General features: G+C 39.2%; 5 protein-coding genes across 8 annotated transcripts; 4 read left to right on the top strand and 1 right to left on the bottom strand.

The window, feature by feature from the left end:
* The first annotated feature begins 111,405 nt into the window (after positions 1 to 111,405).
* On the top strand, positions 111,406 to 849,080 carry GRID2 (glutamate ionotropic receptor delta type subunit 2). The gene is made up of 16 exons (XM_075030714.1): positions 111,406 to 111,644; positions 262,650 to 262,805; positions 542,258 to 542,542; positions 558,948 to 559,153; positions 614,227 to 614,280; positions 621,157 to 621,330; positions 626,450 to 626,611; positions 634,525 to 634,644; positions 693,398 to 693,499; positions 710,171 to 710,368; positions 717,277 to 717,589; positions 739,946 to 740,084; positions 750,442 to 750,637; positions 779,066 to 779,232; positions 843,690 to 843,930; positions 848,017 to 849,080. Exons 1-16 carry the CDS (start codon positions 111,557 to 111,559, stop codon positions 848,437 to 848,439), a joined length of 3,024 nt encoding a protein of 1,007 aa, XP_074886815.1. The 5' UTR covers positions 111,406 to 111,556; the 3' UTR covers positions 848,440 to 849,080.
* A 17,024-nt stretch (positions 849,081 to 866,104) lies between these two features.
* Positions 866,105 to 867,016, top strand: ATOH1 (atonal bHLH transcription factor 1). Its single transcript, XM_075048157.1, has one exon. It carries the CDS (start codon positions 866,105 to 866,107, stop codon positions 867,014 to 867,016), a length of 912 nt encoding a protein of 303 aa, XP_074904258.1.
* Positions 867,017 to 960,186: 93,170 nt separating this feature from the next.
* SMARCAD1 (SNF2 related chromatin remodeling ATPase with DExD box 1) lies at positions 960,187 to 1,008,060 on the top strand. Of its 4 annotated transcripts, none has more exons than XM_075030727.1 (24): positions 960,187 to 960,430; positions 960,732 to 960,987; positions 970,933 to 971,089; positions 974,335 to 974,509; positions 977,062 to 977,125; positions 981,422 to 981,510; positions 984,122 to 984,211; positions 984,867 to 984,951; positions 986,450 to 986,841; positions 994,153 to 994,355; positions 995,587 to 995,677; positions 996,917 to 997,016; positions 998,521 to 998,580; positions 998,786 to 998,861; positions 999,339 to 999,474; positions 1,000,472 to 1,000,609; positions 1,000,920 to 1,001,015; positions 1,001,874 to 1,001,991; positions 1,002,252 to 1,002,373; positions 1,003,535 to 1,003,723; positions 1,004,614 to 1,004,732; positions 1,006,223 to 1,006,405; positions 1,007,112 to 1,007,221; positions 1,007,520 to 1,008,060. In XM_075030727.1, the coding sequence occupies exons 2-24, from the start codon at positions 960,789 to 960,791 to the stop codon at positions 1,007,579 to 1,007,581; spliced, it is 3,054 nt and encodes a 1,017-aa protein (XP_074886828.1). In that variant the 5' UTR covers positions 960,187 to 960,430; positions 960,732 to 960,788; the 3' UTR covers positions 1,007,582 to 1,008,060. The 4 variants fall into 4 exon arrangements, 3 of the variants coding, with proteins under 3 accessions (XP_074886828.1, XP_074886835.1, XP_074886844.1); XM_075030734.1 differs by having other exon boundaries at positions 960,735 to 960,987; XM_075030743.1 differs by having other exon boundaries at positions 960,416 to 960,436.
* A 2,721-nt stretch (positions 1,008,061 to 1,010,781) lies between these two features.
* HPGDS (hematopoietic prostaglandin D synthase) lies at positions 1,010,782 to 1,041,461 on the bottom strand. Its single transcript, XM_075049416.1, has 6 exons — positions 1,041,252 to 1,041,461; positions 1,029,087 to 1,029,228; positions 1,018,163 to 1,018,255; positions 1,015,431 to 1,015,540; positions 1,011,876 to 1,011,974; positions 1,010,782 to 1,011,194 (listed from the first exon to the last, which is right to left on the bottom strand). Exons 1-6 carry the CDS (start codon positions 1,041,327 to 1,041,329, stop codon positions 1,011,030 to 1,011,032), a joined length of 687 nt encoding a protein of 228 aa, XP_074905517.1. The 5' UTR covers positions 1,041,330 to 1,041,461; the 3' UTR covers positions 1,010,782 to 1,011,029.
* A 39,702-nt stretch (positions 1,041,462 to 1,081,163) lies between these two features.
* LOC142032279 (melanopsin-like) lies at positions 1,081,164 to 1,113,951 on the top strand. The gene is made up of 12 exons (XM_075030761.1): positions 1,081,164 to 1,081,219; positions 1,085,305 to 1,085,395; positions 1,090,506 to 1,090,648; positions 1,092,899 to 1,093,032; positions 1,094,556 to 1,094,759; positions 1,095,184 to 1,095,355; positions 1,096,990 to 1,097,145; positions 1,098,275 to 1,098,382; positions 1,104,171 to 1,104,345; positions 1,106,539 to 1,106,625; positions 1,108,317 to 1,108,466; positions 1,112,739 to 1,113,951. Exons 1-12 carry the CDS (start codon positions 1,081,164 to 1,081,166, stop codon positions 1,113,126 to 1,113,128), a joined length of 1,866 nt encoding a protein of 621 aa, XP_074886862.1. The 3' UTR covers positions 1,113,129 to 1,113,951.
* The last annotated feature ends 27,054 nt before the right edge of the window (positions 1,113,952 to 1,141,005 follow it).

A 1,141,005-nucleotide genomic window follows, 5' to 3' on the forward strand; every position in this document is an offset into this window, starting at 1 on the left:
GTCACAACATGCTCCTTTGTTGCAAGAACTCTTTGTGATATCTCTAGCTCCCAGGACAAAGATCCTCCCAAACTTTGATTCATCTCATACTCTCAAGAGAAAGAAGACAAATTTCTTCAGTTCAAGATAAAATTTCCATAGCATGACTGTACATTTTCTACTCCTTTTCTGCATTTGATCTTTTTCTAATTTTGGACAAATCTATTTTTCATCCCCTTCTTTTGTTTCTTTTTGAAGCTAGTGATCTGTCACATCAGATCCCAAATGACCAGTTTTGTGCCATGATCTTGTTTGAAATTTTACCTTCTATTTTAACTTCTTAATGGGCAAAGTAGGACTTTTCAAAAAGCACAATGGAAAATAGGCAATGTACTCCTTATTCTTAGATGAATCAAACAGCTGGCTGGCATTTGTGCATTTGAAACCTCCCTTTATTCAAATGACTTAATAAGGGGATGAGGGATTGGTTATACTTGTATTTTGCTAAAGGTTATGTACAGAAAATATGACTTCTTTTTTTTCCAGCCTACAAAGGTGTCTCAGAACCATTCAGTAGAAGCCTGCTAAATGATGTTTTCTTTCTGAAAGCCTTTTCTTTTCTAGCTGAATCCCAATATTACTATTAACAAGTTATTAAGTGCTGTGTGACGTGAAATACAAGTCACTGTAGAATATTTATGCCAGTATCATGCAATACTCTGGTCAGTTCACGTTATAGTTAAAGAAAAGAGCCGCCTAGATGTATATATGGAACTGATTTTCATAAATAGTGTAGTGTAACATATATTTTACCTTATTAGTCTCAAGGTGAGCTGAAATTGTATTGGAAGCACAATTTAGCATTTATAATATGCTCTTATTAAGACATGTTCAGTAATGCAACTTTCTGAAATTAATCACTCTTATTTGTATGTTTTTAAACATCTTTGGGGGAGTTGATACCATTCATCACTCTGAAATACTGAAGCCTGTTACTGTATTGTTGTCATTCTTCTGGGCACTATTCAAATGTGCTGTACCTGGCATGCCTTTTAAATGATTGTCTTCTGATCTTAGAGACAGGAGGAAACTATGTAATAATACAACCTTTTTTCCAGAAGAAGTTTTCCCATTATTTGTTACGCCAGAACACAGCGTAGGTGTTATGACAGGGTGCATATGCAAATCCTGATATTGAAACTTCTATGGCTGACTTAGCCATTTGCTGTGCTATCACTGCCCAGGTCAGCAGAGCTTCCAAACTGAGCTTTCGTCCTGTCTCATAGACAAAGGGATGCTGGCAGGATTGTCTTTGCCATCTGCAGGAGCGTGAATTTGTTTGCCTTAGGTGTGTAGGCACAGATCTTCCTCTGGCATGCTAGTTGTGAGGTGTCCACCCGTGCTTGGGAGAAAGGTATCAGTCATATAATTCCTAGCAGCCATGTCAAACTACTGTGTGTTAATTTTACGATGCAAGTTTGATTCACAACAAACAGACCAAGCTTGGGACAATTCTGTTTGCAGGACCAACGCAACTTTCCCTCTCTAGTTTCCTTTCCTCTTATGTAGCACAGGACAATTATAAGGGTTATATAATTATAGTAAGTGGAATGGTGTCTCCTTAGTAGCTTTTGTCTTGTTTCAGAAGCCTACCATAGTAGTCACAGAGAAGATGGCTTTGCTTGTTTTCCATCTACCGGAAATCACTCACTCCAGCATCCCCAAATGGTCTTGTCAAAGAATCTGTGCTTAAGAGCAAAAAAGACAAAGCTATTCATGATTCTACAGAAATTGCTAAGTATGGACCCTCAGTGATACTGCTGTAGCTGAACACAGACTTCTAGCTTCAAAAAACAAAACTGTTGCTAGAAACATTCAAAAAAGTAAGCAACAATTTACTGCTAACAGGAAATAAGTAAGGGTTGGAATATAACAGTGTAGCAGCATTTTCTTGGATTTAAAGATCTTGGTTAAAATTTCCAGACTCGGCACCAGTGAGAATTGTATGCCCATTAAATATCAGGATCTACATGCCAGATTTGTCCTGTGTGCTCTGACTAAAAGATGCATGTGACAGCAGCAGTGCTGTACAGGAGGGTGAGGGTGGGAGCAATAATAATATTACTGCACAAAAATTAGAAGTCAACTGAATGTGTAAGTGTCCAATGTGGGGGTCTTGGCTTTGTCCCTGCTGAACAAACAACTACCCATCCAGAAGACAGATTCTGCTTCTCCTGAAGTCAGAGTACTACCAGTAAATTTGCTAGCAAGAAAACAAAGTAAGAAAACACCAAAGCAAACTATGGTTAACTTAGTGTAAATTTGAGAAAGTAATGAGGTGGGTGACAGATCTGTGCTGCAGTCTTGATCAAATTGTTTACTTTGTAATTAATACAAGCATCAGATTTTTTTTTTTTTCACAACTTTAGAATGAAGTTTTAACACACACACAAAAATTGTTCCAAGTGAAGTGCTTTACTAACAGAAATTGTGAAACATGTCTGCAGGCAGTTCTCCCTGCTATTCAGGCCTTGGCAGAAGATCAGTCATATTCAATTATATGGTGAGATTTTGGCATGAAATATAGGGGATTTTTATTGATTCAAGGCTTAAAAAGACCAGAGCTTTTCATCATGAAGGGCAAATTAAAAATCCTGGATATAGATGTCTAGGCATTCCAAATCTGCATATTGAGATTTGATCACTGAGGTTAGAGGCTAAAGCAGTTGTGAGAAATCTTAGCTGTTTCAAAGTATCACAGACCTAACAGTTGGCATGGTAGACAGTGTATATTCAAAATATGGAAGGCATCTGACATCATGTCACATAAACTATAACAGCTAAACTGAGAATAAGTGATATTCACATGGTTTACAGTGTGCCAGTGTAAAATAAGACTATACCATTCTGAGACTGAATAAGTCAGATTTTTTTAAATATTAAGGTACCACTAACCAATACAACAAAACCAGATTTAAACACAGCGTTACTGGTTTTTCCTAAAAAGGCAGGCCAAAAAGTGATGGTAATGCCAAAGTAAAGATTGCATCCGTAAGCTTACATCAAACTCTTGTCCTTTCAAGGAGCTATTCTTGCTTATACTTTATTTTGATCCGGCTAGCATAAGTTAAAGATTTGTGACTTCAACTATGAATTTTTTTTTCCTCACCGTTTTCCCCTCTGTCATGGTTTAACAGCAGTCAGCAACTAAGCACCATGCAGCCACTCACTCACTCCCCCCTGACCCAGTGGGATGGGGAAGAAAATTGGAAAAAGAAATAAAACTTGTGGGTTGAGATAAGAATGGTTTAATAGGATATAAAAAGAAGAAACTAATAATGATAACACTAATAAAGTGACAGCAGTAATGATATAAAGGATTGGAATATACAAATGATGCACAGTGCAATTGTTTACCACCCGCCAATCGACACCCAGTTAGTCCCCAAGTGGCGATCCCCCTGCCCCCACTCCCCCAGTTTATATACTAGATGTGACATCACATGGTATGGAATACTCTGTTGGGTATTTGGGTCAGTCAGGTTGGGTCAGCTGCCCTGGCTGTGTCCTGTGCCAATTTCTTGTGCCCCTCCAGCCTTCTCACTGGCTGGGCATGAGAAGCTGAAAAATCCTTGACTTTAGTCTAAACACTACTTAGCAACAACTGAAAATATCAGTGTGTTATCAACATTCTTCTCATACTGAACTCAAAACATAGCACTGTACCAGCTACTAGGAAGACAGTTAACTCTATCCCAGCTGAAACCAGGACACCTTCTTAGAAGGCTTGACAAAGTCTATGCCCTCTTTCTTGACCTGTTTTATTATCTCGGGTGTTAAAACAGTTATTCACAATTGCCGTCTGTACTGCAGACCTCTAAATGTGCTGAATAGAATTTACCTATCACTTACCTGGGAAGTACCTGAAGTAGGAAAAAGTTGTGGAAGAAAATTTGGCTTAAGCAGAATCTCTGCAAAGTTGCTTATTGGTCAGAGTCAGTGAAAACAGAAAAATATAATATACAGGGCTCGCTAAACAGCCTTTGTGGGTCAGGCTGAGGTAAGAATCCTGAAATGCGATATCATTTGTGCCAAAATCAACATTTTAACTATTGATGCTACCCCTTAGAGGGGAAGAAGTTAAGAGGAGACAAAAGTTAGTGTGTTCCCTCTGACATCGGTAAAAAGAAAGCTTATAAGGAATTACACAGAGAAAACTGTGATGCAGCTGCATTATTGATGATCCTTTGATCTATGCTCAATTTTTATAGCGTACTGTTGACCTGCACTACCCTATTTCATGTTGCGTGCAATAATTAAGGGCTACAGTACCCTTGTTTATTCCCTGCCCTTTCTTATGCTGGACCTGTTCACTGTGTTAGGTTTTCCTTTAAGGAAAAGCTTGTTTTCTCTGTGGAATTTTGTTTTAGTTATTTCTAATATTTTAAGTCAGATTATAAATGAATTATTAACACGGAAAGAGTACAATTTTAAACTAGAGTAGGTCCAGGGAGCTTGGCAGCAAGGCTTCTTTTTATTCAATAGATTGTGGAGGGAACAAAAACCCCCAAAACTTATATGGTATTCTCTTTCCTGCTATTTCTAGGTTGTTTTTTTTTTCACCAGCCTCCTATTTAATGAAATGTATTAGCTTGATCCTCAATGAAAACAAAGAAAAGAAAAGGAGGGGAAAAGACAACAACTCAAATCTTCTTGTCCCCCTTAGTATTGGGGAGTGTAGAGGAAAAAGAATGCAACCTGCCTATCTTGTAGTGGGTGTATGGTCTAGGGGCCACATTTAGCCCCTTCTTCCATTTTAAGAACAAGGTCTGTATCACCTTCTTTTGCATCTTTCTCCAAATATGCACACAGGCTGAAATCTGAAAGCATATTACACATTCCCTAGAAAATAGTACAATAGGAATGTATTTGATTCTGCAGCCCTAATAACTAAGGAAAAAGGGTTGCCTGAATTAGACATGCAAAAATTGGAGAATTTGCAGATATATTCTTACTAAGATTTTAGATGATGAGACAAAAATTCTAAGCAGAAAATTAATTTTGCTTCTACTCTTGAAATGTTTATTACAGTGTCTTTTTACAATTAGTGAAAGTCATTGGCACTGTGATATCCGGAAGTAGTCCTGGTATACATACACGAATCTAGAGAGACATACATACATGAGTTACGATAATTTGAATTATTAGGCTAGCTTTTAGGCTGAGAAGTGTAGCAGATGCTTATTTTTAATGGTTTGAACACAGAAGTGAATGGCTGATGCATGGATAAGTGGGGTACACTTACATAAACTAGCAGCAGAGTGGGAAAACTGAAGACAATACCTCTTCACAAGCCTACTGTCTCCCATACTTGCTTGTGTCACTTCAATGAAGCTTCATCTCAGAAAAGCCCAATTAAAGCTTTCTCCTCAGTTCAGTTAGGTATACATAAATATTTGTATGACTGACTGCCTAAATTACAGGGACAACTAAAGAAAGATTCACTTTTCTGGGAATGATTGTTTTATCTTCCTGTTTCTCTCTGTTATGTTTTGTGCATTTTGCACAAACACAGCAACTGTTCAATAATTGAATATTAAGATGCTCTATTTCCCTCTTTAGTGGAAGGAAAGAGCTGCTCTATTTTGTAATGTAAATAAGATGGAAATCATAATCCTGCCCTGCTCTCATAAGTGCAAATATACTCAAATATTCTTTTTCAATATCCAGTAGTATCAAGAAACAACCCACATAATTTGTTTCATCACAAAAATTAAGTTACTCCTTTTCCTATCTATATTTTCTGAAATCATATCCAATTCCTTTTTTTTTTCCCCCTAAAAAGATATTCAAACCTGGATCTCAAAATGTATAATTCATCCAATATATTCTCCACATACTGTTATTGCATTGGTCATTGCTGTTATGTGAATGAAAAAAAAAATCTGTAACCCCAAATTTCTGGTTTTCAATCTTGGGCTGCATGTTGCATGTAGATAGAATAATCCCAGTAAGTGCAAGTATAGCGACGTTATTGGCAAACTGTGATTTCATCTTCCCTTTCAGGCGGTATTGCTCTTAAATGCTTCCTTTGTTATCAGTGTGCTGCTTTGTAGAGGAATGGGGTTTACCACCCATTACACATTCTGTCATTCAAAGGCAGACCAAAGCTTTGTAACACTCAGACAAATATTAAATAAAACTTGACTTTTTTTTTTTAAATCCACCTTTTTAAAAAGCAGTAACGGTGCCAGTGTTGAGGGCTGCAGAAAACTGTGAAACCAGAGGTTTCACATGCCAGAGGTGAGAGCTCTTTAAAAACCCATTATTTCTAGGGTTTATTAATTTGAGAACAACAGAACAACAATGAAAAAACAGGCGCAGATCTTTAATACTGCTGTGATCCTTGACTGTAACTACCTGTCCAATAACTCTTTGCAGTCACAAGATCTTCAGACAGTGATGCTAGGTGAAATAGTGTTGAAAATGTGCATAACATTTCAACGTCCAAAGTCCTCGAGTATTCTTAAAAATCTAAATACAAAAACACATTGCTGATTTTAATATCCATATAAATACCTCTGACTATTTATTCAAATATGCATTGTGAACTGTATAAAGCATATGTTCCATGAGCTCTCAGGAACAAACGTTAAAAATGAAAATTGATTAATGTTTATTTTACATACAGGTGTGGTAAAAAGAGAGCAACATGCTCACTTCCTGGGTGAAAACATCTATATTACTTTCTTTGCATTTAACCCTTGTAAATGCATATTTCTTGTAATAAGAAGACATCTCACTGTGCCTTGAGAATAGTGATGTCTTTTCTAAAGATGGCTAGACATTATTCTATCACTTTCTAGATTTGACTTGGTATTTTCTTGTTTTTCTCCTTTCCCCAGCTGGACCTGTTATGTGTTGGTTATAGGGGAAAACAGAAAAGTTGCTGGTATTGTTTCCATCTGAATATTTAAATTAACCAACCTGTGTTGGGAAAATGATACTTTTCCTTCTGAGAGTTAGGAGGAAATGAAATTTAAACTTTATATCTGGTAACAGAATTTTGGGACCCTATTCATATTTGTCCTCAGGACAACAGCAGCCCAACACAACAGTTTGCAAGGAGACTAATAGATTGCAATGAAGTGTAGCCCCAGGCAAGAATGGATGGGTAGGAGCTCATCTCCCATGCATTTCTTTTTGCTGGTCTCATTAGTAAGCAGCATTATCTTCTGTGGTTCTTCTGGGAAGATACCAGAGTTATCAATAATACGTTAATGTAATTCCCCAAAGACTCATGGACTGGAGGGACAGAACTGCCCATCCATCAATTTGTTGTTATGCCTTGTGTTCAACTACAGTACAGGTATTTAGGATCTGTAAGTTCTGAAGATTTCATTCATATCTGCAGTTAACCCACAATCCTTTTGATTCATCAATCACTTCTTAAAATGCTGTGAACTGTGGCGCTCTCAATTCTATTTATCCCACTATTTCTAACTGTTGCTTCTCTCTTTAGCAGGAGATGCACTGTTCCCTTGAAGTTTTTTAAAAATAAGTACTTTCCTGAAAGCTGCACCCCAAACACATTTTCCCTACTTCTCATAAAAATGAGGTTATAATAGTATAAGGCCTACACTTCAGCAAGTATTACCTGGACTATGATGTTAGAAGCAAATGCCACAATTGTTTCTAGCTCTGAATGCATATACACATGCACACACATTTGTACACATGTGCATAAAAATGTACACCTCTCCATGAACTGTATTTCCATGGCCCTTTAGCTGGAAAAGTTTGTTTCCTGTCAAAATACTTGAAAAGATTCATTATTTACTTTCAAAAGATTACTGTGGTTTGACCTTGGCCTACCAGTTCTTAGACAGATTTGACTGCAATGCTCAGAAAATAAATGTCTCTGCCAAAAACCACCTTCTAAAATGTAACTGACAGCTGCTTTCCTTCCAAACCTTGTCCATTAAAGAACTCCTGAGAAAAATAAGAAAATTTAAGCCTAAAACATGAGAGAAATTAACTTATCTTGGCAGAAACTTGGAGATTATTAATAAACCATAAAGTGAAGAAATTCACTCTGCTCTGCAGGGACATCAGGAATAGTGATCTCTCTTGGAAACATTACTAATAAATGGGATTGTTAGTTTGAAAAGTTTCTCTTAACTTTTTACATACAGGGTGTTAATAACTAACTTTATTATCTCATCTGACTTCAGAGTAGTGGTCCAGCTGCAATGAGGCCTCATCCTGGGAGAGGCAAGCTAGTTGTGTTTGTCTAGTATGTCTAGCTGGTTTTGAGTGGCAATACTTAAAAGGTTTTTTTGGTCACATGGTATAGCTAAAAGTTTCATAACATGGGGCTTTTTTTGCATTTCATTAAGGCAAGGTTTTTGTTCCTTGGTTCAGAACCCCTCGACCATCCTGAAGAAGTCTGCAAGTCTCAGGACTATCTACCAAATGTCCCAAGCTTTGCCTTGCAAAAAGAATTAATGTCCTGAAATCACCTTCTCCACCTCCAACACCCTCACACTTACATAAGAAGAATCAACTTTTTTTTCTTACTTGGACACTTTCAATTTTCTCCAGAGTCCTTCCCCATCCAGAACCAGGGATTACTATGCAGATAAGCATAAGAAAAATCCCTAGAGCAGTCAGGGAAAATAGCCTTCTGGCATCACTGAGTATAACTGCAGAAACATGACCTTGTTTACTCCCACCCATTCTTGCTTTCCCTCCATTTTTTGAGACATATATTTTTACCCACTCATTAAAAGATTTTGGTTTATCTGGTACTTCATAATGGAGGTAGAGGCTCATTAATTAAACTGTTGTTGAAAATGAGATCAAAAGCATGTCTGTTCTGCTTGGAGATTACGGAGTGTAGCATCAACCATGCTGCTTCTTGGTCTGAGAAGCAGTGTGTGTGCAGGGAGAGTGATTACAGGTCATGAGTTGATATTTTCTCCAGACACAGTATGATGGAGATATATCCATGTAATACTGTGGATGTAGCAGCTGAATAAGTGGAAGGATAGAGGTCTTCAAACAGTAGTTCCTTGCACAGCACAGATGTGGTGTAGGACTTATTTTTGAAAGCAGTAGTATAGTAACTACATGCCCTTGTCTCCCAGTCCTGTCCACCTCCCTGTCCCAGTGACTAAGCATGTATTTGTCAGTAGAATAAAGCTATATGCTGTTTGAAAGTAGGACTTAAGGTCTCACTTTTATAGTTGCTTTCTGAGAATATCTAGGGCTCAGGTAACAAACTTTAGAAGCAAAAATTGATACAAACACTAACATCTAAAAGTTTGGAAGACCTGTGGACCAACACTTGGAAGCTAGAGTCAGTACATTTAAAGTACATCACGTTTCAAACCCATTAAAGCCAGAGATAAAAAAAAAAAAACAAACAAAACCTAAATTGCAACCCTAAACATTTTCAAACACTTCCAGTTTCACTCTTCTAATACTGTCATACTTTTTTAATCTCAATTTTCCACTAGCACATAGAAGACTACTTCTGTTCATGCCTAAAAAGGCTTCAGTTTTGATAAGACTGAGTATTCTAGTGCATGCCTAAAAAGAGTTGCTATCCAGAAAAAGGTTATTTTCTTCCCTTGCCACTTTCTGCCTCATGGATCTTAACACAGTAGTCATTACTAGAAGATACAGGTCATTTAAGAGAGAAAGAGGAATATCCCTCACTGCTTTCTCTGCTCATACAATAGCCACAGTTAATGTCTTTGTACATGACTGTAAGAGACCCAGTTCAGCTTTGTTCTCTGCCTGAGGTAATTCTCATGCCCCTGTTGGGTGGATTATATTTATGTTTATGCACGATGGTTTTTATAATTTCTTTAATATTAAGATAAAAGGGGGAAAACTATAAACAAAAAAAAAGGGAGATTATGATATCATAGTCTCAGACATACAACTGAGCAAGAGAATCCTAGCTTCCATTTATTAGTCCAAGGCTTATTCAGAAATTTTACTCTAAAGTCATTTCACTTGCAGCTGTCCTCTTGCACTAATTTGAGCTTTTTTCTCTATTTTCCTCTAGCAATAAACCTTTTAATCACAAAATACATCATGTGAGCTCATCTTTCACAAAGCCAAGGTAAGAAAGGAGATTCATTATCATCACCACTTCCCTCTTTTTCTACACACACCCCACCCCGCCCTTTAGCCCCACTATAAAACATACAGTCTTGCTCTGTTTTGTGCTTATGACTTATGGATTTTCTTTTGATGCTTTTATCAGTGTTGCTGGCAAATTTTTTACTTATATCTTTTAGTCCAACTTGAAATTTATGAGCAGTTCCAAAGTAAAAATCCATTTACCATGTGCTGAAGCTGTCTACCAACCTCAGGAAGGGTTCCTCTGAGAAAACAGAGCTGTTTTCCTCCTCTCTGTCTGAAGAGGAACACCACTGGTGCACATGTACTTCAAGTAAAGGATAGTTCTTTTATCTCTTTCCAAGCACCAAATAGCATGACCACGAGAGTGGTGTGCTTAGGGTTGTAAGGTTTGGAGCTTTTTTTTTTTCTTTTAGTTTGTTTTTTAAGACCACCAGCAGGATTTAGATGGCTGTTCGGGTGCCTTCTTCCCAAGAAGAAGCCCTAGCTGATTCAGGATCAACAGCAAAGCCCAAGAGGTAAGGTGATGCCCTGGGTCTGACAGCAACTGCAGCTGAGGCTGAGTGGTCAACTGGTCTCAGCTGTGCATCAAATGCCCCCACCAACCTGAAGTGAGAGCCAGTAATGTCTCTTTGGGCAATATTTACTGGAAAGTAAACTGTTTAATATGTTACTTTATGTTTAAGGGAAAAGGACAGTTTGTATCTTTTATGTAAACAACAGCTTTTCTCCAAATACAGGACTTTTATCAGCAATGTTTTCTATGAATAGAAAGAACCCAAAGCACTTTTGGGTGGAGAAGGGTCAGCAATATATCTGTAGACTGTGACAAAGTAATTAGCTATTTTTTAAAAAAAGAAAAGTGATCCATCTGACAGAAACTGTAAGAGAGCAGCAGCATTTTAAAGGTAAGCAATTCAGGTTTCATGGAAGATCTGAGTTGAGACATTGTGATAATGAGATATGCTATGTTTTGTAGCTTGTGTAGTTTGGGTAGGTGTCTTTGGAAATTTGGAAATCTGTGGAATTGGTTGTAACTAAGTTTCCTTGCTTCCTAGATGTCCTTAACATAACAACTTTGATTGTACAAATCTTTTAAAGGATATCACAGGAGGCAGAAAAGCTGCTTGCATTTCAGCCCCTGATTCTCTTCTCACACAGGCCACCCTTGCAGCTCACCCCCCCCCGCCCTCCCAAAAAAACCCACCACCACCTTGCCATGTAATTCAGTGATTTTTGGTTTTCCTTGGTGCTTGAGTAGCTCCTAAGGGCCTTTTCTTGCAGTAGCAATCACCAGGGGTGTGAAGGAGAAGGGCAGATCAGAGACAGTGCTTTGCTAGCAGGCACTGCTGGAAATTCAGGAGCATCCTGGGACAAGCCTCAGGGTGTCAGTAGGATGACATGCAGCCATGATCCATTTTACCATATAGAAATGTTCTAATATTTAAACATTTACATTTGGGAGGAATCTACTTTGGACAGCAGTAATACTGATTTTCCCGCAGTAGCAATTGTCATTCTCTCCAGAAAAAAGCTAAAATGGAGATAAGGATAAAAAAAGGGGATAAAATATATTCAAATGTTATTGTCATTTCTCTGCACCTGTATACTGAGATGAGTTAAAGTAATGGAAAGGAAAGGTAATAATAAATGTTGAGCCTTGTAAAGCTGAGATGAGATCTTTCAGAGTATAGTAGCAGATGTCTCTTTAGTCCTTGCTTCTTTACTGAGACTCAGGGTTCAACAGTATCTTAGCTATCTTAATGGTCTGAGGATATGGGGCAGAAAAATGGCCATATTCTTTAAGTACTGCACTGCTGAAAGAAATTATTCTGGCTACTTTTCTAGCCTGGCACGGGACAGTTGATGAAGGAGGAGACCAAATCCTAGTCCAGTAACTTTTAGGGATTGCCTTTCAGCTGAAAGGGCATAAATACAAGATGTCTTTCTCCCATGAATGTTAGGCCCTGCTCCTGACATTACTTGTTCCTTTCAGTGTTTACAATAGTATTTAACAGTTGCTGCAATTTACCATCATTTGCTTAATGTTTTTATTCATGTTTGGATGGTAAACAGATTCACAAGCCTATCCTGTGGATTAGTTAGTTCCTAAACATCCCTGATGAAGTCTCTTTAGAATTCCATTTAACAGAGCCATAATAACTCGGCTTCTGTGTGCATCTACAGCACCTCACAGGGTGCTGAGGCTCTGACATAAGGCAAGGACACTGGAAGACCTAGGAGGTTTTAATGCTTCTTAAAGTATTATTATACAGTTTTTCAATAAGGTAATTTCTGAGCAGAATGAGATTTATAATAGTAGACATGGCTTACTGCTGGAAAAAAGGAATATGGCATGTAGCTTAAAGGAGAGCAAGGCCCCCATCACTTGAATAGAAAATGAAATAAATGTAATACTTGCCTTACTTTCTTACTGTTCTGTGGCAAAATTCTTTGGGTTTGTCATCTGGAAGATGAGGATAGCAATACTTCCCTTTAATGATGTTTTGAGAGCTAATAATAAGCAACCTGGATGTAGACTCTTTGGTTGGTAACATTTTCCTATGAGCACATTTGTTTTGCTACAGCTCTTGGTCACAACACATGAGAAAATGAGCTTGTAATTTATCACCACCAAACCCTCTAGAAGGGGAAGTTATAATCAGTTGGGACATTTTTATGTAGGATGCTCTCCTTCAAGAGTTTGAATACTATTAATAGAACATAGTCATCCAGAATGCAAGTCAGTGCTTTTGGTGGCGGTAATAATAGATCTTGGGAAAGAAGTTGTCATTTCATGTGATCTCAATGGTCGTGAGGCAAGCACACACTTTCAAAAACACCCTCAAGCATCTAATTATACTTTAGACAACTACAGACTTTTAAAAATCATATTAATAAATCCTACTTGAACCTGTACAGGTTAGATCATCACAACATCTTAAAATGGAGGATGTTTTAAACTTTCGTATTTTATTTTCATTTTTATTTAGACAAACTCAAAGAAACTGAAAAAATGCCCCTGGAAGGACTGCATAACTGGTTTTATTTCCTGTAATCAATAACTATTCACAGAGCTAAAAGAATAACCATAGAAAACCCCCAAGGAGTCAATTATAGCTCCCCCCCAAAAAAGTTTAAATAGACCAACTACTGGCTTATTGAGTTAAGGGATCTGATTCACTTTAGCACTAATGCTACTTTACAAAGCAGGATTTGTGTGAAGAGGTCTTAGTGTAAATGGCAATCGTATTTAATGAGTCAGCACCTGAGTTTAGCCTTGCTTGTGGTAGTAGAAATTGAAAGCATCCTTGAAATTGAATATGCCTGATTCTCTGTTACATTAAGGCCACATCAGGGACATTTTATCAGTTTCCAAAGCAGTTTAATTGGGATTGGTTGCTGTCAGAATGGATAGATTTGTAAGGAAGGAGAATGTAAACATAGGAAAGCACAGAATTCTTGTGTCTTCTGCTATATGATTACAAAATATTTTACTATCTTTTAAAAAACAGCACTATTAGAACCAACTACATTATGTTACGAAAAAGATTAAACCAAGGCATTAGACTACACTATAAGAGCATATTTGCACTGCAAATGTAAGCAGTAAGTCACTGATGTGTAAATTTACACTGAAATCTTATAACTCAAGACATGTCAAATATAATATCTTAGATGATTTGAAAGAACCAGAAAATGATTTTTTCTTTGAAATGGTTACAAAAATGTTTCTCTTCTAAAATGTCTTATTTTGAATATAATTTTAATGCAATGCATTTGAATATAATACATGGTATATAATGTATTATGTTTATAATTCCTCTGGTTTTGCATTTGCCTTCTTTGTGTATAAAAGGATCTGGAAAGGGAAAATAAGGATGCAGGGAAATTATTGTCTGGAGAGGAAAATGAACCACAAACAAAAAAAACATTCATAATAACTTCACTGCAAGAAAAAGGTGAGAGGGAGTTATGTTAATAATTTTGACTAGCTCATGCCCTTACAAAGCAACTCATAAACTATGCTGTTATCCACAGGCTTTGTCATTACATATTTTGTTATGAACATGTCATCATTCCTTCCTCTTGTTAGGGGAAAAATAGAAAACCAAAACAGAAAGTGCACTTGTACCTCAACTTATAAAGTATTGTCTTGATTCTCACTTCTACCTTTGCAATGGGAATACAACCCCATGAGGAATCTTCATTTACACAGAAGATCCTCTTGTGCCTATATTAACAAATAGATTTCTTGTAAAATATGGAGAACTGGGTCTTCCTCCTGAAAAATGTTTCTATACATATGACTGCATGTCAGAATAACAATTTGAAGGTGCAGTTCCATAATAGTTCCTTAATTAGCAATATCTAAGTGGACAGTTTTGGTCCAGTTCAACAGCTTTCCCAAAACAGGAGGAGGTCATTTTTCCTTTAAGTCTAAAAAGACTAAATGACATAAAATACTCCACTGTATAAAGATGCAAGAATAAAAATGAGATTCAGTCTGTTTCATCTTTATTTGATCTTTGCTTCTTTAAAGTTTTAGTCAACAACTTCATTAGACTAGCTCAGAGTTTCACACCTAGTTAATGCCTGGTTAAACACCATTTAAAATGTGATTTTTGTTTCCTTGAAAGGCAATTCTAAGGCCATAGTTTCATGTACATTAAAATTGGCATAAACTTTCCCTCTGTCTAAAAGAAGCAGTTTCTCTTTGGAGGTTAGGTCTGCATAAATAAATCAGTAAATAAATCTGGCTGGTTTAGCTTTGAGCACACATCATTTCTCTGCCCTGTTTCATTGGGTAGGCACAGCAGTATTAATGTCAGTATTAACATGCAGAGGCAGAGCAGGGTTCCTTCTTTAGGAGACAGTGTTGTGGGCAATGTATCTCAGGGAAGTCAGGGAATTTTGCTTGAACTGTCACCAATCAACACAAACTTCTGATCACTGATTTCAATATTGCTGAAAAAGACACAAACTCTTACGCAAACCACTTGAATGAAGACGTATCCTCCCCCTCCCCAGGCTCCACTTGCCATGTTTTTGCCATGGAAAGGTCAGAACTAGGATATTTTTTGCCTCCCATGCATGTGTGTTGGCCTGCCCTAGGGTCCACATTGAGCAGCATAATCAGCTGAGCAGATAAATGGAGGGTATTATTGCCCTGCCACATGTTGGGTTTTTTTTTTTTTCGCTTGGATTTTCATAGGGATCGCAGAAGGCACATTCTTGACACCCAGGCATTTCACATCCTGATTTCAAGCCTTCACTTTAAAGCACGAAATCTTTCCACCATAGTGTAAAGCTCTGTATTTTTTCCCCTAAAAGTAGGCTGAATTATTTTATATGAAACTTGAAGGAAAAAGAAATCAACCTGAGGTAGACTTGTAATATAGAAAATTTCAGTCTGAGCAGCTTAAGTTTGTCTGCTGTTGTTTCTGGGCTAATTTAGGCCACAAAGGATGCAAACTGTGTATGGAAAATTAATTCGGGGGAAAACATGCAGACTTTTATAAACTCTCTGTGTTCCTACATATCCTTACAAATTCTTACTGTGGGAAGTCTCAGCAACATTAACTAGGAGTAGTGTTCTAGGTAGATCCTACAATGATCAGACAAAGTGTAATCTCAATTTATAATGCACGCAGATGTGTGGCTTGATAGGTGGATGAGCCAGGGTTTCAAGTACTTAGCAGACACAGCTGAAGTCAAACTTTCAGCAAAACTCAAGTCAGGTGTGAAAGGTTTAAAAAATCTGGTAGCAATTATCAAAATACAGGTTGATAATACATTTGATATTTTTATTTTCACATCTTATTTTATTTTAATCCAAATTTCCTATGTTTATGTAAGAGCAGAAACTTTTTTTTTTTTTACTATGAAAAGGTTTTATTCACCATCAGTGATACAGCATTCACAACAACAGCTTTATTATGTGGAATTAGAAAGAAATATGACCTGTAAAAATACTATGAATTCCTTCTGGATATATTAAAAAGTGCAAAGCACTTATCAAAAAGTCAACTTGTTTCTTTATATCACAAAATTTACAAAATCTAATTGAAAAAAGAACCATGGAAATACTTTAGCCAAAGTAACAGAAGGAAATTTAGTGTTAAGTATTCAGCATCAAATACCTAATGGGACTACTTAACATTATCACACTGTACAATGTTTAATCAAAGTTATAGTTCCCACAGCAATTTTAATTAATTTTTTATTGTATCCAGGTAACATTTCTGAACTACTGCACTTGTCATTATTATGTCTTCATATGACCAAGCAAGGCAATGTTGAAGATTACTTGAATATCAGTGTGAAACGGAGGACTAAGCTGAGGGGCCAGAACTAGCATTATCTATTTACGCAATTATTACCATACATTTGGTAATACTGAATTGGCAGCTCCTGAAGTCACACAAACCTATGACAATCTCACTTTTTTTTTCACCATTACTTCCTTTTACATGGTATTGTATTTAATCAAGATATTGTATAGTATGAACTATACATTTTATAGAGTTGTTTAGGATCTATGGAAATATTGAGTAAAAAACCCCCACCCATCCCAGAAGACAAGCATTAAACAAAGGAGCAGTCAGAATCCTTATCCTACTGTGCTTGTTTTCCCTAGAGCTGGTTCCAGTTTCATGAAAGACACTTTGATTCTTCTGGTTTTTCAACCGTTTCAACCAGGTATCTAGTTAAAGGAGAAGAATCTCATTAAACAAGGTTCTGGACCTCAGGGTTCTAAAGAAGGCTTGGAAGTTTGAACCTTAAAAGCTCATGTCACCATAGATACATGATAGGTAAGTAGTACCTGTATATGGATATATAAACATATAGAGATAGATAATGAAAATTGTGCATAAATACATTTTCTAATATTTGAATGTTTGTGGTACCACAGAGCTATGAACAACCACTGGATTCTGCATAGTACGTAACAGGTGTAGAAAATGCAAAATGAAAATGAGAACTAATATTCTCTTCAGATTCTACTTCTCTGGCAATTGGCAATTCTGTTCTCACTGACTTTCTCATAATTTACTTAACAGCTTAATGGTTTAATTTGAAATCAGCGCTCTTAAGGACTATCTGAAATATCATTCTGTGCACTATGTTCCTCAAAGTGTGTTTAAAAAAAAAAAAATTTTTAAAAAAAATCATCTTCTGTGCACAAGGCTCTGACTCCCTTTTTCACTTGGTGTTTTGTGGCTTCCCATAAACCTGGCTGTTGGCCCTTCTCCCTACTAAATACAGCTTTTAAACTTATTTTTAAAGTATCAAGAAGGGCAGGTATTGAAAATTTGCTATTTTCTTGCTACAGTCTTAGGGGAGGTGGACTTTACTGAGGCACGATTGCAATATGTAGATATTCCTAGTAGACCTGTTCAAAAAGAGTCTTACTTCAAAATGTTTTGATGGGAACCAGAGGAAAAGAATTCATAAGATCCCTCCCTGTCCTGATAAAAGGTTTATTTTACAGCAGTTTTCTGAATTTCCTAGTCTCCAGCTGATGGCATATGCAGATTACAGAGTTGGCTAATACCCAACCTATGACTTGAGGCTTATTTGTGTCCCTAAGGTCACAAAAGGATAAGCTGTTCTGCTGAAGTGCTTTTTCTAAGGAAAGGCGAACAGGAATTAACACATTCAGGGTAGAAAAAGGTACTTCTACCTTTTTTCCTGTTTGCTGTCAATGAGTAGTTGGTAGCTATGTTGTGGTAGGTTTCTCCAGTCTGTACTTCTGAGGAAGTGCCTTTCTCTGATGTTCACAGTAAGGCAAGCTGCAGTTATTCCATTGCAGATTGCTTTAGAAAGTAGCTAACTTTAACTGCTTATTTTTAGCCATAACATGAGAGGTTTCCTGTTCATTAAACTGTGGAAGAGTTACTCATGTTAATAGTTGTAGTTACCTCTGCTGAAGTCATTATGTAAAATTTAGTGACAGGCATGCAATTTACTGATTATGACAAACTGATATTGTCCTAGGACTTGTTAAAAAGTCTTCTTACTATAAAAAATGCACTAAATCTGTAAGAAGCGATTTCCAATTGTTTACTGGAATAACAATACTTGCAAATCGGTTTTATTGTAACTTAACAGTGTATGTTATTTAAAGAGCTAAATAGTTAGCTGCTCATAAGGTAAGGAAAATCCAATCTGCAGAGCTAGGCAGAGTGCAGCCCATGTGAGGTTAAGAGATTGAGGTTTTCTGTTATAAATAATAATTAAACTAATATAACAATATTAATGTTTGCTCTTTATTGCTATTAGTCTGGAGATAGATAGACATCAGGGGATTAGTTTATCCTTATGGTATGTGGTTTGGACCTTAAAAGATTATTCTTCAGATGACATTAACTGGAGCAAAAGCTGAGCACTCATCAGTAGGGGCTGTGCAGGAATCATCTAAAGCAGGAGTTGCTTCACTGTGGCTGTGAATCTCCTGAATCAAGAGAAGAATTCAGTCCTTAAACAACTCATGCTTCAGTAACCCCTAAATGGTGCTTTGACTCCATTTATATCCTTTTCTGTTCCTATCCATATTTTCAAACCTACACAGTCACTAACCAGACACTGTCCATCCTTATCATCTACTCAACTTTACTTCTCACAGTCTATACTCATCAAACTGTGTACCTCTTGGCTTGGAAAGAACAGAGCAGCTTTGTAACCCCATGATAATGGATGGCAGTTGTGGAAAACTGCCGAGAGTGGCTTCTCAGCAGGACTGCCCAGTGGAACTTTTAGCTGGTAGTAGCTGAGATTTCAGTATGCTTTTAGGATCACAGAATTTGCCCTCCAGCCAGCCTGAACAGTGTCAGAGTGTGCAGTGGGATTGTTGCTGGCTTTACTGCCAGTAAGCTCACTGTGGTGATGGAGAAATGAACCAGATTTATGTCTCATTTTCTTTTTTTAGGTGCCATGCTTATGTCTAAATTTTGGAAGCAGGAAATCATGTTCCCTCCTTCTCTTTGAATTTCCTTGTTTTTCAGCTTAACTCCAAATGCATGCTACTGTTGCGTGCACCTCCTTTCTTTCCTCTATGTCTTTGATCCTTTTATATTTGCTTCATTAAAGTTATCTTTAGATTTGTTTGTTTGTCTTTGACTCAGACATCAGTCAGCAGCATTGCCTTTGATGGCTGGATGAGTCTGACATTTGTCTGTGAAAATACAGTAATGCTTCCACAGGGAGGCACCAGTCTTCTGGTTTGCTTTTCTAAATTATACAGCCCCTCGCTGGGCGACATTACAGAGGACATGCAGTAATGTGTGGCTGCAGCACTAGTTTCTGGGCTTATGAAAAAACAGAATCCACACTGTTTTAGAAACTCTGGACTTGTTGGAAAGATACATCCAAATTTCATTAGATGATTTATTTTTTTCTTCCTCTGATTTTCTTGAAAGGTGAAGTCTTATTACGTTAGTAGCTAAGATGTAATGACTTCCGACAAATATTTATTGCAGATTTATCATAGCCATTCTGAGTGAATGTTATCTGCTGACTCTAAGGCAGTAAGTTACTCAAGACTAAACAAATAATTTGAATATTCTTTTATTCAAAATAGAGAGGAACCTTGACTGCTTTCTAGTGCATGTCTATGCCCACTTGCCTAGACATAACTCATAGATATATCAAAAAGACATATTAAGGTTGGAGACAAAACAAGCACAAAGCATTTCCTAGATGTTTTTTAAAAAATAATTGTATCTCAGCAACAGTCTTTGTTGCTTTGCTAACAGAGTAAGTGCTGTACAGAGTAATCTTACCTACTTAAAATCACAACAGGAACATTAAAAAGACTGTCCTACCATAGCATAACAATATCCCATGGCACTGTTCACTTTTAAAAAAATCATCTGCATTTTTATGATATGCAGATAAGTATTTTAAACAGCCAAAAAAAGTCTTTAATATCTTCTGCTATTTTAGCCTGCTCTTTTGAGTGCAGGAAAAAAAAGGGGGTAGGAGAGGAATACAATCAGCTTTGGAGAATAAAATGATATCTTCTTGCTAGGTTTCAGGAACAGATAATTTCTCATTTACAAATCCATGCTTCAGGCATAATTCAACAAAATATATAAAGCTTTTGTGGCCTTGTGAGATTCTGTAGTGCAGAAACTGGATATATTTTTATTGAACCTATCTTTTAGAAATTTATTGAGTAACAGTCATGAGGTTCTGTTTCAGCTTCAGAGCAGTGTTGCAGTTTTATTATAGTAACAGCCAGTTGTAATGCTCTGTTTAAGGCTGTTCAGACATTTGTGCTTTATCCCCTCTATTCAGATGCTTTGTTACTAAGTCAAACAGAAGTCTGAAGTTTATGATAAAATGAGCTTTAAAAAAAATCTCTGATCATGAGCAAATGTTGATGTATTATGAAAATGACAGATTATCCATCTTTTTCCCCTCTCTTCTAATTTTAACATTTTAATTCATCCATCAATTTATATACACCTTGGGTTTGTGTCTTTGACGCATTAGTCTATGTCACTTTTTATTCCCAACAGTTAAGGCACCATTTCAAATTTTCTCTGCCTTCTCGAGTATTTTCGATTTTTAGGGTTGTGGGGGTTTTTTTTGCTATCCATGCTGAATTACCAGTGAATAGGCAGTAAAAGGTACTGAAAGAGAGAAGAGACAAGTAAGACCAGAAATTTTTAGGTTTCTGAAGAACATTTGCTAGGGATCTGAAGTTGGAATTGCAGGCAACAAGATGGCAGTTACTTCTGCTGGCACTTCTTTTTGGAGATGGGAAATGTTTGCTCCTGGAAATTCATGCCACTGATAATAACTGATTTCTTTTAATCAGAATTATTCTGAAGAACATATCCAAAATGTGTTGTTAGGTTGTTCTGTTTTTTTTTTCTTCTGTAAAATCCCTTTTTTCATTCTGGTACACACAAAGCTTGGCACCTATTAGAAAAATGCTGCAAAATACTTTTAGATAAAACCTGTATTCCTTTGGGTATATTTACCTCCTGGGAAAAAAACCCAAAAAACCCAAACAAAAACCAGCACTATAAAAACATTCATAACAAGTCTACTTGTAAGAAGATTGTACTCCTGGAAAGTATTTGCAAAGGGGAAAAAAAAGAAGAAGAAAAAAAAGCCAGAGATTTTGTTTTTTCTAAGTTTAGCAATAGCACACAGGAATCTATGACCAGGAGTTGAGAAAAATAAAATGAGAAGTAACCCAGAGATAAGGATATTCCTGTAGTTTTAACACAGAATAATTTTATAGTATTTTTGAATTCAAAAGTGACTTGATCTTTGATTCATGGCAAATTCTTTTTCTTAAGGCAAACACTATGCCAATATTAGTTCTAGGAACTTATTTAAAAATAATGTCTTCTTCAGTTATAATTCTGTTAATTTAATACACATTTAGTGGACAACAGTAGGTTATTTAAAGGCAACATTTTAAGCTGTTGCTACTTGTCTCATACTTTATTAAAAGGCAACGTTACTATTGCTGTTTCTCAAAATCACCACGCAGTGAATGGTGCCTTAGGTACCTCAGTGCAAGTTGACATTTTGCTGTTACGTTTTAAGATTAGGTCTCCTTCTGGGAAGAACACTAAGAGAAAAGAAATACAGTCTGACAGCGAAAACAAATGGTTATATAAAGATATTCCATAAAGCTGTGAAGAAAACCTGTCATATACTTGGCTAGTCTAATGGCATAGCTATTAGAAAATAACTAGTCTCAATCATGTACATTGGCCAGTTATCCTGTCTAGAGGCATCCTTATATACAAAGCAGTTCCAGACAAATATAGCTATGATCTCTCTGCTGAAAACAAAATCCTTGAACCAGTTCTCTTGTCCAGCTGGAGAGGAATTTGTAATTTGCCCACATCAGTAGGCACACATGTTGATTTTGGAAATCTGCCTCTAATTAGCAGGTGTTTAATATTCCAAATGTATTTGTTCAGGTATCCACAAGCAAGTAAGCTTCCACTGCTACTCTGTATGCAAGGAAATTCTCATCCATAGGTTAGTAATAGACAGTGAATTGAATTACAAACAAGAGCAGCTAACGTCCTGAAAAGAAAGTCTTGCAGCTATTCCACAGTCTTATTAGTTAAAAAAAAATTTGTAGTAAAGAAATAAATATGCAGAATAAATTGGGCCTTCTCCTAGGACATGGCAAATTATAGAGCCAGTCCCTGATGATATCACCTGAGAGCTACTCTTATCTGTGCAGACTACTAGTGGAACAAAAGGAGAACAGTGAAACTGTGGACTAGTATTACACAGGCTGAGCTTTTATTACTGTGCCTCTTCCCATGGTAGCGTAGTGTATCATATCAAAGGTATTCTAAATTTACAGTACTAGATAATCTGTGAGCAATGGGGTTAGGTATGTATGCTCTTCATCCATATTCCAGCAGAGATTAATACAAAGAATTTTAAAGAATATAATCTATGCTTTATGAGCCACGATTCAGTAGTTAAAAGCCAGGTTATATAGTTGCCAAAAGAAAAAAAAAAAAAGAAAAGAAACAAAAGAAAAGAAAAACGCACCCAACCAGCAGATGTATCGTTATATGCACTGTGGCATAGCATATTGCTTCACTATTTCACCATTATTCTCCAGTTCAGAGGGATCACTGCACCGCTGTGCAAAACACTTCTGAAAAGAAGGAAGGGGGAGAACAAAACCTTCAAGTGACAATATTTTGAGCACCAAATCGATAATTGCTAATCACTGTATTTGCATGAATACTTTGGTGGAAGAGAGCTACAATCTGACCTTTGCATACAACAATTATTTTAAATAACATTACTCCTGAGAAAAATCTCAGAAAGGACCTCCAAATAAATTAGCTACAGGTAAAATCTCCTGGTTTTGGTGAATTGTTTGATGGTGTCTTATTTGAGTCTTCAGGGGCTCATTTAATTGTTTTTTTCTAGGCTTTTATCTGGTATTACAGGTTAAAATGATTGATCAGACATGCTTAACATCTGTTACCAAAACCTACACCAAGCTTAGTTTTAATATGAGTGTTCCATACCATTTCATATAATTACTAGGCACATGTTAATTATGGGCATAAATTAATGAAGAGAGAAGAGGAGATTATTGTAACAAAAGAAAAATCAGCAGTAAGCTAGAAAAATCTGGAAAATAGGTATTTAACTTATTTCTATATTACAAATAAAAGATGCGTCTTCTGCACCCACATTTGATCCAGTGTCCTTTGGCTGAGGTAAGATCCTCCACATTGTATCTGAAATATTTGAAATTCTGTCCACGTTAATCATGTTAGTTGAGTTTCGTTAAAAGTTTGAGTTTTGTGAAAAGTGGGCAAACTTCACAGGTGAATTGCTACCACCAAGCAGAGGTTTCAAAAGAAAAGGCTCCATTCATCTAGCTCTGTAGGGTTTAGGGTTAATCCATCTGGGGTCCGGATGATGGAACACCAATATGATGATCAAAGTAGTAGTAGTTTATTGAGCTTAGCTGATCATTTTTATACAATTCTATAAGTTGTTTAGAAATTCTAATTGGTTGCTGCATGCAAGCATTTGGTGTCCACGCGCACAAGCATAAACGGTGATTGGTTACATCGGTACTGTCCACGCGCACAGATGTAAGAAAAGGTTAGTTATACATGCGCATAAACATAGGACATAATTGGCCGTATTAATTAGAGCATGCAAGACTTGTCTTAGTCCAATTGGTCGAGATAAGTCCTTGAATTGAGGTTGTTTGTGCCAAGTTCCCTTTATTGTGGAATGCGCACCTGTGTTTTTCTAATTGGGATCTTTCTTCTTCTATCTTCTTGTTTAGTCTGTTCAAAGCCTTCTAAAGGCGTCTGGAACACTCTTGTGACCATGAGCTACTTTCAGGCCCGATAACTAAGTTCCATATAATTGAACCCCACATAGCTCCATTCCCAAATCTCCTCAAGTAACTGTTTGTTGTCTTTTCTTTAAATGAAAGTCAACAGTGTGTAAAATCCTCCATAATATTAACACCTATGACTTACAGCTAAATAAGTAAATGTAGTATTGTGCATCTTCTCCATGTTGCTAATGTACCAGAGATCTTCTGCAGCATGCAAAGAGGTTATGATCATGCAAACAATCTTCTGCTCATCTTGAAGCAGATGGATCCTGTCTTATTAAAACTCCTGCACTTTCTGCAAATGACAGAGTCCTCATGTTTGTACATGTTTGCACATGTTGGTTTGCTCCCGAAGGAGGAAGGCAAACAGATTCTGTTGCTGTGGATGCTGGCACTGTTTCTGTTCCCTTTTGCATGGAACATAATAGCAGATACATTGTACTTGGAAGTATCACAACACTTCCCATATACCCCCCCTTTAAAAATGATGTGGTGTTTCGAAGAGAGTAACAGGTTTCAAATAATAACAATTAATTTAGATTTAGAAAGCTCAAAGTGCTGGGTTTGCTTTATTGATACAAGAAAGTGTTGGTAGGGAAACAGAAAATCTTCCAACACGTCAAAACTCTTAATAGGAGTTTGTGTCTTTTCTGCACGTGCGATAAAACATAACAATCATAATCTGTACACAGAGGATTTATGTAAGGAGGTAAGCCAGGAGTTTTTAAGAACAGGTCACACAAATATCTGTCTGGGGTGTCCTAGGTATGCACTTCATCTTGCCTGAAAGGAGGAAGGTGAACTAGGTAATGCCATTGGATGCCTTTTAACCCAGCACATCTTTGATTTTCACATTTACAGGTACTTCCCTGGAAAGCTTTTGTTGTTCAAAAGAATTAGTATAATGAAACACAAAGGAAGGTGTTGCCCTCTAAATGATAGGTATGTTTGAAGGACAGCCTGATTCACAGGAAAAGATTTTGGAAGGCCTCCAGTTCTTTACTTTTGCCCATCACCATACTGCTCTGCTAATTTGGACAAGTAGTTTTTAATGTTATTTTTTTCCTGGGTGCCACATAAACAGAAACCCATCTATAATCTCAGTCAGATGTGTGGTTGCTACTGCAAAAAAATCAGTCTATTTCTCTACAGGCATTAGGTGACTATTCACTACCAAAATGTCTCTTGGGATGGTCATACCATTGATTTTTTTTAAAAAAATCAGTGACTGTCTTCTTTGGTATTCAAGTATTCTGGTTTGTTTAGGAAAGTTGAGTTTTCATAAAAGTCAGTGGGAAATTTCCCTTTGATTTTAATACTGTTGGGCAATTTTTTTTCAGTTTGTTCTAAATCAGATGAACTGGGCCTTAACTCAGGAGAATTTTCTTGGCTCTGATGTTGTAGGTCTATGATTTACTCATACAAGTTTGAAACAGAAAAGTAGCTTTGAATCTGATACTATTTTTAAAGTAAGTACAAAAAGAAGTGTCTAGTTTATGAATCTTTGGGACAGGTTTGGGGTTTTTTTTCAATTAAAATATTTTTTCAATAACTCCACAGGTGTGATAACATTCAGAAGGTCTGATATTTCTTTCATTATATCATAACAAAGTGAGTATTTTCAGATAGTTAGCTCCAGCCTTTAAGGAGTGCAGCTGTGCTGGGAAACAACCAGGCCCTTCATCATCCTTTAGTTTAACTTGGCTTATTTGGCGTGAATCTTGCAGATTTTGGGAGGATAATGGATTTTCTTTTAATTATTCTGTTGAAGAACTCATCTCTTCACCTAGGCCTCCTTTTCATAGGGTTTGGGTTTTGGGTTTTTTTTCTAGTTTTAATTTCTTTCCTATTCCTAATGAAGATCTGTGGATGCTAGGTCCATTACACAGCAACTGGTATTGAAAAGTGTTGCTATAGTTCTAATTGTAACAACCAACATAGCATAATACAAAGTGTCCAAGCTCTGCTCAGCAGAAAAGTACTGCTGAAGTTAAGTATTTTTAGAGCCACCTGTATCTTTTCTAGATTTCAGGCTGTTTGTAAGCAGCCTGTAAGGAATGATTTCAGCAAACAGGGATTAGACTCTCCCAGCTCTCTTGCATCAGTGTGCAAGAGGAATGATAATACAAGGGACAATACAAAGGCCACTGTAATTAAAATATTCAGGAGTAATCCTTGTCAGGCTTCTTAGCCAAGTTTATTGATGCTTATAGAAAGGAAATGAAAGCTGCACCAAAACTTTATAGAGTATGGCACAGACAGCAAGGGAAGAGTTCACGTGAGGTGATGAAAATAAGTTGTGGTACCTGGATTTCTTTCTTGAAACTTATCAAATGGTCAAGCTTAGCAATGAAACCTGGATTTCTTTACGTCCCCCATGGTTGCTGTTTTCTTTTTTACAGCTTCCTTTGTGTGGTTGATATTTTGCAAACAAATAAGGAAACATAAGGAAACTGCCTCTTGCTGCATAGGGAGTGTATATTAATAGTTAAGAGGCATACTAACACATACAAAAAAGTGGGTTTCATTTCCACTTTCTGTGTAAAGGCAATGCATGTCCTGCTATATCACATCATTGTAGTCTCAAGCTAAAACCATCCATGTTGTGTTGTCTTTATCTATGTCTGAAATAATTATCTTTGGGGATTATGATGTGTATTGTGATTTTCCATTCTTTCCCTCCATTTTGGTAATTATTAAATTCCTAATAAATAGTTTTATCACTGAGCTGACTCCCAAAGGCATAATTTCTCCACTGCTGTGACAAGAGATAATAAAGCCAAAGACTCAGTCTTATGTTTATTTTTATTGTCTCAGAAATGGTGCTACTCTAGAATATACGAGATTTAAACTGGTATTACTGAGGTGAAAGGTTGAATATAATCTAACTGCTCATTGCTTTCTCTTTATGCATCTCACCATCTGCTTGCAATTGTTTTTTTCCCCTTCCCTTCATACTTGGTATTCTGTCCCTGAGAAGCATTTGAAGATTGTATTCCTGTCTTCCTTCATTAACATGTCAGAGGATGCAACTGCCAGGACTAAACAGGCATTGTGTATGGTTCAGTGGAAATTGTAATTAATGAGAGCATAGGCACCCCATAGTCCTGACGTGCCTTTTGCAGGCTATCACTCTGCGAGCCATCTTGTGGCTGCACAGGCTTGTAATGATTGCAGGTTTGCCTCTACCTTGGCATGATGGGTACCCTTGGAAGAAATTTTTTCTTAGCTCCATCATTTATAGAGGGGTATGAAAACCATGGATTTTGGAGGGCCTTATTATCCCTGTCCTTTGCATATATATTCTATATAATGTTCACACCCAAATGCTACTACAGTAATAATGATAATGCTTTCGCATTTCGGATGTTGATAGCTTGTCAATGCTTTATCTACAGCAAATATTGTTCTCTCACACCATGCCTTTTTGCTAATGATAGATTATGACAATAAAAAGTTTATTCCCTCTCCTTGTCCGTTTTCAGTATTCCTAGACTTTCTCAATAGTAGCTTTTCAGAACGTTGTTCTAAGCTGCTTTCTTAAGCTTTTTTTAATTACACTTTGGATTCATTTTCACCAGGTGCCAAGAAATACCTAAAGTTGGTTAAGAACAGAAAATCTGGGTTGTGGGTTTTGTTTTTTTTTTTCTTTGTTTTTTTTTTTTTTCAAAAGCAAAAGATGCCAACTTGGAAACTTTGTAGTAAAATGGTCAAAATTCTAATACACTTTGCCTTATACCTGCTTTGTGACCCACTAACTATTTTAGCTATTTTTTTCCTTTATTTTTATACTTCATCACCATTGCCATTTTATATCTCTCTGAGGCTCCACTGACACGTTAAACCTGAGTCATACTTGGACTCCCTGACTTCTCTGTGTGCTCTGGAGCCCTGTTTGAGTCACACAGTAAAGACTTTGTTAGGCTAGTAACACACCTTTAGCAATACAGAGCGTTGTTGGACTTCTATTCCTTTGAGGAGGAAAGGCTTCTGTGGTTTTGCCCTTTGTTACCTCATAGTAAAAGCAAGTTTGTATAAAACTATTTGCTTTGGCAGAAGAAATAAATTCCATTCTTTTCTTATCAGTCATGAATCATTTTGGAGATGTGAAGTAAGTACATGTATCATTCAGGAGAAAATAGGCCTTAACAAAAATGCCTGCTGCATTGTGTAATACCAACAAAGATCTTCAAGGCTATTAGATATGACATACAGTGCAATCAATACAATATAAAGCATATTGTTTCAAATAAACCCTCAGAACTTTTTATTGGCATGTGAAAACAGAACCTGAGAAGAACAGGTGGTTTAGATGTTTATTTCCTATTGAGTTTTCTAGACTTTTGAATATGTAAATTTGCAGATACTAGCCCATCCAGACACCTGAGGGAATATGGTTTTGTTTATTATATCTATCAAATACATATAAGCTGGGATAATATGTCCAATAGTCATTCCATTTCTTACATGTCAGCTGGCTAATTGTGGAAAAGATTTTACAGAAATGCATTTCAAAGAACATAATTGAAACTGCTACCATGTACAATTGTTTTCAGAAAATAGATACTATTCAGTGCTGTACAGAGCTCTTACATGTCTAATTAAACTGCTAATACCTTTTTAGCCTGGCTATCGTCATTGTTTTAAGATCATGTGAATGCAGCTTTAATTAGCTGAAGGAGTTTTCAAACCAAATACATATTCCTATCGACATAAAGATGTACACTGACTTCTCTTCTTATATTGTAAAAAATCAGGTTTTGTTTGAAGTTACCAATTCTTTTACCAGTTTACAAAATTCATTTACCAGGAGAAAAATTTTCAAGCTAAGACAGAAATAAATTTTTTCTTCTGAGTAAGAGTAAAAATAGATCTATAGTAATAGATAGAGTTTAAAAATCTTTTTGGTTTTACAGCATATAAATAAACTAACACGCAGAAGAACCTAGTTTTCTCAAATAAATTGTCATCAATGATTCAGTGGGATACATGAATAAATTATGCCTAATTAGCATCACATTTATGGTTATAAAGCATGTTTCTTAACATTAAACATTTGAGCTAACTAATTTTAAAAAACCTTTTGTTTTTATACATTAAATCACAGTATTCTTTCTGTAACTAATATTATTCTGTTAGTCTTCCAGGCATGACAGTAAAGCAAAAAATAAAGATGTCTATATATGAATCCATCACCAAAGAAAACAAAATGCTAGCGAGTATCAAGGAAATAGGTAATTAATGAGTATTGTGAGTGAGCGATGTGGTATTCAGCCTTTCAAAGGCTGAACAAACAAAAAGGTGAGAATAAGCTTGCTCCTGTTGTATGTAACTTTCCATGTCTGAGTTATGCCAAATGTTTGCTATGTGGCAATTTAATAACGTTATAAATGACATTCAGTTCCCAGTAAGGTTGTAAATTATCCTGAATATGATATATCATGCCAGATTTCTAAATATTGGCTGTTGGTGGTGTATCTCAAAAGGATCCATTTCGTTGCCTGCGTGGTGCAATGTATCCAGCTGGGGATATGGCCATGAAGCCTGTAGATCATTGATGTATTGAGGATCCCTGGTTTGCAGTTTGCAATACAAAACTCCTGTGGTGATTGGTTTTGGCTCCATGGGACCACCTGAGTAACATTACTACCAGATGCTTCAGAGTTGCTCTCCCACTTCTGAGAGCAGATGGGATTGACGGTATAGAACAGGAATTGTTTCTTGTTAGGGGAATAATTTTCCTGACATGTAGATGGAGGGGAATTTCTTCAAGGCTGCTAGTCCAGTTAAAAGACTTCAGTGATTAAATTATCCATAGAAAGATACTTGTCTTGCATTACACATTTAGGTAAGTAATTTGCATACATTATGTTTTTATGTATCAACGAAGACATCACAGATCATTTCTTCCAAATTCAAACTTAGACATACCCTTTATGTCAGTCTTTTGCTCATTCAGGATACAGTGGAATGGTCACTCCTGATCTTGACTGTTTTGATCATATTTATCTTGCATTGTTTTCTTTGCAGTTTTTAAGTAGTTTAACTTGATTTGTTTATGAAGTTTTGAATAGGCTAGGTTATAGTCAAGATAGTCTCTTTAATAAAAACACCTATGGACAGTCTTTTGATGCTGAGAACTCATTGGCTGTAGAAGCCTAAATTAAGAAGATCTCATTCCCCACATGCCCACTCTTCCCTCAAAATCCAGTTCATTTCACCTCTCAGTACAACCAGTATTAAGCAACATGTAAAGCAAAACAGGCAATGGATATAAATAATCACTGCTTTTCTGCTTTTCTTATTAAAAGATGAAAAACACTCTCATCTTAGATATAACCTGATGTTCACCTGTACAAGGCTGTTCAGTACAGTTGCTAAAGTTGTATTGAAGGTGTATACTTCACCTATAAAAACATACAGTAAAAAAACCAAAAAAACTAAACCCTTAAGATTTTTGAAAAGGAACACAAGACCAAACATTTTGACGCCATTGCTGTGAACTTGTGGTTCTGTTGGAGGGGAGTTTAATTTTGCAGTGGACTTCAGCAAGCAGAATTTTACCCCATACATTTTCTTTCCCAAGCAAAAGAAGGAGTTATTTTAGTCAGAAAAGAACAAATTTAGATTTGCAAACTGGTATAATAATTAGCTTAAATAATTACAACAGTGAAATTCTTTTGTGACTCTAGCTTATCACACCTTAAAGACTGGTGACTTTTTAAGGAGTCTGGTATTCAACAACATCCTCAGGCTGGGAAAGTCATTGGATTTCTCTCCATTCCCTATTGATAGACCCATAAGATAACAACATAAAATCTGAAAAGACCTGTCGGCTCATGTCATCCATCTCTCTGCTCATTCAGTGCTCCTCCTTACTGTGCATTTTTAGCACTTTGCAAAGGCTGGGTTTCAGTGTCTCACCAAGCTCTATTGAAAAAAATATTGCAGAGTCACAGAGCTTAGTGACAAAGGCCTGATTCTGGCCTGTCTCTAGTTTAACAATGAACCTCTTGCTTTTAATTATTTTTATGACTGTTCACAAGAGGAGAGTCAGAACAATTCAAATGCATCACGTTTTTAAATAAGATTGAATTATATTTAATTCAATAATACTGTTGTAATTATTCATTCCAAAAGTTGGTTTGAATGCAGCATCCTTAGGCAAATACTTCATAGTATGATTAGCTCTTCTATTTACTTCTTATCTGTTGCTTTTTTTGAGGAATATGGATTTAAAGAAAAAAAATCAGTTGCCATTTTATTGATTGTATACTAGAGGAATCCTGTGAGGATTAACAGCTCATTTTTACTTATAAGTCAGGTTTAAGGACATGTTTATCCTTATTATTCTGAGTAGCTCATATTAGCAAGCGTTGTCATCGTTCCCATCGTTATCATTATTATTTCACAGTAAAGATCACATGGAACAGCATAAAAAAGGTCAATTACTTCATTTCCTCTACAGTGAGACTCCAAGTGCTTCTATAGTTTCCCTTCAAAACAAAGTGGGTGTTAGTTTAAAACCTCCATACTCTGCAGGTCATTCTGTATAAACATTAATCCTTATATTTCAGAAGAAAATACTGTCTGTGATGCTTTGATGCTGAGTTTAAATGGATAAACATTGTAAAACACCTTTAAATTGCCTGTATCTTCAATAAAAAGTCAGATCCCTCAAAGTCTCCAAAAGGTATAAGCAATGTTTGCATTTGTGATAAACTTCAGAAAGTGTCAGAGTTTCAATACAAGTCAAGGACAGGACATTTATGTTTCAAGTCAGTCCTTTTACAGAATACTCAGCATAACCACCTTGCAGCAACAAGCCTTCTTGAAAGAGCTGAGAATTTCCCACACGTTTGCCCACCTTTTGGAAGCAAAATCTTTCAGAAGACCTGCACTCTACTGTAGAAAGTCAACAAGTCCTAATTTTAAGCTGTTTTCTTTTAATTATTAAAATTCAGGCTTTTTGTGTAGCTTGGGTAATAAAAATATAATCTATTATAGACATAGGATTTCTCTCCTTGTTTTTCCATCACCATTCCAATTATTGTTTATAAAAGTTATTTGTTATACATGACCTGATATCCCTGAAAAAAAAAAATATTGAAATCTTCAGCTAGAGATAAATAAGCAGATTTTTAACCTTGAAGTCCTTTTACAAGTCACAGACTGTAAAATGAAAAAAATAAAATAAAAAAAATAGGCCAGACCTTTAGCACAAACTTTCCCTTGTGTTTTAGATTTAGACAAAAAGACCTATTTCCTTTGTTCCCAACTCATCAAATTGTGTTTGTCCTACACATGTGTTACACAGACACAGTCCTACACAGTTCTAATGCTTAGACTGCAGTTTCCAAATGTTGTCATTATGTACCCAGGGGCAAGACCCTTGGAGGTATTAAAAATCAGTTTGAATTATACAGAAATGCATTTCAGGATCTGTGTCAAGGTGCCTTGAAATACTGAGACCTAAACACCATCTGGTTCTATCAAAAGCTAATGTGTTAGACAAGTCAAGCAGTTCTGAAAAATCAGGCCACTTAGAGCTTCAATATGTAACATGCTGAGCAACTCCTGCCCTTCAGGATCAAGCTGCTTTTTAAAAACTTAAGTTTGAAATGTTGGACATAATTAATTTTCTGCTACAATTAGTTTGAGGCCAAACAGTAGAATACAATCACAGATCCAGGCTTTAGCTGGATCCTAAGGACATCCTTGCTTTGAAATGTAATATGCCTGAAGAGAGAGAAAGTTAGTCCCACATTCTTTGTTCCTTATGAGAATTTAAATATTTAATGTGGGAGAATGTAGAATTACATTTTAAGTCTATGTACTGAATATAGCTATCTAAGCCACTCTTATTACATATTTCTTTGTTAAATTTGGTCTTCAGAAATCCTTTTGATGATTTATTTCCCATGTCAACAGCCATTACAGGGAACATTACTGAAACATTTCATGTTACTGTTAATTTTTCATTAGGTTTTATTACTTTAAATTGGTACACTGTTGCTAAAAAACCCCGCACACTTTATTAACCAAAAATCCTAATGTAGTAAAACCACACAGTATAATTTCTGCTGAGCTTTTTGTTTGTTTGTCAGTGTTTTGTTTATGTTTATCCTTATCCAAGGTCATAAATAATGAACGTCTCTCTCAGTAGGCCTTTGCAGCCTAGTCCTGAAATCCCTGAGGTTTGTGGTGAAAGACTGTTGAGATCCTAAACCTGATATCACCCAGCCTACTGTTTCTTTTGAAAGATTTTGTTTATACCATGTACATCTTCCACATCACTGTTTGTGACTTTTGCTGGTCTGCAAGACTTATGTCTGTATATACTGTCTAAAAGAAAGTAAGAGGGAAATGGAAACGGTGCTCTGCTGGCAGTCCCTTATTCTTTCATCACACACATAACATCTCTGCGTTATGCTTGTTTTTGTTCCTCCTGGTCTTGTCTCCAAAAAGAGATTTCTTGATATGAATCCAAACACAAAGAGGATGACGATTCTCAGCTGTGCCTAATACTTGTTTGTATGGCTTGGAAAACAGTTATTGAGGATATTCATAGCTTTGTACATTCGCCTGCTTGCCAGAAACGGCTGTTTCCCACAGCTTTGCTGGGGGTCACACAAATACCCCAGCAACTTTTCAAACCAGAATTCATTAAAGCACTTCTAAAAGCTTAAAAAAGTAGGAGAAAGGAAAGAACAACACACACACACACACAGACCACCCTCTCCCGCCCCGGGTCTGCCAGGTATAGCCAAAGCATAGATGTTTGCTATTGGGAGTATTTCCTTGTTTATAGTTAAGTGTTCCTAATGCATAAAATTAACAAAACAGGTTCCCCTTTTCTGACCAAACAAGCTATGTGTGAGCTGTTCCACACCTGCTCCAAATGCATTCATCCCTACTGTGTTCAGCTAGGCTTGAATAGCTGCACAGATCAATTATTCTAATTTCTTACTGCTCAGGAAGAGCGTTAATTCCAGCTAGCCCAGGTTCAGATACAGGAGTGCAGTAAGAACTAGCAATGAGTGACATTCATAACGGTCATCAGCAGTGTTGCTATTAATGTGAGTACTAAATAGTAAAGACTTTCAAGGACTTAATTTACCTTTTTTGCTACTTAAGTGTTATTTGGTCTTGCAGTTCACTTGGGTAAGATGGTAACATTGATACATTTCAATTTTCTAATGCATTCTTTCCTTGTAACACTTGGTTCAAAATTACCAGGAAACAAATTGAATAAAAAGTAGAATTGAATTGTGGACATGTTCTCTACTTGTTTCAAGTATATTACAAGTCCTTTTGGTGTCTGAAACTAATGAAATCATCTTAGTTACCAATAGCATGAAAAATCTAACTACCAACCTGTTTTAAAACAAATTGTTCCACCAGAGTGACATACTTGTTAAAGTATCATACCTTATGTGTCAATATCATCCAGTCTAGCTGCCTGCAAAAAAAATAAAAAGGAAAGAGACTCTTCTCAAAATAAAAATAAGTTTCTGAAAGGTCTCCATTGGAAAAGCTAAGATTTCACCAGAAAGTTTGCAGTAGCTTAACAAGCTAGAACTTATGTCCTGGCTTTTCTTCTCCCCCTAAGATTTTTCTCTCATGCTTTCGCTAATTCAGCTGCAGTCTCATACCATTGGGTGACACTACTACAAAGATGCTACCCTGAGGACTGTGCCATGATCCAGCAGTCATTGTGCCTGGTCCAACTGGAACTCGTCACCATTAATTAATACTACTAGAGCAATAACCTTGCCCAATCTTCAGAGGTCAAACAAGCAGCACTCTTATCTTAGCAACAGCAGCTCAGCTCCGAAAGTGTCACATGGTGACAGTCATTTCCTCTTAGGGTCAGGATAAAAACAACATAAGTAAAAAAAAAAAAAAGGGGGGGGGGGGAGTAAAATATATTCTAGCTGATGAAAGAATCACCCCTTTTTCTCCAGTGCTGGCTTTGAAAATATCCACTTTCTGAACACTGAGATGCTTGAAAAATGTACTGATTATTACAGCATAATTTCTAATTTCTACATAGTTGGCTGAAACAAGTTTCAGATTCCAGGAGCAGTGAGAAAATCTCCTAATACAAAAAAAACCCTGAACTAAGTAATGTCTTGGAATTGCTGCTCAGGCATACGGACGAATAAACTCATCACTAGCTCTGGCACAGCACAGTTACTCAGAAACACTGCGGCTGTTGCTGTGTGCTGATCCCAAGTGGTGTGTTGAAAGTGAAACACAGATGAAAAGGAGTGTGGGGTGGATGGAGAAGAAAAAGAGAGAAAAATACCAAAGAACTTAGCTTGGAGGGACAGGAGGGCTTGACTAGAATTTTTCTCTAGATGTCTTGTTTACTGAATGTAAATGCTTAAAGTCATTCAAAGAAGCTAAGCAAACTTCCCTCCTTTTCAAAGGATTGTAATGTATCTCACATGGTGCTTTTAAAAAAATTTTGAATGTAGTTTGTTTTCTCTGTGTGTTTTAGGAAGGATTGATGCTGCTTACAGAACTCCATTAACCTCTTCCCAGTTTCCGCTCATGTTTTGTTCAGTTTTGTTATAAATGTTTGGTCTTTAAGCAACCTGCTCCAGGTTATTTTGAAATGTTACTCCATGCCAACGGCACCTTCATTCTGTTGCCTCCAAGCAGGTTCATTAAAATCTCTGTGGAGTAGCATGCATTTTATTTGGCATTAATTCTAGCACAGCTCCTGAAACAGCAGTTTCTGATTGATCTTGAAAGCTACTTTGGTTTTGGCTTTACTGCAAACCCCTCCGGTGCCCCTTGTGCCTTCTAACAGTGTTCACTACAGCCAGCTTTTCTAACAGTTTAAACCCTTGGAAAGCTATTGCTGCTTCAAGCTTTAGTGACATTTGGGTTTTTTCTTTAAAATCTGAGGGTAGCATGGTATAAAACACTAGTAAGCTGTCATTTTTCCCTCTGCTAGTCATCTTCTTTCACCAGAACATCTTTCACATTCTTCTAGCTGTAATACCTTTTTCCTGCACATTGACATGAATTGGCATTTGGCTTCATTTAAGCTATGCCAGTTTGTACAACTTTTTTTACTTTCCATGTTAATGGCCAACATCTTACACAGTTATAAATTAGCAAAAAAAGGTATCAGTTCACACTTTTTAAACCAAGTTCAATTGCAGTTATTTTATCACCCACTTCTCCCCCCAACTTTGGAAATTTGTTAAAACAACTGCAAGTAATATCTCTAAATCTTGAGTATCTTCTTACTTTTGCAGAGAAGTGAGTGTTCGTGTTTCTGTCTGGCATAAGTCTTAAATTATAACTATTTTCTAGCGATGACATGCTTCATCTCTTTTACAGCTTGTCTCAAGGACTGTATTAGTACATGAAGTACTGAGTGGTTCTATATTCCTTCTACTGATAAAGTGAGAATTACTCAGAAAACCCAATTACTGCTTTGCTAATGTCTTCTCCAAGTGACACAGCTTTATTGGAGAACAGCTGCCTTATTCTGGCCACTTTCATTCTTATTGTTAATTATGACCATATCCAAAATCCTTATTCTGTGATAGGGCTAAATTGTACTAGGTTTGTAGATGTATTTACAAAACATGGAATTCCTGCCCAAATGGCTCCTGATCTAAACATTAAGCAGAGGACAACAGAGGAACATTTGCAGAGTCAGGCAAACAGAGACAATATTGACTGGTTTAGCAGAAAGAGGCCTCAGTACAATGGAACTTACACAGCTTCAACCTTCTAAAGATCTTAAAGCTTATAAAAGTGGTCTTAAAGGTTTTTTTGAAGAAGGATAACAAGAGGGTGAGAGGGTTTTTAAGAAGGGAATTTGGTTCAGCCTGACCATCTTCCTCCTCCAGTAGGATAAGGCTGTGGCTAGCACTTTCAGACAGATAAAAATGTTAAAATAAATCCATGGCTATACTTTACCAGACCATCAGTCTGAAGCTACAGGGACTTTCCACATCAATGTGTGTTTGTCTCCACGTGGAAGGGCACCAAAAGTTAGACTTCATTGTTTACTGCATGTTTGATATGATAGATTTTTATCTGTTAGGGAATCCACTCTGTTTGCATGGTTTTCCACCTGGTAGATGTCCACTTTAAAGAACTCAGATTAAGACATTTTCACTTTGCCTTGTCTCAATGATTTCCACAGACAAATAAAAGTTGCTGGGAAATATTTTCTGCTGCCCAGGATTTTGCTATGTTCAGTTACACTTCATGACTTTTAATAGAAGATAGCCTCGAACCAACCTTTGTAACAACATTACCCTCCTTTTTTGCCTTTGATGTCACACTAAGGCATTCACCATGTTTTTGAGTAGAAATATGGTATAATATCAGGTTTTTTAAATGTTTGATGTTGCATTTGCAGTGCCTCCTTTTCTGCCACTTTGGAATGGCACTCAGCTTTCAGTGGCAAGGGAATTAATTCCCATCTCTCAATTCCCAATACCCATCTTTAAATTCTTCAGACTGCCGTGTGTGTCAGTGCTCTGTTTTGCTTCTGAGTTCTGCACTCTGTAAGTTTTTAAGCTGTGAAATGCAATACTAATGTTCTCAAAGATTATCTTAATGCTGGTCTCTTTCCCCTTTTCTGTTTCCTTTGCATCTTTTCATTTGACTTGGCTATTTTTGTGCCTCTTTCTCTGAGTATGAACCTGGGCTCATACTGAAAAGCACTTCGAGTGCTGAATAACCCCAGTAAAGTCACCAAGGATCTTGCAGAGCAGATTGCCAAGCACAGTGTTCCAAGTGCGGCTGAGCTCAGCCCCTGTTCTCCATGGCTATAAAGTTGTTATGTACTTCAATTTTACCAGGCCTCTGTTTGCATTAAGGATTACTGATATTCTGTGAAAGTATGTCCTCACTTAACACTCTTTGCAGTTTTCTCCCCTTCTCCTCCTTGCCTTAAAGCCCTTCCCTTTTTGATTTCCCTATGTGATCCGCTATTAGCTGCAAACTGACTGCTATTACCTGGTACTGCGCAGCCCAAGTCTGAAGCACATATGTGAGAATATTGTCATAGCTTAAGCCTGCTCATGCATGTGGCAGAAGGGTTGCTTTATTTCTCTTCCTTTTCTAACAATGTTTGGGCCCATATTATATCATTCTCCCTTGCTTTACGTTCATATTTCTTTACTTTTGTGTGATGTTGCTTTTGGCATTAGACAAAAAATAAAGCTGTCATTAAACCCTGAAAAAGTGGAAAAGTTGTAACACTGAGGAAGCTAAGATAACATAATTAATACCTTAAAAAGTCTTATTGCCATAGTTAAGCAATGAACGTTCAAAGGCTGTCCCTATCAGTGCTCCATAATGCCATTTATGTTTGTTATATTTTACCCTTTTATAACAGAAACTTAGGGCTTTACCTACTGTCTTTCTACACATCAATACACATACTATACATAGTAATATAAACACATATCATGATATTTAAAAAATGACACATCTACCAAAGGCTGCAAATCCAACCAAGATATCCCTGCAGCTCATAAAAAAGAGCAGAGCTCATATCCAAGTTCTCTTTACAGGCTCTTCAAAGTGTAACAGAATTATAAGTGAAGAAACATCTTTTTTAATCAATAACTTGACGAAGACCAGCAATTGCAGTAGAAACAATGGAATAAATTCTCTTTCCTCCAATTGCTTGGATTGTTTCTAATGATAAGAAGACAAACAATACACATTCACTAAATTACCTTATTTAACGAGAAGACTATAACACATTCAGGCACAACATGCAGAACAAGGAAGACGCAATACAGCTAAAGGGAAATTAAGAAACATTCATGTATTCTTTCATTTAGTCTTCTTTTTTTTGTGGCACAACATAACCCCTTTCTGAAAAAAGAGCCTTATTCTGATGCTTTTACTGTGATACAGTAGAGAACTGCTCGCTCTACATCTAGCTGCAGGGACTACCAGTGGTGGCAATGTATTTTCCTAATAAGCATAGCAATGGAAGGAAACTGGAAGGAAGGCAAAACTGGTTTGCTCTTGGTATAACATAGGCTCACTTGGCAAAATATCTGATAAACATGAAAGAAAGCAAAATACCATGTAATCTTTTCAAATGTGTTTCATCGGCAATGACATGCATCCAGCTACAGTATCCATTTTTGAGCAGACATTTCAAAAAGCTCATCGCCATTTCTGAATGTCAGCACATTTATCCATTCTAATATACATGTGCACTGTGAGAACAGAGATGAAGATGGTTATGGATTTTTATAGCATGCTATGACTTTCTGGCAGCAACAAGACCATTTGCACATACTATTGAAATTAGAAAATTAGACTTTAACCTCTAATGTCTATTTAAACATAGCTAGCACATAAGTAAACAGCTGTGCTTATTATAGATCCAGAACGTAATAATAATAAAAAAACAATCTAATTTGAAGCTCACATTTCCAAAGCATTCCTCTGAGATGAATTCTCTTGGCTCCCAGCAAAGGGAGTGGGAGTCAGAGCTTCTTATTTTCCCGAATCGGGCCCTATGAGAACAGTATGTTTGTTCTTTAACATTGTTCAGTAATATTTAATACCCAGAAAAATGCAGATTGCCAGCTGTTACACACCATCTCACAGCAATAACACGCTGCGATTTTTAAATCTTATAGTTATTTTTGTATGAGTGATACTCAGGAAATTTGAAAGTTGTCAGTAAATAAATATTTGAGTGTTCAGCTTAACTTGTTTATTGGTACATCTGCTTAGAAACTTAATAATAGTGATCAATATTCCAGAAAATTAAGCTAGCAAAGGTGATTGGAAGGGAGTTTCTTGTATTTTTGCGCAAGTACATATGCATGGTTTATTCTGTCCTGCTTGAGCAAATTAGGAGGAATCCTCAACTTGGGAAGCAAGTTGGTGGAGCTGGCTGAACCTGGGGGTTGTACGATGTCCCTCAGTCTTGTCTGCACTTCGCAAGGCTGAACTGATGAATCATTGGTTTGCTACTCCTGATTTTCTCCTTTTTTTTCCCCTGTTTGTGTAGTTTGCTTGTGTGTGTTTGTGTGTGTTTAGGGCTTGGGGTTTTTTTCTAGCTTTGTCCTGATTGGAAATGAGGTGACAAGAAAGACTATTCCAGCAGGCAGTGCATAGGCATGAACCGGTGGAGTTTACATCTTTTTTTTCCCCTCCACACCTGCCAGAGAGACAAAAAACCCGGAGCAGTTACATATGCAGTTGTCTATCCTCATAAATGCAACACGCTCCTAACGGGACAACTGCTGAATGGCTCGAGCGTGGGAACTGCCTGACAGCCGGGCTTTCCTCAGGCAGCACTCATGACTTCAGCGAGGCTGAATCAAGCACTCCACTTTGCAGACTCACAGGATGCCATTTGGAGAGTACATTTTCAACTGATGTTATTATACAGTATTTAAAGGGAAACAGTAAGACTCCCATGCAGGATGGGGCTCCATCTGGACTATGAAAAGTATATTGCTTAGCAACTACGTTTACTGTTCCTCTCAATTTCATTTTTTTTGTTGTAAGTATATCTCCAAACAAGTCTGTCTGGATTTTTTTTTTTTTTTTACCCATTTAAAATACAAACAAACAAACGAGAAAGGCTCCAAAACCCAGAGCTGCCTTGTAACAGAATGCCTGGCAATTCCTACGGGTCCATGCCCAAAATCAAGACTACAATCTTCCATACACCACTATGCATTACCATATAAAAAGACAGACTTTTCTGTAAGGCCTAGCTATCCATACCTAATGGAATACTCTCTTACAGTCATTCACTGATTGTGATTTTATGTCTCTTAAAATAAGTGATGTATCTGAGTTTTAAAAGCTTGCTTCACTTCCTATACAAAATAAGTTTTTTTCTTTTATTTAGACTTCTAAAGTCTGCAGTATTTGAACTTATGAAACATAAAGCATGAATGCACACAAATATAAGTATACATATACCTATGCATATTTCTGAAAATCTGGCTGTGTGTGCCCCTTTATCTGAGAACAGCAGATCACTTTCAAGATATTTATTCAGCTCCTTCTCTTGTTGGATAACCAAGAATCAACATATATAGGTAGTAAGGTGTCCACCAAAAGATTGAGCAACTTCTTAAAACCATATAGTAACACAGGGTAACCCACTTGTGACTCCTGATTTTGAAACAGTTCTTTTGCCCCTGACAGCAGTTATTTTTGCAGAGCTGGCTTGTAGGAAACAGTTGTCTCTTATACTGTGCATAGATTTTTTTTGCTAGAAAGGCTATTATGGGGAGAAAAATTGATGTAGAATCATAATAGTATTAAAAAAAAACTTCTGGAAGCTGTAGGTTATTTTCTTCATTTTCAAAGAGTTTATAAATCCTGTTTACTTTATAGTGGAAATGTTCGCAGATTATTGGAAGCATTTTTCACTTTCCTTGATAGAGTACAGGGTTAGGATCTGCTGTGCATGAAGCACCCGCATCACACACTGCATTCTTCTGAAACAGTCCTCATACCTGTGCCTTTAGGAAAATGTTTTTTATCTTTAACACACATTTCAGAAGATGCCTGATTAATATTTGAACTACATTCACTGGAACTGAACCTGGCTTTTCACTTCATGTTTGCAGAGCACCAAATGGAATAAGGGTCTGATTCCACGACCAATTCTGCTATTCATTAAAAAGAAAATAAAATCATTATGATGTGAGGGGGTTTGTCTTTTTTTTTTTTTTTTTTTTAATCTTATGTGCTCCTCATGTATTTATGTGGTTTGGAAACCATTTATTTTCTGTATGCCTCAGGATACGGGGTGACACTAGTCATGCTTTATCATTTGAAATAAAGTAAGATTTATTGGTGTGAAAAGACACAGTATGCACACTAGACCCACAGCTGAGTTATTGAGGGTTAATGAGCTACTGTCTATCAGCTGAGGTGCACTGAATGACCATGGTACCTTCTTAGCCTGCAGTAATAGAAAGTAAAATATATTAACATAAGGCTTCATGAAAAGAACCTAACTTTTTGAAGTGAATAAAAGAAGTGTGAAAGTTTATTTTATGTGCACCATAATTTTTGCTCTCAGATTGTCTTTGACAATGCTGAATTTTTTTTATTCTTTTCTTAATATTTTTTCTTTGTAAAATAAATTTCTGGGATATACAGTCCTTTTTATTTGCATGGGCTTTTTGATTTTTTTTTTCTAGAATCTGAGGCTATATGGTACTTCCCTTCTTACCATTGTAGTCTTTTTATTTTTAACATGCAAGACAGCTATCCAGCACAGACATAAAATTAGTTTTGCTCAATGGATTTCTTGTCATGCATGTGCAAAAACCTTCATTTGCCTCCAATTTAAATTTTTGTTTTCCTCTGGTGACTCATTTTGCTGCATCTGTGTTTATTCTATAACCTGTGGATAAGGCATGTTTTCCTAGCTGGGAGCTGGCTGGGCTTCTGCTGATGACTGCCATGTGTTGGTTTAGTCTTGCATGCAATTCTGTCTCGATTTCTCTAAAGCTCTCACTGTCAGCATTTCCCCAAGGTGCTCCACACATCTCTTCTGGGAAGCCCTTCAGGTAGAGTTCCTCTTCAGGCTTATGGAAGACATCACAGATGCTTTGTCCTTTGTAACAAAGTTTATTTCCCTCCAACAAACATGCATACTTCACTGGTCTCAGTGATAGATGATTTATTATTATAGCTCATCTGTTGCTTTATAGATTTTATTTTGGTCACAGTGACTTGATCTGTTTGGGGTTTTTTGTATTTTACAGTTCATTGTTGGTATCATTTCATTCTGCATCTCTTTTCAATGAACTTCATCCTGCCTCACTGCGGTTTCTGGCTGATAGGAAGAGGCTTATACACCAGAAAGACTAATGACAAGAAAGAGGTTGAGTGATCATTTTCAAAGATAATTTTCTAGGCAGTCAATAGTGTGAGTTTGAGAATGGTTTTTTATGTACAAGAGACTAAACTTTGTTCAAGTATGCTTGTATGTATTGATGTTGAACTTCTACTTACACTATAAACATTGTCTATATATTTTATTTGTTCTTAATATTACTGTACAAACGGTAATGTAGGTTGCTTTAATATAGTTTAGGCTTTCTGTGGTATCCTTTCTGCCCCTCCCTAAGTTCCTCCTTATCTGTGCCAGTATTCAGGTGCTTGCATACATAGCTATCAGATGTGTACAAGGCTTGCTGCTTTTTAGAAGAGATCCCACTGGCAAAGCTTCTAGTGGCTTTATTTATAAAGGTACGTATAGGTTTACAAGGTATATAAAATGCAGGAAAATCTTCTGAGGTTACTGAACACATGCATTGTTTATCTTCAGTCTGACAGCTGTGGATACCTCTTTGGTAGAAATATGGGAGAGGCCTGTATGCTGGGGAAGAAGGTGGAGAGCATTAGGTGACAGAATGCAGAGGACTCTGAAGGGAGGGTGCTGTTGACATTATGCTATGAGCAACTCCTGTGGCTGAAACCCAATGCATGAAACAGAAACACCTGAAAAGCAAGAGAGAAGAGGAGGTCAGAGTCTCAAGACAGGTAAGCATTGCTGTGCTCTGATTGGTGCACCCACGAATCAGATCTTGATGAAACATAGCTGATCAGTGTGTGTGTGAGACCTTCTTAACCTATAAGTTAAACAAACAGAAGAGTTTGCTATGTCTTTGGATCAAGAGCTGATGACAGTAGAAGAATGGGGAAATCTTGCTGTTGGCTAAAGTGAGTTTGGTTTTAAGTGTGTGCTCTGGTCTGTCCTTTTGCTCTGTTTTTTTTCTAGCCTTCACCCATTTTCTCTTCACTCTCAACTGTTTCTCACCTGGCAAAGATGACTGCTTTTCTGTATGCTTCCCTGGTTAAATAGAGGGCCTAATCTTTCTTGAGAAGTTGAAACTGCCTTAGAAATTAATGGGAGCTCTACCCAAACAAAGACTGTAAAATTGACCCCATGTCTTGCAATGGGTTATATCAAGTTGTAAATAAGTAGGTTGGGCTTCATCTTGTTGATCTCTAGACCTGTGGCTTTCACTGTTAAGTGGCTGTTGGGTGATGCTTAGCAGAGTGCAATCTGTCTTGTGTTAGAAAGTGTTGTATTTGTGATGTTTAAGATAAAATGGTTCTCGTATTGAGCACCAAATGACTTGTGGGATGTAAAAATCTTTACCTTTTAACATTTACTTGGGAACAGTTAGTATGTTTCTGTTCTCTCAGAATACTGTGATAGCAGAATTATCCTGAAAATTATTTTAATATAGTTCATAAAAATAATCATCAGAAGAAATACTTCTTTATTCTTTTTCTTTTTTCTTTATATGGCTGTTTGTGTCATTCAGAGGCTGTTTCTGTGCAGCAGGACCTCTCTATTAAGGTTGAAAAAGCAGGTGTTTTATTAACTTTGAGTCGCGATGTTATAGACTTAATCTCATGGTAGACTGGCTTACTTTTTTCTTCTTACTTAGCGCTTCCTACTTTATTAGTGTCTGCTTGTGGCTTTGTTTCCTCCTTTGTTACTAATGTGCTTCAGTGTGTTCGTCTGTGTAAATAACAAGTCACTCCATGCTGTTATGACTCAATGGCATGATAGATTTCTTGCTGAAATGAAAAATGAGCTTTATTTACAACCTTCCCCCAAAAGGTTCTGATGAGGATATGTGAGTACAAATCCATTCCTTCAGAGTCTTTCTGTTCCTCCATGTAAAACCAACTTGATAATGCTGTGTGCAGGAAGAACCCGTGTCAGTGCTGCTGAAAATTTTTGGTGTAATGAACTGCATGCATGCATCGACTCCATAAGCACGCACAGATCACTTAAGTTTCTAGAACAAGAGGCATGCTCTATATATCTTCTTCACTGCAGTGTGTATATGAAAAATTATTTGGGAATCTGACACAGAAAGGCACAATGCAGCTCTGGCTCTCCATGGCTGCAGTAGACTAACTGTAAGCAACTGTGACTGATGGTTCTCTGTGGGTTTATGAATGTGCATATCAACCCTTTCACATGACTATGCGCACAGATCCCATTACTGCTGTATATTGGCTACCTCTAACAACTGAATGAGCTCTTAAATGATAGCAACTACTTTAAAATGCCTGCTGTTTAAAATGCCTCCTACTGAATTGCTTGTCAGTCACTGTAAAAAAGAGCAGTTACTTCAGCTACTACCAAACCCTTTCCGCATACAAAGACTGCTTCTTTCCCATTCTGCACATGCCTTTGCAGTGTACAGACCCAGTCAGCCAGGCAAATTCCAAAAACGAGAAGCAAAAGGCAATCCTGGTTATTCTTTTCCTTGGTATTTCCTATTCAGTCTTTCTCGTAGATTTTGAAGCTGGAGATATATAGGATTAAGTGGATTCTACTGCATACAGCACTGAGTGTTGTGAATAGGGATATATTCTAGGAAGGGAATCGGTCAGCTAGCACTGGGTAAAGAGTGCAAGACTGAATGTTGTGGCTGGAGTCTACTCTCACCAACTGCGTCTACTGATGAGAAATATCTGTGTTGGAAGCGGGCATAGCATCTAAAAGAGATTTACCATGAAACTCTTTCCTTTTGGCAATAAAAGCTTGTCAATGCTGTTGAAATTTGCTATGTGGTAGGACATCTTCTATTGGGCAGAGGGTCTAAACAAGTGGTATCAAACCCAGTCCAATTCTGAGTCTTCTGTAGGTGTTTTTACTGTTAATGTTGCTCTACTGTCAATGATCAATTTTTGCCAAAGACCTTGCCAAGCAACTGATCAGAAAAGATCATTTGCAGACCCTGAGTCTGTTCTTGAGGGTGGCAGAGAGGTGGAGTAAAATGCAAAGTATTCATATGCTTGTCATCTAAATCCAGGTTATGTTCACTGCCAAAGGTATAGCTACAGCTGTTGGCTTAGCTTGGTAAGCAGATACCACTCAAGGGTAAAGATGAGACAAGGAAAGAACAAAGGAAAGAACTAGTGCCAAATAGTTCTGTAACTCACAAAATAATTTGCTTTACAACACTCTTAACACTTTAGCATTTTTATGGCAAGGGTATGAAAGCCATTCTGAAAAAATATCTATTGTAATATATCCCAGTACAGGCACCTTCCAGTAGATAATACAACATTGTGTCAGATTGGTGTTATATACCGTATTTTCCCTATGAAGTGGGAAGCGGGGCAGGGTGTGTGTGTAAAAAAAATAAACAAACAAAAAAAACCACCCAACACGCAAACCCATAAGCTTGAGCCCTAGTGAATTCTCATATTGCTGTCTACAGGTCATATCCTGGGCTTGTCATAATCCGTAACACAAAGCCTTTCAGAGCTGTACAGCTTGGCCACAGCAGGCAGTTCATAACCTGAAAGGCAAGAATATTCCCAGTGAGAGCTGTGTAGCTGCACTGTGAAACTCTCTGGAGTTTATAGAGATTCACTTATGTGTTGCCATATTTAAATTCTTAAATTTTGCTACTCTTCTCGGGATAAATAGAATGGTTCTGCAGAGGCTGTGCATTAGGAGATTATCCCTTATTTGCAGGGAAAGCAAGCTAAGTTCCTATATAGCAGAGTCCCCAAAGAGTGCCCCAAAAAAGGCAAAGTCAAATGTTGCTGGCATGAAAATTGAGGACTTTGCATCATTTGGGAAGGGTAATCCTGCTAGGTGGTTTTCCCCTCAGCCTTATCTGGAATATGAAGAAGACCTGTTCAGAGACTCTTTTGCCTGTTCAGACATGTGAAGACCCTACAGATGCTTGGAAATGGAGAAAATCTGACATCTGCAATGTGACAGCACCTAGCAAAAGAAAATTCTAGATTTAAAGCTACAGAGTGGAAAATACTTGTATGGAAAAGCACCTTTTTTCAATATGAGAAATGTTATGTACAGTTGTGGATGGTTATGTAAACTCCATGAGCTTGGAAAGTGGTTAATTCTCGGTAACTATTTTGGGCACAGGTTTGCTTAGCATAGTGAAAAAGGTTCAGGTGTACTTTCCTGCAGCTTTAAGCAACCTGAACAACCTATATAATTTTCAATTTTTTTTTTTGACAGTTGTTTTCTGACTAGTAGCATATGAAGAAAAGTTAAGGCAAAAGCTAAAAAGTCCAAGTCTTTAAGTTTGGTGACATGATGGACTAGTTCAGTGCCACAGATTTGTACTTTGCAATAGCTGGCTTTAAATAGCCTTACCAGCAGCAGGAGTTCATTAAAACCTTGATTTGGGGAGGAATAACACCCCCCACCCCGCCTTTTAAGATTACAATATTGATATATGGTTGTGGGAACCCTGGCATTGAAGACATGATGGTCTAAAGTTTAGTAAGGCAAAATCTCTTGGATTTGTAGGCATGGGAAATAGCGAGCTTTGATAAACAAGCACTGGCTGGGGACCTTTCTAAGCTCCTTCACGGGGTTGCAAGCTCAGCTCTGAAGCTGTAACTCTGAACCTCCTTTGCAGGTGATGCCTACACCCTCTTTCAGAATAGGGCAAACTCATGGGGTGTGATGTATATCTTTGAAGCCCTCAGCTAGCAAAGTTATTTGGCTGGAGCTGCTCTGCAAACTGCAGGACTTTCATAGAGACCTGCTATAAAATAAGCCAGGCCAGATTTGGGTAAAGCCAAGCTAAATGCTGATCAGACTGCTGAGAACTGCTCAAAGGGAGCATAAGATGCCCAGCAGTGGAAAGGGGATGGATTGTCTGTATTCCCTTCACCTTTATTTTCTGTGCCTCATAGCTGTAAGCAGCCTTAACATTATTGGGTGCATTTCATTAATTTTAACTTTGCTCTTGGAATGCCAGAATTTTTTTTCCTTTCCTGATGAAAAGCATTTCAAGGCTCTTGTAACTAGATGCTAAGAAATTGGGTCATAGGCATTTGTCTGTATGCCTAGAAAATAAATCGTGATGTTGAGGTGACTAGTGGAAACATTGATACTTGGCAGGATTGGGGTAGTTTTGAGCTGTTTATCACTACCTGTTTAACTTCAAAAGGTTAGGCTGAGTTAATTTTGGCTTTTTGCAGTGCTTCTGAGGAGACAACAGTGGTCCCTGCTGAGGTATTATACTGCCGTAAAGAGTAGACTTCATAGTCTGTATTTAGTTGTCAGGAACTGATATCCTTACAGAGCTTTTCTTGTAGGATGCTATTTGTGTCATTCTGACATAATGTCAGTTTTATATATGTATAAATAGTTTAAAACAACAACAAAAAACAACAAAAAAACCCCCACACCCAGAACTAACAGCCCACAAAACCTCAGGGAAGTAGGCAAGCAAGCTTTTGATCTTGTTTTATGACTCTGAGATAAATTGGGGTATCAGGAGTGGATGATAATTATAAATGAAACTGTATTTGTTCTTGCTGCCCCTTTCCTACACCAGCCTAAGGTAACTTACATGAAATGATTTCCAGGTACTATCAATAACATCTGAAATTTAGAGGAACGAGACTAAGTTTTAGCAAGATGCAGCATAATTTTTTTTATATCTCAGTATCAAGAAAAAGCTAGAGGAAAAATAAAAACACTGTAGAGCTTGCCTTTGCATTTAGGGTTTATAGCAAGCAGGTGATAGTATAACAATTTAAGGGCAATCTACATTATGGACTATGAAAAGTTTAACACCATGTGATCCTGGCTGAAAACTGCTGGAAACATTCCTATCATCACAAATGATTAGTAAAAGGAGTTAGCTTTTCACAGTATAGTTTTTCTGTCTTAATTATGACTGCTTTATTGGTGCAGGCTGTAAATATTATAAAAAGCACTTTAATAGGACATGCTATTTGGTTTTGGTCACAATGCTGTTTTTTTTAGTAAGATGTTTGCAGAAAGAAATTAGTATGCCAATCTTAAAACAGGAATTTGGATGCCAAATGTCTGTTCAGACACTTTTCCATAAACCTTTATAGTCATTTGGGAACTAGAAACTGGATAAAGGCTTGCAAAGTAACTGAAGACCTGAAAGTAACACTAAGAAGCTGTTGGTGGTAGCTTTATTTCCCAGTGAGGTATATCTATCTTCCCTCTTTCTTTCTTCCCTTCTTTGGCCCCTATACATCTTACAAATAAATGCAAGGTGTAATGGTCCTCTGATAAAAGACATGCTAAAGGCTTATCAGAAAGCAGATGCCTGCATTTAAGATAGTCTCCTTACTGTACAGTAACTCTTTTCCAAGTCTAAGAAACCAAAGTGCCCTTTAGCTGTAATGGTTCTTTCCAGGGGTGCAGATTTGTTTGTGGTGGCTCTGGCTGTGTGTGTTTCTGCCTTAGAAAGAATACAGTAGCTGCAAACCTTTAATAATTTACTTTTTCTGTAGCAATATTCTGTTCTTAAAATGTTCAAACAGCATTTCAGCAAGGAAAGAATATTTATCGGAAATGGGATTAATATGGTGTTTGGATGTTGCCAAATGAATTGTTTTCTTGCCTTTTAACCTTTTGTCCAGTTTAAAAAAAAAAAAAAAAATCTAAAAATCTGGTAACTTCTATTTAATGATATATCAATCTGGAGTATGATGAGGAAGCTCAAAGAATAATGGTTTCCAGGTTGCTATGTGCTGTCATGCAGTAGAGAGTAGGAATTGTGGATTAGGCAATACTACTACTCTGTATTTTAATTTGTCCTTTTTTTAAAATTGAAGTTACTAAATGCAGCCAGCTAATTTGGCCAAATAACATGAAATAATGCTCTATGAGTATTTCCTAGTATGATGAATGGAACTATTTTGATTAGCAGTTGTTATAGCTAGGATGAGACTTTAGCTCAAGCAGATCTAAATCAAGCAGTGCTTGTGCTGTTGATGACCCCTGGCCTGTCTAAACTAGTTACTCTCTCTGCTGCTGCACGTAGAAGTACTGTGACAGTATCAAATTCGGGAAATTGCTTGCCATGGATTGCTGAGGAGCTGTGAATTGTTTTATATCTAAAGCTTAGTATCTTTTAAAATCAGATTACTTAGTACATGGTGAAATAAATACTTAAGCAGGTTTATTATCCAGAATATCGATTACTATGAAGCAGAATTTAAAATCAAGGAGGAGTGAGGGACTAATACCTTCCACAGGCCTGAAGGCATGAGACAAAACAGAAAACATGGAGCTTTTCTACCCAGTTCATTATAAAACCATGGGAGATCGGTATCAGGGCAGAGCATCACAAAATGTTTCTAAATGCAGAGGATAATAGAAGCATTACATTCAGAAACGAAGTCTCTAAGAAGAAAATACTTTCCACTGCCCTCTGCTGACTGCAGGCTATGTAGTGATCTGGTTCTGCTCAGCTGCCTGTAGCTGCATGTGCTTTTCTCAAAGCTGTGCACTTGAGAAGTAGGTGCTAGCTGTGTTATGAATGGAACTGTGAAGGTGAGTCATACTTTGAGGATGACTTTTTGCTGCAGGTGCTGCTATAATATCTAAAAGCTTTTCTTTATGCTCACCTGCAATGAGCCATGATATATTGGCAGATGTAAAAAGCTTTTTCAAGTCAACTTTGACTGCCAGGTTCTATCTGCTACTTAATTTTGGTGTGTTGTCTTTGTACCTTTGCTCCTTGGAGCCATGTGAATTTTGGGCTCCTAGAAAAGTATGAAACGCTGTTCTGGCCTATTTGTATTGCACAATGTCAGTTTTATCCCAGTCACTGAAGAAAAAAGAAAAGAAAACAAAAAAAACTTAGAAGTTTGCCCTCCCTTTTCCAGAACAGCATGACAAAACTTTAGAGAGTAGAGGGCAAAGTAGGCTTTAGCATTACAGCATCTTCGTGCCCTCACAGCCTAGGCTGTTTTGGGATCAAAACAGTGTTTAGGGTACCTTAGCATGAAGGCACTATAACTTTCCTTTATGGTCGATGCTATCACTCACCAGGCTTAAGATATGATGTGAGAGTAACACAGCTCCTGCTTGCTTACTTTGCTGTGGATTGCAGGGGAGCCTTGATTTATCTGTTAAACATTAAATCCTTCCCCTGTCACTGTTTGTAGTCTGGATCTAGTACCAGGTTAGGGGAGAGAGTGTTAATGAAGTAGAAGGTTGGGGCTGGCTCCAGTACTACAAATTGGAGCAAGAAAACAAGGTAATTTTCAGTATTATAAGAATTATTGTCCTATATAGTATTTCTATACATTGATTATAACATTTCTAACATTATTCTAGTATCTTTCTCCCCCAACTTCTGTAATAACTCTATGCTTTAATTTAAACCAGAAATGTCAATATCCTGTACTATTTTCTCTGAAGCAACTTATCTGGATGCTATGTGCAAGTATTGGTGCGGTCAAGCACCAGACACCTTCTTCACTTTTTAAACGTAAAGGCAGGCAGCACTTCAAAGCTAGGCTAATGTTACAGGCCAAGTAATGACTCTGGGTCAGTAGATGTATTTCAGTAAATATTACTTGGTCAGGTCAGGTCCCAGAATTAGATTAATAAGAGCAAGATGCTTTCCAGCGAAGTCTTTTATCTTGTCATGAGCTCTATGCAATGTGGCTGAATGTTACCCTGTAGCTCAGGTTAGCTGCAGTCAATCTCTACAGATGAATTAATGGTATGTGGCCATTGTCAGGTCTGAGGACTGTGTAGGTGCATCAGACATGCTTATTACCATGAGGAAAGCAAAATGCGAGGTAGAGTCTCAATTTTGTATTTAAGTATTTTCCTAAGCTATTGTTTTTCATGATTGTGCTTCTCTTCAGAGTGCTTGCAGGCAGCAGTCTCCTTCTGTTTCATGTTCAGTATCACAAGTGGTCTTCAGGGTTTCTTGGATGCTGCTGCAGTGCAACCTGTCTCATTGGCAGCCAAAGCCACCTCTGAATCCTGTGTCTTCCTCTCCTGTAGATTTGAAGTACTCTTGGCACTTCAGCATGAACACGTGGGACCTGCTGTAAGAAAGCATGTGCCCCTGATCTGCTGAGTTCAGAGGCCTCTACATCAGAGAGACAATTTGGAAGGTTATATGACTACACAGTGTGAATGCACCTGAGGGTCAGGACATGGATGGATAATGTAGGTAACCAGCTTATCACACCTGTGGTGTCCAGTATGTTCAGTTTACTGGCTGAAGGCATAACTCTGTATGAAATGGTTGTCTAGCCTCTGCATCCTTAAATCAGGTCAATGAACACAGTTAAATGTAGCTTGGAGGAAGGCAGCATATGAAAGTCTGTCTGTCTTTAGCAAGAAACTCGGTAGCAAAAGCTGTGCCAAGACTAAAGACTGTACAATTTAGAATGCTTCCATAGATGGAGCACTTGCAAAATTGCAATTATTGCTAATTATAAAAGGTGACCTTGTAAAGGAAGGTAAATCTTAAGAATGCACCTGTAAAAGAATGTTTTGCTGGCCTGTCCTTAAGGGGGAAAAAACCCTCAGTATGGTTATGTCTTGTATGTTCAAAACACTTCTGTTCAATCAGTTCCAGCATGTTGTCTAAATGAATAAATAAACTGTTGCTTTTTCTTGCAAGAAAAACCCTTTAGAAGAAGGTTCATGGGATTTTACCACTTTCAGCTTTGCTGCTTGGGTCTTTTGTCTGTTGTACCTGTTTTGATGCAAAATTTTTCAGAAATCTTGTGATCTACAGAATTAGCCTCAAAACATGAGGTATGATTGCCTATATGTTGTTGGTTGCTCCTGTATTTTACTCTGACACCTTTAATCCCTCCTGGAATTGGGACTGTGCAGTACCTTCCAGGATCAATGGCTACAGAATTGCATTTTAAGGCTGTTTCATTCAGCACCTAAATATTGACAATGGCTGTTAAGGGGAGTTTTATTTTGAAAGCAGACTTACAGTTAGAATATCATTGTCATTGGCTTCTTTGATAGAAAGATATCTATTCTAGATACATCTGTCTATTGACTGAGTTAATTAGCTATTAACTGACTTAAATAACTATCAGCTATGTCTATTTCTATTAAATGAGTACAGTTAATTTAGAAACTATTCATCTTGCAAACTAACTGCCAGCTCTGTAAACAGCTATGAGTACAATTTTGATTATGTCTTTCTAGCATCCTTCTGATCACTGGAAATGGAGCTCTGCAAGCTAATTTAAACCTGCTTCACAATACATTTGCAAAGTGTAATTGATTAGTACTTAGTGACTGTTCTGTCAGTTGGGTATAGGAATAGTATGCAGATCATTCAATCTATCCCAATCCTGTAGGACAAAGAAGAGTGAAATGTATCATTTTTTATTTGACCTGCAGTCAGATGATGTGAGACTGGCTGCTTGTGAGGAAAGTTGTTATTTTCACTTTGTCATTTTTTCTGCAGAGGACTGCAAATTAACAGTTCTTTTCAAAGGAGAACTCCTTTCCTAGTAGACTGCTAGAAAGTTTGTAAGGTGTATTCTTAATCAAATTTGAACTATTAGTTTGTGTTTGGACTAAATATGCTACTCTTCAGTGAGAATTAATATGTCTTCCTTCTAGTTCTGATATCAAGCCAAGGTCATGTGTTGCCTTTGTAGACAGAGGATAACTCCACAAGGATCGCATTTTGTCAAGCACCATGAATTAATATTTTCTATTTCTGATTCATGACTATAATAGGATAAGAAAGACTGATTTTTTGTTGTTGTTTTTTTGTTCAGTTTTCAGTTAACTTTTTTTGTGAAAAACTGCTACAGAGATGAGTCTCCAAATAATATTACCAGGATCTTACAAATTACCTAGCCCCAAAGACTTGTTTTGAGAAGAGTATCCTCTCCCTTTCATGAAAGATCAGTGAGGAATTGCCTTGAAATAGAATGGTTTCTCTCAAACATTTCTGTCTATATAGCTGCAAAGTGCTTCTTCCATGCTGGGACAGCTATGGCCTTTTGGTCAATCAGATGTTTCCCAAACCTTTTGACAGAACCTGTGAAATGTATTTGAGGGTATCTGCAGTTATTTCAATGTCTCCCAATTGCATTTCCACACAGGGCCTTGAGGGAGCATGTCACTATGTGTGTTTCTCCACCCCTTCTCTTGTCTTCAGTTCTGCAAGGCTCTAACTCTGCTCAAGTTCAGTGGACAAATTCTTCAACTGTAGGGTCCTTTAAAAAAAAAAAAAACAAACTTCAAAGGTTTAAGCCTTTAGAAGATGATCTGTTGGGTCCCAAGCACTTTTATTCAGAAAATCAGAGACCATTGCAATTGTGCAGTTCTCCTACCTGAAAACTAAACCCCAAATATCTTTTAAAATAAAAGAGTTTGAAATTGTTTGTTTATTCTAATGGACACTTTGGGGCTGTGTTTCTTGATTGTTTGTTTGTTTTAATTTTATTTCTATTATGACCTAGTTGTAGGGCAGTTACATGCCCCAAGTCCCTAGATATTGTTTGAGGCTCACTAACTGATGCGCTCAGGTACGACACAAGAAGCTGCAGTTAGCAGAAGAAAAAGCTAGTTACTCAATTTTATAATTTGATAAATATTCGGGGAATTTGCTGTCCCTTTCTCTATTTACATATGTTGCTACTTGCTGCCAAAGCTGTTTGTTTTCTGGTTGTTTTTGGAAAGAGAACAGAATGTTGCCCCTTCCCCAAGTTGAGCACACTACTTGCTATTAATGCTCTGTCATACCATCATGCTCTTTCTGGCTTTAGAAGAGAAACTGAATTTGGTCTCCAATTTCCTGTATTGAGGATGTTAATAAATGTTTTCAACATGAGGGAACCACTGTTGGCATTACCAGCACCTGGCTGAGAGGGAAAATTGATCAGGTACTTGTGAACATTTTTGCTCCTTGAGTCTTGGGGAGGATTTGGGGCTGGAGCAGCTCAGAGGCACACACAGTATGAGTGCAGTTTGGGGTTCATTGGCCCAGGGAAGGGAAGCAGTTCACAGACATTGTTAGCATAGCATTTTACATTGACTAGTTTGAAGTCCTTGCCACACTTTGTACAGGTTTTTGAGATGCCCAGCTCTTCCCCATACATAGCGTGCAAAACCTTGTCCCCTAACACTGGGTTTGATTCCAGAACCCTAAAATCTCAGGTGTTTCTGTATTGAACCTGTACTAAAGCAAGGCTCTTTAATTAACACTTTTAATAAACGCAAGCGGTTATTCAGCAGGTGCTATTAATTTTGTAAGTCACTTTACCTTCAGCACTCTGTGTCAGGAAAATTAAAGCCAGATCCATTACATCAAACCATGTTCTAACCTATTAGATCATATCACCAGGCTTTTCTTCCCTTGTGGGTAAATAATGATAATCTAGTGCTGTCCCTAGTGCAGGGTTATAATTAAGGTCTTTTGTAGGCAGGTGTACTGTTTATTGTTTAGAGCCATGCCAATATACTGTGGTGAATCTGCTCTCTGGCAGGGGTCCCAATTAGAGGGGTGTGACATCTATCAGAATGCTGATTAGTGAATGCTATCATATATGTGCAGAATGTAGTAATATAGAGTGTGAATATCCTTATTCTTGTCCCGGTGCCCTGTTACAACTATTAGTACTAAATCCAAAGTGTGGTGTCCTGAGCTCCTCCCACCTCACCAGCATTTTCAGAGCTGTTGGCATCTTCCCATTTCAGACTGGAATTTTATGTGCTTCTGTCTTGAAAAATGATGAGTTTTCTTTTACTCCTCTTAAGAGACTGGATCACGCTGGCTGTCATTTTACTTGACCACTATTAATGGTGGCAGTGGAAATAAATTCTTTTTTTTAACAGAAATTCTTTCAAGTTTTAAGCTTACATAGCAAATTTGAAAGATCACAATTGGTTTAGAAATTTGGCTTTATGATCAGTGCTTTGATTCCCATTAGCCTGTGAACACTTCCTAAAGGATATCAATAGTAGATTTCAACACAAATGCCCAAACTACTTCAATTTGGTACTTGAACGTTTAACTAAGTATATGAATACTGACTTTGTAATTCTCTAGTAACTACCTGGTTTTCATATTTTTCAGGTAAAATATTTAGTTTTCACAAATATAAGTCATACTTTTGGAAAGAACAATAAAGTATTTTTAAAGTTAAAATCAGGACATTGAGACCTTCTTTCTCCTGAGCTGTTCTAATAAACACTGTTATAGGATGCTTGGTATCCAATACGCATGCACTTCTACACAATGCTTTCTGTTCTGACTGACTCCTCCTGTTATAAAACTCAGAAGAGCTTGGAAAGAATGATACCTCCATGGAAATCAGTTCTACTTTGTCACCACATGAGATGCAAGGTTTTTCTTTTCAGTGGTAAAGCTATATAGCTATGCGACCATTTCCCTGAGATCTTCAGGAAGTCAGGGTTGTCCATGGAGAAATAACAACTACTTCAGGTCAGGTCTCAGTTCTTTTTTTGGCAGGGAAACTCTGCTAGCGTTGCTTTCACCATGTACGGCAGCCTTGTGAATGCCAGGCAAGGACCTTGATGTAAGGTAGTGCCTTCTGTAATTCCCTAATTTAAAAAAACAAACAAACAAAACAAACACACACACCCAACCCCCAAACACTTTTTTTTTTTTTTTAATGGAGCATGAAGGTAAATGTGGATTCTTGGCATTATCCACAGTTTGTTCATGTCAAACTGCTATGCACTAGCCTATGAGGTGGACTCTGGCATTCACTTTGGTGTAGTCCAAAATTAAACATATGAATTATTTATATATGGTATTATTTAGAATGGACATGAGCCCCGTTCTCTGTAAGGTCATACATAGAAGCAGCATGTTAATGTAAAATATTTTCCTTGCAAACTCACAGCTGGAATTTATTATGATGCATTTAAAAAGATCCACAGCTTAACCACTGCTTGATTTCTTCAGGCTTATGTATATTTTTGAGGGCTTTTTGAATTTGTAGCTACCATAACGAAGACAGCCTTCTGCACATACACTGCTCTTAGAGACCAAATGCTGTACCTAGATAACTAACTAACTTTTTCAGACATTGCCTTTGGGGGAGAAAAAAATCCAAACTTCGTAAAGGTCACTTTATAAACCAGTAGTTTGTGTCAAATGCTTCTGCAGCTCTGGACACTCTCTAGTGGTCACCTATAATTGAACATAGTAAGAAAATGTCATATCTTGTCTCTTTGTCACTTGTTCTTTATCTCTCTGAAGGGCCAACTTCCCTCCTCCCCCACTCCCCCACTTGCTTTTGCATTTAACTAGTTCCATTTCAGTGTATCACGTTAAACAATGTTGCAGATGGCCCTATAGGTCGGGGGTTTTTTTTCCCACAGCAGAGAAATTAATCAAAATTATTTCTTTCTCCAATAAAAAAATCTTAGAAAACAGTGTTATGTTTCTCTTTTCCTTTTTTTTTTAAAAAAAAAGGAATGAAATGTGAAACTTGATTCTGAAAAATGTTCCTTTCTATGTTTGTCAACCCATTACATAAGAACAGTGTCAAATTACCTGTGCATTTGTGCTCATTTCCCTGGTTTGTACAGGCCTTAGCATACAAAAGGAAGTGTTTGGTTTATTTCAAGAAGAGTTCGAGATGCATGGTTTTGTCTTGATCCCAGCAGAGCATAGCTCAACTACTAGAGACACCTTTGGTGATATTTCTTGCTTTCTGTGCCAGCATCTTCCAGCCTTTCCACCTGCTTCTCTGGCAGCTGGATGGCATGCCATGTCACTTTGTTCAGTCTCATTTTTCTTGCAGACAATGCTAGACTGCAGATGTCACTTCTGTCACCCTGGGTTTTGAGATGACTTCTACCGTGCCAAACTGCAGAGGTACTTGTGCTGTGAAATTTGGTAGCTGGCTTGAGGAGTGCCTGCAAACTTTAGTCATTACCTGGAGGGCAGTGACAGCTGGAGATACCTGCTGGGCAGCCAGCAGTTGGGATGCAGAGCCCTGGAGTGGCCCACGCTGCTGCTTCAGGCTTTCTGCCCACCTTGCTCTAGGCAGCAGACAGCGTGGGATCTAAGCCATTGGTGACGGTAGGGTGTGTACACAGACAGACAACCCTTCCACCTTCTTGCAGCACGTGTGAAGGAAGAAATAGGAGAAGGGAAAGCAGACTGTTGTCACCAGACTAGAGATACAAAATTGTGACACTGAAATGGCTTGTAGCCATTCTTAGTATGTGAAATTTTGTTTGAATGTTCATCTTAAAGGATGATTACCATGAGACAGTACTAGTATAGCTGGTGAGAAGCTCGTCTGCCTGGAACTTCCTTCTCCATGATATTTTAATATAATAAAAGCAAAACTAAACACTTAATAACTGCCTGTCTTTAGCATATCTATAAGGAAAATCACAGATGAGGTTAATCCAAAAGCTTTTAGTAAAGTTTTGGGAGAATATTAAATTACCTATAGAAACCAATTTTATGAGAATTCTGATGTGACACTCGCTAAACAGCACATCTATACTTGCGTGGAGCCTATTAAGCTTTACAGGCACAACATGCTCTGCAAATACTATGTCTCACAGCATCCCAGAAATTTAAAGTATGGCCTTAAACTCTTGTACCATGCAGATATACTATACCCCATGATAACACGCAAGACAAGATGTACGTACAAGATGTAAATCAAGTTATTGGAAATGTGCATATATGGTGTTTATCTCTGACTGCCTCTCGCAGCCGGGCTGATATTGCTAGTTGCATTGATTTCCAGTTGGACAAATCAGTAAAGAAAATAAGATGTGTACCCTGCACACTGATTATGAAAACATACACTTTTAGCTGTGCTAACAATAGGTAGCCAGTGAGAGTTATAAATAACATTTTGAGACATTGCATCCAAACTGGGAGCTAGTTCTCTCTTGCCTTCAGCCTTTCAAGTGTTCATTCAATCACCCTCATCTAACTGCTTAGCATATAACTGTATTTTGTACTTGGTAGCATCAATTAACTTAGTAATGTATTACAATTGCCATCAATAAAGAATACAAGCCTAAGCAATCTTGAGCATATCAGAGCTCTGCAGGATCCTGGCCTTGCATGCCTTGCCAGTGCAGCACTGCTAAAGGGTAAAAGCAGCCAAATAATCCTTGCAGAACTAATGAGTAACATTTCAAGTTATACTGGTGGGTCCAGTTCAGCATGCCTGCTCCTCCCTCTCCTCATGTGTGCACAGTTTGAGACTGCCTTCCACCAGAGCATGCGCTACATAATCATAATTGATTGGTAAAGAGCTTTCAGATAACACTGCAAACGTGTACCACCAGCAAGCTGGCATTGGTGTTGCTGGAACCATGCTGGTGAATTAGGGCTCTGTAGACTTTCAAAGCAGCCTGTTAGCACAGCATGGCTTCAGTGTGCTGCTTCTATCCTTTGGTTCTCCGTCACTTGCTTTAGCTGCAGAAAGATGGGGCAAGGGTGTTTGTTAAAGAAGCCCTGGAGGCATTACTCCATGGACGCATGACTGGTCAGTCAAGGTCTGCGAAGAGATACTCTAGGCAACGATGCTTGCTCCCCTCCCGCTGTGAACCCTAGTGCATGCACAGGGCAAGGCAGTAACTATGGTACTTTACGTTTCTGCTGCTGTGCATGTGACTGGCATGGCACCTGCATTTGCAGGACTTAGCTGCAACTTCAGAGTGAAATAATCCCCATGAAGAGCTAGTTTAGTTTTCACCTACCCAAAGATGATCTGGTAAGATCCTTCGTCGATAACTGTCCTTATACCAGCATTTGGTTTGTTAGCTACAGGATTTCTTGAGGGAAGGTGACTCTTTAAAGCTGATGTTATTAATTCTAAGCTCTTAAAGTGAGTCCTTGATGGAGTTCCTGGTTAAAAAGGTTAATGTCCTGTGTTGTCTTCAAAAAATATACCAAGTATTTAAATGCAAGGGTACTAACTGCAAGAATACTCATTCTACAAGTTGACTTTTTTCTCCACGTTTCTGTGTGCATCCCAAAGGTAGGACAGCTTTTGTAAGAAAAAGAAAAAGAGGCCATGACCGACTAATGAGTATCTGCATCATAACACCTACTTAAAAGAGGTAGGATTAAGATAGAACTTATTGTAGTGCTTGATTTTATAATTTAATGTCATTTTACAATTTCCACAGTTTCCATTTCTTTTGGAAAGATGATAGTAAAGATTAGCACTTTCTCCAACTTTTAAAATAGAGAGAGATATATATGTATTTTGCATGTTGGCATTTTCAATTTTTCCTTTTGCCTCCGTTTTCTGAATGCAATGAGGATATGCAATGTGAAGGAATTATTTCATGTTTTACTTTTCACCTTTTTAAAAATTTTTTGTAAGTGGCAGCTTTCCCAGATTTATGAATTTTAAAAATTTCATTGGTATAAGGAAAAACATAATTTTTCAGCTTTGTTTCTTGAGGGTGGCAAAGCACACCTGTTTTTTGAAGTTTTTTCTGTTTACTATTTAGTTACTTGCATAAAACTGAAGGATTTTAAACTTTTCCAGCACAATCAGAAAGAATCCTAGGCTTGCTGATAGTTTTAAACATATGCAACTTCACATATGGATGATAACCGATTTTGAACATAGTAATTTGCAGGAAAGAATGTATTTGCAAGCTACAATTTCCTGAATAATTATTAAAACTTGACTGTTTTCTGTTTTGACATAGCTGACTACCCTTTTCTGATAACATTTTTTTAATGATAATGACACATTTATGTTCACAAATTTGGCCATATCAATTCTATGAAAATGATGCATACAGTTCAATAGAAGTCTTAAGGATTGTTGCAGGGCACTCAGTTAATGATACGATATTTCATTATGCCCTTATCAAGGAATGTGCTATGTGATGTGATTATAAGTGATTTTTTTCAATTAAGGTGTACCAGTTTCCAGTTGTAATTCTTCCTATCTAATAATATTTCTTCAGTCTCATTATGGTATATTATGTAAGTAACCATTGAGAACTATCATTTAGTTCTTCTGCAAGTAACAAAAGCAAAGAACTGAGAAAGAAGACCCAGCTACTTTGACAGTTCAACCTTACATAAACACTTTTAACCAGAGCTTGAAAAATAAAGCATACAGTTTAAACTTCATTCAACCTCCTACATAGAACATATTCATGCTGCCCTTATTGTAGAGCAAATGCTGTTTCACCTCTTGCGGTAACGTTACATCTAGGCTTACAGGACACAAAACTTCTCTTTGCTTTTTAAGGACTCAGTCTTGTAGGAAAAAAATATCTGTGATTTCTCAGCAAAAGGTTCAACAAATTTTGTTAGAGCTCAGTGCAAATGCAACAATTGTGTGCATGTTGAATTGCTGCTACTTTGTAACAAAAATATAAGGAGGACTATTAGTATTTTATTGTATTAATATTCCTAACAGTAATTACACTATATAACTTTTTTTTTTTTTAATTTGGATTTTATTAAAATTCAGATCAGAACTCTGCCATTCTTTCTCCTGTTGGGTAGTAATTTTTTCCCCGAATAGTAACTCAGGCTACTGGCAAAGTAAAGTTGTTCAACATGATTAAGGGTATTGGAATCACCCTAAATTGTTAATCTTGTGCAAATACTATCATATTTGAAGTTCTTGCTTTCTGGAAATGGGGGAAATTGATCTCTTAAAGTGAGTTAGAATTATAATATTAATAAATTGAGATTTATACACTGGAACATATTCAGTGTAATTTATTTTTCCAGATTACAAGGCATAAGGGATGTTTTTTCTCAGTATCTCAACAGAAATTCAATAGTCTAATAGATGTGCAAAGGATGTAAATTAGTTTGAACTTCCCTTCATGTGTTTTAACATATTCAGATATAGCAATCAAGGTGTAGACATTTTCCCTGACTTACTACAGTAAAACATGTGATAATACCATCGCTTAAAGACCTTATGGTTGGATTGTCAAGTAGAATACATTTTTGTCTAGCTCGTATTGGGATGGTTAGCTGGAACATCCACAATAGGAGGGAATGATGGTTTGGGGTCCACCCCCCAAATCCCTTATAGTTCAGATTATGCCTTATTAAATTCACATTTATATTCAGGTTGACTAGAAATCAGGGGTTGTATGCGTATGCAAAATATGGGCTGACAGCAATTCCTGCCCTGGGTGCCTCTAGATGTCTCAGTGATTTGGCAGTGAAGGTGATTACCTGATCTTAGCCATGACAATGGGCTTCTTCGCATACCAAGGTTGAACTAGACAAAAAGCCTAAAATGCCAGAGAATCAGCAATGACAGGACCCAGGTGGGTGAAGGAAAAGAGCAATTTTGCTGCAGAACATGAAAGGCAATTCTGCTTTTTCCTTTGCCCCTTTAAACTTAAGGAAAAGAAAAAGAAAGCAATGGTGGAGCAGTGAAAGACAGTTTCAGGCAGTCTATTCAAACTATGAGGAAAGATATTTCAAAGCAAAATAGTAGTTTTTGTGACACAGGTTAGATAAATATATATGGGGATGGTTTAACTGCGCAGCAGTGTCCCAGTTTGAAGGTCACAACTACACCAGCTGATAATAGTTGCCTTCTTCCTTAGGTTCCCCTTAGCTTCTGAGAGGATGTGGAGTTATTGTGTAAATAGGCACTTGAGGGAAGGTAGTTACTCATGAAGTTGCCTGATACTTACAAGTCCTAAATGGACTTTTACCCTTTGTCGCATCCATTAAGCCATCGAATGTCCATTGTGATTGCAGAGCAGAGGCATCACTTGGGCCATGTAAACAAGCTGTAACTACTGTAACGTGAAAAGAAAAGCATGATGTGATTATAACTAATATTAGACATAGCATTGTAATCGTACACTAATAGGATGTCTAAGATTCCTTATGTCTCGGTCCTTAAACTGTGTTTAGATGCAGGTGGAGGCAGTAATGGGTTGAAGCGAAGGAACACAATAGAAAAGAATAGATGATAATCTTAAGACTTGCAATTACTTACTGAACAAAACATTAAGGGAGCACGACTCTAGAGCAGAAGGGCAATCCATAGAAGCTCATGCTGTGAAAGACAAGGCAAAAGAGACTAGCTAGAAGGGAAAACAATATAGCTGTCAAAGAAGCTTCCTGCACCAAGGAACAAATAGAAGTAAAGGCTTGACAGAAGATCACACAAAGTAGAATTTAATACCAGAAAAACAGAGGACTTGGAGATGAGTTAGACAAAGATGAAGGACAGTAGATGAAGAGAGAGGAGGAGTGAAAGGGTTGAGGACAGACAAACAAATGCATGTGAGAGGACAGAAGATTCACACCCATATGAAGATGAGGTGTCATAAATAACTTTGAAGCATGAAGAGGCTTGTTGCCGGAGCACAAGGAGGTAGTGTGCTGTCTGCTGAGAACGAGGATTGCTACAAACTTTGCCATCAGGCAAGTAAGATTTTTAGAACATCTGTCCAGTATGTGTGGTAAAGGTCAAATTCTAGCTGACTTTGAAATTAAGCTTGTTTATTATCAGAAAATACATTCTTTGATATGGCTGTCTGACCAAGACCATTCCTTTTGCTCTTATGCACGTAAAAACTGCTGGTATCTAAAAGGAATGGTTTTGACATGTATTCAGCACACTCATATGAAAAGACCTCTTGACAACAATGGGTTTTCATGGTTGGGTTTTTTTATTAGATCATCTGAGTTAGTTTACTTCATAAATGCCACAGAACCTCAGTGGCACATGCACCTATAGGACAAGCAGTTGTTCGCAGGGTATCCATTGCAGCTCATATGGTGTGATAGGAGATAAATGGAGCCTTCCTGGCACGCAAATTAAGGGAACAAAATGGAAATTGAGCATGAAAAGTGCTTAACAGTGCAACAAAAGATAGGATTGCTAAAGAAAATAAATCTATTTTGTAACAAAATTGTAAGTTTTAAAAATGGTCACATGTCTCTAATTATACCCCATTGTCCCTAATGCATGAATGAAAGTGAAAAGAATTAGTATAATGTTTTGATCTGAAACAGTTGTTTTAAAGTAGTGTTCAGATGAAGGAAAGAAATTATAATATGCAGTTATTTATTTCATCATTTTAATACATTATTTACATAGCCTATTATAAGTTTATACAGTCTACAGAGGATATCAGGATAATTACATTATATCTTTCTTAATCTAACAGTTAATAATAAAAATAGAGTTCAAAAAGAATAAGAAGGCTTTGCTGGGGGGAAAAAAATGTTGTGTTCGTGTTTGTTTTGGATCTTGGTTAGTTTTGCTATGCTGAGGGCTATTGAACATTTTGTTTCAAGCCACAACAGTGATTTTAAAAAATTTTTTAGTCTCTGAATTTTTGACTGAAACAAACCCAAATTTTAAAGAAACTCAGTCAATACTATTTAATCTAGCTGTATAGTAGTACATTTTAAAACAAGAATTCTTCACATCTTTATTGAAAAATTCATAAAGTTAAGTAGATCAGAGCAAAAGGAGATGAAATAGAGAAAATTGGCTATGCAGCACTTAATCTTACTCTCTTATAGATAATGTTTGACCTTCAATAATTTGTGTGATCTGTACTTTTCACTCTATCCTATTGTACTATTTTTCTGGATGCACATCCCACTACTAGAAACTTCTGTGGCTGCTGCTTCAAGATGACAGACACTATCATATTCAGGTCAACAATTTTTTTTTTTTTTTTTTTTTTTTTTTTTTTTTTTTTTTTTTTTTGTGGATAAGTCCTACTACTTAGCAGAAGGTTTGAAATGCTTTCCAGAAAGATATTTTATTACTGGGGTCTGTACAGTACCAGCACATAGTGAAATCTTTTACTTTTCTAAAATGGAAGCTGAAGACTGAACTCCAGGTGGATTAAAGCTCAAGATCTCAAGAGAAAAATGACAAAAGGACTTCTTACTTCCATGTGAACAGATAAAAAAAAGAGGCAACGTAGAATCATAGAATCATGTAGGTTGGAAAAGACCTTTAAGGTCATCAAGTCCAACTGTTAACCTAGCACTGCCAAGTCTACCACTAAACCATGTCCCTAAACATCCTATCTACATGTCTTTCAAATACCTCCAGGGATGGTGACTCCACCACTTCCCTGGGCAGCCTGTTCCAATGCTTGATAACCCTTTCAGTGAAGAATTTTTTCCTAATATCCAATCTCAACCTTCCCTGGCACAACTTGAGGCTGTTTCCTCTTGTCCTGTCACTTGTTACTTGGGAGAAGAGACTGGCTACAACCTCCTTTCAGGTAGTTGTAGAGAGCAATAAGGTCTCCCCTCAGCCTCCTTTTCTCCAGGCTAAACAACCCCAGTTCCCATAGCTGTTCCTTGTAGGACTTGCTCTCTAGACCCTTCACCAGCTTTGTTGGATGTGCAAAAACATGGTATTATCAAAAATAGCAAAGTCCCATCACACTTCCAGTACTTATTCCCGCTTTACAGACAGCACACAGTTTTTCCTATACACTATATTCAGAGTAATGTGAAGAAGACAGATCAGTATGGGTAAGAGCATGACTTAGGATGCTTAGAAATACCTTTTAGGATGGGTGATCTGTTAAACAGAAAACAAGTGAGAGGTGCTGGTAGGTTGATTTGAAGTGCTTTTATTTATACTGGACATAGCAGTATCATTTAACCCTAGGACAGAAGGCTGCCATCGTAATGGTTTCCTCCTAAGTAGTTAGAATAACAGCTTCCCCTTCCTTCTGTTTTAAGTTCTTTAACCTAGCCCCCCCAAATAATTACTTCTTCATTTTTATTCAGTATTATGTTAAGGATTCTGTTGCTGTACAGAGGTAAATGGGAGGGAACAATGACTATCAGAAGCAAGACTATACATCTGGTAAGCTTTCAGAGTTGCCCAAGTGATTAGGAACCACTTGCTTGGTGGTTGGGTTTCTTACGCTGCATAGTTTTAAGTTGTCATTCTGATGCAAGAGATATAGATGCATCTTGAGCAGAAAAATCATGGCTGGGTGAGGATGAGATAACAGATGTGAATGTAAGATGACATTTTTGGCTAAGCTGGTAAATTTCCTACATCAAAATATGACTGACTTGCATAAGTATAATATCTGCACCATGACTACCACAAAACTGAAAATCTGGGTAAAGCAGGTGTCAATTTCCTAATGTATTTTTCCCTTTATTTTTGAAGATGCTTAACACAAGGTAAAAAAAAAAAAAAGGAGAAAAAAGAATCCCCATACAGACACCAAATCTTGAAAAGCACAGTGGATATAGCCCAAACATACTGAGAAGAGATTAATGTGTTATTTCTATAGGACAGATTGGAAGACTATTAGAAAACAGAGGGAGGGAAGAAAGGACTTAGGGCAGTCCTTCAATGCAGGCAGCCTTAAGGATAAGGGGGAAGAAAATGATGAGGATTAGAGTATGATCGTAGAGCAGAACGCAAAGGTTAGGTGTTATGTACAGTATCTGCTAGTAAATTATTATGTTTCTTTTCTGTGATGGAAAGGCACTGAGCTAAAGATTGATTAGGTCCAGGTCAACTTTATCAGCTCTGGGAACATAAGTGAATAGGTTTCCTTTTGAACAGATACTGTTGACTTGCCTGACTTGGACTGATTATGTCAAGTAAAACTGTCCTATACCACATGTGTTTTATCCCAGTTATTTCAGTGACCTAGAAATACTTTGCTCACAAGGAACTTTGACTTTGAAGAATATAACTTATAATATGAGAAGAGGAAGTGCAATGTGGAGCAAGTCAAAGATCCATTGAGACTGAAACCTCGATAACTGAGAGAAGAGAAAAAGTACTTTGATACTCATATGATGCCCTGTAATTGAAATGTTGGCTCACTTGAGTTACTGCTTCTATAAATTCAAGTGCACAATATGAAGTGACAATTTCCTCATAGGAAAGAGGCAAGACCTTGGCCTTTTAACAAGGTATATTCAAAATAATGAGGTGCTGTTCTATGCCTTAGCTTCAGAAATATTTGCCATTTAAGACATACCAATTAATAAATCACAAATGTCTTAACTTGCTGTTCTCAGTATGAGAAACTATCTTATTAAGTCATCAGACTGACATTAAAATTAATGAATTATATACACCAAGTTTATTTTTCATAACTGAGCAAAAGAGATAATTATTAAGGCTGTAAAAATAATGGTTTGTATAGATTAGTTATTTATCTTTCAGGATAGTGGTGTTGTAGAGGGTTTTTTTGTTTGTGTTTTTTTGTGTTTTTTTTTTTAAAAAAAAACTTGATGTGCAAAATGCAAGTGCTTTGCAGGATTTCACCCATCTCTGAAAATGAGCTCTAGTCTTGCACTATAAATGTTCCTTAGCTGTCCTTACAGACATGTCCTCCTCTCCTTGGGCAACCTTAATCACAAATTGCTGTGATAATATATAACATTCCATGCTATACTACAAACAATTGCAGAGTAATGCCCTAACTAACTGGGACTTGCTACTCTGTTTTGTAGTGTTCTTTCTCCAGTAAATGAAGTTCACTCTTTCCCCCTCCCCTCCAAAGGATGTCCCTAAACATTAGGGAATAGAAAACAATTAGAAACTATAGGAAAATGTATGTGTCGATGGCTGTTAAAATAATTAAATTATTGGAACAAAAATACTCTGCTGTTTCATCTAATAGAGATTTTATCCTAGTAATTTTCATGCTATAGGAACCTTCAAGTTTAGACAAATTAAAACGTGTTTAAGCTTACAAGTGTGTTGTGAAACTAAGAGGTTTATAATAATAACCTGGTCACTATCTGCTGTAATAGAAATATGAGAGTCTTTCCAGTGAAGCAGCCAGTTATTTGCAAGCACTCCAGGGTATGCAGCATTTGAACTATCTAAAAAAGAGAAATTATTTTAATTACTGTTTTAAGTAACTTAATCTCAGAACTGGCTAATTTTTTCTCAAGTATTCACAAGCAATTTTTTTCATCAGCATGATCTCCCATTACTGAATGCAAGAGCATTTTAAGCCATTGTAACTTAAGGCAGTGTAGGTTATAAGAACATGCCATTTGGCTTTGTGTGCTGAACAGTAAGCAATGTCCTGCATGAAATTACTTAATATTACTATTTGTAATGCAGCAGCATGTAAACACCTCGGCCAGCACTGATGAGCTTGAGACTGCCCCTGTAAAATAATAATCTATATAGTCCACAATGGAGGAGGAAGCAGTGTTCTCCTCCCAGGTCTCAGACTGCCCTCAGTTACATGAGTGCTCTCAGACAAAGCTGCAGCTTGAACACTGTCAAGCGGAGGTAACCACACCAGTGCCCTTCTTTGCAGCAGCTGAAGAAATGGCAGTCAAAACTGTGGAAGCTTGTAAAGTTCAGCCAATGCAATTCAGAACTATAGGAACAAAAGTAAGTGTTAGTCTAGCTAGTTAATTTGTAACTTTAGAGGCATACACTGGGATCTGAAAACTGATCTTCTCTACCTGACTGCTCTGAAGCATTTAATAGTGCTGCAAAGGTAAATGGGATTTTCAGTGGTCTAGGGTTTGTTTGGTTTTTTTAATCTTCGGGCAACAGACAGAATGTGATGTTATAATGATCAGCTGTAATGCCATTGTGTCTTCAGTTGCTGAAAGTTGTGGCTTTTCTTGTTCTATCTCATATACTACATAACATCAAAATGACTGGAACGTGTACTTTAGTCACGTTATCTAAGGCTTTCTTTGCTTCTCTTACCTTCTGTGTTTCTCATTCTTCTTAATGGTTACGTAGGAGTTGTATTAATTCTCTAAAGTTAATTTTCCTCATTGATGAAATAGTTAACAACAAAAAAGAGTTTTTCCATCCCTCATATAAATAAGCTTTGTTTTTTTCCCTAATCTTTATATCCATCATAAGTTGTTTTCACAATATATACTTCTGTTGAAATATCAAAACCATGGACTTCCAAATGACTGCATTGGCACTTTAGTCTATGTTGAATCCATGTATGTTATTAAAGCCCCATGATGCAAAAGAACTGCCAAGAACCTGCAAACAGTTTTGTTTTATTAATGTAATATTGCAAAAGCAGTCCAATGACTGTGATGGGAAAAATAATTCTGAAATGAAAAATAACTAGATTCAAAAAACTTCTATAATTTTTCTGCAGTGTTCACTTGTAACTTGCTCTCTCTGTTAAGTGTGCTTGCTGGCAATCTACTACATTAAAATGTTCCTTCTACCAGACCCCAAAATGTGAGGAGGGGATGATTATGAGAATTACTTGCATTTAAAGCATCAATTCCTCATTTAAAATGTTTGGTTACCTTGCCAATGTTGCAAATAAAGAAAGAAAATTCTAGCTGTCTAGCACTAACTGTTTTATTAAAAAATGGAGCTGAATTATTTTTTAGCATTAATTTAGCTATGGTTTGCACAGATCACTTCACTACCAGGCAAAGGGCTACAGAAAATCTGGTCATCACGGATTTTTCTTGGGTTTGCCTCAATGTGACTTTGAGAGCTAGCAATTGTTGCTAGTAGAAATTCTTGTTTCTATTTCTCTGCCCCCAAATTCATGAGTGCTTCCTTTTGTTTCATAACATGGATTTGTCTGTCTGAATGGAAAAGTATTTATTCTGTACAAACTTGATTATAAAGCATCACCATGCAGAAGAAAATGGAACTACTTTTGTTTTCTGAAGTGGAAAATAGAATATAAAGATGTCTGTTTATACACTTTTTATATCTGGTTATTCACTTTTTCTCCCCTAACGCATATTTCATTCTATTTGAAGTAACTTTGTGGTACCTTTCCTTCATGATAGCAGGAATGTAAGTCAATAAATCAGAGACTAATAAAGACATAGTATTCGTTAGAGATATTACAGCATTGGAAGATCTTTCTATAAGCTGATATCAAGTATGCTAGTAGTATAAAAGCATTTCTACCAGGAAAAACTGCTACCACAGATCACTGTTTAAAAGAAAATTATTGGTTCATAATTAGACAACCAATATATAGAGTTTTTAGATGTTGAACATGGTTCAAAGTTTGGGTTTCCTGTATGTTAAAATGCCCATGTACACATGTTGTTGTTTACCAAAGTGCATCTGGCAACAGGAGATAGACTACTAGAAAGATTGCTTCATTTTAAGTGGTAACTTTCCCAGTGCTCAGAATGACAACTTGTTTTTAAATATCTGGACACTTGTGCCTTAGAACTTGCTGAAAGGATAAACCCCACAATAACCACTGACCTGCTACAGTAGTCCTATGTGAGGGCTTTACCTGAATCATTGTGCTCTGAGCATTTAATGTGACCTCTGTACAACTGAGTATATGAAATTTCGAAGTGGATGATATTGCCTCTTCGCTTGCAGCTACAGTACTTCAGTTTTATTTAGTTTTCTGTATTTATAGCTTAGCATCATGGAAACTGTAGATAGTTACAGAGCCTTCTTAGGCTTATCAACAAGAGATATCTGAAAGGTGTGGAATTAGACGAGGCAGGAAAGAGATTAGACCTTTCTGTAGAAAATAGCTGGAATTTATGGTGCAAACTAAAAGTTTACTTTTTTGTTCACTGTAAGTTTACAGAGCATGTTTTTGTCATCTTCCTTCAAAGGTATTTAAAGGCATGGTTATGTGAGGGGGGGAAAAAAGAGGGGAGGGGTGCTGCACTCTAAGAATGGATTCAAACAGAAACCAAGTCTTGATTGGACTTTGGAAGTATTAGTGGAGGGCTGTGGTTTTTCCTGGTTTTTTTTTTTCCGCCCCCTTTTTTGTTTGTTTTTCTTCATTAGCTAGGAATGAACAAACCCAGAACTCGGGTAGACTTCAAAAATCAAAGGCAAAACATAAAATGGGTGAAATGGTATAGAAAGTGACATTTTAGTTAATGCAAACTAAGTGAAACCTATTTTTACTGCTCAGATGTGTTGACTGAATTTAATGGAGAGAGATATTCTAAAGCCAGCTTAGACTTTGATTTGAATAGTATCTTAGTCACTGTTTGCACACTTGTACTCTAAACTTTAAACACATAAGCACAAGACTAATGCATTCATGCCAAGACCAATTTTTAAGAGCTTGGTTAGCATAGATAGATGTTGCTAGAAGGTGAAATTTCATGTGTGTATCAAACCCTCTGAGTTGTGCTTTGCTCCTTCAAACATTGCTAAGTGCCACTTAAATAGTGTGTGAATCTTAAGAGGATTGAATTTGAAAGTCTTGAATCTGAAAAGTTGAACTGAAGTTGAAGTTGGAAAGAGGTCCTGGAGCTGAGATGGACTGAACTGTGGGTAAACATGTTCAAATAGTATTAAATATCTGATTTCTGTATCCATTCCAGCAAGAATTTGAAGATTAAATTGACTTTTGAAGCATGTTAAGTGCAGCAACTGAACTACGGCAAGGAGTGAGACACTTGCGTACTACGTACTCTACTGGAAATGCTAATATAGTTGCTCTCCTGATGAGACAAAAGGAGACATCAGAAGGACGGGGTAGATAAATCATACAAACAGGTCAAGCTCTACAAAACATAGAGCTTGGCAAAAAAATGGAGTAATGGTTTCCATTTAAATGAAGTGTTTTATTTAACTAGTGTCAGACAGGAATAATTTTTAGGCATCATGACCACAATACAGTTAGGATTTAAGAGATCTAAAAGGAGAGTTTTTCTGAATACATGTCTTCCATAGGAGTTTTTTCTCATGTGCAGAAGGCATACCGTGGAGGGACGGAAAAGCCTGAAGGTGGTATTGCTGTTAGATTGTGGTCAAGAGAAGTAAATTAAAAGACCCAATAGACAGGATGGAGAAACACTGAAGAAGGCAGTCAAAGCAAAACTGTCCATTCTGGTGCAGTGCAATGGTATTCTAGAGATGCTTAGTTCAGCTTCCTTGTGGTCAGCAGCTTTTTCCTCCTGGGCAGAACTGCAGGTGTATCTTGATTTTTCTGTCATTAATGAGAGCAGTATTTCACTCTAAGGGCCTGATCCAGCTCCTGTTATTGATTGACATGAACTCCACTGAGAGCAAGAGTAGGCTGTGCCAGAGTAATGTTTCTTGACAACTGTGGGAGTCTGGTAGATGTATGCTTTAGGTAGCATACTGTGAAAACCTGTCAGGCCCTCATAATCACAGGTAAGTAGTCTCTAAGAAAATTCAGAAATGTGATTAAAATATACCAATGATTTGTAAAACCTGGTTCAAGAAAGTACATTTCACTTGCAGATCAAAGTTGAGACAAGGTTAGTGTAAGGGGGTGTTTTCATTTAAAGTGGGCAAATGAAGGGGTATGCAGAAAGATTCATGAGCAAAATTCAGCTTAAAACATTGGAAGTCAATGGTTTATCTAAAGGACAAAGGAAGCTAATACAATGAAAAGGCTGTATTGGGACAGGCTGAACATTTATCTAGCCTGCTATCTTGTCTCTGACAGTGGCTGGGGGGAAATGCAAATGCTTGAGGGAGAGTATAAGACTGCTGAGGCAAGTGCATAGTAATACTTCATCACTTTCCCAGCCTCAAACCATTTATAACTTGGAAAGTTACTGAGCTAGAAGGGCTTTCTGTGTGTCTTTTAACCCTCAAAGGCTTTCTCTTCCATGAAGATACCCAGACTCTCCTTGAACTTGTACTAACTTGCAGCATCCTGTGGCCAGGAATCCCACAGCTTTGTTACAAGCTATGTGATGAACCACCTAGTTTTGGTTATTTTAAAATTGTCACCTAGTAATTTTTATCTGGGACAATTTAGCTCTTGTATCAGAAGAGGTGGTGCTCTTTCTATACCTTTTCGCTCCACACCATTCATGATTTAGTAGACAGTTGGTGTGTATGTTTCTCTTTATCCGGGCTAATAACCCTGTACCTATTCATTCATAGAATAATTCAGGTTGGGACGATTTTGGGAGGTCTTCAAGTCTGACCCCATTTCTTTGTACTAATCCTTTTATCTTCCTTTTTTGAAGACTTTCCAGTTTTACTAGAGCCTGTGTAGACAGGGGATCATGCTGCACAGTCCTTGAGATGCAAGTTCACTATGAGTTTGCAGAGTGCTATAATCATGTTTTCTTATTTGTTCTTCATTCCTTTCCTAGATTTTTGTACCTATTTGTCTTTTTTTTCTTTCTTTCTTTCTTTTTTTCTAGGCCCTTTAAACTGCAGGACATGCAAGAAAAGAGTTTTTGTGTGATAAAGTTGTGTTGGTAAAGAGAAGTCATGTGTGCAAACTTTTTCTGGTTAAAGCACAGGTACTCGTTAAAAATTTGAACATAGAAAATACGTTACACTTCAGTTGAGAGCTCACAATATCAACGGAGTTTTATAAGAAAAGTAGTAACTGTCTTTCTACTATTAATATTCATAATAATGACAAGATTAAAATATAAGTCCTTGTACTTAATGTGATATTAAATATAGAAGATGATGGAGGAAACATATCACAGAAAAACTCTCCATCAATTACTTTTAAAACTGGGGGAAAGGGTAAAATTACAGCATTTTGCAGTGAATAGTACAGCATATGTTTAAATTGTGGAATTCATTATCCACCCAAGACTTCCGTTGTATATATAGTAAATAGCAAGTCTATAACGAGGCTTTAGAAAACCTGAAATTTTATCCCAGGAAAGTAATTTTATATCTCTAATGTAGACCTGCTACAGTGGAATTTTGATAACACTGCATTTAATTTGGATGTGCTTCTGATGACATAGGTCGTACGCTTTCATAGGTATGCCATTTTTTATCATAGTAGTAGCAATATAAAGATGGACGAGACATAGACAAGGACCCAAATCTAATGCTATTAAAGGGAATAAACTACATAAAGGCACATTCTTTGCCAAAGAATATTTAAAGCAGTGGTTGTTTATCACACAAAGACTAAGGTCATATCAGACTAAACTTTCCCCTTGCTTAGGGCAAATAAAGCTCTTGTGCCAGGTGAGATGTGACAATAGCAGGTATAGAGCCCATTGCTCATTCATCCTTTCACATCTGCTATCACTTCTTCAATGAATGTAAAAAATACCTTTTCACCAATCAATTCTGTGAAGTACCTTTTCACAGAACTGTGTCTGAACAGAGTCTTCATGCTGGTCATGGGTATTGCTGAATGCTGTCTAATTTTTATATATACCTTATTTAAATGTGCACCATGTTTGGGCTTATCTTTAATGTCATACACATAGCCCTCTGGGGAATAACATGATATTATTGGTGATTGTGCTTAAATGTAGGCAGACCACAAATGCTGATCATCAGCGAAATGAGGAAACAAGACCTGCCTACTGTGGTAAAACTTTAACTTAATTATCTTTTCTAACTTTTTGCACAATACTTCCTGGAATTTGTAACTAAGGGAATAAAGTCTAGGAAAATTTCACTGATGAAATGATAGGAAGCTTAGGAAACTGTAAGGTTTGGAGAAGTCTTGAAGGCAATGGATTCTGGGATATAAAGATGACAGGAGATAAGGTGAAAATTTTCAAGCATATGTCAATTAGCTGCAGTGACAGAATGAATTAAGTATTTTCCATATTCTTCTATGCATCAAACACACCATGATGGGCATAAAATAAAGATGTTTTTTTGTCTTATGCTAGGAGAAGTTTTGAAGTAGCTGGAAGGCAAGCCTGAGGAATCTGTATCAGTAGAGGTTTTAGAGGTTGCAGAAACAATATAGAAATACTAGTTACTGCTTTGCCATCACGAGATGGCCTCTTGCAGATACTGTCTATATGTTTGGGTTTTTTTACACAGGATAGTAAAGCTGCAGTAAAGAAGTGGTTTTTACCTCCATTATTCTGTAATAAAAGTAATGTTGACACTGATTCTGTTGCACTGCACAGTGATGTTGGTATTTAATGGAACAACAACTTGAAGATAATATGGAAAAGAGACCTAGAAAATGATTGACAGACTTGAGAAAATGTAGTAATAGGCTATTTTAATCTAATAGAAGAATCATAATAAGAACTAATAACTGGAAGTAGAAGATGCATAAACTCAAATTAGAAATAACACACAGATTTTTATGCCAAGAGTGATTAACCTTTGAAACAAACTGCCAAGGGGAAGTGCGGATTGTGTATTTCCTGAAGAATTCAAATTAATACCAAATGTTCTTTCTGCCAGTTGAGCTCCAGTTAGGCTTGGTAACAGTCCACAAATAGTCTAATCTTTTTTTTAGAAGTGGAATTGATGTATAGTTTTGTTTGGTTTTGGGGAGTTGGTTTGTTTTGGTTTATTTTTATTAACGGTTATCTCAGGTTTGGCTTTTTCCACTCACCTCGCTACAACAACAGTATCATTGGATTCTAGTTGGTATCAGTCCCTGGTTTAAATAGAATGTGTAACCAGCAGGTCATAGGAAGCAGTAACACTGGTTCAGGGTTTGGATGTGGGAGGGCCGAAATAAGCGTAGATCATTTTTTTTCTTGTTCTGATGAGTATAGTCAAATCTCGGTTATTGGCATGCTACAGGGAAAATGGGCAAAAATTTAATTGGTAAAATACTAGAAATCTGATTAGATGATGTAATGATGCCTTAAAGACTATGAATATATTCATATCCAGCTACTACTAGGAGATGGCAATGGTGTGATTACATCTGTTTAGTAATTTGCACCTTGCCTGACTTAATAATAATATTATCGGTCAATTTCTTAAGTAATAAAAGGTAATCAAATATTTTTTTTCTTTTATGATATCTTGATTTTGGTCTTTAAAGTTCACCTGTAAATTGCACTATAAATTTTATGTGCAATGTCGTTGTTCAGTATTAAATCCAACGTTCTGTGCAGTACTAAATTCAGTGCTCTAACCCTGACTGTAGCATATAGAGCATTGTAATCAACCTGATGGGATCACACAACATTCACACTGCCAGGCTCCTGTAAACCATCTGAATGTCATTAAGACTGCAGCCATGATAACAAAGGTCTTTTTTCAATTGCCCTGTGTCCTTTTGTATGTATAAGAATATAGCAGCATTTTTCAAGGGTAAAAGTTTAGCAGAAGTAAGAAAGCAAAAAGTTTAGGGGGAGAAAAAAAAATAATCCATCTCTCCTTACTTGACATTTTGTTATTAGGAGAACTCAGAAACACATATTAAGCTCAGGATTCTTTGCTTGCTTAGACTGCTTATTTGCTACTAGTTAATATTTGTATATTCAGTAGTGCCTAACAGCACAATCAAAGCTTGCTCTGCATACAATAAAAGCTAGTCCCTGGCTCTGGAGTCATATAGTTTAAGTGTCAGCTTGTAATACTCTTGCTCATTTTGCAAAGATATATACTTTGCAAATAGTCATTTTGGATTAAGTGAAGTACTACTCAGAAGGAAGAAAGGATGCGAAATGTGGCCCTAAGGATAAGATTCATCTCCCTTAAATTAGCTATTCAAAGTGCAGTTAAACATTTCCTACTTGATCCCTTTTAATATTGATTCAGCTCCCTGGCCCAGGCAGACACTTCACTTGTATATCTAATGTACTGTACTTTGAACATCTAGGAGCTTGACTTATGCAGTGCACTTCTGGGCTCTGAGACTCCTGCTATGATTCTTAGAGCTCCCAGCCTTTCCCTGCACTTGTTTCTTCATAGATGTCCACTGTTTGCTGTACCTGTCCCAGCTCTGTTTTACAGAAACATAGAATCATTTAGGTTGGAAAAGACCTTTAAGATCATCAAGTCTAACTGTAAACCTAATGCTGCCAAGTCCACCACTAAACTATGTCCCTAAGTGCCACATCTTCATGTCTTTTAAATACCTCCAGGGATGGTGACTCCACCACTTCCCTGGGCAGCCTGTTCCTTTCTATTTTTTTTGCAGAAAGGTATTTAAGCTATTCTGTTCCCAATAACCCCATATAAGATGAGGCCCAGGGGAACAAGAGAGTTACAGGGAGGACAGAGTGACCAAGCTGAAAACCATGACAGTGCTTATGTCTCCCAGTGTTGTGTATCAGGATCATCTGGAAGCAACAGATCATTTCTCTTCTGCCCACCTCATTTCAGACTTGGTACCTGAAGTAGAGGTTGCTTGCTACTTGGTGCAGAGCAGAGGTCTGAGGCAGCAGGGCAGCTATTCTGGATAACTGGAGGTTTTGACACTGGTATGCCATCATTAAGAAATGGTGGGAGCAACAGGAAAAGCTCTTTATCATGAAGTGACATGTGGGGAAGGAGAAAAGAGAATGTGCTGGAGAAGACTGCTCCACAAAGACTCATGCTTCTCTCTCCTTTATGAGAGGACTCCATGGGAAGAAGGTGACCTTCAGAAACCTTTTCAGAAGCCTTCACCACTTCAGAAAAATGGTGTGTCATTTCTCCCACCAACTCTCAGATGGGGAGAAATCCCAGATTTATGTAGCTGTGCTCTACAAGCATCTAATAACTTAAAAGATGCTTACAGATGTTTGATCTCACAGGCTAAGTGTGGGTCTAATCATTGCTCCTTCTCCTACCTCTGCATGAGCCAGCTGTGTAGTCTTGAAGTGTCTTTGCTTTCTCTTGCTGCTGGTTTCCCTATGTGTAATATGAAGACCATAATATCTAGCCAATTAATTTCTGAATTTCAGTGCATGGATGTCACTAAATTTTGTCCACTATACTAAAGAACTAAAATTATCTAGAGGATGACCTGATCAACACTGCTTACTAACACCCTTCTACTTGAAGTGCTCAGGCATACAGTCAACTACTGTATGTTTGGATTCATTATGCTAGAGTGGGCCCACGTCTATCTCTACAAAGATAGATTATGTAATGCTTAGGTTTATTCTCTCTATCTCTCTCAGACCTTGGCTAACAATCTGTGACTGTTATAAATCTCTGCTGTAATTTCTATTATACCAGACCGGGAATTGAGTTTTTCTCTTGCATGCCTATGGTAATGAATTGCAGGTTACCAAAATTACCACTTATTGTATCCACCAAATGCAAGCCACTAACTGACAAAATTACCAATTACTATAATGCAGGTAATTGTTTTTCTCACGGTTTTAACTCTTCTTTTATGGGATTCTTAATTACTTTAGATGTTTTTGGTATCCATCTAGCCAGCAAAACAAATAGATCTGCTGCTGCTTCCTCACTTTTAATGATTTTTTTTTTTTTTAAATAGGTGTTTCTTATTCATCTTGGGTTCTTATATGTTTTCTGAGAAAGCTTAAATGGAGTTTTCCACCTTGGAATAAATGTACCTATGGAATAAGTATCTATTTTTTTGAAGGTTTTCATTGAACAGAGTTTGTATACAGAAGAGCTTATGCAAAAAAAAAAAAAAAAAAGGTGGGGGGGAGAAGGATGGAAACAAATGGTGTATAAATATCAAAACATTAAGTATTATGTCTAGACATAACTTGATACTTGTTGTCTTTGTAATTACATTCCTGCAGAAATGCTATTATATGCTTCCCAGATACTTAAATAGCTTGATAAAAATTATTTAACTAAGTGTTTTTGGTGTGGGGTGAATAGACAGAAATCTCTCCCTCACAGATATGTGCTTAAGGATAATCATCTCGAGACCCTAATCTTGCATTTATCCATAACATATAAGGTTGGAAGGCACATGTGCCTTCCCAGTGATACTGGGAATTGTATTTGAACCATTCATCCAGAGAGGAGAGCCAGCTCTGTTTACCAGTGTAGGAGGAGAGAAGGCACTCTCCTCTTTTATTTGTCCCACCTTGGTTTCCACGTACTTTGAGATATCCCCAAAGAATACAAGTTCGGAAAACTGGTAGATAGACAAAGCTTTAGTTTTGCAAGTGGTCATAGCAAACTTTCTTGTAGCAACTCAGTTTAAAGTTTGAAGAAGGTTTCTTTTAAAACACTTCACTTGGCCCGCAGTGTCCCACCCCTGTTTAAATAGGCATTTTAGTGGTACAGCCCTGGCATCTTTCCTGTGTCTGACTTGCAAGCTGAAGTTCTCTGAAGGTGCCACTGCCAATATTGCTACCTGGATATTGGAGAGAAGCGATACCTTCTGGAGATCCATAATGCAAACTCTTAGATATGTTTGTAAGGACTGTAATGAAGTGCAATTATATTGTTTCTCAAGAGCTAAAAGCAACCTTTGTCTATGTTGAATCAAATATTAAGTGTTTTCCCACTGAATGGTCTGTCTTATCTGTAAAGGCCAGGTGGCAGATTTTGTTTGCTTATCCTGTCTTTGAGGAATGTATAGACAAATTGGTCTTTCTTGCAAAATCTGATAAAAAGCTTGTCTCTTCTTTTGTCCTAGAATTTTAATCAAATAAACTGCTCGCTGCTTGTGATAGGGTTTACCAAGGGGAAGCCTGCTGTTGTTCACTTGTGCAGTATGGACATATACTTAATCTGTTGGGACGAGAGATGCTTCCAGGATTATAGGGCAGTGAAATGGTCAGCAGGACCCCCTCTGTGTTCACTTCCAGTTTTTCTTACTTTTATGTAATCTTTCCTTTTTGTCGCTTAGATAAAAGTGTTTTTAAATGACAAAGTGCTGCTGGCGTAGAACACTAGGTATATTTTCTCAAGCTTAAATCCTACTTAATAAAAACAAGTTCACAAACATCTAGACATAACATCCATGTGCTGACCATAGCAAGTAAAAAGGTAAAACATAATCTCTTCCAATTTCCAATGGAAATAAACTCTATTCATTTTTAAGGTTCCTCTATGGTTCTAACTTCTCCCTTCAAAGGAATACTTTCTCACACTATACCACATGTTGCTTTTTGTTCCTGTCTTTTTCCAGCATGTCCTAAATCCATGATTACATGAATCCATGATTGTCTGTTATGTTTCAGTTCAGGCTTACAAACCTCGTCTAGATACAGTTTAAGTGAGACAAGGTAGCTGAATCTTTAGTCAAATATCAAGGGTTAAATTCATGCTGTTGATTTGAATTTCTGTCACCTGCCTTCCTGCACTTATCTCTACACTATTTTATGTAGTGTTGTAAAATGTTTAACGGTTGCTAAAAAAGAAAAGTTGGTTCAGAAAAAATAAAGGTCACTCAAATCAAGACACAAAAATACCATATGCAGCTAGAAGAGGCTCAACCATTTAAAAGGTCAGATTAAATAAGACACACTGTGGGGTAATTTTCCCCCCAGTTGCTTAACTTTTATGAAAGCTGATGAAAGCTCAAGTGCAAGCTCAGAGGTGAAGGAGCTGTGTGTTTTAGAAACAGTATCTGAAGCAAAATTTGATGGAGATAGATGTCTCTTCTGTAAGTTGCCCTTCAAAGATACCTATCCACTTAGTAGGTGAATATCTTTGCACGATGATCACAAAGTAGTTGTATCAGTTCTTGGGTCTCATGAAGCAAATACTCTCCGATAGATTATAAAGGGTCAAAGAAGGAAGGAAGTTTAAGAGCTGTCTTGGTCTTTGGTGCATCTGCCCTTGAATTTTTGTGTCGTGACTCAGAGTCCTGACAGATTGAAAGCTGTATTATGTGCTGCATGTTTGCAACTGATTATTTGTTTTTATTAAATGCTTCTTTTTTCCTTATTCTCCTTTAAGAAAAGTAATGTATTTCTGTTCTTTGTAGTGTATGTCAGTGAATGCTTTAGGAATGTCACATTGTCAAAGAGCTTTCCTGTGTGCATGTGGTAAACTATCTGGTTTATGTCCACCTTTTCCCTTTTATAGAGAAAGATTCAATGAGATGTTTTCCAAGCAGTTATGTTTCAAATGTAATATTTACCAGTTTAGGACAAATCTTTGGGGATCGTTCAGAAACTGGTAGGTAATATTCTACTTGCAATGAAAAGAATTATATGTTTGTGTGAATACATGCATAAGGTAGTATAAGGCTTATATGTTGATCATAAAGAGAGTTAACTTAGTGAAAAGAAGAAGGAGGAGATAACACTGGCTCTTAAACATGTTTGTGTCTCAATCTGGGAAAATCAGCAAAACTTTGGGAAATTTTTTTTCTATCATAAGAAATTTCTTGTATTTGGTTAGCTGGTGTTCTCCCCAGTTTTCTTCAATATTTCTGTAGAACGACTGGAAGGTTAATGAAGAATTGTAAGTCACAGTAGGAGAGTCACATGCCTTATTTTGATTATCGTTTAGTTACCATTAAGGAGTGTCTTCTGTTGCAGTTTAATGCTTCTGTGTCTACAGTGATTCACACAAGAAAGGGGGTTTGAGGTTTGGTGTTTGGTTTTGTGTGTGTGTGTGTGTTTTGGGAGGGATTCTTTGTTTAGTTTTTTAGTTTTCTAACTTTCATCCAACTTCTATCTGAAGGATGCTGTTTCAGACCACATGTAAACCACACTGGTAATCCTGAATCTGCACTGAGTAAGCACTGAACAACAAGCAGAATTTGCTAGGAATTTACAGACCCTTAAACAGTATTGAATTTCCCTCTTCCAGAGTCTGTTTTTCTTGCAAAGCTTTTGCATCAACAGCAGAGTTGGTAAAGAACTGAACCTGCTACCTCCTTCATCTGAAGGCTGGGGAGCCTGGGCACATGCTCTCTGGTGGAGATGGTTCTACAGTTCTCTTCTTGGTACAAGGAATTAATCTGCAGGACACAAAAAAAGCCTTTTTTCTCTGATTTCAGGAATTATTGAAAACATATAAATAGAAAATACTGTTCCACTGTGTGAAGCTTCTGTCTCATAAGTGACTGAATTTTGAGGGTTTTGTTTATTGGTCATATTCTAGGCAGAGAGTGTCTCACTGCTTTTTATTCTGGACTAGTTTTATTGTATTATATGTAAAGCAAAAGCACTGAGAGCTTAGCTCCATACCTGCTCATGTTTCAGATTACACATTAAATAAGAAGTGTATTTACTCACTTGGGTAACATTGCCACCTGAAATATTTTTAGCAGTCTTTGCCTATTTTTATTTACTTAAAAATAGGCAGTGAACTTGAAATATTCTGGTAAAGGTGACTTTTTTTCTCTCCACAGTTCTGCCCCATATTTGTTCTTAGGCGTTCAGTTTGCTCCATCAGCTTTGACATTTCATCTTTGTCAAATTTGCTTTCTGGTTTCCTGGACGGAACAAAATGCTGCTACCTATTAAGTTTGATGTAACTACAAACTTGGTATTAAATTAGGAACTGATGGTTGTCATAGCAGGATGGAATGTTCCAGCTGAATCACAATATGTATTTTATTATGGTATATGCTTTCTCCAACATAATCAAACACCCCAGTTCTGAAGAAAATTTGGTGCAGGAGAATTCTATAGTACCTATGAAATTCACCGGTGTTGCGGGCCTATACTTGAAAGTTAAAGTACATGTTAATTAATAGGACCTTTAGCATACATTTTAATGGGATTGGTAAATCACATCTGGGTTCTCTCTTCCATGCTACTCACAGTGCTTCTTTTAAAACAGCTGACATGAGAGGGATACCTATATGTTCATAAATATACTACATACAACGTGCCTTTGAATGTAGAAAAAAACCCTAAAATATCTTACATCAGTGGGACTTTCCTAGATTTTCCTCATGCTAACATGGTATGTGCCTTCATTTTTTTTCCCTCATGAAGTTTAAACCAACTTGCTACATATAACTTGCAGCGCTTGATTATTCTTGGATTGACATTTTTGCTTTAAAAATGTACCTTTTTAGCTATAGGATATACTATGTTATACTGTACTTGGTGGCAATCTTGAAAAATATTTTTGTATGCTTTTCAGCCTTCTCCAAAAAGCACAAACAATATCCAATGTATCGTTGGAGACCATGTAGGAGATGTGTAGGTGACCATGCAATACAGTTGGTAAATACTTGAAGCAAGAACTGCAATAGTTTCTTTGTATACATAATTACTTTATAATTCCAAAAATAGATCAGTTTGTTCCTGTAACACTACACTAACCCTTCACTACAGTAGCATTACAGTTGTATTTAAGTGTTTTTCTTTGTCTCAGACTAATTGGGTGTAGTTCTGTGAATCATTTCAGTATTTTCAGAAGACAATAGACTCTACACTCTTGTGCAAATCTAATTTCCTATACTTTGATAAAACAAAGCAAAGCAGAGTAGTTCTGTTTAATGCTTGTTTTAGTACTTTTTTTTAATACAAATCTGCTGCTAAAAATGCATTTTTCTGACCATGTGCTATGGGATAAAATTCCCCAAATAACATGCAGCTTTCTGATACTGACTTTCTACTGGGAGGTAATCTTGAGGTATTCACTGCTTCTAAAAATAGAAGGAATCAAAAATTTTTCATCAAAATGCTCTAATCATAGGTGATTTCAGATACCTTCTTTAGAGTCTAACCGCTTACAACTTCTTCTGTGGTTTCAGTTGGATGCACTATTCTTTATCACTACATCTCAATGTAAATGAGCTGTATGCTGGGTGAGCAATTGCACTTCCCTGGTGACTAAAGCCATTTCTGTACATGGCAGCATGTGAAAATCCAGAATGAAAAATTGTCTAAATGATAAACAACATGAGTTTATGACACGTCTACTGAGCCATGCCAAACAAACTTCTGTGTTTTAAATTCAGTAATTAGTTGATTGTGCAGATAAGAGAAGGTAGTAGATGCTGTAAGTGTGAATTTCATTAGGGCATTTTTAATCTTTGCCAAAATAACACTTATTTGTTTGTTTGCTAGTTTTTTTTGTTGTTGCTTAAGAGTGTATTGTTCACTGAAACATATGCAGTGCTACACAAGGGCTAGAGCATGTTACATTGTATTACACTTGAATCCTATTGTGTGTGCCATAAGGTAATGTCACTATGATATGGTGTACTATATTATTACCCTGCAATGCTCTCATGGTCCAATCCAAACCCAACTCAATTTTCAGTATCTACTACTCCTGTTTTATGGTAAAATCAGAAACAAACATATGTGCAAGCCAGCTATTAGATTCTTTTGGCATGACCTACTAGGTTTTCAATAAACCCATGCTGTTTATTGGGTTTCACATGTTTACTCCCACATGTTCACATACTGTCTTCCTTACTATATGCCTGATTACTCTTGCTAAAACATAAAGAGCTGTTTCCATATTTCAATCATCAATAAGCACATCTTCCTTTTGCTAGTCCTCTGTTATTTCTCCCGTTGCCTGATTTCCTGAAGACCATATTTATGCCAGTGGGACTTCTTGGAGGGGGACTTGTTTAAGGAGCAGCAGGTCCCCACTTGAAGGTGGGAGCCCATCTCAGAGACTTGAGATGTGCAAACTCCTGAACCAGCACAGAGGAGGAGGCAGTGTTCAGAGGTGACAGGTTGAATGGACCAACGGGAAGCCTGAGCAGGATGGGAAAAACTGGAACTGAAGATACTGATGACACAATAGCAACATGGTTTATTTTGAGTCATGAGCTGCAGTTAGGTTTTTAGCTCTTGTATTACAAGTTACTTCCTCATTTTGCCTTGTTACAACTGCTTAACACTTTTTTTTTTAAAATTTGAATCATGCCTAATTTACAGAAAGGCATCCAGTTTCATTCTGAAAACTCAAATGCTCCTCTTCCTTGGCATTGTACAGGAGTTGTAAATTCCTCTCAAACCTCAGAGACCCTGTATCTGATTTAGAGCTTCACCCTGCTTGAGTCCACCACTGGGCATGGTAATCCTGACTCAGTATTTTAAGTCACTAGTGACCAATACAAACTCTAGTGCAGCTAAATAGTCTTAGTGGCTGATTAAAAATTTGGATCAGGTCTTCAGCTGAATGAGCAGCACTAAACTGAAGTTTTAGCTGGAATGTGAGAAATGGCAAAAGAAAAAAACCCTTATTTTTGGATGTTCGAATGGCTTCCAAATATTTTGCTTCCTGTCCATGCATTATGGCCATTTGCTTTTTACTCATTTTAATAAGGATAGTATTTTGCCAGGGATACTGTTTCTAAAATGTGAAAATTGAGGCTGTGGGTAGAATACCTTTTAATGGTTAAGGCCAGACCACCTCTGCTCCTGTTCAGAGTTAGAGTTTGAAGGAGTAGGCACTTGGCTTATCCCAGCCACCTTTGTGACTCCAGCCAAATTGTAGAAAGCCTCTTCTAATTGTCAAGCTTCCTGACTGAGAGTAAATAGGTTGAGGGGGGAATGGAAAGTAGAATAAAATCTGAATTCAGTTGCTGCTCACAGCAGGAGGTAGGCAGGTCTCTCAATGGATGAGAAGAAATTATTTCTCCTCTGTCCCTCTTGGGTACACATGGAGTTAGAGAAACCGAGGCATTCTAATTTTTCTCTGTCCATAGGGCAGTTTGCTTTAAAACAGTACCCCCAGCCCCTTGTGTGAAGTTAGGTCAGCCTCTCAAAACACAAAAATAGTGTATGATTAAAATGACACATCCAATGGCTTAATAATAGATCCCAAATAGTTGGAGAGTAAAGGAACAAGTGAATAAATTACCAGTTCTTACGGATTAATTGGATGGAATTGTTATTTGTGAAATTTTTTTGTTTGTGTATTTGGAAATAACAAATTACTCTATACTGTGGTCTGTTCATAGTCTATTTAGGTGTAGAAAAATATGATAATTTTACCAAACAGAAGAAAAATTCACAGCAACAATTAACTGGTTAAGTGGTTACAAAAGTATATGTTAGTTTCTGATCCTTTAAGACACTTGCTCTCATCAATGTACATTTTGAGAGGGAAAGCCCTAAATATATAGATATACTTTGTAGAAAAGTATCTGCATAGATAAGTGAACACGATGAATGTGTATGAAAGAAACTATGGACCATTTGGTAAGGTAATAGTAGAAAAAAAAGAAATGTTGCTAGGTTAGGACAACATACAGTACTGTTCTAGCCAAAGTGCAAAAGAGAATTATTTTGTCCCTTTCAGTGCAATGTGTAATACATCCATATATTCATATAATGTTGTTCTCATGTACCAGAAAGTAAAGGATAAGATATTTATATTCCAAGTCCTAATGTTAAAAAGTTTTAGGATTGATCTCTGCTGGCAGATATAATTCTTATTTTTTAAGACTCTTCTCATTTATTATACCCGTCAAGCTAATACTCCTGTTTGTTGTTTATTCTCTCGCTGTACTAATCATTGAAACAAGAGCCTACTTGTGATAATGGGTTTGTATGTGGATCTGTGGTGTCATCATGAAAGGGTGACATTGAAGTTAAAAGAAACTACTAAAGAGGGTCTCAGGGGAAGTGAAGCTAATTAGTCAAGTTAAAAAGGGATAATTCATTGCAGCCTTTGTCTTAGAAATACATTTCAAAGTTTCATTTCCATTTCAAAGTTGCAAACTGTAACATGTAGAATTATCATGATGCATGTAGCAGGGGAGTAACAACCTGGTTCTTTCTGATTAGTAGCTGAACAAGATTCTTAATGGCCTGTGAGTCCCAGGTCATCATCATTTAAAAAAACTTAAAGACCCCATTTCAGGGTGATCCCTCCCAGTTACTTTGAACATGTTTTCCTCCTTTGCCTTTTTTTTTTTTTCCTTACAAAGCTTAAAAAATAATATGCACTTACATATAAAAATAAAAATCTCTGCCTTTGAGAAACTTGGCAGTTGAAGTTCTGCACAGGATTGCACAGCAGTAGGTTAGCTGTCTCTCTATGTTACAGAATATAGAGGGTACGTGAGCAAACAAAATGCCTTCCGGTTATCTTTACCAAAGAGTAAGCTGGTGAGAGCTGTGGCAATCAGTATAATTGAGGTTTGGTTTTAATTCCCCCTAATCAGAACTGAAAACTTTCTGAATAGTTTCACTTTGGGTAGATAACTTTTGATTAGCTCTTTCAAGCAAAGTCGCTTTAGAATACAAGGAAACTAATGAAATATTACTACTCCGCTTCAAACCAAAAGAAGATATTTCAACACTTTTTCCACCAATTATAGCTCTGAAACAAAGTAACTTATAATGAGCAGTAGTTTCTAATCTGTCAAGTGAATGCTCCAGTGATCATAAATTTAATTGGAATGTGCCAACAATCTTGTTTCCAAAACACAAATGATGCTAATTTTATGCTGTTAAGTTAAAAATTATATGGTTAAGGAAAGTATATAGATGGCAGGAGATGATTGAGTTAATATTCCATGCTCTGTGTTAACTTTACCTATTATATGTGTACATCAGGATGTGTATGATTTTTCAAATTATGTTTATAGTACCATATAACTATTTCTAATATAGATACTCACCTTCTCATGTGATTAACTACAGTTTATAGTAACAGAGTATCTTCATATTGTTTATAGTATAAAAACCCCAACAAGCAATTCCTATTCAACAAGCCAAAAGTTAATTATAACAATGTAAAATATAAGAGACAAAATTCTGACATGATACCTGAATCTGCAGTTAAGCTAGCTTTACAACTTAAAAAGTATTTGCAAATACATATTGCTGACTAAATTGGAATATATACTCTAGCCAGTAGATAGCTTACTGTATTTGTCTATCCATAAAGGCCTACTGGAGAATTACAAGGAAACACCTAAAGCAGAAAAGAATGAAAATAATAGCTGAAATACTATGGAGGATACTTAATCATGTAACTTAAGTATTATTATTATTACTGACAGAGAACAAAAGGAAAAATAAGATTTCTCCCCTTGCAAGGGTACAGAATAAAATAATTTCTCAAACGAATCACTAAAAAATACAGTAGATAGAGTAACTTAATATGGAATATAATTTAATAACTGTAACCTACATAAACTAATTTACTAGTGTTTTGCATGAAATGGTAATATTAATACATAATATAATTAAAATATTGTAGTATGAGAAGTAGATGTGACCCTTGCGTTTAAAGACCTGATTCTACAAATAGTTGAGCAGCCACAAATCTCACTGAACTCAACATGTTGCAGCCTTAAAACACAATGGATTTGAGTGTGTCTGACACTGGCAATTCTAATTCTAAGTAATGTGGTCTGGAAAAAATCCTCCAAGGGAAGCGAATCCTATAGAAGAAATATGTAGTGCAATTTCTGTAGCTGACAGGTATTCAGAAACTTGAAGATGGTCTAGATGGAAATGCTGATTCTGATTTGGCAGGTAGAACTATTTTGTTAGTGAGGTTGCAGCAGTTAAAAATGCTGGCCTTTATACAGAACTTTCTTGAAAACATGAATAATCTTTCAGTTTGATGTTCCGAGCTTTTTAATATTTATCTTAGTGCTCTGTGGCATTGAAATAAACACAGAGGTATTGTTTGTTCAAGTAGTAGGCCAGTGTACTCAACAATCACTCGCTTCTATTTCCTACTACTTGAACAATACTGAATGAGAGAAATCGTTGAGAATAATTTTGTTTGTGAAACACTTAAACTGATGGCACCTGCCAGCAACCTGGCCACAAAATGCAAGAGTAACAAATTTCCCTGTATGATATGGGGGTTGCTGTCCCCTCCCCTTTGTACTTTAGAGGAGCACTTACTCAATGTTCTTTACATAGACAGGTATACTACAAGGAGACCACATTAGCTTAGGCTTTCTTCATTTTAAGCCTTTAGCATTTACATTGATGGGAGACAGGGTGGTTGACCTTTTGAAGTCATTTTGCTTTGACCATTACTTGTTTGCAAGCTCATTTGAAAAGTTACCTCAGAATCATCCTTAAGGCAAGAACTTCATTTATATAATTATTTGACTATACAAAGGGGGGAAAAAATCTCTACTTGGTAGCGGATTCTGATAGTTTAGTTGTGGTTTTTTCCCCTCATTCCAGTGAAATTCTAATTATGCAGTTATGTCAGTCAGTCTTTTATGTCAGCAGACAGTCTTTTTCTCAACAGACTATTTTATTTATTCTATTATGTAAGTCTGTGAAGTAATCTCTGCTCCATTATGACCAACAAAACCCCATGCATTGTGACTTCATTTTTGTTTAATTGCCTTGTGAGAAATTTCCTCTACAGAAGTCCTGCAGAAAGCAGCTCTTAGCTCTGCTCACTGCCTATGTAGAATACCGGAGTCACCAGTGATGGAACAAATTTGCGTGGTGTGTTTCATCCTTCTCCTTTTTGTGTCTGGGTATTTGTGTGTGTGGTGTGTATTTCTTGATTTTTTTGTTGTTGTTGTTGTTGTTTTTAAAATAGTGGAAGGCATTATGTAACATGGTGTACTCTTGAGTGGGTAGCCAGTTGTGTCTTTTAAATTATGTCAATTCTTTGTGTGAAATGCCTTTAAAATAAAGTGTTTGAACTGAAGCCTACTGTAGTCAAACAGAAGATTCTCATTTACTTGCATGTGCAAGTCAAAGGGCTCAAATCTGCCAAAGGATAAGCAGTACTCTATCTGCCTGAATAAACTGTGCCATTCCCCCAATTAATAGGGCAGCAAACAGGAAACTTGAGATATAAGGTCTTGGTAAATATTGTTTTCTAATAAAATGATACTTTAAAAAAAAACTTTTAATACTAAACCTACTAAAATTGTTTCCACAGTTACCTAGGCAAATATACCATATTAACCTAAAATATCAATGGTAACTTCCTCTCCATCATTTACAAAAAGAATGAGCCACAGGGACACTTGCTAAGAAAATTTATCAAACTGCAGAGACACGTCTAACTTTAAGTGATGGGTCATTCAGCCCTATCAGCTGAGGATGAAACTTCTAATTAATTGGGCCATCATCACAGTCTGAGCAGACATGAATAGAGCTGTTTAAGACACTATCATGTGTCAGACACAAGACTGCATTTTCCTACACAGTGAAGATGAATCCAGATATTCCACTATGTCAAGAAGCATAAGATGAAACAGATCTTGGTTTCTTCTCTTTAAATGACAGAAGAAATAGAGGGAGATTGAGATGAAAATATATTGGACTGCACACTAAAAATGGAATCCCTATTCCACATGGGGATGGTTACAAGCAGAGGCCACCTTTCTTCTGTGTAGAGATCACCTTACTTTCACATTGGCCTGTATCCATTCTCAGTGTGTAAAGCAGGACATAAGGATTGCTTTTAATTTCAATGGGATTAAAGAGAAATGTGTACTTCTATGAAATAGAAATGCTATGTCTCTATGGTCTGTTGTTCCAGTTCAGTAGAGTATTTGATCTATGAATACTGATAAAATGAGGGATGTTTTTCTTAAGAAAAGGTAGGTCTTTGAGACTGCCTTCTACTGTTCACTCGCTTAAAGCCTAAGTAACACTTAAAATATATAGAAATAATAAGGCATTGGCCTAGTTTCAAGAGGCAGGTTGGAGCAGATAACCTCCAGAGGTCCTTTCCAACCTAAATGATTCTGATTAGTCACTGCAAAGAGACAAAACAAGCAACAGTGTAAGTACAGCCTTTTAAGCCCAAGGACAGTCTTAAATATTCCAGGCACTGTTTCCTCCTTTTACATGATTAACATTATTATGGTGTTAAGGATGTCAGGAAGGCTAGCTCTGCTTGTCTCACGGCTGTGCAGTTAACTTGGGGACAAGGATAAAGTGCCCCAGCAGTAGGCTGCTGTGCAGGTCTGGGGAGTGCTTAACAGAGGCACAAGACCCTAGCTGTTAAAGAAATTGATTGTTTGACTGTGATAATCTGTGAAAAGTCTAGTGCCTATATAGAAAAACATCATGAATGTGAAAGCTGGAAGTGCAGATGTGCTATGAACACAACTGTAATGTAAACCAGCACCAGTGGTTCATACCTGGTCTAAAATCCAGAAGGGCAGGACTATATTTTCTATGATGTGGAATATATGCAGGAGACCAAGATGCACATCCCGAACTACATTTTTGCTATGGAGTTATTACTGGATGCTCCTTAGGATGAATAAGAGACAGGAGGGAAAACTGAACAAAAGTGGGAGTTTAAAGGGGACACAACAGGAATTTATTCAGTTCTTTATGGGCACAACGTTTTGGGGCTACACTTTCCTGGTATATAATGCAAAAGGCTATGATGGATGCTTTCATAGAATAGTTTGGGTTGGAAGGGACCTTTTAAAGGCCATCTAGTCCACCCCCCCTGCAACAAGCAGGAACATCTTTGACTAGATCGGGTTGCTCAGAGCCCCCATGCTTTGTTGTTTGTCAGCTTCCAAAGGAAAAATTGGGTATGCAAATAATCCTATGAGGTGGTAAATTTATGTTCATAGAAGTACCCAACCTGAGTATATGTTTCATAGACTCCTCAAAATTTTTATCTGTGAAACTAAGCAGCCTCCTTCATGCTTTGGGCATTGAGGGCTGCAAAGGTTATTCCTCCAATTCTTTCAGCACTGATGACTTGCAAAAAAACCCCTGAGTTACTGCTGCCAACAAGGTGCAAAAATTTTGAGGGAGGCTTCCAAATCATACAGGAATGGGATTATGGTGATAACCCAGTGCACATCCTGTGAAAGAGAGGGCAGTGGAAAGGTGAAAGCTTGTTGCTGTACAGATTCCTTTCAGGATACTATGCTGGCCTCTACTTGCATGTCCTTGTACTTGTTTATGTTCCTTAAGCCTAATACGGCTGCATTTCTTCCTCTCCTCTAGGTGTTTATCATCAGAGGAAAAATGGGATAGTCAGCCCCCTCCATGCAATGTTTTATATATGTGGCTGAAAAGTAAAATATTCAAATCTCTCATGAGTTACAAGGTGGTGAATATCAAGTAGGATCCATCCTACTCCTTGGATGGCTATGCAGTCATTGGTTGGGTGCTATAGCTTTTGAATATAATGGGTGCTTTTCCCGTGGTGCTATCAAATGTTACCATGAAAATGACGAGAATACTCTGGCAGGTGCCACATTTGGATATTTGTATTGCACAACACAACAAAAGGTGGACCACCCTAGAGACGTACTTTTCAGCAGCAGGACGAATACCATTGCTTGAACTGCAGGGATCCTATTTTGTATAAATTCTTATGCATTTATTGAGGCATAGGTTTTTGTCTCTGGCTTTGACACCTCAGCTGAATGCCTCAAATGCAAATAATCAAATAAGAAATGCTGAAAGCAGTATCTGCTTACAAATTTTCTGGGCCACGATGTTTTTGAGGTATGTACACAAGGAATAAAAGGCCTTGTGTTGATTCAGAAACAGAGGTGTCCTTTTTCCAAGGTCTACCCTACCTGTCAGATGATATGTCTCTTGATGTAGCTCTGCTCTTGGGGTTTTCTGTACAGATGAGGAAAAATAGAGTAATGCCAAGAAGGGATTCGCTGCGCAGGATTACTAGCAGATCTTGTAAGATTGACACAAAATCAATCCTGAGACCCACCAAGAAATTGAAGTCATGTGCTTTCCTGAGGTTTTGAAATTCAGTATTGATAAATGGTGCATGCCTTATGGTAAGACTCTCAGCTTTAGAATAAAGCGATGGGTTGATAGCCTGTTGTTTGACCACTTTTTTTTTTAAACATTTTGAGGCATAGAATTCACCTGCAAGAGTTCTTTAGAGGAATTTTTTAATGTCCCACTGATACAGGAGCACAAATCCCAGGAAAATCCTTATCTCTGTTGCCAGTACAGAACAATGTATATGAAAATACCAGTAGCTTGAATAAAGAGTAGAACCCAGATTTTTTTCACATGATTTCCCGCTAAGAGGATATTAAGCAGAATCTGTTACTGAAATGCACAGAGCAAAAGAATCTTCAAATATCTCTTCACAAACCAGGAAAATAAATAAAAGGCTTTGAACTTGGTGACCTATAATTTTACTGTTGAAAGATATAACTGCTGGATGAATTTGCATAGTCTTCAGCTTACTGTAAATAAAATCCTACAGACATTTTAATGTTATATTTATGCAGTGAGGTCTTGCCCGGAGATGAGAAAGGTATCAGAAGTATGTCTTTTTAAATTGTCACTCTAGGTAAAATATGGGCCCTTCATATACTTGTTTTGTACAATTCTATGTTCATTATATCTCACTTGTTTTGTTTATTCTCCCTGTTTAATGTATACTTATTTGTAACATAAAATCTGTCTTGCAGCCCTGCAAGCATAGCTTAGATTTAACAGTTGAACTGACTTCTTTCCTTTTCATGTATTGTCTGTAGTCAGAGAAAGCCCACAGGCCTGTCGCTTCCCCTAACTCTTTCTGCACATCCCAAATCCTTCTGGATTATTCCCCTGGGCTGCTGATCCAAACCCATTTAAGACTAATAGGTATGTACGTGTGTAACTGAGTGAATGAGCTGAAGTCAGAGAGGGTTTCACAGATGTACCTGTGTGTCTGCAGTCCCTCTTTTACTTAAGTTAATGTGTTCTATGAGAAGATGCTGATAGAAAGGAACATCTGATCCCAGGGAGCTCACGGTGCTAATGTTTTTATAGATAAGTCAGTGGAAAAACCCTGCCTGTGGAATTCTCAGTGTTGTTTCCACAAAGGCATTTTCTCAAGAACCACACATAAGATCAGACTCTGACGATAATCCTGGAAGATCTTTGACAAATAAATTGTCAAGATCTGAAACTAACTTCCATGTAAATTGAAGTTCCTGCCATAGGAAGTAAAACCAAGAATAATTATAAAAAACAAAACCAAAAAAAACATTTTCTATAATTTCTATGTCCTAGTGATTACAGCAAAGCCTTACTAGATACTCTGATTTAAACATTAATAAAGTAATTTAATACAGCATCAGTGGATCTAACTGTTCATGGCTCCCATGAACATGGATCATATTGTCATCTATTTAGATATAGCAAAGTACCAGGCTGAAATACTACTTTGTGTTACAAAGTAAATATACTAGAGACCCGAGATTCAAGGTACTAAGATGAACCTGTTTATAAATGCAAGCCTTACTGCTTTAATGTGAGTTGTAGAACTGACTGCATCTGTATTGCCTTAAGCCAGTTATGCAGTTAATCATTGTGGTAGAGGCTACTCTTCAGTGGGCTGTTCCTATATAACCTGGTCTAAAGTAGCCAAACTGAAGCAAATTCTTTGGAGCACTTATTTATTTCCATTTTTATGAATCTGGTCAGATTAGTTTCAGTGTCTGCTTCTTTCTCTCTTTTTCCCTGGTAAGTTTTATAGTTTCATAGGAACAGTGGTTTTGGTTGGGGATTTTTTTGTTTGTTTCTAATGTAAGACAAATAAACACAGGGTGCTGAAAATACCTTGGTCATGTTCTAACTTAGTTTGAATCTGTAGTAGTTGATAAAGGACGTAAGTGCTATTTCCAAAACCATCAACCATGGGTAGTGATCCCTTGAAAAGTGATATATGTCTTGAACTGCTGGTAATAGTCACTGTTCACACTTAAAGTCTAACAGTGTATACATATATACACACTGTGTGGGGAAGGAGAAAAACTATTCATATTTCGGAGAAAAAGTAATTTGAAGACTGACATTTTCAGAAAGAAAAATGTGTAGAATTTGTAAGTATTTATTCCTTAACTTCTCAAATGTGCTTTGTTTGACATCTTTGTCATGTGATGGGTGGAAGTAGAAAGTAGAGAAAAGTGTAGCTGATTAGAAGAGTTCTCAGCTTTCAGGTATATGTAAGAAGAGAGCATATAGTCCAGAGTCCTACCCTGGTGTGATGGCAATCCAAAATGTGACATGCTGCACAATTAAAAGTGCTTAATTTTTCTCTGACACTAGATGACAAAAAGTTGACTGTAGATGGAGAGGTAAATTAAAGAAATTGGTGGAGTTTATGAGAAACAAACAACTGTTAGTACCTGGCCAAAGGAGTGAGAGCTGTAAAATTCGCTGATAGTAAATTTTGACTAAGCAAATATCTCTATAGAAAATTATTAAAAAATCACTATTGCTTTACATAATGGAGTGCAAATTACAAAGACTAGCTGCATTTACGGCATAAAAGGTGGAAAAACTTCTAAACCCATGCTTTATTTCAAACTTTATTTTTGAACTGAATAGCTGTACAAGGAGGTGAGGAAAGGCATAGGAAATCTCTGGACCTTAGATTTTTGGAAGTTCAGACACAATCTTGTGAAAATATTGGTTGCCTCATTTCTTGTATTTTCTACTACTTGCACTATTTAGATGAAGTGGACATTTGCTTTTGGCTGCAGTTAAGAGAGATAGTGGTTAAAAACCAGTCTAACCAGTTTTGGTTTATGTTCTTATTTATGATGGGTGCTAAAAATGTGCCAATTTATCAGGTTTTATACTGTTGTTTCCCCCTGTTGAGTGTATAGCATCAGTGCAAGTGCAATCCAAATCCATGATGTGAGCTCACTGTTGCAATAACAATGACACTGCATGATATACACATGAGCTCATTGAGTTGATCCTATGTCATCTGAGTTTAGAATCAGTAGTTTTAACAGATATTTCCCAGAAATCTCCAGTTAATCTCAGAATGGCCAACACGAAACACTTTTGTAATACATTTTCAAATAGGCTCTTCAAAGCCTTTATGTGATATAAAAAACAGGAGGAAGAAATTCAATTTCACACATTTAGTCCATAAATACATTTTGTCCTGGGTAATAGAAGTTGTATCCTCAGATATGTCAAACCCAGTATTCTCATGTAATTCTCAAAGCATTTCTTAAATGTTTAAGTGTGTGTGTAGAGACAGACACAAAAACACAAGACAAAGAAAAGTCATCTTTTTTTATCTAAAAGAATAGTGGGGAAAAATTAAAAAATTGACATTGCTACACAGAAGGGCCAATATGGGATATCTGAGGTCTGATCTGGGGATTAGAAAAAAGAAACTGTAACTGAGAGGAATGAGGAAGTAGTAAGAGAAGCTGGTGAAGCTATTTGAGCTGTTGTGAATGCTGTTTGGCTTTCTGAACCATCTGTGGGACTTTTAGGAAAGACTCTGCAAATAAACATTTTGGACAAAAATTAAGATGAGTTGGACCCAATGTACAGAAATGAAAACTGCTCAGGGAACCTTGGGATGTCTTAGAGAAGTACTGTCTTTTAAAGCAAAACTCTGCTCTGCTTCCCTAGCAAGAGTTTCACAACTCTCAGCTCTACCAGAGAACATCATGAACCTACAATAAGTGACTTTATGTTAGCACTTTAGAGTATGTAGATCTGTCTTAAAAAAAAACAAAACAAAAAAAACCCACAAAACCCCACAAAACCCCACAAAAAACAAAAAAAACCCAGTTATTTTCCAAACTGTAGGAATGAGGCAGTTAAGGAGGAAATGCCTTTGTTGGCAAATCTATTGAAAGTGTTGACTGACTAGCAACTTGAGGAGTTTCAATTAGGCATGGAATTAATATTTGGAGAAAGCACAAAGTTTAGACGTACATCTTTCTGACACTAAGTGAATGCCAAATGAGGAGTGAGCTTTCAAAGTATGTGTTTAAAAAATGGAAAGTAAAAATACATTATCCAATTACTAAAGAAATTTTATGCACTCAAAGAACACCACAAATTGACAGCTTTGAGTGAAATGAATACATCAGCTGAAAGAACGTCTGAAAGTGAACAAATGATGTGGAAACAGTCTGATGTATCTAGATAAGTTGTTAAAATGTCAGCAGAGTATTACATGAGCAAAATATGGATCCTCATAATTGTCAGGGTCCCACACCTACTTATAAGTATTCTTGGTGATCAAAGTAGCATTGCTAGACATAAAAGACAGGTCTAAAGAATTTATAAAAAGAAATCTGTTAGATCTCATTGAGCAGATTTTATTTATGATGAGGGATGACCATTATGTAGCTATCATCCTTAAATTTGCAAGGAAAAAATAAATTGATACATAACAATCTCTTTGATTGTTTTTATCAAATTAGCTTGCTCTTTTCCCAAGTCTCTCTTAAAAGTGATCTCAAAGATTTGTGGACCTATGATTCATTTATGTTCTTGATGCTCATTTGCTGTTGACCAGAGTATATTTGTGCTTAAGCCAAAATTATGAGTATAAGCACTGAAGTAAGTATAAGATGAACTCAGCAAATTTTAATCTAATGAGAGGATAAGCCTCCAGGAAAATTCCTGGGCTGAGAAAAAGAGACCAGGAGAGGAAGTCATACTTTTTCTAAATGTTGTTTGATTCATGTTGTACATTTATTATTGCCATGATCATTAACTTCCATTATATGGAAGAACAGCTGAGATGTGACGTTTCTTTTAGAGAAATGCAATACTTCAGGGCTATCCCATTGCCTTTCAGTATATACTATACAGCTTTCCAGGATACAGAGATTGAGTTCTGGATTTTTAACTACCAGCATTTTATTGCTGATTAATGAAAATATTTGGTTGATTCTCTGAAGATGAATAGTGTAAGTCCGCAGCTTGAATAAAAACCCTAATGTTTCTAGGAATTCATGAATGTTTAAAGTAACACTTTCAATCTTGCCTTGCATGGCAGATCACATTAAGGCATGTTTCATACAGTGAAAACAAACGAGGCCTTGAAGAAAATGTGTTTGGTTGCTGAAATATGTGTGCATATATACATGTATATATATTTTTGTATATATATATGTAAACTTAAAATTTAAAAAAATATTATTAACTTGTGAAATATTAATGCTTCCAGCTTTATCTGAAATTTTTCTTTCCTTTGTTTATTATTTCAGGGGGAAGGTAAGGCATGCAATAAAACTAATATTTACATGCCTTATTGAAAGTAAATGGAAGCTATTGAAATGTTGAGAGGGAGGACTTTACAGCTGGTATAACAGGCTGTAGCTTTGCTCTTCTGTCTTTTTGGTAGTTTCTTTAGTTCAAAATTATATAAGCACATATCTGACTTCTAGAAGTTTTGTTTGGGAGGTTTTGATGGAGTCTCAAAAGTATTGCGTCTTTCAGGGAACTTGCAGGGTTTCCCCTATAAAGAAAATGGGCTTTGTTCGGTTCCCTAGCCAGACAGTATAACATTTTGTCATATAAATATTCAAGGCATCAAGCATAGAAAGAAAACAAGTATTAATGGAACTTTTAACAAGAACAGAAACCTACCTCAGTGTAAACAGAACTACCCCAGGTAAATTCAAAGCCAATAACAAATTGTGTTTATATATTGTACCTGAATACAGTGCAGGTAAAGTTATCTTAACTTCATAAGTTTTCTAAGGTTCTGTGCTAGTACTCTAAACTGGAATAATTTTGTACTTTGGGAATAGGTTTTCTTTTTAAAGAAGCCTTAGATCAACTCTCAAAAGTACAGTATCAGTATACATGTAAATTTAAATTCAAAATGCATATAAATACTCATTTGGAGGTAAATATATGCAGATATTTGCCTATCAACTGTAGGCACTTCTTTGCCTCCTTTTTAACTCTGCTCCACAATCAAATTATGAAACATGACATGCTTAGAAAGCAAATTATCTGAATGTATGTGTATAGTTTTGAAGTTTCCTAATCACACAGACAAAATCCAATGAAGTAACTAACCTTGCCTTTTACATCACTGTGGTGTCTGTTCTGTACTGTTATGATAAAAAGATGGCTTACTATGCTGAGCAGGCATTATTAAAAATAGCATTGAAACTTATTTGACATAGATAGTTTTCACATACTGTATGTGTCAGTAACTCTGAGATGATGTGGACTAGAACTGCCTATAAGAAATCATCAAGCAGGGTGTTTCCCTGAAAACTGGAGAGCTAAAGGTCTCCTGTGTGACAGTCTAAGTGGTATCATAATGTCACTAGTCAGATGAAATGTTTTGGAGGGGTTTCCTCCCCCCTTATTTGAGGCTAAGATGCACGTTTTGGAAATGCGTGTGTGGAGGTTCAGTTGCGTAAGGATGCATATGTAAAATTTTATTTTGGTTAAAAATCAAACCACCAAAAGTTGCCTGACAGTAATTGTCTATCATTAACAGTTAACCTTTATTAATAGTTTTAAACTTTTTTCATAGCACAGCATTATCTCTGTCCATGGTACCATTCTTAACTTTTTCTCTCTAAAGACTGTTCAGACTGACTTCTATCAACAGAGGAAATTGTACAAACAGACAAGAGCAATGGGGAGTGTTACTTGTTCCTAAACATTGGCCCTGTTTCTCTGTCTCCCTGGCAATTTCCCTCTCAAAGGGCTCTTGTCCCTCCTCTAGATGTACTAAAAGGAGCTGAAACAAAGGGTAGTAGCTTTGATGTTAGGCTGGAGTTCAGGTCTGTATGTTATATACTGGCTTTCCTTTGAATGGTTATGACCTGCTGGGAATGCATGAAGTTGGGGATGGGCTCTTCTACTTGTGCTGACTTTTACTGCAAACTCTTATAAAGACCAGCTGAATATGCTTTTGATGCTTTCATCTCACAGTCTTTCATTTCCTCTTTTTTATTTTTTAAACAAAGATGGGTGTACATCTTTGTCTTTTGCCTTATGTCCCTCAGCACTTTTAAAACCAAAGTTGAAAACACAAAACAGGCTCAGTGCTACTGGCTCACTCTGTTATGGCAACTTTGGTGTAACACCTTAAAAAAAATATTGTGGAGCCATTTATAATGGATGTATTTATAATATATGGATTAGGTATGTAATACAAGCAATCTATTTCACAGATGCTTTCAAAGTTTTTAAATCTGTGTCCTTTCTGTAATTAATCTTAAATCTTACCAAGTGCATCCTCAACAAAAAAAAGAAGGAAGGGGAGAGGAAAAAAAAAAAAAGACACCTCAGAATAACTGCTACTTCTACAGACAGGGCCATTCGCTGCAAAAGTAGAAGGTCCAAATTAAATCATATGCGAGAATGGCCTAAACAGACAGTCAATCTCCCTCAGCTAGAGCATTATTTATAGAAAGTGGGACAGCTCTGTCAGGAGAAGCTCAGGTGCATTGTTTAAATTGCTGTACCAAGGAGTACTTCTGAGCTCCTAGCACTGCATTTTCATCCTCGCTGTGTCGGGCTCTAGTCCTTGGTGTGTACAAGAGCCTCTGTCCTGTCAGTGATTTGGTTATCTAGGGAAGGCAAATGTTTCTGTTCTGGCCAGGTCCCCATGACCTGAGAGCTCTGAGCACTATTCAGCCAGACCTTATTTATAGCCTAATAATTCAGGGACTCGCCTGATGTACAGAGATTCAGGTTCCAGCCACTGTGCTGCCATAGAGCTTAATCTGTGATGATACTGCTTCTTCTGGAGTTTTTTGTTTGATTGGGGGTTTTTTTGGATAGCAATGTATCATGCAAAGTTTTTGTTTCAACTTGCAGGCTTTGTGTGGGTGGTTGGGGTTTTTTTGTTTTGTTTTGTTTTGGGGTTTTTTTTAAAGAAAAATTAAATTGATGGCAAAACTCCAGCCACCTATTCAAATGTACACCGTTCTTGGATGAGTTCCTTTGCATTGCTTTGTATACCACAGGAAACTGACACTGGGATTCAAAATTCACATCCATCAGTTGGTTTAGTATTATTTCCCCTAGGGTTTAATAAAAGTCCCCTCCTGCTTCAGTGCTTATCCACAGCCTTGTGTTTTATACATGGGTCTGGATAACAAAAGGTCATCCAGAAGGAAGAGGACATGTTGGGGGGTGTGTGTTTCCCTCCTCAGTCAAAAATGCTGGAAAAATATCACACTGCCACATATGAAACTAGTTTTGCTTCCTCTGGATTCTTTTATGTTAAGTCCCTAAAGACTTCTTTTTCTTTCTTTCTTTAAAGGTAGCTTTCTAGCAAATAGGGAAGGCAATTCCCTAATTTCTGCTTCTCTGAGTAGACCCAAAAATTCAGTTCTCACTTTAATCTACTAAAAGTCTGATTTTTATACTGAAATAATTCTCATTTTATACCTAGCTTGATAGAAGACGGAGCTAATTAGTCTAAAGTGCTTAATTCATTACTTGATTTTTTTAAATTCAGTTTTGCTTGCTGGACTTAATCTGTGTAACCCTTTTAATGACTATATTTAAGTTCAAGTCCAAGTTTGATAGCCTCCTGCAAAATCACTTTCTCTTACAAATAGGCAGCTGCTTGTGTTCTATTTGTAGTGAGATTGAAATCAGAATTCTACTTTGTAGTGTGCCTGGTAGTTTTGCCCAAAGTTGGGGGTAGAAGAATCTCTCTGACAATGTGTTTATTAAAGTTGCTTATGTTCTGTCATCTACTAAACTACATATATATTTTTTCTTTTTCCATTTAACTTTGATAGCCAAAAAGGAGACATGGCCGTTCCTATGGGTTATTGATTCTTTTATGCTTAATTTTGTTAACAACAGTGGTAAAAAAATGCTATGGAGAACTGATAGACAAATTGTATGCCATTAAACGCCAGTCCTTCAAACTTGTATTTGTGTGTTCAACTTTCTGTATATGGGAAAAGCCTCTGATTTCACCAAAACTCTCCAAAGCAGAGGGTTGAGCAGATGTGTTTAGCCTTGATCTAGTTGAGACTTTAACTGATTTGAAAGAGAGTCAAGTAACCAAGCCTTTGATGCTAACAGAAGCTTCTAGGTACATTCAGAGTTTTAACCCCTTGAGGTGATTTCTTGCTTTCCATTTTGTGCCAAGATTCACCCATCAAAGATGTTTTAAACATCATCTAATGCAATTATTGTTTCCCCCTCACTGTTTCCTGTGTCAGTATGAAATTCATGTTGTGAGAGTGGCAGTTTAAAATCTGGAACTGCAGCTTGTTAATTAACTTGGACAAGTCAAGGGCTGCAGTCTGATGTGCATACCGCAATCAGCTGTCCTTTGCTCCTTAAGCAATTCCACTATGCTTCCCTGCAATTACTTGAGGAGTAATGTATAGTAAAGGACCGAAATTCTATGTATTTGCATAAATGTGTCACCATGTCTGTATACATGAAAAAGAGTAAAAGTGGGAAATAAAAACACAGTATTTACAGCAGACCTTCACTGAAGCAGAACTTACTGAACCTGAATAACTTTTTGATACCCAAGAGAAGTATGCAATCAGCCCACAGATATTCAGGCTAAATGGTTTACAGCTTTTCAAACACTTAGCTCATGTGTCAGGAGAAGTCCATTCAGATAGGTAAGGAGGGTCATAAAACATGTAATTGCTTATCTACAAGAATAATTTATACACATTTGCAGTGTTACACTACTTGGAGAATTGTCTAATAAAGTAATTAGAAGGTGGAGGGTTTTTTTAAGGCGAAAAGTGTTTTTTTTAAAGTGCTTAGCTTTTTCTTTCAGACCTTGCTAAGCATTCGAATTATGTTGTTCTGGTGTAACATATGCAAGCATTCTGTTTATTGAACACCTCCCTCTTTTTCCATAGCCAAATGATCAATAGAAGTATTGAATGCTATTGAGCCATTTACTAAACTTTGACAACATTACTGTCAATATCTTCTTTTCTGAAGATTAAAATGAGGCTTTATGGAGTAACTTTTGGGGGGGAGGGTGGTTTTGGGGGGATGTAGAAAGTACTCAGTGCAAGTAACACTTAAAAGAGCTTAACTGTTGTTACTACTTGCTTTTTTGGAATAGACCACAAACTTGAAAGGCAAAGGACAACAGAATGGGGGACTTTTGTTCTCAGCGTTTCACCCAACAGGTAAGTGCTCAGAACTATCTTATACTTCACTGGTCATCTAAATGTATACTGACCACCTGCTTATTTTTTTGTGACTTAAGCTGATGAAAAAGAGACAGACCAGAAAAGTAAACATTAAAGAGGAAAAGTCAAAAGAGGTTAAGGAACATGGAGAACAGTAACAGTTGGAAAGCTTGTAGTATAAACAGATAGTGTAGAATTTTGGTGTGTGTGATGGGGATGATGCAGGAACATTCAATATCTGGAGTCATCCAAAACACATTTTACAGTCCTGCTAATAGGAATTGTTTTAATTTATCAGCATGACTTCACTAATGTGAAGAAAATGTTTAACCTAGTCAAAATAGAAATTGCAGCTTTTTTTTTTTCAAAATTCACTTGTTAGTAATTCTAAGCAAATGAAGTAGGCATCAATGAAAAGTCGGTCATAACAGGGAGATGATTTTACTCTGTGTTTCCCTTTTTCCATCTACTGTAGGGTTTTATTAGAATTGTATGTTTTCAAGAGGCTCTTTAAAATGAAGTCTTTCTGTCTGGCTTTCATTGAAACAGTAGTACTTCAGAGTTGTGTGGCCTTTCCAGTCCTGTTGGGATGGTTATGTAGGGTAAATATTATGTGAAAACTACTTGCAGAAGCCAGGTCCAACTGAGAAAAATAGGTTGTTTATTTTAATTTTAGGTACTGTACAGACAAAGTTGAATTATCTTAAAAATCACCACAAATAATTTATCATGGTAGTTAGGTACTTTCTTCCTTGCCATGTCATTGGATCTAATGGTTCTTTCTTAATTTATGACAGAAATACTGTGGAATAAGGTAAATGTCAACTATAATGATGCTGTTTGTTATGATGAAAACACAGAGAGAAGGAAATTATGTTTAATGCATCAAAGCAAGAAATTTAAAATAGGTTATTTCAGCTACCTTGATTTAGTATTTCTTTTGGGGAGAAAGGAATGAAAGGAAGGTGAGGAATTCTTACTGAAAATAACAGTGTGAAAAGGTGTGTCATAAAGAATGGTTAAAGACTCTTAGGTATTGAAACGTATTTCTTGTTTCCCTTCCTGACTCTTGTTCTTGTGTAATCAGAGTGTACTGTACTTGTGGTGAGGACTATTTCATTATGCATTTTGTGCTGTATCTGCCGCAATGAAATCTTAGTCTTGTTAGAAGTCCCAATATAACACTAATGATTACTAGTAAATAAAGATGTAATAGAAAAATATGTAGAGCTTTGCAGGTGCCAGCCTAACTACAGTGTTAAATAACTACCAGTGCCTGCACTATTTGTCTTTCACAAATAATTGAGTCGTATTTTTGTTAAACCACCAAAATTAACAGTCTTCCTGCTAACTTTTCCAAATAGGTAAAAGAATCTAATGTGCTGGTGTTTCCCCTGCTTGAACCATGGGCTCAGAAAGCAATAACAATTCTGTTTTTGAATACTAAGCTTTTCCAACTGTCTCTTCCACCACCGCAGTAGTAAAGACTGAGCTGATTCTGGTCTTGCATGATATGAAGCAACCAGACAGCATGTGGCATTTCTGGCTCAGTGATGACTTCTGACTGGTCTTTCTTTTACTGTCACAGTTGAAACTCACTCCTCTCTTCTCAGCAGCAGTGAAGATGTAGAATGAGATCAGTTAAAATGGTTTGCTCTTGGTTGGCGCTCTCACTCCATGTACTATCCAGAATAGTCCGAGTCCTTCAGCTGCGTGACACTAAAAGGCTACATGAAGAGCTACTTGGATCTGAACTGTGACTTCACTGTGTTCTGCCACCTCTCTGCTGTCTTTCTTTGATCAAAGCTTTTTTACAGATTCCTCTCCACTATAATGCGTCATGTTCTCAAAGCTAGTTTTCCAGCCTTCCTGACTTCTTCTCTGTGCACACCTTCCCCAGTGACTGGTGTATTTGGCTTGGCAGCTTCACCACAGAACATGATCAGCCCTTGTTCTAGTTTTATTATAGCCTGAACCTCTGGCTAGAATGAGCCAAAAGTTGTTAACAGGTATCAGGAGAGGAGCTAGGAGTGAGATGGACAGACATCAGACAAAACCCACACACATGTCCTTCACCAATTCCTAGGAGTGCTGCCTCTGCATTTGCTGTTGATACTCTACCCAAGCTCTTAGACCTGACCAAGCACTTGCTAAAGTGACTCTTCTCCTGCTGCCAGTAGAAGATCTGTAGGTAGAAACCATAGCTGTGGTTGCTGATGTCAGCACATTCCCTGCTTCTCTTCCTTCCCCTACTGGCTTTCTCCACCATTTGTGGCTTGCTTTTCACCTGGCATAATCGCGAGGTGGCCTTGGCAGAAAGTGCCTTGCTTCTCTTCCAACTTCTATAGATCTTGAAGGGAAAGGAAAGAAAAGAAGGGGTAAAAGGAAAATAGCAGCAAGCGCCATGACTGTGATGTTGTGAATAATGGGAGGAGGAGGAATATGAGAAAGACACAAAGCACCAGCAAGACAGCACAGTGAAACTGTATATATACAGTGTTGAGGTACAGTAAGGCATCTTCAGGAGGAACCAGGGAAGTCCTAGAGGAGAAAACAACTCTGCAAAGTGGTGAATAAGAGGGAGTTTGAGTGAGATTCTCAGGGTTGAAGGAGGGTGACTAGCTGGGTGCCTACAGAGAAGGATTTGGCATTGGAAGAATTTGGCTTGATACTTAGTACTCACTGGGCAGATGAAGCAAGAGAAGGGAGAATTTATTCTCTGGTTTCCTTTTAACCTAGATAAGATTGAAAAGATGTTACATATATAGATATCTCAGAGCACGGCATTCTATCCTCTGCCAATGAGATGAATGACTTGACACCATTTTTCCTTCTGTTATGTTTTCTCAAGTTTGTTTTTTTCTGTTCAGATCATGCCTAAGAAGTCTTACTGCTATTAGGCACCGTGTCCTCCCTCCAGTAGCATAACAGCTTCTAAGAGAGGTACATAACAGGATGGCTCAGGCAAAACAGGAGATCTACAATATGAGTTTAAAGGGAGGCAAAATAAATCTACCTCAGCAGCAGTCCCTGCTAATTCACTCTGATAACGCTGGTTGCTCTAAGGGTTGACTTTACTTCATAACCACTTTCTGAGTTTTGTGTAGCGAGGCTAAAGGATAAGACACAAGCTCTCAATGAAATTCAATAATAATGTAGTTTTAAAAAAGGAAAAAGCTTTGAAATCCTTGTGATGTACTGCACAATTTTTTTTTTTTAATTATTTTTTTTTTTTAATTTCTTCTGCCCAGCATAATAACTCTTGATTCTGGTTTGGGTTTTGTTCCTTTGTGATAAGATATTCAAGGCCACAACATGCACTGTCAGTTGAAAAGCAGTAAATATTTAATGCTGTGTTTATTTGTATAATGGCCAAATGAAATTACTTTCTATCTTTTTATCTGTCTGCAGGTGCATACACACACACACACTCTGTAGCAGATACACACACACTCACATGTTTAAGCTAAGGAGAAACAAAATTAAGGAAATTGGAAAAGGATATAATACTTTGCATTTGAAAAAATGAACTAATTTAGTCCTCAAACTATTCCATTAATTAAAGGCAAGATTATCTCCATTATTCAGAAGTGGTGACAGAGGCCCAAGAATGCACGTTTCACTCAAAGTGTGACAGGACAGATGGAGCTAATGTCTGGGCCACTACTTAGAATTGAAACGGTCCTATTAACCTGGACCTCTTTCATAATATGGAGAAAGTTGGCAGTAGGCTAAAGCTTTCATTTGAAGGTTATTTGGCGGTCACTGAAGCAAGTCTATTTCCTAATGGACAGATGTCCTCTTGACTGAAGTCCTCCCAGATGACTTCTTGTTTGAAGTTATGCCAGGTAAAGCAAAGACTGAGTAGACGTGTCAACTGAAGTAACCTCTCAGAGCTAGCAGCTTTCCCTGAGAGTCTGGGTGGCAGCTCAGTGGCAGAGGAACATTTGCTTGTGGCACATGGTCTCTTGATAGGTCTGTTGGTCAGTTGCTTTATATCAGCACTTTAAGAATGCATTCATTATTAAAAAAAAAAAAAGCAATGCAAAGTAAGGGATATTTGTCAGTTTGTGTTTTTAAAATGGGGGAAACTCAGTGTTATTTAGATTGAAATAGCATTGTCAAGTGGAACATGTTGCCCTACGTAAATTAGAGGGTGGAGGCCCATGGTTGGTTGTCTTACTACCATGAAATATTTATCTGGCTAGCCTTGAGTACACCAAATTTTAAAGTTGGGCAGATCTTCTTACAGCCTACATCATAATGATTGTAAGTAACAAGAATTAAATTAATGATAACTTTTTTGCCTCATCACATGTGATCTGGGAATGGCATCCTTATGGGGAGATCCTGTGCCCACTGAAATGGCGCTCTGCAGGGAGCTTCCCATGCTGATCCAGTTGCCAAACCTGGTTGTTATCTTTCAAGAGTTGCATTCTGAGGGTGTTACAGGGTCCTGTGTTTCATCTAGAATGTTACTATTTGGTGACAAATCAGAACTTCCAAATATTGTCTGAAGAGAGAAAAAAAAGCGCATGCTTCCTTATAGCCATCAAAGAAACATGGAGATTCACAGAGTTACTGTTAATTTTCCCGTCAGGAGCATTCATTTAAAAAATGACCCACAAAGACTCAAAGAAGTAGCTGCAGTGAAAATTAAAACAAATGATATTAGAAGTCCAGAAATAGAAACCAATCTTAGCAATAGTAGGTGGGCCTTCCTGGCCATTCTCCCATGTGCAGATGGCATCAATAACAATTTGGGTATGACTGTTACATATTTGTGATTGATGGTTCTCTCCTGTAACAGATGATCAGTTCTTTTTAATCCCACCTCCTAATGCAATAATATTGAACTATCTTATGAAAGAGAGGGGAGTAAATTAGAACCAAGTAAAAGAAATGTTATTTTTCACAGCCAGTTGACACTGCTGGAATTCACTGTTACAGAAGGTCACAGAGTTTAATGCTCCTGTTTTGTTTTGTTTTGTTTTTTATTTATGTTATTTTAGGATAACTCTGTGACTGTTCACAAGATTTATAACTATGCAAGCTAAGATGAAAAGGTTAATTTAACATCAAACGTCAAGGTAGAAGGTGATGGCTTAGTAGGGTCAGGAAGGAATTTCTCCTATCTCCCTTTCCCACTGTGCACAGCACAGAACAGTGGGATGGGTGCATACTGGTGGTTTGTTTGGTGGGGTTTTTTTTTCCTTCTGAAGTAATAACTTATGGGCCTTCATGGAAAAGGTGCTGGAGCATATGGACTGGTGGACTAACCTAGGGTGTAACCTGATTTCATCTCATCTAAACTTTTTGTAAGTTTAAGCAATACCTTTAAATATAAAATATTGAATTCTAATTTGCAAAAGGCATGTTTAATGCTCATGTGTGGGGAATGGGAAGTACTTGCTAAGTAATTTAGGACTGTCGTTGTAAGGCTTAGCTATGCTGTTTATCTCCCAACACTTAAGGCTGTAAGTGAGACTGTTTTATCACGATGGTTTTTTTTTTTCAAATACCTGAAGGATCTCCTGGGACTTAGAATTAAACAAATCAAAAGTTGACCTCAGTATGGTCAGATCTGTTGGCCAACCAGATGGGAAAAGGGGCGTAGCCTTGTCAAAATTAAGGCTTTAGATGAGTAAAAGGCATGTGAGACTTATGTATCTAGCTATCTTTCCTCTGTAGAGAGAAACTCAGGTCCCAGGCTGACTTGGTTAAGGTAGCAGAGTGTTATGTGTGGGTGTGAGGAAATAAACATTAGATGGACAATTTTTTTTTTCCCTTTGCTGCATCTGTTTTACAAGAACATCCTTTCTTTGCTGCTCCTCTAGGGGTTGCATTAATGTGCAACACTGTAATAGCTTATCAGTGGAAACATAAGGTACATCAACCATTAACCACATTTTAGTTAGACTACTAGAAAGAAGACAACTACTCCCCATTGTTAGAAACATTAGCTGGTCAATGGTGGTGCTTCTCCTATGGATGCTAATGGTGGAGCTGAGGTGATGTTGATGTAACTGAGGATGTTTCGGGATGGAAACTGTAGTGAAGGATGAGCAGTGTGGCTGAAACCTGCTGGACTTAAGTTTCCAAAGTGCCTGAGGCACCAATCACTGAAGTCCTGAGAATGGTGCTCATGGCTTATTAGAGGCCTGTATTTGCCGAGGTCTGAACAGTAGTCTTTTTTTTTTTTTTTTTAAATAATATTTTCACAGTATCAGTAACTCCTGTTCTGTAATTCTCCCCCCCCCCTAATTTTCTGCAAATGCTTAGCATGTATTGAATAGAAGATACTGGTTTCCTTTTTCAATGTTTTTCTCTGATACCTTGAACTAACCACATAGCATAAGATTTTTTCAGTCTATTTAAATGGATGACACCAGTTTTTGTTTTTTAATGAATAAGAATTGAAGAGAATTAAAGTGAGGAAATGCAAATGGCTTTGTCTCTGTGTCAGATGCATATTAAGTCAATAATGTGTTCATTATTTAAAGTAAGTTTATTTCAATTTACTTTTTACTTCAGTTTCATTCCTCTCAAATTTTCAGGTAGTGTTCTTTACCACTGGAATTATTATTCAGGACTACACTCCAAAAGCATTTTTTATTAGTTAGAGGGTATCTGTGAGCTACAAACTCTTGGCTGTGCCTCCTGTCCCATTAAGTATATCTACAGACTTAAGTGAAAATTTGCACTTCATGTGGCCAATTCAGGGTACTGGATGCTTTAAAGAGTTAGTAAGGATAGCTGGTTTCTAGATAAGGCCTCAAAATTCTTAGTATTATCTAAACTGAGGATTAAAAAATTATAAGTTTCCAGAGGTTTCCATCACACTTCCTATTCTGCCTACTGTGCATTGTACATTATTAAAGAGTACTGCTCTGACATGCCCCCCAAAGAAGGGAATTAACATTTCTTGTGAACTCTGTTCTTTTTTGGAGAAGTAATAATGACTCAAGCAGCTCCAAAAGTTTCTCAGATGAATCAGAGTTTATTACTTGTAAAATTAATGCCCATTACACTCACTGTGCATAAACTGCCATTTATAGAAAAAAAGCCTTTTTTACTGTTTGATGTTATTGATAAGAGATCTGTGATTTGCACAGAGGATATGGACAAATGCAGCACGTGAGTGACATAATTTGTGAGACTCTTGCTTCGCACCGCTTATTTGTTCTCTTTATGTACCTTTTCTTTTATCTCTTAAAGTCCATTTTAGTTGTGACTTGTTACAGCTTTTAGAAGAGAGAAAGCCCATTCCAGCCAGTGAAAAGATGAGCCGTACTTTGTGCTTTGGATCTGGCTTGAAGCCTTTTGAGTGTTACCATTTTTTAGGGAAGTACTCACCTGCCAATGTGGACCTAAGCAAAGTAGAAATTGCTGCCGGTGGGGTTTTTTTACAGATTCAATTATCTTGCTCCTTAACAGTGATTTAGTTTGTCTTTTATTAAAAATCTTATTTCTTCCTCTTGAACTAAATGCTTAAATTTTGTAGGTATACAAGTGTGCTTGCTAACTAGTCCCATGGCTGAAAGAAGACATATGCAAGTCAGATGTGATGAACTTAGATTAAGTGCTATAACTAAGGAGATGCCTTCAAAAAAGGTTCTTTCTGAAGAAAAGGGGCTGATCAACCTCTACGTAGACTTCTAAAAGGACTACTAGTTCTTATCAATGGCTTGTGTGAGTTTAGGATATAACCACTATGTTGGAGCAATTATTTGACTTATGCATCCTGTCTCTAGTGTGACTAGAAAAATCAAAGTCAGAAGAAAGTGTAATAAGACATTAAGTGGGGATTTAGGCTAGTTTATAGGAACATACTTAACCTCTCTGTGCAACTCTCTGTCTGTGTAATGGGGATAATGTATTTAACTACAGCACAAGAAGTTTGAGGATTAGTTGGTTAATGAATTCATAGTACCCTGAGCATGAAAAGTGGGCTCTAAATGTTTTCCCATAGAAATTTCTCCACTACCTAAAGAGAGAGGAAGAAGAAAGCCAATTCATTGCTTTAAAGAATTGTGAGAATTCCATCAAGAACACAGATAATTAAATTCATATTAATAGATTTTTAGGTCTTCATTTTCCCCTTGAGGCCAGGTGTCCCTGATTTTTTCTTTCTTTTTTTTTTTTTTTTTCCCTATTCCCCTTCAAGCAATGTCCCTGACTCAGTTGCCAAAGACCGAGAAGCAAAAGTGCCCATCTAGCTTTGAACTTGATACCTGCAGCGGAGTTACAAGGTTAAATAAATGGGGTGGTTTTGTTGTGTGGGTTTTTTTTTTTAGTTTTTTTTTTTTTTTTTAAGCTAAGCAGAACACTTCAGAAAGATCTTCTCCCCCCTCCCCCCACCGCCCCCTTCCTTCCCCCTAATGTATTTTTAGGCTGTACGCACTCCTGCCTATGTCTGTGCCTTAGTCCCAGTTGAAGATTTCAAGGGAGATGAGCTCTATTTTGTTTCTCCCTTGTATTGCAGATAGGGGGAGGAGGTGGTTATTAGAGAGAAGCGCTCTCACTCGCTCGCTCTCTCCGTTTCTCCCTCTCTGGCTGATAGCACTTATCTCTCGCTCTCTCTCCTTCTCCTAGGTGATCCATTTCTAGGCAACGTGCTGGCTGGTACTGGAGCTGCCAGCTCTCTCTGCATCCCACCAGCAAAGCAAGCTCCAAAAGCAACCTGCAGACCATCATCTGCTTTCCTCTGCCTTGCTCCGGGCACTCCTCCTCTCGCTCCTGCCCTGTCCAACCACTACCTTGCGCGACTGAGACAGCACGCTGGGCTTGATTTGCAGATTTCTTTCTATTTTTTTCTCCAGTTGTGGGAAGCAATTTTTTTTTAAGCGAAGGGTGGTGGTGGGGGAAATCTCTGCATTACTATCTGCATTACCTTGAAGTTCACTTTGTTTTTTGACCTCCGGGGGGGCTTTTCCTGCAGGAATCTGGCTGCTGGAAGCGGGATCGCCTGCTCTCCCGCTTGCCCGCTCTTCCTCCCTCGCTGAAGGCGAGCCGTTTGCTGCGGGCTCCTGGGGCTTCTCTGGCCAAGAGGGTTCGTGTGTGAGCTTGGGTGTGCGTGTCTGCGTGCGTGTGTGTGTGTGTGCGCGCGAGAGCGTGTGCGTGGCGTGGGTTGGAAGTTGCTGTGCAGCAGTCGGGACCGAGCGGATCCCTGGACCCGGCGGAAGGATGGGGATCGTCTGACCAGCAGAGGCGTCTGCTGCCCGCGGCGGCGCCCGGGCTGGATGGATTTGCTGCCGGCGCTCCCAGCAACTCTGGTGCTGCCCAGGAGCCCCCCGAAGTGACGCGGGGTTTCGCCGAGGAGAGAGGCGCTCGGAGCCCCGGGCTCGCTCCCTGCTGCCCAGCCGCGGCTGTGCGCCAGCCACCGGGATTTACACGCTCCGCCGGCGGCACCTCAAACTCTTGGGTTTCCTGCGCCGCGCTCTCCGCCGCGGTGGCACCGTTTGGCGAAGAGATCTGTTGTTACAAAGCCTGGACCTCCGGAGGAGATGGAAGTTTTCTCCCTCATCCTGGTCGTGTCCGTCTGTTGGACTCGAACCTGGAAAGCGGCGATTGCAGATTCAATCATTCATATCGGTAAGGGGGTGCTGCGTCTGCTGGTGCTGCTGGACACTTTTCCAGCTCTCCTTTGCAACCTTCTCTCTTCTGCCAGGCTTCCCCCCCCCCCCCCCCGCTCCCTTTTATCCTTTGCTCGCTTGCTTTTGTTTGTTTGTTTGCTTGTTTGTTCCCCTCTTATAATTGCTTTCTACCAGGATCTTAGGCGTCCTCTTTTTCCCCTACCGCTCTGTGTAAAGGTTTCTTGTCGGCGGGGTATGTGCGTGCTTTAGACCTTGAGGTTTTGCGCGGCTGAGGAGCTGGGGGGGCCAGGGCTCGGGCACTTCCCCGGTCCCTCCCCGCAGCTCCAGCCTGCCTTCCTCCTGCCCCGGCTCGCCCTCGGGCGCGGGAGACCCCGAGCCACTCCGTATTTCCCACACCACCGTGACAGCCACGCTAAAGCCCCCCCTTTTTCCTTCCTTCACCCCCCCCCCCCCATCCCGCCTTCCTCTCCCGCGGCGGAACAGGTGGTTTGGCAACGTGAGAGCTTCCCCTCCCGCCGGCGGGCGGCCGCAGAGGCGGGGGCCTCTGGTGTGTCCCCCCCACACCCCCTTCCCGGGCCTCCACCCTGCCGGCCGGGTGGCCGCTTCCCGGGGCCGCGGCGCCCGGGAAGAGTAGCGGCCTCCCCCGCCGCCGGCGAGTGCGGGGGGGAGGGGGGGGGTAGCTGGCAGCGGCGACGGGCCCCCCCTCCCGGCCGCGGCGGGCGGCGGCGGCGGGGCAGCTCGGGTGATGCCCGTGCACGGCGCTGCCTGCCCTCGCAGCCGGGGAGGGGGCGCGCGGCTTCCTCTCGCCGTCCGTTCCTGTTCCCCCCCCCCCCCCCCCCCTTCTCTCTCCCCGTTATCCGGAGCCATCCCCGGCCCGGCAGCCCTCCTTCTCGGTGGGCGCATCCCTGGGAAGAGCCCAGCCCCGCTGCCGAGCGGCGTTTTGTTCCCGCGACTGGCGAGAGCGGGTCGCCCCCCTGCGCCGGCCGGGGATGCGCGGAGAGAGGGGGGAAGAGGAGAGGAGGGGGGGGGTTGGAGAGGAGAGGAGAGGAGGGCGCTTCCCCCGCGGCCGCTCGCCCATCTGCAGGCACCGCACGCAGGCGGAGCGGGAGCCTGGAAACGCGGGGGCGGGCGGGCGGCCGGTGCCGCGCTGCTCCGGGGAAGGGGCATTTGGGGGCAGGGTCCCGCCGGAGCTTTGGGGAGGTCCCCGGCGCGGTGCCGGCCCCGGCGCCGTGGGGCAGCGGCCGCTCTCCGCCCGGTTGGCTTTATAAATATGTCTGCCGGTGCTTGTCGTGGGGGAAATCTGTGGTGGGTTGCTGTGAAAGGGGAAGCGGGAAGAGCGTTTGGAAAGCCCGACCGTCAAGAGCTTTCCTGCAGGACACCGATGTTTGGGCAGCGATACCCCAGTCCTTCGTGTAGCCCTCCCCACCCCCGAGCCCACGGGCTGCCGCTCCCCTTAGGAACCGCAACTTTATAGGGGTCAGTCCTTACAGCTTGTGTGCGACTGGAGCATCAAACATCGCACAGAGGAGGCAGCGCTTTATGCCCTCCTTTTAAAGAGAGAATGACTTTTCTTTCCTTCTTTTTTTTTTCTTAATTCTTCCCAGTTGTAGACTGTTAAAGCGGCACAAGGAGACAGTTATGTCTTATGATTTCTTTCTTAGAAGCTTGTAACAAACTGATCAAATCCTAGGATTTGGGAGGAAATTTTGACTGTGTAGCAGCTGAGGAGTTTCTTTGCAATGTCCTGTCTCACATCCTCCTGGCTAAGGGAGCGTTACTGGGCAAGCTGTATGCCTTTGCACTAGCGTAAAGGGAGATGATAGCTTTTCTCTCTTCGTGTTAAGGACAATTTTGTTTCACTTGTTTATATATGATGGATGCAACACATTTTAACCAGTAATGTTCTTTATAATGCTGTTAGTTATTAGATGCATCAACACAGTAAATCCTTACTGGAAGCAAAAAAAACCCCAAACCCCAAACCAAAACCAAAGTAGTTGCTTCTCACACAATCGATTTGTCTTGAGAAACAATTAGTACAGTTGACAAGGGGATTACCTCTTTTTATAGACTGTTTCATGTTGCCATGAAAATGGCAAACTGATAGTTGTTACACAGAGCTTTAAATCTGCTAAAATGAATACACTGAAAATGAATGACCTCAAATTAGAACTATATTAACACTAAATGGGTAGATAGCTAAATATTCCAACTTGTACAGCTTGCAGATGAAAATTTGGCCCCTAGTAACACCACTGTATTTTGTGACCTGGATGTTCTGACCCCCTTCGTTTTCTCCACTTCTACTGAGTAAACTTACGTATAAAATATTTAGACGTAAATAATAAACTGTAGTTATTTATGAGTTTAAAAAAAGCAGTAGCAGGGTATTCTGTGAACAAATTAGCTACAGAAGAATTCATAAAGCCAAAGAAAAAAACCAAAACGTTCAGTTCAGGGGAAAAGAAATACTACCAGAGGTAGTACTGACGCCTTAGACAACAAACAAAATAAATGCATTATCTTTTTCTCATTCTGCAGTGTTAAGATATTCAAGTGGAAAATATTTTCCCATGTTTGGGAGGGGCAGATGGTCATAAGAAATAACACTTTACCTGTGTGTACCCTTTTTCTGATAGCATGTACTTTTTCAGTATAATGCACTGTCTTGCTTGTTAAGTATTATTTGATGTGTTTCCTTTAAAGGGATGTTTTCTGTCTCAAAGTATGTTACCAGCCATCTCTTAGACAATGACAAAAAAATTTAGTGAGTAGAGATTAATGACTTGGTGATGGCAGTGGGAGGGGTACAGTGATTGGTATCTATCTATGATACGCTTTTTCATATTTCTGTCTTCTGAATGGTTACAGCTGTGGCTTTTGATCATTAGAGCAGGTCTGCGTGTATGTAAATGTACAGATTTAAAAATACACGCTTTCCTATGTCATAGTTTAAACATTGGTAGGGCTGCTTATAGTCTGTACATTTCTGCTGCCCTGCTATTATAAATAGGAACTGGCAGTTCAGAAAGACTACATTAAGCACTCTTGTGAAAATGTTGAAATGAATAGACTCCACTGTAATTTTCCTTACCCCTATATAAAAAAGAAAGGGGCAGGGTTACCATGTCAAAACTGTGCAATTCTGTATTATGCTGCTTCTCTCAGTCCATGCATTGATTGAGTAATTTCATCAGCCCCACATTACTTGATTGCTTAGAAGTTTCCTAATGATCTGTATGCTGTAGGAAGAATCTGGAAGTCGTGAGTGGAATGGCAATGATTTTGTGTTTTATGAGGCTATTCAAAAAGTCGCTCTGATTTATGTAGCTCGAAAGCTCCAAAGTCTTTGAGATTAGCCACGCTGCCTGATAGTTTCTTCATACATCAGTCGTCCCACACTCCTCTCTCCCTAAACAGGAGTTTAGAATAGTGCTTTAATTAAACAGGGATTAGGTGGCATTCCTTGTCAACTGCACAATTTATGTGTGCTTTTTATCTTCTACAGCTGATGGTCTCACGCTTTTATATTTGTACTTTGTGCTCCTTTTTTTTCATTTGACATGTACGTAGTAATACATCCGTAAGTGCGTATAGATTTCCTATTGTGCCTGCAGAAACATATATGCAAATCTGTGTGTATTAGGTGCAGCAAAATCACCTAGGGCAGTGGTTACATAGTATGGTACAAGAGTTTTTGCTGAAAAAAATACATTAAAGTATTTTTAAAGGCCAGTTCATTGCAGCAGTGTGCAGCAATAGTTCAGGTACCCCGATTACTTCAAGTTGTTTTTTTTCTTTATCAGTGGCTTCTGTCATATGCAGTCAGTTGCGTACTGCCCTTAGCTTTTTATATTTTCAATGGCAAGTTCAGAAATGCATATAATATCTAGTTATATATATTATAAGTGCTTTCACATATATTTATACATATGCTTTTAATATATATTTTTATATATGGTATATATTTTTCTAAGAGAAAATCAGGCCTGCTCTTCCCTTACTCCTCTCAGCTTTTAGACTCTGCAGGCCCAGACTGCTGCATTCCTTGTGTTAGACAAGTTCCCAGCATTGCTGGGTCCTGAGTTTTGGTTCATACTTTTAAGCTCTTCTGTACCATTGATGATAATATCAGGGCAATTCCAACATGGGGTCTATTGCTTACTTCTTCTGTTGATATTCATAGTGCCCTTAAAACGTAAAATTTTTTTGTAAGGGAAAGGGAGTCTTCTAGCTTGGTGGTATGCATGTCCACATTTCTTCTTCTAAGCTGGTGTACCTACAATGCAGCTTGGCTTGTATTGTGTTGTGCATTGGTAATAGGAATTAAAATTGCTGTGCTATTGGTAAAGCCTCATTAGAAAGTGTGTAGTGTATGTCACTAACTGTTCATTACAGTTTTCTCACATACATTTTGTAAAGCGCAGGATAAGCAAGAAAAACAAATTTATTAAAAACAAAAATTTCTCTGTGCCTGTAGTGTTTACCGATGAGTGTTCAGATCTCTGTTTTCCCTGCTCTAGAACTGTGCCAAGGTTATTTGCTTTTTAAACATACATGTGCATGAAGATCTGGAATACAGCATGCTGTGGCTTAGCAGCAAGTAGGTTTTATTAGTAACTATATTCTACTTAAATGCACAATATGCGTAACATACTCTGTGTTTCTATGTGCGCTATTTCTTAAACTTTCTCCTAGATGCTTAGATCTGTGATAGTATTTCAGTCCCTGTGTGTTGGTGCAAGTTACTCTGCAGCTAAAGAGGGATAATTTTACATGCCATAGATTACGGCTTGGTATCTTCCAAAGGCATGTTTGCCATTAGGTGTCACTGCTTTCTGGAGTGTTTCTTAGTGATCACCAGGGCCTGATCCAGAGTCTGTCATAATCCAGGTGAGTTGCTTAGTTGACTTCAGAAGATTTTTAAATTGAGCCTGTGGATTGTTGACTACAGCAGGCGGCTCCTTTTCATGTTCTTAAATAATTCTTAGCATTACTTCAAGTTCTTTGTCCTTGATAAAGACAGACAAAAAACCCCAACCATCCATTTTCAAGTGGTGTCCTAACAAATGCCTGACATGGCAATTGCTGCTGCTGCTGCTGTGTGCTTTCAGATGACTATTTATGGATGCATGGATCCTTTATTCTCACAATGCTATCTTTGAAAAAAACACACTGGAGAAAAATCTTTTAAGACTGTGACTACATAAACCTACCAACTAAGGTTCATTTAACTTAATGAACAAAGGCATTAAGTATGGTTCTCTTCCACTCCCTGGCCCTGTAAAGCAAGTGGTATTGGCAGGAGATGACTTTTGTAAGCCATTAGGTTACTCCCTAGATATAGACTTGAACTTACATCACTTTCTTCCATTTGATATATAGCTATCTATAATCTGCCATGACAGTCTGTTTTTTGCTGAAATTTATTGGAGGCTTTTGCCTTTTGAGCTTTGTATTTTTACTCTTTGTCACTGCTACTCCATTGCTTGATTTTTTTTTTCCAGCACACTAACAATGGTTTTAAAAGTAGTTTATGTGAAAGATTAGTTCTATTTGGCTATCAGTTTCTAGTTAATTTTCCTAATTACTTGAATTATATATGACAGCATGGTAAAACTCTTCTCATCTACACAATCTCCAAACATAGTTTGTGTTCTATATCTTCTGTGTTTAAAAAACATATTAGACATAGACAATTACTGTTGCTGTTTGGACATTAAAGTGACCCACAGAAAAAGGAAACAGTATTCATAAAATTATCTATATTTTGAGCAAATATGAGAGAATAATCAAACTCTGAAAACATGTTATGTAAGTATATTGCTATACATGATAGCTTGGTATGTGCAAAATGTTGGCTTCAGGTGATGCATTGGTAATGAGGCAAACTAGGATAATTTTCTGCATCTGCAAACTTGGATGTCACTTTTTTGTGTTTTGGTTGTTTTTTTTTTAATTAGATTTGAATTCTAGAAGGTATAATTTATTATCTAAGCTGGTAAAATTGGAAGAAAACTTTGATTTTAGAGGCAGGCTTGGCAGGTCTGTCAAAACCTGGATGGCTCCACAGCTGTGCATCCTACAGGCCTTACAGTTCAGTTCATGGTCTGGTCACACTCACAGCCATCTCTGAGACCCCTGGATACACTAATTTGTGCTATCTAGAAGTGCCAAGAGGCAAGTATGACAGACACAACCCAACAGTAAAGCATAACATGCAGTTTGCCAGCAAACTGTTGTAGCGGCTGGGAACTGGGCATGAAAGTGCATGTTTCTCTGGGGCATTTTGTACCCTAGACTGGCTGTCTAGCAACTGGCTTCCTCCTGGGCTTCCTGGGTACAGATGCAATTCCTTTCCTTCTGCGATGTTATTTTATCTTTCTGCACCATCTACTATGTCCAGTAGCAAGTAGGAGTTGATCTATTGCTTGCAGTAGTTAGCAAAATGAGCTATGTTGGCCTAATATTGACCATGGCTTGCTTTGTTGCTTATCTAGGCTTGTAGACTGTATTGGAGAAGGTGCAATACTGAGCTGGTGCAGTGTGGTACTTGGCATGGAATATGTGCTAAGTGCACGTTAAATAAGTGTGGTGCTGTGCTAGTTAAACCATCCTCAACACCAGGTAAGGAAGGCCTGGGCAAAACCTTCTGGGCACAGTTCTTAGCTGGCTCATGCATTTGAAGCAGGATGCGGTGAAGAGGAACTGCTGTTGTCTCCCACGACAACGTAGAATTTAAGTATGTATTCTTGACATAGTAATATAAACATAGAGACTAAAATGGAAGCATTTAGAGGAAGAGTGGGTGCGGAGAAGGTGTCTCTCTTGCCATATCTTTATGTACTTCAGTCTCTTCCCATGAGCACCAGCAGAGCAGTTTCCTCTCCTGTTCTTCATTGTAGAAGTCAGGCTTTGGTTTCTGGTTATTGTTGGTGAAGCGGTTGTGAGAGATGATGGAATAAGGGAAAGATTCTCTTGTGTCTGCAACCACTGTAATTAATAATGGTTTATGTGACTTGGAGAGTTACAACTGATCTGTATAACGGGGAGGACACAGGCTGAAATTGAAGGTTATTAGATGAAATGTACTAGTGTTTGGATGACAGTTATGAAACTTGGCAAGGGAATGGGCTTCAAATTGTGCAGTGCTGTGGTTTTGTAAGGTTCAAAATTTACATCCTAGTTTCAGTGATAATATAGTTAATTCAGAGAAGGAGGTATTTTGTATTCTGTATTGTACCACAGAGTGCACTTCAGCTGGAGAGTCTTGCTCCTGCTTTGGACTGGGGTAACTGCGTCAGCTGAAGGAATGGATGTTCTGTGAGCTCTAAGTGTTGCATTAAAAAAAAAAAAAGCCCACATAAAAAGTGACACTTAATGAGAAAGGATAATAAAGTAACTACAGCATTTCTGTGTAGCATTAAAGTTATCGTGGAAGAGGTGGTAGATAGACAAATACTGTAGTTTTAGTTACCTGTAAACTGATGGATTTGTAAGTGCAGCATTAGATGTAAAGTAGATTTCCATTGCACACATTAGTTCTGGAATGATGGTGGAGTAGGGTGGAAAAAAAGATGAGAGGGAAAAAGTTTCCTGAAAGTTATGCTGGTTTTATCTGACAAGCTATGCTCAAGAGGAAATTAAAAAACAAAATGAGTAAAAATGCAAGGAGGGGAGGAAAATAAGGTATCAAAGGCAGTACTGTAGAGTACTTGCAGTGTACAGCCAATGTATGGTATGGACTGCCTGTTAAATGGCAAGCAACAGGTGATAGCTATTACTGGTCATATTAAAACACACATACTTCTCCCTTTCACTATTTTTATTAATTTCTTTCTCTCTTGTATTCCAAGTTCATAGCAAGCAGTTGTGATGGTCACTATGTTCTGTATTCTTAAATATTTGTTTTTTTCTGTCCAGGAAGAACAAAGTTAAACATACCATAACACAAATATCTGTTATTTGGACAGATAAAGCTGCTTTTTATTTCTCTGGAATTCTACTTATTTGATCTCTTTTGAGACAAATATACCTCCAAAAGTTGGTTGTTATGCTTAAGGCTAGTCTTTCTTCAGCTCTCCCCTTTGTGCACGTATAGAAGCAAGGAGTATATCCGCTATGATATTTGCTATAAATCTCTTAAAAAATGTACTACTCGGGTACTACTTAAATTTCCAGTTCCATGCTACAGGCTAATACCAAGCAATGGGGTATGTATTAATGTATGCATATACAATGTATAAATACACATTTCTTCAGTAATCAGAGGGATTATTCTTTTTGAAAGTACTTGGCTGGATTTTTCTTTAATTTGGGATGACATTAGTTTCCACCTTAAGTAACAACACAGAGATTTGGGAGGCTTTTTACTTACAGGCAGGAAGTCATAACGTGAATACAAATCATGAAATGGCACCCTACTGTGCTAGAAGCTGTACAAATATGAAACAAAGTTGGCTGTCGGAAGATTTGAAGATGAAGTGAAAGAGAAGCCTTGGATCTCTCTGCGACTCAGACAGTTTGTACACCAGGAGACGAAGTTGCAAATCTTTTGGCGTCTTTTGAGAGACATATTCATTCATTCAGGTTCGTGAATGATCACTCTGGGTATGAAGGAATGAAAGCACATAGGTATGTCTACAAGGAAGGTACAGATGTGGTGTGGCTGATGTCAGTACTTCCTGGTTTGGGGCATGTGATAACAAAACTTAAGGCTCTGAGGTAGGACAGTTGATGGGAAATGAAGGCCAGCAGTGTGTGTATAATCATTACCTACAATGCTTTCTTGCCAATAACACTGGTTAAACTGGCGAAATAAAAACAGTCATTATCTCATCAGCTGCCAACATACTACCCTCTGACTTTACCTAGTACAGGAACTAATGCATGGTTATGCACATACACACTCTCTCTTGTTTGGGAAAATATTTAATAGTACAGTTTTGGAAGAGGTCTAGGTAGAAAGAAAAGAGCCCTTTTTGGGAAAGTGGAACAATGTATGTTGCAAAATGCCCTACTTTGTTTATAGAGATATTTAAATATAATCAGTGATTCTGAAAGCAGCTGCAGCGTCGTTAGCTAGCCTTGCGGAGTTTCTAGAATGTTATTGAAATATTATTGAAACAATCTAGAGAAATGATTTTCCAACTCCTTAGAGTAGCTTTCCTGTTATGGAATTGGATTGCATCCTGGAGGTACATGAGAAACACCCATCTACTTGAAAAAGTTCTCTCCTTTTTGGCAGTGCTGCAGAGTATAGGGACTATGCCAAATAAAATGGCTGAGGGTAGTGGGCAAAAGAAAAGCATGTCCCATATATAATAGATATGGTAGACAGGGAGTCATCAGCAGTGCTTGGTGTCACCAGCATGGAGGGTGATGTCTTGGGGACATCATTGATGCTGTGTCTAGCTGCAAGGAGAGGAGGAGTTTTCAGGTAAAGGACAGCATGAGTTGGCAGCAAACAAAGCATAATTGGGGCTTTCTCTGCAGCAGAGAGAGGCTCTGGGAGCAGGAGTACCCTGGGGAAGGTTCTGGTGGTGCCTTCCATGTGGGAGTTCTGGAAAGGGGTGGAGGCTTGTGGTTAGCAGTGGTGGGAGTTGTTTGGGTGGTGAAGGTGCAGGAAACATTTGGGGGGGCTAGCCTGAGTGATGGGCCAGGGTATCTTTGTGAGAATACAGGATACTTCTAGAGAATAGCAGGTAATGTTACACTTCTGTGGACTGGAGACTGGGCTTTAAACTTTTGGGACAGGCCGTATAGAGGAGGTATATGTGTATGCATATGAGGAAAGTTGGGAAATCCAAAGGAGTGAGGCAATGGAATGGCCCAAATATTACTGAAAAGAATAATAATATAATGCAAACGATGCTTTGAGAACAATATATCTAGAAGATAATATTACGTTTTAAAGAAACTAAATTATAGATTAGAAAATGTGATTGTTTCTCTCTATCCAGCCTCTATGCTTTTAGTGTAGAGTGCTTGATTTGTGCAGTGGATCTTAATTTTTTTTTCTTTAGCTGATAATTGTACCTGGTTACTTTGCAGAAAAGTGAGATCCATTTTATCTTTGTATTGCCTAGTACCATTGTACACAGATCCAAACAATGAGTACTGAAGTGTCATCTTCCATTCCTCTACTCCCAGGAAAACTCTGAGCATATTGTACCTTCCTGTGCCTTAGCATTATCCCTCTGATAAAATAATCTTCCTTTGCTTTCTCCGTGCAACCCTCTATTGCTGGTCTGTACTGTGCCTCCATGTAAGCACAGCTTCTGTGGCTGGTGAGTGGGAGGAAGGGATGTGCACAGCCACAGCTTCTGCTCCATTGACTTTTGACCTAGTTTAGGAAGGAAGGAAAGGGAAAATAATGCAGCGTGCTTCTGGTTTCAAAGACTGTCAGGTCTTTCGTGGAGTGAGAGGAAGAGCTCTAGCTCTCTCCTCATCTTGAATAGCTGCATAGCTTGTATTAAAAGTTAGGGCTCTCTTCAGTGAAGCTCCAGAGTGGTGAGTGGATCTGCTTTCACACTTGTCTTGCGGCATGTGTTCTCATTTGGGTGGTCAAGGCTAAAGTCTGGTTTTCTGTCAATGTCAGCCTTGTCCAACCTCCATTCAAAGCAGCGAAGGGACAGCCAGTGACTTGTATTTCCTTTAAATTAGACACAATAAGAGTTGGGGATAATAGGTTTTAAAATATTTTTCTGTTTGAGATCAATGATCTCTAATAACGGGGCTGAATGATGTATGGGAGGAGGAGGAAAATACTTCCTCAGGGGAAGGTAGATAATGATAGCAATAGCAGTTTCTAAATGCTGAAAATCATCTTCTACAGGAGTTAGGAGTTTAAAAAAAAAAAAAAAGCTGTTCATTAAAGTACTGTGTTTGTTTTTTTTTTTTAAAGGCATGCATTTTTTCCCCATTTTTTGTAAGACTGCCAAATGTCCCTGAGGCTAGAATTAATTGGCTCTTTGTGTTGTGTCAAGTAAGGAGTACAACTGTTTTCAGAAAATACTAAGTTCATGGACTCCCATCCAGAATATGAAAAGGAGCGAGAGGCTAACTTTATATAAACAAGGTCCTTGCGTCATTTTGTACCACTGGCTTGAAGTAATAAATAGAATATAGAAATTGTTAGTGTTGGTGCTTTGGAAGCTGTTAAAGTTGTCCCTGTAACCCCCATCCCTTCATCCTGCCTAATTCTCTCTTTAGAACAAGTGTGTGCAGTTTTCTTTTCCTCTCACCTTCAGGCATCTGCAATGAATAATCAAATGTTTGCTACTTGGGAATAACCAGCGTTGGGGTTTTTTGAGGCAGCTTCAGGAGTAAGTACCATGGAGAGGTATGTTGTTAGCGTTGCTTTAGCAGTACAACAGAGAAGTTACCGGTTGCAGTTCATTTCACAAATTCACCCTGACCGTTTTGGATTTGAAGGTATTTTATAATTTTTAATACTGCTGTTTCAAAGGCCACTTCTCACGATGGTTTGAAGTCAGTGGACGGCAGCAGATGTAAGCTTTGAAATAGCTCTTTTGTGGAGGGCTTTGAGGAGTATGTCTTGGAGCTGTTGCATTAAAATTCCAAAGTGTTAACTTAAATGTAATAATGCTCTGACAAAGTGCTACTACCATCTGCTAGTGAGGATTAGTACTATTTAAAAATCTCTGTAATTCCCAGAAAGAGCAGAGGAGTCATGGCATGAAGAAATGTCTAAATTAGTATTTTAGTTCAAGGAGTCATAAATTCTTTGTGGGGACCACTGCCTACTAGAGATTTTGTGTCACACTCTCAGCTTACATAAAGGAGTAAATATTTGTGGTATATGACTAGAGTGATGCCTGTTTCTAACAGTTCCCAGCTTGGCCCCCAGTTTTGCAGCAGAATCCTATCTATTTACAACTGCTTCTCATTCATGTCACAGTAACAATTCAGTGTTAACTACAAATACAGTTTGTGTGACAAAATAACAAGGGAATGTCCTCATCATGGGTATTTAGAAAGCTTCATTCCTTATCATTTAGCTCTTCTGGACTGAGAAACAGTTCTTTGTTGAGTGTTCCTATGGGGCTTTGAACACCACCTAAACACTTAGCCCTTTCTGGACATGAAAGTCGGTCTACACTTAGAGGATGATCTGCTGCTGGAAATGTTCTCAGTAGCAGAACATCTGCATCCCCAGACTTCTCTCAGCTGAACATGCAGAAATAATTCAATATCTAGTAAGGAGAGAGTCAGACCAGTTTTGAACCTATTCCAAAAGCCAGTGTAACTTACTGGTATCTGTTAGGAAATGTTTTCTGTGCCAGTATTAAGGCTGCTTTACTCATATTAGCAAACAGCTACATCTTGCACAATATTTAATTTTGGAGATCCATATTAAAAGATACACTTTATAAAAACTCCAGTTGAGAAGAAAAGGGAAAATGCAGCCAACCAGAAGCATTTTTGGTGTCTTTTTCTTCCCTCTCCTAAAAAGGATTAATTGAGTTTTATTTATTCACAGTCATGCATGGACTATAACTAATGCTCTTAACTAGCTCTGCAGAGAAGTAGATCATCTCATATGCCTTTAGCTGAAATAATTTTCATCAATATTTCTTGCTGGAGTACAGGTTGTGTGTGTTTACATATGCCTGTTGGTACAATGACTATGTTGTCCATGTAGCTAAGACATACTAAGACCAAGTCTCCTGGATGATATACCAGTTCTACCTTTTATTATTCTTTTTTATTATTTTTCCATACTGGAAGTACAACTGGAACTGATCGCTTGTTTGAAGACTCAGGTCTCTTTCACTTGTTACTTTAGGTGTAAAGATTTTCACCTCTTCCAAACTGCCCCTTAGGAACCCACACTGCTTTCCTTTTTTTTCATGGTAGACAGGCTGATCACCCATGAAGTTACTTGCTTGAGACTAGTCACTGTAGACCCAGGGTAAATGAAAGATTTCTTGGCTGTCTGTTGCTCAATCCAAGCAACTATGTTGTCTTGTACTATTACTGAGAGGTATTTTGGTTTATCTGATGTGAGAGAGGGAGTACAGAGAGCCACCGTCTATTGTGTTAGCGAACATCGATCTGAGGCACGGGGAATGGAGACTGTTTGCATTGTGAGAATAAGGTCTTATCTTAAGGGTATTCTTGTCATGCTCTTGCTTTTTGCTTAGACAGGCTTTTGTTTCCTTTCATATGTGGTGTATATGGAGACATAAGAACAGATGGATTTTCCACACATTTACAGTGAATAATAGGCTGATGAAACAGAATTGGCCAGTCCACAGTTGTCAGTCAGCAAACCTGCCCCTTTGAGGGATCTCCATTTATCATGACTGGGTGCTGAGTAATTGCTACCAGGTCTACTGCATGGTGACCCTGCGTGAGAATGAAGTCAGGTGTATTCCCACATCATTTTCCTTGCTTGTCTCCTCATACTTAGATGTTTATCTTCTTTAAAAACTGTTTTAGTACAGACAGATTCAAAGCATACATGAGCAGGAACTGAACCAGGTCATCATACAGTTCTTGCCTCCATGATGGAGTATAAAAATGGTGAAATGCTGTACAGGGCACATATTCATTATCTGTTTCTTCCTTTACAATCATTTAGTCTAAACTTTTTTTTTTTAAACTGTGCAGAAAGGTGCTATGTGGGATTTAAAAAAAAAATTCTTAGAAGTGCTCAAAACCACAGTTCTTACAGTGAATCCTCCTCAGTACCTACCTCTATTTATAGATAAGCAAGTGTCTTTTAAAAAGCATGACTGCTAAAAGGTAGAGCAGCCTGGCTGAAAGTGTCAGGGCCCTAAATGAGACAAAGCTGAGAGTGAGTTAGCCCAGGAATATTCTGGTGCAATTTGCTGAGGAGCCACTCGTGGTAGCTAAGCCAGCTCATAGCTTTGCATCAGGCTGCATGTGATACAGGGCAGGTGTAATGTTGCCCTCCTTTCATTACCTTCTCATGCTCCTGGCCTGCCCTGAGCATCCTGCTTTGTGTATGCTACTGCCTACCTTTCTCATTCCCAGCAAGCTGCTTTTTTCTTATCCCATCCCAGGTTTGCCCTTATCCTACTATCCTGGAAGCCACTTCCAGGGGAGAGTTAAGACTTCATCTGTGTGCCAGCAGTTTCTTGCGGTCGTGAAATGCCGAGGGGTGAAGCCAAGCAAGTGGAGAGCTTTCTGCCACTTGGCAGGTGCTTTTCACAAGCAATTGTCTGTCTCTCTCACCGTGTCTTGGGCTAGTCCCTCCAGACAGAATTTGATACCTGCAGTGACATTTATCATCATGGTACCTATGTTGCAAACAATACCCTTGGTCTTGGAGATCCACACCTTTAAGATAATGTGACTACATGTTTGTGGATTGGCGTGTAAGTGTATTTATGTTGCGATCTGGCATAATGGTAGGAAGGAAATGGAGAAGTTTCTGAGGCAACAGCTTTTCAGGCAGGAGCTGTCACTGAAATTCGTAGCTAAATGGCAAGAGAAGCGTACCTCGTGTTTCCTGGTACTATCCATCTAATAGCGTTGCTTAGTGTCCGTGTTGTGGTAATAGTACCTGAGATCACGGACCTGTTTTACATGCTGTCTGTGTACATAGTAAAAGGCAGTCCATGCTGAAGTTTCTGTAATCTTGTTGTCTTGTTGTTTCTTGTCAGCTTCATTTACTTAGTCTCATGCCCCAGGACAATGCTTATTGTATTCATGTTTCCAGAAAGGCAAGGGAAAGCTTCAGTAACAGTTTTAGCCTGAAACTATTTGGGAAATGTTTCTGCTTCTACTACCTCTTATTTTTCCCCACCTGTGCTGACAGATTATATTTATTAGCACAACATAATTTTTGGAGCCAAAATACTTATTAAAGTCCTCTTTAAATTACTTGTTTATTGGTCTGCTTCTTGTAAGATAGGATTTTTAGGTTCTTATTGGTGTCATTTCCATAGTATATCACAATGCCTTTAAATGGCACTGGTTTGGGTCCTAGGGCTAACTCACCTGGGCACAGTACCAAACTCACTTTTCCTTGGTCTTCCATTCAGTGTACAGTGTATATTTAACTGCTTTTATACACAACCAAAAGTGAAGAGCAGATAGAGCGGTTCTATTTTTTTTTCTAACTGATTATCGTAAATTGTGCAGCCAAGAAGTTTATGCAGTGGCACAGCAAAGGATTTTGCATGAGTTTGTTTTTATGTCATGCAAAACAATATTTTTGCCTTCAGCTGCTGACCACTGAGGCTGCTGACTGAACACAGCCTTGAAATATTCTCAGACTTTGTTTTTTCTATTCTGTAAAGATCTGAAAGAACTTCTCATTGTCTCACCTGCTGGGCATCCCAGACCATAGTGTACATTTGAACATGTTGCTGGATTCGGATGGAATTTTATTACTGTATTACTTCTTTTCTAGGTAGTAGCTCCTACTGGAATGGTCATCAGGATAAAGACTGCTGGCCATGCTCTTTTTTCTCATTTCTAACTGGAATATGATGAAGGACTAATAGGATTTTCAATGTAGTCACTGACTGCCACTTTTTCAAGCAGGGCATGCAATTCATAGGTCAAGTTATTTTCATAATTCCTGAGGGTTGTGGTTGTGTGGCCACTAACACAGTCTGATAGACATGAGTGTGTGTGGATAGTATTTTTTTTTTTTTTTGAGGAGATACGATGGGGGAAAAAGAAAAGATTTCCCACATCACACATTAGAAAAAGCTGCCAGAGCAGTTTAAAAGGAAGCAAAATGGGCTATAACTCTCTTCTTACAGATTATTATTTTAGAATAAACATCATGTCCTCTGTTGTAGAACATTTGGAGAAATAACATGTCTGCCATTAGGCCTGAAATCTGTTCTCTGCCTTTTCAGACTCTCTGGCATGACTTCTGAAGTCAGTATGAATCATTCCATTGGCTTTATTGGACTTTGGATCACATCTTCTATGTTTTTGTGATTCTTCCTTGTCCTTTTATCCTTCCCTTCTCCATCCCATCAACTACTTCCTTGCCTTTTTTTATTCAAAGTCATTAGTAGCTGCCAATACTTGTAAGCAGCCTTTCAGTAATGCATGTGGAGTATTCACGCGTGTCTGAATTAAGGGAGACTGATTAGGGAAATCTTCACATTTCCAGATTTAAACATAGGTGGAAATACCACTGACACATTATTCCTATTATTATCTTATGTATTGCTTTAAGTATTTGTCTCGAGAGGCAAAAACCTTATTCAGAAGCTACTTAATTTTCAGTGGGCTTAATGCCTTTCTAAAGCATCGGTTGCTGTCAACTACTAAAGATGGCACGAGATGGACCATTGGTCTACATTGATGTTTGTCCAGGGCAAACCCTGTGTATCTCCTAGTCTATGCTTTATTCTTCCTTCCGCTAATAGGGAAGGAGACAAAAAGCAGTTTTATAGTTAAGGAATAAGTTTAGAATTTGTAAAAGGTGGATTCAGTTTTGGGCTTTTTCTGACCTTGGGGAAGACACACAATGATTGAAGCATATGAGCTGTCAAAATGAAACAAACCATCAGGGCTCCTTATGAGCTAGTGTTGTACCCTGTTCAGCTATTGTCTTGATGAACGTCTGTTGTCCATGTGGATAGTTGTATCTCCTTGCTGAACACTTTTTGTCTTGTCTGCTGTTTTTGCATTTTTCAGGTAGAGCTCTGTCTCATGCTGCACTGTATCTGCATGGCCAATCACAGTGATACCATTTCAGCTGAGAGCTTTGAAGTTTACTGTACAACTGTTAGTTGTAAAAATGTATTTTTTTTCCATCAGTGACTAGAACAAGGTATTCTGTTTCAGGAATGCAAAATTTGGATGCAAGCAATGAGCTTATTCTATGATACACTGTCATGGTTTAACCTCAGCCAGCAACTAAGCACCACGCAGCTGCTCACTCACACCCTCGCCCCCTGCAGTGGGATGGGGGAGAGAATCGGGGAAAAAAAAAAGTAAAACGTGTGGGTTGAGATAAGAACAGTTTAATAGAACAGAAAGGAAGAAACTAATAATGATAATAATAAAAATAATAAAATGACAATAATAATAATAATAATAAAAAAAGAATTGGAATATACAAAGCAAGTGATGCACAATGCAATTGCTCACCACCTGCTGACTGATGCCCAGTCAGTTCCTGAGCAGCGATCGCCTGAGGCTATCTCCCCCCAGTTTATATAATGGGCATGACATCACACGGTATGGAATACCCCTTTGGCCAGTTTGGATCAGCTGCCCTGGCTGTGTCCCCTCCCAACTTCTTGTGCCCCTCCAGCCTTCTTGCTGGCTGGGCATGAGAAGCTGGAAAATCCTTGACTTAGTCTAAACACTACTTAGCAACAACTGAAAACATCAGTGTGTTATCAACATTCTTCTCATACTGAATCCAAAACACAGCACTATACCAGCTACCAGGAAGACAATTAACTCTATCCCAGCTGACAGCAGGACATATGCTTCCAGAATGATTGTTTGTAAGTGATGGAGCTGGACTGTTTGCTCAGTTATACTGGAGGGTGGAAAGTGCTGATGTGGATTGCTACTGTTACGGGCAGAAATTGGGGCTTTAGGTGCACATTTCAAATATATGTGTGTATTTATGAAAGCAGTCAAGCTCTAGCTTGTGTAAAGGTAGCTAGGTTGGTGTTTCAAATCGTACAGTAAATGCATTTCCACAGGTATAGGAAACTACCTGTTTCTTTTTTACAGATTCTTATCTGCTGTTGCAGACAAACTTGCATTATCTGAAGGAATTGCTCTATTTTGCATTTGCTGTGTATCTGGAATATGCAGTTTGAAAACCTAAAACTGAAAATTGTAAATGATTTCCTGAATTACCAGAGGGTTATTTGTTCGTGTTTGGGTTTTTTTTGTTTGTTTGTTTTTTTTTTCCCCCTCTGACATACAGTACTCTATCATTGTAAATCCACCAAATAGTGGGCTAATTAAAACACTATTGTATATTCTACAATGCAAAGCAAGTGTTAGTGTGGAAAAGTGCACATCTGTTTTTGAACTTCTGATTATATTTCAGGTAGGCTTTACAAGCTGCTGCTTCTTTCGTTTCACACCTTTCTTCTTACCAAGGGGTTGTCTTTAAATGCAAAAGTATTTTTGAGAAATACATTCCCATTGGAAATATTAAGAGAAGATGCTGTAATAGTTCACAGGAATAGCTTGCTACAAACATTGTGTGTTTTTGAAGGGAGGGCACCACTAAATTGATGTGCACCCTACAAAATGTATACAATATGTAAAACAATCTAGTTGACTTTAGTCAACTGATAAAAATAATCTGTATGGTCATTTCTTATGTTCATTTTTCAGATTTTTTTTTTTTTTTTTTTTTTTGAAAAAGAAACCCACCCCAGTTCAAAGTTGGCATAGGTATCAAAAAAAGAGGTGAGCCATGTTACCTGAGCAGAGAAGAAAACATGTATTTTTCCACTGAACAGGGCGCATCCAAGGCAAGTGTTTTCTCTGCATATCCTTACTTGTGTGTTGTCACTTGATCAGCTTCACCTTTTCTGTGATTCAGATAATGTCCACTGTTACCTTCTGAAGGATGTCCTACTGTCCTGTTTTTTTGCTTGGAGTTTCTATAATTTGGGATTCATCCTCCTTATCTGGCTGTCCTAGTGTGCATGTGTCAGTATCTCTAGTTGTGTCTCTTAAGGGCAGCAAAATCCCCTTAACTTCCTTTCCCTGTTCCATCTGTGCTTGCTTTGTACAGGTAGCCAAGGTGTACAGGTATAAAGCATATCATATATATATTCCTTTATTTGTACACTGAAGTCCACAGGCTTACAGCATCGTATGCTTAAAATATTTGAAGGGATTAAGTCTGAATAAGCTTTCAAAAGTTCACTACTTCACAGCTTATTTTAAAGTAGTTCAGAGTCTTCATCTGGAAGTCTTGTTAAAATAATGAATATTTTTATGGTATTTCATATCAGGCCAAGCAGTGTAAAAGTAGGATTTTTTTAAAGTTACCCAACAATTGTAAGTCTTAAATGTTAAGCATGAATTCACATTTTAGGAAGATTTGGGTTGTTTATTATGCTGGCTGGATTAGTAAAATCCTATTTAAAATACTCATAGGAAGAAATGTTAGCACTCACTGTAGAACTTTAGCTTTAGAAATATCTTCTGAGCAAACAAGGTCAGATTAGTAGTGCACTTCAGAAGTAAGAATAATGCTGTGGTTAAAGCACTTGACTTGCACTCAGGAGATTCCCATGTTTTTTTGATGTTTCCATAAATTTTTGGGTGACATGGGGCAAGTTACTCGTCTTATTGTGTGAGTAACAGTGAGTAGTGCTGGCTCCATCACTATCTTCAGAATATTATTTTGCAATTATTAGGTTTTATAAGGGAACATGGAAAAGTTGGGGCATCCTGAACAGATAAGCAGTATCCAGAGTTTCAAAACAAACAAGCAAAAGCCCATGCCTTGAGCTTTTCCATGTCACTTTGAGGTACACTTGGAATGTTCTGTTCCCTCTGAATGATATCATCTGTAATATGTAACTAATGTGGTATTGCCAGATCTTGACAAGGTGATGACAGCATATATAAAAAATGTTCTAGTGTGGCAGTGGGAATACTTCCTAGAGTGTTCAGATACTTATTTACTTTCATAGTCACATGTGACTACATACTTCTATTATTTTGTTCCCCCAACAATATTCAGAGAGACAATTTAGTTGCATCACTACTGAAAATGCAATATTGCTTCTATTTCAACAACTGATTGAAAATAATTATTTGAAGAATTTCCCCACTTCTGATTGAAGTTTTGTTACAGAACCATGGCTGATGGACATACTAATATTAAAAGTGAGGGCAGTTATATGTAAAGAAAAAAAATTCCATACCTTACTGTTTTCTTTTTATTAAAGACATAGAAATTACATTGGTGGGCATTGGTTATTTTTATAGCTTAATGAAAACTTCCTTGTAAGTTGGGTTTGGGTTTTGTTTGTTTGTTTTAATGCTGTGGTGTTTAAAAATGATGCCTCAACCCAGACTAAGGCTTGAGTGCTTTGGCTATATGGATATATGCTATCCAGATTGGTAACGTTAAGACTGTTGTTATTGTGGAAGGTAAACAATTTTTTCTAGTTACTAATGTTTATTTTTCCTGCATGCCAAGTTTCTATCCTTATGTTCCAATATGCATATGTAGCTCTTACTCTATGGGCAATTCTGTATTTGTTTGTATAATCCTACAGTGTTTTCTGACAGATTAAGGAATTAATTTGTCTTCTAATTTTCCTCTTCCTTATTCACCGCTTGTAACTATGTAGAACAATAATTAAGATAAGAGGTAAGAAATGTAGTGTGCTGATTGTTCTTTAAATCCATAGCTACCTATTAAAAGGGACGGTCAGCTATAAACTCTGTTTATCAGTTATTTTTGGAGGGGGGTGTGTGTGTATATAATATTAGGAGGTAGGTGGTAGCATTAGCAGGCAACTTGGCCTTCTGTATGTAAATATTGTTATTTTTGTGCACCCTACTGGCTTTAGTAATGTTTTGCTGATATTCTCAAACTAGACCTAATGCAATATCTGCTTCTGTAGGAAGCAAGTCATTTTGGTTTCTGGACCACAATAGTTCTCAAAATGTTGTACAAGACTCTGTCAACTTTGCCCATTGACTTTGCTATGAATGGAAAAAAGATGTATTTTTTTTTTGCTATGTAAAAAGGTAGGAGAAATACATTCCCTGAACTCTGAAGAGGAAGAAAATGAGTGTCCTAGATGAGATTAGCCTATGTATTTTAACATTTTAAGCTATTCTGGAATTATACTGTGAGTTGTTAGATTAGCTGGTCAGAGTTGTGCTGGAGGATGATAAATTTTAGCCATTAGCACATTAGCAAAGAGAAGGAAACACAGTTCTATTAACAGGGATGATGGCCCAGTCAAAGTAGCTGGAAAGTCATTAGGTGATGTATTTCCATCAACATGTAAGTCTGTAGCAATTGAAAAACACTTAAGGAGTTGGAGACTTCAGATTATGATTCAGGCACTTGCCTTCAGTAGGACATTTGTTTTTGTGCTAGCTGTTGTGTTTAGAACCATTTCTTAAAATGCTACAGAGGACTACTCTGCAGTTTACCTAATCCCCATACCATTCTGCAGCTATCTGATGTCTGCAAAAGGCAAAAGAATTTAAGGTTATGAAAAGCAAAGAGACAAATACAATTTGCAGAATTGTTTGCTTGCTTTCTGTGTTTTACCATACATGAGATTGGTGTGGAAAATGAATGATGAATACATGACAAGTAATCCATTTATTCAATCTGTGCTTTCAAAATATGAATATAATTGCATTCTAGTGCTTGTTTGCAGCAGTGTTTGCTGCCTGTGATAGCTTCTGGGCTGCTTGCAGTCAAATGTGAGCAAAATCTGGCTTCCACAGCATCTAATTCAGACTCCGTGGCCCCTTGACTTCAAACTGGTTTGAACAACTTCTACCCTATGTAATTTGGTTTTTTGTTGTCTAATAAGAAAACTTTTTTTATTTTTCCTATGTGGAAGTGATGGCCTTCAAAAGATTTCTCTGCAGCAGAAACAAAGAAAAGCCTTAAGGGCTCTAGTTTTCTCTCCCTCCTGTGTACAGTGCTCTGTAAAATATCACATTCTTTTTAATTACAGGTGCCAGGCCAGTGCTGCCTTTTCACTCTGTCGTGATGTTTTCCAAGGAGAATTGTTGCTCTTGGAGTAAATGGTAGCTGAGGACAGAGGGAGCAGGTCATCCCAATGTGTTCTTGGACTAAAGAAAGTCTGCAGTTTCTTCAGAATAATTTCTTGGCTCAGTTAGTTCCTCTGAGGGCATTGGCTTTGAGGTAACTTGCTGGAAATTCAGTGGAATCTAGGATTTTTTGAAAATCAAGTGAAACTCTTCATCCATATTTCATGAATGCTTCTGTAAAGAAATGACTTCAGTGTCCACAGCATGTGCCAAATTACAAACTCTCTTTCTATGTGTATGTACAAAGTCACTGAATAATTACCAGATTAGTCGCTGAACAGTTACAATGGTTTAGGATGAAGACACCTGGCTCAGCTACTCAGCAGAGTTCGGTATCCCATTAGCCTTCAAGTATCTGAGGTGAATCTGGGTTTCCTGTAGTCTTATTTCTGGTTGCTGCTGTTAACTGTTGACCTTTATGCAAGAAGTTGTGGTGGTATCACTGACGTGTAGAGAAGGAATATGCATTAATTCAGCTTGGATGACCAGCTAGTCTAGTCCCTCAGTTTAGCAGAGACAGAAGTGAATACAGCTCCGGTAAAATTAAGTGACAAGAAGTCAATTGAAATATAATAATATTATTAACTTCCTTGCTGAAGAATAACAATAACTTCAGTAATCTAGTATATTTACTAACACAAGAAATACAGGAGAACCGCACAGAAAAGGACTTTGCTTCAATTACCTGGTGGCAATGAACATTCTTGGTCAGGTTGGTCCTTTTCCACTGGTGTCTTATTGACTGAGCTGGTGTTGATCTAATGGCCTGGGAACTAAGTTTAGTTTGTAGTGAGGAGTTTTGGGGCTGATTCTTTGTGATCATTTCTGGCCTTGGAAACTATTATACAAGCTGTATCTTTCACAATACTCCTGGAAAAGAATCTGTAAGTGACAATTTTTCCTGTGGTTGCAATAACATAAAATTGTAAGAAAATTATATTCATTATTCACATAAAAGTAATTTGGGTTAATTAAAAGAGAATGAATACGTATTTTCAGTTATTAGAAGTTTAGAGTTTTTTTGTTTCTGTTGTAGTATAATCTTAATTGCAAGTATATATTTTACCTGTAGTAGTCTTTGGATAAAAAGTAATATACCGCCATCCTGGGGGAAACAAAAAATCTTCATTCCACTTCCTCAAACCTCTCCTAACAGTATTGTCATCATTACTGATGTTCTTTAGAAAGGTCTCCTACCACTAATGTAGCTAAGTTAGACAAACAAAAGTAACTACAACACAGGAAACATGCAGGTCATCCTGTATTTGGCTTTAGACACTAGGTTTTATCAGAGGGTCTTGAAAAGGCCATGGATTGTTTCTTCTTGAACGGTCCCTTTCTGTGTAATTTTTATCAGTTTAAGAAATATGATCTCTTTTGTCTTTCAACTTAATGTTCAGCTGTGTTGATTTTGGAACAGACTGGAGCATGCATCCCAATGCAGAACACTTTTCAGAGAACTTCAAGAACTTTTCAATTTGCTGATTTGCAAATTGAATTTATTGTGATGATAAACTTAAACACAAACCCAAATTAATTAACTTTTCTATAATCGTGTATATATCTTGTAACACCCCCCCCCCCCCCAACAAACTTTATATGCATCATGTTACTTTTGTCTTGTCTGCAGCCTCTAGTTTTAGGGGCATTGCAAGTGTCATGAATTGACGAATTGGTTGAGAAGTAAGCAAACAGATTCTGCTGAATTAAACAGAAAATTAAATGTACTATTTATAAAAAGCATAAAGTATATGAAGACAATTGATTTTTTCAGTCAGCAAGGCTGTGTTTTGCTTTGTTTCTGTACAGTGCTGCTTGTTTCCAGGTGGGAAATACACCCCATCAGAGAGGAGGAGAAGCAGCATGCAGCTGTTTTATCTTTTTGCGCCACATTTGCTGATGTAGAGTAAAAACAAAATAATCTCAGCAAGCTAAAATTCATGGCAGAGGTTAGGTGTGGGGAAATGGTATGGGAGAAAACAGACAACTTTAAACTGCTTTGTCAGAATTTTGCTGGTCAAGGATTGCTTAAGAACTTCTTGCATATCTGAAGTGAATAAATCACGGTCTATGAATTTCAGTAAGCAGTTGGTGTAAATGAAGCTTCAGAGGAACGGTGATGATAATGTTTGCAGTTGTCACACTGGTAGCTTACCCCACAAACATGACCATTTTCCAGAGGATGATCCCACACTGTGGGTGAAACTAGCTCTCCAGAGACTTGAAACTGTCTGAACCCTACAAAGTCACTTGAAAGTGTTCTGAATTTCACCAGTGCTGCTTAGTGTAAGAATGACAAGGCTCTGAGTGACTTCTTTTCACGCCACCATTAATGATGTGTGACTTGGGTTCATGGGTTCCCTGGTGAAAGGACCAGATCTCACACACACATGGTCACTTGGGATTAACAGTAACCTGTGATCAGCAAGTAAGGACTGTTGTATACCAAGTAGTAACAAATTCCTGACCCTCTGGTCTTGATCACTGCCCTCTCCATGCTACAGACAGAAGTAGGCATTTCCAGCAACAGGAGGTGGCCCTGGCTGTTGGAGTAATGGGACCCCCTCCGGCACAGCCATCAGCAGCCTCTTCCCAGTCTGAAGGGTTAGCAAAGAAAGCTCGTACTTATAGCTGGATTCTCGACAGGCAGTACAGGTCGTACAATGAGCTGGTGTTCTTTGTCTAGTGAGTGGCAATTTTTTAGTGGATTCAGTGTTTCAGCTTGTCCTGTTCGAGGAGGGGAGCTTTCAGTGTTGCTGAGTTTGGGGAGCATTCAAGGCCAGGGGTGAACGCCTGAGCTTTGACAAAGATTCAAGGCCAGGGATGAATGCATGGGTCACACTTGTGCAGTCTTGCCGTGTTATTTTATTGTATTGCATGTACTTCTCTCTGTGATGGCTTGAAGTAAGTGTGATTAAGGCTTAAATATTTCACTAAGCATCCTGACACTTTATACAGGGTTTTGCTGTCTCCACTGAAAGACCATAGTAAATCGCTACTTAGGATTCTCTGTATGAATGAAGAGCTGGTAAAGGGCTGGTTACATGTAATCAGTTGATAGCTAAGGAAATCAAACGTTATTATAACACTTACTTGATGCTGCTTAAAACAAGACTCTCTATAGATTAGGAAGTATAAAGCATATAACTTTCCTGCATGCCATATTGATTTATATCAAACCAGAGTAATGCATATTGATTCATATATGCGATTCTATTGGTGTGTAACAGTCCCTCCAACAGCATCTCCTGGTTTGGTTGCATTTTCTTGTAATGATATTAAATGTCCCACAGTAAATCCACCTTAATAGGTCTCCAAAGCCTAGCAGCATTGCCCCAGGACTTGGCTATAGGGCAGTTTGCAAAACAGGGTAATGATGCTTTACTGTTAGGTTTTACCCTCTGAGTTGGTGAGGTACTCTTAGGGTAAGCACACAGTTGCAGATATTTCTAGTATGAGTACCATTAGTATTAGGAATATTGAGAAGTACTCATGAATATGTGCAGTTTTGTTGTTTCTGTTGAATAGGAATGGAATAGTCTATATTTGAGCTTCAAAATCGGGAGCCATATGGGCTTGTGCAGAAATTATATCAGTTACACATTCTGAGAGTCAGAATCTTCTGCTTTCTGGTGGGTACTCATGTAGCATCTGCTTAAAAACATATTAACCAGCTTTATTTTAGAGCTCTAAGTTTTGCTTTAATTAGAAGTGACTTGCATGTCAGTGGACAATAAAATGGATAAAGTCTTTACTAAAGGTATTTATAAGAACTCGGCATGTTCTCAAGTTTCACCTTAACAAGCCTTTTCACTTATAAACCTTAGAAGCACACTGTTCTGCTCTTTTCATCTACTTTGTTTATGTGGCTATCTTCCCTATGCCAAAATTCCCTTCTTTTGAATACCATACCTTTGATCTTTATACTGGCGTGTCAAAGATACATGCACAACTTAACAGAAATCTTCACTTTTATTCCCCTTTTGTTTCTTGCATGCTGATTCATATTATAATGAAAACAAACTTCTTTCTACTTCTTCTGCAATCATTGAATTAAGTGGATGCTGCCCAGATAAAATCAGTTTGCCCTTGCTGAATTTGTTTTACCCCCTTCTGGACAAACACTAACTGCTTGGCTTTTGTAATGTGTATCAGAGAACTGGTATTTCTCCTTTGTTTCATTAACGCTTCTTCTAGAGAGTCATTTCTTAATGAGATCAGGGACTGGGTAATTTATAATCCTACAGCTGAGGAGGTTACAGTTTATTACATTAATAGAATAAGTGTTTGCTGCTAAACCACTGAGATCTGCCTAATAAAATAGATGATCTCATGAGGGAAGAAACTCTTCCAACCATTTGGAAGAATATATTCAAAAATAGTGATTGTGGGTGGGAACCTAGGGATAGGATGCAATCCAAACACCTTTTTTTTGAGCCTAAAGGAGTAGACGAAGATGAGTTTATGGGTCTGAATTGAAACCAGGGAGGTTGCTACCTTGAGAGCAGTGTTGTCTAATGCCACCAGAGCTTTATAACCCTTTATAATTTTTCTAAGCCTTATTTCCCTCCTTTTGTTAACTGTGGATGACGCACATGCTAGCACTAAACCTGGCACCTCAAACCATCAGCAGCCATCAGTGAGGCTTTCCCTGGCTGTTCCCACAGTCTCAGAGACTGGCATGCCACAGCACAACTGGAGCAGAAAACATGATTCATGGGGGTATGTCACAAGGCCCCAGCAGCCTGGCTACCCTACGGTTTCATTTCTGGGGTGAGTGGTGGTGATTTATAATCCAAGTGTGGTTTCAGTTCTCCTTTTTATGGTGAAGCTGAATGGGATAGTGGGTTGGTTTCGGTTTGTTTTTTTTTTTTTGGTTTTGTTTTGTTGGGGTTTTGTTTGTTTGTTTGTTTTTGTTTTTGTTTGGTTGGTTTTTTTGAGATCCTTACTGGCTAAAAACCATTAGAGTCACTACTGATACAAATCCTCATATTTACAGCAGGTTATATTTGCAACACAAGACTAAATAATTTAGGAAAGCATGAAATATACTTGCTGTCAGTCTGTCTTATTTTAAATTAGGCAAAATTTTAGCTTTCAGAGAATTTAATTACAAGTAAGTAATCTATGATATTGTAGGAATGATAAAAGTTTTCAGACAGCTGTACAGAGGAGGAGTATTCCAAAGATGGATCTTTCAATGAAACAGATTTAGTGTGGTTTTTTAGTATTACATGTACATGTTTGTGTGACATCTCAGACCTATTGCTGTCTTGCCAGATGGATTTTGGGTTTTACGTTGAAAAAAATTTTATGGATAGTCAAAGTCAGTCTTTGAAAAAGTCTTTGAGCTTATCATCTGTACAGCAAAAGTTCTTCACTGTCTTGATTTTTGGACAGAAAAGATAGATAGTATTATGAGAGGGCATCTGCCAGTTAAGAAGAAAACTAAGGAATATAAATCATACATGAAAAGGAAAGAAGTTAAGAGGAAGAATTAAGAATATAAATCATAGATTTAAAAGAAGACGATTAGGGACTCTGTAATAAGAAAGAATTGGGGTATAGCATAAACAAACACCCTTATAAATTGATAGAGTTTTAGGGGTTTGAAGAGAAAAATAAGTGCACTGTGTTCATTAGTTAGAGCTCTTCTTCAGTAATAATCAATAAGCATGTTTTGTCCTATAAGATCTTGCCTCTTCATTGAAACCTGAGATAATGACTACTGACATTTCCAGGGACTTCTGAAAGTGCAACTACCGTTAGCATCCTCATGTGATCTTAGCTGTTGTCATTATTTTGCCTCTAATAAAAATCTTGGATGTACAGTCTTCTTTTTAAGTATTCTTAAATACTTTAAGTATTGTGCTTATAAGTGATGGTATGCCTTATGAAATACTCCAGCAAAAGTTAACTGAGACACAAAATAGGCATTTCTGTATGCTCACACTTTATATCATCATCTCCAGAATGCTTCTGGGCTTCTGAATTCAGAGAGCATGACCATGGTGCCTTAGGCCTGTCCTAGTTAGTTGTTGTTCTGTTTGGCCGGTATGTGTAACCTTCTCCTGCAGCAGCACCTAGCTATTAAAGGATATTCAAGGTAGTACTTTGAAGTAACTTGTACAAGCTGTAGTCACTGCAACTTAGGACAGTTGGGAGTTTTCAGCTAGACTTACTAGTATCTCCTCATGTTTTGTCTGTTTTTGACAGATGTGGAGTGAGCTTAAAGTTGCTGTCTATATTTTACGCTACCACTGTGCTCACACTTAGATGAACAGTTTATTCTTACATCAGGATACTTGCATGTAGACAGTGGAACCTAAACCATAGCTGAGTAGATTTGCATGGGACACAGACTTAGTCTGACAATATGGATACTGGGCTTGTTAGGTGTCAACTCAGTTTGTAACCTGGTATGTAAGAGGAGGAACAAGGGTGGGTGTGACAGGCTTTCAGCAACCAAAGCCTGGCTTATGCATAGGCAGCATGTTCAGGTCTGCTCTCAGGCATTCGGAGCTCTCCTGGCTGGTCTCTTTCTAACCCAAGTCACGTGGAGGTACTCCAGGAAATGACAGGGCTTACACTTGCCTTGGACTTGGCATAAGCCATGGATTTACAGCAACATTTATGGTGCTGGCAAAAATGTAGTTGGGCTTGTTTGGGTTTATAACCCAGACAGATACATTCCCAGCACTAACACCGCCTTACATACTCTCAGCAGGTTTCAAGGGTTTAATTTTGCACTGACTGAAATTAGTAATTAAACTCTCCTTCAGTTGTAAGGTAGAGTGGGAAGAGAACTGGAGGATATATATTCTCATATTCAATTCTAAATGCTGTTTGGATATTTCTGTTACCAGTAGCTTTACCATTCTTAGTTGCATATTACAAATAATAATAACATAGTCACACTCTACAGAATAGAACTTGAAAATATTTTTCTAGCCACCATTCATCTTTGTCAAAGTCTCTGTGAGGCGATTATATTGTTTAGTGGAAACAGAATAGTTTTAGAATCTTGATTTGTAAAGTTTGTTTCTGCTCATTTGTTTGAGGTAAATCTGGCTAGAAGTTAATCTACGAATGACACATTTTTCTGAATCACGGAGCCATTTTATAGTACATTCAGAGTAGCCCAGACAACAGGATTTAACTATTGTATTTATATAGAGTATACCTGATTATTTACTCTTGTGGTGTTAGAAATCTGGAATAACTCTATAGAATGCTATTAAACCAGTGAACAGTTGTAGGTAGTAGGATTAGTAGTAGTACTGTAGCACTTGAGGACTCTGGTCTTTACCAGGGATTCCACTGTGTTACTACTAAACTGATAAAGAACAAAGATTACTTGAAATTCTAAAGTGCCTACAGTGTGAATACAAGATGAGACAACAGCTGGATGTAGGCAGTTACATCCGGACAGATACTGTGGGACTGGATTAGTCAGCTTTGTAGGCAGTCCCAGAAAAATTACTATAATAAGGGAGAGGAGAAACAGGTCCAGACTTTCTTTGGGGGTGCGCAGGAAATGTGGGGTTTTTAATTAGCTGAGCTTCAATCAAGCATCAGAACTGACATTAGTTGCTAGTATCACTTGAATTATTGGTAAAAAAGGATGATGTAAATAGGAAAGATTACACCAAAATGCTGTCTTCTAATCTTACGGAGAAAATGCAGGTATGTGTTTGACTCTAAATGACCTTATGACCCTTTATAATCAGTGATCATCTGTATCAAGTAAGCAGCACTGATGAGGACATTGCTTCTTCCTGCTGTTATCTGGATTGTCAGAGGCGAGAGAAAGGCAATGTTGCAGTGTACCCTGGACTGACATTGGTGTGAACAGAGATGTTCACACATGGAGGACTGGACGCTTGCTCTTTGTGACATGCTGTTTTTCCAACAACTTTTTTTATCCATTAAAAGTCTCAAAAGTAATTTTAAACCATACATCAGCGCTCCCCAAATGAAACTAAAGCAATTTTACAACAATGCTGAGTATCACACTCTACTCAGATTGATTGCCATGGAAGTTTATTGTGCTCTTTTGGTTTTGTCAGATATGCCCAGCCACCCAAATCCATCTCCCAAGCATGTGAACATGTGTGTGTGTTTGCCTTTTTTTCTCGAGTAATGTTTTCCAGAATGTCAGCATCAAATAATGAAGAAAGAGATTATTTTGACAGAAGCTCAGGGATGCTGTGACTGGAAGGGGCATGTCCTTCACAGTCAAATCATGCAAACTTTACCTTCAAACTGATGTTCTCCTGGAGGCAGGCCAAGAAGAGTGCAGTGCTTTACAAGCCAGTATGACAAAGGAATAAAATAGTGGAGAAGAAGGGATTTAGGAGATAGAGGTTGTGTGACTATCTAGATGTGATTTTTTTATTTTTTTTTTTTAAGTCTAATTTTGCTATTTTGGTTTCTAAACCATTTGCCAGTGAAAGGCTGGGAAGTAATTATTGTTAAAAATGTTGTGGGTTTTTTTTTGTTTTAATTTGATAAACCTGGGTTGGCTGGAGTGACTGATACTAAGCAATTCTTTAAGCTTTGATGAGTCTGTTGCTTTACTGCATCATTTTCTGAAAAAAAAGGATGCTAATGTTGCAGTCTGTGTCAATAACCTTCCTTTTGATACAGCTGCTGGGTTCAAATGAAACACCAACACGGAGAACGGAGGGTAGATTTAACACTGTATGATGATTTTTTTCGTGTAGGAAGAAGGAAGGGACTAGCACTGGAACATCAGATGGTGGAGTAGCATATTTTCTTCATTGTTCAACAGTCCTCATGGAGTCTGTCAATAGGTAGCACTGAAGCATTCATTTGGATATTTTGTCCTACTTCCTTTCACCAAAGTTTATTACAAGTCTAGAGCAAAACAGAAAGCTGTTATAGTAGGATCTTGAAGCACAATTGCTTATGTCCAGCAAGCTGAAACACCTTTTCCTAATTTGATGCCGGTGACATTTCCACAGGCATCTAGTCCTCTGCAGTGCCAGAATGTCTACCATTTGTCATGGGAAATCTGCCTTGGCTTGCACAGTCCCCTGAAGCCGATGAGCCTTTCAGACCTACTCAGACAGAGACCCTGGAATCTGTAAAGTTGAGTCCTCAAACTGAATGCTCCTTTCCAGTGGCATTTGGTATTGGCTTTTATTTATTATCAACCGGTAACCTAACTCCATTCTACAACGCAGGATGAAGTTACTGGCCTTGTAAGAGTTCAGGAGTCTAAAGATGAGCAAAGCTGTACTCCTCCCTGTTTTAAAGCTCTGGACTGTGGTGCCTGCTCGGCTCAGTGGACTTGGCAGGTGGGGAATTACTGTTCTTAGTTTAAGCATATTCCTGCTGATGTATATTATGCATGTTCTGGTGCAGCAGAATGATTTATTTTTTTTTTCTTGCCGCCAATGAATTTTTGCACTGCTTGAATCTGTGATATGCAAGAAAGGTCTGAGTTCCTTTTTAAAAATTTTTTGTCTCCTTTTTTTTTAATTAAAAATTCAGACCTTGATGTACTGTGGAACTGATTGACTGTGGAACTCTGAGATACCAGTTTTGTTTTTGTACCTTAATTATACCCAGCTGTTATCTATAGTTTTGTCCTTCATAAGCTTCTTGGAGTAAAGGTCTTTGTTACATATTTGCACTGTAAGTAGTACAATTGGCTAACAAAGCACTGACATAAATATGTTATTCAAGTAATACTTGAATAACTGTGAAAGGAATCGAATTTTAATCTTTTGAACTTTTTCTTATTGTTTAATTAAAGCTCTAGGGTTGGGAAAAAAAGAAAAGAAGCTGTCTCTGTTATGAATTCACTACTTTGTCTCAATTTGGAGGAATGAAACAGCATTTTGGTCACATCTCTGAAATATCCAGCAAATTAAGTAAAACCAAATCATAAAGATTTGTGTAATCAGGAAATCTAAGTATCTAGTTAAACAAAAACACTTGCTGTTTTAGAACAAATCAGTGTTTGAGGACACTTTTGCGGGCGGTGAAGCAAAAACATAAGTCATCAATCTGTTTCTTCTTCTCTGCTATTAGCTATTATTTTTCTCCTTTCATTCCACTTGTCTTCCTCCCCACAGGCTGCTAATGCAGGTGCGGTTGGTTGCTGATTTCAATTAGAAATGTTATTCAGCACTTCTTTGCTGCTTTTTGGAACAAACAAAAGGCTCTACTTGGTCTCAAATGTTTAAGTCTGTGATCCTGTCATAGCAGTGTCCTCAACTGCTGCAGCGAGGTTGGCATGTAAAAGGAAATATTATCATCTTCAAAGCAAATGATACCAAAGTACTTTCAGTCAGAGCTGGTGTAAGAGGTAGATCCTGACACTAGAGGGTTCTGGCTTGAACACCAACGCAACAAGAATTACTCATAGCTCCCTAATTGAAAGAATTGTACAAGGAAGGGAGGACATGCTATTCTGGTAGTTTTCTAGGCTCAGTGGTGATTTATTTTATATAGCTAAAACTTTCTAGTAGCAGTCCGAGTATGCTGGCCATCTGAACAGGCTGAACTAGACTTATGCCTGGGATTTTTTTCTGCCTGTGTGCTGTCATTCACTCTAAAGCAAAATACTAATGGTTAGTTCTTGGGTTTTATGACCATAGGACTCTTTTTGAAGGCTACTTGGGAAAGACAGGATCCACCTTACAAAGCTGCAAAAAGTATCTCTGCCAGAAGGCTGGCCAACCTGGTAAGGAGCACCTTAAACTAGGGGCATGGTTCTGGGCAGCCAGCTCTAGGTGGCCCTGCTTGAGTAGCGGTGTTGGACCATAGGATCTCCAGAGGTATCTCCCAACCTCAGCCATTCTGTGATCTTAATTAATCTGTATATTCCAGTTGCTTCTATTAAAAATGAGCAACTTTTTTAAAACGGTCATATCTGAGATAATTATTTCCTGTAGATCAACAGAAAATAACTGTGGTAATTGCGTGGGATTTTGGGAGTGACTGGTGCATACGCACAGAAAATATTTCCATTCAGCAGAATATATCCAATGATCTGAACACCAGAGTTGGAAACTGGTGTTAAGCTAGGTGCGATTGTTGGTTCTCTGGACTGCTGCAGGTCTTCTAAACCATTTTGTTTGGGGTTTTCGTTTTTTTTTGGGGGGAAGGGTGGTGGTTTTGGGGGTTGTGGGATTTTTTTCTGTGTATTGCTTTTATCTTCCCCCCTATGTGTGTGTAACTTGGGGGTAGCACTTCAGTATTGGAAAGAATCTGTGCAGATATTAAATAGATAACTTCAGAAAACCACATTGGTTTTAGCAACTAGCTGTCTATGTATATGATAAGCAAAACTTTCTGAGAGGGGTTTTAAAGAAGGTATGGTAAACCTCTGTATTTTGATGAGTTCAGAATTTGAGAGAAAAGTGAGAGGAAGACACAGAGACTGAACAGACTGGTTTAGTGTGGGGAAAAAACAAACAGGAAAACAGAGTTGTATAGGTAAGCAGGGAAGCATATGAAGAAATTTAATCTCTACTGTACAAAGGACAGTCAATGGAAGGGGCAGAGAAGACCCATGGTCACATTAGCAGAATTAAGAAGGTGGTATCTGTCAGTGCAAGAGTTTGTGTGGAGGCAAATGATTACACACACCGTAATCGTGTTTTCTTCTTAATAGACAAAGTTAACAGGAACTTTCTAAAGGCAGCATTTAGGACGTGGCTGTTTTTTTGGTTTTTGGTGTTTTTTTTTTAAATTGTCTGCATAACCTGTGCTGTGAACCCCTTTTCCTTCAAGCAGTAGATCTGCGTTTCCTGAAGGAGCAGCAGGATTTGAACCGCAATCTGTCAAATGCAGATAGACCCATTAGTCATTTATTTTGTATGGTGACTCACTAGGTGACCCAGTCTTACCTTTTCATGCTCATCTTGCACAACAAATTAAAACTGAGTCTGTTACACAGAAGCAAAATGAGACTGAAAGCTACTGACAGGCTTTCCTTTCAATTAAGCCTTAAAGTTTATCAGCTACTTGAGTGCTGGCTTTCTGAAGGCAGATTTGAAGATGCAAATCTGGAATGTTTCTCCTTCTGATAGCTGCAAACCAGAGCTATAGCGAGCTTTCAGGTAAAAAAAAAAAAAAAAGGTTTTTTGCATACCTGTTGAAATGCTCTATAGTTCTGCCATAGAAACATTTGAATTACTGTGCACCACACTTCACTTATAACAAACTTAATTAGAATAGCTGCAGTACTGGGATATCTCTCTAAGGGTAAACTAATGATATAGTGATGCAATGACTGCTGCTTGATCAGGGTAGAATTAGTCTATGTTCTGCTCAGTGGCACAGCAGCTCCCTGGTGCTGTGCTACTAAATGTTGTTTAACCAGGTGATAAGTAAGTGTGAAATTCTGAATCCTGATCCCTTTTAATGCAGCAGATTAAAACGGGAAGCAAACAAATCATGGTAAATCTTATTGTTTTTAAATTTTAATTTGTTATAAGATTTATTTTGCTTTTCAGTCAGGGCCTCCTTCCACCATGAGTGAAAATATATTTATTTATTTATTTTTAATTTTACGAATGTTTTCTACTCTGTTATGTTCTGTTTGTGATTTGAGGGGTGACCTTAGACCTTTTGTTTTCAAGCATTTCTTCATTGTTTGCTTCCATTTTGAATATCCTGTGGGGATTTAAGAAAATCTTTGGGGTCATGGTTAGCCATAACACGAGAGAATGTATTTTGTGTCTCAGCTGTTCTTTCCAGCTCTCAACAGATGGGGTAAAGCTGTAGGTCAGGTGCAAATAACATGATATTGCTGTTTAAATCTGCTAAATATCTTCAGAACAGTGGCCCTTTTACCTGCTTCATCCTGTCCATTCTTATCTCTGATCCGAACAAGGAGAAAAAACCAAACAGCTTAAAGAATTGGACTGAAGTCTCAAAAATGAGAATATCTATGATGTATGTGTGTCACAGATGACGGAACTGATGGGCAAGGGTGTTGCTCTTGGCTGCCAAGGCTACTGATCTCTCTGTTTACCTCTGTGTACATTTAAGACATGGATTGCTAGATGACACTTGTGGTAGACACCAAGATTAATATATATTTTATTAAATGAAATTAAAAAGTTCTGAATTAATATTGATGCTAATTTGGGTCCTGGTCCGCATCGGGAATCACTGGGTGCTACTGCAGTGCTAATAAGAGTGTTGTTGGGGAGAACCAGGAATCGCTGAAAAAATGGAATTTCAAAAAGCTTTCAGCTGGAGTTTCTTTCATATCTTATTTGAACTTGCTCACACATCCAGAGTGAAAGTTGCTGCGTAGAACATTTCTGTGACAGCATTCATCTTTGTTGTACTTAAAGAAAAAAACCCAAACCATAAAGTATGGATGTAATGACTGCTTTGTTAGGGAACAGCACACTTTAAAGTTCTGAACAAAAGCTCTTATCTAGTAGCAGGAAATTTTACTTGGAATTAGCAGGAAGACACTTCTCTTGTAGGTCTGTGTTTGCCCATATGCAGATACTACACAAGCACTTAGGAAAATGGCATTTGTTCAGTCTCATTGATAATCACAGGAGCTCAAATTGTTTTCTAAGGTGTCCCCAATGTCTAAGTACAAAATTCCAGTGCTGTACAAATAGCATGGGACTTACTGCTTTTACAGGAATATTTTGATGTAAGCAGTCTTGTCAAACTGATAAAAAATTATCCAATAATGTGAAAAACTAATAGGCCTTGACGGTAGCCTGAAAAAATGCTGATCCTGATAAGGATCTAAATTGTTCATGATTCAGTTGGATCAGCAGTGAATGATTTTGTGCATCTTTTGGCTCCATTCCAAATCAAAGGGTTGGATTTTTGAAAGTGAAGGAATTGGATTTACATGTGACTTACATTCCAGCTTATTTTGTATTTGAGCAATCAGATGGAGATTTTTCCTAAGCTGGTAAATGTTTGGGTTGCCCAACTCAACACATCCTGCTTTTTGGGAGTGCTAACCATCTGCCTTCTCTTCTGGCTTTGGACAGAATCATTAGTCCCTTCCAGAAATGTTGACTTTAATCTTTTACTTAGTTTTTAAGCCAGCTAAATTTTTATTTACTGGAAAACTGTCATGTAACAGTAATTGTACACCAGTATTTGAAAGCCAGAATGGTAAACTGACTGTAATACAAAAAGAAAACAAATTTTGCAGTGATGAAGGTAAAAATTTAAACTGACCTCAGCCCCAGTCTAGCAAACAAATATGGGAGAAACTATGAAGTTGAGTAGCCTCAGTAAGTGTGGGTATGATGCTGGCCTTGTTAGTTAGCCAAACTGAGAACAGCAAAAAGAGCAATCAGGTAGTATTAAGCAGAATAAAACCCCTCCAACACTGTTAAAACTATCATTTCATTATTTTAGGATGCTATGGTAGTTGTTTACTTAATTTCTGTTAATGTGTATTAGGTTGTAATGGGCCAATAAGCACTATCCTTTTTCAGGGTACGTACAAATTTGAGAAAAGCATTTTGTATTACTACTTTAAGTGGAACTAATCACAGAATTGAAGTCATGTTGATGAAAGTCATCGCCAAACTGCCCATTGACTTTAGTGTGTATGACCCATACTAATAAGTCTGCAAGACAAACTGCAATTTAGATGTGGCTTGTATGTTGAGGTCACACCGGTTACTTGTCTATGCGAGTGGAGTATGTAGGTAACATTCACACAAATAACACCAATCAGCTAATATAGCTTCAAAAGTCAAGCATTCATGATGCTAGACAGATATACTCCTTATGTACCTACATTAATAGTCTTTATATCATACAGCAATATTCTTGCTCTATACAGCTTCTACCTCACAGTGTATTGGATAGACTGAATGGATTCCCTCTGTAGAGCACCTTTGGTACTTGGTGTTTACCTTGATGTTCAATGTGTATCCCTATATCTTACTTACTGCACTCCATTTAAATTCCTTCTGAAGTCAGAATTACTCATTTTCTCATGAGCTTTTCCATGGCACTCATTGCCATAGTATCTGAGTGCATCACAAACATTAATGAATTTATTTTCACAACAGTGACTTCCGTTGACTTCAGTCACTGTTGCAAGTGCTCAGCACTTCTGCAAATCAGACCCCAGGGCCGCCAGGCAGGCAACCAGAAAATGAGAGCATGCAATTGCTGACTATCTGTGAAAGCCCGCTATATGTGGGTTTTTGTCAGATGGGATTCATAGATGCTTGCTGGCAGCAGAGCGTTGGTGAGACTGGGCATTCTCTGGTTGCATTCCAGGCTCTGGTGTGACATATACTCCACTTACTCCAAATTATTCCATGTTTGATTCCACTTTTCTCCTTTCCTTGTTCTAGGCTCTTTCTCTTTACTTACTGAGACCCTGTTTTCACTATTTAGGTTTGTTGCCAGCGAGTCTCGCCGCCCCCCCCCCCCCCGTTATTGTATGAGTCAGTCTTTTTCTTCTTTTGTTTTTCCTTCTCTTTTTCCAGCTCTCATTATGAGATTCCTATCCCATTCTCCCTGTCTTTTGGATCCATATCCAGACTTCATTGTCTCCTTCCTGTTCCATTGTTCCATTCCACCACCACTCTGGCTCTCCCACAGTCCTACATTTCAGATGTTTGTTTTTTTTTCATTTGTATCAGGTCCATTTCTTCCTCTTAGTTCCTCCTTCTCAGGTTTCTTGCAAAGCAAATCCAGACTGCCACTCTCCAGGTCATCTCCTTTTTTTCATACCGCACCACTCTTATTCCTGTTTGCCCCAATCCTCATCCAAAGTGTAATCTAATTCCTGCTTCCTCTGTTTCTAGAGAAGTCCCAGTTTCCCCCCATGGCCATTCTGGATGCCTTTCCTGAGCATCTTTTCCTTGACTTTTAGACCTCACTTATCACCATTTCCCTTCAGTTTCCCACTGCTAGTTTCCTTCTTTAGTCACTTTTTTTGTCTACCTACAACTGTCACTCACAACCTTGTTTTTTCCATTTTTCCCTTATTCCCCCATAACCCTCCTGATTTCTTTTTTGTCTCCCTTTTGCATTCTTGTCATGAAGGTTCCTTCACTATGCTCTGTTGTCATCTTCCAATAAATCCTGGAAAAGTAATGGTGAAACAAGCTGCCTGTTCCTGTGCTCCAATTCCTGGGCCTGATTTGCCAGCGGTCTACTAGAGCTGCAGCTTCAGGGACAGTCTCAGTCAATCTTGGGCTGGAGCTCACCAGTGTAGAGTAGGTAGTGAATTCAGATCAGCAGAGACCTTGCGAATGAGATGCCAATGTGCATTTGAACCCTCTTGTGTCAGGGGACCACGAGGGTGGCTGCGGCATAACTTTGAAATGAAACCTTGGGGGACTGGGAAAGGATGCTGAGACAGCAACATGAGGAGTGGCATATCTTCTACAATACCAGTTGAATTGCCTTTGTTTAAAAAAGATAAATCAGACTCAGACAGATATTCACTAGAGAAAAAAAAAAAAAGTGCTCAGGTGGTTGTAACAATGATAAGGAATTTATAACTGTTATACTGGAATACACTAGTCTGAATGAAAAATTGACAGTATTACATACAGATTCCCCCTTGGCACATGCCCCTTGTTTTTCTTTTTTTCAACAGCCAAAGGTAGATGAGGCATATTCGCATCAGGTAATCAACTTTTCGATGAATGCTGTTGTGTCACTGCACTTTGACTTAGCATATCATCTGTTTGTATTTATGCAGCTGCCCACCTTCTATGTGCACAGAGAACTATTCCATTTGCTGGTACTCATGAAAGTGGAAGCATTTTCTAGGTTCGCAGTATTTCAGATGATATAAACTAGTGTAAGGAAACCTGAAATGTTCATTTTTTTCTTCTCTTTTGAATAGTCATAGCTACTGGGAGAGGTGAATTCTTTTAAATATACACTCCTTACAGAGACAATTTTAGGGAAATAGTTTTAATTTGATATGTTGTTACAGAGTATAAAGAAAAGTGGAAAACTAGGACTGGAATAGGCCTCAAGAGGTAATCCTCTTGCCCCAAGTAATTTTATGTGTATCGTTCCTAGCAGATATCTGTCTTTGCCTGTTCTAATTACAGACTTTCCACATCCTCGCGAGGCAATTTGTCACAGTCTGTTACTCTTTTCGCTGTTTGAAAGTTTCCATTATGTTTAATATGCATTGTTCTTGCTGCAAGTTGAATCCATTAATGAAGATGGAAAACAGGCTATTCCCATCCTCTTTGTAGCAGCCTTTTATGTACCTGTGGATTATCATCCGGCATCTCCTCTAGTTTATCTGTAGCCTGTCCTCAATGCAGCTATGCATTATTTTGCTAATTGTTGAGATCTCAGATGAAAGAATTTTATCCCAGCTTCTTAAGTACTATTTGTTGGCACTTATCTGAAATTCTGAAAAGGCAGATACTATATCCAGGCAGGCAGATGGGTAGATTTAAAGGACTGAAAAAAACCCTCCTTGTTTACTTGGAAGAAAATTTCTCTACTACATTTCTTTCAGATCTCTGTGGAGTATTTTTATATCAAACTTGTTGTCCCTAACAGACTCTTTTCCACTGTTGTAGGTTTTTCAGTGACTCTTTCTCTACCTTAAATTCAGACTGTCAAGGTGCTCTGCTTCTGTAACTGCATGATGAGTTCAATGCATTTTGGAAATAACTGAGAACCAAGCTAAATGAAAAATCTTTTGCTTAGACAAAACACTTCTACATTTTTCTCTGGGGGGGGGGGCGGAATTGAAAGCAATTGTTAAGAAAATGTCTGTTTAGATGTGTGAAATTTAGACAAATTTGTTGTGGTTTAGCAAACAAACCACAGAAGATGTAACCTATTTAGCTCCTTTACATTTTTTGAGCAATGTGAGGGAACACTAAGAAGATAGGTAACTTTTAACATGTGTCTTTGGTGTCTAAGCACAACTGTCTGTTCAATCGCTTTGCCCAGCAGCATGGACCTGCTGCACTTGCTTTTATTGCTCTCCATCCTGTGAGCTGAGCTAAACATTTTGTTGCCCTGTTTGCATGGCAAGAGGACTGTTCATTCCTCACCTCTATTTTCTCGGGTTCCCTCTCTTGCTTTTCAGTAGTTGGCAGCCTTAGACTTCAGCCCCCTGGTAAAGCATAGTAAAGAAGCATGAGCTTAGGTGTATGCAGGAGAGGAGGACAGGAATAAGCTTGGGGTGCAATGGGACAGTAGCTGAACTTGTACATATTACTCACCAGAGCCTGGGTTTGAACTCGTTCACAGTTGATGGTGAGGATCAGTGGGACCTGATGGTAGGGTAGGCAGCTCATGTTCTTCTACAGACTGCCTACAGAGAGGATCACAGTGTGCTTGTTAACAAATATTTTATAAACTTGTTACATTAATCTAATTTTATGATCAGGTGTTTTTTGGTCTGGTTTGTTGGTTTTTTTTTAAAAGGTTATGTACATGACAACCTGTGCTATGGGAATGAAGCGAAGTTGCATAGCTTGTCCTTTCTTTTCTGTATTTGACACAAAGCACATGAAAAAGGAGGCAATGGAATACAAAGCAAAATAGTCTGGAAAACTTGGCTATAGAGAACCAGCATTTGCTGAATATGCAGCGAGTCACACAAACTTTCATGCTTGTTCTTTTCTGGCTCCCTCACTTGATATACATGATATTTCACTTGAGGAAGTTCTGAATGGTTATAGTGTTAATCATATAATTGGAAATGTGTTTCTTAGAGATATATAGTGGGTTCTAAGATATTGTTTTCTAATTAGCCAGCTACAATTAATTGACTTATGGACAATTTTACCTTTAATTGCTGCCCCTCTGTTCCTTGTGTATAATACGGACCACCTTGTTTTACAGGAGCGGTATGAAGCTAGATTAATTATGTCTCTTAAAAAGAGGAGCACACTAAGATAATACAATAAGAGAACCATAGAAAGCCCATGAGGATAGTAATAATTCTGTATTCAGTACAGGGTTTGGATCGTGTCCAGTAAATACTGCGGGATTACACTCTGGGTAGTGAATGTGGAAAGAAGAGATGAGTAACTATAAATTGAGTATTATCCATACCCTGCTTTGAACAAAATGGATGTCCTGTAGAAATATAGGATTTCAATGTAAATAGAGAATATGCCACATGCATACAAGGATGTCAGGGAGAGTTTGTTTAGACGGGCTTAATTCTGGAATCTTCCAACATCTGAGGTATTGAATTTGCCATTGCTGTATTCATTAAATGCTAAGAGTTTCTGGGGGGGCTTGTAAAATTCACAATACCTGCATTTTATAGGATGCCTAGCTTTAACTTAGTCTATTGTTGTAAAAAGCATACTGGGAATTTTCTGGAAGGAAAAGAAGTATTGGGGTAGTAACAAGGTAATATATGAAAGAGTAGGTCATGCACGTGGAGAAACAGTGCTATGTAGTGAAAGAAATGAAAAGGTTTATCAGATAAACAAATTAACTATGTCAGGGAGTAATTAAGAATCCCTATTGAAATTCCAGGCCTAAATTTAGTATAAGTAATAAGACTGTTGGTAAGCGCTTGATCAGTGGAAACAGAGAATGTGGCATACCAGGAGAGGTCAGAGACACTTGTCAGGAAACACAAGAGAAAAGTATTATTTAGCTCACCATGATTGCTGCCTCCCCACGTCAATTGGGTAGTAGTTGTCAAGTCATTTCAGTCTAAACTTTTAGACACAATAAATGACTCTTCACTGAGGGAGCTAATGAGAGAATCAATAGAGGGGCAGTTTATTGACACAGTGTTATTACCAAAGTATGTTCTGTAACAACGTGCTTAAATTCAACATCCTTCCAGGAACAACAGAAGTCAGAAGAACCAAGACAGCAGTACTTAATTCCACAAATGGGAGTTTTAGAAAAATGAGGATGTTTATTAAAAAGAAACTGAGAGACAGCTAAAAAAATCATCTTTACAGATGATATGGATATTGTTTCAAGCCACTGTATTGGAAGCTAAAAAAAATAATGCATGAAAGCATTTTAGAAAGACCAAATTAAAAAAGCATCATTATTAAACAACGAGATTAGAAGATTACTAAATACACAAATGTTCTTCACAACATTGAATACCCATTCAAATATCAAAAATAGAAAAAGAATGTAAAATCTGTTAGGTTAAATGTAAAAAATGCAGTAAGGCAGAGCAAACAAGACTGAGGAAGAACTTCCAAAGACTTTTCTCTAACTCATGAGGTGTGGGGTGTCTGTCAGGCCAGTGGATGATCAGAGTGTAAGAAGTTGAAGCAAAGCGCGTGCACACACAAGAAGGATTTGTTGCAGTAAATGCAAAATAAATTGGGCAGATCCCCACATGGTGACATCTTTTTTTTTCTTTCTTTTCTTTTCTTCCCCCCCCGCGCCCTCCCGAGTTGATTAGAGAATGTAATTCAGTAGAAGAGACAGCAGTAAATGTTGGTTAAAAATATCTGAAACTGGTGGCATTTGCCTAAGAATTCTAGAGGACCTTTAAGGGTAAAATAGTTGAACTGTATTTACTGTGTTGCCATTTGCCTAACACTTCCTTGGTACCAAGGTGTTGTAGTAACATTAATGTGATGTCAAGCTATAAAACAATTTCTTGAGAGTGTCCAGGGAACTACTAACCAGTCAGTCTGCATTCAGCAAATTGATAGAAGCTGTAAAAAAGGAATAGTTATTGGACATATAAATAACTATGTTATGTTGGGGAAGACTCAACGTAGCTTATTTAGTCATTCCTTACTGTTAGAATTCACTTTGGGGGCTAGAGTAGCCCTGTTGATATGATGTGCTTAGGTTTCCAGAAACTGTTTGAAAAGGTTTCTCACCAAAGAGACTATTGAAAAAACTAACTAAAAAATAACCATGACAGAATATGACAGTTACTCAACATCAAGAAATACCTAAAAACATACCCCAAAACAACAGGGTAGGAATTAGTGTTCAGTTTTCTTAATGGAGAGGATGTCGTAGGATTTTACACTGGGGTCTGAATGTTCTGGAGAAGTGGGTTTATAGTGACTAATAATGAAATTCTTGTGAGACTGCCAAGCTAGTTAGGGTAATGAAGAGAAGCAGCAACTTCTAAGAACAGCAAGAAAGCAGATGAAATTCAAAGTAAATATGAGCAGGTGCAAATGGAGGTAGAAGTAGTCCAAATTGCAGTCATACACAATGGTGGGTAACCAATTAATTACTGCTTTTCAAGAATGAGATGTGCGTGCTGCAATAAATAATTCTAGGCCATTAGAAATTATTGGGAAAAGAGTGGAAAACTCCCCAAAACCTTTTTTTGAGGCTTTATGTACATTCACAGTATGCCCATGTCTGAAAGACTTAGATGGATATGTTAGCACTTGCAAAGGTAAGAAAAAGAATGATAAAATTTATTAAAGACTTACTTTCTCTGAAGTAGCAACTGAATAATCAAGGGCTCTTTGGACTAGAAAAAGATGTGACTAAAGGGTATCTGACAGGAATCTAGAAATCATTCTTAGGCTGAGGGAAGATGAATGGAGAATTATTATTTACAGTTTCTTTCTCTACAAGAACAATAGGGCATCAAATGAAGCTAGCAGAGGCAGTCTGAAAACGAGCAAGAGAAGATGCTCCTCAGAAGACATAATTAAGCTGTGCAAAACTGTGCTGTTGGGTGTTAGGGATGCTGAGTGGTTTTTATGGATCTAAAAAAGCAAGTGCACAAAAGCAGGGAAAGATATTTCAGAGGGCTGTTAAATATAAATATACCACCACTGATTGAGAAAGCTCCTAAGCAGCAAATTGCTGGAGGGTAAGGAGCTTTAGAATGATGGCACAAGTATGGGAAAGGAGAGACAAAGTGTGAATTTGTGATGAAAGGAAGAAAATAATAACAGTGGTGAAGAATGGGAAGGTGTGAATGTGCTATATGAGAAAGGGTGGAGACAGAGAGGAAGAGGAGTGCGCAGAGCTGGTAGAAACTGCAGGTGGCTGAAAGAACAAGAATGGGAATTTGGCACCAATGCTAACTAGCACTCATGTCACTTAGGAAAGGAGTGATGTGAAAACCACAAGAGTATGGCAAAGGAAGAGAGTTGACAATGCATATATGTTGTCTGTATAGCAATATTTCTTTCTCGGATTGAGTGTTGGAAAGCCTACTGATCCTGATCTAAGACTACACTGTAGGTTAGTTGATTTGAAATGTTAGATTGATTGAATATTTTTAAAGTACAAGAATTATATTTAAAATATGTTTGTAGGATATTGTGTTTAAAGAAAGTAACATAAGAAAGTCTGAGAATCAGAACTGTGGCGAGATGTAAATTCAAGTACAGTGAAAGTTTCTTTAGTATGTAAGTGTTTTCTGACATGTATGATAAAGAAATAGGGATCATCAGCTACCTTAGTAGATTCACAGAGCCCATACTGTAATTTCATTCCTGGTCTTGTCACAGACCTGTCTTATATGAGTAGTATATATATTATTTTGTTTTATGTTGTTTTGTTCTCTTATTCATTAGTTCTTGCTTTTGTCAGAGCACAGTTGGTTTAGCTTTTTAGCATAGCAAGGATCAACAGAAATATCAAAATCTTCCTAGGCATCTGAGGAAGAGAAAATAGAAATGAATTCCTATGAACTCCACTGCTGCATGTTCTTTAAAAAAAAAAAATTGCCCAGTGAATGAAATTGTATTATAAGCTTTCCAAAGAGTTGGTTACAGAGGTGCTCAGGAAGGCCACTGAGTATGAGGTAAGTGGCTGTGTTTTACATTAGGCTGAGACATAAAATTAAGGCTGATAAACACAGTGCTTTCAAAGGCGTGCTAAAGTTAAGCTCAAAGTCATAGCTAATAAAGGAAGTAGGGAAGAGGACATTCAGGTTTTTTTACCAAATAACTTTTTTGGCCAAATCACTGTTTAATCCTTAATATAGTTATTTCCAATGTCTAGTTAATTCAGACATGCAAAATACTTCCTAATTACATATTTCATACTAATCAGAAACTATCCAGTAAAATGTCAGTTCCAGGAATGCTGCTAAATCATGTTGATTGCTCTTTAACATCTGCTAGTGAAAGACAAAGATTTCGTGGGGTACAGTTTTGCTAGATTTATTTGTGTCTCTTAGATTTAAAAGAGGATTAGCTTCCCTGTGAAAGCTGATTCCTTTGATTACTAGCATGCATGGTTTCATTTCCAACCTAATATTCTATGCAGAATGCATTGCACATGACTCCTAAGTAGTTCTGTTATTTATTTGTCCTGCTGCAGTGGTAGCTGGTTCAGAATGAAAATCCTGTATCGTGTTGGACAGGTATTAAAGGCGAAGTGTGAAACCACAGAAACCACAAGGTTTACCTGATGATTGGGTTTTTTTACCGCAATTCACTTAGTCTCAATGTTACTAATTGAATTACATGTGAAAATGCAAGTAACCCTGGGGTTTCAAAATAACCATTTTTGCAATAGTTTTTCACACTAAAGGGAGTTCTCTCTGAGGCTTAGGTCTCATTCAGATGGACTGTGATCGTGACTTTGGGCCAACCTGACAAAGTTGCCTGGTAGCTGGTAGATATCTGCCTATATAAATGCCTGCAGCTATTTCTAGAACCTGGGGAGGTTCAGTGAGTTTGAGTTTTCCTTGAGAGATGCAAAAAGATCTCTCTTCTTCTTTCACTGGTTGGCTGAAGTTTGTTTCTTCTTTCAGAGCTGGCATGTGATAAGGAGATATTCTGTTCCTTTTTTTAGGCATAAGATTAGGAGAATCCTCCTGTTGACTTTAAAGTGTCTCTGAGGTTGTTGGTGAAAGCTGATGCCATGTCATTTGGTTTGCAGGTAATGAATTTGTGTTGTACAGAGCCTTTCACAAGGCCATGTGGTGACTGTTAATTTCTCAGATAGGCCTTCATAATAGTTTCAGTTTTTAGGTCTGATTTTGTTGCCAAATATGGTGAGTTATTTGATTTGACTCTGATATAGAGAGCTTAGGTATTGCCTGGCTGGGTTTTCTTACATTGCATTTTTAAATGCATTCTGATTCAAAGTAGAATACTGTTTTTCTACAGATGGAGCCTTTTCTGTCTTTCATATTTATTTGTATTTTTTGCATTTCTGTGTAAAGTGAAGGCAATTATTCTACCCCTTATTGTGTTTAGAGGTTTTTCATTGGGCTTGTGTTGTTACTTCTGTTATCATTCATTTCTAGAAACCTTTTTATTTGTAGTTCTATGAAATGCTCAAACTGCTTATCTGCATCAGTTTTATCTGTCTGGCATAGTCTGTCCGTCTAGGAGTACTTATCAGTGGTGAAAGAACATTGCCTGTCTGAGAACAGTTATCAGTGATAAAAGGACTTCTGCAGAAAAGAAAGGAAAGGGATATTTTACAATGAGTTGTAGAGATACTTAGGAGTAAGTTTTGTATTTGTGATTCTGGGGACCTGATGCAATTTTTACTGAAATAGTGATTTCGAGTGGATAGTGTTTTGTTTCAGGCATAAAGGATTTGTCAGGAAATAGCGAACTGAGTTGCATTTTAGGTAGGAATTGTAAGATTCCTTAGAGACTGATCTGCCATTTCCAGTATGTGCTGGACTGCCATTTAAGTCACTCTGAGTCTGGGATGCCTGAAGAATAATCAGGTTGTTTCGTCCACTTTGGATTTTTTTTTTCTTTTTCTTTATTTAAAGCAATTCAATGCAGTGAACTGTCACTGGGTAAAGGTAGAGGTACGTTCTAGGTCCCCACACCTATTTGAAGAATCTATACCATCTGCCTGGTATTCCTGAGAATTGACTAATCTAGTGTTTTATTGCTCTGAATCACTGACAGGGAATGCTACTATACATGCTCACATGCTGTCATCCTTCATTTGATGAATACTAACAAAACATTAAAAAGTGCTGATATAAAAAAATGGAGTAATGTATAGGCTTCTTGATTAATAGTTTCAGTTAAACAGTATTGTGACAAAATAGTGTAAACCATATTTCTTAATCCTTTCAGTACATAGCTATACAGGGGTTCCGTCCTCCTGTCCCAGGCCCCGTTGATCTCAAATGCACTTGAGCCGTCAGGAGAAAGCTCAGTGAGGTCATCAAAACACAAATATTGGGAGGGGAATATTATTTTCCAGAATAATTTGAAATTATGTGGCTGGAGATGTTACTGTTACCAGGTAACCTGAATATTTAATTTGAGCCCTTTAAGTGTGTTTTCAGTGACTTCATGGCAATCTTTGTAACCAGTACGAGGAGACAAACGGTAACCATGTGAATGATTTGAAATGACTATACTAGAAGTGTTGGCAGTGGTCTTTTATACTGCCCAAAATTCTACTATTGGACAAGCAACTTTTAACTGGAGGGGGGGGACGACGGACGGACAATGAGAGCTTGGTGTGGTTTTTATGTAGATCTGTATTTTGCAAATGAATTCGTTGGTGTTTTTTTCTGTCTTTGTAGATCCTGAAATTCTTTTTCCTTCAGCTGTAAGAGACACAGAAATAATTTTTCACATAAATTGGCAGATGTTTCTTCAACCACTTCTGAAATGAAGAGGGTTCCACTACCAGTCCATTTCATTTTTTTCCATTTCATAAACACAGTACATGTACAAACATACATATTAAAGAGTTTTTTGTGCATGCATGTTCTGGTGTCAAGTGACAGTTTCATGAAGACTTCTGTGAATGCTGTTAGACTAAAGATAAGTTCCTAAACGTACCTATCTTTAATACGTGTAAAATGTTAGACTAATCATAGATTTAGTTATCTCTATTTACATGAGGACAGACACAGTTTCAACAGAGAAAAAGAGTATTTTTATTATGGGATGTTAAAGTATGGCAAGTAACAATAAATGCTTCACTGATATTTCCAGTGGAAATCTTAATTCCTTTGGAAATCTATAGACACTGTGCTAAAAGAGACTGATGAAACCCTATTATAGTTGTTTCATAGTTAAACTTTCAGCTGTGCACTGAATAATAACAGCATTTTTTCTATATTTTATTCATTATCCCTTCTTACTGAAGACCTAAACTTGAAAGATTCATTAATGTTTTCTATAATTATATGTGCTTTCAATAAAAATTTGTTTTTACTTTATATAATTACCATTTGCATGTAGTAATTGAAATAAATTTGCTTATGTAAATCAGAATACTTCTTAGCATATAAGCTACTTTTAATAGCCATGTAATTTTATGAAGTTCTTTATTCCTTTAAACCAGATCTTGTTTTCTAATTTGCATATGCCTAACATGCAAATTACTCATGTTCCCCATATCTCACTAATGTTTTACTTAGTTTTAATTGCTAAACTTATTTTCAAGTACTTTGAATGGAAGAGTTACACCGTCTTTCACACTTCTGGCAAATAGGATTTTATTTTATAAGCCTCTACATAATACAGAAACTTCCATAGAATCGTGATTTGAAAAGCAGATTAAATAGCAAACCCTGTGCTATTCCTTTTCTTCTAACAGAATCCCTGCAGTAGCAGAGACAACGAATTTGGGTGTAATCTGTGCACCTTTTCACTCCAGTGGTTACACAAAGGAAGATTTTAAAAAATAAAAAAGAAAAGTTCCTTCTTCATTTCCTATGTCTTCCACTGCCACATGGCTGTGTGCATGGCAGTGCACTAAAACTGATGCAGTCAACTTCTTGTTGCTTTGTTTTCTTTTTACTTGTATTTGGTGCTACTGACATAGTCATGCGGTGTAGTTGTTTGTAGATAGAATTTGTTGCTTATTGGTGCTGTAGGAAGTGAAACTGGGAGAAGACCTTGCTGAAGAGGAACTTTGAATATTTCATCATTACCAGTCCCTTGCAAATTCTTTCTTACTCAATTCTGTTTTTTTATGGTCTTGTTTGACATTTTTGGCAGCTCTGTTAATTAAGCAGAAGTTATCCCTGATTAATGTACTGTAAGCTGCTTCTGAAGTGCTATAAATAATGTGGTGATTAATTGCTGTACCCAAACGCAGTCATCCCTTAGCATACTTCACAGATGGATTGTTTTGGTGAAATGATGTCCCATTCTCATACATATTAGAGACGTTGATTGCAGAAAACCTTATCACTCAGTTTTTCTGTTTTCTTCCTAATAATTTATTTCTTTTGATTATTAGGACAATTGGTATAGAAGAAGCCATTTTGAAAACACAAATGTAATATTCCTGCAGATCCTGTACAAGACCATGCATTGCAACTGAAAGAGAATAACATAAAATGTCTAAGCTCTGGATATTTCAACTTTATTCAGCTCTTAAAGTTAACTAACCATGCACAAAGAAAATATAGTCCTTGGAGGATAAGGAAGAGATTTGAATCTCAGTTAGCAAAATAACTGTGGTTTTCATGTTTTTTTCTTGTAAGTAAGGCACAAAATATGCAGACAGAAGTGTGACCTTTTTTTTTAAAGTTGTAATGTCCAATTTGTGTCAGAGAAAAGGCTGAGTATAATGCACCAAAATCTTATATTAATATTTCTCAATAGATCATCTTTATTTGAGATTTTGATTTTAAACATATTAACTAGAAGGAGACTAGTAGTGCTAAAATCAACAAAGCTTTTCAGAATGTATCCCTTTCAGAACAGGAATTCTTTGTACCACAAAAGCAGAACTGTTCTACTTGCTTTTTAGGTCTGCTTAACTATTTTGCTTCTACTAAAGTTGACAGAAAGCCAATTATCTCTTCCCACACCTGTGAATAGAGTATTTTAAATTGCATGTGTGTGTACATAGATGCATGCATGCACAAAAAAAATCTGTGGGAAAGGGATGGAACTTGGCAATATAGACAAAGCCCTGGCTTGAAATCAAAGATCTAACAGGATAGTTGGACATTTTTCATGCAGATACCCAATTAGAGTAACCTCCTACAATGACTTTTGTATAGGGGTGGACACTTTATTGGTCACGGTTCTGTATTGGCCATGAAAGCCTGTCTGTTTGCTTCATAGTCCACTGGATCAGACTCTGGCTGCATTGCAAGTACTGCAGCAGTGAAACAATGTGGTTTGGAAATTTCGGACTGTTACTCTGTGTGAGAAAAGGTATTTATTTGTCCAGATGGGATCTCACTGAAGAGCAAGTCTATGGGTTTATTATAGAGGAGAGAGTAGGTGTGACTGCTATTTATGGGGAATTTCTAGTCTTAAATGCTTTGAATACCACCTTGCAATTGATCTTGCTTCCCACTTCTTGGCTAGGACTGAGTTCATGAGCAGTTTGTAGTAATATAATAGTAATGTAATCAAATCAAACTTGCATTGTGACTCCTTTCAATAAATCTTTTGTTTAGGAATAATTTAGGACTATTATATTAGCTTATTGTATAAACATTATGCCATGGTTTTGGAGAAGAAGTTTTTGAAAATTCTTAATCTCCTAACCTTAATTTCCTCCTCAATTTTTCTAGAAACCCAGATGGTAGATCTAAGTGCCATCTCTGTTAAGAGACTTGCTTATTCAGCAGGAAGTAATATCATCCCTGGTACAGACCGTGGGCTTATTTGTTTTTACATGGTCTTACTGATGACAGCAGGATTCTTTGCTGATGTGAAAAAATGGCTGACAGTGTCAGCCCATTGCCTTTACGCATGATGTTTAAGAAGTATGGTTTGTTTTAGCCTGTTAACAAAGTTGTCTTGGTTCTAACATAAAACCAGTATTGAACTGTTTCTCTTGCTCTCAAAAAAAACCAACCAAAACCAAAAAACCAAACCAAAACAAACAACTGACCTCTCTTTATGACTCAATAGCAACAATATTAAAGATGATTGTCTCTCAATTTGGAGACTGTCTTCACAGTCCAAATTTGTACCATCATCTTTTCCAGTAAGAGTGGAGAAAGGTATTTCTGTAATGGGTAATTCAAAGAGCAGAAGAAAATGAATTGTTGGCATGTCCTTTTTTATAAGTGGTGATGTTTCTTTTCTTTACCATCTTGGTATTGTGTTTGTATTGATGTGCAAAATCCATTACTTGAAAATGGAGAAGTTAAATCTTCCTGCATTTGCAAGCACAAAAAACAGGGAGAAAAGGTAACATGGAAAGCTAGGGGATTCTCAGTTTAATGATTTGCAGGAAAATTTAGGTGTTGTGGCATTTGAAATAGCCCCAGTTATTATTGATACTTCCAGCTGATCTATTCTTATCTTTAGTCTAATTACATTAACAGGCTTTTTGTTAGACAATATATGCTGAAGGATAAACTAATTCCCGTTGAAGTCAGTAGGAGCTGGAAAAGATCCCAGTCCTGCAAAGGCTCATGTATCATGCTTATGTTCAAGTATGTAAGAAGCTCAGGTATCTACAGAGAAATCTGCACATGTGTAGAAAATGATGTGCATATGTAAGTCTTTACAGAATGGGAAATTAGGACATTTAGATGTTCCTGACAGTCTGTGTGCTGATCTCAACTTTTCACTTCTTTCTGTACGCTTGAGAAAGTATTGCTAGTACTGCTCCAAAAGGTATTCTCCCTATTTGAATAGACTTTACAACAGACACAGTAAATGCATAATTATATAGAGAAAGATGATGAAAATAAAATATTCCATCAAGTATTTCCTGAATGGATACCAACAACATAGAGCTCTTTGTACATTTTAGAGTCTTCCCTACATTTGAAAGTACTCTCATACAATATTTATTGTAGATGTTTATAGTAGACTAATGTACTTCTGTTCATAAAGTGCAAACAGATAATCCTGAGCACTATGAACAAAATATTTAAGAAAAATAATGTGTATATTATAGCATGTTTATTTATATGCTTTTGTAAGCCTCAGGAATATCTTTCCATGCTTTTCACATGCACCATTTAGATCAGTAATTTATGAAAGCATTAACTATAGCATACATTCAAACTGCAAACACAGCTGCTAATAAGAAGGGCAGTGTATTTGCATACAGACATTGCGCTCAACCAAAAAAAATCTTCCTGTCTTCACAGGCACCCTGTTCTTTCTAATAGGGATTAAAAACCAGCTTAACAGGAGTTCAGCTGGCAGGTATTTTTCACCACTTGTCTGTTGCTATTGACTGTTTTTCCAATTAGTGCTTTCCTTGTGACCATAGGACAAAATACCTTTGCTTTGTCAGCCTATATATAAGAAAGCAGAGAAAAATCCTAAATCTTAAGGAGAGTGCTTCTCTTCCCCTTCCCAGGAGAGATATATTGTCAGATATATTGTAGAAGTGAGCCATAGAAATTGAAGTCTAAAATCACTTCAGTCATTTCGCAAGCTCTGGTTCTCACAAATAATGTCAGGTGCTAACAAAAGTTTGAGAGAACTGAAATGTGAAAAACTTAGTGCAAAGATGTCTTTTGGCTGAGGACAAAGCCATGAGAGCAATTACTAAACTAGGGGTATAAAGTGTCACATTTAGTGGATAGGGAGATAACAGATTAACTATGAAGAATGACTTAGTGATTTGTAAGACAGTATCAAGGAGAAAAGGGCACGAGAGGACTTGCAGTACATTATATATAATTTCTGTACTGGAAAATACAAAAAGAAATTATGTGAATGCAGCTGATATCTGCTAACTGTGAAATAACATAGGTAAGGCTAAATGTCTGAATAGAGGAAAACCACTTCAGAGTGCAAATCTGGTGATCCTTGAAGAAAAGATGTTGACCCGTAATGCGAGGACCATTAAGAAATGAACAATATTACAGTACTGCAGGAGGCAGGCTATACATAAAAACAACTTGTCTTGTGGTGAGTTACACCTTAGCAAGAGGTATTGTTTCACTGCACCTATATTGGATGTTATGGGGTAATAAGGAATGTGATATTTTGAAGATGTTCACTTAGAGTTGCCAGTTGATCTCTGATCTCTGTCCCAAGAGATATGTGCTATAAGAAATATAGGAAGCTGATTTTCTTTTAGGTTTTGGAGGGTTTTTTGTGTGTGTGTGGTGTTGTGTGGGTTTTTTTTCACTTTGTTTGTTTGTTTGTTTTTTTAAATAAGCTAGTATTTGGTGATTTTACCTTTGTTACTAAATGTTGATGCGTACCTTATACATTTCCTTGCAAGATCGGGTTTAAAATCCTGTTGAAGGGATTCAGATACTTCTCCTTATTGGCATAATTATGTAAAATAATTGGTTTGTCTTCTGTCATCTTGGGAAGCCAGAAATGCAAGTCTATTAAGCTTTTTAATTAACTGTTAAAAAAAATGTTATTAAGTGAACCGATGTAGTACACTCCAAACTATAGGATATGCTTTCCTAAAAGCTAGGGTGGAACACGTCTCTTTTTGCCAAGTGTCCTAATTTGTGGTCTAAAAGGTAGTAGATATACTGTCAAATATCTATATATTTTTTAAAATGGTCGCCCAGAAAAAAGTGTTATATACTCACCTTTCTGAAATTTAGAATTCAAGGTCAAATTAATTTTAAAATACAGCGTGGAAGTAAAGTTTTATTGAAACAGCTTTTATAAAGGTGACACCTTTTAGAGTGACCTTTTTAAATTGAAAGAATGTAAATTATGCATTTCTGAGGGCATAAAAGTTATGGCCAAACTGCATTTCCTGGAATAAGGACATATAGTTTCTCTTGCAGATGGGATTTTATATTTTGCAGTACACTGTCAGAGAGTCAGTAAAACTCAATTTCAAGTCATATTTAACACTTACTTTTGTACAGTTTTTCCTACCTAATGGGCAGGTTAGGAAAGCCCGTAGGAAAACTAAAATCCAATGACAACTGGTAAGACCCATGTAGAATCATTCTGTTGTGGTGGAAGAAATTTACTTTCCATAGTCAGCAAAGAAAGTAGTCCTAAAACTGGAATAAAATGTATGCTTTTAAATATCTGGTTAAAACAGTTAAGTTCTCTATCTTATTTTTACTTCTGGGTAAACCACTCCCCAAACATTCCCCATGTACCTCTAAGAAATGAAGAATCAAATCACTATCATCTGCCTTACTTTAAATTTTGAGTAGCTAACTTGAATCATTGAGTTGTTCTTTTGAAGTGGGATTATGTGCTTAAAATTAATCATGTGTTTATGTACTTTTATGATGGCGTGATCTTCATTTGCAAGAACACTGAAGTATTCTGACTTTTAAAGGCAAAGTTCACATCCATTATGTATGTCTGTCACATAAGTATGAAAAAATTTACAATAGCTGCAATGTTGGGTAGCATTTTCAAATTTGCACAGGAAATCTGTAGTCCGATATTCAGTTTGTATGTGTATGGTGCTCACGCTGGGCAGCATATGAGGAGGAAAAGGTATCAGCATTTTTGTGAGGAGAAATATTCTAATTTGGAGTATTGCAGTCAATAAGATTTTGTCTTTCTGTATCTGCAGCATACAGCCTCATGTTACTATTCTGTCTGTGGTGGGTTGGAGAGCTGCCAGATGCCTACCCAGCTGCTGTTTCACTCCCCCTCCTCAATAGGACGGGTGGAGGAGAAAAGGTGAGAAAGCCTGTGGGTCAAGATAAAGACAAGGAGATTATGTCATGGGCAAAACAGGCATGTCTTAGGGAAAATTAATTTAGTGTTCTGCCAATTAAAAATAGAGTGGGGTGGTGAAAAACAAAAAGACCTCTACGCTCCGCCCCTCTGCTTCTTTCTCAGCTCAACTTCACTTTTTCATTCCCAGCTCTTCTGTCTGCTCCCCTTGAGTGGTGCCAGGGGAATGGGGAGTCAGGGCTGCAGTCAGTCCGTAAATGTTCCTCTCTTGCTCATTCTTCCTCACAGTTTTCCTTCCACCAGTGTGCGTTCTCTATGGGCCGCAGTCCTTCAGGATAAACGAGCTTCAGTGAGGGCTCTCCATGGGCCTCAGTGTGGATATCTGGTTAGGTGCCTGGAGCACGTCCTCCCTCTCCTTCTTCACTGACCTCGGTGTTTGCAGGGCTGTTTCTCACACATTTGTTTTTTCCTAACTCTTCTCTACTAACTGCTACAGAGTTGGTTGTGGGTTTTTTTTTAAGTTGGTTGTTGTTGCTGTTGGTTTTGTTTGTTTGTTTGGTTGGTTTGGTTTTTACCCTTTCTTACACACCTTTTCCCCGAGGCGCCACCATCTTGGCTGCGGGGCTGAGCCCTGCCCTGCGGTGGGTGGGTTGGAGCCGGCTGGAACCGGCTCTGTCCGGCCCGGGGCAGCCACGGCCTCTCCTCACGCAGACCCACCTGCAACCGCCCACTGCCAGCGCCTGGGTGCCTGCATCAGGTACAATGTCCAACACCTTCTGCCATCTCCTGGTAGTTTATTGTCTTTTGTAGGTTTTGTTACAGAATTTTTAATGAAATGTTCCTCATTTTAAGTGTTCACGTACAGTGGGCAACAAAAATTTTTCAGTGCATGATTTGGCAACAGCGAAAACAAGTTGATAGTGTAAAAAAAAAAACCAACAAAAAAACAAAAAAACAAACCAAAACAAACAAAAAAAAACCCCAAAACCCCAAACCACCAAAAAACCTCTGTATTTATTTGTTTTTGCATAATCACATATTGACAAAGGTGGGGAAACACCATTTTTTTAGTTGTTTTGGACATCAGGAAAGCAACCAGAGAATATTTTTGAGAGAGGGTAGAAAGATTTTCCTCATTCCTGAAAGGAGAAGAACACTATTAATTTGTGTCTCTTGGATGTCCCTGGCTCATCAGAATAATGGAAACTACAGTACAGAAGAAAGCATCACCAGTGAATTGACCAGAGCAGCAGTAATCACATATATATATTTGAGGTAACTATTAAGATTTCCATATTCAACAAATGGAATACTGTTGTAAAGCTCTAATTTTATCTTATGGTGATGCAAAAAATTGTGAGGATTTCCTCCAAGTCATCTTGCCTGTTTGATGCTTTGCCCAGGAAAGACTGAGATGAGATATGTTGATATTTATTTATAGAAACAATCAGGGCCACCACTACAACAACTGCTTTATGACTGGCAGATTAATAGCTGTAGACAGATATTGTCAATAGGACACAGTCAAATTTTGAAGCTGAATGCCTAAATGCCAGAGATCATGCTGCTTCTGGGCCTCTGCTGGGCCTCAGCAAGGCTGTGGCAATATAGGCTGTTTCTGCAGAGAAAAGGATGTTAGGGGGGTTTATGTGGGGAAAAAACCCTTTGTTTTGCAAACATTAACTACCTAGAGTTATGAATGCAGCAAAATTTTTATTTCCTGAGCTAACCTAATTCCTAAGTAATGGGCAATAAGTGAATTATTAATTGTTAGCTCTAGAAATGGACTTTTTCCCCTCCGCTGAAAGCACTGATAGCACTGACTGAAACACAGTGAGATTCAAAAAATTTTACCTTAAAATAACTGCAGTTATCAAAATAATAATGTTATTCTTAGTATCCAAAAAGCCAAAAAAAAATTAAGAGTTATAGCTTATCATTTCTTCGAGTAGTCCTTAATATGGATTTATTATGGGAGGCAGTGAGATTTCTGTCCTCAGCTTTGGCCAGTTGGACCTAGAGTGGACAGAAATTTCTGTACTTAGAGTATGGCAAGGTACAGGTCAGGGTACTGCTTGATATCCTTGTCTTAGATGGAAGGGCTGAAGGATAGTGGAAAAGACGACGATGCTTTTGGCCAGATGCATAGGGTGCAGTGGAAAAGCATGTGCAAAAATATGTTGGCATTCCAAAATGTGTGTAAAGTTGTTAACATTCATTGCCATCAGAGAGCTCTAGCATGTTTATTTCTAGAAAGAAGATAAAATGCTTCTGTTTTAATCCTGAAATTCATGATTCTTCCATTTTATGTCTGAAGGCAAAAAATGAGAGCTGAGCCCCAACCATATTAATTTGTTTGTGAAATTGTGCAGTAGATTAATGCCTCCATTTCCTATACTGGGATGTTAAAAGAATAGGTGTTACTATGAAAAAGTAATCCTAAATAACAAACCAGTCTATCAGTGATCATTACTCTCTCTGATGTAAAGCCAGAGTATAATCACCATAAATTTTATGTGCATTTTTTAGGTACTTATTCTATATTAATCTTCATGCTGATCAGAACTCGTCTGCATTGCATGTTTCAAATTAATATATACATTAAATGCACTTTAGTCATGCATTTCTAGATGTATTTGCATATAAGTTACTTATAACATTTGTAGGGGAGGTGACAATTTTGAGAGAAAAAAGATATCTGGAGAAGTATGGTTGTTTGCTTATTGTTATCAGGAGATGTAATTAACATAAAGCATTGGCATTTATGTTTCCCTTAACAGAAAAAGTAGTTTAGTATAAAAGACTTCAAAACAATTAAGACAGTTTTTAAAAGTTTATGGATAAATCACTAAAAGCACTTTGTGATGTGTCCATGACGTGGGGCTGCTTTCATAGTTAAGACTTTATTCAACATGTTGGAGGGTGTGTTAGAATTTTTTTTTTTTCCTATTGTAATGAAGATCTAAAATTCATGACTGAAACTTTGAATTCTTTCCATTAGTTATGGCTTTCTACTCTTTCTTTTTTGAACTGGAAGCCCTTCCCCACAGTCTGTAGGGAGAAAATAGGTGAAACTCAGCAGAGCAATTTTTAAAAGGTTTTTCATCTGTTGAGGCAAGCACTGAGCCAGAATTTCTAGTACTTGCGACACTACTGCCAAGTAGTGTTGACTGCTAAGCACAGGGTCTACTTAAATGATTGAGGCTGTGGGATGTCTTTGGCTACAGGATCATCTGTATCAGCAAAAATCTCAAAAAAGTGAACATTTCCCAAAGAGAGTATTTTTTCACCTGCGTTAAGCTACAGCTGATCATTTGCATCACTTACATACAGCCACTGAATATATGTAATATCCATGATGCTATGTAGGGTCGCCTAACTTATTTTAATGTTTTTTTTCATGGTTTTAGTAGAAATTGGAAGGTGCTGCTCTGTAGCTTCTTGTCCTTAGCTTCCTCTCATTCGGTTGGTCTGCTTGTATGCTTTTTGTTTGAGCTCTTTTAAAAGGCATTGTTAGCATAATGAGGTAAATGTTATGCATTGGTGGTAGAGCATTCTTTGAATTTTTTTTTCCCCCTAATAGTGGCTTTAGAGAAAGGGTTTTTTTCACCTGGACCAAGACAGCATCTCCCTATAAGACAGCATCTCCCTGTAAGTTTAATCTTACTTTAAAATGCCTGAACACCAATTTCAGAGGCAAAACTACCTCAGATATTATTACAGTATAATTTGATTCAGGAAACAGGTCATCTGGTTAGAAAAAAAAAAATATGACTTGGGAAGGACAGAATGTACTTAAGATACTGAAATCCTCATACATAAGCTGTTTCTTTCATGATGCTAGTTTTATACAGAAGATAACAGAATGAGATCTGTGATGATCATGTATTAATAATGAAGAGTAAACAGATGTTCTGCAAAATGGATTTCATGTGAAATGTTGGATTTGTTTAAGGAAAGAAAACAGGGTTAGATCCTCATCTAATATAAATTATTATAGCTCTATGGAGAACAGTAATATATATGCTGAAAAATAATCGGTATCTGTGGAGGTATTTTTAGCATGCAGTAGAATAGCAATAGCATTAGATGATCAAAATATAACATTATTTAATACAACCAGACTTATTTTTATATAATGAAATTGTGAAGCATTTACTTATGTGCCTTTTTATTATTTGCTGTGCAGTTATCTTTACTTTTTAATTAATTTCTTTTGGTATGGGTGGAAAGATGAGCCAGGGAAGTTAATTCTAAAGTCAAGACTATTTGTTATTTTGAAGTAATTGTTCAGCATTTGGTACTGGCTTGTTTTCACTTATTTATTCCCTTTTAAGGCATTTACCTGGCTGGTATATCTAAAGCTCAGTGTGACCCTTACATATTGTGCTGAGCAATCCTTTCCTTTCTGGTATAAGAGACAACTTGGAAGTCTTTGGTTTTGACCTAGTTTATGAAAGGTTGAATTTGTTAACAGTACATTTAGACTGAAAGTTTGTATTTCTGCCACTCATAAGTGCTCTTCTTACTTGTATCTGGAAACGTCTTTTAACCTACGTAGCTTGGCATCCTTGCCACTGTATTGGCCTCTAGCAGTATTGGCTACCATTTATTAGTTGTTGGAAAGAAATGTGATTCCTGTAATAACTGAATAAAGCAAGCCCTACAGCTACTTTCAGCCCATCTCAGTATAATAATATTGGCTAAAATACAAGATAAATTAGTCCTGATTGAATGTAATTATGACTATACAAGACCCGATCTGCAAGGGCAGAATGACTATGCAAAGGAGCATGGTACCACTGCTGCTGTGGCTGGCTTTATGGGGATATTTTACATATGGTGCATAAAGCTGCAAGTATACTTACATTAATGGAGCTGGGCATGACATAAAATATATTTTGATTTATTATGTCAGGTTGGAAAGAGCAAATTTTGGTCAAAGTGCCCCCATCAGTCAAAGCACTGCTTAATTGTTTGCCTGCTGGAATTCTACAGACCCAGAAAGTAGTATTTTTGCCATGTCCCCACTCTTCAACTGTATTGCATATGCATGAAATATATAGCATTTACCTGTTTAGAGTGTTAAGAGGATTGCTTCCTTTGTATAAGGGATGAAAAATACTGCTTTTTCTTGATAGACTATGATAAGTTTTGTGTTTGGGAAAAGAGATGGTGTCATATCTACACAAATTATTTCAGTACAGCTTATGAACTTACAGCCTTTAAACATAGCCATTTAATCATATTAGTATTACAGAGGATTTTGAATGCAGCCTTCTTAAACCTGGGGGCTGGGGAGCACATAATATGTGTATTGGAGTGCAGTGTGTATTCCTGTCTGCTCTTTATACACACCCTTGAATTTAGGAGTGGGATGACATTATAGCATTATGCTCACTAATAGTAAACATCCCAGGAGCCAGAAGCAAACCAACAGGTTTTGTACATTATAATTTAAAACATCATTTAAATAAAGGTAATTTAGATTCAGTGTGTTGTCACTGAAGTCCAGATATCCAGAAAGGCTACCTTCAGTACAAGCACAGACTTGGAAGTGGAGGAAAGTTAAAGGGCGGGGGGGGGGGGGGGGGAAGGAAGGGAGAAATCAACAGATGTAACAAAAAAAAATTATCCAGTGATATCTATGGTAACAGTTTTAAATGTAGCCTTTGTCTAGGTGTACTAGGGATGTTCTGTATGGTTTTGGAAAGAATTCTCAGGCTAAACCAGCTGAAGGGTATGGAGTGCCTCTTCTAGTCTTTCTTTTCTGCCTTTCTGTTTGTACCTTAAGTCAGGTAATGTATTTTATTTTCTGCTAACACACACAAATCTCTAACTTGCATCCATATGCAGGAGGTTCATTTTTAGCTTGCTTCACTGGCACCTGCTCTGTATCTTGGCTAGTATGCATTAAACTTTCCACCTATACATAACTGTAGATTAAATCAAATCTTGCAACTCTGTATCTTTTTTTAAAGTTGGGGGTTTTTTTACCCATGTTTTTGGTAAATAAAATTTAACCGATGTCTCAATTCCTATCTACAAAACCCCCAGTTGTTATGAAACATGCATGGTAAATAAGTACTTCTGCTAGGTGTATTCCTGTTAGACTGAGATCCATATATTCATGGTTGCTTGTTGTGATCAGGTCACAGTTGTTTAGATCCCCAATGGTTGCAGGATTAGAGAGTAAATTTAAATGCCAATTCAAATAAGCGGTTGTTCATCATCTATTAGTTTGTGTTGTTGTCGTCTTTTCTTTTGAAGGACAAAAGCAATTTGTATAAAATGCACATTAAAATATTGGTGAAAATATGACTTAGATTCTGTTGGACGGAATAATTTAAAATGTAGAAATCAGCAATAGGGCAGTGGCAATTTATGCCAGCTGAAGAGTCTTGTCAGTGGAATCTGACTAGGCAAAGACTTAGTGTATGTTAACTTGCAGTAGTTAACAAGTACTTACTAACAATAAGTAGATACAAAAATCTTTACAGAAGCTGTGTCTTCATAACTTCTCTCTGCTAATAATATTATTTGTCTTCCTGAAACACCAGAATAGTACTGATCTTATGGGATATGTGACATATTGAGGTAAAGAAGGTTTGCATGGAATGAATTCTGTGATCAGACAAGATGATAGTTTTAGTTTTCTTCCAGTTGTTGTTGTTCTCCCCCAAGATAAGTATACACATTAGCTCAAATCAAAGAGATTGTCCATTCACGGCCATTCCTAAAGTGCACAGAGGGGATATATTCTAAGTGATTCTCCATATTGTCAGGGCAAAGCTGATCTCTACCAGCTCTGTATTAAAAGGTAGTTGTGGCCAGTTGTGCTGTTTGTGACTTGTGCCCCAGTGTATAGATCATGAGCTACTGCTAGTGAAGTGCACTCTCACACTCAGACCTGTAGTAATGTTCCCTCTTCCTGATGGCTGCTTAAGCTTTGGCTCCCCATCCATAGAAGACCCATTGTAAGCATTCTCTCCCATTATATACACTTAACACACAGTGTTAAACCCTTTGGCTCCTTAACAGAGAATGCCTATGTCTACACTCTCTTAGCAGAGTCAGTGCTAAATAAACCACACTGTCTTTATCTTCAAAATGTTATGAATCGCCCTGTATCACTAGTAACTGCATTGTGCATCCAAACATGCATTGAGTTCTTTGAGGGTACTGTAATTGGATTAGCAAAATTCAGGCTTGATTAATTCGTCATTGTAATCAGGTTACTAAACAATTCACGATGCTCTTGATAACTTAACTCTGAGGGAATGATAAATGGCTTTTTGTGAAGGATTAAAGAATAGCTGACCCTGCTTTGGGCAGGAGGTTGGACCAGATGACCTGCTGAGATCCCTTTGAACCTGAATTATTCTATGAAAAACTATTAGCATACATTTCAAAATGCCATGGGCAGATCTTCAGCTGGCATGATTCAGAAGACTTCCTTCAGAAACAATAAGCCCAGGTCACTTCACACTTACCCTGAATTTTTATGTCACTAATGACTTTTTTTTTTTTTTTTTTACCTAGCAAATTTTAATTGTCATAGTATGTCCTGATGAATATGTCTTTCACCTGGGGCCTTAAATTATGCTATAAATATTAGTTATGCCTCAGGATTCTTTGCAATATTATAAAATGCCATAGACTCCAGTTGTAAAATAATCACTGGCACAGCTAGGGAAAGAATCCAGGAGTTCTAAACCTTAATTTCCAGCTATATTCAGTTAACTGCACTTTCTCAACACCAACCATCATGCTGATTTGCTGTGCATCAGGATATGTACGCTGCTCACAGCATTCTGTGTAAATAACCGTCTTTATTCAAAATTTGTATTAGATGTATACTGATTTAAAAAAAAAAATTCATGCCACAGGCAGAGCAACTTTTCAAATGTGAAAATCATATAACTCCGTCGCGCACTATGACATTCAATATAGTACTTCATGACATGCAACATGGACATACCTGAAGGCTCTGGGAAAAAAATATGCAGGAGAAAGGCAAAGACTTCTGCTTGTGCTAGTTTTGTATTTTCTGTCTCAAAATTGTCATTGCAAAGGCCTAGAAAGAACCTTTGATGTTTAGAGCACAAAATGTGTCATAAGAACAGCCTGAGGAAGGAAATGCAAAGGAAGAAGGATCATTCTCTCTTTGCCCTTTACATTCATCAGCACCTTTGTCTCGTTCCGTCTGCCAGCAAAAGTTATGGCTAAAAGAGCGTCAAGATGAAACGAAGCTTTTGTAAGTCCAACTGTCATCCAAAACCAGTATTGCCTCCTGCAAATTACTATGAGTTTTGGATAACCCATCTATTGGAATACTTTGTTAGAAGCAGCTGAGTGATCCAGAGGGCTTTTACATTGCCTTATAACTACTCACAGTTCAGTCTTAATTTTTTCCCCTTTGAGTCTGAAAAAGTTAGTTTACTAACAGTGGGAAGTGGAGTAGAGATTTATTTTCTAGTCTGCTAGTAATTTGTTACCTTGGTTCTTAATGAAATGCACATTTAGCTGTTACTGTCATCTTTGACTAAGTCCACACTGTGGCTGACTCCCAAACCAGATGCAAAGTTGCCTTTATCGTCATCAGCCTTACAGTGAAGTGAACACTACAGAGTGCTTGCCCTTGGTAATCTCTACATGCCTTTATCTTAATGATTGTTTCTGGTCTTTTTTGGCTGGGTTTGTTTTTTGCTTTTGGTACAGACTAACTGAAATAATGCAAAGCCTGTGTTGCAGTCTGCTAAAGGAGTATTTTTGAAGCAAGAGAACAAGGGCAGGTGTTACATGCCATGGGACTCGGTATAAGGATGCATGGGAGTGTTGGAAGGCACAGAGCTTGCTGGGAAAGTGTTGGCGAAAATGTTCCAGGTGTGCATGGGGGGGTCAAATGAGGTGTAATCTTGTCCATAGTGCATATGTGAAATAGTATCTGGAGCAAAATTGTCTCAGAGCCCTTTTTTCTGATTTGTCTTTAAAAAAAATGCATGTTGCAAACAATGAGATTTGCTTCTATTATGGGAAACATAGCCTTAATAGCTTACTTAAAACATTGTGTTGTTCTTCAAATATCTGTTTGCTGTTTAAAAGAAAATTCTGTGTCACTAGTCTGTTAACAGCAAGGGTTGCGTTCTGTTTTTCTCACAGCTTCTCTAAAAATACCTCTGTTTTAGTTAATTCCATTTCCACTAACTTTTTTATAGTGCATTGTTGGGTCTTGTAGTTTAGACATCCTGGAAGAAAAACCCCAAAATATTGAAAATAATGGATTTTAATGTTTTCCTCACCTCTTGCTTACTAAAGCTAAAAGCCATGCGAGAATATGTGGCATACCTGGAAGATCCTATTTTGTTGTTTTTTCTATTTTGTTCTGGTTTTTAGTAGTTAGTAAAGACTATTTAGTAGTAAATAGAAATTGGTCTCACTTTAATGAAATACACTCTTTATTTCAACAATAGCTACAGACCTTTTCCTATAATAACATTTTTCTTGGCTCTAAGTATTGTTTCATACCTCATATTTGCTGTTGTTGAAGTCTTGGAAAGTTAACTTTTACATTTATTTCCACTGTTAAAATGCTGTTTTAAATCTCACAGATGTATTCTGTTCTGTGAGGGGATGGGAAGGAAGAGGTAGAAATTTGAAAAACATCATTTGCATTGTTACATAGAAGTATGCATTTTTTAAAATGTGGTTTATTTTTCCTTCCTGGGGAATTAATTATATCTGTTCCATTGAGAACACCCATCAACTTAAAGCTCTTAAAGTTTTACAGTCAAGTAATTAACAAGAGACTTGGATACTGTCATCTATGTTAACAGTTTTATGATGAATGTTACTTAGTGTAAAATTACCTTGCACCATTCCTATCCGCATCGCTGCTGCGGGAATTTATCCACTTTACAGTCAAACAAAGTAAGCATGGCTTGCTCCTTGTAGAACAGAACAGCATTTGTAGTAATGTGCAAATTTTCCATAACTGTTAAAGTTGCAGCAGCTGAGCTTCATCTTCTACCTGATGGGTGGCATGTGGTAGAAGGGTCTTTCTGAGGGCACCTCCCTGCTATAACTTCTTTCCCACTCCTATTCAGAAAGTAAGTGATCATCTAAAAAGTGGGTGTTGCTGCATGGAGAGGGGATGTGACAGAAACATGCTGGTCAAATGGTACACACCAGTTTTTCATTAAGACCCTGTAAAGCAATTTCTGCTTTGTAGAAATAGTAGAGGAGCAGCCTTTGGGGATAAGGCTTAGGGTTTTTTTGTGGTGACTTCTCTGTAAGGACACAGTTTCTGCTGGTGTAGAAAGGAGGAAGGTGTAATGTGAATACATGTCTGAGTCAGCTCATTTATATGAGCATTGTCACAACTTATTTATGGTAAGTGAGTTTCATTCCCAGATGCTATTTATTTCACTGTCTGAGAGATAAGTCCTTTGGTGAAGGCTGCAGAGGGAGGCAAGTCCTGGGGAAAAACCCATATATCTGAGCCTCAGTTCAATATGTGAAACACCTTTTTTTTTTTTTTTTTTTTTTTTTAGTGAAAGACCTTATACTACCTATGTTGTGTACATATGAAAAAAATGCAAGTTAGCTCTACTAAAAGTGCTATTATGTTAGCATGTATCAAGCAGATGCTTGACTGTGTTATATTTGTTTAGAGGTCTTAAGGTCTGAGTCCAAACTGTTTCTTGAAATTGATTTATTGATATCTAGCTTACTGACTTCTTTGCTGCAGAATGTGAACTTAGTTATTGTATAATTTCATCTCTAGTTGTGAAGGCAAAATAAGACTTGTGATTATTTGTGAAGGCAAAATAAGACTTAGTGTGACAGTGGCTTTTGACTTTATGCCAAGGGCATGTAAAGCACTCCAGTCATTGCTCCGTAATCTGCATGACCAAAATACTGTATTGATCTGAGCACTTTGGTAAATGGCACAACTGGTGTTTAAATTAATAGGAGTAGGGAGGCACTTTCACAGAAGATGTATTTGGCCTTGGCACATTGGAATGGTATATAAGCCAAGCTTATTTGCTTTTTCCTGCTATTACTTCCCCTGCCTTCCTTGCCTGTGCCAGTAACATTGTTCAGATGCCAAATTTGCCATTTGTGCCATCTTCTGACTGCTTTACCTCAGCTGTATAATTAACATCACTACCTAGATTACAGCTGAATTAAGTTTAAGTTCCTGTAGGAGTTTAAATCACTTAAGGCTATTTTGGCTCAGTTTGTTTTTTTTTTTCCTTTTTTTAAGTCACCTCAAAAAGGCCCTCTCCTGTTTTGGTCCAGGCATTCAAGTTGAGTCTACACGTGTTAACTGCGTTTTCTTTTTCAATATTATATTTTCCTTAAGAATGACTTCTCTGTTCATCTTTATATAAGCCACAGTGACCCAAATGAGTCAGTTTGGTACTGCTTTCAATCCCTGGGCCAATGTTTCAGGTTTCCAAGTTAGCTGTCTTATCTGGACCTGGTCTTATGTCTTGCATGGGCAGGTAGTGCAATGCTAGGAACATGCTTTGGAGTTGAAACCAACACCCTTTCTGCCTAGCTCTTCTGATTCATCATGTAGTGGTTACAGTTCCCTAAAGACATGGAGAAGAAAACCTAGTCCCCTTTCCAATGGTATTTTCAGTGTGATAGTATGCTTTGTTTTTTCTAAAGGGGATCTAAAAAACCAAGTAGGCAGTATTTGCTATCAAATACCTGTTCCTTGAGCTGTTCAGTTAGCATACCACCTCAGCTTAATGAAGCATTTTGGTTAGGAGAAAAGTTGGCCACAAATTCAATTCTGCTCTGCTACAACCTGTCCTCAGAAAACGCTTTGCTCAAACCTCTTCCTCTGCCTTCAGTTTTATATATGAAATATGCAAAATAAAGAAATTTGCCAGCAGAGTTCCAGTTGGATTAAGAACAGAGTTAAGCTAAATTAAATGAGATTTTTATGTATTGTCATTGCTGATCTTAATGCAGTGAGGTTAGTTTTACTTCTTGGTACCTTGAACGTAATACCTACCATCTTCTGAAAATGAAAAATACATTCTGATCTGACTGGGACTTTCAAATGCCACTTTAAGAACTAAATTGTAGTTTTGCTTATATTTGCTTCAATCTCTTGTTTGTCTCGTTACCGGATCTTCTTTGTCTTTTTTTTTTTCCCCACTGCTTTGTACAGAAGTTGTCACAATTATGTGTGTATCAGGTTATTAATAGAATGATTTTTCTGTTTAATCAATACAATTTTGTTCTTGGTAGCAGTGCTGGGCTTTGGATTGCTTTTTGATAAAACTTACTGGAAATCGGTTTTCTTCATTACTTGCCCAGCAGAAGTGTGGGAAGGAAATACTGTATAGAAAAAGGTGGCTTTCATAGTCACTGCAAGAGATCTCTGGGGAAATTTTTCTCTGAGTAGCACCCAGTCTAGAAACATAAGTGAGCCTAACTAATATATAACCAAGCACATTGCCATAGAGTGACAGCGAGACTTTGTTTTCACTTCTACCTCTTCATGCATCTAATTCAGCACCATTCAAGCAACTACCTAATTTTAAGTGCGTGAACAGCCCAGTTGATTTCACATGCTGAAGTGCCTTAAACTCTAGGGTAACACTCTTGGCCTTTTATTCCGTTTGAGAAAAGGAGCATTGGTGTTTGGGGCAGCAAAAGAATTGTATTTCTCTTCTAAGGAATTGGGAGCATTTTTTCCAGGAGAATATTCATCAGAATTACTTTTGTTGCCTTGAAGTGAGAGTTGTTACCAGCAAGTATTTTGATGTTAGAAATGGTAATATTTTATGGAAGTAAGTCAAGAATGATTCTTTATCTTTCTCTTTTTTTAATTTTTCCTTTTCACCAACCAAGCGTGATGATATTGTGACATCTTTCAGCTACTGCACTTCAGTCTCTTTATAATGCAAGGGTTCTGCCAGGTAAATGCTGTGTTTTGATTTCTGATGGGAATAGCATTCATCAAGTGTCAGAGAAGGGTTTTTTTTGTTTTTTTTTTTCTTCTTTCTGGGAATAAGGAGGATATTTGAAGTCAATAAGACTGTCATAGCATGTAAAATCAGTACAATTGTGTGTTTGTGGAGGGGCATGTTCTGTGTTTTGCTGCAGGGAAGCCCGTGTCAGGACAAGGCATTAATTTATACTTCTGTGAACCTTATTGTTCTGTTTTCAGTGATAAATTACTGGTTGCATATAGAAAATTTTTTTCTTTGTCATTGCGTGAATTAACATATATCATATATAACTAACCTTAAAGCACTGGAGAAAACCTAAGTGATTTGGTATATTTCAGGAATAAGTCATGTCAGTGCTAATTAAAGTTTGAGAACAACCTTAGTATTTTTGCAGTTGAGTAACGGGGGGGTGTATTATCTTACTACAGAATATCCATGTACGTGCTCTGGGGAATTCTGTGGATATAGCGTTGACTTGTGCAGTATTGGAAGCAGCTCTAGAAAAATCACTGTAGTAGCAGTTGGAGCTAAATATTAGAAAGAGGTGAAAACCAGTTTTAGTTAAAATGAACATTTCAAAATTTACTTCCTGTCTTTTCATTCCTATCTGTTCCTTCCTGCATCCCACAAGGAAAAAAGTCATAGTTTGGGGTGAAATAAGAGTACGTAAAATTTTTTTTTGTCTTCTTTAGTCTACTTGTTTTACTGGCCTTTCAAGTAAGGACATGTATTTGTGTGTTAGACTATTTATTTCCTTAGAGTGACGAAGCTACATAACATGTGAGAGTTAGCAGGAAATTTAACCTGCTGCTTCTATTTGCTGGTGATGTTTCTATTCTTCATACAACATTAATGATGCTTTTTGCTAAATTGCCTCTCCAAACTAAATAATTGTAGAGAAATGAGTCACTTTCTTCTCCTGTTTTGATGGTTGCATAGTCAAATACATTAGTTCCTGAATCAGTTGTTCGGACATTTGAAAAGACAGCTTCATTAGCAGTGCAAGGGTTATATAAATAATCATGCAGAAAGGATTTTCTTTCTGTGCTTTCTAAGGAGTTTCTGTGTATCCCTTTGATTTCATGATGTAGAATTGCAGAATCACTCAGGTCAAGAGATCTCAGGAGGTCCCTAGTCCAAGGTCCTGCTCAAAGCAGAGTCAGCATTAAATTCCGACCATGTTGTTCATGGCTTTAAAGTCTCTGAGGACAGAGTTTCCACAACCTCTCTGGATTCTGATGCTTCATTATCCTCATGGTAAACCCCTTTTTTATCCCCCTCTTTATCCAGTTAGAACCACCTGTTTATGGCTGTTGTCTCTCAACCTTCCACTGTGTACCACCATGAATAACCTGGCTCTGTTTTCTCAATAGCCTCCTTGTTGGTACTGAGGGTCTGCTGTTAACACACCCCACACCCCACCCCCCCCCCGAGCCTTTTCTTTTCAAGGCTGAACAAATCCTCCAGCCCCTGACCATCTTTGTGGCCCTCCAGTGGATTCACTCAGGTTTACTATAGTCTTTCTTGTTATAGCCCATTAGGCTATCAGCTTTCATTTATTCCAGAGTCCAGTGCTGACTCATCTTTAGCCAAACATCCACAAGGACCCCTGGATCCTTATCAGCAAAGCTCCTAATTAAGCACTTAGGCCCAGCAGTACCAGTGGAAAGGGTCGGTCTATCCCAGGTGCAGGACTTTGCTTTGCCCTTGTTGAATTTCATGAGCTTCCCCATGCAATATTTATTTATGTAACAATAATGTATTTGTTCTGGTTTCAGATGGGATAGTTAATTGTCTTCCTAGTAGCTGGTACAGTGCTATGTTTTGGGTTCAGTATGGGAAGAATGCTGATAACACACTGATGTTTTCAGTTGTCGCTAAGTGGTGTTTCGACTAAGTCAAGGATTTTGCAGCTCCTCATGCCCAGACATCAAGAAGGCTGGAGGGGCACAAGAAGTTGGCACAGGACACAGCCAGGGCAGCTGACCCAAACTGGCCAACGGGGTATTCCATACCATGTGACGTCATGTCCAGTATATAAACTGGGGGCAGTTGGCTTGGGAGGGATCGCTGCTCAGAAACTAACTGGGCATCGGTCAGCGGGTGGTGAGCAATTGTACTGTGGATCACTTGTGTATACTAATCCTTTTCTTATTATTGTCATTTTAAATTGTTATTATTATCATTATTAGTTTCTTCTCTTCTGTCCTATTAAACTGTTCTTATCTTAACCCACGAGTTTTACTGCCCCCCCCCCCCCCCCCCCCCCCCGATTCTCTCCCCTATCCTACTGGGTGAGGGGGCAGTGAGTGAGTGACTGCATGGTGCTTAGTTGCTGACTGGGGTTAAACCACGACATTATTGTTTATTTAAGTTGTACTTCATTGTATAGCGTGTCTAACATCCTATTTTCACAAAAAAAACCCATAGAAAGGTAGGCTAGGAAAAGTCTCAGGAAGTTATCCAATTCTTTCTGCTTGGGGCAGGATTATGATGCTATTTTATGATGATGCCGAGACATACCACACATCTGTTTTTTAAAAAAAATTCATATAGTAGTAAAAGCATTTATATTTTTTACAATACTGTGTATTAAGCATTATCACTATGAGGGAAGAGAAACAATGTCTTAGTAGATAAAAAATTCACTTGCAAATTAAGAAACTTGTACCTTGTCATGGGTCTATTATCTACCTTTAACAAATTTTTTTTTTTTTTATCAAGTTGTTGGGGCATGACATTCCTCTTGCCACCTTTAGTGAACATGTGGTAGAACTATGGTGTCTTCTTGCTTTAAAACTTAGTATTGAACCTTGATTCTAAATGTAATGTTTATGTTCTTCAATGGCTTACAAATTGGGGTATGGGACAACAGAATAATAAATAATGCCTTTAATTGAGATGAAAGAACACACCTTTATGCACTTCATGGTTATATTGAAATTTAGAAAACCAACACAAAACTCAGCAATTTCTTTTTTAAGTTGACACTGTGGGACACTCTCTTAGGCAACATTTGGAAAAGGTGGTTGCCACTGTGAATAAAAACTTTTTTTTTTTTTTTTTTTTTTAGCCTGTGCTTTTAGGTCATTCCTACTGAGTACCATTTTTAACCAGGTTCTACAAATGACACTTTTTTTCCTCAAATTTCCACTTGATCTCAGCAGTCATTAGCGTAACCAATTGTTTCTTGCCTGACTTATTTTTTTCCATTTCAAACAACATCAGAGGTGCTATATCATCCCTATAGTGATTAATATCCTTTGAAGTGCTAGATATTTTCCAGAAATATGTGACCAGGTTTCCTTGCACACTTAGAAATCTTAGTACTGCTGTGTAACTACTCGTTTGCCTTCTGTCTCTTCTCTTTATTGGAGATTGTACAGACATGGTACAATGTACCTTGTGACAGATTCTGTCCTATTGTAAGACTTGCAGTAACTGATCTGCCTTGCAAAACATGATCAGTGAGTCTTAGCTGAGTCACCTTTTAGTTTATAGTGGTGGCAAAGATTATAAAAATGCGCTCTCAGGAATAGGTTAGTTCATGCAGAACTTAGTCTGTGTGTTAGCCTTACTTTAACTCCAGGTATGACCTATTCAGCTGGAAGTTCTTCTGATGGACAGGACGAGGATTTTTTGAAAGGAAGATATTCAACTGCATGTTTACTGTCATTGAAGGAGCGGAGGGGAAGGGGGAAGGAGGGGGAGCAAGTGAGGAAAACTGAACTGAGTAGATGTTTGGTAGACAGAAGGATCTAAGTCTCCCACATAAGTGGCCATACCATCCTGGAGGCACCGATGTTCATAGAACTACTCGCTGCTGACATGTATGATTCTGAAGATGGAACAGAGTCACTTACTCAGAAAATGAGTGCTACTCTTTTTGAAAGAGAAAATCCTACCTGTAATGGCTGTATTGCTTGTTTTCTTACTGTATCCTGATTTCTGAGTATTTGTTCCTACTTGAGCTAAAGTTTGTTTCTTTTTTTTTTTAATCATTTTATAAGGCGCTTTTAAACCCACTTGGGGGAGGGGAAGTGCTTTCAAATGGACTCATAATGGATTATGGTTTGAATCAATCTTGAGGTCAGGAGTTAATTCAGAAGCCTTAGACAGAGCTCAGAATAGCGATCACCTGTAAGCCAGTATGTCTAAAATTACTTTCTTTGGTTTACAGGACAGTCTTTTCCTGAGAGCTTTAAAATGTTGAGTAAGTGGGGAGGATATTTTATTCACTCCACCAATGCTGCATTGACTCAGCAGTATTGCCCTATTTACACAGTGGGCAATTTCAGTTCATTATTCATAACAAGCTTGTGTTTATGCTCTTCTTCCTAGTTAGATATTTTTGTACATATTGGCATTTACAAGTTAAAAGGTCTATTTTTGACAGATTGGAAAATGCGTGTACTTTCTTAGCACTTTTGTCCCCCACTTCTCCTCTGACTCTACAGATTATTTTTATTTTTTTAAAGCAAGTAGTCCTCTTTATTGCATTGAAAAGGGAAACAAATAGTAATATGCATTACAGCAATTGATCACTAAAAATATAATTGATTTCAGTCTGTGGGAGCTCAGGAAGGGAGAAATATTGTTTATTCCATTCCAGGAGGGAATTCCATTTCTGCGAGTGTAAAGCTAAAAATACCAACACTAGGTAGATTTCTTTTTTCCCATATTCCACAATTCCATTCCCCTGTATTCCAGGGGTTGTCCCCATTATAGGACATTTAAATGATTGTTTATATCCCTGTATACATGTTGTATTTAATTAACCTTGTGCTTTGAACCAGTTTCTGGCTTGTAGAAGAATCAGCTGCTTTCTGAGACAAAATGGTCAAACAGTGTCACTGTTGACAGTAAAAAAGGCCAAGAGCAGCCAAATGACTCAAAGCCAGGCTTGCTTTTTAAAGTCCAACAAAGTACTTTGTGTCAAAGGTAAAACCAGCTGATACACTCTCTTCTGTTAGCACTCACTGTCTCTCTTTAGATGGAAATAGGAGTGATTGATGAACATAATGTATTTCCCTATTAAGGCAAGAAAGGGATGGTATCTTAGTTCTGAACATTGAGACCTTAAAATGATGGTGTTTAGTATTTTTGACGCATTTAAAAGCATGGGGTAATTTTACAAGGTACCTAAGAAAATTGAGAGTATGCAAAAATCTCCAAGCAAGGTTTATACACTATTAATCCTGTAGGCTTTGATTTTTAAAATTACTCTTCTAAGGCCTAGTCCAGAAGTATGAAAATACAAGGTTGTGAAGTCCCTAAATTTTTTTTATTGATTTCAAAGTATCACACATGGAGTCAAAGAATGGTTGGGGTTAGAAGGTGCCCCTGGTGGTAACCTAGTCCAACCCCCTACTCAGATCAGTGTCAGCTAGAGCTGGTTGCTCAGGACTGTGTCCAGTTGGGTTTTGAATACCGCCAAGGATGGAGATGCCACTACCTCTCTGGGAAACCTGTGCCCAGAGGTTTCAACCAACCTGACGGTGAATAAGTGTTTTCTTATGTTTAAATGAGGTTTCCTGTATTTCAATTTGTACACATTGCCTTTGGTCCTTTCTCTGGATATCAGGGAGAAGAGTCTGACTCCATTCTTTTACTGGTCAACATCGGGTATTTATACACATCCAGAAGATCCTGCTTATCTTGAGGTCCTTTGCTGGATTCTCTCCAGTATGCCCATGTCTGTGTTGTACTTGGGAAGTGCGGAACTGGACTGAGCACTCCAGGTGTGGCTTTACCAGTGCTGAGTAGAGGGGAAGACTCTTACCTCCCTTGACCTGCTGGCAATGTCCTACCTAATGCAGCCCAGGATTCTTTGCTGCAAGGGCACATTGCTGGCTTGCGTTCATATTCCTGTGCACCAGGGCTCCCAAGTCTTTCTCCTCAGTTTCTTACATGCTTCGTATGCTATTCTTGTACACTGGTCTTGCACAGCCACCTATTTCTGAAACAGGCAGTGGGGAGCATTGCAGTTAAGAGGCCCAAATCCAAACAGGAACTGGGGGTACTTAGCCCTGCAGGATGTACTTGACAATTAGCATGATTGGGCCCTTAGAAAAAGACTGGCATACCAAACAAAAAATGCCTCAATAGGCTACTGCTAGCAGTTGCTGCCTGATTTTCTTTTTACGCTCTGCGCTGGATTCTTTGTTGAGAAAATTTCTATTTATACATAAGGTATGCTAGAGTTTCTCCTTATGGCAATAGAGAGGTTAAGGGCAGACTGGTAATTTTTTTTTTAACTTTCAAGTAGACTTTAATAGAGAAGTGATAATAGGAAAGAACCTTCAATTTTTTTAACAGTGATGGCTTAGAAACTTGGGTTGTTTCAGGAACTATCTAGCTGTTCAAGGTGTTCTTTTTACTTAATTCTCCCAAAGTGTGAAAGTACTTCTTGATTCTTTTTGAACTGGAAGATGATCAGCTTTAGGTTAATTGAATCTTTTAAAAATCTTTGTAACATATTCCTCTCAAATATGTATATGTAGTTCACAGAGCATTGTACCTGTATTTGTCGTGTACTTCTACTTTGTCATGGTTCTAAATTGGCTGCTGTTATTACAATTAATGAGCTTGGGAAAAGCTAACGTAGAGGTTTGCCCAATTTACTAGTATTTTACACTAATGTGAAAAGCTCTAATTTTATTTGCATAGATATTGATTTATAGATCCAGTTACAGTTTGTTACACAAAACGGGAAATTTTGTTGACATGAATTGTGAATTGAGAGGGCTTGTGAAGGAAGGCTGTGGGAAAACAAAATACTCTAGAACAAGAAAATCAATTAACATTGAAATGAAGAAATAATTATAGAACTTGTCATAAAAGTCACAATATTTTTCACTGCTCTTTATTTTACCATGGAAGTACTTCTTTTTGCTTGAGTATATATAATGTATACTCTTTCATCTACAGAAAAAAGTTATTGTTTGTTCACTCAGAAGGAAAGTACAAGAAGGAAAATGTGATATTTTGGTTTTTTGTTTTGGTTTACCATTGGAATGTGTTTACAACACTGGAGAAAATTGTCTTCCGTTTTCCCCTGATTTTATTTAATTGATATTCATTTTTATAAAACATTATTTTAATATTTGATTTTTTTAAACTATTTTATTATTTTATCGCATAATCCTTGTTTCAATGCTATGTGTAACTTCCATAAATGTTTCTAAACTCTATCTACAAAAACCTGTATAAATTTCCTACTAACAATAGGCACTATACATACTAACCTGAAGATTTTACAGGAAGTGCAATAGGATGGTAAATCTTTCAAGCACCAGTAAGAGTTTGGGGCAAGTGCTATTTTGCAGAATGTGGGTTTTTTCCTCACAATTAGATCTTTGAAAGAGTAGTTTACCTAAATGATTTCTTCTGCACTTTTCCCCTTTTCTCAAACTATCTTATGCAGATACTGATCAAGTTACTACTGAGACTCAGATATGCTTAATGTAATGTGAATTATTTTTTGCTGAAGCATAACAACTTCTTTTTAAGTCAAGTTGTATTTTGCTCCGGGTTATCAGGGAGTATATCATAACCTGGTTGTGATTGTGCAAGCTGTGCAATTGTCTCCGCTCTTCCCCCATGCGGAGACCGTATTAGGTTCTGTGAGGAAGACTGACTAAGAGGATGCTATTTTCTCAAAGTCTAATACTTTCTGTATTCAAGCTATATTTCATTTAGAAGTTTACTTGTGTTTTAGTTCTGGAATCTTGGGGATAAGACGTTCAGTGTCTGAGTCCAGTAAAAGAATGCAAAGAAGTCTCCTCTTCTGCCTTACTGTAAATAAACTTTCTTTCATCTTTTACTGGGTTTGTGTTATTTCCATTCAGGAGAACTACTTCGGCATTTAACTAGTGTTTTCTATGGAATTCAGTCATCTGACCTCCCTGCTTTTAGGACAGCACGTGTATATTAAAACATAGTGGTTGTAACTTCTGGAAGTTGAAAATTATTGGGAATTGGACAATCAAATTGAATATTCTGAAACTGAAATTTGTATAAAGCTTCACACGCTATGCTGCCTTACATTCTTTAGTGTTCTGTCATTGTAGCTGGCAAGAAGAAAGAAAGGAAAATAAGTATGTTCTCATTCACATGGCATTAATTGAAATTCAAGCATATGGTGTCAAAAAGGTAACATCTTGCTGAAAGTTCAGGTTTACTTACTAATGTAAATGAAAATATTGGTTTGAAAACTGGTTGTAAAACTAGGACTTTATAAATGATCTCATTATACATAGTGTATCCAAAGAAATGGCACAGATAAAAGGTTGCTTCTGACATTATATTTTACAAGACTGTATTCTGAAGCTGGATTGTATATTTAAATTGTTTTGGTAAATTACATTTCCATTAGTATAGTACTGATAAAACTGAAAGTACATCTCGCTATCTTGATCATAAATCAAGAAAACAGTATTATTAAATGCAAGTGCTTAAAAATTGCAGTGGAACTGTTTACTTATTGAATATGTTATGGTTCATATTTGACTGGCTATTAGATTATATTACAGCATTTGTAAATATAAAGCGGTTGGAGGATATCTTCTGTTTGCATAAATGTACAGCTTTCATTAAAGGAAGAAAATGTGTTTTTAATACAGGGCTACTGCTTTCTCAGTTTAGCCATTTATTTTTTTTAAATAACTGTGATTCTTTGTATTTCCACTTAAATTTTATTAGCTGGATGGCTATGATGGCTACACACTGAGATTGTGCAACTTGATGAATTTTTTCCATTTCCCATCTTACTCCACGTTTATGTTCCTATTCTCAACCTCCATTATGCTAGTCTGACAAACCACTCTTCCTCCTAAACAGCTAGTATATAGCTTTAACTCGGGCCATAAATATACACATAGCTGTGCAGATTTTAGTCCAAACTTTCATAAAGTATGACCACATCTGCAGGAGGAGGTAAGAGTTGAAATATATAGATGGGGGTGGGGGAGTGAAAAAGGTACAGATGAGATTGGAAAGAGGAACTGATGGGTGGGAAGTGGAGTATTCAATGATTTAGCTGCTTATCTCTTTTCTTCCTTTAATTGGTATCTTGGAGGTATGTTGACTATATAGTAAATCAATGCTTTTGTATAGGAAGCAGGTTTTCTGCTTACATGTAATATTATTACTTCGTATAGGTTGTGGATTTAACAGACTGTTAAGTCTGCAGATAAGGAAAACCCTGTAGGTAAATGAGACACAGGTACAAAATGAGGGTTGTCACAAATGTGCCAATGATTATAATTGTGAAAATAAAGGGAAGTGACCATGACTCTAACAGCTAAATGACAAACATATTAAACTGCATCATTTTCAATATCACCTGTTCATATTTTGCTTATATATATTATTATGCATTTTAGTTTGCTGTATTGGCTACAGGATATTCTTCAAAGAAATCCTTGTATATGTCATGGCAGACTGAAGGAGATGGATGAGATGGATGGAGAATGAAAGGTTGAGGTGACATAAAGCAATGAATGTAGACCTCAGCTCAGCATCATGTTGATGCAGATGCTTATTTAGAAAGGAATTAAGGCTTTAAAATAATTGCAGGTGGTTCATTTTTGTAATATGTGCTACTTGTCAAATGGTCTTTGAGCTATTTCAATAGCATGTGTTTTTTTTCCTTAATTCAATAAAGCATTAGGTGATGATTTTAATCCTGACTGCCAAAATACAAAAGCAACCTATAATAGTTTTAAGAGAATCTTTTCCATAATTGTTTAAATTTATCTCATCTAATAACATGAACAATAGACTATATGAAGCATTAGTCATGCCTATATTATTATGGCGTACCTGAATGTGAAGTTCTGGGTACTCAGTTGTAGCAGATCGTTTGAATGTATCATTAGCTAGTAATAAAGTTTGCAGCTTCTAAAGTACAACTGATACGTTCTTCCTGACTAACAGGCTAACAAACCGAGTGTGTAATGATTCATATAGGAAAGGATAAATCTACATTTTAATATACAAAAAGTCTAATTTAGAAGAGCTTGCACAAGTTGTCAAAACCCCCACAATGAAGAGTTAACAGTTCCTACTCATCTGCAATGAGGTCTATTCTAAAGACTTCATTAAAGAAGAAAACTACAGATGGCAAATTATGGTAACTGTGAAATAAGTTTCCTCAGGGGCACTTGGAAACGTTGTAGTTTTCATTTTTTATTGGGGAAAGTGACGGTCAGTGTCAACAAAAGGCAGTTTGGTATTTTTTGCCTTTCTCTACAGTTTCCTAGGCTTGGTTGTGGGATTTTTTGGCTGTGGGGTGGTTTGTTTGGTTTCTTTTAACTCATATGTCACATAAAATTGGATCCCTTCCCCAATAAAATTATTATAATTTTACAGCTATTGATATTTCAAAGGAAAATGATTTTCCAAATGGTTTACTGAAGCTCATCAGGAGAGGGGAAAAAGAGATCTAGAGCAAAAGAAAAGAAGAAAAGGTCATGTACCAAAGCACTATATTTTCATTAGATGAGAAGGCAGAGTTTTCTAATTTATTCTTTCTGGAATTTGAGTAGTTTATTTCCCAATAATTCCTTATGTTACTCCAGAAATTTACCTGTACAGAAATTGTGGTATGCCAAATTAGAAGTATTCCTTCCTAGCGCAGTAGCTAATCAGCAGTATTGTGTATTAGGAATAAGGTGTTCATTTTGATCTCTAAGGACTTTATTGAGACCTTGATATACAAATCACACTGTATATGATGTCACAAGACTTTTAAAAGCTGGATTATTACCAGTTTAACATGAAAGAGGTCACTGGCTTGCAGACCTGCTACTCTGGAACAGGTTTTTCTGCTGCTGTGGAGTGACCATCTGGGTGTGCACAGGCAATTGTAGAAACTCCATGGGATTTGTGTAGGGCTTCTGGTTGGGGATGCCAGTAGGTCTTAGGTGCAGCCCTCTATATTCATACTTTATAATATTTGACTGATTTGTTATTCATACTGCTTCTCTAATTTACCCAGTTCACTCTGAGCCCTATTGAGGGCATTATGCTACATCATTTCTCCCTGAAAGAAGGGAGAAAAAGAGATCTGACTGGTCCTTCTGTGCTTGATGAAGTTTGGTACCTTTTCACCTGTTCCAGAGCCTAAAGGTGACAGGACAACCTTGTAATGTTTATGCTAAATATTTCTCTTGGAGGAAAAAAGAATTTTTAAATGAAAGAATATTTTAAGATATTTTAAATAAGGCTGATTTTTTTTTAATTTTTAGTTATAATTTACTGTTGAAGGATTTCCTAATGTAGATTAAAAAAGGGAGACTTGCAGATCGTGTTTGAAACTTGGATGTAACAGGAAGCAGAGCAGAAGTAGGAAAACAAAGGTTGAGAACACCAATACATACAGAGGAACTCTTGTATCTTGGGGGGCACGATGTGACATGTAGTGACTAACATAGCCCAAAGTCAACAGGGCTGTGTTAGAACCACCACACTTCAATGAAGTCTTTTAACTCATAAAGGACTCAATTCAGTGTTGTATCAGCAATGAAGAGATGCTTTAGATCTCTTGATCTTATGCGTTAAAGATGTGAGGTATTTATCCTGTTATTAATGCAGACAGGCAGCTTGTAAGTATGCGGAGAATAACTTAAAGGAGAAAAATTACATTCAGGCTATGCTTGTACAGGCCATTTTGTAATGGAGAAGAAATGAAATAAATGGAAGGAGTGAAATAAAATAGTACAAGTCCACATAAGTGAAACTGACAATTTAGAGAATTGTCTTCAGTACTCATTTGTCCTTAATTTAATAGTTATTTGCAAGTATGTTGCCACAATATTTTGGTCACAGCTTACAGCTGAAACAAGCAAAATTTTGGAGAAAGACTAGAAGCTATTACACACTTTAAAGTCTTTCGTTGAGTACTGTAATATTAGTTGTAATGGAAATGATAACTGAGAGATTGCTGTAGGTTGTTTGGATCTACAGTCTGTTATTGTGTTCAAAAATCTTAAATTGTGAAAAATATCTATAAATTCTGATTATAATTCATTAATTAGTAGCCATCCATCTTGTTTCAGTTTTTCCCTTGGAATAGATTAACTGTCTATAGCTTTTTCTTACATCACTATGTGGTCATGGCATCACTTTAAAATGCCCACAGTTTTTGGGCAGTGAGAAGTTTGAAGTCAGCTGGCAAATTACTGAGAGAAGAATTCTTGTAGTTTTTCTAGACAGGCTGTCAGAAGAAAGGGCCAAACATTGTGGCACTGGCTCCTAGTGCAATTCCCAGAACTGCCATGGAGTCTAAATTTGAAATCTGACAACCTTGTCCACCTGAGTTCTGTGAGGTGTTTTCAATGGGTGAAACTAGGTTTAAGTTTTCAGGTTAGTTCACTAATACTAGTTAATGTTTGCACACTTAGCACTGTAGTATAAGCTTACAAAAAAGCAAGTCTCCAATCTGAATGAGACTGAAATCTGAGTTGAGGCAACGCTTTCCTAAGAGTTGCTTTAGATTGACGTGTCTGATACATTTCGCTATTTTAGAGATAAGCACTACAAATGTTGTTACGAGTGAAAATTACTTTTATTTGCATGTACAAGGTACATTTATACCTGATTTTGGTATTTTTTAACCTCTTTACTTTTCAGACAAAGCATGTTAACACGGCTAACTCATATAGAAAGATTTCCATGTTTTGTTTATGTGTAAATACAAATTTTATATTTTAAAAAAGTAACTATATAGATATGTATGCACAATGTGCATGTGCAGTACATGCATGTACATTAAAAGAAAATACCTCATAAGGGAGTGCATAATGATGGTGCATTGTACAAAGTTTCATTAACAAAACTCATGTCTGTTCATTCTTATTGTCACTTTGTAGATTTCTATTTAGCAGCAAGTAAGCAATCATAGTAGTTCAGTCATCAAAATTATATAGGAGTCATTTGGGAGCTCAGTGATTCAGAGGAGTGACCTTGCTTCTTTCCATTGTTGTGTTTTTGATATAAATGTTATTGGCACAATAACAGCAGTGATTGATATTCTTTCCTAAAAGAGAGAATCTTTTAGCAGTGAGTATCCCTGAAGTCATTCTTACAACCTCTTCAGCCATCTGTCTTTGAAGTTTAACAAACAGCTTGAGATGCTATTGTTGACCCCGTGGTGGGAATTTGACAGTGGTCACAGTTGTTTTGGGTTTTTTTGGTGTGTGGTTTGCTTTTTTTTTTTTCCTTCCCAATAATAATTTTTTTTTTTTTTTTTCAAGTGCTCTGATTGGGAACTGACAGTGTTCTGTGACATGGTTATTGTTGGGTGACTGCTTTTCCCATTCTGGCAGTAGAAAATCAAAGAAAGCTAATGGATTCATTGCTTAGCCTAGATTAGCTCAACATAGTTACTTCATAGAGCAGACCTCAGTATTACTGATGTTTATATAAAACTAGCATTTTACTGATATGGTAAATGTGTCTAGAAACAGTACCTTGTAATAGTTCTCAGCTTATTCTTCAAGAAGTGGGGTGGAATAAAGCAAATGAAAATTGTTCAAAATTTTTCATGGGCAATTTCATAAAGGTGGGCTGACTTTCAAATTGCAACTGAATGAGAATCTCAATATTTCCTCTTTCCACACTATTAATGTTTTTTATAATAAATAAATATCATATTTTCAGTTATATCTAGGTATCTCATTCAAAAATCTTTTTTTCTTCCCTTCAAGTGACACAGCACTGAATAGAGACCTGACCACTTGTGAATGTTTTGAGTATATCAGTAAACTTTGCTTCTCTTTTAGCCAGCAGCTCCAATCCATCTTTTTGCTTTGGTGGGTCACCGTTGGGGTGGAGCATTGGAAATTTTTCTGGGGATGGCTCATCCCAAAATTCCATTTAAAAATCTCCAAGGAATCTCACATTCTTTTGCTCTTAGGATATTTGAGCTTTTGCAACTGTGAAAAATAATAAAACTAACCTATAAAGGAGGGTGATTGAATGAACCAGAAGGGAGCAATACAGATCTCTTTCCACCTATTCTGTGTGTAGGCTGAGACTGGAGTTAAACATACAGTCCAATTTACCAGTCTTCTCTGCTGCTTCTGTTCTGCCACCTCATTTTTTTGTGGTTGGGAGTTACAGATTAGTATATCCTATATGGAGGCAAACATGTTCTCTGCCAGTAACGCAAAAATATATTATATTGTTGAGACACAAATTTATGATCACAGCTTGAGTACATGTCCTTCTTTCACTTTAAAAGTCCAGCTTGCAAGGCCATTAGAATGATATTTGCTTCCCTCTGTCAGAAAATAAAAATTTGTGTAGAGATGTGTAGACTTTTTAATAAAATGCTTTACATCCTTAAAAAACTTAAATGCATCGTATTTTAAATAAAGACCTTAAGCTTCTGATGTTCCTATCTGAAGAATCACCATTCAATAAATTTTTCAAGTAATTTAAGGAAGTTTCAGATATCTACAACGTAGGTTTTTCAGACATGTGTTTATTGCTGTCTTTCTTTGTATTCTTTTTCCCTTCCTGTTACTTTTGATCTGAACCTGTGCACTCTTCATCTGCTAGGTTGCTTTTTCTCTCCACTGAAGGCCATTGTTATGCTTGGAAGTCTACAGGGTGGTGCTGCTGTTCTAATCTTTGGCACTGGGTGGGTGTAGCAACGGCAGGCTAAAAGTTTCCATGTTGTTTTCATAGCAGGCACCTGACACCTAGAACTGATTCAGACCTTCAAACAGAGTAGTTCCTTTTCAAAGATACTTCATCTAAAAAGTTGCGTAATTTGTGTGAATATATTTTTGACAATTTTCAAGAGGAAAAAAATCCAAATTAGTTGAGAAGCTGTATTTAGAGAAAAAGGATAGTTTCCTTTGATAAAGCATTTCTTATTTAATGCCAGTAAATGTAGAACATCCAGACTAAAATGAAATAAAAACTTTCTAGTAAAAATGTCAGAATGAAATTAATTGTAACTATACAGAAGGGACAGCAGATTTACTTACTGAAGTATAACATTTTAATCTGAATTGAATGATTCAACAATACAAAGTTTGTATTTTTTGACTACTGAAATGTGAATGTAAATATTTTCAAAATAGAATTTCATGGGAAAGTTTTACTTTCGTTGGAGTCCAAACAAGGAGAAAATGGAAATGTTGGGATATTCTATGAAAGGCAGCTTTCTAACAAAGCTGCTGTTGGACTCTTGCTTTAGTCTTTTCACTGATGGGTAGGAAAAGGAGTTCACTCTAAAATAAATGGACTAGTCTGCCACTGTGATTATTGGCCTATCCCAATTTTAAAGGTTTTGCAAATGATTTTAAGGTAACACCTATGATATCCTGAATGCATGTATGGCTGCAAAACTAACACATGCTACCTTTCCAAATGTGTAGTCTGAAGAATTCCTTTTTTAATTTGAGGTGTTTTTTTTTAACTTGTCGGGATGATCCCACGGTTTGTGTTTCTCTCAAATGTAAACTGGTGTGTGAATGAGAAGCTTGGCTTCCATTAACCTCCATCTTTTCAAAAAAAGAACTCGTATAGAAAGCACCCAGCTCTGGGACTTAAAGAAATGAAGCACCATCAACAAGAAATAGAATTATCTGCTATTGGGAGACTGAAAATACGGCAGCAGCATCCAACTTCTAGGAGGCAGACATCTGCCTGGAAGAGGGAAGACCTGTTCATTCACACATATGCCATCTCAAATCTTGAAGAATGCTGGTCATGTTAGCAACTCTAGATATGCAGTCTGTTCCTTTTTTGAAACAGCCTTAAATTAGTGGTTAGATACCATTCAAGATACCTTTTTGATGTTTTTTTAATGGCATGACCTGTTTACCCATTCCCCCTTTACATCCAGTGAAAATGGGATGAGTCACTCCTTTTAAAAAAGACAAAGAAAATGAAAAATGCATTTACTTTCTTTCTCTGCAGAGTGTCAACAATATAAATCTATGTCAGGTTTATACAAAGAAAATCTATCAAGGAAATTCCTACTACAGTGTATGGAACATCTTACTCTGCTGCAATAGCAGAGCACTTTTTGGTCCAATGCCAAATCAGACTTTAAGTAACATCTCAAGGATAAAGCTTCATTAACATAGAAGGATTAAACTTTCAAAAGTTCTTCCAAATTATGTAAGTTTCTTTGATACTTTTGTTAACTGGAGCAAATTCATGTCAGAGGCTAGCTTTCTGTCCTTTGTACTTTATATATATTAACATCAGAGAGTCATATTATGGAAACAGTAGGACTGTCATTCATTCCTAAATAACAGGATGAACACGACATGGAAAATTAGTCATCTTGGCTATAGCCTTCATTTATTCAAGGCTTTGAAGTTGTGTTTGGACTGCAGGTTGGAGCAGGGCAATAGAAGAGAGTCAAGATTATTATAAAAGTGTTTTTAAAAACAAAAAAATATCCAGGCCTTCAAGTTTTGATTTTATTTTATTTTAAATAAAAAAAATAAGTAAGTAACAATCAAGCCTTACTAAGTGCTCAGTATTCTGTGGCTAAGTTGAGACATCCAGCATTCTGGTGTGATGCGTTTATTGTGTATAAAGCTGGTATATCACTGCAGTGTTTATTTACAAAATCATGAGGAAGGATCTTTCTTAATGATGGACTTCTCAGTCTCACTGGGGGAAATATAGGCTCATATTTTTTCTTATGAAAATTATTTGAATGCTATGCATACGTGATGATGAATTACCACGTTCTTTTTGAAATACAGTTCCGAATGTGAGAATACTGAGATGTAGAAGTCTCTCTGCTTGTTCCTTTGTGATAATAAAATCCTTGATTTAGTTTTTACAGAAGTGTTTGACTTGTACTTTTTCACTTCACAATTTTATAACTAGTTAAATGAAATAAAATACTTTATCACACTCTTTTTTTTGGTGAAAACTTGAGTTATCTAATATTAAGTGAATGTGGAGAAAGTTGATGACCCCAAGCTGTGGTCTGTCCAACCACTTTTGAAGGTACTGTTAAAAAAAAAAATCATTGAAAAAGTAACTGGTGAAAATACTGTGTGAAAATTTGGAGTGCTAGAGTCTTGGCTTTGAACATTGATGTTTGCTTTGTCACGGAATAAGGTAAAGGGCTGTGTTGTGAACCATAGGGCAGCATAAAGTGCCATGCAGATCCTTGTGGTCTGCCCACTGATTTCTGCATCATTTTTGCCAAGACAAGTGCAATACCACACTCTCCTGCATTGAAATGAAGCTTCTTACTCTGCTTCACTACTAGTGTAGTCAGTGGAAGCTGCAGAACAGACTTTTCTTATCATAGGTTTCTGGTACCTGAGATGGCTAGGAATGCACATGATATATATGCTATCATTAAAATATTTTAGCAATTTTGTAAATGCATTTTTTTCCAGCTGCGATTCCAGCAATATCGGCTGGTATGTGTGTGTGTATGGCCTTTCATCTGATGATATCAGTGATGTTTACCATTATGCCTGCAGCATCTGTAAGAGACAGTTTAAGTGTTGCATATTATCTATATTTTAAAAATGGCTGAAGTACCTTGAAGTGATATGATTCTCATTATCATTGCTGAAGATACATTCCAGGAAATATATATGTATATATACTAAGGTTCAGTGACAAGTGCTAGTCTTTTTTTTCTAATAGAAATAACAGTTTGGAAGACAACAGTAGCAGCGTGATGGAAATCTGGTGTTTTGTCAAAATGCTGGTCCAGGGTGGAAAAAGTGGTTTGGAACTTGCATTCCATGGAGATATCTATGATGTGTATATATGGATGTAAATGGATTATGGATGATTAGGAATCAGAATTTGGCAGTATTGAGAAAGAAAAAGAAAGATTGACTTGCTCTGCATTGTCTCTTACATTATCTAATATCTGTCCAGTTTTGCAGCATGTTGGGCTTTATAAGACCTCAGTAGAATTGAAAGAAAGTGTGTGGGGGGAGGAGAGAGAGCATGGTTTTTGTGGGATGAATTCTATGTCTAAATGTACAAAAGAACTGGTATTTATGATCCTGTCTGTATTAATAAGTGGACCATAATAAAATACTATTTTAAAAAGACTAGTCTTATAAAAAGCTCTTATATTGCATGTTTAAGCTGTTGGCTGCTTCATTTATATGTCGATAGAGAGAATTCCTCTTTCTTTAGCTGAAAGTAACAATGCCCAAGACCCCCCTCACCCCCCTTTTTTTTCCCCTTATCTTTCAAAGGTTGTGGGCTTTTTTGGTTTAAAGTTTTCATTTAGGTCAGTAAAACCTGCATAAATACATTACTGGGAAAGGCTTCTAAAATTATCTTTGTTTAACCTTGTAGGAGAGCAGTTTTCCTTTGCATGCAAACCGTATTCCTCTTCTCCTGTCTGGAATTCTTGCCTCTTTCATGACCCGAAATGAATACCAATGAAACTGTGGTGACTGACAACAGTTCCTCCATGGAGGATGCAGTAATTCTTTGCTTTTAAATAGGAATTTAAATGTAAACTTTTAAAGACTCCTGGGCCTCTTAGTCTCTGTTATTTCTATATATTCTGTTATTTCTATTATTTTAAAAAGTATCTCAAATTATAAATGTAACCAATGAAATAATGAAGTGTAGCCATGTGAAATTAAAATACATTGTTTCTGTTGAATTAACCCAGCTGTACAGCAAAAAATGTAGGGTTCTGTGAGAAAGTGTTATGGCAAGGGATCTTTTCATGCTGAAAAGACAAACAATGTGATAAAGAGCCAGGTAGAGGATAAAAAGATAAGATGCCAATATCTGAAATAAAAGGTGATAATTTTAATGGAGTTTGGACAGAACTTGAAATTTGAAAAACGTGCTAATAGTTTGCGGTTGTGCAGAGATTATGGAGACTTAAAAAGCAAGATGAGCTAGAATAAAATCAAAAGAAAAATCCTTACAGAATACAAAGTGAACTAGTGCGTTCCAAGGATTACAAACTTACTGTTGTTGTCTTTGTAAATGAAAAAAACAGCCCAATACCAAGTGTCATTTCAGAAAGCAACGTCTATGTGTATAAAAGGTATATCATGGAAGTCATGGCTCTTCTACATTAAGGGAAAAGCAAGTGCATGGAGACTTCTTGCTTCCTGAAGTAACAAGGTCTTGGTCAATCATAATGCGTTTTTCCTTGAGCAAATACTAGTGGCGCTACTTAGAGAAAGATACACAAGTTGAATCTTGAAGAGAAAAACACAAGCAAGATATGTGTAAAACATTAGGATTTTGATTTTTTTTTTTTTTTTTACTATTGATAGTAAAAAAAAAAAAAAAAAAAGGTTGGTTTTGACTAGAGTTGAAACCAGGAGACAGAGAAACATTTTAAGGCAATACTAAGTCATTTTCTTATGGAACTTTAATTTTGTGTAAATTGCATAAATGAGTACCTGAAAGTAAAAGATCTATGAAATGTTTGTATGCAGAGGTCAGCAAACATTTCCTCTCCACCCTCAGATGTGCATGTATTTTCTTCTGTTCTTTTTTTTTTTTTTTGAAAGATACTTAAAGCCTAAACTCACCTAGGTAGAAGTCACACACGGATAATACAAATGCACATTCATGCACGCACCTGCATGTACTCTGTGCCTGGTGAGACATCAATTGTAAATACAGGGAGGGGGGGGGTTGGACTTTTTTCCTTTTTTTTTTTTTTTTTCTTTTCTCAGTCTATTTCAGGAAGATTTAGTACCTTCATTTGAAATGTGGAAATTTCAGTGGAAACTGCAGCCAATTCCAAAACCCCTCCCTATAGCTCTGTGACACCAGAGAAAGCTATGGACCAAATGGACTTCCAAGTTTATGCACTGCTGCACCACTAGAGTTGTATTTGGTCACCTCCATCCAAATCTCCTGGTTCCATTTTAGGGTCAGTTTTTGTACTCTGGCCTCTGACAACAATGCTTATGATGTCATGGGTTTTTTTGCTAGATGTCATGGTTTTTTTCCCACCGTAAGGGGGCGGAGGGAAATGATGCTTGATGATGCAGGAGTACAGGGTGATTGTATCTTAGATTTGCATTACTCTTGATAGCAATCCTCAGATTGCCATTACAAAAGTGGACTTAGCTGAAAAACTGATGGGGTAGTTCCTACCAGCTGAGTTTCCCGAGGTAACATTAAGCTGGTTTTTGGATGAAAGCTATCCAACAAAAATAATTTCATGTATCTGGTATATTTTTTATATTACACAGTAAATCCTAAAATGCATTGTCATGCCATCTGTCAGAAGCTCTCCACAATATAGGGCTTTTTCACTAGATAACTGAAATTCAATTCTAGAACTGGAAATATAACCAAGCATAACTTGGAAAATAACTGGAAAATTCTGCTTCCAGTACCAGGTATCATGGCTATACAAATTAAAGCTTTCATTATGTCACTGTGTTACAGTTCTCAGAGAAGGCAACTGAACTTCTGGAGTGTCTGAAACAGCCTTAGAGTAAAAAGATGTCCCTTTATTACAAAGGATACCTTTAAGACCCTATTTTTTACATGGAGAAAAATGCACCGTCCTAAAACATAAGACTTTTTCTGTCTCCTCTGATTACTTATTTCTAGTACCAAAGCAAGTATGAAGGGCCTCAGCATCAGTGCAGCCTAACAAAGGGAGACTGTATCCCTTCAGATGATTATTTTCTGTGTACATTAAAAATGAAAGCCTGGTCACATTATCTGTGGATTGTTTTGGTGAAGAGAAATTGTTGATGAAAACAGATATCTCTGATGCAATCCTAGTTACGTACAAAGGATGGATTAAGTCCAATCTCTTCATGCATTAATGAAATCAAATAAGAGGGAGCTTCTTGGCTGACATCAGCCAGCATTTCTCAGGAAATGTTGGTCTTAAAATACACCAACAGTCTCTTCCTAGGCTTTTTCCTAGTTTTTTCTGTTGCTTCTACATGTTTTTTTTCTTTCTCTTCTGAGATTCCTTTCTTTCTTGCTCGCTTTCACATATACCTCATGCTTTAGGTCTCTGGGAAGTTTCACATTTGCCTTAGTTTGTGATACCAATAGTTGTCTAGCTCTACATAGCCTTAGAGTTGTTAGAGTCTTAATAGTAGTTAGAGCTCTATATAATCTTAGGCATTTCCTTCTATAGTGGCTCTTGCTGCTATTTTAAATTAGGTTGAAAATTATTCTTCTGTTATGGTACACAATATTACGCTTTTGGTTCTCTGAGTTTTTTCAGTCCTTTATTTGTGCTGGGTATCCTTCCTGGTACACTGCTTGGGTTATGCCACAGTGCAAGCACAGCTTTAGAACTTCAGGTAAGGCATTAGAAATAGTTAAGGTAGTAGGGAACAGTATCTCCCCTGTATGTTCTTTTTTTCCCCCTCTCTCTCTTTTTTGGTGGTGGGTTTTATTTGTTTTGTTTGTTTGTTTGTTGTTTGGTTTTTGGGTTTTTTTTTTTAGTCCTGTGGGTTTTATCCTCTTTCTTTATCCTGTGGATTCAGGGTCATACAACTTGTTCTGTCTACAGTTCTGCTATGGGTTCTATGTTTAACTGTAAACTATATATATAATCTGCCCAGGTCCCCTTGCATAAGTAGGATCAGTCCTAATCATCTCACACAAGATGTCTGTTTTGGACAGAAACAAACTCAGAATAAAAACATAGGGCTCGATTCTAGCTAGTGTCTGAGCCCTAGGTAATGATCTTGCAGAAATCTATTGAACTACTAATATAGTAGCACTATTCAGAAGTAAAATGTGACAAATATGGTGTCTTATAGAAATACATTCTTTAAACAAGAGTATTTTTGAGTTTTACAGAAATATTGCCATTGATTTCTAGTCTCTAGTAGTGCCTGAAATGTACTAGATTCAAATCTGCTCGTACAAAAGACAACAGCCTATAGCAGGAAGAATTCAAATCTTAAAGGAGGGGAACCAAATAAAAAAAAAAAAAAAAAGGCAAAGAACAATTGTGCTATAGAGATAGATGACACACTGATAGTGAGGCCTGGTAAGAATATAAAGGTTTTACTCTCACAGGCTCTACTATGCTACCCCTTGCATTTAGTTTACCTTGGGTTTGTGGTTGGGTTGGGATTTTTTTTGAAGATAGACTGGTTATTGTGATAAAGTTAATTGTTGTTGATGGGAATCCTTCCTGTGAAGGACAGGGAGTCATTATATCTAGCCATGTGAATAGTCTTCCTCCCTTACCAGTTACCTGTATCGCTTATGATTCACTGACTTAAATTCTAATCTAGTTTAAAAGGATGCATGATGTTAACACAGAAAGCTTGAATATCAATGGATTACTCCATCTGTACAATGTGCACTTAAGTATGAATAGAAATGAGTCACTCATACAAATACTTAATTGTCCCAGTTAGGTAGCTGTGTATGGTTATTCTTGCCTGCTTGCCTCCCCTTAAATGATGGATTTCCTGAACAAAAAGGCATTTTGTTAATTTGATGAGTATACTTACAAACCAACTGTTGTCTGTTTGGTGGTGTTTTTTTTGTTTTTGTTTTTGTTTTTTTTTTTTATTGAGCTGTTTTCAGTGAAGGATAAGGTATTGTGCTTAGTGGTTTGTCGAGTACTTAAAAGAATGATGGCCGCATGCAGTGAGGTATGTAAGGGATGCATGTTAGCAGTAAAAGCAGCAAAACAGAGAGTGAAGAGTTTTGTGTTTGTTCTTTCTACGTAACATTAATCCTGGAAGTGAACATCTACTCAGGATTCCCTGCAGCTGCACTGCTCTCTGAGGAATAAATAAAAGCAGCATGTGAATAATTTTGTCTGCCTCCTCCCCACCTGGCTATTCCTATTCTGTGTGGTGGTTTTGCTGCAGAAACAATGATTGCCTATGACTTTCATTTTTTATTTCTCAGAAAAGCCTAGCAGAGACTGAAATGGATTAGAATTTTAAACTTCTCAGCTTTCTCCAAGTTTGATTATAGTTTGGTTATCCTGATTTTTGACCCTAGTCTGTGGCAGGAGCTGTTACTGCTTATGTTAGCACAGTTCACCCTTGATATTAACTTGGTTAATATCTAAATGACACTAGAAAATAAATGTGAAGTCAGAATTCTGATTATTATCCCTCCTTCCTCTCCTCCCTGCCCTGCTACCAGCCATTTCTCTTGCAAAGGACATGTTCAAATTCTGGCTTGTGGGGTTTGTTTGTTTGTTTTAATATATAGCTATCTTCTAGAGCATCATCAGTTTAGCCATTTAAGAATCTGTACTTAACAATATTCTTGTATAAGGTGTCGTGGTTTAACCCCAGCCAGCAACTAAGCACCACACAGCCGCTCACTCACTCTCCCCCACCCAGTGGGATGGGGGAGAAAATCGGGAAAAGAAGTAAAACTCATGGGTTGAGATAAGAACGGTTTAATAGAACAGAAAAGAAGAAACTAATAATGATAACACTAATAAAATGACAACAGTAATAATAAAAGGAATGGATTATACAAATGATGCACAGTGCAATTGCTCACCATCTGCCGATCGACACCCAGTTAGTCCCTGAGTGGCGATGCCCCGCCCCCATTCCCCCAGTTTACATACTGGACATGACATCACATGGTATGAAATACCCCTTTGGCCAGTTTGGGTCAGCTGCCCTGGCTGTGTCTTGTGTCAACTTCTTGTGCCCCTCCAGCTTTCTCACTGGCTGGGCTTGAGAAGCTGAAAAATCCTTGACTTTAGACTAAACATTACTTAGCAACAACTGAAAACGTCAGTGTGTTATCAACATTCTTCTCATACTGAACTCAAAAACATAGCACTGTACCAGCTATTAGGAAGACAATGAACTATCCCAGCAGAAACCAGGACAAAGGATAGCCACAGAACAATCCTATGGGTGGGGATCCTGATTTACTGAGATGTCCATATAAAATACACTTATGTAACTACTGGCTCCTCTTGGATATCATTCATCAAAGCACAAAGATCTCAAAGCAGCTTTAAAGTCAATGTAATTCCTCCAATGCTCTGAACTTTATCACTGTTATCAACTGGTGGTGTCCATGGCCGAACTTGGAAAAGAACTTGCTAGCATCTCATCCCCTGGTAATTATTATAAATAATACAGACAGACAGAAAGGCAAGTTTACTAGACTTTTATGCTGCTGGGCTCTTTAGCAATAGCAGCCATGTAGCATGAATGACACATGGAGGTGCTGGTAAGAAGCTTAATTTTTGTTCTTGCCTTCATACTTAAGACAAGAGTAAGGAACTGAAAGGATGGGTCCTTACCATTTTATGTTAACATTTCTCTCTTTTGATGGAAATGTTCCTGGCGGGATAATTCCTATATCATTCATTGATATTGGTATGATTAGCTACTTATAGAAGCTGGGCAGGGCTAATAGAAGTGCGTTGCTGTGAAACCTGAGATCTAGAGAAAGGAAGTACGAAAGCTCTTTGTAGGGAAGAACGTAGAAGCAGCTCGGTCTTGGAGGCCTGGCTGAGGAAGCAGTAGTGGTTCAGAAAGGACTCAGGGGCTGATTTTCTACTATGGCATATGTGTGCAAAGGGACTGCAGATCATTTCACATGAGGACAGAGGACTTCACAAGCAGTGGAAAGTTACATCCTGTATATTCAGCTCTCCTTGGAGTTATTTGGGATCTCAGAAAGGTATTGGTATATCTTTTGTTGTAAAATTGATTCTGTAACGATTATGTTTTGTAATGGCAATTCCAAATAGGGAGCTCTGATTGGATTTCCTTTGCATATCACCCACCTGGGAGAGGAACATTCATTATAAATGTGGTTGAGCAGGAGAGTTCTGGCAGCCAGCTGAAAGAGCAACTTGTGTGTTTAAGCCTATAAGAACTTAAATCTCAGTCTTTCTGTCGATGATCTAGAAGAGCAACAGCAGCAAAGAGCTTGCCATCTTGGCAATGAGAATTTGACACGAGTTGAAAAGCTCCTACTGTAGGAAGAAGAGTTTAAAGGTTCTTAGACATCAATATTGTATTTGACCCAATGCTTTCAGGTTTTTTTTTAGTGGTAATTGGATATGTCATTTACATGTAAAGGATTCCTAGTGTGGGAGTCAGTAGTTCTCTTAGTCCTTAGAACCAGAGGGAGGAGAGAGCTGTTTTTCCTTAGATTTAGGCTATTTACCATGAGTGTATCCAAAGGTAAGGTTTTAGTCACATTTATTGAGACCATTTCATAGAAGATTCTTTTAAGCTAGCTTTAAGTAGCCTATTGTGTGCCAGGCCTTCTACAGGAAGTGAATGGAAGTGTTATAACTGCTTTCAGTCCTCAGGTCAGGCTCTACAGTCATGGTGGGGTTTCACATGGAAGTTGTCTGCTGAAGTGTGCAGATATGCTGCCATTGGCTCTCATGCCTTTGTTTGTCCATTCATGTTTCTGAGGTGGAAGAACAATTGAACCATGTATTTCTAATAGGTGTCTTCCAAACCTGGCAAGTGTTTGAACACAGTTGCCTCTCTGATGTCAAAGCAGCTGAAGACGCAAGAAGGGAAGTGAAACAAAGTGAGTTGAAGACTGGCTACCCAGGCACTTTTTAGTAAGAAGAAATTGCAGCTTTGTGCCACAGTTGGGCAAGCATCAATACTGGAGAACTGCTAAATCTTACCAAACATTTTAGTGGTCTCTAGACCTCCCAAAGCTGTGAAAGCAATCTGGGAAGGTAATGAAGAATCCAGTACAATTTTTTTCTTATCAGGCTTCCACTGTGGGAAGTGTCAGCCTTTCTTAGTGTTGCATTTAGCCTTGTTAAGAACAGAGTCACAAAACTGTAAAAATGAAGATGATCAATATTTTTATTAACCTATTTTGACTATAGAACTTCAAGACTGAGTTAAGTTTAGGTATCCCTTATGATAGATCCAGGAAGTTTCTCCTTACCTTAATCTCAGCACAGAAAAAAACCAGTAAGCCATGTCATGCTTGGCAGTTTATTTTCAGTAACAGAGGTCCTGCCAGTTTGAGACAATCCTAAGTAGATGAGTTAAAGGCACTTGCCTGCCTATAGAAACTGGAAAGAAGTGACCAAGTAGTTGATGCACATGAAATTAGTATATCTTAATTCTACTTAGAGGATGTAGAGGTGGCTCTGCCTCATTGCACACATCTAGCTTTTCTTTAGTGGCTGGCTTTTAGTTTACTTTCTAACCTAATTCTCTAATTCTCAAAAAAAAAATTGAAAGGAAGGAAAAAACCTCACAAATTTCAAAGTAGATATTTTTGTACAGCTTGTACCTTCCACCAAAGGTTTTACGCAACTAGACTTGTTTTTTGTTATTGCTATGGGTGTTTCTTTTCCCATTAGGTGAAACATAAGTATTATACCTTGTTTAGATCTTACTAGTTTGCAGTGGCAATGTTAAAAAACATTGCCAAGAACAGTTTATTTCCTCAATGTATTATTTCCTTCTTACTTTTAAAAAAAGGAAAGTTAGATGGTAAAATGGTGGCAAGTAGTTCCCTGAATGAGCACTAAAGACCTGTCAACATATCGAATATAATTGAGTCTGGAAATACAGATACACTATAGGTACACTTAATATCTGTTTGTAGTAGTGTAGTGACAACTAAAAAGCAGAGACAGTATCCTTGAATATATATATTGCACTTGTTGCAATGTAGGTCTGCATTTCATTAATACATGCTGCAGTCTCCTAATTTCAGTGATCTGAGAGCTGATTTTGGACATCTGCCTGAATCTAATTCTGTGGTTTGTTTTTTCTTCTTTTTCTTGGTGTCTCTGCTTTTAGGGTGATTTTCTTTAATAAGAAAAAACTTCTCTATTCTATGATAGGAACACATTACATTAAGGGTCAATGGAAATAATGTGACTTTTTTCCTCAGAATGAATTAAAAACCTAAGAACAAAGCAAAGAGAGGACTTAATAAAATTGCGTATTTAATTGTAGTCTTTGCTTTGCTTTCTAAGCACATTTTCTACTTTGTGGCAAAAGGAATATGTGTGTGCGAGTGAGCATATGCACCTCTGTGTATGTGTATACATGTCTATAAATCAAATATATGTATATATAAACCAAAATCTTTTTATTGATTGAAATATGCCTTTAGCCAAGTCATGCTGGCTAAGGGATAGATAAAAATGTAATTTGAATAGATAATGTGCTATTCACAAGAGCTTAGAAGGGCTAGGTATATGTGCTGTGTAGGATACCTATTTAGGAAATAATTAGTCCCTTTACCAGATAATATGTTAGGTTCTTATCTTTCACTTCACCAAAGTGGGATAAAATTGTGCTTCTCTATTAATGCATTCTGGCATCCAGACCCCAATTTCCAGGGAAAAACAATGAGGCCAGCAATAGCTATCTTAAATACAGCTATAGATAACTGGTTAATTCAATTGATTGAAAAAAGGGTTAAAAGGTATTATTCCCCCATTATTACTATTAAGAAAGTAGCAGGCAGTATAGCTAATGTCAAAGGTTTAGGGGCTTTTGAGCTATGTACATCAGAGGCGCTTCTGAACAGTCTCATAAAACACAGTGTTATTGCTATTCCTCTCACAATATCTGGATTCTCCATTCAGTGTGCTGATTATTAGGAAACCATGAAGCAATCAAGTAATATAAGCCCAATGAAATGACTCATTCCATTCCTGGGCTTATAGGGGATAGTGGATGTGTGAAAGTCTGGCTGCTAAGTAGACCCTGCACTGCATAACGAGTAGTCTTTGTGTGAAAGCTACAAGGTACTGAAAACTAGAGATGTGTCAGCTGACCGTGGAAGAACAAGTGCAACCTCATTTAGCTTTGTATTTTTTCATGCAAATGTAATCACAAAATCTCTGTCTTCAGGACTGGATGTCACTGTGTGGGAAGAGACCAAAGGAGCAAAGAAATTTAGAAATATAGTCATCTATAGTTAATAAGGCTGCCCTCTGCCTTCTACCTTTATTAGAGCTGTGTCTACTTTTTCCTCCTCTACCTTGTAGACCTTTCCAGTCTGCACTTGAATATTTAATTCAGTATTAATCTGCGTGCATTGAGAATGCTGTACTCTATGCTAAAAAGGAGAAGGGGATACTGACAGAAGTGACTACTAACTCAGGTCTTCAGGTGAAAAGAATAATTTTTGCACTGTGAATAGGAAACAATGTTTCCAAGAATGACAGGGTTACACTGGAGATGGATTGCTTTAGTTTAGGGGACCAGAAGTGTTGTGCAGTTAGGGTTCCTGAGACAAAGAACTAATTTAAGCGTAAGAGAAGGAAATATATCTTCCTGATGTCTGTGTAGGTGAAAATGTGACAGCAGAGCTAAAAGTGAAGTAGCCACCTCAAAGACTTGACTAAAAATGTGAATTCTGGAGGTTAGGCATTGTCCAAGAGAAGGCAAGAGTTTTACTATCTTATCCATGATCGACTCACCATGGAAGAGTTAGAATGAAATAGATCATATTTGAAAACAAATTTCTCCAGAACAGCTTTTCTGGAATGATGAAATTCCCCAAAATTCTTAGAAACCATGTAATTTTTTTATTCCAAAGAAGGGGCTAACAGTGGCAGTTGTCAGCTTATTTTCTTTGATTGTATTGAAATTTTATTTCGCTCTAAAGGATTAAAAAGAAATCTGTGGAACATTAAGAACTATATCTAATTTTCCAAACAACCTCCCCTACCACTTTAGTTATTAAACCCCACCAAGTTACATGAAGGAGTTATGAAGTTATAAGGCAAAAGCTGACCTTAGCGTATATTTAGTTTAGCAGAAGGAGGTTAAGATTGTTAGAGGTGAGACATATGCCAGACAATTTTAGCAGCTTCTCAATGGTTTCATGTAATGCTGGACACACTTTCAGCACTAGTCTGCTTACTATCGAGGTCATTTTTGACTTACATTTACTGGAGTACTGAAGAGCTTTAGAAAATTATCACTGGAGCACTATCTGATGCCTGTGCCTGTCCTTTTTTTCTCTCGTTCAAAGCATATTCTTTTTATTCTCTTGAGGATAGTACTGTACAACAAAAGTCATGCCTGGCTTTTTAATTCTAACTCTTGCACTTACACAGTGTCGTATTTGCCTAACGCTCTAAGTGGTCATTAATTGTAACTGCTTATCTTGAGGACTATGTATCACTTTTATCCTTCCTGCTATGGCTCCTTGAAGTTTTAACTAGTTACCTTGGTGTCGCAACCATCCCTGGACCTGTATCTTTGACATGATACTGAATGGCTAACAAGATAATCTTTATTCATGTACAAGTGCTGAGCACTCTCAAATGAACTAGTCTCAATGGACGTATGAAGAATAATAATAGCAGCAAGGGAGAATTATTGCTACACTGACAACAGAAAATCATTTATACAACGTTGGTCCCTAGGTGTTCAGTGGTGCTTGGATGGACGTCCCATTTGTTTTAGACAGGTAGTGAGAAGCATTAAGATTCTGAGTGGAAGTTGCTAATCAAACAAATGTGTCTGCATAGCAAGTAAGTAAACTGTCTAACTGTCTCTTAGTATTTCTTACAGAGGGTCTGCTATGGTCAGATTTTTCCTGAAATGTAGGTTATGTAAAATTGAAATAACACTATATTAAACCAAGTACTGTAATGACCTCTTAAAGAGTCAAACAACCCCTACTACAGATTCCTACACAGAATCACTGTTGAGCTTTTTAAAATATTTCCCCAGAGTGTTTGAAATCCAGATGATACAGGAGTATCCAGATGATACAGGAGTGTCCAGCTGCTTGGGAACCTGAAAATAAAATTAGTGGATAAATTGATCAATCTTTTTTTATCATCTATGAACTTTAAAAAAAAGCAAAGTAGAATGTGGAAAATCCGATTGAGCTGATTTTCTGTTTTTTAAGCATTTTATCAATTCTTACTAATCTACCTAGCCAAATGGGAGGGTGGCGGGAGGCAGTTTTGTAGATTCAGCTGGAAATATGTGGGCTTTAGGCCGGGGTCAAATACAGGTTTGTATTTTTAAAAAAATCTCACTTCCTCACTACTGAATACAACCAGCCTCTTACATGGGGAAAGCTAACCTGGGACTGGGGAATGGGCAAAATCGGGGCTCAGAGCCATTTAGAAAAAGATAAATGGGTGGGTAAAATGTGACCTGTAGATATCACTGAAACATCAGAGGAGAGATTAGGCACCCAGTTACTGAAAGGGGTGGCAGGGTGACTCAGGCTTTTCTGTAGTTTTGAAGACAGAAGAGGAAATTACAGAAGAGCGTAGTCTGTAAAAGAGGTTGTAGTGATTCCTTTGATTAGAAAAGGAGCTGGAGAATACTCTGTGTGCAACTTTCATATAGTTAAATAGAATTTATATTATTCATCAGTGATGGTGTTACAGTTAAACCACAAGGGTATTTTCTGTAGTTCTTTTCTCATCATTAGTAATTAGAATTATATTTGCCTGTCTATATAAGTCATCTCCTCACTAATTAGCGCACTACTCTAGTGTGATTTGTTCACCGAAGCTAAAGAAGTAGAATTGCATCTGTGACTCATAAAATGCAACTCGGCTCAGCAAGTCTACATCAGAGTTTAATCTCTTAGCATAAGAAACAGGTTAGTTCAGAAATAAAAAGGTTTTGGTGACTAATACTCCAATAGTTCAGTCTAGTCTAATGGAAAGCAGAGGCGAGGCTCTACTGATTTCAGCGTGATTGGGTAACCTTTGGAAATCAGTTAAGTGGTTAGAAATCTTAACTTCAGGCGTTAGGATTTTTTTCTCTTTTACCAATAACTGACTATAGTAATGACTTCCCAGTAGGCATATCTATTTTAAGTATGCATTATGTTAATACGCATATTCATGGCCTATCACAGGCAGCAGAAAGGGGATTGGTCTGTTTACCCTTCTTGTTTGAAACTTCCTTGAGATACAGAAATTTTATTGTTGTATATTTTCAATTCAGTTTTATGACAAGCTTATACTGCTTCCTCTAAGGAAAAACATTTGTAACCAAGTTCTTTCCATGCTTTGAATTTCCTTCAGCATAAACAGGCAGAGTGATGTGAAGTAAACTGTTTTTAAGAAATGAGTTTTTGTTCTGTCCTTACTGCTTTTTTTTTGTATTTTAACTTTTCTTCTCCCTGGAAGGCTTGTTCTCTGAGAGTTGCGAGATGCACATTATTTGTTACATTGGTGCGTATGCTACTACATTATATGTTGCTATGTTCTTTGGTGAAAGGGCTGAGAGCACAGACTTGGTAACGAACCCTTGAAGATGGCAGGGGGAAGAACTATGGAGACAAACAAATGTCAAAAAATGTACTTAAACTATAAATTTTTCAGCTGCTTAATTGTTGAGATCTTAGTCTCTTACCCTTTGGGAGCAAGTGCTTTCACTTGTTATCCAATTGTCACAAAATATTCTGGCTACCGATGTAGTGTCTGAGTGTGCAGCAAAGCCTGTGAGACTTGGGTGCCAGATTAAAAGAAAAAGCAAGGCAGGGAGCTAAGTCTTTTTGATTGTCTGGTTGTGGGGTCTCATTTTTATATCACACGCCATGATCTGTGCCCACAATACTATGTTCCTGCTTCTGCGGAAGACAAATGTGACTTAAAAATTTGGAAGGATTAAGTATTTCAAAACTAAAAAGCTTCTTAGTAGCAACAATTAGCCTCTTTCTGTGAAAAATCTGGAGGAAGAGAAGGTGAGAGGAGGCAGTGATGCCCATGTGCCTGTACCCGTTTTGTGGGTGTGCTAACTTCAGTTTCTATCCCAACATTTTCCTTTTTTTTTTTTAAATATTTCTAAATGAAATGAAATAACTGAAATCTCAAGCTCTCCATTAGAAAAGCTCTGTACTGGCTGTTGGGTCAGAAGGCTACTGACCAGAAAGGAAATGAGTAACTGGTGTCATCTGTGGCATTAAGGACAGTTCTGAAAAAAAAGAGGTCTAATGGGATGTTGTATTGGTTTTATGTGGCAAGGTTTTGGTAGCGGGGGGGGGGGGGGGGGGGGTTACAGGGGTGGCTTCTGTAAGAAGCTGCTGGAAGCTTCCCCTGTGTTTGAGAGAGAGCGAGCCCATACCAGCCGACTCTAAGACGCACCTGCCGCCGGCCAAGGCCGAGCCAATCAGCGATAGTGGTAACGCCTCTGTGATAACATTTTTAAGAAGGAAAAAAAGTTGGGAGAGTGAGGAACAGCCGCCGGAGAGAGGAGTGAGAACATGTAAGAGAAACAAGCCTGCGGACACCAAGGTCAGTGAAGAAGGAGGGGGAGGAGATGCTCCAGGCGCCGGAGCAAAGATTCCCCTGCAGCCCGTGCTGAAGACCATGGTGAGGCAGGCTGTCCCCCTGCAGTCCAGGGAGGTCCATGGTGGAGCAGATCTCCACCTGCAGCCCGTGGAGGACCCCACGCCGGAGCAGGTGGGTTCCCGAAGGGGGCTGTGACCCCGTGGGAACCCCGTGCTGGAGCAGGCTCCTGGCAGGACCTGCGGATCTGTGGAGACAGGAGCCCACGGAGCAGGTTTTCTGGCAGGACTTGTGACCCCGTGGGGGACCCACGCTGGAGCAGTGTGCTCCTGAAGGACTGCACACCGTGGAAAGGACCCACGCTGGAGCAGTTGGTGAAGAACTACAGCCCGTGGGAATGGCCCACATTGGAGACGTTCGTGGAGGACTGTCTGCTGTGGGTGGGACCCCACGTTGGAGCAGGGGAAGAGTGTGATGAGCCCTCACCCTGAGGAGGTGAAGCGGCAGAAAATAACGTGTGATGACCGTAAACCCCATCCCTGTCCCCCTTGTGCCGCTGGGGGGGCTTGGTGGAGAAATCCGGGAGTGAAGTTGTGCCCGGGAAGAAGGGAGGGGTGGTGGGAAGGTGTTCTGAGATTTCGTTTTATTTCTCATTACCTTACTCTGGCTGAATTGTAATAAATTGAGCTAATTTTCCCTAAGCTGAGTCTGGTTTGCCCGTGACGGTAATTAGTGAATGATCTCTCCTGTCCTTATCTCAACCCGCAAGTTTTTGTTATATTTTTTTTTCTCTCCCCTGTCCAGCTGAGGATGGGGGAGTGATAGAACGGCTTTGGTGGGCACCTGGCGTCCAGCCAGGGTCAACCCATCACAGATGTTGACTTGAACATAGCAAGAGTGATGAATTTCACCTGTCCTGTAGAAATCTCTAACCCTTGTTTCTGATCTACCAATTAAAGCAAGAGGGGAGGAATTTTTGCAATGCAAATAGAAGAGGTAGTATGGCATTTTGGGCAAAAAGGAGTCTTTTCCTTGAACTGTGGCCAGATTGCTCAGTCAACTAATGGAACTGGGTAAAAAATTAGTACAAAACTACTTGCGCTGCAAAAATGCAGATTTTTTTTTTTTAAACAGAAAATTAATTCCTATTAAATGAATTCAGTAAATTGTTCACTCCAAATGCTTTGTTCCATTTTTGTATTTTTATTTATGACATGGAGCTACATGATTTTCAAATTCTATTATTTTACTCAACAAATCTTTTTACAATTTCTGAAAGCAAAACAAACCAGATTAAAAGAATTGTTTTTGAGCTGTCAAAATAGTCATCTTCAGCCCAATGGTAAATGATTCCTATTTATTCAACTTTTCAAAATTGTTAATGAACTCCAAAATTATTTAGCATGCACTGTTAACAGACCAATTGTGTTTGAAACCTGGAATTTCCAGATGAGGAAAGTAAGAGATCTTGAAGTTGGTTAGTGATGAGATTGGTTATGATGTCTGTAGGAATTAAGTATCATTTACTTGTCTTTGGGATTATTGTGTTGAACTCTGCCTTCTGATCAAAATATTTGTGGGGAGAAGGAAGAAATATGTTCCAAGGATGGAGTAGGAAATTGAATAGCTAAAACTATAAGCTCCTGCAGTGTTTCTGTGCTTCCTTAATTTTCCTCTTGAAGGCAGAAAGGGTAGTAAAGATTATAATACAAAAGTTAATATTCATAGAAAGACATCTAAAGCTAAAACAAAGCAATTTTATACTGTGTGTGAAACGATATATCAGTAACTAGTAGCAACTGCTGTAAAATACTTTCCCTTGTAACTCCTACTTTTCACACATCTATAGTTTTCTTTAACATTCCCTAAAATAAAATTTTCTGAGGATTTTCCTTTCAGTCATTACCCAGTCAAAAGAAAATGTGAGAAATACTGTCTACATTATTTTTTTCTACCAAGTTTTTTTAATAGAGACATGAGAAAATTATTTATAATTTGAACTAGTTGTATTACTAATTGAAGGTATTTGATTGTTCCAATGTAAATCCTAGATGTGGTAATTGCAAGCTTTGAATGGTCGTATGAAAATTAAGATTAGTTCTTTTCTTGCTTTGAAATCTTTTCATGGTATTGAGACCATTATCATATGACTACTGTGGAAGCTTTTTCATCTTTAATCAGATCAAATGTTAGTCTTAGATGTTTTAAGGGATCTCTAAAGCTTTTCTAAGTATGCTGTCAGTATTTGGATTGTGTGAATAAATTAATGTCTGATGGTTTTTCCATGGGGGTGATTTCAGGGTAAGGGAGGCACACTCTAAGGCATTCTGTTTCTGGAGTACAATGTGGTTATTGTCAGTCTTAGGGTCCTGGGCCATTCTGTCAATGCCCAGCAAACAAATGTTTCATGATCACTCTGTATGCTCATCCAAAAGCAGATTTTATTTTGTAAAATCATAACTAATAGGCTTGGAAAAGACCTGAAGAGGGTCAGGCACTCATCCCTCCTGAATCCTAACACAAAAGTTGTTACATTTTTATATTAGGTAGATAAAGCAGGTTGAAAGTAAATAAAAAAATAGAGGAGAATTCCATACGAATTTTCTTAAAACCCAATGAAAACCACTTAACCGTTCTGTCTTCAGAAGATAGGAAAGACAGAATTGTTTTCCTTCACACATAATATCTATTTTTCCTTCTCCAGGATCAATACTGTTGTCAGAGAATCAGGGTACTTCAAGTACAAATTAGGGCAGGTCAGGCAGAAGCTTTGTTAACTATGATCATAGTGAGAGAGCAGTGTTTCCCCCTCCACGCCCCTGTTCTCTGCCAAATACTTGCAGAGACCCAACCTATAGACTGTTTCAGAAAAAAAGAAAGAGGTGAGGAAAAACAATCATTTCCATCCTAACAAAGCCAGGTATCCATCCCTGGCAGAGCTGGGCTCAAGTAGCTTGCTAACTGCCAAAGTTCAAAGAAAAAGTCAAACAGTAAATAACGTGACAGTGTGGGGAGGCAGCTCTTGGTGGAGCCTGTAGGAGCGGCACACCTGGTATTACCTTTGCTCACAAGTGGGGAGTTCAAAACAATCACAGACTCTTAACTTTTAGTTAAAAGGAATGTTATTTTAGTACAGATAACTCCTTAGCCAGACATCTCAAATATTAAATATTAGTAATTTTACTACCATGCTGTCTTTCTGTCAGACTTTCCTCACAGGTCAGGTTTTCTAGGCCTTATTGTCCTCACTGATGCCTTGTTTTTGTGTTGTTGTTTTTCTTTTGAGGGTGGTTTTTTTTTTTTCCTGATGACCATCTTATGGTCCATCACTGGACTTTTTTTTTTTTTTTTTTTTTAAGTGATGTGCACAAAGTGGAACACATGCCTGGAGCTGCCTTGAGAGCACTGCAGAGAGTGAAAGAATTGACTGATGTCTTTTATGGGCTAAACACTGCTTTGTACATCAGTGTGATGTTTATCTTTCCCTGTAAAAACATAACAGTGTTTACTTATGTTGAGTCTGTGATCCATTATAATATGTAAATTGTGTTTTGCAAAAATATTACCTAACTTGTCATTTTTCATCTTCTATTATAGAAAATATGCTGCACCCAATGGGGCAGTAGTCTTTTAAGAATTCATATGTTTATAATTATGCTAAACAATTAAGAGCTCATACGACTCTTCTGCTTTCAAGATTAGAGGCTTGCTTTCTGTGCATTTCCCTCTTCTTTTATCATAGGAAATTATGTTGTGTTTCTGTAGTGGCTCCCATCCCAGACCTCAACACATTTTACAAGCATTAACTAGGAAACCTCAGTACTGAATTTTTTCATAGAGATTCTAGGTCCTTTGGGGAAATGGTTTCTTTATTATGAGTGCAAACAGGTCAAACAATCTCCCATGTGCTGTCTAGCATTAGTCAGTGATCTATAAAGTTTAGCATCATTTTTATTCCCAGTGAAGCTAAAGAGATTAGTTGTAGAAAACAGTCTTTCTTAGCTGAAAGGATCATACCTCTGTAAGGGCTTGTCTAGCAGCTGAAATCCAACTACAGAAGCTTGTGTGATTATTGTATCGGTACTGTTAATCACATCAGTCATTAGTAATGTCTGGTTTTCAGAATCCACCTTCTGAGCGTCTTGGATTAGCAGAAAAAAATAGGGGATTAACAAATAAAAAAACCCAACCCTCTCAAAAACTGTCGGGGGGGGGGGCTTGGTTTTTTTGTTTTGTTTTGTTTTTTGAGAACTGTGGAGGGGGTTTTGTTTCTGTTGGGTTTTCTGGGCATTTTGGTTTTTTTTTTTGTTCTTTTTTTTTTTCTAAAGGTTCTTTTTGTTTCAAAGCATGAAGGGCCACCATAATGTCACAGCTAATGTGCCAAATAACTTACATGGACTGGGCTTCATCTAGGAAAACCAAAATGTTGTTATTCTGTCAGAGATACAAAATTTCTTGTAATCTTTTTTCTAGTGCCATCAGACCTTCTTCACCAATGATAGAAGTTTCAACTGCTCGAGTAGTACAAAAGGCCATAAATACTGAACCTGCATTAAGTTTTACTTTTTTTTTGTTGCCATTGTGCATTATTTCTAGCCAAAAAAGATGCAAAAGACTTGATATGTTTCAGAGGTGTAGCTTTGGGCTCTTCTGTAGTCAGCTGAGAGTGAAATCTTCTAGATGTCACCTTGGGAGTCATCACTGCATTTCTTCAAATGCATTTTCTTATCAATGTAACAGGGCTTCATACAATGAAGGGAACATTGAATTGAAACAATAGATTACATTTTAGTAATACTTGACCCAGAATGCACTAGAGAGATGTTTCTTACTCAGTGAAGTATGGCACTCTGATCCCAGTCTTTTCTCTAGAAAGCTGTGGCACTGATACAGCAGGACTGTAATTTAAACACTTAGAATACAAGTTCTGGTGATATAAATCCAGCAAAATAGAAGTGGTAGCAAAAGCATGCCTGTTCAGACTGCATCTACTTACTTCTAATGAAGTTTTCCTACGAGGTTTATTTTAACTTTCTCAGTTTTCTTTATGTAATGTTTAATTCAGCCTTAATCTTTGTTAATGTTGAATATTGATTTCTACTATTGTTACTTTATGGCATAAATGCTGCACGTAGACTACGTTTTCATTACACTAGACCCCATTCAAGTAGCTAGGGAGGGTACTGCCCTGGACTGATCACAGTCTAGGCAGTTTTAGAAAAAAACATTCAAGACTTGGCTGGAAAGAATGTATTGTTCTCTGGTACCTTAGTCCATGAGTACAACAAAATATTCCTCATAGTTGCTCATTATTATACAGTCGCAAGGAGACTAATCTATTGTTTGCTCAAATGTTATCAGCTGAGCAGTGAAATGCTTAGGAGTATTTGAAAAAGTAAATATACATTTGAACTTTGACAGTGCACTTTTACTTGCAGCGCATAATGCACAGATTAATTCTGAAAGATACTACTCTGTCTACAGTGTAATAGGAAAAAAATATGTTTGTTTCTAGATAATTGCCTTTTTCATATACTACATGCTGTGACAAAATTATTCAAACAAGAATTCATTGTTAAATCCCGAATACCAAGTATCAGAAACTTTCTTTCCTCGGGAATTCTTTGGAAAGTTGCTGAAAGAGTTCCCAGATTTCAGGAGGCGCTTCATTTTATTGGCCTTCAATGTAAGGCAGTGTTGAAGCAAGGTATAGCAAGGTGGGTTACCTTCGTGCACTTGCAATTGGAGCCTTACAGCATTTTTTCAGCTAATACGAAAAAAATATGAGAGCAGTAATACCATTTTTATATGTTAGCTGAAGAGATCCCGTTTCCTCTTTAGAGGTGATGTAAATTGTAATGATAAAGTTATACTTCCTGGTTGAACATTCTTTATTTTCCAGTATTCTGAAATAGTTCTTAATGCTATACTTCTTATAACATATGACTTTTTTCTCTAATATATACAGAAGTTTGTGATTTTAAAAAAGCACTGAAGGGAAAGTTAGATCAGAGACTTTACAAAGATCATTACAGATTCTTTGGTCTTTAACTGTTATCCACAGGTGCATCATTCCAACTTTAACCTCCCCCCCCCCCAAACCCAAACAACTGAGAGATTTCATGTAGTTGTATATAGTAGTTATCAAATGCTTGATTTTGCATTTTTATTTCAGTGATCATGTCACTTAATCTGCTGCATCCACTTGTTCTTACCCCCTCTCCCCAATGAACTCTTCATGATGTAACAATCTTTCCTTTTTCAGTTCTAGCTTAGGCTTTTTGAGATACTGTGATCACAGCTGCATGCAGTATTCATTAAGTGGCTACACCAAGGATTTGCAGAATATGAAAATAATTTCTGTTTTATTCCCTCTTCCTGTCTGAAGAATTTATTGATCTGATGTATTCATAGAACTTGCCACAATATTGTGTGCTGGGAGGTTTCACACAGTTTTCACTGAGTTATTCAGCTGTCCCCCAAACATCTATTCTATGATTTCCCTAAATATGTGGAACTTACTATGTCAATTCCTACCTGAAAAGCAGGAGCAGAATAAATGCATTCACTGTGTAAACATTTGCAGAGGTGTACTAAATACTGTGAAGGCAGAGTTTCACTCTAAAGCTGGCTCCACATCAAACAGTTTCAGGGATTGATTTAAAAAATGAAGATATATTGAAATAATAAGTGGAAACTTATCATAATAGATTTGTACATGGGAGGATAGTTGAGGTGTACAGCTGAGATCAAAGTACCTGATTTGCTAAAAGAATCAGTGCTTGCTAAAACACCCTGAAATAAATTTCATTTTCTCCATATTTTGAGCAAACAAAGGTGACCTGCTAAGGTGGAAAAAATAACCAAGGGAGCAACTATTTCAGACTTGATTCTAACAAATAGCGAGGATAGAGCTCAGAGTCTGAAAGCAGAAGGCCATTAGGATGAAAGTGTTCTGAAAGCACTGTAGAAACATAATACTTCAAAGGACCAGTTGGACTACTGAGTACCATCTCTCTGACTATAAGAAAAAGAAGGAATGATAGCAGAAAATCAGTGGCGATGAGCATTGAAAGGTAGACTTCAGCCAACTTATAATTAGATAGAAGTTGTTATTTAAGGGATAAACGTCTTGAGAAAGGTTTCTTAGAGAGGCAATATCAAGAGCACAACACAAAATTATTTTGATGTAAACACAGATAGTGACATTAAGAGGAAAAATACAGTTTAGTCACAGCTTTCTAAAATCAGAAAGAACTATATTGTAAGTGGTCATAGCACCATCTTGCTAATGACACATATGAAAGGGTGACACAAACATGTAGGGACAAAATTGAAAAGATGTAGAAAGTTCCAATGAGTAAAAAACATTAAAAGGCCACAGAAGTGTTCTGTTTGCCATGTGAGGTGTTAAAACAAAGGAAAATGATAAATCCATTGCTTAAGTGGGAGAAAGATAATAATGGATAGCTGAAATGAAGCTAAAATGCTCCATTTTCTTCTGTGTTTCAGGCTTTTTTTTTAAAGTTACTTATAACAATTTAACATAATTAAAATCAACAGTAGGATGAGAACATAGGCCAGAACAGGAAAAGCACAAGTCAAAGAATATTTATCCCAGCTCGGTGTATTTAAGTCAGCTAGGTCTGATGAGGTTTACCTAAAATCCCTCGGGAACTAACCGAATCAATGGCTCGGAAACCAGCAGTGTTTATCTTTGAGAGCTCATAGAGGATGGGTTGGCCCCAGAGGGCTGAAGAAGGGCAAACATAGTAATTAATCTTTCAAAAGAGGAAAAGCAAGCGTGACTGATCTAACAGTCTTTCTTTCCTGACTTCAAGAGTTGAAAAGATGCTAGAGCAACTTAACAAGCAAACAGTTCTTAAAAACCTACAGAACAAGAATAAGCCAATATGATTTTACAAAGAAAAAGTAATGTCAAACCAATGTGACTTCCTGACGTGTAGTAAAGTTTGCCTAGCACATGTGATGTGGTGAGTTCTTTGGTAGTCTCGCACGTGGCTTTCAAAAAAAGAAAATTGTAAATAATGCAAATGCAAGATGATGCTAAGATAATTACGCCTTATTGGTAACCCTGTTTACAGTAATCATCGCTAGTTCTCTGTTGGTTCATTATGAAACAGGAATCATGGTCCCAAAAGATGTAAAATTATATTGTTACAAATTTTCAGAGATTATGTGAGATCAATGAGATGAAATTGAATAAGAGCAGATATAAAAGGTTTATTTGTATTCCTACATAGGAATAAAAAAAACCCAAACAAACAACTGGATTCAAGACTGGGAAATGGAATAGCTGAATTGAAATCAGTATGATAGAAAATCATCTGGGACCTGGTGTTGAAAAGGAAATAAAGGAGCAGAAACTCCACGACAAGTTAACAGGGTAATGACAAAAAAATCCACAACAACCAGACAAAAAAAACAAACAAAAAAAGGATTTAATTAAGGACTGCAGTGTCAGATGTAAGGCTGCAAACATTTATTTCGCTCTCTTCATCGGCAGTGGAAAATCTTATGGAGAGTTTTCTGTTTCATTCTGGCCTCTAAACTTCAAGAAAAAGGTGGACAGAGTCTATAAGAAGCTGACAAAAGTAGGAATGCTAGAAAATGTGTGTTTTTGTGCATTTCTGGAATATCTGCATTTGAAGAGTCTGGAATAAAAAAAAAGTTGGGGGGTGGGATGTGATTGTCTTATGTGTAAAAACCCTTTACAAAAATGGAAGTATTCAAATTTGTATTCAAGGAATCAGCTGCCTTAGCCAAAGCAAGATGTAGTTAAGGCATACAGCGGAATAATTCTAGTTTGGAGAAATTGGACATAAAGAGATTTTCTTGGTGCAAGAATGGCTAAGTACTGGGCTAGGCTGTGAATCCTCTGTGCTAGGAGGGGATGTTAGAATAGGTAAAACAACCACAGGACTGTCTGACTTTTTTGGTGAGGGAGATGGGTGAAGTGAGTTATTTGAGGTACTTTCTAGCAGTATGTTTCTTTGTCTCTTGTTTCTCCCTTATAAAAACAATGTAGAAGATAAAATTTAGTAATATCTTATTCTAAGAGTAATGCATTTTTCTGATTTTTTTATTCCTACTCCCTGATGATGTGACTTGATCCTTGGGTGCAGATTGTTATAGCTGGAATTGGCATGGGGGCAGGAACATGATGTTGCTGAGAGCCTTTGCCATGAGCAGTTTTCCAGGTGTATTATTTTTTCTCCTTTTTTTTTTTTTTTTAAACAGTTGATGCTCAGCACTCCCTATTTTAATAGCACCTGCTGAGTACACGTAGGCAGAGCTTATGGAGATCTTATCTTTGACCTGTTCTCTTCTGCAAAGGCACCCCATAGCTTTCAACTATCTGGTACCTTAGAAGGATTACCGTGAAGGCACAGCAGAAGAAAACCATATGCAATCTGCTTTAGGTTCAGTTAAAGCAGGGCTTTTTGTATTAATATAAGTTCCTGTTGTAATGATAGTTCTATTGGTCCTAGCAGCAATCATAGAGGCAGAATCTGAATGCTCTCCCAAGGAAGAGAAACCTGCTTTTTTCCTGTAATTTGTGGAAGAGCATGTTTCTCTAACTGCAGCTTATATTTTAGTTTTCCTGCATTCTTGTTTTGACATAATACTTCAATTTCTTTCTCTGCACAGAGTGATAGTGTGAAGCAGCAAGGATCATTGCATGCAAAGTTAGAAAGCAACATTTTACTGGTGGTTTTTGAGGACCTGCATAGCTTCCCCCTGCCTCCCCCCTGGCAACAGCTAAGGTGCTGGATCTATGAGCAAGAGCAGAAAAGGAGCTAGGCACGCTGAATGTTTATGGGATGTGATAAAAGTGCAAAAGGAGAGATCTCTTCTGGAGATGGAAAGAATTTACTACAAACCACCAAATCAGGAAGCCAAAATCTGACCAAGACCTGAATCTAGGCAGCCAGGCAAATAGGTCATCACCATGTTACTCACAGCCCAGTTTAGCTGCCACTGCTACTCACAGAACAGTTGAAATGCAACCTCTCTGTTTTAGTTTTATGAAAGTGGATAATGGCATTTATTTCATCTCTCAGGGGAGGTGTAAAGATTAATATGCTAAAGGGGGCATTGTGGCTAAGAAGCTTCAGGAAAAGGAGTCTTTGCTAGATAATGGGAACCTGCCAGCACATCTTCATAAGCTGTCAAGTGTATCTGTTCTAAAGAGTAAAATTAGGAAACGCAAAACATGGAAAGTACTTAAGTGTTTTTTTCACACTGTTTCAGAAATTTGTTTACTACAATCAAATGTGTATGTATATACACACACAAGTGTGTGTGTATATACATATGTGTGTGTGTGTATATATCCACACACATTTTTTGTGTATGTATATATATCTATACACACGTAGAGGGTGAGGGAGAAGAAGAGAAAATACATATTAATGGTGCTTCAACAGCGGTTTCCTGCAGGTAAAAATAAACCATCCAGAAAGAGCTTAAGGCTTCAGTAAAGACTAGATCGGAAAAGTAGAAAATGTTACATGAAATTAAAATAAATCCAAGAAACAACAGAATGACTGCAAAGAAATATCAGAAATGTTGTTAATTTTAACCAGCAAAGTGTAATAGAAATATTTATGGACCACATAGGTAACATGGGTGCTGTAGTTTCCTGAACTCCCCACTCGGTGTTGGAAAGTAGGAGGTCAAAGAAGCAACCAAGTTAGAACACTGCAAATTACAGCACAGACTCTAGTCCCCCAAAATACCAAGACAGCAGAATCATGATATTATCCTGTGATTAAACATTTCATCTTCTGGATACTTCAGTTCTTGTAATAAGTTTTGGCTGTGTTGAAAGCTGTGGTAACCTTTTGCTGTGGTTAGCCGTAGACCAACCCTAGATAGTTGTGATGTTCTTATAGTGGATGTCTGTCTTTCTCTGGTAAGTTGTTGAAATCATTGCAGTAAAGATAACTGATTTTTATTTTGTTCTTATGTTTATCGTGTTGCAAGAGAAATATTTTACACTTGGCAGAGCCTTTCTCAAGCAGTGCTATAGGTTTGACAGTTCCAAAGAAGATTGGTACTGAGATTGCCAGTCACTGTGCAAGGAAGACTGACCTCAGGAGGCTGAAAACCCTATAGCTATTTTTAAAGTTTTCAGAAGCTCCTTTTTGCACTAAGGACAGTCTGCCTGAATGTTTGTTTAAATGGATTTTCCAGTAGGAATAAACCTTTAAAGCTTTCAAATAACTGTGAGGGCTTTCTTCTTTGGAAGACAGAATTCAAGATAGCTTTTGCTGGCAAACCCATTTTGAAGATTAGGATTTTTCATTTGAAAAGTCAAAATAAGGCCCTTACAATTTAAATGACTGTAGGGAATTTCCTCTTCCTATGCTTTTTTTTCTCCGTCAAGATAGAACCCAGAAGAACTATTGTGTAAATGAGTAGGGGGTCTGGATTATTAGTCAGTATTTCACATGTGTGACTATCTGGGTTTGTTTGTTTGTTTGTGTTGGGTTGGTTTGTTGTTTTTTTTTTTACTTTAAGACCTATTGCTAGGGTAACTCAACCAACATGATTAAAAAAAATATTAACTGTCTTCCTGCTCCTCTCTTAAGCTGGGAACTAACTGTTAGCACCAGTAACTCAGCCACTAGAGGATGAGTAGGAAAGGTGTGATTTCAGATCCTGATTCCATTGACATCAATGGGAGCCTTGCCATGTGTTAGGGTGGGACAACATTTCATTTGTGAAGAGAGGAACAAATCATTGTTTGCCATCTAAAAAATAATAATGCTGGTCTTCTGAAAGCATTGATGATAGCTTTGTGTGAACTAGAGCAGGGAAAATAAAAAGCAGAGTAGAACCTTGCCTGGGTTCTGAATGACTCTTTTAGATGTTGGAAGCATTGGACATTTTTTTTGAGCTGGTCATACTTGATTTCTCTTGGTTCTGTATTTATATATGAAAGCCTATCTCTTTGGCTCAGGGAAAATTATGATCATAGCTGTTGCATGAGGTCTGCATATATTCCAGCAAGCATCTGAGGCTTTAGTTGCTTGCGTATGCAACTTGCATAGCCAAGCTACTCAGTTTTGTTATACTCTTTGTACATTTATCACTTAAAGAAGGTTCACAGACTTCTGAATGGCTATGAAGCCATACTTCTGGATAACCCTGTCTTATATTACTGACATGTATCTGGCAAGTATACTTTGTTTGCCCTGCATTTTCTTTCCTGCTTGTCTTCCACCACTGAAGAAGCCTTATTGCTTGTTCAGGAACTATAGTTCAGTTTCTAGTGCCATAGTTATAACTTTTGCTTCAGGATACTTTGATTGGTCACCTTCAGTTACTGTCAAGCATTTTTCACTGGATTTTGGTTTTGTATGCTCAGCTTTAAAAAAAAAAAAAAAAAAAAAAATTAATGATGACTTTTTAGCTATCTTTTCATTCCAGATGGAGCGCATATTTGTACAGACAGACCATTTTTGTTTCATTCATGAGGGGTTGGGTCAGTCATTGAATGATACCTGGGACTGACACTTGTACGTTGGTTTACATTTTTAATTGTAGGTGATGACTGGGGGTAGCCTCTAATACTGTCTAGTCAGTCAGCTTGAAGTAAAATAAACTAAATCTACTTATAATTATCCTACCTTTTCTTGATTTCTGTAGAAAGTAACATAATATGCTGGTTTTTTCAGGGCTTACACTGAATTTTCCCAGCTCTAATTTGAATAGTGATGCTCTCTTCCTTGAGATTAATTATACCATCGTTTATATCACTGCAACTTTTTAAAACAAAAGGAATCTCCAGAAAGTAGAGAAATAAGTACAGGGGTGCATAATTTTTTACAGAGCCTGACACTCTTACTGAGCTCCCTTGAAGGATTCAAAAGTAGAAACTGATAACTTGAAAGACCAAGAAGGTATTGAGAGCAATAAAATATTGAAAGAATTAACACTGAAATAAAGTAACTCACAGCTTGAATTAGAACTATTACTTTCTTCTTTGTAGCCTTTGGTTACCTTGACCCTTGAATGCAAAGTGACACTAATGATGCCAGCTTGAGTGCTACTTGAGTTGTTCTTCACTCTGTGGAAGAGGTGCCTCCAACTATTGTATAAATTTAGCATGCTTCACTAAGATACAAGCTGCCGGGCTTTGCTAAATTTACTTTGGTTCTCCTTCAGAGAGTTCATATTCTTTGCATTTTAAGTTTCCTTGATAATAGGATGCTTCCGGCATAAAATTGCATGACACCTTTCCATATCATTTTGTGCCAGGACAATTCTGTGTTCTTAGCTGCTCAGTCAAGGTTGCAGCATTGTGACATTTCTGTCACAAAAAAACTGGACCAGAAAACTCTATTTTTACATGTAATGCAAGTGCTTTAAGGAATCGATCTTACCTGCAGCTAATGACCATTTGCCATTGTGGATCTTTTGAATTTAGATCTGCATTAGATTGCAGTATACTTATTTATTTATTTAGTTGACAAAGTGAACTACATATATACGTGCAGCGTACTCTCAGTATTAGGGACAAACTATGCTAGCTCTTGAATAAAGCAAGTAATCAAGTACTCAAATCATGTATTTCTTTTTTTGTGCACCATGCACTGCCTTGTGAACATGTACCCAGAAGGTACTGTTGACTCATGGTTTTCGCATGACATTGGAGCTCCTTAAATCTGTTCCCCACTGAGCCACTTAAGTGTTTTATGACCTTTGGCAAATCATATAGTTTTTCTCTCTTTCTTTTTTTTTTAATTTATCTCCTGTGATGGAAAGAGAGATTTAGCAGGGATGTCCAGGCAAGTGTAGTGTATTTCAACCTCAGGACTGTGCCATCTGATTTTTCTCAAGCCAATATTGCAGCTAATCAATTTCTTTGTGTTTTCTGGTGATCATTTAAGTCACAACTGCGTAGCATGCACATAAAATTAACTGATTTGAAATTTTAATGTGTCATGGACAGTGAGCTCAACTCTATGCTGTCACGCTTAGGGCTAAATCTGCATTTTCAAGATACAAAACTAAAAAGTCTAAGACAAGGCCAACATAAAGAAGGGGAAAAAATCAAATAATGACTGCTGATTCGTAGTCTGTCATCCAAACCTAATGGATATTTTCAGTCTCATGAATATGTTCTTTGTAACTCTTAAATAGTACTAAATCAGTCATGAAGATTATAAATTGTGAAAATGAAATGCACTAATGTAATGTTTTAAATTTTCATACCACTTTGAGTGCTTTCATGACCTTTACAAGATAAAATAAGCTTTCTAGGTTTAGTATGCGCAATTCGACATGCAGGTCAACTTCCAGGTTTAATGAGAGAGGGAGAAAGAGAACTCTACTGATCTTGTGGATGCAGTTAACTGGTAACTTGGTGTTTGTGTGCCACCTTATGCATTCAGATATTAATAGGTGAACTCTGTAGATGTATAGTTATGTCTACCACTGAGTTTCTAGCAAAGCACCTTGGGTTTTTTCTGCAGATAAAATGGTTATGGCTCAGAGGAGACTTTATAGGTAGAGGCTGTTTTGATATTGCCCTGAACTTTCCCGTACTCACTTCATGTGAAGAAGAAAACCTGTGTTTTTAAATCAAGGGAACTGACCTATTGTTCCCTTGATAAATTTCTGCTGACAGAAAAGAGGTTTCAATTATAACAAGAATCAGGTGGTCTAGGTAACGAACCAATGTCTGTGAGTTGTGCAAGTACTTAATATCTGTGGTTAAATTTATGATCTTGCTGGGACTGTGGAAGCTTCTAGAAACAGCAAAGTGACAGGTTAACAGTCATTGTAACTTTCACAAGAACAGTTTATCAACCTAATAGGACAGTGTCTGCAAAATTAGTCATAGTACTTACCCTTACATATTCTGAGATGTTACTGGTTTTCATAAGGTCTTTGCTGTTTACATAGTCTCAATTTTACTTGTTTTCATGACATTCACTCTTTTTGCATAGCATTAAGCCTCCTGATCATTAAAATTCTGTCAAGATTTTGTGATGGGTTGTCTTATGAACTGTCACACGTGCGGTTCATTAATTGTTTCTGTTTCTCTTCTTAGTTAAGATCATAACTAAACAATATATATATAAAGTAATCATGTCCAGTTTTTCTAGCTGTGCACGCAGAGGCGATAGCCATGAGCATCTCAGTTTATCTGGCATGCCTGCATTTATACAACTATGTTAGTTTGTATTCTCTTCACATTTTATGTCCATTTACATGTTAGAATATGTATGCGATTAAAAATCCAAAGAGTGGACCTTCTTAGTGGTGTGACAAAAAAATGTGGAGTATTTGTTTGTTTTGTATCACCCAAAGTTAGAAATTTAGATATGGACCTGTGCAAATGTCAGAGTATCATAGAAAGTTAAAATCTGGTTTGCGGTATTATTGAACTCTTGAGAAAGTAAAGTGCTATCTACTTAAGTATCTCTAATTGCCAAGACTTCTCTTTTGATGAAGAGTGCAATGTGCTTTGAGGCATGGATAGCCTAATATTTGCCATTCTGGATGATGTTTTGTGGAGAGGGCTTTAGCAGTGCTGCGTAACAACATCTCTCTCACTGCTTAGGCACTGTACACTCAGTTGTGTGTTTATTCCCGCTTTTTCAGCTTCAGGTTTTCAACACCGGAAGATTTGGGGATTTTGAAACTGCATTTTATTAAAAGGATGCACAGATATAAATATCTTTGTGACTTTCTGCAGAGAAGAATATTACTTTCCCAGCACAGATCACTCTTAAAGGAGGAAGCAAGTCAAAACTTTGGCCCAAAATCTGGTTTAGTTGAGCCATATACAAGATGTCATCAACAAACTCTGAGTCATTAAATTTACTTACAGGTTTCAGGGCAGCATGAGGAATAAATCCAAGGACTATACATAATCTACAGATAGTTTACAGTTCACCATAGTCTTTCCCCGTTCTTCTTAATACTACAATCCCTCCAGAGCAAACATACTTTAGTATGTGAGTGATTTCCATTTAGCATTAATTGTTCAGAAGATGGTTCTCTTGCTGATACTGTGCTTTGCCTTTTTTTCATTAACATCCTGAAAAGCTTCTGGTTACTAGGTACTTGCAGATAAACCCACAAGTTAAATAATGTTGGGGTGTTCTGGTGGTTTATTGGTTTTTTTTTTTCGGGGGGGGGGGGGGGCAGTGGGGTTTTTTTAGCTAGTGAAGTATCTGGCCTACAGAGTTTATAGGTTTCAATTAAGATTTTCTGGTATGTTATATTCTGGCCCTGGAGTCAGTTAGTTGCAAAGGGAAGGGAGCCTTGTGTAGAAAAAGGAAACAGAAACTTTTGCAGACTGTTCTTTGAACAAGCATTGCAAAACTGTTAGGGGAGACATCTAATAGAGAAATCTGTCAGAATTAAGATACAGCTTTATAGGAGAAAAATCTTGGCTTAAACTTGAGAGCTGTTTTCAATCCCCTGGCAAATCAGCTTCTCTTCTCTTTTATTTTATTTTATATTTTAATGGTACCCCTTGGGTTGCATTTCTTAGTAGCACATTCTCTGCAGATGTTGGTTTTTAATGCCAATGCAAATGCAATGATAAAAAAATAGGATGAGGCTCTTTAAAGTAGCAACAGTATGTACGATACATTAGGTATTCTGATCCTTTTTTCATTCTCTATGTAAGTTTTCTTCAGATATTGTTTCTGATTGTTCTCCAGGTGTTCTGAAGAGCCCAGAAGCCTGAGAAATACTACATTTTAGACTAAAGTTGAAAAGTTGTCCTAATTGTTGCAAAATAACGTGTTACTTCTCTAATATTGGCAGAAACTACAATTAAAAGTATAAAAGTGAAATAAATCAGTAAGTATGGATTTTTGTAAGGTCATCTTGAGAAAGAAACCAGAAATTAGAAAAGGCCCTTTCATGCAGTGATGTACTAAACCTGAGGACCTGTGAGTAAGGAGCTAATTCCATTTGGGCAAACCATACTGAAGCAAATGCTCAGTATTTGTACAATTCATGTCTAGTGTAGCTCACAGTAAATGTTTTACTATGCTTTTAAAATATGGAATAAAATGTACCTATTTTAAATCTACAGAGGAAATAATTGTAGCTAAGCTAATGATCAGTGTTTATTGCTATACTGCTTATTGTTGAATTTATTCAAATTAAATTTTACTGACAGTCTTTTCAGACTATTTCCCTAGAGTTTCATATGAAAGTATCTATAACATTTTAATACACTTTTAAGGGAAGAAGTGCATATAAATATTAGTGTAAAATTGAGGAACTGTTGAGAAACTGTTGTTTAAATGAATGAGATGTTGGGTCACAGACCCTTCTTGTTTCCCAGATACAGTTGCATCCATTCCTTCCCTCACAATTTTTTTTTCTCTTCTACCTCTAAAAATCTCATGTCCTTTCCTTTCACTCCATCTTGACCAGGCATTAGCAATGGTTGGGTTCTCATTTGTAGCATGGAAGACTGGTTAGTGCTTGAAATGTTTGTGCTGTCTACTCCGTTTCTCTGCCTCCAGCCTCGTTCTCTAGAGTTGCTTCAGTCCCTTCAAATATCTGGGAACTGATCTAATTAATGGCGTATCAATTTTTCATAGAGTGACCACCAGGAGCTTTAGCATTTCAGATTATATGTCATTACATAATTTGGTGCAAATTAGATGACAACTGCTCAGTTTAATGTCATTTTCATTCATAGCTGCTTTGGGCCCAATGTTGAGACAAAAGAGAGATATCTGAGCTAAAAATGCAGAGGAAAGTCTTCTTGATTCAGGGCCTTCAAGCATATCCAGGCCTGAAAGCTCAAAGCAAGTGCTGTGTCTTTTTGATCCTGTGATTGTGTATGTTGCATTGTGGGCAAAACCTCTTAGTCTAGCCTGCTCCATTGGTTAAAGTCTGTTGGAATAGTTGACTGATATGTTGCTTGGCTCTTTGTTTCCCCTCTCAAGTAACCAGCCTCTGTCTCTGCACTCAGATAGAGATTTTACTTATCATTATATGAACATATATATATGTTGTGGTAATTACTGTTTACAGGAAGAAGAGAAGTTCTTTAAATTTCAAAACTAACATGAAATTCCAAAAATCACATGAGGGCTCATCTAGAACATGGGGCATTAGTCCAGTAATTAAAAAAAAATAATCCAAACAAATGAGTAAAATGTTTCCTGTCTGCTTCTACCCTGTGCCATTATCCTTTCAGAAGAGAAAAACAGACCAAGTCAAAGATGAGCTTTTCAACGTGGTAGTATAGGCAACATGACATCTGGAATAGATTTGCAAAGCCCCCTTATGAAATATGCACTGGTTACAGTTTCTTCTAGCTGCAAGTAGTTACTGCTCTGAGATCTTTTCCTTTAATTTAAGTACAAGAAAGAAGAAATTATGGTAAGTAAAATACAGTAAGAAGCATGGGATGGGGGAAAAAAAAGAGTTGAGAAAGAACATGATGAGCTTGATCTATAACTTTCAAAGTGTCTCCAGAATGAACTATTTTCTCAAATATTAGTGGATTTGAGTTTCTCAGATACCTCGTTTTCCCTCAAGCAACCGGATTGTAGTGCGCTGCTTTAGTTTTATTATTGTCTATAGCCATCCAGTTTTAATGAGTAGTTTGAAATCTCGGGGACAAGTTGAACAGTTAGCTCTTAGAAGCCTATCAAGTCTAGAACTCAGCTGTCAAGGAGTTTTAAAGACAGCTCTAGAAGATGAAATACAACTGGAAGAGTGAACCGTTAAAAGCAGTTCCTTACTACTTTCTTACAGCTATTTGGTTTTGGGTTTCTTTTTTTTTTTTTATTACTATAAGTAACTAAGAATTAAGTTGAACAAGAGATAGTCATGAGGTTTTACTAAGTGTATGTCATGGTTTAAGCCCAGCCAGTAACAAAGCACCATGAAGCCGCTTGCTCATTCCTCTCCTCCGGCCCCAGTGGGATGAGGAGGAGAAAATATAAAGAAACACTCACGGGTCAAGACAAGGATGGGGAGGGATCACTCACCAGTTATGGTCACAGGCAAAAAACAGACTCAACTTGGGCAAAAACCAAATTCAATTTAATTTACTACCAATCAAATCAAAACAAGGGTAATGCAAAGTAAAACCAAACCTTAAAACACCTTCCCCTCTTCCCTCCTTCTTGGCTCAAGTCCAGTTCCCATTTTCTCTACGTCCTCCCCCCAGCAGCGCAGGCGGATGGGGAATGGGGGTTGGGGTCAGTTCATCACATGTTGTCTCTGCCGCTCCTTCCTCCTCAGGGGGAGGACTCCTCACTCTTCCCCTGCTCCACTGTGGGGTCCCTCCCATGGTAGACAGTTCTCTATGAACTTCTCCAATGTGAGTGCTTCCCATGGGCTGCAGTTCTTTACGAACTTCGCTGGCATGGGTCCTTTCCATGGGCTGCAGTCCTTCAGGCAAAAACTGCTCCAGCACGGGCTTTCCCATGGAGTCCCGGCCATCTTTGGGGTCATCCCCCTGCTGCAGCGTGGGGTCCTCCCCAGGCTGCAGGTGGGCATCTGCTCCCCCGTTCCCCTCCATGGGCTTGGGAGACACAGCCTGCCGTCTCACCACGGGCTGCAAGGGCATCCCCTTCTCTGGTGCACCTCCTCCCCCTCCTTTTTCACTGACCTCGGTATCTCCATCGGTGTTCCTCTCACATTCCAGTCCCTCTACTCACTGCAGGTTCCCCTTCTTAAATCTGTTCTGCCAGAGGCGCTACCACTGTCACTGATGGGCTTGGCCTGGGCCAGAGGTGGGTCTGACTTGGAGCTGGGGAAGCTTCTAGCAGCTTCTCATAGAAGCCACTCCTGCAGCCCCTCCCCCACTACCCAAAACTTGTGAGGCAAATCCGAAACAGTGTAATTCAACTAAGTTCGTGTAGCATCCTCCTCAGGGTCTGAAATACAGCTGGGTTGAAGAGTTCAGGTTCATGTTTACATACAGTGTGTTTTTTGACTCTGAATTTAATTTCTAACAGCCCTGAATGCCTTAATGGAACACAGACATAAAAGCAGAGACTACTTGCTTTTAACAGCTCATCCAATGAGGTACACAACCCTCGAGTGATGCTTGTAGAAAAACAGTCAAAGGCTGAGCCAGTTTTGTTTCCTGCCATTCTTTTGAAGGGAAAGAAAAAGTGTGTTAACATGTACTACTGTGTCCTTAGGGCTGCACCATTCTATGATGGCATTAAGCCTGATCTCAATCCAAAGACTGGTGATAAAAATGGAAAAAAAATTAAATAAATTAGATGGTCAGACTGAGAGAAAGAGCTGAAAATAACTTGAAACTAAAGGAGGGAATGTAGAGTTTCTATGCCATATTTTTCTTTTTTCTGCTGCTTTAGGCTTTAGATTCTTATTTATTTATTTTTCTTACCAGTTTTATTGGTTCTTTTACTGGATATCTTCCCAGTGCTTATAGCTTTTTTTGGCCCTTAATCACAAGGATTTCCTTCTGACTGCTTTGCCAGATGTCCGAGTTAAATATGTGTTTACCAAAACAGAATATTTAAGAAACCTGAACAAAAGTCACTTTCTTGCTAATTAAGTCAAATAGCAGTTCTTAAAGGTTCTAAAGACATAATTCTTACAAGATTTCCAATGAATATTCATCTGAGGAAAAAAAAAATCCTACAGAATTTTTTTTTTGAGATGCCTTTCTGTGTCTTTCCAGAGATGCTCATTATTGACTCACTTTAACATACAGAAAGATATAAATCATTTACTGCTTCCTACTTCTGCGTATCACTCAGATATCCATGTAAAAAACCAGGGAGATCTTTGCCAAGGGATTTTCTCAGCTTACGAGTACCATCAAGGCTAAACCTGCACTAAGCAGACTTGGCCCACAGGTTCTTAAAGATAGGATGCAAAGAATCAAGCATTTTCATTCATTAAAAACTTTCTTATTTTAGTATTTCTTTTCACTCCACATTGGAAGAAAATAATAAATGAAAGGGAAAAGCATTTTGAGGTAGCCAGTAGGGAATACCATATTCATCTGAGATGCGAAGGATCCAGCTCCAAATTGGAACTGAGTCTTTAGCTCTGTCTCAACCAGAATTTTCATCCTGGGCTTCAGAATCTTTCTTGACTGATCCATTGTCCAAACAAAGGCATTAAGTCTGAAGGACTGGCACTGTTTGGGGAAAACGTGTTCTTGAAAAACTTTGAGACGCAGCAGGAGAATATAACAGATACGACTAAGCTAATCAGAGCAGATGATAGTATTTGTATGTTGCTGCTTTTCATGTCCAGTATTAAATCCAGGGAACTGTTGCTTTCAGGCGCACTTAGATTAAATCTGGTTGATATTTCAAAGCTTTGTTGGTTTTCCAGGTTAGAGTGCAGCCTGGGTCATTAAAAATCATTGAGCACTTGTATCTTGGTTTGCAGGAAGGCAGGGTGCTTTGTTGACTCTGAATGTTACGCCAGCTCCCTCGTGGCCTTTAGTCATGAAAGAGAGCATCTGGGGCATTGAGGTGGGCACACTGATGGCATAAAATTTTGGTGGAAGCCAGGCTCCCCTCAATAGCGTCTGTGGGACTGCTAGAGGAGGTGTTAATGCTATTCAGGTTTGCATGCAGACAAACTAAGGTTTGTCTCCTGGATGCGGAAACTGCAGGTGCCAGTCACCCTGTATGCCCACCTTCTGCGGCGTTCTGCCAGCTGCATGAGCTTCACGTCAGCCCTGAAATGGTTATGGGTTTTCTAGTATGATGCTCAAAAGTTACCTGAATGCCAGCTTTGTGAAGGTTTCAAATGTTTTTTCATGGTCTTCCAGAAAATTGTCTGTTTCCCTGTCCATTCTTACAAGGGAATAGCAGATCATCTCCCAGCTGTGCTGGGATTGGGAAGAAATGAGCTTCAAGACACACCTCTATGAAGACACAGTTTTGTTTATTCTGTTGGTATTTTTTTGAAAGCTCTCAGAAACATTCTTACTGTTTTTCTCAACCTAAAATTTAGCCCATCGGTGTGGCTGTCCTGAAAATGAATGGAGGGTGGGGGAACAAGCCAAAACATAAGAGAACGAAAAACCTGTACAGTAGAAAGGCAGTGAGTATTTGTATAGAAAACAAGAGAATCCTGTTTGTTTCACACTGACACTTTGAACTACTCCTTGAAGAAAGGTTTAGCAGCTGTCACTGTCATTTGAGTCAGTTTGCTGACATTTTGCTAGAGGAGCCAAGAAAATAGATCTCAGTTATAACTCTCTGACTTTTATTTCCTTCTGTGGTAGTAGAAGCAGTATCATCAGGGCCTCTGGTATTTAAGGTTTCCAGCCTACACTGACGGCACCTTTTTTTTCTGCTTGAAAGTTTGGATGTGAATTTTTTATTTGTTTTTGTTACAATATACTGGTGCCCAACCATGCTAATGATTCTTCAAAATAAGCAAGTTGCCTCACCTGCAAACTCTAGTGCACTATATTATAATATTTCTATTTTTTTCCCCAACAGTATTCCTTATCCCTATGAAACACTGTTGACATTAGAAAGCTAGCAATAGAAAATGTACATTCGGCTTTACAGTTCCAGTTATGACAGGGTAAGCATCATCTTGTTTGGATCAGGAAGAAGGTACAAGGGCCACAACTTACTACTGAACAGTAGAGAAAAGCATTTTTCTATTCCTAGTCCCCATGGACAGCTTTGGTCTTTTAGCACTCCCATGCTACACAGAGTTCCAGTTATCCTTTTTTTACCTTCTTGGTTTTTTCACAAGGTCATCCCACAGAAAACAGCCACAAGAAAAGATTTTACAATATTCGTGCAGAATTAATGCAGATCTATAGAAGAATTTCTATGCAAAGGAGAGTCTAGTTCTGATTTTTATTTTTTGTTTTGGGTTATTTATTTCTGGTTAGAAGGTCATGTTCAGGCATCAAGACCAAATTTTGCTTACTGTTCAGGTGTCAGTATTTTGTCTTGCTGCCTAAAACTGTAAGCTATAGTTTTGAGCTTTGCAGGTGAGAGTTCATTATAGTAATATTTACTACCAGCTAGACATGTTAATTACAAAAACACGTAGGTTTAGATAGGATACAGGCATCTCTGTTTTATGATGTGTATCCTCACGCCAAATGAGGTTTTTTTTATTTATGTTAATACAGTTAATAAGATAGGAATTAAATACATGCATAGTATTGTTTCTATGTTGTTAAGTATTTGTGTTTGGTGTTAAAGAATCTCCTGTCAATTAAAGTCTGTATTGCTCTTTCTTTCTTTTCTTGTTTATCTACATTTCAGGCTTCTGAGACAAAAATCATTAGCCAGTTCTCAAACTGAGTTGCTCCAATTTCTCTCTCTGATGCATGCAAACCACCCTTTCAAGAAACTTCTTTGTGACCAATCCAACCCACCTGACTGTTAACCTGAACAGATGTCCAAAATTTTACCTATTATAGCAGATGGCTATCATCCTTAATCACTTTCTCGTGTTGATGATGACCCATTTTTATTGAGGAAGAGAGAAAGGGGAAGAAGTCTGTTGTTTGTTAGGCTGACTTATGATCTTTATTATTGGAATTTTCCACCTTTTGACTTGTTTGTTCAGAGCATATTATCTGTGCAATAACTTAACAACAAGCTGGTAGAGCCATTTGAAGATTTGGCTTTCCTAAAATGAGAATTCTCTTCCCACCTGAAGACAGTCTTGATAGACAAGTGTTCTTAACTTTAAGGTATGTGCTAATATATATTAGCTTATAATACAACGGTCTTCTCTCAATGCCACAGTTATTTTGTTAGTTGGCAAAAATGTAAAGAAAAAGAATCAGACACAGAGATGGGTGGCTTAGGGTCAAGCTGAGCATGGCTGTACGTTACCTGAAGCTGTACATGCCCCAGACATAAGTACTTTTATATTCAGTGCAGTTGTAAGGGCTTCTGGTTTTAACACCCTGTGGCAGGCAATTAGAAGAGAGAGCTGACAGCAGGACTGCTTGCGCACGCAATGAAATAGCTCTTTTTATTCTAAAAAAGGCACGTCTGCCCTCCAGGCCCATCTCTAGATGTTGTCTGTGGTGTTGTCTGTCAGCTGTAATATTAAATACAGTACCCATGCAGGGTTGCATTCTTAATCTGTTTGTGGACCAACTGAGTGACAAAAGCATTCAAGAGATACAGCACTGAGAAGCAACATTTTCTCAGACCATTGGCAGTCATGGCAGTGCTTGGGTAAGCTGAGTACCCAAGTTCTTTCTGGTTTATGACTGACAGCTTTTTTTTTTTTTTTTTTTTTTTAACATGATGAGAGACCAAAACTCTGACATTGGCTTGCTAGTGAAGCAAATGTACAAGTATTTCTAAGGAGAAGGCTATTCATGGTCTAGATAACCCAACTTGGTTTTGTATGTTATAGTGAGGATTTACATGTTTCTCTAGGCTGTAGGGTAAGAGAAAAAAATATTCTCATGACATTTTGAACTGATTTCTATAAACCTTTTACTAAAAAGTTTTTCTATAAAACCCTTTTTTATTAATATACAACCTTTGACGAGCTAATTATATCTGAGCGAATCCTGCAGTTTTCCCCTCCTAGGGTTCGCGTGCACTCTGCAGTGTAAAAAGGGACATTAGCTGAGTTTTATGCTGGTTATTTTGTTTTTGGCAGGTAGCAGGTGTTTGCTTTACTCTTGTCTGAATTATATTTTAATGGGAAAGACACATGCTGCAACAGCACAGTTAACTGGAAAATAAAGGCCTTTTTACTTCATTAATAAAGCGTATGAGATAAAACTGAAGTGCTGTGAATTTTTTCATGGTGTAATCTGTTGGCAAACCTCTTCTTTATCAGTGGATGAACTGCCCTGAAATGCTGTGGGTTGGTTAACATCCAGATAAGAAGTGCAGGTCTTCTGGCTGCACTTTTCCTTTTTCTTTTTTTTTTTTTTTTTTTTTTTTTGGGTTATTTTATTCTTTCAAATACAAGCTGAAATCCTATATGGTTAGATATCATAAATGGGGTGCTCAGTTTATTGTAAGCGAATGAAGATAACTTGATGTTTTAGAAACATTCTGCAGGAGAAGGTAGCCATAAGTTTTGTGTGGTTGAAGAACAGCAGAATTGGCTTGTGTATTATTTTGAGTTTATTATACAGAACCAGTATAAGCAACTGAATTCAAAGGACAGATCTTTAGCTACTCTTCCCTGTTTGTGACAGTAAAAAGAAATGCCACCAGGGTTTTATAGATCATGTTAAGTCCCTCAAAATTGGACCACAATCAGGCCTGAATAATTGAGATCGATTTGTGTGTTTCATTTTTGTTTGGATTAAAATAAACCATCAACAGTATATTCCAGGTGACTGCACAAGTTATAATTTAAGATCCTTGAGTATTTAGATAGCTCAGCAGTAGACTAATTATGTCTGACTGTATTTTACTTTTTTTATGCTGTTAAAAGAGCAGTGAAGGATTATGTAATCTGGTCAAATTACCTTCTCTGAAGCTTGTGAAAAACCATTCTACTATGTGGCAAAGCTTGTTCTGTCTCAGACATAAATTATGTGGGTTGCTGGTCTAATGAAAGTAACAATATGGAAGCATTCACCATTTTTCTTTATTGGAGCTGGCTAATGCTGAATGTCTGATTACTTGTGCTCTGTTTTTTTTTCTTTTAATTTTAACTTCACTTCCCCTTTTAACCTTACCATGACATTAATTTACAACGTAATTCTTTCTTTGGGCCTTTATAGCAGGTGTTTATAAGCATTGGTGGAAAGTGGTACTTTGAAGGGATGTTGACAATTCAAAATCTTGTCATTTTCAAAAAGATAAATTTCACAGTGGTTTGAGAAACTGCATCTGATTCTGGGTCACCCTACCAATTTTGTTGTGTTCTTACAAATGCAATTTCATGTGTTTTATCTTCCTTGCTGTGTTGTTTAAAATAGTAATATATAAATGAAAATGAAAGCTGACTTCCTGACTATAAAAAGGGGAGACAATTACTGTATAAGGAACTATATGTGTAGTTCATAAAGTTAATGTAAGGAATAAAAAAGTACCTGATTTTTCTTTTTCCCCATCAGTATTTTTAGATAAAGTGAATGTAGTGTGTTTGTAACACTGATAAAGTGGCACTGACCTCTTCAAATGAACATCAACCTTTTTTAACTGAAGAAAATCCATTCAATACAGTGTGTTTGTAAATGAGTAACTGTGACTAAAGGTTAATACATCTTCAAGCTGTAATAATGTTCCTTGGACTGGTCATCTGAAAAGACAGAACTGTTGGCCCCCTTGTCTGGAAACATGAACCTTTATTTCTTAAGCTAGAAGGCAAGCCTGGTAATTTAGACTCTGCAGTTTCAGAATCGTAAAATGTCTTTGGGATTTACTGAAGAGAAAATGGTGCGCTGTGTCAGTTGAAGTTGTACTTGTTCACCTTAATGCAGAAGCCTTGCAAGCCTCAGTCTGATTCTGTTCTGTACAAAGGGAAAATAGGTTTGCAGCGAGGGCAGAAAGATATTTCTAAGCAAGAGCAATTTGCAGTCTGAGTAATTTGAGGCTTGGTAAACTACAGTCGGCATCAAGTTGGCTTTCATTTAGAGTAAAGGAAAAGAAATTAATCAGGGTCAGTATTTTCTACAGAAACCAGCCAATTGCAAGACGTTTCAATTTTGATAAGAAACTGATGGTGATGAAACCCGCATAGAAATAAGGCAGGGTGCCAACAGAAACCTTCCTATTGGAGAGGAGATACCATCAGAAACTTGCCTAGTTTCTTGCTAATTCTTTTTCTGCAAGCTTGGCAACTGGCCTGAATGATTGCAGAGTTTGTTCTTTGTCTGCTCCTGGCTAACTCCTTCACCTATATGTTCCTTTAATCTATGAGCCCTTTTCTGGAACTGGTGGGTGTCTGCTTTTCATTGCCTTGACTCCTTATTCTTCTGAGTGGAGAAACCTTGCTTTCCGTTCCTTGAAACCCCTCCATGCCCTACTGATGCAGAGCACAGATCTTGCAATCATTAGACTCAGTGTTTCTCAAACAAGAAAAAAGTTCCCCAAAGTTGCCAGAGCTCTCTGGTCTTTTTGTTCACTAACATTTTTACCCAAGGTCTTCCCATCTGAAGACCTACCAATTTGTTTCAGATGTTCTGTGTTTCCTCTGTAAAAGAAAGTAAATTTTTAAGAGGTGCGTCAGGTGGTCTTAGTACTGCCACATCTACTCTGGACAATGATGCAAAAAGGATAAAAATAAAAACCCCAAAGAATCTAGCACTGTGGAGGTGCTCCCCGGAATCTGTCTTTGAAGACTTGACTTAAGGGAATCAAAGCAGCAGTGAGCTAGCTCTGCTGTGGAACAGAAATACACCTCTTGTAGCTACTCATTCTTAGCTGGAAACAGAGGGTGAATCAAAGCAAGACAAGACTGAAAAATGAGCCTAAATCAAATGAAAGAGATTATATTTCTGTAATTCAGTCCTTACTGGAAGATAGCTGTGTAGAAGCAGAGAAGTCTTTAAAAAGTATACTCTGCAAGAAGTCTTTCACACTGGAATTACTTACGTTGATCTTAACTTTCTTGAGTGTGCCAACACAGAGGAACCTTTGACAAAGAAACTGTTTAGTATGCAGTATTGATCTGATGGTTAGAGGTGCTGAGTACCCAGAATCTCACACAGAAAAGGTGAATGGCGCACATCTCAAATGCCTTCTCTAAACTCTGCTTGCATACAAAGGTATGCCTCACTTTAGAAATCAGAGCAATACTGAGTTTACTAAGGACCATTACATGAAGGTAAGTATATGTTACCCTTTCTTACTAGGAAATAAAATGTGGAGTCTGCATTCACACCTGTCAGACATGGGGCAGAGAAATGGAAGTGTTTCAGGTTCCAGGTGTGAGGGATTTCAGAGAACAGCAACAAAAATATTTGCAGATGAAGGAGTTTTCTAAGGAACAATGCAGAGTGTCCAGACAGCATAGTGCAGTGTTCTAGAGATTACTTGGTATCTAAATGAGGTAATTTGAATACGGAAGTGTTACGCCTGTTTTAATACTTCATTTGGGCTAGTCTGGCTGGGCAAGTATATACTCTGAGTCAGTACCCTGTACTGAGGGTATAGGCTGACTGACTTGTCTTTTTAATTTCCGTCCGTATTAGGACATTATCAGTAGACCAGAAGACTTGAGGTTCTTGATTGCCAAGGTTATTGTTATTAGGCTTTCAATAAAGTTAGTGGCTATTGAGTTAGGCATCTGAAAGCTTGTCTTCAAAGGCAAGTTCACTTTTGTAAGGTTAATGGTACCTGGGTTTTATGTTTTATACATATGTGACTTTTTCAACAAAATCATTTGTTCCCAAATGAGTAGAGATGAAATTCATGCAATGCAGGGTGTCCAAGCTGATGACATAAATTCTATTAGAGCAGCATACCTCCAGGAGGAAAAAAAAGATGTGAATTTTTAATCTCTTCTGTCTGCTGGAGGGGTTTGTTGGGAGGTGGTTAAGATCTGTCCTGTTGTTACTTTGATTTTGTAGACAGCAGAGAATGAAACTTTTCATAAACTTGGGCTGCAAAATTCCCACTTGGAATCAATGTTTGCAAAGCAGTGCCAGAATCCTGCCTCTTTGTAACCAGAAATAACAGTGAGTACTAACCTTTAATGGATTAAGAAAAGTCACCGAGTATGTTTCTAATGACAGCAACAGAATATTGTCTGGAGTCTGAGAGCTTTTTAGAAGGTTACGAAATTGTGCCTGATGGGCAGGCTTCAGCAGTAGGTGAGTGCTTTGGGCAATTTTGTCATCAGCTGTTTGCCATGTGCTGTTCTTTCCCATGTTAACTTCATTAATGTCTGATACATCGAGGAGAATTACGTTGACTGATCTGCAGTAACAGCCTGATTCAATGCCCAGTGAAGCTAATGGATGTCTTTACACAGGCATAAGTTGATTTTTAGATTCCAGATGCTCGTCATTGCATATTGTAATTAGCACCATTCTTCTCAGAAAAGAAATGATGTCTCTGACATAACAGCATATCTGCAAAATGATAGAAATTTTTGCTGTTGCACTGGGACTGTTTGATTTCAGTCTTAATGCAGTATTTCTCTCTAAATTAAATAAAGTCAGACTAAGTCTAGTGTTGTAAAATGTTATTTTGATGTCCTTCTGGAATAATTAAAAATGTGTTCTCCATGTTACTAAGTCTTTATATAAAAATCTTTACCACATTTCATTAATAATACCTAATATTGGAATCATTGAGCTAACCTGTAGCATCAGATTAGCAATGCTGCAGGATGCCATAACAGTAATTATTACAAGTAAACATCTGATAAAATGGCAAGTATGCAATCACTAGAAGTTTGTATGTGGGGCAAGTCTAGCCTAGTGCACTTCTAAAAAAAAAAAAACTGATAACTATGCTAAAGCTTTTCTGATTTTAGCTATTGGATGATAAGAGCAAGCAAATGCTCCAGAGAGGAATCCAGGCTAAGGTTTCCTGACTTTCTGAATTCTCACTTGGATAGATTGATTTGCATTCCCTAAGAATATGGACATTTACTGATTTTCTTTGAGTTGCTAGACAAATCTGAGGTCAAGACAAATTCCACCTTAGCGCTCCAATGGTGATGGATGATACTTAGCCCAAACCACTCTAGTATCAAAAGATTGCACAGTTCTCTGTGTACTTATCTTCATACAATTTCTGTGAGATTGGAAAGTGAATATTATTAGAAGCCTTTGGAAAAATGTTATTTTTTCTTTCAAAAAATAGGGCCACAGTATAAATGATGACCTATTCTTCTCTTATTTCCATTTGTGAGCAGCCGATGATGATTTAATTATGTTGATTTAAATCTGATGTAGGCTTCTGAACTGAGTTGATTTATAAAAATAGAGTTTTCTCTTAATGCTTGCACTTCTTTCTTGTAATCTCCATTTACTTCACCTACTTATTTGTGTTTAGGTTGCAAGAAAGTGGATGTAGAAGGAGTGCAGCAATTAGGGTTTGTCATGGAAAATAAATAGATATGCAACTCTAAGGTAATACTAACATCTGGAAACCAGGCAAACTGAAGTCACAGTTTCGTTTAAATAGCCTTGTTTTGAAGAAGTCACTCTAAATGTGTAACTGAGAGTAAAAGATTGGAATGGAAAATAGAAAACATATAGAAGTGATTAGACTTATTTTGTTACTTTTTCCTATTTCATTTTTAAGCATTGTATTTATATTCTAAAGGTAGACTAGGATTTATAGGTATGATTGAAAAACATGTTCCTGGGAGAGACTGCAATGGAATGCAAAAGCTTAGCAGATGAAGTTAGGAATAGATGGGAGATAGTGTGGTAAATGGAGCAGAGAAAAAAATTGGAGCTAAGGCTGAAAGGGAAAGAGAGGAGGTGAGAAGAGAGAGTGCAAAAAAGGAACCAGGCGTTAGTGAACAGAACACTGAAAACCGAGATTAAAGAAGAAATTAATGAGACTTTTTAAGAGGACTCAGGCTTGATTGTGTCATAGGCTGAGGTCACATAACAAGCTTCTTTCAGGGACATTTCCCACAGGATGAAAATGGTATTATTTGGTAATCAATCCTATTACCTAGTTAGCAAGTTAAAGTTGAAGCATGTGGGTGTGAAAAATTGCCAAGAGGAATGCATTCTTTTGTTTCCAAACTCTGCAGATGGTACACCCCAAAATTTCAGGATATTTTGCTCAATAATCCCTTAAAAATACATGGAGTTTTTGCTTCTTGGTTTTTGGTTGTTTTTTTTAAAAAAAATAATAATTTGCAGTAGGTCATGATCAATTCAGAATGCACTGGTTGTCCGGTCTTTTAATACCACTCAAAATGTTAGTCAAAGAACTCAACTTTGGCAAGTGATGTATTTTTTTCCTATTTCTTTATAAATTTGTAGAGTTTAAAGTAAGATGGGATTACTCTATCTAACAAGTCTTTCGTACTTCATTGGTGTCCTCAGAAGCAGCATAAGGTTGGGAAGCAGTAGTAAAGTTTAAAAGTCTCTTGATGCGTAACCTGCTGATCAGGGTTAGCCTGTTAAGTTCTGTAACCCTAAGTGAACATCTTCCCTCCTTCCTCCTAGGAGGAGCTATGCTGTTTATTCAACTTCTGGATGTCACTTTTGGGATATCTTTCAGCTTAGAAAATAGTCTCCTTTCTTTGCAGGTGCCCAAGCTTTCCTGAAACAGATTGATAGGCCTCTGGTTTTTTTGATCCCACTCTTTCTAACATCACTTATTTCTTGTTTGATTCCCTGTCATTGCAATAACCTAGGGGTCCTCAGAAGCCTGTCTTCTCCTTTCTGAAGCTTGAGGGTTAAAAAGAGTAAGGCGATGCAGTCTGTGTGATTGATAAAGAGTAGATATCGCAGTCTTCCTATTTTGTCTAGCAGGGTGACTTTCTGCCATCCATCGCTTTGACAGCCTCTCACTGTAGGTTGTAATTTTGGTCTTCCTTCAAATGTGTGTAGGCCAGAACCCTGGCAACTTATCTTTTTATCATCTTTTGATTTCATTCATAGTGGCTGTGGTATAAGCATCTCTTTAGGCAGTTCCTTCACTTGGCCACAGGGAAGGCAAGTGATGGCATTCCCTACACTGACAAATGTGTTGCTTCCCCTAAGGGGAATCCTGAAAGGAACCAGTTTGCAGTGTGCGTACATTTTACTGTTGTTCTTTAAGCTCAAGGCTACTTGCCAGTTTAATCTGTTTTGAAAATGAAACAGAACCAAAGCTGCCTTCTGGCTTGTCATTGACTTTTAAGGTCTTGCAAGTCACACTGTCCTTGCTCCAGAAATTCTGAGCTTGAATCTCTGTTAGGCCTCATGCTTTTTTGAGGGACAGTTCACCCACATATTCCTTTACCAGTAGAAAAAGTCTGAATAAGCTCCAGACCTTACTGGTCCTGGACAGTGTTTTTTTCAGGAAATGTGTCCGTTTGTGACACTGCAGGTAAAATATTTTCCTAGAGGATAACGCCTTTTTTTTTTTTCCCTTGCTTTCACCTCATCATTTATAAATCTCATTTATAAATCTTTATTTCATTATTTAACATTTTATTTTGGCTTAAAGAATTATTCCTTTACCTGGATGTGAAAACAAATGTAGAAAAGCTGCAGTTTTTCAGTAAAAGTGGTAGAATAGGAATTGTCTCAAATACCTGTAGTGCAATCAGACTTTGCTCATGTTTGAATCCCAGCTTGCATGTCCCATGTTGAGTTTTCTAACTCAACATGAGCTCTTTCTGCCCACAAACACAGAGCTGACTTAGGCTGAGTTATTGGTAAAATGACTGGTCAGGCTGCCTATCTTTAAAAAGAGCATGATTAAGTTTTGGGAGACTGCTCCCTACAGAACCTAATTGTTGTAAAGCAATAATAATAGATGCACACCTATGTGTATATATGTGTGTATGGCAGCACATATGCATGCATTGGAAAGGTGTGTGTCACCAGCCAGCGTCTTCTTTTGAAACTCCTGTCCTTGTAGTGAGGAAGGAACACAGTGAATGTCCCCAAGAGATTGGTTTAGTTTCAAAAGGGGAAAAACACTTCCTGCTTCCCAAGGGGTTATTTTTGGAGTCCTTTCGAAAAAAAATTAATTAAATGTGCATGTGTCTCTTTAAAAGAGCAGCTCCGGCAGATGCAGCCTGGTTCACAGCATATTCTTCTTGAATCCAATGGGATGAGTATAAGTTGCCAACAACAGCAACAAAAGATGGTGGTGGGGGGAGGCAGAGGGAGAAACAGAAAATGTGTTGACAGTGGATCTGACCGACACAGCCCAAAACAATAGGATGCATGTTTAGCATGACTGGCTCTATTCATTCTCCTGTCAGCACTTGGCATGCCTGCCTCTCAAAGGCAGCAAAGCTGCAGGAAGTGTCTCTTCCTTGCACAATATGTAGAGAAATTTCCTTGATGCTATATTCTTCACCTGCAAATGGATGCTCCTGGTGGGTTTTTGATTAGTGAGCAGCTTTACAAGATCTGGTAACTTAATAGTAAAGATGCTAAAGAATAATATGCATGCATGAGAAAGGCTTATTATATAAATCAGCCTAGTGAATGTTGACTGGGTAAGATTTTCTCTTGTGCTACACAGCACAGTATTTGAGCCTGCTGAAATGTGTAGGAGAAACATCGTCTGCACCCTATAAATCCTGGTTTTCTGGTTCAGATTACCTCAACTACTTTGAGTCATTTGAGCACGTGATCAGCACATGGTCTGCTACTCTTCAAGAGTGTGTTTATCTTGCAGCTGACGTGCAGCCTGTGCTCATTTTCCTTTAAGTACAACCTCAGGCCACTATTTAATCACCTGCCAAGCCCTTTAATTGGGCAAGAGAGATGCTTGAAAATGACTGTAAAAAAGTGAACCTCCAATTACTCCATATTTGCAGTACTTCAGCACAGTACTTCGCTTGTACAATAGCATTCTGTTGCAAAACAACTCTGGCCACTTCAGGTTGCCAGGATAATGCCTCCAACCCCACTGCAAATCCATAGGAAGTAATGCAAAGCTAGAAACTAATTTTTTAGTAGCTTGCTTCCCATTTCTGCCTCTTCTTAATCTCATCTGCAGCTTCCAGAGCTGCTGTTTTCACTCTGACTCCTGTTTGTAGGATTTGCAATTAAAAAGCAAATATATTCAATGTATATTCAAATATATATATATATATAAAAAAATATATTCAATTCCTTTATAGCGTAACTTAAACCAATGGACGTATGAGGATTCCTGATGAAGGGTTTCAGTCTGTATCTTCTGGTGATTTGTTGCTCCCTGGAATAAGAGCTAAGCTCTTAGCATTGGTTTCCCATGGTTGATAAAAACCTTTCTGTCTCTTTAATTTCCATGCCCTGGCAGCATTGAGTCTCCAGTGCTTGGTGAGAATCTGGTTTTGAATGGTTTTGTTTTAAAGATGATGATAAGTGCTCGAGCTGTGCAGAGATATCGAGCAGTCCTGCGTGCATTGATGATCTATTGAAAAATGTGGGCCAAGTGTCAAGCTCTTCCTGAAACCCACAGAGTTTTTCAGGTTTCTCAGGAAATATGTCACAAATAATCCTTCTGAAAATTAGTTCTAGTTTCTCAAAGAAGGACTTGATTATATCCCTACTAAGACTGTTCCAGTACATGAACAGCATAAGTAGGTGAAAGGCAGGTTAGCCTCTCTGCAGTGATTATAATGATTGCTTTCCTGCTTGCTGCTTAAAAAACATCTTTTGCAGGCTCTCTTTTTATTGAAATGATAATAAATATTTTTTTTTAAAACCACAGATACTATTTCCAGATCTGAGGGTAACCTGGTATTTGCATGCTTTCCAGTAGAGCCACCACACACTCGTTGAAACTTGGTTCTACTCCCCTTTAGTTTCAGAAGATGATACCAAGATTTTGATAGGGTTGCTAGAAACTGAATATAGTATATGATAGTGAAAAGGCTGCAAAAAGCAGCAGAGGAGATACTGGAAGATATTTTCAAAAGCAAATTTATTTATTACTTAAATGAGAGTTGAATTGCAGATTGCAATTGATAAAATGTTTTGGAAACACAGGCTACAAAATAAAGATGCTGTTGATGAAAAGTGCATGGATAGCTGTTTACTGCTGGATTCTTAGAAAAAATAGTCGTGTTATGGGAGTTTATTAGAAAATATTTTCGCTTTTGTGTTTGAGCAGTGATTATGGCTGCTCAATCACTCTTAATCATTATTTTATGATCTTCTTGTACATAAATTTTCCCATCTCTTAATGTGAATTCAGGTATTATTTTTGTTCCTGGAATTCTCTCTAACTCTTCTGCATATTTCTGAGAATAAAGTAACCTAATATAAAAAGAACAAGTGTAAAAAAGGCAGGTAATATGCAAATCTATTTTTGTAGTATGGCAAATGGACTCTTCTGCAGTCCTATGGAAGAGGAAGTTGGAAAATTTTATTTGTGGAAATTTAGGTTTTACAATGACTCACTAGTGTAAGTGTTTACTTAAAGGAAGCAGAACTGACCCCACAAGCTTTTTTTTCAGATTTGTTGCTTTTTTTACTTTTGGGTCCTTACTCTTTGGGGCTATAAACATCTCTGAAAAATGATGCTTAAGACGTGGACTCATATATAATGGACTATATTTGCTAACATTGAAGAATTGCAATGGAATGGTTAGTCTTCATTAGCTTTGTCATTCTTATATGTTCTAAGATAGAGCCTACAAACCCCAGAAGACTTCTACTTGACAAATTTTTATTACACTTTTAGAAGGCTCTGCCTTCACTTTTGAAAATGCGATGTGCCATTTCTTTGGGAAAACATGTTCTTTTGCTTCTTCACTTTCTTTTAGAGAGCGTGTATGCATGAGTATGCACAGATGATAATTCTATACAGTGTTCCCCTTCTGTGAGCTTGTATATGCATTTTCATTTTTTAATCAAAGTTTCCATGAATTTCATATTGCAGGGCGGCTTACTGCAGACTGTAAATATAACAATGTGACCTTTTACAGTGATGTTTTTATTTATATCCCCTGCATATAGATAGGATAGGGAACTTCCCTGCCACCTTATATAAAGAAGTATTGAGAGATTTTTTTAAAGTAATTAGAGATGCAAAATATGGTAAGTCATTCATCTTCAAGCCTGAGTAATAGTTTTCTTCCCAATTTTCTGCACATATTTATTCAGACACAGAGAAATAAGATAAGCAGAAATAGAGATTAAAAACTTCTGAGGATAGGCAATTATTCCAAAGCCAGTTTATATGAGGTGGAATACCTAGCTTTTTGTATTCAACAGCGTAAAATGTTACCCAGGCATCAAACTTGTATCAGCTACTAGGGCTTAGATCAGAAACATTCATGGCCTGCATGTTTGTGTTGTGATTATGTTTGTTCCAAGATGACCAAAGAGGAAAGCTGAAAATTCAGCCAGAATACATCTTGGTTTCTGTAAGCATAGCTGATGACAAAAGGGTGCTTTCAAACCTGGCTCCTCCCTGAGTTGTGGGAAGCAGAGAAATACAGTATGAAAGTCCTTTGGGTTTTACAGCCTTGAATCTTCTACAGGACTTGGATGCATGAACTCCCTTACCTATGAAACACAGCGGAATATGGGGCAGTCCAGCAATTTCCTTTTGTATGCTAGGACATTATTGAAGAACTTCTAAAAAGCACTCAAGATCTCTGCTCAGTTTTATCCTGTCTCAGGAGTTTAAACTACGTGCCATGAAAATGTCCCCAGCACCATCACAGCATCCTGGTACTCTGCAGCAGACGTATTTACAGCACTGCTGAAGATGTTCTACTGTCCAGAAATTGAAAGCTTATTGATGCAAAGCCCATGAAAGTGAAGGAGGGAAGGGAAGAGACATGTGGGAAGATTCTGTAGCATAATGACACACCTGGCAGGGATCTGCGTTCTTGTCCCTTCTTCAGTGCCTGGTGTAAATTTTACCTCATGCTACAGGGAGTCTTGTTTTGGCATTCTAGTTCTAGGACCAAAGAGGAAAATTATGTTATCTGTATGTGGAAAAAAAGAAAAAAAAAAAAGAAAAGTGGAAATGCTTATGTATGAATGGTGTGTAGGATGCTTTGTGAGGCTTATTTTTCTTCAGCCTGTAAAAGGAACCATCAGGAGTTGTTTCACTGGGATGACTAGAGGCTGGAAGGGTAATACTGAAAGAAAATCCTCTACAATCCAAGAATCAGAGAAATACTTCTTGCTTGCCCTGTCAATCCAATGAATATTTTTTTTTTCTATAGAGTATTAGCTATTTTTGAGATTTGATTTTTTTTTTTTTCCCAAGAGGAAGGAAGTTGAATTTTGCTCATGACACTGTGGATTGCAACTTACATCTTAATTTTAGAGCTGCGTATCTGAGTACAGACTCACATTGCATTGTATCTGGAACACAGGATATGGAAGAGGAGATCTGGTTGCGAATACTTGCGGTAGTCCCATTTCTTCAGTAAATATTCCTCTTCATTAAGGGCCAGTTTAGTAGACGTACCTTGTTGTTATGCAGCATGTACATAGCTCACAAATCCTAGGCAGTATAGTTTTCCTCAGGAATTTTATCTTACAGTAAACTTCACTTTGTTACAAACAGTACATGATTGTACAGTGATGATCTAGCATGGGAAATCATGACTTCAGTAAAGAAATACCCGCTTTTAAAAATGAGGGATTTGGAGTCATGCCTGAAGCTGTGATCTAATTCTTAGAAATGCCTTTTCCTTTACTGTTAAATATAGGATATATAGATATCCTCTTTTTGCTTGGAAACAGGCCAACAAGAGAAATATATTTAAAAGAAAAAAATCTTCTAAGAAACCAGTTGTGTTTCAAACAGTCTGCTGGGGAGTCCCTGTAGCAGTGCTTGATTTTGCAGGATTTTTACTAACCTCTGGTAAGGAAATCGAGTATCAGGATTTATGAGCACAAGAAGCATTTATATTGGGTAGAATTCTGGCATAGTCTTACAGACTAATTTGGCAAATTAATTCAACGTTCTCCCAGACAAAATGTGCCACAATATACTCAAGGTATTCTATATTAATTGGGAATAATACAGTAATAATTAATTAAAATGATGCAGTAATAATTAAGCCAAACAGTAATACTTATATTCAAAACCCGTAGACAAATTTTAAAGCTTTATGTCTAATCATGTGACAGGCCTCCAGGCAAAGTCAGTGTGAGCTACGTTTACTCATGTTTTCCCAAACCATGAAAGAACTTAATTAAGGCGGAAGTCACCGGAAAATGGAGCTAAATGTATCCACTGAAGTATTTTAGTGCAAAGGAGGGCAGAATTGGGGTTTTAGGATTGAGTGTAATATGTGTCCTTCTGCTTTGTAAAATAACTTCCCAATTTCCTTTAACGTTCATATTTCTTATGTACAGTGATTACTGGGGTTGTTTTCCCGAAGTTGTAGAAGTAGTTTATACGAACTGTCTTTTCTTAAATTAGTGAGCTGGAAGAGTTACTAATACTAAAAGTGACTACAAGAATAGTATGAAGGTTATGCTTCTTGCTTGGGCTTCCCTGTGCATTCATTGCTTGGGTACTTATCAAATGTGACAGAAAATAAAATGCACATTGTTTACAGGTACTGTTCTGCTGACTCAGAGAAAACTAAACCTTGATCTGTTCCTGGGATGTTGGTAACAGGAACTATTTTAGGTTATATTAGTGCTTTCCTAAAAAGTAAATATATTTTTTATGATGGCAGAAGTGGGGTTGTTGCTTGTTCTTTTTTATCACTTTTGTAAATTAGTAAGAAAACTTTATCAAAATGATCTGCTGGCTACAGCTAGCTGCTGTCAAAGTGCTTCTTTCTCACTTTGGTTGGTTCCTCACAAACTTGAATTGATCAGTACAGATCATGCAATAATAACAACAATTTTTATCTCTCCATAAGTATCACTTCTGAAATCTTTTTATTAATTTCCCAGTGTCTGCATTGCATGTTTAAATTTGGATATGATTAAATACAAAATAGTTTTTCTTGTATAATTTTAACTTTTATTTTCTTTAGCTACTTTCCAGCTTGCAATTTTTTTTTCTAATTTCAATAAGATGTTAACGTTTTTAAAAAGTCTTTGCCTAAGTTACTGGATATCAAGTCTATTCCAGTTAGAATGATTTTCATGACATTATACGCAAGATTTTTGTCACCTTCAGTTTAAAAAACAACAACCAAACAAACAAAAAACCTGAACCAATTAAACAGACCAAAACCCAAAACCTCCCCTCCTAAATTTCTCCAAACAGAAATCCCCCAAACCTCTTTTCCTATGAAATTTTCAGGTAGGGTGGGATCTATAATAATAGCGTACTTACTGTTATTTTAATATCAGTGTTCCAAGATTATATGTGTTAAGTGATAGAAATAGGCAGGTACTTTGAATAATCAGTTTTTTATTAGATTCTTCTAATTTTGACAGGCAACTAATTACTGAGTGTTTGAGCAAGTCACTGCACATCTGCTTAATATTTCTTAATCTCTAAAATGGGAATATAATTATTCACTTGCATATGGCTTTTTATAAGTGGTTCTTGACAGGAGATAACTTAAACCAAATGCATGGTTCTAGGTTTTATTAAAAAAATCAAAGGTCAGGCTAGTTTCTCAAAAATGTTTGTGAACTTGGGGTAATTTGAGTTTATTAGCAACTGTGGACCTGGTACTGGAGGTTGATATTTATGCTTCATTTATTTCTTCTATGATTATTTATTTAAATGGTAGAGCAATAGGTTCTCAGCCTCACGTTTGTAAGTAGCCTATTGTATACCACTATCTTAGGAAGTCTACAAATGTGGGAAAGAGGAAGGGAATATTTGGATTTAAAGAGGTGTCTGATACATCCACAGTTTATGGAAATAGCTCAGCTGCTGCCTCACTCCTACCTTTTAATTTTGCCTTCCAAGAGCACAAAAATAATAGAAGCCAATGGAAGAAACAGCTGTTCTTCATTCCTCACAGAGTTTTTGTCTTAAAATCAGAAGTTATGGCTTGATTTAATTTTTTTTTTTTTTACAGACATATATTGCACCCTGGAAACTACTCTTTAGCAGAACTCGACTACATTTAATTGACTTGCACTGAGGCTTTGGGAAATGTAAATTCACAGGCATTTCATATGGCAGCGTAATAATTTTCAAAGAGCTTTATATTGCTGAAGAACTGTAGGGTTATAAAAAACAAAGCGTGAAGTCAAATTGCGGTAGAGAATTGAAGGAATTTAAAGCAGGCCTTGGTCATATTTGGTGTGTCTCATGTAGAATGACATTAAGCTTTCCTTATTCTCCACTTCGTCTTTTGCCCTTTCCAAAATAGAAGCACCAATACCAGAATTTATTGGGTGAAATTTTTGAAATAAAAAGTTTAACTTGGCTTATTTGTCAGTTATATTCTAAAAGTCTATTTTTTTTTTTATACATGTTGTGGTTTAACCCCAGCCAGCAACTAAGCACCACGCAGCCGCTCACCCACTCCCCCCCCGACCCAGTGGGATGGGGGAAAAAATCAGGAAAAGAAGTAAAACTCGTGGGTTGAGATAAGAATGGTTTAATAGAACAGAAAAGAAGAAACTAATAATGATAATGATAACACTAATAAAATGACAACAGTAATAATAAAAGGATGGGAATGTACAAATGATGCACAGTGCAATTGCTCACCACCCACCAATTGACACCCAGTTAGTCCCCGAGCGGTGATCCCCCCGCCCCCACTCCCCCAGTTTATATACTGGATGGGACGTCCCATGGTATGGAATACCCTGTTGGCCACTTTGGGTCAGCTGCCCTGGCTGTGTCCTGTGCCAACTTCTTGAGCCCCTCCAGCTTCCTCTCTGGCTGGGCGTGAGAAGCTGAAAAATCCTTGACATTAGTCTAAATACTACTTAGCACAACTGAAAACATCAGTGTGTTATCAACATTCTTCTCATACTGAACTCAAAACATAGCACTGTACCAGCTACTAGGAAGACAGTTAACTCTATCCCAGCTGAAACCAGGACAACACACTTGTAAATTATGAGTTGTGAAGGTAGAAATTATTCTCTCTAACATGAGTAAGAACTACAAAGATGATATGGCATTATTTTCTATAAGAAATGGTGAGGAATTTAAGTATTCAACATCCATGATCATGGAGTCACTTTGAGCTCATAGCCCTGAATATTTGGAGAGCAAATTATAGATCAGCATGGGTTGTCCTTTTACCAAAATGATAAAATACAAGGTTTACAATTAAGGGGAATAACACTAGTTCAGCAAAATCTGTACTGAGAAGTAAATACGAAATATGTTAGCAGAAACAGGGTCATTTGTACCCTTTTCAGAAAGTGGCTATTTCTTAGGGCATTTTTGAATGTATTTTTTTTGTGTTGTAATTGGAAACTGATTGCTTCCAGATTTGTTACCCTCTGTGTGACATAAGAGTGAAAGAGGTTACATATGTTAATTTTCAACTGGAATGTAAATTGCACTCTACAGGACAGTCCTGCCTTGGCAAGAAAATGGGCTAGATGACTATGAGACTAATTTGTTTGGTTTTTCCCATTACCATTCAAAGAGCATGTTTGTGTGTAGATTTGCTGAATGCTTCTCCTCTAGCAGAGTAAGAAACCTGATCTAAAGAAAAGAAAAGCCCTTTAAGAAAATGATTAATTTCAGTGTCAGCCTTTGCGTTTTTAGTCAGGCATATAAAACAGTTTTTCACTGCTGCTTTTCTCCTTGTTATTTAATTCTTGGGATGACCGTGGGATTCGTAACACTACACAAGGTATCAGATAGATTTTTGAAAGCAATATATTTAACAGGTATCTGTCTGTACTTCTCTATGATACCCAGAGAAAGTGTGGATGCCCCATCATTGGAAATGTTCAAGGTCAGGTTGGAGTGGGGTTTTAGGCAATCTGATCTAGTGAAAGATGTCCCTGCCCATGGCAGGGTGGTTGGACTAGATGATCTGTAATAGTCCTTTCCAACCCAAACCATTCTGTGAGTCTATGATACACTGATTCAGCACCTCTCTGTCTTATTTTTTACAACAAATAGGAGGCTGGATTTATATACTGTATGGTACTCAGGAAATAACCTTTTATTCCTGTAATATCCTCCCAATGGCAATCTTTAGTTTCAACACCTGTATTTCAGTGTTGTAAGCCAGGCTGCTCTACTGCATGAAATGATTAAACTATTTGCAGCAAAAGGCTTGTGTAAATTTTAAAGTGAAATAGGAAGGAAAAAGCAGAAAAATGCCCTCCAGAAAAATTTCATACTGTAGTCTTTGCACTTTTACACTGTGTGTTTATGCAGGCATATGTTTGTATATTGGCAACATCTCTAGCATATTGGTAATCTCATTCTCCACAAAGTTCAGTTGCTAGTGGAGTAAGGTGCTGCAGCTGCTCCATGTCATAAAGAAATAGTTTGGCAGCAGTCTTCCCTCCATCTCTACCTATCAGTCTGCATCATTTGATTAATTAAAGCATTAGTTTGTTTTTCAAAAATTACAAAGCAGAATTGCACGTAGAGGCAAAGCAATGAGTATGTGTCCTGGTTTCAGCTGGGATAGAGTTAACTGTCTTCCTAGCAGCTGGTACAGTGCTATGTTTTGGGTTCAGTATGTGAAGAATGTTGATAACACACTGATGTTTTCAGTTGTTGCTCAGTAGTGTTTAGACTATAGTCAAGGATTTTTCAGCTTCTCATGCCCAGCCAGGGCACCTGACCCAAACTGGCCAACAGTGTATTCCATACCATGTGATGTCCCATCTAGTTTAGGAACTGGGAAGGGGGGGGGGGCAGGGATTCGCCGCTCGGGGACTGGCTGGGTGTCTGTCGGCGGGTGGTGAGCAATTGCCCTGCGCATCATTTGTACATTGCAATCCTTTTATTACTACTGTTGTCATTTTGTTAGTGTTATCATTATCATTATTAGTTTCTTCTTTTCTGTTCTATTAAACCGTTCTTATCTCAACCCAGGAGTTTTACTTCTTTTCCTGATTTTGTCCCCCATCCCTCTGTATGGGGGGGGAGTGAGTGAGCGGCTGCGTGGTGCTTAGTTCCTGGCTGGGGTTAAACCACGACAGTATGAGAGCGGAAGACAGTAAGCAATGACAAATGCTTAACAATTTAGGGGGTTTTTTAGGATGCAGTCATCCTTGTTGACATTGCTTTGTGAGGTGTTCTTGCATTCACAAGTAGGGGCTAATAAAAGTGATAAAATGCTATATCAAATAAGCATTCGCTCTGGTTCTAAAACAGCAGATAAGCAAGCTCTGAATGTATATTCTAAGGTTTCTTTTTAATATTTTTTTTTAAGAATGCAGACACTATTCAGCAAATCTTTGATCATCACACTAACTTTCTGTATGGGATATTAATAATGTGGCAATAATATCTACCAAACCAGATGCTTTTCACAGCTAGACCCCAACTTGATAGTTATGGATATGATAGAAAACATGAAAAGCTTCTCATTATTATCAGCTCATTTGTTGCATAATGAATGTGAAGATATTATCACTGTAGTTAATCACCACATCAAATTTATAGTGGAACAGTGCACAGAAGATATCTTAATTCTTATCCTGTGAAAGGTACATTGTGTATAAAATGTATTGTTTATATGACGATGATATTGTGCCCTGCTGCATCTACAGAAGTAGATAGCAGTCTTCAGTGCTATAATGGGGATTTGTGCAGTATTTTTCAATTTGCAGGAACAAATTCTTTGTGGCTCTGCAATTTGTGCAATCAATTAGTTGGCTGTAAAAAATGCAAGATGTATGTCACTTGTTATTCCTTTGATATAGTAGTTTTTACACTCCTTTTCTACTGAAAGATCACTTAAGTTAATGAGAATTTAGAGCAATTGAGAAGGGACTTTATTATTTACCAGAAGATTTTCTGGAATTACCCTTTTAAAATGTCTTCGATTGTATGTTGCTTAGAGAAAAAAAATGCACCTGAATTAATGCATTTTTTTAGCAAGAACCCAATGTTTCGCCTTCCTCTCCCTCTACCCTACTCCTACTTGTACTCTCTAGCCAACAGTAACCTTTCACAAAAAGGGACTAGTAAATGGCAGCTGTTTTTAATGAGATTAACGAGACTCGGGAGATGATTGTGACAAATTGTACCATTTCTCATATTAAATATAAGTGTAAAATGGTGGTTTAGAACTTGACAATTAGAAATGTCTGTCAGGATGAGCTTAAAATAAATCAGTGGTGATTGGAAAGTGTTTGTGCTTGTGCATATGTGCCCAATGGACAGTGTAAATAAGGAGGATAAGATCTTAGAGTCTGTTCTTTCCAAATGTGAACATAATTCCCAATGAGGCTGATGTGTATCCACAATGTTGCAATAGAATTAAATAGAAAAAAAAAAATTCCAGTGTGTGTACTAGTACTGTGAACTGTGAGAGCAGTAATTCTCAAAATTTCGTAAGAGTTCCACAGATTTCCAGCATCTTTTGTGGCCAAATAAATTTGACCCAGACTGCCTCTAAATGTATTAAAATTAAATTTTGTAAAGGTAACGCAAAGACAATTGATTCCATGCCTTCAGGCTTGTGTTTCAGCTTTTCTAGAAATATTCTGTATTGCTTTATAATGAATAGGTTTGATGTACAGTACCTGAAGCATTGGCTCTCACTGTATGTAAATCTGTTCAGAAAAGCTTATAAGAAGCTGAGTCTTTATTTTCTTTGTCAACCTGTCAAGCCACCTTAATAGTTCCAAAACTGAGTAGTATACTCTAGAGAGAAGGAAAAAAAAAAAAGATTTAAAAAAAGGAAAGGTATAATACAGTGGAATATCCTCCTGTAGTCAAATCATTTAAAACAAATAACAGACTTCAGAAACAAGCAGAGCTATATTGGTTGTTTCACTGTGAGATTGGGACATTAAAAAACAACTGTGCTTCAGCAGAAGAATGGAGAGACTTTTCTGTGTTTTGATGATAACTGCACTTTTCTTACTTTCATTGTACTTGAAACAGACTTTGCCTCTAGCAGTTTGCCAGATTGAAAAACCTGTAAAATTCCTCATTCACCTCTTTGTTTCAAATATTTAAAGTTAGAAAACAAAAAGCAACAAAGGGAAGGAATTGTTGTGTCATTTACATGATGTTCCAGCCATATAGCTGCGCTGAGAACAGGAGGTTAAACACTTAAAAAAGGAACAGAAATATATTTTTATGGTGTAGCTCCCAGAGTGAGCAGAGGTACCTTCTGCAGTGGTTAGAGTAAGTAGTGCCGTACAAAGTTGGCAGCGCTGTATTAAGCTCAGCAAAGAGTCTCATTTTAAGGTGTGACTTGTGAGACGTTATTCATATGCCTAAAGTTAGGCTCGTGCATACAAAGCATTTGCAGAACTTGAGTGTGAATGGGGAAACACGGAGGAAAAATCTTTCATTCTAGAATCCAGCTCTTTAATCTTTGATTTAATTATTGTGTCCAACTAAAAGGGTAGCTTCTCCAATTCCTTAAATACCAGTAACGTACAATTCGTTTGTATATGTCCACCAGGTTGCAGAACAAGATGTCAAGATTTGCAGCGACGGTGGATTCCCTGGAAAATAATGTGGGGTTTTTCTGTTTTGGGGTGGGGTTTTTTCATGTATTCTGATTGGGTGTGGACTGTGTATTTACTGATTTTGTTGGTTTTTTCATTACATAAAAAAATGGATGCAATGGTGTTTGATTAAAAAATGTGTTTCGGAGATAGCAGCAACTGGTATACAGGCATATGTAATGCATGGTCAACCACTGTCAGTGATCTCAGGGAAACTGGCATTGCTCATGGTGTGGCCTGGAAAAATGTGAACCTTCTCTATCAGAAGCAGACTTTTACAAAAGTTGATTGAAAAAAAAAAATAACAGTAGGCCTGATGCTTCTTTTGCTTGAGCAGTCTTGCATCAGTGGTAATCTAGAAACTGCAGTGAAGTTTCTCTGGTCTCACCTGTGCTACTTAAAGTCACGAGTGGACCTTCCATACGTATGTGTAGATTTAGCGTTGGCAAATCCATTCTGTTAAGCTGATTGTTTTAATTTTCTTTTACATGTCTGATGATAAATAGTGAAAGATATGTCCTGACGTATTGTTCAATTTCTTGAGCCGTTCATGTAAAAATATGAGATATAAAGTAGAAAGAGAAAATTTACCTTTACAGTTTGGTGGGCAGGGGCACATTACTTTCTCTGCCGAAGGAGCTGACGCAGGTGCCCCTTGGCCTATCCTTCTGTCTCTTTCACCATCATCATGGCAGCTGTGAAAGTCTTGAAAAATTAAAATGAACAAACAAGTACTGTTTTCAAAAATTTCAGCTTGGCCTAGATGCACTCTGGTGCCAAGATCCCCAGGGTGCAGAGTAGAGAGCCTCTGGGAAGCAAATTCACGAGGCTGATGACTTCAGACGCAAGAGACTGGCTCTGCCCTGAGCTAGAGCCCCACGTTGGCCCCATGTGAGCCAGCCGTGGTCTCCGAGGGCTGGAGGTTCAATGGCCAAGCCCTGCACCTCGCCTGGCATCCACAGTGTGACGTGTGAGGTAGCTGAGGACACATCTGCTGGAAACTCCTTCCTGATACAGAGGAGGCAGAGGATTTTCACTCTCTTTGTGCTGCAGTGACAAAATCAAGCTTACTTGTGCTCTTTCTAAAGGATTTCTAAACCCTTTCTAACGGGTTTCTAAAACTTAGTCAAGTTAAAAGAGAAAGGCAAAGCATGCTGATGTTTTCCCTTCATTGACAACATCAAGAAGTGATTGCATGTACTTAACTGCCTATCAGTCAATAGGGAAACTTAACAGCAGCTCTAAATGCGTCACAAGTGAAATTTAAGGTCCAGCTGTATTAGTGCATGCTGAATACCATGATAATGGGGAGCTGCATGCGCAAGGGAAGGTCTCTGTATGTGACCTTCTAAATTCCTACATGAGCACAGCCAGACTCAAACACATCAAGTCCCTCCTGTTCTTGTTGACAATAATTCCATTATAATATAATTGGCCTTCTAAAGAAGTATGTATATATTCATTTAGACAGACATGATAGTACGTGGTACAGCAAGCATTTGCCATTATAGTTAAAAATGAATGGATTCTATAAAAAATTTCCCAACCAGACACTCATATGGCCTAGAAATAACATGGGATTTTATTCTACAATGTATCTCTGGATCTCAAATATCAGTCCCATTGATTTAAGTCTCCAGAAATTAATGTCTCCTAACCTTATTTGATGTTGGGGAGCTAGACCTGTGGCAATGCACTTATAGCCCTGAAGGACATCTCAGATGAGGTTTGCCATGAGGACTCAAACCCCCCAGCTTCCAGTTCTGAGTGTTAACAGCATGGCCATCCTTCTCCCAGCAGCAGCGTTAAGTTTCTTATCCAGAATAGTAATGTCATAGCAGCAGCTGAGAAAATACAGTGGAATTGGATTCAGACATTGGAACAGGCTGGCAGTATCTGTGGAACAAAGAATTTTCATAGAATCAGCAGCTGCTGAGAACATCAGATAGTTGGTCAAAAAGTTACTGTGTTTTACGCTTCCCCATTTTCTCCCTTTTCTCTCCAAACATTCCTGGACTTGTGAACTAGTAAATTATTGGGCAAAGTGTATATTGCTTCTTTTGGTGAGGTATGTGTGTGCATAGTTATTAAGTGAAAATCAAACTTATGTGCTGAAATTGAACTGTGACCTCAATTCACAATGTCATTTAATCCATGTACTCCCCCTCCTCTTTGAAATGAGGTACTTAATTTCCTGAGTCTAATATGGGGCACTGAGGTCCAGAAATGTCATACTTTCATAAATACTAAAATTATAATACTTGAAAACACTGCAGGCAATGGACTTTGTCCTTTCTTATCCAATAGAAGGGTGAACATTGGTTTAAATCTCTTCACACTTCATCCTTGCAGTCTTGATGTGTTTTCTCCCATTTTATGTTTTCTGGGCTGATTCCACTAGACTACACAAATTACTCTAGAAATAGCTGAAAATATCTAATTTGGACTGTATTTTTATATGTATGGGTCAGTAGGACAAGTGATCTTTGAAAACCCCTTCTAATGATGTCATTGGTACTTGGTGAACTTATTGAGCATTTGTATGATTCGGTCTATATTCATTTAAATTGACAGATTTCTGGTGACATGGTTGAGTGCAAATGAGATAGTTAAACACAAAGAATTCTCTGCTAAGCTACAGGACATTATTGATGTGCTGAGGGTTTTTAAAAAGCCAGTAGAGAATTACATTTGTGCTGTACTCATCCAGATTCTGAAATAAAGCTGAAAGTAATGACATGCTAATAAAATAGGAGGGGGAAACTGGTGCAAAATAGTTGCTATGTCAGCATGTCAGGTCCTGATGCAATCATAGGAATACTCCTTGAATATAGTTAGAAATGACATGTTTAGTGTGAGGCCTGTTTCAGCTGAGGTGAGCAGTGGGGTGTCGTGGAAGAGAAACAAACAGCATCTACTTTTGTATAATTTTGAAGACTTTTTCCCTTTGTAAAATAGTTTTGTTGCATCATTTTCTAGAGAGCGAGTGTCTTACAGTATCTGTAGGAATAATTTACTTTTTCTCCTCAGCTGTTCATTACTTTCTGCCACAATTTTTTCTTATAGCCATAAGGGTTCATTTTGGACACGTACTCCAAATAAGTTTGTGCTCATTCCAGTTCTTTCATTTTGCAGCTGTACATGAGGAAATGAGAGAGTATGTAGCTCTCGCTATAGAAGTAATTTTAAAGCGTGATACCCTTTATTTGTTCATTTGGGTTGTTTGTTTGTTTGTTTGACTTGGTTAAAAGACTATGCTTGAAAGAATAAGCATCAAAACTTTGGTGTGATTTCAGGCCATAGCAAGGAAAGCAAGTCATACCTCATACAAAAGTAGTTAAAGGCTGCATTTTGAGCTAGCTGTAAAAATTTCAATAGACCTGTTTTACATCAGAAAAATTCACTCCTGTCAACTAGAGGATGATTCCTGAAACCACAGGAAAAGGAAAATTTTCCAGCAATGTTAGCACAATCGAAACCATACCTTTTACCTTTTCATTGAAATGGCTTTTCTTTTAGGAAACAAACAAAAATAGTAGCCCCCCAACCTGTGTAATGTAGAGAGATATATAGACACATGGAATGTAGTTGAAATAAAACACAGGGACCTAAAAATGTATATATGAGAATAGGAACAATTCCAAATGATTCAGGGGTTTTGTGTTTTGTTTTGTTTTTTAGTTTTCCAATTTTACTTAATAATTGAAATAAAACCTTGAGAATCAGTTATGAAATAAAATTTTTCTTATCACTGTTTAAAGTCTAATGCATGTGCTGCTGTGCACTGCTATCTCCTGAAAGGAACATTGCCATCTTTATTATATCTTAACATGCTTTTTGTGTGGCTAAGTTAGATAATCTAATGAATGAGGCCTTAGTTTCTGAAGAAATACAATCTAATTCCTGCTCGAATGCTCAGGTGGGAACTATGGTTACAACTTTGTTTTGCAATTTACCTATATATTTGTTTTATCTATGGAGATGCTCCTACACTAGAGCATGGATAATGTCTCATTTCTGTGAGGAAGCTTGTTTAAAATGTCAGATGTAGTATTGGTTAGAGGAGAAATTTTGAAATTTGTGTCTGATACACGGAGACGTAAATGAAATAAACAGTGGTCAGAGCAAAACTGGAGTGACTGTACTACAGAGGGAAAGAGCGTTGTTTGTGAAGGCTGCATGGAGTTTCATCTAATCCAGTTCCTTGTATGTCCAGATGCTGTCAGAGGTAGGATTTGAGCCAGGCTGAGAAATGGGAGAAGAAGCATAGGAGTTTATTAGGAATGTCTGTGCGTGAAAGAAACAAGAAAGATTCTCAGGAAGGTTCATCTCTTGAGAAACTTGATGCTGGACTGGCAAATGCACTGTCTTGGGAGCAGTTCTCTGCTGCCCAGTGGAAGGGCTATGGGGCTGAAGGGGATTTTTGCGATGGCACATGCAAAGGAAGCACTAGATGCCTTGGACTTTTCTGTATCCTCTACTCAGTAAACAACCTGGATTTTCTGGGGTACAAAGCCAGGCTTAAGATGATATTTCCCAGCTGTAGAATAAGAAGCTGTACTCTGCAGTGTTGGCTGGAAGGTCTTTGGTTTGCCATGCTGTTCTGCAACACAGTCAACAGCTGCCCTGTGTGTGAGCATGAAACCTGTGCCTGCTCACTTCTTTTCAGTGTAGCATTTGTTACAGAATTACTCTACAGGGATAGAATTTGACTAATGACTATAATTATTTTCCAACTTCCCCCCTCCCCCCGCCCTGATTTTAACCTTGTTACTTAGTAACCATGTAAAAGTGTTCCTTCAGAGGTTTAACAATATTTGCTGGGCTATGTCATAGTCATCAGTATAGGTGTATCCCCAAAACAAAGTATGTGAGGTTTTGGTTTGAACTGTTCCGTACGGTTAGAAACAAACATGCTTTAAGGTATATCATTGGACAAAGTCTTTTGTACCCTTAAATGCTACCTGGACACACAAATAGTTGTCTTTGTGGAGGAGGCATGGTTTGCAGCATCTTGCGTACGAAGTGTATTCTTGGCCATGTGTGACTTTTTTTTATGGAGCTAAATAAAACAAGGGAAAAAGAAATGGGGGCAAGGGAGAAAATGAATGTTTTCAGCTGAGATTTGCACAGAGATGACAGGTGAATGAGGTGGAGAGGTAAAGAACAGCTGTTCCAGATGGCAGCAGCTTCAGGAGGGAAAATGCTGGAGTCAAAGCGGTCAGACTGTAGGAAGAGATGACGCTCATGTAGGATGAGTGCTGCTGGCAGGGAGATAAGTGTTGGAGGTCAGTGAGAAAAACACAATAAACACTGTCTATGAAGTTTATTTCTCTTAAAGTAGCCATTTCCTGTAAATGAATTTTTTTCAGTTCTTTTCAGCACTGATTGCAGGTATTTACCTGAAATCATCAGTGATCAGCATTTTCTATTATCTTTGGCTGCCTTCGCCACATACACTGCCTTAGTTGTGTTTTTTATTAGCAACAAACACTCAAGAATAAATAAACCTGAAAACTGAAGAAATTTTATAATGATTAAATACAGTTTTCAAAAGTCTGTTCTTGAAGTGTCCCTTCTGTCTCTTTAATCTACTGTCTGGCAATGAAAGGTTTAAAGGTGCTTGAAAATCTAACAGCACCAATTTGAGGGTTTTCAAGAATATAGCATTCTTCATAGGACTATAACAGTGTCATTTGAGCCACCTCTGCATAAATACTTCATACAAGAAGCAAATGTAAAATAAACAGAAATTAGTGATGCTAAAAGTGACACTATAGTTTAAAGGCAGAAAAAAAAAAAAGCTAAAATCTTTAGTTTAGCCTTGGAGTTCTTTTTCAACACATCTGAAGAATTGGCTGTGCAAGGGTTGGACACCCTCACTCTGCCAACTCCTCCTGAGTTTAATGGTTTCCTGTTTACGATGCTCTGCTTGAATGTTTTAGGGAAAAAGGCAGAACAGTCACTTTGTCAGATTTATAAAGGCAGAAATTATTTTAATTAACCGCTTGAACTTAATTTACTGACTTCAAGAGTCAGACAGTTAGCTGGAGTGGTTGTTTTACAAATCCAATAGGACTTAGATCTGAAATAGTTTATATCGGCTGCTGACCTGTCTATTGATCATGATTGCCAATTCTAACTCATTTTACTAGTGCTGCAAACATTTTAGGCTTATTCTCACCTCGTTTGAACTTTATATTTTTTAATTGTCACGAGACATGATGTTAAATGCATATCTTAGCCCGTTGCAGTCATTCAATATATTAAATGGCATGTTTGGAAAGGTGATTAGTTCTCACTTCTTGGCCATGTTCCTATACAGATAATTTGTTTTGTGCTTAACTAGATTTCCCCAATATTTCTAGCTGGAATCAATGCTTCACTTTATGTCTTAAATTATTTCAAAATGTAGAAATTCTGTATATTGTGAAGTAGCTTCTGGGCTCTATGTTGAGAGAACCGCTCTTCAGGAGTGAGCAAAGGGATGATGTTATAGCTTAAAATGTCTTAAGTGCTTATGATAATGCTTTGGGATACTGCAGGTGAAAGGTGCAATATGATTTTTGTTTTTTTTTTTTTTTTTTTTTTTCCCCCCCAGGGGCAATTTTTGATGAATCTGCCAAAAAAGATGAGGAAGTTTTTCGAATGGCAGTTGCTGATCTCAACCAGAATGATGAAATCTTACAAACGGAGAAAATCACATGTTCAGTGACATTTGTGGATGGCAACAATCCGTTTCAGGCGGTTCAAGAAGGTAGGACATCTAAACAGATTTCCTGCACTTGTTTCTGCAGACATATGCAAAATGCTACCCTGACAGCTTCCTAGCTTTATGAGAAATTTGTAATTTTTGTTGGCTTCTCTTTATATAGAATATTAAGTTATTGCATTTAAATTTGGATTTAGCTACTATGGTTTGTGTTGGTCTAGTGACTTCAAGCTATAAACTTAGCTTTTATCCATTCTGTAAGTAAAGGCTCTTGAAAAATGGTAGAGAAGTCAGACGCAGTTTGCCTACATCTTCCCTCTTTTGCAGGCTGTTTTGAAGTTATTGTCAAACCAATAGTCCTTACTTTATGACTTCTTAATGCTACTTTTCATTTTAATTTTGTGCAGCTAACAGCACTTAGTTGGAAACCATAGGTGGTTGTGTGGATAACCTTTTCAGAACATACACCTGAAGAAGTTACCAATTTTATAGGAGGAATTAGAGATAACCTGATGACTCAGAAAGCCACCTGTATCCAATATGATTTTGTACTTAGTCCATCCTTTGTCATTCCCCAATTATTCGACAACAGATCAGGGTGTTGCTTTGGGCTCCTGTGATAGCAGTAGGATGATAACAGGAGACAGTATTGAAATCCCTCTGAGCTGGATTAGTAAATCGCTGGTTGACTGAGCAGTTGTCTGGAAAGACAGCTATATGAAGTCTTTAGAAATATGGATTCAAACTTGTTTCCTAAGCGTACGTTATTTCTTTGCTGTTCTGGCACACTAACTTCTGTCACAGATAATGTTTATTGTAGGTATATTATTAAACTTTTCTTAACAAGAAAACAAAATTTTGATGACTTTCTATATCCTTATTGGCTCCGTATTGATACTTGAGGTAGAACTTGAGATTTAAGCAGCGAACTTGCAAACAATTGCTCTGATACTTGTGAAGTCAAGGTCAATACCTGTTTTGCTTCAATGGACCATTGAAAAGGCAATGTTAATGAAAAGTCTTTAATGCTTATATGACAATTTTTTATCATTGACATTCTTAATTTTTGAGAATTTAGGAATTTTTTTGTTTTGTTAAGTTTTACAAGTGAATAGACCTGTGTAATGAGAAGCATTACGGTCTGAGCCTGATAACGCTGAGGCAGAAAAAGAAGTGATTTTGAAAGTATTCCAATCAGAATCAATTCAATCTATTTGAATCTGAAAAGGCCAACATAAAAACTGAAGCTATTGGATACTTTTAGAATCCAGCAGGGGAAAATGGGTAAGTGAGGTCAATCTTTTTTTAGATACTTTCTGCACTGTCAGTATTTAAGCTTTTTTCCAGTTCATCCAGGATGGATAATGTTAGCTGATGCTCTGTGGTTAACATTGATTAACACTGAAACTTAGCAAATTATTTCACAGAAAGATGTTTTAAGCAACTTATTTATTTCTAACTTCAAGTAGGAGTGTCTAGTAAAGTAGAACATTCCAAAGACGTTAATGACCCAATATTTCAATATTCAATTACTTATATTTTGCAAAAGTTACATTTGTAATTTTTTAAAATATCTTGGTATAGTCAATATTTGAAATGTGACGGACTAGATTTGACATAAATTTTATTACCATGTATTGGGGGTGAAAGTTCTGTTGTGATATTGATGAGTTCAAGAAAGTATTTACCAGTAAAACCAGTTTCTTGTAAATGCATGGTCAAATACAGCTACATGGCTATCAAAGCCTCATATTCACTATCTTTTAAGTGCCCTGTGTTTTGTTTGACATAATTTGAGTGAAGAACAAAGGTTGCATCTTTTGTATGCATATATCTGAAATTTTGCTTATTGAACTATTTTGCCACAGTTAATGTGTTTTCTTTTAATGTATTTTAACTGAATATAGGCATAAGCTGCACTGTAATGTTTCAATTACTTTGCACCAGTTTCCTCACTTTCTCCTTTCCTCTACATCTTTATATCACTTGCCCCTGTTCTTAATTGGATTTCTTACAAGTGTTAGTAGCAGGGAAGGGGACCTCTGTAATTGTTGCCACATGTTTCATGGTTTATCCCTTGGAAAAACACTTAGCCAAAGTGCACTATACTAAACACAAGAAAAAGAGAATTTAAACACTCAGGCCATTTCTGTATTCCATTTGTAAAAGAAATACTACTGGCTAAATCTCATGGTTTTTAAATGTGTACGGCATTCAGTATGCCCAAACTTGCCATTTCCAAGCCAGCACGACCCTTTTCTCGGAAGCATAACAACACTAATATGAGTCTGAGGTATCATGGCCTCTCCCATCAGGTAGAGCCTAACGTGCAAAAACGATATTATTTATTTATTATTATATTCTACTATTTATTTATAATTTTTTATATATAAACTGCTTGATGTTTGCTCTGTTTTAGTTCACAATATCTGGGTTTTTTTATGGTTTTGACTTTTTTCATCTTGTCTAAACTACAGAATAGCCTTTAAAAAAAGAGCTTTTAATGTTTGGTAAAATGTTAATTTAAAGCATTAGAACCATAATAATAACAAAATTGGTCTAAATTTATCTAAAATATGCCCCTTTTAGTGAATAGAGAAGGTTTTTAAACTTGCCTAGCATTTTGAATTTCAAAAAACAAGAAGTCATGACAAAGATCTGATAAAACAGGACATGAGATACAGAGGAGATATTTACAAATTTATTTTTCATAATGATGCACTAGTGGACAGCATGTATTATTTCTACCTTTTAATTCATTTTATTAGCAAAATTAGCAAGTAACTCCCAAACAATGTAAACAGGAACACTCAGATACTTAATATTGATTTGGGGATGTAAAGATAATGAATTTGAGCGGATCGGCTGCTCTGTGGTACTTACTGCTCTTCCCTCTGAAACTGTTTTTATAAATTATTATGGTGTCCTGAAATGTCTTCCATTTGTACCTTAGGGCATCTCATTAAGGGTTCTGATTGGAGTGATAAGACTGTATTGCAAAGCTGAGTGGTTTTATCCTAGAAGAGCTGTGAATGACGTACCCAATAATATCACTGGAAGTGCCCTCAGGGACAATTTATAGGTATGTTCTAGTGCATGGAAATAGGAGGTGAAATTGAGTTTCTTTAAGTTAGGGAAATTTTTCTCCCCTTCAATATATGCTCTGTTGGAGAGAGCCAGCAGCAAGCGTGATGCGTGTGGTTTCCTGTGCGACTCACATTTGCTTGTCAACATCGTGGGGTGGCATGGGCACCCATCAGGATGGGATGAGGTTGTAGTTGCCCTGCGAGGGGAGAGGCAAGTCCAGGGCAAGCCCAGTAGGTAGGTTGGGATGAGAACCAGCGAGGTGCATGGCCTGGTGTGCGTAGCTCCAGCCTGATGGGCGCAGGGGAGAGTTTGCAGAGGAGGAGAGTGGCTGAAAGGATGGCTGAGGCATGTGGATGGTGCATACCAGGCCCTCGCAGAAGGTGCAGCCCAGTTGCTGAGATGTGTCAGTGACACACACCTGTGGAAATGCCCAGAATGGCATGTTCCTTCCTCTCTTCCTTTCTTCCTCTGATACAAAGTACTTCACAATATTGATAATACTCTTTTATGTGATGTCTCGAAATATTTGTGTGCTTGTGTGGTTGAGAGAGGAGGAATATTGTGGTTGGCTTTTTTATGCTGTGTCCATATCGAGTGCTGCAAAGGGAAAACAGGAATTTAAGGGGTTTTTTGTACAGACAATGAAGGAAGTAGGGATAGTCAGTTCTTGCATGGTAGCAAGTCGTTATTTTAACACTACAAAACAAGGAATTATGATGCCAGATGCATACTAGTGGCAATAATACTATATAATAGCATAAACTTTATTTCCTTTCCTATCACACTTAAATTTACAGAGATATTTAAAGAGGGGTGGGATAGGCCTTCAAAAGGTTTTGAGTTCTACGATATACTTAAACTGTAATTATTTTTTAAGAGAGTCATGCGTCTGTATGTCTTTTTGATGGACTGGGGTTTTTTTCTCTCACTGGGAAATTTGGTCGAAATAAATATATAACTTCTTTCTTGTTTGTCAGAAAATCATGTTCTCTTATCTTTCCCTTTTATTATTCTTGTGTTTACTTCAATACACTAATAATTAAAGCCTAAATTTATGGTTCAAAGCCTGCTATTTCCTCCAATCCTAAATTTCTCATAAGTAATACGATCATATGGTTGATGAATGGCTAATGCAAAATATGCAATAGTCTGTGCATTTTTGTGGGATTCTCTGCTGCGTTACCTTAGTAGACAGACTACTAAATATCTGTTTCAATCTACTGCTAATGATTCCCTAAACCCTCCTTGTCGTCTACACATTTTCCACAAAGTTGTATTCTTGCAATACTGATTTATTTATATTTGAGGGAAGGTGTTTTCCATTGATGCAGGTGTTACTGTCTGCCATAATTCTTGTTGCAAGGCAAGTGAAGGGGGAACTTTGGTAACTGGAACCAGAAGTAATACCTTGGCTTGTGCTGATCTGCCTCCTTGGGCAGCACAGTTTCTACACCCCCCATGCTGCCATTTCCAGTTGCATGCCAAGAGCTATGGAGCAAACTCTGCAGGTGTTTGCAGTGCTTGAGGCATCCACAGCATCTGGAGGGTTGTCAGAACTCAGCAGGACCCACGTCCAAAGGTGTGTAGGGTCCTCAGAGATCAATTGCCAATATTGTAAACCTCATGGCAAACATTTTCTTTCTATTTGGTGCCGATATTTTTTTTTATCCTGCTCCCTTCTCCTACCTCCTTTTTCGACAACATCACATTTTAGCTATCTTAAATAATATCTCTATAGTGATCCAATGTTTTCTTCTATAGGCTACCTGTAATGCATGACAAATAGATTTGACTGATGCTGTTTGAAATCAGCTTTGTTTGACAAGTTTTCCTATTGCAATCATATATATGTGGGGTTTATTTTTATTTTTTTTTTAAACCAACCTTTTTGTCATTCAGGTTAGTCACCAGAGTATGCTTACAGACACCAACTCAAGCCTTCGTAATGGCTTTTGAAAGCTTATTGTGATCAGTGAAGTAAATAAGGCAGTGAGTCATAACTAAATGGGATTCAGCTGTAGAGTGAGAGAGGTTTGTAGGGCAGCAATACGTATGAAGGTCACATGCAGGATTTTATTCAAGCAAAGTTTTATGGTCAGAAATTATGGCCTGATGGATACATCTGCTTTGGCCTTTGGGACTAGATGAATGTAATAAGGTTGTCTTTTCCCATTTCTCTTATTGCTGTAGTAGAAACCTGTTTAAATCCACAGATTTCATGGACTGCTGAACTTCCTTTCACTTTGTATCACTTATTTCTTTAGATTTCTCAGCCTTCCTTGTGCTGTTTATTAACCAATACATGTTCAGTTTGAGATTAAACATTTACAGGGTTGCACTTCTTCACTGCCCTTCCATTTCATTCCAGGTTTGGTTTCTTATTTTCCAATAAAATGGATTTTGACATGAAATGATATTACTGATACTGAGGAAGAAAAAAATCATTTTCAACTAGGATTTGAACTATAAAAAGTTAAGAGAGAAGAGGAGGAGAAGCATTTCAATAGTGATATAAAATCCCATTGTAAAATCAGAAACTGTTGGAAATGTTTGCAATTGCAAATTGCTTGTATCATCAATATTTCAGAAAATATGGTAAAAAATCTTTTGAATTACCTATCTTCTGTGCACCCACATAATGTACCAGTAGTGGTGGCACTCTGCCTGCCCTGTTCTCAACGTGCTGGGTGAGAAGCCTGGTACACCTACACAGGCTTTGTTCTCATTTTAGTCCTGCTAGCCCCACAAAATCAATCGGAATCCCGTGGCACATTTATGCAAATTGGAGATCTAAGTGTTGGCAGCTTAAGAAAAAAGATTTTAAAACACTGGTGATAACATCATGACAGTTGGGAAGACAGTGGTTGCATGGGAGAAGATCAGGGAGAAGGGAAGAGTGAGCATTGACTGATATAGAAAAGGGATGTGTAATAGAGGCTTAGTTTACGAGAAGCAGGATGCATATTTAACACATTTTCAGCAATGATTTCAAAGCTATTGTGACCTTCCTTTGCTGGAAATAATCTACCCAGAGCATACTGCAAACTGTAAAAGGGGATCAGATTTATTTTGAGTAAGGCCTCATGCTGTTACAGCAGTTACAGTAATTACAAGACTTCCACCACTCTCCAGTCTTTGAGTTTTGAGCTCCAATGTTTCCTAGTTCCTAATTCTTTCTGTACTAATGTTTTCTCCAGTTGCAAGACAACTTCCATTATCTTTGTTTCCAGTGTGAAAGCAAACTCTGGCAGCTGTAAGCTGCAGTGGACTTCCAGGTACTTGAAGATAAAAAAAATCCGTTATCTTCAGCTCCAAAAATTCTCCCCAAATCCAAATAAATTAAAAAAAAAAAAATTCAGTCCATCAAGAATGGATTTCTCCAGGGTAGTTTAAGCAATGTGAGAAACATGGTTTGAGGAAAAGAGGTGCAAAGCTCAGCAGTCCTTAGTGTTTGCAGATGGCAAACCTAAAAACTTTAAACTACAGATAGTAGTGCAGTTGAAGAGCCTTTTCTGACATATGCTTTCCAAATCACTGAGCCAAAGGGAGAAAAAAAGAGGCTTTCTACAGTGCAGGCTAGGGCAAGATCCTGCCATCTTTTTAGTTACTGTTATCCATGTTGTCTCACAGAGTACCTACAACCCAGTGAACATATACTTTGTGACTGGTGCATGACTTTGTTGTGGTTCAAGGAGAGAATGTTAGTGTTTGTATGGAAACCACTTTTCTTCAGGTGACCGGGAAACCCAATAGCATCCCACTGTTACGCTTGGCCGCATCACAGCATTCAGATGCAACAATATGGCTGGAGGTATTTGCGTAGGACTACACATCAAACTAAGGACTAGTGTTTCAGAGTTTGCATTACATACCCCACTGCCTTTCTGCAGTCTTTTTTTCCTTCTGCTTTCTCATGACTTTAAAACAGCGAGAGTCATTTTCCTAACACTGATGCCATTTGCCATTGCCAGTTGCCAAAGTTTGGCTAAACATTAATTTTTATGGCAGATTTTAACATTTCTATCAGAGCTTCCACTTTCAAATGTCAGACAGAAATTTTAATAGGCTTGAAAGAATTTCCTTCCCAGGTTTTTGCTTAAAAAGCATGTGACTGTGAGTCAGGTTATTAACCTCTTTGCCTCTTTTAAAAAGGAAAATCAAATAAATAAATAAATAACTGGACGAGTGTGATGCCCTTTGGTGGTGGAGTGCAGAGTGAATTTTATCACATTACTATAGGAGCAGCTAGATAGGCTGATATTCTGCAGTACTTACACTTTAAATCCAGATTGGATCAGTTCTGATTTTGCAATATGCACGTTTTCACTTGCAGTTCACAAGTGCCCGATGTATGTTTTCATACATTAAACACGGTGCTTCAGTCTGCCGTGTTAATGTACTCTGACACACTGCCAGTGGTTTACTTTTAAGAGAGCTATACCAATTGTGATGTGATTAAATAATATCAGTAGTACATTTAAATGTTTAAAGCCACTGTGCCTGAAGGCTTTTGGGGTATTTTAACAAACAGAAGTATAGAGACAAAGCAAATGAGAGATGCTTCATCTTCCTAGATGCCAATTATTTAGCTAGCACCCTAGGCTATCAGTCCCCCAAAGTAATCTCCTTAAGTAATGGGCACCCTATCCAGATTTCCTCCCCATCTTTTTGTGAAGCAATGTCCACTGGAATCACTACAGCAGTCAATCATCACTGTCCAACCAGGAATGTATATTCCCAGCTAGGCCTCTCAGCCTGCCAGCTTGCGTCAGGTGTGGCAACTACCGAGCAATAAACCGCTGCATTTGATTGTTTTCTGCTATATGGAGTCCTCCCAAGTCCTCTTGTAAAATAATGTTAATTAGGGATTTTGCTTTTGCTTTTCCTGATAAAATTCTCTGAATTTAGCAAAAGTCACTAAGTCTTTGTTTCACCTGACAGTTTAGGTACAAATACATATCTGACTGCGTACAGAGCTGTATTTGCTGTATGCATCTATATCTGTGTTTGTCTAAAAGTCAATTTAATTAATTCATGTTAATTAATTAATTGCTTAATTAATTTAATTCTCCCCTTTGAGTCTTCCTTGCTCTTCTTTCCCTTCTCAAATATCTTTTGTTTAATTTACAAGCTTTTTTTGTGGTGTTGTAACCTGTTAGCTCTTTGGGCACAGGCTGCATTCTTAGTAAGTACACTGATCTGTATTTGAGGAAATTGCATATTTATGTGGTTCAAATAATTTTAAACATATTCCTCTCTATGTATATGATCAGAGTCAAAGTGTACTTTATGGAGGACACTAGTGTTTTAAAATCTAATTCTGATAATGAGGAAATGAGCCATGACACTCTGGAGGTGAAGCCTGAAGTGAATTATGAAGGTCATTCTCTTAGATGTGGAAATTAATTATATTTTAGCTTGGTTCCCTCTTACTTAGACCCTTTATATTGTACACTACCAAGTAATTTTGACTAAATACCAATTTATGAAAAATTATCTGAGCAAAAGAGAGCAGTTACAAGGACAGATTTTGAAACTAGGCAGTTTTTTATTAAAACACTAATCATATCAGAAAACCATAACCTTTCATGTTATCTTTTTGAAAGGATGTCTGCTGTGAGATTGTAATGTTCATTCTGTTTGACTGGTGGTCTGCCTTTAGCTTCTGTGATTACTGGCCCTTCTAAAACTTTTTTCTCCTTAAAATCCAATCTTTTACAATTCTTTGTTGTGTAGTCTGAAAGAGTATTGAGGTGAGCCAAGCCATTCTGAAGGGTGCAGTGGTTAAGTGGAGCACTGGTGGGGGGGAGATGCAACAGGTAGTGTTGATGGTTATCAGAAAACATTTACTCTGAGCCTGGAATAGACACAGGAGCATTGCAGAGCCTCTCATGTGCTGTTGATACACAAGAGGGTTTGGGGGTTGGGATCTTTATGTAAGAGTATAAAGCACTAACACATGGGACTTAACTTCATGTGGAAATTAAGCACCTGCTTAAAGGCTTTCCTGAGCAGGGATATATTTAAGCAATCCCAAATCAGTGACTTAATTTTCTTTCACAGCTGGTATTCATTATTTTGTTTCCTTTATGGGCATATTTTCTCCAGAAACTTGTAGATCTTAGCAGCATTTTTGCATCCTGCCCCTCTGGTTGCCCAAATGACTGTGCCAGGTGGCCATAGCTCCTCTGCTATTGCTGGAAGCAGAATATGTGGCTGCAGGTCATGGCCGTGCCCTGTGATATCTGGAAAAAAGTTTGAAATCACAACGAATCTCCCAGAGTGCCAGGCCACAAAACACAGCTAAATAAGTAAAAGCCTACAGAGGTTTTGCTTCTGACACTGTGTTTTATGGCAAGAGGATTATGATGTACTGGGCTCGGTCATCACAAAGTAGCAGAGGGCTGTACTCAGAAATTGCAGTTTCATGTTACAGGTAAACAATTTATGTTCATCCCATCCCTTGGTGACCTGGTGCAGGAAAGAAAGCCAGCAAGAAGCTGCTTTCTTTTTCAAAAATGTTATGTTATGTCTCTTTAGTACCAAGTTGTAGCTCAGTGGCAAGCCTAGTGATAGCCAGCCCTTGCAAAGGGCAGAGGAAGGGAGCATGATCCCCCCTTCCAGGTGCAGTCAGATGTTGGACCAGCTTTGCTGTAATGCTATGCGCCAGAAGCAGAAAGCAAACAGTTTTTAATTGGTCAAACGCAGAAGAAGCCAGCTGCACTAAGAGAAGACTTGTGCCTTTCTGAGATTGCCGTTTCAGTGAAAAGGGGTGCCAAAACTTTGTTTCCTGAACAGAGAAGAGGAATGTTTGGAGAAGATGAAATCCATTCAGACTACCAGAAGGAGTTTTAAAAAAAAAAACAACAAAAAACCCCCACCTAGATTATAACAGCTAACGTGCTCTCTAATGGGTGCAATCTGAAGCGTGAGCTGATGCAAGGAGACGGACTTGTCAGGACACTTGTTAAAAGGCTTGGTAGTTCTACTTGAAACATATGAAATTTGAGTTTCTTCCTGAACTCTGCTAATCCTAATTCTCTGATAGAAGAAAGGAAAAGGGAGTCAATAGGTGTAGATAAAGGAAGAACACAACTTCCACTTGGTTTTCTTGCCTCTCCAATATTTTCTTTTTTTATGTACTTTTATATACTTCTCATTCTATCTTAATTTGGCACTGATGGATCAAAATCATACTCTTCTCTGTGCTTGGTTCGTTGAGTTCCACACATCACGAGGTAGCAATTGCTTCCTCTGATGACAGGGGAGAGAGTCTAGAGATACCTGTGCAGCACAGAAGCAAGTAGTACTTTGCCTAACTTGGTTGTGTTAGACAAACACAGTGACCTTGATTTAGAATAGTAGTAGCTGAGTGCAAACAAACCTCTGAAAACACTAACTTAAGATGTCTGAAAGTAATTTTCTTTGCTGTCTTAGTTCACCTATGGCATTAAAAGATGTACTGTTCTACTTTATCTTGAAAAAAATATATAATTATTCAGAAAAGCATTTTTCTGTATTCCAGGAAGCAAGACTTGTCTTTGCAGTCTTTGCTAGTAACAACAACTTCCTTCTTAACAGGCAAATTTTATCTTTCAATACCAGGTAAGAGCATTATATTGATAGTTCACAGAAATTCTGTAGTTGGAACATTTTTTTTCATTGACTTTCATTATTTAGAAGATTAACCTTTTAAAAGAAGGTCAGCATGGCCCATGCACAGTTATTGCTTGGTCCTATGAGTCACACTCAATTCACAATTTTTTAAGCATAAAACATACTTCTTTTTCAATATTTGTCAACTTCTTTTTTGGAGTGCCTTGGAAGAAATCAACATTTTGTTGTTTATATTGCAGTACACCATGAAGAATTTCTGTAACAGTGTTTTGTTTTTATCTCTCTGCATAGATCTCTTGACCCTCATCAATTCATGCCTGAAACTATATTATTAAAATTTATTGTGAAGGGTTTTTTTGTGTCAGAAGGGAGGATAAGCAGTCTTAGTTCATGTAAAGTGCTACTTAAACCTTCTGCCAGCTGAGCCTTTAGGTCAGTAAGGCTTGCTTGAGGTAGGTTCTGATTCTTCGCAGACAAGATGCCATCAAAAATACTTTGAGAGGTTGCGATGTGTTATGTAGCATCAAAATTCTTTAAGAATTGGTTTCCACATATAAAAGGCAGTTGTGGATGTAACAAATGGGGCTGGGTATGGCTAGTGTCTATTCCTCCTCCTTTCAATAAACTTAGCAAGAAAGGCAATGTGTTAAGATACTTGCTTTTTAGCAAGTGCTGTAATCCTAAGACTCCTTGGAATTTGAGCAGAACTAGTTCTAAAGCTCAAATTGCTTTTTTTAAATGAAATGTACCTGTTAAATGTATTTGACCGTGCCAAGATCATATCTCAGGAATTTCTAACTCTGACTTTTGTGTCAAGTCCCTAAACTAGGTTGATACATGTAATAGATTTGCCAGTTCACATACATTTCTCCTCTCTCCTTGGGTGATTTTCTGCTCTTCAGACATTCATTTCATGTGCAATCTAACTTTATGGGAAAGTTAGAAGCTGCTATGAATCAGCAGATGCTGTTTTCTTATCTGAAACTGAAGAAGTAATTTATTTTACAGCATAAAAAGTAAGTTCAGAACTGTCTGTGGGTAAGTGATTTCACATTTGATTTGATAATGAAAAGCAGAACTTTGAGTAGTTTTTATTCATGTGAATGCTTCTTGTATTGCTAAACCATAGTATCCTCCTGCACAAATAAATTCTAGAGAACTGGTTGAGCTTTTCTTTAAGGGGTGACCACAACATATCCACTTTTCTCTCCTTGCCCAATTTGTTCCTGTTGGTTATTTCTGGCTGGTCATTGGTTAATTCTGACATTGCTTGTTTTTATCTGGCCAGTTTTTATGACAGGAGTATACAGGAATCTAGAACAGAAGTACTTAGCTTTAGCTGGCATTGTGAAAGGATAAAAATTCTAGATTCTAAATTACCTCTGAAAATCAGTATGGTTACTCATGCTTGGAAGCACCGGGCTCAGCAACTCTTTCAGATAACTTCAGTGAGATCAGTTGCACAATAGCAAGTTGGAAAATATTACATGTAAAAAATCCATGGACACAACAGTGTGTCTGTTGTGATTTTATTCAAAGTTAAGGCTGAAAATAATAGAAACAAAATGGAATCAACATACGTTATCAGCTTACTGTAGTATTTGTGTGTTTTGCAAAGTTTTCTTGCTGCATAAGATCTTGGTGGGTGCTACACTTAAGTGGAATTTATTTCAGAGTTCAACTCAGATTCTTCACAATTCAAAGGGGTGTTCAATCTTAGTAAAAGTAGCTGAAATATAGGAAATCTAAGAAAGGTCTGTCAAAAAGCAACAGAAGCAAAGTAGCAAATGAGACAGACTGCCGTCATGTTTTTTTTAGAGAAGATTTCTTTCTCATAGATTGACAAGCTGAACTGTGCCACTGATGTGTAGGAAAATAGTGAGGGATGGTACAAAGTGAAAAATGTGAAAGTAACATTTAAAGATTTGTTAGTGCCTTTCTGAATGTGCTTAATATCATGCATGTTAGAATGCAATGGTGTTAATGCTAGAGATTTTGATAAACTGTCCAAAGGGCAAATGCAAAAAGTTCATGGTGGCTTTTTTAATGCTTTCTAGAAGATGCAGAAGCAAAGTAAACAAAAATGTAGGTGTTTATTGACCGTAGCACAATAAAAATAGCTTGAAGTCTTCCTTACCTGCAGCCTCCTCAGATTTTGACCATTACTGGTGATATGGAGCCACCTGGGAAGCAGTGTAGGATTCATTGCAAGACTCATTTTACTTATATAAGAGGGTTTGTACATTTTTGAGAAACAAGCATCCCAGCTGGAAGCAAGAGATTTTAAATGCAGTTTTTGGTGATATCTCTGCATCACAGGAGATCTCTACTTGCTACTCAGCTGCAGGATTACAGAGTGAATGAAAGTTTTCTTATCTAGGAAATTATCACTTTCTCCAGCTTTTCAAATTGCTCTGTTTCTTGAGGTGAATTACGCCGGCCATTTTGATTTCAAAAGATAAGTGTAAGTCTTTACACACATACTACTGTTCAGACTGTGCAGAGTTGGAGAGCTTTAGAAGTATTCGGGTGTCTGCATGTGGCTACTGAAGGGGCTAACAGACTTTTCAATTAAGTCAGAAGAGTTTAGTACTAAATAGTTATCTATGTTCTGTAGAGACCTGTATTCTATAAAGACTACGGAAAAGCTGGAGAAATACTCATGCGTACAAAAAAACCTGTGCTATTTCTTTCTGTTTCTTTGTGGAACCTGGAGAAGAAAGGATTGCAGCCTCTGAGGGCCTCAGTTGGGACACACAGAAGAACTTACGCAAAATTAACCAAATTTATTTTAACTATAAATATTTATCAAGCAAGAGTAAATTATATCATTCCAAGGTCTAAAATACATCTGCGTATCTGTTTGTTTTGTAATGGAAAATGAAAGAAACCTTTAGAAAAATATGAAATGCACCTACCTGTCATGGGTTGAATAATTTAAGTCTAGTGTGGCTGTCTAACCCAGGATCTCTTTTTTTCTTTCAATTTCTACTGAGGACTCTCAAATTCTGTTAATAGAGTTGAAAAGCTATCTCCCATGGGGTTGGGTTATGTCTTTTTAAATGGTGTATAGATCACAGAAACAGATATGAAGGCTTTAAGCCTGATTCTCTAGCTCTCACTTTCAAAACAGGAATTGAGTAGAAACCCATGTCTGGAACCTCTGCTGGACTCTGCAGAAAGCCTGAACAGTGGCATTGCAAGAAAGGAATGGGTTTGCATTTTTCAGCTAATATAAGGAATCTGAGGATATTTCTTCAAATCGATCATCTGTATAAATTTTTGGTATTTATACCTACCAATGCATTAATGGGAAAGAAAGTACTGCAGTTAGAAAAAAAACCCAGAAGAATAGTAGAGTTGTGTGTGGGTACATACAGGATATTAACCTGTAATAAAATTCTTATAGTTACGAGGGCTACAAGAACATACGTGATGTGATCTTAAAATGCATCAATAATCTTTTCAGTTAAACCTATCATTGTAACAGTAACTTGAGCATTTGAAATAGAAATTTCCTAAAGCTTTACCTGGCATAAAAATTACTTGGCAGAAGTGTCCGTCATGCAGAGTCATTACATCTGGCAGCTGGAATATATGTCTAGGTAGAATAGATTGCAGTTTTGGATATATCAGACTTTTGGAAAAGTAAAATATGATTCCCAGGTTGTATGTTACACTTGGATGAAAGTGAACTTTGAAATGTTTACCTGCTTTTGGTAGCTTTTCATCAATTCTCCTAGAACTTGCTCGAAGTCTGCTGCAGTCTGATTATTTCTTAAATTGTTTATCTCCAGATTCATGTAAGTTAAATTTAATAATAAGATTTCATATCTTGACTGTCGCTATAGAATTATATAGAGCATAAGTATACAAGTGTAAACTTAAATGGTCTGTTTTATGAAGTTTACCTTTGCTGTTTCTGGTTGCCTCTTGAAACAGTTGAACCAAGTTTTGTCTTTAAACTGTACTCTGGACTTCACTAAATTTGGAAGGAGCACGTGCTCCTTGGCTATGTTCCCTGTGGCAGACCTCTGCATTACAGATCTGCAGGGCTGTGGTCATATGGACCAGTAACAAGAAATCTACAGTGGGCGAAAGTGGGATGAAGGTTGCTTTGTACCCTGAGAAATTTATTTGTGTTACTCTAGGATATGAAATAAAAGGGGAATAACTATTTCTGATTGAATCTTTTTGTGGTCTCTTCCAGTCTGCAGAGACTATTGGCTATGAATGTCCACGAAGATATTTACTTAAGAATAGCTATTTTGAAACAAATTTACTTGCATGTAGAATCTAAAGCATTCAAATTTCGGACTACTTGAGACAAAGATTCATTGTAATGTGTAGGGGCAAAAACCAACCAACCAAACCCCTTACTATTTAGGACACTTTGCTTTGGTTTTCTTGATGCTTGATATTCTCATGTGTGTAAACAATTTATCTGGTTTGGAGAAAAGGGTCAGGAGGGAGCAGAATAAAACTTCTTAGTGCTCCTAGAGGTGGAATTTTCCTACCTTTTGTTTTAGTGTTCTATTTGGCTCTCTACCTATACAACTTGAGGTTTTGGATAGCATTTAGTTTTCTGCAGAATAAGTAACTTATATAAGATTCCATTACAGACAAACTGTCTTGTGATCTTACTAGGAACTACTCTAGGGACAGTTGTCATTTCATGTAGCTTTGCCTCTCCAGGTAAATAGCAGTTTATACAAAGCCTAATTTTGGTATTCTTTAAAATATATTATAAAATATGTATTTTCCCATGAGTATGCCTGCACACTATCTCAGCCGTATACAGTTATCAGACTGACTGGTACCAATTATAACCTGTCCTCTAATTCTTTATCACCTTTATAATTTTTCATTATTCTATTTGTGATGGTTGAAATCACAGTGATGAGAGGCCTATCGTTACTGGGTCATGCTCCTTCAGTATTGCAACAGTAACATTTTTAGTGTTGCATAAAATTTCCACTGTTTCAAGTTTTATTTTAAAATTTAATACCAGCATATTAGCAATTATTTCCTCAGCTAACTTTTAGGATTCTTGGATTATAGACATTTAGCTTTATTGATTTGAAAGCGTTTCTCCTTGTTGAATGAGATTGTTTTCAGAAAATGATGTAAACAGATCCTGAAAATGCATCCTTTTATGAATAGTAGTGCTAGTTTTCCCAACTGTCTCTCTTGCAGCAGCCAGAAGTCCAGACTTCCTATCTGATTACAGCATCAGAGTTTGGGCTGCTCTGAAGGGCTGTCCGAATTGTGTGATCTGTCAGAAAAAGCAAGGCTATGATAATGCAATGCAGATGTCTAAGTAGAAGAGAGAAACGTTCCCCAGACTGAGCTAATACCACTTGCCATTCAGAAGTTTTGGAGGCTCCCGAGAGGGCCATTTAGCATAATGTGTGTTGTTGGAGGCTGAGAAATCCAGGGATGGGGTAGAGGAGATGTTTCAGAGGTTGATAATTGCTATCACTTGAAAGGCACTGTACCTTAGCAGCAAGAATTTGACATCCCTGAGCATCACGAATCTGTTCCATTCCCTTCACCCACTTCCCGTGGCATCACGTTCTGGTTGTTTTCAATAGCTGTACAAACAAATTAGATATGTTCATTCCAAGTAAAACTCTGAATACAGGATAGACGAGACCAAGTTTATTGCCTGATTCACTTTTTGCTCCTTGCTCTGCATTATTGTAAGAGGGCAAGAGAGCTTCATGTTTTATTCAGTTAATATAATGTATATTTAATTTGCATTTTTAATGTTTTTGAAGGTGAAGGATAACAACTTCAGCAGTGCTGAACATGGTAATTTAATTGGTTGTAGGGCAATCCTAAGATTCTCAGAAATGGCTTCATTGGGAAGTCTTGCAGAGCCTTAAACAAGCGTACCACTAAAAAGCTCACCTGTATTAAACTGTCACCCTCACCCCACGAAGCAGCAGGGAGTTACAGCTGCGCAGTTGTCTCAGTGTTGCCTGTTCATTTCATTTCAAATGTTTGCAGGAGGAGAAACAAAATCCAAAGGGATGAATAGAGGCTACTAAGGCATGCTATAAACAGTGCTGAATGCTTCCTTTAATTTCTCCATCACTGGAAATGGTTGAGGTTATCATTTTGAGGTTATTGCTTGTGTACCTGAGAAATGGAAGAACAAAAATGGCCCATATTAAAAGGGAGTATATAAAGTTTGTGATAGTGAAATTTATGTCTCCTAATCCAGTGTCTGCTTGCAGGATCTGGGCTTCTAAGACAGCTTTTTTTACCTGTGTGGATTGCGTATTATGAAAGATACCAGACAGTACAGCCCGGGACTTCTGATGACTAGTGTATGCCTTTTGCTATGTTGTTCCTGACTTAAAGAGATGGGGACAATTCTATCAAGCAAAAGGATCTTCATTCTCCAAATTAGATGCTGAGGTGATAATATTTTCAACCAGCTAATAAATGTTCTGAAGTGCAAACTCAGATAGAAAAATATCTTTAATCAAATTGAAGTAATTAAAGTTGGTCCAAAGAGGCTGTTTATCTATAGTGTGTAATTGTACTCCTCACATTTTATCAAGCTGTGATTACCAAAATAGAGATCACTTAAAAAAGAAATTAGATACTCTTTTCACAGTGTTTCTTCAATATGGCTGAGTGACTGCTTTTTTGTACTGCTGATAACATTGGTGGTAGATGTGAGCCTCCGTTTGCTTAAAAAGATGTATGTCAGCAAAGCTGGTGTCCCAGTACTGACTACGTATATACAGAGGCACTATATACAGTTCCCTCTTCCAAGCCTGCTTCTAAACCTTCATTCCAATTTATAGTTCTAGACTAGCACATAATGCACATCTTTTACTGTTTTCTTCTTTTCTCTAAAGCTTGAATTCTTTTGAAGGGTTCCTGAAACTCAAAGTTTTTTAGTGTGAAGTTGATAGTTACAACATCGATAGGAAAATAGCCAGACTGTAATAAAAAAAAATTTTTGACCTTAAGTGGGTGAATCTTCCCAAGATTCTCCTCCTGCCTGTTCCTACAATGATATAACTTGTTTATTATTTTTGTCCTTCTGGTGTCTTTTTTACTAGTTGGAAGCCAGAATTATGAATATACTCATTATTACTTATCTGAAGTTGACAATGATGTTCTGTACAATGTGCAGAAGTTTGGCATTTTGTCTGTTAACTTTCTCTTCATTAAGCAGATTTTTAGGCTGCTTAACTCTGTAATGTGTTTGACGTAAGAATCACCAAAAAAAGGTGGGTGTGTTGTGACTCACCGGATCAAATATCCTTGTGCCTCCTACCACCCCCTTGTAAGCCAAAATACACACATAGAATGGGGTCAGGGGATGATTTCATTGAAAAAACGGATTTAAAATTAGGTCATAATAATTTCAGCAGCATCAAGCCATAGCATTTGTAAGGCAGTTTAATCCTGTATGAATTATTGTTTAGATAAAGGTTATTAATTACCAACTGCCGTTCAGTTAGTGGCAACATGCCAAGAAAGCACTCAGAGGCCTCCCTGTTCACCCATCTATCCGTTGTAGTGAGTTGGAATCAACTTGATTATTTGGCTTTAGAGCAGAAAACTTCAAAGAAATTTGTCTGCCAGGCTTTTAAATTCTTTCAATTATTCTTTCTATTAATAAAAAGCAGATCTGTAGCATAATTTTTAATGTCTAGATTTAGGTAGAGAGGGAGGAGAGAAAATTGATTGGGAATTGTATTAGTACTGTTGTGTCATCCCACCTACTAGCAATTGTTAAGATTATTATTGCAGGTACATTAGTAATAAACTCCAGTCAAAGCTGTCTCCAGTTGTGGCTGTTTTCCTAAGTCTCTGGTCTCTTTTGAAAGTTACTTAATTTTTATTGCCTATTCAGTTAGAATTTCTTCTACCCATCACTCTTTCCTTTTCTTTCCCCCGAGAATATTTGTCTTTGCAAGACATTACCACACAGTGTAATATATTTTTCTCTGCTAACAAGTTACCAAGGCCTATTGGAAATTGTACTATTACAGCATATGCAGTGCAATAACCTATTCAAAAATATGAAGAGAAAATCAAGGCAAAGCAAATTTATTTTCATTACACTTATGCTATTTGACACTTGTAATTTTTTATGTGATGAACTACTGCTTTCAGATAAAGAGCAGTCAGAGTGTGTAATTCATTCGTGTATACTGCAGTGCAGGGTTGTGAAGGAAAAGCAGGACACTTCACCAAATAACTCCACAGCACAAGTGGTAACTTCCTCCAGCCAACTCCTGAATAGCACTGGGAGCCCTGGGAAGAGCATCCACTGGCTAAACAAGCATATAATCCCTGAAGAAGCAATTGTGGGAATTTGACTCCAGGGTTGACAGACACAGTGCTGCTTTAAATATGTCTTTCTTTTATTTTTAATTTTACTGTACAACAAGAGGCTTGAAGGGAACCGTGTGGAGATGGTTAAACACTTGTGCAAAGGGTTTTCTGTATTTATAGTGAAAGAATAGTTCTGGGTCTGAAGCATTGGTTTAAAAAATGGCATTAGTGTGAATGTCATGGTCATGTTTAAAACAAGTAGCAGAGTACTACGTGGTATTTTGGGCAAAAGGCAGCCAGTGTTAGGCTCTTTCATTTGTGATATAGGTGTTTTTTCCCCTGAGATTACCCTGCTCAGTTATAACCAAAGAGCTCTCTGATAAATTGTCTAAGTGCAAATACAGTTTTACAGGAGATTTTATCATTTAGAAACATTTTTACAAGAAAATGTTGTAAGGCCTCAAGCAGAAGCTCTTAAAGCAAGAAGGTTTAACATTATGTATTATTAAAAAACTATAACATGTAGAGAGAGACACGTAAAGAGTGGTAACTGACAATTGTCCTTGAAGCTATCCAAATAACCTTGGTACCAAATAATTTCTTGTCTTTTTGTTGCATCTTTTATTTCTGTGTTTTTGTTTAAGATATGAGCATGTATTTATACACCACAATGTATATAAATAAAATGTGAGATTGCAGCAAACAGAAGGCTTAGCAACCTTTTGTAATACTTAATACTGTGTATTAAGACATTACTTATCTATCTGTCATACATCAGGAGTGCTTTAAACCATTTTTCCAGCTAAGATTTTTACTTTGACTATGTTAATAGGCCAAATCGGCAAATGAGAAAGCATGATGGGATAAGGAGGAGAGGAACTGGCATGTGGCTTATTGGCTTTGATGCAGAGCATGTGACAGTGGGTTGGCTCCAAGAGGAGGGAGACTGACTGTTCATAGTCTTTTCTTCCCACGGTGGTACATTTTGCCCCACTGATGCTTGCAGGTCACAACAGTGCAATTCAGCAGGCTAGGGTTTCATACCTGGAAAGTTACAGAAGTGCCCAACACTGTTATTTGCCTAGGTACCTTTGAAATGAATTTGTATGAGTTCAACACAGAGTAAGAGGAGTTTATTTATTTCCATAAGGAACTGTAGGGTGAGAGATGAGAACGTCTCATCTGAGGAATAGCTCTGCCTGTTCTTTCACTGTAGATCTGCATACCGAATAAGCCCCACACCCCTGGGAAAGAACTGAACCCAAAGCTTGAGATGTATAACAACTTTCTGTGAATGACTGACAGTCAAGATATCATTAAATGTAACTGCAGGCAACTTTCTGTTGTCTCACTCTTCCAGTGCAACAGTTTTAGACTAGAGGAACATATTTTACAACACCTTCTCGCCTCATGATACTCCTACACTGAAGGAGCTGCTGTTTCCTTTCATCTCATCACTTCATTCATTGCTCTATGTGGTCGTAGGAAGACTTTACATTCAACTTGGTACGCATATACCTGGCAGCACAGGGCAAGCACCTGAGGATACAAAGAGCTGCTGGAAACTGAAAAGGTCCCTGATATTCTCCCTATAGGGAAGAAAGAAGGCGGAGAAAAGAGCTATGATGTGTGCAGACAATCATACAAATATGTATTTTTGCAGACAAGTGGAAGGAATGGGGGAAGAGGTACTGGCAATCAAATGTTTTGATTCCAGCAGTGGAAAGAAGAGGAGGTATGAAATGGTGACTGATGAGAAACTGTTAAGAATACTTACTCTATTTCCACTTTGAAAATCTACAAGTAATGTCTGTCTTCCCTCTACTAAGGTACAAACGTCCAATGTCCTGACATAGGTACATGCCACATTGCTGAAATGGGCATTACTGGGAGGGAGGTAATTTTTTCATGCCATCAAACCAACGTGGTGCTAAAACAAGAGCTCCTTCCGAAGCATTGTAGAGATAGATGCCTCAGTTCTGCAGGCATCTCAGTAACAGGTGTGCACACGGGAGAAGTACTGGGCAACACCTGTATTTGCTGCACAGGACTTCCTGTGCTTGCTTCCCAAGCTCCTCTTGGAGGAGAGCAGAGCTTTCAGTGCCAAGTCTCCGTGAGCTGCTGGCTTGCTCCATGTCTTTTTCCTCTGAACTCTGGTTCTTCTTGCCTGCTCTGGACTTTCCATGTTTGTTGACTCAGTTAACTCTATTTGTCCACCTTTTCTGTCTATGTATCACTCCCTCTCTGGAATTAAAGAGCAAAAGCCAAACTGGTTGAAGGGATAAACTGAAATCATCTTGTCTAAATCCATATGTGATGAGCTAGAATAAGAATTACGCGTCCTGAAGTCTGTGAAGCATTACTGTATATTATCAAATAATGCCTTTGTTTTCATCCACAGATGGATGGATATTGACTTAGACAAACTGATCCCTGAACAGTAATTTTTTTTGTACCATTTGAGGTTTAGGTTGTATTTGAGCTCCTATTTGATGAGACAAGCTATGCAGAGAGAAGCAGATCATGTGGGCTTTACTGATGTGTAAAAACTGGTTTCTTCCTTTTCTGCTTGCAGTATAATAGTCAGAGGGGAATTTGTTAATGGTTCCAGGAGAATGATATTGCTGGGTTAGTAACAGGGGCATGAAGTAGAAAACCTTTTTTGCCTGACCAAATGGCCAACTTTCATGCTTGGTCCACTAATGTCCTGTTCCACTAATACCTATTGGGGAATTCAACAAATATTTTATTAGGAGGATCATAAAATTCTACTCAGCCAGCCTACCCTATCAAACTTGTTTGATGTGATGTGCTTATTCTCAGTCTGCTTTGTTGTAAAGATGATCATCCTCTTCTCTCATAATCATTGTAAGTGGAAACAATGAGTCTTTGCACCTGCACTGATAAGTTTTCATGGTGATTTTATAAGTCTGATTTAGGTAACTATCTATTTTGGAGTGTAGGGATTTCTTAAACACAGTTAGGCTTGAGCTTATGTTTTATATTTCTTGTCAGAGACAGCATCAAGCACTGTTACAGGCATGTAGAACAATTGAGGCTTAATTGTGGAATGAGATAAACACGCATAAAATCCAATTTCTATTGTTATTGATCTCCTATATATTTCAATGAGATAATTTGTGCCTATGTACAGATGAGTAGGTCAATTGGAGAGCAATTTATACCTTCCTCTGAGGCATCAGATCTTGCTGGAGGAGCTGACAGACTGCAGACGTCAACCATTCCACACTTTAGCATGGTAATAAGAAAACCTTCATTAACAGACTTACTGGATTTGTTCTTTATTGGGTATCACCATCAGTCTGGAAGCATGGATACAGATAATGCATGATGCCAGACCTTATTTAAGCAAGCTAACAGTAGTACTTAAAATGGGGTGGGAAGACTTATTCACTCCCAGTTTGGTGTGTGACTTGAAATCCCTTTGTGAAATATGTCTATTTTGTATATGTTTGGGGTGTTTTTTTGTTAGTTTATTGAAGAGTGGCTGTGTTTCTAAAACGTAATAAGCTCTCACAGCACTACTTAAATAACGTTCTGGCAGTGTTATATTTGGAGGAGAAAAACCTAGGGCACAGTGCTGTGATGGGTATGGATTTCACAGTTACAGGGATTCTGAAGGGAAGAGCTTTCATTTTTATTCTGCTTTTATACTTGGCAGCTTTTAGCATTATGCCTATTAACTTTTATAGATGTCATACATTTTTATGTTAATGATGCAGCTTTGAGTATAGTGAGAAGCTCAACTTCTGCTCATCAAACTAGTGTACAAGCAAAATTATAACACTTCTTCAAAATGGTTAAAAAAGCAGCTTTTATTGTTTAATGTCAATTTATTGATTCTGTGTTTTTGTGGCAAAAAGGGATTTTTTGGAGTGTATCATGACTAGCAGAACTTCACACCTGTTTAGTAGAAGGATTTATACTTAATTTTATTTTTGTAGGTGTCCTCACTGGCAATTTCAATTTTGTTGAGGCTCATGCCAGATATCACAGTGAGGGGGTGCAAAAGTACCTGTGTTTCTGTGGAGCTTCTTTTCATCACCGGATAATGAGTATTCTGGCAGTTGTGTGTGCCTTTGCAAAGTCCCACACCCAAAGAGTATAAAGCCTTGTTTTCTTTCCTTCACTACAGCTAGAGGCAAATTTCTGATTTCATACAAAATCTTGTGTGATTCTTGCAAGGGAAACACCATTTTCAGTGTAAGGCTGATGTATCCCAGAAACAGTTGAGAGTCAGTCTGTATTAGAAATCTTCCAACAGCATGAAGTAGCCAGTGAAACTCGCAGATAAAGAAAAATGAGTCCACCTCTGTTCTGCTGGGAGAGCTCCTGGCACAAAGGAAAATACACTGGCAGAAAGATGCTTTTGTATGTCATTTGTCCTTTTGTATGTGGCTACCTTGGCAGAAATTTCTTCCACTGACCTATACTATTTCCTCACTTAGCAGCTCTATTTCTCCCATTGTTCTTCTGGTACAGAAAGGCTAGACACTGTGCTTTGGTTTTGATTAAGTTTTAGGTTTGTTGGATTTAATTTTTTTTTTTAATTTTTTTTTTCCAGAGGGAGGAGTCAGATGTAAGTTTTGGTTATGGTTTCTTGAACTATGTGAAAAGATGCTAAGAAGAAACAATGTTTGCTTTCTTCTCTTCTTTTGTTTGATAAGTTCATATCCAGCCTCATTGCTAGGAAAATGTCCTTATTTACAAACACATGTCTATCAGATTCAGGACAGAGTGGAATGCAGTACATTGCAAAATTTGGCTGTAGAAGTATTGTAGTATGGTTTTGCTTTCAGTTTAATGTTTTGCAAGTATGAAGCTACACCCACTCACAAAGTCAGTCTTCATTATGGACTACTTTCTGTTTTACCTTGCCCATTTAACTTCAGCTAGAGGCAAAACAGGGAGGATGCAGTCCACCTCTATTCCTTGTGTGACCTTGGTCAAATCACTTAAACACAGTTTCCTTGAGATAGAGAAAGTAAAATGGTGGCAGTAGAAATACTGTCTTAGGTTTTACAAACTGTTGGTAATTGCTGAATATGGTGATGTTGATAATCAGAAGCTTCTTATACAGTGACCTAATCTATCAAAAGACCTTGGCCAAATAGCCATTTTTTTTAATGTGTGTATGTGAGTCTGGACTTACTATAAATTAAGTTCATGAGAAAATTCACTGTCATTTCCAATGTTGGCTTCTCATTCGATCACATACTCTTCCTTTCTTGGAAGTATGGTGTAAGATTTTTTATTTTTTTTAAAGTGTTTTTCCTCTTTTCCCACAAACTGGTGCAGCAGTAGCTATTTCTCCATGGTCCTTTTCATTGGCTTGGATATTTTTTTGATTTACAAATCATAGTTTAATGTTGTTCCATATGGACCTTTCATACCAATATGGGATTTTTTTTCATTATACACATTCTAACCAAATATATGATAAATATAGCAGCATTGTCTGCATCCCAGCTAGAGATGGTCCTGTTCCAAGATAAGAGATTTTATTCATTTGAGTAGTATGCAAGTTTGGAAGTTCAGATTTGTATAGCTGAGCTATATAACTCTAACCCCAACCAAAAATCTTACAAATGCCATTTAATGTACTCAATGTTTGCTCTGTGATTGAAAAGAAATATGATGTCTGTGGCTTATTTAGCCATTTATACCCTTAACTTTACCATATGTATGGCTGTGTTTGTCCACTGACTTGCATTACCTATATGCATCTCCACATAATAAAATAAGGGAATGTTAGAATTATTTACATGAGAACGCTGAAGCATACCAGATAAAAAAGAAATCAATGCCTCTCTGAAACCTTTCAAAATCACTTATTTGCAAAATCTGGATGAAAAACACCACCAGATTAAAATGACAGTATTTTGCAATCCAGTTGGCATAATTTGTGAAGGACCATACACAGGTGCTAATTAGGGGAAAATCAGCCCCTGTCAGACAAGGTGGAAATATCAAAGATGAGCAGCAGATCCAGTGGAAAAATGCCTGGTATATCTGCCAAGTAGGATTTAATTTTTATCTGATGTCATTTCTGCTTGTGACTTCCAAAAGGAGAGTAATGATATTGTTATGAACAGTGACGGGGCATGAGAAAGACAGGATGAGCACTGCTCATCCCAATGGCTGGGTCAAAATAATTCAGTAAATTCAGTTTACCTTTGGTAATATATTCAATAAACTTATTAAGTGCAGTTAAAGCAAAAGCAAAACAGAAATTATATATAAAAATGACAACAGGAATGAACACAGTGTTTGGCGGAGGTATACATGACCCCATACCATAGATATGAGAGGCCTGAGATTAAAAGAGTCTCTTTTTTGAGAGTGTATCTAATCTGTATGGTGTGTATTAGTCAGTGAGTTACTCTTAGTTTTGAACCGGAGCCATGTAATTTATTCCTGGAATTACTGCAGTAATACTACTCTCAGTTAGTACTAATCTCTCTCTCCTTTGGGATATAATGCAAAAAGTGAAACTTTCCAGAGGGTACTTTTAAATGTTAATTATTTTTACATTGTCTTTGCTGCTCATTATTATTTTTTCTTTCTTGCCCGTTTTCCTTAAGAAATTTAAATTATCAAGGAAAATATTCCTTTACTATTACAAAGAAAAGAAGCCTTAACAAATCTCAGCCACATTAAGAACAGTAAAATGTATAAAATCTGCATCATGATTCAGATAACTTTGTTGTACTGTAGAATATATCTATTGTACTATAACAAGTGAGTGTTAGATATTTGCTGAGCATAATGATGAAGGCTCAGATCCGGTAAGGTATTTAGGTTCCTAATTTCTGCTAAAATTCTTTGAGAAAATTGGAATGAGAGTTATGCCTTTGAAAATCAGTGACATAGCTTCTTATGAGACAGTTATGCATAAATTATATCTTCTGTATATTGAGTAGAATCTTTTTTAATGTGATCTACAGACAGATCAAGAAGATATAGTTCATGTACCATATAAAAAAAGTGGAGAATTTTACAATTTCTTTTTTTTTCCTGTGGTGTCTATATCCCTTATTTTTGTTATATCTTTTATTGACTAAGTTGTTTAGGCTGGGAAAACAAGAAAGGTATTACATCCGAAACAGTTTAATTTAGAACAGCACAAATATTGTGTAGACTGTAAGATGTATTGCTAACCAAGTTATCCACAGTGAAAGAAATTACTGAATGGGAAAACCAAAGGCTCATTAAATCTAGTTAAGTGGTGATTTTGCCTCCTTCCTTCTCACTCAAAAAAATCACAGTTTCTTCAAAAGGAAAAAAAAAGCAATCTGGTATGAAAGCCAGCAAGTTAAAGCACTGTTTTTGTCTGTTGTGTGTCTCATAGATTCTCATTAGCCATCCCATTTGACAGTCTGCATGTAGCCTTTAAATTAGTTTGTTTTGCAACCAACAAATAAAACACATGATGTTAATAAAACACATTTATTTTGGATTTTGTATTTGCTCTACCTGAAGAAGCTTTCTGATGTGGGCTGTCATAAGCAGCTGGGCAACTCGACCTGTCCAGAGTCATCCCCATCAAGTGTAAGAAGGGTGAAAATCTCAGTTCTAGATTTTCAGATCAGAAGACAACTAGCACTGACTGTGTCTTTCTTTTTTAGTTTCCAGCTCCTGCAGCTGTACATATAGTGAACCTAGTACTGAGGGGTAAAATCCTAGCAGGCTTTTCCTCCCAGCACCATGCAGCAAAGTACCTTTGTTTGTAAGTGAAGAAGGAAGAACATGTACCCTATAAATCTGTGCTTCTCATGGATATGTTTTTTTGTATGGTGTAATGAACATGCTGGTCCAAAGGTGCAGGATACTCTGTCCATTACTAAAACTGTAAAGGACAGAAAGGTACAGATTGAAATCAGAGAGGAGCTAAGAAGTTTTGAATTTGACTGCTGACAGAAATAATCAACATTAGTTCAGGGTTCCTTAGGTGTGCTTGTGCTGCACACTTAAAAATCGTACAGTACTTTTTTTTTTTTTCTCCTCCTTTCTTCCAAAGGCAAACTTGACAATCACTATCATCTGTAGGGAGAGCACTTCAAGCATTCCTTCCAGTTGGCGAGATTGGTGGTGGGGAGGGGCTTTTTTTTGTTTCTTTTTTAAAATTCTATATTCCAGTGATTGAAAACACTTTCCAAAGCATTGGAAATGTTTGTGTTTTACTACAGTGTTTAATATTCTGTTTATCTCCACATACACAGACTTTCTAGCTTCTCTCATGCTGCCCAGCCAAGCATTCCTTGCAACATGAATTGAAGCCCCATTAGGTCTAGCACAAATATCTATATATTTGCAGGAGATTTGTAATTAATGTTAATATATGCTATCTCTGGCATGAGGAGATGGCGGTCAAGTGTGAGCTGGTATTTTTGCATTTGTAGGTATTGCAAATTTCACCCAAGTTTTCAGACAGCATACGATGCAGCTCTGGTGCACCCAGTGTTTCTGTTAGTGCTTTGCCCAGATTGCAGTTTTGTGCACTCACACATGCCCTTTCCAGAGTGCAGGTTTTTTTCCACTGCCCTGGCACAGCAAGCTGCTTTACGTCCTGTCACCCCATATCCATTGTACCCTTCAGGTGATGGGAGCTGTTGCATATTTTTCCCTTCTTTCCCCCTAGTGAAAGTCTTATTACCCCACTGTGCACAGGGCCTGCCAATACTGAAGGCTGCATGAGGATGAAGCTCAGCAGAGCTTCTGAGAGTTGCCTGGTACCAAATTAATATTGCTTACTGAGCTCTGTGCCATCACAATTATTTGGATTTGTTATTTTAAAGCTAACTGTTCCATTGTATGTGGATCTCAGAGGTTCAGCTTCCTAATTCCTGCATGCCAGCATAAAGGCCTTTAACCAATATCTGATTAAAGAGACTTAAAATAGCCTCTTTGATCAGATACATTCAGAATGAAGGGAGAGAAATGTAACCTTTGGAAAGACCTACAGACCTGTACTTCAAGCAGAGGGTAGCATTGAGATATTTGTAGATAAGCTCTGCAATTACGGCTTAAGATGTGATGCTAAGTAAGCTAAGTAAGCTATGAGAAGGCAGAGAAAATTCTTGCGCGTGCCTTTCCGTAAGTTGTGCTAACATAAAGGAGATATCAGTCACCATATTTAGAGCTCAGCAGAAATTTCCTATCTCAGGTCATGTCAACAGAATACTTCAGAAATCATTTTGGGATGGAATCATCTTTCCCCTTCTCTGTTGCAATTTGTGCAGTTAGCCAGCTCAGCATCAAGGAGGTAAACTGAGACAGAAGAAATATTTCTAGAAAATAAAACAGATTATGCCCCTGTTCTTTCCAGTTCTGCACAATTTGTGTGTACTCTATGGTGTCCAATTGAAAAATGATCTGCTCTTTGGGCAAATACTGATTGCATCTGTCAGCAGTACTGAAGTGGTGACAGAAGGAGAAATGATACAGATCTGAAGTGCTTGTCAGGATGGCTACCCTAGCATCCAGGCGAGCGGGTGTGAAGGGTCTCTCAATGTACTTTTCTGTGTCACGTTGGCTTTTGGTCCTAGATGAGTTAACCCCCTTCACTGCTTTTTGCATTTTTTCACACTTGCATTAACATGTTGCTTAGGAAAGTGTTCAATCGCATATGGGACCCATGCTCAGATGAGAACAAGGACCATGAATAGAACGGATAGGCCCATATTTATAAAATAATTTCACTACATCTGGGCTGCTACTGTGTTATCACTGGCGGAAAAGGGATAGGCTGTTGTTCATCCAATTTTAAAGCAGGAGTGAAAGCAGCTAATGGTAGATAACCAATTTGAATGTCCTTTGATTTTCCAGCTCCCTTAAATATGCTACTCCTGGGACTGTTGTCCCAACTCAGCTAGTAATACTATTTCACAGATGTGAAGAATCAAAATTGTCTTGCTGTTTAGAAAACAAGATACTTTTTTTTTCGCTTTCTAAGTGGCCTCATGGAAAGCTCACTAAATCCAGTAGGTGAAAGGGTGGCATATAATCCAGATATTACCCCATTATTTTGCCATGAATTGTGTGAGTAACATTGCTTTCAAAATTGGCTCTGTGGTGACAGGACTGTGTCAGGGTGATAGGCAAGTCACTTTTTGGAATATAGTGTGAAAATTATGAATATTTTGGAGCAATTGCTTTCTAGATGTGATGTGCCTGAAAAGTAAGATTGGGCTGTTTTCATAAAAGCTTGAATCAGGCACCTTCTTTTTATTGCAATACCTTTTGTTTCTTCTAGGGTCAGCTTGAGGCCAATAGCTAGCACTCTGTAAATAGGATTGTTATCTTAGAAATTTTATTTTACTGTACTTTGTAGCTAATGGCTAATTTCAGTGAACCACAATTCTTAAAACAATTTGGGTAACAGAATCAACAGGAGTGTTGCATTTCAGTGTCACTAATTATATGTGGTGACAGATATTAAGTGGTCCAAAAGAGGATGGAAGCAGGAATTGAGCTTATGGTGAAAGAGGGGAGTAAATCTATGCTCTATCCCCTTCCCAAATCAAGGCCAGTCGATTAACACAGCAGTGCTGAAACCTTTTTGGACAAATGTCAGCAAATCAGGCTACAGGGCTTGTTCTGCCTGTAGTCTAAATGGGTAATAACTCCCAAGTGCCTTGAAGCCAGACAGCTTTTCAATCCCCAATCTGAATTACTGCTGCAATTTTAACCTGGTTACGTGAATAAATCATTCTAAAAAAATAAAAGTAAGAGGATATTGAACAGCCTAAGTATTTATGGCCTCTGGTTACACTGGTGCTGGACACAGGGCAAGAAAACCAATTTCCAGGGGTGGCCTACTTCATACATCACTAGTCAAGTATGCTAAAGTGCTGATGGCTAGGAACACCTAACTATGCATGATTAGACCATGGTGGCAGCACATATTTTTTCCTTTTATGTTCCTTGGCTTGAAATTTAGAGGACACATCACTCTTCAGCTTAAAAGATCAGAGGTCAAGAAGTTTCAATCTCATCCTTCTCACATCGCAACCTTCATTTCATTTTTCTGCCCAAAACACTATTTAGATCCATGATTAGATGCCGTGGTGAGAGGCACTAAAATATCTGTCTCTTTTGCCTGTCATTTGTCTGTCTTAACTAAATACAAACTATGAACTAAGTGTGAGAAATAGCTAAATAAGGCCGGGTCATTGCAAGCATGTCCCCTTTTTCTTTGTTGGATGTAAAGCAGACCAGGACTAAGGGGAATGACTCGGTAGACTATCCAGGTGTTTGCATTATCTTGCATAGGTGTGATGGTGGCACAGACCAGGAAGTCTTTGAAACATGAAAAATGTGAAAAAATTGCAAAGATGAGATTACATGCCTTAGGCCAGTGGCTATGAAATTGGATCCGTGTTGCAATCCGATGCTCTAATGGCATCCTCCCAGATTGTTGTGGTTTAACCCCAGCCAGTAAATAAGTACCATGCAGCTGCTCACTCACCTCCCTCACAGTGGGATGGGGGAGAGAATCAGAAGGGTAAAAGTGAGAAAACTCATGGGCTGAGATAAAGACAGTTTAGTAGGTAAAGCAAAAGCCACACATGCAAGCAAAGCAAAACAAGGAATTCATTCACCACTTCCCATCGGCAGGCAGGTGTTCAGCCATCTCCAGGAAAGCAGGACTCCATCATGCGTAACCGTTACTTGGGAAGACGAGCGCCATCACTCCAAACACCCTCTCCCCACCCCTTCCTCCTCCTTCCCCCAGCTTTATCTGCTGAGCATGACATCATATGGTCAGGGACATCCCTTGGGTCAGTTGGGGTCAGCTGTCTGGGCTGTGTCCCCTCCCAACTTCTTGTGCACCCCCAGCCTCCTCGCTGGTGGGGTGGTGTGAGAAGCAGAAAAGACCTTGACTCTGTGCAAGCACTGCTCAGCAGTAACGAAAACATCTGGGCATTATCAACACTGTTTCCAGCACAAATCGAAAACATAGCCCCATACTAGGTACTATGAAGAAAATTAACTCTATCCCAGCCAAAACCAGCACACAGATCTTTTGCTGATGGAAGTTGCATCATTGGGCTGTACGCAGATGAGTAAACTCCCCACAGAAAAAAGTTTGCTAAGACTCAAGATGGTTTCTTTAATCGTGGTGATTGTTTGTTGACTCATAGGTAAGAATTTTAAAATATCTCAAATTGAGCAGAATGCTTATATTGATTGATTGCTGTTGGGGGTTTTTTTTGTCCTCTTCCAGTGCCTAAGAAGGAATCAGTGGGTCCTGGTTTCAACTGGGATAGAGTGGGATGGGGAGTGAGTGAGCAGCCGCATGTTGCTTAGTTGCTGGCTGGTGTTAAACCATGACACAGTGACAGTTTGATTATCAGCCAAATCACCTAGGACAGGATCTCTGAGTTCCATGTTTCTAGTATTCAAGCTTTGCAGCTTTGTCATACAATCCATCAGTTGACTTGTTGAAAATACATATTTAATATTCCCTACCAGCATGGACCAGAGCAGTGGATTACATGCTTGTACCGTCATTAAAATTGTGAAGAAGGCATATATAATACCCCTAAACTTGGTGACAGTCCCCTTGTGCAAGCATAAATAAATGCAGAATCTGCCAGGTAATAAATAAGCAGGTCTTGCAGTCTTCATTCTTCAAATGTATTTGAGGAAGTGTTTATTACCAGAGAAGGTGGTTCTGTTATCTCAGTCTGGCCTGGGACTGCTGGGACTTAAATTATGACATTTAATGTGCAAGTGAGGTTGCATGAACTAATAGCTTCCTCCCTCCCTCCACTCCTGGCCAAATGCTTTTTCTCCCTTCCAAACGATTTCCATTGGTTACTTATTCCCTTGGCAAGTCAATTCAGTTTACCAATCAAGGAGAAAACAAACCCAGTCCAAAAGAAGTGAGTCTCCTGTTCAGTGGAAATACGACTGTGAGTAGGAGGCCAGGAGACTGGGATTTGATAACTACCTGTTCTCATAAATAGCAGCTTGTTGGATCAGCTCTCTTGTGAAACTTCATGCTAACAGCAGTTTCAGGAATCAGCTTCAGTGCTCCCTGCCTAGGGCACTCAGCAGAGGTCTTCCTCCTGGCAGTGAAGTGCAGTCCAGGCTTATAAAAAAATTTTTATTAGCTCTTGCTTAGCTTTTAAAAAAATAATTTAAGAAAATCTCCGATGGGAGATTACTAAACTCTGGATGTGTCTGCAGTCCCGTGAAGTGTTTCTGACACAGGCAATTGTGTACATTAATTCAGTTGGTTTGGGTTCTGTACTTCTTGGAATAGGAAGTTAAGAGGTTTTCCTTACATGTGCACAGGGAAGATCTACAGCACTGTTGGTTCTTAAAACTGCCTTGGACTTTCAGTCTTCATACTTGAAAGAATTAATAGCCTCAACATGTACGATATAACAGTATAATGGTGTACAATAGGATGCATTATGGAGGTTTTGCTCCCTTCTGAGCTGTTAAAGGTCTGGTGAAGACAAAAATTGTCATCAACCATCTAGTACAGTCTGCTTTGTTCTCCTGTGCTTTGCAGCAATGAAGATAGGCAAAACAGAATCAGTCTGTAATACGACGACTTCTTTTTATGTTCAATAACATTTATAGTTCCGCATACTAAGAAAAAATAAGCAAAACTTATCTTTCAGGATGCGTAATAAATACTAGAAGAAAACAACAATTGTCCAAAGCAATTGAGTAGATGCTACATGGTTGAGCTCCTTGAAGCCTCTGTCACTGGTTTACTGGTTTGATAGACTGATAGCCTGATGCAGTCTGGCAAACTCTGTGTTGTTAAAGACTTCCACAATGCAGTTTCTGTATGGTTTTTAGGATTCACTTAAGGAAAAATGTATTTGAATGCATTTTTGTGTGATTTTAAATTATTCATTTTAGCAAATTTGTAATCTCCTTTTCTCTGCCTGACAGACACCTTTCTTTTCCCTTCATACACACAGCTGAATTCTCCTTTTCTTCTCCCTCATCTCTCTCCAGTTTTTATTACTGAAAATGTAGCAGGCATATTGGTGCTTTGTCACTGCCCTTTGAGACCCAGAGTTGTATAATGGAAGACAAGGTCATGCCACAAATGTATGAATTCCATTTCAATTTGTTAATATGTGTACAAATAATATGAATTATTTGAAATTGGATCAAGTTCTTGGAGAGCAGAACACAATTTGTACCAATCAGAAGATGAATCAAAATCCTAAAATTTTTTTTTTTGCACTTTTTTCAATAATCCCAGACTAAACAGTGATGGAGAAGTACAGAAAGTTGGCCACGGGTACCACTTGATCAACATTTTTGTTTTCAATATTTCCACTTCTAAAGCTGAGCAAGCAATTCAGATATTTGTGGGGATAAATGAACTTTGCTGAACTTCTTCAAACAAATGCTGTATCCTCTTTTCCTTAGTCACTAGTTCTAGCATGTGACTTTGCTAGCATATTAGTATGTTTCTAATGACAGTAATGATGTGTGAAGTATGCAACTTTAAATTACTATACTTAATTATAGCTATTTTTCCTTCTCTGCTCTCCTGCAAATTTGTTCCCTTTTTTATTTAATGGCCAGTGATCAAATGATTTAATGAAATGGTCTGTGGAGAATTTCTACTGAAAGCAGATTTGACACCTCTGATAATTCAAGAGGTTTTGGCTCATTTCTTAGAAATGGCTTTAAAGAGTCTCCAGGGCTTTAATATTAAGTTCTACCTAATTTGACTTTTGGATACTGTTTTTAGGAATGCATTCTCTTCAAAATTGCATTCTTTGCTATTTCAGGCCTAGTATTCAAATGATCTAATGAAATTGTCTCTGGAAGTCCACAGTGGTCTAAAGCAATCTCTTGTGATAAACTTCAGCTACCTTTAGACTGAGCTATAAAATGTTACTTTAGTTACTAGGTTTCAGGAAGCACTGTCTCCATCCAAGAAATCTTATTAAAATCTATGGACCCTTTTAGCACCTGGGTGAGCTGCCAATGCTCTGAGTAAATATATTTGAAAGAAAAAGGAGGCCAGTGTCTTTTCTCTCAATGCCTCTTGGTTATCATCTCAGGTGTCGGTAAAATGGATATAGAAATTTGAGGTAGAAATGTGCTTTTTCTCCTGCAAGTGAATGTTTCTTTTGCCTGTAGGGCACAATGTGAAGCCTACTGCTCAGGGGACATGTTGCATGATGACCACAGAAGGGAGGTATATTTGTATTCTTTTAAATTCTAACTTCAAAATGCTTTTAAATGTTAGACAAGGGTGGGAAGAGGTATGGGACAGGAAGGAGAGGCACATGGGATGGCAGGGGAAGCAGAATTGCTATGAGTGGCTTATAACAAAGCAGCTGAAATGCAAGAAAAAATTGATATGGTAACTTATGCCTGCTGTTGCCACATTAAGATAGAAAGAATTTATGCAGAAGATAGAAGTTTATGCTGAAGTTATTGTAGCAGACAACAGCATCTTCCTAGTGCTTATATGAGCTTGTGAACTAGCAGAATACCTCTCTGAGGGCAGAGATATTGGCAAAAGAAGTGCAAGATGCTCTCTTTATCCTTTCCACTCCATTAGTGCAACAACGTAATGAAGTTTAAGTGAAGTAGTTTGTTATGATGGGTTAGCCTTGGTGCTAACCCGTAGTGTAGAGGAGGTCATGCACTGCAGTGTCAAAGAAAATCAGTGCTAATGGAATAACTTAATTAAAATTAATAGGGTATGATTCTGTCTCTTAAATGTAAGATTGATGTAGGTTATTTTCAGCTGCTGCTTTGCTTAAGGTTAAACTCATTTTGCTTAAGATATCCAATGTTCTTTCTTTTCTTCTCCTATTGTCATACAAGTTGAAGTACAGTGAAATGATTTAAAGATTTGGAGAATTCAGAGTTGGGAAAGGCATATCAGGCCATCTAAGTCAGTTCTTCTGCTAGGCCTTATTAGCATCTATTCATTCCCTCATTCCTCAGCATGTATGTTAATTAATGTCACAATAAAGATTGTGTTTATGAGAGCAAAAAAAGAATTACATATGACAGGACATGCTGCATGTAACATATCATCTGAACATAAAATCTGGCCTTTTCTCATTCAGTGACATTGACAGCACTGCCTCAACTTTGATATGGTAGCTGCAGACTATGGACTATAAAAATGTATTTTCCATATCATTCCATGCAACTGGCAAATGTGTGTTGATGGAAAACCTGGAAAACAGCTATCCTGCTACGTCTTTTGTAGAACAGTAATTTAGGTGCTTACCTGGGTTTTGTATTGCCCTTGGGTAGAGCCTACAGAACATGCATTTTCTAATGTCTGATGTGCTGTTTATTTACTATTTTTGCATGTACCAGAAGGTAGTATTTAAAAGTATAAATATTTGTGGATGGTGAAGGAAAAGGAAAGGTAACAATTACAGTTGCCTATATTCTTGTTGTTGAAAATGGAATATAGTGTTGATTCATTTTATCATCCCATTTTTGCTGTGATGTGTTCCAGGGAAGATCAAATTGCCTTTATTCATGTCACTGTCACCACAACTCTGGAACAGTACCTGTACATACCACAGACTGTATAATCTGCCACAAAATATTATCTAGTTTTACTGCACACTTGACACTTTCTGAAGCAGAAAAATAAAAAAAACAACTCACAAACTCATGGCAGCCCACAGTGTATCTCTTGCTTATTCTTGTGCAAAGAACTTGTGCCTTGAAGAGCTGTAAATTAGATTGCAGAAAAGTGTTTGGGTTGCAGCTCAGGTTAAATGCCTTCAATTATTAAAAGGCATGCCACTACAATCAAATGTGCATAGCCTCAGAGAAAAAGAACTGAAAAAAAAAAACCCCTCAGGTGCAAAACACAGAAGCTCAACATTGCTTCACTCCAGAATTTAAGTAAACACTGGGACTCCAAAACTGAACTTGCATGTATCTGCTTTCCTGCTGCCCCCATTCTTTTAGCTGATTTCTAATATGATTATTATTTTTATTGCTGTGTTGAGACTACTGAGGGAATTGAGCAAGTTCTTAATTTTTAAGAAAATTCAGTGATTAAAGCACCTGCTTTTCTTTGTGTGTGTGGCCACACTGATATGTGCTATGAACATGCTTATCCTTCAGTATGGTATTTCCCTTGTAACATGGAGAACTTTGCTAGCATTTTGCTAGTATGAGCTACTGCTAATATATTTTTTCTTAGACAACTCCTGTAAGCTGCTAGAGATATCCCTCAGTTTTCTACTGAAAGACCAATGAATCATTAGCACCAAACGAGAGAGTCATAATGAATTCTGATTAATCTGTAATACACCACCCCTCCAACATTCTTTGTTAATGGAATTTTCAATTAGATTAATATTTGAATTATAAGGGCTTTCATCAGTTCCTTCTGTAAAAGCTGTACATGCAAGTGGCATTGCCATTTAGGAGTATTTAGTTGGCAGAAACTATAGAGGAGGAGTCCCATCTTGACGTCTCAGTCCTGAATCTGCAGGAATCTGTTCATTGTTGTAATGGTTTTCCTCAGCTTCTCTTACAAACTAAATATAGTGACCAGTCGCTACTGCCAAGATATTTTCCCTACGTACTCTTTTCAAAAACTGATGTCTGCATTTTACTACTTTCTAGGCAGATATTTTCAACTACTTAGCAGACTGACTGAAAGAAGATTAAGTGGGTAGTGGGTATCTGGACTAGGGTTTGGTGTTGTAGTGCATAACCTACTGTGTCAGAGGCTGAATCTGAAAGTAAGGCAGTATCTCTGGTGTATTCAGATAGTTCCCCTTGTAGGATTAGCTGTCCTGAACAGGTTTTATAGTTTGTGCCCTGTTTAAAATTTTGTATCTGATTCACGTTTCATCCAAATTTTCTTAGTCTTCAATGAGGCAGAACCTCAAAATGTTAGCTACTGTTTCTCCACCTCTTGAGCCACTGAGAAGACTGTGCTCCAAATCACTGGATGATTTTTATGAAACCTGGGAAAATAAAAGTTCTTTTAGTTCTTCAAGAAACTATTAGAAGCTTCTATGAGAGCTCTTAGATGATGGTAAATAGCCTTAATTTTTGAAAGTTTTCATAATGCAGGAACTCTGTAAGCATAACAGCAAGCCTCCTGGAATGCAGGGAAAGTTAAAAGGCCAGAGATTCCTCAAAAAATGCCGTGGAACTGTCTGGGAAAAGAATTGATTTGGGCAGCATTTAGATAATACACTAGTTTAATCTTTCTGAGAGATTATAAAATAGATCATGTATAAGGTACTTCCACATTTGCACATACCTCTCCTCTCCTTTTATTGAAAAACACACTTCAGTTATTTAGCAGAGAAAACTTAACTGTACTTAACAAACAACTATTTGATGTATTTTGTGTACTGGTGTATTTACCAAATAGGGAAGAATATTTACCAAATATGGGGGGATAATGTTTCAGACTCAATTTCTTGAAGTGCAAATAAAGTTCTAGAGAACGCCTTGCTGTAAATGCATATAAACGTGAATTTCATCAAAGTGCTTGATAAACTAGAGCAGTTTTTTAATGATGCAAAATAAGCTGGTACTACTGCTGGAATTATGAGAGAGATCAAGCGTTACATGCAGGAAAGATCCAGGGAGTTCTACTTAATAACAATAAGTCATCAAGGTGAATGGCACTGAGCAGAATAGGACAAGTGTCTTGGAAATTAAATCTTACTGTACACAAACCCATTTTTAGAAAGCTAGCTCTCCAATGAGTGTACATAATAAATTTTAAAAACATGACTGTAGTTCCTGCATGCAAGAGTCATGAATTTAGGAGGCTTCCTGGCAGAGTTGTGTTATCTATGGGAGAGAGGGTGCATGCAGAAGTGCAAGTTTGTGGGGGGGTAATAAAGCTTCTTTGTCTTCAGATGAGAGCTCATGAGTTCATATTTTGTATATAGAAAGGTCTCACATATATTTGGCATTCTGTAGGTGTGATGAGACTGAGTCAGCTACATCTTCTAGATGGATTTGCCTAGACTCTTCTCTGTAGCAAGTGTCCCCAAAAGACAAAAAATAGCTTTAAATCCAAAGGCCAGACTCACCTTGAGTATAAATTATAGCGATTAATATTTTAAAGCAGAAAAAAACCCTCAAAATAGCCATGTAAACTGAAACCGACGTCAAAAGTTTACAAATTTTACTCTGCCTGACTTATTTCCACTTGCAGTCTTCACATTCCTTCTCTGATACCACCACAGCCTTTCTTCCAGGCTTGTTTCACCCCAGCAATTCTGTGGCTAGATAGCAACTTTATGTGGTCTCCTCTGGGTCTCCAGATGAAGGCTTTTATCCATCACCACTGAGGCCTGAGTGTTTGTCTGCTGCTCGCTTCTTTCAGCCGTTTCTGCTGTTCAGGCTCATGTCCCTTTGGTAAGCTCCCATTCCCAGTCCTCCTTCCTCCTCTGTCTTCACTCAGCTTGCATCTCAGCCCCAAGGAAATACTTGCTTCCGAGAAGCTTCATCATGGCCTAATGTGCAGCAGCAGGACAAAGCAAATAACAGCTTTCTCCCTAATGCGCACCCCCAATGCACTGTTATAACATACCTTATACAATATACATGTACATTATATAGTAAATGGCAGATTAAAAATAAAACAGAATATGGTCATCATAGCAAGACATTGCACATTTGCAGGAGAATGTAAATACATTAGAAATATTGGATGTACTGTGAAGACTGAATAATATGCAGAGGATAAAGAGGTACACAGCTTTTATTCACTAACAGCCAATTCATGGTAATACTAAGGTCAATGGCAAAGCTTTCCCTCATCTCATTAGAACTGTATTTGGCCTTAGTTGCTTTTACTTAAAACGCTCTGAGGAATAAAAAGAATAATCAGAGTTGCAGTGAAAAGGATACTGCAGTGGATACAAAAGAGAAAATATCAATAAAGTGGAAATGTATTTAGAGTGATGAAATATGGTCTTGTTAACCTCAGACTTGAAATACTATGCATGGTTTTGGCTTTGTAATATAACTACCTGTTATATTAGCAAGAAGAAAAGCAAGACCATACATGAGCGGTAATTGGGTCAATGCAGTTAACAACAATGTATTTTATGAAAAACAGTGCAAAGATAAAATTTTAGATGAGGGATAAGAGATTGAGAGATGACCTCATTTTTTTTTTCTCTACATACATTAAGTATTATACAATGTAAAAGAATATGATATATGACTTGTTCTTTTCTACTTGCAGGAAAGACCTATAATTGTAATTCACAGTCACAGCTGGAGGCAGTAGAAGGTTGGGCTAGGTATACGATGGGTTTTCTTTTCTCATAGTTCTTAAACTGCAGAACGGTTTGTTGTATAATGTTCAGGCATTCACATGTGACTAGCAAAGAATGATTTTTAAGGAAGATGTCTTCCCTCTATATTCTTGATAAAAGATACAAATAAAAGTTTTCTTTCTTTCTTCTGTTGTATTTTGCCTACCTTCATCTTCATATCAGAGCTGTTCTTTTGTATGGCTGCAGTTTTTCTTGGCAGTCTTAAGTGTATTACGAGGTTTCAGAGCCGAGATTTGAGGGTTCAAACCTGTTCAAATGTAGTTTAGCAATGTTAAAAGAAACGAAAACAATTTAAAGAGTTTATTAAATACAACAACATGACTGTCCTATGGGGTCATTTGCTGGCAGTGGTAGTGGCAGGTCTTTAGGAAAAGAATAGACAAGTACTTTGTTTGGTTTGTTCTCTCACCTTCCTGCTACAGCTGCTTCTTTGTGCTTTGCAGGCCTGCGTGGTCTTCCATGAAGTTGGTTAATCTGTTTTTGAATACACATATGCTTGCATATGTAGCCTGTCCCCAATACAAAAACACAAAGTATGTGCTTTTGTTACATAATTTCTAATAATTCCGTTCTCATCTCAGTTTCTCTGCCATGAATTTCCAAGACAGCAAAACTAACAGTCTATTAGATGGAAGTACCAAACAACCTCTCTCCACCTAAAATATCATCTGCAAAAAATATGTGAGTGTACTTCATAGTTACATAAAGGAAGAAGGATCAGAAATTCAGCTGTAAGTTCTTTAGGGATCAATTTGAAAATCTACGTGCATGTATTTTGTGGTTGGAAGTGAGGTTTTAGGACATACACGTGTACTAATTATGGACTAAGCAGACTGATGTTGTTCCAAAGATATGAATGTACCAAGCAGATCTTTGGACTTGTATAGACAGTTCTGTTTTCATTTTTCCTTATTTTCTCTCTCATAAAACACAGTTATGGAAGTGGAGTGTTAGTGATATTAGAGATAGCTGTGCTCATTTTCTGTTAATTAAATGCAATTCTAGGATGCTGCCTTGCTTTAAGAAAAGCATAGTTCATGAAAGTAATTTTCTTTCATGTATTGTGGTAATCCTTAATTTAGTCTGTTATAGGTTTACATGCTTTTAACTTTCAACTGCAGGTTTATTCTGATCATTTAATCTTCTTTCAGTAGCATGGGAGGGGCCATTCATCTTAACACTACTTTATTAAAACAACAAAATAATGAAGCTTCCTAGGTGGATAACACTGGCAATCAGATCCAATAACAAAAGCACAGAGAAGAACTAATGGCCAGGCTAGAAACACAATTGATTCTTTCCTCTGGACTTTTAATTAGAAATGTATAAATTTCCAGAGGTTCAATTTACTTCATAGAAATGAATCATCTCAAGTTCACTTTCATATGTTTTTTTCTTCTCTAATGGGTTGTATCTTACTTATGTTCCGTAATGCAGTCTAGTGTTCCATACATTTTTTCACACAGTATTGTATATGCAAGGCTATTGTCCACATTTTATGTTTGTTTGTTTGTTTGTTCCCAAAACCATATATGGAACTTTTTCAAGTAGAAATACTAAAACATCAAGCCTTGGGATTTATGGACTTAACTTTCCACTCGCTACTTTGGTGCTGGTTACCACTATTACCAAATGCTCAAGCAACAGGGCAGAGCATTTCCTTTTTGCCAATTCTGAGACTCCACATCCCACAGCTTTGTCTCCTCACTAATTTGTCAGGAGATAAATTGGGGTTTTGCTGTTTATTGTTCGCAATGCAGATACATGCAACCATTTTACAAAAGCTGAAGACCTAGTCTATTGTGATTATGGCACATAGTTTCTGGATTTTGTCATATAGCTGAGGTGGGACACTGGATGTGACATTTGGACGATCGCTAACAATCACGGACCTATAGCTGTCTGACATGCAGAGACTGTGCTTTCTTTGGTGTTTTGTCTTCACATTGTGTATTGGGTGTAGGTGTCTTGTAGGTTTGTTTTGTCTGTGTTTCTCACCATACTAGTCTATTTTTGATTTGCAATAAATTAAATTAGTTTTCCCCAAGTCAAGTCTTTTTTACCTATGTTGGTAACAGGTAAGTGATCTTCCTGCCTTTATCTTGACCTGTAAGCTTTTTCATCTCATTTTTCCCCCCTGTCCTGTTGAGGAGAGGGAGTGAGAGAGAGGCTGGGTGAGCATCTGGCAGTCAGCCAAGGTGAAATCCACTACAGGTTGTAAAGTTAGTAATTTTTAGAATAGCGCAGTTTACTCTTTGAGTGAGTAGCGAAGTACAGGGTGCTGGGAAAATATGCAGGGTTCAGGGAGAATGTACCTTCCTCATCCAAACTGGGGACCTGCAGCAGATGTGTTGCAGACCTGCATGACAAATGTGGTAGGGTCCAAATTTGCTTTATGATAGAAGGGGATGCAGTGAACCTTTACTTTCTAATGAAGTAGTATGGAAACTCCAAACTGTTTCTCTGAAAATCAGCTGTGAAAACTGTAATTACAGCTATAGTGAATTTTTAATGTCTCTGCTTGTCTGAGGACAGAGTAACAAAACAAACTTTAGTAGAAGAACTTCAGGGTACTACTTTTAATCTGTAATCTCTTAAGAAGCAACTGTAGTTTGAGGGAGTTCAGGAACATCTGGATACAGATGAATCTGTGTAGTAATATTGGGAATTATTCTATTCATCTGTTCTTGAATTCCTACAAGATTTTTCTTATTTTCCAAATCAACTGGAACAGGGTAGTGCTAGAGAGATATTAGTATCAGTTGCTTCGACAGTCATTCTTTTCTTCTAAAGTAAAGAGGGAAGGAGGAGAGAGGAAAAACAGAAGTTCTCTGACAACTCTATAGCTCCAGGTTTGTGCTTATTCCAGTTAGATCTTTTAGCAATGAATATATAGTAAAAGCAGAAACATTTGCTGTCCAGCACTACTGATATGCCTCATGGAGCAAGGAAAATGGAGTTAGTGAATGCCCCAGGATTCTGATGCAAATACTCACACTCCGCCCTGAACACTAATTTTGCACCCCCCCCTCCCCCCCCCCCCAGCTGTAATGGTCTGGGTTAAATCTTGTCTTCCAGCCTATAGTACACTTCAAATGGCTGTAGTTCTGGATGTTATGTGTCTTTGATTTTATTTCTGGCATGCTCAAGTGCTGTCACAAATTAGAGTAATACCCCTCCTCCTTTTTCTGTATTGTGTTTCCTTTTCTTCTGCTTTTTTTAGAAACTGGGTTACTCATGAAGGTATGGTTTTCAAATACCTTTCTGCATTTTACTTGCTAATTACATGAGAAAGATGGAGTTATTAATGCTGTAATAAACTATCTGACTGAGTTAGCTGGAGGGAATTCTATTTTTGCTTAACTTCCAACATTTATCAAACCCTAAACTGCTAAAAATTAAATTGGGCCCTTAGAGATAACCCTTACCAGTATTGCGTTGAATCTGACACCAACATCCAGGGGTTATATTCGGTATTGCTTGATTGGCATAAGTAAAAATCAAACTAAAAATTACATCACATTTCTAATACATGAGATTTTATCTTTGCTTATAGGCATTGCTTTTGCTTCTCATTATAAATTAAAATTACAGCTAGATGCATCAGTATTCTGTACAAATGATGCCTAATATTATCAACTGTCAGGTCTAACAGATATCAAAGGCAATTCTTGGCCCATGTTGCCTTGACAACACATCTTGGTTTTGGCCGCCTTTGTCAATTCAAATTCTTGAGTTCATAGAATTTAATTAAGCTACCTTTCTTTTTTTTTTCCTGAATAGGAATCATTCAGGGATGCCACTGAATTTGAAATACATTCAAATAAAATGATTAAGATGTGGATGCTATTACAATTTGTTTATATTATCTGCTGGAAACTGAACATATCTTACCTTTTTATCATGTGCTCTGCTGTGAGGTTTCAGTGTGCGGGGACCGTCATCTAATTGAGACCCATTCACTACAGTTTCTCCCCTGCATCCCCCAATCATTTCTCTAGATTCAGTGTTGGATGTGAGGGGTCATTATTGCCGTTTAACCAGAGACCTTTCTTTGAGGAGCTGTCGCTGAACTATAGAACTGTGCTTTTTGGAAAGCACCAAGCTCAATGCTTCTAGTGCTGCAGAGCTGATGTCAACCCCTGATAAGGTGTTTCAGTGGTTCATTGCCTCCAGTGTTAAAAATATCCTTCTTATTTTTAGACTGTATTAATCTTACTTCAGGTTTTGGCCATTCATTTGTGATTCTTCCATTATCAAATTTTTCTGCTTCATGTAGTTCTTAAAGACTGTAATCAAGTCACTCTTTCATGTTCCTTTAGATCAGTGAAACAGATTACTGCTCCTTTTTATGGCATACTTTCCTGGTTCTTTAGGTTCAGGGCTTGAGGTTGCCTTTTGAATCTTCTTCAGTCTTCAACAATTTTTCTGAAGTATGAACAGCCAGGCAGGACCCAGCAGTCCAGTAGCACTTTGATTCGGTGATAGATGCGGAGGTACCAGGACCCTCCTGAGCCTACTCAGTATTTGTTTACCTATACACATCCAAGCTCACTTTTTGACCTACACCATTGCAGAGTTGCTCAGCTTCATCTGACTAGGTGCTGTGACCTGTAAATCTTCATGTCCAGACACTGTTCCCTAGGAGAGTGTCACCATTCAGTAAATCCAGTCTTCGCTATTGACTCCTAGGAACATGAAAGTATAGTAGTCTACATGAAAAAGTAAGAAAAATAAGGAGAAAAAAAAAAAAGCAGATGGTTTAGTTCAAAGCCATCATTACAAAATTAAGTTACATCCCAATTTTGTATGAGAACAGAAAAAAAATCAGACTTTCATATTTGTTTTGACTCTTATCCATACAGATTATTTTCCTCTAATTTACTTGAAATTCTGGGTTTACTGTCACTCAGAGTCACTACCAATTTATTGGTCTGCTGTCCAGTAAAAGGGTAGCAAAAGAGACAAATCATCAATCAAGCTGGAGTATAAGTGATCTTTTAATATAGTTTTGTCTTCAAAATAGATAACTATTGAAGGACAATGCAAATGACTTGTCTATGCAACATCTTTGTTATTGTCTGTTTCTAGCAATTTCCTTTCTACTGGAAATTCAAACTTTCACCGCTTTGATGCAACTCAGCCCACTTGCTACTATTGTAGCACAAATCCTGCTGCATTTGTGACTTTAAATTGCTTTAATAAATACCTGATAGACCATGTTCCAATTTCTGGAGAACCTTTTAAAATTTAATTTTGCCATTTTCATGGATATACATTTCAGGTGAAGATTTTATCAAGAAGGCATTTTGTACTGCATTTCTTCAGTTCTATTCAAAGAGCAAATGGACAAGTACTTTTGTGGTGGAATATTTAATTATTGCCATTTAGAAAGGGAATACACATTCATTTTTGGCTTCAAGAAGCTGAAATAACATAAAATAGTGAAAAAAAATTACAATTTGTTTACCTACATTCATCTGTGTTTGAAGAAATACACCAGCTGTGTTATTCACATAACTCCAACAGCTTGTAGGTTTTCTGTAACCATTTTGATCTGGAAGGAGCCAGAGTTTTTTTCTTTTTTTTTTTTTTTTTTTTTTTTCCCCCTTCCTTTCATGCTGGTAGTGATTTATGTGTTTGTTTGTGATAGCACCAAAGGTCCCCAGTCAGAAATGACCTGTCATTATCTGTTCTGTGCTTAGCTGCTTTTGCCTATGAATGGGCCATCTAGTCTTTTAGTCCCGTTAAAAGGAAAAAGGAGTAATTAGAACTAAAAAATAGGAGGAGAAATGAGGAATGACAAAGTTCAACATAATAAAATATGTCCATGATTTAAGATAGCTTTATAGTTTCAAAGTATTGCTTTACATGTGTCAATAAATAAATTATATCACTTTTCTGCAAGTGCCACTCAGTTTGGCCATAATTTCTAAACTAATAGCTTTTATAAGTCATAGGCAAGAATTAATCCTGAAGAGAGATTTATTGGACTAAAATGCAGAATGCATAGAAGAGTAAGGTACCCAAATAAAAAAAAAAACAACCCCCCCCCAAACCAAAACCCCACAATTCATGTATTACAAAACTGCCTTAGAAACAACTTTTTTTTTTTTCCTCTCAGAATTCATCCTTTTACTCACTATGCCAGATTAATTTGGACTACAAGGGTGAGACATCTGCCACTGTAAACTCTGTCTCAGCATAGGGAAAGCTGCCCTTGGCACAGCCAACTGTGGGGTTTCTGCAGGATCGGGGACAGCTTGTTGCATACATGTGCAAAGAACTATCTGTATTCAAGGCTTCTTGTTTTACTCCCAAAATTCTCTCTTGCAATTTTAAAAAGCAAATATTTGCTTAAACTATAAATATCAATTTTAAAAAATGCACATATATTTAAAAAGCTTTATGCTTATACATTACAAATATAGCTGTTCCACAGAATTAAGCTTCTTCCTGACATACGTATGATTTTTATTCCTAGCTTTGAAAGTATTGTGACAGACTTGAAAGCATGTTTAAGATACATTTGTGGAGCACAGGTTGTGTCTGAACTCTGAAAGATTTGGAGGAATTTTTGGTTTGCAAGGAAGAGTTATAAGAAGGCTCTTTCAGAGAAATGGGAAAGTGGTTCAATTAGTCCAGTGTAGATTTAAAGGAGTGAGTTTGAACTTTAAAACTATTACTGATAAAACACTTTTCTGAACTGGGAGTCCGAGGAAGCCTCAGAATGGCTCTAGATGTTACTAATCTTTGTACCACAGGAAAATCTGTGCCTCAAATGTATTAATTCAAAAGGCTTGGGATAGACCCATAATTTATGAAGAGATTCCTGTCAGATTCAGTCAGAGCCTGTTTGAATATCATGATAACTCAAGAAGTTTTATGTTGAAAGCAGTATTAGTAAAGTTTGTCTCACTTTCTCCTCTCATCCCTCTCTCCAAAGGTACTATTTGACTTTGCAGCAAAGGGCCCTAGTTCAGGTCATGGAGCTCAGCCTGTGGCTGATAATGTTTTGTTATCAGTGATGAAGAGCAATACCCAGGTGGTGAAGGGCTTGAGAAAACTTCCCAGAGTGGCTTGTCGGTGGTGGTCTTCCTCTGTCTCCCAGCAGGTGTTGCACGTTTCACTTTTTTTGAGAATGCATTGGCCAGTGAATTCAGAATAATGGGGAAAAGCAGAAAGAGTGATAGTGGATCCATGCTTTTTCCTTAAAATTAGGCTAAACATGTTGCGCTGGGTTTTTTTAATATTTGTTTTTGTAGCTGTGAACATTTTTCTTTGGTACTCAGATACTTAGAAAACATTCTGTATGTCAAAAAGGTGGCCTTCAGTCTGCATAAAAGGGTGAAGATCTGCACCCTGTTGCAAAATTGGGATTGTGCCAAAAGTAGGCTGAATATCCTGATGGGAGCTAACAAGACACTGATAGCACCATCATGGAAAAATGCTAGTAGTCATCAGTTACAGACTTTTAATCGGCAATGAGTATTTCTGCACATGGTTCTGCATGTGCAGTTTCACTGTGTGCAGCTCAAGTAATAATTATTCGTATTTATGCAACTTTGTGAAACATCATATGAAAACTTTCAGCCAAACAAAACAGGAGCAAAGAGGCAGTCTCGAACTGCCAGAATATGTAAAAGGAGTAGAATACATTTTAGTGTAGGTTTGTAAAGAAATGCAATGAGTGTTATGTGAGAAAGTAAAACACCATGAAACTGCATTCTGTATTCATACATGCTAAAGGCAAACTGTGCCTGGCCATGCAGTACTTCACCCGAGGGCTCCTAGCTTTGCTATCAACCACAGCAACAGTTCCAGAGTCAACTTACAACCATGTAACAGCTTGGAAAATCATCAGGGACTCAAGTACAGGCCAATGAAAAATAATACTGTACAGTAGCAATGCATTTTTTTATTTTAAGTGGCTTTTCTCTTTCTGCATAAGGCAACAACTTCCTTTTAGGGTTAGGTTTAGTGGCAAGCCCCATACTTTTTGGCCATTTTATGTAAGTTTATTAACTACATTATGAAAATAAACAAAATCAATGGAAACATGAATACTCTAGTTACCTACAAGTTAGGTAAACATGACAGACATTGTTCTTGAAATGTAACAAGAAGTCCTTAATTTTGACAGTTCCACTAGGCAGCTTGGCAAAAAAAAAAATCACAAATTATTGTGTTATGCAGCTTCAACGTAAGACCTCTTTTCCTAATTATTTTGTGCTATGTTGTAGAACATCTTGTAACATCAAAAACTCTTTCCATATTTTCTAAGAACTGAATCTCTCTCCTAGTATTAAGAAAATAACCTTGCTCAGCAACTTTTTTGGCATATCAGTGGTATGTTCTTTCTTTTGGTTGGGAAATGCATCAGATTTCCATGCAAGATTTATCCAACATACATACATTGTACAGACTGTATGTCCTGAAGATATTAGATTTTGCTGCAATTTTTTTAGCAGGGGAGCAATAACCTGCCAAAATCTTAGATTTATATGAAGTGAAATTTTGAATAATAAGTTGCATAAGCAGAGATGGAATAGATCTTTGATACTGTTCATGGGTCCTCTAGGAAACAATAGTGAATGTCCCATCATGTTGCTTGACTATTTCTTTGAAATGTTCTGTATATTCTGTGCTACCAATGCAGTATAATTTAGAAAGCTGCCATTTAAATCCACATATCTTACTGTGATATTAAGTGTATTTAAACCCCATAAAATGCCTTCTAATTTATTTTTCATTTAGTCTACTTAATAAAATAGCAATAATTTTCTTTCAAGTGAAGGTTATGGAAGGAAAATTGCTCCGACTTTTAAAATATATTCCTCAATTTGTTGTACCATTTATTGCACTGCAGAAGTCATTTACCCTCTGGAACATTCACTTAGAATAAAATTATTGCTTAATTTCTTTAAAAAACACTGGAGAGTGGTCATGTTCCTCATAACTTTAAATGAAATTGTGTACATTGTTAATGCTTCACAGTTATGCCTAGCAATAAATTCAAAATTTAATTTATCCTTGGTATTGTTTTTGATTTGCTTTCTAGAAGCTCTGTCGTCTTCCACAGTCTTTGGAGAGGTGTTAAAGAATGACAAAAACTGTTATACTAATGATGCTTAAGTTATCTTAAAGTGTTTTATGATCCACTGCTGTTGCTCTCAGGTTTCTTCTTGTTACAGAAGAAACCAGTTTTAATATAGCCTATATTGGCTTTGAAGATGTATAGGGAACACGCATTTGGTTCACCGGTGCTGCTGGGAGTACATATATTTCTGATGTTCCCACATGCTTGGAAGACATCTAGGAAGAGATGTTAAATTAGCTTTAAGCCTCCCCAGTCTAGTCAAAGTCCAAGCACCATCTCTGCATTAGGAACCTTCTGTTCTCCTCTTCTCTTCTTGCATTCCCCTCATGCAGGCCTTTCCTTCAATCACTACTGTATTCAGAAGGGGAAAGGCCAAGAGTGGGAGGTGGATCTGTAACCATGACCTTTTAGAATTTAATTTCTGTATTTCAGTGATTTTCATATAAAGTGTTCTCAATTTACTAGTAACAGTGTATGTTTTCTAAACTGCCAGCCCTACGTAGTACCTCTGTGAGCTGTAAATCAGGCTGTGCTGTAGCTTTAATGATGTTGCTCTGCTTAAATGATATTTTTCATTGTATAATTGCCCTCCACTTACACCTGTGCAGTCCTGTTATTTTCAGTCATTATGAGTAGTTGTAACTGTTTGGAACCGCTGAACTGGTACATGAGAGGAGAGCTAAAATCACTAGTTTGCCTTTGTTGTCCTGCAAACTATGGCCTTGGTTTATGTATCCTTGTGGAACAGTTTTGTTGCTGTCTAGTTGAGCGTTACACTTGCCACAGTATTTTATGGATGAAAATACAAAACAGCCCCCACTCCTGCCCTCGAAAAAGATACTTCCAAGATCAGTTCAGTTTAGGGATGTGAGGGAGCTCAAAAATTGCCCCTTATAGACTTTTAGCTTGGGTTTACTATTTTAGTCTGAGGCTACTTGCTATTTTCTTTGATCAGTTCTTTTCTTGAATCTCTGAGATTTATGTCTTAAGCTTTTAATTCTTTCAGATATATCTACTTAGTCCCAAAGATTTACACCTTGGTCTGGGAAGGTTCAGGAGTACGGAGCTTGAGTGACTTCTTTACTCTTAAGTAATTTGGGACTCTTACAGCTTTCATTGCAACTAAGAACTGTCTGCCTCCATTTCCAAAATAGAGAATTAATCCATTTGTCATGCTTTTTCCAATCTGAAACAAGGTTTATTCTTTCACAGGTGTTAAACGCCAGTGATAATAATCATAATTTCTATTTATTTACTTATGAGAATTGATGGTACTAAGTCAGTTTCACCTAGGAAAGTTATTGGTCTTCTTTAGGGTTGTCCTATTATTTGTTTATCTTGCATCTAAATTCTTTGCATTCATTGAATGGCTCCTAAATATCTTTTCTCAGTATAATATCCTGCCAGACGTTAGAGCGAATAAAACTTGGAAGATGCAGATAACTGGCCTAATAGTGGAAATCACAGCAGCCTTAACAAAGCAATTGTGTTGAAATAGAAAGCTGTAAATAATCAGACATGCTGTCAGGCATAAAGACTTCATTTTTCTTCTGTACATAGCCAGGTGTGTTGGTGAAGGTCGTGTGGTTACTGAGTACATGAGAGAGGGTGGGTGGTCACATAGTAGTCAAATGTAACCACAATGATGTTTTGGTCAACGTGGCTAAACAAATAGATTAGATTACTTTGTTATGAAAGGTCCTTCTTAAGAAGGAGCAAATATGACATAAGAAATAGAAAAATACTGGATCATGCATGAAGTGAAAATGAAGAAACATAGTAATTGGTAGCAAAATCATACACATGGAGGAAATAAAATAGTCTAGGCTCTCATGTGGTGCTTGTGGTTGACCTTAAACCTCTACCTGGGTAATGAGTATTTGAAATGCAGAGCCTTTCTTCCTATTCATATTCTGATGAAATATTTTATTAAAGAAATAATTTCTTTCAAAACCCACTTGTGATTTTCCAATTGTTTCCAAAGAACTGAGTACATTGCGAAAGTCACTGCTTTTGCCCCACAGTGCAAAAAGGCACCTTTGAAAATGTCTTGCAATGATGATGAAAAAGAGGAGGATCCTTTCTCTTTATGTGGGAAGATAATGCAGAAGTGTTGTAGCAAGTGTATCTATAATTACCTCTGACGGCAAGACAAATGCCTAGATTCAAGTCTTTAGAATATCTTGTTGTACTTATATAGACAGAAACACCTACAAATCTAGTTTTGGGATGGCAGTGTGGCTTGTGCTGTAGTTAGTTAAGAACATACTGTTTTAAATATTTCTTCCAGTTTCAAAATTAATGTTATTGCATTTTGGCAATACTTAAGACAGCTTGTTCTGTTGTTCTTAAATTATTCATGAACTTTCCGTAATACCTTTCACTTTGTTTGTGGTGCCATTGCAAAGTCTGTAAATGGGCTCAGATTTAATTTAATGAGAATTTCCTGTATGTACAGAACAGTGTGGGTGTGTGTTTAGAGATGCACAAAATTGTGTGGGTTTAAAAGCACGATGATTTGTTCTTTTGGTGTTTGAAAATTAATGTTTAATTCTCAAGCTCTTAATGTTTTTTACTAGGCAAGTACGAGCACCTTCGTAGAATCTTCATGAACATTTGATTTCATATGGCTTGTGAATGGAGGTTTCTTTCAAACCCTCACGAAGGGAATTAGACATTATCTGGAGTCAGAACTGTAGATAGACAGATAAGACTAGATTGGCACTTGCTCACTCCCCTTGTGAATGTATTAATCCCACCTGTCTATCATTTGTCCATCTTATCCCTCCCCCTTTTCAGTCCATTCTTACAGACAGTGCAATCTCCACGTATTTCCCAAAAGAAGAGTTCGGTTAAACTAACCTTTGCTTTACTGAACTGAAAGGCATCATAGGAAGTGTCTCCTTTTCTCCTTCCTCTCTTTTTTTAAGTGTTTTATATAAATGTCTAAGTACTTACAAAGTGTAAGAAAAACAGTCTGTGGGGATGCCATTTGTTTAATTTATTCAGCTCTTAAAATCTGTTATCTAGCTGCCTCAGGTCTCCTGTTTTTTATGAGGTATTTACGATTGTTTGTTTGACACATTACATTTATGGTGTTCTTTTCTCAAGTTTACTTGGATTCCTGGAATTAATGCTATCTTTTCCTAAGGAATAGAGTGGGGCAGTTCTTTTGGAGATCATGATCACAGTCCCTGAGAATAACTTCATATTGCACAGAAGTAGTCAGTGTTCTTGAGCCTTTTGAAAGGATGATAAGGATGCTGTACTCTGCCCTCTTCAGTTTAAGAAAGAGTTAGCTTGGAGATGTTGTGGTGTTCTGAAAAATATGAAGGTGGCGTAGCTGAGTTAAAGTAGGGGTGGATAGGAACTGCTTTGCATGCCCCTGGTCCCCATTAAAAGTATTGCAAGAGGAAGCTCACCCTCCTTTATCAGTAATGGTCCAGCTAGTGATTGAGTTATCAGTAGCATCTATAACAGCTTCTTTCTTTGAAAGATATTTTTGTGAGAAACAATTAACACATTGATAGTGTTGTTTCTTTCTTTGTGTCCATTTAAACAGTGGTGGTGTCTTCAGGAAATGTTTAATTTTCACCTGGCACTGGTTGTCATTTCAAAGGGGCTAAAGCAGAGCTCTTTATCTGCTCTCTATTAGGGCAGGGTACAGCCTTCCTAGTTGCTTGGGCAGTATCATCTGTTTTCTATTGTTTGGCCTATAATCTTTATCTCATTCTCAGTTTTGATTACCTTTTGTATCCAAGTATCTGCTTTCTTCTTACATGATTTTCTTTTTACATGAGAGCTCTAACATACAGCTTTTGTTAGCCATGCACAAATCTAGAAGTCATAACATTTCATATCCCAATAATGCAATATTCTATTTTCTGGTCTTGGCAGTTGCCATATTTTCTGATCCACATCTGTTCAGAGCTGCTGCCAAAATATTTTTCTTAACCTGTGACTTACAGCTTTTTGCCTGCTCTCAGCTAACCCTCTCACATGGCCCTCCTTTCCCTGTCATGTCAGAGTAAGATGCTTATTTTTTCTGTTAATGACACTGAAGACCTTTCCTGGCCTATGTATTGTTTGTGTCATATCATGCCATTGCATCCTGTTTCAGACAGCCCATGATGTAAGGATTTTGTCACCCACATGTTAACATGCTAGTGGGCTTCCTCCTTTTCGCTTGGGAAGCACTTACATCGACACATAGAAACATCCACCACCTTGTTTCTCCATTGTACCTTCCCTTAATACACCCTTTGTCTCTAGAAAAAGCCTGACAAGAGTCAGGCAACTGGTGTGCCTGTCATGCTGACTACCAGTATCTCATTGTTTTCGTATTCTCCCTGGCTTCTCTCCATGAGTTGTCTCGTGCCTCATACTTGGGCTGGCAGGTCTTTAGGGCAGAGACTGTCTTTTTCATTCTGTGTTTGCAGTCTGACAGGGACTCAGGAAAGGCTCCCAGATAGTGGGAGAGGATAAAAAAATGCTAAAAATACAGGAATTATGTGCACTGGAAATGACCAATATACAAGCTAGTAGTTATATAATGGCTATCTTTAATAGAAGAGCCATGCTTCTAAAGTCTGTTACTTTTGAGGAATGGATAATTCTCTTTGTCTTTTCCCCTTTTCCCACGCTACCACTGCTTTGAAATTTTGTTATCTGTATGTACTAAGAGGATGGTTTATTTACCTTATTTAAATACATATCTGCAGGCTGAACTTTTTCTGCAGAGAAAGGAAAAGGAAGAATTAAAAAAAACCAACCTGTTGGATAGATTTCCAAAATTTGAGGTGAATTCTGAAACTAAAGAAAAAAAATTGCAAAGCTTAGAAATTGCTATAAAGGAAGTTCCACATAATTTTGCCTTGTACTATGAAAATTTGTATCAAACTTGTAGCTTTGTATCAAATATAACTTAAAAGAAGCAGGCATCTGTTGAAAACTTGTTTGATTACACGCTTGTGAAATATTTGTGTAAAACTCACTGTTCTGACTAATCTGATAAAATCTTTTACTTGTAATAATATCCACTTAGAATAGAAGAAAACAGCATATAATCCAGGCAAATTAAATTTGCCTTCCAGACATAAATATCGACACAACTGAGCTTTTTTAGCTTTTTACTTTCCAACCTTTTGAAATGAGACCTGTCCTTGGCATCCGGGAGCCTTAGGAGCCAGGCACTGATGATACAGTTCTTGACCTTGTGGCGTTTACTGATAAGCATCATCTCTGAGCTAAATCCCAAGACTCTTTTTTTACCTCCCTGGGTCTTTCTCTTTTGCAGTGCCATCTTTTTCTTATCCTTCCACATTTTCAAGTTCCAGTAATTTGCTGCAGCATTGCTGCTTTCATTTCTTCTTGGAAACAGAACTACAGTGATATTTCCAAACTATCAAGTATAATGTCACTTTTCAGGGTTCTCCAGCTGTTTTTTTTGGTTCCTGTTCTTTTTTTTTTTTTTTTTTTTTTTTCATTTGGTTTGGTTTTTTAAATGCTCTTTTTGCTCTTCTACAGCACTGGAGTAGCTATGTGACTTGCTCTACAAGATAAAGCAAGTGGCCTGTTGAGGCTGTGATCCCCGTTGCATCAATGGCTAATGCCTCATGTGTCAGAGGTAAACAGGGCAGGAAAACATACATCGTGTCTTGCTGAAGATCTGAAGCTATTTCTAGAGGAAGTATTCCTTTGTGATCTCTGTGGTGAAGCCCTAACACCCAAGAGTGTGACACTGCCTCTTCACTCCAGCTTTCTTGCTTTAAATGAAGAAACCTGTTTTCTATTTTTATACGTGTTACCAATTAAAAACTCATAATATAGGTATTTTCTGCAGAAAACAAATTGAAAGGGAAGCAAAACTTATCTCAGTGTACTTGTAAAATAAACTATTGTATTTTATGTTACAGATTTATCTTTACATTTCCTATACTAGTGAAATAGACAGCTTTGAGTCATTAAAATGATTGTGCTATTGTGCTTGCAGTATTATTTTTGGTAGTGTGAAGTTGCATTTCTATTTCGGGCCTAGTTGTAGCAGTAGATCATATGAAAATCCAACTGTTACATTTGTTATCATTGTAGTAAACAGGTATGGATTTGTAATTATACCCACGTATAGTACTTAAGCTTCTTTTCCACACATACAGCAAAGAGCATTCCAATATATTTCCATTTTAAATACGGCTGGCAAAAACATGGGAAAATTATTTATTCCAATGCATTATCTAAATTATTATGTGTTTTCATCCCCATTCATTCATTCTATTATAGTGATAACGATAATCGTTTAAAAATTACTTTAATTGATAGGACTTGTTTGTGCTAATTGCTGGTATCTACTCTTTAATGCAGCATGTCCATAGCCATGGTTCAGCTGAGGGGTAAGGGACTGCTATATAATGAGAGCAGAGCTATGCTCACCTTGTGCAATGTAGAGGCAGGTGGCCTGCAGTTTTCTTTTTTCTCCCCTAATCCTGGGGCTAAAATGACCTGTGATTTCAGGCTGAGCAGCAGTATGGCCTTCACTAGATTAAGCGTGTTGTTGAGACCTGGTTCTACCACATCACCCACATCCCCTTTTCCCATCTTCCTTCCATCTTCCTGAAGTATTTCTTTAAGTCCACTTTTTGCTATTAGAACAGTAAAGCTGAATCTTAAATGGGGCAAAAGATATGGCTTGCCATTTCTGAAATATTCTGAGCTCTGTATTAGTGAGGACTCACATGTACATGTGCACAAAGCTCACTTTCTTTGAAATTTACTTTTCTGTATGTTACAGTGTTTAGTAGCAAAATTTGAAGCAATGAATTTAGTTCAGACTACTTCAGAGTCCCTTGGGATGCATTTAAGAAATAGGAGATAAGTAATACTCAGGCTTTCCAGACGTTTTCAGACTGCAGAAACAAGGATTTGGTTCAAAGCAGTACTGAGAATCACAGATCCTGAACTAGAAACAAAGATGCACTCACATATGTATTTACTGATTTGTCGCATCAATAAAATTTCAGCCCTTTCTGCCAGCCAAAATACTGTTCCACATATTTCTGGAGAAGCCAGTCACTTTGGCCAAAGAGGGCTGGGAGAGATTAGGATGTGAGTCATTCAGGTGTATGATGTTTGGGAAAGCTTATTTGAATTTTGTGGGCATGTGTTGTCACAAAGTATCCTTTTAGAAAAGAATGCAGGAATTATGCTGTTGGTCTTTGCAGTTAAACACTTCAGTCACAAGCTGCCTTCACCTGTGAGATGCACTTCTCAGATTCTCAGTTCTGGGGGTATCCCTAGCATGGTTCATCCCTCCCCTTCTCTTTAATCACTGCTCGTCTTAGGCAGCACATACTGTATTTACAGCACAAAAGCTTTCATATATATTTGACTGGAACAGAATGGAGGGTTAAGCATTGGAGGCTGGATTTTCAGAAGCATTCAAGTACTCTGGAAACAGTTTCTCGGAAAAATCAATGGGAGTTGTGTTCCCATGTCATGTACGTATTTTTGAAAATCCCAGTGAATTATCAAAGGCCTTGTAAAAAGTAAACAGTCTTAGAGTCACTTAGTGAATCTAAAGGAAGGTGGAAAAAGAGAGACTCTCTTGGAGTATATATTTTGCTTTTTCCTGCATGTGAGTAATTAACTTCAATATACTTGCATGAACAAATTCACCCATTGCTGAGCTCAGGCACTGTTTGGTTCTATAATGCATGCTGCAGTAGTTAGTTTTATCAAAATAAAGGAATGATAAACACAGAATATTCTTGAGTCCTTACAACTTGTTTCATGTTTTGGTCTTCTGCTATGTTGTTAACTAGAAGGCAATCTATTTGTTATAAGAACCGTATTCAAATCTTGCCTCAATAACACTGGAAAGTTCATTGGAAAGATCATAGTTCTTCCCCATCTAGAACTTTTTGGGGATGAAACAACAGTAAGGAGGAAACAAAAAGAAAGGAAGATTTTAAAACTGCTTTAAAATGTTGCTTTGCATGCCTTAATACTTATTTTCTCTGTATTTGAAAAGGGGCTCATTGCCTCTGCAACATAACATACAGTTTCATATTTTTTTCTTTTTTTCATGTGCTTTTGGATAGTTGGCAAGGGATGGAAAAAGCTGCCTGATCTTTAAAAATTGCAATGCAATGCAAAGCTTGACCCAAATTTTCCACACAGTGGAACGTTTGAGCAAAATCATGTTGAAGGAGAGACAGTGTGGATTTGAGAGAACAGTATTGATGGAAAGAGCAAGCATTGCTAGGTTCAGTAGAGAAAAGATCGTGTACTTCATCACTTAAAAGAGAACTATTACGCTGACAATTTGTTGATTCCCACCACTTCCCCTGCCATCATCTCTCTCTCTGCTGCCTCCCCATCCCCACACATCCTGTAACTCAGTTTGGAAGAGAACCCTGTATAAGTTGTCCTCTGTTTCTTTTCCTTCTTTCCACTCCTGTTTTCTTCCTTTGCCATTAGATTAAAAATAACTAAACAAACAAACAAAAGAAACAAAACAAAGCAGAGATGGATTAGAGGGATGAGTCATGAAGTCAGAAACTTATAAATTAAGTGAAGCCCTGATAATGAATAGTGTAATTGGAGTTGTGTAAGAGTAAGGAAATAATTTTCCTCTTAAATAACAACAAAAAAACTCTAAGGGTTTAATTTTAAGTTTTCTCCTGGATTTGACAGTGACTGAGAGTTTCTTTGTAGGACCAGTTCTGCTCCCATTCTCACTAGTTACTGCTTCTGAGAGGCTCCTACCATCAGTATTTGCTGTAGCTAGAAGAAACCAGCTGTCAAAATGAGCTAGCACATGTAACAATCTTTCTGCAGTGTCCTAGCATCTAATTTGGGGATTTGATAAATAAATTTAAAAAAAAAAAAGGGAGGGGGTATTTTTAAGAAAGATCAGCTAGTCCAACTGTAGAAGTCTTGCTGGTAATTGTGAGAAACCAAATATTGTGGAATTTGCAGGTAGAAGTGGAATTAGATTCCTTATGGAAGGAATTAATTTATTTTTAAGACTAACGGATGTCAGTTTCCATTTAATTGAAATAATACCTCCAGTTCAAAGATCACCTCTGAGCTCTAGTTATAATATGTTAATGACATAAAATCATCCAGACCTAAATCATTTTAGAGATTGCATTTTCTGAGCTGTGGTACACTCTGCTAGTGTCAAGTAATAAAAATATAAATCAGCTGCAGTTTTTCCTCCTGCATGCATTTCTGTGCAGCACATCCAGTATTTTGATAGACAATAGCCAATGGATCAGAAAAGACTTCAAAAGACTTCTAAATCTCAACAGAAATCTGATCTGTGTTGCATTCATAGTTTGCTATTGTTTTGAATGAAATAAAATTAGCCTGTCTCATGAACATCATATTCAAAGTAAAGATCAATACATACACCTGTTTTGTGACATGCTGATTTTGATCTGGGGAAAAACAGTTTTCTTTAGCAACTGTATGTCAAGTTTTGGGGACATATGTGGTTCTGGTGTGTCACACCAAGGAGCTGCTTATACTCTCTTAGAAAGAGGTGCAAAACAGAAGCGTTGATGGATTGCAAAAAATAATGATTAATGAAGTCCTACTGTATGATATGTCTTACAGGCTGAAATCTGGATATAGCTGTCAGTTGTGTATTTTGCACCTTTTCCAAACAGAAAGCAGGAAGATGCTTATTCTCTTTATAAGGGGTTCTGGACACAAGAACTATATCTTTTATTTGTTATGTACCCAGGCTGGGCTTACACACATCTTGCCTTCATCAGTTAGCAGGCTATCCTGAACAACCAGGCCAGATCCAACAGCTTCAGGCAGAATGTGATTATTCAGTGCTTTTTAAATTTAGGACCTGTGTGTATTTCAAGGCTGGAGCTGATGGCAGCCATCAGCCCCAGCCTGAACCACCTGTCTGTGTTCACATAAACAGCGGACATGCTAGGAGGATTATGAGATTAATGTCTCTACCATGTGCTCTCTAATTCTTTAGTATTTATTTAAAATGTGCTAAGCAGTGTTTATTTTATGGTTGAACAGTTTTAGCAGTGCCTTGGAAGTTGCATCTATTGTTGGCTATTTAACCCCAACCATCATGGGAAGTAGAGTGTGTCATACCTGTCACAAAAGTATAACAGCAAACATGGGACCAAGTACTGAACCTTTTTTATTATTATTGTTATTATCAGTGCGCTCTGCGGAGTCAGTGTCAGAGGCCTTGATTAACACAGGGCGAGAGACAAGCTCTTGTGTATTCATGCTAGCCAAGTGCTGGGGAATTCGGAGTAGCACGTTCTCTGGGTATTGCTTATTCCATTACACCGCACTGCTTGCCTATCGTGTTTTTACGTTACCCATTTCCCAATGATTGATTTTTAAAGTGACAGAACGTATTCCTTTCATATCGTAAAGAGCTTAAATGTGTGCACAGAGATTATGCAATGAAAAGAAGCAGACTCTCCTACAAAAACAGCTGAATGCTGTAATTTTTCTTTTTTTCTCTGACCAGGAATCAGTTCTTGAAGAATTCAAAGATAGATCCTCTCTGTGCACAGGGAGGCTAACATGTATCAGATGGGAGGACAGGTAGTGTTTTCTAAGATAAGGTGGGTGTTTACCAGCAAAAGGGGTGGTTGCGAATTCTTTTCCTTCTCAATTATTACTGAAAGTTTACATTGTATCAATTTTAATGATGAATGGGTAGCGAGGTGGGGAGGAGAGGAACCAGGATGTCTTTGTTATATGGGAATGTGCAATTTCAATCTGGTCTTTCAAAAAAATAGTAAAAAGCATGTATAAAAAAATCACAGGAATGTCCTGTCTTGTGCTGTTGACACAAGAGCCATACCAGTGGCCTTCTGTGTACTAGGCTTGATGTGGTTTCCAAAACCTTAAATACAAAACCTTATGTTGGCACCATGTATGTGTTCATTCATCTTTATATTTTACTTCCCATTAGATACCAGGTCGATACTAGTGAGATCTGGTTGTTGACTGCTGACCAAGCTGCTGCTCCTGCCAGTCAGGAGCACCCCCTCCTGTTGCTTATATGTTTCTCAGATCTTCTGCATTCTCCAGAAAGATGCCATTTCTCTGGTCTCCAGGATAGACCTGCTTTATTGCTTGTGTGATCTGCGCATGGGATTTGCTTCATGTTCATTTGAGATTAGAGATCGTTCCCAGTTCAACTTGTTTTCTGTTTAAATTGTTTAGGTGTGCTGGTAGTTGTTGGTGTCAATCTGAAGTGTGTCAAAGTGAATTGTTGCTTCTGCTTCCAAGATCAGGCAGGTTTGTCAAACAAATATTTTTTGCAGGAATACTCTGCCAGTTTTGGCCAGCATTAAGAGTTCTTATCAAAAGTAAAGGCCCAAAAGTACAGATACAGAAAACCAGGATGCAAATTCTCACCCTGCCTGATTCAAACCCTGGTCTCAAATATGCCACAGTCCTGCTTTGTGTTCTTTGAAATCCTCTAATTTGTAAGTGTGCCATATGGTATTAGTAATTAACTACTCATTAGATCTGGAGTTTGAGCCTTGCTGTTCTATGCTGTAGGTGAATGACATTAAATAATGTTTAATTATTTGTAATAATGCCAGGCAGAGGAAAAAGTCCATCCCTGCAGCAATGCAGCAGCTAGGACACTGTCCTCTGTAGAAGGAGACATAAGTTCAAGTGCAGCCTAAATTGGTCTGTTCAGGACCTTGGCTTGGGATTCCCCAGGTAAGCGTGGGGTGATTGGCAGTTCTGCTTAGTGGTATGGCTTTGTTCCTTTTGCTTTATGTAAGGAAAAAAACAAACAAACAAACAATCAAACTTCATGCATGCATGGGAACTTCCATAGCCTTTTAGCTTTTGTGCTGAACAGTGGAAATTCTCCCAGCACAGGAGTAGCGGGGCTCAGCTCATCATCCCAAACTATTAAACCTCATTTATCAGCAAAGAGACTTTACACTGAAAAACTGCTAGTGTCAAAATAACTCTATACAAATAGTAATAGTCTCAAAGACTAAGATTTTTCCATCAAATAATTCCAAGGAACAAAAAACATATATGATATATTAGATATATAAATTGATTTATAGATATATAGATATAACAGGGGTCTACAGAAACGATTCAGAACACCTTGGAAGTTGAATAGAGAATAACACCCAGTGTAGCTTTCTTTAACCTTCCCACAGTGTTCATTGGAAGGGATATAATTCCCTTTCAGGCTTTGTAGTAAATTCAGCTGCATAGCAAGCTGAGGTGTTATTTATGAAAACCTTTAATTATGTGAACAGTTCCTTATCGCTCTCCTTTATCTCTCTGGTTCTATTATTAGCAGAAATTGAAAAACATAATTCTTTACTTTTAAAGGAAATAGACTTGAAACATTATGTACAATTTCTAGAAACACAACGCTTGGAACCCTTCCTTTTGTAGAGATCAGATTTGCTAAAGGATGGGTGCTTCGTTTCAGCCCCTTTTTCACTTGCATTGTGTATGTGCCTTGTTAGCAATGCTATTTAAAAAAACAGCCATCACTTGGATATAGCCAAATACTGCTAATAACTGTGGGAGTGCTAGTGTAGGTGGCCGTAGTCAGAGTTATCCTGAATGGCACATCACTTACCTTGAGCAGCACTGCTACTAAAAATACTGGCAATAGTACTTGGTAGTCATTGAAATAATCTCAGCAATTTTTTTTTTTAACATTTCTTCATGTAGGCTGGGCTTTCTCCCTAGCGTAAATTGCACAGGAGAACATCACATATGAAAGTGTCCCTGAGGTGATTTGTAAAGAAGCAAGTGCTGGTTTGTATTCTCTGGGATGTCAGAAATCTTCCCATCTCTCATTAAACAATTTTGTATTTTGACCTTTGTATACTGAAACAAAAGATCTTTGGAAGTTTCTAAAATGAAAAATGTTCACTCCTTCTTGAGTGCCTCACTGAAGTATAAGTATGTAGTTCAGACTGATTAGAGAGCTTGGAAATGAAGAGAAGGAAGTATGTGTCACAGCATACATTAACAGAGAAAAGAAACAAAATAAAGGGGAAAATAGGTAATGAAAATGAAGTGGAAGTGAGTGCTATTTTTGTAACATCACTGGACTATGCATACATGCCAGATTTTCTCTGACATTCCTCTTTTCATATCTCACATTGCTATATATTGCTTTTTTAAAATGATATTTTAATGTTCCACATTAAAAATCTTGCATATCCGAAAAGGTGTCATAATCGCTTGCCATATTGAGAGTGAAGACTCTGAGTGACGCAGTATAAAAGGCTCATGTTGCTATGAAAGACTGAAATTGAGGGCCAGTGCAGTTTGATTTGGTTTGCACAAGGACATGTTGGATCAGTGGAATCGAAGGACAAGTTATTCATATTTCACTCTTGCAGGAGACAGTAAATAAGTCACAGCCTGAATCCTGCCATTCATAAAGAGCTATCAGAGATCAAGGCAAGTTTGGATGTCAGTTAATTAAAGTATAAAAAGGAAAGGAATTATGAAATGTAAATAGCCTAATGAAGTGAAAATTGGAGGATGCATGGCTTTTGAATCAATAAAACCAAAAATTTTGAGGATTATTCTTTATGCACCATGTTAAGCCTTTAAATCATATGCATTTGACTGGCTTAGCTTTGCTCAGAGATGTACTAGTCCCAGTAAAAAATAACCTGCCTGTTATTATCATATTTTATTACACTTCTATATCATTAGAAACCTTCTGCACATGAGATTCCCCAGAAGTAAAATAAATGAGTTTAGTATTTGAATCATTAATTAAATGAAAGAGGATAAGCAGAATTTCTCTGAGCAACTTGGATTGAAAGAATCCTCTAGGTTTACAATATAACTTGTAAGTCTTTGTGGCTATGGAATTTCAGTACTAAAAGTATTATGCAACCTTTTAAAATATAAAATATTTATAATAAAGAAAAACTTTAATATTTAATGGGAAAATTTCCATTGTAGTAGTTGTTCTTGCAGTTTTTAAAAATAGAGCTAATTCTGTATAGTGTGGCATGCCTAAAAATCAGGCATATCTTAAGGTTGTAGTCTGTTGAATTGAGAAATTTAGAAGCTCACACTAGAAAAACAAAGGACTTGCATGGTGGTTTGCTGATGGAGTCCTATGTAATCAATTCTTTTGCTCTCAGCCTTCCTCCTTTCACGCTCTGACCTGTGCGTTGCTCCCTTGTTTTGCTCAGTTCTTTCTACAATACCTCTTTATCTGTGTCTGCTAGCACAGCTTTGTGCAGAGAGACGTGAGTTCCCCCAGTCTGTGCTCCTGAGCTACCCGCAGGCTCTGTCAATGTGGTAGGCACAGTCCTGAACCTGGGCTAGAATACCCCGTCTCTTTGAACAGATTATTTCCTTGGGCTCAGGTTTTGCTAACAGCAGTCTTGCTCATTTGGTCAACTGTGAGTGCACATGGGGCAAGGGTGTGCCTATCTGAAAAATACTATTTTTTTGTGTGACTGTGTCACGTGCTGTGTCACTCTGAATTTGCTCCCTTGTCTTTAGTTTTATACTGAGTGATTCTGGGTTCACTGAGACTGAGTCTGCATGCACATCATAAACTCTTGCTTGGATTATTTACAACTGCCATGAAGTATGTGTGTATGGTTGTTAGAATATATGTGTATTTGAAGACCTTTGCTGTTCCTAGCTCTTGTAATCTGTTGGGTTTTTTAAAATTTTTTTTCATCTGTATGTTGAAAAATCATCTTATTTCTTGAGACACATTTCTAAGTATTGCTAGCAGGTAAATTTTCATACTAGCAGAATACATTCACAGTATTGTTAGATATTTTAGCTCTAGTCTAGCTCTAGTCTGAAAAATACTGTAAAAAGATCCCAGTTCTAACTGGGGTCTGTGTATAAGCTTGTTTCTTCTTCTGCAGTATGTGTGTGTCTGGTGTTTGTTATGCCTAATTTCAGTGATCTAACAAATTAACATTGAGAAATTCATTCCCTTGGTTATGATCTGCTTGCAGATAGGCTCAGTAGACTTTTTTAGCATTATTTTTTAACCACCATAATAAACATTTCATCTTTCAATCAGCCATAAGAGCTGTTGTCTGCATGTTCATCTGAATCTTACTGTTGGAAAGATTGCTTCAATTTTAAAGTGCAAAGTAAGCATATCATTGTGGTGATTTACAACAGAGTTGTGGTGTAAATGCTTAAGATGGAACACAGTATTAAGCTTTTTGTACATAGTATTAGATAATTTACCGAAGTGATCTACAAAAGGTATTTTTGCAATAAAATTTTGAAATAAAATAGTAACTAGGTGCAGCATTGGGTGCTAAGTAGTAATTCTGTAATATCTTACAAATCTATGATTATATACTGAAGAGGTTGTGGTAGCTGCAGGTTTTGAGGAATTGTGTGTGATGACAGTGGGGAAGTTTAAATGGTCAGGTGAACACCGGGCAATGTTCATCTTGCTGTGTAAGTATCTGAATAGGGAATCAAAATATTACAGTGAGCAAGTGAAGATTTATTGCCTGATAACCTGATGACATTGTTAAAATGAACCTCTGAATCTGTGAAGTCCCGACTCGCAGCTTGTGACTGCCTAAACTTTTCCTGTGGGTTTTAAAAGAAGATGACAGAGGGGAATCTTCTATTCAAGATATTCTATTTCACCTATTCTTTCTGGGAAACGTACATAGCCTAGGATAGGATCTTAAAAACGTAACATGGTCTTCTGAAATCATAGTTAGAGGCCAAAAACAATGGCCTGGGCGGGGGGCATCAAGATGTCTATAACAGGAACCCTGTGGTAGTAAATCCTTTTGAACATCTGGACCTTTATTCAGGTGATTGTTCTGAAATTTATAAGTGTTAGATCATTAACACTGAGATTATTAATATGATCTCTGCTATCTGGATGTCTCCCAAATGCTAATGAATTCATCCATGTAGCATGGTAGTAAAAAAAACAAAAAACAAACAAACAAAAAAATCAACCAAACAAACAAAAAAAACCCCAAAACCCCAAAACCAACTTATCTCCAGTTTGCAGACAGAGAATAAATATTGAGTATTGCTACATTCCCAAATCTGCCAAAGACAGTAGAGAAACTATCTGTGATTTGCCTGAAGTGAAAGAAATAGAAAATATGTGACAAGGCTGGGAATTGAACCCACAACTTTTGGGTTCTGGGGAGGACCTTACCTCTGTCTTCCTCAATAAGTTTTGAAAATTATAAAAGCATCCTGTCATCCCACGGAAGACTCAACACTTTTCTTTTCGTCTAGAGGTATCAGAGGGTATTTAACATTGCTAATGTGAATACTAATTCATGTAAATTACTTCACAAGTGTGGCACATTTCTACCCAAACAGTTTTTATTTCACTGAGTACTTAGCATTTAGTTCGACTGTGGAGGATGATGCATGGTAAAACATACCTGACATAATATGAAAACAGCAGTATTTTGTGAAAGTGATACAGGAATAATACGTAGATAATAGTGCTTTGCTGACAGTGATAGATAACAGCCACTTGCTTTTCTTCTAGCGAAGTGAATACAAGCTAAGCACGTTCATCTTATGCTACTAAAAACTCAAAAGACCCCATGATTATTTTAGTTCTTCCTTCCTTCTTATTTTCCATACACTTCTAGTTGGTAAATGGTATGTTAACCTCATTCACAGGATTCCCCAGTTCCTATCCAAAAGAGGAAGCAAGGATTTAATCAGCCCTGTCCTCATTAAAATCTTTCTAATGTAATCTGTTGTTCTCAAAAAGCTTAGCCTCAAATCTAGCAGATGTATTTTAATTATGTTTTAGATGGATTGTGTCTGGAACCATGCGGTTGCTGAAGCAAATTAATCCATTACATCAGCCAGTTCAAATTCTTTGTCTGTATGAGAATATTTACAAAAGATTCACAGACTAGCTAAAGACACTCAATACAGCTTTTGGAACAGTGGTTTCTTATACTTAATCTTTTTTGTCCCCACCTATGCATGGAATCTATTAAGAAAAAAAGACAATGTATGCTTCAGTGATGTGTATTTTTATCTCACAGAAGTAGATATTAGGAATGATACTTTGCACAGGTGCACTCAGCAGTGAAGCTGTATTAATTTATCTAATTCCATCTAAAATCTGTATAACCTGTAATAGAATTTCTACAATTAGGAATTCATTACTGAAAGCATGCAATAAACAGTAGATGCAGTAGTTGATGTTAAATAGAAAAATAAATTTTCAGTTAAAGTGTGCTATCCTGGAAAAGTTCATTTTCCATGGCAAATGATCACTTCCTGTCTAATAAACAAACAACTGGGGAACTCAGTGTGTTGACCGATGCATTAATCATTTTTAAAATCTTGCTAAATACAGTTTATTGTCTTCAAAGTACCGCTAATGACTTAATTAGCTTTGAAGTGTATCCTTTCTCTCTCTGACTGTGCCTGCAATTTTGAACCCAAGAGGGCTCTTTAGTCTTCAGATGTGTTTGTTCCCCATTTCAAGATAAAATCCAGCCCCAAGCCTCCTCTAACTGCCTGTATCCATGAAAGAGATCTGGGACATGGTCACAACTTTTCCTTCTCCTCCCATGTGGACTCCTTGGGTGAATGGGAATCTGGAAACCTGGTGGACCTGTTGGCGTTTGGTCAATAAATAAGTACGGTTGTGGTCTTTATCCTGTGGGTATTTGTGAGGAATGATTGTAAGCACATAGTTACACTGAGATTTTAAAAGAAAAATATTTAAATAAATAGACTGACATTGAAAAGAGTTGAACATTCAACAGCTTATAGGCTAAGTCACTCTGTACTTGAAGGTCAGACCTATTCTTTTGACAGCTAAGTATGTATTTAGGAGCTCATCTACAGGGTATCTTATTTCTGGAAATCAGAATATGATATTCCCAAGAAAGCTGAAATACTGATCCTCATTCCATTATTTGCTCTCAATCTATTATCATCTCTAAGTCTTGGAATAGGAAGTTTGTCTAAGAAATTGCAAGGTAGGCAAAAAGAGGATAAGAGGAAGAGTCACACTTAGAGAAATGGTGAAAGGAGGAAAAATTTCACATTATTATCTTTGCTCATGCCTTTCTTTATCTCTCTTCTTATTCCGTCTTGTCAGTTTATGGGAGAGGGATGTTTTCAGACAACAGGGATGCTGTAGGAATCCCAGCATGAAATAGCAGGACTGCTCAAGATGCTGTTAAAATGCATCTGAGAGGAGCAGCCAGCTCACTCTGGGTGTGCTCAAAGTAGACCTGTTTTCCTCAGTTTCCAAAACTGAGTGAGTAGCTGCACAGTGCTTAGTTGATGGCTGGGGTTAAACCATGACACCTTATTAGTTAGTCAGGGAGTGTTTATGAAAGAGAGTGTTTTCCCTGGGTGCAGCTGGATTAGGAGTGCTGGTTCCCTGGGGCCCTGCAAATGGGATTGAAAGCTCAGCAGAGTTTAGCATTTAAATGCACTTTGGCCTGCGCTCAGTGCAGTTTAGTGCAATGGCAAGGCACAGGCAGCAAGCTCAGCTGCAGAAAGAGTGTCTTGCTGCTCTGCTTTTGGTTTTTCCAGGGTTAAAGTGCCACCCAGGAGATCCTCTATATGGGCTGGTGGCTGACTGATCATTTGCTTTCCATAGCTTTCATATTTCTGTGGCTTGCATAATTAGACCTTCATTTGCTAGCTCAGACCCTGCTCTTGGAGTCCATGCTTGTGAGAGTTCCCAGTAATGTCATGTGAGGTGAAGGGTTTCTTGCAAAACTGGCATCCTCAGCTGGTGACCTTAACACTAGGCAGACCTAGATCCCAATAAATTCCATATTGTCTGCTCTTTTTTTTTTTCTTTCTATCTTTTTTTTTTTTTCCCTTCATTGTTCATTTCCTTCCTGGTAATGAAGAAACACGTGCTCGACAGGATAAATGACTCCAGGTCATTTTTCATTGAGACTGATTTTTCCTATCTGAAAAATACTTGGGAGTCAAAAAAGCTGGCTATTTCCTGATAATCTGTGGGTAAGATTTTTAAAGTGGGCTTAAGTCTGCTAGAGAGACAGAAGTGGAAATATCTCATAGCTATATCTCCAAACATCTGTCCATGCCTGAAGTGATCTATAGTAGGGGCATTTCAGTTCTAGTTATTAACAATTTTTATGTTATGTTAAAAGCTTTCCTGTGCTGTCATATTTAATGAGAAAAATTACAGCTATGATTTGGAAGAAACAGTTCATGAGATACATAAGCTCCATTGCAAGATAATTTTTATACTTCCAAATACTTGTATGGACATATTGCTTTAATCCTGCCATTGCTTTGCTATGGAGTGGGAAAAGAAATGAATACATAAATTACACCAGTTAATAAAATTGTATGCACTCTTACAAATGTTGCTCAAATTTCATCCCTAAGGTTAATGTTTGTATTCATTTATTGAATTTATTCTTTCAAACCAACACAGCTTTGCTTTGATATTCACATTTGAAAAACGAATGCTATTTAAAACTACAAAATCTTACATGTTTTGGTATTAAAGGCAAACATTATTTCATATCAGTTGTGTACAACCTTTAGATTGCTAAATTAGGGAGTGTCCTGGTTTCAGCTGGGATAGAGTTAACTGTCTTCCTAGTAGCTGGTACAGTGCTATGTTTTGAGTTCAGCATGAGAATAATGTTGATAACACACTGATGTTTTCAGTTGTTGCTAAGTGGTGTTTAGTCTAAAGTCAAGGATTTTTCAGCTTCTCATGCCCAGCCAGCGAGAAAGCTGGAGGGGCACAAGAAGTTGGCACAGGACACAGCCAGGGCAGCTGACCCAAAGTGGCCAATGGGGTATTCCATACCATGTGATGTCATGTCCAGTATATAAACTGGGGGAGTGGGGGCGGGGGGATTGCCACTGGGGGACTAACTGGGTGTTGATTGGTGGGTGGTGAGCAATTGCACTGCGCTTCATTTGTACATTCTATTCCTTTTATTATTACTGTTGTCATTTTATTAGTGTTCTCATTATCATTATTAGTTTCTTCTTTTCTGTTCTATTAAACCGTTCTTATCTCAACCCACGAGTTTTACTTCTTTTTCCCTGATTTTCTCCCCCAGCCCACTGTGTTGGGGGGGAGTGAGTGAGCGGCTGCATGGTGCTTAGTTGCTGGCTGGGGTTAAACCACAACAGGGAGGAGTTTGAGGTCTGTGATGAAAACATGAAATTGATGATGTTTAAATTGTTAGCTCTTTCTTAGGTACACCTTTCTTGACATCTGAAGTTTACAAGCTTTTTCTGTGCCATATATGTCTTCACTAGGCTTTATATGTCTTTGCTCTGATTTAAAGGGAAAACATTTTTCTGCTGAGCATTAGCATTGTCCTCAGTGAGGTTGTCTTACATTGCAGGACAGCAATTTGTTGCAGTAAATTGAAATTAATTAGAAGTTAGTAAAATTATTTGAGCATAAACTTTCTTTAGAATTTCTAATATCCTTTCAGCCATCCGTTTCTGTGAAAAATGCTGGAGAAGGCTCATAAGGGACCGTGTATAATGCTTGTCTGTATATTATCAAACTTTGTTTTATTCAAAATGTTTTGCCTGCAGGCTGCTGAATGTGTTTGTTGACCTGTTTTCTCAGCTGATGTTTGCACCCTCAATCATAGGAAAATTGATCTAATATGTTCTCAAAACTAAGAAGATGAAAAAACACAGTTAAATATTTTAAAATTCAGAAAAAACATTCAATATAGGCACCAAATAAAGGTTTACTTATCTGCTGTGAAAACATTTTTCTAGCGAGGTCTTCAGACTGAACTGATATCTACAAATTCAATAGGGTTTTTTTTAACTATAATCAAGTCTTGAAAAACTATTTTTTTCCTAAACAGAAATATGTCCTATTTTCATGAATATGTTTGAGAAAGTGAACCCTTCCACCCTCAGCTCAAGGAAAAGAAACTCTACTGTGATTACAGCTTCTTTGAACCAGGCCTGAATAGCAAGCTCCCTTCTGATGCTGCCAGTATTGAAACCAGTGACTGATTTAATTCTTAGAATATGACTACAATTTGCTTTGATTAAGGGGGGGGGGGGAATATATTACCCTTAAGGGCAAAACAATGTACAAAACACTAGCCTTCCTCTTAAGTTCAGACATGTGATATTTGTTGACTTCAATCAATACGGCTTCTGGTATCCAATGTTTTAAGTCTCTGACTTATTGGGAAATTTGTCCACTCAATGTATTGAGGAGCTGAGTAAAACTTAAAGAGATATTGAATGATGAATATTAGTGCAATTCTTTAATGGCACAGTGAAGGAGGAGGGTGTCGTATGATGGAATTTATTTATTTTTTTAATAAAAGGATCAGGTATTTTTCCTGACTGATAGCTTTCAAAACAAGGTAGATTATATTTTTTTTTCTCTTTAGTTTTTTTGCAAAGTTTCTGCCTGCTTTTCTAAAGGAAGCTGAATGCTCTCATTAATTCTGGAAGGCAAAGGAAAAAAAAAAAAGGGTGGTAGGCTGAAAGGCATTCAATCCCATAAAACTTGTAGAAAAAGGAGCACCTTGCAGAATTGCTATTTTAAAACTAACTTCACATTTTAGGACACAACAGTGTGATAAACTTAAAAAAATATATATAGACTTGTAGAGAAGCTAATGCATAGTCTTAATTTGTTTTGAAGAAGGTAAAACAGTTCTGCAGTTAAATATTTTGAGAACTGCTGACATAACTGGTGTATATATTTTATGCAACACTTTCCTTCAAGAGTGCATTGAGTCATTTTTTATTTCTGTTTTTTTGGCATAACTACAGAACAAGTCCATTTTTTTCTTAACTGAGATCAGTAATTAGGCATAAAGTTCATTATTTAAAGTAAAGTTATTCCCAGCAGCTTTCCCAGCTAAATGGCCCCCAACTTTCTCAACTATGCATGATCCTCAGCCTAAGAAATTTATGTTCATTGCAAAGATTCCTTGGTGTGACCTGGATCAGAGCACCAATGAATCTCTGAGGATAAACTCTCATTTCAAATCTGGAAAAGTATTCTGTGGAATTCCCCTAGATTGGAGATTATTGTTGGGTTCTTCAAAATCTCTTATGCAAAAAAAAATTAAAAAAAAAAAAAAAAAGTAATGTATTAATTGCATCCTAATGGTTCTGTTGTGTGACCTGACTCTCATCTGTGCAGATATGTTGTCTTGTGTCAAAGTTAAATGTAAGATAAATTACTAAAATACCATGAGTGGCAATCATTTTTTGGGAGTAACTATTAGCATCAAAAACTATATTGGATGATGTATTAATGCATGTGTTCTCTCTTTTGATCCTTCTAGATATTGAAGCACTAGCAATGGTATTTGCAATATTTCTGTTAAATTTTTTTTATTAAGTTTACAAAGCTAGATGTAAGCATTGAAGGTTCTCAATGGAATTAAATATTAAAGCACCCTGAAGCTACTTTTAGTGCTGCAAAATGAGAAAATGGAGATAAGAAAGAAAAAACATGCTCAGCATGTAAATTTACGTTTCCAAGTAATAGGATTTGGCTGGGAACCAGTTTGTTGATTCCACACACACCCCCCACACCCCCCACCCCCTTTGCCTGTAGTGTGTAAAGCAGTAAGAATGTGCCAAGGAGCATTAGATTTTTACAGTGGTGCTATACTACTGGAAATAAGAAAATGTCTAACTCAGCAGGCTATCATTGACTATTGTGTGCTAGATTTCTGGAGATCTCTTGAGCGGGATTTGTGTGGCTATCCACAGTTAGTCAAACTTCATTTGTCTTTTGTTTGGAACAGACTGTATCTGCTGCATTCTCACTACTGTCCTCCAGTTATGTGCATGGAGCCAGATTCAGTAGGAATTTTGTCCTGCTTTTCCTATATAATCTGGACAAGGCACATGTGTTCTTCCTGTCTCTGGTCTACTGATTCCCTGGTTTGGTTGTTGCACTCGAAAAGCATTTGATCACAAGCCTAGTTATCTCAAATAACGTATCTGAATAACCATGAAGAAGCATTTCTTCTCAAGATGTCATGCTCCTGACTTGCCCCATGCAATGTGAAAGAATTGTATTCCTTCTGATTCTCTGATAGTATTGAAGAGCTTCACTACTGCCCTTTCTACATCTCTGCTTTTTATGAAAGTTTCCATGTCTCATAATCATGTGAAAGCTCTAGACAAGTTTTGCCTAATCTCTGCCACGTTTGTGTATTAATAACCATTATAATTACTTTCTTCTAGCTGCTGCTTCTGTTTGTGATTGATATTCTTGCTGGAATGTGGATGACAAATTTCAAAACAAAAATAGAGTTTTAGATATTGTAACTCACCATGAAAAGTGCTGTGATTATACAACTGGTCAGTGTAATAATGAGAATTCAGTGTCAATATTCAGTATCTGTACTACAAGTTGAATTTTCTGTTGGTTAAATACAATTGTGAAACACATTTTAAAGAAGAAAATAATGTAAGGATAAATAACAGCGGGGAAGGAAATCTAGTGTTCTGTGGAACTGCTAATACAGTTTATATCTATGAATTCATTTTGAAAGCAACTGGATAAATTCTGGTCTCACTTATGCTTTAGTCATTCCAGACACTAATTTCTGAGATTGATCTCAGAGGTAATAATTTTGAGTATTTTGTCTGCAATGCTTCTCAATCTTACTTGTAGCTCTTCATTGTTTGTGCATTAGTTGTTGCCTTTGTTAATATTCTTAGAGATTGAAATAAAATCAAGATAAGTAAACTGAAAGACAAATATCCAACTGGATACAGCAACAAAGAACACTGTTACAAATCTTAATTACTGCTTTTCTTTTACACTTGTCTTCAAAATCAACAAACTATGCAAACAGACAGAAATAGGACTAAGCAGTGTTGATGCTGGTTTCTGTTGAGACTGAGTTAATTTTAGCAGTAAAACTACTCTTTTTCTATCCTTGAGAAGACAGCCTTGTGTTTCTTCTTGATATGCATAATTTCCATTGGACAGAATCTGAGCCAAGATCCTCAATTTCTCTCTCTTGTTCCAGTGAGAGTAAGAATTGGATGCTTAACTTCTGAGGTGATGAATATGATACCCATCCTAAAAGCCAGAGTGTCTGGAGTTGTCTTACAGATTATCCAGGCAAAACCACCTCCCTTCCCTACTGTTTTTTTTCTTGATCTTTGAAAAAGATGTCTGCGAATATTTGGTTAAAGTCTTATCTAGAATGTAGCAAGGAGCAGAAAATAAAGAGAGAATTCTGATTTCAGGCATATTCAGTGCACCTGAACTCCAAAATGCTGTACTCTCTGCATGACTGTAAGTTTCAAACTTCACTGGCTGAGTGATAATTGGATTCAGTCTCTTGTAAGGGGTTTCAGGAAGGTAATTTTGTCTTTGATTTCTAGCAATAACAAAAAGAGCAAAAGGCATATTATAAGAAAAAAGCTTTTATGTCAATACAATGTAACAGTACTCTGATGAAAGAGCTGATCTGCATTTGTGCTTGGTATTGCAAAGTCCAGTGAATGTTATGCATTCATTTTAACATTGATAAATGTAAAAGGGACTATACCAAATCTGCCCTTCCTAATTAATTATTTTACAGGATCATAAAACTGTTCTGATATGTTACTATGAAGTAATAATATAGATCTATATGGTACATTGCCCTTAAAAAGAATACAGCTGTTCTGCATTCCTGAATATAATTTTAAACCTCAAAATAACGACCTAACTTACAATTAGATTTTGGTCCTGTTTTATGCTTTTCCACTTGTACTCTGTGGTGGTAGACACTGAATCACCATAAGGAAATTGATGTCTTTATAAGTAACAAAGAAATGGAGATTTCACAGAGGAACTCTCACAACAGTGAGCTCTAGGGTGGGTAATATGTGGACCTGCAAACCTGACCTGACGTCTCCTTACCCACACAGCTATTAAAGTTAAGCAAAAATTAACATCACCCAATCCTTCAGCACTTACCACATGCTATGATATGATACCTTCTGACATACAGAGTCACTTTAGCTTCCAGGTAACATGGATAGGGGAAGGCATTAAAAATGTAGGAACTTTTTGCTCTCGTCATAGTTCACTTTACTGTGATGTGTCATTTTAGGATAACACATTAAGGTACAGCCTGAATATTTTGTTGCTGACCGCACTTATCTTGTCCCTGTTACCACAGCCTCTGTAACTGTGGTGGGTTGACCTTGGCCAGTTACCAGATGTCTGCCCAGCTGCTCTCTCACTCCCCAGTCTCGATGGGACAGGGGGAAAAAATATGATGGAAAAGCTTGTGGGATGAGACAAAGGCAAGGAGACTGCTTACCAGTTGTTTTTTTTTTTACCACGGGAAAACAGACTCAACTTGGGGAAAACTGATTTAATTTATTGCCAATTAAAATAGATCTTGTTAGTGATAAACAAAAAATTTAAAACAACACTTCCCCCTCTTTCCAAGGTTTGCGTTCAGTCTCTCATCCCTGACTCCTCTACCTCCTTACCCACACTGAGTGTTGCAAGGGGATGAGGACTGGGGGAGTGTCTTGCAGTACCTTGCTCTTTATTTGCTATGAAAAGGTATTTCCTTATGGAAAACATTTTGCTTCTGAAATGTGTTCTGCAGCCTGTTAAGTCTTGGAAATTCCCTTCAAAATCTGACATGACAGAGTGTGGAAGCTGTGATCAACTGTAGTGGTTTGGCATTTGAATTTGAAATGGATGACTTTGAGCATCACATTCTTTAATGAAGCAAATCTTTTTTCAGAAAGTATTTCTGGTTTTCATCATGCATTGAAATAGGAATAGCATCACTGCTATTCCTGCCTTTGCTGAGTTCCCTCTTGAAGACAATGTTTATGTATTGATCAGAGTTCCCCCCTTTCTCTGCCAGCTGTCCTTTTCTTTGACTGTGTCTTTCATCTGGAAATCAGAATGGCATGAACTAGTTAATATAAAGTTAGCTTTGGAGTCTTGGTTTCAAACAAAATAGTCCCAAAGAAAGGCTGCCATTTTTTAATTATTTTTTTTTTATTTTAATTTGCTATTGCAATTTGAATAGTTGAAATGTTCAGGTAGCCTATACATGGGATTTTTTTTACTTTTGTCCAAGCTAAAACAGTTTCTGACATAACTTGAATAGTATTTTCTACTAACATTCTCTGCTCTTTTTAATGTTTTTTAAATTCATCTATTGCTAGTATTAAATTAGATGAGTATTTCAAGAAGTAATAAGCTGAAAGTTAGAATTAATCCAGAACTCTGGATCTAAATTCAGAATTTCATGATAGTTCAATTTCAAAGAGATAATTAGGTAATCCTTATCGCATATGTCTTTAGTCTAACATATTTTCTGCAAGTCAGTGCACGAAGGAAGAAAATGGTCATTTTGGCTTCAGTAGAAAGATATGAATATATACAGTTTTCCATGATCCCAGCATAGGTTGTCAGGTTCTCATGGTGAGACGATACCATATTTTTCCTTTGAGTTCCTTTCACAGGCTTCAGTTCAGAATTGTCATCCTTACCCTCTCTGTCTTAAGTGAACAAGCTTTTATATTTCCCATGCATCAAATGCATTTTATACTGTCAAGTGTAGACACTTGCCAATGGTCTTGGTTTGCTTTGGAGAAAGGTTACCCATTGATTTGTTTTTCATGTTGCCTCATAGACCTGAAAAGGACTACATAATCTTAAGTACCATGTAAGCTTGCTTCACTTGAAATCCATCCTACAATCTTGTTATTTTTGATTGGCCTTCCAGCTCTGGTCTGTGCTTCTACCCTACTAGTACCCTCTAGCTTCTTAAACCATTGAAGTTTCAGCATTAATGTTTAATAGCTGCGAACTCTGAATTGATTTAATTCAGTTGCCTTCACCTTATTTTATATGGGAGCAGATTTTAAGCTTGTGTGAAAAAAGCAAGACCTGATTTTTCTTTTCTGTAACACTGCTGTCATAAATAGGAATCAGTTCAACAAAATGGAAAATCTAGATTTATTAAGAGACACATATTGTTCAGTATGACATTATGGCTAACACTTCATTTTGAAACAAAGCACAAAGAGGAAGACCAGCTTCTTTATTTTCCTGTAGAAGTAGTAAATAGCATGGAAGGCTGTATAAACCAGTTGTTTCATTGTCCTCCCTACACAGCTAGTGCAACCTCCTGCCCTCCCTTAAAGAAAACAAACAAGCAAACAAAAAACCACCCAACAAACAGATGATGAAATATGAAAAGCCAGTGTTGATTTATTCTGTATTCTAGGTAATTACTTCCTGGGTCACCTCAGTTGTGTGAGAGATGTCAGTTGTTTGACAGTATTTTGAGAATCGGAGATTTAGCATTGTCATGCTAATTGAAACTTCCTTTCTTTCACCTGCACCACTTGAAAGATCAGAAGGCTTGTGCTAATATGGTAGAAAATTGTTTTGATTTCACTGTCTTTTCTTTTTTTCTCCTGTGTCCATGCAATACAAGACACATGCAGCCTCAGGACTGTTAATATATAAAATGAAACATTCTATACTGAGGTAACATACATACTTACCATATGCTGAGATGTGCTGATCTGATTTTAATCTGTAACTTTCTCCAGGAAAAAAAATATGTGGGAGTTTCTTTCTTTTTGTTGAATTCTGAGAAAGATAAGAAACTACTTCTAGAGACCTTTAGAAATGTGGTTAAAAGGGTTACTAAATCCATTTGTCATTGCTCAGGAGAACTCTCCAAGATGAAAAGACAAAGCTTTCTATTGAAGTATTTTCAAATAGCAACACTCAAATGGTTTTAAATTACATATTATCCTTTTCTCAGCACCTGTTGTGTGTGTTGTGTATGAACACCCATTTCTGGCCCGAGGTACCTTTGCTTTTTTCCCTTAAAAAAAAGAAAAAGGAAAAAAAACAGAAAAAAAAGAAAAAGATAATTGCTGTAAATCTCCATGTGATATTAAAGCCCCACTTGGTTCACACTGATTAGTATAAATTAAATATAATGGTAATCAACCTCAGCGTTTAGCATGTGATATGGAAATCTGTGATTTCCATTGATTGCAATGAAATTATACATATGCTATTTGCACAATATGCGAATAATGCAAAAATACTTTTTACCACTGGTATTAGTATATTTTGTAATTAGGCTGTATCTTTAATCCTAGGAGGCTACAGAACAGTTCACAAATTATGACAGTAGTATAGCAACAGCGATTAAATTTGTGCTTAACTTGAAGCACTTAAATATTTTCAGTGAAGACAATGTAATTATGACTGAAAAATTGCACTGGATTTGGGTATGTCAGTACCAGCAGTATGTGCCCAGTGCTGGATATCTTGTGTGTACCAGTAGTCTCCTTGACACCCAGCTGCCATCAGCGGAGGTGAATGTGCTGGTACTTCTGGTTCTTTGCAACCTACTCAAAGACACTCTCCTTAAAAACGTCTGTCTCTGAGAATGAGGACGTTTCAGTAATAGTCATCTTTGCTTTTTCATCAATTGTGTTTCCTCTTCTTAAACTGAAGAATTGGCTTTATGGCTGGCTTCGCCAAGATCTTACACAATGGTTAATAAAGAAACACATTTACATTTACAAAGTATGTCTTTTGTTAAATGAATATGAAAAAGTGAGGGGAAAAATTGTCTTTTCAGCTCTACTAAAATAATGAAGAATGTGGACTTTAGGTTGCTACAGCATTGTTTGTTCCTAGAGGAATTACATTCCTTTACAGCAAGTTAAGTAATTGTGCCACATTGCTCTCATAAGTGTCATTTTTAAGTGACATTTTAGTTTAGTTGCAAATCTGTCACTGTAATTCAGATAAGTTATTTAATTGCTGATATAAAAGCTTCTTCACTAATGCATGTTGTTCATTTCTTTCAAAATACATTTTCCCCTTACAGGTAATAATAACTGTTAACTCAGCAGGTAGACCACTCTAAGGTCTAAACCAAGTGTATCTTTAAATAAAGCTAACAAATTTCTAAAAGCAACAAAATGAGTGAAGCTGAGCATTAGCTGTGGGAAAACATAAAGGCATGTCACAATACCCAGTTGCTGCAACCACTTAGAAAACCCTCTAGACAGCTGAAGGGTTAGGGAAGTGAGTACAAATTGGGGGAAAGCAGAAAAATAAGATATTAAAACCAGAAAAGAACCCTTGTCAAGACTAAATTTTACAGAATGTGATAATAACAACTTAAATATGCGTAGTGCCTTCCAGCCCCTCACGTCTGAAGTGCTTTGCAAACTAATGATGACACTGCTAAAAAGACATCCGTACAGGAAAAGTGGCAGCTTTCTAAGACACGGTTAGATAGAAGAGACAAATAGGTTTCGAACGAAACTGAAAATAGAGCAAAATATCTGAGCCATTTCCCATATGTGAACACTCCAGACAGTCCAAATAGTCTAAGTTTGGAGATAAACATACTGCTGAAGGATTTTTCTACTCAAAACTTCATCACAAAAACATAAAGTGATTAAATATTTCCTGTTTTGTACTATTGTGACATGTAAGCTTGAAATCAAACTGTAAAAATAAGTATTGGAATTTAATTGAACATTTTTCTTCCTTGAATTAGTGTTAATTCATTTGACTTTGATACAAACTTCATTTCCAGTTTTGAATGTTAATGACATGTAATAAAAAAGTTAAATACAGGCATGTACCTTGTAGGAAAAAAAATTGGGAACAAAAGAAAAGTCATTTAACTAATCAAAATTATGTGGAAATTTGGAGCAGGTTTAATCCTGGTTTTCTACTTTTAGCTCTTTTCCTAGTGACATCTTGTTATGAAAGGACTCAGAAATCTCTTTGGAAGAAGAATGATGGAGTCACCTCTCTCAGCTTTTTGCACATTGCATCTGTCATTGGTATATTTAAAAAGTCAACAGGACAGAGATATGCACTTTTACAAAGGACTGTTTTGGGGTTTTTTTAATGCTTCTGTTGGTGAAGTTATGGGTCATTAAATTATGCTTAAATCTAGGATTAGAATCTGAATTTGGGAATTCCAATACTGGAAAGGTCTATTTATTGAAGAGTCTTGCAAACCTATTAGGATTAAGATGGTGGTTAGCATCTGAAGGATGCTTTGGTTCACATGTTCACATGCATCATTAGACTATAATTAGAACAAAGATTGGGGCTGGTTTGAGAAAGGAGCTACTGAAGACCTCTGGTTATTACTGTTCTTTAGGCTTATAGAACTAAAATTATGTTTGATACCAGGTAGAACATTACTGATGAAATGGTTAGTTGTTCAATGTGTGCTTTTGTAAAATTAAGATCCCTTCGGCTATGATAAAAACTAGGGTTAGGGCTGCAGTTAGGAGTAAGATTCCAGCAATTGGGGTAGAAGCACTATTTCTTTTTGTGCAGTGCCAGTGCCTCAGATTTTGGGTGAGTGCTGGTATGAGGAGGAGCAATAGCTGACTTCTGCTTTCCCTGTGTAAGAAAAGTATGAGGCATCATTCAAATTTCCAGTTAAAGTAAGGGGTTTGGAAAGTAAGAACTTAAAGATAGTGTCAACTATGTAATAAAGGAAAACCTACAGGAATACCTGCTGCTAGTTGTGTTGACTGGTTAAAGCTAGAGGTCAGGTTAGGTTTGGGGAATAAAGGATTGAAAAACTCAGTTTGCTGCAGGTTTTTGCAGGATCTCAGGGAACAACACAAATGACAGAAGAAAGATCTCTTAATTTTGGTGGCATTTTGGTTCACTGCCATTTGTTAAGATTGGATTAGGGTTATGGGAAGAAAAGACTTAAAATAGTCATGTAGTAGTCATGTAGGATGAAGATGGCTATGAAAGTAGATTGTATAACTTTATTTTGGTGCAGAAGTGTGGCCAATGGACTACGATTAAATACAGAATTACGGTTAGTGTCAGAGCACAGGAAATCAGCAACTGAAGTGCCCTCTTTACTGTAGGACTATCCAAAGCATTGGGTCCTAGTCCTTGTGTTGGAGGAAAAAGTATCCTATATTTCTGGATCAGGGTTGGCGACTGGGTCAGTTTATTAAGCCTGGAGGAATGTAAACACACTGAGGTGGAGGTGTGGGCTGGCGAACTTTTGTTAAAGGCAAAGTTACAGTTAAGGCTCGGAAGAGCAAGCATTTATGGACTCAGTGAGTATTTCAGGAAAGAGTAATGTTCAACTAAGCTAATGTGGAATAAAACCCATGTACTTATTAATTTTTTCTTCTAGAAGCCAGCATCTCCACGAAGGGAGGTAAATATTTAAATTCTAATGATTATTCAATAGAAGGTTAAATAGTACCTAAAGACTGATTAAAAGCTAGATGACCAAGTAGGTAGTTTAGTTCTGTGGTCAAACTGAAAATGCGTGTGATTCTACCCTAAGAGTAACATGATTATAAGCCTAGCACTTAGATACAGCCCTGAAGAAACTATAGACAAGTGACTGTTTCAACTCATCCATGAACAACAATATTGTGAACAGACTCCAGATACACCTTAAAATGATGTACTTGATGTCTTGTGGGTGTATCACTCTTACTTTGACTGTACACGTTAGCATTCACCATCAAGTGGATGCCAGAAAACAAAATGAGTGGAGAAAGGATTGACACTGCCTGTATATGTAATTTGCAAAGATGATGGAAACAAAAGTGAAAGCTAAGAGTTTGTGCTTTTAGGCTGGTATACTTGGAAGAAGACTGCAATGTATGAAGTTGTTCTTTGTAGTGCCTTAGTAGCAAATGCAGTGGGACTTCTTTTTTCCATTCAAAAATGAAATATGTCGCTATAGTTGCCAGACCTTTGATCACTCTTCACTGTGATCATTTCTGGGCTCAAGGAGCTCCTACACAGATGGTAAAATAGGCTGATGTAGTATGTCTCTGAAATGGCAACATTTCTCATGCTAGAAATAAGCACAGAGTGCCTCTGTGAGGGATATCTGTGTTGCTATCACAAGTGTTTACAGGTAATGCTTTGGACCTCTTTTTTTATTTCTTTGGGAGTTGGTGTGCACATAGGAAGCGAAAACAAATACCAGCATTATATGAAGGGGTATGATTTAAAGAGAGACATTGTAAGTTACAAACATGACATCTGCCTTTCTTGGCAAGAGAACTGAGAACCTGGAATGAAAATGTTTGGGAACTATGGGGATTCATTTCAGAACAAGGTCAGAAACATAAAAGCAAATTACATGGGCCAGTCTGAACATTATTTTTCATTAAAAAATCAGTGCCCAAGCTTACTGTTAGATGCATTATTATGACCATATGTTAGGATTAAAGAAAAACAAAATGCATTTGGAAGATGCCATTGATCTTTAATGAGTGTGCTGTCTGTGACTTAATGAAGCATACGGCTTGTCCAGTTCATGAAGTGGAAGGGATTTTCACTGGGGACATGTTGACATGGCAAATGCTTGGTATGTTTTAGCCTTCACATTGTCATTTTTACAGTATGGTCTGCTGCAGCATTGAAGATGCTTCGACCTTCATAATGCAGCAAAATGACAACTGAAAGTTGAAAAGAATTTCCAGTGTAAGGAAAATTTGACTCACTATGGCAGCATTACTGGTTTTGATAATTCATTTTAAACTGAATTTAATTCTTGTTATGTGAGAATGAGATGTGAGAATGAGGTATCATTGCTAATCTTATGTGTAACAAAATGGTATCATCTCTTCATGGTATAAGCTTTTTTAAAATTGTTTCTTCTAGAATGAGGGGTGCCAAAATGCATATGCGGTCTGGAAGTCAATACTTCAGGTTTATCAAGTTTCTGGAAGTTTATCATCTTTTTGAATAATTTAATTCCATTGAGTTCTGGAAATTCAATTTCCAGAATTTCTGGAATTCCAAAATTCACACAGATTTCATTGTGAATGATCAAGCACCTTGAACATGTCTAAAGGAGAACAAAAAGGCAGTGGTTTATCCAACTGTTTACATTGTGAAATCAGCAGAGGACTGTCTCAATGGCCAGCTTGGTAGCTCCTGTTGCTTTCCCTCACAGGTAAGGGAGGGAGAAGTGTCATACACTTGGGCTCTGACAGGAATTGACATCAGGGTAAGAAAGAACTTAAATAATGTCTAAAAATAAAAAAAGGAGAATTTTATACCTTGTGTTTGGGTGTTCACCAGCCTGTTGCTGATGGCAGCTGAGGGGGTGGGTGGTGCAGGACTCTCCCTCTGCCCTACACAGACATCGCATGCCTGCCGAAGGGCCCCGCAGGCATGGTGAAGCAGTGTGCCACTTGCTGAGTAAGCCAGTTATCATTTTCATCTCAGTGACTCTTTGGGAGGCTCAGGTCAAGCGCTGTGCTTTGCAAAGGAGAAGATCCCATGTGTTTTGTCAGCTGAAAATGCAAGAGGTTGATAGGGTCCACAAGTGCCATTTTCTCGCAGTATTAGCCACTTTTTATGGCATTATTTTTGCAAAAGCAATCAATTCTACATGTTATAATCAAGTTAAATGAGGTGTTGGCCATTACTGGTACATATTTTTGAGCTAGCATGCAGCTGAAACCCAAGGTGCTCCAAAATACTAGGGGGAATCACAAGAACTCATTGAGATAAAGAAATACTCAAATAAATGCTGCAGAATCTGGCCTTTCATCCTTTGTCATGTGAAATTTTTTAACTCCCTAATTGTAGAAGATGACTTGCATGGTGTTTGCTCTTGATATCTCTAAATCTTTCATTTCCAAATGCTAGGGGGTGTGCTGAAGGGGTGGTATCAGTTTTCTGGTATCTTGCATGTTTGCACATCACAGTCAGCACACTGAGTAAATGGACCTTTCACTGAAGTCGTTACGGATGTTCCTAAATTTTTGCATTATCTTATGTATTTCATCTGTAAACATATAATCCACAGTAAAAGTGCCTTAGAGAACTGAAATTCAATTAAATACAATTGTTAAGCTTCTTTACTGGGCACAAAAGTGCCTGAGACATCCTAGGTCTTTGCCGACATGATGTTTTCAACAGCTTAAGATTTTTATATATGTGTGTATATATATGTATTTCTATTTCCCCCCTACCTAATTTAACTCACCTAACTTCTTGAATATTAAATTTTTGAACTTGTACAGTGTGTTTAATTTAATTGTCATATTAATCATGAACCTGAGTACACAGCCTCGTCTGTCAGACAACCCCCAAGTTTTTCCTAACCAAATGTCCAAAGCCTGAAAATGATGAACAGAGATGACAAAAAAGCGGAACTAATTTTTAAGCAACATACAACTGTCATTGATTTTAGGTGTTATTTATTGCAGCAGGCAGTCCCTTTCCAAAGAGGTGCTGTATTAAGAATTCATTCCTTTACACTGGTAGATAAGAAAAATGACTAGAAGGTACTGTGCAAAATATATTCAGTTAGTATAAAAAATTAAGCTTGGAAATAACAACCAAGGCTAAGTTCTGTTTTCAAAATAGTGAAGGCTTATAGGTGTGTAAGACAAACTTGAAAATGGAATTTAAACCCCTAAACCATTGAAAACTGTTCTTAGCCTTACAATAAACTTAAGTAAAGGGACTATTCGTGTGTGTCAAGTTAGGCATATGCATAATTCTTTGACAGAATCAAGGCCTAAATTTGTCACTTTAAATAGCACTGGCCTATTTTACACGCACAGATTAAACTGACTCTTTGTTCAAATCTCCTTGCAGCAGAAGCTCTGAGCAGCTCCTTGCAGTCCAGGTGCATAAGTGGCCTCAAAGTAGTTTCCTCGGTGAAGGAGGAAAACAGAGGAAAATAAAATTAATGAGAGAGGGGGAAGAAGAGTGCTGGAAAAGGGAGTTAAAAAATTAAACAAGATGGCTGTGCTTGAAAAACAAATCCCTTCTAGATTTTAAAACATTATTAAGTCTTTCAAAAACAAGTGCCAATAATTTGAAAACTAAAGGCTTGACTTTCAGTTGCAGAGAAACTCCAGCTCCCATTGACATTTGCATCTCTTCTCACTCTATCAAAAAGAAATCCATAGTCAAATCATTATGTGCTCTTATAAATTGCACACACAGACATTACCATGAGTCCTTTCAATGTTTTTATTTTTGAAAGAAAGGAAAAAATAGTTGTGTCCTATTTGTCTTGTTGCTTTAAACACTGGCACATCATGTTAATCTTCTGTTTATTCAGCTGTCACCTAAATATCCAAGTTGTGTTGTCTCACTTCAGAATAACATCATACCTGACAACTTAAGGATCGAATGGCTAATCTGTGGGGATGCACATTATGCTATGCTTTAGCTATTAGTCATTGCAAATATTCAGAAAAATTGCTTGTAGCCCAAGGAACCATTAATAATATTCAAGTATAATGGTTTTGGAGGAGGGCAAGACTGTAATGCCATTCTGTTGGGTGAGAAGAACTGTGTTGAATATAAGTGCTGGACCTTGGCAAAACTCCCACTGGTGAGACTGAGGGTTCTCCACTGCCTTCTGGTATTTACATCAAAAGTTGTGGAGGTACGGTGGTGAGACTAGCTTTATGACATAGTTTTGGAGTGCTCAGCTTCAGAAGCTTTGAAGTAAACAGATCTGTAAGTCCAGCTATACAGGTGCTTTTTTAGTGCTTCCAACTTAAGAATAGCTTCAGCTTACTGCAAAACTCTCTTAGAAATACCTGCATAGAGGAAGCTTCCCTTTGCATATTGAATGCAGTGTGGCCATTTCACTCCATTAACTTTTTTGTGGAGTGATCCAGGCTCAGGGAGCCGCAATTTGGCTTGTTTTTTCCCACTTCTTACCAGGTGCAGTTTTGGGGTGGGCTGCTTTTTAATTTTTTCCAGAATCTGCAGCATCTGAGGGAGCACAGGAAAAGCTTTCCTCCTGTAGAGGAGTGGCAGGGGAATATTGCTGCACTCTGTATACATTGCCTGCATAGCTTCTGAATGCATAAGTCATAATCCAACATTCGTGTTAACTGTTGATGTGTTACACTGTCCTTATGTTACTGTGGATTCTCCAAGTTGATGAAAGCTGGAGGGAGGAACACCAAGATGTGCTTGGATCCCGATCCTGTGTATGTATCTGTACGTGCCTCTCTGTTGATGGATTCCTTATGGTGATGGGCTATTTTCAGACATATTCCATATATAGCTATCATCCTTATATAAACCATTGCTGACTCTTAGTTTCTGACTATATGTTGCCCTGCTGCTAAAAGCTACTAAAAAGAGTAATGATGACATTCGAAAACTCACCATTATTTTTAATACGTCTTGAGATTGAAAAAGGAAAGGTGCTTGAGAGCACCTAGTAATGTTATGGCTATGTGCAAGATTTTCATATCACAAAAGTCATCTCACTGATTTAAAATTTAAAAATACTTAAATTCACATAATATTTCATAACTGTATTGAAATAACTGTCAAGCAGAATCAAGGCATATTAAACTGCTCAGTGGTAATGTGTAATTTTGGTGGTGATCCTGGTTATCAGTAAATGCTAGAAATCACTTAAAGCTGCAGTTAGTAATTCTGCACAATGTTCATCATAGCTCTGTTCCACTCCTGAGCCTCAGACCAGTTCTCTGACCAGAAATTTACACATTGTCCTGTTTTTGTAGCATGATTTCTAACTGGACGTCATTTCATCCACTTTCAAACAGCTACAGTTGTATTTTTTAATATATATTGAACCTTTGGAATACTTGAAGCTTTGAAAATAAAACTCTGCACAAGACCACAGTTCCGACTGGCTCATTGGAACAGACCATGATGAATAGATAATACTGTGTTTTCTTATTGTAGTCTTATCACTGCGCTTAGATTTTACACAAATAATGAGGTGAGTCCTGCTCCAAGGAGCTTGTGATCTTCTTTATTAGCTGTACTAAATCTTAGTAACAGAGTGGTAGGAGGTCCGTTTGACAATTAAGAACTAACTTGAGAAATATAGCTATAAGTGCATTAGCCAAACTTTATAGACCCAGTCATGCAAAGAAAGTGAAATTATATATAAGGTAATTAATTACTCCGCACAATACTTACCCTGAAGCTCTTCTTTCTTGTTACTGGTTTTTTTAAGTCATACTGTGGCTTGAAGGATCATGATGTAAGCTAGTATAGCTTTCTGCAGAATAATTTAAGCAATTTAAATTTGATCAATGCAATTGTAAATTATGGGGGTTTTAATACCTTTCTGCCCCTGTATCTGTAACTGGATAATACAGTTCAAAAGGATGTTTTGACTTTATCAGTTTTGTTTCCATATTGAAAACTATTTTGATTGTCTTGCAGGGGAGAGAGAAGAGCTTTACAGTGTATGACAGTTTCCATTCCTTAGAGAAAAACTCACCAAAGCAAAATACAGTAAATTATTGGGCAAAGGTTGTCTGTCTTTGAATCATACACAAACTGTCTTGCTATCTCCAGAAAAGAGCAAACTGACACTTTTACAGTAAATACAGTGAAAGCTTTGCCAATAAAGCTTATCACTGTTCTATAGTATGATGGAGACATTAGACTCCTGTCTCATCATAAAGATACCAGAAAGTAACTATTTCAACCTGACATATTCTGAGAATGAATTAGCATGATTTTTTCTAGACTGCATTGTGACTGTTTTGCCAAGAAGTAACATTTTGTTTTATTTTGGATACAAGCCATTTGTCTCCTGTATGGTCTGAATTAGTGTCGCCAATCAGCAGAGTCCACCTGAATTTTACTTACACAGTTAAAACCCCCCAAACTCTATACATTTCTTTTGAAGGAAAGCCTGCAAAATTTCTCTCATTTTGGCCTATCTTTATCTCTCCTTGTTTAGGAAACAAAGCATTTATGATGCACTTCTTGTAGTGCTGTTTATCTTTTGTTTATTCCTTGGGTTTTCTCCTTCTTTTTTTTTTACCTATATCTGCTGATCTTACGCTTTTTTGTGTCACCACTATTCTTTGGCGGAGCCATTGTTTAATATATTTATGCTCAGGAAAAGTAAAACCATGCTTAAGGTTCTGTAAAATACGTAATTATTCTTACATGTAATGGAAAACCATAAAATTACCATTTTAAACAAAAGTTAAATTTATAAATAACTTTGCTCTGCTGTTGGTAGGGCCAGTGGTGCATGTGTATGTCCAAGAAATCATATGCTCCATCCCCTCAGGGAAGTTTTGAAAAAGGCAGCTGTTTCAAACCTACTTGAGAATATTGCCCCTTCTTTCCCATGGACTGCTGCTAGCCAAATTGCTCTTTGAAGCTGGAGAATTGCAAGTGGCTGAAGCTGTTGCTTGCTCCTTGCTGATGAAATGACAGCAAATTTGGTACACTTCACATTAGAATCATATTAGAGCATATACTTATAGCAGCTCACAGTAGTACAACAAAGCTCCCTAATCAAACAAAATGTCAATATAAGATGCCGAACTAATTTTATCCTGGGAACCAAAAGGCCACGCCCAAGAAAACCTAACTTAATCTCTACAGCATTTAAAGCAGGTACAGAGAATTATTGCCATTGTGTGGGTGGAGAGCATGAGGCAGGGGGGAGCGCATGTGATTTACCTGGCATCTTACAGCAGCCAGCACCTCAGCTGCAGAGATGCTGAGGAGTCATGCTTACTGCTTTCCCCCACAGTAAACAGCAACTCTGACTTTGAAGGAAATGGGAGGAGCCCGATATTGCTGAAAATTATGATTTCGGGGAAACTGCAAGTGGGAAAATGGGAATAATGTATGCTGCAGCACATGGCTTACTCAAGTTTAAAAGAAACATGATAGAAATCAAATAAGAAAAACTAGTCAAGCATATTCTCTTTCCCAGCATATGTTGTTAGTAAAGTGGGTTTGCAAGGTCACTGCTAAAGTAGCATCACTTCACAATCTAAACAGAAAGTGCCCTCTGTCAGCTTTTATCAAAAGTTCACCTGAAGAAACTTCTGCACTTTAATGTCCTTAACAGATCATAATGTAGTCAGTGAAAATCAGGCTCTTTTCCCCTTTTTGGTAGCCAGGGGGTCGCATGTTGTTGTTCCACTAGAATGTGGCACATTAATCTGAGACCTGAGTCAAACAAGCAAAAGAAAATGTCTGTATTGCTGGCAGCATCCCGTAAAAGTGGTAGCCATAAGCATTTTAGTTATGGGTTTTTCCCATATAAGTTATGCATAATGTACAGTACCTCTCACTAAAGCCAATGAAAGCATGAAGAGACACTGTTGAAAAAGATTAAGTAATATGCTGCAAGGAATGGAGCTTCTCAATAAGAAGCAAATACCTACAGTAGATAATGTTAATCTATTTGCATTCTTTAGGATGCATTATAATCTTCGAAGATTAGTTTATAACCTACAGTCTGGTCCACAGTGACCCTCTCAGCCTTATTTTTCTATATCTCCCCTGTGCATTTTGAGCTGCTTTTTCATTTCTTTCTTGGTACTGCTAAGTTGGTAGACATCAGTGTTGTTTACTACTTTCATTTTAAGCAGGGTATTTCCAAATGTCTGCAAGGGCAGAAACATCTTAAAGGCTGGGGAGGAAAAACATATTAAAGACTGTACGCTTCTCATTTTGTTCTTTCTCTATCCTTTTATATGGGAAATTACACAGCCCCTTCAAAAGCAGCCTATTCTCAGCACCAGATCAAATTAAAAGTGTCAACACAGTTTGGATGCTTTCAGTTTCTATTCTTGATCTGCCCAGCCTTGCATTGTAGGTTCATGGCTACAGGCTGACAGATCCGCAAATTTCAGCATTTCTCGATGGATCTTTTTCATTCTTTTTTTCTGTGGAGTGAAATTCTTCTTCATAAGAAGGACCAGAAAAAAAGAGTTCCTACCATTTAACAGTGTAAGGGGAACTTCAGTGGCCCACAGGTATAGTTCTGGTGCTTTGTGGAGTTGAAGCCTAAGTGCTACAAACCAGATGTTGATAATTTTTGCAGACTCACCTTTACCTGAAATGTATAACAGCAGCTGGGGGGGACTGTTCACATTCACCAGCTGATACAAAGTTTTTTATGTTAAATTCAGCATGTAAGATAGTTGTCTAAGCCCTTCTAAAATCAATGGAAAGGTAGATACTTTCCAAGGTTAATTCATCCTATTTTAGGATAGATGAACTCAAGAGCCCTTTGGAGCTTCCTCTTTCCTTCCATTGACTAAAAAGTATTTCTGTGTAAGTGGCTTAGATTTAAAATACTAACTTTTAGGCATCTAACTAAATTGTTTAAATCTGGTTAAGATCTGTGCACCAAAGTGTGGTTTTGGTCCCCTCTTCTTCTTCTTAAAGGCAGCTTTCATGTATATAACAACAATACTTTAGGCACTTGATAACACACTAAGGGATTTTTTTAATCTCAAATTTTATCCTTCTGAGACTTTTGTTGCTTGGAAAAATTATCAGAAATCTTCTGGGAAAAAGCTTTCTGATAGCTCCTTAAAATCACAAATGGAAAAGAAAAATGCTGAGGTTTTTGATCATGTTTATAATTTTCTCTCTTTAAATTTTAATTTGCTTGGGAAAATCAGGCAAGGGAAAAAAAACCTCTAAAGCTGAACTTCTTAAATTTCAGAAAAATGGGTAATTTATGGTCTGTGATGTTCCTCCTTGTAGCTGAACCGGTCTTTCCCTCTCTTATATGCAATCGCATCTCAAGTTTTGCATTTTCAGCTTTTGCTACAGATTCATTAAAAACAGTAGAATTAATGCATTTTTTTCTGTCATTCTTTATGTATTATTTCTGAGCTAGAAGTTAGCTAGCTCTCTTTTTTAATGTCATCATGCCTGGTTTATCAGCTCAGTTGCTGAACGTATACACTGTTTAGTTCAAGGCCAGCTAAGCATTGTAACTAGTGCATAGACCTTTCAGTCCTCAAAGTAAGTTTATATTTAAAACCCTAGCAGTTTATGACCTTGATCAAATGAGTTACTGTGGTTATTGTCATCTGGTTGTTTATTTTATCTCCATAGGTATCAGAAAGTAAACAAGGATACTGTATTTGTATTTGGACTGCATTACTGTACAGTAATGCATTACTGGATAGTCCAAATGCCTGACAATTTAGCTGAGAGAGGTTGTTGTTTAGCTAAAGAAAGAACACAGTTCTATTGATGCGTATATCTACAGTATCCATAAAATGTAGTGATAATGGGATATCAAAGTTACTTCACTTATTTTTATGCTTTTTTCCTGATCTTCCCAATCAACCTCTCATATCCGTACTGTCTTCACAGGTACTTATAAATTGGTTTGATTTGTAATATAGTTGTCAGATGATTTTTGTTCTTAAGCAAGTATATGTTTCTGGGATACTTGCTTGAAAGAAAGAGAAGGTGGCAGACCTTCATACTTGTTGTAGTTTAACCCCAGCCAGCAACTAAGCACCACACAGCTGCTCACTCACCCCCCCACACACACACACAGTGGGATGGGGGAGAGAATAGGGAGAAAAAAAGTAAAACTCATTGGTTGAGATAAGAAGAGTTTAATAGGACAGAAAGGTAGAAACTAATAATGATAATACTAACAATAATAAAATGACAATAATAATAAAAGATTAGAATATACAAGTGATGCACAATGCAATTGCTCACCACCTGCTGACCAAAGCCCAGTTAGTCCCCGAGCGGTGATCAGCCCCCCCCAGCCCCACTCCCCCCAGTTTATATACTAGATGTGGCGTCACATGGTATGGAATAACCCCTTTGGCCAGTTTGGGTCAGCTGCCCTGGCTGTGTCCCCTCCCAACTTCTTGTGCCCCTCCAGCTCTCTCACTGGCTGGGCATGAGAAGCTGAAGAATCCTTGACTTGGTCTAAACACTACTTAGCAACAACTGAAAACATCAGTGTGTTATCAACATTCTTCTCGTACTGAACCCCAAACATAGCACTGTACCAGCTACTAGGAAGACAATTAACTCTATCCCATCTGAAACCAGGACAATACTATATATTTCAGAGCATTTCACAAATTATTTCACACAATCTGAGTCCGGATGTGCATCCGGCAGTGTCCTGATTCCACAACGTGCACAGGCTCTCCCTTTCTGCCCGTTGCTGTTGTACACTGGTTGATTTTCACAGAAACCTAAGGGTATGGCCCAAGCGTCATTTCACATGGATGCCATCCCAGGTGATCAGGGATCCATGTCATACATCATGTAAGAATGCAAAAGCAGCTCAAGAGACTATATAGGTGTTATCACCATCATGAGTGGAGAACATCCTCCTGTGGTTTCTGAATTAGGTGATAATGGTAATACTAGGACATCCTTTCAATATTGACTAGTCCAGGTATTTTCACTGTGCCCATATATATGATCAGAAAGAGCCATAGTAGTTTTGCAGACTCACTGGTGATCAGTTAATGGCTTACACTGTTTTAGAAAATTTTTAAACAATATGCTCATTAACTTAAGGAGCTCAACAAAACATTATCAATGGACATATTTTATGCTGCAGATTTAGCCGGTGTTTTACTAGCAAAAGTGTGATAAAGTTAGGAAGGTTAAGATTGCCATTCCTGCTCTGCTATATGTAGTTCTATAAGCACAAAAATAATTTTTTTTTGTGGGTTTTATTCTTTCTAAGAGGATAGATTTGACATAACAAGAAATGTTTAACAAAAATATGTATTTGATGCACTAATTTAGCTCAAATTAATCAAGCCTCAGTCTCTCACTGTTCTGCCCACCCAAAAATAATATCCCACTGATGATCTCATTTATCTAGTACTATTTGATTATAGTAAAATAATTCCTAGCTCCGAGAGTAGTACTGATAGTATCTCAGAGCTGATGCTTCTTATACTCTTGCATGTTTACGGCAGTTCTGTTTCAAGAGAGTCATAGTCTAATGCTGGGTGGATTTCCCTGTAGGACAGATTTTATGGACATATAAATAAAATTAAGTTTGCACTAGAAAAACTGTATTCCATTCCGCAGACAGATTTGTCTTTCCCATAACTTCAGTCTGTCCTTGCTGAAGAATTTGTTAGGGAGATTTACTTTTCTCTTGGAACAGGTAAGATTTATGCACAGAAATGTATGGCCATACATCCTACAGACTAACATATGTACCTTTAAGAGTGGTGCAGAATGCTGATAGAGAGGTTTTGCAATCAGAGTATCTCACTTTCCCAGGTTCAACCTTTTTGTATACATGTGCAGTGACAAAATACTGTACTCCTAGGCTTCAGTGATCCATGATCCTCAGACAGTGAAGCTCATTGATGACACTAGTAAATAGTTCAAATCAGACTTATTCATTGAGTTTCTTCAATTCTTAAAGAGCTTAAGGACCAAGCAAGAAATAAGATCCTATTCAGAAGGGCATTCAGCCATCAGCAAACTCAACCCAAAAATCTAAATATACTAAGATGGGGAAAAAGTTTAGGTAAACATTAACAGGAAGCCTGAGACTGAATGGGTTTTGCATTAACTGATTATCACAAGGTTTTATGCATTCAGCTCACCTTCATTTAAATAGTGCCATGAAGTTTTTACTGTTTCTACATCACTGCTTGAAGGTCAATAAAAAGATAAGTAAAAGATGACTTTTACTTACCTTTATCTTCAGACAGATTATGTAAATCTGACATTAAGATGTGCCTTCTCATGGAATATCCAAATATTCAACTGTATTTCTTAATATTCTTTGTGTTGGAAGCTTTCTAGTTTCTTCAATTTCATGTTTCTTTTTTATGGTGGTCAGTCCAACAGCAGACTGAAAAACAGAAGCATTTTTGAGGGAAAATGTTATTCCTTCAGCAACAGCAATGAAAAAGCTCTGTTGAAAAGACTGTGTTAGGAAATCATATTATAGAAAACTATTTAGCTGCAAGCTATGTATTATATATCATATTTTAGAAAAAGAAATGTTTCAGAAGACAAAGAGCAAAGTGTTGTAATTGAAAAATCACTGAAATGAAAAATATACATGTGTATGTAACAGATTGAGCAGCTAGGAAGGGAGAAATTGGTAGCTCTTTCACTCTTGCAAGCTTACTAGAGTGAAATGAATTGATCCTATTAGAGGCAGAAAAGCATTTACATTAACACCACTAGGACCAGATTTTTACTTGTGTGTGGTTTCCCTGGACCTGTACTCCTCTCCATACTTTCATCCCAGCAAGGTTTCACCCTGTCCCATGCAGGGTACTTTAAGGGATGTGATATAGGTATATGTAAGAAAAAATAAGTACGTTCATAGATTATTAGTGTTCTTTGCAGTTATTTCGTAGCAGGCACTTTCACTGGCAAAGAATAGGAAACTTGCTTTGCCTATTACTGACACTAGGTTAACTGTTGTGTACTCTTCAATTGACTAATACCCAATTAGTGTATCTCAGCCAGCTAGAACTTGACATGAATTGCACAGTTCTGAAAGACCTTCCTGCTTTTCTTTATAGCAATCTGAAGGAAAAAATCCACTTAGATTTGTAAGTCAGTTTATTTTAAAAATCCTCTAATATAACTAATACTCTTTGGCTTCCACTTCCCCAGATGTGCCTGCTGCCCCTGGATGCAGTCCAAGGATGCCTGTCACTTACTCAGGCAGTTTGTACCACATTTAAACCCTTTCTTTTAAAACAGGGACTTCTCCTAAATTAGATAACTAACGACAAATTCTTATCTTAGTAAAACCAGTGTAAATACAGAGAGACAGATTATGTACAGATATTTTTGGATTTCATAGTTAATTGTATATCATAAAAACCAGTTAGCCAGTGCCTGTAGTGTTACTCAGTGCATTTTCCCCTTTGGCAGAAAGGTTTTAGAGCAGATGTAGTACCTAAATCTATACTTTTAACTCATTTTTAAAATGACATAGATTACCAATTTTATTTATTTAGACTTGTAAAAGCCTCTATAAGCATGTATACCAAATTTTGTGTACATCCTATACACAAAGTAGTAAAGTACCATATAAAATACTACAGATTCTGTAGAAATGTCCTGCAGCTAACAGGATACTTACCTTGTCTGCTATTCATTCATATTATTAGTCTTCCTCAATGATACTGCACATCTGAAACTTGGATGTGATTGTCTTAGACTGTCGATGCCAGTTTGGCAGTATTCTTTGTAATTGTTACAGATAAGTCAATCTATGTACATTCTTACTTTAGGATGCCAGAAGCAGATTGAATGTTGAATAGGGCCATATTTCTGTGTGCTTATTCTGGGTTACACTGATTGAAATTTTGATGGTGGAATGCACAAGGAAGCTAGCCAGAAGCATCTGCTTTGTAGCGTATTACCTGTGTAATGCTGTGTAATGTACATGTAGTTCATATTTGGCACAAGTGTAACATATCCTCTGATGACAATACAAAAATACACTCTCAGAGATGTTGGTGCAAACTGGAAAGGATGTGGCATTAAATATTTCTAGTCTCTAGAGGAGTGAGCAGCTTGTACCAATGGAGAGAAGGAATCACATGAAATGGAAGGCAGAGCACCAGAAGACAGATGGACATATGAACTCAGGCATCTAATTGCAGTACATACCATATTACTAAAAATGAGCTGTAGGGAGAGGCATCAGTGAACTGTAATACGGTATGCGGTCAACATGAGACGTTAGACATCACACCGAATCCACATGGAAAGCTGTTAAAATTATATTAATTAGAACATTTTTTATGTCTTCATAACTGAATGGTTGTGTATTTATTCAACTTCTGAGAGCTGAAAAAGAAATTTTAAACAGCTCTCAAAAATATGGTGATAGTTATATGTCTGGAAAAACTTCTTGAAACAGTCTTTTCATTCAGACTGTGTCTTGAATACTGGTAAATGGACAGAAATTTGGGGAAAGATATAATATCTGGAAATTAACTTGTTTTACTGATTTACTTAAATAGCTCCAAAATAATAATACAAAAATGCTGATGCATTAAGACGCTGTAATCAAAGGTAACTAGTCAGGGACCTCCTGCATTCCCCAGAAGTTAGACATAATTGTCACTTCTCCAGTAAAAACATCTGATTGGTATTCAGGAACCATAAAAACATTAGGCTGCATTAAGAAAGGAATAGAGAAAAATGCTGAAAATATTATAAAGCTGTGGCATACATCACTGGTGCAGTATTTTGTGGAAAATGATGTTCACTTTTTCTGCCCCATTTCAGACAAACATGTAAGGGACATGGATTATAGGTGGTGAAAATCTACTAAATGCTCATATTTTAGTCTTAGCAAACATCACAGCTTATTAAAAGAGATTATTAAGGCTTTCTGCCCTTGACTGCAAACTTTGAGAGAGAATGAATGCATTAATATTTAGCATCAAAATCCCAATTTCTAAGAAGGAAGCCTTGCAATGAAATATCAATTGGATTCCAGAAAACATGGACCTTACAAAATTGGCAGAGTCAATGCTGAACATGAGCTACATAAACTCTCACTATAACTCGGTGTCATTTACTTCAGGCACCGTATCACTTTCAAGTTGACCAAACACTTAAGATGTGAATTTAGGCAGCTTTTTGCTCTGTCGGCATCATATTATCTCCCTTAATTTTAATAGTATTAATGCTATTTTTTTTATTTATACTCCTGTCTACCCTCACTTCCGTTAAGAAAGTTTAAGCATCACAATAAAGACTAAGCAGCTGTATTTAAGATTGTGCATTGTTATAGTTAAATATGTTAATTAGAGACTTGTTAGAGGCTATAGCAGTGACGTATTTATTGGAGTAACAAATACCCATTTCAAGAGTTTCAGGATTTTAACTTGCAGTATGTCAACCATTGGTCTGCGATTCAGGAAATCATAACTGCTAAGACAGTCCTATATCTTCTGTAAGTCTACCCTTGGGGCAAATTACCATGACTTGCACACAGCTACCTTAGGAATTAATTTGACCCATAATATTCAGAGCGTTAAAAAGATTTAACCTCTCTTTGCTGTCTACTAGCTTTGGGAAATGTCCTGTGTTGTGAGATCCCACATTCCATTTAATTTTACCGTTACCTGAGGGAACTGGCTTTTTAATTACACTTCTGGCTAAGAGGACACAGACAGGATGGAACTAGATGAATGATATTTCCTGGAAAATCAATGGGCTAATTACACAGAAAAAGCAAAGCTCTATTTCACTTTTGCTTGAAAGTCAAACATACTGCCCTTACAAGATATGACTTTTGCTTATCGACATGGTTCCTTCCTTCATTTATGAATGACATTAATCAAGATGCTGTAGGACACAGCAACAGAATACAAAGGTCAGGGAAAGAAGACATCCCAATTTTGATTTTGAAATCAGCCATGGATTCAGTCATGGTTCTTATTTGAATCCTTTATGTTTTCTGGATAATTCAAAAATAATTCCTGATTTTACAGAAGAACATTAGAATAATCAAAGAGGTAAATAATCTTTTGTGCCATAGTGTAGAAGGGTTTACTTCCCCCCCCCCCCTTTTAAATCCATAACAAAAAAGTATGGATTCTTTGTTAGTTGATTTCATTTTGGAAGAAATGTCTATTTGATTTGCTCCTCCTTTGGATAAAGTTTCCCATTGCTGTGAGTTTCTTCTGACCAAGTATCAATACTGATTATGTATAAAGTGAAGATTGTCCCCCTTTTAATAAGATCGTGTTGATGTGATTTATGAGGCTAGTCACTGAGTATTAAATGTATTATTTTAAGTTTCGTGGTACAGTTCATAATGATTTCTGTAACTCTTCGCCAGGTTGCATAGCTTTAATACTTCTTCACTTTCCTGTTTGAAAACTTATCACTCAGTTAATCCAAAAAGTGTGTGCTAAGTTGCTGCAGCTTGAATTTTTAAGGAATTTTTTTAAAGCTCAACTGATATAAAATAAGCTAAAATAGAACATGGACAAATTACTAGATCAAATGCTTGGATCAAACATATTTTAACCTTTAGAAGCTTCTTATTTTTGCTTCTAATTTTATCTGTAATGATAGGTTCTCAGCTTTCTAGACTGTTGTGTGCTAGCCAAGCTGTTGTTCAGGTCATTCTGACTATGCAGGTATGACTAAGTGTGAATTAGGTAGCAGAAGTGTCTATATTGAGCTCCGGCCTCACGTACTCCATCCCTGCAAAGCCTGACTGGCAGCTTTCAGAGTATGATGCTGTTACAACTCTCCTAAGCAGAGAACGTTACCTTTAATGCATGATGTATTCTATACCTTTGTCAATTCTGTTAGTGAATTGGGACCCTCTAACTCAGAATTAGTTCCAGCTGCATGTGCCTTTGGTTTGTAGTCCAGTTTTGCATAGCCTCCTTCTGTACGCCCATTACATTACAAGAGTACTGGTGCTTAGCAGTGTATAGGGGGGAAGCAGGCAGTGACTTTGCAAAACAATGGAAAGTCTGAGGCATCAGCACCTCAGATCAACTCATCAAATAGGTTTTTTTCTTTTTCAGGAGCTATGGAGAGACCCTACCTTCTCTGGGTTTCATTTTTTCCATCTTTAAACTTGTTACTGTAATCCTTTCCAGCAGGCAGAGGAACGTTGTTAAGTTTAATTAAATTTAATGAACAGCTTTGTAATCCTCCTATGACATTCACTACAGGAACATCTTGTATCTTTATTTTCCACATGTTTTTGCCTGGTTAATGGGGGAGAAGGTAAACAACATGTACAGAAGGAAAAAAAATGATGGTCAGTAGATGGGGGAAATTACACAGAGAAGAAAGGTAAGAAAGAAGTAAATGAGGTAAAAAAATGGAAATCGGGAGAATAGCTTACAGAAAAAAAGTAGAGATGATGAGGAGAAAATCTGTATCTGACTTCTTTTATGCAGCATATGCACTTTGGAAATATCTCTTTATTATATGTCTAGTATACATATTCTTCTATATTAGAAATACAGATTAATTATAAGCACAACTGCATTTTATGTACATTATCTTTTATCTGCTATATCTGAAGCTCTTTAACAGTAAATGGAAAATTTTATCTCCCCCCCCCCCCCCCCCCCAAAGTTTACTTTCCTAACTTTCCTATTTCTGTTCCTCCTCCTTGTTTGGAATCACTTCCTTTGTTATTTGTTTCAGAAACCCAGTAACATTTTTGTCATCCTTTGTATTTTGTGTTGATAACTTGCACAATTCATGCTTCAGATTTTTTGAGTCAACCTTACTCTCTGACATTTTTATCTTTTTTTTGTAAGCTTTGTATGATATAGTATGATTTATAAATTCTCATTTTCAACTTCTTAAGAGTACAGATGTTAGGAGTGATGACTTGCACTGTTTTTTATATAAATCTTTATATAAAAGACTTCTTCCATCTCTGTTGACTAAGGCTATGATTCTAACAATAAATAGTTTGGAAAGTCAGAAATTCACCATATAATTGTTTCCTTATCCAGTAAGAAGGTTAGTCGTAATTCTGTATCTGAATGCTTTTTGAGAATGCATTAATAAGTGTGCAGAGTTGTGAAGATCCACAGCATGCTGATATCCAAAGTGCTAGTATTATTGCTATTTATTTTCAGGCCAGTGGATGGAGTAAGTTTTGACTTTTTGCTCATGGGAACCAACTTGTTTGACTTTATCCTTATGGAGGAAAATGCTCCACTGTTTTTGCAGCTGTTTATTTTCTAGGATGATCTACATTTTCTGTTCTTGACAGGTCTAAAGTACTTTAATCCTAAATTCTAGGTTGGGCTTGTAGACAGGAGAGTTTATAATAAATGTGATTAAAATGTGCGTTTCTGAGTGAACATCTAGACTGAAGTTCTGCAATGCCTGGGATTTGCTGCTCATTCAGACTGCATTCCTCAAGTCCTTGTGTGGCTGTGAATGCAGACTGTATCAGTAAGGGTACTTCAGACTTTAAAACATGTTCAAAGAGCTCTTTCTAGTCATCAAAACATCTTACATATTGCTTAAGAGAACATGTACACATTATTGTTTCCTTTTTCTAAAAAAAAAGAACTTGGAGATGGATGGAAACTGAAAATGGGTGCCAGAGTTGCCTTGGAATAAACTCAGTATCGAACATGCTAGCTCTGTTGACATTTCTCCATAAGGTGAGATAATGATCTGTGAAGGTCTGTAGAGCTACACGGGGCAGTAGATGGAAAGATAGCTATGAAGGCAAGTTCAGAAATATTACACGTAAGAGGTTTGGCAGTGATGAAGGAGGCTACTTAACTGGTAAATGGCAAGTGAAGGGAGCACCAGACAGGTGACGATGACTAGTTGCAGCCTATTCAGTCTGTCACAGTAACAGCACACTCAGGGTTCATAAAGTCCTCTCACAGAGAACTTAATCTACCTTTTTCAAATTTGCTCTCTTTCAGCATTAGGAAAAAAAAGAGAAGTGAAACACAGAAGGCAAATCTTGTTACTTCCCTTTTAGTGTCCTATTACTGTAACATAGGGCCTGCCTATTAAGTTTCAACTGTTTCCAACTGCTTAGAGTTTCTGGATTATTTATATTAAATATTAAATTTCTGTGTGATAAACTTCAAGCTAGGAATGAAAGTTGTTTTGAAGAGTGTCCTGGTTAAACCATGACAAAGAGCTTTTTTCATATGGCTATCTTGAAATTAACTGTGTTTTACTAGTTGAAGAAAGTTTCATTGCACTGTGTTTCAGCTGTTGTTGCAATGATTAGGTAATGTGAGCATCACCAAGTTATTTACTCTTGGTTTAAGACATAGACAGTGAAATACGCATACCACATGTTTCTCAAAAGCATGGCTTTTCTCATATCTGCGATGTGGATAATTGACTTCAGGGTCAGACTTGCAGTGTGCATCCTGTGTTTTCAACATCAGAACTAAATACTTGAGTCTTTTAGCCTTCAAAATGCCTAGTCAGTCAGATTTGGTCTGTACATCATTCTGAATGGAGGGGGTTTGTTTGTTTCTTAGACTTTTTCTTTGGGAACAGACTTAAAAGGGTGATTTTTCTGGTACGTGCACCATAGCTGTTAGTGCTTTAAATGAATCCCATAGTGAGATTTTCCAGATGTCTTAAAGAATAGCATTCTTTGTTTTACTTCTTACTTCTAGAAAGGAATTGTAAGATTTCAGAGTTAGGTAAGGTCCATCTTTTTGTATAGACTTGTTTGGAAAAGCACTAAAACATAACTACTTACTAAAACTTCTCAAAATTTGCTTATGCAGTATATAACTAAAGATTTCCCTGGAGCATCAGTATTTATAAAAGATGCTGTATTGGGTCTGCGTGGCAATGTTTTGCTAGCAGGGGGGCTACAGGGGTGGCTTCTGTGAGAAGCTGCTAGAAGCTGCTATGTCCAACAGAGCAATGCCAGCCAGCTCCAAGTCGGACCCGCCACTGGCCAAGGCCAAGCCTATCAGCAGCAGTGGTAGCACCTCTGGGATAACATATTTAAGAAGGGAAAAAAGTTGCTGTGGCACAGAAAACTGCAGCCAGAGAGAGGAGTGAGAACATGTAAGTGAAACAACCCTGCAGACCCCCAGGTCAGTGAAGAAGGAGGGGGAGGAGGTGCTCCAGGCACCGGAGCAGAGATTCCCCTACAGGCCATGGTGAAGACCATGGTGAGGCAGGCTGTCCCCCTGCAGCCCATGGAGGTCCACAGTGGAGCAGATATCCACCTGCAGCCTGTGGAGGACCCCATGCCAGAGCAGGTGGATGCCCGAAGGAGGCTGTGACCCAATGGGAAGCCCATGCTGGAGCAGGCTCCTGGCAGAACCTGTGGCCCCATGGAGTGAGGAGCCAATGCTGGAACCGGTTTTCTGGCAGGATTTGTGACCCCGTGGGGGACCCACGCTGGAGCAGTCTGTGCCTGAAGGACTGCACCCTGTGGAAGGACCCATGCTGGAGCAGTTTGTGAAGAACTGCAGCCCGTGGGAAGGACTCGTGTTGGAGCAGTTTGTGGAGACTGTCTGCCGTGGGAGGGAACTCACGCTGGAGCAGGGGAAGAGTGTCAGGAGTCCTGCCCCTGAAAAGAATGAAGCGGCAAAGACAAGGTGTGATTAACTGATCGTAACCCCCATTCCCTGTCCCCCTGTGCTGCTGGGGTGGGTAGGTAGAGAATCCGGGAGTGAAGTTTTGCCTGGGAAGAAGGGAGGGGTGGGGGGAAGGTGTTTTAAGATTTGGTTTCATTTCTCATTACCATACTCTGGTTTGATTGGCAATAAATTAAGTTAATTTTCCCCAACTCAAGTCTGTTTTGCCCATGATGGTAATTGGTGAGTGATCTCTCCCTGTCCTTATCTCGACCCACGAGCCTTCCGTTATATTTCCTCTCCCCTGTCCAGCTGAGGAGGGCGAGTGAGTGAGCGGCTGCATGGTGCTTAGTTGCTGGCTGGGGTTAAACCATGACAGATGCAAACAAGGATGAGAGCACTGAGATTATAAACATATCATATACCTAATCTAGATAATCTCATAGACAGATTTCTGTCTTGGTTTAATTAAGGGGCTGCCGAAGGAGATATTTAGTCATGAGTGGAAAAGCATTGGAAATAGTTGGTCCAGGCCTACACTTTGGGTTTTGAACCTGACCCAGATGTGTGTCGTTAGCTCTTGAAGCTTTTTCCAGCATTTTGTGCTGCATGATGGAGATCACAAAGTATATTTCAGACAGTAGCATGAATATTTCTTCTGCTTTCTGTAGCAGACTGGAAAGGGTATTGGGAGGGCAACAGTAATAGAGAAAGCAAAAATTTAGCAGTGAAATGAGGGTAGAGTAGCAAAACCAAAGAACTCTTGCCTCAAGAGTGAATTCTGGGCTTTCAGAGGGATGGTGAGAGACTTGAGAGACTTAGTTTTTCAGTTAAATGCTAATTGAAATACTGTTTTGTCAAAGAGAAAAATAAGTTGACAGGAGAAAGCAGGAAGGTTCTTAGGAACCAAAACCAATATTAGTGGAGTATGAACCACGAAGCTGTATTTGCAAAGAGGACAGGGCATGCAGTATTAGCAGCTACTCTGAAATCTTGAGTCTGACCCTTTTAACTGGCATCAGGGGATGTTTAAATAGTATCTGTGGTTTGAAGGTCACACAGTCATGACAGGCATGTCAAAATATTTGAGAAATTGTGTATAACATGATAAACAATTTTCCATAGTGGCTTTTTTCAGTGATCGTGGGGGAGAGAACAACTGTGGCATTAATTGCAGTTAGTAAGATTCATACTAATGCAATAGAGGATGCATATACGCCCATATAAATACATACCATACAAATTGTTGGCAAGTTATCTGCGCTTTTGGCACTTATGCGAAGAAAGGCCCTACTTTAATAGATGTGCAGCGAGACTTATGGTTGCCATGGGAACTACTACTCTACATTTTGTGAGAATGTGCTTATTATTAATGTTGCACTCACATTGAGATTTTAACGCAGGCTTTTTTATTCTATTTGGGCTGGTTGTGTGTATTCCTGCCCAGCTAAAAAGCAGCTCAAAACAAATGAGTGTTTTCATTATTAGATGTTTATCAGATCCAGAAACACAAAGAAAATTGCTTTCCGTCAAGGCGAGGTGAGAGAGGAGAGCCGCCGAGCCTTTGTCTCATTAATTTTACAAGAAGGGAAGAGTAGTTTGCACTTAGCACATGAAGATAACGTCTGCTTACTTTGGTAAACCTTGCTGGAAACTTGATACATTAGATTTTAATACAATGCTTCTGTAGGCTATCATGAGAACAAATGGAAGTATGATTTTATTACAGAGCTTAGATGTTTATTTTTCCAATCTTACTTTCACAAGCTTTTGGACAGACCTTAAACAGAAAAATCTGTTTCAAGTAAACGGGTTATAATTTTCAGGAAGACCTGGGAGACTTAAGAGGACAATGGTCAAGAGACTGGCAGTTTTGTATTAGTGGGATGATAATGACAATTATGAATGGGTTATTCTAAAGGGACAGTAATCTTTTGTAGAAACTGTTCTGGTAAGTGTCCAAAATGTAATTTCTTTGGCTTACTGGGAGCTCTCTAAAAATTAATCATTGTTGTCAGAATGCATTCCTTAAATTGATACAGTCAAGTTTTTAATAAAACTTCTGTTGTTTATAAATAATGAAAATCTTCCCTCTGCTTTCTTGAAGGTGCATCTTCCTAACTATTTTATGTGGTTTTGTATTTTAAATTAATTTAGTTGTGTACAAATGCTTCATCCCTGTTACCTGACACGCACGTTCTAGACCAAGACTTAATAACTTTGGATAGAGAGATGGACATATACATGTCTGTGTATATTTATAGGTAACTGAAATAATTTTGAAATTCACTGTGGATTTTTATTACTATTTCTGAATGGCTAAGTAAGGACATTTTGGGGACCTTCTGTAGTACATTTTCATGACAGTTTGTTCATGTGGTACTTTCTTTTGGATTTCTTTATCAGAGGTTTACACTCAGAGAAATGAACTCCTAATAGCAGAACTAGAGGCAATTAATTACTCAGAATGTAATATTTTCCAGCAGTGAGATGGTTCAGCTGTAGGTCCAAACTTCCCACAATAACTTGTTTCAATAGCACAGACCCTCTTAACGAAGAACAAAGTAATAAAAGTAATGAGCTCTTAATGAATCTGTTAAAGGAGCTGAGATGAATGAGAGACACTCAGGCTTCTTGGAAAGCAGACTTTTGATAGTTTCTTTGACAGCATAGAGCAGTAACAAGTTACAGCTGTGCTTGGAAGTAGTCTTAGGCAGCTATGGTTGAATGCCTTCTAATAATTTAAGAAATGGGAGATAAGTTGTCATTTCCTTTCTGATAACTAGAGAGCAAGAGACTGGCCCTCTTGAAGTTGATTATGATAGATTTAGATCGTATTTATCTTGACTTGACTTCCTCCTCTGCTCTGTGCTGATTGCTCAGTGGCTTCCTAGTCAAGATTTCCATTAGGAGGTCTGGTAGGTATTACTATGAGAAATGTTATGTGCCTTTTCAAAGCAAAGTCCCATAGAGGTGGGATACTACATGAATGAGTCCTGAGATGGACTGCCCGAAGAGGGGAAAGGTAAAGCTGTAAGAGGAGAGGTGGTGGTTTGCTTTTCAAAGTAAAGTTGACATTTGTTTTCCATGCCTGTTTAAGCTGCTACTTCAGGCTTGAAAAGCCTAGGAAACCTGTTATCAGTGGAAATTTTGCTGGGCAGTGATTAAAGTATTAAGGATATAGGGATCACAAACTAAAATGACACATGTAAGATGTGAGACAAACAAAATGAGATCATAATTATTTTCTATGAGAGGTTACCTTATTTAGAAATGTTAATCTGAACCTCAAATGCACAAGATGTCAATAGAATTGCACACCTGGCTGAGCCCAGTGCACTTTGCCATTCCAAGGCTTAGTACATTTTCTTGAAGAACTATTGGTGTGATATTATGGAGTGATAAAAAATCAATGAGCCAATGATTTCCTGGTCAGATGGAGTGCTTTGTTGTTAAATTAATTCTTTCACCTGGGGCTGCAAGGGCTAAAAAAAGTTGGAAAGCATTGCTGGGTGACTTGATGGAGATTTACTTGCTGTGTTATTCCGGAGAAGGCTAAAATGAATCTGCAAATGATGTTTTTGACTACAGTAGGGCACCTGCAATTATTCACTTCGCCACTCATGGAAGACGTCATTGATTAAATTCCAAAGCCTATTGACTGTAGTGGTGCGGCTGAACTCATTCTCATCTTGAGAGTCTGCATTTACAGGGTGCACTTAAATTAAAGCTTTTGTTTGTTTGGTTAGTTTTTTTAAATGAATAGTAGAGATATGGAATGTGTTTGCTATTAAGAGAGCTTCCCTCTGAATTATTGGCATTTTGTTTCTGGCAAGATAAAATATGAGACGCAGGTTTAAGAACTAAAGAAAGAGGTAAGTCTATTTGCAGTGGAAGACATGAGTTATTTCCCATAGCTTCTGGTGAGGTGGTTAAAACTGAGCTGAAATATAGACAAGAATTCCTCAATTATCCATGTCATTTGTGTGATTTGCTGCCAGTTATGACACTTATAAAATTACAAAAATGTCATTAAAATGCTGTACTGAAATTTTCACAAGTGGAACAATCTGAATAGTATTGGCTTTTACAAAATGAGGGAAAATTAACAGTGTTAAGGGCTTTGTCATAAAAATTATTTGGAAGTCACGTAAAAATGAAGCGTGTTGATGTCATCCCAGAAACAAAGGAGAAACTTTTTAAGTCTGACTGTAAAATGAAAAAGGAAGGTTATTTTGTTTTCAGTTATGTTATCAGTAGAAAACAGAGAAAATCTTTAAAATCCTGCTCCCCAGTAAGTAATTGCTGTGAAAGTCTGGTATGTCAACAATTTCATCTCAGTAGAAAAATGTATTTGAGAAGGAAGTGGTGTCTTTAGGTAAGTTAAAACCAGACACAACCATCACACATAAATCTGTATCGACAGATACTGAGCCATTTTCTGTGCATCTGTTTTGATGTCTACCTGTATATTAGCCATTACCTTTTCAATTTAACACAGAAAAGCAGCACAGGATGCATACCCCGGCATACTTACAGATAAGGTAAAGACAATGATAAAGTCTAGATGACCGTGGTCACTTCAAATGGCCCATGAACTCTGCAGTTTTTTGGAGAGTGAGTGATTTAAAAAGTTTAAGTCTATAATGATGTATTGCTGAGACTGATGGGAGAAGACTGAAAGCTTGAGGAGGAAACTGAATCTTGGTGTCTCATGTTTGGTATGAGTCCTCTTCCTACTGAGTTATTAGATATTTTAAAGGAAGAAGAGTGACATTCTTTTCTTTTTCAGGTAGAAAGTAGTTTAAGCACCTGACTCTGGCAGAAAATTACAGGCTTTCTGAACCTGAAATTCTCTGCATCTCTCCCCATCCTGGTAGTGAAGCTCAGATTCTACTGATAATTTAACTTGTTTTAAGATTAAGTATATTGAAATCATGTTTAAACCTCTACACTTCTTTGTGAGCCTGGCCTTGATGGAATTAGGTTTTATTTTCCTAGATTTATTTTTGGCTGCCATAGGCCATAGGCAGCGTCCTGATTACACAATGGCTGTTGCTGATCCTGTTTTGGAGTCACCTAAGTCTTCTGCAAGGCCTAGGTAGGAGATGAACATGGTTGATACCTCCACAAATTTGAATTCCCTTCATTGGTCTAGCTCTGTGTTCTCTATGCTTGTTGACATTTCCAGCTGTGTGACTCTCGGGAATCTATAGAAGTGGAGTGATCAGTGTTTATTGAGATAGGCCTGTTAATGGGGAACAATAATTTTTTTCTGGTGTCTGCTACTTTCTCCACATAGGAAACAGTGACTTTGGGAAAAGTTAGAAGTTAATAGGGCAGGGGGAAAACCCACCAGAACTTTGAAAAAGTTACGTTTAAAAAAACCCCAAACCAAAACTGTGTGATAGTAGCTTTTCCTTTCTTGGCCAATGTTTGTGAATTACTGTGCTCGGCTAAAAGGCAGGAGCGAATTTTCTTCACAAATCTACCTGGTTTTGTCCTGTAAAAAGGACTGAGGTACAATATGCAAACTTTTTGTTTTAACCCAATGTGCGGTTAAATGTGTGATGAGATAGTAGAGTCTGCTTGCAGTAACACAGGTGAACTGTTTTCTGTTCAATTGGATCATCCTCTAGTGACCATGTTGGGTTAAGAACTGTAAGAGTTTGTCAAAAAAACATTTTGGTAGTCTTTCTTAGGGAAATTTCAACTCCTTTGTGGTATGAAAGACCTCTTAGCCCAAGCACTTGTCATGGTATTATGGTCTCAAACTTAAAAGTTATCAGCTGCATCTGTAAAATGTGTAATTGTGAAAACTTGTCTTGCAGTTGTTTTCATATTCTTGTAATTTAGATATCATTGTCATCCTTTCAGCAACTGAAGTCTAAGAGCTTTTTTGATGAAAGAACAGCTAAACAAGCATTACTTGCCAATAGTGCTTTAGTGCTACTGAACCTCATGCAAAAGAAATGACCTAATAAGCCCAGTTTTAAAATACTTTATATTCTGTTTTACTATAAGACACAAAGCCTGACATTCCCTTCTCAAAACATGTGGGGTAATAGCAATAGCAAGGGGAGAACTGAAGTGCTGCCGATGAGGTTAACTGGCAGGTTTTGCTGCTTGTGAGGTTTTAGGTGATAACTCACACAATGTTAAGTTAAACTTCAGTGTTTCTCTCTCCTCCTTTGTATTCATAAACCATGCTGAAGTAAGGTCCAGATAGCCCCTACTATCTGAGAAACTATGACCCCAAAATGAATTGGAAGTTTACTTTGACACATCATTTGGGGATCTTTGTTACAGAGCAATGGCCAGGGGAGCTGGAAATTTCCATCTTTCTGTAACTATGATAATAAATCTGAGTTCTGAAAAACCTCTCTAGACTATCTTAAAAAATGAAATCCTAATTGTAGGTTTACAATTGTAGCTGTGATATATAATTTTAATTCACTCCTGCAGTGGTCAGAAAGAGAATCAGAACAAAATCACAGGCCTTTTGGGTAATAATTACATATACATTTTAGACATTTGTTCTGAAAGGGCTGCTGATGCGATAAAAAATGAAATCCCTCATGCTATTGAACAAGTAATATGACAGAGGTTAAAATAAATAAATTGCTGCTGAGATTTAGTAAAACTCATGAGCACGTGTTGAACATAAAACCAGCAATCTCATCGGTTATGTATTAAACTGCACAGACGGGGTACCTTTCAAAAAGCTATGTGGCTATTCTGAATTGCTGAAGTGTTTCTGTCACTTTTGGCAATGTAACTTGTGTATTTGTCAATTAGTCTTACAGAAGAAATACTTCTCCTTGCTAAAGGCTTTTAAGCTCTGAAGTTCAAGTTGAAAATAAAGGGAAGGTATTAATTTCTGGCTGGAAAGAAGGATTTTTTGACTCCTGTTATATTTACATCCTTTCTTAACTGATTATTGATTCTGGAGGAATCCTGAGGTGTATCTTGATATTTTAGACTGCATAAATGCCTGGGGGTGAGTTGAAGAAAGCATCATTTATTATAAAGTTTATTTCAGCTGATCACTCTTCTTTTGAAAGCCAGATACATAATGGGAAAAGAGAGCCTTGTAGGCAAATCTGTTACCTGTCCACAGCATTTAAAGGGATAGCTTTTCAGGGGAAAAGGCACATTTCAGCATCCATGTGGGTGCTGGTATGAGGAAACATTGCAGTTTGAGATCTCAGATATGGTCTTTGCTTCGTAATTTCTTAGGACTGCCAGAAGTACTTACATACTTGCATTTAAGTCTGGCTGCCTTTGAAGAGATTACACATCTCAAGGTGTGTATTTTTAAGTGGGTAAATGGGTTTGACTTTGCATCAGAGTAACTGTGTGTGCAGTTAAGAAACTTAGAAGTTGTTCTCATGATGCAAAAAGTTATTCCTGCTTTTTGAAAAAATTCCAAGAAGTTGATGAAGAGTTGAGAGATGCTAGTTCAAGAAGAAAATGTAATTTTGTATTTATTTGGATGGTATTATGTTTATTTTCTAGCTTTGAATTTGTTTTCTGCATTTCAGTCTTCAGATTACTCAGACTTTCATTCCAGGAAATAAATAAATGAGGCACTTCTACATGAAATACTTAAACAATAACTTCCCAAATATAAGGATATATTAATGCACAGAATTAGACTTGTTCTGTCTCAGTAAGAGGAACCAAAGTATCCTGTGTACGTATCAAGAAACGGGATTTATGGCACAGCATATGAGGGTACCCCAAGAGCTTTGGTGTGCAATGGTAAGTGGGTTTATGGGGCAAAAGGGCAATGGAATGCTAAAGGTTAAAGTAAAGATTAAATCACAAAAGAAGAGAAATATTATTTCAAACAAATCCAACCAGATGCTCTAAAGATTTAACCAATTTTCAACAGATGATGGGGTCATAAGGAAGGGCAAAAAATGCTCTTCTAAAGTCCTTAGGTTTAACTCTTTCACAAACATCTGGGTTTAGTAGATTAACTGCTAGAAAATGTTTCTGAGATTACTTTTTCAGTGATAAGCTATCAGGGCAAGGTGACAAACAACATTATAAGATCTGATACTTCACTGAAAATGCCTGAGGGCAAAAGCCTTCCAGTGCTGGTGAGAGTATCAGTCCTTTGTGGCAAATTGTTTTAGCAAGAAAGCTCCATAACTTAATAAATGCTGAAGTTTGAAGATCAAGTGTTGCAGTACATATGAACCTGGGCCATGCTTAGGTATTTTAACTGTCGGGGCTTTTCTGTTGTTGTTGGATTTGGGGTTTTTTTCTCCCCCAATGCAACACTCAAGGTATTTTTATTTCTGGCGTAGGCTGGATCTAGACTTTTGTGTCAAAATGAGAATTTTGCTCCTGTAGTATTGATTTCTCTGTACACTGTAACACCCTCTGCCTGCATCTGCCCTGTAACTTCTTCCTGAACTACGCAGTTCAGCTGTGTATCTTGCAGGGATCCAAGGTCTTGTTCCAGCACAGTCCAGCTACATAACCTGGGCTCAGATGTCTGAGAAAATCGCAAAGTTATGAGGCTGTGACAAAGCTTGTAAGAAAAATTAAAAAGAAAAGGTAAAATTACAGTCAGAGGCAGAACTGTAGAGACAAGTATTCTTAGTACCTCAAAGAATCGAGAGAGAAGAGCTGATGTGGAAAAGTATTAAAATCTAAAGAAAATTAAGAGGCTGGTTGGAGGTCAGCAGATGTAGCTGTGAGCCAATCGGTTCCTTGGTGCCAGCAGAGGTTGTGGAGGGTGGCAGCTTGGCCACACAGGGAATCTGCTCCAGGGAGCTCCAGAGGCTGACTCCTCTCCTCCGGGCTTGGGTCTGCCTGGCCAGCAAAAAACCTTTGAGTCTTTTAGCAGGGTAGTGAGTAGCTGTCACGTCCCAATTTCTCAGGATGATGACTCAGGTTTGTTGGTTCCCAGGTCAGGATTAAGGTGAAATGACACCAGGGATCCTTTAACTCACAAAACTCACCTTTTATTCACTCACAACAAGAATTGGCATGCTCACAACAAAAATTGTCATGAAACTATGTCAGTAAACTGTGTGACGTGCTAACCATGCATCACCAAGCATATACTACAGGCCTTGCTTATCTGGGAATCGGTTCAGGGAAGACAATAAGGAGATCTCTCCCGTTGAGTCACCAGGTTCAGAGCAGACCTCTTTGCTTTCTAGACTGCCTTTCAGAGAGGAGCCTAAGGGCGGCTGGATCTACTCCTAGTCCCAGACTTGGTCAGCAGTTTATGTCTAAAGGGATGAGGTGTAGGGATTATGGAAAAGGAAAAGAAAGAGAGAGAGAGAAGAGAAAGATTCACCGGTCCTGGGTCCAGCATTGGTCCAGTCAGCCGAGGGGTCCAGTTCCGGTGGGCTTGAGCACCCGGGGCTTCAGTTTGTGTCCTTTTATCATCCTTGCCCCTCCTTCGGGCAAGCATTAGGCTAATTACGCGTCATGAGGGTTTGTGAGCCTTTGGGCTTGGGGGCCCTTTGGGGAGTAACTTCCCCTTCCTTGCATGGTGAGCTGCCCTGTTCAGCACGTCAGGACAGGGAGCTGTGCACCCTCCAGCACGCCCTCCCCTCCTGTTGCTGATGGGTGCTGATCGGCTGCTTTTCACTTGGGGTTCCTTGCTAGGCAGAGTTCTTTGTTATGCAGATTTAGTTGTTAAGCAGAACTTGCCCCACCACAATGTTTGAGACATTAACTCTTTCAGTCTCTCACAGTAGCCTAGCAACTCTTAACCTTGCTGTCTTGTGTGCGTGCTCATCAGTAAATAATTGCTTTATACATTTAAACTGTGTAGGTACTGCTGGTGCAGTCTTTTTGCACATGCCCGAATAAACTGGCACAAAAGGGGGTTGGCAACACACCCACCCAACCAACCAACAAGGCAATTCCAGCAAGATATCTAGGTATTTAAAAAAAAAAAACAAATACCAAAAAAACCCAAACAAATCAAAACCAGAAATCCAAAACACTTTTTCAGCACAGCATATCCTGTGCTTCCTTTTCTTTCCTTCCTCAGTGATGTACAGGTAGGACAACCTAAAAGGGAAAAAAGTGATTCAGAGCTGTTGAAATCCAGTTGCGTTCTCACTTCTTATTTATCTGCCTGTTAATTTATGTTAAGGATGTGGTTCCAAAGACAAAGTGTACCATTACTGATGATTGTCAAAGTATTTTGTGTTGTCTACAATTTCTCTTGCTATTGTTTCAATAGCAATTGTAGCTGGAGTACCATTAATCAATATTTCCCCAGCAATTCAGGATTGTGTAAGGTGTGTGGGAGATGTATTTTGATATTTCAGATTCTATGTGTTTTGTATAATTTCTCAGTTTAAAATTACTTTGTTTTAATTTCTGTTAATTCAACTTGATTTGTATCCTGAACTTCAATATGAAAAGCTTAAATCCACTGTTCCAGCAGCTGCTCAGAAGCAGAGTTTACATTCTGTTTGGTTTATTTCCTTGTCTCTCATTTAATTTTGTTTTGCATTTTGATTTCCTTTTGGGGGGAGGGCTGAAAATTCAGCTCAGCTGAGAAGAGACTTACAAAATATGTATCAGTGGAAATCATATTTTCTGCTTTGAAATTTATATGCCTAGTATGTGAGTTCAATCCACCCTCATTATGTCTTTTGGATAATAGATTCTTTCATGTCCTTCTTCACCCAGCCCCTTTTCCTTTCTTTCTCTCTCTCTAATGTAATGTCCTCATTGAAATTAAACCCTATGTGGTAATAATTCTTTTCAAGACATCATTGCTAAAATGTACATGACATTTTTAATTATTAGATTTATTGAGAAGAATTAATCCAGTCAAAACAGGGAGATAATGATATCTTTTTAAAGACCATTGCCCATTTATATGGAAACCAATATTTTATTTACAGCATGGTATGTTAAAATACTTGGTGAGCAACACAAGGTGAATGCTCTGGGCCTGATTGTTATTTTAAAAGGCTGAAATTAGTTTACCCCATTGATTTAACTAATATAAAGAATAGTATTATTGGAAACGGGCAGATGATTGGAATTCTAAGACACTGACAGAGAAATATTTTGTTTGGTCTGTAAATTCAAGATTTGCTTAAAAGTACGGCTACTTGGTGCAGCTCAGAAAAAGAAAAAGCCAGGTAGAAACTAGGCAACTCCACATGATATATTTGTAGAACTGGAAGCAAAAGCAGAGAAAAATGAACAAAATAGGGAAATATTGCTGGGCATTCATGGAAAATACACCAGCTCCAAGAGCAGAAGTGTTTGTGGTTTGTTCTTTAAAAAAAGAATTAAAAAATTAGAAGATGAATTTTCAAGTTCCTCTAACAGCTGTGTTTTGGAACAGAATCATGATGAAACAGTAGCACAGTTGGCCGTAAAAGAAAGTGAAAGCCTTATTATAGTGGGATTGAGAAGACTGGAGCCAAGAAAGGGGGCAATGGGAGGTTAAGGGGGGGAAGATGAAGAAATAAAAACACAGGATAAAGATTTCAAATAGATGTAGTTATAAAGCTACTGGCAAGTGACTGTGGCAGAGTGGCAGATGGAGAGAAAGGTACTGAACAAATGCAATAAATGCTGTAGGGCAGTGGTACTCTTTCTCTTAAGTCCTGTATCGAAGCTTCTTGGCCTTTTGTAATTTTAAGCTAGTGCAATGTTCATTGTAAGTGTAGGATATCTTTAAAGCAGGTTTTATGCTTGTGTTATCAGAATTAACTCAGTGGCTGGGTGCAGATCTATTCTACTCTGGACTTTAAAAAACACAGCTTGCTGAAGGGGTGGCAGGTGAGTATATAAAACTAGAAAGAACAATGAACAAAGAAAAATATAGCATGGAAAGATAAAGGAGAAAATGAAAGATGAAGGGCTTTTCCTTGAGTTGAGTTGAGGGGAGGGCGGATCTGACAAAGAGCAAACATATTCAGAGTGAAGACAAGAAGTAAGCAGCTTGACAGACCTAAGGATACACAACAAAAAACAAACAAAGCCTGCTGGGCAGGTTGAACTTACAAGTAGCCCTGCCTTGTTTTACACTTCTGTCAGAAGCCAAGCTTCATTTATGTACAGCGTAGAAGTTTTAAAGGTGAGGTTTTCAGTAAGGGACCTGAAGAGTTAATGTTTTAAGACCTACTTTTTTAGTAAGAAATTATTGATCCTGTTTCACTTTTGTGGGTTATATTTAATGAAGCAATACTGCCAAGAGCAATATATATGTCTTTAAGCTTTCTGCTTCTCTTCAGAACATGATCATTTAGAAGTGGTCGAGCAGACTCTGGTCCATATTTTTCCTTGGGAAGCTTCAAAGAGAGTCCTGAGTACAGTATGCCTATAGGAACAGGAGAATGCTTAGTAGATAATTGAGTCCTCATGCTAGAACTGATAAGCAACTTGAAATAAAATTACTATAAACATTAATATAAAGGTTTATGACTTTGCAGCCTACAAGCAACTCTTCATCTGTCTATGAAGTATTAGTAACTATAACAATGCACAGCTTAAAATGGTCTCAGACGAATCTGATAGTTTGATAGACAAACTGGAGCAACACAAACCTTTGCGCTGCTGTGATTTAGGAGGAATAAGAAAAATGGACCTTAGACAATTACATTCTGAGTTGTTCTACTTTCAAATTCTATTGGTCTCTACATTTTTATTCAGTTGAGCAAGTGTCAGCTAAGCATTTTGACAATGGGCTTACAACAGTGATTCATACAGTCTCCTTCACGAGAAGAAATCAAGTGATTTTGGAAGATAAGCAGTTAAAGTGATTTTTTCAGAGCACTGTAGTTGGTGTGTGTGTGTTGGTTATTTATGTGTATATCTGGATAGTTACAGCCAGACTTTGTAGTGTGCTAGAGGGCCTTCTAGGTAATTAATTTGCTGAAGATTTCCTGTAAGTGTACAAGCAGGTGATGGGAGATTCCCTCAAACATTTCTAAGAGGGTTTTACAAAGTGAAGTTAAGTGTGTGTGTGAAAGAGAGAGATTGAGATTCTCAATGTGAATTTAGGGAAAAAATAAAATTGAGACTTCCTGATTGCAACAACCATGGCTTCATTGTCTTAGACACACAGAGTAGGATGACATAGACACAGGTGTTAGGGTTGAGGCTTTATTTTTACAATATAATTGACATAACTGTAATTGACCACAGATTGCATTTAGTCCATGCCTGTAAGGTGACCACCGAAGATGGTGAGGATGTTAAAAAAATCGTTTTGGGGAAAAAAACCAAGGAGATGTATTCAGCTGAATTTGAAGTGTTTTCCTCCTCCTTTCCAAGGTCGTGGTCTGCCAGCTTGGGTTCTGTAATGGGTTTTCTTAGTCACAGCTCAAGAGCCATCAGATTGTTTCTGGATCTGCTAATTGCAGGGGCTAATAACTAAAGCTCACCTGCTAAGTCTTTTGATAGTTTGCTAACTTTGTGACACAGCAGAGGAACACCTGCTCTGAGCAGCTTCTGGTTTTTCCTGATGCTGTGGAGAAGTATGTGGTCAGTCTTTGTCCATCAGGAAAGAACAGTCTTGCTGGTCTCTGCTGTATTAGAGAACCATATCCTTGTAACACAGATGGCAATTTCTGCTATGGCCTGCTAAGGCTGAACAAAGGAGCTGCTATTTACTTTTTGGCAATTTGTTAGCTCAGGTGAGTTCAGACTTAGGTATTCTTGTGTGCCTAGCATGCAATCATCATTCTTATTGGGGCTCTGATGAGGGCCATTAGCGAGTCATCTTCCTGCCTGGCCAAATCTTTCACTTGTGGGAAATCTTCTTTTAAGAGTAAAAGTTTCCAGGCAGAATCTGGGCAGGGCCCTGAAACTGTTATTGGTACATACAGCTATTTGAGACCAGGCACATAACTGCTGCGAGCATCACGGAAAGTACCACTGCCACTGAGTGATCATTAACAGCAGAGTCTGGACTGAATTCAGCACTTCCCAGCTGGCCATAGTCAAGAGATGGAATTACTAAAGTAACTATCTTAAGCAAAAATATCAGGATTTGTGTCTTTGCATTTTGTGTATATATAAAATAGCTGCATGAATACATTGGTTGTAGCTAGAAATGTGAGCTTTATTCTTAACTACATAGTAGCTGAGCCTGAATTTCTTATTAAAAGGTAAACTAAGCTTCTGTAGGAAGCCCTGTACTCATGATCAACACTAGATTTTTACTGGAATGCCTAACTGCATACCCTGTGCCAGTATTCGAAATTATTTGAGTTTGGATTATAGCGTAATATAATTTGACACTGGTAGCTCTGTAGAAATTTTAAATATGTAAATACATATGCATGGAAACCTGCTCAAGTGATTTTCTATTCACTGCAATGTGCTTTGGATGATCAATCATTAATAATAGTAATAATAAAAACCTAAGAGCTTATGCCCTTCTTTGATTTTGGGAGATAGCAATAGCACCTGTGGGATTTTATCATGCACCTCTGAAACGAGTAGCAAAACTGCTGTTGGCTACCCTGTCAGTATTTACAGCATGCTTGTTGCTTCTGGGCATCACAGATGGTACCTGCATTGGGCCTGGAAGGATCCTCTTTGACTTCATTTGGGCTTGGACAATGTCCTATCTTTGAAAATGTTGGTTAATCCCAGTGGCTGGAGGTCACAAAAAGGGGAAGGATTTATACAGGCAAGTACAGGATGGATTTAAACTCTAGGCTCGTGCCCCTGAAATTGCTTCTTAACAGAACCTGTGTGTATATATGGTGAACTTGAAAGTTGGGCTAGATGTGGAAGACCACCAGTTCTCATTTACATAGCTATCACTTGTATTTTGAGTGCCTTCGAGTAGGTTGGTAAATCTTTGGCAGAGAACATCTGTACTTGTTTATACATCACTGAGCTTTCAGATTTTCTGGTGCATGCTCCTCCGCCCCCAATGTTTTAAAGATACAAAGGCTTTGTGTGACTCAGAATACAGTGCTGGAGGGCCCAGATTGTATTTCAATATATGCTAAGGTCTTTACAGGGATTGTTAGAGGTATTAGATGAAAAATTGGTCAAAATAAGGTTGAAGGAAAAGGAATAGGTGCTAATGAATATGAGAGGAAGAAAAATACATAAACTATAAATTGTAGAAAGTTAATTGAGATTAAGTACTTTGCTGCAGTATTCACACATGCACCTTCTTTCTTGTATGGGAAGACATTCAATTTTCAGTGTACTGCATGTGACATTCATGGCAAGTATGTTATTTTGTACAGCAGGATAATATGGTTCATCGAGCTATTTGCAAAGGATGGGATGAAGTAATAGGAAATAATGGGTGATTAATTGTCAGCTCAAATTCATCCTCAGATCTTGATGTAATTTTCTGATTTGGATACCTGGAAATTTTGAAACTTGCCCACTTTCCTAGGCTGATAAAAGCAGCATTGCAACAGGGCCTTTTGCATCTTTCTTTTTGTACTTTGCTGCAAGACGAAATTTGACTATTTTCACTACTTTCACATTTATAAGCCAGAACAGCTTATTGTACAGGTATTTTCCTTCCCATCAGGATTTAATTAAAGGCCTGGAAACTCGTTCCCTCAGTGCAGTGTCAGCTAAATTGACTGGTCACCAATGTATTTGCACGCAGCCATTTGTAACATGGACATGTAATACAGGTTCCTTTCCCCAATAACCATCTCAGTTTACAGATAATCTATGGCAAGTGGGAAGAGGGCAGGACTGCACATCTGGAGAATAAATTCAACAACTACATGGAAACATCTGTATTTACTGGAGTTGTGCAGACACTTGCCCCCCCCCCTTTTTTTTTTTCAAGTGGGTGGCTATTGTTAAGATGTTCTAACATGGCTTGCAGCATCTGTTAGGAAACACAGTTTCTCTTCAGGATTTGCTTTGTGAGGAACACTAAGATGTGTAATGGTTTGGAAATCTAAGCCTGGAATGAGCCAGAGTCTGTGAATGGCTCCTGTTGTAGTGCACAAGCTGCTGCAAAGGGGGGATGTTGCAGAGGCAACGTTAGTTTAATTTGCAAATGGGCTGAGAAGGAATCGTAATATTGAGTATGATTAAATGAAATCAGTGTACAAAAAAATCCTACAACAAAAACAAAAAAACCCCAAACCCTAATGCCTTAGATTGTCTATGTAGAGATACTTTAAGTGTGTTACACTGATGAAGGACTGAAGATGCTATTTCACATCAGGACCATGTGGATAGGTACTACTGAACTTGGTGCGAGACTAGCAAATCTACCGTGGGAGGCCTCTTCGTCATCTTTACATCAGTACAGTGTAATGAAAACTAAACATCTAGGCTTAAGATGCCCCAAGTCCTAGAAGGCAATCATAGCCTTTTTCTCATCTCTGGGAGAGCAGCTCTCTCCTCCCTGGGTGTTTGGCCTCATTCTGAAAATTTTGCATTGCTCAGTCTGATTCCCTGTCACTTCTTAGAAAAAGCTTCTCCCTGCTTTTCCTCATCTTTCTCATCTTTCCTTGACATTGCTTAGATCCTGAAGTATTTCTGAAGATCCAGTTCCTGTTAAACTGAAAGCTTTTGAAGTAAGCATATGCATATTTAGAATTTACTGATGCTTCTTTGAAGAACTGTTCTTGCACTCTTTGAATAACTCTAATGAGTTTCCTTAGTTTGATTTAGAAGCATGACACAGCTCAATGTTATTGTAAAGACTCCAGGTATGTTTCATAGTACATCTTATGGAAATCTTTGACACTGCGAAAGAAAAAAAGAGAAAGTCTGGTTTTGGGGGTTTTATTTTGTTAGTGAACTGGCAGACAAAGAACAAACTAAGAACAAAACCTGAAGCTACACCGTACCATTTGATGTGATAAATAATTGTTTAAAGATGTCTGATGTCAACCAGATGCACTGAAGCCAATAGGCTTAGTGAAGGAAATAGTTTTTGATTTTACGTGAGAATGACTCAGCACTTTCTTAAAAAATGGGTTCTGTTGCTCAGTTAATGCAATGAATTAAATCACTTTTAAAAATCACCTCAGGGAGAGGGAATCTTGTCCCTCATGCTGTTTTTCTTCTTAGATGTAAGTGAAGGGCTTGGAATTGAGCACAAAGGCATGGACACAATAAAGAAAACCTAACTATCTTTCATTGATAGTTTTTAGGTAAATGTGTTAGGAAATCTTTGGTGTGTTGTCCTTATCTTCTCGTTCCACTGTGCATTAGCTCTCCAGTTAGAGTAAAAGTCCTCAAAACACGCCAGTGGCAGCAAGGGCTACATGTCAGAATTGGGTACTGTGGTTCAAATCAAAAAGCATTCTATTAATATTACTGGATTTATACTGGGATTATGTTTAAAGAGGAGTGTTTTCTCCTGGAAAAATAACTGAAGTGATTAACTTCTCAGAAAATGCCCTTTAGGAACTTGGCATGTTAGTCTCTAGCTTGGTGTTTGCACATGAATAGATGTATTTCAGAAGTAATCTAAGAACCCAATGGGAAGACAATACTGACCAAGCTGTTGTTTAGTTCCTCTCTAGGCAATTCAGCTGCAAAATACGGTACCCAACACATTTTGAGTAAGAGTATTTGTGCTTCCAGTATGGCGTTAGTTCTTCTTATGTTTTCAACGACCTCTCTTCCGACTTCATCTGAATACTGTATTAGCAGAAAAAATTGACACTAGTGACAGAAATACTTCTGACTGACAGTGGTCATGAAAATATTAACCAGTTTTCTTCAAAAATCACACAGAGAGTCTACTACATATCAACTTTAGTTTTTAGAAGTACCATCCCTGAAGCTCTCCATAGTTGGAGAATTTGATGAAAACAATTGATTTTCCTTATATTCAGCCCTGTGACATTTTTTCTTTTGGAAACAGAAGTGTGTGGCTTTTTCCTGTTTTTTGGGGTGGTGGGATTTAGATAAGTTTTGATTCTTTTTTTCCCCTCTATCTAGCTGGGGAAGAATAATTACAACCAGGCAAATTAGGGGTAAATTTGTAGTTCAGTAGCTAGTCTGTGGTTGTGCTCAGTGTAGATACTCTCAGTTCTCTTCTCTCTCAGAGAGATACTTTCTAATTATGGTAAGAATCCTTAGAAGAAAAAAGGCAGTTACAAGGAAATAGTGTGATACACACTTATGTCCTTGCCTATCTATAAGCAAAATTATCCTATGTAGAGAAGCCCCAAAAGTATTACCTACAAAATATATTCACCTTTTTTTTACCTGAGGAATAATACATGAGAATCAAATAATTTATAATTTGTGTTATCAGTGATTTGTCTAGTTCTGTCTTACTGTTTTCTGCATTAATTTTGTTTCTTTACTTGATTGTTAAACTTGTTTTGTTGTTCTGGAGATATTATTCAGGGGGAGTATAAGACATGTTGATACCATCTGTTTAATATTGAATTTTTACCTTCAAAGGTAATGGATTGGGAGAACTAAAAACCATTTCAGAATATAAGAAAATATATAATTGTAAATATCTCTTCCTCCAGGTGGATTTGGAGGAATTTGCCTTCATTACTTTCATTAGTATGTTTACAGGAGACTTTCCCCCCCACCCCCCCAGAAGTGCTCAGCATCTGCAGCTCAGAGGTGATGGGTGATGAGTACACTTAGACATTGAACCAGAGGAGTTATTTGATAATGCTAGGGTCTGACCCTTACAAGTTTTCTCTACTGAAAAACCATTCACCAGGAATTTGATAGTCTCATAGTGCCTAAATAAGATATGTAATTCTGCATGGTTACCTCTATGCTTGTATGCGTTTGCAGACCTATTTGTGAGTGATTGCTTTAAGGCAAGGAAAATGTTTTGTACTCTGTATGGGAAGGACATTAAGTGTGTAAGTGTGTTCCCAGTTAAGCATGCAATTGCCAGATCTAGCTAGGAATTCAGGTGCATAACATCTGGAAAATCGCTGTTCATTTAGTGCCTGTGTCAAATCATCAGTTATGCACCTGCAAAAATGTCTCACTTCTAGCTTTGTTGAGTAAGTTTCTGAGATGGGTTAACCCTGGCTAAACGCTAAGTGCCCACCAAAGCCATTCTATCACTCCCCCATCCTCAGCTGGACAGGGGAGAGAAAAATATAACAAAAACTTGCGGGTCGAGATAAGGACAGGAGAGATCATTCACTAATTACTGTCACGGGCAAAACAGACTCAGCTTAGGGAAAATTAGCTCAATTTATTACAATTCAGCCAGAGTAAGGTAATGAGAAATAAAACGAAATCTCAGAACACCTTCCCACCACCCCTCCCTTCTTCCCGGGCACAACTTCACTCCCGGATTTCTCCACCAAGCCCCCCCAGCGGCACAAGGGGGACAGGGATGGGGTTTACGGTCATCACACGTTATTTTCTGCCGCTTCACCTCCTCAGGGTGAGGGCTGATCACACTCTTCCCCCGCTCCAGCGTGGGGTCCCACCCACGGGGTCAGTCCTCCACGAACTTCTCCAACGTGGGCCATTCCCACGGGCTGCAGCTCTTCGCGAACTGCTCCAGCATGGGTCCTTTCCACGGTGTGCAGTCCTTCAGGAGCACACTGCTCCAGCGCGGGTCCCCCACGGGGTCACAAGTCCTGCCAGGAAACCTGCTCCACGGGCTCCTCTCTCCGCAGATCCGCAGGTCCTGCCAGGAACCTGCTCCAGCGCGGGGTTCCCACGGGGTCACAGCCTCCTTCAGGAACCCACCTGCTCCGGCGTGGGGTCCTCCACGGGCTGCAGGCGGAGATCTGCTCCACCGTGGACCTCCCTGGACTGCAGGGGGACAGCCTGCCTCACCAGGGTCTTCACCACGGGCTGCAGGGGAATCTTCGCTCCGGCACCTGGAGCATCTCCTCCCCCTCCTTCTTCACTGACCTTGGTGTCCACAGGCTTGTTTCTCTTACATGTTCTCACTCCTCTCTCCGGCGGCTGTTTCTCACTCTCCCAACTTTTTTCCTTCTTAAAAATGTTATCACAGAGGCGTTACCACTATCACTGATTGGCTCGGCCTTGGCCGGCAGCGGGTCCGTCTCAGAGCCGACTGGTATGGGCTCGCTCTCTCTCGAACACAGGGGAAGCTTCCAGCAGCTTCTTACAGAAGCCACCCCTGTAACCCCCCCCCGCTACCAAAACCTTGCCACATAAAACCAATACAGTTTCCCATGATCATTCCCAAAACATGTACCAAAGTGGAGTTGCAGCTTTCCCTGAGGATAAGGTCTTGGTAGTTTTTATTGCTTTTTTTAATTTATTTTCTTTTAACTTTATCACGTATTTCATGTGTTTTTCTAGTAAACAAAAGCAAAAATTGCCTTATACTTTTTAGCCAGTTAAGTGTTCGTGACAGTAAGAGAAGCTCCCATTTGGGAGCAGAGACATTTAGGAATTGTCCATTTTGTTTTCTGTCTTAAAATTCTTTGTTGAGTAATGGTGGAGGGGGAAAAAAAACCACACACAAAAAAAGCTATTAAAGGGCAAACAAGAAAGGGTTGCAGTAAAGCAAATAAAGCTGCTTAGCTTATATTAACCAAATGCCATAGGGAGTAGCTGCTAGTGAACTGTACAATTTATTCAACTATAAATACTCTGAAGGGGTTTGTCTTGAGTGTTTTGTTCATCTGAAGAAATATGTTCCAGGAAAAAAGAATCCCAAAATTCAGAAAGCTGCACCAGTGTCTGTGAGTTCACGTTTGCATATAGCTAACTTGCAAATAAGAACAAAGATACATGCAAGTAAATTGTGCATTTTATAGTGCAGGAGTTACTGAGGAAAAAGATCTGAAGAGTCAGACATTAGCTAACACCTGAGAAATGTTGCAAACCTAGATACAGCACAGATTCAAAAAATATTAATAATTTGCTTATGTTTTATCAGTGCAGTTGCTACTGAGTGCTATGAGAAGGGTGGTGTTGAGGCAGTTCTGAAGAAGAGCAAGGAGAAAGCAAGAGCAAGGGAAAGTGGAAGAGGCGAAGGATAAGAGAGATGGAGGTCTGAGAGGAGAGGAACATCCAGCCAAGGTAGGAGTGAAAGGATAGGGTCCTGATGGAAGGGAAAAATCTGACCCTGTAAGGTTGGTTATGGAGCAGTGGTGGTGGTGCGGAGAAACAGAGGATGACTTTGATGGAGAGGAGGGAAATGAAGCCACAGAGTGGCAAATTTAGGATGTCAATCATAGAATTATTTAGCTTGGCAAAACCCCTTAAGATCATTGAGTCCAACCATAAACCTAACATTGCTAAATCCACCACTAAACCATGTCCCTAAGCACCACATCTATGCATCTTTTAAATACTTCCAGGGATGGTGACTCCATTGCTTCCCTGGGCAGCCTGTTCCAGTGCTTGACAACCCTTTCAAGTGAAGAAATTTTTCCTAAAATCCAATGTAAACCTCCCCTGGCGCAATTTGAGGCCATTTCCTCTCGACCTATCGCTTGTTACTTGGGAAAAGGGACCAACACCCACCTCGCTACAACCTCCTTTCAGGTAGTTGAAGAGAGCAATAAGGTCCCCCCTGAGCCTCCCTTGCCATTAGTATTTAAAACATGTCTAAACCATCTTATTGGGAGGATACTTTGGCTTCTATTTTAGTGTTGTTATTATTATTGAAATGTCTGAAGCGTGGAAGGAGGGGAAGAGGTGGCAGGAAAAATCAGGCCGTTTAGATCCAGAGCATGGCTGGCATGCTGACCTCAGGGTACGATGCAGCTGGACCCAGCAGGCATTGCATAAAGGGGCAAATTGTCTATTCACTTCCAGGCAGAGGATGTGCTGGGGGGAGCGTTATCTGCACAGCATTGCTTACCCTTCAGAGAAAGGGCAAAACCTGCTCTGCTGGTATGCTGTCTGGATAGGGTTCTAAGCAGGCTTAATCGTAGCAGGGGGAGTCACATCAGTGCTTTCTTCATATTATGGTTGGAGCAGATTGCCCTGAATTATTCCACCCTGATGAAGTGCATCTCTCATGTTCAGACACATCTCCAGGCTTGCAGCACGTCCATACCCCATCCGCTTAGTATGTAAACTTAGGCTAACAGCTCTGCAATGCAGATAGTGTTTATCTGTCAACTGTGGTCACATCCCAGAGGCTCAGTCTTTCTGCTTCATGCTAGTATCCAAAGGGTAGGAATTGTCTACTTTTGGTGTCTGATGGTTTACTTAGAAAAATTCAGATGTATGGACCATCTTGGAGTGCTCCCAGGGTAGTAGACTCATTATTTCAGGTGTATGGAGCTTCTTTCCTGACTGTTTGCAATGAATTGCACAGTATTTTGAATGCTGTTTTCTTCATTGTTGAGGTTCTTCCTGGCCATTGATAGAAGCTGTGGCCAGATTGACACCAAACCATAGGCCAGGCCAGCCTTTTCTCCTGGCTTTGACACCAGCGAAGTTCTGTAGGACCTGAGTGTGGCTGCATGTGCCAGGCTCTGTGAAACTGCATATTATTCCTCTTCATACCAAGTTACCATGTTACAGAATTCCTGCAAAGTGACGTGACTCCTCAGATGCTTTGACTGATGTTGGTACTCTTGGCAAAGAATTAAGGAGAAGTGGAAAAGGGATAGTAACAGTCATTAACCAGGCAGTGATAGTTTGAGAAACCTAACACCTGTGGGACTGGCCATCTCTAGATCTCTTCAACCATGAGCCTTTGTGAATTTGTAAGTTGGTATTTTAGATCCTGAAGCACTCACAGACTTTTCGAAAGAGCTTTTCTGAAAAGGATAAAACATCTCTGCCCTGTTTGTCTTAGGCAAGTGGACTTTTATCACATTGAAGACCAACCCCTGCCCACCACAGGTCCTGTACTAGTTCAGTTGACCTTGGCTCTCTAAACAGAAAGTGCTGTGATCAGATCTCTTGATTTGTGGCCATGTACAAAAATTAACAAAAGATTGTATTGGAAATCACTTCTGACTCTGCTTTTCACAGTTTAACTGAGAGTGGATTAATTTCCCTGCCTTGTCTTTTTGGAATAGATGGGAATAATCGTAACCAAAACTCTTCTCAGATTAACATCAATAAATCGTATTTCCTCCTTCCCCACCAAGAACAGCAGCAGTGTTCTTTCTGCAGAGCTATTAGATAGAAAGGGAATTTTCATCCTTCTCCTGTCTATGAAAAAGAGAGGTAGGGGAAACCCAGATGTTCTGCAGTAGCTGCAGAAGCTGGATGCCGATTATATTTCTCTAAGTAATCAGCAGAGAACAAATTTATCCTTCTTAAATGGAGGCCCATATGCTCATTGATTGTAGCCATACTGTACAGGCTGCTGTTTTTCATGCACTGTGTTGTTGGGTAAAGAAGGCTGGAGGGAATGAATGGGTTTGGCAATATTAAACTTTTTATTGTAGGAGCAGGAAAGCATTTGTGATTGCTGAAGTTGTCAGTTGTTACTGCAACAAACTGAAACATGGAGGTAGAATGATCTGTGACCTAACAATTGTATAGATCTCTTATCAACTAACACAGGTGCTCTTTGCAGGTTTAGGGTCAGCATGTATTCAGATATTGCGTTATTAGGACGATGCTGAGTCACATGGAGGCATTATTTCCTTCCTTGTTGTTAGACCTTCTGCTGGGCAGTGATGGCTTGAAATTATATATGAAAGCTGAAGGACAAGGCTTAGATAAATATATATCCTGGAAAGAGTATGCATGCTTCAAATATTGTTCAATAATGTGCAAAATTTCTTTCCTATGTGGATTGGTGTACTTGTAAGAAAATACACTGTATCTTCACTTCGTAAAATGCTGCATGTTATTCAGAGATACTGGGTGTAGTCTGAGAAACTAACTACAAGCAAGGTTATATGGATTTTGAGGAAAAGAGAAACTTTCAGGAAATACTTCAAGATGTAGAGAAACGTGTGGTGGACTTGTGGCTCCAAGTGCTTCTGAGAATTGCCTCTCATTAAAGCTGTTCCCACGTGAGGATTACAGAATGCTGAATAGTGTTAGGGAAACTTAAATACATTTTTGCAAAACTGAGGATTTCTGGAATGGTACGAAATATCTTGATGTTTACTTGCTTATTAAAGTATCTGTCATAACAAATGTAACTGTTACTTGCCTGTATTTGTAGGCTCATGAAGAGAATTTTGCAGTATGTTTTTAGTCAATTATGTTTTTATTCCATATGTCAATAACATCTGTATGTTCATAATTTATGCTAATTCAGATGTCTCAGGACAAAGCTGATCTTTGTAGTTATAAACATCTTGGAATTTATTAACTGATGTGATTGTCATAAAGCACTATTTGACTGGAATTTATTAAACTATTAACAAATGTTTAATACCTCAGAGGGGACTGGCAAAGGTAAATGCTATTATCTAACCATGTCTAGACTACTTGTCAGGCTAGCAGAGGAATTCACAAGCCTGCTATTTTTAGTTAGGATTAAAATAAGTGGCTTGAACTAAAAAGTGAATTTTGTGATATCCAAAAATATCAGGTAATCAGCATATGTTTTATCTTTGAGTATGATCTCTTTTTATCATATTTACAATGTATAGGAGTTGTATGAGTTTAATACAGTACTTTAATGAGAGATGCTGTGAGAACGATAGTGTATTATCACTGAGCAGGACTGAATATTTCAACTATTTGTATGTATTTATTGTTAGTTCTTTGAACCTATTCTTGATTTTACATTGGCAACAACATAAGAAAATAGTAAAATTTCTGAAATGTCCTTTTCTGAGTGACTATGATCAAGTCCCAGAGTTTGCCGAAGTCATTATGAGTGTCTCCTTTGATCCCTCTGACCTTTGGATCAGGTTGTAAGCATTTCATGTCCTCCTGTAATTTCTCTCTTCTTTCTTTGACGTAGTGAAATACTTGGGACATATCCTGAAGTGTTCTGGGAACTGAATTGTTTTGCTTCTGAAAAATTTAGCTTTACTGGAGATATCCTTGGACTCTCATTCTTTGCTTTGAAAAAGTATTTAAGTATCAGGGCATTACCCAGCTCCAGCAGACATGAGTTCTTAAGGTAGTTGATCTCAGTGAGGTTTTTGGTGTAAACCTTTGCTGTCTGTATGAAAACTACCATTTTTTCAATATGTTGACAAAAAGAGAAAAAATATTTTAAACCATTAAAACTGGCTGATGATTTCTTACACTGAAGTAAACCAGTGTTCAAAATTCAATTACAAAAAAAAGGAAAAAAGTCATATTTCCCCAAATACTTTCTTTGTGCAAACAGCAGTATTACTCATAATTAGTGTTCACTCTAGGTTTACTACTTTGAATATAAGGAAAAGTTGAGTACATCACTGTACCCAGCAAGGCATCATGTTTACTGAAATTCTGTGCTATTTAGCACACAGCTTACAATAGAGAGACTGTGGGTTCACTGCATATTTTTCTACTAGAAACTATGTTTCTCTCACAGTTGGACCCAATTGAATTCCACTTTTTTATAGGACTTCGGGGAACACTGGATGGGGTTGTTAGAATCATGTTTTGTTTAGACCTATATTTTGTCTTTAGATCTGTACGTTGGGTTTCCAATAAGGTTTTTATGTGTCCACTGATAATAATAGAAAATCTCTACACCATACTACAGCTTCAAATGGATTAGGATGTGGTTACCTAAGAGACCGCTTCTTTTGCACAGCCATTTCTACAGCTGTTAACAGCAAACTCACCCAAGGTTGTGCATGGGAAATAGGAGTCAGGAATGCATCAGCTCCCTGCAGCTTCTGCCTTCCCACTTGGTCTGCAATGCCAGCATTTGCTGGTGCCTGCCTTCTTACCATCTATGTATGTAACTCTCATACTTTCTTCTTGTGGCATTCAGATTTGGGATTGGCATCTGGAGTGGCTGATCTAGTCTCTAATTAAAATAAGAACCAATACAAACTTTTAAGACAACCCTGCAGCCCATTTCTTCCTTCAGGTTTGAAGAATTTAGTACGTTTTCTGTTTTGATTTTTTTTTTTGAGAGGTGTGTGTGTGTTCTTCTGTGCATCCAAGGAGTAAGCTTCAAAAACTCTGGGGGAAAAGGCACAGTTATTAAAATGTAAATAAGAAGTTAGTATCTACCAAGTTTTGGTAGCATCTGCCAAGTTCTGCTTAGCAACCTTTAATACTTAAAGGCACATGTAAATACTGTATTATTCATTGTCATTGTACACCTTCCTGCTGGAGCAATGATGAATTTGTCCCCATGCATTTGCCTGCTGTGTCGATTGAATTCAGACACTGCATTCAGATAAGAGGTGTGCTTAGGAGCTGCAAAACATAGGGTTTAGCTGCTTGTTTCCAACCATGGCATCTGGGCCATTGGCTCTGTCCTCCTCTCTGACCTCTTGTCCAGCTCTGCTGCTCAGAACTGTAACAGCTGTGAAACTGTCCGTAGGGGCTAGCGAAGGGTTAGATGGCTGCTGGGTAATTATGCAGATGCGGCTGTCAGGAATTTAGCTCCCTGTTTGATGTCTGGGAACATACAGCAAAACAGCATTCTGGATTTTTTTCACAGTCTCTCTGCAGACCACGCACTTGTAATGGTTTTAAAAGACTGCCTATAGGTGTTTTCTTGGAACATAAAAATAAGCTCTCATACTCTGGCCCCTGAGCCAGTATGTCCTGGTGCTGCTCTTACTTACACTTTATATTTGTGGGTCAGTGACATATGGGGGATTATACTTCAGAAATATAGGGTGCTTTTTGTTAGTTTAAAAAAAAAAGAAAAGGAAGAAAAAAAAAAGGCAAGCAAGCTTTAGTTTTCCTCCAGATAAAAGAATTATATATATTTTCTCATTATTTAGACAGTGACAAATTAATCCAAGCCTGTAAGGTGGTATTTCATATTACTAACAGAACTGGATCTGCACCAAACCTCAGAGCATAGAAGTAGTCCGTAACCAGATGAGACTTTGCCTGTCTCTTTTTCTATCACTTCTATAGTAGGGCTTGCAACCTCTAATCAGCTGTCACTAGGGCCCACACATCAAGATTTGATTCCTTTCTGCTCTGGTGGGTGCCAAGTGCTTGCTCTCTGCTGGGCCCTGCAGCTCATGCTCTTCTTCCACCGAGATCTGGAGTCTTCTGCACAAGGAGAGGAGGTTTTTGAGATAAAACTCCTGCAGAGCTTATAGGTACAGCACAGTCTGAAGTCCCTCAATGGTACAGTCCCTGCCATCTGGGATTTTAAGTCCAGAAATGTTAGGGGATGAATTAAGGTGTTCCTTAATGAAATATTTGAGAAGCCTTGGGCAAAACTTGGGTCACATAATGGACTTGAGATCAGGATAGCGTTGGTGGCGTGGTGTTTTGTAATGACTGTTCTATCCAGTGCTAACAACCAGCTCTAGTAGTTACCCCTCATGCCTCAGTGCCAGTTTACTTCGGTGTCATGTGACATTAAAGAATATTACTTGATGTCGGCTGCATCCTTGTGTTGAGTTCCTTACAAATAACTTAAGCCAGCTGTCGACACCCCTCCAATGAGTTACACCTGACTTACAGTTAGACCCACTGCTGTGTATTTACACTGCAAATTACAGGGTGACGGCTGAGCTGTTCGATCTGACACAAAACCAGTTAGCTTGAGTACCAGTAGTAGCATAGCTGTATCAGCTCCAGAACCTGCTGCAGCCTGAAATGCTACCGAGTGTAGGAGTAGAGGTATCAAAATCCTGTTGTGTGTGGGAGAGCCACTGCAGGAGGGAGGCCACAGGAGAAGTTGCTCTGTGGTTATCGAGACATGTGAATGTTGGCAGAAGTGGTGAGTGTGTTGATCCTCATCAGAAAGTTTCTGTTTAAAAGTAAAACAGCAATAAAATTTGGCAGGCTGTCAGAACCTGATTTTATGATGGCAATATTATAATAATGTTGACTTTTAATTAAATGAAGTTGACATATTTTAAGTCTGCAGATTAACCATCTGTTGCTGCATTAATGAATATCCTTCATGGCATCAGATCAGGACCCATGTTTTGTTATGTTTTGCTTTTTTTTTTTTAATTTCCCTAGATAGCTTTCTGAAACATGTATTTGTTGATTAAAGCATGAAATATTGGCCAGAATCAATTTGGATTAGGCATTTACCCACTGCTGGGAAATGAACTTTGTGTACAGGATTGTATTTTCTGTATTTCTGCACTCCTCCTAGGTTAACATGTTTCTGAGCAAGAATTTTTCATAGTCTTCTTTACTACTTCTCCATGCCAAATACCTTCCTTTGAACAACACCTTCTGATTTATGGTTTGTGAGAAATCCCTGTTAGCATACATATCTTTTGCATAGAAAAACTCAATAGTTCTTCTCTTTAAAGAAAAGGTGGGATATTTCAAATGACTGTGTTAACTTAAGCAAAATATCTTCATGTATATGTTTTGTGTATTGAATTTTTATCTTCAGCACCAGATGTATTGTGCATAAAACAAGTATTGTTTTGTAAAAATGACTCCTGCAACCAGCAGCTAAACAATATGTTTAGTTCCATAATGACAAAGAAAGTAGCTGTAAAGAAGACGTTATGCCATAATTTGCAGCTGTATCTTGCTTTGCTTTAGGTGTTTATACTGCTCATTACTGATACAAATTTTCTGTTTACCGAATGATTTAATTTTACTATAACTTAATCTAGATGAGCATTATTTGTCCTCTGTCACCCTTCTGTAGGGAGTTGTTTGGATATTGAACGTGCTTCCTGATTTACTTTCAGAATGTAATTTTTTTGTAGATTCTTACTGGTTTTGTCTTCTACTGAGACCCTTTTGTGAACACCAATTAAGTCATCTTTCTTTCTTTGAGTGCTGGAGATCTAATATTCAGTTTTGTTTCTCTTGAGAGGGAGCTTAAAATAATAGCAATGGTCACGCTGTTTTTCATGGAGCACTTTACTCTTACTGGTGACTGTGGAGATGGGGAGGGACAAGTCTTCTGTGAACAGTAGGTGAAGCACAAGTGGCCTCCTAGATCAGACTCCTAATGTTGGTTCCATGCACAAAGCAGACCATGTTGAGCACAGCTGGAAAGAACAGGTCTGGTGCTTGATTTTGCAGTTTTTCCAGCCTTGTGTTATAGTTCTTAGTCCTTGTGTTATCCTCAAGAGAAATGGTTTTGCTAATGAGAGTTAGTTTTTCTTTCTTTTTTTTTTTTCTCCTAACAAGGAAGTATGGTAGCTGACAGAAGCATGTGAATAGCTTGATACACATCATGAATTCTTTTTTTTTCACAGAGGGTGTGCAGGTTCTTTTGGGATCTCAATAAGAAAGGCACAGACACTTGAGGTTGATTAATGAGTTTATTGCGTAAAGAATGGAAGTAGTAGAAAAGGTGATAGCAATAATAGAAAAGGTGATAGGAATCTTATGTCCCTTCTGATGTTAAGAGAAGTAGTGGGAAAAATGATAGCAAGCATAAGTCCCTTCTGATGCTGGGAAACTTGGCTATCGCAACATGAAACAAACCCCTTCAAGCTGATCATGCTACACAGATCCTGCCCATGATGAGGTTTGTCGGCACTGTGGTCTTTGGAGGTTTTAGAGGATTTTCTTAAAAGTAAAGAAATGTATTCATCATTTCTGCTGTTGGGTAAAGGAATGTTACATATAGGTATTCTGCTTTATCTAAAGGTAAGATAAGGTATGTAGATTGTGTGACGCACATGCACTGGGTGGGAACCGCATACAGGCTCCTCCATTACAAATGCATCAACTAAGTTTGCCTAGCAGCCACCGAGATCTGCTGAGAGCAGTGCGTTCCTATGTGTCTTCACAGGAACAAGTTAAAGACAACCATGGTATAAGCTCAGGTTATATAGTGGTTACTCGTGCTAACATATGGGTCTCTACAAGCAAGGTCTGTGGTTATACTCTTCATAGGTTCTGCCTGAAATCTCTGTCTCCTCATTACAACATCTTCTGCAGCAGACCGCTACAAATTCCTAGCTGGTTTGCAAAATGGCCAGGTGTAGCTAAGGTGCCCTGGAGCAGGCATTTGCAAGACATGGTGTTTGCCAATAAAAACCTCATGGTGTGGTCCAGGCATTTCCCTTGCTGCATGAAGAAGCTGAGTGATGAGAGGCTTTGACAGACGTCCTGTTTTACTAAAGCCACCTTCTCTGCAGCAAGAGTCACAGTCCAACTCCTAGGATAAGGGACAGAGAGAGGAAGAGCTTTGTGCCTGAACTCCCTGGAGAGAAAGCCTGATGTGCTGATCATTTAAAATCCTTAAAAGTCAGATGCTGTCTGAGTCAAGATAGATATCTGGCAAAATAATGTGGAAGTAAAGGCAACCCTGTCTAGGGCTTTAAAGTCAACAGTGCCGTTTTAATGTTAATTTTCCATTTTAAAAAGCAGCCTTTGAAAACATCTTCTTCTATATATCTGCAGGGATATGGCATGGTATCTCCCATTAATTTGATTAATGCCACATTTAATAATGTTCTACTGCAAACAGAACTCACCATTTAACTGCTAGATTTATTCTAACATTTGAAGAAAAAAAACCCCTCTTGAGTGTATAAGAAACCTATTAGAGTTGTGGGTTTTTTTGTTTTGGGTTTTGGTTTTTTTTTAAGAGGAGGAAAAAAGCTCTGCACTTTTGTTAGTATAAACGTTGTTAGGCTTTGATATACACATTTTTCATGCCTAATAACTGATTGATATCATTCATCAGTATAATTTGAATCATTGTTATCCTGAAGGGAATTGCCTGATTAAAAATATTTATCTCTCAAGAAGATGAAAGAATGCCAACGTATAAAAGATTAGCAAGTCAAATTTTCTAAATTCTATGCAAAACCAGAAAGTAAAAGGTTTTCTTTTTCTCTTGCAGCAGCAGAGTGTGAGGAGCTAGCCTCCCTCTTGCTATATTTTCCCTGTGTTGGAAAGAAGGAGCTTAAGCTACTTGGTGAGCACTTCTAGTTCTTGAGATCTTCCTGGTAAACAAACTGTCAATACTGATCAATCCAAATGCCAGTTCAGCTGTGAAAGGGCTTGTGCCTCAGCTACTGTTAATGACTTGTGATACAAATTAAGTTCGTATTCTTCTTACAGGTTTTCCTTCTCATTGTTACCACTTGCTCAGACACATTACAGCAGTTCCTCTGGAAGCCAAGACGTCACCCTGTAGTCTGTCTGTCTCCCTCTCAAATTCCCTGCCTTCAACTCTTGAATATCAGTTTATTTAAATAGACTGCCAGCTGTACAAAAGAGCTGGCCTGTAGCTGTAGTGGCTGTCTCTTTGGATGCAGTTTAACCTAGCCTGGTGCGGTGTGGTTTGACAACCCGAAGCTGTGCGAAAGATCTGTGAAAATTAATTGGGCTTCCACCAGGAAGGCAAAAGTCAGGCTTCAGAGCCCTGGTCCTTTGGTGGTGGGCTCTACAGCCAGCTGAAGGTCAGCAGCTGTTGTGGGTAGTGGCACAAGCGAGTGCAGCTTTGACTGAGCCGTCCTGGTCACACTGTGTCATAGGTGCCAAGGTGATGGTAGACTAAAGCAACCTGTGGAGGCAAAACAATGGTTGTTGCCAGGGAAACCTGATTTCTTGAATCTGAATGAACATAGAATATGAAATATTGACATAAATAGTGTTATGCTTCATTTGCTGAGGATGCAAACTCAAAATAAATAAAAGAAGTTGTCAAGCTTTATTGTTTCTATCTGCTTTGGAAGTTCTGTTAACTTTAGCGTGATGAGAACTTGTTGACAGAGCTTGTATTCAAGTGTGTAGTTTCTGTGTGCAAACATGGGAGCCTAGAGAGCAGAGCACACAGGTTTATGGTTAAAATCATAGAATCATTTAGTTTGGAAAAGACCCTTAAGATCATCGAATCCAACCGTAAACCCGACACTGCCAAGTCCACCATTAAACCATGTCCCTAAGTGCCACATCTACACGTCCTTTAAGTACCTCCAGGGATGACGACTCCACCACTTCCCTGGGCAGCGTGTTCCAATGCTTGACAACCCTTTCAGTGAAGAAATTTTTCCTTATATCCAATCTAAACCTCCCCTGGCAGAACTTGAGGCCATTTCCTCTTGTCATATTGCTTGTTACTTAGGAAAAGGGACCCACACCCACCTTGCTACAACCTCCCTTCAGGTAGCTGTAGAGAGTGATAAGGTCTCCCCTCAGCCTCCTTTTCTCCAGGCTAAACAACCCCAGTTCCCTCAGCCACTCCTTGTAGGGCTTGTGCTCTAGACCCTTCACCAGCTTCGTTGCTCTTCTCTGGACATGCTCCAGCACCTCAATGTCTTTCTTGTAGTGAGGGGCCCAAAACTGTACTGGAGGTGCAGCCTCACCAGTGCCCAGTACAGTCGACAATCGCTTCCCTAGTCCTGCTGGTCATGCTCTTTCTGATACAAGCCAGGATGCTATTGGCCTTCTTGGCCACCCGGGCACACTACCGGCTCATATTCAGCCAGCTGTCAACCAACACCCCCAGGTCCTTTTCTGCCAGGCAGTTTTCCAGCCACTCTTCCCCAAGCCTGTAGCGTTGCATGGGGTTGTTGTGACCCAAGTGCATGACCCAGCACTGAACCTTGTGGAACCTCAGACAATTGGCCTCAGCCCATCGATCCAGCCTGTCCAGATCCCCCTGGAGAGCCTTTCTATGCTCAAGCAGATCAACGCCGCTGCCCAAAAGTGTGTGAGGACTCAAAAATGGCTATGTTAAGATTCCACATACAGCACATTTTTTCGTTACCTTCTTTTTAGCTTGTGCTGGTTAGTAATAAGTTAGTGATTTATGGTTTGGTGGAGAGAGCGTATTGGAAGGTGATTTTTTTTGTGTGTGAAAATTCACTGGCTGGAAATAATGTTTTGGTGAATAACATGATAACAAAAATTGGTCCAGAGAGTTTACATTAAAATATGTCAAAGATGTCTTTACACTATGCACTTCATAGTCTAGCACTATGAAGGTGTGCTGGTTTGGCATTATATTACATTTAAAGTATACAACAGTGATGCATTCTTGCAAACCTAAAGTAATTTGTTCGTGTGTGTGACTTTATTTTTTTTAAGTGTGGGGTTCTGTTTTGCTTTAACAAAAAACTTTAAGGTTGAACTCCAGACTTCCAGTTTTCTGGTCAGAAAGAAAAGCACATTAAGGGGTAAATAATATGAAGTGCTGCAGAATTTGGGGGACATAGCTGGGTGCAAACTCTGCTCATACACTCATATTTTGTTTTGCCTAGCAGCTCCCTTTACCAGTCACTGGAGCAGTGGTAGAATTGTGCTAGCATGGTGTGAAGGCTCAGTGAATACCCCCTGCCCTGAGAAGGGCAGTTTTCATCTGGGAAAGAACCGTGACTTAAATAAGGGCTATAGTACATGCAAAGACAATTATCATTTGATTGTGTGAATGTCTGGCCTCAATTTCTTGTATGCCCCATTTATCTTTGTAGGATGGAAGCTCAGCATAAAAGGAAATAATGTCATAGGAAGATTTTGACAGCCAGAAGGAATTTAGATAAATCCTTCATGTAGCCAGGCAGAAATACTTAAAGGTGATACAGAACTACATTTCTAAATGGGGAAAGCTATGAGGAAAGTTCAGGCTTTTATTTTAAAATGTGGGATTGGAATAAAATTTGAAATTCTAAGTAAATGAAGGCAAGCTAGCACTAGAGGAGGTACAGCTGTAGCAACACTCTATTACATAAAGCTAATATATGTGGATGTACTGACGCAGGTAGATTTGCCCAGTTCTCATTAATGCAACATAGACATGCATGAAGTGGGTCAAAGTCTACTGTCACAAATGTGAACACTAAGCTAAAACTAAGTACATTTAACATTAAAAAAAATGAAAAAAAATTTACTCCAGGACAAATAAAGGCGATCAGGCCCCTATTATGAAAGCTTATGGTACAGGCTACTAGGTGGGTTTTATAGATGAGCACAGCACTTCAGCTATGTGTGTCTCTCTGTAAGGGGCATAAACAAGAATTTGAAAGGCTGCAGATGGAATCATGAAGCTGGGGATCTGTTACCACTTTCACTGTTAGGTGTGTATAAATCTGAGGGGGACTTGTTGCCATTACATCCATCATTCTATTTTCCTCCAGAGATAATTTTGTTAAAATAGCTGATACTACAGTACACTCCAGTCCTTGATTTTTATTTTTTTTAATTATTATTATTCACTTTGAATGGGAAATGAATCAAAGTGTGCAGGTCTTGCCCTTTAATAAAAAAGGCTATCTCTAAAGCCAGCTTTCTTCTTCTGTGTGGCTTTTGGACTCTAGGTGTGTAGAGAGTTAGACAGATATTAAATGCAAGCTCAGAACAGCATGCAGCATGTCTGGTTTGCCTCTTAGTGAAGTTTTTCCTTTCAGAATGAAATACATCTATTTGCCTGATGAGGGTTTTTTTCAGCATTGCCACTGGCAAATGTGGACCTCCATGGCCAGAATGGCAATGTATCAAAGTCTCACTTAGTGTATGACTTCAGCTGAAGTCAAAAAGTAGAAGGGTAGAATGAGAAGTACATCAAGCCATGGAAAAGAAATCACATGGAAGCGATTTGGACTGAAGTTTAAATATGCATAAACAGTATCTTAATAGCACTGCTGAGTGCTTCTTAGCCACAATAGGTTTCCCTTTCACAGTGTACCCAAGCCACAAGGATTTCCCTTTCCACATGACATACCACATGCTAAAACTTTTTTTCCAACTCAACTTCAGAAGTAATCACCGTTTCTGACAATGGCAGCTGTTTTATTAGTAGCTGAACTTAACTGAAGCTGAGCTTGATTGATTGTCTTGTATTGTGTGTCAGAATCATGCTTTAGTTAATAGAACTAATATTTATGAAATTTTGTTCCAGTTTGCTGTAATTTACAGTTTATCGTTCCACATGCATCCTTCTAATGCAAAACTCAAATGAAAACTGACAGTCCTTCACACAGTGCTTCTTCAGAAACTGTCACTTGGTGAATACCATTATCAGCAGAAATTTAGGTTGTTTTGTTTTTAAGAGAAATTTCCTGATCTTTTTAAAATAGCCTGCAAATGTAATTATTTAGATAAAAACAGCATGTAAGTAACCATGGTTCTCTTTCTACAGGAAGAAAGCTCTTTACAGAAACATTCAAAAAATACCTTAGATGTAGGAACTGTTGATGGTATTTCTTGCTGCTGGTGACAGATTGACAACTGCTTAACCAACTCTTGCAAATCTGTGTTCATTATCTGCTAATAATTACCCATTGACTTTAAGTCCCTAAATTTTAGCCTATTACAGGCAAAGGAGAGGGAACACAAAACTCTCTTTTTCTCAGCCTGAGAGCTATGGTTTTAAAAGCATTAATCTGAAGCATCCTGAATACAAAATGCAGAATGGGAATTATGGCTTTCTTTAAAAAGATATCATGGCCTAGATCTTCCATCATCTTTCACGCCGCTTTGCGCTGTTCCAGCAGATAGGAGCAGCAGGGCAGCTGGCACGGCTTACTGCCCAGGGAGTGTGCTGGAGGGAAGAAAATCCCTTGGTGGCATTGTGCCAGGAGATCTACCTTATTTCACTCCTCTTTGCAGCCTGCAATATGAAGTATGTGTCAGAAGACACCTTGGGGAGCAGCAGGAGGGAAAAAAAAATTTGGCTAGAGTAAATCCCCGAGTCCGGAAGGGCTTTGTTTAGTCTATTGCAGTTGAGCACAGTTTAGAGCAGCCTTGAGGTGGCTCCAATTTGTGATTTGATGATAAAAGGAAAAGGGGAAGGCCAAGGTATAGCCACCAGTGCATCAACAGGATCAGGATACGCCCTACTGTGAAACATTCATCTTTATTGAACATTGGTGTAGAATGACAGCATGCACAAACTGTAGACAAAAATAATAGAGTTCAGTTACAAAGTTTGAAAAATAGAGATAAAACTTCCATACCTGTTCCTCAATATGAATTGGGGGTATGGCTAATTTCAGAAATAATTCTTCAAGTGGACTAGATGAGAACAGGAAACCTGTGTGACTTCTAGTATCAGGCTGTCTGATTTATGAAGTGTACAACAACAATGGACAGCAATTGCCCATAATCTCATAGGAACCCTATTGCTGTGCTCTGTGGTATATTTTCATTTTCAGAGCAAAAGTATATTGAGAAGTATTGAAAAGCTAAATTTCAACACAACTTCAGAAAGAAAGGGTCAAAATTGCAGCCAGCTGATCTGTTTAAATTTAGTTGCCAAGGCAACAGTTGCAAACTGCTATGAAATTTGACAGGAATCTTTCTATAATGTATATGCATTCATGTAAGTAAAAATTGTGTCAGAAAATATAAATGAAAGATAGGAGATACCAGAATTAAAATTGCCTTCTATCAGCAATCCTTTACCTTTTTTGTATATAGTTATATTGTAAAACAGTTTTTCCTGTGGGTCACACATTGTTTTCTTAGAAGTCTTACATACTGAGGAAGTTGTCAGTTGTCCAGTGCATGTACTCGTACTTTTAATCCTCCTCGATGTATATCTGAATGTTGTATTTAGTGCACTTCATTGCAACTTCTCACTAAATACGCTACATCATCATTATTAGGGTTGTAGTGGGAATTTTGTATGAGAGGGCCATGGTCTTGAAGTGCTGCATAAACTTTAATGAATTTATCCTAACCATACCCAAAGGGAACTTATTGCCTGCCTTATCTCTATTTTACAAAATACACAACTGACTCTTCAGGAGATTATGAGCAAAATTATCAATCAAACATTTGTTTGAAGAGGCATGATCTGAATTTTCTGAAGTATCAAGTTTTTACGGCAGTGTTTCCATTCAGAAAACCACTTTAGTAAAATACAGTTGCAGTTTGAATGCTTAGCACTTCTGTAAATCTAGCCTCAGGTGTTGCCCACCATGCATGCAGGAAATGAGAAAGACACAATTAGTAGCCATCTGTGAAATGTTTGCCCAGCATCACACTGGAGCTTGATGGCAGAGATGGGGATGAAATCCAGTTCTCCAGAGCAGCATTCAGCTGTCTTCACCATCAAGCCCTTACTTCTCTTCCGTCTGTCTCCAACTCCATTTATTAACTCCTTGCAGCACTGGCAACAAATGAGGCATGGACAGCAACCTTCACTACTCAGCCCTGATTCATTTGTGTTGTATGGTCCCACACTACAGACTGGATGAAGAACTCATCCCACAGGAAGAGAAGTACCTTTGTGAAATTAAAAACTGATAGTGTAGAGAGAACTGAATACAGGCATTTTGCCTAGGCTTTGAGTACTTGGCATTACATCCTTAATAGTCTTTCAGTGCAGGACTTTTGAGTGTGAAATACTTTTCTTTTATATGTATGTGTGTGTAGGTACATTTGTGTGCTTGTGTATTTAAATAATTTCTGCAATAATGGCAACTGTTTCTAAAATCATGTACAACCTAGACACATGTTTGAAATATTAGGTACTATAAGGCTTATAGTTGACTTCGGGAAGAAGTTGACATTGTTAGTAGTAGTAGAGTAGAAACGAACAGTTCCTAATCTGGAAAACGCAGACCAAAAAGAGGAAAGTAATCAATACACCTTGGGAGTTAATTCAAAACAGAATGTCAAAATGATAGTACCAAGGAAAAATGTTGGAAGAACAGAGCTGAATAGTGAATAAATACCTGAAGGTAACTTAAATATAGAAAGTCAGTAGTTTTTTGTTGTTTATTGTGTGAAGCATGCCTTGATTTCACAGATTTACTCTTCTACATTGAGACAATTTGGTCCGTTGCAGTGCCCATCAAGGAGCATTAAGGTCTGGAGATGAGAGACAAAGATGTGGGGTTTCTGGTCTCCTCCAGGTTTCCCTGAGGACCTGATAATAATAGATTCTGTGTCAAGAAAATGTCCAGAAAACAGCTTGAATCTCAGACACTCAGATCACTGCTTAATCTAAATCAGTTTGCCAAATGCATTTTCATCAAGATTTAGAACCTGAAAACAACCCCATAGATTTTCCAGTCAATAGGATGTTCAGAACTATTAGAATGGCTATTGCTTAAGACTTTCAGATAAGTTAACTGCTTAGATAAACTACAAAAAAACCCCAAAACCTAGCTGTCTGTGTGCAACATGATACCCACAGGACATGGCTGCTGAGGAGGCTTCAAGGGCAGCAGCAAGAGGATGTGGTGTGCGAAGAGTGTGGCTGAATTCAGACTATGGAGGTCTTGGGAGAGTCAGGGATGGGTGGGTCAAAGAGCTGAGAGTCAGACTGAAGCCATCAGGGTCTCTGTGTACAAAAAAGCTTTCAAGCACTGTACTCTGCCAACTCTGCTTTCTGCCTTTAGGGCCCTTCTGCACTCAGGGTTTTCTGTCACTGAAACCAGTCAAAGACAGCTCTTGATGTTCTCCAGCATCTGTGTAAACAACATCACTTGCTGATGGCATGTCACTTGCTGGTCCCCCATGGGTCACTACACTTTTGGTGTATTAAATGGTTATTCCAAGTAAACACAAGCATGCTCCAGCTGGGTTTGCAGCAGAACCAAAGTCCTGTGACCACCATGTCATCTGCTGAGACATGCTGTGTACTCATCATTGCACTAACAAAGTCACAATATTTGTTTTTATTATTATTTTTAGTTATCCAGAGCAAAGGCAGCAGGAGTAGATCATTGTCTACGATATTTTCTGTAGACACATTTTATTAAATAGAGTCCAGCAAACAGTTGTAGCAACAGCTATTGTTGCTTATGGCTGCTTAATGCCACCACATAAATAGCAAAATGGTGACAAGATAGAGCATTGGGACTGCAATATTATTTAAAAAAAAAAAAGAAAAATATTTTAATTAGTGATGGAAGTCATGATCTTAACACAACAGACAGTCACAACAGACACAACTTGACAGTCAGAACTTGACACAACAGTTTTTGTTGCGCTCTTTCATCTGCTTAATGTAGTGAACTGAAACGAACTTTTTTTTACATGGAACTTCAATCACTGTGTAGAATATTTCTGGAGGCCTACTTGGTTAATATAATAATTGTATGTGTGCATAGGAACTTTAGGCAAGGGTACTGATTGGTAACAAACCTGTGTTGTTGATAAATATGTAGAAAATGCATGTGTGTATATGATTCATATGGCTATATCACATGTAAATGTTATTGTACCCATCTTCAATCCGAATGAGAGACAATTAACTGCTTCATAGTAGATAACACACTGTGTTATCTGCTTTGTTTTAATTAGGGATAAAATTCAGGAGTCCTAAGTCAAGACTTTTTGTTCTAACTGCTGTCCCTGTAGTAACTTTCTTCCTGGAACAACATGGTCATTTTTACAGATGTTGTATCTAAAGAGACTATGTAATAGTGACAAAAGGCACCTTTAGGAGAATCCATGGGTGAGTAGGATGAACACAGCATTCTTATATTCAGCTTGCACATCTTGGGATCAATAATGTTAAATGCCTTATGAGAAAGTTCTCCATACTGTAAATTTTACAGTTGGATTGTGAATATTTGAGCTTAAAAGAGCAGTTTTCACTCACATTTTTCATAGTCTGTATCTTGTGTTTAGCTGGAAAAAAATGGAGGAGGAAAACCCCAGAGGTAAGAGATTTCATGTGTGCTGAAGTATGAATTACTGTTCCATGTAATACGAATTGTCTATTGAACTGATGTACCTTTTTGTGTCATAATTCCTGAGGGTAATCACCATCTCAAATGGTAGACAAGTAGCGTAATAATATAAAGTGCTCTGGGGAAAAAAATAGTATTGATTCGCTCTTGTTTCCAATTAATATAATGTTTTTTCTTCTTATGTTAAAGTCTGTAGTTAATTAATGAATTAAATTCTGTGTACATATCTGGACATTCAGTTGTTGGTGACCTAGGGACACGTGGGAGCTGGTACCAGAGAGTAAAACCAGCAAAAGAATGACAGCTTATATGTTAAATCTTTAATACCACTTTAAACCTTAGGCAGAAACCATGTATAACCAGCAAAATGACCTGAAGTTTTGATGTTATCACACCTGAATTAATCTAGCTAAATCAAAGTTGTTCTGGGTAGCTTGGTATACAGAATAACTACATTTACTACTACCAATCTGTATAGTGCATCTATGGGATTTCATAAGCTTAACAAGGTTAACCTATGACTTCTGGTATCAGCATAGGCACTGCTGGAAATAATGTGAGGTGTCCTCTTCCTTTTTATTTTATACTGTAATGGGGGCTTAAAAGTATTATGCTGTTTGTGCTGTTCTGCTTACGGTAAGAGGTCAAGCTAAAGAACCGAGCAGACTGTTTTAAACCCTGTGGTACTTTTGCAAGAAAAGGTATGTTAAATTTAATGTCTTAGACAAATTCCATTATGAGTAATTTAAACAGTTTTCCTGAAATTCTTGTATGACTTGTACAACGCACCTGTATTCAGGGATTTCTTTTTAACTTAATTTTGAATGAATCTAAAGAGTCTTGACGAGGTCATAAAACTGTTTTGACAAATCTCAAGAAAAACTTACCTGAATTAATGTTTTATTTTGGAGCCAAATAAAAGTAATTTCTCATATGCTGTGAGAGCTTAGGATATTTTTGAGCTTAGGTGAATTAAAACTGATAAATCAGTCTCAATAAATCCACGCAGTGCTTGGATAGATCAGTTTCTTCTGTAGTTCCCATTACATACCGTGCTGTATGAACACTATTTTGTTACAGAAGGAAACTTCAATGATTTGTCCCAGAAGTGATTAATCCATGGTGTTAGATGGCAAGCCACTAGAAAACTGATTTTTTTTCTGTACCGTGAGCATTGGACATCAGAGTTACACATCTGCCATCTGTAGATGCATAGCATATCATGATTTTTGCTGTATTTTCCGTTAAAGGTATATAGGCTAACTGAAATTTTTAAGGGCATATAGAAGCATGAAAAATGCCTTTTCAATCTTAACTGCTACATTGTCAGCTTAGAACATTTATTGAATAAAGCCTTTGGATGCTGAAGAATAATTTAAAAAATAGCATGTATAGCTGGTGAACCTCTGTCATTATTGGACATTAGAGTCTATGCTGTGCTCATAATCACCATCTTTAGGAAAATGCCCAAGAAAAAGCACTCCGGCTATTTCTGCTGTGCACTTATCATATTATGAAATGCTATAAAAGGAGCTATGGATTCTTATCAGTTGTCACCAACCACCAATCTTGAAAGCGTGTCTACTACGACTTCAGGTGTTCGTGGGCCTGTCTGTACTGCACTGATAGGCTTCCCCAGGGATCCAGTTTTCCCGGCTAGTGCCTAGTGGTGCCGGTAGCGTGTCCCATCTGGTGCGTGTGGGTGAAACCTCAGGAGCATCCACCCTCCAAAGTGTGTGCAGACAGTTTGAACGACTCGCACCTCACAGGGACCCACTTGGAATGACCCAATTCTGCCAACACATCTCTCTAAAGGACACAAGGCATGGTCCACACCATCCATCTCCCACTGCTGCTGGGATGCTTCTACACACAGCATGCTTCTTTGGAGAGTTGCTGTGCTAAAAGCTCAGTGAGAAGATCTATGCCTTCCTTTCAATACAGAGTGTGTGCATGCAAAGCAGTTTTAACAGAGCTGTCCACAAAGCCACGTGGAAGGTTAAGGGAGGTCTATTCTGAAGTAATAACAACTGTTCAGGGAGGTGATCCTCTTGCAGAGAAGATCCAGAAGGGCTTTAACAAAGAGGCTGCAGTCTGAAATGTGGAATAAGCACATCTTCGGGAGGAGAAGAGAGAGGGAAAGGAAGCACACCAGGCTTCAGGAACGGAGGCGTGTCTTGTAAGAAAAGTGGTCAAATGCTTTGCACAACTGCAAGCTTCCCTTAACCCGGTCCTTAGACAGCCTTAGAAATGTCATATAGCTGGTGGATAGCCTCTTTCTGGGGAAAGTGTGCCTCATTCTATCTGTGCTGCGAAAATATCTTCACCAGCTCTTCTCTAGAGCTGTAAGGTAGCCAGGAGGAATTCACAGTGAGCTACAAGGGTTCATCTGGACCATACCTTTTTTTTCACCCTGAATGAAGAGGGAAGGCCTGCGTCAATAGTCTCTGTTAGGGAACCCACACCATCCCCTTCAGGAGTAGGAGCAGCATGTCAGTGAATCTATTTCTGGATCACCTTATATTATGAATGAGTTGAAACGAGGTGAGGGGTCCTGAAAGAGGACTACAGGATAGAGTTAAGAGGCAGTGACCATGCGAGGGGTGTTCCCTGACCCAAACCCCACATAAGTGCTCTTGTCTTCCAGACTAGCATATGGTATAAAAAAGCTGAGGAATACTGGTCACCTATTTAAGGAGTGATAACCTTTTTCATCTTTTTTCTTTCCAAAATACTGGATATTGAGAACAAGGGTTTATGCTGACCTTGTCATCTCTTTTCACTCTAGTGCAGGATGTGACTGCAGAAAAAGTACTGTCTCCTTATTGTGCACTCCTTGCTTGTTGTGACTCAGGGTGGACTTTAATCTGGAAATAAGAGGTGGAGAGCTACATCCCAGATTACAAATGCTTCAGAGAATGTCTCAGATGGCCTAGGGTACAAAGGGAGGCAATAACATAGGACCAACAAGTCTGTCATGCCCTTCCGGAGTGGTAGCTGGAGGCTAAGATCCCTTCGCATCTAAATTGGCACTGGGACATAACACTGTGAGTCTCTGGGAACCAGTGGGCAGGACTGGGAGATCAGCCATCATCTCCTTTTCCACCACAACTGTGCTTGCTCCCAGACTATGTCCTGCACTCTCTGGACTGCTGAATCTGAGTTCAGTGTGTGATCATGACTTGTTATAATGCCACACACATCTAAGCAGGGATGAATAATCTGATAATAAATGTGTTCTGAGTGCATGGCTCATATTTTTTAATGTAATGTGTAATGGCTCATAATTTTGTTGCAAGGACTGAAAAAGACAAGGAGGGGAGTCTAGTAACTTAATTTTTGTTTGGCATAGTTAGATGATCTTTCAGACTATCAGTCTTTCTGAGGGAATGCCTTTTTTTTTTTTAAACTTCCTATAAGGGTCAAGACAGACAGGGTTTGTATTTATGTTCCTTTTCTGAGTTATCTGCCCTTCCATGGAAATAGCCTCTAGCATAGAAGTAAATCTGAAAAGATCTTGAGAGATCTTTTTCTGTGGCTAAGTGCTGTCTTTTGGAATAATACCAGTTTGTATTGGCCACAGTAAATAAAGGGGGCCTGTGTAAAATTGTTTCAAGCTGTTCTTTGAATATTGTGTACTTGTCCACTAAGAAGAATAAAAAATAATTTTATTTATGTAATCTGACTGTGCTCTGAGTAAAATATACCAGTGTCACTGAAAAGGGACTTACCTTTTTATAAATGTTCTCTTTGTATTTGTTTTATTGTTTGTTCTCTCAATGGATGGGTAAATTCAGTGCTGCTGAATGTAGAACCTCTTTCAAGGTTAAGTAGAGCTTTTGCAAGGCCAGTACAGTCTGCTTGCGATTACAAAGATATTTTTTTATACTTGATTACGAAGTGTTTCTATGGTTTATAACATGTTTTCTGGATTTACTGCCCTGTATGCAAGTGTGGTGGCCCCCAATGGGACTTTGCAACTGCAGGAGCTTCCAGCAGGGACTTGGCCTGGCAGCCAGGTGACTATAAAAGGTCTAAGACCAGGAGCTGCCAGCAGGATTTGTCTTGCCACATGCTAAGCTGAAGCTGCAAAACATCATGGGCTTCAAGTACCCCAACTTTCCAAGTGCTTTTGGCCCAGCAAATGAACAGCCAGGATTGTGTGTTTGCATGTCTCTGAGTGTTTCTCACATCTCTGCACATCTCTGCTTGAGTAGTAGATTACCTACTCTCAATAAAATTAAGCTGAATGTAGGTTGTATCTGACAAGTTACTACTTTGAGTAAGAGGAGCTGAGACAACAGAGGTGGAGAACATGCAGGAGAGAAAATGAAGAATGAATGCTGGGGAGAGGTAATAGCCCCTGGGTTCAGACTAACATGGTGGCACCATGGGTAGGGAAATATTTGGGCGGCATATAGGTAACACTGTACATAGGCCTTCTGGTGAATGAGTATGTGGGCAGGCTCTTTGCTGTGCCCCTGCTCTCCCATTCCTCCTCCAGCACCTTTATTGTGGCCCTGGGCTGCCAACATGATGAGTAGGAGAAGGCTGGGGATGGTGTGTGCATGAGGCAGGGACTTCTTAGGAAGCCCAACAAGGGATTCCTGTGTTAGAAAGGAGTATTCATCCTGACACAGGCTCAGATGGGCTAAGGCACTGCAAGGTGTCCTATGTTTTAAGGAGAAATTATTTTTGTCTGTGTGTTTGGAAGGATGTAAGGGAGAAGGGTACAAGCAGGCCTCTTCCCTGTTGTAGACAGGTTAAAAAGTAGCTCAGAAGAGAAGTGGTATATTTATATACATACATGGTGTATTTATGATGTATGAGAAGGAAGGGTCTTTTAATCGATCAGGCAGGGAAGTCCAGCGAGGGCTGGTGGAGTCAAGAAGTGCTGGGGGGTTTCTCAGTATCTGATGATATACCCCTTAAGAACCCAGTGGGAAACACGCTCTTGGCTAAGGTTTCCTTGGGTACACTGGCCATCAGGAGAGGCCTGAAAATAACGTGGCAGTAGGAGTAGTTGCCCTGATGTACCTACCTACGTCCTGGCATGTCCTGGGAGGAACATGTGAAGTTCTGAGGCATGACAATGTTATGTAAATAACTTCCCTGCCTGATATTGTGCATGAATCCTCCTGTTAGCTGGGGAGGGTCTGAGGATCAAAATGGAATGGAAGTGGCTTCTCTTAATAGCCCCAGTACACAGACCATATTACCTTTACTGTGGTCCTACAGAGAAACCTGGCCAATTTAATTAGCATATGAAATAGGAATCTGTTCCCAGCTCTTCTTAACCGCACAACAAAAATGTGTTTTGATGAAGGTATTACGTTTTTGTAGTCTTGTGTTCCATACCTCCATAGGCTACTTTTCAAATCTACTTCTTTACAAAATAATCAAAAAATGCAAACCTACATCTGCTTTATTGTTTTGTGGCTCTAGCAAGTGCATGTAACGTGTTTAATATTTACTTACATTGGAGATACTAGGTTCCAACTGTTGGTAAGTGGGATTCAGTGAAAACTTGCATCCTTTGGTGTTCATAGATTTAACAATAGGCAAGGTACAGAATGTTTCCAGGATGTTGCAGCTGGGATAGTGTATAAGACAGTCTAACCCACTGCCACTATAACTTCCCTATACGGCCAAAGTTGATGTATTAACTTTGTCAAGACTTGTATAACTTCTCATGCCAATAGAGTTATTGAAAATTGAATTATAGATGGAGAAATAATACAGATTTATTTAGAAAGGGTAACTTTACACAGCATTTGTAAGTCTTGATTTTTAGGTTGCAAAATTGTTAGATATATAGTGATCTCTCTTCCCATTGCTTGCCTTTTAGCCTGGAGAAGGAAAAAACTGAAATAAAACCCTCAAGCACAAGCAAGTGTTGCAGCTTGCCTCACTGTTCTTATGTAGGGTGCTTTGGGTTTGTAGAAGGGTTTGGAAAAGATTTCTGAACCATTGACCTGTTCTGTTGCAGACAGCAAGGTGTCTCAAATTCAGAGAACTTCTGCTGGCTATACAGTTTATTCATTCAACCTAGAAGAATCAATGTTTTATATACACGTGTGTGTGGATATGTTGAATGTGGGTGTCTCAGTGGCTCTGCTTTGTCTGAAAGAACATATAAGGCCTCCCATTACAGAGTGATGTAAATAAAGGTAAAAGCTGTCCAGTACGGACTGATGGGTAGCAGAGGAAATTTTATGAAGTCTCTTTTCTATGTCAGATCTTTGATGGCCAAATGTGGCAAACTCCCTGTGGTATCTCTCCTGTGACATGTTCCTGCATGTCCTTATCCTCCTGACTTGTTTTTGATTACACTTTCCAAAGTCGTCCTTCCCTTGATCCTGAGTAAGTAGTAATTATATTTAATTAACAATTCACTGGTATTATTGAGAACATACTCTAAGTTTATACAGTTAATTTTTTAAATGTGGTGCACTTTCAATCAGCTATGTTACCTAAGGAAGTATAAAATGAAACAAAGACTCCTGGGCTGTATTAAGAGATGGAAGGATTTGTGTATCAGGCCTTTAAAAATATGTAACTGCACTTTTTCTTGTAGTACTATACAAGCAGTGTGAGCTCTAGCATATGAATAAAGGCATGTAGAAGCTCTCAGGAAGATTTCCTTGAGCATTATTAGTGGACCAATGAGTGGTCTGGAGTTTTGTTGGTTTAAGGGTTTTTCCTATTACTGTAAAACAGGTTTATGTGGGGTGTCAGAAAAGGGTGGACTAACAAGTCACAGTCTTGCAATTGTGCTTTTTTACAGCTTGTATTGTACAAGGAGGAATTGATGGACTTCTGATAATTTGTACCTCAGACTTGTAATGGCGTGATAATGTTTTGTTTACACTTTTTTAGTTTTAGCTACTTTTTCCCATGGAAGAGAAAGTTAGGACTACTTCTTTGGAAATCTACTCGCATATACCATTATCTATCATTTTAATAGTACTTAAGCTGATGAATGGTATGTTTATTATCTTTATATTACTGACTTTGAAGTCTTTCTCAAATTATTGATTTTTCGTAAGGGAAATATAATGTAGACATGAGTAAAGTTGTTTTCCATACAAAGGGTTGTAGGACATATCAATGCTGTGCATTGAAGCACATGTTTGTGCTTCCAGATCAAGCAGAGACCTGAGTCAGTAGGTCTGTACCAGAAGAGTAAGTGTTAAAGTGAATACACCTATTCAGGTCAAGAAGCACTAAAGCCACATTAAGTAAGTAAATTGGCAGCCAGGAAATATTAGTTGTGCCCCACCACACTGAGAATGTAACTCTGCAACTTCTGAATCTATGTGGGCTTACACATTTGCTATGCAATTGTGCTCCTTCATGCTGCTGGTCTGTGAGACCCTGACTTTTAAAGATCATTGTTTGTTTTCCACTGTTTCTCTGTTTCTCCATGAGAGTGCTTCTGTCAGTTCTTTTAAGTGTCTAGCAAAGGTGTCTTTACATTAGCTGGACCAGATGGACTGGAAACTTTTCTGCATATGCCCTAACATGCTCTTTTCTTTCTCTGTCTTACATATTTGAAGTTGGTGTTACTTACATTAGTTCCTTCTACTTCTTGTACCCTTGAGATCTCTTTCTACTTGCATCTGATTTTGTGCCTCAGATTTCTGGCTTGTACACCAGCCTCATGTTATTGTTTTATGCTTTAGCGATTGCAGTCTAGTTTGTTTTCTGATATGCTTCTTTCTCATGCTTAAAGTTAACAGAAAACTCATGACATAGCTAAGGTGACCTCTATTGCTGTAACCCTAATTAACGTCTCCTTTATCCCTCAGACTCTTGAGAAGATCAGTCTTTTGATCCTATGCTAAGTTAAAAGCTCTTTCTGCTTCAGGGCAAGCTGAATCCCTTACCCATGCTATGGTGTGTAAACCTCACACTGTGATCTGGCTTGCTTACAGCTGTGACCGGTTTCTCTGTGTCTGCCTCTCCAGCACCCCCACCACCAGCTAGCAGCAGCAGCACCACTGCCCCGGGGGCAGCGAGGTGGCAGCCGGGTCCTGGCCATCCCCACCAGCCTGGTGGGCACACACAGATAGCTCCTCGAGCTGTAGTGGGGAGGGATGGGTCTCCCCAGGAGGTCCTGGGTGTGGAGCCCATAGGAGGTGTGAGATGAGCCCACAGCTACTGCCCCCAGCAGAGTGCATCTATTTACCTACCTGGAGCTGAGCTGAGCACGTTCAACCGGGAACAGGAATGGAATTAGTATTCATTCAGAAACGTGAATCCTGTGATAAGTTAGCTATTGTTACATTTTTTCTTTTTTTTGCAGTGGGAAGGATATTCAGAAAATAATGGGGTTTTGAGAGATAACTGTGCTGTCCGAAATGCAAATTTTAGTGGGTCTTTGTTTTTTCTTTTGTGCTCATCTTGCTGTATCTTGATGTACTACAATAGCTTCCTGTACCCAAGATGGTATAAGCGCTTAGCAAGCTCATGACTTGCTATGCTAAAAGTGAATGAACAAACAGAAATCGTAATTATTGGGTTAGTCCCTTTCTTATACAGAACATCAAAAACAATCAGTTGGCTGGTACAATTTGTGGTCTGTTCTAAATGAGCTAATGGCTCTCTTTTTAGTAATTTGCCATTTCTTCATTGATAGACTGTATTTAACATTTGGGTAAAAGAAGCTGGGAGAGAAAAGTTTTAAATAATGAGCAGGTTTTCTCCTTATTTTTCCACAGTGGATTCTGGTAGTAATCATTACTATTTTTATTAATAGTTTTTCAAGGGGTTTAGAAGAATTGTTAAAAACTGCTTGCCATTTATTTAGAGAAGTGGGTTGGACACATTGGTCTTATTCTAACTAACAGGCAAAAAAAAAAAAAAGGTCAAAATCACTGTTTGACTAATGCAGTAATAGAAGTCCCAGGCCCTGAGCTGATTTGGGTTTTTTGTTTGTTTGTTTTCTACATATCCTTGGCTGTGAATAATGTTAATATAATAATAAAAATAAAGTGTTAATTAATACACATGTTTTAGTCAAGGGGAAAAATTACTTTTTAATTGTATTAAAACGTTACAGCAGTGTGCTTTAACTTTTAGAATCTGACAGATTAACAGCATTAGGTTAATACCTGGTTACAGTAATTGGATATTGGTAACAGTGTTGTTAGCAGAGAGATCCTATTAACTTGTTTATGGAGCTGCCTTACATGGCTAATCCAATTTGGAGCTTAGCATTAATTACAGCAAGGCGGAGATGAATGGATATTGGGTGCAGCACCTTTCTGCAGGGAAGATAGTTCTGGTGGGATAGTGCTAGGTAAGTTGCATGGATAACCAAGAAACATCTGAGTTTGGTAAGAGCATACCCAAAGAAAGCTAATCTATGCAATCATTGTGCCTGGAGATCAGGATTGTCTGTCCTTCTGGAAAGGAGCAGGCTCCACAGGGGCCTTTTTCCTTGCCACAAGGTGGAAGAGGAGGTGATTATAATTTACATCCATGAGAATGCAATGCAAAGGTTTGTTTGCATACTTTTATTCTGTGTTTGCATATAGTGTGCTCTAGGTGTTTGGTTATCTCTATAGGCAGAACTGTGTGCTGGCTCAAAAAAGGTCTTTCACTGGGACGTGTGAATACAATAGTTTGGCTGAATTTGAGGACAGAAGGAAGCTAAATGAGCATCTGTGCAAGTATCATGTATGACAGGCTTACAGAATTTGGTTGACCATGTGCTAAAGTTGCTGAACTGGTTGACAAAAGTGAAATTGGGGCAAAACTAGGTAACACACTTTGCAGTCCACCTAAATGTAAAAGGTTTGTGTTGATGAATGTGGTGTTAGCTTGCTTTCTGCTCTTGTACCCCCTCTTCTGTATGAGTCTATAGTCTGCATGTTAATGAATTTGACTATAAGTATTATTTTGCTTTTACTGCAGTCAAACCAAGATAGATGGGAGGCTCTGGTTCAAATACTATAAAGAGAAAGAATGGCTTAAACTCTGGTGTTGCACATCTGGGTTGAGTACTTTTGGGTTTTTGGATGAAAGTATGGTTGTGTTCTTTGCTTAGTGAATTTTTGCTCATGTTTTTGTTTTTTTCAGAGCTTCTTTCTAGGTGAAAACTTACAGCAGACTGATTATGCATTGAAAAGATTTGCTCATCATATGAAGTGAGGTAAAATGTCAAAAAATATTACTACAATATTGTTTTCCCTGGAAAGTATAGGATGAACAGAAAGGTGGCATTAATTAAAACTGCTTTTTGATGTTCTGTGTGGCTTCCAGTGATGAAAGGGACCTTAACCAAACCCCACATTTAAAGATTTTTGTAGCAGAATTTACCAGCTCGTGAAATGGTATAGCTCTCCACATGCAGTGTGCTTACAATGCATACATGAAGTTGATAGTCAAGTAAATTGCTAATGTTACAGTGTTTTGATTTTCTCTGTTACTTCTTTTGTAGGCTCCCCAAATTTGGCCTCTCACTCAAGTCCTCCACACGGATCTGTTTTCATTTAAACCGAGTGCTCCATTTTTCTCCTGTACTTTTCCTGTAGCATCCCCTTATACTTAGTATTTCAGAGCTGACAGAATTGGGTATTCATGGAAAACATATGCAAGATTCACCAGGCAAGGATTTTAAATTTCACAAGGTGAAATTATAAGAATTTTGAAGTAAGTGACAAAACTCCCTTCAACTACAGCAGGACCGAGATTTTATCCTCAATTTTTAGGCCCAAATAAGCACTTCAGATGTGAGATTACCCACTTTGGAGTTCACAGTGAAAAAAACTGACAAACAGAGAAATAATAGCTTTTCCAGAAAAAGAGTCAGCAATTAGATAACGATGAATTAAACACTGTGTTGTGTATTCTTACCTGCTTGCCAAGGTCATCGTATGCTTTCAGCTTCTAGGCTGGTACTGATATATTACAGATCCATGCAGTGGTATGTAAGCTACTTTACATAGCAAAATGCAAAAGAAAGGGAAAAATGGTGTCATCATGTCCTCTCTGTACAGTGCTAATGTGGAGTGACCAGGTTATTGGAATTAAAATCAGTTTCTGTCCTTCTATAACCAGACAAGCAAGTTTAATGATTTTATGTAAAAGTTGAGTGAAGCAGAAATGCAGGTTTTAGTCAAAGTGACTTGGAGAACATGCTTTCTTCCCCCCACACACCTTTTTTTTTTTTTTTTCCCTCCCTCCAAAACTGTTAAGCAAATGAAGCAGACTATCAAGTAAGCACGCACATTTCAAACACCTATGCCAAGCTCTCAAAGCGTGAAAGCACAGGCACAGTTTAATTAAATTTATCCAAGAAATCCTCAGACTGAAAACATAAAGAGATAAATATACAACACTAATGAGACTGTTCATTAATATCAGTGGAAGTATGTGTTTATGGGCATAGGAAGACATCCCCCCACCACTATATAAAATAATCAGTTTGTATTCAGGACTCACAAAGATGTTTCATCTGACTAATCTCTTCAAGTGTTCTTTTTGGCGGGCTGAAGTATTTGTCAGAAGTCTTCAAAGTCTGAATGAATCTGATTTACAATATTCATAAAACTTTTGTTTATTAAATTGAACCTGTCAATACTGTTTGCTTTTGTGTTTTCCCTTTTAGACTTTGCTGTTGAACAGAAGAAATAATGTGGTTTGAAATGAGATTGTGATGTAGTGGTAATAGTCACCTCATTTCAGCAGTGCGAGCGAGCTCAGTTCTAGCCAGGACAGAGGCAGCAAATAGCAATGTTTCCCTGCAGGCTCCCTCTCGGGTAACGAGGGCAGCTTGTTTGATGCCCGACTTTCTGTGAAGTGCTAACCACGACTCAGAGTGGATGTCTTTTCACGCTGATGTCCTGCTCAGGCAGGAGCTAAGCACATGAGTTAAGTGATACACCTTTTCATGAGCTGTCATGGTGACCTACACAAGCACCATCAGCAACAGTGATTCAAATGTCAACAAGATTAGGCAGCAAAGAAGCTTCATCCTGGCCTTTTTGTTTGCTACTGCAGATTTACATACATAACACATCTGTATGGAATCACAGTACCTTGGCTTTCAGTAACCTTGGCAAGCAGTCTTTGCAATGCGGTCGGCATGCATAGAATATATGGGGAAAGACCACTTCTGAGGTGCAATGTATGAGGGAAACCCATCTCACTTGAAGTAGACATACGTTCTGTAATCTGTGTAACACAGGTGGTGTTGCTCAAAACTGATGGAGTCAGCACACAAATAGTGTCACAGGACCATTAAAAAAGAAGAAGCTAGAAAACTATTTAAAGAAATAAAAGTAAATTTCAAGAACATCATTTTAGAGCTGCCATATAAGAAATAAAGCCTGCTAGACCACCCATATAAGCTTTCTTGAGCTTGGGATGTACTGCTTAGATAAGAGGGAGTATAATAGGTCATCCATCATAAGTCTGCTTGAAAAATCTATCACTACATGCTTGCCGGATTGTTGTGTCAGATGTCATGTTGCTGTGCCTATGTGTTTACAACCATCCTTCATCAAGGAAGGCTGCAGCCCTTGTTCTTCTCTTTTAAGGCATGCTGTGACTCACAAGTCTTTCACTGGTATGGATCCTAATTGCCTAGGTCTCAAAGATCAGTATTTCTCTTTCCTTCCCATTATATCCCAATTGCAAATTTTGTGAAAGTTCTTCATTTTAAATAGCGTGAGAAGTCCATATATCTAAACAAAACAGTCATTTGAATACTTGCCTTCACTCTGAGGTGTGCTGATGAAGACATATTGGCATTCTTTCAGAGGCAGTGGCTGGTCCTATGATTAATGATTACAGTAATCCTATTTTCACAGAAAAACTTGACAAAACTGAGTCGCCAGTTCAAACTTTTCAGCATGCCCCCTGTTGTGCCAGAGAAAAGGTGCTTGTCCTGTGTGTAGGTGAAATGAGGGAAGGGGAAGAAGTGAATGCTGCTTTTTTTTTTTTTCTTTTTTTCTTTAAAAGAAAAAATCTGGAAGTCACTAATGCAGAAATTTCATAATAATGAAAAGAATTTATACTAGTACATGGATTCCCAAGTTCCCTTGCAATTCAGTTGAATTCCAGTTGACTTAAGGACTGCATTGTAGCTGCATTCCTCTGCTGGACCTGCTGAGAGGAAAACAAGGTTGTTGGCCATAAACTTGTCAATTGGTACTGTTCAATGCTTGTGAATAAACTGAATGCTTTTCCAAAGGAAGGCTTACAGGGTTCCAAAACACAAAATACGATCTCATAATCCTTTAGCTTGAAAAGGTGGAAGAACAAATCTTCTTTAAGGCTCAGAAAAATCTTAAAAAAAAACCCCAAACTAAAATACCAGAAACTCTCAAAACAAATCAAGACCTCTTTCATAAGAGGAAGAGCTAGTGTAATGTACCTTGTATCTATAAAGATAAATCTCTACTGTTTTAATGGGACAATTATTTAAAAATAGAACTTATTGCAAAAAGCCTGGATGATTTTGAGAAATTCCTTCTCCTTGAATATAGGGAGGCAAATAGTTTTCCATTTGTCTAATCCAGAGGCTGGCACAAACTTTTTGCCCCTCCCTTCTTTAGTCTGGGTGTAATGATGGAGCCTCTGTTATGCCAGTGGGCTTCACTACATCAGGGGTGTTTTGGGTGTGTGTGGCAGGGTTTTGGTAGCAGGGGAGGTGCTGCAGGAGTGGCTTCTATGAGAAGCTGCTAGAAGCTTCCTTGGCTCCAAGTTGGACCTGTCTCTGTCCAAGGCCAAGCCGATCAGCGATGGTGGTAGTGTCTCTGGGAGAACAGATTTAAGAAGGGGAACCTGCAGTGAGTGGAGGGATTGGAATGTGAGAGGAACACCAACAGAGATACCGAGGTCAGTGAAGAAGGAGGGGAGGAGGTGCGCCAGAGGAGGATGCCCCTGCAGCCCCTGGTGAGACGGCAGGCTGTGTCCCCCAAGCCCATGGAGGGGAGCGGGGGAGCAGCTGCCCACCTGCAGCCGGGGAGGACCCCACGCCAGAGCAGGGGGATGACCCCAAAGATGGCCGTGACTCCGTGGGAAAGCCCGTGCTGGAGCAGTCTGTGACTGAAGGACTGCAGCCCACAGAAAGCACTCATGTTGGAGAAGTTCGTGGAGGACTGTCTCCTGTGGGAGGGACCCCACGGTGGAGCAGGGGAAGAGCGAGGAGTCCTCCCCCTGAGGAGGAAGGAGCGGCAGAGACAAGGTGTGATGAACTGACCCCAACCCCCACTCCCCATCCCCCTGTGCCACTGAGGGGAGGAGGTAGAGAGAACCGGGAGTGGAGTTGAACCAGGAAGGACGGAGGGGTGGGGGGAAGGTGTTCTAAGGTTTGGTTTTACTTCTCAGTATCCTTGTTTTGATTTGATTGGTAGTAAATTAAATTGATTTCATTTCTTCCCCAAGTTGAGCCTGTCTTTTGCCCATCACCATAAGTGGATCACCACAAGTGGTGAGTGATCCCTCCCTGTACTTGTATCAACCCATGAACTTTTCTTTATATCTTCTCCTCCTCATCCCATTTGGGGGGATAGTGAGCGACTGGCTTCGTGGTGCTTTGTTACCGGATGGGCTTAAACCACGACAAGGGGTCAGTCTCATGTTAAAGGAATTACATGGACTTCGGCTACAGTTTCTCTTTAGTTTTGGTGATAATCACATAGACAAAATATAAGAGGAAATTTTACTATTACATTAGATTACATTTTAAACCTAATGGAGATAAGTGCTAAAGTCACAGTTACGACATGTTGTAAACGCATTCAGTAATTACAGTCTGCAGAAGCAATCTGCAGAAGGGCTGTTCAGCTTTCAATTTGAAAAATTTAGCAAAATTTTGTCTAACAAACGCAGAGAGACTGAGGAAAATGTCTGGTATTGGAGTGTCTAATTTGGGTTTATATCTTGGTTTCAGTTTCTGGGAGAGGGAACAGGCACATTCCCTTGTTGGTGCTTGAGTCAAATCACATTCATCTTTTCAGGATTCAGGTGTTCCTCAGGAGTTTTTGCCTACACATGTGGTTAATAGGCTCCTCCTGTGTGGTGGAAGTTACAGTAAAATTTGTTCTGTTCCAGAAGGCTTCCTAAAGCCTCTCCTCAACTACAAATACCTTTCTGTGTACTAGGACTACAGATGTCTTTCTGTGTACTAGGAAGAGACATCAGAAGATGCAAATGATTATTTAAAAGGAGGCAATAGAAAGGGAGCGGATATACCATTCTTATCTGTATTATGCTAGCGGGTTTTTCTATTTTTTGGGGGGGGTTTATAATTTCTGTCCTTTTGTTTAGATATCTGTGTTTTGGGGGGAAAAAGACAGCCTTTTTATTTTGCCAACACACACTGGTTTAGCATTGCTGTGGTCTTGCTCCAGAACTGTGAAATCTGGGATAATAGTGGCAACAAATAATGATGCTGAGAGTTGGTCCAGATGTTTATCCTGAGGTTAAAATCATCAACAATGCAACCGGACATGATTTGTTTTGTCTTCTTCCTCCTAAAGCAAGGACATGTTATGACAAGTCAGGATGGTGAGCAAAGGATGTTCTTAGCTACTCTCTTAACCCATTCAGCAGCCCTTTTGCTCATCCCTATAGCTTCATCTTACAATCCAGGATAACACAAAAGAAATTTGGAAAGCCTTTATTTCACAAAGCATTTAATGAATCTGAAATGAAAGCCTTTTCTAGTAAGTTTTCATATCTGAATTCGTGAGATGTAGCAGGTTTTTTGGTTTTGTTTTTTTTTACCCTTAACTGCATTTGAGGTATTGGTAGCATTCATTAGGAAGCCTGTTGCAGGGTTCTGTAGCTGACTTTATATAGAAATTTTTGGTTTTCAGAAGAAGAAGAAAAAAATCCCCCCAAACCATCATTGCCCATTTACAAAACATGACTGAACTGAAATGTTTGTCCGGAGAGAACATGGCTGGCAGCTGCATGAGGCTTAATTACTTTTCCTGCAATTGACTGGCTGTTTCCATTTTGCAAAGAAAATGCTGTTCCTCTTTGCATAAACCATAGGGGAGCAGAATGCAGTAGTAATGTTGCTTTCCTTCTTCACCCCTCCCACTGCCCCCGGAAAGTGTGTGCTACAGAGAAAATCGTTGTCTTCCCACTTGCCTGATGATTCTACTCCTTAAAGGTGCTGATGACATGGCACAATGCAGTTCTTGAGAAGCACTTGATGTCATCTCCTGCAGTCTAAGATGCGTGAAGGATGAAATCCTGTCTCACTAATTATAGCGATGGTGTTTTTTTTCTCGTGTTTCTGTTTTCTAGGCTGCAGGTTATGAGTGTGAAAACAAGTGAAATGTTTAAAGGAGCACCTAGTTGTTGGAACAGTATCTTCTCTACCAAAATATCTCTGATTTACTCTCATATGTAAATGACAGATTTAATTGTAATTTACCCTTAAAATGGGGGGGGGGGGGGGGAGGCAGGGGTGGGGGGGAAGGTAGGTCCTCCCACCTGTTAAAAAAAGGAGTTTCAAAACTGAAGTGAATAAAAATGCTACTCTACTAAAATATCTATATAGCTTTTTCTTCTTTTGCCCATTATGTCTTGTCATTAAATACTTTGAATGACCTGAAATGTATTTAGGCTGACAAGAAACAACCACCCCTGCCATGTTTTGAGAAATTCAGGTACTGTAATTTGGTACACAGGAAATACATTAGACACTATGCATCTTAAAGTAGGGACCATTTAAAAACTTCAAACCCACATGTATCATGCTTTGTTTTTTCTGAGTTACACTTTGTCTTGCATTAGTAAAATTGATCCTGAATCAGGAAACACTTAAATGCATGTTTTTCCTTTTCATTAAGGGGGAAAAAAGGGAAGAAAAACAGAATGGTAAATCATTAACATTGTGCAATAGTGGCTGTAGAACTTCCCAGAATTATTCCTGTATAGAGTCAAATAACGTAGGTTTGCAAAAACATAGCTTCCCATCCAGGTCTAAAGAAAAGCACAAACCCCTCACCTTTAGGAAGTTATGGATATTATTGTATGGTTACCAATGTAATTGTAGAAGGTGTTTTCCAGGCATGTTTTTTAGAGCTGGGCTGTTTCGGTCCATTCCTTTTTATTGCATTATTGATGTCTTTGGATATAAATTGCTTTAAAACATGAAGCCTAATTTGACAATGTGTCTTTAGAAACATAACATGTCAAAGTTCTTTTTAATAGTGTTCAAAAATAGTGTAAAAATGCTAAGATTTGGGGTTTAAGGAAGATAAATAAATAAATTAAACATAGGCATGTATTAGCATGCTCTCCAGCATGAGTAACACTGGGTTATTCATGCAAATTGAATGTATCTGTGTCTAGGAGTGACAGTGAGTTAAGCTAGTTTAACCATTCAAGCAGGCTTGGAGCCAAGAGGATCAAGAGCAAAACTTATGAAAAGTTCACTGAGTTTTAAAACGTCTTGATCTCTAATAAACTGTAGTATTGCTATTTTAAGGGTTTCCTCTAGAAGGTTAATGCTACTGAGTTTCCAATTGGTTTTTAAGAGAATATAGTTCAGTTACTGACTCCAGGACTTATCTCAGGGAGGGACCTTGCTGTGTTTTGGGGAGCTTGAGCACTGATATAGACTGCACAATAAATGCTTTTTCCACTGCTTTTGATGTCAAAGGACAGTCTGGTTTACAAGCAGTAAGTAAGAGGGAGACACGGTAAGTGGGTGATAGCTGAATTCATCTGTTGTTAAGACTCAGTAGTGGAAATAAGAAATCTTCCTTCAAGTCTTGTGGAACAGGTGGGTTCTGCAGGGCTGGGGTCTTTGTAAATCTGTGCTACTTCCCTTTCCACTTGTTGTATGTTCTTTGCTGTTTGGGATTCTTTGTCTTAGTTTGAAGATAAATGGCTTTCAGGCCAGAACTAAAGTATCTGCCTCTATGGAGAAAGCAGTTGCTCAAAAGAACAAAGTCTAGTTGCCATGTGCTGTTATTTCAGCTACTGTCACCATTGCTTGAAGTGGTGTGGCCAGCAGCTGGTGGATGATAGTCAGTTTGGGGTTTAAGGTCTTGTGCATTCACCTTGCAGAAGAATTCATGGGCAATTGTTTCACCTTTCCTTAAGAAATACCACCCTGGATTCTCTTTCTGGGTTAACATGTCCCTCATAGGAAGAGGGGAAAGGACATCAGAGTAGAGAATAGAGAAGTGGGTTTCAGGTAGTGTTTCACACCTTGCTTGTGTGGGCTGTTGTGGGAGCCTTTGCAGTGGTGGGTGCAGATCACAGCACCCTCAGAGCCATCCTGACTCGGGCGAAGGCAGGCTCTGCTTCCCTGGAGGCCACAGGATTGCTAAAGCAGCAATGGGTCGTGGCCAGCAGCTGACCTGCATCCCTCGAACAGCCACATCCCTCTCCCCCTTGGAAAATCTGGCATCCTGTTGGGACCACGAAGCTTGTATAGTAGAGGGTTGGTTCATCAGCTCTGTATCCCATGCAGGAACGACTTCCACAAGGCTAAATTCTGTCTGCCTTCTATTCCTGGGCAGGAGCAGATACAGGGAAGTAGTGGATCAGGGCAATACACCATATTAGAATGTGCCATACTGCAAACTAGTGGAAAACAAGCTCTGGTACTAGAAGTGGTAGAACTGTGCTTTTTTGTTTCATCTGCCTAGGCTCCTATAGTAAACAAGGATCATCATGGCCTGAGTAAATATTCAGTGCTATTGTTGTTTGATGATGAACAGAGATGTTGTTTTAGATGCGTGGAAATAATTTCCTGTATATATTCTCTCTAAGGTTTTGGTATTTTAGAAATTCTTGATTAAACATAAGTGTTTCTTTTCTGAGCCCAATCCACAGCCACTCATGACAATTTGAATATTACCTCTGACACACTAAAACCTAATGATTTATCTGTTTCTAAGAAAATATTATATGTGTGTGTGTTTGTGTGCTTAATGATATTTAGGAACAAAATTCACCATTCTCTCTTACTCCCTGTCACCTTGGTGTTTGATTAATGCAGTTGAAGCTTGACCTTTCGGCCCTGTTATGGCCTTCTTAAAGAAGTTCACAATTAAAGTGCTGCTTCAGAAGGGGGCTTTTATATTATTATTGTTGTACATAAACTGAGGATGGAATCCACCTGAAATTTTTGAAGCGTATTAACTGAAGTTATAAAGAGCCACACAGACTACACGTCCCAGCTTGTGTATAAAGGAAACAGCCAGTAAAATATTTTGGGGAGCATTGCTACAATCTTGTGATTAGACTGACTTCCATAGCTACCAAATCCTTCAATTTGGTTTTATCAGTTTTGTAACTAACCAACTTGACTTTTCTGGCTTATATGGCTGTTGCACATCTTGGCGATATTTCTGCCTTTTTTGATTCGCTCTTGGAAATCTATACGTCCTGCAATTTCTTCCAAGAGAAAATTGATGTGATAAGGGGTTGACTGCTTTGGCTTATCTTTAGCTCCTTTTGCTTATCCATGTATTTACTATTGTCAGAAGAAATGGAAGGTATCTAACTAGAATAGTGAGAGTGATTTCCAGATTTGTTTTAGCCCACATCATAACATCTACCCTGGAGCCGAAGACCCATGTGTCACCAGTTCCCCTTTTTTCACAGCTGGCCATATGCAACAGGAAGGTTTGTAAGTAGGCTTTTGTTGTAGCTGATTTGGTTCCCTGATGCAGAAAGCAAGTCAGAAAAAATATCAAAGCACATGACAGGGTCAGTTAATTTGGACACCAGTGGCTAGGCCTAAGAAGGAAATTGTGGGGTAAGCACAGGTGGCTTTTGAGCTATGATAGGAGACTCTTTAGTCAGTGATCCTCTTACCTTCCTGGTCAGCATAGCCCCTGAAGGTGGTGTCTGAAAGTTGGATCTTTAGCTTCAGTTCAGACAGACTGCAAAATAGAGTGAAGGTGGCAGAAATGTTTTAAAATATATTGTTCATTTACAAAATAGTTTTCAATTTATTTTTTTAAAAACAATAATATATAATTCTAATTATATTTTTTTTCTTTTGGAAAAAGTCAAATTTATTAACAGTTCTAATAACTGAAACATAGTATCATTTAATTTCAGGTGAGGAGGATTGTTTATTTTTTCCTTTTTCTGCTTCCCCCCCCACCTCCCAATACAACAATAGAGGAAGAAAGAACCCCAGATTGACCTGGAATCACACAGACAAAATTGTTTACGTATTTTTCATTTATACCATTTCATTTATATTTGTTCATCTCTAGCTAATCCCATGTTTCACAATGAGTCCTTGAGTACCTTTGCATAACCTTTGACTTTTATGCTTCAGTGTTCCCACTGAGAAGAAACAGAACAGTTTGTTTAGCAGATGGGGTGGTTTAAAGTCAGTTATGCTGGAAGAATATTTTGAAGACAAATGAACTGTGCAGTTGGGAGAAGACTACTGAAAGGAAGACCTTGAGAACATGCTGACATATCCCCTCCCCTTTGCTAAAGCTGTGCATTCCCCTTTATGTCAGAGGGATATTTCTTTTAACGATGAGAACAAACATAAAGTTCAATTTATTTATTTTTTTAAATAGAGATACATTTTAAAGTTACTCTGCAAAGCTGCAGTTGTGTGGAGCGGGGGGGAAGAGGAGCTGAGAGGGTTGTAGCATTTGTTCTCTCTCCTCCTTAGACTTCCTTTGCAACCCATGGTAAATTGCTTAATCTCAACACCTTAAGCTTCTGTTTTTTAAAATGGGGATAACATTCTCACACTTCATGGTAGGTAAGAAACGGAATTTATTCATATCTGTGGAGTGTTTTAAAATTTCTATAAATTAGGTGTTACAAAAATGCAAAGTATTCTTTCTTGGTAGCAATTTAAATCTGAGAGCAGCATTAAAATTTAGCTCTCTAATTTTTTCCTTTACAAAGAGGAGCCTTCACTGCAGAGACTGATATTGGCAAAACAGTTACCTGACTTTGGTGGGATGGCGTATGGCTAGGAACTCAGGTGCTGCTTCACTTACAGCAGAGACAGCCTAAATGCATTGCAACTTTCTATAATTTTTCATGTATTTCCCCCTTTCTATTTTGCATTTCAAAAGTCAGTACATAAATTTGGCAAAGAATCTCCAACTGTTGTACAGACAAATGGGTTAAGGCTTCTAATGTTTAGTTTTACTTTTATTCTTCCAGCTTAAAGAAATGGCTGGTAGGGAAATAAATGACCTGATAAAATTTTGTTGGGTAAGTTTATGATTTTATATTCACTTATAAAGTGATCTTGGGACATACATGGGTTATTCTGGCATAATGTAGAATTTAAAATCAAGCTTTACTCAGTCATCTGTGATTAGGTGCTTAGGAGCAGTAGAGTCTTGCTGCAGAGTAGTGTTTTTACTTCATTTCATCATTATTTAAGAGGGACGAATAGCATGCCTTCCAGTAAAGACAGGAATAGCTGTGAAAATGCATGACTGTAGCCCAATAGAAAAAGCTCTGTCCCCAGGAAAAGGCCAGCAGGACTCTTGTTGTTTCTGCCCTTCACAGAGATGGGCTTAATGGCATGCAGCTTGGATTCTTCCTTTTCTTCATGTACCAAGTCACCTCTTTCTTTCTGTCCCTTTGAATTTTGCAATGTTTCTCAGGTACTTGTTCCATTTCAAGAGAAAATGCACTGCGGGACCCAGTTTAGACTTTTGTATTGACCAACACTGAATAAACAGAAGATTTGAACTGCTTCTGGTAGGGAAAAGTTTAGCCTGCAATCCTTCACCTGCTACCAATAGGTTGTTATTGCCAAGATGCACACTTCTTTTTCTCCTACTGTGTTTCTGCTGCTCTACTTTGCACTTAATTGGGTGTTGTGAGCTTGTGTCAGGTCTGTGCAGAGCTACTCACAGGATGTTAGTGCAGTAGCGCGTAGTTTATGAACCCTAACTGGCCTTATGCAGTAGAAGCACCATCATGTTCAGGTTGGCCAATATTGCAGTGCCTGCTGTCATGTGCAATAACAAAATGTCTTGTAATGCGGTATGATTTTCATAATAGTTTTAGGCACTTTTAGATGCTTTGGCATATAAGCATCTGGGCAGGAGGTTTCTTAACCTGGTGTGTAAGACTTACCAGGCCAGCTAAAATCTGAGTGAATCTTCTGTACAAAGGTCTTCAGTCATTCTGCGTGAGTAAATAGTATGTGTGTATGTCCATACAAATTGTGGGTGCAAACTGAGAAAGCAGTGTCACATACACTTCTGCACATAATCACTAGGTTACTGGCTCCTAAAGTCAGCTGCTGAGTCTCAAAGGTAGTTAGCGTGAAGAACTTGACCCTCATAGGGTCTATCACCTATCTACCACCCTCACGTAGGGTGGCACAAGTAAAAATGTTGAAGCAGCAAGGTAGGGTTTGCTTTTAGGATTGTGGATTGATGAAGGCTCATTTTCAGCTCATCAAGAGTTTTGTGTGATCTGTACTAGGCTTTGATTACGAGCTAAGCACTGAATATGATACAGACACAAATGCCATTATCCAAACTTAGCCAGGTGTGCTTCATGCAAATTTTCATTGAAGTCTATTGCATTTTAAACCATATGGTAATTCACATTAATCTTAAAACACATAATTGTAAAAATGCTGGAAATGAAAGATTTTTTAAAAAAACATAATTGGAAAAATATCACAGGAAAACAGATACTAAAACTAAAGATGAGCTTCCTATAACTTACAGGCTATGATAAAGAGGAAATACTGTGTACCATCTGAAATCAACTGTTCCATTAAAAACGCTAAAGCCTACTTCATACCATGTGATAAAACATCTCAAACTTCAAACTCGTTAGTAGTATATCTGCTTGAAGCAAAACCAGTTTTATCTACTGAAAAAACGTGGCAGATATTGTGGAGTAGGGGTAGGTTTTTATGCTATCTTACGTTGGGCAACTTGCGAATCTGGGAGGTCTGTTTTCCAAGTAATAAAATCCTTTCCTAGCCAGTACTTTTGATGGTCTTTTAAGACCGGAGGGCCTTTGAATCTTGCTATCTCACTACGACTGAAGCAAGCATGAATGTTTCACAGTGTATTTAAGCATTCGGTGCATCCTCCATCTGCTTGGAAAAAAATGTTGCAGGGCATTGCTTTTTGAGCAGCACACCTTCACTTGAGCTCTGCATTTGAAGAGTCAGTGATGGCAAGCTTTCTTTTTTCTGAATCTCAGTCTATGGAAGGAAATAGAAGAATTTCACTGTGGGAAGGAGATTTCCTGCTGGTATCACCTAACAATGCACTTTCTGATTTCTGTAGCTTCAATGAGAAACGGCTACAATAATGCTGGCAACTGAGGGAGGGGTAAATGCACTTGCTCTTAAACATTAGCTAGAGTCTGAAGAAAGTTTCAGTAAGATCTTAAAAATGCTGTACCTCACACTTCTCCACTGTTTGCCCTTTTTTTATTTTTGAAAGGCATTCTAAAAATCCTATTTTCATTAAATATCTTTAGCACACCTAGTGTTAATTCTGGCCCTAAATTACTTGCCAGTACGAAACCTTCATCTCTAAAATTATCAACAAATGCTGTACAGTAAACGTACAGGATCCAACATAGAGCTTTCCCTTTTATTTTATAAAAGCATGTGTGCTGCTGTGGGCATATGTGATGGGTGAGAGTTTTGGCTTGATTCTATGCAAATTTAATGACCGATCCTTTCTGGTGTGACAGATTAAATTTGGTATAGCTCGAGTTTTTTGTATAGTCTTCATTCCCAGTATATAGTATTCTTGTCTATGTGGGCAGGCAGTATAGGCTGTAATGGGATTAATAAGGACTTTCCATTGTAAAATAATTGTCAATTCTCTGTATGGGTGTATCAAAGCAGAAAAGAAGCCCATCTGTGTTAACCTAGCATATCAAACCCAGTGGTCTTCACCTGTCTAACTCTTTCTAGTGTTCATTTACATAATTATGTCAAAGCAAAAACTGACTTTCGCAATCAATTTGAACATTAATTTTACATGAATGCAATCTTTTAATTATTTCTTTTGTGACTGGAGAGATTAGCTGGTAAGGCATAAATGACCAGTGATTAGGAAATTGAGCAAAATGGGGGATTTACTGGTAGAGGGAAAGTGTGGAAATAGGTATGTCTCTTGCCAAGTTTCACTCTTTGGTTCATGAGGTTAATGACTATATGCTAGAGATTTGCTTCAGGTTACTGAAATTGCAGGCAAAAGTCTCAAGTGAAAGAAAGGTCAGAAAGGGAATCCTCTTCAAGCAAAACTGCTCTTTTATTTCAATCAATGCCAGAGGAGACATCTTTGGTCAGTGGCTGGAATAAATTATCCTTTTCAAAAGGCCAGTTGAAAGAGATTCAATAGATAAGCTAATTTTAAATCAAAAGCTGTGTGATAATACATTAATCTCCCCTTGTCTGACACTATCCACCCAGGAAAAAGAAAAATACACAGGCTTGGGCTGACCCAACATAAGGAATTTGACCTACCTGCACAAGGTGCAAGGAGGGATAATGCCAGTATGTGCCTGAGGGCAAGATCTTTGGGGAAGCTGTAAAGGAACCAAAGTCTTTAGTCACTGTAAAGTCCCACAAAGCAGTAACAAACGTATTTCAAACAAAGTTGCAGTTAAAAGAAGCACCAAGAGGGTGCATGCCTTTATATTTCTAAAATCAGTCTTCCCCAGACAGTGCTTTCATTATTGATTTAAATTAATTTCTTCAAGTCTACTTTCTTTCTTCTGCTCCTCAGTAAGGGAAATGGCGTGCACTGTGTGAGATTTCCACAGCCATCCACATTGTATGGTTGGGAATTGCTCTTGAAGGTGAGTTCATTATTGTTTCTCTCTTTTCAGGTGGTTCTTATTGAAACGCATATTTCCAAGGTTTATGGACCACAACATACCCTGCTTGCCATCTCTGGACATAACCTGCATTGTGCATGTCTCAAATACAACTGGAGCTCTGTACCTGCCCGTTGAATAAATTACACTACATAAAGGCAATTTGTCTCTCAAAACTGATCAACCCAATTGGCATAAAAGTAAAGAAGCCAAATGAAAATCATGCAGGTCTGCTGAAGTTGCACCTGTGTTACAGTGATGTGTCTCATTGGCTTCACTTGATTCAACAACCCACAGAAGTGTCTCAGCTTCTTGAGAGTGCCTTACTCTAGCTGCTGGCCAAAGGGATCTGAAAGCTCTATTATTTTAAAACATATAATATTCCCTTCTTGTTTCCTGCAAAATAAATCAGGTTTTTTTTCTCCTGAATTTGGGCAGATTACCCATATGATGAAAGCACTTGTATTTTTTTGATCTTGCCTTTCTAGTGTCCAGGCTGAGAGGTGGGAAGGGCATCTGTGAAGATGAGGTTGGTGCGGTGCTGTTGCTGTGAAGGGACAGGTTTAGGACAGATCAGGGACATGGTTTAGGAAGTTGGAGGCAGATAAATTTCAGAATTCTACTTCTGACTGGTTTTGTTAAGCTACAATTTGTATCTGGCATTGGGCACGTTGTTGCTTATTCTTTGTCAGTTATTCCTAAGGTGGGAATGGACGTAGCAGGAACCCTTTCCTGGGAGGTGTGGCAGGTAAATAGGAAATATCTTTTTAAACAACTCTTTCTATATTCTTTTAAAAATGGCAGCTATCCCTTGTTTTCTACCTGGTTTTGATTAATATCTCTGCAGCTGTAGCTCAGCCACGTTTGTAAAGCAGAATAGTAATTCCAAATTTAATGCAGGCATTACAAAACACACGGTGTGTTTGTGACTCGATAGCATTACGTCTCAGATCTCTGATGCAGCTTTTCTCATAAGGCCCTGACTTGCTTTTGTATGAAAGATGAAACAGTGAAGCTGTTACAGAAACTGATCATCTATGAAACAGTTTCCAGCAAACAGCATCTAAGAAAATTTGCAAGCAGAAGCAGTGCTTAACGCCATCAGCTGAATTGTTTTAACTTCTGAAAACATATTAATTCTTATTAATGCCTTAAGCTCATTGGATGTTGCTTGTGCATTTATTTCCATGATATAAAAATAAGAAACCCTTTTTCCCAAAAAGCAGTTATTAGAATTTTTGCTCATTGTCCTAATTTGAGCAATAATTAGTAGTCATAATCAAATGTTTAACTAAGCTCCTTAATGTCGGCTGCCAAGAACCAGGACAAAATCCTATCCAAGGTGATATACTTTTCTAAAGATATATAGCATGTAAAATGCCGTGCTACTATATAGCATTAATCAAGATGTCACAGCTTCTGAAATGAGCTCCTGTCAGGAAGCATAGATTGGTGCTCTGGCTGATAATGGCCTTGCTAATTTACAACAGATTACCATGTCTGTAATAATAAAAAAATCTCCTCCTTGTGCTCTTTTCATATCTTCCCATTGATGCATGTCATTTTTTGAACAGAATAAAACAACTCTGTCATAATATCTCTGTTCTGTAAATGCAGAATATGCTATTATATAGAAGGAAAATGTGGTACTGTGCTGTGTAGGCAAGATAATATAAACAGCTTTGTATTGTGTTTGTTCTTGGGTAACGGAATCATTTATCCAGTCAAGTCTTCCCCTCCTCTGTTTTGAAAAGGCTTCTTACAGAAATATACATAAGGTTTAGTTCATTTAAGAATGAGTTTCTGACTTGAAGAGTGCAGAAGGTTTAGTTTCAAATCAGTAAATTGATCTATTGCTAAAATCACCATTTTACAAATCACAAATAACAGATTATAGTGATGGCTTGTTGGTAGTGAATGTCTCCTGGAAAGAATTCTTTATTTGAATCCTTAAGCTACTGTTATGGGTTTGTGTGGTGCAGTTTTTTTGGTAGCGGGGGAGGGGCTGCAGGGGTGGCTCCTATGAGAAGCTGCTAGAAGCTTCCCCGGCTCCAAGTCGGACCCAACTCTGGCCAAGGCCAAGCCCATCAGCAACAGTGGTAGGAGAACAGATTTAAGAAGGGGAACCTGCAGCGGAGAGGGAAGTGGGATGTGAGAGGAACACCTCTGCAGATACCGAGATCAGTGAAGAAGGAGGGGGAGGTGAGCAAAGGAGGGGATGCCCCTGCAGCCCCTGGTGAGACGGCAGGCTGTGTCCCCCCAGCCCATGGAGGGGAGCGGGGGAGTGGAGGCCCCCGAAGATGGCTGTGACTCCATGGGAAAGCCCGCACTGGAGCAGTTTGTGGCTGAAGATTGGCCCACAGAAAGGACCCACGCTGGAGCAGTTTGTGAAGAACTGCAGCCCGTGGGAAGGATTCACGTTGGAGAAGTTCATGGAGAGCTGTCTCCCATGGGAGGGACCCCACAGTGGAGCAGGGGAAGAGTGAGGAGTCCTCCCCCTGAGGAGGAAGGAGCGGCAGAGACAAGGTGTGATGAACTGACCCCAACCCCCATTCCCCATCCCCCTGTGCCACTGAGGGGAGGAGGTGGAGAGAACCGGGAGTGGAGTTGAACCGGGAAGGACGGAGGGGTGGGGGGAAGGTGTTCTAAGGTTTGGTTTTACTTCTCAGTATCCTTGTTTTGATTTGATTGGTAGTAAATTAAATTGATTTCATTTCTTCCCCAAGTTGAGCCTGTCTTTTGCCCATCACCATAAGTGGTGAGTGATCCCTCCCTGTCCTCGTCTTGACCCACGAGCCTTTCTTTATATTTTCTCCTCATCCCACCATGGCTGGGGGGGAGGAGTGAGCGATCGGCTTCATGGTGCTTTGCTACTGCCTGGGCTGAAACCACGGCAGCTACCTTGTTCTCAGTTTAGACTTACCCATTTTATGAGTAGAGCCTTCTTTATCAGTGAAACAGTTACAGGAAGCCCTTTGAATGGTCTGTTTCTGAATGTATAATTCATTATGCCTAAGTAGAAGGTATTTAATATAGTTTGTTCCTAGTAGGCTCTACTGCTTGTAATTTGAGTGCTACCTTTTTGGGTAGATTTTAAGAAACAGAGTTTAAGAGTTTTGCAAAGTCATTAACTAGGTATTGTGCAACATAGGAAAATTCACATTTATATACTTGTAGTGTGTATATTTGCAGTGTGCAAGAAGAAAATTGCCAAGTTGAACACTACCAGGTGGTTAGAAGAGGCTAAGATATAAACTATTGATGTATCTCATCTATTTTTAAGGGAAATCAAAGGGTAATCCCTGAGAATTCTTACACCAAAAAACTGTGTTGCTTTTGAAGGTTATTTCAGCACTGGGGGGAGTGCAGTTGGATGGGCTGGTGTTGCTTCCTGTAAAAATGTATAGCAGCTCTGAAATTTGAGCATGCTCAAATACTTTGCTCTCAGCACTTAGGTTAAAAAACTCCCTGAAGTACACCAGCCAGTTCATGCCAACTTCTGCTCTCAGTTTAGGAGATCAAAAACACTCTTCTTAACACTGAAAAATTATAGCAAAGAGTATTTTCATGTTGAATACTCTTGAATTTTCACGGAAGTGTAGTGCCTCACTACCTATCTATGATGTTACAATATGTGTGAAGATAATGACACAAGATGGTCGTAAGAAGTTGTTACACGCATAAGCTACTGGTGGAATCTCAAATTTCCTGATCTTGCTGATCCACTTCATTGTAGCATTACTCTTCAGCAAAGGCTTAGCAAATGTCCTGCCCACTGGGATGTGGGTGCATGCCCAGAGATTCAAATGCTTTTCCTCACATCTTCCTTTCCTCCTTTGTGGTCAAAAGACAATTAGCAGTTCTTTAACCTGTTGGGGAAGTCTCTGGGGACTACTTCCAGTCCCCAGCCTTGGAGACATTTCTTGTGTCCCTTCCCCACACAACTGATGAGTGCAGTGCTGAAGGGATGGGTGTCCATGCTGAAGCTGGTGCCCTTTGCAACATATCCTCATGGTGTGCTCCACCTGTTCTGGAAAGCCTCAAAAATTTCTACTGAGTATTTTGATCTGTCACTAGTATAGACCCCAGGGAAACTGGATGAAGGGAGAATAAGGCCTTTCCAGCAAAAGGATGGAGACAGTAAGTGAAAGGATTCAAGGACTCATAAGTAGTTTGAATAAATTGCTGTCTGAAATACAGGGCCATTTTTCTGTCTGCCTACCTCTCTGTGACGTTTCCCATCATGTGGTATTATGGTACTATTTGAAAGTCATCAGGAATTTTAGGATGTCATCTAATAAACCAATCTAAAGAAGTCATTTCCTAAAGTTTTCTTTCTGTTCAGAGCTCTTTAAAGTAATACTGAATAGCTTTGGGAAATTGGCCCTTTGAAATACCAAATGCCAATATTTCTTGTGTACCAGGTTGGGCATCTGACCCCTATTTTGAATCATTACCTTGAATCTTTGGCAACTATAATTTTCTAGTCTACTCATGACTTCATCTTTAACTCCAAAAATGAGATACCAAAAAAGATTGAAAGAATGAGAGAAATATTTTTGGTGATAGGATAATTATCAACAGTTTAATTTTTTTTTTTTTTTTTTTTTTTTTTTTAAGAAAATAGGGAGGTAAGTATAGGAGAATTACAAAGCATAAACACCTTCTCAGGAAGGAAAATACAGGATATATTTTTCTAATCAGAACATTAAAACATAACAAAAAGTAGAGGTGGAGAGCTAAAGGCAGGTAAATTTAAAAGATTTAATGATGATCATGTGTTAATTAATCAGTGACATAAGCCACTAGACAAAATAGGGAACTCTCCAGTGTCTTGATGTCTTCACACAGGACTAGATGCCATTTCAAAATGTGTAGCAGTAGTAGTCAGTTATTCATTGCATGTCTATCTAAGTCTGCTAGTCTCGGTGTGCTTAGAGTGACAGAGGGCTTGCATGAAACCTCTCACCATTTTCTTCTTCTTCCTCACTGTCACGCGCTATGACAGTTGTGAATAGGCAAATCCTTCCCTCTCTTTTGACGTAAGTTCCAGGCAGCAGAAATGACCAGGAAACAATTTTTATGTATCATTGAACTACAGTGGCATTGGGGGTCTACCCCCGTAGGCAGCTAAGCACCACGCAGCTGCTTGCTCAGTTCTCCCCACACACACCCCCAATGGGATGGGGGAAGAGTAAAAGCAAAAAAACTTGTGAGTTGAGATCAAATATGTGTAATAAGTGAAGGAAAAGTGGAAGAAGAGAGAAAGAAAACAAAAAAAATGATGCAAAGGTAATCCCTCACTACCTCCCACTAGGAGACCAATGCCCAGCCAGTTCTCGAGCAAAAGATGGCTAACTCCCCTAAACCCTCTCCTCTCCCATTTTTTGCTGAGCATAACATTATGTGGCATGGGATATCTCTTTGGTTAGTTTGGGTCATCTGCCTGGTTGTGTCCCCTCTCAACCTCTTGCACACACCACATTTTATTTACTGGAGGAGCAGAGTGAGAAGCACAGAAGGCTTTGATGCTGTGCAAGCACAGTCAGCAATAGCTAAAACATTAGTGTGCTACAGCATTGTTTTGTTCACAAATCTAAAACACACCACCATCGGAGCTTCTATTAAGAAAATTAACTCCATCCCAGCCAGACCCAGTACAGCTAGGCCAAAAAAAAAGTCTTATGAAAGGTAGTTGATTTTTTTTATTATTTTTTTCCGAAAAGTAGTGCAGCTCAAAAATTGGAATGGCCATTATCATAGCAGTCTGATAAATCCAATACCCTGCAGGAAGCTTAGGCTAGCTACAGTAGGTAGAAGTCAGTACAGTACGATGGTCACCTAGCCTGGAATGTCCATTAGTTTATGGACCTTAATATGGTAGACCTAAATTCAAGAGAGTCATTTGGAAACTCTTCAGACCCTGGTGGTACTGCATTACATGCTCTCGTGCAATGAAAGTTCTCTTCTGAGCCTGAAAAAAGTCTTCTGTGAAAAAAGGTCCAATGAAACTCATATATTTCCTAATGGGGAGGGTGGTAGTGGTGGTTGTTTATTGAGCCTTTTCTGGTCTAAAATGACATAGTCAAACATTAAACGTCACTTGTTGCAATAAAAGGTTCTGAAAGATGACCTATGTTAGCATAAAGGTGGTATTCTTGCAATGCTTGTTGCACCTTTTTGTTTCAAAAGTCTTTGGTTTAGGGGGTGGTGGTTGATCTTTAGAGATCTTAATCTTTTTTTATCTTTATATATAAGGGACAGACACCCATACTGGTCAGCAAGAGATACTGTCTTTATAAGAGTCCCTGAAGCTGTCAGCATGAGGAACAAAATTTATTTTTCTACAGTTAGTACAGAAGATAGCTCATGTCACTGTTTCTAATAATACACAGAGACACATACACATATTTGTATGAAATCATAACTTCAATGAAATTTGACCATAATGGCTATAGGAAATGTAATACTGGAAACATTATTCACAGGGGTCCAGCAGACAAGGAGCCTTCTGAAGCCAGGTGGTTCAAGAGACTACTGAGTGTTCTCTCTGTCTGAAGTAAAACTTCCTAACCTCCTTTTATCAGTATAAGAACTATCCTTGTCAGTATTTTTGGTACATACTGAATTTCTGTATGAAAACTTAATAATTTCCTGTATGAGTTATGGGGACAAAAAATGCCTATGCATTTGTGGAACGTTCATATTTTTTTACATGAAAATTCTAATGTAATAATGCTATATAAATGGAAGGCTGTTATTACTCATAAAGGAAGATAAGAGTTAAGAAGGCTTGAGTATAAATCCAGCAGATTACTTTTAAAGTTGTTTTAATTATGAAGTAGAAAGCATACTGCCTAATGAAAGGAATTTGCTGGAAATGTTGTAGACTTCAAAGGCATAACATTTTCTTCCAGTAAGCTATTTGTAAAATTTATTTAATAAGTTCATTAATTTTTTACTGGGAGAAATGGACATTGAGTAATATCATTATTAAGAAGCTCCTGGAAGGTAAGCATGGAACTGACCTCACTCAGACCAGTGGAGAAGAGGCTTGAAGGGCATTAGTGAGACTGGGGGGTGGAACAATACTGCAGGGAAAGGAGTGCTGATACACTGACTAGTGCTTGATTTTCAGTGCCTAGGAGGCCTGACTGCTATTCTGGCTTTGCTTTAGACTTCAGAGGTAATCAGTTGCTGGATGATGCATGTGGGCAGTCCAAGGAAAAGGGATTAGGGTGGCTTCTTTCATGTGAGTTCTCAAGTACGAAGTTGCACTCCTTCCTCTGCTTTGTAAAGCTTGATTTATTTTGACTGTGCTGTACCTCCTAGCTCCTTATTCAGCATGCTGCATGGCCCATTCTTCCCTTGGTAGGTATAGACTTAAGCCCCCCTCTAGCTGAGGAGCAAGAACGAACTAAGAGCTGTCCTTTCTTCGCTGTGAATCCCCAACATTAAGTTATTGCTTACGCAAGGGTAATATGGACAGCATCACTGCCACCTCTTTCACTCTTTGCTGTTTTGCTACGAAACTGTAAGAATGAACATTATATAGTCTTGGGCAAACAGGGAATAGGTAGGTGCCTTACAAGGAGACTGCTGTGACTGGTAGACTATGCCATTTCAAGGTGCCTCACGTTACGGAAGCTGCAGCGTGACAAGGATTGACACCCATTTTCAGCATACTTCTGTGGGTGAACTTTTGGCAGTTGTATGATCAATCTGCAGACTTCAGGCTGTTTCTTGCTCAGTTTGTAGTGTCAGTGGAATCGCAAAATCTGCCTGTTTCCAGGATAGGGTACCCTGAATGCTGTTTGTGCTCTGTGACACAGTCTTTGGAAAGTTAAAGATCTGTAAGTCCTTTATTGGATTTGATCCCTCGTTCCCAAAGGAAGCAGTGCATAGCCCAGCAGTTCATTTTGCTCTCTCTTTGCTGTATCCCACAGCTACTGATGAACATTCAGCTCATCGCTGGTTAAAAGAATGTGAAGGAAAATGCCTTGAAGCAAAATGCATTGATTCACAGTACAAGAATAAAATGCATGATAAGAAAGCACCAGAACTTTTTTTTCTCTTCGAGTAAGGATCATGCACAGAAGGAAGGATTCAGATCAATAATTAGAAAAAGGAACTCATGGTAAACAAAACAAAACCAAGTTATATTAAAGCTCTTCAGGAACAAATACACAGAGGTTTCAAACTGAGGGGGTTGCAGTGTTTCATCTCTGGATGAACAAGATGCCCAAAGACAAATGCAGAGGCCAAATCCATAGTCAGTTTAAAAGGAATGGAAGATGAACAGCAGACTTGCATTCCTTTTTCTTTATAAATATTCAAGCCCATTTTTTTAAAGAACAGTGTCAGTGGGAGAAACTGGGAGCACCTTACCCAAGCCTATGAAATAGCCAGATGGTTACAGTGGGAGATACAGCTTCAACTCCCTCGATCAAAAGGGAAGAACCTGAGTTCCATATTCTGTGCAAGCCTCCTAACTATTGGCAGTGGGAAATAGCACCAACCAATGTTATCTGTGACAGTTTTGCAATCAAACCTCAAACATTAAAATCTGATTTCAAGCTATCATACAAATGTGGCTTCAGTTAGCATCTGAGTTCAGAAGTGAAAAGTTTTTTCTACAAATAACCGAATTGATTAAAAGCATTCATGTTTCACTAGGTTTCACAGTCCTCAGTGAAGGAGAGTAGATATTCCTAGCTAATGCTGTGCCCCATCTTGTCCAGGCTCTTAGAGAGGCTAGGTTGAAGCTGGAAGCTAATCGAACTAACCCTCTGAATGATAGGCATCCCTTGATAAGGAGCCTGCAAGAGATCTGTGCACTTCAGTATTCTTTAAATTTGATTTTGAGGACCTCACAGGGACTTACATTATAGATGGAGAGTTGCAGCTCTGCTTGCTCCTTTTAAAGAACCACACCTCCTCCTCTGTCCACCTAATATGAACGGCCTTGACAGGACTTGTGTGGAGTGGATAAGTTACTGGAACGTTGAGACCTCAGAAGCTTATGTGGGGCAACAAGGTACTTCAAATGTCTGAAACAGTCTCTTTTTGTAACTGGCATTTTGAGAGTCATTTTTTTTGTCTCTTCCGAGCTCTCAGCTAAACAGTAGTTATGTAATTCTAGACGTGCTGTATAAGTATTTTTCTATCAGCAAAAAGAAGTACTGTGAAACCTTGGAATAATAGAAGATTAATTATTTTTTCTCAGCTGTAGTGCCTTGTGCTGGATTGTTTTGAACATTGTTTTGTTCTTAGTAGATCAGTCAGAGACAATGGACCGCCCTCGTGCCAATAAAGATCATCTGGTTTTGTCTTTTTTGCTTAAGACATATGGAGTCTGAAAGGAGCTCTATAGCGGGGATCAATAATGGGCCATTAAGAAGACAAAAATATGGTCTAGAAGTAGCAGCAACGGATTGGGACTTGAAAATCTCTTTTCTACTCCTGGCTCTGCCTGTGGCTGTACAATTTACTTGCTGTCTCTCTGCCTTACTTCCATCACATGTAAAATGACTATATTAGTGCTTTTGCAACAAGAATGACTGTTAAGGTTATTCCTATGGCTGTGCAGTGCATAGAGAAATAGTGTGGTTTTTTCATACCCAACATTAGAGCAGCCTAGGCAGTAGAGCTTCATGCCTGCAGTTAACCTAGGTACCACATCCAGGACCAGGGGCTGCCATTTTCTGTGTAGAAATTGTTGACCTACTCAGGGTAAGCTAGTGTACGTCCATGTGGCACTGCACTGAAAGAGAAACATTGGGTGGGATGTGCAGGATATTAATAAGTGTACAAACACCTTCCTCTCTCTTCTAGATCAGTGTATATGGCATTTCATTTCCAGAGAAAGAGACTTGTATTTTTAGTGGATGTCAACAGGTAAAGCTAGTGGAGCTCAGGTGATTTCCAAACACTGAATATTTGGCCCCATATTTGGCCTAATCCTAATTAAATGCAAAGCAGTGGTTTGATTCTCTTTCCTTACTGAATGCTGACTGATGCTGCAGTGCCTTATCTCTGATTTTATTGCTACTGGCTTTTTCTGCCAGCAACTCTTTTCCAGATAAATGTGGGGAATTTTTATTGACAGCTTATTTTAACAGATCTTATGATGAAGGATGTTTCTGTTGTAGAGGTAGAGAGCAGCTGTGAGATGGGTTTTACTGGCTATGATCCAATTTATCTAAGTTGTCTGTCTTGCTGTGACTCATCAAGTACTATAAAAAGTAGATGTGAAATGGGCAGGGGAGAAAAAAAACCAAACCCACCTCAGAGTAAAAAGGCACTTTATTTCCCAGTGTTGTGTATTAGAGCAGGCCAAGAAGAGCAGACTCATGCTGCCAGTATCACTTCTCTTTTAGGTAAAGGGGTGTGTGGTGAAGTTCCTGTCTAAAATAGCAGATGAATTACCATGTTGAGTTCAGGTGTGAATCTTGAAAAAGGATTGCAGTCGTAAAACCAAAAAAGACAGCATTTAGAGCACTTGTCTTATCTAGGTAATAGTTAGTTTACATGTGTACTATATCTTCCTGCCTAGAAAATGGAACAGCACCAAGTTTGGGCCAATTGCCCCATTCAACATAGAGCCTTAACATGGACTGACTTACCAGCTGTATCTGACGGTAGGAGTCAATGCTTTGCTTTCCCGCCCTTTGCCTTCTCCTCAGCTGCATGAAGGGAAAGGAGGTGGTTATTTAAAGCCACCTATAGAAGAGTCATGGATTTGCATTTGCGATAGATACAGGATGAAAAAGAGAGGACCTGAAATAGGCCATTTTGGAAACTACAGCCTTTGTAAATACGTGTGTATTGAAGTTGTTGTGGTGTTACAGGCAAGAGTAAACAGTAGGAAAAATGATCGGGGAGTAACAGTTTGATAGATGTATTTCGATAGCTGAGTTCAAATTAAATACTTTCAACTGCACAGTTTTCTTAAGAAAAAGTAGATGATAGTACATACAGTGTGTGTGTATGAATTTTTTCATATACATCCAGGTGTGTATATAAAATGTTATATAAATTCTATATAAAAGTGTTACTGTTATATTAAGCCTATTTAATTTCTTAAGGTGTTTTATATTCCATATGGGTGGATGCTGGCAATGTCTATGAACTGGGCATATTACCCAATGACTCATTTCTGGGTGAGGTGTGTCGTGGTTTAACCCCAGCCAGCAACTAAGCACCACGCAGCCGCTCACTCACTCCCCCCCCATCCAGTGGGATGGGGAAGAAAATCGGGAAAAGAAGTAAAACTCGTGGGTTGAGATAAGAATGGTTTAATAGAACAGAAAAGAAGAAACTAATAATGATAATGAGAACACTAATAAAATGACAACAGTAGTAATAAAAGGATTGGAATGTACAAGTGATGCGCAGGGCAATTGCTCACCACCTGCCGACCGACACCCAGCCAGTCCCCGAGCGGCGATTCCCTGCCCCCCCCCCCCTTCCCAGTTCCTAAACTAGATGGGACATCCCATGGTATGGAATACACTGCTGGCCAGTTTGGGTCAGGTGCCCTGGCTGGGCATGAGAAGCTGAAAAATCCTTGACTATAGTCTAAACGCTACTGAGCAACGACTGAAAACATCAGTGTGTTATCAACATTCTTCACATACTGAACTCAAAACACAGCACCGCACCAGCCACCAGGAAGACAGCCAACTCCATCACAGCTGAAACCAGGACAGGTGGAATCCTATGATTTAACATTTCCAAAGGAACCAACATAGGGCCTATTGGCATCATGAGAAAACATGAACTTATAGGGGCTTCATCTTAATCTCTAAACAATTAAATTGGGTCTGTGCTTTCCAGCTGGAGAAGGTTGCTCTAGTGAAGTATGAAAATCAGATGAATGGTGTTTCAATGAACGGCATTTGCAATAGAATGGATAACTTTAAATAACTCATTTCTAATATCTGCTAATTTTTTTTATGCTTAAAAAATTAGAGTTCTTCTGTTATTTGACCTAATATTGGTTTCTTCATCTCTATTTTCCATTAGCAGCAAACGTGGTAGAAATCTGGAAAGACAATAGGGTTTTGATGAATTTCCAAAATTTTAAAATACACATCTTTTCAGATTTTACCTTAATTACATCCTTATTGCTCATTTTAGGTGTTAATTTAAAGCCTATTCATTTTACTCTAATTAATTTCAGGTAAGTCTTTAGTGACTGTGGGTATGAAAAAATATTTATCAAATATCTTAAAATTTTTCTTATTACCTTTAAAAAAAGCAGTATGAGCAGTATGAGTATAAGCTTAAAAATTTCTTCCAGTTTTTTTGTCTTTTTTGACCCCAAAGCTATTCTCTTCCTACAGCAGTATCAGATGTTCCAATGTAAAGTGAAAACTGAAAAATTTGTCAAGCTTTAAAAAAAGATGCACACAAACCCCAGTAATTAGAACAGTAATTTCGTTTGTATTACATTTTAAACTAGTATCTTCTGGAGTGTGTTAGCTCAGTACATAGGATTTGGAAGTTAACCCCAGTGATTAACATCTGTGCTTGTTTTATTTTTCCAATTTTAGTAGCCTTTGGAAAGTAAAAAGAAAGGTTGAATTATTTCTGGTAGAAATAGGAATAAAATAATTTTGAAGTCCTAAGTCTCATTCATTTCTAGAGACTTCTGTTCACATCATGCTCCTGGGGTTTTGGGTTGTTTTGCTACAAACTGCTAAATACTAGCAAAACATGAAGGGTAGGTCAAGTTTCAGTCATTTCTTAAATCTCTCAGCAAAGCATCTTTCATTATTTTAGTCACAGTGGGTTTTTTTGTTATTGTGGTTGCACCATTAAACAGGACTATCTCACATAGCGACATTCTTTCAAGGTAGTTAAAATAAGCCTTTTCTATAATTAGTTATTATTTTATTTATTTATTTTTTAAATTTATAGAGACTGTTCATCTGGAAACAGTACACTGTTTAAAGGTGCTTTGCCACACTTGATCCTTTTTAGTTTGTCATGGATAAGATAAAGTGGGTAATGGTGAATGTACTTATCTTATGAAACCATAGTAGGGGCTTCTGATTAGTAACGTGTAAGAAATAACCTATTGAGGACAACGAGTGGTAGTAACAGCCACTGTTTTATTTGTTGCTTGAAACCTCTGTGGAGGCAGAAATTCCTTGTAAGTTGATAGCTGGGACCCAACTTAGTGTCCTTGAGAGATTTATAAACTGGGGAAAGAAGTAATTGTCCTTTTTAAATATTTGGAGAGGTGACCCTTGAATTTGCAAGGTTTGTGAAGAAGTTGCTTAAGCATTGCTGTATGAGTGATTAATCCCCCAGTTAATATCATTTATACTGAAATGGCTTCTTATATTAGTAATGACACCAAATGACCTTGACATATTTATGCATAAAATATCTTGCTATATATAGCAATGATATTAAGCAGTTTTTGCTATTTGCAGTTAAATAGCTTAAAGAGGCTTGTACCCTTATTGACTGTTTAAGCATCAAAGATATTCTACAGCATATTTTCCTACTTCCAGCAGTTATCTTTGAATTTACGTGTTCAGACTGCTTGTAACTCAGAGCAGACTTCAACTGAAATATTCCTAGAATTCTCTGAGTTAGACTTAAATAAAAGTATTCCATAAGGAAAAAAGAAGTTCCTGGTTTGTCTTTGTGGTCTTGAATAATCATGTGTGATATATTGATTTCTGTAATCATCACTGAGAAAAAGGTTTCTCCTGGAAGCCTTCTGTACCTACTTTTTTACTGTATGGGAGCAGACTTTTTTTAGAGCCTCTTTAATTAGCCTTAACACATACTTCATGGAAGAAAACTGTGCAATAATAGTAGAAGTCCTTTAAAGTGTATTTTGAAATTTGGTAAGGGTACAGGCAAGTTTTTAAAATGTGATACTGCAAAGCATTTGTTATAAGAACAGTTTAGTTGCCTTGTTTCAATTGATGCTGATGTTTGTACCCTACTATGTGACAAAATGTAAAATGTAGGTATTAGCAGCAGAATCTGGACCTACGCAAGTGGAAAACATTGAGAGAATAAAAGACCTTACAAAATAGCACTTAGAGGAGGGATAAATTGACGGCACTTTTCTTCTTTAGTACTTGAATTTCAGTAGAAAGAAAAGTGCAGATATGGTGTAGTTAACTATGTCACAAATGACAGCGTCAACCTGAAAGCTTTTTTTTTTTTCTTCCCCTGGAGCGCGGATTTTTAATCTCACAATATTGCTTCCACTTGATCAACTATGAAATACTTAAATTCCTCAAAATCAGATCCACAGTTCAGACTGAATCCTGGAAAGAGGGCTACAATGGCTATTAAATTTGGCTTCAACTCAGGTAAGTTATCCACATGATTACAGGTTCTGTTTAGTTGCCTTCAGAGGAGTCAAATCATGAACTCAGTTTGCTCAATTGGGATAAGTCCTGGTTTCAGCTGGGATAGAGTTAATTGTCTTCCTAGTAGCTGGTACAGTGCTATGTTTTGAGTTCAGTATGAGAAGAATGTTGATAACACACTGATGTTTTCAGTTGTTGCTAAGTGGTGTTTAGTCTAAAGTCAAGGATTTTTCAGCTTCTCATGCCCAGCCAGCGAGAAAGCTGGAGGAGCACAAGAAGTTGGCACAGGACACAACCAGGGCAGCTGACCCAAAGTGGCCAAAGGGGTATTCCATACCATGTGATGTCATGTCCAGTATATAAACTTGGGGGGAGTGGGGGCGGGGGGATCGCCGCTCAGGGACTAACTAGGTGTCAATTGGCGGGTGGTGAGCAATTGCACTGTGCACCATTTGAACATTCCATTCCTTTTATTATTACTGCTGTTATTTTATTAGTGTTCTCATTATCATTATTAGTTTCTTCTTTTCTGTTCTATTAAACCGTTCTTATCTCAACCCACGAGTTTTACTTCTTTTTCCCCGATTTTCTCCCCCATCCCACTGTGTTGGGGGGTAGTGAGTGAGCGGCTGCATGGTGCTTAGTTGCTGGCTGGGGTTAAACCATGACAGGATAACAGGGCTCTGCCATTTTGACTGATAAAATCATAACATTTTTTAACCCACTGAGGGGTTGTTTTATCTTTGAGTTTTATTTTGAATGAAACTTCAAAGGAGGTGAAGGAGGGAGAAATGACCAGAGAAATGAGGCCTTCCTCCTGTTGCAGATCATCTTTTTGGGGGACTCCTAAGGTTCTGAGAAATGTCAAACTTCCTTTTCTTCAGCCATCCCTTCAGTATCTGAAACGAGTTGCTTACGGTCATCTTCCATTCAGACAACATATTACACACTGTGTTCCATCAAATGTGTTCAGACTTACTCTCATAACTCCAGGATTTTTAAAAATATGCTTTTATACCACAAAATACACATTCTGCTATTAAGTGAACTTTCAGGGAGTGAACAGATTTCTTTCAGGTAGTTAGGGGATTAAGAACTTTTCAGAAGTAGATTTTGTTTGTTTGCCTGGTGGTTTATTGATAGGATTTTAAGACTCTTCAGATAAGCTGCAGTTCCAACCTTGGCACTTGTCAACTTTTTAATTATTCTCTTAAGTAAATTCTTTCTTAATCTCCTTTCACTGTTCTGTATTCTTCGTGTATTCTTTCATGGTGGTAGAAACCTTACCATTTTTTCCTCTGCATAGTCTGTTTTTCACCTTTCTCAGAACACCTTAAAATTTCGTTGGATCTTAATGAAGTTTGGACTGGTTTCATAAAAGTGATAATTAATGCATGGATCATCAATAAAGGGCTTTTCAGTCTTTCCCTCCCTCCCTCCCCATCTTGGGAATAGTCCATACTTTTTTTTTTGTAAATAAAATGATCTGGTCATCCATTCATGGTAAACTTAGAAGGGTATATGGACAGAATGGAAGAGGTGACTAACACCGCTGATAAAATCTACAAGAATAAATGCAAATGACAGATAATCCTTTAAAAAAAAACAAGCCCAACCAACTATATCAGAGGACTGTTAAAAGCAAGCAAACTTTTCCTCCCCTGTGAATTCTCAAAATACCAGATAATAGAATATTGGTTAATTGGTTAATACACACCTGATTGGGAGATTTAAAAAGACATGAGTTGGGGTCCTGGGTGTCTCTGTGTGACTTCAGAAGCACAATTCTATTCCTGCATTTTCCATCTGAAATTGTGAAGGAAAATATATGTTTGCTTATATGAAAGTGCTCCTAGAATTAAGTAATAGTTGTGCATTATTTTCACAATGCAAAACACTACTTTAGGCTCAAATATTATTCGTATTTTATATTATCTTGTGATTCTTATTGTTTTCCATACTTTTGCACCTCTGAGAATGCAAAAATACAACTTCTGTCACAAACTGAAATTTCAGTCTCTGTATATCTGCTGACAGCATTCTAAGAGGGGAGAAAGCATTATTTTTAGTACAGGTTGCCATTGTCACTTGAATAAATTATCGGGATCTTAAGTTATTTTGCTAGTATTCAAATGCCTGCTTATTTTATATTCTAATGTTTGACTGCAGCAAATATGTCGTTATGGTGTTAGGTTTCTTGTTTTAACCGAGGAGGGTGCATGCACAGCATACGCCTGCTCAGCAGCTGGCAGTCTCAGGGGGGGTTGTGATCACACGTTGGCACAGAGTTCTTACTGTTGAGCCCCTACAACCCATGCACAAGTGGGGAGTGAAGATAGAGGGCATACAGTAAAAAAACGGGTTTATTGTTTTGTCAGTTTTTCCTTTTCTTCTTTTCTGAATTCTTCAGCAAGTGGAATATCTTCTGGGACAGAGCCCCAGGTTTGGTATAAATCTTTAGCGTGTGGTGAGAAAATTGGAACAATCCTGAAGATTGATGTACTAGGGTGAATATCCAAATCTGCGTGTGCCAGTCCCGCATCCTCTGTGCTGGTCTGCTTTGAATTATATTCAGGCTTCTTTCACCCAGGTTGTCGGGAGCTACTGCGGGCCAACGTAACGAGGGTTTCTTTTCCCCAGGGAACCACTAATCTGTGAAACCAGGGAGACATGCATGCTTCTCCACATGGGTTTTGTCTGTTTTGTCTTCAATTGCCGCTGCTGATGCTTCACAGGTTGTTTTTCCACAGAATTTTTGTTTTCACTTGTTTGGTCACTGACATGATCCTTGCTCACAGAACAAGGAGCACACAGTGTCTTTTCTGTAAATAAGCAGTTCACATCCTCCCCTCTTACCCTGGGAGGAAAATTCTGTCTCCCCATGCACCTTCCAGGCAGGTTTCCTCTTGTATACCCACTCTTGTTCCTTGTTGTTGGGTGGAGGTGGACATGACTGTGGACTGAGGTTTTGTCCCCTTCATTTCCCCAGGGACTAGTTCATAAAACCAGCAGAGTGACTCTGGGACCAAGGAGTCAATTCCCTGGTACATGATCGTGGTGATCAGCTTCAAGCAGAGGAGAGATCAGTGTTGTGATTTTTCTCCCCATTCAGTTTTCCATTCTTGAGCAAATGTGGGTTTTGTTTTGTTTAGTTTCTTTTTATCCTCAAAAAGGATTTTCCAATATATAATCATGCATCATCTCCCTCCAAAGCCTTGGAGGACAATTTAAGTCCCTATAGCCCCCTGATTTTAGCAGCTACTGAGAGGCATAGTAGTTAATTGGAGATGATTGGAGGCAATTTCCCTCAGTGTGACATTTTGCTTTGCCGTGCACTGGTAGGAAAGGCAACATTTGATAGGACTTTCAACAAAATGGATATAGAAAGGTGCAAACAGGTTAAATATAAGACCTTTTTAACCAAATGTTGTCCACTAGTATATGCAGTATATATGCAGAGCAGGGGGTGGGACAACTGGCACTGCAGAGAACAAAGATCCTCTTCTGTGAAGCATCTTATTTATTAGTATGCAGATATTTTAATCTGAGGGCATCCAGAGGTTGCTTTAGCTATCATGAAATGGCGAAAAAGAAAAGGTTTCTCTGTGTTGAGAGTTTGATTCTTCTGTTGCCTTTGGCCCTTGTTCTGAAAAATATAAAATGCTTGGCATATTTTCATTTGCCATTAAGACAGCATGTACCTAAGGTTAAGTACACAATTAGGTCTCCTCTAAGAAATGTGCCCTTTGTCAGCACATCCTTTTACTCTCTTCAATCTAATATAAGCATGTATTTTCCTAAAATTTGCAATAAATGGCCTTTAACAGTTCAATAGATCAAATGATGCTGCCTCTTCCGCTGTGTTCAAAGCCAGTTAAACACAATGTATTCAGTAGAGCAAATGACCGGCTACATAGCCATTCAGACCCTCAAAAGCATAACCTGTTACTAGAGATTCTGTGTCGTTCATGCTCTTTCTGTGAGATAAATGTACAAAGGAGATAATGGTCTGGATCTCCTGCCTTCAGGAGGGGCCAAGAGTCAGATTCCCAGCTTGGGTGAAATACTGGGAACTACACTCATGTGCACAAGCAGTGGACCCAGCTCTGGCTCTCTGTGTCACAGTTTCTCTAACCTGTTTGTAACGTGGCTTTTACTGTTGTTTCCAGGTCTTGCACTCAAAATCCAGCTTAATTTTAAATCTTTGTATCTCCAGTATTGTTAAAATGTCTTCTATGATGGTGTCCTCCTGGATATTTTATGTGTAATTTGCTAGGAGGGTTGTGGTTTGTGACTCAGAATTTGCTTGTTTGCTTTGATTTGCAGCTGAATGGGATATCATATAATGACACCAGTATTTGTATTCAGTGTGTGCTTGCTGTGTGAAATCCCTGACACCTGATATATGTCGTATGCAACACTTGGCGTTCCTGTGGTTTACTCCCTGCTAAAGACCAAGTATCACTTTTCTCCCTCTGATTTAATTTGTTGTCTAATGCCTGTGTGCTTTAGCCATGGGATTTGCAGGTTGTTATTTTTTAGGAGTGTTGCATGTGTCATTTAATACAGTGACATGCTCCAAGGTACTGTATGTGAAACTGTCTATTTGGTTACACATCACAAAGTTAATTAGTCTTGGGTCTTTTCAGTTGTTTCCTTGGAATGCCTGTGGAATAGTCTTACTATAAGTTAGCAAAGTACTCTTTTCTTAAAAAATGATGAGCAAAAAGAAGCTGAAAAAAATTTACAATTATTCTTTTGAAATCAATGTGAAAGTCCACCCTCTTACTGCCTGTGATTTAAAACAGAAATATGTATTGCTGAAACACAGCGTTCTGGTTTGTGTATTTCTTTAGCTGCTACCAGAGGAATAAAGGAAAAAAAAATCAAGCCCTTATGACTTCTGTTGTTGTATAATAAATACAAAATTGTTGATTCTAAAATGATGTAAGCATCCCCATATTCCCTAAGTGTGTGTTCTCTCTAGAAGCAGGCTACATTTAAAAGAATAGTGAGGTTCAAATTTCCACATCCAAGTTGTAGATACTTCTTTTTTTTCAAGTTTTAGCTTTTATGTTTTTCATTTTAGTTTGGTACTAGAGAAAGTAAAATGTAAATCTGCATTTCTGGGATCACTGGCAGCGATGTGAATTGGTCTTAAACAGAGTATGTACATACATATAAGTTCAGCTGCTTCTAATGCTGATATTAAGGGTCAATATCTAGGTTAGGCACTAGGCAGAACACTACCGTGAAATAAATTGTGAAAGAGGGTGTAGCATTCGCTACATATCAAGGTGCCACGCTTAGATCACTGGTTGGCCCGGACCAGGGAAAGAGACAGATAACACACACAGTGTGAGCGCCAACTTCCGCCTTTTATTGCGCAGTTAATTCCTTTTATACTAACAAGGGGAGGTGGGGTTACAGGTACATCACAAGGCTGCGACTAACCCTCTAACTTTCCGTGACAACGCGAGATCTTCCGAACGCCGACCCCTACAAGAGGGAAGTAAGCCTTAGTTGTTTTGTGAAAAGAAGAATGTCTTTGGACGAAAGCATGTAAGGTTGGTGCAGTTGATATAGCTCATGAACGGTAATTATAGATAATTAGTCCCTTGAATATTTAGCACTGAGGTAGTTAATGAAAAGGTCCTAGTCTTTTGCAATGCAGGTAAAGAGTCTGAAACAAATCTGGTGTATCCTAATTGTCTCTGAGTGTAGTGAAAAGGTCGTGTTGTGATTGCTAATCCAAATGGCATTTCTTGCAGGCAAAGGGACTAGACTCTGACTTGGTTCTTTTGAAGAAATTCATCTTCTGAGCTGATGCCACATGACTGCAGATAGTAAAGCACTAGATCTTGAAGATAGATAAGACCATGCCGTGCTCTTGCATGAGGTTATGATTCCCTAGCTGCACTCATTTCATTATAGCCTGGAGAAAGGGAAAGCAGTGTGACAGAGCATGGCATCTTTCTAAACAACTACATCAGTAGAAACCCCCTGCAGAATTTTAAGTCATTCATCATCTTCCCACCCTCATCCCTCCTTGCTGTGCTGATAAAATACTTTGCATCCATTATTAAAACACATCTTTCTGTATTAGAATGGCCCTGCAGCCAAAGCTGTTCTCTGCTTCATTACGTGAGGCCAGAAACTATACAAACTTCTAATTTAAAGTGTTTTCTGACAGTCTGGTGTTGTCAGACTGCTTTTGGCGACTACCTTCCTTTTTTCCATTGTTCTACTGAATCAAAAATCTGCAAGTTAAAATGAGGTGACATATTTGTTTGTGGTTTGCATAAAATCGAACGGAAAGACTTAGCACTAACTTTGTTAAAAGGAAAAAGAACACTGCAATAATGGGTGCTCAAAGCAAACAACCCAGTGTTTAATTCTAACCTAATGTGAGTTAAAAGACTTGGTAAAAATGTTGCCTGTGCCCTGCCATGTTGTATCTGGTATATCGCCCTAAATATGTCCTACCTTAGCTCAGTTAGTCTTAAGATTGGGTGCTATTTAAAAGTGAGTACAATGCACAAGATTTATTTAGCTTTTGTGTGAATCTAAACAGAGTGGGCTGTAATGTGTGACCATCTGTCTAAAGGAAGAAGGAAAATTACATTAGAGGTGTCATACGTATTTTTAAAGCTTATTGGAGGCTTCTGGTGGTATGAAACGACATATTAGATTAGTATATAAAGGAATAAATTGAAAGGGAGAGAGTATGAATGAGGTCCCCAAGGACTAACCCAGTATTTTCTCATATAAAAGACTTGTTTACATACCTGGTTTTCTTGTATCTGAAAACAGCAAAGACAAGACAAAAAGGTAAATCTCTGAATATCACTGAATTCTTCCCTGGAACGTTATTAGCCTGTGACAATAGGGGTTGTTGTACCCTGTTGCAGTAGTAATCTTAGAGCATACACAGGAATTGCAGGAACAATTTTGGGTTCAGCTTTGGCATGTTTCACACACCCTTGCTTTCAATGTCTTCCTTCAGTGGGACTGGTTAAAGGCTCATTACAACCTACCATGAGCACAGTTAACCTGGACTTTCTGTAAACCTGATGCTGAGCTGCTTGCACTAGTATCACGGGTATGCTTCGCTGGTGAAGGGTGACTCCATCAGCCCTGTTTTCTGTTAAGTGTCAGGAAATCCTCTCTCTGTCGTTGCTGGAAGGCCTGAGATTTAACATGGTACAAATAAGTTTGTATATACCTGTTTACAAATGTTCCTTTTATACTCAGAAGGAGGGGGCAAGAGAGATTTAGGAGTATAGATGCTTTTCAAAGGAGGTCTTGGGGGGGGGGGGGCGGGATGACTCAGTTGAAGTTTTGCAAGATAAATACCAGTGCCTTTGGGGTGTTTGAGTACAAAAGGATTAAAAACAACTTGCTATTTCATTCAAAGAAAAGAGCCAATGAAAGACAACAAGCCTACCTACCAGTAAATTCTCAATGCTTTTCAGTAACAAATTTCCAGAGCCTTTGTTGCCATGCTGTCACAAGGGCCTATCCTGCTGCCATAGGCGTGTGGGGAATTCATAGAGCTAATTCCCATAACAGTTAGAGGAATTTTGCATGTAAATCTTTCACAAGGAGATTTCATATGTATTTGAATGAGACATTGCATTTTATCTTACCAGCAATCTACAGACTTGAATTTTCCTTAGTATTCTCTGACAGACCATGACAAAACACTTAATAGTGACACAATGGCTTGTTCACAGCTATTATAGTCTATTGTGCTGTATGGCGTAATTGGGGAATGTTTTAATGCATTGATGCTCCACTCTGAGTAACATGGGTTATTGACATGCTACACCATGGCAGCACTTGGTACAAGCTTACAGTCAAGCATCTCCAAATGTTCGACTAGCTGCAGCTCTGTGTTGCACATATGCTATAGAAGATGTATTATAGCAGCTACTGATAGACAGTAGACAAAAATCTTCACAAGAATTGGCCATTGGGTGCTCTTACACACCAATAACCTCAAAGAGTCATCCTGTAAAGCTCTGTGTTTTGTCATGGGGGACTGCGGAAGAGGCACACTCCTCTGAGTTTGCAGTGCTTTGCTGAAACAAACATCAATTTTATTTGGATGCTGAAGATCCTCAAATGCGTTATGCTGTGGAAATACATGTTTCCCCTTGGTTGTGATTTCGGCCCTGTCTGATCTAAAGTCAGACACCTGTGGTTTTGTGATTTGGAAGTGATCTTCAGTGAATTATAGTTATCTTTACATACGAAGGCGTATCAAGATTCGTTTAGCCTATAATAAACTGGGGATCATCCTTGAGATCTGCCATTCATTCAGGGAAATAGCTGGTTCCACCACCTATATAATTGTCTTTAGATACAGAATGATATCTAACTAGTAGAAACCAGTGACACTTCCAGCTTATCATTACTAGCTTTTGAGTTTGTATATTTAAATATAAATTTAAATGACATCACCTCATATAAAAAGAAAAGAATTAAGAATGCTATGATAAAAGAGCGATGTTGAGTGGCCCAGAGCCCTGTGTAACAAGAGTAAACGAAGGAACCTGTTACCTGAGAATATGGCAGAAGGAAGAGAAGAAACCCATAAAGAGCCCTGGGACACTGTTTTTCCCTTGCCTATGGTGCACAAAATTGTTGATAAGTTGCATGAGAAATATTAAACAGAGACCTGGGCCTCTTACCATGTGTTGGGCATCTTAGAGCGTCTTGGCATTGGGAGAGAGTTCCAAAAGTTTCTGGAACAGATGCAGGCAGTTGGGCTCTCCGAGGGAGTTTTCTGGGAAGGTGGAATTCAGGCAATGGCTTAGGGGTAAATAATTTAATATAAAGAAGCACAAGTTGTGTGATCATCTAGTAGGTGGCATCATCAACTTCCAGCACCAAATGTCTTTGTTAAATGAGTAAACAGCAAAACAAAGAAGCAAGTGTATTTTGCTGGTATGTATTTCCAGATTTGAATAATTCAATAATCTTGACATGAAAAATAAAAATACACAGTTTGTATGTCTCACACAGGTTTGGAAACTCTGATGTGCAGCAGCTTTCCAAAGAAGCATGTTAGAAATTGAGAAGCTTATTCAAAGCTTAGGCTGCCAACTGAATCTGCAGTAGGCAGGAATTTCACAGGGACAGCTTGTTTTGCAAAGTATCCTGCTGCTGCTTTTTTTCTGGGATAGAAATAACCAAGACTAGATTCCCGCCGCCCCCCCCCCGCCCCCCATCTTTTTGAGCTACAGATGGAAACAGAAAATGCGAAGGAGTACAGAATTATGTATTCTCTTCTTTTAGGGTAATAGGACTTACATACATAGTAAGAAAGAATATGCACATGGCACATGTAAACAAATGCTGTTATATATGAGCCTACAGCATCAGGGCTTTTTTCTAGCACCCAGAAATGAACTGTCACAAGCACTCAAAAGTGGATTGTGCTCAAAGGCAACTGTGTATAGTGAGACGTATGTACTTCATGCTGCACAGTATGTATAGAATGATAGAATCATTTAGGTTGGAAAAGACCTTTAAGATCATCGAGCATAGATACATTGAATAAATAAAGTACATATATACACTCTCCAGCTCTGTGGAGTTCACTTTGGGCATTTCCCAGCTCTGAAATCCTTGCTCTGTCACACTTAGCCAACTATCAGCAGGTGTCTTTACTAAAAGTCCCCCTTCTCCCTGCCAAAGCTGTGCCCTTCTCTTCAAAACACAACCTTTCACTCTTCAGTGAGCATACGTGGGCCTGGAGGATAGTTATAGATTCATCAGCCTGTCCTCCCCTGAAGGATCACAGCTAACCTGATTCAGCACAAATATTTGCTAAGTTAATTAGACTTCTTTAATCTCAGAGTAATTTGAGGTAAGGTTTGGGTTGATCCTTGTAATATTTAAATGAATGTACGGGTTCTTGCTTCTTTCTTACAGTTACGAGTTTTGTCATTGTGAAGCCATCTGGTAAAAAATGGACTTTTCATTCAATTATTCGCTTATTTTATATGATCCTCTAACAGATTTATGTACGGACTGTGGTATATTTCTGGAATGACTAAGTAGCTTTGTCTACCTGAGACCATGTAGGGTGAATCCCATGGAGCACCTCTGTAGTAGAGAAATAGTTATTGGAAATTGTTCATAAATCTTTCACAGTTCTGTTTCATTTTGGTAGCATCTTCACTGAGCTGATCAATAACAGAGTCTGTAAATTCTCTTCTGCTTCCTGACCTCTTTAGGAAGATACGTGTTGTCAAAATCACAAAAGAACATACTTCATCAACTTATATCCCCCCAGCATAGCAGGTTAGAAAATTGAGATCTCTCTCAAAACGATTTTCAGATCATCTCCTAAAGATTGCCTCCTTAAAGTTTTCTTAGAGTTTATACTTTCAAACATTTTTATATCTGTGCAATTGAGAGTGGAACATGTTTTTTCCTGTCTCCTTGGAGACCTTGAAATTGAGATGGTATATGTTTTAACCTGTAACATAAGCAAAGTTTAAAAAAATAAGATCTGTCCCTACTCTGCTGATGGCTGATAAGCCTACTCTAGGAATCAGTTCTGTAACAGTCTGAAAAATGGGAGATTTAGGGGATTTTTTCTCCCCCCACTCTTTTAGTCTTTTTATTCTTATAGAAATATTATCAAGTTTGTGTACTGGGGGTGTGTTGATTCAGATATAAGCAGAGGTTTAGGAATAACTAAATTTGTGAGAGAATGATAGTGCTACCAGAAAAAGTCAACTCCATTTCTTCTACAGCTCAGTGTTTTTCCATCTCCACTGCCTATTCTCCTACCTCACCCAAATTCTTTGGGGGAGGGGGGAAATCAAGTCTGGGTCCAGACTTCTGCCTTGCTCTTAGCTACTTTAGTTCACAGCCCACTTAAAGTGTTAGTAATGTTGAATGGCTGACTTACATTTTTCATACACGTGCTTTAACACCTAACACATTTTTTTCTCTCTTTAATCAACATCTTATATTGCTCCAAAGTAAAAGTCAAAGGTAATTGTCCTGTAAGTGTTTCTGAGCAGACCATGGTAAAAAATGACCTTTGTATGTGATCGAAGTTTTGGATCAAGTCTTTTGTCAATGAGCTCTTATTTAAAAGTACAGAGATATTTCAAATAAACTATTTCATGCCTCCTTAAACATGTGTACTTCCCCTCCCCCCAACCTCCCCCATTCTGTCTGTTTTGAAGTGAATTTCCTGCCTGGGGATGTTAATTCATTGGAATAGTAAATTGCTGACACAGTTCTAGACAGGAGACACGCCCCCCATCAGACAAACAGTAGTCTTTCTGGAGGTGTGACAGTACTCCACTTTGTTTTCATGTTCATGCAGAATTATGTGATTGCTTTGATGTAATTGTAAAAAAATCCTTATTTTGCTTCAAAAGCTATTTAAAAAGGAGTCTATTAAATGGATGATAAGTACTTGTATTTTTCCCTAGTTGGGTTTTTCCTTTAAAATATCCTGTCTGCTTAGTATCATTTTGCCATTACTGTTAGGATTTCATTGCTTCCTTTTTTTTGAGAAGGAGACATGCCAGCCTTTTTGAAATGAGACTGGGCAAAAGTTGACTTAGAGCGAACTTCAGTTGTTCTCTCCTAAAAAAGTCAGACTTTAAATGATCAGCAAATTTCTCCACTCCCTTCCTCTGCCACTTTGGGCCTTAATGAGGACAAAAGATACAGACTCTTGAGCAAGAATTTGTTCTCTCTTGTGATGTTTAATTTCTGGAATGTTGCAAAGATTGAAAAGCTCTGTTAAAAGATAATTTGAGTCAATATTAGTATAATAACCATCAGTAAGATTATAAAGGAAGACTTGGAATGTGTGGCATAGTCCTGAATACATTAGCTTATTTCTTAAACAGAAACAGCAATAATATAAATAATATGCTGCATAGTCCACCATCTGAGAGATATATATACACATGTATTTTGTATATATTAAAAATATTTTTCTTGGCAAATGATAGGTGCTATATGTCTCCCTTTACCAGTATATTCAGGCCAATGAATATTTGTTTTCTCACTTGAAAAAATATATCCAGAAATTTTAGACATTTGTAATCATTAACCAAGAGAGAAAGATTAAAGGCCATACTGGAAACACTATAATTTTCACTTCTTATTTAGAAGTAGAAACACTTGATGTGGGCAATTTTCAAAGTGCTGAGAGGAATGTCATATCTTATCATTTAACAGAATTTGTTGATGATCTGTATCTCTCAGTTGTCTTTTGAAAATCCACCTCCTCGTGCTGTACAAGTAGAAATATACAGTGGCCTATATCAGTGGAAAAGCAATTTATTCCAGTTTGCACTTATTGATTATTTAACCTGTATAAAAATAACCAGAATGCATCTCTGTCTTGTTCTATGGTATTCTCAGCTTGTGACATGAATTAATGTTATATTTGGATAATCGCAGAGCTGGGAAGCAACTTCTATTGCAACATTCGGTAGATCATCTCACCAGCAGTGTGGTCACTTTGCCATCCTATCTTTCTGACAAACCATGCATGACTGCATGATACTGTCTGAGGAACTTGCTTTTTTAACATCTATTATGTCTGCAAGATTCTTGGCAAAGTATTATTGGACATTAAAAATTCACTTTTGGAATAAAGGTCAAAATTCTTTTTATGATATTACCATATTACCTAAAATATCTTACTAGATGTTACAAATGTAGTGAAAGTCATTTTGATCCATAAAAATTAATGATTAGTTGTGATTTTCCTTCTTTCAAAACCAATTCTGCAGATTGAAAAGCTAGGTTTGAATCAAAGTTTAGATGTGTCCCCTGTAAAATATGGGCAAATCTACTGAAAATACCAGACTTACACCAATTAAGTACAAATTATAGAAATATTCATGCTGCTTTTAACAGTCATTTGCTATTTATAAAGGAAAATAATATTTTCAGGGAAGATTGCTGTATGTACTGTTTGTTTTAACTATCACTGTACACTTTTGTTATTAACAGGATTTCTAATGTGGTAATTTGGAAACTTGAGCTCTTAATTTTGCTCTCCTCTAAATTTTCATAAGTTCTTACTTGACAGTGGGTCTTGATTTGAAAAGGCAAATGAGTAAAAGTAAGCTACAGACTTTGGTTACTTATTACTGTCTTCAGAGTCAGGTCGACCTTCAAGCTGCAACTTGTCATTTAGAGGTATCTTCTGAGTATGGAAATTGTCTAGCATAAACCAGCATTAATATATTAGTGTTTTCCTGCAAAATACAATGTCATTATTTACCTTAGCATGTCTAGTGTCTGCTGTAAATAGCTAAGATTGTGATGAGGAGCTGGGGATGAAGGAGTGAAGTTGAGCCTTGGAAGAAGGTGAGAGTGGGGGAAGGTGTTTTAGTTTTTGTCTTTTTCTCACCATCCCAATCTATTTTAATTGGCAATACATTAAATTACTTTTCCCCACGTTCCATCTGGTTTGACTGTGATGGTAATTGGTAAATGATTTTCCTGTCCTTATCTCAACCCATGAGTTTTTTTATCTTATTTTCTCCTCCTGCCATGTTAAGGAGTAAGAGTGAGAGAGCGGCTGGGTGGGCATCTGGCAACTGGTCACAGTCAACCTGCCACATAAAAAGAAAATTGAGATCTAACATTACGTTTCAAACAGATTTAACTCCATAGTAAGCCCAGCAAACAGACCTTTATACAGAGGGCAACAACATTTGATCTCAAAACAGTTGCTCCACCAGTATATTTGTCGAAGTTCCTCGCAGGGGATGAAGAAACAGGAGTCAGTATTCAGACTACTCGAGCTTGTCTTCTGCAGTTCTTCAGGTTCTGTCACTAAATTTACAAGAATAAATTGTCTTTCAAATTGCAAAGTCCATTTAAACCATAGGCAATGTTAAGATAATACTTTTGGTAGTTACATTAATTCAGCAGTTTACCAAAATGAAAATGAGTCCCCTTAATTCATCTACTCTTTATTATGACTGTAACTAGTAACAAATTAATTTACTTGCCCATCAAAACAGTTTTCATTTTCAACAGCATTACATGTATGTGATATTTTTCCTATACAGTAGCTACTATTGTTCTATTTTTTTCTAGTTATTGTATCAATTTGAGCTGAAATGAAAGATACTGAAAATATTAAGTTTTATCTCTAAGCAGTTACAAGTTTTGAGAGATTGTTCACCTGTAAATGCATGTGGCATGGGAATACTGAACCTAATTCTCTGTGTGTATAAGCATTTTCTGTAAGTTTGTAAGCATTTTGTACGTTTGACCAAATAAAAGCTACCATCTTCAATACTAATCAGCATGGTCAAGCAATTAAAGTGTAGCAGGACAATAATTAAACTGAAGTTTTCTGTCTCAATTGTTAGCAGTTTATGGACTTAGGCTGCTCTTGAAACAGGTTGGTTTATATTAGCCTTTGGATTTACAAAATACTGAGACACAGACATGCTCCTTTTTCTCATATTCATGACAATAAATGGCTTGCTTGCAATTTACCTTTTAACTGCCAACTTCTGAATAGTGTCTGTCTTTTTTTTTTTTTGATTGCCTTTTTTAGACCTACATGTGCCTGAAACATTTTTCTCCTGTCTCTGTGGGTTTACAGGATTGACCTCTGTGTGTAGATTTTCCCCTCAACTCTTTGTGATACAGGCATGCCTATGGACTGGATTCCTAAAGTGAAAATGAGTTCAGTCCTTCATGCTTTATAAAAGCTTCCGAGTCATGTACAGTCCACTTACTAGTTTCATGTCTTTTGTTAGCCACAGGAAATTTCTGCTACAAATAGTCTAGCTAGCAACATTTGTCTTCCCCTAAACTAGATGTCGCTTATTATGTTTTAGTTTCCAGTTGGTGTGTTTTAGACAGGGTAAAGATACTCGTGATTATTATTCGATCTGCATGGCTAGGTCTGTGTAAATAAACAGTAACAATACCAACAGTGTGGAATTCTAAGAAGTTCATGATCTTTCTGGATCAGCTAGCAAATAATGCTTGCTTACAACTATCATGAGCAGGCTGTAAGTGCATACAAAAGCAAACTATATCTTGGGTTCCTGAGACCTTTTTCTCCTTTCTGAAGCTGATTAAATAACGTAAATGCATGCATACATACATAATAAGCATCTGTGTGGTCGGACTGCCAGTAACAAACACATTTATCACCATTGCTAGGGACTTGTTGTGTCGTGCAAATGTGTCATCTAAGTCCGATACAGTGGCAGCCCTGTTACAAATTTAACAAGATTAGATGACCTCCAAAAAAAGCTTTGCAAAGCATTACAGATAATGTTATGCAAATTGACAAGCAGCACAGACAAAAAGCTTAATAATTACTCCTTCTCCCTTTTAAAACATTTTTCTCTTTTGGAGGTCAAGCCAGGTTAATTTACAGAGTCCAAAAGTGTCTGTTACACACACTGTGGTTGTTTTTCAGAAAATGAAGGAAAAAACCCAAACAGTTTAAATTAGGAAAAGTGATCAGTGCAGATTATGTTAACAGGTCTTCTCTGAGCCTCAAAGGTCAGGGAATTTCAGTTTACACTTGGACAAGTTCCAACAGGACCAGCACTCAGAGTTAATGTGACCCTGCTAGGTTAGAAAATTATTTTAAGGGACCAAAAAATCCCCAATAAACCATTGAAAAGTAATTGCTCCAGCAGTGATACACTCCTACATTGAAGGATTTCTTCTGGATAAACTCAGTGACATCTAATTTATGGGTCATAGTTCCTGTAGCCCTGTCTCATGAATGCTTTCCGGCAGCACAACTTTTCTCATCAGAGCACTTCATCCTATTGAGTTGTTTGCAGAATTGTGCCCATTGGGTTGAACTTGGGTCAAATATTAAAACTTTACTGAAAAATCTAACCCCTTTCCTTGGTCCTACACAGACAAAAAAGTGATTAACTTTGGGTGTTTTTACTAGTCCTGCCAGCTTCAAATAATTACTTCTATGTGAGTTTCAACATTTTTTTATGGAACTGCCTTTAGTCACCCACTATAATCTCAAGAGGATCTATACTACAGCAACTACAGCTTGTGTAGATGGACTTGAGCTTGTTTGGTAAGTGATTACACTTCACAAGATCGCTGTGAATTGTAAATCCACTGCAGAATATGGAAAACCGAAGGAGTTGTTTTTTTTTTTAAAAAAGGACACAGGCATGGTTGCATTGTGCAGTGGAGGAAAGAGTGGGGAGCCGGGCACTATTGAGTTTTCGATTTGGGTGGGGATTTTGCTTCCACATCCCATCTTCTAAACATCTCCACCCACCTCCTAGAGTAAACTTGGAGCACCCTGACTAGATTTTTTTCAAGTGACTTTGAACTGGCAGATCTAGCCCATTGACTGCAGGGTGTGCAGTCCACAGGCCCAGCACAGCTCCAAGTTAACCCCTGCCTGAAACATGGGAAGTGTGGACACGGTCAACTGTGTCACTCCTCAAGTTGGCACTTGCTGGGCCTTGCTGCTAGCTAATGTGAGCTATTCTCCAAGACACCTCGGGAGCTGGAAACTGTGCTGTGGAAGAGGTGCCTGTGTGGCTAAGCTGCCCTTCTTAGCAAGGGCTTATTAGCATTATTGCCTTGGCCATCTGTAAGGCTTTCCAGGGTCAGTCATATATAGTACTGACCATGCTGTGAGCGTGTCAGATCATGGCTTTCTAGACCATGACTAGGCATGTAGGGCAGATGAACACATAATTTTCTAAATGTCTACAGCATAAGATTTCTCACCAGCCTAAAAGACAGTCAACAGCCAGTTCAGATTTAAATTTAGTAGTGGTTTGGGACAAAATTCTCCTGTGAAGTTTTGAGAACTGCTCTTGAAGTCTCCTTTGAAAATGAGACACTGATGGCTCAGTCACTGGGGCAGTTTTGAGAAACGCTTGCTTGAGAAAGTGGAATGAGCAATAGAGATGTTGATAAATAAAGAGAGAGCTACTGGTGCATTTTATGTAAGACTTTCGATGCAGATCTGTGGAAGGCAAAAGTACTTGTAATATCATGTAGGTGAATGACTGGTTTAAATTATTAAACTCTGTTAACCTTCATTTAATGTTTGACACAGCTCTGAAATCCATTTTGCAGGATTTTCATTAAAGATTAACAGCCCAGGGTCAGAACTACTTTCCCAACTTCACCATAGTAATAAAAGGTGGGGGAAAAAAAACCTAAACAAAAAAGTCATGGTCCTTCTGGGAAAGTGAAGAATTTGGTCAAAGATCCTCTAAAGAACTACTGTGAGTTGACAACATCAGTATGGATATGAGTCTGTGTTCTGACTGTAGGGCAAAAAGAGGACCTAATATTACACAAGAGCTAGCTCTCACAGGCTTTTTCAGGCTAGTGCAGCTTGGTAAGTAACTTTTTTTTATTCAAATCAAAGCTCAGTTCCCAGACTGTTGATATTTTCCTGTTATTAATCACAGCCAAACTTTGGAGCCACTGGCAAACCATGATGAATGAGTAAAGGATCAATGGAAGGTAGCAGAGCCCTAGCTGCTACTGGGCCATCATTGCTCTAGGCAGACATCACACAAACACCTTGCAGGAGCACGTAGCTCAAGCAGAGTGGGAGAAGGCAAAGGAGCAAGGGGGAGTGTGGTGTTTCATGTCATACAAAAAGACAGTATTAAAGTAAGATAAAGCCGCCTCATCTTTTCACTCAAAGGCTACAACCCTAGCTACCTGGCTTTTTTGCTTAATCGCTGTTGGGGTTTTTTTGTATGCTTTGGTTGGTTTTTAATCAAGATCTGAATGGTAAGAGAGGGTAAAGAACTGTCTGTAAACCACTACAGAGTTTTCAGTGATGTGCTGTTCAGTATGCTCCAATATCATCCATTATATCATTTGGAAATCTAGGGATAAGGAACAAGTCAGTGTAGAAGTTTCAGCGTTCAGTGTGTTTCAGTATTAATATTAATGGTTGGAAATCTAATCATTTAGTTAGATGGGTCTCTTCAGTATAACGCCTTGGACTTCTGCCAACTAAATACATGTAATTCGTTGATCAGGTGGCCTCAGCCCTGTCTTCAATTTTGTCGTTTTCTCTTCCTGTTGGCTCAGCATGGATGTTTAGAGAATTTTTGCTTCAGTCAAACTGATTATCTTGTTAGGGTACAAAATTAATCTCAGACAACAAAGATGAACATTTCTGCTTGCAGGAGCTTTATAAATGCTGGGAAAATGTTTTTCAAGGCAAATGATGGATTATGGAACAATAGAAGAAAAACTTGGAAGATGAGAACAATCACAAGACCATCAGGCTAAGATAGCCAGGAAAGCCTTTAAAAATATTATTCTTTTCTCTATTCAAGGTAGTACAGTGCTGTGTTTGTTTGTTGCCTTGTTAATTATGGATTATGATTTTAATTTTTCTGTATTAGGTTGTTCTTGTATTATAGAAGAATGCATCTTGTAAGTGGGTTCTAGGCCACCACCTCCAAGATGTATATATTGTTGCTTGTGTGAAAGTAAGAATAAGCAAATTGCATGTTAGAAAATACAAGCTGATTGATGTAAGAATCAATTTTAAAAAAAAAAGCAACCCTCCTCTATGTACAACACTGTATGTGTGGCTAAATGCAATGTGTTTTTATTTACTGTGTTATAAAGCATCAGGTATTGGTCACTGCCAGAGGCAATCTGTTGCACTACTTCATTCAATAAACAATCTTTTGTCACAAATCCTGTTTCTTTGAGATCAACAGAATGGCAGGAGCGCCTTCTGTTTCTGAGTTTTTCATGTTCTGTAACAGAATGACTTATTTATAAATATGCATTTTATTCATGTTAAGGAAACTGATAATTTAAAAATTGATCTTTTCCTCACCTGTGCAAAATGTAAGAAGAAAATACCATCTGATAGAATTAATTTAGGACTAAAATTCAGATAAACTTCTGATGACTGAAATTTCAGTGCTCTCAGAAAAGAAAATACTTTTCAGTTCATGAACCCTAGCAAGCTTTGCAACTGTTTACTTCTCCCCATCCCCTTTTATTCCCTTGATTAGATATCAATTTATAGGAATTTCAACAAAAAGACTACCCAAGGGAAATTAGTCTGTAAAGTCCATTTGAACACTAGAGTTCAAATACCCCCTCTACTGAGCAAACAAGAAGAGGAGTAATGAATATTAAATAAGTCTGTCCTCATTACAGCATAACACCTGAGAGTGCATAGCTATAATCCACAAGACATTGGCTTTGTAGATCTGTGGCTTTTTCAAATATGAAAGGGTCAGGTCCTCCAGTACATGTGAATTATCATTACTATATCTTGATTCTTCTAGATTTATTTTTATGTAAGCTAAATATTATGATTTTTCTTTTGATAGCCATCATTTCAAACAAAAGATCCTCCTCAGTCTTAGTTTTGAAAAGAACATTTACTGTTATCACACAATTCAGGTCCAGGTATTAACTATAGTCTTCTAGTAGATGTAGTTTATAATAAGAAATCATCCAGAATAGAATTAACCCAAACTATCTCAGCTATCTGTTATTTGGCCCAGTTGCATGTTCAGAATCCTGTAAATAATAGCCAAGAACTTACTTAATTTGCTCACAAGTACATTTAGTACACAAAACATAGTTATTTCTTTGCAGAACAAATATTTCTGTTGTGCATCTTTTTGCTAAATGATGTAGATACTTAAAGTTTATGTAGGTTTAAAAAAAATCCAAAGTAATTAGACAAATTCAGTGATGAAACAGTCCGTGGAGGACCATTAAGTAGGGGACATGAACTCTGGTTTCAGCCAACAATAGCTGAAGGCTGGGAAAATATGCTAGTGCAGTGTTTACTTCCTAATTATTCTGTGTCCTGGGCTTTGTCTGGATCTCATTTCTGAATGATAATGTTAGAGTATGTTTCAAGTCAGGCAAGGGGCACCCCAGTTTATACCAAAAAAATCCATTTAGAAAATCTGTTTCAGTATGGTATCATGCATTACCTAAAATACGAGATACTTGGATATGATTCCTGATTGCCTCGTATGCTTATGAAATAGTAAGATTCCATTTGTACTTTGAAGGAAAAAATACTTAGGATTCAGTTGATAAATTTAATGTAAATATTGATAAGGAACTCCTGTGATACTGTCATTTTTTAAAATAGAAACCCTACAGATTCTGTAGTTCATTCTCTGCCTTCACAAGTAACACTGGGATTTCAAATCTTTTAAAAAGTACATTTTATATATTGTGTCAAACATCAAACTGTTGCTTGTTACTGCTTTTAGGAAATGTAGAGTTCTGTAGTGAAGGGTGAACAAAGCTTTTGAGCATAGTGCCGGCATTTCTAAAGAATATTGCTGATAAATTAATTAAGAGCAGCATAAAGACATGAAGCATCAACATTAATGTTTCATAGCACAACATAAATCTTCATAGTTACTTACATGTGATTCATTGTAACTGGGAAGCAGATCATTACAGGATATAGCTTTTCTGGCATTGTTGTTTGTTGTTTTTTTTCCTTGTGAATCCTGAGTAGTGTCACATAAAATTGCACAATGAATTCTTCCTACATATTCACAGACTGTAAGGTTTGTGGTGATTGACAGACATTTAAGTGCATGCTGGCAATGATTTGTCAGAGTTGCTTTGAAAAGCAAGCCCTGCCTAATAGTATTCTCCAAGTGCTGAAGGCCATGTAAGAAAACATTTGTCTCAGACCCAAAATTTGTTGTATTTTGTAAGTCAGTGGTGTACAAATACAAAGGGAAAAATAGAACCAGAAAAAAAGCTAAAATTCCCCAGGTTTTTGTAGTGTGATGCATGAACTGATCTTGAGTAGAGGGCAGGTGTACAGTTCAGTTGTTAGCATATGGCCAGCTAGACCCTTTGACTTTATTGTGCACGCTAAATAATCATGTTCATGAGTTAATTTCAAACAGATGTGTTTGTAGCATAAAGTGTTCATGACTTGGAAAATATGACCATAAAAGTCTAAATGCCTGTTTCCAAGACTGCAGTGAAATGGTTTGTGTTAGTAACTGTTGAAAGCAGGCTGTTCTTGACATAAATTCATTGAAATGTTTTGGAGAGTTTGCAGTCAGAAGATAATTTTGCATTCTTACTGGCTTCATTAAACATCATCTTCAACTGGGAATCATAAATATTTTCCAGATTGATAGTTCTACTCTCTTTGCAACATAGACTCTCTGTGGTGTTAAGTCCTTACAATTTTAATAGGAAACTTGCCTTAACACTGAAAAATATTTTTAAAGAAATATTTCTAGTTTGGAAGCTAATTAGGCTGGTTTATAGAGGTATTATTATTTTGACACATTAAATCATAGATATTTGGACTATGCTCTTTTGATTGTGATCCTTTTTTTTTTTTTCTTCCTGTGGCTGTTTAAGTCATCATCTTTCTGTTTCCTTGCATCTTCAGCAGTTGTTTGCCTGTGCAAAACCTAGTCACTCAGTTTGCACTCTTCTGCTACATGTCTCCATGCTCAGAGGGGAAGGAAATGGTGTGAGAGCCACATACTTCCAGCCTGTTAGTGCTGTAGAAAGATCTAAAGCTACAAGCAATTTTAGACAAGTATCGAACATACAGGTCATATTAGGGTCCTAGCTGTGCAATTCTGGACATCCAGCTCACTTCATTGTTTAAAAGGTATCCTTTGCAGTGATCTTCGCCACACTCATTACCTTTTTTGCACTCTTTTTCTTCATTTTCTCTTCCTTCTCTTTCCTTCCTTGCTGCCATGTCATTTTTATATAGCTGCTTTTTCTAGTTGGAGTGGAGTTGTACAGATAAGGCAGTATTTTGCAGCTGTGTTTCATCTTTTGACAAGTCCATCACTTACACAGTGACTGGAGCTTGCATTTTGTATCAAACTTTCCTCTGCGCCTAAGCCTTGCAAGCGAACAGGTAGGCAGCTAACGATCACATCAGGTGCTGCATCTTGTCCTTGTCTCCCTTGTAGCAAAGAACGCCTTTTGTTGCACCAGAACTTAAACTGGCAGCACCCCAACAAAATCTCTAGCAAGCCTTTTTTCTGCATGGTAATCTTCAACCAGCTGGGACTGGAGAGCCTGAGGAATTGAGTTGTTCCCAGGCTGAGATTTCTAAAGAATATGCTTTATACTGACTTACTGTGATACAATTTCTAGCAGTGGTGCGTTTTAGAATACCCATGTGATAGCTCTGGGGTCTGGCCGTGTGTCTCAGTGTGTAAGTAAAACTTCAGTTGTCCTTCTTAGAGTTAGGCGATAAGTCTTTCTGTTCACTGATAAAAATTCAAATCTCTATTTTACTGAGAAACCAAGCACTTTGAATCTAACTCTTGGCTTCCTCCCCGAGTACTCCATGAGCTTATTTTAAATAAAACAGCCATAATTGTTAATAATAAGAGACAGAAAAAAGAATATCTTGCATAAGCTGGAAATTGTGATTTATTCTGGCAGTCACGTGCTGAATTCAAGTGACCAGTGCAGACAAGATGGGGGAATACCTCTGGTCCCTGATCTCTTCTGCTCATCTGACATTGACAGTCCATATATCCTTGTGTAGGTCAAACCAAACTATTATGTTAGTAATAGAGCATATAAATGTAATATAAAAATCTAATATAAAACAAAAAAGCCCAGAAATTTATTTTGCGTGGCCACTGAAACTGTGTCCCAGGTGTAACATGGACAGCATATTAAAATCTGCTCACAACTGAGATGAGCAGAGATGACATGCAGCCTGGCTGTTCTCCAGGGAGACAGAGGTGAAAAACCTTAGCTTATTTTCTGTGCTCTTCTAAAATCAAATCTTGGGTACCCTTAACATCTGTGGCTAAAAAAGCATTTGTGGCTCATTGTGGGTATTGAAAACAATAGGTGCTGTATAGGCAACAATATGTAATGGCATAAATTGAAAGTTGAAATTGTTTTTGAGAGAAAATTCAGCAGCTTTTACTGCCACCACTGAAAGATAAATGGCAACTGAAAATAATTTTGTCTTGCTTTTGACGTCTTAGTAATAACAAGGTTTTTAATGCCTTATTAATATAAAGGTAGCCATACTATATCAGTATTTCATCTTGTTTAGGCAGTGTTTAGCTAGTGGGAATGAGGAAAAGAGCACTGGAAGAATTTATAAGGCAAATACTGCTCTTCCTGTAACTGCAGTAAATCTAGTCCCCATAATGTCTGATTTATTTGTCGACAGAAGATACTGTATTTCAGGATGAAAAAGATGATATGAGGGCTGTGTCCTTTTGGACAATTAACAGTTTCCATGACTGATTGTACCCTGATTTGACTATCTAAATGCCTCTATTCTAATAAGTGAATTTGGTACTTTTGAATTAGTGTTGGATTGTCATGTAGTATTTTTCATTGGAAGAAGAATGATAGCAAGGATTTTTCTGTTAGTAAAACCTGGGATTCTTGTTTTTTTCCTCTTTCAACCACTGACAACCTCCTCTACTTGACAACTGGCACAATCTGCACATGCAACACTGTATTTCTCAGGAATTTTCCATATCATAGACAGAGGTGTTGGGAGAGAAATATTTGTCTCAGTGATGATTTTCACTGATCATGACTAGCCTGATAGCCTCATTTCTAGGTTTGGGGTTTTTTAAGCTGTTTGCAACTAATTACTCATGATTCAATATATATACAAATACGTGTAACAATGAATGAGGCTGGGAGGCTTGCAAAAAAAAAATCACACTCGTTATCACTGATTTTGGAGAGTAAAGGGAAGAGCTAAGGTAGCTAAGGTTACGTGAATGTCCATATTAATTCATTTCTTCGTTTTCAGAAGTCTGTATTTATTGAAAGATAATTTTACAAAATGGAATTATGACTGGATAACTGTAACTCGCTTATTCAAGTTTTGCTTTTGTCACTACCTCATTTACTCCATTTAATTATTTACCTTCTGGGAGAAAATTCCTTCATATCATACAGATTATAATATCAGCTGGGATATATAGATCAAATATTTACTCTAATTCCAGCTGGAAACTTCTAATAGCTGGCCATATGCAATATTAACCAGCAGTGTTCAGACATAAAAGTATATTGCCAGCCATTTCTTTGTACAACTTGTAGTACTACTGAGCAGCAGAAACTTCTAAATTTAATGCAGGTTTCATCTAAAGTAACAGCTTTGGCTTGATACACCTTTACCTATCTGTTCAGAATAGTTTTAGAAGGGTAGAGGTTTGGAGGTCTGCTAAGATATTTTTCTACTCCTGTAGCTTTGTCTTGTTTCTTCTGCATCTCTCTGTTGCACTTCTGTTCATCTCAAGGGAAAGGCCAAGTTCATAACCTGACTCAAAGATCTCAACAGGGCTTCAAAGGGGGCTTCAACAAATCCTAACCATCTCATGACAAATATTAGTATTTCTGTGCATAGTCTTAATATTCAAAATGGCTCTGAGAAGGGGGAAGGATCTCTACTTTGCCAAGAGCTCTTGCCAGGAACCGATGTTTTCTCTGTAGACTTGTACACTGTATGTCTAGTGGGGAAGAAGAATCATGGTAGCATAATTAAGCTGCAGAAATTAACATCAGGAAGATTTAAAATCTGGGCCCAAGGAGACCTGAAAGTTGAGGAGAAAAAATAATCAGGCCTTATTTTCAGGTTCTGAAAGGATAAAGCTTGGGGTACTTTACAAGTGAGATTGCATTGTGTTTATGCATCTGAATATAGCTTCTGTTATAAAGAAAATTTGTAATGATTAGACTGTTGTGGGCTGGATTCATTAAAGGGATTAGCTTGTGTTTGGGCATATGTGTTTGTGTAGCTGTGTGTGTGATATGTGTATATAAATCTATTCCCACACAGAAGACTGTTAGCTTTAACTTCAGATTGCTAGACAACATATCCCACCAACACAACCTGTAAGGAGGGGCTGGCAGGGGGGAAACTGTTCTTTCCTGTATTCCTCACTCTACGTTGTATTCTTTAATTATGTCTTTTAATCACTAATTACTCTTTCCATGCCTTATGCAGAATCTTTGAATCTCTTTTCATTCCAGACAAAAGTGAAGCAGTTCAGACTTCGACCCAGTTTCCTGAATATATGGTCATAATTTTTCTAATGATAGCTGAAACTGTTATCAATGACATGATAAGTTCTTTCACATGTTGTTTTTCATGGTTTGTAAACTTTCAGACTTTGTAACTTCTATGCTTTTATGTGAGACAGGACTGCCGATGGAATTTGTGAAAGAAAACCATCTTGAGTTGTGGTGTTTCAGAAATTCAGTGTATCATGTTGGTCTTTTTTTTTCAATTTGCCTGTATTTACCTCAAATTCTACTCTGCTTTTAGTATGGTCTGAATCAGTCTTTGTCATTATGGCGGCATATGGATGGTTTATTTAACATCAGTCAATGAACCTAAAGGGGGCCTACAGGAAAGCTGGAGAGGGACCTTTTACAAGGGCATGTACTGATAGGACAAGGAGTAATGGCTTTAAACTGAAAGAAGGTAGATTTAGATTAGATGCAAGGAAGAAGTTCTTCACTATGAGGGTGGTGAGGCACTGGAACAGGTTGCCAGAGAGGTTGTGGATGCCCTGTCCCTGGAAGTGTTCAAGGCCAGGTTGGATGGGACTTTGAGCAACCTGGTCTAGTGGAAGGTGTCCCTGCCCATCCAGGGGGGTTGGAGCTAGATGATCTTTAAGATCCCTTCCAAACCAAACCATTCTACACTTCTATGATTCTATGAATTGTGGGACAGCTGAGCATGGTGGGTAGTGCCAGTGCTTTACCAGGATAGCTGCTGTGGGCAGCTCTTAATTTGATGATGCCTCAGGAGTCATTCAGTCCAAATATGACTCCCCTTTAAGGGCTCTCCCTTCTTGTTCTTCCATTCCTACTTTGCTTTGCAGAACATACCCTCCCAACCTGTGGTTTGCATCCTCAGAAGCTTATCTTTGCCAGAAGAGCACGGCTGTAGCTATCTATTGAAGGATTGCTCCCTAGTGGCTTATCTAATAAAATGTTTTGTCTGGAAATGTCACATATAAATAAAGGCCAAAGATCATTTGGCATCTCTGCCAGACCCCCTCCATCATGCTATGCTTACTGTCACAAGACATTTAGTTTCATAAGTGAGCAGCTGTGCCAAGTGTTCCTAACGAAAAATGAGTACCGGTCAAAACTGCTTTGGCTTTGACTGCAAAACCTGCAAATCAGGCCAGGGTCATAAAAAGCTTGCAAATATGCATCAGCAATCAGCAGCCGCTATTGCTCCTATGCTGTCTACGGAATGGGTGGGCTTTCCCTCAGGTTACCAGTGCTCTACTTCACATTATTCTCCTTGTGTCTGCCAGGGTTCTGTGTGCTGGTTTCCTCTGCTATTGGAAATCAGCATAAGGACTTCTGCTATGGCCATAGACTCTTTCCTAAAACAGAGAAAGGCTGCTACATCTAGGACACAGGGTTTTCTCTAATGAATGGAACAATTTCTTTTAAGGTTATTGGGTTCTATGGAATTACAGAACATGGCAATGTTGGCATCTTGATTTATCTTTTAATTTAAACCATGATGAGGGAATTTATTATATTGATTGAATCTAGTCAGTTTGCTTATATATTCTATGACACATGGAAATGCATGTTATCTTGGCTGGGGTAGGTAGGTGTGTCATTTTTGGGTCCTTTTTCTTACCCTCCTGCTTATACGCATACTACATGTCAAGATGGCAGATGAATAATGTGTTCTTTAGTCTAACCATATATTTGCGCTACCTAATTTCTCTTGCTCTTTCCAGGTCTCGAATTCCTTTCTCCCCTTGATTAGTAACCATGGTGCTTGTAATGTGCAGCAATTATAGATTGGAATGTACCAGCATAGAGTAATTTATGCAAAAGTAATTACTTAAATGACTCTTCATTATATTGCAATCAAATCCTAGATGCTCTGGTATAGATGTTACATATCCAATCTCAGCATGCTACTTAAAGTCTTTGAGTCCAATTCCGAGATGCTGTAAATCAGTGCAGCTCATCTACACAGCTCCAGTGCTTTGAGAAGGGCTGCACAGGCTAGTGCAAACTGATTTATAGCTATAAAAGAAAAGAAATTGAACTTAAAAACTAACACAGAAAGGTAAATCTGAGTGAGGCTAAAGTATTTGGGGAACAGTAGTCTCAACAGTCTAACAACGACAGCGATCGTATTCTTTCTTCTCTGAAAGTCCTTTGAGATAATTTTCTTCACTGTTACTTTAGCCACTGAGTTAGCCACAAAGTGGTGAGTGATGCTTATGTCAATTTAAACTGTAGCTGGGTTTTTTTATTGTTTGGGGGTGGGAGGAGGGTTTGCTGGCTGACTGAAGACTTTAGCAGTGTGGTAGTCCCAGTTTATCTTTTGATCCAGTTTAAGCTTTACAATAGCAAAGTTACCTTTGACTGTTCTCACTGCAGTTTTAGGCAAATGTGACAGTAGCTCATTTGGAGGACTGCGTTACAAGATATGTAACTGAGGCTTCAAAATGTCCTAATGAAATTAGCATGTCTACATCATGTTGCAGGGTAGTGATGAGCATTCGTAGAGATAGTTGCTTTAATTTGAAGTATTATAATTGATTGCACTCTGAGTAATGTGGAAACTCAACCTCATTTCCTCTGTAATTCAGAGTGAAATCTAAAAACGCCCAAATCCTCTGATGATGCACAGAAAGGTTATTATCTACTGTGAAGTCTTTGTGCAAGCACTATTTCTGCATTTTAGGCTACATAGCTATGTTTGCTGTGGTTTGAGTGAGTGCAAAGAAAGGAAAACCTTTTTTGCTGATTCCAGGTTTCATTATATTCAGAGATTTGCATAGAGCACATTTAGTTCAATCAAGTCTTATGGAAAGTAATTCCGGGAAAGTCTGAAAATCTCTCAGCTATGGTACTTAACGTGGTCAGCAGGAAATACCAGTGAGAATCCATCCATCTTTCTGGTTCAACTGCTTTGTCATTAGATAAACAGCATGGCATCTGTGTTTCACAAAAGTATTTCTTCCAGCAAGAAACTATTTCCCGCTTTGTATGAAACAGTTCAGTGCTAAATGTCTTTATTTCTTTGCAAATCCACCTCCTGCTCTCCTTTCTATTTATTATGGGGCACTGGCAAACTGATCTCAATTTGTGTGTGAAGATGTGATGCCTCATGTGAAACATTTTAATGTATACACTTGGATAAATTTGTTTATATTAAAACTTTTACTACTTCGACTTCATGATTTTATTAGTTGGCTAGTCTGTGGGAGACTACTGAAGCTTTATTTACATATGAACTTCACTTCCTAGTTATAGCTGCATCTTACTGTATGTCTAAATAAGAAAATTAAACCAGGGCTAAAATCATAATTTAAAATTAAACCAGGGCTAAAGTCATAATCTAAATCTTACTGTCTATACAAGTTTACTTTCAAGTCATACATTGAGACTACCAAAACAGAGGTAAAAATGAGAGGTCTGAAGAGATACATGGCTTATTTCCATTTCCCCTCTATTTTCAGGACATTTTATATGTCAAATATCTTGTATACATACCAAACAGCAGTGTACAGTTTCCCATTATTAAGTCTTAGAGGAATTTTTTTTATAATATCAAAGGATTGGTTTGGTCAACAAGCTTTTGTTCTATGAAAACGCTTTAATTGCCAGAAAATGACCTAGTGACCTTCTGTTCATCACAGCAAGGGCCTGTAGTCAGAACATGTTGTGCTCTGAAAGACATTGTATAAAAATGGCATCGTACAGTGGCATGCATCTTGAACAAAACTTCAGCAACAAGTTTAATGCTGACCAGAGGAAAGAGAGTGCAGCTGCACTAGTGTTGTGTTACAGTTGGGATAACAACCCTAGAGTTACATATTTCATTGCAAAAACATAGCTTTATATAAAGAAAACACGCTTGCTATGGTTTTGCTATTATAAGTAGGTTCAGACTATCCAGTCTGCAGAGCTTTATGAGGCCTTACTTAAATTTGGATGCAGAGATCTGAAAGTTAGGTTACCCAGAACTGGTGAATGTAATGTTTAGCTTGAATTGTAAAAATCACAGATTTTAATTCCTCAGGAAGAAAGGAAAGGCTGTGCATCACATACATGACATTTGAAAAGTGTTTAAATTTTCTGTAATATGCAATCATACAATTTCTGGCTTTACAGGGTTTTTTTAGATAACAGATCATCCATTTGTTGCTAGTTCTGGGCACATTTAGCTCATTTTACAACATTTGGAAGGACAGTGCATACCTGAGGCAAAGATGTCCATTTCTCTTGCAGAATTTTTCAATTTGGAGGATGTGTCTAGCTAGTAAATGAATATATGATTACCCCATGGGGGACTGTGTCATCATTTTTTTGGCCTGCCAAAGGAGCAGAACCACAGAAAGAGCACAGATTTCAGTAGTCTCTAGCCTGATGTACCTGGCAGGTTGATGGATGCACTGAAGGCCACACCTCCGGCTTTGCTGTTGTCCTTGTGCTAGCTAAATGAAAGCTCATATGAGGCTGTCTTCGTGGCTAAAATCCTACCTTCATGCAGTACACTGATCAACTTAGATTGTCATGCTCTGAAAGGCATTAAAAAACTAGCTCTGCAACAGATGTATGTTCCCATACAAATGTAGTTGGTGAGAAGTGATGATTCAGGAAAGCAGGCTGAAGTGGCACAGTTGCTGCTCTTAGCCATTTCTTTCCTAAATGTACATCATCAAGGCTAGAGTGTCCCTTTCCCTTATCTTTTCTTTTCTGGATTACCAATTTTGCTAAAAGGAACAAATTAATTTGAAAAATAAAAACAGCTTTAAAAGAGGGTATATTATTTATGTTATTTTGAAACTTGAAACTGAATTAGTAATACAAAAAACATGAAAATTAGTGCTTTGAAATGTGTGCCTGGGGTCAAGCTTGTGGGTATTGAAAAAGCATATATTCAGCTTTAATTGGGTCCCAGCTGAGCCCAGTGGTGGAAGGGTAGAATAGGGGCAGAAAACAGTGTGCTTTTGTTAAAGATGATATAAAAATATAGCAACTTCACAGTCTTCATTTTGGATATAGGCTGTCTGGTTTTTTGATTGTCCAACCTTTCATTTTTCTGTGATGCTCCAGTCTAGTAAACAGGTCAGATTTCTGTAAATTCTTAATGAAATTAGTGAAGGAATTTACCTTAGTCCTATTTGTATTCCTTTATGTCTCTTTCCAAATACTCGAGGTAGTGTATGGATTGGTGTTTCAGATCTGCTGTGTCACCATTAGTCCTGTTTAATTCATGGGCATGATGAAGGTAAGTAAGTCTATAATAATAATAATAATAATAATAATAATAATAATAATAATAATAATGCTATATATTTAGAACCAGTGACTTTTTATTGATGGTAAAATGGACAAATAAAAAGACCTTCTGTCCTTATGAGGAAAATCTGAGCTGAAGATTTGTTTGTGAAGTTTGTCATTTTGTTTTTTTTTTATCTCTAGTTTAAAATTGTTCTCTTTCTGGACTCTTTGTTTTTAATCTTGGCAAGGAACAAACCATTTCTTCTTGGGTAAGTATATAATTGTATCTTGTACTGGAGCCTTCAGGAGTTCCATTTATTTACTTATGGAAAGTGTCTGTCATATTAATTTACTCAAGATCACCCTTGGGTAACAAAGAGAGAGACAGTGGACGTTTCATTAAGTAAAGTCTAAGAGTCTGTGTGGAGGATGAGAATGAAAAAAAAAACAAACCAGCACGAGCTCCTCTGTACTGTATTGTGTCAGTCAAGTGGCTACTTTCAGGAGTCACCATATTGAATTGGAAAAAGCAATGAATTTCCATTCTTTTTTAGAGGTGAAAAAGAAAGGGAAAGGAAATCTTTCATGTTATTATGAGCTGTCATTAGTAAGGATAAATTTTGTACTAAGGAACGCATATATGAGTGACATGGTTTGGGTACTTTCAACATTGGTGAGAAAGATTATCTGAAATTTGTAACTAATTAAAATGCATAATTTAATAATTAGATTTAATTAAGGAAAATTGTATCCAGTTTTGACAACCTACAAAACAAAGTTCTCCCAAATTACTATTTTTGGTTTTGTTTATTTCAACTCACAAACTGGCAAATTGACTATAGAAATACTTTGCATTGACATTATAAACCAATTAAACATGACCAGTAATTTCACATTAAACAAAATATATTTGATGACTGCCAAATTGTAACACTTAGGCCAAGATTTACATGGATCCATTGATTTTGACAGAGTAAGCACCTAAATTATTTTTTGCATCTGTCCCATAGTTCTTTGCTTTGAAATTCATACAGAATTAGCATTTATTTTTATTTCTTACTTATTAAATAGCTTGTGTTACAGTGCTGAGGTCTTGAAAAGGTCTCCTGAGATCAGGTTTTGTGTCATATTCTATAAATACTAAATTAATCTTGAAGTGTTAGGATTTCGGGTATTATCACAACCATATATCCTTGTCCCAGAGGACCCACAGTTGTTATGTTATATTGATCCACTTTAGGTATCTTTCATAATCTTTGTTTTCTACAGATATGGTGCCTGCTTAACCTTCCATTATAGCAATGTGAAATCTACAGAGACAGCAAAAATGAGAAAATATTTGAGTGTATTTATCAACATTGACACTAATAATGCAATTCACCAAGTTATTCTCTGTAGCCCTCAGCTTCAGGAGGATTACTAAGATGCGCCTTTTTTCCTGTGTTGGAATGTATGAGAAATGCACAAAGCTCTTGAGGATTTGGAGTTACTCCAGGGATAACAATTATTTCTTGAAAATGTGATTCTGCTTATTTCACTTTTAAATGCTTCATTTCATGACTGCAGAAAATATTACTCTAATTTGCTCCATGAAGCTGTGTCCCCTGTTTTCCAAGGTATCAGAAAAAGATCCGATATTTCAGAGCTGTTCTGTTCTTAAATAATATCAAACTTCATAAAAAAACCTTCTTCCAGTAGAAGTCTCAGACCATAGTATTTTCTATTTTGCTGATAAACACACTTTCTTGGCCTAGGACCAAGGTAGGCAGAATGTGGCAAGGCTGTTAGTAGCTCTAGAAGAGCCAAGTAACAGTTGTCTTGGCATAAGAAAGAAGCTGTCGAAGGGAGAGTAAAAAGGCTGGGCACTTTGGTTTGGAGAAGAAAAAGCTGTGGTGAGGATATGACTGAGATGAACAAAATCATAAAGTAGAACAGGGCTGCATGCACCAAAATTATAGGAAATCCATTTACAATGTGGAAGAGAAAGTACTTTTGTTTGTTTTCTTTATAAGTGGTATTGAACTTCTGGAATTTGTTGCCAGAGCAGAAAAGGCACACAGACAAGAGCAGGGGGTTCACAGAGGATTAATCAAACCCGTGAGCAGCAGTTTCATAGTAGACATCATGGGGAAGGGGTAGGGAAGCCTTTTCCATCCAACATTCCTGGGTGAGTGACTGGAGTTGCCTGGGAAGGGGAAGTGGGAATCGATGACTGCAGATATCTGCTCCCAAATAGCTTTTCCTGCTGTCACAGTCAGAGAGAGAGGGTAGATCAGCATACTCAGTTTCATGGTGCGTAGAGCGACCATTGATCAAAAGAGCAGGCCCAGTAGGATATTTCTTACACTCTTAAGTAAATCTGCATTTTAAAAAATATCCACAAAGTGCAGTAGGAGTTGCTGAATTTGAAACATAATTTGTTTGGGCTGTTTGTCTGTCTCATGGTTTTCTTTTGCCATCATCACTTTTAGCATGTGCTCTCTTCTACATAAAGCAAGAGCAAAATCTTCAGAGGGCTTCATCCGCTCTCTCACTTTCCCCCCAGTGTTCCCCGTGTATGTTTACCCAGTTTTAGTCCTGTGACATAAAGGCATATGTATCGCATATACATGCATTTGAATCTTGCACAATTCTGAATCACTTCCTAATTTTGTGGTAAAGTCTGTGTAGTGTTATTCCAGACAAATCATAAACTCAGGAAGTGCTGCCTGCTGCCAACCCAACTGCAGAGCACCGTCACAGGTTGTATCTTGCCTATCCATCTATGAAATATAGCTGGACCGTAGCTTTGGGGGAAAACCAAACCACATCCATTAAATGATGCTTTCCCTCATTATTGCTGTTACTGACTTCCAATATGAAACATAGTCTTCAGTTATAAATGCAAGTGGACGTTAGCTATGGTTCTCTGGTGGTGTGATTATGGAAATAAAACTAACAAAAGCTACTCTACTCCTACACTCCACTTCAGTAATCACATCCTGGGAACACAGTGCAATTAGTGGGCTTCGGCTAGCTGAAAGTCTCTGCACAATTTTCCTTCAACTCTGTAGGAAAGTTCAAATGAACCAAATGCACAGCTTTGGTGGATAAATAATAAGATAAAGAATTTGGATTCTTTGTAGGTGCTTTGAGATTTGGGGGATGGTGACTCAAGAAGCATTATGCAGTTTAGTTTGCATTGACCAGTGCTTGCAGAGTATTGAATATCTGTCATATGTATATCCAAAATCGTTACTGGTGAGGGGAGAAGAACTTCAGGATGAAAGGATTTAAAAATATCCTGCTACAAAATGAAATGTGACACACTCACAAAGGAGATAAAAATCACCATCAACACCTGTTGGTAATTCTCAGATCTAGAGAGGAATTCCACGTGTAGGAGAATAACAAAGAATAAGCAAATACTTTAAAAGCTAAATTAAAGGAAGGTTTCTTGAATCTTTAAAAAACACAATGTAGTTAGTAAAATACATGATCTTACAAATTATTTAGTGAATAAATGACCAGCTTACAGCTTTGCATTGGGTAGCCAAGACTACATTTGTTTATATAACTTGGTGCTGCCCTTACTCCCGTCTCTGTACATTTGCCAAGAGGACATAGAGAGAAGAGTTGTTTTACTGAGTTGTTGAGTTAAGCACTTGCTCACCGAAGTTTTCTGATTCAGAACTAATGTGAGAGAGAAGCAAGTTTTGTAGTATATCCTTGGTGGTGGTGGGTGAATACTATGTATATGTTCCCAGGATGCTAGCATAGACAGTTGTTCTTGTAGACTAGCATGCCAAACTTCTTCCTTTGAAGAGTATACAGGGATAGAGGTTCACTTTAGGTACTGCAGGCACACCCAAAGATTTTGCCAGGAACCTGAAAACATCACCAAGTTTGTAAGTGAGCATGGTATTAGTATTCCTCTGTCTACTCTAACCAGGATACTTCATGCATATTGATAATCTGTGTAAGAAACTGTTAGGCTCATGATACAGAGAAACACAAAAATCAGTAAGTGTATGGTATTTTTTTCCATGTGGGGTATTGCTTAGGGAGCAGGACCCCAAATTTCTATCTGTGAGCTCTAGTGCTTTCATGCCAGAAATTACAATCTCACCATTGCTTCTATATTTTTGCCTCTTTGATCCCCAAATCTCCATCAAGGATAGAATAAATTGAATATAAAGATTGCACACTGTCAGCATAACACAGTGATGTAAGTACAACTTACACAGTTTTTCTGGGGATAAGCAATGTTGACTTGGTGTAGGAATTTTGTGAAACACCCTAATCCCCAAGCCTCTCTAGAGAGATTAAAATATCCCATTACCTTTACGTGCTCCCTTTTGTTAGGATTAGAGTCGCATTCCTCCAATGGGAAAGAATGGTGTCATGTCATTCATGTTGACATGAGCAACAACGTGATACCCAAATAAACCAAGCAGCAAATACTCAGTGCTTTGTAAATGAGCTCTGTATAGAAGTTCCTTGCTAAGCAAGTAAAATCCTACTGAAAATGCATTTAGAGGAAATTAAAATAGGATCTAATCCAGAGCCCACTAAAATTAATAGAAGAGTTTGTGCTTACTGCAGTTCTGTATGGTGATAAATACATTCAGAAAATCTGTGATCTGCTTACAAATATTTTCCTAAAGAGATGAATAATATACATTTGCTTTGAATTATTCACTCTGACCCCAGACTGGGTGATTCTCATGAAACTGTGCATAAAAATTATTGGTAGATCCTAAAGGCATATTTTACTGAGAGCTTTCTAGAGAGTTTTTTGAATTTTTAAATCTTCCTGTAGAGATCAGCTCTTGCATACCTTTGCTGACAAGCTAGAAAGCTTTGACAATAGTCAGAACTTATTAAGGACATAATTGCTGATGAATGGCAAGACATTTCACTTACAATTCAAAGTATGCTTCATACATCAGCCTGAATATTTTAACTGTTATGTAGAATTTAATAGAGAATTAAATCCCTCCTGTCAGATTCTAGAGAATCATAAAAAGAATCTGTAGAAAGTGTATCACAATTTAATCATTCAGTTCTGGCATCTGTAAAACCTGTTTTGCCTCTCCACAGAGCCCTGCTGTTATATTATAGGACTATTTCATATGATATTCATCAGCTAAATTTCAAGTAAATGTTTGTTACTACAATAAAAAGGACTGCTATAAAAAAGTGAAATCAAGCTATACAAATAGGAACATTTCAAGTGCTTTAAAATGTGGGGTTTGGTTGTTGTTTCTTTTAATGGGCAAATGTGAGTAAATTTTGGCTGAATTTCTAGGCAGCATCAATCATTTTTAGAAACTATTATGCTTACCTCATACGTAAATGACCTTGGAGAAGGAGATATTACAAAAAATATTGTGCCACTGGCAAAACCAAACTTTGGCTGATGCTGATAACTCAGACTGTATTGTGTCCTTAAATACAGTATGTCTCTAATCCATTAAAATAATCCAGTACTGCTTTCTATGCCAGTATTATTTGAATGGATTAGAGACATGAAAGTTTAAAGTGCAATGGAACTGAGACCCAAAAGTAATAATACACACCCTACAACAGGAAAAAGGAGAGAAATGCAGACTTTAACTTAAGAAAATTATTTGTAGGTAGTATAGTCTGCATAGAATACTACATAGCAGCAGAAAAAAAAAAGAGGCAAGTCTTAATATGGGGTTGTAAATAGACAATTATGCTTATAATTAATTTTAAATTATTTTGGCAAAAATTGAAGAAATAATAAAATTGCATTTGGAGTAATATGTGCACTTCCAGTGACCTTATAATAAGAAGGACATTGCTGAGATTAGGTTGCAGCAGAGACCTCTAATTTACAGTCTGCAAAATGTGAAAGATTAGCCAAATTTGTTCTGTGAAGCTCTAGGGGGACTAGAATGAGGGAGTATAATGAAGGTGTATAAAAACTTGGGAGAGAAAGAACAGGATTGTTGCTAATATACTATTATTAGAGATAAGTAATTTAAACCACCAAGATATCTAAGAATTTGTGGAGTGAGAAGAAATTAATTCATAAGAAATTGAATCACTTTCTCTATGCAGAAAGTAGGTGAAAAACAGACTCAGTGTTCTGAGTCAGCATTCAGTAAATTGGTCCAGAATAGAGCTGAGCAAGATTTTGAAAGTTAGTTTATGGACAAATTTGGTTTTGTACAGCCATGTTTGCCACTTATCAAGTTTTCTTAAAACTGGACCTGATGTCCAATTGTCACCTTTGCACAACTGACAGAAACAACAACTTGTCTTCACTCTTACTTGGGGATGAGGGGCATATACCCACTTACCTAAATACCTTTTCTTTCCCAGCTGAGACAACACTCATTTTTGCCCTTTCACAAATGGTGGTGGAGAGGAAGTGCCTGCATGCCTGAATGGGTTGCAGCAGTCATTAGTCTGTTTAAGGTTCCCAGCTATGTCTGTTGAAGACATCTTTCTGTCAGTGGAAAACAGTGGGTCAAAACATCCCCAGACAAATTATTTTCTTCTATCAGAAAATATGTGAAGCAGAGAGAGACTCTGCCATGTCTTCTTGAAGATCACAGTGCCATAAACAGCACCCACTGACATCTCTCTGTGCCACTCCCAACGCTTGAAAAATGTAGAGCTATAGAGGCAATGAATTCTCTAGGTGTTGTTAGCAGGTAATAAAACTGGCAGTAATGCTGTTACTGTAGGTGTTGCTCTGTCAAAAGGAGCTGTTCTCTCAAAAGGAGCTGCAGTAGACTGTTCTGCAGATCCTGTGGGTGATTCATCTCTAATTTGGTTGGCAAAATAGTGATTGGCATGGTAGAGAACGGATCAAGGACTCACCTGCTCTCCTAGACAACTACAGAGATATAATAATGAAATGTCGTTGTCTTAGGCATCGTTACGTGTATCTTTGAGATCCGTTTCAGCATTTATCAATTTTATGGCAGCTGCAGACTTTTTTCTGCTTTTTGTCAGGCCTCATTCATTTGTATTATTTTTTCTCATTGGAGAGCTGTGTAATTTTTCCCAGAGCAGAGCTATGCATCTTCTAGCACTAATAAAATTCTTGTCTCTTTTCATTGCAACTTGCCTCCAGAGCAGGGCCTTCTGGCATACTCTGCAGCACAGGAGATAAAATAATCAATAAGTCCGGATCTGAAAATGAAATGCAACATTTGTTTTGTTACTGAGCTCTACATGGCCTAAAACAGATGGCTTTGTGATGATGCTTTTAGTGTGCTCGTAAGGATTTTTTGACTCATGTATGATTTTTATTTTGAAAATATCAGTTGAATGAATGGCTACTAGCACAATGACTTGACATCTATTATCCCCCTTCACAGATCAAGAACTGTAAGTGATGTACAATTAGAACAATGCTTAATAGAACTCTTGAAATTAAATGGAACTGTAGTATATTGAGTGCATAAAGCTCTCACTATCTTATGTTGAAAAATATTTTAGTCTATCTTTGTCATTGCTTGTATGGCTGCTTGATATGTTGGTCTGCGCTTCTCAGCTTATACGGTGGCAGATAGTAAATGCATGCTCATCAATATGGTTAGTAAACATTATTTATCAGATGGTGACAGGTGTGAGACAAAATGTGGGTTTTATGTGTATTTATCCTTTCTATATTCTTCTGATTAATTTTTCTTGCCAGAATATATTAGAATCCAGTTTCTGTCAGATACAGTGTGGTAGTTTAAAAATAAGAAGAAAGAGCAACTTCGTACTGCTGCGTGACCAAAGAGGTGGTGTTTGACTACATAAGAGATATCCCTTATCTGGGTTGAGATTTGCTCCATTATTTCTGGGCGTTCAGGGAGAGCAATGTTGTTATGGCAGTCTTCCAGATAATGTCATTTTTAAGGTGGATAAGAGGGATAGCCAGAACACTTTAGTGAGTGAGTGCGATTTGATATTCTCAATTGGTAAGAAATTGTATCCATGAAGATCATCCCCTCCTACATCCATGTATAGCTGCAGTCAAGTCCTGACGTCTCTTATTCAGTCATAGGGCAGCACTTAGCTGGGATGCTGTTAGCACAGGCAGATGGCCATTGCCCCTGTATTAGGACACTGACAGAGACAGATGACAGAAATGTAGTAACTGATACACATGGGTTTAGACAGTCCAGGCAGATCTGAAGCTCTTCTATTGCCTGAGAATTGTCTCATAAAATCTTGCAATATCCCCAGTACACCTCAGGAAGCAGTAATAGCTTAAGTGCACATGAAGAATTCATACCTTCTTTGAAAGCAACGTGCTCTTGGCACAGATGGTTATTATGGCCAAATGAAAAAACAGTATCAGCAATCTTTAAAATAATTACTATACACAGGATGCAAAGCATTTCAGTTAGCTAGTGAAAACTTGTTGCATTAATAAATGCCAAGGATTCAAAACAAAACTATTGTTCAAGGTTTTTGTAAACTTTGACAGAGGCAGAGAAACTTTCAGTTTACCATCTACTTAGGATTCGTATAACTTCATTTTGTTAAATACAAGTAAAACAATTGGTGAAGAAAACTTCCTAAAACCAACGATCTTCTGAGGATGAAAGATGTTTCATAAAGCCATGGGTCAACTGATCAGTCAGTTACCTTCAGGAAGCTGTGGAAGTGCTCTGGTTCCATCCATTGCCCAGGGTTTAGTTTCCCCAAGAGGAAAAAGGTGCTCTAGTTGCAAGCTGTGGGAGATAATGAGTGCACTAACATTTGGCCGGAAAACAAAAATTGCTACTGATTTGGGACAGATATTCCTTCTACAGGCACCCAAAAGAGGCAAAAAAAGCGCATTGAAATGGTTGAATACCCACTTTTTAAAAGTCAAGTACCCTCAAGAGTGGTGAGTAAGATCTTGTCAGGACTTGGAGGAGGAAGAGGGGGATTTGCATCAGACTAATCATATTTCAATATTTAGGGATATATTTTGTATTTCTTTTTTTAACTTCACCCCAACCCAAAGATCAAATCTAGAGTGTAGGCTGACAGTGCAGATGGTATGCCTTAGGTATTTAAATGGAAATAAAACACAAATGAGATAGAGACAATTTGTCATGAGATACGAGTGTGTTATTCCCAATTTGTAAAAATGGTCAATTTTTTTGTGTCCTGAAGTAAGAAGCAGTTCTTAATATTGCCTACTGTGCCACTAAATTGAGCAATCTCAGGGAATTACAGTGAAATTGATTAATTTATGGCAGGGATGTGAAGTAAACACTGAGAAAACAAAGGCATCTCCTTGAAACATTTATATTTGCTTTAAGAGTTCATATGAACATTCACAGGCTTTTATTGTAACCATTTCATTGTGAAATTTAATTTGTATGCTCAGTGCGCTAAAATTTCTTTGATGGCAAGGGATTTTGTTTCAAGTTTTGCTGCTGAAACATTTCCTAAATATTAATTTTTTATAATGTTGCTCCTTCATCCCACTGATGCAGAGATGTTGTCTGCAGATAGTAATTTATCTTTTATGCACTCCATAGGCCACTAACATTCATTTTTGTTACCAATAAACAATGCATATAGTCCTAGAAGTAGTATATGTATCTATGGTAAGAGCATTTTCTCTTCAGAACTGTGATTCCTGACTTTGTGAATCAATGGACTATGACTGGTTCTCAAACACAATATTCAAACCACCATAAACCATTATCAGAGTTGCACTTGAAAATACTTTAATGGTTCTGCCATTTACTATAACCTCACATGATCATGCTTGGAAATCATAGAAGAACTGGGAGTTAGACTGTTTAGTAGAATAAATACAATAAAACAAATTGTAGGTTTCACTGACATCCACTGGAGCAATGTTGGAAATGCACATCCTTTCTGGATGCAGTGGAGGCAGTTGAGCCTTGGGGATTCATCCATGCAAGATGATGAGTAATATTCGTAGTTCTGCTCACTTTAAAGGCTTTATCAGGAAAAAAAAAATTACAGACAACAGAGATTTCAGCAATACTCTGGATGGGTTACCCTGGCCATACTCATTTCTCCGTCCAGCAGAGGCTGTGGAGACTTGCACTGGCTTTATGAATACAAGATATAAAGCTTTACTTTCTTTCCAGGAAAAGCTTAGGAAAGCATGGGCCTAGATGTAGAATAGGCTCATTATATTTGGTTTTAAGATTTAGAAAACCAGAAAATTTATTTCCATTGCTAAAAGAACAGCTCTTTGATTACTTAGTGGAACTCTGTAATTATGAATGCTAGATTTCTGCTGATAAAAATTGTAGTCTTAAATTGAAAGAGATAAAACTTCAGACACAGAACACCTTTAAAGTGTTTTCCAACCTTTAGAATGAGAGAGCTGTCCTCTTTCATTATAACCTTAGAGGTAAGCCCCAAAGGAAAGGTCACCTCCTTTGAACTGGGAGGAAAAAATGATTTGCCGATCAGATGGCACTGCAACTGATTGCTAACCAAGTCATCAAGATTTTCAGTCTGTCAGTCATCTTTCTTTTCATACCACCACAACTCTTAATGCTCACCTACCTGACTTGCTAGCTATGAAACACCATTCCTCAGCAAGCACATTTTCTGCCTTTTTGGGTTTTTTTGGGTTTTTTTTTTTTAGTTTTAATCATATGTGCATACTAAGCCAATTCAAGTATCAGTGGAAGTGTTTTCTGGTTTTCACTGAGTATCATTGTTGATCTGGTTTTACAACAGAGGACAAAGCCTCCACAGTAATACCCAATCTTTCTGCTAGTCTTTAAATATCTCCAGCTAGTCTTTAAAAAGCCATACAATTAAGTTTTCGAGGTTCATCGCTTGAAGGAATATTTGGTGTGTCTCCAGAAACGCTAATCGCAATCCTTAAGTATGGTGATGTCCATTCTTCACTGGCATCTCCACCTTGTAGAAATCTTTGGGAGTTATTGCAAAGATAAAAATTTGTCTAGAAGGATTCACAGCTGCTTTGTCTGCCTTGGCTGTCAGATATAGTGAATTAGCAAAGTGCACCTATGAGAGAATGCCTTTGGCATTCTTGTGGTGTTGGTAATCTTGTGCCACTAAGAGAAAAGCTATTTCTTCAGTTACCCATCAAGAAATCAATGGACAGCCACTGTCTTGCCAGTGTGGATACATGTTGTGTACTTGCTGTTAGTTCCAACTCTAGGAATTACCTTATTGATGTCACATCATTATGGAGCACCTTTATCAGTAACACATCTTCCAAGGGATATTAAGTCATTATGTTAGATCCGATAAAGTTACTGGGGAAAAAAAAAAAAAGAAGAAAAAAAAATCAGGGCCTGATGGAAGTCCATTTAGAGTGCTATTTTTTTTTTTATTCAGTACAATTGCCTAAACACTTGATTATTGACTGCGCTGGATAATCTGTCCTTTGCAGCCCTCCTCCTCTCCCCTCCTCCTACCCCAAATCCATTTCTGGTTTTACATGTTAACATATAAGAAAATATTTTTCTAGGATCAGTAACTGTGAGTATACTTTCTAGTCTAATCATACTTTTGAAAAGAGAGAGAATAATAACCTCCTTCTGGTTATCATTTATGATGGAATTGTGGTAGATGGTCTGAAAATCTCTCTGCAGCCACGGGAGAACAAATTCGTTCCTGTCTTCAGCTCATCAAGGCTGATGTTATAAAAAATATCTTCCAAGAGTCTAGCTTATGGAATGTCAACAAGATCTTTGGATAAATGAAGATGAAACTACCTTACCTTATCTAACTTCTACTTCAGGCAGAACAAAGGCAGTGAAGAATGTACAACTGAGCACCATCCTTAAGTTATCTTTTTATTTATGCTGCTGATCCTGCAAAATGGAGCTAATGCTGCTGTCTTAATACTTTATCTTCCATTGCAGAGGCCATAGAGTTAAAACCAAAACAAAACAAGCAAGGGCGATGGTTCTTTGCAAGAATTTAGTCCAAACTGCCTTCCTGCCTCTAGTACCAGAATCTGAATTTTCCTACATGACAGACAATTTTTCTGAACCAAATCCACTCAGACTTTTATTCTCAACAAATATCTTGGAAGAGATGCTAATGCATATCTAATTAATTATTCTTTTAATTAATTGACTTTGAAAAGTTGAAGATCATTATTTCATAAACACTTACTTGCAAACTATGGGCAAAAGCAACTGTACTGTAACTGTAAAGAAATAGACTAGCTTGGTGTGGAATTTTACAAATGAATGTAAATCTGCAGAGGCATACCAAAATAAACAGAAAGATCTCTCTTGGGACAGATTCTGCATTGGAGACAGCCTTACTGCCATTGTTTTCAGTCCATCAACATAGGTGGTGATTTTCTCAGGTTCTGCATCAGGACTTGGGCTGCATGTTGTGTGTTATGTAGGGGGGATGATTTCTTTTAGGTGTTTCCAAACTTTCTTAATATTTAGTTTTGGATTAAATTCTGATGGAATACCATTTCGATTTTTCATTCCTCTTGCCGTAAGCTCATCAAATACCTAAACATTCAAAACAACAAAACCAAACACACAAAGCTTATAACTACCTCAACAATTGTCTGAAAAGCAACAAAAAGGTGGGGGTGCGTGTATAAAATTAGAGTCTTACTGCAATGTATTATTGATTTCAGAGTTGCTTCTTAATTTTATCCAGAATACTGTTTCAGGGGAGCAGTCAGGAATGGATGAAGAAAAAAGAAAGAATGAATATGTGGGCTTTTCCTCACAGACATGCAGCTGCTTCTTGGCTGAAGCACAAAAAGCTGTGTGTTAATAGCATATAGCAATAATGTAAGGTTGGAAATAAAGAATAATATCATGCCTAATGAAAACTGCCAATGCAATTTATGCAGGTAGGATGCAATTACCCAAATTGGAATATAGCCAGACATGAAAGCATCATACTTTCTGTTTCAGAAAATGCAATGACTACTTATGACATAACAAGCAGGAATTTTTTCAAGACATTTGTACATCCAAACCCTAGTACTTTATGTGCAAATGTAAGGGATTGCTATACCGCTGCCTCAACCATTCATGTATTTTTGTGCTTTTAACATACTTAAGCAGAAGAGCTAGGCAGCTATTTCCCTGAGTCTTTAAAAACCAAACCCAAACCACTTCCTGTGATATACTGTTCTAGATGTTTTGCTGCTCAAAGTCTTAGAAGGATTTATATAGCTCAGGCACATTCTAAATACATGACTTACCAGATTTGTTTTTAAAAAAGTCATTGCTGTGGGAGTATGTTCAGATAAAAAAGAGAATGTTGTTTCATACCTCAGTCTTGATGCAAATTTTTTTTGTGAAAAACCCAAACAGTATATAAACATTAAGTAAATTATTCTGCGACAGTATTTTTCTGAAAGTTGCTGTATTTTTTTATATAGAAGACTATGATAATGCAGTAGTCATTTGAGGCTGGATTTAGAACTGATATGGAAAGTGATGTAGTTCAAGGCTTGGACTCCAATATTACAATGAGTTCCACTTATCAAAATGTTGTTTATATGCCCTTAAGCTATAAAAAAAGAAACCCTAAAGGTATGGTAGAAGGCAATTCTCCACTCTTCTCATGTGTGCTTTATCTACATGTTTTAGTCATTTCTGCTGGCTGGATTTTTTTCGTGAGTTTCTTCTGTGGTTCACCCTGTACTACTTTCCATACTGTATACCAGCCTGGGCAAGGGGATCACTTGACTTGCATCATTAACAAGTGAATGTGAACCTGAAGCCTGGGTTGATTTCACACATGACTGAGGGCTGGAAAAACACATAAATAGTATCTTTTCAGATTCTTTATGTGGGCTTATTTAGGCTTGCTTAGATCCACTTCTGAATGTTGCTCCATGAACAAGTGTTAGTCTTGGTTTATAAAATTAAAATATCTTCTGTAATCTTAGGCTTTCCTTGACGTTTAACTGAAACTAGTGGGATCTATACATTGTTACATTATGAAAGTGCATTCCTAACATTATGTTTCTACACCTACATAGATTCCAATAGTGCAGTTTCAGTAAGTTTGTATATTCTTTCAGGCGTAAAACTAGTATGCCAAGAAGAAAGAGACTGAATTTCTTTCATTGTTTAGTAAAGGTTTACTTTGGGTTGGTTTGACTGAACTTGAGAGGTTGATGGTGAAATGGCATTTTGGAGAAATGCCATATAAGAATAAATCATTATTAAATAAGCTTAAATTGTCCTTAACTGTGGCTCTTTAATCCTATTACAGAAGACTAATTAGTGCTAATGTATATTTTGGAACTTTTCAAATAGTGGTTTTCCCCTACTCATCATACCTTAAAAGGTTCACATTCAACTGGCATCATTCTTACATAACTGAAAGATAATATGGCAAATGTACATTTTGAATTTTCTCGTCTAACATCCATTCATGATATCATTCAGATGTTGACTCTTTCTGAGACTAATCAAGGTGATTTCATTAGCAGTACTCATGTCTGGAAGGAAATAAAAGAAGAAAACATTTATCTTAAGTTGATACTTGAGCATTCCTGCAGTCCTCAGATCTTTGTTGTCATTGTTGTCCTTACTTATGAAGGGTTGGTTCCAAACAGCAGACAAAATAGGCAGTAGCACTAAAGACTGCAGCAGACTGACTATGTTGCTAAAGCCAAAGGAGACAAGTTTTGGATGCTTCAAGTAAGCGACCAACCTGAATGTCATCTTTGGCTAACCTTTTGCACCTGCTGATGTCCTGTGCAGCAGTTAGGGCAGCTTTTCCAAGGAAACCATAGTCATATTTTTGCCAGTGTCAGCGAGAAGAGAAAGCCCTATTTGTCTCACCTCTAGTACTTCTCAGTCCTTCTCTTTTCACTTTTTCAATTTATTTGTCCTACTGCAGCCCAGGAGCAGACCCTCACCCTTTCCTTTCCCTTTCCCATGCTAGAAAGACATGGATGTGTAAAAGTTGACTTAATGGGAGAAATAAGAAGCAGGGCAGGCAGAAATAGTGTCAACGTAGACAAAGATGTAAAGGACACTGACACTGTGTCCCCAGGCACTGAGTCAACTGACATGAATAGCCATCATGTATTCTGGAGATTTCACTTTGTCACCAAAAATCAGGGCGCTGAATATAAACACCCATTGGGAATAGCCCCTGGACCTTCTTAACCTCTGCACAATGACTGGGAATCGCTGCTAGCTGGTGTGGGGACCGCTTCACACCCTAGTGTGGGCATAACGTGGGGGAGGAGCAGTAACACAAAGGTGACTGGGGGAAGAGAGAAAGGGGGAGACATCTCAGGTGAGGGCAGATTAGAAGGGAAGACGTCTTTCACAGGTGGTGGGGTACTGCCTTTTTTCATTATCCAGACCTTCCCGAACCAGTCTCCAAGATATGTTACCCCCAAAATTGACCCCCTGGTGTCAATGACCATTTGAGTAATCCACTGAATTCAGTAAAGAAAGCATCCTGACCAGCTGAAAAATTCCTCCTATATAGTTGTGATAACATTTCATTTGCTTGATTGTAGTTATGTAAGGTATATTTTAAACATTTAAATAATTTTTTCCTGCCTAGTTCTCATTTAAATCAAAGGGAGTTAGGTGTTTAAATGCCTTTGAAGATCTGAAGTTACATCTAGAAAGATTATAACAAATGTAAGGCTCTGTAGTACCTCAGTATAGTAGCTGACAGAAATCAGAGAAGATGTTTCTAAAAAAAAAGGATGCTATATTGGTATATGCTTACTTAGTTGTAAAGACGGTGGTGAGGTTTTAATGCATGCTTTAAAATATATTTTTACTTCATTGTAAATGTATTTTCCAAATACTGAAAATGTATAGGCTGGATAATTAATTTGCATCAGATGAGCATTTTCAGAAATTAGTATTTGGCCAACAAATGTCTGCTTTCAAATATATGTATTTAAAACTTTTTCTTTCGCTGAACATGCCACTTAATTTGCTGTAGATTAGATAATTACCTTTCATTGTCCTTACATTAAAATCAGCTGTGCTTCATTCAGCTTTTTGACTTCTAAGTCTTGTAATTAACTTTTTTATAAAATATGAATAGAGGACAGAAAACCTGGGAGTTTCTTAGCTCCAGGACTTGGAGAGTGACAAATTAGCAGGAAGAGATGAAGAGGTTGAAAACTCTACCCACATCCTTAGTATTATTGATGGAAGTATCATGGGGGAATTGAGGTCATGACACTGCTAGAGCTCCACATATGCAGCAAGACTGACAGGTCTAAAGACTTTCATCCTCTCTCTCTCTGATATCCTTATGTTCCTTCAAATACAATAAGTGTATAATACAATGAAATTTCCCTCTCTAAAATTAGAATCTAGGATAAAATTCTAATTATTTTCCTTTTATTCTCTGATGATGAAATGTTTACCATGGAACACTAATGCTCACAAAAAGAATAAGTGAGGGTTGGAGGGAATTTGTTGGCAAAAAAAAATTTTAAAAAAAATGTAAGGATAATAATAACTTTTAAAAGAAAGTTTATGGAGGAATAGCAATGAAGATCACTGGGATTGTGAAAAACCCTTGTGAGATAATACCCCAGTTCTCTGAAGAAAGCAATCTAAATAAAAAGTACAGTTGGATAGAAATGAAAAGCACAGAAATAATTTGTCCAGGGATTCAGGCAAAGCTGTTATAGTCAAACTTAACTTCCTTTTTTCCAGTCAGTTTTCTTTGCACAGACCTTTTTATATATTCTGATCATTTTCTTTATAAGAGATTAATAATTAGTATGTAGAAAACACAGAGGTTTCATTTATGAGTTAAAGCTTGCAGTGAAGGCAATTACATAGCAAACCTGTATGAGCCTGTGTCAGTATACTGGACTACAGGAACCCTCTTTGCTTCTCATTGTCTAAAAACTTCTGGCCTTTGATGTTGCCTTACTTATGTATTTGGAAGCTGTTACTAAGAAATCTTCAAACCGTTCCAGCCACACATAGTTCCTCCAACAAATTGGTGCTGTATTACTGGGTAATGTTCAATCTTTATGTTCTCAGAAATCTAAGAAAAAGGGGTACACCAGTCGGAGGGACTTGAATCCAGGTTATGCACATACTTACCTGTTGTGTCAAATCAGATCCTTTAGGGAAACAGTAATACGGATTATACAGTGTGTTTTGGGTTCGCAGTATGGCAAGGCACAAGTTTTAGTCCTAAAAAAAAGGACATCATTTCTATTATTCTCTAATCTTTCTGTGCAGAATTCTTCTGCCAGGGATTATTCATCCATAAAGGTAAATCTTTGTAACTGCTTGAAAATATGGTCAATGGACACTCTAGATGCCACTGTATTTTATCTTAATGCTTGTGCTATAGGTGCATCAATGACATTTCTTTCAGCTATTAATTTTATAACATTTTAATAGTCCTTTGGAGTGGAAACAAAGGCGGGTTCGCAACTGTTTCTAAATCCTAGATTTTCTTCCTCTTTCCCTTCCTAAAGCAGTAGTCAGACATTGAAAGAGCTGGAAAGTGTTCCTAGCCAAGTCTGATAGAATCAAGGTAGCACCAATTAACGAGGAAAAGGTTGCAAATATATTTCCATGAAGTAGGAATCTGTGCTTCAGGTATTAGCATAGACACAGGAAAAATATCAATAGTGGAAGTTATCTGTAACTGACCTAATGTATGAATGTAAGGTACCTCACCAAAAAGAGGTTAATGTAGCACTAGCAATTACTTACAGCCAGGAGAATTATGCAGATGTTTAGAAAAAATACCTTAGCAGCATTCTGTATGGGCTGCCATATAAACAAGACTAGTGGTAAACTCAAACATATTTCAAATATATTTGGAAACAAAACAAACAAACAACAAAAACACTACTAGTGGGCCATACTCTGAGATGTTTTGTAGCATTGTGGGATTTACTAGAGATTTTGCGGGGCCTGACTATAGCGCAGTTCTGTCTGCCATATGTGGTATGATTCTTGTCCTTGTTGGTTACAGCATGCATGTAAAAGTATTTATTTTTCAAGTATGAGTTTCAGCAACAACAAAAGGCCTAAATTATTGCTTTGAACTAGCATAAATTGGTGTGCTTCTATTAAAATCACCAGAACTACACTGATTTTTATCAGTTCTTCTCAAAGGAGTTTTTCTGATGGTCTGATGAACTTGTTTCTACAACAATTAAGGGAAGGATGATAGCTATAAGATTATACAGCAGCATCTAATTGCTGCTATGGAACAGACTCTTCCAGAAGTAATTTTTCAAGTTAATGCATTACATCTAACACTCATACAGGTTTATTCACATGCAAACTTTCCCTGAAAATCCAAAGTACTTGGGTATTACTGAGATGTAATGTTAAATAATTAAACTGCTTACCTATTCAGGTTTTTAAAATGCAGCATTCACCAAGGTATCTGAGTACCTTTTACAGATGCTAGGAACACTAATGCATTAAGTGACAGAAAAACCTGTTAGGCAGACAGGCATTACAATTTATGGATTAGTAACATGGCATGACTCAGGTTTCTGAGCAAGGCATGTGCAACACTCAGTGGGCTCTGTATTGGGACTGATGAGAATGTCTGCTCTCAGGTGTGAATGGTTCCTGTACAAAGTCATTAAGATCAAAGTTTTGCTATTCTTGATAAAATATAAAAGACAATACAGTCCCACGTTATTTCTAAAAAGTAATTCCTGAACTGATTCACAAATTCCCTTGCATACTTGCCTCAAATTACTGATTCACATCAAGGTGCTAAGCATGTCCAGAATTGCAAGATTTCCTTTTCCAAGTGTCTTGCTCACTCTATGTGGCTCTTTCTCTCTAGTTAATACATACTGCATGTCAGACTGTGATATGTGACAGTGACAAAATGGGCAAGTTCTGTTACTTCCCTGGTGTGTGAATGTAGGTTAGGAAATCGGTGACCACTTTTTCGTGTAGCTGCTGCATTGTACAGCAGAAACTATGCATTTCTAATAGGTCTGTATCTCGCACAACTGCGCAACAACCATTTTAGTATAAACCACAAGGCATATACCCTAACTGAGGATGTTTGGGCAAGCCTGCGGATAACAACAAAATACTAATCTTGAGAAGTAAAAAATTCTCCTATATGTAGTAGCAAGGTGTTGATTCTAGAAGTCAGTGTCAGCACCAGGACATACTGAGAAAATTATGCAAGAAAGAAAACAGCAGAAGTCTATGCAATATAGCCAAGACTTAGTGGATGGGAGAGATGCCTAATGTTAAGGGACAATGAAGACTAGCAACCTCCTGACATGTACCTATTTCCTTTTTCCTCCTCTTTCTTGTGGCATTTTCCATATTTGAACAGACCTCTTGCCTCACATGTAACAAGCCCTATTCACGTAGCCTGTGGCTCCCACTTTATAAAGCAGCAGTGACTGCTGTTTAACTTTTAAACTGACCTTTTTTATGGTAACTGTCTTTAATGCTAACTTTTTTTTTCTGTTGTCCTTCAGCTACTTCTTGTTAGGAAAAGTAATCCTGTACATAACCTTCACGTTCTCCTTCATTTCTTACACAGATGTTGAGTATTATCTGGCTGGGCTGATCTCTCGCATCTCATCACTAATCTCTTTTGTCAGCTTGTCCATTCTTCAGATGTTATCTATTCTTTTGAATTTCCTTCCTTCTGTCCCTCATATTCACTGAAGGAACAATGACAAAAGACCCAGTGAAAATAGCAGCATAATTTACATATTTCAGCTCTTTCTTTAGACTAATGCTAAATGTATAGCGTTATGACCTTCCTTGTCTCTTCTACCCATTGTTTCATACCTAGGATTTATTAAGACTGTGTTGATCAATAAGAGATAAAAATTATAGCTTCTTGGACTTGTCTGTAGTTGAAAATATTAATATTTGATTCCCAATCATGATGGAGGACTCCGTTCCTTTTATATTTTTTCCTTGTTGTTAAATCTCCCACACCAGCTGCCTTCAACACAAAGGCAGGCAGATGTCTGCTGACAGCTGTATTTAGAAATTAAAGTGCTTCCCAGATCTGAATCCAGGATCTAAAATTTTAAGATCAATGCACAGATACTGTGGAGGTAAGAACTGTTGTTTTCAGCTGGGTTTCGTCTGAGTACTACATTGATCTATCATTCCAATCAGTGTTTCATCATGTTTCCATCCTAGGAAAATAGCAGCAGGCAAAATTGCATTGGTTCACAGAAGCTCAGCAAGCTGATATTTATTTTTGAGAAGATGCCATATTTTCGAGAAATACAATACAAATACATCAGACTGATGATGTAGTAATCCTTATCTCTGAGGAAGCCCACCCAGGAGGAATGTTAAACTGGCTTCATATGTTTTCAGCATTAATTAGCATTCCAGATAGATTACTGGGAGTGTGAGCCCTTCGGTTGCACCAACACAGTGTCATATTTCAGAGCTGTGTAAGCACAGTAAAATTTCTAATCATGTGTTTTGTTCCTCTACCTCTGGCTCTTGTAGTCAAATATCTGTTAAACAAGTCAGTCAGAAAAGTTAAACATATTTATGAAGGCCTAAAGCTATTTTCCCAAGTGGAACCATGCACCTTGTGGTGTAGAATTTCAGAATGGGAAAGAGCTTTTATATTATTATTATTCTTATCATCAACTTGTTGCAATATTTGTGCTGCAGCATCTGGGTATAAGAGAGGCTCCTGCATTTCTCATTGTGATTGTGGGGGGAATAAGTTGTTCCTGATAGTAACTTCAAGCTATATTGTGAGAAATAAAAAATTGTTCCTCAAGTGTGTTGGCCCCAGCCAGCAGCCAAGCACCCAACCAGCTGCTCATTTACTCCCCTCTCCCAAAGGATAGGGATAAAAGAGAAGGAAGGCGAGAAGACTGAGGGATTGAGGTAAAGATGGTTTAGTAGGTGAAGCAAAAGCTGTGTATGAAAGTAAAGCAAAATAAGGAATTTATTCACCTCTTCCCTTTGGTAGGCAGCTGTCCAGCCACTTTCTGGAAAGCAGGACCTAAGCATGAGCTGCTTGAGAAAACAAACGCCATACCCACAAACATCCTGAACTCCTTCACCTTTCCTTGAGCTATATTTGCTGACTACATCATACAGTATGGAAAATCCCTTTGGTCAATTTGGGTCAACTGAATCCCCTCTCAAGTTCTTGCCCACCCCAGCCTACTAACCAGGGTGGCAGAGTGGGAAAAAGAGAAAGCCTCAAAGCTGTGCAAGCACTGCTCAGCAATAACAAAAACACTGGTGTGTTACCATTGCTGTTTAGCCACAAATCCAGAGCACAGCACTGTTCAGGCTGCTGTGAAAAATGCTAATTGTGTCCCAGCCAGATGCAGTCCACTTCCTCATCTCCTAAGGAAGTGCTGTTGCTACTTTTTTTTGGAGTCCAGTAGCAGTAGGCTGTGTTCTTCTTCATTTAAACCATCCCCAAAACGTTCTTCATCCTGGCAGCAAAAGGTCAAACTTGGAGAGCATCACTTTAGGTCAACCACTGCCAGTGGCCAGTGCCTGACCTCCGAAAAGTGCAGCCCACCTTCCTTTCACCCATGTCTACTCAGAGCTCTCTTTGATGTGGTGGAAAGGCTCTTAACTGCCCTCAGATCTGAGCTTTGCCATAAAATTCACCACTCAACCCTGAGTATACTTCTGTTGTACCTTCTGTCACAGCTCATTAAGCCACATAATAATTCGGCATACATCACCACTTCCTCCTGTAGTAAAAGTGCTTGGCATCCAGAAATGGCACTATGGTAAAGGTGGAATGAGTGCTTCAGGAGCAGAGGTCTCTAAAGGCTAAGAAATAGATTAGTAAAAGCTCCAAAAGCAGCTGACACATTATATACATTATACAATACTTTTGTGATGTATTTGAGATTCTTGTGGGAAAATTAACCCCTAAATTCATCATATGTCCATTTTTAAAACAGTTTTGGTTCTGATAGCTAATATATTTTAAGTTCTATTTAAACAGTTTATGAGATGCCTGTAAGATAAAACAGCTTTATTCATTGGAGAGTTTTCTTCTCTCAAACCTATTAAAATTTCAAGTATCAAACATTCCAAGTCCCTGAGCCAAAATTCGTAAAGCTTTTGATACATTACTTTACATAAACAAACAGCCATTGTGCCTGATGAATTGATGTTGAATGTGTTATATTAAATACTTAGATTCCCTGGTTGCTTGGATACAATTCTTCACTTTGCAGGATTGTCTGGTTTTACTTCTTGTGTGATGCAGTAAATGATTAATGTACTAATTGTTCCTAGAATATTGTATCTGCTGTTCTTCAGTTTCAAAACTGATCCTGCTCTGAAGAGTTTCCCCCCACTCCTCCTCCACTTACTGAAAGTAATAAACCCATGCCTTTCCTTTTCAAAAGTAATTGAACCACTTTAAATGTGAAAGTCTAGATTGTCTCTACACTGTCTCTTCAATCTCCCACGCTACTTCTTCCCCTCTCCTAGCACTTTCCAATAGCTTCATTGCCTTTTGTTTTCAGTATAACAGCCTCTGTCTCTTCTTCTTAATTTAACTTGTCTGAATGCCAACTCTCTTTCTTATTCTTTCTTCCTGATGTTGCTTTGGCCGCTAGATTTTCAATTGCCATGATTTCACATGATCTACTCCAATCTATACCCTATATATGTTTTTCTTCATTGTTTTACAGTACTGTCTCTTCTCAAAGTATGTGTATCTATCTTTGTCCCATTTCTTTCCTAAATTCACTTTCACATCTATTTCAACCCCACTTTCCTGATAACTTTTTCCTCATTTTCCCATTGTTCATCCTCTACACCATGTCTTTTTCTTCCCACATCCCTTCCTCCCTTGTGACTTTAGAACATTTTGGTTGGACCTAAAAGAGGATGCTGGCCAAGAGGAAGATTAGCTACGCCAACTTCCAGTCCCTATATGCAAAATGAAGGAGTTTGATTTTTTAATTTCTTTTCCCTCCTCTAAATAAAAGCAGGGCTTGCCCTATATTAGAGTCTGGTCATCAACCAAAGATTTTAAAATATATTTCTCAATTTTACAGGGGCCAAGTAGCATGTCCCTTTTTTTTTTTTTTTTTCCATTGGTGCTAAAATATAATTTTATGGCAAATTGTGTTGAAAATTACTTAAAAACAAAACAGGAAAACATCAGATAAGAACTTTCTTGAATCTGATAACAGCAAGCAAGGAATTTTCCTCAAGAAAAACTAATGACATTAACAACAGATATTTTGGGCAACTGAGGCCAATATTTGCTTCTGTTTACATTTGATGCACTCATTAAATATAGATTTAAGTTGCATGAGCTGTTCAGAAAACATAAAATATTTAGGTGCTACTCCAATATTAATTTGTGGCCACAGACCCCATGTGTGTGGTGGGATGTGGTATTACAACATTTGTTCTGAAGACCACATAAAAGATATGATGATACACAGTTGTCATGCTCTGAAATTCTACCTTAAAATGGCACTGGAATTCCAGCTGCAGCCTGTGTCATTTCTACATGGCCAAAAGTCTGCCTGCATGAAAACACAAGCCTAACAAATTAATGACTCTGATTAATTACATAAAAATCTTTATTACACTCAACAAATGATAATGACAGTTACCTACCACAGTGGCTGAACTTTATCTGTTGTTGTTATGATTTTTTGTAAGACTGTATGTAGGAAACTAATTTCAGCAGCATTTCCCAAATAGTTACAGGTTTTTCTTGTAGCTGTAAAAACCCTTTCAGTCTAAGGACAGAAAGATTTAGTCAAGTGGTGTATACTGCTGTTGTGCAGATTTGAGTTTTCTCTTGGCTTGTTTGAAGAAAACAGAAAGCTTATTTTGTCTTCTCTGTCTATCATAATCCAGCCAAATGATTGTGAAAGCAGCTGGCCAAAACTGGAAGACGCTGTCTTGGCTGAAATGGTAGAAGCGGTAGCCCAAACGGTCAGGAGCCCGGGGACAAGGAAATGAGGCAGCATTATTAGGTAAGATTAGGGAATTCCTGTTGTTAGAAAGGTAAGATCTATAGTGAGCTTGGCTAGCAATGGCCAGATGGATTAAAGGAAAGTAGCCAAAGATAGGTGCTGAAGTTTGGAGCTGTTTGTGCTCCAGAAAAGTTGAAGTTCACAGTTAAATTTCATTTGAACAGGCAGAGCAACACAGGTGATAAAGGCCGTGGTGGGAGGAGTTACAATAATATCAGTTTATACTGATGAAGGCGTAAACAGGAATTTTAGCTATATGTAAAGCAGGAGAAAATGTGTGTTCATGGAGGGTGCTTAATAGATGCATGCAATACTGGCTGTTTCTTCTACTAAGTACCCTCCTTGAAACCACCTTCTCTCCAGCTTTCTGTATAATTAAAATACCAAGCCAACCAATCCTCAGTGGAAAGACAGCTAAAATGAGAAGGGGCTTTGGGAAAGAAAATGTCTTTTCCCCAAAAGACAGCAGATCTTTTGCTGTGGTAAGTTCAAACTGATGGCGAGTCTTCCAGGAAGAAGCATCAGAGAGATGGACTCAGTATTGTCAATCCTACACGTTCAAACATAGTTGTAGGATGGGCACAAGGAGTATTTTTTATTTTCTCCTCTCCATTGACATTTAGACTTTTGGTTTACTCTTTTCCAGTGTATATTTTCAAGATCCTATCTGCAGTTATTATTTTTAATACTGTCATCTTTCAGTTTAAAAAAAATTATGCTGAGATCTGTGTGTGATCCCAGTCTTAAAGAACAACACAGTGTTGAAAAGTTTGTGCTAGAAACATCTGGTTGTATATTTCCTTACACCTTTGATTTTACAGCAATAACAAAGTTGCAATTTAAGTATAATTATGTAGCTAACTAAGGGCATACTTAGAACACCCACCTATCTATTGAGTTGTCCAAACAGTTTGGAGATGAATTTAGATACATATGAGCTGTGTTATATTTTTTAATAGAACTGAATAGTTTTAAATGCAGACTAGTCTACTGAGGCTGCTGGTTACTGTGCCTCTGTCATGTTCAACATTTCAAGGATCATATTTCAAAGAGAGTTTATTTTTAAATTGCATTTTAGTCTGCAGTTTAGAAAAAAATCAGCAAATGGGGCTAAGTAAATGTGATCACTTTTATCCTGTCAGTATTAATTTTCCACACAATATTTGGAATGATTTCATATTCTGTTTAAATGAAATACTTTCAGTTCTCTTAGTGAAAAGATAGCACAGCTTTTGAATATAAGCATTGCCTGCTTTGCCTGTTGTGTACTGCCAGTGCCTGCTTGCTTCACAAAGTCATATCTAAGCATAAACCTGACTGTGTGTGAGCAGATTTTTGCTTTCAGTTCTTCCACAGTGAGGGCTGGAAAGGCAATAATAGTACTGCAAGTACTGCAACTCCTACAGTAACTTTAATTTTGGAAATGGAAGTGGAAAGTATGGTTGTCTCTTTGTTATGTGCAAGACAGTTGAATATAGGAGCTTGTTCAATAAAATAGTTGAATGAATTACATAAATTTCAGTGGCTTGAATTCCTTTGAAGAAATAAAAGGAATTAGATTATGCATACTATAATTTCCATAGCTAAAGATGGCATAATTGTTGTCTCAGTTCAGGAAACTATCTTCCTGTTTCGGTGTTTGTACAGTTTAGCTAGTCTGCATCATGGTGGTAACCGTCATGCTTGCAGATTGTTTTATATTCCTTTACTGAAAGAAGAAAGCAATGAAGGTTCGCTTTTTTTTGTGCTACATAAAATGAGGCTGTAGAAAAAAGAAATAAAAGCAGATAGATTTTGCTTCTGTGTTTAATCAATCAATAAGTGTAAGGAAGCTATTTTAACAAAAAAGCACACTCAACTTGTAGGGTTGTGCTTCTTGTGGAGTCAGAAATTTATTGAGTAATGCTATGGCGCAGCTCCCAAAGGCACACTCGTGGGGACGCTTCCCAGGCGTTTCTTAGATCTAGCAGCAAGGGCAGCTCTTTCACCCAGCATTTTAGACTTGTCCAAATCACATTTAGTGTAAAATGGAGTACATGTCTACCAGGGAAGGAGATCTAGTTTGAGAGTATGATAAACGTCTCTTAAGACTCATTTGCTGTATCTGTAGAAAAGAAACAATTCAAACATGATGTTAGGGCACTATAAAATGAATGGCATTGCCATCCTCTGCAGTCTGGCTACAGGCAAGGATGCTGTTTACATGGCAATATTTATGTATTATGTTTTCTTTTGCTGCTGGTAGCATTTTCTGATGAGAAAATGTTTCTGTTTCTCCTTTTGCCTTTCTATAACTTAGGTGGTTTTAAGACCTTGAGTTCTATTTTCCCCTACACATTATGTCCTCTTTTATATTGAGGAACTTCTTTTCTTATATCCTTCTTATGAGGGAGGTCAAACCCTGGCAGAGGGGTTCAGAGAGGCTATGGGATTTCCATCCCTGGAGGTTTTCCAAACTCAGAAGGATGATGCCTTGAGCAACCAGATCTAATTTTGAAGCTAGCCCTGCTTTGAGCAGGGAGTTGGACTAGGTGACCTTAAAAGGTCTCTTCCAACATACATTTTTCTGCTTTTCTGTGGTTATTAGAACTGAGTTGTGGGGGCTTTTTTGGGATAATTATACAGGTGATATTAGATAGCCCTGACACTGATGTATTTTGGCACAGGACTGATGAGAGTATATAATTAATTTCTAATAGAGAGTATATAATGAATTATGTATTCTTAAATACATAACCAAGGAATTAGACTTACAGACAAATAGAGGGGTGGGATGGTTTAGGGCTAAACCAGCATGACTATAGGTTATGAAGGAGGAGTAGCTATCTCTAGTGACTGGAATCTCTGCCACCTGTCATTTATTTCATTTTTGCCAACCCAGAGAAATTGGGAATGATGACAAATGTTTAGTTTGTTTTGTTTACAACCCTGACATGTTAATATATTTTGTAATCACTTCTAATGTGCAAGTATACATTATTCCTATAATTAATAGCTTTCAGATAACTGTTTATCGACCTGCTTAAGGAACAGTTAATGAATTACCCTACCGAAGCTTTCATAATGTCTTCAATAGGTGGTTTTCAAAGAGGTTAAGGATATCGTATTGAAGTTTTGTAGAGCAGTCTCAAGGATGTGACTTGCTAGTTTTGTTGACTAGCAAAAGAGGTGGAGGAAGTGAACTTCTAGTTAACCTTAAAGAAATATATCTACTGTTGCAAAGAAGAATGTATATACCATTCACAATTCACTTCCTTTTATCAACCTAAAAATTCTCTGTAGCTTGTTACCAACTAATAAGTGGAGAGGGCATTTAAGAGATCAGTAATATAGTAAAATTTATGTTTCAGAGCCTTTTGTTGAAGGTAGCATTTCTAAGCAGTTAAGAAGATCCCTGGTTTTAGGAGTCTGTGGTATTCACATCTCTATGTTAGACTTACACCTCCAAGCTTTAAAACATAAAACTAGTCCTCCAGACAAGGCACCCCATTGCCACTGTTGATCTCTCATTTGCACAGAAGCTATAAGACTGCTCCACGATGGACTTCCATAATTCACTGTAAGAGCAAAGTAGAGCCTGCATTTCATGGAAGCCTCAGGAGCTGCATTTTATAGCAAGGGCACCACATTCAGTGAAGCATGTGGGTGTCCCTTTGCACAATTTTCCCATCTTTCCTTCTTTGACTAATGCAATCCCTTCACAAGATTTTAGTAGAAGTGAAAAGAAGGTACAAACTAGCAGCAAGACTTGCTTGAGTATGTTGTCGCTGGTTTTCTGGTCCTATTCCAGAAATGCAGCTCAGTTAGTGGTCTAGTAAATTGTATTGCTGAATTAATTGCTTTTGCATAAGTTTGGAGAATCTTGTTGTATTCTTCCATGAACTGAACTACTATATAGGGGATGAAAAAAAAGAGGAATGAAAAGAATTGTCCATATTAGAAATATGAATATATGTGGCAAGGTGAAAGAAGTGGGTTTATTTAACTTAAAAAACTGAAGATACTAACACTGTTTAGTGACATAAAAAATGACTGGAAGAGTGCAGGAACAAAGGATTCTGCAAATGTACTTAAGGCAAGATATAATGGAAGCAGATTGCAGTAAGAGAGTCTGAGGTTAGATATTGAGAAACACTTTTAAGCTAAAGATTGTGAAGCATTGAAATAGATTGCCTGGGGAGACTGCAGTATTTCCATCTTTTGGAGGTTTTTAAGAATAGATTAGACAAATATCTGACAGGAATAGTGTATATATAGTTGATCCTGCTGTGGGAACTTAAATGACCTCTTAAGATCCATTCCAGCTCTCTTTTTCTGATTCTTTGTAAATAGTATGAATCGTGCAGACTTCTCAAGATGTTTGCTGAAAATCAAATTTTCTATATTATTTTTGTTGTCACAATCAAAAATGCTTTGTGTTCAAAAATGCAATGGATTATATATTACGTTTGATCATATTATGTCTGGTCGTTATGTTTGGTGTTGAATGGATAACACTAATTATTGCTAAATACTAACAGCAAAGAAGTTTGATGCAGTGAAAACATGATTTAATATGTCCCAAGAATACAAAGGAATGGACTATTTTTGTCAAAAGAAATTTTCAGTGGGAAAAGTTATGGAAAAAAAGTATTATATTGTATGGACTTTGATTAAAATTCCCTCAGAGAAACATAATGGGAAATTTATGACATTTCAGTTGAAGCAGTTTCATTTTAATTCCAAGCTTTGCTTTTTCATTTGTATGGTGTTTTATGACATAAGTCAAAGCACAAAATATGACAGTGGTTTTTGACATGTCACAATGTGATTGATATGTCAAAATATGACACAACTAATTTAAAAAAAAAAAAAAAAGTTGTGAAAATCAGTAAAGGCAACTTTTTCCTAGTAGAGATAAGGGCATTTTCTTTTCCTGGTCAGATTGTCTCTTGATCGTTTTATAGCGAAACACTTGGATGCAATGCAATGACATAACCTTGTGTTAACATAACATTATATATGTGTTACCGAAAAGAGCTAGTCATTGAGTTAGGATACTGACTGATAAGCTTTTTCTTCCCAAATCAGCGTAGCCTTTGCATTTCAGTTTTAATGAATTGTACTTCATTTTTGCCTTTCACACTGTCACTTTCAAACAAGTTGGTGTCTTTGGCCTCTTTGAAAAGTGTAACACAATAGCTAGTGCTGCTGTTACAGGTGGAATAATTAAGAAATTAATAGTTTAAACTAGTGAGTGTGAATAAATGGAATTTTTACATTTAAATTGTTTATTTTATGAGTTTTCACTTATTTGCCACAAGTTATTAAGAAAACATTTGATTAAGCATTAAATGTCACAAGTAGAATGTGAGGGCTCATTAGTTACTCCCCTGTGATTTTTTTTTTTCCTGTAGATAATTAGTGTTGCCACACCTGACTCTAAACATTATCACCTGAGTTTATCAGGTTCTGGGTTGTATCAGGAAATGAAGCAATAGATAAATTGGTTCTTCACAACTTGCCTTGCTTTTGCTATTTTGAACTAAGGAACTGACAGGAGTTGGTAGACTTTTGACTTTCTAATGCATCCATATACAAAAAATTTCCCAGAAGGTGTGAGTATAAGAGTATTATTAATATTAGAATAATCAGTCTTTACTGTGAATTTTCTGCTCTACAGAAATAGGATTATGAAGTAGTAGGTAATGTAATGGGTTTAAGAAAATCCAGAAGGATTTGAGTGTGGGTAAATTAATCTCTTTTTATGTATTTAACAAAAACTTACCAGTGTCAAGTTTTCAATACAGAGGCATAGTAAAGAAATAGTTATAATCTGTTATAGTAATCAAAAGCAAAACAAACTGTTCATTGCAAATAATATTTTAAAATAGATTAAAAGTATTAATATATTTTGCTTGTTGGAATTACTGAAGAGAGAACTTTATGGGGGGAAAAAACAATTGATAATGAAAAACCTTAGAGAAGGTTGTTGGTTTAGATGAGAAATGACAGGAGACAGATTAGATAAAAATAGCTTAGATCTTTGTATCTGAGATGAGAAAGTAGTTTTCAGTAAATGTTGAGAAAATAAATAAATTATGGTCTGTTATGTCTCACCATGAACAGAATTGAGCAATTCATTTGGGCTGCATACAGCCATTGTGTATTCTGAAAAGAAAAAAAGTACCGTCTTGGAGTGCAAAATACAGTGTCAGAGTAGCAAATGAGGCAGTGTTCTAGGCAGTTACTGGGTTTGTAATGCGTAGAGTTGGCCATTTGGCATTTTGTATGTTTTCTGAAGTCTTTTCCTAATGTGTGACAGCTGCGGACCCACAGACCTGGGTAAGAGCAGAGCAGGGATGTTGGAGGAGAGTCCTTCTGTGACTGTTCTGTCCTCCAGGCCAGGAAACTGAAAAGGTTGGCAGCAAGAGTACAGTTACCTAAGTACCGGGCACTACATATTCAAATGTTTATAAATCACTATACTAATGTGTGATCATATAATGTGCAAAGGCACATGTTTTGCTAAATTTGTATTGCGATGATGGTGGTACATGTGCAGCTACAGCGCTTGTCTCTGCAGTGTGAGGAACATAAAAGGGGATTTTCTTCTTTTTTTTGTTTGTGGGGTTTTTTTTATTTTATTTAGAAGTACTGTGTGAGGTTGTTGTTGTAATACCTCAGCTGGATATCTCTCTCGCAACTGTTGCACAGAGTCTAGTGCAGGTACAATGATTCCCTCAGTGCTTGCTAATCAGCTTGTGGGTGGCTGGGCATTAATTGATTTTATTATAAGTAGTAGGAGAAGAAAAATTGGAATGGGATAACAGAATATAAAAATACACTGTTTATCAGTAGTTGTGTACTTCACCTTTTCTAAGTTGTGCTATTTTAAAACTGAGTGTCATTAGAAGGATAACTTGGAGGAGAAAGAGGAAACATTTTACTTGCTTTTGCTAATACAGGTTTGCTGTGCTCAGTATTTCTTAGAGTTGGGATCCTAGTTTGAGGGGAAAAAGAACACTTTTTTCATTTATATAGGCTTTGTAATGAAATACCCGTGGCAGTCCCAGATGATGATGAGACCTCTAAAAGCCCATGATTTAGTGATAGCACAGGTGTGAGGCTTACTGAATGGTGAAGAGGTAAAAGTTAACTAGTATTTTTCATTGCTTCACTTGGAGTAAGGAGCAAGGGGAAACTCCAGAGAGCTGTGTTTTCAGAAACAGAGTGCTGGGCACTTTCTGAAGACAAAGCTTCCTTGTGAAATCTCATGTTGGGCAAATAAAAATTTTAGATATATTTGATAAAAATATTCTAAAATCAGCAGTAAGTAAAGAGCAGTTTCATTTGATTTCTGAGAAAAAAATATATATATCAAATACCTCACTTTGTTAAAATAGCTCCTTCGTTTTGTTTAGAGGCACAAATACAACTTTGAGAGTGTATATAATTTTTCTAACAGTCTGAGAACAAGGAAAATTCATAGTTATAGTCTGGCAGTATTTTGAGACTTTTTCTCATACAAAATTAGGATTTGACCCTTTAGTCTGCAAGTGTTGTCTTATATAAATCCTTTTTAATACACATTTTATTGACATGATAAGGAAGACTGACTCTTCTGAAATGCTTTGTAATAGTTCAGTTTAGATACTTGACCTTGGTGGAGACCTCATTGAATCAGAACCTTTGGAATTACAAAATATTTGGAGAAGGGAAAAAAACCTATTAGATCATAAAATCTGGGTTTCTGCTGTCTCTCAGACAGAGGGTATTTCGGATATTAAACTGTTGCTCAACTTGATCTTAGCCAAAGGGTTGGGGTGATTTAAGCTTTGTAATAACTCACCTTTTGGAGTTTTCACTGAGGTATGAACACATCATTGTGGCCATCTGCAATTACTTCATTACAGGTAGCTTTCTGAATCACAGATAAGGGTCTTCCAACAGTTTTTATTTTTAAGAAAATTCTGGAAGAATATTATTGTATTGTACATGAAAATGAAAATGCCATTTGAGAAGATAGATGCCTTTTTTCAGGCCTGATTTTGTTGCCCACATTTGCAGACCATAAAAGTAATGTTTATTCAAAAAAATATTGAGACAAAAGCACAATGATATTGTGGTAAAAAGAAAAACAGAGGGAAAAGTGTGTTTTATGGAATGATGTGCAATATGATCTCATATAGCACACATTTGCTAACTGAGGAAATGTATGGATTCTAGTCAGTTCCAAATACTACTTTTTTTTCTGCTTTGTTAAATTATGCAGTTAAAACATATTAATTAATTGCAATATCAAGACCTGTTGGTTGATACCTTCTGCTTATGTCTTTGTATCCCTTGAGGGGAAGGAGGCTGTGCTATAGCTGAGCAAGTCATTCACACTGTCATAAAAGGTAGTGGTGCATATGTAACCTTACATCATAAGGTGAAAGGCATGTGTTTGTCTCATTTTCCTACTGCTATGTATGGCACTTTTTGTACATAATTTCAAGTTGACTGAGATTCAGGCCTAATATATAGTCAGTCACAACTGAGAAGCTGTTGTTGAACTATTGGGATCAACCACAGGAGGTATCCGGAGAGTTGCAGTGCCATTGGAGAAAGAAAAGAAAGAAGGTACACAGGGATGTTGTCAGTGTTGCAATACGGGCATTTAAATAAAATGTAACATCTGGCTGATTGCCAAGCAGTTCATTGGGCAGATGCAGGATTATTTTACCACTGCAGTTATGCCAGGTTTTATTTTTTTTTTAATACTCCATTTAATTATCGAACAGAAACATTTGTGAGAACTTTACTAAATTAACTTCGGAGGAGAACATGGATTTTTAGGACAGTTTGCAGGTTCTTATCATTTTTACTCTGCAGTGTGTATAGCTTTGCAGCATTACTACTGTGTAGTGTTTCTAAAAGAAAAAATAATCACTCTATTTGCCAGTATAGCTGTAAGAAATCCTTTTAAAAAATGTAAATGGGGATTCTGTGAGCCTGTGTATCTGTGTGGGCCTACAGTAACACATCTCTTGCTGACCTTCCCGAAGAGCAGAGTTCTGCCACAAGCTGTGCCTGAGCATGTGTATGGCCTCGTGGTCTTCTATGGTAAAAAGGCATGATTATTTCTGATGCAGGGTGGCAGAGTCTTGCCACTAGAAATGAAACTAGTATCATCTCCTCTTTGCTTGCTGAGATATTCCCTTTGACATTGATCTTTACACTTCAGCTGCAGCAGAAAAATGGCAAAGGCTACAGCAGGAGGAAACATCCCTCAGCAGCTGTGGAGCAAACCTGGGCCTCTGACATGGGTTGAACAGTTGAGTTCAGAAATGAGGTGCTCTCTTTCACCCCCTGCAAGGATGTGGTGACTGGGTGCTTTGTTGAACTACAAATGTTCTCCTAAAACCTGTAGGGGAGGGAGAAGCAGCAGCAGCTCTATCAGTGCTAAGTCAAAAAAAGTGGTCTGGTTTTCTGTGCTCAGTATCGCATAGTACATAGGGACAGTTCTCTCTCTGGTTAAAATTATTTGTGGGAGTCTATTGATGTATTTCAGGTTGCCTGGTAACTATAGGAAGGCTGAAAATAAGTAATTCTGTAGGGCTTTTACTTTCCTTCTGTCAACACCAGCCACTCGACTTCCAGTCTCACAGCCATAATAGCCAGATGTCTTACCAAACTGAGTTGTCAGAATAGCTTGCTTTGAATTTCAGTGGAGTGCATAAGATGCAAGGGTTTTAGATATTTTCTGAAGGTAGGAATCAGGAAAGATTGTCTTTAGCACCATATTTTCCTGGTCCTTATCTTACCTTTGCATTATCCTTTCTGAACCATGCATCATGCACTTGACCACTTGCAAGATCTGGGGAATAGGGTGGATGGGAATCACCATATTGAGATCTAACAAGGTTGGGGGAAAACCCTGTAACTCCAATTCTGTAGTAAAGGTCTGGCAACCTGGGTTGTTTCAGGACACTTTGGCACTGGATGATATTGAGGGTTCGGGTTTGTTGTTGTTTGGGGTTTCTTCCCTAAGATAATTTGAATATTTTTTTAATGCATTATTTTATTAAATGGGCAAGCCTGCCCTTCAAAGTTTAGGGAGTCATACTGCTCTTTAGCAGGAATCTGACTTCAAACCAGGACTGGCTGCTAATGAATAATAGCAGATAGGGAAAAAGTGAGAGCAGATGAGAAATTAATAGTTGTATTTAAATTTGCTTGAAAGTCAGTGTCAGTGGTCTAATCTGAACTGGAGGGCACAAAAATGTCTTGAGCCATTCTGGTGGCTTTCAGCTCAAATGTCAGTCAGTCTATGCAGTGAACAGGTTCCACGAGATTTTTGTTACTTTGAATTCTATCTGATTTCAAACCCTGTTATTCATTTCTCATAAGGCTTCATAAGATGCAAACCAGAAGATGTATTTGGAGCCAGGAATTAAAATGTAATGCCTCTTCTTTGAAAAATGGAGCAGGAATGAGTGTGATAACACTTCTTTTAGTCTGGGTCTTGAGGATGTTATGTTTCCTGAGTACTTTGAATGAAGGGTATTTTCTAAAACTCATTTTCAGTCACTTTTAGCAGCTATATCTTTAATACCAATAAGAAGTGACTTGGAAAACTGCTGTGAAAACTGAAAACGGGGGCTTTGGGCATTTAGTCTGCTTCAGTGAACTATAGATCCCTTTCTGTAGCTCATGCTGGCTGAATGCTGCAGGTACAGAAATATGGCAAAAAGAATCAGCAGTAAGAAAGAGAGGGGTCTGGTAAAAAGATTTGACTTATCTTTGTCCTCAGTGACATAAACCTTAGCTCACTTGTATTAGTTTTTCTGTCTGCCTTCCAGTATTTTTACTTAGTACGTATATTCATATTTAACCTCATATTGTTTTAATTTATAGACCACTTCAAATTAGCTTAATTCATGCCTATCCTTCACTATTTGAATAAAGTTACCAATATGTTTTGTTCCCATCATTCTTAGTGATGTTAATAGGCTGTTGCTATCATGTTCACCGTTCTACCTTATACGTTTATTTTGGAGTGTATTTCTTTTGTGAAACAGTGAAGGGACAGGGGACTGAATATACTGACTTCTTGCCATTAGCCTAAGGTTCACTGCAATTAAATGGGAAAAGCTTTTTTATAGATATTTCAATGGAATGTAAAATCTATAGTGGCAGTATACAAATGCAGTCAGGTTCAGCTGAGGCTTTGTGACTTACTTTTCAGCACTGTTAAAAAGATGGTCAGATGAAATTCAGATTAGCTGAACTCTGCAATTTTTAGGCACAGAGAGTTTAAATAGAGTAGGATTCTTGAGGAGAATACGATTGTGTTGTTGAAAATCATGCGAGGTATAAACAAGATGAAGAATTATTAATTTATTCACTCAGTGTTTCTCACAGTACTTCAATGGAGGTTGTATGGTGGGGAGAAGTCCATGAAATCACCTCAGAGAGTGTCTAAAGAAACAAATGAACAGTCTATAGACAGTGGCCCTCATTGTTCCAGGAACTTTTGTAGACAACAAGTTAAAGTGAGTTTGAAATGTGGGGCTTTTTTACACTCATCTCAGTGTACTCCCTGCTGTCTGGGAGGGAAGGGGCATAGGGGAAAAAGCAGATAAATCTGCCCATTAGGTAGTGAAGTGAGGAGTAAGTTAATGCTTTCATCCAATTTATATGCCATAACCAGATCCAAACTGTCTAGCATATTACCAAAATACTAAAAAGGCGGGGTTAATAAAGAAACCTAAGACAGAAAAAAAGACGGAAATTAAGGCACTGGTAGGGTGGGTGCTCTCTACAAAACAGCTGTTTTGAAAGCATTTGGGAAGAGTACAGAAAATCACCCACTGCTGTTTGGAGTGTTTCTCTTGGGTTCCTGGCTGGAGCCTAGTTCCCAGAAGAGTTTGGTGGGAGAGACTAAAAACCTAGGGAAGTTACAGGAATGATCAGGGGCCTTGTATAGCAAGGGCCTCTCTGTATTAACAGACTTCACTGAGTGTGGAAGGTCAGGGTCAGTCCCACTGGGAACTGATGGGCATAAATCCAATATAAGTGGGCTTTAATCACTTTAAAACCTCTCTCAGAGGTCTCCTATGGCTTGCTTACTTCAACTGAAATTACATGCTGATTTGCACCTGTGGCACTGGGATAACAGATCATCATTAATATCTCCCTAGATATTTAGAATTAGCCACTAACTGAAAATTTCCGAAGTATTATGTAGTTACCATTGCTATTGAAGATGGCACATTTTTGCATATAACTCTGAAAGTGTACTGTGCATTTGATCATTATGATGATCATTATGATGGAGGTGGGCTTTTCAAACAAAGTATACACTGAACACATTTTTAAATCTATTTGCAAAGGCATCTCTGTTCAGACCAAAATGAAACCCCACATATTCAAAAAAAAAAACCTACATGGACTTTTCAGAATCTTAAAATACATAATTGAAAATTATTTTTAATTTTTAAAAAATAAAATCATATTATTTAAAAAGAAAGCTCTCCTCCATGTAAAACTAAATTAAATAGATAAATCTTTGTACCAGAATAGGGCAAAGAGAAAGCATGTTTTATTCATGTAGCAAGCTGCTCTTTTACACTGATGCAAATAAAACTACATGTGAACTAGCAGCTGCTCTCAAACAGATTGCAGCATCTCACAATATGCTAAGGGAGCACAGCTGGAGAAATCTGCAGAACATTTTTATCTGTAAATCAAACATAAACTAGGAAAGCATTAAGTACTGTACATATAATAGCATCAAAGTTTACAAAGGGTTTCCCCATGCTGTACGCAGGGGAAATTACTTCTGGTTTTAGGCTGTCTTCTACAAAATATCCAGCCAACCCATAATTTCCAAGGTATTCATTCCTAACTCACTTCACTGTCTGTCAATACCATGCAGATGTTTTACTGGGTTTGTGCATGCTTACATTTTGTCTGACAGATATGAATACCATTTTGTCTTGAAGTAGTGTTGTGTTCTTCCTTTGAGTAACGTGTTGATCAAGGATGGCCAACAGGTGCTCAAAGAAATCCTCATGTCAACCCTAACAGAAGATATTTCTGACTCAGAGAAGAAGTCAGATCTGTCAGATTTGCTGCTTGTTTTGTTGTTTGAGAAGACAAACTTTTCTTCTTTCCTCTAGTGCATAGTTCACACCCTTGAGGAAAGCCATGGAAGCAGGATCTGTTTCTAAAGGGGTGAGGAAGAATTACACTTAAGCATTTGTAAAATTAGAGGTAAAATTAGAAATGACATCTTTTGCCTTACCTAACTAACCAAATAAATATTACCTGAAAATTGCTCAGTCATAACTTGGGAAATACAAGCCTGCAGTACCTATCTTAGTATTTTCTTGCATGCCCCCCCCCCCCCCCCAATATCACTTGTCACCAGAGAGTGGTAAAACTGTCACTCATCACCCTTGACCATAGCTCTATATTAGCATGACCATTTTGACTGGCAGATGCTAGTTAGTAAGCTGAGCCAAGAGTCAGCAGGGGAAATGATTAAAAGGGAACCATCTGAGATGGTTAGTTAAATGTATAAACTTCAGAGGCTGTTAGGCTAGTAGGTAAAAGTAAAATCAGTGTATTAAACCTTTGTACACTGAAGATTTAATGAATAAATGTTTGTGGAGTTGCTGGGGGTGGAATAGACCAAAGCATACAGACATATCAATCCTTTAAAAAAAACCAAACCTTTAGCTGTTTCTCTGAGCTGGAGTCTTCATCATGTTATGCCATAGCAGAAAAGCACAGATACATTTGCATATAAGATAGGGTATAAAAGAAATGTAGAGTGGTATATTTGAAGTGTTGTAAAGCATTGCATTGGTTATGGATAAGAACTCCATGGCAGGTAATTGGTTATGCTTAAATATTTACATAACTTCCAGCAGCAGTTAAGGATTTTGACTGGAAGAAAATTATCTTTCTAGTGCTTCTAAAGCTTTACCTTTGGTTGTATTTATTTTCTTAATATATCAGGTAACATTTAGCTCTTTATAACTTCAAATGCTTGTTTTCCTTTTATAGATCAGTGCTCTAAGTGCCTGCAAGTGCTGAAAGGGCCTGATTCAGCAGAGTATCCTAACAGGTACATATAAACTTTGCTGCATCAGGAATATTGCATGAAGAACTACAATTCTATTTAGTTCAAATAATTCAAAAATGGTATCTGAGTTCAGAGCCTGATGCTCAGGGCCTGTTCTGTCCTTTGAAGCAGAAATTATTTATTTTTACGTTATGGTGTGAAACGATTGCATTTGCTCTTTGCAGTTTGGTTAGTGGCAATGGTACTGTGGCATTTCATTCACTTCTGTGTCCTTTGATTGTTTTGGTGTGCCTTAACTAGTTAATTAAGCCTAGTAACTTCCTCCAAGAGATGCAAAATTCTGCCTTTCTGTGGAAATAGTCATTAACATGAGTCTACTGGTTACAAAGTTATCTATTCTAGAACTTAGCTTTTAGGGAATGGAGATACGTCAAGAAATTTTGCAAGCAAAGGAAAACTTACTAATGGGATGAAAGTTAAAATGTCTCCTGTTGTGGTGAAGGAGAGTGTGTTTTTTCTGGATGTCTTTGATTTGTCATTAGGGTCTTTGTTCTTTTTGAACTTCTTAAGCTTGTAATGGAAGTTTTATTGTTATTGCTTAAATACTGCTTTAATTTCTAGTTAAAACAAAGTGAGTATAGCTGCAATGAAGCATTATCTTGATTTTGAGTTACAAATTCCTTTTTTTGGAGGCAGTACAAATTATTTTTTATTTTCCTGTGCCATGCTTTTATCTACATTAAAAACAACCTGATCCATAATATTTCATATTCAGGCATTACTTCCTGAACAAGAGACTAACTTTGTTATTAAAGAGGACAGCTGAAGCATATAAATAAGAAACCTAGAAAGCCATCCACAATGGAAAAAATATTAGCAGTTTCTATAGTCACATTAAACAAGATACAAACAAATTGCTCTGGTTTTCCCCCACATTATTTTTTTTCTCTTCTGAGGGTATGCAAACAGAAGATGAAGGAAATTAGCAATAATTGTGGAGTATATAAAAGCCATTTAAATGCCTAAAACTTGTCTTATGATACTGATGTTTCCGTAAACTCTACTTTTATATCAAACCTATTTCATATGTTATCGAGTGCACCCTCAGTGAGTTTGCTGATAACACCAAGCTGTGTGGTGCGGTCAACGTGCTGGAGGAAAGGGATGCCATCCAGAGGGAACTTGATGGGCTTGAGAGGTGGGCCTGTGTGAACCTCATGAAGTTCAACATGGACAAGTGCAAGGTCCTGCACATGGGTCAGGGCAATCCCAAGCACAGATACAGGCTGAGTGATGTATGGATTGAGAGCAGCCCTGAGGAGAAGGACTTGGGGATATTAGTGGATGAAAAACTGAATATGAGCCAGCAATGTGCGCTTGCAGCCCAGAAAGCCAACCATATCCTGGGCTGCATCAAAAGAAGCGTGGCCAGCAGGTCAAAGGAGGTGATTCTCCCCCTCTATTCTGCTCTCGTGAGACCCCACCTGGAGTACTGTGATCAGCTCTGGGGCCCCCAACATAGGAAGGACATGCACCTGTTGGAGTGAGTCCAGAGGAGGGCCATGAAGATGATCATGGGGCTGGAGAACCTCCCCTATGAGGACAGGCTGAGAGAGTTGGGGTTGTTTAGCCTGGAGAAGGCTACTGGCAGACTTTATAGTGGCCTTCCAGTAGCTAAAGGGGCCTACAGGAAAGCTGGGAAGGGATTCTTTAACAGGGAGTGTAGTGATAGGACGAGGGATAATGGTTTTAAACTGCAAGAAGGTTAGATTTAGATTAGACATTAGGAAGAAGTTTTTTACTGTGAGGGTGGTGAGGCACTGGAACAGGTTGCCCAGAGAGGTTGTGGATGCCCCGTCCCTGTAAGTGTTCCAGGCCAGGTTGGATGGGGCTTTGAGCAACCTGGTCTGGTGGAAGGTGTCCCTGCCCATGGCAGGGGGGTTGGAACTAGGTGATCTTTAAGGTCCCTTCCAGCTACAATAAATAATTCCACCCAACTCTGATTTACAAAAGTGACTAGGAAAATTTTAATTTAAGTGAACTAGACTTCTAAACTAGAATTACTGAAGCTATTTACATTGCAATTGGCTGTACTTATTGTAGCAATGAAACCCCATACTGCTTTACTAGGAGTTCTAACACTGTTAGATCTTGTGTTGATTATCAGCTGTCTTAGTTCTCAAGAGTACAATATATTTTGATCTCACTTAATTCTGGGGAAGGAGAAAGGGGCAATGATGTCTGATACAGAAGCACCTCTCAGCCATAAGGGAGAAATGAAAGTTGCAGGTTTTTTGAATCAGTCAGATAAGTAGTTGCCAAATGCAGATTTGAAGTTGGGTGTTTGAGTGTGGGTGGTTTTGTTGTTTGGTTTTGGTTTTTTTTTAATTTGACCTTGCAGTCAGATTTATGCTGTTTGAACTAATATCACAGTTATTTGTTAACTAAAGCATTTCAGTACCTTACACACTATTCTTTTGCACTGGAAAATTGACTGCTGCACCATCCTTCTTCACATTTCACAGTCAGAACAATAGATAACGTTATTTTTAAAACAATCCATTTAGTGCAGATTACTCCTGGAGGATGAAGATAATTTCATGTTGAAATTGCAGAGACATGCTTGATCAGAAAGGAAAAATAGAACAAAAATTACTTTTCATCAAACTAGCCTTTGCTTTTAAAATGACATCTTATTTCAAGAGAAAAAATTGAAGGCTATTAGATTAAAAGAGTAACCAGTTTATTTTGGTACTGACAAGGAAAGCAAAACTGTTTCAGAAGTTAAAATTGAAGATATATAACAATTAATGTTGAGGTGACTTTTGATACTTTTTCAGGCAAATGTGTACTAAAATGCATTTGTTGTAATTATTATTACATTCTGACTTCATTTTGAAGGGTGTTTTTTCTTAACAGTCTGGCTCACATTCTGATGCAAGACAGAGGATTTTCCTGATCAGATTTTACAGGGCAAAATAGAGGGTTCTTTAAAAAAAATAAATGGGAATAAATGAACACTTATGTGAGGTTGAAATGAGATGAAGCTACCTGAAAAGGGCACAATACAGTTAAGCATAAAATAAATTTTAAAAAAGTATAGAATATTTTTTTCTATTTTCCTCATAATCATCCCAATGCACAGAAAGCAAATCATGAATATAGATTTTGTATATGTGCATTACTTCCAGCAATATTAAACAGCTTTGAGACATTTTGAGAGAAAATGTGCCAAAATGCAGCACTAGTAGAAATTAAAGACAGAGATTTGTCTTCAAGACAAGTTTTCAGAATGCAAGAAAATACTTATTAGAAGTGAATGATGCATCTTTCACATCTGTTTTGTGCAAGTAAATAACAAACAAAAGGGAAAATATTCCACACACAGAACTTAAGTTTTTAAAAGTTTAGCTCCTACATCAGTAGGTAAGTGACATGTGAATTAGTCTTCTTGAAGACCAAGTGAAGTCTTGGGATTTCATTGCTTCAAATGAAAACAACAGTGTTTCCACCTCCTTTTCTCAGACCTTGAAACAACTCAGGAGCTTGTCTGTGCCTCAAACCAATGTGATCAGGATGCAAAGCACTGTAAGGGGTTCAGTTTCTAGGTATTAAATACAAAGGGAATTAGTAAATTGCTAGTCATTATCATCCAACTGAAGCTTCAGGTGATTTCCAGAAGGCAGTGTGTGATGTGATTCTCTGCAGCTTTCTTTTAGTGTAGGTCACTTCTCTGTGCTCCCACAAGGCTGCTTTTAGAGAATGTACAGCAACAGAATGGTAAAAAACATTGTAAGAGCTGGGTGTGCGCTACATGTCATGTTCACAAGAGCACAAAATTTATAGTGCTAACAGAGCCTTGCAACTAACTGCAAGCGAACCCGATTTCAAATTTGATACCTAAGAAAGAGACATAAGCATCTGAGTTTGGTTTTGAAAGAATGTATTAAGCAAGAGTGAGAGTAAAAAGCCAAGAGCAACAATAGCAACCTTCAGATAAGATATATTAGTGTAATTAAAGGACATGAATTATAAATATACAACATGCTAAACAGTAAGAGAAAAAGAACTCATGGGCCCTCCAGAGGCAGTGTGGGCATAATTGTAGATATAGACATCATGTTTTATCATGGTTAACATTCTAGATGGAAAAGAATCATAGGCTGTAAGAGAAGGGCAGAATTGCCCCCAAGTATTTTGTGATTATCAGTTGTTCTGAGATAGGTGGATTATTTTTTTTTGCATATGTTAATAGAATTTGGACTTCCCAGTTTAGCCCTGCCTCAATAAACCAAATATGTATAGAGGCTAGTGTGTTACTGTGGTTGTTTTTTTTTTAAGTAAAAACTGGAAGATAAAATGTATTTTCAACCTATTTCAACTTTTTCCCCATCTTCATAAAATGTATTTTCAACCTATTTCACCTTTTTCCCCATCTTCACCACTCTGTCAGAAAACAGGAAACCTGACCAAGTCAAGGAGTCCTTTATACTAATTATGTTCTGTGCTTCTTTCACTGGAGAATCACACCCAATCAGAGAAATTAAGAGCAAATTTATACATTCTATATAATTCCCATTTACTCCTTTTCCTTCATTACCATTTGTGGTAATTCCCTTTATTTTTTTAATATTTGTCTTAATTTAGACAATGACTGTCCACAAGAGATAGCAAAGTTAGGTGAATCTGCTAGATTATATTATGGATTGTTGCTCATATTTACATCGAGTCTTACATGAATGCATGATATTTGGAGTAAGCATCTGGCATAAAGCCAGGAGTACGTGGTGCCAAAACAAATGTCATTCTAATAGGGTATCAGAGCAATTTCTTCTCAGGTTGCTTTTCTTGGGTTTTTTTTTTGTCTTTCATTTATCTCTTATTTTGATTCTGTTCTTTTAGTGACAATTTCTCTGTTGCCTTCTTTGCTGAAAATAAGATAAACGTTCAATATAATCTTTTGAAGACTTCTTGCTGCAGTAGGTGTTTCAAAAAGCAAACTGAGTTTACAATTACCAGCAAAAAAGACTGTCTGTAACCACAACGTAGACCTCATACTATGCTTCACAGGCTTTGTGTAGCCAATGTTTAACAAGCACTTTGAATGTCAAGCTTTGGTTATACCTAAGGGCCTCCTAGTTTCTTAATATGACACAGTTAATTATATGAAGTGTTAGAAAGCACATGGTTCTGTTCAAGGACTTGCCTTTTTGTCTTCCTTGCAAGTATGCTGTGTGCTGTACTCAGCTCTCAAATGATTGAAAGAGGAATAAAGATATTATAGGAAAGTAGTTGTGTATAGTTAATTGTCAGATCTCAATTTAAAAAGAAGGAGCAAGCTGGTTCTCTCTGTTCCCAGAGATATAATTGGGAATGTCTCAGAATGAAATTCACTCGGCAGGGGAACGTGGTGTATTTCAGTTTTGCCTTCTCCCTAATGTGTGCGGTGGCATCCTGTGTGATTTACTTTTGTTTCATTAGAACAGACTTATTAGAGTTGGGACATCAGTGAGACATCTCTGATGAGATGGATTTGGCATAATTAGAGTGAATGAAGATGACTGTGGCCTAATTGGGACATTTTAACTAAGAATTCCACTTAATGAAGATGCATTCAACAAGTGCCAAGGGGTAAAAGTGTGATTAACCAAGTCTTAAATAAGCATGAAATTCTAGACTTTGGCCATTTAATGTAGTTTCCAGATAAAGGTTAAAGGAAATAAATTATTATTTTTGTATTTATTATTTTGTTTTTATTTACTTTCTCGAATGTGTGTATATGTGTGTGTGTATACATATGTATGTATCCAAGTGCTTTACATATACAGTTGCCTCAGTCAGGACAGTGGCTGTCCCCTGAGGATTCTGTCTGAGTTTGTGAGATTAAAGGGTTTCTTATTTATTTAAAAGTTTAATTAGTGCTGAATGACTCAAGCATATTTACAATTTGTGGAGTGCCAGTGCACTTACCAAAAAACAACAGAAGAGTCAGTTATTTATCAAATGCTGGGCAAAAGCTCCAGCTGTGGTGAAGCATGTAGAAATAAGACAAAACTGGCCATCATTATCAGATACTTCCACTTCTTCAGATCTTTTGTAGTTTTTCTAAAGCGGATTTTAACCAGCCCTCCTTGGGGATTCTCAGAAACAATCCAATGTGATTTTCTCCCCCTTTTTTGGAAACAGTGGGCTAAGCTATTTACACTAACAAAGTGTGCTAAGTATCAAAGTACAGCAAGAACCTCAGCAAAGCAGTGAGCAGGTGGAAGTGCAGGAATTTAGAATAATTGTCATGTAAAATCATATAAATAGTTAATATAATGTGTGTTTATTTAAATATATTACTTTTTCCGTAGTGTACCAGCACCGCTGAGGGCCATGGTACTCTTTAGCAAGAGCAAACCACCACGCAGAAGATCTAGGTGTTGAGGTGTATTGGGCTTGCATGGCAAGGTTTTGGTAGGGAAAGGGGAGCTACAGGGGTAGGTTCTTTGGGAAGCTGCTAGAAGCTTCCCCTGTGTCTGACAGAGTCAATGCCAGCCAGCTCCAAGATGGACCCGCCGCTGGCCAAGGCCGAGCCCATCAGCCACAGTGGTAGCACCTTTGGGATAACATTTAAGAAGGAGGAAAAGCTGCTGCGCAACAGCAGTTTGCAGCTGGAAGAGGGGAGTGAGAATATGTAAGAAACAACTCTGCAAACACCCAGGTCAGTGAAGAAGGAGGGGGAGGCTCCAGGTGCCAGAGCAGAGATTCCCCTACAGCCCATGGTGAAGACTATGGTGAGACAGCAGGCTGTCCCCCTGCAGCCCATGGAGGTCCACAATGGAGCAGATATCCACCTGCAGCCCGTGGAGGACCCCACGCTGGAGCAGGTGGATGCCTGAAGGAGGCTGTGACCCTGTGGGAAGCCCATGCTGAAGCAGGCTCCTGGCAGGACCTGTGGCCCCATGGATTGAGGAGGCCACGCTGGAGCAGGTTTTCTGGCAGGATTTGTGACCCCGTGGGGGACCCACGCTGGAGCAGTCTGTGCCTGAAGGACTGCACCCCATGGAAGAGACCCACGCTGGAGCAGTTTGTCAAGAACTGCAGCCCGTGGGAAGGACTCACGTTGGAGCAGTTTGTGGAGACTGTCTGCTGTGGGAGGGAGCCCATGCTGGAGCAGGGGAAGAGTGATGAGTCCTGCCCCTGAGGAGGAAGGAGCGGCAGAGACAAGGTGTGATGAACTGACCCCAACCCCCATTCCCTGTCCCCCTGTGCCACTGGCAGGGAGGAGGTAGAGAATTTGGGAGTAGAGTTGAGCTGAGAAGGAGGGGAGGGATGGGGGGGAGGTGCTTTAAGATTAAGGATTTATTTCTTTTACTCTACTCTGATTTGATTGGTAATAAATTAAATTAATTTTCCCATCAAAATTAATTTTCAAGTCAAGTCTGTTTTGCCCATGATGGCAATTGGTGAGTGATCTCTACCTTATCTTGATCCACAAGCTTTTTGTTATATTTTCTCTCCCCTGTCCCATTGAGGAGAGGAGTGATAGAGCGGCTTTGGTGGACACCTGGTGTCCAGCCAGGGTCAACCCACCTCACTAGGGCACCATCAGACCTGGGGACAACAGCACTATGGCCCTGTCTGTGCAATTTTGTTATACTTTGCTCCTCTTTTCCATAGAGTAACACCAAGATAAAGGTAGTTGGAAGCATCTCTCTTGAATTAAAAGCATTTGCATTATAATGTTGCAGGAACATCTGTCTAGTTTCATCTCATTTTAATAACTGGACTAAAATCTAGTGCTCTAACTTCAGCAGCATTGTTAGTTGCTAGTTACACCTAAAATGTGATGGGCACTGTTGGTGTAATTGGTGATATACTTTGACAAATAAACTCAGATCGAATAGAAAAGGAGTCATGAGTTCATGTGAATTTTCTTATTCTTATCTGAAAATTCTGTCTTGGGACCTTTAAGTTTGTTTTAACAGGTCAGTTAGACCTTTTGAGAGACATTTAATAGGAATAATGTAATTTCTTTAGATGTTGAATTGAAAAAGATCTAGTGCTTCTGATTGAGGAGGTGCTGTTTGTAGAGATACAGAGTCTGCATGAGTGGTTATCTCTGGGCAGCCAGGACCCTTACCCCGTACCCGTGAGCCCTAGGATGATGCTCAATGTGGAGGACCAGCACATAAGCCACTGCTGCTGGTGGATTTTGTATCTAAGAGACCTTCATGTTGGTGATCATTTGTTGTTAGATCAGTGGCAAATATTTGTTGTCAGATATCGCATGTTCCGGGGAAGCATGTGTGCTTTGAAACCGAACGGGGTGAGGGATGGTGAAGGGAAAAAGGCAAAAAGGTAGGTGTGATTCTTCCACTGGTCAAGGACTGACATGACTGTTCCCATGGCAACAGAGCTCACTGCTCTCCTTAGGCAGCTGCTGATTACACTTTGAATTTTATTTGCATTCATGATTAAGGAGGAGTATAAAAGGACTGAGGTAAAGAATTAAAAAAGCAATAAGAGGATAAAAGACCTTTCAATCAGTGCTCCTCAGAAGCTTTAATTAAAAAAGTAGAAGGAGGGGGAGGGAAAGAAACAGAAATTGAACATGATGGTAAAATTTTAGAAAATTTTATTTAATGGCTGAATTACTGTTTCCAGAGGTATTGGAAGGATTGCTAGCATCACTATGAACTGCTTACATTTCATAGCTTTATACCATGTAAAAAGTAGAAGATTTGTTCATTATAGGGAGGGCTACTGTGCTTCAGTATAAACAAAATGGTCTTGCCTGTATTTCTAACCTGCTCTGTATTTGCTAAGCACTCTCTGTTAAAAGGAGGAGCTGGTTTTAGGTAGCAAGTTTCATCTGGGTGAAGAAAGTTGTGGCTGCTTGGTTAAGTGATCATGGTTAACAGGTATTCATTGTACCTGGTACATTGCAGCAAATTTTTAAGCTTATTTGCCAGCTGGTGGAAATGATCTTTGGAAACATGTATGGCAAAGGAGACGTAAGCTAACAGAAATAAACATATGTAAGTATCTAACCTCTAAGTAAATATACACAAAATTAGTTCTACAGAGTTTTTGGAAACTTAAAAATTGCTATCATGTTTTAAAATTAAAAGTGATGCATTTCGATATTAGCCATTAGAATGAGAGGCTTATAAATATGAAAAACAGGTTCCTAATATGAGATCCTCATACCTGAAAAGAGATACTTATAAGGACTGAATAAAGCAAAACAAAATATATAGCTTTCTATTGGGAGATATTTATGTCTCTTAACACACAGTTCTAAAGTAAAATGGTTCACCTCTAGAAATACTTTCTTTTAAAAATTGTTTAAGGTTTGAATCAGCCTCTGTCTTCAACACCAACTAACTACCTGAGCTTTTCAGCTAAGGTAACTTAATTTGGTGTAGACATCCCACCTATTGAATGCCTCTTTCCCTCCTCCAGTAGTATTTGGAGTTTTGATCCTGCAAGATTTAATTTTTTATTTTTTTTTTATTGAACCACTAGCCTGTCTATTATGTCAAAAGATGATTCAAACTTTTAAAGAGTACTCAGCAGGGAATACTGAAGAAAATAGGTATTGAGAAGATGAGTGAGAAAAAAACACAGAGGGTATCATTTGTCACTGCTGAAACTCATTACTGATGTGGAAGACATCTGTGAAGAGCTGAGCATTTCTACTAGAAAATGTCAGAATCATGTTTAAGTGAGATTTGTAACAATGCACATGATGAAAATGAATGTTTGCTGCTACTGTGCTGTGGTAAATCTGATGCTACAAGGAAGCAGGCTACAAATATACCCAGAGCAGTGACCATCGTCTCCCCAGTCTGATCCCTTCAGGTATCAGATGTTCATCTTGCGTGGATGCATGGGCCACAGTCCCTCAGGATTGTCTGCTCAGCCATGGAGCACCTTCTCCTCCTCCTGCTCCAGCTTTCGTCTTCTCTGTTATTTTCATCACCCCCTCCCCGTCTCCATGTTCCCTCATCCTCTCTCTGCCCAGCGTTTTCTGCCCTTTCTTACACACCCTTTCCCCAAGGCGCCACCATCTTGGCTGCGGGGCTGAGCCCTGCCCTGCGGTGGGTGGGTTGGAGCCGGCTGGAACCGGCTCTGTCCGGCCCGGGGCAGCCACGGCCTCTCCTCACGCAGACCCACCTGCAGCCGCCCACTGCCAGCGCCTTGTGACATGCACCCGTTAGCAAATATAATTTCATTTGGGGTTTTTTTTCTGTTTCGATTTGGTTTGCTTTTTGAAGAGTACTCCAAGAAGATTAAAGCAGTTATGTTATTGGAAAACTGTTGCAATACAACCTTGCTGTTTTAAAGGAGCAGCAAATAATTCCTCAGGAGAATCACAGGTTTGACAAAAGATGGGGGAAGTAACTGTATGTGTGTACCCACACACAGACACAGAAATGCAAGAAGCAATATTGGTATTGATGATGGGTACAGCATGCCGTTGGAGAATTATAACAGGCCACCCTGAAAATACAGTGGTTTGCACTTAAAATAATGATATTAGTTCTTCTTCCTGCATTGTAGTTGCTAAATTGAATAATGGGACTAGGTATCTATTTTTATATGCAGTTCCTCCCCTCATGCCACACAAATCATGCAGAGTGGTAGATCCTGGCAATATAACTTTCATCAATGCAAAAAAAAAAAAAAAGAGTAAGTAGAAGTTCTCAGGTGTTAAAAAGCCAACAAATATCTTTCTGGTGCTCTCTTTTTTAGTTTACTGTCATTTTTCAGTCTTAAGTATACTAGGCAACTGCCACATCAAGAAAACAAGTTCAGTTCAGCTGTACAAGTTTCCATGGAGTATGAAATAGTCTCATGAAAATAATCTGAGTTTTTCCCTGTATTTCCCTCCTAAATAAAAGTTGTACAGGGAAATGACCTTAGATTGGTAGCATCCGTGAAGTGTTTTGATTGTAGAAAACAACTTTCATGTACTAATGTGACTGCCAGTCACATTAAGCTAAAGAATAAACACAGATTGCCTTAAAAATAAGCCATTTAAAGAAATGTTTCCCATTCCTCAATAAGGAATCTCTTAGATGTATTAATTTCCGAAGCAAACATAGAGGTTTTCTATGCTTTAAATGAATTGAAATTGATGTGGTCTGAATTATTTGAGATGTATGCTTGCATGCATGAATGTGATAAAAATAACCACATAGAGCACATAAATGCTTGAGTAATGCATGTTGTAATTGTAATGCCTAGCTTTAGCACTTGCAAAATGATTGCAATATACATGAACGGAAGGACATATTTTTAAATTTGCAGCCAAAATGGACTGCACTCAAATTTGAGCTAGCTATAGCATTTGGAAAAAGTTCAGGTAGTTGGCAAGCCATAAGCTGGCTGTTAATGAATGCAGGATATACTGCCATCTTCTTCTGGGCATGTGGATATTTCTGTACTTTGATTTTAGTGAAGATTTTGGATACTATGTATGTTTACTTGGTTATATTCCTCTCAACTCCCCTCCACCATCCTCAAATTCTGTTTTTAAAATAAAAATATTTGTCTGTCATTCTGGCAAGGAGTCTATTACATATTTCACATCATGGTGGGTGTGGTGTGCTGTTTGAAAACTGCATTCTGATGTAAGTTAGTACATGTTGGCTTGGCAATGTTTTTTTTAATTTAATGTCTTCCATCCTAGATGTTATGAGAATATATAATCTAGATGCCCCTACTCCTATGAAATCACTTATTCTGAAAAGTGAACATTTCTCATGTGCTGTAAATATGGGACATTTTGAAAAATCATTGCATCTGATGAACAAGGTTCTCTGACATCTGCAAGTCATTGGAGAGCCCCAGTCCTAGAGGTCTCTTGTTCTTTTTTTTTTTTTCTTTTTTTAAATCCTCCTCCTCACAAATGCGATGTAGTAGGAAACTAATGCCTCTATCAGAGCAGCTTGCACTTAAATTATAATGGATTGATTGACCTGCGCTCAGGCCAACAACCATTCTCACAAGTTGCTGGTTTTGCCCAGATGAGCCAATAGAGCGTTCGCAACTAATATGCATTTACAAGGATTTTTTTTTCTCAGCTTCTTTTTCCCCCTCTTTCTATTAAATAAGCTAAAAAAACCAATGCAGCTGAGTTCTTTCTGAAGGGATGCAATATCTCTGCTGTTTGCTTTCTCTGTGATAATGCTACCATAATGCTTGTGGCCAAACATCAGTCACTGTTTCCCACAGAGAAGACTTTGCTCCTGAAGTTGGACTTGGCACATCATGGCCAATCACCCCACAGCCAGTGAGCCAGCAAGAGTAGTTACTGTTTCTGTTTGCTCTTCAGGGGGCTGTTATCTAGTGAGATCACCTTTGCACATCACTTCTCTGTACCACCAAAAATAATTTATAACTAGAAGACCTATTTCCACTTTCATTTCTGGCTAAAAACAACACAGTATCTTGTGTATGTATTTTGGGTTTGGGGTGTTTTTTGGACAGCTGCTTAGCACTTTCCAGCAGTGCCCCATTTCCAGGCCATTTAGTCAATGTGATGGCGCTCAGGTAGCTGCTGCTGTGGGCTGTCATTGTGATCTGACATTTCCTTGGTGGAGCTAACAGGAAGTCTGCTTCTGTAAAGGCCATGAAATTTGGGGCCCCCTGCTTTCTTTTCTTATAAATCTGAGAATATTGATTTCTCCAAAGCCTCTCTACAGATGCCAAAAGGAGTGGAAAAAAAGAAACATTTTCTTCCCCGCTTCACTTTTTTCTTGTCTATGTTTCTCTCAACCTGCTGAAGTTGTTTAGATGTGTGGGTCTACATTCTCTTTACAAGTCCTTGAAAGAGGTGCTATGAAGCAGTAAGTGTGGCAATACCATGTAATCATTTAAGGAATCATTATTTAAAAAAAAAAAAGAATCAATATTAATTTGCTGCTTTTTGTAAGCTTTTTTTATAAGTACATTCAGGCTAGGGACATGTCCTAGCCATGTAGAAACATAAATATCCCTCATGCCAGGGTTAGTTTTGGCAGCAGCAAATAAAGATGCTGTTCTGAGGTTCGATGTCCAGGCTTGCATTTGATGAAAGAAGGATGACAAAGTAGGAAGGGAACAAGCAAGTTTAATTAAATGTGATGTTTTAAGGATGATCTGATGGCTTAGATCTTATCCAATGACTCAGCAACCTGAAATGGCCTGTGTGTAGTAAGTAAGGAGGAAAGCATTGTTGATGTTGTTATTCTCTGCTTCCTGAGGGATAACCAGGAGTGATGAAGCCTCTCCGTCAGGATTAGAAGCAGTGTTACCTCCAGCAATCTAGTGATTCTCCTGATGCTTTTCTTAGCCTCAGAGGACTGAACAGTATATCCCAATTGATAGAGAGCAGTAGTATCAGGTAGGTTTAGTAGTTCTCTTATCTTTCTAGTAAGTGTTATGGGATAAGGCAGCTTTCCCCTAGGAAAAATGGTACCAAAGAAAAAGAGGGCAAATGAAAGCGTAGTGGATTTTTTTTAACAATTCCATAACAGCATGGAGTTCAATTTGCTTATACTAGCTTTGAATTTGACCCAGTTTTTCCACTCAGAACAAATTAATTATGGCTAATGGGAATTGCACTGACACTTTTTTCCATTATATTTAAAAATGGAAATATTTCTGCAGGTCCACAATGGATTTTTTTTTTTCCCCCAAGTAACCACACAGGTTAACGTCGTGACAGGACATAGAATATTTGCCTTCCTATTTCTATTTTCAGTGATTTTTGGATCAGCATCTTGAACTTTTGGGTTCCCCTTATCCCAGATGAGAGCCATGAACATTATTTCTAGCTTATTGTGGGACGACTCTTGTTCAGTCTTGCCTGTTGCAGCATTTACAGTTTATAAGAATAAATACCAATCCTTTTAACTTTTCTCTTTTTCACCTGCATTCTTTCACTAAATATAGACAAGGTTTGAAGGTTAGTCATTGTCATTTTTGTGTTTTTAATGTTTTTGACAGCAAAGCTTTTAGATGTATTGGTTTTCAGATGTAAAGCAAGAGAGATCACTGAAATCTTACAATATGTGGGTGAGGTAAACTGTCTCCCATGTAACTCTAAGTTCAATATCTGTTATCACTGTGTCATGAATAAAGCTGTATGTGCTCATTTGTGGTCCCTGCTTAAAAGCATATCTGTCTCGTAAACTAGTACAGCCAAGAAATTTCAGTTTGGGAAAGAATAAAAACAAAGCAGAGTTAGAGGAAGTACAGGGTGGATTTCTGTAAGTGCCTAAAATGAGGCTTTTCTTATTTATATTTTTGGTTTTGGTATGGTGAGAAGTGTCCCTAGTTTCTGTAAGAGAATATTTGGATGGGAGTGAAAGGTTTGAAGGGTTTGATTTTAAGATATCCTTGAAGCATTGTATGGTTTTGGTTTCTTTTTTTTTATGTTCAGGCATTTTACTATCTTGTTTGCATTTCCTGTTTGCCTGGTGGGTTTTTAGTTGGGTTGGGGTTTTGTTTTGGTTTGGGGTTTTTTTTACTGTTTTTTGGGGTTTTGTTTTCTTTTTGTTGGGTTTTTTTATATATTTGAATAACACAAAGAAGTGAGCCCTCTTAGACAATTCCTCATAGGTATTACTCTCTCTGGTAATCTAAAAAATGGCAAAATATTGGTTAAACATCAAACCCTGTTGTGTACTTATTTTGATTTTATAATGTCATCTACCCTAAATTAAATTAAATAATACACATTTGTCTTTAAACATGGATGTAAAGTATCACCATGGGGTTCTTTATATTGCTGGATTTGAAGAGTCTATATCAGGTTTTTCTGTGCATGGATTTCAGAGGGACCTCTCCTTTACATTTGAAAAGAAGATTATGAGACTGTGGCATAGAGAATGTGTTACTGGGTACTAAGAATGTAAATTTTTGATTTGTCAAATGCTCTGTGACCATCTGCAGTAAACGGGATAAGTTACCTTACTGTTCTCACAGGTGACAACAGGGTAAGATTAAATGCATGAACTATAATGGTAGTGATGTGCATTTACCCTATCTTACTTGAGTGCCATATCATTTGTCCTTAAAAGGAGTAAGGCAATTGTAATTCCTTTCCTTTAAGATGCTTGCTGGTGTTGTGGTTTAACCCCAGCCAGCAACTAAGCACCACGCAGCCGCTCACTCACTCCCCCCCATCCAGTGGGATGGGGGAGAAAATCAGGAAAAAGAAGTGAAACTCCTGGGTTGAGATAAGAACGGTTTAATAGAACAGAAAAGAAGAAACTAATAATGATATTGATAACACTAATAAAATGACAACAGCAATAATAAAAGGATTGGAATGTACAAATGATGCGCAGGGCAATTGCTCACCACCCGCCGACCGACACCCAGCTAGTCCCCGAGCGGCGATTCCTTGCCCCCACTTCCCAGTTCCTAAACTAGATGGGACGTCCCATGGTATGGAATACACCATTGGCCAGTTTGGGTCAGGTGCCCTGGCTGTGTCCTGTGCCAACTTCTTATGCCCCTCCAGCTTTCTCTCTGGATGGGCATGAGAAGCTGAAAAATCCTTGACTGTAGTCTAAACCCTACTGACCAACAACTGAAAACATCAGTGTGTTATCAACATTCTTCACATACTGAACCCAAAACATAGCACTGTACCAGCTACTAGGAAGATAGTTAACTCTATCCCAGCTGAAGCCAGGACAGCTGGATATGTGCTCCATATACCTTCTCAGCAGTCTACTAAAGGCAGCTTGGATGATGTGGGATTTCATGCCTGTGTGCAATTATAGTTCTTGGTTTGGCTGCTGAAAAGAAGAGATTAAAAGAATAAAATATGAAAAAACCCCCTTTATTCCAGTAGACAAGAAGTATCTGCTTTACCCAAAGCAAAATGATTTGTCTGAAGTTTTTGTAGGAAGCAGCAAGGGAGGTGAGACTCAGGATTCACAGAATTCCTAAGGGAGATTTTCTTTTTTTACGTGGTAGTTGAGTGATTTGTGCATGTGGTCAGGATATAGGAGGCACAAATTCTTTTCTGCCACAAAAGTTTTCAACTTATATCTCTCATAATCACTGTACTATAAGGACAGAGTGTCTGATGGGAGAATAGTAGGCTGCTGGACCCCTGGGTTACAGTCTTTGTTCCATTACATGTTTGACAGCCTATGCAAAGTGAAATGGTCAGAGAGGCAGTCTGGGGCTTCACCACCCAGTATATTCTTGTCCAAGTAGTAACAGGCTCCCTTGGACTGGGGAACCTGAGGTCGTGTTCTTAAGTAAAGAAGAAAACTGTGTCTAAATCCTCCACATCCTGAATGATCGCTTTAGTTGCTTACGTGTTGATTATATGTATAAGCATTACTCACAAGGGGTAAGTCTCTCCAAGTAAGCAGGGCGACAAAAATTGTGTTTTCCAGCAAGCTTATAATTAATGAAAAAACTTTCCCAGTACTGCAGGCCCTCAACAAATATCTGCATTCGGGTTGCAAGGGCTGTATCACATAAATGAAATGTAATTTAGGACTGTGGCAGAGCAAGTGGGTAAAGAGAAGCCTTTATGAGCCCAGATTCAGGTGAACCAATTTAATTCTGGAATTTGAAGGCATCAGCAGCCTTCTGGATGAAAAACTGGTGACCTTTGCTTGTAGAGACAACTGCTGATAAGAGTTATGCACAGGTCCTGTCTTAAGTGTTCTAAAACACTGTGTCTCTAACATGATAGTTAAAATCCTGCAGCAGCCTGTCTGTGCTGGGGGTTTTACCCATCCTGCCTGGAACAACTTTAGTGGTAGTGATAGATTTCCTGAAAAGATGAAGTCAAGGCTTTACTTTCAATTCCACTTTCTGTCATATAGCCTTAAATACATCTGTAGCGATTGACCTGAATTGGTAAAATTCATAATGCAATTGTTATGAACTATAATAATTTTTCCTTTAATATATTACAAAGTAAATGCATGGTGTACGAAGTAAACATAATAGTGTGCCTGCATTGGAGAGGCTGGATTTTTTTCACAGTAATTTAGATTGCTTTGGGTGTGAGCTAGCTTATTTCAATTTGTAAGACCTGGTCTTTAGTTTGCTTATAATGTTTGCCATAATTTATAGTGTATATGGCAGTGACCCCTTCCTGTTCATACCAGCTTGGAAAACCAAGTAGTATTGTAGATGGAAGTTATGGGGTGAAAATAGAATCTAGAAAGGTGGAGTGCCCTTTGGTTGGAGTTTTAAATGAATGTGGAAAGAAGCATGGCCATCTGTGACTAAGGGCAAAGTCGGACAAAAAGGGATCTTTGCCAGCCAGCAGTTTCTCCTTCTCTCTCACAGATGTCTGCCTCCCCAGTGCCAGGCTGTCTGCCTTTATGTAAAGGTTTCTCTGGTCTAGTTTGTCCAGGCTTACTTAACACCATAAGGATGTGCTATTTAAAAATCCCCTCACTTGAAGTGGTCAGGTTTCTGATTTGCAGAATTGCTAATCCTCTTTATTTCAGCTGCAAGAAAGTGGTCATAGCCTATATTTTAAAACAGGTGCCCTACTAATTTTATCATTCATCATGTAAGCAGCTTTCTCTATTAAGTGTATTGTTTTGTCTAATCTATTTTTCATAACAACAGTACTGTTAACAATTCCCTTTGCAGTTGTATCTATTAAAAATAAAACAATGGTATCAGTCCACTGAAACAGTATTATGTGCTATAGTTTTCCTTTGTGAAAGGAGAAGACACTTTACAAATATCAGTAGTCCCTAGCTCTGCAGCAGGATGTGCTAGTGTGAATCCCTGAGCCTGTGCCAGCTCCTATTAACAGCAAAAAGACAATAACCAAAGACAGTGGGCAGTTTACATATTCTGCAGCCAGAGGAGTTTCTGTTACACACCCAGGTATAAAAAATTTGCACATGAAGCAAGCTGTCCTTTAGCTGATAGAAACATGCAATACAGTCACATCTTAGTATGTGCGTGATTACAAGGCAGTAGGATAGAGTCCACTGGGGATTGGGTCTCAGAGCTAACCATGTCCTGAAGAGCGCATTTGTTGTTTTTGAGAAACAGCTGAATCAGATACTGGAAAAGGTGATGTATGAGGATGGCTTGAGGTCTGCAGCCCTCTGAAACTTCCTCCCACCTCATAAGAGCTTTTATGGTACGTTTCATTGTTGTTCTCCAGTGAAATCTGCAAATAGACTTGGAGACCTTCCCAAGAATCTGTACATGCAAATACAAAGGAACTGAGCTCCCAGGCTCCTCTGTGGAAGTTAATGTAGAGGACTTTACTGTAAATCACAGTGTAGATAGAGGAATATCTATATAGCTAATTGTCTTTCTGGCAAACATCAAAAGGTGTGAGGCTAACACACAAGTTCCATGGTGAAACTGTGGCTGCAGTTTTGTTCCACTGGAGAGGGTGAAGCACTTCATATAGGTCTCTGTGAGGCTCTATACCTGCATGTCCTTTGAAGAGAAAGGAAGTCTTGGGGAAACAAGGCCTTTCAAGATGGAGTTGGGATAAAGCATGTTGGTGATGCCAGACCTGGGAGGCATTCCCAAGACATTTAATGTAGTTGCAATCACAATTTTAGATTGCCGCAAAAACCTCAGAATCTTGGGATGCCTTAAGTGCTGACTGGCACCAAGCAGTCCAAAAAATATGAGGTGATAGGAAAAAAAGCATTTCTTACTGGAAGAAACTGTTACGGTTGTTAAATTAGTAATTAGTGGGGAAAATTGCTTTAAGCAGGGTGTTTTACTGTGTTTCCAGGACCGTGTCCTTGTTTTTCAAATTGGGAGAGAACAGGGCTGGGTCTTTTTTTTGTTTGGGGGTTTTTTTCCTGTTTTAAATACCCTACTAGTTTCTCTTGTTTGCAAATCTTAGAGATGCATGAAGTTACTAGGCTTACTCTTTGCCATTCTTTATTTAAATGTCCCTGGATTTTAACACTGTTTGGTTTTAGCTCTAGAAATGGCAGTGATATTGAGAATAAGAGGATTTTTTTTTTTCCTCCCTGCTCTGTCTCCCCTTTTATTTCTTTCTTTGGGAAGTGTGGTAATTTGACAGTCCTTATATGTGTTTCAAACTTCTGTGCAAATCGTCATGGTATTTGACATTGCTCATCTGCCTTCATACAAAATAACAAGGAATGAAAGCTGCATTAATTCAAATGTCAATTTCAGGGTAGAAAAGGCTTTCATTTTCTATTGTGGGGACAAAACCACTGGATTTGGGGTCATCTCTTGCACTAATACTAAATATGTGCCTGTGTTAATTGAAGCTTTACAAAGCACTGACCTTAGACTTTTTCTGTGGTTGGATGACTTAAAGGCTTAGAAATGCAGGCAGCTTCCATAAATGATGGAGACTATGTTCTTAAAGTTGAAGCCAGTCTTTTTCTCTTGATCTTGCATTTGGCCCATGCAGCTTGTCCTGGAATATTGCTATGCACAAGGAGAAGCTGGAGACGGTCATGTGATGTTTTCTGTGTATACATACACATTTGTGTGTATGGGTGCTGCAGACCTACCAAATAAGAAAATGCTTCATCTAATTTGTAAAAAAACTTCTGAGGTATTGACTACATTCCTATTAAAAATAAGCAGGTATCAAAAGCACAAGGGGGAATATAGTAGTTTGAAATTCCCCTGCTAACAAAAGAAAATAATTGATTGTATGGAACTTGAGAAATGGCAAAGTGTACTTGGCTTTCTCCTCACTAATTCATAGGCAAAGATGCAGCATAACTCTTGGAAAAGTCAGAAAACTTCACACCTTTCAAAATTGGTGAAATGAGATCAGGGCTATTTGCTGAGCTTAAGCCTCCTGTTTTATACAAGTTCTGCAGAAGCAGACTTACAGACAATTGAATAATGTACTAGAATTATGCAAACTCATGTGTTACAATGCATTTTGAAATTATTTACTCTTGGCAGCTAGTCAGCTGTAATTAAATTTCTGAAAACTGACCTTCTTCCTTTTTTCCATGGAACACCTCTTGCAGCACACTAATGAGATGCAGTGGGAAAGGTAGGCAGTGTCTGTTCTTTGATCAGACCAGCCCAATGGCAGAAACACCATGTAGGCATTACTACAGCGCCCTTGGCAGTGCTCATGTTGCTGAGAAAATTGTGCTTTACTGAGTCCTAAAGAAACAGTTTTGAAATATCAGCATTTTTTCTGTTGTGCACACAGGATTCAAACAGCAGACTTAGGCATTTAGAATGCCACTTACATATATATGGACCAGGCTTTTACTGCTTACCTAAGTACTGGGCAGAAAAACAGCCTTGTGTTTTATAACTCCAGCTTTTCAGATGTGCTACTTAATCTGTCATATACTTCAGATATTGTGGTAAAATGGGAATAACTATACTTCCTTGCTTTCATAAAGTATTGGACATGCCTGAATGAAAAGAATACTGTTTATGTCAGTTCTTGTCTCTTTTGCCTCTTTGCTCTCCCACAGCATGTCACCTAGTACTGCAGATCAGATGGTGGTATGTAGTCCTCTAGTGCCAGTTTCAGGGCATCCCTAGAAGCTATGCAAACTAAATGATGGTGGGTCCTTTTTTCCACATGGGTGCAGAACTCAGTACTGGAGCTAAACACACAGGTGTGATGCCCCAGAGGCATTTGACATCTGAAGCAAACATATCTGAGTTTTGTGCCTTCCCTGTGATGCTGCGTAGGAAAAGCAAGCTAAAGGGAATGACGCTATTTGCAATCCGCAACCAGGAGCTCTCGATACACACAGTAAGCCTGGTTCCCCTCTCATTCACATCCGTTAGTGACAGACCAACTCACTTGAAACTTGTGAGGTGATACCATTGCAAAATGAGTATATGTACCAAGAAGGCAGAATCCTGTAGTGGAATCGATACACTTGATGTACAGAGATATTGTGGCAGTGCATTTCATGAAAGAGCTGAGAAAGGGGAGAAAATCACTATGTGAAGTGCTGCACCCACAGGATTGAAGACTGCAATGAAGGAATAAAGTTGTTGGTATCTGAAGTAATGCAGTGAGCACTGGTGCTTAGATCCAATAGCAATTAAAACTTCTAAGAGAGCTAGGAAGAAAATGGTAACTTCCATTTGAGGGAAAAGCAAGTAGACTCAGCAGTTCAACTGCTTCACTCCATGTGGTGTTCCTGCAGCTGGCACTGCTGCCTTGCACTATACAGGCTGTGGAAAACTACTTCTGCTCCAGGTTTGGAAGCTGAGACCACTTTTTTCCTCCCCGCATGGTTTTGTGTTTGTCAGGGAGAGATACAGTTCTAAAATGCTTACTTGCAGGCAAAGGGAAGCTTTGCCTCTGATTCCAAATAGGATTTGTGTCAATTGATTTCTGATAGTTGGTTGGGTATGTCTTTTGTTGGACACATGTCTCTTCATTGTCAGAGATGGCAATCCTGTTTTATCATGGTGTTCATGGTTTTAGAACAACTGCTGCTTCCAATTAAGGTTAAGTATTTAGTATTACCCAAATTGTCCTTATTGAAAACTGTGTATTTTCCATTTCAGAGTTATGCAAATTTCTTTTTCTGTGACATTGGAAAAAGTCAAGGGAAAAGAAAAGCTGCATTACCTTCTTTTCCTGGCATCTCTTGCAACCATTAAAGTCAAAGCAATCTCAGTAAAAGGTTGCAACTGGCACCAAAAGAACACTGCACTGCATTATTATTCCTGGAGTAAGAGAACGAAAATAGACTCTCAGACTTAGGCACATTGTCTTCTCTCTCCTTTTCTTCACATGCTGAGGCTGCTGCCAAGCCCTGCTGCTGCTTTGTCTACAGCATGCACCAAGTTGATTTTTCCTCAGTGCCCTTTTAACTGACACATTTATCAATGCATAGGCTATCTACCACTTCAGCTGTTACAGTATCACTGTCACCGGCCTTCTTGCTGTATCTTCTGCTCTCTTCCATTGCTCCCGCATTGCAGCAACCTGCATTCTCCTCCTTGATGTCTAAATGGATTTATTACTTCCCAACTGCAAATCTCACTGCCTCATCACTTACCAGTTAATGTTTAACATCCTCCTCTATGACCTCAAAGCTGTGGTTACATCCTCTTAATCTTCATATTCCTTTATTGTTGTTCCTTGTGAAAACCTATGGGTTCTCTTGCTATCCCCATGCCTTCCACTAGTACTGTTTTAACACTTCTGAATTAGTATATTCACTATATAAGCATTGCACCTTCAACCCTTTTAAAATGTGTTCTTCTGGGTTTCATTGTCTTATGTGGTAGTTAGTGAATATGTAGCTTATCTGAGGTTTTTAGGACCAATCATGCTGCATGTCAGATATGAAACCCTGTTGAGGATGTTTGTAAGTAATACGAGCCGAGATGCTGGGTTCCTCTGTTGCTGATACCAGGTACCCAGTCTGATACAAGTATATGCCTTTGTCCAAAACACCTGATCATGACTGTTTATTTCCCAGGAGCTGAATTTTGCATGCATGGTTCCCCTCCTCCCCCCTTAACTCAATACCTTATGATTTCCCTTCAGCTGAACACTGTATCTGTAATTTTCCTTGTGAAATGATTATTCCTTTATTGAATAATTATAATACATTCCCCACATCTGCTGGCATTTTGTGTTATCTGCCAAGACTTTGTCTCCCACCTACAGGTCTGCTTTTATTTACCTCTTTCACTCCCCATTATGTACATGCCTGTGTCTCAATATTGTGGCACATCCCCCCCCCCCCCCCCCCCTTGTAATCAACGGTGCTCTTACTCTGGGGTCGCTGCACATCTGAAACTCTTTGTCACTTCATCCCATTGTTGTAGGCCACATCGTCTTGCCTTTCAAATCTTTCCTTTTCATAAAGCTTAGTTATATTGGGCTCAGAACATGAAATGCTTTCAATGGCACACTAATGCGCAAAACAAACAATGAAAAGCTGCAACAAAAGACTTTGTTTTCAGTCTTTGTGTATGTTTTAGCTTGGCATGGCAAACAATTTCCTTGCTCTGCTTTCTGACCTTGGGCAAGTAATTCCCCTTGGCACATCTGGTTTTTCTCTTCTGTGAAACAGAGATGAAGATGCTGAGCTTCTTTGCAAAGCATTTTCAGAGCTACAAATAAAACAGTGTTCTATAAAAGGTAGTTGATATTTTTATTCTTATGATTGTTATTCTGTGTGTCAGTCAGTGAAATAAGCACAATGTCTATTCTTAGCAAATAATAATGGTGATAGTTGTTTTGACTCATCTAAAGTTTTCTTGAGTTGCTAATGGAACTGATGTTCTGAACTCCTACAGGCTTCTCAGTTTTTTCACACCCATGTATTTTTTGCAACTGATGTACTGTCTTCCTTGCTTTCTTTTTATACTCATACAAAGCTCTTTTATCTTGATGTAGAGTCTGTTTCCCTCTTTCATGGCAAATGCAAGATCTGGCCTTAGTATTGTTTGCTCTTCAAATTGCTGTGTTCGATTGACTTGTCTAGTAGAATTGCCTCTCTTTTCTTTCTTAAAAAAAAAAAAAAGTGTGCCTTTTTTGGGCTTATGAAAATACTTTTCTCTCTCTACAATGCCATAAGAAAAAAAAAAAGTTACTCTACCATCCCCTTAGCAGAACATTCCCTGAACATTTGCCGTTTGCACTATAGGAAAGAAAGCTCTCCCAGATTGCTGTTCACAGATTTCTTTTCCTTTGGGGGATGGTCTTATTTTGAGCAGTATTGTTCAGTAATATCTATGCTTGGGAGAATGCCAAGCTCATCCAGGGCAGCACAGGCAGCTCTTTCCATTGTAGGGCTTGCAATTAAACTAATGCTACCAGCTGTGTGTTCTTTTGTCTGCCCTGGACTAGGTTGTGGTATTGTGCTTCACACTGCATCTCTCCAGCAGAGCCTGTTGTCTCCATACTAATAGTTTGGGCAAGAAAAGGGGAGCCATGAAACATGAGTATTCAGAAAAGAGAGGGAATGTAAAGGCACTTCTGGTGATGTGAATTATGCTAAGAAATGGGCCTTCTAACCCTGGAAAATATGGTTTGGGGAGGAACACAAATGTAATCCTTTTTATTTAGATCATGCAAAAGTGTTTTACAAAGGTGTCAAAGTATTATAATCACCAAAGCATAAGAGAAATCAGATTGCTCATCCAAAATTAGTCACGCAACAAAGTAATGGGAGAGGTGGGACCAGGATATGAGCCTTCAGATTCTCAGTCCAGTGCCAAGTCCTCTAGATCTTGTTGATTCTTGACATTGGAGGAGATAGGGTGAAGTAGGTGGGGAAAAAATTTTTAAAAAAGAAGAGGTGGAGGAGAAAACATGAAGAGAGAGAGCAAGTTGCTTTACCTGGCTGGAGCAGATCCTAAGGAGAAAGGGAGAACAGGCCATGGGAGGATGAAAGCCAATGTTCTGCAATGCTCAGGGGAAGAAAAAAGCACACAAGAAGGTAAAGTTAGATCCGAGATAGAAAGGCTGGAAGGGAAAATTGCCTGACAATCTGACTAATAGGTGGCAAGGAAAGTGTAACTTTTGTCAAATGGCATCAAGTTCAGTGTTTTATTCTCTTAACAAGAATGTTGCCCTGGCTTGTTTTGAGCAAGTCTGTAAAATGAGAATTGTTGATGCTCAAGGTTTAAACGGGGTTTGTTGTTGAAGTTTTTTCCCCAACACTTCTACACGGACTTTCAGAGAACACAGAGCTAGAGTAAATCCACATGATTTTGTCATGATGTTATCTTTTGATAAAATTGTCTTTAATTTTATTTTAAGCTGCTTTAAGACTCAGCCCTTTTGTTTCCATATAATTGCTGCTATGCAGCAATTGTCTGCTCTGCAGCAGGCAAGCTAGCTATTAAAAAGGGTATCAGACACTATGTGCTGCTTAATAACTTCTCAAACAGTGCTGGTTAAGGAAATTAAAAGATTCAGTAACAGTGCAAGGGCAAAGATGAACAAAGTAAGGGATGGAGGAAGTTGCACCGTAGACCAAAGTAGTATATGCTTCATCATTAAATAGGTAATCAAGTGTAATCTACTAATAGTTACACATGAAAGGAAAAGTTTTCATTTTGCTGAATGGATGAATGGAAATTTTTCATGCAACACTTTGAGCAAGGATGCTGGCAGTAGGTGAGATTTGGCTTGTGTCAGTGAGGGATCAGCACAGAAAAAAAGGAGGATTTTGGATTCATTCTTGGAATCTAGACCTGGATTTCCTTGCATTTCTTATTTTCCAGTGGGTTACATTAACTTTGTAGATAGATATCCCTGTTGGAATGCCAGGATCCTAGAGGTCAATTTTGTGATGCGTCTCTAGCCCTTTCTCCAATGAATGTCACTGCCTGGCTTTAATTGAATTAACCTCCTTCTTTCCCTGCCCCTCTTCACCCATTAGCAGTCATATTGAACCTTTCTGCAACAGTGCTGGCTGGCACAGTGTCCTCTTTCCAGGTCAGTCGGCACTACAGGCTCGTCTTACCTCTCAGCCGTAGTAACCCTGAAAAGCTGTAGCACTTTCTGGGGGGTATACTCATGTTCATGTGCTAAAGGAGATGGCAGCTAAAGCTATTCTTCAGCTGAAGATTTGTGGCTATGTAACTTCTTTAAAGTGTTGGGGGTTTTTAAAAGTTTTTCAAAGCAGTTCAGGCTTCTTGAAGGGCTAGGAGCAATCACTCCTCTGAGACAAAGCCTGGAAGCAATTGTTGAATACCAGGCAAAACCAGATGTGAAAAATATAAGTAGTTGTACTGCTGTTTCTCTGCCCAGTGTGGTAATCTGGCAAGACACATGCCCTCTGTGTGCCTCTGTAGAATTGAACAGAAGAGCTATAGGTTGACTTGCAAGAAAAAAAAATAATCTGGACTTTTGTCCAAAAACAGAACTTGCGGAGCCTTCCATTTGGTAGCCTTTGCAAGCTGTGCTTCTTTCAAGCTCTTACATTGCATCCTGCAAGAGATGGTGTTAAAATATCTTTTGTGTACAAAGCTTGCCTCCCTCCAAACTTATGAGACTTCTAGTTTATTTTTTCAAGGCTCAGATGAATTATTAAATTTTAATGTGATGGATTTAACGTTATCATAATCGGCAAAGCCTGTATACAGGAAGAAATCTGACCCAGAAAAGGCTTATAAAATGCTTTTCAACAAAAACATACAAAAGTGGTTGTGGTGTTTTGTGCAATGGAGATGCAAATGCTCTCTCTGGTAATATTTTTTACTCTTAGATATTAGAAGTTTGGATTATTTTTCCCAAACAAAGAAATCCCAAAGCTTAGGAAGCACAGCTGTTAAGACTCAAACACAAGTTTGTTTTACAGTCAGGACAAACTAAAATCCCTTAAAGGTTAATTACAAGTGAATTTAAAATACTGTTAGCAGTCCGAGTATAATGTAGTGGAGAAGAGGGGGAGATTGGCTAACATTTACAGAGAAGATGTAAATGAAGTGGCTTTCTATAATGCCATCAAGAAAAGGAACAGGATAGACTGTTATCTGCACTGTAGAGGAGAATATTCTTTAAATCCAGCCAATAATATTTTTTTTTCCCCAATCTTACCCTTATTTCCCTCTGAATAGTTTTCAGGGAATATTAAAAATGTGCTGTCACTCATCTTGAAATAATTCACTTCTAAGTCTGGGATGAACCATTGTGTTATGAAGGAAAAGTAATTTGCAAGAGCAAAACTACTATCCAAAAGTGACTAAAAAGATTTATTGAAAATTTGAGGCCAGACTCACTTGATCATGGGTCTCATAATCACATTTTATCCATACTTCTTGCATCTGAGATTATGAACATGAAACAAAAAGACCTGTAGTTTATCTGTTCAAACTTCTTGTAAGTGTTTGTGGCTTTTTTTCATTTGAATACATTATCTTTCTGCAATGAGATCATGAATGTTTCGGGACTGTTGTTTAAAGGTGACAAAGACCAAAAAAATTGCATTGTGGTTAGCATGGCCACTTGATGAGGAGGGAGCAGAACATCTCAGTGAAAGAAATCCAGACTTTATGCTTATTCCTTACCCTTTGCAGCAGGGGATTTGCATGTCACAGTCCCTCAGTCTTCACCAGCATCCTGAAACTAAGAAAGGATTTGAGGAGCAGTTAGCAACATATTATTCTCAAAGTAAACAAGAAATAATAGTTTATATTTTCAAAGCTACATAGAAGTTCTGATTGCCTAATATTCATTTGTAGATGCTCAAGTCACCTGATGTTGTATTTTGCCCCTTGAATCAGCTGTTTATCCTGATTTGGATGTGGATTAGTACAAATAGGATAATGGAAGGGATGATGAACTTCCAGAATACATTAATAAATCGGTAAATACTCTCTTCATGGCTAATGTATGGGGAAAACCTGAGGTTCTTATGGACTAGATTTTTCTGCCTGACCTCTGACCAGATTGTAGGTTCCTGGCTATTTTGTTGGAATGGGGAACAAATCTGAGTATCCTTCCAGGGAAGCAGCGATCCATCTAGTGGTGAATTGTACAGGACCCAAAAGAGACTAAGAAGATAAAAAACATGTTTCTGTGGAAAGGCTGTACTCGCCTTCTACAGAAATCAAGAGAACACTAATCTTGCCCAATTGTATGGAGCCCTCCTGGTTTCAGAGTCCTTGGAGCACTTCCAAAACACAGAGCAGATGCACAGGGGAAAACAACTTTTATAACCCCTCAGTCTCTGTCCCAAAACAGAGATATCAGTGATGAGAGTTTTTTTCCCCCCAGCTTCACATTCAGATAAATAGCTTTGAGGCACTGTTCTGTGTGGGTAATATGTGGAAAACACCCAGGAGCACTGAGATTGAAATGATACCAGCTTTAAAAAGGACATCCAGGGGAATGACTTTGGGATGTCCAAGTCAGGCCCATGGGAACAGGACTCTGGGAACAGGGTTTATGTTGAGTGAACAGAAATTAAATCTATACTTGCTCAAACAACACTACAGTTCTGGAAGGATCCTGGTAGTTTCTAAATTATAGAAGATGAAAAGGACCCTGGAATACATCTCTGATTATTTAAAGGGATACTACCCACTCTTTATGCACAGTATTTAGCATTCTGAAAAAAATAATGTTAAGAGTTGGTCTGACTTAGTCTAACTAGCAATTTAAATGGGAGCAAAATTAGGCTGTTACTGAAGACTCCAGACATCTTATATTATTTTTTTTTTCAGTTTGGCTTATCAGTTTGTGGGTATGCGGGTGTTTTGTTATGATTTATCATCAGGAAGAAAAAGGGAGAAATAAGTAAGAAAAAGCTCACATTCATAGCAATAGTTAAATCTCAGCAGTCCTTTTTTTTTTTTTTGGTGCTTCTTATTTATTCCTGCATCTGTTTTTAAACTTGCTCTTATTTATAGATTTTTTAAATTTTTTTTTTCTGAATTACAGCAACTAGTAGTTATTTAAGGACCTACCATTGTTTCCATTTTTCAGAGAATAGATTTTAAGGACACATTTGTAACCACAGCCATTTAAATTCTGCTTTGCTGGAAGTGCTTATACAAGCTGATAGCCTAGATATAAATTATTTATTTCAAATTGCATTGGCTATGCTCTTTATTTTAAAAAGTAGCATACTGAACACAAAAATAGGGGTTTTTATTTTCTTTAGATGCCATGCCAAATTAACTTAGAATATATTTTACTCTAAAAGATTGCTTTTTTGTTACTGGCAATCAGCCCATTGGTGTTGGAAATTCAGTAACTTCGCATTTTGAGAAAGACAAGATAAGCTGAAGAGTAAAATGTAATGCTGGGTGCATGCCAGTGTGTGCTCTATGTGCTATGTGCTATATGTGCTATGTATATTTACAATGGAGAAACATTTTAAATTATCTTATTTTATAGACATTCTTGATATTCTCTCTATGCAATGTGTAAAATGCTGTGATCAGTTTTATTCCTTTAGCTGGTGAAGTTCCAGTTTTTAATAGCATCTTCTATCTGGTGGCCGTGAGGGTGAATTAATGTCTGGACAACTTATGTTTAAACATAACTTACAGTATGGAAAGGTAGTGTTTTACAAACACTATTACTAATTTTCTGTTCCTTCTTTGTTAAACTTGCAGTGGAGCTATGTCCAAGTCCATTTGAATTTGACATTTCTACTGTCCTGACTGAGGACTTAAAAGACACAGCAACATGTTTCTTTTTCTAGTTGATGGTAAACTAAGATTCCTTGATCATATTGGCAGTAGACTAAATAACAGCTTGGAAATACAATCTCTGAGGAGGTTGTAGTAAATTAAATTGCAACAGAGTTTTGAATGGCAAGATAGCATTTAAGTCCTTTTATATATAATATGTGAGTGTGTGGATTTTTTAATGCAAGTGGGACAAAGCATAACTTGGATATTTCAGGATCAAGAAGGGAATACAACCAGGATTTAAAATATGTTTGAACTAGAGCTTTTAGTCAATTGATAAGAGACAGTTGAAATATTTGGATCACTAGGAAAATGATTTAATAGAGCTTTTGTTTGTGAGGGGAGAAAAAGGGGTTAAGAAAACATATAGACCTCAGTCTTATGCTTTTTACCAATCAAATCTTCTGCTGGAGCCTACAGAAGTTCTGCTTGGCTAAGGAATATATGAATATTGTACATGATAGTTTGACATATTGTCTAGGCTTTACTTTGTATATGTATATATTGTAGAAATTATATTTCTGTTCAAAGAATAATCCAGTCAGACTGACTCAGAGACAAACTCTGCAACTCATGCACTCATTTTCTGGAAAAGCCTGCCTCATAACAGCCCTTTCTCCAGCAGCTAACTCTCTGTGTATTAGTCTCTAAGTGTACAGGAATAAGGTCTGTTTGTGAGCATAATTAAGTGCATATTGCCCCAGTCCAGCACACGCAATTCTCATAAGCGTATCATGGAAGAAAGAGCCACACAGGCAACTTCAGTCCTGAGGCTATTGTAACAAATGTGGTGCAGTGTCAAGAGAGAAGATTTTAATCCTTTATTCAGTTTGTTTGCCAGTATTGGCATTCAGCCCTGTGGAGCTAAATGTTCCGTGCTGTTTTCTTCCCCTTCATGTTTCAATAACAATTTTCACAAAAAGCTTATTTCCCACTTCATAGCATTACTGGGAGTGTACTGGTTATTCTCAGTCTGAAAGTATGCCTGGAAATTTAGATATTTTAAAGTGATTTTTGTAAGCAGTTCAACTCTGCTATGTTTTTAAAAGTCATGTTTAAGAGACTGGAGGGTCACACTACATATTTTATTTGAACAGGTGGCATCAGGACCATGTAGACTTAAATTTTCGTTGAATTAAAAGCAGGCTTTTGCAAAACCTGACATCAATTTTATTAATCTATTGATATCTAGCTATAAAGATATCTACTGACATATAGATAGCTACCGGTATTTATTGATGGATAGATCAATATATCAATAAAAATAGTTTGTTTCTCAAGCAGTAGCATTCTCACTGGGATATGCAACATAGATATTGCAGTACTTGGTGCAGGAGAACCATATCAAGAAAGAGATTCAGCATTTCCCTAAAAAGATAACTTGACAGGCCTTTTATCTTTGTTGAAGGTGATGATGAAGAATGTAACAAGCAGCATAAAAGATGAATAGCTAATAAGATTGTTTTGAAATGTTCTGAATAGTAGAAAGTTGTGAGATACTGATAATTTTTTTCCAATTACCAATGATATTTGATATTTTTCTGAAAAAGGATATTTGTGGTTATTGAAAATGTATTACCTTTAACCCGAAGCCCAGAAGCTGGCCCAAAAGCTGAGCTATATTCAGAGCATGTACAGAGGGAACACTTTATCCTAAACCAAAACACTTTGAAACTTCTCTCTGGGAATGCTTACCCTCCCACATTTATCTGCATGAAGGAATTCAGAAGTGTTCCCATCAGACGGAGCCTCAGTGGCATCAGTATGCTCTGGGAGTTCACCACGGCATGTTCCAGACCTCTGTATTTTAATGAGAAAAATGCACTGGCTTTAGGAGAAGGTGGTTCTCTGCATTCATGACCGCCTGTGCTGTCCTTTTGGCTACAGAGTCAATCTTCACTTGTTCTGAATGTGCAACTCCATTCCTCACACTGTAAATATTCCCATTGAGATCAATAAGTGTTTGCGAAGTAAAACATTACTCACTGTAGGAGCCATATGATAGGAGACAACAGGTCTGGTGCTAAAATATGTTTTTGTATTTTTAGGGGAATATATTCTCACATGTGGGTTTCTTGTTTTTGCCTGCACCTGCTGTGTATGCAGAATATTCCTGCAAAACAAGTAATTGCATAGTTTAGTATTAGATATTAATACGTAAATACATATTACTCTTTACCATCCCATTCCCTAATTTACATGTGTAAATGCAGGCTAACTGCATGTGTAGCTTTGCGAGTGGCAAATTGAGTATTTCAGAATTTAGCCTGGGGTGTGCTCTGGGGAATTATGCTACAAACCCATGTTGTTTCTTCATTCAAGCTCTCAAGTCTGTTAGAAACCCAATATAAACACTTGACTCTGCTTTATTTTGCAGGGTAATCCTTCAAAATTACAGAACTAATCATTATTAATTCTTTTGATATTTATTGATTGCATTAACATTAATCATGATAAACGCCTTTGGTATTAATGTGGATGTCATTGGTATTGTACTTCAGACTGTCTTCTGTAACTAGCCCTCATTAACAGGAACATTAGTTACAAGGTGTTAGCTTTTGCATAAGCAAGTTCATGCCTTTCTTATGGAAGTGAGGAGAGTAAATGTATATAAACTGTTCACTGAATTTTGAAAACATTTTGCTATTTGTAAGAGTAGGTTTTTTGTTGGGGTGTTTTGTGTGTTTTTGTTGTTTGTTTGTTTGGTTTTTTAAGAAAAATAAGTAGTTGCATAAGATTATTTCTTATATCTTTTAAAACCCAAAAGCAACTCAGTTTTTGCTTGGACAAGTTAATGTACATAATCATATTCAGTTGTCTTCAAATGTTGACAGCAAGTCTGAGCTGTGATTTCTTCCAGTTTTCTCTGTATAATGCAAAGATCCTATTCATGGAGCTCTTGTACTAGACTTTGAAGAGTGCTTATCTCCTTGGGTGGTCATGTTAATTCGGTAGCTGGAATCGGTTCTTATTCCTCAGAAGACCCAGGAGTGGGTCTCATTTTCAAGGGATAATTCATTTCTGGGCAAGGTGGACAGGGCAGTCTTCCAGCTTTCACCACAAGACAGTACCAAGTGAATAGAGAAGCCTTGTGATTTTAATGCGTTTTAGGTCTGAATTACGCAATGTGCAAAATTTTAGCTATATTTCACTTGATCAAACCTGTTGTGTTTCTATTCCCAGTGTCTGCATTTCAACACCAAAATAGGCCCTATGCACTGAACCACTCTCACCTCGAATATCGCTGTGTTTTATTACAGCCTGTGACCTGATGAACCAAGGCATCCTGGCCCTTGTCAGTTCCATTGGCTGCACGTCAGCAGGATCCCTGCAGTCGCTGGCAGATGCTATGCACATCCCTCACCTCTTCATCCAGCGCTCAACAGCAGGAACGCCAAGGAGCGGCTGTGGGCTCACCAGGAGCAACCGCAATGATGACTACACACTGTCCGTCCGCCCCCCTGTCTACTTAAATGATGTCATCTTGAGGGTGGTCACAGAATATGCCTGGCAGAAATTCATTATTTTTTATGATAACGACTATGGTAAGTATTTATTTAGCAGGGTGATTTTTGTCAAATCCATAATTCTGTTGAAAGCAGTCACATTACATCTTTATAGTCTTCCAATGGATTATGTTTTGCTTGTGAACATTTATAGTTCTGTCAGCATTTCACAGCACCTCAGAGAAATCTATTTCTAAAATCCATCAACGTTTACAGGTTGATTTGATAATTTCTTTGTTAGAGTTAGCTGATAAATGGAGAACTTATCTGGCATTCTATTCTGCCAGTGTTTATGAAGCATAAAAATTTTTAGCAAGCTCTCTTGGTTTTTGAACTGTAGAAATATGAGATGACAATTCAAGAGGCAACGTGTAAGATTTTACATTCTGTAGAATTCTTCATTGCATGGTGAATCTCTCCTGTTTGTTGGCATATATCTGATGGCCAGAAGCTGAAGCAGTGGGTAATGTAGGTCAGAGGCCTCGGCAAGAATGAGCTGCTGTTCATAAATATAAAACACGTAGAGAGAACTTCTGTAGAGTGAATAACTTCAGGAGGTGGGCTTGGAGAAGACAATGTTCCTTCTTTTTTGAGTTCATTCAGTGTTCCTGAAAGGTGCTGAATTGATGGTTGTTGTGTGATAGAGTAAGTGTGACAGACAGCCGCATCACAAGACTGCACCATCCAGCTCGATGACTCAGCTGAGTTCTGTACAGAAATTTTCTATAGCTGAGAGAAGAGCTGGGCATATTTCTCTAGTATAAGTGCATTAGCTAACTAATTTTATGATCTTTTTTCTATGGAAAATTGCTTTGAAACCAGCCCTGTTTTCTTCAGGTGCATCCATTATTCATAAGTAATCATGACTGGTTTGGGTGAACATTTTAAAACTTGTTTTCAAAGTTAAATCTTTAAGTTATGGAAAAAAGCTCACTTCAGCGATTTGCTGTGCATAATATCTGGTTCATTCAGGTCAGGTGTTATTGATTTTTGTTCCCTGGCTACATAATAAATTCTTAAATTAGAACGATAGAAAATGATGAAAAGGAGAATTCCTATTTATAACAAAGCAACACCTAAAAGCACGAGCCATAGGATAAGGAACACATGCAAAAAAACCACCCATCCAAAAAGCTTGCAGCAAAGAGTATTTTTGTTTGTGTTTTATGAGTTTATGCATTTAAGTACCAATGTACCTATGAAGAAGACCATAATCTTGCAGCTAAAAGGTATCTTTTTGCATGTATTTTTGAGTTTAAAAGCCTCAAACAAATTTTATAATTAATATTTTTGAATAATTATATTTGTAAATACTAGTTTTAAATTTTTCAAGTTTCATTCTTTAATTTGAGAATGCAGTTCAGACACCATGTCATTTTGTCCTTAATTTCTGGGTAAGAATCTCATTATTGTATGACTTAGGTAACACAGATGCCTGCCTGCAAGGAATAAATTTCAGACCAGTAGCTTATTCAGTGACACATCATCCACAGATGTGACGTGTGGCAGATACTAAGTCTTTCTACCAGCCTCTATGGCATTCTGAATTCAGTAGTCTACAAGTAGTGCCATACTGGCCAAGACAGATTGGTAATCCGACTCTGGTCAGTGATCACTATCACCTACATAAGGAAAAGGTGAAAAAAAAAATAAATTCTGCAGTTAGTATATACTGAGCAGTCTGTCCCCTTTCTGACTGTTTGTGTGGTTTGGGTATGGGGGGGGGGGCCTGGGGGGGTTTGGGGGGGGGGGGTGTTGTCTTTTGTTGTTGTTGTTTGTGCGTGTGCATAGTTTGGAACTAATACCATATATAGAAAGATTTTAAATGCAACATGAGTTTTAAGTTAACCTGCAATTCTGAATAGGGTTATTATCTGTGCAAAGGTATAATGTTTCTTTAAATTGTACAAAATCCTTGATTTCAGCAGCCATCCTAGGGCAGCAAGCAGTTTCTATGTTCTTGGTTTGCTTCTTACATTTTTTTTGTAAAATTTTATGTTACTGATTTCATTGACTATGTCCTCCTCCGCTTTTAATAAGGAACAAGAGAGCAGCAGTTTCAGATCACCATCTCTAACCCGAGGCCTCTCTTGTTATTTCCATTACTGTGAGAGTTGTTCTCTGTCTCTCCAATCCCTCTTCTTGCTTGTACTGGAATGCCTCTCTAATTCCTGACTACCCTGTTTCAGGTGAAATCATTAGGCTTGACACAGTATTTTGCCTGTTCTTAATTCTCTTAGCCAGTTTTTGATCTATGGCAATAGTTTTCCTTGTACCTGTGATGACGTTATTTTCTTAGCAGTCCCCAGAGAGTAATATTGCCAGGAGTGTATTATAAATCTTAACAAATTATGTTGCTTTCTCCATTTTTCTTACTATATTATTGACATACTCAAAGTGTTTCCAGTATGTTAGCAATGCACATTTTCTCTTCCCAGGTACTGTATTAACCAAAGAGGGGCTTGCGGAGTGGGAGGGGTGGAGAAATTCAGAGCATGAAAAGAGGAGCTGCAATCACTTGTTAATGGATTATGGAGTGGAGATGTCTGAATTCAGTATGCACTCTGCTTTGAGCAGGAGGTTGGGCTATGTGACCTCCTGAAGTCCCATCCAACTCTAATTATTCTCTGATTCTGTGATGTTTGAGAAAGCCATTCATTTAGATGGGTCTATAGATGTGAAATACTTTTAAAAATAATTTTAAAAATCCCAGCATCAGTTTGGGTTTTAAAAAAGAGAGCTAGCCCAAGAACCCCAGAAGAGCTTGAGAAAGGGAATATTACTGTTAGCTTCTGTGCCTGTTTTAGAAAGAAATCAAGACTGGCCATGCAGACATGGGGTGGAAGTCCAGGGGTAAACCATCCCATTCGTCAGTGTCAGTGCAGCTAAGGGTGGTTGCAATTCCCTCTGGAAGATCCCAGTCCCATTCCTCAGCTCGCCTGAGAGGATCTGCCGCAGTATGAGATATATTTCTTTTCTCAGCTCATACAGACCTAAAATCAAATTCTGGTTGGAAGGTTTGCTCAGTTTAACTGCTTGCAGCATTAATATTAGACATTTTAATGTAACATTTAGTATTAAACATTAAAGTAGGTGGGAGATCAACACTTTCATTAGAATTAAATTCATATTAGGAAGAGATTATCGATATGTTCTGCACAGTCCTCTGCAGAACTGACACTTATGCAAACAGAGCAACTCCTTGCCCTGGTGGGGTCTTTTTGTATGTGATGATCTTTCCTTCTCAAGGTGCGTATCATAACATTAAGTGATGTCTGCGTAGCAGTAAATGGCACTTGAGAAGTAATGGGAATATAGGTTCTGATATGTGTTAATTCTTCCCACCCACCCACCCCACTCCTCCCCCCCAGTCTTGCCATCTTTTTGTAAGTTAGAAAACATGAAAATGCTGTTAGACTGACTGGTTCAAGCAACGAGGAGAATTCCAATACTTTCCTTTCTGAGAATTTATTTTGTATAGTGATTTGATTTAATGATTTATAACAAAATACTTTAGCTGTATTACTCAAATTATTTCCAGTAATAATTTCACTCTGTGAAAGAAAATGTGCCTTTCATATTTAAAATAAGTTTTCCTACAGTAAAATTGAGCCATATCCAAAGTAAATACTGTGCTAAACCAGATCCCTTGCACGTTTAAAAGAGGCTGCAACCATTTATGTTTCAATTTATCAATATCATAGTTTCTTAATCCGATGAATTCAGTTGCTTTTGATTTTTATCTAGCAGTCTATCATAGATTCATTTTCATTATCAGAGTTAGAGAATTGTTTATAATTGGAATATGTCTTTCTGCAGGGCCAAGAGTTAAGTAGATGAGTATATTCAGTTTTAACATTTTAACACTACTTATATCTAAATGCTAGAAGATTCAAGTCTACTTAAAGGTTCTTTATCAACAGTTAAAGTCTTGGAAGGAAGCAATTCTTTCATTAAGTCATAACCATCTGGGTGTTAAAGAAGTGATGTAGGAAATGCATTTCTGAAATAATTGACATCTAAGTTTTTAACTGATGGGTTTTTTCCAAGTAAAATTGTAGGTAGGCTGACTATTCTAACACAAAACAAAAGTTACCTTGATAACAATCAAAAAGAGTATTTTGCCACTGTTGACTTAGTTAAGCTGAGTAACTAGTGAAAGATTTTAGTGCAGCCATAGCCTGTTGTCAGTGGTAGAGCCTTGCCAGTAACAAATACGAGGTTAACACACAGTAACAGTTGATGAGTGAGGAGGCGAGAAAAGAGAACATTTTTAACTTGAGTAGTCTTAGGTGATGTTTGTTTGTATTTCATTTACTACGATTGTAACTTTACTGTATAAACTCAGATGAACTTGTAAAAATCAGAATGAGTTGTCTTTTCCCCCATCCTTGCTCTCTGCTGGGGATGATCTAGATCAAACTCCCAGTGAAAATAGTGCAGTCAGGCCCCTTGTATTCAGTGTGTTTTGTTCCTTGAGGTAAAACAAGATAAAGGCCTGCCCAGGACATGAAATCTGATATTGTTTCATAAAATTTCATATGAGGATATTAAAAGTGTTCAAGGACAATTCTGCGCTTCTTCAAATGCCGTTAAGGACAGTCTTCTTGAAGAGTTAAAGAGTAGGTGGCATGAAATGCAGCAAAATTATGCAGTGGATTGATGCCTTTCTCAACCTGCTATTAAAATTACTATCCACACAGTATGTACAGGCCAACTTTACTTCATTTAAGCAGCCAAATCGGCTCCTACTCTTTTCATTCTTGACTGCTCAGCTCAAACCATAGGATCACTGTGCTGCAGAGGGTAGCTGTGTATCTCCTTCTTATAAGCAGGTGTAGAGACTGGGCAGTTCCTCCACTAAGTCTCTGAACTCTTCCTTAGGACCATCAGCACCCTTCTCAGTGAAGGCATTTTCAGACTGGACGCTATAAAGGTATAATTTATACCTTTGGAAACTGCAAAGTTTAGATTTGTAAAAAGAGACACTGACAGCTGTAAACGTTTTGAGCAAGCTTTGCCAAGTTATTACATCTCTACTTTATGGTTTCAAGTTCAAAGCAAACAACATGCAGCAAATCCTGCCTCACTCACAGACTGGCATCTGGCAATGGCCAGTCCCCAAATAGTAATGTGAAAAAGACCCTTACACATTGAATTGCAGAGGAAAACAAATGACATAGTCATTTGAGATCTGAATGTGTGAGCCGAGGCTATATAAGCAGAGTAACTGATCTAGAATCCCAGCGTATTGTTGGTTTTTATGTCTGTGGTGTACCAACCAGGGGCAAGCTTTTGCAATTCATGTCTTACTTTTCAGGCAGTTTACAGTTCACTGTATTTTCCAGGAATATGTAGATACTTTTCTGTAGTAGTAAATTCTTTATGAAGAAACCAGTCAATCATTGCAAGACCATAATTGTGAATTTTGTGCAATTTACAGTGTAGGTATCTCTGCACTTCTAAGATGAAAGAGAGAAAGTCTAGCTGTTTGAAAACATTTATTTTTATTGTTTTGTTGGTGACGAAGCAGATAGAAAGATTCTGCACTTTATCTAGAAAGGATGGAGGAATAAGATTGTTTCTGGAGAATGAATTTTGTCTTATTTCCTATTCTCTTTTATAGTGGTGGCAGTAATATTTTAAAACCCCTTCTGTATTTTATATTAAAAAAAAAAAAAGAAACCCCACTTCTCTCTCCAAATTTCTGGCCTAACCTTGTGTTTTTTCAACCCAGCATGCCTTTGATATGCAACCATCACTGTTGATTTATGTGATATTTACTCATTCCAGGACTAAGATAACTTTGCTTACAGTTTTTTGACCTTCCTACTAATACTGTTTGTATTTGGCGATAGATATTTGCCATTCCCTTAGGTGGTAATTTAATTTTAACTTTTGTAAAGAAAAGAAACAAAATAAGCATTAAGGCTATGAAGGGGATTTGCTCTGTGATAATAAAGGAGGCATTCCCATAGCAAATGGAGGTTGAAGAAGTAATTGAAGACTTTGCTGAAAGAGAAGGGAGGAGGTTAGCAGCAGGAAAGAGTTTAGAGGGCATCTGTCTCACAGAAATTTCCTCATGGACTTCCCTTCTTGTTCCTCAGCATACGCAGATGTTTCAGATTATTTGTGCATGATGGATGAAGGCAGTGGTGTGAGGTACATGGTCACATCACTAAAAAGATGTCTCAAGCTCAATCTGAGGGAGGATTTTGGAGAAAGACACAAAGTAAAATACAGTCTCAAGGAGGAGAGCAGTAACATCTGTATTACTGAGGATTCTAGCCTAAGTAAAGAGGTCTGTGAAACTGTGAAGATAAAAGAGAGCATTCTCCCCATCCCTTCCCTTGGAAGATGGTTGTTTTCAAATAAACTGAGTGTAATGCTATAGGATTGGAGTACTGTTCTTTAAAGATCCTGAAAAAGGAGGAGTATATCTGGAACTCAGAAGGCTTAGCTGCTTGCAGAAAGGCTGCCTCCTGTGTTGTAAAAGGGGTGATATTCTGAGATTATGCCCATCTGTACCTATGGGCCCTGGATTCCTAGCATCTCCTTTAAAAACCATATAGAGTAAGTAATTCCACTGACACTTTCCTGCACACACATTTTCCAGAAATAAATATATGATGACCACTGGCAAAGATGTGCTTGAAAACATAACATTTTCAAATCATTTAAAGTTTTAATGCAAGTTTAATAAAGATTCATAAAAGAATCATGCTCTCTTTAATCGATTGCAAATGCTTATAATTACCCTGAGGCTGTTTTCAGCTGCTTGATGACTATAATATTCTCAAGTCTGTCTCCAGACAGGCTTAAAACTGTTTATTACTCATCTGGCTCTTTGCCAACTTCCTGTACTCATTTACTTCACTGTGCCTCAATAAACATATAATTAATTCAAGCTTATTATTGAACTTTTTTCTTTTCCATTAGTATTTATTATGTCATCCAGATAAGGAAAGGAACATGTATTTTTCATCTGTGTAACTTTAATATGTCTCTTAATTATATTGCAAGTTAGCAGCTGTTTGTGAGAACTTTCATAACAACTTGCTTTTGCTGATTGACATTACCACTGGAAATTGAACATATATTTTGGTTGAGCCTAAAATTATTAAACTTCTGAGACAACTGAACTATTCTATAAAATTTCTGTAGTGGAACAATGGCCATGCTTCTGCTTTGTAACCACGTAATAGTTGGGGAAATGCATTCCAGGAGCTATAAGTGAATATGGAGAAAGATGAGAGAGGGTTTGTCATTTGCTCATGTTGCTGTATTTAAGGATGGAATGGATAAAGTATTCGAAAGTTTGGCCTGACAGCCATATGTGTTGTGTCAGTAAGGAAGGAAGACCAAATTTTTTATTATATTTAGAATTTCGGTGCTGAGGTCAAAATAAAACTGTAGGTGTTTTCCTAATACCTGTGTAATGGGTAATTGCTGTAAATGAGGTGCTATCTTGAAGTTTTGCAGAGGTACGAGATTTCTTTCGTATATGCACAGTCTGCAAGTGTTCAGAAGAAAAGTGACTTATTCTAATATTAGAATACTTGAACCTTGTACTGATGTCCACTACTGTTTGCTAAGTATTTTTCAACTCTCAACACATTGTTTTAGTATCTTCTCAGAAGTATTAAAATTGATTTTGTAAACTGGTATTTTGACAGCTAAATAAATGAATGGTTATCAAACAAGGAAACTATTGAAGAAAGTACTTTGCATGTTGAATGGAAGAAATTACACCACCATTGGAAAAATGACATAGGCATAATAACATCGCAAATGTCAGGTAGTATCATAAATTGAAAAGAAAATTTCTCTCTGAGAGTTTTAACCAGTCAAGAAAAAGAGGAAGCAGAGAGACAGGAAAAACCCAGAAAATATTTATTGCAGTATTTTTAAGTCTTAGTTTATCAGCATCGCTTTCATAACTTATGTTCTTCACAGCACCAGTCCACTCATAAAATATTCCTGTTTCTACAGTGTAAAGTTTTAATCAACTGAAGAGATTATTGAGTAGCAGATTGATGCACAGTCAGAGAACAATTTGTCTTAAGTAAGATTATAACACACATAGTCACACTTGGTTTATTACCAGGAAGTCTGCAAGGACAGTCTCTTTGCTATTCCTCACCACCTCCTTGGAAGGGGATGCATGGTTCCTCATGCTTATGAAACCCAACAGGGAGCGGTAGTGATGTACAGGGAGAGTTGGTGTATCATACAGACAGAAGTATAGATTACTTGCTATTAAATAGAGGCATATATCTAGGCAGAGATATAGAGCCCTGTTGTACAGTTGTATAGGATTTAAGTGTAATTTTTCAAGTTTGGCATGATTTTTAACAGGAGAATAAATGCTGAAGATATACAGCACCAGGCTCTAAGCCATTAACATCTTTGGGGGCAGTAGGCAGGGAAATTTTTTTTTTTTTTTTGCAAGAGGTTGTTTTACTCAAGGGCAATTCGTAGAAGCCTTTTGGAAATCTCTAATGCAAACTGTAGTAAAAAAGAAACTGAATGAAGAGGTAGAGAGCATGTTATACAGTCTGAAGTACATGATTATAGAATATATTGCCTTGTCAGCCTCCATGAGTGAGAGGTGATCACAGTCTGACTTCCTTTCTTTTTTTGAGAAGCTAAGGTAGCAGCTGATACTCTTAAGGATTAGTTCTAGCTTCAATTTTATTTATCTTTTTTTATCCTTTGCTTTTTTTCCTCTTTCTTTCCAGTTAAAAATACTGAGAAACTTAAAGGAAAAATCTTGTGTCAATCACTAGTAAGGTTGGAAACTTAAGTGTTGCAGGATTTGAAAACTGCAAAAGTTAATATCTCTCCCCAACATTGATTCAGCTACTTGAGACTATCTATGTTGATTTATCTTATTTAATGGATAATCTTTAATAATTGATACACGGTGTGAAACAAAAAGTAGCTAATGTAAATGACATTTGGATGATCCTTTAGAATAAGTATTACATAGATACTGCAGTGGTGTGACAATAGTTCATAGCAAACAACAAAATTGAAGTTACTTGCTTTTATTACAGTTCAAAATGGAAACATCTTTTAATAAAAGTATATAAGTGTATTTTTCTTCCTTTTTCTCAACTGAATGATATTAAGAAATCTGAGAAAATTTGTTGTCTTTTTTGGGGATGTGAGAAATTTCAGAAAATTGCAAGCAAGGGAGGAAAAAACAGTCATTCTTACCATTTACAAATTTTCATTTTCCCCCAAGAAATATCATCCCCACTTGTTAGGTTCCAGAAATTTTGATAATATAAATGAGATTACATAGTTAATTAAACATTTGAGTTTGAATTTACTTGTAATGTGTTTGAATTACTGCTCTATTCTCTGCAGCTAGATCACCCAGCTGAAATAGTTCAGATAACTGCTCCTTTACAGTTCCCAAATGCTAATATGAAAGAGTTATGTGGATTTTTTTTTTTTGTTTGTTTTACTTTGGAGGTTCACTGAATTACATATAAACTGACTAATGAGAGGGTATCCCACTGCTGTGAAAGTAGGGTGAAGGACTGTTATCGAATCATCATGCTAAATTGTTGTTTTCCTCAGTCTAGATCTTAACCATGTTAATAAATATCAACACGTGCTCAGGAACGCGAACACTTTGCTGAAGGCTTTAAGCAGAGCAGTAGCACCATCAGAGTCCAGCTGGAGCTGCACATCTCCCTTGTGTACAGTGTATTTCCATAATTAATAGTTGCTGTCATGTTAGCCATCATTGTGTAAGGAAGAATCACTGTGCTAGGCTTATAAAGCTTTCTTGATAAGAATTTGAACAGTGTCATTTGTTATACAATGGCTTTTCTCATCAACTGTACAAATAAAGTGGTCTTTTGTGTAAATCAGCCGGTGAATATTTATGACAGGTGCATTCACCTTTACTGTCACAGCTGAATCAGTTGGTATTTATCATCTGGATACTGTGAGAAAAATGTTCTCAGATCTAAAATGGTATCAGATGCAGGATGAGCTAATGACTGTAAGCCAGGTTTGAGATAGCCAAAGGGCTGAGCTGAGCGCCTTGTAATTTAGGTGGAATACAATGATAGAGGTGGATGGATGAATTTATTACCATTGGTGAATAGCGCCATCTTTCTCTTCTGGTCATAGTGTGATTTGAAATTTTTTAGAAACTTTGCATCTACTTCTAACTTGTAGATTTCTCATTTTTAATAAGTGTGTAAGAGGTACGTAGCATGCAAGATGTTTAATATATGCTGTTTGCTTTGTACAGCCTAAAAATCTTCACTGCATATGCATACTGGTTTTCCTATATGAGATTCCTGAACCCCAGCATATTTTGTTCTAGGATATCCTGATCATTAGACTTTCTCCAAGATGGATTAGGGGACTTGCTCCCTCTGAAATTATTTCCCTGCATAGAAACAGAGATGGTAAAGGAAAGTTACATAGGACCAGAGAGATCAAAGTAGTGAGAGGAACACCTGATCCAGTGATAAAAAATCCTTTATGAAAAGACCACATATTATTTTTTTATCTCAAGGTCAGGTCATGGAAGTCAGGAATCTTCTTGTTACAGGTTTATCACATATACAGTGTAGAGACATCAGTGAAAAGAGAGCAAAGACACAATTTATCCTGTAATCTGGTGTTGTGGAAAGCTGCAGGTTTTAAATGCTCCTCAACTCCTGAAAATACTGGCTCCTTTTCCCTATCACCTGGCTGTGCATGTTTTCTGCCATGCAACTGCTAGGCTTTCCATTAAATGGTGCTATTGTTTGTGTTAGGTGAGGTCTGAGTGTTCCTGCTGGGTTGGTCGTTTAATGAGATTTAGGTACAGAACCTGTAGTCTGTGAAGAATGCTTAGCTCTGCTCTGAGCATGCTCTGCAACAGCATTTAAGATACTTGTTTCTTGTGGTTTCCCCAGTATCAAAAAGATTGTTCAATGAAAAGATGGTGTCAGTTTAGGTGCTTGCACTCGATTTGACTTGCGCTTAATTTCCTAAATTCTTTCTTAGGTCAGGTTCACAATAACTGACACAGTAATGACAAGTCTGTGGTAAAGCTGGCATCTGAATTCAGGTCTCAGATTGAGTGGTGTTATACTGAGTACCTGCATTTGAATATATCAGGTCTTCAGAGTTTAGGAGGCCATGGGTCTTGCGCTCACCCACGCAGGATGCCCTGCATATGCACCTCAGCTGTGGTTGCAGCCAGCCTGGTGTGTCCAGTGTTAGACCTGTGCACCAGCGGTGCAGAGCATAAGAACTTCCTATAGACTTCTGCCTTGTGGTGTCATGGTTATGTATGGGTAGTCAGGGAAGGTAATTTCCAACAGCGTCCTTGATAAATTTTGCTTGCCTTGCTCTTTGTTTATTAGACTTTCCAATTCAACTTCATAATCTCTTAAATCAGCTACAATGTTGGTTAAAAAGAGAATGTTTGGTGGTGTCTCTTTTACATTTCCACCTCGGTTTAACCCTACAGCTGATGCTGAGTATCTGGCTGCAAAATGGTACTATGTTCTTGTGCACGCATGTGTAGAGTGGAAGGGATGGCCGTACAGTGAAAAAACAGAAAACTTAATACTAACTAATAGTGACACTGAGTTGGGAGAGGAGATAGCAACTTTGGCTCTAGCATTGGTCTGTTTCTATGTGGTAACTTTGGCTTTCATCAGTAAGGAGGATAATTAATACTGGTGATAATGGGCAGCTCTCCTGCATTTCTGAAAATGACTGTGACTCATGTGATTTAAATAGAAAATGGAAAAGTGTCTTCTGGCTAGGCAACAGGTTGGCTAGCAAATTCAGGGTGAGAAACACCTGTGTTCCAGACAGGAACAGTCCTGTGTCTCCGCAGCAGAGCCATCTGTGCCACAGGTTGCTTGCCAGATTTTTCTGCAGAAGGAGTTTATCTATTAGAAAGATGATTCCACAGTGCAGTGTGGATATGTGCCACTTTAGGACAATCCACGCAGGAAAGATAATGCTGCCCATTCAGTGGCAGCATCTGTTCTTTGGCATACTCTTTGAATGTGATCATTGCTAGTGACTTGCTGCTGAAATATTGGAAGCACCATCATGATTTAAATAGCATTTAAATAGCAGGATGTTTTTATGTACTCTCTGCTGTTTCATAGCAGCAGGTGAGCTTCACCAATCCCTCCAGTCTTCTACTGGGTAAGCTGAGGTATAAGCAAAGTCTGCATTTCCTGCCCACAGCTTTGTGTTGTATCAATGCCAAAGGCATAGGTAGTAAAGAGGTTTTATGAATCTTGGTTTGGTATCTTTTTCATTGGAATGGTGCTGTTTTCCTAAAAGCACATCACACAGATACCATACTGTTGGCATGGTCACCTAATAAATGTAGAAGTGTAGAATAATACTGGACCTCTGTCCCTTTTGCCCCTTCATTTGGTGAAGATTCAATGTAATTGTTCCAGTGTTTATATTTGCAGATATTTGTGGCAGACAAAGCCATTTGATCCCATAATCTGGCTTCTGGGACAACACAGATTATATAGAATATCAGCTAATAACTCTAGTGTGTTTATAACTTCAAGTCAAATGAAATTATGTTCTTGTTTTGAAAGGACAAATAAAGCTTTGTTTGGTGGTTCATGTTTTACCCTGTTCTGGCGTCAGAGAAGAATATATGGATTTATGCTATAGAATTTAAGTTTTTAAAAAGGCTTTCACAGCCTAAGTAACTCTTTCCCCTGATGTTTTGATAGTGTATCTACAACCCATCTATGTGTGTTCCTTATACTTTAATAATTTTGACTCCAACTGGTCAGTTTTTTCCAGTTTTTATTCCATTTGTCTGGATGTTAAGTAACTCTGAGGGGGTGAGCCTCAGAAACTTTAGAATGAAAGGGTTACAGTGGAAAGAAGTTATTTTATCATCTGCATAAAACTAGGCATATTTGTAGCAGTTTGAATAATCTTGCTGCTCCTTAAATTGGTATTTAAAGTGCCAAAAAAAATTCTAACATCTCTGATTAGATTGAATTTAATTTTCCTGATTTAGATATTAAATAGAAGCTGTAATTAGTATGTGATTCTCTTACAGAATTTATTTTTAGGGTAAGCATGTATTTTATCCGTGTTTAAACTATTCTTCAAGTGTTTAGTAATACTGGTGTTTCGGCAGTGTCTGAAGAATGGGGCTGCAGTGCCGAATGCCTAAAATAGCCTAAATGCCTAAAATACCACTTCTTTCCAGTTTGTGGTACTTTAGAGTTCTAGTCAAGAGACCAAACTTGCTGATTGTGACAGTCTGACTTCCAAGACTAACCCTGTTGAATTATTTCTGTGGACTGTTTGATTATAAACTATTACATGGCTATTTCTCTATAATTTGATATATCTTGGTAATCTAGTGCTGGAGGAGGATAGCTATCTATAATACTCTCTAGTTAGTACAACTCTGCTGGGGAGACAGGCAGAGCATTTTCTCTACGGTGGAGACTGAACTTTGTTTTCTTTATGCTACTGTTTGTGGCCAAAAATAAGCAGATCAAGGTGTGAATGTCTAAGGCTCAGATCTTCTTGATAGGGCTGCTGGACTTTTGTGGAATCCAAAACTTCTCAGATATCTTGTTTTGCCATAACCTGAAGTCAAATGCCAAAATCACTTGTGTTTGTTGGAATCTTTAAACTTTGGAGTATGCTGGGCCCCCCCAAATCCTCAAATGTATAGCTCAGTAAAAAAAGTATTCACTAGGCTTCAAAAAGAGGAAAGCTTAAATTTAGTTTTGGTACAGTTTTTCTAGCAAGTCAGCATAAAGATTTCTAGCTCAGGTATTTCCAGCTTTTCCCTGAAGGCCCATCAGATCTGGACGCTGGAGTGTTCCTGCTGGGCTCCCTTTGAGTCGTGTACTGTTCATCTGCCGTGGTTACTAGCTGCACCTTAGTTGTACTGATCTTATACTTTCATTGTCATAGTTCCCATATTAAATCCACATGTGACTTCTCCATAATCTTCTCAAGGGTGTATCACACAGGTTTCTCTGTCATGTTGCTGATGCTTTGCTGAGGGGGTAGGTTGTCACATAATTCTCTCTGTGCAGCCTGGACCTCTGGCCACGTATGCCTCATGTTTGCAGGACTGACCACAGCTGAGTGCTGGTAGCACTGCTCTCTTGAAGGCTAGTGGAGGGTGCCAGGGTCTAGGCACTTTTAGGGGAAAATTTTAGGAGACTTCCTCACAATATTTTTCTCAAAAGAAGTGATTTTCATTATTTCCTCTGGTCTTAAAATGAACTTCAGTTCTTCTAAAAGCTGTTACCTGTCAGTGTACCTCATGAGAACGTAGCTACTGCAATCCTGATAAAGTAAACAACAGATACATGCTCCACTATTCTCTGTGGTTGTATTGGGGTTACCCTGAGCTGTTATCGCAATGTGCCAGCATGGTGTCACTGGTATCACCTGCAAAATAGACCACCCTAAGGGCCAGCCAAGAGCCCTTTCCTGGTCGAGTTTATGGCTGTTCATGTAACATCTTGTCTATGGCTCAGAGTCTGTTGTGCTCAGGCATCCCTCCAGTCTGCTTTCAGTCTGATTTTTCAGCCTTTTGCTGACCTCTCATATCACATGCAAACTGCATCTAAGGTGCTTCCAGTAGTATGCAACTTTGAGATTTTTCATCCCATATTTACTCATCCCATGTTAGGATTAAATAGATCCTCCCCTCCACCCACCACCCCACCCCCATATAAGAAAGGCAGGGAGTAGGGGAAGAGGATAGGTGAGGATGAAAGAGTAGCCAAGCAGTTGTGAAAATCTAATTGGAAGCTTTCTCAAAAATAAGATGTTTCATGAAGACAGACACATGATCAGCCTGTGGCCTCAGGTCTTGCCATTCCCCTGGAAAATGAGCAATTAACACAAGGGACTGATAGAGCACCAGGGATGTATAAGGGAAGCAGAGCAGGAACTGCAGTCCCCCAGGGATGGGATTGAACACCATGCACCTAGGAGAGACCAGATTTGGTATTCTAATAGGAGAAATGGTTTTTTGATGCATTTTAACCACAAATGCCTTCCTAAACCTGAGGAACCTTTATTTTCAAAGAAATGTTTCTTCAGAAATTCCTTTATATGTTGGGTTACTGGTTTCCTTTTTTTTTTTTAATCCACCCCCCGTACCTAGTGCTTGTGTTAGACAGTGTCTGTTTTGTTGGCTCTAAGGCTGCATCTTGTTCCTCTAAATGAGATCAGATGGGCGTGCGGGAGGCAGGCATGCCAGCAGGAAAGGGAGGATTTCCTGCTGAGTGTCCTCTGGGAAAGCAGGTCTGAGTGACTGTTGGGGAGAGGAGTCACATCAGGGAACTGGTGACTTAGCTCCAGAAAAAAAGATTGAGAAACTGCTGTGGTCAGTAGGGGTCAGAAAGTGAGGACTCACTGAGACTGGAGGCATTTTCCTGAGGTCCAGGAGACTATGCGCTGACTTACGAAGTCATTGAGAAATTCTAAGCTTAAAGTTTGGGGTTTCAGGTAAAGCCATTCAAAAGAGCAGCAAAAAAAACCAAACAAGCTTTTTACTTGCTTTTATGGAATTCTCTACTGGAAAAGGCCTTTCAAAGGCTTGGACCAGCTTAAGGTAGCATCATAATGTGAGAGTACCCAGCCATTTCAGTTTGGGAGACATTAAAGGTATTACAAGCTAGATGGTGAACACAGCATTTCACTAACAGCATTTTCTTCCTTTCCAAGTAATTTTTAAAGAAGGTTTTACTCAGAGTGAGCCAGAAAGCTCTACTAGAACAGTTTGCTAGGGAAGAACTTGTTAAATTCAGCCAGCAGCGGTGGTATCAGATGAGAGCAGGGAGTACCATTGCAACTGTATGTCTGGCTTTTGTTTTGTTTTTGAAGGAAATAAATAGCTGTGCAATTTAGAACAACATTAAGACTTTTTGATGAGTGAACAGGCCAAGCTTCACTTAAATACATTAAGCTACATAGCATTGCAGTGGATAACATAATTTTGAGTCCCACAAAAGAAAAAGTGCTTCCTACCTTTCCTCCCCTCAGTTGCCCTTCGATAACCCTCACTTCAAGGAAGCACTGTGTGTTACAGTCATCATAGCTTCACTGCTCTTTATGGATTTTAGCGTGAAATTTTTTTAAGAAAAATAAGGAATGAGTGTGATGATTGAACGACCAAATTAGGAAAGTTGCTAGAAATATTTTTAAGTTTGTTTTCTATTGATTCTTTTGGACAGTAGCTGATGTGTGGCCATTCTTTCTCCTGTTTTAGTACTTTAAGAAATGCCATGAGCATAGCTCAGGAAGAGCTCCAATGAATATTAAGTGAAAGCCCATAGAGGTCTACCTGACACTGAACAAAACGCTTCTGTGAGATGAATTGAAGTTATTTGTGTCTTTTTTCCACTTACCAATTAACATCTTGTTTGGCTTTTGATTTTCCTAGATATCCGTGGAATACAAGAGTTTTTGGACAAAGTATCTCAACAGGGAATGGATGTAGCATTGCAGAAAGTAGAAAACAACATCAATAAAATGATTACAGGGCTCTTTGCCACTATGCGAATAGAAGAACTGAACCGCTACCGGGATACTCTGAGACGGGCTATTCTTATAATGAACCCCTCTACAGCCAAATCATTCATAACAGAGGTATGTGTTTATCACTGGTAACTTCTTGTTTTGTTGACCAAGACTGCAGCTGTTTGTCAAAAGATTCAGTTTATTTGACTTCATAAAAACAATCAAACAAACAAGGAAAAAAAAAACAACTAAAAATTTAAACATTCTCTTTTCAAAGGTCATCATGCAAGGGTGGGTTTTTTTGTCCTCATGAATGTGCATACAGGACAGTATAACTACATTCTGCATGAGCAAAAAACATTTAGGAAATATGCAGAATTACCTTCAAACTCCTGTTTGAAGCTCATGGTTATTGTATTGCTATTTCCTTGCTCATTGTGTCCCTCACTAAAAAATCTTTACAACTGACAGTTTTATTATTACTTAGTTATATATAATATCTATTTGTGGATAAAATGTGTTTACCTGATTGGCATTTCATTTTTTATATAAAATAATGTTCAATAATGATCTGTTATGTACCACTGAGTAGTAGTAAGGTAATAGAATTTATGAAGGATTGGATCTGAATGAAGAATTTAAGATGATAGGCTGAAGTTATGATTATGTATTTAAACAAAAACTGCAAGCAATATGGAGAGAATTTTCAAAAACCTCTTCACAATTTAGAGACAGAACACTTGCATATCGCATTCATCTATGACTTGTGTAATTTTTTTTAGATGAGTGGCATGGTTCTTTTTAAACAGCACTGTGCTGTTTCAAATGTGGTTTTTTACATGCATATATACTCTTCATTTTCAGCCAATGGTTAAAAATGTATTTGTTTTCTGTTCCATAGAAAAACACTTTCTCTCTGCTATAATTTCTCTTTGGATCTTTTTGTACCTTGCACTACTTTTCTTTTATGCTTTCCTATTGCCTAGGTCCTCAGAAATTGAGGCTTAAAAACTAACTCTGCATATGTAGTCTCAAGTGAATGCCTTTTAGGAACATTAGTTAGAAGAAGGATTTTTTGTTTCTTTTTGATTTTTTTTTTCCTCTTGTTTTTTGGCTAGGTATTCTGCTGTCCTCATTACACACTGAAGCTTTCTAATTCTGAGTAATGAGGGTTTGCAGCTCTATCCAAATGTCTGCAGTGCCTTATAAGATGTAAACAATTTGTGGGCATGTTTTAGATTGTTCTGCATTGTTTCATCACCCAAGTCACAAATGTTTTATTTTGGGGTAAGATATTTCAACCCATGACATTTCAACCTGAAAGCAGCAGGGTTCAGGGCTCTAACTGCAATAACTCAGCAAAACAAAACTTCTGTATTGCTCCTAAAGAGAAACACTCTTTTTAAAAAAAAATGCACTTTCTTTATCATTTATTTTTACACACTTGAGCACAGTAACAAAGTCATCGTCATCTTTTGAAGTTGCCATGTATGTTGTTGCCAAGAAAGTAAACAGTTTATTTTGGAGTTCCCCCTTTGGCATTGGCCACTCAAAACCCCCCAAAACCCAAACCAACAAAAAAACAACTAAACCAAACTCACAATGCCTCTCCCTTCCAAAAAAAAATCCAAAACCAAACAGAAAAAAAACCCACCCACCCCCAAAAATCCCAATGTTTCTCCTTTCCTGGAGACTGTAAGACTACCAAGAAAGGTCATTATCTTCTCCTGTGAGTGGGTTTCAAAAAGAGTCTCACATCAGGCACTACATTACAGGTTTTGCCAGCATAACAGCATTTATTGGAGTATGATGTGTGACTGGTAAAACTGACAGCAGGAGCCTTTCAATAGGAAGAGTTACTCAAATAGAAGTATGATTACTCTCGTACTTTATTTCTGTTGGTGGCGGGGAATGAACTACACAACAACTGCGCTCTAACACTTAGTGTCTGTGCAAGGAGAAATTTGCTGGGATAGCTTTGCCAATCGGTGTTAAAAACTGTTATTTTGCTGTTGAACCAGCAGGTGTACTGTACGGGCAAACAAGTTATAAAGCCTATGGACTGCCAATGAGTTAAGATATTTCTAAACAATTCAAGTGTGGACATGCTTATTTCAAAGATGGTGCCTTGTGCATCATCAGTTTAACTCTGAAATTCAGTTTAACCTAGTGGATTTAGCATGTAAACCATACAAAGTTAGCAAGAAACAACTGCATATGTAGACGAGCCCTTGTTTTCTTTAATGTCTTTTCTGCCCAGGAGATACTTTTGGCTGCCTAGTTGGATTCAGCTGTCAGTTTCTTTCCCCAGACCTCACATAGTCTCTGCTGCTTGGTCCCTTCTTAGAGGATAGATCTGGCTGAACCCCCTCATTGTTTAGCTGAGAAGAAGGTTCATTCACTCTGCAACAGCTGTAGTAAGCGTGGGCTTGATTACTATGCAAGTAACAACTTTTCTAGGGTAAATAGTCAGACATTGGTCTGTGTAAATAGGAGATTCCTTGTGGTAGAATTTATCTTTGTTCTAACTCTTTGAAATTCTTATTTCTAAGTAAGAAAATTCAAACCCAGAATGTTGTTCTTTCTTTTTTTTTTTTTAAAGCAGCATTGCTTTTTTATATTAGGTCCCTTTTTTCTCTCCAGCTTTTGTATCTCTAGAGCTTGCAGAGATGACATCTATACTTATATACTCAAGAAAAGGGAGATGAAGATGTAAATACACTGTTCTGCCTATGGTGATAAAACCCCATCTTCTCTTTAATCATTACGTATTAATTTGCCCTCTGTAGGGCATGGAAAGGCAGGAAGACTTCGGAGCAGGTATCACAGCATCTCTCCTTACTGGCTAAAGGATTAATTTAAAGCGACAGGGAGGGGCCAGCCAAATTCTCTAATGTCCTTCATTGCTTTGAGATGAGGATAGAGGAGCAGAAGACAAAAAATTCTGCTGAAATAGTGACATTCAGTGGGACTAAGGAGTGTGGAGGTATGGAGACTGGGACGTCTCCCCAGATCGTTTAGTGGCAGCATCTGGGAAATCCTTTGCCAGCGATATACTGGTGACTTGTTCAGTATTTTCAGTAGAGTGAGGTCTTTCTGTACCCTCAAATAAACATCCAGGTCCCACCCAGATCCTACAGGTGAAGCAAATACTGCCACTGAAACTTTTGTGGTCACTGAAAAGCACCTCGGAGCTATCTTGCACAAAAATTTCTATGCTCTCTGACAGCACTGGTGACTGAGGTGAACTGTGTACCACTTGTTTGCTTTTTACTTTGGGGTGGGGTTTCTTTGCACATGTTCTTCTGGTCTGTGATGAACTTGCAGGATATGAAAAGCCATAGAGGGGAAAAGGAATAGGATGTCCTTGCCAGCTCAGCATGAGAGCAAAAATCCAGGGTCAAGTGGCAGAAAACAAAAGTAGAAAAAAAGAGAAAAAAATCACCTGGTGCTTTAACAAAAGAGCAGGGACTCTTTGGGCCAACAAAGTCTCTATCACCATGTCAGCCTTGGCAGGAAGGCATCTCAAAACAACAGAAGAAAAGATTTAGGAAAGGGAAGAGAAAAACCACCCCCGTGTTGAGCCTGCCTTGCAAAGCGAGGACTTCTAAAGCCAAGTGTGAGAAGGCTGGGTAGGAGGAGGACCAGGTCAGGAAACTCAGGTTGCAACAGGGGTTCTGGGGCTAACAAAGCAACTTTGGGAAGCAAGCCAGGTGTCCTCAATGTGGCCAAAGTGCTGTCAGTACATCTCTGCTTACAACTTTATTTCTCTTTAGCTACGGAAAGTACTTTATCAACTGTGTGCAGAAATATTAATGTGTTGTTCTGTGCAGACTCTAGGAGCTGATAACAAGACTACAAGGGAGGGATGACACAGCTGATTCGGTTTTTTAGATATAGAGGAAAATTATGTTGACTAGCAGAAGACTTTACACATTGGATATCCAGTAAGCCATGGGTGAAAGAGCCGTAGTGTCAGCCAGGGATTTTGCTGGAGTTTTGGCAGGCAAGCCATGGAAGGCTTTGGTCTAGGAGCTAAAGACACTGCCACCTCCAGCTGTCAGTTCTTCCCCTCGATGGAGGGGTTACCACCCCAGCAGCAAACTCAGCAGATGTGACTGTATACCCTCGGTGCCCCTTGCTAGGTCCCCTCTCTTGGTTCTGTTGCAGAGGTAGACCTCTTATAGAAAGAGGTGAGAACACTTTTTAACTGCAGCAGCAAGATTCAGCAGTTTATCTAGCAAAAATTGCAGAGCATTGGCAACGTGTATCAACCAACAAAGCTGTTGCAAGGGCTTGACAATTTCAAGCTACCAATGTAGTGGTCATTGTGAGTTCCCAGATTGGAGAGAGTACTGCTTTTCAGCTCACTGTACACTATATGTTTTGTGTAATTAAAAATACTAACTTTATTATTCCAAAGGCTCCATTATGCAATAAACTTGAAGTTGCTGAACGCCGTAATGTCAGGACTTCAAGCATGCAAGTGATTATGCTAGAGATATTGGAAATGTTTACTGTTAAACATCTACTTAAAGTTAAGCTCACATGTATCACAGAACTGGGTTATAATTATTTAAAATGTACATTCTACAAAACTAGCAGCTGCCAAATCTGAGAGTTGTAGCAATAAGTCCTGTATGTTGACCTGTGTGAATGCAGACATTCTTACTGTAGCAACCTGTATAGGTGCCATTTTATTTGTCTATATTTATTTTCAAAGAAAATTAAAATAATGTATCTTTTAGGCATTAGTATGATCTACCGTACATGATTTTTGGCAAATTAAAATGTGGGGTTTTTCTACCCCAGGCTGATGTGGGACAGTACTAAAATAAGATTACCTTATCTTAGATGAAGAGAAGCTACACTACTACTTTCATGAATAAAAGAACTCTTTATGTGAAATGTTAAAATAGAGGAGATAGAATAAAGCACATAAATGAAGTACTGAAGAGTTCTTGCCATGTAGTGGGCAAGTGAAAAAGAAAGAGAAAAGTGAATGTTTAAGGAGCAAATGTAATTTAAAAATGCCTTATGTTATTGAACCTTCACCGTGTTTTTTTGAATGGTTACTGTGAATAGAATGAGAAGTAACATTTATTCTATGAAATGAGATTATTCCTGGTGGCAAGTGTCCTGTTTTTTATTATATTTGGTTATTATTCCTCTATTGAAAATAATAGGTCATTGTACTTGAAAAAATACAATTTCTTCATATAGTGACATGGTTATTGTTTCATAAGGTTTCAGCTTTAGATCTCATCATGCAGCAAATCACACATTGCTTAGATCTGGAGACAGGGATTTGCTGTAGTGTTACATAGCACTCTAAACAGGCTTATTTCTTTAAACAACTTATTTGCTGTCAATTAAGACAGTTTATTCAACTTCTCCACAAGGTTTATTCAGCCTTTGTGTGTCCAAAGGTCATGGAAGCTCAGTCTTTTTTTTTTTTTTTTTTTAACCTTATTCTGTGCTGCTGTGCTCATTGGCTTTTACATGTATCTTAAGGAATGCTACAATAACATTTAACTCTTATTTTCTTCTCTTTTGGTTTTTTTTTTATTAATGAGGAGAATTATCCTGTCTTTAGTCAAAAGCATGATACACAGGCATGAGGTGACGTGAATGCAGCTGAAAATAGGAGTTAAGAACCTGATGCACCTGGGTGCTACTTCCACTGAAACGTGTGGCAAAAATCCTGTAGTTTCCAGTGGAAGCAGATGGCAGTGTTTTTTTGTTCAGGTATGACAGATAACATACATAGCAGGGAGAGGTGGAAGACTCCAGATAGATATCAAGTCCACATAAATAGCTCCGGAGAAGACATCATCTAATGCATCCCTTAACTGCATGTGCTAGGTGGTACCTTGTCTCTATTTGCGGCACAGCTGAATTTGTAGCTCAGCTATTAGCTACTGTTTGCCACAGATGCCTCTTTAAAATCTTGTAAATCTGAGCTTTTGATCTTCTGCCATTTAAAATCTGCTGGTTTGTCTTTTACGTGTGTGCCATAGGCTGCCGTTCCAGGTACATTCAGTAACAAGCATCAAATTGGGATTTAGGAAAGCTAGATTCTCTTCTGCCATGCACATGCTATGTGACTTTTGAACATGTTACTGAATCACAGTTAACTCTATCCCAGCTGAAACCAGGACACACTTCATTACTTCTTCCCTTGATAAAAAGTAAGAGTAATGCCTGCATACCTGTGTATAGTACATAAGAGCTAAATAGTAACATTATTTTGCCTACATCCATATGTTTTCTGCAAAAATAAAAGTGTATTCATCTATCATCTAAAACCCTACCTGAGTTTTATGTTTTTAAATGAACTCTACTGCCTGAAGAATTTCTTCATGTCAAGGCAACATGGAGATTGGACGAGAAGGGATTTGTCAGTTGAATTCAGCAGTGATGAACCGATCCAGTGATGCACTGGAAAAGCATGCACAGGTCTCATGGGAAGCCTGTTGGATTTCCCTTTGGGCTGAGGGGTGACTTTATGGTTTATCACATTTTCTTTGTGAAAGTTTATTTGTGATCCTCTGGGAATTTTTAAACAATCCTATTTACAAAAAATACAAGTCTGAAGTCTCTAAAGGCAACAGTTCAAGCAGTTCTCTTTTAGGTGGCAGTGATGAAGGTGAAGGATCAGCAGCAGCCATATGCACTTGCCTACTGCTATTTTTATCTTCTTTTATCATTTTATCATCAGTGTGTATGTTGATTATACTGGAATTTATCTAGAAGAGATGTTTTCAGAGGCTAAAATCAGATCTTGCACTGTCAGTGACTCTGCTTCTCTTTCTTATAAGTAGGCACAAAGCTTTAATGTTTAAGGTCATCTTTCTCACCAATATTTTTAAGAGTATTTGAGCTTTTTAGACCTGCATTCTCCTGTAGAGCATACTTGCCTTTTTTGAGTCCATTTTCTACATTGTAGCTTGTGGTGGAATAAATCCCATTCAGCCATACTCCACCGTAATTTGTTGTTGTTAATGACAATGCAATGAAATAGATCTTCTTTTTTTGTCTTTCTCCAGTATTAAACACAGAATTTATAGCTGCAAACTGAGCTGGAGGCTTAAAGGATTTTTTCCTTCATAGGATCTTCCAAATCTCTAGTAAAGGGACGTTCAGAAAACATGTTCAGAATGCTGAACAAGTTGAAACTTTCATCCTGTAAGTGTGGCAGAAGAGTCTCTTTGAGTTTTTTTTGAATCTGCAAGATGGGAAGCAGGGGTCTTGGAGTATTCTAGATTTTACCTTTCAGTAAAAATCTGAGAAAGTTCTTGGATTTATCATTTAGTCCAATTCGTTTACTTTTTATGCCTTTGCAGCCTTGAGTATAGGCCATCCAGCTGATGGCTGAATGATTGGATGTGAAAATTCATGTTATTTTCCTGTGTTTGATGAAAGAAGTGGTGTTGGTATAGATTTTATATGCACTTGCTTACCATAGGGTACAAGTTCAAAGATAAAACATTTTAATTACAGAAAAATGAAAGAGGAAGGTAAATCCAACTGGTGAAATAAATCAGCTTCAAAGGGATTTTGTATCATATGTGTCATTACCACAACTGTAACCTAAAGCAATCCTTTCTGTTTCTGTATTTTCAGGAAAGTATCAGAAGGAGAGTGAATTTCAGGTTCACCATGTAGTGTTGGGGTTCTTGGGACAGAATGCAGTGCTCGCTGTAGCTAATGTGGTTTATTTTAGGATATAAAATGAAGAGGAAACATCATGGGAAATCTGTCCCAACACAGAGGGTCTAGATCTAGAAGAACAGGAGCTGGTGGCCATCTGCAGGTCCTTTGCAGTGACACGAATTTTAGAATTAGAGCTCTACCTTGCTGTTCCTGAAAAGTGAGGTTGCATATCGGTAGGCTGGAGCTCAGCTGGCACATGTGTGTTGGCTGTGTGTTGGTTTTGTTTTTTAATTAAGGTTGCTAATAACAGCAGCTGAGGCAAAGCAGTATATGGGCATGCGCATCTTGCAATCAGCCATGCCTCATATGCTTGTGATGTGAAAAGTGAGACAAAAGCCTGCCTGATGTTACAATTTTGGTCGTACCAATATACCCCGTGGATCGTACCATGGTTGTCTATGCTTTTACATCCTTTACTGTGGTGTTGGTGGTATAAGGAGACCTTCACTGAAGTTTGTGTCCAAAGCCAATATGAACTGGAACATTTGTGTGTTTTACAACATAAGAAAGTCACAGCATATCTGTGCATTTTTCTTCTTTCTGGATTTTCTTCATTTTGGCTTTATGGTGTTTAGTGATGTGACATTTATTATGGATGGATATTCCTATGCCAGAGGGTAGCACAATTGTGAAATGTGAACCAGGTCTACCTCTCTGGTGTCAACAGCAAAAGCTGTAGTGTGTTATTTTGTTCATAGAAACAAAACTTACTTTGTTAATAAAAATGCCCATACATTCATTATATAGATGTATGCATGACAATATGCAGGACTCTAATGGCCCTGTGTCTTGTTATCAGTACAAATATTTACACTATCAGAATTTTTGTGGTTATACAATAAAATTCTTCATCCTGGAGTATAATGAAACAAGAAAAATACCCTGCTATATGTAAGTTTTGACCAGTGTTCTGGATTTGAACCTATTCTCTTGTTTGAATTTTAGAACTATCTAATGAACTTTTAAATGTCTTCTTCTATCCTTAATTCTCTTCTATCCCAATCTGTAACTTGGAATGAAGATTCATGAATCTAAGTACAACTCTTTAGTTTCATTACGATTTCATAAGTAATTTATTACAAATATTTATGAAAACTATAGTTAAACTGCTAATGTGTTTGAGAGAAAAGAAGAGGAGCTTTAGTGATTATGTACTGAGTAGAAGATGTATTATGTACTTTGTGAGAATCTTATATCCACTGTTGTGCAGACAACTTTGGTTATGCTTTCATATAAATTTCTTTCTGTTACTCTAGATGGTTTTCAATGACTCAGTCATTGACCTTCTCTTCTTTGGCATCTTGCTGGGTATGCTGTTTTCTGGACTAAAATAATTGAGGGGCTGACCTTCCATGATCTTTAAAGACATAATAATTCTTTTCTTCTATTTGTGTTGACTGTTCTTTGTCCTGCTTTCTTAAATTGCTACCATAGTTAATTATATTCTCCTGTTGTTATACCAGCGATTTTTAACTGGATCTGATAGTCTTGGTTACTGCTTATTCTTCCTCCCTGCTTTCATAGCTTCCCTATAAATGCCTCTGTTGTGTTCCTCTTGAAAGACAAATGTCTTCCCATAGAGAGCAAATTGCTTCAACCAGCCAAACAGAATAAATAATAATAATAAAAAAATATAGAACACATTAATGAAAGAGAGCTATTATGTACACATTGCTAGAGACAGTCAGTGTATTAGAGTACATATTTTCCACAGAACTGAGGGTGGCTGATTCATGTAGATGTTATAAAAAGCGCACTCTGAACATCTGCAAAACTAAAATGCAATTGACTGTCACAGGATGAGTGTCTTTTTGAAATAAAATGACAGCTAGAGAGGATTAACTTAAAGTGGAGATAAGATCTGACAAAACTATTTCTAATCCAATTCTTCCTCCAAAGTCGTGTTGCCTGATTGGCAGAACTGTTCTGACTCCTTCCTTCCCACCAGTAAAGAGAGGTGTAGCCAGTGCATTAGCTTACTTATGTTTCCCTAAAATATAACTGATTTCCTAGCTACCATGAAAATTCAGTGTTGAATGTTTCTAACCCTGAAGCACAGTTAATTGACTCATAATCAATTAATATCTAAATTGTTTTGTTCATCTGTCAGACTGAAATGAGGAAGAACTAATAGTCATTATTTCATCTATTTTAAAAACGTTCCCTGTGGCACTGATGAAGCTACTTCATTAGTTTGCTCCAAAGTAAAGATAGAATTTTATACCCTATCACCCCTTTCATAGTGTTTGCTGGGAGTTTTCTTATGAAATTTAGCTGAGCAGGGTCTCCCATGTTTTTCTCCTTTCTTCAGTATGCATGTTGTAATTTTATTCTGGCTGTAATGTTTTTGCCACATATGCTTCAGTAATCATTGTGTCAATTTGAATTCTTTCTTTTAAAATTTGGTCAACCAGATTGGATAATTATCTGCAAATAGATTAACAGCACATTAATAAAAATGCCTAGTACACCATTAGAAACAATTGCCATAATAATCAATACCTCAAGATTCAGCTTGCTTTAGTGCACACTTCATAATCAGCAGTGATATTTTTGAAGACTGTTGTAAGATAATTTATTCTATTTTGGAAGTATGTAGCAGACAGTAGCTGACTTTGTGGTCTCTACAGCGTGTAAGGAGTTGTGGACTGCTAATATCAAGAGCTGATTTTAGCTTTAGGCAATATTAGTTTCTCATATCCCCACATAATTTTTCCCTAGTGAGGATTTGTATTATTTAGCTTATTTGTAAATGGTTTCAAAACATACGTTGTTTGGTTGGTTTTTTTTTTTTTGTCCTGGATGCTCTCATTTCAAATGGAAAATGAATTAATGGTTGCAGTTCATCTCAGAATTCCCATAAATGAAAATAACAGCTGCTTCTGCTGATTGTGAGAATAGATGTAAAAAGTATCGGTTTGATTTTGTAAAAACATGTTATCTACTGGTTTCCTATGTCATCCACACTAAGGGCCCTATCTTCTAATAAGAGCCCTCTGCTTCCTTGGGAGGCTCGCTCATTTTATCTCTACTTGCAAGTGACTAGGCAGTCAGAGCTACTAAAGCTGTCAATAAACCCAAATTCTGCAGTGAAAAAAACATAGACCTCTCTAATTATTGTTCATGAAAAAGCTAATTACACAAGTACTAAAGTGTGTTAGGCTAACCTGCTTTGGGGATGTTGGTAACATTAAGCCTTCTGAGATCAGATTCGCTGTTGTAAACTGCCAATAAATTTGTCCTCTGATGAATGCAAAAAACTATGGTAATATGAAAAAGTAGTTAGCACATCACGTGGTGTTACCTCTTCAGTATCCTCTAGGACAGAACTCACCATGAAGTCACTGAGTGCCCTTGTTTGGGATTCAGACTGCATCCTTTTTGCTCCTGGCATGTTCAGTGGGTGACCCATCAGTTAGCTCTGGCACTAGTTGTGATACATGATAAACAATGAACCTGAACGTTGATGAGGTGGTTAATGGGGGTTGGACTAGATGATGGTTAAAGGTCCCTTCCAACCCAAACCATTCTATGATTCTATAATTTTCTGAAACAAAGTCTGAAAAGTGATACCATATTCCAGACTGGTAGGGTTTCTTGAAATGTAATCTTGAAAAACCACATGGGATTTGCTGGGGAAGGGAATCAACGTTTATCTTAAGATCAATAAATATTTTTATCTTACAGAAGTTCCTGTATTGCAGAGCAAATAAAGAATGAGAAGCAGTAGGAGTCTATGGTGTCAGCACAAATTAATTTAAGAATCAGTGGCTGGACATGAAAACACAACGAGAAAGAAAAAGAGGAAAATGAAATTTGCAAGAATATACTATTGGCCTGCTGTGTTAAAAGGGGAAAGAAGTCTGTTTTGTTTGGTCTTTTGTGCTTTATCTGGCTTCTGAGCCAGCATTATTGAGGAGTTAGATACAAATTCAAAAGTGATTAAATGAAGAGATAGATTTTTGTCAACTTTCTTTAGGAATTTCGTAAATGAAGTAGCCTTAAAGAGTGTTTCGCATAAGACATTAGTTATAAAGGTATCAGAGCAGGAGCTCCTTTTATCTCCTCCTCAGGTAGTTAGAGACAGGCCACAAGGCAGCCTTCAGGCAGTGCCAGCTTGCCTTAGCTTAGGGAAGTAGACTGATCCTCATCGTGTGACAGGGCATTTCTCTGTGGGATTATAGTGGAAAAAAATCCCATGGGTTATTACATATGTTATTCACTATTTTTGCAATGAACAAAAAGTGAGATGTGCTGAGGGTGAAGTAGGGGAAGGAAAAGGGAAAGGGAAGGGTTTGATTCAAGCTTTCTCCCATTTCAATCAACCAATGATGAAAGCAGCTTCCCACAAGCTCTAATTTAAAGAGACTTGCAAAAATAACATACTTGGCATTTTGAGATTCTCTGAGGAATGAACGATTTACATGTGTGATCCCCTTAAAACAGAGTTCATGTTTGAATTGACTGGAGATATATATATGAACAAAGAGAGAGAATGTGCTCTGAGAGCCCTCACAGCTTTCAGAGGTAGATACGTTTTTCATAAATAAACACTATAGTACCAAAATTTTCCCCTCTCAGGAGAGCGGGGCTGTTGGATCTACAGAATTCCTGCTTCACAGAGAACCCTGCAGCTGGGGCCCATGGCATCTCCAGGTGATGACATGGTAGGGACGTACCACGTGGAAGCCTCAGGGTACTTTGGGTCAGAACTTTTCCAGGTGCTTTGATGTTCTCTCTAGGGCAAAATAGAACTTTACGTCTCTTCAGCTGTTCAAATTGATATGAGCTCTTCAAACCCAAGCTGTACAGTAGCTCCTACTCCCCTTCAGAGTGTGATTCAGTGTGTCAGTCTGGCCATAAACCATACTGTAGTTTATGAAATATTTGAGTCATTTTTGCTTTCTCAGTGAAGATCTGTTTCTCTGAATGCTCTGGTGGTTTGCTCTCAGATGAAGTTAGATGGTAGTCTGGAGGGTAGGTGGTGCATGTTCAGCTCTTTATCAATGTGGTTGTCTGTCAGACTCTCAGTTGGGCAACTTTGAAGAACCAGTGTGTGATAACCATCAGCCAAGCTTGAACTGTGCACCTTAGAGCTAAAAGCATTAGCTAGTGTTGGAAAAGCTGAGTCAAAGAGCCTGTCCGTATTATGCAGATCAGCACAGAGAAAAGCCTGCAAAATACACTCACCAGCTAGTTAAAATGTACACTTATAATGTATAAATTACACCACACTTCATATCCTCTGTTAATTCTTCGGTGCATCCTCATGGTGGCAATGTAAATGTGGATCTGATTTGTGCTGCTTTGATTTTTTTTTTTTTAATTTTTTTTTAAACAGTTTGCCTTTATTTTAGGAAATAGAAATTAATAATTGTAAAATAAAAACATGTTTTATTTATATACTGTTTCACACATATTTGTCTAACACATACATAAGCCAAAAAGTGTGCTTGTAGTGCAGAAATCATGCCAGCAGTATGCTGCTGTTGGAATCAATATTTAAGGAATAAAGCCTCTGGTTTCTCTTCTGTAAATTACTTAAATGTTGGAAAAACTTAATTGACTTTAAGTGCTCAGATCCTGATTGAAGCCAGCTAAGAGTTTTTTTCCATCAAAAAATTTCAAGTTTCCTATGGTCTGTGGTTCTAAGATAGTCAGGCAGATTACCTGGGAGCCCAGGCTCTGGAATCTCTTTTATAGAATTTCAAAACTCTTGAGTTTCATTCCAAGCTGGAATAAAACCAGATTTTCAAATATCTACATCCTCTGCAGAGTTACATGACCTTTTTTCATGCTGCTCTTCTCCTGACTAGCTTTTAAATTTACTTCCAAGCTGAGCGCCTTACACTTCAGCCTGGTATATTATGGTCATGGGTCTTTCATTACAGAGAGAGCGTTCATGTCTTTGCTCTTAAGGCATCCATATTAGGGAATTTAAGTATCACTATTGCCAACTGCGAAGTTTCAACTGAAAATACTTTTTTGTTGTCCATTTCATCAATCTTCATATTAATCTTGTTTAGATAGTGGCTGCCAGCCTGACATTACTAGTAATGAAATACAGGGTCAGTTCTGATAACTTACAGATGCTTTTATTTGTGCTAAATTTTTTTTCTAGTCTGGAGATCTGAGAGAGATGACTTGAAATTTATTTTCAGAAAACAGTATTAAGAATATGTGACATTAACTGAATATTTATTTGAATCCAAAATTAAAAATTAATCTCACATTGTCATTTCTGTTCACTACTCTTGTTATATCAAGCAGCCAAATCAGAGGCTTTACAGTATATTGTCTGTCTCTCTGTCAGTAGTGATGTTCCCTGAGGTATAAATGTTAGTGTTTGCTCAATTAATTTTTTGTTATGTTTGTGCAATACTAAAAAGATACATATACTCAAGGTTTTTGGTATTTCTAATGTGTGTTACAAAAAATAGGGAGAAGAGGTATGTCTCAATTGCATAATGCTTTCCCTTGGGAGAATAGGAGAAGAGGAATTGAGGCATAGAATTCCCCTGGGAGAAATTGTTGGAGCTGCTTTCGGTTTTGACAAATACTTTGTTTGGATTTTAAAATAAATTCGACAGGATTAAATTTGCTGAGTTCAAATATACACATGTGTAGTAAGAGTGTGAAGTACAATTTTAAGCCTGGTACAAATGTCCATCCCCTCACAGCATTGGGAAATAATATTGCTTGATATGAAAAGATACTTTTCTGATTGAGGTACTCTGTTGCAGAAAGACTTGAGAAAGTGGAAAGAGTCAATGAAGGGCAAGGAAAATTAATGATTGTTGAGGATCAATTTTAAGTTAATAGATTCAAAATAAACCTATTTCCATAGTTTGCTTGCATTCTGAACACTTGATATAGCTTATACTTCAATACAATTCATATAGTTTCTACTTAAGAGCGTTTTATTCTTTTGACTGTTCTTTTGTCTATAGTTACCCCCTTTTTTTTAAGGTAAGTCTTACTATAGTGAATTTTCCCTTTGCCGCAATATATTGTGAAATTCATTTAACATTTTAGCCTGTTAAATCTTCCATTGAGCAAGATTTTTGAGATGCCCTGTACATCAGTTGTTATGTAAAATCAGGTGTATCACTTCATCCTTCTTGCCTTGTTGACTTTCTAAGATTTGCATGGAAACATACGTCTAATATGGCTATGCTCTTGTTCCTTTTGCATATCAATTTTAAATAAGATTTTTGCTACCTCCTTATGTTAGGGATACAGAGTTTGTCTGTCTTCATCTCCAACTGTGGAATTGTTTGCAGCCTCTCAGTCTTAAGTGATTACTGCTTCATTCCATGTAGCTTTTCCGCACATTGCTACCCTTCTGTCCCTTTGTCGCTGGTGCCCATGTGGACCACAGCCAAGAGCTCACACTTTTTGTGGGGCAAACCACATATTGTCAGAGGGGAAAATCAGCGTGCAACTCCCACGTATTTTGTATCTGACAATAAAATTTTCCATATCTTGTCCCTTCTGATCAGATGACATCCTGTTTTTCATGGGGTGACTGAGTCAGATCCTCCTTTATGTGATGATCTGGTGGTTTTTACACAAAGCCCCATTTGTGGTTTTGGTTTGGTTTTTTTTTTGTTTTATCATGCCAGGAGTTAATGCCCTGATGACTTGAGATGTCCTTCCTCCTTAGGAGCACACAGCCTGCTTGGGTGGAGATATGACTTCTTTATGATGTCCCTGCAAACTTTATCAATATTCTACTTTGTCTTTTTTAATTTATCCAGTTCAGTTAATCTGACCTCAAGCCAGAGTGCTTGAGATTTGAAGTTGATGAACTGTCTGCCTTCTGCGCACATTTCTTGCTTGCCCAAGGCAATCACACCTACTGCACTCAATAAGACTAAACTGTGACTTTTAGCTTCTGGTTGTTTGAAGGTTTTTGGTTTTCTTTGTTTGATCCCCCTATTAAATTTGATGCTTGTTTTCATATTCCTCGAGAGTCAGGGTCAGAACCCTGTAACCTCCTCACAGCTCATAGTTCAACTTCCATTGCAGCCTGCTTCTCCTTTACTATGTTGACTTGAGTTCATTCTGCAGTTTGCTTAGTCGTGCACCTCTACTTGCTCAAGGATTTCACTTCTTGTCCTGATGGGTTTTGCTATTTTGATTTAATATTATGTGATATACAAAAATACCAGATTTTCAGCAAAGAAAATTTCATCACTTTTGCCAGGAAATGCAGCACTTAGTGGTGAAAGTTCATTCAGAGGCAGAAGACGATGAATTTAAGACAAATGGAGTATTAGATGTTTTTCACAAGAGCATATTTCACACCAAAGCATATCTGTGCAAATAAATAGCATTTTTCTACTTTTCCACAATTACTGTGTTTCTCACAAAAAGTCTTCCCTGATTTCTTTGGTTTGACTTTTAACTGATTTTCCTGGTGGTGCTTATTTTTTCAAGGACCTCATATCTCACGTGATAGCTGTAGGGTGGATTTGTTTGACACAACCCATTGCTGTTAATAGCTTTTGTTCAATGTGTTCAATTTGATTCTTCTGTCGCTTTTCTCCATGTTCTGCACAAGGATGTTTCATTTTTTCTACATTAGGCATATGTATTATGTTTTTGCATACTGGTAATTCCCTATGACTGGAAGTTCTGTTTATTAATGGTAACAAATGTATAAATACATATTGACATCATCCCTTCACTGCATGATAATTTTAAAATATGAAAAATCACATTTAGAATGGAGAGGGAAGTTCTTTTCTCATTAAGATTTTGATGGTAATAGTTATTAGTCAACAAAATTAATCAACATCAGTAAGTCCTTGTCTCTCAAAGGTTACTACAGTGAATTTTATCAGTCAAATAGTTCTTAGTAACCCAAGCTTTCATCCTATGGATGACTCTCACAGTATGGATGCTGGTGATTTGCAATTAGGCATAATTATTTCCTGCCATCTTCTCTGTGTACGTAATGTCTGGAAAATTGTTTGTGAACATAAGTTCAGGATCTGCTCTGTGCTGATGACTCACAGATTTAGCCTCTCTCTGGATCTTCATCCAACTTATAGGTGTTCCCTGTCTTTCAGACATCTGTTCAATGTCTAATCACCTAAACTTAAGCAAGTTTTAATCTTTATTTGTTTGATCATTCTGGGCAAGCCGCTACATTCTCATCCATCTCTTATTGCTTTCTCAAGATCTTCACATCTGTCCAGTGTTTAAATATAGCTAATTCTGTCTAGAAAGTAACTTTGAGGTGCCAACTTTCTCAATAAAAGGTGCACAGCTACAATGTGTTCCTTGCAATTGCAAAATCTCTTTCTCTGGTCTTGATAAATAAAATCTCACCCAGCTTGAAGCTATTCAAAATACCGATGAAAGGTTATTTTTCTAGCTTGTTGCTCTAATCATCTACCTGTTCTTGGGTCTGCCTTTCTAGTGGTGTGGAACACAAAGCTTTTTCTTTTTCTCAGAGCCTTTTTTGAAGTATTGAATGTTGCCTTTTATATTTTAAATGGTGTTCAGATGTCAGCTCTTGTTTGCTTTGCCCATCTATTATTGTTCATTGCTTTCTTTCTCAGTGATCTTGCCTCTCCCGTGACTTTCCCTTGCACGTGGAAAGAGCACGCTACTAATTCACACTAAACCAATTTGTTATCCTACTTCAAACCTTCCTCAGAGCTTTTTTGTCGCCTTGCCTATGATTAACTTGACAATGTACAGGCAGCTGTTACACTGAGACAACTGCCTACTGTGGTGACTAATAATCCCTTGCTTCTTTGTACTCCTCATCCACCTGCCTACCTACATAACCTATCTATCTTGTTTTTACACTTCAGATGCTAACTTTCAAAAGGCAGGTTCTCTCATCTTTATGCATGTGCCTGGACGGGTTTTGACCTATAGGACTTGCTCATGCAATGTGCGCTGCTATTAAGAATTTACCTGTACTGAGGTCCCACAGTAGCCTAATTTCCTGACTGCTGTGGTCCCGCCCTCCTCTCTGTCCCTAACTACATGTTGCAGCTTCTTTGTGCCAACACTTTCACTTGTTTGACTGTTTGCTTAATTGTTCCAAAGTGCTATAATTCTAAGCCAGTAGATGATTATCCGCTTCTCATGTAAGATGGCTACAATGTTACTTTCTATTAACACTCTTCAATTAGTTGAAATGCCTTTTTTACTGTATCTGTATCATCAATTAAAACTTGAAAAGTGAAGGGTGTTTCTTGATGTTGTCATAAAGCCATGAGATAATATTTAATGTAGCTCTAGTACGAATTGGTTGGTACAAAGAATTATTAAAATGTGTGTAGAACTCACAAACTAAATTATTACTGAAAACCTTGGAAATAAAATAGATAATCAAAAACCATCTCAGATAACACAAAATATGACAATACCCCTTATAGTTAAAAGTGAAAGGAAATTCCAGTAAACCTAGCAGATTAAGTTCCTGTACCATTTTGAAAGAAGAATGAGGTTTCAGTTTCTATAGTTAGTGCATTTAAATATATCATAACATAATTTAAAAGAGCTGAGTAATACTGAATGCATAAGTATGTGCAGTTGTAATGACTGCAACATGCAACTTGCATCTTTGCTAATTTACTAAGGTTTTGTTCATTGACACTTCTCTCTTTGGTAGCTGACCTGGTCATAGCTTGTCATCTTCCAAGAGCATATTCTGTCAACTCTGATTTCTTGGGGGGGGGGGGCAATTTTAGCTACAGAAGACATTACATATTACAATTTCATATGTAATATTTGTAGAGTAGTCCTGATGAGTGCCTACTTGCATTAGGTACTGTAAAAGCATAGGAGAGATAAAATACCTCTGCTCTAAGACTTAGTTCAATACTTCAATCTAAAATCATGGTGTGACTTATTATGTACACATCAGAACATTATATCTGCATATAAACTGTTATTCAGTGTGCATATCCTGATTTAATTTCTTGTGCCGTTTTATGACCATAGCCACAGAGGCGCAAGATTGTCTACATCTTCCTTCTATCCCTTGCAATTACGGAAAGGAGAAAAAAAAACACCACAAACATTTGTTCAGATTAAATCCTAGGTCTTCTTCATAAACCAAGCTATTGTAGAGAATTTCTTAAGAAGTCATTGGTAAAAGTAACAACATTTAATTTTCTGCAGTTTGAATACATTGGCTACATGTGGGTTTCTCTCTATTGTTAGTCTCCTGTAGATAGTTGCATACATTTTGATTTATCTAGTGCAATGTTACCTCCACAGTTGGCCTTCTGCATATGTGCATTCTCTGGAAAGAGAAATTAGCCTTTTGTGCTCTCGCTTTTAAACATTTTCCAAAAATGAGTGCATTCTTCAATATTTCTATATTCCTATAAGAAGACAACAATGCATCTCTGGCTCTAAGGTTGCATTTCATTCCCTCTTGCATCCCAGATGAATTATCTTTGACATTTCCAGTTTTGGTGATGATAGAACCACAAATCTTTCATTTTTAAAGATCAAATTATCCATAGCAATTAATTCCTCACAGAATGTCAGAAGCACTGCTTTGTGACAGACGGGCAAACATTTTCCCTTGGTTAACCAACAACAAATGTTTCTGGTAATGTGGAATGTTGAGGCATCATTTAATTACAGTCTTTAAATCAAACTCTTTTGAGGCATACCTTTATTTCGTCTTTGTTAAACTTTCTATACTGTTTCCATCTCACAAACAAGGTGGAACTGCCATAGTAAGATTTTAGGAAAAATTTTCAGAAGTAGTAAGATGTTAAAGGACCTTAAGTCTCACCTGAAATGTGACAGGTGTTTATGCTTATAGGCTTCAGCAATGCTAAATAAGACTTACCATCTCAAATACCAAAGTCACTCTAAAGGAGAGGTTAATCAGAGGTGGAAGTCAGTATCATAGACTATCTTAGTCTCCATGACATGCCAAAGCAGAGGACCATCTTCTCTCACACTGCAGTTTCCACTTGTGCAGTGGATTATCTTTAATTTGTATGAACAAATTATTTGCCTATATATATAATAAAATCCCCCAACAGTTTATTAAATTATTTTCAAGGAATGTACCTTTGATTTCAGTAACAATGAAGTGTTTTCAAGTTATATCAGTCTTGATAATGTTAAAGCAGTTTCTTTATTTCAGTAGGATAGTACATTTTCAGATTAACATAATTAAGAAGTACTTGACAGTATGAGAAAGAGAATGGAAGATGCTAAAACATAAATCTTTATTGCCTAAATTGAAAATAACAGAAAATTCAAACTGATAAATAAGAGGTCATTTATTTTTATGTCTATGTGGCATTAGTGATGCCAAGTCATACCTAACTTAGAAAAAACAGTGAGAACAATACAAGCAAGCAAAGTTCATTCAGGTAGCATGTGTGGCCTCAAAATAGGCTGCCTCTTTACCAAAAAAATAATCATTTCAAGGACATGGTGTTGAACTGACTTCCCTAAAGATGCTTACCATGATGTTCAGTGACAAGAGAGTGCACGCTTCTTTTGCTGTTGCGAACTTGAAGCTGTGTTAACCTATGCTAATTCACACTGAAGAGGCAACTGCTATTTCTGGCACTAGTTTGTGCCAGTTAGTACTGACACAGGGAGCCCTCGTGCTAAGGAGGTTATTCAGACAATGTCCATCTCTTGGAGAGATGGTTTGGTTTATTGTGTCCTGTGACACTGGAACTGGTTTTCTTACCCATGCCGCTCTAAGCACAGGCTTGACAAAGGTTTTCTTTTTACATAGTGATTTCACAATGTTTGTCTGTCTTTTTTGAAACAATTAGGTGTACAGTAAGAAAATATTCTACATTAATAAGAGTGCAAATATCTATTGCCCTTTTATTACTTTTAGTAAAATTACTTTCCAAATCCATGGCTTTTTACATTTTCAAAGTACTTCACAAGCATTAATTGTTTAACTAAGAAATCCAGTGTTTTGCATTGCTGTTGTAGCAGCTTCCTTGCTATATAATAGAAACTGATTTTGAAGGCGTTAGGAAAAAGACAGTAAAAAGAGGGCAAGATCAAGTGACACAGCTACTTAGAAAATGTGAAGTTCATTATAAAAGCAGCAAACGTGAGATTCCCATTGTTTCAAATATGGTAGCTCAGAATTGAGTCAAATTACTCTGTCTCAGTCATTGAACCAGTAAAAGACCTCATGATTACAACAGTAAATTGTGCCTATCATCTTGTATTAGGCACGTCGTCTCTAGGCTGGAGCTGAGACTTTCAAATTTTTTTGGAGACTGCAGAGTGGATTTGGAGAACTATTAAATGAAAAATTCATTTCAATTTTTCAGAGTTTTTTTATGATTATGGAATAATATGAAAGAGAGATTTCTTCATAAGTCTGAAATAGTTATGGAGATGGTTACTGTGATGACAGATCTCAGGCTGTATGTGATATTTCATACACACTTTCCTGCAGTTTTCTTTGCTGAAGCTCATTCCTTGTCACTAAGTTGCTGGAGATGTTGTTTCTTTTTTATGCTTAGACATTACATACCAACATATACAGTCTACATAGTGAGCAAGTGTAAAATGGTCTTTGTTTTGATTAATATAGATTGGTACTGTCTTTAACTTTCTTTATTGTAATTCTAATAATTGTGCTTTGCCCTTCATATAATTGAACAGCAACAATAATTAAAACTTACTAAGTGTCAAACATGACACTCTAAAGAAGTACTGAAGTGTGTTTCCCTGTGATCAGGTCTACTGTTTTGAGTAGTAGCATATAGCAGAAAGAAATATTCTGATTGGTTCGAGTTGTAGAGGAAAAATACGGTGACTCAAACTGATATTTGACATAAAATTTAAAGAACCTAGGAGACTTAGGCATCAAATTACCATTGAAATTGGGAGTTTACTACTCAGTACTTGGGGTTCCCAGTAGAATCTGTCCTTCACAGTCAGGAATGATTAGGACCTCTGTCACATGTCTCATTCATATGATTTTATGTACATTATTTGAAATTAGTTTAGAAAAGACTTAGTGCTGTAAGCAAAGACTCATTAAAAAATGACAGACACAATTAATTCAACAAGCTTTCATACTGCAATAGGAAAATCAAGATAGGTCACGCTTTTAATTTCAGAACCAAAAAAGGACAAGATATATTTCTGCATTTGACTCAGAGAGCAGTGAGGTTTCCAATAACAGTGTTATCAGTCCTTAAGGTAACTGCTACTCTATAAGGCAGACAAGGAAGTAAGCTTTGTATCTAAATTTAGATACCCCCAGTAGGCTCCTGATGCTATGAAATGGCAGTACTCCATCAAGCTATTCATATAGATAGGGCTAAATCATCTAGTTTCAGAATCTGAAGGCAAAATGATTTGAGATGCATGCTAACATTCAGTTTAAATTCTTAAATATGCCATTAAATCTATATTGATACCTGAAAATCAATTGCTGATATGTAGGGAGGTTAAACATTTAAAATTCCCTTTGATTTTTACCCACAGTTTTCCTCAGTGGAAATTTATATGATGTAGACCTTTTTGAATCACATCAGGTGGGTTCATGTTCAAGTGAACACTTAGGTATTGCTTTGGCTACACTCTTTTAAAAATGTTGGGTTTATGGCGTAATATTTTGATGCCTGTAAAATATCACACATGCCTTAGGTATCTCTTAGAGCTAAATATACTCCTGTGTTTTATTTGGTGTATCTAATTTTTCTATATATATATCATAGATATATATTTATAACAAAATCACTATTGACAATTCATGTAATGTAGGTGTGAAATCCATGGGGTTACAGATCTCAAGTCATAAGGATATACATTCAAACTTCTGCTATTGTATTGGCATCCCAATCAAGCAACAGCACAATGTGTGGAAATGGCAGAGACTCGAGAGACAAAATATGTTCCTCAAATAATAATAGGCAAGTGCAACTATCTGCATTATAAATCACTCATTTAGAATATCTGAAAGAGAATTCCATTACATGTTTAAGTGTATATAAAGAAGGGAATATTTTCAACTTTAGCTGTAAAGGGACCTGAGCAGAGATAATATTTGAGACCTCTAAACTTCAATGAGCTGCAATTAAAAGCCAGTATTTGAAAGTTTCTTTTGGAATGTAAAATTAGGAAAAGAAACCCTTCTGAAGCATTTTCTTCTCATGATGCTAAAATATAACTAAAGGTATAAATACAAAACCCTTTTAATAATAGTAATAACATCTATACAGGCATAAAAGCGTAAATCCATAGCAACAACAATATCAAGGTGTTTGGATGTGGATGAAATGAGAAAGCCAAATTAAATTGTTCTGATATTTCCCTAGAGAGAACATGTTACAACTAGCACATTCTCATAAACCTCTGAGTTCACACACACATAGGAGTTTTTGTAAGGCAGGTAATAGCCTTTGTGTTTGGTTTGGGAGGTTGATAACAGACGAATTTCTGATGGGTTGTGCCTATGGAATACATTTTAGGCAGACATGAGCTTTCTTTGTCTGCAGTTAGAGCGGGTAGAAAGCTAGCTGAGTTCAGATGGTATAATGCTGAACATCACTTAATTATCTCTGCTGACAGGAACAGTATATTAATATGGAGTGTGTGCTTCTTCTGATCAGGTCAGAGCATGGGTGGAGCAAGCTCATATTTGTTCATAACACATTGTGCAGATGCAAAACCTGAAATTAATCAAAATACCATTTGGAAATACTGTTAAGAGTACCCGTGGCTTTGGGTTACTTTGTATTAGGCACGTCGTCTCTAGGCTGGAGCTGAGACTTTCAAATTTTTTTGGAGACTGCAGAGTGGATTTGGAGAACTATTAAATGAAAAATTCATTTCAATTTTTCAGAGTTTTTTTATGATTATGGAATAATATGAAAGAGAGATTTCTTCATAAGTCTGAAATAGTTATGGAGATGGTTACTGTGATGACAGATCTCAGGCTGTATGTGATATTTCATACACACTTTCCTGCAGTTTTCTATGATCTATTTCTATGATCAGATTAAATGGATCTTTGAGTAGTCTTATTACTTTAGAGAGAGGTAAAACTTGGTCACAATTCCTCCACATTTTTAAATCTCTCTTCTGGGTACAACCAGTGTATTTATAATGGAAGTTCAGTGGCATTTTTCAGGAATAGAATACTTCACAAGTCTTGATTCTTGTAATACATGTTCATCCATATTTACAGAAATAGTTACAGTCTTGGGAGATAATGTGTTATAATAGAAAGGAGAGCTTGGAAATCCAATTGAGTAATTAGAAGGTTTTATACTTGATGGACTGTACCACAATTTCATTTAATGTAGTTATTTTCTATTGCCTAATAAGTACTGTTATTCACACCCTCTCCCCAGATCACTTCTCTGTCTTGAAGTGATGCTGTAAATCCAAACTGGGCAATTACATAGTGTAGAGAGAAGTAGGGGAAGCCTCTTTTTAGTATGTTTCCTCATTAGGTAGCTTTTTTAATATTTAAATATATTTTAAAGCTGTTCCCAGGGGTCTTTTTTTCTCATCTTAGGAGCCATGGTCTCCTGTCCTCATCTCTTTGTCAGACATACATACATGCTTTTTTTTTTTTTTTCCTTGATTGCTGAGTATAAGTATTTTAAAGAGAGACATTTGGAGGAGAGGGGGAAGGTCACAAACTGTTCAACAAAGCTTAGGAAAACACCAAATCAGTTTCAAGGCTACAGAGAACACAAACCATGTAGTATAGTTTAAGCCTTTAAAATTATAAAGTAGGTAAACTGGATTTTTATGGAAATTTCACAGAAAGGCTCGTATTTCCAAACACCAGTATAATATCTGAATCGAGGTGAAATCCGCATGAGATTTGTGGACTTTAAAATTCAGCACTTTCATTTTATGTCATTGAGAAAAAAAACCTAATTTTTTTTTATTCATAATGCATAAATAACAAAATGAAATTTTACCCTCTGTTGACTGGCAATACCTAGTATTAGCCAAGATGAAGTCATCAGAGAAGCATTAGAGTTTTGCTGTATTTCAGGGTCTGCTGATGCTTCCATTTACAAGCTCTGGTTTCAGGGTTATGTAAAACCAGAAGTTAAAATTTGCTTCCAAGGAAAATTGAAAACTTCTGTCATCATGGAAGCAGGTGTTTTTATAATACAATAGAGAAAAGAAACTTTGAAGATATATCATGACCTCTTGCATTAATTGTAGGATCAGTAATCTAAACTCCTATGCCTGCTAATGACTTGCTCTCTAAAGGTGAACAAGTCCCTTCACTTCTTGGTGGCTGCCACACCTTCATCTTTTTGAAATTCAAATACTCAGGAAAGGATCCTTTTGCTATGGATTTTAGCCACTTGGCTTAGTTTAGGCCAGGTGAAAAGACCTAATAGGAAAGCTGTTCAGTGCTGTGAAATGCAGGAGCATGTTTCTATTTTCAAGGGTAATTGAAGGTGTGGAAAGTAGATTGATCTTAAATGACATTTGTTTGAGTCATTTCAAATTGGACTGATTACAGCCCCATCGAAGGCCAGACCCTCAGCTGTATCTCTCACTGAATAAGCTACATTGGCACAGGTGACTTACGGATCTCAGTCCCAATTTTTTGTCTTGCAGAAGAAACTAGACCAAGATTAATGCAAAAATTGTTTTGCTTTCTAGCAAAGTGTCCTTGTCTTACATTCCACTTTTAGGTGTTCAAATAATACAAATGTGAAATATAATTTGTCTTGTGATAACTTACCTGACACCTTTTTCTCACACAGCTTTCAAGATTTGTGCTTCAAATGAGGCAATTTAGTGATATATCATCATTATCACTTCAGAATCCTAAGTAGTATTTGGAACAGGCAGGAAAAACAACTGTTTATAGTCAGAACTCTGTGTGTAGTCCAAATGCACCAGTAAATGCTTCTTCTAGCTAGATGACTTAGCACAATCATTTGTTATTTGGAAAATTACTGAATAGCTGCTTTAACAAGCTTAAGTCAACACTGTAATTCAGGAACTTTTCTAGCATCTTAACAAACTCCCAGAGGAATGTCTCATTAGCCTAGTGTCTGAAAAGTGTAATTTTCTGAAATGTAAAAAGCATTTGAAATATTTACTTGGTGATTCAGGCTAGAATGCTGCAGGAAAGGGAAGGTGTTTTGCTAGGTCTCTAATGTGTTTTCAGTGGCTACAGAATGAGGAATGTAGTCTAGCTCTTCCATGGAAAGGTCCCTTCCATTTTTTTCCCTTCCTTTCCTTTTGAGTAGCACGGCTTCTACACTATAGTGCAAGCAAAAAAGTGGAAAAAGAAAGGGATTCTTAGGCCCTGTTCTGGCATTTCTCTTGTGTTTCTATTTCTGGTTTTGTGTAGCAAGAACACAGGGCTCACGCTCCTGTAAGCAACCGAAAGGTGCTCTCAGAAACAATAGTAAGTAGAAGATTGACAGCTACCTTTTTGGTAGAGGCTTAGTATTTTAGAGGAAATGCATATTTGGAGTTCAAACCTGAGTACCTGTGTCCTGTTTTTGGCTGGGATAGAGTTAATTTTCTTCTTAGTAGCTGGTACAGTGTGGTTTGGATTTAGTGTGAGAATAACGTTGATAACACGCTGATGTTTTAGTTGTTGCTAAGCAGTGCTTATCCCAAGTTAAGGATTTTTTAGTTTCCCGTGCTCTGCCAGCAAGCAGGTGCACAAGAAGCTGGGAGGGAGCATGGCCAGGACAGCTGACCCAAACTAGCCAAAGGGATATTCCATACCATAGAACATCATGCTCAGTATATAAACGGGGGGGAAGTTGGCTGGGAGGGGTGGATTGCTGCTCAGGCATCAGTCAATGGGTGGTGAGCAACTGCATTGTGCATCACTTATCTTTTCCAGGGCTTTATTTCTTCTTTTCTTTTTTTTTTTTTGAGACAAGAACAATTTAATGACTAAAGTAAAATCAAATATAATACTAACAATAATAATAATAATATGTAACAATAATTGTAATGAAAAGGAATATAAGTTAAAAAAAATCACTTGTCTTTAGAAAAGGTAAGCGCTACTTAGCAACAACTAAAACAGCGTGTTATCAACATTATTCTTACACGAAATCCGAAACACTCTGTACCAGCTACTAAGAAGAAAATTAACTCTATCCCAGCCAAAACCAGGACAGCCAGGTAGAGACAGTGTTAGCAGCTTAACTGTTTTAACGTGTAATGCTCTTTCCATCTTAAGAAAATGCTGAGCTGCAGTAGTGGAAGGTCCAGGTGAAGGAAAGCCCTGCTGTGCCTTTATCTGAAAGGTGGCTGCTTGCAGTGGAGAGAAGAGCTAAGCAAGAAAGGCAAGAAGGTCTTCTGGTCCTTCCCTCTCTTTTAACCTGATTGTAGCTAGCACAGTGAGCTACAAGAAATGGTCATGACATGCTCAGACACCGTGAGAGAAGAGACACAAGTATGACCCTGTGATGGGTAGAGCAGTCCCTGCTGTCCTTGCCTAAACAATGTACTAAGACATTCCTAGCAAGTTATAATCACTCTCAAAGAGTTTTCTTTGTTGTGTGGTGGTTTGTTTTGGGGAGGGGGGGAAAGTTGGACTAGAAGTTAAAACAGCACTTGTTTCTTACTGATATCAAGTACTGCATATAAGCTATTAGAATTTCCTCCTTTTATACTATCAAAGGAAGGGTCATGCTATTGCACCTGTGCCCACTAAAGGTAGAGAACAAAGAAGCAGTGCAGAGGTCCTCCTTTCTGCTTTTATCTTATCTTGGCTGTGTTCAAGGAACAGAGGGCTCTGAACTGAAACAGTCCCTTCAGAATAAGTCCTTTGCTCCTCTCCTTTCCTCTATATGTCTTCCATTCTCCATCCTCTACATCAGTGGATTGTCTAATCTGGCTGTTCATGTTAGGTAATAAAAAAATATTTTTCTTAGTAATTTGAGCAGCCATTAACTGTTGGTTTTGGTTCCTTTTAGCAAGTGTAGTTATGCAAAAGTAAAATGCTGAGTAGTTATGCAGGTTATTTCTGCATATAATCTAAATTTAACCAATATTGATATTATATGCATATTAAATATCCTGAACAAATCCTTTAAACTGGCAATGAATGTCATGTAAAGAAGCTTTCATTAATCGTACCTTGGAGAAGACAGAAGAACAGAAACATGCAAATCCAGAGCAAGAAATGAATCCCTTTACCAGTACTCACGTAAGAAGCTTTTGCAAGCTGAAAGCTACAGAGATATTATTACTAATACACATTTTTAAAAGCAACAGTCTTTCTATATTTTTATAGTATAGATTATACCTTACCTCAGAAATCATCCTACGGTAAGTATTCTAAAAAAATGTACTATACTATATAGAATCTATACTATTAAAATGTCAAAATATTGCCAACCAAAGCAATAGCGTTGCATGGAATATTGATGTATATATTGCTATTTTTCCTCATAGCAGGTGAATTTAGAAGTCAGACATGTAACTGACTTGCTCTCTGAAGAATACCAGTCAACCATATATTGCAGTTACAGAAAACACTGTATTTATACCAAAATAAATCTGGGGGAAAACAAAACAAAACACAACCCCCAAAAACCCAACCAAAACCAAAAACCCAAACCCAAAACCCCACAAAAAACAGAAGCAACATGTTCTGCCCGTGGGAAATATTTTCAGCTTGGCTGTATTATGATTTACAATTTAAGCTTGGTGTGTTATTGGCAGAGCTGAGCAGTGGAGAGGGAAGAACTGAACCAGCAATTGGGTGCCCTGAGGAGACTGACACTATCTCTTAGTTTTTCATTTCCATATATTTCATACTTCATATTTTTGTATTTCATATATTTTCATATAATTTTGGAGACTAAGATGTAAAGATAGCAATGTAGATGCAAATGGCCATTCAAGAAGTTGGGATTTCTGTTGTTCTTTGAATTAATCCTGTCCTTAAGCATTTAAAAAAAGATTTTATCTGCAGAATTGTTCCACATGTCAAGGGGCAAAATAATCTTTTCCATAGATTTGGACATAATGGATTTTTACTCAGATCAGAACATCAGGTTCATATAATTGTCTTTTTTAACTGTTGGTAAGCTGGGAATGAATATATTATTATAGTATATATCCAAGGACCTTAGGAATTAGATAACAGGTTTTCATGAGGTTTCCTCATTTCAGGAGGGGGCAATTCAGGTGATGCAAACAGCTTGCTGCATTCGCCAAACAGAAAAAATACTCTCCCTATCTGGTAAGCCAAGTGTTTCTGAATATCATTTGAAAAATGTTTGGTTGTCAGATTCTCAGGAGAAAAATGCCAAAATGAATGCCTCTTTCTCTGAGATCTCCTGGCTTCACTTGCAGCATCCCAGGTAAGCAATGGCCAAAATTAATACGCAGAAATTGACAATACTTTACAAGAAAATATCAGCAGAAATTAAACTATATATAATCACCTCATGAGAGATTGGGAGTGAATCATTTACAAATATAAGACCAGTGGAATTACAGTAATGAAAAGTACCTAGGCTACAGAATGAGTTGCTCCATGAAACCATTTGAAATAGTTGTATGCAAAACATTTACAACCCAATTAGAAAATGTGACCACCCCTTAAATACTGATGCAAATGATTATTACTTTTAGAAAACGAGAACTCTGACTTTATCATCATCCTCAGGCTACCGTCCTAGTCATACATGGTTTATTTCTTACTGTCCCTTTCTAAATTCTATATTATGATCAGGGTGGAGAGAACAGGGGTTTGTTTTGGTTTTTTAGAAAAATCCAGGATACAGCTTTGAAAAAAAGTGCACAAGCAAGAGATCTACCCCAATAGCAGTCAAGTGTCTACAAGCTATATGATATTGTGCCTGACATAACTATGATGTAGTCCTGGGATATTGTGTTTAGCACACCTCCCCGCCTGCTCCCTGTATCTCCCTCTCTCCTCGGACATTAGTTTAGTAAAGTGAACTCGGGAGCCTTATCTAACTGAAGTGCCCTTTTCACCACTCTGGGGTTGCCAGGATTTGTCAAGAACCTGCTGAAATTACACCTCTTTCTTGTCTTCTCTGGTTTTTTCCCCAACATTCTTATCTAATTGTATAGCTATAGTTAAAGCTGAGAAATACTTTTAGGAGGCAAGTTCTGTATTTTTATTTCCTTTCATTTACATCTGAAGCCACTCTGCTTCGTTCTGCTTTCATATTCCATTTCTTTTACTCAGTTGTGACTGAAAGTATAAGAGGAGAAGATAGTGGAGTAGTTTGTATGGGAGAAGAATAGGGATTTTTTTCAATCTATACAGTTGTTCCAGAAAAGCTATTCCAGAATGATTTCTCTACAATACACTTTTCCACTTGGAATAGAATGTTTTGTTCTATTACAAATTAATTCTCTCTGAAGGCAAAGGTTTCTGATGAAACCAAAGATGAAGACATACATATCTTGGGCTTAACTCTTAAAACCATGCTGAGGCATAGTATCTGTTGTGCTTTAAAAAAAAAAAAAAATTGAACCCAATATTAGTTGAATTTCAGATACAAATACATTGAGATTTATTTTTCTGGACCTCGCTTATGTTCATCGTTGGCTATTTCATTCCACTGACTTGGGTCAAGTTATCTTAAAATGAAAGGAACTTTAATTTGGGGTCAGTTTAGGACTTCGGCTATGGAAATGTAATTTGAGTTTTAGAACATATAAGAGACTAATGTCTGTACATCCCATATGAAAATTTGATGTCAGTTCCAAACTTTTCTTATAATTTCCTTAATACTGCTTTTCTAAATAACTGTCTTCCTCTTTTTATCATTTATAGCTTTACTAGCAAATACTTGTGCTGTTAAACTGCTACTTTCATTCTGATACTCATATGGAGGATTACAGAGGCCGATACTGGTCTCCTTTCTGAAATCTAGTAGTTCTTTCCACTCGGCTTTCGAAGAGTTTTAGAAAAGTGCTTCCCAGCTTGCTTTTACTGAAACACCTAGGAATTTGTGAACTTAAGTTCTTGGGAAAAGACTTTCAGAGCTGCTTTAAATTGGCCAGGTGACAGGGCTTTTGAGAAAGTTTAAACAATCAGTGCATGATGACACGGGAGAAGAAACCCTTTGAAAGATTTGTTTTCTATTACTTCAAAATGCTAATAGCTTATTGTTTCTAATAATAGAAGCTCTGATCCTACAAATCATTGTAAATTCAAACTGCAGACAGTGAGAATTTTTCACATATAGGCTTCATGGCACCTCATCAGCTGGTGTTACAGCAGCTCTGCCATTGCTAATTTTAAACTCTTTCCTCTTAGACACTCTCCTGGACATAGTCTATGGGCATTCAGAAGAAAATATTTGCTAATAAATGAGCCAGGGAAGTGAAGGAAATCACTGTTGCTACAGAGGATTCCTCCTTATTTCTCAGGATAGTAATTTTGTTGCTTGCTGGCATTTGTGATTCAAACAGTGTACTAAGAAAGAGGTGGGAGAGAATGGGAATTGAGGTGAATTTTCATAAATGTACATTAGAGGCAGAAATTTTGCTGTTCCCTTGAAGTTGCATGGCCTATTTTTATCCCCAGTTTGCAGTTCTGGTTTTTTTCTGGTATCTTAAACCAATTTAGTTTTAATATGAATTGCATCAGCAGCCTTATTAGGAACGTGCCAGCTGAAAGAATGAGGCTCCAAGATGTATATAATGTCTAAAGACTATAATAGAAAATGGAAAGAAGTGTTTTGAAACAAATGTGCAGGGTTGGGGTTTATTTTAGCAAAAAAGGTTGTTATTGTTATGGTGAGGTTTTTGACAACAGGTAGTTGTCAACAACCTGCCCCTGTCCTTGTCTTGTGCTTAGTTTACTGCCAGCTTTAGCCTCTGTACAAGATCCAAAGAATGACATAGTCCCTGCACTGTGACAGCCTTTTAACCTTAAAAATCCAGGTAATGTGTAAAGCAAGAGTCTTAAATCAGTCACCAAGAAGGCTGCACTCCGCAGTGGCGTCTGTCTGATGCTATTAACTCAGTGAAGAGAAAGGAGCTGCTCAGCTGTCATTTTGTGCAACAAATTCAGTGCAGCATCTGATTCTTGGAAAATACAAATAGTGCTGAGAAAAGGCAGTCGAGTCTGCAGGCTCTCACTGCCCTGGGAGCCCTTGCCCCTCCTCGCTTCCCAAGGGAGGCCCGCATTTCCAAGTGGGTGTTAACAGAGACAGCGGGACCCTGCAGCCCACAGAGGGACAGAACCATGCACTGGGGATTTTGCATTGTAGGATCAGCAATGGTTCCTTTTTTGAAGGCAAAGCAGAAGAAACCATGGGTTTGAAAGGAGGGGTGGATCACCAGTGCCTTTTGTTCTTTTTCCACGTTACAGCGCTGCTGTCTAGACCTTCAAGAGCAGCATTTCTTGGCACTGGTATTTGGGGGTGGAGGTGGTGTCAATTCACACTGTTTACAGGAATTTCAAGTAGGTAGCCTGGCACAGAACAGTATTTCAATCTCCACGCTGCAAGCCTGTCTTAAAATAGAAAATGAAATTCTTCAGGTGTGGGTTTAATCCTGATTTATTTAATTTTTTTTTTTTTTTTTTATAAGGAATGACAGATCTGGTACTCTGGCTCTTTGCCCTGCTCTGCCAGGTAGCGCTTATGCTGTCATTTTCCAAGGGTTGAAGGGACTTGCCCTCTGTCTACAATGTGTAAAGCAAGCCAGAAAAATATTGTCGCTGCTCCTCATTAACAGTTTGTCCCTGTTTTCTGCTGGTTTGGGTGTTTTGTCTTTGTTTACATGAGGCAGCAGAGATGCTTCACTGACAATGGTGTGTCCATGTCTTTTCAAGTAGAATTATATACAGGCTCCTTGCACTGAGTGAGGCAACCTGTTTGGGGTGGGGTTTAGGGACATATCCATTACTTCAAAAAAGGAAGGGATTAAAAAAACAATACCTGAAATGTCCTCATCACCACTGTCTGGACAGCTGACTAATGATCAAGAAAATTGGCTGTATTCTGTCTCTTGTTTCAGCTCTGAAAGCTGCAGTATAGAGAAATACTTGAAGAAACTCTCACTTATTCCAGATGGACAGACATATCTATTGCTGGGTTCCTGCTTTTGATATATTCCACTTCAATGGTGCTGTGCATTCATGATACAATAGAAGTTAGTGGGACTTTGAGTATATATGTATATAATATAGATCTATATATACTGAACTGGCCTTGTCTGCTTTCCCATTTAGTCTTGGCCAATGCAGTCTCCCTGTTGACCCGAAAGCACCTGTTTTGTAGGGAAAAGATGTAAAAAATCAACCACAAAACCAAGGAATGACTGCTTAGAAATTGCACATAAAGAGTTTTGTTATCCTTTTAAACCTGAATCAGTTCTTCTGCCTGTTCACCAAAAAAAGTAGGATGGGAGAGGAGGCACTTTAGAAGGGGGCTTTCTCACAGGTGAACAGGGTGGGCTAATGGGTAAGTGTTGCTGAGACAGAGCAGCCAGATGGGATCCTCCCCATTTCATAGTTGTCAGTTAGTGGTATCTCAGAAAGATTGGGGCTGTATTTGGAGGTTTAATGAATTGCAGTCAGCAGGATGTGTGTGTGTAAGGAGTGATTGAGAATTTTCCACTGACCACAAGAAGTGTCCTTTCTCCCTCAGAAAAAAGGAGTTGTTACAGGCTTTTATCAAGTTGTGTTGAGTGTCTGAGGCGAAGCACAAGAAATCAGTTTTCATAACTGACTATTCTAGCAAATAAACTTACAGATCCTTAACCATTTGAGTTGTACCTGCTATTATTTATATAAGATTTAGGATTCTTAAGTAATCTCATAGTTGCCATACTGTTATTTCTGTATTTCTGCACTGAATACCAACTATGTTTTACATATAATTGGTAATGTATATTGTATATTAATATGGACTGCAAGCTCTCCAGAATGCACTACAGAATATGAAGCATAATCAGTTCCTACCCTGAACTGGAACTATTAATTACGTAAAATAATAGAGCCATAATAATACCTTCAGTGTGTATATATTTTGCAGAGGAAAAAAAGGAAGGAGAGATACAGATATGGTTATTGCCTTGACATTTTGGTAATGGGATTTTATGCTGAGCTGGAGTTCAGGAAAAGCACAGCAAGGGAAACTAATAGAAAATGGGAAGGAAAAGAGCAAAGGTTGGAAGGTACAAGGGGGAGCTTTGAGGTGCCACACAATTATGCTCATCTCCACTGTTGAGCTTCCCCAGCTTGCCTGTCTGTTTCTGACAACATCAGCTCTGAGGTGGGGGGGAGAGCATCACTGCAGTGGCTTAAGGCATCTAGCAGTTAGTAAGCATTGCCATAAATACAGAAATCTGTATTTTCATATGTGTCACTGTGGATTATCTAACAGCATTTTTTTTAATAACAAACCTGTGGGAATTATTACATGTGAGTAGATAATACAAGGGGAAGCCAGTCCTCCTCCCTCTTAGCTGGTCAGTGACACAGATGCCCTATATCTTGCTTTCTTATCAGGTGTCTGTCTTTTGTTGTCTTCTTTTCTTGTTTTAAATTGTCGGAAAGGTTAAAGTAAACTCCCTGGATAATGTATTCTTATATGCGGATCAACCAACTGCCATCAGAATTCAGTGGGGCTATAGAGTATGTATAGCACTCTATGTATAACTCATTTTGGCTCAGAGCCCCAGAGAGACTACTGAATAGAAGGATATACAGATGTATGTGAGAAATTTGCTTTTTGTGGTTCATTCAAATAGTTATTCATTCCATTACTTTCTTTATTCTTCTGACTTTTCTCCATTTCTGCTGCAAGTATACTACAGAAAATAGACTGTTTAGCATAAAATGCATCTACGTATACATATATGCAGAGCTACTTTTCCCCCTGTAGCGGAAAGGTTTTCTTCAAAAGCATACAACTATAAAATTAAGATAGTTATAATTTATCCTGCAAAAAGGTCAGTTTCTCAATATTACCTAAAAAGACATAGTACTTCAGTGTGTACATCAAAGCACTTCTTCAAACATAGTTTTTCAGGACGTGTGTGCCTGTTGTCTATGAACAAAAGAATCAGTTTCTGACAACATATTCACATGCTTGTATTAGCAAACATAATTAGCATTACTATGCTTGCATTTAGTTGGGTTAACTTAGGTGCTTCTCTGTAGCCTGATTTTTTTGGAGTGTTGACTATCCACTGGACCTTATAAGTGCTCAGAGCCTCTAACACTGAAGCCATTGTTCTGTGTTCAGCAGTATGCCCCTGTTGATTCTCCTGCAGGAATATTCTGAGAAGCAATTATCATGCTGAGAGAAAAACCTAGAAATAAAGCTCTGTTTTCTCTGATTATTCAGAGTGTTTTTCAGTGTGTGGTAATATGAATGGGTAAACCATAAATAGTCCCAAAGTCTGGTGAAAATAAGCATCAGGGCACATGTCCAGCTAACTGAACAGTCTTCAGTCTGGAAAACACCTCAGAATCAGTTTTCAATAACTGTTGTAATATTCCTAGGTTCTCATAAGGTCACAAATACTACAAGAATAACTGTGTTTTCTCAGGGTGTATTTTAAAACTTAGCTTCAGTCAAATCCTGGGAACTGAAAATCAACTACTGTTGAAGAAAAGTCTTTTCTAAACTTTGTGGAATAATTTGAATTTGGTTCCACTCATTCTTTGAGTCAATCAGACTGCCAATTTGTTACATGAAAGCATTTTGGTTGCTGTAATTACTTTTTTTTTTATGAGTAGTGAGAACTACAGATTTTGAAGGCAATGAATTTGTGTAAAGAACCATAATGAAACATTTTATTAGGAGAACTGTTAATAGTCTGTTTACTGGAATCACTAGAGTGTTGTGTGAAAGTAGCAACTAAGCAAGAAGTAAATAAAAAATCTCTCTATTATCCAAAAAGTTAATGGTTTCATCACCAGAACTATGTATAGTGGCTTAGTCTTGGTTAAATTTGTGTCTGTAACTCATTTTGTATTTTAAATGAAAACTTTCTCAATAAGTTATTCATAGCTGAATTGTAGATCCAGTGGTAAAATTTCATGCTTTCTCTAAATTAAAAGGAAAAACTTTCTTAATAATGGGAGTGAAATGAGGCTAGCCGCTATGGTTGATGTGCTAATATGCTGTTAAGAAAAAAAGAAAGAGAGAATTAATTTGTTGCTATGATAAATTGTTAATTTGAAAGCAAGACAAATTATACCAGTTCCATAATTAACTGTAAATGCTTCACCCCAAGGACTTTGTTTAGCACAGTAACTGATTGAATAGAAAGGATTGAATAACTGCAAGTAAATCAACAGGTCTTAAACAGCTTGTGCCTGAACCTCTGTTCTCCCTGTGTCTCCTAAGCATTGCCATGATGTATCAGTAATTAATGTCCTTAGAAGTAGGTGTAATCTTGATTTATTTTGTAAGATCTAAACTGCTATATTGATACTGTTCTGGGCTCTGATGTGCAAATTCCTGTAATCCATGAGCTAAAGAGTTTGCTTATTGAATTCAAAGTTCACATCCAGTTTCAAATCTCATTGAGAAATTGTTCACGGGGTGTATCGTATTCTATCTGGGGGCTTAACTTCAGGCTAATTGTGGTCACTGTAAGAATACCACCTTTTTCACTGTAGCACTTAGAGGTGATCTGGTTTAAATATAATAAGAAGTTTCCATGATTAATGTTTGGGGGTGGGTGGGATGTTGTACCACCACCTGTCTCAATGCATTGCACTGCAAGAATTTGGTGCCTTCGATATGAACTGGATAAATTGTGAAAAAGCACAAACCTAATAAAATGAGACATGGCCACATTGGGATGTGTATGCCTGGGACTGATTTTTATTTATTTATTTAAAATAAGCTTGGTAGAGGCTAACATTTCTTTGTCAGTATTTGTTACATGGTTTACCTGCCTTAATTACAGACCTAGATACACTTTAAGAAATTAATTCACTGTAGTCCCCTCTGTCCTTAGTCATTTGCACTGGTTTTCATCTATGAAGAAAAGACACAGTAACACAAGGAAGGTGAGTTTCCCTGTATCTCAGCATGGGAAAATACCACTGTCACAAAAGCAAGGGCAGGTAAGAGCCCTTCACACTAAAACTTTATTTTTTTCAAAATTATTTGGAAAAGTCTTTTTACGTATCTGTATAGGATTATTTTCAGAGACCCTTTGCATTCCTGTCATGGTTTAACCCCAGCCAGCAACTAAGCACCACGCAGCCGCTCACTCACTCCCTCCCAACCCAGTGGGATGGGGGAGAAAATCAGGAAAAAGAAGTGAAACTCCTGGGTTGAGATAAGAACGGTTTAATAGAACAGAAAAGAAGAAACTAATAATGATAACACTAATAAAATGACAACAGTAATAATAAAAGGATTGGAATGTACAAATGATGCGCAGGGCAATTGCTCACCACCCGCCAACTGACACCCAGCCAATCCCTGAACAGCGATTCCCTGCCCTCACTTCCCAGTTCCTAAACTAGATGGGACGTCCCATGGTATGGAATACACCGTTGGCCGGTTTGGGTCAGGTGCCCTGGCTGTGCCCCCTCCCAACTTCTTGTGCCCCTCCAGCTTTCTCACTGGCTGGGCATGAGAAGCTGAAAAATCCTTGACTGTAGTCTAAACACTACTGAGCAACAACTGAAAACATCAGTGTGTTATCAACATTTTTCTCGTACTGAGCTCAAAATATAGCACTGTACCAGCTACTAGGAAGACAACTCTATCCCAGCTGAAACCAGGACAATTCCCATGAGCAAGTTGTGCTTCTGCCCTAATAAATTCCTAATATCATCCCATTATTCTGGGAATGAAGTGATAGCACTGGCAAATAACAGCAATTGGATGAAAACAGTCAGCTTCCAATGCATGAAGTAGGGTCAAAGGTCCTGAGGCTGTAGATAAAGGTTTCATACTATCTTTAAGATTGCAGCAGCAAATAGACCTTTAGGGGAAGTATTTCCTTGCACCTCCTTTCCACAATATAGAAAATATATATATATTAAAAAAATATAAAATCTTATCTCATTTTAACTATGCATATTAAAATCTAGGTGTCTAAGCTCAGCAAGTATAAATTGGCAGAGGTCTGCTGACTCAGCTCTCTTTTGGAGGACCAGAAGCTCAGATGGTCAAATGTTAGCTTATTGGACCTGTTTTACAGCATGGTACTGTGGTAAAGAGAAGTCACTTGTTTAAATGAACATTACACAGCAGTTTTCCAGGTTATGTAAGGACAAAGGCTGAATCAATTTACATTGGCTTTGTTATCTCACTAGTCGACATAGATCCTTCACTTCTAAGTTTTGGACACTTTCATAAATAATTCACAAGATATAAGTTCCTTTTACTAGGTTTTTCTGTGCTGTCATGGAAACAAGGTAATTTGTTTTAGTATGAATAAAAGCTTCTGAAAATGTAAGGGATATAATTTGGGACCAAATTTAATATGGCCACGTACCCTTTTTCTATTGTTTTTATATTGTCATTTTGAGCAAAGAGGAAGGTAGAGGGTTGAAAAAGAAGGTGCAGACTTTGAAAGATTTGTTTCTTTTCCTGAGATTGAAACACAATGCAAAATAAGCCAAGTAGGTGTAAACTGCAAATGATTCTTCTCTGTCTGAGGTTTTTTGTTATCTGAGGCTCAGTGCTCTGTGATTAATATCCACAGAATTTCCCTGACGTTTCCTTCCCTTTAGGAGGGTGTCATTTTTGCTTTATTTTATAGGTCGCATTTTTAAAATCAGATATAGTTTTCTGGATTTATTCTTTTATATCTGTAGTTAGTAGCACTTATTATAGATACTGAGTAATAATATTTCAACAGTGCCTATATAGAACAGCTATCAGGGGTTTATTATTGTGTATGTTTAATCCAGAGGCAGTGTGTTGACTGTGTTCACTTTCATCCTCGTCCTTTTTCTTACGGCTTTCCCCAGGTTTTCTCCATGCTCATACAGCAGAGATGGTAAAATTCCAGTTAATTAATGTGCTTGAGATTGTAAAGGAAGTTTTCCAGACTGAAATATAGAAAAATGCATTATGATTGCATCAATGTTGGTCACTTTATCATCTGATTTGGTACTTTGGAATGTAGTTTAGTACTTTAGTACTTTAGTACTTTAGAATGTAGGTGCATTCATGCTAGTACCAACACATACTCTAATGTAGACAGACCTCAAGCAGTGTTCAGTCAGCATTAATAAGGTCTGAATGCCGTTTAAATGCTCACTTGCACCCACCAGCTCAGCTGCAACAGTACTGGGAAACTGGATATTGTCTTTGCTGGTGTGAATATAGCTGAGAGTGCTCCTGCTTTGCTCATGTAGCTGGTAGGCAGTACCTTCTTTCTTGCTTTTCAAAGCAGGAGACTGGTTTCAGAAAAGTCAGTCTTTTTTTTTACCTCACCATTATTATAATTTATTTGTAGGAATGTGTTTTCCAGCTGAGTCTAGGACCAGAATCCCATAGAGGACAAAATTGTATTAAAAATTAATAAAAACCACTCCCTGTTACGTCATGTTCCATGTAACTGTTGTAGCACATTTCACAGTTGTTCCTTTCAATGTTATCTACCCCTGGAAAGGACAATACAGCCATACATCCTCCCTCTTCTTTCCCATTTATATGTGCCCTGATTGGTAATGGGATAATGTGACAGAATCTGAAGTGAGCAGAGGGGAGCTAGCACCCCTACTTAGAGCCTTTTTGAGTGTCTCAGTAATGAATTGTGACAGTTGTAAGTGGTGTAAAGCCCAGGTTCCATGCCCCAGTGCAAAAGAGCACCCATAGCTAGTACACAGGAGATCTGGTGCCTGTTCACCATGCCTGCGTATCTGCAGAGCACTGTCCTGTCTCAAGCACAACAGATGGGAACTTGTTGCACACAAAATATGGGCTCATTCAGCATGTGAGAGCATGGCATGACACCTTCCTGTGTTTTACCCTTGTCCCTAGGACCAGAGGAAGAGCAGAAAAAAAAATGTGGTTGCAATATTTTTACTTGTAGGGACTTTAACTTACAGGTCTGATTAACCTAGTGTAATTTTTCCAGTGCCTCCATCTCCCTTAATATGCACTTGCAAAAAAACACCATAGGGTTTTAAGAAGCATACATCCACAGACTGAACAAAGCCTCAGAGACCTCCAAAGGAGTGCAGTCCATGCACTTTTTTCAGTTAGGTGATGCCAAGTACATTTGTACTTTAAATGCCCTTTAAACAAGTGAAACACAGCTGTGGTTTAGTTGCATTAGGTGAAGGAGTATGACTTCTCATTCCTTTCCATCTATCCCTCCTCATACTGAACTAAAGCAGGAGTTTTTGTCATGATACCTCTAATTCTAGCTACTCTCAGATCAAATTTGATTTTGGGGTTGGGAGATACGGTACTGCATATTTAATTCCAAGTTTTTTGTTGCATTTGTTCTCAAAGTAAAGGCAAAAATTATAGTCCTTTCTTTAAAACATCAAAGTATAATCTTAAGAACAGTGATGACTTCTTGCTAAAGAAGGTATCTCATTTGTTTCAGTTATCCCTCAGTCACATGCCAGGATGTCGTTGTTAGACATCATACAAGTGCAGAACAATAGTGATAAAAATATCTTTTATTGCCATAAATATATATATAAAAGTCATCTATTGGCTATTGAAACGTACATTCAGGAAGATTCATATTTTGACAGAAATATGGTACTGCTTTGCCTTTATCATCTTTTCCCCAGGGGAGAGTGAAATAGATACACAATAAGCAATTTTGATGGCCTCTCTTCCATTTTGGAGATGTGTTATGGTGTGCAGAGGGTCATAGATCAAAGTTTGAATATTTTTCAGTAGAAGACATTTTCTATGATGTTTATGAGGAAAATTTTCTGTGTTCCAGGATGCTGGAAAATGGCTGGTTTGGGAAATAAATTTAGGGGCTGGATTATAACTCATGTAAAGGACATTTTCACACGTACAAAGTAACATTTCTGATCTCTCAGAAAAAGCTGACAGTGTATAGGACAAGTCATGGTGGATGAAACAAACAGGAATAGATGTGTGGTGCATGCATATATGTATACATGAATCGTGTGTTGTAGGACAAGAGGAAAATAAGCTTGTTTTGTTTAGTTAGCACAATGCTGTTTTCAGATAGCTGTATTTTTTAGCCTATGTTGCAAGCATCAAACATTGCATTAATGAAGGTTTTTAATATGTTTCCAGGATGCCAGTGCAGAAAATTATCTGAACTTGAATTTCTAATGATTCCTTAGATCTTTTGTCTCTCTTACTGGGCTTTAATCCATATCTGTCTCTCATGAACTTTTAATACATATCCATAGAAAACCCCTCCCTTTCCCTTCTCCAAGTTTCTGATTGATTGCAGAAAAGATTTTACTTTTAAATTTTTCTGGGTTTTATTTTTTTAATAATTCTCTTGACTCAGCTAGACAAAATGCTTAGTGTGCACATAAGAAAAAGTACCATAAAAAGATGCAGTACAAAGGCACTGCCTATCCAAGTGGCAAGGAATGGGAGCAAATGTGTCGTCACAGCTTCCCTGGCTGCTCTTGCTGTGACAGCCAGGGAGGAGGCCTCTTGCTCGGCAGGGGGTCAGCAGCTAAAAATGCTGAAAAAACAGAGGAGGGGAATACCCAGAAAAAGCAATAAAATATCCAGCAAAGGCTCTGCTGGTGCAGTTTGCCTCTGCCTCTGAAATCTTTCTTCTCATCCTCATGGCACTTCAGTGATGGCGATCAAACGCGCCGTTGGCAGACAAGAAAGTGTAGTGATGCCAGGCATAGGGCTGGGGCTGACAGGGACATAAGTGCCCATCGTCAGAGTAGGCAGTGCCATACATGAAGCACACAGAGGGAATATGGTGTGTCCCTAAAAGCAGCTATAAAAATGCATTCAGGTGCAGTTAGTTAGCAGTGTCTGAGCAGTTATGTTTAATTGCATGGCAGTGTGCAGTGATCATGGTCCCTTCTTGCTCGCAGGTGAGGTTCCTGGATGGGGAAGGGATGGGGGACATAGGAAGGGTTTTCCCCCATCCTGTCCCTGACTTAGCTTTGGGAAATGGCTCAAGAAGTTGCCAGACATTTGACACAGCTCTACTGGGCTGTGCCAGCCCGCCTGCCTCTGGTAAGTTGGGATTTAATTGGACTTGACATGGGCCATAATTATGCTCACACATTCAGAATTTTGCTTAGGTGAACAACAAACTTCACTGTAATTTGTTTCTTCATGACAGATGTATATTTCTCGTACTTCCTGTGTAATAGACCAAATAATGACCTTTCTAGATAATTGTGATTTTTTTTCTTTCTGCCTTTCTTATTTTTCTTTATTTTTACTCTTCTGACTGGCTCAGCTTTGCACTCTGTATACTTGAGACCCACAGAGGACTTCTGATGTACTTGCTCCCAGCTGAAAATACAGCCTTATAGCCAACTTGTTTTTCCTATCAATCAGTCTGGGGAGAATAGTGCTCTATCTTGTTGATCATTCTTGTGTAAAGCTCATGTATCACTTCAAGGATTGTCTGGCTATTGGTTCTGTCAGTTTGCTTCTATCACTGTCCAAAAGCAAAGACCATGTGCCCATAATATTAATAGTCAGAATAGGAGAGATATATCACTGTTCTGGTTCAGCTTAGTCAAAAAGGATGATTGAAAGAATGCTACAAAAATGCAGTGCTTAAAGGTAAAAAGATGTTTGACAGTACCTGTGGGAAAAAGAAATGTGATTCTAGAAAAATTATGACATTCTGTAATGTGTCTTTCATAATTTACATCAAGGTACCTGTGCCGGTAATCTCTTATACATATGAGTTATTTTCCTCACATGAGTAATTTCATCAGCTGAGTAATTACACTGACTTGAGAGGGACTGTTACCATAAGTGTGAATCAAGTTACTGATGTTTATTGATCTAAACTAAAAAAAAAAAGCAATTAAAAATGATGCGTTTAGTTTCTTTTCCATGAAAAAAATACAGTTGGAATCCAGGCTTAGACTAGAATGGTCTTCAATACCGCTTTTTGCAAAAGTGAAAAAGGTCATCATTTTTCTTTATAGCTCATTTTGCTAAGGCTATCGTTGCTTTCACAAACTTAAAATGCAGAACTAATTGTATTTTTAACAAAGTGCATGCTGTTTTTCCTTTTCTGGAATGCTCAAATCCTCTTAAAGTTCTCCCACTCTTTTCACTTTTCTCCATCAAAGCTTTCCAATTTATTTTTAAAAGATGATAGCAAGGATCTAATTTAAGCCTCTTTGTTCAGTAAGCCAAAAGAAATGCACAACTATTCCACAGTGAAAATTCGAGAAACAATTCTTGGCAACTTAATCCCTGTAATTTATTAAAGAACTGTATGGAATGGCTCAAATTATGCTGTGTATGTTAAATGCCGATAGTTTTCTGTTTTCCTTATGATTGCAACCTTTGCCTCTCCTATAATGCCTCTGCATTTTGTTTTTAATACCTTAAAACAGAAGTGTTTTAGAATATCTACTCATACTTGATGGCTAGAAAGTTTCATCATCTTCTGTAAATGAACACATGTTGGCCAGTTGTGCTATTCTTTCACTGATAAAGTTCTTTCCAATCTGTTAGGATCTGTCCCATATTAGAGCTGAGCTGATGTCCCAGCTACAGCTGTATTTCATGTGTGCCTGAGCCTCAGTTCTGGCATATTTGTATCCCCAGTGTCTGTCCTTCAAAAAAATGGATGCTGCTTGCACACTTTTGATCCAGATGCAGTTGCTGCATGGAACCAGCTTTTAAACCAACATCAAAACAATGATGAAAAAAATGTACATATTTTCTTTCTTTTTAGGGCTGGAATATAATTTAACCTGTATCAGTTTCTGCTGAGTTGTTGTACTTCTGTCAGCTTAACCATTATCAGCTATAGGAACATGGTAATGCACAGAGTACTTTGTATTCGTTAATAACTTTCAGTGGTGTATATGAAGGATTTCAGACCTAAGGTATGCAAACAGATTTCTGGCCAGCAGTTTTTTGGGGAGAAGCTGAATCTGAACTGTGTTGCATGGTTGATGTTAGGACAAACATCGCTTATCATAAATATGTTATGGTAATATTAAAAATCTTAAAATTATGGCTTAGGTTCATGTTGTTGACTGGCTGAAAGTAGGGTAATAGCAGAATTTCCCAAAATGTGGAAGTACTTTATTAGGAAAATTTAGAACCATTATGAAAAAAGCCTGTGTTTCGATCCATGCCCTCTCTAAGACTTAGTGAGTCCTTGTGCAGATCTTCTGGGCTTGCAATGCCTTTGGATCTTTGGTAAGAGTGATCCATTTTATGGATCTGTTGTGAAGCACAGAAACCAAAATGGCCGATGGGCTTTGCTTTTGATATTGCAATTTGATGGTCAGAATATTTTCAATATATTTAGAATAGATTTTGTCTTGGTACACGTGCTTTTGAGAGGATTTTTTTCATAGGGAGCTTCAAGCCTGCAGCCAGTTAGAACTCTATTAAATTACTCTTGATTCTTGAACTCCTATTACCAGAAAAAATGCTTTCAGCCTGCATACTTGGAGAGGAGCTGAATGCTAAGTTTATGTGCAAGTCAGAAATGTAGGCTATCTCGCTTGAACCTCTGCCACTGTTGTTCTCTACAGATATGTAAAATGACAGGACAGGCACCACCATAAAGCTGAAGAGCAAAAAGAGCTGATGGCGTTAGTGATACTTTGTCACTGGAACAGTGACCTTCGTTAATAATGCCTGTGATAGGAAAATGAAATACTTTCTGTTTCAGTAATGTCAATCTGATGCTCAGCAACAAATGCTTTTAAGGCAGACAGTGAAGAAGAAAAAAGAGCAGCACCATTATATTCTGTAGTGTATGATGTTTAACATTTTCCCTGCTACGCAGTCAGACTAGATCTTCAGTTTGCTAACAAATGCAAACGGAGTTGAAACCACATTTCCATATCACTAATAAAATATACAACATGCTGCCAGCATAACCAGGGCTGGATTTTCAAGGCAGTCAACTTACATTTAAAAACCTGAATGGAATGGGCAAGTTTTCAAAAACATGTGGCCTCCTGCAGCCCCTGTTGAGGAAAATCTGGCTAACTTATGGATGCTGATGAATTCAGAGGGTCTGGCCCTAAAATATTCCTTTGATACTCTTGGAAAAAGAAGATGAACAAAGCCTTGTGTTTTTGGTTTGAAGATACACATTCAATCTATATGTTTAATAGTTCTTATACTTAAAGTCTTTCAAACCTTTAAAAACAACAGCACCCACACCTAGTATCAGAAAACAATCAACAAAAATTGGCCAGATTGACTATTTTAAATTTAATTGGGTTTTTTTTTTGGTTGGTTGGTTGGTTTGGTTTTTCTATTAATTTGGGTTGCTGGTACCTGGAGTGGACACAAAGCTTTTTACTGAAATTGGCTGCTATTAGGAAAAACTGATATTGTCTTTGGGTTTTTTGTTTGCTTGCTTTTAAACAGTGGTAGTCTAAAAGTTCGCACTACCAAATACCTTTCTGATTCAGTCACCCTGTTCTTGTATTGCTGTTCTCTACTTCCTTCCTTCAAGTTCTTCCTCAAACCCCATGTTTTTCACCCTTTCTGACAGTGGTTTCCATCCTAACTAACTATTATTCTTCTCATTTAAACTGGTGTAAACCAAGAGTAACTGCACTACAATCTGTAAAATTACTCGGGTATAAAATCAGATGTGGATGAGAAGGGCAAGGTTATTTAAAATACTACCCTTACATGATTCCTTTACAAGTTTTACTTGAATCAATGTCCGTTTGCTGAGTGCAGTCAACCCACACTAATGCACACTGGGAAGGAATCTTGTGCCTCACAAGTGTATTTTTCTTCAGTCTTAACTGTTCACTGCCTTACTAAAGTGATAACTTTATCTGGTTAATCATGATTCACAATTAGAAACATGCATATGTTTCCATATTGGCAACAGGTGTAAAGAGATAGTAAATATGAATTTGCATATTTTTATATGAGCTACCAAAAGATTGTATGTTGAAATTATGACAGATACCATTTTATCATCTGTACTCTTTTTCTGCAGCCTCCAAAGCTCTCTTCACTAGCAGCCTAATTACCTAAAGCATACATTAAGAATGATCCATTGTCAAACTGATATTCCTCTTTCCTCTACAAGTTAAAGCCTAGACTTAATGGCTGTTTAAGCTTCTTGAGTCATGTTAACAAGTTGAAAGGTTTCTTCATTTCAGTAAGGCTTGGCATAAACCTGCTGCTACTTATGAAGTCTCCAAGGGGTTAAAAGTAGGAATCAAACTTTTCATTCTGCTTAGAAAAATAACTTATGTGTATGGATAGAATAAATTTAAACCTATGAAAAAGCTTTGTTAATCCCCAGCTTTTCCTGTTGTGGAGAAATTCTGGCCTTGATGAAGTCGGTTACAAAGATGTCGAAGTCAGCAAGGCAATTATTTTCCCTCTATTGGAGGACTTGTCAACAGCCTTCAATCTAGAGCGAGTTCACTCAAAGGGTAGCTCCTGAATGTGTTTGAGTGTGGGAGATGGTGAGGTGTTTAAAATAAACAACACGGGAGAAATCTCTGATTCCAGCTCTTAATCCATACAGAGGAGGAAATTTTGAGACTTTAGCATAGAGTTCGGCTTCTTATGTTTGATTCTTCACCTTCAAAGGTGATGACAACCAGTTTGATTCAAAGCCCATATTCAACCCAAATGCTCGAGTTTTCTGCTTAGATTTCAGACTTCCAAATGGAATTCAGCTTAAAAAAAGAAAGAAAAAAAAAAAGGCAGATAAAGAACAAGAGATCTTCAGGTATCAATTCAGTACTATCACTATGAACAAAATGTAGTTATGTATAAAAAAGACTATAAGAAATTCTTAACAAGAAAGGAAGATACAGGCAATTGTACAACAGTAGAGAATCTGAATTTCTGAATTTAGATGAGGGTTTGAATCACTTTGTTACTTTGAAATAAGCAGTTTCTAGGTGGGAGGTACATTATTGTTCATTGAGAATACTATTCTACTTTCTAGCAACTGTCTTCCAGTGCAGGTAGCGTAATATGCTCATGGTTCTGAGTTAAAGCCAACTAGCTTCAGAACAGGCATGTGGTGGTTTTGTTGGGTTTGGGTGTTGGGTTTTTTTCAGACTGGATATTAAAAATACTTTTCAGGAGGATAATTGGAATATAAATCAAAACATAAATTTGGGAATACCAAAACTGACTGTAAGAATAAAATAATCCTTAAAATGAAAGATGCTTAAGTTACTTAGAGGTATTGTTTTAAACCTATAGTCTACAGGCTAACCTCAGAGGAGGATGCATTTTTAGATTACTATAAAATAAATACATTATTAGCTTTTCTCAATGATGAAGGTGATTAAAAATTTAAAATTGCCTTTCCTACCAGACAGAATGCGTTTTTATTTTGTGTTCTCAGTGCAAGCCTATGGTCACACTCACTGAAGTGTTAATGCTGTGTTTATGTACTTTTATTGAATGTTAACTGTTGACTTGTTTTCTTCAGCATGGGGCTGATTTCTTGACTTGAAATGCCTCCATCTCTTAAAATCTTAGGGCAAGGGAGATGAAATCTTTTCTGGAGCTTGACTTGTTTCAAATATGATTAGGATTGCAGGCCAAGTCAATATAAAACTAATTATTTAGTGGAATAACCCAATTCTTTTAGTTTAAAAGTGTAATTTTTTGAAATAAATCTGAAAAGGGGGAAAACTGATCAAGTACTTCAATTACTTCCTTCTTTTTCAAAGAAATGTGCTGTCATGAGACAAGCAAATAAAGCCATGCCAGCCATCTCACCTGTCCTTAGGAGGAGACTAGAAGATGTCTTCCCCACCAAATGCTTAGAGGCTTGCTTTTTAATCCTTGGTAACTAGATGACTAGCGGCCTAAGGATTTCTCTATCAAGTTTCACCCAATGTATTCTTTTTTTGCTTAGAAAGAACTTGAGGGAAAGGAATCCCAGAAGGAGATGATGCTTCATAAGAATAAAAATAAGTATTTCTACGTGTGGTTTTTTCCCTCTCAGGAGTGGAAATGGGTAGAGATTAAAATTAAATTCCAAAAATATTGCCTTCAGTGAAGAGAGATTTTTATGAGCTTTAGTTTCTGGTGTGCAAGAATGAGCTTTATAAATCAGCAACTGATTTCCCTACTGAGAAGCTCAAAGGCTAAGAGCAGAGACACAGAAAAAGTCTTGCTGTGGCACCAGCAGGAAGAAATGGTACAGATAGCCTGATAAAATGGTGGTGGTTTAATGAACTAGCAGCTAGATGAAAAAAAAAGGGGGGGGACGGGACAGGACGGGACTTGGAGACAAGCTCAGGATTTCCATGCACAAGTCCTGCAGTGTTTAATGTAGTACAACATACTAAATAGTACAACTCCATGCATTTACCTTTCCAAACTTCAGATCAGTTAAGGTAGTCTTGAGTTTATCACCTAACTTTCTTAGTACTACCTGTACATTAGCTACTTAGTAGTCTTATTTTGCTTTGCATACCACCACTTGAGCCATCTATACTACAGGAGACTACTCTAGGTGCCCAAACTAGTTAAATCATACCTTTTCAGTTAAAGGAAATGTTAAGAAATAGTGTCTAACTACTATTTGTTTGGTGGTTGCTTTTTTAATTTGGTTTTGTTTTGTTTTGGGGTTTTTTTTGCAGGGTGGGTGGCTTCTTGTCTCACATATGTGTACAGGAAGCCTGGTTTTTACCATATCTCAGTGATCAGCAAATTGCTATGACCCTGGGAGAGGAAATTGGGTTGAAGCATATATTCACCTATAAAACAGCAGTGGTGACTCCAAGGGGTTTGTCTATGAAAAGACATGGGCAACAAATCTAGTGGTATTGGACAAAAGCATTTTACCAGTCTTCCAGCTGGAAGAGTGCAGTTCAGATTACAAGACCACATAAATGGGACATATTGTAGACAGAGGATGTTTGGAAAAGGTTAGCAGGGAATTTGTGTCCCAGCTCAACTCTTGGAAAAAAGTAACTTTCTAAATCACTTTCTAAATTATTTCAATGCCAGCCATTTCCAAAACAAGGGATTATGCAATGCCATCTGTTGGCTTTTGTGAAAAATCAAATGGAAAATGTGGTTTGCTCAGTGGTGGTCCAGCAGAAAGAGATTCACAGTCACTACCACAGCTCCTGGTGGAGCAGAAAATTAACAGGAAGGCCAGCTCTAGTTGGAGACACTTTTCTTCAACATTTTGAGAAATGAGTCCTGGCGTCTGGGTAGCTTGTTGTAGAGCAGTCCCAACTGTAGCAAAGGTAAAACTGGAGCCCAGGGGCTCTCCCCTATGTTTCAAACAGGAGATACTTGAGATGGCCAGTCTATATGGGTCTTTTCATACATGCAACGTTACTGCTCATTAGGTGTTTGCAAGACTTGTCTGACTTGTTGCCTATGTATGGAGGCGAATTCTGAAGATCCAGAACAGTTTTTCCGGGTTTCCTTTGTAAGGGTTCTGATCTGTATCTTGTAGTTTTGGCCCACACCTGTGGGCTCGTATCTATAAGGAAGAAGAGGTGTAGAGAACTTTTTATGTCATTTTCCATGCCCTTTTTGTTGAAAGCTATTTGGCTTTCTTGCTTATTATTACACATGCGAAAAGCTTGCATGCTGGCACTACTACTGCTGTATTTGCTTTAGATTGTCTTGCATTTAGACCATTTGAAGGTTTTAGCATGAACAATAGCAATAGTTGTGATAAATTGTCAGGCTCTTCCAAAGAATCAGAAGTTCTGGAGTTACTGCCAATGACAGATGGTTTGTCCTTGCTCATCACTTGTCTTCCTGACAGCATTTTTCTGCTCTCTGCAGAATCTCCCTTGGTGTGTAGTTGAATTCTTTAGAAAAAGAAAATTATTTTCTGCTTCATCCATGTTCTTGCTCATCAGTTCATAGCATCCGTGTTTGACTAAGTGGAACACCTTCCTCATGAAGCAGAAGTTTGATTTATTTTAATAGGGTGTTAGGAGAACTGCTGAAGTTTGACATGAGTGCATTTCTAAAGTTACAAAGATGTTAAGAATGATCTTTTATATCTATTGCTGTGGATTTCTATGACTGTGTGAATGGCACTGCGTACTCGATGGGCTGTATCCTTTGCTGCAGGATTTATGCAACTAATGACACAGTGTTTTCAAATACTCCGATGTGAACTCTCAGTCTGAGCAGTGGTTGAGTGGGTAGAGAGTGAATTTCTTTCTCAGTTTTTCCACAATTTCATGAAGTCTGTTTCAGAACTGGCCTGATAACTTGCTGCTTTGATTCTTAGTACTGGAGAATTATGCGATACAGCATTAAAAATAACTGAATACTAACAGCCTATAGCTGAAAAAATTATGAATTCAGAAAAATCGTTCTCTGAAGTTGTTGGCTATATTGGCTGTCCTCTGCTTATTCTCTGACACCTATTTAGTTGGGTGAGACAGGAATCTGCGAGTTGCTATGGACATTAGACTGCAAGGATGCAGCTCCCCAGTTCATACTGGAGTTCATCTGCTTATGTATGTTCCTGCACAGTGAAGGTACTCAGTGGCACCACAGAAATGCCATCTCAACAGTACAAAATGCTTTTTTTAGTATTGTTTCAAATACTTACCCTTTCAGTAAATAAAAACAGTCTGAACTGCACAACAGTTGATACAGAATTAATAAGTTTCTGCTTCTTTTAGCTACTGCTAGTATGATTCATCACAGTTAAGAAAGCAAAATATATTTGGAAGGACAAAAGCAGCCATCTTGGGTTAGACCAAAGACTGTTTCAGTGTCTTTATCTCTAAAGGTGTCTGTAAGTGAATGCCTGAGGGAGCAGTAAGAACAGGGTAGGCATATATGCTACTGTCTCCTAATAGTCTCCCAGCTAGCAGCTATATTTATCTTTAGAGAGCTTTCTGCATTGAATATAGCTCTGTGTGTTTAGTAACCCACAGCTGAATTCTTGTACAATTTCCCCTAGAGGAAGTGTGAAAAAAGAATTTGTCAAATATGTGCATGGTTTTCTTTGTTTTGGAAAGGGTCAACTCTCCTCCATTTAATATATGTGTAGGATTTGGTGTTCGGCACTCATTATGAATGCACACTAGTTTTTCTCAGTTTTCGCTTAAGAGGTGAGCTGCATAAACAATATGTTCACCTGCCTTCTGTCTTGTATGGAAATTTCCAATCTGTCCCTTGCCTTTCAGGAGTGCACAGCACTGCTTCCTGTCACAGAGCCAGCAGAACCAGTGGATGAATCTGAAACTTGAATTGTATTCAAATGCTCAGGGTCTTGAAGCCCCTACTTCCTACACGCCCTCATCAAATTGCTTTATTGCTTCTAATATACAGGACATCAGATTTCTTTTTCATTACTGCCCTTATGCTTTTGCAAGCATATTTTGTACATTCATTATTCCCTGGCACAGAACGCAAGTTCATGCCAGCTCACTTGATATGCATGCAGATGTGAATTTCAACCAGAAAAAGATCATCACTCAGATAACAAATATGTGTTTTAACTTTCTGAACATATTAGTCATAGAAGCCTTCTACATAACTGCATTATATACTTCTGTTGAAGCTGGATTATATGCGCCTTTAGGTTATGATCAAGTTTAAGCAGAACCAGCCATGCTCTTCTGTGTTTTTTTTTCTTTAGTCTTATTTGTTATCATCACTTCCAAGTGAAAATGCAGTGGGTTTTTTAAGTAAACAAAACAGCAAACTCAGTAGATAGACAAGGGCGTTGTGGAACATTGTGTCATGACTGTGAAGCATTGCTGTGTCAAAGTAATGATTGTTTTACTGACGGATAATTGGATCTAGGTTGTGTTACTGCTGGCTTTAGATATTTTTATTTATTTATTTATTTATTGGGACTGTTTTAGTATAAACTCAAACTTGTAAACTTGTGCTTAATAACTGCTGATTGAGAGAATCTTCTGGCTGTGAGATTATGCGTATGATTACTGTTAGTGTTTGAAGAAAACTTTAGGGTTGAACAACCTTTTGCTTCAAGCATCAAACTGAAGGTTTATATAGTATTGTATGTATTTATTTTCTGTAAAACAGTGGATGTGCCTGTGCATTCTTTTACACTGAAAAACATAAGCAGCACAATAACTGGAAAATATCGGAAGGTTATTAATGATGATGATAATAGTATAGTGCCCTGCAATTCATACAGACATAGTCAGAATGTGCACTGCCCAACTTTAAAGTCAATTAAATGGACAATGTAGGCCATACTGGGAGAAGAGATATTCAGAGGTGAGGGACTGAGATGCAGCATCTTGATCCTGCTGAAATGGACAGCTCTTTTGTGAGTGATATTAATGGGACTAGGATTTCATCAGGTAAGACTGAATGACCCAAGGACAAAAAGACAGCCTTGAAATTCCAGTCTAATGCTGAGTCCCAGTTTAGATGTAAATCTATATTTCATCAAATAAAATGGAATGTAAAAAAAAAAAATCTAGCAACTTTCTCAGGGCATCGTCAGTCATCGAATCATAGAATGGTTTGGGTTGGAAGGGACCTTAAAGATCATCTAGTTCCAACCCCCCTGCCATGGGCAGGGACACCTTCCACTAGACCAGGTTGCTCAAAGCCCCATCCAACCTGGCCTGGAACACTTCCAGGGGCTATTCGTAGCCTATCTAAACTTAGAATATATTAGTTTGAGTGTCTCTGAGTACATTACAAGTTCATTTCAATTTGACATAAGCTTTTTGAAAATGGCTTTAATATTAAGTAGATTCATGAATGCATGAACTTTAATGGATAAAACATGATCTTTCTGCTGAAGAGTTTCAGCTGTAACTAAAAAATGGATGCATTTCATCTTATTATTTGCAAGTTGTGAATAAATTTGTTACAGGTAGCCTGAGCTGTTTGAAATAATAAGAGTGACTTGTGAGACCAGCAAGCCTCTTCCAGAGTCTGGCTTAAGAGGTCTGTGAGCTGTACATCATAAAAACAGTGACACTTAGAATCATATTCTGTTGAAAAGGCCTTGTCTAATTGAAATTTGAGAGCCTGAGCAAAGTAGATACACAGAACCAAGTATTTATAAAGAAACTAAATGAACTGAAACCAAAGGTTTAATGAAAGATAAAGTGCATTAAAATCTGATCAGCTGAAGCTTCAGGCACAAAGAAGTGATCAACCTCACTTTTACTGTGTTATTAAAAACTGAACAGAAAATGCAAATTTTCATTTTGTGGATTCCTTCATTCTGAAGTTTCAGTTGACTGCCATTTTGAAGCAGAGAAAGAGCTTAGGAGCCCTTTGTGGAACATAATTATCATTGTCATTCCCCTAACACCACTGGGAGCCTTGACTCCAAGGGCGTCCCTCTGGCAGGCTGCCCCAGAGCCACAGGAACCTCAGGAGACCTCATCTTGAGCAGAGTAGTTAGGGCAGGGCAAACATTCCCGGTGGGACATCCTGGAGCCAGAAGTTTTGAGGGTCAAGGTTGCCAGGAATCTGACAAGAAACCAGAAAATATGTGCTGCCTATTTTTATTCTGCTTGCTTTCAGGGGAAATGTATGTAGATTGGCTAACAGAATTGGTTTTGCTTCAGTAAGGTGTTGATTTTTTTTTGTCTTATGGAAAATTTAAATGGCATTGCTTATGTTGTAAATGGCATAAACTTTCTATGCTTGGGAACTTTATATAAGGAGCAAATGCTACCCTGAGAACTTTGTTACTATTCTGTCCATTTTTAACTTTTGTCTGTTCCTGAATGTGTTTGTTTTCCAACTGGTTTGATATAAGAGATCTGATTAGAACAGCCATGCTCCAGTTCAAGCATCCTGGCTGGGCCTGTTGTGATGCCTCCTATCACTTAGTTACTCAGTTTCTAACCTGTTCTTTTATATGTGCTGTGTGGAAGCCTACTGTGGAAAATGGAAGAAAATGTCAAAGCAACATGACAAAACATACTGTCGTCACCACAGAGAAAGAGTAGTGAGTCTAAATTCCATGTAGAGTAAGGACCCTGATTCCTACTGCTAATAATATTGAAATTTTCCAGAAGCACGATAACAGTTATGGCTTTCATCTCCCCTCATTTCTTACTGGTGCTGTGAGAGTTTCAGATAAGAAGGCGGTTCATATACTGCTGCTCTTGCTTTTTTTTTCCCCAGTCTCTCCAGATCAGAATTTCCAATCTTGCCTATCATTCTAGTAAATAAGCAGTGACCCCAGTTCTAATGGCCTTTGAATTAATAATGAAGGTTATCAGTATGGGGTCTTTTGCTGCTCTTAAGATTTGTGGCCAGTTAAATTGTTCTCCTTTGGACATGGCACAGTATAAATTGCAGTCATCCTTGGCAACTGCTATTTGTGTTGGTCATCATTAAAAGCCAAATATGACTGCTGTGCAGTGGTCCAAGTAATAAGAGCACAGCACTAGTCATCTACTTGAACAGTAAAACTTTGTAAGTTCCAAGCCTTGTTTCAAATTTTCTTTGCTTTTTCTTGGGATTCAACACAGTTTTAAGTATCCAGTATCCAGTTTTGAATTGTGAATCAAGATGAGCGTGGTGATTATACAAGTAAAATGGGATTAATTTGTTTTTAAAACTATTTCAGTGTCAATGCTAATTCAGTTTCATTTAGGAAAAAAAAAAAGTAAAGCTGTCCAGTCTTTTCTATAGTTTGTTTCTGGCCTCCCTCCTGTCAATGATTTCTTTCCTAGGTAATGCAAGCAGACAAAATGTATTTTTTTCCCCTCTGTTTCCACTGCAAAGGTGAATCAAACATGACTTGCCACAGAAGTGTAATGGATTCAAGGAGGGAAAGAATAGAGCTGAGTGAAAGATGAGTTAGGAAGTACATTTTCAGTCCAGCACAGAGGCAGCTCCTAGAATACTTTTCAGCAAAGGAAAGGAGAAGATGCATGGGAGGAGGATTAGAGGCCCTCTGTGTGTGGAGCCAGGGACAGACCATCATTCATCATCCCTGTGACAGCCCTCTTTCTCAAGGGAACACTTTCCTCCCCACTCTTTGCATTTCGGTGAACCCTAGCATCAGTGGTGTGGGTTTTTTTGGTTTGAGTTTGTTTCATTTTCTTTAATTCACAGGCTTATAGGGTAGGTGTACACTGGAAAGACCTTAGAGGCAGGAGCTACAGAAATCTGACAAGAGTTACTTGATATTCATTTTCTGCCTTCCTTTCTGTTGCTCCCTCTCCACACACAATATTAAGGCAAAACCGATTTCATTTTCTCCTCAGTCAACTGTAACACATTCTTTTCTGTGATGCCGGCAAAGAAATGTATTTTCCAAGTTTAATTAGCAGTCAAACAATAACACAAATGCTTCTGCAGAATTTTGCTGAAGGTTCTCTATCCTCAGTTGAATAACAAAGGTCTTCGAGGGCATGTGCTTTGGGATTTGTCATTTGCAGAGAGCATCCATTTAATTTTTTTTCTGGCTTTCACAAGCAAGCTGACTGATAGCTGGTTTGTTCTCTATTTCAGGTCGTGGAGACTAATTTGGTTGCTTTTGACTGTCACTGGATCATTATAAATGAGGTAACTGCCAAGTGAACATTGTTGTGAACCATGAGTCCTGTTTTCAGGCTTACTGACAATATTCATGCTGATCTTGACTTTGCCAACAGGAAGCAGAAGCTACGACAAAGTTCAGACATGCTGGGGGAGTGGATGTTGCTTAATAAAAATAGAATGACAAGTTCTTGGACTTTGCTGGTTTGTCTTGCCTATTTTAAACAGAAGTGCTTGAATGAATAAATGGAAAATAAAATGAAAAAGGCCTTTTCCTTCTGAGTATCTTGAGATTTCACATTTGACTTGAGCTGACTGGTTTTGGAGGATCTTTTTAAGATCTTTTTTTCATATGTAATCTTTTTGTATTGGAGTGCTTGTGGTTGTTTATATTTTAATGATTTTTATTAATAATAAAAATAATAATAATAGATTCCCATATTTCCCTTTCCTTTAAGAATTTCCCTAGAATTCAGTCACGGTTGATACCCAAACCTATTGATATTAGTGGGAGGCTTTTTGGTGGACTTCTGGATCAGGTCATATATGGATGTTCATGAAAGGAAAAAAGAAAGTTAAACTGAGATCCTATTTTTAAACTGTGGAATAGGTTCTTCCATGAACACTTGTCAGCTAAAATACAACGATTCAACATGTGAAGTAACTCTGCATATAAACATTGAACAATGCAGTCGGCCTTAGATTTGATGACATTCAGATTTTTTTTTTGTTTTGTGAAAAGCAATTTAGGTCCAGAACAGCCTAATTCCCTGGGGAGATAACTCTCCCCTAACATGTAGATTGTGCGACTCCTGTATATTCTCAGGATAAAAGATTGCTTGGAGATATTGTGTGTAAATTCCAGGCTTGCTTTCTGGATTTGCTGTGCACTTCTGTTTTTATACTTAAATACTAGGTTTTCATAGTACAGTGTGCTAATAGTGAGGTAACTTAATCCAAAGCATTTTTTTTCAAGGTTATAGCAAGGTATAACATTGTTGCATTGGGATTGTACTTTGGCCTATTTGTTTAAACCAGTGGAATTTTAGCCAGTTTTCCCTGGAGAAAATTATGCCTCAGAAAGTGCTGTGAAGACAACCCAGGTCCATCAGAAATTATAGGTTTGGGCCTTGCATTGCCCCTGACCAGTAATCTGTGTTTTTTTCCAGCACTGAATGGGGCCTCAGTGGTTGAGAACCCAGCTTTACGCTACAGACAATCATGTGAAGAACATACGTATTTTGTTGGTTACATGAATTTTTTGTGACATCTTAGACATCTGTGTTTGTGTGCCTGTATTGGCTAAATCAGACTGTCAACTAAGTAACTGTAACGCTGTTTCTTTGGCCTCCTAATTTGAAATTCTAAGATGATCTATCACAGTGAAAATGCATTGTTTTGCAAAATCCACATATGATTCAAATAATTCCTTGCACTGAGATACCAAAATAAGCTGGAGTTCTCTTTCCTATTCCATCATTGTGCCAAGGGGATATAACACATCGAGTATAGTGATCACAGTTTTGTGACCAGGAATCTGCTTAGGCTTTGTGAGGTAACATCTGCTATTTTAATTGCTCTCTTTAAATGGTATAATGCCCGGAAAGAGTTCCTTAATTTTTATTGTCCCATTAGTTGCTATTTTATGTAATACAGCAAATTTGCTTGAAGACTGTGTATCATAATGGAAATGCATGTGTGGGAGGAGGGAGGTTGTTCCGATAAAATGAAAGGATTCATAATTTGCTAAAGCATGATACATTGTATTAGTCCTTTGCAAATAATACAAATCTCTTCTGATCAGTGCAGTCAGCTGAGGAAACACACTCTCCAAATAAATGTTCCTGCTTCTTCAGGGCCTTAAAGCAGATGGTGCAATTCTTTATTTAAAATTTGCAGGAGTCATAGATTTGAATGTAGTCATGATCAAATATGTCTTAACAAAATATGAGAATGGATTTCTCACACTGTCCCTCTGTCTGTCTCTGCTTGTTTCTTTTCCTCTACACAATAGTAAATATAACCTCAAAAAGCCCAGGATATTAAAATTATATTTCTTCTATGACTCTTAAATCACAAGTGTACAGTAAGCTTAGATTTGATTTAGTGTAACTGAAAGGGGCATTTGTATGATTTTCATCACTTTTCTTTCTTTTGCTCCTTTTAAATGAAACAAATGTCCTTTTTTATTTTAAATCCATGTCTCTGAAGCATTTTCCTTTGTTAAAATATTTCAGAGTCATCTTACTATGCCCAAGGCTGCCACCAGTTCTCTATTACTATTGTTTACTCAAGGACAGCTCAAAACACTTTCTGCTGCCTACAGATGCCATACAGGAGGTGAAAATATTAATGCTACTGTAGAAAGGATTGGTTGGATTTTATCTTCAATAACGTGCACAATTATGACCAGCTCTATTAAAATTAGAATGGAATGGGTGCACAGAAAAGCTGATTTGTGTGAGGAGACACTGAAAACGTTGGCTTGATTAGCCTATGAAAACAAAGACTGAAAGAGGATATGCTCTCTGTTTATAAACACATACAAAGTGTGAATAAATGCATCATTGTCAAGGGCTAGAGGACAAGGCTGGCACAAGAACAAATGAGTTCAAATTGCCCATAAATAAATAGAGGGCAAAAGTTAGTAGAAGGTTTCTAATTACCAGAGAAATCAGAGTCTGGAAAAACTCCTTCTTTGAGGAAAGAATGAAAAAACCGCCAAACTCTCTTAAAGACCATTTGATGGAAAAAGATCCAACAGGTTTGCCCATCGTAGCACAAGAGAGGACTGGGGGAACCACAAGATTGTATTCAAAGGCTACTTTCAGATGAACACATGTTTTTCCTAGGAGAGGGCTGGTCCTTGGCTGATGCAGTCAGCTTGTTCCATTGTGTTTCAGCCCGATGCACTCCACCATGAAGAAAAGCGTAGAGCATGACTGTTTTAAGCTCAAGCAGCTAGATCAGGTCCTAAAATCACACCTCAGTTCCAGGAGTTCACACAATTCTACATTTTAATATGGACAATTGATTAATAGTAGCATTAGAGGTTCATTTGAACCCTTACATTTCCAATGGTGACAGCAGGTCAGGTGCGAAATGCCACCCTCTTTGGTACAGGTCGGCAACTAAGCTGCCAGCTCTTTTTTTCAGACAGGTGAGACCCAATGGACAGGCTGACTTAGCCCTGCTTTCTCCATGCTCTTGGATTTTTTTCTTTGTGAAAGCTAAAAACTGATTTCTCCTTGTCCTATTAATTTTCTCTTTTTCATCATCCTCCCTCGAACCTAAGAAACCTAAGGAAGATAAAAATGGAGCAAATGATTATGCAGTTCAAGATTTCCCTTTACTTGTCTTGGAGCTTCATCTAGTTATGCCTTCCCCTCCACTACTCCTCTTTGGAAAGTGCTGAGAAATTCAGGAAGGGCATAGCCCAATTATGCTATGGCATGGGCAGTGGCAGCCCCGAGGCCTCAAGGGGATATAAGAGTGGCCACCCTTTCCCACTCTTCCGCCTGCTCACTGCTGCTGGCTTTTGGAGGAGGAAAAAACACTCTCCCCTCTGAGTATCATGTGGGGTGTGATGAAGACATGGCATGCCCTGGAAAATAGGGCATGTCCAGTATATGATAAATACCGGAATCATCGTCTTGGCCTAAAGTTAAGTTGTTTCATAAGAAAAAGTATTGCTGCCTTTGTTTGGTGCTTATTACAGGAGTATGTGAATAAATTATTTCCCTCCATGTCTCTCACTACTGGGGCAGTTGCTCTGTGGTGAATAGTAAGTCTCTGCCTAGGTTGCTTATCTTAAAATAATGAGACGAAGCTGAACGGTAATGTATATTAGTGTCCAGTATATAGTCTTGCTTCCCACTGGAGTCTCTGCCTGATATGTCAAGGTGATCCTCTTCAGTTCCCTTTTCCTAATTAATCTGTAAAGAGCTATCAATTTAAAATAGCATTTCTTTCCTTATTTATTTGCCTACTCAGATGAAATGTACATCTAATTTTGTCCTTGTTCAATTTGAAATAGGACAGCCTCCCATTTATTCCAAGTTCAGACCAACAAAAGATAGGTTTGGAACTATATATTGAACTTCTCATTTAAAAAAAACAACCAAACAAACAAACAAAAAAACCCCAAACCCAACACATAACCTAGCCTAAATTTATACAGGTGCCAACTCAGTTCAACTTGGCCAACTTTGTCATTTTTTTTTTGACATTTGGTGCTTGTGTAACAGATCATCTGCCATCCTTATATCATTATACTGTATCCTCCTTTGAAGTGCAAATGAAAATTGTTTCCTTTCATACAATAGTTGCTTTATATAGTTTTCTTAAGTCAGATCCAAAATTCAAGAATGAGAGATGATATTGGAGAGTCATTATATAAAAGGCTCGTCACTCAGTCAATGCCAAGTATTAAAAAAATGACAAAGAAATATGTAGCAAATGACTGAAGTGGAATTTGGGTTTGCATGGCATTGCTTTGTTGTTAACCTAAAATCTGAATTTATGATATAAATCAGTGGAATTCACAGCATTTAAAATAATAGTTGTCATTAATCTATTGATGTATATACCTCCTTGGCAGCCATACAAAAATCTCTTTGGTGTTTGGATTCTGTTATTAGTTCCCAGGTGATGTATAAAAATATGAGGTAGTAACCTAAAGGTTAAAATGAAAGCACTCTAATTAATATGCACCAAAAAATGCTGAATACAGAAAAAATAAATACACTTTTGAGACAGAAAAGATAAATGTTTGAGCAGGTGAAAGTCAAAATGTTTTTTAAAGTATTATTTAGCAATGTAAAGTGCCTGTGCAGGTATCAGTTTTTACATTATTAGAATGAGTCTAATATTCTTGCTGTTACAGTTTGGGCACAGTGTATAATGAAACCAGGCAAACATTTTTAAATCCTCTGAGAAAGGATATAGTTTAAAATCAAAATAAGTTTCTTGAGCTCTCCTTTCTGATTATACTGAAAGTATTATAAAAAAGATTACATGCATTTTGCTAAAACAGCAGTTTTGATTTTTTTTTTTTACCTTGCAGCTAGTGAAATGATACAGACTAAATGAAAAGACGGCATCTTAAGCTGAGAGAAACCATTATCTGTGGTACATTAAGAATTAATCGACCAGAAATGCAAGATATTACACTGGACACAGCTGATGCCATGTGTTATTTTTGTTAGCAGAAAAATCTATATTTCATAAAGAACATTAATAACAGATGAATTGAGAAACTATGACAATCTGTGAAGATGAATAAAATACTGTTATTGTAGTCAAGAGAGTAGAAGTCAAAATTTACATCTCATGTATTTTTCTTCCAAAATTTAGAGGAAATAACAAATACCAGTATGCCCACAGAAATTGTTCCAAAATAATTAAAGAATGTTCACTGAAGCTCAAAAAAAGCCAAAACTACCAGGATAGTTGTCTTAGCATTTTAAGAGCTGCTTTTTCAAAAAGTTTGGCTTCCTTTTCACAAGACAGATTCTGTAATTTGAGGTCAAGTCTATCTCCTGGTGCCTCCTAAGTTCTTGATTATGAGTATAGATAAGGAAACTAGATGCAAAAAAAGATGCTGGTGTTTAGTTACAGGTATAACAGTGCAGATGTGCTGTATCCTTTAAAAAATTAAAAGCTATAAATACACAAATGAGAATCAGAAATATTCAATAAACTGTGGCTGTTTGCAAGGGTATGTTAAATGCAGACTACTAATAGGAGCTCCTCAAGCACCTCCCTTACTGGGGGGTGTGTATCCACAAATTTAAACATCTAGAAAGTTTGGGGCATCAGCCTCTGTAATAAATACAGATTATGGAGAAACAGTTTAGCATGATGAAAATTAGATTCTAGTTAAAAAGATTGAGCAATTTTGTAAATTATTTCTCCTGCTTTACAGAAAAATACAGACACAGAATTGCCTTGAAAGCTACCAGCTGACTCTGAGTCGTCAGAAAAAAAACTGTGTTTAACTAAAGTTCAAGTTCTTATGTAAAGGTTGGAGTCAGTTGCTGTTGCTTGTGAGCCCACACTCCTCTTGCTCTGTGTTCCTGAGGGCCTCATCATTCAATGGTGTAAAACACTGTGTTCCTAAACTGCAGGAATTCATACTATGTAAAGAACTGTTTTTCTGGTTTCCCTAACCTGCCTTAAAGTTAGTATTTTAAGCTTAGTATTTCACATATCGATGTATTTATTGTTATTTTTTTTCTTTCAAGTGTGTGTCTGTAGAGCTGAGCATTCAGCTGTAAGCCTTAATAGGTACCCTATGGAGTAAAAAGTTGGTTTTAAGTTAGGTCTTGCTATAAACAAACACATACACACCTAGAATGCTCTAATGCATTTTCTTTGCCCTTTTGGTAAATGATGTTTGCTAACTTGCACATTGTTTATAAGTTCTTGATATTCTGTTTCCAGGAAATGAACGCTTAAGGCCTGAATAATTGTACCTTCACAGCTCCTAAGTTAATGCTACACTTAGAAATACCTCATCATATGACTTCCTACTGATTTACACATTATCTGCTAAGGACGCTCTGAAACACTTTTAAGTAAAAGATCAAAGGTAAAAGGAGAGGGAGAGAAAATCCAAAATTTTGGATTTGGCTTGGAAACAAGCCTATTTACATCTACAAAGATTCGGTGAGGTTTGGGCACAGTACATTTTAAACTTTTGCAATTATTGTAAGGGTGCAATTTCAGTTGTTATAATGAGCATGCTTATGTTCTTTTTGAGGCTGTGGCAGAGCTCAACAATAGCCATGTAGCAATCACACACCTCTTGGTCCTTTCAGTTTAGTTTTTGTTTATAATCAGGTGGTAACATTTCTGTATTTTAACTTTCATGCATATTCTCTCCCTTGCCTTGTCTTCCAGGAAATAAATGACGTGGATGTGCAGGAGCTGGTGAGAAGGTCAATTGGAAGGTTAACGATTATTCGACAGACGTTTCCAGTCCCCCAAAACATAAGTCAGCGCTGTTTCCGTGGCAACCACAGAATATCTTCATCACTGTGTGATCCGAAGGACCCTTTTTCCCAAAGCATGGAGGTAGTTCATATAGCAGTCTATTCGCACCTGGGAACTCTCTTTCTAGATAAGTTCAAGGTTTTTCCCCAGGGGTTTAGTGTAATTTAATGTTTATTTTTCATGTCCTCTCTGACATGCAGTTTAACGGCTCATGGCATAAAAAGAAAATACTTGGGCAGGGGGAAGAGTGTGACTGATGGACAAGAACAACTCATCCACTCTACAGCAATTGAGAAGGAAGTGCAAAAAAGCCACCTGATCTCCAGGCAGTGGGGTAGTTGTTTGTTGCCCTCCTAAATTTTAATTTTTTCATCTCACCGAGAATTTCCTCCCCATAGCCAGTGTCTCCTGGGTTGCCGTGCTTCTCTAAACCTCAAATGTGTTGTCAGTAGGATAGCCTTCCTGGGGAGCACCCGCATCATCTGTTTCAACTCTCACGGTGTATGCACGTAAATCTATGCCTATGTTCCAAAGAGGCCTTATTTTCAGGGTTGTTAATTATAAACCACAATTAAACTGTAAGAGCCTTTCTACCACATGAAATCAGCAACAGGATCATGGTCACTGTCCTGGCTTCACACAGTTTTTCCAAAAGCAAGTCCTCTATTTCTCTTGTATATCTGGTTAGGCTTCATCATGACAAAGCAATGGTAAATCAGGAGTGTGAAATTGGCTTAAGATGTCAATTTTACTTTTGGTTTTTTTTGCGGGGTCATTTATGAAGTTGTGGAAAGATGACTGCATTGGCAGTGGTGCAGGAGGAGCATATCTGAACAGCAAAGAGCAGTTGTCTTGCAATGCTGAAAGGAAGGAGGGAGAGAAAACAATGGGAGAGAAATAGGGAGGTGTTAAAGAGTGTCCTTTCTTAAAATGAAGATATGTAAGGGGAAAAGGGGGAGAAGTGTGGCTGGTCTTGCCCTGTTTCAGGTTAGCTGTAAGAGCTTCTGCCTCACTAATTGTTCACAAAGCAGCCAGTAAGCAACTATTGATGACATGAAAATCTTTGGCCGTAGCACACTGCACGGCAATCCTGTTAGAGTTCTTAAAATAAACAGGGCTGTGTAAGGTCAATGGATACATAGGGTATTTCTAGAGGCTATTTAGGATCTGTGAAAATTTTTTAGGTTGCACCATTCTGTTATGGCAGCATGTTCCTAGTGGGAACTTCGGTAGTCTATGGATAACGTGTAAAAACTGAGGGTGTGATTATCGTGCAGCTGCTAGAGATTGCAAAGAGCAGTTTTCATGAACAAAGTTACCAACTACAGCAAGGCAGAAATTAAGAATCATGTATCGATGGGAGGCTTCACGTTTTGATTTATTTTTCTCTTCAACTTCACTTTCATTTCATTTTTCACTTCAACAGTGAACTGGCTCAAGGAAAGAAAAGTTCTAGAAATCAAAGTCTATTCTCTACAAATTGGCAAATTCCATTTAATGTGTTAGATTGGACCTTATACCTTAACCTGTGCTTCTTGATCAACCTATAGCTTGGAGAGCCATAATATTCCTATTGAAAACTTTCATAATGTTTTGGTTCAAAGGAATGGTGGAAGCTTGACTGGTTTAACTGTTCTGCACAGTTGAGTTGCTTTTTTCATTCTTCCCCTGAGATCGCTGCACTTCATTAGTAGCTGAGTGAGACAACACTAAAAAAATGAAAGGAAGAAAAACTCTGACACAGTTTCCCCTGTGTCTTTGTATGATGCACAGACCTTTGAGTAGCTGTGGGGTTTGTTCACTGCTTCTTTGTTTGTTCTCCCCAACAATATTATAAATCAACTTCTATTCCAGTGGGGAGTTGGAACTGTTTATAAATTGAAATTTCTAATGCTTTTTTTATGCCATTGAAGTGTGACTAATCAGAAATATTCTCTGGAAATTATAAGGGTGGATTTCTTGATTTATTTTTTCTGAATTACTCCCCCTAAAGTCTGTGTGAATAATTAATTTTTTTCAGCATGTTTATTAAAACACTGAAAAATATTTTGGTGAAGATCTCTCATTGTGTCTCTGGGATTGTCTTAGTTGAAACAACAACTTCTATAAATTTGTATCATTTTGGAGGCAGGAAGTTAAAAACTGGATTCACAGAAGTATTTAGTACAATTTAGTGCAATAGTCTAAGTACACATAAAATAAACACTGTTAATCCAGATTAATCTCTCATGCTTAATCTGCTTTCTTCTACACTCTGGAACAAAAAATTCATATCTGAATTTTGAATTGCATCAACAGGAGGTTATGCAGTTAGTTACTGCTTGGTAATGCAAGCGTCCAGCCATTAGTCTAAGAGGCTTGGAATAAATAAAGGATCAGTAATGGATACCAGGTAATGCGTTAAATGTCCCAGTAAATTTACATGGGAAATGAATAGAAGTGTAAAGTGACTTTAAATTACAGCCCCACTCTGTGCACTGGGACAGTTACTAATGAAGCATACTTCTGGTGGTGACAGGGAAGGGTGATTTTGAGAAACAGAAATTAATCGTAGTGTCTTTATCATTGCATTATCAGTGATTGACTGCTGTAGATGTTAGCTGAACTATTAGTGAAGGAATAACAATGCTTAATAATTGCTGAACTCTGTACTCCTGAGCCCTGTTAATACTTGATGAAGGCCCAGCTATATTACTTTTAGATTAGTGAGTGCATTCTTCCTCATGAACTGTGACAATAGTCTTCTATTCCCATGATATTAGGTTATGGAAGCTACCTTGAAAGCAATGTCATGTTGTTGGGAAATGATGACTTGGCATCTGTAGCCCTTCATGTATCAATTTAGTCTCATTAGTGACCTTATTGTCTGTGCTCTCTAGAGGGGTTTTTTTGGTTTTTTTTCCCTTTGGCGAAGGCTTATGAAAGATAAACTTGCCTCACAGCATAGTAATAATTCCTTCTCTACCCCTCTAACAAATGTCCCTGTGGTGCTGACTTCTTTGAGGAAATACAGTTTTAGCTGAAATGCTTTGAATTCTTTGTAGGTTTACAATACACAGACAAATCATCCAAGTTATTTTAAAAATGCTTGATTAATCTGAACCCAGATCTGCAATCCATGCTTTTAATCCTGTCATACACAGTGATGCCTGGCCTGTGCATCTGCAGAAAGTAAATTAGTTCCTGGGTGAATACTGAAATGGAAATATTCATAGCCACTGGAGTCCCAGGAGAAGGTCAAGTAAGAATAAAGAAGTGTCTTCCAGAAAAGGGAGTGAAGCATCATCGTCATTTAACGAAAAAGGGAAATAAGGATCAGAAGTTCTGTGCATTTGTGGTACTAACAGTGTAGAGTTGTAAAGGCAGTAGAGGATCCTGGGAGATTATCAGGAGGGAAAGCAGCAGACCATTAGATCTCCTTCAATAATATGTGGAAGGCAAAATGCCCCATGAAATTCTGTCAAGGTAAGGAGAAAGATGACCTCTTTCCTGGATGCTAGGCAGGGAAGGAGTCTGTCACAAAACTTTCCTGTGAGAACTGTACAGAGCAGATTGTGGGTGACAGAGGCAAAGCCAGCATAAAGAAGGAATTTACATAAGAAAATAAAAATGTAAAAAATAGATTATGTGGAAAGGAGTAATTAGGCAGGAAGAGAGGCTAATTTTTTTCCTTTTTTCCTTTTTTTTCCTTTTTTCTTTTTTTTTTTTAAGGCAATGTGTGGATTTGCCAATCAGTGTCTCAGATCTTCAGCATTATTGTGCTTCCTTGGTGTACATCCCCTCCCAATAGCTGCAGGACTTTCCCTGTCTTTGGATATTTTTAAGAGGCAGAATAGGGACATTCTCCACAAAGTTGACATACTTTCCTATTGTAAGCTTCGTTCTTCTTTTAAGGTTTTGATCAGACCATCTGTATGGAGGAACCCTTACACAGAGCAGTCAACGTATTCCACAAATCTGGGAAATGTCTTCTGGCTTTTCTGTGACTGATGGAGAGAAAAAACACCAGCAACCTTGCCTTAGTTAGCAAATTGCTGCTAGCTAATTTGTTTTCAGGCACTAGGAATGCTGAAGACCCCCCTTCATAGCGCAGCGCAGCTGAGGAAACTGAGTTTCCCCCAGTAACTTCAGGCCCCATGGCTTCAAATGACCGATAGGTTATCTAAAAATAATATTCCCAAAGGTCCTTCTCATTTCTGAACATCGTGTCTTTTCCCGAGAACCTCTGTTCAGGAGACCTGAGGTTTCTCTTTATGATACTGTTAGTAACTTAAATGTCCCTGCCATTTGAGGACAGAAATGGCTGAAATAAAGCTATATTGTAAACTACCTGTTTCAGAAGTGTTCATGAATTCTGAGCTTCTGTTCTTTTACATTGAATTGTATCTTTCACATCTGACTTTGTACTGTGTGCATTTAAAAGTACATATATAGAAATAGTATATGGGTAAGTGGAACTGGCACATAAGTAATTTCTTTTCTTGAGTTCAGCTGTTCTCTCTTTGATGCCAGACTGGAACTTCCTCACACTGTATGCAGGTAACTATGCTCACAGTGAAACATGTACATGTTTACTCAGTAAGAGTGTTGTCCTGCAAGGAATTAACAGCCATTGCCAAATACTCTGATGGGAAACACTATAAGTTGCAGAATCAACATGCAACTGCACACTAAGAAAGATTTCATCGGGTTGTATTCCATTCCAGAAATTGCCTCAGTCGGAATTGACTGCAAAAATCAGGAACAAAAACCATAATGAAATTATTTAGTTTAAATTTTCAGAGTGTCTGTTTTTCAAAAGAACAAAACAATCTTGAAGAGAATTTGATGGTGTCCAAGTATCTGGTGACTGAAAAATTGAAAGTTGCAGGCAACTGGTTAAAAATAAAAGAAAGTCTGTTTATGTTCATAAGTAGGGCTTTAAATCCTGCAAGTGGAGCTGTGCCAGTGATTGGGCTGCCTGTACTTCATGTGTGTGTAGTTTGTTGCTGCAAATCACTTGTACTGTGACAGCCCCTAGCTGCAGTTTTTATGAGAGCCAAAGATAGGACTTTTTGACTCTTACAGTTTCTTCTTCATACCAAATAAGTTATTTAATTACCAGAGGATTATGGGTACAGCAAAACAAATGATAAATTCTGGCTGTTGGCAGAAGACCACAAATAATAATGCTAATACTCCCCCTTTAATGTCTTTGCAGATTTCAAACCTGTATATATACGACACTGTCCTCCTCTTGGCAAATGCCTTCCATAAGAAGCTGGAGGACAGGAAATGGCACAGCATGGCCAGCCTCACCTGCATCAGGAAGAACTCTAAACCCTGGCAAGGAGGACGATCAATGTTGGAAACCATCAAGAAGGTACTTTTTCCCCATATTTCCTTGTCTTTGATTTCTAAAATACTTGCATTAGGGAGTATTTCTTTCTGAGATGCATACTGTTCTTGCCAGTACCAGCAGTGTCTTTTCAAAGCAGTAGTTTTGATATATTTACAGTTTCTGAAAGAAAATAGTCTTTAATTGGTTTTGGTTTTTTTCTATGTCATAATGAGCATATTTGAAATTAAGTCAATGGGTTTGTTTACCAAAACTACCAAACTAGTAGAATTTTCAAGTATGAATAATATCCTATCTAAAAAGTGTCACAGGTGAGGAGGTAAGGCAGCTAAATTTAGTATTTTATTTGTAAAAGGCAAAAATAAGGTTGCAGAATTACGCTTGGGTAAAGTTCTGTGGAATTTGCTGTTGCACTGCTATTGATATTAATATAGTGAAATAATAGAAATGAGAGTGAGGAAAACCCTAACTCATCTAGTCTATATTCTGCCATTGCAGAACTGTTGCCTATAACAGTCTCTACAGTGCTTTATCCATTGTTAAGATTTCACTGCTTCCCTGTGATTATTATTTCATACCTTAATCATGCTTATGCCCAAGATGCTTTTCCTGTTTTTCAAAAATATTTTTTCTTATTTATTCCCTTTCTTCATGATGTTTACAGCCTCCATGTGCTTAGAGACAATTATCACAGCCTTCCGGGTTGGTATTTAGTCAAAATATGCTTAGGTTGGTAGTTTACCCTTCCCTGTAAGTTATTTGGTTCAGTCTCCTTATGTTATTGATGTCTTTCATAAAACTGCCTTCTCATTTGTCTGCATGTACTTCCTGATAATGTATACTTACATTTAAAGTGCTGGCAGTGCCTACATTATAAATACAAAAATCAAACCCCAGGACAGAAAAAAAAAAAAAAAAAAAGGAGCTTTATTTATGGCTTTCATTAAAAGGACATAAAAAATAATTTAAAATATAATGTTGTTTCAAGAAGTTGCATTCTGCATTAGGTCTTTAACTACACCAGAACTTACAATGATGCAGGCAAAATGTAAGACTTCTTTGAACACTGCTTATTTTTTCCTCAGTCCCCAGTCAATCTGCATTAGCTCCAAAAAAACAGTTCAAGACTTTCTTTGGTGGCTTTCCCCAGTTTCCATTCTAATAGTTTGAAGTCATGAGACTGCAAGGATAATCCAGGACACATTTCTTATTTCAGGGGCAGGATATGGCTTTAAGGGACTCTATTGCTCTCAACCTATCAGAGCAATTTCAAATTCACATTTGGCAGTCCCAGGTATTTTAAGCTATGTTTCAGGCAAGGCTAGTTCTGGAACTTTTCTTCTCAGCTTGCATTTTATAAATACTATTGCACGCTTTTTCATTAATAAACTAAAAGCTATTTCTACTTACTCAAATCTGAATAGGATGCCTGAGCTGGAAAACTCAAAATACCCACTTCTACTTTAGTATTAGAATTTACCATCTGAGCTGGAGTTTCAGGCAAAGTCTGGTAGCCCTACTAGCATCTCTAAATCTAGAAGTACTCCACCATGGAAAGGGCTGCTGACTGTTTTGCATTACTATTATTTGCTTGCTTGTGTTGTCTGTGGATGTGAGAATGATCTTGTTCTCCTATATAAACATCCTTTATGCTGTTTCTCACCAGCATCTTGTCTTCCTTGCATCTCAAAGAGAGTTTATTCCATTCTTTGCCACATTGTCCCAGCTATCCAGTTTATCTTCTTCCAATTCTGACCTCATAAAATGATGTGATTAATAAAACAAACTCCTTCTGTGACCTTTCACAGAAGAGCTGCACTGTGTTGAATATCAATTTATGCAGCTCTTAACCCCGAAACATGAAAAGAAATGGCCAGGAGAAATATGAAAACATTCAAGAAGGCAGGAGCAAGTAGAAATTCCAGGGTTGCAGTTAGCTTGCTAAAAAAATGAATCAAATGCTGAGGAAATTCCTGATATCTGCAGCTAACTAGGCTAGCATCCTATTGCTTTGGGGTTTCTCTGCTATTTGAACAAGATGACTTTGATAAGAAGCCATTTTATTGGTGTAAATTGAATAATCCAAATACTCCATATACTGCATGGTGCTGACAGAGATTAATTTCTAGAAGTAACATGCTAAAATTGAAAGTCAAAATTTAATCAAAAATGAAATACAGAAATTTCCTGTGTGTGTGTATGTCTGTACCATTTCAATCCCTAGGCAGAGGAAGGCTAAAGATTGCAGCTGAGAGCTGGAATTGCACAAGAAAGGGGAATTCTTTAGTTTTGTGGTCTACTTTCCCTTTTGTTTAACTAAAGCACTTACGTAGAAGAACCTCAGGATCACAGCTGTGTGCTTTTGAAATTAAAAAGTTGGCATTAATGAATGTCTAATGAGGTATCAGAAAAACAATAAAATTAAAAAGTAATGAAAGGAAAAATAAAAAACATTTTATCTCTTCCTGAGAATGCTTCCATTTTCCTTCTTGTTTTTTTTTCTTTAAACATATTTTCTCGCCTGTCCTCTTGGAACATCCTCTAAAATCAAGTGAAATAAAAAAGTTTTCTCAAAAACTTACTAGTTTTCCTGAATTTTGAAAGAAAACAGGAAAAAGTTACCATGTGGTATTTAAGTAGTTTCTGAATAAAAGGTTCTGCATTTTCATTTTGAAATCACCACTGTTTCAAAGATGTAGTGTGTAATGGAGTATCGTAAGAAGATACTGTTACAGTTCAGGGTGAAGATGTATTGTGAGATTTCTTAAATGCTCCTGGAAAAAGAACTTCCATCTTCTGCACAACTTTAATTCCGCCTTCATAACGACCTGTACCGCAGAGCTGGAATCACCGTCTTGTCCCAGATTGTCCCTCACCTCAATGTAGTTTCAGTGGGTGTCACTTGTAGCCGAGTATGGTTTGGGGGGGGGGGATAAGAGTTAAGGAAGAGATGCCTAATTCCAGCCTGGCCACCTTAGAAAAGGACTAGGAACTGAAGTAGCTGTTCTGGCAGCAGCAAAGCGGAAGTGACGTTGCCATCTACTGCTGTGCGCATCTGAGCTCTAGCTGTTAAAAAAGCAGGAAAAGCTAGTTCCAGAGGAAGCTTTTTCTGGAAGAAAATCGAACTTCTAGAATCAGAGATCCAGAAACAGGAATATCTGGCAGTTTTAGCTGCAGAGGGAATCTCTCTCTGATTTCCAGAGGGGAAAATAAGGAAAGAGATGGGAAATCTCTCTAAAGCTACACACTAAAGAAGGTAAGAGAAAGGGATGCTGGTGTTCTACCTGCAGCAGCAGTTGTTGAAAATAGAACTCTGGCGGTAAATAAACTGATTTCTTTATGATTAATGAGCTTAATAGGGAAGAGCAGGGAATGAGGGGGAATTAGAGTTTCAAACATTTCTTGAAATGGCAAAATAGCTGTCTGAATCATTCACTATTGTCATTTGTTACTTTCACAGTTGAACATTTGATTCCTGCATTGCTATTTCTACAAACAACTCCAGCTGATTGGAAAAAATCTAAAAAAACATTTTAAGCCCACTACAATTACTAAAATCTAATATTTGTTTCTACCCATTCTGGAACTGAATAAATAGTTAAATTCATCCGGAAATACAATCCTTCTAATGAATTTGGCCAGCTCTAGCTATTAGTTCTAAATTCACTTCTGTAATAGAAACTATCCCCAAACACATGCTCACTTGTTTATTTCTCAGTAAAGCTATTTTACAGTGAGAGAAATAAGTATTACCAGAAAATAATGCTACTGTTGGAAAAATTAATCTTCCCGAATAGCCTGAGAATAAATGTAAGTAGGATTATATGGAGGATCAACTCAGAAAAATGACATCAAGTTACTTCATATATCTTCTCTCACGCTTACCTGATCTCTTCCCAGTCACATTTGTTTAGCTCACTGACAAACAGCAAATTTTTAGTGCTTGCAGCAACATAGAGCCTATTCTTTTGTGGAAAATGCACTGTGCCTTGTGCTATTTCATGAATCATAGGTGGAATTGTCAACCAGTTCTGGTCTCAGAAATGTCACTGATGTTCAGTGGTGACATGCGAAAAAGATGCCAAATTGTTTTTCAGGTAATAGATCAGACTCTCTTTGCTAGCAGCTAAAAATCATGTGTTGAGAACGCCACAGTGTTTTCAATACCAGATTTTTTCAAGAATAAAATGTGAAACTCTTATTTAATGCTTTTAGCAGTTTTTTTTCTGCCTGTAACCACAGTTTTTTCCTTAATTGCAAAATAGCTAGTGTCTGAGCATAACCGTATTTTGAAAAAAAGAGGAAGTTTGAACAGGAACTGTGAGAGCAAGTACAATATTTTATAGCTGATGATTGGCAAGCTGACATTCCCAAGTGAGGTCCTGACTGCTAGGGTAAATAGTGCTTTCTTCAGAGACTTACAGTATAGTAGTGCCTAAGCATATATAAACTGTAGTTTATCTTGCCAGTCTAGGTGGGACTTGAGTAGGCTTTAACTACATTGCCAAGCTTTATAACAGCTCTGCGAAGCCCAGAGCGGTGATCAGAAATGTAAGTAAAACATTTTTGTCCTAACGACTGACATTTCACTCTTCAGTTTTAAATGTGTCAGGAAATTGTATGGTTGCAGCTCAACCTTAGAGGAATTTGAGAGAGTAGATAATAAATGTCTTTTCATTTTTCCCCAAATAGCATTGTTTCTCTAAGTTAAATGGAATGAAAAATTTCATTGACTCTTACCCATTATCATAATTAACACTAAAATAACTTGGAAAAATCTCGTCGGGAAGTTACTGGATCAGTAGCTGTCGTACTGATGGCCATTTCCTCTGTGATCCCCTTTCACTATGCATTAGCAGAGGGATAAAACACATGCCATAAATCAAGTAAGTGCTTTAGAGGGATCCACACGGTGAAAGACTAAGCAGAATAATTGGAGCGGTGTCCTGAAACTCTTCCTAGGCAATACGCTGTCCCACTCCATCAGCCCTAAGCAACAAAGCAGACTCGTGTAGGCCTTGTAAAAAGGCTGTGTGGGACAATGAGGACTAGTAGAGAGCAATAACAGGATTGGCTGGCCTGCAGGTCCAGCAAGGTAGGTCCCAGGTAGAGAGGAGGCATCAGGACCTCCAAGAAGCCTCCTATCGGATTTAGTGTTGTTGTTGGTATTATATGGGTGGTTCTTCACTGTTTTGTCTTTCTGCCTCTGCCCTTTCCAAGCCAGGAGCGTTCTCATCTAAGCTGAGCTCTTATTACACTATTTGCAGTTGTACACAGTCTAGGAAAGAAAGCTCTAATCAAAGACACCCTTACATGAGAAATTTTCAAAGCGAGATAAAACTGCCAAAATAGGTGAATGAGAAAAATTGTTGTTATGGTTACTGCTGCATTTCAGACAAATAAAAAGAACTAACAGACTTAGAGTTTGTATCTTGCCCCAACAGTTGCAGCCATTTAAAAATCAAGGTAAATAAACTTGCACAGTGGTTTTGGATAGAGATTCAATTCCAAAATATGGTAGGTAAGTTCTGTTAACCTGTACTATATGTTAGGGCCCATGTATTTCCAAAGAATCCTGTGTTTTCTTAAAAAGTACATTTCATTATTTCAAATGTAACTGAGGTGAAATACTTCTTCAAATTATCTTTACTTTTATCATATTTGTTCAAATACAGGCAAAGGTTATAAAAAAAGTTGACTAGAATTTTAAATTGGTGTCTCAGGTTTCAAAAGATCATTTACATTTTAGACATGATTCTGTCTTCCTGTCCCATAAATTATTGGGAACACTCTCAATCTGGAAAATAAAGTCACTTTAATTTTTCTATATTGAAAGTTCCCAATTTAAAACTACTTTGTCACAAAATAAGAAAAAAGAAAAACACTTTCTGCTGTACAAAGCTTCTGTATTAACAGATTTTAATTTTTGTTGAATATTTCCTTTCTTTAATCATTTTGTTCTGGAGTTTGCCCTTCCTTTTTCCAGACCTTGCTTGTGGCTCACTTGAAATCATGGTGCAGCTCAGATGGTCTATAATGGTTTAATTATTTTTTCTATTTTACCTACCTCAGACCCACAGGTTTAATTCACATTGTCAGGGAAAAAGTTTTAGGAAGTAATATAGGAAATATGAAGTATAATGTAATAAAAGTAGTATATGGTAAGGGGTCAGAGTGGTGCAGGACTAGGAACAGGTGTATGCTGTCAGGGAGGGCAAGTCAGCCAGATGGAGGCTTTCAGGGGTCAGATGGGGATCCCAAGCCTTGCAGATCTGTGCTGCTTTGCAGGCATTTCTACATCTCATGTACCATGAAATTCTGGCTTGATTAATCAGAAAGCCAGATGAGACCGTATGAGAAAAAAAGTATGTGAAACAGGTTTTATTTCTGGTTCATGAATAGGATATAGTCAAATTTAAGTTAGCAGAAAGCATTTATATTTTGAAACTCAGTTATTTATCTAAGGATATGTTCAAGTGATTTTGCAGGTAAACAACACAAGCTCACTCTGTCTTTACTCTGAACCAGCCAGAGGTGTGCTAACCCCAATCTAAAAGCCATGAAAGGTGTGATTATTACAGGATTGTGCTCAAGCTAATAAGTAACCTCAGTGTCATGCTAACCATCAAAATTGTCTGGCTAGCTCTCACCAAGGGTGAAATGACCTGGAGTCTTCCTGCAAAAGCCTGTGCAGATGTACCCTTAATCAGGATGTTGTTTTTTTCCTTTTATTTTTAATTTATATTCTCGTATCTCTTCCAAAAAGTAAATATTATAAAAAGATTTTAAAAAATTAAAAATATATGTACATACACAAAGTATTATCTTGTTTCTAACTGAAAATGGCGCTTCATGGAATATTTACATATTATTATTCCAGTTTTTTCAGTTCAAATAATAAAGCTCTTAACTGTAAGAGCAATCACAACTGCAAAACTCTTGCTTTACCAGAGGCAGATTTTTTTTCTTGTACATACTTAAAATATTGTTCAAGTTTTTTTGAGGGAGTAGGGTAAACATCTAATTTTCCCTGAATCTGAAAACTGAAGGAATTTTGTAAGGCTAAAGGTTTTCATTGTAGGCATTTCACGTGGCTCTGTTGATTTTACAGTTCAGGTCACTGCAGTTATACAACGATGAAATGTGTGTCATGTTGAATTAACCCTGGAATATATTTTGAGTATTGCTATGGCATGTACAGCCCTTTCAACTCTGATTCTTTATAGTAAATATTCACTGTTTAATCTTTAGTATTTTAACCCCTTCTGACAAAAATGTAAAAAAATAAAAGCAAGCTTGAAAATACACTGCACTGCTGCTCATGTCATGCATTCTGAGTAGTAGACAAGAATTGTGGAGGAAAACAGAAAAATCAATGTATTCAGCTAGACCAGCCCCTCTTCATTTGTGTGGATCACTTGTGTTGGGCTCAAAAACCATCTAAATTTATCCAAAACTCAACCTGATCTTATGTGGAAATCTCTTCTGGGTGAGAAACATTGGTGGGGGGAAGCAAAAATAAACAAACAAACAAAACTAATTTTTATGCAATTTTTTAATATATATTTGTCTTTAGTTTTGCTTTCAATAAAATTAGTTGCAAAACTTTTTTTTTTTTTAATGGGGCTAGAATGTCTATACACATATGCTGATGGGCCAAAGAAAAATTGGAGTGCAAATACACTAAGAGTAAGACTATTGCTTGTATTGCATCTGCTTAGCATTGCTGAGTGATTCTTCTGTGAAGAGCTTAAATGATGCAGGAACAATTTAGGCTTCAGAATTTCAAGGGAAATGTGGTCTTTGGAAAACTGTCCTAGTTCTGGTAGTTGTGTATGTATTCTGCATGTTTAGTGCACGAATCCCTTGGAGAAACAAAAGGTTATTAGAATTGTCTACTTCTGAGTTTTCACTCCGTTGTCCTTTTTTTCCAATAGGGTGGAGTAAATGGCTTGACTGGAGAACTGGAATTTGCAGAAAATGGGGGGAATCCCAATGTGCATTTTGAAATTCTGGGGACAAATTATGGAGAAGATCTTGGCAGAGGCATCCGCAAGGTGAGGCTACATATATTCAAACAAGAGACTATCTTCACTGTTTTTTTGAAAACCTTTCTTGTGTTCTATGTTAATAGAAGATGGCAGATAACATGCTGTTGTGTATCATTAAGAGGAGTAAGAAATGGGAGAAAAGTCTTGGAACTTCTAGGTACCCATCTATTTTATTATTGCAAAGAGGCTTTGCAGTTGGTTGTGTTGATCAAGGTGTGGTTTGTAATACAGACTGTCAAGCTGCTGGTTGACTGTCCCGAAAGACCAGTGAAAGCTGTTGTTTTGTAACCCTTGCAACCTGTTTCCAAAATAGCAAATTTTACATTGGGTTATGTTTAGAGCACCCAGAATAGCACTTGATACTTATGGTCAAAGGGGGCTGCTGCAACTGTTAGGTGATTAAAATTCATAGGTACAGAAAGAGAAAATCTGTTGTAACATAGACAAAATTTCTGTAATCTCTTTCCTCATGAAGTAAGTACCTGATGTTTTAGTAGAAATTAACTTTTACAGAATAAGTGTAATGTTATGTATTCAGCTGCCAGACACAGTCCAAATACTTGGACTTAGATTGTTTGAGGAAATGACGTACATCTCCAGCAAAATTACCTTTTCTTGGTATTTTGGTTTTGCTAGTCTGTAAAAATAAATTTGTCCTGTGGTAAGGAATGGTGGAAGCAGGTCTCTATTTGCAATGTGTGTCCTTAACTTTGGACAACTACCCATCTGGGATGACAAAAGTAGCAAAAATCTTATAATACCTCTTAGAAAAATAACAGACGAATAGGCTTTTCCAAGAGCAACTCTCCTTCAAAGACAGACCTCCTGAAAGATAATACCAAGATCTCTTTATTTAGTGTATTGGATCACACTGGTTTTTGTGAGGAACCTGCAGTGATTGTCTGAAAGCAAATGACAGAGAAAGTTATCTTAATGTATGTAAACTGGTTCCCTGTGTCAGTGTCACTATATGATGGAGTACATCATTTGTCTGCATACCTTCTGCAGTAACAGATAAGTGCTTTGAAAGAAGGGAGAGATAAATAAGAAGTTAAAAGTGTCTCTACACTCCTGAAATTTCTCATCTGTTATTCATTGGAATTGTTATTCCATTCCTGCTGTTTCATCTGTTGTCAATACTTTAATGTACACATGTGCCTATAGTTATGTCACCTTGAGCAGAGATCTTGACAGATGTTTCAGAAACTAAACGGAGCTGGATCTTGTTGATATTTGGAGGCACGCTTCGCAGTCTTTAGGCAACCAGAATGTTGGATGAGACCTTTCCCTCACCTATAAATTCAGTCTGTTTCGACATATTTTGACTTGATTTATTTTCCATGCTAATCATTAAGAAGCTATTTATTCTTTAGAGCAACCAGGTAGTCCTTCCTAAGACAAATCTGTATCTCTTCGTTTAATCTAATTGGTTAACTTTGGCTGGTTTTCGACTTCAGACCTGTCTGGGTGAATGCCTGAGCGAAGCATTAAATTGTGTTCTTCCATTTCACAAAAAGTTAGTAGAGAAAGAGAGACCCACAGAAAGGTCTTGGAAATATAGAAGCACAAAAAGACTTCCTAGCCTTTCTAACTCTTTTCCGATGGTATAATTTAGATGTATGGTACAAATTTAAACTATGGTACAGTTTACTTTTAAAGAAGAGATTAATGACCATGGGCACATGTAAGTTGTGCAAAACAGTGAGGTAGTACAAACAGGCTTTTTAAACCTTCCTTGTTTACCCTTTATCATAGTTCAAGGACAGAGATTGTCTTTGAAAGGAAATAGATTTGAAGTTGGTCAAAGAGATTAGAATTTTGCACAGAATAGAATTAGACCGTGAAACTCAGTGTCACAAGGCCATGTTCAAGAGAAAAGCAAAGTTAAAAAGTAAGATACTGAAAGTATCTTTTTTATGTTTGCCAAGATAAGCATTCAAAATTAAATATAGAGATTATAAGAAAATTTCCTATTGAAGTTTGGACTATAAATGTCTATCCTTAGAGTTTTGTGATGCACTACAGCTGGTTAAAAAGAAGAACCTGTCCAGAGCAGAACAGATTTAATCTGTTCCAATTTTTTTTCTAAACAGCATTCAGTGATCCAGAGAAAGCTTTAGAAAGAATCCTGGTGTAAAGAAAAGAATTTTCTTTAGAAAGAACTTTCTGTTTATATTGTGAGAATGTGATAATTGTTCTTGGAAGTTTCTTTCAAAAAAATTTTCAAAGTAATTCCAATTATATATTGTAATTTTTTTACACTAAATTGAATAGTAAAAGGATTTAAAATAAATATGGCATTTATAATCAATGTCACAATGTTAAAAAAAACAAGCTGGGGATCCTAAAACATTTACATCAGAGGTAGAGAAGAAAATTTTTAGAGGGAAAATGCCATATGTTCATTTTACTCTTTTGACAAAAGTTCACATATTTTATCTTTGATTAGGTTTTACTTTACAGTGTATGAGCCACTAGTGTTGGAAGCAAATCACAATAATTACAGGAGTGAGATATATTTTTGTTAGCTACACTAATTAAAGTGCACTTCAGATTTTCACATATTTAGTTGTCCGACTACAGAACTACCTAACCATTTTTATTTCTCAACTCTAGTGGAAGCAGCTGCAATTAGCAGACTGACTGAAATTTCTAAACAAATGCATCTTCCCTAATTAACATGTTTCCAAGTGTTTTTATAGCAGATAATGAAGGGTGAAATCATGACAAAAGGCCCATTGAAGTCATTGGGACCAGAAGCTCACACCAAGTCAAGTGTGTAAAGATTTCTTCCCCCCCCCCCCCCCCCCCCCCGAGGAACAATCAATTGATTTTAGTTAAAGCAAGTAAAATTTTAAAATGTATTCGAATTTTTCAAGAGTCCAAATTCTGCTTCAAGTCAGTTCTGTCTGGGTTCTGGAGTCATTTGGTTACTTCTCAGAAGTTCACTTATATTCACAGGTTAATATTGCTAGGACTCAAAAAAAGCAGACAGTTTAGTGAACACCAAGAATTCATGTTTAAGTTTGTTTTTATTGCCCAAATTAAGCCATGTATCTAGCAGAAACTGTCTACAAGTCCTCTCCTTCAACTTTCATGGGCTACTGTCATATGTGGAAAGCAGTGGGAGCATTCAAGTGGAAGTTCATTGTGTTGGGGGTCCTCCATCTAGTGACAAGCTAGCAAATTCAGGAGTGGGGTTTGCCTGAAATACAAGTTTTGTACCGTTATGTCTGTAAATGCTATCCATCACCTTGCAGACCACGGATCGCTTAGGTTATGTGTTGCCAGAGTTGGGTACTTGGAGTAATACAGTCAGATCACTCCCAGATAGTGATTTTATTGACACCAGTGGTGTTACCATCCCAAAGGAACTGCAGAAAAACTCTTGCTTTTACACATCATGCTGTGACTTGCATTTGTGCAGATATAGTTATATTCAGTGGGAGACATGGGTGTATTTCTGACATTTCTCTGTTGGCATTTGTCTGTTGGTATTTGACATTTGAGTATGTATTCTTTGACATTTAAATTTCAGCGCAATACTTTTATCTATACTGTTGAAATAAAAGCTGCTATTCCTGCGAATAACCATCCAACAAACAAATGAACAAAAGGGAGTTGATAGCTCAGAGGAGTACTGTCTTATATCTTAGTGGTATAGAAAACAGCACTGCAGAAATAAAGTGGTGTTCTTGTTGTTTCCAGTGCTCCTTGTAGTTCAGAATGGGCTCATCCTCAAAGGCTCTGTGCTACACATTTGAAGTTTAGAGGACTTTCTTCCTGTTCCCACACTGGTTTTCTTACCATGTGTGGACATTCGGAAATTGTGGTGCGTTTTGCTCTGCCTCCATATCCGTTAGCAAACACCCACCTCCTGTGTGTTTCTCTTCTCTTCTAAAGAAGATTTCTGTCATTTCCTCCCAGTAGGGGAATGAGATGACACACCAAGCTCTCGCATCCCTTCCTCGCTGCACCAGGATGTCCATGTCAAGGCTTTCTTTGCATTCAGGACACCTAGGGATGTTTTGGAGTAAGGATAGGGCTGTGGGCGTGCAGGAAAACAGATACCCTGGGTGGGGCACCTGGGTAACCCAGGAGGCTTTGAGCCCTCCGCATTCGTCCAGTAGGGTTGTAGGGGTCTGTCCTAAATGATTTTAATTTGATGACCTTAAGGAGGAAATATTATCTATTTTAATCCAAGAGATATCTGTAGCGTGAGGCATTTCATGTGAATGTAGTTGAAGGCCTTTGGCCATAATGCCTGACGGATGTGTTGTTCTTCTCTCCCTCTGCCAGTGCGAATGGCAGGACCTTCCCTGTGGAGTCAATGCATGCAGGTTTTTCTTTCATGGATTATTAAGAGTTATGTGGAACATTCTATAGTTGTGCTATTTATTCAGAGACAGGAAAATGTATTGCATTTTTTGTTTTCATTCTAGTAAAATAATTGCTACTTCCACTTCATCTGAGAACAGTTGTTGATTGCAATAGTGGCATTGCTTTGTTATTCAGCATATAATTTTTTCTTACATTTGCATCATGAAGCAACATATATTCCAAGTGTATATTTTGATCTTGGGGAAGTTGCTGTCTCTTCTTATAAAGTTAAAAATTATTTTTTGCATATTTTATCTCTTATTCCCTTTTGCTTCATTAGGTAAAAAAAGAAGTTACACAGCTCTGCTGACACTTATTAACTAACACTATTTAATAACCAAGAGCGGACAAAGTATTTTCTGCTTGGTTAGCTTCTTGAGGTAAATGATGGGTTCACCTGTTCCCTTTGTGATCGTGATCAAAGGTAGAGCTCTGTAATGTGATTTTTAAAATTTATATATATCAGCACCTGGTACTTCAAGCTGTGATCTGTTTCAGCTGTTTCTAAAGGCTGACATGCTAATTCATGATGTGACTGAAAGACATACTTGCAATTTACAGAGACATTATTATTGATGGTATATTTTCTAGTGCGTTGAAAATAAATGTCGCTGTGTCTGACTGCTTTGCCTCTAGTGTTGATAGAAAAGATGGACCTGGCACAGTACTAACATGATACTCTCTCTAAAGCAACTTTAAATACATAAGCAGGCTGCTAGAAATGAAATAAACTACTTGGTACTAAAGGTAAAGAGGTAATTAAATACTTTGGTGAACTGGGACCTGCTGTTCCAGTTCAGCACAGTGCTTAAATCTGCTGTAAACCTGCTGGAGAGTACCATTTCTTTCCTTTATTTAGTGCTATGCAATAGATGAAGTTACGGTGACTGATTCTTTACTTTCTGCTAACTTCTGCAAATCTTTTGTGAAATTTCAGTGAAATTTAATTTGGCTGGAAAGTGTTGGGAATTTACATGTTATCAGAATGAAACTAGCGTTAGTAGAGAACTGTGATTTACTTGAAAGTGCACTTCTGTTTAGCTTAAAAGTCAAACTAAATGCATATTTGAGTCTAATGGAAAATGGAAAAAAGCTTCTATCCATAATTGTATTCCTGAATTTTAGAAAATTTAAAAGTTTAAAAAATTTCCCTCTCTTTGCTTTTGAGTAAAGCATTTTCTTTTAAACTCTGAGACTGCACAGAGACAGACTGACTCAAAGTAATCAATAGTGTACCATCTGGAGAATTTGTCAGGTTTTGGACACTCTGAATCAGATGGGGGTGGGGGAAAATCTAAATCTTGGTGCTGGACTGTTCAGGTGCCTGCTCTGACCCCAGGCTGTTTGTCTGGATGAGTGAGTATTTCAGTGTTCATGCCAAATGCAGAGTAAAGAAGCCAGAGGTGGATTCAGGGGCTTGGTGGATACTTCCACAGGAATATGGAACACCAAGGTTCAAGTCCTCCTTCTAGTGATCATTAATAAATGCAGAGCAGAGCTGCTACTACAGGCAGTCTTATGAGCAACCTGTTCATCGTGAATTATTCACCTGTGGAGCAGGACATCCACCAGGAATACATGGGAGCCAGGGTCAGGTATATGAGCAAAATCACCCAGGACTCAAACTCCAAACTAATGCCCACAAAGCCAAGGCAAACCTAGTGCAATAGAGACATATTATCTTACCTATTTCTCCTTAGAAGCAGCACAATCAGCCATGTCTGCTGAGCTCCAGTATGCTCAGGCATTTGAACATAGCGGGACCTGTTGTAAAACAGAAATGTGATTTTAGGCTGTAAGACAAGCTGGTGTCCAGATTTCCCAGTCTAGAATAAGGTTAAGTGCCTGGGTTAAAATTCAACTGTCCTGGTTTCAAATAATTAAGATAGAGGTTTATCCAGTTTTCAGCATGTAGGGTGGATGGCTTTTAGCAGGGACATTTACAGGGCTAAAGGAGTGGGATTTGAACCCCCCAAAAGTCTTTCGAGCCTCTGAGTAACTGCAGCACTCCGGAGTGAAGAGGGGTTTGATCCTGCATTGGGAACAGTGGGGAAAAAGGGAAAATGTAGGGTGGAGGAGGGGAGAGTGCAATGGGACCCTGGGGAGAAGCATTGATGCCAAACAGAAATTCCCCTTGGGACCTTGGTGCTCTGTGGTATTTCTCTTGGTAATTTTGGCAGGGATGAGTCCATCTCTCTTTTGCTCGGAATTTTCATTCTTGTCAAAACTGATATGAATGTTCTGACTGAAAACGGCTTTCAGTGGATTGGGAACTGCCTGTTTTGACTGATTGCTTTCATTAGCTAGAAACAAATCTTTTTTATGCACTTTAAATTATATAGTTTCATGGTTTTTATTCATTTTTGTTCATCGGGATAAGAGGTTACATTTTACCCATCTCCTGTCGAAAATGCAGTTGTCTTGACAGCAAAGAACAGGAGAAATATTTTCCATTTTCAAAGTTGTGTTTTTAATTTCCTTTAATATCTTGTTATGACAATGGAAACTTGAGAAAGATCAGTCAAAAAATAATACAAAAAAAAAAGCTAGGAATTGTATCAGTAACTCCTGTTTTCTGTTGATGCTGCGAGGCAAGTGCCTAACCACAGAGGCTCCTGTGTGTTTATTCAGTGCTTCAAAATGGGCATAAGAGCAAAGAATGATATGGAACTTAATTCATTTATTTTTTTGCAGCAGAGATTTTTTTTGTCCTGAAAAATTTTGAATAGCAGAAATAGGGTGGGTGGGTTTTTTAATAACTACAGTGGGAAAGATAATTTGGATTTGAATGTTGGTCAGGTTAATGTAGCGTGTGAAACTTGATTTGTATCCATTAGACATTTTTCCTTCATTTTGGGGTTCTTCTCTTCCCCTTGAACTGCTTGCAGTCGGCTGCAGGTCAGCCAGGCCAAGGGATTATTTCACTTTTGTTTTTCCAAATTTGATATTTGCAACTAGTAACCCTTTACAGTTTTCAGTATGATTGGTTGGGCCACTTCTGAAATACCTTTACTATGGTTATATGGCTTTTTCTTCTACTTGAGTAGCTGTGAAAGCCTCCTGGTGAACATGGATCTACAGAACTGACTGGCAAGTTGTGGTGAATTTTTATCCTCAAATACTTCAGCTGAGCAAATTAGCTTTGTAAGTCTCTTCAGAGATCTGAAGTGCTTGGGAACTTTGAAGTGCCTCAAAACTGACATTTTGAATAATGTCAGAAGGAACTGTGTATGATTTAAGAATGGACTTAATGCTTCATTGACCTCTCAGGCAGTAATGCTTCTATGCAATTTTGGAAATCCCATTAGAGACTTCTCTTCACCTTTAAGGGAGCACTCAGTGGGTGCTGCTTCAAGAATGTGGTTCATCATCCTTGAAATTAATAGGATAAAACACTTAGCTCAACTTAGAATTACTTGTTTTAAGGTGGGGATTCTCAATGAATTATAGATGCCTTTCAGAATTAAAGTTTTCAAAAGTTTTCAATGCTTGTTTTTTGCTCTATAGAGTTGGTTTGTTTTCGATCAAAGCTATCATCTGATGAAAATTGCTTCATTTCACTAATACTTGTAACTGGAACAAACACACATTTTCCAGTAGCGGGAAGAAGTAATAAGTGCATTTAACCCTCCATTAATCCAAAAGAAGGGGGTGTTGTAGCTAATTTGTTATATGAAGAGGGACATAATAACTATGTCTTCAGCAAGTTAAGTATTTCCATCCAAATTTGGATGTAAATGGGGTATCCTAGTAAAAAATTAATAGTAATTGGAAAACCATGTAGACAGGAGAGAGGGATGATAAAAAATTGAGCTGCTTCTTTTAACAGGAGGCATGAAGAGATGGTAGTAGGAAATGAGTCATTTAGCTTTAGCTTTTGAGGGTGGTAAAGGGTATTGTTCAGTTCTCAGAATTAAGAGGTCAATGCACAGCCTTGGAAAGGCTGATATGTCTAAGGGTTATAACTGATCTTAGTCCATAATACGTGGAAGTAGACCTACACATATTTCACAAGATTTGATAAATTGTTTGTTTTTTGTTTGTTTTTTTTTTAAGAACCACAAGCCAAGACTGACACAATTAGGTGGCCTGCTATATCCTGCCAACCATGTCTCCCCACGATAATGCATCATAGAACTGTAGAACAGCCCAGGTTGGACTTCAAAGATCATCTGGTCCAACCTTTCAATAAATTGTTTCTAATTTGCACATTTTGCAAGGGAGTTCTCCTTGAAGGCTGTGTTATCTTATAGGCTGATAAATGTCATATAAGCCCCTGAAAGGCCTGGAAGGCTCATATTCATCAAAACTTTGCTGGTGCAAGTTGTAAAGTAGGCAGAACTGTCTTCTTTTACAGGAAGATCTCTTTGTTCCAAGCTAGTCTATTAGCAGGAAAATATGAAAATGTGTCTTATTAGACACTGAATTATTCATGTATAGCGGAGATGAAAGCAAGTTGGTTTGGGTTTTGTTTATTTGGGGTTTTTTGGGGGTTGTGGGGTTTTTTTGGTTTTGGGGGGGGGGTGTTGTTTTTTTGTTTTTTTTTTTGTGGAAAGACTTATTTCATTGAGCATGATGCTGAATGATATTATGTTGACATTATTAGGCAGTATTTTCCTGCAGTGGGATAAGCGGCCTTGATAAGGCCAATGACCTTTGCATCTGTGGCCATAGGGTATTCAATGCCTCTTTCCACTAAAGCAGAGAGAACCCAAAGCCAAACATTTAATCCCCTGAGTCCTCCCTCCACAGGCTGTGGGATCTAGAGGAGCTAGCCAAGTTATAAGCTGATTGGGAAACTGGTACTTGAACTCAGTGAAAGTGCAGGGCCTGTGGATTTCCACTGAGAACACCTTCTATATATCTGTGTGTGTATATATATATGTGTATATATATATATGTAGTGTCTACCATCCTCCGCCTCCACAGCTGTGGGAGTAGATTTGCAGTGGGCAGGAATGTGAAAACATCCATGAAGCTGCTAAAGGCTCCCAAATTCATCAGAAGGACATAGGCATCTATAGGCAAGTGTCAGACAGAGTTACATTAGCAGAGTCAAGGGTCAGCTGTCCCCTGGTGAAGGAGAGTTGTGCCCACCAGGGAGAACAGCTTGAGACAATGGGGAGTATCACGTTTGGGTTGGACCAGAAAATGCGTGTGGGTACAGTGGTTAGCTAAAGGGAGAGAGGAGAAATGATGCATCAAAGCGTGGAAATTGCTTTCCACTGTTGTTAGCACAACATAGCTGAAAGTACAGTAAATCTTTGTTTGTTGTGGTGTTTTTAAGACAGATAAGAAACTAATAGCAATATTTGGGAAGACAGAGAGAAGCGTCCCTGTGATTTCAACTTGGATGCTGTATCATTGTTTATAATGTACTGTAGTTTCCAGCTAAATTACTCAGCTCATGTATTTCAAAATATGGCGGAGTTTACTAAGAATAAATCATCATTTGTAAAGGAAAAGTTTTCAATTATATTGTTTTATCTGCCAAAAGATCTTCAGAAGTAAAAGTGCTATGTCATCTTGTCTCAATATTGCATTCATGGCAATACTGAGATATGTTTCCCATAAAGTGATTATAGCTGTATCCTGCAATTAAAAGAAACTTAAAAGTGACTTCTAGAGATAAACAGTTACTTCTTTGTAATTGGTAAGGGCCACCTTCTTGCGCCTTTTAAGTTCTTTACAAATAATAAAGACGAGGATGATGAAGCTTTCGATGACTTCATAATATTTATAGCTCTTTCATAGTGTTGAAAGATTTTTATGATTCAGCCTTAAAATTACAGTGCTCAGATTTTTGCCTGATCTAAAGTTATGATATAATGCCTTAATCAAAGGGTAAATTACAATAAAAATTAATAATAAATACTCTTGTCATGGTGTATTCCTGCTTTAAAATGCACAGCAGAAGTAATAGAAAAAGTGACACGTATTAAGTCTCAAATACTTTACATTTTCATCTCAGTAAACAGAATGAATTTAATTTGATAGAACCTCTTTTTCTGAAAAATAAAGCTTTTCAGGAAATGGTAAGCTCTAACAAGGCTTTGAAACACTTTAGGCTAGAAGTAAATAGGGGGAAATACTATGTTTTAAGGAATTTGGCAAGGTGTGTCTGGCACCCGTGGGAGATGTCTGTTAGAAAATAGCCTCATTGTTACTTCCAATACTACTTCTCTCCATTTCTCAAAACCTGTGAAAATTATTATGGCCGTTTCTTTCTTAAGTATAGCAGTGGATAGAATATTTTCCTTGTGTAAACAGAAAAGGATAGGATGGGATAAATTGCAGACGGTCTTCTGTTGAAATTTGAGCTCAAATTAACTTTAATTTTGGTTATATATGTAAAGCTTTTATGACTTGGTTTAGAAAAATGTAGCGTAATATACCAAAACCTGCATGTTTGTTAAAAAAAAAAAAAAAAACAAAAAACTGAAGTTGATAACATTTGGATTTAAACTAATAACTTGAACATATTTGCAGTTGGCAGAAACGTATGTTGAGAGTAAAGTGCATGGTACAGGAAATGGTGTCTCCCTTAAACCCCTGGAAATAAAGCCCCCTGTTTTTTCATGGACTTATCCAATATTTCTATCTAGGAGAGAGGGATAAAGAAGCCAAAGCAAAACCAGAGATTAGGAGCCAAGCCACGGCTAGAGCAAGAAAGAGTTCTTTTGCTATGGCTGGGCCATTCTCTGTTTCATGAGTGATCCCAGTGTTATGGCAGATATTGCAATCTCTTCTCTATTACTGCCACGCCCTGCTCTCCTGTGCTAATAATCATGCTCACCTTTATGTGTATTATTTTTGGCAGTTTTGTGTGCTTTCAATTCATTTACCTGCTGCTTTGCCTCTATTTCTTCCGTCTCGTCTTTGCTTCCTCATGGTTTCTCCTGAATCTCAGATCTAGTCTCATCTTTGCTGCATTTTCCTGATACACACTGAACCAGGCTGCTTCTGCACCTTATCTAGTCATAAAGCTGTTAGTCTGAAATGCTGGTTTTGGTTTTGGGGGTTTGGTTTTTGGTTTTTTTTTTTAATGCACTTTTATAATAATTAATGTACTTATAGCTCATAAAAATCTGACTTGAAATATGCATTCTACTGCAGTGCCTTAATAATGAGCCTTAAGTGTTTTATATGAATATTTTCATGCAACGTGCAGTTGGTATACACCTCTACTGATTTTGCATTATAACTTGATTGCTCTTAAAAATAATAGATTATATTTTAAAGCCTTATACTGGTGTTTTGCATCATTTTGGCTCTAGAATGTTTCAGTACTCTAAACTTATTAGTATTCTGAATTAGTACTCAGGTACTCTTAGCTCTCTAAATTTATTAACTACTGATAAAATGTGTGTTTTCCCCACTGAATGTGCATGTCTGAGATCTCATTAGTCAGTTTATTTTAAGCCGTGTATTATATTACTTGAGACAAATATTTGACATAAACATACACAGTAAGAAAATAAATATTTTAGATATGATCTAGTTAAATAGCATATATCCATGACTAAACCACATTATCACTCACTGGAACAGTGTCAATTAATGCAATTTTCTTAAAATATTTATTAACTTCTTAAAGGGGGTATCAGTCCCACTCATGCCACAGAGGTTAAACAGTTTTATAAACTCTTTTTCCTTGTATCCATTCCTGTATACATTAAGAGTTATCTTCATCTTCCTATTTATCTTTGCACTGCAGCAACTACCTTTCCTTGCAATCCCTGGACCAGCCATCCAGGCCTGCTGCTAGGTGTATGTTTCTTGCTGCTTCATTAATTTTTTTTCCTCAAGTTACAAGTTCTGCTTCTGATGTTGGAGACTGCCTGAGCCTGCTTTGTCTTGCAAAGTGTGTCACAAGTAATGTTGCATTAGCAAAGAATAGTGTCTGAGAATTCCCATGCTTTGCTGCAGGGATGTAGGCAATGGCATAAAATGTGGGAAAAGTTCATTTGCGCACTGGAAAAACCTGCTCAGAAAAGGTTACAGGAGGGGTAGTCCAAACTTTGAATTAGACAGGAGGTCCAGTTCACTGTCAGAGCAGTTTTGCTCACACAGTGGATTTTAGCTAGTGGGGGGGGTCGGTGGGTATAATTCCACAAAGTTTATTCCAGAATGGGGCTACAACCTGGAAAATGAAGTGCACATGGATAGATTTTTATGTTATCCTGTAACAGCCTGTTGCAGAGGAAGGAACAGGTAAGGTGGAATTTCTGTTCTACAATGGTAATGATATAAGCAAATGTTTTATACAAAGCCCAATCTACAGTACTTGGATAGTCAATGTGTCTGGTTTCTAGCAGAACGATTTTAAAGTACAGCCTTTAGGTCAGTGTAGACTAAGGTAAATTGTATTTCCCCAATATTTTTTGACCTATTTGTTCACAAATTACCTTTTCAAATGTGTTTGAAAAACTAGAATAATTCACAGCTAGTTTGGTCTACAGTAAAGTTATAATGAGTCTCTTGATACGCTTGATTCTGGATAGTTAAATTGATTTCTCTGTTTGGCCTCGGGGCTTGTTGTATGCTGAACAGCATGTGGAAGTTATTGTCCTCTCTTGCTCGTAACTTTACTGCTGAAGACCTTGCACCCTGCTTGCTTTTAGCTTTGCCACTTATTGTGTCTGCAGGAAAGCAAACATGACAAGACCAACTAAGTGATGGATATCTTCCCACATGAGAATACAATCTTTATGTTGCTTTGTGACTGTAGGCCACCAATAGATTGCATTAAACAGGGATTGATGCACTGAATACAAATGTTTTTAGCATCCCTACATACTGAAGCATTTCCATTCAGTCTAAAGGAGAGTGAATTTCACATCAAACTGATTTCATGGCAAAGATTTTCATTCTGCTTTTACAATTTGGGGGGGTTGAGGACAAACATGATGGGAAACTTTAATAAGAAGTTCTGATATTATTTTTCTGATAGTGTACTGCATCCCCATTTGTTTAATATGTTCAGTATGTAACATCATACTCCACATTTATTACAGATTGATTCCTTGGAATTCTTTTTGGTTCCGATTGTATATTCCTTCTAAGTTTTATTAGGCTCTTTTCTAACAGCTTTCCTGTCAGTCAGTCCATTAGTCATTAGAAGCTGCTTTCTAGTTTGTTGTGCCACTTTAGCATATTAAGGTAAATAATTTCTGCAAGAGAAAATGAAAACATCAATAAAGAAAACACAGAATGTTATGATACCTTGTTAAAGAAATGTTTGTCCTCATCATTATTTTATTTTGTATTTTCTTATTCATTGCATTTGCCTTAGAAAGAGAGGAAAAGCCTGTATGTAAGTGTCTGGTCTAGTTAAATCCATTTTAATAAAAGGACTTAATACCACTCTAGACCTTCAAAGACCATTGATAAAATGAAGTGGAAGTGTTTTTCTCTCTGCCTCTCTCTTTTTCCTCTTCTTTTCTTCTTTTTTTTTAAACAATTTTTCCATATCTTTTGAAAGGTGCCTTGGCAAGTGCAAACATAATCACATATAATCATGTGCCAGACTGGCCAAGTTCCATCATCAGTGTGATCTCTCTTAAATCCTCCTGTTGAACATAAACCCCCAAATCTTTCTGTAGAAGTCAAATTACATTCACGTGGATTACATCTATCCATTGAAAGGTTACATGTTCAGTTGTTGGTTATTATCTTAGCTCAGCAAAACAGTAATCTTCACCCGGGTGTGAAAGAGAGAAGGGTGCTGGCTTTTTGCTAGCTGTATTTTTCAAACTGTGGGGATAGCAGTAGACTCAGAATTGCAAGAGGCCATTGACTTGAAGATGTTGCAGTCCTTTGGAGACCACAAATAGCAGAGACTTATGACAGATATTTTAATGAAACATTTTGGAGTAGGACAATTTAAACTTCTCAACCTAAAAATCTTGAGTTAACCTTAGGCAAAAAAATGGATGTTGTGACTTCTTCAAAAAAATCAATCATCCTGAAAAGCATGGCATGGGTGCTTACCTGTAACAAGACCATTAAGAGTTGGGAAAAAAAGCAGCCTGTTAACTTGCCATTTGGGGTTTTGAAAGAAGAAAAAGTACGGGATAGAGCTAAGCAATAAAGTCCCCGCATTCTGGAGAAGTCAGCTAAAATTGAAAATAAAACTTACACACTGCTATGAACTTGGCTGTAGAAGGCAGATGTTTCTTAATATTCCACTTTGAAAAACCTGTTTGAAATAGAAAAAAAAGTTAAATCTTATTTCATAAAGACTCATAGCTTTATCCATAATCTCCTTCTATTTTTTCCTGTTCCAAACACAACAGTACACTTACTCAAGGGTGGGAGGATGTTAGTTAAAAATAATACAGCATCAATTGAATGCTCCACAGAATTTAATATTAAATGTCTGCAGAGATTATTTGCTGTCATGCTTGCTATAAAGGTATATGGCTCTTGTGTGGGATCTTCTAATAATTTGAGATATTTCACTGCCCTCTCTTGGTGAGAGTTAAAACTGGTCTCTTTTTCACAAACCTTTACCCAAGAGCAAAAAGGATTTTTCCTTTGGTGCAAGTGTTATTTGCTAGGAAATCATAGCAAGTTGGATATTGTAGATTAATAAGTATCCATGAAGTTGTGATGGTTGTACAGTTTATTTCAGCTTGAAGTTTGTGAGTGAGCTGGTTTGATCTATGACGTGTGGACATATGCGTGTAGGAATATTTATTTATGTATTCAACCTTATACAAACATCATGACAATATATCCTTTTCCATAATTGTATAGAAGTATTTTTAAAACACCTTAAAGTCTGTGTGTCTTGTGAGCAATGAAAAAGCTAATTGCTTGCTGGAATAATGAGCTGGTCACTATTTTATTAATACGTATCAATTTTAGACAGCTAATGCAAGTGCATATGTTAACTAGTAATCTCCCTCCAAAACATGTAGAGGAAGGTGCTGCCCTAGATGGCAATTCAGAACTGCGAAAGGTATCTGGAGATATTAGCTAGCTAATTTCACAGTTTAGTTTCAAAGCCTATAAATATCTTTCCTCCTCCAAATCTCTGTGAAAAGAAGATCAAGTTTTGCAAGCTCCCTGAGTTATCCCTGAACCGATGCTTCTTGTCTGATATTTGGGAGAACTGAGGAGTCATACACAGAGCCTTAAACCATGACTGATTTCCTAACCACATGCTATTATGAAAGGTTTTGAGAAACACATCATGAAAACATGAGCTTTGATTTCTGTGCCATGATTAAATCTGATTAAATTAAATCAAGGACTATAGTTACACTTCAGTCAATTCTGTGTTTTACTTCAAAGTAATCAAGAAAATTCTTCAATGATAGCATTATTGGTTCAGAAAGGCTGTGACTTTATACTGCAGGAGGGACTATAATTTAGAAATGCCACGGATTTTGTATATATACCTTGCAACTCCCAAAGGGATCATTTTTGATGAAAGTTATGTTTTGCCATATATTTCAGGAGGTCTATGTTATGGCAGTATTTACAAAGGAGTGAATGGGCAAAAATAAACCAACACACCTTGTCTTTGGCCAATGTGTTTTTTCAAGTCAAAGAAGTAAAAGAAAACAGAAATTTGGTACATGTCCAGAGCAACGTAAGGAGTTCAGAGTCTGTTCTATTGCCAAAGCACAGACATGCTGCTTTGTACTGAGAAATATTTAAAACACAATTTGCCATTGTTGGTAGCATGGCAAAATTATTAATCCATGTTAGAAGTTTTTATACAGATCAGTGACTTGTTCTGTACCAAATGCAAATTTGGCAAGTACCCCCGTCCCGAGCTGCTTTGTTTGAAAGGACAGGAGTAGACGTGTCAGAAAGTTTGAGCTACACCAAGAGTGCAGCAGCTTCCAAGGAAAAGGCTGAAAGGGAGGCAAATGGTGATGGAAAGACAAAGAGAGCCTGCAGATATTCAGAGGGAGAAGGGATTCACATGTTTACTGCCTGAAGTCACTATTACCCTCCAGGTAACTGTTACTATGCAGGATGTCTTCCAAGAAAAGTTTGCTTTTTTCCTTTCCCGTCTAGCATTCAGTAGGCAGCACCATGACCTGACTTTTCACCAGAGGGTTATCAGGAACTCTGCAGATCATCCAGCCTATTGTTTTCTGTCCTGCTTGTGATCTGCATCCAGCAGTGGCCCTCTCTGAGCATCAAGTGGGAGCGGGTGGGCTTTTCTGGCATATGGCAATATCAGCGGGTCTGACTTTATAACGAATGAAGGTCATTCTTTATACGAATTCTCTCAGCTCCCCAGCAGTTTAGCCAATCAATCTGTAAGGAGCTTCTGCAAATGTCACCTTGCAAACTGACTACAGGCTTTGCCAGGAAATTAGAAGGAGCAAAAACAATTCAAGAATCAGGGTGAGAGATGGTTATTAATTTTTTGTCTGCATCTTTACTGAAAAGGGAAACAATCATCTCTCTTTCAACACAGCAGAAAAAGAGGAATCATGACATGTTTTAAAAATGCAATACATTTGATGCAGCAATCTCGGTATGCAGTGTTGCGAAGTGCCTCGGGGCTGCCACACAGTTCACTGACTTCTTTCTTGTGTAGCTGTTATTTCAAGTCAGTCTTGTGGGATACGTCCCATCCCCTACTGCATTTTTGAAGGAGACAGATTCATGACTAGCCGGTAATCTCTGCTGACTATTTCTGTATTAGTAGAAAGGCCAACGTTTTAACTTGGAAATACAAACCTGGCTGGCTGGTGCATTTCTCCACATAGCCTGTGTATGGGATTTGCCTTGTCTAGACAATTGCCACTTGAAGGTGAGTTTTAGGCTGAGAACTGGTGCAAATTAGAGACATGAGTATGGGGCAAGCATGTAGGAGATCAAGGTGGGTGGTAGGGAGAAGCCCTTCAGTAATGTTATGGAATGGCAAGACATAGCTTTTCCTCTTTATTTTTAGTTTCTAATATTACTGGGTGATATAACAGCAAAGATGTTCATTTTCCTGTCCCCACGTCAATGTGGGAACAGAGGAGTTTTGAGGAAGAAACACTGTTTGGGGAGAAGTGTGGGAAGGGAATGAATATGGCTGCTTCCTACACTGGCTTTCTGCGTTCTTTCTTTTGCTTTGTTTTTGCTGTCCAAGAGTTCCAAGTACACGCAGTCAGTGTGAAATGCCAAAAGCTGGATACAGATATCTCCTCTGCTCCCCTTTACAGCTAGATCACTGTCCAGCTTTTACTACTGACTTCCTAATAAGTTGAAACACTAATCAGGAAGAAACGTTTATTTTTAGCTTTTTGCCACTGCCCTCAGACTTCTCCTGTAATTCAGCTAATGAAAAGCATTCCCAATGCAGTGCCTGCTTGAATTTTGAGACTCAAATAATTTATTATTTGCATATCTTATTTATGTAGAAATAGTTATAATGCCTTTAAATTGCACCCCTCTCTTAAGGTACAGAGGATGAGGAAGACCTGGGATAGCTGAGAAAAATTTTTGGCTGAGCTCAGTTTCATTTTAAGTTCATAAAGAAGCTCATTAATATGTATGCACATGCACATACGTACATATAGGTGCACGTACACGAAAGCTGGTGGCGCACAGTTGTCCTATAAAGCCCTAGGCCTCAGAGCTCTCTGTGTGAAAATAGATTGCCCAGCCTCAAATACAGGATGTTTGGAAATCCTGAATGCCCCGAAGGTGAGATGGACTTCTGACTCCAGGTCTTCCTATCTATTTCTAAAGCCCTGAGGCTTTTCCCTCCTGGCAATCATGCATCTTTTGGAAATCTCTGTTTCAGAGGGTGCATAAGTTCTTGAGAGGGATTGCTTGCTGCAAGTCTGCAAAAGATTCATGGGTTGCTTGTGGACAGTAGCAGATATTGTTGGCGTTTCTTTGTTTTTATTCCTATTCTTTCCATTAACCCCTCTTTGAATGGAAAGTCACCCCATCTCCTCTCTTCCCAAGTGCCAATGGTAAATGCAGAGCTTTGCCATCGCAGTATTCTTTATAACAGTAATGAATACATTATGCCTGAGACAGTCATAGGAAAATGTGCCTGGGGTTTAACTTTTGAGATTAATAGCTTTATAGGGAGCCATTTTACACCTTGGTTTCTCTTTTCTTCTTAACCTCCAGCAAATTTGTCCTTACCTTCTTAACTCTTAATATTTGTCATCAGATTTTTTCCTTCTTTTTGCCCCTCCCTAACATGATGATAGACAGACAGACTCAGGGGAACTATCAAATTGTATATTCTTCATATTCTGCCAAATGACTCACTCACCAGGCTTTTATCACTCTAATGTAAGTGTGAAATGAACCAAGTGACTTGGATGGGGAATTAGAAGAGGGTCACTTGCCATTTATTTTTGGGTTTAGGCTTTGATGGAGCAGTTCATTAGAGCTACCATGAGTCCTGACAACAGATTTATGAGAAGATTATTTTATTTTATGCTCTTATCTTATGTCATGCTATGGTCTGTGGTCATGATTGGATATCACTTATTATGGTAATTTCTATCTTGTTTCAGTTTTGGTTTTTCTGCCATGTGGTACTCCTTAACATTTAGTCTTCAAATTTTGTTCCTGATCTTTGAGCATTAGTGGATTTGTTAGACTGCATGCTCTGTCTGTGGCACATTGGATTGATTTTTCTATTGGCTTGAGTTATTCTTTGTGATAGATCCTCTTTGCTGTAAGCTGTTTTTATCTTCCTGTAGGCTAGATAGAATTCTTCTTCACGCACACAAATACATACATACATATATATACTTTTTGCTGGAATGCTTCCTTTCATTTTTTTTCTTCCAACAAGACTAAATTATCTCCAGAAAATTCAGAGAAGCTGCTTGAAAACCCTTAGATATGTTAGACTCCCTTTGGGTGTAAATTTTCATTTATGACCCCTTAGGGTACTTTAGAAATGGTGTGGTGGAATATACACTAAATAAAAAAGCCCACATAGCCAAAGTTCCCATTCTTTCTCGTGGTGGGATATTTATATAATTAACACATCAGTAATTAAAAAAAAAAGAAAAAATGTATATGTTAATCATTAAACTGTAAGATTGTAAGATCAAACAATACACTGTGAAAAAGCAATTTTAACTGTGTTTTTAAGTGTGTGTAATGTAAATAAATACATATATGTTAATTTTATTTACATAATTGTTCCTCGGAGAGGGAAATATCATCCCACGCTAAAAGTATACTTGATGAAAACACTAGAAGCATGGGGAGTTGTTTTTTGCTTAGTAGGGGTTAGATACCTAAATTTGCAAAGTTAATAGGAGCAAAGAGTCTTCAGCATCTCAGAAGATGAAAGCACTCTAAATTTATATGGCCAATTAAAGATTTAAGTTCGTAAGTTTAGGTGCAGAAGTAATAACATTTAAGCCATTTTTACAACTTTACAGGTATTTAATCCATTTAACAAAATGTTCGGAACTGTATGGTCAATTAAGCTCCAAGGATGATTTATCCATGTGAATTTTAAGCACTATATATTAATTTGTGATTTCTTGGTTACTTGTCTGGGGGGGATTTTACCATGAAAAAAAGTACCTGCTTAAAGGCAAATGTGCTTTCTGGTAACAAAGCTATTTCATGTGAATTTGAGTGTCTAACTTACCATCATCTGACATCTTCAGATGCCTCACCAGATAAAAGCTGGTGTAGTATGTCAGAAAAACCAAACGGAAACTGTAGCCCCTAGTCTCAGAGATTGCATGGAGTGAGTTTTACTCCTTGAGGTAATAATTACCTTTGCTGTCCCCTGCATGTTTCCTCCAGTGAAGATACATGGTGTCCAGAGGGCATGCACAGTGCAGTCCTGGAAAGCTTTCTGCGCGTTTCAGCTGCTTCAGGGATTGTGCCTCTCTTCACGCAGTTCTTCATGATCTAAGGGCATGGGCACAAGAAATTCATTCAAACCATTCACATTGGACCTGTCTGCAGTGATATGGGAGGTGCCCCTCCTGACTCCTGTCCCCCACCAAAAGGATAGGGTCAGTTAATCACCATGACCACCTCTCGCAAGGGCTGGTGCAAGCCCTTTCATCTCCTCCTGCATTTGGTCTGCAGGAGCAGAGCTTGCTGCCACCAGTGTGCCTATATATAGTTTGTGGCATTTAAAATATCAGTGAAATGCCTTTAAGAAATCAATGTTTTCAGACAGAAATGTGGTTGTTAGGGTAGTAGTATGCTTTTTTTTTAATTTCCAATTTTAATTTCAAAATCCTGCAAGTTCAATTACATAGGAGTTTACAGAGAATAGGGGATATAGGAAATTAGTTCAACCTATTTTTAAAACCAACACTTAATTCAAGATCCTAAATTAATATGGAATGTAAACTGCATCTTAGAAGTTTACTGACTTTTCAACGTAAGCATTTTTTCCTTTGCTGAATATCACTGCTTGCCCCCACTCCATTTTGTTACTAAAAACAGTAGCGTTAGGACCATATGTTTTGGAGAGACTTAGTGAGACTGTTGAAGATTTTTCATAGAAAAAAGTACAACTCTAGACACCGTGTTGAAATAAATGAGTAAATGCTGTAAAAATTACTACCCACCTACTGTTCTTTGGTGAACAGGGCCTACACGATTACAGCTGAGAATCTGAAAATAAGACTGGAGAGGGTTGGAGGTATATATGTGCCTTCATTTTGTAATTTCTCTCTTTAAAAAAGCTATTGCAAAACTTCATGGGTTTGAGAGTGGGTTTTTGAAGCTCCCAAGACAATATGGGGAAAACTTGACTATAATTTCTGTTCAAATTATACATCATCTGCAACTTGTGATGCTGATAATTGCTAGTGGCTCACCACAATGGTGCTACTGTGCTCTGTCAATGAGTAATTTGCCATTATAAGGCAAACCCCAGAATATCTTCCTGAATTTCACAGCCTACTTGACAGCAAAAATCATTTGAACGGCCGTAATTATCAGCCAAATTCTTCACTCCCATTGATGCTGGGAAGAGAGAACCCGTGTGCTCACTGCTGGACCCGGCTCTGTCTTTCAGAGCAGCAGCTTGATTGCACTTCCCTTCTCAAGGGCCATCGTCAAACTGTCTATATTGATTTGCATTAAAGATGCATTGTGCTAACCAGAGATTCCCAGCATGATCTGTGAACATATCATAGCTTCTGATCAATCCTATTCTTGTCCTTCTATTGCACTACAATTTCTATGCAGCTTAACACCTTGTTATTATTCTTTTTAAGGAACTGAGCTGATTGCCTGAACTATCGTGCCTGATAATTAGCTGTTACCTGTTAAGTCTGTTGTGACATATAGTAAAACCTTGGATAACTGGCAAAGAAGGCCAACTATGCCATTCATGGGATGTAAAGACAGGGCAAGACATCTGCTGTATAGAGAGAGAGAACTGGAAAATTTGTAAGTCTACAGTATGGGGTTAGTATCAACACAACAGTATCGGAGGCAAGGAGGTATCAAATGGTGTAAGCAAGATCCTCAGCATCAGGCTGAGGTAGTACTCCAGCCTGGAATGGAGACATTTTCTTTTTGTATTTTGATTCAAAAAAATGGGGGCTTGGAAATTCCTTAGGTAACGTAGACTTCATCCTTCCCAAAATTCACAAGACGAACTTTAGCACACCAGCCCCATGTGTATCATGGCTTCTTCACTGATATCTGCAACCAGTTTTTTGTATAGATACACACAGATAGATAAGATTGTCTCTTCATATTCCTCACCCTTAGTGTTTATAGCACTTGATGTTTATTTACCATGTGAATATACCTTTATGTATTTTTATTCTGACTGGAGAAAGAAATTGCCTCTATTTTAGTGTAATACATCTTTCCTAAGTCCTAATATTGCATCTCTTTTTCACATTTCTTTTTTTTTCTTCATTTGTCTGCCTGCTAGGCTGACACTAAATGCAGAAGTGCTTTTAAATGCATAATTGCTATGCACATTGCTAGGGAGGCTCTGATGTGTAAGTAGAAAGACTTGGGAAATGGGTTCCCAAATAGTTAACCCTAAATAGATGGGCATAACGAAGCAGAGGGAGGAGCTTGAACTGGAGCATGACACTAATTGTTCCCAACAAGGTTTGTAGCATCTTCAAACAAGTTACTCCCTCAAGCTCCTTCTGATTTTGCATGTACAGAATGTGAGTAGTTTTATTAGAATAAATTTAAGGTGCTTTTCTGTCTTGTTCCTTCTTGAAATATACCCCCTGCACCCCAAACATCAGCAATTGGGTATATCTTGAATTAGAGTAACCTCTGGTTTGAAGATTACAAAAACAATCTCAAGTGACAAATTCTGGAAATTTTACACAGTCAAGCCTGCTTTATAAGTGATTTTCAGTTTCATTTTCAACGTGCATGGTACTTGGATATATTCCTACACTAAAATTTAAAGTTGCTGCCTGCAAATTTACCACCTTGGACATCTGCATTAGAAGAAAGACAGCTATAATCCAGAAATTACAAAGTGGATTTAATGTATTTCAAGTATTATAGAATGTGGTGCTGATTTGGGGTAGGGAAGTTTCATTTATGTTTTGTAAAATAAGGCAAATTATATAAATCTAAAAGATTTTATTAGGTTCTAAGTTTTCCCTTAATCATCTTATTCACACTAACATAATATCTCAGTTTTTCAAGAGGAACCACTATTTAGTTTCCTTTTTGCTTTCTGGGAGGGAGATTTTATCATTACGTTTACAGTGTAGTCTTGTAGGCAACTATAAACTCATTCTGAACTGAAAAATATCTGTGTGCTACATGAGTGCAGTCAAGCTCAAACTAAGTAAACTTTATTCTCAGTAAAAGTCCTGGAGAAGGCCTAACACAGGCAATTTTTTTCTATTTTTTTAAAATCTAAGATCACAAGCTAAGCAGCAGCCTTACATCATTCAGTGTAAATATAGATCAGCTTTGTACTTTATGTATTTAGAGAATTGACAAAAGCAAATAATACTGAAAATTAAAAGCTTGACATATGATGACACTTAAAATAAATTTTAAAAAATCCTTTAACTTCATTGGGTGTAATACATATAATGAAAATGCTCAAATGGCTTTCTAGCAGGGGCAAATAACTGGGCACATTTATAAAATTCACATACTGAATAATGACAAGTCTACACCATACAAGTGAACCATGAATACAAATTTACTATGCTTACTTATATCATTCGGCTCGCTCAGTACAGTCATAATATTGACTGGAGCTCACAGATTAGTTCTGGGTTTCATATCTATCTGGTTTTGTGTTGCTGTTTGGAATTTAAAATGTCGTAGCCAGAAGACACGAATAAGTCTTACTGAAAAAAAAACCCAAACCCAATCTATGCAACTTCATGCAAGTTTTGCTACCTTCTACTCATATTGTAGAAGTTGTCCATTGTGCAATCTTTTTTCCCCATTTAAAAGCCTGATCCCAAGTCCCCTCCTTCCTTTGATTCCAAAAAGCCTTTTAGTGAAATTCTTAACTATCTGTATGAATCCACAAGTGAAATTTTGATCTCAGTGAAGTTCAGTAGAAGAATTCCCACAGGATGTCTCTTTTCCAGGTTGTATTTTTTCAAAACTAGTCATTTCTGACTACTTGTTCATATGTAGAGCTGGGCTAATCTAGTAGAACCAATGTTGTAAAAAAAAAAAAACCCAAACCAAACTGTTCAATTTCTGAAGCTTCTGTCTGGGTATGCAAGGCCTGTAGGCACAGGAGGGGAGGCAGTACTATAGAGAAATGAATAGAGTTGCATTAATGAGAGGAGGGGCAAGCATGAGTATTTGCACATATTGTTTCAGTGTTTTGTGGTGCAGTAGTATTATCACAAAAAGATAATAGTACTATTTAATAATAAATGAGAGGTCTGATTTTGGCTGCAACAAATCTATTTCAGATAATATAAGAAGGGGTTGGGAAGATCCTCTAGTCTAATGCACTTTTTGAAGACTGATGAAGAATGCTTAAGGAAGAATAGAAAAACATTGCAGGCCATCTATAAACTGTCATGCCTTCTAGCAGTGCAAGTTTTAAAGACTTCTTAGACTAAGATAGTGCCTTTGTGTTTAATGAACCTGGATTAATGGATTTTTCTTTATGCTTTTTGAAGCCTTGTAAGATTTTGATATTCATGCAAATCTAGGACACCCCTCCCTCCCCTTTGTCCTTTTATAGTTAAAATAGTTCTTTCCAACATATTTTACTTCACATTTATCAACATTGAATGTCATCTGTTGTTGTATCATGGTCACTCAGTACCATGAGACCTATCTGAATTCTTTGTCATCCATTTTCATGTTTACTCCTTAGAATTATTTAGCACAATACACAAACTTTGTCACTCTGCTGTTCATCAGCTTTTCTAGATCATGTGTGAATATGTCAAACAGCACAGATCCCAGGAGATTAGGACAGATACCAGGATGTTAGTAATATCTTGCTAATATAAACCCGTTCCTTTCTTATCATTTTTGTCCTTTAACACTGTTTATCTACGAAAGGACTTCCCCTTACATACTATGACAGCTTCTGCTATTTGTGACTTTAATCTATAACAGGCATGTTGTGTCATTGTGTCATCATCCCCCTCCTAATAATTCTGTATTTAGCAGCACAGTTGATAATTCTGTTTAACCTCTCCCAGTTTCCTGGAGACTGTGGATGTTTCTATCTGTGAACAGTACACATTTTTTCACCCCAAGTCTTAGAAGGCAAGAAGGAAACCTCAACCATAAATCTTGAACACTCAATAATCAGTGTCTCCCAGACCTGGCGTTGTCATATCAAATGCATATTTTTGGAAATGCTGCTTGAAAATCCTACTGAATTTCAATTTTCCATTTCGTAAATCCAGAAGTTTGCCTGGAACATGAGTTCTGTAATATAGCACTTTCTATACGTGCATAAATATCCTCAGACTCCTAAATTTTTTGTTAAATGGAGTACCCTAAAGTAAAAGTAATGTAAATAAGAAGTAATGTGCATTCCAATTGTGCGAAGGCTCTGAATTAATACAATATTAATGAAGGTTTTGATTAATACTTCCACATAAAACTAAAGGAGACAGAGTAAAGCCTTTTCTAGTAGCTCCCCCACCCCTGTTTCTGCATTTTAATGAAAGCTTTGTTAATATTTAAAATGCATTTAAAGCCGCAAGTGCATAGGAAAGCTATGTAGTTAAAAAAAGATACGGACATTTTATTAGGCAGAGCTATTTGAACAAAAGGATAAATGTCAGACTAATAATGCCAATGAGAAACTCTGCAACTTGCAACATAATTGAAGACTTTAAAATGTATTTTGCAGTTTCATTGTGTACCAAAAGGAAAAAAGGCGTCAGCCAAATATTTTGCTTATACTTAGACACTGCAGACAAATCGCTGCTGATTTATTCACAAATACTTTATTTATTAGTATATCTTTTGTTAAATATTGTAACATGGCACTTGTGGGCTACTGATGTGCCATGGGACTATATTAAATCGAGTGATGTGTTCATGTTAACTGAATGAAGGATTTTAATAAGCAAGCCTGATTGACGTAGACATTTCCATTTATCTGTCTTGAATATTGAGCTGTATGAGAAGGAACTATGTCCAATGTGGTTTTGATCATGATTTTTCTAATGGATTAATTCATAGGAGGAAAAGAATACAGTCATTTCATATTTGACGCTTAATGTAAAAAGTCCCTGGAAGAAAACAGCCAGGTAGAAAAAAAAAAAAAAGAATTATTTTTCTTACTGCTCAATGCATCCAGTCACAGAATGCTCTAAACGCCCTTGACTTGTATTTAGTAGATGTGTCTACCTTTAAGAGCCAGCAGCCAACCCCTTCATTCAGTAAGGTCATACAGAGCTTTAAAATAAAGTGCATTATGTTGTACTCTGATGGTGAACTAGAGTTTGCTTAGCAAACACTGCATAGGAATATGATGACTCAATACATTCATATGAGCCAAAGGTCTATCATTAAAGTTTGTATAGTTACAATTACCTTTGCCTTATAAAAACTGGTGAAGTTAGGTGGCCTTGCAAGGTCCCTTCCACTTTCTTCTTCGATTATTTCTTCTTTACCTCCCTCAATGTTTAGGCAGGGAATAATCTTTCTATCTCTTTCTTTTTCTTCTGGTTACTGACAACCTGGCCTCTTCCTTTTCCCTATTTCCCGGATGTGAGTTCCGCCTATTTGACATGGGTAGAAGAAAGGTAGGAGAAATTTGTCTCTGTGGATACCATATTCCCAAGTTCACTTGACCTATGCGCTGTGTCTTGCTTGTTCCGTGCTTATTCTTGATGAAATTAGAACTACAAATCTGTGGACACTGCTAGAGATTTTGGTTGGGTTTTTTTTCTAGGTCAACAAGCTGTATGTTTTGTCCTCTGGATGTAAAGTGATTGAATTGTTTTACCCAGTAAGGACTGATCTAATGAGGTGTTGATTTCAGTTGATATTGTCTCTTCGTGGAAATTCTATAAAAATTGGGCCTAGATTTTGGAAATTTGAGTATCTGGAAATGTATGTACTCTAAATCTGTGGCCATATTTGTAAGCACAGGTCTTTGACTTTCTCATATTCATCAAATGTGTATTAATATATCTGTATGTGTATGTGCATGGACATGTGTGTTCATGTAAACTTCAGTTAAAAGTTATTTTGAAAGGTTGATTATTTTTTTTTGCCCCTAATTCTTAATTTTAAGACTCAGTTGTAATGTACCACATCAGAAATGATAAAGTATGATGAGAAGTAGGTGTGTAACAGTGTAATTCCTTTTACATATTCTCATTCATTTATCTTCATTTATTCCAGTGGTTGAAATCAGTGAAACTACTCAAATAACAAATGTAATATTTGGCTTCAGGCTTTTAGCACCATATTTATGAATGACTGAAGTCAAATGCTTTAAACTGCAACCTTAAAAACTTGATATTACTGCAAGATGGAACATATAGTTATCAACTACACTCGCGTTGTTTTTTCAAAGATCTTTATCACTCTGTAATTGTATCTATCTGATAGGTTGCAAAATTTGATGTTCCACAGGGCCTAATTTCTTACTATATGGTTTTACCTTCACTTATTCTCCTTCATTGCTCCACACCATGCGTTCACCTGTGTGCACAAACACATGTTTGTGGTCAGCAATTGTTGTCCTACCAGTAATAATAAGAGGATTTAATTCTGAGCATTGATAATCTACTTGTGAACTGTGTGAAAAGAATAATTACTGTGCAATATTGTTGTTACTAGTAGAATATTCAGAAGATGATCTATGTACTGTGCTGATTTGTACAGTTTGTGTGCAGCAAAGCTGTAGGGCAAGGTGAGAGAGGACACCAGCTAGACGGCAAATACTCTTAAGCTCCACCAGATGCACGCTTCACTGCTACTACTCCCAAAAAAGAAGGATTGCTGGCACTAGTGTAGCAGTGACTAGTTAAGAGTCTAAGTAAGAGGGGCAAGAATGCAGTAGGTGCAACTATAGCTCTGTCCATAAGTCTTGAACTGACATCCAAAAAATAGAATATACATAAGCTAAAAAAACCTGTCAGCTACTCTAGAATAAGATTAGGCAAGATAGTCCTTGGCAAGAGAAGGATGTTACACCTCGACACAAGAGAAACATGGCAACCCTAGCTTTATAATGCTACAGCCAAGGCTGCCTGCTAGCTCTTCAGGTTATTGTGGAGTGCAAAGCAGTGGGGTGGCCCCCTCTTTTTGCAGCATTTTTGATGGTTCCTATCAGGTTCTGGCTTGGTGGAGTGGAACACACTTGCCTGTTGCATCATTTGCTGTGGTTTCTTCCTTGTCTTAAGGCATCCTGATGTTGTGCAGCCAAATTCATTGTTATGTCTTGAGATCAAACTGCTATCTAAATTTCCTTTTCTAAATGGCTTTTTTTTTTTTAATTGTATATCTGATTCTCTCTCATTTTCCTCTTATGATATCTTTCCCCATCTTAGCTGTGGTCTGAATTACTTAGTGTTTCATTTTGAGTCATCTTTTTTTGTAAAGGAAACTCTTCTGCACTGCATGGCATTTATGGCTAATCATGAAATCACAGTGTTTCTTTCTCCATTAAAGTTGAAAGTGGTGGTTTTATAGCCTCTTTTTGGGTTGCTGTTAAATATCTTATGTTGCCTGTTTACTGTAAAAGCACTTTTATTTGTCTGACTGTAGATGAAGAATTGTATATATTTTCCTTAAATAGTTTTGGATGAAAGCGCTTCATTGTGAGACAGAACTGCAATTGTGTAAACTTGTCTTAGGTTTATTGGTACTATAAATGTAAAATCTGTACTTTTGCAGTACTTAGAGTATTTTCTGCCAGAGACTTCACGAAGTTTTACACTGATTAAATAAGAGGCAGCCTGAATCCAAGAAATATATGTAAATATTTTCCTTGTGCATTGGGATTTTATGTTAGAGATGGAAAGTCAGCGTGAGCTTTTCTTTCAGCCTACGCTTAAATCCTGGCTCAGACCCTACTGCAGAAATTACAACCATTTGATGGGTTTCCAGCAGACTGTGCAAAAGAGGTTGATGTTCTCTACCTACTTGAAACAAAAAAGAAAGCCTTTTTCATCAGAAATGACTGCCTTATCTTTTCATGGACAACCAGTTTCAGGGAGGGTGTTAGACACAGAAGCTGTCTCCTCATTCGAGTGAGCTTGATGCACAGATGTAGTGTGAGACGGGCTTGTGCCCAGCTATATCAAAGTTCTGGACATGAGATTTTCACTCCTATCTGTAACCCCCTTGCTGTGCTTAGGTCATTATTCTACATCTTGTTAGAAACATAGTCTCCTCCCACTTTCAAAAAAGAAAAAACCTCTTGTTGATACACTGAAGCAATCTGTGTTCAAAAGTAAGATGCAAACATTAGTAGAAAAGTAGCTCAACACAGTAAATGCCAGTGTAAGTGCAGAGTGCTGTCTGAAGTATGTCCATGCAAATATAGTGCTGGAAATTATACTTTTAACTCTCTCCAAACAACAGCATTTGAAGACCAACCTTCCATTTCCTGCTGCAGTTCAGGTTTTCTTCATGTATCCCCCAACCAAGCGCAGAACTGACTGGTATTATTCAGACTGGGAGACCTGCATGCCTCTTAACTTGATCTGAAATGCCTGTCAGAAGAAATGCAAGCAAAATGTGAACAGCTACACTAATGACCAAGTTACCTGTCATCACAGTTTTAGCATTATAGGCCAGTTTGATTAGGTCATTAATTTGGAAATGCCAGGTTGTCTGGTTCTGGCTAAAATTAACAGGTTTACTTTTCCAAGGACAGGACTATGTCAAAATACCTCGAGAGAAAAGTTGGAAAGAGAAGGAAAGGTCAGTGTTTACTTAAGAAAACAGATAAATCAATGGAGTGAACTGAAAAATCTTGCATTTAAAGAAATTTAGGCAAACTGACTCTGAGAGAAGGGAAAAAGGGGATTGCAGTGCTGACATCCAGTCATATATGTGGTATATGTTATCTACTTCAGGCTCTTCTCAGAACTCAAATAAAAGATGGAAATAACTACATTTCACTATCTGCAATCAAATTGGGCAACACTGGACTTGATGTTATTTTTTGGAAAAAGAGAGACACATCTATATAAAAGTAATAATGCTGAGACCCTGTTAGCCACTTCCATACCCATCTACCAAAAATAGATGTCAGTCGCTTTCTTGTAAAGGTATCTAACAGAAGCATAAACCTCAGCACTGTCAATTAAATCATGTCCATATTTCTTTTATTTTCATCCATTTATGTGTGTCATGATTTTGTGTTCCAGTTCCTCAGATTATCAAATACCTTTGTGTTGGTGAAATGTGTGATATAAACCAAGGAATTTTTTCCTTCATTACTTTTCTTTTTTCTGAGTGATTTACTCTTATCAGAGAATAGGATAACTCATTGCCTGATAACCTGGCAGGGGAAGCAAGGTATAAAATTTTTTTCATTCACTGGAAAATCTAGTAAGATAGAGTTTTTCTAAAGTATATCTTTGGCCAACAAATGTATTATTTAAAAGTCTTTTAGAAACATTGGGTTTTTCATTTTTATTTCCCAGTCGGTTGATACTGAAACTTGAGTATCAAGGGAACGTAGGCATTTTGGAAAAATCAAGGGCACCTTTATCTGTGTTCTGTGAAACTTCTGTCTTGGAAAATGTGAATGTTGCTTTTGGTATATTTTCTGGTTCTTTTTCCTGGTGATAAAAAAAAAGCGTCTTGGCTCATAAAAATATTCTGAGATGATAGCAGGAATAATAATGGTATAGAGATCTGACAACTTGCAAATTGTGTGACTGCAAAATATATGTTGTGTGGGCCCATGGCCTACATCTACAGAAGAGAAGACCACAAATTTGGTACGTGCTGCCTGCTAAGACAGCATTATAGTAAGCCTTTAAAGAAATAAAAATGGGCTTAATAAATTAAGAAGAAAAAAATAGCCTTATTTAATCTGTAGAATTCTGGTTTTACACCCTTATAATATTTTTGCACAGGCATGGCTCATGGAAGTTCTAGGTACATGCTCTTTGATAAGATACTGACGTTCCCTTATTTTTTTTAAAAGCTATTAACATTTTCCCATTTGAAGAGAACATAGCTCATAAATCCCTGTTCCAAATTCTGCAACCCCACAGCTCCATATGTAAAAGGAGTCTCCTGGAGAGGTGTGCAGCAGACTGGAGAAAATAACTGCTACTTATTTATTTGTGGAGTGAAGGGAAGGTAATGGGACCAGGGCTGGAAAGGGAAAGAGTTTTTGCCTGGGCAACTCACCTTCTTCATGAAAAGAAACAAAAGCTTTTTTACACTTTTTAATTTTTTTATCTATCTTTTTATTTATTTAAAACTGCCTTTGGGCTTTTGAGTTTGATTTAACATTGTTTGTTCCAGTGAGGTAGGCAACTGATGTTGGATTATATGCTTTATGTTTTATAGTTTTTGAAGGCACAAAGCTGTTTATGAGGGATTGAAGTTTCAGGTACAGATGTTAGAAGTAAATATGTACAGGGCCAGAGGCAGGCAAACACTTAAGGCTATGCTTAAATTTATCCTTACTAAAAATAATAATAGAGCAATGAAGCTTGTATTTAGTTGTTTAAAATGTGTTCAAGTTCAAATAGGACGAAGCAGGCTTATGTCATATGTGCTATCCTGTATAAAGCTAGTTTCCTAAATAAGGTTGATAGATGAGGTCTGAACATCAGTGATGTTCTTTTGGTAATGCTCTGCGATATGGCATGTAGGTCTTTCAGTTTTGTAGGACAAGAACTCCTGTACAAATTCAGACTAAAAATTGACCTAGCCCTATAGCCTGTTTCTGACAGTGGCAGTAGTTGCTGCCAAGGAAAAAGTATTACAAAGAAGTTGATATGTCTTCCTGCATTCTGTCTTTGTGCTCTGTAGATATTTCAGGCAATATCTGGGGCTGACAGATACTTATTTACTCTACCTGTCTTAGTGTTGGTAAATGACCTTACACATACTAAAGCAACTTAAGAGTACAAAAACAAATTTTTCTGGAAGATGCTGGTTTTCTGTTTTTAATATTGTTGGTATGATACAAGTTGACCATTCTCCATCCAGTGCCAACTAATGAACTCCTTTGTTTTAATTATGGCAATTGACTTTTGAGTCCAGATAAATATTATTACTGCTGTGATTCCTAGGTTACCATTTTCTAATTGTCTCAGTCAAAATAGTGCTTGAGTCTTTTGGCACTTTCTTATTTTTAAGTACAGGCTAAAATTCCAGTAAAGGCAGCCAAGTGGTATGCCACAATTGATATTGCTAATGCATTTTTCTCAATCCCTCTGGCAGCAAAGTGCCGGCCACAGTTTGTTTTTACTTGGAGGGGTGTCAGTACACCTGGAATCGACTGCCCCAGGGGTGGAAACACAGCCTCACATTGGGCGCCAAAAAGGACTGTCATGGTTTAACCCCAACCAGTAACTAAGCACCATGCAACTGCACACTCACTGTCCCCCCACCCAGTGGGATGGGGGAGAGAATTGGAAAAAAAAAGTGAAACTCATGGGTCAAGAACAGTTTAATAGGACAGAAAAGAAGAAAATAATAATGATAATAACAACAATAATAAAATGACAATAATAATAAAAAGATTGGAATACACAAAACAAGTGATACACAATGCAATTGCTCACCACTCACTGACCAATGCCTAGTTAGTTCCCAAGTAGCGATACCCCCCAGGCCAATTCCCCCCAGTTTGTATACTGGGCATGATGTCACATGGTATGGAATAACCCCTTTGGCCAGTTCGGGTCAGCTGCCCTGGCTGTGTCCCCTCCCAACTTCTTGTGCCCCTCCAGCCTTCTTGCTGGCTGGGCATGAGAAGCTGAAAAATCCTTGATTTAGTCTAAATATTACTTAGCAACAACTGAAGACATCAGTGTGTTATCAACATTCTTCTCCTACTGAATCCAAAACATAACACTGTACCAGCTACTAGAAAGAAAATTTCTTTCTAGTAAGAAAATTACTAGGACAGGCATCCATGGCATTTTTGGTAGAGAGAAACCAAGCCTAACCATGTGGTTTTTTTATGTTCCTGAATAACATCTGCTGCTTTCTGCAGGAATGGAGAGATTGTGTCTAGCAGATAGCAGGAAATAAGAAAGGAAAGAGAAAGGGATATAAAGAATGAATGAAAGATAGTCATAGGCCCAAAGAGGACAGAAATAATATTGCCATATTAGAAAAGAACTTGGAATAAACAAAACAAAGCAAAATCAAACAAGATTGTGTGTTTAACTAAGTTAACTAATTCACCAATTAAAGTAGTGCCCCAAACACGGAGGCTTAGAATAATTATTAAAACAGCACAGATGCTTCTAAGCTTTGAGATGAGTTCTACGTAATTTAAAATTATATCATAGGATGCATGTATTGCACAAAAGTATGCATTGTTTTTATCAGAAACTTTATTACAAACAGAATGATTTGGAGAAAGATTATTAGAAAATGTTACTGAAAGAGTCTCACAATACGTATGTTACTATGAGGACAGATCTGTTTGTTTGTCAACTGAAAATCCTGAAGTCAATACTAATGAGGTCAGAAGAAAATGAAAACAAAATAAATTCAAATGTTTTAAGGAGAATGTGAAATGAAAATGGAAATGAAATATACTGTTATTCATTTTCTGCACCTGTCATTTTTCTCTTGGTAGTTCTCAGGTGAAGTGATTTAATTCAGTGTTGTATCTGAGAAAACACTGCAAATGTGCCCTTTTTGAAAAATATATTATGTCTATAGCCTGTATTATGATCTTATGACACATCTTGAAATGGATTTAGCACTGTTGCTTTTAAAGATGCTTTAAGGCTCTTTTCAAATCCTTAAAAGCAGAGTCCGCAGATTGAGGCCAGGGCTATCAAAAGTGGGAATAAATCAGAGAATCTGGATTTATACCTGAAACTCCCAGGAGGGGAAATTCTCCAAAGAAACACTTCATGTGACAGGTTTAAGCCCCATAATGTTTTCTGCATTCAGGTATAAATCCTTTTATAATGAAGAGGAGAAAGGGTAGCAGGAGTTTTGATATCAGATTTCCCATATAAGATCATATTTTTGCCTACATCCAGATCTATTTGCAAAACATACTACTCCCTGAAAATCCATCAAAAAGCTGACTTTTAATAGATGCCCTAGCATTTCATTTTAGCTCTTAGCGTCACTCATTATGTTGAAAGAGAGCAGGAAACACATCAAAGAAATTATATAAAAGAAAGTATCATATGATATGCATTCACCTGAAATTGTTCATGACAGTAGCCTTTATTTTGTTCTTCTAGTCCCACTACCATAATAAGATTACTGCTACAAGTAAGGGTTGGTGGGATCAAGTCCTATTATTATTCTAGAATAGAGATTGCTCAGTCTTTGTGAAATTAACATCCATATTGACAGATTATACAGAGCTGGAAAGCTGCATCTCATTTACATATAAACTGTCTTTACTTTTTCAAGCAAAATAAATACTTCTAGGGTCAGACACTCTCATGCTAGAAGTTGTCATAGGTCCAATTCCAATTTACATCACTGAGGATTTGCTCCACTGCCAAGAATAGAGTTAAGTAAATGAATGAATTTAACTCTTATCTGAGTTCATTTAATAATAGCATGTCCATAGTTCATAAACTAATCCTTCACCTCTAGGATAGCCATGGGCACTGTTGTAGACAACATTTTCAGCCCCTCCACTGCAGGATTTTCTTTAAAAGTGTGCCGTTGAAAGTACTTTCATTTCTCTTGACAACCTGCCTATCCATTTTATTATTGTCATTGCCTTCCCGCAGGCTCTGCCAAGAAGTTCGCGCTTGCAGCTTGATCAAATTACATGCTTTTTCTTGATGCGAACATGTAAAACATCATTGTGCTTGGCTCAGGAAATGATAACAAATTACAGAATGTCCCTTATTTACGTCACTGATTCAAATCCAGTCCAAGCTACTAGTGACTGACTGTCATCCCTAAATAATCCTTATGAAACTGGAGATAGTCTTAATAATTTTAATTTTATAAATGAAATATTTCTTGAATGTGAATGAGAAAAATCTGAAAATTCACATATGGTGTAGTTGAGCTGCAGCTGAGCTTGAATGGATAAAAGTATTTCCAGCAGATGCTGAACTGTAAGGCAGTGCTTGATTGACAGTGACATCTCAAAATGATTGAAGAACAGAGGTTGCTCCTTCTTGTATTTTAATTCACCAAATGGGAGATTTAGTTCTTCTCCCAGTCACCATTATGATGATGATATTAGTACTGATTAGGTATCTAAACACACCAGCAGTAATCATAATAATGGCAGCACATAATAAATAGCAAAGGTAGTAATTTACATAAAAAGTACTATTACCAATTACCTCTAATAATGAGAAATAGAGGAATGTCTCAACAAACATGCCAATAATACTCTTCTCCAGCCACTTTTAGAAGCTCCAAAAAGAGAGAAGTAAACCCGGTGAATCCTAGTTGCTTTTCACATCAAGTTTTGAAGACTATCAAATCTAATCACACAAATCAGTTATGCATCAAAAATATAGTCAAGATAGAGTTTGAGGTCTTGCTTGAATGATTTGGTGTGTCCACATAGAAAAGGTTTTTCAGATTTTTTTTTTTTTTTTTCAGGCAATTAAAGCCACATTCTGTTTTACCTCGGTTTCATGTCTACCATTCTGTGATTCTACTCTTGGTATTTGTAGTATCAAAATTCTTGCATGACTGCTCATTTGGTGCTGCGTCATGAATTTCTTCAGTCATGCGTATTGATCCCTGAATCTTTCACCATCAATATTATTTTTGGGCTGTGGAGGACAAAGTTTCGTCAATATCACTATGTTAAAATAGAAGCACTGCCCAAAATTCTTAAGATGTATTGGGTTTCACATTAAAATTAATCAGCTTGATATGATTAATAATCTTTGATGATCTCATAGAATTCTCCCAGGTAATTCAGTATGTAAATGAAATATTTAGTATTGGATCATTATTTCTGAGAATGCATACCATTTGGGTTTTCATATGTTATGATGGATCATAATCTTGCAGGGAAAGGTATCTGACTTCTTGCTAAAGTTAGAACTGTCTCTGGAAACTTTCAGAAATCTCCTTGGCCTTCACAGCAATTTATGACATTTATTTTAAAGCACAGATATAATAGATATCAGCCTGTCTAGCTCAGGAATTTGTAAGTTAAGCGCATCTATGTCATATTTCAGTTTGCGTCACTGAACTGAAATTTCTTTCACAATTCTTGTTTGATTTACCATTTTAAAATACTGTTGCATTATTTAACATAGCACTTAAGCTACTTTCATATTACAGATACGGTTTTGTGTATTTGATAAATCAGCCTTCAGGGTAGGAAGCATTTAATTTCGTCATGTTTGTGATATCAGATTGTTGATATGGCTCAAAGAAAATTAAAAGCACTGTTCTCATTAACAGCAGTGGGAACTGAATTTACAAAGTGGAGAAGAGAAATATATTCTTGTATTAACTGTGCAGGCAGGCTCACACCTTGTGTTAATAAAATTCCATCTGTGTTATCTACCAGTTTTCAGCCTCTTTTAAAAGTAGTCTTGCATTTAACTTGTGTTTTCCATAGCATCAACTGCCTGTCAGCATGTAATAAACCATGCAATTTTGAGAGCCACAAGGTTGAAACCAAAATATCATATAATGCGATGTTTGGTGTTGTCATGAGTGCTATATGCAGTGAATGTGAATAGAATTTGTGTGAATGTTTGGTTGAGTCAGCTTCACAGGAGATAGTTTGTACTGGAAGGAAGGTAGTGAGATCAGTATTACAGTTGTCAATGCATATAGGAAGCAAAGGAGTGCTCAGAATCTAAGCAATCAGCTCAGGGCTGATTTTGTGGCAAAATGAGTGCTGGAATGTCACAAACTTCTAAAAAGATGGAAAATTTTGGTACAAAAGTGCGTCGTGGAGTCTAAACTGGGGCAGTTCAGAATGAAACTTAGGCCTGTAGTTATGTAACCAAATACTTGTGTCATTTTGGTATCCATAAAAGTTTATTTCTTTTAAATGGTGATAGGCATTTATGAAACTATACTCCTAGTGACCTAATGATGTAAGGCAGCTAATCTGTCCGGATTGAGAGAATGGGAATTGTCCTGATTTTAACTGGGATAGAGTTAATTTTCATTCTAGTAGCTAGTATAGTGTTATGTCTTGGATTCAGTAGAAGAAGAATGTTGATAACACACTGATGTTTTCAGTTGTTGCTAAGTAGTGTTTAGACTAAGTCAAGGGTTTTTCAGCTTCTCATGCCCAGCCAGCAAGAAGGCTGGAGGGGCACAAGAAGTTGGGAGGGGGCACAGCCAGGACAAATGACCCAAACTGGCCAAAGGGGTTATTCCATACCATGTGACATCATGTCCAGTATACAAACTGGGGGGAATTGCTGCTCAAGAACTCACTGGGCATTGGTCAGTGAGTGGTGAGCAATTGCATTGTGCATCACTTGTGTATTCCAATCCTTTTATTATTATTGTCATTTTATTATTGTTGTTATTGTCATTATTAGTTTCTTCTCTTCTGTTCTCTTAAACTGTTCCTATCTCAACCCACGAGTTTTACTCCCCCCCCCCCCCCCCCCCCCCCAATTCTCTCCCCCATTCCACTGGGGGGAGGGGGGGGGGCAGTGAGTGAGCGGCTGCATGGTGCTTAGTTGCTGGCTGGGGTTAAACCACAACAGGAATTTGGGCACTAAGTTCAATGTCCATTCAAATTGTTGGAATCCCTTGATATGACTTGAATACAGACCAAGATGATGTAATAGTCTGGAATGGCCACAGTCAATAGGGATTGCTCAGTTTTTCTTTAGCAATGAGATCCTTGTGTGTTGGACAGCATTAAGAGAAGAGGGTTTTTTTAAAGTAGTATTTTTTTCCTATTCCTTTTCTTTTCTTTTGAATCTTCACACTACTGACATGTTCCTACTGAATTGTCTTTGAAAATCCCTTGGAGTGATAAGAGCCCTCTAGAAGAATTGTTGGAACTTTGTGTATATTGTACTACAGTTCTCACCAGCATTGAGCATGGCTATTTGAATTGCTGCTCTTATATGAACACTGCATCAAGGAAGAAATTCAACACTTATATTCCTTTTAGATATATACGGCTTAAAAAGCATGACTTTTAGATGAAGGGAAATTCATTCTTCTCATCACAGCTGTCAACATTTTACCTTTGACTATATACATTTTAAGAGGTTCATTATATTCCTACAGTTTCAAAGTAGGAGTGTGAGGCGGAAAGGGAACAGTGATTCTTTAATGTGACATTGATGATAACCTACCCTTTAAGGTTTAGAATGGGTCATAAAAAGGCAGATCATGATCAAAGGAGATAATGAAGACTTATGAAAAGATATTGAATTTTCATTGGGTTAATTGAATCCAGAACTGCTTGGCCAGGATCTTCATCTACTTTTTGTGTCTTTCCTTGAGGTTTTGGGGGTTTTTTTGTGTTTTCCTCTTTTGCAAGAATACACTTTTGTGTCTGATTCTGCTCATTTGGACAAGATACTGAATAGGGGACAGTGGGAAGATCTTCATCACCCTAAGGTTCTCCCACATATCCCACTTGTGACTATAGGCACTGCAAGTGCAGAATCTTCTGTGCTACGGAATAGGTTTCATGTTCATGTGAAACATGAACTGTTTAGCTGTGTTTTGGAGGAAGATGATGGTAGTTTCATTACAGGAAAAATCCTAACTCCACTTTTAACTTGTGCTTTAATAAGTCCGGTTCCCTTGTGCTTATGAGCTTTGCTGGATTCATGTAATTGAAATGAGGCAAGGAAAAATTGTGAATTGAATTAACTTGTATCCATTTTCCATAAATCTTAAGGAGGTACCTAATACAGCAGCAGTAAGCTTTAGGAAGAGATCTGTGAGAGCTAGCTAATTTACATGTTATGCAACTTGGCTCTGAGCCAAAAGAGTTGGTTTGGGGGTTTTTTCCTCTGTGCATTCTCTACACTTGCAGATGAACTCAGATTATACAGATTTCTGCAGCGGCGCTGAATTTTACTATTCTAATGACACACAGTATCTTTTCTGTCATCTTCTGGGTTTTTTGGATTTTATTTTTTTTTTTTTGTGTACTGTTTCACTGTTGCAGAGAAAGCAAATAACAAATACACAGCAAATGCATCTGCTTGGCATAAGAACAAAAGCAAATCTGAGAAGCCTGATATTAAGCTCTAGATTTTAGAATTGCAGGTCTTGTGCTGTAATAATTAGAGTTTTTACAAAATTGTTAACACAAAAAATTCAGGAGAGAGCATTTCTGTATTCCAACTAATCCCATCCTTTGTGGTCCCACTGCACACCCATTATTTCTTATGGAATTTCACTCTCTTTGCTTATTAACTCATTTCCTGAATTCTAACAACACATTGAAGGTTTTGCTTATGTGTTTTGTCTAGGAATGCTGGGAGTAAGAGATGCAGGGTTTAAAACCAATATATGACTCCAAAATTAATATTTGCAGATATTCGCTTGATTTCATATAGTTTTGTAGCCTACACGGGCTGCTAGAAATGCTGGTGCTGTTGCCAGGCCCATGGCACAGCCCAGAGCCAGCAGTCTGCAGGGACAGCTTGAAGTCATTCATCGTAGCTCATCTTCCCTCTTTGGCTAGGAATTCTCTGCTAAATACTTGTGCCAAGGATGCACCACAGAGTCCTTTCCTATTAGACGATCCCGTAAAGAGTTTCAGACATTCAGTGAAAAAAGTGAAATGCTGAAGTGACGGTCTGAGGCTCTGTGACATTCTGTTTTTTATTAATTCTGTCAATACCTAAAAGCTATGAACAAATCACCAGTTCATTCCGTGAGATAATTTATTCACAGTGAATTTTTCAGCCACATTCCTTAAGAATTAGAGAAGAGCAAAATAAAAATGGGGCTGACCATCTAAGATGGAGCACACTGATCCAGAGATGCCTGTAGTCAATAGACTTTCACCAGGTTCTTGGGTCTTTGATTTAGGACCTGGGTGAAAGACTTAGCTGTTTGCAAAATTCTTTTTTAATATGATTTCTGTACTAGCTAAAGAATAGAAAAGGTACTATTTCTTGAGTGTCAGAAGTTGCTCTATCTTTTGTTTTTCTACATTTAAGGAAGGGTGTGCTAGTGTTTTTTAAGGTATTGATTCAAATTATGATATGTGCCTATGATTGATTTCAAAGTAGGAGAGTTTGAATTAGAATAAACTAGCAAGCCTGATGCCTCGAGAAATTACAAATCACTGAGTCAAGCCTACCTTAGAAAAGACAATTTTGTCCTATTCATAGAGTCATTTTTCCTTAGGTATTTTACATGAAAACCCTGTGCTCTACTAAACAAAAAGAAAAAAGAGCTCTTTGCTTTAAAGAACAAACAGCCATTCCCGATCCTCAAAGAATTGTTTCATCAAACAAGAAGTGGCAGAAACCAAACCCATAAAATAGTGTTGTGAGTTTTTTTATGACTGATTAGTAGCAAGCTATTATCTAGTCTGTCAGAAACAGCTTCATGAAGTCCACAGGAAATTTCAGGTTTTCAATGCTAGTGATACATACTCTTAAAAATGCCTTTTGTGATGTGATTGAAAACAATCTCTGAAGAGCCTGCTAAAATCTAAAGCTCTAATTCTAGTGTTCTAAGCTATGAATTAAGAGTTCTGTCCCATTCTGTCAAGAAAAAGCATATTAGCAAGATTTTAAAACTTGTCTAAAGCAGATTCTACCAAGATGATCTAGCACCAGAGTTGTAGGACAGCTTAAAAGTGAAAATAGCGAATGGAGCTGTTTGTCTATCTCAGAAATGCTTCAGCTAGCATATGCAAACTTTTCACAAACTATTTGTTTCCTTGCTGAACTGAGTTTCCTGTCCCAGACAGCTTTAAAAGTAGGTCATGACACTTTTAGGGTTTTTTTAATTTTGAGGATACTTTTTTTTTCTGCAATCTTCCTTTCGCAGAGTTGGAAAAATTTTGCCCTAGTTTTAAAAAAATAAATTAAATGTCAGTCAAAGACAAAACCTGGAACTTATCCAGCTAGAAGGTGTGAAACAAGCAGAAAAATAGTAGGAGGGGAACTTGGTAGAAGTTATGCTAAAACACTACCTACTGTATTATCACTTGAAAAAAAGGATTTAAAGCATTTCCAAGGTTGGATACTACTCAGAAATGAGAAAATGACCAATTTATTTGAATACCAGCTTTTGTAATTCAAATTATGTATGTGTATGAGTTATGACATCTGGTGTGGAAAACTTCGGCCTATGTATTTCAAATTGCCAATATCAAACAAATGAAAAAAGGATGCTTCATAGCACAAATCATAGGGTGACCTTAATAATTACTGTTTAAGCCTCCATCTATTATACCTGTCTAGTAATACATCAATTTATGGTATGATTCTGTATTATAACTGCTGTTAGTCCTGAGGTCTCTTTCTATTCAAGAAAAATGGCTTGTTTTCCATTTAAATATTTTTATCAACCTTCTTCAAGAAACTAGACAACCATCATTGGTAAAATTTGCAGATAGCTAGAGGAGCAGTTGTCTACTGTAAGAAGCAATCTGGATTCATTGATAAACTGGGATTTGAAGAATCAGAATCTTATAGGAAAAGAGGATTGTTTGGATGGAAGATACAGATAGAAATTGCTTGGATAAAGGAGAGGCTTTAAAATCTCCATCATTTTTCTTCACTCTCCTTACAGAAGTTTGCTTTCCCATTTCAAAGGCATCATCTGCCTGTGAAACACATGGACAGGATGTCCTGCCTTCATCCCTAGAGAGCATCACCTTCAGATGGAAAGGGCTGTCCTTCACTTCTATTTTAGATTATGCCTGGCATCTCACTGCTGTCTGAGTGGAAACCTGGATCATGTCCTTCCCTTCTTCCCCCTCAGATTCTTAGCTTTGTTAACCATGGTGATTATATGGCCTTTGAGTAATGACATCTACAATGGTTTTCCTTTCCTGGGAAAATCATAGTTTTCAGTGACACAAAAGCTGTTTCTTTTGAGTAAAACCTTTTGGGTCCTCTGTTCCCAGTGTTTGGTTGCTCTAACAGCAAAGAATTGCTTTTGCTCCAACCTGTGACTGTGGCTTCTCATTCTTTTATTCTGCACCACCACCAAGCAGTCTGGCTGCACCCTCTCTATAACCCACCCCTCCATCAGTTATAAGCAGCAGTAAGATTCCTCTTCATATCCTATCCTGGCTGAACAAACCTAGCTCTCTGCTGGCTACGCTCTTGCTAATGTAGCCTGGGCTACAAGAATATAGACCATGTCAAAAGCCTTGCTAAAGTCAAGCAAACTGCTATCTCCTCATTCATCAAGCCAGTCCTCCTTATTGCAGAAATCAGTCTGCAGATCAGGCATGATTTGACTGGAAAATCTCTGCCAGCTGTTCTTCAGCACCTCGCTGTTGTTTGTGTCTTTAGAAGTGCCTCCCAAAAGGCTTTGCTCCATAATCCCTCAAAGAACTGAGGTTAAGTTGGACAGTCTTTCCTTCACTGAGTCCTCTTTCTTGTGCTTTTTGAAGATGGGTGTGATGTTTGCCTTTTTTCAGTCACTATGACCTTTCAAACATCAGAGTTTTGTAGTGACATCCACCAGCTCCCTAAGCCCTACCGGATATATCCTGTGTGGTCCCACGGACTCATTTGCTTGTTTAAGCATCCCCTCTGATTTCCCTGCATCACAGGTGGTAGTTTATTCCCCCAGAATCTGTCACTAGGTGCAGGAGCTGGAAAGCACAGGAACAGACATTGCTGGTAAAGATTCCAGCAAAGAAAGCATGTTCCTCAGCTATTCCTGTGCTTCTTGTCTCTAGGTCCCCTGCCCATTGAGCAGCAAGCCTGTATTTTCCATAGCCTTCCTGTTGCTATGGATATGCATGGGGAGCCCTTCTTTCAGTGCCTTCATATCCTTAAATCTAGATGCACATAGCTTCACCTGAGCATCATTCAGTTTCCTGCCTGCTTTCTGCAGATGGCTGACAGTGTGCTAATTAACAACCCGCCTGTGCACTCTCTCCAAAAAAATAATCGTTGTGTTTTGGGCAAGAGGTTAGTAGTCTTGGCAAGCAATCCTATCATGGTATTGAGATTGAAGTGACCATCTTCAGAACTGTCAGGCAGACTATTCTGTGCAAGGAGTTGCTATTTATCTAGGCCATGATTTTACCTTCCCTAGCTGTGGTTTTGGCTTTTTGGTTTACTTTCTTTTGTTCTACAACTTCTTTTTGACCTATCTCCATTGTAAGTAATCTGTTATAACCAAGGACAGTCAGGCCTATAGGGAAAAGGTTATATCTTTTATAAGACCAAATAATACAGTTGGAGGAAAAACAAGAAAGCTTTTTTGTCTCAGAGGACTTTCATTAGTTTTCTGAGCCCAAAGCTTGTTCTCTCCCCTGACTATATCTCTTGGTCTAATAAAAGATATTACTTCTCCCTACAAGCCTAGCCTGTTCATAGAATTATACCAGCAGAGCTACAATGACACTTCTATAGGAGCAGGGAGACAGAAGCCTACACAATTCAAAATAATGTGTATATGTTAAGGTTATCTGTTCAATATAGTCATTCTGAGCATAGCAATGATTAGCACAGAAATAGACTGGGCTGATTAGAGACTTTTTTTCAAAAGAGATATGACCCTAATAGCTATCTGGAGATGGGAACAGAAGATGCTAGTGCATTAAAGGTAGGAATAGACCTGGTGGAGGGGCTTAAACCTTGTTTTCATCAGGGAAATAGCATATAAGAAGTAATAGCAAAGAAATATTGAGGAAATTATCTTAGCTACCGAAGTGAGATAATTATGAATCCCATTAGCTGGGGGAGAAAGAATTAGTGAATATATTACAGTTTAATACATTGTTAATAGTACTCTGAGTTTTCAAACCTATTTAAAAAAAAATTAAAAAAAATCACAAAACAAGTAGACAGACTGGTTTGGGTGCCAGGGGCTTGGACTTGCCACTGCTTGTTTGCCTAAGGACTTAGTTTTGATTGTTCAAGGATTTTAAATTTGCTAAAAAGTCAGAATGACAATTACTGAGAGTAGGACTACCATGTGCCGTGTAATGCTTACACTAAGTTACTGTTAATGCTTACTTTAGAAAGTATGTGGTCTGTATTTTCATGGGTTCTAAACTGGTAAGAATTTAATTGATAAATGCAGATGTTCATGCCAGAAACCTGATAGTCCAATCATGAGACAAAGATGTTCTGTAAGGGTAATGTGTCCAGCCAGATGAACCAGCATAGCTTTCTGATTATTGAATGCTCTGGAGAAACTGCATGTAATCTTCCTAACAGGAACTATTAGAGGATATTATTCCATGAATAAATTTGTATATGAAGAGTAGATGAATTATTCACTTAGTTTTAGTGCATCTTGCATAGAGGCATTTTACCTTTCCTATAACAGTACAAATTCTCATTTTAATGAGTGTTTTAATGCAATGAAAAGTGAGCTGAGCATAAATCCCAGGTGTTGTACTAAAAATGGAGACATATTCAGGTCTTATTCTAGGAAGAAATATAGTTGCATTTGCAGGTGTGGAGATAGGGTTGAATCCTCAACTAGGCTAGTGAGGCTTATTTTCACTAAAATACTCTGGCTTACACCAGCCAAGACTCTAGCCTTTCTTGAATGCCTTATATTCGGATTCACATTTGCAAAACATGATTGCATATTAGGAGTGCAATGAAATGCAGGTTAAATGAATAATATATAGCTATGTCAACACAGTTAATGAAAATGTCTAAAGTGTATAAATCAGAACTAATGCTAACAGGCTAATAGCCTTCATCTTGGTTTTAGACAATGGATAGATGCCACACCATGTAATGGGCTCTTTTGACTTTTTTTTCTCTTTAGCCTGAAGTAGCAGACTTACAGCATATTACCTGGGATTGCATGGATGGAGGTTAGTCTGAGAGTGAAATGTTAAAAGAACATGATATTAAAAATAAATAAATAAATAAATAAATAGGGGAAGTTTGTGTTAAAGTCTGAAACTACAGTAATAATGACTTTTTTCTAAGTTTATGTAAAATAGTAAAATTCTCTGTCACAACTGTTCCTCCAATAATGGAGATGAACACTCAGACAGGAGTAGTCCAGACAAGAGTCAGCTTTCAAGCAAGTACGCTTAGCCCTGAAGTTATTTACATCCTCTCTAATGTGGCTGTTAATCTTGGGTCCTACTGATTGAAAGATAATTAGCATCGCCAGTGAAATTCTTCAAGTGTGCATTGGAAGATAATGCAGTGGTACCCACAACCTGTTGAGAAACAGGACTCCAGGATTCTGTTCCTGCGCTGTGTCTAACATTTGGAGGGATATTATTATTTCTAAGTCACCTTTCTGAAGTCACCAACTGAAGAAAATTTTCTCTTCTCTTGGGAAGGAGCTTAACATACTTACTTTCATCAGCAATAGCATAAAGGCTGTGATTCTGGCATATCCATGGGTAGATCATACAGAGAGAGAATTCTTGGACATTTCTAACCCCTCAATAATTGGTTATACAGGAGAAACAGCCTGGTAGCTATCAGGCAGGCAACATGAACAAGGTGCAACTGAAACTCAGGGAAAAATGAGGACAAAATACTTGATTTTGGCTATATCTCTCATGATAGTTATGATTACAGTAAAAAGCTCTATTACATAGGTTACTAATGCGTAGTTCCTACCTCATATTGTTTACAGTCACATCAAGTGGGTGCTGTTGAAAATGGGAAGCAGCAAGCGATGAGGGCAAGTATGGTAGCTGTAGCGTGCTCAAGAAGGTAATTTGAGCCCAATTACTGATTTGTTAATATAATTTTAAGATAGACATTTCTCCCTTCTTAAAAGTAGTAGATCTTTTCAAATGGAAACATGATTTTAAAATTCATATTATCCCTTAAAATTAAATCCTAGAAACGCTGTAGTGATGAGCACAGTATAGCTACTTAGCTGGTTAAATAATCACTGCCATATATGCCACAATATGTTCTTAGAAGGTTCTTTGCAATTTTAAACTAAGAAAAATCTCAGTGGCTTAAAGTTCTTAGTTTCTTTACACAATTTCAGCATTGTGTATGCTAAACAGGATCTCTTGTGGGAATATAGTGTACTAGCAAATATAATTCCCATCCTTTGCAAGATAGATTTATATTGTGTTTTGTAGTTTTAATTACTAAAGATATATTGCTAATTTATTTTTGTGGCAAATTTCAGGGTCATTAAAGGAGTGATTTTCACTTGTAATAAAAATGTATTTTTCTGATTCAGCTATTCTAGAGAGGGCTTATTAGAAGTGTCAATTCGTCTTTTAAACTAATGGTTTACTGTTTTCCACAAGGATACTTTAAGCCTTCAGGTATTCTACTACATATAATTTGCCATTTAAGTGTTCATGATATGTAGATTGTTCTGACAAGCTTATTTACCATAATAAGGGCAAATACTTGCACTGTATGGAGCAATGACTTTGTAAAATCACTCACACTGTCAGCCATTCAGGTTCTCCAGAGCAATCTACTAAAAATGTTTTGTCTTAATGGGCAAAACTCAGCTTTTTCCTTCCCAAAATTCTTTAACCTTCCAGTTTTGTCCAACTGATGGTAAAGCAGAAAAGGTGATTTTTGTTTGTTTGTTTGTTAGCACTTTTCAGAGACTTCTTAGAAACTTTGTGTCTAATTGTCAGAGTAGGTTTTTATGCACCAGAGAGAGTCATAGCTTGCCTTTGTAATGCTATTTTATTGTGGTGCTTTTTAAAATTTTCAGTAGTAAATAATAGACATATAGAAATGTTTCACTTTTTTACAAAATGTTATACTACTCATCTGAGCCCTTCTTTAATAGGCAACCTTTTTTCCCACCCTTACTGCAGCATATGAAATTTATGCTCACTCATGCCTCTGTTTCTCTAATACAGAAGCACCCACTCCTGTATGTGGCTCTACTGAACTAGCTACTAACAAATCCTGCTAGGGTTTAGGTATTCTTCTGTGGAGAACTGATTAGTAGTGAATACAGTGGACACCAAACTTGCTTTAAACTGTGTATGTTGTGTAATGCACAAGTATAACATAAACATTTTAAACAGGTTTTGTACAGTCTGACACTCAGCTGTGATTGCTGTGCAACATCACCACCAGCTATCAGAATTACATTTTTCCTGGTGGTCAGATGATGATACCTCTGAAGTGTCATTGAGGTCATCCTCAGAAGGCCATAGAAGCACAGGTCTGGCTGTCTTAGGGACAGCCTTTCTGCTACATAATGAGGTAGCAGATGTCCTGTGGTATATAGAAAGGAAAGCAGCTGAATGTATTGTCTGTGCTGAAGATGAGTTTATAGTGCTGGTAGTTAGAGAGGAAATTGCTTTTGATCATTATCAGTATAACATTTGGTTATCAGTGTAGCAGTTCTGTCAGGGCCTCTAGCACAGAAATAATTTCAGTAACAGTTTATTAAGCTAAAAAGGCCTGTGCTTTGGAACTAAGGCTAGATCATCTGGAAGCAAAAATCTTAGAAAGGATAATCTGGACCCCATGGAGAGAGGGACTCCTGGTGTGAGATAGACCGTGACCTAGTTCTTCAAAGACTTCCCAGTGCTCGGTGCTCCCGGCCCCTGTGCTGCTCTTTAGGACTCTAGGTGAACACATCTGCTCCCACTGCAGTTGTATTTAGTGGGAAGAAGTTCCCTTTTGTAATCCAGGTTGTTGGCCACAACCATCTCCTCAAATTCACTCTTGACCTTTCTGTTCTTCACTGCTCCAAGCCTCGTGGTCCAAAAACAGCCTTCAGAAGAAGCTGTTGCTATTTCTCAGCTGTTGCTTGGTACTGATACTCTGCTTGGTCACTGCTGTGCTAAATTTTTTTATTTCTTCGCTGTCAGTTCTGATTCCTAAGAAAGCTGCTCTGTGCTGAGGGAGTGGAAAAAAACATCCCACAACCTTGTTATCCTTACTACCAAACTCTCAAAACTATATGATCCAGTAAATCACTTGTAATATCTGCTCCATAATGCACTGAAAACTGGTGACACTCTAGCCATACACCCTTTGAGTGTGGGTTATACTGGAATAATATTTTCTAACATATGAGTGACAAAATGCTGCTTTGATTTACTAGCCAGCATCAAGCTAGTAAGTCTGTGACATATTCAACTTAGCAAGCCTCTTTTTTTTTTCTGCCAACACTGAGAATAAATCCTGGATTTTAGGAATGGAGTATTGATCTATGTTTAAGCAAAGATTGTTTCAATCTCTGTATTTCCCATTTAAGCGTCACGGGAATCTGGAGAATCAACGGAAAGCAGTTTATCATCTAGTGCTATGCTTGCTGCATTGTCATGTTAGCTTCTCTGTAGTGAGAAACTTGAAGGCAATATTTGAGTAACAACTTGGTTTGGTTTTCCCCTTTTCACCAAAGGTCTCCATTCTTTAGGCACTCTCAGGAGTGCCTTCAGATATGCATATATAAAATGGAAATGAGTTAAACTGGCCTTTCATGTGAATTTCTCATGCTCCATCAGCATTTATTTTTTTTAATCTTTTTTTTTTTTTTTGTCATTGGCGTTGATGCTTTGTGAACAGCCCCTGTGCCTGGGAAGCATGTTGCACTGGCAGGGATGAATAGGAGAAGCTCTTATCAGATCTTTCTTTCTTTGTACTACATTTAAGAAGGAGCTGGCAAATTCTTCTGTGCTAAAAAACAGAGTGTAAGCTACTTTGATGTTGTGTAAGTTTGAACAGCTTCTAGACATGTACAAATATGCTTTAAGATACGTATATTATCTGTACTGAACAGTGGTGCATGTTCTCACACTACCTCCATACTAATTCCTTTGCCTCTCATGTTGATGATGAGAGGCTGAACCTGTCTGAGGAGACAGGGACCCACATTCTTTGGGATAAAAATAGTATCTTATCACATGTGCCTCTCTTTGAGTTTGCATCTGGTATTTGGAAGGAGTGTTTTCATGCCAGTATATCAGTGCCTTGAGTAAGGCAGGGATATATTTTTCTGTTTCTTATTCTCTGTTTCATGCTGAAGTTAAGAATTATGTAGCAATACCAAACATGCTAAGTGTAAGTATATATTTAAAAATTAGGGTGTCCTCTTTCAGAGGTTTTCAGAACATGTATTTCCATGGTATGTGCATCCTAGGAACATTTCCCACCCTTTACCCACGTGCTGTGAATGCAACTCTTCTGTTTCATGCATAAGGAAAACCACAGCAGCAGTACTGCTCAAGGAGCATTTAGTTGCTAAATAAATAATCTACTTTGGAGTAAGTAGTGGTGGAGTATTGCTTCACTTAAAGTCCTTTAGCCTGCCAAAGAAAAAGGGAGATTCCCATATGTTATACCTGAAAAAAAGTATGCTTCATAACATTGTGCTTCATATGAAAAGATAACCGCATGTAGAGTTCATTGATGCATTTTTGTGCAAGTGGTGGTGTAATAATTCTGCTTACACTTCAAAAATAGGGCTAAAGAGGTGCCACTGAGATTAGTCCAGATGTTTTGTAGCCTCACTGTGCCCCATGTGTACCTAAACACAGCATTCCTTGTCAACTTCCTTTAAAAGAAGTACAGATTTCTTTTGTACTACTGCTCTACTACTGCAGCTCCTGGGCTGGAACTAGACAGCAGCCTTTCTTTTTCTTCCCAGCTTGGAGACTGATGAAGCTAATACACAATTCTCTGTGTGGATTTACTTCTAGAACTGATTCCTGGACTGCTAATTCTGTGGTTATATTCAAGGGGAGATTTGCATTGCGGAAAAAAAACCAAGGTGCTTCTCAGCATGCCTGCTCGCAGAGCTGACTGCAATGCAGTGTGTGTGGATGTACCCAAGTACCTCAGCACTGGCAGCAGTCTGCTGCAGAAGCAGGGTGTTCGGCATACGCCAATTTATTCTACTCTGAAGGATTCACTTATGTGGTTTATTGGACTTGGTTTGTTCAAAGTCCTGCTCCGCAAACGCACTTCTCTCCAAGTGAAACAGTGCTGGGTTTGTTCTATGCTGTTACAGTTTTGATTTATTTCTGGAACGCTGCCCCCAGAATTTTTGAGCCCTGCAACAGTGCAAACGGTTTGTGTTGACGTTCCACTTTGTCAAATCCTTTCTGAAAAATCAAATCCCCAAAAAGCACCTTACTAAGCTGAAGGGAAAGCTGGGAGTCTATTGAAGAATACTCATATACTCCCAGGGAACTGATGAGAAGCTGAAATGTGCCACACATGTTTTCTTGCTACCTGTAGAGAGGTTCCATGCAACCCAGTGGAAAATGATATTTTCTCATTGTTTGTCACTGATCAGGTTTGACCAAAGGTTTTACTATGATACAAAAACCTTATATATTGTGATCTAATACAAGCTGGAGTAGTAACTTTAAATATTCTGCTCTTTGGTATCATAAAGATGCAGTGGTGTCCCAGCACAAAATGGACCAAATTCAATTATAAACCCTGATTTTTAAAGTATTTTTTTCCAGACCTTACATGATTTAGATAAAAGAGATCCTTTTAAACTCTTAATATGCTTAATGAGAAAGGAGACAAGGATTTGCAATTAAAAATCAAAGTGACTGTATTTACACACAAATCTGAACTTACTTGGTATTACCAATTTCTCTGGAATAATTCAGACATCAGTGAGCAAGCTTTCAGTGTAAAATAGAAGCGATATTAATGAGTTTTACTCTGGCAGTATGAAGAACTTTGATAGTCTAAAGAGGGGGTTGCCTTCTGAAGAAAAAAGAAAGTGTGTGTATGTGTGTTTTGGGGAAAGATTATTACTTTCTCTTTTTTTGGAGGAGGAAGAGTCTATTTATGTTATTTTAAGTTAATTTATTTACATCACCTGATAAACCACAACAAGGTGATAACACAGCCTCGAGACAGTAAAATATACTGTTAAAAAAAAATTCATAAAAGTAGATGTTAGACTTAATAACTGATATCTGTCTTCAGTGAAACTCCTTTTTTCCTTCCCAACTTCCTGTTGTTTGCAGTGTATTCTGGGTGATATATGGCCAAGTCAGGTCGAATCATAAAGTCTGAAAGGCAAGTTTGTTACTCATCTTGGGTGGTTACTGGCCTCCCTATAGCTGTTGACCAAAACTGCCAGCCACCAGCAACATGCTCTTGTCAGCTGTTACACTCTTACCTCAATTTTCAGCAAAAGGAGGACAAAACCTGCCTCCTCACAAAGGTCATTTTGGCATTTAAGCAATGCCAGAACATGCCAGTAGCCTGCATGCCTGTGCTTTCTCTGTGCTCTGGGTTGTGGTACAGAAGGAATGAAGAAGGACCGATACTTTCTCTGTGAATGCTTGCTGCCACACAACCCCTGGGCACCACCGGGATTCCCACGGGAGCTTTTCGTGCACAGTGATCCACAGTGAAGTCACCAAATGGCAAAGGGGTGATGTCTGTATTGGGTCAAAGAACAGGCTTTTCTGAGTATTTGACTTAATTGAAATATGGAGGCACTGGGAAAGAGACACCATCCGGCTCATTAATATCCTTGTCTGGGTCTTTTCTTCAGAGTTGTGTTAAGGATTTCAGGGGACAGGAGTGAAAAGAATATGAAAGGTGAAAGCAAGAGAAGCAGGGCCATACAGTAATGTATTTTGGCAAGTCCCATCTCCCTCACAACACAAGAGGAGAGGGAGGAGTTGAGGAAAAGTTTCCATAGAGGACTGTGTGAGAGAAAAGGCAATCCAAGGGCTAAGGAGAAAGGACCCAAAGTGATTTGAAAGATGAGTCAAAGCTGGATGAAGTGAGAAGTAAGGTCCCTTTACCAAACCAAACCCTAAACTAAAAGAGCAAGACAGGAAAAAGGCACAGGAAACAGCAGGGAAGATCAAGGGAAAGAAAAGCAAAGAGGAAAGAAAGTATGCTGAAAGTACACAGAGAAATGGCAAGAGGCATTGCAATGTAGGAGAAAGCAAGATAACCACAGGTTAGGGAACCACTGGGAGTACTGAATTCACAGACAGGACTAAAGAAGGAAAAAAGGGTGTTTTCCAAAGATAAAAGAGAAGACACTTAGAAGTGGGAAATGATAGATTAAAACCACCAAATTTCAAATGAAAGGGAAAGCAGTAATAGAGAAAGTAAGGTAGAGATGAAGGGGAAAAAAAGTGAGGGACCATTAAAATGACACCACTGACTTGGGGAGATGGTTCATTATCTTTGAGATGTGGTGATTTACTATACTTTCCAAAAATCATACCATTAGAGTTCATCTGGAAGCTTGGCCTAAGTGCTTAGCGTGAGCTTCATGAGTGGAACACACAGTGTGAGAGCAGCTATGCAGTCTATGGTTTTTTCCCATATATTCAACATTTGTCAGTGGTCTAAAACATCCGATTATAACTTCTGGCACCAATCTGGGTGCATGAGTCCTTGAGAAAATATTGAGTTGAGAGCTGGTAGGCAAACAAACAGCAGGTAACTTTCCATTAGCTTCTTTATTTCAATTCAATATGAAAAGGATATTTGGGCAGTCCCCAAAGCAAACATTTTATTAACTGTGTGCAGCATTATTCTGCCATATGCTTTGGCTTTGAGGAAGGAAATTCTTACTTGGGTTATTGCACTTGTGTCTATGATCAGTTAATAAAACAAATAGACCACCTTGACTGCTGCGATTATAATCCTTAAGCCACTGGATATAAAACTAAACTTGGGTATTCACATTCTCCTAACATAGCTTGAAAATAACAGAGTCCAGGGGCAGGTCATTCCTTCTTGTCCAGAGACAAATTAAAGCAATAAAACATACTGTACAAAATAATTAACCGAATGCACAGAACTATATAGGTTTCAGCACACAGAATGGAGGAGAAACAAGTGCTGCTATACATTATCCAATTTGTTGAACACAGTATTTTCTATTGATTTTAACAACTTATTATTTGCTGACTATTACCTAATCTCCAGTGAAGGGAGAAGTTAAACACAGAAAGCTTTCCTGCTAACCAATTGTATTAGGAAATTGGAAATTGCTTTGAAGAGCAAAACTAATCCTTGTTTCTTTAATCAAACCCAGGAGTACAAAGGCCCTTGGTTAACCCCTGGCCATCAGACGTTTTGCAGATTTGGTTGACCAACTGTTGGGTGCTGGCTAGGGAGCTGAACTGAAAGGACTCTTTAACCAGGTGACAGAGTGTCCGACTAAATTTTACATAACTGACAGTATCAGAATGACAACTGAAACATATCTTTTCTGGTGTTTCTTCTGTGAGACATAGTCTTTCATCTGCAGGATTTAGTCTCTGATTTCCCAGTCACTGTCAGATGCATTAAACAACAGCTGACAAAAGGCATCAGGAATACTCTGTGCAAAACTATTTCTATGTTGCCATGCTTGAATTTTGTCTAAACTGGTGTCCTAGCAAATTTTGTAAAAGCTGAATCCATGCATCACAAAAAAAACCCTTTTTCTTCTTCTTTTTTTTTTTTTTGTGTGTGTGTGTATCCCATTTTGAGTCTTCCTAGCACACCTGGGAGTTAGAATCTCCTAGCTGAGTGCTGTTCCATGACAGCTTCATGATGTTTTTTCCAGTTGTGTGAATTTATTATGCTTTGGAATCAAGAAGGGCATTGTTAATGCACTTTTCTTCTGTTGAAGTCCTATCCTAGAAAAAGTCAGTTCCTGAAGCAGGTTGGACCTGGATGAAAATTGAGAAGGGAGTTTCTGAAGAACATATGGGTACTGCAGGCGAGAAGGCTCATATTTCTGTGGGTGACTAGCTCTCTTATGAGCTGCTGATAGAGTGGTTCCTCAACAGTGCTCTGTGGCGGGCATTTCCACTGGAAATGTTTTGTCAAGCTGTCTGTAGTAAAACCAAGATCTTGTTCATTTTTTCGATTGGTTTTGTGGGGGTTTTTTTCTTCTTTTTTCTTTTTTCTATTTTCTTCTTTCTTTTTTTCTTTTTTCTTTTTTCTTTTTTCTTTTTTTCTTTTTTCTTTTTTCTTTTTTCTTTTTTCTTTTTTTCTTTTTTCTTTTTTCTTTTTTCTTTTTTTCTTTTTTCTTTTTTCTTTTTTTTCTAGTTCTTTTTTCTTTTCTTTTTCTTTAATTGCCAGGAAAATAAAGGAAAGAGGAGTGAAAGAAATCCTGGTGTCCTGATCGATTCCAGTTGCAGACGTAGTGGTGTTTTATCTTTCAGATTTCCCTTGCAGCTTCTCTAGAGTGTTTTCTGCTCTTGACTGTTTTGTAGTTTTTCTGTGATGCAGTCTGAGTTCAGAGGTGGTTGCACAGCAGTGCTGGATGAACTGGTTCCTTTATATTTTCTATATTAATTGGAGTAACAGAACACTATACACTCTCCTGTAGTGACAAGCACTTAAGTAATGCATTCATATCAGTATTCTGGTTTTATTTATTTTCTATGGTTGTCCTCAACTGCTATCACACCAGGCCAATGTATTTTTCTCAATTAATTGACAGTTTTAATCTGCATTTTACTCTGCCAGAAAAAAAGTGAAAGCTCTCAGGTATCCAGCAGAATTCACTGATTTCATAGGAAGTAGGGGAGAAAATCTGGCTGTAAGCTGTTGTAAAAGCATTATAGATTTTAGTGTTCCAAGTTCCTTATACATCAGTGTCTGGAAATTGCAGATATACATAGGATAGGTTTTGCCTGTTTTAATATTGGTATACAAATTACAGACCTTCCATAACGCATAGTTCACATAGGCAAAAATTTCTAATGAAGAAGGGAGATCAATTTTCGGCTCTGCCAGGAAAACATGAGAGAAAAAAACATTCTAATTATGATGATAAAGGGGATAACAAGCTGGGAGGTGGGATGATCAGTAAGAGATTGTAAATTTGATATAAAAGGAAGCAGAACATTGACAACTTTTCTATCTTCATCATTTTATAACTGAATGTAGCAAAGTGAATGCTGTCATTAGAATAAATAAAAGAAACTGCAACTGAAGTACCAAGCACTATAAATGACAAAATTCATATGGTATGAAGATGACAAGTACTGTGCTCAATAGAGAGTTTCTAGCCCCCATATTGTTCTACACAAATCAACCAGAATTAATGTGAGATTCTGTTATTGCCTGATCTGTTCTCTCATTTCAACTATCAGAGACAGAACAAAAGAAAAAGGAAGTAACTGCAGAAGCAACAAATGCATTGCAGAAGCAGTTAAGTGAGAGAGAGAGCTGAAGAGGTAGCTTCATACCACCACCATCTTGCTGTTTCAGCAAGTTACATTTGCTACTTGCTGCAATGACAAGCTCAAATTGTCATCAATAAATGTTGATTTGTTTTCACCTAATAACAGTAAGCAGCTCCCACTCAAAATCATTTTCAACTTTATTGACAAGGCACTGCACATTTGTCTTCGCCATGGCTGTGCTACATAAAGGTACAATTGAATTGAAAATTAAATGCACAGTAATTGAAAATAAAATCTGCCTTTTTGAAGGAGAATTAGTGCTATGCTAAATATCCAGGAGTCAGTTATGTCGTGGGGTTTTTTTCCTTAAAAGGTAGAATGGGTCAGGCTAAAAAGTTAATTATATAAATATGTGCACATTAATGTACATAATTAAAAATGGACTTTAACGTCAAAAGGATACAAAGGCTTTTCAATAACTTCCTAGGGTTTTGAATCTGTCAAAAGCAGTACGGTTTCTGTGGTAATTATGCTTCCAACACATTTGGATATGCTAAGTGGATCTAAGTTCTAATTAGTTTCTTTATGTGACTAAGAATGACAATCGTGGAATTAATTTAATGCACTTTTGTTCTCAATTCAGTGCTGTTTTCAATATTTTTAGTACAGAAAATGTAGACTATCAAATGTTTTTCTTTGTAGGATGGCAGTGGTTTATTGCATACAGTGTACAGTACACACACTTCAAATACATTCACTACATTTTACTGCATTGTTACAGGTAACACACATCAGAAAGTAGGTTATTCAGCTCAGAGTGTTGGAGGGCTTTGCCAGAGGAGTGATGGGGACCTGGAATGTGCCAGCAGTCCATCCATACTGCTGTGAACAGCTGGACATGCTGTGGAGGTATAGAAGAAGCAGAGATGGCTACTATAATCTCTTGTTGGTCTTTGTGATCAGATGGGAACATGAAGTGAGGAAAACAAGCAGTAATAGTTTGTGCTTTTATTTAGAAATAGCTATTGGACAGACAAGGAATTGGAAGAGATGATGCCTCATACTTTAGTTCCTCCTCATATCCTATTGCTACTTCCAATGATTTCTGCTGGAGTTCTGAATCCAGTAGATCCTTGATTTAGTTATTACTTGAGATTAAAAGTATGGACAGCATTACCCTTGCTCATTCCCTGACAATAGTATAACCTTAATTTCAAAGTAGCAAGAATTAGGACAGCTCTGAGCACTTCTGAAAATGGCAGAGAGAAATGACTACATTGTTTTAAGGCCATCTTCTATTGGGAAACATAGAATCATTTAGGTTGGAAAAAACCTTTAAGATCATCGAGTCAAATCTAACCTCTATATCATTGCAGAAAGGTTTGGGTTTTTTACTTTTTGAGGCACCCATTTCTTAAGGAGGCATCTTCCAAGAATTGATATGAATATATTGAAATTAAATCATTTAGAAGTTGCTCTAAAATAGCCTAGTGGGTGTAATGAAGAAAACAAATATTTCAAACGGTCCACTTATTAAATTGTTAAATGTGTGTACTCGGAGTTTGTTCCTTGTTTTCTGTCTCACTTTGAAAGATCTATGAAACACACATACAAGGGCTTTTCCCATGAAGGACTGAAAATAATGTTTTCTGTAAATTTGTGTTCAATCACAGTCAGCAAAGCTACTCCCATTCTTTCACAGACCCCTTCAGCTGGTTCAGGCACCCTGCCATTTCTGTGACTGTGTTAAAGTACAATAACTTTTTGCATGTTTTACAGTTAATATTTCTCATAGATTATAGGGCTGAATTCTCTGAGAGACAAGTCTTAGTAGAGGCCACTGGGCCCAGCTGTAACCTACTGACGTTAATCTTGATTTTGTCAGAGCATGACCTTTTGTGCCTTTAAATAGGGATATGAAAACCACCTGAGTTTAGAGGCTTGTTAGCTATCCAAGTCGGAAGTTGAGCATCCCTCTATAGATTTCAGGCACAGTCCATGGAGAAGGCAATTCAGAGCAAGAACTGGTATCTGCAGGTGCCAACACCTTTGTATAACAGGTTTACATAGGCAATTAGCTTACATGCCATAATTGAGACTCTACTCCAAAGTCCTCTGAAGTCCATCATTGAACTTCTGTTGGGTTTTGGATTTAACACTGGAAATTGCACAAGCCAGATGAATGTGGTAATGAATTACAAAAATGAAACCAGTAATGTTTATATGTGATGCTAAGGGATGAGTGGTTGGTTGGTCTGTTTCTCTGTACCCAAGAAAAGCATCTACCATGGTGTAAAAATGTACGCAAGTTATATTTTCAGAGAAGCTAAATTACAGGTCAATATCTACTAAATTCAGGTTGAAGGGCATTTAGTCCTAGAGAGATCCCTGGGAAAAAGCTTCTGTCCATAGAAGTCCAAGAAATATGATAACACCAATGCAAAGCATCTCACAGCTGAATTCCTTTTTCTGCATTATCTGTTGCAGTCCTTTCTCAATACTGTGATATGTCTATCCAATGGTCTTTTACTCAATCATCTTTAAAAGTAATTTTTAACCTGGCTAAAAATCACTGCTGTTTCATTGTCAATGAGTAGTATAAGCTTTAATTAAAACTAGTGTAATTCCTTTCATCAGAGTTCTGCTAGGAAAGATGGACTGGAGCAGACAGCGTGCTAAAATGATGGTAGCTATTATTTCCCCAGTTAGTGTGTCGTGGTTTAACCCCAGCCAGCAGCTAAGCACCATGCAGCTGCACACTCACTTCACCCTCACTCTTCCCCCCCCACTATTCCCCCCCGTGGGATGGGGGAGAGAATTGGGGGGAAAAAAGTAAAACTTGTGGGTTAAGGTAAGAACAGTTTAATAGGACAGAAAGGAAGAAACTAATAATGATAATAATAACGATAATAAAATGGCAATAATAATAATAATAATAAAAGAATTGGAATATACAAAACAAGTGATGCACAATGCAACTGCTCACACTCACTGACTAATGCCATCGGTTCCCAAGCAGCGATCGTCCCAGGCCGGCTCCCCCCAGTTTATATACTGGGCATGACATCACATAGTATGGAATACCTCTTTGGCCAGTTTGGGTCATTTGTCCTGGCTGTGTCCCCTCCCAACTTCTTGTGCCCCTCCAGCCTTCTTGCTGGCTGGGCATGAGAAGCTGGAAAATCCTTGACTTAGTCTAAACACCACTTAGCAACAACTGAAAACATCAGTCTGTTATCAACACTCTTCTCATACTGAATCCAAAACATAGCACTATGCCAGCTATTAGAAAGACAATTAACTCTATCCCAGCCAAAACCAGGACGTAGTGTATTACTGAAAGTAAGGTAGAAGTGTTGTTACAGCCATACTACTTTTAATATGTTTTTCATTAATATAAAAGTCCTCCCTGAGCTCTTCTAAAGCAAAACACGTACCCCCAAACTCTGGATGCTGTCATCCATTGCACACTGGTATTTAAAAGCACAGATTGATATCCCTAATTGCTTCATTTGCAATTTAAAGATGAATCTGTGAGCAAGCCCTTCCCTCACTTTCCATCCCATTGATTCCAGAAGGTGTTGTTTATTTGGTACCTTCCTGCTTAAAGCCGCCTAAGAGGAATGACTGGCAAAGTTTTATGGGCAACGAGGAAATCATTTCTATTTTCTCTTTCAGCTCGGCTGCTGGAATCCCATCACTGGTCTGAATGGGTCACTAACAGACAGAAAGTTGGAGAATAACATGCGAGGAGTGGTTCTGCGTGTGGTGACTGTGCTGGTAAGTAGATCCTTAACCTTTTGCACTAGCAGAAATGTATTTTCTTCCTCTTGCCTCAACTTTTTATTAAGTACACCATTTTACCAAGAACTTAGTTGGTGTTCGAGTGTCTGATTTCAGCTTGTCAATACCAGAGCAATGGAGAAATTTCTACAAAATATTTATCAGTACAGTTCATTTCTGCATGAATCAAACACATTAAAACCCATTTCTTCCACAGACTCATATTAAATTAGATAACACAACCGTATGAATTGATAAACCGCAACTTCAAGTGCCCTGTAAGCTAAAGTTACCTAGCTGAAACTCTAAATGATTCATAAGATATAGCTGCCTTCCAGTTGCCTTGCCAAATTGAGTATAGTCTGACGCAAATTGCTACACTTGGAAAATATTCAAGGTCAGCTTAGGGTGAGTAACATTAGTTCAGTAAAACATCTACTGTCCCCTCCTAGCTCTTCTTCAGCCAGGTTCTTTCCCTGTGTGAACACCTTGCATTAAGCAGCCGGAGCAAAGTTGTGGGTTTAAAGCTGAACAGACAATGTCTACCAGAATAGGAAGGTATTTTGCGATATGAGGCCAGTGTATTCGTTGTCATAAACTTTGGCTGCTTGAGCAAAAGTTGTTAGAGTGGAAAAAAAGAAAGAAAGAAAGAAAAAGAAATGAATAAGAGATGTATAGGCCTCTTTGGACCAATACCCAAACACAAAGTTGACCCAGGGCTGCAGAACTGTAAAGGTTATATTGAGCTACTTCCTTCTCTCTGCTATCTACTCGTGTTTTTCATTAACAATTCAGTGTTTGAGGGCCTGACTGCTTGCTTATAAAGAGCAAGGCAAGAGTGGTTTCCACGGTTTGCATTGCTGACATTGCATGATGAAGGAAAAGGCTCAGTCAGGAGTGGAAAGTGAAATCACCAGAGCATGTCAGTGCCACAGAGCAAGCAGTTTTGCACCCCTCCAATTATTTTATGGGTCTTTAAAAGCTATTATCTGTCAGGCTGTCCAGTCTGTTCCAGCTCTTAGCACACTAGAGAACTTCCTGTGGTAATATCTACAAAACAAAACAAAACAAAAAAACCCCAACCAATAAGAAGGATGAATTCACAGAAAAAGACAAAGCAGTACAGTAGATTTTTTTATACTTTAATTGCATGTTCATCAAAATAGCATCATGGTGGCAGTGGCTGGTCTTTGTGTTTTGCCTGATACTCATGTTATTTGATTCAGTGTAATTTTCTGTTGACAAAAATGATCTGTGGATGTTGTCTAGCAAAATAAATTCAAATTAGAGTCTCTGACTTTTCTTTGGTATTTCTTCTTCTTCCCCCTCTCCCCACTCTATTCCTCTGATTTCATCCCCTGTTATTTTAGTTAATATGCCATAGAGCATTCTTCCTTCCAGTCATTATAGCATGAATATTTAGTAACTTGCAAAAATACAAAAAAGTCATTAGTTATGCTGATAGGATTCTATATTAATAATAAAAACAGAAGGCAGACATTCAAAGTTCAGCACACAGCACATTACAGTTCAGTCTCCTCACTGCAGTCCTCACACACTGCCTCATGCAAGCACACAAAAGCCATTTGGTTTTGTTGACAGTTTTAAACCACGACTGGTGACAACTTCCATGCACAACTAGTGAAAAACACGATTAGTCTGAATCGTGCTTTGTTAAAATCTGCTATCTTACCATTTTGCTAACTGAAGCTCCTTTCATGTAGAATGTGCACTGACGGCAATACACGGGGAAGATGCAAATGATTTTTATTGGTTTTGTAGCATAAACCTTCCTTTATTCTCTTAAAATGGTAGAGCTTTGCATGACTGGTCAGTGCAATCTAGACAAAACCAACTGTGAACCACACTACAAATTGAGGTTCATTTGATTTTACCCAGCAATGATGAGAGGCAAGGATTTTGTAAACTGTGTGAATAAAGGGAGGAAGCAAATACTTATGCAAACTCATGAGCCAGAAACACTATTTGTCACTAGCAGTTCCCTTGACTGATGGTACTTTCCCCCAAATGCCAGAAAACAGGAAGATAAAATACTATTTCTCTCTTATCCACAAACTCTCATGGCGCTGAGAGAGGCAGGCAGACACTGACAGAACATCAAGCTACTAACCAAAAGCCTGAAGAGAAGTTGGACAGTGCAGATGCCAGAATTGCAAAGTGCTACTTATTTCTAACCTCTTCTAATCTTTGGATATCCATGGATGTTGCTGCCACCCCTGTGGGTGCTGGAGCATTATTTAAGGTGCTTACTCTCTAGCAGTTTCTCTTACTGCTCCTACTATGCATAAGTAAGGGTTTTTCATGAGGGTATGCTGGCTTCTAAATAGCTGTCATAAGTATATCATTACGTGAAACATATATGTTGCTATAGGATAAACTTATAGGGCCTTTCCTTGTTGCTATTTATAGCTTGGTTTCCATCTTTATTCACATATCTTATTATAAAGGCGCAATTATGTTATTTTTACTGGAATAGAATGAATAAATAGGTATAATATTTGAATTTGAGTGGATTCTTAGCTGGGATGCCATAACACTGGAAATTAAGCAAAGCTATAAAAAAAAGTATTAATACTTGTTTTCCCTCATTTTAAAATTAGACTTTTAGTCCCTCTGTTGTTATTCAATTTAGAAAAACTACATCAACAAAGACGCTGATTAGAATTTCATTAAGCCCTATTCATTTTACAGCTATTATTGAAAGAAATTTATTGTTAAGGCCATTAATTCTGTGAAATAGAATAAAAATTTCAAGTTATAGTTTGGACAAATCAACAGAACTCTTTCAGGTAAATCAAGGCCATAGTAATATGTGGAAGTGCAGTGTTCATCTGGTTCTATATCTGCTGGAGAGGACAAAACAGGAGACGTATTTAACCTGTGCGATGAAAATGTGCAATTCTTGCCTTTGATGCGAGTGCAAGAGGGATTTCACCCATTAGCTGTATTTTAGCAATGACCTTTATCATACTTTTCCATCTTTCTCCAAGTTCTTCAGTTAAGTCAATACTTTTCTGTTAAAAATAAAGAATCTATTATTGACTATGAATGATTAGTTTTTATTATTAATTCTGCCAGTTTCTAACAGTATGGTCTTGACCTGGGAAACAAGAAAGCTTATGTTAAAATTAAATAATAATACCTTTGAATATGAATAGGTTTCTTTTTCACTGAGGTTTAAGAAGTTAACATTAATTTGTTAGTTTGTTCTGTTAACGCTTCGAATCTGTCATGGCTTTCTAGATAGCAACCCTTCTCCTCTTCCAATTTCATTTTGTTATGCCTTCAGGTTGAAAATTACTCATTCTAAAAATTGTAGTAGAATTTGAGAGGACAGCAAATTGCAACAACTGGGTTATACTGCATTATACTTATTATGAAATGAAACATTCTGCAGTCTGAAAATGATAAATTATTGCAACTAATTTTCCCAAAGCAGTCCTTCAAAGAGCGAGTGCTGAACAATTCCCATCATCTGCAACCATCTACTAATTCCTTTCCCTAGATAAATATAATAAGTCTGGGCTATGTATCTGCAGATCCAACCCAAAATCTCTTTGTGAATATGACAGAATACAGTATGTCCCCCAATTGGAAATCTCTGGTTTCATTTGGCAGTGAATCCTGGCTCCTCTGAAGTTAATGGGAATTCTCTCCTTTGCATAAATAGGAATAAGAAATAATTCTTTGTGTTTTATTCTGAGGGGAACTTTAGTCATGCCTGTGTACATGTGATTCAATGTTTTAATCTGACTCAGGTTAATACCATACCTTCTACGCTTCTAGAAAAGGTTTGTGTTGTCTTACTTAAATATCAGATGTCTCTGTCTTGAACTGCTTCCCCACATGCAGCCAAAGTTTAAACTTTGTGTTTGACAAGTTACTTCTAAGTTCAAGTGACTTGCTGGTGAATTTCTGAAATGCATTCTGAGTTTCTGAAATGTTGCTCAATCAAAGGGCAGCATAATAACTCCAAACAAATTCAGAGTGTCTTGAATGAACAATTGTCCAAGAACAAATTTAGCTAGATATCCATTTTGGCTATTTCAGTTTATCCTCCTCTTTTTCAGCTGCTCAGCTTTATTGAAAGGGAGCTAGAATACAGCAGATATTCTCATAATATCATGTTAGTAGCAGTGGCAATTAATGAATTATTCATATGAATATTAAGCCATCAGAAATGGAATGAGATTTGGCCTGTTCGACAATGAACAGGCCAGCAGGTATTCGCAAAATCATGTTTCTAAAAAAGCCCCTGTTGTTTGAAAAAGGAAATAGTTTTAAATTCCCCAGTTTAAAGAATTAATGCCTTGATTGAAAAGCACAGAGCCTTTTCTGAAAGTGCATAAGGTAAAACTTCCTAATGGTGCAAAATATATTTGTGACTTTACATGAAAATTCGATACAGGTCCCAAACAGGAGGCATGTATTTTCATATCTGGATGCTTCTGAAAATGCAGGCAGGGTGAAGGAAAGAAAAATAATAGCAACCGATACTGAATTATGCTTTGCCATACATCCCTATGCACTATTTCTTGAGAGTTATTACCTAGGTTATTTACACAGGGCTAGGTAGACCGGAGGCAGCGTGTAGACCCTTGGCTCCAGGTGGGCACCGTGGGACATGGTGTAGCAAGAGGGCTGGCAGAAGGGTAGATAAGCATAGCAAAAAAAAAAGAAAAAAAAAAAAAACACCACATCATTTACACCAGGGAAATTATTATCATATGTGGACTAGTTTAATTCTCAATGGTTGGCATTAAATGCATGAGCATTTGTTGCCCAGATTAGGAAAGAAACAATCCTGAAAGCAGACAATATCTTCAGGGACGTGAGCTGGCAGGAGGTCTGCATCTTCAGTCCCTTTTTCTATGGAACTTGCCACTCAGAGTAAAAATGAGAAGTAAGATATGAAGCTAAGTCCTGGTTTTAAAAGCTGAGACTATCTTTGGGATTTGACTTCCAACACTGGTTTAAACAAAGTAAAAAAAGTCCTTTCCAAGAAGCTGGAGCAGCTTTCAGAGTGAGAGGAAAAAGGAAAGGAGTAAGACATTTTAAGCAATACGCAAAGGAGCAAACAGTCAGAAGTGATAAAGGTTAAAAACAATGGCAGGACAAAAACATCAGTGACTGACTAAAATAAAGATTAACTGCAACAAGGTTGGTTACATTTGGGATACCTCAGGAAATACTGAATAAATATTTTATAATAGTGTACAATCAGAATAGTGTCATAGATAATGCCTCTTTAATTTTCTCCCATTTTTTCGGTGCTCACTTTTCTCATGTAGTCCTGATCCCTTTTCCCACTTCCAGGATTGAATGGTGTGCACTTCTGTGAATCCTTCTTCATTCTGTCAGGCAACACCTTCTATGCATCAGTGCCTACAATATTTTTAAAAAATAATTTTATTTAAGGCATATATTATACTAAATTATATATTGCTCTGTGTCTCAACAATATCAGCATGTTGGACTATAGTGCACCATAGTGAATTTCCTATGGCAGCAGAAATGTCTTAGGAAGTGGTAAGGTTAAGAAACATTACTTGACTATCTTCATCAGTTGTAGTATTTGTCTTTTGAGCAAACATATTTTACTCTTTTATCTGTAAGGGATAAATCCTTCTTTGATGGCTATTTATGCACCTAAGTTTGAATGGCAGAAAAGCTGTGAGTGATGTAGTTTATTCTATCTGGAGTCTGTCATAAAATCTCTATATACTATAACTCAGTAATGTATTTAGTATATACCATGTGTGCTGTAGTTAAAATATTACAAAAATACTCGAAGATTTAGAATATTCCATTGCTAGTTGTAAAGAATGCAAAATTTCCTAGACAGCAACAAATCCCTGTGTCTTGATTTCTCTTCCTTTTTGCTGCCTATGTCTGTCTTTGAAAGAAAGTTGGAAAGAATGGATCTTTTATAGACAAACATATCAAGAAAAATGTTCAGTGAAATGGTGGTAAATTATAGCAACAGTGGTAGAGGTGTTCATTTCATTGGTAAATGAATGAAATCATCAGGAGTAATGATGCATGACAGGATTAGGCTTGCTATTTACTATTCTTCATAGTTTTCCTGGTTGTTGACTGAAAGCTGTCATTCAGCATGAGATACGTGTGACAAGACTGACTTTCACCTATGGAAAAGTCAATTGGTGTTGGAATAACTTTTCATGGGGCAGATTTTTCAATTTGTAAACTTGAATTCAGATTTCAGGGCATGATTGTGGACAAGCATTTATTGAAACTGAAATTTTGACATTAAAAAAAAATTCACTTTTACAGGTTTTAATAATAGTTGCTCATTTCTAATATAAGGAGGATTTTTTTAAATGGCTTGGGATATATGCTGGCAATATGAATCACTTTTTAGTCTCCTAAAGAGTTATTATCATATCTTTAAAATTAAAAATGGAACTTAATTGCTTTTTGGTTGATTAAAAGTTTTTCCTCAATGTTTCTAAGAGTAAGCAAACTATTAATAGTTACAGCAAATGCTTCTCATCACAACTTAAGTGTAGCTCTCAGAGCTCCTATTATACTTTCTAATGCTAAGAGTACTTAGTCATTCAGTTCTAAGAAGGCTGTGGACTCTACTTTGTCAGAGGTCTGTCTAGGAAAAGTAGGTTCATGTTTGTTTTGCTTGGTCTAGGTAGTTTTATCCTGAGTCAGAGAAAGCAGAGAAGGTTTTAGAGATTCTTTCTAGCTTGCATTTCCATGAAACCATATCTATTTCTAGGCAAATAAAAGAAAATAGGTTGGTATTACTGGAATAAAAGAACATAGTAACATCTATACAGAATTACAAACTAAAGAGAGGGGTTTGCAGGAGCAGTTTGTATTGTAACTCTGCTCAGAAACTTTAGTCAGAATTATTTGTAATTTAGGTATTTTTAAATATCGAGTATGCAGGAAATGCAATAGTGCTGTTATTCCCAGACTCTATAAAATGCATTTTATACTTCTTCTTAAGTAAAGATTTCATCTTATGAAAGTACTGGTTAGAAACAATTTAACTGTAAGAAACAGGCGCTTTTATTGCAGTTCTAAGCCTGATTACGTTATCTCATGCTCTTCACATAGACACTTTAATTTCTGAAAATAAGGGAAGACATCTAGGCTTCAGTTGAGCCAGGTATTGTTAGAAAGCAAGGAAACAGTACTGGGAAATACTAGCTCCACAGTGAAGTTCCCTAGTTTTTAGCTTATGATCTCAAGCAGGTAGAAACTTCAAGGCTGAAAGTTGGTATTAATTGCATTATGTGGCACTTATAATTATTACAAACATTCAGAAGACTTGATACGTGTCTTTCTCTCTCTTCACCTTTTCTCCTTACTTACCCTGCATATCAAATAGCACCTACTATTTTTCTAGCTTGTGCTCCCATTTAGCACTTCAGGAGCTATTAGCATATAAAAGTTGCTCCTTAAGCTCTGGTGCCTTCTGGCACTGACTGAACAGGTCCTAGCTTACTGCACAGGCACAAACTTCCAGAATACATGTTCGTGCCATACACTGAATTAAGCCCAAACTTTCTACACTGCTAGTCAGCTGGGATGCTAATCCCTTCCAGACTTCTGTAACCTTATCTCTGCCATTATATTGGACATATTTCAACACTACTACTCCTCTCTGTATATGCAGACAGCATGCCATCATTACATGCACATCAATGTATTTAATATACTTGGGTGCTTAATAAAAAAATTGAATCCTTAATATAGACTAGAGTCATAGCGTCATAGAATAGTTTGGGTTGGAAGGGACCTTTAAAGGTCATCTAGTCCAACCTGCCCTGCAATGAGCAGGGACATCTCCAACTAGGTCAGGTTGCTCAGAGCCCTGTGCAACCTGACCTTGAATGTTTCCAGGGTCATCTGTGGCATCTACCACTTCTCTGGGCAACCTGTTCCAGTGTTTCACCACCCTCATTGTAAAAAATTTCTTCCTTATACCTGGTCTGAATTTACCCTCTTTTAGTTTAAAGTCATTACCCCTTGTCCTATCGCAACAGGCCCTACTAAAAAGTTTGTTTTATCATTGCAGAGAAAGTGGCAGTATTAAAGTAACAAAGCAGAGAGGAGTGGAATTTGTGCATTTCTTTCTTGGTGACTAAGACCAATGACCCATAAACAGGGATGGAAGAAAATAAGGTTCCTAAAGTGCCTCCTGCCCTCATCCATCTGCCCTGCTTCTCTCCCGGGGGTTGCCAGCCCTGTTTAGGGTTAACTTACTAAACAGAAAATGGGGACAGGAGCCATTTGGACTAGTGTGGTGGTTTGTTTTACAAGCTTTAATCTCAGAGCCTGGTGGGAAACCCAGCTCCTTTTGTTTTCAATTAATATTTCCAATCCATTTTTCTAAAGTAGCAGGTGCTATATACTAGATGAGGTGAATATCAAGGAATTAAAATGTTTTGGGACCTGGCTGGGGCCACAGTTTGACAGCAAAGTAGGTGCAATGCAAAACCTGGTAGGACCAACTTAACTCATCTGTATGTCAAGGGCTACCTCTCAAGGCTCCTTAGCTCTTATCTTCTCATACACATACCTATCTGCTCTGTGGGCGTATTTGCATTCTAGGGTGATTCATATAGTTCACAGAGCACACAGGAAATTTGGCTTTTAAACAGAAAGAGGTTTTTACTCTGATCGTAATTATCCTTCCATACTATGCAAGATAGAAAAGGAGGTGAACTGCATGACAGTGCAATGTCATGAAGTATTATATGAATTCATGATGAATAGGAGCTCTTGCATGGCTGCTGGAAGAAGCATAGTACAGCTCCCAGCAGGTTAATATACCCATACTACACTTTTGTTAATTCCAGTATCTGAGCTAGCTACATTAAAGCTAAAACTGCGCTGTTTAGACATACTCTAAAACACTCCAATCGATTCCAATCTCAATCCATATTCCTATCATATAACTATAATGGTTCAGAAACAGCTATTAGGTGCATTAAGTTATTGTGAATTAAAATCAATACACAAAGCTTGGCTGCATCCTAATAGACCATTGCCATAGATTGCTTTGAAAGAAGCCTTAGTCCCATTGCAGGGCCATGGGACGTATTGGGGAGGGGCGCTAACATTTTTTTGTTTGTTTCTTCTAAGTAGCACTAAACTAAATAGCATAATAAATCCAGAAGCCACCAGTTCATTCAGGTGAAAAAAAAATCATTTGAAGTACTGTAACTGAAAGCACAAACTCATGTCTTGTTGAAGATGACATTAAAACTGTCATTAAAAAAAGTGAGAGACTAAGCACATGCATAAGGAGAGTGGTAAACAAAGGCCAAATGTAAAATCCCCTTCCTTTAATATTGAATTCGGCTTCTGGGACATGGACTAGCTTCTCGCTGCAGGCAAGGAGACTTTTCTGTTAGTACAACTGACTTTCTAATCAGTCTATTTGAAAAGCACGGGATCCAAGAACAGTGGTTTTCGATGCCAATACTGTTACACAGCCCGTTGGCATAATAGGATATTGAATGAGTATAATACCTTAATTATCCAAGATTCTGTAGGTTTGAAACCTACATCTTTGTTTTAGTGTTATTAAGGGGTGGGGATTGTGTTATGTTTTGCAGCAACTTTTATAACCGTTGCTAGTGGGACAATTTCTGTAATGAAAGAATGAAATGTTTCAATTAAATTTTGGTCATTGATTCTAACATAAAGTAATGTACATTGCTGTTCAATTAAAAATAACAAGCTGCCGTGCTGTTCCTAGCCAAATAAAATCTGCCAAACGATGGTCAATAAAGCACTTGATGAAATTAAGTATTTGGGACTGCATATTTCACTGAAATCTTTTGGGGAAAGAAATGCAAAATTACTAACATATAAAATTGGGTGTTTAATTATCTTATGAGTCAAGAAAAAAATATTTATGCCTAACAACAAGACAATAGCATCCTGTGCTTGAAAATGTTTTAGTTATGGTTTATGAGACTTAGTGCTTCTTGTCAGTTATAATGGCTGTGCTTGGTCAGCCAGCCGCCATTGGAAGGATGTTGAGAGATCCAGCAATGACAGTGAATTTCAGTTTGGGGAGCAGTTTCTTAGCATTCGCAGGTGATGGGATTTTTAAAGTGTCACAGTGAATATTTGTTTCAAGTGATTGCTGAGGCTGTGCTTGGGCATCGAATGTGCCTGTCCCCTGTTTCTAAAGTCAGTGCCAAGCACAGGTTGACAGTCTTGCCCACAACTGAGCTTCATATCTTGATCCTGTTTTTTCCTCTTTCTACTTTCAGTAGAGAAGAAAGAAAGATGTAATGAATACAGAGTCCCATTTAATGAATACAGAGTGTCAATATTAAAGTATTATATTCCAGTGTGTTCAGAAATTTCTGATGAGTAGACACAGAGGTCATTTTCATATGCTTTACAAATTCTAACCACCCATATAATTACCTAATTTCAAAACTCTCTTCCAAACATAGTAGAAGCACGTAAGGCCATCCATCTGTAGTTTTAGAGTCGAGCCCCAATATGTGTTGTAAATCTCAGCAGTGATCAGTTTCTCTGATCTCAGAAGCCAATAACTTTTTGTTTACTTAATAATTTCTGTATAGCCTCCTGGCTAGGAAGTTTCTCTGCCCATGCTAAGGGGAAAAGAGGATTCAGCTGGGCAGGAGAATAAACCCATTCTGGTTTGCTTTTGGTTTTCTGTTTATAAAGTATGTCTTAGCAATTTTTTTTGGCATTTTTTATCTTTAGAGCAAGCATAAGACTCTCATAAATGAGCACAGCAGAGCAGTGTATCATGGCTCCATATAGTTTCTATCCTGAAATAATTCTCAGATTAAAGCCACAGAATCCACCCTTGTAATTACAAAGAAAATCTGCCTCATTGCCCATTCAGTGATCTCCTGATGATGTGGTGTGCATGTAAAGTCATTAACAACTGCACTGAGACCACCACTTCATTGTAAATAGGCCACCAAACGCAACTTTTTCTTCCCCTTATTTAGAGTGCTGTGTTGAAGATTTGAATGGTGCTTTTTCTGTTCTTTCAAGAGACTTTTCTGTAATTTGTCCAAAAAGAGAGAATCTATACATAAATACCAGAACCTCCAAAACCTGATTTTCATTGAAGAGCTAGAAGATGACTATCAAAGCTTGGAATTTAAAGTCACTATTGTACTGGCTGCTAAAAATCACCCCAAATAGAGACTCGGGGTTTAGCGATGTATTTTCTCCCTACATGTAAATTGTCCCTGAACACTTCACAAGCAATCGTTCTCTTGTTCTCCCTCCCTGCCTCCTCTAAGGCCTGAATTTATTGCTTGACTTTATCATCCACCCCTGTAGCACAGTTACAAACCAATGTTTCTCTTTCATTGTCTAATTAATTAACATAACCAAGTTAAACTCAGAATAATTGTTCTTTTCTGCTATTTAGCTCGAGTATTGCTCCTTCTCTTTTCAAATGTGAAGGTCTTCTCAGCCCAAAAGCTTTTCTCTTCTTTCTTCTTTTTAACTTTATTAAGTGGTCTAGTAAAGGATATAAAAATATTACTTCAGTCCAACTGTTACATCAAAATTATTGCACGTGCCTAAGAATTTCACCAGAGTAAATAAAAACCATAGTTTGTACTTTTAATTGTAGACTCTTGAAGCACTTATAAAACCTTGTGTTACTTCATTTTTATGTGCACCAGAACCTAAGTCCTGAATAGGCAAAACTGATCACCATTTATCTTGTTGGAAAAAGCAATAAAGTGCAGCATTTCTTTCTACTAATCTTGAATCTAGACTGCTGCAAGCTCTGTACTATCAACTTCTGATTTTCACTGATATGTTTAAAATAAAACAAAATAAATTCTCTACCCCCTACTTCCCACTGTGTAAAATTCAGGGCAGGGGTTGGGGGCTGGGTTTTGGATGTGTCACATTCCTTTTTGTGCTTATATTGCCCTGCTCAGTTCTCCCTGGACTAGGGCTGTTACAGTCACTGTTGTCCACTTGCAGTTTTACACCAGCAAGCAATCCTTTCAAGAGTAAGACTCTTCTCTCCCTGGGTCTAGACATCTCATTTTTGGATCGCACCGTCCTTTTTTCTCATCTAATGCTTACTTTCTACTATTGGTTTTCCTGCTCTTACACACATGATTCGCCAGAACACAGATACTTATGTAAGTACAAATGTTTTAAAGCATTAAAATAAGATAGAGGGAAAACAGTCTGTGGTTAAGGCATTTGTCCCTGACCCAACACACTTGGATTCACTTCTCAGCTGTACAACTCATGAAATCTGTGCATTTCAGTTCTGCATGTGGAAAGTGGTGATGATAAGTCTTCTTACTCAACCAAGTATTTCAGTGAGAAACTTTAATTTGTGAAATGTGCTCAAATAATATTGTGTTGAACATCTGAAAATAGGTTTGGGTAAGATGGTCCGAGATGCTTAACCGTTCCCCGGTACCATAAAGGGCACATTCTTGGTACTTCCCTCCCTTCTCCTTGTACAGTCTTACTCCAGTGCTTGTCCTGGCTGGCATTTATCTGGCAATTAGATCAACTCATCTGACAGAAATTGAGTAGATTTGTGATGGTTGAGTAGTAGAATTACTTTAATGAAGGAACCAAGAATCAGCAGAGCTATTGCATAAGAAGGTAGCTAGTTGCTCTGGTGGGAGGAAGATGTTAATTTGTGTCAGTCTTAATATGTAGCATGCTGTTAACCTATGTCAGTCTTAAGGTGTAGCTTCTTCCTTAAAAACTTTTAGAAACCTAGTGATAATAGGTAAATGAATGGAGACAAGTGTTTTTGTGAGCTGCTTCTCCAACATACTTGTACTATCACATCATCTTTTTCAAAAATTTCCTTTTTTTATGCCATGTTGCCTTAATCTTGAGTCTGCCTTTAGCCTTCCTAAGATGTGCTAGTGTGCTAGCATTTTGCAGCTTCTCTTGCTCAGGGGGTAATCATATCTGGAACCAGACTTTGCCTTCTTACAGCTGTAAAAAGCAATATGCACAGCTTCACCCAATATAAACTTTACCTGTTTGCTGCTGACTTTCATTTTGCTGCAGGTAGTATTGGCTGTGTGGTGCTTAGCTATCTACCAGGGTTAACCCACAGCACTGTGTAAAATCCTTTGATCCACATCGAATCTTAAACCCATCCTCCTCTGTATCAGGGCAGCACAGCCTGGATCCCAAGAAGAAACCAGACAGCGATAACTGTGGAGCTATTTTGAGAAGGAGCCCTTATCACAGGCTTAGTAGTGCTGCATTCAGTTGACAAGGAGGCACACTGGGGGTAAAGTAGAAGGAAAGTAGCTCCTCTCTTAACGGATCTCCATTGAGGTTGGATGCAAAGCCATCCCCTACCTGATGGCTATAGGGTCCAGTGAGGCAGATTATCCATCTTGCAAAACCAAGACATTAAGGGGGAGCAATCCATTAATTTCCTTTTTTTTTTCCTCCTCAGTCATGCGTGTTGTGACTTCTTTGCTTTTCCAGACTTCCCTGACTTTACAGGCTGTGAAGTCCGCTCTTGCCCCACAGAGGCTCATCAGTCCCCTAGAGAGGTGTCTCCAAAAATGGAAGAAAAGGAGAAGCAGGAACAGTGGCCTTCCTTGGATCACTTCACTGCATCCTAGCACAATTTAGGTTTGAAGGGACCCTTGGATGGCATCTGTGTGAAGCAGGGTTAATGTTAGAGCAGGTTGTTCAGGACTGTGTCCAGGTGAGTTTTGAGTATCTCCAAAGATGGCAATTCTACAGCTTCTCTGAGAAAGACCTGCTTATATAGTCTGAATTACCACTTGCTTTGGAGAGAAAGTGTATCAGGATTTTCTTGAATTTATTGGGATCGAATGGAAGCTTCATCATCCAGGTGTATTTTACCACCTCCAAACTCATCAGTTAGCTTGTTGGGTTTTGACATCTACTTTCTACAAGCTTATTTTTTTTTCTCAGCATTTTTCTGTACAGTAGGTGAGAAATGTATTGGCTGGTTTTCTTTCATGTATTTTCTTTCTACAAGATCTGCTTTCTCAAAGATGGAGACAATCATTTTAGCATCAGTACTGTAGGGATGTATATGTCTTTCCATAGGGGCTCCCATAACACCCTCTCAGTGTACAAAAGGGCAACTGGCAAAGTTTCAGCCTGCAGCATTTTTTTTGGAGGGGAGTGTCAAGACAAATACCTTTGTCTTCTTTCAATGCCTTATGAGAAATGTAAACAATTACAAAAAAACCCCATAGCAATAGATTTGGTTTTTTTGGAATAGAATTAAATATTTTGCTGCTCCAGGCTTCAACAGAAATTGGGAAGTGTTAGTTGCTTTGCATAAAGCTGTTTGACTATTTATATTTCATTAAATATATAGCACACTGGTCATTGGTTTTTTTTGGTAAATCTCTCAACAGCAAACAATATTACACAGCTTAATAAAAGACTGAAATTAGTTGTGACAAACTGCATTTTAAACAGTGTTTTAAATCAGTACAATTAGTAATTGCTTTTTAACTAACAGAATAAAATTCAGTTTATGAGCAACTATTTTCTAATAACCTAGAAGTGATAAGAATAAATCCTTTCTAATATGAAAATTACCAACTTCTAAAACACCCTTTGTATACATAGATCTTTAGAATTTTGTGCATAGTGTGCTTAGATTGGTAAATTGCAATATTTATTTTTTTGTGGAAACATTTTTTTCCAGTAGTTTTGAGTCTGTATGTAGGGAATCTCTCATCCAAGTGATCAGCAAAGCTGAATTCGCTCTGTGTTTTCATTTAGGAGAGGCTTTCATCAACTTAGTCTCAATTCCTTCAATGTTCTTGGAACCCAGGAACTGGAAAACTACTTTAAAAATTCACTTGCACGTGCTGTCCTCCATTTTTATTCCATTTGGCTGATCTTGGATAATTTGGAAGAAAGAAATTCTATCTGACAAGTGAGAAATAATAACTTGAGACAGTCAACCCTTCTTTCTTTTTGTGTGGGTTTTTTTGTTTGGTTGGTTGGTTGGTTTGGCGTTTTGTTTTTGTTTTGGGGGGTTGGGTTTTTTTTTCTGGATTTCCTGCAGTCAGAAAAGAACATCCTGCCAGTGCAGTCTGGTTGCATCCTTGCTTCTTTGGCAGCATCCTCAGCATGTGGTTATCCTCATGAATGTTAACTCAAGCATTTACAAATGATGCTTTCTTATTCCGAGAACATCTTGCCTGCAGTTCAGTGATACCTGTTCATATAGAGTGACACACTAACAAACTAAAAATATTTAGTGAAGTATTAGTGAAAAATTTGTGGAAAGTACTTTGGCTTCAAAGTCATTGACAGAGGTGAGTAGTAGAATAACAAAGAAAAAAATTATTTAAACACAAACAAAAATGCCTCTGGAGTTACAATTAAAGTTTGGGTCACAAATGCTGCAGAAAATCAATTCTGTTTTCTTCTGTGTGCTTGTGGGTTATGCAGAGTAGGAGGAAGTGATCAGGAAGTGGTTTCATGTACTTGTCATGGCCATGACAATCCAGAACTAACTTCTTGCACCTCAGAATAGAAGTTCCTGATAAACTGATACTAAATTACAGCACCATGTAAAGAATTAAAAGGAAGAAATACAGAATATTAAAAAAAAAAAAAAAGCAAAACAAAACCCCATAAGTGTTACAGTGCCCTCATGCTTTTTGGGGGGATTTGATACTTTTGCTCTACTTAGGTAGATGAGACATGTTCTCAGAGAAAATAAAGAACAAACATAAGTGAGATTCATCTATGGCTAATATATATTTTTTGTGCTCAGAAATATGATCTCTTTTTGTGCTTGTGTGAAGGAGAATGTCCAGAAATTAAATACTCAACCGGAAGAATAATAGAGAGGGGAAAAAAGAAATTAAAGTTAGCCAAAAAAAATTATTTCTTTCTGAAAATGTTATTAGAAATATGATTTAAAAAAAAAATAGAGAAAACAATTACAGATCTTGGGGATAAGGAAAAGCAAAGCATATTGTTTGGAAATCTTACCAACCAATTCCAACTTTCAGCGTCTATTTGTATCCTTTATTACGGTCATCCTTTTGATGAATATTCACCAATCATTCTTATAGACAAACTTAAGTCCCATAATCGATTTTCCCTAAACTAATTAAATCAATGCTCTTTGGATAGAACTATTTAAAATCAACGAGCTTATATTCAGATTCAGATTAGAATAGAAGGACAAGAGGAATGCATGTTTCTGCGGTACATCTTATTTTGCCATGTTTTTCATTCCTTACAGCATGAATTAGTAGTTGTGTTTGTCAGATAGAGTGTCTGCCCAGCCAGTGGAAACTGGAGCACTGTAGAATCCTCTGTATAGACAGACATATGTCTGCCCTACCAAGCATAAGTGTGGTCAGAAGGCATTACTGAAAAGCATTTCAGTTGTAATATTACAACAGAAGATTTACTTCTGAAATACATAATAGAGAATAAAATTTCTCTGTTGAAGTAAATACATAACAAATTATCATTTTGCAGAATGCAAGAGGCACCACTAACAATGCATTGTAGGAAAGTTTTGTATAAACAGTATTTAAATAGTTCCTCCTTTGCTTTTAAAAAAAACCAGCACCCAAATGTGGTGTGTAATTGCTTTACTAACAGTTGCCTCCTTTATTTTCTGTTTAGGAAGAGCCTTTTGTCATGGTGTCTGAAAATGTTCTGGGAAAACCGAAGAAGTATCAGGGCTTCTCAATAGACGTGTTGGAAGCCTTGGCTACTTACCTCGGCTTTAAATATGAAATTTATGTTGCACCAGATCACAAGTATGGGAGTCCTCAAGATGATGGGTCATGGAACGGCCTGATAGGAGAACTGGTATTTAAGGTAAGGTTATTAATAACTTACTAAATAAGGTCATGTGATAAAGCTAAATAATATGTGGTATATTATGTTTATATTAGCCAGTAACCTCTTTTAATGAGCCATTGATAGCACTTTGTTCATTGTGTGTCACCAGCATTTGATAGTATGCCCAGGTGCATTGGGTTGTAAAGAAAAAACTATTTAAGAAGCAGGGCAATCTCTTTTTTCCAACCAAAGTACAAGAGTATCAAATCTGAATACAGACAAATAATGGGATGCACAGCATCCTAATTAATTTGGCAAGACCCGACAAAAATGAGTTGAAGAGGCTGTTCGAAAGAGGAAAAATTGGTGTTGCAGTAATTAGTGATACATTACATAAATAATGTATACCACTTAGAAAAATGTTGGTGTGATGAGTACATGAAGTATATAATCAACAGAAAATGTTTTATTGATATATAATAACACATTATGTAGATGTGTGAATCAAGAGTAGTATATTCTCTATTCTGTAATTAATAAACCATTTAGTCTACTTAATTTTACATTAAATGTTCAATATTGTTTCATAAATAAACTAAACCAAATAAATGTACCATATTTTTCTTTTTTTTTCCACTCTTCACATCTTATCTGCTTGCAGTTTCTCCCACTGAGAAAGGGCTATGCAGACTCTATTCTGCTGATGTCTCATTTGTGCCATGAACATATATATTTTATTTGCTTTTAGTTAACCCGTAGAGGCAGCTTTTACAGCTAGAGACCTACATTTGTTGTTTTTCCTTAAATAAGTGCAGCAGATATTCATGTAAATAACTTACTGGTTGTTTACGGAAATGCTTTTCCAAATCTGCAGGTGGAATTTAATTGGTAATCACAGCAAAGAATAAGGAGCAGCGCAGTCAGATACAGGACCTAATTATTAAATACTTCAGCTAAAAGTTAGCAAAATGCTGGAAAACAAGTCTTGCAATAAAGGGGGGGGGGGAGGAAAAAATAATCAAAAAATGATCCCCATGGGGAAAAAAATTAGTGATAGGTTTAACCTATTCTGCCTTCCTGAGCAGTAGGAAACCTGTTGGAATAGGAAACAACCACACATGCCATACCTGTGGCACAGTTCATACCTCTAGACTGTAGTAATAAACTTCCTTTGCCATCTCCGGATGCCCTTACAAAGCTGGAAAGTGGAACACTGTGATCATAGATGGTAAGCTGGAGCCACTTAGAAAAGTGTATTCTCCTCCATCTTCTAAACTCTAACAACTAAAAATCCCTCATCTAATAATGAGAGGTAACACGACAATGGCCTATTGATTTATTTTTACCATTTTTTCTGCTCCTTAAATCTGATGTTATCGTATGCCCTACTCTCTGCAGTACTCAGCAATGGACTCAGTAGGCCGCTGCATAACACGAGTTGGAGGGGTCTTAGTCCTAGATAGCTTTGGAGATGGAAGTGGGACTGGAACATTTTTTATTTGTTTGAAATGAGTGATTCATAAGGCAGAACTCATAACAACTGAAATCAAATGGTTCACTGAAAAATATGTATGGCATTCTTGTCCCCTTAGTAGGCAGGGACTCATATAATTCTAATAACATGCTTAAGGTAGTAACCACCTAGATCTATAGGTAGATGTCATGAGCGGAACAGATTTACCAGTCTGCTACAATTTTGCTGTAAATGAGTCTTAATGGATATGAAATCTTTCTGTACAGTTACAAAAGTATGAAGGGTTAGTGGAACTGCGTTTGGAATTCAAAAAACTTGTTTTCCCAATACTATTGCAATGTATAATTTTTTATCTCCCTTGACCCTTATATAATTAACAGTAAAGGTTCACTGTGTCCTTCTTTCCCCCTCTCTGTCCCTCTTAAGGCCAAAGAGAACCTCTGGGCGAGCAGCCAGTGTATATTTACCCCTTACCAAATGCAAGCTGTTCTTGAAAGGCTGCTTTCTTATTTACTGTGAACTGACTTCTGCTCCCAGAGCTCAAATATCTATCTGCTTGGCAACTTTGTGAGGGGAAGCAAAGGAGCAGAGAATAGTTTCAAATTAAAGGTCTAACCTGTTTAAAACAGAGCGTTTCCTTGTTTTCCCAACAAGTCTCACATGATAGTCTCGCCAACATGTGGAGGAAATCCAGAAACAGAGGGAATGCTCTCTGCCTGTTAGTGCTTGAGCCAGAAATGAGTTGGGAACAATGTATTTCTGTAAAAGACAAGTTCCACTCAAGGGTAATGGAAAATAGCTGCCTTCTCTTTTTGAGTGCATCTCATTGAGAAGGATGTCTGTGGCCATTACAGAAGATGTGCCATATGAAATGGCAGTTGCTGTAGCAAGCACGTAATTTCTGTGTTCAAGATCAATACATGCTGTTTGCATTAATCTGATTCAGCGTGCAGCGGGCTCTGATGCACGTCCTGGTATCAGTGAGAGCAGTCCCGGGCTGCTCTTGTTTGCAGCAGCCCTGCTTGAGCTGCAGTGCAGGGCAGAAGCCTTGCGGTGCCAAGTACATGCCCTAGGTCCACAGCTGGCCTCATGGATGTGACATTATGCCAAGTTCACTCTGTTCCAGCTTTGAAGACAAAGTCCCTGTTGGCTGCTAAAATAGGAGCTGGAATCAGCAGATCAAAGCAACTGGTCTTTAATTTGAATTTGGAAATTGATTCAAGCCTCCCCTCCTTTGATTGTCAAGACCTATGTTAGGTACATCCTTGCTCCATACACCTTCTCCTGTCAAAGTAAACTGAATGTAACCATGCTATGGAAAGCTTTCTGTTTTCTGAACACCTGAACCAGAAGGTCTATGGAGGAAAAATGCTCTTTGAGAGAAGCATGTAGTTCTCTTGCCCCTGACCTGTCAAATGATTGGGGCTTCCAGTGCATCCCGCAGAGCTTCAGCTCACAAACAGGATTAGTTGAGAGTGCAGCAGCTTTCTGTGGAGAGGCTAAAACCATGTCAGGGGAGCAGTGCTTTACTGCAAATCTTTCTTCTGCTATTAGTTATCGGTGTCCTTCCACAGCACAACTTTAGTTGCCCTCAAGTCCACATTACCAGAGGGATGACCCTGTGTGACAGGCAAGAGAAGTGGCTAATGCCACTTCTGGGAGAGGACAGCAGGCTTTCCAGCATGGCTCTGGAATTCCTGGTGATACTCACATCCATCAACCATTATTTCCCACATTTCACCATGCTACCTTGATTGCTAGGATTTTTTTTCAATGAGGAGCCATCAGGAAGCAAATAGTGTAGGGAAAACTGCCTGATTCCACTCAGGTCCATCAGAAAAGGAAAACTAAATACATGCCTAAACATTTCTAAGAGAAACTGCAAGCCAAGTAGAAGCCTTTTATGAGGCTCTTTTTTTAATTCATCTTCCTAAGGGGAGTAGCATAGGAAGGGAGAAAGCATACAGGGAGGACAAAGTGAGAAGGAAAAAATAATAGCTGAGTAAAAGGAGAATTATTTGGATGTGTATGTGTTAACTTGAGCAAAAATGTCTCTCTGATTAATTTTTGCATGTCCATATTAATAACTGTATAACACGTGAGACTGTGGTTTATTACTTCCAGCATTTGTTGAAACTTAATCTGACATTGAAAATGGATAAAATGAAAAGCCTCACAGGAGCAATTTAAAGTAGATTCCTTTAGTTTCCTTGTTCTTGATCATGAACCACAGGAATCATCATAAGATTGCTTTCTATGTGTACAAGATGTGCTTGCTTAAGCAATAGCATAGGGGCTTTTCAGGGATTTCTAGGCTTTGCTGAAGAGCTGGTTCTGTGACACCAGTAACAATGCTGTCAGACCCATTTGGTCATTTGTTTTGGATTTTCTGGTTCTGGTAATGTTGCTCTACAATGACCTCAGGAGAACTGCTGTTAAGGAATATAAATTTCTAAGCACGTCACGTAAAGAAAAATAATGCCCTCTGCTGCTTTTTTCAGTCAGTCAGTTTCAGAAGTCGCAGTTTCATTCATCAGAAATGTGTTAAACAGACATCTAAGATGCAGACTGTTGGTTGATTTTGGCACTGCAAAAACTTAGTGTGTGGACAGTTTTACATATTTATAATTCAGATTGGCAGCTTTACTTCTAAATATTGACATAATTGCATGCATTTGCCTTTCTATCTCAGAAGCACTAAGTGAAACTTGACTTCTTCAAACTGATGTCTTCTCTGATCCAATTTGACATGTTAATGACAAGCATTTAATTTTTTCATCTTCCAATTTTGATACAAGTCGACAGAATCTGTATGTAATTAAGAATCCTCACCATCAGTAGATCAACTAGTAAGTTAAGCTTAAGCTTGGTTTTGTGTTAAACATATAGTTTTCTGGTAAACTGGTGTTTATGATTCAATTTAGTAAGTTAAGAATATGAGTTGTCATATTTCAGTGTAACTTTTTTGTAAACAGCTAAACACAGGAGTACTGACAAGTCAAGACTTATCTCCCTCCTTTCTATTTTTTACTTTACTACCACTCTTCAATCACAAGACATAATTATATCACAATTGCTGCTGCAGTATGACAAAGGAAATGCAACATTTCCATTGGGACAATGTCGCTCCTCTGTCATACCTGGCTGATAACCAGAGTGGAACCATAATGCTGGGGAATTTGGAGGGTCTGCTCCCCAGAGATGTAAAATAGAAGCAGTATTTCCACAAATAAGACATACTGTGCTTTTTCATGCAATGTCCTTCAACATATTTCATGGAGAAATATGTTTATCTTTTTAAAAAGAGGGGGAAAAGCAAAAAATTCTGTTAGTCATTTAGTCTTACAGTAATTATTATCTGGTAAAAGTATCTTTACTTATGTATATTGCTTTTCAGTGGAGAATCTTTAAATATCTTACAAATACAACTTGAATTAGCACCTCATGGTAATCTAGTGTGGTAGGGAAGTATTTTAGTAACATGTTGATAATTAATAATGCAGCTAAAGTTAAACAGCAGGGGCTAAGTCTAGAACTTTTTGTTTTCATGTGTCCTCCTGTAACCCTGAACTCCTATTTCACTTTTTTGTATACATTCAGGTAAAAAACCCCAAACAACCCTATTCATTAAATATAACCATATTTTCCTGTTTGACTAATATTGGTATAGAGCATTGGACTTTCACATTTTTAAATTATTTTTAAAGTATATTTATATTCACAATTGTAGAAAATAGTTCAAATGATGACTGCTTTGCAACTTGCTCGATGGAGCTAGGACTTAACTGTTAGCAGATACTGTGAATCTCTCAAGTCACTCGTTGACCAGAAGTTTTATAATCAGAGGATAGAGACTTAGATGATCTGAATGTTTCCATGGAAAATTCTGAAAAAACTTTTACTTGGCTTACTGACTGGGTTTGCTGCCGCCCATGGGCAAAGGGCAGTTAAATCATCACTCACAAAAAATTGCTAGGAAGGGACATGAAGTGAATTCATGAAGCTATGCTTTTAGCTGTGCACGTCAACACAGCTTCACTTAAGACAGTAGAGAATCTAACTCACAAATTAAAGCTGAAGCTATAATTCATGGCTTTTAAGCAAATCAATATTTTCAAACACTTTTTTGTCCAAATCATCAGGCCTCCAGCTATCTTCCACCACTTTCTCAAGCCAGTGAACAATTAATATACAGTAACATCATTTAAACCAAAGTATTAAGTGCACTGTGATTAAAAATGTGTTTGTACCATGGGCTGCAGAGTGTTTTGCAGGTGATATTAAAAGAGCCCAGATGATTTGCAAATTTGATTCTAATCAGTTTCAGCTGCCATACCTTCCCACTTAATACTTCACGTCACATTTCTAAATAGCTAGTAATCTCTATGGCCTTCTTTGGGCAAGAAGAAATTCAAGAGAGTTGATAAAACTTGACACACTTTCAAGCCTTTGAGCTCTCCTCACCCCCTTCCAAAAGACCACATACTGCATTAGGCAGAACAGAGAGTGATTAAATCAAACTAGTAGCAGCTTAAAGTATTTAAAGTACTCTCTTTCATATTAAAATATCTAGAATTTATAATATTTTTGTTCAGTATTTGGACTTTTTAAAATGGTGTTAATGTGTCGACTTTAAATGCCCTTTCTTGTTTTCACTGCAGTTCTAATTGTACCTGTGAAAAATAAAATAGCACCTGCTGTAGTTGTGCCTGCTGCCTCTGGAGATCCAATACCCAGACATGCTGTGAAATACAATGATTAGATCAAGGAATGTTATTCATCCTCTTCTCATCTGAAATGGGTTCTTTAAATTACAAAAAAATGTAAATGGGACAAAACAAGTCCAAGGAGTAGCTGCAGGACAGGTTGGCATAGAGAGGAATTGCTTAGCAGAAAGAATGATATAGAGGAATTAATAGTAAAGGAACTGTGTGGAATATCTGCTTTTCTGCACTTCAGACTCTGCAGCCAAAATTTATGTTTTTCAGAATTCCAAGTGCCCCCAGTGCAGTGGCCCTTTGTCGTGATCATCATGTCATCAAAATGTTGGATATCATGTGGCTCTGCCAGGCAACTAATTTTCTCTGATTGGAAATGCTATGCACAAGGTCTGCCTTTTGCACAATGACAATGATGGCTTCAGTAAGCCAGGCTGAGAAAAATAACCAGAAGTAGATTTCCTCCAGCTATTATCTGTATTTGAAGTATTTTGATTCCTTGGAAAATAACAACTTGGAGAGGTAATGTGCCCAAGTCTACCAAGTGAGGTTTTCTTACAGAAACTAAGGCACGTAGTACAGCTATTCTGTTCAAGCTTTAGTCACACTTCTGTGTTCACACATACAATGCTTAAGATGTTGGCCTTGGCATCTGCTTCTCCCTAAGTTTAGCTGCTATAAAGCACAGAGGAACAAAGATCTTTTCTGTAGCTCCTACTTATGCATGTTGTTCTCTTTCCCTCTTTCCTCAGAGAGCCGATATAGGGATCTCTGCCCTAACCATCACCCCCGACAGGGAAAATGTGGTGGACTTTACAACACGTTATATGGACTACTCAGTGGGCGTACTGCTTCGAAAGGCGGAGAAGACAGTGGACATGTTTGCCTGCTTGGCACCGTTTGACCTCTCGCTGTGGGCATGCATAGCTGGCACTGTGCTGTTAGTAGGGCTACTGGTCTACCTCTTGAACTGGCTCAACCCCCCTCGCCTTCAGATGGGATCCATGACCTCCACAACCCTCTACAACTCCATGTGGTTTGTGTACGGATCCTTTGTGCAACAAGGTAAGAGACAGAGGGAGACTCTGCCTCCGAGAGAAAACCTGTATATCCTCCCCATTGCTATAGAGACCTTCCTCTTCCCTGCCTCCCTCCCACAGTCCATGAGGGACTGGGAGCACTGGAAAGCCTTGTGCTATAAGGTTTCTAAGACATTTGGGTGCCCAGTGTGGGAACCATGAGAAGTTCGGAGCACTACATGGTAGCTTGTTTTGATTTGTAGTTGTCTAGAGAAAGATGATTTCTCTCTGGGGAAAAAAAGTATTTCTCATCATCTGCTAGAGAATTATTCATAGTTAATGTGAGTGCAACGTTCTTACACACTTAGACAGAAAATGTTGGGATTTGGATTTTGAGCTAAGTTTTGAGTAGCCACCAGTGCTAAATGGTCTTATTGTATCTGATACTCTTTCCTCCCTCTTCTGATTTATCTCAATTTTCCTATACAATGTTTAGACTCAACCTTCTCTGGCCTTCTTGGATGCTTTCTCAATCCCCTCTAACATCTGATGTAGCCCAGGCTGTTCCCCAATTCTGTTTATATCTCCAAGTCCTTCACAATCTACCTCTTCAGGCAGAGCTTTAACCATGCATCCTAAAGACATCAGGGACTACAGATCTTGGCTTAGTATATACTACTTAAAATTCTGGTCTACAAATTAGGGTTGTAATGCAAAGTGGAATAAGAAAACACAGCTTCATATGAGAACAAAGAACATTTGGATAGTAACACTTGAAAACAAAACAGAATGAATACCTTCTGGCATATCCATGTAGTTGTTCATCAGTTACTGCTAGCACTGCAGGTACACCTATTTGTAATTGCATGGAGCATCTGCTCTACAAAGAGCCATGGCCACTGCAGCCTCAAAACTCCCAGATAGTTTTTTGGATTTTAACATGAATTTGGATGGAATGATCTAGGTAAAAGCATCATATTTGTGTAACACTGGCGACATGTAACTTGGAAGTTACATTATTCCCTATTAGAAACAATCAGATTACATCCATAAAAGCTAAAGGTATGCATGAATATCAAGTATGAAACTCCTAGAAGGGAAAAAAGCTAAATTAATGTCACCATCCAAAAAAAGAAGAAAAGCTGAAGTTGAGAATTTCTACAAGAGGTCTGATTTTAAGCACATTGACCTAGAGACATTACTTTTAAAATTATCATTTGCATTGAGCAGTGATGGCCAGCTGAGGAAAGCTGAAGAGATTGTTTCATGTTTGTTGTGGATTTTTTTAAAGAAAACTAAAGACTTCAGAGCCAGCTGAGAGCTACAAAAGTTTTTTGAATGTATGTGGGTGAGTTTATAAAGTTTTCTTTCTGTCCAAAATATTCCCAGTGTAACTGCTTAGGGAATCCAACTGTGAGAGAGCAGTTGGTCCATTACAGAGCTAGACTCATTACATCTGTCTGCCTGTTAGGTTAAAACTTGTGAATTAGTTTCTTTACTGCATGAATGTGAGTAATTTTACACAGGTTTATTGCTTGGTATTAGCCTTAGCATCCCTGCTGTACTCCCAACATCATTAGTCCCTAAAAGCTTTATAGGAGACTGCCCAGCAAAGGTTTAAAGGAGGCAAAGCTAGTTTAATCACACACTTCAATCTCATGAATTATTATCTGATTTGTTTGCCTTATGTCTATCCAAGTAAGCCTGTGTTGCCTGGTGTCCCAAAGTTTCCTAAGTCATAGGTCCGGAGTAGTAGCCTGCAAGGGAGCTCTTCAATAAATGCTCAGTTAGCTTACAAAGAAAAGGGTTTTTGATCAGTCAGTAAAAATGAATGCTTGAGGAGGGCTTAGAGGGAAGCCTTGAATTAAGCATAAAGATGAGGAAGAAATTAAATGAAAATAAGTGGGACCAGATGACAAAAAAGCAGAATTTACTGAAAAAAGCAAAGAAAAGGAGTTTGTTCAAGGAGATCTGCATCCACTCCCCATGGTAAGAGGGTCATGAGGTGCAACTCAGTGTTAGTAAAACCTGCAGGTGGGACATGGCAGCTGGGAGCACCAAAACTGTTGTGGGACTTGAGAAAAAGAAATTCACAGAACTTGGAAAGTGAGAGGCATTTATTTTCAGAGAGAGATCTTACCACCCTACCAAGTGAATTTTCAGCACAACTCTTTAGAATCCACTAGAATTATATAAAATATTCACTTGGTTCCTACTGAGTGAGGGGAAGCTATAGATAAATCTCTCCTTCAAATAACAAGCAGGATAGTCCTTAATTTCCTAGAAGGAAAAATGACACAAATTTAATAGGGTTGATACCAAAATATGGGAAACTTACAGACCAATTTAAACATAAAGACTCAGAAGACCTCAGAAATCCAGTGCAAAGGAGTAAGAGATCCATTTATAATGTCAGCCTGTATTTCACATTCAATTTGAATATAACAAAAACTATATTAGCTGAAGCGTTATTGTTTACTAATCCTTGTGAATACAGACAAATGAATGTAATTTCCATTGACAGGCTAACTGGCTATTGTGATAATTTTGCTTCTGTTTTCACTCATCAGCTCTTCATTCAGCGGAAAAACTCTGCAGGTTTTATTTGTTTTGGAATAGCAAATCTGTTGCTATTAATTGTGATTGGCATGTCTTAAGTGTGGCAGCATGGGACATTTCAAATACTGTCACATTCACTTAAGAAGTCTTTCAGCTGCTGATTTAAAACATGACAAGGTACTCATTTCTGTTATCCAAACATACAGCCAAAGATGCTTTTATATCCCGCACTGACAGAAACAAAGCAGCATTAACCAAGGATTCCTAGTGCTTTGATAGAGCTGGATTCTTTGGGGCTAGCGAGCGCATTTTGGCATTGTCTTATCTTTCTTTCCTCTAGCTAGAGGAATGATTTGCAAGCGCACAGGCTGGCTCCAGACTTGCCGCATCTCTGAAGACAAAAGAGGCCTTTGGTGCAAAAATACAAATCACTCCTTAAGGAAACCTATAACCTATTTTGATTGGAACAGAAAGGACTTCTTTTGCTTGTTTCTTCTGAAATAGTTAAAAAATCTGAAGATTTTAGCACTGTGTCACATTATATTTTCTTTCAGCCTTGACTCTGATGTTCTCATCAAATTCTACTAACAGGTTTTAACCTTTTGCAACTTTTGAAAGATCAGAGAAAAATAGTGTGTCATTGTCTGTAGACTAGAGTCAGCACAGACCACTCCAATAGTTTTTAAGGCAGGTCTATGATTACTATCATGCTCAGTTGCAAAATTTAAGTATTTTGAATTGTTCCCTCAAATGTAGATTGAAACTTAATGTCACTGGTTCTTATATCATTTAAGCTTAGGTCTTGAACTTGGCTTTCTCCCCTCCCCCCCCCCCCCCCCATGTTGGAGTGACCAGTCTAGGTATCTTTTTGAGACTCTCATAATTTAGAGGTATATCTTCTCTCAGTTGCCCTTTTAATTTTATGTTGATTCATTACAGAGATCAATGTGTATGTATTTATATACATTATTTTTGTATTTGCAAGATACATGTGATGTTTTGTTAGAAGAGACGATTTTGACAGTAGACCTGCGATGTAACTGGGGAGGCTCAATTAATATAAAAGTGTATAAACTGTGAAGTGGGGTTTTTTATTCTTCATTTAAACAAAAAAAATGATGGCCAGTGCACTGAAATGCTTTGTCTTACTACCCAATATGCCCACTGAATCTGCAATATACTGTGACCACTAAGAAGGCAGACAATTTTCAGTGATCTTGGCCATGCTGTGCTGTGGATAATATTAAAAACAAATGCTTCTGACTCTGAACTACTCATTCAGGCATGAGTAGTTCAGATAATATCTGTTATCTCCAAGTTGTTTATTTATGTCTAAAGATGAAGCAAATTTGTAGATTCAGACTATGGAGGATTTCAGTTATGTTGAAATTTAGTGTCATGGCTTCTGAATTTGTTCTTTTCGACTTGCTATCTTAAAAAACTACGTAGAAAAAGCTCTGTATTTTGCTTCTTTTCAAAATTACCTTTTGCCAGTTGGACAGAAAATGTTGTTAAGGTTTCCTTTTCAGTGGGTTTCCTCTCTCTGTCCCTCCATATTTCCCCTTGGCTTCTCAATCCGCTCCTCACAGGTTTTGCTCTCTGCCTGCCTCATGCTGCAGCTGGTGGTCACCATTGCTGTAGCATTCTTCTTGGGTATCACTTGTGACCCCACTAGTCCTGCTCTTTCTTCTCTTTTCCATTGGCCTGGCTCCTCCTCAGGCCTTTATTATTATATATTCAACAAAGCTAAACAGAGAGAAGTGCAGAGTCCTGCCCCAGGGGAGGAACAACCCTGTGCACCGGCACATGCTGGGGGCGACCCAGCTGACAGCACTGGCACCGGTTGCCCAGGGAGGTTGTGGAGTCTCTATCCTTGGAGATATTAAAAAGCCATCTGAACAAGGTCCTAGGCAACTGGGTCTAGGTGGCCCTGCTTGGGCAGGGGTTGTCTGGACAAGATGGCTTTCAGAGGTCCCTTCCTACCTCAACCAGTTTGAGTGATACATTATAATGCTGTATCATATAGTCTTTGCTCAGCTTTTGTGCTATTCTATACAACCACATTTTTCTTTCTCTTCAGCCCTGGCATTGTCACTATACCCTCAAATTGTGACCTTATTAGAACACACCAATATTGGAAACCTACCATATGGACAGGGAGCAAAGAACTGTCTCAGAGAGGAAATTGAGTTTACTAAAAACTTTACTAAAAGCTTCATCAAGATTAACTGAATCAAATCACTGCAATGGCACAATGTCTATTTATACTTGCTGAGAACCTAGTTTAGCTTCCTGAAGGTTTTCTATTAGCTTTCTACTACTTGATGGGCTCTTGTTATGAAATATTCTAGAGAACACTCTGCTTTCACCATTACTGGAGAAAACCAATGATTTAAGAAACAGAAGTTCAGGATTTAGAGTTATTCCCAACACTTTTTTTATAATAGATTGGTTTTTTGAGACAGGTGAAATGCTGTGTAATTTTTACCAAGTACTTGCAGAGGAATGTTCTAGAGGATTTTATTTTGAGAGCAGCCTCTCAAAATTTGCTTCAGAATACAGTGATAAGCTTACTTAGTTTAATAGAATTCAACTGAATGTAGAGAAAATAATGAAGTTATATAGAAAATTACAATGTTTTGTATTTAATATGAAAGACACAATAGAAAGACATTGTCTCTCTCTTGTCCCACTCTGTTCATTTTACTTTAAATTTTTCTGTAAGAGGAGGTATTTCTGAACTGGACTGGCAGGATTTTAGTTTATGCAGGTAAAGACGTAAGGCTCTGCTTCACTTGGAAATGTCTGTAAGAAAGAGAACCAGGCAGGTGATTTTTTTTTTTTTTTTTTTTTTGCTATAACAGGAAATATGTTTAAAATGGCTGAATGATTCAAGATTTAATCACTTCTCAGTGATTGCAACAAAACAAACATTTATTATAGTTTTATAAATAGGGTTTGACCATAGGATAATGGGTGCTTGAAGTATTACCTGCAAAAGTATTATTTTCTTCAGAGTTCTTAATACTCTTGCTTAACCTAGCAAAGTTATAAAATAAATGATGTGAAAGCATCACTGGTGGGCCATTTTTTTATCCCCTTATGTTTTGGTTAGTTTAAAATGCTGGTCACAACTGGAGATTTTGATTGGTCATCGGTGGTGTAAGTAATGGCCAATTATGTTCATAATGCCCAGTTAATGAGCAAATCTTACTATTTGCCTTCTTTAAATTACATTTCATAAGAGCAATAAAATAGACTCCAAGCCCTGGCACTTCTAAGTCATTATAATACTTTTCGGATGGTTAAAGCTGCTCAGAATTCTCAGTCTTGTTCCTTGTACTACCACCCAAGGCGTGATATAATCCTCCTGAAATGCACTGCCTGGAGTGTGCTGTTGCTTAATAAATTACTCCATCTTGCTTATCTCACTCTCAGCATATCCCTATCAGCAGGAAACCATTATGCTGTAACAATGTATTTTCTTAGTGACATTTTCTCTTAATTAACTGTACACCAATCTTTATGTATTTAATATTCAAAGGAAAACTCTAAAAGCATTTTGAAAAAAATCAATTATATCTTCATGTGTGATATTTAGTGGTGAAACCTAATTATTTTTCAAGTTTAGAAAATCAAAAAAGATCCAGTATAAAGGCTTTAGGACTAAGACCTAGTTCCTAATTTGGATTCTGTATCTGATCTGCTGGCTGACCATAGAAACTTCATTTAATATCTTGTATTCCGGTTCTTTAGTTGTAAAATGGAGATATTACCTATCTTCCTTCATAAAAACTTGTTTTATATCTTCTGATAGAAAGCAAAACTTAAATGCCAGTCTCATTAATTAACAATATCAATTGCTCTTCAAACTAATGCCAGGTCTCAGCACGTTCCTGTAACAACAGGAAGAAACTTGCTAAGCATAAACTGCACAGCACTAAGCTGGGAAAATGAAAGTCAGATACCAAACACATTAGGAAACAAACCAGTTTCCACATTTTTCTAGCATGTACACCAGCAGGTATATTTGTGACATTATAGTTCCACCTTTAAACATGAAACCCCCAAATTCTCATTTTATTATATTAAATCTAGGCTTACATGTTAGTATGAGTATGTACCTTCATAAAGTCATCTCTCTGAAAGAGGTCCTGCAGCCCTCTGGTACCCATGCTCCTTTTCTGCATGTCTCAGTGGTTTGGCTGGCCCTCTTGACAGCATCAAAAAAATAACTAAATTTTGGCAACTTGTGTCCTATGTCTCAAATGCGTTTGGAAAGTACAAGCCATCACTGGAACTGACAACATATACTGAGAATTATTGTCATGTATACAGTACACATATGCAAACATTGGATGTAGCTTCATGTGCATACCACTTTCAGAGGTTTATTTGATTGTCTCTTTTTGACAATGTAATTCCAAGAAATAACCATGGTCCAAGTAAACTGTTCGGTAGCATGGGCATTTGTTTGCAGCAATGTGATATCGCTAGCATTAAAGTGCCAGGGGATACGCTTGGATTTTCCCCTAAATTGAAGTTAAGACTCAGGCCGTTCTTGGAAGCATCTAAAATAATGGATTTCTATATCTTGTGTGCACCTGCTTGCTTGAGTAATAGCAGTGGGTACATGAGGCAGTATATTTAGAGATGTGTCTGACACACCTTCTGTGAGGAGGTGGAGAATGAATGGTGGTGTGAAAGCCCAAAAAAACACCCTCATTCCCCTAGGACTAGCTCCAAGCCTGATTAATTGACTGTGAGAAGGTAATGTCTGTCTGGCTATAGTATAAATGCTGATCAAGACCAAATGAGGCAAAAGGGAAAGCAGAATTAGATGTCTGTGGCATCTATCAATTTCTGTGGTCTTTCAAAAGCATCCTGAGGTGAATATTTTACTCAGAACGGTTTCTTTAATTGTTATGATTTCTAATATGACTTTATACTATATTTGGGTAAAGAATAGATAAGTTAGAGTCAGATTAAGTAATCAGTTTTGACTTTACAGAGTTCACCTGTGTATAATATATATTTAATTGAGGAAATGAGGAAGAACAATTTAGCCGGGAACTGAATGCTTCTTGCATGGAGGAGGACTGTAACCCACATTTTTATCTGCAAAGGTGTTTAGAAGCTGAAGAGGCAAGGCTTACTTGTCCTGCTGTTTGATTTTCCTGCACAGAAGCTTACACTTAAGTTGGCAATTTTGGCTGTTTAAGGTAGGGAGGAAGTGAGAAATGAGTTTTAGCTTTATTAAAAATACTCCCCCTCTGCTTGGATGACACCAGCTTCATCTACAAACTGATGAGCCTTTTTCAGCAGAGGATATCCAAGGCACCAGATGAACCTGGCTTTAGGGGGGAACCCATGGTAGTTTTCTGTAGGGGTCGGCGTTCAGAAGATCTCGCGATGTCACAGAAAGTTAGAGGGTTAGTCGCAGCCTTGTGATGTACCTGTAACCCCACCTCCACTTGTTAGTATAAAAGGAATTAACTGCGCAATAAAAGGGGGAAGTTGGCGCTCACACTGCGTGTGTTATCTGTCTCTTTCCCTGGTCCGGGCCGACCAGTGATCTAAGCGTGGCACCTTGATATGTAGCGAACGCTACAGTTTTCCATTGCTTTTCTGATCTGTGGGGAGTCCCTCCTCTGCAACAGCTGTGCCATAGCTGTATCCACCCATGCGGCTCTTCATAACACCAACTGGTGGGTAGGTACCAGGAAAATTGCCTGCAAACTGTAAAGGCAGGAGTAGCAAAGAGGTTTTGAAGCTGCTGACGGGAAAGTCTCCCTTCCTCAGCTGTTGAGGTTTTTTTCCTCAGACCTCTTGTAATATTAAAATGTGTATAAAAAGAGTAGACCAAAATTAATATTGAAAGGACGCAAATAATGATACCAAATTAATCTTTTGATTAAGTTAACCAACCCGTTGCTTTCCTTGATTGCTGAGATGAAGGTCCACTCTCAGCAAATATGGGAAAATGAGCACTGTTGGTCTTTTTATTTGTATTTTTTATTTAGTCAGCTTCCCAGCATGCAAATTAAGGGGTTTGCCTTCATTACAGCAGCATCCTGGTGTAGGAACCTCCTGCTGCTTAATTTCTATTCTTCCACTGTCAATAGGGAAGGGAGAGATCATAAAGTAGGACTTTACCTTTTCAGTGCTTTCAAAGTTAGTGAGATGGTGTTGGGTTAAAAATGTGTGATACCTCATCTACCAGACAACAACTGAGATGAAGGAACACGTGTGATTTTGACTGAAAAGTCTGCTTCCTCCACACTAGGATAAAGTAAAGATAACAGTGAAGGGGAAAGATAGAAAGTCTTCTGCAAACAGGCTGTTAAGGAACCATGACAATAAATCTGTTGAGTGGGAGTGAGTGTTTGTTCTTCATGCCCAGATATACTTGCTAATAGAACATTTTTAGGTATAAGCATGTATTCCATTCTTACAATAGCTTCTTTCATTTCTATATCTATCCCCAAAGAGGATAACCCTTGCTATCCACTAAAGTCATCTTTGAAGTCACTTTTCACTTCTAACAAATCCAAGTCATGATCTTAAACAGGGTGATAGCTGATTTGCAGTAAAACCCAGGTTATTCAACTTTCAAACATAAGCATTTGTATTAGCGATTTTCATCAATAAATGACATTATAGCATTATTCTCAGTGAAACTTAAAAGAATGAGGGTTTTGTTCTTTCATCTGTTCACTATGAACTGTCATAGTACCACTTTAGGTCATCTGTGTTTTAGAGATCACTTTGATAACAACATTACAGGATGTACCTGCAGTAGAATTTTAGTCTAAATTTTAAAATGTGTTATTTAGGAACATAATTAGAGCTTCTGCATTAGTGATGACTGAATTCTGTAAGGTTAGGAGTTCATGACAGAGAAGCACTCTGAAAATTAAAGGATAACTAGAATTAGTGACATGAAAACTGAACTACTGTATCCAAGATGTCTGTGATTCACTTGCCTCTGAAGTCAACAGGTGCCACTCTGTGATGATGGATGCTTGGAAATCTTGCAAGAACAGATTTATAAAGCATTTCATAATACTTTGAAAATTCAAGCAAAAAACTATCTTTCAGTATGTGATCTTTTTCAAAAATTCCCTTCACCCTCAAAATCTGGAGTCACAGAACTGTGTAGAGGTAAAAAAACATGATGGAGAAAAGTACCTGTCAAAAGATGCAGGGGCTTTACTGGAATTATTGTTTGTCCTTATGGTCTCACTGAATTGTCTTTTGTTTTGCTTGGTTCATAGTTGCTCAGTTTCAACCAGAGGGGACTCTTTCTCCCTTGTGTTCATAATGTCCTCCCTGACAGGCTTTTAGCTAAAGCAGCACTTTAATACCTCATTAATGACATTGTTCAGTTTAATGTTAATTGTATGTACAGATGGCCTGTTTTCAGTCCATTGTGCACAGTTCTTTTTGCCATCCCGGAACGTATTACATATAACACTGTCAGTAGTCTATGGAAAGGCCACCACTATGCAAACTGTATGTGACAGTTAGCTTCTTAGCCACTTAAGAATATGTACCGTAGATGATAATTGTGGTTGATTGTTTGAGGCTGTAGAGCATTTGAATCCAGCCATTAGTAATAGGGAGATTGCATCTCAGCATCTCTTGAAATCTAATCAGAAGGTTGCCAACGTGCAATGTTATTTGTTAAGATCAGGTGCCAATATTCTCTAAAATAATAGCGAGCATATATCATTTTGATGCATTCACAGTGGCTGCAAATAATGCCTTTATATGGGCAGGCAGTCAGGTGCAATCTTAAAAGCACACATCACAGTGCTATAGAAGAGGATCCCAGAAGATCCTTGTGTTTGTTACACATGCACATTGAGCTCTAGTCTGTGTTTGCCTCCACGTGTGTGTATAATTGTATCATGTAAAATTATTGTCCTATGCCATAAAAGCAGCAACGAAAGATTATCTGTCAGAGCGTCTTTTGAGCAAACAGCTGTTGGTAAAATTGCTAGGCTTATTGCACAATTATTTATGATTATGTAATTGAATGGTACCGTATTTGCTAAACCCCAAATTAAATTTGAAACACTGCTAAGTGTTCTGATAAAACAATGCATTTCAGCAGCATTAATATGAAAGATTTTGGCCAACTTACTCATTAGAGGTGGGCAGCAAGTCTCACAGTTCCAGTCTGGCCATAGTTATAGCCATCAAAAGATTTACTTTCAAATATCAAGACTTGCATGGTAGGTCAGCATCTGGATATGTGTAGCAGAAGTCTGGTAATGCTTCATCTAGGAGCTCCCAGTAACTTCAGCAAATACAAGCAGACACCTCCACTTTCAAACTTTAGCTCCAGTCATTACTCTTCTTTTGCAATGACAGCAGAAGAGAAAAACAAAATATAGTTTTATGATACATTTTCCAGAACTTTTAGAAGCACTGTAAAGTCTATCCATCCTCTCTCTGTGTAATTATGTTGCACAAGTCACTACAATGTATTGGCATTAAATTACTGCACACTATTATTTGTAGCATTTTCTTTTATCTATGATGCACTTTGATTTCCAATTGAGAACACCATATTTTGCTAATTTTGCAGAAAGATGGAATTTGACCATGGCAAAGTTGCTAATATCTGAAAGAAGTAATTTGTTTTGTGGGTCTAGGCTTAAAAGCCAGGAATTAATTCCTATAGCTCTTGAAGATTCATACTGTAAATACGACATAATAGAAATGCAAATCTGATTAATGTATGTTGTTGAAGTATCATTCATACCAGGAGAAGCTAGACCACAGCCATTTGCTATGTGGTGATATGGTGTGCTTCCCGTCCCAACTTTTGCCTCATTGTCACCATTTCAGTAAGATGGGTGGAAAGAAACAATTTATTATTGGGAAGAGAATGATAAATATACTATAACTAGTATGTTATGCTAACATCATTTTAATCAGGTAATTATTAAAGGACTGCTTGGCCTTTAAGGACATTGATTTAATGGGAATTAATTTAATGATTGAACACTGTTTGTGTAACATTATCATTGCTAGTGATGCAGAAAATTGGAATCTCAGCTCAGCTGAGAAGAGGTTAGACTTTCCATTATCACATTAGATCCCTTTCTTCTGGAATGCAGTTATTAGACCCTTTTTTATACTTTTGGTATATATTTAAATATTAGTGTTTTATCTAAAAAATCCTGATTAGAACAAGTAAGTAAAAATGTTCATCATCATACTGTTTTCATTTTTAATCAGAGGCTTGAATATATGTTTAATATAGCCTTAAACAAAGTCCATTAGATTTTGGTTTTGACTTGCTATTGCTTCTCCTATGAAACAAATTTTCTCTGTTTTCATTCTCTGCTTTCTTCTCTGCAAACCTGATCATTATGTTTAGGATGAATAGGGGTTTGGTTTATGGATTGGTTTTACAGCTATAAAAAAGCAGCAGCTTTAAAAAGTAGTAGCAGACAGAGCACAGTTCTATCTAGATTATTCTAGAACTGAATCCTGTGTGGTTCTATCTAGATTATTCTAGAGGCTGAATCCTGCATGGTCTAGTCACAGCTTAGGAGTGATTTAAAAGAGACTCTAACCCATTCGTTCTCAAAATGGAAATGTTGAACATTTAGAAAGCCTGTATTCAGTACCTGAGGATTAAGACAGGGTTAAAGCTGACTTTTACGGGTACAACTCCCATTTACCTAAAGGGATGTTCTATCTGGCTGCCCTCCTTGATTTGCCCTTAGCAGTGCTATTGTCACGAATTATTTTTCAGCTTTATAGAGCCTCTAACTACTGTTGTGTATAAATTAGATCCAAGGAGAAAAGGGGGGCTCTGCATAAACAAGTGATTGGAAGCATGTAGTGAATAGCTGTGTCTGGCAGACTTTTGCAGATAGATTAATTTTCAAACAAAATTTTAATCAAGGATGTCTATGACAGTTCCTGCTGTACCTTGGCAGAGTTTTACAAGGGAGTCTGGTGGCCAAATGATTAGCCCTCTGTCACTAGAATGAAGCCATTGCAGTAGAGAGAGCAAGCTGGGTAGGTTTCGTGCATGAGCAGGCACAGGCAGGATGCAGGAACAGCCACAAAACCATGTATGAAATGCAAAGATTAAATTTATTTTCGTTACCTCACCAACCAGGGGATGCCCGAAGTAGCACCTGGGCAGAGGCACACAAGCGGGGATGCAGGCACCGCGGAGCTCAGTCCATGCTAGAGGATCAACGAACCTGCTGTTTTCGCCTGTATTTCAGGGATTTGCGCAGGCATAGTTTACCACTGTGCTTTGATCTTTCCCACAGCAGGGCAGGAATCTCAAGCACATTCGACAGGGTGCCTCTATCACACAGGCCTACGTTATCTAAACATAGATGTTCTACTTATCCGACACACAAGGCCAAACAACAATTAGTATGATATATATGTTTTTCGACACCTCAGTTGTAAGTCACTTGAGCGTGTTTAAAATCCTTCTCACCAATCTTCCATTATTTTCCCACACTTGGCATTTGAAGACAGACAGAAAAATAATTTGATAATAGAAGTAGCAAAGACTCAAACATGTAAACACTCTGTAGATTGCTAATCCAGTGGTGAGCCAATACTGTAGTAGGCTGAAATGCTTTGCACAGGGTAGCGCCAGCTCTCTCCTTGGTGCTAGAGCATTTTCTAGCTTCAGAGAGGGAGGGTTCAAAGAACATGACTGAGGATCAGGTGTTTCAAGCAAAATAATTTGTGAGTAGTCATTTGGGCCATCTTTTGGATGTTTCTATTTGTCCATCAGGTTATGTGTCAAGGCTGTCCGACCAGGTTTATGAGATGGGTACACTGGGCCACAACTTGATGAGGGCTTGGTGGCAGTGCCACTGGTCCTTGATTAGCCCCAGCATTTGAAATATCAGCATGGGTAATCTCTTCCTATTAATGAGGAAACAGAGCTGAGCAATGAGCCTTAGTATGCAAGTCAAATGCCAAAGGCACATTCAAACAGATGCACAGCAGTAGCAAATGGAGGATTTTCAGAGGGAGTTTGCAAGATATGAAATATAACTTGGAGGTGATTACTGGCCAGCAGTAACCAAGAGTGACAAGGTAGCATGGTAATCTCTTTCAGATTGGGGGTGGCTCATGCCTGGCCTCCTCGGTAGGAGGTTGGACGGAGCCTACATTTACCTGCATAAGGTTATGCATATACCCTCAGGTTAGCTAGCTTCCAGAGTTGTTGATAAGGCTCTATAAGGATGTATAAGATGCAGCTTTTCAAACCACTTTACAGATTTCAGATGACTAGGAGTGATTAGAAATAAGCCTGAAGGAGAAGAAAGTTCGTATCAGATACTCTCCCTGTCACGTAAAAGGGGAAAATAAATGAGGAGAGCTTTCTTTTGTGGATCATTGCTTCCCTTCTGGGAGGGCAGTGAGGGCAGTGCTTCCTACTCAGCTGAAAGGAAACAATCTTCCAGGGAGCAAGTGTAATGAGATTAGTCAGGGGATCATTACACTAACAACAACAAATGGGAGAGAGTAAGTGATTGTTTAGTTCAGAATTAAGATGTTAAGGGGAAAAAAAATTAATCAGGGCACCAAATCACAAAGTGAACACATTCTTTAATTGCCTGTAGACCAGTGCGAGAAATCTTGAGTAATAAACAAGAGCAGTTGGAATTACTCACAAATATAGATTTGGTCTTCATGGTGTTACTGAAATCTAGTAGGAACATATGACACTGGAAAGTACTGAAAAACAGATGGACAAGGTGGGCAAAAGGGGGAGAAGAGTGTCACTATGTCAAAATGGCATTAGGTATTTCAGAGGCATTGAGAACTTGGAAAGAATTGATCTTAATTTCTTGTGGGACCATGTACTAATGGCTGGAGCACAAAATGAGGTGGGAGTCAATATCTGCTGTAGACCACCAAATCACACTGGAGTAGATAATGATTGGCTCCTCTAGTGCGTATCTGTAATGCATAAGGGAAAATGTGAGATATAATGGGGGCATTCAATCTGAATGATGTATGTTTCAAGTCTCAGGCTGCCCATGCTGAAGCATCTTGAATGCACATATAGAGCAGATGGGAACAAAAAGGAACACTGATCACACCAAAGAGTTAGAAGCTACAAACTTCAGGAAAAATGACATGGGGAGCAAGTGTACACAGAGGTGAGTCAGAATGGAGAAAAACAGGAAGCAGGGCTTTGAATATTTTATTAGGAGCTAAAGAAACCTTAATGATAATGGTGCATTAGGTGAAGGTGATACCATTCAAAATAGTTATGCCAGATAGGCAATAAATATTTCTCTTCTGTGCTTGTGAAAAAAACAAATTAAATACTTTCCATATCAAGAGGATGTTAAATGGTAGCTACTAATGTCAAACATTTTCAAATCAGCAAATCCAAACAAATGTCACCTAAACAATTTAAAAGAGCTTGCTAAGGAGCTTCCAGGACCACTATTTGTGGATCTCAGTCCTGGAGCGTTGGGAAGGTTTTAGAAAGCTGACAAAAAAAATCTAATGTAAAGCCTGAAGACCAAAATGAACCTTCAACTCAAGTGTTTCTTCCATCTTAATATACGGATGTAACAGCTTGAAAGACTTCACAAATATAGACAGACACTTGACAGTTCCAAAAGATATCACCATTAAAAAGTCTAGTATTGAAGTTATATAATTATACAAAACATTAGTATTTCTCAAAGAGTACAACAGCCCTTTTCCTCAAAATCATTCAGAGAAGGAGGAGGAAGGCTGTAGAAATAACGAGGAAAAGGAAGCCAAAGTGTGTCCATGGCAAGTACACCAGTGGCATACAGAAAAATGCTTTGTAATGTATTGCTGGGAGCCACACCCAAGCCAGACACTGAACAGTGCCTGAAGAGAGAGAATACCCCTGGAAGCTAGTAACAGAGGATACACAAGGAGATTTTCAGTATAGACAGAGATAGGATAAGTTTGTTTTTTCCCTTAAGCACAGTTCAACATATAAAGGACTCCTGTTCAGCAAAAAGAATAGGCCAGCTCTAAACTCAGGAGAGCTCTAATACTGTTGGAGTAGGCATATGAAAATGTCTCCTCTATCAATTGTATGCTAGGAAGATAGACATCAAAAATTTATCTAATATTTCAAATTTTGAGAGTAATGAATGCCAACACTTCCATGAATTTACAATGGCTCCACTAAATTGTTTTAATGGTAAATAGAAGAAAATATGAAGATTTCTAAATATTTCAACATTTTTAAATGTTTCAAATATATCTTTTGAAGTGATTTTAGTTTCTCATTTATATCGTGTTTATTTTTAGCAAACTAATATGTGAGAATATCTTGACAATGAAAAAGCCTGCTATGCATGACTTCTACTATTTTATTAAAAAAAAAAAAAGTTGCTTGATCTTTTGGATATGATGGAACCTTTTATAATCACTTTAGTAAAAAAAATTGGTTCTCTTCCGATCCTACTGCTTCCAGTGAACCAAAAAAAACAATTCCTATAACTTACTACCTAATATATTTGGAGTATTGTCACAGTATTAATAGCAATGGTAGTAATAATACCTAGATGCAGTGCTCTCTTTTTAGGAAGTAAGACCTGAAGAAATGTTTCATGTGTGAAACAAAATATCTGAATGTCTCTTTTCATATATAAATTAAAAAATAAACAAAAATCACTACATTTTAATAAAAACAAAATGCTAGGGGAGAAACAGGTGGTGTGGTGAATAAAAGCAATAGCTGGCTCTTGAACTTGTCCAGACCTTGTAGAATCTGGCTGCCAGCCCTGCCTCATGCTCAGTTCCTTCCCTACTCTCAATTCCCTGCAATCTGCCAATATTTGCAAGGCTAGGGAATTCAGCCACTGATTTACAAGCTTATTTGAAAGGCATTACCAATTCAAGGGGTTGTATTCTCCTGTTGAAGAATACATGCCATGCCTGCTGTGGTCAATGGGTGTTAACTTCAGCACACCATGTAATATTACAAACTCAGGTTATGACATGCCAGCTTATAAGCTATGGAAATGACTGCATTCTGCACAGTTCAAGGAAGAAAGGAAAAGTATGGGTGAAAAATGAAAAGAAAGGAAGAAAAATTCATGATGAGAGATTTTCCAACACCTTCCAAGCTGCATTTATTCAGCTGGTACAAATAAGTACAGGCTTCATTGACTGTAGAGGTTTGCGGGTTTTTTTGGTCCTATACTGAATTGAACATTTCCAACTGAAAACAGGAGAGATTTTATATTATCAAGAAAGTTTTTAACAGAACAATAGCAATAGCTAATGCCTTGAAAGATTCTGCCTTTGAAGAGCTCTGCTTTGCAGAGTTTTGTAAAGATATCAGAGCTCAAACTTTAGGTTTTGTTTCTCATGGCAAAAATAGCTGAAATATAAAATGCCTTTGCCTCTTTGTTAATACAAACTACTCCCCTTACACCCACTCTCTATTAATGTCCCTTTCACAAAGAAAACATGAGATGTACATTGATCTAAACTGTTTGCAACAGAACTCTACACTTTATATTTGTGCAAATGGAAATTGCAGATGCACAGCATAATTGATGTGACTCTTCTAACAAGCTAAAGGCTAAACTGCAGCCAACTCCCAGTCCTTTGTGTCTTTTTCCAAAGGCCAATAATTCACTAAATGTGGGCAGAATTTTTGCAAGAAAAAGCAAAACCAAAATCTGTCCCCAGATAACCCACCCTATTATTTTTTCACCTTCCTTTTCCAAGCACAGTCAAGATCCTTGCTTTCAAGTTTGATAGTATTACAGTTCCTCGACAAAACAGTCACAATTAACATCTTTTTTAATGGTTCTCAAAATTATCTGAAAAAAAATCTCACTAAAACTCCTTACACAGAAATTCAGCTTACTGCAGACCTGTAGCAGAGACTATTGCAAATTAAATGATTGAAATTTGACAAAGTTATTCGCAACTGATATATCTTCTTGAAGTGAGAATGGTAGGGTAGCCTTGATGGTAAGTATTGGTGACAAACTGAGTTTTGTCTATAATAAGAACCTAGTCTTTGGGATTTCCCTGACAGCTGTGGTTATAACAAATAGAAATTACAAGCTGTGATTCTTGTAGTCTCCTTCTTGTAGGAGAAGGGCAGAGTCTTCTCATCCAAGCCTCTCTCTTCACATATGGAGTAGCTGCAGTAGACTCCCAGTCCAGCTCTCAACTCCCCCCAGAAACATCATTTAATAGAGTTATCAAATTCAGGACATAGAATAATTGTGGTTTATGGCTTTTCTCTGTGTGTGTAGCTGTTTAAAAAGTATGTTTCAATAATTAATCTTCAAAAGGCATTATTGTTCTCAATAATCAATTCTGAGTTTTCTCAACAGTGTGGACTCTATGCTGCCAAGCTATTTGCTTTGGTAATAGTAAAAAAATTATTTTTGAGCTGGTAAAGCAAATGAATTTTATTTGTAAATACTGTGCATTCCCAGTGAAGTTGTTAAATTGATATTAAATCAGAGAGAGATTTTATCTTGCACATTTATTGCATGAATTACTGGTAACAAAAGTTGCACCACTTTTCAGCAAGATGGCTGCTACCAGGCTTGATCTCAGAAGTGCCAAATGCAGTTAAAACTTCTGCAAGAAACGTTTCACCATTTCTTTTTTGTCCACAAAAAAGAATTTTTTCCATTTCTATTTGAAATGCTTTCATAGTTCTGGACTACGCAGACAAATGCAGTTTCTCTTCAGGCAAACAGTTGACAAATCCCTGAGAACAAGATGTTTGAAGAAACAGCCTATGCATTTTGAATTATTCAAATTTAGTCCAGAGTTATGGAATACCAAGATCTCACCAGGCTGTGATCCTCAATTCCCCTGTTTTGTCCATTTTTCTCATTATTTCATTCCTCCTCCTTGCCTGTAATCCTCTCTTGTGATTTTTTACTTGAAGAAACCCTTAAACTTACTATTAACAAGAGAGAATAACTTAAAAGGTATTAGAAATCTGTATGGGAGTTGTATAGGTTCATGTTTTATCTCCTAAGGTGGGTTTTTCCTGATATTTAAGTCTGTCATAATTATACATTGTATTGTTTGCATTGTCAAGGCAATGAGTTATTTTTCTTACCTTCTGATATTTAGCATGAAGCACTTGGAAAGAAATGGGACTAAACAAGAATTCATAAGATAAGTTGCCGCCTAAGCCTGTCATCTGAAGTAGGCCAGCATTAAACTAGTCTAGGATTGATGAAGGAGAGCTGCATTAGATGAGAGTGGGAGGACTAAAAGTAATTTCTTTCACTGGCACTTCTACAGTAATTCAACTCTTTCAGAAAACTCCCAGTAAGATTGATTTTTGCTAGTTCAGTTTACTCTAGAAAATCTCTTTTCCTTCCTGCACATGCAATCTGAAAATTTGAAAGGCAGATTAGATTTTTAAATGATTTTTAGTACACTTCAAAACTGTCAGCTGAATTATACTAGGAGCTGTAGTCACAACATAGGTAATCTATGGGTATTGGCATTTTTGTGCTGCATTATATCCTTCTGCCAGTGTACTGGAAGGGACAAGTCAAAAGAATAATACAGGCCCTGTATTCATTTGAGGTCTGTCTCTTAAGATGACAAAGCAACTCCAGGACTGCTGAGTGTTGTCTTTGATTTCCATTTGTTTCATGAGCAGAGCTCAGTATTTTTAAGTGTTGCTCAGCATGCTACAACAGTAGTTTTTAGTATAACCATAACCAGCATGTTAACTCCCATTGATGAATTTTGCTATAGGAATGAGGTGTGATAGCACAGATTTTACTCTGGTCACCAGCATGTGTTTACATGGCATCACGTGGCCTGTTTGCCATTAGGGGTTATTAAGCTTTGCTGTTATGATATGAAAGATAATAGCAGGGAAAGACTTGTTTTGTCTTCTTGGTTCCCTCCTCCCTTGCACCATGTGTCTTGTGCATAGCCTCTTGTAACTAGAATATGCTGTCATCCATAAAGATGTCCATGAATCTGAAACTCATACTAGATATTGGGAAGGAGAGCCCAAGGAGGTTTATATGCATGTCCCTTCTGCATACTAATTTACAGTGAACAATTGTGACTGTTAGGTCTGTAGCTCTTCTTTGTGGTAATGTTAATGGAAAACCAATGATTGTTGCTCTCCTGAATGACTTGGTACTCTTCTGCACTGAGAAAACATGTAAATTTGGACTGAAAGAAAACTCTGGAAAGTTTTATCCCTAGAAACAAAATCGGGGGAAGGTAGCAAAAAGGTTTCTTTAAGGTGAGCTGTCATGGTTCGGGAAGTGTTTTAGCAAACAGTACGATAGAACAAGACTGTATCACATTAGGTCTCCTAATAGCTGCCAAAGAAATGATACTGTGGCAGTAAAAGATCTTTGATTTTTGTTTGTTTGTTTCTTTCACTGGGACAGGCGGACTGCCCTGTCCATACTACTTAAAAATCATGCACCTATGCAGTTGCGGTGTCAGTCTTGCTTTAGAAATGGAGTTTAAGAAGCATCAGTGCAAAGATTTTAGAGTAGGGACGGGAGTGATGAATTATTTTGATATGTGTTTATTGTATGTGTACTTGGATGCAAGCTTTGTCCTCCATCTTCATTTATTGACTACTGATATACAAGGTACAACTGTGAGTTAGGAACGAGACTTCACAAACACCTGGGTGAACTAAAAGCACTTGGGATGACCAGCACTCACAGTTTTTTAAAGTCTGTTGTTAACATGGGTGTTAAAAAAGAAAAGGTAACAGTGAATAGTGGGGAAACCTTACCAACGTATGGGAAAACTACACTGCATGAACAGTAGGGGAATGCTGCGGCTGAGAGGTCTATGAAGACTTTCATGGTCGCTTGTTGCACAGCATCCTCGCTTGAAAACCAGAAGGCAGGTGTGTTGACTTTCAGTGGTCCTCTCTTTTCTGACATTTCATTTCAATTAAAAAAAAAGTCAGAACTTAAAGTTTTACTCATTAAGCTGAAAAATGAAAACGCAAGGATGTCCAGGACATCATTGACTTCTACTATATTATTCTGCCCATTTCAATTCAATATGAAGATTATCTCCAGGAATTGACACCTGAAAGTTAAAAGTACAAACAGCCTTTCCTGATAAATTGTTATCGCTGTCTGCTCCTCTCATTTTATTAAAAATAATTTTTAAATGAAGTATTCCAAAGACATTGCAAAACCTGTTGTAAAGCAGAAATATTCTATTAAAAAACATTTAAAATTTATGTGGGAGAGAAAACCAAATCGTCAGATGTTGAAGTTAATGTTCATCTTTTAAAGTCCTTGTATTGAAATAATATCTCCCAATCTGATCAGCAGAATCTTATTTCAGATAATTATATGGCATCTTGGAAATAAAAGGAAATTTATTTCTGACTGCGCAGGTCTAATGCAGATTTTGTCTTTCAGTACTGGAATTCTTAAAAGGCAAAGGAATTCAATACTTATATACCAAAAATATAAATGGAGTCAGTTATTATTCCACATGTTACAACTCCACATCACTGAAGTAGGAAAAAAGCTTCAAATTTGTTTGTGGTATGGTGATGCAGAGTTCCCAATGCTTTGTATAGTTAGGACAAGCTTTGAACAAAACAATAAGGTGATTCTTCATATTCAAGCATTGATTAAATATCTAGTTCATGTACATAATTGAAAATTATTTGTACTTGGAATGGGAATAGTTGTAATTTATATTCCCTTTAAACCTACTTGCAAGGGAAATGTGAAGGAATTTTTATGTAAGTGAAGATCCAGCACAAAATATTTCCAGATGATTGACTCTGTAACAAACTGCTTTTGCAAATCCTAGGTATTGTACCATCATAAGATTTTGCATCTGAGAAAGCTACCTCAAAAATAATGACAACTGTTCAAATTGAAGAGTATAGGGGGAGAGGAAAAAGTTGAATGTTTTGAGCAGTTGACTGTGGATGTTTTTTGCGTTCACTTGTTCCCTCTAGTTACTTGTAGCTGTGACAAAACTTAAACTGCAAGGAAAATGGGTATTTTTAAAACAATGAATTTTCCTTCATCTAAAAATCTGTGATTTGTATGTTTTTAACTGAAAGAACTCTCTCAAAGACTCCAAACTAGTGTGTTTTGGGGGCAGCTATTTGAATAAAAAATAATGCTTTTCTTGCTGAACTGGGCTCTGGTCTCACAAGCAGTGCTGTGCAGCTCATCCTGGTAGGTTTAACCGCTGCTAATATTTTGTTTACTTGGCAGGTGGATTTTAAAGAAAAGCAACTATGGGAACACAAAACAATTTTGCATTCTTCTTCGACACATGTGATTTTTTATTTTTTTTTTTGCATGTCCAAGTTCACTCGCAGCAAGTTGTACACATACATATGGTTCTCACGAGCATCTGCCTGCCTACAGAACTGTGAAAAGTAATTGTGTTTTGAGGTTTTTTTTTTAACTTTATGTTCTCAAGAATGCAAGAAAAACTTAATTAAGGTTTGTAGATAAGATCTCTAAGGAAAGAACATTGTAAGAATTTACTTTTGCTAGTTTTGTTCTGTGATCTTGAAGTCTATTTCCATTACTGGACGGGACTGGCAGATGAATTGCAATTAAAGGCACAATAGCAAAAGAAATTAAATACAGTAATGATGGCTGACAGTGTGGGCTTCCTTCAGTGCTTTTCATTGCATAGAAAGTGTGGCTCCAAGTCCTGCTCAGTTTACTAAAACACCTTGCTCTAGTAAACTGCTTTACCCTGTTGACCTTGGGGCCTAGTTCTCCTGAGAAATGCATAAGCAATGAGGATCTGGGTTTCCTTCTGCCAAATGAAAACTCTTGCTTTTCCTTCTTCCCCACAGGAGGAGAGGTTCCTTACACAACCCTGGCAACCCGACTGATGATGGGAGCTTGGTGGCTTTTTGCTTTGATTGTCATCTCGTCCTACACAGCAAACCTAGCAGCTTTCCTCACCATCACACGCATTGAGAACTCCATCCAGTAAGTTGATAATGAATGAATTGAGGGAAAAAGGGGAGTGATCATATGTATAAATTTATAAAATATACCCAAACAATAAGTATATACATGTATACTTAAATATGAGAAAAGAAAGAAACTTTTATCATCCTGAGAAGTAGTTTGGAAGCTAAAAAAATGACAATATACCATAGATTGCCAGTCTCCCTGAAGGCACTTTGTCTTTAGGATCAGAATTGTTGGCATCTGGTAGATACTCTTCTGTGGCACATATATATACATGTGTATGCACACATACATATTTTGAAAGAAGCAATTGAGTTTGAGATAACCAGTGTATTAGTATTTGAAATGGGAAAGTATATATTGTTGCTGTGTATCTTCAGGCTATGCTTTCCATTCAAATGCATTCCACAATTCTTGTGCTCTGACACTCTGATCAGGAGGAGCCCAATGCTTCTTCAATGTATGGGTAGCTCAAAGCTGAATTCACCTTTTCTTGCCAAGGCAACAAACAATAAAAATTCACTTACTAGTCACCTTTGCTCCTTGTGCTCCCAGGTGCTCTCTTACTACATTAAAAGATCACATTGTTCTCTTTTTTCTGTCTATTGGTTCTTTTGCTTCATGCCTCCCTAACATGAATGTCCTTGTCTTCCCCTGTTTTTTTTATGGTGAACTGTTTTTCTGTCACACCTTCCAGTCCTTTTTTCCACATCATCTCATGTCTCCTTACCACAGAAACCTTTCTAGGTCTCCTACCCTCTCTCGCTGCCCTTTTGTTCTCCAGTCTCCTCTCCTTCAGCAAGCTGCATGCTGACTTATCTGCACTCCCACTGCTCCAGTGACCTCCCCTGCTTCCAAATCCTTCCTCTTGGGTCAAAGCAGAGACTGGAAAATACAGCAAAGCATTAGCTAGCCCAGCACTCCAAGCGGTAGCTGGCCATTTTTCCATAGCAGGTTTTTAATCCATGAAAGTATGTGAGAGTGGCAAAGTTAGCCCTTCCCATAAATCCTTCTTTGCAAAAATGATAGAGTGACTTTAAAGAAGAGAGGCCCATTCTGCTGTATTTCTTCTTCCAGAAAGGTAAGAACCTGACGTTCAAGTCAGGCTCAATGCTGACCTTGGGGAAAATTCAGTTTTCTCACTCCCGTTGTTGATTCAAGTCCCTGTCTTCTGTGTATCATCACCCTAAGGACTTGCTGCCTCTAGTTCAGCTGCTTTCCAAATCTCTTTGAAGTGAGCCACTAGGGTAGACTGGGCAGGGGGAGCCTTGACCTCCTGTGAATTCATAGGTTAGGTTCAAGCATCACTGCATGCCAGCCAGTCACCGCGGTCTCACTAAGGCACTTTTCCTCTAGGTGAAGATTTTCTACATACTAAAACCAATCCAGGCTTTGACAGCACATAGACAAGTAAACATCTGCAATAGCAGCCAAGTTTTATTTGCGATTGGGAGCCAAAACTCAGACCCAAGAGCAGAAGCAATCCCTCACTTTAGGTGCATGGTTATCTCCTGACCCTCCCCATTAAGAGCATCCTCTTGCACTTCATAAACCCTTTCTCTTTCTCCCTGAGCGGGGGCAGAAAAGGAAGTTGGTGTCCTGTGGCCCAAATTGTGCAGGCATTACCAGTCCTTATTCGTTCCCCATTGGAAATTGTCTGTGGTTGTTATCCTTCCTTTCTGAGCTAACAACCTCAACACTTTCATCTATTAGAGGGCTAAACACTCTAAGACAGACACATGTAAAACAGACTAAAATCACATGAGCAAATCATTCCCCTGATGCAGTTGCATCACCAGTTAAATCAAGTTATCATTTCTTTTGAGATCTGAATAACAGACTTTGAGATCATGGAATACTTCAGGGGTATTTCGACACAACCCAACTGTTTGACTTGGTAGTCCCAATTATAATCCCTTCATAATTTATTGGGGAGTAAAATGATATTCTGCGTCAATGTTTGTCAACGTTGATCTTGAGGTTTTGAGGGAGGTTGGGGGTTTTATATTTTTTAAGTTTAAAAAGCTTTACATTTGACTAAGGAGCATGAAGAAATAACATGGGAATTTGTACATGCAAAATAAATAATAATGATATATTCATTGATTCAGTTTGTCCTCATAAATATGAAATATGCCTCTGCATCCTGCTTTGAAATTTTGTCCCTTCTAGTTTTGAAGTAGTCCAGAAAAATGTTCAAATTGCAGTGACAAATGTCTGAGTTTTCTTATCATGTGTAAAAAAGAATAAAATATATCCAAGCCATAATTTAATACATCTTCAGCTTTTTCATGCAGTTTACTATGATGTCACTAGAAAACCCTCAGTGGAATTCTGAGGTTATTATGTACAGTTGGGACTACATTGGTCTTTGTGCTGTATTATTTATGGGCAAAGTCACTGAAAATGTTTTATTCAGTAGAAAATGTTGCAGCTGGAAAGCTCCTGGAATGAAAGAATGAAGACATTTTTCAACAGCACTTGCAGCTCAAAAATAGAGTAATTAGATGTGTTAAGTATCCATTAGGGAATGAAGTTATCCTAACTATGGGGGGAGTGTAAAACTTTAGTTTACAAAACTGCCAAAATTGGAACTCAAACCAACACATAAGAGAGAGGCTGTTTGTTTACCATGCAGAATTACTGCAAAGTGGGAAACATGAATAAGCAATAAAGAAAAAAGCTGATGCTCTTTTTTTCTTTTTTAACAGATTAAATTGTACCTTGGGGAGCTTTGAAGGCCAGAATGAAAATGAGTTTAAGTATTTAAAGAAAATAAACCAGATTCTGCTTGTAGTGCTATCCAGCCAGCTTCAGAGAAGTCAGAAAAATGAAAGAAACTGAAGTCAGTGGGTTTGCACAGATGTAACAAGTAGTTAATAGGTTTTCATTTCAGATTTCCAGCTAGCATCAGATATTACAGTGTGTTATTGAAGGTACGGTCCTTGTGATATCTTCTAAGAAAGATAGGAGGATTCAAGCAGTCCACAGCACATTTCGTTTCCATGAAACATTTGGGTAGTTACTGCATTTCAGCTTTTGGATGTGTAGCCAGTTTCTGTTCAGAGCTCTTGCAGCTTTCCTTTCTCAGCTGGCATGAAGGTTGGGCCACTTTTCCTAATCAGTGCCTCATGGTACCCAGAAGTCTATTTTGAGAAGAAAAGCATACAAATTTTTTTAGGCAAAGCCCTAGGGGGGCCTAGTGGAATGTTCCCTTTCCCTAGAGTCCCAAAGTAGATCTTTGCCATATAACCTCACTTGAAGTTGATGGCATTTGTTCTTTGCTTCACTGATTAATTTGGATCAAATTGCTACAATTTTTAAATGAACTTAGAGGAACAAGAAGAGTAAGAGTGGACGTTAATCAACTTTTCCAGACAAATGGCTACTCTCAATACCTTTGGGATCTCAGCTTTTCATCTTCTGCCAACAGGCAATATCAGGAGTAGAGGCACGCAAGTCATAAAGTAGTTCCTAGATGCATCTTTTGTTCACGCTTGACCCACATTGCAGATGACATTTAAATCAAGACAGTCAGCATTTCAAATGCCAAAACATTGTGGCAGCAAAGCAAAGCATAATTTCTATGTTCCTTAAATCTTTACATCACTGTCTCAAATGCAACATGAATGGATAGTAATTAAGAGTGGCTTTTCTTGGTAAATGCCAAATAAATTTGGAGGTCTTGAGCTATTTCTCATAGGTGCTGATGCTGTGAATTTCATCACTGAGCCAGTATTGCCATTACTGTGTTTTATGATTCCTTCAGGACAGAATTAGAGTCCATTGGCAAAGACTGATTTTACTCAGACTACTGCACTGCACTGTTTTTCTGGGTAAAGGGAGGGTGCCGCCACCTTCTCACAGGCACTGAAATTTTGCAGGAAAGTTGGGGGAGTGGGGTGGGCAGAGGGGAAGTCAAAGGATTTGTCATTTGAAAGGCCAGTATTAGGTGGTTTCAAGTTTAAATCTAATCCACTTCTAAAAGTGTGGAAGCTTGATTAGGACTTTAGATTGTATGCATTATACAGGGGAGAGCCTGCATCTTGTGTCTTCTGTAAAACAAGAAGGTCCCATTACGTTCTCCATGTTCTAAGTAGTACGTCCTATTTGACAGGTGAGACCTCTGCCTCCAAATAATGGAGGCATAGCAGTAAAGCATGTCTTTTGTCATCCTTGTTTTGCCTAGTCATTCTTTTCACAACATTTTTCCTAAACCGTGATTCACTTGAAGCCAGGATGTCCCCAAGGCTTTAAAAAACTCAATACAACTGCCTACAAGTTTTCTGCAAGGGGGGGTTGCACAAGAATGCAGTAATTGGAGTAGATATTTCCTTATGCTGAAAACCAGAATGTTCTTTAACCTTTCCTTTAACATGGTTCATCCAGATCTTCAAATTGGCTAGCAAGCAGTATTACTAGTTTCTGGCACAGCTGTCACTGCCAACAATCAAATCTCTTGGCTTGCTGTGCCCTGTTCCCTAAGCCTGCCTGTGAATTAATCCTTAATGTCCTAAGAAAAAAAAAAAAAAAGAAAAAAAAGGCAGCATTGGAAAGCTTTATCTGAATTAGTCATAAATAAAGACTTCAGTGTAAACCATGACATCAGTTATTTTCTCCTAAAATTTAGTGACTACTTCTTGCAAGCAGTTCTGTGTAGCAGTCAAGTCTAACAACACGGCTAGCCTAAATTGATCTATAACCCAGATCTACAAAGATACTTTGATGCCCAAGCCTCTGACCTCAATGGTATTTAATCACCCAAAAAGGAATTTGGTTATTCCTTTATGGAGTTGACCTTTTGTTTTTCTACATTTTCTGTGTATTTTTTTAAACACTTTTGGATCACATATATGAACAACATGTTACCAATTCTAAGTCTAGGATTTGAATTTATAGAAGTGGGTATACTTTGGGGAAAGAAACATATGCAAATCCTAATACGTTGGGGGTTTTTTTCTTTGCATTGGAAGCAGAGATAATTTTTTAAATTACAAAGTAATTAATTTGTACTAAACCAGAAAATGAAAGTGACCTGACAACTGCTGCCTACGGTGCAGAATACTAAACAAAATCAACAAATGCTGAAAAATGCATGTGTCTGTTAATAATTCATTCTCAAATGACTCAGTTCATCTTCAGAATAGCCCTATATTGTAGTTAATTTGTATGGGATAATATTGGTATTTTCCCAGTAATTATAATGAGAAAAAAACTTACCATAAATACCACACATAACATTTTTCCCCACAATGCTTCATGAGCGATAACCAAAAATAAGCTGAACTGTGACCTGACTGCATGGTCACTTCCCTAAGAGTAGAATTTTTCTATATACAAGCTCAGTTAAAGGTATTTTATTTTATAACAATTTTTTCAACTATATCTTCTTTTTTATTTTTAAACAATTTTTATCATTCATTACCTTATTGCTTCAAAATTAGAAATTCAAAGAGATGAATGTTTTAAAATGTGGGATTATAATTCCCTTACTCATGTTAGATCCGCACTTTGCTTTGCAGGTAGTTCAACTGAGATCAGTAAAGCTATCGCAAAATTAAATCCCCATCCAGTGTGGATAACGGTATCAGCATTTGGGCATCAAAGGATACCCCATGGGAATTAATCAGATTGACAAATACTTTTTCCTTATTTTGAGATCTGGTGTGGCAGCTGTGTGGTGAGACTGGGTGACATAGTGAGGCTGGGCATTTATGTCTCCACTAAATGTATTGGTATGAACAGAGAATGGGTTGTTTAATCCAGGAATAAAGGTACATCAAACAATGTGTAACCTACAAACTAGGCTGGAGGCAAAGTAGTTATAAAAATTCTTTCTTCTGGAAAGGAACCTCAATAGTTTAATAATTTTATTAGTTCTGTCAAGGTCTGTCATTTCTCTTTGTTTTGCTGTACCTTAGCTGCTAGGTTGTGAATGTCATACCAGTAGTCTGCAGAGTTGCAGGTTATAAAAAACAGATTCTAAAAGAGGTCATATATATTATGATCCCATTTGACATGTTTGTGTAAGGGGATGAAGCCACTGATGTGATAGGTCTTTTCCATTTTTGCAGCTTGCCTATGCAGCAGCATACGCACATGTATACCTCAGAGCCTGCAAAACTTCTTTCTCACTCCTCAGCGTAGGGTCAGGCAAACCAAAACTTGGGATTTCCTGCTGACAACAGCGTTTAGTGCGTCTGTAGAGTTTCACTCATACTTGTCTTGCTTCTTGTCCTCTTGCCATCATTTTCTCAGCATAGAGCAGCATCTGCTGCAACTGTGAAAAGATGCAGAGCAGGGCAGCTGAGAGGCATCCTGTGTTTTAGGATAGCACACCAAACAGTAAAGAACTGCAGACTGTAGTTAATGCTAGACTTGGCAGCTACAACGTGCCTTCCTGAAGGCATCAACATAATTCTCCTTCTTGTTATTTCCCTGCCGGTGATGCCTTTGTGTGTGATGGCACTCTTGCTTGCTTCTCAGACTGTTTGTAGTACCCTTCCCATACCTCATGGTAGTACGCTTGTGGACTAACAGTTTGTGTCTTGTGTTGGTTTGCCTTTCTGAAAATAGCAAGGTTGCTTTTAAAGCCACAAGCTATACAGAGGAGCTGGTTTTCTTTTGTGCTGTTTCTAACCGTGCTGTTTTGTGGCAGCAGCTACACATATCATTTGTACACCAGTTAGGAATAATATTTCAGAAAAAAATGCTGTTGCTTGTTATATTAGAAATTGTATGGCTATACAGAGTCTTGTAAAGTAATGATTGCAATTTTGCTAGGTGTCGTCACTTGAAATTGGAGACTCAGTAAATACTTTTTGTATACTTTTCTAGCCATATGTATGACAAATAACACAGCAATTACAGGACATTACAATATGCATCCTGCGACAGTTCATTGCACTTCTCATCACTGCCAGGAGATACAGAAGTGTATTGGCAGCAGCAGCAGTAACACAGAATGGGTGAATATAGTATGTTGTATTTATCTAGTGCCTTTCACCAGTGATGCTTCTGGCAGATAGATAGACTGTCAATGCAACAGTAGTACACCTACTTTACACAACACATTGCCTAATGGTGAAAGAGAGATAAATTCTCACCAAGGCCCACCGCTGTCTACCAGGGTGCCTTTCTGCAGAGCTGCACCCCAGCCCGCGTTGTTGCAGGGGATTATTTCTCCCCAGGTGCGGGGCTTTGCATTTGTCCTTGCTGAATTTCATACCACTCCTGTCAGCCCATTCCTCCAGCCTTTCAGATCCATCTGCACAGCAGCCTGTCCTTGAGCAATCGGCTGGTCCCCCAATGTCGTGTCATGTGCAAACTTGACAACAGGGTGCTTACTCGTTTCCTCCAGGTTATTGGTGAAGACATGTCCCAGGTTAGACCTCTGTGGTACCTCTTACCAGCCTCCAGGTGAGCTACCCTTTGAGCCTGATTATCCAACCAGGAATTTATCCAGCTGGTTTACTACCCAGCCAGGCCTAGTGACCTAATTTGGATACAAGAATATTGTGGGAGAGAGTATTCAAAGCCTTGTTAAAGTAAGGCAAACTACATCCATTTCTCTAGTCTTGTCCACAAACTAAGTCATTTTACTGTACAAGGCAACCAGATTGGTCAGGCATGACATACCTTTGGTAAGTCTATGTCGACTGCTCCCAGTCAGCTGCTTCTCCTTCATGTGCTCAGAAATGTGCTCTGAGAGAACTCGCTCCATGATGTTGAACAACCAGCCTTAATTCCTTTAATCATCTTTTTTTAATCTTTTTTGAATGTAGTCTGGATGTTTCCTTTCTCCAGTGGTCAGGGATGTCCTCCAATTTCCTTCACCTTTCAAAAATTAAAGCAAGCTGCCTTGCAAGGACATTGACCATATCTCAGCACACTTTGATGCAGCCTGCCAGGTCCCATGCAATTCTATGGATCTAGTGCTCTCAATCAACCCCTGCCTTGTCTGGTTGGGATTTACCTGACCACTAATGGCTTGTTGTTCATTGCCTCCTTGAACCCTGCCTCTAGTCACAGAAACCTTGGAGACCTTGCTGGGGAAGAGTGAGGCAAAGAAGGCATTGAGCATCTCAGCCTTAGCTGTGTCTGCTGTCCCCCTCAACAGATCCACACTTTCCTTGTTCTTTTTAGTTCTGCAAAAGCTGTTCTTGTTACCCTTGAAGTCCTTCAAGAGCACCCACTCTAGCTGAGTATTGGCTTTCCTAATGCTATCCAGAGTTGCCAGGAAGTGTTTCTAAACTCCTCCTTTGTAGCCTGTCCATACTTCCATCTTCTCTATATTGTTTGATGAGATGAAGGCCTTTTTGAAATTCTTGGGTTTGTTTAGTAATTCCAGAGTGTAATAGACGATTGAATTGCTTTCCCTGGAGAAACCTATCTGGTGCCTATGTCTAATCTTCAGTACTGATCTTTAGAAAAGTATCAATCCTTATTTCAGTTTATTTATTAAAGCTAAGTATAACATCTTAATAGTTTATTTTTGTAATTCCCCTGATTACTAGAGCCTTTTAAAAATATTTACTGCTTCCCTTTCACACACTGGCTGTAATGAGGTTTCATATTTTTGCTAACAGCTCAGCTGTTTCATATTTAAGCTTTCAGAACTCATAGGTGTTTATCTGGACTTGATAATATTTATTTTTTTTTTACTTTTCAATTACAGATTAGCCACAGTACTTATTCTCCTGATACCTTAGTCTACTAGAGTCTTAGATTTTTCTTCCTAGAAAAGGGCATGTCTCAGTTCTCTGCTAGAAGAACAATATACTTGGTTTCAAGAAAAGCTCCATTTAGCAGTTCACCTTTGATGATCCCATATGTGTACTGATTCTTTGCAGGTTCCCTGCTGCTTGTGTTCTTGAAGAGGAATGCCATCTTGTTGGAGAAAGAGGAGAGGATTGTGGGATTTTTAATACCATTAGTTATTTACTCTTCAAAATTAAATTTATCCCTTCCTTGTACTTGCTATATGTTATCTGCTTAGAATTTAGCTCTTGTTCAATGTTTTTCTAAGCCCATATGTCTGAATTTCAAAGCATTTCTTTTTGACTCAGCTAACCTCTAAACCCTTGCCATTGAGCTCTATTGATTTTTTCTTTTCCTACTTTCTGTTGTGTTCAGCAGCCTACAATATCCTTTGAGATCCGGTTACTGTTTTCTTCAGTGCCATCCCTGGAACACCTAAGAATTCCTTCCCCTACACACACCCCGTAGAGCCATTTTCACAATCCTCTATATTTATGTGTTTCAGAAACACAACTTGAAATTTGATGAGTTTCCTACATTTGTGCTTGCATTTTCTGTGGCTGCAATGAGCTTTTACAAATTGCTATTGCCTACTTTAAGACAGCATTCAGCCCCTTGATTTGTCCTTATGTGTCATCCACTAGATTTGTGCAGTTTATACAAAGTTAATTTGTGCCAGGAAAGTTGTAATGGGTTTTAGGCAGTAGACATACTGCAGTAGTTATTTTGAAACTTTAATGAATGCCTTTAAAGAATCAGAAGTACCGGAGAGCAATTCTGTAGGACAGGAAAATAAAAGCCAAGAGGTAAGGAGACTTTAAAGGTTTCTAATATACCTTTTTAAGTCCAAAACAGGGTTGAAAAAAACATATTTGGGATGCTTTAGAAACTTCTAAACTGGTTAATTTTTCTTCTTATAGGGTATGGATAAGATGAGATCATATGTAAAGTAGGACAAATTTATCGGACTAAATAACAGGAATCGTAATGAAAAGACAGTTCATGAAACTGCAACAAAAATATTCCTATTGCTGAAAATAGTGTGGGATGTGACCTGTGTGATGGGTGCACAGTTCAGTGCAGGAATACCACCAAAAAGCTGCTCTTCACCGTGTAACCAAGTAGCACATAGAAGTACTCAGCCCAGGTGCTTTGGGCTAGATTTGGTGAGTTCTGGTGCTAACACTCCTGCTCCCCAGCAGCAGGGTGTGTGGTGGCACCACACTCTCATAGGTGGTTACCCAACTTGTGTTGAACTTGCTGCGTATGGCTGGAGGGACTGTAATGCTCGCTTCTCTCCTTTGCCCCTGCTCAAGGGAGCTCGGTATTTGGCAGGATCCTCTTGCTCCTTCCGTTGTTCTTTTTTCATCCATTTTCATTTTTTCCAGCCCTTCCTTTCACTTCATATTCCTCCTTGTGTCTTAAATCATAAAAACATTTTTCAGTCTCACTTCGTCTTTTAAGAAAAAAAGAAAAAGAAAAAACAAACAAACAAGAGAAACTGGCTTGACAGCCATCTTCCTATATGTTGCCCTTTGCTAGCCTGCAGCTCCTTCCTCTTGAAAATGTGACTTCAAGTCTCCTGTGTCTCTTTTCTTCACCAACAATTAAGGTCTCTCCAGGATCTCTCAAGACAGACGGATATTCCTTATGGCACTGTCTTGGACTCCGCAGTCTATGAGCACGTCCGAGTGAAAGGGATGAATCCTTTTGAGAGGGACAGCATGTATTCCCAAATGTGGCGGATGATTAACAGAAGTAATGGCTCAGAGAACAATGTCTTGGAGTCGACCGCAGGCATTCAAAAGGTACTGGTATGACTTCCTTTTTGCTTCCCATTGGAGATGCTCTGCTGTAATACCACATTTGTTTAATTGTTGCTTTTAACTGTAAGGGATGCATTTGCACCCAGATAATGATCATGCCTGTTACCAGTTTCTGCAAGCCCATTGCATTGGCATGGAGGATTAGGACTTCTGAGCTATGTAGCTTGTTTTCAATGACTTTTTAAAATGTAAGTACCTAGAGCATTTGCTCTGAAAAGGATTTATAGGTACGAGAGATGATTAATGCATTTGTCGGGATGCAATATGGGAATAGGATCGCTGGACTTATAACCCCAGAAAACATGGCAGTGTACTGTACAAAGCTTAAAGCACTTTGAATACAAGACATTGATTAACTTATTTTTGTAGACTCCTGACACTGAAAATCTTGGCTTTCAGTTGTAGCTCTGAGTCATGTATGTTTTGAGAGAGGCAGGCAGAAAAAGAGGATCTGTGTTTAAAGAAGAGTCTCACAGCCACCTTCTGTAGTGGGTTAAGCCGTGGGAAAATATTTTGAGAGCAGGAGTCAGTTTTTGTAGGCACATTTGTGAATGCAATAGTTCCCTCCCATTTTTTTGGTTGACAGCTACAGCTTTTATAAGAACACTAATCCATGATAAAGTTCAGTATGAGGGTGAATATGGGTTAATGAGTGACTGTATACAAACTTTTTCCCTACCATTGTATCTTCATATTCAGAGTTTTAAATCAAATCTGAGAAATATCATATTTTATATATTTTATTTTAAACTTCAAAATGTGAAGATCGATTAAAGCAAATATGCATGAAGTTGTGTGTTAACTTGTTTTAAGCTTGGGTTAGAGATTTCTAAAAATCCAGACAAACCCTGCCTTTTGTCCCCACCAAAATCCATTTGCCAGGAAAACCTGCAATTTCTGGTGTTTTCACACTGGATACAAACATGTAAGAGGAAAGAGTATATTAAAAAGAATGATGAAATCACTGGTGATCTCTTGATAATAAAAGAACTACAAAATAACAAAGATTCTTCAGAGTTTGAAAAATCACTAATCCACCCTCTGTATAACTGAGATCATATTTTCTCCTCTGAAGGACTAAACAGCATGAAAGAAGAGGCAAGAGAGGCCCTGGGGAACTGCACTTTTGAAACCCCTTTAGATAAAGTCATAAGCTGAAAAAGCAAGAAAAAAAAGACAGTCTGAAAATGTATTGGCTAGAGGAAATTGCTTTTTTTGAGAAAATATATTTTAGCTCAGTTTGTAAGGGGCTGATAAAGCTGGGTTTTGCCTTTTGTATGGAAAAAAAAAAAAAAAGCTGCCCTCCTTCTGGTTTGCCTTCCCACATTATCCTAAGGGCTTCAGAAGAATCAAAAACCAGAGCACGTCAAACACAGCTATGTTGACTAATGGCTTTTAGCTGAAGAAAACAACTGGTGTATCATGCTGGCAGGTAATTCCAGATTACAGCCTTTGATTTCTCATTCCTGGAAACATGGCAGTTGTTGTCCTAAAACTCACAAAACCAGAAATATCTGAGTTCTTTAATTTCCCATGCCTTTGCTTCCCAGGAATAAGCACTTGCAAATGATGAAGTTGAAAAACCAAGTTGCAGCATGTTAGCAGGCCAACCACCTTCCAATTTTAAAATATCAGAGGGCTCAGACCCAATTCTAATGAACATACACATCCACCTATGTGTGCACAGTGTCTCCCCTTCTTTTGCCTTACAGGAAGAAATGACTCAGAAAAAGATTATTTGCCAGTTGCTGTTCACACAGAAGCTTTTGGGAGATTGTACTTGGCCTGCTCAGGAAGAAAGGTGGATGAAGAATGTGATGTTAAAAGCTAATCTTAGGCAAGGAAAATTAATATTTTAAAAGGTAGCTGATAAGAGGCAGAGATTATAATCTCTGTAACATACTTCAAAAAAATGAAAACATTTCAGAGGAAAGAATTCATGGGTCCCTTTGGCCTATTTATATACTTCGTAATGTTCTTCAGGGCCTTGAACAAATTTAACTGGCCACATCAGAGCTATTAACCAAATTATAACCCTGGACAAGCTAAGCCAACAGGTCTCCCTCTGTGCTTCATTTTGTTTCTGCCATTAATCAGCACTAAAGCATGACTGAACAGCAGTTTGTCCAAGCTCTCTGAGGCCATTACCTCCGCACACGTTCCTGGAGTGCTAAGTGAGGGCTTAGGCTTAACGAGTGCTTCCAAATGGGTATGGGGAAAGGGATTTCCACTAGGCTGCCTAATGACCATGAAGGGACTGCGATAGGAGGGACCACCATGGGAGAGAGGTGTGCAGGAAGGATGTTATGGATGTGGCGGACATGCTCTTCTTTAACAACACTCCCTGCTGCACCTTCTCTGATGTTAAATGGGGTTTGCAAGTAGCCATCGCAGAAGAGGCTTTGCCAAACATTTCTGTTATATCTTAAAAGTCCTTTAGTTTTGTCTTGCTTTTATTCTGCAAATTACAGTGGAGCTGGCACTCTTCTTATTCTGAGGAAAGTAGCAGTTTAATACTAATGTATATATAAACAGGGGGAAGGGGAGGGGGATCAACTGCTGATTTACTCATTGCATCATCCCACTCACTCAGCAGGACTGCCTGCTTGCTGTACCAGTGACTTCATGGGGAATGGCACCTGTGTGAGTGAAAATACAATACAGCCAAATGATGATGATGATTGCGTAGTCCCATTTTGCGTCAGGAAATCTACCACTTTGACCTGCTTTTCCTGGCAGGAGGGCAGGCCAGGCAAGAGAAGTAAGATGGGAAGATCATGCCACTGTTAGTTTTCAGGTTTTGATATTTATTGGTCCTGTTCTTCTCATAAATCAGGTGCATACATATCACTGTGTGTGCTCCTATTCCATCCATAGTGAACAGCTATATACACCATCAGGTCTGGTTAGAGAGCAGCTGGGTAATTCACCCTGAAGAGAGAGCAGAGTTTTAAATACCTCAAACAGGAGACAGCCTGAAAAGCACAGGCACTGTAGGTATTTTTTACCACTTATTGTCTCTTCCTTTCTCAAAAGGCAACAAAAAGCAGTTGAAGATCTGAATTGAAGGTAAGGAAGCATTCAGTTGTTTGTCTTCCTGCCCTGCCAAATCAAAATTGATGGGGAGGTAGCTGTATTCCTATATATGCTTGGATTATTCTGGAGAATATTCACTTTTATCTTCTTTTTTTCTTTATTATTCCCAAATGTTTCATGTATCTCAAATTGATTTTCCTTTTTTGCATAGGTTATGAAATATGCATCTCATTCTGTCACAGGAATCTCTATTTTCACAGAAGTTATTTATTTGGAGAGGATTTACAGAGCCCTAAGTCATGCCTGCTTAAACATTCATTGAGAACTCCAAGAAAAATCATTTAGGCTTAAACATATCACATTACATACCTCTTTATGTCTTCTTAAAAAGCACATTACCCTGCTTAATCCTTTACAAGCACCACAGGCTTTCCTATCCTTGGAACTATTCCCATTTAAAATATAATGAAGTGCTTCCATTGTGCCCCTGTCTGCTCTTTCTTCCCTAGAGTATAATAGTGCCTAATGCCCTATCCTACCCACCTTGTTCCTCTGAACATGATACCATAGCCTACAGCGTCTGCATTTTTCTCAGCAGTACAAAGTGGAAAATTCCTTTCCCAGGCTGCATATGAAGAATCCAAATGCGTTTGAAACCTCTGCCTCTTTAACTCTATCTGCCAAATATTTAGCCAGTAGGAAACTTGAGAAATAATGCTTCTGGATGGTGCATTAAAAGAAACTCCTCTTAGGCTCTCATAATATTTCCTCTTCAACTTGCACACAGTATCAAAAGGAATTTGGTCTTGAGATTTTTATTTTCTTGTGATCCTACTTACATTGCCAGTAGAAACATGCTAGCAACTGCTGAGCCTGTTTGTTTTCCCTGGACACTGTGGATGGCACTTTTACCTTCCTGAGACTATTGTAACAGTAGTAATATTGTTTAAACTACCTATGAATAGGCCATAACAAAACTTTGCTGAGGTGATTTGTCTGGGGAAGAAAGGAGTAATAATGATTTGCGATTCTGTGCTAGAACAAGTTATTAATAACTGGACATGGTTATTCTTAATTTGTTTTCAGCAGTAGCAACAGCATGAAGATTTCTATTGATGGGACAAAAAACTCCTGAATTAACTAATTATCCTGATTTACTCACAAATTTACTGTTGGAATTGCCCTTCTGGTGGCAGATACACTGATCACAGCACAAAAAGATCTAGTTAATACATGCAAGTCCATACATCTTTGTTGTGAACATTTCAGACCATGGAGTTGGCCAATGAAAAGACACTGAAAACAAGAGAAAACGAAAACAGACTTTTTGGATACTGGATCTGTACTGTGATTCAGCAGTGCAATTTATCTATTTAGGAATTGCTGTCTCCTGCACAGTCCATGACTTGGAGCTGACAGGTGCCTGGGGGTACCAAATGCACCTGCTGTCCTTACTTGGTATTATCACGGGTGGTCTGGCTCCATCTTATTTGTCATATAGCATCCTTTTCCTGGAAAGCAAGTCTCAACATAAAACCTGAGCCAAATTTACCAGTGAAGTGCTGTTAATAATGACAGGAGGAATGCCTGATCCACTGACACTAGGTTGTTTAAAGTCTCATAGCCTGTCAAAATGTCAGCTTATGGGGGTAGGGGAATGGGGTATATTTCATTGCAAAGCGTATTTCTCATAGCCCTATCAAAAATTGGCTTCGGTTTGCATGAGCCAAAAGAATAATCAGCCTGGAGAAAGTTTGGTGGTTGTTTTTTTCCTGTAATACTGTGTATCTTTGCTTCCATATCTTGGGCTTAAACAAACTTGCAGCAGTGCAAAAATTTAGAATCCTGACCAGAAAACACTGCAAACGCAGTGTGGTGTTACTTTCAGGCATTATCAAAAGGCTAATAGTTATCTGGATTAGCTCAGGGGGTCAATGTGCTTTGGATGTATAATAACGAATCTGTGACAGTTAACAGAGTGTGACGAAGATTCTGTGCATAGCTTTAAAAATTAAATGTAAAACTGTTTTCCTGCTGCCTCATTTTCTCAGAATTCAAGGTAGGCTCAAGAAAAGGCTTGCTCTCCCTCACGAATGTTCCTAAGCATATATTAAAGTTTGATCTAACTTTGACTTTGTAGAGTTTTCACATGTTTTATCTTGAATAGAACACCTGCAAGTTATTTTCTGCAGAGTTTAGCTTTATTCCAACAAAAATTTAAATCAAAATTTGAGTCATCTTACATATCAAGAAATGGATCTAAACAGACATGTGTTCATCCAACAACTAAGCAAGCCAACTACTGCTGTATTCCTTTTGTCTCCAAAGTTTCCTGAAAATTTTATCTGAGTTCATCTCCTGTTTCATCTTACCTGCTCCGGAATGTACCTTTCCCCTTTTGCTCTCACTGAAATGCCATCCAAGTTGCTCATGACTTCTGTTCAAAGGTCAGTCTGCATATGCCTGCCAGTCACTTTAACAGCCTCAGATGTCACTGACTGATGTCCTGCTGTGGTGCCATGCTATTCTACCTTCCAAGACTGTCTTTGCTTGCTCTCTCTCTTCTCTTTCTATTGTTTTGGAGAATTTTCCAGATCTGTTCAATTTTTGTGGGCTATCCTACATCTAAGAACATAGTCTTTTCTATCTGTAGCTCATCCCTGAGTATTCTCAAGTCCAGACAAATTCAGCTAGTGGCTCCATGGAGACAACCTGCAGTTCTGCTTCTCTTACACTGAACTGAGCTCCTTTTATCAGCAATAAAATTTTTGTGTTTTCCTCTACTGTCTTTTCATGTCTGACCACTAACTTAGTTCAACCTCAGACCTACAGTAGCTGACCTCATCATCTTCATTTTCTTTGCTGTGGCTTTCTATTGCTTAAGCTTGTGTTTAAGTTTTGCCAATTCACCTTCCATAACATGTCTGTGATTTACCCATACAACCTCCAGACCATCGCTTCAGTAGTTTTCAATGTTATTTTCTGGGGCCTTTATAAAGCACTCTTTGTGCATGTAGTTCTATTGAAAATGCTTCTGGAAAAAAAAAAAGAAGAAAAAAAGAAAAGTTGTCTTGAGTTTCAAGGTCCTTTGTGGTCATTCTGACTCTCCCTGTAGCTTTCTCATTTCTGAATTGGAAATCATTTGTGTGAGCTTTCAGTGCAACTCCTTTTTCAAGCAAGAATCTTTATGCTTTCTCCAAGGACTCTTCTGTAAGGTATGAAGTTTTCCCTCAAGACAGTAATGTTGTCTTTTCTGCAAACTCCTTAACACTCTCCTTTGTTATTGCACTAACTAAAACCTTGACAACTAGGTCTCTGGTGTGCTCCGATCACTACCCATCAACTGAGCAGCACTGTTTTGTTGTTTCGTTATGCTCTTTCCCTTCATTTGGCTTATTTTATAACTGCCAAATAAGAGGGGAGAGAGGAACTCACACTATAGTCATCTAAATACCATCATAGATGTGATGTGGGTGAAACCGAAGCACTACTATACCTTAGAATGAACTAAGTTAATGAACACAACCATTATCAGATGAAGAGTATTTCTCAGAAAACAACCTCTCTGTGTGTGACCTTTCAGCCTTCATCCTCAAAGTAGAGCTACAGCCTAACTTCAAAAGATGAGCATGGGAGCTAAAGTTTGTAACAGTCTGATAGAATATAAAAAGATGGGGGGGATATTATTGAGCAATCGGTCCTTATAATCTCTCATTTTCTCCAGCTTCAGTGGTGCCAGCTACATATTTCTCTTGAATTGCCTCATTGATTAACATAATTGCATTAATCTCAGAAACAGTTTTCTAATCTTGAAGTTTTCTGCTTGTTTTCAGAGAAGGTTTATTTGCCTGAAAGCTTGGTTATTTAGGGGTCTCCCCACAGATATATCTCTTCTTCTGTTCAGAGGTAATTCTCACTTAAAACCTTACTTCACTTAGATCCTTAAACTGTCATGGCTACAACGATACTTCCATCATGTGTAACTTTAGGTGCCTAATTTAGGTGCCCAAGTTTCTTTCCTAGCTATCATAGACAGACAATTTCCTTCTCTAGAGAGTGGTTGGGAGTGCCTAAGCTGGGAACCTATTTTTCTTGGTGGCTTATTTTGTACAGTACCTATCAAAGTAAGATCATATTCCATGACTAGAAACTGCAATAAAAATAAGAAACAGCAAAATATACCCCGAGGAACTAATTTTGCTCGAATCCTGTAGAATTGCATTCTGCAGAGAGCTGAGTCCAGACTTTTCAGCTGGAGAAAGGATGGCTGACAGCCCTTTGAGGAGTGAGCATGGGATGGGGGGGGTCCCCACCCTTCATCCTGATGGCCAAATACAAAGCTAAGTACTTCATGCCTTAGCCTGTTTCTAACCCTGTAGTCATCTTTTTACACAGCAAAACAGTCCAGAGAGGAAAATTGATTCCTTTGTTGGTAGAGATTTCACTTGGGGTTTCGCTTGTGTAGAAGTGGACTAATTGGGATGGTGTCATGAGAGAAACACCCGGAGTGCATCCCTGTCCCAATGGTAGGAGACCAGCTCTGTAGAGTGCGCATAGCTGCCACTATAAGGCACATGGTGCATTGCCAGGTATTTGGTCTAAAACAATCCACATGCACATGCAAAAAGTAGAATTAATTTTGTGTTAAATAGCCCTCAGTCTCTACCTGTAGAGAAAATGAATAAGTGTTTCCTTTTTTTTTTTTTCATTTCTGGAGAACTTTGGATATTTCTGATAGGTGAGGAAGGTAGGATCACAACACCACACTGACAGTGAGTGTAGCTAGACCACAACATGCAGAGTAACTGCTGATGGCTATCTGTATGAGGACTTTCTAGCTGGCAACGCTTAGTTTATCCCCCTTATAGCTCCTTGTGCCTTTTTCTGATAGTGTGCAACTTTGGGAATTGCTGCCAGGGTGGTATGTATCCCCATTTGTTTCCATGGCCATATCACATCTGAATACCATAATCCTGAGATTTATATGAGAGAGACTTTAAATTTCTGAATAACTAAGCAGCATGAGTGCTGCTTTCATTTGCACTGGCAAGTGATTAATTGTAGAAATTCTGAGCTCCCTCCTGAAGCTGGGACTTTTAGGGGACGGGAAATTTTGGAAGGGAGCAGGGAGTAAGAAAACTGACAATTAGAAAATAATTTAAGAAAAAGAGTGCATTTGCAGTCAGTGATTGTAAAAGCTGAACATGAGTATGTCAGGATAATGCTCAAAGGAAATTTTTTCGCTAGCATTATTTGTTGCTGAAGTTTTCTCAGCTGGCCACACTCAGTATTATGGAGGCACCTATTAGAAAGGGTGGCATAAACAGAAAAGGATGCTGAACTCACCCCTACAAATGAGTTGCTTAATTTGTGCATGTTAGGGTCTAACAGAGCAATGCTATTGTCATATTCCATTAAAAAAAGGGGGGGTTGAGTATTTACTATGCAATGAGTGCATTTATTATGCATTAGCACAGGAGAGGTCTGAGAGAGAAACAGCTCTCATGGGTGCTGTTACAAACCATCTCATGAGTAAAATACAGGCTTTAGTAAGGAGTGCAAAACAGGAGATGTCTTTACGGATATATTTGCAGCAAAACAGAAGTTCTGCTGCATGTTACTCTCCCAGTTAAAACCAGAACAAGATGATTCCCTTCTGTTTATCAGCTGCAGAGGCCAGGAAGGGTTTGGGAGAGGAAGATTCCTTGGGACAGAAAGGTACTGAGGGGGTAGTTTTGTAGGGTGTCAGTTGTCATTTGGGCACTGCTGCTAGTGTGATGTTGGTCCTGATGTGGCATCTTACACTGAAAGCATGTTGGGTATATATAATGGAAAAGCAATACAGGGAAACTTTTGCTAGGTAATAAACTCTTGCTACTTTTTCCAACCCATAAATCTGCTTCTAATGCAGTTGCTAAAATTGTATGTACTACTTTTCTAGGCTCTTCCATCTATGGCATTGCTTCAGCAAAAAAGAGTATGACCAGCAGCTATAAATGACCAAAAACTGTAGAGGGATGAGCAAGTTCTGCTGGGACACTAGCAGAGCAGTGAAACTCCTGTGTGTCAGCAGCTTGTGGAGGGATATACCCTTCTCTGGATTTTGGAGTAGCATGTACGTTATCTCAGGTTTTATTACTGCAGAATGACTTTGAGCTCAGTGCTCGCTGTTCTGCTCTGTTAGCGCCTGGTGTCTTCAGAAGCTAGGTGTAATGCTTGCGTGTCATTCCACGTTGGCAAGTGGTCATTTATTTTTATTTAGCAGGAATTGGAATGAATATGACATAACAAGTCTTGTAATCCTTTAGGCCTCTAAGATTGCTCTTTATTAAACAAGAGAGACTCCTGATGGAAGTTCCAAACTCCTACAAATATGCTTTCCTACTCTGGTCACATCTGATGTGGGCCATTTCTGTGCAACCTGTGGGGAGGCAAAGCTTGGGATGAGTAAAATGTCCAGCCTGAAGTACTTTTTGTTACTTCTTCAGGTCACTTCTTGCAGCCATTTTCCTATGGGAGGGTGACAAAAGGATTCAAATTTGTGCAGTTTAACAACCACACATTTTCTTTTGTGCCCAGATCTAGTTCCATATCACTTTTCAAAACCATCAGTGGAAAAGGTCTGTCAAAAATTGCCGCCTCAGGGAGACATAGAAATTTGAATTATGTCTCCTCCTTTGTTGGTTCCTCCTGTCCTTCTCCTGCGTTTTTTAACCCCCTCATGCAATGGCAGTAGTAAAGCCACAGCTCCCTCGCTGAACCCTCTCTGTGACTCATGTCCCTTTCCATGGCAGAGAGACATGTCCGTGCTCTGATTCCTCATTTTGGATTCTTGTTATCCTAAGAAAGAAAAACTCTATAAAGTGCCTGATGGAGAAGAGCAGTTTGGCATTTGGAGCACTCTTGTTTGGCTACATGGGACACGAAACATATTAGGCTTCTATTATTCTGGTCCTGTGAACTCTTATTTCTCCATTTTATCTCCATTAACTTAGTGCTTTTCCTACAGAGGTTCTGTAACATTTCCAGGTTCATGAAGATGAATAACACCACCATACCGAGGGTGTCTGGGGACTACACAGACTCCTACGCAGTTCCAGCAACCTCAGATCATTCTTTTCCTTCTGAATTCTCGCTTCACTTTGCTCCCTCCCTTTTACTTTTTCATTTTTCTGCTTTTTGACCCTCTGTCCTTTCTGTTTGGATACCAGCTACTCCAGCTTTTTCCCAGGTCTCTGAGCCTTTCTTCTTTCCACGCTTCACCTCTCTATGTGGTCACGCTTCCCCTTTGCTATCTCCATTGGCTTACATTGTCTCACTGTTTACCTGTGCAATGAATTCTGTGACTTTCATTTTGCAATCACATGAAGCTTTCCAAAACTCTGTCACTTTGAAGCCCAGTTGCAGGCTCACAGTGTGGTGGGCTGCACCGGGGACGTATCACACACAGATCAGGGGAAATGCAGACTCTGTCTAATGATCAATAGATGGAGACAGGAGAGCACACTCTTGCTTCAGGCACAGAACGTGGTAATGTATTCGCTTTCTTGCTTAAATGTTTCCAGCTATCATTTTTGTGTATTAACATATTTTAATAATACTCAAATACATTGTGGTGCATTAACAAATGCAAATGATGGGATTGAATGTAAGGTTGTTTGAAGGATATATGCAACAGAAAAAAGACATGTATAGAAGTAATGAGAAAGGGATGTATAAAATGTGCTGTACATTCCAGCTCTAAAGCATGTCTTGGACTATGAGGTTGCAAATCTAAAATGGTGAGAGAGGTATAAGAGGTAACAGGGAGATCTTGGTTTGTATTTCTGGAGCTGCTATACCAATTTTTCATAAAACAGTTTGACAGATTTATATGATTTCTGTTAAATAACTTGTTACTAAACAAACAAACAAACAAAAAGTCTATTCCAGAGACCAGCAAATGCAATTTCAGTGAGTAGACCTGTAGCAATTCTCCACTGTAAGACATTTAGTAGTCCCTCATGTAATCATTCAGAATTTTTTAATTCTAATACTCTTACAGCTGTAAGTAATAGGAAAGCAAAAGAGAATAGCTCAAGGAGAACCTGCAGCTGCTCTGATAACAAATTTTTACACTATCCTCCTTGAATAATCAATACATTAATAAGTATATTGGTAGGCAATGAAATGTTAGTGAAGTAATAAGGATGGTGTAGGAAAATTAAATTATAGACTAAAAAGCACTGGCAGAATGCTTAAGAAAATCAACCTTTCTAGTCTCTAACATATATAAGTATCAAGTATCTAAGTATCAGAAGCTTTAATTAAAACAGATTAAAGTCATCCTAGTCTCAAAACAGGAGGGAGGAGAAAGTCCAGTGTGGTTTAAGATATCATGTAGAGAAATAAAGCACAGAAAAGGCTAACTTTTCAAATACAAAAGAACCTAAAATTTTACCTATGCATCCCTAAAATGGTGTTTGTGTTTACAAACTCCAAGCCTGTGCTTCTAAATACCCATGTGCATTTAAATGCAAGTACAGGTTGTAGAGCTAGAGAGATCTTAAAACATCTGGTCTGGGAGAGTGGAGACTGAGCAGACTTTTGCTGCTGGCTGTTTTTTGACATTGTCCTTAGTCATCAGATTATACATAGTGGGAAATATTCTAGTAAAACTGCATTTTGTTGTAATATATCAATTTATTGAACCCCAAGTGTTTTGAGAAAGAAAAAAAAAAAAAAGGTTTATGTTGTGATTAAGGAGGGAGAGAGGAGGAAGAGGACCAGTTTGAAGCACCAGATCTGGTGGTTCAAACTGGATAGTTGTTACAAAAAAAAAATAAAGGTGTCCTACTCAGCAGAGTGCCAGAACATATGATTAACTTTTGTGGACTTAAACCATACTCATGCCAACAAAATCCTGAGGTTGGGTTGTAGGGGGGTATTTCTTTAAAGGACAATTATGGTAAACAGAAAGTCTCCAGTGCAGAGGCTGTCGGGCTGTGCTAAGTTCTGGTGTCAGGACATGATCAGCAGCTCTTGCGGGTGCTTTGCTCTCCAGCCTTATTCACTTGCCTCCTCTGGAGCAATGTGAAATGAAAACACACCTCTTTAACTCCCACTAAATATCTCAGGGGGTTTCAAATTTCATTCAGCCAGAAGTTTCACACAGCTTTCTTCCTAACACCTGTGCAGGGCTTTGAAATCTAGAAGACAAGTGTTTTGAACTAAAATGGGACTCTGCATGCACATCATGGCTGTGCGTACGGGCTGTGGATGGCTCCTGGGATGGACCAGGGAGTAGCCTGGCAGGGCATTATTTGGGCTCTCACTCCTGACATTGCCTCTGAGCTCCTTTGTGGGTGTGCAGGGGAGCTTTTCTAAACATTACCTAAACAGTATTTTCAGCTGCTGCAGGTTTAGCATCATTAGTGTCACCAGTGTGGCAGTCCCAGCTGAGTAGAGTAGAGGATCAGATGGATATAAAAAAATAGTTTTCCCTCTCCTGTTAGTCAAATCTGCAAGACTGCAATGTGTCAGTGGTGTACTTGCATAGGCGGTGACAAATGAAAATCATAAAAGACCTTTCATTCTCTGGCATTAACCTGGCACCTTTCATACGCAACAAAATCCTTAGAAAGCCAAACAAAATAATGTGTTTTTTCTATACCACATATTACGATGCCTCCTGCTACTGTCTTTTCCTGATCTTATTCAAGCAACTGAGAAGATGTTTTCTGAGTGCTTTTCTTGGAAAGAAATGTAAATGGAGTGAACTTTCCAGCCATCAAGTTAAAAATTTAGAAGTAACAGCACAGCATTGAGGAAGGTATGCCAGGTAGGTAAGCTGGCTTTCTTAAAGTGTGTCAACTAAAAATAAAGCTAAAATTCTTCTATTAAATAACCAGAATCTTTCCTTAGGCTGGAGAGTAATGCTAATTGTGTTTTTTCCACCATTTTATTCTCTTTAGTTAAATTGCCAGCAAGCAGTTTATGTCTCTTTGTATTTGAATAAGGTGGCAGAGTTGTCCAGTTTGAAAATGTGACTACAATAAATCAGTTTCTTTTAATAACCAGGCTATGGGAGGAGAGGATTAAACTGCCACGCAGAGTATTTTAAGAAGCATTTTAACCAGGCTGTAATCACATTTCATTCTTCTATCAGTTTGCATAAAATACCCAATCTAGATAGACTGCACAACTCCCTCACTGGGACTGCAATGGCAGGAGACAGTTGTTTACCATTCCCAGCTCTAAAGCTTTCCCACTGCACAGGGGTTGATTGGTGTTTGTGGTTGTTTGCAGAATGGCTCGTTAATCAAATAAAACAGACCCCATTCCCTGCTGAATATAACAGAGGGAGGGATGTAAATGCCAGGGACTGTATCAAGATGGGTGGAAAATAGAATGAATCTGTAATGAAAAAAACAGTAGATAAGCAGCTGTATTATACAAGTCTGTAAGTACCAAGGGGTTCTGGTCATAACATCAATCAAAGAGCTGAAGCTTTGGTTGGTTTATTGCTCTGACCTCGGGACGGGATTTCCTTGTAATACTGTTGTGGTTTAACCGCAGCCAGCAACTAAGCCCCATGCAGCCACTCACTCACTCCCCGCCAGTGGGATAGGGGAGAGATTGGAAGGGTAAAAGTGAGAAAACTAGTGGGCTGAGATAAAGACAGTTTAATAGATAAAGCAAAAGCCGTGCACACAAGCAAAGCAAAACAAGGAATTCATTCACCACTTCCCATGGGCAGGCAGGTGTTCAGCCATCTCCAGGAAAGCAGGGCTCCATCACACGTAATGGTTACTTGGGAAGACAAACGCCATGACTCCAAACCTCCCCTGCTTCTTTCTTCTTCCCCCAGCTTTATCTGCTGAGCACAATGTCATATGGTCTGGAATATCCCTTTGGTCAGTTGGGGTCAGCTGTCCCAGCTGTGTCCCCTCCCAACTTCTTGTGCCCCCCCAGCCTCCTCACTGGTGGGGTGGGGTAAGAAGCAGAAAAGGCCTCGGCTCTGTGTGAGCACTGCTCAGCAGTAACAAAAACATCCCTGTATTATCAGCACTGTTTACAGCACAAATCCAGAACAGCCCCATACTAGCTACTCTGAAGAAAATTAACCGTACCGCAACCAAAACCAGCACACATGACTTTCCCGCAAGAATTCTCAACCTGTGAGTAAACAAATCTAGGACATGGCACTTTCCCATCAATAAGTCTTGTCCCTAACCAGGATAGAAAATCCCAGGAAACGTCAAAATTTCTCATCTATCTTCCATTAAGTGCTGGCTGCAGTTCCTGAGTATTCCTTTGTGTAAGAGATGGATGGCCAGGACATCTTTCTTGTGACTGATCCAAGGTACTGCAACATACCTTGGTCCAAAACAATCTGAATTTGTGACTTCTGGGAGACACTGAAAAAAAATAATCTGTGTCCTGCAGTATGGAGAAATGGCGTGGGGTAGCTTCCGACACTGCAGGTGGTCAGAGGAAGGTGACAAATCCAAATCTGAAAACCCCTAAATTTTGTTTCATGTTTGGCAGGAGTTCTGAGCGTGGTTGTGTTTTATGTGGCACTTCAAGTGTGCCCTGGGGAGGCTGCTGGACTGAGCCTCTCCATGGGCACTGGTACCCTGTCACCTTATTCGTGGGTCTTCACTGAGCATTGGTATGAGAGAGGACACCATGCTGCTCATCCCTTATAGAAGAGAGGCACACAGCTACTGCTTGCTCAAAAGCAGAATTTGTCATGAAAAAGATTAGGTGCTTATAAGCAGCAGTATCTTCAGAATCAAAATTCTGGCCCCAAGTGCTAAAATTTTGCTAAAGTCTTGTCTTCCCACACAAGTTGTTATATGAATCTCTCTTGGAATCCTAAATGTTGCAGCTCACATCATAGTCTGGAGACAACACATAATAATGTAGGTGCAGGTGGGGCAGGTGTAAACAGCAAAGGTGGTAACAATTTCTCACAAAAGAAAATATAAGCATCAGTTAATGAATGTTTGTAAAATGCTTTCAGTCCTTCAGATGATGCTATTATTAAATTGAACATCTTCGCTTATGCTATAGTTGTGCTGAAAGCTAAATGAAGGAGACGGTTTTCTTTAAACTATCTTATTCTTGATTAGCTTGATCGTTAAATCATTTTGGATTTAACAAAGGGAGCAGCAGATGGAACACAACACAGAGAGCAGCACAACAAAAAATGAAACATGACATGAGATCACAGAAGAGAATTGAAGTAGACAAATCCAAAAGTAAATCAAAAGAGCTCATACCAAAATTCTGGCTAAAATACTGGCACATAACATATGTTTGGGAATGACAACAGTTGTGGAAAAGACTCAGGGTATTATTTTGTCTTTCCATAGATACCAACAACAATCCTGATTTAGAGAATTGTACTTCTGAATACGTCCTCTCATGCTGTGCTGTTGAGAGTCTCCCCACATTATCAGACCTAATAGCGGTTTTGCAAAATTAAAATGAAGTTTAGTGGAAAGGAGCGGAAACATCAGCCAAGCGTGTAACTCAAGATCACATAAATTCTTTGCATCTGATGGATTTTACTAACCTTCTTGCTGTACCTCTCCACTCCCAAACTAATGTCCTTCTTTTCAAAATCTTGAATCAACCAATTCAGCCTCTCATCAACTGGTTTCTGCACATGTTTCTCCACCTTCCCAGAACATCCCATCAAAGGTTTGCCCTGTCTTTCTACAACACCCTTTTTCTTATCTTCAGAGTTAATTGCTCCTTACATCCAACAGGAGAAACCATTAGCTCAAATTTGGCATCCATTGAAAACAGTCAGTTGTAGACCTCGGCTCTGTTTGTATTTCCATCCACCAATTTGGAAGCTGACTTCACTGTTCCAGACTTCATGAACTGAGTAACGTGGAGGGAAAATCTCATAAGAGCAAGTACTACTTTGCATAACATTATGTAACATCCAGATCCTTTTCTAGCTGAACAAAGACAAATTACATCCAAATAACAGAGAAACTTGCAGAAGGTTTGTTTTGAATTTCTTTCTAATAATAGTCCTAGGCCTGGTGTCGTTTCTTCAGTCCCCATAGAGTTTTACATGGTACACTTTTTGACAGATACTCTGTCAAATTGTATTGTATCCTTTCATGATTATATCACACACGTTCTATATGGCTTTCAGTATGTTTTAGTTATTACTACTCTATAAAATTTGTAAGCTATGAGGTGTTTCTAACACCCCATGACAAGTTTTACATACATTATGTGACTGCAGTTTTGATTTATTCTTTATCGTATTATACTCAATCTGTAGATTTTTTATTATTATTCTTATTATGCTTTTGCCATATTTTATGCTCTTACAGGTCTGTGTTTTATCTCTCGGTTCATTCAGCTTGAACATTGCTAGACCTAGGTTCTGCTCCAAGTGTGTGCCCCATGTAGGTACAGAGTAAGTCCATTGAACTGACTGTTACTTATTCAGTAGCTGCCAAATGTAGATGCCTGTACTGGGCCTTAGATTCCCATTGAACTTGCATTATTGGGCTCTAAATAATTTGAAATATGACAAAAAGAATAAACACAGCTAAAAAGAAGTCAAAAGAGACAAGAGAAAGTATTATTATGGTTTTATCTTCTTCAGATAAAATAAAATATGGTCTTCATAAATATGCCATACATAAGATAAAGGAGGATATATTTTCCTGGCATTGTATTTCCTCTGCTTTCTTGTATACACCTTCTGAATTAAACTTTTTCTAAAATTTAGCATGAATGATATAGCAGCAAAGATACTACATTGGACTTGATGTAGATGTCCATCAGTAGGAATTATGCTTTCCGTTTGGATCTGAAGGGAACATATTTTCAGAAGAAGAACCCACATGTGGGCAGTTGCATTGCATATGATGTTTTAATATAACTGAACACAGAAAGGGGATGTATCTACACACAGAGCACTGTGCAGCTGCATAGCTGTTTGTGTGGGCTGTGCATGCAGATGCAGGCATGCAGCTGCTTTTCCTGAGAACTTGGTCAGACATGTATCGTCAATTTGTGAGCAGCTGTGTAGCATCCTTTTAATATCTCCCTAAACAAGTGAAGAAAATTGTGTTCATTGTTTTCCATTTAAAAATCCATACTGAAGGAACGAGGAGCATGACAATACAATAGACCTGGGCAAGTAAATTTTTTTTTTTTTTGCTTTGGCAAAGAAGGTAAGGCCTTTTCCCCACCCTTGCCACTGTGCTGGCAGCTCACGTTCCCAGGTGCAGTGAAGTACTATGGTTTCTCTCTAATTCTTCCAAAGCCAGGGAAAAACTGCAGTTCTTCCTCGCATTTAGTATATATGTATCCAACGTACTATCCCTCTCATGGCATAGTTCTGTAAAAGAGAAGTTATTTTTAAGTTAGGTTATGATATAAATGTAACTAACTTAACCGTCAGTTTAGATATTCATTCTTCTTATAGTCAAGGTCCAATTGACTTCTTACAGTCCAAGGTCCAAGGTAAAATAAATAAGATGACACTGAAGGAGATTACATTTCCTAACAAGGTAGTGGCATTTTTCAAGCCACCTCCACACAGATGCCAGGTGATACCTGCCGCACATTGGATGAAGTGCTAGAATGTCAAGTTGATGATTTTATGATGCTCTTGCTTGTGTTTTACATTTTCTTTCCCCATTGTTTGGTGCTAACTAATGAAATTATTTCATTCACACAAGATATTTACTGGTGTACATGATTAACTGGGCACTTAGCTGTCCACACTGCATGCACAAATACCTGCTTTGTAAGTGCATTGTGTAACTAAGAAAATCTCAACTGATGTTCCTAATTCTAGGTGAAATGCTACTTTATTTTAAGAAGGCCAATCAGCTGATTGCATTGTATCATCACAATTAAAATTGAAAAAACCCTGTACCATCATTTTTTCCATTCCATAAGTACTTTAACTTCACTTTTCTCATTACTCATCTCCAAGATTCTGTGGCATTTTTATTAATGTGGTAGGACTACAAGTACTTGAATTTAACCCAGCTGTATTATATTTTTCAAAAGAACACCAGTGACACAGGGTATACACATCAAACTCAAATTAAGAAAATAAATAAGACTGGCTGACTAATTGCACTGTATTTTTACCAAAGAACTATTCTTCTTGTTTATGTTATAATGAGATTTCACAGCATATTTTGTCCAAGTTTGAATCTGAGCGGCTTGGGAAAAACATAAGGAGACATAAGTTTCCATGATTTAGCAGACTTATGGGAAATCTAGAGTGAAGTAGGAAACACAATTGCTTATTATATTAATGATTCTATTTATATATGTTTAGATTTTTTTAAGATGCCTACAAATATAGATCAAGTAAACCAGAGTGACTTGTCATTAGGGTTTATCCACTAGAGAATTACAGTAATTGAAACTGAAACTGTGTAAAGAAGGAGGTATTTTTATAAGACATTGTTTATCTTTAAAAGCTCTAAAATTGTCAACATGTCATCATAGGATATTTCCATACTGAACTATTAACTTTTGATCAAAATGTTTTTTCATTTTGAAATGTTAATCCATTGCAGGGAAATAATTTAGGTCAAAGTCAACTTTTTGAAATAAAATATTCTCCAGTTTGGATTTTTTATTGGATTTTGTCCCAAAATTTGTGATTCTTTTCCGTAATTTGAAATCTTGCAACTCCCTGTGCAGAAAGATAACTAGTTTCTGTCCAGCTCCATTTATCGCTTGCATCAAGCAAAAGTTCTGAGGTTTACATTATCTCTCTGAGTTTGTGTCAAGTGCACTGCCTAGGAATTTCTGTTGATTTCTGCTTCAGGAGAAAGAAGGGATTAGAAATCTTTCATGAAAAATATCAGTTCTGAATGAATCCTCCAGGATGATAAGGAATTGAGTGATTGTTTTACAACAGGCTGTTCTGGGGTTTTTTTAGTTGATGTTTGGCTGCTGTTTCCTAGTTCTGTCAACTGTAAACTCATTTCTGGCATCTGAGCTATTGTGTGGGCAGGTCAGGCTGAATTAGAAACAAATATAATGAGAGTCTGTGACTTGCACTTCATTGGTTATTTACAAAGGTGTGCAAAATGAATGTTATAGCCTTGAATAAGTGGAAATGCCTGCACAGGTTGTAGCCAGAGCTGAACTAAGTTGTGTACACTTTAAGGCAAAGGCTGTAAGTATTTCACTCCGTGAGGATGCGAAAGCCCAACTATCACCTGAAATTAGAGTTGCAGTAAACATATAAAATCCTTAGTTGGATGTGAAAAGTGCTCAGATGCATAAGTTACACTGGTTTGGGTGTTGTCTGAGCTTGAAACTCCTAGACGTCATTTATATCTTTATGTACCTTTGTACATAAAGAACCTGGGTGCCTGCTCCTTTACCTGGACTTGCTCTGCCTGGCAGAGGCCGAGTTGTGCATTTTAAATGACTGTAACTGTATTCTGTGTATTAACTGTTTTATATGAGGGATTTGACTTCCTAGTTGGTGAGCATGAAATGCGGAGTGTTTTGGATTGCAGGAGATGTGTTGTCTGTATTTTTCCCCCTGGCACGCTGCTCCCCCTAGCAGCTTGCTGCAGGGTGGGCAGCAGCAGAGGGGAGCTAGCTTTTAAGACGACGGGGATAATACGTGACAACTTGTTAGACTGCATCATCTTCTCAGTTGTCTGCATGGTGATAGCAAGCAGGCAGTTTGAATTGAGTAAAAAATGCCGCTGCACTGGTCGTCCTCCTCCCACAGCTCCTGATGTTTTCCATGGTTCCTAAACTGCAAAAGAAAGAGAAAACCTTCTTAGCTCAGATCTGTAATGTTTTCCTTTCCTATGGGTTCAAAGTACCTTCTCCTGAGAATTAAAATGCATTCAGCAGTGGGGTCTCCAAAGACCTGACAAGCCGGTGACAAGGGGCGGTGTGATGGCATTAGGAACCCACACGTTAGAGGAATAACAGCTCTTAGCAATGCCCTGACCTGGGGAGGCAGGACCAGTTATTTGTGCAGCATCCCCCATCTGGGCCTGCTTGAGAAGGGACTGACTCGCCTGCAGAAGACCTGATCAGGCTTAGAATGGTTGCTTTAGCTGGAAATACCAGAGGGCAGAAATTTCTCTGTGGAGGTTTTCTGGAGTGCTTTTCTGAAAACCGTCTATGCCACCAGTCTGCGCAGCAGCCTGAACTTATAGCCTGAAATAAATACTTAGTTAGAGACACCCCATGGTAGCCTTTAATGAACTCCCAGGGAAGGGGGCTGCCAGGTATCACTGAAAGGTAGAAAACTTAAGGGTTTGGGACAAATCTCAGTCTGCTTCTTTCCACAGCCGCATGAACAGCTGCACTTAAGGGGAAGATTCACTTCTAGAGAAGAAGATTGATGGTTTTGTGCAGGGCTTCCAGAGGAAGAAGCAGCTTCCAAGACCACCAAAGTCTATCTGAAAACAAACTGATGTGGAAGCACTGAGCTTTATGATCCAAACCTGTTCCTTCGCACCCCAGCCCAAGCTTGTGAGATGCAGTGCAGGTTGCCAGCAGTTAGTGCTTCTTGTCTCCTGCAGGGTACCAAAATGAGGGGAAACAAGCTAAATTGTTGTGCAATGTAGTTTCAGAGGGGGAAGAAAGAGAGGCTGGGAAGCATTTATTTTGGAGCTTCAAGGTACTGTGTCTAGATATGCAGTGCCAAGCTGGCTCCGTCCAAACCTGGGCAGGAGATACTTATCAAAGGGAGGAGGATAAAATGGTTCAAAAGAAGATAGTTAAATCCTTTTGCGTGAGTAGTGGGACATCCTGAATCCTATTACCACTATGAAAGCGGTCAGAGCTTTTGTATAAGGAATATAAAAACTGAAAATTAAGTCAGTTTTTTCTAAAAAAGTTTCTAAAATGAAACTTTATTGTTTCAAATGAGCTTTTACTGGAGGATTTTTCAGTAACGTTGGTAGTTTTGCAAAGAATTTTCTTGCGGTTAAAGTTCTTTTCAGATGATGAATGGTTTTGATGTCTAGTTTTTTGACTTTTGATGATTTTCCTATCCTTGCAGTTGGTATTCAATGAGTATTTCTTTGAATAAGGGATGCTGCCCAAGAATTGCAGTTCGATTGACTCTGCTTCTGTTCTAAAGAATGGGAACAAGAACCCTTCAGTTAGTGTGGTGCCGGATTGATTTAATTTAAAGAGGGATGCTGCTTCTCTAAATTCACCTGCATTTATCTTCTTCATGATACTTTAATCTACAGAATTTTACTTTTTCACCCAAATGAAGAGGATTTATCTGTGTACATTTTCTCATTTAAATGTTCTTTATTGGGCATTAGCTGCCACAAAAATACAAATATATTAGAAGGGGGGAAGTCACTTCAGTGACATTTCGTTTAAATTTGCCTCATTATTGAGACTGCCACTTGGCTACCACAGATCTAAGTTTTTGAGGAACCTGAAGTGCTTTCATATCATTTCTGTATATGACCTTCACTGGTGATCCCCTTAAAATAGTCTCCATTACTATCTGCAGCACTTAGTTGTCATAAAATAAATGAGAATCTGGCATTAAAAAAAAATTGGTTCCTTACCTTTCAAAGGTCTGCTTTTCTGAGATTTTTTTTTCTGTTGTTTTTTTTCTCCTATTTCTCTTCCATCTGAAATTAATGTTAGCTGTAATGAACCTGTGCTTCAGCTGCATGTCAGCGATCAGCGTGATCTGCTGCCTTTTTAGTGCTTTGCTGTGATTACCTGGAGAAGAAGCTGGCTCTGTTCTCCCACTGCCCTCAGAAATTGTACCTTTGATTGGTTTCCACTCTGTTTTGCTCTGCTTGTTGTTTTCTTTCTTGTTACTTACAAGATGCATTTAATTACAATGGCAAAATGGGAATGCACTGAGTACTGGAAAAATTCTAACGCAAAGTCGCTCTCTCATTACAGAGCTCTCGTACCCAAGTAATTCTTCTAATTCCAGATGAATTATTCAAGGTCTGCCCAGTGTAACAAGTGAATGTGTGATCATTAGGCTTTTCTCAAGAAGCTGGTGGCAGGTTGCATATGAGGAATTAATGCTTTTCCTGATTAAGTTTTATCTGAAGCAAATAGACATGCCATTGAAGCTGATACGACAATGTAATGAAAGATAAACTTCATACTGAAGAGGAGATGAGGCTGGGATTTCTAACCTCTTCTTTCTTCCCCTAAGCTCCCCGGTGTTTCATTTCCTGCTGTTGTTCACCCCTGGGCACTAGCTCAATAATGCTTTTAGAAATGAATCCACACTTTTCTGTTTGAATAAGTACAAAGAACAAGTTTCAATGTTTGTCAAATAGTGCCCCTTGAATTTAATTTAATTTAGTGCCCCTATCTTCCTATATACCCTGCAAAATGACATCCTAAAGGGGGGTGGTAGTTGTTGTTGTTATTATTATTATTATTAAATTAGCTCCTTGCCTTGGTGACTGAATAGAGTCTTATGTATGTAGGAATTTTTATTCTGTACTCTAATACCACCATGGGAATCCAACTCCATCATGCATTGCAGAGAGCTGTCAGTCAGATTCATATTCCCCGATCACATGACTACATTTCACTCTTAAGTTATGTAAATCAGCCACACGTGCTGGCCTGCAAGGGAGTGTGGGGCAAGAAGCTCCAAAATTGTACTTCAGAACTACAGAAAGTTCAGTTTTGAGAGAAATGTAAATTAGTATGTTTTATTCAACAAAGCTGAAATGTGAGATTTTATTTCACTGGGATCCAAATAGAAGTTAGCCAGAATTGTGCCCTTTGTGAACAAAACCAAGACTTGAAACCTTTGTCCCTGGAGGAAAACAAATTAGCAAAAGAGAATTTCTCTGAAGGCAGAAGAGATCTGACTTCTGCTTCAGTCTGATAAACAGCAACTTCATTGGCCTCTTGCAGGAGGATTATGGAGATCAATGTGTTTCCATTCCCTTCTGCTGAAAAAAAACTCCATTGTGAATGCCATCAACTGTTTGGCAACATCTGACAACACAAAAATCTAGATTTAAGCTTCCACCATCAATTTTATCTTTGCAGTTTCCCATTTCAGAATACAATATCCACATTATATATATTAGCTCTGACTCGTATATTTGCAAACATTCATTCAATTTTGTTCCCTCTTCTTCATTCCTCATGTAATAGCAGCCTTGGTGAGGCTGTTTTGTAGAATGGAGTGCAGCCCTCTGCAGGCTGCAGCTACTGCATGCTTGCTGAATATGCAAAGATTATGTCAAAAATTTAATTTCTGTATTTATACATGCCAAAGTCTCAGGTCCACACTGATAGGCATAGGGCTAGCGGCATCGGATGGCGTTTTTCCCCTGTGTAGTCAGTGCAGTGGAATTGTCCATATTGGTGAAAATTATTCTCAAAGCGCTGTGTGGAGCCCGTGATTAATCAGTGTCCCTGACTGGGTTTAGGTCAGAGCTGGAGTCGCTGCTGCTATGCTGTGGAAGAGTCTGTTTCTGTTCATGGCTAAAAATACAAATTAAATTGGCTAAAATACAACTGACAACTTTATAGACAGGGAAAGGTGTACAGCAGTCGGCGGGGAAGGATGGCACCTGACTCGTAATGGAAATGAGTAGAAAAAGCATCACCACTGTGCCACCAGGGTGTAGGCACAGGATATTCAGAAAATGTGCTTCATCAGCTTTATCTAATAATTTTCAGATTTTCTTCCAGGAAATTAATATTATTTTAATAATTTGAAACTTAACTAAGATTTCCCTGGCCTTAAAAGTTGCATTGTTTTTATAACAGGTAACACATTTTATTTATGATGAAATATTGAAAAGACTTCTGCAGGAAAAATAACTGCCAGTTCTGTTTAACCTGCAGCCTATTGTGTACAATTTTTCTTTCATGAGGATTCTTTGTATTTCTTTTAAAGAAGAATTTAAAAAACAGAAAAGTTATTGTCCAAGAATTCAAGTGTGAAAAATTGCAATAGTTGGTTGTTGTTTACTTACAAATTTTTTTTCTGAAATTTTTAATTTTCTAGACCTAAAAATGTGGTTTTAGAATGCTGGACTTACACAAATACGTTATTCAGCCTACTCTGCGTGAACGGGTTAGCTGTAAGAAGAAATACTACCCACGTCGATGTTGGCATAAAATATGTGCATATGCAACAGTGTAATGGCTTTAAATGCTTTCCTCATATAACTCAACTGGTTTTTGGTGGAGTCATCAAAGATAAATTTTAACTAATATCTACAGGCAGGGCTTGAGCAAATAAAAATCTTGTAAATGTGCAGTGATAGAAAATAGAAATATAACAGCCTTATAGAAATAGTTTTACCATCTACGTGCTGATGGACCCTATTCTGTGTAACAACTCTTTTTATAGTAACTCCTTTGGAATTGCTCACAAAACCATTAAGTCTAGTCAAGCATTTGTGTCTGGTACCATACCACCCACTTTCACTTAATGACCAGTGTAGCACATGAGTTCAAAATACCCTGATGAACAGGTTCAATTTTGCCTGTAATTTTTTTTTTCTCCTATAGCAATAGTCATCAGATACTCCAAAAACCTTTTTAGCCTCTGCTATACTGACAGGAAGGATGCCACGGGGAAGGAGACTGAAGAGTCAGTTCTCCATGCCCTGGTGGACTGGAAAGCTGGGGCTGCTGCTGTATGACAATATGCTGCCCTCCTACAAATGCTTCCCTGGCTGTCCTGGGCTGTGCGGTGGTGTATGAACAGCGTTCAAATTTGCCACCGTCCTGAAATGTTATCATCTCAGTGCAAAATGCCAACATAATGATGTGGAAATGTAGAATCAGGGATGCAGATCTTCTGCAAGAATTGAGTTATGTATATAATTGTCCTCGTTTTGGCTGAGATAGAGTTAATTATCTTTCTAGTAGCTAGTACAGTGCTATGGTTTTGAGTTCAGTATGAGAAGAATGTTGATAACACTGATGTTTTCAGTTGTTGCTCAGTGGTGTTTAGACTAAGTCAAGGATTTTCCAGCTTCTCATGCCCAGCCAGCAAGAAGGCTGGAAGGGCACAAGAAGTTGGAAGGGGACACAGCCAGGGCAGCTGACCCAAACTGGCCAAAGGGGTTATTCCATAACATGTGACATCATGCCCAGTATATAAAATGGGGGGAGTCAGCCTGGGGGGATCACTGCTCGGGAACTAACTGGGCATCAGTCAGCGAGTGGTGAGCAATTACATTGTGCATCACTTGTTTTGTATATTCCAATCCTTTTATTAATATCATTATCATTATTATCATTATTATTTTCTTCCTTTCTTTTCTATTAAAATGTTCTTCTCTCAACCCACGAGTTTTACCTTTTTCCCCCGATTCTCTCCCCCATCCCACTGAGGTCAGGGGGGAAGTGAGTGAGGAGCTGCGTGGTGCTTAGTTGCTGGCTGGGATTGAACCATGACAATATTACAAAGAACTGTTTCTTTGTCCAGGATATTTTGCGTTCATTTAGCCCCCATAATTGACTGACTGTAAATTCCTTAACTTTTTCTCATAATGCAGAGCTGGAATTTTGCTGTTCGTTTTGAGGCCCAGAGTGGAAGTCTTCAGCATAGCTATTGGAAAGTTACAAAATACGTGCTTCTCATAGTAAAAGGGAGAGAGAGAAGGATATAGGTTTTTAATTGACATTTTTTTCTGAAATTCCCTTCTCCTTTCACACAGAGCATCATCCCCCAAAGCTTTTCATATGATAACTACTCCTTATTTGTAGGTGCAAATCTGTAAAACATCAGCAGTGTTGCAGTTATGCTCTAATCTAGCAAAATTTTATTCTTAGGTCTTCAGAATAAAACCAGTCTTAAGCTGTGTGAAAGATCCATGGGCAGAGGGTTTAGACTATGAATCTCAGGAGAAGGGTATGCTAAGAAGGGAATCATATGCCTCCTGAGCTGCCAGATAACTGATTCTCTCTTAGTGAGGCAGATGTTTTCCTCGTATATAAAAATTAAAAATTGTAGATAGTTCAAAAGTAGTGTCACAGCTAATGGGAGGACTGAACTGATAGATTTGCAAAGAAATATAAAGAAAGTTATATCCAGCTCAGCTAAGTAACAGAAGAGTTCATCAATAATTGAAAGGTGTCAGCCCCCAAAGTGAGCATATTTAGAACTGCAAAAGGAAAAATAACTAGGAATGACATAAGAAAGTTGGTTGTTTTTTTTTAAATAGTAAAAATAAATACATTGAATAGCAATGAAAACTGTGAGACTGAGGAGTAGTTCCATAAAGAGAGTGATTACAAGCATGACAATTGCAACTTAGGTTTGCTCCATGGCTTTGAATTCCCTAGATTTGTAAATGGATAGGGGAAGAATGCTAAAAAGGATCTATTTTATTGCATGGAGCAATTGTATGTTGAAGGTAGATGGCTGAGATGATCCCTTCTGGTTCTTCAATCTCTTTCCTGCCCCATGTGCTTTAACTGAGGCTCACTGTGATCTTATCTATGAAAAGTAATATCTTTGTGGGAACCTGAACTGTGATAGTATCCGGTCTGCTCTAAGGATTTTATATATACCACTTCATCATAGGTATTATTGACAGTAAGTGCTTTTACCACTTCTATATATTCTCACTGTGAGTTGTTTTACAGCAAGGCAGGCAAATCAAGAGAATTTTTCCTGACCAGCTGAGCAGCTGATAAGTCTCTTTACAAGCACTTATGTGAATTCAATGCACTAGGACGTTAAAAGGGTGGGTTAGGACAAAACATAACCCACTGCTCTTGCCATCACCTCAAAGGTTATGTCCCCGCTTGTAGAATTACTTGTCTTTTGAACCCCACTTTTCCCTAATTCCTTTGTTTGGAAAGTCCATCTGATCCTTCAGGATTCATTTCCCCCCTTCTGATCTTCTGCTTTTGTCTCCTATTTCCCTCCCTTGCTGTCTGCACATCATGATACTTTTTCAGTCTGAGTCATTATCCTTTTAAACGCTCCTAGGAAGGGCTTTTTTCTCAGTCATGTTATCTATTTCTTAGCCAAGTGGTGCCTGCAGGAAGATCAGAATAACCCAAGCTAGGAAGAGCTCTGCGAGTTGCAGTGCCTGTAAGACAAGCATACAAGTTGTATTGTTTGTTAACAGTGGGTTCACTTCTATGCCTTATTCCCTAGCCATTTAGATAGACCTAAACCTCCACTGGGAGGCAAAAAAAAACCCATTCTTGGCCATTTTCAGAGCCTGAAGATTAAAACTGACCCAGTCCTGCATTTGTGTGTGTATGTATTTTGAAAAGAATTTTCTTTTTCCTGCCAATCATGCGAAGTCCACAGATAACACGGCTCCCTTTCTGCTCCAAAATCTGCACAAATCCTCCCCATACCATGCCTATGAATGGAAATAGGAAATATTCCCTTTCCAGGCCTGCAGTGTGTAATTCAGATTCATTATGCATGAAAAGGAATGTGTCCCAAATGCAATCGTTCCTTCTGCACTACATCTCATGAGCAAGCAGCCGGTGTGGCTTGCTTCAGTAACTTTCATATGTAAACAGTCTTTAAAAACATAATCTACATTGTCAAAGCCTAATCTAAATGATGTACTGACATTGCTTATTTTGGTAAGCTTGCTTCTGAATAAATGCTGAAAAAATGTTTAAATTTTGTATATATCCCATATATTTAAATGAAAAGAGAAATCTGGATTTGTTTCAAATGTGAATGGATAGTAAAATGTTACTTTAAAAGCTTTTCAATATAATGAGTTGGTTTGGATTTGTCTTAGTCAAACAGTTAAAATGGCTTACATGATCCTGCTGTACAAAAGTCTTTGAAGATAGGTGAAAACCCTTCACACTGAGAAAAATAATCCCCCAAAATCTGCTTGGCGTGATCTTGCCCACAATCGTGCATGGAGCCCAAAAGACAAATGGGTGTTCATGATGTCTACGGCAACCTGAAATGACTGAAATGTCAACCATCTTGAACGGTGGTCTTCCATCTGGATAGCCATGCCTACACTCCCACACTTCTCCCAGTGTGAATGCCTACCTTCCCTCTAAATAATGGTGGGGTTTATGACTCAAAGAAAAAACTTAAGGGGGATTTTGGGGTGGAAGTTAGCATTGATGGTGGGAGCCTGATGTTTCCTTTGTGTCCTGAAGAGGGACAGTACAGGTTTCCTGCACGGCGCTGTTTCACTGACAACATGTTGTTCTCAGATCACATTTCTTCCATTTCTGCTGAGATGCTTGGCCAAAGCACCACGTGGCAGCAGTCCCAGTGCACTTTTTGTGCTGACAGCTGTTGGGCACCCAAGCTTCACTTTCTTTAACGAACAGACTGTGCTGAAACTGCCACATTTTTAGGTGCACTGACCTCCTTTTGGACTTGACAGTCCTTAGTCTGAGCTCTTCCTCTGTCTACTGCAGGTGAAGTACGGGAACTATGCCTTTGTATGGGATGCAGCGGTACTGGAGTACGTGGCCATCAATGATGCAGACTGCTCTTTTTACACGGTTGGGAACACTGTTGCGGACAGAGGATATGGGATCGCACTGCAGCACGGCAGCCCCTACCGAGATGTTTTCTCACAAAGGTAAGGGTTTGGAGAAGGAGGAGCAGGTCCTAAGGGAAGGTCTCTCTCAGCTCTGGACCCTTCTTTTAATTTAATTTTCTATGAAGGGAAATCATCTTGTGCTTGCAAGCCACTTCATTTTTTACATAGGCATTCATTTCCTCAGAGACACAGAATTACTCGCTTTTCTAGAAACTGCATTAAAAATACTTTCTGTTGCTCTTACTTGAATTGTTCTCGTTTCTTTTGGAAAACATTACTGAGATAGGCTGAACTTAATTAGCAGGAAAATGAGGAAATAGTTGATTCATTTGCTATAGAGGGACAGCATAACTCAACTCTTCCTGTTACAGAAGCCTTTTCTTAAAGAGAAAAAAGTAAACTTGGACACTGATGGGAAAACTGAAGGGGATGAACACAAACATTTGATGTTTCAGTGAAAAGACCCCTATTAGTACTCAAGAGCTTAGATGCGTATCCCAGCACTAATCAATCACTTGGGCTACAAAAGGGAGATCTCTAGAGATGCTTCTGGTACTGTGTTTCTACTAGGATCGGAAATACTAGATTAATTGTATGTATTGTGCCTTTGCAGTATTTGTACATCAGTCTAGTATTGATTCCTAAATCAGGATGTGTGTGAAATGTGAAAAACAACCAAACATTTTAAAAGTGCTGTCTGGCTTTTAGAAAATGTGGGCTAATCTCATGATCCTTTTTCATTCTGAACCTATTCTCTCACCCAGGTTTCTAATGGTTTATGTTAGATACACGTAACAAAACTTTACAGTTGCTGTGATGAAATTTCTTTTGTGTGGTTGCCATAATGAATGTGAACCATTATGGCATATGAATATACTTCATTCAGGCTACTGCCTTTGACTTCAGTCCATAGAATGAGGCAGGGCAAAAAGTCAGTAAGTAACAATATGCAGATTCAGAGGAACGGCGGTCTGCTCAGACATACTGCATGAACAGAGAAGACTTGAATTCTTTGAATCTGTTCCATGTTGGGGGTGATTTGGCTGAATCTAGTGCTGACATAGCAGTAACGTAATATAAAAGTTCAGAGGATCAAAGAAAAATTTAATTTCAATGAAATATATATGTGCTTTATATATTACAATTAGCATTATAGGCAATTATTTACTGAATACTTTAATATTCCAGTCATGACCAGGCTGGCTCTGTGATGTTCAGGGTCTTCATGCAAAACAAAGGAGTAAAATTTCTTCCTGTAATGCTTCCAGCTCTTAGAGATCTCAGGTACTAGTCAAGGTGTTAAGTCATCCTCTTCAGAGCATTACCCATGTAAGCTTGAGTATAAAAATTTGAAGACACAGGGAAGTTTCATAAGCTGTGCCTTTGTTACTAAATACAGTGAACCTGCCAAGTGGCATGGCATGGCTCATGCCCGCACAGTGAGTATTCTTCACCCCCGCCGCCACTGCTCTCCAAGTCAAGGTGGATGTATCCAAACCACCCCTTAGAGACTGCTTCTGACATCATTTATATACTTGTTACAGTTCTGGGTACATGGGGGAAATGGTCACAGCTGGTTCTGGTAAGCGATTATGTTCTTTGTCACAGTTTCAGTACCTGGAGAGGCTAGGTTACATCTTCTTATGATACACTGCCTTTAGTGACTTCTGGATCACTGGTCTGTGCAGACCTGACATTTCCAAGTGCAATTTTATTTTGTAACAAAATTTCAGCACTTCAGTGTATTATTGTATCTTGAATCTGTAGGAAAGCAGAAAGAAGCATAAAAATTTGCACATATATAGTTCTTTTTATCTGAGGATCTTCGAAGCAATATTTAAATATTAGCATCTCTCAGTGGAAAGTAAATGCCATTTCCATTTAACACTTAGGGAATCCATAGCATAAGGAGACTTAAATGAATTCCCAAGGTCAGATGTTTTTCCCTGGTGGAAGCAGGGATCATAGGCACTCAGATTTCCTCATTTTCCATTTTCTGCTATAGTTATCAGAGTTCAGGTGGATGAAGAAAGGGATTATGTGTGAGATATTGGGCCACAGAGGGTCTGGATGGATACACAAAACTTAGCACTGATGAGAAAGTAACTCATTACATTATCAGGAGTAATGGTTGAACAGAGAAATTGGAATTTGCTTGGAGTGATGCTACCTACTGAAGAATTTAGAGAGCCTGAGATATGTATTCTGAAAATGTGTGTGCTGCCCCTTAAATTTTTATTTCTGTATTATGAAAGCATATTATATTGCACTTCTAATTATGTCCATAAATATAAATTTACAGTTTGAAGCTGTGAAACACCATGCAAGAAACAAACACATGAAAGAGAAAGCATGCTTACAAGGTAGCTTACAAGGTTTTGTTCTAAAAACCCTTCAGTACTGTTCCTTGTGATTACTTCCATGTAGTTTTCACAAATCATCCTTACTTTTCTCCCTAATGAAAAGGCTAGACAACCTTCAGCTGCTGCAGCCTGCATGCTAAATAGAGGGGGAAATAGATTTCACCGTATAGGATTAGCAAATGTTCACATGAATATTTCACATTCTTTAATGCAGTAGGGAACTGGCTTGAAATATATTGGCATTTCTTGATCTTTCCCCAAATAAATATATTTATGTGAAAATACAGGGCTTCTCTTTTACGAAATTTCACATAAACCCATAAGCTGCATAGTGTTAAATCCCTAGGGTGCAGCTGTAAAAGGTCTGGCAAGCTTACAAGAGATTTTGGTCTCAGTGCAGGAAGCATGGGCACGAGTTCAAGGCTTTTCATTACCTTTTCTGAACATTCAGGCAATTTCCAGAGAGACAGGAAAACAGATAGAGAGGTGTAAACACCCACCCTGTCTCTCCAATGCTATGGGGCATGAGTTGCTGTCAAGATAACACTGTGGTAAAGCTTAGGCATTTGGGATTTCCAAAAACACTCTGTGTTTGAGACCTCGGCTATGTTGTTCTCCAGGGGATTAACACATGCAAAATATTGTGGCCTTTGGAGACTGCAATGATATTCACCTGCTCTGTGAAGTACTCCAGTCTCTACAGGAGTTTATCCATCACTTAGGCTACTTAAGAAAGGCATTAAACCTGGGATCAGTTTGAAATGCTGAGGTGCCATCAAAAGACATCCAGATCCTTGCAAAAATTAAATTCCCTGATGTCATTTACTCCCATAGCTGATCATGATGGAGTGCCCCGTTAGACCACAGGCAGTTTGTGAGGTGCTAAAAAGAAGCCCGAAACAACTGAGAACATTGTGAGAACCAAAGCCGCGGTGATGTTCCTAGTGGTCATGTACCTGCGTTTGGGATGTGGGACCGCAGCTGATGACCACCTGGTTATCTGGTACCCACCGCACTGAAGAAGCACACAAGCTGCAGTGCCCTGAGCATGGTGTGGGGCCGGTGCTGATAGCTCCTCTGCTCCCAGCCTCAAACTGCTGCTACCAGCTGGTGCCCGTGTATTTGCATGGGATGCAGTCCTACCAGTACAGAATGAGCCTCCAGTTACCAAGGAACCAGAAAGCTAAATGCTTATATTAGGCTACAGCTAAATTAGCACAAAATGTTCAATATATACTTGATTTTAAATTGATGCAATTAAACAAGTATTATATGGGAATGTGCTGCCATTGAGGTACACTTGCTTGCACTGATTCATATTGTGTTTATAATTTTACAAGTGTAAGGTGATGCCTATACCTGTTAGAGAGAAGAGTGACTGGTCCCACATATTTGAACAGATGCAATTTAAAATCAGAATTATTCTTACAAATGCAAGTTTGGGTATAATGAAATATTAGTGGAGAGCGTGGCAAAATGCACATCACTTAGAAACTCCATGCACATTTGCTGGGGTTTTAAAAAAATTAATTCCAGCCACACCACAGAAGATGAAACCCTGTTCAGGATTATTCTTTCCAGACTCAAGGAAATCCAAGATTTTGCGTATGAGCAAAATGGTTTTGATGAGAAAAGTTATACCGGTAGTTCATAGTGCAACATCAAGATGCCTTCAAAAAAGCATTTTGTGCAGGTACAGTTTAGTGAAGGAGAAGGGTAACCAACTGAAAGCACTGTAAAGAAACAGGTCTTTGAGACCTTTCTTTTTCACGTGCAGAAAATTTCTGCAAAACAAAGACATGTGCAGCAGTGAGTTGTCTGACTGCAGAATGAGATTGGCTTTTTGCTGGTTTGGGATGGCAAAGTGGCCACCTGGGGTCCCACACGGCACCTGTGACCACTCTCTGCCTAACACTCTCCCTGAAAACAGAAGCTTCAGGTCCATCCTGAAAATAGGCGTGTGGCTATAGCACAAATAATACAGAAAAAAAAACCTGGGTAACATTTGAATGATGGACCTGTCGTAGCACCCTGATGACTTCGTTCACGTGTTGCAGATCTTAACAAACACATCTGGCCATGCCATTAGGCAGCCAGTTGATGTGTGCTCAGGTACCTTGCTTTCCCCTTTCCTCTGCCACTAAGACTTACCCTTCTGAGCACCAGCAGCCTCCAGGCAACGTGTCAGTTTTCTCCATATATACATTTTTCTTTTAAGGTAATGACAGGGGCTTTAATAATAAGAACTGCCAAATTTCCTAGGAGAGTTTGAAGAGGATGTGTCATTTGGTTCATGAGGAACTGTGTGCTGGCACTAAATTTGTCACCTGTTAAGAGGTCTTTTCAGCCCTAAACTTTAAAACTTCCATTGCACCCCTGGGAGGTATAAGTAAAATTGCAAATTCTTCTCAAGAGTATTTCAGAGGATGTCTGTGCTTCCTACAGTGCAGCAGCAATAGCTCAGGCCCTGCACTGGTGGCTGGCTTTCGGTGGGGGTCAAGGAGGGGGAGGCAGCACAGCTCTTGGATCCCACTCACGTCTCCACTTCCTCTGTTGGCTGACTTCTTCTGCGCTACAGTCCTGGCCACACAGCACGTTAGAGGCAGAGGGAGAGGAAACTCATCAGATGCCAGCATCCAGCTTTTCACTTAAGTAACTAGAAGCTGTCAACACCCAGTATTGCTGAAAAATCAAGCCGTAGTTGTTTTGCGTTCCTCATATCTCAAGAGCATCCATGTACGTTCTACCCCAAAGAATTCACTTTTAAATAAAAGGAAACAGTGACAATAGAAAAGAAAGAAGGCAAGATTGCCTTCAGAGCCAGCAGTGTGGGACTCTTGCTTGTTGTTCATCAGCTGTGTTTCGCCAAATGGCACTCACCCCGGCAAGCACAAGCTTACAGACACTTAAAGTTATCTGTGTTCCAGAAGAAGAAGCAGCAGTTGCATACCTCCTGGTGGTCGTCTGTGAGAGGTGGGGTATGGGATGGCATAATATATGGAAGGTACAACTACCATATAGCTTCTGCAGAGACCTCAGACTGAATTTGGCATAAATCACAAAAGGTCACAAAGAATTTGTATTGCTGCTAGAGAAGCCAGTCACTTCTTTCTGTCCTGGAGGGAAAAACAAATGGAGACTTAAAATGATTTCCCCATGGCAAGCCTAAAGACACCTCACTAGCAGCAAGTGTTGCACTTTCAGATGTCCAAAACTTTGGAGGCAAAGAAGAGAGCCATCGTGTAGTGTTTCAGACTCCCCCTTAGCAAATTATTAGCGATATACTTTAAATAAATAGTATGGATTTTCTCTTGTCCTTTTTTAATCTCATCAGCAAAACCTTGAGTTTTAGAAAGTTCCTGCCCTGAGTCATAAATATGTGTTCTTCCTGTCTCCTCGCTATTAATTCTCTCTCCTTAGATTTTCATTCTGTGTCTTGGAGGTCACTGATGTCCAAAGACTGCAGTGCAAGGAAAATTACTTCCTTCCTAACTACGTTGATTTCTTTTTCAGAGTCCTTGGGACTATCTATGTACCCCTTTGAGGAGATCCTGCCCTCCTCTTTTTTTTTTTTTTTTTTTTTCCCCCCCTAATATGAAAACCCAAGAGAGTGTCCCTTTCTCTCTGATTTATCTTTTACCAGCTATGGGGAAAATAAGAGTTTTGAATTACATCCCAACCCTCCAGAGGACAGACTATAATGATCTAATTGGATTTTTCATGATTAAATACAGTGATAATCTGCAGAATGGTGGATACCTTAGTAAGTGCTCAGCTTTGCTTTGCCTCGTTTATTTGCTTAGAGTTGAAGTACTATTTTGAGATGTATATATAACATTCTGAAAAATATAGCAGAGAAACTAGTAAAATCCTCACCCAAAGAACTTTTTTCTTATTATTCCAGAAAATTAGAAAACTCTGCAAATTAGGAGAATTAGTGGACTTGAAGCAAATTCCTGAATTTAAATAGAAGACTTTAATTCTTAGAGCCTGCCCTTAGATCATGTCACAAGTTCATATAACTGAAATTACATTAGTGAGAGGAAAAAAAATGAAAATTAATTCCAGATTTCTGTGCAATCTGACATGAGAATCCAGTCTTAATTGATTCAGATATAGTCACCGTTAATAAAAGCCTTAACTTCAGAGTAGCACATAATAACAAGATAGTTTCTCAGATAACCAGAATACTAAATAAAAAATGCTGTAGTAACACACCAATGTAATATTTCTTGACTAACCAAAATAACACCAGCTGTCCTTATTTTTTGCTGTCTACATTAGACTCGTAAGGATGAAACCGGGAACTGCACCAGGCCCTAGGTCTCAAAACACGTCCGCCTTCCTTTTTCCTGACCCAAGTCATCCAAGATAAACTGCAATTGGCCTTCATGCTGGGAAACTCACCTTGTGGAAGTGCTGCTCAGACAGACAGCCGCCTGCCCCGGCAGAGCTGCGCAGTAGTCGTGTTCTGCACAGTTCACTCCCGGGCCACCACATCCAGGCTGGAGGCCTGTAACCTCAAACAGATTATAAGAAAAGATGTAGCTTCATTCTGATTTTAAAAAATTTCATCCTTCACTTCATATGAAGCCCTAGCAGAAAGCTTTTGTCCCACCACTATTCTCTCTTCTTTTTTCTACCAAGCCCATGACCATCTGATCCAAGCTTACAGTCTTCTGTAATCCTGTATAATAGCTTTCCCTAAGGACCAGATGATCTGATGTTGTCCCTTTGCATCCTACTCCACTAACTGCCTAATGTAGAGCTGCAGGTTTTGAAGGTTCCTGCACTGTCATCAGAAGCATTTCCTGGCTTTATTAGCCGTTTGCATCTCACTTGCTAGTGGGGGCTGCTGGCTGTAGAACCAGAGAGAAGCTGTGGCTCCCACATATCACGTTGCAAGAGCAGGAGAAATGGTTTTATTGGTTCCTGATGGTGTGCATCAGGTGCTTGCAGGTCTCACAATAAATTCATGATTAGAAGTTGAAACAGATGGAGATGCCTACAGAAACACAGGCTTTAGCAACTTTTTAATCTGCTGTAATATTAACTGATGAGGTGGGTTAAAAGATTTTGCAGCAGATCTGAAGTTTATAACATGCAGATGATGGAAAATTAATTAATGAAAACATATAGACAGTGAGCAGATTAGTGGGCTTTTTAAATATACCATAATATTAATTGATGGGGTAAGTTAAAGGATCCTGAAGTAGCAGCACTGAGATGAAGCATAAGAAAGAAAATCATAAGGGAAAGGCATTAGATCCTCTTGCATTCATATAGCATAGAGCTATGAAAATCAGAGACCTGCCTGCCAGCATCATCATGGGAAGGCACCGCTGCATCCGAATGATGCTGTGGTGGAGGAGTTGCCGCACATTGGAAAAGAGGTGCCATGAAAAGGACAGATTCATGCCTTCTCATTTTCCTAATCAATGCTCACTTTCAGAAAGGGCACTGCATTCAAAGTTTCAGAAAGGCAAGCTAGGTAAGCTGTTTATGCATATTAATTCCCCGTCATTATCCATGCACCACCCCAGAGAAAACAGTCTAACTGTAATGTTTTAAATTGCCAGTAGATATCACTTTGCAAGCTATTTCATACTACTTTCTATCCACTTCTATAGCCTTAGGCACCTCAGAGTTGGCATGTAAAATGACCAGATATTACCCAGCAACGTGTGTGCAGTACAGTCAGTGGAAGCAGTGTTGCTCACCAAACTATATGGAAGGAACATTTATTGTAAGCTGAATTGTTCATGTTTTTTAAAGTTTTATAGAGTGAGTAAGTGCATGGCTGCAGAATTTGAAACTGCTTGCTAAAAGTAAAGCTAAAAGAAGTCTCAGCGAGTGGCTTGCCTCGAAGAACTTGCCTTTTTATGAATTCCTAAAGAAGAGATTAGGTTTACAGTTAATGCACGCTTTCCTGTAGTACATTTTTCTGGCTACCTTCTCTTATGTTTGTGTGCGTCAGTCTTCAGAGGAACAGGTTTAACTACTCACCCTGACTCAGTTGGGCAGCAGTGTTGCCTTTAAAGTGGGGTGGAAAATGAGTGCAAAGCTTTCCCTGGAAATAGGAAGGATTCAGTTGTGCAGCTGACTTGACAAAAGAATCATAATAACCACAAGTAAGGGTTTAGCTCGCCTACCCCATATCAGCACTACCTGCCAGAGGTTCCTGACTCTTTACCCATGTTGCTCAAAATACTCATCAACCTATTTGAGTTAAAATGAGCAAGAGTAGCAAAACAGGAGAGATTAATAGATCTTTCCTAACCCATTTTGTTAGCTTAAAAGGTAATTAACCTTTAGCTGGACCATAAAGCTAGTCTATAGCTGAACCTTAAAGCTAGTCTTCGGCTGGTCCTGTTTTCCAGATAAAAATGAAAGGCTTTTGCCTGAAAATAAAGCTTGTTTTCAAAGCTGAAATATGTTCTCATAAATAGTGAACTTGACGGTATGACAACTGGAGGGATTTATCCATACCTAGCTAAGAATTTAGCTTCTGCCTGTGGAACTGCTGCCACAGGGTCTACCTCAGCCTGCAGAGATTTCCCCTGCCATAAAACACCTATCTGCTGTTTGTCACCCATCCTTGAATCGTTGGTAGGTGAAGAAAGGTGCTAGCCTTGCTCAATGACTTCAGTCAAGTTTGGAGGTAGCGAAAGGAAAAAAGAGTGTGTGGAAAGTCTCCAGAATGTAGAGCCAAGGAAGAGTGGTAGCCGGGTTTGTAGCAGAGGTGTCTTCCCTTGCTGAAATGAGATGCAAGGAAGAAGAAAGCTGGTTGCAGGGACAGAAGGAATGAGAGGAGAGGCACTGAGAAGAGGGAGGAGCTGGGTGCTTGTGAATGATTATGGGGGCTGAGTAAATGGAGCCTCCCTTATTGCTCAGCTCCATGCAGGGAGGAGATTAGCAAAGTGAGAAATGTAAGGAAACTACCCAGAGAAGCTTTCTGCCGTGTCTCAGAGCACGCCTGTGGGGTAGGCTGCTCCCCGAAGCAATCAGGTGCAAACTGGGAGGAGGAGTCGGATAGTGTCCCCAGCAGGGTCACCAGTATGTCTGAGCTTGGTGGTTAGAGAGGGTTGGATTAGTTGGAAAGTGAAGATGGGGTAGCGAAGCACTTACTCTCTGAACATATGGGACCTCAGTAGCCTTGAGGAAAAAATGCTCTGGGGATGAGGATTCATGAGGTCTCACAGACCTCTGTCCAAATCCCAAAGATGACTTGGTGGTGGCAAGGAAACCAAGGCAGTAAGCTGCAGAGAGGCTTGTGTCAAGATTTTTGTCTGTCGTGGTGTAAACAGTAAGTGGCTTTGGAAAACTTCTGTGCTGTGTGCTTCAGTTACCACGTAGGCCGGCTGGGCTGCGCCGCGTACCAGAGCCCCCAAAGGTCCGAGTCACGGGAAGCGGGCACGTAGGCACCTGGAGCGCACATCCAGCTGTCCTGCTGCTGCAGGCGTTACAGAGCCTCTGCCCAGCCCAGGCAGAGACATCGCGCTGCTGCAGCTTGTCCTGGCACAAGCACGACAAGGAGCACGAGGTTGCAGCACGTCGAAACCCAGCCACAGGCAGCAGGTGTGCTTAACTAGGCTCTGCTGGTCTGCTCCAAATTTCCCTTGAAATATTTCACAGACTTAGTCCCTAGTGTTGGCCTGGTTCAGAACGGGCTCCCAAACAAGCACACCTTGGCTCTGTGTTTTTTTGCAGGGACAAAACAGATAGAGGCATTTGCTAACATGAACCAGTTGGATGTGCTGGGGTCTCTTGTTTGCACAATGTGTTTTATACGCTGCTTTAGCACCAGTTGGGTTAGGTTAGCCCAAAATAAAGCAGGGCCCTCATCCCAGCCATCATAGCTTTGATGACTTTTCTAGTCAAGTCCTTTCCAGACCCAGGTTTTGTACTTAAACATGACTTCTTTCTGCTTTATGACTAAGTGCAAGCAGAAAAAAAGGATGATGTGGCCAAGGAAAAACTGCGCTTGCCACTTTATTCATAAAACTCTTTTGCAAAGTGCATTTAGTAATTTGCCATTGTAACCACCTGCACGTAGAGCTTTCAGTGCAGTGCTCTGACACTGTGTTTAGTTCATACTTTGACTGCTCAGCTAAAACTTCCATTTGTATGCATTTATTCTGCTTCACACATTATGTTATCAGTCACTTTCAATATTTCAAAGTCACAGCAGTCTTTTTCTGACATACATTTGTCAGAGTGAACTGCCTTGATTGCTGTTATTACAGACTGCAGTTCCTGACTAAGGGAAAAGTCATATGTAGAACCAGAATATTGAAATTGCTCAATAAAACAATAGATAAAACAGAATAAAATTAGAGTAAATGAACAGAAATAGATGCTTTAAATGACCAGCCAAAAAAATAAATTAAAAAAAAAAAAGAGAGGAGGGCAAGGCAGGATTTGTAATCCCATACAATGGAATTAATAAGGAAAAATCTAATTTTTTAAGTTCACATACAAGGTATTGAAAATGTTCTTTTCTGCTTCCTGGTAGTGAGTCAGTAAAGTATGTCATACTTGGACCATCTCTTAATCAAATACTTTATCATATTCCTCTAATAATTGCTCTCAGTAGAAGGATTTTAATAATCAGTCCATTATAGTCACAGCACAGTATACCAAGGGGTTTTGGCCTAGCCCAAGAGGATGCTTACACTCCTGATTAAGTCCTAGTGGTAGTAATTTATCATGGCACATGAGCACATCGCTCTCTTGCATGTGCTTAATAGCATGCAGGGGCTTTGCTAGTTCACTCTAAAAGCCATTACAGTTTAGGACCGAACCCTGGGGGAAGCACACTTGTTTGGAAAGGTAGTGATGCTTTTATGCTTATTTTAATTAAAAAATAATTTTTTTTTCCCTTAAATTTGCTACTGTTGTGTTCAGCTGAAAGAATAGTATAACAACAGGCAAATTTCCAAAGCCGTCAAGAAAAGCTGCCACTTAATTACCTGGCTTTGTAGAGCTACGTACTACAGCTGCTCTCACCAAAGCAGAAAGGTTTCAACTAGTAACAAACATGAAAGGGCAAAATAACTTTATTGGCTGTGGTTTTGTAGGCGGGATGCCTATGAAATTACCAAAAGAGATTATCAGTATCTCCAAAGATATCAGGTTCCTACAGAAAGCCAGTAAGACAGATAAGATGTTGTTTGGGGTTTGTTTGGTTTTTTAATTAAAAATTTGAATTTTTTTAATTAAAAAAACCCAAACAAACTCCATTACAATAATATTTGGAGAGAAAAGTAGCAGAGTAGTAAGCACAGATTTGCAGCCTTGAGAGCAAGGATTAGAAGTTCCTGGCTCAGGACTAATTTTTTTGTCTTTGCTTGGGGTATTCCTAGAGCAGCATGTGAGAGGCAGCATGCAGAACTGAGCCTTGAGTTAGCTGAGAAGTATGCACTCTAGTTTTATATCATTTGGTTGCATTAATTTCCTTGGGTTTGGGGGACTTTAGCTAATTAGGAATGGATCTTCAGATCATGGAATTACACCAGATTTATACTGCTTTAGCTGACGGGAGGATTTAATCCTATAAATATGTCTTTGGCATAATTTAGGTGTAAGGCTCCAGATTAACATCCCCATGAAACAGGGAATTTATGTTCATTTCTTTTTCTGCCTGTGAAGTGCTATGCAAAGCTACAGAAACGTGTCAGCTCTGACAGTCATGCTTGTGCAGCCATCAGGGCTTTCAAAAAACCATTGGGGTTCACTTGAAGCACCAAATTTCCCTGCATTCTTCCACCATTTTATATAAATCTGGAGAAAAGCGTAAAATCCATAGGAAAAAAGCCATTGAAAATGAAGCATGGTTAAAACCCAGAGGAAGTGAAGGTTAGTTGATCTTCATGTCCCTCTTAAATTAGAAACACCTACAATGCTCATTTTTTAATTTTTTTAAGAGTAGCAGTCTTGCTTCCAGTTAAATATATAAGGCCTCTTGAAAACAAGGCCTTTTAGAAAGAACTACTGACAGGTGCTTAACCCAAGAACAAATATATCCATGGCTGTATAAGTAAGTTGCTGTGCTGGCAGCAGCGTTTATATTTTGTTCTCACCCCCAAAATGAAATGTTTGTGTGCATAGCTGGGCCAGCAGCAGAGAGCAGAGGAATAATGCATAGCAATACCCTCTCCTTCTGCTTTACAAGCAAAGGGGCTGTCACTCCAACTTGCAGTGGGAAACTAAGCTCAGGGGAATGAACGACACATCTAAAGTAACCACAAATCACTCGGCCAGCTAGCAAAGCCACCACTTCTCCCACCACCCCTTTTCTGCCCATTCTCCCAGCTTTTCCTTCTTTATTCCTAGCGCAGGCCACATGGCTTAACTGTTTACTTGCTCTGAGGCCTTTTTTTGTAGAAGAAATCCAGGGTGGTTTTGGCATTGGACTTTTTTTAAGGGCTGAAGTTAGGAGAAGCAGCCTCTCTACTTCCACCGAGAGCTGCGATAGCTGAGATTAAGGGAGGCTGCAGGCTGCAGAGCCGACACAGCCATGGGCTGTGTGCGGGCATAGCATCCTTCCTCTCCCTCCTGCCGGCTTTATTTCAAATTACCTGGTGCCTTGGCACCACCGGCTCTCTCCTTTTTTCTGCCCAAAGCGCTTTCCTACCGCTGCTTCAGTTAACACAGACCCTTTTAGCTGCTTCAGTGTTGTGTAGAAACCTGTTGGCATTGGCAAGCAGGGGTGGTGGTCTGCGGTGGGACCCCGCGGGGTGAAGCCCCAGGTGGGTGCAGGGGAGCAGTCCCCGGCACGGCTGGGCAAGGTCTGGGTCTGTGAGCATTTGCCCCCTTGGGGTGGTGGTCTCAAAACCTCCTCAAAAACAGAACTGGTGTTTGAGATCAGCACTGTTGTTCATTGTGAAGGAGAGAGGATTTTTTGTTTCCTGGGTTTTTTTTTCCCCAGTTTCTAGGAAGTGTGAGTGGTTTGTCTCGTTCATTGGGCTGAACTGTCGTCATCTTTTTGCTTGTGTTTGAAATAAAGCCTGGGTAAGTGACTGTCACCAGGAGACTTCTGTCCCAGGCTGGCAGGACTGGGAGCAGACCATGCTGTGCTCCTTTCAGCCTATTGCAATTCAAGATGATTCCCACAGTGTTACATTTCAGGTTCAATTCTGAAGATTTGCTTGCTCACAGAGAAGCTTTCTCATCCCCCACAGGCACTTGCATACACACTAGTATCTTTTTCCAAACTGAGGAAAAAGTAGAGATGCTAGCCCTTCATCTTGGCTAGGGAACGATAAGCTCCTTGCTAAAATTTTTAAATGTTACAGCCCTTTAGATCACTAATATACATCTAGCTGATCCTTTACAGCTGGAATTATCACAGGGCTGAATCTCTGTGTAAATAGTGCAGTATCTTTATTCAGCAGGAGGAATGCTGCAGGTCTGCACTGATATATTGATCTGGATAAACAGGATAGTTTATTCCTATCTGGAGGCACCTTAAAGTTCAGTTTGTGGTGCTTGCAGGTAAAACTGATGATTTACTGTTTGTGGATATGGCAATATACCTGGTGTGCTGCCTACAAACCAGTCTTTTTCTCCATAGGTCTGATACAGGACTTCATGAGCCTCCTGCTACACTGCCAGCGCTAATGTAAACATTGCATCTAGGCGAGAAAGTTCCTTATTTCTGTCTCCTGTTCTTTTCAGCAGTCTGCATCGCTTTCATTTGGGGCGTTAGTGGTGCTTGCCTTGAGTCATAGTGCTTTGACAGCAGGTTTGCAAGAAGCTTTCTTGGCAACATTGGCTTTTCTAGAGAATTGTTTCCTGGCTGGAGGTTTATTACCCACTCTGAAGTTGAGCTTTCTTTCAAAGAAATTTCAGCTAAGTTTTTGGACTTGGTTTTAATGAAATGGATTAATTTCTGGTTGAAGGAAGAAATACTATGATATTCAGGGATTATTTTTTAACTCAAAAGAGGGAACAAATTATGAAATGATTGCTCAACACCTTGTCAATCAGAACTGCTGCTCTTAGCGGACCATTTCTCCTGCGTTACCCTGTCTGCTCCTCGATAACACTGTAGTTAGCTAAATTAGCTAGTATTAGCTAGATACTTAAATGTCATTAGAAACTCTTAAACTGAAATCTTTGTTAAAGTTGAAAGTAGAAGACCATTATTTGATAGAAAGAAATAGAAAAGAATGCTTATAATAATTCCAGAATCAGTCATCATAAAATGAGTAAAGTCTGAATTAAGGTTCCGTATCAAAGAAACCTGAAGGTAAGGGATGCAATTAATTCAGTCAGCCAGCTCCAAATCAGCCCTGTAATGATGCCATGCAGTTAACCTATGCTTATAATTAAGGCTTTTCCTTAGTTATTAGAACTTGAGTAGATAAAAACAAGTGTGCTCATTTCTTTTCTTTTCTTTTCAATTTTGTAAGAACTTGTTAGATTTTTGTCTTCAGATGATTACTTTGTGGAAGGGATGGGAAGAGCAGTAAGCTGAAAGCTCAGGAAGTTGAAAATACAAGGGAAGAGGGTGCCTAATCCTGATTTGTGCTCCGAAAAATCTTCCACCAGCTTTTCCTACGTCAGTGTGAGATCCTTTGTGGACCAGGATGCTGGACTTTGTGGACCAGGATGATCTTTGTTGACCAGGATGGTGGTTTCCAGCCCTACTGTCTGCAAATCTGTTCAATTCATTTTAAACTGCTCTTCCCCTGCTATCAGCCTGCTGCCTTTCTCCTCCAAGCTTATAGTTTGCTCCTTTGCAGCATCTCTCCGTCCTATTCAGGGCACTTACGTCACCCTCAGCACCATATGTGAATGCTCCAACCTGGGACGTGGATAGCCCCGGGACACCCAGGGAATCCTCCAGATTGCTCACTGTCCGTACCAGGAACCCACAACTAACTTCCCATGATCTGTTCTACTTCATTACACTGCTTATTGAATTTTGCTGGCAGTATTGTCTTTCATACTCTTGGGACCAGCATCATTTGTCTTGGCAATTACTGTCAGATGGTTGCAACTTGGATGCTTGGAGGAGGGTAGGAAAGCTGATGGCCAGAAGAAGTAGCAGTTCAAAGAAGCATAAAGTATCAGTTAATAATACTGCTTAGTGACCAAAATGTTTGGGGCTGTAGCGGTTGGTAGATCATTTGATGTGAATCAATATCCTGTGTCCTTCATGTGACCTCCTAGATGAGTATTATTGGGTTTTAATAATCAAGATGACAATTGAAACAATTGATAAAAGAAATGGGTCATTCTCTATGAAGTCATTCTTCAAGTTGCTATAGTACTCACACATCTGCCCATTCTGCATGCCGTTTGTCCATTTTCTAGTAGGAAATAATTTACAAAGAAGCCCCAAGTCACATCTGAAAAAACATGGACTCTCATTAATGTTCTTTAGGCTCTTCACGATGCTTAGCCCCAGATTCCCTGATGCTTTAGGGAAGAGAGACTACAGAAGTGGAGACTGGCCACTCATCTCACATCGTGTGACCATGTTACATTGTGGACGGGGCCCACAGGCTGTTATTTCCATCTCAGTGCTTCTGGACATATGGCCTGCCTATTGAGACTTCTAATATGAGTGGGTTGGTCTGGTTACTTTTTTTTATGAAGCGGAGCCAGACCTAAGTCTGAAAGCTTCTTTGCATAAGATTGAAGAAGAACCACATGTGGTGAGAGCATGCTGTTACCACTAACTGAATTATGGATTATTTTTACCAGATGATAAACACAAAATAGAAGGCTTCATACTCTCAACTACTATACCTCTCCACCCACTAAATTTCCCCCCTGGGAATTTTTCTGTATTGACCGAGGAAGTTGAAATCCTTGTAAATAGACATAAATTGATAGAGAAAATGCAAGATAAAGAAAATTATGTAAACATGCCAGGTGTTTGTAAGAGTAATCTACCAATTCTCTTTTCAGTAAGATGACAGGGAAAATTAGTAGAGCGGGGCCATAAAGTAGTATTACAATATATACCTATTCAAATATGCTCTCCCAGGATCTTCTTAAAATAAAATTACCCTTTCCATGCAAAACAAGTCTGGGAAGGGGGAGAAGTACATATTTGTTCAGTCTAGAGCTTGGTAGGCAGGATCAAATTAATTTCTGTCAAAATTTGGAGAAAATGCTTCACAGCCCTTTAAGTCAGATACACCTAATAGGACAAAATTATGTCTCTGGCACATCTTGGTATGAATTTGTTATTTTGCTGAGCAACTTGACACAAACAGATGTTTTGAAATATCCCAGGCTGCTTGATGGTTGGTTTATGTTTAGACAAAGAAGACAAGAAGGATCTTTAGCTTATTGATTGGCAAAAGTCTGCGCAAGAGTTGTCTACTTCTCTATTGAGAGTCTGGCTTTCATGATGGAGGGAAAAGGAGTCTTTGCACACAGGTTGTCACATATGTGTTTCAGCTTTGCTGCAGGGAGGCTCTGTCACATGCCTGCTGAAGTCGCCCAACCACCTTTCCAGCGCCTTTCTTAACCACATGCCTTGGAAAACAGCAAAGGTTTTTGCCACACGTTGGGTAGCGTTTTAAAACTTCTCAACAGGGGATGTATCAATATTGATCTTGTGCTGGAGGCTGCATTTCTCGATGATTCGCTCTTTTGTAATGAACCCCTCTAAAGGAAAAAATGGGCTAATAATACTTATTTCACCAGGGTCTCTGGGGAATGGAAGCAGGTTTCTTGTCACTCTTGAGCTGGCAGTTTTCTGATTGATGGCATTTAGGGGAATTTGAAAGAGGATTAAAGCCTCATGATGCTGGTTTATTTCAAGAACATGACATGTTCAATATGATAATAAAGTGGGAATTTTTCTTCTGTGGCTTTTATGGGCTTGGGGTTGTTTAGGATGAAATTATAGATAAAGCGATAGCTGAAGTCAACTGTACATGTTTCTGAGGCAGTTGGATGCAAGGTGACAGGGGCCATTATAAAACCCTTGGCAGTTTTTTTGCTACAGAGAACTTGACAGCAAAGGCAAAAGGAAACTAATACTGTAATGATTCATTTCATGTGGGAGGCCAAAACTTTTAACAGTGTTGGAAGGCATTTTGCCATAACATGCTTTAATTTCATAGTGGTGCTGACATTGTATATCGAGGATTGCTATCAGCAGAAGGCACTAGAGACAGTGATTTGAGATTACAGACATTTAGACGGCTGGTGAAGTGAGAGTTAATCTTATATTCCTTTGTGGATATGTAATGAGTGAGAAGAAAGAAAGTGCTTCCCAGTATCACATGTTAGCAGAGAGTAAAGTGTGTAAAATCCTCACAGAAAGGAGGGGTGGTCCCTGAACCATCCATCCATCAAACATTGGGATTTGACCTTCAGCTCACTAGTATATGTGTTTTACCCACTAATAATAAAGCCAGAGTAATAGTGTTATAAGCCCTCAGCACTAAAAGTGGGTTGCTGTAAATAAACCTCTGCTAGACCAGGAAGTCTTAAGTGTATTTTTAATAAGGAAACCTTAACTTTTGAGTAGAGTCTTCAGGGTCTCAGTGGAGTGAAGTTATCATCATTAATATCCCCTGCAGCACTCTGAAAAAACTTTGCATTTACTTAGCTATTTATATGCTCACTTATAAGAATATTTTAAGTAAGCTTGGTTGGCATCAATAAAGTTAATGGTTCATTGCTATTATATAGACGTTTTTATTTAGAAAGACCACTTACTCTAGGCCATTGAAAGCTAAACTGTTTTCAAAAGCCAGCTATTGGCAGCTGTGCACTGCCCAAGGGTCTCCAGAGGTTTCTTTACCTTAGATGCTCTGAGTTGCCTCTGATGTGGTCTTTGGGCAGAGATCCCTCTCACGTTTTGGCTATACAGGGAGCTAGGTTTGGGGTTGGCAGCTGGGCAAGCCGGGTGCCCCACAGCAGGTTTCCCAGGCAGGCCCGCAGAGGGGCAGCACCAAGGGGCACTGGCAGGAGGAGGGCAGAGCAGAGAAGGGGAGGAGCGGTGAGATGAGAGGTCTGGTGTCCTTCACCCACCACGTGTCTCCCTTAACGTTGGGGGAACACCAATGGAGCATGCCAAAACCCATTACTGTTGCGCTGGGGTGCTTGATTTAGATCTGCAGTCCAAGATGTTCATTTGTCTGATAGAAGACCCAAGTGACAAAGCTACAGGCAATTTGCTTTATTGCTGTTATATGACTGTAAGAATCAAAGGGATCTGCTGGATCACTGAATCCATTATCCTGCTATGATAGGCAAGCACACCATATGAGTCCTTTTATAACTTTGTCAAGCCCCATCTCAATACCAGTCTGGGGGATTTTTGTTCGCTTGAGTGTTTTCCCCTGGGAGATCTGTTGTTTTTCTAGTGCTGTTCCTGCTGGGGAGCTTTTCCTCCTTCATGTTATTCCTAGGGCATTCTCTACAGTCCCGATTTCTTCATAGCCAAGGTGTAACTGTTTGCTTTTGTTGTCATTGGCTTTTCCCTCATATTGCTTTTCTCCATCGCTCTTTCTGCCTTCACTCCCTCTCGGTTCTCCTTGTTTTCATGCACGTCGGAAAAGCTTTTGTTCTCCTGAGATAAGGTCTCTGTTCTCCCGTTCATCCTTGTATCTTTTATCTGCACCAGTTCTGGTTTCTTGAAGGTGGGTAAGGGGAGTTGTGAAGTGTGTCGGATGCAATCGCACCTGTACCTTCCACAATTTATATCAGAAGTACTTTGGTCAGCGTATTCTGGCACAGCATTTGCCCGTTTTGCAACTTTATCATGCTGGTGGTTGTTAGTCACTATTACACCCCAACCTTTGTTGTCCTCATTCATGTCCAAGTGAATTCCTAGCTGGTATGGTATATATTGTTCCTCATCAGCTGTGCAACCCAAGCCTCGACATGGTAAATAATTTTTACTGAAACCTCGGTTAAAATGATAAATATAGGAGGCATAAATATAGGGGTGTTGGGGTTTTTTTTGGTTTTACTCTGAAACTGAAGATGGCCTTTGGTAGAAAAATCCCAATCATGTAGTTAAGTAGCAGTGTAGTAATACCAGTTTGTTCATTCGTGTAGGAAAAAGCCTGATGTGAATGTATTTACTGTAGTTCAGCAAAAAAACCTTATTTGGTTATTCAGGTGTTTTTTTAAGAGAGAGATCAATTCCATTCACTTTTCTCACACCCACATTCCTTCAGCATAAAGAGACTGGTAGCACAGAAGAAAATGCCATTGTTGTAAACTAAAGCTTACAGTTCTTCCAAGCAAGCCTCTATTCTTTGCAAACCTGGAGAATAATAAATGCAGATTACATCAGAGATGTAGCTGATGATAATAACACAGCGTTTGGTCTCTGATTATTCATTGTAGTAGCACAATTACAGGAATCGAATTTTTCTATAGTGCCATTGAGATTTGCTACAGTTCATTGCAAAAAAAAAAGAAATGCAGAACAGCCTTGGTAAAAGTAGAACAAAGTCTATTTTTCTCTTTTTTTTGTATAGTCAGAGGTAGTATTCATGATTGCCACCAAGAGCCTGGTTTCATGTAAGAGCTGTGAGATGAAAAACATAAATTGCCTCAGTGGTCTTCACCTGGGTCCTGAATCTTTTAACAAAACCAGGCTTGTTTTTGAGTCTCCAGCAAAAGCCAGGCTCTGGTGTGTTTCCCATGGATTGAAATTTTATTGTGAGCGTTTTGCACTAGAACTACTATTGTCTCTGCTTGATAGCTAAATTCATTATGCTTTCTGATGGATTTTTACATGTTAAATAACATATAAAATACTGTTGATATTTGACAGGGATGGGCTATTGGAAAGTAATAAATGGAGTCAGAGACACTTTCTTCCCTAAATGCTTTCTTTGGATCAACAACTGCATGTTTTCATTCCAATAATTGGAAGTTTTCAATGCAGGTATACTGCTATATCTGTAGGAGAGATTTGATCTGTGGTCATTGAGACATAGTTCATTTTTGGCTAGTACTAGTAAAAATAATTGCAATGTCAGTTCTGTACCTGAATTATTTGTGATAGATATACTTCTGGATTAGGCAGTCTGCACTCTGAAATAATGAGAAATGTCAGGTTTTGGTTTAAAAATGAGCAGTGAAATATCTCTGCAGGTTATTATCACTTTGAGGGATTGTGGTTCTTCTCCATTATTCCCTCCACTATTGTTGAATTGTCCAATTTAAGTGAATAACAGCGCATTCTTTCTAGAAACTGTTGGTGGGAGCCAAGGAAATAAAATGTAATAGACGGATCTATTACCTAGAGGGTACCTGTATATAATAGCCATTGGCAAAGTTGGGAGACAATAGCCAGGAATCAAATTCACCAAATGGAGAGTGTATTTTGTTTTGTTTTTCAAAAGTCTGAGCTACATATACTAAGCAACACAGTCCTACTAGAAAATGCTTGCTTTTGTACAGTCCCTGCCAATATTGTTAACGCGGCAGCCTCACAGGTTGGATGCCTTCTGCCTTCACTAAAACTCATAAAGCTGCTATTTAAATCTTTTATAATCATGCATGAGTAACTACGGAAAGCATTTAACTTCATGCACTGTCACATTTTTAAAAAGGAGAGCTGTATTTTAATTTTTCAGAATTCACAGTTTTCCATATGTCCTGCAAAATCAGCTTTTAATTTCTATCCCTTTTTAAAAAGAGTGCATTAAAGCATCGCCTTCCAGACTGACTGGATAAAAGGCAGGGATAATTCAGAATTTTGCAAGTCTTTTCTCACTAATTCTCAATCATTGACTAGATCCTTGAGGATCGGCTTGTTGCATCCAACTTTGGGGTTTTTTGTTTGTGCAATTTGTAACTGAAGCAACTAAATATTTGCTGAAGTTGATACTTGTCTTTGACAGCCACTTGTTTAGTGAGTATAAATATGTTCAAATTTCATTTTTAGGTGGTGGTATGCAGGCTCTGATCATCTTACAACTAGAACTTTTGTATATGTCAGCCTGCACAGAGGGTGTTTGTAAAAAACATTGTTCACTGGATTGTTTATTCCTTCAAGATTTCTTGCCATTTGGCACAGATCTGTTCCAGCATGCCGAGCATCCTTTCTGTGGGGAGAAAAGAGTCAGATTCTGCAAAAAGTCCCTGTTGGGAAAGTAGACCAAAGAAATGCTGTACTACCACGAGGGATCTCTGGAGCTCTTCTTCTGTCTCAGCAACATCTCGGAGATTCCTTTGCTTGCCCTGGTTTTGCAAGGTCTGTTTGGGCTGAATTATTCTCATGACCCAGTGGAAATACAAAACACATAGCCTTACAGGCTTCAACAGTGTTAGGCCAGTTCTGATTACATATTTCAACAAAGCATAATAGGGAGCTTTAAGAAAGCAAACTCTGTGTTTAACGATAGCTATCCTGTATGCTATGGAACTTGTTAAAAAAACCCAAAGCAATTAAATCACTATGCAGACTTGCAAGATTTCATTGCTTAGGTCCCAGCTGCCACTGTGGTCCATGAAGGCAGTGTATTTCTAAATTAGGAACAACCTTCTTTTCTCTCTTTTACGTGTAAGACAGGCCAAACTGTCATGCTTAATTCATCTTTAATGAAAATATATTTATTTGTTTTTGTTTTGTAAGTGAATTTAGGATTTGGTCTGTGCAGGGAGAAGAAAGGAAATCAACAACTCTTCTGGGCTAAGATCTTCTTGTGCTATATGCCAAGTCTCATTATGAAGTAATTTTTTTATGGCCATGTTTCAAAACCTTGTATAACAGAGATTATAATAAAAATGTTCCAAGGGTCTACATCCATAACAGTACTGGGTGTCGCTGTTGTACAGAATTTAATTTTCTCTCATCAAATTGCGTATTGCCACAGTATGTTTTGTCTTTTGGAGTTACATAGACAAATTCCAGAGTAGCTGGACTATGCTGGCATGATGAGATGAACATAAAATGTCATCCACCACCTTAAATACTCTGCATTGTCTTTCTGTTGTTATTCCTTACAGGTAGTGCTGCTGCTCTGTTAAATAGGTTTTCATTCATTCCCAGTCCTTTTCGCTCTACTTTACTTAATGATCCATGTCAGCAAGTAGATCACAGTTTAGAACAAAACAAAATAAAATTGATTTTCCCAGTTGTATTAAATTTATTTTACAACATAAAAGCTACCCATTTGATTCTTAGCTGGAGCGGCAAAGGCTGCACTGGTACTTGGGTAGAGCCATGGCAGCTGAGACCCTCCAAGACAAGGCAAGGGTGCAGATTAGCAGGTTTGTGTGCCTTTACCCCTGCAAGAAAGAGGCCAGGAAATTTCCCATGATGTGCTTTCTCCCACGCTGTCCTGACTGGGGCAGAGGCAGTTCTGCAAATGGAAGAAAACCGTGCCCTTAACACAGAAACAGGAGCTGGAGATGGAAAAGGCTTGTTAGGTCACTCAGTTCATTTCCCTGCCAAAGCAGATCTGTCCTCTGCCTTTCCCGGTATCTGTCCTCTTCATTTCCTTGTGCTTCTGCAGTCTTGGGTTTTTTCAAAGTGGAAGGAATCAAGTATTTTGTCTAGTCATTAATAAGAAAAACCTTACTCTCCTGTGGCACTCCTGTCTTTCTTGCTACAGGAAATATTATATTATTGGTTTACCTAAGTTTCAGTGCTTTGTACCCCAAAATAGTAGCCTTTTAGGCAATTGCTATCTAATTTATATTAGATGAGAACTATCCATTTGTATGGTGCCCATCACTGTGGTGTCTGAGCACCAAAGTGACAGCTCTCTTTTCCCTTCCTGCATGCACAATGGGTTGGCATGTTTTATGATTGTCGGCTGTATTCTTAATACTTACGCTTGTGTGTGCAGTTGTGTTTGTTTAAATGAGTTGCAGCATTTTACAGAGCTTGCTGATTTTAGCCTGTATCAGCACTGTCAGGTGTGAGATAAGACAGGCCTTTCTATCATTTCACAAATTCCCAGCTTTTTAAAAAAAGTGAACGAGGAACAACTAACCAACTGATGCAAAAGCGACTGTGTGCTGTGGCTACAGACAAACCCAGCCTTTCCACGTCTGTGACTGGTGCAACTCGCCCAGCATGGTCTGCCAGCAACCAGCCTGCAGCTTCTCCTTGGTCCGGTCTGCATAAGATCCCAGCAAGAGCAAAGCACCCACGCGCCGGAGCGTTCCTACCCTGGAGGCCACATAATTTAGGTTTTGTGATGGGCTAATGTTGCTTTGCCTCCCTCCCTGCTTTTCTCTTCCCGGATCAAGGCTCCTCAGCCAGCAGCAGCACAGGGCAGAGCTGACCGTTTCTGCATTTATTCCTCTGTCGTTTCTGCTAGTGGTTAATAGGAACACCTCGCATTGCTAATGCTCCGCTTACTGCAGTTTAAATGTGTTGACTTGCTTCAGCTTTAATCTCCCCGCTTTTGAAAACCATCCCCAATTAGGGCAGAAGATTCTTCCAACCCACTGAGGTTTGTTGGCATAATGTTTACTGTCAATGTGCAGCCTCCTTTGGCTCAAAAAGTACATCACACATAAAAATGTCATCTCTGATTCTCTGCAAAACATCTGTTTTCTCTGAGAAGTTAATTACTGATTTCAAACCAGCTGAAATGAGGCCTAATGATGGCCTTCTCTTAATTTTTGACAAGTGATGGCTTGATTGGAACTAACTTTACGTAGCTTCAAATGTGGAATTTAGTTGCAAGGCATTTCCATTTCCTCAATTCCTCCGAAGATAGTGCCAGAGACCAGTTTATTTTCTGGACCTTTAACAACACAGAAATTGCAAAACCAGAGCAATGCAAAAAGATGTATTTTGAAAACTCTCAGCAGATGATGCTCAAGTCTGCAGCTGAAGCAGCAGGTTTGTACAGTAGCTAACCCGCACGCCTAGCATCCAGGTAACAGCAAGGCAAGACAAGTGGGCCTGACACGTGGCAGGGCTGAAGAAGGCAGCAGGCAGGAGTGACACTGATGGGAGTCTGAGGTTGCATATATTAGCTAAGTCAGGCTTTCAAGGTGGTTTCTTCTGTTGTTGTTGCTGTTAAGATGACTGAGCAAGGGAAATGGGTGAGTCATTACGAGGTCGCTTTTCTTGCCCCGGTGCCTGGATGATGGATGCATGGATGGCTGCTTGAATTCAGAAATATTTCACCCCAGCGGGCACACTTACACCTCCCCGTGCTCACCAAGTCATCTTTGGCTGAGCAGGGATTTATTCTGCCTCATTCAGCACATTCCCGCAGTGCCCTGGCCTCACCTCCCTCTAGCCCCGCTCCCCGGGAGCTGCGCTAGCTGGCTGCAGCCGCTGTCCCTCTGTGGGGGGAGGCATGTGGAGCTGAACCTGTGTTCCTTCTCTCCTTACTAGTTTTGGGGAAATTAGTGCGTGCAGCCTTGTTTTCCCAGTTGCACCACTGCCCAGTTCAGCGCTGCTGCCACACGGTGAAGCAGTCTGTAGGCTTGTCCATTATCAGCAATAGGAGCTGGTTTGTGTTTTAAAGGGCGATTTCAGATATTTCAGTTATTTCCTGGACGTAGCAAATATTTCTAGCTGTTCATCCATGAAGCCATCGGTTAGGCTGTTACTTCTTTTTCTTGCCTTCAGCCTCTTGGTAGAAGGGTTCCATTTTATTTCGTCTTTATTTTCCTTATTTTTTGTTTTACACATGACTTTAACACTTGATTAAATTAAACATCCTTTGTCCCACCGAAGTTCTTCAAACCCAACAGGATTAGGCCTTTGGTGAGTTATTACAGAAGCAAAGCCTCTACCTCAGAGTAAGTGATTTCCTGCCTTTCTATGTTTTCCTCCCAGAAACAATGAAAAGAGTCACAAGAGACAGGAATAATGCAGTCTTATTTAGTGAGCATCGAATGTAGAGTCTGTGTTATTTACACTCTATCATATTAAACTGAACTGAATGTTTGCTTGACATCTACCTTTGTGTACCAGGCCTTATTCTAATGGCAGAAAGCAAATAAAAAAACCCTGGAAATTAGGAAAAGAGCAGTGACTTACAAAGTGGTTGGATGTAGGCAGTAGTGGTTGTCCAGATCCCGCTTTTCTTTGCTAAAAGTCTGGCAGTGGCTTTGCACTGAGCTCTCTGCAACAGAGTAAGAAATCTCTAATGAGTGCAAACCTCAGCTCTTCACCACCCCAAAACTGTAGATCCCCTTGGATTCAAAACACATGCTCTTTCTCCTCACCTTATCTCTGTAGTTGGGTTTTCCATCATCTACCCAACACCTGCTGGTAGACCAAAAAATTGTTTCTTCCTGAAGTTTCCCAGCAGGTTGTTCTTCTCTTCTGCCAGGAATGTCCCTGCCCGTACTGCCTCACCCGGGGAGATTGCTTACCTGTAAAGTCAAGGTGATGAAGTACCTTGTGCCAAGCTATGATTAGTCTTTCCTCCTCTGCTTTACTATCCCAGCCTGCCACCCAGCCGTAGTTCCTCAAGCAGATTTCTGATGGCCACCGCTGCGACTGCTCTCCCGGGCTGGAGAAGGAGCAGCCAGAACCCAAATGATCAGGGAAGCAGAGAGCTTTTCACACCTCATAGCTCTATAGGGGGCCATTTGAAGTAATTTGAAGAGGAAGTGGGGAAGAGGAGCAGTGAAGGGGGCAGAGAGATGTTAAAGAAACCTATATGTTTACCCTTCTTTTCTGGCTCAAACGATAAGGTGAGGTATTTGATCATATTAGGTTGTATTTAAATCAGAAGATTATTGTTAAATCTTTTTGTGACTGATGCCACCAGGGAAGCATATATTTAATGTAATGTGGGATTCTGATTCTTAATGTAATTTTACAATTCCATTGATTTTCCCTTTCATTTCAAAGGCTTGCTGTCTGTCTTTCCACTGGGTGTTTACGTAATGCTTGAAATTTTGACAAGCCCTTGCGCGTTTGACCCATGAGGACATATTCTCTTCCCCATCAGCAAACACAGCTGTTGGCTGCTAACTAGGAAGGCTCTACCATAGATAAATCTCCAGGTTTCCCCTCCGTTGTCTCCTGCACAAAGGTCTCTGCTGAGAAACATCACTTACCTCTAAATCAAAACTGACCGCTCTCCCTAACGACCGCGGATGGAGCCCGCTTCAGCTTTGCATCTCCCTTGTCTCCCGCGGAGGCAGAGATTTCCCGACACCTCCACGTGTCCCTGCACGCTGATGAGCACACAGCATCTGCATTGCAGTCCCTTCATCCCCAGGATGCTGCGGATCCTTGCAGTCCCTGCTGGGTGGGTGGGCAGTGGTGAGTCACTACCCCACAGGGTGGGAGCAGGATGTCCACGCAGGCTTTCCACCCATGAAGGAGCCACCAGCTCCAGGGGTAGCTTTTTGGACTGGGCCCTTTTCGATGTCCCTTCTGCACTGGCAGGGTGTTCCCAGGTGGGAGCCCACCACAAGTTCCCTCCTGCTCTCCTGCTATTTAACTGCTCTTTTCTTCTTCCCTTTTCTGCAAGTGGTAGATGTCACCTGACAGTTCCCTGTCACCTTCAAGGCGCTTTTATGATTTTGGGGAGGTGGGACAGGGACAAGGAAGTAGTGATCAAACTCTGGGCAGATCCTGCACGGCTTGGGCTGTTTCTCCTGGTTTCATCAGCCGTGTGGCTGCTCACGTGTCTCTACCCTGCTGCCTCCCTGCTTGAAACGGTTTGATATTTTCTCGTCTGGCCCAAGGGCTTTCTCTTTGTAATTCGCTTTTCACTTCAAACCTCGTGAAGGATAGACAGCATGCCTCTGAGCTCGGACTGAATGGTGCACAAGGCTTTGAATCTCTAACAAGCAGCTGGCTGCAGTTCTGAATATGATCTAATAGGGAGAAACATGCCCAACAAACTCCTGCCACATTCTCTTGAAGCAGGAGAAATTTGTACGTACAAGCTTTTGCTGAAAGACTATATTATGCAGAACATGCAAAGTATCAACGGCTATCCATTTTTAGAGCCATTGTTAAACAGAAAATTTGCATTGCGGAAGAGACAGTGGGAGATTTCTCCTTCTCCCCTCCCCTCCCTCCCCTGGTACAGTGTCTTTATTCTGTTTTCTCTAGTTCTCTTTGTCTTACTGGCATACTGGTCTTCTAACCGTCCTTTGTTTCATTTATATTGAAATCAGCTGGCAGAAGACAAAGTTCACACTGTATATTTAGAGCCTGTGTTTTTGAGACTGTTAATTATTATTTTCCTCCATCTTTCCGGAGAAGCTGCTAGTGATTTGTTTTCAGGTTCATTTCATGAGTGTTTACTGTCATTTACTCTGAACGCTGGTCTTTTCTTTTGTCTGTCCCTCAAAATGTTGACCACATGCTGGCTCTGCTTTGCATTTCTGTATCTGAGTTTGTATTTTAATATTCATTAGGTATTTGTACTGACAGCCTATCAATACATTAAATTAGTATATATGCAGCTAACAAGTATGGTGCATGCTTAACTGACTTATAACAACATTAAAACAGACAGACACAACAGATTGTCTCAGCAGGGTTTAATAAACTGTACTTATCCACAGTCCCTCTGAAAAACAGACACACAACTGCAGTGTACAGTGCTCCCTCAAATAACGTAGACAGTAAAGTTGCTAAGCTAAACATGTTTTGTTCTTCTGATGAGAACATTAAACTTTCTTCCATCATAGAAAGCTGCTTCTGTGGCTTCTATTCTTTTAAACAATTAGGCTTTCAGTCATAAAGTACCGTGCATTTTAATTCCAGAAAATATTTAATGAACATCAAATAATACTGGAGTTGACAAAAGGCATGCACGGTTATGCATTACTCTACTCATTCTCATGCAATGCTTTGAAGGTATTGAGATCTCTGCAAGTAATTAGTATTGTCATTAGAATATCAATTTTTTTTCTGCTAATTAATGCTAATGTGATTAAAATAGAAGCTTTTTTGGATAAGAGGTATTATCTCTTCTCTATGTGAGTGAGAAAGTACCTCTTCTAAAACAGGCAGAAGAAAGCAGGCAGAAAATGATGTCAGGTGAGAGAAGAGAGCTTCTCAGTTTGTTCCTTTGCAAATGTGACTCTCTCCCGTCCAGAAGTTTCCAGAAGAAATTTCCTGCCTTGCCTCTTGGAGAGAGCACAGACCCCCTGTTGCATTATGTGCATCAGAGGTGTCTTTTTAATAATTTTCATATAAAATGTAACGTATGTGTAAATATAGTACTTATATATCCTGTTTCTCTGTCCTCAAAAATTTTGTGATTAAAAATGCACAAAAGTGCTATACTAGACAATAGACACTTAAAAAACACTAGTGGAAGGGGTTTTGAAATGAAGTAGTTATCTAATCGTTTTCAGCTTTGTCCTGAAACATGTGCTTGTGTAATTAACTTTGCTGATGTGAATCATCCTTTAACTCCAGCGGAGTTACTGAACAAGCCTCTTTAGAGCATTAGAAGTGCTCATGCTCCCATCAGTTTAAACCACGGTGGTCCCTCTCCAAGCACTTCATTTACATCAGGCTCAGGACCCGAGCGTGAGTACAGTCAGTGCCATGTTGGGATGCGCTTGGGGAGCGTTTTGCAAAAAGCGTAAGGCTTGAGACAATCCCCTAACCAGCACTACCCTTCACATTGCTTTTGATGGCCCATCAGTCAGCTCCAGCCACTGAGGAGCACAGACCAAATAAGCAGGGCAGTACACTGCCAAAGGGAAGCCAGGGTTAATGTACTTAACACAGGAGAATAAACATGGGGAGCATTTAAGTATGGTCCATGTACCAACACTCTCAAGGCAGCAAGGTACTCAAGCGCTAGAGCTGTCGGCACCCCCATGAGAGCACGCGGAGTCATCCTGGGAATCGGGAGATTCCTTAGCAACATGTTTAAACATCCTTTTTAAAATAATGATTTTTTTAAAAAAAAAATCTTTTTGTCTTTACTTGATCACTGTGTATCTATTTGTGGTGGAGAGTTGTTAGCTTGTTCATTGTTTAAAATATTCGAACTTGTTTAACTTTTCTCTCCATTAATAAACAGTATAAAGCATCTGAGAAACTGGCACTGGATGCAGCAGCAGTATTTTGGCAATGTCAGGTGACTCTTTAATGTCAGATTTTGCTCATTTTCATAAGGAGGGAAAGATCAGCAGAAGCAGCATTTGAGCTGTTCTTGCCCAGGTAATGCTGTTGTGATCAGTTTGAGGCATCTTCTCCGACGGAGGGAGTGAAAAGCCACTCGTTAGAAATCACAGGTAATTTCTCACGGCCTTGACTAGGCTTTATATTCTGGAAAGTCAGGGGCCTTTCCTTGCATTTACATTTATTTACCATTTTTTAAAAGGAGATGAGAATTGAAGCTCAGTGTTAACTTTCTCCCCAGACTTGTTTCTTTGGGGCCTCCCCCCAGCCCTGCACCATCTCTCCTTTCCAGGCCACATCGAGCCTTGCTGACACCCAAAGCCAGAGCTGTGGAGGTGAGACACTGCCAATATGGGATGGGAGGCCCAAAGAGAAAATTGCTAGCTTATTAGAGATGCCTGTGTGTTTTTACTGGTAATGTTATCCCCACCCAAGACCATAAAGGTATGTTGGGTGGTTTACAATTACCATTGCTTTTATGAACCTTTAAGAGCATCCCAATTTTTTCTCCCTGTTTTTTTGTTTTGGTTTTTTTTCCTTTTCTTATGGATAGTCTGCAAATTTATAGGCAGGCAGCACCTAAAAGTCCAAGCTCTGGGCCAGGCAGTAATTTTCTTTCTCATAAACAGGCTCTTACAGACCAACCTCCATAAAAGATGCACAGGTCTGGGAGTGCTGGTGCTTTTAGTTCATTAGAAGATGAGTTTCATTTCTGATGTGACATTACAAATAACGCCAAAAGGAGGTCAAAGGGATTGAGATGGCTGTTTGTTTATTTTATTATTATTTACAAATGCTAGGATATAAAGCTCAGTGTAAAAACTTTGAAATAAGATATGTAAGTGGGGAAACTGTTTGCCCTAGAACTGGAGAAGTCTGAGAGCTGAACAAAGCCAAGATATGTTGCAAACATCTCTGGTTCAGGCTTGCTCCAGGAGTTTGCATTTAAATGCAAACAAGGTGGCATCAAACTTTTGGCAGTAAGAGATGGTAGTTCCCAGGAATGCTGCTATATATCACAGAGCTGCTGGAACATGTCTTAATCCCTTTTATTGAGTACTTAGCCAATAACCACCCAGGTAGTTTGGTAACTGTCCCATCTCAACTATCAGCCAGCAATTGTGAAAGCAAATTCATAAATAAATACCGTCAGGACCACGCATTTGTTGACACACGTTGCCAGGGGGGTCCCGCTGAGCCAGCAGGGACACACTGTGGCTTTTCGTGCTTCCCCTTGGTTTTCACCATTTTCCTCTGCAGCAGTTTGGAGGCAGCAAACGAGCTGAGCAGGGCTCCCTCAAGCTGTGCCCGCCCTCCATTGCAACTTTTCTGTTTTAGAGAGGTCTAAAAGCTTCTCTAAAGGTGGAAAACTCCCATTCCTAATTTTCCACCCAGAAGATGATGATAAAAAGTAATCAAGTTTGTGTGTTGGGGGAAGCAGTATAGAGAGATGCTTCCCTTTCCAGTGGTGTTGAAGCTTTCCCTATCAGTGTTCTGGTGAGGTTGGCACACTGCTGCAGAGATGTCATTTTCCAGAGGGGAAGTTTTCACTTGCAGTTTTTTAGCCAGCCCCTGGAACTGATTTTTATTTTTATTTTTTTTGATCATTAACCCCAAACCTATGTTCTTGTTCTCTGTCTCTCAGTTTACAGAATTAGAGCTGCATTTTGCTATTGCCTTTAGGCAAAACTTTGCATTGCTTCCAGTATTGCTTTTAAAAACTAATAGTATTTGAAATCTGAGTTTACTATAGACATTAATTTACTTTCCTTCCAACAGCCTTGGTGTTGGTCTTTTCTGGCATATGCATACTGTGTATTTCACTCTTATGCTATTTTTCTGTAGAACTTTAATACATGATTTGGGAGGAAGAACTATATCATGCTATTTAAGCAAATGGGGCTTTAGGACTGCCATGCATTCCTCCAGTGAGCTATAATCACCCTGACTGTGTCACAGAGACTGTCTGATTGGACTGGGGGGGCTCAATAATGAATCTTGAATCTGCTTTATCTTTGAATGAGTCCAGATGCTTTGTTAGATGCTAGTTCTGTTCTCCCTCCTTTCCCCTTTTTTTAATCTCATTTTTTTTTTATGTCAGAATGAATTGATCCCAGGCTGCTCCTCTGTACTCTGACACTCCTGAATATGGAAGTGTCACTGTAAAATGAACCATAGCAAATTCTTAATAAGCTACCTTCAGAGAGAGTTATAGTTTTTGACATTTAGTTATAGATTTATCCCTTGTGCAGGAAGCCTCATTCATTTCATGCATGCTAACCGTGGTGAGAAAAAGTCATTATTAAGTATTTTTCATACTTTGGTCTATTGAACAGCCACATCACATGCACTGCCAGGCTGTAGCAGGCAGCAAGAGCAGGAAATGGAAGGAAGGACAGAAGAAATGGAGACACTCTGTGTGAAACCTATGGGCCAAACTCCTTTCAAAGAATAATGATTTTAGGGTTCCTGTACATTCATACTGGATTGTTATCAATGCTTCATATTCAGAAAGCTCCTGCCAGTTGTCCAGGCTTATTGATTCAGGTGCAGATCAGGGCTCTGCACTGACTTCCATGAACCCAACTCTGAAAGCAAGCTATTTCTACTGGTAATAAATAATAATTGTTACATAATTTTTTAAAAATATTTACATGTTATATATTAAATTAGTTTGTTTTATATGGTACATGTTATCATTTTAATAAATTAATAGTAAAAAAAGTAACATGATAACCACTAACTACGAAACTTATCACTTCAATTTGCTGATATTGTGTCATTCTCACCTAAGTATTTATTTAGAAAAGATAAACTGAATAGAAACTGTAAACAAAATCCATTAATTCATCTAGCAAATCCCAGTTTTAATAGACAGTGAGATGCTAAAGTTCTGCTTATAAAAAAACCCCAATATTCTGGTTTCTGAGATATATGCATATGGGTCTAGAAACAATAATGCTATGTTCACCTGTTCTGGTTTTTAAAGTGATCGCAGATGCAGCAATTTTAAATTGGTGCTTTGGACCTTACAAAAAAACCAAGACCTCCTTACTATTTTGTTCCCTTTGGTACATGTGACAGTAAATATGTCATTGTAAGTAAAACCCATCTGAAAGGGGAAAGAGCAGCTCCTTGTCCAAGGAGCATGATTGGAAACATGTATGACTATTTTCTTCCATTAAGAAGCTTACAAACCTGTCCAGAAGGTGCACTGCCCAGTCTAATGTTAACTGTGCTCACTTTTTTTTCCTAGTAGTGAGCAAATCTCACTCAGAAAATTGCAAAATCTCTGTTCCAGCTTAACTAGTATGATTAAAGGAGTGGCAGTGACTTCAGATACTGATATTTTTTGCAAGATATGCAGTCTGTTTTGTAGTGTTGTTATCAACTCTCTTCTCCAAAGATATTATACTTTGCTGTTTTTTCAGAATCAGGTGTAGCAGCATATTTGCAGAAGTGGCACAGAAGCTTATATAAAGCAATGCATACATAAGATAAAATAATAATCCTGCAAAATGAGGGAGAGATCCAAAACACACCAAAGTCAATTATTCCCTTCCAGGAGTTTAATAGACATTAGCTTAGTCCCCCGTCACCTATCAGCTTGTTTGCTGATTTTTTTTTTTTTCCCTTTAGGAGAAAAACAAAGGTGAGTTCTTGAAAATGAAGCAGTCTGTTGCCACAAGCGCTGCCCGCACACACGTGAGGGCAGCCTGCCTGCTAGCTGCCTGCTGTGGGCTGACCCCTGCTTTTGGCTCTGGTTTCCAAACTGAAAAGTACCACCAGCGCAATTCTGGGTCTTCACTCCTATGCAGGCTTGGTGGACATCATCATGACACCCAGAGAGACTGATTTTGGGGTGCAGTCAGACCCCCAGGTGTCTAACCAATACCTATCATGTTTGCACAAAGGTGCAAGTAACATGCCCTTTGGTCACAGCGATGTGCACCTCTATAAGGACTGGACTGAAAATGTCAAGTCCAAGTCCTGGGTGGTGGGATATGAGGGTAGATTAGTGTGAAGGTACCTGATACGGTGCTTTATGAGCAGCTGGGGAGGCTGGCTGCAATCCTGCAGGCTGATAAACCCAGGTACCCATTCTACAGGAGCAAGCTGATGCCAAACATCTGCCAGGAATGGCCTCAACAGCACCAGCCTTTGAAAATTTAACCATAAAAGTTAAGTAGAGGTGTTACTCATCTCCCCAGATAAAGATAATGTGCTGAAATACAAGGCTGAGTTGAATTTTAAAAAAGGAAAAACCTAATTGCATGATTGAACTGTTGCAAGAGATGAAAGGGCAACGCCGTGCAAAGCACGGCTAAGCAAAAAAATTGATGAAATGCTTATCTACCTGATAAATAAGACTGAAGAATCTGTAAAGTGTCTCTTCATGTGTTGCAGGGAAATGCTGGTTTATTCATACCAAGAAAGACATAAACATTAATGTCATTGGATTAGGAATAAATAGAGTATTGTCGTGAATATCAGACCACTTTTTCAATGCTGCTTTCTAGGCTGGTTTTGGTGTCCTGGTATGAATTCCTTATTTGACCCGGTGTTTTATTTTTATGCAATTCTGTGAGACAATCTGGAGTAGTTATAGTAATTTTCAGGAAGGTACTAATTTTGCTGACCTATTGGGTAGTTCAATCCAATTCCAACTAAAATCAGTTGCTAGGTATTTATCAACTTCAGTCAGAGCAGCTTCTTACCAGGTATGATCCTGATCTGTGCTTATGTGTACCCTAAATTAGGCTGTTAAATGAACAGAGATGCACTTAAGATAATGCTTGTCCTATGTCTCACAGGAGTGTAGGTTAGAGCAAAACTTTCATTAGTTTAAGAGAAAGAGTTCTGTCAAGCTGCGATGTATGTTGCAGATGGACACTGAAGCTGTTTGGAGGCTTGACACATTAGGAGAAGTCTCAGCAAAGAGAGACATTTGGGGCAGGATTCTCTGAAAAGATCAAACACCCATTAAAAAATCGATTTATGTGAGTCTCTGGATTTTAATGCTACAGATGTAGGGTTATAATAGGATTACACTTCACCTGGGGATGAGTCTATGTAAGTATACATATGCATTTTGGCCCAATGAAAATATTTATGTTTTGGCCAAAATAGTATGTTTAATTAAAGAATTTTAGTTAAGGCTGCTTCTTTATTGTAACTAGAAATTTTGACAGTGTGTTTGCTCCTGATACACGGGGCAGGGGGTCACACAGATCTACAAGTGCTCTTTTACAAGGTCAGCTTTTTATCCTACTCTACTTTTGTTTTACAAGCTGCTGGTGACCAAATTATCTGACTGTTTCCAGTAGTGTCTTGATTGGGCTGAATAACCTCCCAAAAGGTGTTTGGTCTCCTCAGGTTTGCCCCGGGGTGAGGGGCGGCAGTGGGGTGTGTGTGGCTGTGTGTTAAGCTGCCCCTTGCTAGGTACATTAGAAAAGGGAGAGTGCCCAGCTCTAGGGCACTCAGTCAAAATCCAGAGTGGTTATTTTGGGCTCTAAAGGGGAAGAGGAGGAGGAGGAAGAGAGGTTTGGGACAGTCCTCCCTTCTGGTGACTTCCATTTTTTGTGTCCCATTCCTACTCACTCTCTTGTTTAAAAAGCATTCAGGTGTTAAAACTTAAGGTAATCTTTTACATATTCGGGGCCAGGGATCATCTTTTTGTCTGGGGACTCCTTTATCATCTAATGTAAACACCTAATAAGTACTTTTCAATTGACAGATAACAGTTGTGTTTTATTTAAAAATTTAAAACAAAACAAAACAAAAAACCTATGTGCTTTATCAGAGGCATTAATTAAAGAAGCTGCGTGTTTGCAGCTATGGAAATTAGGTACTCACTGAAGTTCCCTTCTCTGCCAGTCTGTGCAGACTGATGCCTTTCTCCCCCTCCTTAAAAGGCCTAATTATGCCATAGGCAGCTACCTTGTTCTGTTCAGTCTCGTATTCTGCCACATTACCATTAGAAGCAGAAAGAACTAATTAAATAAGTATACTAAATGACTATTTTCTCATTCATTTATTCTCTGTCCAACCTCATTGCATATTCTCTTTTAGTCAGGGGATAGATAGAGGAAGGCAGACTCTGTTCTTTCATCGGTTCTCGGGGGCTTAGGCTGCCATTAGGACTACTACAGTTATATATAGGTTATTTTTCAATTCCTTCTACATTCTCAGATTGAAATCCACTCCCTCGGCATATACTGTCCTCTACTTAAAGGCATCAGAGGAACCCAAAATGTAATCCTGCTTCGTTCCCACTTTGTTTCAGCGTATTAAAATTTCAGCTATAAAAGAACACTGGGATTCTTTAATAAAGACATATTGGGTCAAACCAAACTCAGCAGCCTGTCCCTGATGCTGGTCACGCTTGCAGTTTACCAAGCATATGAAAATCTGGTGGTTGATCCTCTGTGGGTTTGTACTGCTTTTCTGTGGGAAGAAAAGTTGTTGTAGACAGTAGCAGACATCCTATTTCCCTGCCGCCTCCTGCCCTTCTCATTAGCCTCGGGAGGGAGAAGGAACTGCACTCTGTGAAAGGAAAGGTCCTTTAGGCAAGGAGCAGGCTCCCATTAGCTCGTAGGCATTCCCTTTCTGCCTCATGTCTGAGCAAAGGGCTGCTCATTGTATTTTAAGCCTCTCTTGGCGTGGCAGGAGCAGAAGGTAGATGATACCCATCAAGACTTTAGGACACAGGGCTCCACGCATTGTGTAAAATACAGTTCTGAAAACTATATAATTTATCAGGCAGATGTAATTCCATCAAGGGGTTCTGGAGACGGTGCAAACCACGTCATCCAATTATAGCCTGGAAATTCAGTTACCGTGCCTGCAGGAGCAAATACGGCTCTTAAAGCCTATAGTGTGATGCCACAAATCTTGTTTGGATTGAAGCAGTGCTGCCCTCTTCCCCCTCAGTGCAGTTGCAGAAGTATTTCTGGGATGCATTTTGGTGGAATACAGGCCGTATTAAAAATGTTACTAGCTGATGCAACAAAAGGTTAAGGTGAATGGAGTGCAATTTTTCCCTCATGAGCTCTTTACCTAAATTCCATTGTAACAGGTTTAGTACTCAGTCAGATGCAATCCAGGCAACATGGCCAGAAAAGCAAAAGGGTTAAGTAGATATGATATGCTGGCTTAGTACAAAATACACAGAGCTTGACTAGTTTAAGTAAACAATTGTGTTTGATTAGGCTATGCATGTCCTAATATAGAGAGACTGTGTTGTAATAGAAAAGATGACACAGATTGAATTTATGTCAGTTTGAGGTTTTGTTTTTTTTAATAGGAATGAGAAGTATGGAATTATCCAAAGATTGAAGATCTCTATGGGTGAGGTGGAGTTTGTTTTAGATGTGCTTTATAGTGTACTGTGAAGGGTTTTGTTGGATTTGCTGCTAATGTGCTATTCCTAAAGGTAATATTAATGCTCTTAGGGCCAAGTTCTACACCTCTGATATGTAAAAACAACTCTCAAAGTACTCATTTGGCATTACACGAGAGTCATACTTAATCTTTAGAGTGTATCATATTTTGTTATGAATGCACACGTTGACAAATGCTATCAATCTCTAAAATATTAATTTATTTTGTAAGCAATATGTTTATTTTTATTCCATTGAAATAATCAACATCTGGTCTGAGAGGATGCTGCGCCTGGCTTTCTAATATTAAAGTTCCCTCGATTCAGTCATAATCCTGTCAGTGCTGACACCTGAACTGAAGGCAGTTCAAGTGAGTTTTATATCTGTGTCTTCACATGAGCTGTCTCCACCCTGGCCAGGGCATTGAAGGTTCTTTAGTATTTGCCTTAAGACCAGGAAACAGTCTAGACGTCAAGACCAAATTTTTCTCTCATCTCATAAGACGGTTGCACTTCAGAACCCCCCCCCCCATTCTGATTTTTATGGATACCCCAGAGCGCTTTCAGATGTATCCCATTGCAGGAAAAGAATAAGAAAAGGCTGGTTATCAGCTGTGGTACTAAGCCACAGCACAACAGTTGGCCCATCAGGCCCCATGCAACTTTCTTATGCTGCCACTGTCTTTAGCTACATGGGATAAATAAAATGGATGGGGTTTAGTTCTAGCTAGCTTGTGTATAGCCTTTTAGACATCAGTCTTTGTAGTTCCATACTGAGCTTTTGCAGTTGCGTAGTGAGCTTTTAGAAGCAATTTTTTTTTTCCTGAACTTCTGCATATTTAAATTCAAAATATTTGAGCGAGGTGGCGGAGGTTTGGTCTTAGCTGAGAACACATAAAACTACAGACAGACTTAGCAGTCTACACTCTCACTTGAATTCATTGCAAGCAAAAGGCACGCCCTGCCTTGCCATACTAGCTATGGATGGGTTGGTACCAGCGGATAGATGTGGCCCATCAGCCATCCACAGCCCCTGAGCTGTCAACTGTGTCCTGAGAGCGAGTGGCAGCTCCGAAGTAGCTTCTTCACAAGCAACGCGGTGGCCCTTCGTGCTGTGCACCATGCCGGGGGCCACCCCCTGCCTCTGCGCCTGCAGTGAAGCTTCGCACTGGCCCTGGGCATCATCTGGGTAGAGAGCGAGTTTGCAAACTGGGGTTTCCATTTGCTGAAAGCAAAACTGTAACAGGAAAGGCTGCTTTAGGCTCTTTGCTGCATATTGCCTTTCCCCTTACATCGAGTGTGGTAAAACCTGTAAAAGACCAGGGAAGAGGGGATGGCAAGCTGACCTTTGTGTTAGCACTGAAGGTCCTACTTCTTCAGATGGCGATGGGCCCTCACCTCTTGCCTGAAGTCATTTGAGGACTTCACGGGGCTCCAAATCCGATCAGTGGGCACAGAGACTGCTGCTTTTGGAAAGCTATCCTGGTTGCTAAATGCCCTGTTAAAATGCAAAGTTCCTCCCAAACAAAAGATTTAATAAAAGATCATTTTGCTTTTATGGCATTTTTTACAACCACTGCAGTGTATGGTACCCTCAATAGTTTTACAGCCCCCTTGCCATTGCCTTGAGTTTACTGGCCGCAGTAATATTTATAGACAGTGCAGACATTGTGCTCTGAACATAGAGTCTGCTAGCCAGCATCAAGGATGATTCACAGGGCTGATTTTTTTATGTGATGAGATTTGCCAGTAAAACAGAACTCATATTGTTTATTATTCACAATTTTTCACGCTCTGAAACATTCTGGTCAGCCTTCTTTATTTCACTAAAACTTCATTTGGAAGGATTTTTGCTTGTCAGTATTTGAGCTTTCCTGGTATTCTGAAATAAAGATTTCAGTTCATTTTTCCCCTTCACAAGGGTGGGTCTCTCTTATAGCAGATCTAGCTCTCCCACCCCATCCTCCCATATAAAAGTCTACTCTGAAGATCAAAGATGAGGATGTGGGGAAAGGGAACAAACCCCACACATTTTATATGATGAGGCAAATAGTTTAATAAACAGCAAAGTGGAGCGTAGCTTCCCCTCCAGCACAATCTCAGATGGTCATCCCTATCAACTGGGACTGACAGGATGGATGGAAAGAAGTCTGCAGGAGGAGAGGAGGACTGTTGTGCAAGGGGCTAGATCCCAAAGGACAGAGAAGAAGCAAAGGGAGGTAAAGGAAGAGGGCTTTTTTTTAGCGTTTGATGATTTAACCAGTCTCCTCAGCAGTCTAAGTGCTGCAGCCCCATGCTCAACATTTTATTCCTTTAAATTCTGCCCCAGTTGGGACAGGCCATCTGCATCTTCCCCAGTTCCTCTCTGCCTTTCCCCTCGTTAGCAGCCTTCGTTAGTGAGGAGGCAGAGTTTCAGGAACAAAAGTAGAAGCAGCTAGGATGAAAAGCCCAAATGCTGTTTTCCTTTAGTGCTTCTGGTGCAGGAGCACAAAACCTCACTTAGGACCTGCCACATCCACGTCCTCACTCATCTATTAGTTTTTTTCTAGTCTCATTGCCTTTTGGAAAGTGTAATGGTCTCTTGCATAAGACTGCAGGAAAATCCACAGATTTTCTACCAGCTCCACTTCTGCTTATTTTATTTCTGTGTATGGTCATCACTTCTGGCCTGTACGGAAATCTCATGTATGTCAGAAACAAGGTTTGTCCTGGTGCACTGCTCCTGGAGAAACAGGGCTTTCTCCAAAAACGCTTCAGATGTAGCGTAACTCCACTTTCACGTGGGTAAAATGGCTGAAGCTCTTTTCATCCTTCCTTCCTTCCCACATCAAGCGTCCCTCTGCCTCTGTCAAAACCTAATCACAAGTGAAGATGTCTCCCACAGAGGACCTCTTTATAACCATAGCAACTCCATCAGCAGCTCGTGGTCACGTTGCAGAGCTGCTTGTCGGGAAGGACAGCTTTTCTTGCTCAAAGGAGGCACCTGCAACCATATTTTCCCCTTCTGTAATGAAAGCAGAAGAAAAGCACATCCAAGGCTCATGTTTATTTTTTCTTGGACATGTGGTGACTCTTTAAAAAATAGACTGGAAGAATGGTTAGAATAATATAAATGAGTGAGGAAATGCAATTTCCAAACACAGCAATTACATTGCAAAAGAAGCTGATGATTCATGAACATTAGCAAAGTACTTTGACCATCTTTTCAAATGACATTAATATTGTTATTGCTCTTGCAGTGGCTAAGAACCTTTTATTGCATTCATTTCCCTTTTAAAAAGTAATACTAAGGCTGTTTTCCACAATAGTGGTGGTGTGTATCATAGCTATTGTTCTGACAATAAATAGTTCAGTGAGGTGTGTTGGTTTATTCCAGCATTGACTGCTCTTGTATCAGCTCTCTGAAAATTAACTTTAAAATTACATTGCTGTGTCCAGTGTTTATAGTTTCAAAAATTTTCAAATCAGTGGTATTCGCGTTTCAAACAGGAATATTTCTTTGCTTCCCTAGCTGCCAGCTGCGCCAGCTCAGTGCTAACTTAGCATTACAGTTAATAAAGTTTCTCCAAGCTGCGTTTTGCCTTGAGTGACTCAGTGCACTCTTCTTCTGGCATGTATTGGAGCCCTGCATTCAGGTTGTTACAATCCACTTTCATCTAAATAACAGTGTGCGTAGATTATTTCTCAGAAAGATGAGTACTGTGTTCTTACTTAACTTGGTTCACTCTGAAGTGGAATAAACTGCATGGAAACAAGACCTTTGTAGTCCTTGTGTCTTGGTTTTGCAGTTTGCTTGTTTGTGAAATTGTTGAGATGATTTCAGGAGGGAAAAGGCGGCAAGAAGAGACAAAATATACTGGGATGGTGACATAAATTTCTTTGTCTTTCAGAAATTGGGCCCAAAAATGAATGTTAAATATTGACATTAAAATGTTAATAACAATTTTTCTATTCAAAATTAGTTTTATATCTAGTTGTCTTTCATTTCACTTTAAAAAAATGAAAGTTCTTAGCTGCTTAAGTTTGAAACAAAGCATTTTACTCTAGGCCAGATGAAGTATTTCATTAGAAATGAAATTATCTTTTTCTATTACAAACAGCCTCTAAAATTAATTATTTGGAGAGTCCTAAGGAGAAATAATGGGAATTGAATATACAAGTTGGATGCTACTGAGCAGGAAAAAGGACTACTTGTTTCTATGTGCAACACTGGTGAGATTTTTATTGGTCATTAATACTAAGTTCATTTCTGGTACAGATACATCATAAAAATTCAGAGATATAAAAGCAGTCTGGAATCTGAGAAACATGACTTATCATGAAAGATGTTAGAAGCTCAAGCTATTCAGCTTATCAAAATGAGAGAGAAAAGGTGATCAGTTGTGGTGTGATTATAGTGTGATTACGTGGGAAGAAAATTTTGATAAGAGTACTCTAATCTAGAAAAGCATTGAAGCCAGATGAACTCAGTCGTGAGTTAAAGCTTGGAGTTTGTTTTTTTTGGTTTGTGTTTTTCTTTTGAACAGTTGTAATTAAGTTTTGGAACAATTCCATGGGCAGGGAAGGGGGGCATGAAAGATTTTCTATTACTTAGAGATTTTAAATCTTTTCTTTCAGAAAGATGTGCCTTTGCTCTAGCACCAGCTGGGCTTGTGGTGGGAGCTGTGGGTAGAATTGTCTCTCTCTCCCTCTCTCTCTTCTGTAGGAGACCATGTTGTGAGGATGATTCTTTCGAGCCTCAATAGCCTTAAAGTTTGATGGCATATTTTACATTCTAAAATCAGCATTGCTTATTGTCAAAACTTAGTTTTTTGCCTAAAGGAAGAATGTCTGGGCTTGATTCATGATTTAAGAGACTGTCTTCTCAATTTTGGAGATATGTGGTTTTAAGTTACTCTAGTACAGAAAGAAAGGAAGTAATTTATGTTAACATTATAGAGACCTAATTTTAATTTCTAAGGTTTGAACCCAGATTTCTAGAACTGAGACTCAAGCTTTGCAGTACCCCTTAGACAAAGCTCTTTTGCAGAAACACTTTCCATAATGATACCTACGGATCGACAGGAGAGTAGATATAGCTTATTGGTTATTCATTGTATTTGAATGAGGACATAGAAACTCTGAAAGAAATTACATTTTTGTAGAGGAAATGTATTTTTCCCTGACAGCTCAGAATAAAAGATCGATTCGTACTTTGCATTATGTTGCCTCCTCTTCAGCAAAGTTGCAGATCAGGCTCTCCCATGTGAGAGCACAGGGAGGCTGTTCCCTGGTAAAGAACTGAATCTGTATTGCTTGGCTATTACTTCTGAATCTTTAACACAGAGCCAGCTCTTCTACAGATGGTAATGTTCAGAAATATTACACCTTTCCCTAGGAAAAATTGTTGCAAGAAAGCCATGACTGGAAGTGCGTGAACAAAAACAGAGTATGAGCAATTCTATTTGAACAAAAAGAGGAATTGCAAGTATGAGCATTCACATTTTAACTGATGTTCCACAAGCCACCAGGATGAATAAAATACTGAGTTAAAATTATCAAAAATTGAGCCAAACTGCCTTCTCAGAAATAAGTAATTATATATGCCAAGCTGGGTGCTGAAAATATAATTTGTAGGTTTTGTTTTACCATTGCAGCACTATATTTTCAAGTATTTTTTTGAAAGCTTAGCTTGCATAGCTCAAATTTTGATTCACATTTGAGTGTAATTTTTCTACACAAAGTAGATCAGCTACTGGCAGCACTTGAATTAATGGTGGCTTATGTATTTGGACTGTGAGCAGTAAATCCTGCTTCATTGTCATGTTTGACACTGTGCATTGTGTAGGATCATAATATTTAGAGTGTGTCTTGACATTTGCACGCAATATTTAGATTTCCTATTTATGTTGCACTATATACGGCTTTTACCAAAAAGAATCTTGAACAGATGTTGAGCAGGTAAATGAATATTATTTTTTTACATAAATTAAGAGAATTGCAACTACTTTCCCAAGCAGTGCTTATAATCAGAAATAAATCTTAAAATGGTTTGTCCATATCAAGAATGGGTCCTTGGTGAGTGATGCACTCTTGACAGAAATGTCCTTGTCATAACTCATCTTGTGAACTCGAGGTGGACCACTGAGAGAAAAACCTAATTTATGCAAATTGAGTGGAAAAAGACTTTGGGGCCTAACTCTTCTTGTTAGGATCAGGAGGTACACTTTCTCTACACAGTGTTGCACCTGAAATTGTGTCTATCCCTGATGAAGGTGGAAATGCTGTTTCTGTTATCTCTGAGGGTCTGCCAGAGGTGAGTGGCTTGAGATTCTGGTATGGGATCTCTGTCCGTGGCTGTGCATCTCACATGTCCCAGGTGGGAAACACTTTTGTGAGCTAGGTGACCTTTACTTCAGATCTTCCACAAATCTGAAAGCCACCAGTATGTTTCCATGAGTCCCGCTGTTCTTTGGGCAGCCTTTTTGATGATAGCTTTAGTCACCCTCGTGACCAAATCCAATGATCCTTTCTTCTTCTAGTGGTGCACCAGGGGGTATACTTCAGACTAGTTCCTTGGATATTTAAGAAAGGTGTAGTGGTGTGGATTACTAAGCCTGACTACAGGCCTGCTGGGAAATACACTTTTGGCCTCCTTCAGACTTCAGTTGCTCCTGTGGCACTCTACAATGACACTTTCAAAAGCTTCAGGAGCACTTCTGGCATCAGTGGTGGGACCATCCATCCAGCATCCTCCCACTGGCATACCCCCAGAAGATCAGATCTATGCTTCAGCCCTCTCTCCACTTTGACAGACAGTTTTCAGGAGCTATTGGGGCAAATAAGAAATACTTTCCAGCTGCAAGGAGGAATGACATCATACAACACCTCCAGCTTCCTGTTTGGGATATTACAGATACTGCTGGGAAGCTGTGGCCCTGCCCTTTAGCACTGGTGTTCTTTTCTGTCCCACCTATATCCAAGCAAGCAGACAGAATGTGGTTTCTGCCAGCTAAAGGACATCTGAGTCTGCTGGAAGCAGCCAACTTTGTGGTGATGTTGATTACCAGAGTGAGCTAGTGGCAACAAAACATCTTTTCCAACCTATGGAGTGCTATGAATCTTCAAGTAGCTTCCTATTTTTAAGTCACTTCAGTGTTCTTCAGGAGTCCTCATAGCTGTCAGGTCTTCTCATTGTAATCGTGAACATAAGTTTTCTTACCCCACTGACAATGGGTTCCTCAAAGCTATGGCTGTGCATTTCAGTCTTTATAAAAGAGTATACCTCTTTCATAAACTGCCTTTGAACCTTTCAGGAGCAACTGTTGATCAGAAGGATCTCCCATGTAAAGACTTCAGCTTAAGGCTTGCATGAATCTTCCATCCTGTATGTCCTCTGTAAGTCTTACGAGATGGCCTTAAGTCTCAGAGTTAACCCGATGCTCTCCAGAAGCATGCATTTATGCAAGATCTGAAAAGGACAGGTTCTATATTCCCCTCTGAAAGGATAACCCCATTAGAGAATTTAATTGAGTATTTACAACATTGCAGGAAAAAAATGTAGCAGAGAAATGCTTTAAATGCTGTTAGGACATGAGCTGTGTAAAATAGAGCTATATTTTCAGAATTTGCTACAGATCTCCTTGGCCAGAGCAACTTGAGCATCCCGCATGTTAGGATGCCCTTAACGAATTTCCAGACATGCAAAGTGACAACTTTGTTCTAAGTTATGTGACTTCAGCTGATGTGATTTTTTAGAATTAACATCAAGGTCAGTTCCCAACTGGATAGCGCAGTGCAATACCCAGTATTAGTGAAGGGATACTTACCTACATCAAGGAGGGTTGTGGGGTTTGACTTTCTTTTTTTCTTTTTCTGTTTTGCTGGAGGCAAGAAGACAGAAGAGCAATCACAGAACAAAAAGGTTATTTGCCAATAACTCCTTTTCAGCAGTCTCTTGTGGAGTGGGCGTCCACAGTACTCCACCACATTCAGCTTTACCTTGGAGACAGAGAGAAGAATAGGACCGGATGGGATGGGAGCAGGGACAAAAGCAGCCAGTAATGCACAGCATGCAACCTCAGGGCAGAGCAATGGCACCATTTTCAAGTGCAAAGAGGGAGCTTGGGCTCCAGGGCACTCCCTCAGCTTGCAGCTGAGGCATGAAATCTCAGAAGGATGAGTGGTTGCGAGTGATACTTCCTTGGGGATGAACAATCCCTTTTTGGCTCAGCTGCAGTTCCCTAGAAGCACCTTGCAGCCTGACAGCCACATAGGGGGGCAAAAGACAGAGGATCACATTTTCCACCTCTGCAAGTTTGCCTGTTGTATTTGCAGAGAAGAGAGAGCAATGCTTGCCATGGCAAAAAACCAACCCCAACCAACCAACCAAAAACCCCCAAAACCCACTGAGCAAAATGTCCATTGCTATTGTTTTACTTCATTGAATATCATGGGATATTTAGTTCCATAGCAGGGGAGCTCTACAAAATGAATCTGCAATCCTGGGAAAAAAATGGGTGTTTTTTTATCCACTAGTACAATTCTGAAATGCAGTAAATAATACAAATTGTGAGGGCTTAGAAGTTCAGTGCAGTGTGCAAACTGCGGTCCTACTTAAAGTGCATCCTCCATTAGAGCGATGCTGTCTTGTGAAAAAAATTACCTTCCCATTAGAGGACAAAGCTGCTCTGTAATTAAGATAATGATTTTTCTATAGTTGTCTTTTATCTTATTTTTCTAGCTAGTTTTTTTCTTTTCAACTGTTAAGTTTTTGAAATTAAACATGTTGGGAAGTCTTTTTCAAGGTGCTAATAAGAAAAACTGAGCAACTGCTGGCTGCTGAAATGAGTCAGCTGAGGAGTGTTTTTGCTTAACTTAGCCCAGTGGGAACAGATAATAATCTAGTGAATAAGAAAGACTCCATGTTTGGAAGGCCATGGTCTCCATTCTTAATGAAGGGGCTGTTCTGGAGACCTTTTCTGAACCAGCGTCTTATCAGATGCAAACCATAAAGGCATCAAGCTAAGTGACATAGCTATGACAGCATCACCTTTATCTGTACGGTGGGTACTGTATGTTGGAGGAAAATCTGACATTGTAAGTACAGCTTCATATGGCTGCTTTTCTCACCTGCCCCTTGTAACCAAGAGAGAGCTGGATAGTCATCTTGTATTTTCTGAAAGGTTGGTAATGACCTGGAGCTCATGTTGTATGAGCACTACAAGACAGGGACGTCTCTCAGAGCCTCTCAAAAGCTTCACCTGTGCTTCTGTATAAATTGCTCTTCTAAACCATGGTAGCCTAATTAAGAGCTCTTTGTACCTTATCATACTTGATAGCTCCTGAGGTGAGGTGGGGGCTTCACACCTCATTTGCTGTTCGTAGCATTTCAGCAGGGCGGGATGGGGATGGGGGGGGGCAGTGGTGCACAGGTTAAGAAGTGCTGTTGTAATTACAAGAGGAAAAATAGCTTTGCTGCTCGACTGCTATGTGCGGTACTGCATGCTCCATAAAGATGATGGAATTTGCCTGCTACCCTGCTCAAACACAGCCACGTGTGTGTGCCTGGTGGTCTCAATGCTGGCACTGAGATCTCGTATCGTACCAAAGCAAAAAGCACTAGTGTGAGAAATGTTCATCTTCCTTTGAACAGCATCTGCACAGGAGAAAATGTTGCAATGTGTGCTCCTTGTGATCTAGTTGCACCCCTTTTGAGGTGCTGGTGTTCCCCAAACCTGCTGGCACTCCACTGGGATATTACTGCGATATAGTTACATACAAAATAGAGTCAGATGTAAGTCATGAACATAGCTGTGTCTAAGATGCAGGGATTCAGTGATGGGCAGAGATGGACTGGGTGTACCTTTACGGCCACTGTTTGTAATGTGGCAAGAAAGGTAAAATTGCCCTAACCTATGGTCTATTTTTGCAAAATCCTGAGATACTGATGTTATTTAGCTGCTTTGGAAAACATTGCCTGAAATTCTCAGCTCAGGAGGTGATGTTATAAACTATGTGTCAATATGAAAAGAAATTAAATTCATTACATTTTAAGGCCCCGTGACTACCAAACTTTGTGTCATTCTTACATGTCTCTACAGAGCACACGAGCACCTGTCTCTCCAGTGCCGCTTACCAGGTAACTCTGGTTCTTATCAGGCTGTCATAAAAGCCCTCAAATGTGATTTACTGAGACAGAAGGCAGGGAAACTATAAAATCAGCCAGTTTCCTTTCCTTGGCTACTTACTTATGTTGTCACTGGTTCCTCTCCAGCCAAATGAGGTCAATCAGCTTGATGATCCCATCCCCCCCACTAAACCTTTAGTTGCAGAGAGCAGCTCCAGCAAGACACGGAAGGTCAGAATCTCCTTGACAGAGAAGTAGGCACTAAATGCCCATGGGGCCATGGGCTCTGGTTAGGGAGAGATTTGCCATTGATTCTGCCAGCACCATGTCTCCTTAGTGTGCCCACCCTCCCAGCCTGGGGACATCTCCCTGCAGCTAAGGGGGACTTTGCCAGGGTTAGTGCTGCAGATGCCTGTCCCCCACCAGGATTTCCTTCCCCTGTTGTAGGTGGCCTCAGTTACATGTCCTGTCTCAGCTTTCAGCCACCCAATTATCTCTACCAGCCTAATCACCTCCCGCTGGCTGCACTGCTACCTGTCAGGTATTTACAGTCTCTGCTCATGTTCCATCTCCACCTCTCTTTCCTAAATGTACAATTGCTTGTCTCAGCCTCAGCTCATAACCCTTTATCCTCTCATCTTTCTTGGCTTTGCATATGACCTGTTTTGCCTCCTTTTTAATCTGTGATCTATAAAGCAGAAGTCAAGTAATGCCATGAGGTAAACAGGAATGCATTGCATCACCTCGTTTGCAGCCTGAAGAGAAATAGTGAAGGTCTAAAGTACTGCACACCCCGAAGTTGTGAATCACAGCTCCAAAAAAACAGATATTCGCTATTCAAAAGAGATACATTTAAAGGAAAGGAAATGTATCTTTCATTTTTCTCTCTGGTTTTTAAGCATCTTAGAGTGACACTGTGGCAGTTATCCCCCATAGCAAGGCAGACTGCGAGCAATGAAGAGCTAATGAAATGAAAACCTGAAGTTTTCATTGTCCTTTCTCAGCGTGTACTTTAGGGAAAAGGCTCTATTACAAGAGTTGGAAATACTGCCAATGCAAGGGATCAGCGTGTCCAAGGAGCTTGGAGGTTTCTCCATGAGTTTTCTAGGCTTAAGACTTCAAGCAGTGATCTTAAATCTCTCCCTTGCAAGCAGAGACCTCTTTGCCCTGACTTCAAAATCTAGGCAGGTAAACAAGGCTGAAGCATCCCAGAAGCCACTCTAATGTGACCACTTATCCAGTAGTCTCTTCCTACGCCCAGGGCCATGCCCAGGACTGGAAAGACAGGTAATAGCACCAAATGCAAAACAGGTTCATGTCCTCTGAACAAAAACTACAAAAAAACCTGAAAATATAGTGTGTTCCAAAAAATCTTTTAAAATTAAATGTGAATCTCTTTTTCTACTGAAACTCCCCATCAACTGGTGTGTCTTCATGTGGGATTTATTCTTTGCTTTATCTATTTAAGAAAAAGAAACAAAAAGCAAGCAGTAACTCTGAACTTCATTCTTAACTCTAAGGGGTTTCACTTGAAACCTGGTTAAACTCAAACTTGCACTAAAAATGAGCTTAAAAAATCCATAGTGTGTCATGTCAAATATTAGTTCAATTTGCAAATATGTGCACAGTCTTAAGGAGCTCATCTATCAGGAAAAGAAGTAAAACCTGACTTCTCTTGTAGATGGGAACAAGAACCAACTGTTTTGTCAGTATTACTACCCTAAAGTAAAATGGGTGTAAGAAGAGAATTAGCCAGTATAAGTATCTTGTTGCCTGCAAAAGCTTTATGCTGGGCTACCTGGCCTGCCTTTCCACTCTGTCAGCAGTGGCATTAAAACAAAATATCCTTCCCACCCCTGTTAACAACTAGTTACTGCCTTGCTGTGCTGGCTTTTGCTTCCAGCAAGGAGAAAATCTCTGCTGCCCTATTCTGCAGCTGGTTCCATTTTATTTGATCCCATTCACCTGTAATTGGAATTACACAATCAAAAGACACAGCCTGTGATTAGAGGCTCCTTAGGCAACAGGTGTTGGTTCATTCCCACAGTGCAGGCACAGTCTCATGCTTAAGGTGTTGCTGGTTGGGATCTCTTTGACTGCAGCTCATCCTGAGAGAAGGTAGGTGTCAGAAGACAGGGGGTTTTCTCTGACTTCTCAAAAGTCGTCAGTGCTGCTGCCAGCCCTCTGTAATCTTTTTAACTGGTATAAAGAGTTTTTCTTGAGCAGGCAGTGTAGGTGAGCTTTGTCTTTTTGTATCTATGTCCTCCCTGTGCCAGAGAGGGTGATGAGTGTCTAGTGCAGGCTCAGGTCCAACAGCAATACAGCTGAAGGTGGCCCTCTCCAACAGAGAAATGCTGTGCTGGGTATTTAATTCCAGTTTTTGGAAGACCTGACTGGAAAGCAAAAATTCTGTTTCAGAGGGGGGGAAAATAAGAAGAAACCTAAGCTTTAGTATCTGTTTTTTTCCAGAGGCTTACAGCTCTCCTTAATGCAGCCAGGTTCCTATATCTGATTTTCCTGCACCCTGCAGTAGCTTCCTAAACTAGAGATTTACTTGCAGGGGTAAGAGTCTCTTATCACTGTCTCTGGCATGACATCTCTACCTGATAATCCCTGGCTTCCAGTCCTTGCTTTGAATTGGGCAAACAGGGTAGGAGCCCAGTTTGCCTTCATCCTGCATGTGCATCTTTCTCTCTGAGAAATTTGGCCAGAATACCCAATTTGACCTGAAGCCCAACCAAAAAGGGAGGATTGGAAGGAAAAAAAAAAAAACCCAAAACTTCTTAGTTTATAATTGAAATCAGAATTAGAAACTGGTCTAACCAAAAAACCTCATTGGAATGTGCTCAGCCCTAAATATCCATATAACAATCTCCATAGAAAGCTCCCTCTATCATCACGATGTCCACAGTCAATCACAGCCATATCTGAATGTTCCTGGAATATTTTTTTCTTTTTTTACCCAATTCTCAGAGGTTGGGTACATCTTTATTAACAACTGGTATTTACAGAACTCTGGCAAATCCACTTACCCTCCATGCTGGCTAGAAAAATATTCAAGGGAAACTTTAGCTAGATGCTTGGTGATTAGCAAAATCCTAATTAAAGCTGTTCTATATAGTTGATCATAGTTATATGAACCTTAGAGCAGCATGAGTGCACTGCAAAAAGCCCCTGCTCCTACTTTTTGCCAAGCATGAGAGGAATGAATCTGAGGTTACCTTAGGTTTTTTGCTATTTACCCCCAGCTGCAGGCAGCATCCATGAGAGAGACTGCAATACATATCCTTGGTCACCCTCTTCAGTCAAGTGCTCACGGGGAGAGAAGTATCTCCTGGAGCTTGTCTCCAGGTATTTGTGAGGTCTGACCCAAAGTAGGTGAAAAAACTGTAGTTAAGGACAGCAGTGTGAGAATGGTGCAGAGTTTCAGGGGAGGGCTGGTGCCAGGTGGGGCTGGAAAGGGCTGGGAAATGTTACGGCTTTGCTGGGAATGTGAAGGAGGATCTTCCATCGCTCCCTTTTGTCACCAGCAACCAGTGCCACTCTAATCCCTCTAGAGCTGGAGAGGGGCTGTGGTACTGCCCGGCCACTGTGAGGGCCATGTCCCTTCCAGCTCCCCTGCAGCCCGTTGCCTTGGGAGTCCCCCTCTGGGCTGACCCTGCCCAGAGTTTGGCCCTGCCAGTAACCCTGAGGCTGTGCCCATGTCTGGGAAACATGTACAACCAGCAAGAGAGAGGCTGTGCTGCAGCACAAGCCTTCAAAAACTGTCATTGATGTAGAGGCTGAGCAATAGAGTCAGCCAACTGCTTGCTTGGGAAGTCATGGCTAATACACTTCCACATCTTTGGCCTTTTCCACCTGTCATGTAGCCTGCCAAACTGCTCTTATTCCTTGCATTCTCTTTTTTCCACTTTCTCTTAGGAAAACAAATAAATATACCCACTGCGAAAGTGAATAGAGAGAGTAGGAACCGGGTTCAGCCACTGCTTCCATCAGTCACCTGGGGTTTGATCTTGCCATGCCTGCTTCATTGTCTCTGCCTCAGCTCTCTCTTCTGTAAAAGCAGAGTGATAATACTTGCTGTTAATGAAAATACTTTTTTAAGATTAAGTACTTTAAGAAAATTAACATAGTGCGTTCCTGAAATTTGTCTGAAGTTATGACAACTTGCTTATAGAAATTCTCCTGTGGGAGAGAAGAGACAAATATTTTGAAAGGCTTACAAGTTAATGTGATGATAAATGCCAGGATCTTATTTTTCAGACTGTTCTGTTCTACTTTCTCTCTGTTCCCTACCTGGGGCTGCATTACAGCTCTGCTCCCAGCAGTTGCAGGCAGCTGCTGGTTGCAGGGGGAGAACTCCTGTGGCATTATTTATGGCAGCTCTCAGTAAAAGAACAGTGATTTACTGTGCGTCATCTTCTGCAGCTGTGATTTGCAGCATGGCGACAGGGCCATTCAGTGGAATCCTAATTTTCAGTCTGACACAGAGGTAGAGAAAGGTGAACTGGCTGGGTAAAAATAAGAACCTGTTAATATCCTCCTTTCCCCTCCCACAAATAAACTTTTACTTTCTGGAATTGGGAAATTAGGGTTGGGAATATCCTGCCACTCATGCTACCATCTCTTCTGCCAGACAGCTTTTCAAGAGAAGCCAGGATAGTCTTGGTTCTCCCCCTAAACTTGGGAGACTTTTTTTTTTTTTTTTTTTTTAATATGGCTCCCTTTCTCTTATGTCTTTCCTCCAAACTCTACTTTTGACTGCAGTGGATCTTGCTAGGGAGACTTTCTGATGGGAGGTGGTTATCACCAAACCTTCCCTGTGCTCTGAGCTGAGCAACGTGCAGCAGGGCAACAACAGGAGCCCTCATCCAGCTCTTGGATCTGCCTCTGCCAGCAGAAAGAAGGAGCTCACTTCTCTGTGCTATCAAAAGAAAAGCTGCAGAATTTGACCTCATGCCCTTGATCTTTTTCAAGATATGCACAGATTGTCTGAGCAGGCTCACCAGTTTATCCAAATTGAATCTCAGTACCAAGTGGCTTGGTTTTGACCTGTGCTGTAAAATTGTTAAATTCCCTACAAAGCCATTGGCATTCTGCAGAGGGGAGTTGATAGAAGAGCACCTTGTGTTTTATTTCTGGGGTTACTTCTTTCAGCCACAGTTTACCTGGCCCAAAGCACAGGAAAATGATGGGATACTTCTTGTAACATTACATGGCAAACCTGCATTGCTTTGTGTCAGTAGTGGCGAACCATATCAGTCTGCTGTGGCACGGTGTCATGAGGGCATGAGAAAGCCCAGCCCCGCGGCCTCTGTGAGAAGCTGCTCTGTGGGCTGTGCATACTGGAGAGGGAGGAAAGGCAGAAGGAGGGAAAGGTTCACTTATTTGCTCCCAAGCTTCCTCCTCTGAGATTTGGATAGTAGAAATTGCATAACTGCAAGTGGGATTAATCATTTTATAAAAGTGACAGTAGGTACAATAACGGAGGGTAAGCGTGCCCATTATCCGGTCTGGCTGACTATGAAAGATTTTTGCTTCAAGGCATCTCCTGTAATTGCAGATTTGGTTGGTCAAGCTGTAAAACACTTCTAGGATACAAATTATGTGTGCTCTGCAAGCCTATGTTTCCTATGTCTCCTGTTCCCCTGAGCCAAATGGAATATAATTCAGGTCGGTTACCAATAGATTGGTGGGAGGGGGGGAAACCCACACTTCTAAAAACTTAGGAACCTCCCAAACACTGAGAAACAATTAGGGGCTCTAAGGCTGAAAAACTAAATACTGAAATTGTGTTGCTTACTTTTAAGAATAGAATGTAAGAAAATTACTCGCTTTAACCATGCGGACTTTGATAATCAATATACACAGCGAAAGAAGGCAGAATTCCTCATGAAAATCACTAAATTTTGTCACAGTGTCAAATGCTTTAAAATCATTCTGGAGTTAAAAAAAAAATCAGATTGTACTATTGCTTTGTTGGGAAGCTTTTTTTTTTTTTTTAAAACATTCAATTTAAAAATTAAGCTTGAGATTACTCCGTGAAACTTTTCCTGTTTACCTTGTTTCTAACTTATGCTTCTCTATGTTTGCTGTTGAATGTAATCATTGAATACTCCAATATGAAATATTAGAAATATAGGGCATAAGAGGGCAGTGTTCTTGTGGGTGGCAAGGACTTAATCTTACTCATTCTTACTCTCTTATTTATTGTTCTTACTCTATGGAAAAGTCTCATTTCTGATCTGGATGGATTAGTTGTGAAGAAAAGCAGTTACTTCCTCGTGCTTCTGCCTGGGCTGAAATTTCTGACAGAAGACTTAAGTATGCTAGTGGCTTTGCTGCGTGTCTATTTTGCCTAACGAACTTGTTTTGCACAGAACAGACATCCCTCAAGTTTGTGTGAATAATATGGGCCTAGATTTGAGTGGAAAAAAGGTATGAGGTGAAATGCAAATATTCAGATCCTCCTGCCAATTCCTTCTGCTCCGCTTCCTCCAGCAGCAAAAGTAATGGTGGGTCTGAATTGCGCTGCCTTGTTCCAAAGCACTAAAACCCAGAGGCCAAAAAAAAGTAGTGTTACGCACATGAATAGGTTCAGCCCTTGCTTATTGCAATGCAGAAGGGAACAGAGGACCTGATTAGGCAAAGTTTGGGAGACAAGAATACAGCCAAGCTAGCTGGCTGCGGCTCTTGAAAAACTGCAGCATTACCAGGGAGATGCCTTTATTAACAGAATAAACACTCGGTCCTCCTGCAGGTTGTTATCCAGATTGAATGGCACTCGGTTCTTATCAAGGCACTTCTCTAATACGGAAATCTCACGTAGTGTGATCCTGCGAGTAAACACTATGCTGCTTAAAGCACTGATTCCTATCATGCAAAGTAGACTGCAGCCCCTCAGGACACACACTGCAGTGGAAGGTGTGCAATAAATCATCAATTACTAACTTTTGTAACCTCCAGTAGCTATCAGGGTTTCTGTGCCAGGCTTCTTCGCTTCCCTGTATTGCTGGTAGTCCTGCAACGGCACTGAAAGATGCTCTGTCTTCGAAATCTGTCAGTAAGCTCTCCCATCGGCAGAAAACCGACGTACATGGGGTCAGCAGCCTGGCACAGATGCGTTATTGAAGGTAATCGCTAAGTCTGGTGAAGATGAGTGACTAGACCAATTCCTAGCTTATCTCCCCATACATAAGAGCAACACGGTTACTAAAGGCAGCAGCAACGCATCACATCGGTTAGGGCTGTGCACAGATTGAGTGTAGCACAGCAGTCAGGCAGCTTTTTTTGCTTGCAAAGCTGTACTACTATATCCTTCATCATTTTCTTCTACACCTAAGGGAGGTTAAAGGATCTGAATGCTCATCAAGGTAGAGAAATTTAAGATCTCATGTGTCTTTGAGGAAGGCTTACCTGATGCACCTTGGAAGGGAAAGTAGGCAGAGCTAGCCCCAGAGCAGCTGAGGTGCCCTGGGCAATATTTCTAGTGGCACCCATCTCAGGCAGATCTATTTGTTACTTGGGTCAGGCTTGTGTCAAAAGTGTGGTTTGACACACATTTAGCCTGAACAGCAGGAGTGGCATTTCTCAAAATGCAAGATATAGTGTAAGAAACCTTAATTTTTTTAAAAGACAGTCAAATTTGCTCTTCAGTGCCTCCTGTAAACTTGGCAGGGACTCTCATAATTTCCTAGGCAGAATTGTGGCAATTCCTTAGGCTTCCCCAGATAGTCACTATACTGCTATGTGTATTTGAAGAGTATTCATTACTATGATTTAAGAAAGGCTTTAAAGAAAGAGTGTATTTTGGGGGTATCTCTAGAAATGCTTCTTCTATGAAATGCTTTTGCTTGGGAAAACAAATCAAAGTAATGAATTGAATTTTGAAGCATTAATATATCTTATGGGATACCTTAAACATTTTCACTTTCAGTGTCCAAAGGATTGTTTTGAGAGGGCTCTACTTAGTATAGCATTAATCTATATGGTTGGTTAATGCAGTGTTCATGTTCAGAACTGGTTTCAAACCCCAATATGTTTAAAACCCTGGATGGGAATGGATCTGGGAAGCTTTCACTACTGTAACCAAGTATCTAGGAGATAAGAGCCTTTGAGATATTTTTAAATGTCAAATTTCAGACACAAAGCATATTACTGTGATTTGATCTTCAGACTCTGTATTTATCTGTCTAGCTTCTCCTATCAACAATCCTGTTCACCTTGGAGATAGCTTTAAACTATTGATTTGGGTTCTTTGTAATCCAAATGATGATATTTAAATCAAGCTATGTAAATCACTCATTTAAACATTATCTAAAAGAACATTTTGAAGGCTTTGGTTTTCATTTTTAAGGGCTAAAAAAAGAAGCACTGGACAAACAGTTCAAAAAAAACTGAGACAATCATCAGCTATATATTTTTGTCATCTTTGCTTATGTAAATATTAAATAAATGTCAAATATGCAAGTGCCACCTAGATCTATATGCAAGTGCCACCTAGATCTCAGTTTAAAAATGAGCTGTTCTAGACTGTCAGTTAACAAGACTTAATGCAACTGATGTCTTCTGTTTCTCAAAATGTGGATATAGGTAGTTCGTATAAGAACGAAGCTTTGCACTGCCTGAAGCGTGACTCCAAGCAAAGATGATCATTTCCAGATTCTTGCACTAAAGTGAAAGATCTTTTCCTGCACCCAATAACCCAAATATCACAGTGTGCTTAAGGATGGTGCTGACATTTTCAAAGACCACCCAAGGTGTTCACTTTCTGACTGCAGATATGTTCAGGGTCTCTGTAGGACTTAATTGTCTTTTCCTTTTCAGCTCTCTTGCGTCTTTTGGGCTTGCTTGCTTTCTGCCTGTTATCAATTCATTGAAGCCCAACTTTGATATTAGCAAAGACCATATTGTCATAGCTGTAATGAGTGCTTGACTTTTAAAGGTAGCATAAACATATACAGTATATAAAAATTAAAGTTCACTAGTCACCACAACTCTTAAGATTAATCATGTTAGTAATTTGATTTCTCATGTAATTGCTTCTTAGCTGAAGATAAGGCTTGCATATTCATTCAGTGCTAGGTCAGGTTCAGTGAACTCCGCGTTTATTTATCCTTCTCATAGGGCATCAGCAGATGGTCTAAACAGATTAGTTAAAGTTATTCCTTATGTTCTAATTTTTTAAAATATATTTTTTCTTAAAAGAAAAGACAAGCATTTTAATATTTCATTTTGGCATTTTCTTAATGAAAACTTTTTGTGTTTAATTTATCACTTTGTACTCAAAAAATCTGAGAATGAACTATGTTAAATAGTAATTGACCCAAATAACCTTCCATTTGCATCTCACTCTTGGAGAAAAAACAATAACAAAGTCAAACTCAAGTACTTTTTGCAATAGTTTGCTTTCTCCTGCTAAGCAGGAGTACAGTTCTTTACATGGCTTGTTAACCACAGGGCTTCTCAGGCAGGGGACAGTTGACAAGTGACACCGGGGTGGAAATGTTCGATCAGGTGAGATTTGGGGGAGAAGACATCTGAGAAGTATGTGGTGAGTGAAAGGGTACTTTCCAAGCTCTCAATTTTTGGCTAATCCAGGTATCCTGTACTGGGGCAGAAAAATGTCACTTTTGTCACAGCCTAACCAAAAGGGTTGGGTTCCCAAATGTGCTCTATGTTGGTCTCTGCTGTCTGTAAGTTAATGATGAAACTCCTGCTGACTTTTTACATTGAGGTTTCGTGATTTTGCGTGGAATCATCAATTATTTCAGTTCTGAAAAGAGCTACTGATTTGCTTACATGCAGCTTGGGACCTGCAACTCAAGTCATACGTATGTAATCGTACTGTCTCCTTGTATAGTCAAAATGTCATTTATGACTGCTTCCAGTGTTGCACAAGCATTATGGTAGGGGACAGTTTGAAGAAAGTGTAATCTTGGGAAGGAGTGCTATCTCCGTTCTATGGCAATCACGTGCAACATCACAGCTGATCTTTGGATCTCAGAGATGATGTTGGAAGCATGGCAGTTAGCAAGACTGCCCTTCCCAGTGCAAACCGAGGAGAGGAAGTTCAGAGCTGTCCTGGTTGTGGGGAGCACGTGAAAGTCTGCTTTGCTCTTCTGCAGAATCCAGGAGCTGTCCCTGCCTTCCCGTGCAGGGACTTGCTTATGGTTTATCAAAGCAAGAGGAAAACTAGCTGTTCGTGTGACCATGATGTATTGAATTTTTTTTAAAAAGCTTAGTAACTGTTGCTTTTCAAGTAATTTTCTAAAAGAGGACTGGAATACAGGTAGTGCACAGGAACCAATAAACGTTGAAAGTACGCTTTGTTGTTTTAATAAGGTTGGTGGTGTACCATGGCTTGCCATAATGAATTAATTTGGTGTTTATCATAACAGCACTGGGCTTAATGAACTCATGATATTTATGTGACTGTCTGTAGATGTTCTCTTGTCATTTGGGATTTATAAATAGGTGCTAATACTTTTATCGCTGCTTTCTCCTGAGCAGGAAAGATCTGCATGGTGAAAGGCCAGTTAAGCTCACCTCAACTTTTTCTATATTAAAAGTAAGCAGAAGATCATGAATAACTTGATTTTCATCTTTATCTAGGTTTCTGAATTGTTAGTATTCAGCAAAACTACGTGGCTTGAATAAAACTATTATAAAGCCATCCTTATAAAATTCCACCACAGCTGTATAATAAATATCGTTAATATCTCATTTCTTGTTACTGCGGATGCTGTTTCATTTAAGCTCAGCCTTCTGTATTTGAGAGTGTCCACATAAGTTTAACGGATTTAAGTAAAAAGAAGTTCACTAATTTGAACAAAGTGATACTAATTTATGGGATCCAAGTCATGAATGCTGCATCTTCTGAAGCTAATGGTTTATTGCTGAGCAAAACAGAAGGTCAGCTGCTTTCTTTTCGTATTGTTTGATATGCAAATCCTTAGGGCTGAACAGCACGTCTGGTTTACTACTGCTTCTTCTATCATATCTAGAAGGTGAGATGCTTATCCTTGTTTCTGCATACTGCCTTCCTAGCGACAGCAGTGTGATGCCAAGTGCTGCTGAAGGGCAGCTTGGAAGGCGACCACCTGCCCGCCCTTGTGGGGCACAAGTTAGCTGTGTTTAAATCTGCTTGGAGTCCCTGCCAGAAAACAGGCTTCACAGCTGGACCCAAGGGTGCTCTTTTGCTGGGTTAAGTGGTGGGAACGGGTGGAGAGGGAGCATGGTTTCATCTAATCTGGCAGCCCAAGCTGCATTTGGCTGGCATGAAAAATTCCCTCTTGTGGAGCCTGTGATTGGCAGCTCATTAAAATACAGGCTTAAAAAAAAAAAAACCAACCCACACAGAAAACAGTCTCTTCAACACCAGCATTTTTGTTTACAGATATCAAGACCTGTAGTTGAAGGAAGGACTGGAATAGCAATGATCTCTCTGCCTCCAGGTGCTTTGCTCATTTTGTAAGCTCTCCTAGCATCACCTCAGTCTGCTCGGGAACAGGCGCTGGCACGGCTCTCCTCTTTCTTTCACCCCGGGACAGCTACTTCTGCCCTACACCTTCCCATACCTCCTTTACCTCTGGGCTGTGTTTTTTCAAAGATTTGGTGCCCCTTTTAATTCTGGGCTTAGGTCTAGGGATGGCTAACGGGGTAGTGCAGCTGATGCCAGGCAAGAAGCCATTTCTGGATGAACACCTTCCCACCAGCTCTCTAAACACTTCTGAGTTTTATTTCTGACCATTCCCTATCTCTTTATTTTGTAGTGTTTGAGCAAGACCAAATTACACAGGAACCTTCCCCTGCTGTAGGTGAACACAGATAATGTCTTTTGCTCTCCTCAGCAGCTTCATCGTGGTCCATGGCCATAATATGATGCAAACGTGATTTGTTGGACAGCTGGGGAATGACACTATTTGTTGGCCCTGGGGATAGCATCAAAGTCAAGGCTTTGAGCATCAACGTGCATCTCCTGCGAGGCCCCAAGGATAAGGTCAGAATAATGGAAACTCATTGGGCCTCTGGCAGGGGAGGAGGTGAAAAGGACCCCCAAGAGCTTCCTACTTGCCTGTCTCTACCCTTATTCCCTGTTTCCCTCCCCATGGCTGGGACTGCCTCTTCCCCAGGCAGGAGGCAGCAAGCTGAACTGGGCAGCAGCCATCCCTCTCCAGCACCAAAGCCCCGAGCCAGCCTTGCAGGTGGCACCTGCGAAAGCTGCTCTGCTGCTGAGAGGGGGGCCTGCTTTGCCAAAACCTAAAGCCCACTCAAGGAGATGCAGTAGGAGTTGGCATCACTCCAGTTATTGCCATGAATAAGGAAGATTTAGGCAGCCGCTTCACTGAAACAAAGTAAAACCTCCTTGTGGGTTCTTGCCTGTCTACTTTGAGAACTGAAGGATGGTCACAAATCAGCTTGGTTTTATATCTTGTTTAACAAGAAGAGAACTGAATTCTACGAAGACTTGGTGCTGGATTTTTGTTAGAAAAGCTCTGGTGTGGAGGTTTTGCCTGAGGAATTTGACTCTTGGCTAGCCACTGGAGAAGTTACTTGAGCTGTTTTAACCACCTGGCCCCATCTGCAGGCACTGAGCGTTCCCAGACGCGACCCATGCGACCTACCCAGGAGCTCCCCGGGGAGCTGGCCCAAGGGCTGGGATTTCAGCTTGGGCTCCCAAGGCACAGCCCACTGAGGTACACAAACAGTTCCTCCCCCTTTTTTTTTTATTTACTTTTTCTAAGCCCCCCCCCCCCCCTTTTGACAGTGGGCGCTCATTGTATGGCTCTGCGCATCTCCTCCCTCCAGCAGCCTGATCTGGGAGACTAGAGCCAGAGTAGCACATCATCATCTCCTCTTCCTTGTCAGTGCCGATGGTGAAGTTATCCCTCTGGATAACACGTTCCTGGTGCAGGAAGACAATATTCAGTAACCTTCGGCATCTCAGACCATGCATTGGCGTTTCTGATCGCATTGTAAATAGCCTGTTGCATTTCTTGCTTGCTACTGATAACTCAGTGTCGTGGTTTAACCCCAGCCAGCAACTAAGCACCACGCAGCCGCTCACTCACTCCCCCCCCATCCAGTGGGATGGGGGAGAAAATCAGGAAAAGAAGTAAAACTCCTGGGTTGAGATAAGAATGGTTTAATAGAACAGAAAAGAAGAAACTAATAATGATAACACTAATAAAATGACAGCAGTAGTAATAAAAGGATTGAAATGTACAAATGATGCGCAGGGCAATTGCTCACCACCCGCCGACCGACACCCAGCCAGTCCCCGAGCGGCGAATCCCTGCCCCCCACCCCTTCCCAGTTCCTGAACTAGATGGGATGTCACATGGTATGGAATACACTGTTGGCCAGTTTGGGTCAGGTGCCCTGGCTGGGCATGAGAAGCTGAAAAATCCCCGACCATAGTCTAAACACTACTGAGCAACAACTGAAAACATCAGTGTTATCAACATTCTTCACATACTGAACTCAAAACATAGCACTGTACCAGCTACTAGGAAGACAGTTAACTCCATCCCAGCTGAAACCAGGACACTCAGAAAGAATAAAACAAGATCAAAAAAACAGTGTTGTCACAGATGTCTCAATTTTGTAGCATTTGTGACACCTTGCTATCATAATAAGTTGGATTTTTTTTATCTGTGGGTATTTTGCAGGAGTAATTACATTTCACTGCCAGGAGCAAAGTATGTAATTACCAAGTTGAATCCAGCCCTATTCCCATTCATTCAGTAGGATTTGTTCACATCACTGTCAGATTTGGAAACCGCAGGCAGTTTAGGTTTCTGTGTTTATATCCACTAGACATCACTTGGCACTGTGAATTCAGGGCCAAATTAGTTGAAGTGCATGCAGACGTTTTCTTTTGTGCAGCTCAATAACTTTACGTCATTGCCTTGAAAAATGTTACTGTAACAGTTTGCCTGCTAGAGAAAAATACATTAAGATGTGCACTCTATCCATAAGCAAGTTTTAAAGGTCATGTTTTTCAGACAAATCAGATTATTTCAATATATAGGTCTCTTCTGTAAACTTTTTAAGACTACGGTGTTTCAAAACAGCAGAAACTCATGTACCCTACATACTACTTTCCACCACTCTTACTACTGCCTTACATGTTGCAATACTACTCCATGCCAAGGCAGCAGGCTCAGAGGAGCCAAGGCTGTCAAGGAAAAAGTTCAGCTGTGAAAATCTGGGACTTGCGAGAAGAGGCACTTGCTGGAATTATAGCGTCTAGTGCATCGTTATCATTCAGAGCATTTAGTTAATGCATTATTATTTTAGTCATTTATTAAATTTGAAAATCAAATTCGAAACTGATTGTAGTGCCTGCCACCCCACAGGTGTCTGATTAGTGTGTAAGGGCACCCACCAGGAGCTGCAGGAAAAGCACGTATTTTTAGGGAAAGGGTGCCATCGTGTGGGAAGCGCCTGCAGCACTCGAAGACAGCAGGGCCTATGGGCTGTGCAGGCTCTCAAGAAAGCACTCTTCCTCATATTGTTTTTCATGGAATTTCCATAAAAGTACGATTTGCATTTCTGAAAACGTGCTACAAAAATAGGAAGTTTCATAAATAGGAACAGGTTGGTAGTGTTAAATCTTCTTAATTTGTTAACTATTATTTTGGTTCCACAAACGGGTGAATTCAGAAACAAAGTCTTCACTAAGTCTAATAGAAGTGGGATCCCCCTTTTTCTCTGTATTAAGTTAATATAGTTAGATATTCATGCTCTTATAATTTGTCTTGATATGTATTTTATCTCTCAACATCTGTTTTCAGCTACAGTTTTACAAGGCTTCATTATAAGCTTTCCATCTCTTAAGCTTTTCCATGTAATGATGTAATTACTATCCCCAGTTTCTGCTTCTTTTTTATGTTTTCCTTTAAATAATTGAACTTATATGTTACATCCATAAAGAAAATTGCCAATAATTAACAGGAGTACAATTAGGAATAAATCTCTGTTAAGGAACAAGCTAAAGTTCAGTGTCTTTATGCAAATGCCTATTGTTGAAAAGATGTCTTGTGTAATCAGGAATTACACTGACAAGTGAAGAATCATTTAATTAATGAGAATAGAGCAATCATTTGGATGGTTCATTCTATTACTGACTGAATAAAAGAAAGAAAATAGCCCTGCTCAGGGATTAGAGCTGCTGCTGGAAGAAATAAGCCCCACAATGTTGTTTTGTTACTGCCTTGTGTAGATAGTACAGTAACTCCTAAATAAAAAAACATATGCCAAATGTTTCGATTGGGCATCAAAAATTAATCTTCTATTACTCTACAACAACTTAGACAAACGTATTCTGTTTATGCTGACTATCTGCTGCTCCTGCTAACCTGACAGACTGGAATATTTGGGCCAAAATACTCGCGTAAGTCCTAATGCAGGATGCTAGGGCAGCAAGAAACAGAATTGTGGTGAGTTATGGCTGTAACAACTGTATGCCATGACAGAGAGTAGCGTATGGACTGTGCTTGCAGTTACAGAGGAGTAATTACGGTGGGAAAGGATCTCGAGGTTTCCAGCCCAGCCCTCCGCTCAAAGCAGGTCCAGTTAGGTCAGGTTGCTCTGGGCCTTGCCCAGTGGGCCTTTGAATATCACCAGGGATGGAGACCCTGCAAATTCTCTGTTCCAGTGTTTGACCTCTCCCTTTTCCCTTTTATCTAGTCAGGATTGCTCATGTTCCAGTTTGTCCCAGCTGCATCTCCTCCTGTTACCGGGTCTGGCGCCAGCTTCTCTACAGGCTCCCAACAGGCAGCTGTAGGCAGCAATGGCAGCAATCCTGTGTATGGTCCCCATGCCCCCAAAGGTCCTCTGAACATGGATGTCTCATAACAGCTATTGTCTCTTGCAATAGAACGGAGAGTCTTCCAGTCCTTGACTTATCCCTGCCCCCTCAGGAAGCTTTGAGATGGGGCTTCCCTAAGTTGTCCTTGGGTTGAGACAATTCAAAATATAGCCCAGGCAACTCTGACCTTGTTCACAGTTCTTCACGGCTGGACATTCAGCGATGTACTGTCAGCAGGCATTGCACAGAATTTGTCCCACTTCTTATAGACACAAAGATATGCGAACAAGGTGATTCTGACAACTCCAAAGCCGTGTGTATCACCTGCAATCTATTCCTCAAGGGCACTGTTCCCTTTGGTACAGCACAGAGGTGGACAAGCAGTTCCCCTCTGAACAGGTCAGGAGCTCAGCCACGGGAATTACTCCTAGGTAGGAAGCAGAAACGCACTCCAGAGCTGTGCTGGGATTTAAGCCACTGATGGCTGCCTGAAGTCTCCCATTCCTGGTAGGACCACAGCATTAAGTATATAGTCATTTGAACATGCCATAGAAAATTTAGCAGCTTCATTGACATGACTACCTGTTCAAGTGGCATTAGAGATTGAATGATCTCTGTATAGAGCAGTTGCCCTGTGCTTCCGAGGTGCATTCAAACTCCCTTTCATAATATTCTGTTTTTCTGAGGTTGAGGTAGACCACTGCATTGAGCTGTTATGGTAGCCCTGAGTGAGTGGGACAGCTCTTCTTCCCCCTTTGATGCAGTACAGTCTCTGGTAGCAACATTGCAAACCTCTGCTGGTTTGTGTGCACTTGGATTTTTTGCATGCTGTGTCAAATGATTGCACAAGTAATTGTTTGCCTTCCAACACTGAAATGAAAAACAAATTCATTACATGAAGGAAAACATTCCCCCTGTTTTATTTTTTTTAAGTGTAATCATTGAATTTTTTATTTTGGGTAACCAAATGCACCCAGCTGCTACTCTAGTCACTTCTGGATGTTTTTAAAAAACAGTCTCCTCAGGAATAAATGAACTAAATATGAAAATCTTCCAAACAAAATTGTCATTTCTCAAACTGTTCATCCCACAGGAAGTCTAGCTAAATACGTTGGCCTTGCAAGCTGCCCAGTAAATCTTTGGCAGTGGGCTGGGTACATAGGTGCAAGGATGAGTGAATTCCGCAGCAAAGAACCTTCCTATGGAAATCACTTACCAGCAGGTTGCACGCTCCCATTGAGCATGATTAGCTTAGATCATCACTGACTGCAGCTAAGATGGTTCTGCTCTCTCTCCAAAGCAGCAAGTAGGTAACATGATAAAAATCAGTTTACAATAAGGTAACGTGTATCCTGTGGTACATCTGAACTGTATTTTCTTTTTATTTTTTTATTGATTGAAATGTCTCTTCTTCAGCAATTAAAATGCAAAATATATATTATCAAATATCTAATGTACTACACAAGTCAAATGACATAGTCTGTAGTGAAAGCCAGGTAAGAAAATATGGTATATTAGGTAAATTATTTTCATTAAGGGTGTTAAAAGAAGGAGAGACTTGTGTGTGCTTTCCTGTATCTAGAGTGGAGCATAGATATCCATATGCTTAGTCTTACAGGCAACCCTATATTCATGCATTCTTTTCTGGCTAAATCAGTTCATCTGGATTCATCAGCTGCTTGGCTTTCCAAGATTCATGGAAAGGTTTCAAGTAGTCAGATTACATCCTCACGCTCTCAGGTGCCACCTCCACTGCCCCACTGTAACCCCTGACTCTGTGCTTTCTCCTCAAGGATTTTGGAGCTGCAGCAGAATGGTGACATGGACATACTGAAGCATAAGTGGTGGCCAAAGAACGGTCAATGCGATCTTTACTCATCTGTGGATACCAAACAGAAAGGAGGTGCCCTGGACATAAAAAGTTTTGCAGGTGTTTTCTGCATCCTCGCTGCTGGGATTGTCCTGTCCTGTTTCATTGCAATGTTGGAAACGTGGTGGAATAAAAGGAAAGGCTCCCGGGTTCCATCAAAAGAGGTATTAGACCCTCCATTTCTCCTGGGGAATTTTCATGCACCCTAAAGATTGCTGGCTTGACTTTATAGCATTAGAGAGGGGGGGAATCAAATTCAGAGGTATTTCCTTAGGTTCCTGATTTTTTAAGGCAAATGTTGTTCCTTAAAAATCTCTTTAGCTGTTCTTTCTAGAAAAGCTTGAATGAAAAAAAAATGTATATTGATGATGTATAAATATGCAACTATTCTGAGTAAAACACAACTGTTACTTGTAGAATAGTACATTATTAATACATCAATATTTAGTTCATTATTCCCATTGGTGGGAGCTAATTCTCACCAGTAAGTTCAAAGGTTTCTTGGTTTTTTCTTGAAAAATATATCCCCTAAGCTCAGTGGCTGAGTCTTTCAAAATAGATTTGCAAAGTTTAGCCCTTTAATCAACAGTTAGCTTCTTAAATAAGCTTGTCGCCATTTTCAGAAATGTTAACCTCTTGAGACTTCCATGAACTTCAGTTCTCGTTATTTCATCTGAAGTCCAGGGAAGCAAGAGTACGTTATATTTTTCAGATTCAGGCCAGAGTTATTTCTGAAATGTACCACAGACTTGTTTCACAAAATCTTGGAGACCACGGGGAGATACGTTATTTTACACCAGAGATGAGCTTGCTTCTACACCTGCGTGTGTAATATTTTCCTTCCCGTGGCAATCTGCCTGTCCCTTTACCAGCCATCTGAGCCTTATGCAGTCTTACGACAAATTTCTTACCTTCATAATTAAGTCTTTAGCTCTACAAAATACTAGAAAAACATTAGGAGGAAAGAAGTTATTAAAATGTACTTGGCAGTGATGCCCAAAGCTGAACCTAAACATGAGCTTTAATGTAGCACTATCAATTATAGCTTTTCTATCTGTGTAGCTTAGACATATCTGTGTAGCTTGTGGGGTATTGCTGTTAATTTGTGTGCAGTGGTCTCGCCTTCTCTGCAGTTTCTCCATTGTGTTTATTCCTGCTAATCTAATGCTGTGTAATCAGGCTGGATTAATTACACTACCTAATTAGACAGCATTGGCACTGATATTAGAATACGTTTAATCTTTTCTTGCCTGTTTTAATTCCCAAGCTTTTTTTTGTTCAAGATCTGGACCGGACCATTATTAAAAGAAAAAAAAAGAATCTCTAGTCTTTAAATTGGGTTTCTCAGGAATAGAAACCGTATAGTTTCAACTGGTAAATTATTTTAAAAACCTAAAATTTACTTGACCATTGTTTACCCAAACTTTCAGAACTTCATACTACATATTTATCTGGTGCAAAACATAAAAATAAATAACAAATGAAAAGAAAAAAACAACATGGATATTTTATATAACTATAAAATTTCCTATTTCAGTTTTCAAATGCAGAGAAATTCAAGTGTATACTTTCCACAAATGGTATAATTTGGCCTCCTTGATCTTTGTTACGTGGTCATTAGCTTAGCATTTAAAATTGCATCTCAACGCTAAATTGAAAAGCTTGGCTCAAAACTGAGTTTAACGTGGACATATGTGCTGAATGTCCCCACTCTCCTGGATGTGGGGGTCATTCAGCAAAGAAATACATCTTAACTAACTTTCTTAAAATTCATTTTAGCTTCCATGAAATCCATTGGCTCTTCCAGGCCACTAGTCCAGAATCGGGGGTCAGATTGGGCCAGTTTGTGGTCAGCAAGCCAACCCTTTTTCCTGGTGGCTGCCATCTTGTGCTCCAGAATGCAAGCATTTATACTGAAAAAAATTGTCTTATGGTTGCGAAGATAACATTTCGGTCGCGTACCAGAAGTAATCCATTCAATGATGTCTGCCTGAGTCTGCAGACAGCCTTAAACAGTAGCTCTGAGAGAAGTATGAACCGCCCCAGTAATCTCAATGGGATGTTGACTCTGAAGCCTGATGATAATTTAAGTGTGAAAACTGCTGAATATTTCACTACTGATCACACAAGAGAGAAGAGGAAAGATCATATTATGGAGATATGCACAATCTTACTGTGAGTGGGTCTCATTTTGGTGTATCGATTGGGTGGAGATTGGGTTGTGGGCTAAGCATGGGAGAATATCACCGCTTATATATTTTCACTGGTCTGACCCTAGCCCCAAATGCATCTCTGTAAGAGAAGAGGAATATTTTGAGTAACTTATAGAGGCTCAGAAGTGATGAAATTCCAATCTTTTCTTGATCAGCATTTTAAATTACAGTGTTTGTATGTTTTTTTTTTCAAAATTAAAAACAAACAAACAAACAAACAAAAATAACCCAACAAAGGAAAAAAGGGAAAAAAAGCAAAAATGTTTAGGACTGTCCCTCAGAGACATAGTCATGACTTGCACGTGCTAACAGAGCCTCTGTATATTTCTTTAGCTTCCAATGTGGCCCCAGTTCTCCTGCATCCATATGCAGCTCCAAAGTTTTTAGGAGAGAGCGTTTGGTGAATGCGTTTGGTTTCAATGTCACCTGTGTGGTTGTTATGTGCATCCATGTCTATGTCCACATGTGAATAAACTATAGACAGAAAGCTAAGTCTGAGAAATGAGGACTGCATTTTTTCCTTCCTGTGATGAGCTCAAACCAAAGCCTCTGTGGTCAGCGATCGTCCAGTCCCTGGGAGATCCCTGATGCCCCGTTCCCTGCCCCTTTTCCCCCGGTTTGTCTCCCTGTCCCTGCCCTTGGAGGGTAAAATCCCAGAGGGGAGCTGGCCTCTCAGCCTCCTTCCAGTCAGGCTCTGTGTTCGGCGTGGTACCAGTGCAAATATTCGGTGATCCATTTTGCTAAGTAGATGAACTCCTGCAGTTTGTTCTAGGTGTGGACTTTTTCAGAGTGCTTGACTTCATTCCTAGACAAAGGAGGGATCTCAAGCCCATTCGGTATACTAGGAGTTTTGCCATTGATTCAGGGAGCTCTGGATCAAGCCAGTCATTGGGTTGCAGTAATCAAGGCTGGAAGTCATCAGTGCACACCTATCGGCTGCCTAATTATCTTCTGTGAGGTCCTAGAGTGTGAGATATTTCTAGTGGCCTGGAAGAGCCAGTAGATTTCACAGAGATTAAGGTAAATTTTAAGGTTAGTTGAAACTGATTTTTGTTCTGAGTGAGCTGTGCTACCTAGACTGAGGGAATACCCCTGTATGTATATACTTAATGCCGCTTTGAATTAAGCTTTGCAGTTCAGTACAATACAGGTGATTTATTGTGTCACCCAGGACATCGCCACTTTTTTTAACTTCCATGCATTTAAATTCTCAATTATAACAAACCTGTTCTCTGGGAGGAGAGATTTAAGAAGGAAAAGGGACAAAGATAAGAGGAGGAATGATATATTATAATAAATACCCCAGGCCGCCTTCTCTTCTTCTCACCCACAAGAGCGTAATTCCATCAGAATAGATGAAATTGCTTCTTTGTAGGTAAGGGGAGGGTTAAACCCTCTGTTAGCATCATAGTTTAAAATTGCCCGGTGTACTCCTTTCTGTGTGATGTCAGTGAGTCACCAGTGCTTTTTTTTTTTTTTTTGGTCTGGAAGTTCAGCTTTTCTACACCACAATTTATGTTATAAAGGCAAAAAGCAACCTGAGATGTTTTTAGCCCTTCCTTAAGCCCTGAGAGGATGACAAAGACCGCAACCTGATCCCTCGGAGCCTCCCATGTTGACATCCAAATTTAGTCTTCATGCAGAGTTGAAGAACTGGCACCATCCCAGGCATTTGAGATTATGCTTTGCTTTCATGGCACAAAATTTACTGTTATTCAGTTGTTGCTAGTCCAACCCACCTAGCTCTGAGCCTGACTTTTCCCGTTGGAAACCAAGCGGTAGCGCTTGGAGTTTAGTTGTTTGGATTGAGTGCTTGAAGGTAGCTGTGGTGTAAGGGTCTGCCTCGGTTTGGCTTAGCCCACCCAGCTGCAGATGGTGGGGGTGGTTGCCGGTGACGTTCAGAGATGCCGACAGCCAACAGCCAGCTGTAGTTAATTGTGCGTTGTGCTTCCTGAGCAGTTCTGATCGCACTGTGAAGCTTCAACCCAGGACAAATGGCGATGGTGAGCGGTGCCTCTTGTTTTTCTCGTTCCTCAGGATGACAAGGAGATTGACCTGGAGCACCTCCACAGGCGCGTGAACAGCCTCTGCACAGACGACGACAGTCCCCATAAACAGTTCTCCACCTCGTCGATTGACTTGACCCCGCTGGACATTGACACTTTACCCACACGTCAGGCGCTGGAGCAAATCAGTGACTTCAGAAACACACACATCACCACAACCACCTTCATACCAGAACAGATCCAGACTCTGAGCCGCACGCTGTCTGCTAAAGCCGCTTCGGGTTTCTCCTTTGGCAGTGTGCCCGAGCACCGAACTGGCCCTTTCAGGCACAGGGCACCCAATGGTGGCTTTTTCAGAAGCCCCATCAAAACAATGTCATCTATCCCTTACCAACCAACTCCTACTCTGGGGCTGAATATCGGTAGTGACCCAGACCGAGGCACCTCCATCTGAGCATCAGACCAAGTTTCTTCACTGTTTCTTTTTTAGGACTCCCTTTGCAAGGAGCAGCTGTAATATTGTGGGACTAACATGGATGTAACCTTTTTTCTTTTCCTTATTTTTTGGTTTTGAGGGTTAATTTGTTTGAGGGTTATTTTCTGTTTGGGGGTTTTTTTCCCCCTTTTTTTATTTTATTTAAGAATCAGGATTATTAGTAACAACTCTTCCTCCTCCTTTTCTCTGCTTTCTCAGTCTGGTCTCCTCTGTATCCCCTTATTCTCTTTACTAGTCGAATCACTTATTCTTTGGTTTATCACCACATTAGGTTTTGGTTACTTCAGGCTTTTCATATACTTTAAATATAGGAAACGTGCAGCAATTCGTGCATAGAAAAACCCTGAGGATTACTTTACAGAAGGGCATTGGCTCCTCCTTCCCCGCCGCTCTTTTTTACTATAATTGCAATAACTAAAGTCCTTTTCATGTATTCTGCTGCATCCAGTCAGCGCTCCACTGCTGTGTGTCCTTTTAACTGTGGACCAAAGGCAAACCCTGCAGTTTAAAAAATGGAAAAATTTTAAAAAAAAAAGCAAAAAGGAAAAAAAGCAAAAAAAAAAAAAGCAAAGCAAATGAAGTTAAAAGACCATTCAGGCCCCATAATATGAGAATGCAGTTTTGTAGGATTACAAAAAGCCATTACTATGCCAGTAAAGACTACAGTTAAATCTACTTTTGCACTGCAACAGTGCATATGACCTTTATGTGATTGTACAGTGTTAAAAATTTTTCTTATGTACAGTAAACTGTATCATATGGCAGAAGCCTCTGTTGTGTTAAATAAATTAGTATCTCATACATATATATATATACATATATACACACAGGTATGTGTATATATATATACATGTATATATAGCTATAAAATGGCAGCCATTGCTATTGCAATTCATTTAATAAAGCTTTAGTAAAAATGTGTTGTATACAGGAAAGATGTACAGTGCAGGGGGTCTTTTCATTTAGAAAAGACAGGTTGCTTTAATGTTATTCTGACTTGCATCATTTGCCAACAGAGCATATTTTATACTTTTTTATTAGAACATCCAGGGCAATTTAACATTTGTACCTAGATGTAACTCCTTTGGTTAGGTTTTGCATTGGCTATTGAGCATTCTATAAGGCTAACCTTGATAATTTTACTTTTAATTAATTAGACAAACAGAACTCTCTCTTAGGCATACCACATTCATGAACAACTAATATAGTTCTAGAGAAGTTTAAACATAGATCAAAGGTTAATAAATTATTTTCCAAATCAGTGCAGTTGATCAATACAATAATGGTGTTAATGGAGAAAAAAAAAAGCCCTCGAGAAATACAGATGTGGCCTTAATTATAATCATGTATTGTTTAAGGAAAAAAAAATATGAACAGGCGCTCATTTTAACCCTTTATATGTTAAGTTAGATTTAGAGGAGCTATGTATTTTTTACATTAGTGCCAACTGTATAGAACAAAAGAAAGAACAGCAGTGAGAGCAAAACCAGTGCCCACTTTGGCACCAGCTTTTTAAAGTAACACTGTTACCTGTTAGAAATGTAGGAAGAGCTTTCAATTTGTAATCCTTAAAACTAAAAATGCAGTTAAGTAGAAAGCAAGCAGTTTATCCTGTGAGGTTTTTGGTTTGGTTTTGTTTTTAATGCAACCATACACTTATTTTAATCTAACTCATTCTTTGGCTAGGATTAATAGGAATCAGCCTATGTGATTTGCTTTAGGATAAATTAAAAGGTATATTCTTCAGATCTATTCTATTTTGATGCTAATTCTGTTCTGGGGGAGCATCTTGTACTGTCACTGTTTTTTGTACTAAATCTTCAAATATTGTCTACTGTGTAAGGCAGAACAAATTCTTATCGTGCAAAAGGCCATTTTGTTTCCAGGGTAGCAAGTGTCTAAAAGCATGCACAACTTGCTTCCCCCTTGTAACATTCATGAACTCATCCACACTTCTGAGTAAAATAAAAAAAAAAAAAAAAAAGAAAATTTCTTTCCAACAAGCTATGTAGGGACATACCAGATGTTGCAGTGATTTTAGCTATTAAAAAAAACCTGTTAACCATGTACGATATTTAAAATAGGCCTATTTTGATGTGTTGCCTATTATACAGATACACAAAACACTTTTTGGAGGCCTCAGTTACAAGTGGCAGAGCTTTCTGTGTATAATTTGTCTAAATAATTTGTCTAATAAAATTGTTTTCTAAACTTGCGTTTCCTCCTGTTTAATTGCTGAGTGCTGTGGGATTTTCAGTCTGTAGCAAGGCGTCCACTCGTGAATGTTTTTGTGGCACCATTACTGAAGGGGATTTAGCCTGAGGAGATGGGGTGAGCTCGCCAGGTTGCCATGAGTCAGGTCAGTGTAGAGCATTCATGGAGATCCATGAATTCCACCACGATTTACCATGTTTATCAATGTCAGGCTTAGATTTCAGAAAGCTTATGTGTATGGCGTTTTGGAGAATGATTTGAGAGTTCATTGGCACTGACGTGTACAGGACATGATTTGTAGAAATACTGCATCCCACCTCCATCCTTTTTAGTGTAATCTAGGAATTTTCTTGGAAGATGGTCATTATTCTTATAGAATCACATTTGCCATCTTTATTTGCACAGAAGTTAGTTTGCTCTGATGCTGGACATACACTGCCTTTAGATCTGATGAAAGTGTTAGTGCGCAAGAATTCAGTCCATATTTCACTATGGCCTTCTCAATCCTTAAGTTTTGTTAACATGTTAAACTTAATGGCCTAGTCATTAGTAAGTCATGCAGAATGTACTGCAGGAACATCAGCCATGATGATTAACTTGCAGCATCCAACGTTTGTCTGCTGGCTTTTTACGTTCAGTGTATTTCATCCACTTAATAATATTTTTGACCTCTTACGATTTCCTTTTAAGCTTAGCAGGCATTCAGGGGATTTCATTTTACAGTTTCAGAAATACATTGGAAGGAGTCCTCAGTTCATTGCTATGTTAAAAAAAAACAAAAACCAAAAAAACAACCTGAATCCAGATAACATAAAAATCTAAAGGAAGTTAGATTAGTGAAAGTGACTTGAGGTTAAAATTTAAAGGTGCCTACACAATAATGCCAATAGGCTCGTACATCAGCGGGCACTAAATGCCTAGCAACAGGATGCTAGAAGCTTTTATAATCAGGCTACTTTTATTATTTCATATCAGCCAAGAGACCAACTCTACTTACTTTCTCTGAGGCAGAGCTATGGCAAACTGAGGCACTGACCCTACAAGCCCTTATGCACATTACAGTGTGTCTAGTAGGGGTTCCCTTAGGCACAAAGATGCTTGCATGAACAGGGTCCTAGTTTTAGGCTATTCCTGATCTGTAAAGTAATCATGACCTCTTGCAAAGTGCTGTCCTTCTGGCATCATAAGTCATTCACTTTGTCTTTAGCATAGGCATTGTCCCTCTCATTTATGCTCACAGACACCTTTCTAGAGCTAGGTAGTTTTACAGATACTACACAAGTACTCTCTATAACAGGCTACATTAAGGCAAACCCTATGTTACACTTCTCCTCCCTTTCTTTAAATGAAAATCCAGTGAAGTAATAATGTTAAAGCCTGTCAAGTGTGTCGCTGCGGTACCTCCACTGGAAATACAAGCCAGCTGTATATAAAGATGAGTTGTTTGCATGGTGATTCTAGTCATAAAATCATTTTGACATACCAGCTACAAACAAAAAGCAAGTAGTGGAAGAAAACATATTTATCCAATTTCAAAGAATCACTTAGTAAGATGTTTCTATTGACCAACAGTGAAATACCTGAAGATAAAAAATCATCCTGCTGCACCAATCAAGGGAATTATTATAGCTGTCACTGACTCACCCGCAGCATGACCAGAGCCAAAGTCTCCTGTAGTCACAAAAAAGAAGTGCTAGTTTTGTTTCCCTAAATAGATCAGATTTGCTAGAAGTAGCTTTTTCTCTTTCTTTCCCACTCATGCAGAATGCTATGAAGTGATGAGAATGTAAAGCTGCCTTTCTGTGAAGACTCACTGTAGCTGGGTCAATACAGCATACTGGAGGTTAATACCCCAGATAAGTTTAATTTCTCAAGTCTGCACAAAAGTGATGACATGAAAAGTAAACCAGCTTCCTGTGTGCATGCTTGTGGGTGTAGCTAATGAAAAAAATAGGGTCTCCAAAGCAACAAAGGCATCATACCAACACAGCTCTGCTTTATCCATTTTTCTCTCAGTCACAATATCTGTGTTTGCTCTTCACTCTGCAGAGCTGTTTCGAAATAAATGTCAAAATCAAGTATCTGCTCCTAAGTATGAGTCATAGACAAAGTTTTTGATAAACACTGTGACATGAACAGCACATCCACATGTCACATCAAGACCAGTGGGCAACTGCAAATGCATCACCACAACCTATCAGCTTGCCATGTCTTGCCCAAGGCATCATTCATGAGGTCAGAAACAGAAGCCTCCAAAGGAAGGTCAGTGCAGGCAAAATGATTCACAGCTTAATGAATTCCTAACCAAAAAACTGTACCAATGCCCCAAAATTACAGGAGCCATGAACTTCATGAAAAAAAATACCTTGCAAGAGGTGTAGTTACAAAAATAAATTTACTATCTGTCAAGATTTACAGAATCCGCCCCCCCCCATCCCATTCATCACAGTGGCACGACGCTTTGCATGTACTACAGGATTTATTTCTATAACATTCATCAGAAGGAAGAAAAACATTACAGCCAGAAAACTGAACTGTCAAGTCATTAACTACTGTGCTCCAGGTCACACAGGAAATATGAGGCAGAAGCAAGCATTCAGCATCTCAGAACCAGTTCACTGCTGTAAGGGGAAAAATAAATCTTTCCTTCCCAAATGCTCAGAGAAGGGCTTTTAGCTGAGGATACTGGGGCGGGAGAGAGGCAAGCAGGGAGCCAAGGAGAAGTTGCACCACCCGGGTGGGTTGGCAGTGGGAAGAGGCAATGGTTGTCCTGTTTACAGGCCAGAGACACACCTTCACCGCAGCTCCTTCTGCCCCAGCAGTCATTTCAGACCAGTTTTGGCCCCTTAAAAACAGCAGGGGCTGTTATGGACATACCTGAGGCTCATAAGCAGGGCTACAGAGGCAGATATGTGGGTCACACATTTCTCCCTAGCTCCCACCAGAAGCGGTGTGTGGGCCCACCAGCAGCTGGAAAGTGCCACGTATCAGGGCAGGAGCCCTTTGTATGCCAGGTTAGCCTCCCACAAGAGGGAGCTTTCCCCAGAGGTGCTGCTCATGCTGCCTGAAGCAACGTGAATGGGTGCAGCGACAGTATGAGCCCTGGTACAAATGCCTGAGATCAGTAACTGCCATACCAGTGGAAAAAGAAGGCTACTTGCAGCCCAGTAAGCACAGGACAACCCTCCACCATGACATGACAGCTCGGTGCTCCTGTAGCTAATTACTCCTACCAGCACTAGTAAGGCCAACCTTTCTTTCAAAGCAGGATAATTTTTTCCCCTCCTAAAAAAAAAAAATAAAAAATGCTTGTGTCCCATTCCTTGTTCCAAGTGGGTAATGCACCAAGACAACATGGGATAAGGGACTGCTGCGGAGTGCCAAAACAAAAATTAACAGCAGCTTTATTTCCAAATCCAGCTATCAGCTATCATCCATTATAATACTGACACTCCCCCTCCCCCCCCCTAAAAATAAGGCATTTAAGGGAAATCCACTAATTAATAAAAGGGAGGGGGGGTGTGCACATGCATGTCTTCATGAGACAGTTGTTGAGCTCCTCATGTAACCACACAGCTGCAGGTGCTTCCCTAGATTGCTGTCCCGGCCCATGCCACAGCCAGCGTGGCAGCATAGTAACTTGGCCTCACAAGGCTTGGAAACCAGCAGCTCAGGTACAGCCTCTGCTGAGTTGTAACGTGCAGGTTTGCTTCTGCAGCCCCATAAGAGCTTCATGTTACAGCCCACCAGGTGAGTGCTCTGCAGCTGGGCTCCCCCCCAGCTCTGTTTCAGCTGCTTGCTTGCCCCACCACCTCACCCCCCTCCATTTGACCCCAGCACTAGAGTCAAGGGAGGCTATGGAAAGAAGGAGGAGAAAGGAAAGGGGTAATTATTTCAGGGCAAAGATGCCACCCACCCCTAATTTGAGGGTTCACACCTGGTTGCCCACTAGGACAGACAAACTTTGCCTGCCTTTCCCCTCCCTGCGGGGCTGTGGCAGCATCATTGCTGCGCAGGGTGCAGTATCCCAGTCCCCCACACTGGCACATGACTATAGATGGGACATCACTGGAAAAATGTGGCAAGCCAGGGAGTTGGAAAGCAGCCCCTTCCTTCGCAGCAGCCCCTTCTAACTACGCAGGTTTCTGTTAGCTCTCTGACTATGTACAAGATGTATTATCAACTGGATCAAAGCCCCATCTGCAAACATCCACAGGAACAATCCTCATGAATGGAAATATCATATCCTCCTTCTACATATAGGAAATTGCCCCACCTAAATCTAACTTTTGTTGCCACTCAAAGAAAGGCTCAGAAGTGCCCCTTAATCCCCTTACCTGACTGCAGAGGGATGCTCCTTTCCCACTCAGCACAGCCAGAGGCGGCCAGAAGATGCCATTGCAAGCATTTTGCCTGGGAGCCTGGTGTGAAGGTGGTAAATGTTATACAACTCCTAGAAATTAAAAAGCACAGTTGGAAAAAAAAACTCTTCTCATGGGTTGTTTGTGTTATATTTGCCTCGGTCTGCCAGTCTAGCTCGTGTCCCTGTGAAGTGCCAGGACAAAAAAAAGGGGGAGTGGGCAGCTCTGTGAGTGCATTGTAGCCCTGCCACCGCTGGTAAGCTTGCCTTTCTCCCCCACTGGCCAGGGACATGCTTCTTCACACACACAGTGGGGAGGTCTTGTTTGGTTTTGAATATTCCCTGGATATGAATATTCCCTGTGGACCACAGTAAGAGTAATCACAGCTGACCCATGTTGTTACTAATTAATTCTTTTGCTTACACGCAGGGGAACGGGAGAAAGAAAGCAAATAGTGTGAACAAAGCTAATAATGTGGTTACTTGCTACTCCTACTATCTGACACGTTTTTAAGGAATAGTCTCGGCAGCATGACAGCGAACACAGCAAGAAATTGATGTAGTGTAACAGAAAAGCATGTTGCTTGACGAAACAGTGCTCAGGCAACACTGCAATGGTTTGCCTAGCTCTTTTACAGACCTTTCTGAATAATATCTGCTGTTGCTTGGATTGGTTTTATATCTCTGCAGGTTGAGGAAACTGCGGGTGAAGTTTTCTTCTTCCTCTCTGACAAAACAGAATTCCTTAAAACACTTTATATGATTAAAAAAGACATCCTTTTAGACTCTCTATACAATACAGAAGGTATAGCTGATATGAGACAGAGGGAGCTTTTGTTTTCCTACATCAAGATGAAAGATACGTGGAAGTAGAGCCGATAGACCTGGAAATCTGACTTTTGAAAGGTATTTATTGTCTTCAGTAAATATCATTGTGATCTTCAGTTTTAAAGGCTTGCTACATCATCTGACAAATGTAGGCCTATTCATAAGTTTATTAGGCCTGTTATACCTTGTATGGGTTGTTTGAAAAAGGGAAAACTTATTTCCTTAAATATTTCTAAGGATATATTCCATAAATATTGACACATATAAGCAGCTTTCCTTCTAAAAATTACAGCCAGTGGATTATGAACCTCATGAAGTTCAACAAGGCCAAGTGCAAGGTCCTGCACCTGGGTTGGGGCAATTCCCAAGCACAAATACAGGCTGAGCAGCGAATGGATTGAGAGTAGCCCTGAGGAGAAGGACTTGGGGGTATTAGTGGATAAAAAAATGAATATGAGTCAGCAATGTGCGCTCACAGCCTACAAAGCCAATCGCATTCTGGGCTGCTTCAAAAGAAGCGTGACCAGCAGGTCGAGGGAGGTGATTCTGCCCCTCTGCTCTACTCTCGTGAGACCCCACCTGGAGTACTGTGTTCAGCTCTGGGGACCCCAACATAAGAAGGACATGGACCTGTTGGACCAAGTCCAGACGAGGGCCACAAAGATGATCAGAGGAATGGAACACCCGTCCTATGAAGACAGGTTGAGAGAGTTGGGGTTGTTCAGCCTGGAGAAGAGAAGGCTCCACAGAGAACTTACAGCAGCCTTCCAGTACCTAAAGGAAAGGTCTACAGGACCTAGTTTACAGGAAAGCTGGGGAGGGACTTTTTACAAGGGCATGTAGTGATAAGACAAGGGGTTAATGGCTTTAAACTGAAAGAGGTAGATTTAGATTAGATGTAAGGAAGAAGTTCTTTACTGTGAGGGTGCTGAGGCACTGGAACAGGTTGCCCGGAGAGGTTGTGGATGCCTCATCCCTGTAAGTGTTCCAGGCCAGGTTGGATGGGGCTTTGAGCAACCTGGTCTGGTGGAAGTTGTCCCTGCCCATGGTGGGGGGTTGGAACTAGGTGATCTTTACGGTCCCTTCCAACCCAAACCATTCTATGATTCTATGATTATCCGTGGTATAATTTGCTGGTGTATAAATAGATGTTAACCTGGAGTACAGGCATAAATTTCTATTTCATAGGTTAAAGCCATATGAGGAACAAGCAGGTGCAGTGCGTTTGCATACAGATTTCCAGTGGTCACTCACAAAAGCATGGCCAAAAAAAAAGGAAAAGATGGGGAAAAAAAGCCCACTGTTAGCACTGGTTATTCTGCTGCTGGAGTTGGAAGCCCCCAAACCCAGCAGCCTGTTTCCTTTGCACAACACTTAGCTGGATTTTTCCCTTATGGAGAGTTTTGACTTTAATTCTCAAACAAAAGTGGCATTGCTCGGTTCAGCGCTCCTGTCAATGGCAGACTGGAGGGGCTAAATTCGGCCTTGCCTCTCAGCCTGGCTTGAATCTACTGCTGTCTACCGTCTCGTGCACACCTGCCCCGGATAACCACTGCGTTTACTCGCTGCCGTTAGCGGCCTAGCACAGGTGAGGCAGCCGGGGTGCTTCGTTCGGCCGGAGGCGGGAACCTGCGGACGGGCTCCCAGCTCTGCCCCGCCTGCTGCACCGGCACCCCGCGGGCCCGGGGGACGCTAACAGCAGCCCGGCCGCCTGCGGGGAGCGCGGTGAGTGCCCGCACCAAGCCGGGCTGATGCTGCTGTTCGGGGAAACCGAAGCCGAAAAGCGTGCTGTATTTCATCAGCCTCGCACGTTGTGCGGGAGCAAGTCTGCGTTTGAGGAGTTTCACCAGGGAGGCTGTTGCGCCTCCAGGGACGGGGGCTCAACAAGCGCTTGACCAGCCTTTACCCTCAGCGGAGCGGGGGAAGGCGGGAAGCAGCGGTGAAGATTTTTGCGGCCGGGACCGGCAGCCCCGCCCGCCCCGCCGTGCCCGCCGCCGCCCGGGTGGTGGCGCTGCGGCACCGCCTCCGGCTCCCGCACGGCGGCAGCGGCGGCGGCGGCGGCGGCGCTCGCGTCCCGCTCCGGCTCGCCGGGGCTCCTTGTCCCCGCGAAGCGCTTCGGGGTCGCCGCCGTCGGCTTTTCGCCCGCCAGGCGCCCGCCGTCCGTGTGCCCCCTTCCCCCGGGGGGCAGCCGTTGGGAGGGCGAGAGCCGTTGGGAGGGGACAGCCGCTGAGGGGGGCAGCCGTTGGCGGGGGGGGAAGCCGTTGAGGCGGGGCGCGCGGAGCCGTGCGCGGCCGCGGTGGTCCCGCGGCGGCCGGGGGAGCCCCATTTCCCGGGAGACGGGGCGGGCCGCGCCGCTATGCCGCCGGCATAATGGCGGGGGCCAGCGCCGTGTCACCTCTTGTGTGCGCTTTCCAAAGAGGAGCCCGGGCGTGGCGAATGGGACACAGACCGCCATTGTGCCGGAGACACTTTAATCGCCCCCACCTACAATATTCAACCTGTTGCCGGCAGAGGGGCAGCCCCGGGGCGCACACCCCACCCGAGGGGCTCGGGGGGAGGACGGGGACGGGTCGGTGGGCTTCGCCGCCGTCTCACGAGGGTGAGGCTTTGGGGGGAGCACTTTCGGTTGGGTGGCCTGGGCTCTGCGAGGCCGACTGGCAAATGGTGCCCACCAAGCAGCTGCGCCACCAAAACGGGTGCCCCGAGCCGGGGAGACCCGTCTTGCTGGGAGAGGTAGGAGAGAAACGCCCGCATGGCCATCCCAGCAGGCTGTGGCAGGGCACGGAGGGACCTGCGGAGACACCAGGCTTTTGTTTAGCAAAGCAGCTCTTGCTGGACGTTGCTTTCGCGCTGCCTTCCCGGCAAGACATCGTCTCCTCGCGCTCTCACCGGGATGGAGGTGTACACAGGCCTGCAGCAAAAATAATTTCTAGTGGCATGGATGCAGCAGCCATGCAGAAGCAAGAGGTGGGGTTTTGTGCTCACAAACGAGGCAGGGTGGGATGGTGGTTACTCCTGCCAACCCCCCCTCCAAAGCTGAGCCGCTCAGGTTCTCACACTGAACGCTTGGGTGACCCACACAGGGGATGTCACGTGGACTGTGAGAGCTATACACCCAAGCTAGTGAAAACTGGGGGTTCCTGATGAAAGCTCTCAAGCGCCTGGCCTCACCAGGCCATCAGCTGTGCCTAGCCTCGCCTTCTACCTCAACATAGCTTTTGCACGCTGCAGATGAGGCTTCACCCTGCGGGAGTTCCTGAAAATTTTACAGAGTTCAAAACATCCTGCTTGCCTGGAAAATAGAAATGCTTACAAACTATAGCAAGTCTCCCTCCAGCTCCAGAGCAAACCAATCTGCAGCCCGGGGGTATGCCAGAGGTACAGATCTTGCCACAGGCAGGATTTTGCAAGCCTGCTGCCACAGGAGAACTGCTTCCCAAGAGCTACAGGACTGCAACTGAGCATCGCTGCCTCTGAACATAAGCAATGAGGAAACCCATTGCAAGCACTGCAAACAACTCTCAGCTGAAGCTGTCTGTTGTCTGATAGACTGGAAAGAGTCTTCTGCATGGCTTGGCATTTTGAGATGGCCCTAAAGCTTAAGCCTCTTAAAATGCTTAATTTTTGTCATACGTAGGATTTGTTTAAGAGCACTTTCAAATCTTTCTGTGCTGGGGGATATATGGGTATCTCAACCCCATGCAAAAAAAAAAAAAAGAAGAAAAATTATTCTGGTTCTACTTTTTTAACAAGTATTTAAAAAAATCTGAAGACATCCTAATTTACAAGGTAGTAGATCACATGAAGATGTCTTCAGAGGGGTTTGTTTTCACAGCCTTTCACAGGGGTAGTTCCTGAAAGTTGTGTTGCTGCTGTGTTGTGTTGGAAATTGATTGTTCCTAGAAGCCCCCGTGATCTTTGCTATCAGGGATTAAACAGGAAGATTTCCCATGGATGGCAAGGTAGTATTTTTTCTTGGCTGATGAGTGCTTCTTTCATGGGGAAATACTGTTTGCTCTGGGGGATTGATGTAAGGTACTGATCAGCACCAGCTTGGGTCCATTTGCTTGCTTTTTTCCCCTTAGAGGGACCACTGTTCTCTGCATTATTTTGGTTTCTGTGACTGTAAATATTTACTCTTTGCATTTTAGACACCTTCTCTCCTCCGGAGACCTGCAACAATTCAAATTCCAGGCTGGTATTTCCACTGCTAAGAAACCTCCTTCAGGCACAGGGCTGCCTAATTGCCAGGAGCTTTGTGGGTGATGGATGCAAGAACGCCATATCGAAGGCCCACTACAATTGAAGCACCCTCCCCACCCCACCCCCCTGCTCCAGGTTACTGCTCTAGTAACACTGTTGTTGAGAGGCAATGTTGACTGTTTAAGATGTCAGATTTTTCCTTTTTTTCCTCTTGCTTACACGTCAACTGTTATTTTTTCCCACTTGTCCACTGAAATACGTTATTACTGTGCCACAGAGTCTGCAAGCTAAATTTTTAGTTTATACTTCCAGCCTATGATTAGAATCTTTTCCCAGAGCAGACCTTTATAACTATACTCTGTGCAATGGCTAAAGTGACAGTGAAAGAGGGAATGCTGTGGCGATCACTTAAAAAACCAGATCTAGTACCAGTTAATTCTATGTGCCTAGAAATCTGGAGTACTTACATTCCCTGGGTTCTGGTGCAAGAGACATTGAGAGCAAGTGGAGGTGACCAGATGTGATTTGAAGGGCATATATTGTCTCTGTGGATGGGTGGGTGGATGGATGGATGGATGTTAATACTCTAAACTTAAACCTGATAAAGTGGTGTTCTTATGCTGTAGAACTGTCGATGGCACTGTTCATTTTCTTGGTCAAGTGATTTTTATCAGTAAAATGTATTAAGTAACAGCCTAATGAAAGCATGCTAGACAACACTTGTTTTTAAAGCACTTTCTAACACACAATGTCTTAAGCAAGGACAGTTATTGGCGTTCTGTTGTTGCTCATTCCAAGAGTGACTAAAATGATGGACCTGTGGGTGGTACGTGTGAGCACACACAGGCCCAGCAGAATTGTTCCTGCTGCAGAGGGCCAACAAACTATACCTGGAATAACATCACTATTAAAGACATGAGGAGCTCAAGGATGGGGAAAGTGTAAAGCCTCCGACACACACAGATCCCTTGGGTCTGATACTAGTGTTTCCATTGCATTAAAGCAGTCTTGCACTGCAAGGAAAACCTTTAAATTCTGTGCAGGGTATAATTATTTTTAAGTTATTAACTCTTCTCCCTTCAAGAGCTTAGTTCTGGGATATACTTGGTAATGCAGATCCTAATCCAAAAGCTGCCCATCTGAGCTACTGCCAGCTCTCTGGGTTACAGCTCCTGTCAGAAGCAGCAACCAAGCAAATGCAGACTTGTGTGCCTCCATGGTCAGATTTTCCGAGCTTAGGACAGGAGGAAACTGCTTGCTGCCTTCCATACCAGGTCCTCTGATCATCCGGGGCCATGGCAGTACTTACCAGACCATGGCAACAGCCCTGCAAGCGCCTGCGTGATGGTCTTTGATGGTTTGGGTTTGTTTTGTTTTCCTGGAGGCCTGTTGTTGATCGTGTCCCACAGCTGAGAAGTGTCCCAACTCTCCAAGACTTTGGTGGGACTGAAGGCATTTAGCAGTTTTAGTGGAGACTCTTTGCCAAGCCGAGTGTAAAAACAAGACAGTGTTTAAAACAAAGTGACCGAAGGAAAACTGTTATTATTAGTCATGCATCCTTGAATATGAAGCTTTTTATTTTTAAAACATGAGCATAAGTTAAATTTGCAGTAACAGTTACAGCCATTTAAATAAAAGGGCAAAGAGTATGTAGGTGTAAATTCTATAGATAAGATTTCCAAGTATATTACAAAGCTGAATTCATTACGCCTCACAATGACCCCAGGAGGTAGGCAAGTATTGTTACAGCAATGCTTTGCATTTCTCTTGGAGGCAGTGGGAGTACTCGCGCTAGAATTAACTGTACCAAACAGAAAGTCTCTGCAGGGTTAACCCCAGAGCATCGGTCTGCACTAGATCTTTACGGGGCTAAATGACACCAGGAAATGGGAATTAGTTTTATAGACCCTCAAAGAGTCGAAGTGAATGACATGGGGTAATTTCAACAACCTGCCCAGGACGGTTGCTCTGCAGAAATGAGGACATGTCTGCTTCAGCGGCAACGTGGTCCTGATTATTCACGAGTGGAAAGGGGCAGGTTTCACAAATGTTGGAGTCCGTAGCAACATCCCAGGTACCTGGGCTTTTGCATTCCTTCCAGTCGTCACTTCTAATGTGTATTTAAAACGCATTTGACAGTAAAGCATCAGGCACTGATTGTAGGAGGAGTCTGAGAAAGACTTGCTGCTGGCTCACTTGCTCTGAATAATGTAAATATGAACGCTTTATTTGGGTGAATATTCTGACGGTGTAGTCGAGGAGACTGAAAATTAGGCTGTGCATTGTCTTTATGTGTTTGTTGTAGCTCACTGTAGTGGCTTCTAGACAAGGTTTGCCATCCCAGGGTGCAGGTCAGCCACCAGGTGGGCAGGAATCCTCCTTCCCTCCTCTTGCTGGAGGCCTGGGCAGGTTGCGGTTGGGATTCAGCGAGGATTACCTGACCTCAGTAAGCGACACTCACACTTTGTCTCTATCCACTCGTGCGTTTAACTGCCTGAAGACCAGATAACAAGCCAGAGGAGGCACGGAGAGGGTTCCCCCCTGCTTTTCAAAAGGAAGGGAGGAAATGGGAGAACGTGTGGAGAAAGTGGGGCAAGGGAAGAGAAGGAATAAAATACTTCCTAAATGGTGGTGATGCCTGCAGAGCAGCCGGCTGATCTTGAAATGGGATTGAATGAGCAATTAGACTGTCGAGAACAGTTAAGCTGAGGGCTGGCCCATGTGCTTTGTGTGCTTTGAGTGCTTTGAAAATGTCTCTGGCTGTAATGATAGAGGAGGCTTTTTGCAAGTCTGTTCTCCCCTCTTTTCGTAACCCATTTTTCTGTAACACTAATATGTGCCTGACCCCGAGTTGAGTTGCTGCCTCGGCCCTTAACCAGACTGGGAGCGGGGAGCGGGGGGGGGGGGGGGAGCAGGGGGAAATCTGCATAAAGATACGGGGATAAGTTCAGTTTGTTTTCCTCTGAAAGCTTTGACACTTTCTTAGAGAGAGCAGATTCATTTTCAAGGCTTCCTACATTCCTGCTATTGTACAGTAAGTGTTTCAGACCGGTGTGCCTGTGTTTCCGACTCCCGTGAAGTTCCCTTTGCAGCAGGGCGTGCCTCGAACCGCTTCAAAAGAACCAACTTCTACAAAAGAAAAAAAGAAACTCAAGTAGGCTTGAACATACAAAGAGAGGGAGAAAGGGAAGAGAAAAGGGCCGGGCAGTGTTGAATACAAAATGAGTTCAGCCAGCCCCAGGAGTTCTTCATCACTTACATTTATCTTATTCTGGGAGAGCAGAGCTAAACCCAGCGCTGACATAAACCACCCTTTGCCTTTGACTTTGACTCAGAGTGCATGTGCGTGCACACCAGCCATGGGCATACGCAGAGCAGTGGGATTCAATGAAATAATTTTTTTCCCCCCTCTGACCAGTAGTGTTGGTGGGGAAAACAGCTTTTTGTGCGTGCCCTTTCAAAGGCAAACTATCGAGCCAGTCTCAAATGCCTCCAGTTTCCAAGCGCAAGCTCGCAAAACACACGCTTGGAAAATAAGCAGCTGGAAGTGTTTCTCAGCCGGGCTGACGGTCCGAGGAGCGTTGCCAGGGCATTAGGCTGATCTCCCCTGCGCCCCGTAAAACCACTGCGGTCCTGCTAAGGGCAGCCCCACAGAAGCTGCCGTGAGCCCCGGCCCTGCTGGGAGCGTGGGGTACCCAGAGGCCAGGGCCCCTCCTGGGCACCAGTCGCCCCACATCCGCACAGGATGCTAATGGGACGCTGCTTCCCTCCGTGCCCAGGGCCTTGGCCAGGTGGCCTTGGAAAGAAGGTGGCTTGTGGGCTGGAGGATTGGGCCCACTGCCAGGGAGCAACAGGCCCGTGGCCCACCAGCCGGGAGTGAGGTGTTTAAGACTTCAAGACCGCACCACCATCGCTCTCCCCGTGCCTGCGAGCTTGCTAGGCGTCTGCGAACGCGTGTCAGCGGCTCCTGCTTGGCAAGGCTCCCGCTCATCTCCACGCTTTGGCCCGCGGTCCTCACATCGAGCAGCTCGAAACAGGGACGCGCAGGCTTAACCCCAGGGAGGAGGGTGCGGCGGGGCCCCTCGCAAAGCAGCCTTGTACCGCCGGGACCGGGTGAGGGAACACGTGGTGCCTGGCGACGGAAAGGAAAGCTGGAGGGTTGGGTATTTAGCTGGCAAACAGTACCGTTCAGCACGGTGGAGAGAGGATTTATTTATTTTTTTTTTAATGCTAAAAGCATCTACGTATGTGCGGTAATACGATAGGAGCTTATAAAAGTCGCTGCCGGGTACAAATAGATGGCCTGCCAACTTCATGGATAATACACAGAAACAGGGCATAAACTTCTCCTCCTTTTTCATCTTTCTTACTAAGTAAATGTTTTCATTTTTTGATCAGAAATTGATGACTTGTTTGGGGAGGGGGAAGTCCGGCAGCTTTGCCTCTAAACCATAATTGCGAGCAGAAAAGAATAGTGAAGGCTTGCCTCGGTTTCTTTTTTAAAGAAAGCAAACCATCCACGTCGCGTTTGCTTGAAAACATCCAGTTGTTTGTGGAAGGTGGGCCCCAGGCTCCTGCAATGCGCTGAGCGCGCTCAGCCAGCCTAATAAACTAATAAGGTTGCTCATTTTATGTCACCGCTGCACGGCTTTGAGCTGCTGTGCTCCCTCGCTCCCTCCTCGGCTTGCGAGTTATTCACGTTTGAAAAAACATATCTACCTCATACTGTGCCCATCACTTTGTTCTCAACACGCCTATTCACATGAGTAAACCTCCACTTTTCCTCTTCAAGCGGGCGGCGGTGGCGGGAGGGGCGGCTGCTCGGAAGGAAAGTTAGGATGCGTGCACGGAGTTATCATCTCCCTCGCCACCACCTTTGGGGAGCTATTGTTGGCCGAACAAAAGAACTTGCCGGCGGCGGATCGGGACCCTGCCGAAAACGTGGCAGCTCCGGGTGCACCGCCCGCCTGCTGTCCCGGCCGCACGCCCCGCCGTTTCTCACCCACCGCCTCCCGCGCGGGCCTCCCGCGTGTCCCCGCGGGGCTGACGCGCTAGAGTCCGGGGCACACGCTCGGCAGCTTCGCAGCCAAACCCCTCAAAGCCCCGCGGCGCTTCATTCGCGGCCGCCCGCAGCGTCCCGCGGCAGCGTCCCGGGGCCGGCGGCCCTCCGTACCGCTAGCTCGGGGCAGCGTCGCGGCGGCAGGAAGCGAGCGCCGGCCCGACCGACGGCTACCCGCGCCCGGCGCGGGCAGGCAGGGCGCCGTGCCCACCAAGGGCATTCACCGGAGCCTCCGGGGTTTGGCCGGCGGGGAGCCCGCCGGGGAAGGAAACGGACCGTTTCCCCTGGCGGGCGCGACGGAGCGTCCTCGGCGGTGGCAGCGGCGGGCGGCAGCGGGGCGGGGGGGGCCGGTGCCGGCGGGCTCCCGTTCCCGCTGTCTGCGGGGCCGCCCGCCGCCGCCCGGTGCGGGGCGCCGCGCTGCCGGGGCGCTCCCCCGACCCCGCTCCGCACCGCCGCGCGCGGGACGGCCGCCAGGCGCGCGCCTCCCCGGGCGGGGCGGGGCGGGACCGCGCGTGCCGCCGGCCCCGGCTTACCCACACGCGCACACAGACACACTCACACACACACCGCCCGCCCCCCCCCGCCCCCAACCTCCGCTCCCCCGCGCCGCGCGCCGGGCGGGCCGCGCCCCGCGCGCCATTGGCTCCCCGCACGCGCCGGCCCCCGCGCGGGCGCCATTGGCCGCGCCGACACGCGACCGGCGCGAGTGGAGGGCGGGCGGCGGGAGGGGTGGGGCGCGAGGGAGGGGGGGGGGGAGCGGGGGGGGGACGGGGGACGGAGGCGGGGGGGACCCCGGCGCGTGCCGCTCCTTAAAGGGGGGCGCGGCGCCCGGCCGACACCGGAGACGTCGGGCCGCCACGCGCGAGGCGGGCGGGCGCGCCGCGAGCCGGCCCGGCCCTGCCCTCGCCCCCCCACCAGCCCCCCCCGCCCCATGGGCGCGCGGCGCCCGCGCTAGAGCCATGAGCCTGCCGCGGGCCGCGTGGGCCGAGGGCGCGCGGGAGCTGGCGGCACCGGAGCCGCCGCGGGGGCCGGAGTCGGGCGGCTGCGGCTTCGGGCCGGGCTGGCTGGGCGTGTGCTGCGCCGCGCGGCTGCCCGCTGCCTCGCCCCGCTACCTGCTGCCCGGCGAGGAGGAGGAGGAGGCGGCGGCGGCGGCGGCGGCGGCGGCCGAGGGGAGCGCGGCGCGGGGCGGCGGGAGCAGCCCCGGCGGGGCGCGGGGCGCGGCGGCGGGCGGCGGGCGGCCGCGGGGCGGCGGCGGCGGGCCCGGCCTGCGGGCGCAGGTGAGCGGCGTGCAGAAGCAGCGGCGGCTGGCGGCCAACGCGCGGGAGCGGCGGCGGATGCACGGGCTGAACCACGCCTTCGACCAGCTGCGCAACGTCATCCCCTCCTTCAACAACGACAAGAAGCTCTCCAAGTACGAGACGCTGCAGATGGCGCAGATCTACATCAGCGCCCTGGCCGAGCTGCTGCACAGCCCCGACGCCCCCCCCGACGCCCCCGGCAAGGCCGAGCACCGCGGGGCTCCCTTCGAGTCGCCCTGCGCCGCCGGGGCCGGGGCCGGGGCCGGGCCGCCGCCGGGGCCGCCGGCGCCGCAGCCGGGGCCGCCGAGAGCCTCGCCCCCCGGCCACGGCAGGACTCGCTTCCCCCCGCCGCCGCCGGCCGCGGGGGGCTACTCGGTGCAGCTCGACCCGCTGCACTTCCCCGCCTTTGCGGAGGGCGCCCTGATGGGACAGAGAGCCCCTTCCCCCGCCCTCCTCATGCCGCAGCCCGGGCAGCCGCCGCAAGAGAGGAGCAAAACGTCGCCCCGGTCCCACAGGAGCGACGGGGAGTTCTCGCCCCGCTCCCACTACAGCGACTCCGACGAGGCCAGCTAGGGCGGGGGCGCCGTCCCCAGCACCCCCCGGGGCCGCGGCTGCCCCTCGGAGCACGGACTCCGCCGTGGGGTGAGCAGCCGGCCGCCGTGCCGTCTCGGATGGCACCGGCTCCCCTCGGTCGCTTTGAAATCCGCCCCCTCTTCTCCCACCCGCGACAGCTCCTGGGTTCGTCCAGGGGGATGGCTGTTAGCGAGTGACTGTGCCCGCCCTATCTGTCAGGGTCGGTTGTTTGGGGTTGGTTTTTGGTTTGGGGTTGGTTGGGTTTTTTTCATTTTTAGTTACCACTGTCAAAAGTTTATTTTGCCTAGAAGTCGTTACCGTTCCCTCCTGCCAACGCCGCCTTGCAGCGCGGAGCCTGGCGTGCGCCGCCGGCGAGCAGGTGATGCGCAAGGAGGAAAGTCCGGTCCCGCTGCTGCTGCTGCTGCTGCTGCTGCTGCTGCTGCTGCTGCTGCTGCTGCTGCCCGGCGCGGGGGGGTGCCGCCGGCGCCCTCCCCACCCGGCCGTGCACCCGCGCTGACACCCACGTCTTCCAGGACACCCATCCTGCCGTGGGTCGTATTGCTGTGGAAAAACACACACACACACAAAAAGTAAATAACGCACCGTCTTGTCCTGTAAATAGCGGAGAAAAGATGGATTTTCCTTAGCGCACCATGTCGGCGTCTTTTTGGGGGGAAACTTGGCGCAAGCACTTTATCAGCGGCTGGAGATGCGGTTTCAAGAGGAAAGCTACTAACTAACTGCCAATTGGAGACCAATATCTAATTAAGCCACTTAATCCTAACGCTCTCTTAAAAACGAAAACAGTTTTGTCGTGTCAAACTTTTATGTCCGTTTTATTTTGCTTTTGTGGTAATAGGAAACGTATTTATTATGGAGTGTTTGCTACTATTTCTGCTTCTCTTTTTTTTTAAAAAAAACCACAACTTTTCTACGACAAGAATCGTTTATTTTAATTTTAGCAAAGCCAGCTGCCATTGTTTTATGTATTTTAATTTTAAAAATTTTTTTGAGATCAAATAAACGTGGGGAAAAAAAACCCAAAAAACAACCAAACCAAAACCAGCCTGAAAGCGCGGTTGGGTTTAGCTTTTTCTCCTCGCACGCCCCGAGCCGGGCTGGTGTCAAAAGCCGGCGGCGGAGGGTGAGCGCGACAGCCCCCGGGACGGCGATGCCCCCGGGAGACGGCAGACCGCGCCGGGCGGGCGGGACGCTCCGGTTCCCTGCAGAGGGACCGCACGGACCCTGGGGCCGGGGGCTGGCGGGGGTGGTGGGGGGTGTCTGCCCCGCGTGGAGCAGGGCTCCCCCCGCTGCCTGCAGCGCTGGGATCGGGCCCCATCTCCGTCCCGCCGTCCCCAGCTGAGCCGGGGTAATTGCAACAAGTGCAGGGCGAGGGGCTTGGCGCTGCTCGGTACCCGCCTGTCCCCGCACCGCCGCTCGGGTCACATCCTTCCCTTCTCTCCCTTCCCCTCTCCAGCCTCACCCCCCCCCGCTGTCGGGGACACGAGCGGGTCCCCCCACGGAGCCTCGTCTGTCTCGCGGGGGGGTGTAAGCCGTGCAGGAAGGTCTGGGAGCGGACGGGGAAAGCCGGCGGGGTTTTGGGGACACGCGAGCGGCGCGGCGGGTGGCCGGAGGAGCAGGATGTGGCCCCTGGACTGGGGTTAAACCCGGGGGGGGAGGGCTGATGCTTTGCCCAGCCTGCCCGTGACACCAGACCCAGGGCTAAGCCGGAGCCGTGCCGGTGCCGGGGTCCCGCTGGCTTCAGCAGGTGACACCTGGGGGGCGGGGAGGTCCTAAGGGGTGATCGCTAACCCGGCGCACCTGCCCCCCCCCGCCCCCGGTAACCCCGGGCTGCCGCCCTACCCGCCGCAAACACCCGCGGCCGCCGCCGCCCCCCCGTACCTGCCGAGGCGGGGTACGGTCCCGCAGGGTGAAAAGTTCATCGGTAGGGTCATTTCCCTTCCTAAAACCCGCCAGCTTTTTCGGGGTGGGTCGCCTTTGGTCTACGGCATTTATTGCTGGGCTCTGGGAGCCAGTATCGCTTCTTAGGGAGCACGCGTGGGCTCCCGGCACGGGAGTGATGCGGGGGAGCAAAATATCACCAATGTGGGGGGCAAGGGGGGGGTCTTGTTTTGTTTATTTGTTTTGTTTTGGGTACGTGGCTGCCGCCGTGACTGGGGGAAGCACCCCGCGGAGGGGGTCCCGGGGGTGCCGGCGGGGCGGCCGTGGGTCGGAGGGGTGAGCGCACCCTGCCTCGGCTCCGCCGTCCCGGGCGCTGCCTCTGCGGCTGCGGACCCGCACGGGGGTTGAAAAGCGCGGATCAAACTGCTCCCGGCGCCCTCGGAGGGGGTCCCTGCCCCCGGCAGATGAGCGCACCGCATGGCGCAGTCGGTGCTCGCAGCTACAGCGCGGCACTCGCCGTCTGAGGGTCTTTTTCTTCTTTTTTTTTTTTTGAACGCTTCTTTGAAAGACATACCCAGCCGCATTTCCATTTTAAGGTTCAGCTATAGAGTTTGCATAACAACCGCTTGGCAGCCCCCCTCTCTTACACTCCGTTAACAAGCTGTAACGTATAGCTGCAGGTTGCTATAATCTCATTAATATTTTGGAAACTTGAATATTGAGTATTTCAGAGTGCTCATTCCCCATATGCCAGGCCACTCCCGCTATGCTGGCTGGTTCCTTTCTCTCCATTATTAGCAATTAGCTCCTACCTTCCAAAGTCAGATCCAAGTATCCAAGATACTAGCAAAGGAATCAACTATGTGTTGCAAGCTAAGCATGCTTAATATCTCCCAAACAAACAAAGAGACAACATTTCTTTAAGTAATGAAGATGGATAAATCGCTTTATTGAGCTTGCGACAGTGTTTGTTTTGTATAGACTAGCGCAAAGTTTTTTAACAAGAGCGGGGACGCGCACCAGCCCCTGGAAGCAGTTTCGCCCGGTTTGCTTCGTGGGGTTTTATCGTCTTAAACGGGCTTTTATTTGAAAAGGGCGAGTCAGAAGCGCACTATCCGAGCGTTAAATTTTGGCTGAACGCTAAATATCCTCCGGGGTGTGCGAAACGACTGCGGGGGAGGGAGGGGGATGGCACAGGGCTGGGGGAGGTGGTCGCCTTTGTGCGAGGCGCACGGCGGCTCCGTTGCCTTTTGAGCCCGGGTCGCTGGATAAACCGCAGCCGCGGGCTCCGGTGCGGGACTCTGCCCGCCCGTTTCCGCGGCGGGGATTTGGGGGGGGGCGAGGCGCGGCGGTGGCGGGGCGAAGAGTTTGCGGCACGGCGGCCGGAGCGCATCGCTGCCGTGCAGCTCTCCGGCTGCTGTTTGCTCAACCTCTGGCCTCGGGGAGGGAGGAGGGAGGGAAGGGGGAGAAAGGGTTAAACCCGGCGAGGGGAGACCAGAAAAGCGCAGGGACCACGGCGGGGGGAGCTGGCCGTGGGGCCAGTGTTTCTTAATTAGAGCGGGGCGGACAATGCGATGGGGCGGACAATGGGGGGGACGGGGGGGGCTGGAGGGGGGGGCGAAGGGGGGGTCTGGCCTGGCTCCCGGCCGCGGTGCGCCGTGTCTGGAGCGGAGCACGCGTTGTCAGCTGGTGAGCGCAGCGGCCTTTCAGGCGGCTCCCCAGGGAGCTGCGCGCCCGCGGTGAGCTCCGTCGTCACCCCCTCCCCTCCATCATCATCATCCTCGGCCTCCTCCTCCTCGGCGGCCCCCCCACCCCGGCCGAGCACAACAGCCAGCATTCAAGCCCCCCTTCCTTCCCTCCCTCCCTCCCTCCCTCCCCTCGCACAACAGCAGCGCAGTGGCAGCCACGCCACCTCCCAGCAACCAGCAGCACGCGAGGGCACCGCCGGGGCACCTGAAAGAGTCAAAGCCAAAGAAAGGGAGACAAAGGAGGAGAAAAGGATACGCAGGAACGGCCCAGCGTGGCTGCTCCGACAGCGCGGAGGGGCAGGCGCCTACAGAGGGACGGGCGAGCCCACGCGAAGGCCGGCACGCACGGGCGCGCACACGCGTGCACACGCTCGCAGGGGTCCGAGCGGCTGCAGCAGGGATGGAGACACGCAGCCGCCCCCCGCTTCCCACCGCGCAGGAGCAGGGGGGAAGCGCGCTGGCTCCTCTCCGCCCCACAGCCCCGTCCCCCGTGGGGCAGTTCCCGGCTCGGGCTCCGCTGTGCACCCCCGACACGGGTGGCCCCACCTCTGACACAGCTACCCACCGGCACCCGGCGGGAGCCGTCCTTGGGTCCGGCCACCTGCCGTCGCATCTGCCCGGGACCTGCCAGTCCCGGAGAGAAAAATGCGGGGAAAGGGGCGAGGGGACGGCTTGTGCGGGGGTCAGGCGGGGCCCGGCGGGGCGCCTGCCAGCCCGGCGTGGGAAGCGTCCCCTCCGCGGGCAGCCCAGCCACGCAGCGCCCAGGCCGGGGACAAGGGGCTTTGCCCGGGGGCCGGGTGTCCGCAGGGACTGGGGCGCGCAGTCGGCAGCCCTCCCGGAGCTGGGGTCCGGCCCCGGAGAGCCATACGCTGCCCTGCCTAACTTCGGGCTGAGTCTCCCAAAGTCTTTTTTGCAGAGCTGCTGCACACACACACCCCCACACCCCGCCAACCCAGGGAGTTAGGTGAGAGCGCGGCTCCGCTGCCGGCGCTGCCCGTGTGCGGTGAATGCGCTGCCTCTTTCGGCGCTGGCCGTTTCCAGGCTGCCCCGGAGCGGGGAAGAGAGAGAGGCCCCTTCTGAAGTGCTATCGAATGGCACAGGATGCCTTCGGGAGCCCAGCCAAGGCGTGTCAAAGGCGGTTTGAGCGGCGAGGCGTTTAAACGCTACAATGGGTGGCTTTTCTGGCGTGTGCTTTTCTCCCTCCCCGCTTAGGACCAGGAGGAGGGAGAAGGAAGGCGTTTTTACCGAGCTGCTACGGGGATGGGTGCGACACCCCCCAGCCCCCCCCAGGCCGGTACCGCAGCCGGGCGCTTCCCCGCGGGGCGACAGCGGCGGAGCGGCCGCCCCTGCCCCGTCCTGCAGCCGGGAGCGGGGAGCGCTCAGATCCTTCTGCCGCTCCCCGCGGCTTTTCGCCCCCACCTCGGTTTAACCGGGGATGCTCGGGGCGGGGAGGGGGGTGCCGACCCGCCGCACCCGCTTCAGCACTGCGGGTAGCCGGGACTTGCGGTGGGAGCTTGTGCCGAGGCGGGGATGGGCTTTGTGTAGCGCTGCCAGGGATACCGAGATTTGGGAATGGGAGAGCAGATCCCCTCCGCTTATGAAGAGATTTCTTTTTGCATTTCACCCCAATTTGTTTCCCCCCTAGCTTTTTTTTTTTTTTTCTCCTCCTTCACCCCCGGCTCTCCCCTCTCATTATTTCCCTTCTGCTCCCTTCTTCTCTTCCTTTCCCAGTCCCTTGCGGCGGACATCGCCTCTCTGCCCCCACCTCCCCCTCGCTCTATACCGAGGGAGCAGCCCCGGAGAGGCGCGCTGCCGCCGCCGGGGTGCCCGGGAGAGCGGCGGGCGGCGGCGCGCACCCGCCGCGGGCGAGCGGGGCTGCTGCACTTTTATGGGGCGGTTAATCAACTGCACATCAGCGAGACAGCGCATCAGCCCATCTGCTTGATATATATTCAGGAGGGGTCCAGCCCTTTTGAAGTCTAATTTCTTCCCCGGGAGAACGCGCCGGGTAATTTACCATCATTTCATAGGCAGGGCGGCCAGCGAGTTAACCCTTTCTCCAAGCGCTGCCGCCGCGGGTTTTCCTCCCGAGCGAGCAGCTTTTAATGCCTCGTCGCCTCACCGCAAACTTGTAAAAGTGCCTCTTTAATGGTACGTGACTCGCTGAAATAAGACACCGAGCCCACCGGCACGGTAAACCCCTCTTCGACTTGTCAGATTGGTGTTCAAAAGGTCTGTTTGGGACAAGGAAATCCCTCGATCCCACCAGGTCAGCGCGTATCATTTCATCTCCAACCACCCATTAATATTTTTATGTTTCGGGATCTTTGGTTTGGGTTTTTTTTTTGTTCCCATCTAATGCTCAGCAACACAGTTTTATCCAGAGGCAGAAGCAAGAGGTGCATTGGCTGGGCATCACGTAGTGTCTGTGGTGCAAAAACTGCAAGGCTTCAAAATCCTCTGACTCTCTTAGAGTAACCGAGCCCTTGCCCGGAGGTGCGGGAGGCACGTCGCCCCTCGGCGTGCTCCCCGGCGCTGCGGGACCCCGCCACGCGTGGGGAGGGCGCGGGCGGTCAGGCAGCGCAGGACCCCGTCACCGCTGGCGGTGATCGCGGTGCTGGCAGCGCACAGTGGCGGGACACGCTGGGGGGGTCGGCCGGTCCCTCCACCCCGTCCGGGGCCGGTGTGCCTGAGGCTGATCCCGAGTGGGCGCCAGCCTGCACCCGGCCCCCGGGAGTGCGTCCCGAAATCGATCCAGCGGAGCTGTCAGAGCTCCGGCCACGGGCAGGGAAAAGCGTTTGACTCCGCAAGTTTCTGAACTTTTATTTATTTCTTCTGCTTCTTTCCTCCAGGGCTCTGCCGAGCCGGGAGGCAGATACACTGACGAAGCGCTCTGCTACTCCGCGCACCCCCCACACCCCCGGCAGGTGTAAAGTTTCCCGGTTCAGGGGACACTTTGAAATAAGCCTGAGACCGTTTAGCGACATCACCTGCTTCCCATAAAATCCCCAAAGCAATCCTCGGGGACCCGGCGGAGGAGCTAGCACCGCTGACCCTCGCCCGCCGGGAGCAGTCGCCGTGGCCTCAGTCCCCACCTGCAGCTCCCTTATCTACAGTCAATATTTTTATCCTGCCCCAGGAGGGATCCTGCTCGCTCCCGGCTCCGGGGCGGCATCTGCGACCAGCAGTTACGCCCCGGCCTCCCGGCGGGCACCGGTGGCCCCGCCGGCCGGGGCCGCCGCCTCTTCTCCCTGGGAGCAGTGCGAGAAGACCGGGTTACTTATTTATTTACTCCTTTATTTAATCCACAAGCCCAGCTTCTGAAAGAACCATGCACGATAATGTCTCCTGCAGCATCTTTTCTCTAAAGTCCCCTTTTAAAAAGAGGTGGTAGTGGCGCATTGGTGGTTTGTTTTTTTTGTTTTTTTTTTTTTTAACGTAGAAAGGCTAGTCCTTTTGCCTAAGTGTTTTGCAGGGAGAGTTACTGCCGGCGGCGAGAAGGCTTGCTGCTGGTTTCCTCCCCTGGAGCGGCATCAGGCTGTTCACGGGGTTAGAGCAAAGACGGGATCCAGGGGAAGCAGGGATCCCTGGCAGAGCGGGCACTGGGCTCTCCTGTACTCCATTTTAAAAAAGCAATGGAAAGTGGGCTAAGTGCTTCTGAACAGCTGGTTTTCTTTGGATTTCAGTTGCTGTAGGCAAAAGTATCACTTTAGTATTTGTTTTGTATTTACCCACATAATCTTCTATTATTATTACTATTTTATTTTTCTCATGAAAGTACTAATGCTGCACTAAGAGCCAGTGTTATATGAAAGTCCCCTGAAATGCTCTCAGCAGACTATGATGATTTGTAGGATGACCATCATAGCTATGTACTCAATACTAGAGAAATAGCACAGTTGAGAGCTTGACTAAAGCTTATATACGGGCTACTTGCATAGTTCTCAGTCCCTAAGCTGCTCCTCAGCATCCAGGGGAGGTATTGTCCTGTCTGTGGAGAAGGACCTGAGGTCCAGCGACGTTAAATGATGCTGTGGACAACAGGAGCCCAAGGCCAAAGACAGGGCATGAGTGCAGGCTGTGTGCCGCCGCCTTCTCACGCCATGTGCTTTCTTCCAGTCGCTTCAAAAGCATTTCCAGTTGCTATCAAAGCAAAGGATATTCAGCCTGAGGCTGGCTTTTCACTAGCAGAGAGATGGTTCACTATGCCTCTTGGTAGGGTCATCCTGTCCCAACACCTGGGGAAGGAGGATGCAGAGCAGATGCCTTGCTCCAGATGTAGCCCGTTATTTAGGGTGGGTTGAGAGGGAGGGACAGGTCGAGTTTTCTGCTGCAGGGTGAAGCTGAGCAACACTTTGGGAAGGATGGCAACTAGATGCAGGCTTCTGCAAGGAAAATCCTTGCACCCATAGGTTGTTTCCTCATTAAGTCTGATGAGGAGTACCTGGAGGTGAGGAAGCCCAAACCAGGCTGCATAAATTGCTCCTCTTGGAGCTTCCTCTCTGGTGTGGGTGAAAGTATGGGCCTGAGGTAGTTTTCCAGGGCACGTGAGAAGATAAGGCACAGTCTGATGTGGAGAACATGCCACTGGCCTCAGTTACCTCTCAGGTAGGAAGCATATCTGTTATTTTTTCGGAAATTACCAGTGCTGCAATGTTTGTGGTGAAGCTGTGATAAATATAGTCAGACCTGCGTCATGTTGCACCACTTCCCAGAATGTCTTGCAAAGAATAGTCTCATAGCAAACTTTCATGTGGTTCTTCTCTGGTCGTGGAAAGACTTCTGGATGAAATCAATTACACTTCTATTACTTGGCTAGCAAAGCATCCAAATAACCCTCTCCCCTACCCTATGTTTTGGTGACTTCCTCTCTGTATTGCATAATATCTGGAAAGCTTTTTGTTTAAAAAGGCTTGAAAAACTGAATTCTGGTGCTGTGAGGGTGGAAGCTGGGATGGAAGGGCTCTGAATTGCTATTAGGTTCCCAGGGTTTGCCCTTTGAGAAAGATAGCAAAAGCTCAGAAGTGTTGCTGGCTGTAACCTTGGGGTTAGCAAGATCGCTTTGCTTGGATGCTGCTGTTGCCTGTGACTGCTGACTCCATCCCTGACACCTCCCAGGGGAACTGGAGTAAGCAGTATTCAAAGCCAAGGCTGCAGGAGTGATGCATGTTTTGAGGAAAGGCAGTATTAGTTGGTTTCATTACCTAATCCTGCAAAGGCTGCTAGGTATCATTTCTATGAACTCATTTCTCAGCTGGGCTCCTTCAGGCTTTAGGGGTGTGAAGACTCTGTGCTGTGTTTTTAATGGTAATTTCACAACCTTGGCCTGCAGGTTTGGGCTGCTCCAGGGGCTGGGGCATGGTTCAGTGTGATTTAAGCAGCTGTGAGGGACTGGCAGTGTGCTAGGAAGTTCCTAATACTCCCATGCACCTGCCTGGGGCTGCTGTGACACCTGGGTGACACCCCCATGGCAGGTATCCCGAGGCCTGCACCTGCAGCACTTCCACAGCTGGAGCTTGCGGTGGCAGCTGCAGAGCACAACCTCCCCGATGCTCTCCAATGCTGAAGGGTCCCTGGCTGTGTGTGTCTCTGGCTATTCAGCTGTAGAGGTGTGCGCAGGGGATACTAGCATCTACGTATCCCTGGTTAAACAAGAGTTTAAAAAGTGATTCATAGTTTTTTCCACTAGTATTCCCACCCCCGGGGGAAGTGACAGCTAGAAAGAATACTTCTGTCTTTGTTTTCCTTTTGTTTTCCAAGTAATCAAAGAAGAGCAAATAGAAGAGCATCGACATGGCCCAACTGAAAAGACTGGGTCAAAACTTATCATTGAGACTCTGTGGTTTTAATTTCAAATGTTCTTAAAACAGGGAGCAAGAAAAATTACTCCCCAAAATAGAAATAACAAAAATGAAAGATGAGCATCTAAAGTCAGGCTTCTGGGTTTCAAAAGCTGCTGACTGTTCAGAGGTTTTTTGTTGTTTCTGTGGCAGTTGGGCACTTAGCAGGGAGGAAAATGCAGCCTCTTACTTAAACACTGAAGTGATATCAGTGGGTGTGTTTTGCAGTCATATTTATTATACTTGCATGCCTTGACAACACTGGTGGAGATGATGCAGGGACCTGACCCTGAGATTCCTGAAGTGGATGGTGCAGGATCAGGGTCTATGCAGAGGATTGGCAGGTGAGACTGAATAAGACTCTTCAAAGTCTGCAGCAAGTACTGGTAACAAATAGCTTGCTGTCTTCCTTTGGCAGACCTTTAATTTGTTTATTCAAATAAAACCCCAGCAGATTATCAAAGTTGAGAACATTTTTTTCATGAAAGCATCAATTTTGATTTATCCTCTTGATTTTTCATAAACTAAATTTGAGAAATGTAAATGAAAAATATCAAGTCAAGGTGTTTATTTGACTGAAAGGAAAATTAGAGGCACGTCTGAGCAACGCTGTGCTCCACCAAAAATTGTGTCCCACTGGCATATAAATCTCAGCTTACATTTCCTGCAAATCTTACAAATCTTAATGCTAAGATGAAGGAAACTGGTTCTGATAATTAAACACATTTTTGCATTTTATTGATTATTTCTTTTTAAGGTCACTGGCTTTTTGGTGAGGTTACTCGACTGTTAATCTTTTGGAGAGAAAACTGATACTCGGAAAAATCTTCAGTTGGGGCAAGAAACACTTTATTTTACTAATGGGCAGCATCAGATAGTTTAATCAGCATTACATACTTTCATTTCTAGCGCTGAGTTCATTTTCAGATTTTGATGATACTTAATTGGTTTGAATAACAGTGTTAGCATCTGGCCCCTACTGAGTCGTTTAAAGATATTAGCTCTACTTTTGGAGCTTTTTGAAAAATTATTTGAAGTGCATTGTCAGCATATTCCTTTCAGATTTTTCTATTGCCGTTTCAGATTTCCCTTCAGCATCGCATTATCTAGGGAAAATAGGTGTTAACGGCAGCCATCCTTCAGAAATAATAGGTTACAAAAATCAGTAACGGGAAATTCCTATGTTGAGCATACTGTATACCCAGAATGAATGAAAATCCATGAGGGGTCACGATTTCCCCTTCTACAGGATCAACCTGCAGGAAGAATAGTTTGCCCAAAACAAAATGCATTTAACAAAGCTTTTGGATTGTAAATAGTAGGACACACTTATGTTTAACAAAATAACCTTTGAAGTTGCCTATAAGCTGCTGTCTTGATTAATTTAAAATTTTAGGTTTACACACCCCGCAATAAACTTTTTTTTTATTAACGTTTTATTGCAACTGAACTTCATGGCTTTTGCGCTCGCCTAATACCAACGTGGTAACTGCTCCGAGGCAGGTGTTCCGAAGGATGCCCTGAATCAACAGAGGCAAGTCTGCCCTAAGTCAAAAATCGCCATAAAAAAAAAAAAAAAAGAAAGAAAAAGAAAAAAAAAAAGGGGGGGGGGGGCGGCACGAAGCGGCGCCAGCAAAACCTCCCGCTCCCGCCGCGGGGTTTGTTACTCTGCTTCTCAGTCCCGGCGCGCCTGAAACTTTGTTTTTTCCTCCTTTGTCCCCCCTCCCCCCCCGAAATATTTCCCTGTAGGGATTGCTCTGCCCGGTGCCGGTGCCTTCTCCCCGATGCCGTGCCCGGTGCCGGTCCCCCACGCCCGGTGCCCGGTGCCGGGCGGCGCGGCGGGCTCTGTCCATGGTAGCCACCGGGCCGCCCCGGCCGGGCAGCTCCCGGCTCTGCCGCCTGCTGCGGGCTCTGGAGACTATTCTGCAGCTTGTAATGTCTTTTTTTCTCTTTTACTTATTTACATTACATTTACTTATCCCTGCTGATTAACTCCGGGTTTGTTTCCTCGGTTTAGTCCCTTCCTGCTAATACCGACTCCTACACCACCACCACCCCGACCCCCCCCCCAAAAAAAACCCCCCACCTTTTCACCCCTCCTTGTTTAATGCAGTGTGTATTTTAAATCTATATGGCATCCATAGCTGTAAGACCCGAGTATTATGTGAAGCACAGAAGCTGGGCTCGTTACACAGGTGACATAGTGATAATTTCTACCGATTGTCTTTTGTGTAAACTGTGCAAGATGATTTTCACTATGATATAGCTGAAAACAAGCAATATTGATCCAATCTGTATTTCAATTTATGAGCTTTAATATGAAACAAAATATTGAAGGTAAAAAATGCTCAGAATGAAATATAAAAAGTTCTTACAATAACTGTGCTAAGAATCAATCTTAGGGCTGTTGAATCTTCAGAAATGCTGTCCACAGGGAGATCTATGGTTTGATGATTTAATTTAACAATATTGTTCATCCAAAAAAAAGTACCATGTCAAAATAAATCCTTTGGGCTGTTGAGTGGGTGATTTTTGACATATACGTGAGAGAGAGATACAAGGACTGGTAACTGCAGTAATTAATTACTTGTATGTGGCATGGATCGTATTTTCAGAGTACAGAGTTTATAGACCCAAAGCGTCATGGTAAAATTCAGCGCACAGCCCCCAGAGAAAAAAGAAGTGGGCGTGTTTGGAGTCACTGGAAGTCTCTTCTTGCTCTTTTCAGTGCCCAGTCTGCTAGCTGATATGAAACAGCAGCTCTCTGCTGTAAGCTAACATCAGTTAAGAGACACTAGCAGGTGGCACAAATCAGGGGACAGACTTTTTCAGCATTTTCCTATCTGGTTCTGGCATGTCAGTGTAGCACATCGCACTGGCATGGGTAAGCTGTGGAGTCACGGGCAAGGCCTTGACTCTCTTCTTGTTTTCTTTAGCTGGATTTCCTTTTCATCAGCCTCTGAAGCCTAAATAAAGGATGCAATTGGCCATGCAAAGTGATATTTTTGCATAACCTCATCCTTCTTTGAAACTCTCAACATTTGAGGTCTTGGCCTTTTTAAAACTTACTTATTAGCTTAGTTTATCACAAGGAAGCAATCTCTCTCCGGAGCTCACAGTCTCTGATCCTTCTGTCTGTTTACACAGCCCAAGTGGATTTATATTGGCAGGAGCCTCTCCCTGAACTGCCTCTGTGTGGGGAGAATACCAATAGTTTGTGGCTGACAGGGAAAGATCTGTTTCCTTCTGAGCTGGCTCTGCCCCCAGGATGTTAATCTGTCCTCTGCTGCAGTGGGCCTCCATCTGAAAGAGACAAGAAGCAAACAGGATGAAAAACTGGGTAGGAGAGGGGTATTTTCCATGGGGAAAAAAAGTTAAGGCAGAGACATGGAGGCTTATTGCTGGATGAAATAAAACCACTGACTTAAGTAGGTATAAAACAAAAGATAACAAAAGCATAATTAAAAAAAAAAAGTTCCTGCAGCACTATAATCTGTCAGAATTTGCAATTACATTAAAGCAGAATGCTTGATAAAATTAGGTTGTTTGCACAAAAATTTAGTTTTGATATAAAATCAGAAAGAAATGCTTGTAGCATTAAAAAAACACACCAAAAACCCAGAAGTAGGGCATTCAAAAGTAGGCGTTTCATTCCTGGGGGGGGGGGAAAGTCAGAATCATCTGTCTTGGATCCACAGTGAAACAAGAACTTTTCATCCTTCTGAGAACTGTAGTTCCAATTTCCTTCTCTCACCTTGAACCAGTGCAGGAATTGGAAGCTGTGGGAGGATCATTGTTTATCCTTCTCTGCGTAGTTGCGCTTTGCTCAGACATGATTGAAAATGGAATCTGTTTGGGGGTTTTATTTTTTTTTTTCATTGTTTGTATTATGATAACATTCTTGGTAAGCAGGTGAGTGCTGGAACGACAAGGGTGTAGCTCTTTATTACTGTAAGTCATCTTCATGCTCGTAAATAAGCCTTTGGAATCAAATGGGATTACTCAACTGTGCAAGAGTGCACAGGATGTGCGTATAAACCAAACTAAAATGAGCTATCCAATGATAATTAAAACAAGGATGCCATGAATGAGGGGAAAGCCCTTGTTGTTGATGGTATAAAACATTATTAAAACAATAATAGCATGTTTCTTGTTGATGTTGGTGCTTGAAGTTTCACTTTATATTTCTAGCTTTGGTGATTTTACATGGGCAACTTCAGGGCCCACAAAGCCCTGCTCACACAAACATACGTATGCGTGTTTTAGCTGGAGCCATATGGGTGTTTCATTTAGGACTCTAATGTATCACTCGGGTAAGGGTGGTAAGCCTGGGCTTTGAATGTCTTGCAATCATCTATGCACTTAAAGTAAGAATGTATCTGAAAGCTAGAGCAGGTGAACGGACTGCATCAGTGGCTTGAAGGTCTCTTTTGCACCGCACAAATGCCAACTCGTGGTGTGTTTTGAGAGAACCTTGTAAAAGTTAATCTTTGCAGTTTAGGTTTCTGAAAACTGGATCATCTTCTAAGTCATAAAACATATCTCTCCCCTTACAAAAGAAATAGATTCCTTACCAGATTCACCTTTTATTTAAGTATCAAAGTACTTATTTCTGGGGGCATTTCTGTTGGTTGGGTCATGTGAGACAGATCTCTGCTTAAAAAAAAGAAGAAAGCAAAATAGGAAAGCTCATCTCCACTTAAAAATGTACTTCCTTCCTGTTTCTGTAGCAGACGCAACTGTTAATTTGCCAGCACAGCAATTTCTTCTGGCACGGGAGATGCCCATTGAAAGGGTTGCTACTACAACTCTGTGTGAATCTTCTACTAGAGGGCTCCAAAACAATGGTGTTTATAGTGGGTGTCTGCCCTTTGCTATGCAGCCATAAGGGGTGTTTCAAAAGCCCCCTATGCAATGAATACCTATTCAGTTAGCAGATGGGGATTCGGGAGGGTAGGCAGCGCCTGGCGTGCGGTACTGAGCCCAGCCTGTTGCGGGGCCTGTTTTGAAAATTCACATAGCTGCGCATGTGTGTGCGTGCTCTTTTTCAGTCTGAGAAGAGGTGGTAAGTAGTTCCTAAGAAAAGGTGATAAATTGGATAGCTGAAGAGCAGCTTCACTAGATATTGATAGCACTGAAAGGTTTAGTCCTGCTTGTAACAGGGAGGTACAGTGTGACAGTGGAAAAGTCAATGAATTGGCTAAATATTTTTCCAGCATAGGGAGTTGGTATTCAGATTTCTTTGTATTCTGGCTGTAAGTTTAGCTGACTCTAATTTTACCCAGGCTGGTGTTTTCTTGGCGTTAGTTCTGTTCCTTTTCAAAATGATGAAAATGATGCTTTCTGAATGGGCCATAAAAACTGGGTACACACGACAGGGTGTGTTCTCGACTGCCTTACCAACGCCTCTTGGCCAGGTGGCATAAAGCCACATGAGCACAGCATAAATGTGTCTTGTAGCTTTTCAGTGGCACTATAATGTGTATTTTATGGCTGAAATAAAACACATCGAAAGAATTTAATTTTGAAGCTTTGTGTAAAACTTGCATCACAGAAAGAAAAGAAAAAAGTTATTTAGTTTCTTAGTAGGTTACTTTTATTTCTCAGATACTTTGGCAATAGTGTGAATAAAAAAAAAAGCCCCAAACCCTGCATGCAACACACAGGTGGATATAATTTTTCAAAATGTCTTTGTGTGTTTCTGGTCTTATTAGCGGAAATTGTTTAACTGCTGAGTCTCAAAATCCTTTTATAAAAGCCTCTTGAGAGGATTAGAGTATTAAATTTCTCAGAAGTTGTTTTGCATTATTTAATTTTTTAATGCAAAGAATAGAAAGGTTTAGCTGCTGGATTTAATTGGAAATTAAGCAACTATGCACTTTCTTAGTACAAGATTTTCCCACAAAAATGCTTTGATTGTTTGCTAGGTTAAGAAAGATATGACTTTTTGACTTATTATATTGTCATGATGATACCATTACTCTTTTCTCTCTCCTCCTCTTCTCCATTTTTTTCCTTAGCTTCTGGGATTTGGGCTAGTCATGATGTTGCTTATTCTGAAATCCCTCTAAAAGCTTCCTTTCTTGTCCCTTCATTTCATGCAGTAGTTTCACAGGCACCTCATTCCAACTATCTGTTTATGTCCTCACGTCTCATCTTAAATTTTCATGTGTTTCCTGATGTCTTCCTGAAAAAAATGTTCAGGCTCCCATTATCTGCCAGATACCTATGCCATCTTTTATTGACCCATTTCCTTCACCTGTGATTGCAGGAAGCTTTCTACCTTCTTCCTGTTCTTTTCATCTCAACAGAGCCCCACCCTTTAAACTTTTCTTGTATTTCATAGCATTTGCCATACAAAAACTACAAGTCCTGTTATGCGCTTGGACGAAGCAAGCCTAACTATCCTGCCGAACTATGTTTGAAATTAACATCTCCATTTTAGATGTGGAGGATCTGCCTCAGACCTGCTTGTCTAAGCTCTGTGATACGGTAGGAATGAGCCAACACCTGACTCACAGCTGAATGTCCTACTACTGCACGCTACTCTCCAAAAGCAGAAATTATCAGAAGTTAGATGTTGCCTTCAAGTGAGACACCAGCAATGGTGTTTTGGCTGGTGGTATCCAGAACATAGTGCCAGGGGTTCATGTCCCGCTGGCCACTCTTCATCTCTTCAACCCTCTTGCCCTGGTAACCTTCTCAAGTGCCCCTCTGTTTAATTTCAAACTTTAAACAATTAAACTTGTCAGGGTTTTCTAAGTAAATAACTTTGTAGGGGGAAAAAAAAGTGCTGCTTTGTAGAGTGTTTTGCAGAAAACCTCTCGGTGTAGGTAGGTTTTGGAGGCTGCCAGGAACCTGTAGCTCTGTCACAGGTACTGGGCCTTGAAAGTCTTCTGCCCTTCAGAAGCCAGCCGTCATGAAGAAAGACTCAGACCTTCCAGTGTGCATGGCTTTGGGGGAAGCCCCCAGCATTAGGACCATCATTAACCCGGGGCAGCACAAGTCCCTGAAAACCCATAGGAGGTGGTTTGGGGGTCTTGAGTTATCATGAAGGAGCCTGAAAGAAAAATGATGTGAAGCAGTGGTGGTGTCTGGACCTAGCACGATCTGCCCAGAGCTTGGGACTCTGCAGGGCAGCTGCTGTCAGAAACCACTATTTCTCTCATTGCACAGGCATCACGCAAACCAGATTTCATTTCAGAAACTCTTAAGTGGCATGTTGAAAATCACTTCTCTTTTGGAATTTCCAGTGAATGGTCACTGGAACAAAATCAAGTCTCAAAGCATTGATCTTCCAGCCAGCTTGACTAATTTCCTTCTCTTGAAAGGCAGAGGATTTACCACCACCTCACTCTGCTGGTGAAAATGCCACTAATACGCAGGAGTCTGATTCTGCCCTCTCTGCCCAGAGGAACAGGCCCCAAATTAATTGAAAGCGAGAGAGACTTCTTTTCCTATTATTTGTCAGTGGGCATGAATTTGGCTTTCCCATGAAATGTGTAAACTCTAAATTACCAGTTTTTACAATTTACATGCATTTTAATAATTCTTAACTTGTTGCATTTCACTTGTTTTATCATGTTCTCTTTGTTGGTAAGATTACAGTATGTGATGCATTTAATTATATATATATATAAACAATTTGAACAGGCTTTGTAGTTGTTTGCATGATGTATGTTAGTGGAAGAACTGTAAAAGTGTGTTGTCTTAACTTTTTGAATCATCAACAAACCCAAGAACACATGCTTTACTGTTTTGGTTCATAAAATCCCAGCTGAATGGGTGTTGTGTGAATAATATGAAGTTCATCAGCACTACTCTGTATGCCAAAGCCCACTTCAGTTGGTTTAAACTAGGCTGATGGGCATTCATTGCTAATGCAGTATCTGAACGCTCCTGGCTACAGCTGTAGCCAAAGTTTGGGTGCCTCTGATGCCAAAAGAAATGTATGTAACTTTAGCTTGAAAAAGAAAAATGGATGCCCAACAATTGAATTTTGTGGCATGCTTGGTCTGGATCACGTGTACTTTTTTTTTTATAACTGTTCACCTGCAGTTTCGGCAGCTTCAGCTTCCTTGTGCAGGTGTTGAGGAACACACCTAGGGCAAGCTGAGAGCCACCACCTGGGCTCTGATGCCCACAAGTGACTTGAACAAAATTGCTGCTAGTGCAAAGTAATGGAAGCCAGCAGCAGCCCAGGTCTTACTTTAGATGCTGAGCTGGAAAATTAGATTAAAAATGAGTCTTCAGAAGTCAGGGTCATAACAGGAAAGTCAAAATGAGCATCCTCTGACCCAGCTTGTGTTGCTGTGCAGGGAAGCGGAAGCTCATCCCTGCATGGAGTGCTGCGTGTGCCCGTGAGATGGCTCTGCTTCATAGACTCTTGTAAGTCGTCGCTTGCTGGTTGGGGCAAAGATCATTTTTTGATGTTTGTGCATTGACTGACAAAATATGATAATACAAGTGATAAGCAGATGTGAGTGTTTTGCTGAGCCATGAGAGGTAGAGAATTCAAATGGCATTTGTGGATGCTGGGAAGAAGACCTGAGGGACAGGGATGACATAGGCTGGTGCTGGAAAATGGGAGAAGTGTTTCAGAAGCTGGTTAAGGCATTTGCAGTGATTTTCTCGCTGCTCTAGATGGTCTGTGTGTTTTTGTATTACTTTCTAAAGATAAGGCTAGACATATTTAATTTTGCTATATAACAAATGCTACAAAAATGACCTACGAATAGATAAGTATTATAGCTCATGTTGACATGAACTTTCACCTTGTTACACTTTTATTTGCTCCCATTTCTTTCTTTCAAACATGTAAGTGATATCAAGTCCTGTAAACCAAGCTGCTGGAATAAACTAGAAAATGGCATAGACCAGGCAGGAGAAATAGGGTGGGAGGGATTTGGCTGCAGGTTATCAGCCATTCATTATTCATTTTGTAAACAATGAGGGAGTGTAAAAGCAGCCAGGGCAGGTAGGTAGAGGATTAGGTTGTAAGATAATAGAGATAGGGGAAAATAAGGAAAAAATCCTTAGCAAACAAAACTGAATGTTACTCATAACTGTCACAAGCCACCCTATACCACAAAAGAAAACACCAGTGAATTATTAATCATTTTCATTAAGCAATTACACCAGTGTTTGACGACAAAGTTGGATATGACGGATAGACTTCAAAAGCCAGAGTTCTACAAAACTTCAATAGAAAAGATTTAACTTGGGGAAACAGTTGCAAACATTTTTTACCTCAAGTTTGAGTAAAACCATGTCACAAATCTTAGAGTTTTTTAGGACAAAAATGCTTGGTATTTTACTTACTTTTTTTTTTCTTTTTTAAATTCTGAGTTTGGCAAGAGGAGGAAGTAGTGAGTAGAAAGACAGATGTGGTCATATGAGTTTCTAGTCTTTGTGGATTTCTCTCCAGTGTGTCTGAGACTACTTACATGCTTTCAGTAGCTTGTGTACATATTAGTCTTATGTGGCATCTTATCAGTGAGTATTCATGCAGAAATGACTATGTTGAGGTTTTCTCAGCAAGAAGGAATTGGAAAAGCAAGAAACGTGTGTAGAAATAACATTATACCTGCACAAGCTACTCTTTTTAGCCTGAAACCTCTTATCTAAACTCTTCAGGCAAGGATGTAATTAGCCTTAATCCAAATGCTGTTTAATAAAGGCAAAGGTCTATTTTTCCAGGAGAAAGTAATTGTGATAAGTGACATGGAGGGACACTTGTTGTTGCCTGTATGTACGAGAAGTGAGATGCCTTCCAGGAATCTGTTTTCTCATGCACAATTTAATTGTTAGAGAGATTATATTTGGGGTGTCTACTAGGGCTGCTGTTGTATGTGGGGTCCTGGCTTGGCTGAGACAAGCTGGCAGGTCGAAGGGCTGCCTGGCAGGTAGGGGAGCTCTGCGGGGTGACCTGCTGCTCTGGGCTCAACCGCCCCACTGGTTGGGGAGCACCGTGCGCTCTTCTGACCCCTGCACCCACGTTTTCTTCCAGGGAAAAGGGGTTGGGGCAAGGGAAGGTGTATGCTGCTTAGCTTGCTGTGGAGTTGGGGTATGCTGCACTTGGCATGCTCAGGTCCCATGTTTTATTATGGAGCTACTGAAATCCACTGGCCGCTGTGTGCCCAGCTGCCCCTGCGACCCCTTCCTGCTGAAATCTGCTTCCCCAAGCAGCAAAAGCTGGGGGCATCGTGCAGCTGCAACCACTTCTTCCTGGGTCCCTACCCTTTGCTGTGCTGGCCCCTGCAAGGAATTAATGGGGACAGAATGGGAAAAGGGTCCCCTCCACCCTGGCTCCCCCATCCCACGTGCCCAAGAGAAGGCTCTGCTCAACATCTGTGCCACCCTGGCAGGTGTGAGGCTTTAGCACAGCAGGGGACAGTTTAAGGTAGCATGCACTACCATGTAAGTTCTTTAAAGGAGTATGTCAGGTGACTTAGTGACATTCTTGTCTCCATTAAAGTGTTCTGCATTAAGATTGCAGGTAATATTTTCACCTGATGAGCAGCAAAGCATAAAACATCATAGTAGAGGGGGTGTGTGAGAAGTGAAGATCATTTCCATAACGCTTTAGTGAGGAGAGGGCTTTAAGAGTTGAAGCGTGCTCCTGAACTTCACCATGTACCTTCTGCAGGACCCTGTTGTGGGAGCTGTTTTATAAGGTGACGTTTAGACTCCGAGTTCAGGTTATCTCAAATGTTTAACAGTCTTGTGGTATTTTAACAACACTAAGGTCTTGCCATATTGCAATCATGTTTCTCTTTTTTTTTTCTTTCTTTTTTTTTTTTTACCTATTTGATCAGCCGTGCCATTTCAGATCAATACAACATCCGCAAGTTGTGACCCAAGCTGCTGTGTAAGGCTGCAGCACGGCACTGGCAATTGCTGTTTCACTTCAGAGACAGCTGCCCTTCTGTGGCAAATAACAAGATCCCTGCACAGACGTCTTCTTCGCCCCCCCCCCCCCCCCTTCATTCTACCAATAGACCTTCTGAGATCATTAAAGTTACTGCATGAATATTTATACTGACTCCCCATATTTATTTCTCTGGATAGGGAAGAAAGGCACTTCTAAGTTAAGATGCAGGTGTTGATACACTTTAACAGAGACTTGCAGGCTAGAAAGACAAAAGGAAAAAAGATCAATGCTCGCCCACATGCGTAGTAGTGAGTTGTGTAGGTTGTGGATGCAGCATAGGTTTCCCTTTGCTTGGAAAGAGAGTACTGGTGCTGTGGGAAGCTGCAGAGTTTGTGTGTGATGCTAAATTTTCCCTGTATCTCCATCATGCTTGGGTCAAGCCCTGCTCAACATTAAAGCTCCAATGAGATTATTCTCTCTACTGTAATAATGTGATTTCTGTTTAAACAATCAGTTGTTACTAATACTACTTTCTGAGAATTGGTTTTCAAATTACATAGTTGCTGTAAGGTTTTTGTTTTGTCTGTAATCTTGGTACCCTGATAATACTTCTGAAACAGCTGAACTGAGTCCATGATGACTCCAAGGGCTCTGAAGTGTGCCTAAGCCCCATGAATAGGTGTGTGTGACCCAAAATGAACTGTGCATGTCAGCACCAGGGCTGAAAGAAGCACTGATTTTAGTCAAGTGTTAAGATGACCATGGAGATCTCTGCTCACACTTTACTTGCATGGGATTTTCCCATGTGAAGGACAAACTGCATCTTCGAGGAACTCTTTTCTTTAGAAGACCAGAGCTGGGACTCCACAGCTTTCTCTGTGGAGAGCTGAGTATGTGCCTTTCGTGGGGGTCTCCTGGCAGGCAGAGTCAGAGGCAGCATGTGGGGCACCTGTTGCATCTGGCTTTCTTTTCCACCGTATGAGGGGACACCTAGAGACATGCTTGACTCCATTTTAATTTGGGGAAAAAAAAAATCATTGAGTGGCAAATGGATATGGGACAAAGTCTTGGAAGTTAGAGCCTTGCTAAGGAAAGAAGCAACATCCTACACAGTCTTTGTTTATCCCAACCAGGATATATCCCTGTACAGCCTCTCTCTAGTTTATCTGCCACTCTTATTTATGCTTTCCCCTACAAATACTACTACTACTACTACAGAGTATGTAGGCAAGAAGCAAACTCCCAAGGGGGTGACATGGCAGGCAGTTGGCTGAAAGGGGAACGCTGCTCCCCACCTCCCTGAGCCCACAGTCTCTAATGAACAGAACCAAGTGCTGCGTTTATATTACTCCCACAGCCCATCTCAAATATTTTGCGTGTCAGATGGCAGGGATGAGCTTGAACGCTTGCCCACAGTAAGGGCTGGCAGTGGGTGTCCCCTTGCATTTGCAGAGCGAAAGCATAAATGGGAAGGTTGGGCCAAATTCCAAAGCTGGTTTCTACTTGGGCCATTCTGCCTTCCACTGTTTTGCTTGATCTCTTACAGCAAATAACAGCTTTTAAAAGGCACTAAATTTAGCATCTGAAATAGTTTCAAAAATTTAAGTGGTATACTACCACTCATAAATGACTTCTAATGCATGATAACAACAAGGGCTTGGCTACTGAGAAAGGCACAAAATACTTCCATGTCCCAATCTTTTTAGCAGCTTAGCAGTTTTCCATGTCCACTTCTTCTCTGCGTCTCTATAAATCAATTTGTGTTCTTTTATTGCTCCTTAGTTTTTACACTATATTAATTTTACTGCTAAAATAAAAAGGAATGAAAACAGGAATTAGTTTAATGCTTATTTTTGCATCTGTATCCCTGTACAAGTTTGTTACAGGCATGTTTTCTACCTCTCGGCGATGGTAGTTCAGTGCTAGCAAAAGGGGAGGGTGGATAATGTGACACGCATTTTACTTTCAGCAAGCTTGTTATACCAGCTCTGAATTTTTCATGAAGGCTTCAGTAACCTGTAGCCGAAGCTCGGGGGGTTTCCACCACAAAGAGGTGGATCGGCTTAGCTCTCACTTCCCATCTGGCACAGGGTGACAGGGACAGTCGGGGGCTGAAGGAAACCTGAAGAAGAGAAAAGTTCATGTGGGACATCCATTGTGATGCATGAAAAGCTAAACATGTGCCTCTTGTAGGGACGTAGCTTTGAAACACTTACTTATCTCTGGCTTCAGATTATATTTAGTCAGGGTGTTTTACTTCAGTCACCGGCACAGCTGTCCTGTCTGTAAATAATACCACAGATAGACTCTCTCAAACCTTTATTTTGCCAAGGCTGCACTTTCAGCATCTTGACAGCTTGTACCACAAATTCTGTGCCTGCTGCCTGGCTAAACTGAGGTATAAATTAGAGTCTGTATCACAAAAGAATTGCTTGTCAGTTTATTGATTTTTATTTTTTCTAAATAGTAAAAAATAAAGCCTAGGCCAAAGGAAGTGATCTGCTTTTTTTTTTTTTCATTCAATTAGTTAAAAGCAACCCAAAAGGGGTCTCTTTAGAAATAAATTGATGTCTAAAAACACTCCGAAAACAAAACTGTGTTCTGCAGTCTTCTAGCAGTTGGTTCCCATTCCCAGAAACAATATAACCCCCCTGTGTACCGGAGCTGAGCTGATGCATCTGTCTGCAGGGCATTCTGCACACTCAGTTACATGCAAAAAATAACCATCTATGAAGTGTTTTATAAACACTGTAAAAGTTGGAAAGACAAAGATTTCAGAAGTTACAGAGTGCCAGACTAATTTTTGTCACGAAAACTCACTTCCTAAGGCTGGTTTTAGTGTCTTCAAAAGCCCATGAGATTTTTATTATTTTATTTTTAATTACATGGTCTTCTGCACAAGATGCCAATATTGGTTAATTAGTTAATTCGCTGGGTAACTGCTGTTGTGAGAGTATGTATTGACCTACTGAATATGTGGTTCAGCTGGCCCCTACCTTACTTACAGTATGCAGTTTATATCCTACTCTGTACACAAAGCAGCTATTTTATTTGTGATTTTTTTTTTTCCAGGGTTTTTTTTCCAGTATCTCAAGTACTTCACAGATACCAGTTTAGCTCCAAGACTACGCTTTGGGATAAGGCAGTAGGGTGGGTTGTTTGGGGAGGTGGAGGTAGGAAGAGAAATAATGAGACTATGCCTAAAGACTGGACCAACTTGCAGTGATCAGTCCAAGATGCTTATGGTCCTGTAGCAGGCATCACAGGTATCACTGCTTCAGCTCCAGCTGTTGCTACTCAGCTTTTCAGAAGCAGGGTTTTCCAAGAGGTATAGAAATCACATCCCACTGTGTTTCTTGCCTACCAGTGTGAAGCACGTTTGTAGCAGAGAATGCATCTACAGTCTAGGGAGGGCTCTCTCTGCTGCTTGCTCTAAAGTGCAAGGCCGCTCTGCCACCCCTTGACTGCTTTCTAGACCGCTTGTGATTTCTGCAACCCTTGAGACAGGCAGTAGCCTTTCTTGCTACATAATCCTGATTTGCTCCCCAGATGCATTAAATGAAGGAATTATCCTATAGGAAAAAAAACCCAAATGGTCTGTGCTAACATGACTAAAGGAGGTATTGCAGTATGTTTGTAACAACAACTTCAATTCTAGTATTTCCTGAATTTTTAGGCAGTGATGTTGCACCCTCAAATGCCTTTACTGTGATTTCTATGTTTAATTTTTCAAAGTTGTTAGTAAACTAGAGTTTCTGTTGTGTGTCTTCATATTAATATTTATGTTGGCCATCAACAGGACTAGAACCTTTTGTGACTTGAGCCAACAGGTTACAGGTAACGGTAGTTAGGTCTCAAGCTGCAAGGTAACTTGCTACTGATGGTTAAAAGTCCATACTTCCCCGGGGGTTCAGAAGTCATTGCTGCCCCCCAGGGAAGTGTTGAGGCTCAGAGGTCCAAAACTGTCTGCCAGGACTTCACATGCCCGCCACTCGCCCTTGCAGCAGCCCAGATCCTCCCATGCTTGACCTGCCTCCCCTCTCCCATCACACTGCTGTCCCAGCTGTCTTCATTGCCGTCTTCCCCACTTTCTGAGAGGCAGCAGAGTGAGCAAGCGTGGTCTCCTTGCCCTCGGCTCCACTGCCTGGGGCTGCAGCTGCAGGGGAACCCCTTCAGAATTATTTAGTCCCTAGAGCCGTGGGATGCAGCATCCTTTCAGTAGCTCAGAGAGTGTGTCTGTCAGCAGTTTGAACTTTCGCAAGCAGAGTTTTTCAGTGGCTTATAATTTGGTCAAGTCAGGTGGACTTTTGCATGTATGGCAAGAGATGCTACAACTGAAGAGGCTTAGCCTTGCTGTTTCTCAAGCTGTTGCCAGATATCCCACTTCGGATTGTGTTTTTTCCAAAGATAAATTGGAAAAGTGAACAAAATTATGCGATGCATAATACTAAAATAGACCCTGGGTGAAATCTTTGTAACTGTTCTTTCATAAAACGGGGAGAAAAATCTCCCCAAAGATATTAAATTTCTTGGCTCTTACTAGCTTCAGACCACGGAATTTATTCAACAGCTACCTGGCACTTGCCTGTCATTACAGCTATTTTGCTTTCTTAGTGAAACTAGCTTTCTTGATGATGGGTTTAATTTCTATGTATGTATTTTTGAGAGAGGAATAGCAAGTATATTTACCAGCCCTTCCGGGTGTCAGGATTATATGGTGATGTACAGAAACGTCTGGGCAGAAATGTTCATAAGACCTTATTCGGCACAGTGCGAGACAGTGGGCAGCCGGGCCCTTCCTAGGAAGCATCCATCCTTCCTTTCCAGTGGGACTGTTTGAATTTGGTTAACCAAAGAGAGCTGCTTTCCTGCATATCGTTTTCTCGCTCCTTCCTGGGGAGCCTGGCAGAGCTGGGCGAGCAGGGGCAGCCCCAGGCACGCCGGGGAGCCGATGACATGGTGGTATGTGCCGAGCACAGGGCTGCTGGGACCTGCGCGGATGGGCCGGGGAAAGGCAGAGCCGTCCGGGCAAAGTCATTCCGCCTCTGTCAGCGCGGCAATATTTCTGCAAGGGAAAGGCTCCCAGTGCCAGAAAACGACCGTGTTTTCGGCACACGTGCGGTGCGCGTGTGCACGTACGCACCGACACGGTGTTACTGAATGTCAGGGGTAAACAACCCCCTGCCAGATAACAGATTCTATTAAAATTATCAGTCAATCTTGAGGTGTCAAGGCACGATCTTCCCAAGAAGCCTTTTCTGACAGATAAATGTGTTTGTACTTGGATTGCAAGCTGCTTGTTGCCGTTTAGGTAGCAGGTTTAAGATAGGCCCTTAACATGGAAACCCAAATCTGCTAGTGGCAATGGGCCTTTTACCCTCAAATATCTTTTCTATCTGCTTCACGTTGTCTGCTCTTTCTTTTCAACCTGCTACAGTGTACTCTTTAAGACACTCTAAGTAGTCATGTTCATTTCACGTGACTGGATGCTTTTTTGAACCACTTTACATCTGTGATAAGGAAAATGCCTTTTTTTTTTTTTTTTAAAAAAAAGAAAGATGCTCATTTCTGTATTTGATCATGGGAAGTAACATGGCAGGCACCCCGCCCCCCCCCCGCAATTTTAAAGTCCAACCCAAACCCAAAAGCTCAGACTTACAAATGCCCGGAGTCAAATTTTTTTTGTTGTTCTGAGCTGCATTTGTCAGTAAGATATTAAATAATCAGTGTCAGGTTTGGCTTTTGTCTCTGGGGGTCAGTGGATGTAACCTGTTCCCCGTAAATTCACAGTTTATGAGGCAGCGGTGATCTCTGCACAAGTGGGAGATGACTTTTGAACTCACGCAGCCTCAGACGGGAGGAACATTACACTTTATGAGCATGTTTGGAGGCTGTTAAGGCTGTTTAGAGGCTGAAAAGTCTTCCCTCATAAATCATGTAACTGGCTTAAGAGAGACAACTCTGTTTAGATAAACAAACCCGCCTTGCAAACACATCTCCTATATCTATTCCTACTGGAGAAAAATAACAAGTGCCATCACAAATATTATTTTCTTTGCCTTTTTCCTTAGGGAATGCATGCAGCTAAGTTTATTACTGGTGAGGAAAACAATAGCGATCTATACTAATGTTTTTCTTTTCCATATTGCTGCATAATCCTAATAAGAAATAACCAGTGAAGGGGAAAGAAAATGCAAAGTTTATGAGTTCAGAGAGTTTGCAGCTCACCAGTGCTGACTCTATGTGTTTCTCCCCTGCTGTAAGAGTCGGGAGCTTGCCTCTCCCCATGGGCTGCGAGGAGCCTGTATGCACAGAGGATGCCTTGTGCTAAACTGCAGCTCGTGACCCATTGCCAATCACGCACTGGCCTAGGCAGCCCAAGACATCTCTTGCAAAAAAGCAAAGGATGGAGGTCTCTTCTGGAAGAGAGGACAGCTTGGGTCAGTAAAACTAGTGTCGTTGTCCTTCTGCCATTCTGCAGGAGCCTCTCATCTGGCTTGTCTGCTCTGTTTTTTACCTGTATTTCCTCTTCTGTTCAAGACACTCAGAGCCTGGGGAAGGTTATATCAGGTTAGAGCAAGCCAGGAAAAGCAGACACACAGCTCCTCCATCTCCTTCCAAATGCAGATAGGAGGGGGAGAGTGAAACTTCTGCATGTGTTTTGCATTATTTGGGGGAGTGGGGGGTTGCAATATGTCTATTGGCATTTTCTATGTAAGGGTGACTTCTGTGGGGAAAAAAGAATTGGACATGTGAGTCCAATTCTGACAGTGACTCTAGCACCCTTCCTTGCAAGTGCTTGAGTCTGTGCCTGAGTCTGGCTTTCAGGGGTGGGCTCTGAGTGAACAAGTGTAACAACATTCAAACCCACACGTGTGCTATGCACTAGCTCTCTGAACATCTGTTAAAGCAAACAGAGCTTTGAATCCTGTTGTGTGCATTTGTTAATTAGAAAAAGAAATAAAGTGACACAAAAAATAACAGTTCTCTTCCTCAACTCAAACCCAGCAGTTAAGTACAGGGTAAATGAAATCAGACGAGACTACTACTACCACCACCAAAACCATCTGAATGGACAGCCTTACATAACCATAGTTAGGATATTCTTTCTCTACACAGTTGTTAGCAGTCAGATACATATTTAATGGGGTTTCATTATATCCTATAAATGCTGGCACTGGAATACTTTCCCCAGGGCATTCTCTGAATAAAAGAAAGGAGAAAATGATGAATGCACTTAGCACATGCACCCACAACTTCATGATAAAAGCCAGCATTTCCCCATACAACACCTGTTGTTGTAGCTGGGTTAATTACTTTTCATTGTAATCAACTGCCTGAAATATTTATCACGGTGCCTGTAATTTCCCAAATCTGAAAGTGACACCCATAAAAACAACAACACTTTGACTCTAATATTTCAGGTATGGCATTCTGTGCGTTCAACTCTTTTTTTTGTTTTGGATTCCTCGTGGGGTACAGTTCTTAATTCTCATCAGAAACTTCCATTAATTCAAAGCTTTTTGTTTAGTAAAAGGGAATCTTCTCTGATGTTACACCAAAACACTACTGCTTACAGTAGTGTTTCTATAGCATTATGGTTACTAAATGTAGAATAATATAATGCTTTCTTCTTTCTTGATTCTATTTTCAAACCCCCCTCTCTTGCCTTCTTTTAAATTACAGGATCTGTAAATCATAAAGACCTGTGGTGTGGCCCTGATGAAAAATGCAGACTCTATTTTCTCTGAGAAAGGAGACATGTTTTTTTTTTGTTTTTTTTTGTTTTTTTTTGTTTTTTGAGAAGAGGTTTGCAGAAGGGAAAGATGTGTGAATGGAGGAGCCCTGTGGCTAAGCATCTGGGGTAGGTTTGCGGAAATCTGTCCTGCAAGCCACCTGGCTGTACCTGAGTCTGCTCCTGTTGCAGGTGATGTAACAAATTTTTGTTGTCTTGCATGGAAGCAGGGATGGATCTGGTAATGTCAAAGAGCACCCAGCACTTTTTAACTTTTACTACTTTATACAACAAAAACTGCACTAATATAACAATGACTGTCCCCAAATCCAGTTTCTTAGCAGTTCCCCAAAGTCATCACAAAGTGAGTGTCGAGTTAAAGCTTGAGCAACTTGAGAGAATACCCGCTCATTGCACTCCAGATTTTGACCAAGGGTGGTGACATCCTGGTACTCAGCAATGACTAAGTTCCTACAGTGCAAGGAGGTGGTTTAGCTTCGCAGTCTTCCCCCAAACCCAAATCCTTTATTCTTTGGAAAGCCCAAGTACATTCATTCTTCCCATGTAAAGCTGAGGGGTGTTGTCTTTCCCCTACACCTAGAGAAGTCTCGCTAGCACAGAAAAAATTGGTTCCCTTTGCAAAGCTGCCAGAAGTGGGAGAAAAGCAAATCAGCAAGCTGTGTTCTGTTTTCTAAAGCTTTCCCTTCCCATAGATTTGAAGCATGGACTAGAGTTAGAGCTAAGAGAGTATATGTGAGAAAGACAAAGCAAAAAGAGAAGGCAAAGCTACGTTGTGGACTCTTGGGAAATAATTTGCTTCCTAATCCCAGTGCACCCTGAGGAAATCCTCAGTGTTCCAAAGGAAGCTGTGAGGTTAAATGGTCTTGGCACATGTAAATGATATTGGTGTGAGTGTCTGATAGGATGCTTAATAAATGTGGTGCTTCTGCATCATTCAGCATCCGACAAATGTAGGAGTTGGGCCTTTTCCACTACGTTGTGTCTTTTGAGAATTATTCTCCTTGGCAGAGTCCTGTTGGCCAGGGCATGACTAAAACTGAGTGATGCTGAAAAGCTCCCATAGATACCAGCAGCACGGTGTTTTGCTCACCTCTGATGCTTAGGGCTCTTCTCGCAAGCTGTTTTAGTGTACTAAACTGGCAGCGATACCATTCTTTCTTCTGCTGTACCTGTTTTTGAGTCTGGTGCATGGGAGAGGGCAGGATCTTTTGGCTGGGCAGGTGCAGCCAGGAGGTTGGTGAGTTTTGGATGCCAGGGAACTGTGGTGTGGGCGGGTTCTGCTGCATGGACCCCTGTTGTTCTGCACTCCTACATGGCTTTGTTTTGCTGGAGATTTTTAAGTGAGATGCTAAGCCTGAATGATTGCTGGCAAGTTAACTGAAGCCTTTCTAGTTATAAGGAGGGTAAGAGCGTATGAATGATATGGCAGGAAACAGATAAGCCTTTTTGATGCCCTTCTGGCAGCAGAGCGAGCAAAATGGCACAAAATGCATTCAGGTGTCTATTTGGAAGCTATAATGATCAGCTCAAACAAGCGTATCCTTTCTAATTTATCTTGTTGAATGAATGCTTTTTTCCCCCCTCTCTGTCACAGTAATTTTTGGTGTCCGTATTTGATGAAGTGGAGGCAGAGTTCTTTGGAAGTCATGCTCCATGGAAGTACCCTAGTAATGAGATAATTTTCAACCAAAATGAATAGTTTTCAAGACCCTGACTGGATAAAGCCCCAAGTAACCTGGTCTGATTTCCTAGCTGATCCTGATCTGAGTAGGAGGTTGGACTAGACACCTTTTGCTGTCCCTTCCAACCCAAATTACCTTGTGACTTGAAGTCAAGGAGTTTGTCTGTAACCACACATGAAGTTGTTGAGTGGTAAATGCATCTTAACCAATGGTGCTAGCTCCTTACTACTACTTTTGTGACAAAGAAGGTGTGAGGTCTCCTAGAGAGTGACTGCATCAAGCTAGTGGAAGTTGTAGTAGTCCCAAGATGACTCTAATTTTTGTCACCGACTCTCTTGGTTTAGAAATAAGCTATTTTTTTATTTGAATTTTACTTTTTATTTCACCTTTTTGTTTTTTATGAACTGGTAGTTGCTAAAGTAACGCACTGAAAATTTCCCAGTTTAAATCTCAGCCCCCTCAGGGGTGGGGTGGGGAAAAAAGTTCTACCAAATCTTCAGCTGTTTTTTTCTACTTTTTCTCCATTTCCCCTACTTCTCAGGTGTAGCCCCAGATGCTCACAACTCCCCAGCTTGCTTGTTTGCTTTGGGAAAGTTACAGTGTGTATGACTATTAATTGTATTTTTTCAAGGATAGCTCTCAGGTTAGAGGGGAGTGTGGTTAGTTGGCTGTTCAAGGCTTTAAACTGTGGGCAATTTAAAAAGAGAGTCATTGCAGATGAGCTGTCCATCAACAAGATTGTTATTCCTAGGTCTAATGTCATATCCATGTATAACAAGATTTTGATTGACAGGAAAGTTTGTTTTAGAAGGAGCAAAGGTCAACGTTTCACTGACAGCTTAACAATGGAAATATTGCATCATCAGTATATTTTACGGAGAGATACATACATCTACATAAATGTAACATACGATGGTGAAACACTGGCACAAGATGAAGCTCTGACCTAGGATGAAGTTTTGGAATACTTGGAAATAAAGTTATCTGTGCTTTATCCATCTTTGAGGAACAGACTTAAAATCTATGGGTATGGCTTGTGCAATGAATTTGACCCACATCACGTAGAGGCGCCTTCTCTGCAGGGCACTATAGTTGAGTGGACAAGATGTTAATTGACTTTGTCAGTGACTTCCTTGGGGGACTTTGAACAAATGACTGCACCTGTGCATCACTTTCCCCTCCATTTAAAAGGGAGAAAGCATTTTGTCTGCCATGAGTCTTAGGGATGAAAGTCCCTAAGTACTTTTGGCTATGAAAGATTTAGTTTAAAAAAACTGGAAGATACATAAAAGATACCAACAACTGAAAAGCCAGATGTTCAGAGTATCAGTCCTTCTGGCAGACCTCTCCCAATCCCTCTCTGCTGTTTTTTTTTTCCCTCTTTCATTTCTTTTTTGAATCTCTCCACTGTACTTTGTCAGGTGAACTAATTTCCTCTCGTCCCAGCCTACTTCTCAAAGAATGAGCGTTTCTTGACTTTACCTATGAAAATTATTATTTGCATTTAACGTACATTAAACTAAAGCAGTGACTAAGAGATTTAATTATCACTATGACAAAATTGAGATATCATGGTTGAGGTTTGAGCTACTTTTTTCTGCATTTTCCTGTCCCATAGCACTCAAGACTCCCTTTTCCCAGTCTCTGCTCTGAAGAATTTACTTTTCATTTCTCTTTTTGAACTGCAGCCTGTTGGTTTTGATCTTCACAAGTATCTGTGCTATAAATCCAAAGAGGCTGAACTGAATAAACTGGCAAAATAATTCAAAGGACAAAGCTCTCCAAACATCCTCCTCGCGCACAGGCTAAGTGTTTAGTTAACATTTGAATTAGATGCTGAAGGTCAACAAATTCAGGCCCTGCCAGAGCAAGTGGGTCACTGGAAGCTGTAGCTGAGAGCTCTCCCTGCTGCCCCAGTCCCTTTGTTCACACATGAGGATATCACAAAAGGCGTCATCTCCTCCACAACGGGTTTCTTTTCCCTGCTTCTCCAGCACAGTTACCCCATGTCCTTCAACCACTAATACATGGACTCTTTCCCCAGTGTTCAGTTTCCATGCTGGGTGATAATTCCTGTCTTCTCCCATATCTGGAAAACTCTGGACCGTTGGCTACCCAGCGCTGCCTCATTTTCAGAGGATCTCATACCACAGAACTGTAGGAGAAGGCATGATTATAGAATAGTGCATTGAAGTAGCTTCTAAGGAGTGTTACTCATCAAGTAATTAATTACTTGAATAATGGATGAATTTTAATTTTTAAAATCTACAACTCAGTACTAATCCTTTTTTTTAACTTTAAAAAAAAATCACCTAATATAATTTTTTTACTTTGGCTATAACATTACTAGCAGGAATGACAATTTTTGCACTAAGTAATTCAGCTTTGTAAGCTATTAATTTTTCACTAACTCTTCTTTATTTCTTACTGTACTTGCAAGTACTAATGCTCCTGTTCTTTCTAAGCATAAAAAGGCGGAAGAAAAAAGCAGAAAAGTTGTGCCATTCATGCCTGATAGATACTGATGCAAGGAAAGCTGGGCACAAGCTATATTATTCCCCTCCTCTTGACAAGAAAAGCCAAGTGTTGTGTTTTGTTTTTTTTTTTAAAGGTTTCGTGTTTTCATTAATACTTTCCATAGTATTTTTTTGACATTTTGGCAAATTAAAATCTTAACCCACAATGTTTTTCCCAAGCCAAAATATTCTGCTCCACCATACTGACTGAGGTATTTCAGTCTGGGTTCCTGTTTCCAGTTTCACTTGTGGTGCAGCTGCCTCATCCCAAGCGTGCTGACCTGCAGACACTGCCCAGTGGGGCAGAAGGCTGCTCTGGACTTTGGTGGGAGTAACTCCCTCTACACAGAAATGCATCTGAGGAAGGGGAAGCACCACAAAGCCTACCCCCTTGTTTAAGAACAAGTGTGCATCTTGACAAGCTTAGCAAGCGCACCTCCTGGGAGACGTTAGTTGACTTGGTGAGGCTTCCTTCAGCACATCGAACTACCTCTACCTGCAGCATCTGCCAAGTACGTCTCCTTGGCGAGGATGAATGATACCACTGTGAAAGATGTGGTTTGCCCATTAGGATAACAGGCTGGCAACAGGTTGCCTTTCCAGCAGTAACCTACGTTTGAGGCAGCATTGATTGATTAATGTGTATAGCTGTGGCCCTCAATACAAGAGGGTGCATATTGGGTGAGTCTATTTTGAAAGCGGGGATCCAGCAGCTTTCAGGTGTGACAGTGGTCAGCGGAGGGATTGCCTTGCAGCTTCCTTCAGGTGGCTGAGAGCATGCTGGAGCACAACTGCTTCCCTTTGCAGCTTGCTTTTTTCCAGTCCTGTCTCTCTGGTTATACGACCAAGGGTCAGCATTCAGTGAAGCCCGAGCTGCTGATGTGAGCTGGCGAGCAGGTGGGTGCGTGACACTGGGTGCAAGCAGTATTAACCAGTTTTTGAGCCAATGTAACTTTCTTCCTCTTAAAGGTGTTTTTCTTAAACCTCGTAGAATTTGTTTGTATTTTTTTTTCCCCTCTGTTTTTCTCCAGTGTGGTTGGGCTGGTTCGTTCCTTCATATGCACACTGATATACCACTATAAACATGTTTTATTTCTCTTCCAGTATAACAGCAGAAAAAGCTGGGCGAGCACCCATCCGGTCCCGTTGTTAGGCTACCCAGCTGCACCAGGGCAAGGGCAGCCCCACATCTGTCGTGTGCCAGGGGGATGCACTGCCAGAAACTGGAGCTTATTCCTCTGCCAAGAGGAGCAGGAGCGGGGCCAGCACACCGTGAGCCCAGGCTATTCTGTGAGCTCGCACAGGCAGAGAAAGCTGACAGGCAGCTCTAATCCACTCTGCTGGTACCCAAAGATGACAGAGCATCAGTGTAGGAAGGAAAAAAAAAAAGTAATAATTGAAGTCACACAACAAGCGGCAGGGTTGGTTCCTGAGAAAACCATAAGGAAGGGCTCCGTCGGGACCAACCGAGCATGTGCCTGTTAGCTTAGTGGTAGCAAATGTTGCCTGTATTTATAATTATGTTGCGTACCCTCTGCAGAGGGAGGTAATGTGCCCTGAAATGGTGTATGTTACAGATACAATGTAGGAAGACAGAGTCCACACCAGGCGTGTAATATAAACATGTTTGGTGTGGATTTTCTTTAACTTTATCGTATAGGAGCAGACAAAAGCCTCACGTCTATATTTCTGCATGGTTTGCATAGGATTCGTTTTCAGGAACTTCCAGTTTTCATCCTCAGATTAAATTTATAAGGCAATATCACATTGATGTTACACCAATGTCATTGCAGACGTTTTTTGGTGACGAGTGAGGGGATGCAATGGAAGGAATATAAAGGTCAAGTGAAAGCTCTTTGGTTAAGCGATTGCCACTTACTATATGTTTACAGTATCCCAGGCACTATGGGCCCTGACCTAGCTGACTTTGGCTATTAAACCATAACATTAATAACAATCACCATATCTGTGGTTTGCTGTTGCAATGCCCACCGCCTACCGGCACAAGCTTTCAAGGAGCAAAAGGGAAGGCTTTCTATCTAACGCACTCGTGCCCAAGTTCAAATTTACCATTTTTATCTTCAAAGCCCAACCCAAAGTAGGGAAGGGACTGCCTCACGCCTGGGAGATCATGACCTCCCATGACAGCTACATGCTTCCAAAACAATGGATCTGTCAGCCACAACAGAGAGACTTGGAAGTGTGGGAGACAAAGATCTCTAGGCAACTTGGCCCACGATTATGGAATGCCTGGAGGAGATCAAAACCACCACAAAACTCGCCACCTTCAAATCAAATTTAAAGACCATGGCTTTTTATTTGTGCTTCCCCCCAGTACACCATCCCCTCAGAGAAAAGAAGAAAGTCGGTGTGAAAACACGTGCTTGTAGGGGTGTGGAGGCAGGAGGTAAGATGGAAATGTGGATCTGTTTAGCTGTTTACTTGCACAGGAGGTTCTTGGGGTCCATGAGGAGGAGCCTGGTATAAATGCTCAGCCACCTGAGCACAGTTGGAAATACCGGTGGAACTTTTTACAGTGACATTTATAGAGATGTCTGCTTAACAATTTTCTTTACAAAGTGCTATTTCCAGATCCTTATGAAACTACCTTAGAAGACCGATACTAAGTGTAAGTTGGGCACTAAAAATGAAGGTAGTTCAGAAATAAATGCCTGGAAAAAGGTGAGGATCAAGAGAAAACCCCTACTCAGTTTCAGTTTTAAGTGTCTGCTTCTAAGGATGTATGTGATTAAATAGGAATAGGCATGGGCCTTACATCTACATTTCTGAATGCTTCCCAGGAGGTCCAGTCTCATGGACACTTGACATTTCTCCTACATAAATTAAATTGAAGTGATGTCTATGTAATTTAGGATTAGAGAATTAGAGGCACTTCCCAGAGCCTCTCAAGAAAACTGCTGGGATTTTGTTGATATTTGTAAGTATTTCTAATATGAATTAGGCTCTTCTAATATGAAATAGTGGGAAGAACAGCATTGTGTATGTGAGGAATAACACTGTACGCACAGATGTACCAGAAAATGAATCAATGTTTTTCTTTGTAGTTAGAAGAAAAGTAAGTAGAGAACCATGATGTTTGTTAGCTAGTATCTTACCAGTACTTTCCAGTCTTCAATTCCCTATACAGTCTTTTAATCCTTAAAATATGCATACTTCTTCAGTACGTTTTGAGTGACTGACTTATGTTTCATAAGCCTCATTTGATTTGCTTTGTTATTACTTAGAGACTTTATTTTGCTTGAATATGTTTTAATATATTCTGAAAATAGATTATGACAGCCATCAGAATTATTTCACATTGTAACACCTTTTTGTTTTCACTTTTTGACTAAATGTTGCATTCACAGAATCATAGAATCATTCAGGCTGCAAAAGACACTTAAGACATCGAGTCTAACCTTAAATTCATTACACAGTAAGCAAGGGTTCACAGACATCTTATTGTTCTATTATGAACTACCTATTAACACTCAAAGCATGAATTAGTCACATATATAATAGCTGACAGTAATACCAGTACTTCCCATTTTATCCTAAGCATCAACAGCTATCATGTGCCCTTTCCCATGGATACAGGAGCAGAAAGTCCTGTGGTCCTGACCCTTCTCTTAAAAGTATATCTGGTCCTTTCCTCCTAGCCTGAATCCCTTTTCATAACGCTTTTCCCAAAAACTTGGCAGATGCCTGAAAGTGACTGGGGAATGCACTGGAGACAGAATCAAGAGAGCATTTTTGTAGGAGTGTAAATGCAAATACAGGCACCTCTTTGAGCAAAAGGCATTGACTGAAGATGGGTGTCCCACACATAAGAGGAGAAGGAGGGTGTTGCAGGAGCAGTGCAGACTAGTAGTGGGAGACGGGGAGAGAAAGGAGAAGAAAATGGCTTGTCTATGGACCCCTGAGATCCCTGGAGCACCCACATCCACCTCCTGATTCTGCTCCAGGAGACTTGCTCTGGCCCATTCTCCAGAGCTGATGCAGATGCCTTAATCCAGCCAGCTTGACCTGTAGTATCAGCTGCTGGTTTCTCCAATTAAAAATGTGTCTCTTATTTCAATGCAACTGTTTGTTCGTTCACAGGAAAGAAAAGCTGCTCAAGGTCAACTGCTCAAGACAGAATATTAAATAAAGCAGTTGCTCTAGACAGAGCAGCTAAGCTAGTGTAGATCTGTAGATGTAACAAGGAAACAGCTTCATTTACCTACAGATTTACACATTCTTGCAGTTTTTATAACAAACTACCAGTAAGCAGTAATTTTGCCTGATTAAACTCTTCTCCAGGACTATGCCTTTTGGTGATACCCTAGACAATTTCTTCTAGTGAAAACTGCAGTAATACCATTGTATACAATTTCAGAGGACTTGGTAGAAAACTTTTCTGGTATGGGAAGAAAAAAAAAAAAATCCCATTCTGTTGGTAAGAAGTAGCATCACCAACCAGAAAAAATGGGTAGAGCTAAGCATTAAGGAGCCACACTGCAATAAATAGGTGGCATACACTGAATATCTTGTTTCTTTTATATTAATCAAGCTTTCTTTTTTTGATAAACCTGGCTTTAACTGAGCTGATTTGTTAAGATGTCTTCAAATTTCAGGTAGATATCCCAGACAGGTGAAAAAATTTTCACCCTCCAAAAAGCAACAGTAAAGGTCCTTGGTTAAGTTTTTTTGGTGGTGCTGTTGCTTTAAAGGTGGAGACTAAGGACCAGAGTTGGGGAAAAAATTTTCCTTATATTTCGGTTAATTTTGAATATTGTTTCCCAAGGGAGCAGGGATGATGCTTGCTAGGCATTTCCTATGCAGTAACATTACTTAATGCATCAGTGTGTTAGATTGTAGCACAAGAAAGAAAAGAAAATAATGGTGTTGCTTCTGTTTTTGTTCTTGTTGCATCTTGGTGTGCAATACAATGCTGGTCTTGATGTTTTGGTTTGAGTTTTTCTTCTTATTCTTTTTTTTTTTTTTTTTTTTTTTAAGAAAAGTCACTTGTCAGCAGCTTCCCTGCCTTCCAGCCACAAGGCTCAGCTACGGTGTGTGGGTTACCGCCCTGTGGAGTCTTTATCCCCCCATGGTACTTGCAGGAGCTGCGCTGCAGAATCAGAGTAGCATTTGTCACAGTTGTGGGCCTTGAATTTCAAACAAGGCAATCATCCCTGAAGACATGAGAGGCAGAGGTGACTTGCTACTCCTTGCTTCAACACTGGGCTTTAACTGGCCTCAATACAGCAAACCCGTGCTCAGGAGAGCACTATGGGGGAGGTAGTGTCCAATCCCTTGTCCTGGGAGTTTGCTGAAAATAATGTGAAAATTGCAAAAGATGTGCATGCAATACGATGGTTTCTTTGAGAAACATTTTGATTTTAACATGTACTTCTGGGGAATAAAAATTAAGTCTTTTCTTGCTGTGACACCTGGTTTCAAATAAACGTGCCATATTCAGAGCTGTGCTGAGAAGGCAGAGGAAGAATAGGTGCACCATCCTTTAAAACTTGACTGGATAAACCAAGTAGAATACTTTTGAGAGCAACCCAGCATTGCCAAATGAGATGCATTTGACAATTTAAGGTACTCTTTCATGCTGATTTGTTTGTGCATTTCTGTTCTCACCCTTTGTCTGGAAAGACAGCTTCTTAGGAAAGTACATGCATGTTTGTCAGTGTGTGTGTTGAAATTTGCTACTGATGCATTGTTTCAAAAATATTTTTGTACTTTTATAAGGCCATTTTTGATATGGGAAATTCCCGAGGAGCATAACACGATTTTTGTTGTATTTTTAAAAGCTGGATTGACTGTATGGATAACTGTCTTTGGCATTGATCCATGGAGATCTCCCTTTCTAGCTTTCTGATTTTTTTTAATATTTTTGTCTTAACAGCTAAATTAATATTTTCCTCAAAAAGAAGAATACTTGGGTATTAATAAAGCTGATTTTTTAAAAATTGCTCTGAGTAGAAAATAATAGTGAACATCTGTCACAGGTAAACTGTTTAGTTTTCATCAGCCACCACACTGTATTTAAATCTCTCTTACCAGAAGCCTGCAATGTGCTTTACTGAACTACAGACAAATCTGAGTCTTCACCCGCGTAGAACATGCTGAATTGCAAAAATCAGTTTGCAGTCAGAGTTTTACCTGATAGACCTCTTTAATTAAATGTTTAACTGAATGCAGACATTAAGCCTGTGAAATGTTTGCCTGCAGAAAGGCAGCAGATTTTTCCAACCTGTCCCCTGATCTTTGTATTCCCATGGGTGATTCTGGATGGAGTCCACCAGCTGGGCTTTAAATGCTCTTTATTTGACTGAAGGCATTTCTCAGTATGGGCACGGCAGAAGCAGGTCTCCCTGTCCACATGCACAGCAATCCTTCCCTGTTAATCCTCTCCGTGCAGCTAATCCCACTCCAGGTGTACCTGGTGGCCAGGCACTGGAGCTGGTGGATCGCTGGTAGACACTTTTTTGCTCATTTGCCTGTTGTTGCCACATGGTGTTTTCTTTTCCCAGAGGAAAATAAATTCCTGTCGGTTCCAAAATGCCTACTTTGTACTATGACAGCCCTCTTTCCTTTTTATCTCTGAAGAGACCCAGAGCAAGGGAATTGTTTAGATGCACAAAGCATTTCTTTTACAGAAGAGAAATGCTTTTGCTTGTAGGCTGTGATGCAATTCAGCTTTCTGCAGTATTAGTTTTCACTCCTTTTGTTTTTCACTGTCAGCAAGTGTTACTGTGTATACTACACCGCATTTTCCTGTCTGTGACTAAGGATTTCTGTGTTGGCCGAGGATGGAAATAATAGCAAAAAAGGTCTTGGTGGCCGTGGGCCTTGTTCTTTTCAAAAAGCCCACTCCCATGGCAACAGGGCCTATTAGAAGGTAGCAGTCTTGTCACCACAACTTTAAGTCCTAATAATTCAACCAAAAAGATAAAACGAAATGTGGCAACTTTATCTTGCTCAATCTCTTACATAAAGTCATTTCTCAGAAACTTGATCAGTGGTAGAGACAACAAGCATTTAAAGGGGAGAGGCTTTGAGAGGGGAAAAATCCATTCACATCCGAGTTTTGAAAGATGAGTGAAAGATGGAAGAAAACATGATATTACAGCAATCTTTTTGCTTCTCCTGCACAGCGAACAATTGACCCAAAGTTTAGGATTTTGCAATTTTTATGATTAATAGGCCAGCTGGAGATTTGAAATTCACCTCCTATCTGAAATAACATTTGCTTTATGAAATAATTATTGATTGCAAGCCCTTCTGGAAAAAAAATAGTTGAAATATACTTGATCAAAGCAGTTATATTTTGTTCAAATACCATTTTTAAAAGTGGCCTATACCTAAAAGGTACGTTGTTTCCTTAAGGCCAGCAACGTAGTTTCATGTTTCTGTTACCTGTCCTGGCTTCAGTGTAATTGCATGAATGTAACCGGCTGTGCAGGTTGGCTTTAGATGTTGAAGAACCATTATCTGTTTGTTTATTGTAAGTGGCTCTTGCCTATATATTTGTACGTGGCAAAGTAATGCCACTTTCTGCCCCGTCACAATGACAAATTAAGGTGTTACCATGGTATGAGGCAGTTTGAGCTGAGCAGATATCATGACAGGGGCACTGCCTTGATGCAAGATAAACTGGAATTTAATTTTTGATGTGATATTCATCACAGGCCACCAATAAAGTTGTTGGGAGTAACATGTGTGGGGTTGAACTTGCGGTGTTTCAGGAACAAGGGTGGGACTTGCTTGTCCCAGGGAAGGTGAGGGAGAAACTTCCCACATCACAAGCAGGGACTCATCTCTGTGACGTTTGTAGATCCATTGCTTTAACAGAGCTGCCTGGTATCCAACTTAAATTGCTATAATTAGAAGACCGCAGGTCTGATAGGTTGCTTGGTGTACTGCAGTCACCTTCCAAAGTACAAAACAGGCATGTGGAGCTGAGAAACAGAACAAAATAAGCCAAACAGAAGAATGAAATGGCAACTGCAGAAGCAAAGGCATTTCACAGGGGCTCTGCACTTTCCTTGCAAAGGCAGGTTTTGATGAGGTCCTGCTCTCAGTGCTGCTCCTCACACTCTCTAGCCCACGTGCTCTCTCTTCTGGTATTTGGTTGATAAACCAAGCAATAAACCTGAGCAAGAATCCCACAGAAGGGCTGTGCCTTATCTTTCAAAATGGCTGAGAGATGTACCCAAAGTGAGCTGGGGTTTATTTGTCACTATCTTAAAAAGGGAGAGAAATTGTGACCAGTTAGGTAAATGAATCCTAACATGTGAGTGCCTGACATGGAAAAGGATGTAGCAAGTAATAAAAATAATCACAAAGCCAAATGGTTTCCTTTTCACTCTGGAGCTCTCCTTTTTGGTACTAGGCACATCCTCGCATGAGGCCAAGTTACTCTGAGACTGGATCTCCTTTCAGAGATAAGGGCAGAGTAATTTGTTTCCCTTTGACGGGAACATGGGTTAAAACATTCTTTGCCAGTACTTAGATCTTTCTTTGTTCTTTTGTTGGTATGATCAGAAAAAGGACTAAAAGATCTTTTAGCCAATATTAAAAAAAAAAAAAAGCACCAGCTTCTGAAATTCAGTTTCTCCTCCCTTGTGAGGCTAATATCATTACAGTATTTTGTGTTCTAATGTGCACAAATTTCAGTGCCCTCACAAAATGTGAGCCTATGTTGAGTCCTTTCATAAATTAACAGGTAGCTTCAACCTTGATTATTTTAGTGATGTTGGTATTCCCGTGAATAAAGTTCTATTTTCACCAGTTATTTCTGATCGGTTATTCTGGATATTCATTACTGTATATTAAGCTTCCACAAACCTGTTAAAATTTGATTTTCAGTAAATTTGGGTCTAGTACCTGATTTGATGACTGCATCAGTTTGATCTAATGACTCAAGTGAAAACCTCATAATGGACTTTATGAGAAAAATCAGATTAAGCTTTGTGCTTGGGGGAACAGATTTCTTTGTCCCTAAGCAATGTTGATGCTAGCATGATTTTAGACATTGAGTTCCTGAGTCAAGCTGATGTGTGTGCATGCAGAGAAACTTAAAAATTTCTAATATGTTTTGATGCGTGGCATTAGGTTTTTTCTTTTACTTTCCTTCTACTTTGTTTTGCTGCTGCCTCTGGGTAATGAGCTACTCCTTTGGGTTGAACATCTTGAAATGTTTTAAAAAGTCTTTGCTAGTGTAAAAAAAGCAGAAAGAGAATAAAGGCATCCAACTCCTGTTTGCAGTGGATACTCTTTGAGCTGGATTGGTAAAAATTTTAGCTAACACATTCAGGCTTCAGTTCAAAAAAGCACCTAGTTTGAGTAGCTGTATACGCTTCAGTGAATAGAAAACTAAACTAGCTAGTTCAGCTGCAAAAGTAGTTTAGAAAAATATTTGAAATAATGAAGTTTAATTTGTTGTTAAAGGTATGGGGAGGGGTTGTTTTTTGTTTTGTTTTTTGTTTTGGTTTGGTTTTGTTTTTGGTTTGGTTTTTTTTTTTTGAGACAGAGCTGAGGGAATGATGGAAAGACACAGCATCATCCTTGTAGTTTCCAAGCAATTGCTAGCATTGAAAATGCTTCATGCCTGGACTACTGCTTTTCAGTCTCTGCCTTTTTTTTCCCCAGAGAGTCTACAATGCTCGTGTACTGAGAATGTTATTTATTGGAGCAAGGCAGTAAAAGAGTTACGTAGCGTGTAAAGAGGCAAGCGACCTAGCAAATGTAAGGCTTTTGTTGTTTTCTTGCCTAGTGTCTACTAAAGTAACATGGAAGGTTCAGCTCTGGCTGCTTACAGTGTGCACCCGTAATGGCCTACCTGTAACTTTGGAAATGCAGAACAGGGATGTAGAAAACAGATGGACAAATACTGAGAGCTGTGGTCCTTATTACAATACAGTAGGGCTGGTACTTGGTGGAATAATGCGGGTAGAGAAGAGGCTTTTGGCTACCTGCCTGACCTCCTGACTGTCCTGCAGTCCCAGGGATAGCGCTGCTGTGTGTGCCGACCTCGAGCGTACAGCATCCCTGTGTATGATCTGTGCGGCTTGGGTTGCAGCACCCTGCAGATATCATGTAAGGTATACATGTGCATGTGTCTGCTTGGGAAATCTCGGACAGAAATCGATAAACTCTCAGGACAGTGAAGAAAACCGAGTTATTCTTTGGAGTAACAAGTGCTGTTCCTGGCTAGGGCACTCTTGTAAAATGGTATAGAAGTCTGCACATGAATCTTTGTGTAGTGGTTAGTAGTGATGGGGAACATGCAGACTTGCTAAAGGCCATACTATTTATAAACAGGTAAGGAAACAAGGATTTAAAAGGCTATAAAAATTGTTTTCTGCTATGCATAGATGTACGAATCAAGGTACAGGACTTTAGCACAGATCATTAAGTCATTTGGGCAGCGAACATGCACAAGACTCCTCTGTCACAGCGTCGCATTTCACTTTCTATCGAGTTCTCCAGTATTTCCTTATACATTATTCTTTTGTGGGTTTTGTTGTTGTTTTTCTAAACTCAACAGGAGATCACATAAATACAAACGCCCATGCACAAGGTATGACTTGAGTTACCGCCGCACCCTGGAGAGTAATACTGGTTGCTGGTTTTACATGTCTCTCGTGAACGAGGATTTTCACATGATGCTGCTCGAACAGAGCAACCAGGAGGCAGGAACAATGTCCCTCTATACGCCACCAGGCCCGCATTGTTCTGCGTGTAGCCCGCTGATGAACGTGAGATGGCAAAGTCATCGTCATTAGGCGGAATTTAATAGTGAATCAAAGTTCGAGGGGAGAATAGGCTGATCTCAGCTTTAGCCTCCCTTGGGTCCTGCTGAAAGATTAGAGGGAAAGAGCAGGGCCTTGCTAAGTTGAATGTATCAGATTGTTTTTCAGGAATAGTTATGCCTGTTGTAAACCCCTGAGAACCACCCAATTTAACTCTTCAGAAAAACAGACCCTACAAAGGCTGGGGAAGAGGGGGAAAGGACCTGTAAGGGAGGGAAAGGTGATGCTTGATTTTATTTCTCTGCTACCCATTACAGAAAGAATCATTTCCCACTTCAGAAATTCCAGTTTGTGTAAATTAAGCTATGATTTTTCTTAAGAAACAAAATCACTAAGCTTTATTGTGCACATGTGACTGAAAAGAGGGAGGCTCCAGAAAGACTGAAAGTATAATCTTTCTTGATTTCAGTGTACTTCTGCCACCCCAAATCCTTCACCGTTGGAAGTTTTTTGTAAATTCTTTGTCAATTTTCGGCACAACTTCTCAAAATGCTCTACATGAGGTGCGTGACAGCTGTTGCCACGGGGCAGCGAAGGAGTTAATGCAGAGTGTGAAGAGAAGGAGTGACCCTAGGAAAACTCACCTACCAGCAGCTGTACTTCAGGATCAGACAAAGCTAACAATAAGAAAGCAAAATGTTAGGTGATCTTCCTCCTGTGGTCCCTGCAGTGCCACTGGACACTGGCTCCTCGCCTCTTATTTCCAGCTTCCTTTCAGTCAAAGCACTTGGTGAAAAGACAGATGATGGCAGCTCTGCGTATCGGAGCCTGGTGATCAGCTGGGTTGTCCCAGCAGCTTTATTCTTTTGTTAATGCCTTGGGATGTGTTATGTAGCAGCGATAAAATCGCTACAAAGAAAGCTAAACATCAGCCAGAGAGATCTCCGCATAGATATGGAAGTAAAAAACCAACAAAATAAGCAAAACTGGCCTTGGGGCCCCTTTTTCTCCCTGCCTCCCTAGGAGCCTGACTCCACTGGGCTGTGCTAGGGGTTGTCTCCAATAGCATCCTGCACTTTTACCATGTTCTGTGCAGTAAGCTGGGCAGCTTCTTATAATCCAATAAACCTCCCCCTGAATTCCCTCCAGGGTTGTTTCTGTGGTTTCTCCAGTCATTTCAGCGGGACCACTGGAACATGTCTTTTCTTCCTTTGCTTTCTTAGGGGAAGCAGAAGCTCTTGAGGATGCAAGGGTGTTTTGGGGATTTTTAGTGAGTCTGTTTCTTTATGGTCAGGAAATAGACAGGTAAGATAGGAACACATTTGGGGTTTTATGGATGCTTATCTTAGTTGGGTCTGTTTAGGTTATAGCTGCCAATGCTTTGCAGTGCTGCTCTGTGTCTCACAATGTTGATACTTTTTTTTATTTGATACCAGGTACTTCTGTCAGTTTATATTATTGCAGAACCCAGAATATTGAGAGTAGCATTGAAACTTTCTTTTTTTTTATTTGTTTTGCCAAGCATCTGCTCCAGAATTCATGTGAATGCCCAGCAATCTCTGCTCTAGACCTTCCTGTCCTCCCTCTCAAGACATCTTCAGCTTTATGACCAGAGGAAAATCACCAAATAAGAAATTATACCCTCAAGAGACTTTTATTAAATCCCTTGTTCTTGTTGGAATGAAATCCCCAGTATTTGAAGTGGACTGAATTGAGCCAAGTTACTGGTCTGGGTGAGGACATCATCCCCTTCCATAACGTCTGTGGCCCAATGCCAAATGCAGACATCCTCACTGCATCCAACATGGGACTTCCCTGCCTGCTGGCTTCTTTGTTTCCTGATGACTGTCAATCTCTACTTTCCTACAAGCGTTCCCAACAAGTCCAAAATCTCAGTTTTTCAGCTGGCCATGTTAAATAAACCAAAACCAAGAAAACACAGCATTTTTTTGTTGTGTTCTAAATGTTTTGAGGGTCTCCATAAAAATTCAGACTTGTTCACCCTAAGGTCTTTGGTATGCTGCAGGTACATCCGTTGGCCTGGCTAGCACTGCCTGTACTGTGTGGGGTGTCTGCCTGAATGTCAGAGCAGATTTTAGCCCCAAATGTCTTATAAAATGTTCACAGATCGTGTTCTCTGAGTCAGAGCCACATCTCACAAAGGACCTTTAACTTACAGAAAGTCAAAGCACACTCACCTGGGAAAAGGGTTTGAGCCAAACATTTTAGAATAAGAGACCCAGGATACAAAGGGCACCATGAATAATTGCAACATTAGTAGGCAGAAAACTGTAGCTAACCATCCTGTCCAGAGAGGCATGACTTTGAATGCTGATCAAGGCTATTTTGTCTTGCTGACCGCTTATAGTTTTGAGAGGTAGACTCATGGGAGTCTTACTAAACCACTAACTCACCATGACTGACCCCAGTGTATCAGCCTTTCACACTACATGACTCTGCGCCAGCAAGCTTGAGTTTACTGATGTGTTTCAGACTAATTAAGGTTGGTTTTCTTTAGCATTTCTAATGAAATCCTACCTCCCCAGAAGTATGTGCGCACACAAAAAAAAGAGACCCCAAATGAAAACCGAAATGAAACAAGAAGAGCTACACAATAGTGACAAACTATTTTCTTTCTTTGCTTTATTAACCTGCATAAATGTTGAGTCTCTTTCCTAAATAGCCTTAGGCAGTACAGATATTTTTTGCTAATACAAGGATGAGAAAAAAAGAATGCTCCTTTTTTCCTAGGAAGAAACACTGCCTCTGCAGTCTATGTGGCTTTCCAAATTAAACCTGAACATTAAAAGGGGTCAAAGCATTTAGGGAAACACAAAGACTTTGGGGACAGTTGACATTTAAAGAGATAAGCTGAGAGTTTTCTTTATTTTTCTGTCTAGTAAGCTACTTGGCAGAATGCAAAATGAAAATATCCTCATACAAAAAATACACTAATTCCCTGAAAAAATTTTAAAATCCCATCCTACATTCACTGTCACTACCAAATATTTTAAAAAGAGGGGAGAGGAAATTTAATATGTGGATTGCCTCATTTAAGAAAACTGATCTGCCTCCAAAGTTTTCCTTGTTTTTATTTAAGCCTCTATTAGGAAATCTGGCAGCAGGGGAGCCTTTTGAACTCGAGGTGTGTGATGAACAAGAGCAAGCATAGGGATGGTGCCCTTGAAGTGGGATTGTCATACACCCTTGTTGAAATGCAATTGCAAAGCTTACTTCAAAAATGGTCTTGGGGCTACCCTCCCTGACCCAGAGAGCTCTTGGCAATCCGAGACAGGAGCTGGGGAGCCAAGTGGGTGCTCTTGCTGTCTCTGTGTATGCAACCTAGGAAGAAGCTCAAGACCCGTGCCAGAGTCCTGTGCGCTCAGAGGCTGTGAATGCTTTCAGGACATTTTGGGCCCATACCATCAAAAAGGAAAGGTTTCCTGACCTGCAGATGTCAGTATTGTGTGCTTGTACCTGACACCATGCTCATGAAATTCCACTTGTCCATCTAGGAAGAGTTCTCAAAAAAAACATTTGGGCAGATGTAACATAGGCAAATTTTCCACTGGATGTGTGTTTATGCATGCATTTGCGTGTGTAGACGCAGTATAGAAAAAAGCATAGCTATATGTTGTATAGTACATTGACTGCTGTTTGCTCATTACCTGTGTCAACAAGTCTTCTTTTGTAGTATGTAGCTATTTACTGTACCTATAGTACCAATATAAGGAATCAGGCTGGTAATACTATATGAAAATGTGTACATTACATATATCATGGCAATTCTTGCTTTAGAAATACTTGATATCAGAACTGGAAGCTTTTTGGTTTTCTACAGTACTAGGAATACTACTATAGGATGCCAGGACACACATGTGCGCTCTCCCTCTCCTTCTCTCTCCCTATATATATTGTAAATCGGTGACTGGGGGAAAGGAAGTAACAGTGGTCCCATCATGGCATTTGAGTTCTCAGTTCATGAAAAGCGCACTAGGCATTGCCTGTAAATATAGTCCCCTAGAGTTGCAGAACAGAGAATAAAAATCTAAAAGAGTAAAAATGAAAATTTGTCCTGCTTGTTGCAGTGAAACCAGAGAGTTATAAAGGACCTCTGAACAATATTGAGTTTGGGGTAGCACAATCACATCACAAAAGATTTACCTTCACTCTGCAAACTCAATATAGGGCAATAACAATCTATTACAAGCAGAGCAATACAACGTCAAAGGAATATTTAAAAGAACTAGACAGAACCTTTAAATCACCAAAATTGAGTTAGGTTCTCCCAGAGGAAATACCCTGGGGACAATTCCTAGCAGGGTTTTCAAGAGGTGTTGTTCATTTACCAAAAGTTATATTTAATGTATATCTTAAATATAGCCAGTAATCTTGCTTCGTCTAAAAACCTAGAGGGCAGTAAGAAAAAGGCATCAGTCCTCAAGGAACGATTAGGGTGAAAAAATGATAACAATTGCTGTGTACAAGAATGTCCATGTGTCCCCTAGGTCAACGCAAGTGATTCTGTTGTAAAGACTCTGTCTTTGCATAAGTTGTGGAAGTAAGACAGAATATCTGTCATATACGCTGTCCCCTACGTGGGCAAGTCAGTCTGCAGAAGGAGGACATGGGATACGTGCCATGTGTCTCTGATAGTCTAATTGTAGAAGTGACAAAACCAGCAGGTATAGTGAAGGATGGAGAGACTAGCAACACACCAGCTCTCCAGGCATGAATCTGGCTGATGATCCTTTTTCAGTTACTATTTATTCTTGCCATAATTAAGAATTTATAAAACAGTTATAATTTGGTAAACTGTTGAAAGTAACCAGCACTGATGTTTCATCAAATATCCCTTTTTTTCTGAAACATAACTTCTTAAAACATCCCCTTGCTGCCTATTCTCACAGTGCAATAGTTTTGTGGCTAGAACTAAGGAAGCACTGCTGCAGAGTGATGGAGTAATCTGCCTTGCAAGAGAAGCTGATCCTGGCTGTAGTGGCAGAGTCGATCCCATGGACGCTGTAGGGCACTGCAGGAGTCATGCCAGTGCAGCTGCAGTTGCCCATGCCTTCTGTGTGCTAACACAGTGACAGCTCGGAGCGACCCAAGGTGGGATGATGAGCCTGGCTCACAGTGACACTGCATCAGTAATCCTTTTGGAAAAATCCCCCAGAGCTCCCTGTCTGAGTCTAAAATCTAGCCGATAACTCAGCCGCTGCCTATGCTATTTTGTACAATTTGCCATAAAGACTCTTTTCCTCTATTACCTGCTCAGTTCCCTTGTAGCATCAATACAAAATCCTACTGCAGCCCTTGACTAGGGGCTTATATCAGGTTTTATTTAGCCCGCAAACAAGAAGAGTACCTGTCTAGCAACGAGGACCACCACTCTGCACACAGGCTGGATACCAACTTTGCAATCAGTAATGAGGAGAAATGAGACAGAACTCACGCTTATTACCCTGCTTTTCCAGATGCTGAAAGATGGACAAAAGTGAGTTTGACTGTAGGACAGGCAAAACAGAAAACAGTGGTGAATAAACTGTTTCTCTTAGTGAAGAGAAAGCATTTTTACCAAGGAGGCACTAACCTTTGTATAGACAACTGCCAGGATAACCAGATGCTGATACTTCGAAAATGTTCAGCAAAGAAAACTAGATTCGAGAAGGTGAGCACAACAAAATCACCTTTTCCACTTGAGTCTCACCACTACTTTTGGTCTAAGGTGTAACAGAGTATGTATAGAACCAGTAAGGAGGCAAAATAGGAATTATTGTGCACCCACCTTTCAGGAGAATTTGATTCCAATTAACAGAAGGGGTAGTTTGCTAGTTAACTAAACTGCCTTCAAATCAAAGGTAATTCAGAGCAGGTCACAGGATTGGGTTAACTGCAAAAAGCCTCTTGCTTAAATCCCCAGGTGATACCTGACACACCCAAGCATTAACTTTTTAGATGGGAGTACAGAAGATAAGCTCAGAGTCACACAGTGGTCTCTTTGCATTTGGCCCAAGAACCAAGCTTAAAAATACAAACAGGCTGTCCTGCACAGAGGGTGAAATACTTAAATGTCTGAATAGTATTGTTAAGGCTCTATCTGTATGCATAGCAACTATCGTGTGTACAGCAGAGAACAGAGCTTGCTTCGTGAAGGCAAGCAGAAATAAAAGCCCTGTATCCTGTTTTAACCATTCCCAGGTGGCTTAAAAAAAAAATTCTGTAGCAATTAAAATGTTATTGACCTCAGTGACATGTGTATCATGTCTCTCAAAACCAACAGTAAATATACAAAATGTTTATGTAAATATATATATGTTTAGTGCAAGTACTAGTAAACAGAAGAAACGCTTTCTTAGCAGTTGATGGAAAAACTTTCTGCTTTTCAAGAGGGTATTAAGAGAGATTTATTAACTTCTACTTTTTTCCATGTTTTTCAAAGGGACTATTGTAGGATATTGGGCCACATAATCCTGTGTCTTTACACTGCAATGCAGAGAGAGGTCGGGAGTGCGAGAAGCCAGGTTGTTCCCATATGCCTATGAAAGAGCTGAGTACCACTGTAATACATACATTTAGGTAATAAAACAAGTGTTTTCTGTCCTGAAAATGGCCTGGGCACACCAGGAAAAACAGGCTGTGATGCATACTTATCTCTTCTGACCTACGTACTCTGGAAAAAACAAGACACCTCTTCACTTCCATCAGCGGGGGTATCTCTGCTTGCCTCCTGTTTCATGACACTGTTGGGAGAGCGCTGGTAGCTGCTGCAAGGGTTTTTTGTATGCAATAACATGGGAAGTACTGGGCATGTTGCTGCAAAATTAACTTGTAATTATCTCACTGAGCTGAGTAGTCCCATGCACAGTGACAGAATTAGTGCAGTCGTACACCCATTCAGCCTCAAGTAGAAGTAGTCCAAGCACGCTGCAATCAAATTTACCATTGCAGCGAAGCAGTATCTTTCCCTCCATGAGTTGGCTCCTGGAGTATGTTTCTCCCTATATGGTTGCTTGCATTGGTGGGATCACATGAAGGTAAGAGGAATTCCAGGAATTGGCACTGAGAAAGCTTGGTATATCTAAAGAAAGGCATTTTAAGTATTCAAAGGAACATTAAGTGGAAAGGGACACAGCATCAATTGCTGCATTGGTTTTGCTGCTATGTACAGAATTTTTCTGAGAGAGAGTTTGGGAGGGGGGAGAGTTATCCAGAAGCATAGTTCTCTTAACTTCCTTTAATGAGATGAGTTTGGTCCTTATCACCTATTTATGGGAATGCATCTGTGGTGAGACAGGGAAGAGGAACAGAGAACCATTCTAGCAGCAAGAAGGGAACATGGGAATAGTCATGAAGAAGTGCTTTTAGGGCAGTCTGGAGCAGGTCTGGCAGTAGTCCCTTTGTTAGGGGTCTGAAGCCTCCTAGAAAGTAACTCAAGAAAGAGATGTGGCAGGAGATGTGACAGGAAAGGGGATCTCCTCTTCAGTCAGAAACAAGAGTCAACTGTGGTCAGGGCTAGGAGCAAACTTTAGGTGAATGAGGTCTGCTCCTGTCTCTCTGTTCCTTTTTACCACCAACCCTGATTTCTGCCGTGTTTAGCAGAGACAAGGACATTTTCGTATCTCCCAGGGAAGGAGTTAAAAATGAATTGCTTTGCAGCTGACTTTCTATATGTATGTTTAATACGTGTGAAATATCTGTTGGCTTTTCCCTGATTGTATGCTTTTGTTTTGCCTATTTTTTCATGTGGTGGTTACATAACTTAAAATATATTTTGCATTTTTTTAAGAGGAGACAAAAGTTTCATTGTTCCAATTTTTCTCTGCTTTGTATCATCAAAACCCCTGTGACTGTATTTGCTCTGCAGAACTTCAGCATCTAGATGCACTTGCTTGCAGGACAGAGATATATTTTGCCATCAGTCTGTAAGGTCTAAATATAAGCTGCTGCAAGATAAATGTCACTCCAGTGTAACATTTTCTGCAGCCTTGATTTCAGGTAGGATGGACGTCAGTTGTAGAAGTAATCTCTGGAAACTAACCTGAACCTCAGAGTTTTCAAAGTCTGAAGTTGCTTGTGAGCTACTTCAGAGACAATTTTTAACTGTTCTCTGTGAAACTTCAGCATCGTCCGAATTACCATTCTGACTCTATTAATGATGCTCAAATTGTATGAGGCTTAGTCCATGGAAAGCTTTGCTAAATATGTGGGAAACTGTTGCAAAGGAAGGTATTCCTGACTGTGAGGGAGTCTGGCAGAATCTGGGTCAATGACAGCACGTGTTTGTGCAGTAGACAGACTTGCATCTTTTCATTAGTAAGTTATCAGATGTGACTGTAGGAGCAAGACAGCAAATCCGGATCTGCGTAAAACTGAAAACAGAATAAATCAATCTCTTTGTTTTCTAAGAACGAAGTTTGTAAGTTATGCTGAAAAAACATTACGCAATCCATCTGTCTTCTCTTCTTGGAGTACTGTCTCTGTGGACTCAGCTGCAGTAGGTCAGCTCAGTATAACCAAGACTGAGAGAAAGCAAAAATAAAAAGCTTTATCCATTGTCCTGATTTGAGGATAACGATGGGTTTGGCCAATGATGAGGACATACCAGTCCCACAGAAGGAGCTGGAGCCAAGTGAATTGACGTAGGACAGCCCCAGGCTGCCAAGAGAGAAGGGAGATGGGTACGACTTTAGTGGCCTGGCATGAAGTATTGACCAGAAGAGAAGCATCTCCCCTTCTACTTGTTTACCCAAATCTCTGTAGCTCCTGTCATCAGTAATTTTGAAGCTCAATCTTTTTGTCCTCTAGAAATAGGCTCCTTTTGAAACTCCATAAATTTGGAAGCTCAACTGCAAGTAGACTATTGAAGGATAAAGTGTTTCTTCACTAACATTAAACAAGTCCCTGCTGATCTGAACTGTTGGCAGGAACTGCTTTCCCCTAGAAAAGAAAAGGTATGTTAACAAAACCCTTCCAGACCTTAGAAAGCGGTAGGCATGTAGGTCTTCCCCATCTATAAATTCTCATAGTGCTTTCATTTTCACTTCTGTGATGCTAATAGTTTCCCTCTCTAATTTCTCAGCTAATTATCTTATCTCTTCCATGCAAGTTGGGGGAATGAAAACATAGCTCCTGCTGGAGCTCTCTGATGTTCAGGCAGACATCTTGAGAACACAGATCAAACTGATAGTAGGCTATTTTATAGGGCATTAAAAGCCACTAAGAAACTAGCAAGGCCCATTAGACTTTCTGTCATGCATATGATGAGAAAAATATACCAGCATAAAATCCACTTTATTGTCCTACCGTGACAGCAGCAGCTATTGTGCTGGGAAGCTTTTTGGACGGTAGCTCCACCTTAGTGTTTCTGCTCTGCTGGCTGGTGGGGTTTCGGGGACGGTATCCAAACAGAGGGGGCTTTGTGATAGGCTATCAGTGACCCATAAGGAGTATAACACACAACCTGCTGGTTTGACAAGAAGAAAAAGCTCAATAAAAGCAGAGTGACCTCTTTCAGTTTCCCATTTCAAGCCCTAACATTTACTTCCTCGCACAAAGATTGGTTTGGAGAGCTGGTACCACATTATATTCCAGGCTCTTTTCATGCAAGCAGAGTTTAGCTGGCTTTTCTTGGGGGCATTTCTCCTTTGGACTTTTCTCTCTGGTATCTTTAAACAGACAGGAGAAAACATTGCACTTTGACAGGGGTCCACGTTCGCTTTGTACCGCAAACATTTTGCATCTACTGAGCTAGAAATTAATGGCGAACGATACTTTTTGCCTAAAGTTCTATTTTATAGTCTAAGTAATCTGTAAAGAAAACAAACAATTACTTGTTCTTTTGTATTCAACCCATTGCTAAATAATTGTTAGTCCTCTAATAATAACCGCTCTGTAGTTAACATTGCAATTTTATGTACTAGAGAACCTGGAAGAGCTCGTAGAGTTTCACAAACTGTGCCTGCAAGACTAATTCAGACAGATCTTTCTCAGAGCTCCCTGTGAAAGGGACTGTGGTCTCTTGTTGTCATCGAGGTCCAGCTGTGACATTATGTGGAGAAATTCAGTAGTCAGCATGGAGTTACCTGCACTGAGTTTTGCCAGAGTGCCGAGTTAGCCCTTTCCCTACTCCTCTAAAAGGAGGGTATGTCCATGGAGCACAAACGCTCAGAATTACCACTCCTGTAATTCTTTCTGGTAACATTTTTAAAAATTCACTTTCATTTTGGCTTGCATTAAGAAACGCCTGCAAAGTGGCCAGGTTGGCGAATCTGCGTTGATTTTTTGAGCGAGTAAGCCTCTTTTTTTTAAGAACCTTTTCCTCTTAGCCCTTCCCTTCTCAAGACAATCTATGCTGGCAAGTGTTTTAGTTCCTCTCCAGTGAAGCATCATGTTTATGTGAATTCATGTGTTATAACCTCTGAGCATGTCCATTGTGAGGCAGTATTTCTGTTTCTGTTCATTCAGGATGGACCCTGACTTTTGGGGGTCCTAGTTGAATTTCTGTCCCTAAAAGCCTTTAGCCAAGCAAAATGCTTGGGGATGCTAGACATGACATGTACAGCCCTAATGGCATGCTCAGAAAGGACCTGATGGCATGGCCAGTGACTGACAGCTGCATCTTATTCCTAATTGCTTATTTGCCATATGGGTTTCCACACTGTTGTGCAGGTTCTTCTACCATCCCTCCTCTTGTGTTTGCGCCATTGTGGCAGAGGAGACTTGCATGAAGCACCCTTGCAGAGCTATTTTGTTTTATTCCAGGTGCTGGCCAAAGATGATAGCTGATAGGTGATGTGGGTTTTTTCCCTAACAAACTTAAGATGTTATCTTGGTGCTGTTCATGCATCTCACCAGCCTGGTAACGCTGGGACTTAGTTTGGTTTTCTGAATGTAGCAATGCAATCTACTGCTGACAGACACTTCCAGTACGTCTCTGAAATGTTTTAATGTGGTTTTTATTCAGTGGCACTAAGAGTGTCTGCCTATTAAGACTGTGTTCTGCACTTAATAAAGATGTTCACTGCTTGCTTGCATATATGAGGAAAGTGAGATATGGTTTTTGGAAGTTGTTTTTCAACCAGTTTTCCAAGAATTTGTGTTAAAATCAAAATACTGGTGGTTTTGCTCTATGGCAAACCATTGGGTTTTTTCCAATGGAATTTTGTAATAGAATAAGTGCATATTTCTAATTTCCCCTGACCTTAAAACTTACTGAAATTTGTGCAATTGTGTTTAGAGAACTCTAAAGAAGAATTGATCTTATGTTTAACATACTTCATGAGTCATCAGAGGCCAACTCATAATAATATTCTTCAAGGGCATCTCTGTGAAAACCACCAGCCCTCACTTACTCTTTTGTAATGTAGTTTTTATCTAGGAAGGCTAGGTCTGCACTGTTTCCCCCCCCCCCAAAAAAAACCCCCAAACCAACAAAATAAGAACAAAGGAACAGCGCTCTGACTTCTCAATTCAAGGCTGGATTCATAAAGCTGGCTGCAATTCGGTCAGCAAGCGTGTCTGTGGTACAAATGCAGGAGCATGTATCTTCTGTAGCCTCTGTTCCACCAGCTCGCTCCATCTGCGAGAGCAGGCAGAGCAATGCAAAATCCCAGGAATCCAAGTCCTTCTGTCCAAAGCTGCCATTGCCTTTATGTTCACTGCCTGTTTTCTTTCCAGAGTGTGTATGGGGTTAAAGTGTTACCTGTGAACAGACATTTTTCTCACTTAAGCAAAATGAACTCTGTAAGTGATAACGCCAATTTATAGTGGAAGCAAAATTGCTCTCCGACTTGGGTAATCAATCACAACTGCTGAAATTAATCCATGCATACACACTGAGCTTCAGGTTTTAACTATTTTAACACTGGCTGTGATCTCTGATTTTCATTTTCATTTCTTAGTTCTAGAAATAGAAAACTTGTATTTGAAAATGTTCATGTTATTTCTTGGGCTGTTCCTGAGGTGTTAAAAGGCGCACTCAGTTATTTCATGCACATGGTGTTTCTGGTCTCTAGCAACACGCTGCTTTACTCCAAATTCTTAACAGTCCCCAGCAAGAGTTTCAAACAAATCAATAAAATAAATACATAAATAGTCAAGGCAGAAGGTGATTCTTGTTATCTAAAAATACTGGTTTGTGTATGAGTAGTTTGAGGTAGATAGTCTTTGTTTTGATCAGAAATGTGTATTACTCTTAGTCCATTTTAAATTTTGCTTTATTTTAATTTACATTCTTTATGGTGGACTACCTTTTTGGTTTTTTTAACACCCTGAAACTTTCCTTATGATTTAAAAGCAAACTTTCTTTTTGATTCAAGCTGCTGGTAGAAGGCTCTGTCTGAGGGTGAGAATTAATGCCGACCGTCCTGTCCCCCCGCCAGGCTGCGCTGGCTCCCTCCGCCGTCCCTGCAACCTCTCCCATGCTGTGAAGGTCCATGTCAGACAGAGCCCCCTGTCATGTTCCCCTTTCACTCGCTGCTTTCTTCTGAGAGCTGTCACCACCCCCTGGAAGCACATCTTCTGTGTAGACACAAGGCTCCTACCAGCCCCGGCGGCAGGCTGGAGATGTGAAAGTAAAATTTACGGCCAGCGGGACTTGGGTTGCATCGGGCGCGTTCGAATTTTGGGTTATTGCAGGACAGGCTGTGTTTGCCACCGAGTCTGGGAATCGAGCCTGCCTCAGGGCAAGCGCAGAGGCTGCTACTGGGGAGTCCGTCCTCCTCCCAGAGACTGCAGTCCACCAGGAGATGTTTAAAAAGTCTTTGGGAGAAGTTTCCTCGAATGCCGAGCGGCAGGATTGTCACCCGCAGTACAATTTGTAATTGCTTTGCCTCGGTTGGTTATCAACAGCAAACACGTTAACATACCCCTTTTGATGTATTAAGAATTTGAAGCGTAAGCAGCCAAGCACGGGAAAAGCAGGAGGTGGAGGGAGGAGATCACCTGTATATCTGGGTTTGCGTCCCTTGGCATATGCTCACCCTTGTTCCCTTTAAAAAAAAAAAAAAAAAGGCCAAATTATGGCCTTATCACTCAAATTTCATGAGTAACGGTGCTGAGTGCAGGCACCCAGGCGCTGGCAGTGGGCGGCTGCAGGTGGGTCTGCGTGAGGAGAGGCCGGGGCTGCCCCGGGCCGGACAGAGCCGGTTCCAGCCGGCTCCAACCCACCCACCGCAGGGCAGGGCTGTGCTTCTGGGAAAACGTATTTAAGAAATGGCAAAACGCTGCCCAGCAGTGAGGGGTGAGGAAAAGCAGTGTGAGAAACAGCCCTGCAAGTATCAAGGTGAAAGGAGGGGGAGGAAGTGCTCCCGCCGGCGGCCTGGGGGGGGGGGGGGGCGCGGGGGGGAGCAGGTTTATCCCGCGGGACTGCAGCCGGTGGAGAACCCCCGCTGGAGCCGGGGAAAAGAGTGAGGAGGAAGGAGTGGCAGAGAGGGGCTGTTATCAACTGACCACAGTCCCCCAAATCCATCCCTCTCTGCGGCTCAGGGAGGAGGGCTGGGGAGGTGGAGGAGTTGGGAATGAAGAAGTGAAGCTGAGCCAGGGCAAATGGGGAGGAGAGAAGGTGGTCTTTTAATTTCATCTTCGTTTTTCAACATCCAAGGCTATTTTAATTGGCAATAAATGAAATTAATTTTCCTCAGGTCGACTCTGTTTTGCCCATGATGGTAACTGGTTAAGCGATCTCCCTGTCTTTATCTCAACTCATGCATTTTTCCATCTTATTTTTGCCCCCTGTCCTGTTGAGGAGGGGGAGTGAGAGTGGTTGGGTGGGTGTCTGTCAGCCATCTGAGATCAACCCACCACACCAATATACAGATTTGGAAGGCAGGGGTGAAATTTTATTCGCTTCACCTCTTCGCTAGGCATGACAAAAGCATTTGCAAGTTACAGCAGTACTGGAAAAAAACAAAGCCCCCACAGAAGTATAGTGAAAAAAATTCCTCAGGTGGAGAAACTGTGTCATATATTTCTATTACATCTTCTTCCTAACCTTGACCAACTGCACAGCTTTCTCATCCCTTTTTTCCCCCCTGAACTTTCCTCCAGACAAAGAGTGTAATGGCTTTATTTTTGTTTTGTTTTAAGATTGAACAACCTCTTCAAATGGCTGTCATTGGAGGCTATTTAAATTCAAGCCTCCTCACATGCTGTCAGTTCAGGACTGTTGCCAATAAACATGGAAGAACCTTGTATGCACTGAATGTGTCTCAACTTTATTAGAGTAATTCACACTTGGACCTTTTCCCTGCCTGCACACCTCTCTACCCCGGATGTCTGTTTCCTTGCCAAGTCACGTAAGCCTCTGATCTTTTTTTCCCCAACTAAATTTCTGGACTCAAAGAGAAATCAATATAAAAGTTGTACTGTTAGCCTGCATCACCCCTTCTCACCCCTTCATGTCACAACTGAGTTCAGCCAAGCTATAGACTCAAAGCAGAAGCCTCTTGATTTCCAGAGCAAGGAATCTTGTGACATGCTTGTTTCCCTAAAGCATCGTCTTTGTTAGCATTCACTTTTCTCAGTGTCACACTTTTCTTCCAATGTCAACCTCCTGGGCATGATTCAAATCAGTTCTTCCAAACATTTGTATATGAGGTGAGCTTTGAGATTCACATTGCTGTCCAGGCTGGAGGTAACTTCATTAGTATGTTGGTGCATTTCTATTCTTGAACAAGATATGTAGCTGGTGTAGCTTCTCAATGTGTCAATAAGATAGGATGTGCAGCACATGCGACGGATTCATACTTGTTCACTACAGTTTAAGGAAAATTGTCTTGTATGACAGGTTAATTCCAATTTTAATCAAATATATTAAATCATCCTACAGGTAAAAATGGATTAATTCTATGAACATCTTATTTATCTCTTTTCCCAGTTTCAGTTTGGGTGCTATGAGCCTACAGAGTTAGGGGTGCTTACAAAATGGCAATGGCAATGTTTTTGCTGAGCGTGCATTTTCCCAAGATAACTAACTAATAATAGGATCTGTTCTAATAGGCAAAAGAATTTACAAGTTTCAGTGAGTTAAGCTAAATGCTGGTGAAAAGTGTGGGATTTGTTTTATCTTGCTAACTTATGTGAAAATCACTAACTGTGCTTTTGTAGCTGTGAACAGTAAATCCTACTGAATTTTCTTCTTGAGAAAACAAAGCTTTAATCTCCATGTGGGTCTAGTCTCACTCTAGTGTATACATCTCAGACCTCTAGAAAACTGTCCTACAAAGTTCTTCCTGCTGCCTTTGCATATTCATTAATCTTGTAATACAGAAGTACTCATACCCACATCCATGTACTACCTCAATGCCTCATTTCTATTGCAATTAAAGGCAGCTGGTCCAAAATACCTTTTCAAATCTGAATCCTGTCTCTCCACTGGATTATGTGCATACTAAACTCTGTCCTGAGCATATCTCCTGTATCTGCGACTAATGGAACATTGTCTGTGGGAGATGTTAGCTGAGACAAGTCAGGGAGTGTGTTTATACTCTCCTCCAACCTGTGCAGCTTGGCTTTAAAAGCCAAGTATTTGCTACGTGAAGGATCACTTTTGTATACGAAGGTAGAGAAATGCAAAGCTTTGATTTATGTGAAGACCATTTCCTCTACCCATATACAGTGATGGCAGTAGTCATACAGGTATCCCAAAATATTGGAGCAATGCAAATCACACTGAAATCAGCCAACGTCCATTAATAATAGGGAGTGTTACTCAATCTAGGTAGCATCATGCTAAAGGGACAAATGGGATGAAATATCATATTCAGGTCCACGTTCCTTCTGTCTCAGATACTGGATTTTGTCTAGCCAAAATCTAGAATTAAATTTTGCATAGTTTAAAAAAAAAGAAAAAAAGGCAGGCAGTAAATGTCCTCTGTGAAAGCAGTGACCTGTCTTCCAACTACTGCTTAAAAGTCTTTCCATGCTGACAGTTAAGGTGATAGTCATGAACTGTGGTTGTACTTAATGGGTATTGCACAAAAATTATTTTGAAGGACACTTTTTATGGGTTGGTAATTCTGATGGATTGATTTCCTATGTGAAAATGGATCATTTTAATATAGCATGGAACAAATTTGCTCGTGTTTGAGGATACCAGTTGTAGAGGTTTAAAGACTTCAGTTGTTTACATCACATGGCTGCTAAATATGACTAAGTGAAATACTGAAAAGAGGATGACAAATTTAAGATTGCAGCATAAGGAATACCTATTGAACACTGTTCAGTGAAAAAAGAGCAATTTTTGCAATCCAGAATGAGAAAACTGTCTCACATTGGCTGCTCATAGTGATTTTTTTTTTTTTTTTTTTTGGTCATTACAAGAAGGATGTGGATATATGCATTAAAAAAAAACAGTCAAGCATCTTTAGGCAGGAAACAATCTGCTGGCCAGTGGAAATCCACACCTAACATTGGAGAGGATGTCCTTAACTGAGAAAACAACTTGGCACAGGGCTGTGCTGCACAATAAAATCACCACAAGCAATGTATTTATCTGAAGAATGAAGACCATCTTTTGACAAAAAGGAAAGGGACAAGGAGGGGAAGAGTGTGAAATGTTGCTATTTGAACAGTGAGTTTCTCTATGAAGCAGTGTCTCAGGATGTACCAGCTCTGTGGTTAAGACCTCACTCTTATTTAGCCTTACAATTTTTGTTGAAATTTTAACAACAGAATTGATAGACAGCCAAAGTAGCATCACATTTCATGGCACAGCCAGCCTATGATCTACTTCAGGTTTCTGCAACTATTTCTCTATCTTGTGGTGCCTAATGCAGCTGTGGAAGGTATGTCTCACTGTGTTTTCAGAAGTAGTAACAGAAATGTGGCCAAAGAGTTTAAATGTTGAACTAATAACATGTTCTTGATTTCAAGGCATGTACTTGGCTTAATATCTAAAAGTTCTTTCTTCTGTTATGAGATCAGAAGCTTTTAGACACAAAACAGTCTAGAAGTGGCCACATCAGGAGGTGACATGAGTGGGAGCTCATTCCCTACCAAATACAATGTGATTTCAAGGCAGCTAAGAGTCCAGTATCCTATCCTTGCCCACTTAAGAGGCTGCTGTGGGGAGAGGCAGACTTTATGATATGGAACAGATTCTTATCTCTATCACTTCTAAGAAAATCCCAACATTCTGTTAGTAGCATTGTCCGAGCACACACTGTAGTGCAGATCAGCACAGAAATGAGTGAGTCTTTTCTTGGACTCGCACGTTACACGTTGAGGGTTTCCGTAAAGATTTATAGAAAGCAACTCTCATCAGGTTATTCTAAACAGCTTGAAGGGGAAAGTTTTTTCCCCCATGGTGACAAAGCCTGTCAACTGTTCTGGAGAATAGGAGATTTTTCCACCTCCCCCCCCACCCCATACACAGAGCCCAGGTAAGGGCCAGCATGGGTACTAGGTACTGTTCTCTCAGCATTGTTTCTGGTTTTACTAATTACCCAGGCTTGTGATGCTACACTCTCAATGCAGTTTTAAATCTATTCTTTTCTTCCCCAAGGAGCAAAGGCATGCTTAGGAAATATCTACAAGTCATTATTTTTCAGGCTGTTAGGAAAACAATACTCTTTTTCCTCCCAGGTTCCCAATGAAATAATTTGCTTCATGTTCATTTCTTGAACTGCAGTTAATTACACCAAATCGGATGCTTCTAATAGCTTCACTTTTCTGGAATAATAGTCTTCTAAAAAGTGACTTTTTCTAGCTTGGAACAAGAAACTGTGTTGAAACAGAAAATTGGGTGGCTTTTGAGATAACACTGAATCCTCTTTCACATTAGAGTGTTTCTTAGCCTTCTTACCCTTCCTCCCTATCCCTTTTTTAAGATCATATCACAACATTTCAGAATTTTTCCCTCAGCCTTTTTGTTTATGTTTAAAAGCAATCTTTAACACTCGCAGCTTTTTACAATTTATAGAACCGTGTGAGGTGCTAGTTTCAACATTTGTTGTAATGTGGCCTAGGGGAGATTTACATTTGGTTGACTCATTTAGACTATCCTGTCCTGAAGTCTCCTATTCAGTAGGATTTCAGCATCATTTCCTTGTGTTTCAAACCTTTTAATCGGGACTTGGAACCAGATTTTGGTACTAAATTTACTGATAGTGAATGCCGTGGGCTGTACCTTGGGCGGTAGTAATTCTTAATGTTGGAAATACCTAAGAGCACTGGCTCCCTGTGTTTCAGGTGATGTGAGCTTTAGTTTATTACTGACTACTATAGCAGAAAGCCTGGGACCTGTTGGAGTAGTCTGAGCCGGTTTAATGCACTGATACTGCCAGCTCCTCACAAAGACCTTCCAGCTTTGAGTACCTCTTATGTGATACAGGTGCCCCCATTTCTGCAGTTTCTTAGCTTTTAGCAGGCAGTAAGTGGTCTTATTAGTTGTTCTTCCTTTGTATTTTAATGTAAATCTAAGATCTGATTGAGGACAAATGGAGAGGTTCTTTCAGTAAGTTATTGACAAGAGTCTTCAACCACAGCAGTGCACATCTTAGAACAAAGACTGTGCAAAGCATCGAGTATGCGGGGAAAAAACACCACTGCAGTAATTGACCAGCCTGGTAGCCTTATTTGTTGCAAGGAGTAAGAATAGGGATTATCCACCGATAAGCTGATATATTTTTGGCTGCTCCAGATAAGTGCTTTTGCACTCTACTCACAAGGAGAACTGGGTTAGTAGATTGTCATCACATAACAAAGCTTATAATACACCTTGATAATTGGGAGTAGAATCCAAAAAGGAAGAAAGATACAGGAGGGTGAGGAAATCCTGTTCTTAAAATGTAGGTGTCCAAGGAGTGACTTCTGCACAAGGAATGACTGAGCAGGCATGGATTCCTCAGCTTGCAAGAGAGGGGATTTACCGGGAGGATAGCAGAGATCAACAAAATAAGGAGCAGCATGGAGAGAATGGATGTGGATGTGCCATTTGTTGTTTCATCTAATACAAAATGTAGGGCTCTCAGGTGATGTGAGGAAGAATTGGGGTCAAAATGAATGCAGGTATATGGTTTCTTCACCCCAACATGAAGTAGCTGCATGGAGCTCCTTGCCAAAGGATATTGTGGATTTAAAAAAGTTTACATGGGTTCAAGAGGAGAATGGAGAAATGTTTGAAAGACTGATCCATGGAGGATTAGTAAATAAGACCAACAACATCACTCTTGAGAAATCTTCTGAGCTGAAAGCAATCTGAGATAGCAGTTGGCGAAAGTGTCACATACTTTGCCCTTTTCTCAGTCAGGCACCTGCTTCTGGCCACCACCAGAGACACTGGCCTAGAAGGGCCCTTGGGCTGAATCACCATGGCCTTTCCTGTGTTCCTCAACCAAACTTGACATTGCTCATTGTGAGATTCCACTAAGTCAAGATCATATTTTGCTTTGAACCATGATAGAGGACTTCCTCTCTTTAGACTATGGCTGAAGCAAGCTTTCTATCCCATCCATTAAGTCCCAGTGAAAGATGGAGGCCACTTTGCATCGCTTTCAGGGATGCAAGCTCTAGGGGAAAAGTTTGCTATTTTCATCATATAGACTTACCTAACATAGCACATATATTAGCATACATCAAATGTTTCAGTATAGATTACTGCAGCGTAACCTATCGTCAAATATTTTACTCATGTGAAATGCCCTAAAAGAGGTAATGATTTTATTTGCCACCCAAATCAACTTCCAAGAGACATGTAATGTTGAGTCTCAAAAATTGCCTTCTTCATGAAAGGCAAAGCTGACAGATGCAGGTTTTGTGGCTTTAAATTAAAAAACCTTGTAAAGATATATATATAAATAAAAGAGAATGCAATGCTCTAAAAGAAAAGCAAATAAAAATTCAATGGGCCTTCATATACTGGTTTTTGTACTCAGAAAGCAAGGTTTAATAAAATTCTTTAATTTTATGGCAGAAGACATGTCAAGTGCAGTTTACATTTCTCAGCCAATAATCATATTTTCTTGCAAGTGGCCGATACATTTATTTTTTAGAGACAGACACAACAAATAATAAGGGTTTTTATTTGAGAGGAGAAACAAGCATTTTTATCAAGATGAAAGGGGTATAATAAATTTATGAGACCTCACATACAGCTATAATATAATAAATTAGGAGGATTAATGGAATTGTGGGCTACAGTAACCCTCACTAGTAGAATGCCTATTTTATGGAGCTTGATAATATAGTTTATCATTGACTCCATGGGAATTCCCACAATATATTAGCTGTGGTGTAACAATAAAGCACACACAGTAAGAGGCATGTCTCTTTTGACACACATTCTCTTCCCACACTTATTTTACCAGGGAAACAACTCCGGTGCAGTTTAATTAAACTGCACCGCAATGAATTAGTCCAGGTCTTAGCCCCCTGACAGTGAGGAGCCTGGCATTACCACAGGGGGCTGTCCCCCCGTGACACCAGAGACTGCAGAAAACCTGGGAAAAAAAGTGTAGGGTCTCTCAAGTGACACTGTCACTGTGCAAGGCCTTAGCTGTCAATCACAGGATCTGAAAAAAGCTCGGACCCCTTTGCATTCAACTTTATCTGCCTACATTTGTTCACTTTGATCTGACCTTTAGGAGGAGATCAGAAAGTGATGTGGAGAGGCATTTAGAAGACCTCCCCATTTATGAAGAAGGCAGCTAAAACCCCACATCAGCAGATGTTCAGCTGACAAGACTTTTAGTTATCTGCATGATTTTTTAAGTTTTCAGGAATAGGAACAAATCAAAATCAAGATTTTAGAGAAAAGTTTTTTTTTTGTAAGGGGAGGTGGCACAGGCGAGTGTCAAAATCTGAATCCAAGTGGAAATGTTTAGGTTACATGAGCAGATGGGAATCACACCGTTATAGCCTGCAGGATTCCTTGGTGTTACACAGGCCATTGGACTGCCTGACTTGGTTCGTATTTTGTTGAAAGAGAACATAGCTTTCTAGGAAAAAAAAAATTCCTTCTGTAGTTAGACATCGTCAGGAGTAGAAAGGTCATGACAGTCTTCGGGAACTGTGTGACTGGTTGACTACTATCCCATTTTAAAAAGGACATCTAATTTTGTGGATGAGTTTACCCAAAGTTACATTTGTTATATGAAACCACTGGATAGTGTAATGGCTTGCGTTAAGTCAACTGAAGAGCAATCCATCATCAAATTTCTGTTCCCCCACAGGTGCTCAGAGGGTGTGATCAAGTCACCTTAACTGGAATACACGGAGGTCTTCAGTCTCCCAATAAATTATATTTTCCACTCCTTTAATCGATGCTTTATATCTTGTATCTGTCACTAGTACATTGAAACAATCATAAGGTAATATACTCTTCAAAGAAAAGAAGTTGATAATGATTTTTAGAACAAAAAATTGAATTGTATAATTCTAATGATCTTGGAGGGTCATTTAATACAGACAACAGTATTTCCCTAGAGCCAACTGTTGGAATGTATAGAAAGGTAATTCCCAATAAAACAGCAAAATGGTCATCCATTATTTATAGATATGCCTGTATGGAACCTTTCATTAATTCATGAGACTATTTAGGAGTAGAAAACCAGAAATTAATAGTTTAAAAATGCTTTTTTAGTGAGAATACCTTGCCAGACTCAGCATAACGCTTTTTTGAACATACATGCCATGCCACAGAGGAATTCATTAGACAATGGCAATTAGATCCCTAATCATTTGGCACTGCTGGAATTACTGCACTCTATTTAAATGCCAGACATGGTACCTTAGTGATTGGTTCATCCTGTCGCCACATTTCCATCGGCTACCGAGCCTGAGAAATGACAGTCACATTAGATGTCATGTAAAGCATCTGACCTTGCTCTCCCAGCACTTGATCTTTGCACTTCAAGCGGACATTTATCACTGTCCTGCAGAGACAGAACTCAGGTGGTTGAGATTCACCACTGGTTTTCATGTTATAAAGGTGTTATAACATTCCCTCAGCTTTACCCTTCTGTCGCAGGAGGGATGGAAATACAATTTTGCTACCAGCTGGTCAGGTGAATTTACTCAGTGGAGGGAGAGAGGAGCAGGTTCCTGTGGGTCAAAAGACTACAAAGAAGAGGTGTTTAGTCTCGGAGGATATACTCTTCAACTCAGACAAACTCCCGATGCTCGTAACTGCTTTGCTAGTAGAGTCGAAGACTTTTATTAATCAATTTTCACTGCTTTGTTCTTTTTATGACACAGGGAATGCAGAGGTCAGAGATTTTCAAGTGGAATAAACATAGCACATAACAGCAGCCAGAGCTGCAAAACAATGGTCCCTCAGCTTCAAAAGAAACAGAAAATCCCAGCTGTAACTAGTAAACTGTCCATTACAGTTCTTTCAATATGGAAAATAACTGCTGTGATTGCAGTTATCTTCTCAGATCTGCCCGTGAGGTTTCAGGAGGACTTCAGTTCAGTCCCTGTGAAGAATTTGACCCAGTGTGCTATGCCCCAAATGGATCCAGTAGAAAGCTTCTTTTTTATGCTAAAATCTCATGAGGAAGCTGGTTAGGACTTTCTCAGATATTGGTGTTTCGATTTGCAGGTTTCTCTGTGTAGCAGAGATGGGTTAATGCAAACCGTGGGTCTGAAAGTCACTGTTAATGTCCATCTCTGTGGATAAGCTGACTGGCTATCTGAAATGGTGGGGAAAGTTTGCATCCAATTTCAGACTGCAAGTTTGGGGCATATGTCTTCTTTTAACACTTGAAGGGATAAGCTGCAACTGAAATAGCTTTTAAAAATAAGGTCTGCAAAATTGGGTTGATTTCACTTTAGGCATGGTATTTTTTTCAGGGACTTTACCTGGGATTCTCTCTCATCAGTGCTACTCACAAGTGGGTTTTTTTGAGGCAGTCAAGGAAAGTGGCATTTATAGGCATCATCTTGTTTGACTACCCACTCTTATTTTAATGTTTTCATGACCACAATTTTTATCCCATCTATTAACCTTGTTTTGCCTCAGTAGTTAAACAAATTTTGCTGTAATTACAGAAAAATAGAGAGAGAGGTAGAAGAATACAAAGTGGCTGGGGATTTACTGTAAAATTCAAACTATTCATAGTTTGTTTCTAATACCTGTTTTCACCCGTCTTCCAATTTTTTTAAATACTTATGTACTAATTGATAAAAGTACTGTTCAGGAACATGGCAGAGTTTATTGGGAAATCTTAAGTTGTTATTGTTGGCTTTTAGTTAACTTTTCAGGGAGAGGTAAGGGGCTTTTTCCACTGTATTCACTCCCTCCACCCCCCCCACTCCCCCCAACTGGTGACAGCTGTCACACAAAGGTGACAATCTTTTAGGCTAAGGCTGGGATCTTTTCTGGTTTTGTTCAAAACTGATACTGTAAGGTTAAGTGTTGTAAAAATAAAAATTCTGATTATAGTTTTAAAATGTTGTCTATAATCCTAGTGCGGTTAGAGCTGTAAACCACAAATTAGTGAATAAACTCCAGCATGTCACCTTACTGTGGGAATAGACGTATATTTTGACTTCTCTGAGAGGCAGGGCAGACTCCATCCAAGTATGCAAGAACAAAGGGAATGCTATTTTGTCTTGTGATTCACCACCGTAGCTGTCAGCTAAAACCAAGCTGCAGGTTCTTTATTACTGCTACCAAGTCAAAAGGAGTATGAAACTTTTTTCCTATGCTAGGCTGCAAAACAAAGGGTGAAAAACCCAACCTTGTAGCTATGAAACATACAAATTTGATCTAGGGGTTGTTAAGAAGGCTTACATGATGCTAGACTTTTCTTACTGCAACTTTTCTTGCCACTGTGGCATGTCGATGGGATAATCGGTTCTAGCGTGAGTTATGCACTCAGTGCCAAAGGTGAGAGTGAGAGTCAAGGTCAATGATCTGACAGTGGTGTCCACGGCAAAGGGGATTTTTGTGACTCACTATTCTCATCGAGGGAAGGAGCGCTGTGTTCTTCTGGAAACCCTTTACTTTCTTATTTCTCTTCTGACTAGATTTAGTTTCTTCCTTAAAAACTTTACTAATTCATTTCAATGATTCGAAATTGTAGAATAAATACCTTGGCATGTCTGATCACATGGCTGTCATTCATACAGTATTATTTAAGCAACACAATGGTAGAGTAAACCTAGAATTCTATGTGAAAGGGTCAAACCATCTCTTTTATGCTATAGCTTTTATAAAAATGCAACTTTAACCAGAAATGCAATCCATAAATTTCAGTGCAATGCAGGAATATTTGGGCCTCTCTCATTGCATTTTTCTGTGGATGAAGTCTTGCTGTGTCTGGACGCAGTAAGCAATAGCTGAAATTCACAGTTGTGGGTTTTTTTCTTAATCGCTGCTTTCCTGGATAGCAGGTGTTTTAAAAGGACATAGAAATAAATCTATTCACAGCAAGTATATCAGCTGCGCTAATATAGTTCTTAATGTCTGAGGACTTTGAACAGCTACAATTGAATTTGAAGGCCATGTTGACTCTCTGTACCTGAGCTTGAGACTAAATGTAGTTGCTGTTCACTTGCTGGGCCTCCTGCGGAGGATCTTGACATCAAAGAGACAAACTAGCTAAGTCATAATTAGCCCCAAGCTTGTTTGGTGTAAATTGTAAACAATATATCAAGTTGACTAATTGTAATGAGTCTAACTACCAGACACTGAACCTTAGGGATTGGCGTGCCTTGTCGCCACATTAGCTCTTGATACGGCATCTGAGAGCAGAGCGGTGCACGGTCTGTGCACCAGGAATCCCAGGACTTGAACCCGGCGCTGCTCGGGGACATCCATCAATGTCTGCAGTGGGCAGGAGTCAGGTGCCCCTGCTTCTCTGCGGTTTGTGCAAACAGAACGACTCAGCTGCAGGATTTCTCACATTAATCTGCACAATTTGGGAGACTCGTTCAGAGGCAAAAAGTTTGAAAGCCACTGGAAGAATCGTCAAGAAAGTTGCAGGCTCTGTGTTGCCATTTTTGGCGATCCAAGCTGTCTTCTGAAACACATGATTTTATTAAAGGAACAACTGAGCCCCTTCTTTCCCATTCCATTTCAAAACATTCAAGCATCTAGAAGATGACATATCTAATCTATGGGAGGTTCGCTAAATATTTATTATTTACCAGGAAGAATTTTCTTGACATCACACAAAAGCAAACAGCATTAAGCTGGGTTGGAGAGAGTCAGTGCTTTTTAACAAACAACAAAACCCCTTGGACTAGTAATTTTGCCTGACTGACGCAAATTTGCTGTACTCCCACATCGCCACATGCCACGCTTTTTCAAGGTTGCAGGTTCAAAGGCTGTAATAGGCATAATATGAGAAATGGCACGCTGTTTATGAGTGTCTGCTCTATCACAGCATCAACACTATACAGGAATAGATCAAAGATTCCTAATGGGACAAATTTTGATTAGCTCATATTAACTCTGAATATAGGCAATACACGCATAAATATATTTTAGGTAATGCATAATGACATAAAGGAACAAAGAAGAATGTACCTGCAAACCAGGAAGCTATTACAAGATAGGAAAAAAATGTCCTTATGTTGTTTGGTGAGCCCTTGGTGAGTTTTCAACAGCCTGCCTCTCTTAGCGAGCTATTTTTCTCTATTTATCCCTACTAAGAAAATTTTTTCCTGTTCCTCAACTAAATTTGCTCTTGTAAGTATATTAGGTACGAAAAAAAAAAGAAGAATATTTTTAGGAGCAAAGAGTGTAGCTAACTTTTGATGCTGAACCATGCTGCAAGGAAGCAAATAATGAAAGCTGCAAAAATCTTTCAGAATTCGACTGACATACACACTGGGGCATAAAAAGTCCCTTTGCAAGAATTAAGGAAGGGTGCTTTCATTACTCAGTCACAGCTCTGTCCCCTTACTTTGTTGGAAAGTGAAAATGTTTATCAGGTTATTTCTGGCTTCTATGAGCAGTGGGCATAGTTTTTTCTGCCACCCATACAGACACAGATCCTGATTAGGTCACCTCAAGCTGCAATTCTGAGTAGACTTTCTCCCAAAGCGGGAGAGAAGCACCCGTGAAATACTTTCTCAGCCTCAAAGCAAACAAAAGAAATGCTGTCTTCAGTCTCACAAGGACCCATCATGAAAAGCGAAGACCTTTTTCTTCCTGCCTGTAAAATACATTTAGTGCAAGGTTGAGGATGTTGGAGGTTCCAGTCAGCTGCCCACCAGCACACGGTGCAGAATCCACTCCTCCTGTCAGAGCTGCCTTAGTCCTGCAGGGTCACGGAGAGGAGTGAGCAGTGCAAATGTATTCCAGCCATTAGTCATCTAGTCAGTTATTATGCTAAGCCCAGAAGAGAAGTTACGAGTTTTACTTACTGGCTTTTAGCATAGAATCACACTGGGAAAAAGTACATGTGAGAGTCTTAATTTGCCAGTGTCCTCTTTCAAGAGGACCTTACTCTTGTGGTTACTCTCTTGAAGGACAGGGGGTTTGTATTTCACAGGATGTTTTTGTAAATTATTTGTTGTGTTTGTGGCATCTGGGCAAACTGCATACACCAGCATTTCAACTGTATCAAATTATCCTTAGCCCGTAATACCACTTCTAATCACCATATATTGTAGTTACCTCTCCCCTTTGACCCTTGATTAATCTGATGGTGTTAATCGTTCATAAACGATTCAGGTGTTCCTGGATTTCTCACAGATTCTCTTAATTTAAACACCGCAGCTAAAAATTCTTCATATCATAGTGGCAAGCTTGGGGCTTTGATACTTTATGAGATGGGGAAACTATGCATCCCACAAGCTCTGGAGTGACTGGCTTCTGAAGCAAGCAGAGTTTACAGGCCAATTCACAAACACCGGAAAAACAAACCAGAATCAATGTGTCCCCAACTGATGTTGTCCATGTCGGTCAGTCTGTGAAATGAAAAACAGTTTTTCCCAAGTGAGGCTCACTGTCCTCTGGAATCTGAAACCCAACTGTGCTGACTTGGCTGGTTTATTTTAGCGCAATGGGAAGAACAGCGAGTCTTTGTCATAATGACAAAGGTATAATATTTGCTCGTCACCAAATCCTACCCAAAAAGAGGGCACCAAAAACGTCATGCCGTATGTTTCAGTTTGTGACAACAATAGTATCCCTGTGGTCCCCAGCATCCCGGGAAAGGTATTCCCCCTTCTGAAGGGATTCAAGATATTAAGAAGGGACACACCTGGCACCAGGTCAGAAGTTTTGTTAGCTCAGAAGGACATTCAGTGTTGCAGATGTGTAGCTTGTACCCCAGGCTTAACATGGTCCCAACACTCAATCTTACACTGATTTGGAGGAATGTGTTGTGGAATTAGCTACAACTAACCTTGCTGCACCACAGGACAATAAATAACCTTACCAGCCCTATGCTGAGCTGATAAAGGATCAGCCAGGCTCTGCTGGGCACTCGCAAGTTGGTGCACTTTGGAATTGCCGTTTAATACCTGTGTTACAGAACCTGCTGTTTGCCAACAGGGTGTGCTCCCCTGAGGCAAGTCCACGGAAGAGATGCGTAAAGCAATTAAGAAGATTGTTATTCTAAAGGGCTGTATCAGCTTACCCTTTTTATTACATTGTTCCCCCCCGGAGAGCTATCACAGGGATCAGGGGAATTGAGCAATAAAAAACCCCACACCTTCATTAAGCCTATATAGCCTCAGTTGTATAAGCATCATTTTTGATTAGTATTTTTATACCTCCATGTCGTGGTTTAACCCCAGCCAGCGACTAAGCACCATGCAGCCACTCACTTACTTCCCCCACCCCAGCGGGACAGGGGAGAACGTCGGGGGGATGTGTGTGTGTGTGGAGTAAAACTTGTGGGATGAGATAAGAACAGTTTAATAGAACAGAAAGAAAGAAACTAATAATAATAGTAATAATAATGAAAGAATTGGAACATACAAAACAAGTGATGTACAATGTAATTGCTCACCACTTGCTGACTGATGCCCAGTCAGTTCCCGAGCAGTGATTTGTGTCCCCCCCCGCCAACTCCCCCCAGTTTATATACTGGGCATGACATCACATGGTATGGAATATCCCTTTGGCTGGTTTGGGTCAGCTGCCCTGGCTGTGTCCTGTGCCAACTTCTTGTGCCTCTCCAGCTTTCTCTCTGGCTGGGCATGAGAAGCTGAAAAATCCTTGACTTTAGTCTAAACATTACTTAGCAACAACTGAAAACATCAGTGTGTTATCAACATTCTTCTTCTACCGAATCCAAGACATAACACTATACCAGCTACTAGGAAGAAAATTAACTCTATCCCAGCCAAAACCAGGACACCCCAAAAGCAAGTCAGGTGGTTTCCCCATGGTTAATGTAGAAAGTCAAAGGAAGAGCTTTTAGTTTTGGCCAACCACTATTTTAATCATACTCAGACAAGATTGTGTGATCGACTGAGTTTGCATTAAAAAGGGAAAATATCTAAAATACAAAAAGATAGCTGGGGTAAGTGTGCTTTTTACAACAGGTCTGGAGGAGCTAGCAGTTGAAGACAAACGTGTTAATTTGTGGCCCATTAACCATATAATCTGAAATCTGTATTATACATAAGATTATCCTGTGTCTCAGCTGCTGTGGGATGGTGGGGATCCAGCCCCTCATTTCTGCCTGAGTCTACACCTTCTCTGGCCATTCGGTCAAGATGAAATCCCTTGACTGTTGTTAGCTGCCTTAGTTCGAAAGGCTCTTCCTGTTTGTTTTTTTTATCCGTTGGTAACGTTATTTTAGTAACACAGCTCTTCTACCAAATCTTGAGATGATCAAACTTCCCTCTAATTTAAATGGCTTTATTGATGATGTGACTATTTTAAGGGCTGTTACCATACTTTGGAAGTGGTCACTGTGGGTACATCTCATTTGCTTTTACCTCTTTGGGGATCACATTTGCCAGGTTTAGCACTTTGGGTATTTCATCTAAAACATTTTGTGCCTCTCTTGTGAAAATGCAAGGAGTGAAGCTGATGTGCTGGGACTGAATACTTATGCAGATACATACAGATCCTACAGTGTAAATGTATGTATACTGATGTTCATTTCAGTCTTGGGCCCGTATTAGGACTTTGAACTTAAACATGATGATAATGAAACAATCGGTGAAGTAATTTTAAGTCAAATGAGAATAAGTAAACCACGTGCAGTATTCTTTGTAGTCACGGGAAATAGAACATGCATCAAACATAAGTTTAGGTATCATGCTATAGCAGAATGAATCCCCATATCCATGGTTTTTAAATGATGATTTAAACATTTTCACAGCTGTATTCTTATAAAAGTTTCATTTAACCATGCCTTGAAGTATACAGTTACTTGGAAAAATACGTATTTTTTTAAACAGCCCTGCACTAGGATCTGGCTGTGTAACCAGAAAGAAAATAAATGATGGCAACATCATTTCCCTAAATGCACAAAGGAAGTTTAACTCTGAAGTCGTTTTTGTATTAATGCTAAGATCCTGACTTGACTTTCAAGAGCAGGGGGAAGAAAAAAGTCCCTGACGCTTTTCTTTTGGCCCACTATTAATTTTTAGAAAAAAACTGATAATGGTAATTTATGCTTTCTTGTAGCCATTGCTGTAGGAATCTCTGATAAAATTCAAACTGATATCCCAATATCTGAATTTATGTCTTTCTGTATTGAGCACAACATTCTGTCACAACCTGCTTTTCTGCTCTCCCAGTAAATTTGTTCTTTTTGTTGTTTGCTGTTTTCTTGGTCTCAGTCGTATATCCTTCAATTTCAAATGAGAACTAAGCCTACCAGCGTGTTATTGTATCATCAGTACACAGTACTGCAGGAAAAAACAACAGCTAAAAAGTCTTCATGACAAATTCATTGTAAGATGTATAGTTGTGTCAACTAGGTATCAATTAGTGATCATCAGGCAATTAGGAGTGGTGTTTTGGCCATCAGTGGTGTGATTTGTCCAGGGAAGAGAGAATCGTGTTTTTCTAATGAAATATTTTCATGGTTGTGCTAATTCCCCTTAGCATCTCTGTGGTTCAGATATGGTGCCCACACCTTGCTGCCTGTTAGTGAACCCTCCTGTTGTCACCACTTCCTTGGAAGACCTTGTTCCTCTAAGCCTCTGTGATATCTGCTCCCAAACCAGTTTATACAACTTCTGTGGGGAACCACCTTTTTATCATTTTGCTTCATCTAAGAACATACTGGCTAGCAGGAGTTATCAATATCTAGGTGTCCCAATTTATGGATTTGCTACGTGGCTGGGTAAGAAGTTCCTTGTTAATAGTCATTTACTTTGAACTCACCCTTTAGTTATTCCAGGGAAATGCTAATAAAAATGTTTGTTTAAAGCATTGTGACTAGCTGATACACTTCCAAATATTCATAAAAGATACAGATGAAGGAAAACTACCATCTACTTGCACCAAGATTAAATCTGAAATGGGATTTCTTTCCCCCTGCCATCCATTTTAGGTCTTAGTTGGATCAGCAAACTGAGCTGACTCACCTTACACCTCCAAGCTCCTAGGGAAACCCTGGTGCCAGCAGAGAGGTAGGAAGCGTGTGGCCAGTTTTGGGGGCACGGTAATTTTTAACCAACTGGCTCAGCTCTGTATTTTATTCTGATTTGTTCAGCTTGCTACTACCAGTCAGGTATTTGCTACTGCTCTGTTTAAGAGAAAGATCTGGCACTCCTTTAAATAGATTAAATTTGGGTGTCACTTTTTTGGAGAAGCAAAAGTTGTTTTGTCAAAGCAGATATCATCTCTTGTGCTTGACTGTCCAGTTAACAACTCCGATTCAGCAAGAGGTAAAACTCTTTTAGTTTTCCTGACTTGCTTCGTATTGTTCTGTATCTTAACATGTAGCTCAGTATTAGGTCTTAATTAGACCACACGTCACTTTGTGGTGTCAACAGGTTTGGGGTGATTATTCCCCTAAGCCTTTTTTCTGGCATTATCATATCAGTGATACAGTCTGCAAAGCAAAGCTTTTGAAGTGGCAGTAAGAGGGGTAGTTTGGTTTTGGTGAGGGGGGTTGAAGGAAAATTATAAGTAAAAAGTATGTTAAAATAAAGCTGGATTACTAGTCCTACAGATGTTCAAAACCATAAATTTATCTAGTCCTCTTCAAAATCTGAATTGCTTTCCATACAACAGGACCAAACACAGGTTTAAAATGTAGATGGATCTCAAACCCAAACCTGTATTACATGCAGTAGGGCTGGGCAATCGTCATCAAGAACATCTGGGTAACGAGCAAGGAGGAACAGAGGAGCAGGCTGAATTCATTCCTCTCTTCGTCCTTAAAGGTAACCAGAAGACTCGAGCAGATTTGCCATTTTTATCTGGCATCTCCTGGATAGAAGCATGTGCTATGCAGCACACATCCATGGGGAACCCGAGACATCCGACCTTCATGTGTGTGTTAAATTGAGGAAGAACTGTAACTAGTGCACACATGCTGTGTCATCAGTCTGTGCATGTGTAAAAGCCACTGGTGTGAAATTTGCATTCAGAACAAGAGGCTCGTGCTAAGTGGGGCAGCCTGTAAAAACCTAGACAAAAGGCCAAAGTCTTTGTGTCCTACCTGGAAAAAATCTCCATGTAGAGACAGCAAGCGTGTCTGGGAAATATGGACAGTCCTACTCTTGCTACTGTTTGGGCAAGCATTTCTGTGACCCCTTAGGGATAGACTGTGCCTAAAAAGACGCTGTTATGTTTAATTAAACTTAAACATCTCCTTCTACTGTTAGACTATACCTAAGGTGCTGCAGCTTCAGGGACTGAAGCTGATGAGACTGATGTCCCTGATCATACCATGGAGCTTGGTTTTCTAGCTAGGATGCAAACTGCACTGACTCAAACAAGCTTTTTGGAAATTGTTTTCCTTACAGAATGGATTTTATGATGTAAAAATAAAAAGAAGAGCATGTAGTCTTTTCTACATGATCAATATATATCTAACTCTTTAATGTTAAATGACCTAAACAACATAAAATAAAGCTGGGTCCTTGATCTGTTCTGAACGGAGCAAAAAAAGGGCAAGAAAAATAAACATTTTTGTTCATGTGAACACATCATAACCATGAGAAGCATTCAGGCAGCAAGATCATGAGTAGCATATATGACTATATAATAACCTAGAAAAATAAATAAAGGTGGATAACATCCTGTTTCATTTATGATGTACTGTATTGTAGAAGAGAGTGGCATTTTCTTTAGTTTGAGTTCCAACAGGACAAATAGGTATCCTATTTGCACATCATTTAATGAGATACAGATTGCAAGAATGTGGCATGCAGAGGTAGTCAGCTCTTCTCAAGTGTTTTAGTTTGCACGTGGAAATAGTGGTAGGCGCTTATGTGTCTGCTCACTTACTAGTATTCATTTGTGAGTATGTGTGTGAGAAAAGGTACACCTTACTAGGGATGTTTTAAAAATTGTGGCTCTGATTCTCTGAGAAAGTATTAAGAACATACTATGCCAGACAAACAGAGATAAGCACCATTAAGCTACCAAAAAGGCAGAGAAAGAATATAAAATCATCACAGATCTGATAATTTTCTAACCACAGGGACTCTGAAAAGAAATATAAACTGAGGGAACAATTTTCTGTCAAATGTGCTTAACTGTAAGAGTTACAGGCACCAGTTTTACCTGCTGTGAAACTTTTACCTCCAACTTAATAGCAAAAAATACCCTTCTTTTTCTCCTTTCCCACTTAAAAATAAACAAAACAAATGGTTTTTAAGGACTATGTTTTAAAATACCTTCTTCAAATCAATACTCACAAATATTTATAGTCAGTCTCAATCTTTTCATTACTGACTTTTACTGCAGATTAAGGAAATCCAAACGAAAGTTCCTGTGCTAGTAACTATTAATAAAAGTCACATTTTCACTGCTCTGTCAACAAAACACAAAAAGTATTTATGAATTTTACCAGATGAAAATGGAAAGAATTTGTGCATTTAACTCCTTTCATTTGATTCTAAGCTCTCTTTCCTAAATATATGTTAGGTTGTGTTTCCCAAATGTATTCAGCCATGTGATACGTAGTACCAGCTCATTCATATCAGATGAAGTGTGACTGGAAATAAAGCTGGATCTTTTTAAGAAGACACAGTCCTCTGCTCCATATTTCCAAACCACAATAGCCAAGTTCATTGTATTTTTGCCTACATTTCATTACTGCTCTCCTTCCTTCTAAGTGAAGACTAATGTAAAGACAATCGCTAAAGAAGCAGCAATCATAATACCCTATACTAACTAAATTCAGACTTACGGCTACCCACAGGAGAAATACATGACAGATCCATTGTTCTGTATTAGCAGGATATTGTCCCAGTATATGAACACATGCAAACTTTGAAGGCTTTGAATATTTAAGGCAAGACACTAGTGGCTCATCCCAGTGGGAACCACAGAAAAGGGGAACCTGATTAAATTTAATGTCATTGTCACTTTTTTTTCCATTGCTAAGAATTATATAGGTAGCCATAGCTACCACACTGTTCAGACACCATGACCACAATATTCTCCCTCAGAGGTTGGCGTCAAGGGCTGAATTATTCACTCCAAGAATGTGATTCATTACTAGATGTGATTCTTGCAGATTAGAAGATTTGTCAGTATATAAAATACATGTACATATTCTAGCAGCTTATTTTAAAATTGTTATGCCCTCGCTAACCTTAAAAGACACCAATTTTTATTAGTATAATTTAAGTTTGGAGCACATCTGTCCCTGCCCCATTCAGAAAGCTCTGAAGTAACTGAGCAGCTTTTTTACTGTTCACTGTACAACAAATTATGAAGTTGAAAACTAAGGCAGGAATATGTAGGAGGCTACTTATAGACCCTGCGATTAAAATAAGAATGTTTTTAAACAAGTTTCTTAGAAATGTTTGCCTGCTTGAACTGACCCCTTATCTATTGTTTATTCTGTCAAACGAAACCTCAAATAAATATTCTGCTTAACTGCGGAAAGCACATAACTCTGTTTCTCCACTGCTGTTTCTGTTGCTAACTCCGTCTTCCCCAGACTTGCCTCACAGTGCTATTCCTAAGTTGGATAGACTAATTAGACTCATTTCCATCCCAAATAACTTCTGTGAGCATGCCTCATTTACCACTCACTGAGATACATGAATAAAGAAATGTCTCTATCTACGAGGATCTGCCCAGTGTAAAACGGCTGGTCCCTCTAACACGTTTAGAGAGTAACATTTTTTTCCTGTATGGGATCCTAGTAGCAGATTTTATCGTTTTTCCTTTTCACTCACATGGAAAATCGAGTTCTAAAATAAATCTCCAGCTCACAGTGCTGACAAAGCTTAATACCACAGCAATCCTTTCACATATGTCGATTACTCTGACTCAATACCACAGAGTTTTGCTGGGTTTAGGGATGCAACAATGACGAGCATGAGACGGGCCGGACCATTAACATTTATGCAACTTGATCTCAACAGGGAAGCTGATGACAGGCAAAGTGGCAGAGAGCCCTATTCTACCCCCCTAATTGTTTCCAGCGTGTAGTGTATGGCAGGATTATCAGGAAGAGCTGGTAGGCGAGCAGAGAACTGCTCCGCTCCGAGTGATTTTCTCAAAACCCTCGGGTGCCTGGATCTCTGCTCAGAGGCTGTGGGAGCTGCGCAGGATGCTCTCTGCAAATCAAGCCGTAACGCTACACAGGGCCTGCAGAGCCAGAGGCAAAATCTGAGAGGAGAAATGCGGGTACAAATACTAAATACTTGTAAACCGGTCTGCTCACCACAGTTCATTTTAATGAATGAACAAAAGAAGTTTTTGGGGTTTTTTTAAATGAAACTAAAGAAAATGTGTTAGTTGCAGAGTGGCAGTTATGTTACCCTAGACAGAAGGAAGCATTTATTATTCTTTTCCAGCAGTGATTTTTCTCAAATTAATTGGTCTGGTTTGTTTTCCAGAAAGATCTCATGTCCATTATCCTATTTTTAATTCAAGAAAGGGCTTTCTGAATAATATAGGTAGGCATTTTTGAGTAGTTAATGTTCCAAGTTAGCAATAGGTAATTTAACTATTGTAGCTTCTAACTTGCCAGAGGCCCTTACTCAGATCAGGTATTTTCTTCTCCTGTGAGCAGCCCTTTGAAATTAAGGTGTCTACTCACAGTAGACAACTACTGAGCTGAACTAATGATGAGGGAGTCAGACCACCCGACCCTCCACTTAATAAGACAACAAGCACCACACAACTCTGGTCTCTTCAGAAATTGGAGCCAGCGTGGCTCCTGATCGCCGTGCCGTTTTCTTAGAGGTAACCCAAATCCCAACAGAAAAGCCTGAATTTGTGCCAGCGTGAGGGAGTAGCATCGCAAACAGCTGTGACCTCCTGGAGAGGCGCGCGGTCCTGCCGGGGCGTGTTGTGCCCCATGCTGGCGCTCCGGCTGGTCCCCCGTGTGAGATGGAGCGTGCCTTGCCCCAGGCACTGCGAGTGGTGGCAGGGCTACCGGCCCGTCATCCCCTGCTCCCCCTGCGCAGAGGGACGCTTGCACTCTGGAAGCCTCTCTCAACTGCAGAAGCGAGATAACCAGAAAGCAAATATTGCCCCAATGTAGTTTTAAGTCAATATTTTGAGCTGCTGCCTGGCCTATTTGAAGACAGCCAGAGGTTGGAGGTCACCTACCTGTCGATGGTGGCACCAGGAGCACAGGAGGGAGTCAGCAGTCTTCCATGCCACTGTTCAGCTAGGTTTGTTTGCTGATTGAGTGTGTCAATCACAAAACTCATCCCGTTCTCTTCCCTGGGAGCTCTCTGCTGATACAGAAAAGAGGGACACAGAAAACCCCCAGTTCTTCTTACTGATGACTCCCATTTTTAATCCTTCTGAAAAGTGTTATGCCTCTCGGAAATTTCTGGGAGATACCAGAGATAAATCTGGAGGGTTTGCCATCGAAGGGATCAGGGTTTGGTGCTAAACACTAAAGCCTGTGTCCACTACATCGGTGAGAGCGTGAACAGAACGGCCATCTGTGGAAAGCCTGTGGAAAGCCGACGCGACTGCTCTGCTCCGCAAAGGAAGCCTGGCATCTAGTGGACATTTAGCTATTGCATCACTTCTACCTTTTTGGTTAGTAGAGCTGAGGGCTACCTATACACCACCCTAAAACTGGACCTGACCCTAAGTTCGTGTGCCTGACTGCAAGTTGTAGTGAGCGTTAGTCCTAACTGCGGTTAAAAATCCATGCCAACTCTTAAATCTGACCAGTTGCTGCTTAAAAAGGTGCAGTTGAGCTGTATTTTAAATAGCTCTTCCATGGAACTTGCTTTTGTGCCATACATCCTATTTTCTGTTTTTTTCCCCACAATGGCTGTACACGCGTGGAAAAAACAATCTTGCTTTTGTGCCATACATCCTATTTTCTCTGTTTTTTCCCCACAATGACTGTAAACGTGTGGAAAAAAAAATGTCAGAAGATAGATGGGGAAATCATTCTGAATACCTGCTCAGAATGAGAGATGCAAGATACAATGCCCATAAAAGGTACTACGGGAAGAACTCACATTGTTGTCATTTAATGTCAAATATATTTTAATTAGTTGTTCCAACAAGATGCGAACCCCCCCTCCCCCCTAAATTTCTTCTTTCCTTACATTCTGAATTTAATGTGAGCACACATTACTCTCTTTGAGTCTCTTCTGTCAGGTGGCTGGAGATAGGACGAGAGGAAACGGCCTCAAGTTGCGGCAGGGGACATTTAGATTGGATATTAGAAAAAAATTTCGTTACTGAAAGGGTTGTCAGGCATTGGAATAGGCTGCCCAGGGAAGTGGTGGAGTCACCATCCCTGGAGGTATTCAAAAAGCGAGTAGACAAGGCACTTCAGGACATGGTTTAGTGGGCACGGTTGACGGTTGGACTTGATGATCTTAAAGGTCTTTTCCAACCTAAATGATTCTATGATTTTATGATTCTATTAGAGGCCAAGGTGTAAGTATGTGTTATGCTGTATAGTTGCTTTGAATAGATTTGTTCCTTTCACTTAGAGCAGTATTTTTCTGTACTTCCTCATGCTAAGTTATATCTTGCTATGCAATCCTATTAAAAATAATAGGATCAATTCTGAAATGTTAATACGCAACATTAACAGAAGGAGAGGACATGATCCATGTAATAATTAAATTGGTTTATATTTATTAAGTAAGATTGTATTACATGGGGGGTTTACAGTAGTGCAGAAAGAAATGAAAATGCATCACTTTCTCATAACTAATTCAGTAACATTACTATTACAATTGATGTACCTAAGTCTCTGAAAAGTCTTAGCAAAAAAACCCATGCTTCTTTAACCTGATTTGGAGGGCATTACCAACCCCTGGGGCAGTCGTCCCCGTCCCCCGTCCCCCCCCCAGTGGCCACGGGAACGATCTGGCTCCGGTTTCTAAACCAGCAGCATCCCTCATCCCACTTGCCCTGTTTAGGCACTTGATGACCAGATTTCTGCCGAAAATGAAAATTGCTAGCAGGCCGATATTTAGCACAGAAGTCATTCTTTGCTATAGATGGCAGTGGCGAGAGATTTCTTCAGACTGGTGCTCAAGACATTAATGGAGCAGTAACAAAATTCTTGACGTGCAGATGATGGAGCCTGCCTTGCTCCGGTAGAAAATTCTACCATGATTTGATTGTTTAACGAAATAGCCATAGAAAAGACAAAGAATATGTATTTTATTATTCTTAGTCTTCTTAAAGGAGAGAATGTACTTGACATTCATTTGTTTACAAGGCTAAGACAGAAGTGACAGAAATGTTAATGACTTCACTTAATGAGTATTTGAAAACTGAGCTGTCAGCATAGCAGTGAGTTAGAAAATAAAGCACCACAGTACTTGCTAGGGAATACTTAGCAAATATCCTCTTGGCTTTAGCTATGTAGGTAATACAATGTGTTTGCATTTAATGGGCCATGCCAATTAAGAGGCACATTTGTTTTCATCCCAAAAGGTTTATTCTGTTTTAATTGAAAATCTCAACAAAGCCTTAAATGTGAAGGCTCTTCAGAAACACTTTTTAAATATTCCCCTTGCCCTGCCCTCCAAAAAGAAATTAATATAAAAAGTCAGAAATCTAAAAAACTCCGGAGATTAATTCTGCGTGGTACCGAGCTCCTTTTGTGCTGGTTCTCACAGTGACAAAAAGGACCTTTTATAAACATGCAGTACAGGAACAAACCAGGGAGAACGTGGCATTTATATGGGGTCATGTTCATTTGTCAATAGCTGCTTTATGGACTGCTGTATCAGCTTGATTTCCCCACTTCTGGGGCTGGAGATGCATCAGCTGGATGACCTCTGTGCTCCAGCTCTTGGCTTTGCTGGGATCTCAGGAGGAGAAGGAAAGTTGCCCCGTTTCTGTGCAGGCCATGGTTGTCTGTCTGTCGTTTTGATGTTCATCACGAAGTGTGGCTGGCAGCAGGGATAGGACAAACCCTTGTCAGCCCCAGCCCTTAGCAGACCAGCGAATATCTGACCTCATGTAAGGGGCTGTGAAGTCTGCCTGCAAAGCTGTGGCCTGTCTTTCCCTACGTTACAGAGAGGCAGAGACCATGGAGGGAAGAAGAGGCAGTTACCTAGAGGCAGTTGTATCTATCTCCAGGAGCTGTAATTCAGTTCATCGTAGCTTGAGAACCAGAGTCCTTATTCAGCATTTGCCTTTTCCTGTTTTTGTTCTCACCTCAAAAGCAGGAGCTGGGAATCTGGGGGCTTGTTACATGCCTAATAATCTAACTACAACCTATATTGTAAATAGACTCAAACATTGTTTTTTCTCATTTGAAGGATATACTTATTGATCAAAGAAAACTGTAATGTATTAAAACCAATTGCACGGGCTTGTTCATGTGATATTGTTGTCTTATATGGTAAAAATTAATTTAAAGCCTAAACTAAGGAAAGCCTCCCTGAGGTCTACATGACTTTCTGAATTGTCCTGTGTTGTTTTTGTTGAAATCAGGTGCAAGAAGGCAGATTAAGAAGCTGGGAAAAGCATACTAATGAAACAGAGGAAGAGAGAAAAAGAATAATTTAAAAAATGTACCTGGAAGGGGCTGCAGATTATCCAGTCCTTTCTCTCCTCAAAGGCAGGATCAACTATACCTATGTCAGCTTTGACAGATGTTTGCCTAACTGGTTCTTAAAAGTTTCTAATGATGACAAATTCACAACCTCACCAGATGTTATACTCCAGTGTTTAATTATCTCTATGGTTTGAAAGAATTTCTTAAGCCTAATGCAATCACTACTTGTTCTGTTTTTCACAAAAATAAGGGGCAGATGTTTCTCTACTTCTCCTGCAGTATCTTTCTGTGTACTTGCAGACATGTTCTCCTTGGTATTCTCTGCTTTATATTCAGTATGTCCCACTTATTTAATCTTTCTTTAAAGGCCATGACCTAGAGAAATGAGAATAAACAGAGGTCCTTCTGAACTATCTCCAATTCAGCCACAATAAAAAAGTTGTATGTCCCAAACTGGATACAGTGCTCTTGCCTTACTGGGCACTGGGTGTAACAGTTCTACTCAAAGAAAAGAGAAGTCTTGGGGCTGTACTCGTTCTCATACAACCAAACATGGTGTTTCCAGTTTTCATAGTGGCGTGACCTGCTATCACTCCCAAATCTGCTTCTGCAGAATTGTTATGTAGGCTTTTTTTTTTCCCCTCAACTGCATTTGTGCTACTCTCTTTTTTGTCTTGTGTGGAACCTGTGCTTTTTACTGTTGCATAACATGTAATTTTTTCAAACAATTTCTTTAATTTGCAAGACCATTTTGAATTTTAATCTTGACCTCCAGCATGCTTTCAGTCCTGTCTCAGTTTGGTGTCATCTTCAAATCTGGTACGTGCAGCGTGTATCCCTTGACCTGGGTTGTAAATACAAGGATTGGACAGAAGCCATGTGAACACTCCCCATTCAATATATTCTTCTATGCTGACCATTCACTATTGGGCCATCAACCAATTCTGGAGTCTAATCTGGATCGTGTTTCTATGGCTTATGGGTATGCTATAGGATACCCCAAGTTACGGATATGTCATAATGACACAAACACATTGTATTGCTTACATAGCAAAGTCCTTACTGAAGTCAACATATATAACATTTGCTGTTTTCCCCATATCATAAGCCTTCCTGCTCTGATTCAAAAGAAGTTAAATTGGTTTGACATTGCTTTTTCACAAGTCTCTGCTGGCTGCTGCTCCTTAGGTGCGCGTGTGGGGCGTGTGTGTGGGTGTGCGTTAAGTGCTTATAACTTCTTGGCATTTTATTGGCATAATCATTCCCTCTCATTAAAAGTGTTTCAAGCTTCAGCTGGTCATGTTGTGGCCCTGAAAATTATCTTTCACTTTAGAGTAAATACAAAAATCTCACTACACAGATACCAACAGGAAATTGTCATTCTTTCTCCAAATGTGTGAAGCCTTTACTGTGTGCAAATAGTTAAATGCAGCCTAATAACAGTAATCATTAGTTGCAAAGTTTATAATAATATGACAAATTTGAATTAAAAAGCAGTTACTGTTAAAAAATGTTATATAAATCCCAGTTTAACTATGCCAGCTTTTCTAAATCCCAAAATTTTAAAGACAGCTTCTTAACAAGATTATCAGCTTTGGCAACAGGAAGTAAAAATATTTTTCTAATATTAAGATGTGTTTTTAGGAATAAGGCTTATTTTCCTGGAAAGGAAAATAAAATAAAACAAAGTGCATTGATCCAATTACAGAAACAGAAATGAAGGAAGCAACACGGATCCTAGGAGTGGAAGTGCACCTGTATTTAATCTATTCCTGTATGCAAAATAAGGCATTTACACAAACCTTTACTCAAATTTTTAAATATCAAAAATTGAAGCAACATTTTATAGTAGGTTATAAAGAAACTTGAAGAAAGTATAAAATTAGTGCAAAGAACTATTTAAGGTTTTCTTTTAGAAAAAGAACGGGTCTAAGTATATTTAGAGCTAGCTGATTTTTTTATCCAGAGCAGGCAAGGCTTCTTTTAGCACTCTATTTGCAGTAAAATGAGGTTTTAGAATTTAAAGCATGAATTAAAGACAAAGGAAGGGGCATAAAATAACACGTAAATGTATCTACTGAAAGACTGTATATGCCTTGCTCCAGTTTCTTTGAGATTCAGAACAGTACATAACAGAACTCTGTTACTGCTTATGCATTAATAATGTGCCAGTGAATAAATTTTATTTTCTTAAGGCCAAGTTCTGCCCTGAAAGATACCCTTTCTGAAGTCCAGTTCAGTCCGCCTCTCTCTCAAAAGTAGCTGGGAAAAAATAGCTGGATCAGGTTTTACAAATATAATTTGTAAAAAAAAAAAAAAAAAAGGTGTGTTTGTGCAAATGTGTATTTATGTTTGTATTTATTTATGCAAGCTGCTGTGACATTGCTTTGGTGAAATATGGGGACAGTTATATGAACACTGGGCCAAAGCACTTTCATTTCCTGTTCATTTTTACTCTCTCAGCTTATGTACTGAGTATGCACCAGTATAGGTGAGTTACAGCAGTGTAGCCTGATAGCAGTAAGCCAAAAAGTAAGCACGCGAGCATAGATTGGAAACTTACTTGTTTCACTTGAGTCAGAAGGGCATGCTTACGCTCCTCACCAAATTGTTCCTTGAAACAAAAAGTGATTAGTGTATGCTTTGCAAATTATATGGGAGGTGTCAGCTGCGGGTAACCAACCCAAGATCTTTGAGAATGCTGTATGTTCATACACTTCTGAACCTAAGTTCCCTTTTAAGTCCTGAGGACTGGCAAACGGATGTCCACAGAATCGCTATCGCCTTTAAAACCCAGTTTCTCATACTGACTAGTTTGCTTCTAAAGCCTTGTTATGGTTATTCAGTCATCAGCTATTGACTTTGGGCTTTTGATAGCCTTAACATGCTAGTAAGTTTCCTGGTAATGTACAAACTCTGAATGTAGTATAAAGAGAAAAAAAATACGTTTATAAACAATGGAAACTGTCTTGCTGAAGAACTGTATCTAATTAATAAACTGTGGGCATTTTTTGCAATTTAACAGCGAATGAAGGTGCTGTGTAAAAAAATGTCTTCAAAAAGTCTCTCTAAGGTTCTCATTCTGGGTCCATTCTCAGCTTTACAGAGAGCAGCTTAAGCTCACTGCCATAGCATCCTGTGGTTATCTGGTGGAATCAAACCCTAAGCACATGCCTGGGGTTTTTAAGATATGTCAAGTTTCTAGCAACTGAACAATTTAGGAACCATTATAGCAGGTTTTGTCATTGTCGTGGTTTAACCCCAGCCAGCAACTAAGCACCAGGCAGCCACTCACTCACTTCCCCCCCACCCAGTGGGATGGCAGAGAGAATCAGGGGGGAGTAAAATTTGCAGGTTGAGATAAGAACAGTTTAACAGAACAGAAAGGAAGAAATTAATAATGATAATAATAATAAAATGACAACAATAATAAAAGGATTGGAATATACAAAACAAGTGATGCACAATGCAATTGCTCACCACTCACTGACCAATGCCCAGTCAGTTCCCAAGCAGGGATCCCCCCGCTAGGCCAACTCCCCCCAGTTTATATACTAGACATGATGTCACATGGTATGCAATATCTGGTATGAAATATCCCTTTGGCCAGTTTGGGTCAGCTGCCCTGGCTGTGTCCCCTCCCAACTTCTTGTGCCCCTCCAGCCTTCTTGCTGGCTGGGCACGAGAAGCTGGAAAATCCTTGACTTGGTCTAAACGTTACTTGGCAACAACTGAAAGCATCAGTGTGTAATCAAGATTCTTCTCATACTGAACCCAAAACATAACACTGTACCAGCTACTACAGAGAAAATCAACTCTATCCCAGCCAAAACCAGGACAGCCATCTACCAATCTGTATTAAAAAAAAATTCCTCAGTTATTACTGCAGGCTTTGTGATACAAAAATCTATATGGTAAGAAATGTCCCGAGTTTTTAAAATAACACCTTACCCTCAGAATAATCTTCCAAATGCAATGCAGTGTGCTTCCTGAGCAGTGCTGTTTTAAAAATAACGGCAAGGCTTACTGTTATACTATGTGTTTCACTAGTTGATAACACCAGCAATTACTTATAAGAATAAGATATGTATGTCCCTTCTTATTTTTCCAAAGGTCATATGTTCAGCAGTTCAGGCAAAACTGATTTTGATGAAGCTGCATTTTCTTCAAATGTATTTACCTCCTTAAGTATCAAATAAACAGCAACTACTGCTTTCCTTTCTAGCATAGTTTTCTGACTCAATATTGATACTAAGTGCTTAGGATATGTAGGATGCCACTAAATCAGGGCTGTTGAGGGAAGGCAAATCGTGCAGTAGATGATCATACTTGACTGTGCCCTATCGAGAACATTTTAAATTATCTAAAGATAGTCTGCAGTCCTGCGGTGAACTCTGCATGGGTGATCTGCTGTGCCCAAATGCAAGTATAGCAGGAGCAGAATGAAATGTGAAACTCCCTGATTGTTCCAATGAAACTGATATTCCAGGCTCAGACAGATGTATCTACAACTCAGCATGTGCTTGTAAGGAACAGATCTGGACAGAAGGAAGTCCTCTGACATAAACCATAGATTTAAATGTGTATTGCATGAAATTGAGCTTTTCATCAGGCAACCTACAAGGCTAGTTCAGACTAGTCTGCTTTCATTTCTTAGAACAAAAAGAGGAAATGTCACCTGTAATATCATAAGGTCCACACCTTGAAGAGGTACATAAAATGAAAGTGGTACCAATCTTTGTAGCTGCCACTCACAATAAAATTGGTAGTCCAACAGATATGGAAAGCAGTAAAGGTTTGGGGTTTTTTTTCCCCCCTTGGACCGAGTCACCGACTTAAGCAATTATTCTAGTGCTGGTATTGCACACAGTTTAATTACTTTAAGATCATTAATGAACTTTGAGAAGATATATAGCACTTTAAAAGTAATATTCACATTTTTGTAAGAAAATTATTTATAAATGTCTCCACATTTAGATAAACCAAATGTTTTCAAAATCTTATTTCATAAGTATAAGGTATTTCTGGGAAATAACTAGTAGAATTCTACTCTTTCTGTAATCAGCAATAGGTTAGGCATTACTCCTTTGGATCAGTACCATTTAGCATGCTTCAGGAGCAATTCCTGCTTTGTGTAGGAAAGTTTTTAAGAATCATATTACATATGAAGAGCAAAATTCAGAAACAATGAGGAAAGCCTATCTAAGCATGCAGGAGCATTAATAGGTAATACCTGGCCAAAGAACTCCCCTGATATAGGCATGATCTTGCTGTGTTCCTTCCAAGACCTTGCATACAAAGGCCAGAGGTGATGCCTCAGGAAAGCCTGCCAGCGCAAATACTCTAGTTTGCACTCCTAACCATGGTATGCTATCATGATCCTGTAAGGTATCAAGGGCTGATGTAACTTCACAGCACCTAAACAGTCCAGAAATGCCCTTCGGGCTTTTCTCCGAGATTGCTTTCTGAGAATAGCCCCCTGTTGCTCTGCTCCTTCCAAATACATACCCAACTTCTCTCATCAGAATGAAGTTAGTTTAGACAGGAAAAAAAAAAAAAAATCAGTTTGAATGGAAATGCCCAAGAACTCAAGTCTCCTAAGAGCTCAGAGAAAATTTCGCACCTTCCTTCTATAACTACTGTTGTAAGTAAGTAATTTCAGAAGTGTCAAAATGGCATTTTCAAATGACTGTAGTTTACTACAGGGGACTGTCTGGTTGCTGTAACATTTTGCCCGATTTCCTAAGGAAGACAAGCTTCCAATCAGGCAAACACTCCCTTCCTGCTCCCCACAAAAACTTCTGAAATGGACATCCAAATCTCAACCGGATTTGAAAGAGAAGCAGAAGTCCTCACACTAAGTAGAAGTTCCTTGGAAGTGAAACTCAGAGAGGGCAAGGCAGAACTTTTCTGTTCCACAGCGAGCTCCTCAGCATATACAGCATGTGCTATGGTGAGGCAGCAATCTGCTCGGTATGGTGCAGGACTTAAATGGGGAATTCGGACACTATGTAGAGAGGGAGAGAGGAGGAGCTGAAGGACAAAGACCTAAACTAACAGGAAACCAAGCTTCATTAACTCTACTGTTCCAAAATAAAGTTGTTTACCTTCTCATTGAGCCATTACAAGGTAAAACAATGGCATACAAAGGAGCAGGACTACTTAAAATGCATGTAAGTCTTTGCAGGAGGAGGGCAGTGCAGCGTGGAAGGGTGGAAAGTTGTGCCTGTTAGGCTTGAGCATGCTGCCATTTCGATCTCTGGAGAAATAACCACCACCTTTACTGGTACAGAATCCATTTATTCTATGATTAAGTACTGAATCATATTGCATATTTATTCCAGAGCATCATGCTGGAAAACACATGACAATAAACCTCAAAATACTAAAAAAAAAAAAAATCACTGAAAGTATCATAGATGCATAATTTCTGACAAGACACAGCCATCTGAGAGCTAGCCAGTTTTTAAAATATGTTTAGCTTGATTTCTGAGATAGCATTTGCCCAAGTGAATGACATGGGTAACAAGCACAACATCCTAAATTCTACAGTCAGTTTTTCTCTCGTTTCTTAATCAAATACACATAAAACCAAAAAGAGCAATTGACTACTTCAGAGAAGTGGAGAAAATTAAAATAACTAAGATGTGGTTATTTTTTTTACAAATAAAATAAACAACAAAAAAATTATTTTCTGTATTATTAATCTTGAAATAATAGTGCTTGAAATAAACTATCTCAAATAATCCCAGGTGAGAAAAAAGATACTGGAATAACACTTTCCTAGTAAACATGAACCACATTAAACACTTTTAAAGTATCTTCAGACACAAAAAAATGAGACTCATGTAAAGTAATACCAATGCAAAACCAGTCATACTACTAAACCAGTCTTACCCTCTTATTCTTCCCCAAAGGGTGTTTTTTTTTACTGTCTGCTGAATTGAATAAGCTGTCCATTCAACGGACAATAAAAAGGAACACCCCCTTGGGTAAGAGAGAAAAGACACTGCTCTGGGACAGTTCCGACCTGAGGCCTTACTCTGTAATCACTGTGGAGCTCACACATCAAAATAGTTTGGATATTCATATATTTAGGTATGGTGAGGTTGCTACAGCAACGTCATGTACTACGTACAACTCCCATCGCTTTTCCAGCTGCAGCTGAACTAGTTTCAACATTTTACTACATTTTTTTCTTTTTATTTTCTTTTTTAAATTTATGATCAAGTACAAACCATCTGCATTTGACAAGTTGTCTGGTTGCTCACAATTTACAACAAAGCAGAAACACTTCCCGCCAATCCTGTACAATATTTGGGGGCAAGCCCCAGCAGATGTGCTATGAGGATCTGTCTATGTCACAGACCCTGTTGATTTTATACCACAGTACAACTTTGGTGTGTTCTCAGTTGTAGTTAATGTAGGCTTTTCCCCCTCACTTTTTTTTTTAATACAAAAGAGCACCCCTACCAATACTCGTTGAAGTGACAGGGCACAAAAAGGGCATGAATCAAAGATGAAAGTATAATAGTTGAAAAAAGAGACTTGTTGGGAATGGCTATAGACACATTTTGTCTTGGCTCATTGTTTACCAGTGAACAACAATTTTACTAATACCTTGTCGATTTGTAAAATGTCACATAAAATGCAACTCTCAGTATCTGGACAGATTTAAACTCCTATTACTAAACCTGAAAAATTGAATTGACTTCTACTAAAGATAATGAAAATCAATTTGCATCAATTTAAAAAAGAGTAATTTTAATCTGATATTTTTGTTTTCTTTTGCTCCTTTCAGTGTTTGGGCCATTATTATATATCACTGCTCTATAAACCTTTGTCGTGATTTAACCCCACCTGGCAATTAGGCACCACACAGCTGCTTGCTCACTCCTCCCACGCAGTGGGATGGCAGAGAGAATTGGGGAAAAAAAAAAGTAAAACTCACGGGTTGAGATAAAGACAGTTTAATAGGGCAGAAAAGGAAGACAATAATAATACTAATAAAAATGATTAGAATATACAAAACAAGTGTTGCACAATGCAATTGCTCACCACTTGCTGACCAATGCCCAGTCAGTTCCTGAGCAGCAATTTCCCCCAGTCCCACTCCCCCCAGTTCATATACTGGGCATGACATCACACGGTATGGAATAACCCCTTTGGCCAGTTTGGGTCAGCTGCCCTGGCTGTGTCCCCTCCCAACTTCTTGAGCCCCTCCAGCCTTCTCGCTGGCTGGGCACGAGAAGCTGAAAAATCCTTGACTTAGTCTAAACACCACTTAACAACAACTGAAAGCATCAGTGTGTAATCAAGATTCTTCTCATACTGAATCCAAGACATAGCACTATACCAGCTACTAGAAAGAAAATTAACTCTATCCCAGCCAAAATCAGGACAACCTTCATAATTATCTCAGGCGGCCTACATACCATCTGGTATGCTCCTCTTTATCACTGGCGTAGCAACAAAACTGTAGCTTAAGTAAAAACAAGTCAAATTTAACAGCTCTAATGTTGCATGTAAAGCAATTCTGTATATAAATAGATTCTTTTCAAATTTCTGCTACCATTCTTCCAAAAAATCTCATAAATCAGCCTTCAAAACAATAGCAGACAGCAATCTGTCAGCTCTCCAGCAAGCACAAGCTGTCTAACCGGTGTCATTAGCACCTCAAAAAAGACGTTTTACCTACACTGCTTGCCAGGAATTCAAGATAGCTTGTTAATAATACTAATACCTACCAATTACCTAGTCTTTCCAAGTTCAAAGCACTGTAAAAAACTGAAATAATCTGTTGCAGCATTTTCTAGGTTCATGCTAATTCCTGTTAACACAATGCTTTTAAAATCTGACATGTTCTGGAGTGTTGAATTTAATCCCTTTCATTCTCACTGTTTTCTTAGCTTGTACGTGCTTTCTCTCCCAAGTTCTGGAATTCATGTTTTTTGTTTTGTTTTGTTTTGTTTTCCCAAGGCTGGTGGTCCTGACTGCCTTGTTGAGTCACAGGCTGGCCTGAGTGTATGCTCCCCTTTACACTTGCTTTCTCTAGTTTCATCTTTCTTTTCTCAACTCTTCTATTATTCCTTTCAGCTTCACAGCCTATTTGTTTCTGTACGTTTACCATCATTGTTTGACCGTGTCCTTGAAGTCAGTCAAGCAATGTGGCTTAACATCTCGCACGTGTATTTTGTTATCCTCTCCTCATGGAAAGAGCAGTCTAAATCTTGTCAAGATCCTTAAAATACAGACGTTTATATGTGTTGCTGTAAGTTTGTGTGAGGCAATCACACCAGGTCCCAGGAAGGAGCTAAACCCACATGCTCAGGTGAAAGTGTCCTCACGGTCCATCCTTTTTCCTCCTATAACCCTCACCCAGCTTACCTTCTGATGTACCTACAAACTGCTTTATTCCCATTTTTGGGGGTTACTTGCCCTTCAAGTGGGTAGAATTTGAAGTTGGTAGTAGCCCGACCCTGTGTTGACAGGCAGATCCTTCTCCCCTTTTCGGACTGCTGTTTGCCTTATTTATCTTGGGTAGGAGTTGCAAGGCAGAATTCTCCTAAGAGAGTCCTAGACCAGCTGCCTTTTTGTATGTCAACAGTGTCTCTAGCCCAGGCGCTCATCCTTCTCCAGCACAACTTAGCCCACCTCAGGGGATAACCTCATATGATCTCTGCACCATCTACTGTTCCACCACCAGCCACGTCTGCAAATCCACCTGTGCCTTGACACCCAGCTCAGCGGGGGAAATCCATCTTCTGTTCAATTTACACATTCAGCTGCAACTTATTATTTGAATTTGTAATTAGCACAATGCAGCTTCCGACCAATTTCAACTCATCTGCTGCCCAAATATTAAATTAATATTTGATTTGGAGGCAAGACATCTTTACTGAAGCTTGATTTGGGAAGGGGTTCCTCCAAATCCTTTTGCTCCTCAAAGCTTGTTCAATACCAAGTTTTATTTTCTTGCTCTAGCACAGGCCAAAATGACAAACTGTTCTGCCGCAGCCCTCAGGCTGGAGTAAGAGGAGACACTACTGATAAATATGAGGGATGGGTTTGTCCCTTAGACGTGTGAGGTGGAAAAGCCTTTTGAAGCCAGTACCACTTCTCCTTGACATTTGCGTGATGGAAAGGGCAGGAGAACTGGAATCAGGCACAATTGAGGCGAACCAGCTGCTCGCGCTAGGTGAACGCGACTGTTGAGCACCACGATATGTAGGAAAAGGCACAGTGGCAAAGGTAGCGCCAAGCAACTTCCAGGAGAGTCCCCTTCAGAAAACCAAACTTCAGGATCAATGATGATGATGATGATTCAGTATGAGGTCGCCAAGACCTAGATTTGCTGGCTACTGGTGACAGAAACTGATGTTGACAGGAAGAAACTTCCAGGCATTTCTGGAAATACCTGGATCACCTCCAGCTTTCAGGCTGTAGCAAGTTTGTCAGACAGCAGCGTCAGCCCTGCCTCGGTGCGGCCTGGTACTAAGTAACGCTGACAGCGGCACGTGACCTGGCGGAGCACAGCCGTGACCCTCGCGTGGGCGTTTGGGACGCTGCCGTTTAAATGGCAAATATTGCCAACGGCGAAGGAGCTCTCTGCGAGCCCAGCGCTGCAGTGCTGGCATGACGGATGGGGAAGTGGCTTCTTTTCCCCTTCTTTTTTTTTTTTTTTCCTTTTCTGTTAGCTGGTACAACCTCTCCCGAATAGTTTTGAACAGCTGCCGCACCTGGCTCCCCAGTGTAATACTCGCTCACTTCTGCCAGGCCTGGAAGCGCTGTATTTCGCAGGTGGCTAGCGTCTGCACGACAGACGCGTACAGGTGGTTTCGGTACCTCGCTGCCGCTTACGGCGTTTAAGGGCGGGCACCGTTTCGGCCGCGTTCTGGGCGCAGACCCACCCAACCCCAGGGGACGCTGCCTGCGCTACCGACGGTCGCCCCCCCCCCTCGCGTGGGGTAGGAACCCACCGCGCCGGTCTCGAGGGAAAAGGCGCGAAGGCGCACGCGCCCGCGCGCCCCGTCCGGGCGGGGCGATTGGTGGGGCGGCGGTGACGTCATAACCGGGCGCCGACGCCACCGCGCATCAGATTCTGAAGGGAGCGGGCCGCTGCTGCCGCCGCCGCCGCTGCTGCCGCCGCCGCCACCACAGCCTTCGGGGAGCGCCGTGCTCGCCGCCCCCCCCCGCTCCCTCTCCGTCGCGGCGGCGGGCAGCTGCTTCGGGGGCCGGCGCCGCTGCCGCTCCCTCCCTCCCTCCCTCCCTCCCTCCGTTGCCCGGCCGCGGCCCGCCTCTCCCCGCCGGTGCCGGCCCCGGCCCCGGTGCGCGGCAGGTGCGTGTGCGGGGCCGTCGGCGGGGTCCGGGGGGTGCGGGCCGTGGGGGGGGGAGGAGGAGGAGGAGGAGGAGGAGGGAGGCCGGGGGGAGCGGGAGGAGGGCGGTGGGCCGGGGTGGGCAGGTGCCTCCCCGCGGCCTGACGGCGTCGCTGGCCTCCCGTTTCCGTGGGAACGGGGGCGCCGGCGCTGGGGAGCGCCCGGTCGGCGGGGCCCTCCGGCCGCGGCCGCTTCGCCGGCGTGTTCCGGAGCCGCGTCTGATGAGCCCTGCCGCCTCTTGCCTCTTCCCGGCTTTTCCCACAGAAGCTGCCCGGTGGAGCCCGTCTTCTCTCCCGCGGGCGGCAGCGATAGGTCAGGAATATGAGTCTCTACAACCTGGACCGCTTTCGCTTTGAGAGGAAGAGAAAAAACGCGGAGCAGGAAACCGTGTCTCCTTCAGGAGCCCAGGCGCAGGCGGCTAGTTCTGCAGCGGGTGGTGCTGCTGGAGGGGATGAGGATGAGGCGACGGATGACAGCAACAGACCAGACACTCCGGGTTCGGATGTGACAGAGATAGCCGGTGAGTCAGGTGTTCTGCACGTAGCATAAGAGCAGCGTAGGTACTTCGTCGCTCGAAGGAAAATAACTGTTTCGCTTGGGATTTTTGTTTTTCCTCTTTGCTTGTTCTGCAAACGTGCTTTGCTATGCAGACACATTTCACAGCAATTTCTACAAAAGTATCCTCATTTGTAACAGTGCTTGCTCTCATTGAATCTGTGTGTTTACAGGCAAGTCGGAAACCATCTGATAACTAAAGCTGAAATGTTTTTTTCAGTTGAGTAAACAACCTACAAGTTGAATGTTTAACGTATGTCACGCTTTCCTATTTATTATCTTTACTGATACTTTACAGTAATACAGTATCTCAGGGTTTTCAAAGGAAAAAAACCACCATTAGTGGTCTGAAAAATGCATCGCTATACAGACTTAACTTTTTCACTAGAGTCCTAGGCTAATGCAATGTGGAATATTGCAGATAAAACTGAAAAGAAAGAAAACAGTTTCTTTTCAGCTGGGCCTGGTTTCATAAAGCGCTGAGAAACCTGCTGCTGATTCTCACAAGCTGGTTGTATTAATAGTTTTCTAGCAGCATTTGTTCTCTTTTCTGGCAGCAGCTTGTTTTCACAGAAATGAGAAAAACTTGCTTGTATAGTAATTTATTGGTTTGTTTGGCTGATAAACTAGACATGTGCTGTTTCTGGTTGGATTCAGCAGTTAATAGTAATAAACAACTGTAACAGCTGTCAACTGCATAATCACACTCACCAGTAGGTTTTCTGTTACTGAAGGAGTAAGAATGGAAGAACATAAATTATTTGTTGCTGATTATTTTATACGTTTCAGACATTCCCTGTAACACTTCTGATACGGATGTCAAGATACAAGTGTTATTGGAGAGATCAGACAGACTTTGACTATGCATTTAGTCAGTAATGGAGCAACAGTATCAGTTGGCGTTTAACTACATCTATTTTGCATACAACTTCCCCTTGGTGGAAGGTAGTTTATCATAGTACCTTATCTATGCAATAACAGAGAACCTTTCATGTACAAGGAGGAGTTCCTCTTTTAAAGGTGAGGCAAATCAATATTATAGTCGATTGATATTTACTATTTGATGAATTTTGGGGTTGTGCAGGTTAACTGGAGTGCTCTCATGTTTAAATTAGTAAATATCAATTGGTGCCTTATGTTTAAAAAAAATATAAAAAAACCTTTAAATCTTGGCTCGAGAGTTGCCAGTCTGGAGTTAAGTAGCCTGCATCCACTAGCAGAGAGGATGTTTTGGTGGCAGGGAGAACTTAACACAAGAAGCGAGCAACTGTTAGTTGTGGCTTCTGCATGTGTGTGCTGTGTAACGGATTGCATGAAAAAACTGGTACTCTGAGGAAGTATGCTTTGGAACAGGTGTTGTCTTCCTGTCTGTGATAAGTCAATGTCTTGTGTGGTGTAGGGGTTACTGAATGCAGTTACCCTTCTTGAACTGTGAACATAGATGTGAAATAATGGATGGTGCTGCTTGTTTTGTGGCTTATTAGTCTTTATGATTTTTCTTAATATTATATTTTTTCCTTTTATCTGCCTGTGGACTTTGTCAGTGGAAGCATGTAGGTAGACCATAACTACCAAGGCCAACAAACTTTGGAGCTTGTTGTTTTTCAAAATACTGGTTTCCCTTGGCTTATATCCTGCAGGGGTAGGACTGAGGAGAAGGGACATAATATCCAATTTAGAGGCATGAGTATGAGTTTAGATATAAGGTAATAAAAGGAAAGATGAAGGGCAGCCTCAAAGAGGAGCCATTGTGGAAGGCGAAGTAACTGTGAGGAAAACTAGTGGGAGGTGATAGTAGCTACCAGTAAAACAGAGTGGAGTAGAAGTGCAGACAAAATTACAGCAAGTAGCTGACTTAAGTAAGAGTCCATGGGCACAGATGCTGGTGTAGAACTGGGGTGCTAATTAATGTTTAAAAAAGAGATGTAATTGCTAGTACTTTGCGTTTACATAATGCTTCATCTTACACAGATACTAAGTGTTTAAAGAAGATGGAGTGGTTTGGTGACTTTTTTTCACTTATTTGCCCATCATTGTTATGAAACCCATTTAAAGGAATTAATTAACCATTTTAAAAATGAAATAACATTTTCTACATCTATAGAAGTTAACCAAAAATAAAACACTCAGATTTTGTCTGCAGGATAGGAGGCACCTAAATGTAGAAGAGGGAACTAGATTTGATTAGCAGATGCCAGTCCTCCTTTTTTTTTTCCAAATTAGCAACAGGAGGATAGAAGTTTTCTTGCTTTGGGTCAAGTAAAATGGACAGCTATTTGTGGTTGTTTTTTTTCCTTGTATTGTCATGGAAAAGGTACAGAGATGACCAGCTTATGGCACTGAGTGCTCTCTCTGCTGCTAAATACAGAAGCCGAAGTATGGAGTTGTTTTGTACAAGAAGCGGTTTACACCAAGTTGGCTAAAATTAACTTGCCCTAATGCTCAATAAATCATGTGAGGACAACAATTACTCGTATTTCTTCTAAAGACAAACACAGTGGATTCACAAAATACTGGTATATGAAACTGGTGACACAAGAGGAGAGTGTTCTTTATTTCAGTTATACAAACAAAAAGAATTATTAAATAGCTGATGGCTTTTTTTTCCTATTTCATTTGGTATCATGCAGTCATATTGTGTATATAAAAATAATTTTAAAATCAGACTTTTTCCTTCAGGAGCGCAAATGGTTCAGTATCATTTCCTAGGGTTTTCTTTAGATTGCTGTTTTGTCAAGTGTCCTGAAATATGCATCTAACAAAAATATATGATTGTTTTAGTTTCATTCATCCTGGAAAAAGTAGTCAGATGATGTACGTCTATTATGGTGTTTCATGACACAATCTTTTTAGCTCTTTTTTTTGTTTTGTTTTTCCAGAATAAACTAATATTGGTAGATTGTTCTGCACCCTGGGTATGTATGTATGCAATGTTTCTTGTTGCTTTGTATTGAACATGCATACCTTACAGTTTAATAAGCAATTTGTAGTATGATGGCCAGAAGAATTGGTTGTCTTTATACACTTGTGTATATTCAAAATTACACAGGCTTGCAGTGACTTTGCAGCCAACTTGTAGTTGGTAATTCTGAACATCACTTAACTGAGGGGTAGAAACCTACTATGGGGGCAGTTATCAAATTATATCTGGAAGATACCTATCTAAAGAGTTGGAAAAATGCACTGAAGTGGCTTACTACAATTTTCTGTAAAAATTAGTATTATTTACTAAATAATACACACATTTGGTTTCTGCTAGTCTGTTAAGAAACCAGTGAAGCTATCTTAATTTTCAGTTAGATGTTTTTAGTTATGTAAACAGCCTGGTGTACTAAGATAATGAGATTATTCCAACTGTAGAAATGGAGCAGAACTGTATTAGAACTATATAAATCAGAATAATTACGATTATGAATTTCAAAATGAGATTAATATTCAAAAAGCATGCTTACAAAGCTTCAACAATGAGTTGAAATAAAAGTTGTAGATGAAATTAAACTACTATATATAATCTTGTTACTGATGGTTGATTTTGTTGATAACCCCTCCATACTATTCAAATATATAACCCAAATGACTGCTGTTTCAGGGTACAATGTTGAGAGTGTCATATCATCCACTTGCACTAGGACTGCTTTTTTTTTTCTCATCTGTAATAATTTTCTTTATGATATGAGGAAGTCATGTCTTTTGTTTATGTCACAGTTCGTAGAGTCTAATTCTACTTAAAGCATTTCTGGAGAAAAGTAATGACTGCGGTACCTAGTGAACTTTTCTGAGGATTCATGGGAAAATATGTTGAAGTAACCATCATTTTAATATGGTCTCCTTAAGAAGTCTCCTTAGAGTAACACATATTTAAGATTGTTTTAGCAAATGAAAAAGACTTTCCTTTGATGATGGAATATTAATTAGCTTGTAGACTTGAGTAGCATGCATTTGGTACTGCTTTCCAAAACTAGGTGGAAATTACTTTCCATTTGACAATGTTTGTTGTGCAGTGTTAGTAAATGTGGTAAGCCTCAAAGTATTACCTCAGTTTTGTTTTTTATTTGGGAGAGAAGAGGCTGGCTTTCTCTAAGTGTGATGAATGGTTTGTGTAGGAGGTTATATTTGGAATTATAGGGCAATATATTATGGCTCTGCACTAGGTATATGCTTCCTGAAAGACTGTAGTGAGTATGATTTAAAAAAAAAATAAAATAAAAAATTTCAAGGTGAAGTTTTTTCAAGAGTAGTTGAGGCTGTGTGTTTACTAAGGTAAAAAAATATTTGCTCTAACATTATAAAAATAGTTGCATTTGAGTACCTTCATCCATAACTTAACACTGTCTCCATATAATCATAGACAGTTTGATCCAGTTATTCTCATGGAGCCTCTTTGTATGATAGCAAAAATCAGTTGCTGTTGGGGTTTGTTTTTGTTGTTTACATCTCCAGTTAGGGATACTTCTGTGTTTTCTTATTTCTGGCCTTAGAGTCAAACACTGGTTTTATGATTGCAGGCATTCCTTAATAGTCCTCTCTAATCACCTATAATCAGGAAATTCTGCCTCCAATAATTATGTGCTGTGGCAATAACTGTTTAATTTGTTACTACTCTACAAGGTTATAATTTGCTCTAAATATGAGGACTCCTAATGACATATGTGATTTCTGCTCTCTTCCCCCCTCCTCCAATTAATAAGGGATTCTGTTCAGTGGAATAGGTGGAGGAGGGTGAGAAAGAAATACTGCTTTTTTGAGAGGTATTATTTTGAGAGGCTTTATTTCATAGGTATAGGAGTTAGGAGTTGTCTTGAAGACTGGACAGTGATTGCTATTTAAAGTAAAAATAAAATGATAAGTCACCACGTGAAACAGTAAATACTCTTTTTCTTTAAATCTAAACCTCTTCCAAGGTTTATATTGTAAAGAATAAAATTATTTTTAAGACTGTGGTACTTTTGTAAGCTTTCTTTGGGTTTTGTTTTTGTTTTTTAAATCCAGCAAGGATGCTTCTTAGCAAAGCTGTCATGAGTACCTGTCATTTGCATGTCATGCCACTTGCAGGAGGAATAAGTCTGGAATATAGTTGAGCCTATAAGGCAAAGATCACGAAAACTGGCTTGATCAATTCTGTTAATTCAGTAGAAATATGAACTTCTCCTGTTTCTTATAGACCTGTTTTGGTATTTCCATTCACATCTTTTTATGCATCTCCTATTTCTGTCCTATTGTGATAACCCTTGCTGAGCTAGCACAACTTTATATATTTTTCTTTGCTAGAGAGGAATTGCTGAAAGAAATTTGCCTGCATCTTTATGTTTAAATCTAACAAAAATGTTTGATTCATTCCCAGAGGTCTCTCTTGCTCTTCTCCAGTATTCATCTTAAAACTTATATGGTTTTCAGATAAAGCAAAGTAACTGTGTCAGGGACAACATGTCTCCTTCCAAACATGGACAGATAGAAGAAGGTACTGCTGAGGAACTCTCTACGGCATGTTGGTCTTGGTTGCAAGGAGACCTGCCTTGGGACAGTGTGTTACTGCTTCAGAACTACTAATTTTTAGGCCTTCCTAAGTTTACATGTGTATGGGCTTTTCCAGATAACAAGATTACTTTGCAAAGTAAGACTTTTGCCTCTTCTACAAATCATTGCCATAATCCTCTGTCATGTTTTGAAAGTGATAGAAACGGTTTAGATTTTTTTGATAACTCGATTAAAATTGAGGCCTTTTATCACAGGTGAAGGAACTGGACACCATGTAGCTCATTTCTGCATTTGATTATCAGATGAATTTATTCTAGCCTCTTATGTGTCTAGTCTCTGCTGGCAAATCAGTTTTGAAAACTGGCATTATGCTCTGTAGTAACTTGACTCAGCAAGTTTGTGCATTAGTGAATGGAGGCAGAAGAAATGGCTTTTATTTCCAGCTGAAATTATGGTTCCAGAGTTAGCAGCTGAGAAAGCACCACTGCCGTTTGGATTATAGGCATATGAGTTTTAAGAAAGGATTGACGCACTAGATGGGAGAGGATGCCCATGATGATGTATTTGCATTATGAGGCTATAAAATCCTTTCATACGAGGACTGACTCTGACAGTTGTATCATTAAAAACTCAACTCTCCCAGGAGTTATGTAGCTGACTCTCCTGCACCTTCCCTGTGTAGTTGTTTTGGTCTGTTTTCTTATTTTTGATTCAAAGCTCTCCGGTGGAGACTTTTTTTTTTTTCCCCACCCATCCACCCCAGTTCAGAGTAAATTACTGTCTGGTTGTCCTTCACTGAGGCTCTTAATAAACTATAGCTATTCTTTCTCTAATTTTGGGGTCTCTTCTACCTGTTCACTCTTGCTCTGTGTTCTCATCCATCTTCTTACAACGCAAATCAGATGCTGTCAACAGTGGGGAGCTCCTCTTTCTTCAATACCAGCCACATAGGTGGGATTTATTGTGTCACGTCATGGGGTAAAAGGCTTGTTTTTGCACAGAGGCACAGCGGCCGGTGGGGGAGCCTGAATAACCTGATGGGAGGAATGGCCCCTGCCCTGGCTTCTCCCAGGGCTGTCACAGGAGGGCCGTCAGCCCCATGAGTTGAGGGTGATGCCTGTCGCCATGAGCCAACAGCAAGGCTCCCAAGGAGCACCGTTCAGACTGAGGGGGGTTGCTACTTTTAGGGGTATGGGACTTATTATGAGATGCAAGTAAGAGCTTTTTTGGTTTGTATGAAACTTGCCGTGGGATGTTTAAGGGGAGGAACCGAAGGTGGGGAAGGGGAGGGATCACAGTGGTTTGTAGAGGAACAAGTGTGGGGAAGGTAGAGGGATAAGGGGATAGATAACAGGGGGTCAGTTACACATAGACAGGTATACTTGTCTGACCATACCTTGTTTGTGATTGCCATAGTCAGTCCTGTCTTCTCATTAAAATCCTCTTCTAGCTGCTTTCCTGGGTGAGGGGAATCTGTTCTGTGTGCACGGGTGTTTAAGTGCCAGCAGCTGGAGTAAGGACCAGGGGTCGCAGGGGCCCATGTGTCTGGTGTGCCAGCAGCTGGAGGGACCAGAGCGAGTGGAAAATCAAGTGACAGCCAGCGTGGGCTGCGGAGGCCTGCGTCTCTGTGGTGCTACCCCCCTGCGCAGCCCCTGCAGAGGGAGTGGGGGTACCAGGCGACAAGCCAGTGAGCAGGTGAAGCAGCCTGGGAAGCCAGGGAGGTACCAGAGGGTCTGAGCTGCCCGTTTGTGCATGGGGCAACCCAAGATGAGGGGAGCCAGTGCCAGGCACTGGGTAGAAGGTGGAGAGATCCACGGCACGTGTGTCTGCGAGCCTGTGCAAGGGGGTCTGCGCTGGCAACCAGAGTGGGGTGTAGGTCCTGGGGGCTCTGGTGCCAGCGAGCGAGGAGGCTAAGGCTCCATCCTGGGTGGTCTGGGTATCTAAGGCCAGCGACCGGAGGGGTCCGCATTGCATGTGTGTGGTTCTGCTGCCAGCAGACCTTTGTCCTGATCAGCCAGGAGGGGAGCAGGAGGTGGCTGTTGTTTGTGTGCCCCTGGTTCTGGAGCAGAGAAGGGAGTGTGGGCTGGGTGGCAGCAGCAGCAGATAGGAGGTAAAACTTGCCAGTCACCTGGGAAGCAGATTCTTCTTTGGCACAAAAGACAAGACAAACCCCTTCTTATTAAACCTGGTCAGTAAGAAATATGGAAATGCCAGACGATAGAGGTTTTGAGATGGAAATTAAAACATGGGTTTCTCTGCTGAAACAAGATGCCAAAGCAAGACAATTCTTACTTGTTGTAACTAACTCTTTGACAGACTGTGATGTTCTTTTGTGAATTAAAAGCTGAGATGACAATAATTATGTGCTCTTCCTTCTTCTCTCTCCTCTGTTTCCAAACTAATGGACTAATGCCTGGTTGGAAGCGTGTTTCGTATTTTCAGTAGGGTTTTTCCTATGCATAGCTAAGGTCATATGAAGACTTAAGGCTTCAATGATTGCTTTTTTTGAACTGTTATTGAACCCTTACTTACATTTCCTCATGGATATTAAAGAAGTTTGAGTTACACTTAGTCCCATCCTTTTAACCAGTGTTAAGCTCCATTTTCAAGTTCTTCTTTTTCAGTAGTGTGCTGTGTGACATTTGGTACCATAATTTTTTAGTTTATTGGGTACCTTTCCCTTTCAGTATCACCTGGTAGTTTCCTGCATCAGCAAATTGCTTGTACTTTTAGGATTTATCTTTGTTTCCATCAAACGCTGCCACAGTGAGTTATTTTAAATTTATTTTCTGCAAGATTACTTTCATACAGAAAATGCTCTCTGCAGCTGTCACATCCTCCGCTTCGTGCATTCTCCTTCCTCTCTTCAGTCATATGCCTCTGGGGTCTGTAATTTGTCTGGTCTTAGACAAAATTACCTGGATTACTAACTGTTTCTTTCTTTCTAGCACTGGCTGTAAAAATGGGGAAGTGGTAGAAAGGAATGAAGTCTTGAATGCGTGGGACTGCTGCACTAGGTCAGGCTATGTATGGTTCTTGGCTCACACCTTTTGCAAAATGCCTTGAGTGCTTTTCTTCAGTTACTGACATGAAATAGCACACTTAAGAGGTGGCAGTTGTGTCCAAGTATTTAGTTCTGTTTAATGCAGGTTTAAAGACAGAAGAGCTAGAAGCTACACATTCAAGTCCATGTGTATCAACTAAAAATCTTTTTTTCCTTAGGGTTTTCTAGAGATGGTAGCGGAACAGTTCTAGCCTCCATAGGCAATGGATTGAACCATGTGTTTTACCTTGCCCAGGCTTATATGGGAGCATGAGAGTTTTAGTTAGAACCACCTTGAAATACACAATATATGCACTTAGAGCATACTTTACCTTAGCTGCATTTGGTACTGTGCTGAAAGAGAGTGACAGGGCAAAGTCTAGTAAAGTGTAGGCTTCTTGATTTTTGTTTTACAGTGTTCTAATCATCTCTCTGCTTCAGGTGCAAGACCTATTTTGTATGTCAGGTTTTGTGTGAATTTCCCTGTGTGGTCATGTTTTCCCCATCTAGATATGCGCGTGGAGTTGGTTTCAGCTGTAGCTGACATTGGGGGACTTAGTCATGCATTATTCATTACTAATTCAGGAATTATATGGATAGACTGGCTGCTTATGCTTTTGGTTGTCTTAAAAGCGTGTTCAGAACTGCAAAGTTAATACATGCTAATGCACACATAGTGGGTCAATTTTGCAAGTGTCATTGAAGGTAGTATATGATTTGTGAGATGTCTTCATAGTGATCTATCCTGATTATGTATAGATTCTGTATATCCTGATGCTTTGTACATAACACAAAGCATCCTTCCATATGCTGGGTTTCTTTGTTAAGAATCATCTGGAGCATAATGTGGAAAAGACTGGCTAAATACATTATATCTCTATAGGAGTTGCAACTTACCTGCCAAGTTCCTTGGTGTAGCTTCCTAATTTTCTGCGGTACAACATCAGCATTTGCTTTCTGAAATGCTATCAAGACAAGCAGATCATAAATCAGCCATCAGATATAGACAGAAACATACTGGTGTGTCCTGATCAGCCTGGAAGTAGTTCAGAGGATTTTGCTGATGATTCATTTTTCCAAAAATAAGAATGTATTTATAAGTAGTTATTAACATGAAATACACGATCTCTTAAACTTTGTGGTATAAAAGTTATTTGTTTGATCTAAGAGGGCTGAGGATCTTTTGCCAGGTAAGTTACCACTGAGGTATACAGCTTACAGGAATCTTCCATGCATAAGGATGTGAGTTCTTTTTAAATGGTTGCTGTGTATAAGGATGAAATCATAGCTGTCTGATGCTCTAAGTACAGATAAATATTTGAAGTCTTAAGTCATTGTCTCCTATCTTTTCTCCTGTTGAAATTGCTTGCATACGGTACTCTGCCATCCCAGAAACTCCTGAAGCCAAGAGAACAAGAAAACGATCTTATTTCAAGCATCGAAGAGGGGTACAGTTCCTAGATGTGTCTTCAGACAGCGAAGATGAAGAACCAAGAAACTTCAGTGCTGCAAAAGAAAACAGGGCTCCAAGGAGAGATGCGGTTGTAATGTATGCTTTAAACAAGTTTTCTGTAATGTTTGTGCAACCTGATGTGATATTCTAATTTGAAATACTGACTTGAAAATCAGAGGCTAGGTTCTAGTTTACTGGCTTGTGATTTACCTGCCCATAACTAAACTTCACTGGATTTCCAGGGAAGAAGAATCCAGATCTTAAGCCATTTTCTCAGAGAAGACACTTAGGAGGGAGGAGTTCTGTGATGTTGAATGATACGTGTGGTGTTCATTATGTGTTTGTGCATTTGTCCCTCTGAAATCCTTCTAATGGCACTTGGAAGCTTATCCATAAAATATTTGCTTTATTAGTTTTAAACTGTATTGGAGTTGATGTTAGCTCGTTTCTTTTTCTTATGAAACCATAGTGGACAGGAAAGCAAGTAGAGCTTCAGTGTGTAGTATAAGAGTTCCTGAGCTAAAGTAAAGTATTAGTTGCCTGATGTGTTTGTTATGCTTAGTGAAAAGTTGGGGTTTTTTAGTGATTTGGAAATTTATGTTTTTGAATAAGCTGGGAGAAGAAAATAAGTAATGCAAGTCACTTGTGTGGGTGCTAAAAAGGCATCATGGAGAGCGCAGGAGAGATAAGATGCAGACAGACATCTCACACAACCAGTTGGAATGGTTTAAAGAAACCCCTGCTATTTATTACCTGCTAGTTATATGTCTGTGTGACTGAAATATGGTAATTGTCTGTGCCCCTTAAATGTTCTAGTGGTAAGCAAAACAAGATGGCTTAACCTGCCTTTTTAAAAGTCTGGCTGAAATAATCTGTGGAAAACTTTTATGGGAATAGCAACCTTAACAGGCGTAGTCTCTTCTCAAATTTTTCAGTCCTTACACAGAATATGGAGTTACTGGAGCTTGTCAGCAGAAATGCAATAATGCCTTTCCCTGCTGCTATTACCTGAAGTTCTTGAATATTTTTTTTAATGCATCTTCCCTGAAGTTTCAACTTAAGGCAGATGCTTGGTAAGAAAAAAATAAATAAATTTAGTAGTTAGCAGAGCGAACTTCTGTTTCTGTCTATGGTTTAAGTTGTAAATTGTGCAAGGGTACAGAGCCGGCAAGCTGCTTGCATGCACCTAATTGGCTTGTGTGAAGTGCTGTGTGAACATAGTTACACTGCTTCTGGGATCAACCTGATTTGGAAGCAGTACAAGCAGTTTTGTACCATGTGGAGCCGACACTAATAAGCCATGCAGGATCCAACTTGCGGAGCCACAGCTTGTTATTTCTATACTGTATTCCGATTACTGGGAGTGAGAGATGGACAGCAAAGTGGCTCCTGGTGGGATTGATGAACATAAGCTACATCCTCTTGTATTCTTCATTATTCCTGTGGAGCCACCAGTCTCTTACACACTAGGCACCCCAGTGCCTGACACTTTGGCACGGTGTATTGGCTCAGGTGCTAATTGATGTATACTGAACCCACTAAGCTGTCTCATAAGTGGCATTCTGGTTGAGCTAATAAACAAATTGAGAGCGTGGCAGAAGTTAGCTTGGATCTGGCCAGGTTTATGAGCTCTGGCTTGTGCTGAATTTAGCCTGGCTTTGCACAGAATCAGTCAGTCGAGTGTCTTTGCACTGTGCATTTTAGTGCATGTTTTACCTAGTGTTTGAGGGTTTTGTGAAATTTTTATTTTTTGCAGGGTATCCTAGCCCCCTTACCCTGAATAAGGGATAAAGCAGAAAGCAGTGCTGCAAGCTTCCCTAGCAGAATTGCTGTCTGGACTCTGTTGGAAAAAAGCAGAACTCTGACACAGATTTTGTGGGTTGGAGTCATATTCATTTAGTGGTTAAATGAGTGTTTTTTCATGCTTGATAAGTATGTGATTATACAGAGAGGACAAGATTATGATGTGTACAACTCTGGCTTTCTTGACAAGTATCTAGATGTTAATCCCCAGTAGAAAAGGATAGAGAATTGCAGTTTTACCATATCCATTTAATTTATTTGCATTTTCAAATGCAGTTTATAAAGAAACTTTTTTCCTTATCAAGGCAAGAAGATCTGAAACATCCTAATAGAATTTTAATATACCCTTTCACTAAGACTTTTTTTAAAGTGGATGCTGGATTCACCTTCTGAAGCTTATAACTAAATGGCTTGGTGGATTGAAGAGGAATTCAGGTTATTTTTTGTTTTGAGGATTTTTTTAATTTTTTTTTTTTTTACTCTGAGAAGCACAACCAGAGAGTCCACATGGCTGTGTGTGCCTTTTGAACAGGATAGGGAGAAAAGGATTATTTGATGAACATTTGTCTCAAAATAGTGTGTATCTTCTACATAAGTGGCATGTTACAACTTTTTTCACAATTGTATTGCAATCTGTCTGTTGCAACTGCTAAAGAAAGATAGTGAGGAAAAATGGATTTCTTTGTAGTCTTTTACCTGTATCCATGTGAAGAGGCCTGCAGGCAAGCCTTTCTGATGGTGAAGTCTCTATGAAATGGCAAACTCCATACATTTTAATTAATGTTCATTCAGGAAAGGAGATTTTTATATGTCTATGGAGGGTAGTAGGATGGGAGACCTGTACTTAAATTCAGTCTTCTCTGTGCAACTGAGTATTGTGAAAAATATATAGGGATTGCTTTTCCTGCAGGTTAGCTCTAATAATAAATCTTCCAGTAAATTCAGGACTTTGCTTTTTTCAGAAAGGTTCTTCCCATGTTTAGATGTTTAAGACACTGCATAAGGATTTTTGAATCTTCTTTCTCAGAGAGCTGAGAACTAGGACAGAGTTGATACTGCACCTGGAAAGTTTTTACAAAGAATTTATCTTACATCTGTTTATCTGTTGGGCAATTAAATACTAGCAAGACTGTTTGAGACAAAGTTGAGATGGTGTGATGTAATTCAGGTAGCTGAAATGATGAAATGTATTAAGATGGTTGTTCTAAATTGGCAAGTAACCTTTTATAGCACAATACGAGGGTAAGTCATGGTATTTCCCTTATCTGTTCCTCCTTTCTTCTTTCCTTTGCGAAGTTGAAATGTGTTTACTGCAAACAGAAGACTCTTCTTAATCATATATGCTTTATTTTGTCCTGAATAGGAGGTATCACTTTGGGTACAAGGTGATTCACTGTTACTGAATGCATCTAAACACATTTTGTGCGATCCTGTTGGTTTTGATTTACAGTAATGTTCTGGTAGAGTAAAACATTCATATGCAAAAATAAATTTAAATTCTTTTTCTCCTCCCCCCCCCCCCCCCCCCCCCCCCGCAGCTCTGAACAGTCTGATGATGATGAACAGCCTGAAGATGAACTACCCCAGTTGGCATATGTAAATGGTGGGGATCAGCTGCCAGCTGTAAAGAGTGTAGAGGAAGACATAAGAGATGCAAAGCTGCAAACACTGAAGGAACTTTTTCCCCAAAGAACTGACCAAGAATTACTACAAGTAATAATACGCTGTTCTTTTGATTTATTTTGATGACTATTTTGTAGGCAGTACTGCTGAGCCTCTGTCTTTATTAGAGGGAACAGCCTTAATTCTTATTAGCAAAAGGGTATATCAAAGTAATGTATTTTAGGGGAACTGCAGCTATGTAATGTTTCCATATACACATGCTTACATAGACAATTATATATATTTAAAAATGAGTATATATACACACACACTCTTTATATATATAAAAATATATTAAAAAACCTTTAGATCAACTTGGCAATAGTGAATTCCAGTATATAGAAATTTTTTCTATTATTTCTTTCTGTTGTGATGTTTAATCTTAGTTATAGCTGTCTTGGTTGATAACTACTGATAACAGCTGTTGTTGGAGTGCAGCTAACTGATTAAATGCAGAATGAGTGAAATCATAGCCGTCTTCTTCAGCAGATGAAATGTTGCACCCTTGCATTTATGAAATTTAATACTCAAAGCCTTTAGTAGTTCCAGTGAGGCAAAAAGAGAGTAGATTTGAACTTACTGTAATTTATTCTGATTATGCTGACATGTGAACCTGAGTGTTGTGGTTTAACTCTAGCCACACAGCTGCTTGCTCACTCTTCCCTGCTCCCAGTGCGATGGGGACAAGAATCAAAAAGAAATAAAACTCATGGGTTGAGATTAATAACTAAAGTAAAATAGAATGTAATAATAACAATAATAAAATATAATAATTGTAATGAAAAGGAATGTAACAAAAAAGAGAGAGAAATAAAACCCAAGAAAAGACAAATGATGCACAATGCAGTTGCTCACCACCCACTGACTGATGCCTAAGCAGTGATCCACCCCTCCCAGCCAACTTCCCCCCAGTTTATATACTGAGCATGATGTTCTATGGTATGGAATATCCCTTTGGCTAGTTTGGGTCAGCTGTCCTGGCCATGCTCCTTCCCAGCTTCTTGTGCACCTGCTTGCTGGCAGAGCATGGGAAACTGAAAAATCCTTAACTTGCCATAAGCACTGCTTAGCAACAACTAAAATATCAGTCTGTTATCAACCTTATTCTCACACTAAATCCAAAACACACTGTATCAACTACTAAGAAGAAAATTAACTCTATCCCAGCCAAAACCAGGACACTGAGATACTCTTGGCCATTGTCCAATGCACAATACAAATCAACAGTAACCTTATGATAACTTATTACAGTAAAATACACTTGTAGCAAGGTTACTTTTCAGTGCTGATGTGTAAATAGGTTTCACTAGCTTTAGTGTTCAAAGCTAAATGTGTTTAAATTAATCTGTTAAGTTTCCTGGTTGTTGAAATGTCACTAAAGTAATATAGAAATTTTACTGGTGCTCCTTGCTGGGTGTTTTTTTCCCAGTGGATCAAGCTTTATGTTTAGGCTCTCTACAGTAGGAAGAAAGAAGGGGTTGCAAACAGCAGTTTTGGAATTTTTTCCTGGACGTTGTAATGAAATTTACAATGTAGATGTTCAGAATGTATGAAGTTTCAGTTTTTGTCCATGAAGAATGTATTTAAACCAAAGAGTGATAACAGTTCATTGTAGCTTAGAAAGTAGCTAGAAATGACATGTGTGTCTGGCTGCTGTTTTGTGACTGCAGTGGTGTTTTTAACTACTCAGTGGTACGTTGTGCTGATGGTATTTATTCTCAGAGTGCAAGATAGCTCCTGTATCAGTAGAACTTTGTAGTACATAGAGGGTGTGCAAATTTTTGTCCGCAGTTACATAGCCACAACGCTTTTTGAAGGAAGATGGAGAATCTGGAACAGTCTGTCCTGACAAACGCTACGCAACTGATGAAGGCTGTTAAGGAAAAATCATGAGCCTTTTGAAAAGGAAATTGTGTGTTCCTATCAAAATTGTAAGATGCTGTTTACAAACATGGACAGATACTTAGGAATTGGGATTCCTCATAACTTCATTTTTTATGTTTTTTCGTATTTGTAACCTTTAGGCCATTTCCTTCTGTTGCAGTTATCTCACTTGAAGAAAGCATTCTAAAAGTCTCAACGTCCAATTAATTTGTAAAAATGATCTGTTTTGAGATTGCACATAGATGGAGAAAGAATCTAGGACTGCAGGGAAGTATAGATAAACTTTGAGGCATGTTAGCAGTGTCATGAAATGTGCTTTCCAGAAATTGGCCAGTGTGACGTAACAGTATGCAGACATTTTATGAGTTAAGAAATCAGTTTTTTGGATCATCTGGTTTTGTGATAGTAACATTGAATAGGCCTTGGAAAAAAGCTTTTAGGTAAACCTGCATAGCATGTTTGTGAAGTAGGAAAAAAGCGACAATAAATGAGATTGTATTAAAAAGGTTTTCCAGTAGGTTTTTTTAAAGTGTTTCCAAATACAGCTTATGTGATCAGTCTAGCTAATTTGGTACCTGTTAATTTTGGTTTTGGATTTTATAATACATGTATTTTTGATGTGTTTTTTAAAGTGTATTTCAATCACCCTGATCTGTCATTATCCTCCATTGTTCTACTGGATTAAATCTTACCACTTAGCAGTTGACTTTTTTTTGCAGTTGATACAATCAGCACGCACAATGGATGAAGCAATAGCTGCTGGTTTGAAGTTCAATGATGAAGGTATGTTTAACAAGAAAAAAAAAACAAAAAAACTTTAGAAGCTGTAGCTAATTCAGTGAAGTAAACTTGATTGGGAGGTATTTAAAAAGTGGCAAAGCATAGGCTAAAAGTTATACTATTGTTTGTTTATTGTAATAATACAAACCTGAAATTACAGGCTTTGCAAGAGGAAAGATGAATAGAGGATGCGGACCAAAATCCAAAAATAGAACAAAAAAGGGAGTTTTTTCTGTGAAGCTCAGGATTGCTTTACGTGTGGGTCCTTAAGTGATTTCTGTTCTTGCTGGTGCCTTCTTTGCCCAGAAGTTGAGCCAAATAGTAATGAGTTAGCAATAGTAATTCTAAATGTTGTAGGTGAGAAATCGGGTGGTATGAAAAAAATATACTGGAGTATGTAGCCACTCATAACTAGATATTGTTTGCGTCAGGGTCCATCACAATTTTCTTTTCAGGCTGACTTCAAGACTTGCTTGTAATTCTGAATAAGAACTATTAGTCTTAAACTGTAGACAAATCCCCATGGTTCTTTAGTAAAACATCCCCCAAACCATGCCTTTGAGCCCTCAGAGCTTATTTAGGGTTTTTTGTTCTGCATCTGAATTTATATAGTCTCATGCTGTTATCAAAACAAACCAAAAAACCCAACACATGATGTCGGAGTGTGTAAGCATGTAAAAGGGTCATCATTCTTGGGCTTTGGGTTTGTTTCTTGACGTCACCTAAGTCCAGGGCTAAATCTTTTCTCTTATATTAATCTTTTTGACTGATTTACTGGAGTTGGTGGGGGAAGAATGGAAGGTTGGTATGAATATTAACATCGTTTATAAACAGCAGTCTCCATCTGTTTGCAGTTCAGTTGTCCATGGTTTTCCTGAGAGATTGTCATGGTTTGGATATGATGGAAAAAGCTATTTCTGATCACTCTCGGTTATTTTAGTTGTTCTAAGAGGTTCATATGTCTTTTCATGTAGTATCCTATGTATTTGGAGGCAATATATCTAGAAAGCTCATGTGCTGTGGGAGAACAGTTTTACTCCCTTTCTAAAGTAGAAGATATTTTGCCTATTTGGTTCCCCCTGTTGTATGTACCGTATTTTCATCTTCTGATTTTTATATGCAACTTCAAAGATTTCTAACAATTATCGGAAAGCTTTAAAACATTGGGCTAATTTTAATGAAAGGTTGCTTTTGTGTTTTGTTTTGTTGTTTCTTTTTTTACCCAACCAGACCAACTTTTTGAGATTATCACTGTGCATGATCAGAGTCTATAGATGGGACTTCTTGGATGCTGGCAATAGAAAACTAAAGCTGGCATATTGTTGAGGGACATACTACTTCTGAGTGCTGCTGTTCCTGGAAAATCCCTTCCTGGAAGACTATGATTACTTTTCAAGGGTTTTGATTAATATTAAAACAATTTAAGCTAATATATGTCCTTAAACTTTGTTGCAGTTCACAGTGTTTGAACTAAACCACTTTGATTTCTGGTATGTAGGTGCTGCCTTTTGGCCATTTTTGTGTTCATCTAAGAATGCTGTTTCACATCCTTTCAATATGAGCCCACAGAAAAATCTTCTTGGCAGCAAAATTCTCACTAATCACAGCTGTTGTATAAAATATTTAGTTAGGAGTAAGCATGCCTGAAAGTGATGGTATAAATCACCTCATTTTGGACACATTTTTTAAAAATGGAGACATTAATGAACATCTGCTTATCTATGTCAATTTATGATATGCTTTACTTGTTGTGAAGTGCTCACTGTGTGAGAGGTCAGGGACAAGATCCAGTTTTGTGAAGCATGGCTTTGCTAAAAAAGCGTGGCTGAGGTCCTCGAATTTTTCTATCCTTTCAAAATGACAAACTCGTATTTATAGCCCAAATTTAGTAGTTGTATATAGCTAAACTAAGAAGGACTGCGAATGACTTATAAGTATAAAGATTAGATGTGACACTCTGAAAATGTGTATGAAAAAGATGTGAAGTTATATTAATACCTGCTGCTTGTGATTTGTTTCTGGTGTTGTTTTCCATACATCTTGAAAAACATGAAATCAGTGAGGGTGCTTCTGAGCTGAAGCCTCATGTAAACCTGTCTGATATTCACTGCTTTTTGAACGGGCAGAAATGACTGTTTCTTTTGTAGTGGTGGGGGAAGTCACAGTAATAAGTTGGGGTTTTTTTGTAGCGGTAGCAGCAAATAACAGTGGAAGTAACTACAGATGCCTCTTCAAATTTTGAAACCCTGGAGCTGCTTTTCTCGTTGCTTGTTAATGATAAAATTTATAGACAGGACAAGAATTCCTCGAAGTCCCAGTGGGCCCTGCCTCCGCTCCAAGGATGCTTCCCGTCTAGCAGTAGTAGAGTTTCTTCATCCCCTCAGCTGTATGCTTCCTTAACACAAGAAGGGATAATTAAGTGTACTTTGCAAAGTGAATGTCTTCTGCAAATGACAAAAAAAAATCCCAACTTTCTGATGTGGTGGGTTTCAGAAGACCACAGGTTGATTTCTGAAGAGTTCTGTGTTGATAAGTTTCCGAGACCATGGTTATCCAGATCCTTTGCTACAGTCTAATTGCCTCTAAAATGGCTCATGCTCAGGCTTTCTTCAGAGACTATTGAGTGCTCAGCCCATGACTTCAAAGCAGGGAGATCTTTGAAATACTCTTATATGGAGCCTGTGTATTTTTTAGGGCAAAGAGGTTTGCAGGGTCACTGTTCGTATTACAAATTATCCATCCTGAGTGCAGTTTTAACTGAGCTTAAGCAGTAATAGCATGAGGCCCCCATGACTTAGAGAGCTTTACCCAACAGCAGCTCAACAGCCCTTAGCTTTGATATCAAGACAAACACGTTACTCAGACTTAAGCTAGTAGCATGGCTTTTCCTGGCAATATTGTTTAAATGAGGTTCTTGGGCAGAAAGGTCAAGGTCTGAATGGTGAGGGAGAGCTGCCTCCCCTCCATTGGCACATTCTTGGGATGCTTTGAACTGTGTCTCTTGCATATATTTATACTGATATATATAAAAATACATAGACTTTGAAAAAAATCTTATCAGTGTTTTCTAGTATCTCTTGCCAAATCCTTCATGAAAGGAAGAATTGCCGATGCTTTACTTTTCTGCCTTTGGGATGTTTTAATGTTTTATTTTAAAAAAATATTTATATGTCACGTCTCTGTTGTCAGAGAGAGTGAATGAGTCTAGTAGAAAGTTTATTTGAAAATATTTCAATGCAAAATATCTTTTTGTGCAAAGATATGGCTACTTAATTTTCCACAACTAAAACTATTTTGATCATCTGAACAGTCTTTTGGATTGGAAAGTAAGCGTGCTTTTTGTGTGTGTGTGTCTGTGTGTGCTTGTTCCCTGGTCTCCTTTGGCAGTCTGGGAGGGCAGGTTGGCCAGAGATGCTAGTATCAGACATCAAAGCTCTGCAGGCAGTCATTCTTGGAAAAAAGATACAACTTGCAGTACTAGTCCAGATCACGGTCTAGAAACTTTTACAATAGTTTGGTCTGGTAACAGTTGCTGCTTCAAGCAAAGTGAATGTGCAGAAATAGTGGTAATGTGCTCTTTCCTTCATGAGCTGTGCACGGTGGCAGTCAGAAAATGTGCCTGATGGCGCAGGTCTTAATGCTAAGTGATAATCTCTTGATAATCACTGGGGCCCAAAAACATTCAGAAAGTTCTGGCTTATATGGACTGTTTGTAAGTAGTATAGTTATTGCTGATGTTTAGTTATCACTGACTTAATAGGCACAGTTTTCTTTCAGACATTTGGAATTAATGTTGAAAACTGTTTGGTGGTAACCTCTCTGGTGTGCACTTGAGCCAGAAATTAGTCATCAGCACTTCCAGATTGGCAGTGGTGTACATATTCCAACTTATGATTGGGGTTCAACCTTGATTAAATGCCAACTTTCCAAAAGCAGTGTACTTGAATAAAGACAGGCAGATACATACCTTTATGCAACTTGTGTGTAAAACACTTGGCAATTATAAATAAAGTAAAAAAAAAAAAAGCTGTTTCAGTTATGTATGTGAGGTAATCGCTTGATTAATTGCCAAACTACTAAAGAAAACTCAGACATAAATAAACATACTTTAAAGCAGATGCTTTGCTTGAAGTTTCAATGTATCTGTGGACTATAATAGGAAACTATTATGGAGACTGGTAAACATCTTGTGCAGTTAATAAATAGCTACTATAGTGTTGGTTGAATGATCCTACTGTTTTTGGGGTGAGCTTGATGAAAGTAATTAATTCTTCTTTTCTGCCTCAATTCTTTTTAAAGCTGCCTCTCGTAAAAGGAAACTAAAAGGTTCTCCAACAAATTGCAAAACCAGAAATGAGCAAGTCACAAAAAAGCCAAAAGCTAATTACGTAAGTACTGTTTTTTCTCTCTGTGCATTGTAAAATAAGTGGAATTAGCTGACTTGGCCAATGACAGTGGTGTCATGAAGTTGGTGTGTTTTATCAGAAAATCCAGTCAAATTCAAATCTTGCCATCTGAATGAGGTTTTTCTACTTTCTTCTCCTTGGCAATTCTGAATGGAATTACCTGCTTTGTTCTTTAGCATTTGTGGATTTGTATCCCAATAGCCTGTTCACTGCTTTTGTGGAAGTAAGTAGTTGATGGCAGGTAGCAGTATGTGAGGCTGTGATACTATTCAGTTCTTGTGAACATCAGTGGGAGTTAAAGGCTACAGATCACCTTGCCTCATCAGGTCATTCCTTGTGTTTCCTCAAATAGATGAAGTTTAACATCTGTTGCTACTGTTCTGTGTTACAGAAGTAATGTTGTTTATGTATATATTTGTGTTGTGGTTTAACCCCAGCTGGCAACTAAGCACCATGCAGCCACTTACTCCCTGACCCGGCAGTGGGATGGGGGAGAGAATCAGGAAAAAAAAAACCGGGTAAAGCTCACGGGTTGAGATACAAACAGTTTAATAGAACAGAAAGGAAGAAACTAATAATGATGATGATGATAATAATAATAAAGGGATTGGAATATACAAAACAAGTGATGCACAATGCAGTTGCTCACCACTCGCTGACCAATGCCCAGTTAGGTCCCCAGCAGCGATTCCCGTAGGCCGACTCCCCTGTTTATATACTGGGCTTGACATCACACGGTATGGAATATCCCTTTGGCCAGTTTGGGTCAGCTGCCCTTGCTGTGTCCCCTCCCAACTTCTTGTGCCCCTCCAGCCTTCTTGCTGGCTGGGCATGAGAAGCTGAAAAATCCTTGACTTAGACTAAACATTACTTGACAACAACTGAAAGCATCAGTGTGTAATCAAGATTCTTCTCATACTGAATCGAAGACATAGCACTATACCAGCTACTAGAAAGAAAATTAACTCTATCCCAACTGAAACCAGGACAATTTGAAACTATGATTTAGGGAAATCTTTAAAGGAATGAATTGGTTGCATTTAAAGGAATGATTACTTTTGATCTCTGCTAATAGATAGGACCTATGTAATTATCCTGGTGCATTCAGGTTGGTATTTGGCAGATCTTATGCACAGTCCTACAGTGTTGTCATGAGGTCAGCTCCCAGGCATCCCAGTAGACATCCTTGAAAACCATTTAGGGTAGAGAAAGGGAATTCTACAGTAAATACTGGAGGCTGGATGGAGGATGGTGACTATCTCTGTTGAAATTTAACCAAAAATTGTCCTCAGAAAAACAATGAAGAAAATGCAGAGTTTTCCATGAAAGCATAAATAATATTACTCACATAGTCCTCTACTTCCTGGAGGACAGCTGTGAAATTTGTGAGGCAAGATTTGCCAGAATTTGGGTTTGTTCTTTCTCATGAAACCCCTGGGTTAGGTTACAAAGGAGACTTTACTGAATTATTACCCAGCCAGACTAGCAAACAATGCTTCACTGGACCTGGTTTCATGCAGCAGTTTGATTTCTGTGGTTAACAGTTCCATTACAGTTAAAAAGGGAAGAATTGGGAAAAATAAAGCAGAAACATGGGTTTTTAGAATTCATACTAGAGAATCATCGTGAGAAAACTTGCAGGGTTTTCTTCTCACTCTTCCTTTTTGTCTTGTTCCTGAGAATAGAACATACTTTTGCCAGCTATTGTACATACTGTAGCTGTACTCTTAATAATACCATAGGCTCGTTGAGGAAAGGAGCTGTCCTCTGTTACTTGGAGTGCTTCTGGGTGATCTGGTTTGTGCTATTTCAGCAAATGGCATCATTCAGCGAAGTAACTATTGATCAAACCTGTTGGCATCTCTGCTGTAGATAAGTAGATCTGTAACCACTTTGCATTCAAAGCTGTGCGAAGGAAGTTGCATAATTCTTTGTGGTGAATACATAACAGAGCAGCTTGTGGCATGTGGAAGTTTTGGTACTTATTCATAAGAAACCTCCCTTTTTGCAGGCTGATAATAGCTGTTAGTGAAGCTATTGTTGATGAAAACTTTTGCCAGCTTTTGATGTGACTCCATGGTGCTGTGACACAGTATTTGTGGATTTTTCTTTTTACCTGTAAATCTTCACATAAACACACCATTTGACATGTTTATGGTGGGTTAAATACTGCATGCTTGGTAATCTAACCTAAGTGACTGACTGTTAACCATGCCATCTTCTGCCTTAAGTATCATGCAGAATCACTACTAACTTTTTGTTTTAAAGAAATACAAACTAGATAGTTCTAAATTATTTCTATTTTGGTATGTAACTTTGCACTGTGTATGCTTATCAAGTAAAGAATGCCAGTCTTTTATGACTGAAGACATTTTCTATGCTTATGAAAGTTTTGGTCTTTTTGATCATTGGCTATGTATGAGGAATCGCTTCTGCAGCTTGGATTTGTCTTAAGTGCTTTTGTAATTTAGAGTGGGTCTTTAAGGGTAAGCAATATTGATTAGGCTTGATTGTTCTGAATTGTTGGGGTTTTTTTCTGTTTCTATGCTTGTAATTTACATTAAACCTAATAGGTTTCTTTTTTTTAACATAGCTGGATGAGTCAGAACCCCAAAGACAATGGGAGAGGCAGGAGATGCTTGTGAAGAAGCTGCAAAATACATTCCCTGGATTGGATAAGGAGGTGAGCTCATGTCTCCTGATGGCATATCAGGTTTTGACTTCTTAAGAGAATTGCAGCTGTTGATAGTCCAAATGAAACAGTCCTTACACCAGCAGCACTCTTGGAAAGAGCCCAGGGTAGGAAGGTCTTCTCTGTTGCTGCTTTTGGAATGTAATTTGCCCTGAACTCAGAGCAGTTGGATGTAATCAGCTCTATATGGAACTTCTCATCCTACCTTTTTGGTCCTGTGACAAGCCTGGCATAGTCAAATTTGATGACCTATTATAAAAATGCGTGGAAAAATCATCCCTCCCTCTCTCTCACACTCTTCTCCCCTGGACAACTAGATATGCTGTGCACTTTGTATTAGTTTAGTACCTGACGATACTCAGCAACTGGTCAGGGCATTTTAATATTGTGCTTTAAATTGTTGGAAGCAAAGCTTGATTATGTGTGTTCTTACCCTTCTGAAAAGTGGAGTGCAGCTCTGCCTAAACTGAATGTATAAGGGTAAATTGAAAGGTTTTTCTCCTCTGGATTTCCTTTATTTTAAATCTGATTTACAGGGGCTTTCTTTGCCGTGTGCAATTAAGTGTTAGTGCCTTAACGTTATTATGCACAGAAATTTAGCTTTTGCTTATCTTACCACAGTACAAAATGTCTTATCTTTTACTAGGAACTGAGAGATGTGCTTCAGGAACATAACTGGGTGTTTCATGAAGCACTGGAGGCCCTGAGAGTATTTGCAGAAGATGATGAGGGTAACGACAGATTTAAAATCCATTTTATCCCGAGATAAACAGACTTGTGATACAAATATTTTCTAATGTCCAGCAATAACAGTCCTGACAGCACTATGCCTAGAAACTTGCACTGATACTTGAAAATAGTATTATGGGGAGGATAAAAGAAGGAAACTCAATTCTTCTGTTTTTTGAAGTGTCATGATTTTTTTTATCTTGCTCTCTAAGTAGCGATAAATATCTTTGCTTGCTAACACAGATTTATATAAGAAGTTGTAAGTACCTGTAGGTATATCATAAAATATATTTTGAAATGTGTCAAAGCTGACACCTGCTCCCTTCCTGCTTGTTTAAGAATAAGTTTTGTTTTTTAACTGGGGTAATTTGTAGATCAGTAATTGCAAATAACTGCGTAGGTGACAAGTGACATATGCTATTTTATCCTTTTAAAATATATTCTAGGAGAGAAAAATACTAGAAATAGGCCTTAAATTGTGTAACCAATTTATAAATACCCGTGCATTAAAGGTGGTAGGGAGCAAGAACCATGATTCCAGGTAAATCTGTGAGTTATAACTTAAACGCTATTTAATGAGTTGATTATTTTTCAGTGTTACACAGCTGTCAGATATCTATATGTTTTGCTGTATCAGCTATTTAAGTATTCTTGGGATAGGATAGTATTCTTAACTGGATTCTTTACAAGTAGAGAAAGCTATCAGTATGCATGAGGTTGGGTCCTTGCCTGCTGCTGCTGCTGCTTCTGAGAAAGCGGACATCAGGATTGGAGTCAATCAGCAGCAAGCTGAGATTGGGCAGAAGAGAAAGCGTTGCAAGTGCTTTCTTCTAAAGAAGGAAGAAAAACTCATACAAGTCACTTCTGAAAATTACTTGCTCACATTCTGTATAAATAACCTCTATCTTACTTTAAGACAGTAGGGTTATTTTTGTCTAAAATACCTCATTCTTCCAGTTTCTTTAACAAGTGCGTGTTTTTGTTGTCCCACCTCTAATGCTGTACTGAGATGCATTAAAATGGAAAAAGTATATAATTTTCATAGTGAAACTAGGCTTGTTTTGTGAAATCAGCAGAATTAATATCTCTGCAGTCAGGTGGAGTGGGACCAGTATCTCATCCCAGCGATACATCAGAGTTCTTGCCTACCTGCTCTTACCTTGGAGCTTTTGCAGCTGACACATATTACATAGTGTTGATCATCTGTATTTGAAGATAGTTACTTAAAACCTTCTGCTATTTGAGCAGTATTCAAATTAGTTAGTATTGCTCATCTCGTACTCACAGTTGGTACTATTTACATGTTTTAAACAGACTTGCATGGTGTTTGCTCCTCTCTTCTTTTTTTTCTTAGTAACACCTGCTGTTGAGTTGTTGTGTATTAAATACTAAAATGGTGTTTTATATCTATATAGGTTTTATTTTGGAAGAACAGTGGGTTTTAATTTGCACTTAACCAGTACATGTTGACTTGTTGCCTTCTACGTGTTGCATGCATAGGTATGGGATTTCCTCCCAAAAGTGAAGGTTCTGACTGGACTGAAGCCTCCGCCAAGAGCAGAAGTGATGAGAGTAAAGAGAAGCCAAAGCAGAAATCTACTGGGAAAGAGCAGAACGGCATTCGGAAAAAGGACAAAGGCAAAAGGAGCATTTGGAGTACTAAAAGAGAAACAGAAGAATCAGAGGACGAGTCAGCTTCTGAAGATGGTGGTAGCTCCCTTGACGAGGACTACGGCAGCAGCGACGAAGTGATGGAGGATGGCTACAAAGTGAAAATCCTCAGCTTCCTGCAGGATGCTTCCCCGAGTGAACTGGCTTTGATTCCCCAGTGTTCTCAGAAAAAGGCTCAGAAGATAATAGCGCTCCGGCCCTTTAACAGCTGGGAGGCTCTGGTAGGTCTGCATTCTTCTTTTCCTATCCCCAGCCTGCCTAGAGTCAAGGTGGCTTCAGCCTAGGGAGGCTTAGATGGGTGGCCTTATCCTGATTAGGCTAAAATGCTATGTTCCTCCTAAGCCAATAGCATTTCAAATAGTGTCATATGACCTGATTTTGAATGAATTAAGGGGTGATTTTCCTGAAAAACTCAAGCTGATTGGCTGACATTACTGTCACTCACTCTGTAGCATAGAAAGTTGGTTGATTTCACTGCAGAAGAAGAAATTAGAGCTTTCATTTGGGAAGGAGGTGTTTGCTAGCCTGTTCTGAGCTCTTGTAGCTGAAAACCCATGCAGGAGGCAAGAATGTGGCAGGACTTTTACTGCAGACACTTGAATAGCAGCAGCAGCTTCCAGGGTAGCTCCATGACTGAAGGTGCCAGCATGGATATTTTCAGTTTCATACAAGAAACAGTCGTGTGGGGTTTTTTTGGTTGATTTTTTTTTTCTTTAATCTACTGCAGCTTAGTTTCTAGCATGGTTTTGCTAGCTAAGTAATGCAGCCATTTTTTAGTGGCGCGAGCTGCTGTGTTTTTATTAATAAAAGGTAAAGTATAAGAAGGCTAAACCACAATCCACAGCAGAAGGGAAAATGATACCTCTTGGTAAGTAGAATATCTACTGTCATTGGGATGTTACTTTCAAATGTTTTCCATGGTTTGTTTGTTGCCTTCACGTTTCATGCAGTTTCAGTTAACTGCAAGACTTCAGACCTATAAGAGCAACATCCTGGTAAGAAATTTGAAGTGTATTACGGCAGATTTTCTTGGTTTAATGTATTAGTGCTTTGGATTTTAAAGCGGTAATTGAGTGTAGGCCCTCTTACACAGTAATTGGTATGTTTTTTCATCAGTATGCCTTCTGAAACCTCCCCCACAGATGTATGCAAGATCTGCTTGTATTTTTTTCAGAGCAGAACAGAACTTCCTCAATATGGGTAAAACAATAACATTTATTATTTGGTGTGTGAAATGTTTTACCACAAAACAGTAAGAGATACTAACCAGATTTTTAAGGAAAACAAAATGATCTTTGTACGTTGGTGTTGCAAGGGGGGGAGATGAGAGGAGCATACTTAAAAAATACAGGGTGCAGGTATGCTGCAAAAGAAATCCGTTTTGCCCCAAGCCTTTGGCTTCTCACAGAACATCTGTCATACGGCTATTGCTTTCTAAACTTGTTGGATTTTGCCTGAGCTTAATTCTTTGCAGAAATATTTGCTACAGGGCTGTTCTCCTTTTCTCTGTGTGAAATATTTAACAGAAGAAAAGCTGCATGGGCCTGTTTGTGTTCAAAATTTGTCTTTCATAAAGATTGCAGCTGTCAGCAACCACATGTTTATGTAGTATTGTGAATACTTGCCCAGAGTAGTAGTTTGCAGCAGATCTTAGCAGATGTTTTGTATCGGTGTGGATTTAATTGTTTCTAAAGATCCAGTAGCTCAGTGACCCAATATTTTTCCTACTAATTAATAAGCATGGTAGAATAATGGAGAGAGCTGATTCACTTTCAGCATTAAAGAAATTGGCTTAGTTTTAAAGTTTCTTTTTACTGTAATGGTATCTTTTGTAACACAATGTAAAGCACTAGAAGTTGTTACCACTTGCTCGTTATTAGAATTGAGGAAGATCTTAAGGCTGTCAGCCTGAGATTAGGACTAAAGCCTACTTACTTGGAAATTGAACATCTTATTCCAGGAAAATGTAAATTAAATTTATTTTTTTTTATTCTAGACAAGCTTTTTAAGTTGGACTAAGAATTTTTTTTCAGGTGGATTTAAATGAACTTCAAGCTTGTGAAGTTAAGAATGCTTGAAAATACTTATTCCTTGGAGCAGATATTTAAGACAAATGTTTAGCTTGATCTGATAACACTTAAAACACACAGGAAAAAAATTTAACAAACATGCTTCTCAAAAAAAAAAAAAAAAAATTGAGAGACCTGAAAACATCCTTGCTTATGAGGATTAATTCCCTTGGCAATTTAGAAATGCCCGTACTGTAGATCAACTACAATTTCCAGGAGGGTATTTTTAGCCAGTTTTCAGTGCTGGAGACGACTAGCCAGGATTGCCTCCTCTCAAACACTAACTTGCATAAAGAGTGCTCAGGTATGTCCTTGAGGCTTTAGGTGTCTGTCTGCTTGTTCAGAGAAGTGATGCTTCTCTGTGCAAGGACCTGTGGCCTCTCCCGAATGTGTTGTGTGCGTAGGGAGAGTAGTAGGTCACAAAATAGATTGGGATGTGTGCTCTGAGGGAGCGTCTTTCTGAGTACTCCTTGTATTCACAACTCGAAATTGCATGTTGCTTTTTGAGGGCAGTAGGTTTGAAAGGGTGGTCCCAGGTGCCCGTGCTGTAGAAGCAAGTCCAAGCATGGAGCTGGGACACAAGAGGAGGTGTGGTGACCAAATGGGAGATGCCGGAGCAGTAGTTCATGAGGAGCAGCTCTCCCCTGCTGGGAATTGGGGATTGTAACACAAGGGGAGCAGATGGGGATGCAGGGGTAGGCAAACTAAAGGGCGATCAGCAGAACGCGGGGCTGTGAGGGCTAGGAGGAGAGGGAGGGAGGAGCACCAAGAACATGGCTGGCTGTGGAGGGCAAGGCGAAGACAAGGGTCCAGAGCAGACTGCAGGGCAGCGTGAAGAGGAAAGTTTACCTCCCTGTGTCTTGGTCTGATGTCACGTGTTAAGTAGCTTTTGTGCACGGGGCCAGTGTTCAGTGATGTTTTCCTCTCACGGTGCAGGCCTGCTCTGTACCGGCTTCACGCTCTACACCTCCTCAGGACAGATGTGTTGGTAAACCGGCAGCTGTTAGAGATACCTCCCCTCCTGGTGGGTCCTTTCCTACATTGGCTTCCCACCTTCCTCTCCTGTTTGCTTCGGGGTCCTGGTGACACCCCACTGGCACACGTTATGGGCTGGCAGACAGCATGATTTCTTTCCTTGGTGGAAGCACTTCTGGGCACCCATCACCCTTCCTCCTCACCCTCACTCCTGTAAAAAACTCGTTGGCGCTTAATTAAGTTTTAACAGCACTTTTTTTCCAGACTGTTGGAATTGGCCAGTGTTGGAAACAGCAGCTCTCAGCACCATTTCCTCAGCAGACAGGCTGTAAACACGGTCATGTAATGCCTGTTCTGTGTGTGCCAAGGAACAAGGGCAGAGCCAAGACTGGCTCCGGAAGGAGCCCAGCTGAACTTTTGGGGTCTGGGGAGGCGTCCTGTTCCTTGGCCTGTTGTATGTGCCCAATGCAATTTCACACTGCCCCTGCTAGATGCAGGGGTATGAACTGGAGGGAGTTTAATGCTGTTTAGCTTCTTATTTTTAAGGTTTATACCTGTTAACTGCTTGAATTTCCTTTTAGCATAGAAACATATGTATCTGAGTTTTGCTGTATCCTCTCGTTTCTCTCATTCGTGGTATTATTCTACCACAAAATAAACCCTCTCTTTTTACATTTAAAGACTTTATGTGAATTAAACAATGTCTATTGTTTTTAAAAATTACAAATTCTTAAGGAGTACATGCAGGTTAAACTGATGCAAAATATTGCATAGGAATTTTGACATAGCATATTTTTATCTTATCACTTTTAGGGGAATGGGAGAACTGAGCAGTCAAAGATGGACTTACTTGTGCATCATATTTTGTATACTGCAGTAGCATATGAGCTAGGAGATACAAACTCAGGGGAGGGTAGCTTTGGCTTTTTTATCATCTCTCATTTTGGTTGGTTGCACATGTACAAGCTGCTACAAAAACCAAACTAGAAGAAAATCCAGAAGCACCGTGGACCCAAGCAAACTGAAGGGAAGCAGCAAATGCATCAGGGTAGAAGTGGGAGCTGCTTAAGGTGGAACTGGAGTTTGTTGATGGAGATTGAGGCTGCCTTTCACCCTTAGGCAGTAAAGTGAAATCCTAAATCGCCTTCAAGTGGTGTAAAGTAAGCCTGAGCAGAGCATGCTGGTGTGGCGGTTATACAGCATGGGCAGTGCTGCAGTCCAGGACTACAGTGGACCTTTCTTCGAAGCATGCTGTGGAAGCTCAGAGGTTCAGTTGTCTGTGAAGGTCTCATGTTTTTGGACCTCATATTAAAAAAAAAAAAAAAAAAGCCTGGGAGCATGTCAGAGCTTCTAGTAAACCAAAGGCCACCTGAGGATCTGCTTTGTGTTCTGCACGACAGCATAACATAGTGTGTTTCACGTGTAAACCTGTGGCTAAAGTTTTTTCTTGTTGTAACTTGGAGATGAATGTTAATGTGTTGACATGAAACAATACAATTTCTCCTAATAACAGATGGCTTCGTTCTCCATACCTTTATTTATAGATTACAGGATTTATATTCATGCCAACCAAAGCTTTATGCATCAAAACAAATGTTGAAATTTTTTAATTGCCTGTTAAAAATCATGTCTTTACATCTCTCTTTATTTCTTAAGAGGTGTCTATTTAGCAAACTTTTTTGCAAGTGTTGACAAGTGTGCCTTAGCCTGGTTTAAGCTATGAGTGTTGGTAAACTTCCTGGGTTTTGTTTAAAATGGAACAAAACCACAAACAAACCAAACACCCCCAAAACTGTAGCGGCAGGCTGTCAGTAGAGGGCATCACTCCATTTATTTTTTTATTTCTGTTGGAGTCAAAGCATAGCCTGCTTGTACATTTCAGCTTAACAAAGCTTGCTTTTATTCTGCAATGTGGCAATATTAATCAGTTACTTAACATGTAATAGCTAGATCATACAACCCCTCCTTTTTTTAAGGAAGGAATTCTAGAATACATGCCTGTAAAGTCTTGTGTTAAATTTTAACTGATCCCTGATTTAAGATTCAGAAAAAATCTGTGGAAATTACTTCTGTTTTAACAAAAGAATGGCAAATCCAAAGGATCTTGTATTCTTCAATTCTTTAAATCCATTAATAAAAAAAGAAAGATGTCTGTTCTTTACTGTGAAATATATTTATGCATAAATATGCATGAAAATACTATAATTACAAATATGACCCCAGTTACTGCAGAAATAATTTTATTAGAAGGTTTTACACTTTTTGTAGATGGCCCTACATGGAATCCAGGAGAAGCTGGTGGGCCTGAAGGGCCTGTTTTGATGCAATTTGAGGCTTCTTGGCTCTGAAATGAAGAATATCCATATTGTAGTAAAGATACAAAGTTTAGAGAAAGGAAATGTAAAGTAACTGGTGTGGTCTTGAGGAAGCAAGTGGTAGAAGTAAGGCTTCTGTGTCAAAATTAATAATGCTTTATAGTTTAAAAGGAAAAAATTAGGAAAATTTAAGTTTTAATTAAAGACATGGTGTCACATGGCAAGTCTGTGGCTGGCACAAGGTTGTGAGAATGAGACTGGTGAGTAGCAATTCTCAATACAAAAAAGAGATCAAGAGCTCTTGGAGAAAGCATGTGTTCATGATTGATGTAGGAAGGATTGTGACATGGAGCCATTTTAAAAAAAATAAAAATAAAAACTGATGCTAGATTAGATGCATCTTCTAGCAAGCATGAGTGAAGCAACCTCTGCTCTAAGTAGTAGACTCAGAGTACAAAGCAGCAGAGGAAGTTAGCCTTGGTCAAGGTGGGAACACATGTTCTGGAAAGATGAGGACATGGTGGCAGAGCAGTTACAGCACTTAAAGATCTCTTCTCAGCCAAAATAGGAGGGAATACGCTATTGCGGGATAGGGAGCCACAGTGATACTGAATGTGGGCTGTCCACATGTCTCAGCTGCAAGCTTTTGACTCAAACACTGGTGTGCTCAGGAGTGGTGGAGAGGCCTTGTGTTAGTTTGTATTTACATTGAGATTCTGGTAGCTTGACTTGTCCTCTGCCAGCTTGCTTGCTATGATGTTTAGAAAATGCATTTGTGTGGTTTATCTTGTTTGTCCCTCTGTAAAATGAGGGTAATACAGACATGAAACACACACATGCTGGAGAAGAACATGCATAGCCTGGAGAAGTGAAGGCTCCGGGAAGACCTTATAGCAGCCTTCCAGTACCTAAAGGGGACCTTCAGGAAAGCTGGGGAGGGGCTTTTTACAAGGGCATGTAGTGATAGGACAAGGGGTTAATGGCTTTAAACTGAAAGAGGTAGATTTAGATTAGATATAAGGAAGAAGGTCTTCACTATGAGGATGGTGAGGCACTGGAACAGGTTGCCCAGAGAAGTTGTGGATGCCCCGTCCCTGGAAGTGGTCCAGGCCAGGTTGCATGGGGCTTTGAGCAACCTGGTCTGGTGGAAGGTGTCCCTGCCCATGGTGGTGGGGGGGGTGGAACTGGATGATCTTTAAGGTCCCTTCCAACCCAAACCATTCTGCGATTCTATGCAAAAAAAATGGAGAAATTAAATGGTGCTAAAACCTTGTCAGGATGATGGTACTGCCCATGAAAATGTGTTGGCAAGTGCTAATGACCTGGTAGATTTGTCTAAGTTTGTGTTTTGTAGATTTCACAGGAGGTCAGGTTCATTGCAAGAAAAAAGACTTTAGGTAAATCTTAGCTTAGTGAAGAAATTCTCCTCCAACACTGAAATGTGAAGAACTGAAAAGAATGAACCAATTCTGGTTGATCTTTTGGGCCTGTCAGTACTTGGTGATCGCAAAAAACCTGACATGGTTTTGGGAAACTTTTTAGCCATTAAATCTGGGTTGTTTTTTTTTTTCAGTCTGCCTAAATCCGTTTTGAATGTGCCATTTGTGGTACAGTTAGAACTGGAACTGAGTAGTGCTGAGCTCCGGACAGATTCATAACAAAACCTTAATAGCCTTCTTCATAGGTTGGTTTGTTTTGATGCCTACATTGTGCTTACATCTTACACCTTTAGTATCTAATAGGGATTGCTTAAGAGGAAATCTAATGATAATCGGTACTTTTTTTTTCCCTTCCTTTTGTGGTTTTGCTCTGTTAGTGAGCCTGGCCTTCAAAGCTTGCTTTGTGCTGTACGTTGCCTCTCCTTGAGGATGTTAAGAGTTTAAAGCTCCTGTATTTTATATTAGAAACTCTTCAGACAAATTGTTTCTTTTATTTTAAGGTATGTTTTACAGTGTGAGGAGCTGTAATGCTGACCTTCCATGTGGATTCACAAAGTTTTGCACTGGGCCAAGCGTGTAAGGAATATTTGAAGTTTTGAGAGGAGATTGGGATGCTGTTGCTGTCTGCTACTTGAAATACTTGCTGCCTGCAGCAGCTGTGGATTTTCACCATAGCACCTTTGCTGCTATTACCACTGTTCATAGTTGGGTTTTTTATTATTATTGTTTTGCAGTTTACAAAAATGACTAAGACTACTGGTTTGTCAGAAGACATAGTGTGGAACTGCAAGATACTGCTGAAGGAGAGGGACGTGGTTCTAAAGCTCATGAATAAATGTGAAGACATTTCAAATAAACTGACAAAACAAGTAACCAGGATTACTGAAGATGGAGGATGTGGATGGAACATAGAGCAACCCTCCATTCTGAATCAGAGGTATCTTTCCATTTTTTATACGTACAAGGGTTTCAGATAATAAGGTATACTTGAATACTGGGATTTTCAAAACTGCAATCTCTGAAAGTAGAGTTGCAAATGTTTGACACTTACCAGCTCTCAGTGAGCTTGATAGCAATGTGCAATACTTGAGGGAGTACAATGAATGTTTTTAAGTGTATCAGGAAAGGTGGTGAGGAGGATAAGAACATAAAACCAAAAAGATATAACAGTGCTCAATACCTTGTTTTACTTCTTGCAGTTTTTGATGAATGTAGAAGCCAACCTTGAGTGATGGGATCATGAGTTGTCAACTTGTTTCCAACAAAAGGCCAAACAAAACTGTTTCTGTAAGGGGGGACCTTTTATTTCAAAGAGGCCAAATTGAAATGAACCTGAGCAAACTTGTGAAGTTTATCAGCTGGACTGAAGGCCTTGGTTAGGAAGTTCAGATGTACAAAATGATCTAGAACTCTGTATCCAGTGGGAGGGGCACCAGGGATGTGTTGGGGGGAAGGACTAATGTCAGAGAGGTAAATGGCAAGGATCTCCAAATGGATATTGGGAATAAAGAGAGAGCTTAGGAGGAATGGAAACAGGTATGGTAGGGGGCATTATCCTAAGGGTTAGGAAGCAGAAGGGTGGGTGAAGTGGGAATGGCCAGAGTAGCAACCTGGATTAGACTTGGAGGCTGTTAGTGGTAAATAGCAAAAGGATTTTTCAGCTATGTCAAAATAAAACCTGAGAAGAGGGAACTGTTTGGAGGGAGCCTACCGGTGATGTTTCTTCTTTGGCAAAAAATGCTGAACTGGGTGACTTGCTGTTGAGTGTGTTTTGTGGCTTGTGTGTGTTTAGTTTTTTTGTTTGGTGCTGACGCCACTAAAGGGCACTTAATTTTTTGCATATTTTAAAAATGAGCAGTTGTTGAGCTGCTTTTAACTGGTTGTAGACCACTTATTTGAGAAGAAAGTTATTTATTGTAATGTTCATTTTGATGATTTAAGATGTATGAAAATTCAGATAAACTACTTACAAAGTTCAGAAATGCTCTTTGGTATTCAGGTGACTGATTAAATAAAGTTTGTGTTTTTCACTACACAAGGAGATCTGAAGTGCATTAAAATATAGGCAATGTTAAACTTACCATTCTGTGATTAACATAAGTGTAAAGTTATGTTTCATGGAGAAACAAATAAAAGATGGTTACACGTTAAGCTTGATTTCTTAACAGTTTGGAACTCAAGCCGTATCAGAAGATTGGTTTGAACTGGTTAGCACTGCTGCATAAACACGGATTGAATGGCATATTGGCTGATGAAATGGTAAGTGTGAAACTGATCATTTAAGAATAGTTAAAAGTTTTGCAAAAATGACTTTGTTATATTCTTTCATTTCCTAGAAATGCCAAGCAGAAGATAAGTAATTTGTTTTAGCTTGCATAACTTAAATTGCAAACAGTTTCTCCAAATGTTTAGAAGCTGCTGAGCTCTACTTTTAATTTGAAAGTCAAAGGTAGCCTAAGATTCATGGACACTGATAATTACAAGTCATGTCGTATCTTCTGATGCAAAGGAAGCGGTTTCTACCATAACAGGTTATCCTCAAACCATTCTTTTTAATAGCTCCTTGCACATAAATAGAATTCATTCTGCTTGTCCAGCATTTAGCTGCAGGGAGCCCCTATCTTCTACTTTTCTCCATTAGTTTCAAAACAGGTAGTTAACAATACAGAAAAAGACTAAGTGCATAGAAACCTTTTCTGCTTCTCCAGCACTTCAGCCATCTCTTGTCATTACACTCCCCATAAGTTTTGAAATAAAAGCTTAGGGGTTTGAGATTTTGTTTGATGCTGACACCACCGGTAATTGTACAACAGAACAAATAGTGATGCAGCTGCCAAATGCTAAATTTGTTGTCAGTTGCTTTTAATCCTGGCTGCTGTTCATCTTGTGAGGAACCATGAATGAATGGATGGGTTTGCTTCGCTAAGACTCAGGCAGTGTTTCTCAACTTCCATATGTTTTGTATTTTTAAGAACTACCTTATGTGGATATTTTGTGGTAGGTAAGATAAATTTTTAAATCCATGATGCAGAAGACAGGAAAGTGAGTATTGGTGTATACATAGGCTTATCTTAAAGAAATCCGATTTCCATATTAAATTCCACTTCAGAAATAGCTGGAATATTCTTTGTACAACTGGCTCAAATGGAAAGAAACAATTCGCTTCCAAGTAATAATTTGTCTGCAGCACTGTTTCAGGAAGGCAAATTTTTGAAGAAGATTTGAGGGATGAACTTGAACTAAAATGAAAAACTTCATAAATGGAAAAGATGAATTCCTGATGCTCAAATGTTGAGCTGAAAAGATAATTAAGTTTGACTGTGATTGTACTTAAGAAGGAATTGTCTTCTGTAAAACAATGTGGTTAAAGAGAACAATTTTTCTATGCAGATTTGTAGTCTTTAGTTAACATTGACTACGCTGTAATTGTCTTATGAGTAAAAAACACTATGTTCTACAGATTGTAAATTTTGTTTAAATGGTTTTGTTTTCTCTTAGGGCTTAGGAAAAACAATTCAAGCTATTGCATTTCTAGCTTATCTCTACCAAGAGGGCAATAGGGGTCCCCATTTGATAGTTGTGCCAGCTTCAACATTAGGTAAGTTACAAGCTTCAAAATCATTTGTTTGTTCAAAACAAAAAAAAAAATCATGGACAGACTGTGAAACAAAGATAATTTTGTGAAAGAAAACTTAATTTTCTTATGGTGATATTCAACTCCTTATGGTGATATTCAACTCCTTAAGTAATTTGAATTGGAATGCAAACCATACTGAAGGCAGGCTTGTTCTGAATTAATTAGACCTAACATGGATTTTTTTTTTATATGCTCTGTATGCTTCACAAAAAATAAAGCTGCTTGTTACAATTTGAACTTGTTTAGCAAAGTAGTCTTTTTACTTACTGAATATTGGCTGAAATTCCTAGTCTTCAGGCTATGCTTAGGATTAGGTATCATGGCATTTGAGACATTCAATGTCTTTTTTCCTCTTTGCTGCACAGAATCTGTCAAAGCAGATCAAAATCCTAAAATCATGAGGTTGACTTTTAGTTGTGTATTTTAGTTGTTTAATGACCTCAGTGAAAAGCAGGAAGAATATGGTGGAATAAAATATGTCAGCAAAGCCAATGAGTTTGAGCAGAAACTAGTTCTCTGTGGAGTTAACTTTGGTTTTGTTGACTGATTATAGAAAGGAGAAAGTGGCAAGTTTAATTTAGAAAGAAAACGTTGCTTTTAATACAAAATACTTATTTGGGCTTCAAAAATTTCTCTTAACGCATCAGAAAAGCTTCTGGTTGTTCAACATAAATTGCTGTTTTCAGTGTGCTTTTAAAATCCACCAGAAGCCTTTTTTTTTTTTAAATAACTCTTAAAAATGCATGTTCCTTAAAACCTGAGGTGTAAATAAAGGTGCTTTTGTGAAGTGAATCGTAGAGGCTCATGAATTGCAGTGGCAGGTTGGCCCAAGCCATCCAGCACAGGAATGCCTGGGAAGCGCGGTCTATCTGCAGCTTTCCTGTCACTTTTCTGGAGGTGTCTCCTCGGCTCTGATCTGGGTCCTGCCTGGGTCACATGGAATTTACCAGAGACCCCCCCTTCTGCTGTGGTTTGGGGTCAGCATTTGTTGACTGTCAAGCAGTTTCCCCTTGGGCATGGTAACCTTGCTGGTGGCCGCTCTGCTGGCTGTACACCTGGAGCTGGGTCGAGTTGTCAGACTTTCTTGCCTACTCCCAGAGGCACTGTCTCTCCTGAATGAAACACTTCTGGATGCGAGTACTGAAAAATGAAGTGATGTGCTTTCTGAGGATTTAGCCATCTAGGGAAGAAATTGGGCTGAAAAGTTAAATATTGTATTATTTTTTTGTGGTGGTTACAGACTGTTTCTGTAGGAGTTTAAAGTGCAAGCTGGTTAAGCAAGAGTGAGTTACAGTGTGGTCATGGGTTGTTTAATTTCCCTAAATATTATTCTTGACCTTCAGGGGAATTTAAAGGTATTTGCTTTCAAATCAGATGTTTGGTTTAATGTTGAGGTGTGTCTGAAGTTACATAAGACATAACAAAGGATAAATTACTTGGGTTTTATTTTAATGATGTCTTACAGATAACTGGATAAGGGAAGTTCATCTGTGGTGTCCTGAACTGAACGTCCTTTTTTACTATGGTGAGGAATATAATTTACGAGTGAATCTAATAATACAGTTGCTTGCATGGTTAGCCTAAGAAAAGATGAATTGCTCATGGAAGCATTGTTTTAAGACAGTTGTTTAAATACACATATTTATTGAATGTATTTGTGCACTGTCTTAATTTTTGTATGTATATAAATATATGTAATTGTACTCATTTTATGTTTTGTCCTTTTGTAGGATCCCAAGAAGATAGGAAACATCTCAGGGTGGACATTAATAATAAAGTTGTCGATTTCAATGTGATTGTAACTACGTAAGTACAGTAATTGCGTAACAAGTGAGATTTAGTTAGCTGCTACTGACCTCTTGTGGTACAACAAAACAAACCATGTTTGAAGTTTGGTGAGATGGGAAGGGAACTTACTTTTGTTTTCAGGTAATAGTTAACTAAAGTTTTATTAATGTGTAACAGATACTATGTTATAGATGCTTTAGATATTATCTATTAATTACATAATACATGCTAATAGATACATATTACTTTGTAATAGGTTTGTGCAGTTTTTTGGAAAGTGTTACTGAGAGCACTGGCTCATCAAGTCAACTGTAATTATTTGCCAGTAGTAAACTGTGTTATGGTTGGTTACTTCTAGGCAGTTTTACTTACTGGCCCTCATGTGTTCTCTCCATAACTCTTAACAATTTTAGAGAATTTAATTTGAATGTGATAACAGTATGTTCGTGTTAAATTTGCATTTAATGTGTCTTTTATGATATCTTTCTGTGACAGATACAACTGTGCAATTAGCAGCTCAGATGATCGAGGACTGTTTCGCAGGTTGAAGCTTAACTATGCAATTTTTGATGAAGGTCATATGCTCAAGAACATGAGCTCTGTACGCTACCAGCACCTTATGACAATTAATGTAAGAGGCTTAGTTATTGTTGGGTTAGAGGGGACAACTTCTCTTTTTTCTGTTTTGTAGTTATGGGCTGGCAAAAAATGGAGTATTAACTGTAAAGTTCATATACACATAGTGGTCCAGAAACTACAGTATGTGAGTAGTTATAAGTGTTGATGTGGTCTTAGGAGTGGATCCTGCATTGTGAACTCATTCAGGGATACAAGCTCCCAAAGAAATGTAATAAATTTCCTGTAGCATCATTACAATGACAGTAGTGGTTCAGTTTCAGTGTTAAGCAAATTTCCAGTTTTATCCCACAATAGTAAAGATTGTAAAAATGCTATTCTGATGACTTGCACTGAAACATTGTAGTATTTAAGGACCTACTCTGATAAGACTGCACAAGAAAAGCTAGCTTTAAAATTATTTTTTCTTGTAGCTTGTGGCTTGAGTCAGCAGCATTTTGAAAACTAGAGAATTTGAGTACAGCTCTTTCTCTGATTATTGTGATTTAGCACTGTAGTATTTGTACTTGGCACTTATGACGACTTTTTCAAGATCATATTTTCATGAAAAGCCTTTTTAAGAAGCTGATCTTTAACCAATTAAACTATGGCTTGTACTTGCAATTCAGAACTTGTGTGTAGGTACTGTATGACATTAGAAAAGATATGATATAGGAGCAACAATTAGCACATTAACTTAAAACAAACAAACCAAACCAAACAAACAAGAAAGACCCTAATAGAACCATGAAGGCTTTTTTTATATCTGGATTAGGCTTCCTGAATAGTCTTAAATTGACACATGCTCAGTTCCCCGCAGATCTGTAAACTGGTTTGTTGACTTAACCAGGAAATTATTTCATGAGATCTAAATATATATTAAGTTTAAATAGTTACAATTTAAACCAAGCTCATTTTCTCAGTTCTCCATAGCTGTGTTGTTTCTGCCAATATCCATTTTTAACCTTTTTGACTAATGTTTCTCACTGCTGTTTTCCACTTTGGACAAACAGGCAAAGAATCGCTTACTGCTAACGGGGACTCCAGTTCAAAATAATCTGTTGGAATTGATGTCCCTCCTGAATTTTGTCATGCCACATATGTTCAGCAGTAGCACAAGTGAAATCCGAAGGATGTTCTCTTCAAAAACAGTAAGTATGATATATTCTCTTGTTGAAAATAACTTTTTTTTTTTTGCTACAACACTGCCATTGCTGCATAACTTCTGTTTTATTGGTGTCTTACAGAAACAGGTAATGTGATTAACAAAATCTAGAAAATGAAACAATGAAATAAAGCATTTAAAGTAAGAATGTGGCATAACAGGATATCTCAATACTAATGGTCCTCTTGAATCTGTCTGTTCTGGCTGGGTTTTTCATCAAGTTAGAATAGTTAAGGTAGTGTTGTTACAGCTGAAAACTTCACACTGTAATTTAATTCTTGCAATATTTTCCTTAGAAGAGTGCTGAAGAACAAAGCATATATGAAAAGGAGAGGATTGCACATGCAAAGCAGATAATAAAACCATTCATCTTGAGAAGAGTAAAAGATGAGGTAATGCTTTATCTTTAAAATAATGGTTTCATATTATCGAAAAGCCTGATAATCTTTGAGACAAAAAGTAGAATTTAAGGTCAAATTTTGTCAGTGCTAGTTTCAGTTGTTTATCTAGGAGAAGCAAGAAACTTGAGCTATTTTTCAGGCGTTTGCAAGTGAAAAAATGACCTGCTGCAGCTTTGGGATTTGGTGCTTATTATTTGCTGACTATGTACAGCTGGAAGTTTTAGTTAGGAAAGCTCACTGAAAGATGATTCAGTTCACTGCTAAGCAATGAGAAGTGAGAAATCCTCTACATTAACCACAAAAATATTTGTGACTTTGTAGTAATGGCGTTTTATTTTAACTGAAAGGATTAAGACAGTGAATGTGCATGTATATATTTGTGTATATGTATGACTAGAAATGTGTGTTATTTTGCTATCATCAAAATGTTTATTTTTTATTCTAAAATCCAAAACCTATTTAAATTCCTCTATTTAGAATTGGATATATAAAAGAAAGGAAAAACTTAATAGTGATCTGAAAAGTGTTTCTGTGTACTTGCATACTTTAGTAGTCAGTGGCTTGAAGAGGGTGTCTCTGATTAGCAGGGGAGTGGGTTCTAGGTATTGCATTTATTATTATTTTGTGCAGTTTTGAAGTGTGCAGACCATGTTACTTGATGGGGGGGTGATGTATAATCCAAATCAAGTTCTGAATAAGTCAAACTGCTGACTCATCAAAGTTGTAGCCAATGAAAGGAGTTGGGGAGGGGAGAATGAGTAGAGTAGCTTAAAAGCAGGTAACATAGTACAGAATTACTGACTGTTCACTACAGAACAGTTTTTACCTGGTATGTTTTTATTTTGGCAGGTCCTTAAACAACTACCTCCCAAAAAAGATCTCATTGAATTATGTGCCATGTCTGAGAAACAGGAACAACTATACTGTGATCTCTTAAACAAGCTCAAGAAAACTATTAACAGTAATGGTATGTGAGGGGCTCATTTCTTTTTGCTGGATTTTTTTTCATGCCCAAACATATGTCAAATGTGACTACAAAGCCCTTGCTTTGTAGAAATGTCTAATACTCAAACTCACTATATCCCTTCTATGAATTTTTCCTAAGTTCAGGTAACAGGTGAAATGTCAAATTCAGTCATTGCAAATAAAGTTCTCCTGAGAGATGAAGATGTGTCAGATAGGCATCTATATACTACTTCTCAATATACCTTATTTCTTTGTTTACAGAGAAAAACTCTGATATGGGAAATGTAATGATGCAACTTAGAAAAATGGCTAATCACCCTCTCTTGCATCGTCAGTATTACACGACTGACAAGCTCAGGACAATGTCCATGCTTATGCTCAAGGTAAGGTGATGAGATTCAGAAGCAATCTTTAATTTCTCAGAGCTTTTAATGCAACTTAAATAGATTTTTTTTTAATTTTTTTTTTAATTGTCAGTCCTCTGGTCAAAAGTGTGTCTTTGCAAAACTTAATTCATTGTTGCTGCTTTTTATTTCTCTGCATCTATCCAGTGCTCTAGTCAAGCTCTGTATGTGTTTAACATTGATTTTTGTATGAGATATTAGAATGGAGAGAACAGTTGTGGGACTGCAGTCATCTCCTTTTCATTAGCTCCCCCTTAACACCTCTTCCCTCCACCCCAAAATTTAAAACCAAAGTACTTATGAAAAATATCTTGGGTGGACACTTGAGTTTACTAGTATTTTCTGACTAGCAAGAAATCTAGGCTGTACAGAACTAAAATAGGGAAGGCATAAGTATTGAACTGTTGAGGATTTTTTATTTATTTATTTATTTTTAATTTGGCTGGGGTTAATGCCTGTGGAGTTTGGGGAAAATTGTTGGTTCTTTCTAAAGTATACAAAAAAAACCCTGAACATGCAGCAGGTGCTCTAAGAAAGTTGCAGCTGGCTTTGAATAGCTTCAGCTTTGTTTTAAAATAAAGCCAGTCAAGGTTGGGGGGAAGGGAAGAAGTGACCCATTGGTTTTATGAAGGATTTTTTCCCTTTTTATTCCTACTCATACCATCGTACTCTCCAGATGTGGCTTTTCTTTTCCTCTTTCTTCCAGGCATGACATCCCTCTACCCACCCTACATCTTGGGCTGGGCTTCCCATGTCTTCTACCATCTATCCAAGGATTGGACCTCCCTTTTAGGGAATGTGTCTTCAGGGGAAGAGGTCTGATACAGGGGTAAAAGGTCATAGGGCTTGATGGGAAGTAGGTAATTGCTATGGAGGTTGAGCATATACTTCTTAGTTTTTGGTAGTGCAAGTTCTTGTAAAAGCTAAATTGCAAAGTAACGATCCTCTACTATAAACCTGGGGTTGCAGAGTTCATCTTTTGTTGCTTGCATGAGCCACACTCTGGCATTTGTCCATGTCTAGTTGTGCTACTTTGTTCTTTCAGAAATTTTGAATGTTATTGTGTGGTGTTTTTGGTTTTTTCCTTGTCTGTCTGGTGAGATCGTGTATTGCATTATTTCCCTTCATTTTTGCTAACAGGAACCCACACATTGTGATGCTAACCCTGACCTTATCTTTGAAGATATGACAGTAATGACAGATTTTGAGCTGCATTTGCTTTGTAAGCAATATTCTCACGTCAGTGACTTCAAGTTAGACATGGATCAGATCTTGGATTCTGGAAAGTTTAGAGCACTGGAACGCATTCTCTCTGACCTTAAAGAGAAGGTTGGTACTAGAGATAACTGAAACATCTTTTTCTGTCCATCTAAAGGGTGGCTCTAAATAACTGGTTAAATTAACGTCTGCTAGCTGTATATGCAACCCAGTTGCTTTTCTGTGGAGTATTACAATGCGATTTAGTGCATGTGCAGTATTGCAAAGCAATGCTTACAGCTTTTAACATGCAGTCCTGCCTACCCATGTCACTTTAGAGACAGCTGAAATAAGCTTTCCCATTTTTCCAAGTTTCAGAATATTAATCCTGAGTTAACACTACTTTCTCAATGTACAGAGGGCTAGCACAGCACATGAATTTTGGCCTTCTTTTGGCAATTGAATAAGACTGTATTACATTAAAACAATCATGTATGTCTTAAGCCAGTGTAAAGGTAAGAAGTGGTCGCTGCTTGAGTCATAGTTTTAAAGTGGCTTATTTTACAAATAAGCATGTACTTCAGAGTATCCTGAGTTTGCACAAGTGTGCACTGTGCATCTGTTCAATTATTTCAGACAAAAGAGTGCTATTGCTCTGTATTATATGGAATATAGCTTAAATTTAAGTTTCTGATGAAAATATTTTATTGCTTTTTATAGAGGGAGTAGGTCTGTCAATTATGCATTTGACATGATTTCTGGATTGCTTGGACCACCTAAGTACAAAGTAACTAAAAAATTATTGCACTGACAAAAGGTGGGTTAATGCAGCAGAAATACTGGATAAGATATCTTCACTGAAAGTCAGTCCTGACTTGATGAATTTCAGCTTAGTCTTTTAGTTTGGAAAATAGCAATTCAGTTGAAGTAAAATCACGTGTTTGCACCAATAAAGTATTTGTGTAGTTCATTATCTGTAATTGAAGTCTTTTAAAACTTTTGTTTTGCTTTGTCATTTCCAGGGTGACAGAGTTGTATTGTTTAGCCAGTTTACTATGATGCTGGATATCTTGGAAGTTTTCCTAAAACATTGGCAACATAGATATATTAGGTTGGATGGAAAAACACAGATTTCTGATCGGTATGTGTCTTTTTGCTGAAGATGAGAGAGAAAAAGGGGATGTGTGCATGGAGGCGGGGAGGTGACTTAAAACCCTTACCTTTGTTTTCCAATATTGTCCTGGTTTTGGCTGGAATAAAGTTAGTTTTCTTCCTAGTAGTTGGTATAGTGCTGTGTTTTAGATTTAGGATGAGAATAATGTTGATAACACACTGATATTTTAGTTGTTGCTAAGCAGTGTTTATACTAAGTCAAGGACTTCTCAGCTTCTCGTACTGCCCTGCCAGCAGAGGCTGGGAGTTCACAAGAAGTTGGGAGGGGACACAGCCAGGACAGCTGACCCAAATGAGCCAAAGGGGTATTCTATACCATATGATGTCATACCCAGTATATAAACTTGGGGGAGTTGGCATGGGGCCACCAGGGCTCAAGGATTGGCTGGGCACCGGTCAGCAGGTGGTGAGCCATTGTATTGTTCATCACTTGTTTTGTATATTATTATTATTATTATTACTACTATTATCCCTTCCTTTTCTGTCCTATTAAACTGTCTTTATCTCAACGCACAAGTTTTGCTGCTTTTTTTTTTTTCTTTTTTCCCCCCAATTGTCTTCCCTATCCTACTGTGGGAGGAGGGAGTGAGCAAGTGACTGTGTGGTGCTTATTTGCCAGCTGGGGTTAAACCGTGACAAATGTATAGAATTCTGTGATTACTGGGCATTGAAGGGGTTTCATGTTGGATTTCAGATCACCTTAGTAAGGATGAGGCTGAAAGGTGAGTTTTAGATGGTTGGGTTACAGTTGTAGCTATCGAAATGGAAAACTTTTGTCTTCAGCAGTTCATGGTGTGTTTGATTTGCTTGTGTGTCAGCATGCCATAACAAAAGCTCAGCTGTAGATACTCCTTGGAAGTATACCTCTGTTACACTAGGCAGAGAAGCCCCTTTGTTTCTCTAGGACAGACCATTTACTTTGTCCTTTACAGCTGAAAATGTTGCAGTGCTTTTCTTGTATTTGAGCTGTGCTAGTTTTCTGCTGTTTCCTGTTTCATGATTTTTTTTAAATTTTTTTAGGTGCTCTTTCCTTTGTTTCAAAAAAATTGTCATTCTTGTTGTGGTGTTACTTCCCACTTACAGCTGAAGTCTGTTACTTCCCTTGTGTATGCAGTTAGTACAGAAGACAGTCATGAAGCTAAATTCCTCCCTCCCCCTGATTTGTTTCATGTACTTAAGTGTTCCCTCAACTTGCTCTTTGTATTCTATGATCATCCAAAATCTTTTTCCAAGCCTCTTCCCATTCTTTGCTATTGATCTGTCACTGAGTATGTTTTGCTGGTCACTGCTGAGGACTGTTGGTCCCCTTTTTCCTTCTGCATAACATCTGTACTTTTGAGCTGCTTTGCAACACCACTGTCCTCCCTTTCAAAAGATCATCCTAACTTCTGTGTTCAACTCTGGAGCCCATGCGGTCTTTTCTCCAAGGCCTGATGTGTGTTTTCTTGTGTTCTGCAGGATACATCTAATAGATCAGTTCAATACGGATATGGGTATATTTGTATTCCTCCTGTCAACCAAAGCTGGTGGCTTGGGAATTAATCTGACCTCAGCAAACGTTGTTATTCTTCATGACATTGATTGCAACCCATACAATGATAAGCAAGCAGAAGACCGATGCCATAGAGTAGGTCAGACGAGGTAAGACTTTTTAATTATAATGCTTGGCTTTTCTTGGAGGCAAGCTCTCAAAGGAAGCTAAAAGGACAATATTTTATGATTAAAACTGCCATTTTAAGCAGAGACTTGTGTAAACCAGCTCTGGGTTGTGTGGGAGCTAGGTAACTGTAATTGTCTTAGCACGAGAACACACCTAATTTACATTCTCCTTTATCTAGTTCTCTGTAACTCTCAAATTCTCTATAACTTTAAAATTTCTGGTGCAAGGAACTATTTCAAGGCAGATCTGAAGTCTTTGGGACTGTTTGGCAAAGCTGTTTGCTCTCAGGGGACTTCTAAGCAATAAAGTGCCACCCTGTCATCAAGAGTGGGCTGTTGTTGAGTCCTCTGTCAGAGTGAGCTAACGTGAGCAATAGAGTATGTTTAATAACTGTTATTTCAACTGTAGTATGGGATGAGGAGGAAGTTGAGTTGTTTCTATTAGTGGAGATTTTTGTGACCATTCAGACTTTGCGGTGGCTGGGAGTGCAGAAGAAAACAAGTTTTCTGGCAGTACAGAGCACATTTGGTCCAGACAAAAACTAGAAGCTCTTCCTATTGCCCTTTTGTTCATTTCCTCCTCCTTGTTTTAAACCACTGCTGTTTGAGTAAAGGCATAGCATCCTTCCCTTTTGCACTACTACAAAGAAACTGTAAAACCAGATTTATCCTATTTTGTGGTTTTCAGAGAGGTAAAAGTCATCAAGCTAATCAGTAAGGGAACTATTGAAGAATCCATGCTCAAAATCAGCCAGCAGAAATTGAAGTTAGAACAAGATATGACTGCAGCAGATTCAGGTAAGTTTCTTGCACATAATGACGTCTGCTTAAGTGAATTAAGGTTGCTGCAATATATTATTCTGAAAAAACAAGGTTCTTGATGCAGACAAGCCTTTTTTTTCATGTTAAATAAACTAGAAAGAAGTATTTATGCTGATTATTGTTCAGTTTGACAGGAAAAGCCCTCTGAGTCTGACCCACAAATCAATGACAGACTCCTACAAGTAGAGGATTTTGTACAGTTCTGGGGATCTAGACTTTTGTCTGTTTATGTGAAATATTTTGAGCTGTACTAACGCTTGGTTTTATTCCTCAGGAGAAGAAGGAACCATTCCAGCAGATATAGCCACGCTATTAAAAGCTTCTTTAGGTCTCTGAAATGTACATATGTTGTGGAATTCAAGGAAGAAAGGTGATGTACCCCAAGGACTCTTACATTACTGATGACCGTGAATTTTATGAACATTTATAACTTTTTGTAGTTTCTTTATTGTATTCCTCATGGTATTGAAAATTTTTAACACCAATAGCATTCTTTTGATGCTTAAAAACATAAATGGCCCAAATGTGCCAACATCAGATGCTGAATAAACATTTTACAGTTCACTTTTCAAAACGGGGACCTAAGTAGTAATTGTTTTAACAAATCTGCTACTGCTTAAGATTTGTCAGTATTTTTGTAATTATTTCTACCTCCAAATATATATATATATAAACTGTCTGTTTCACTGGATTACACGTGTAGATTTTTTTATATGTGCCTTATTTGACAATGCTCAAGTCTGTTTCTGCTTGTTTTGGTTCATTTGATGTACCGTACTGGTTTTGTATCAACTTGTTCAAATAAAATTCCATAGATTAACAAAATGTTTTCATTTTGTGATTATTTGAGGAGAGGGGGTGATAACTTGCATGTTATAAATCAAATAGGCAGCTTTCAAACTGGCTGAAATGTTTCATTTGAATTGACTTGGCTTTATCCAGCAGTAGTTAATTACTAGTGTTTCATTATACTCTAATCACAGTTGTGTTAGGATACTGATTATAAAAACAGAATTCCTACCAAATGGAACTTTCTACCTGGGCTGCAATTTTTTTGTCAGTCCTTGGTGTAGATACCAGATCTGCGCTCTGCCAATGAAGTGCCCTAAACACAAAGCTTGTGTCTTGCTCTCTTCTTGAAGCTTCAGTGAATTCTTAATTCATCTCAGTGAAGAGCTTTAGTGGTGTCAACAATGAGGTGTGTCTCCACCTGAAGTTTATAATCGGCTGGCAAGGATGTGATTTGAGGAGGTGGGAGAGGAGGATATCCATTTCCCTGGACAGAGGAAAAGACTGAAATTTTTGTCTTTTGAAATCGGAGTAGTTAAGATTCAGACTGCTGCTTTTGTAGAAGCTGAGGGGAAGGCAAAGTATGGGGAAGTCCTTATTGCCCCTGCCCTCTCTTAAAGCCTCAGCTGCTGTATGCTCTGTGCAGAGCTCAGCAAATCTGTACCAGGCTGAATCTCTTGGAGGACTGCATCTTAGAATTCACTGTGGTTTGCAGTATGGGGTTGATAGTTACCACTTTTCTGTGTGTGGTTATCACAGTCAGAAGACACTTTTTGCATCTTTTGAAGGAGCTTAAAGCAGTTTTATATGAAGAGTAGGGAAGAGCTGTGGAAGTCCTTGGTTGCTCAGTATTTCAGCCTGTCTTCAGATACTGCTAGTTGATTAGTCAGTGAGGTAATCTGTGAGCTGGGCATCTGGTTTTTTTTGTCTGGTTATGCCTGTGGGTATTTTTACCAACTGTGCATGATTTTTGCAAGTACAAAATGGATGGAAAATGAAAGCTTTTAAAATGTTTCAAAGTTTGAACTGAACTTTATTTGGCTTTTACTAGAAATCTGTGATACTGCTGCATGTTCCAAAATGCACAGCTGAAGGGTGAAGAAATAGTTTGTTATATGGGAAGGGAGAATGGTGAGAATCAGTTTGTCTACCATGCTGCTTTAATTCCACCTGTTTTGTTGGACTGAATAGTGGTATTTAAGACAACCACAAGCATTTAATGCTGCAGTTAATTAGGTTGTCTATTTCTGTTGAGCATGATCCTAACCCAATTGTTGTCCCATTGTATGTGCATGTTCTTACCTGTTTGCTTCAGATATGAAATGAAACAAAATGCCTGCCCTATAGGGTTGCTTGTGTGGTGTTTCAGTCTGGTATGTGTATGTAATCAGTTGATGTAGTCTAGCTGAGCAGTGGTTACTCCTTAAACAATCACATCCCTAGACCCCTGGGGTCAGTATCTGTCTTTAAGTGCTATGAAGCTCATATGTGTTTCTGCCTTTTTTTGTTTATTGTAACTTTTTCTACCCTGTTTAATTGGAGGTCTTAAGAGATTGTAGTGTCACCAAACTTGGAGATACTCAACTCATCTGGACACAGTCCTGGGCAGCTGACTCTAGGTGGCCCTGCTCGAGCAGGGCCTTTGGAACAGATGACCTCTAGAGGTCCCTTCAACATCAACCATGCTGTGATTCTGTGTCTCTGGTCGGGAAAGATCTATGGGGGGGTGAGAGGGGGAACAAACAAACAACCCCAACTGTCTGAAGTCTGTTGCTGAAGAACAGAGGAGAGTGGGAGCTGAAGAAGGAAAAACCTGTAAAGAGCTAGAACAAAGCGTGTAAGGAATTGCAAAGCAGGTGGAGATACTGTATGGGAATGAGAAAAAGATTGGACCTTGCTTTCAGTTCTGCCAATACCTGGTTTGTCTCTGAACATTTAGTGGTTGGTTGGTGTCACTCATATGATTCAATGAAATAATACATATGGTGGGAGGGGAAAGCAATTGTGAAGGGAAATAACTTTTCTAACAGTGGCCATTTTCAGCCCAGAGGATTGCCCAATTTTGTTGTTCTTTATCTGCTTACACCACGCAGTGGAGTCCTCTTGCAAGCACTTGTCTCTCCTTGAGTTTGTGTGAAGCACTTACATCTACAGTTGTCCACGTTGCCAGGATTTTCACCTACCTGTTTTTCCAAGTGCTGGAAGAACAAACTGTTTGTTCCTTCATTTGTCCTAAACCTGGTTTCCACCCCTGCCACCACTGCCCCTCAATTTTTGTCTCCTTCTTACTGGAAGAGAGACAGAGCTGCTGAATGTTCAATTTGCAGCTGGTGTGCTTATGGAGAACTGGTGCTGGTGTGGGCACCAGCTCAGGTGAGCAGCTGCTTTTTGGTTTGGGTTGGGTTTTGGTTTTTTGGGGGGTTGTTTAGTTTGGGGGGGGGAAGCTGTTGTTTGGGGTTCTTGTGTTTTGTTTTGGGGTTTGGTGGTTTTTTTCCTAGTGGTACAGCATAAACTTCAAGAGGCTAAAGAAAATGCTTGAGAAGCTTGAAGTTTGTTGACTAAGTGGGTCTTTTTTTTTTTTTCTTTTTTGCTTAGTGTCCTTAGTCCTCCCACACATTTATCCTCTTGTTAATTAGCCTGCTTTCCTCCAGATTGAAAGTCTACAGTAAACAAAGTATTGTTGAGATTGCATCTCACCAGGAAGGTTTACTCATCTCTTCTCCCTTTGAGAGTCCACAGAACAATAATTGGATTAATCAAGCACTTTATTAGTAGTGGGGGGAATGTGATTGAAACCACACCTCTCCCTCAGGCTCTACTTGACTAAATCAGCTTTTTAGATTCTCTCTTATAAATGGATACAAGTGGTAGATTTTGATTTGATATAGCATACCCATCTGAAATTAATTTTAGAGTCGTTGAAATTAATAACTTAGGATGCTTGTCATGTTGAAAACTAAACATGCATTTGTTTTTTCCAGTCTGAACAGCTGATCTACATTACAGTCTTCGGTCTTTTCTGGATCCAGGCTGCAATAGCTGGAATTGCTTGCACTCTGTCTCTGAGAGCTAAAAGCCTGGGGTAGTTGTCTGCCAGGTCAGGTTTGCAGGACAGAAGTGTTGTACTGCATACATCCCAGTAGAAATCAGCCCATGTTACCTGGTGGAAATGGGAGAGAAAGCACTAAATTGTAGTTGGTTATCTCAAAAGCTGGGACTACTAATATTCTCGGCAAACTGCAGAAATGAAACTTGAATTGATCAGTTTTGTGTAAGTTTTTGTTGTGTGTTTGTTTTATTTTTAAAGCCTATAATTATAGAGCTAGTAATCAGGTTGCAGTGCAAAGCTTAAGTAAAAAGTCATTAAATAAAGCCCTTGCTACAAATATTACTTGCATTATAATATTAATCTTTCCTGCTGAAACTGCTGCAGGAAAGTGTTTTAATTAGTTTCCAAACAGCTTTGGGTAAAAAAGGGGATTATATTTTCAGATTTTTTTTCATATTGTCCTATAAATTGATAAGTGATTATAAGCAGATTTCTAAACTCCCATCTGTATTGACTAGTACAAAGGCATTTATAATGTTTTGTGGTAACATACGGCTAAACTGGTTTAGAAAATGTAGATCCTAGTCCTGGTTTGCCTTACTCTTCTAATAGTATGGAAAACAATTTTCACTTTGCAAATGAGCAACCAACTGTGTATTCGTAAGAACAAAGAGTTAAGAGTGGGGAGGGTTGTTTCATGGGCTGGAACGAAATCTAGAAATTCAGCAATAGTCAATGATTTCATTTTTCTGGCAACCTGATTGGAATGGGAGAAACAAAAAATATACTTACAGACTTCCCTACCAGCCAGTTGTTATCCCCTAAGAAAGTATCCAAATCTTTCAGTAACTCAGGTGCTTTGTTGGTGAGGATATCATCAAATGCTTGTTTCTGGGGGAAGAACAAAACACAAAGATCACACCAAGGCATAAGCACAGCAGTCAGCAAAATTGATATCTGGGGGGTTTCTTGTGAAAAAGAAAGCTGAAATCTGAGAAAGGTAGCAGTGAAATCATTTGGTCTGACCCAAACTTTAGAGTCCTCTCAGTTCTCTTTGGAGGAAGGAATGTGTTAACATCAGAGTCAGGATTGATAGAGCAAACAGCAGTTATTTAAGATAAGAAATGCAGAGGTAACTGTCACTTGGATACATGCAAAGGGGCATGATAGAATTTAGAAAAGCTGAGGTAATTACCCATTAAGTGGGTTAGATGCCCAAAACATGGCATTCATGGCTCGGTGAGCCATGACTTCAGCCAACTTGTCCCTTAATGAACACCTGAAAGCTCCTGGATGCTAAAACATGATGTGTGGAGTGACGCTGCTCATTTATCTGTGCTGACAGTCACCAAGCTGCAGCAAGATGGGAGCCCTGCCATAGATTTGGGAAGAATCCGTCTATAATATATTCCCAATGTCTCATGGTCATATTTTGGGGGGATTCTTTTGGATGTTACGTTTTCTAGTGTACAGGGTCTCAAATTTCCAGAATCCCTTAAGCTCGGTCTTTCCATGCTGTCAGTTAGATGCTGGTCAGTTATCTTTCCCTACCAGTCCTTCTCATGTGAGATGTGGAACCTGGGTTTTGAGCTTTTGCTGGGTTTATCTTTGAACTTTTATGTTAGCAGCTTATTCTGCTTTTTTTTTTGTCTCCACAGCAATGAGATTTGAGGTGGTTAAAATACATTTTTAAAGGCTGAAGTCTGCATTGAAGGGTATGGGCCTTAGTATTTGTAAGTTAATGGATGAAGGATGAGGTAGTGTATGGTGGTTCTCTGCCAGCTGTTCCCCATAGCAGAAAGTTTTAAGGCTGCTATTAAAGGGTTAGCTGTTTCCTTTGGAGTGGGAAACTGTGTCTGGTTTTCTCTTCTCACCTGCTTGGAAGCAAGTGAGATCGCAGACTGTTGTGATCATCTGGTCTGACCCGTGTGGCACAGTTTGTGCAGTTAATGTGCTTGGCCTAATTTTGGAGGAACTTACTCAGGCTTGGTTAAATAAGCACTGCTATACAGGAATGGAATTATTTCAACAGCTTTGAAATTCAGGTTAATGAAAAAAAGAATAAAATTTAGAAGAGGTAGCAGCCTAAATGGTCTCAAAAATGCAGGCTGAAATAAAATCAGTGTTTCTGCAGATGTGTTCGAAGATTTGCCATCATTTTCTGCTGTCTGTTAAGAGCTTAGCAGCTGAATGTGGTGACTGCAATTAACAGCCAGAAGTTTGCAGTCTAGAAATTTCATATTTGTACCCTGTGCTGTAGCATTTCCTTTTTTTAAGTAAGTTCCCCTGCCCTCTCTGAAGAAAAAAAAAAAAAACAAAACCAAAAAAACCCCAACAACAAAAAACCCCAAACCAACCAACCAAAACAAAACCCAAACTATTGCGTGACCATGATGGTAATGACCTTCTCCAACTACAGAAGTACCCAGTCAACCTGTGAAGCTGGTGGGGACATGACCAGGATCCACCTTCTGGAGTAGCATGACCTACTTGTCTCAATCCTGGAGCTCTCCAGCAAAGCATGACAAAGCTGTTGCAACAGCAGCTATTTTTTTTTTTTTGGGGGGGGGGGGGGGTAGGGTGAAGAGAGAGTCCATGCCTTGCATGGAGCAAGCTTCCATGGGCAGCATCCACCTCTGCTCCCTTTACCTTGCTTGGTTTTCTCTTGGCTACTGGCTAGGTAGTAGCATAACGCATCCTTCCACCCTTCTCCGAGGGATGTGTGTTCCTGTAACCACTTGTGGCCTGGGGAAGTTTTCTGACTTTACCATGTGTACACGACTTAAATCTGGCCTTGAGAGACCACGAGACGCCACTTCTACCACAAGGTGGTGGCAGCGGACCCCCAAGGAGAGGAGGAGAACGGCTAATAGTGAGAAAAGTGTTAAAGATCCCCAGAAAGTAAGTTTCTCGATCTTCCTTGGCCTCAAAACACTCCCTTGCATGTATACGTGCGTACAGGCATATAAGGGTTGCCTGCGACCTCTCTTCCCTTTTAAATTAATCACTGGTGACATGATCTGGGTCCTTATTCTGGAAAAGTGCTTGAGTACAAGCTGGGACACACGCAGGCATTATCGTGGGGGTTTCCCTGTAAAGGAGTAGCAGTACTGTGGCAGTAGTGCTGCTGCTCCACTAACGCATTAGCAATAGTGTGGCTGTTCCTAAATGATTAAAAAATCATGAGTCAATCTCCCCTCCCCAAATTAGGAAATGTCAGGAAATCATTAGGAAATTAAGTAATTCACATTTTTGAATACTAAAACCTCAAAACACACTTTCAGGTTTTCCCCTGCAAGATTTCAGAGCACTTTCATATTGTTTCATTATTTATTGTTGGTTTGGGGCAACATTTTGTACTCTGTGGTTTCTGTAATAGGATACCCTAGTTGATCTGAAATGGAAGGTGGCTGCACTGGTAGTTAATGGTGAGACCTGTTGTTACGCTACCCCTTTCCTAAAAGGGTCAGGTCATCTGCTTGGGTCAGAGCTGTGTGGAGCCATTGTAACACTGGAGTTAACACATCCATCACCCTCTTTGCCCAGCAGCTGATCTGCATGCCTGCATTTGGGGCTCTGGTGAGAGGGACTGGACCGATGCCAAAAAAAAAAACCAACCCAAAACCCAAATGCTGTAGGACTTTGCCTGTGACTGAGTGTTAAAGTACCCATGGCAGCGTGTTAGCCTGGTGTCAGTACTTGCAGCACCACTGCCGAGGACCGAGGTGGGGCCGCGGGGGTCTGAAGAGCGCGGCTGCCGTGACAGTGAGGGATGTGCTATGTCCCCTCTTTAAAGGCACTCGCTGTCTTACACCACTCTGGTAATTGAAAAGCATTTGTCCCTGGCAGCTGATGTATTGAAGACTGATACTTACTAAAAAACCAAGAAGAAATCAAGATGCAGAAGCACAAAAAAGGTGGGGTGGAGCTGTTAATCTTGAGTTAGCAGAAAGAGAATGATATGAGCTTAGTCTGTTTGCGACAAGATACAGGTATTGCACAGTGCTGGCTGGGGTGGAAGTGTCCCGTCTTTCCCCTTTGAAGAGCAGTTTGATGTATGCCCATATGGCATCCTTGGTTCAAGGTGAACTAGTGAGGGGCAGCTCATGATGGTCTCATCATTTCCACAAAGGGTGAAAAAAATCTGGTGAAGGACGAGGTGGGAAGAAGCAGACGGCATTGGCTGGATTAGCCTTGAGGAAGAACCACAGAGCTCCTCCAGCTCAGCTTTGCTGAGGTGAGGTGATGGACCCAGGGACTGACACATGGCAGTGTCTCCAGAGGAGATGCTCAGGTACGGAGTCATGGCTTATGTGCTATCTTTGTTTAAATTAGTGATTGTCTTACTCTCACGTCCTGGTTTTTCTCTGCCCAAGGGAACAGTGTCATGAAGTCATCTATGGTGTCCACAATGGCATCAGCTAGCGCCTGTTCCACAGGTGTCTGACCTGCCAGACCTGTGGGAAGCAAGTATATGAAGGGAGGTTAGAGACAGCATCAGCAGGAGTCTTTGATAGCCCAAAGGTAAACTCTGTTCTTTGTGAACATTTCTGTAAAAATACATGCTCTCCAGGGCTTTTTGGATGCTAACAGCATGCATTTGACTCCTTGCATCCAGGTGCTATCTCATCTACCTTTGCTTTTTTCCCCTTCCAGCCTCATACAGCCATCCTAGGTAGAGAGTTGTTCTTTCCATCACCTGAGCCCACAGCCTGACTACCGCTTCCTTATCTTCTCTGCCTTCCACTGCCCCAGCATGTTCAGTGAGGGTCAGCACTAATTCCTTTCTGTTAATCTTTCCCCATCCCAGCTTTCAATGTCCTTCTCCATCTCATGGTCTTTCCATCTTGGTCAACACAATCTCCAAAAGTGCTTCTGTGAAAGTCTGCTTCTCTTTCCCTCTATCCTGCCCATTCAGCCCCATTTAGAACCTTCTCCTGACATCCTGCTTGCTTTTGATTACTTCATTGTATTCGGGCACCTTAGACAAACTTTGTCTTGTTTACAAATCTGCTCTCCTCCCCTGTTGTCCTTTGGCTCACCGGCACTCTTCCTAATGCTGCTACTTTTTTCCCCTCACTCTTTTTTCACAGACCTGCATTCATGCTTTCACCTCTGTGCAGGTTCAGGTCATCCTTCTCTTCCTTTCTGTTCTTTAAGCCTCACCTGGAAGCTCTGTGTTTCCCATAAACCGTATGCCCTTCCTCTGCCAAGTCATCTCCCTTACTGAAACTTTATGCTTTTGAAGGTGAGGGGGGTGCCTGTCCTTCTGGGCATTAAGTTCTGTGAGCCTTCAGTAAAGAGTTGTTGGTGACGGGCACCAAAAAATGCCATTTCTTAATTTTAAAGTATTAGGGACGTATATGCAGACTTAATGGCAGACCTAGCAAGTTCTGACTAGGAAGTTGAAAGGATTTTTTTCCCCTTCCACGGATGCTCTTTTTCCCACTGTAGCTGACAGCATGACTTAACACTGAACAGAGAACAGCATGGTCTGAGTGTGCTCCAGAACCATAGCCTTTGTGGCTGTTGCAAGCTGATGGAAAAGGTGTTGGGGAATGCCTAAATCAGAACTTCAGACCGTAAAAGGAGCACAGCTCCAGATCAGCCTCCCGATCGGAGACGGGTGGGGAGGCAGCGTGGGTGGAACACAGGCTTTCTCATCATTTTTCATTACCAGGTGGATGCTCATCATTCTCTTCCCTTGCAAGTAGTAGATTGTATCAAGGATGGAGGAAATTGGCAGGAACACAGTATTGCAGACACACTTGAAAATATGTTGTGCTAGTGCCTCGAAGAATAACACTCTGCGCTTCTGCTTGTTGCCTCCGCTGGAAAATGTGAGAAATCTTGAAAGGCAGGTTACATCTCTTTGCTCAGAGTGTAAAAAAGGAGGATAGTGCTTGCTTCCCAGCCCCCCACTTGAATTTGCTGACATTCAGCACACCACAAACATGTCTGCCTTCAGCCGGACCAGTTTTGCAGATGGTTTTGAATGACAGCTTGCTGACCTAAAGCAAGCCCTGACTACTCTCTTTGATTACTTGCATTACTAAGTCTTATATCACTTTATCTAACTGGTCAACTACTTCCATAGCATGTAAGTATTTAAGATGCAAGTGATGTCACCATCTGATCTAATCTCTCTGCCAGCTCAGAATTGTTGCCTAAATCTGCTTCAGAGTGCTCTGCCTGCTGACTGTGATAATCTCTAATGCTTCCAAAACCTCCTCCTCCTGGAAATCTCTCTGTTAGCCTGGCAGCTCAAATTTAGCTCCAGGGGAAACTTCCCTGAGAACCTTAGGGAAGCCACAGGTACACACTTTCTGTCGTGCAGTGGCAGGTGAATAAAGTTTATTGGCTGGAGAAATCAACCCAAACCCCAGGTACAGTACACAGAGGAGAAACTCAGACATAAAGGGTGATTATTTCTGAGTTTTCCTTTAGGTGTGCATGCTTGCAGTGTGAATATGGAGCTCAGCCCCATGACTTCAGAACATTGTAGCATTTCACACTACAGGTTGTTACTTTGAACCTTTTTTTTTTCTGTTTTTTTTACATTCTATGTGACTTTTGAGTGACTAAACCCTGTCCTACAGCATCCTGGAGGATGTGCCTTGCTCTGTTTCTTCTTTCTGATCTTGAAACCACAGGGGATGTAGCCTGAGATCTCATCAGGATTGCCACAGCAGCCCCGACCCACCAAGCAAAATTAGCACCAAATTATGGTAAGGAAGGCCACTGAACACAGGCATGCCACCACACAACGCTCCTCGGTGCTTTTTAAACCATCGCTCTTTGAGTTGGCATCTCTAATAGCATCCTATATGGTACGCTGCATGTCTGTGGTCAGCACTTGGTGCTGGTAGACAAACTACAGATGCAATGAGAGGCTGAAACTATTAGCTCTTCATGCCTAGGAAGAGCACTAATACCAGTATTGCCACACCGGTGTTGGCTTCTGCTAGGTTGGGCTTGCCGAGGTGTGTGTTTGTTTCTATTTTTGCCGTGGGTGTATTTCTTCTGAGCATTAAAGGTGGGTGCAGAACAGAGCAAGACAATAGTCAAATAAGTGTTACCTGATTCTCTGGCAAGGTATCTTGCTATTGCCAGGCTCTGGTGAATGGTAACTCCATCTACTTCCAGAATGGGGATTTTGCCAAATGGGATAGCTTGGAGGAGAAAGAAAAAAAGAAAAAACAACCAAAAGTTAAATCATAGCTCTTAACAGTGGGAGTCTGTAATAGTTGCACTTTTACCACTCAGAGGGTATGCATTGTTACAGCACTTAAGTTTCACAGTATTTCTGTAGGGAAATGCATGGACTAAAAAAACCAAAAGTAAGGTTAAGGATATAACCAGATTACCCTGCAAGAAGGCAACTATAGCTTAGAAAACAGATATTGCATTTCCTTTTTCCTAGCCTTGTGCTGTAAAGGCTGAATGTGCTCCTACATATCCAGAATTCTTTATGCAGGGAAACTTTTCAGTGGAATCTTGGTTTTTCCTTCTCTTCCCTGTTTTTTCCTCCCCAGGAGAGTGACTGCCAAGGTTAAGCAAAGATTTGTAGTGCAGGATCCAGCTGGGGTATGAAGTAAGAGATTGGGTAAAGACTACAAAGGTGCTTTTTCATTTAAACTTGTTTTAAATTCAGAAGTAGTGATTCAGAGAGGTATCTGTATTTCAGAACTTATATTGTGACAAGACATTTCAGCTGATAGTCATCACCAAGGGACAAATACAGCTTTCACACTGAACTGCAAATGCTAAGAAGATACTCAAATTTATTTGACTTTATTTTATTTTATTAAAAAAAAAAATAAATTCTGTCAGTGATGGGGAAGAAGCCTCCAGATGTAGTGGAAGACAAACTAAGCAGGCATCATGGATATCTATAAGAGAGTTTGAGATACGAGATCAATCTTATTTTTCAGTTATTAATTTAGTAGCATAATGTATGTGAAAACTTGGACTGCTGTTTTTCTACATTTTGGAGAAGCTGCTGGCGTGATATCAAATGGGGCTGAAACCTCAGAGCAAAGCTTAAGCTGGGAAAAACTGTCGCATTAAGGGCAGTGAGAATCTACTCGTGGGAACCCAGTGCTGTTTGCTGGGGGAACTTTAAATCTCTGCATTTCAAAGGATGCTATTTCATAAATTCCAAGTACATGATTGCAAGTGCTGGTCATAGCCAAATGCTTTGTGCACAATTTTCATCTGGATTACACTTTATGTAAATAAGTTGTATACTCATCTTAAGACTGTCTTGTGATGTGAAAGGGCAGTAGCAGAAAAGTAAGAACATTGGCTATTGGAAAAATGCAAAGTGCTTTCAAACCCAGGAGAACTGTCTTTATGGGACAGCTGGAATGACACTTCTATTCCATGAGGTTTTTTAGTTCTTAGTGAAAAGGGAAAAATAATGAAACCTTATGTATTCGTGACCTGTTTATCAAGGCAACTTCATCAATGATGAACACTGCCACGTGGCTCTGTGGTTTAGCATGCAGTATGTGAATAACTTTAGGTACAGTATCTTAGATGTCAAATCTGTATCTGCAAAATTAATTTGGCAGCTGCACAAGACATTCAGGACTCCTCTGTGCATTTTTTTTTTCTGCATCTGACCTCAGTATTCATGATACTAGTCCCCTGTCCCCCCCCCAAGTTCAGCACGCTGTGAAGCTGGTATAAATTTTGATGCTGATGACTAGTAGAAGCAAGAGAGCTCAGAGAGCATTAGCTGCTGTTTGTACTCCAGGGAGAAAGCATGCACTGCTAGTTGTTATTGAAACAGTAATAGACTTTTGCACAGTGGGCTTCGTATGTTTAATACCCAGAGAGCAGCAAGGTCCTGGCAAGTCCATGTATCGCTTCACTGAGAATCCAGAGAGGAAAAGATGCATCCCTAGATGCTAAAACGAAAAGCTCTCTGGTTGTGAAGATGAGAAGAGCATTGGTTCTGTGCTGTGGATTAACGGTGCAGAGTGCCCTGAGCATCGCTGCCTCCAAAGCCACAGAGCTGTGAAATAACGTTTGCTCGTGCAGAACACCAGCACATCTTTCAAGCAAGTGCAAGTAGAGGGGTTGAGAGCACACGTGACTGCTGGACGTGCCAGCGTGGTCAGCCCACGGCCTTCTTCAGATGCCCCCAGACCACACAAGGCTGTACACCAATGCCTGACAATAGGTAACGTCAAAAGCGCAGCCAGCTCAGGAGCAGTAACCACTGCCCTGAAGGAGTTAACTGTCTTTTTTTTGGAGGCCTCCGGTAGAAGTGCTGCTGAGTCCATGCAGTTTTGGTGAGGCCAACGTGACTAAGCCAGGCGCTGTAGCAATAACTGTCAAAACACGATGATCACTGCTCAGGTTGGGAAACTACAATTGCTTCATCTAGAAACTGAACAGACCCTTTTCTGCTGTGTTTATGTACAGGGGAAAGTCTAAAAGTTGGAGCTTTGACTGATGCTTCAGTTTTTTGATTGCTACAAGGAAAATGAAAGCTGGTTTGTTTGTACAGATTTTTTTTTTTTTTTTTTTAAGAAACCCTTGATTACAGCAAAAGGAGGGAGGCATCTTTCTGACAATTGAGGAACATGGATTAAGGTGTGAAAGGCAGCTAGGTGGCAAAGTGGCAGTAATCTCTCATGTTCTGTTTCTCAGTAATCTGGCCATTTCTGGATTAACTCTTTTTTCTTTTTTGTTTTGTTTCCTAGCAGCCCATAGAATTCAAGGGAATTGCTATTTCTTTCTTGAAAACATGAGTAATGCCTACCAAGTGTTTCCTCCTCAGTGCTGACCTATTTTCATTAAGATCTGGTTATTCTTTCCTGGAAAAGAAGCTGAGTTTACCACTAAAAAGATACAAATACAGCTTTGTTTTGTGTGCAATAGAAATATTCATACACTTGCATGATTTATCATGTGAGTATAAAATTAATAAATGAAAGCAGATTTTATTGCACATCGTCCCATGAGCCTTAGATGTTCAAAAGGCATTATGCTTTGATTTATAATGAGGCTTGGGGTTTTTTTTTTTACCTAAGGGGCAGCATATCTATTGCCATCATTACTAAACAATGGACTATTTAAATCATACCAGATGGTAAATGGGAGATGTTCCTTCCTTTCTTGTGTGTTTAAAATGCCATTTGATTTTTTTCTTATAAAGAACAGGAAAAAAAAAAATGTGATTTGAATATAAACATAGAATTATTTCTTTTCTTGCTGATAGAGTGTATGTATATGATTATGCACTGACTTTTGTTGAGTATTGAGTTAATAGGCTGTAAATTAGTGCAATTCTGAGATGTTTGAAGAAATCACACTTGTGCTGTGCAGATCATTGTAAAAATCTGTTGTTTTTTCTTGGGTGCAGGGAATGCTATTCTTTCACACTGGAAAGTATGGCAGATATCCAGGCTGCTTTACAGCTGAAGAAAATAGCAAAGAACAGTCAAGGGGCAGAAAATATTTATAGTGCATCTCCTCCTTATTGGAGGAGAAGGTATAATGTCTTATAAAGTTTCATTTTAAGTCTGGAAAATTTTATGGAAAAAAATACCTCTTTGCCTTTGAAACATTATTATCCAAAATTCATATAACAAGACCAAAGTTTTTAGTAACCTGCAGTGAAGTACCTTTTTGCTGTTGTTAACTAAAAGAACAATTTCCTATATTGATAAGTTTGTAGCAAACCCAGGAGATTGATTGTATATATAAGTTTGACTGTTGTGGGCAGGAATGTGTTCCCTGTGAAAACTGGAGACTTCCTTTTCCAAGTGGAGAAGAAGGGGTGGATTTTTGTCACACAGTTCATCCTCAGGAAGGGTGCGTGAAGAACCTTCACGCTGGATGGGTGCAGTTTGATTGCTGGAGGCAAGGTCAAGGTTTGACAAATGACCTTGATATGGCCTCTACACACCTTGCCCATAGCCCGTTTTTTGAAGTGCAGCAAAACCCACAGCCAGGCCATCTACTCAGGGGTTCCAAACTGCACCAGAAAACCATCTTTCTGTACACAAATTTAAGCAGTGTTACCCTTAGATTCATGGATATGGGCTTTCAGTGGCTTGCTTTGAGCCTCCCATGGTGCTTTTGGCCCTAGCTCTACTCATTGACAACACACGTTCAAGGAACTTCTGGGGATGTCCAAATGTGCCCTGTGTATAAGCATTGTATTAAAACTGCTAAATTTTACACAGTTTTGGTGAAAGGCATGGTTTGTGTGACTCCAGCTGAACACAGCACCTAGGCTGTTCCTGCCAGGCTTCTACATGAGACCAGCAAGTGAAAGAGGTGGCACGTGAAGCTGGAATGTAAGAGGGATCTCATTTGGGTAGAATGAGGGTGGTGGGGGAAAATCATGAAACATCATCACTGGAGAGCAATCGTGAATGAACAGTTAAGCCAAAGTAGTACAGCCTGGAAGGATCTGAGTGTCACTTTGCTAGTTTTTCTTTATCCTTGATCGGTTAGGGGGCTGCTTCATACTTTCGTCATTTTATACCCCTGTGTATCCATATGGATGTCCTTTCCATGTTTTTCAAAACAATGTTGTCTTGCAAAGTTTCCAACTCCCACCTGAGCAAATACATTTTAAGAAGAACTAGAAAAGTCTGTTGCCATCATCATACAAACAGTGTCATTTCTCAGGCATGCACAAAATATATGACCTTTCCCTTTCAGTTTCTGCTTGCTTTGTCGCTCATCTGAAGTAGAAGGCACTAAGAACCCTTGTGTTGATTTCCAGATTTAGATTGAAAACTCACTGAAAAGAGGAACAGGGATTTTAAAAAGCATACTGTTTGGATAACTAAACCTGTAGTCTTCTTTAAATTGAACTTTTATCAGCAAATTCTTGCTTTTCCTATTATGTTGGTTATTCATTGTTTTTAGCACTGCATGCTGCAATGAAATCTGCACAGACTTTACACTTCCTGTGAAGAAAACCTTGACAGAGGGTGAGTGTAATTCATCAGACTGATCTGCAGTCTCTCTTCTCATTTGAGAAAGGACTCACTGAAGTATCTGTGCAGTGCTAAGGAGTTGGATGAATTCCTTTTTATATACATTTTAATTTTGGTTGGCTTTTGTGACTAGAACTGTGATGTTTATATAGTCTCTGCTGGATACTAAGCAGGGGAGATGAGGCCTGATGTGTGTTAAAAGCAAGGACACCTGTATAAATTGTCTCCATCCCACGAAGTCCCCAAGGGCTGTGGTCACTATTCCCTTCCTGTCATGCCTATAGATTCTCACTAGTGTTCAGGCCTTCCCTTTGACCGTGAGCTCCTGGCTCATCCTCCTGGGCACGAACCAGTGGATGGTGCTCATCTGGGCCTGTTTCTCTGTCAGGGAGAGGGAAAGGAAACACAACACAGAGCCAAGCACAGTTTTGTCCAAGCCTGGCAGCTGTGCTGGTTGGCTGCTGGTGTGGAGAAACTAGAGCTTAGTGCTGTGCTGCGCTTCTCCCTGCTGTTGTTCCTCAGCTAGTGAGGACCCCCTACACAGATACAGTTTTTAATTTTCTCCTTCCCTTGTCTCCTTCTTCCTTGTCCAATCATCTTTTCTTCTCATTATTCTTCTCCTCCTCATCTCTGTTCTTTCTTCCCCATGTTTATCCTGACTCTCCTCAGCTTTGCTCCCAGACGTGAGTTCAGTTTCCCCTATTTCCTATGACGAACACTCCCACGTTGACCTCCTCTTTCCCATCCTTCCTCCTGCCTGTGTTGAAATCATCTACAGCCTTGATGCTAAGCAGCTGTTTTTTAAGTATTTGAATGTTCCTCAAAATCTGAATAATTAATGGTTTTACAATCAAGCAGTTTAGATTGATGTCATAGTAAGGCAGTTGGGTTGATCAAAGACAGGGGAAAATAAATGTCACAGCCATGCTTCTTACTACAATATATCTGTCAAAATAAGTTCTCCTTTGCCTTGAAAACTAACCATAACCACTTTTCCTTTCCATTAATATTTAAATTGCATCATGAGTAACAAATATATGAGATACTTTGCACCTTCCAATAAGAAGCATGTGAAAGATTTATTTTATGTAAGGCTGGCAGAGGAGCAAGGCCCCTGGGAAGCAATTGGCCTGGAGCTGGAGGCATCCATAATCCATATCTTCTAGAAAAGGATGACCAGGATGCTGCTCTGATCTAACCTCAGCCCAGCTTTAGCACGGTAGTTATTACAACTCAGATTCTCCTTGGAAGTGATTGCTAAGCTCTGCTTTTTACCCAAAGATAGCTATTTACACATCTTAGCTAGAGCTACAAAGCAGCAAGTCACTCAGGAAACAGGATGAGTGCTCCCTTGAAGAACTCTTGCCTGCTGTCAGGTGTCTCTCAAGATTTATCTGTTATGTTGGAAGTCTTTTCAGTGCAATAATTAGTCTGTCAAGTTTCCTGAGGACCTTTAAAGCAACATTCCACCCCTCCTAAACAGTTTATGGGACATTTACAGCCATTAGTGCAATGAAAGTGTCCTTTGCAATGACTATAAAGTCTGCATAATTGCCAATGCTTCAGATTCCCTGAATAAGCCACAGAACAAAAGCTGTTACTGCATGCTAGCCTGATATCTCAAGAGGATGGTAACTTCGTGCACCATTACAATGGATTATCTGCTATATCATGACTTATGTCAGTACAAGGACTTTTTTTTTGTGAGGAGCCTATTATGTGGTAATACAGATCTTGAATGAGTCTATTATGTGGTGGTGCATAGATCTTGAATTAAGTATGGTTTCAATGGTGGTACAGTCAAGTCACAGTCTGTTCAAAAGGAAATGTAAAATGTAAGTCTGTACTCATTTAAACATTTATTGATGATATAAAGAGTGAAGGGTCATGTAAAGCTGCTACTTGATATTCAGCTGTTTTTTAAAATTCTGCGCTAAAGCTAGTCAACACTAATACTTACATACTAGCTTGCTTAAATTTGTTTATATTATAAACTACAATCCTCACCTGAAATCAGCAACAGAAAATTTACCAAAGATGATCTGATTAGTGATAGAAGGGAAAAAAACCCAACAGTTGAGTTACAGAAATCTTAATTTCAGAGTGTGTAAGCCAAATGACAGATTTTAATTTCAGAGTGTATAGGCCAAATGATAGAGGTTTTTGTTATGATATGGCTCCCTCTCATACAAAAAAAAGCATAATTTGGGTGTAAACAAAATGAAGTAAGACAGTATTTCTAGGAGCGAGGAGTTAATGGTCCTTCAGGCAAATAAGTAAGACAACAGCTTGCTGGGGAGAGCCACGTGAAAAATGCCAAAATGAACAACAAAACCTATCACACTCTTCAGTCCAGGCCAAAATTAAACTTGCAGCAGCTGCAAGTCTGCTTGCTAAATGGCCTTTCTGTGCATGCATTAATCTTAATGCACACATTTTCTATTTTCCCTTCAATTTTACAGGAGAACTAAGAAGTAAGTCTGTTCTTCAGTATAATGACAGTATTTTCTGTTTTATATGGTATGATGATTTGGGTGGGAGGGTGGTATTTGTTGCAAAACCTTATCTAATTTTATGACAATTGATGAAGCAAACCTATCCTCTCTGCAGAGACCTGACTCCTTGTACTGTTAGAGAAACTTAGCTTCTTTGATTTGTTCCCTTAGTAGTTCAAGAATCACGAAGAGGCTCTCCTTATCCAAACTTATTAAGAAAATAGAGTTTCCTCTTCCCTAGGCCTTTTTTTTCTTTATCTTACTTCACCATACTTGAAGTTTTTAAAAAAGAGGGACATTATTTTGTACTTGCAGACTCTGCAGTCAAAACTGGTTTCAGATCTTTCATAGGCAAGTGGGTAAATGCAAACATACTATATGCAAGTTTGCATAGCAATTTGAGTGATATTTCTTAATATCACTTCAATATATAATTATGTAATTAGTTTAATTGAACCATTTCTAATGATTTTTGAGGGCTGCAAAACAAGTGGTGTACCAAACTGCTATTACATTAGCTGCTGTTACATGAAATGCTGCTGTAATTCCCCTTATCATTGCTAAACACCACCCTTTGGTTTTCATCAGGATGAGACTGACTGGCATATGCTACTTTATTTCTGTTCTTTTTGAAGTGGACCCAGTCCAAGCATAATGGAGGAAAAAAAAAAATCCTGAGCTTCATAAGAAAGATCTGAATAGAGAATATGAATGACAGTAGTGTAGGAGATGTCTCAACAGAGTGAACTATGCCTGTGTATTCTCAGTTGGTTGGAGAGATCCCCTCATTTCATATTTACTGCTGAACACAGCAATATTTGAACCTTTTTGGCAAGGATTCTGCTACCTACTTTCCTGAGGGCTGGTGCTTTTTCCTCTTCAATCCCCACCTCCATGGAGGCAGCTGAGTTACATTTTGAAAAGTCAGGATAGTAGAGAATGCAAGTGGTTTGTTTTCTTTACGGCAAATGGTGCATCTCTGCCATATGCAATATTGCTGTAGTGTTAAGACACACAAACCCTATGCAACCTAGTCCCTAACTAGGAGGCAACCATTTCTTGTGTTGAGTCATGGCCTGCAAAGTTGGGGTTTAGGTACCTTAGGACAGACTGAAGCAGCGGCTATTGGTCTTCTTGTGCCCTGTAAGGCTGTTTACTGCAAAGCCTTGTTGCTACCTTTTATTTAGAGTTTTGCTGAATGATTTGCCTGTGGGAGATTACTTTGGAAGTACCATGGGTAATGATTGCTTCACAAAGGAGGAGGAGGAGGAGGTAGTCATCAGTTAGTTGATCTCCAGGCAATTTCCTTAGCAGCATTACATTGTTATGCATACAAAAAAAATACCTTTACTCTTGTTTTAGTTGATGAACCTCTTAATTTGCATATTGTCTGCAATGCAGATGCCGCTGGTGGCAAATGTCATCATTACATTCGTGCTTGAGCTAGGATCCAGGGAGCCTTCCAAAAGCAAAAGTTTAGCATCCTGGTATGAGATGTAATAGCACTTTCAGACATGCATCCAACCATTTCTTTGTAGGTGTACATTTTCCTGGTCAAATAGCACAATACATTCCAGTTCCCATACACTGACTCACTGGAAGCACACTGTCTACAGAAGCCTGAAATTCAAAGAACTCCTAGGCCAGCACAAATTTTGCACAGATGATTTCACATATCTGAAAGCAGCAGCTCCCACATTTTACTAAACTTCTTAACTGCTTTGACTGATCCCTAGATTAAATTCCATAGTAGAGGCTGCTATGAAAGGCCATTATGCAGAGAAAATGAAAAATCTTTATTAACCCTTGGTAAACCTGCTAACAAACTTTTCGCATCACAGAAAGAAACAAAGACATCCAAAGGTTAAATGACTTGACCGACATTTGTTAATGCAGCAGATACAATTACAAACTGTATGGCTTAGGATTTCTAGGATGCCTTTTCTCCCAGTGTTTGGGTGGTAATGGTGTTGCAGCTGGGCGTACACTGTAGTGAACAAGTACGGTACATATAAAGCTTCACTGGGAAATTCATGATGTGAGCACTGAAGAAAAGCATAGGAAGGATTTTCCTGCATTGTTTCTTGTGCTGGCTTGGATGTTGGGGACATCTTCAATATTGATTGATAGGTCTGCTATTAGAACATCTTGTCTTAGGATATGAATGCCTCTGTAGCCTTTAAGTCACTACTTATGCTTTGTCTTTTTGTCTCACTTAAAAATCAGTATGCAAAGCTCTACATAGAATTATACTTTGCTAATATTCTCTGAACTTTGCTTCAGGACATAAGTGGGTGTGTGTACGTGTGAATACGTGCATAGTTAAGTATGAAGAAGGCCTATGAAGAGCTTTCCGCTATTCCTGTGAATTCTCAGTCTCACCTTTAGCTTCTGCCCTGCTTCCTTGAGAACTGCAGTGGGAGAGACATAAGCTATATCACATGGCCAACAGGTTTAAGCTCTTAAAAAGAAAAGGTTTCCGAAGTTAACAATCCCTAACTGAAAATATCCCATTTACACTTCTCTGTGGGTTGTTAGCTAGTGTTTTCTAGATTTGAGCACCACAGATGGGCTTCAGCTGCCACTTGGGGAGCATTATGGGAAAAAACAAATTTAACTGCACCCTACAAGCATTTCATAGCCTGTTGGCTGGGTTTATTAAATGGTGTGAAAGCCTATCAAGAAAAATTACTTGATTAATAGAAATTGCCTTGTGCATGAGTTTTGCCTTTTCCCCAGACTAAAGGCATTATTCTTCATTCTGGATGTGAAAAGTCATAGCCCGTGTAGCAAAACATGGGACAAATCCATGAAATGAAGACACAGCTATCTCTGATTTCATATCCCCTCTCTCCAAACTCAAGATCTGTTTCATTTGAACTAAGGCCCATTTAATAAACAGAAATAACAAATAGTTTTAATAGCTGGAAAGAGGTTACTCTAACTAAAAAACGTGAAATGGATGGGGTATAGTAGCCTGCAGAGTACTCTTGGAAGGGCTGGGAGGGGTTGTTAGGAACAATTATTTTTTAGCATCATTTTTGATCCTTTTGTTTTCTTTTTGCTATATCAACTGATTTCTTTTTGTTTTCTGTCATTGCTTTTCCTCTCTGAAGACTTTTCTGGTTGAAAAGGAGTGTCCTTCTTGACACTTAATTCCAATCTGGCTTTCTAAAATGAGGGTGAAGGCTGCAGTGTGGTCTTTGAGACCAAATCCTCCAAAGAAACTGAGAAGATTAGCATTCATTTGGTTAGCTTTGGGCAGACAAAAGCCGAACTGAATTTACAAGGAGTAAAAGCCCAGCTGGATGACAGCAGGTAAGTCATTTTAGATTGTCTGAAGCTTTGGATCTGGATTTCCATGAGAGCATCAGGAATGACATTTTGGCTGTCTAGACAATAAAATTCCCATAGACTTAATTAAAGCCAGGAATTAAATGTATTTCTGCTTATGAAACATATAGGTATCTCTTCAATTGCTTTGCTTTTTTGACAGCATTTCTAGCGGAGCTTTGGATATAAGATCCCTTGTTACTTACTTGGTTTGATTTTGGGCCAGTCTGCTGCCTCTATCCTGTGGTCTTCATACTTCTTGCCTGAATAGGCAAACAGGTAGCGGCTGATTTCTGCTCGTCCTCGCAGATTGAAGTATGTCAGCTTGTACTGTGGCATGCTGGATCCCTGAAAGGGAAGACACCGTGTTGCTTATGAGTAACTCAACTCCTTTTTACAAAAGCGCACCATGTGCTTGCTTTTGAAACATATGCTTGTACAATGGAAAGGACATGTTACACTAAGTCATGATGTGTTGTACTTTGCAATCATTGCATTAGTCACATCTTTTTGTTCTGCCTTTGTCAGCCACAATATTCAAATGTAGACAATGACAGTTAAACCTGCAGTTCCTCCTTGTGTATCTTCAGTAAAATGGCTTGATTTTTTTCAGACGTATTAATAACTTTCAGCTTTCATTTACTTTTCTTGTGAGTCCAAACTCGGGCCATTTTTAAAAAGTGTTTTTCAGAGTGCAAATCTAAAATCATATACTGTAACAGAAGATAGTTGCTGTCCTGAGCAGCAATTTTGTTCAAGTCTGTCCTGCTCAGCCTCTGCTGCTTATGGAGATGTTCATCCAAGATCAAATCATGGGAATTTCCAAACTGTTGTGATTTTTCTCATTAATTATTACCCTAGTTGCTTAGGCAATTGACCCAAGTTATTTTAGAAGGAAAATTTGCTATGGAAACCAGTCTACGCTGTTGTTTTGAGAAATTCGTCATCAAATTCTCAGTTTCTTGTACAGAAGCCAAGAGAAAACTTGAAACAACTTTGTTAGGTTTACGTGTGAATTTTTTCCTTCAGTTCTAGTTAGGAACCATGTAACAGGAAGGCTCTGTTTGCTTCTTAGTGTAGCAGGCAATGAAAGAAAATACTTTATGGGTTTGATTGTACAACAAGGATGGTGCAGGAAAGGTGAACAGCTAAGGCTGCCTTAAACCAAAAGTAAGCTTTTAAACTCTGCACAGATAGCACCTTAAGAGAGATCTATGAGCTCAGCTGAGATTTAAATGTACTGGCTAAAGGAAACTAAAACAACCATCTACCTCCTCACTCAAAGCAAAACCCTTTCTCATTTTGGCCTTAAAGTAGACCTTGCATGTCACTTACCATTCTTTATATCCACCAGATTCAGAGCATTATTAATAAAGCATGCAATACAGATCATTTGCACTAGGAAAGAAAGGGAACTTTTTTTTTTTAATGAGTAAGTGCTACTACATAACCTTGCAATAGAAACAACCCCCTATTTAGTCATTTTGCCTTTGAAAGCATATACTTGAGGGCAAGTGTATCATCAGCTTTCACTTTAGAGGGAGAGGCTCTTTGTTCAGATACTGGGAAAGTTTGCACTTAACACACGCTGAAGAGAGCAAGCTGTCTTTGCCACTTTCTCCTCAAAAGTAAATACATCTACATTCTGTCCTTAGAGTAGCAAAGGCAAAAAAAAAAAAAAAAAAAAAAAAATCACAGCAAATGAGCACACTGGAGGCTGCTTAATTTATTGTGAAAGATACTTGTTCCCCTACAGCAAGGTCAGAAGAGATTATTAATAAATGGAGATTTTGCACAGCTGATTGCCCAGCAGAGAAGCAGGACCAGAGATGGAGAGTTACCAGTGGAGATATCTACAAGTGCTTCAAAACAAAGGCACCACTACAATGTTTTGGGGGGGGGGGGGGTTGTGGTTTTTTTTTAGTCAAGCAACTGTGTTCCTTTGCACTGTATAAAGAAGGAAGCTGCAGACAAAATGAGTTACAGTAGGATGTGATTATTTTTCTATATTTGCTGCTTGGCAAATGCAGCTCGCAGATTACAGGTGTAACCGTTTCTTTCTCTAAAGAGAAATTTTGACAATTCCAAATTTTTCAAGCATGTTTTAGGTAAGTGGCAAAACTTTGCCACGCTATTTTCAAATTTTGTGCCCATGATTTATTACTTATGCTTTATTGTGCTTATATAATAATAGTATATATTATTATACTTTATTATTTATTTATGCAGGATGAGTTTGGATTATATGTCTGCAAAGTTAGAAGAGAGGATGAGACTGTAGCCTTTTTTTTTTCCCCCATTTGTTCCTGCTTCTGATTTTGTGTGGTCATTTGTGAGTAAGGAATGGCATTTTTAAAAGAGCATGTGTTATCTGAGGTTCAAATTAGACAACACTTAGTGATTTAGGAATAAAAGAGGAAAAAAACCCCCACTTGATTCTTACTTTCCAGTTTTTTGAAAGGCAAGTGAATACTGCTGATTCAATCTGCATTTGGACAAGACAGAACCTTTAAGATGCAAACCCCATACTGCCTGCTTCCCTTCTTTAAGGGTGTCCGCAGACCTTTCCTCATAAACAGCAATAGAATTTCCAGTGCCCTGGACTTACTACACCACTCACACCAGCTCCAGCATCTCAGCTACCTCTAGCCCGCTTAGCCCTGTGTTAGCGGAAAGTTGTCGACAGCTGGGAGGCATTTAAAAGCCCAGGAATAGAAGATTTTAAGGTACAGTCATGAGGAAGGCAGTAGACAGGTATATAGAGAGCGGGCTGGAGATGAGTGAAGCCTAACACTTCTGGTGGCGAGCATTTCGAGAGAGTCTGTTTCTTACTGTGGGAGAACTTTGTATACAAAGACATGTATAATCAGGAGTAGTGAGATGATGTAAAGAAAAGGGAATTTTGGCTGAAGATCAGGAAGATTTTCTGGCTGTTGTAGTAGCCTGTGGAGCTTCCTTCCTGTCAAGGAAGCAGTGGAAACTATTGTTTGAAATGTCTAAAGCAAAGCTAAACAAATTTCTAATGAATACAGCATAAGGAGTAATCAAGTATTTGCAGTGCTGATGCACATTTAAGCTTATGAATTTTTTTCCATCTGTGAATAACAAAAAAAAACCCCTACCAGGAGTTTAGCAAAAATACTTGACATTTTAAAGGCCTCTATAGTTTTTTTGTAAGCATGTTTTTGAAATGTTTATAGGTTTTATTTTTCATTTGTGTTCATTGTGAAATGTCAGTAGTGCTTCCTAAAAAATTACAGGTAAGTTTCTAAATGAAAGAAATGACTGTGTTCAGATTAGCTTTTTGTCAATCATGCAAAATATGTTGCTAGGTTTTTTCCTATCCTCCTTTACCTCATTTTCCCAGTGTGTTTTTTTAGAGGAATGGATCATAAGGAACAAATTAAAACCATTTTAGAAACATCCAAAATATTAAATGATTGAAAAATGTCACTTCTAGGGGGGAAAAAGGTCTATTTTGGGTCTTTTAATTTGTGCTTTTGGTTTTGGTTTGGGGTGGGGGGTTTTTTTTTGGGGGGGGGGAGATTCTTTAAAGCTATTTAAAATTATTTCTCTTTTTTTAGATTTAGTTATGGCTTAAAAATACTGTAAGATGTTGGTGGGGGGAGGACCTTAGTGCCCAGACTTGCAAACATTTAGCCACCTGCTTAGTGCTATTAAATATGTTTGCTGAGTTCATTGCAAAGCCAAGTGTGTATAAATGCAGGAGGGGGGTGATATACCTTCCACTAATAAATGTGCCACCTAAGCAATGTTTTTTCAACTTCTGAAGCATTGAATACATGGCCAGGACCCACCTGTACACCCGCCCTGTTCTACATTGACAGCACCTGCGGAAACCTCAGCCCCAGTTTTATCACATACAACTTTCAAAGCAGTGAACTAGTCTAAATTTACTATCAAATTAGCTTTAATACTTTAAAGTTGTTGACCTGCTTAGCTGATTTTCTAGGTTTCCTCTGTGTCTTTCTTAAAGCCAGCTTAACTGGCTTTAACATACCTTTAAACAGAAGATTAATGGAATGGATCTTGTGATTAAACTCAACTTTTGGAGCCACTCACTGACAAAATCAAACAGAAAATCTGAGAGAAGATCGAATATGTGTCAAAGGTGGTATCCTCCACGTTACTCATGAGTCAAAGTTCAGGTTGAAGTTACAAGCATCTCGGCCATCTTAGGACAGATTTCAAATAATTTAAGACTATTCATGTTTTTATAGAGATACTGTATTACCTGATGAATTTGGGATGCTTTTATTCCAGTTGAAGCAGGACCAAGCAATTAATTTGAAATCTTCAAGCAAGATTAGAGTGAAAACCCAGGGCCCAGAAAAGAATCAGCGTCATTCTCCAAGAACTAAAATGCTGATTTTCAGATAGCACTAGTACAGAAAAGAAAAAGCACCGGAAACTATGAATGTACTGGGAGGATATGGAAACAAACAGTCTTGGGGTCTGCAAGGTATGCAATACTTTTGCTTTTACTGGATGACAGTGTACGTGTCCCTGCTCTGTTTTAAAGGGTAATTCATAAGCTCGCCTCCTGCGTTTCACTTGCTCAAGATGAGTTTTGGGTCCGTGCCCCGTGCAACCCAGAGCAGGCTGCCTCTGCCAGCCCGTGCACAGTCCTGCACACCCAGCCTGAGCCTTTGCCCTGTGAAAGTTAACACCAAAACTCTGGTGGACTTTGGAGAGGAACAGTGTTTCATCTCTCTTTTGGAAAAGCCAGCCCGCAAAGTAATACAAGGAAATATTCCTCAGGCTAGTAAGAGACATCAAAACCTGGATGCAGATACTCAGTGTGTGAATTCAGAAAAAAAAAAAAAAGAAAACACAAGGCAGCGCTTTATTTCATTTTCTTGGATAAGGTTATTAATATTTGAGGTGACAGGCAGCAGAGAGCTTTTCCCTGAGCTAGGGGCGGAGGGGAAGAAACAAGTTAGTTGAGCTATTTGTTCACATCCGTCCAAAGTCTGACAAAGAACCTCATGGTGCAAAGTCCACTTTAATTGTGCTTTGCACTGTGAGAAATTAAGGGTTTTCTGGCCTTAAGGTTTCATTAGTGTTAGAGGATTTAAAAAAGCCCAACTGTTCCCTCCAGCAAGCAAGACTGGTAGGGTTGGGTTAAGATTCATCTGGGTGATTCTAAAAATCTGGGGCTTGAATTGCCTGCGTGGAAGAGATAATGTATTGCACTGTATGTGTATTTATTTAACATGAGGGTCCTTTGTTAATTTAGGAGTCACTTAGCTAGCGCCTGACACGATGCTGCCCCGGCCATGGGCCTGCCAAAAAGGGGAAGCTGGAGGTCTCGGCTGATAGTGTCATCGTCCTGGCTTCAATTGCAACCAGTCACGGTCCTTGAGGGAGCTCCATTTCATTTCCCTGTGCTAATACAATTTAGGGCTGCATCTGGGAACTCAGGGCCTGCGATCGGCCACTGGGAGAGGGGGCTGGAGCTTGGCATCTCCCAGAGGAAAGCCAGTGCTTGCTGAGGGGTATGAGAAGGGAAGGTGCTGCCATGTCTGATGAGGAAGGTGAAAAAGTCCCTCTGTGGACTAGTAGGTGTTGATTCAGTCAGTGGATACCTCTCTTGATTTTATTATAAGATTAAGCTGTTATATCAGTCCGGAGTGTTTGGGTTGCTGGAGCTGATATTATATGTTCCACTTTCGTGATTTTGGAAGGTGAAAACATAGCAACAAATCGACTTCCACTCATACAGGTATCTTTCTGCCAAGAAGCATCTTGCTTTATGAAGTGTGAAACAGAGTTCGTGCCCCCTCTAAGCAATAACCTAGCCAAAGCTGAAAAGCTTGGTGGACATTTTTCTTTCTTTTTGTTCTTAGGGCTGCTTTTAAAGCAGTTGCTATTTCTTTACAAGGTATTTCTGCAAAGTTGGCCTGGAAATTAGATGAGCAGATTTGAAATAGATGCATACCCAACAGCCTGATTTGGGTATCCTTCTGGGGTGGAGGGGGCACTGCAATTTCAGCCAATTCATATATTCCTGTGATGTCCTATATGTACCATGCCACGTATACAGCTTGAGGTTCTTATAACCAGTATCAGCTGAACATTTTCCATTAATGGTAATGCTGGGATTTCAGAGGGAGAACTATTCCTTCTCTTCCTTACTCCCAGTCGCAGGGCCCAGTAGTGCTAATGTCAATTAGGAAACTCAGTTTAGAAAGGGAAAGGAGAGAAGCTGGCTGGGTCTATGGGGTTTTTTCTTTGTCTATACAGACAAAAGAATCTCTACACACTAACGGAGAGTTTTTCCTGAGGCTATTATCTCAGAAGTGGCCTATCCAAATATGAAGCACAGATTTTTGGTTCTGATCCTTAGAGGTCAGGGAGACTTGTGTTACTTTATGGAGTACAAAGAACGATTTTTTTAACTCTGCCTTATTTCACCTGAGAAGCATTAGGAATATTAAGTTCAGTTTTGCCTGTCTTGCTTGTTGTCCTTTTCAGATATGTGAATTCCTCATCCCTGTAATTGGAGAGCTGAGTATTAAAGCAGTGTTCTCCTTCCTCAATTTTAAAAAATGTTTCCCTGTCCAAGTGAGTCTTCCTGCCTCCATTTTTTTAAATTTTCAGTTTTCAGAGGAAGGAACCAGAGAGACAAGACTTAAATAGTTATTGTAGAAGGCAAGTAAAGGAAAGTTTCCACAGCTATAACTTTACAGAATGCACTTTGCAGTTTTAGCAAGGTAGGAAAAATAGAAAATGCCTGTGTTCACTATTTCGTCCTTTTTATTTAACCAATCTAACATAACGGTCAGAAAGGTTTGGGGAAAGGCGTGCTTGGTTACCTTGTTCTGCTTGAGAAATGCCAAAAAGGCAGGAGCCAGCTGGAAAGCAGCCTTGCCCTGTCTGCAGTGGATGGTGCAGTTCTCCTTCTGGTTGCTGATCAAATTGGGTGCAGGAATGCCTTAAAATTTTTCCTTTGGATGAAAAATTATTCTTTCTAAACACTCCCTGTGTTTGTATTTTATGTCTAAATTCAGAGCTGAAAGCACAAACAGAAATAGCGATGTATTGGCCCTTTTTGGAGAGAAAAGAGTTTGATGGTGAGAAATCTGTCCATGCCAGCAAGAACCAGTCACAGGCTGGCTCTTGGTCCCCTTCTGACTCCTAGAAGGTTGGTGACTCTGCCTGGCAAAGGCACTGGCTTAATCCAAGCTGTTTATCCGGATGTAATTAACACTAAGACAAATAACTTTTGCCTTTCCCTGGGAAAAAAACTGAGGGGTATGTCAGATATCTTAAGTGTTGTACTCCCTGAATGGGGAAGCTAATGACTTTGGGATTCCCATTAGGAAACAGAGAATTGAAGAATCAGGATGGTCTTCTCTTATTGCACGGTGAAAAGGAAGAATGCTCATTTTCTTTTTCTTGAGCATAAACTTCTCCTGCTTTTAACATGGAGTAAAAAATATTAGAGGCTTGAGAGATACTTTCAGCATTTGAAAACTAAAAATAGTAATGATTTGTTGGTTTGTGGTTTTTCCCTGCCAAAAGATGTTTTAATTAATTATTTTTTAGCAAAGAAAATAAGAAAATTTCTGCCCCCCTTTTGGGGGAGAAGGATTGGAGGATATTGGCAGATTAATGGAAGACTGCAAATCTTCCAGTGGAAGGTTTCCACAGAAGTCTGTGTTTTGACAGAGAATAAAATGAAAAGCTTTAAGTAATTCTATCTAATTCCTGTCAGCTCTCAGTCTGACATAAACTCTTTTTCTGAAAAGCAATGGTATCTTTTCCAGTTCCACCCAATTATAGAAAATAAACATTTTAATTCAATTAGTTTTTTTCTATGCCGGATAGAAATCTCGACCTTGGAGAGAAAAGAGAAAAGACCTGCACGCTCTTTTCTGTTTAACACACAAATCATGTGATGTAAATGTTTATGCAATTTGATGTAGGGTTGAGTTTTGAAATATCAAATCCCAATGTAATGGTTGTGGCCTGATACTTCTTAGCATGATTTTCCAGATCAGGTGTATGCACGGCTTAAAGCACTTTTTTTCTTTTTTTTTTTGGTGAGATTTTGCATGTCTTTACCCAGTCTGCTGGCTATTTGCAACCTGTGGTGGAAATTAGCCTCCTAACATGAGAAGAGTTTTTAAGGCATTGCTGTGGGATTACTGAGAAGTACTAATGATATGATTATGTTAAGTGACCTGATGAGTAAAACTCTGCTGCGAGAGTGAGGGCTTTTGAAAGCCTTATCTGTCAATGTGTGGGTTTAAAAAAGAGGCTGTAGCAAAGCTTAAAGCAATTATCTGTCCAAGGGAGCTCTAGGCTTGGTTAACTGATGTGGGAAATAGGAGTTCTAGAAAATTCCTTCAGGAACACAGGGAAAAAACCCCACATCTTGGTGAAAGGGGAGGGCTAGAAAACTACTTAATCTGAGAGGTTTATTTGAAGGTGAGAGTCCAATGTGAGTGGACAGTGAATGGGTGGTCAGTGTCAAGGCTGTTGTTGGAGAACACCAGAGTCCACTGGGTTTCTCCAAGCTGACTTTGTAGCTGCTGCTCTTCATGTGACTGCCCCTCAGGCACATGCAGACAAAAGGATAAGAGTTCAGATATTTGAAGTTCACCCCATTCATTTTTAACTCAAGTGAATGAGGGAGTGCCTACATGTCAGCAGGTACAAGGAGGCAGAGAGGCAGTGATGGAGAGGGCTTTGCTGGGCTGCCTTGGCAGCGTGCGGCTCCTTCTGCCTGGTGTGCCAGGCTCTTCGGTTTAGGGCCTGAACATCTGTGATGACTTTGCTTTCTGTCTGATCCTCTGTCTTTTGATTTGCAGCTACTTGGCCCCAGTTTTATGTAAATAACTTTTAAAATTGCTCTGTGCAGCCTCCCAAGCTGTAATGAACTTCAAATGAATAAATTGCACACCTGAGACCGCAAAATACTGGTAAATAAAATTGCAAGAGGAGAGTTCTCAGGAAAGATGCAGACTAAGGAGTGGTTAGGATAATTTCTCAGGAGAGACTATTTCAGTCTTTTATTTCCTCATCAGATGTCTTAAGAGTTCCCTGAAGCCTTTTGTGGTAGAACAAAAGCCTAAATAATCTTGATTCTTGCCAACACCATTCATTCCTGTAAAATTCATGCCTTGCATCTGTCTCTGTAGTCTTCAGATAAAACAGCACCCCTCAAAACCACCCCCTCAAAACAGCCCAACAAAGCAAAGAGCACAGTTGTGAGTCACGTTGCTGTGTGCTAAGGGGTTTAGTCAGCTCTCCAAAGACGGCTGCTGGTTTTAGCAGGATGATTTCATGTCCATTTCCTGAGCTCTCAAGCTGTTCCAGCACAGTAATTTGTATAACAACTCTCTTGGCCACCTAGCATCTCTCCTTGGATGTGAAAAAATGAGCTGCTTTTCCTACCCCAGCTGTGGGTATGTGTGTGTGTATATGTACAAGGGGGAATACAAAAGCCAAATCCTTTCCCCGCTCGTCTAAACTACTTTGCTCTTTAATTGTCACATGTTGTGAACCCTCTGTACAACTTGCCAAAAATAAACAAAATCACAGGCATGAAAGAAAAAGAATTAGGTAGGTTTTTCAGCACAGTATATCTTCCCTGTAGCTGGCATGGGTAAGAACGGGCAAGGTTTTAGTCACTCTGCAGAGTTCTCCAGCACCACCCACCAGGTCTCCTGGCAACAAATTCCTGCTGTCCCCCTGCTCTGCCCTGGGGTGCCTGGCACATACCACCCTGCCCAGGAGGCACCAGCACAGTGGGCTGGGGCACAGATCTCATGTATTTTCATATATTTTGAAATTGTTTTCACAGACAGAAGTGAGCCTGAGGACGCTTGGGACCTCTCTAAAGCACTCTTCAGACATTGCCAGTCTTCTTGAGAAGGACCAGCACCAGTAAGTGTGGATCTACAGCCCCGAGCAACACCTGGCCAGAAGCCTGGGGACCATCAAAATTTGTCCATAAGTGGTAAACGTCCAAGACCCCATGAGTTATGGTCACAAACTGCTTGGTATGTAAAACCCTAACCTATGTGTCCCTACACTTAAGAAGAAAGTACTTTCTGAGCAGCAGTTTGCAGCCGGTTTCACCTTTGTTCGTGAAAACACCAAATAGACTCTGGCTCTGCGGCAGTGCCAATTGCTGCGGGTTCCCTGCTCTGCCCCAGAGTACCCTGGCACAAAAAAATATGCTTGTTTACCTGAGGCATACAGTTACAGAGACTGGTGTCCCACATTTCTTCTTTCCTGTTGTCAAACATAAACTAAAGAAAGACTGTAAGACAGTTCAAACCATCCTTTCTGTATACCTTTCTTTGTTTTCCTTCTCCCTTTGCCATCTGCTACTCAAATCCAAAGCGCAGATGCATCTGTCTGGTCTCACTGAATGTCCTTGTTTTCTCTCCTATCCCATTTCATGCTCATGCTTTACAGAGTCATTCCAGCAACGTTTTTAGTTACTTCTAAAGAGATGCAAAATTAAACATTTCATTTTTTTCAGTTCATTGTTGTAGCTTATTTTATGGGACTTTTAGCAGATTGACTCCTGATAAGTGAGGTTTTTCAGAATGATGGCACTTAAAAATGTATATGTGGGATTTGGCAGATTCCCCCCCCCCCCCTTGGACTAACTGGCAAAAGGGTGAAAAATTCACCTGAGACTTGCAGCATATATGACAAGTCTCCAGCTGATGTGAATAGGCAGAGCTTTTAGTGGCATGGCATGCCACTTGCTAATCCAATACCAGCAATATGTCAGTGGTTCCTAGGCAGTGTAATTACTTGCCGGTGAGATTTTGAGTAAGGGTATTTTGAAAGTGAGCACCATCTTCAGTTACTTCTGCTTTCTGGCTACTTAGAATAAGGTTGTGTATGGCAGACGGCAACCAAAAATCTTAAGAGCAAACCCTTAGAGCAGCAGAGTGTGTTTGTCGGTGGCACAGGATCGTGCTGCACTTAAGATGACTGGCTAACATGCTTGTGAGTGCTTCAGGCTTATTTCTATCCAAATAGATTTGATTGTGTGTCTGGGCGTGTGTGCATCTGTGGCAGGGAATAATTCACACTATGTACACGTTTTTAGGGAGAGGTGGATTCTATTTTGGATTAAAGAAAACAAAAGAATAAACAAAAGTAAACTTACAAAAGACTGTGTCTAACTTTTTTTTTTGCTTTACAAAAGTTGCAACTTTTGAGTACGAAAGTACCAGTGTTTATAAACAGTTCTAAGGAGCATAGAAGTCCAGGAAAAATACTTTATAGCTATGGTTTGTTAGCTTGGGTAGTTTGAAATGAGCAGTGAATAAAGGATGGCTTTTAACAGAGGAAATGTGTGCAGGAGGATTATGCACACAGGCAAATGACAGCAGTTAGAATTTAAAGAAAAAAAAATCCTGAACAGCTATTCAAAGTGTCATTTGGAAGTAAAAGACAAAAATTAACAGCAAAAAAACCCTGCGAGTTTTGATAAGAGGAAAAATGGAGCGAGTGGAAGCATATGCAGGAGGTTTTCCTCTACAGAATAGTGGTGGGAATTAGGACGAGAGTATGTTAATCCATTAGTGAACCAGAAGACAGGAATTTGGAAAATGGACAGAACAGTGCACAGAAATGACCTGGAGGAATTGGTTGCTGCTGCTTAATGTTTATCTAATTCCTCTGACATTAGCGTAGATTTGGCTTGTTTATGTAAGTGCATGCATATAAATCAGCCTTTACATCTAATAGAATATTGCCTTGAAATGGTTTCTCACTTATTGAAAACTCCCTGCAGAATGCCAGGAGCTTCCCCACACCAACTTCTTGCTGCTATGCTGATGAGGCTGTCTTTTCTTTGGAAAGTCTCTCTCTGGCAGGCACCCTGATTATCGAAGTAGCTCAGTACTGGTAGCATCAGGCACTGGCGAGAAACGGGGGCTTGCTGTAACAACAGGCTAGTGATCTGCCTTTTTGTCACTAAAGCAGTTTGTAATTTCTGAAATCTGGTTGTAGCAGTGCGTGTGATCATACAGATGTCTTAATTACAGCAGGCAGTTTAAAGATGCTTGTAAGTAGCAAAGAAGGTATATAGATGGGGTACTTGAGTTACACTTGCAGCCGCTGTGTAGAGCTCATGGTTATCCCTCACTACACCAGTAGCACTGGTCAGAGACTCATGCTGAATAAACCAAACAAAACTCTAAAATGAAATGCTTTCATTATTTGCTCTACATGTAGCATAATTTGACAAGACTAACCCCCACGCGGCTGGTATAACAGTAGCCCTAAGGAGGGCAGAACAGGGTTAGAAGAAAAAAGGGGACAGAGAGGAGCCGGACTGTGGCAAGAAGCAAAGCTGAAACAGAACTCACTCTGGTGCAGTGATACGTGGTCCCTTCTTCAGTGCACAGGAGTCCCTCTGAGTGCTGGCCTCCGTGGAAAAGGCTCATATATACTGTTTATTAATATGCAAACCACTCCCCGTGACAAGCATGCCATCATGAGTCTCTCTCTCCCCCCTCTCACACACACAGACACGCACAAAGCAAACGCATCATTCCCTCGGATAACAAGCAAGCTTTGTGTCTTTTTGGACTAGTACAGCAAAATGGGTACTGGAGTTTTTCAGCTTGTGTTCAAGGGCAAGAAATGCTTTAAAATGACATTTAAAAAAAGATAATAATAAAAAAAAAATAGACACTGGGGAGCTGAGTCAGATGATGGGTGGTTTTTTTAAAAATGTAAAAAGTGTGGAGCAAGCCAAGAAATGTCTGTCTGAGATTATTTCTAACCAATGTGAAGCCCTACACTATGTAATCTAATTATAGAACAATGCCTTAAATAGTTGCAATCTCATTAAAACAGAGGAGTCAGAAATAGAAAACAACCCCAGAAAAAAAGAAAATATAACTTCCAAGCCTTTATCATAAAGAACAAAGTGATTTAAGACTTTATTTTTTTTCTGTTATCAGTGAAGAAGGAGAAAGAGGATTTGAGCAAACTCTGTCCATGAGTAATGCACATTAATAGTTAGAGGTCTGTGATGTTACTGCTGCTTCTGTGTCATAGATGTTGTGCTTTTTTGTTTGTCTTTTCTTTTTCCAGTTAATTTTTACTTTGACCTTAAAAGAGTCCATTCAACACTGCTGTCCTTTTCTTTCCTCTTTGTGTGTGACTAGAATGCAGTAGCATTGGACCAAAGCTTTCTGTTGCTAAAGAGATAGGTCTGATGTGTACCACACAAATCTGCTTTGAGGCCTCATTCACTTTGTAGAAATAAATGGTTGTTGGCATTCTTCGTAGGCATCCTCTCTGCAGAGGAGTGCTAACCAAAGCACTTCCCTGTGGCACGAGGAGGTGCCAGATCCTTGTAGCTTACACTATTAATCATTTGCCGCAGATCAACTCATTTCCATGCAATACATGTTTTTCCCTGGTGTCAACAACGGAGTTTTCAACCACCAGCAGCCTTTACAGCTAAGAGAAAGTTTACAAAAGAAACCCAAAGCGTCTTCTAATTGGGACTGGTGTAATCTGATTTTTGAGCCAAATTGCTGAGGCTTACCTTAATGGTGGCACATCCTTGCTTTTGGACTTACCTTGGCTGCAGATTTATGCTTTAACATTCCTTTTCTCCAGCGTGTCAATGCGGGGGTGGTGATTTTGATTACATCCCAAAAAGGGAAGTTTAAAGTGGTTTCACTAAAACCATATTTCACCAGTTTTTAACTGTTGATTGTACATAAAGCAGCCTCTATGGCATATGAGAGTTTGTTCAGTTGCAGAGGAGCAGCTGAGATTTTTTCCTCATTTCATTAGCAGAAAAGTGAAGCAATATTTATGGTTCTCAAACTTTGCTGTTGGAGACAAGTAAATGGAATACGAAACAAACATTTTACAAATGTTTGCAAGATTTTGAGGCACTAAGAAGTTTAGTTTATTTTAAGTTGGAGCAGAGTGTGGAACACAGCAGTATGTTGTGGGATCTGGTTCTCAACCTTCTCAAAGGGAAGCAGAAGGTATTCTCCAGGAATTGTTTCCGACAGACAGCAGTTTACTCCTACCTTGGCAAGGTCACCAGTGATAATACGTGGTAAAGCATTCATAAGAAGATTGGTAATGTAGCTTTTACTTTCAATGAGAGCTGGTTAATGAGTTAAAACTGTACCCTCACTCCAAGAGTTCCCTTTGTTGAGTTGGTATGAAGAACAACTACCTCCTTGCACTACAATTATACCTCAAATGACCGATAAGGTAGTAAAAAGCTCTTTTTCCATTTGCCTGTAGGAAATCTTCAATGTGGATCAGGGAGGAAGTCTTTCCAGCTCGTGACAGAACTGCGCTGGGACCAAATTTTTAACTTCATCTTTTGAATGGGTAACTCAGTCCCTGTCCAGTGGAAGCCGTGCTCAGTCCATGCATCGTGAGCAGGTGTTATTCCCTTCCCTCGGCATTGCTCTGAGCACCTTAGAGTCTAGCAGGGAGTGCGATTATACGAACAGTGGAATTTACAGAGTCTGTGCTCAGAAGCACACATTACTCAGGTGAGCACAGCTCTTTAGAAGATCAGGAGGTAGGTTTCTTCTGAAGAAAAAGCAGTTCTTTTCTGCCAGATTCTGCTCAATGTGCATGTGAACAAACAAATAAATTCCTGTGCTTCCTAAAATGGGAAGTGATTTGTGCCTGCAAGTTTAAAATAATGAAGTTAGTAATGCGCTGAACTGATTTAACCTTAGCTCCCTCTGTTGATGATTTCTTACAGATTAAGCTCTCCATTTCTGTTGTCCTTTCGGCCTGCAACAGCTGTTGATGGCATGAAAAATTTGCTGAACTGCCAGTTGTATGCAGTAAAGCTGGGACTGTGTATCAGTTTGTTGCATGAGGCATTTCGCCTAAAGTGTCTTTCACTTCTGTCCAACTTCTGGAAGCTTTAGGGCTGGGAGAACAAACCAGCCAAGATCATGATTTATTAAATGAAGTGTGTATATAACCTGGGTAGAGAGACATCTGTTGAGGTCAGACACCTTCCCCTTGGACTGTGGCAGAGGCATTTTCATGGGAGGATCTGCAGTGAAACAGCCTGCGACTCAGTGGTTTGCATTTTGACAATTTGTCCTTTGGTCATGGAGCAACATCTAGTTTTCTCGCAGTCAGCTGAGCCCCATGGACAGCTTTGCGGGTGTGTGTCTGGCAATTGCGTGCAGTCACCAAGTCAGTGAAAGGATATTTTCTGTGTGTTTTACACAGGGACATGAAGACATTAACTAAATGACACATTTTCTTTCTTGGTCAGCAGAGAGGCACTCCTCTCAGTTTGAAAGCCCTAGATAAATGCAGAGGAAGTCACATGGATTAAAATTAAATCCAAGATTTAGTTCGGCAGATGTCCCTTTCAGAGCATTCACAGGCTATTACTGGATCAGTACACTACAGGGCAGATCTCTTGCCCCGTGATTCCCTAAGCGTTGCAGGATCATTCTGGCTATTATGGTTATATTTCAAATTAGAAAAAAAGCAATATGTCAGCTTTTCCGAAAAGAAATACCTGGTATTTTCAATCCCCCACAATATAACCACTCACAGCCAGCCCTTCGCCGCCTCTTCTTTCCCAGTTGCTGCTCCACCTTCCACCCCAGAGTTAATAGTTAAGCAGAAAATTTGAAACAAGACACAGCATCTCATGCTTTTGCCCATGTTTTGTTGTAAGTCTCTACGATGAGATAGCTTGCTTACTGTGCGTGTCAGTAGAAACATCTGCAGCAGAAACGTTTCCTGGTGGCTTGCTTTGGGAACAGTAAGGGCCCAGCTCTCCCTGAACTGGACTGGGAGTAAGTACCTGACCGCGCTGCAGGCTTTTACCTGCTGGAAGGGAAATCCCAACCAGGCTTTCATGGAGAGCCAACTTTTGCACTGCGCAAGACATGACCATCTTATCGAGACTGGTAACCTGCAGTTAGTGCAGCTACTTGTGTGTCCAGGAGAATAAATCCACTCAGGCGTGAAGTTTCACTATAAATTTAGATATAGCCATCGTGTTCACGTCCTTAGCAATGCCCTCGCCTCATACCTTTTTTTTTTTTAATTACAGTGTTATGCTGCCATTACAGACTTGAGCAAATGAACATTTAGTTTAAGATATAGGAAGTGAGTAATGATACCTTTCACAATTTTTAAGCCCCTTAATGAAGGATATTAGGCCTGTATTTAGAAACCTGCAAATGTAGCAAAAGCACTTCAACTTTTATATTTATATGTAATAGAACTCAGCAATTCGCATTCTCTTTTAGGAAGCAGTAAATTCAGCCAAAGAAATACAGCTTCAGACAGACCTAATGTTTGGCAAATGCAACTTAAGTTTACAAAGTTTTGCTCAAAGAAGTGCTGTTGGGGGATTGAAAATACCAGGTATTTATTTTTTGAAAAATTGACATGTTTAAACTTTTTATTGTGAATTTATGTTGTTGTTTTTTACTAATTTGAAATATAACCATAAAATAAAAAGGTGAGTGTACTTTACAAACACCATCTGTGTGAATATAAGCACTTTTTAACATTTGCAGCTTGCTTTGCTCATGCAAATTGCATTGCTTTGTTTATGATATTTTGTAGAAAGTATACAGAAAGGTCATGAATGCATTTGAAGGAAATTATCTGTTTTCATTCAAACATCCTTCCAGTGTTACTGTCGCTCTAGTAAAAGGCAATGTTTAATGATCAATGAGATCATTACACGAGCAATAATGAGATTTGCTTTTGAAGCAGAGCAGCTTAGAGAAGTAATCAACTACAGAGAAGCCTGCAATTTGGGGGTTTTGGGTTTAGCTGATAACTTTTTTTCCTCTGCTCCTGGCAGCAGGGAGCTTTCATGCATAGAGGAATGAAAAGCGTCAGCTGTGAGATTCATCTTCAAATTGCTCTTGGCTTTATTCATAAGAAGTAGGAAAGTTCACAGGTGTAGGTGGTTGTATACGAAAGACCCTGATCCAAAGCCTGGTGAAGCTGCCTTAAGGACATGTGCTAACTTCAGCAGGCTCTTGTCTCAGGTGCTGGTTTTGTACTTGAGAATTTGCACAGGACTGTAATGTTTTGCTTAGTTTGGAAGCGTTTGGAATTACTTTTTCTAGTGCATTTGCTTCAGCATTTCATGTAAGTAATGCCGAGTCCTCAATTACCTGGCAGACTGTTTACTTTCTCTATCTTAGCACTTCTATTTATGAGAAACTGGTCACGGTAATGAATACCCAGTTACCCTATAGAATACATTTATCGCAACAGCTTCTTCGGCTTAGCAGAGGAGCAATGATGTTCTTCCCAACTCATAGGGAGTTACATGCATACACGACATTTAAGCACAAATTCTTGATGCATAGCCAGAGGATCCATCTCTTCAGAAGCTGCAGTCCAGCATAGAGACACAGAATGGAGGCCCTTGGTACATCAGCTGACAGCTGACCCATGCCCATTTGTGGTCTCTCTACTGTTGCTTTGTTTCCCATTGCATCCTGCAGAAATTCTCTCATGGAACTGGAAAAAAACACGTAGTCAAGGCCAGTCAGCTGCTTTTCTTATTTCAATTAATGTTTTGTTATCCCTCTGTAAAAGGGAAGTAAGAGTTAAGAAATAAATATTTGTGTAGAAGTTGCAGAAGATAAGAGAGCTTTGTTCCTCATTTCCTGCATGTGATCAAAATATTGATGAAAATTGGAGATGTCTCTTTATGTTTGGATAGTTAAATCACAAGGTTTTGTCCCCTTATGGACTCTTGCAACTCTATTGCATTGCATGAATGACTATGTAAAGGAATCAGATGTGCTTTATGAGTAGGAGAATAATCTGTGATTCACAGAAGTAGGTCAAAGCAATTAGTGAAATGTTAAGCCTCGTAATGTAATGTAACATGTGCTGTCTGCCCAATTCCTCCGCATCAGTTTCAGCAGGGATAACATTACACGAATGTGTTACTTAACAAGCAAATATCAAAAGCTTTTAAAGAGAAGCCTTCTTAAAAACATTAAGCTACTTCATCCCATGAACAAGTACTGGATGGTCTCACTAGGAACCCCCCTCTGAGCAGGCAGAGGACCTCAGCAGGGAGGGCACACTCCCTGTTTACAGATAGGCACTGAAAGGCTGAAGGAGGAGAAATTCTTCACTTCAACCTTTTGAAATGTGAGCGTTCCCACCCAAAATAATTTCTCCATGCCATCCTTTGTGATTCAACAAAATGAATCATTCAATATCACAATCACTTTCAAGGAAACTAAAGTGGATTAAGAACAGGGTTTTAAAACTTTGTGGGTTTTTTTATTGTTGTCATCGTTGCTGCTGTTTTCTTTTTTTGGGGTGGTTGGAGTTTCTTTATTTCCGGATTATTGCTGTAGGAGAAGTTTTTTGTTCCTGGAAGTATGTGGGGGTGATCTGGCAAAGAGAGTGAGACAAAAGAGAATGAGACAATGTCTAAGCCTTAGTTTTGCTACTACGCAATAGGTGCCTTGTGAAGCACGTAAGTGAAATATTTCATCCTGCCTGAAAAACAGAATTCTACTTTTAAAGAAGCAAGATGTCTCCCATGGCTCCAGTAGTGACTTTCCAGCAGCAACTGCTCTAATCACAATAGAAACCAGTACTGGTAAATGCACTAGGGGAATACTTGCATTTGTTTCCAAATGACAGAACTTGCCCAGGTCCGTAGCTAGCCTACATCTAAGGCTCACTGTGTCCCCAGCATATTGGTATATTGAAGGAGGTTAGAGGAAGCATACGTGTAATATATATAAGAAAACCCTACTGAAAATGTTAGGTGAACTTGTTCAGCTGAAACGCTGGATGTCTTTGATAGGACAAGGGGTAACGGCTTTAAACTGAAAGAGGGTAGTTTTAGATTACATGTAAGGAAGAAGTTCTTTACTGTGAGGGTGGTGAGGCACCGGAACAGGTTGCCCAGAGAAGTTGTGGATGCCCCATCCCTGGAAGTGTTCAAGGCCAGGTTGGATGGGGCTTTGAGCAACCTGGTCTGGTGGAAGGTGTCCCTGCCCATCCAGGGGGGTTTGGAACTAGATGATCTTAAAGGTCCCCTCCAACCCAAACCGTTCTATGATTAATGGTTAACCTTGAGGGAGAATTAACATCAAGGGACTGAGGCAGTTCTTGGAACTGATTGCAGAAGCAGGAGGAAGAAATGGTGAATCTCTGTCTCTGTGCACCAGAAACAAATGTGAACTCAAAAACCAGGGAAGGTTTGAGTGTGGAAGTCAATAGAAAATTAACAAAAGTGAATAGAAAATTATCTTGGATTTATAAGCAAGGAAATCATGCATTTACTCTTTTGTGCTTAAGGAGAAAGGGACTCTGAATGTTCTGCTTCTCAAAGACCACGGCAAAATAAAACTAATCTCATATTTGGATTACTGGTTGTTCTCCTTCCTCCCTGAATTAAGCAATAGTCTGAAGTGCTTAAAGAGAAATTACTCAGGTATTTTTTGTCTGAATTTATAGTGGGTATGGAAAAAGCAAAGTAGGTAAGTAAAAGCAGTTTAGCCTCCTCTATTCTTTGCCCCATTCATCTGTCTGATGATTTCTGAAGCTGCAGACAGTTAGCTCTTGCCCAAGCACAGCCTGATCACGTAGCATGTGTGTTCCCGGATGAGCTGGATGTGCTGTGCAGGAGTCGAGCGCAGCACGTGGTGGTGCTTCTGGCTGGCTGAGGCTTATGGGGACTTCAGCTGACGTGTGCTGCCCTGCCCCATGGCGCAATCGCTTGGCCTCCCAGCCTTTCGTTCACATCCTCTTTTGGGTTGATGCTGTGTTCAGACCTGTGGGCATGTCTTTTAGGGTACTTGCTTCCAGTTGCTTGAAGCTCACAGTGCAAAACCACAGGTAACTGTGTGCGGTAGGCAGCTGCGTTCCTGATTTGCCCACAGAAAGCAAAGAAGCACAAAGCTAGGTACATAGACCTGGAGGCCATTTCTAAATCTAGCCATAAATATTTTACTGCTTTTTCTCTGTCTTGTGCTTGTCTGCAGTTCTTGAGGCCCAAAAGTTAAATACATTAAGGCAGTGTCTTTCATTTAGTGGCTGAAAGTGAAGCAGAAGGGGAAGGGAGCTAGTATTTGTTTGACGTTAGACAGGTGTAAACTGCAAAACTAATTAAAAATTAACAAATAGCAATCATGATTCGAATGAGAATCTTTTGGGAAAAGCTCTGCAGGGAGAGCATCAGGAGTTGCCTTTGGCTTCAGAATCTCCTCTCACAGCTCCTGAGAACAGAGGGATGTCTGCCCTTTTCCTTTTTCTCAGATGCCAGAGAACACAAAATAGTCCTGCCAGCATGGTACATGGAAGGGTGATCTGGGTCAAAATGCACTTTCCAACGGCAGTTATGCTCTATGTTCTTGCTCTGATAACCATACGTAGTGGTAATTATGAAACTGCAGAGCAAAACTGCAAACACTCTCTCTTTACACTGCTTCTGTAGAGGCAAAATGGAAGAAATCCTATCTTTTCTGGTAGCGTGCTCATTTTAGCTTTGGGGAGATATTTGGGGGTATTATTAAGTGCCTTGGATACATTTGGGTAGTCAAGATGTGTCCATCATCAGCAACCAGCCAGAGATATTTGCTTATAATGGTACAGTTTCCCAAGTGACAGAGATGGCACTGAGCAAAGTGACGTAGCTGGAGGGAGTCACTTTTGGGTAAAATGATCTTATATAAAACCAATTTGACTACTGCTTTCTGTCAGTGCAAAATTATTCATCAACTTCAGTGATTCCAGCTTTAATTCATATGAAGACCAGAGCTTGCCCTTTCACGATTCCTGGATTTGTTTTCTTTTCTCTTCAGCATAACAGAAAATAATGTGAAATGCCTCCAACTTTGCAGAGACAAGCCTTTCAAGGTCAGTATCAGTACTTTATTGCCTCACCAAAGTCAGAATACATTCCACCTTCCACCTGCTTCCCTTGCAGAAATCTGAAATGATCAAGATTCCTGTTTGGCGAGTTGTTCCCAAAAGGTTTCTGTTTTTGAATGCTTGGTCCTCCATCAATCATGATATCGTGAAAATGTTTATTTCCACCCTCCCTCCTCCTTCGAGTTTTCTTTCCAGGAGATGCAGATAGCATGACAGTGTCTGCGAAATATTAAGACTTTCAAAAGGCTACTGTCCTTCAGTTATTTGTTCCTCTCCTTTTTTCCATAAACTGCACACTTCTAAGGAATGAAAATGAGAGCCTCCTGCTTTTGACAGATACTGCCATAAAACTGACTTCACGCATCCAGCAAATACTGACTGTGAGGACTGTAAAGGGGCTACATATATTTTGCTGTTAAATCTATAGCACTTTTTTTTGTTGTTGATTTTGAAATACAGAAAATCTTGGTGGCAAACTGCAATGGTATTTGCACAGCAGCTCACTCTTCGTGTTTGCTGCAGGTACTGGGAGTGTTACTATTGCACTACTTAGAGGGTTAGACAAGTACAATTGGCACTTCACCAGAAATGTTTCTGGGTTTGGGTGCAACTGGTGTTTGAGAGTTCTTTGTTAACAGAAAGGAACAACAACAACGAAAAAGTTAAATGTGCACCACGTGAAAAGACCAAGTTCTGCAGTGTTGTAGACATCGATATATTTGTCATTGTCTGCTGTGGGAAGGAAAAATACTTGGACGCTGATGTAAAACATTTGATTTACTTGATTACTACCCTCATAAAATCGTAGGAAAACATAAATTGCTTGAACTACAACTATTTTGACATCTTCTCCAAAATATTTGCTGTAATCTTAAGGCTTTTGCAATATCATCTTTATCTGTAAGTATGTTTTTCTTAGTGAAAATAGATTTTTCCAAGAGTGTTAAGTACCTGTGTAAGTTGTCCTTGTCTCCATGGTGTGTGTGTTTTGGTTTTTTGGGTTGGTTTTTTTTTCTGTTTTGATAACTAAGATGATATTTTACCTGCAATTTCCTGTGAAGTTCTGACCGATTTAGCAATGTCTTACCGCATGGCACATGGTTTGACATACAGCACTATTTTATACTAAGCATTGAAATTGTGAATATACAGCAGCTCTGTTTTGGGTTTGTGTGGCGGGGTTTGGGTAGCGGGGGAGAGGCTGCAGGGGTGGCTCCTCTGAGAAGCTGCCAGAAGCTTTCCCGGCTCCAAGTTGGACCCAATTCTGGCCCAGGCCGAGCCCATCAGCGATGGTGGTCGTGCCTCTGGGAGAACAGATTTAAGAAGGGGAACCTGCAGTGCGTAGGGGGGATTGGAACGTGAGAGGAACCCCTCTGCAGACCCTGAGGTCAGTGAGGAAGGAGGGGAGGAGATGCGCCGGAGGAGGGGATGCCCCTGCAGCCCTGGTGAGACGGCAGGCTGTGTCCCCCAGCCCGTGGAGGGGAGCGGGGGCCCCTGAAGATGGCCGTTGACTCCATGGGAAAGCCTGTGCTGGAGCAGTCTGTGACTGAATGACTGCTGCCTGTGGAAAGGACCCATGCCAGGGAAGTTCGTGGAGGACTGTCTCCTGTGGGAGGGACCCCACGGTGGAGCAGGGGACGAGTGAGGAGTCCTCCCCCTGAGGAGGAAGGAGCGGCAGAGACAAGGTGTGATGAACTGACCCCAACCCCCATTCCCCGTCCCCCTGTGCCACTGAGGGGAGGAGGTAGAGAGAACCGGGAGTGGAGCTGAGCCAGGAAGGAGGGAGGGGTGGGGGAAAGGTGTTCTAAGATTTGGTTTTACTTCCCATTATCCTTGTTTTGATTTGATTTGTAGTAAATTAAATTGATTTTGTTTTTTCCCCAAGTTGAGCCTGTCTTTTGCCCATGACCATAAGTGGTGAGTGATCCCTCCCTGTCCGTGTCTCAACCCATGAGCTTTTCTTTATATTTTCTCCTCCTCAACCCATCTGGGGGGGGAGTGAGCAATCGGCTTCGTCGTGCTTTGTTACTGGATGGGCTTAAACCACGACAAGCCCACAAGCAATTGAGGCTCCCCCCAGCCCTCTGGATGTTAAATAATCGCTGCACTTCTTCAGGGGACTGAAACTGAGACAAGGTAACATATCTGTTTTCTTTTTCAGTGCTCAGCTTTTCTGGAAGTCGTGATGAAACCACTCACCCGTTCAGACAATGTGCCCTTTTGTTTCCACTGATTCAGATAGTGGCAGGAAGAGAGGAAAGCAGGTTGCAACATGGGGCTTGGAGGAGCTGACTGTGCTGTTAGGGTGGGGTTGAATATCAGATGTACGGTCGCACCAGGCTGGTTGCATGCCGAAAGATAAAGCAGAGGTATTTGTCCAACCCTAAATGTTACGCTGTCAGTCCAACAGCTTACCTGCAGGCAGCTTTCTCAGTTCTTTACAGATCTCCTGACCTGTCCGAATGAGTGATTAGGGAGTTTTTGCTTATCCAGGTAGTCTCCTGAGTTTGTTAGAAGTCACCCAAGCCATCCTTGTCTCATTTCCACCTCAGACTCCCTGCTGATCTACGTATAGCAAGGGCTGCTTCTTCCCCATCAAGCAGCAAATGCCAGTTGCTCAGACAGGACATGAGATCCCTCCTCAAAGGGTGGCAGTCGGAGCTGGAGAGATGCAGTCTACAGTCACGGCCAAGTGAGAGCGAAGACATTTGGCAGCTCACAGGCTGAGTGCTGTGTCCTGTACGGATCATCGCCTGTGTGCAAGCAGGCTTGCAGTCTTGGTGTATGCCTGAGAGACACAGATAGCACTTGCTTGGGTACCGCTGTCTCTTTTCAGATGTCAATTTCGCCTTACTCTCTTTCCCCAATTTCTGTGTTCCCCAACACGAGATGATACTGTATCATTTCCCTCTGTGCTGCATGTGAAAAGCATAGAGTCTCCTTAAGTGGTGAACACTATCTGCTTCTCACTGCAGAATACATAATCCTAATAAATGGATTTCCTGTCTTGAGACAATAGAAAAACATTGCAGAATATGTTCACCAAGCTGCGTACGGCTCTTCTTCCATTCCAAAATGCTCCCTACTGAGTACTTTCTGCTTTGAAATTTCCACTTTTGATAAGATGTCAGTAAACTTACTAAGTTCCTTTTAATTTTTCTTTTAGCCACTCTTCTATTACACAGGCTTTCAGTAATACACTTCTGTTTCTTCCTCTACAGAAACAGCAAAATCATTGCAGTGTTCTTCTGACTTTTTTACCACAGTACTGAAAGAAATGAAAGTAGCTTTGTGTTCTTGATAGTTAATATAATATTTTGCAAACTTTTTAAAACTGTTGAGTTAAAGTAACTGAAATTAAAGTTGTACATTCATTTAAGGAAGCTGATATAAAAAAAAAAAAAAAGAGGAACAGTGTTATCTGCCTACACCTTGTACTGCTGAGCTCTTCCCATGAGTGAGGGTAATTCTGGCCAGAAAGGAAATTAGAAGAGTCCACAGATGATAAAATCCAGCTAGCTAGGTAAGGAGCCCTCTTTTCTGACTTGCCTGTGGAGATTTCTATACCCAGTAGAAGCTGAAGAGTGACATTTCTCTTTATGACCTGAGATAGATCAGTTAGCTTCTGATAGAATTCAGAAGGGGTGAGGGCTTCAAGGACACTGCATGAGACACAGCGCAGTGCTTTGGAATGAAAGTACAGTAAGAGTTTATTTGGGAGTACATATATGTGCATGTTAGTGTTTAAAAGCAAGGGAGAATTGTGCCACCTGCAGAAGTACATTTGTTGATTTAGTTACTCAGTTGTTCAGGAATGTGTTTGCATTCTTCAGGTGGAAAGTAAAAAGGTAAAAATGTTGGCACCCATCCTCTAAGTTTAGCATAGTTTACACTTTCTCACAAGGTTTATTTTACATAGGTCCTTCTCCTAAGCAGAGAACTGAACCAAAAGCAATCACAGGCAATGCAAGGATTATCTCTTTTAGCACAATGAGTTGCTGGAAAGAGGATTTGCCCTTTGTCTGACTTTGGTTGCAAACACTTTAGCCGACCACTAATGCTGGAGATGACGTGTTTGTTCCATTGCTGAAGCTATCTTTGACCTCATTTCCTTACATTATCCACCAACTAGAGGCTAATCAATAGAAACTATTTGCAGTTACTTGTAGCCCAATGAAAACTACAGATGATGCAAAAATTGATATTATATGTGCAAGAACATAGCAGTAATAGAATAATTTTTTTAGTGTTGCTGTTGCAGATTATGGTGTTAATGTTAGAGTCTTTTAGATTGGAAGGGACCTCTTGGAATCTTCTAGTCCAGCCCTGTTGCTCAAGCAGGTGCGGCTAGACCCAGTTGCTCAGGACCATGTCCAGTTGGGTTCTTAATATCTTCACAATATCTCTGGGCAACCTGTTGCTGTGCTTGACCACCTTCACAGTAAAAAAGTGTATTCTTGTGTTCAGATGGAGTTTCATGTGCTTTAATATATATCCATTTCCTTTTGTCCTGTCCATGGGCACTGCTGAGCAGAGTTTGGCTCCCTTATCTTCACTCCCCTCCCCTCGGGTATTTAAATACATTGATAAGATCCCTTGAGCCTTCTCTTCTCCAGGTTGAACAACCCCAGTTCTCTCAGCCTCTCCATATATGAAAGGCACTCCAGTCCCTTAGTCACCTTTGTGGCCCTGGGCTGGTCTCACTCCAGTAAGTCCATATCTTTCTTTTACTGGCATGCCCAGAACTGTGACTCAAGCTGGTGAAGGTACTGGTGAAGGTACACCCACCAGAAGTGAGAACCTAAACCTGTTTGTGGACTTGTGCTATCCTCTGGGAAAAGTTTTGCTGCCTAAGTGAATTATGCAAATTTAGAACTTATTCCAGGAAGGTGTTGTGCAATCTCAATTTCTGTAGCACTTGATGGGAGCTCTTGGCACTGAGCAAGACTTTTGAATCCTACACAACAGAAACGTGAAAACAACCTGGCCTGTTCATGATTAAGTTAGACTTAAATCCACTTATTCCCAAGTGGCATCCTTGCAGTGGCCAAATGGTGACATTAATTTTTAATAAACTGAGTAGAGAAGACAGATCATGGATGTCAAAACCACTGACGTTATGATCTACAGCTGTTTTTCTTCTCTTCCCTATTGGGGCACAGTCCTGAAAGTGACTCTCCTCTGAATTTGAAATCAATAACTATCTTCCTAGTTACAAGATGGGAGGGTTATTTAGCAAGTCCTTAATCACTCTTTGATTCTGAAATAGTGAAGGCAGAAGCCTGGAAGCAAAACTTCTTGTTCTTATGGATGATACACATAAGGAAATGTAATTCTCAGTTTATGAGCATTGTATACAATCATCCTAACTTATGGAAGTTTATGAAAGTGCTGTTGTAAGTAGATTTGCCAGAAGAAATATTTTACCTAATTCTTAGAGATGGGTATCTTTCAAGCAAAGAGAACAAAGACTGCTGAATAAGTAATCCAGCTGTATTAGACCTCTATGCCTCAGAGAAGTAATGGAAATTGATATTTAAAGAAAAATGTCTCCTAGTAGCACATAGTTTAAATGAAAAAATTATGAAATCCCTCACCAAGTCAATGGAAACTATCAGCAATTTGGTGAGGCCAAGTATTTACTTGTAATATGCACATCCTCACTCCAGAAGAGTAATAGTTTTCATCTTCTAAAAGCTAAGGATTTGTCAAATAGGCTTATTTAACCTCGGGTGTTCAGAGTGAGAGTCATTCCTTCAGACCCTATTTTCCAGTGCTTTCCAGTTGGCATTTACTACACTTGTAGCATGGAAGTTTTGCTGCCCTCCCACTCTGGGAGCCCATGGGGTAGATAGGGCTCTACTCAACAGGCCAAATATGTGGGGCCCCTTGAAGGCAGGTTCCCTAGCAGCAATAAAGCATTGCAGTGTGCTCATTCCATTCACAGGGGCATATTTGTCACAAGACGTGGTCCTCCTCATGTGACCTCAACTTACGCACTCGGGGTTTTCATTAGTTGGACAAATTTGATTAAGGCAACTTCTCAGCAGTTAAGCAATGCAGGTAAATGCAGCTGTTAGGGCTTTGTGCTGGGAAAGGAGGTCAGACTAGTAGTGAAGAAGCTTGAAGAAGTATAACCTTTGTGTACAGATCACTTTTCAGGAATGGAGAGAAATGAGACCCTGACCAGCAGACATGGACCTAGCAGGGAGGATGTGAAACACTGTGGACTTTGGCTGCCTCTGTGTGAAAGACAGAGGAACACCTAAAACGTAAGATACTTTTAAGCTGGCTTGAGATTAGTTTTTCTCCCTTGAATACTTGTGTTCTGGGTGAATATGAGAGCTTATTGAAAGCCATCCAGTCACTTGTAATTCTAGTCATTCCCCTGCATTGCCAGTAGTGTACTTGCCAAACTGAAGTCAGGTCTGTGGCGTTGATCATATTGACTGACAGGAGATGTCCTGCCTGAGAAAGGTAGTGGACTGCCTTTGCCAGTGTCCCAGGGTGGTCAGACGTGTCCTGTTAACACACCCAGAGCTTTAGAACTCAAAAAAAGGGTATATGCTTTTATAGATAATTCAACTGTCAAAAGCTATCATGATATTTATTAAATGAAATAAAAATGTGGGAGGAGACCTAAATCAACTTCTAATTAATAGGGCAAAAAATTGTTCTATAGGCAGCAAGCTATTCTGTATCTACTTTTTAAAGTCCTGGTGCATGTCCTTTGAAATAATTAGTGGTGGTCAGTGTCAAAAGTGGGATACTGTGCTGGATGAAACTCAGCTCTGACTGTGACTTGTACAGCTTCAACATGAATAAGGAATAGTTTCAGAAGAGCTGCAGGACAGGGTTATATAAATTATTGATACCTCAAAAGTGGGGCAGGGTTAAAGTGATGTCATTGTGCCACTTCCAAAGACTATTTGTAAGTCACAGAAAAAGAGAACATGACAGTTTATCAGCAAATAAACTAAAGGAATAGTGGATAGAACTTCACTGTATAATTTAAATCCAAGGTAAAAAAAATGTTTTTTATAGGAGCACTTATTCAGGAAAGCTAAGGCAAAGTGCTCTTTGGAATATGTGCAGGCTTAGCAAATTCTTTCTCTTATTGCTAATGTTAGAATCCTGTTTGTCTGAAATGAATGTTTCTAGATATATATCCTCAGAAGTGCATCTTGAACTCAAATGCATCACAGCTGGGTGCTTTACTGAAACTAGATGTAAATGAAAAACTTGATAGAGTAAACTATAAATAACTTCCTTAAAAATAAACTTCATTTGGAAACTCATGCTCGAGTGAATGATGCCATTTTCCATAAACATCCACTCAAATTTCCAAGTTACTTGGAAAATGAAATAATTATTGCAAAACAACAAAAGAAGCTCATGGTGGCTTCAATTTTCCACACATCCAGTGCATGTTGTAATGTCTGTACTAATTAACTTGGTGTTCCATGCTTAGTTTCAGCTTCTAAAATACCTCACTGCTGAAGATGTTTTGGCTCTCAGCTCTAAGGAGGCTGAGCTCTTCTGCGGGGAAGTGAAAGTACACTGGCAAAAGGTGATGCTGAGGATGGATTTGTGAACGGCGCCTCTCTCCTTGTCAAAGGCTGTGAAGGCCCTGTGAAAGCAGGGCTTTTAGGCGTGCAGAAAATGCCCCCTGGCTGGTACAATTGATCACGCCACTTTGGATGATCAGGTGAACTCATTCATGGCATTGGTTTATATGTGCTGCATCTTTTAAAAATAATGCTGCTTTCCATGCATGCTGTTTGGGGCTAGTACAAAATATCCTGACTACCTGCTATCATTTGATTATCAGCACAATATGTTTTATAAATAACATATTAAATGACTAGGCAATGAAACAATTAATTGATTTTATAATGAAGCATGAAATCAAATAGACTTTGAGATAGAGTTGAGAGAAGCTGGTGTCTGATCTGATTAAGATCAATGTCATTTCCTGCTCGCTAGAGCCTAGGGGCTGCTGATGAAGAAGTCATTAGTCTTAGTTTAGCGGTCATAGAACAGTTTGACAGGTTTTACTTAGTGATATGCAAGTGAAAGCTCAGTCTTAGAGGTCGTCAGTGCAATAGTGATGTGGTTGTTTTGGTGTGGCCAGATTTATATCATGGGGAGAAAAATGCGACTGTAAAAAACTTCAGTGGGTGCTTTACCTTTTGATTGCAGAATAAGTTCTTTGCTGAGGTGGAATGGGGAATCCATTGTGTCCTTATGGGTAAACACATGAGAGTACGTTTTAGAAACATTAGACATCAGTAGACTACCAAATTGCTTTGGTTTTAAATCATTTTGATGGGCAACAGGTCCAAAGAAATTCAAGACACTCAACTGTTTTTGCTCTGGCGTGTGGTTTTGTTTTGTTTTCTCCATGGTGCTTTCCACACAAACGGCGACCTTGGAAAGATGATTTTGAGAGGACAAGGCTTCTCTACCTAGGAGAAGTTTTGCATCCACCTGGTACCCCATGGACTTGTGTTTGCACAGTCAGGATGGAGCTGAGAAATGTCTTTAAAAGATTTCTTGGCTTTATAGAGGAATACACAGAAATCTCAGCTCCAGGAAGTTGCAGTTATATCATTGAGTAGTAGCCTGGGTGAGGAAATGTTCTTTACCTTGAAGTATAAGCAGAAAGTGTTAAGAGAAGAATTTCTAGGAGAGTAATGATTACACTTACCTGATGCATGCTACAGAAACCTCTCAGAGTGAAGGGGACTATTATGAGAACTAAGCAGGGCTTGGAATCGCCCCACACAAGGAATTCTGGTATTTGCATGCAAAGCTTTGCTGATATGAAATGCTCATATTTCAAGGTTTTTTTCCTGGGAATCAAGTCCTTAAAAATAAAGAATTTACAAATGTAGAAATATTTTCAACCTCAACAAGGTATTTTACTCCTTTAAAGTTTGTAAATTGCACATGACTTGAATTACTGAAATATCCCAAGGCACTTTGTAACTTCAGTACTTATCCAGATTTTCCCATTTTGAGTGCCTTGGAGGGGTGATCAAGTGTCCTTTTTTTAAAAAAAATATCTTTTATAGATATGCTTCCCTTACAAAAATAATTCTCCTGTGAATCACCTACTTTTGTGGGACTCCCACACATCAAGCAGTTCAGCCAGAGAGAAACTTGTAATGTCATCCCTGAATGAGAATGGGACTCGATATATTTCCTCTGGGGCAAAGGGAGAGGTAGTTTCCTGGGTTTTTAAGTGCCAGAAAGTAAATCATGTCAGTCGGCTCAGCAAAATGAAATACACTAATTTCTGTATGAGCCAACCTGAAATGAAATGCTGTTGTTTTTTTTTAATATTCTAGATTAATACAGAAAATTTCCCATATAATCTGTACTTCTCTGGAAAAAGTTAACTGAAAATGTATTTCTGTTTGAAATAACCCCAATAAAGATATCTCTGTTAGTTCTATGTAAAACATTGAAGATATATTTAGTCCTTTGCTGAGTTCTTGTTTTTAGCACTACTTTGAATGTTGAGTAATATTAATACACCTCTGCTATTTTAGCTAGGGTCAGAAATTGAAAAACCGGCAACAGATCAAGTATAAAAAACGTCTGCAGATATGTTTTGGAAGACAGCTTAAGAGAGTTCTTAAGCAGGCAATTCAAAGGGAAAAAGTACTTATACAATCAAATATGGCTGCAAAAATTAATCCATTTAAATAATTTCTAGCATGTTAATACATTTTTAGATGTGATAAACTTATAGTGATTCTATCCTCCATTTACACACAGGCTTTTAAAGCTAGGCTGGATGGGATTTTGCCACTGATGGACAAGAATGTGCCATTAGCGCTGGGATGTGAACTGCTGCAGCAGTCCATTTGCTAAGGTAGGATATCTGCCATCTAGCTATGGTTTTTGAAGGGCAGACCATGTGGTGTGTAGGATGTCAATTCTTTTGTGAAAAGTCCCTCCCAAATAGTAGCACTATTTTAACAGCATAATGTAGCAGATGCTTTACTATGGGAGAAGCAAGTGCTATCTCCATAACTCATTGTCTCTTCACTTTTCACAGGTTAATCCAATTTCAACAGTTCTTTATAACCAGGTAGAATCATCACAGATCCGTTATATTTAGCTAAGTCCTACTGCTCTGTATTCACATTTTGAGCTATGGGTAAGTGTAAAGCAATAGGTGAATGTAATACCATTTTATGAACGTAAAGCCATTTTATGCCAGACCTTACAAACAGAACAGCACTAGCTTTGTTAACAGACTTTCCCTGTTCTTTATGCTAAGCAAGAATCCTGAGGTTTTAAAGTGTTGTGCAAATCTGTTAGCTAATATATGCTAGCAGGTTTTTAAGAAATGTGGCTTTTACTACAGTAGTAACACTCTAAAGGTCTAACAAATTTTTTGTATAGTTAACATTAAAAGTATATGTAGAGATACTTTTTTGCTCTGAAGCAAAATTAATTTCATTCTCAGAAAGGTACAAGATAAATCTATGCAGTAAACTCATAGTTGGAAACTATTGGTCTCTTTTGGGGAATCCTTTGCTTTCTGACAATTGTGAAGGATGTGCACTAGCTAGCATGCTTGAATTCAGAAATTCTGCTTTTATACTTCTCTCCAAAATATACCAAATATCCTTTTCTCCAAACCTGTGAAGGTTTAGCAGTGCCTCTTTTAACCTCTGCTAACCACAAAATTTATTTGTCAGTATAAGCACCTGGAAAAAACATAGTTTTGGAAACTAAATCTAAACCCCAGGATAAGTTTGCTAGGTACCTAGTTCTCATATCTGGAAGCCAAAAATTTTTTGGAAGACATTTTTGTACCAGCATTTGTAAAGATAAAATTATCAGTTTGCTGGCACCCTAGTTATTAAGTGTGCTGAGTTACCACGTTTAAACAAAAAATACTTCATAATAAATTACGTAAATTTTATAAACCAAAACCAGCTTCTATATTTTCAGTTTTGTCTGTAGTACATCTTTTAATGAGTCAACTATTAAACCAGGTCAGTGGCTGTAATTTTCCTGCCACAAAGGAAGAAAAAAACATGCCTTCATCAACTCCTCGTCTTTGACTTTAATTCTTCTTTTCAGTTCTGGCTAAGATGCATTTTGCCTGCAGACTTTTCATGAGATGTGTGACATCACTAGGAAATACCATGTCCAGAAGTGATCATATGGTATCAACTCCTGCTTACATTTCCTTTCCAGATGGGACCACTTCAGTTAGGTGGATGTAGAGCAGCTGTGGAATCAGCTGAAAGAGTTAAGAAATCCTGTGGAGAAAGCAGGAGGCTCTCTGGGTAACACAAAAGCAGTGGTGATCAGGAGGTGGGGAAATGCTTATGCTGGGAAGGGACTGTAGAAATCTTTATACATGCCAAATCTGTCAAGACTGATAATTAGTATTAGCAATAAGTTATGCGATTATCATCAGATCATAGTGAAATAGTGACAGCAAATTTAACAAGATGTTTATGTAGTTAATCCTTCGGTTGATATATGGTTTATAAAGTGCTACAGTGATAATGAAAATGTCATGCTGTCAATGAGGCCACTTAAATGAAATAAAGGCAAGTTGGTGCATGGGCAAAATTGAGGTTGTACAATTTTGCACAGTGCTGTACTATGCACTGTGCTGTGCTCCTGTGAGACCAAAACCGGATCAGGGAGGTCTGAAGTGAGAGGTGCTGAAAGAAACAAGAAGCAGGGAGAAGATACAGCCTCAGCTGCATCTCAGGCAATGTTGCCTGGAGGCAGCTGGGGCAGAGGTGCCTGTTACACTGAAAAGTCGGCTCTGAAAGACAGTGCCCAGGAGGAAGATGTGTCTGGGGGATGCTGTTTTGGCTCTGTGGGTGAACAAGGTCACAAGTCAGCTTTGGCAAGCAGGACAAGACAGTGGAGATGGCTTACTGAATCACCAGCCTGGTTTCCCAGGCCGAGATATGCCTCAGAGAAATCCCTGGTCAATCTAGAAGGACAGACCAAGGTTAAATTTGTTGTAAGTGTTGTCATGTCTGTGTTTTTCTTTTCTAGCTTTGTTTCATGCTTGTAATCCAAAATTTAAACCTTGACTCTGTTGAATAAACTTGGTGCTTTTCCTTTTATTTTTTTTCTCCAGCATTTAAAGTCAAGTAGGTGACTCATGGGTTACTTTCCCAAGCCCCAGGGCATGTGTTTCCCATACCAGTTATTGTTAGGAAAGCTGCTTTGAGGCTCACTGGTATTATTTACACACATTGTGAAACAATTCCCAACAGGAGACCGGGCAGTCAGATGCTGGAAGAAGTTTTCCAGTTGTTGGGAGGCTGAAGCCTGCCTGGGCAAGGACTGTTGGGAGGTCCTACATCAGCCACTTGAGCAGCCCTTTCTGGCCATGCTTAGTTAGTACAAAGAACCTCCCCAAGCAGAGGGGAGGAACCTCAAGCTGCACCGAAGAGCAGATGGTGGAAACAGATTCCCAAGGGCCTGTATCACGTCCCGGCCCGAACAGGGACAACTACAGCTCACCTGGTTATTGCCATCTACTATGTTACAATTAATTGAGCAGCTACACCTATGCGTCTAGCCTGTTTCAGCTGCAAATAACCATGTGTGCTCATGCATTAGAAAGGAGATCTGGATATGTGATGGACCAGGAGCAAAGGTGTGAGCAGCTCCTGTTGCTCAGCTGAGTCAGGAACTCACAAGGCTGTGGTAACGCTGTCAGGTGCTATTGCTTCTCTGTATCCTGACAGGCATTCCATGGCCAGATGGTCCTTCGGGATCAGTAAGTCATAGACATCCAGCTGCCTGCGCAAGAATACCTTTCTTCACCATCCAATGTCACTGGGATCAGAAAGCCTGGAATATTCTGGTCAAATCTCCTTTTATCAAGTCTTGGTTTTGCTGTTAAAACTCTCAAATCATTTTGGATACAAACAGTTTGGTTGCACCAAACTACATCCTCAGCTATCTTCTCTGTGATCATTATGTGGTATTTGGCCAAGGGAAAAACTGGATCTTACAAACATATATGGGACTATTCCAAATCTCTATGTAGTTATCCACAGCTACAAAGGAGATGGAAAGCAGAGGTTTTTCTGCCATTCCATTATAAGCCCTATATAAATAAGACCGTTTTGGCAAATTCGTGTCTGACATGGCTGCTTTCTGAAGAGCAGCAGTAGAAGACATACAAAGATGTTCCGTCACATATTTGAATAGTCTTCGTCTGTTTCTGTGTTTGACCATATTCTCTCCTACCCCTTAGATTCTTCTCCAGTCTGCTGCTCATCTCTGTTTCTTCGTCATAGTCAGACAGAGGTTGCCTTGTGCTCTGCTTTTTTCCTTACGATTTCTTTGTGTAATGACTTTCATTTCTGTATCCAGTCTACCAGCCCAGCCAACTGGTAATTTATCTCCTCTTTTCACTTTTTCCTCCCCCTTTACCTACCTGGTAGTCTTTTTCTAGCTAGCTTTTCAAAGGCTTAGTCTGCTGGCCATTTTTTCTGGTACTTCAGTTCCTTCCAGTTACCTTTTATAGCCCTGACCACAGAGCCACGACCCTCTTCTGAAGGATTCAGCTCTCTGTGGTCTAAGACCTTGCTGTGATACAGCACAGCTGCAAAACCTTGGCTTGGACTTCTGAGAAAATTGCTTAATTGTGAGAAAGTACAGAGATGAGAGTCTTGCAAGATAAGAAAGGTAAAACTGCAGGCAGAGGCAAGATTAGAAGCTCAGGGGTTCAAGAAAAAAAACACAGTGATACAAAGAGGTATAAAACCGAAGGAGAAGACGGGGTGCTTGAAGTTGGTAGGTCAGTGACATCAAGGGTCAGCCTGCCCAAGGGGTGATGGAGGCTGGCCCTTCCCCACCTGCCCAGCAGATCTGGCAGCAAAGGGTCAGCAGACATCTAACCAAGAGGGGAAAGTATATTAATCCTTACTCTAGTAGCTCTTCAGTCCTAGCTAGCTACTGACTGTATTAGCCAGTATGTAACCGTTTTGTAGTTTGAAGTTGCGTGTGGGCTGCTTGCTGACTTTCTTTGTAAAAGTTGCCTGGAGAGGGAGGGCTACATGGCACTTGCAGGTTTTTGTCTCACTTCTAAAACCTGCAAGGCAGTGCCACGAAACATCAGCTGTAGCAATTTTTTTCTTGTTGTTCCACTGCCAGTTTCTTGTAGCCTAATGTATTACTTTTCTTCTGCACTGCCAAGTTGCCCCAGCCCTTCTCTCTCAGGATGTCGGTTGTTACCATGCGCTTTCTGTATGAAACCTGAGCTGAGCAGATCTCGCTGGTGATGGAACAAAGTACTGTTTTCCAGTCACTGAATATAGATTTAGGGTAGCATACTAGATATCCCGAGGGATCCTGGGCTCTGTTGGCAGGCAGCACTGACTTAGGTTTATCTAACCTTTGTGTTGAAATTCAGAAGCCCAGAGCGAGTAATCACATTTTTGGTTCCTAGCACAGCACATTACTCTGCAATAACTTTAAATTCCTTTTGGCAGTTAACTATTAGCCTAAATTTCCACTTTTGCAAGCATCACAATATCTGCTCGTGGTCTGTTGCTTCCTGGAAAATTTGTCTCCTCCAAAATTGGTGGTAGATTCTCATTTTCTGTCAGGACCATTAGCTACTGCATCACCTGAAAGCCCCAGCAGGGGCTTGATGAGAACAGTTCTGTGTTGGGCAGACTTTTAAATTTGGAAATTAGGTGGAGGAAAAAGTGAGCAGAGTGAAGAAGTTAGAAAAAGAAAGGCCAATACTCTCAAAGGAAAGGCTAACAGTTAGTGATTTGTGCCCAGAAATAGCTCTCATCAACAACATGAAAATAGAATAAGGCTGTGTTTTTAATGAATGTGTGAAGATCAATGCTGTAGACCAACTTCTGTTCTCACTACCCTAACACAAATATATAAGCCCAAATGAAGCTTGTGATATAACAGTAGAATTTGGTTCCATGATTTAAGGAAGGTGATTTGTTACTCAGGTCCCAATGGCTAAAGGAGAAACTGGCGGGAGGCATAACAACTGAATTTGAACAGGTTTCCCTGAAAAGCAGCTAAGTATTTCTCCTCTGTATCATACCGAAAGCCAAATTTGCCATCATTTGACTTTACTGGATTGAGATGGAAGGACTGAATTTTTAATTTAATTTTTATTTTATTAATAACAAAACCCCATGGCAAATCTTGCCAGTTGAGCACAGGACTTCTTCCCTCCTTGGCTTATGAAGCTACACCATTACTGTGATGTTGCATGAGGTGTCTTTGTTTTCTCGGCATCAGCTGTTGGTTTCTGACAGAGCTGCAACACTGAACTTCATGGTGTAGCTGGACAAATAGTACAACATGAAACATACCTGAGAGCTCACAAAGCTATGCTGTCTGCCTGACAGAATCTGCATTAGGCACTGGCTGCTTTGGTTCCTCTGAAGCAAATTTGGTAAATTCTTCTTGTATTCCAGTTATAAAACTGAATGGTTCCAGTCATTCCTTGAATGATGGCAATACACTGTTCTGACTGATGGAGTGGGCAAGAGAGAATTGGATGATCTAGCTGGATTTTTTTCCATCTCTGAATTTTTGGTTTCTCACTGTTCTACTCCTTTCTTTTGATCTGGAAATTAGTTTGAATAGAAGTTGCATTTGAATATATGTTGCTAAGGTGTCTAAGCCTCAGAGACACATGCCTTGCTGCCAGAGTGTACCTCTGACAGAGAAACATTTAGTTCCTTTTCTTTGTATCATTTGGGGAAAAGATGGGGACAATACTTGGGAACATTGGGAGAAGCTTAAAAAGAGTAAAAGAACTGAAGAACTTATTTTATACTGTTTCCCTGTTATGCTATGCAGCTATATTTCTTGAATTTAACTGCAGCAAAGTGTACTTTACAGTCTAACATTCCATTATGTTTCTGAAAGAGCAAAAGATGTTTTCTTCTGTAGGTCAGCATTCTCCTGAGCTGAACAGTCAGATGGAGAGTTCAAAATTGCAGTTGCCAGAAGAAATGATCAGTAAAGGCATGCTTAACTTCAGCAATGAATTATTCACTATATTAGGAAATGTTTTTTTAATTGAAATGAATTTTTATCAAAGAGTGTGTCTGCATAAACATGCATGCAGGCACTCCCAGCAGTTTAGGGTGTATAATCTGACCTGTTTATAGCTAATCCAAAATTTTCTGTAACATCTATGCGTAAAATTGTGGTTTAAAAAAGCCCACTCTATTTAAAATGTTTAAAAGAAATATGAAGCCTGTTTCAGATATACCTGAAATGGTCCTCAAAGTAGCCCTATGTAATTCACCACATCTCCTGACAAAAATCTCCTTTTAGCCTGTTGTTCTAATATCTTATTCCATCTGCTTCTCTCTCTGCTCTGCAGTTTTGAGCTTTGGGGAGGAGTATCTATCCCTGAAACCACCTAGAGCTTATAGCTGCTTTTACATTCTGACTATCCCTTGTTCACTGTGTGTTTGGGGAAAAAATTTAGCTCATTTCAAAGCTTTCTTCATGAATTATTTCTAGAGGAAGCAAAGCTTCGTCTCCTTCTCGGGCAACATGTACCTTTGTGGTTTGGTTTCTGTAAGAAATGCGGGAAAGAAGCTCTGGAAGTAGCTGTTCTTGCTTATGCCTGTTGCAAAGCGAAGGAGGACACCAGCTGGTCACAGAAGCCCAGACACCTGAGTCCTGTACCAACTTCCTTCGTGGTATTTATTCATCAGGTCTCTTCATTTCTATGCTCCGCTCTTAGGAAAGGGGTTTGATCTTAAATGTTTGATCTTAGTGAAGTGCTGGTTTTGCAGTAATAGCTATTTTGCTGAAGAAGGTAAGTGCACCCTGATGACTTCTGTACCAGATGGGATAGGGATTACAGAAACCCATGTGGCATCAGACCAAGAAAAGCCCAGAAATGGGCTCAGTCCATGACAGAGAAGAGATTATAGACCAGAGATTGTATGGTGAAGGGAAGAACAGGGTTTTGGGTAGCCTTTTTTGTTGTTGTTTCTTCTGGAAAAAATGTGAATTTAAATACCTCTTTCTAAGGTGTTTCTTCTAAATTGTGCTTCTTTTTTTCTGGAGCAGAATTGAAGTTTGTGAAGATAAAAATCACAGAGGATATGGCCTGAAAGAAAGGTTAGATAATTCGAGTTTGTTTTTCTTTAATTTTAGCACCCGCATTTGAAAACCAGTCTCAGATTCACTTGTCAAATTGTTATCCAGAAGGTATTACTGATGGCTTATTTTCAGAGCAGAGATGAAATTCAGGTTTCTTCTCACATAATACTACATTTATCCTGAAGCATCTAATTCAGTTACTGCACTTTATTGCTTTTGTTTTCTGAGGTAAGGCTCAACAGTGGATTTTGTATTTGCCATTTCTTGGAGATATTTAGGCAAGATTCTAAACAACATTTTAAAGGAGCTTGTAGTTTAAATTCCATTTTATTCTGGGTCAGCCTTTGTTTTAGGACAATATTGGGCCTAAAATAGATGAAGAAATTGTTATGTATTGGTCTTCGCATCACAGTACATCTTGAGAGCTTCTGAAATTTATTACTATCTCGTACCCTTAATTTTAATGGGAACTGGATTTTAGTTCCCCTGGTTTGAGAGTTGACTGGTAGGAACAGATCACAATGAAGGGGCCTGCCGAGCTGAAACTGGTGTCTGATGACTGAGGTTCTATCTCTCAGGGCAAAGCTCAAGAAGGTCACATCACACATGCTTCCATTGCCGCACTCTGCAAAGTGCCATAGTCAGAAAGAGCAGACCATTACCTGCGAGCATACTGCCTACTGCATGCAGAGCCGATGTCACCGTATCACCAGGGACTGTCAGAGCTGTGTTAGGTGCCGTGGTGGATCCCCTGGAGCCAACACTTAACAGGGCAGAGCATTTTCTGCTAAGTGTTTGGGGCTGGGAGGTCGGGGCGGTAGCACGGCAGTTGCCTAACATGTATTCCTTCTGGATTTTAACAGTTGTCCCTCTGGCTCTTCAAGGACGTGCCGGTCATAGTTACTTCACATCCAAGTATAATCTTCCCTCCTTTAGCATATAGAAACTAAAGACTTATAAGGGCTTCCTTGTTTCTGCATGTCTGTTTTTAAAACAGTGGTTGAATTAGGGAACCAATACCAAGTTTGGGTTTCTTTTTTTTTTTTTTTTTTTTTGACCTTATTACCAAGAGCCCTTGTAAGCATTGATAGGACTCTGATGCATTCAGCTTCCAGGATGGAAGTCTCCAGGCCAGCTTTTTACGCAAAAGGATTTTGTTTTAAGGATTTAAAGTGTGAAAATGTTTCCATTTATAGAAATAAGTCACCTTTGACCAGAAATAGAAAACTTCAGTATAGAAGATAACAGTACAACAAAAAAATGTCTGTGTGGCTGTCGCTGCCATGACTTTGACAGCAAAAGTTGTGACTTTTAGGGTTTTTCCGTAAGTTGTTGAAGAAAACTTTGTGATTGAATGAGGCTAGAGGAAAACTAGTGAGTTAGTGAAAAATCAGAATGTCTTTCCTGTGGAAAATTCTGGTATCACAAAATGTGTTTTTCAGCCAAAATGAGTGTTAAAAGTAAAAAATACTGTATTTTGTTGACTAAAATTTTGTCAAACAATGATAATTTGGGGTTGGTTTACAGGACTGGTGGCGCAGCAAAGCTGTTGATCTGAGGACCCTGTTCCAGGAAAGGTCCATTTCCATCTCAGCTCAAGCAGTCTTTCTAGAGGATACATAACAGTGCTAGAAGCAGCAACTAAGAGCCAGGATTCCTGTCCCCCAGGTGAGTGTCTCCCCAGAGGACTATGAAGTTGAATTCCTCTTCCCTTACCTTCTGGCGCTTTGACACTTGCATTTCTTCCTCTGCTGTTGTCTGTCTCCAACAGAGATAACACTCTTTGGCTGTGGCTTGGTGCTGAGGCCCCTCTCCTGGGAGGCAGGAGCTTCAAAGGCCGTGAAGACTGTAAGACATGGCTAAAAATCCTCTGCTATACCTGAGAAAATGAATGTTTTCACCTAAGGAACAAGACTGGGAGTGGATCTTGACTGGGTTTTTCTTTCCACAGAAAGGACTGTAGGAAAGGGTGAACCTGAGATGAAAAATCATGACTGAGTCCTGGTAACTTACTCCTGCTGGTGGAATAAGGGGATAGGAGGGATATCAGCCCCTATGGGGTAAGGGGAAGGAGGCTGGGAGAAGGAGAGAGGAATTATGCTGAAGCCCCTGTTCCAGCAGAGGCCACTGCCTTGGGTACCTCTAGCTTCTCCCTCTCGGAGTCACAGCAAGCAAGGGTTTCTGTAGGCTTGGCATAGTCAAAGTAGAAAGAAAAGACAAATGCATAATTAAATTCTACCATTGGCATTGACATTTGCCCTCTGTTAGTAGGGAGGAGAAGAAAAGAGTCAAACTTTTATAGCTTTACACTTTTGCTAGTGAGATGCCCTGTAGATAAGATGTATCCTGGATAAGCAGTGCCATGTCTTCTTTTTTGTCCCTTGTGAGCAAACTGTGAGACATGCATTCTAGTCCTGTGACTGAGTCTAACCCAAGCCTTGATGTTAACTGGCTTCATTCATATCCAAATCTTAGATCATACTTTAGATGTTCAGAAATTGAAAAATTGTTGGGTTTCCATGGTGACTAACCCTACCTGAGAAGCAGTTGACTAGGCAATTTCTTGAGAGCTTTTCCAAGCCCTTAAGTTTCTACAGTTCTCTCATTCACAAGACAAGCTGGCCTGGCCCATACTAACTCTTTGTTTTCCTTTGCAGTTAAAATGTTTCAGCTGCCATGTGAAATATGTGAGACTTTTCAGAGGTGTCAGAAGCTCAGTAGGATGACACTGAGTGTTTGCACTGCAGTTTATAACAATCCCAAGATTAATTCCCAGATCAACCTTGTAGCTATTTTAAACCAGTGGAAGATATGGACTGCTAAATTAATCCATTTTGCTCATTGGCATATGATTCTGTTTCCACTTTTTATTTCACTCTTCCTTATTCTACAGCTCAAAACACATTTCCAAACATGCCTCTGTGCCATCCCAAATTGAATGTGTGACTGTAGATTATCCATCAATCTTTGACAGCCTGGAAAGGGCTTTGGATGCTATTTCTTTTCCTTTTAAAGCTAGACTATACCAGTTCAGTGGCTGTGTAGTTCTCTTTCATTACACTCTCTTCTTTCTGCCAGTTTTTTGTTGGGTTTTTTGTGTTTTTTTTTTAAATAATCATGCTTGTCCTATTTTGTACTCTTCAGTGATCATAGCATGGGTGGCCACAAGTATGGCCATAACTCCTTAAAAGGACTGAGATCTCTGACATGAATGTAAGAGAGGGGGAGTATGAAACTCTCTCCCATCCCACTGAATCTGTAGCCTGGAGGAGGTTTTTGGTGCAACTCTGCTTCCTCTGCCATTCTAGATAATAGTCCTTAATGTACACTGAATTTAACCTGCTTTGCTACCCTGTATTGCTAGTGTTCACAGATTTTGGAGGAGCTGGTCAGGCAGGCTGTTGTCAGACCTATGTGCCCCAGGAAGCAGCACATGTGAATTGTCTGTTGGATGTGAAACACCTTTGAACCTCGCTGTGTTGCCAGAAATAATGTTTTTTTCTGGAGTGCCTATGTTCAGCCTGCAGTGAAAGAAAGATGACCTTGGTGAAGGCTCAGATCAAAATTGACTGTTGCAGTGTCCAGCGCCTCTTGATTGACCACTGGGTCTGTCTTTGTGCCTGGATGTTTACAGTCAATCTCTGCTCTCTCCCTGTCCGATGAATATAACACTCTAGCATTGCAAGGAGGGGGGCTATGGGCTGTGAAAGCACCTTGCGTGGAGGCGGGTGCCCCAAGGAGCTGGCTCGTGAGAATGCCTGCCCTGGGCATGGCAGGTCCGCAAGTTCTGTGATAAAGTCTTTATTACCAGTGGTAACTGGAGAAATACTAGCAGACTTTTCCCAACAACTGCTCAATCCAGGATTCAGCACCAGTTCCAGCTGTTGACAATTATACTCTCCCTGTAGCTTTGCTTAGAAGCGGTGTTTGTCACAACAGATCTAACCTGTTAAACAGATACTGCTTTTTGCTCCCGCAGGGATGCCTTTAGTGACAGATAAAATTATTTCAGTGTAAGGTAGATAATGTCCTTCAATTTGTTAAATTTGCCAATTGCTTTGGGAGCCTCTGGGATGGAAAGCGTCATAGGAATTTAAAGTGCTATTACTCATCCTAAATGACTCTGCTCCATTTTCTAAAAAAAAAAAAAAAACCCAAACAAAAAAAGATGTATACTTCTTTCCTGCATTTTGTTCAATGTTTGGTTGGTTTCTCTGAGTCTCCACATGGAACTACTACCATTAGTTCCTTAGCCTAGGATCTCAACTACCCTCAGAAAGAACATTTTTCTGACCTTTGTTAGGCAGTTATTTACCTTACCTACTTCCCTAGTTGCTTTAGGAATCTGTTTTCTGTGGCTAATTTTAAGGCACTGATTTTCAGTGCATTTTACTCAAACACATCATGAGTTTAAGCATGCAAATGCAGTTCCTAATGCTCAGTGAGTCCAAATACTTTGTCTGGTTGTACTCACTTGATTGATTTACTGTATTTTCCCATGTCCCAGGATTAATTACAAACAGCTGAAAAAGAAAGGCCTGACAAAGAACTAATCTTTGTGTGAGTGCAGGGAAAGGAGCTGTGTGAGACAGCAGTCCAGTAAGCCTCTAGCTGGAGGCTTAGTTGCACCTAAACGCTGTCATTCATGGAGCCAACTCAAACTATCAATCAAAACCCTGTCAGTCTAAACAAGTCTGAAGCTTGAAAAAGTTTGCTTTAGTTGGCATTTAACTTCCTCTTGGCATCCAATTCTTAGCTTTAGAGTATCTTACACAAAATAGGGTTCATTTTGAGTCTAGCTCTGTGAGGTATTGTGTGTAGTGGCCTGACCTCAGAGAAGTTTCAGCTCCAACTTGCAGATGTACGAGTGAACAACATAAGCGAAGCAAACAGTTCCTAAGAAAGGGCATCTGAACAGTTTGTCAGGTCTCTCATTGTTTCAGAGAGCACCATTTCCACATTTCTGTAAGTAAAGAAGTGGGTGTTAGAGGGCTGATCATTTCTCATGCAGCCTCTGTTGTCTTAAAAAATATTTAAAATACATTAGTGATAAAATATGCTATCAGCCAACAAATTATGAATCTACAGGTTCTGAAACTGCAAAGATAGTTATAGTTCTTCTGAAATCATGTATAAATTTTCCCCTGAAAGCCAATGTTTATGGAAAAAGTTGTAATGTAAGCAAAAACTTTATGCCTCATGTTACATCTAGAACATCAACCTAATATTTTTAAAGGTGACAAAGGTAACCTAATGGATCACATCATTTAGGTAATAGAGAGATGCAATGAACAAAGAAAATAATAACTATGTAACTGTTATGATGTCTAAAGTATGTGGCATTTGGTGGATTTGAGCTTGGAGCATATAAAGCAATGGAAAAAACTGTAGTTTGCTTCCAAACCTATCTGCAACCAACAGATCACAGAGATCAAGTCAACAGGTGGACCTGAAAAATAAAATGTCAAGATGCCAAGGTACAACAGAATGTAAGAGACAGCAGCTAATCCTGATCTTTTATTTTACTGGGCATCTTTGGAGAAGGAAATTAGAACCTCTCAAGTCAAATAATTGAATAGAAATAAGGTGGTTCAATAAGGAATGAAAACCAAGGATGAATTAATAATGACCAACATAAAATACCAATAGCTAAACATTTATGTATGACAATGATACTATAATTTTGGCTTTTACAATACAGTGCATAAGAGGATATTGTGTTTTCACTGAAGCACTTTTTTTTTTTTCTGTTCTGGCACATTATTCATTTTATTGTAACATATCCATCATGTCTTTGGGATATTAAATGCCAAAGCAAACTTTGTTTTGAAATCTAGGTCTCCAATTTAGAAAGTTCTGCTGTACTCCCCAGCATTTACAGATTATGTATGGTATATGTTTGCCATACTTGTAAGTTTTATGTTTGTAGTTGAATTTCTATCATCTTTAAAATCATCAGTTAAAAAAGCTAATCTGTGGGCAGAAAAAAATTTTAAGTTTCTCCTGCAAAGCTGTGGCCACTGTCATGCCCCAGATGAAGGGGGCACATAAGTCCCTTGAATAACTTGTTTAAATTGTTATTTCTACTGCTCTCTGTACTACTTTGAGCCTTTTTTCTCCAGACAAAGCTCAATCTCACAAATCCTCTCCATTCATGTCTTTTAAAAGGGGAACACTGAAACCAATTATGTTGAAAATATTGTCCATGCATTGAAGAAAAAAAACATAGGGGTAGAAATGTAACTATTTTTGTGATGTCTTTCTGGCCAGAGTGTAAGAGAAAGAGGCTCTCGAAGAGCATGCCTGCCATCAGATCCCTGCTCTTTTCATCACCTTTCAGCGCCTCTGAAGAGCTCAGCTTTACAAACATGACACCAACAAGATGCTGTGAGGTAAGAAATTCCTGTGCCCCATTTGGTGCCGTTCACTTTATTTTCTGTGGTTATTCAAGCGCCTCCGGGACAGGCGACGCTTGAATGTTGAGGCATAAGCTGCAGAAGAAATTTCAGTAACTCCAGGGTGAGTTGCTGGGAAGCGGCTATGTTTTATACCCAGTCCCCGTTCCTTGACAGCCCTGCAAGAAACCCAGCTGTGCGTTTAGGCGCGTGGCTGCTCACACGTGCAGCAGGGTAAAGCCACCCTAACCTCGCTATGGGGGTTCACGGGCCGTGGGGATGGAGCGCAGGGCACGCAAGGAGAAAGCCAGAGCTGGGTTTGACCAGCCAGGAGAGGCGAGGGGGGGGAGCGGGGGGTGCCCGGCTGCTGTTTTCAGCCACCTAAGGGGGGGTTACAGGGAAGGCAGAGCCAGGCTCCTGGCAGCAAAAGCGTAAGAGGCCACGGGTGCGAGTCGCTGCGAGGGAAATCCCAGACGCCGCCCTCCGTCCCTGGCTGCCCACACTGCCCGCCCGGGACCGCGGGGAGCAGGTACGGAGCAGGCAGAGCCCTGGGCACTGGCTGCCCAAGGATGCCCAGCCTCGGCGGTGGTACCCCTGGGGGCTCGGGATGCTCCCGGGCTGGGCTGGGCAGAGGTAGCTGGCTGGGGTACCCCGGAGAGTAGCTCCTCTGGGTGTCCATCCTTTAAAAACAAAAACAAAGCCAACAAAAAAAAAAAAGAAAAAGAAAAAATATTTTTAAAAATTGTGGGGTATTTGTTTGTTGGGGTTTTTTTTTAAGTCATCTTTTTGCACTTGAAACAGTCGTGGTGGGGCCAGCCAGGCTGAATAATGGGATCGGTAGTTTGTGGGGGGCTAGCGCTGCGGTTCAATATACTCCCGGAGCTGTCAGGCTGGGAGTGGAGGAGGGCTTGCTTGCGAGTGGCTTTTTAAACCCTGGGATTTCAAAGGCTCCTCGGGATGAGTCGCAGCTCAGCAGTCCTGCACAGGGCGGTTGTGCAGAGGGAAGGGAGATGCTTTCGGCTGAACCCAAAAAGTACGTGCCAGGAGGAAGGCTTCAGAAAGTGGGAGTGGGGCAGGGAGAAGGGAAGGGAGCATTTCTTTTCTGCTTTGTTTTCTGAGGAATGGTTTAAATCAATTGCTTCTCCTTTAAAAGAAAAAAAACAACCAACTCTCATTGAAGTTGTTTTGATGTAATTAATTTTGATTTATTTTTTTGTGCAGCTGACCCAGCTCTCCCCAAAGGGAAATGTATTTTCTTTCTGCTGTTTTGTTTAGATTTTTAGGATGCATTTGGAGCTTGGTTGATGGGTAAACTGGCTATGCAGTGGAGGATGTAGCAGGTGATTGCTTTTGATGGTACTTGTTGCGTCATCAAGATCTACTTCATTAAACCTTATTGTGATCTGGTCATTAACAGCAGGAAAACTTCAATGAAAAAGGAAATATAAATGAAGTCCTAAAGCAGATTTCAGAGTTGTTATCCTTTTGTGGAGCCGATTAATGTAATGTAAAGTGACCTAAATGAAGTGCTGTTTATTGTTTATATGTTTAGCTAGGATTATTTGAAAACATTCATAAAGAAAAGAGGATTTTCTTGTGCATTGCAAATTAGTTATGATGATTTGGGGCAGAAGACTGAGATAGGTCAGCAAACTAAATATGAAGAATTTGTGTAGCTCTGTCGTCATAGCCCCCCACCCTTGTATACCCCTGACCTTATACCATTACAATACTTTGTATAGATAGAATATCTATAGATAGAAGATTTCCTCTTAAATCTTTGATAACTTGCCTGGGCTTAATTTCATTAGCCAGCCCAGCCCTGGCATTCAAAGAAGTCTACCAAGAATATTTGTTTCTTCTTCTAGTCTTAAGAATGGAAGAGAAAGGGTTATGGGAATGATATGGGAGAAACTCCAGCTTGGGAGGGAAGCTGTGGATGTCATCTCATTGCAACAGGTCATTGTCCTGGAATAAATCAGAAAGAAAAAAGTTGGGCAAGCTTTTTATAGAGTCCTCTTAAGTAATAAATAAGTGGCAAGTGACCAGGAGTTTGAGCATGTAACTCCAAATTGTTTAAATGCACTGAGCGCATTCTGGCACTGCTGAAGGTCTTCACTTTTAATTGATTTTCTTTTTTAAATCACATCTTTATCATGGTGGTTTTGTGGGTTATTTTTGCTGTTAAACTTTCTCTAAACTTTCCTAGGAAATCCAAGATCTGTTCCCTGTCATTACATACTCACCAAATTTTTAACTACTTCGCATTCTGTATTACTTTCTCTTGCCATAAACTTAGCTGTTCAAAAACATGTGTATGTGCAAATATAACTCAGTAAGTTGATCAAGGGATTTAAAGTCGAAATTTTTTTGGCATTGTTTGACTGCCTTCAGAGGTTGCAAATTATCCCCCCCAGGATGTCTTGTACTTTCAATGTGCTGATGTGCTGGGGTGCTAGCCTGCAGAGAGAGTGTGACTGCTGAAGATGAGCTTAATCTGGCAGTCCTTGGCCAAGCAGAGTTTGAAGCAGAATTCATTGCATATGCCAGACTGGGCCCAGAATAGAAATGTGTGTCTGCATATCATTGCAGGTGATTAAATGAGGTTGATAACATTCCCGAACCACCAGAGCATGACAAAGCAATGTTAATAGATGAGGTGATCCAGCCCTTGGTATCAATGTACCCAAGAGTTTCTCAAAGATATGCAAACATAACAAGAAACATGGAATTGCAAGACATTGCAGCTGCAATACAAGCCAAGCTCTCTGAGCCCTGAAAAGTAGGAAATCTTAGTATACTGGTGCAAGTGAATGGAAGGAGTTACTCATCATGCAGCTGAGAGGCAACAGTCAGGCTGACTTGCACAAACTGGTTGCACTCTACCAAAGTTTTTATAAATACTGTGATGAGGACAGTCACCCTGGGAAAAATTGAGATAAAAAGATGTTGTTCAAACTTCATGTGCAGCTTTGGTAGATACTGGGACTTGAGAGAGTGCTTAGCAAGTAGATAACTACCGGATGGTAGTCAGTAGTTCAACATGTGAGGTGACACATGCAGAATGCATGGCGTGGTTCGAGTATGCGGACTTGAGCTGTTGTGCAGCTGGATCACTATGTACGCTTCTGGGGCAGCCTGCTGTAGTGAGGTCTGAGCCTGGAGTCACCGGCTCTCCTGCTGACAGCAGACCCAGGGAATGGTATCAGCTGCTTTGTTTGACAGCATTTGGAAAGTTGAAACATACCCTAGTAGAAAGCCCAAGAAATAGGGAGATGGACCCTTCTGATGTTTGCCGTGCAAACGGACAGAGCACTGCAAGAGGCTGCCGAGTTTAATGGAAGATGCAGACCAGGACACCTCAGTGTCAGGTGGGGGGGTGTGCCTGATGCCTATAGAAAATTATTGACTGCCATCAGCACAGCTGTGCTGCTAACAAAATGACTGGCTAGATGAAACCAAGTCCAACCTGATGGGATGATGAAAGGAACAACGTTTAAACAGCTGCAGCTAGTCTAGGACTAATAGAGCAACAGGAAGGAGCCTGCTTTCTTTGTGCCCTGTTAAGTTAGCAATGCCTGGAAAACAACTTGATCTCAAGTGAGAAGGAAGTTTATTTGTTTAACTATAAAAAAAGACAAAGTACTTCCATTGAACTTTCTGCAAAGTATAACTCTAGTGATCAATATATTACTTGCCCTTTTTTTTAGAAAGAAAAAATATGCATAGTTTCTATGATTTCTATACTGAAACTTGTGCTAATATTCAAATAACGTAGCTGACTAAACCTTCACTGTGATAGAGAAAGAGTGAACATGGTTTAGAAACAGGCAGTGCTGGCCTCACCATGCCCTCGCTGACATAAAAGGCCCCTCCCTCCATGGCATTGCAGTAAACCATTGCACAGAAGATGAACATTAGCAAATGAAGGTTAGTGGTCACAGCAGGAGCACCAGGGAGCCCCTGGATTAATGCTGGTGCTTTGGAAAACTCTCGTGGTGCTGCTGCAGGTAAGTGCCAGTCTGTTACTCCTAAAGCAGCTGATGAGGAAAGACAGGTTGTCTCAAATGCTGGAGGGCTGCAAGATCTGCAGTATTTGCAGTCCCTCCTCAACAGTGCAGGAGGTAGCAGTCTGATGGTATCCTGAATGATGCTTCAAGACCCTTAGATAATCCATTTGCAATAGAATTATTTTGTATTCAGCCGTAATGACTTTACAAGTGCTGTGAAATTGCTTTTCAACTCTGTTATTAGCCCAGTGTTTACTGTTTGATCACAACAAAACTAACAGCAATAAACTACTGTTAAAGTTCAATATGAGTTTGCAATTAACAGTAACTATTTGTTTTCAATGTGGAGAAATCTTAAATGAGTATCTCACCCCCACAGCTGTTGTGTGCAGATTGTCCCTTCACCCCTTTTTCCATGGGGAGATGTTCTTTAGGGCAATGCTTTTCTGGAGTTGGGTGGACAGAGAAAGGGCCAGTGTGGGCTTAAATCTAGTATGAACATGACTAGAGACACACACAATAATTTTTTAGACTTACTTTTGTTTGTTTTGTGAGATTCTCTGGTGCATATTACTTTGCTGGCTTGCTTATATGCTTTTTAAAAATAAAGGTTCAGAAGGAGCTAGTTTTTTCTGAGATGAGAGGTAGGGTTCTGCAGAAAAAACTTGTGGAGACTCCCTGAGGCTTTCTGACTTGGCACAGTAAAACCAGGTTTGAACCTAACCGACTTATGGGCTTCTCTTTTTGTAAAAGGGCACTTTCTCCTTAACTCAGAAAAGAAAGCTGCCTTGTGCTGAGATTTTCTTTTCTGGTAGCTCATCATGGTTCCAACCTGATGCTGCAAAGGCAATGCAGGGGTTGCTTCAAATGCACCCCATATCTGGAGATTATTGTGAAGGTGAGAGGAAGATGATGTTTCCTAATATAGATGTGCTAAAACTTTTGTTACCCTTTGTAGAGACTTGAAAAGTGGTCTGCAGAATTAAAACAAGAGACTGCATTAAAACAACTACATCGTCCCTATTTTCAGTGTGCTACACATGCCAGTGGAGAGGGAAAGGATGAAGCTCCTTCACTGCTATATCAAAGTTGTCTTGATGTTTCTCCAGATCAAAGTAAAGGCACTTGCTTTTGTGTGAGATATTGTTTCTTCCTCCGAGATGAGCACTGCCATGAGACAATTAAGTTCGCTGAGAGATACGGAAGTTGCTTTTAATATACATACCTACTCCCACCACATGTGCCAAAGCATGCTCTGTTATTTGGGGATTTTATAAATCTGGGAGTCTTTTGATTGCTGTAATTTCTCTCCAATTATGCCCATATAGCAGTTCCTTATTAGCTTGCTGGTGCTGCTTCAATCTTCCTCTGAAATAAGTCTTCAGTACTGCAGTAGCTTGCTAATCATAAATGGAGTTGCCAGTTTCACTTGCTCATTGGACGTTGGTCTGTTTGTTCCTTTAGCGAGGCTAAATCCACAAGGAATTCATAAGTGCTTCACCCTGCAGGCGACTAGAAAAGCAATGACCTCCTTCCTGGATGAGAGTTTGTTTTACTCTTGTTTTGGAGCGCTAAGGGAGGTTGTGCTACTGCCAGATGCTTTCATCTGGCAATAAAGATTTGCCTTTCAATGCAGACATGGGTCATCTTGAATATATCTCACCTGATAATTTCTTTCTCTTCCCAGTCATCTCCATTATCTCCATTACCTGTGGTGGCTAGGTGCTTTATTCTAAACAGAGTACTTAGGGTATCTAGTGGGAATCTGTCAGACTAAAATGCATAGGCCATTGGACTAAACAATGTATCAGTATGTAGGGGTCGTCGTTCGGAAGATCTCGTGATGTCACGGAAAGTTAGAGGGTTAGTCGCAGCCTTGTGATGTACCTGTAACCCCACCTCCCCTTGTTAGTATAAAAGGAATTAACGGCGCAATAAAAGGCGGAAGTTGGCGCTCACACTGCGTGTGTTATCTGTCTCTTTCCCTGGTCCGGGCTGACCAGTGGTCTAAGCGTGGCACCTTGATATGTAGCGAATGATATATCAGTGATCCAGTTACATTCTCTAAAATTAATCGTAAAATATTCCAAAGCTAGATTTTCATGATACTTGGGCATCTAACAGTGCAGATAAACACCAAAGAGTATTTTCAACAACACAGGAAAAGTGGTGTATTGCCACCAGTGCAATCAATAGGTGTGAAGTGCTTAAAAACCTCTGGAAATCTGTCTTTTCGTTCCAGACTTAAAGCCACAGGAGAAAAAACTGTTACAAATGAAGTGGAGCACTTACTGCACCCTTCCTACCCCAAAAATATGGTCCCTGTACAGATTATCTATTGAAGTTAGTCTACAGCGTCTGGGTGCAAAAGATGCATAAAAGTTCATTTGGCTTTTGTTGTCTGTCCCCAGTTCCTGTGAAGATAAAAGAAGGTAGGTAGGAAGAATTTCAATTTACTGAGACAGCGTACCTGTCCTCAAGTAACTGAAATAATATTTCATTTTACTTATGGCTTAAACCCATATTTTTTAACTGTATGTCTTCAAGGGTTTTATTCCTGGCATCATGGAGTATTTTAGGTTGCCAGGGTGGTCGTCGAGTCCCGCTTCCTGCTCCAAGCAGGGCTAACTTCAACATTTTTAGATTCTCTATGGATGAAGATTGTGCAGCCTTTCTGGGCCCCTGTTTCTGTGCTTCACCAATCTCACTGAAAACTTTGCCTGCTGTGACTTGTGTCTGTTGCCTCTTGTCCGTTCACTGTGCACCTCTGGGAAGAGTATGGCTCTGCTTTCTGCATACCCCCCTTCCATGCATAGAGGAATATTAAACAGAAGCAAACAGATATTACATGGAAATAATCCTCAGCTTAGAGTGATTAGACATTTCTTTGATCTAAACAGAAACTGAATGCTACAGTGTTCATACTAATATTACAATTCTGCTTGAAGTTAGCAGATTGAGAATGTGCACTTGCTGTATTCCCCATGTTCTTCCCCTAAAAGCATCTGTTGCCAGACACCATCAGGTGTAAGATAGGGGAGTTGGTGGGCCTCTGATCTGACTACTTTTAGCAGTTTTCATGTTTCTAAATGTACATGACGGAATGGTGCAAATGGCATCAAGAAGCTGGGGAGGGGGTGGTGGTGGTGATTTAAAGTGCCCTCCACCCCCACCCTACCACCCATGACCAAAATTTCTTGTTGAAATATGGAAATTACCCTAGTTGGCAAAGAATGTCTCTGGTTTCAGGCCTTCAGTTAAAAATATTTCCTGCAGAGGAAAAATCAGTTTGTTTATAAATAGGGAAATGTAGATAGTGAGATGGATTCTTTGGTAAAAGTACAGTTCTTTACACTCAGTTAGTAAAAATTGTACATAAAACTTCACTGAAATGTAGTTAACAGAGGGAGGGTATTTCTACTATTATCATTGTGCTTTCTTCATCATTCACCACACTTCATCATAGGTGACAGAATAGAAAAAATACAGAGGAGAGAATCCAGCAGGAACCAAGTGACCACACTGATGAAAAATATTAGCTATATGCATTTTTAAAAGTAGCATCAGAAAGACTATATTGGATTAGTATAAGTTATTAACATCTTGCCTTAACTGGTTTATTAGAGTGTGTTTTCATTTTGTAATCACCCTTTGAAAAGCTGATGTCAGCTGATGATTTTTTTTTTTTTTCCTCCACAGTCCTGAAAAATAAGCACATGTTTTCATGGGATCTGTTTAAAATGCAAGGCCCACTTTTCAGAGCAGTTTCTGCACACAGATCTTCTGGCAGCAGCTGAGTGGGTCTCCCCAGGCAGCAGAACAGTGCAATGAAAAAACTATTAATGTCTAGATGAGTTGCATGAAGCCAGAGGTGGCTGGTGAAGGATTCACTCTCAGTTATCAACAGTAAGGAAGAAAATATTCTCTTTTTTTTAAATAAAATATAAAAGTCTAGCGGTCCAGAAGCCAGAGTATATGTTCAAGCTTTTTGAAACCTCAGGGCAGGATGTTATATCCACTGGCACAGATCAGAATTTCAAATTGTGGTGCCAACATTTGTGGACAGACAAAGACATTTCTTCATGTGCTCATGTTAAAACCAGTAACGTGAGCAATCACCCGGCAGTTGCGCTCGCTGCTCCTCGGCCTGAAGCCGGGGGCTGGAGGAGCAGGAGAGGGCTTGGTGCAGGCAGGTGATGGGTACTGCTGCACTGCGTTGCCATCAGCGAACAGCGGCAGCCCATGAAATTGCGTTTGATGTGTGGTGGGCAGGCTGGAGTGGGGGCATCCTGGTCAGAGGCATCCATGGCTGGTGGAATGGGAGTGGCAGTCGTCTGGCAGCCTGGGATGAGTAAAATGGACCATGACGAACTACAGCAGCTCAAAGGAGGTGGAGAGGGGAGAGCAGCTCAGGTGAAGAGCCCGTGTTATGCCAAAGGGTTACAGTAAGAGTGGTTCAGAGCACTCTTGCCACCAAGTGGCAAACGTAGATGCGTAATAAGATAAAAACTTAAATATTTGCTGTAGCGTATAAATGATGTCTCCCTGAAGACTGCAAAATTTCTTATATTGAAGGAAATAACTCCGATATCATATTTTGACTACATATACTTTTCTTTAACATGCTCTAATGCTCTAAAAAATATATCCTGAGATTTCTGCCTACTGCTTTGTTGTTGCACTGTCCTAACAGTTATCCAGTCCCTCTTGGCTGAACAAATATGCACTGAACTGTAATAGTCCAGCTAATTTTGATGCAGTGTTAGCATTGATTAGATTGTTCAGCGTGCTGCCTGCCTAAGCACACATAGCTTGTGTTGTAATTTGAGGTGCATTTGGACATAGCATCAGATAATTTCGAAGGCACTTATGGGCAAGGGGACAATATGATGAGTGTCTTGGGGGTCACGTTAAGGATTGGCTGTGCTGGTGTGCAAGCCTGTGAGAGATGAGAAGGGGAAGATGGACTGAGCCCTCAACTCGACTGAGTATTAATAGCTTCTGGTAGTGGGCATTTATTTGCTTGTTTTTCAAAAACACTTAAGTCATGGTTGAATTTGGTTCTTCTAGGTTTTGCGCTCTCAGGTTAGATTTGGATGTGTTTAAATAGAACATAAAATTTCTGTAGAGGAAAATGTTGTGAAGACCTGGTTAATGTTACCTTCTTGATTATACAAGTACACCAGTACTGGAACAGAGATGCCCTCAGAAAATATGCCTTTGGTATCTTGCTTTAAAACTTTCAGATCTTGGAATAAAAATCTATTGCCTCAAGGTTTGATTATAGTAACTCGGATTAAGGCAGGGGAAAAAGTATGCTAGTTACTTGCCAGTGCTTTGCCACAAAAACAAGGGAGTGAGTAACACAGTGTTCCTCCCAAGGCCAGGTTGTTCAGGCACACTGAGTAGAATAACTTGTAAAACTTCGAGTAAGCCGTCATGTTTGCTAACCCCTACCCAAGTGGTGCAGAGAGTGCTCAAGCTGGAACACAAGCCAGCTTGTTTTTCAGCTGGGCTGATTTTTCTGTTGTTGTTTTCTTTTCTTTTTCTTTTTTTTTTTTTTTTTTTACTCAGAGAAGCAAATGTGTCTTTTATCCCTGATTTCAGTGGTGTGGCTGGGGATGTACATAGAAAGCAATGTCCATGGGCTTTCCAGAATAGACTTTACATTTTAAGGTTCTTTCAGTCAGTCTCCAGAGAGATGAAAATACGCCCTTAGATAGCTTTGTAACAAGCAGACAGATATTAAAACTTTACTTATTTTCATTTTTATTGTCTACTTCTGATTGCTGTATTATTCTCATATGAATAATTTCTATATCGTGTCTTAATTATAAAACATATGAATTATTAATACCCGTTGCTTACATCGACTCATAAGGCTGGATATGTGGGCATCTGAGTTTGCCTACCTAGTTGAGTATCTAACTGGTTTATTCTCGTGATACTGAGAACTTGATCAGGTTTTGATAGTTTTTCTCTTTGGGGTTTTTTGAGATTTTTCTACCCCACCAGCCATGTGCCATTAGATTTCTTGCAACTATAAGACATTTAAGCACAGATATTCAGGGCCTGAAAGAAAGCATCTTGTCAAACCAGGGTCTCTGCTAAACATGAGATCTTAAGGATACATACCCCAAATGAGTCTTGAAGTCAAATATTAAATGCTTTTTTCCAACTGGCTGTTCATTTCAGTAACAGCCCAGAAGCACTTGCTGGAATGGAATTAACTAGATACATATTTTATTATAGAAAAAAAATTCTCAGTTTTTTTCCACAAACTAATGACCTCAGTCTGGATAAATACACGTCTAGGTCTGGAGCAAATGCCTGACTTTTGTCCCTGGCTGCCTTTGCTATTTGTCCTGTTGTACGCAGCACTGGCAGTTCATGTTTTTGTTTGTCACTTTTGGATGAACTGCGTCAAATTCACATTTCCATTTGCTAAACCAATTGTCTTCTTGATTAAATGCACGCTATAAAAATGTGTCTGAGTGCTCCTGGCTTTGGCATGTGAACTGATTGGAATGAGCTGTGGAAGAAAAGTGTCACCCAGAGACTGATAAGAAAAGTAACTTTTCCACATGTGGATGATCACGGTTTGATTTGACTTTCTGACCAAATTAATCTGTACTTACTGTGTGGTGTTGTAATGCAGTACTGTTAACCAGAATAAGCAAAGTTGTTGTTTTGGGTTGGTTTGTTTGTGGTTTTTTTGTTTGTTTTAATACCCAAAGGTATTAACAATATTTTCCACAAGTGTTCATTTTAAATAAATCATATTTTGAAAAAAATCTATCACTAGCTCTACTATAGTCATCACATAGCAACAGTCTTCTGTTTGCTGATTCAAGAGTTCCAACGTACAAGATATTCATTAAGCCCCAAATTTTGTCATAATTTAAAACCAGATGGTGCTTCATACTGAAATTACCTCTTACATTGACAATCAGTGAAATTTCAAGGAACTTAGCAGGTATTACCTGGTAGCTGGCACACAGGGGTTGCTCCTGTCTCATCATACCTAAGTATTGTTTACTACTTTTCTTGAAAATTTCCAAGCGTAACTGTGTAGACTTAAGTTTTTTTGTACAGTAGAATGAAACTTCTACGTTGCAAATCCACATAGCAGGTCAGTGCAGGGAGGCGGCTAGGCTGTTAATTCACTCCCTTGTTAGTGCACATTAATCCCCCATGTAAGCAAGCCCTTACTTAAGCTCATTTCAGTGTAAATCATTTCCACGAGATGAGCTTGCATCCATGACCAAAATCAGAGCATAAATAAAGCTTTAGATACTTTTATATCCACCTAATGCCAATCATACCACCATTTCTGAATTCGATCCATTATTTTCTACCCCTACCAATTGAAGGGGACTTGCCCTTGCCCTCCTTTTTTCACCACAATTTTTTGTCTTCTGCATTGCAATCTTTGTTAATCTTACCAGCTGGAAAGCAGAAACAGATGGCTCTAATTATTTGGACATCGTTTTATCACTAAAAATCAAATTACAGAAGCTTTCATAGAATAACTTTCCTCATCTGTTAAGTTTTCCATCCTTATTTTGGGAGGAATAGACCAAGTTTATTTTTATATCTGGTGCCTGCTTCCTTTGCCAGCTAGTTGAGGGACAGCTGTTAATTGTTTATCCTCCATTTGCCTGCAGATCTGTTAGTTATCCTGCCAGGAAAAACCCTCTAAGCAGCCACGTAGGTGACAGCGTTTTGATGTTGTAGTCACATTGCATATAAGGGTAAGGCCACATCATGATTTATGTGAGTTGTCAGGTTCAACATCTCAGAGTCAAAACACAAGTGATTGGAGCATTAATTTAGAAGGAGCCAAACAAAGCGAGTACAAGATAGGCAAGCATGCCAGAAGCTGGCCCTGTTGCAATTACTGGCATCTTCATGGGCTGCTTGTTTACATTTGTATTTTTGAGTGAAACAGTCGGGTTGTTCCGGATGTTGTCTTTAAAATCTTCACTTAGGAAATGGACGTGTCTTCAGCAGAGTGCTTGGGATTCTGTCTCAGACTACAAATGGAGAGAGTCAAAGCCAACCTGGGGGAAAAAAGGACAGGTAAACACATCTCACATAAGCACTTGAAAACTCGCTTCACCCATTAAAGATTCAATATATTGGTTGAATAAAATGTAATGCCTACCTTCATTATCTTTATGTTAGATCACATCATTAAAGAGAAGGAGCAAGACTGTGGCTTATACAGAACAGGCTTTCCATTCTACATTTCGTGGGTGCAATGATACTGAGCACCCATAAACACAATTTATCGAGATAGATGTGCTGAATCTAGGGCAGCCGTGCATTACCATGGCAGTGTCTAACAGCTGTAGCTGGGGGAGCATCTCACAGCATGTCTTATAACTTTGTAAGTTTTCTGATTGCATTCTCAAGGGGTCTAAATTCACTGTTAATAAAATGAAAATGAATAGCCTCAAGTATAACTTGCACGGTGTACTTTAGCGGTTTGAGAGTGGTGGCATGAGATGGATCCAAAATCCATGCTTTGCTAAGTCTAAAAGGCAGGACCCTTCCACTAGAATCAACTGATTAACTGTATCCCAGCTGAAACCAGGACACCATACAGCATTTTGGTGCTAAGAGAGGCTAATATAGATACAAACTAGTAAGACACAACAGTGACTATATTAAATGCAACCTGCTGTACTTAGCTGCTGTCCTGCTTACCAAGTCATCTGGAAAGATTTGTAATAGTTTTTTGGGTTTTCTTGGGTTGGAAAGAGTCACAGCAACTTGGAATATTCTCCTATAGTTTAAATGTATTCTTATTACTGGGGAGAAATTAAAGTACCAAAAAAATGCATAGAGTGGTAACAGCTTTTGAGAATATCAGCAAAAACCAGCTTCTCATTAGAGCTTATCACCAAGCTTAGAAATTTTTCTCATATTTCTAGTCCTCATCTTCACAGAGTAAAATATTTACATTAGCAAGTATTTAGCTTGTTAATCAAAATTACCAAAAAGGCCAGCTTCTCAGAGCTGATACTGTAGGAAAAGAGGAAAGGCTTAGAGTTTGTGAATATCTTAAAGCCTTGATGATATTGATGATTTATCTCCAGTTGGGTGTTATTCTGTACGAAGAACAGGTCTGTATTAGAAAAGCAGCATTTGTTCAACAAAGTAGATTTTAAATTCTCAACCTTAAGAGTATTTAAACCTTTACTCTTAAAATTTTCTGTTGTGAAATTATGCCAAATTACTGAAATAAATTATGTGAGTAAAATGAGGTATAAATTCTCTTGGATTAGCTTGCAGCTATTTGTACTTGTTCAGCCTGTTTTATTTAGAAAATTTCCACTAGTTTAATGAAATTATTTTTTATCAAAGTTGAGGTTTTCTGCTGAAATATATATATATACACACACATACATAGATAGACACATTTATCTTCTTAGATCCAAATTACAGTGTTATAAATGGCTTTCTGTCTTTATCAGCTTGCCACATTTCATACAGCTGGATGCCTGCCACATCCTGCTGTCTCAGGGTAACACCGACAGAGTGAATAAGTAGCTGTCTTTTCATTCGGATCTTAAAGTTGTTCTTACTGCTATTAACATTGCAGCAAAAGTGGCCGTGGTATTTTATGGACTCTCCTGAAGGCAAGATCACTTCTCCAATGCCTGTGTAATCTAAACATCCCTCACTTTAGCTTCTCGCTGAGATTGCAGGCTCTTTGTAATCCCCAGTATTTATTACCTTCCAAATTTCACTCTGTAAGCATCAATATATATGTTTATATATTTTTAAATATATATATGTTTATATTCCATCCAGTATTGCCAGCAAACTGTAATCTGAGTTTACAAATGTGTCACATGACACATTTTTCAGCTTTTGACACAGCTCACCACCCGTAACTGAATAAATGAGGCCAAAATGTCCAAGTCAGCTTCTCTTCAGTAGAGAGATAAGGTGAGACACCTTTGGGTGTGAAATTCATAGTCCATTTCTCAAACGAGTTTCTGCAACAGCGAGTTCCCACATGGTGAAGTAAAGCATAATGCATACGACAGGCAAGTAGTACTTGCCCTGAATTACAACTTCTATATAATACTTCTCTATATAATAACCTTCTACATAGGGGTAAATCCTGAGCATGCCTAACAGATAAGCTAGAAAGGAAATAAAAAAAGGATCCTTTTCCTTCCTCCCCAGTTTAGCCTCTTTGGTATGCATTGCCAGAAATGAGGCAGGGTTCTGATTTAGTGCACGCATGCTGCTAAGAAGATTAGGTTTGAGGGAAGAGGAAAGGAGTTTAACATGGTTAATTTGCGTGCCCAGGCAGCGCCGCTCTAAAAGCACGGTGCCATCTGTGCCTGGTGCCACTGAACAGCCACGGCTGCGTTTCCTCACTGGCCCACCTCCCCACGTGCTGCCCACTCTTACACTACCTCTCACACCTTCTTCAAGGGTAAATGCTACACAGGGTGATGTTTTTTCTTGCTGCCTAATCACTGGGAATAGCACCAGCAGATGCTTCTTTTAATTTCTTTCTACTTTTACAGCGATGTTATCTTTGGTGAGCTGTTACGTTGGCAGTGGCCATCCTGTTATGGGTAGAGTCTGTCAGACCACTGAGAAGGCTTGAAAGCAGCCTTCTGCTTTGAAGCCATAGTTTTTGTACCACTTACCACATCACTTTAGCCTCAGGAGCTTTGCCATCAGCATTTCTGCTCCAGACCTTCTGTTGTGCGGATGCTCAGGGTGGGCTATGCATCTCACCGGGTGCTCCATCGCCAAATGCAGCCTGCCCCGGGGAGTACCCCCAGTGGGATCGTGCAGTTAAGGGGATAATGCCCACAGCTAGAACAGTTGTACAAGGAGGGAGCTGTAGTGCGTGTATGTATTGGTTTTGTGTGGCAAGGTTTTGGTAGCGGGGGGGTTACAGGGGTGGCTTCTGTAAGAAGCTGCTGGAAGCTTCCCCTGTGTTCGAGAGAGCCCATACAAGCCGGCTCTAAGACGAACCCGCCGCCGGCCAAGGCCGAGCCAATCAGCAATAGTGGTAACGCCTCTGTGATAACATTTTTAAGAAGGAAAAAAAGTTGGGACAGTGAGGAACAGCCGCCGGAGAGAGCAGTGAGAATATGTAAGAGAAACAACCCTGCGGACACCAAGGTCAGTGAAGAAGGAGGGGGAGGAGATGCTCCAGATGCCGGAGCGGAGATTCCCCTGCAGCCCGTGGTGAAGACCATGGTGAGGCAGCCTGTCCCCCTGCAGTCCATGGAGGTCCATGGTGGAGCAGATCTCCACCTGCAGCCCGTGGATGACCCCACGCCGGAGCAGGTGGGTTCCCGAAGGGGGCTGTGACCCCGTGGGAACCCCGTGCTGGAGCAGGCTCCTGGCAGGACCTGCGGATCTGTGGAGACAGGAGCCCACGGAGCAGGTTTTCTGGCAGGACTTGTGACCCCGTGGGGGACCCACACTGGAGCAGTGTGCTCCTGAAGGACTGTACACCGTGGAAAGGACCCACGCTGGAGCAGTTCGTGAAGAACTGCAGCCCGTGGGAAGGACCCACGTTGGAGAAGTTCATGGAGGACTGTCTCCCGTGGGTGGGACCCCACGCTGGAGCAGGGGAAGAGTGTGATGAGTCCTCCCTCTGAGGAGGATGAAGCGGCAGAAAATAGCGTGTGATGACCGTAAACCCCATCCCCGTCCCCCTGTGCCGCTGGGGGATTTGGTAGAGAAATCCGGGAGTGAAGCTGTGCCTGGGAAGAAGGGAGGGGTGGAGGGAAGGTGTTCTGAGATTTGGTTTTATTTCTCATTACCCTACTCTGGTTGATCTGTAATAAATTGAGTTAATTTTCCTCAACTGAGTCTGTTTTGCCCGTGACGGTAATTGGTGAATGATGTCTCCTGTCCTTATCTCGACCCGCAAGCTCTTTGTTATATCTCTTTGTTATATTTTTCTCTCCCCTGTCCAGCTGAGGAGGGGGAGTGATAGAACGGCTTTGGTGGGTACCTGGAGTCCAGCCAGGGTCAACCCATCACAGTGTACTTCATCGGTGAGTGAGCAATAATAGAAGGCAGAAAGGAGAAGCAGCAGTATGGGAGATCAGGGGCTAGCAACAGGGCAAAAAAAAAGGCTGTTCTCACCATTTTTGAATGGCCACTTAAATACTACCAGTGGGGTGATAGTTATCATCTTCAACCTGTTCTGTCACCCAGCTCCTCTCCCGCAAGGCAAAATTAGCCTTGTCCCACACTCTGCACATCGCTGAGCTGCACAGCAGTGAAACGTGGCGATGCAAAGCAGGTCCTTGGCTGTGACAAGGTGCCATACCTTTGACTAAGCTGTCCAGATCTGACTGTGTGTGTGAGCGCTCTGCCTGGCTTAGCTGCTTTTGACTTGGTAAATAAGAATCTCCATCAGGCAATTCGGACTCTTCTCATTGATAATACTAATGAAAGCTGAGTGGATTAGCTGTAGGCTGCCCTGCTGCTGAATTTAGCTATTGATAAATCTGAATTTGTTTAAAAAAAAAAACAACCACCATGGAGAGAGTTGGTGGGGATTTATTTATGTGCCGGAGATAAAGGGCAGTGAAAGAGCTGTCAAGACTATTTAATGTATTTGCACTTACACAGGCAATGCTACTGCTGCTGTTTTACCTCTGATCTCCTACCTTTTCCATGGGGAATTCCCATGTTTCACAGCACTGTAAGTTAGTGGATAAGGAGCTTGGGGAGACCCAGGGGATTTCATGTTTTTAAGTGTGGGATTTGCTATCAGTGCTCCTAATAAAACCACAGTATGACAGGCTATTCCTTGTTGAACTGAAGTTTGTATTGTCAGCTAGCTCTGCGCCCCAAAGTGCAGCAATTACCCAGAGTGAGTTTTATGCTAGCACATCTTTGCCTTTTTCACATCATCATTGTAATGCCCTTAGTATTTTTTTTCAGTCTGTTTTCCCTGGGTTTTTTTCTTTTTATTTTTTTTAATATAATTATGTACTGTTAAAGTAATGAAGGCTACTTGAGGGAAACTTGATTACAGGGGATGTGAAAAGAGCTCAGAGCTGTGTATTTGATTGGCATGAACTGTGAAAGCAAATGCTCTGCCTTGCTTTGACAGGCTGAGCATGTGTCCCCTGGAATAAGTGTCCTGAATGGGCTAACCTTTCCTTTTCCTCTGTTTTCTATTCAGGGTCTGAACATGGGCACCCAGCCACACCCCGTGACCAAGGCAGAGATCCCCGACCATGTTCTTTACACCGTAGGAACATGTGTGCTCATTATTGGCTCCATTGGCATCATTGGAAACCTCCTAGTTCTCTATGCATTTTACAGGTACAGAAATTCGTTTTATGGTTAATCTGACTGGCCCTGAGGTTCATGTGTTCCTGTGTGCAGGTGCTCTGCATTGGTTATCTCTTGGATCAAATCTCCGAGCAAAGGCTGATGGCAATAAATGGGGTAGGGGAAAGCTCCCCCTCGCCCCCATCCACGCGCATCACTGATAACCTCAGTGTAAATTCCTCATGTTTTAAGGAATCAGAGAAAATAAATACCTTGTTCTATAAACAATTCCAGTTGAAAGTTTAAAGAAGAGTTTAATACTTTTAATGATAGAAACCACAGTCTCCCTGTTGCAGCCTTCTTCACTCACCCTGTAGAATTTGCAGAAATACTTGACAAAAACTGACGCTCTTCCCAGCAGCCCAGATGTCCTGGAAGGACCAAGAAAGCAGTGCACAACATGAAATGAACTCATGACATCAGTGTATTCCCTGCTTCAGGCAGATCATAGGATTTCTGTCAGTTTGTGTGCTTGCTTGGCATCTGCCAGTGTAATAGACAGCCAAAGCTACTGCAGCTAGAGTAAGCAAAAATCTCATGGAAAAAATAGCCTTCTTCTGTCCCACACTGTGAGGCTGGATTTCAAAATCCTCCTTGTTCACTCTTTGCTGTCATCATGCGTGTTGATGCAGAGGGGGCTTACAATGCTACCTACACCAGTGGGTTAATGAACAAAGTGTTAGTTTCATATTTATATGAGATAGAGGAGAAATGGAATTCCCTGCAACTGTAGATACCTTCATAATTTTTGAAATGCAGTGCAAGCTCTCCATTTTTCTTGAAATGTGTTTGTTTTAGCTGTTGTAATAAAAGCATTAAATAGTCAAAGTAGGAAAATCTCCATAGGCAGATGAGCACCTGTGAAGGTGTGAACTCTGCACCCTCTCTCACCCAGTTGTTGCAGGCAGTTATGTGAGCCAAGATTTTGTAGAATTGCAGCAGCTTTGAGATGCCTTTCTCAATTTCTTTTTCAGTATGTCTTTATCAGCATGAGGAAAGAAATTCATGTTAACTGCAAATACTGATATTTTAAAGCACATCAGAAAGGCCTCAGTTGTTCAACTTTCTACACTGAAGGAGGCGTTTGGGGGAAAGGAAAAAATTATTTCAAACTATTGAGAACTACTGCATGCAGGTTGCAAGAACAAAGCTATTTATAAAATCTTGCTTTCTCCCTGTGTCTCACAGAGTGTGCCACGTCACCTCTTTTTGTATTACATCTACCTAACACTGTGAAAAGTCCTGAATTCAAACTCTAGTTGTCAAAGGTCTTTACTTCATCATGCAACCAATACAGTGGTTCACATTGAAGGACTACTAGTTCAGCGTTACACCTTCTCAGTATATCCCTCAAAAGTGCCGGTTTTAAGGTAGATTTGGGTGAGATGAACTCACAAATTAATTTAACTTTCCTAGTGGTACATAATATTTGATTAGAGCAGTAAGGGCATATTCAACCTAATAACCCCAAGTAGAAGTGAGATGTTCTTTATCATGTTACCAGTCTTTACTCCTCTTAGCCAGAGCCAAGGGTAATCTTGAATACCAGCTGAAATTTCCAAGGAGGTTGCAAATCCAGATATCCCTAAGAAGTGAGACTATGTGAGGTGGTGAGACACGGGGAAAAAAACTGGAAGTGATGTTTGTTTTCTTTGGATAAACTTTGCTTGCAGACTGGCTGCTGCTTTCACACTCCTTGTGGTGTTTAATGTTACCTGTTCATCTGCAGCTGAGAGCTTTTGCTCTCTCATATGAGATGTATATGAACAAAAGTATTTTTTTCAAATCTCTGTGCATGCTCTGCTTGTGCCATAGCATTTTGCAAAGGGTCATTCAGTTAGTGAGTCTTCAGGTCAGCAGCTTTTTAAAATTCACCAAAAGTACATCCTTTGGCTCTGTAACCTTCTTCAGATCCCGCTCTTGTGCAGTACAGGACAGGCTCGGTGTTACTGTGCTTATATGGAACTCCTCTTCTCCTGAACAAATCCATAACTCAAGACAGCTGGAATTCTCCTCAGTTTGAAGAGGAAACAATCCATTTTATCCTCCTTGCTATTGTCAGTCATCATTTTGAAATGACTACATCTGTAGCTGCAGTAATTGACTGATGATTAACAATTGATTGACTTGTAAGTAACCACTGATTGCAACCTCGATAGTTGTTTATGCTAGTAAGCAAAGTTATAAAGTTAACTGTTCACTTTATTTATTTAAATATCACGTATTTCTCATGTTTTTAAGCAACAAGAAGTTGAGGACACCCCAAAACTACTTTATAATGAATTTGGCTGTGAGCGACTTCCTGATGTCGGCTTCTCAGGCACCCATGTGCTTTGTCAACAGCTTGCACAGAAAGTGGATATTTGGAGATATAGGTACTTTTCAACACTAATTCATACCTCACCAGCTCTACACTGTCTGCAGCCTATTTTAGCTATAACAATCTTGGCTTATGCCGTGGAGACAGTAGCACAAGGCTCTTGAGTGACAACCCAGGGTCTTGACATCAGCAGTCAGCATGATGGCACATGTTTTGTGTTATAGGTTTGATCCTTTCATCTTACTTATTTTGGAAAGAAAAGAGTCAACATCAACATGTAATCATATTACCTTTTAGCTTGTAAGGGCAGTTGCTATGGCTGAAGATGGGTAGAAAAGTTTTATTAAGTCATAAATATTTCTGTCTATGTTAGTTTAAGAGGGAGTTAATATATTTATTTAGAAATGTATGTTGATATTCATTAGCATGCTACTAGGAATATCACAATTAATTAAGAGATTTAAATAACGGCCATCAGTTGAGGGCTCTGCAAATTCAAGCTCCTTTCTTTCCAACTGCAAGAAAGAAAAGGTGATGCATGCTCACACTGTAGCTGAAATGTGAGCATAGCACATTCCTCAGAAGGCTTGATGCTCTGCTTGGTACTGCTCGTCATGTCATTGGGTGAAAATTTGCACCAAGTAGTGGTTGTGTACTGGTGGAGCAAGCCCAGAAGCCATGTATTATTTAGCAGCACAGAATGGGCACTTCTTTAGTTTGAGGATGTTTTTAGTCTTGCTCATCCCCTTAGATAAAATCAGAGTATATGATCATGCTGCCATAAATGAAGCAATTGATTTGGGTTGAGTGGCATTTGGTCCTTAATTGCAGGTTACTTACAAAGATTTTAGAAGAAGTCTGCTTTAAGGGTGCATCTGGTATTTCAGCTGTCTGCCATTCCTGGTGGACTATTGTCTCTAACCACACGGGGTGACTCAAGATCTCAAAAAATGAACAATCATTCAACACAGGTTTCTGAATCAAATTAGGGATAGTATAACTACAAGTTTTCATCTGCTAGTGCAATGCCTGAATGCACGGGGGGGAGGGGGGAATGGTTTCATGTAAAAACTGTCAGTTTTTTCAAAAAGTGCTGCTATTCAATATAGGAGCTGGAGCTATGTTTTACAGCTGGTCTTTTAGCCATCAGATTTAAACCACTTCTACATTTTTAAGCCGCATAAACCAAAGTCATTTTTTGAAACATCCATCTGTCATTAGCAGACAGATGTCTGCTGCAGCCTGTTAAGATCAATATATTGGGCAACAGTCCAGGAAAATGTAACTTTAATTAGATTGGATTTTCTTTGAGGCAGTTTTCCATTGACAAAAAGTTCTCAGTTGCAGCCTGCAGTGGAGAGTAGGACTTGTTAAATATGTAGGTTTGTATTTTATTAATATTTGTGGCTTTTTCTAATAAACATTTAATAACTATGAAATTGTAAGGCTAAGAAAATTCTTCTAATGGGAGAGAAGTCCTGAGCCAGGAAAAAAATGGGAGGTTTACCATGTCAGGCTCTGAGAGAAAATATGCATCTGTTTTAAGAAAATCCCTGACATTGCCATTTTCTGCTTCAGGCTGTGACTTGTACGCTTTCTGTGGGGCACTCTTTGGAATAACCTCAATGATGACTTTATTAGCTATTTCTGTTGACCGCTACCTTGTGATCACTAAGCCCCTACGGTCCATACAGGGGTCTTCAAAGAAACGCACCGTGCAGATCATCGCTGTCGTGTGGCTGTACTCGCTGGGATGGAGCGTGGCTCCACTCTTCGGGTGGAGTATGTTGTCTGCTCTCTATCTCTTCTACTGTTCCCTATGTGGTCTGTTTTAGCCTTGATCAGGGTATAAAAAAATGAGGTTTTGGATAAATTATTGGGTGGATGCCTAGCCGCCACGTGATTGTTGTTGTACTGTGTAACTGCACCTATTGCACTGCAGATACGCTCCTCCCCCTGACCCCCATGTTCTATTCAAGCACAACAAATTGCAGATGCAGTATTAGGTGTATCTGAGGGTCTGGCAGTCAGGACCTCCTCTCCACATGTGCACTTGCATTCTCAGACCACACATATAATACAGCCAACATAGCTCTTGAAGACTATGTATATAGTACAGGTTTTATTTTAAGTGCTCAGTTGTTAGATCAGCAACTGCGCAAGCTTTGGGTGTATGTGTGAATAATGTATTCCATGTATTTCATAGGTTCCTACGTGCCTGAGGGCTTGATGATATCCTGTACATGGGACTATGTAACCTACTCCCCTGCAAACAGAAGTTACACCATGATTTTATGTTGCTGCGTGTTTTTTATTCCCCTGATAATAATATTCCATTGTTATTTATTTATGTTCCTGGCCATAAGACGTACTGGCAGGTAAGCAATATAGCTGAAATAAGTAAATCTCCCTTTTCTTGTATTGAGAAGATTTTGTCAATTTCTTTAGCTGCAGAAAAATCTGAATCAAAAATTAATCTGAATTGAAATTGGAAATAGTGGTAGATTATTAACAGCTGTAACTGGAGAAATATTTTTGCCAATGTCAAAACTGGAATGGATGTATGTATTTTGGATTAAGGAAAGAAGTCTCTGGTTGTTCTAATCTTATCCCAAAGTGTGGTAATTAATAGTACATCAGATAATTTGATAGTTTGGATTAGTTGTATTTCAGACTTGCAATACAAGGAACACGGTCCTTGTGCATTCCAGCACAGTTTTCAGCCCCAAGGGATGATGAATAGCATGTAACAATGGGGGCATCATCTGTCTTTGAGCTGCTCTGTAAACATAACAGTCCTCATATTTTTTTGACAGTTTTATTTAAGGCAGGCATCCCAGAAAACCTTGTGGTTCACTCAAGCATCACAACTGCATGCATAATATCTGGCTATGCTTGTTAGGACACTTCTTCCACCCCCCTCCCCAAATTCTTGGTCTATATTTGAAATAAAAAACCCAGCAGAGTGTTAGATCTGTAAAGTAACTTCATTTGGCCAGTTATTTTTCTCCTAATGAGCACATGACTTATCTTTGGTCTGATCCAATACCAGCTGGATTTGTGAGTCCTTCCCACTGCTTGCAGTGTCATCAGCTCCGATGGCTTTTCTCTGCGCCTATCTGCAGGCACTCATTGAAGTCATTTGGCTTCACAAGGCTAAATTTTTGCAAGCATGTTTAACTGTATGCCTAAATTGAAGTTCTTACTGAAATCTATTTTTTGGCCTTGGTCTTGGTTTTTACCATGCTTTGTGTATGCATATTTGATACCAAGCGAAGGAGCAAAGAATGCATACTTAAAACAATCGTGTCTTGTACACCCGTGAAGCACAGTGGCCACATGATTTTTCTATGCCTTTTGCTCACTAATACAGTAAACTCTCTTTATGGATATGTTCACAGTGCACCAGGAAGCAGTTTGTTACCCCGCTGGCTGGTAATTACTGTCTTCAGCCTGAAAAATATCTTCATTTAACAACATTGATATGTAAAAATTGTTATTTCTATGCTAAACTATATAAAATGCTAAACCATATAAAAGCATTTTTTTAATAAACTGTGGGGTGTTTGTATGATGTGAGAAGATAATTTGATGGGACATTTTTTGGCAAAAATATTAGGACTGCCTGTTGTAGTCCCCCCTGAAAATACTCTTCTCCAGTGAATAAATCTGCAGGGAAGTAAAAATGTCCCTGTAAGGGCAAGGTACCAATTTCTTCACCCTCCCAACCTGAAACCCTCCTTGTGTTAGAATAAGGACACAGCAGTCCCATGCTGTAGTCTCAGGACTTCTGGCTCAGTCCCACAGGCAAGCAAAGATCAGACAGAATGCCTGGGACCATTTTACTATATTAATTACCTTCTAGAGTTTTTAAATATCAGAGGACAGAAGAGTTAGAGCAGGCAAAGATGAAATCTGCTTCATTTTGCATATTGCTGAGAACTTATTGGAGATGTTGCACCTCGCTTTTTCACTCTTCTGCTGACATATCTGTACTTTTTTCCCCTCACAGAGATGTTCAAAAGCTGGGGTCCTGCAGCCGGAAATCCTACCTCTCTCAGTCCATGAAGAATGAATGGAAACTAGCAAAAATTGCTTTTGTGGTCATCATTGTGTTTGTCTTGTCCTGGTCTCCGTATGCTTGTGTCACCTTGATTGCCTGGGCAGGGTAAGTGGAAACATAATCCAAAGAGCATAGGTTAGTCTGAAATAGAAGTATGATTAGTACTGTTACCCACAAGAAGATCTCCTTTTTGAAAGGGTTTAAAAGAGGTGATACTGCATTCTTCACTAGATCCTTGTGGATAAAGCCAGAAAAGGGATTATTTTTCTATGTGTTTTAAAACTACTATGACTTTTTACCTGCATTTTTTGGTACATATTGTTTCCTCTCCCCCATGATACTTTCTTTGTATGAATTGGAGGAGTTACCTCTTTTCTCTCCTAATACCTGTTCTCTCAAGAAGCTTCCTCCATACCCTGCTGCCTCTCACAGAGGGCAGAAAAGAGGTTATATTCCCTGATATTCACCCCTGAGTTCCTGTCTTCCTCCAACTGCTCTCCACTCCAAAGGGACCTGTTGTCTTGTCAGTGCATGTTCTTGATTTCAAGGTCAGGTTGGACAGGGCTTTGAGCAACCTCATCTAGTGAAAGATTTTCCTGCCCATGGCAGAGAAGTTGGACTAGATGATCTTTGAAGGTCCCTTCCGACCCAAACCATTCTGTGATTCTATGCTATTAATTGTGATTATCCTGCGCTGACATTGATCACATGTGCCTGACCGTGGGAGCTTAAAGTCAAGAGGAGAATAGTGGTTTCAAACCACTTCCAGTTCTCTCTTCCTTCTGCAGTTTTTGCAACTGAGTCATTGACACCCATTACTGTGCAACAGGTGTTGCTGCTGAAAGATTTTTAGGTTTGATTCTGTTTTCTTCTTTTCTTCACCATTCCCTTTTCCCAGATGGTCACAATAGGGGCTGTTTTGGTGGGTTTGGGTTTGGGTTTTTTTGCCTAGTGTAGAAACAGGGAAGGTGATTCTTTGTGTTCCTGGTCATCCTCAAATAGATAGCTAATTATTTGCATGTCTTTCATCCTTTCCAAATGAATGAAACCAAGTACACAGTGTCAAATGCAAGCCTTTCATCTGAGCAAAGAATGCATTTGAATGAATTAACATTTCAGGGGTATTTCTTATAAAGAGATAACAGCACAAAAACAGTCAAAAAGAGTAATATGTTTTAGAAATTTAATATTAATCCATGACATAACTGCATGTAATGTTTTTGCTTTGCTTTAGTCGAGGTAACACCCTGACACCATATTCCAAATCTGTGCCAGCAGTTATTGCCAAAGCTTCTGCAATCTACAACCCCATCATATATGCAATAATTCACCCAAGATACAGGTACAGTAAACATATAGGTATGTGTATAACTGTACATGTAAAAGAGTTTTTTACAATGAACAATCTACCCTCATTCCCTCAGCCTCACCCCATGGGGTGCGTGGTCCCGCCCTGCCCACCCCATGATGGGATCCATGTGGTCAGACCCTGCACCACATCCACCTGGTACAGGGTAGCCCAGACTGCACATGGAGCTCCAGATGTGGCCTCCAGATGTGGCCAACAGAGGAGAACAGTTCCTTCTTCCACCTTTCTTCCCCCTCACAACCCTGCTCTGTCCTGTGGAGCTGCACAGCACCGTGACTTACAGGAGGAGGTGGTGATGCTCAGGGTCATCTTTTGCCATACCAGAGCCAGCTGCTAAAGAGCACTCTCCAGATAATGGGCCCCAATCAGCAGGGCTCAAAAATCACATCATCACCAATATAAGAAGCTATATATGCATATGTTTGAGGTTTAGTTTTCTGAATTACTTAAGTTATTCTCTGTACACCAACTTCAGTACTAATGTAAAGAAGTTGCTGGTCTTTGGGAGAACCTCTGTAAGAAGCAAACAGCATTTTCATAGAAGTTCTGTGCAAGGTGAGAGCTGTAGGAAGCTGGTAATCCAGGCAGAGCTCCCTGCAAATAAGAAAATTTTCCAAATATGCTGAAAATACTGAAAATATGCAGGCTGCTAACTTTGATTAACAAGTTTTTACCTTGAAAAAATAGAGCAGACATTTCTGAAATACTCTACTTTGTGGAAGGAAATCTCTTCTGAAGGCTGTCTTTGTATTTGTTTCATTTAGTTGTTTTAGGAAAAGGAGTTCTATTCTTTACCTTTTTCAAAAATATTAGCTGTGACTTAAAAAAAAAGTAAGTTTTACACTACGCTAATGGGGTTCAATGGGCAAAATGTAATGTTGATAACTTCTGTGAAACAATTCAGGGTTTTTTGCAGATATGAAATATTTCTGAACCTATGCCTTCATAAGCAAATTATACTATAATTCTACTTGTTATTACAGATATCAATTACTGTATATTTTAAAACAGAACACTGTGCCAACCCAGCACAATTTCACTGACAAATACTCAAACACTATTCAATCTCAATAACCTGCATGGTTAGCCAACTTTTCTTGCCTTTTTGTTTCCTTCTCAAGACTCTCACAGCCAGTGAATAAATTTCTGAGCTGAAAGGTATGAATTCCAGTTTTTATCCAGGCCCTCTGACTGCAGTAAGGTAAGGGATAGATAGTATAAAGATAACTTATTCTCACAGAGTAGATGATTAGAAAGGTAACAATGCATTGTAAAAACAGATTTCCATGCTGTCACTCTGAAACCTACAAGATTAGGTGAATGATAATTTAATATACCATAAAAGACACTCCTCCAAAGAATCAGAAACCTTTCCTTTTGCAGAAGAAGGTCCATTATAATCTCCTTTAATAACTTCTCCAGAGCATCCCAATTGGTCTGCAGAGTCCAGCTCAGCCTTCCCCAACATTTAGGAAAAGCATGAGAAGGAACCAGCTTGCATTTCAGAAAGGTCACCTACTCTTTAAGCTAGCTACAACCTGGAGGCATGCATAGTATGGACACAACAAAAATGATTGTATCTTCAGTTGTGTGGTCATAAAAGGAGTTACAAAGTACTTTAGCAAGGGAATAAGATGGCATGGTGTTCTGCTGAATGGTTTCAGACACGGATAAACTTACCCTGCATTTCCCAGACAATATGCAAGCTGAAACTTCTTTTTTGAAGTCAACATTTTATTTAGAAATGTCCTTTCAGCTTCAGCTGAGAAACATATTCAAGTATTGGCAAAGTAAGTCACTTCTGTTAAAACTTCTGAAATACTTGGTTTCCAAAAATCCAGCAAAATTAGTTTTGGGGTGTTTGTTTCTTGAGTTTTTTGTTTGTATATCGTAAGGAAAGGGATACAATTCCATTGTGTTCTCAGCCCTTTCTCCAGCATTAGGTGGGCTTCTAAATATTTTTTTTCACCTTTATGACTTACAGCAGTGTACTCAGAAGAAGCTATACCTCACACAGAAGATATAGCTCAGAGCTTGTGATTCCTCCTGTAGATGTACGTGAAGTGTTTTTGAAACATCGCAAGTGAAAAATACTTATAATATAAACAGAAAAATGCTTGTAACGGAACTGCTATTCAGCATGTCTCTAGGTTTTTCTGCAAATCATTCAAAGTGTATCTACCACAAAGGGATGCTGTGTCAAAAGTTCTGATGAAACACAGGGATGCCATGTTGGTAAACATGATAAATGTACAAAATGCCACTAGATGGCAGGGTTAGTTGTTGGCATGAGGTTTGTCTCATCCAAGAAGTGGAAAAGCTGCTAAGTTATATTGACTGAAAACTAGGATTTTGGAGCTGGAAATCGAGTTCATTGTTTTGAATGTCTGATGAATGACAGTGTGGTTGTAAGAACAGTTAAAGTTTCTCAGAAGGCTGGTGGAAATACACCCAGAAATGGTGAAACCATATATTTTGTTTGAAAATGTCTGCTATCGTAACTAATATCATTTTGCATCTTCCAAAAACCTGAGTCTGTCTTATTTTTTGAAGTTTGCAGAGCATTTTAGTTTAGAATAGGAGAATGTCTAGTCTCTGATGGCTTGCAGAAGTTGAATGAGAAGTTTAGCATGGCTGGCTGACACATTATGAACCTGGTATTTTTTTTCTGATCCAAAGCTATTGTGTTCAGTGATTCCTTATATTATTTTTGCAAGGTCAAGTGAGTGTTTTCAAAGCAGATACTATATAGTGTACTGCTTCAATTAGTCTTTTTCCTACCAGCATCGGCTTTTCTAAGACTGTATTAAGAAAAATGCTGGAGTCCACACCAGGATTTCAGACACTGTCTTAAGAAGTGTTTTGTTTTATTTTTTTCCCTGCTTCCTAATTTGTATTTCTAGATGTATCAACAAGAGAAGTGTTTATGGAGTTGTTGTGAAGACATTTCATAGACTTGGGAGTCATCCAGCCGTGAAAAGAAGTAATGTTGGGTCCCTCATGATGAATCAAACATGCAGTTTTAAAACTGAAAAAGCAGCTACAGTACACCACCAAGTCAGCTGGTGAAAATATATTGGCAGAACCAATTTTGCTTGAACAGTGAATAATGAATATGTATGTAAAGATCAGGGTTTCTGGATAATTTCCAAATCTTCTAATAATTCACATTATGCCTTGAAAGTAATTTATCCAATGATGGATAAATGGGCCCGTCTGTTCACACCCAAGACTTAAGGGTTTGGGCAGTGGATGAGTAGCCATTTTGTATTGGAACTACTGAACTGAGATAAATCTAAGTTATTTTCCAAATCTTTCTAGAAAGAGGCATCTAGAAATCAGGATCCAAAGAGTTCAGATATGGCTCAAACCCATGATGTACCACTACCAAAACAAGATGCTTTTTTTTTCACAGAGAATTGCTGTCACTGCATTGTAACAGCGCAACAAATCAAACAAGTCTTTTTGTGGGGTTTCCTTACCTTAAGCAATGAAAGTACATTACAATGAAGGTAACTGAAAATGTAAGAGTGACCTTTGTGTTAGCACTTGGCTTTTAAGAACTGGTCTGAGAGGTTAATTGTTATATACATCCCTGCCCACCCGCTCCCCACCACTATAGAGGAGAAAAACACTTCTCTCCCTGGTAGGTATCACTGGAGGTAACAAATGTAAGTAAGGAAATGTATGCAAAGTTTTAATTCATGAAATGCTGTTTTGTGGGGGAAGAAAGTTTTCACTCCCTTAACAACCTGTATGTGAGAGAACGTCACTTGGCTGTGTTAAAGTTATTGCAGAAACTTCCTTAGATTTTGGAAGTTTTAGGTTTTGTAATCATTTATTCATAGCAAACAGGGAAATTCTACATCTCCATGTCTCCAATTTGCTCCCAAGTGAAGCACAATTATACAAAAATCATTCATTCAAAACTACTCCATCACAAATAACTGAATAATCATGAATAATTTTGATTTGCAGTATTTTCTCAAAAATTTGTTTGCAATTACTACATATTTGACTTTGGGTGACTGTCTTATTTCAGAGAATTATAAAAACATCATTAAATAAGCACCTCAGTTTATACCTATTTTGTGTTTCACACGTACAGTATTAAAACTCCCTTCAAAATCTGTATGTTCATCCCAGCCCACAAAATATCCCTCAACAGCCCTCCCAAATATTAGTAAAATTGAGACTCTGGTCCCTCAAGACATCAAAATGTTCTTATGTTGTCCATGAAAATTCACCATCAGACATAGACTTCCTGAACGTCCGGTGTGAGGAGGTCTCTGTATGAAATCCCACTTAATAAACAGGATGGTACATTTTACACCAACTTGAAGTTATTGAATAGTTTACAGCCCCAGGTAGGCTGTGGCAGACATCAAAAGCTACAGCTATGTCTGAGGGAAGTGGTTCAGCTTCTCAGCTGGGGAAAAAAGCTGGCAGCTGCTTTTCAGTGCTAGCCTGACATCTTCAACATGAAAATGAACTTATGGGGGGTTGGCATTTTCTTGTGTCCTGTAAAGGCTTGCTGATTCTCAGAATTTTTTATTTTCTACACAACATGAGCTCTTTCTTTTTATCCAGGAGCATGTAGGCAGCCTCCTGCACCCCCAAGCACCTCAGTGGGGCTCTGCCAGCTCACCAACAGGCATCTCAGCAGAATCAGGAATGATGATGCGGGCAGAAAGCTTCCTCTTTTTTTGGATTGACAAACTAGTGATCTCATCTTGTGATCCCAGAATCAGATCTCTGAGACTTTAACATGTACGATCTTTTCTGAGAGTAGAAATGATAATTTAAAATGTACTAGTTATTCAACAAGCCTGGTAACTATAGAAGCAAAGCTTTTACAATATACATCCACTTGACTTGCATCTCAGTGTAAAGTCAATATATTAACATCCTCCACTGATCTGTAAGTCCTATGCATCAGTTGTTTTCCACGTGCCTTGTTGCTGCCTTGCTTCTTGACTTGTTCATTTAGTTTTGTGCCAGTATTAGCTTCATCTGTTGGGCTGAAATAATGGGTTGGGAGGCACTGGGGAGGTGTTATACCAAATGCAGTGCTCTGGCTAGCATCACCCTGCCAGTCCTAGGCAAACAGCAAGGAGCAAGGCCAGCTGGCATTGAGCAGGGGAGGCTCTTGGGCTCTTCTGCTCTATGTAGGGTCAGGGCTTTGGCTAGGAGGAATAGATTCATACAACCATGACTGAGATTATTATTTAATGAATAAGGCAGGTTTTAAGTTCTTTGGGGCCTAGATCATCCTTCTCCTCCGTGCTTGTATGGAGTGTTAATTCCTGATAGGAGTTTACAGGAGCTGCCGTGATACAAATAAATAACAATATCTGATTCTCCTGGTCCTCTCCCCTTTCCTTTATTCCCTCTCATTCTGTGCCTTTGCACAGTGAAGTTCTTCATACCAGCTAACCTGAAAGATTTCTGCGTTAATCTTTTAATTAAATTAGAAGCAATGATGCTCTTCAAGATATTTTCAATTCTTATTACTTACCATGCAGCTCTTCCATACGTGTTTTGACACAAGGTCCCAAAGCCACCTGCTATTTTCCTTTCAGCCTCTTGAGCAGTTTCCACTAGATATACCATGCTGTTTTCATGTAGTCTTTAAGACCTCCTCAACCAAAACAGAAGCCGTGCTGATGTTATGGAAAGAGACGGTACTTTCCCCAAATGATTTTCAAAGCCGTGTCATCAATGTGCCATTTGTTTTTTTTCTTCTCCCATTTTCCTTCAGAAAAACCATCCACAATGCTGTTCCCTGCTTGAGGTTCCTAATACGAATATCGAAGAACGACCTCCTGAGAGGCTCCATAAATGAGTCATCGTTCAGGACCTCTCTCTCCAGCCATCAGACTCTTGCTGGCAGGACAAAGAGCACTTGTGTTTCATCAGTTTCCACTGGAGAAGCTGTAAGTCTTTCCTTGTTTCCATAAAGGACAGTGAGTATAATGTTTCTCTGACTCCCCAGATAAGTGACTCTATAAATACATATTCAAAATTAGAGAATGGAAAAGGGGGTGGGGTAGCTAAATTTTTTGGGTTGTGGGAGGTCATTTCTGCAAAGCCTTTCTGGGAGTTCATGTGTCATGATTTCTGATCAGAAAAAGCATCCAGGCCAGCATATCTGCATGGTTCAGATGCTTACTAGCACTATGGATGTGCAGGTTAAGTCTTTAATGTGAATTAAAAAGAGCCATTGTCAGGCAATCCCCACATCACCAACCACTTCCTATAATTCAGTGTCTGAGGGGGTTGGAGGACAGGAAAACAGTCTCCCATCCAAAATTTTCTAACCTATCCAAAAGCTGTCTTATTATTTTAAAGGATGTCCATTTTCTGTAGGACAGGAGACTTTTTTATTTGTTTCCCTGGATTTTAACCATAAGGAGTGGAAAAATCCTGCACCTGGGGCAAGGGTGGGGTGTTTTGTAAGCAGCATACCCCAAGTCTCAGTAAGGCTGGTGACTGAGGGAGTTAAAAATAAAAGGATCCCTCGGGATTCTTCACAGCCCCTCTTGGCATGACCTTGCCTGCCCCTCTAAGTCACAAGAAGCCAGCCTTGCCCGCAGAGGTGCTGGGAAGGTGGCTCCCAGAGAGGGATGGCAGCCGTGGCAGGGGCCAGGCTGGGGCAGGCCCTCCCGGGGACCTGCCTCCCAGAGCAATGGCTGCGGTCAGTAACCTTTCACAAAGGTATAAATCACCGTGACAGGCTGAGTGGCAAACTCTTGGCTCTCCCCTTGAGCCAGGTGGCAGCGGTCTGAGCAAGGATGGGGCCCGGCTGTTTGCGTGCTGTGGCCTGCGGGCTGCTGCTTTCCAGGTGCTGTCGCTGAGAGTCAGGCCGCGGAGCTGGATTTCAGTGAGATTGTAACTATGTTGAGTATTTTGGGGAAGACTGAGGTCCTTGATTTGGGAATGGACCTGGGACCAGCAGGAAAACCAGCATGAACGGTGCACCATTCTCGAACAAGATCATTCTGCACTGAATATTCTGCTGGAGAATGGAAGGGGTTCCTTTCGGGTAACAGCACCAGGGAGATTTCTGAACTCTTTCGTGGCAGACAGACAGTAAAGCAAACGCACCTGAGCAAAAAATGCACCATTTGCTGGGAAACCAAGGAGATCCAGCCAATGCTAGCAGGGTACTGATAAGAAATTCAGGCCTTCTGGCTGTGAAATCAAAAATCAGAACAAAAAAAACACTTTAAGTGCCTGAGGGGAAGGCTCACTGCCTGAGCCCTAATGAAACAAAATCTATCCCATTACAAAAGATAGGTTACTTTGCAGTCCATGCTGCTGCCTCTCTTGCACATTAACCATACAGCTGCGTCAGGTAGGCTTCCAGTTAAAATGACTAATTACGCTTTATGGGGTAGCCTCAGCTGTACAGCTTGTAAAGTTGTGAACTGTTTGGGGACAAGGATCCTCTTCTACTTTGTGACTGTATATCACATACCCCAGCAGCATTCCCAGCTATCACTATACAGCCTACAGGTTACTGTATTACAGACAGGTAGTAATGATGATAATTAAAGATCATGAACTCTCTTAAATGGGGCACATTTTGTCATTCAAAGTTAGAAGGTGTTTGAATACCATGCAATGGACAAGCTACTTCTCAGGAGAGACCTGGTCTAGAAGTGACAAGATTTTTCTATAGTGTTTCATGTGTCTACCACAAAATTTCTTTTAAATTGAAACAATAAATAGAAGAGTGAAAGGCCTCTATTAGCCTAGGCAAAAATGGCTTTTTGTGTACTGTTGCTCAGATTTGAGCCCAAGTGAGTTTGAAGTGTGATGGGACTCTTTTGGAGTGTGACACTACTGTACCACACTGCATAGCACGAGGATCCCCAAATTTGCTTGCCTAGAGTCTCATAGTCTTCAGGGCATGGAGAACATTTTCATTTTTATCTGGCTGCTGCTATATTAGGGCAAAAGACCTTAATGAGCTAGATAGAAAAAAAGAATGACTCACTTCGTACGTGCTATGAAATTTAGTGTTTGTCTTGGCTCTTGAAGATATAAATAAATGCATAAATGTTTCTGTTGCAATGTAAATGAAAATGAGATCATCTATCTTGCTGATTTAATTCCATTCACAGACCACTGATTACACAATGATGCAAGAGAGTATCAACTGTGATGATTTCATAAACTCCAAAATACCCAGATTATCTTTGCAATATGAGGTTAGTATATGCAACATGCCAATATCCTATCATAAAAAAAAGACTATATTTTGTTTGGGATTGCTTAACAGCTTGAGTAAACAGAGGACCCACACGTATCTGTATCTCCCTTGAGATCATGAGGACTACTTGTCTGCTTACACTTGTGCTGCATTCACTGGTTGTACATAGCACGTGTAGCAACATGGAAATGTGTTGACATAGTTTAAAACAGGAAGGCTCCTCATTTACTTATTTCCAGCATTTTTTCCCCTTTTACATTTTAATTTTCCTTGACTTAAAGTTTGTTCCTAAATTCTCTCCCCATTAACCCTTTGTTTGATGTCAAATGAAGTAATTTCAGCTGGATCGCCCACTCTGATCCAAGAAGTTTTCTGTTCTTTACTGTTGGTCACTACTTGGTTTTGGTTCATTGGGGTTAGCAGGTTTGGCTGGGGTTGCTGTTTAAAGGGATGGGATAATGTGGGTAGGAGGCTTCAGCCTTTGGCACAACTTTGGCTTAGGAGTCTCAGATAAAACACCTGCTGTTAGCGATGCGCAGCACTGTGTTGTGCTGAGTTGATGCAGCCAAAGGTAATTGTCCTTGGGGCAACTGACAGCTCAGTGCAGCTGTACAGATTTTAGCTGAAACAGCAGCTGCTGAAATAAAAGCTAAGCTCAACGACTTTTGCATGACAGCAGGACTGAGTGAAATTTTGGAATGGTCCAATAAAGTATTGATGGACAGGAATGACACCAGCAACACTGTAAAAGACGCAGCTGTTGCCACCGACACTTTCCTCTGTGTGTTGCATACGTGTTAGTGTAGGGAGCCAACATATTCATGAGTCATGTAAAGTTGTATTTACAGTTTGATTCTGCAAGGGAGGAGAAATAAACAGGTGTCAATACATAGAAGTATGAGCAAGGTGATGAAGTGGAATTATGCACTAGCTTCCCACTTGTGTGGAGCCCTATCTATCTACCTACCTACCTACCTATCTATCTGTATCTTAAAGCCAGTGTGGAAAATAGTGGAATGATCTCATCATTGATACTCAATCAAAAAGTCACCACGAAGTTAGGAATGATGGATGGCCTCTGCCCAAGCCTGTAAATGGAACAGCATGGCTGCAATGTCATGATTGTACTCCATTACTGGCATGCTCTTAGATCATTGGCGCAGAGCCCACCCGTTGCCTCCCATCTGCTAATGATGGTTCAGAGAAGCAGCAAGTTCATAGGGCTCGAGAAGACCTGGGTGTTCTGGCTATCCATCTGGGATGTATACAAACATGGTTTTGGACCTGTCCATGTCCATAGTTTTGTACCAGCTGATGGTCATGCAGAATGCCATAAGCTATATTAAACAGATTGGTTGTACTTGCACCCATCTTTAGAATTCAGGTGCTATGTAGCTATAAGCATAGCACGAGCAATGAGATAAAAAAGGGTGAAAAACATCCTGGTGAAAAGAGATTAAATAATTTTTCATTATTTCAAAGATTTTTTTTTTTTTGGTTCAGGAAAGAAGTCCAGGGTAAAGACAAGATTAAAAACCAAGCCTCTCCCCAGGGGAGTTTTGAGTGTGAGACCTGTGTTAGAACAGCTTTAGTTTTCTGTAAGCGTGCATGGTTTCTGCTAGAGTTTGAGACCTTTTAGAATTTGAGGAAGGATGTAACTGTCTAAAATCCTTCATCATTTGTGATTAGACCTGGAGTGATGTAGAGCTTGACCCTGTACAGCCACCTCATAAAAAACTGCAGCCTCACCGAAGTCATTCTTTCTCAACAAGTCTGAGACAGGAGAAGAGAGACCTGCTCCCAAAGACCTGCAGTTGTGATGCAGCAACTGCAGAAAAGGTAAGGAAAAAAGTCTCTGCTGGGGACTCTCCATTTAAATGTTAATCTTGCTACAGTACTTAATCTCTGGAATAATAATTCAGCCTTTATACCCATCTGTTTCATCTGTAGGCTTTATTTATACTGATTCCAATGTCCTCTTCATCCTTAGTATTATTTCTTTTTTTGTGACTAATGAGAATGCCAATAATGCCTTCTTAACTTTTTTTCACTGACGTTGTCTGCTTTTGGAAAGCCAGCATCAGCTCATAGCTCTAAAGCTGCATTAAAGCACAGTCAGTAGCATCAAATATAAGAAGCTGACTTCTTTGCTTCTTTGCCTGTTTATCTACCCTAGCTCTGGTTTCTCCCATCTTAACCCTTGTGTCCACATTGTGGCAGCCTTTTATTACAAAGTCAGGGCTGCAAAAGAGACTTTGACATGATAGAAGCCACTCTTTTTCTTCTTTTCAGTGTACATTAAAATGTTTTATTTTTGTTGAGGGGGAAGACAAGAAAGAAACTCCCATTTCTCCCTAAGGGTGGGAGAGTCTGGCAGCTGCCACCCTTCCCTCACTGAAAGAGGAGACGGTGAGTAATCAGAGCATCTTCTGTGGATGCATCACACTTGTTGCCCAAACCGCTGAGGTTTGGTGTCATGCTGTTGAGGAGCACCCTGTTCCCTGAGGAACTGCTGAGGATGGGAGCAGTAGGTCACCCATGAGTCAGCTTCTGCCAGCACTGTAACACCAGTTTCAAAACAAGTATTTCTATGGGTGGCACAACATCAAGCATATATCAGTGCTGCATTTTCCAGAAAAGACAGACATAGGCTTACAATCCCCTGTCTGTGGCTGGGCTGAGTAGCACCCACTTTTTGATGGAGGCACCCTTTCATGGGGTTGCTCTTGTGTGTGTAACTAAACACCCGCACCTTGGGCAGCTACAGCATCTGCTTCTGTCCCCTGTACTCCCTTCCAGCTCTGAGGCTAATTGTCTAGAGACAGCGTAGTTTAAAGCAGGACCTGTTCTGGAAGTTTCCAGCCATCCCATGACCCGGTTCCTGCATGCATCTGCCCTGTCTTCCTTCAGGTGTCTTTTTAAGATCAAGTCCTGAGAAACCCTGAAAAGAAAGTCTTTTCCTGTAACTGTTGTGAATAGTATTGATGGAAAGACAATGGCTTCAAATGTGGTGGCAGGCAACATGGACTCAAATCTACTGCCCACCTCCACTGCTCTCCATCAGTAGCCCAGTGTGTCCAAGGTTGTAGGCAAGTGGCAAAGACAAGAGATTGTCTCCAGGTTCTAGAGAACCACTCCAGTCTCACAAGGAACGAGAAGGAAAATAAATACGAGGTGGTCTGCATAAAAGTGTTCAGTAATTAAATAAATATTCCTGTATTCTGGAATCTAGCAACTGCATAGCCCACAAGAAGGCTCAGGTGCTATACTTTGTCTTTGAAAGGCATCTGTTGGACTATTTTGATAAATGACCGTTAAACAGAGTACCTTCATGCTGAGGCTTTCAGTGGTGTTCACTGAGATGTGTGGAGTTTATTTACATAGAATGTTCAAAGCCTCATTTGATTTTCTCAATATTTTCAGCAAAGATTACTGTGTGGTGTGAAGGTTCTTTGTGTCTTAGCTAAACACAATGCATCAATATTCATTCTATCAGAATAAATATTTATTTGCCAAGCTCAGTAAGAGCATTTCACTATGAGGGCACCCATTTACCCTTAAAAAACCCCAACCAACCCTAAAGAAACCCTGCTGCATTTTTAGACATTTATTTCAAGGTTTTAATAGCATTACTGGATTGTCTATGACTGAATTCCAATTATAGCACTTCCAAAAATGCTCAGTTACGGAAATACAAGTGTGAATTTGGTGAAGGGTCACCTAACTTTTTGATTTAATAAAATATAATTATTTTTTTTAGGAAAAGAATCTTACACTTCCTTTGTTTTCTTTAAGAAGACCATCTCAGCAACATCTAAAAAATTTATGTACCTCTGAGTTCTTTTCACTGACTGAGATCAAGACTTCTTAATGTCCAGTTGCAGATGGGTTGTCAAAAAAGAAAAGGTATCCCTCAAGAGAAAGTAAAAAAGCCAATCAGTGTCCTGGGCTTGGTGCTTTCCAGAGCATAAGAGTACACGGGACTGTTTTCTGTGCTGTCACAAAGATATGATCCATCCCCATGACTTATTGCAGTTAGTTAGGATGGCAACAGACTTGAAGTAGACTAACACCTGGAAACCTGGTATGGCAGTGAAGAGGCCATTTTGGAAGCATTAAAAAAAGCAGTCATGTATTATAAGGACAAGATAGGTTTGGATACTTTATTTCAAAGGAGAGTTGCTAGTTGTGGTCTGTGCATCCAGGTTTTGTGTCAAGGGAATTACTTGGCATGAAAACTATTAAAAAAACCTTGGAAGTGGTATCCTGCCCACTAAGCCATATCAAGAAGAAACCCATCCTTCTGCTGCAGTAAAAACAGCATTTGAAGCAGGAAGGAGTGGGTTTGGGTTTTTTCATTCTATTGTTATCTTTGATTTGGAAGAATGGCCTTTTCTTCTCTGTCAGGTTGATTTAAACCACTTTTTTTTAGCACATTGTGCTTCCCTCCACTTGGGTAGGTACAGCAGCTGGAGAAATTGTTATCCACAGGCATTGCTGAACGGTTCCTGCTTCTGGAGTAGAATTACACAATGCTTCAGTATATATCAGTACCTAATTTTAAACCCAAACTGACAGAGAGACAGAGGGGGAGAGAGAGGGACTAAAGATGCTGTTGTGTTGGGTTTTTTAAAAAAAAAACAAACAAAATTTGTGTGAAAAACAAATGCATTCATTTGGTTTTCTGTCTGTAAAATCAGACTAGACCTATGCTGTGCAGTAACATATCCACCAAACTACTTGCTAAGACTGAGGAGATGATCCCTAAATCTTAAGAAATAAAAACAAACAAAACAAAACAAAAGCCTTCCCTTTTTGATTTAAGGAACCATTTAGTTTGTCAGTGTAAATGCAGCATCACAGGCCACGGACTAGGTGGAGACAAAGGAGCCCAAGACTACAGCCCCTGCTGGGCTGTAATCATACTAGAAACTGATTTAAAATTTTTAAAAGATGGTTCAGCACCAAACCCCTATAAATTCATGGGAATTATATGCCTGAATGCTTGAAGAGGACTAAAGTTGAATTAATGAGGTTTATGACTAGAACAGGAATACCTGCAATAGAGGAAAAAATTTACAAAACTACTGTGGGAAGCTCAAGTTATGAAGAGACTTAGTATAGTTAATTAATATGCTTTACAACAGTATTAAAAGAAATAAATAGAACTATAACTCTGAAAGAGACTTTATAGCAATCTGAGTAAAACTTAGTCGTACTCTGAATTCCATTAGGCTTCATGGGAATTCACATACTAATGAAGTAAAAACTGCATTTTACTTTAAATGTTGATTTTCTCCAGGAAGGAGGGACTTCTAACTTCTCTCTATACCTGGCACAGTAATTTTGTAACCTTAACTGTCATTTTCTAAAGCAAGCCAAAATTGATCACTTATGCCTCCTGTTACCAGTGTATTTAAATATTAACTAGCACTTTCAAAGCTTACTTAGTTTACTCTGGATTTGCATACTGTGCACGAAGAGTTATGGAAAGGTCACAGGGGAGTTGCCATCGGGGCCGAGTTAGAAATTAGAGTTCTCTCAAAATAGGCAGATGAGAAATGATTAGAAAAGCAAAATCACAGTCACTGTTTTTCCCTTCTTTGTTGGTGGAAGTACAGTCCAATGTATGAATGCAAAGCCACTAACTGTCCCGAGGCAGTACCAGGAGCTATTTGGGGACACCATGATAGAGGTTGTCACAAGTATGATGCAATTTTAGGCAAATAAAGAATACACTGTGCTTGAGCCTTATCTGAGCTCTCTTCCATGAGAGAGAGAGTACAATTATCCAGTTCCTTGAGATGTATAAAAAATGGAGAAACATTTTTTTAAAACATAAGTCAGATATAGGAATGGGGTTTTCTTCTTTTTTTCTTTTTGGTTTCTGATGATATTTGAGCATGTCTTCTTTTGCTTCATTTAACATCCTCCTTTCCAAGCTGTAGATGTTAACACATCATGATTTTCCCTCTTTCTAGCTAATGATTCAAGTGTTTAGAAAAAATGACTGGTGACTCAAATAGCGACTAGTGGTAATGAATATTTCAAATACTGGTTTCCACAGTCATATGCTGTATGACAACACTAAAGCTTATGTCTCTGCTCCAGGTTTCACTCTCCTCCAGCTGTTTGGAGAAGGTGCTTGGTCGGCCAGTCCTACACAGTTCCCCTGCAACACTCATGACCAGCTCCCTAAGAGCAGCTTCTCTGCCTGTTGGTTTGAATAGCAGCAGTGTCAGCAGAGGAGGAGACTCAGGTACTTCACAGATGGCAACTCAAGAAAGTCAAGTTAATGGAGTCCTGGGCTCTGTCATTAGCAATACAGTCCCTCGCATCATTATCATTCCTACCTCAGAGACCAACCTATTTCGAGAGGAGCTGGAAGAGGAGGAGACTGAATTATTCCACTTTCATGACAAAAGGGGCAATCTGCTGGACTTGGAAGGGCTTAGCTCATCCATGGAGTTCCTTGAAGCTGTTGAGAAATTTCTATCATAAGTTTGTCAAAAGAAAACTTTCCAGTAATTATTTTCTTGGCATCTTCTCCACTTAATTATACCAAATAACCAAAGCCTTGTAGGTTAGCTCATCAGACTTTTTGTATGTTTATACAGTAGTCACTAGGCAGCCTTCAGATTTATCTTTGTCCAGACCAGCTCAGCCGTGGAAACAGGCTTTCTTTCAGATTGTGCTGCAGGAAATGAGCAGTGGAAGATCTGGCAGCATGATCGAGTAGCATCGGTCAAGTCGGCCGCCTGCTTCATGGGGCCCTGATTTGTAACCACAGATAGAGGTGCCAGCAGAAAGAAAAATGACTGAGCGAGAGCAGGGGCAGCTGCTGAATGTTTCTGCTACCTGTGCATGAAACAGCATTCCTGTTTTGGCAGCTCTCTTCTGGACAGTGAGGGGAAGCACCATGAGACCACAGCTTCTACCAGCCCCAGCGGTAATGCAGACAGCCAGATGATCTGATCTATCTTTTAATCAAATTATTTGCAGCATTGGTTTTGTTTTATTTTGTTTTTTTTTCAATAGGCAGCTTGCTAAATGTAAATAAACAAACTGATGGTGTGACTGGGAAGTGACTGCTTGCTTTTAAAATTTAGTGCTAGAAGTCTGGATTTTACCTCAGCATTAGCACCATCAGCTGAATGTTGAAATGCAAGGTGCTATATGCTAAAACATACACTACTACCTGTAGAAGCATTTAGAGCACCTTCAGAGTTACAGTCTTGATTAAATATGTATGAGTCCTAATAAGTCTGTGATTAAAAAGGTGAATGTTCATAGCTGGCTTGATAAGTCATTGATAAAAATAAAGCCTTGGCTGCTATATATCCCATGTCTTTTCAGAGGATATTCTTCTCCTCTCCTCCTCTAAAATGACTCAGCGGATGTATTCTCCTATAGGTCACTTACCAGAGGCCTTCAGGGTGGTTAAAACATCATCTCGGGGAGAAAACTCCACAGTACTGTGCTGTTTGCTACAGGATCTGCAGTCACATCATTATCTGTGGTTACTGATTGTACTTATTTTATCTGTGCTTCACATTATGGCTCAGGCTCACAAGACCCTCCTAGTATTTTATTTCTAACTGCATTCTTCCTTTCGTTACTCATTTTCCCTTTCTATAACATGTTCTCCACATCCTCCCATTCAGTCTCTGACTTTCAAATGTAGACAAGTTGAACTATATGGTTCTCCACATAATATCAGTATACCTTAGTAGAAAGCAAGCATTTCTCTGGATATAATAGTGCAAATATTTGGTCCAGTGGGTCTAGTAGCATTCAGACATCCAACAAGAGAGTGAAAGTTTATGCTCATAGTCTCGGGTTAGTCCCTTGACTGTATCCTAGATTGTGCAGAGACCACTAAGAACGTTTCCAAGTTTTGTGTATGCACTGGCTGGTCTTGAGAAGTAATTTCTCTTTTCCTGTTCTCCTGATGCAAAAAACAGATGGAAAGGTGGAAAGCATAGAACTATTTTTTAAAATTATTTTTTTATTACAAAAGAAGATAACACAAATCTTGCTTGCAACTAGCTAGACAGGAACACCACTAAAGAACAAACTAAAACCCAAAGCAGGGCAGGAGAGAGAGGAATACCTCCAAACTCACAGACCTGAGGCTTTGCAGGGTGTCAGCACAGCAGACCTTCGAGAGGACCGAGACACTTGCTTTTGGTATAGGCTGTGCTCTTTTTAGGAAAAAAAAACCAAACACTGGTGGGTTATAGTGGTCATTGCTGAGACAGGCTGCCTGTTGCAATGTTAACACTCTTAATGCTGCTGTTATTTGAGGTACTCTGCTGTCTAGAGAACCTCATCAGAAATGAGGCCAACACAGCTCCTTACCTTGTAGGGAAGAGGGGACAAGGGTGGCGGAGCCCCATCATGCGTGCAGTTGCCTGCGTGCAGCCCTGGTTCGTGGTGCAAGGGGCCAGGGCTCAGCCGGGGCAGCACCATGCTGCAGTACCTGCAGCAGGGCTGACGAAGGCTGTGCCCACCAGCACTGGCCTACCGGGTCCAGGAATCATGCCAAGGTCGTCTGCAATCAGCTCAGCATTTCCAAAGGCAATTCCTCCATGCGAGGACTGGCGCAGTGAGCAGGCAGCGTGGGGCAGCTGCTGGGGGCTGGGGACGTGCTCATCTGCACCTCCTCAGTGCCGGGCTTTCATCCAGTGCATGGTTTTGGCCACAATGAGTAATCAAATGTTAATTAAATACAACGTTCATGGAAAATGGGGGAGACTTAATCCTAGGCTAAACATGCTGTCCTGCCATCTCTGATTCTTTTCATTTTTTTGCTGAACCTGTCCTCTCTGATTTGTTTTTTTTCCTATGTCAACTGTGCAGTCAGTGACCTTATTTCTTCTTGCATTTAATATCCTTAGCTGCTGTATCTCCTTTCTTCTTGAGCCAGATGTTCTTTATAAAGTGAGCAAGTGTTCTTTATAAAGCTTCCAAGTCTTACACCTGACTTTTACTGTTTTAATTACTCTAAATAACAATAAGAAAATGTATTTCGTGTTCCAAGATATAAAAACATGCCCTGGAGCAGATTTTGCACTCAGATGTTGACAGACTTGTACTGGTAAGACTGTAGGCAGGATATTGCCATAGTTTCCGACAGGATGAAGAAAGTAAGACCTAAAGTAACAGTCAACAAACTCCTCCGTATCCAGACAAATTTTTGCAGTTAGCCTACTAGATGACTTTCCAGTGATCTCTTGCATATGTGCTGGTACTAATGAAGTGTCTCAGAAAACTAGTGGGCTTGAGGGTATGTGCAAAGAAGTGTTTCCTTTTTATACTGTTAATCTCATATACTATTAGTACCATTGCTTCTGAAGCTAATGGCAAGATTACTGTTTATTTCAACTGATGTAGGCTAGAATGCCAAATGATATAACAGTAGAGAGATAAAACCTAAAGTTGTATGAAATATCAGATAGACTTATTACAATCACTGTGAGATTTTTGCAGAAACATCAGTCACAGAGTAAATGAGTCTTAAATTGACTGCCGCAATGCAGAAAAATTTTGCAGACTTCTCTGTTGCTACATTAGAATAGATGGCACATAAAAATGTACGATTTTAACTGTTGCTTCCCATTTCACAAAGGAATGTATTGGTTCACTTAAATGGAATAAAAAAATTCTTAGGAGTTAAGCTAAACTATCCATTGTTTGTTTTTCCTATTTAATCATTAATTTCAGGAGCCAAGGGGAGGAACAAAAAAGTTGAGTCAAAGCTTTTGAAACCAGTGCTCCGATCCAGTGAATAGTAAAGGTACATATATAACTTTATTTACATAAGCAGCTCCTTTCAAGTCATTTAGACTGCTCATGTGCAACCAAGCATTTGCCTACCTGAGTGCAAAGCATCTAAACTTAGAGTTCACTGACTTGGTAAAACCTGAAGTTGCTCAGCAACTTTGGAAATATGGTGACTTCAACTGGGAAGTCAGGAATCAGGCGAACAAAATTGAAAAAAATTAACCACAGTCAATACACTAGAGCTGTGACGGTAGTCTGTAATCTTTGTCCTAAATCCAAATGACAGTTAACCAGCAATCGTTTGTTTCTGCTAAATTTTTGTATAGCACAGTTATAGGATATGTTCCAGTTTTCATGAGTGTAAGAAAATTCAGATCACAAGTGTAAACATTTTCTTTTACCATGGACAATGAATTTATTTTTTATAGCTAAATCAATGGTTAGGTAAAGGTTTCAAAAAAGAAGAAAAAAATTACTTACTTGAATCTTAATGAATCTTGCTGCTTTGGGTTGGTATGAAGCAGGACCTAATACCACTTTCTTCCAGAAAGCTCATTCAGTTCCCAGACATCCATCCATTTCTCTCCTTTCCAGAGACATCCCTGAACAAGAAAACCCTTCCACTCTGCTGTCTGAAAAATGTTTATGTTGTGATGGGCAAAATTGGAAAATACTGGGAGACAAATACCTGCTTTTTAATTTCCTGACTCTCCTCTCCCTCTTTTTTACAGCTGCTTTTTACTGATTCCTTGTGTAGGTTATCCTTGATATTTTTTGTCTGGTACTTTCACAAACATGTGAAAGCCATGCAAGCTAGTGCGGAGCTGGAAACTTAGGTGTGTATTATGCAGTGTTTTAAGCTTGGTCTCCTTTCTCGCATAGGAGTAGGTAAAAATTTACTATAGTGCTTCAGTTCAGCAAGTGCCTGTACTGGGTAACTGCAGGATGGAGTCAGAAAAGGTGGAAGCAGCTGAGATGCAGCTGTCCCTCCTGGGTCACCTCAACACAAGCTGATGATTATTTCTTGTTTTGCAGCTTATCCATAGCCTCAGTCTATACATCAATGTTCTGTCTGCACACCTTGAATGGACAAGTATTTAAGTGGAGAGTTTGGTGCTGGGATGCCTTTGTTGTGCCTGTCACATTTACCTGTGTATTAGCATACATTATGTCTTACTAAGCATTCAGATGTCTGTCCGTATATTTTACTTGCTTTATGGTGTGTCTGGGTTGCACTCATGTCTGCACTCTGATTGCACTTGTTAGTGCTACAGGTGGTATGAGGACACGAAAAGCTAACTGCAAAATATCAAAGCCAGGTGTAAATCCAGCCTTACTAATTCTCCCCTGTGCCAGCATGAGGATATATCTGCATACCAGTAGTCCTTGTGCAAATACTTCATGGTAAAATTTCCTGAGAGAAAATTTCTGTAGGGGATAGAGTCTTACACAATATATTGACATTTTTATTCTGAAACATTTTTACTTTTTATTTGTGGTTATGTATCATGCAGGTATTTTTATTTAAAAAGTCAGATGTGTTCTTCGCCTTAAAGCAAAGCTTCAGAAGACCCTTGCCATCTTCAGGACCTTGTGCTGGACTGAATGAGCCAAAGACACAGGCAGTAACACATGAGGAGATGGGCTGCTGCTGTTACCAGTGGCGCATGGTCCTTAGGGTGATGCACCCTGGCTCTTTTACTCCGTGCCGAGGAGCAGGTCTGAGCCCCATGGAACAGTCAGACACATGCACTAGTGGGTGCATGTGAAAGTGGCATCTTCCAGAAATTTATAGGAAACTAAGTGTGGGTAGATTTTCATGGGGACAGCAGAAGATGTCTCCCTAGAGTTTATCCTTGCCAAATTTCAGGTTCTTTTCCACTGTAAGCAGGTGGTAAAGCTCTTCAAAAGAACAGATGGATGTATTTAACGTTAACAACTAATTTTCCACGGGCATGCTCTTGGAAACAAATGATCCCTATTTCCTGAGATGGAGAAAAAAAAATCCAGCCCATAGCAGACTACAAGTGTGGAAAATGTGAGGCTGAACACATTTGAGTTCGGTAAATGTAAAACAAATGAAAACGGCAGCTTCCAGTGGAAATTGTTGAGCCACCAGGAGTGCAGCAAAATGGTCAACTCCATCTTCATAAAAGATGCAAAAAGCTGTATCCAACTAATTAATACCTCCAGGTCTTTTCATCTAACTCCATCTACGGACAACCCAAAAGAAATGACCTCGGAGCCACCAGCAGCTTTGTCATGTTGAGGTCACTGTCACCAGACTCGACTGTCTGGGCACTAGCATGTGGAGAAAAGGGGGAAGAAAAGTTTCTCTTACAAGAGCAAACTTCATTCGCCTTGTTAAACCCAGCAGAAAAAGACTGAGGGGGATATGACTGCTATCTTTACATGTGTCTGGGGAGGAAAACAGTCTGTTCAAGTGAAGTGTCAATTTTGGCACAGGAGTAAGTTAGCATAAACTGTCTGTGAATTAATGTATTCTGAAAATTACATGAGGTTTTAAGTGTTGGGGGTTCTTTTTGAGCCTGGGGCATGTCTGTCGTGAGGATACAAAAGAAACAAATGTGTTTTATATGGAGCTCAAGGCTCATACGAACATCCAGCCAGCTGTAGCCCCAGTGACAGCCATCAGCGGCCAGTCTCAGACACTGATCGCTTCAGTAGAATAACAATAAAATTTTTTAAAATGTAAATACCCACAGAAACAAATCCTGGTATTAAAAATGTCTTGAGATTACTAATTTGCTGACGGTTTTAAATAGGCTGAGGTTGTTTTGTTGTTTGAAGTCTCAGTGCACATGGGACTGTCAGGAGAGTGCACAAAGCAGGAGTCTCACTGGAGAAATGCAGCAAATTTCCTGATGATGTACAGCCATCGAGCAAATAAGTGGTTCCGATTTGCTGAGGGAAAAAATTGCCAAGCAGCCAATAGGATCTCTGTCATTCTTTTTGCAAACTTCAGTGGAAAAATTGCCTGTCCCCTAAGGTATTTTGCCATATGGAAATAACTTGAGCTTCAGCTGCCTGGAAGGCAAATGCCGAGCTAGCGTTTTGTTATATTTCCCTCCCTGCCGTCATGCTGCCTAAAGCCACTCACTTTTCTGGAGCTGGGACTTGAGCTGGTTTGGCCTTCTTCTCCTGGCCCCAAATTGTGTTTACAATCGCAGTGTAGCTTAAGACCTTATTTTGCAGCATCAGACAGTCCAGCAGCAAGTGCGGAACCCCCTGACAGGCCCCTGGGGCTCTCTGCTACATGCCTTATCCTCCCAGCCTTTAGTCTACCAGATGTGCCGGTCTGCAGGGCCAAGGGAAATGGTCAAGTGAAAGGAAGTCTTCTGTGGTTTTCCACGGTTTCACTATCTTGCCTATTTTGGGAGTGACTGGTTCTTTTTTTCTTTCTTTCTCGTGGATGCCTTGGCATGCATTCCTGCTGGCATAGGATGCTTCCTCAGAAAGCCTTTGTTTTTGTGCTGGTCTGGATTTATTTTCCCGGCGTGATGATTTTTCCTGGAACAGCTTCTGAGCACTGCTGAAGGTGCCTGGCAGACAGTCCTTCACGGTTGGGTTGTCCTGCCACACGCTGGTGCTGCTGATGCACCAAGGCGTTTGCTTTTGGGTGAAGCTCTTCCTGTCCAGCGAGAATTAGCAATTAAGATTTCCAGAGGAGAAACTCCCACAGCATGTTTCCGTTCTGACTGAGGTGCTGTTTCCAAACTTGTGTAAGAGAAGGGCTGAAAATGGAAAATTTGGAGGGTGGTTTTAACCACCCCACAAAGCCTGCTGGTTTGAATCTCTTTTCTTCACATGCCTCTGTTTCAGAAAAGGCTGTTGTGCACTGCTGGAACATCATTGGTGTTAAAATACTGAAAACTCTGACACCACAGGCTACAAAGAAATCAGCGGTTTCAATAACTCAAAGAAAAAAAGGGAGAAAATCAGTCTTTAGATGGGAATCAGTGGACATGTCAAGGTAAAGGGCAAGTAGTAAAGAAGGTTTCCCCACTGTGCTCCTGAAGTCCAGGCCTGGACTCTGGTGGACACAGTGAGGGTTAGGGCGGGTGACTGCAGACACTCAAACAAGCCAGACTCTAAAATAATAATGAAACTGGGTATAAAGCAGAGGACTACCACCATGAATTTTCATGAGCCTTGACCTTCTTTTCAGGCTTTGCTTTCCAGCCTGAATAGACAGAAACATGATTTTTTTCACAGAAAAATGAAAAAAAAAAAAAAATCATACAAACTCAGACCAAGGGTCCAGTTGACTTAATATCCTGCCTCCAACAGTGACCAGTAACAAGAGTCTAGGAAGAGAAGCAGAACAGGTACCAATACTTTCCTGCTATGCTCTCCCAGCCTTCTGCAGTTCTACACCAGAAATTGTATTTAATAAGCTTTCACAGACCTTTTTTCTTCCATGGATTTATGGAATCGCTTCTGGTACTCATGTGAAAGCCTAACTACCAAAACACCCTGTGGGCTCTGCGGTTTAATTGTGATTTACACAAAACAGAACCTCCCTTTGCCTGGTAATTGCATTTGCTGCCCTCCAGTTTTCATAGGGTGCGAGAGAGTGGATGATTGCTGTCTGATGGGCACCTTCACTGGAGCCCCACTGAGGTTGCATCATCTCCACTGATGGTCTCCTCTCCCAGCTGAGGTGTCCCGCTCTGTCCACCTGAACCCAGGAGTGCCATCCCATTGGCACAGCACCGCAGTGAAGTTACTGGATACCACAGGCAGACTGCAAAGCTGCTTTGGTTGCTCATCCCAGGAGGAGGTCCTGGGTCATTTGGCCTTATCCTTGCCCCTGGACACTCTGGTCTGGACTCTTGCCCCCTCCTCTCCAACCCTGGTGTGCCCCTGCCCTCTGCCCGCTCTTCCGACAGCATTGCTGGGAAGTTGGGAAAAAGCCTGAAAAAATTGGAGCGGAAATGTGATGTGCTTGCAGTTAAAGAGTCTCTGCAAAATATTTACAGACTATTTAAGCAGTTGGCAAGCACTTTGGGGAATAACTTATCCATCAACAGGCTGTCTCCCAGCTCTTCTAGGAGGGAGGAAAATGTAATTATCCTCATTTAACTTTAGCAGAGGCTGGGACAAAGCGTGAGCGTGTGCCCAGACCGTAGCAGCGTTGTGGCAGTCTCCTCCTTTGCGCAGCCCAAGCCCAGACACCAGACCCTTCAGCCTCCCTGACTGCAGCATGTGGTCAAAAACACTAAAATACCTACGTTTCAGGTGTAGGTATTATATAAAAAATACAAACCAACCCCCTAGATCCAAACAATGCGACAACCGTGATGTTGGATCTCAACTGGGATCCAAATTTTGCCACTTAATATTCCTACCTGTATAATACAGTGAATTTCAATGATGGACTCAAATGAAGAGCTGGAATTGTCACCAAAACATACACCTGGGACCCACTCTAGGACACATGACTAAATAGCAGGCACTGGATTAAAAATATCCTCATTCATTAATCTGGCATGCCTCATGGCAGTAACCAGAAAGTACTACAAAAATGGTGTTTCTAAGGGCAGGGTTTCCAAGCCTTCTCTCTCAAAGAAAGTAACTTTTTAAAAAAGCAGTTTGGAAAATGTGTTGCCCATGCTTCTATTCCAGCCTATAGGATGTTTTCTTTTTGTGTAGTAACTGAACTTTCTAGTCTCAATGCTATAAAACATTGGCAATGACAGTGCAAGTTAAAGCATCTTGTGAGTGTACTGCATGGGATGTCCTTTTAGAAAATCAATATTATGCTTATATTTTCTTCAAAAGGAAACAGCCGAGGGTGGCATAAGTATGAGGATGCACTAAATGTCCTCGTACTGTCCTGGTGAAGCACAAGGAATGCTGTCATCCCCAGCGCCCATCCTGCCTCCGCCAGTGCGGCATGCCCTGCCAGAGCTACCACCGCAGGCAGGCAGCACCTCCCTTAGGCTCACAGACAGGTGGCCGAAGAAAAGCCTCGGTCTATTTTTGGTGCAGCAAACCCCTCAAAACCAAAAGGTAAGTGACTATAAGCCCTGGCTGTTCTTCTGCAGCCCAGAGTGGCTGGGAGCATGGGGTGCCTCAGCAGGAGATATTCATCTCCCCAGAGCTGGGGGCACAGAGAAGCAACACTTTCCAGGGATAGCTTCTGGTCCATTCAGGTCAACTAATAATTTGGGCGAATAAATTTTCTCTCTATCTCTCCGCTGCAGCTTAGGGAGAGACCAGTATAGCTTCAGCATGCGTGACCCTTGTTTCCCTTTCCTGATGCAGCTCGCAGGTCTCACCCAAACATAAATGAGTGAGTCAAGTCTTTCCGCCCGCAGGCTGGATGGAGAGAAAACGGGGGGAGGCTGCTCTATTTTTAGCTGCCTAAAACATGCAGACCTCATTGTGATGGGGGACAGATAATTACATAAGAAGTCATACTAAGATTTGCTATTTAAGTCTATCTGGCCTCTTCCTTATCTCAAGTGCTGTACTAGCAGTTCCCTCTCTGAATGCCCATAATCAAAATATAACGCGTTTTCCTGGAACTCATTACATGAAGTAATATCTTATTTAACGAGCAGCTCTTCTCCTTGCGCTGTTCTTCCTGGCTAATGCTTACAACTGGGTGCTGCTGCAGTGGCTATATTGGTATCACCAGATCTGCAGTAGCCCCACAAGCAAAACCATGGGGTCAAAAAAAGAGGGTCATTTAACCACTGGGGAAGAGGTCTTGCTTTTGGGCCGACTGTCAAATATTGCGGTTATTGCCTCCACCCCACTGCTGCCACCTCTATTGAAGGAAAGTGTTTTACACAGAAAAAGCACCTGGGTCGGGGCAATCCCAAGCACAAATACAGGCTGGGTGGAGAATGGATTAAGAGCAGCCCTGAGGAGAAGGACTTGGGAATGTTGGTTGACAAGAAGCACAGCATGACCTGGCAATGCATGTTTGCAGCCCAGAAAGCCAACCGTGTCTTGGGCTGCATCAAAAGAAATGTGACTAGCAGGTCGAGAGAGGTCATTCTGCCCCTCTGCTGTGGCGAGACCCCACCTGGAGCTCTGGGGACCCCAACATAAGAAGGACATGGACCTGTTGGAGCGAGCCCAGAGGAGAGCCATGAAGATGATCAGAGGGCTGGAGCACCTTGCCTATGAGGACAGACTGAGAGAATTGGAGTTGTTCAGCCTGGAGAAGAGAAGGCTCCAGAGAGACCTTATAGCAGCCTTCCAGTACCTAAAGGGGGCCTACAAGAAAGCCGGGGAGGGACTTTTTACAAGGACATGTAGTGATAGGAGGAGGGGTAACAGTTTTAAACTGAAAGAGGGTAGATTTAGATTAGTTTTAAGGAAGACATTCTTCACTATGAGGGTGGTGAGGCACTGGAACAGGTTGCCCGGAGAGATTGTGGATGCCCCATCCCTGGAAGTGTTCCAGGCCAGGTTGGATGGGGCTTTGAGCAACCTGGTCTAGCGGAAGGTGTCCCTGCCCATGGCAGAGGGGGTGGAACTAGAGATCTTTAAGGTCCCTTTCAACCCCAAACATTCTATGATTCTGTGATGATTCTATGAAAAAAACCTTTCCATCAATAACTTCAGCTTCTGTAGCCAATACATCCTGAGTGTTTTCATGCTGCTATGACCCAAAACGCACCCACCTATGCATCACCTGACTGTCTGCAAAGGCTGCCTGGGGCAGGCAGGCAGGAGCTTGGGCTTAGTCTCTTCCCTTCCACAACAACGATATTTCAGGTATTTTTAAAATTCCTTATGATTGATTTGGGGATTTTGTATAATGCCTGAACCCCTGGCTATGTCCCACTGAGTCCGTCTCTACACAAAGTTCGTCATGGGTATCTCCACACCTACTTCATGGGTTTTTTTGCCAGTAAAAACACCTTTTCCCAGTTCCACTAGCAGCAAAAGAGGGGAGCAGTGAAAGCAAGAAGGCTGTTCTATAGATAAAGGACAGGGGAAGCTGTAAGGCCCTTTAGTGGGATTATCCAGGGAAAAGCCATGTTACCACAATTTGAAGCAGCAATATCTTTTAAAATTATAACCTTTTATTCCCATGCTGCTCTAAAGCACTCAGAGGAAACAGGCACATTAAAAACGAGGCAGTGGCCTGCAGATCCTGGGAATGTTCTGTGCCACATGCCACAGGGGTGCTCTTGGATTTCAGGTGACGCAGAGGCTATATCCAGCTCCTGGGCACCAGGGTGAATGGAAACACTTCTCACCGCATTAATAACGAAGGGCTAGACTCCAGCCATCTAAATGCAAGCAATTGGTTGGTAGTTTGGGGAGAAACCAGAAACGCTCGCTGCAAAGGTTTCCATTGTATTGCACATGAACCGCAATAGATTTTTTAAAAAGCAGACGAAAGGTCTCTCTATTTTTATATAGCAGAGTGGAAGTGTTAGGTATCTGTGGCAATATTTAGTCCAAAGGAAAGTGAAATTGAATCTGAATGACATAACAAGATAGTGTCTGGCAAAGCCCAGTCCAGAGGAAAAGCAGCAGGGATCATTGCCTTCTAAAATTTAATTTTTAAGATGAGTATGCAACAGAACTGAAAGCTATGGTATAGCTAAAAGCTATTGTATAGTGGAGGCACACTGTTTTGGGGGGAGAAACAGAGGTGTTGACATTTTAAAGCATGAAATGCATGGACCAAGAAGTGAGCTGGTGCGAGCTGAAACTTGGAAGAAGTTGCACAGAAGAGAGCAGCGAGTGGGAATATGGTGGTGAAGAAGGAAGTGCAGAATAAAGGGAGGCAGGATGAAAACTGCCTAAAAGTGGCACAGCAGGGTAACTTGGAAAATAATTCACGGTGGGTTTCAGCTCTTGAGCCTTTCTTTCAGATGCTCTTCTGTTACAGCTCTGTCACCGTGGCAGGTGTCTTAAGTTAACGTCAGGCAACACCAGAGTGATTTTGCTCCCTCTTACAAATTGGGGCTGAGGGGGGGAAATGACTCCTGCAAAGAAAGGGTTTGAAGAAACATCTCTGAGTCAGGTAACACTTCTTTTTATTTCTCAGAGTTCCTACAAGAAATAAATAATGAAATATTTCAGTGTGAACAAAATAAGACGTGACAAGTGAGAAATCCTTCAAATATGCTGCAAAGAAAGATTCAAAAGAATAGGCAAATTTGAGGGGACAGATGATGTGATTGCAGACAGCATCCCTTTAGCAGGCAGGGGTCTAAGGATATGCCTGCCAGGGTGGCCTTTGAATGCTGTGCATATATATATATATGCTCAAGTGATGCAATGAGGGAGAATTTGTTGGAGGGACTGATTTCTCCCTGGTGCTCTACCTGGCTGAGCAGCATGCTGTGGGTCATTTTACCACAGACTGGTGGTTGTCACAGCCCTGCTGGCCCTGGCATCCCCTCTGTAACAGCCCAATGCAGGCAGCAAGGGGAGCTTAGGGGCGCCGGGAGCTTCTGCTGTTTGCCCACTTACACAGGCTCTGGTTTGTGCTGTGCCTCATGCCTTCCTTCTCCCAGCATAGATTTATCTCCCTGAGGCCCAGCAAAAATGGTACTAAGAGGTTGCAGGGCTATTCTCCCAGGAGAAAATCTTTGGTACACATCTGTAGTTGAGGCCCTTTTCTCTTGTACAAGAGGTATCCATGGGGTTTCTCAGCTGCTTTTATGAGTGTAGGAGATATTGCAGAGGTGTAGTACGTTTTTCAATCTTAGATGCTCATAAGCCACAACTATGATGCCTGGAAAAAGTACCTAGCACTGTTTCCCTGTCTGTCCTGCAGCCCTTGGTACTTTGTTACACCTGGACATTATTTATTTACATCAGGATTGAAAAATACTTGGTGTTTTCTACCAGGTGAAAATAAGATACCGTCAATTACTGGAGCTGCAGGTGAGTTGAATTTCTTCTGCAAAATCACAGTTGATGATAACTTTTGCTGCAACCAGGGAGAAGTACAGAACTGGCTTCTAACAACTTTGTTGCTACAAAGCAGCTTGGGAGAAAATTATCATTAAAATTATTAAATCCTATAAACAAAAAAAACCCTTATTTTCTGCTGTGGTTTTGAAAGCTTGCCTTTAAAATACTAATAATAACATAGGAAGCCACTAATAGGTCAGTAACTGTGAGATGTACAGGCAAATTAAGCTTTTAATCAAGATGCTCCTTGGTTGCTGTGCTCTGCATCCCAGGAATTGATGTACTTTGCCAAGGCTGTCTTGCCACTTACAGTGCCGTGACCATATTATTGCTGGTGTTAATATGTGGTTGCAATCATACCAATGGGAAGCATGCTGGCAGTAACGAGGAAGAGACAAAGGGCAGATGAAGGTGATAGAGAGACAAAATTTATAAAAAGACAGAAAGGATACTCTGCCACTCTATTTGTCTGCTATCAAGAGCTGATTCTTCAGTGCAGTAAAAAAATTCCAGTCTCATCAATATTCGTGGCCACCCATCATGGTGCTAGAAGATAATGGATGAGATAGCAGCAGGAGTTGCTATTAAAGCAGCAGGTGTAGAAAATGTAGCTATTAATAATGGTTACTCATTTTTCCACTAATTGCTTTCAGAGTCTTTTCTGGGAGAGACTGCAGCTCATCATTAGTTGTGTTCAGAGATACAAGGGAGTTTATCAAGAGAAGAGCTATGTGCTAATTGAAGAGCAATCAGTCTTCTAAACCCAGATATTTTTGAAGTGGTGCTTGTCACTCTATTTCTAGTTTCATGTGCTCTGACCTGCAGGAGAACCGATAGTAGTTGTGCACCCTAAATACAAAGTGACCACAAGGAAGAAAAAGTTGAAATCAAATTGCTGGTTCTGTGCTGTGCACCTTCAGGATAAATCCTTTTTTTTTTTATACATATATTAGTTGTTATTCAAGTGCACTGCCCAAAGAGAAGCAATGTTTCCTTGGGGATTACCAGACCCCCCTTCTTTTCCATTTTTAACTACTAAAAATGGAAACATTGCTCCAAGAGTGTCTCAGGATCCCATCTGTTACCTAAAGCTGAGAGATGGAGAAACTGGAGGTCAAAGTTTGAGTTCAGCTTCCTGTGAGAAAGCAGAGCCGAGATTCCTGAAACATGTTAAAGCTTTGCTTTATATGGATTGTTTGTTTCCCAGTTCTCATTAAATACTTCTAAAGGAAGTATTTACGTCTTAAAAGCATTCTTCCTTGGTTTCCATGCTTTCTCACCAAAGGTAACAAAGTCAATTGCATCTACAGCTTGGCAGTTCTCCCTTTTTTCATTTTTCCTTTTGCTGTTTTCCAACATTTTCCTAAACATAGCCAAATTTTGAAAAGCTGCAGCATAACAAAGCAAAGTGGTGGAAAAGGATCTCTGGGCCAGGTAGCAGAGTGAAGGGGGCGAGCCACAGGAAAGAACGCAACAGAAAATCCAGCCTTTTCTGCTTTGATGGAAAACAAACAGCTGAAAAATCTCTTCAGAATAGAGTTTCCTGTATTCAATTTTTTTTGTGCAAAAATGGAATAAAAGAAAAACAGAAAAATAAATTCTGTGGCCAGCTCTGGTCCTGGTCCATGAAATCTCAGCCCCCTTAGGGTTGATCAAGGAGGCAATCTTAAAATGCTGATGGCCTTGCATGATTTGAGCAGCTGAACTAAGCTGCCTGGTTACATTTTTGCAATATATTAAATACAGCATTCAATACTCAATGGCTATTTGCCTAATGGAAAAGAAAATGGAGAACACATGGGCCAGATTAATAGGGAAAAAATTGGACTGTTTTTTCTTTTTCTTCTACTGGCTTGGTTCCACCTACTTTGATGGAGTTATTAATGATTTATGTTGCCATGCAACATATATAGCTAGCAGAGTAGAACTAAGGTAAAAGAACAACAGGCATTTCAAGTGAACAGGACGGTTTGGGGCTGGGAGGAGAGCTTAAAAAAATAGTAGAGGGGAATGCATTAACTAAAATTGTGCCTAAAGTTCGCTTTTCTCTACAATAAGAAAGAAATGAGCAGGTACAGCATCCTCTTCTCCCTCCTCTGCTATCTGGGAGGGGAGACCCTGGAGCCTCTCCTCTTTGGAGAAGGGTTCCAGGGCACCTGGCTGCCAAGGAGGAGCTGTACATTGCAGGGAAGGGAGCTCTGGAGGGAGGCATTTCTTTCATTTAAACGGCAAAGGAAGAAAAGCTACACTGAACCTTTCCATTTTGATTTGCTCAGCTATGAAAAAAGACAGAGCTTGACTCGTGGGTTGTTAATTGCCATTGATGGGTAAACAAGAAAGAACACAATCTGGCTGAGTTATTTGTAATTTTTTTTTTTTCTCCAATTCACTTGATCTGGAAATAAGTGAGACGCAATAAATAGAAAGCCATGAGGTTACCATTCACAGAGCTGCTTTTCCTAGTAGAACCATGCTTTAAATCAGCAGGACTGCCAACCCCCTGACATGGCCAGGCTGTAAATACTCACTCATCGCTTCACTTGGGGTGCAGGGGAGTGGTGAGAAAGGAATGACCAAAAGCTTTCCCAGAAATGCGCTGCCCCGAGGATTCGTTTGTTAAATAGGGGCTGTGCCAATGCATTGCTCTGCCAGCCTTGTACGTCTATTGAAATGTCTCCGTTGATTTATTCTCAGCATCTGCATTCCCACATATGAATTCTCTATCTTTTCTTTGTTTGCTTTCAAGATCTATAAACCTAGCCTGAATTTTACAGGATGCTGTGTGCAATAGTGCAAGGCAAAGACAAATTTGCTCTCTCCCCTTTTCAGCTAGTCTCAGAGCAATTCTCTTATGCTTTAAAAACATGTTGGTGTTTTGGGTTGTGGTTTGGGGTTTTTGGGGGTTTGGGTTTTGGTTTTTTTTTTTAAAAAGGTTTGTAAAGCTTTATCCACTGTCTGTAACTCTGCAGGAATTAGTCTGGATATGGCCTTTTGTGATGCATGTGACTGGTCCTGTTTGTTTGGGCTGGTATCTGAGGATTAAGAGATTTGGGAAAACTCATTTGCTCTTTCATTCTTTTGTGACCCTCTCAGTTGCTTTGGCTGGTTTTCTGCCTGCCCAAAGGGAGGGATGGAAACAAAGATGTGCAATTCTTTACACTGTGCTCCTCAAAGCCAGCAAAATCTTCCACTAGTCGCTTGGCAGGAACCAGCAGGGCTCCTGTATGATGGGCTTGCACCCTATCTGGCTTTTTCCTAGCTGCGCTTTTGAACTTCTCATTGTAATATTGATGTTGCGTGCTTCACGTCAGCTGAAAAGTCTGACTACAAATATTTTTCTACTGTGCTATTGTACAGCTGCTAAATGGGCTCTGTTATTTGGCAGCTGTAGGAAATACAGTTGTATACCTGCTGCTAAATAGGAAACCTCTTCTCCAGAGTATACCTCTTCTCGTAGTATACCTTCTCCATAGTATACCTGCTGCTAAATAGGAAACACAGTTGTATATCTGCTGCTAAAAGTGGTCACTGTTAAATTCATTATAGCTGCTGCTTCAAACTAGTAAAAAGAGAAGTTTCTATTCTTAGGCTCATTATACGCACACAGTCAGAAGTCCATTTCTTCTACTGAAGATCAGTAGAAACTACTTCTTGCACCTCCAGTCGTTTTTATTATCAGATGCTGTTATGGTTTTACAGCAAACATAGTCAACTTGGAAGTTGCATGTTACTGTATCTAAGGCTGTGATTTGATTTTTATGCAAGTAAACCTCCTTGCACAAACATCCTCTAGAAGAATTGGTTACCGGGTTGCTGGGAAGCAGCAAAGCCTGTAATCGGTGGGGTTTGGTGCTTTGTCACCAGATGTGAATTCCTGGAGGTTCCATCTCCTTCCCCGCTGACCTGATGGCAGAGAAGTGGTTTGCACAGCTATTCTTCATGGACATAGCTGTGGAAAAACGAGCCCTTGGGCATAAACTGCAGCTTCACCCACCGGCGCTCTCCCTCCAGGGCCACCCGTGGGAGGGGAGGCCTCTCGGGTACCCGTTAGAGAAGTCTGCTCGGCTGTGATTTGGGAAAACACTAGGTGTCATCAGTGAGGTTTCTTTGTCCAGCAGTAACACCTGCATTTGACAACCCACAGCAATGCCATTAGTAGAATAGCTGCCCGGGATCTTGATGCGTTTTTATAGGAAAGCCGGGAAGATTCTCTGAAATCCCTGTCCCAGACAAATCTAACCAAGAGTTCAGGTTGTCCAGTAAAAACCATGTCAGGATTAGGTTTGTTTTTCAAGTGCATAGAAGGCTATTTTTTAAAGCCTACTTTTATGAAGAATGAAAACATTATTAAAATACCAAGTGAAATAGAATTTTTCCTTTATTTGTTTTTTAGTTATCAGTTAGATCTTATTGAGGATTTTTTTTTCCTTTTCTCCCTGTTGCTCTTTCTCGTCTCTGCACAAATGTCTCCCTGTTGCAGTACTGTGTCCCTAAAATAAAATGGGAATTAGCTTGTTGTTCAGAGAGGCTACTTTCTGTAGTTGAGAAGTGAACAGCAGTGTACCTGCACAGGTCAGCCTCCTGGTCTGAGAAGAACTTTCTGTCCCCAAAGAGGGCAGGGAACTCACTAAAAAACTGATTTAAAAAAAAAAAACAAACAGACTGTAAAAATTACAAGGGGAACAGAGGCAAATGCAAGGAGCTGAAGCTGCCCAAAAAACTTTCAAAGAGGTTAAAACTCCTCAGGCAGGAAAAAAACCCCTCCTTTTGCCTCTGGTCCAACTCCACTGGTCAGAGTGGAAGCTAAAATCTAATCTAGCATCTATGAAACTAAAGCAGACTCTCTTCACAGAGTCTGAAAAGTAAATGTATGGCCTAGACCAATTGCCCTTAGCTGACTGGCGCAAATCTTGGATTAGACAGTAAGAATACACTTAAGTCATGAAAAAACAAGAAGCCATTCAGGAAATTGCAGCACATGAGGAATTAGCTGTAAGCAGAGGAGATGGCAGCATCTGTGGAAGAGAATGCTGCCGTAAATAGAAATTGGCAAAATAAAGCTTGGAGAGTTGCAAATGATAAAATAGCTTTGTATTACAGTTAAGCAGAGACGCAGGTTTTGAGTTGACCCTGTTAGGAAAAGGACTGCCATGTAGAAGAGTGCTAGCTGATGTGATCCTGTGTCATGCTCTGCAGTTAGCATCCAGTTTCTGTAGCTACTTCTTAACTAAAATGGCTTCTAAACAGCAGGTTTTCCTCCCCATCTGATGAAGAAATAGATTTTTCTCCATAGTCTGCTCCACTTCCCCAGCCTGAATGACCCTAGGTGGTAATTTGCAGCCATGCGTGCTGCTGAGCACTGGCTGCGCTTCACAAAGCCAGAGGGAAGGTGGGTAATCTAGTTCTTAAGATGACTGCAACTAAACACCGAGTAAATCTGGGGAGAAGGTCAGTGCTTCTGGAGAAGGAGGGATTGGAAAAAATCATGCTTTGCTGTTTACACTTTGTCTTCTGTTGTAGAGCTGGCCATTTTTTCAGTTTTTTGCCCATACCTCTGCCTCTCAAAATAGTCCTTAACTAACAATGTGCCTTACAAATCAGTTTTAAAACAACAGATGCACAAAAACTATTGTGGCCTATGGGTTGCATTAACTCAGCTTTTTCTCGGCTGTTTTTTTCTCCTTTAAATTTAGCTGGAATAAACTTTTTTTATTTCTATTGCTCTGAATTCTCTATCTACAGGGATGACAGAGTTGCCTCTCACTTAGGTGCCCCAGCTGGAGAGCAATAGACAGTGGAGTGAATCCAACAAATTCACCTACAAACCCCATGATGTCTTCTCCTCCACCCCCACATTCAGCACACAAGTAAGAGGCTTTGTTTCTCTGATTCTCATCTGCTGCCCCATCTTCAGCCTATTTCCCTTTCCCCTCCCATGTTGCTTCCATCCCTGTGAAACTGCTTCCCCTAGCATTTAAAAGCAAAAAAGAGAAAAAAGCTAAAAGCCCTATGGCATGATCCTCCTCCTTTCTCGCTGTTTTTCTAGTAAGCAATCCCTACTTCTAAAGTAGGAAGTGTTTGTGTTCAATCCTTTGCTGTTGTTCCTCTGCTCCTGCTGAGATAGGCTGGGGTTATTCCTTTAGGTGTAGCTATACTCACTTGCAGAGGGAAGAAAGTAGTTAGCTACTTTTAAAGGTGCTCAAGATCCATTTTTGAGGAACACCCATGGGAAAAGGGAGGATTTTGTTCAATCCTTTTTTCACCAGACCCTGGGGCTCGTGGTGAGACCTTGGGAAGAGACCATTGTCCTTTGGAAGAGGGCTCATAACTTAATATCAGCAGAGTAACTCTACCCAGCCCCCTTCATGTCTTAAATACTTTTTTCCTTGCTTTTACTGTAAGCCTCAAGGAATTTATGGACATATACGTACACAGCCTAAACATACACTTGAGTGGAATTGAAAGATGAGGGCAAGCAAAGAGATAGAGTAAACATTCAGAGCCTAGGGGATGTTTTTTAAAGCAGCAAGGGTCTACAACTATCTTTCCATTAAATCCCTTTCATCACTTGGATAGGCTATTATTAGAATAAAGGTACACAAAGTCTTCTGCGTCCATTACATAAAGGCCGCCAATAAATCTTGTTCGGTTCCTTGCTGCCCAATGCCATTTCTCAGTAGAGCAATTTCATTATTGCCCTGGTGGTTGTTGACTAGGTCTCTGGCAGTCTGAAGTGGGAGTAAAATGCTGCCCTTCTGCTGTGGGATCATTTGGCATTCACTGTGGGGATGTGTCCAAATGAACGTGCAAGCAGCAAATGGAGACTCACACCCCCCTGCCTACGCATGAGCTTAGATCAAGAAGCAAAACTACTCCCAGTTTGTATATAAATAGAATTGTATATAAAATCCCAACACTGTTAGCTTACACAAATTGTGTATGCCAATCATTCTAAAAATTCTTTCCAAGCAAGCAAATCCTCCATAAATCTAAGAGATAATGAAATACAACATCTTGCGGTCACTTTACACCTTTGGTGACCTCATCAAAGCATGCCAGTGCTTTGCCAAAATCCATGACTCTGTTTGCAAACTTTAGCTGTTCCAGGAAGTTTGTGCACCTGATGCAATGTTACTTTTATTAAAACTCGTGCTTGTTTTAGTTCCTCCTTTTAATTTAGCTAGGGTCAAGCCAGGTTTCTAGCCACTGGAATAAAGCTGAAAGAACGACTGCTACTGGAATGATACATCCCGTATCTTGTCCTTAGCTAGAGAATTCGATACTTCCCAAAGATATGGGGAAGAGGGAAAAGCCATAAACTAATAATTTATTCCTGATTGTTTTAAGTGTTTCACAAATTGAAGATTATGTTCAATATCACAAATTTTTAAGACAAAGTGAAAATGTAAAATTATTCAAGGCCATTCCCCTCTGAAAATATATGTCCACCAAAACCAATTAATGCATATAAAGGTCAAGTGTGTATTATTAGTCCTGATAACAGATACAATAGGTTCTAGTTTTATCAATGCCTGCAGTTTGAATGATATCAAAGCACCTCACAAGGTATTTGTCAGACTTATTGTCTTGGCCTTAACAATCCCAATTCACCGATGAGTAATTGCAGTTTTCCACTGGGAAGTTGCAAGGCTGTGTGAAAAGAGGCGCTCCTGGTTTTGCTCCTGAAGAGCAAACCCGCACCACAACTGGCAGTAGATACCAACCCTTTGTCAGTCTCAACACATGAAGGGAGATGTTTAAGAGAGCGAAACGCTCCCTAAGGCTGAAGGGAACAAGTCACGGTTCACAAGCCACATCTAGCCATGAAGAGGTTAGCCAGCAACCACCAAAGTCGCAGGCTGAAACAAACAGCTGAAACTGTTTTCCAGGTTCAATAGTTTTTCTTTCTGATAAAGAATAAGGAGGTAGCAGTAAGTTTGATGGACCAGGTGCCTCTGATTTGGAGAAAACTGAAGATGTTTCAGAAACTACACTTAAGTCAGGAATTTTGTCTGGGGGTGAGAAGGGGATCTACCTGTATTCAAGCAGATGGAGAACTTGCAATGCATTTTCTTTAAATTTGGTTTTTCCTACAGCAAGCCAACTTGTGTTACATAGCCTTGTTCACTGCTTTCCTATTCTGCTCATACCACACAGTCTTTTGCAAATAGACCAAATGCCATCCAGAAAAATCAGTGAGGTTGTCTTGTCCCAGCTACTCTGAAGTTTGCTCCAGGATTTCAGTCCTCTGATGGCTGCAAGGCTGCCAACGTCCAGCATTAATTTATTCCACCTTCTCTCTGGTTTAAGAATACCCCACCTAGTTATTTATCATCAAAGATTTTTTGCACTAGCACAGCCAATGGGATACGTAATACTTTCCATTTCAAAACTTAGCCTGAGTAACTCTGCATGAAGCCCTCCTGCAAAGCCCCGTATGTCCCTTCTCAATGCTGTTACAAAGACTCGTGCATTTCTTTGAAATTTCCCATTTGGGAGTTTCTTACCAGCTTTCCAATTTTTTTTGTAGATATCCCCATTTCTTGCAGTTTGTTTAATAGCTTCCCAAGGAGTCCTAGATCTGATGCTTTCCTGAAGCACAGGGAGATAAAATCTACTTTATTTCTGTAGTCTAGCAAAGGGACTCTTCTATCCAGGACAGCTATGGAGTGAGTCCTACAGCACCTGTTTTTAGCCAATATGCTCCCTTCTGTCCCATCTTCCACTTACATCTGTATCTACCTCCATCATATGAAAAGCTTCTTTATAGTCCTGCATATTTCTGGGTTTGCAATAATTATATATGGCTGTTAAGCTCGCCTTTTTCCCCACATATTTGCTCTTGAGCCAGACCTTGCTAACACCATCTCAAGCGACTGATTACAATCCCTGCCTACTAGAGATGCCCACAATTTTGGTAGTCACAGTTTGGCCTGCCCACCTTGCCCAAGGCTGCTTCAGCCCCAGGAGCTGGCTCTGGTGATGAGAGCTGGTCCCGGTGATGCAGGGACCTGCCTCAGCCCCTGGATCAGTGGTGCACACATGCAGGGATTAAGGCATTCCTGACATGGCTGATTTCCTAGGAAATCACTCCTCAGGTTAGCCAGAACACGAAAGTTGTGCAGACGGACTGCCCAAATCCTTGAGGAGACATCAACAAGGCAGGGTGGGGGAAGTTATGCAAAAGTCTGGCTAGACAGACCCAAAAAAAGAAAACACATAAGCCCACACCCTCTGTCTGGTGATCCTGATGACTGAACAGCAGTGGAAACACGTTTATTTGCCAGAAAGAGAGCTTCTCTCCTCCTTACAAGGAGCTGTGTACATTCATCCCTGTCTTTGTGGTCCTCTTAAGAGCTTCCACCTCCAGTGACAGGAATGAAAGGCTGGTCGAAATTCGTCACTGGAATGAAATGCGAATTTCCTGCCATCGCTCATCCTTTACCTCTTCCTTTCTCACTGACTAGATAAGGAGGTGGTTCACTCCAGAAGAGTTTGTTTGCTTTATGAGGCATTTCAAGCAGAGCGCCCGAGGCTGTAAGGTTAACGCTGTGGGACGGGGCGTATTGTTCTCAGCAGTCAAGTTCTGATTTGTGCAAGAAGGAAAAAAGTAGTTTCTCATGCCATTTTCCCTCTTGTAAATAGAGCTGGTGAGAAGCATTTTTTTTAAAAAAGTTTTGGTCAGACATGGAAAATCTGCTCTGTTCTCTCTGTTTGCAGTCGGCTCCTCTCATCTTATTTTTCTTCTAAGAGCAGCTATTTTGAAATAAGCCTGATTAGCCTGCTCGTAACACTTATTTTGGCTTATGGCATTTTAAAGTATTTTACAATATGTATGTACTGCATACATGATGTGTTATTTTCTTAAATCTATCATCTTTTTTTTTTCCTTATGCCCTTCCTGTCAGCTAAACAGAGATAACTGAATCTGGATGTAAATTTTATGGGTGGAGAGGGAAGGAAAAGAGGAGGTGGAGGGGGAAGGAGCCACAAATTGTTTTGCAAAAAGCCTCTGGGCTGGAGCCATGCTTTTGTTTGAAAACATAGATATATACCAAGTGACTGCTAGTGTTAAAAATAACATAATGGTGATAATCTATGAGAAGGCCTGGCCTAAGTTATAGGTCATGTAACTATTAATTAAAAGTTCCTATGGCTCCCAAGTGCCCTTTGCAACATGTTTGGTTCATGTTGTCACAGTCCACATGGTTCGTGGGATGAGGGAAACCAACCCATAGAGGCTAATCTGGTAATTCTTGTATGTGCCTCTGTCTACCCAGAAAATTGTCATTAATCCACTGGCTAGTCCACTGAGAAACAGGAATTGAGGTTAGGTGAGCATTGCTGCTTTGCTAGAGCAGGCTGGGGTGGGAATGGGAGAGCAACCTGCCCTGGGGAGGGCCAGGCTCCACGCTTAGGGTCTGGGTCATGCCCCACAGAGGGAAGGTTTTCGAGGAGACTTTTCCCTGCTAGGCTAGGAGTGGTGGAAACCCTGCCCACAAAAGCCACTGGTGCTTGCGCTTCCCTGGATCATTCAGACACTGCAACGATGAATGCGGTAACACTTGCAAGTTGCTCGGCTACGACGGTGTTGCAAGCTATGTGAGGTAATACAGAAATATTTCATTCATTTCCAGGGACCAGCTCGCTGGCTGTTTTCCAGCAGCACTGTAAACTTGTAAAACTGATGGATCAGTTTCCCAAGGGTCTTACCAAGACTTCTGACTTCTCAGCAACTGGAACAGCCTTGTAAACTATTCAGACCATGCAAGATGCTTAAAATAAGCTTACAATTAGTGTTCCCTAGGGTTTTGTGCTGGGCTTCTTTTCCCAAAGACTCTTTTCTGTCATATTTAACACAGGAGAATTGGATGCAACTCTCTTGGGGCTTATCTCTGTCAACAAGAAGAGGGCACTTCAAATGAAATAAGTGCTACTGCTCCCTTCTTCAAAGGCAAAAAACACTGCAATGAGTGTAAGTTATGTCTCGCATTGGTTTGATAAATCCCAACCTTTGGGATGACTTGGATCAGGTTCCAGTGAGGCTTAGCATAAATATGTGTATAATTGAGTTTCAAACATAGTTCTGCACACAAATTAAACTCTGCAAAACACTGTTAATTTGACTTTTGTCATATAAAATCTGAACTGGTGGGTGCCCCTCAGCTGTTTTGCTTTGCTATCCCTGTCCTTCTGTTTCATTCAGGCAACCAGTTCCCGAGTGAAGCAGTCTTCTGTTTGCTAACGTGCAGAGCACAAAGCGTACATCATCATTACACAGGGGATACAGGATTATTTTTTTTTTTTTGAAGTTGTCTTTAGAGCGATTCTGGTTTTGAAAGTTGAAACGATATTTAGACATATAATAATAATATGTATATAACATAATGCTATACTGATAACTTTTTTTTTTAACCAAAAAGGAAAAAAAAAAACACCATTGACCATGCATGCTTCTGGATGATAAAAGCTGTGCCCTTCCCCTTCAGTTTCAGGCAAATAAAAATAAAATGGGAGCAGAAGAACCACTTTGTTCCCCAGCCCTGCCCCCCGGGTGTATAAATAGCAGGCGTCCCTGCACCCGGGTGGCTGCTGGAGTGCCTCTCATTCCAGAGATCTTTGGCCACCCTCTTATCAAAACAGAAAGGCTGACTTCACTCCTGCCCTCCCCTGATTGATTTCATGTTGGAAACAGGTAACAGGACAGCTTCCATTGTCCTTGAATTAGCCACCTACTTCCAGAGGTCAAACAAACAGGCTGAAGGTCCAGAAACTCACTTCAGCTAATTGCTGCCAAAATTCCTCCTCTGCAAAATAAGCAGGGGCCGCAGCAGTCCTGGGTGACAAATGTTCTCAGAGAGACGGACAGAAACCATCCCAGGCGGGCTAACAAGGGGTATCGAGCTACAGCGCTGGAGAAGAGGCGAAATGCGAGACAAAGCCCAGTGCCAATTTTAAACTTAGGAGCTGGACCCACAGAAAGTTTCTACTTGATTTTGATGGACTTTGAAGTTTCAGTCAAACTGATGGTGGAGCTGAGCAGTAGCAGCAGCTGATTCAATCCCAGTGCTCGGGAGGGTCAGTTTTACACTGGGCACTGGCATGGCCCTTTATTTGCTGAAAGTTTTCTACCAGCATCAGCATTTCCTACCGACTTTCTGCTTTTGTATTTTTAGAAATAATAAGAGTTTAGAGGCAATGGGTGGTGGCTAAAACTTTTCACTCTCCCCCCTCTCATTTTCACTTTTTTTTTTTCCTTCAACCAGCTTTCTAGCTGTTGCTTTAATTAGTCTCTAATATATGTTCCTATCATGTAGCACAGACACCACAGCTACTGCTGTGCAACCTGGGTCACGCATTCGACGTGTATGCCGTGCCAAAGGTGATTGATACCACCCTTCTGTCACTGTCATATTTTCTTTAACATGAAAGCTTAGAGAATGAGAGGATTGTATCGCTGTGCTTTGGAGGGTTGTCCTCATCTGAAGAGAAAGAAAGTGCAGGCCTGTGCCTGGCTAATACATTGCAGGCACTTCACGCTCCTCCGAAGTACTGTCAGCTCCTCTTTATCCCTGGATTGATTAATTTGACTACATGCCCCACCTGTAGCTGCACAGATGCTGCAGACTGCACAAGGTGGCACGTAAAGCCAATTGCATTAGGTCCTGCTTCACTTGCACTTGTTTATATATTGTCCACCCTCTACAGGAACTGCCTGATAGATTTTTCCATAGGAGGGTATAGCAAATGAGCTCTTAGAGACTAACCCATCTATCCACAGTTTTGATTTATCCATGTTAGGCAACCACCTTGCTGACAGGAAGCATGGATGAGAGATATTTACCTCTCAACAACTTATTTTTCTTTCTTTTCCTCTTTCCTTAATCTGTGTAAGAGAGTTTTTTATCCTTGCTTTAACAGCCTAAAAACAACACTAAAATACTGTTTTCTCCATCTTTTTTTTTATTCCCTGTCCTGTTTTGAAACAAACGGGGCTCTGAGCAACCTGATCTAGTTGAAGATGTCCCTGCTCATTGCAGCGAGGTTGGACTAGATGACCTTTAAAGGTCCCTTCCAACCCAAACTATTCTATGATTCTATGACCCTGCTAAGTTCTCTGCTTCTGCTGCCTTGCCAACATTGGCATGACAATGTTTTGTGGCTAAGACATGGTGAAACTTCTCTATATTTTAATACTGGCTCTCTCTGTTCCCTTCTTCACTCAGACCTCTCAGTGGCCTTTGGCTCTGGCTGGCTCTGGTCTGAACATCTCTACGGACAGTGCTTGCAGCACTTCTGCACTTTGCTCCCAGCACAGCTTCTTGGGCTTGCCAGGGGCAGCTCGTGTTGGACTAACCTCACAGCTTTCTTTGTCACTGCGATTATAAACAAAAGGAATGCATCAGATCCCATTTGTCTGGGCTTTAGGAGAGCATCTGGTGTCCTGCTCCAATCCTTACGCTGCTGAAAGCCCTTGTTTTTATGCAAAGTGAGCAGGAAGACTGCAGCAGCTAATACTGCAACAGAAAGTACCAGGCAGAAAGCTAGTTAATGGAGTTCGTATACATACATATATATAATTATATAAATACATGGTGATAAAATTAAAAGGTCTTGGAACCATTCCTGCTTAATGTTTTCATCAGTAAACTAGGCACAAAGACTACAGGTTTCCTGGTGACATTTGTAGATGACAAAAAGGTGGGAGACACTATCAGGAGGGAGGAAGATCTGAAAAATGTTAGGGAAGAACAAAAATGCCATAAAGTTAATTCAGAAGCATATATGACAAAAGCACACAGATGGAGATTACTTATCAGTAAGCTGAGAATGAAAGAAAAGTAGGAAAAAAATGAATCAGCTGGGCAACTCTCTGGTACCTCTGGAGCACCGATACAGTTTTCTTTGGAAGAGAAGGAAATGTCATTCTGGGACATGTTAAATGAGATGTTTCCAGTGGAACCACTAAATCCATTATAGAAGACATTGGTAAGGCACCCTCAGGACACTATATATGATTTTGATGTCTCATGTCCAAGGAAAATACAAATCGGAACAGGTGTAAGAAAGGCTACTGAGATCACCAGGAGTGCCATGATCTTTCCTTACAAATGGAGGCAAGGCAAGCTTAACTTGTTCAGCCCAGGAAAATGAAGGTTGATGGGGGATATGGTTTCCGTCTAAAAATACCGGGAGCAAAAGAGCGGTGAGGGAGAAGAACTATTTAAACTTGGCTGTGACTAAACTTAGTCTGGAAATAAGATGCAGGTTGATGGCCATTAAAACAAACAGAGGCGAGGACAGCCTTCCGATAGGAACAGCTGGGACTAGAAAAGCACAAGCGCTTCTAAGATGTGGATTCGATTGGGAAGAAATGCTATAGCACCTCAGGAGGGAGAGGCTCGGGCTCAGTGACACTTCATGTTTGTGTGACTCCTGGACCCACCCAGGGAGTGTATAGAGAGGTGACAGTTTCTGACTGCCAGCTAGGGATGTAGGATGCTCTTAGGTGCCTATGGTCCCTTCCATCCCTCCTGCTCCTTTTGATTCACGTATGGCGTTTCAGCCAAAAATATTGGCACAATGTGGGTTTCATTCTTCTGCAGCCAACCTTGCAAAGCCAACAAGGAACTGGTGTTTTCACAAATAAATCATTGTAATGTAATTCACA

Source organism: Buteo buteo, chromosome 1 (assembly GCF_964188355.1).
Source record: "Buteo buteo chromosome 1, bButBut1.hap1.1, whole genome shotgun sequence".
NCBI classification, from domain to species: Eukaryota; Metazoa; Chordata; class Aves; order Accipitriformes; family Accipitridae; genus Buteo; species Buteo buteo.

Excerpts from the sequence above, each read along its gene's own strand:
- GRID2 (XM_075030714.1), top strand. The coding sequence starts at position 111,557 with ATGGAAGTTTTCTCCCTCATCCTGGTCGTGTCCGTCTGTTGGACTCGA. Across the intron at positions 626,612-634,524 it reads TGTTGGAAACCATCAAGAAG|GGTGGAGTAAATGGCTTGAC; the intron begins GTACTTTTTCCC and ends TTTTTCCAATAG. Across the intron at positions 717,590-739,945 it reads CGGATCCTTTGTGCAACAAG|GAGGAGAGGTTCCTTACACA; the intron begins GTAAGAGACAGA and ends TCTTCCCCACAG.
- ATOH1 (XM_075048157.1), top strand. The coding sequence starts at position 866,105 with ATGAGCCTGCCGCGGGCCGCGTGGGCCGAGGGCGCGCGGGAGCTGGCG.
- SMARCAD1 (XM_075030727.1), top strand. The coding sequence starts at position 960,789 with ATGAGTCTCTACAACCTGGACCGCTTTCGCTTTGAGAGGAAGAGAAAA. Across the intron at positions 971,090-974,334 it reads AGGAGAGATGCGGTTGTAAT|CTCTGAACAGTCTGATGATG; the intron begins GTATGCTTTAAA and ends CCCCCCCCGCAG. Across the intron at positions 995,678-996,916 it reads GCATATTGGCTGATGAAATG|GGCTTAGGAAAAACAATTCA; the intron begins GTAAGTGTGAAA and ends GTTTTCTCTTAG.
- HPGDS (XM_075049416.1), bottom strand. The coding sequence starts at position 1,041,329 with ATGAGCCTTTTCCACGGAGGCCAGCACTCAGAGGGACTCCTGTGCACT. Across the intron at positions 1,029,229-1,041,251 it reads CCACGTATCACTGCACCAGA|GGATCCAGCATGCCACAGTA; the intron begins GTGAGTTCTGTT and ends CTTCCCTTTCAG. Across the intron at positions 1,018,256-1,029,086 it reads CTGGCCCAAAATCAAACCAA|CTATCCCATTTGGCAAAATC; the intron begins GTAAGTAACAAG and ends TTCTCCTCCAAG.
- LOC142032279 (XM_075030761.1), top strand. The coding sequence starts at position 1,081,164 with ATGAGTTGCATGAAGCCAGAGGTGGCTGGTGAAGGATTCACTCTCAGT. Across the intron at positions 1,081,220-1,085,304 it reads TTCACTCTCAGTTATCAACA|GAAATGGACGTGTCTTCAGC; the intron begins GTAAGGAAGAAA and ends ATCTTCACTTAG. Across the intron at positions 1,104,346-1,106,538 it reads CAGTTTCCACTGGAGAAGCT|ACCACTGATTACACAATGAT; the intron begins GTAAGTCTTTCC and ends TTCCATTCACAG.